At 33.0% G+C, this 1,006,546-nt stretch overlaps 15 protein-coding genes, 7 long non-coding RNA genes and 6 other non-coding genes across 66 annotated transcripts; 10 read left to right on the top strand and 18 right to left on the bottom strand.

Annotated features, from left to right (window-relative positions):
* Nucleotides 1-25,120: 25,120 nt before the first annotated feature.
* LOC143264786 (uncharacterized) lies at nt 25,121-28,589 on the bottom strand. Of its 2 annotated transcripts, XR_013038718.1 has the most exons (3): nt 27,063-28,589; nt 26,428-26,580; nt 25,121-26,350 (listed from the first exon to the last, which is right to left on the bottom strand). It is a non-coding gene; the product is annotated as an uncharacterized LOC143264786 (long non-coding RNA). The 2 variants fall into 2 exon arrangements; XR_013038717.1 differs by having other exon boundaries at nt 26,428-28,589.
* Nucleotides 28,590-55,171: 26,582 nt separating this feature from the next.
* Nucleotides 55,172-55,865, top strand: LOC143264776 (uncharacterized). Its single transcript, XM_076533432.1, has 2 exons — nt 55,172-55,362; nt 55,445-55,865. The coding sequence occupies exons 1-2, from the start codon at nt 55,172-55,174 to the stop codon at nt 55,863-55,865; spliced, it is 612 nt and encodes a 203-aa protein (XP_076389547.1).
* On the top strand, nt 55,865-59,366 carry LOC105661809 (uncharacterized). Its single transcript, XM_076533431.1, has 3 exons — nt 55,865-56,087; nt 56,370-58,063; nt 58,236-59,366. The coding sequence occupies exons 1-3, from the start codon at nt 55,865-55,867 to the stop codon at nt 59,364-59,366; spliced, it is 3,048 nt and encodes a 1,015-aa protein (XP_076389546.1).
* A 3,003-nt stretch (nt 59,367-62,369) lies between these two features.
* On the top strand, nt 62,370-326,625 carry LOC143264811 (uncharacterized). Of its 6 annotated transcripts, none has more exons than XR_013038769.1 (4): nt 62,370-62,667; nt 211,405-211,789; nt 225,662-225,723; nt 226,140-226,730. It is a non-coding gene; the product is annotated as an uncharacterized LOC143264811 (long non-coding RNA). The 6 variants fall into 6 exon arrangements; XR_013038766.1 differs by having other exon boundaries at nt 211,405-211,478; nt 226,140-226,191; XR_013038768.1 differs by lacking the exons at nt 62,370-62,667; nt 226,140-226,730 and adding exons at nt 70,053-73,203; nt 325,908-326,625.
* Nucleotides 74,253-208,243, bottom strand: LOC100874639 (uncharacterized). Its single transcript, XM_076533681.1, has 5 exons — nt 205,448-208,243; nt 202,693-203,083; nt 103,288-103,390; nt 87,942-88,075; nt 74,253-75,041 (listed from the first exon to the last, which is right to left on the bottom strand). The coding sequence occupies exons 3-5, from the start codon at nt 103,375-103,377 to the stop codon at nt 74,912-74,914; spliced, it is 354 nt and encodes a 117-aa protein (XP_076389796.1). The 5' UTR covers nt 103,378-103,390; nt 202,693-203,083; nt 205,448-208,243; the 3' UTR covers nt 74,253-74,911.
* On the bottom strand, nt 213,206-515,699 carry LOC100884044 (rap guanine nucleotide exchange factor 2). 23 transcript variants are annotated; one of them, XM_012293190.2, is made up of 22 exons: nt 515,399-515,699; nt 446,107-446,533; nt 431,882-432,009; nt 429,834-429,917; nt 292,698-292,773; nt 240,861-240,959; nt 234,171-234,383; nt 233,718-234,070; nt 233,163-233,624; nt 232,786-233,078; nt 232,418-232,712; nt 232,054-232,288; nt 231,675-231,979; nt 231,402-231,586; nt 231,112-231,323; nt 230,803-231,034; nt 230,426-230,740; nt 229,913-230,230; nt 228,817-228,933; nt 226,728-226,895; nt 223,628-223,885; nt 213,206-220,347 (listed from the first exon to the last, which is right to left on the bottom strand). In XM_012293190.2, the coding sequence occupies exons 2-22, from the start codon at nt 446,173-446,175 to the stop codon at nt 220,316-220,318; spliced, it is 4,449 nt and encodes a 1,482-aa protein (XP_012148580.1). In that variant the 5' UTR covers nt 446,176-446,533; nt 515,399-515,699; the 3' UTR covers nt 213,206-220,315. The 23 variants fall into 23 exon arrangements, 21 of the variants coding, with proteins under 21 accessions (XP_012148580.1, XP_076389788.1, XP_076389789.1 ...); XM_076533673.1 differs by having other exon boundaries at nt 230,426-230,725; XM_076533674.1 differs by lacking the exon at nt 226,728-226,895 and having other exon boundaries at nt 230,426-230,725.
* Nucleotides 451,789-465,593, top strand: LOC143264817 (uncharacterized). Its single transcript, XR_013038778.1, has 4 exons — nt 451,789-452,012; nt 452,961-453,159; nt 464,804-465,047; nt 465,124-465,593. It is a non-coding gene; the product is annotated as an uncharacterized LOC143264817 (long non-coding RNA).
* A 443-nt stretch (nt 515,700-516,142) lies between the features above and the next one.
* Nucleotides 516,143-518,705, bottom strand: Usp39 (ubiquitin specific protease 39). 2 transcript variants are annotated; one of them, XM_003706691.3, is made up of 10 exons: nt 518,621-518,705; nt 518,452-518,547; nt 517,861-518,139; nt 517,608-517,783; nt 517,313-517,538; nt 516,949-517,235; nt 516,762-516,890; nt 516,610-516,671; nt 516,307-516,529; nt 516,143-516,243 (listed from the first exon to the last, which is right to left on the bottom strand). In XM_003706691.3, the coding sequence occupies exons 1-10, from the start codon at nt 518,688-518,690 to the stop codon at nt 516,178-516,180; spliced, it is 1,614 nt and encodes a 537-aa protein (XP_003706739.3). In that variant the 5' UTR covers nt 518,691-518,705; the 3' UTR covers nt 516,143-516,177. The 2 variants fall into 2 exon arrangements, with proteins under 2 accessions (XP_003706739.3, XP_012148576.2); XM_012293186.2 differs by lacking the exon at nt 518,621-518,705 and having other exon boundaries at nt 517,861-518,158; nt 518,452-518,573.
* Nucleotides 518,706-519,175: 470 nt separating this feature from the next.
* On the top strand, nt 519,176-523,705 carry LOC100874976 (uncharacterized). Of its 2 annotated transcripts, none has more exons than XM_012293183.2 (4): nt 519,176-519,645; nt 519,871-520,305; nt 520,448-520,699; nt 520,786-523,705. In XM_012293183.2, the coding sequence occupies exons 1-4, from the start codon at nt 519,481-519,483 to the stop codon at nt 522,244-522,246; spliced, it is 2,313 nt and encodes a 770-aa protein (XP_012148573.1). In that variant the 5' UTR covers nt 519,176-519,480; the 3' UTR covers nt 522,247-523,705. The 2 variants fall into 2 exon arrangements, with proteins under 2 accessions (XP_012148573.1, XP_012148574.1); XM_012293184.2 differs by having other exon boundaries at nt 519,178-519,621.
* A 1,223-nt stretch (nt 523,706-524,928) lies between these two features.
* On the top strand, nt 524,929-947,219 carry LOC100878472 (uncharacterized). Of its 7 annotated transcripts, none has more exons than XM_076533666.1 (19): nt 524,931-525,678; nt 616,537-616,548; nt 767,055-767,200; nt 837,440-837,612; nt 854,327-854,491; nt 875,400-876,286; nt 877,055-877,432; nt 891,531-891,711; nt 907,310-907,411; nt 910,842-911,062; nt 912,391-912,529; nt 917,890-918,689; nt 920,229-920,320; nt 921,807-922,405; nt 923,284-923,530; nt 924,685-924,930; nt 924,994-925,171; nt 932,202-932,480; nt 942,304-947,219. In XM_076533666.1, coding segments are annotated over exons 2-18 (4,821 nt in total). In that variant the 5' UTR covers nt 524,931-525,678; nt 616,537-616,546; the 3' UTR covers nt 932,467-932,480; nt 942,304-947,219. The 7 variants fall into 7 exon arrangements, with proteins under 7 accessions (XP_076389786.1, XP_076389781.1, XP_076389780.1 ...); XM_076533665.1 differs by lacking the exon at nt 942,304-947,219 and adding an exon at nt 934,854-934,990 and having other exon boundaries at nt 524,932-525,678; XM_076533667.1 differs by lacking the exon at nt 942,304-947,219 and adding an exon at nt 934,854-934,990 and having other exon boundaries at nt 524,933-525,678; nt 616,537-616,594.
* Nucleotides 561,248-562,083, bottom strand: LOC143264775 (uncharacterized). The gene has a single exon (XM_076533430.1). The coding sequence runs from the start codon at nt 562,040-562,042 to the stop codon at nt 561,248-561,250; it is 795 nt and encodes a 264-aa protein (XP_076389545.1). The 5' UTR covers nt 562,043-562,083.
* LOC105663558 (uncharacterized) lies at nt 566,445-569,841 on the bottom strand. The gene has a single exon (XM_076533424.1). The coding sequence runs from the start codon at nt 569,343-569,345 to the stop codon at nt 568,509-568,511; it is 837 nt and encodes a 278-aa protein (XP_076389539.1). The 5' UTR covers nt 569,346-569,841; the 3' UTR covers nt 566,445-568,508.
* On the top strand, nt 603,848-604,672 carry LOC105663559 (uncharacterized). The gene has a single exon (XM_012293219.2). The coding sequence runs from the start codon at nt 603,848-603,850 to the stop codon at nt 604,670-604,672; it is 825 nt and encodes a 274-aa protein (XP_012148609.2).
* On the bottom strand, nt 606,195-608,844 carry LOC100874754 (uncharacterized). Its single transcript, XM_003706695.3, has 3 exons — nt 608,665-608,844; nt 607,229-607,373; nt 606,195-606,828 (listed from the first exon to the last, which is right to left on the bottom strand). Exons 1-3 carry the CDS (start codon nt 608,797-608,799, stop codon nt 606,656-606,658), a joined length of 453 nt encoding a protein of 150 aa, XP_003706743.1. The 5' UTR covers nt 608,800-608,844; the 3' UTR covers nt 606,195-606,655.
* Nucleotides 652,559-677,752, bottom strand: LOC143264756 (uncharacterized). Its single transcript, XR_013038684.1, has 3 exons — nt 677,500-677,752; nt 674,789-674,952; nt 652,559-653,858 (listed from the first exon to the last, which is right to left on the bottom strand). It is a non-coding gene; the product is annotated as an uncharacterized LOC143264756 (long non-coding RNA).
* Nucleotides 695,407-698,173, bottom strand: LOC143264854 (uncharacterized). The gene is made up of 3 exons (XR_013038824.1): nt 697,680-698,173; nt 697,146-697,566; nt 695,407-695,826 (listed from the first exon to the last, which is right to left on the bottom strand). It is a non-coding gene; the product is annotated as an uncharacterized LOC143264854 (long non-coding RNA).
* On the bottom strand, nt 699,008-702,975 carry LOC143264818 (uncharacterized). The gene is made up of 3 exons (XR_013038779.1): nt 702,740-702,975; nt 699,228-699,338; nt 699,008-699,148 (listed from the first exon to the last, which is right to left on the bottom strand). It is a non-coding gene; the product is annotated as an uncharacterized LOC143264818 (long non-coding RNA).
* Nucleotides 775,370-775,441, bottom strand: TRNAE-UUC (transfer RNA glutamic acid (anticodon UUC)). The gene has a single exon. It is a non-coding gene; the product is annotated as a tRNA-Glu (tRNA).
* TRNAE-CUC (transfer RNA glutamic acid (anticodon CUC)) lies at nt 782,080-782,151 on the bottom strand. Its single transcript has one exon. It is a non-coding gene; the product is annotated as a tRNA-Glu (tRNA).
* Nucleotides 858,965-860,252, bottom strand: LOC143264850 (uncharacterized). 2 transcript variants are annotated; one of them, XM_076533789.1, is made up of 2 exons: nt 859,241-860,252; nt 858,965-859,149 (listed from the first exon to the last, which is right to left on the bottom strand). In XM_076533789.1, exons 1-2 carry the CDS (start codon nt 859,545-859,547, stop codon nt 858,986-858,988), a joined length of 471 nt encoding a protein of 156 aa, XP_076389904.1. In that variant the 5' UTR covers nt 859,548-860,252; the 3' UTR covers nt 858,965-858,985. The 2 variants fall into 2 exon arrangements, with proteins under 2 accessions (XP_076389904.1, XP_076389903.1); XM_076533788.1 differs by having other exon boundaries at nt 859,245-860,252.
* Nucleotides 897,998-898,069, bottom strand: TRNAE-CUC (transfer RNA glutamic acid (anticodon CUC)). The gene has a single exon. It is a non-coding gene; the product is annotated as a tRNA-Glu (tRNA).
* On the bottom strand, nt 899,621-899,692 carry TRNAE-UUC (transfer RNA glutamic acid (anticodon UUC)). The gene has a single exon. It is a non-coding gene; the product is annotated as a tRNA-Glu (tRNA).
* Nucleotides 905,833-905,904, bottom strand: TRNAE-UUC (transfer RNA glutamic acid (anticodon UUC)). Its single transcript has one exon. It is a non-coding gene; the product is annotated as a tRNA-Glu (tRNA).
* On the bottom strand, nt 906,357-906,428 carry TRNAE-UUC (transfer RNA glutamic acid (anticodon UUC)). Its single transcript has one exon. It is a non-coding gene; the product is annotated as a tRNA-Glu (tRNA).
* LOC105664026 (uncharacterized) lies at nt 934,820-942,291 on the top strand. The gene is made up of 2 exons (XM_076533426.1): nt 934,820-938,650; nt 939,698-942,291. Exons 1-2 carry the CDS (start codon nt 934,820-934,822, stop codon nt 939,746-939,748), a joined length of 3,882 nt encoding a protein of 1,293 aa, XP_076389541.1. The 3' UTR covers nt 939,749-942,291.
* A 9,961-nt stretch (nt 947,220-957,180) lies between the features above and the next one.
* Nucleotides 957,181-959,354, bottom strand: LOC143264864 (uncharacterized). Of its 2 annotated transcripts, none has more exons than XR_013038830.1 (3): nt 958,320-959,354; nt 957,999-958,161; nt 957,181-957,875 (listed from the first exon to the last, which is right to left on the bottom strand). It is a non-coding gene; the product is annotated as an uncharacterized LOC143264864 (long non-coding RNA). The 2 variants fall into 2 exon arrangements; XR_013038831.1 differs by having other exon boundaries at nt 957,181-957,812.
* An 11,068-nt stretch (nt 959,355-970,422) lies between these two features.
* LOC105664025 (uncharacterized) lies at nt 970,423-971,148 on the top strand. The gene has a single exon (XM_012296718.1). The coding sequence runs from the start codon at nt 970,423-970,425 to the stop codon at nt 971,146-971,148; it is 726 nt and encodes a 241-aa protein (XP_012152108.1).
* Nucleotides 971,149-971,181: 33 nt separating this feature from the next.
* Nucleotides 971,182-975,622, top strand: LOC143264752 (uncharacterized). Its single transcript, XM_076533207.1, has one exon. The coding sequence runs from the start codon at nt 971,183-971,185 to the stop codon at nt 975,620-975,622; it is 4,440 nt and encodes a 1,479-aa protein (XP_076389322.1). The 5' UTR covers nt 971,182.
* Nucleotides 975,623-1,006,546: the final 30,924 nt, after the last annotated feature.

The following is a 1,006,546-nucleotide window of genomic DNA, read 5'->3' as shown; positions in this document are numbered from 1 at the left end:
GGGGGTTCTCGGGCGATCTTTACATATCGAATAGGCAGTTAGTTGTTGAATCTGGTGCAGATCGGATCGGGAATCGAAAAGTATCGTACAGTAGAATAGGAAACGTAGAGTTTCGTGAATAGTTCAATACAGTACGGGTTATAATCCGGGTCGTAAAACATCCTTGTGAGTTGCGCTACCCCGTTACCGTGATTTCTAAATCGCACAGTGTTATTGAGGAGGCACTGCGCTTCGTACATGTCATGCACTATTGTTAAGGAAACACTGCGCTCCGTATACGCCATGCACTGTTATTGAGAGGACACCGCCCTCCTTACACGCTATACACTATTATTAAAGAGACAGTGCGCTCCTTACACATTGCGCACTATTATATAGGAGACACTGTGCTCCTCACACGCTATGTACAACGCTATTCGAATGAGACACTGCTGCAAGTATGACCGAGTAAGTGAGCAAATTATTTCAGATTAATTATCTTAGATTGTTTTAAATTATTTTAAATTATTTTAGATCATTTAAAATCACTTAACATTATTTCATGCTACTTCAGGATATTATAGGTTATTTTAGATTTTTTAAACTGTTTTAAATAATTTTAGATTACTTTAAGTTAGTTTAGACGATCATCGATTATTTTGAATTATTTTAAGTTATTTTAGATCATTCCCGATTATTTTAACTTATTTTAAATTATTTCAGATTATTTCAGATTATTTCAGATTATTTTAGATTATTTTAGATTATTTTAAACTATTTTAAACGATTTGAAACTATTATATGTATTGTTGGAATAAGGACGGTAGGCAGTAGTGAGGAATGCTTATCAACAGGATAACCGGCCATAGCGCGACGAGGGGTAGAGAGCACCCGTCGCGGCAGGTAGCGGCGAAGATTCATTCTGTGTCGAGCTATCGAAACGAACAGTTGTTTATATACAATAGTACCGAATAAACGAAAGTGAAATAGAAACGTAGAAGTTATTTAATGAACCTAAATTTTCATTTAAAACTTTATTTTCTAACAGTATATAATTTTTAATGATTTTGGATTATCGTAAATTATTTTTGATTATTTTAGACAATTTTAGGTTATTACAGACTGTTTTAGACAATTTTAGATTTCTTTATACCATTTTTCATATGGAATAATTTGTTATTTGTCATTTTTTATAACAGTTGTATATATTACGTTTTATTATGTTTTGTTTCAAATATCTATAATATTTTATATTATCATTTTCAAGAAAACCTTAAAATTTATAATTTTTTTTAGAAACACTTCGTTATTTATGTATTATTATTTCAAGATCTTCCATAGATACAAATATTTTTTTTTAAATTTATCCTTCCACGTTTATTCTATGAATTTAAACATGTCCGAAAAAGAGATGTGAAAAGTTATTCGAATGTTTTCACGTGAATATAAATTACTAAGTAAGCAGTACCCAACAATAAAATAGTTCGAGTATATCTACTAATTACAAACACTCAACTTTAAAATTGAAATTTACTTTTAAATATATTAATTTCATTTTACAAACGAAATTCTGCAACGGAACACGAATTATCTGCATCTGACATTGAGTATAAATTCCAAATTAGTTCGATTTATAAATCGATCAATTTCATCGGTGGGTAACAATAGCAATGCAGCAATGTAGCAATATATCCGTCATAAAATACAATTTTGCAAATTGATTGCAAACAGTGAAAGGGAATCATAAATTTCAAAATCCCATTTGGTATCCGACACATGTCATTTGCAGCAGCACAATTATTGCAAAAACAAAATAGTCTTTCCTTAACATCCTATTAAATAGCCAGTTACAATTGTTCTCCGAACAACGTCATATTCGTCGTAATTAAACAGCTATTCGTGTCAATATTTCAATCGAAAACGCACGGATCTCGACCCACATTTTAACTGGAACGGGTTTTTCCGCACGACACGTGAAAAATCGACCTAGAGAAACGAAAAAAAAAAGATATTCCAACGTGGCCCGTCCATACGTGTTCGAAAAAAAAGGAGAAAAGAAAAAACAAGCGGACTACCGTTGTCGAAATTCGTTTCTCTTTTAGCGGTGTTTCCCCAGGAAAGAAGGGAAAAAAAAGTAAGGGAGTAGAGAAACGTCGCTCGAGGATTCAAACGACGAAGCAAGTATCGCGCTGCAAAGCTTCGGCTGCAGACGTGAGCGACTCATTTTCGAAAGTGGTCCATTTTTTATTATTCCCTTTCCCCAGTCCGACTCGTGAAATGTCGTTCAGGAGCGTATCCTACCGATGGAAAAATGTTTTCCGAAACTCCTGCCGCTTTCACGTTTCAAATGACTGCATCGAATCACAGAAAGAACGATATGCTTCCCGCGAACCTGTCGAATAAAGGGACTACTACGGAACAGAGTTTCTCAACCTATGATTTGCGTTAAATGTTTAAGAGAATTATGTTATCAAAAAGGTCATTTTTTCATATATATATCGAGATGGACATTTTTTATGGTTTGATGAACTAATTGTTCTATTACTTTGGGAGGATTTAATGAGATGTAATAGGAGTATTGCGTATTTGCTGCATACCCAAACAATGCATCATTGTTTGGGTAGGGTTACGAGGATTTGAAAATGTTTTAATCTGAAGATTTGAAGATTTAGAAATTTGAGGAATTTAGTAAATCTGTGAAATCGAAGAGAACTATGAAATTAAGAAGTTTTAGAAATTGGGAAAACTTGGGCAGTTTGGGAACTTAGAGAAGTTTAAAAAAGGCAAATTGTTGGAAATTTAAATAACCTGAAAAATTAGGTAAATGTGAGAGTTTAAATATTTTCAAAAATGGCAATTTATGAAATTTGAACATTTGGGAAATGTTAAGTATGTTAAAAGTTTCAAAAATTTAAAGAATTTGGGCAACTTGAAAATTTACAAAAATTTCCAAATTTTAATTTCCAAATTTTTAATGTTAAAAATTTGTGAAATTTAAAAATTTGACTTTCCTTGAAATTTCTTAAGTTGGAGGAAGTTGAGAATATTACAAAAATTGAAAATATTTAAAAATTTGAGAAATTTCAATAATTTTGAAAATTTGAGAAATTTCTGAAATGTGAAGAATTTAAGAAATTTACGAAGTTTAAGAAATTTGAGAGCTTGATAATTTCAAAATTTTTGAAATTAGAAATTTGTAAAATTTTATAAATGTGAGAAGTTTTAGTAATTTGAAAAATTTGAGAAGCTTGAAAAATTGTAGACTTTCAGGAAATATGAACATTTTAGAAATTTGGCAAATGTAAAGTATTTAAGAAATGCGAAACTTTTGAAGGTCAAGAATTTTTAATACTTGAAAAATTGAGAATTCAGGAATTTATAAATTTATATATGTATTTATATAGGTATAAGAAAAGTTTAGAAATCTGAAAATAAGGATCGTGCAAAATTCGTATATTTAAAAATTCAAAAGTTCAAGAATTCGGGAATTTCCCAATTTCAGTGATGTGAATTTAGGATATTGTATGTTTTAGAATCGTGGAATTATGTTGTTTGGAAATTTGGAAATTTGAAAACTATTGTATTTGTATTTTCGATTCCCTGAAATTGAATATCCAGATGTTCTTAGATCTCTAACACTATTCCTACCGCAACCGGTCAAATGACCGTTTTCAAAATTTCGATTAGAATTTCCTGTATAGAACGTAATTGAAACGCCTTTAAACTTCATGACTTTTCCTGAAACATGCATATAATACTTTTTACAATATTTATTTTGTTTTTTATTGTTTATTTTTTGAGAAAAATTAGTAGTCTGTCTTACCTACCACGACCGGTCATTTGACCGGTAGAACGATTTATACCTTTTTAACCGGCTTCGAAAAAGGAGGAGGTTACTTAATTCGATCAGTATATATTTTTTTTTTTTATTATTTTTTGTAATAGTATTTTCTCAGAGGCTCAATTCCGAACTTATAAATACGTTACAAACGAAAGGTAATGCAGTTTTAGCATGATATTATCCAAAATGTGCCTTCCAGGGACTGCTTTACGGCCCTTCCAAGTGTACAGGGTGTCCGCGCCAAAGTGTTACACCTTAATATCTCATGAACTATTGATGTCACGAAAAAGTGCTTATATGGAAATTGCAGGGTAAAAGAGGCCCTATGTTTTGGCAGAAGCAAAATTTTTTTATTGTTATTAATGTAAAAGATATGATGGTGAAGTTTCGTTTTTTTAAATGGAACTATATTTTTTTCTCGATCAGGTGATAGTGCTTTTCAAGACGAATTCATCAAGGTTTTATGTACTTACCCGATTTTTATTAGTTTTCGAGATATAACGCTTAGAAATTTACTGATTTTCAGCAGTGACATCTCGGTTTGACGAGTAAGTCATAAAAACGTTCTTATTGTTACGGTAAGTGCCGCTGGTTTGACTCTGCCTGCCGAAACAGATAGGCGGGGTGTATGGTCAAAATGGCAGGTTCGAAGAGTAAGAAACGTGAAAAGTATTGTCCATTACGGTTTAAGTTTTCCGTATCGAAGATGATATTAATTGTAATTTGGAAGGTTGGGACATTTATTTAAATGTTTCAGTACAAGGTAGGTATAAAGACAATTTAACAAAAAATAATATGCAAAAAATTTATTTCACATGCTTTCCGCTATTTGAAATACAAGTTTGTATACGTTTTACAAATTCGTTCTCGACGTTTTCCATAATTTCGCACGGGATATTTACGCATGCATTGTGTATTCTATTTTTCAAGTCAGTTATATTGTTAAATTGTCTTTATACCTACCTTGTACTGAAACATTTAAATAAATGTCCCAACCTTCCAAATTACAATTAATATCATCTTCGATACGGAAAACTTAAACCGTAATGGACAATACTTTTCACGTTTCTTACTCTTCGAACCTGCCATTTTGACCATACACCCCGCCTATCTGTTTCGGCAGGCAGAGTCAAACCAGCGGCACTTACCGTAACAATAAGAACGTTTTTATGACTTACTCGTCAAACCGAGATGTCACTGCTGAAAATCAGTAAATTTCTAAGCGTTATATCTCGAAAACTAATAAAAATCGGGTAAGTACATAAAACCTTGATGAATTCGTCTTGAAAAGCACTATCACCTGATCGAGAAAAAAATATAGTTCCATTTAAAAAAACGAAACTTCACCATCATATCTTTTACATTAATAACAATAAAAAAATTTTGCTTCTGCCAAAACATAGGGCCTCTTTTACCCTGCAATTTCCATATAAGCACTTTTTCGTGACATCAATAGTTCATGAGATATTAAGGTGTAACACTTTGGCGCGGACACCCTGTATATAGTTTTCGCTCGCCTATCGGTCTCGCGCTCTTTATTTGCCTGATTGGTATTCGACGCAGTCAAGAACTTAGGATTTTCTAACACTGTCTCATTTACTATGATTACAAAATAAATAAAATTTTAGCCGAAGGGGACGCCCAAACGTTTTTTGATGAATTGAAATCAGTAAACTCTTGCGACCCGAACATAAAACATCAGTACGTCAAAGTCACAAGAAGTATATTCAGCAGTTTTTTATTATTTTGTATTTCTATTCTATTATTATTCTACCTGTATTTTATGTTGTTGTAAGTGTTGTTTTATGTGTTATAAGTGTCATTTCCAAAAAACTAGACAAAATCATCAGTACTTCGCCGTAAGTTTCACATTTTATCTTTTATTTATTTCTTCATGTATTTGAATTTACATTTATACATTTTAGTTTTTATTTTATTAGTTGAATATTCATCTCCCAAATGTCAAGTTTGAAGAGTGTAAATTCATTATTAGAAAAAATAAATGATATTGATGAAGAGTGTACCGAAAATGATCAGGAAAGTTTTGGTATTGAAAATGACAGTGCAGAAAAATGTAAAACATGTCAAATTAGATATTGCAAAGATAATAAAACCAATAAAATTTGTCTGCAATGTAAAAAGTAAGTATGTGGAAAATGTACAATCGAGAGGCCTATTTGTAAAAAGTGTGACGAAAACGAATAAAGTACATAGTATATACTTCTAAATAAAATAAACTATATTTTTATATTATTAAATTGGTTATTATTTTCATCCTATATTAAAAAATATAAGTTGTGCTAAAGACCGGTCATTTGACCGGTCGCGGTAGGAATAGGTATACGTGAAGTGTCGGTAGGAATAGTGCTAAATCCCAATAAATCTACAAATCTATGTATAAATATATAGATTTATATAAATATATAAATTTATCACATAACTTCTATATTCTTAGTTTTCAATATCCCTACTTTTTGACATCCCTAGTCCCATGATCCTTAGAGCCTGATATTCCTAATTTCAATATACATATCTATGATCTAAAATCTGTAAATCTCAATATACCCTGCTCTCTAGATTCCTGTATCTCATGACTTCTGTATCTTTTTATCCTTATATGTATTCATATATTCCTATGCCACTGTATCTGTATACAGTAATCGATAAATATTTCAATTTCTAAATCCCTAGATCGCCGGATCGTAAAAAGATTATGTTAAAAGTATTTCGATTTTAACTCAGGGTATAATAATAAAACTACAAATGATTTCATATAAATGTTTTACAAAATTAAAATTTTTTTAAAAATTATAATAAAAACCATGAAAAATACAATTTCTCCCACAAAAGATACGTGGAATTATGGGTGTACTTAAGTGACATATTTTTAACATTCTCCTTGTATATCATGCAATATACAGTAACTTCAATCTACTAGCTTTTTAATCAATTTTTATTACGAATATTTGTTAAACCAGCCAGAAAAAGGAGTTGAGAAACGCTGTTATAAAGGAAAAGCATTTGAATACGAACAACAATCGGTCAGAGGTAATACACGTAATAAAAGAAGCCGATTCGAATGAGAATAAGAACGGAAATATGTTATTCGCGTATTCCCTTTTTGCTTTGAGTCGTAAGAAACGGAGTACAAGATTTGCTTTTTAATTGATGCTTGCTCTGCGCTCAAGAAAACGTAAAGAGATTCTACAGTCAACCGGAGAAATGTAAAACTTCGAGTGAATTAAATGGTACGATTCGTATTTTTCATCTGTTCGTGGATTTGGTGAATTTTCATGAAAAATATGGCGTTCAAAGCGCTGCGAGAGTACGGAGAAAGATTGAATTGTTTGTTTTGATGGAATTAGTTTGAAATATATGAAAAATTTAAGGGAAATTCAAATGGAGAATTAATTCACTGATAGCATTGCTGCTGTTGAGAAGAAAATGGAAGCTTTTTTACTGTGTTGGAATGTATAATCGAAACAGTACACATGTAAAATGCATCAACAATACCGTTCTGCAGTCATATGAATATGTAAACATTTATTGCGGTTTTTACACCATGAACGCAAATTTAAAAGCTCCACTCCGACGACACTTTCAATTTCTGATAAGTTTATTTGAAAATAAATGCTTATGCGTTTAATATAGGGCAGTTAGGGCAATTCATAATATTGACCAGAAAGTCACGATTTCCTAACAAGTTAGAATTAAAATATCTCCCAAACTAATGATTTCTTCACATAAATAGATTAATACTTTTTTGTAAAGAATATGAAGGAGTATCAGCTGATGCAATAAAATATGTGATTCCATTTAAAAAAACATTAATGACCTTCATATGTCCTTTACACGTCCACCTACAAAAAAAATATACCACCAGCATATGCCCCTCCTCAAAACCATTCAACTTCATCTAAAACTTTGTTTGCTATGAGTATAATAATGACACAAATCTAGATGGCAAAATGTGGTGAGCCACCCTGTATAATAAGAGCTACACTAAATTATACATGATAGTAAAAGATGTACTGTGAAAGGTGAACTGTGTTAACTATCAGAGTAGATCCGTCGCTCTTGTTATACAATTAACTTTTCAATTAAATGCGCAATTATTTCAGTAGAATTACATTTCGTAAAATGGACGAAGTTTCCAAGAAAAATGAAATAAATTACTTAAGAATTGTAGGAGTTCACAATTGAGGTATTAATTAAATTGAGAGCAAATTTAACATGACTGTGATCGATGAAGAAAAGTATCGAGTTATATATCCAGTAAAACATGGCAAAACGCAGTGATTCAAATTACGAGACAAATTTCCGAGGAATAACTGGCTGGAGATGAACGCAACTCATTCTCGAAAGTGCTACGTTTCTCCAGGCTCCTTTCCACTCTCAGCCAGGACACGCAATTTAAAATGCATTTCTGTAATTCAAAACGCAAGAAATCCTTTAGAATTTAAAAAAGGTGGTGTCAGAGAATTGCGAGCGAAGACACGTTTCACTTTGATGCGGAATCCTCCCTTGACGTTTATTCTAACATACTGCGTGTATAAATATTGAAAATTATCGGAGGATTTGTGATATACCTAAAGAAATGGTAAATCTACTGAAAATGTAATAATATATAACTGTATCGTACTCTTTTGCATTTTTTCCCTTTTAGAACTTCAAATTTTTTAAAAGATACTCTAAATTTTGTTGAAATCTTAATTAGTAAGTACAGATGCTTATTGGTGTTTGTTTATATTAAATTCAATTATTTAAAAGCGATGTAAGACTAGATTCATTATAATAATTTTTGATTAACCAATAACATATAAGTCAGAATTTTTGCAAATTGTATGTTTGTAATGGCTGCATTAATTAATACAAATATTTTTAATGAAGAAGGGAATAATTTTCTACAATGTAACTCAGAGAAAAAAAAAACATGTTCGATAAAAAATTTGTAATATTATATAATAATTTTGTATTATTTTATACAAGAAATGTTTAAATATAAGTAGCAAAGATCATAATTATACGAATTCGTGCAACTCTGTAGGAAAATAATGTACATAAATTAACATAAAAAATTTATATAAGAAATATGCAATTGTATAATAATTATATACAGCTTTTAATAAAATATTATAAATGAAAATTAATTTAGGAAATTGTAGAATAATTATGAAAAATTATTACTTCGGTATTCCTTTAAATTTTAAATTTATACCTTAAATTGTTGAAATAACGTAATTAAAAATTTCAATAATGCAATGACAATAATTTTTAAATAATAAAAATGGTAAATATTCTCTCTTATTCTTTGCTTTATTCTTCTTCTTATTCAAGATTCTTCTCTTATTAGTATTTGTCATGGATCTTATTTCTATGAACATAATGAAAATAATAAAATTCCTTCAAAATGAGGATTTTATTGAAGTGGCGTTATTATACAGAAAAGCATAATTTTGTTGTTATTATCTACGAGATTCTCTTTCAGAACTGTAATGGTCCTAATTTACGTTGAAATCATTCTGAGCCATATTTTTATTAATAAAATAAATTTTGTTTCATAATTAATTTTCAAATAACAATGGAATTGTTAAAGGGGCTTGTGCACCAGTACTAAAATAAGAACCGTGTTGATTTTTTTGAATATTTATTAGAAACTGATCTGGAACTTACTTGCTAGCTGACAATAGAAATCGGTAATGATATCTGCAATACACTCTCACTCATATTTAGGTATTTATACCACTGACATTATACAATTTATAGTTTTTCATAATATTGTCATTATTATTGAAAACCAGAGCTATATTGTACCGTAACATATTCGGCAAAATCATTTGAACCTAATTATAAGATGGACTTGCACCACTTTCAAACTTAACACCTTGCCAATCCAGTTGAACACTCAAATTTCCATCACCCAATTATTAGTGATTTTCAATTATTTTCACCATAGATTGCTTGCAGGTAAAAATATCATGTTAAGGTTTATCTACTGTTTTCATGATCTTCACTTTTGTCAAGAATGGACTTTCAAGATAAGCGACGCAAGTGAAAAGATGTTTCATCTTAGACAACCTAAACGCCTTTCACAGACAACACGATTTAAAATTCATTGTGATACATCCAAAAGAACATCATCTATTTCTCAACAAACCAACTTCCATCTCGAAACATAAGTACATCCCGAAATTGCACCATCAGAAAGCTTTGCAAAATTTATTCCGACGTATGCACACCACGCATTCACATACGTCTGCTGAAAAAATGTTGCACTTTGTTGACCGTCGGAGACGAACGAAGAGAAGAATCGGATCAAAAACTAAGGAGCAGCAATAGTCGACGCAGGATGGAGAAGGGCAAAACACAAAAAAAGCGGGAAAAAAGAAAAACGCCGGGGGAAAGGAACGTAGTGGCACCAGGGAGACGCATAATGGCGAAGGACTCAAACGAGGAGACAAGTGTCGTGCGACAAAGGACCCACCGACAGGGGTTGCGCACGACTCATTTTCGGAAGTGGTTCATTTTTTATTATTTACAACCTCCTGTGCTTGGACCAGCTTCCACCCCCATGTAATGTGACCGAAGAAAGAAAGAAGAAGGGTGTGCAGGAAGTTGGAGAAGATAAGAGTCGGAGAATGTGAAAAAGGACGAAGGAAATAGGGGAGTCGATCAAGTACAAATGAGACATTTTGTGCGATACTAAAACACGTGAATTGAGACTATTTAGTACAGGAAGTCCTCGCATATAAGCTTGAAAGCATCAAAGCTTTCGAGTTCTACTTTAAAGTATATAAGTTTCAACATTTTTAAGCATTTAAGTTTAGAAATTTTGAAATAGTACAGTTTTGAAGCTTCGAATATTGAGTACCCGATAGTTTGTGGGAGTTTGAAAGCTTAGGGACTTGGGAGCTTGAAGAGAAGGAAGCTTGGTAATTTAGATGCTTGCAAATTTGGAAACTAGATATTCGCAAAGTTGGGAACTTGGAAGTTCGGAAACTTTAAAGCTTTGGAGCTTGAGAGCAACGGAACTTTGAAGCTTCGGAGTCTGAAAGCTAGGGAAGTTCGAAAATTTACACACTAGGAGCTTTGGAACTTGGTAGAAAAACTTGGGGAAGTTATAATTTGAAAACTTCACGAATTTGAAAAAAATAAAAGTTAAGACAACTTTTAAGTTTTATAATCTGAAAATGTTGAAAATTGGAAACATAGGAAGCTAAGGGCTTGAAAGTTTAGGAATTTGTATGCTTCAAAAGTAGAGAGATTTGAGATTCGTGAAATTAGAAATTTGAGAGTTTTGAAAGTTAAAATTTAGAAATTCCTAATTTTTAAAATTTGAGAACTTTGAAACTTTGGAAGCTTGAAAAGTTTGAATTTTAAAGTTCCGAAATTTAAAATTGAGACTTTTGGAGGTTTAAAGCTTGAAAGGATTATTACAATTCTGCACATTTGTTTTACGAATTTCAATATTTGCATGTTGAGGTAACTTTGGCTTTCTATCCCAGTAAATATGTCCATTGCACACTCCGTAATTAATACCATCTCTTTCAAAAATAAAATTTGCATCTGTTATTTCGATTATATGTTCAGTTATTAACGAAGACCGCGTTTATGCTATAACCTTTCTCTTTGAGCTCCATACGATAATTAATTAAATACTCGTAATTATATTGTGATTATCGTTTCAAAAATGAAAATAAATTAATGGTGACGAATTGATTTTAACATTTTTTAGAGTATTGTTTGTATGAAAAATATATAATTGCTTAAATGTCTGTAGTGTGCTAATCACCTATACATTACTTATTTGTCCGTGATAATTAATTTGCTTAATGTTTAAGTTGTTACCATGTAAATTTACTAATTTATTAAGAATTTTCGTGAATTAGTTTTGTTACGTGCGGGAAGCGCGCGTATAAAGCCTCGAAGGTTTGTTTGCCCTAACAAAATTAATTGTTAATGGGACTTAATGTTTTTGTGGATCTGGAGACACGCTAGCCCCATACGGGCCCTTTTACAAGACCGCAATGTTTAGAGGAAATGACGGAGGCAATTAAAGAAATGTAATTCAAACTAATTAAAATATTCAAAAGATTATATTTTATAAAATATGAAGCGATTAGAATGGTAGCGTATATAATATAATGTGAATTACAATGAACTGAACAGAAATATTGTAAATATCCGAGACGTGCAATTCGAAGATTTGAAGGAGAAGCAATTACTCAAATACAAAACAAAATTATAATCCAGTGAGGAAAATCCCAAAGTTAAATAATTAACTACTGGATTTACTTGCCGAAAAATTCATAGAATAGCTGGAAGAATAAAGGAAACAACTCACCGAAATATCTGTACTTGTATGAATTTAGAATAAATCAACCCCTTGTAAAATGTGAAATACCAACTGCGTCTGGTTCCTGGAGGAAAAACACACACACATGTAAGGACCCAACCAATGAGAATTTTGAAACTGACCAATTGCTGAATTCAAATAAACTATAAAATAAAATTGTACTTTAAAATTAAAAAGAACAAAATTGAATATAATTGAATGGAAAAATAGAATAATTAATTGAATTGAAAATTTATCGTGATTATATAACGCGAAAGTTTTACGTGAAGATAGAGTCTTTGTCTGAATTTTGCACTTTAACAAATTCAAGAACAAACTCGTCTCTAAACCACTTCACGGACCCTCAACACGCACCTCGCGATTATACACCGAAGAGTGTCGCAACTTGCATCTCTCGGAGAAGACCAGAGTGGGCCTAGTCCGAAATTGTTTATGTTGCATTGATATGCGCCTAACGAATTTGGCTGCGAGGCCAATGCGTAAGAGACCGTGATTCGTTAATTAGGTGGTGATGGTGGGTGCATGTGTGTCCTCCCTTGTCCAGCTCTTATCTCTCTCTCTCTTCCTATATAGTTCTTTTCCTTTACTCTTGAGCTATGGGCTCTTGATTAACTATTAAATTATTTTTACATGCATAACCAATACAGTATAAAATATTAATCTGCACACATTATAAAAATTTAGAATGGAACATTATCTATTTCGTTTTACAATTATTAAAGTTAAATTGCGCTCGGTACTGTAACTATTGTAGGACTGATTGACGTATGCGTATTTATAGTAACGGTATAATGAAATACTATGGGCAATTTATATAATATTGTAATGTTACAAAGACAATTTCTATTACAATTCTATATTGCGTTGCGGGCCCTTGAGGAACATTCCAGAACGCTTGGCGTTATCGGACCACACGAGTGTGACTTCCGTTTATATTTGGCGGTTCGGAGAAGTAAAATGATCTAAGATTTTGGCCGTGGGACCACGCTGATTTCAAGGAAGGAATGTGTTATATTAACAATCTTAGTTTAGTCGCCAGAAGATAGTCTATCTAATAACATAAACGACCGTTACTGCGTTCGATCAGGGTGTTCCCAGAATGCAATACGCATTATCGATACATATCCGGTCGGTGAGAATTACAAAGGAAATATTGAAAAATATTCCTGTTCGGAACGTAACAGCATACCTACATTCGCTGTACTTATTATATTCCTTGATAATTACTTGATACAAAAATATGTCTTGTAAATACAAACATGTTATTGCAAGTAAATTAGGAAATTTGAGAATTTTTTATTGTTTTGACATTGTGGGAAAATATAAGTTTATTTTCAATAAAGTACAATATAAATACATCCCTGTTTTATCGGACAACCAAAAACATGAACGATTAGTAATTTACTCTTCTGTTATTGTATTATTGTACTATTTGTGATGCTTCAATTTTTCATTAAGAAATTCAAAACTTAGTATGTATCTCTTTTGTAATTATATGTATACGATTTTGTTTGAAACTAAAAAAAATTGTAATACTGACCCTATTAGGAACTATTGCTGTAGATAAAGCAATCCCCATTTACTAGTAGATGCCTCTGTTATATCAAACAATTGTACTTTATACCAAACTATTAATTAACAATTATGTTGATGAATTTTTTTATTGTGCTTATCAATTGCCAGTATAGATTCAACTATCGATTCTCAATCGACCCCTTGGGCCTTATTGGGTCCCTATAAATTTCATCGCGCTCCATAATATCAATACCGATTCTAATAAGAACTGATCTAAATGTTCAACTTACAAAAATACTGTAACTTCCAGAAGTAATACGATAATATGACTGATATTACTAATATTACTAGTGTTTACGTGATTGATAAAATATCCGGAATTAGAACTGTCCACAAGCGTACCCCACTTTTCCGTGTACAAATTTCAACTAAACAAATAATCTGCCAGTCGACAGTTCTATTCCCACTTTTGATCCAATTAAATTGTAATCACAGTCATCAACGGAAAAGTGTATCAGTACGATCGCTTTGGGTGGTCGAAGTCGTAGCTCGATGACCCAGTTGCAGTAGCCAGTAATTACCACAGCGAAACTTTACAGAATTGGCCACTTTAGCCCTTCGATGGGTGCCGATCGAAGGCCAAATGAAAAGTCATTCACGAGGTCCTACGGATCGGGAACTTTTCAAACTTTTCAGCCTCAATGGAGAAGCTTTTCTCGCGCGGAGTGGCTGCACCCGTTCGAAAGTCGTCGACGCTTAAACGCGACAGAAGCCAGATCTAAAATTGCTCACCCTTTCTTTGCCCACACCGAATCGTTATCTTCTTCTTTGCTAGTCACGCTCAACTTCAACGATTCCAGCTCCTTTCATTTGGCGACATGCGAAAAGAACTGATGTCTTTTCCCGACCCTTCCTTGCTCCTTTCACAAGGACCACTCCAATAAACTCTTTGCGAAAGTGTTCACTGGATCGGTATATTTACAAAGTCCCTCTGACACGGAACACCATGTTCATTTTGATGTGATCATTGAAATCTATTCTTTCCTACACCTTTCTTTTTGTCAGATGTTTGGGACAGTGAAGATAGATTTCTATGTGTGGGTTGAACGAGGTACAATATTGTTTGAGTATCTTGGAAAGTTTTTACGGATGGAAAATTTCATATGTGAGTTGTGTGTTTTTTGGCAATAAAACTTTAAACATTATTTATACTGTTATGGATTTATGTAAACAAATATGGCACATATTTATCATATTATTTTATACGAGGTGTGACCCAAAAGAAACGAGACTCGGTGTGTATCTTGAAAAAACAATGGAATTGGCAGCAATTGTTTTTGTGGCATCATCCTACATACCTCCTCTATTCATTTTGCAAATTTCGATTGAATCGGTCATACCATTTAGAAGTATTGCGTTATTTAGTGAACACGTGCAACTGCATTCTGCCGGAAAAATGTCTAACGTAAAAACCGAACAGCGAATAAACATCAAGTTTTTTGTAAAATTTGTTGAAATCTGTTGTAACATGTGATGAGACATGGATTTTTACCTATGACACAAAGTAAGTGCCAGTCGATGCAGTGGAAATCTTCAGGATCCCCACAACCCAAAAAAGCACGCATGTCAAAATCAAAATTCGACATTAATGGAATTGTAATGATTGAGTGGTTTCCCAGTGATCAGACTGTTAACCAACACTATTACATTAAAGTACTAAAAATATTTAGTGAAAAAAATAGGAAAAAAAGGCCACAGTTGTGGAGCGATGGATGGCTATTGCACCAGGACGATGCACCCGCTCACACGGCACTGTCTGTCAAGCAGTTTTTGACCAGCAAAAATATTACTGTGATGGGGCATCCTCCTTATTCACCTGATTTGGCTCCATGAGACTTTTCTTTATTTCCTAAAGTTAAATTTTGCTTAATGGGAACCCATTTCACCTCAGTTAAAGAGGTTCAGACAGAAACGGAGAATCTCCTAAAGGGACTTCCAAAAACCTCGTTCCAGAATTGTTACCAGCAATGGCAGCACCAAATGCAAAAGTGTGTGAATGCTGAAGGGGACTACTTTGAAAGTGATAATGTCACGGAGAACTGATTCTACAGGTACAATGATTTATTGGACCAGTCTCGTTACTTTTGGGTCACACCACGTATATAGCACTTATGGTACATATTTGTTTTATATATATGGCACATATTAATTTTATTATTTATTATATGGCACAAACAGTAAGATTCTATATTATAAGAAAAATTTCAAAACAGAATGATTTCGTTTGGTTTACTTTTTTTAGTAAAGGGGTCCTTTGAGATGTTACGTTCCGAATAGGAATATTTTTCAAAATTTCCTTTATACCTCTTCACCGACCGGATGTGTATCGATAATGCATATTGCATTCTGAGAACACCCTGATCGTACACACTAATGGTCTTTAATGTTTATTAGATAGACTATCTTCTAGCGTCTAAACTAAGATTATTAATGTAACACATTCCTTCCTTGAAATCAGATCCCACGGCCAAAATCTTAGATCATTTTACTTCTCCGAACCGCCAAACATAAATGAGAAAGCGCGCTCGTGTGGCCCGATAACGCTAAGCATCCTGGAATGTTCCTCAAGGACCCGCGATGCAATATAGAATTACAATAGAAATTGTCCTCATAACACTACAATATTATATGAATTGTCCATAAAATTGCAATAGAGACTTGCATTATACCGGTATTGCAAATACTCATACGCCAATCAGTCCTACAATAATTACGGTACCGAGCGCAATTTAACTTTAATAATTGTAAAACGAAATAGATAATGTTTCATTCTAAATTTTTATAATGTGTGCAGATTAACATTTTATACTGTATTGGTTATGCATGTAAAAATAATTTAATAGTTAATCAAGAGCCCATAGCTCAAGAGTAAAGGAAAAGAACTATATAGGAAGAGAGAGAGAAAGATAAGAGCTAGACAAGGGAGGAACACGCATGCACCCACCATCACCACCTAATTAGCGAATCACGGTCTCTTACGCGTTGGCCTCGCAGCCTAATTCGTTAGGCGCATATCAATGCAACATAAACAATTTCGGACTAGGCCCACTCTGGTCTTCTTCAAGAGGTCCAAGTTGCGACACTCTTCGGTGTATAATCGCGAGGTGCGTGTCAGGAGTCCGTGAAGTGATTCAGAGACGAGTTTGCTTTTGAATTTGTGAAAGTACAAAATCGGGCAAAGACTCTAACTTCACATTAAACTTTTGCGCTAAATTTTCAATTCAATTTATTATTTCACTTTCCATTCAATTATATCTCATTTTATTTTTAATTTTAAAGTATAGTTTCATTTTTATAGTTTATTTTAAATTTCGCAGTAGCTCAGCGTTCAAAATTCTCATTGGTGCAGTGTGTGTGTTTCTTCCTCTAGGAACCAGGCATACCTGTCATTTCACATTTTACAAGGAAATTGATTATTTCTAAATTTATTCAAGTGCAGACATTTCGGTGAGTTGTTTCCTTTACTCTTCCAGATATTTTATGAATATTTCTGGCAAGTATATCCAGTAATTAATTATTTAACTTTGGGATCTCCCTTACTGGATTATCTTATTTTTTTATTTTTTTTTATTTGAGAAATTGCTTATCCTTTCAAACCTTCGAATTGCGTATCTCGGGTATTAACGATATTTTTGTTCTGTTCAGAATTTAACCTTTGTAATTCATATTATATTGCACACGCTACCATTCTAATCTTTTCATATTTTACAAAATATAACCTTTTATATATTTTAATTATTTGTGAATTACATTTCTTTTATTGCCTCCTCCATATTCCATAAACCTTGCGATCTTATGAAAGGGTTCGTATGGGACTAGCGTATCTCCGGATCCACAAAACATTAAGTCCCGTTAACAATTAATTTTGTTAGGGCATACAACTTCGCGGCTTTATACGCGCGCCTCCCGCACGTAACAGAGAGGTTGAGAATTGAAAAATGGGAATTTTACAAATTTAAGAAGTTAGATATTTGAATTGAACATTAGTAAAATTAGAAATTTGATGAATTGAGAAATTGAGAATTAATTAACTAAGCGTTTTGAAAACTAAAGATTTAGAAATTTAGAAGTTTGGAAATTGAGAATCTTGGAAATTTTTGTAATTCGATAATAAGAAATTTGAAGAAAAGAATTATAAATTTGGAATTCAAGTAATTTTTAATGTGAAGATTTAGAATTTGAAATTTGGACAATTGAAAAGTCAGAGACTTCGAACTTTCAAATTTGGAAATTCGAGATTTGAGATTTGATGAAACTACATATGTATATCCTATGTCCTTGAATCGCTATGTTCACATATCACTATGTCTCTAAATTTCTATAATTCCAGATTCTTATATTCCTAAAATCTCAAATCGCAATTTTAAAGTAAATAACTATATGTATCTTTCGAATTCCAAATCCTTATAAACTGTATCATATCCCTCTAACTCTAACCTAAATTAACTTAACCGAACTAAATCACAATCTTATCTAACTGAACTAAATTGTAGTTCAACTTAACCTTCCAAACTAAATTGAAACCTAATTCTAACTAAACAGTAGCCTAACTTAATCTAACATAAATGAGATAACATATCAGAGTTTATGTATCTTCATAGTGTTATAATTTATTATTAAGATTCGAAGAGAAGAGTCGAATTTGTTTTAAAATGTATTGTATGTCGTAATATCGATTTCTCTATAACTGCATTGATGTATTTGTAAAATATTATTTCCATTGAAGATAGAACCGTCTTCAAAGCATCAGAGGAAGGTGGTCGAATCATAAATCCTTTTTCTCCAGGAAAAGGAAGATATATTGCGAAACCAGAGTGACGACTAAACGTAAAATGTAGTACAAGATGTACTCTATAGTGAATAAGAACGTGCTGCTAAAAATTTTGCAGCATAAGCACCTTATATCTTTACCTCATCAGTGGTGACAGCACTGCAGTTCGTTTTATGCCGTTAGAATCCCAAACATAATACACTTCTATCAAAAAATTAAAATGCATTTCGTAAATTTTCATTTTAATCATTCCAAGATTTTAAACAGGCTTTAAAATAATGAATATCTGTCTCGTTGAATTTTCATTGCTGGTGCAATATGGTAAAATCGAAAAATGATATTTAAATGAAATAGAAACATCTGCGAAAATGAATGCGTCTGGTATCATGCTATACATTGATGTTGATTAATGAAACGTTTATTGGCTCCACGGATTATTGTTCATTAGCTTTCCGTAAATTTAAGCTCGTTATTTCTATCACGACTATAAATGATATAACGATACATGGATTTTTCGTATTAATTAAATTCCGTGTTACAAAAGCCATTATGAATAATGTGCATCGTATACAGGGTGTTTCAAAAGGCTTGGCTAATTTTATAGCAAACATTTTCAAATTTTCAAATGTTCGAATGTTCAAGTGTTCAAATATTCAACTGTTCAAATGTTCAAATGTTTCAATATTCCAATGTTCAAATGTACAAATTGAAATCTATTAACAGAGAAATAAAATAAAATAACTACAATGTATGTACCGGCTTTGTACATTATATTAATTTTATAAATGTTACGACATCGCTTTTGATTAAGCTTATAATTTTCATATAAAGTTTACAATAATCGTATAAATAAACCTGTTCATCCAGTCATTATAATTCGTATGTAAACAAGTATCAAGTATAAGAATAGCAAGATTAAATTGGATGTGCTAGAAAAATAAATATTTTCAAATTAAAGCTTTTGCTAAAACGATAAATCTTTGAAATTTTGAAATAAATCTTTTTGCATAAAATCAAATTATTTTATTAAAAAGACAAAACCTTTCGATGAATAAAAATGCACTTTAAAATTGCAATCTCTCTTCTGTATCTAACTTACCGTTTTACGTGTTTCGAAACATTTTGCGGACAGAGCATGTTGTTTCGAAAAGCAGAAAAGAGAATGCAAGAAAACGTAAATACATAAAGCTTAATTAAAAACTTAGTAAATTCAAAGAAGAGACATTAGCATCCAACAAAACCAGCCGCATAATGGACAGCAAAGTATGTTTGAGAGAGCCGCGTTTCCCTCAAAGATTCATGGAAAACTTCCGGCCAAGTTTCCAGCAGTTCGCTAATGTACAGGCAATACAGCCTCGCGTAACAATGCCGATGTCATAACCGAAACTTCTGGCCAACTACCAGCGAACTCTTTAAACTGGATGCTTACGATCCCGCAGATGTTTTAAGGTGGATCCTACCGACAGCGACGTCGCGAAAGCGTTAAGTGGAATTAGGAAACCTTCGTGAGACTTTACGACTACTTTTATGGAGGAACTGTAATTTCGAGGATCACTCGTCGACCGTTCTTCCGTATCCGGTACCTAGTTCCCGGATCCTTCGTGTTCCCGTTGATTCAAATTGAAAACGAATCGACTTGTCCTTAACGATTATGTGCACCATTATCCTATTTGCTTTAACTGAACGTAAAGTAGAAGATAAGATTCGATCGACATGACATATTTTTCATTGCAAGTTAAATGTAGGTGGTATGCATGAATTCGAGTTTATTTATATGTGTTTAACAGTTATGGGTAAAAGTGGCTGCAAAAGGGTTTATAGAAATGAGTATACACGGTGTATGCGTGGGATTTTAAATATTAAAGTTTGGAGATATAGAGAACTAGGAGTACAGAAATTTGAGGACATGGAGATCTAGGATATAAGAATTTGAGGATGTAGACATATAGGGATATATAGCTTTAGAAATCTAGATATGTAGATATCTAGAACTGTAGAGATTTGAAGGTATAGAAAGTTAGACATATAGGAATTTGAGGATATAGAGATCTGGGATCATAGAGAAATTAGAATGTAAGAATCTAAAGGTATAGGAAACTCGGGGAGTAGGTATCCGCAGAAATAGGAAGAATGTAATGAATTGAAGAAATAAAGATTTAGAAATTGTACAGCAATTTGAGAATATAGGACTCTGGAGAAATATAAATCTGAGATCTAAATATATAGAAATTCAAAAATATACAGTCTGGAAATATAGGTATTTGGAAATATAGAGATCTAGATTGTAAAAATGTTGGGATATAGTGATATAATGATCTGGAAAATAGCATACAGGAATATAGAAACTGAAAGATGTGAAGATATAAAAAGTAGATATTACAGGCATGTAGAAAAACAATATACATTTAGTTTAATTTATTTTTCATTTAATTAAAATAATTTAAGTTAAAATTTAATCAAAATGAGGTTATGTTACCTAATCTATAATATGTGAATAACATGTATGATTCATTCTACAATCATAGTGAAATCTCGATAAAAATAATTCTTTTTCTACCTCATAAATGAATATATTCATATGAATCATTGCACCGTTTCGAAATGAATGTACAAGAACAATTTTCGTTTTATCTCATCGTATTTCCCTACAGTACGATGTTTTGCTTCTCTGCGACGCTTAATTTCGTGGCGAGAAAATTTTACAAAATTTCTCCGGTTATCCGTTTCCTATCGGACAGTAAAAACTGCTGGTTCGAGCAGTTCACAAGAAGTATTGCAAAGAAGGAAATTAATGGGTACGTTCGAAATGAATCACATATCCATCTTCGTTCTACCGAACGGACGCTTCATTTGTTACGCCAACAATTTTCATGGTGTAGGAATCACGAGCATCATCATATTTGTAAGTGTAACATTAATTACGGTCATAATTAACTAATTTCGTTATGTACGCAATACACTTATGTGTAATATAAGAAAATTTTTTCATTCACAATAAAAATATTTTATAAAAATATTCTAAATGTTCTGAAAAAGACAATGTTTATTTGTTATTCATGTTAGTAAATAAGTGGTTCAGTAATCTTATGGGGAGAAAAGGTGCTCTTTGAAAAGTTTATTGGCATGAATCTCTAGGAATCTCAAATATTCAAATTTTTAGATTTTTTGATTTGCAAGTTTCCAGATTTTTAAATTGTCTAATTTGCAAGTTTACAAATTCTGATATTTTCAGATCTCAAATTTTAGATTTCTAAATTTTCAAACTTTTGAATTTGAATTTTCAATTTCCAAATTTAGAAGTTTAGAAATTTATGTTTAATCATTCAGAAATTTGATAATTACAAAATTTAGAAATGTTAAACGTTTAATCTAAAAAGATATAGTAATGGGAAAATACTATAATTTAAATATTCCGAAGTTTGAATATTTGGAAATGTGGTGTATTAAAAAGTTTAAAAATATAGTAACTTGGAAATTTAATAATTTGAAATTCAATACCTTAAAGACTTAAAAAATTTCAAAACTTTCAAAATTGAAAATTTAAACATGTGGGAATTTAGAAATTTGCAAATTTAAGAATTCAAGGCATAAAAGTCTATAAATTAAAAAATAATATCCTTCTTTTTTCTTAAAATTCCATTTCCATGTGAGAATGATTACTTTTCAATATACCAAATATATCAAATTAATTTCCTCGATTGTATATAAAATTTTATAAATTGCATTCATTACATCCTCCAATCTATGACATCAACTGAAAGTTCTTACACACAGAACAACACCGAACACGTCCGTTTTTAATTAAATATCGATAATACGATACATGTTCTAAAGCAAGTCTTAAAACAATGGAGCAACGTAATAAGACGTTACATCGCCGATCGATAGTATCTCAGGAAAACGATTCGGTAACATCGTCAGTAAGTTCACCAACAGACGATACTTCTAAGCAGTAACAAGTTTAATCAGTGTCAGGAGTATCCTGTGGGTTTGTACATCAAACCACGAACGTACTTTAAATCCAGCAAGCTGCACCTCGACTATAGAAGCAGAGCAGGCAATTACAGGATTATACCTATTGAATTTCCCGGCAGAGAAAAGAGGCCAGAAAAAAGCTCGAACGGTTTACCGGTTCTTTCTTTTTTCCTTCTGCTTGGATCCTTGTTCCCGTTTAACGTTTTGTTTAAATCATGCCCCGTTGTTGCGGCGATGCGTGACGATTTTATTACGAGAAAATATGGTTGTACGGTTTTCATGTACAACGTCAGCGGTTTAAATTGAAACTGGGTCGAAACGTTTGTCGCCCTTCGCGAACGGTGCACGGAAATGGCGGGAGCTAAATGAAATCTATTTACGTTTTGTAACGTGTACTTCTTAATCGTAGTTGGATCGAGAAGATGAATTAAATGTTTCGAGTATGCTGGTACAGTTCTGTTAATAGACTCTCCTTATATTGCCACGGTGTAGAGAATTTTTGGTGATAACTGAATATGACAACTTCTAAATTTGTAAATTTGTAAATTAAGAAATTGAAGTATATGCGAATTTAAAGATTTGGATATTCGTACGTTTCCAACTTTCAAGAGTTGAAAATCCCTAATACTTGAGGATCCAATATTAGTTTGAAAATTTGAATACTCCTAAATTTAAAAATTTGAATATTTGAAAATTTGAAAGTACCTAAACTTTTAACTCTAACCCTCTGGCAATTACTGTTACGGATAGAACTAGCCGAACGAGGCATTTCAGAGTATAAAATGAGAATTTAAAAGTATACAGAAAATTGGACGAATTTAGCGGGGTTTTCGGGGGCGACTGGTCAAAAGCAGCAGGCATGGCAAGTTTCCATGCCTCGAAGTCCTACGTGCACGGGGAAACCTGTGGCCGTATTCGTCGAACACCATGAGTGTTTCGGGATGAAAAACCATCGTAGCACCGGGGGTAACCAATCCGCCCGGGAGTGGTGGAGCTCGCCAAAACACCGAGGGCCACTCCGCTCGGGAGAGGCGAGAAACCGGGCGGGGGCGAGCTTGCTTGCCCCGCGCTCCGGCTAGCTGTCTGCAGGATCGGTCGCGCTCGAAGACGATAAATAATTAATTTTGCTAAGAAATGTACACGTGCGCGGTGCACGTGGCAAATGGCACGTGGTAAAAGTGGCACGTGGCACATGCTCTGAAATTCCAAGTAAAACGCCAATTAATAAGTATTTGATCCACTGCGAAATGCCGGCGAACCCTGATGCGCACTTCGGCAGAAAAGAAAGACACTCCTCGACGACGTCTCCTAATGCGTAATTTTCCAGAAACGCTGACAATGGTTCGGACCGCTCCGTTTGATGGCGGGTATCGGCAAGTGCCGGCGCGACATCGGTATCGGTGCGCGGCGTGGCGGCGCGGCGGTTCGGCCGCAAAGGGCGGGCGGCATCGCGAGGTTCGGCGGTTCGGTCGTAGAGGGATGACCACGAAGCCAAAGTCGACGGAGGGCACGTGGCAGATTTCAAAGAAATCGGGTGGTTGCTAGGAGACGTCGTAGGGGAGTGAAACATATAAAATAAGCGAGGGCACCGGGGCCCGCACCCTCACTTTATATTTTGTCACTACGGGATTTACTTCGTATTTGTCATTACGGACTGTGCTTTATATTTTGCCATTGCACGATTGTAATACTGATACTTGATTTGATATCGTAAATCGTCAAATTGCTTTGTTTATCACTCGCTACAGGACTTAATTATAATACGTTTGTTATACGATAATCGAAATAAATTTGTGCGTTTTCACCGTCATAAAAATTGAATTGTTCTAATCAAATTACAAAGTTTTCAGATTTCGAAATGTACAAATTTGAAAATCCCTATACTTTTAAAATTCTAAATTAAAAAATTTGAAAATCTCTTAATTTCCAACTCTAAAAATTTGAAGATTCTTAAATTCCTAGTTTTAAGAAATTAGAAATCTCTGCATCTTCAATTTTTGTTTGAAAATTAAAAAATCTGAACATCTGTGCTTAATGTGAATTAGAGGTAAGAGTAGGATTATATGAAGAAAATACATAGCTTTAATGAAAAAGAAAAAAGCTGGTAAACCATAACACTTCTCTATAGATAATTCTATTGCCAGCATTTTTATTTGATACATCATTAGAGAAATACGTCTAGTTACTTTACTAATGTTCAGTTCTGCTTTACTAAATGTAAAAGAATACGGTATTACGCATAAGATTGATACATTGTAGTGTTGTACGTTATGCATGAGTACGTTAGGCATTTGTCATCGACGTTGTCGGTGGCAATAATGGTTGAAAAAACAGGACAATCGATTGAAACCTGTCGCGACGTGCAGATCGCCTTTCGTTGCTTTTTATTAAAATATATGCAGATTATTAACGTTCCATCTATTACGAGTATAAGCCTTTATTTCTTCATCTTGACAAAGACTCTTACATAAATTATTTCGCGAAACAGAGGGTCCTACTAACTTGCATATTCGCTAATGATCCGACATCCCATTCGAAATTCAAATCTTTCGAGGCTTAAATTACCCATTGGATGTTAAGTAGTTTTATCCTTTTACAAATCACATATACATATACTGTACAAAACTTCCTTCATTGAACTCTTTACTGTATGATTTGTAATTTCTACTAAAAAAAAAAAAAAACAATAAATATAAAAAGAATGCATTACTAATTGGATGAATATTTCAATTTATTTTTTTATTCAATTTACATAATAACTTTATCAATATTGTACGCTTTTACATTTGTTTTATAATTTTGTTACTCCCGACATTTTTTCCATGAAATTTGATGCACACAGAATTTATAATTTCATACAGTTATTTCGTTTTATTATTGTTTGAATTTGTTTAATTCCCAGAAAAATGTTATATGCAATGTAAACTGTTCTCTTTGACGTCGCAATTTTGTCAATTTCTCAGGGTTGAAAAATTGCTTTCTACAAACGGTAGCCAATACTGTACGGTTTAATGAAATACCTTCCATCAAATTCGAATCAAATCAAACCATTGTGAGAAACTCAGTCATGCAGATAGTGCAGCATTGTTCTCACTGCATGCACGAAAGAAAATTAATTTGATAACCATATTCACTTATACAAAGACTTCTTGCATTTGGGGTATTAGACTTTATTTTTGAAAATTTTTCAAAATATTTAGTTCTATACGAAAAAAATTATTTCCTGCAAATAAAATAGTCGTTTCAACAATTTCTTGCTAATTTAACAATTAGTAGACGTTATGAATTATCAATCACTGAATATAATTACTAATACCATCGAAATTATTATTACTTAATGTCCTTCATGATTTCGTTGTTTTTGCTTGTATTCATCATATCTTCTATTGAAATTACATTATGAATTAATATATGAATATTATCATGAACACTAAATCATAATATCTACAAGTTCTTCTAAAACGAATTTGCATATGAAGAAAGTGTATCATACATTTTGAGCTTATTATTCGAGTACAATAAAATCTTTCTAATTATACCATTGACCCTGAAGCACCCTGTACACAACTTTTATTTCCTGTATAACGTCAGCATACACTTCGTACAATAATGTACAATTTTACTCCTTATTAGTAAAAATAATTTCGAACAAATATTGCAAAAAATATTTTTCTTTTCATACTGCTAGGATTAGTAACAGAAAATAGCAATCTCAAATGTTTAACCTGTTCCAAAATCTACTTTCAACTTCTCTTCGATGATAAGTTTCCACTCGACGCAATCATATTTAGCGCATTAATCCTTTAATTCCTTTATCATCATATATCGGCGATATTTCTATGGAGCATTCAATCTGTAATTGGCAGAATTAAGCAGGCTCTCAAATCATAGTAAACTTCGTACATACGTTTCACCTCTCACAGCACACACCTCTATCCATCTCTGCCACTCTTCACAGGGGTCTACCAGACTTAACGTGGCCATAATAATTTTGAATTCGGTTAACCTGGCTGTAAGCTTCTCTACTCCACCTCTTACACCCCTTCTCGCCACTTCTACCATCGTTGGGCGTGCAAACTGCTGCTGTACGTTGAGATAACCGCAATGAATCATCAGACAGATAAGCAGACATGCTCGTCTAAGAACGCTAATGTCACGCTAGCTAGCTAATCGTATCGCAATATGATCTGACTACCATGAAGACTGCTGTATGGAGTTCGATTGGAACTCCATAGAGGATGAGAAGTTGGTATCGCGAATTTTATGTATCATTCAATTTCGATGTCGGTTAGAATATATTTATATTGTTAACATGATCGTTTGGAAATTAAATAGAATGATTAGCTTTCGAATTATCAAAATAACTTCTGATATGGGTGAGTTTTGAAACAAGTCGATTATAAAATCTTTAATTATAATCTATATACTACGTTTATTTACGTTTAATTTTAATCTATAAATTGCAATTAACATATCGTCAGATCCTTGTACTCCTATTCTTATATTTTCAAATCTTTCGATTCTAGCACAAAAATGATCAAATTGTTAATCTTTCAGATTCTTACATGCGCAGATTCCCACATCTCCAAGTTCCTGGATTTCCAAATTCCCACATCTCCAAAATATTAGATCCACATCCACTAAATTCCTAGATTCTTTGATAGTCACATCTCCAAATTCCTGATTTCCAGATTTCCACATCTCAAAATTCCTAAATTTTCAGATTCTCACAACTATAGATCTCTAGATCCCCGAAGTGTTACATCACCAAATGTTTAGGTGTCCAGCCTAACACATTTAAAAAATCCTACATCCCCAGATTCGCACATCTCCAAATTCCCAGATCCCCAAATTGCTACATCGCCAAATTCTCGGATTCTCAAATTTTTAAATCGCCAGTTGCAAGATTTCCAAATTTCTACACACTTTCATTACAAAGTAAAAGAATACTGTCTCAAAAAATTTCTATCATCTCAAAGTAGAGATCCGTAAAGAATCTTTAGATATTTCTATATCCTTAAATTATTGAATTCATCTTACCAAATTAAATTAACTGGACGAATTAACATAAACATTTAATAATAAAAATACTACGTACTTATAAAAATAATTACGTGGTAGGCAGTATCAAAGCGACAACCGAAGCGATCGGACGTGTTTACTAACTGCGTGCCTATCGTGAACGCGAGTGTCATTTTGAGTCAAAGTAAATCATTTACGTTAAGTTTCTAACCGGTTTATTAGTGCGATTAACTAATGTAATTACACATTTGTGAGAGCGTACAAGCCCTTGCAAACCTTTTCTCATCAACATATCGGTGCAATCTTTTCATCGAAATGGCCTCTGCCAATAATACCCCAACTGTACAACCGAAACGAAACTACACCAATGTTGTCCAAAGTGATAGTTTTCCAAAGAAAGAACAGGCAATTGTAATTGAAGCCAAAGATGGAATACCGATAAAAGATTATGTTCAGGCATTAGGAAAACTATCCGAGCCACGCAACATTCGATTTATTTCGAGAATTTCGAACGCTAGAATTTGTGTATTCCTCGCAAGCAAGGAAATTGCAGACAATATCACAGGTAAGTATAATCGTATTAGAATCCACAATACAGATCTCTGCCTTAGGCCACTTATAAATAAATATCAACGCATAATCTTGTCAAATGTGTACCCAACGATTCCCCATACAACCATAGAAGAAGCTTTAGACAAGCTAGGCATTAAGAGAGAATCGGCCGTGTCCTTCCTAAGAGCTGGTATCGTTGAAGAAGGTTACACACACGTACTTAGTTTCCGACGACAGATTTATACACACCCAGAAGATGTACACAAAGTTCCGAACTCTATCAAAATTGAATATGACCAAACAACATACTGGATATATCCTTCTACAGAAGCAGTTAAATGTTTCATATGCAAACAAGAAGGGCACGTTGCCAAAAATTGTAAAAACAATGAAGATTGTCCTATAAAAAGCATCTTATTGTGTGACGGATCGGTGGGGGGAAAGCCCGAAGGGGGTTCCCTGGAGTGGGGGCCGTTAGGGAAAACGGCCCTCCACGCACCGATGCTCACACCCACGGACGATTTCTTTAATGGGGCGCCAGTGCTAATGCACTCGTCCGGAGTAATCGCCCTTCCGGCTGCTCTGTCGGGAGCGGGAATCAGAGGGGGTCAGAAAAAACTAGTAAAAGACCCGCGAGTTCGTATCCAATAGAAAGTGCTTTTATTCGGGCCTCCAAGTAGGCCACGTAAGCAAAACAGAAAAAATGAATTCGCGTGGGCCCCACGCGTTACAAGCAACGGTCGAGGAAAAGGGGTCGACTCGCCAGTTGCGAGGGAGGCTTTCGCGGCGCGGGGGCTCACGGTACGCGCGAGTACAGAAAATATAGAAATGCAAAAAGAACGCTGAGGTATTCGCCCGCGAAGGAACACGCCCTCTTAGGGGTCGTGGACAATAAGGGGACGTTGGTCCTAAATACCAAAATACAGCGAAACGAAGAAGAACTAAATTAGAGGGGACAGTGTCGTGTAGACTGTCCGCGGCCTCTAGGGTCCTCGTCACTGGGGCCAGGGGTCCTATCGCCCTCGCCCACGCGCAAATGACTAACAATAAACAGGGTACGGAGATGACTCCTACCTTTTTGCGCTGGTGTACTCCCAAAAATTCCACACAGGGGCGGCGGCGACACACACTCCACGCAGGCACACACAATACCAAAATGACACAAAGTATAACACGGAACGCACTACTCAGATTTTGAAAAAAAAACAAGAAGAAGCGGAGACGTAAAATACACGAAATAGGGGAAAAAAAAAAGAGAAACGGCTTTCGCGAAAGGATGCGGCTATCTCTCACGGCGGCTCGCTGGCTTCTCTCTTCCATCCTCTTCTTCCCTGGTTCGCGGTATTCCCCCACCCCGAGGATTTCGGCGTCGAGGATGGGCCATTCCACTGCGACGTCTGGTGGCCAGGTCCTGGGGCCCTCTCGAGGTGGCAGTCGGGGGTGGCTCGTCCCCAGGCCTGGCGTTTCCCGGTGGTGGGCTGCCGGTCGCCCCCGCGGAGGGTGACGGGGTGGCACCGCGACCGGACAGCCGGGGTCTTCTTTGGTGGGCCCATCCCGCGCCTCCGTCACTCAGGGAGAGGTTCCTCCGCGACCAGGGACAGCAGCGGCTCCTTCCTGGTGTTGGAGAAGGGGGAAGGGGAGAAAGAAAAGCGTGGCTTCCGAAATAAATAGAAAATAAAAAAAACACACGAAAAAGAAAAGAAAAACACACACACACGCTCACTCATACTTGCCCCAGCGGCAAGGTGGTCCGCTTGGGCGGAGGAGTGGGGCTGGCAATTCGGGAGGATCATCGTAACGAGGCATAACCCAAAAAAAACGAGGCAATCAACCCAATGAAAATATGCCTCGTTACACACCCCCCCCCAAAAATTGTCCTACCCCCCTCCTCGCTTTCGCGCCCGCTCCCAGAGGCCGCGCAACGAGGCGAGCGAGCGGCCGGCTTGAAAAAAAAAACTGCGGTCCTGTAACAGACTTGGACGTCGTTAGGAAGGGGAATCAAAAGTAATTTTCCCCTATCACAGACAAGGAGGCAGAAAAAAAACAAAGAAGATGGAAAGATAAACTGGAGGACCACAAACAACAAAACAAAAAGAAAACGCGAAGGGACAAAACGATGGGTCCCATCCAGGGAGGGGGACCCTTGCTTCCTCAGACCCAGCGCGCCTGATTCCGTTGTCGGCCGCGGGGAGGAAGCAGAACAAAAACCTCGCATACCGACGAGCGACGGGCCACGGAATAAGAACTGGCGCAAGAAGTCGTCGCGCCGTCTTAATCCGGGCGCGATAAGCCTTCCTCAATCAACCTAATTGGCTTAGCCAAATTAGATGAGAGGCCGGGCTTTTTTTCATCGTCGTCGGCCTACATTCAGTATTCTCCAGACAATATTTACTCACACTCGCTGATCAGCTGTTTCGGAATGCGAGTCAATCAACGCCCCGTAAATCGGCGGAGACTCAGCATTAAAATCCGAAACCCCAAATTTCGCTCGATATCAGGGGTGGCGATGTCGCGCGATAGGGCGATCCGCGTAGCTGCCTTCTATCTCTACCGTTCTCTGAACAGAAAAAAAATCTGTCCCCCACAACGGAACGGAGAGAGAGGCGGTGAGTCGAACAAAACAAAACCAAAAAAAAAACTTCAATGGAAGTAAAGAATCAGAAGGTGAGAATACTGTTGCGAGGTAACACACTCAACACAACACACCCCAAAAAAAAGACATATAAACGAAAATAAAAATGTAACAAAATATCAAAAATTAAATTGCCGCCTAAGTGGCCGGCACACAGAGGAGAACAGAAAATGAAAAGAAAAAAAAAACAAAATCTTGGGGGGATAAAGAAAACAAAAAGGAAACTCAAAAATAGAATTATCAAATAAAAAAAAGAAAAAGGGGGGGAAGGAACTGAAAATAAAATAAGGCGGAAAAAGAAAAATAATAAAAGACGGCACAAACCCCTAAAATTCCACCACCACACATAAACATATATATTTTTTTTTTCATTTTTTTAATTTTATAATTTTTTTTTTTTTTTTTTTTAAATTTTTTTTTTTCCTACGTACTAAACTAAATTACCCACCACCAAGACAAAGGACAAACAAACAAACCAAAGCGGTCACCCGCAGGCTTCCTACCGCCTTCGGTGTGGAGCCGCCCCTCTCTTTGCGGGACCTGCCCGCGCACAATGCGGGCAGGACCGCAGGGTCACCCCTGGCCGCCCACACCTAAAGCAGTAGGGGCCGGCGGGGGAATATGGGCACTGTAGCTGCTCGTGCCCCCTCCGCCGGCACCGAAAACATACTCCTGCGGGTGCCGGGCCCGCCACCGCCGGCAGTGCCGGTCCATGCGACGGCGCATTTCCCATTATTCCTGTCATCAGAGACAGGAACTGCGCCGTCGCGTCCAATATTCGGCCCGCGGGACCACTAGTCCCGGGGCCGACGACCGCGAGGCCGGCCGCGCTTGGCGCCTCTACCGCGAGGCGGGGGCGCTTCACCGGCCGGCGATCCACTACCCGGTGCACCGTGGGTCGCGGTCGAGGAGTGGGGGGGAGCGCCGCTCCCTTTTCGGGGGTGCTCAACCCCCGGGACCTTTTTCGCCTCCTGGGCGTGGAGGCGGGCGCTGCGGCGGGTTGCGGGGCCTTCCTGGATCGGCGCCTCCTCTTCCGCCCCTTCCGTCCCTCGCTGACCCCTGGGGTGGCGACGGCGGGCCGGACCTCTGATGCCCGGTTGTCCTCTGGGGCCCGCCGCGGCTCCAGGCACGCCCCCAGGGGCAGGGGGTCGAATTCCTGTTCGGGGCGGTGGGGCGCCGCTGCACTGCGGGATGTCGCCCGCCCTCCCCTCCTTCCTTGACGCAGCATCCTTAAACAAAAATTCGTTAGGAGGGGTCGGGGGTGGGCCGTCGTCGGGGTCATCACCGACAAACGGCTTCAAGTCGGAGACGTGAACCTTCGGAACCATACGGGTTCCGGTCGTCTCCAACTCGTACACGACGGGCGATAGGACCTTTTTGATCTGAAATGGACCAATGTAGGCGGCCGCCAGCTTCGCGGCCACATTTTCTGCGGCGGACGAGAGGACCCTATTCCGACGCCAAACTAAATCGCCTACCCGGTATTTAATGTCTCGATGACGCGCATTATAATACTTCGCTTGTCGCTTGTGAGCGCGTTCCAATTGTTCTCGCACTAAGTCGTGCAATAACAACAAGCGACGCGATCGCTGTGCCCAGGCTTGCGGGTCTCTGCGGGAGAGCAGGGGTTCTCCTTCCACGGCGCGTCGAATACTGCCGACGGATCGTGGGGCTCTTCCAAAGTTGAGCACCGCTGGAGACTCGCCAGCTGAGGAATGCACAGCAGTATTAACAGCGAATCGGAATTCGTGCAAGTGCACGTTCCATTCACGGTGGTCCTTTTCAATAAACGATGAAATCATCGTTTTTAGGACACGATTAACTCGTTCCACCGGATTCGCTTGCGCGTGATACGGGGGAATCGTGTAATGCGTGATTCCCCATTCTTCTAAAGCCGAATCAATCTCTTTGTTGCAAAACTCGGTACCGTTGTCAGTGAGGAGTATTTCGGGGGCTCCCCAACGAAATAGCACGAGGTCCTCAAAAGCTGTTAAAATAGCCGACCCCGTAGCTTTTCGGAGCGCCTTACACTCCACCCACTTTGTAAAATTGTCCAAGAAGACTACAACGTACCGAGCTTGACCACGCCCGAGCGGAAAAGGGCCCATTACGTCGGCGGATACCACGGCCCATGGCCGTTCGGGGATTCGCCGGCCCATGTGTCCAGCGGGAGCGCGCTGCTCGACCTTGTGCTGTTGACACACGGGACATCGCTGCACAAAACGGCGGATGTCTCGGAACATCCCCGGCCAATAAAATTCTTGGCTCACCCTTTGGTATGTTTTATCAATACCGGGGTGACCAGCGGCCGGGGGATCATGGGCATTTCGAATGGCCTTTTCTCGAAGATCCTCGGGGAGAACCAACTTCCACGCATCGTCATCCTCTCCGATAATTTCTTGCGTGGGAGACGGACGGTGATAATACAGACGTCCGTCTTCAACTCGCCAATCGGGGTACGACGTGGGGTGCGATTCTACTTTTTTCAAGCGGTCAGCATACCAATTACTCTCAATGTCCTTGAGAGCCGCTAAAAAGTCGTGAACAGGAGGTTCTTCAGTGACGACGTCGTTCGAGGGTACTATCGCACGTGAAAGTGCATCCGGGACGTGGTGGAGGGCTCCTTTACGGTGCTCAATAGAAAAAGAGTATTGTTGCATATCAAGGGCCCATCTCGCCAATCGTCCCGTGGGATCTTTTAAATTATGCAGCCATTTGAGGCTGCTGTGATCCGTAATAACGGTAAAAGAGTACCCCTCGAGATACGGACGGAGTTTTTTAATGGCCCATAAAACTGCCAAACACTCTTTCTCGGTCACTGAATATTTTTGCTCGGCAGCGGTCAAAACTCTATTCACGTAAACAATGGGGTGTTCCTCCCCATTTTGTTTTTGTGTGAGGACCGCGCCGATTGCATAGTGACTCGCGTCAGTCTGAAGAACGAACGGCAACGAAAAATCAGGACGTGCTAAAACGGGGGTGGTGCTCAGGGCTTTTTTCAAATTTTGAAAAGCCGTTTCTTGAGCTTTACCCCAATGCCAGGGCTCGTTTTTCTTAAGCAACTGCACCAAGGGGACTCTGTCACGCGCATGGTTCGGCAAAAATCGTGCGTACCAACCAACCATGCCGAGGAAACTCCGCAGTTGCTTGACCGTCGTGGGCGCCGGATACGACAAAACCGGCGCGACCTTTTCGGGATCGGGTTCGAGGCCCTTTTGGCTTATCAAATATCCCAAATACCGGACCTCTTGGCGACAAAATTCGCTCTTTTCCCGATTGATTTCGAGCCCTGCTTCGTTTAATATTCCAATGACCTTTTCGATCCATTCAAGATGGTCATCGAAGGTCTCATTGACGATAACAATATCGTCAAGATACGCGAAGGCGTGAGGTTCAAGCTCAGGACCAATCAAGCGATCCATCAGCCTTTGAAAAGTGGCCGGGGCGTTGGTCAGCCCGTACGGCATACGCGTAAATTGGAATAACCCTTTCCCTGGGACTACGAACGCCGTAATTTCTCGACTGGACTCTTCCAGAGGAATTTGGAAGTACGCCTGACTCAAATCGATAGTCGAAATGTATAGTGCAGTGCGTAATTTGTCCAGGATCGCGTCCATATGCGGAAGAGGGTATGCGTCCTTCTTAGTGACATTGTTTACATCGCGATAGTCAATACAAAAGCGATATTTCCCGTTCGCTTTTGCGACTATCACGGGACAACTCGCCCAAGCGCTTGACGAGCGCTCAATAATTCCATCCGCGAGCATCTTGTCAACCTCCGCGTGCGCGACTTCGTAAATTTTCGGAGATACGCGTCGCGCGCGGTGTTTAATCGGTTCGTGTCCTTGCACGTCGATTTTATGCTGAACAAGAGTAGTCGCGGGGGGTTTTTCCGCAGGAGGGGGAATTATTCGATCCAACAGCTGATTTAAGCGCTCGCTTTGTTTCGGAGTAATCTCTACGATAGCGGCGCAATCGGCGTGGATAATTTCCCTCGAATCCTGCAAACCTGGAACAACAAAGGAATGAACGGGACCATTCCGAATTTTCCAAGTCGCGTTCGATGTGTCTAGGGAGATTTCAAAAGCCTCCAGAAAATCTATCCCCAACACGCAATCGTAATCTAAATTGTTCGCGACTCGGATTGGTAATGCAATCTTTCGCCCGTCGATTTCGATCTCTATCACCGCTTCGCCTAAGATATGGTCCTGCACGCTATTGGCCATACGCATTTCCCCGGAAAAAGTGGGATCTATACGCGACCCTAACCATGCAATCGCGTCTGGTCCCAAGTAGGAACGCGCGGCCCCGCTATCAATTAAAGCCCAGAGCGGATGTCCAGCGACCAGTAGGCGGACATAATAGCGGCGGTCAACATATCCCGGCGGAAAATCGCGGCGAAATTTAATCGATTCGCGAGCCATTCCGACCACCTGACTGTCCCCTGGTCCAACCGGCAAATTGGCCGTCCCATGGACAAAGTAGGGATCAGTGGAGGTGATTACGGCCCTGTTCTCCAAAAGTGGAGGCGCGGGTAATGTACTCGCGGAATCGGGACCTTCACCTCGCTTTCCCCTGGTCCAACCAGCCTTTTGGCCGTCACATAGACAAATTAGGGATCGAGAGGTGACCCCCTCCTCGGTCTCCCTAAGTGGAGGCGCGGGAGGAAGTTCCGTGGGATGAAGGCCCTCTTTTCCCGGTCCCCTGGTCCAACCAGCCCTCGGGCCGTCACATGTACAAAGTAGGGATCGGGGAGTGGCCTCCTCCCTCTCCTCCTCCACTGGAGGAACGGAAAAAGGTCTCTTGAGGTCGAAATCGTCACCTCTTTGCCCCCTGGTACAACCGAGTATACGTCCGTCACATGTACAAAGTAGGGGCTCGGAGGTGACCTCCTCCTTTGTCTCCTGGGGTGGAGGCGACGGAAGAGGTACCGCAGGATAAAAGTTATCCCCTCTCGGTCCCCTGGTCCAACCAGCCCTCGGGCCGTCACATAGACAAATTAGGGATCGAGAGGCGATCTCCTCCTTGGCCTCTTTAAGAGGAGGCGCCGGAAGAGGTTCCGCGTGATGAAGGCTATCCCCTCCTTGTCCCCTGGTCCAACCAGCCCTCGAGCCGTCACATAGACAAATTAGGGACATGGAGGTAACCTCCTCCTTGGTCTCTGTAAGTGGAGGTGCCGGAAGAGGTTCCGCGGAACAACAGTTATCACCTCCCTTTCCCCTGGTCCAACCAGCCCTCAGGCCGTCACATAGACAAATTAGGGATCGGGAGGTGGCCTCCTCCTTCCTCTTCAAAAGTGGAGTGGAGAGTAGCCCCACGGTTTTTGGCGAAAGAGACGGGAGGGTCAATTCAGGGAGAATTTTGGGGGTTTCCGGAAATTCCGCACAAAGGTTCGGATCCGTTGGCCCTTCCTCCACCTGAATCGTGCCTGTCTGTGAGGCCTCCACGTCTTCACGCGGGTGGTCGCAGGCCTCTAGCGACTTCCCCGCGGTGCATTTCCCGACCGCCTAGCGAGGCAATCGGGGCAGGTCAGTATAGTCACCCCCTCTCGGTTACACCCGTAGCACACCCGGATCCTCCGGGGGAGGGGGCAGTCGGCAGCCCAATGTCCAGGCTGTCCGCAATTATAGCACTCCCCCCCCTTAGAGGCCAACGGGGTGGACGTTGCGAGCGGGGGTGCTGTAGCAGCCGGCATCGCGGGGCTCCTCCGCTCTACCTGCGACCTTGAAGGTCGCGGCGGGGTACGCGTCCGCGGTGGCTGGCGCGGAACACTCGCCTTCGGTGCCGCCGCCGGAGTTCTCGCGGTCGCGGGGGTCGAGGCGTGCGGTCTTTCCGCTTCGACCTCGACCGCGGGCCTTGAAGAGCCCGTTTTCTTGTCCCGCGATCTCGCGGATTCTCCTTGCTTCCAAGCATCGGCGAGCGGCTCGTAGTCATACGGCGAGTCCGTCGCGGCTAAACTACTAAAAGCTCCTCGCGGGGGTGGCCGATACGCGGTTTCCGCCAACGCGAGGTCTGCTGCGCTAGGGGGTGGGCGATGCCCGGCTCTTTCTCTAGCCGCACCTTCCTCCACCTCCCTACCCAATTCGCGCAGCTCCTTAAACGTATTAAATTCCGAACGTCGGAATCTTCGGCGGTAATATGGCAACAAGTTGTCATATGCCGTATTTAACCGCTCTACTTGCAAAGGAGGGGGATTCATATGCGAGAAGATCAGCTCTAAGCTATCTAAAAACATGCTGATCGTTTCTCGCTCTCCCTGCGTGCGATTCTTGGCATCGTTTTTAAGCTGTTGCTGGAAGTCGCGCGCGCCGAAGCGTTCCCGAAAAGCTCGGGCAAATTCGCTCCAGCTCCGACACGACACTCCACAGATACGATGCCAGTTCGCAGCCGCTCCTTGCAAAACAGCAGGCAGCGCGGCCAGCATGTCCGGTACAGGCATCTTCGAGCTGTCCAGACATCGTTCGAGGCGGTCCAGAAAAGTTTCGGCCCCCTCCTCGAACTCGCTGGAGTACGAGATGCGCCATTTCGTCAGCACATCGATCGCCTGATCTCCCCGGAAATGACCGACAGGAGATTGTCGTCGATGCACCGTGGCGTCTCTCTCGTATTCCGTGTCCACTTCCCGGTGTCGCAGCACACGGCGGGAGCGGGGGGAGCCTGGCTCGCCCGAAAATGGACGAGCTTCTTCCTCTCCCCTCCTTATCGCCAGTGTGCGGTCACGGGGCGCCTCCACCGACGCCCTCGGGGCAAGGTCACGGTCCTCCGCGCGGCGATACGTGTCCGAACGGTAGTCCACGCGCTCTAAGTAACCGTCCCCGGATGGGGAGGGAGCACGGGGATAACTCCGGGACGCCAGGTTGTCCACGGGGTCGCGAGTCTCTCTCCTCCTCTCGCGCCGTTCGTCACGCTGCAAAACAGTGTCGTAATCGCGCTCGACACCTCCGCGCTCTAAGTAACCAGCCCCGGATGGGGAGGGAGCGCGGGGGTGGCCCCGGGACGTCAGGTTGTCCACGGGGTCGCGAAAACGTAAACGATCACGAGGAGAAAGGTCACGAGTTCGTTCCCTTCTCTCGCGTCGTTCTTCTCTGGGCAAAACAGAAACGTACTCGCGTTCTACACCTCCGCGCTCTGAAGGACCAACCCCGGATGGGGAGGGAACGCGGGGGTGGCCCCGGGACGCCAGGTTGTCCACGGGGTCGCGAGAACGGGGGCGATCACGAGGGGAGAGATCACGAGTTCGTTCCCTCCACTCGTGACGCTCCTTACTGGTCATAACAGAAACGCGTTCGCGCTCGACACCTTCGCGTTCTGTGTAACCTACCCCGGGTGGGGAGGGAACGCGGGGGTGGCTCCGGGACGCCAGGTTGTCCACGGAGTCGCGAACACGTAGACGATCGCGATCCTCATCTATTCTTTCGCGTCGTCCTTCGCGTCGTTCTTCGCGTTGCGGTTCATGACGGCTAACGCGAGATTCGGTGACAGCGGGTAGGGGAACTTCTCCGTCGCTCCCGCTGCTGTCATACCGAATCTGTTGGCGGGAGAGTAGGGGGTCTGGTTGACGGTGTTCGTACCGACCCGTCGCTCGCTCTCTTACCGGCCGCGACGCGGCAGAAATCCCCTCCCTTTCGGAACGCGTAGCTCGGCGATCGCTACCGATCGGTTCGAATTGGGGAAGGGGAGCCGAAGAACCTCGCGTCTCCAGCGGTGGGGAAGCGTGACGCGCTTCGCGATCACCCCTTGGTCCGGTAAATCCGGACTCCGCGAGACGCGACTCCCTAACTCGCGGCGTGCTTGCGGTTGCTAGGGGGCGGTGGGGAGTAGTATCCGCCGGCTGGGACGTTTCCACCCCTTCAGAGTGAAGACTAAGGGGGTCCCGATAACGTCCGACGGACTGACCAGTGGGCAGCCACTGGCGGTCCTCCACCCATCCACGCGGTAATTCGGGGGTGTTGGGATCTTCCGGTTGGTCCAGCGCGGCCGCGTTTTCTTCCGCTGGCCGCTCCGTAACCGGACGCGAAGGTTCGGTCACGGTCAAGGTCGGGGCGGCGGCGGGAATCAAATCAAAACTAGCGCGCGCTCCGAGTGGGTACCCGGACCCGCGAAGGGGGGAGAGACGGAGGATGGACTCGTATCGGGCGAACAAGTCCCTTCCTCGGCTGCCGGCCACCAGGGTCTCAAGGGAGGCGTTGGTCTGCGCGCCGGCCACCTCGTCTACTGCAGGGTCCCACCCGGCCGCGTTGGGTCCGAATTCGAGGCGGAAATGGTAACGCCTGAATCGGTCAGCCAACGCGGTCCACGTACCGACGGTACTGAATCCCAACATCTCCATCAGCATAATTACATCTACGGCATTGTGTCGGTCCACTAATGAGGAGCACATCTCCCGCAGCTCAGCTCTCTGTTCGCGAAGGGCGAAACGGCGAGCGCGGTCAGTCTCAGTGGTCTCGGAGCCGGACATAATAAAGAATTTTTTCTAACTTTAACCCGGAGTTAAGCTGACGATGAAGAAGCGATAATATACGCTCAAGAAAAAAAAGAACAACAACCGACAGCTCAAACCGTCACGGGTGCCGACTCTTAACACAAACAAAGGCTCGGTATAATCGGCCTTGTATGCCGTTAGAAATCAAGGAAAGTAACAAACAATAAGAATCCGTTACAGAGTTTCGCTCTAGAGACAATCGCGGCAATAATATCGGATACCCACCTGTACACACGGGGTACAGGTAGATGTCAACGAAGCAAAAACGATCGCCTATTGCTAGATACGAAAACAAAGACTCGTCGTTGAAATCAACGGTACGAGTAACGGAAATTTCAAACCAACTAGAACAAAGAAAATCTTTAAGGGTGGATACTCGCGTCCCTGTGGTCAACTTTACTCTGGCCCCACGTTGGGCGCCAAATTTGTGACGGATCGGTGGGGGGAAAGCCCGAAGGGGGTTCCCTGGAGTGGGGGCCGTTAGGGAAAACGGCCTTCCACGCACCGATGCTCACACCCACGGACGATTTCTTTAATGAGGCGCCAGTGCTAATGCACTCGTCCGGAGTAATCGCCCTTCCGGCTGCTCTGTCGGGAGCGGGAATCAGAGGGGGTCAGAAAAAACTAGTAAAAGACCCGCGAGTTCGTATCCAATAGAAAGTGCTTTTATTCGGGCCTCCAAGTAGGCCACGTAAGCAAAACAGAAAAAATGAATTCGCGTGGGCCCCACGCGTTACAAGCAACGGTCGAGGAAAAGGGGTCGACTCGCCAGTTGCGAGGGAGGCTTTCGCGGCGCGGGGGCTCACGGTACGCGCGAGTACAGAAAATATAGAAATGCAAAAAGAACGCTGAGGTATTCGCCCGCGAAGGAACACGCCCTCTTAGGGGTCGTGGACAATAAGGGGACGTTGGTCCTAAATACCAAAATACAGCGAAACGAGGAAGAACTAAATTAGAGGGGACAGTGTCGTGTAGACTGTCCGCGGCCTCTAGGGTCCTCGTCACTGGGGCCAGGGGTCCTATCGCCCTCGCCCACGCGCAAATGACTAACAATAAACAGGGTACGGAGATGACTCCTACCTTTTTGCGCTGGTGTACTCCCAAAAATTCCACACAGGGGCGGCGGCGACACACACTCCACGCAGGCACACACAATACCAAAATGACACAAAGTATAACACGGAACGCACTACTCAGATTTTGAAAAAAAAACAAGAAGAAGCGGAGACGTAAAATACACGAAATAGGGGAAAAAAAAAAGAGAAACGGCTTTCGCGAAAGGATGCGGCTATCTCTCACGGCGGCTCGCTGGCTTCTCTCTTCCATCCTCTTCTTCCCTGGTTCGCGGTATTCCCCCACCCCGAGGATTTCGGCGTCGAGGATGGGCCATTCCACTGCGACGTCTGGTGGCCAGGTCCTGGGGCCCTCTCGAGGTGGCAGTCGGGGGTGGCTCGTCCCCAGGCCTGGCGTTTCCCGGTGGTGGGCTGCCGGTCGCCCCCGCGGAGGGTGACGGGGTGGCACCGCGACCGGACAGCCGGGGTCTTCTTTGGTGGGCCCATCCCGCGCCTCCGTCACTCAGGGAGAGGTTCCTCCGCGACCAGGGACAGCAGCGGCTCCTTCCTGGTGTTGGAGAAGGGGGAAGGGGAGAAAGAAAAGCGTGGCTTCCGAAATAAATAGAAAATAAAAAAAACACACGAAAAAGAAAAGAAAAACACACACACACGCTCACTCATACTTGCCCCAGCGGCAAGGTGGTCCGCTTGGGCGGAGGAGTGGGGCTGGCAATTCGGGAGGATCATCGTAACGAGGCATAACCCAAAAAAAACGAGGCAATCAACCCAATGAAAATATGCCTCGTTACAATTGAAAGAAAACTCATCTACCAATACCCAAAAGAAGGTACAAACCATATCTCACACAGGCAATAAAAACATTGAGCCGTCAAATAAAATTCAAACATCAAAAGTAGAAAATATGGAAACAGAACATACTCACATGTCATTAAAACGCACTCATGCTGAAATTACTGACAATTCGAGCAGTAATTCAAGCAATACAAGCAAAGATCTAGAGACCACGATGAAAGAGCCAGTTCACAGACCACCAAAGAAAAAAGTAAGCACGACAGAAACCAGGACAAAAAATATAGACGATTCACTAGAACCCGTACAACATATACTAAACGAACCAGGCAAATTGTTAAACTATAATCAATTTAAAAACTTCTTAGAAAAAGCTCAAGGACAGTCTGATATAAAAAAGACAGCTACAGAATATGTTCAGGATACCAACTCTCTAGCAACCTTCATGTACGAACTATATCCTTATCTCAAAGATAGATGCATTAAAAACCGTTTTACTAGGATTACCAAGAAGTTACTGAAGCCTCCACCCTTCAGTATGACAACAGACTCTCCAATTCTGTCATCCGAAGACGAAAATATGAATAATTCACAGATTCTACCATCAACAATTAATTCTTCTTTAAATTAATTTCGATCAATTCATGGGAAACAAAATCTTAGAGTGGAACGTAAATAGTCTAAATGCACAATTTGAATTCCTACAAAAGCTAATTCTTGACCACAAGCCAAACGTACTATGCCTTCAAGAAACAAATTTTAAAGAAAACAATTATATCAATATTAGAGGTTGTAATGTGGCTTTCAAAAACAGATTGAATGCCGCAGCTGCAAGCGGTGGAGTTGCAATTTACTTAAAAGAAAATTTACTCTACAATGAAATAACACTTAAGACAAATTTGGAAGCAGTAGCAGTCTCACTTATGTTAATTGAAAAGAAAATTTGTATCTGCAATGTGTACATCCCGAATAACTACCAGATGCAGGAAGTGGATCTATTTAACCTCATACAACAACTGCCTAAACCCTTCATCTTGATGGGAGACTTGAACAGTCACAGTACGTTATGGGGGTCAACACACACGAATATTAGAGGTAAAATTACTGAAAACATAATAATCAAATCAGATCTTGTACTATTAAATACCACCGAACCAACTCATTTCAACCCAATAAATGGATCTTATAGCTCAATTGACTTGGCCTTTTGCAGTCCCTCCATCTGCGATGATTTAGAAATGACAACTTCCCAAGACCTATACAACAGTGATCATATTCCTTTATTTATTGCACTAAAGGAGGAAAATAAAAATGACTTCATATTCACACCTAGATGGAAATTTAAAAAAGCGGACTGGTCAAAGTACCGCGAAATAATAGAACAAAGTATCCCATTATTAACTGAACCTAATACTGAAAATTGCGAACGAATTAATGAGCTGCTGCAAGAATTTGAGAAATTGATTATCAATGCAGCCACACACTCCATTTCCAAAACCTCAAATTACAAATGCAACAGAAGTCTTCCATGGTGGAATCAAGAATGTGATGACGTCATTAAAAATAAAAAACATGTCTTCAACGTGTACAAGAAGCATAAGACAGACGCAAACCTATTAGAATTCAAACTTAGAAGAGCAATAGTTAGGAAAACTTTGAAACGAACCAAAAAACAGGCGTGGATGAACTACATATCTTCACTAAACAGTAATACATCAAATAATGAAATGTGGACTAAGCTAAAGAGAATAAATGGACAAAAATGTCACACCCATTTTACCTCTATATACGCACCAAATAATACTATCACAAACGACCCTAAAGAAATAGCCAACATATTAGCAGATACTTTTGCCACGAACTCCAGTACTTAATGCAAATTTTGATCTAGATTTTCTTAGTACTAAAAATCATGCTGAAAGCGTACTATGGAACGACACTAGTACAGATAATAACAATGATTTAAACACCAAATTAGAGTTAACTGAACTTCACTCAGCGATTAAAACATTAAAAAATTCCAGTCCAGGACCAGACGGTATACCAAATATCTTTATACAGCAATTGCCAAAAGTGGGAAAGAATTATCTTTTGCGTCTTTATAATTGTATATGGCTAAATAACGTTTTTCCTGATAGTTGGCACGAAGCAATAGTTGTCCCTATTCTAAAACCGGGTAAAAACAAATCCAACGCTGATAGCTATAGACCCATTGTATTAACGTGCTGTATGTGCAAAATATTAGAAAAGCTTTTGAATAAAAGATTACGATGGTTTTTGGAAAAAAATTATCTATTAGGAAATAATCAAAACGGCTTTAGGCAATATCGATCAACAATGGACAGTCTCGTCACTTTAGATACAAACATATGCGAAGCCTTTCTACAGAGACAACACCTAATCGCAATATGTTTGGATATTGAAAAAGCGTATGATATGATATGGAGACACCAAATTTTACAAGAACTACGGAAAATAAACATAAATGGAAACATGTTCCAATTCATCAATAACTTCGTCAGAAATAGATCGATATATGCTCGAGTAAATGGCCATCTCTCAAATAAAACCATCATTGAAAACGGAGTATCACAAGGATCAGTGATAAGTGTAACACTGTTTTTAATAGCAATAAATGGAATTACAGAAATTTTCACTAAACCAGTTAAATATGTCATATTTGCAGATGATTGCACAATTTATATTACAGGAAAAGACATTAAAACTAGCCAACTAATCTTAGAAGACAATCTGAATAGACTTCAAAACTTTGGACTACAAACTGGTTTTAAATTTTCTAAAGAAAAAACCACGGCAACTATCTTCTCTAAAAATAGGAAGGACAAAAATTATGAACTCAAATTAAGTCTTGGTCAACATCAACTGAAAATAACAGAGACCCCTAAGATTCTTGGTCTCATCTTTGACGGAAAACTCTCATGGACTCCATACCTCAAAAATCTTAAAAACGCGTGTATTCAAAAGTTAAATATCATATTGTGATAAAAACGTTCGATTGTATACGATTCGGCAAAACCGCATCTCCTCAAAATGATGTCGCCTATCCATAATGCGGGAATTAGAATTGCAACTGGAGCATTCAGGACCAGTCCAGTTGCAGCTTTACTAGCTGAAGCTAATATGCCGCCACTCGAAATAAGAAGGAAACAACTGAGTCTAACTTATGCTGTATCTAAACTTGCGACACCGTCAAACCCTATTCATGACTTATTAATAGCTGGAAAGTATACACACAATCCTTATATAAAACGCAAGTATCCGAAATCACTACACCTCCGATTAAAGGAGTGTCTACAGAACATACAAATGAAAATTCCTTCAGTGTTTCCAAGGGAACAATTTGCGATTCCGCCATGGACAATAAAATTACCTCGTATAATTGATAAATTCCTACAAGTTTCTAAAAATACAGATCGAAGTATTCTCCAAACCTTATATCTGGAACTAACAAGTGATTATCCAAGTCACAAACAAATATTTACAGATGGTTCTAAATCGAAAGAAGGAACTGGATGTGCAGTATGCACTTATGATGATAAACTCTTATTCAAGGTACCAAATTCTTATATAATTTTTAACTGTGAAGCTTATGCTGTCCTCCAATCTTTAGTGTATGTTGAGAATTCAGAGTATAACAAATTTATTGTATTAACCGACTCCCAAAGTGTTATATCCGCTATTCAAAGCCTGGAAATTAACAACGCTATAATTCAGAAGATTATTGAAAAAAATGCTATGATCAATAGTTCTGGAAAAGATCTCTTATTCTCCTGGGTTCCATCACAAATAGGCATTAGAGGAAATGAGGAAGCAGATTTAGCAGCAAAAGAGGCAAGCACTATAACATCCCAAACGCTCCTCGTACCTGTGCCCCACCAAGATCTTCAAAAACACCTCATCAAAGCCGTAAATGAACGTTGGAACACAATTTGGAAATCTTCACCACCTACAGCTTTACACAAAATTCGTGATAATATACATATATGATACTAGCCCGGTAATATTTATGAACCGAAAAGATCAAGTGGTACTAACTAGATTAAGAATTGGCCACACCAAATTAACTCATTCATTTCTGATTTCTAAATCAAACCCAAAAATCTGTAAGGTGTGCAATGCACAAATTTCCATTGATCACATTCTAATTCAGTGCCCTGAGTATCGCACTAAAAGGGAGCAGTATAACATCTCAAACATGGCAAGTATGCTACAAAATGTAAATTTGTGCAGGAAAATTCTTACCTTTTTGATAGATATCGGTCTTTATTATGAAATGTAATATTAATACGTATTTCACATAGTCCCAAATCAAATGTGGTCACTAATAACCTAAGAAGGTGCATGTGACCTTAAACATTCAATAAAAAGAAAAAAAAATTACGTGGTAATCAAATATAGCTTCAAAGCAATATTCTAATAATTTCAAGACAATAACGTGTTGCTATTTAGACGAATTTCGTTCGTGGAAAACAGATGTTTGCGATGTTAGCAGCGACATTTTTAACCGCCAGAGACATACGATTCCCCTAGACAAGAGATATTATAATAAACACAGGACAAATGAGGGAATGGTGTTGAAATAAATTCCTCCTTCAAGCTTGGCCGCAACTCGACATAAATCAGCAGAGAGCTGGGAAACTTGTATGGGACTTGGATGATAAAACTTTTTCAACGATCTGCTCTGCTTTTTCTGCCAGATTAATAACAGACACGTTGTGAACGCGGCTTAAACGTCCGTGTTTTAATTAAATCGACATCCGCAATGGAGGTTATTAGACGCTCTATTAAGGAAGCCTGGACACGACAAAAAAGCATTATTAACGTCTAAAAAGGAAAAAGAAGAGTCACGTACGTGGTAGGAATTTAATAAAAGTGCAATCTGTTGTGATTTTAATGGAAAATTTGTTAAACTGGAGATATTGATCTATTGAAAAGTGTTGAATTAAATACGTCATTGTTTCTTTTTTCAAAGTAATGATGGGTATTTGTAGGTTGTCAATTTCACAAATTGAAAATCTGAAATTTCTCTGCTTAAACTTTTTAATTTTCAAATTATTTAATCTAAAAATTTAAAAACTGAGAAATTTTTAATTTCTGCATTTATATATATATACATTCTTATCTTTAAATATTTTTACATTTCTACATTTCTACATTTCTACATTTCTACATTTCAACATTTCTACATTTCTACATTTCTACATTTCCACATTTCAACATTTCTACATTTCTACATTTCGACATTTCCACATTTCTATATTTGCAAATTTCTATATTTCGACATTTCCACATTTCTATATTTGCAAATTTCTATATTTTCATATGTCCACGTTTCTACATTTCTGCATTTCCATGTCTCTACATTTTTATCTCTTGTTTTTATATTTCCATATTTCTATTTTCCTATTTTATGAAATTTTCATATTCTCGAACTTCCAAATTTCAAATTTAATACATTTAGAAACTCAAATTCCTAATTTTTCAGATTCTTGCACTTCTAATCATGCCTTTTAAACTTCTGAATTGAAAATTTGAAATTCCTCTGCAATTGAATCTGAATTTTCTATTTTCTTCTAATGTTTAGTTCCCAGCGGAATTAAACGTAAATTCATAAATTTATAAATTCTAAATATTTGGAAAACGTTCATATATTAACAGATTTTAAAATTATATACTTCTACAAATAATTTTAATAAATTTTAATAAACATGAATAATTGTTTTATATGTAAACATTCCTCTAATTGCAAACAATTATATTTAAATTTTTCTATTAAATTATAAAAACGATTTAAGTCTTACTTACTAAGAGAACCGATGGAAAATGAGAATCGTTAGGAATAATAACTTGGATACTCCGTGAAATGAATATTCGCGTTTCGATCTTCATGCATACGGTACAGCCGCTACAGGTTCGCTTGATATTAAACATGAAATAATATTCCTTTCAGTGTTCCCTAGTGCAACAGAATTTCATCGATTTCGATAATCCCGTAGTGAAACGAATTAACCACCGCGAAGCAACGAATCAACGAACGACATTTGAATTCCCTTGCTAGTAAAATCGATTTCGAAATCTTTCGCAGTGCAATGCCAGCCACTTTCGGTGCAGTAGAACTTCATTTATGGGGATATATCTGGATTTGAATGACCAGAATGTTCACATAACAAGAGATCACTGATTTCTCCTTCTATCTCCGTTCTCGTTATGTGCATAAAAATTCGGATAAACTGTGCTATGTTAGCGAAAAAGTTGATTCGTTTTCGATATTAAAGAAACAATAATTACGTTCCAGTAATCACTAATACCATAAACTTTCTACATTGTTTATGATACTACTGCAATTGAATGACATCTACTATTAACTATTTAATTTTTTAATTACTATGTCAATAATATGTGCGTAATTTTTTTTGGTTTTGCAAGAAATTATTATTCGTATTCTTTTATCTATCTGATTAGTGATATAATTAGATACTTGAAACTGTTGACAATAATTATAATGAAATAATAATAAACAGATAAAATTTTGTAGAAGTAAAACTGTAATTTTAACTAGGTTTTTCTCATATCTGATTGGATAAAGTCTGTCAGGTCCTAACAGTTATGTCTCTTATTAAATTTAACAGGATTATTGTAGCTTATAAATAAAATAGTAAGTATAACCAATGTATAATACTACCTTTTTTACATTTTTGTAATTTCTTTATCTTATTACTTCTATAAGCCTTATATGTACTGTGAATGTAATGAAATGACCGTCATAGTGTGTATGGTAAGATGAGCACTACTGCATATGTGACAAAATTGCCATTTTTGCATGTAATAAAATGACCATTGTACTGTACATATGACAAGGTAGCCACCAAACTATGTGTGTGACAAAATGGCCGCGACACTGTACATGTAATAAGATAGCCGCTGTGTGCACGAAAGAATGGTCACTATACCAATTACAAGTTAAGCTGCGAATACTAAAAACACTGTAAATAGTTTCAGAAAAGAAGACTTTGAACGAATGTACGAGTCTGTAAAATAACTCGAATGAAAATAACCTAAAAGTAGCTCGGCCAAAATAACTAAATAAAAAAAGTTTCCAGTAGAGTTTCGTTTAGATAAACGAAAGTTTTACCGTAACCGTAAAACTGTGTTGTCATCCTTTCAACTCGATACCCATTGGTACGATTAATTTTCCAGTTAGTTTGCAATTGCGTGAAATTAAAGCGACTATTTCGGACTTCCCTCGGTTCCCTTGATCGTCGTTAATTCTCCACGCGATTTTCACTGTGTTGCTTTATACCTGACGCTTCATAATTGCGGTTTAAATGGATCGACTGGTCGAAAATGCTTCGTTCGTTGAGCAACTTTTTCAATTCTACTCGGAGCCGATCAGAAGTTTTCGCTTTTGTAAATTTTAATACGATTGCACTGTGACTCGCGTCGCGGGACAAGACCGATATCAAATTCAACTTCGACTCGCGTACTTCGAGTTCGTAATAAGAAGCCACTCCATTCTAGCGACGGTTTCAACTTTTTATTTAACTTTTATTGAAAAGAGGATAAATCGAAAAAATGAAAACAGAAGGATAAAATAGAAATATCGATAACCCCTTGTATGAAACATTGTAGCTAAATTATAATTATAGTTTTAGGACTATAATCGTATTCATAGATACAGGATGTCCCAAAAAATATACGCACGCTTTAACTATTACGTATTTAACTTTGATCAAAGTGTTTATTGATACATTTATAGGTGTAACAGAATAAATTACAAGAGGTAATGAATTACTTAGTCGACTGGTCTTTTTCGCATGTTTTCTACACATTCTTACGTGTTTAAAAATGTTCAAAAGAATACATATTTTAGAACACTTATACTACTATCTAGTACTTATCTACTTTACACATAGTTCATACATAGCTTACTTTATAGGGTGTTGCACAAATTATCAATCCCACATATTTTCAACAATCTTATTTTGGTAAGAAATTACAAACAGTATTTCCTAAATACTAATTCGTAGTGTGTAAAAAATAAATTTTATAGGACAAAATTGTTCGACGTTTTACAAATATACCAAACTTGCATATTCTCTTCGTATGCATTTATGTAGAGTACTAAAATAGTGGACACTGAGTACAATATCGGTTTTTGGTAAAATGTGGTTACGTATGAAATATTGAGAACGTGTGAATTTTGAAAACCTGACTGGCGAAAACGCTCATGAATGAGCTGTCAAATTTGATTCTAGGTTTTTCGGGCAGTAGAGAAAAAGTGTTGAAACGACTAGTTTGCAAAACTTTAGTGGAATATTTCAGATGGAGATTTGTTGTAGTAAACGAGTATATTGATATTAAATTTCAATAAATGTTCTTGTTAGTTTCATTTAAAGTTATTTTCTATCTGTTAATAAAGTTCTTGATGTTACTTTTCAAAATGAAACAATCTCATTTCTGTTGTATTAAATAATTGTGTGTTTAATTCTTCCATATCGTTTCTGATATACTATACATGTCATCACAAATAACAAATTAATTATATTACCTTCATTTGTTTCATATTACATTCGTAAAATTCCTTTATAAACGTTAAAAAAATGAAATGTTTCGTGAACGGTTTTCGGATAATAAAAAATGTTTTTTAATTTAAATGTAATTTAATTTAAAAAAAACATTTTGTTGTTAAAATTTATTTTGATAGTTTATTTAGTTTAAATTAAATATAGTTAATTTTGTACAGAAGAAATTCAATCTGGGCCAACTGATTTTAATTCGTATCAGCAAGATACACGAAATTGTGAAATATTTTCCTAAACGGATTTCGGATATATTTTGTTTCATAGAATTTCGTGATTCATGGAAAGAGCTTTACTGCATTTATTTTGCATAAAATGAACGATAAAAATTACAACGATTCATTAGAAAATTGTTTCAAGAACACCACAATGAAAATTTAATTTTCATGCAGGATAATGCATAAATTGGTTATTGTTAGAGTTTTGCATAGATGAGGCTTACGACATGACGAGGGAAAGCGGTCACGTTTGAAGTTTTTAAAACTTCAAAAGAAGTTATTAAGATAATTTGTAGTTTTTAGCAGATTTATTTATTGCTGCACTAGTTTTTAGAGTTTTTGGCTTCAGTAACACAGGCCATGTCATAAACCTCGCAACTTAGAAGGTCAGAGGGCGATCTGGCTCTTAAAGTAACGGTTCGCGCAGACCGAGACCGACGTCACGGAATTTGGGTTTTTCCCAAATTCTCCCCGGAACGCCGTCCTCCCCCGTAGGAACTTCTGTTCCCGTTTCAGAAAAGTACCACGTTAAGGGCGCAATGGAAGGGAGAACAGAGGTGTTAACGAAAGCAGAAAATACCAAAAACGTTAGATACCAATAGAACAGATAGCACAGTACAGATCGGAAAACAGTGTAGCATAGAACAGAGTTTAGTACTTAGAACATACACATTAAATCACACATAAACACACATGCTCTATACACACACACACACACACACACACTCACATATATATTAAAAACCATTGTTTAATATAAATACAGTGAGTGTTCTTTCGCGGCCCCAATCCGCAAAACATTGGGTGGTCCTTCGATCCCATACCAGACTTTAGAAGGCACTTCGGGCAATATAAGGACCTGACCAAACCCTATCATTGGTCCTTCGAGCCGGATAAGTGCTTACGGATCTGAGTTGCACTGGAACAGCAGTCAACTCAACAGCAGTCTAACAAATAGTGTGTGGTGTGTGAGTAATAGACAGTATTGAGAAGATCAAAGCAAATCTTCGCACAGGAAGATTGCTTGAAAAAGTTGAACGAGAGTGTTGATTTCGTATCAACAACCAGCAGCAGAGGACAGCGTACCGGGTCCAGCCATAGAGGACTTCGCGTCGCTGCCAACAGCATCAGCAGAGGAGCACGTACCAAGTCCAACAGCAGAGGTCAACGTACAACATCCAACGAAAGAAGATCGCATCCGACGGCGACGCAGCGCACAGGATTCAGCCAGGAACTATCAGAATCTCAGGAGTTGCAGCATCATTTGCATCAGGCAGTGCCAACATTCTTCTGTTTCTGTCACGTAAGCTTGAATTCCTGTCTTTATTTGAGTTAATAGCGTGAAAATGGAGCAAGAGTTAAATTGACAACCGAACGCGGACAAGTTAAATCGGTTCTGACTCGATTCAGTCGTTATTTTGCGGAATCCGCGGCAACAGTCTCAGTTAGGGCATTACAGAAACGGTTAGAAGCTAACGTAGATTTATACAATAGATACAGTTCAGTACAGAATCGAATCGAGCGTATTGTTGAGGGCACTGACTCGGAAGCATCTCATGCAGCCGATAGGGATGCATTCGAAGAAACGTACTTTAATTTAATTGCAGAAGTAGAGATTTTTATAGAACGCACACAGGGAAATAGCACAGTCACTAATCAAACCGCAGGACAAACGAATTCGCCCACTCTTTCTAACTCACTGGCCACCGTAAAGCTACCAACCATCCAGCTACCATCATTTGATGGAAGCTACAGTGATTGTATTAGATTTAGGAACACTTTCACGAGTCTAGTCCATGAAAGTGAATTATCCGATGTTCAAAAATTCCACTATCTGAATTCCGCGTTCAAAGGTCCAGCCGCGCGGGTAGTCCAATCTTTGGGGGTTTCTGAGGCAAACTTAGCATGGGAGGCATTAAAATCAAGATACGAGAATTCAGCGGCTATCAGAAAGCACCATGTATCAGCTTTGCTAGATATGCAGAAACAATCTTCATCCGCACTTAGAAATTTAGTTGACGATGCAAGAAATCACTTAGCAGCCTTGAAGTCGTTGGATCAGCCGGTAGAGTTATGGGATACGCTAATAGTTCCCATTCTATCGAGAAAATTAGATGTAGCTTCGTTAAAAGAATGGGAAAGTGGTGCAGCAACTTTAGATCGGGTTACATTCAATAAGTTTACAGGATTTTTAGAGGAACGGTCAAGATACTTAGAAAGTGTTAATGTTCCAATTCAGAATATAAAGACGGAAACCCCAATAGTAGTAGCAGGTATCCACAAGCCATTGCGCGCAACGACGACCCTCGCAAGCACGCCGACTACCTTCCCAGCGTGTAGTGCTGGGCATCCCTTGTTTAGATGCGGAAAGTTTAAGTCATTGTTGATTGATGAGAAAACAAAGATAGTCCAAGCATCTCGTAGTTGCTACAACTGTTTGCAGACAGGTCATCGGGTACAAGCGTGTACTCAAAAATTCTGTGATATTTGTAACCGGAAACACCATATACTGTTGCATAGGGAAGTTGCTCCTCAAGCAACTAATGTTTCTATAGAAAAAGCGGGTCCTTCTGATCCCAATAAGATAGCGTCGTGTGTTGCAAATGTTGATAACAGAGCTTGGGAACATAGTATATTATCCACAGCAGTCATTTTCGTAGAAAACAAAGGGGGACAGAAATTAGAATGTCGGGCGTTGCTTGACTCAGGTTCGCAGTCGAATTTTGTTACGTACGATATATGCAAAAAGTTAGGTATTAATTGTGAACCTACAGAAATGCAGGTATCTGGGATAGGCGGAAAGGTAAAAATAGTTCGAGATAGGGTTAATATAAAGATCGGCCAGGGCGCAAGACCTTTTTGCACAGGCCCTGGTCGAGCGGGAAGCAGGTATAGGAGTAGTGGCGGAGCCCTGTAAAGTCCCGGTCCATCCAAACTGGACCGGGGACCGTTTGGGCTCCGTCGCTATTGTTTGGACAGGAAGGCCCGGATCTCCGCCCTGTACACTCATCGAAAGCGGGCGGGGATTCGTGGCAGTCAACTGGGGTGACACCGTGGTGGTGGGAGTTTACGCTCCTCCGAGCTGGCCCCTCGCGACTTTTGAGACTTTTCTGGACGAGGTTAGGCAATGCGTGTCCCGCTGCCTGCCTTGTCCTGTCATTGTCCTGGGAGACTTCAACGCCAAGGCTACGGCCTGGGCGACCCCCAGGACGGACGCGAGGGGCGAGACGGTGCTCGATTGGGCGGCTGGACTTGAGCTCCGTTTGCTTAATACGGGCTCAGTCCATACGTGCGTGCGGCAGCATGGGGGGTCAATTGTTGACCTCTCATTCGCCACACCTGCTGCTGCGCGCCGTATCTCGGGGTGGAGGGTGGCGGAGGAGGTAGAAACCTTGTCGGACCATCGGTACATAATGATGGTCCTCTCCGCTGCTCCTCCTGGTGCGCCGCCCCGAGGCCGCCCAGAGGATAGAGCGGCCCCACCGCCGCGGTGGTCACTAAAGCGTTTGGACAAGGACGCCCTGATGGCCGCTGCCTACGTCGTGGCCTGGCATAGAGACAGGCCAGCCGACGGGCACGAAGGGGCCCGTTGGCTTCGCCGCGCATTGACGCTTATATGCGATGCGGCGATGCCAAGAGCGGGTCCCTCATGGAGAAAGGCTGTGTACTGGTGGTCGCCTGAAATCGCGGAGCTAAGAAGCGATTGTATTCGGGCGCGCCGCTGGTACACACGTGCCCGTCGGCGACGTAGAGAAAGTCCGACGTGGGTGGCACAGTTGTATGGGCTTTACAGAGAGAAAGTTAAAGCCCTGCAGCTGGCCATCAAGAAGGCTAAGGCCGAGGCATGGCAGGAGCTCCTCAATAGATTAGAGGAAGATCCGTGGGGGCGCCCCTACAAAATTGTACTTGGTCGACAGCGGCCATGGGCGCCCTCCGTGACGGAAACACTGGAACCCCAGTTCCTCAGCCGCGTGGTTGAAGCCCTCTTTCCCCCGGATGGGGAAAGTGAGGGTCCCGCGGCTGAGGTGTCGGACCCAGTCGGATGGTCCGACGAGCTGGGGGTCACAGACGAGGAGCTCCTAGCTGCGCTGAGGAGGCTCGGGGCGAAGAATACCGCCCCGGGTCCGGATGGAATACCCGGCAAAGCTTTGGTCTAGGCCTCGGGCGTCCTTTGGACGGATTTGAAGGCGTTGTTTACGCGGTGTCTTCAATTTGGGGAGTTCCCCCAGGACTGGAAGACCGGACGGATGGTCCTTATTAAGAAGGAAGGAAGACCCGCGGACTCTCCCTCCGCGTACCGGCCCATTTGCCTGCTGGACGAGGCGGGAAAGCTCCTGGAAAGGATTATAGCTTCTCGCCTCCACAGGCACCTGTCCTCGGTAGGACCAGATTTGGCGGACAGCCAATTCGGCTTCCGCGAGGGACGATCGACGATCGACGCGATCATGCGCATCAAGTCCCTCGCGGGAGCGGCTGTATCCCGGGGCGGGGTGTGTGTTGCTGTATTATTAGATATAACCAATGCATTCAACACCCTGCCCTGGGCCGCCATCAGGGAGGCACTGGTTTACCACCGCGTGCCTCCCTATCTAAGGGTGGTTATTGGGTCCTACCTGAAGGACAGGTTTATAGAGTATATGGGCCGGGACGGTTTAATCCGGAGGGAGGTGAAGCGCGGCGTGCCCCAGGGTTCCGGTTTGGGACCGGATTTGTGGAACCTGGGGAACGACCGCGTCATGCGGGTCCCTCTCCCTGACGGCACGTATGTCATCTGCTATGCAGATGACACGTTTATTCTTGCCGTCGGGGAGACGTTTGAAAGGACCATCTGTCTGGCCGAGGTGGCAATTGCCGCCGTCGTCGGACGGATCCACGAGCTGGGGTTGAGGATAGACCCCCGTAAGACCGAGGCAATGTTCTTCCATAACAAGCCTCGGTCGAAGGGTCCTCCCCCCTCGTGGATCCGGGTGGGTAATGCCTGGGTCGAGGTCGGGGCCAGTATGAGATATCTGGGCCTCGTCCTTGACAGTCACTGGCGCTTCGATCTCCATTTCGATCGCCTGGTCCCCCGAGTTGAGCGGGCAGCGGCCGCCCTTGGCCGCCTTATGCCCAATCTCGGGGGGCCGGAAGTGAAGGTTTGCCGCCTGTACGTGGGGGTGGTGCGGTCCATGATTTTGAATGGATCGGCTGTTTGGGCGTCGGCCCTGGTGGCCAGCCGCCGCAGCTTGCAGCTTGTGCATCGTCTGCAGAGGCGGCTAGCCATCAGGGTCGTTAGGGGATACCGTACCATCTCCTACGGGGCGGCGATGGCTCTGGCGGGCCTTATACCGTTTGAGTACCTGGCAGGGGCGGATGCGCTCGTTTACACGCGCATCCGCGCCCTGCAGCGTCACGACGGTGTCCCGCCGGAGCCGGTGGTGATCGATGAGATCAGGTGTCAGGCCCGACGACTGGCTGTTTCGCGTTGGATAATGGATCTGCGTACCTATTCCAGCAAGCCAGTCGTCGGGGCCCTCCTGCCACTTTTTAATCAGTGGCGAGAGCGGCGACATGGTAGGATCACCTACCGTATGACGCAGGTGCTCACCGGGCACGGCTGCTTCGGAGACGACGGCGGCCTGCCACCATTGTCGTGAGGCCTTGGACACGGCGCAGCATGCGCTGGAGGTATGCCCCGCCTTTTCAGCGCTGCGCCGTGTCCTTATTCAGGAGGTTGGTTATGACCTCTCGCTGCCAGCATTAGTTGGGGCATCGCTGGCAAGCGAGAGGTCCTGGAAGGCCGTGGCCTCCTTCTGCGAGCAAGTGATGCTGCAGAAGGAGGCCACGGAGCGGGTTCGCGAAGAAGCGGACCCGCAGAGGAGGAGAAGGGGTCGCAGCCGCCGAGATGCGGCTGCTCCCAGCAGGCCACCTGCAGTTGTCCGGGGGAGCAGTCGGGGTCGTCGCGGGCCTCGACTTGACTCCTCCGCTTGTAGATTGCAGGCCGACGGTCCCTCGGTGTAATGCCGAGGGCCGTCGGTCTTTTTCAGGTCTCTGACCTGTTGGGGGGCGGCGGCTCTGGGGAGGCATTACGTCTCCCCTTGCAGGGCTGCCGCGGGGGCAGTGGTGTCCTGGGGGGGGGCCCAGGACGCCCTGCACGCTGCCCCGGGGGGGACGGCGGTTGCCTCGATGGTCTGGGCACCGCCGTAAAGATTAGATTAGATGAGTTTGTCTTGTCGGGGGGAGGTCTTACGATTTCCTCCCGGGAAGGGCTCGAAAGAGCAAAGCGCGGGGGCCCCAGTTGTGTTCTTTAGAGTTTCTGGGGCTCCCAACGCGTCATTGGAGGACCACCGTGGGGGTTTTAGTGGGTAAGAATCCCACATAACCCCGTGCCTTCCCCCAAGGGTGCGGGGTATCTTTGGAAGATTTCCCCCACGTTAAAAAAAAAAAAAAAAAAAAAAAGGGTTAATATAAAGATAACATCACGATTCAACAACTTTAACGCCAATGTTTCATGCTTGACAATAGATAGAATTACTCAGGACATGCCGAACATTAACATAGAAAAATTAGCAATTTCCGTACTGGCGCATGTCAAATTAGCAGACCCGAATTCCGATAAGTGTCGGCCGATTGATATGTTAATCGGTGCCGGATTGTTCTGGCATCTATTATGCGTCGGTCAACAGAAAACAGGGACCAACTTACTGTGGCAAAAGACGCAGTTAGGTTGGGTGTTAGGGGGAACCGTAAAATGGTCCATTCAAAACAAACCGTCAAGGCAACAGTGTAATTTCGTTACCAATCACGATCTTTCCAATCAATTGGAACAATTTTGGAAGGTTGAGAACGTAACGGTAGAGCAGAAAGATAACATAGATGATTGCGAATTACATTTTCAAACCACAACGCGTAGAGATGAAACTGGACGGTTCATAGTACAGATTCCGTTCAATGACAAGATCGGGAAATTGGGATCGACCAGACATAGCGCAGAAAATAGGCTTAGATCGTTAGAAAACAAATTCAGTAGGCAACCGCAGTTACGGGAAGAATATGTAAAATTTCTCACAGAGTATGAACCATTAGGCCATATGTCGCGAGTCCCAAATTCAGAGATAGATACCGGGCTATCGTTTTATTTTCCTCATCACGCCGTAACGACGAAACTTCGTGTTGTATTCGATGGATCGGTAAAAACAAGCACGGGCATTTCATTAAACGACACTCAGAAGGTCGGCCCAACAGTTCAGAGTGAATTAATAGATATATTATTACGATTCAGAATACACAAGTATGTACTTTCAGCGGATATAGAGAAGATGTATAAACAGATTTTAGTAGAGCCAAAACAACGTAGTTTACAACGAATTTTATGGCGGTCAAGTCGTGATGCTCCAGTTGAAGTATACGAACTGAATACAGTTACATATGGTACAGCTTCCGTGCCATTTTTAGCCACGCGTGTATTAAAGCAGATTGGATTAGATTGTGCTACAGAAAATTCAACCGTTAGCACGATTATCATTAACGACTTCTATGTTGATGATTTGTTGACGGATGTGGAAACAGAATTAGAATTAGAACAAGTTAAAGAGGCGTTGTCCGATATTTTAGGAAGGGCAGAATTACAGTTAAGAAAATTGTCTACGAACAGTTCAGCGTTTTCGAAGCATTTAGATATTCAGGACAAAATGTCAAATATAGATAAGCACCCGAAAATCCTCGGGTTGCAATGGTCGTCAGCTACAGATGAGCTCTGTTCTTCAACTACACCATCAGCACATAAACGTGTGACAAAACGCACCATTTTGTCGCAAATAGCTCAAATTTTCGACCCGTTAGGTTTAATTAGTCCAGTGATAACCAATGCCAAATTAATAATGCAACAGTTGTGGCAACTGCAGACAAACTGGGATGAATCAGTGCCTCAGGATGTGTACAAGCAATGGATAGATTTTATTACAGAGTTAGAGTTCTTAGATAAAGTAAAGATTCCTCGTCGAGTGATTGTTGCTACGGGAAGGGTAGAAGTAATTGGATTCTCTGACATATCAGAAAAGGCGTATGGGGCTTGCGCCTACTTACGGTCACGCGGTAGATCAGGTCAATGGGAGTCTAGGTTATTATTATCAAAATCGAGAGTTGCCCCTTTAAAGACAATCACATTGCCCAGATTAGAACTTTGTGGGGCATTGCTACTTGCGAAGTTAATTAAAAAAGTAAAATTAGCACTCAGACTTTTTATAGACAGGGAATGGTATTTTTCGGACTCGACAATTACCCTTTCGTGGATTCGCGGTCAGTCAGACAAGTGGAAAATTTTTGTTACAAATCGGGTCACAAAAATTCAATTATTATATTGAATTTTTGTTATTATTAACCGACAAACAGAATTGGTTTCATTTTCGGTCATCTGAAAACCCAGCAGATTTAATCACTCGTGGAAGTACTCCTAAATTGCTGGCCATTAATGAGTTATGGAGGTCAGATCCGGGATGGTTAAAGAGTGAGTCGGACCTCTGGCCACAATCATTAGAAGAAATAGTTAACATTCCAGATCAAAAGAAATCCATAGTCTCAGTAAACATCGTAACATTGGACAACAATGATTTAATTGAACGGTACTCTGATTTCGACCGGTTACTTAGAGTTACAGTTTATTGTCTCCGGTTTATTAATAACGCGCGGAAACTCAAGACAAATAAATCGACAGCGTTAGGAAACAGTCAGTTATCAGTCATAGAATTACAAGAAGCGCAAAAAATATTAATACGAGTAGTTCAAAAAACAGCATTTTCCAGTGAATTTCTCTCGTTAAATAAAAATCAGTCAATGCAGAAACAAAGCCCATTACAGGCTTTGGCTCCGTTTTTAGACGAAACAGGCATTATTAGAGTTGGCGGGCGTTTAAGTAATGCGCTTATTAAATACAGTAAGAGACATCCCATTTTATTACCAGCAAAGCATAAGTTCACTGATTTGATTATTAGGCGTGAACATAACAGACTACTTCACGCGGGCTGCCAGCAAGTAATCGCGTCACTGCGCGAAAACTTTTGGCCAATCAATTGTACACGCAATGTGAAAAGAGTTATTAGAGGCTGTATTAGGTGTTTCAGAGCCAACCCACTGGGAGTACAGTACCCTATGGATCAGTTACCGGCGGTCAGGGTAACACCTGCACGACCATTCGCTACTTGTGGAGTAGATTACGCGGGCCCATTTCTAACAAAAGAGCGTAGCCGCAGTAAGACATCAATAAAATCGTATATTTGTCTTTTTCTGCGTTTCGCCACCAAGGCGATCCACATCGAGTTAGCAATAGATTTAAGTACCAATGCATTTATCAACTGTCTTCGACGGTTCGTAGCTCGCCGAGGCTGTTGTCAACACATATTTTCGGACAACGGAACAAATTTCATAGGTGCAAAAAATAGATTAGCAGATCTAGAAAAATTAATTACTAGTGAGCAGCACAATTCGGAAATTACAAAATTTTTATGCGGAAAGATGATACAGTGACACCTAGTACCTCCTCAAGCGCCGCACTTCGGAGGTCTTTGGGAAAGCGCTGTTAAGTCTAGCAAGTCCCATCTCAATAGAGTCATAGGTGAACAGAAATTAACCTATGAAGAATTATACACGCTATTAGCTCAAATAGAATCCTGTTTAAATTCACGTCCCTTAAGTCCCATATTTCTTTCCGAAACGGAAAGAATTGTTCATTACGCTCTAAGTTTTCCGCATCGAGGATGATGGACAATTCTTTCCGTTTCGTACTCTTCGGACTTACCGTTGGGACCGTAGACCCTCGGCTATCAGTTTCGGCAGGCAGAGTCAAATCTGCGGCACTTACCGCAACAATAAGATCGATTTTATGACTTACTACTCAAACCGAGACGTCACTGCTGAAAATCAGTAAATTTCTAAGCGTTCTATCTCGAAAACTAATAAAAATTGGGTAAGTACATAAAACCTTGATGAATTCGTCTTGAAAAGCATTTTTGATTTGAAAAGCACTATCGCCTGATCGAAAAAAAAATATATAGTTCCATTTAAAAAACGAAACTTCACCATCATATCTTTTACATTAATAACAATAAAAAAATTTTGCTTCCGCCAAAATGTAGGGCCTCTTTTGCCCTGCAATTTCTGTATAAGCACTTTTTCGTGACATCAATAGTTCATAAGATATCACGCTGTGACACTTTGGCGCGGACACCCTGTATATCATTTTCGTATGAAATATTCTGTAATAAGTGTAAATACCGTGTATTGCAATATTTAACAGGTACATTGTGAAGCTTACTTATAGTTCTAAAAATAATGCAATATATAATCAAATCAACTGAACTATAACAAATATCTCCTACTTAAAAGGTCACTACATTATCATTTGCAATTTGTAACTGTAAAAATGTTGAAAAATATGAAAATAGTGAAAACTGCTGAAAACGTTAAAGCATCAAACGCAACGGAATATTTATCCAGAGAGTGAACAATTTTCATTTTATTCATATTTCATTATTCGAAATCCCGAAGATTAAGTCATGTCGTTTTCCAGCTCCGTCCAGGCTTCACCGATGAATCTTGCGCCAGACTGTTCGCGCGAATTAGCACAGCCCATCCATTTATGTTCGCGTTATTCATCGAAACATTTCAGCAAATCTTTTTGTACCGTTGTCGCGTTAAACAGTCGCTTTGCTCGAGCGGATCGTTGCATGCAGAGGAACGACCAAGAGGAAAGGAAACGGGAGCGGGCAAGGAACGGATGTGGAAACGTTGGAAAAATGTAACAGCGTCGAGGGAGACGTGTTTCCGTCTCGCGTTATTATCATAGAAACGCGAGGATGCTTCCAGTACTACAATGACACCTAATGGAAAGAAATGTAATGTAATATCCGGTGAGGTTTGTACGCGAGGACGAAGGGAATTGGAAAAAAAAGATGTTCGGAATATGTTAAGCATACGTCTACCGGTAAAAGCATGCGACGTAACAGACTTTTCTTCGTAGAAAGCCAACAGACTTATTTTCTACATTCTATGAATTTATTTGTTACAGCAAAAATTTAAATTTGGAACAGTTTAATTTGTAACACAGGGTCCTGTTTCAATATTAACTTCCTGCGCTCGTTGAAACTTTCAACGTTAATTAATTTAAATAATAAACCTGATATTAAATTAAATTCATATTGAATCGAATCAATAGAACATTTGTATCAAATTACGAAGGAAATTAAAATTCTGTTCTTATGTATACAACGTTCTCGAGCATCCATTTTAATCCACTTCAGGTATGTATTTCCATATAAAAAAAAAGAAGAAAAATGTACTGAAGCGTTTTCTTATTTTTATTTTTCGCGGAACGTCACGCTTGTTAACTTCGATCATCGCGCAAACGTCCATTTCACGGCATTGGTTATTAATTAAAAGGTCTAGTAGTTTCTGGACGGCCGTCTGAATTCATAGGCAGCTAGTATTGTCTGTGACAGGAGGTTTTTCAAAGACGACTGCCACCAACGTAGTGAAAAGACCGAGACACGAACGACGATCACGATAATTATCCTGCTCTCAACGGCAGTTTCTCTTCGCCAATTTTACCGTGCAACAGTTTCGTCGGAGCGCGAACCGTTTTTGCATGTTCGTCGCGTAACACGCCTCTTACTTCCTCTTTCGTGGTCGGCTGCTGCACTTTCGTCCAGACAAGGGTTGCACCTCGCTAATTTTTTGGCGAATCATGAGAAAAATATTCCTCTACTTATTCAGATTCGAACGATACATCGCAACGTCTGCAGCAACGTATAAAATTAACCCTGGCATTCTTTGAAGACTGAACAGTCAATACACAACATTATAAAGATATAAGTATCACAAAAATTATAGAACGATTGTAAAGATTATAGAAAGGATTAAAGAGAAGTAAATATCATATAAATTATAAGTAGGTAGATAATGATCTATGTAGTGATACGGAGATATACAATTATAAACATACAAGAAACTAAGGGTGTAGAACTCCCTTTTAGAATCCAAAAGAGTCTAAGAATAGAGGTTCTAAGGATATGGGACAAAGATATGAAAGTCTAGAAACTGAGGAATATAAGAGAGATTTGAGGGCTTAAAATAAGAATATTAGAATGTAAGGATGTATTATCAGAATTTTGGGATTAAGACATATAGAAATATACGCAGTGGGTCATGTGTTTAACATCTCTATATTCCTACATGCTAATATCCCTAAATCCCTACATCCTTATATTCCTATATCTCTATGTATACTGCCATACCCGTAAATCCCTAAATCGGAAGATCTCTAAATTTTTAAATCATAAAATTTTCAGATCATGATCTCTGCATCTCTATCTCTCTGAATCTCTATAACGTGAAACTAGAAATACGATATCTATTATTTTGACCTGGTCCGTTGTTCTGGCGTTAAATATTAAAGTATCAGGATATATCGTTCACATAAAATTTTTATGCGAAAGGTCAAGCTACATGCTATCCATAAAATCGTCCAGGGCAATATACTACTAATAAAATGTAGGAAGGCAGAGGCGACAATTTTTTACTTGCCTTCTGAAGTAATATTTTTCTGTCTGACCCGAAGTAATTCCTGGAAATTTGTTTCCTCGCACGAAGGACAAGCTTGGATTTAGGAGTACGATCACATCAACAGTGGTATGTTTAGTTGTTCGGTAGACATTGTACCGGGAACACGTCCGAAATGAGCGAAGTATCCGTCCGTGACACGCGAAACACAACAACGAGAGTAGATACTATCGTAGCTTGCGGCATTTTGCTTCGAACGCCCCGACAACAGGTTAGTGTACACAACTTCGCTAGCTTTTAACGCAATTAACACGTTCGCCGGTACGGTAGATGGCAGCTATGGCGCATTATGGCGTGAATTGTGAAAGATATTAAATATTAATTTTCCTAATTTTACCCACTCCATTGTAATATCAAATAGCACTCGGGTCGTAACTTACAATTAAACCTTGACGAGACGGCGACGCTTTCAGACAATTACATTTTATGTTTAATTGTAATTGCAATTTGCACGGTCAGCAATAACTGGGTTCACAGTGCGCTAACCTTTTCTTTCAAAAGCCTTAACATTACCTAATACAAATTAAAATTTTGAAATTTAAGTGTAGATTTTGAATTTCCCAATCAAGTTAAAATCAAATTTTCAACATTCGATTTCAAATTTTCTAAATTTGGAGTTTTCAATTCTTTATATTCAAAAATTTTTAGTTTGAAAACTTACAAATTTTTAAGATTTTGAACTTATAAATTCAAATGTTTTGAAAATTAAGAAATTAGAAATTCTCAATATTTAAAATTATATATTTTAGAAATTCTGAAATATAAAAATTTTACACGTTCTTAAATTTGCAAGTCCTCAAATTTCTGAACATTCAATTTTTCATTTCTAACAAGTTTTAAAATTTTTAGACTTTTTAGACTATTTTAGACTTTTAAATTTTCAAATTTTTTAATTTACAAGCTTCAAAAGTTAGAAACACCCAAATTTTGAAATTTACAAGTTTTCGAATCCAAAAATACAAAGTTTATCTTCCATCACTATTTTAACGTTGTATCTTTATTTTTCTAATTATCATTTGTTTATATGCCACATTGTTAAATACGAAATGTGCTCAATATTGCAATTTTTCTCATACATCTTAATATCATATTAATAATTAATTGATTCTATGAAACTTATCTACTATGGAAACCATAAGGCAAATCATAAAACATGAATTGTTGCGTGTTGCAGGTTGCTCTATCAAACTACCAGTGTATTCTTCGTCTGTGTTCTAATTGAGTATTGTTTATTAGCACAATTAAGTGTTATTTACATAAATATCTGATGTTTCACTATTTGCTTTACCGTTACAAAATTGTAAACTGAATTCGAAACTTGGTGTTCCAAATTGCTACAAGTCCTTTACTCTCATTTTTGTAATTATTCGACTAAATTAAATTCCTCTGTCACTGCTGACCCTCATTAGAGTCAACGTTTTAACGTAAGTAGTTATTCGCGAAGATTAAGTATAAAGAAGTTTAATAAAAATTGAAAATTATAAAACGTGATACAAACAATTGAAATACATTTCTGGTTGACGTGTAATCTTATGGAACAATTCATGAAAAACGTTTTATTCATATGTGCTGCAGAATATGAATGCAGTAGATCGGAAAATATTTTGCACGACGTAAAAAATGTGCAAATATTTTATTCATATAAACTAGTAACTTTTTCTGTTCGATTATTGCATGGTATGTTTGAACACGAGGTAAAATTTTTAAAATCAAAATCAATTTTGTACATATCTGCCACATGATTTTTTTTAAAACTAATAATATGTGATGTTAATAACCATTCTACTTTTGCTGTTACATTTGTTTATTACTACAATTATTGTATTTATTTTATTATTTTATTATTGTATTATTGTATTATTATATGTATTATTGTGTTATGGATTTATTGTACCATAGTATTTTTACGCCATTGTGCTGTTATATAATTTTATTTGTTTATCAGATTATTATTTTTATATTAACTGAGTAATACATTATTATTGCATTTATTCATGAGATTATTATTACTGCATTTATTTATTAAAGTATTATTATTGTACATATTTATTATATTCTTAATGTATTATTTCATTAGATGTTGCCTCTTATTATTATTATAAAATTGTTAGTATTTCATAAGTATATTTGATATGCTTATACATTGATGTCCTATTAGGGTTGGATCTAGTAGAGAACCTCTACTAAACCTACCACCTCTAGACTTACCACCTAAATTTTTACCACTAGACTTACCACCTCTTCTTAAAAATTAGAAAATTATTTAACAATTACTTTAATATCTGAATTTTATTAGATTTTATTACATTTCATATCCGATACTTCGTAATAAAATAAATATATCATATGTACTTTAAAGAAGTACTGTAATTATTTCGTCATGTGTCATGCATAAATAATTAGTATGTATTTGATTTAGGGGTTAAAAAAGTGTTTACAAATTGATACACAACCAATAACTAAAAAATGTACTTCTTACACATTTCATCTTCCTATAAAAATACCATATGAAAAACATCTAAACTATATGCTATCTATAATATAGAAGTGAATAAACACACACAAAATGTATTACACAAATTAAAACATCTTGTAAAATATCTACCTCGAATAACTAAGAAAAGAAAATATAAATTCATACATGAATGTTGTACAAAAACATACATTTGCACGAGTCCATTTATAAACTTACTTTTCCTCCAAGTCCCTCAAATGATTAATGATGTATATTTAGTCTATGAAAATTGGAATTTATTGAGTATGTTAGACCGTCCCACAAATTTTAACGTTGTTGCAAAAGCGAAAGCATCTCGCGTTCTCTCTTCTCAGCACCCTTCGCGTTTCCGTCGAAATAATGTGTCTGAACCAGGGTGCATTGCGGTTCCGTAATTGGACACCGCTAATGCACCCCAACCTCGTTTGTCGAACGTGAAGAGAATGAAAAGCGAAAGAAAAAGGGTGGAAAGATCGAGAAGCGACGAACGAAGACTCAAGAACAAGTGAAAAGTAAAACCGATAGGAAAGGCGAACGAAGGAAACGAAATGGAAAAACTGTAAGTCGATATGGAAGACGTTTGTTATTTGGTTTACTCGTTTATTCGATCTTTTCTCCTTCCGAGTACATATTTCTTTGTTGTATCTTTTTACTGTTTCCTTTATATAGTACATATGATGTTATTAAGATTTTAAAGTAGTTAGTGTAGTTTTAGAAAAAGTTTAAAGCAGTAAAATTTTTCAATTTTGAATTTTCTTGCAACCTTCCACATTCCACATTACTACATAACCAAATTCTTAATTTTAAACATTTCTAAATATGCAAGTTGTAAATTAACAAACTTAAAAATTAAAAAATTTCCAAATTTGCAAGATCCCATTTTATCAAACTTTAATATCCTCAACTTGAAAAATTCCCAAGTTTTTAAACGCCCAACATTTTAATTTACAAATTCCTAATTTACCAAAATTTAAATGCACGTCCCAAATTTCACCAAAATTGAGATTCACCAAATTCTGAATTTTAAAATATCAAATTTTTATAAATTCTCAAATTCTCAATGTTATAAATTTTTAAGTTCTCACATACAAATTTTCAAATTCCCAACTTCTCAATCTCCAAATTTCGAAAATATATTATTTTAAATATTCTCAAACATCCAAACCTCCAAATTTAAAAAATTTTTTAAATTTATCACAAAATACCAAAATAAATATACATATATGTAGGATTTTTTCCACGTGCTATCATGGTTTTTTCCATGCAATGACCGTTGGTATGGGTTTTTTCCATCAACGATCGTCTTTTGTTTAACGGCGTTTGGCGCGTGCGAAGGACTTGCCGGTCAATCGTGGTTTTGCGTTCTTGCGAGTAGCTTCGACGGAAAGCAGTGCCGTCCGAAGTGTTGTGTGTCTTTGTGTGTATTATTAAATATATATTGTTAATCTCTTTTTTTGTTAAAACGTACCCGTGTGTTGTTTCTCCTTACCCTCCTATCCTACATGTTAGCGTCAAGCCGTGTGCAAAGGTGGCACACGTTTCAGGGTCATCGTATCCCGGATTTTGACCCGGTTCTTAGGGGTCTTGGGATGACGATAATATAAACTCATGTCCGTCATCGAGCTAAGGATCGGTGGTAACCGATAGCTAAGGACCGCGACGAATTCTAAGAGTCGCGAATGTTATGGTTAGAGGTCGATGCCTTCTTCTTTGAGGATCACCGAAGGTGTCGTGTCTCGTGGCCGATGACCCGACGTCATGGTGCTGCGTGGCACGTGCACAGAGATTAGGGTATTCTAGTAGGATCTGGTCACAGAGTGGGGAGGATATTGCATCCTTCGTTAAGCGGACCTTGAGGGACAGCAAGGCACTTAACCCAGAACTTTCGAAGAATACGGATCGCTAATTATCACAAAGACTTTTTATCTAACATACATATACATATATATGAAGGGGGATCGGTTTTTCACAATACGGCGGTGCGTTGGTACGGATCGTGGTTTGGCGGTCACGAAGTCCGTGGCGTTTTTTGGCATATCTCTCGTTCAATGAAATTTTTCTTTTGTAAACAGCTGTTTTTATTTTTTCCAAATCCTCACGTTTAGTAATTCAACTCTCGATCAAACGATATTCAAATCCTATATATATTTTATTTTATATTGAAATATTATAACTTTATAATAAAAATTAAATATATTTCACAAATTTTTAAATAGAACTATTCTTAATATGACCTGTTTCAAAATAACAATGCGCTTTTGCTGAAAAGCAACAACAAAATATTCTTCTAACTTTTAAAATGTCAGCACTTGTAAACCTTAATACAATTTTTAAAGTTCAACAAAAATTATTACTAACTTTTATTACTACCTATCTATCTCTTTTAGATAAAGAATTTCTAATTAAATACTGCATTCTTTTACATTCTGCTATCTTTCAACAGAAGTCAAATACTCTGCGGTCGTTCTTTCCTCTTCAAGGTATCGTACCATGCTCAGACCACGAACGTTCACATAGTACGCTTCTGTTCGTCCTCTTTTTATTATCTTTTTTTTAATTTCCAAGCTTGATACAGTACTGATTCGTAACAAGCAACAGTTTTGTGATTCGTAACAAGCAAATTTCTATCCCCTCTTCTTTGTTTGAAGTCGGCCGCTGAGTGAGAGATCCGAGAAAGAGTGAGAGGACCGCGAAACCGAAGAAGTCATAAATTTTCACGGTCGACCGAACAGTTTAGTGGAAAGAGGACAGAACATATATATTGTTTTCTCACTCTGATGCATAGCGATTCTGTCGTTCATTCATTTAATTCTACATTGATTCGTAATAAGCCACTCGCTCGGATCTGGCCAGTTGCTTGTTACGAATCCGGTACATTATATTGTTTTCTCATTCTGATACATAGCGATTCTGTCGTAATATGACATTTTTTTTAAATCTAATGGTTGACAGTGAACAATAATTTGAGGTACATTTTTATCTATAATTTTAATTAATTTTTTTAACAAAAATAAAAAAAAGTTGAAGGAAAAATTATGTAAGTATAATACACTATATACAATATATAATACTATATGAACTATGTACAATGAAATGGTCATAAAACTAGCTGCTCGTTCAACCATAATTTTTTCCGAATTGCTTTATTGTCGCAGTAATGGCGATGACCTACTATTTTTTGACATCAATATTTCTTAAACTGCTATGTAGGTATATGTTTATATTCACATAATTGTAAAAAGATAAGGCAAAGTGTGACAAATTAGGAATTGCAACGTATTCGATTCATCTGATTCTACATCGATTCGAAATAAGCCACTCGTAATAAGCCACTGGCTTGGGTTTGGGCAGTTGCTTGTTACGAATCCGGTATATTTTTCCATTCATGAAATTTTACTACTATTAAAAAGGGAAAGCATGCTATGTTCTGTCCTTGTCTAAAGAATAACATCGCCGCGCGACCGATTACTTTATATTATACCGCTACACCCAACCCCCTGTTTTTTCTACGCCGTCACCGTCCTCGCGCTCGGGAACAAAGGCAAGCCGAAAATATACCTGATTCGTAACAAGCAACTCGCCAGACCCGAGCGAGTTGCTTATTACGAATCAGTACTGTAGTTTTGTTTTTGATCAGCACGCTCGTTTCTTCCCGTTTCATATCGCCCCCACTTCGACTTGCCATCCATCTTCTTGCACCTTTTCGCTCCGCTTCAGCTTGGACGAAACATCGGCTACGCCTTGGCTCGTGTCAGTCGATACTCTTCAGCCTCTTTCTCTTTTCATGTTTCATTCCACCTGGCAGGCCTTCGGTTCTTCCAGCTTTGTCATCCACGATTCTTCCCGCGTTGCTTTATCATTCTGCTCCTTTTCTTTCGCTTTTGCGCACCGTCATCTAGCCAAACCTGTATTCTCCGCTTCCGACGTTCTTAATTCACCGAAACACTCTCCGATTTCATATTTTGCTGCTGACTGTGGAAGCGGTGTAAGGTCACGCTCTGTAGAGATTAAGCTTCTCGCGTATTATGTATTGCGGCAACACTTTCACTACTTGACACTGATTGGGTTATTGTCTTACTTAACACTTTTTTATCCGTTCGTACACTATGCTTACTTTTGATTTTTTCAACTTTTATTCATTACAAGGTACACACTCCAATGCAACATAAATAAAGATTCATATAAGTTAACGAAATTTTCATGTTTCTAAACGTTCAAGTTTAGAAATATTCTAAATATCCAAGTTTTCGAGTTATCAAATATTCATATTCGTAAATTCACAAATTTTTGGTTTCATAAAATTTCGAATTTTCAAGTTTATAGAATTTTGACTTTTCTAATTTTTCTTTTTTATTTCTACATCCAGAAATTCCTAAATTTCAAAATCTCAGAAATTTCAAAATAATTAGATCCCCAAATCCTTAAGTGCACAAATCTCTTTAACACCAAATTACTAGGTCGCAAAATCCTTAGTTACCGAAACTTCTAATTCCGTAAATCCATAAATTTCCAAATTCCTAAATCCATGAATCGTTAAATTCCTAGATCCCTAGATCCATAAATCCATAAATCCCTAGATCCCTGGATCCCTAGGTCCTTGGATCCCTGGATCCCGAGGTCCCTGGATCCTGAGGTCCCTGGATCCCGAGGTCCCTGATCCCTGGATCCCTAGATCCCTAGATCCCTAGATCCATATATCCATAAATCCCTAGATCCCCATATCTCACTGAGATAGCCTAAATCACTAGATAGTTAGATCATCAAATCTCTAAATCCTCAAATCAATAAATTCCTATATCCCCAAACTTTGAAGTCCACAGATTCTTAAATCCTTAGATTCTAAGATACTAGTTCCTAAATTTTTCAGGTAGTCACATCTTTATATTCCCCAATTCTTCACCTATTCCTAAATTTTCAAAACCTGCAATATCCATAAAAATCAACGAACGGCATACATTTTCTATTGAAGATTATTTACTGTTAATATGTCCTTATTTTTAAAAATTGTTCAAAAATATTTGCACATTGAATTTGTAATAAAGTCAAACTTCATGTAAGTAATTCTGAATGTTAATGTAATATAATTGATAATTAATGTGCAAATGGTGCAAGTGATTTAGAAAAATTTAAATCGTTTCTGAGACCACTTTCATGATTACTAGTACAATTATGTCTTAAAAAGGAATGTATGATTTGTACCATTTTCATAATCATCAGCAGGTATTATATCTGTTCCGAACGTGCTACGGAACACAATACGCGAGGATTTCGTAGGTAATTTATGATGGGTCCGGGTAACAGTTATTTTTGAAAGACAGATTTTTAGCCATCGACGGCAATTTAGTTTTACATTTTTTCGAACAATGCCTTTAGAATTTCTAAGTTTCATTTAGTCTTCAATAACTACTCCGTCATAAACAGGGTTTTTCCCGAAGGGTCACCGAGGATGGGCCTCGGTTCCGTCCTAGCGGTACTTTTTAGGACAACGTGCGTGTCATCTGGAGGGAAAAACCCCGGCGTTGCCGGCCTTCGAGATCCTCCCGTACTCATCGGTATCTTTTCCCACCCTCTTCCAAAAAAGGCGCGCTCAGGGCGCAAGAGAGGGTGGGCCCAAGTCAAGGGGCATGTTGATTGGAAAATCAACGTTTCTAATGAGAACCAATCAGCATGCCTCCTTGCACTTCCGACGTTTCGAGGAAGTAACGACGGAACGTCTCGTCAGAATTCCAACATTAGTCATCCGAGTCGGACTAAAAAGAACAAGGAAATAAGTCAATCGTTTCGGACACAAATCACGAAGTTATTACAAGTCATTCGTTTCGGACTTAGTAATAATTAAGAGTTACTCAAGCCAATCGGTACGGACTTAGCAACTTTTCACGAATCAACCGTTTAGGACGACTCCCGAGTCAATCGTTCGGACTCATATTCAATTATTATTCAACGGATTAATTTCTGTTGAATAAACGTGCGCGAGTCAGCACAATATCCATGGTGACGCGTTTCATGATTTCTCAATTCGTCCCTTGTGCACCATTATCTCTGTTCCTGTCGTTCCTGCTGCGTGCAATTCCGGTTGTTCTCATTTTCTATGCTGAATACGTCTTTAACTTGCCTTCAAAGCTGGGATCATCTTTAACTTGCGTTCAAAGCTGATAACCCATGCCATTTCTTAGAAGCGCAACTCTTATTATGCTGAAAGGGAAACTTCTGAGCCGAATTGTGAAAGAAAATAGAGATGTGGAGGGTAACGTAAGGAATATAGGGTAATCGCAATTTTCCATAATTAAGTATCATTGTATAATTTTTGAGCGCGGGTTCTAACGTTTGGTGTAATCCTTAAATTTCACGGGACATGAACCGTGTTAAGGGAGAAATCCCCAGGGATTAACTGTGGATTAGTGTACGCAATTTAGGCGTTATTTTTGCTGGAAAAATTATCTCTAAGAGCATTGTGCCTTCTTCGGAGAAAGGCTGAAAATGAAATTATGTTCGAACGTGTTCATCTTTTAAGAAATGAAGATGCAAATGAATTTATTTTTAATTCGACTGCATATGTGCATTTTGCGTGAATTAATTTCTCGATACACTGAACGTGAAAGGCAGTTTATTACGTTACAATATTGATTTCTTAAAAAATCAATAATTCATGAGGTATTTCGCATGAAAAATTTGAAACGTCTCACAAATTGTTAATTGTAACATTGAACCATAACAAATTTTTATGCAGAATACTATAAACAATCGATATACGTAAAGGTATGTACATTTTTAAGGTAAATATGTATAGTTTCATTGAAACACATGTTTTTACAGTAAGTATATACAGTTTCATTAAAAAATACTTTTAAAATGAATATATGGAATGTTGATATAGTAACGTGTAGTTGCGTGAATCATTCAATGCACGAAATATAAAGCCACAGGAAAATGACTTTCTTAATAACGATCACTGTTAGCGATCGATATAAAACTAAAGCTTCCAACAAACCAGCGATCGTTTATAAATGTCATACAATAGATAAATATTCATATGTCCGACATTAATATCGAAAAATCATAGAGTCGACAAAATTTATCACCATGTACACGTGAGATCAACACAGGCTTTTATCGAAGAAGGATATACACATACAGATGTAGACATGAAAATTTTTCACTTCCGAAATTTTCATTTTCCCAAATTTCTGAATATTCAACTTTTCGAATTTTCGAATTTTGACTTCTTCAAATTTCTGAAATTAATAAACTTCTGAAGCCTCAAATTCCCAAATTTTTCAAATACTAAAACTTCTAATTCTTCAAATCTATAAATTCCCAAACTTCTTTGCTCCAAAATTACTAGATTACCGTATTTCTAAATCTTCAACTCTCAGAGTCCTTAAATTTCTAGACCCTGAAATTCATGGTACCGCAAATCTCTTAATTCTCATATTTTAAAATCACTAAACTTCTGTATCCTTCAATTTCTAAATTCGAAAATTTCTAAACTCCCAATCCTCAAATCCTAGATTCTCAAATTCCGAAATACCTAAATCTTTACAACCCCAAATCCTTGGTTTCCCGAATTTGTATACTTCCAAATTCTAAAGTTCCTAAATATCTTTATCTTTTCTAATCCAAGTTCTTAGAGTCTCAAGTCTCTCGATTCTTAAATCGCAAAGTTCCTAAATTTCCACACTCACAAATTCCTACATCCCAGAATTTTTACGCTACCAAATCCCAATATTATAAAATGCTTATATTGCAAAATTCCTACATCATCAAACCTTTAAATTCCCAAATACTAAAGTCTCCATATCTCTACGCCCCAAATTCTTATATTCCTAAATTCTTAACCTCATTTCCAGACGTTCAAATCCTCAAAAATTCCTGAATGTCACTGAGTTGAGATCTCTCTTTTTCTTCGGTTGCCACATTTTTTTGCAGAGAAGGCATGTTTGCTCTTGACTGTACCTGACGATCTCTGCCCTCTTTTCTAAACGAAGGTTGTTTTTGTCTGACTCGACCTAGCATTCCTTCCACGAAATTTGTTTACCTCTAGGAGAGGCACATCTGCGTATACAAGTGTGAACCCATCGACCTGTGTTCAGTTATTCGCGAAACAGTGCACGAGGAACGCGATCGAAATGTTCAGTGAAACGCTATTTCGTCTGTGAGGAGCAGCATGCATTTCTGAGACACAACTGCAACAACAGTGGAGGCTGACGTCGTTGTTCCAGTGTTTTGCCTCGAACGTGTCTTCAGGGTTGGGTAAGTACACACAAGTTTCTTGTAGCTTAATGCGATTAACGCAATTGAACGTCAAGATTCAGGATAGAAGATGTACGCGAGTAATTTACAAATTAATACTTGTGTAATTATAATAAAAGATTGTTGAATAAGTATATTTTCTGTGTGGATTTTTAATGAACTTATTATATTATTACTATCAGTTATTTGGTTTTAGTAGTTCGGTATTTCGGATTAGAGAATAAACAGTTGCTTAAAAAGAAGAAACTTTTTTGAAGAAATAGTCACTATTTTACCGTTATAAAATAGTGTTTGTTACTATTCTGCTATTTTATTATTTTATTATTCCATTAGTTTATTGGTTTACCTTGTCAACATTTTTATTTTTCTACTTTATTACTTTATTATTTTAGTCATTGCTAATACTGTACTATTCATCCATATTATTAGCACATTAGTTTACCATTTTAGCGACTTTGATATTTTACTATTGTCCTATTTTATTATTGTATCAGTTTAACATTTTTTCTATTTTATTAATATTCCTACTTTATTATATTACTATACATCATTTTATTATTTTTCTCATTTTTAACATTTAACTTAAGTAAAATTAAACTATTTACTTAAGTAAACAGTTCATTGATTTATCGTTTTAGTATTCTCTCTATTTTATTACTTCCTATTTTATTATTCTATTAGTTTGCCATTTTATGATTTCCTTATATCTTCCTATTTTGCTATTATGCTATGCTGGTATTCTACCATTTTATCATTTTCACCATTGGTAACATTGCACAATTTTTTCATTTTATAACATCAGTCCTTTATCATTTGTTCATTTTTTATATTTTATTACATTTCTATTTTAATATTTTACTATTTTCTAATGTATTGTTTTACGATATTTTCCTTTTATATTATTTTACTGTTTCATTCTTCCACCAGTAATTGATTGAAGGAATATTATCACACAAAAAGAAATAAAATTGAATATTAATAGAAAAGTTAAACATTTTAAAATTCAAAAGAACTTCATGCTAACATATTCAATTACTCGTTAAATAATATAAAGACCTGCCTTGTTATATACAAATTTAAACGTGAATTTTATCATTATGAAATTTAATATTCTACTTTACGATCAATTTCACTTTGCACATAATAATTTCAATTTTCAGGAGGAATTCATATTTAATATTAAACTCTATCTTTGGGCCAATTTGCTTTATACTTTGCGAATATTATACTTATTGCAATTTCAAATTTTTAAATTGCCAAACACTTTGAGGTGTCCATTACATGTATAACAAACAATTGCATAGGAGTTCCTTGATACTTTTCAATCATACGAGAAGTAGATTTTATCGTAAACGTTGTCCTCTCTCTTTTTATTTTCATTTCAATATTCCATCGATTAATATTTTTTTTTCCTCCAGTATCGAATTTTACATTACACGAAGAAGTAAATATTTTACTTGGACGATGTACAAGTCGAGAATAATATTAGACGATGGACACGAAATTAGTTCAGACAGGGGAACGATTGATTAAAAACTGATGTCAGAGGTGTTTTAATCGTTGCCTACGGGTAAGATCGATCGATCGAATTTATTTTAACGAACAGAGTCGAGTCACGGGGAAAATATCGAAGCTCGGGCTGCCCGGGGTTTCTCAGCTAACGAATAATAGATCGCGATGATCGAGAGGACCATTTATCTTCCATGAATCACGGAAGGAAAGGAAGGAATAATGACAAAACGCTTACCTTCCCGGAGCCCCTTGAGTTGCATAAGAGAACACCGGCAGCGTGGATTCTATATTCCTTGTCGAGTTGCTCGTGTTGTCCTTGAATTTTCCTGCCGGCAAAATGAACGGAAAATTGCGTCTTAGTACACTGAGAAAAATATCTTTCACGGTAAGTAAAATAATTACGAGATGGTACGCTTCATTGAATAATCTCATGAAGCGAAGGAGAACTTGAGACATTTTCTACTAGGATGTTGCGTATGAAGTTACATCTTTCGAATCGTATTAAATCCAAGGTTATTTAACGATGTAAATGTGTAGAACAATACACACACAGTACAACTTTACACACATAGACATAATATAGAAACTTTTAACAGAATAATATATTAATACCTTTTTCAATTTCAAGTTTTTAGAACTTTGGAACTTTTAGATTGCAGAAGTTTTGAAGCCTGAGGTTTGGAATAAATTCTGGTATTTCCGAATTTTTAAACTTTGACACTTACATTGATAACATAATTATGTAATATAATAATAAAAAATTTTATGTAACAATTTATATCATAAATTCTTTATTTTTAAATTATATTATTATTATTTGTATTGTTATATTACTCTAGCCTTTACATCATAATATTATATAATATGATATTTACATCGTTAAGGCTGGAAGCTAAAAATCAGTATTTTAAACTACCAAAATGATCAAATGACAAGTTTTCTATATCAAGTTATTAACTTTGTTAAGATAGTATTCTTGAAATTTGTGTTGATTCTTATTAAAATATAAAATTAACCCCTTGCCTTATGATTTGCCTTATGAAAACTAACTAATCACAGCTACAATATTAAAACAGATAAAGGAAATTGAAATGTTATCTCAAGATTAATCCAGTAAGATTAATCACAGTCGAAGTGATGAGTCACGTGTCAGACTCGTCAAAGTACAAGGGGTATACATATTTATTACGACTAATGTATTCTCCATCGTTTGTTTATTTTTCAACATAATTTTCAACTTCTAAATAAGCGTTCATTATACGTCGGTAGTTTAGTATTAACCTTATTGCATCCGAATTGTTATTTCTTCTAGTACCCATCAGCAAGTGAATCATAATCAAAGATATAATTACTGTACAATCAACAATCATTGCCATCGAAAAAGATACACATTAATAACCTCCTCGTTTCTAACATATAAAACAACCCGCCGTGAATATCATCTACATCGTTTTAAGTATCTTCTTATTAATCTTTCACTTTTCACACACCGATGGCATCATAACATTTTCATATTCCAAGCGCCTACTCTCACCGTATTCAGTGGTTTTATCTCGACAACATTTTCACGAACACTTTTCAAACAACTTCATCCTGTAGAGGTCCATTTGTACCAAATTCACGACTAGTCCTTTCGTATGGCCTACATATATTCAGATTCTATTTAACGCTTTAATTTCGTATGCAGCATAGTAAATCACGCCAGAGAATCTGCACTTAATTCGCACCTTTTGGAATCCTGTTAAACGCCTAAAGAGGCTTCACAGGAACAGGTTGAAGTCACGTTCGACTCTTGCTACATCTTTTTTCTGCTTCTCTCGCTTTGGGGAACGAAAAAATTAAGCGTTAAAGGGAGAAACGTGTAGAAGGACGAAAACACTCTCGGTGCAAGGAATTGCCTCCCAGTGATTTAGCAATCGAAAAAGTTCCATGGTTGAACGCGAACGTCTCCGCGGAAACTTCGGCAATTACGCGAAAACAAACAATCTTACCAATTCATGGCACGAGCTTGCGTTCTATCCTCGAACGTAAATCACTAGGATAGTAAAGTTTCGAAAGTGAATCGTGGAAATCGAGTACTTATGCCGACTTCGATCTATTTTATTTAATAAGATTCGTACATTATCTTTCCATTATACTTTTGTATTATAGATTCTTTTTATGGTAAATCATTAGTTGAGGCTATTGGAATTATTTTTCAGACATTGTGAAGTGTAATTTTCTTTAATAACTAGGGAATTTTTAACATTTTGTTATTTTGGAGATAGCGGACAATTGAGAATATTCGATATTTGGGTTTATAGAATTTTAGGGGTTTAGAATTCGAGAATTTTGTAAAGGACCCCGCACAGATCTTATGGAAAACAGCCCCCGGTTAAATTAGCTGAATTTTTTATATGATGTAGTTCATGATGTCTTGATCAAAAGTTCCAATGGTAGTCTCGAATAAGACACTATTATTGACTTTTGATCCCCCGTATCTCGGAAACTGTTCAATTTACGAGCTTGAGCCCATTGGAACTTTTGATCAAGACATCATGAACTACATCATATAAAAAATTCAGCTAATTTAACCGGGGGCTGTTTTCCATAAGATCTGTGCGGGGTCCTTTAGAGTTTCAGAATTTTTGTACAATCGAACTTTGCAATCTATGAATTTGCAAATTTTTGAATTTCAGGATTTCATGGTTTTGAATATTTAGAATTTTAGAATTTTTTATTTTCCGGCTTTTGCAACTTTGGAGTCTATGAATTTGGGAATTTCAGGAATTCAGGGTTTTTAACATTTAGAATTTTTGAATTTTCGGGGTTTGGGACTTTGGAATCTATGAAATTGGATATTTTGGAATTTCGAGATTTTGAAACGTGGAATTTTAGAGTTTTTTAACTACAGCACTTTGAAACTTTGGAATATATAAATTTTAGATTTTGAGATTTCGGTATTGTCGAAAATATTGGACTATAGTAGAATTATGCTCATTCTTTAAATTAATAATCTCCATTTTTTGTTTTTAGGGAGTGTTCCCATATTATTTAATAAATAACTGTAATAATTATAAATTTTTGTATGAGGAAGAAACATCTTCTGTAACAAAATAAATGATCTAAATTAGGTACATTGAAAACGTTTTTCCACTGAATCAAGTTTCCTATTTGGTACTATAATGTTGTGGTCAGTAATGTGACACACATCTTGTAACTGTGGATGCCCGGGAGGGATGAACTAGGAGAAACTAAATTGTTTAGGGATTTCGAGATAACCATATTGGATGGACGACGTGTCGACAGTGATGTATGAGTCCTCAGGGTCGCGTATTTACTCAGTCTTTGCTAAATAATGATACTGTCGTAATAATAGCTAAATTCGATAAAACAATGTTATAACGTTATAAAAAATATTTTGCAAATCAAGAATTAAATTTAGTAATAAAACGAAATAAACAAATTTGTAATGGACATTGTGGAAATGTGAATAACCATTTTTATTTCAAAATGTATTTCCGAACCTGTTAAATGTTTTTAAAATGTAACGCTTCAATCTATATGTAAAATATATTTGCTTTATAGAACGGAATTAAAATAAGCTGAACAAGGACTACATATTTCAGCTAGCCCATATTTACTTCACAACCTTTGTTATCCATATTAAACAAAAAAGAGAAATCTCCTTTGTTTATAATCCGCTTAAAACTTTTAATCGTTACTTTATTTATTTTAAACTTCAAATCGTCGTCACTCACTAACGTTGAACTGTAATTCAAATTTGTTCAAACTTGATGCATAATGACTGTATGTAGATTAGATTTTTACTAAATTTAAACTAAATTGATTTTAACATTATATTTACGGAATGAATAAAAATAAGGCATCTTATTTCAAACTACAGAAATGTAGGATAGGAGGGTGAAGGAGGAAGCACGGATATGTTTTAACAGAAAATTAACAATATATTTAAGAATAAACACAAAACACACAAAGGAACAACACTTCAGGCGGCACTGCTTTCTGCGAATGTTTCCCGCAGGAGCACAAAAATACGACTGCCTCGCAAGAATTTCGCACACGCAATTCGTCGTTGACAAAAGACAATCGCTCGGTTAATGGAAAAAACCTTCGGTAACGGCCACTCTATGGAAAAAACCCATGATACTGTTACTTTTGTGGAAAAAACCCTACAGAAATGAAAAAGCTTTTTTTATCAAAATGTGTATTAGTGCAGAAGTTCACAATTGTTGTGTAGTTCAGACAGTTTATCGATATTTCTATTTCAGTTTCAGTTTAAAAATAAGTAGTCTAACGTCCGTAAATCTAATATTAAAATAAATGTCTATAACAATTGCAAGAGCTAAACACACAAACAGTTTGTACAAATAAAACATGTTGGATTATTTCAAAATAGTTCTTCATGCTTATTCAAAAGAAATCGTGTTGAGGAACACTGAATATTCATTGTGGAGAGAGTAATGAATAAAATAAAAGATACAAAGCATTTTTGAACGTTTTGTTGCTTTTGTACGAGCGCTCAAATACGCTTCACTTCATATGTGCCATTCACGTCGTTAATTTTGTCGTTACAATCTATAAATGTACCAAATAAAATATATTTGAAATTGACTGAAACTTTTATTTAATTTTCACCCATAATAAAACACGTTTGTAGCGACCGAATTTATGTTACAAGATAATGCATTAAGTTGTGTCCAATTAACACCATCTATCTCTCTTAGCGCATTATCATTGCGATTATTATCATAACCACCCAATTTCCTGTTCTCACCAATAAATCTAGCATCTTGGGATCTAGTTAACAGGTGCGCCGGGATTTCCGGAATCCCGAAAATTAGGAAGCTCGAAGTCGCGTCGTTCTCGAGACGCTGGCGGCGTCGCGCGGAACGCCGAGTGTCCTCTCGGAAAAACGCTTCGAGTCAGCGATATGTAAAGCTTCCCGACGTTTTTTCGCGCCTCTATGCTGTTTGCACAACCCCTTCTTCTCGAAAGCTCGCGGCATTTTCGGCCATATTTGCGCATCGTCACAATACGCCTCGCTTTTTATAAATATACCAATGATAAAATTTTATTTGGAGATAATTTTAGATATTTTTCTTTTCAAATTTATTTCTGTTGTGCATGATGTTTAAAGTTGAGAGGAATTGTAATACAGGGTGTCCCACATAATAGCTTTTTTACTTTTACTTGCGATAATCTAACAAAAAAATAATTTAAACGAAAGTTGATCAGATTTTGATTAGCTATATATTGCAATGAAAAAAATCTTCGAAAAATATTTGTCACAACCCTTTTTTTAAAATAGCATTTAATATTTTTTACTTAACAGTATTATACTTCGAGTCAAGACGAAATCAACAACCTAGTGTACCATACCCTTGAACAATTATAATTTTCTAATTCTAAGAATTTATTATTATTCTAATTCCTCCAGTTAGAGACATTACTATTATAAGTCTCTGTGTTGGATAACTTATTAATATATTAATTTTTCAATTAGTGAGATATTTTTAATAATTTACATATACTACCAAGAGTAAGTTTATTATATTGAAAATAATATTAACCAGCTTATTTTATAATTTGTTTACCCTGCAAAAAAAGAGAGTATGAAAAATTAGAAAAAATATAGCGGAATTTACGTAATTGATAAGATTATAAGTTTTCGAATTTCTGAATTTCACAAACTTCACAAATTTATAAATTTTCCAACGACAAATATCCTAAACACCCCTACAATAGTATCCATACAGCCGAAACGTACGCAATCCTATCAGCTCTTAACCTTGTCAACAGACCTTCTCGGTCTAACAATAAGTTCATTATCATCTCTGATTCCCTCTCCACCATCCGGAAAACTCAAAACATAAAATACACCACTGAAATGCACTTAGAAATTCAGGAAAAATATGATAAACTAACTAAAGACAACAAAACTGTAACCATAACGTGGGTTCCTTCCCACATAGATATCTACGGAAACACCATGGCTGACCTTCAGGCAAAAATTGCAGCGACTACAGTCACAGAAAACCAGCCGATATTAAACATCTCTGCGGACATCAATAATCATATCGCGACACTACTAAAACAGTCATGGGATTCTAGATGGAGAAAATACAAAGCCAGCTCAACCCATCAACAACTCGACAAATTCTACGATTTAAAAACTAACCCTAAATACAATAGAAGAAATCAGGTGGCAGTAACCCGAATTAGGACCGAACACACCAAATTGACTCACTCATACATACTCGAAAACGGTTCTCCCAGAAGGTGCGATATATACTACATAACCATAACCATCAGTTACATAATATTGGAATGCAGAAAATATAACCACGCCAGAAGAAGATTAAACATCAAGAACAACCTCACTGAAGCAACCACATCAACAGCTTATCAAGACACATTACTAAAATTTTGTAAAACTTTAGGAATCCTCACCCAACTATAAAAAAGTTATGTCAAAACATCCACTTCCGACCATAACCTTATCTCCGTAAACTGGTTAACAGTCGCTAATAACCTGGGTAGTTGATGCGACTATAAACCAATATTAAAAAAGAAAATATCCTAAAATTAGCTGACCTCCAAATTCTTAAATTATTTGAATATCCGAATCTTCATATACCTCAATTTTTTAATATTTCAAATTCTATAATTTCCAAATTTCCATATCCTCAAATTTCAATATACCCAAAACCACATACCCCTAAATCCCAATATTCTTAAATCCCTAAATTGCAATATCTTCAAATCTGAATATCGCCAAATTCAAATATCCCCTAATTTCAATGTCTCCAAATCACAAAATCTCCAAATCACAATATCCCTAAATTTCAATATACCCAAATCCCAACAACTCCAAATCTCAACATCCCCAAATCCCAACATCCCCAAATCCCAACATCCCCAAATCCCAACATCCCCAAATTCCAATTTTCTTAAATCCCAAAATCCCAATATCTTCAAATCTTAATATCCCTAAATCCTTAAATTCCTAAATCCCAAAACTACTTTTATTTCTAATTAACTGTTTCGATATGGATTCTATCCATATTGAGAGCGAATATTCTTATCGTACCTCTTGAGAGATAAATGTCTGTCGTCCATAATATATACTTGATCTAGCGTATGAATTTACGAGTGAAATTCTCCGTGGAACCTCGCCGTTTTTCAAGTGGGAAAATCATTTATTTCAGACGTAGCTCAGATATAGAGAGCACATACGAGGAACAATGGAATAATTGAAGAAGTTCTTCCCGGCGTTTCGAGACAAAATTAAATAAGAGGGAAATTCGTTGGGGGAGACAAGAACTGGATGCTTGTTTCTCGCGACTTCTGTTTTATTTCTTTTGGTATGAAAATTTAACAGGGGATTGTTCTGATTCCTTCCAACTTTGGACATTTCCAAGTATATCTTCTAGGGACGATTCGTTATTATTTTAACAATTGTGTCTTTGCATATTATTTTCTACTGTTACTGTATTAATTGTATTATTTATTAATCGCGTCATAATAAACAGGTTACTGCTTTCAAAGTGTTGACAATAATATAAATTATTATCACGTTTTATTGTATAAATAAGAAGTATTCTTAACAGGAATTTTAAAATTATGATGTTTCTCTTTCTCTTAAAAGACAATTACACAGGGTGGCTCACCACATTTTGCCATCTATATTTGCGTTATTATTATTACTCGTAGCAAACAATGTTGCAGACGAAGTTGAATGGTTTTGAGAGGGGCATATGCTGGTGGTATATTTATTTTTGTGGGTGGGCGTGTAAAGGACATATGAAGGTTATTTTTTTAAATGGAATCATATATTTTTTATTGCATCAGCTGATACTTCTTCATATTCTTTACAAAAAAGTATTAATCTATTTATGTGAAAAAATCATTATCAGATCAATATAATTATTACATAGATAATTAGCATACCTGCGGATGTTCATGCAATTACGAATTTTTTATATACAAGGTATGTCCTGAAAGTAATGTCAGTGACTTTATTGTGACGCGACTTCACGTCAGACCGCGATTTTTTCGGTTAAACTTGGTAGTACGGGACGTCAGCTAAACAGATCTTCGCTGCTAATGGTGCTCCAAGCATCCGGAGAGTGAGGACGAGGCTATCCGGAAGAATTGTTTTGTGCCACTGTATAAGTCAAATTGCAGCGCTCGTTAGAACAAAGAGTTGTGATCAAGTTTTGCGTGAAACTTGGAAAGACCGCGACGGAAACGGTTGCTATGATCAAGTCAGTTTATAAAGAAGATGCCCTGTCAGATCAGCAAGTGTTTCGGTGGCACAAGGCCTTTTCGAAAGGCCGGGAAGAGGTCGACGAAATGTTCGTTTAATGGCTGATATGCTAAATATTCCAAAAATTCAAGTGTATGACTTCGTCACGAACCATATCGACAGACAACTGGAGGTTGCACCACGCTCCGGCCCATACCGCCTTTATCGTCTCCGACTACTTGGTTAAAGCAGCCTCCGTACAGCCCGGTCGTAGTTCCCCCTGACTTTTTTTTGTTTCCACGACTCAAAACACCCATGAAACGCAAGATTTTCGGGACAGTAGACGGAATCAAAAGAGCTTGTACAGCGGCATTGAAGGAAATTCCGGAGGAGGCCTACTGCAATGCATTCGAGAGCTGGAAGACTCGCTGGAGCCGATGTATTGACGCAGAAGGAGCCTATTTTGAAGATTTTTAATCATTTGTAACGAGCAGTTCAATAAATGATTTTTAATCGACTTACTGACATTACTTTCAGGACATACCTTGTATATAATATCTCGAAAAGTATTAAAATTCATTCGTTACAATCGATTCATTTTTATTTCATCATTTCTGGAACGATAATCACAATATAATTACGAGTACTTAATTACTTATTGTATGATTCTCAAAACGAAAAATTATACCATAAACGTTGTTATTAATAACTGACTATATAATTGAAATTTTCCGATGAGAAAACACAAATTTTACGATGGAAAGAGATATTATTAATTATCGTACATGCATTGGACTTGCTTTATCGCAATAGAAAATCAAAGTTAATGTAGCATGCAAATATTCATATTCATGAAAGATATATGCGCAAATATAGTGTTAAGACTTGTCAACGCATGGCTATGTGCGTATGTTGTGGCGAGCATGACGTGTGAAGTTTGATGCGTAAAATTGCGGGAGTCCCCATGTTTTGTTCTTCCCCCTTCTCTCTCTATCCTGATATAGCAAGTGTGCCGCGTGTCTTTTCATTTTCTTTATATAATAAACTAATAATTCAGTCATATAGAAGTAATATTATTTTTATTTAAACCCATAATTCTAACATATAGTAATGCTTTCAAATTTTAAGATTACACAACATTCTTGTGTTCCTAATTACCCAAATTTCTATGCTTTTAATGTTCAAACATTTCAGTTCTCAAAACTCTCCAAATTTTAATGTTGCTTAATTTTGGAAACTCAAAGCTCCGAACCTTTTAAAATAAAAGGTTGCAGCGTGCTGTTAAAATCATAAAACCATCAGATTTATCTTTATTTTCTGGAATATTCTTGAACACACAACCATTGCTATTTGCAGTTGTTTATTACGAACAATTTCTATTTCCAAATTTTTCTATTTAACATATTTTATCACGACCCAGCAAGCTGTAAGGTTTTATTACTGTCGAATCGTTAGGTGACAAGCGATGGCGTAGTTTTTACCTCAGATCAAACTTGATCATAGTACACACATTTTGTAAGGGTGATACTTGTCTGCTTCTCTAATATTTTTTTAAACTAATCGAATAGTTCATTTTAACCAAGTCGTTCACCCTCCAGCAGCATGTCGACTCGACTCCACATTTCAATTTTTGGCGAAAATATTCTTTTCAAATTGTTCAGATTCTCTCGTCAGCTCTCAGCGAGACAAGTACAAAATTTTTTAATCCGTAGCTGTGAAGTGTTCGTTTAAAGTGCAATAAGCAAAATTTCACTTATAAATAAATTAGACATATTTATCCTGAAACAGTTATTAGTTCATTTTGTGTCTGAATGATGTCACTGATCCACAAATTAAACTAGCTCGCATTCCCATTTAGATGAGTCCCTAGCACACAATATTTACAATTTGCTTCATCAAAAATAAATTTACATTTTCTCTACAATGTTAAAACAGTTAAATTTGTACACATATAACTGTATAAATATAAGCGTCTAGTAGTTTTCATATATATTTGTGTTGTTTCATCCGCAGAACACCATTTCCCCATTTCGGGGAAGCTTTTAACAGTCTTCCATATCACGCACGGTTACCCAACGATTTAATTAAAACTTTTAAACGCACGAAAAAAAGAGTTGTTCAACGGAATGTTGAAAATGGTCGATCAGTTTATAAATAAAGCAAACGTGATACGATGAAACGAAAATATATTAATGGCGGCATGGTTCACGCACGACGAAACACTGGGAACTTAGTAGATTTGAGCTTCGACTTCGGACGAGCCGGAAGCTACACGAAACTGCATAATTCCACGGTAGTTTGATCAAATTGTTAGTCCGCCGGAGGACAAGCGCTAATAAATCTTGAACGAGTTAATCCTCCCTCCATTTTCAAGGGGGAGAGGGCGGAGCTCGTGTTACGAGGGTCCGTTGCCAACTTGCAAAATATATTATTCGAAAGCCACTGCTGGAAAATAGATGTTTCCTTGCCCGACTTTTTCCGTATGACGGCCATTTTGATATTACTTCGTAAGCAAAATTTCACATTTTCGACACATGCAACCAGCAAAAGCTATCCTCCATTATTATTTTAACGTTCGCGTGTTCCCTTTTTAACTTTCATACAATATTTCTTCAGCACCGTGAAAATGTGCCTTGTCTGACGAATAAACACAATGGTTTTTATTTTATTTTTATATTGGAATATTGGAAAAAGTTTAATGAGAACTACGAACGGAAATGACGATTAATTGTTAATTGAATGGAGATAGATATTATTTCGTTTTTCATTGTTTTCGTAAACCGCGAAGAAATGTTCCTAAATGATAGACTAAATATTTTTGCTGTTATAGCCCATATATTTGTGTCGTTTTAATTTCCATACGAACCTATGATGTCTAATTGCTTTTGTTGGTTATTAGTTTATTTTAGTTGCCTCAATTTGTGTGGTGCTTAATTCTTTCTTTTTTACTTGTTAGTCTTGTGAAAGAAAGTTTATCATTTGGACAATTGGTAATTGAGCAATGATTTTATGATACAAAATTTAATAATGTAATATAAAATGCAGAAAAAACTTTAAACTTAGTATTGTAATATAAAATTAAAAAAAAAAACTTTGAATTGATATTCTAATATTTTTTGTGATTAACATTTTGGCAGTCCATATATGGACATTCAAATTTTCACATAAATCTATTACTACTTTTATTAAGAAAAATGTTCATTTACCTAATTGAAGATGCTCGTATTAACTACTTACTTATAACGTAACAAAATATAAAAATATTTTATAGGATTTGTCAGAAATAAAAATACTACCTAATCAAATGTTCAACTGCTTCGGTATGGTAATCAGTGGCGTGACGGAAAGTGATAGATACCTTTGAGAGAAAAGTTGAAAGGACCAACAAGTTCAATTTATATGTTAAGATTTGTATACATATTGCGATGCACATATAGAATAAACGCAATTGCGTTTCTTTACTTTAGTACCTTTTCGTAACTGTATATTTTCCGTTTGTGAGTCAGTTTCTCTGAATATTCATGAAATATTTAAAAATGTTTAAAACGTCATGGTGACATTTCACTAAAATGTTTGAATGAACCTCAAATATTTTTGACGAAATAAATATTATATATCCTAAAATGCGTTAATTGCGATAACGCTCTGATTCATTATTTTATGCGTAAAGTCTATGTGAGAATTCGGACTACTTAAACAAATAATAATTAAAAAATGAACAAAAATACGATTATTAGTTTGAAATTTATAATTATCTTTAAATTAATTAATTTATAAAATATCAGTTTTTAACTGACACATGTGCAGAGATGTCTCTTTATATGGCAGCGAATGAAACGAAAAACATTTTATCAGAATTTTCAGTACTTTTCATTGCAATTGCATTTTTCGAGTGCACCGTTTTATTTGTAGAAAATAACGAAACGTAGAAGAATAGAGCCCTGTTATGCTATTCAATTTTGTTTTGTTGCGTATGATTGTTCACTGTTTTCAAAACAATGGTCATCGACTGTTCCAATTAAACGCAGGAAGTATGATTTATTGAACAATCCCATTGCAGTTATTACGACAATGGAAAATCAGAGTATAACTGGTTTCAGTCATCCGCGAATATGTCTGCTCTCCTGGGATTGTAAGACCCCAGAGAAAGGGAAATAAAGTACCTTTATAATAAATGTATAATCTAGTGTACAGTACAGTTCGTTATTACTTCATTTAATCCCCGAAGAGCGATGAGGTATTAAATATGCTCCGGACCTGCGAAATTATTTAATGATATTTCACCCATTGGCGTAATTGGGATTCTAGAATTCGAAATTTTAAATTATTCAAAATTTGACTATTTCAAAATTGGAGAATTTGAGAATTAGAAAATTAGAAAATTCTAAAATTTTGGAAATTTAGAAATTTGTGGAAATTCGCGGATGTAGAAATTTGAATTAAGAATATTAGAATTTAAGCTTCTGATTTTCAAAAAAATCGTGTGATTGGGGATTTAGAAATATGAAAATTTAAAAAGTTTAAAATAACGGAATTTGAAAATTTAAGAATTTTTATTATTAAGCTGAAAATTTGCAAACTTTGTCATTCTTAAAATTAAAAATTAAGGTATTTGGCGACTTAAAAGTTTAGAATTTGAAAGTACAGGGTTTAAAAAAAAATTCGAAAATTTGAAAATCTTGTAAAAAGAATGTAAAATTAAACAAGTGGAAATAAATGTCGTTTAAAATGTCGTTTTCAGAAATGTCTAAAGGTTATTGATGGTAGCAGTCCCATGTTAAAATACAATTTATCATTTAAAATCGATTAAGTCATTTATCAATTAAGCTTTATCGTTTGTTACGCAAATACGATGTTATATAAATATAGCGTTCGATATTATCCGGCGTTTCACGTAACCAGGGCGTACACGGAAGTCCGACAGCATACAATTGCAGTTTGCGTGTCTGATCAAATACATGTCGATTCTACTTACGATATGGCGTGCAGCAACTCCTGCCTTTGCTTCTCCTTAACTTTCACGCTTCCTCCTTCTTCGAGTGCAACTTGTAATTCTCGTTGAAGAACTGTCAGCTTTCGGCGTTCACCTTCCAGAAGCAAGGAAGTTACCTATACAAAAAGAATTTAAAGAAGTTAAAGATACAATACGTCAAGTTATTGAACTTAAAGTATCTACTTAACTATTTCCACTCGAAAGTACTTTTGTAGCTGACAGGTAGCAGCTCTAAAACTTTTTAGTTGAAAAGTTTGATGAATTCTTATTATTTTTCTATTATTATATAGTCACTATCGTTTTACCGTGTTTATTTATCCCACGTATATCGCTGTGGATCTAGTTAAAAAGCACCTATTTCAAATTGTATTAAACCAAGTAATAAGAATTCCTTTCAGTAAAGGAAATACATTTTCAGTAAATATGAAGAAAATGTACTCTCGAGCCAAATGAAACTTGCAATACGTTATTCGATAACGTGTATTAAAAAAAAATCTCACATCGACTTTCAACTCTCTATTTCATCTGGAGGGAAAGGTAAAATCGAAATTCCTGTTCTTGACCTACTTTTGCTATTTAATAACGTACGAAAATTCTGAAAAAATTTTTAAAAATTAAAAATTCAGTAGCGCATATCACAGAAATTTTTCAGTTTTAAAGTGCAGACAGCAATAATAAAAAATTTAAAAACTGCAAAAAATCAGGAAAATATAATTTATTACTGAAAATATAGGAGTAATATTTTTGCATTATTATAATGACATATTAGTAATAATTATTCTGGAATTTTTTTCAAATCTTTCACTAAGATGCATCCTAATAATATAAACTGAAAACTGATTATTTTGTGTAAAACAATAATTTTTATTTTGAATTTGTGTGTCTCATTCAGTATATTTATTAAACAGTCTTGAATATATTCAGAACTGTCAAACATTCTTGAACACTCGTGAATATTTTCACGATCAGTATAATGTATTTTATTGTGTTTGTAATACCTGAATTTTGTACGTTGTTAAGCTATTTAATTTCATATTTGCAATTTTATAATATGTTAACTGTACTTAACCACAAATATTTGAATTGAATTTGGAAAGATACATATTAACAACTACTTAAACGATTATATGCTCCTGAAACAAGTAAGCAGCATCACATACAAAAATATTAATTGTATTATAAAGGTAATCAATAAATTTTTATACAAAATACATTAAATTAAAAATATAAGAAAGAACAATTGGAAGATTCATGTATGAAAAACCAAGTGGAAGATCTTTTTCATTGATCAGCTTTGTTAATTGTTCTATTTCATTTAATCCGAGTTACCGGATCGAGTAATGAGCACAAAAATAATAAACATGTAGATAAATTCTGAATATTGTAGCAGACTCAATTTTACATTTTTTGTTTTAATTTGGTATCAATGCGGTCAATATACTGCATCTTTGGCGCCATCTAAGAATGAATGGGAAAACTAACAGGATGAAAGTTGTTTTCCTCCTATAAATAAATAATTCTTGTATTTTATACGTGTAATTATTTATAATTAAGATGTATTATATTGTCACTCTAATTTAATAAAAGTATAATACTTCAGAACAGATGGTGAAGTCAATAATTTAACAAATTTTCTTTCCTTGAACCTTGAGTTACTTGAACTATCTGTTGATAAATTATTGACTGCAAACAAAATGAAATTTTGCTTCTTTCTTTAAAACTCTTAATTTTTCAGATCTATTAAAATATATACGTTATGTTCATCATTAATTATGTAAGACATTTAGGTAATTATATTGAAATGCATTTAAAAATAAAAGATGAAAATTAGAGAGAAATATAAAATAACCAGTTTCGAAATGGTTCAATAAATTTGAAACTAGGAACATTAGTACTTCTGGATTAAGTATATAACTATAATCAAAATTTAAAATGATAAAACTTTTATTATTCTTATCAAATTTAATATATTTACATCAAATTATTTCAAGCATGTTATCGATCCCAAATAATTTAGAAACTTTAACTTTAAAATTGAAATATGTATTAAATAATTACACAAAATTCATTTCTATTAGTACCAACATGAAGTCACTAGATGTCTCCAGTACTTGAATCTAAAATTAATTATGTATATTAGCGCTTTAAACAAACTGTAACAACATTGTTCTGATTTCATTATAACTATAAAATGTTTTATTCTTAGTATAGAGATATTAAAGATGTTCAATTTTTTAAAACCTATTTTTTGATTCATCAGTTCTACTACTCCCCGTAAGATGACGTTAGCTGTTCTAGTATTGAAATGCGCAATGATATAAGAACTGAAAACACGTGATAAATAGTATTTACACGATCTTTTAAGCTTTATAAAATAACTACGTTAGGACAATGTAATATTATTTATTATTGCTGTAAAAATTGGGTTATGACAGCATTTTAATTAGGCATTTTGACTTTGAGCATTTAGTAGTTACAAAAGCAATAATTTACATTATTATGACTACAGAATACAGCACTCTAGGGACATTTGCATTAGGAAATATAAAGATGTAGGTATATATTAATATAGGAATATAGGAATATTAACATATAGAAATATAGGAATATTTAAATGCTGGAATGCAGAAATATACAATATATATACAAATATAAGGATATAGGAATACAGAAATGTAAGGATTTGGAGATATAAAAATATGGAGATACAGCGATAATCTAGAGACTCAAGAATATAGCAGTTTACAAATCTAGGGATAAGGAGATGTAGGTGTATAGAAATATAGAGATATATGAATTTAGGAACATTGGAATCTAGGAGTATAGGTATTTACGAATGTTGATTAGTAGTATATGGAATTAAAACTATAGAAATCATTACCAGTATAAAATTTCAGTATTGATGCGATCTAGTAATATAGAAATTTAGAAATGTCGAAATCAAAAGAGTAGAGATTTTGCAGTATTGGAATCTAGGGATATAGAAGGCTATCTAGAAACCTTGAGACCTTAAGGGGTAACGCCACTCTAGAAGTCAGAAAAAAAGGTGATTTTCGGGAATTTTTAAAGTAATAATCGTACAAGTTATAAGGTCAGAATAAAAAAGGCCTTATTATATATGTTTTGAAGATGGTTTGTAAATTTTTAGAAACAATTTGGATTAAAAATGGCGGCTGTAGGTGCTGGCAAGCAACAACACCATTTTTTGAAAGGGCTTCATGGCCGGACTGTTTTTTCATTAACGCATGGTCCTAAATCAAAAAATCCAAAAATTTCTCATATTATATACCAAAATCTATGGAACATCGTACGGAAATTAAAAAATATTAATAATTGTTAATTTAGTGTAGATATGAACAAAAAGTTTCGAAAAACGGCAGAAAATTCAGCATTAAATTGTTAATAAAAAGTTAAGTAGTTAATTAATCAAAAAATCCGTACGATGTTCACTGCGTTATACTATTTTGCACTTCTCCACGAAATTTCAAATCGATTAGTTAAAAACTTTTCGAGTTATTTATCCGGCCAGTTCAAATAAAGTCATTTCGAGAAAAACGCGTTTAAAGTTTTGATTGCCATTCAGCATAAGAAATTTGTTATATAACTTTAATCAGTGATGCCTGCACCATATATTTGGCCTTCTATATTAACATACTCCACGTTCTTTTCCTTCTTATTGGATCTAAGATTCAATCTCGACATTTTTGAAGCTTCATTCAAAGATCGTTCTGAAAACTCTATGCATCGGGCGTCGGCTTGTTGGCAAAAATTGTAACAATTTTCTCCGACAGACATATCCAAGGCTTTCGTTAGTTCTATTATAGTGGATAGTCCATCGTGCAATATGTAAATAACGATATTTGCGGATATGTCAAGTACATTTTTGCCACTGGATTCATGGTGTCGACGGATGGCTAAACCATAATAACTACTCAACTCATTAATGAGTTTTCCCGCCAAATTTCCTTTTCCATCAAGACCCTTTGTCTATTTTTTCAAATTGGGGGTCATTCTTTATTAACCTAACTGAATCAGGCCTTTTGCCTTTACCCAGGTACCGTTCTCAACGCTGATTATTGCGCGCGTATCCACAAGTTACGCTGAGCCTACCACACAGTGGTTGCTGTCCACTTAAAAAAATTCGTGTTTCCGACCTGCCCCACACTCAAAACTTTTTTCTCATATTCTACACATAATAAAGCATCATTTAAGCAAAAAAAAAAAATCGATTTTTTAAAAATTCTACAGTGGCGTTACCCCTTAAGAATCAGGGATCTAAATAATCAGAAATTTAAAAATACACATTCTGTGAAATAAAATAATAAATATCTAGTAATGAAATATCATCCTATACATCTAGTTTAATAAATATTTTCAATATGAATTACTTTACAAACATTGAACTCCACATTGTAGATACATCTTTGACAGACTAAATAACCTGCATGAATTATAAAATTACATAAATATAACACAATTTCCATATCCAAGAATTTCATGCCTCGATAAAGGAATCATTTCATTGGTACCAAATTCAAAACGGCCCAAATTCCAATTGAATATCTCCGGTCATTTTATATTTATATATATCAATGTCTATTGTTATTAAACGTTGAAGTGTGATTCTCGTAACAGAACCGAAAGATAAAGAAGCGTCTTGTATTTTGTCGAGCACGAAACAAGGATCAGCGAGCGTAGCCGCGTGCAAAATTTGCTTTCCTGATTAGACACGATAGTGATCTCTCTCGTTCCTCGCTCGTGCTTCTATAGTAATAGAACTATAGCAACGAACAGGCGTAGGTGCATCTACGGCTACGTTGGTGTGCAGCTTTGCACTTGGAAATACGCGGAGCCTGCATAGATATATTTCACAAGATAGGAGAATATAAGACTCGAACGTAAGACTGCATGCGAATGCGTCCCGTAATTGGTCGAAGCCACTGAACTTCCTACAATTATGTGAGTTATTATCACGGGATTATGCAAATTCGTTAGTGGATCGAGATTGGCCGAGTTCGCTCTTTTTTTCTTTCTTTCTTCAGCCAGATACGCGACGATTTCTTGGGAAATCTCTTAATAAGATTCCTCGGGCTGAATAAGCCATACGACTTCGTAATCGTCTTGCACGTTTCTTACGTGCTGAACTTGAACTCCGATGACACTCAAAATTAGTACACTGTGTAGAATCAAAGAGTTTGGAACTTCTCGTTTATTAGAGATTTTTTGAAAGGTTCCTTTTTAGTTACATTAAAAAAATGGTATTGAAAATTAATATTAATAAAGTGATATTAAAAATATTGTATATTAAATGGAAAGTGAATCATATGTTAATCTAACATTGTCATATAACATTAACACATAGTTGTGAAAAACAAGTTTCTTAAATTTTGTTTCAAATTGTAATAAATTAACAACATTCTTAGTACGTTGAAAATGAAATGTTTGGATGTGTAAAGTGTAAGACGATCCTTAAGTATGAAATTGTAGAAGTTGAAGGCGAGAATAAAAGAACAGCTGAAAATAGGAAAATAATACCCAGTGGGGACGTTATTACGATTACCTGGCAGGTGATTGACGTTACGCAGGTACGTAATATTATCAAAGGTATAATTCCCCGAGTATGAGCATGGTCAGCTTCTTTTTCTCTGACTAACAAGGATGTCCGATTACGACAGACAGGATAATAACACAGCGCTTCGTAATCAACTTGGTATCGCAGCTATCTTTAATAAGCAGGGCTAACTCGAAATTACACAAACTCAACGTTTCGACAGACATCCTGTCGAATCATGCGATAGATGTTCCGCGTTTGATTTTCCTATTGCGGAAAAATTGCGACAATCTTCATTGGACAATTTCATATAATTCACCCTTGCATTTCTTCTTTTCTTGATTTTATTTATCGATGCAACTACGTTTCTTGCATGTGAAACGTTACGAAATTTATATTTTGTAAAATTTATCGATGTTCATTGATTACGTATGGAAAATTTAACTATTTTATTTAGATGTGGAAAACTTGCGACCTGCTGAAAATTTGTTAATTTCTTTGCAATCTCTGTATCATTAAAATATATCGAAATACAAATACGTAGTTTCTGATATATCTAAAAATTTCAAATACTGAAAATGTATTAGTTAACGGGAATAGAACGAAGAAAATATTCAAAGACTATTACGTTTGATGGGTATTGCTGAATTGATGGGTTTTATACATTTGCACACTTTAATTTCAGTTGAGTCTAACAAGGAAACATATCGAACCGCGACACACCGATTTTAATGAAACTTATGTGATAGTTCTCAAGAAAATTGTAAGCGTAGCGTCGCAGGTATGAGCGTGACGCGGTTATAATCACCGTCGTAAGGAACATAGACTTTTATGGCCAATATTGTTAAAAAATAATTTAATTTAATTCTATTTTCTTAGTTTCTTAAAAAATTCCAATATTTTCAAAAGTTCTAAATATTTTATTCAGATTGACGACTTTACGCCTGTAAAGGTATAAAAGCAGAAGTGGCCATAAGAGCCTATGTTCCTTACGGCGGTGATTATAACCGTGTCACGCTCATACTTGCAAGGCTTACAATGATTATTCAGAAATCAATTAACGGCATATGAAGAGGTATAAAATGTCTAAAATATTGTAAAAGATTGTAAAAATAATAATATTTTTAATAAAAATGCTGATTGCCCCTCTTCACAGGAGGAGATGTTAAATTATATATCTAATAAACATTGCAACAAACAACAAATTCCAAAAACACGTATCCTCTATTTTTGTCCATAGTTTACGTACACGAAGTTGCAACAAAATAAATCAACATTTAGTGCAAAAATTTAAACAAAAATTATAAATTTTAAAATATTATTTAAACAAATAAAGTTTATTGAAATTTTTTTACGCACAAAAATTCCCTATTTAAAGACGAACAATTTACAAAAAAATAATTTTAAGAAAAAAAATACACCGACTTCGAAATGCACTAAAAAGTATAAAATAATTTCTATTTCATTCAATCATACAATTACGTCACTGATATGAATGAAACCTATTTACTCGTTAGGTAGTATATTAAATACATTTCAACTTTTTTGGAGACGGCGCAAAATTAAAAATACCTTAGTAAACGTTGTTGCCAATAACCAGTTGCTTTTGGTATGACGTATTGGAAATTAATAAATCCTGACAAAGAATACGAACCATTATAGATATATCTGGTAATATACGTAAATGTAACGACTGCATCTTCATTTCGCAATGTTTCTGATATAAATGAAATTGAGTCGACTTCGTTCGCGTGTGGAAGCCATGGATCTAAGAACCTATAAACGGAGCCCACGACACGGGAATTACCAAATTTGCGGCAGATGGATATGTTTCCTTGTAAGTTTAAAACGAATTTAATAAATAATTGAATTGCATCACTACCAAATCAAAATAAATTAAATTGAATCACTAGCAAATTGAATTAAATTAAATGTAATTACATAAAATAGAATTAAATTAAATTAAAATAAATTAAATTAAACCAACGTAAATTAAAGTAACAAAAAATTGACTACATGCACAATTAAAAGTACTGCGAAATTTGAATTTGTCAATAAGATGATACACTAAAATAACAGATCTCGAAAGCAATCATTAATTTCATCGAAACTCGGTTCACACCGAGTGAAAGTGCCAAAAAATCGGCGTTAATTTTGCGCCATGAGAAAAACAATTACCGGACGTGGTAGAACGGTGAATTTCAGATAATTGCGTTTCGCGCAAAAACAGCTCGGCCTTGTTCGCGATTCGAACGGATTTCGATTGCTGTTGCGGTGAAAAAAGCGCGACAAGAAAAATCGTTTTGTTATTGCCGCGATTAAAGTATCCCTTGGAAACTTCGCGAACGGTTTCATTTCGTTCGAATTAACGACAGAGTCTCGATGCGGTCAGCAGGACCACAGGGTACAAGCGAAACGAATGAAATTATCCGCGATCGAAAGAAGCAAACCGTGAAACGACAATGGCAGCCTCCTCGAACAAGAAAAATACTTTCTGCACTGCAGAAGTAAAATAAAATATTGTTATCGCGCCACGTTTATGATCATTTTTACGTTTGTATCTAGAATTACATTTAATTACCCATTGCAAAATGGCGGAAAATTTTCAAAAGTTGAATATTTTGGTTGTACAGGATTGTAAAGAATTTATGATCGAATTTAATAATTGTAATTTTATTATTCAATGTTTTACTAGCTTATTATGTTCCAAATTGTAGAGTACAGTTCCTGAATATTTTTGAGTATACTCATAGTTAGGTTTGTATAAATGACGGGAAAATATAAACATTGAATATTTGGTTGTACAGGCTTATACAGAACTTATGAATGGGTCTAGTAATTATAATTTTATTATTTACTGTTTTATCTTTATTATATTTCACATTGTAGAATATAATGCGTGACGACTCTCGAGATTTATGAATATAGGAATGTATATTATTCAACTTTAAAATTGCATCATTTAAAAATGTATCATTTAAAAAATTTAGTACACTGAACGTTTTCAAGCAAACATATTTTCAAATTGGCCAGCTTTCTTTCTCTAAATTGCAAATCATTCAGCGTTCAGATTTTTAAAGTTCCAAGTTTTCACATTTTACCCAACAGAAAATAAATCACACGACCGTTTATGTAAACACGACATCGAATTAAAACGGGTTAAATCTTTTAATCCTTTTCACCGTACGAGCCACAAGTAAACATTCTCTTCTAAGAACAAGTTTCCTCCGTGGGTAAGTTATTTCGTAATTTCTTTTATTTTGTCTCCGTAATCGACTTACATATCTCGCGTAACAGCCAACGCTTCTAATGAACTGGAGGTTCGATATTACGGCCGGTTTACATCGACGCGATTAAAACGGCCAGGTTCTATCAACCTATCGAACGCGACACGATGTTCGTTCGCTGAACATTAAGCCACGCCGTTTATAATGAACCGTGCCGTCGATTAATTAGGCTCGTGCCATATTGCCGGAACAATTAATAAACCCTCATCGGTAATTACGATGGCAGGGTGGTGAAGTAGGGAGAGAAGGGGACGGGGGATGTTTTATACACGACGACTCGTATCGTCTCAACCGATCAAATTACATTAGAACAGACAGTGTCTTTGTACATTGGCGTAACTAGAATTTTTAAGATGGGTTAGCTATCTTCGATAATATGTAGTGTTAATAGTGGTATATTAGATAATAGTGTTAATAGCGGTATCTTAGATAATAGTGTTAGTGTTCCTCATTCCATAGGTATGATCGAAAAGCTTTTAAAAATTTAGGGAAATATAAATTTGGAAATATAAACATTGAAAAATTGGATACTTTGGGGATGTCGAAACTGAGAAATTTGAGAAATTAAGGATTTAATATCTGGAAGATTTTGGAAATTTTGAAATTCGAAAATGTAAATAATTGAAGTATTGGAAAGGTGTGAAATTAGGAAATTACGATGCTTGGAATTAGAAAAATTAAGAATTGAAAAATTTGCAGCTTAGGAAATAAATAAATTGAAAATGCAAAAAAGTCAGAAATATGACATATGGGAAATTAAAAAATTAAAAATTTTGGAAATTTGGTAAATTAAATATGTGGTAAGTGGCAAAGTAGGGACATTAAAAAATTACGTAACTGGAAAAATTAGGAAAGTGAGAAATGGAGAACTCAAATAATTGGAAATGTGGAAAATTCAGAAATTGGAATTTGAGAATTTATAAATCAACAGATCTAGGATTGTTGAAAATCAAATGATTCAATTGAATAATTTAATTTGAAAATTATTTTATTTTTTACATCTTATAATTATAAATTTGACCCAGTTACGCCAATGTTCCTTCCATCATAACATCTGTTTATTCAATAATTCACGAGGTTAGAGTTGGGAAATATTCTGCTCCTGGCTAACGGTGTTATTTTGTTTCCTTTAAGGCTCGTTTACATTGTCCATGTTACTAGACACCCTCGTGTCTGTCTCCTGGGACGGTTTGCATCATTTATCAGCGGTCAACTCGAAACCACTGTTTGATTTCAGGCTTTTGCAGGCTACGAGTTCAGTATGTTGGGTGGTTTAATTAATTCTCTGACGAGAATTATGAGACCTTGTAATTAATCAATTTCAATGGCACTCGAACAATTGCAGGCAAATGAGTTTAGTCGAAAGCTCATTAAATAAATTTTGCACCTTCCGCATCCTAGGAAATTTATTTATGGGAACTATTTGAAACTTGATTCAAAGGAATTAGATCCATTTTCGTGAATATGTCTCGCATTCGTGTCCATTGTTTACAATTTTTCAAACAATTGTTTTATCTTTATTATATTTCAGAAATAACGAAGAATTATTGTTATTTTATCTTTATTATAATTTAGATATAACAATGGACGTACTAATAGAATAATAATATAAAATTATATTTAAATAAAAAAAAATTATTTTACCTTCATATTTTACACTTTTTCCGTTGCAAGACATCTATAATTTTAAAATAATTATCATATAACTAGTGGAATAAGTGATATTTAACTTTTAAATTAGAAAAAAAATATAATTTTGTAATGGGCATTTCGATAATTAAGTAATTATAGTTTATGTGATTCAGCGAATGGCTCGAGAGTGACTAATCATTGTTCGTAAAAGAAATGCAATTAAGTACACTCGGACGCAAAAAATTAATTGCCAGCCATATCGAGTTATAAGAAATTGCTTTAATAAAGCCGAGAACAAACATCATCACTTTTGCTTGAATAGAAACGATAATATTATGGAACGCGAATGAAAAACGGTTGTAAAAAGCATCGCAGATCTGATTTTAAGATCGAACATTTGCAAACTAATTGGTTACGTTCCATGGCTGTTAGTTATTAAGAAACAGTCGGAGAGAGTTGTGCCAAAAATAAAATTACTTCGATTTATTTATTACTACAATTACGTCATATGTAGACGAGGAACTTGTAATAAATTATAATACTTTCATGAAAAATAACAAAGGGATTATATGTGTATTTAGCATAAAAAGGCTATGAATGTCAGTCACATATTATACTTTCTCTTTTTTCTTATTCAAATATGCATCCGATCAGTGATAACACAGTTTATACCGTATGAGTCATTCATACCTGACGATAGCTCTTTTCGACAAAATATTTTTACATAATTGAGATGGACAGTGAATCATTTTGGGTCGAAGAATTAATTCATAATTTTTAATAATTTATATTTATTATATAAAATATTTCTATGTTTGTTATTAAGAATGTTACATATTAAATATTTGAACTCTTAATATCAAGAATTTAAAATATTTGATACTGTAATATTTAATATTAAACATGTTATATTTTAATATTTGAATACCAAAAACATTAAAATTGCTGATATTGAGAACGTTTTAATTTATATTGCTTATATTCAAAGCAAGAATTGAATAATTAAGGTTAGGAAATTTAAAAATTGGAATTAAATTCTCGAATAACGGATTGATACGTTATACCCCATTAACAGGTTAATAGTTCATTGAGCGAGCGAGCCGAAGGCGAGCGAAGCTCTTATACTTGACTTTGCAACTTCTTTGTCCGCGTTTTTCTTTTGCACCACTCAACCAATTTTCATCAAATTTTGCACGCACATGCGTATGTACATCCAGATGGACATAGAAAAAGAAAATTTTAAATTGGACGTACCACGGAGGAATAATCACCGAAAAACCAGATCCCCGTAGACTTCAATGCAAAATTGAATTTGCTCGCGCTTTTGTACTTGACTTTTCAACTTTTTTGTCCACGTTTAACTATTTTTGCTTTAGCGTGAAATTTACTCGCTTGCTCAACATTGTTAGGTTAGGCGCGGAACGCCTCAATCGAACAGACCTAGTATTATTATGCACTACAGTAAGCATGACTATATCTAATGATAGTATTAAGGTTTAATAGATAGTATTGCCGTGAACTATACTCTTTCCAAGATTAACCCCTTTATCTACAAGCTTTTCGGCAGTTGCGATAGTCATTATTACTACAGTGTTAAGATAACTAAAGACCGTTGAAATATTAGGTACATTTTAAACATTTTAACCGATCTTCAATTATACAAATTACAATTTATAGTACAAATACGATTTAGGTTTGTCAAGGGGTTAAAACTATAAATAGATAGAGCATAATCATCAAATGAATAATTGACGTATATTTATCAACGAAGAAAAATTATTCTTTACTAAACACAAAACTAATCTTCTTTTCTTCAATTTCGTAATGTATGTATGTCCGTTGAATAATCTTACGCAACGTGCAGAAAGTTGGAACTATGGGTAAGAAGATTTTTCTGTGCATTCGAGCATGCAACAGAGTTGAAAGAAACATTCACGGAAGAATCGACAAGGAAATTGGATGAAAATCGAAAGGGGCTCGAAACAGTCAACACGAAATCAAAAAATCACGTTCCAATGACTAATCGTCCTTGACCAGTGAGGGACATTTGTACATAGATGTATAGGGGCATTAATTCATAATGTATTTTTCAACTTCTTGGTTTTAAAATTTGAATATTTAAGAATTTGAACATTTGGATATTAGAACATTTAATAATTTGAATATTTGGACATTTGGGCATTTGAACATTTGAACATTTGAACATTCGAACATTTAAGAAATAGGAACTTTCGAAATTAGAATATACAAATTGAAATTAGAATATATTTCTAATCATATGAATTTAAAACAGTTATGTTCCCACCTTTCTAAATTTCTCAATTTGAATATTGAGAAATTTAATAATGTGGAAATTTCTAAATTTCAAACTTTAACAATTGGCCTCTGAAATTAATAAATTGAATTTGTAAAATTCTAATTTTTCAAATTGCGTAGTTACCTAATTTCTAAGTATTTTAACTTGGAAGTTTAATAAATTACACATTTGGAAATTTCAAATTTCTATACTTCTAAATTTGTACATAATACAATTGGATATTTCTATAAACATAAATTTTGAAAATTTGGCTTTCCATATTTCTATATCTATAAATTAAAAAATTTCTCAAATTTCTAAATCTCTCTTTCTTCAAATTTCTAAATTTCACACTTTGAAAATTTGAAGTTTTCACATTTGCATGTTTCTAAATTTCCAAGTTTCTAAATCTCAAACCTTTTTAATTTGTTTTAGAGTCGTAGAACTGTAATAATAAGATCTCATTCTACATACATCTGCGCACACGTGTCCATAACCTACACGACAGATATATAATCTGCACATCACTGTCCCTAGCAACCAAAGCTTCAAAGTAGCAGCTGTTTTTCGTCGACCAATGTTTCTGAAGTCGTTCGATGAAAATTGATCGCAAGAAACACGAAGTGAAAATGTTATGGTCTCGACACCATGTATTAGTTTTTGCTACCGTGTCCTGCTACCTTTCTCCGTTGATTACTCAAATAATATTAGAAAAAGAGAAATTTTATTGGGTACATTTATAAAACGGGACAAACCCGTAGTGAAATGCGAAAGAGTAGAAAATCTGATGTTTTAAACAGTTTGGAAAGTGGATAACTTTTCAAGGTATGCGTAAACTTTTCTCTGCCATAAAATTGGGACGACAGGAACATGGAATTTGTAAAACCATAAAATCTTAGATCAATGAGAAATTAACCTATAAATCGTGCTGAGTTGCGAATTTTCACCTATAATATTTACAATTCATGCAAATATATAGAATTTTTGTATATTAATATACAAAATATAGAATTATTTATAGAATTTTTGTATATTAATATACAAAATATAGAATTATTTATAGAATTTTTGTAGACTGAATCTATTCAAACTTTCAAATATTTTATTTATGTTTTGAATCTCTCAAATCAAATTATTTTGTTAATTTATCGATTCGCGAATTTGTACATTTAGAAACATGAATTTCTCTGACTTGGATAATATGAAAATTTATACTATAAAAATTTAAAGATCTTCTATTGAAAACTTGTACATTTTTAAATTTGATAATTTGGTACGATATTTTGTCTCTCAAAAAATTTACACTTCAAAGTTCTCTATATCAAACGACATCAATTCAAGCATAAAATTAACTTTCCATTTTATTCAAATATAAATAAATGGCACATTAAATAAAAAAAATCAATTTTTTAAAACTACACTTTGCTTAATTAAGCATTTCAGCAATTCAATAATTAATTGAATGAAAATGAATGTAATGTCGGATTTTATTAAAATGTAACTGGAGAATCTTCGATTTATCCGCGATCTAGATTCATTGAAGGATGAATGACAGAGAAAGGCGGGATCGATGAATCAATCTATTGAAGAGGGAGGCGAACGCAATGGACAGACTTTCCTTGGTCGTTTCGGTTTCAGGTAGCCATTTGTTCTAGCAGAACCGACACCGGTTTTCTGGGTCGCACCTCTCACTGGCCTATACTTGCACTCCTGGCAAAAGTGCCTATTGAATTTGCAACCGGCACTTGTCTGGTGAACGGACTTATCGATTCCGGATCGAATTTGTTTCTGACCTCGACAAGGATACTGGATGTCGTTGTCCTTAATAAACGTTCGCTTTTACGTTCAATATCCGTACTCAAATATCTAATTCCATTCATTTTTATAGTAATTATATAGTGTTTGCATTGGATTCCAATTGCTGATTTCAGCTTCATTTAATACTATTTATTTAAATTATCACACGTCAGTTTAATTGAATTTAATTTAGTTCGACCTAGTTTGGATTGGTTTGATTTAGTTTGATTTGATTTGATTCATTTTAATTTGGTTCAGTGTAGGTTTACTTGATTTGGTATAGTTTGGATTATTTTGGTTTGATTTAGTTTATGTTGGTTTGACTTACTTTGAAATGATTTAATTTAGTTTGATTCAATTGGATCTAATCTGATTCTCTTTGACTTGGCTTGATTTAGTGTAATTTACTTTAATTTCGATTCGGTTTAATTTCAATTATATTGATTTCATTTAGTTTAATTTAATTTGACTTGGTTTTGATTTGGTCTGACAATTTGACTCCACTCAATTTACTTTGATTCAGTTTGGTTTAGTTTGTATCATTGAGTTTTGCAATAATTTTTATAATTATTAATTCCCTTAAATTTCAATTCCTTAAATTATTGTAAATTTTTTGGTCCAGTTTGTAATTTTTTTAAGATATTAACTTTTGCTACTCCATAATTATTGTTTGATTTGATCTGCAAATCTTTAAGAAGCTGACAGTATTACAGTTCGATTTACGATAGCTGTAATTTAATGATTTTTTTATTGAAGCATTATTACCTCCAGCTGAACACCAAAGAGATCTCGCGATCTACCAGGTCTTGATGTTTCTAACTCCTGCATTTCGGCTTCACTCTCTGCCAGTCCCATTTCTCTTAAATATCTGCAACACCAAACGCAATATCTATTATATTAATAATATAAAAGTAATATTTGTTATATTAACAACAATATGTAATATCTATTATATTAAAATCTATATAATGTAAATATTTTTCAGACATATTATGTTCAAGTTTTTTTTATTAAATTAAATATATAGTGCTCTGCATAAATATACCAATCCCCTTTATTTTCTATTGAAAATTATAAGTAATATTCTTTAAATACCAATTCGTAATGTGTAAATATTCAGTTGATTGGCATAGTAATTAATTTTCAGTCCCATAAACATACCAACCGTAAAAAAAACTGTAATATTGCGTTTTATATAAAAAAATACAAGATCTGATCATTTATTGCATTCTCATCGCCAAAAAGTATGTAGACAATTCAGTTTGGCAAACTACCAACAAGATTTTTACTACACATACTTTTTACACAAATTTTCTATTGATTTATTTATTTTATTTTCGGCAAATCATCCTAATGTACGTGCAGATTTATACCTGGATACATTATCCTGCATAAATATTAAATTTTCTTTGTGGTGTTCTGACCAATCGGGCTTTAAATAATTTTGTAATACATCAATATAATGATTACTGTTCATTTTGTGGGAATAAATGCTATTGAGCTTTTCCCGTGAACCGAGAAACATATTCACACCATAACCGAACCGCCATCAAAATTACGTTTCGGAAAATATTTCATATTTTCACATATTATATCAATAACAATGAAAATTATTTGGTCCATCTACATTGAACTTCCTCTCAGCACTAAATATAGCCTACAAAAAACAAATTGTAACTATAGAACATTTATTTTTTGTAAAATAAATATTCTTACTAACATTTTTCCAATCAGTACTCGTATTTGCTTTAGCAAATTAAAGTCTCTCTGATTTTTCTTCCTCAACCTCCTCCCCCTAGGCATCGTTATCATTTTTAGCTGAACAATATGTAGAGGTGCTACAATGGTTTTACGGATGGTATTTTTTGCAGCATTTAATTAGTAATGATCTTGCAATTGAACTAATGACATTATCGAGTTAGCAGTTAATCGTAAAATTTGATGTTCATCTAAGGAGACACTTTTGTAAGCAATCTGAACACTCTGTCTTGTCACGATTACATGTTTTACTAATATAATCGCCAATAACACCTTTTGAACCTATTAGTTTCGCTGCATAACCATAATCTTTGCCTTCAACGCGAAAAGCATCCATCATGACTTTTTCTCCATGAGGCATTTCACTTTCTAACCATTATACATATACGAATCTTACGAATGTAAAATAAAACAAATGAGGGTAACATAATGAATTTTACTTATGACGCAGTTGACACTAACATAAGGAGACTGTATATGGTTGTTGTATTTATGAAACGCCTAACAGGTTTTATTAAACCCAGCTTAATATTTACACTAATACAGCAATCTTCTTTTGCACAATATATTTTCTATGCACTAATTAATATTTAAGAAACAGTGATCCTAATTTCCTATAAAAAACATAAATCAACAAAAATATGAAAGGTTGATATATTCTACGTACTGTACTAAGAATTTAACTCCTGCTGCAGGGATAATTTATTTTAGTATACACTGCGGTGCAGAACTATAGCACCACCTATATTTTTAGTAGATTCTGACTCTGGAATAACAATACATAAAAATCATCCATATGAAATTGAAGGGTATAGTGAACAATGAACTTCAGTAAAAATTTGTTGATATTATTTTATTATATAAGAAAATATAACATGAAAATTGATTTTTCATCGTTGCATAACTATAGCACCATGTGAATGAATGTCAAATATGTACACACGAATTTGATTTTAATAACTTGTAAGGCCTCCTTGTTTTGTTATAAGTTGAAAAATTCTATCTGGCATGCTCTCGATGAGTTTCTGAAAAATTCGGTAGCTAATTTCATTACATGCTTTTAGTATTGCGTTTTTTAGTTCTAAAATATTTTCATACGTTGTCCTGTTGGAAAGTTCAATTAATTGCATCATATTCGTTTATAAAAGGTAACAAGTTGTTGCGATAAAATTGTGATGTACTCACCACTAGCCATCTTTTTCGATGGAAAAGTCAATTACAACATGCCATCAACGCAAAAGGCACCCCAAACCATAACACTTCGTCCGCCAAAATTTCTTTTTGAAAAGTATTGTGGTTCTTTTCGGAGATCTCGTCAATATGAATTATAGCCGTTCGGACCATCAAGATTAAACTTTTTTTCGTCCGAAAATATAACCTTATTATCAATGATAGAAGTTTAAGTAAATTGGTGTAAAAAGATTTTGACATCTAAGGTTAACTTACGCTTTTCCAGTCGCGATGCATGTTCGCTCGAGCGTATTCAAGCCTTGCAACATTATGCCGTGGTAAAAGTTTTGCTGCAGATTTTAATTTCTGCTTCTCCATGTTGGGATTACTTTTCAAAACTCAACGTACTGTCCACAGTGAAATATTTAAGTTGAGTTCCTTTTTAATTTTGTTTCAACTGTTTTGGATGTTATTGGCTGCTTTTACAATTGCTCGTTCGGTACGGGGACTCAATTTTTCCTTTGAACCATCCTTTTTATTATTGCCATAATTAACGGAATTATTTAAGAAAATCAAAATGACTTTATGTAAGCGGCTTAGCTTACGGGCAATTTCCCGAACACTAATTTTATCCTCCTTAAACACCAAAACTTTGGTTATGTGGCATTGTTCAACAAAGAGTATTGTCAAATTTTAATTTGTATTTGAATAAGAATGTAATTATTTAGCTTCAGTGAGTTTGTAGTGAGCTGGATGGAGAGAAGTTAATTTAATGACATTGGTGCTATAGTTACGCAACAAGCCAAAATCACATTTTCAATTATATCATTTCTAATAGAAGAGCAACTTCAATGAGACTTAATATAAAATTTATTGCGACCCATACCATTTCATCTTTTGTAATTGATTTTTTGCATTTTAACTCTGAATTACAGAACAACCAAAATAGTAGATGGTACTATAGTTATGCACCGCAGTGTAGTAGCAGATATTAAATATACTACTATGACGAAAGGAGTATACATATCAGAGAAAAGATCGTTAGATATATCAAGGTTAATAAGCTTCAAGGATTTTAAATCTGATTGTTCTTAAACAATAGATGACGCATTACTTCGTTCTTGACTGATTACAAAAAATATGAATATTAATTCAACGTTGCAATAAATCTGTTGTAACACGAACATTCTATATATTTATAGAAAGAATGAAGGACACTTATTTGACCTCATTTCTTTAACTTAAAATCAAATCGAAAACCTTAACACTTTGCTGTGCATGCAACGTGAGCAAGTGATCAAACTTTCTATTAATACAACGGTCATTAAACGTTCATTTATCCGAAAGATCAAGAAACGCGTCATATCATTAAAAAGTTGTGGCGTAGAAGGAACTGGAAAGTAACTTATCCTAGGTAAAACGTGTTACGAAATGTACTCAGTTGTGACTAAACACTTGCTGACTAAAAACTTGCAAACTGGAAACTCATGAATAGATAAAATCGATGTAGCCTTCAGCAGTGCGTAGCAGAAACATCTACTTCTATTTTGTCATTCATTCTGACTGACTAGATATTTATAAAAAAAAAAATGTTTAATTGTTATCATTTTGATAACAGAAGGTTTTATGTAATTATGCCCTGTAGCGAGATTATGCTCTTGTTTTGTATTGCGTTGAGAAATTGGGAAGTTTGAGAATTTTGGGATTTGAAGATTTGGGTACTTAGAGATTTGGTGATTTACAGAATTTGGAGATTTTTAGAACATTGTACATTTGAAGATTTGGGTATTAGAAGATTGGAAATATAAGAATTTTGAAATTTAGATGTAAGGAACTGGAATTGTAGGAATTTAAAAATTTGGGAATTCGGGGATGTACGGATCTGGGAATATGTAGACTCAGAAATGTGGGGACCTGGGTATGTAGGGATCTGAGGATATGGGGATGCAGAGACGTGGGGGATGTGCGATCATGGAATGCGTGAATCTGCAGATGTAAAGATCTAGAGATGTGAGGATCTGGAGATGTGAGGATTTGGTGATGCGTGGATTTACGAAATTGGTTGTTTAGATATTTCGGAAGTTGGAAATTTAGGAATAAAGGAACTCGAAAATTTGGAAATTGGGGATTATGAAGATTGTAACTTTTGAGGATTTAGAAATTTAAGAATTTGCTGATTTGAAAATGTAGGAATTTAGAGATTTGGAAATTTATAAATTTCTGGATTTAGCAAATTAGGGATTTGGAGATTTAGAAATGACTGATTTTGAAATTTGGAATTTGAAGCTTCTAGAAATTTGGATATCTAGAAATGTGGAATTGTGAAAACTTTCCTCTTGGAAATGTGAGATGCGGGAAAATATAAAATTTGTAACTTTAGATGTGAAAACACTATCTTTTATATCGTCACTTTCCTTAATGAAGGAAGGTTCAATAATTTCCCTAACATCACCTATTACGTCGCCATTTTTACCCTGCACGACGATTAGTCTCTTTACAACGATATTGACCTTTTGCATAATCGCATAAACTATCGTGAGCTCTATTTTCACGTTTCACCATATCATGTATACGAAACTATTCCTATGATAGAACCTCTTACAACAGCGCCTGCTTTAAATGACCTTATTTGTAATGGACTCGATAATATTCGACTAAAGATCGATGTATAAATATAATAATCGAAGAAATCGACAGAACTGGTATTTAGAAACTCAGGCAGAGTTCAAGGCAGGTTCAGGAAGGCTATTGGTGCAGCTATGTTGAAATATCATGGGTTAGAGGCGGAAGCAAAGGAGTTCAGGAGGTAGCAACGCTAACGGGATCACCGATACGGATTATTAGCGTTCTCTTGACGTATGCGTACACATGTACAGTCAACAGCAAAATCTGACTTCCCTAGGAAAAATAAATTTCCCAGCAATTTAGGGGAAAAATCTTTTTATTCGTTGATCTTTAGTCATTTTTGGGAAAATAACAATTTGGGGATGGTTTAGTATTCTGAGGGACATAACATTTAGGAATTTTGGGATTTGGATTTTACCTCTTGGAGTTCATAAAATCTGGAGATTTAAAATTTGGAAATTTATTTGAAAACTTAAGAATTTGTGAATTTTGGGAATATGAAAATTAAAGAGTTTGGCATTTCAGGAATTTACAGATCATGGTATTCAGAAATTTAAAAATATATAGATCTGAAGATTTGGACGCATAGAAATTTCTGAATTTGAAGATTTGAGGACTATTTGATTTAAAGTCTATAAATATAACAGTCTAAAGAGCATTTAGATATTTAGAAATTTACTATTTTAGAAAGAGTAACTTAAAAATTTGAAAATTTGGCAATTGAAAAATTGAAAAATTGAAAAATTGAAATTTGAAAAATTGAAAAATTGAAAAATTGAAAAATTGAAAAATTGAAAAATTGAAAAATTGAAAAATTGAAAAATTGAAAAATTGAAAAATTGAAAAATTGAAAAATTGAAAAATGGAAAAATTGAAAAATTGAATAATTGAAAAATTGAAACATTAAAAATTGAAAAATTCGAATATTCAAAAACTGAAACGGTTAGAAATTTAGAAGTATGTTTACGCAAGTGTACCTGCATAGAATAGGTCGGTCAAACGCGACCACAAAATCGGCCAATACGCGACTAATCTCAAAATCGAATGCTACATCACCATAAGGGAATTTTTTTGTTTCGTTTTTCACGCTGTAGATGAATGAGTCACCATGACTATTGCAAGATCAGCCACCGCGGTTGTGGCGGAATTGCGAGCGACCGCGTTAAAGCGATTTAGCGAAATTCCCGCAGGCTTCTCTCCTTTCTCTCTCTGTCCCCCTTTCTCCGTTTCTCTTCGTCTGTTTTGCAGTAAACGTTGTGTAAATGAAAGTTTGCCGGGATAATCGGCACGACGCTAGAGTTTATTCTTCACAGATTTATCTGTCTTCTCTTTCGTTCTGATTTAAATGGTGACTGACAATGGCTCTCGGGACAATTTTGCGAATAGCTTTTGGAACTACGTTGGCTGTGGTGAATCGAGTTTATGATGGATCGTATTCTGTTGTTGCAGGTATTAGTTCTTTTTAACCTTTAGTGAGTCAATTCAGATAATATTTTTTAGTTCAAAATATTAGAAGTCAAATAATTATTTTAAAAATATTTGTGTACAAGTATTTTATTACTATAATTAAATTACTTTACTATGTTACTAATTTATTATTTTGTTGTTCTGCAATTTTATTGTTTTACAACCTTTTCCCTTTTACTATTTTACAACACTTACCATTTTAGTATTTTAGCATATTATATTTTACTGTTTTACCGTTTCTCTGTTTTATAATTCCACTCATTCACTATATTACTTTTCTACCATACCCTGTATTGCTAGTTTACTATTTCACTATATAAGTATGTTACTATATTCCGATTTTACTATTTTACTAAACCATTGCTCCATTGTACTACTTTTTTGTCATTATTACACTACTGTACTAGTATCAGAATTTCATTATACTATTACAGTACTACTATATTACAATTGCTATTTTACTGTTTACTTTACTTTTTATAGTCCTCACAGGATATCTGTTACACTTCTTTATTATTTAATTTTAATTCTAAAATGGACAAGCAAACACACTACTGAAAATTAATAGAATTGATTTATTACTTGCTGAATATTGAATATTAATAGATTTATCAGAAAATTAACTACTTTTTCATTTGTTTTAAAAAACAAGTATTCTTCCGATGCATCTAATTATATGACCAAATAAAATGACGAAAGTCTCTCGTTCTCAAAGAGCTTCACAAGCCTCATAAATAAGAATTTTATCGACCAATTTTTGAAACGTCTTCGAACGTGCGCAAATGCCTCAAATCTAAGCAATATAATTAACGACAACGTCTCGCAGCACGTGGTAGAAATGCATACGTAGATAAGTCGAGTGAAACGAAAGAAAAAGAACGGTGGTGGGTGTTAGTGCGATACAACTTGTCTAGATCTTGCTGGCAGATAAAACAACTCATAATAACCCAGAAGGCTGGCACTACCCTGGCAGGTTGTTATTGCCGCTTATTATTTATCCATCGTGGTCAGCTCGAGACGCATTGTTCGCTGTCTGTTTACACGAGTATACAGCGTCGAACACCGTCGTCCGTTCATTGGAACTTTAATTATTATTTCTTTCATGTGAGGACGTGAGCTCGATCGATCGTCAACGTCCCGTTGACACGTGGCCGCGTGATAAGGGAAAGGTGTACGACGTTCTGATAACGGACGCGCAAAGGCTGACAAAGAATTTTTCTCCCTGTAATCCATAATGGGGCTTGCGAGTTTTCGCAAGCGTCGTGGCAACGCGTGTTTTGAGCTCGAACGTTCCTCGTCAACTCCAACCCTTTCTGCTTCGATCGCTGCTCGTTGATCGTGTGTGCAATTGTACGTGGAAAAGGCTTAATGCTCCGAGAGCTTTCGACGACCACGTGAAAGCTTATTTACCTGCGACAGAGCGAGAGAAATATCGAGATCGAACGGTGATTTATGTTTTTAACCGACTTCGAAAAAGGAGGAGGTTACTCAATTCGATTAGTATATTTTTTTTTATTCTTTTTTTTTATTTTTTTTATTATTATTATTTTTATTTTCTATGTGTGCCCGCCTATTACGCCTATCTGGATGCACCGATCGGAACGAAACCTTTTGCATCTGGTAGGTTTTGACTCCCCATTGGTACCATTATCAAAAAATTTTTCATTTTTTAATTGCAAAGTGTTGTTATTGCAAAAATAAAATACTTTTAAGAAAAAAAATACACCGACTTCGAAATGCACTAAAAAGTATAAAATAATTTCTATTTCATTCAATCATACAATTACGTCACAGATATGAATGAAACCTATTTACTCGTTAGGTAGTGTATTAAATACATTTCAACCTTTTCGGAGGCGGCGCAAAATTAAAAGATTTTCTTGATCATGTCAACCTTTGGACAGTCGAACATAGGCAAAGCTTGTATAGCTATTTTTTTTTCTATACATATAACTCGACAGCACGCCGCGAAGTAGATGTTAGTGCGTATAGAATGTAACTATGGTCTATCTAGATTCATAGAGTATGCGACGGAAAGACTCGATCGCCGCATGTACTATAAAGATAGAGCCCATCTGCCGCAAATTTGGTAATCTCCGCGTCGTGGGCTCCGTTTATAGGTTCTTAGATCCATGGCTTCCACATGCGAACAAAGTCGATTCAATTTCATTTATATCAGAAACGTTGCGAAATGAAGATGCAGTCGTTACATTTACGTATATTACCAGATATATCTATAATGGTTCGTATTCTTTCTCAGGATTTATTAATTTCCAATACGCCATACCACAATCAACTGGTTATTGGCAGCAACGTTTACTGAGGTATTTTTAATTTTGCGTCGCCTCCGAAAAGGTTGAAATGTATTTAATACACTACCTAACGAGTAAATAGGTTTCATTCATATCTGTGACGTAATTGTATGATTGAATGAAATAGAAATTATTTTATACTTTTTAGTGCATTTCGAAGTCGGTGTATTTTTTTTCTTAAAAGTATTTTATTTCACGCTTTTTAGTGGAATGGGGAGAATTTTATAGGATACTGTGAGACAGTTCTTCCGGGCTTTTTTTTTGTCCGCGTAAATGCCATGAACATAATTAAGTAAAAGACAACATGGATATTCGTTTTTCAATTTTTTTTTTTATTAATTGTTGTAAAATTGGTAAATAAAATCGGCGATTGCATGTTGACTCATACACCACCAGAGGCACGGAGGCATACATAGAATTCAATATACAGTATTCACTCCGTAAATGTTAAAATTGTATCCCCACTACTGGGGGTATCCCCCTCGAAATCAGTCAAGAATGAAACACGATCGGTCGCCGAAACGACGAGGATCGAATATCGGTGAGACACATACTAATGCAAGCAAAGGAAAAGATTGTAACTTTCTTATTTCTTACTATTTTCATGAAACTATTACCGTTGTATTTGTCTAGATTTCCTGATTAAAATGACACCAAACATGATATAATTACGTTAACAATTGTGTGTGTAACGAGTGATTAAAGTTTTTAACGTAAAAGAGGACGGCGAATGGAAAAGAAAGAAAAGCAGAAGATTGACGCGTTCGGCAAATATGAAACACTCGTGCGTCTTCTGCCTTTTAAATTCAAAAATCAAAATTCTTTATTTTTGGAGTTTCATCAATGAAGCTTTGATTATCGTATTCGTCTCGTTTTTCTGATTAAAATGGTACCAAACACGGTATAATTAAAATCATAATTACTTGTATAGCAAGCCTTTAGAAGGAATTCGCACCTCTACCGTAAATGTTACATCCCAAACTTTTATGGCTTGTTACATAAGTAATTACGATCGTAATCATATCGTGTTTGGTGTCATTTTAATCAGAAAAACGAGACAAATACGATGGTAAAAGTTTCATTGACGAAAAACCAAAAATAAAGAATTTTAATTTTTAAATTTAAAAGACAGAACACGCACGAGTCTTTCATGTTTGCCGAACGCTCGAAACTCTATCCCTCTTTGTCTTTTGCATGGCTGTCTCTTTCTACGTTCGGCACACTACAAAGAATGTAGGACCTCTACCGTAAATGTACAATCGAGACCGGCAAAAGTAACATTTACGGAGTGAATACTGTATTAGTAACAATAGTTTTTCGCTAATAACTCGAAAACTAAAGCTTCCCCTTAATTGCGGATAAGGAAAAAGTTGTTCAGAATCGTGCCCCTGATAACATATTAAAAGGACATTAAAATCGTCCAAAGTTGATTTCAAAACTTTTCAACAATTTTTCGCTAATATCTCGAAAACTAAAGCTTTCCGCGAAATTTTTATATGAACAAAATTGTTCAGAATCATGTCCGTGATAAGATATTAAAAGCGCACTAAAATCGAGAAAAGTTTATTTCAAAAGTTGCCGGTTTTTTTGCAATAACAACACTTTGCAATTGAAAAATGAAAAATTTTTTGATAATGGTACCAATGGGGAGTCAGAACCTACCAGATGCAAAAGGTTTCGTTCCGATCGGTGCATCCAGCTAGGCGTAATAGGCGGGCACACATAGAAAATAAAAATAATAATAAAAAAAAAAAAAAAAAAAAAAAAAAAAAAATATACTGATCGAATTGAGTAACCTCCTCCTTTTTCGAAGTCGGTTAAAAACGGCAACTTTTGAAATAAACTTTTCTCGATTTTAGTGCGCTTTTAATATCTTATCACGGACATGATTCTGAACAATTTTGTTCATATACAAATTTCGCGGAAAGGTTTAGTTTTCGAGATATTAGCGAAAAGTTGTTGAAAAGTTTTGAAATCAACTTTGGACGATTTTCATGTCCTTTTAATATGTTATCAGAGACACGATTCTGAACAACTTTTTTCTTATCCACAATTAAGGGGAAGCTTTAGTTTTCGAGTTATTAGCGAAAAACTATTGTTACTAATATATTGAATTCTACGTATGCCTCCGTGTCTCTGGTGGTGTATGAGTCAACATGCAGTCGCCGATTTTCTACTGTTTCTACAAACACGTCTTGCCGGCCGATAAAAAGCGTGAAATAAAATAATTTTTAGAAAAAAAATACGCCGACTTCGAAATGCACTAAAAAGTATAAAATAATTTCTATTTCCTAATGAAGTAATTTCTATTTCATTCAATCATACAATTACGTAACAGATATGAATGAAACATATTTACTCGTTAGGTAGTATATTACATACATTTCAACCTTTTCGGAGGCGGCGCAAAATTAAAAGATTATTTTGAATATGTTATTTAATTTTGCGCCGCCTCCGAAAAGGTTGAAATGTATGTAATATACTACCTAACGAGTAAATATGTTTCATTCATATCTGTTACGTAATTGTATGATTGAATGAAATAGAAATTACTTCATTAGGAAATAGAAATTATTTTATACTTTTTAGTGCATTTCGAAGTCGGCGTATTTTTTTTCTAAAAATTATTTTATCGAGTTATTCGCTGATGAAGAATATTCGCCTTTCTGGTTGTACAGTTCGTGACAAGAAGCTTCACTTCTTTTTAGTTATCCCACATTTTTTAATTGTAATATTGATATTTAATCTGGCTAACGTACTATTTATAACAACGTTCGAAATATTATTTAACAGAAATAGTTTATTTTTAGGTTTCATGATGGATAAGTGCATGGATAAATGGTAGATTTATGTGAAATAATTAAAGAATTAAACCTTTCCCGTATTTTGATGAGTCTCACTCGCACTTACAGCTGAAATGTGACAAACCTTACTCAAATTTTGAATACTCCTTAACTTGAAATTTAGGTTCAGCTATAAGTTACATTATCAAGGATCCCTGAATATAAAATAGTTACATTTTAATTTTCTTTGTTCGTTTTAATGTTATAGTCCTGAATAGTTAGCCTTGACTGATGCATCTGTTAAATAAATGGTACGGGAAGGGGTTCATAGTAACGTATTATACATTTTATTTTAATATTCTGTGTACTTTCCATGTGATTAATTGGAAAATTCGATTTAGAAGAATGTCATACAATTTTTTATTGTTTTGATTCATATTTCGCTACTATTTTTGAATTGCAAGTCACGTACATTCTCATACTGTCGAATATTGTGTATTATTTTTATAGGCACCTCTCGTAAGTAGTCTTTGCACATTTTTTATTATGTTCATGTCAGGTAAACAAGCTAGCAAATTCAATTTATTTATTTAATGTTCCTGGAACCACTGTACAATTATGCGAATTGAAACAGTGAAAACATAGACAAACCAGACGAATATGTTGTTGTCACGTACTTGTTTTGCATAATTTCTGTATAATATTTTACTAACATATATCTTTTGAAAGACTGTATTACGGTCAGAAATTAGCAGGCTGTTACCGATAAATTTGATGTATTATGGTTACGTAAGTCATTTGGTATTATACGATTATTGGAAAAAGATTCGTGAACTTATATTTTTGTCGCAGACTGTACATTCAAGTGTAACGTAGGCTTTTGTTAGTTGAGATGTGATAGAGAAGTGTAAAGGTTAAGGATACGTTTTTAATAGGTTTCTCCCTAGAAACTCTTTAAAGTTCAAAGTTTAAAATATTGCGATTTTAGGATTTTAAGATTTTGTGACATTGAATTTTGGTGCTGTGGATTTTGTTATTTTGGGTCATTGGTGTATTTGAGTGTTGGAACTATGGAATTTTGTGACTTTTAAATTTCAAGACTTTGCATCTTCATAATTTAAAGATTTTGCAACTTTAAGATTTTGAAGAATAACATTTCGAGCAATTAGCTTTCGAGAAATGATCAGAATCGAATATGTCGTATTATAGACGTTCATGGACTTAATGAACTAAATAATAATTACAGACCCTCAGAGTGAATTTCAATAACAGAAAAATAAATCATTCCATACATATCTCAATACTATCTACATTTCCAAAAAATATCATTGAAATATGTTTGTAGACCTTCTCATCACTCACATGCTAATATAATAATGAAATCGTCAATACCTACTTCTAATATTAACTTTTTGCACCCGACTGTTCCCTTTATGTAAAGATTTGAAAGAAAATCTTCGAGTACAAAGGGTTAAAGTACCAGCTTACAAATGTCCCTATAATCCGAATCCACTCCATATTTCCTTCTTTGTATCAGTAAAAGTTTCCAGCTTGAAAGTACCTAAACGAATAGGTAGCTCACGAAAATGAACAAATCTGGATTAAGATCTCGTATCGATCGGTAGAATTTACTAACTTTATAGGGGTGTTAGGTCGGCTTATCGTGATCCGACGTCAGAGCGGAACTTCTCAGAAAATGTAGGAAGGTTAGTAGTAACAGTAAGGAATATTTATTCCGGGAATTACGGGTGCTGTATTAGCGTGTGCTCGTCCAGACAGGTTTCGCGAAAGTGCATAAGCGGCTCGTATGCACGCGATGTAGTTCGTTACGTTAAAGCAGAGGATGTAAATGAGTCCTAGGTTCATACGTTTTTTTTTCCTTTCTTCGGGAGAGCTTATGGAGCAAAAAAGTTATCTGGACATGAATTGTTTTTATCCCCTCTATTTCATATCGTCCATTTTTATATATTTCAATTGAGTTCATTGTTTAACCTTTCGAGTACTTAAATCTTCTATGCTTGATATTCTCGAATGACGTATTTTATTTTAGCAGATTTAACAGTTTATAATTTTGCAATTTTACGATTAGCATGATGTTGAATTAAATTTTAAACGACCGCGTGCGGTTCGTGCGATTATTTCGTTTGTAAATTTTATAATAATTCTTAAGTAAGTGCATTCTAATGTTCTATTATGGTTGTCTAAAGATAGAAATGTTAATTGTTGTTAAAAATAAATTTTATTTGCGTTAAATTTTAAAAAGTTATGTTAAAGTTTCGTTTTTTTATTTGGTCCTCTAAATATTAATTTTACGGGTTATAACTTTAAGTTATTCTGTTTCTTCTCTTAATAAGTGTCCATGGTTTCCCTTAGATTTTGCACAATTAATGTGCGATAGTTGGTACAATTTTATTGAAGTTGACCAATAGTTTTACTGCAATTGATTACAATTTCATAATTGCATAAAAATTAATTATAATTCTATAATTGCATAATCAATATTCAATATCAATTATAATTTTACTATAACTAATTATTAATCTGTAATTACACAATTAATATTGAATATAACAACAATTATAAAATTAGTAACAATTACAATTTTATTTACTTGATTATAATTTCACTGTAATTAATTACAATCTTACAGTCAGATAATTAACATTCAATAATAATACTTTTATTACACTTGATTATTATTTTATTTTAATTAATTGTAATTCTATAATCGTACAATTAATGTTTAATAGCAATTATACTTTTACTGTAACTAATTATAATCCAGTAATTAATATTCTATTTATGTAGTAATAATATGAATCCCGTTTAATTATTTACAGTACAATTAATTATATTGTATAATTAGCTAACAATGATATTCTGCAAAATATACAGAAACATAAAATTTCCAAACTTAATAATTCAATTGAAATTGCTATTTCTGTAACATAATAAAAATAACAAAAGTAATTGCGATGCTCAAGTTAGGATAAATTGATCAGTCTGTGTAAATTATAGATTCCAGAAGGTCTTGGCACATATTTGAATACGTGTTTCTGTCCGAGTGAAAATGAAAGAGGATTTCACTGGAGAATGAACGAACGATGTACGGTTAGTGTAAAACAAGAGGCAAACGACAGTATCGTCCGACTTCTTCAGGAATTGCATCTATTTCTGTGTCGTCGAGCTCGATTCCATTGAGCTAGATACCTAATCCTCTCACCTGGTTGCATCTGTTCACGGGTCAGATTTCGTCGAACAACGTTTGCATGTTTAGCAGTTCCGTGTTCGACGTATCGTTTTGCACACACCTCTTTTATTTTACTTTTTGACGCTGTCGAGTTTCTACAACAACCTCTCAGATATTCCACTTTTCATCTTTAAGCTAAGTTCAATCCGTTAAATTCAGTAAAATTTTTTCATATCAATTAAAATTATTACATTCGAATATAAATTTTTCATCTCAATTAAAATTCTTACATTCAAATACAAATTTTTCATTTCAGTTAAAATTATTACATTTGATAACAGATTTTTCATTTTAATTAAAATTCTTATACATATTCAAATACAAATTTTTCAATTCAATTAAAATTCTTACATTCAAATACAAATTTTTCATCTCAATAAAAATTTATCATCGCCACAAATTTTTACATTTACAGATTTCAGGTTTGCACATTTTCAAATATTTAGTTTCTTAAATTTTCAAATATACGAGTTTAGAGGTCTTAAATTTTCAGCTCTACTCATCTAATTAAATTTAGCAAATTTAATTAAATTTAATTTAGGTTAGGTTAATTAAGTTAATTAAATGTAATTAAATTTAGTAAATTTTATTAATATGGTTAATTAAATTTACAAAGTTTTAAGCACTGTCTGGTTCCTTTTATTATATTACTAATTAATAAAGCTCCGTCCATTATTTATCAATGATTTACCCTCCTAGTATTATTATTACTGTGACACATTTTAAATCTTAAATTTTAAATTTCAATAACATTTTAAGTTTTAGGTTAAACCAGTATTTCAAGCTTTAAACTTGTAGAATATTTTCATCTTTACATTAAGCTTCCAACTTTAAAACCAAGTAAATGGAACGAATTATTACATAGATTTTTGAAATTGCGATGGTGTTTGCCATAAACTCCGTCGGCTTTATCATAACCTAGGTACTCTTGTGTTAATGCTACTACTTTTCTTCGTAATTAAGAGTAATTAAACGAGGTGGCACTGATGTAACTGGGTAAGTGCAAGTGTGTAATTACCTGTAAAAAGGCAGCACGAAATACCGGAGTTTAATAAAGCATCTCATTATGCACTTCTTTCTCTTTGTCTCATTTTCACCCTCTCTAAGTTTTTTCTCACGTTAGCTTTTTATTTTCCAACAGAAATGGTGTCCTCACAGCACACAATGTTTCAATGTTGCTGCTTTCAACTGTTGAAATCATTCTTGATGTTAACAATTACATTTTTGAGAAATTATATTAAAATTATGTGTTTTAATAGTTTAGTGGCAACATTTTTGATATGTTGGTAGTTAATAATTGTTAAAATATTGTTGGTAGTTATGATTTGTAATTCGGTTTAGAGTAAATGATGGAAAATAATAAGACGAATGATAGAATCTTGCTATATGGCTATGAATGGGGTTGTCATAATAGAAAATATTGTGAGAGGGGTTACATATAAAGATATTTCCATCCGTTGTTTGAAAATTTGAAATTTCAAAGATTTTAGTTTATAAATATCTAAATCTTTAAATCTCTAAATATCTAAATCTTTTGAAACTCTAGAATCTCTAGAATCTGTGAAATCTAGAATCTCTAAAATGTAAATATCCAAATATCTAAATATCTAAATATCTAAATATCTAAATATCTAAATATCTAAATATCTAAATATCTAAATATCTAAATATCTAAATATCTAAATATCTAAATATCTAAATGTCTAAATATCTAAATATCTGAAGTTCTAAATATCTGTATTTCTAAATTTTTAAGTTGTCGAATTTGAATTATAAAAATGTCTACATTCGAGAATTCTAAAATTCCTATATTCCTCAATTTCTAAGTCTCTGAATCTCTAAATTTCTTGGTTTAAAAATTTGAAAATATCTCAATTTTTTAACTCAAAAACTAGCAAGCATGTAACCGATCGATGAATAAAATATTCATTAATAAAAATGTATAAGGAATAAAACAAATCTGCATATAAATACTAAAATAAGATAAATGATGCATAATCATGGGAATGCATTATCCTAAACATTAATCGATTCGTATCTTCCCATAATTTTTCCTTCCTTTTTTTCTTCTTCTACCACTTTAATTAACAACGTTAGTGATTAGACACTTCCCTTGTTTTGTTCTCAACCAAGAGTACGTAGAAGAAAACAAATTTGCAGATGGTATCGCGGCATGTTCCTAAAAGTTTAATGAAATTACGTATAGAAAGGGAACAACACACCAAAAGTGAAAATTTATGAATTAATGAATGACTTATGAATTTACTTATGAATTTACAAATTAAGTTTGCTGTATCTTTCTCATATGAATAGAGAAAGTTCAAAGCAGGTTAACTAAATACGTATGTTAATATTTACTTATCATATTCATTATTTAATTATCTCTTTACCATTATTCAAGAGCTGAGTTGTGTATAAGATCAAACAAAAGTTTTTTACATAACTATTACGTTTACATTCATTTAAGATTAAATACAGTTCACTACAAAGTTGTGTATAAAATTATGAATATTTCTGTGCGTAATATTAAAAACACTCACGTTTATACATCTGTTATATGTGAGGTTAAGTGCTATTTCGAACAAAGGTCGTTCATAAAATTTTGAATATTTTTGTGCATAAAATTAAAACAAATTTTGTTATATACATATATGTAAAATAACACATTTAGATGCATTTAATATGAAGAATAGTTTTGTATTTTCCTATAAACTTTACAGACTCTTGCATACTTCGTACATATTAGTCTCGTAGATGAATCAAAATGGCCCTACGTTAAACATGTAAAGGTCAATAACTCATTCTATCCACATAAGACTAGTTTATTTTGAAAGTGGGAAAATCCATTTTTGGAAAAAATGACGATAATGATAATAATAGATAAAACTTACAAATAAATTGTCATTCAGTTTCTGAACTCAACAAAATCGACATGGTTCTTGTTTTAAATCAGTGCACAAAACCCGTCAGCAATTTCATTGTTACTTGAAAATTAATAACGAAGTGTGGTTTATTTTATTGTAACGAATTGTGACTCAGAATGATTATAACGAATATTATAACTGCAATGCATCTGAAAGTGAAGGTGGTAACTAATAATAAGAAAATAAAAATACTTTTATGGATAATAACATTAATTAAATAAAGCCCTGATTTTCAAGGAATTTTATTATTTTTATTATGTTTGTAGAAATAAGAGTCATGAGAATTGGTAATAAAAGAAAAGTATGAAAGTCAGAATCTGAATATGAAAATAATTTGAACCAAAATAATTAAAAAAAATTAAGAAAAAGAATAACAGAATGATTAAAACATTATCCGTTTAATTAACGATTGTAATAATTCATTAATTTAGAAAGTGAGGAAGTCCTGATAATAAAATCTATATTTTTTCAGCCAGCGCTTTAAACACTCTTGGATAATAAACATACAGTATATAACACCACAAAATACTATTTTGTCTATTAGTGCTTACCAGTATTGTTAAACTTATCGAAATGCAATTACTTAAATATTTCTTAATAACAAAGAATGGACTTGCTCCACTTTCAAATTAAACGGCTCACAAAAATCTCGGTCGTTTAATTTCACGGACAACAACGTTGATTGCATGAACTCTCCTCATAAGCACGATTGCAACGTTTCTGAGCAAAGTGCAGCATAAACAAAAAGTGCATAACTGTGCAGCGCACGTGCTCGCCGAGAAGGACGATTAACATTACCGGTAGCAAGTAGGTCACTGTACTCGGATAAACGACCGATCAAGAACACCGACCGATCCGTGACCTAGACAGCTTGACATTAGCCTAACTCGGCCTATTCTTCTTTCCGCTCTTTCTAAAACGTCGATTGATGGATGATTTAACCAATTACCTTATGCTTTTCTCAACAACTACGCTTACTATATCTATTTCCTCACTACTATCATTTTAGACAAAATAAAGGAAATAAAATACAGTGTTTCATGAATTTTGTTTCACATTTGAAATTATTAGAAATATTAAAATTCAAAGAATCAGTGCTTCACTGTATGACTTCTCTGTATAGGTAACCATCTGTTTTATTTATCAGTTTATTTATTTTATTTAGCTTAAATTTTTTGTTCTTTACCGCGCATAAGTTCACTCTATTTATTGTACGTTGCTGATTGCAAAATCACATAGTTACAGTTTACAGTTTTATATCGTTTCTTTTTTATATTAATCAAACATATTTTGTTATTCATTACAGTGCACGTATTGTTTTTAAATGAATCTTGTTTATTTTTTAAAAAGGTTCGTGTTCGGAGTCCTTTGAAATTATTAAATTAAACAATCGTTTTAAAAAGTTAGAGGTGAATCATTCGACTGTATTATCGCCGATTTTAATATGCTTTATATATGTATGTCATCCAAATTGTTATTCTAAATATTTGCACACACTCTTAAAAATGATACCACACCATTTCAAGAATAAATGTGGGGAATATTGAGGATATAAGTATTTGACGATTTAAAGATATGATATTCCATGCATTCGGAAACCTAAAATTATAGGGACCTCAGAATTATTTGAGCATTTGAACAATTGAGGATTTGAGCATTTGAGCATTTGAGCATTTGAACAATTGAAGATTTGAGCATTTGAGCATTTGAGCATTTGAGCATTCGAGCATTCGAAAATTTGACAATTGGACTTGTGAATTTGGCAAATTGATAATTTGATAATTTGACAATTTGACAATTAACTATTTGACAATTTGACAATTTGACAATTGAAAATTTGACAATTTGACAGTTTGAGATTGAGAGTTGGGAGTTTCGGGAATCTAAAAAATTAAGAGTATTGAACATCGAAAATCTATAGATTTAAAAATTTGAAGATTCAAAAATTCGATAATTTAAATTTGTAGATATTCAAAAATTGTGGAGCTTGAATATGTGTCACTTAGAGGAAGACATGTCCACCTATGTCCACCTCTCATATCGCCTTGCCACACATTGTCATTATATAGATATAATAATTAAATTATTAATTGAAATGAAAAAAATAATACCAAAAAATTATCTTGCCGCGTATAAACACGGCATAGTACTATTTCAATGTACATAATAACATTTAGTAATATAACTGTTACTGAAAGAATCATAAAAAATACAATTTTTTCGAGATTTTGGTAAAAACTCTTAAGAAATAAACGTTGAGTAAAAGAACAGTTTTGACGAGTCTGTGGCATTTTCTTGAATTCCACCACTAGTTACCCTTTCTATCCATTCTACCTTACCTTTAGCCAAAGGGGGTTGTTTTCAGGGATGCTCGAAATAGTCTCGAGGGTTCGTTGACATTTAAATGACGGGCCAATCTACGGTCCGTACCGAACTAACGAAACGAGACGACAAAGAAATCGAGGTTACCCACCATGTTACCGCCATTACGGTGATCCAACGACATGACGTGACTTTTAATCTTCATTTTCTTTCGTTTCAACCACCATTAGTCTACTCTGTAGACTCTATTTCAGTTAGTTTCTCCTAATGAAATTTACTAATGCTTTTGTGTTCCGTTTCTTTTACGAGATTTTACTTACGTTTTTATTGTTTAGTCCATTTGTCTTTGGAAACGTTTTTATTAATGTTAATATTTCAAAAGTTTTTATGCTTTCTTAGTTATTAGTGAGGTTTTTATTATTTTAAAATGTTGTAGGTAGAATAACGTGTATGTTTGAAAAAAAGTATAACTCGATATATTTATTTTCTTTCTTATGGAATGTTTGTTTTTCTTATATAATTCATAAGGATAGGCTGATTGTGAAGGTCACTGATTTTGAAAATTATGGACTGTGTACGTGTTTAAATTACAGCTGTTTTAAAATAATAATGCTTTCATTGATTAATAAATTATAATATGTAGTATGTGGGAACAACATAGTGTTCTGTTCAAAATATGCATACCTTAATTCAAATATTAGTAACTATTCGTTTCATAATTTAACTTAAATATTGACAACTATTCAGTTGATAATTTAATTTAGATGTTAATGATATGAATAACAATTTAAACCCAGACTCAGTCTAAATATTGGTAACATGAAGAATGATGTAAACTTTGATCTCTTAATTTAAATGTAATACAAATTTGATAATTGTGTAACGTCCCTGGAGAAATCTTTTTTTTAGTTTCCTTCACCATCATGACAGTATTGTACCCGCCGATAGGAATAGTTAATTATCGACAGTAGTTGCCAAATTACCGACAGTACATTAGGTATCTATTACCATAGCCATTAAGTTCGACAGTCGGTAACCAGTACATATACATATATATATATATATATATATATATATATATATATATATATATATATTCATTTATAATGATCATCTTACGATTTTGATTTAGAGTAGGTAATATTTTCCATATAATTAATTGAATATTAAGTTAGAACAACTAAAACAAGATAATGTATTATTTTATTTTATTCTAATAAATGTATAGTTTTGTATGAGAAATTTCCGTTACGATATGTGTCTACGTGCCGAGATGCTCGCCCCGAAATCCTTGAGATCAGCGCTAATCCTAGAAAAGGATGGAGATACTATTTCTATTTACGGCATTATCAAACATTAAATTAATTAATTAACTAAATCAATTAATATACGTAAAATCAATCAGTACTAAACTATTCCTAATAGCCGGAACCAAAATTATTTCCTTCAACTAAAAAGCTGTAAATCGGAATAGATTCGGCTCTCGTAGAATTTGTGCGCAGTTCATTAGAAAAGAACAGAAAATGTATTTTTCGCTAAAACACCGTTGTACTATTATTTTAATATAAAAATGTTAGCCGTTAATTAAAGAGCGACATTTAAAATATAATTAAATCATTCAATTTTATAATTAATATATAATAACGAATTTATATGAAAATTTATATATTCTGACGTCACAGAAATTCCAGGAATTCAGCGAACTTGCGAGTATAAAAGGGCGAGCGAAACCCGTCTAAGCAGCAGAACAGTTTCACAGTCGAGCACGATAGAAGTCTTATTGATAAGAATAACCGGAACAGTTTTCGGTGTCAAAGAGCCGAAAAGATTCTTGATACTTGATTGGTAAAGCGGGTATACGCCATTCGGGTACTTGGTCGCTGGGTCGTTCTAGTAGCCAGTGAACAACAGGCTCCCCATTCAAGCGATCTTGTAACTGAAACTCTGATAGGAGAGTGCTATACTTAGCACTAAGAAAGGCTAAGACATCGAACGAAAGCTCTCAGCTACTCATATTTAATTTTTGGTCGAAAAAAACTGCTAACGCGCCATCAGATTCTCGGAGCTCGTTCTGGGTGGTTTCGTAGTCAGCCAATAGCAGGCTCCTCATTTAAGCGGCTTGGTCTCTGAAGCCCGTGTCTTTTGGGTGGCAGTTCAGCAATTACTTGCTGAAGTTTATAATTAGAGTCAATTGATTTGCTACCCTGTCAGACTTATACTGTTCACCTGATTCTGGTATCGTTGGATCGTTCTAGTAGCCAGTGAACAACAAGCTCCCCAATTAAGCGATCTGGTTTCGGCTGTCAGTGTTCGTTTTGGCTAAAAGGGTCATGGACAGTTAGTTGTAGAGTCAAATTATTAAAAGAGTAACTGTTCCGAAGAAATAATTCATTAGATTCAGATAAATTTTGGTTATTTGAGTTAATAAAAAATACTGTTCTGACTCTAGCGTAATTTCCGTAGTCGACTACACCGCGTTAGATAATAGATAAAATCTGTCTAATTTTGCGAAAGCGTATTTAGGTACACTTAGAGAATCACACTTAGGATTCCTCGCAGCGGTAGACTATAGAGCGCTAATATTAATTAATTTCGTCAAAGAGCATTTATATAAATCACAACCGCACAAATCAAGATAAATTTTGTCATTGCGATAACTTCGAACACGAGAATCGAATATATAAAGAATACCAAAGGATCTGAGCGCTTAACGACCACCGGAAAAAAAAATTCAAAAAAACAATATGGATCGTGTAGCCTGCTTCGAGTAGACCACGCGTACCCAAGTTTGGCGTTCCAAATCACCGTCGTCGCTCCAGAAGAGGAGGAAATGTCTCCCGAGCGGTCGAAGTACATCGGACATACGGCGACTTGAAATGCTCATATCTCACCCGCGTTTAGGGCTACAGATCTAATCGAGTGTTCTTTGGAAAGCTGGAGAAACGTACTTTCTGATACGCGTATCAAGTATTAAGAAAGTAGCGATGAAGATGCTACCTATGCCGAAGTAGGTGGTGGCAATAGAGCGCAGAAACACACTTCTGCAACGGACTTCGGCCACCACCCTGACCGATTTCCCGAAACTGACTCGAGACCACTTACTCCTATTGACCTTGGGCCCATATCAAATCAACACCAACAACGTCTCCATGATGTTCGTAAAAGAAACACCGAACATCGTCCGTCTAGAAATCGAGTCGCGACACGTGAACGCAAAAACTTACCGGCTCTATACTGATTACGAACCGAAAATGGACCAGGTTGAAGGAATTCGGCGATATTGGTGTGAGTGCCCGAATGGAAACCGGACAGTAGGCTGCTGCTCACATGTGGCCGCTGCCATCTTCTACTTGGCCCATGTTCGGTACCTCCCGCAGATCCTGCGCCCGGCTGCGCAGTTAACGGAGCTCTTCGTACCATCCGGAGAAGAAACGGAAGCAGAAGGGAGTGACAGCGAGGCTTAAGTGCTTTCAGAACGGCTTTCTCATGTTTATATGGAGGTAGGTGTGCGAAATGTGTAAAATCGGGTGCGACCATCTACAGTTTTTTCGAAATTAAAGTATCGGGCCCCGAATGGATTTTCGATTGGGATATCGCATTTTGTTCGCCTCGAAGGGGGGCACACATTGAGCGTGTAGCTAGAGTGGTCCGTCGAATGCATTTGTGTGCAATCAATGAATTTTAGTTCCTCCACTCGGTAGCATCTTCATCGCTACTTTCTTAATACTTGATACGCGTATCAGAAAGTACGTTTCTCCAGCTTTCCAAAGAACATTCGATTAGCTCTGTAGCCCTAAACGCGGGTGAGATATGAGTATTTCAAGTCGCCGTATGTCCGATGTACTTCGACCGCTCGGGAGACATTTCCTCCTCTTCTGGAGCGACGACGGTGATTTGGAACGCCAAACATGGGTACGCGTGGTCTACTCGAAGCAGGCTACACGATCCATATGGTTTTTTTGAATTTTTTTTTTCCGGGACCAAAAAGTGTATCTTATGCGCCGAGACCCTTTAGTTAATTTTATAAAAGCGAATGTAGCTTTATCAGAGATCAGACTTAGGTACGATCCAATATAAAGTATTAACTAGCGAGTTTCATTTCGTCAAATTCACAATTACATATTGTTTAATTTGTCAAGTTCTATTATTTCTATTATTATTATTATTTCAAAAGCTATTTAATTCTTTATTCTAATTAATCATTTATAATCTATATACTTTTCTTTATTTTGTTGCTATTGTTATTTGTTAGTTTCATTTTTATCGTTTTATTGAATAAACCTTATTGTTGAAAAATATTGACCTGTGGATTTCATTCCTTAACCGCGCACCACACGAATCCCACATTCTTTAGATTAGTTATTTGCGAAAACGATTCGTTTAATAGGTAAAAGCCGCTCTTTACCTTTCTAGCGCTTGTAACTATCTGAACCTAGGTTCCAGAGACGTTACAATTGCTTGAAGCTTAATCAGTTGTTTCGTTGCTGAAAAAAAATTCCGCGTAAAAATGAATAAATAGCTTGGAGTATCCCTTGAAAAGGTCTCGCTGCCAATTTTCAGAACATAAATCTTGCTGTAAGTTCCTGTTGACCTCCAGGAGATTTTATTTCACAGTATTGCCTCTTCTAGTTAAAAAGTATATAACGAATACCTATACGGATTTTCACTGGATACCCGTTATCTTGGCTAGGCAGTGCGCCAAACTTTTAAATCTTCAATGAATCACTGTCCGACAATACTACAGGCACGGGGATGATAGAAAACGAGAAATGTAAATTTTATAGGTACTTGAGAACTGTCAGTTACTCTTCAAGAATTTCAATTTATCGCAAGCAAAAAATGTTTCGTATTAAAGAAATGAAAGAGTTACTTAAATATTATTTGACCGTACTCTTATAATTTTTTGTAAATTCTTATGATGTAATTTTGTATAGTTAATTTTAAATAACAATTGTAATATAATTTTAAATGACAATTGTAATATAATTTTACAATTATTATAATATAATTTCATCTAATAATTATAACATAATTTTGTATAATTTTTGTAATATAACAACGTGCAGTAACTATAACATAATTTTGTGCGACTATTACAACATATTTTCATAAATAACAATAATATAATATTGTATAATTATTATAATATAACTTCGTCTAATAATTGCAATACGATTTTAAATAATTATTATGATTTAACATAACTAATCAGTTTATCATTAATCAGTTAATCAGAATATCATTTCGCAAAGAATTTTTTGTCATATGATAGATTAAACAGCAGACTCTCGCTATATTGCCACAGATGGGATTTCGGCAATAAGAAATTCTTAAAGCAAAAAATCGTCTTTTTTGAAATACTTACTACTACAATAATTGCAAATATAATAGTAGATTTTTCTTTAATACACAAATATAATATAAGGTAAAAAAATAAATAATAGTTCCCATATAAAAATCTAATTTACTCTAAATCAGGATGACGGCAATTTAGTTCATCATCCAATAAATTAACAAAAAAAATTATAACAAATAAATAAAATTGAAGACGTATGTTAAATCCTTCCATAGTGTCATCCAAGTAAAATAAAAGTTCAAACACTAATTTGAAAATGAAATTATTCCCTGTTTTCCTTCGTTGGGAGTTCAGCAGAACTTTCGAACTTGACAGGATCGCGATTACAGGATCGAGGGAGTGCAAAGTACGCGAAGCAATGGTAAACTCGCTTTTATATACGTTTACATGGGGCGCGGTATCGACACCTCGTAAAACAAGAGGAAGTCGTACCTTTCTCGTGTGTACACGCCGTAATAAAACGAGCGATACACGCACCGGTGTCACTGTACGCGAGCATAAAGGAATATTGATCCGTCGTACTTTCTAGATGGATTTTTCTTCGTTAGAAAATTCGCACAGCTTGCGATTGTATTTTTTTTAGGTTCGTTTCGATAACAAGCATGATTTTCAATCTCTTCAAAGATACACGTATTAGTGTAGTTTATTTTTAAATTCATCAAAGATCACATATGTGCATATTGTGTTTGTGTATTATAAATTTCTTTACGATTGATTTATGCAGATTTAAAATTAGTAAAATATATATTCTAAATACTACTCCAGGTGAGTAAAATGTTACGTCAAAAAATTGAATCACTTGTTCTTTCCAACCTTAACGTCAATTCTAAAGAGGTGAATATACTGTATGCCAGATTTATACAAATATAAAATATTTGCACAAATATAAATAATACAAGAAAAATGTTTTTTTTTCCTTCTTTAAATGATTTTCAGAATTTTTTAATGTTACATGTTAGATTAGATATATTATCAATCTTTTTAAGTAGTTTTGAAAAATATACAATATACAATAACAAAGTGTTATTAATTACAGATATATTTTTTAATTTGAACTAGTTATAAGTTCCATCTGTTCTGTTTTTAAACGATAGTTGACTAGAAAGTTCCACGTACCTTTCTATGCACTCTATGTATAGTGACAGATTATTTAAATGAAAGAAATTTATGGCTCACATCAGTCACCGCGGCATAAATCTGTCTATTAGTGGTGTTTGACTTCCATTATAATTATTGCATTACGTTTTAAAAGACTTAATACAGGCTTTCATATGCGTTATATATCTTGAAAATGTAATTTGAATTTATGACACAATATCATATTTGTTGTTATATAATCTATAATTGTTCACAGTTCTATAGAACTCCTTACAATTCTTTTTGTGTATCGAAAATAACGTGCAAAATAGTTTGAAGTAATGTGTGATATATAATCAATATAATTACTTAACTATATAATAAATTAAATACTCCGTACTTAATTATGCATACAAGAATTTATCTACATTTCTATTTAATCTTTGATTTACCTATAAATTTGAACGATCTAAGAAAGATTTTTGATTAGTTAAAAAATAAATTTTACTGAAGCTAATTCAAATGTTCAAGTAGCCAAATTTTTTAGTAAATACGATCAAATAAAGTTTTTTAATTAAAATACTTTAATTAGAATAGTATAATTGGAATTACATTAAAATACTATAATTTTGAAATAAGCGTTAGTGCAATTACACTGACAAAGATCTAATTAGGAAACCTCTACCATTCTTTTAAAGATTCAAGATTTAAATTCCTCAAGTTTAATTATTTCAAATTTAATTAGATTACGATTTTAGCCTAATTCATTGTTAATAATTTTTAGAAAAGTTGTAACATTGTTAATGTTTTATTAAAAAATAAAATTGATATTTTACAAAAAAATCATATTATTATAGAAAAATTTGTCTACAATACATATTTGATAGAAAGGATTCTATAATATTTTGTAGAAAAATTCATAAAGTAAGTAGTTCACAAAAAAGTGAAATTTTTAATCTTACGTAGAAAAATCATAACTGCTTTAATGTTTTGCAAAATAATTATAACTTCGCCACGGTTTACAGAAAAATGATAACTTCTTGACTGTTATATTGCAACGAATTACGAACGAGTGTGCAATTTGCACGTTTTTAATGCTTGTCGAGAACTATCGTTTAAAGTCATTCGCAATGAAACAGTTTATCTCGTTTCTCGCACAAAACAAAACTCATGCAGCGTGTGTAAGAAAAATTAACTCGAACTTCAGTATAATGCCTTTTCCGTTTGCCATGTAGCCAAGTACATAACTCGCATGAAATGCGATTGCAATGATGTGGAAAATCACCGCGAAGAATAATTACGCTGATTAAGCCGATAAAATAAAGGCCATCGAGTAACATTCGAAAGAGGGACACCATTTTCTGCAGGTTCATGTATGCTGCCACTTCATTGTACACGATATATTGCAGGATGTCGTTACCTCATGTTTGCACTTGTTGCAAAAATAACTTTCATTACTGAATCTTATTTCGTGATTTCATTAATATTTCATAACAGTATAAAAATAAATAAACGATGATTAATAGAAATATAAAAAATTTCATCTATAAATTGCAATTGTTAACCCTCGGTCAATAAATCATTTTCAATAAAATGTCATAAATGAAATAGCTGAAATAACTTTGATTCACTCTCCCTGTTAAATAAGACTAGTATTTTATTGAAGTAATATTTTTCTTTCGACATTGAGTTAACAACCTCAACGTTAAAATTAATTAAATTGGGAAAGGAAACTTCTCACGCGTCTCGGAAAAAATGAAAGTTATTAATAAGCAAGAATTTTAATCTCGGAAAATAATGAAATTTAAGCTCGAGCTTGAAAATGAACGAACATAAAAGTAATGATTCACAAGAACACGAAGTAACAATGGTATTGGTAGTCATTTTTTATATCGTGATTAAGGATATTAAAATGAGGATATACAGTGCCATAAACAGGCTCATAAAAGTTAATTGGGCAATTCAAAATAATAATGCTCGTGATCCGCATATGAGGGATACCGTGATATAGAAAATGATGTACTAAATTATATGGCGTTTCCTGGTCTTCCAAATAGAACTGTTAATTTGCACTAAATTAGTGCCGTTCGTGAATTTTAATGAACTTCATTTAGATGACACGATTAGTTGGTGCTGCGTGGAAATGTAATTTTCTGTTTGTGCATGTTGCATCGTTTAGAAGTCTATAATTCTCATGAATAAAGCAATATGGAATATGTATGTGTCATTAAATGATTGATAGAAGATTGAATTACAGCTTGAAGCATTAAAATTGGTATTTGCATCAAATAAAATTAAAATTAAGGTAAAGTTAAAAATCAAATAACAGTGTTTCACGATGATTGGAATTGGTGGATTAAGTCATGCAAAAGAATTGATAATTTATAATACGTTTTTGCAGAAATACAGTTAAAAAAGGTTTTAAGAAAAAATAAATTTTAAGCTATTAAGGTTTTGAAAAGTTTTTACAAAAAGTTTCAAACTCGACTTCATCATATAAGCTTATGATGTTCTTATAAATCTACTGTAAAACAAATATTGATGCTAATAAAGCATTTGTTATATAGAGAATTTTTATTCAAAAATAAAAAATTATGTTCATTTAATAAATTTTATTTTTCTCTTAAACCTTCAATTTTAATGAAAAGTTTCAAATTTTCTAATTTAGAAATTTCTACTTTCTTTTGATAATCTTTAAATTCCCAAATTTCTTACTTTCTGACAATTCAAATTTCAAAATTCCCAAATTTCCAAATTTCCAAATATCTAAATATCCAAATTTCAATTTTCCAATGTTCAATTTTTAAAAATTTTAAGTTCTCAGTTTTTCAATTCTTTAATTCCCAAATTTTGTAGTTCTAAAAACGAATAGTTCCAAATTTCAAATCTCCAATTTCCAAAGTTGCAAATATCCAATTTCCAAATTTTGAATATCCACGTGTTCAAAATTTCAAATTTCCAAATCTCCAGTCTGAAACGTTCATATTAATAAATGTATTACAAATTTCCCATATCCCAAACTTTCTAATCTCCAGATCTCCAAAATCCCAAAATCTTCACATCTTGTCCAAATCCTCAGATACTAAGTTTCCAAATTGTTCAACCCTAAGTAATAAACGTCGACTCACACAAATTCCCAAATTTCTAAAATCTACTCGATCCATTTTTTATTTTTCTTTATCATTTATTACTATTTTCTTTATCATTTCTAATAAAGATACGAAATCTGGTCCCATCCGAAACAAAAATACTACATCCACCAATAGCTATAAACTTAAGCCCGCTACATATTCTCTGCACCCCGTAGCGTGTGAGGGGTTAAATCGTGTCCGGGTACTATTCGACCCACGGAACCGTTCTATCGAAAGCTCGTAAAGCAGCAGGAAGCCGTAGCCGCGATAAACTCTGTTACTCTTCCTCGATCCATGTATCCTGACAGGGCAGCGTGACCCACGCTAGACTCCGCTCGAAAAACGCAGAGACTATGTTTAGATAGCGGGCTTAGCAGCTCGTTTAACAAGCGAAAGGGGGAAGAAAAATCACGGTTCGTTTAGCGACACACCGTTGGTGGTTCGCGTTTTCAACAGAATCCTCTCGACTCGAAGAACCGTGAGAAATTCGAGCGAACAAGCTCGATGATCCTCGAGGAGCTCCTCAACGGCCTTGACTCGGAAAAAGAGGTCTGGTCGTGTTGATGATACAACGGCCACCGGAAGTTGCGCTTACGGCTGCTTTTTCTTCGCTGAAACGAGAAATGATTAGCGCCGATGATTGTTTTTGTTGCCTCGAGGAATAGACAACTTTTCCCTTTTCTTGTCCAGGTAAAAGGTGATTGCTGTGATTTCAGAGCGTTAGGGTACTAAATGAACGACTAGCGCGGAGAAAATTGTGGTGCTTGAGAATCATATTTTGCTCGTTAACTTATGGCCAATTGAAAATATACGATCTGCCTTTTTATGGCCTTTAATAGGTATCTGTGTTGCACATCGTATTAATGAAATGTGATTAGATCGTATAAGGGATACTTTCGTGCGAACAAATGTGTTATCGTACCTTTGCGGAGAATTTGTTAGGACTTAAATATCTGTTCGATACGGAAATTTCATTTCCTCTTGATTAATGTATGGCATTAGCGTACTATGGTGATTTGATTGCAACTGTGGTTTATGTTGGTTATGAATTAATGGAGGAAAAATACAAAACGTTATACTATAATTAAATATTGGGAAATTGAATATATTTGTAAATTTGCAAGTTTTTAAATTGAGGAACTTAGAAGTTTATAACTTTGAATATTTGATAATTTAAAGATTTTGAAATTTGTAATATTAAATATTCCTTTGGTCGAAAATTTTACATTTGTAATTTTAAATATTATTTTGTTTGAAGATTTTTTAATTTATTATCTTAATTATTTGATAGTTTGAAAATTAAAAAATCTTTAATTTTGTATATTCTTTAATTTGAAGATTATGGAATTTGTAACTTTGAATATTCGCCAGGTTGAAAAGTTTCTGTAATCTCGAATTTGTAATCTCTCCAAATTTGTAGATTGGATAATTAATAAATTTAAAACGTTACAAATGTAAACAATGATTTCGAAATTTTCGAAATTTCTTTGTGTGAAGCTTAAAAATTCCTACATTTAAAAATAATTGAATTTCTATATTTGGAGATTCTCAAATTCCTGATCTAAAAACTTAGAAGTTTGTAAATATTGATATTTCTAAATTTGAAGATTTATAATTGAAAATTTATAAGTTTGAAATCATAAGAATGTGCAGGTTTCCAAATTTCTGAATCTGAACTTTTGAAAATTTAAGAATTCGTGAATTTGAAAATTGCGAAATTTATTAAAATATTCTTAGTTCGAAATTTTGTAAATTTGTAAGTTGGAAAGTTAATAAATTCTCGTACTTTTGAATTTCAAGACTTCAATGCTTAAAAATTATTACGTATATAAATTTAAAGTCAAAAAATAAATTTTAATGTTTGTAAATTTGACGGTTGTATAATTTTTAAATTTCTCAATTTTGAATAAAAAAAATGACTGAATTATTATATTTTTAAGCTTTTTTCAAATATTATATTTAGAAAATTTTAAGTTTGAAAGTTTATATTTTTATAAGTAGACAAATTTATTTAAAAAGTATAAATTGAAAAATGGAAAGACTGAGAAATTTCCGAATTTCTTAGTCATAAAATTAGCAAATTCTGGAAATTTGAACACTTGAAAGTTTGTAAATGTGAAAATTTCTATATTTGCAACTTTATGTATTTGAAAGTTTGACAATTTGAATACTTATATGTTTGAACGTTCTCAAAATTAATAATTTAAAGATTTGCAACTTTGCAAGTTTCCAAATTTTTTATTTCAATAAAATATAAATTAGAAAATTTGAAAGTGTCCCGATTCTTAGGTTTGAAAATGATTAAGTATAAATTAAATATATGGATGCTTGAAAATAATATAATTTAGAGATTCGAAAGCTTGTAAATTGAGAAATTCAAAAATATAAAAGTTTAAGAATTCGAAAATTAAAAGTTCAAAACTTCGGAAGTTTTTACACCTAAAAGATTCATCATTTCTATTTTCGAAAATATTTAGTTTTCTAAATTTAGTCCACCTGAATTTTTATCAGTTTAAAGATACAGAAACTCGAGAATTATAATATGACAAATGATAATTCGGGAAATTTTAAACTTGAAAATTTTGTAATTTCTATCTTCAAAACTATTCGATTTTTAATTTTGAACTGTCTAAATCCTTACAAATTGACATATTTACAAATTTCTGGCTCTCAAAAATTTCTAACTCATCAAGTCTTCAAGTGCCTCACACCCTAATCAGATAATATTCGACAAATATAAGTGAAAGTTAGTGATTTTGAGAGTCGAAATTTATTAACTCAAAAGTTATGCGTTACTAAAATTTAATATTTGTAAAGTACTGCATCGCTATCTCAGCCCTTCCGAAATTCCCTTATTTTACTTATGTATGCTATTTTACCGGTGCACAACTGAATTGTGTCTCATATATTATGATTAATTATTGTTCATATTTTGAATTCTTATGTTATAATTAAAACTGTTGATATTACTTATTAAACAATTCTTCTTAAACATTAAAAAAGTATTGTTCCTTCTTGTATCTTCCTGTATGTAATAGTGTTTTAAAAAACTACTAAATTTTAGCAACGTATACCTATTTAACTGCTAAATTCCGATACTCAAACTCATTATACTTCATCTATATGTATTAAGTACTATTACATCATACAGTAAAAGAAAAGGTATGTGGCACCAAAACAAAGTTTTACAGGTTGCAAACCTGGTTACAATCTTCAAAAATGTTTCTCAATTTAAAAAAATTTTTCTTGCGGTATTTCTCGAGCTGTCGTGAAGTCCAGTTGGCGAACGCAACAGAAAGGGTAGGAAGGAAGTTTTCTATCGATCCATGGCGATGTTTTGAGGTCAGGGCGCTGCGCCAGCACTGCGGCGACGGGGTACCTCGATGCCTACATCGAAATCATCAACGATTACCGAAATCCTGAATAATTATTCTAACAACAATCCTTCCTTATTACTATCAACGAATGAAACTTCATTTTTCGTTGAGTTTTGCTATTTTTCTGCACGACATTTCTCAGTTTCGTTACTTTTATAATTCACTTCCGGTAACCGCAATGCAGAGAGGTAGCATTACAACTATTGCTGTAAAAGAATCGCAGTAATCGTTTACTTTATTGTGTTATGTATTCATATTATTACCATGGCGAATATTACCTATAATATTTCTTTAGATAATATGGTTTTGACATATTAGCGTTTCCTTTAATATTAATGAAACATTTGCAAATGTTTCCATGGGTCTTTGGAATATCTACTTCGGATAATACAAAATAGGAAAAAGGTTTCCTAGATATTTATCATAGTGTACAGACAAAAACTTAAATAATAAATTATAATTATTTCATTATCTGCACAATCAATATGCAACGGTTTATAATAATATTGGCTTGTATAATTATAATAAATTTAAATCATAGTAAATAGTACTAAATAACATTGATTTGTAATAATATTGAATTTATAATAGCATGCGATGATTATTAATACTTACAACATATGATCATCTACCAAATTAAAATTCAATGTGATAGTTACTGACCAATAAAGAAACAATTACTAATTCCATATTGCTCGTAACAGATAAATTAAAACTCTATTACATTAAAAAAAATGATATAAACAACTATAGAGAAAAATTAAATTCCCATTACATTAAAAAAATGGTATAAATAACAATGAAGAAAAACGAATTAACATAAATATATTCATATGTGATCAACATGCATGAGGGGGTTAAGCCTTGAAAATACTGTTCATCGAACTGGTGGTTAATTTACTGGAACCTGAAGAAAGAAGATCGAGCAGTTGACAAGAAATCGAAGGGAAAGAAGCCAAGTTCCGGTGTCCCATGCTATCAGCTGTCCATGGAACGAGGTCATGGCAGGTGAGCGTCACGCACCGCAGGATTCTTTAACGTTTTCGATGGCAATATCACGAAACCTGTGGAAGATAAAGAATAAAAGGGAAGGCAGGCAGAATAACGCGGGACCGCAACGAAATTATCCAAGCCACAGACGTTCTTAATGCCACTCATAACTGCACGACAGAAACTGAAAGCCACCGTCGGGGGTGAAACGACCATTATGCGCCAGCTGTTTCTGCTCCCTGTGTTCTTTCCATTCGGTATACACCATGGTTATGGCGGGTGTACAGCGATTAGAATTGCGCCTCTAGATTATTTTCCCCCTCCACCCCGATTTGTGGGAAAATGTTGGCTGATTTCGACGGATTCTGCGTTCATTTCTGACACCGTACGAGGCGTTAGATACTGATTTTAATCTAGATTTTTGGCAGATTGTATGCTACAACAGCTGAATTTTTATTATACAAGCTTTAGATTTGATGAAAGGTGCAAAGAGAAGTGGAAATATGGAATAAAAATGACATATGATAAGTTTAATTTAGGAAATCAGATGTTTGAAAATTTGAAAATTTATAAATAAATTTATAAATTAACTGCAGTAGATTAGGATTTTATAAAGCGGAAAATGCAGAAAGTTGAATATTTTGGAAATATTGCAATAAAATTGGAAGAGACCGCCCACATTATGGAGCTCAAGAATTTTTAAAGATTTGAAAATTTGGGGAAGGATTAAGAATCTGGAGATTTGGTAATTTACAAATACGGAAATTTGAAAATTTAAAAATTCAGGAATTTGGGAATTTGGGAATTTGGGAATTTAGGAATTTGGGAATTTGGAAATTTGGGAATTTGGGAATTTGGGAATTTGAGAATTTGGGAATTTGGAATTTTGGGAATTTGGGAATTGGGGAATTTGGGCTTCTAGTAATTTAGGAATTTAGGAATTTGGGCTTTTAGGAATTGAGAAATTGTAAAATTGTAAAATTGTAAAATTGAGAAATTGAGAAATTGAGAAATTGAGAAATTAAGAAATTGAAAAATTGAGAAACTGAGAAATTAAGAAATTGGGAAATTGTGTAATTGAGAAAGTGAGAAAGTGAGAAATTGAGAAATTGGGACATTGAAAAATTGAGAAATTGAGAAATTTAGAAATGTAAGCATTAGGAAATTTGGGAATTATATGTTTGTAGATTCGCAAATTTGGAAATTTGAAAATTCAAAAATTCAATTGTTTGAAAATTGGAGATTTGAGAATTCGTAAAATTTGAAAATTTGTGAATATCGAAATTTGACGATTTGGATATTTAGAATTCTGAAAATTTAAGGTTTTCAGAATTCGGACATTTCGTAATCAAGATACTTGAAAAGTTAAAAAATTTAGAATTAAGGAAATTTGAAAATTTGGAAATTCGGGAACGTGGAATATTTAGAAAAGTGGTTTAAAAATTTAAGTGCTTAAGGATTCGAACATTTGGAAGTTTCAAAATTCAAGAATTCATAAATTTGAGAACCTGGAATTTGCGGATTTGTGTTTCAAAATTTCAAATTCAGAAATGTGAAAATTTGATAATTCGGATATCTAGAAATTTGAAAAACTGAGATTTTAGATATTTTAGAAACTTTTATAAATTTAGGAGTTCATAAATTTTGTGTCTTAAAAATTGTAAATTTTGGAAATTTAAAAATTTCAGTATTTAAAAGTGGGAAAATTCATAAATTTATAAAATTGGCAATTTTACATATTTTCCCTAATCCCATGTATGTTTACGATGCTTCCTTGATAAGTATATTTTTTATCACTTAACTCATGTTTATCACGGTTCACTCGATTCACTGGTTATATCTGATGAGGAGCGATTGGTAACGTGTAGATAGAATAAACACGCGTGTGGACACGATAACATGAATGACCATATGGCGTCTATGGGCATCCCATACGGTGGCCAGTCCATTATTTCGCTTTTTCTTACCACCTATGTTAGACTGGCTATGTGGTCGCAGCCTTCTTGCAGAGAATTGTGGTTAAGTAACGACTTACTTTAAAACGGGTCGTTTTCTTCGTTTTGCATTAGGAAACGCGTTGTGGTAGCAGTCACTGCTCGAGGCGGCTCTTTAAATATCACGGCAAGATTGAAAGGGATTCGAGGGTTCAGCTTCATGAAAGTTTTTGTGCTGCAGGTTACTGTTCTGCTGATCCTTCTTTTTCTTTCGTTTCGCGTTTTAGACACGCTTCAAGTGAACCGTGATGATGATTGTAATGGTAAAGATAAATCTATCGTGATACCATCATGGCTGGACGTTTTGATACTATCTATGTTACATTTTAACAGATTCATCTCAATCGATTTATTTTATCAAATTCGTCTTAACAGATTTATTATCAAAATCATCTTAATGGATTCATATTGTTCCAACCGTTGGAACACGGTACGTGAGGATTCCGCTTGGAGAGTTTATGATAGGTCCGCGACAAAGGCTATTTTTGAGAAAGACTTTTTCCTTACTTTCTGCAATACTCATTTACCTTTTTTCGTACAATAGCGTTAAATTTTTAATTTCGTTTCGTCCTCGACAGCCAATTCCTGTCATAAATTCGGTAATTCTGAAGGGTCATTTCGACGGTACATTCGTTACGGTACTTTACGGCCATCGGGCCTGAGACCCAGAGGAAAACCCCGGCGTTGCCGGACTTGCAGATTTCTCACGTACGCTCTGGTACCGTCCCACCTTCCTAAAGAAACGCGCTAAGGGCGTAACGGAAGGGTGGGAGAAAGTCAAGGGACACGTTGATTGGAAAATCAAAAATCGAATGATGACCAATCAGCGTGTTTCCAAAACTTTCGCCAGGGCTCCTTAGCTCGCACGATCGAGAGCTAAGTCAGAACAGAATTTTCATTCGAACAGAACATATCTCACATTCGAAGAGATCATAACAGTCGAACCGAATTTTTCAATAAGTCAAACGTTACGGATTTAACCATTTTTCTGAGTCAATCGTTCGGATTCACTTTGAACTACTGCTCCAAAGTTAAGTCGGCAGAGCAGCGCGTCGCGAAGGATCGTAGCCAAACGAGTCACGAGATTTACGACCTTGTGGCACGGAATTAAAAAATCCGTGCGATCAGTTCGCGGCGCGAGTAACCTCGTACGAACGGTTACACATATTATCTTATTCGTATTAATAGGTTCATATTACATGATTCATTTTGTGAAATTCTTCTTAAGGGGTAACACCACTCTAGGATTTTCAGTATGTCGATTTTTTTTTTCTTTGCTAAAACAATACTTTAGGGTCTTAAGAACAGAATACCGTTTGATTTATAGTGGAAAACAAATTTTAAATGGCTCAATTATCAATTTTGCCGCAGCGCCTCAGAGCGCGCACTGAGTACTCACGCGGTATGTTGCAATTCATCGCTTTCGTATTATTGTTATCATTTAAAATAATAAGTTTACTTGTATCCTACAAAACAAACAGAAGTATCCAGAAAGCTAGAGAAGGTAGCAAACACCGATCTGGATAGCCAAATGTATAGTACAGGCATTGCAGATTAGCGGTGAACAGAGAATTTACGGATCAAAATGTTCATAAAACTTCAAACGCGTTTTTCTCGAAACCAGTTTCTTCATACTGGGAGGACGGATTTCTCGGTGACTACTGCGTGGATTGAATTGAAATTTTTACAGTAGCTGCACAACAATATTGTCCTTGGAAGTACGTAGCCGTTTTTTGATTGAATGTAAACTTTTTTTTTTATAAACAATTTAGTGCACATTTTTCATGCAAAAAGTCGATTCATTCCTTAAAAAACGCATAACTTCCATAAAAATTGATTAATCAAAAAACCCCTACGTACTTCCAAAGCCAATTGTACATGGATTATAAATTCTTTTGATTTTTTATCCCACGACTCGTACATAACGAAAAATCCGTCCTCTCGTAGGAGTGTTTTTACAAAAGCTGTTTCCGCCGATCAGCTCTGTCGCCTCCATTTTGTACGAAAATGATAATCAAAAATTATTTTGTCGTAGTTCAATATGTGTTAAATAAACCCTCTGAAAAGAGATTCTTTTCCGTTTATCGTTCTTCCAAAAAAAATTGTCAAAATTAGGCCTCTTTTTCGGGCTCTAGAGTGGTGTTACCCCTTAACAGCTTCACCTTACCAGATTCATTTTAACATATTAATCTTAACAGATTTGTCTTAACAAATTCATTTTAATATATTTATTTAAGAGATTCATCTTAATATATTCACTTTAACAGATTCGTCTTAACATATTCATGTTAACACATTCAACGAAACTAATTTATCTGAACAGAATTATCTTAACTGATTGAACTTTCTACTAGAAAATAATTGGTATATAATATTAATTTGTCTTCTTTGATCTGTTCAATTTAAAAAAATTGAAAAATTAATCAACAATCAATTATATGACAGACAATTAATTAGCAGTCAATTATATAGCAGACTAGATCAGATAAGACAATTATGTGACACATAGTTGTCCAGCAGTCAATTATTTAGCAGACAATAGTGTAACAGAGAGTTATCTGGTAGATAATTCTTTATCTTACAATTATAAGTTGTCTTCAATTAACGAACAGAAATATTTTTGAAATTATAGCTATATAATTTAATAAAATACAACCCCATGAGATATTACTATTCTAAAATTATTCTAACCATAATAAAATATAAATTTCTGGTGCCCCCTGTTTGCATTATTGTTAAATTTTTATTGAGAAGGAAAAGAACAAGTTAATCATAAAATCTAACCTAAAAAGCTAACGTAAGATCTGATAAAATTTTACCTTCAATACTTGTATGTTTTATGAAACAAAACATCACGTGCAGTGGTTATTTAAAATATACATACTTTTATGTCGTTAATGGTCAGGCGATACAAAATTTCCTGTTGCAATCGTGCTTGACGTGTTTCTAATGTTTTTATCGCCTGTTATGGAAACACAAAACAACATGTTTTTACTATTCAATATTTATTATGTGAACTTTCGTTGTTGTCGACTTCGTTAATTGCTTTTTTTATTTTAGCGGTAGTATTTTTTGTTTCTGTTGAGAAAGTAAATTATGGAAGAGATCATACAGATAAAAAAATCAATCGATTTTGCACTCCAGTTAGCTGAATGATAAGGTTGAAACGATTTTCATGACTTATTTCGCCGGCTATGTATTTCTGCACACCAATTGCCTTCTGCCAACAATAAACTGTTTCTTCGCTGACATGCAATGCGACATTGCTCGAGGGTTATGGTTATGGAGAGAAATTATTCGAAGGAATAATACGAACGCGCTGTGGCGAAGGATTCGATCACAACTGCTTGAATAATATTTAGCCTTCTCTCAAATATTGACAACGACTAGGTATCTAATTGCATTAATTGTTTGGGAATAGGTAGAATATCAAGAAGGATGAGCTGTACATAGCTTGTGATAGTTAAGTGACAATTTCATAACACTAAATCATCAGATTATAATGCTGTTCTTTCGTCGAAAGTGACTAATATTGTGACCTATATTGTAATTTTAATACTGAGTAGATTAGAAGTAGTGAATAATTGGTACAGCTTGTAAGTTGCTCATGCTACTTCACGAGATGACCTTATTGTTAGGTACAATTTAGTCTGGTTATATTGCCAACATTTTGATTCCTCATTAATCACTGTTTCAAACTAGCATATCTAGAAATTAAAAAATTTGGAAATTCAAGACTTGAGATTTTGGTAGCTTGAACATTTGACAATTAAGAAATATGTAAATTTGAGAATTTTTAGATTTTTAAATTTGAGAGATGAACAATTTAGAATCTAGACAATTTTTGAAAATTTGGAATTAAAAAATTGGGAAGTTCGAAAGTTTTGAAAATTTGTAATTCCGAAATTTGGAGAGTTAAAAACTTGAAGATTTGAAAGTTTTGAAATTTATAAATTGAAAACACTGAACTTCTGGTATTTTAAGAAATTAAGGAAAACGAAATTACCAAGAGTTTACGCAAAATCTATGGAAAGTCTACATTAAACCCGATTTCCTATAATTCCTTCAACTAATGAAAACCACCATTGCAACTGAAATCTAGTGAAATTTCCCACTTCTCCACGTTTCTTATACTGATTTAGCACATGTTCTATGGGCTTTTTATAAATATCCGAATTTGACATTATCCTAGAGTCAGGAGACTTTAGATTAAAATGCGAGTTTACTGATCTTGAGTTTTACTTCAACAACCTAAATTAGTATAAAAGAAACAAATTTAACTAAACTCTGTATATAAACCCTGCATGAATAAAATAAACTCAACAGAAGTAAAATTAACTGTGTATACATTATAAATACCACAATATAAACAGAGAATGAAAGAAAGAAATTATTAGATTTCAAAAGAGCAATAGACCGTTGTTCCCCTATTTTTTATTGTCATGATGAGGAACCGAGCAGCCGATAAAAGTCGATCAGCCCGGATCCGTTTGCTCGGTCGGAAAAGCACCGGCATGCTTAATAATATTCTCGTGACCCGAGGCTGGTTAACAGGGAGCCCTCCGGTTGTTTATCGATCCGTGAACCGAGTCACGCCAACCGACCAACCACCCTGAAGACTCTTCCGAGGCAACGTTAACTCGAAAACTTGTTTCACCCTCGCCGAAACCGAACCACCCCCACGGAGAACGAGATTCGAGATTTCGAACCACGGATAGTTTCTTAAACTTTCGATCAAATCCACTATCTATTAGTTTGTAGACTTTTTCATGTTCTTCTTTTATCTTCTCCTCCTTTTATGTTCTTCTTCTTTATCGTTACAGATTGGTGTCTTTTTCATCCATTCCTGTTCTATTTATAATGTATTATAATATAATGTACACGACATTTATCTTGTTTTAAATTTAAAATCGTATCAAGTCTAGCTCTTCCGCCTTCTCAATGAAAAGAAACACATTTTATGACACCTATTAATGACACCTTCTTAATGATTTTTGTGAATATTTATGAGTGGAATTTATGATTTGCGTAAACGTTATAAACATGATAAATATTTTAATTATTAAAATATTAGTATGTATTAAAAAAAGATTTGAAGATTTGATCTGTAAGTTATTCAGAATATTTGAGGTTTTAATCTATAAATATCAAGAACATTTTAAGAATTTATGTGTAAGTATAAAAAGATTAGATTTACGAGTACCAATAAAGATTTTAATAAAATTTAAAAATTTGGAGAATCAAGGGTTGGAAGCATGGAAGGGTTCATAAAAATGTGAGTTAGAAAATTTTAAATATGTCTATTCCAAATTTTTCAGTACAATTTCCTTATACATTCATCAGATTTCAAATCTGATCCCTATATAAAAATCACATTCAGAACTACCAACAGTTCATTTGAACCGACCAGAACTTTTCCAGGACGTTACCGGCCATCTATCCAATTAAGCTTCTCAAACAGGAAGTACCCCGAGGTGTGGACAGTACGCAATATCGAGTGAGGCGCATAAAACCTCACCCTATTGTTTTATTTCGTCATCAACGTCGACAAACCTCGCCTGTTACATTGCTGGAGTTCAGTTCGTCACGAAAAAAAGCGCCTCGATTCTGTCGGTTTCACCGATTTGCCCGCCGCCATCATCACCTACCAGCACCCTTAACTCACCCCATTTCCCTCCTGCTTTATCACCTGCCATCGGCTACCTCGAACCATACACCCACCTACGACGGGGAGCGCCTCGGTTAGGTCTTATCGGTAATGGTCCTATTTTTGGAATCTCCGCCCATTCTTCGCGTGACCTACCTCTTCAACTCTACCACCCCCTTGCTGGCTCTTCGAGGCTCAAGTCAGAGGGGTGTACATTCGGGTACAACGTAGACTTTCTTCAGACAAGGATACATATCTAAACTTGACGATTCTTAATTCACAATTTTCTGTACTTTCAAATTTTCAAATCCTTAAATTTATTCAAAGTCATAAGTTCTCCAAACTTGCAAATTTCCAACTGTACACATTTCTACGATCTCAAATTTTTCAACTTCACAAACGTCTACGGTCTCAAATTTTCTAATTTAAAAACTTGTTAAATATATTAAATTCGCAGATGATACCGTACACGACACACATATGTCTCAATCAAATTTGTTGAAATTTGTGTATGTTCTAGCCTAAATGATGTTAATGATAATATAGTTCCAAAATGTACCACATTATTTATACTTTGACAGGGTATTTTACGAAAAAAGGTAATATATTTTTCTAATCAAGCAAGTATCACCTGACTGTATACATATAGACGTTCGTAATAAACAATTAATGTCTATCGTAAAGTTAAATAAAGATCTCGAACTGCATGTAGACAGTGTCAAGAAAATTTCGCTGTACCAAGTTGCCCCTGTATCGATTTGTCTCAGGTTCTCTCAGTTGAGTTCAATTCGTAGACGTTCACGAAAAGCCAGCACCGATTTTCGTCCTTTGCAACCCCTTCGGTAGAAACGGCATAGCCTAAATCGAGTCCCGTGCAAACCGACTCCTGTACATACATACGTATAGGAGCAAACTATTGATCCGTGAGTAGTCACGCGATTCCCTCGTAGAACGCCACTCAAGCCTTTCTTGTGCCTTTTTCCTACCACCCCCTCGACCGTACCACCCTCAACGCACCCTTGCTAGAAACCTTCTTGTTTTGTGCATACGGAGTCGAACGAACTTGCTTTTCTTGGCGAACATCGTGACTGCGCCCTTTCTTGACAGCCGTGAAATCATGACGGAACTTCAGCGAAGACCTCTTCGTGCCAGGGTATCGATAGTTTACGATTATTGAAGAACGAGATCGATGCAAGCTAGGTTTATGCATGATTTGTAGAATTTCTAACGGTTTAGGTTTTAAATTGCTAATAATGAACAGATGGGAACGAATGGGCAGTTGTAATTGTAGCATATGGGACAATAAGGGACAAAATGATTTCTTTTTACTCGAAAAGGAACTTTGTGTGATATGTAGTAAATAGCTGAATTTACCTATAACTAAATTTAGAAATTTTTTATTGAAAATTTTGATGAAAATTTATAAATTAGTACAACAATTTGAAATTTGGAAATTTATAAATTATTCAGCCAGAAAATTTGGAAATTGATAATTTAAAAAATTTCAGAATTGGAAAATTTGAATGCAGTGATTTTAACATTTTTTAGTTTGAAAATTCAGAAATTGCAGAATTTGAGGGTTTGGAAATTTCTTGCTGATTGAAAAATTTGAAACGTTAAAAATTAAAATACGAGGAAGTTTGAAAGCAGAAAAATGAAAAAATTTTAGAATTTGGAAATTCAGATTTAAAAATCAGGATATTTGAGAATTCCTCAATTTCTGACATCGTTAGTTTGAACATTTGAAATTTTCGGTTTAAAAACTGAAAATTTGAAAATATGATAACTGGAAATTTAAACATTTGATATTTATAAAATAATTTTAAGAAAAAAAATACGCCGACTTCGAAATGCACTAAAAAGTATAAAATAATTTCTATTTCCTAATGAAGTAATTTCTATTTCATTCAATCATACAATTACGTAACAGATATGAATGAAACCTATTTACTCGTTAGGTAGTATATTAAATACATTTCAACCTTTTCGGAGGCGGCATAAAATTAAAAGATTTTCTTGAACATGTCAACCTTTGGACAGCCGAACATAGGCAAAGCTTGTATAGCTATTCTTTTTTCTATACATAGTACTCGACAGCACGCCGCGAAGTAGGTGTTAGTGCGTATAAAATGTAACTATGGTCTATCTAGATTCATAGAGTATGTGACGGAAAGACTCGATCGCCGCATATATTATAAAGATAGAGCCCATCTGCCGCAAATTTGGTAATTCCCGCGTCGTGGGCTCCGTTTATAGGTTCTTAGATCCATGGCTTCCACATGCGAACGTTTACTGAGGTATTTTTAATTTTGAGCCGCCTCCGAAAAGGTTGAAATGTATTTAATATACTACCTAACGGGTAAATAGGTTTCATTCATATCTGTTACGTAATTGTATGATTGAATGAAATAGAATTTACTTTATTAGGAAATAGAAATTATTTTATACTTTCTAGTGCATTTCGAAGTCGGCGTATTCTTTTTCTAAAAATTATTTTATTTCACGCTTTTTAGTGGAATGGGAAGAATTGTATAGGATACTGTCAAACAGTTCTTCCGGGCTTTTTTTTGCCTGCGTAAATGCCATGAACATAATTAAGTATAACGTATTAGAAGGACATAAAAATCGTTCAAAGTTGATTTCAAAAGTTGACAACAATTTTTCTCTAATATCTCGAAAATTAAAGCTTTCCGTCAATTATGCATAAGGAAAAGGTTGTCCAGAATCATGCCCCTGACAACATATTAAAAGGACATTAAAATCGTTCGAAGTTGATTTCAAAAGTTAATAACAATTTTTCGCTAATATCTCGAAAACTAAAGCTTTCCGCGAAATTTGTATATGAACAAAATTGTTCAGAATCATGTCCATGATAAGATATTAAAAGCGCACTAAAATCGAGAAAAGTTTATTTCAAAAGTTGCCGATTTTTTTGCAATAACAATACTTTGCAATTAAAAAATGAAAAATTTTTTGATAATGGTACCAATGGGAAGTCAGAACCTACCAGATGCAAAAGGTTTCGTTTCGATTGATCCATACAGCTAGGCGTAATCGGCGGGCATAGGTACATAGAAAAAAAAATATACTGATCGAATTGAGTAACCTCCTCCTTTTTCGAAGTCGGTTAAAAAATTTGAAAATTACGAATTTCAATATTTTTGACACTGGTATTTATAGATTTAAGGAGTTGGAAACTTTAGAATTTCTGAGTCTGTATACATAAATTGGAAATGTGAAGACTCAGAAGTATGAAAATTTTGAAATTTGCTAACTGCAAATTTGAAACTTTAAAAATTGAAAAATTAAAAAATTTAGTAATTGAAAATTCAAAAATTTGGAGATCTAGAAATGTTGAAACTTGTGTATAGAATTACAAAACTTTAAATAAAACTGAAGCCTTCATAGCCACTTAAGAATTTCTATTTCAACGAGTTAAACTTTTTTAATCGCGTCGTAAATTCACTTACGACCTATCTTAACTAACTACCTAATATACTACATAACTAAGGTAATGTAGCTACCTTAACATAAAAATTTTCATGAAATTGTTCTCCAAAGTAGGTACGTTCAGCTTATTTTATCATTTACCTTGAAACTAAAAATACATTTCACCATTTAATAACAATCTTACAAACTCATGTTCACTGTACACGAAGTAAAAATGAAATCAATAATACTAAAAATACATACTAGTAACAAATTTATTGTTTCTATGAAGTCAACCTTCTACTAGAAATTTCTCTTCTTTTTCAAAAACATGTTAACTAAGGAAACGCAGCTTAAACATTGCTCGCGGGTTCAAGAATTGATTGGCTGTAGCGAAGGGGTTGATGTCCAGAGTGTTTCGCGATTCTGTCGGCCAAGCGTTATAAAAATGCTAAATTATAAACTATAAATCCGAAGCAAAAGAAGGAGTGGTTCATGACGTAATTCAAGGACTGCCGGTCCGGAAACGAGGGCGAAAATCATTCTCCTTGTGATTTCAACGTCTGCCGCGCGTTACATCGCGGAACAACCCTTATTATCGTACGGCTTACAACGAAGAGAGAGGGTTTAAGCGGAAGTGCTATGGCACGAAGGGAGAAAGAGAACACGGTAGTAGAGCCTATCCACCGACAGTAATGGCAGGTCGTATCGATCGTAACGAAATGTTCCTGGAAACGTGACGAGCTTCGGGCTGCTTTTGCTCGTCCATTTGTCGGCCGCGTGGCGTGCGTACGAGCTTGCGAGCTTGCGAGCACAACGCCCGCCCACGAGACTCTTCTGACCCCTAGTCTCTTCCTACTGAATTTTATATTGTGCGTTGTATAAATATTCCCCTTTTCTTTTCATTAATCTGAGTTCTCGATTCAAAATTACAGCTAATATTCTTCAACACTTGGACTGCCACTTTACCTGTATAAGGATAACACTTAAATTTCTATACATATGTATGCGTAGATGTACCACCTGTATTATTAAATTATTAAAAATTTGTTCTATTTGTTAATTGAAAATACTCGTATTAAGTACTTGGCACTATGGAAGATAAATATAACAAAATATTGTGAAAATATTTATATGATTTGTTACAAATGATAATATTATCTAATGTAATTTTCAACTGTTTCAGTGTGGTGCTCAAAAATTTGTTCACTTTCCTAACTGAAAGTACTCCTATTAATTATTTTGAACTAAAATAAATATTTGGTAAGATTCGTTAAAAATGAAAATATTATCAAATGCAATTTTCAACTGTTTTAGTTTGACGCTCAATGTATTAAATACTAACTTGTAGTGCGTAAACAATAAATCAGGTAAACAAATTTGCCATATTAACAAAAATATTCAATTTATTTGCATAAAAACTAATTTTCAAATGTTCCATAAATATACCAATCATTTAAGCAAAATTGTTTCTTTGTGTCCTGTGTATAAATTTAATAATTTATCATGTTACCAGTCACGAATTATATCGCAAATTCGATTTGGCATACTGCCAGTAAGATCAGTCACTATATTTCCCCTACACTGTCCCGTGTGTCAGCTATTTGAAGTTCTAATTCATTTACATTTAAATATGTCAGACTATTTGAAAAAATCGTTCGTACCAACATAACCTACAAATTTCCTATATACGAGGTGTGACACAAAAAAAAACGAGACTAGTCTAATAAATCATTGTATTTTCAGAATCAGTTCTTCGTGACATTATCAGCTTCAAAGTAGTTCCCTTCAGCACTCACACACTTTTGCATTCGGCACTGCCATTGCTGGTAACAATTCTAGAACGAGGTTTTTGGAAGTCCCTTCGAAGAGATTTTCCGTTTCTGCCTGAACCTCTTCAACTGAGGTGAAATGGGTTCCGTTTAAGCAAAATTTAACTTTAGGAAATAAAAAAAAGTCGCATGGAGCCAAATCAGGTGAATAAGGAGAATGCCCCATCACAGTAATATTTTTGCTGGTCAGAAACTGCTTGACAGACAGCGCCGTGTGAGCGAGTGCATTGTCCTGATGCAACAGCCATCCATCACTCCACAACTGTGGCTTCTTTTTTCTCATTTTTTCACGAAATCTTTTTAGTACTTCAATGTAATAATGTTGGTTAACAGTTTGACCACTGGGAAACTACTCAATCATTACAATTCATTAATGTCGAATTTTGATTTTGACATGCGCGCTTTTTTGGGTTTTGGGGATCCTGGAGACTTCCACTGCATCGACTGGCGCTTATTTTCTGGGTCATAGGTAAAAATCCATGTCTCATTACAAATTACAACAAATTTCAACAAATTTTACAAGAAACTTGATGTTTATTCGTTGTTCGGTTTTTATATTAGACATTTTTCCGGCAGAATGCAGTTGCACGTGTTTACTCAATGATGTAATACTCCCAAATGGCATGTCGGATTAAATCGAAATTTGCAGCATGGATAGAGGATGTGTGTAGGATGCCACCAAAACAATTTCTGACAACTCCATTGTTTTTTCAAACTACACACCTAGTCTCGTTTTTTTTTTGTTTCGCACCTCGTATTACAATTATTTTTTCTATACTACAAATTGGTATTTGAAGAATATTGTCCATAATTTTCTATCAAAAGTATATATCATTAAAAATATGAGGAGTTGTTATATTTGCGCAACGAAGAAAGCAAATAGATTCTGGACATTTCCGACGACTATCTAATGAGTATTTACAAAGTCGGAAAAATAGGGTCATTGAAATGATGCGATAACCATTTTTAACATTCACTAAATTACATTTGATTATAAGTCGAAGTTCCGTAGATTTACAGCTTTCAATTTAAATTTGTTTTGTGAAAACTGAATTTTGAAATATTTAAAATACTCATTAAAATATTTTTTGAAAAATTTGTTCATCCCAAAAAAAATGGGAATCCTAACAGTGTTTTCAATAGTTCAAAAAATAAACTAGATAATTATTAATATCATTATTAATTAATTTATGTCATTAAATGTATTATTAATCAATGTTAATTAATTAATGACTGGTCGATGTTATCACAGATCCGATCAAATTCATCACTCTGTATTGTGTATTGAATTGTGAATCTCTGTATTGTGAATCTAGTCAGTTCACTTCCGAAGCTTTCAGATCAGTATTATTTTCAACTACTAACTTACTAACTTACTAAACGTACAATACGTATCCATTAATGAATGGTATTAGTAACTGCATTCATTAATTTGTAACGTCTATTAATTACAAAATTAATAAAAATTTGTTAAAATTGTAATTTTATTCGTTGTAAATACTTAAATATTCTTAAATATATGCTTAAAAATTTTCAAACTAATTTTTTTCAAAACGAAGTCTACACAAACTAATTTTATTTTATATTCTTTTATTTTTCTTCGTAGAATCACCTTTTCCTTGTACAGTCATCGTAAATAACATTTGGAGCGCCTTATGTTGTAAAATTATAATAAATACTGATACCTATGTTATAAAATTATACCTAATACTAATATCTATGTTATAAAGTAACACTAAACACTAATATCTGTAGTATAAAACTCTAACAAAAATTAGTATCCACATTATAATATTATACTAAATACTAATACTTCTGTTATTAACATTAAAGACTAATATCAATGTACTAAAATAATAGAAGAAACTAAGATCTATATCATATGATTAAAGACAGAGATCTATATTACGAATTTATACCAAAATTAATGTCAATGGTAAACACGATAAATTAAATGTGATTTTCAAGAACAAATTACGCGATATCTGATGGCTGTGTCACGTACATCACTAACGTCGTATGATTCATTCGTTTAATGAGGTTCATAGGAAACGAGAAGGCCTCGCACTTCCTTCATTTGCATTGTCATCCACCCCCATCTAGTCAATCGATTCCCGTTGCGAGTCATAAATAAATTGCCTTCTAGTGAGTTTACCTCTTTCATGCTTTCACCCCATCTCTTTCTCTCCTCGGTGTCGTTCACGTGTGTAACCTAACCTAACCTACGCTGTAGGCGAGCGTCGAGTCTCTTGGTACGTGCTCCACGGTTCCGGCCGCTCGCAAAATGATTGATGGACTTTTTGGCGTTTTCTTCGCAAACCCGTATCGATTCTCCACTCATCCTTATGTATTTATTCGCGCGCGTACACGCGAATGCGTGGACACGCATGCAAAGCGGGAATATTTCCATAAGCGTATGTATCTGGCCGCAAGAGCGAAACGCTATAAGCACTTTCGCGTGGTATCGTGAAAGAAAACTGTTCTCGCAATTAAACCCCTTAAACTTTACATTATTTCTAGGGTTTAACGTTGAGCACCGTTTAAATCGACACGGGTAGTTGTGCTGTATATCTAGAGGCTGATATCAAAGGTACCTTAATAGATTCAGTGGACATATACTGTATACAGAGCGTCCCAGTTTACTATCGTCAAACTTTATTAACATATTTTATTTGAAAAAATAAGAGAATATTAGTTCAACGTTTTATTAAACAGTTATAACAAAAATAGGAAATTACAATGGACTGCTTTGTTGTTCGATATTATACAGGTTGCTCCAGTTTTAATCTGTGTCATTTTACCAGCGTATTCTGTATATAAAAACAAGGAAAACAGTTTATATGAACACAGGATTTTAAGGAGATTATACAAAATTATTAAAAAAGATATGAAAGTCGACAATTATTCGCATGTAGTGTGTGTTGTATAAATATACCAATTCCTTTTACTTTCAATAATCTGAAAATAATGGCGCTACCATTATGAAACGGAGATAAATCAGCGACACCTTTATTCGCTAGAACAAACACGAGTGCGGATTGAGAAGATATCAGTAAACATATTTATTTTATAAGAAACAAACAGTTTGTAGCTACAATTTATTTATTGTAGATTATATTTTGTGAGAAAAAGTTCAATCTAGACGAGCCAAATGGATTTAATTGATATTAGCACAATATACAGAACGATGTGAAATATTTTTCGAAAAACAATTTTGCTGACGATTCGGTTATGGTTTGAACGTGTTTTTGGGGGCATGACAAAAGCTCCATAGCATTTATTTCCCACAAAATGAGTAGTAATAATTCTATTGATACATTAGAAAAGTATTTAGAGTCCTATTAAATAGAACACCACAATAAAAACTTAATTTTTAACGCGGGATAATATTTCGGTTCATAAATTTGCACATACATTAAGATGATTTGCCGAAAATAACATTTCGTTGTTAGACTGACCACTGACATTAATCTCATAGAAAATTATTGGTATGAACTATGTTCTCAAACAATCGTACACATTCCAATGTAGATAAATTAAAACTTGCAATAGCTTCACACTTGGGACAATGAAGGGAAAATATGTATAGTAAAAAATCTTATTGGTAGTATGCCAAACCGAATTGTCGATATATTTCAGGGCGGTGAAAATACGATAAATTTCGTATTTTTGTGCATAAATCACAATAAGACAGTTTTTCGCTGGATCATGTAAATCAGCTGAATATTTCCGTTAATTCAACAAATTTCTTTTTGTATAATTTGTTTTTCACATATTACGAATATTTAAAAAATGTTGGCCATAATTTTCATCCGAAAACTCAGATTAATAAAAACAATGAGTGTTTGCCTGTTTATACACAGTTACATTGAAGGAGAAAATCGTCTTTATCATTTCGTATATTTCTTATAACCGTTGATAAAATATTTAATAATCTATGTTTATATAGCAATTTTTGCACGATTTTTATTTATATAACGCGCCAGTAAAGTGTTATGTATAAAACTGTAGCATAATTAAAACAATTTAAAATAACATCTTTTTCTTATTCTTGCGTATATAATATATTTATATAGTTTGACGATAAAACACAGGTACATTTTGTAGATACACATTGTATTGAAACGTCCTATATTTTGTAACACCTTTACATCTAAATATTTATACATTAATTTTAAAATCTAATCATTTCTAGTTACATTCCAAAAGAACTACCCTATATTTCTCAATTTTTTCCTTGACGAATTTTAACATTTTGCTTTATACACCTCTTTTGATTGACCCTGTATAATACTCAATCTGCAAAGAACGAGTTAAATCCTTTTGAAGCAAAAGACATAAGTAAAAGAGCAGGACGAAAGGGGATATAAACCCATAGGAGAAGCAGAGGTATGTACATACGTATTATAAAGGAAACGAATAAACAGGAAGTACGGCCGCGTGGTCGCGTAGTTCATTCAGACTCCGCTTCCAGGTTCCAAGTTGGCCTCTCGTCGCGCTCCTCTTCGCTACTTCCCGTTGTCCTTCTATCGTGTTCTTTTTCCTCCCTCTCGCAGTGGTTCCGTTGCTCGAACAATGGAGCCGCGATGCCATAACACACGCCAGAAGATGATTAATAATTCCAGGAGCAGGCCGAGGCACGAAATTCGAAACATTTCCGGCAAACGCGATCGTCGAGATAACACGAAACGCGTGGCACTCGAAGGACTTTTTCATGTCGGCGCTGGACGACTCGTGGTTGAAAAGGAAATTTCAAATATTTTTCATTGTGTTTATCTTCGTCTTTTGGTGAAGATTTGTCTGTATTTTGAGTTGTGGCGTTATTTAAAAATTTGGAAAATTTTTTAGTTTGTTGACATTTGGACTTTGCAAGTTTTAAATGCAAAGACAAATACAAATACATTTTTAAATACAAAAAAATTTTGAAATTACAGTATTTTTGAAATTTGGGAATTTAAAACTACTGAATTTAAAAATTTACAGTCTTTAGAAATCTTAAATTTAAAAACTTGCAGACTTTAGAAATTTAAAATTAAAAAATTTTTAGAGTTTGAATTTTGAAGTGTCTAAACTTTGGAACTCTAGTATGCTTCAATTTTTTTATTATGGGAATATGAAACTCTGGAATTTTAGAATATCACAATTTTGAAAATCCGAAATGTTTTTATTTCAGTATTTTATAACAATGTGATTTAAAAATGTTGAAAGTTTCAAATTTTGAGATCTCAGAATTTTTAAACCTCGAAAATTTGAAAATTTATTATTTATACGTTAATTAGCAGTTTCAAGTTGAAATAATATAGGATAGTAGGCACGAAAATAACATTTTATATTTGACATATTTGTGAAATCACCTTTTAAAGCTATAGAAATCAGAATTATACACTAAGAAAGTAAGTACTTTACATACTGTCATTTGACCCAAAAGCTTCTCCATGAAAATTACTCTTGAAAGTGACATGTTACTGTCGCCCTAACTACGTTTTTCAAAACAAAAGTTTTCTAATCTACAAATGATTTATTGCAACTAACTAAAAGAAATTATAAACACATTTTCTCAAAACGCTCTGACAAGTAACTAATTCAATACAAAATAGCTTAACTATGAATACTAACATGAAAGTCAAAATAGTGGAAATTTATTCGAATATCTGAATTATGAAAGTAGTTTATCCACCATGAAGTTTATGTTTTGACACAATGTCAATCAACGGCACAAAACAAATATTACATACGTGTAACTGTGAAAAATTGTTTAAAAACGTTTACGGAAGCGAAAAAATGTTACTTTCATCACAGCGTTTTGTTTCCGGTCTTCCGTATTCATTCTTAAAAATATGCAACATAATAATAATATACAATCAAGAATGTTGTTATGAGAGTAATATATGTATATCCATTACGTACCTACTGTTTCAGTAGATAATTATAAGATTATTTACGTAAATATCACTTGTACCAAAGAACGTATAATTAAAATTTTTGTACGTACGCTGACGCTCTTGAAACCAGAGTCCTGTAAACAATAATGACAATAATTATTTTTAATTTCTCGCGGCTATTAGTACGTTTCACAAATAGACATTTCGAGCAGTCAGTCACGCCCCAGACGAACAGACAGAATCGTAAATTTACGGTTGGTGTGCCACGAGACGGAAGCAAGGGGAGCATCAGGTGCAAGCGGTATTATGGACCCACCTGCCTTTGTACGGTTGGTCCCCTGCGTTATTTCTATTCCGATTCTAGCTCGTCGTTACCCGCTCATGGACATTTTCGGAAAATATACACGTGAATACGTGACGAAACATGCTAAATAGCCCATCGTTGCGTGAAACTCGGTGGCATTGCGCAACGAAATGTAAATATGTGAGATTCAATTTCGTTTTTCTTTAGGAATTTTAACATTTTATTTTGCAGGAATTTAGACATCTTAACTAATTGTAATTAGAAAGTTTGAAACCTTTATTTAGAAATTTAGAAACTCTTATTTGGAAGTTTTGAATTAAATAATTCAATAATTTTTTGTGTTTTATATACTTCAACTTAAAACAGCGTAGGAATGTTTTCATACGCTCTATTTTCCATATTTTTCATTGATTGATCCACACATCGTGTACCAGATTAGCGTTCCAAGAACACTTGAGGTGCTATCAGATTCTGTAGGTAAGGTCATAAATTAAAAGGCGTAGGAAAAGAGTCTACGATCATAATTCATCGGCGGTTATCAAAAGTCGTGGATAGAGCAGCCTCGTCGCGTGTCCATACACGTGGGAGGAGGTTAAGGACAGTCACGCCGGACACGAAACAGTTAAAAATATTGCAGCTCGTATAGAAGGATCGATTCGAGGTCGAAAAACACACTGGAAGTTGGTTACCAATTTTAAAAAACAAATTATTTCCTTTAGTTAACCATTAATACTTTAATGATTAACGTCATATATTCGTAATTTTAATATTTATATTCACATCTCAGTTATGTCTCAATTTATCTTAGTTTTCTGGTTATTTTATTTTCTTTATTGTATCACGTATTAAGTATGATTTAAAAATTTGTAATTTAGTAATAACAATTTACAAAATATTCAAATATAATTCTTTAAATATTTCTGTTCTGAATATGAAGTTTCTGAAGAAAATAGTTTATGAATATAAAATTTATTAAGGCTTGTACAATTTGTTAAAAAATAAGTAACAATGAAGAATAATATAAGAAGAGTTATTTTATTGGGAGATTAAAATAAATTCCTATGTTGAAAATTAAAAAATCGGTTTGAATTAAAAAATTGGAAAATATATTTAAATAAATGCTTACTGAGAGCTGTTAATTTTAATACTGGAATGTATCTTTATAACTGGCTGGTAGAAATTGATGAATTGGTTATAAGAGAATTTTAAAAATGAGTTAGGTATGTGAGGATAAGTGGAGCTTCTGTTGACGTATAACACACAGCATCGTGAAAGAGAATTTGTAATTACCATAGCGCCATAGTATAAGATAATGTCCCACTGACGTCATTTCCTATATCCGGACATGAATTAAACGTGTATAGCTTCCCGAGTTTTTTGCCCGCATCAGTTCACAATATTTCCAGTTTTATCTTGGAAATTGTAAATTTAAGCTATACATGTATTTTACTCTCTTAAGTAAAAACTGAAAATTTTTTAAATATTTCATTTTTTCAATTTATAATAATTCGTAGTCTTTATTTACCTCAAATTGAAATTAATTTAAGCCACATTTAAGTAAATTTTATTCGAAATAAAATAAAAAATATTAATTTTAAATAATTTTAAATTTTAAGAATTTTTTTAACTAATTTTTATTTTAGAAGTATCGTTAAGGTTCAAATAAATTTTCAAATAACTTCTTATTTTAACTATTTATATAACTTCATGCAAGAGATTGCTGCATAATTATTGCAATTAATGTATCGTATAATTATAATTTTATTGAAATTAACAAGCATTTTCTGAAATCTATATTTTTGACACAACACTATAAATATAATTATTCGATCACAGGCTTTCAATTAAATCTCAAATGTTAATATGATTGTCTATTGTTTACAATGAAACATGATTAAATATCTGACATAGTTATTAACAGATTTTACTACTAATTTATAAAAATATTATAATATCCCATATTACGTGCAGCTACATTATGGCATGGCTATTGATCGAAATTAATTAATTTCACCATAATCAATTGCAAATTTAATTAAATATTTGCTTCATCTGTCGTACAGCAAAATTATTGTAACAAGCGGAAATCGTTGTACACACCAATCACGTATATAATTAATGTTTAATATAGGTTACAAACCGTATATAATATAGATATACGAGGTGTGACACAAAAGTAACGAGACTAGTCCAATAAATCATTGTACCTGCAGAATCAGTTCTCCGTGACATTATCACCTTCAAAGTAGTCCCTTTCAGCATTCACACACTTTTGCATTCGGTGCCGCCATTGCTGGTAACAGTTCTGGAACGAGGTTTTTGGAAGTCCCTTCAGGAGATTCTCCGTTTCTACCTGAACCTCTTTGACTGAGGTGAAATGGGTTCCCATTAAGCGAAATTTGACTTTAGGTAATAAAAAAAAGTCGCATGGAGCCAAATCAGGTGAATAAGGAGGATGCCCCATCACAGTAACGTTTTTACTGGTCAGAAACTGCTTGGCAGACAGTGCCGTGCGAGCGGGTGCATTATCCTGGTGCAACAACCATCCATCGCTTCACAACTGTAGCCTTTTTTTCCTAATTTTTTCACGAAGTCTTTTTAGTAGTTCAATGTAATAGTGTTAGTTAAGAATCTGACCACTGGAAAACCACTCAATCATTACAATTCCATTAATGTTGAATTTTGATTTTGACATGCGCGCTTTTTTGGGTTTTGGGGATCCTGGAGACTTCCACTCCATTGACTGGCGCTTACTTTCTGGGTTATAGGTAAAAATCCATGTCTCATCACATATTACAAAAGAGTTCAACAAATTATACGAGAAACTTGATGTTTATTCGCTGTTCGGTTTTTACGTTAGACATTTTTCCGGCAGAATGCAGTTGCACGTGTTCACTAAATAACGCAATACTTCCAAATGGTATGACCGATCCAATCGAAATTGGCAACATGAATAGAGGAAGTATGTGGGATGATGCCACAAAAACAATTGCTGCTAATTCCATTCTTTTTTCAAGCTACAGACCTAGTCTCGTTACTTTTGTGACACACCTTGTATACCTACATAATTAGAGATTAATTAACGATTAATTAATAAAGACTTTGTAGGCAAGAAAGAGCATAAATCCAGTTAATCCTTTGGGCCATGGACATACTATAAGGACATACTAAATGTGTGCTTGATATATCTAAATTCAGTAAATTTTATTGTCCGTAAACGTTGTCTTCGTATTGTCACAAGCATAAATTCTTATTCCTATCTAATGTCTCCGAGATATTTTATACAATCATAATTTAATGCAAAAAACTGCTTATCAAAGTCATAATTTTCTGCCGGGAATAAATAACTCGTGACCGAAAGGATTAAAGATCGTAAAAAATTGAGCAAAGTAATATTACCCTCCCAATGGTGAAATCTTAACCATTCGTTGCCCAGAACTATAAAATCCGCAGAGTAATGCTTACTATTAAATTAAAATTAAGAGTATAAATTTCTAACCTAAAATCCTTATATTATAAAAATAATATCCAAAGTACGAATTTAAAATTGTAGAAAGTGGGAACGAGAAGGTTTGAAATTGACTTGAAACTATTCCTGAGATAATAGTTCGCCAATAAACAAAATATTGAAAATAAAATTGAAATCTAAAATACAATTTAGATAAAATTCAAATCTAATATTTTAACAATTTAAAGAAAATTTGAAATTTAAAAAATATGCATGAAATCCTTTTATGGCTGATTCATGATAAATATAAAGCCAGCTATTACAATTTTCAACTACAGTTTCATAGCTAAAGAGTCGAAGCACGATTATCATTATAATAATGGCATCGCATTAAAGTTCTAAAGCAATTTCTAGAGCTAAAGTTTCTTACGTTGCTAAGAACTTGTCTAACAGTGTCCGTCATTTGTCGGATATCAAAGTTTCTTGTTTTTTCCCTTCGGTGAAATGTAACATTATACGGAACTAAACAAGGCACGTTTCTTACCGTTTTCTCCGCAAAGGGGTAATCATGATTACAACGCAAGAAGCCTACAGGCAATGAAATTAATCATCCGTCGCGTGACATCCTTGTAGTCATCGCAAAGATTTTAATTTTGTCAATTACACACGACGTGAATTACGCGAAATTATCGAGTATAGTAACGATGGGAAGGGTAAGTACCCTTAGAAGAACTTTCGGGCAGTAGTTGTCATCGGTGGGTACCATATGGACGGCGATGTGGTTTGGAAATCAGGAGAAAACATTCCAAAATGGACATTTGAAAATTTTGAAAAATAAAAATGTGAGCAATTAGAAATTTAAGAACTTGTAAATTCAGAATTTTAGAAGTCAAAACAATTTAAAAATTGAAAATTAAAAGAATGGGAAGATTAAAAAATTCAGGAAATAAGAAGGTAAGAAATTAAGAAATGTAGCTGAAGAATTTACAAGAGGAAAAATTGAAAAATTGAAAAACTGAAGAATAAAAAATTGAATAAATTACAAACACATTTTAAATTTAACAAATTCAAAAATTCAAAAATTGAAATTTGAAAAATTGAAAAATCCTAAATTTCACAAACTGGAGTTCTGTACATTTGAAAACATAACAATATACAAATATAGAAGTATAGAGTATTCAAAATTTCAAATTTGCTATCAGAAATGTTTCCAAATCTTCAAATTACAAGTGGTGCTACCCGTAAGTGTCCATGAGTGCCCCGTACACTCATTGGTACAATTATCCATCACTGGTATGTAAAGTAGTTAAAACCGCAACGACACCCACATGTTCCATTGTTATTCAACTCGAGTTAACTTTCCATTTTCAGTTTTATCATGATATTACGCGGTTACAGCTTCATGTCGAAGCGTAACTCGAAGTTTGTCTAGTGATTTTATATTACGAGGATCGTTTAGATTTAGATAATGTTAAGTGGCGGCCTTGAATAATTAGCAGGTTTAAATACTAATTCCTTAAGATACCAGATAAAAGCGACGCGTTTAAATCCAATCTTAATTCGACCCTCTTTACAGAATAGATTTGTATCAACGTCCATAGGGAAATGATAGATGACGACAACACACGAAAGCAACTGTACTGTGCAATTACAACGTTTTACAATTTACAATGTATATTTTTTGTTTTCCTTCGTTGAAGTATTTTGATCTTTTTAACTGATGACATTTCATGAAAGCAAACTCACAAGGAAACATATCGAACCGCGACACACCGATTTTAATGAAACTTATGTGAAAGATAATTCTCAAGAAAATATTTGACACGTATTTTTTTTTTATCGGCCATCGTTCACATTGAAGGGGTGAAAATAGCCCTCGAAGTTGGGGGTTGGAATCATATTTTTTGGAATATCTCCGGAATTAAAGAAGATAATTGGATTCTTTTTTTGTAAATTGTTCGTCTTTAAATAGGGAATTTTTGTGCGTAAAAAAATTTCAATAAACTTTATTTGTTTAAATAATATTTTGAAAATTTATAATTTTTGTTTAAATTTATGCACTAAATGTAGATCTATTTTTTTGCAACTTCGTGTACGTAAATTATGGACAAAAATAGAGGATAACCACGTCACGCTCATACCTGCGACACTTACAATAATTGTTCAGAAATCCTATTATAAATTGTAAATAATTATTATCAGTATTGCTTCGTCTCTATTATCAATTTTCGCTAATTAAAAAAAGGTATTAGCATGATGGTTATAGACTCTGTGTGTGTAAATAGAAAGAAGCAGTGCCGGATTAAGATCATCATGGACCCAAAGGAATTAAAATATTTTTAGCTCTTTTTATACAATGTCCAATAAGCGATTTCTACACTTCTGATAACTTAACAAAATGATGTTTTCGACAAAAGAAAGTTCACTCTGAATCAGCTAGGAATTGCAATATTTGGAACTATTAAACAACGTTTTTTATCAATTTTAAAATACGAATTACGAAAGTTTGTAAAATAAACCTACCGATGTATATTGCATACTTAAAATTGATTATAATTACTATTAATACGTGTCATATTAATTCTTTATATCCATGAAAAGCAGTTCAGATTTCGAAAGAAGCGTCTGAACAAATTTTGGAATTTAGAAAAGAAAACTATTGGCCAAATAACCTCTTTGGTAGTTTTAGTGTTAAAAATCCGAAATATTCTGTGATGTTCTGTTCCCTGCTGTGTCAAACAATTTTGGATAAAGTTCAGGAGAGCAGTAACCCCCGATTGCACTGAAATTTTAATTAAAAGTGCTTATTTACGAAAAAAATTCCGCAAAAGGATTTTTGCCCCTCACCCTCCTCCAAAGTTTACACAATTTTACTGTACATTTCTAAAAATATTGATTTGGGTGATAGAAGCTTCAATTTAAAACTAAAGCTCTTAAAACGCTCGACAAAAGGACTGACGACTGTTATGGCCTAAAATAACTTTTTACAAATTTTTATTTAATTTTTGTCTTATTAAATAAATGATAAGTCTACATTATACTGAATCTTGATACCGAAGAAATTAACTTTAACTTACTAAGAAATTAATAAAAATTAGCCTATGTATTATGGATCTCAAATAGTGACATCTGTTTAAATCTTAGTCTTACTGAATATGCGATAAATCTAATTTATTAAAGTACGTGTATGAGAAAGTACATGCAACCTCAATTTACAGCCCAACATTGTACATGTATTTGTAACTTTGATTTTGTTTACAACCATCAGTTGTACAGCAAAAATATGTACAATATAAAATATACATATATTGTTAAGAGGTGCACAATTTTTTGTGAAACATTTTAAAAAATTTTCCATATTTAATAGAATATGCTTAAAAGATACCACTTCTTAAATATTTGTAATGATTTTGGGTTATAACAACCATAATAATAAATTTACGTAAAAGCTGTATGTAATATTTTCTATAGTTTTTTAAGAGCTTTAGTTTTTGTTTTCAATATTTTTCTTTAAAATCAATCATTCTGAAGATATACAGGAAACCTTTTCAAATGTTAAGAGATGATGGGGTACAAGGCTTTGTTGGTAAAAATCCTTTTAGGGATTTTCTTCTTTAATCAAGGATGAGCTTTGATTAAAATTTCAGTGCAATCAGAGATAACAACTCTGCCGAACTGCACTCACAATTTCTTTCTTTCCTTATCGATTAATCGAGCAGTATACAGGATTTTGAACGCGGTAGCTAAAAATGTAAGCAGCCCTAAACGGAGTGCATGGTAATGTTGAATCGAAAGGAAGTCAAAGTGACGGGGAATCACGGAAATACCGGAAAGGAGTCCGTGAAGGAGAGAAGAATCGCATCCCCTTGATCCAAGGGGTCGACATGACCAACGGCGGCGCATCGTAAGGGGCTATGTTTCCCGTTGGATCGATCCGTAGATCACGGGCTTGCATACATTGCCCGCGTAATTTCGTGGGTGCACGCACTCAAAGAGTAAAGCGTACACGAAGAAAAAGAGAGACAGGAGAGAGAGAAAGGGAGAGAAAGAGGAAGAGCAGGTGGTGGTGGCGTGCAGCTATCGGCGTGATCCATAATGGTGGCGGGTAGTGATGTTGTGTACACGTGGGGCTGGCATGGCAACGGGGTCGATAAATAGCCCGGCACGGCACCGACTTCCGATTTCATCGTCGATGGTGGTTGCCGTGCCATGCCGGTATCGCTTGCTCTGGCATTCCCTGCGATCTTTCTACTACCTCGACTTCAACCTCCTTACTTGTTATGGATAATAAAGATTTTTTACGCCGTTGGTTTATTTCGTTCGGGTTTATCGGCGCTACGGAATGTATGAGCATAATGAGGCTCCATTAGAAATATTCGAGGACAGTACACCTGTACGTGATTATGAAGACTTTTATTGTCGACAAGCTGACAAACAGTGAACGATCAAATTATTAAAGTTGCATAAGTTAATATTGATATATGTAGAGGTATTATAATGGGAAAGATACAAACACATAAAGATACAGGATTATAAGGATATATAGATAACGTTGAAGGGATGGAATCATATAAAAATTTAGGTTAGGTACTTAAATCTAACAATAATTGAAGTCTTTTCTAAATTATTGTTAGATTTAAGTACTCAACGATATCGGAATATTGGAATATAGGTATTCAGGAATTCAAAAATTTAGCTGTCTAGTGATGTAGCTATATAATAATCTAGTTATGTAGTGATGAAGTTATTTAGTGTTTCAGATACCTAGTGATGCAAGTATCTAATCATTCAGATATTTAGTGACCTAGGCAATTAGTAATCTACGTATCCAACGATGCAGGTATGTAGGTACCTAATGATCTATATGTATAGCAATCCAGTTGTTAAGTAATCTAGGTAAATGATCTGAGTATCTACAATTAAGATCTAGAGGTCAAGTTGTTTACGAGTCTAATATATGAGTATAGCATTTTGACGCATTTTATTTCACTTTATATTACAATATGAATCAGTTCTAGTTACAGTCAATTCGTACTATTTTCTTGATAAGTATAGATATTTGCAAATGGCAGCCGTATAAAAACACCTAAAAAAGGATCCTTATGTTCTGAATCGCGGAGTACATCTGAATCATCAGACTACAAAGTAAAAGTACTACAAAATGAAGTGTCGAACATGCCCTCCAGTAATGTGATACGTTAATTTAAAGTTACATAATTGCTCGAAGGTTTAAACATTAATCAAAAAGCAATTAATACTCCATCAGGAGAAAAGCAAGAATCATTCAGCAGCTCGTGAGATCTCGACGCGGTTGCAGCTGTCGCTTCCTTATCCTCTCGGCGTTTCGTCGAGAGTCGCGTGACATTTAATCCAAAGAGGCAAAGGACAAGGACAAAAAAGCTACGTTAATTTCTGCGGGCAGCCCCCGCATTAGCAACCTGTCTTCTTATCTACGGCAGGTGCGCGTCTCTGAGAAAATGTGGGCACCAATGCATAATGAAGTTGCATGTTCAAAGGTGCACGTACTATCGCTTCTTCTTCTTTACTTACTTTGGACGAGTCACCTCTAGAATTAATTATTTTCAGACGTAAAGGTCGGAAAAATGGCTATTCGTTTTTATACTTGCTTAAGAGCTCTTTGTTGCGACATATACTGTTTTATGAAAATGGGAATTTAGTGGAGGTAATTTATTTTCACTTTTTGTTATTTTTACTCCTTATACGATAACTGTCACGGAGTGAATGGCAATATAGGATATAACTTGTTTTAATCGTAATTATATACAGCTATTGCTTCCTTCAATTCCGTCGTTTTATTTGGTGTCGTGAAGAACTATTATAATATGTAAAGCTTAGTTTTAATTGGTATCTAAATTAAGGTTTAGTCATTTTTACTTAATACTTTTATTCATCTTGATTCCAAGATTTCTAGATCCTGAAATTCGATGTCAGCAAGGTTTTTAGTTTCTTACATAAGTAGATTCTCAGATCATTCATACTTAGGTATTTAGGTTTCTAAGATTTTGAGATCTCCAAGTCCCTAGATAAATACATACCTAGATTTCTAGACACCAGGTCTAAACATCTGAGGTCTACGTAGATCCCAAAACATCTATATATCCAGATGTGTACATATTTGGATACCTGAGTACTTATATGACTAGATTTCTAGATCTCTATATCTAGATATTTAAATGCCTAAACCCCCAGATCCTTAAGTACTTCAATACATACATTCTGAAATACCTAGGTATCTAAATATGTAAACACGTAGCTACTTAGACTTTAAGATTTCTAGAACCTAAGATCCCTAGATCCTTAGATTCGTCAGCCCACCGATCACAGTACCCGGAAATCCCCAAATCCCTAAAGCACTAGAACCTTAAACCGCTAGATCTGGATTCTAATATCGAGAATCTAATATCTAGATTCTAATATTGCTAGATCTCTAAATCCCCAAGATAAATAATATCAATATCTCACAGTCCCCTTATCTCTAGATATCTAAATACCTAGATTTCTAGATTCTCGTTAAGATTCTAGATTGTCATCATACCATTAAGTGTGATATCTTGATCACCAAATTCCTATATGCCAAGATACCTAAATGTATATGTACTCAGCTCTCAAAGCTTTTTAGCCTTAGTTACCTAGGTATCTCAGGTGTATCTCAATTTCTATATCTACAAATTACTGAATCCAGAAGGATTCAGTATCTATCTACGTTCAATATACTCGCATTACATTGCGATCCTAATGCGGTTAGGTTACACATAGTAACGCTCTATATTGTGACGCTTCTCACTGTTTGATTATAATTAGATGATATTAGAATTTATTGGACGGCATAAAAGAATGTTAGGTACTTATATTATTTAGTTAGGTCAATCTAGTATCAACAGAATACTACAAAATTCAAATATCATTCTCAGATTAGTATTAATACTAATGTCTCTGTCTTGTTACGGAAGGTCATCAATAATTTTGCAATGGTATATACAGTTTTTATGTATTGTTATTGCGAATTAATTAAATTTTATTGCACTTTATTGAATAAGAGATTAGAAAAGGATGATAGGACTTGAAAATAGTAGGCATAATTTTAACGATGTTAAAAATCCTTTATTTTGTTCATTTCATTAAGTACAACCATTTTCTTACTGTTGTTATATTAACAATGCTTGATAAATTATTTGTCAAATTATTCATATATATAAATATTGAATTAGTGTTGATCATCTTTTTTCTGTAAAACATCATTTTCTGCAATTTTAAAATTTTGATATTGAATGAGAAATTTCAAAATTGTAGGAATCAGAATCATTTTATAACTGTGAGAGTAAGTATTTTATTATGTTACATATTTTTTGTACTATTTAATTTACGAAAATAGTAGTTGAAATTATTAACGTAGTTACTTAAATTATGTCTTAAAACCTTTGAAATATCCAATAGTGTAATAGTTCATAAGTACATAAATAAATACATGATTAAATTATTACAACTTCGATAAATATTATTAATATTTTATTGTACAGACAACGTACTAATAAATGAATATAATTACAAATTAATGTTGTGTATTAAATATTACATTTTATTTCATCAATATAAACTGCTCAGATATTTATGAAAGTTGCCCTTTTCTTCTACTATTTATAACAGTGTGATTTGATGTTAATGTTTTATGAGTTTATTTTCGCTTACTTGTGCTTTTCTTTATCACAATAATGGAAAAAATAAAAAAATTTAAAGTATTCAACTTCTTATTCATATTATTTCCATTATTTTTACTATTTCATTAAAAGAAGAATAATTAAATGAAATACTAAAATAAATACATATTTTAAAGAAATTTTCAATTCAAGTTTCAATAATTTCAATAACTTAATATTTTTAAACAATACAGTAACAATATCTCTTTTCAATAAAACTAGTTACAGTTTAACTGCATTATGAATTTATTTCAATTCATTTCACTCTTATTCAAGCTTCCAATCAGCTACAGTGTTTCAATAATTGTAATAGTTTGATAACCTGCCATAAAATAATAATTATTTCTAGACTAAAACAAAGTATACTGTTACATATTGTAAAAATCAAATATAAAAAATGTGCAAATTACTCTGATTTTTTCATAAATCGATCATGAACGAATGATTAATGCCTTTATGATGCATTCGCAATTACAGTAATCGATTCGATGTATCGAACGAATCAATCTGAATATGTCGATAATCTTATCGTTCGTGAAAGTAGTCGAGAATCAGTGTGCAATTAATCGAACATTAACACTGTGAAATGATCGTAAATCTTACTTCTTTCCTTAATGTATCTATACACAATTTTCTTATCGTTTCCACCAATATTTGCCATTTAATGCCCGGATTTTCTATTAATTACCAGATCTATCAAGTCTCGTGCCATTCTAATGACTTATGTAACAAGTTTTTCTTTTTCTCCTACAATCAAAGAGAAATAGAAGACATTTATGACGAACTTTCGCACAAGTAAAAGATTTATTAATGACGTAGGTGTCGGATAATACATTAAATTTAATTTTCGTTCAATGAATTTGTAAGTTTGAAAATTTAGAAATTTGTAGCTTCGTAATTTTTGACGGAGTAGATTGATTATCAATTCATAAATTTAATATTAATAAACTTGGAACTTTGAAAATATGTAAATTTCATTTGAAACTTAGAAATTTATAGCATTGACATTTCAGTATTTACAAAATTTTAAATGTGTAACTTCAAAATTTCTATATTTGCAAATTTAAAAATTTGTACATTTAATATTTTTCAATTTAACAATCTAAAAATGTGTCAATTTGAAATGTCATAATTTGTCAAACTGATAATATGTACATATTCCTAGCGTCTGTAGATTTATATATCCTCAAATTCCCACATTTTTTAAATTTAAAATTTGTGGACATCTAAACTGGTAGATTTCTAAATTAGTAAGGCTCTAAGTTTATTAATTTGTAAATTTGAAAGTTTGTAGACTTTTAGATTTGTAGATTTGTAGATTTTTAGACTTGTAGATTTGTAGATTTGTAGACTTGTAGATTTGTAGATTTGTAGATACGTAGATTTGTAGATTCGTAGATTCGTAGATTCGTAGATTTGTAGATTTGTAGATTTGTAGATTTGTAGATTTGTAGATTTGTAGATTTGTAGATTTGTAGATTTGTAGATTTGTAGATTTGTAGATTTGTAGATTTGTAGATTTGTAGATTTGTAGATTTGTAGATTTGTAGATTTGTAGATTTGTAGATTTGTAGATATGTAGATTCGTAGATTTGTAGATTCGTACATTCGTACATTCGTAGATTTGTAGATTTGTAGATTCATAGATTTGTAGATTTGTAGATTTGTAGATTCGTAAATTTGTAGATACGTAGATTTGTAGTTCGTAAATATGTAGATTTGAAGATGTAAAAATTTCCAGATTTGTAAATATATAAATAGATAAATTTGATGATCTGTAAGTATGTAAATTTTAAAACTTAAAAGTTCGACATTAATAAACTTAAAAATTTGAAAATTTACATCAGCTCGCAGTACTTTCAATTGCCCTAGAGTAAAAAGGTATGCAATCTTTATTGAACGTAAAAAAGAAATCATTTCTCCTTTTCCTCTTCCCTTTTACGAAGAAATACATTGTTTTATCGATCGATAAATATGCAAAACAGTTTTTACTAGAAAATGAAAGGATTCCATGCATACGATAGAACACCTTAATCTTTAATAAAAAATAGAAACAACACGCTATACGTAGTAAGCGTAGATGCATCAAAGGAATCTTCTGCATTGAATCTGAATCTACTTTCACCGATTAAGCTACTGACGATCGAACGATCCTTCGGACAACGATCTAATTTGATATTCCTCGACGTATCAATATTCAGTCAAGTGAACGTTTAGCTACCGCAAGTTGGTTGCTTTGATTGATGCGGCCATTACAAAGCGATAAAACACAGTGATTCAGCTTCTCCGAGTATGTAAAATACATTGCTGAGAAATGATGCTGATTTGCTAATCGGTTAGATAGCTTCTTCAAATGAATTGTCTGTTTTCATTATGTTGCATGGACAGGATTTGAAAGATTTAGATAATTGAGAATTTGGGGATTGCAGAAAATTTAACGATTAGAGATTTGGAAAATTTAAGGAATTTAAGGATTTGACAACTGTGTTTTTAGCGAATTCGAGAATTTGCGCTTTTAGAAAATTGAAGAACTGTAAATCTGGAAATTAGGAAACTTGGGAGTTTGGGAATTTGAAAATTTAGAAATTTGAAAAGGTTAGGAATTTGGGATTTCAAATTCTAGGAAATGGGGAATTTCAAATTTTGAGAATTTAAGAAATTAATATGTAGAACTTAGAATTTTAAATTTTCGAAATTCGAAAACTTGGCAATTTAAAAATTTGGGGATTGAGGAATTTAGAAATTTAGAAACTCAGGGATTTGGAAAATTAGGAATTCGGGAATTTAAAAGTACGCAATTTAGGCATTTGAGAATTCATGAATTTTAGTATTTACAAATTTGAGAATTCATAAATTCGAAAATTTTGACTTTCTAGAATTTGCAAACTTGAGAGTTTAAGCTTTTAGAAATTTGAAAAATTATAAAGAAAGATAAATTTAAAAATTAAGGTATTTGAAAATTTGGGTGTTCAGGGAATTTAGGGTTTTGAGAAGTTGGGAATTTAGGAATTTAAGAATTCGAGAATATTGACTTTTAGGCATTTGAATACTTAGGAATTTAAGAATTTTAAAATATCAGAATCGACTTTTTGTACATTTCAGAAATTGTGAATTTAGGAATGTAGAAAGTTGAAAATGTAAAGCGTTAAAAAATTGAAGAATTTTAATTTTTAGATATTTAAAAGATTATAAATTTTGGGGTATAATTTAGAAGAAAATTCAGAAAACACTTTTGAAGATGTGAAAAATTAGGAACTTAAAAACATTCAAAGCCTCTTGCCTTTCGGTAAATAATTAATTTCAAGAAAACAATACCATCAGTCACCAATAGCCATCATAGCAACTACTACGTTAATTTAATATATCTAAATTTCACCAAAAGCACCTCACTAATTTCTACAATTGAAACTTAAAGATTCTGAAATAATTCTATTGAACGTATTTAACGTAGTCAGTGATAATTAACATAATTTTTGCATTTGTACAAAACTTATTAAGAATATTGATAATAAATAATCTCGGAAAAAATATTTGAAATAATCTCTGCCGAAGTTCATGGTGAATCGGTATCCAGCAAGTGATGGCATTGCAAGATCCACGATTATACACTGCACATCTGTGAATTCTTCCAGTGCCAAGACCCGCCAGAACCTTTCCGGTGACCTTGATCTTCATTTTCTTCGTTCTATCCTCGCTCAAACGTCAATACTTCTGACTTATGTGACACGTTTCTCTTTCTTTTTCCTCTCATTTTACGGAACGCGAAACACGCGGCTCTAGACACCGCGGGCTATTATCTGTAAAACGTACGACATTTTCCTGGAATACAATTGTTCTACGCATTCATTGTTACAACATAATATGTAGTTAAGTCGGCAATTAATGCTAATTGCTAATGAGATAACAGTGACATAATTATGTGTAGAATTATAAATATTCCTTCTCTAAGGTCATACATCTAATAAAATTTGATACAAGTATAATATTGATTGAAATAAATAATAGAAATGATTGAAATGATTGAAATATTTATAATAAAGTTTAACGTATTTTATATAACTCGGTATGTGTTTGATTATATATTTATGTGTAATAAATTATAAAAAAATATGATAAACACTGCCAAAGATAATCACTTCTTAGTTATTTGAATATTAATTTTTAATTACAAAATTATAAACTTATCATTTAAATTTAATTTACAATCTTTAAAAATTTTGTATGAAATTTTACGTAAATGAAAATTCAATAGGATTTGTTTCTTTCCTCAAGGTTTCACTTTTATGTATTTTTTTCATTACTTGTTTATTACTATATTACTATATTTCACACAATTTGTCCAAACAACAAAAATAAACAGTATAAAATGTCTCCTATAATCTGGAACATTGCTTTCCTTTTTGTTTATATTAAAAAAGAAGAAGGAAAACTTATCAATTCATACCAAAAAGAGAATAATTAAAGCGGTTTTTAAAAGAATTCTTCCAATTAATTAAATAAGGATTTTTTTCTTTTAGAGGGACCTACAATTTCGTAGATTTGCAACAGAAATAACGACGAATTTTTGCAAAACAATGCAAAGAGAAAAATATTGACAAGTTTTCGTTTGAAGACGAGGGCGATAGGATTTCACAAGTGATTCGTGAAACGCGATGACAAGCAAATCAGTCATGGCTGCTGAATCGATCTCGAATTGAAAGTCAATGAAGCGATGTTTGTTACAATTTTGTGAGATTGATCATTATCGTGTTCGTACCTATGGCAGTGCGTCAGACATTGAATCAAATCGCATTACGTATACGACGATTGAGGGTTGCTGTCAACTTTCCTCAACTTGGAACAATTCTGACACACATTCTAAAGATATTCTTACTTGTTGATTTATTTATCAAGTATCGCATAGCATTTCCACGATAAGATTTATGAGAAAATATTTAGCAAATAGAAATATAACAAATGGTGTTTAATAAATTCCATTCTGATTTTTCAGGTTATAAGGCTCGAAATCGTTTTAATAAGACAGATTAAATTATCTTTTTATTTTTATGGTGAATGTTTATAAATTTCTTCTTTTACACTTTGTAAGGAATTATAAGAATAATTTTTTAACCTATTTTTTTCGTTTTTAATCGTTTCGTGCATGAATTTCTATCGCACACTTCTCGTTACAAAACAATTTTTGTGGGAAGTCACATTGTTACCAACTGATTTAATTAAATTAAATATTGAATTTAATTAAATTTGTTGTTGTTGATTAATATAAAGTTGCTACATGCTAAATATTGAATTTAATTAAGTTTGTTGCCTTTATACTAATATTATAATTAATATAAAATTGCTACATGCTAAATATTAAATGTCTGTTGCCTTCATGTTAATATTACAATTAATGTAAAGTTGCTGCATACTGTGCTACTAAAATGATTTAGTTATTACAATAACGATTACGAATTATAATGACGATTTATTTAACATTTAACTATAACAACGATTAAAAGAAAGAAATTTACATAAATGTCCCCAAATGTATCCGTCATCAACCTATCAGTACATCTCAGTCAAATGCACCATGATCAAATGATTAAAAAGAGACAATAAAAAACAGAAATAAAATAATACTGAAAAAATTATGTAAGGTAAAAAGTAAACTTATATTTGACAATTAATTATTTATATTATTAACAACTAATTTGTGCAGCGCGTGATCATTTTCTTTTTAACTATTAACTTTTCTGAAATGATCGTTGCTTATAACTTTGCTTATGACTATGAAAAGAAATCGTTATTACTCTTTCTTCCTTATTGAATTTTAATTATGCAACGATATTAGTACTCATCGATGAATCGACTTAAAGTTGCAAAACAAGATTAATTAGAAGCAAGTTAACAAGCTTTTAACCTTATAATCGGAGGGAGGAGCAAGATGGAAAGAATATTGCGTGAACGAGCAAACAAAATTGAGGATCATTATCTTGGTGCAATTACCATGATCATTAACTACGTGAATCTTTCCTATTCACTTAAATTGTGAATTAGTGTTTGTCTGCAAAATCGGTTTGAATACAATCTAAAATTGTATTTATTTATTTGTTTCGGATTATTTAAAGATTATTTAAAACTTCGTTTTAATATACGCACTTTAATGCAATAAAATATATAATGCAAATAAAATGGCATTTACATTAATTAATTCGATGATTTATTAGATATACAAGGATTTAGAAATGCTATCATTTCGGAACTTGGTGATTTAGAAATTTAGAAATTTTTGTAGATTTGATTCGTGAAAAATATGAAAATTTGAGAATTTATAAATTAAAAATTTGAAAATTTGGTAATTTGGTAATTTGGTAATTTGGTAATTTTATAATTGAGAAATTATTTAGAAATTTAGTGATTTGGAAGTTTAAATATTTGGTAATTTAAAGATTCAGAAATTTAAAAATTTTGTAATTTGGAGATTCAGAATTTAACAAATTTGGTAATTCAGAGATTTTTAAATTTGCAAATTTTGAAGGTTTAAAACTTGAAGATTTAGTAATACTGTCATTTACAGATTTAAATCATCAAAAGTTATAAATTTATATTTATAAGGCATATAAATTTGGGAATTTTAGGGACTGAAATCTGGAAATCTTGAAATCGGGAAATTTTTGTATAAATACAAAATTATTCGAAGTTTAAGAAATTCGAACTTAATCTTCTGAAAGTTCAGCAATCAGGCTGAATTGGATTTTGAAAAATCATGAAATTCGGCAATTAAAATATTCATAAATTAAAAATTTTAAGAATGTAAAAACGTTTCTATATTTTTTAACCAGATCCAACCTAGACATTAATTAATTATGTCAATAATTAAACCCTAATTAGAACTATGACAAGCCCTACCCATATAGATAACACTGAATGTTGAAGACGAATGATAGCACTCCTAATACACATAAAAAATTAAATAATTATAAAAAGCCTCGAATAATTAAAAGAGAACTGAAAAATAGAAGAATACTATTTTGAATATTTTCAATAATATTACACTAATAAGATAGTAAGTAAACAATTAAAAATTAATAATATGTTACGTAGGGGGGCACAATAATTAATGTTCGAATCTATCAAATTGTAATGGAATCAGAAACAAAAATATGCAACGCCGATTATCCCTCCTGATCAAACGAAAATTGCGCCCGTTCACGATTTGTGTTCTCCGGCAAGGTGTGTATCGCGATCGGGCCACAATCGATGCAATTATCACGACTGCGCAAAAAGCAGCCTAGTCGAGGTCGTATATAGTGCATGACGAACAGCAATTACGATTCTGCCATGATAGACTCGACAAAAGTTTCACTGGCAAGCCATAAACTTCGTTTCCTTCCTGTTCAACGTCAAGTCAAACTATCACAGGACAGACCCTTCGCTTTTTTTTTCGAGCAAGACCTTCCTGTCTTGTTCCAGCGTTTCTTAATTCAGAGAACGATAAAATCTAATAAAATGATTTGGTTCTCGCTAAAAACTTGAAAGAAATTATTGAGAAAGTACAAAGAAATATTCGATAATTTTTGAGAATTATAACAAAGAAATATCTTGGTTACTTTCAAATTGCAAGTAATTTAAAAATAATAAATAATTTTATTAGTTACAACAATAATTACTATTAGTTATTATAATTACTGATTAAGGAATAAAATAGGTGAGAAAATTTATATTAATTTTAATAAATATTCTAATTGAAAAGATCTCAAAATAGTTCACGAAATTTCAATTTTTATCTTTGCCTTTGAATATTATGGGTAGTCATACTAATCCTACTTTTTTAATTTATAATTAGGTAACTCAAATTCGTTATTTTAACGTTTACTGTAGAAGTCACCAGCGAGTAACATTTCAAATATTGCATAATTGATTACACACCTAATTATTATAATTGGTATTGTAGAAGTAAACAAAAGGCAAGTTAAATAACATTATTGTTGTACGTTACAATTGTATGAACGCAATGTAAATTTACATTAAAACGCGTTAAAAAATATTTTTGTTAGCCTTGTGGACACTCGTGAGTAACCTCAGGTGCAAACGAAAAAAATTAATCGTCTCAGGTGTTCGCGTTCAAAAATTTATAGCGTCAGCGTTTGAAAAGAACGTAACACGAGCCTTTTATGTGCAACGCAAGATAAGATTCCGAACAGTAATCATCGAATTTATTTTCAACCTACAATTAGCACGTAGGAAATTGAAAATGATTTTGTACCGATAGGATCTGTTAATTGCTACGTCTATTCATGTACGATTAATCGGATGTTAGCAAAGATTCGAGAAGTTTGAAGTCGTTAATAACAGTTGCAGTTTTTATGTGTTTTTTACGACGAGATTGAAATTGAAATTACTTGGATTGAAATTGTATAACTTGCAACTATGCAAGTGGGATATAAATTATGTAACTTATAATTAGATTTTTGATCAACAATTTTATGTAATACTATTTCTATTAGTATTGTTATGGATATTAATATGGATAAATAATTGTAAACTATTGTATTATATATTAGAAGTTACGAGCGCCCGTAGTTTGGTGGGGGTACAAGCGAGCGCGATACGTTTAACCGAAATCGCGAGTCAGTCCTCGATAGATAAGCACGGATAGATGAGCGATATACATATTATACGAATAGTGGCCAGCGGCAAATATAGTTATTTTTCATTTTATATATATATATATATAAAATGATATATATATATGATATATATATATATATATATATTATATATTATATATGATATATATATTATATATATATATATATAAAATGAAAAATAAATTTTATATATATATATATATATATATATATATTAATAAATAGTGATAAGAAAGTTCTGGCGTGTATTTAAACCTAACAACAATAATTATGGTACAGTGATTTAATTAAAATATAATAACTCCTCAACCTGACCACTCACTCACGTATCCAAAAGTACAAGTCAAGCCATGCCAGATACGACTTACGTCAGAGAATCAAACTTTCTTAAAATGAACTATGACCTCCAAAAATTTGTGAAAAAGTGCTGAAAGGAAACAAATAAGGGGTTTGAGGCTCTGAGGGAACCCTCAGCAAGCGAAAGCGAGCATTTTATTTAATGAGATTATTTATGAAGAAAAATCTTTTGCAAAGAAATTTTACCCTCTGAAATTTCCATACTAATTTCGATTTAAAGAAAGATAATAGAAAGTCTGTACTTCGTGTTTCGTAATGTAGGAACTTTACACCACGTGTCTACATTCCACACGTTCTTCATTACCCTTTTTATTGCGTTATATTTCTTGCACACATAATTCTCAAACTTCTTTAAAACGTACTTGTACTTGTAAGCACCTTCAAATAAGGTAAATTAGAATCATAATTCCCTTTAATTTCTTTTTTCCAACTTCTATTCTTCCAGCTTATCGAAACTACTTTAAAAAATGGACTCACAGTACGAACATTAATTCATTTGAAACAGAAAGATGTTTTCAAGCAATATTCTTGTTCAAGTCAGATTTTTTTGAGTGTAAATATCAATGACTGAACGTTTATTAACTAAAATCAATCGCAAACATAAACACAAAACACAATTCCTAATTCAAGTTTTTAAAAAAATGAAGAAATACCAAGAGGGACCCAATGTAATTCTCACAAAGGATTGCAAATGATTGTAAATAGTATTAAACATTATTCAAGCCCATTTGCAAACATCTTCAAACAAAAGCAAACTCAACACAAAACCAAAGAAAAAGAGCAATTTATTACCAGTTCTATTTCTATTCTCCTTCCGTTCTTCAAGTTTATAGAAACAGTTTCAAAAAATCCGTTCACGAAACAAACATCAACATGTTCAAACCAAGCAGGTGTTCGCAAACAACGCACTTAAAAACGATTAATTACTAGTTCTTTTATCGAAGTTCTTTCATTCTTATTCCCTATGATCCTTTTAAAAGTTTATAGAAATAACGTCAAAAATGTAGCCATAAAACGAACACTAACTTACTCAAACCAAGAAGAATACCCTCAAACAACACACTCAACAGCGATTTATCAATTTTTTCATTGAACTTCTCATCACCTATAATTATTGTTCATAAAAATAACTTTAAAAAATACTATCACACAATGAACACCAACTTGTTCAAACCCAAGGGCGATACCCTCAAACAACATTCTCATAAAAATCATACACGTTTCGGTAGAAATTATTAATGATTGAACTATCAATCAAACTAAACTTAAATTCTTAGTTCCAAAAATGAAGAGAATAACAAACGAGACTCAAGATGGTTCTCACGGAGGATTTCAAAGGATAAAGCTCGATGCAACTTTCTACCGCGTGCACCCAGCTCTGTCGATTAGATTGTGGAAGTTTGTAAGCAACAATACGATACGTGAGGAATACACTGCAATTAGGTTATATTATACAGTCAACCTGTATCACGTTCGTTGAGAAAACACAGTTTTGATGTAATACGCTGGAAAAATTGCAATGATCTATGGCATAGTACTCTTAGAAAACTTGATATAACATAATTCAAAAGTCACAGTTCTCCTATAACATTATTAGAATAGAACATATTCCGATATAGTATACTTCAAAAATGGCAACAAGCCTGCTATAACACGGTACAATTAGAACACGGATTCGATATAACACGATTCAAATATTGCAACAATCCTAACACGATACTCTTGAAACAGTACTCCTTTTATAGTTTTTCCAACACGATTAATTTCCATACAGTACAACTCAATAATCTTAAACAACGGTCATATACAATGTTTTTCTTAACACGAATTAACCCTTTAACTTACAATTTTTCGGTAACATCAGTTAAAGATAACTACCCGCAACATTGAAACGAACACAAAAAGTTGAAATATTAAACATTTACCAATCCTTGATTATGCAGGGTTAATCTGTATTGTGCAGGACAATACTTGTAATTAAACTCGTAATTCGATCGAGTCATGTTAGTCACATGTGAACTATGTCATGTATTACGAGTGTAATACATTGCGATGGTTAACCGCGTTGTAGGGGGGTTGGTTCGCGTTCAGGAAACAACAATCACGGAACGAAAGAAGGAACGGCGCACGGACCGAGCGCAACACACGAACTGAACACGAAAAACCGGCCGAACCTTCTCGCGAAACTTCGGTACCGGTCGCCTGCTGTCGTTCCCGCGTGTGCGGTGTTCCGTTCCGTTCCACTCGGTTCCGTTCAGTTCCACGGAAACCACGATACTGACGGGTCCCGACTGTCCGCTACGGGCTCCCTCTTTGCCGCCCCGTTGAGCTGCTCGCTCTTCCTTGCCCACGTTCCTCCCCTCGATTCGACCACGTCTTCTTTGACCCTGTTTGTTTTTACTCTTTTCAGGTGACCAGACTTATTTTTCGAGGGTGCACAGACTTTTCTTATTACGGCTGACTTTTTTATTTTCCTCCCGAGTTATAGGCTGTTTGATTAGGATTAATATTTTCTTATTTCTTCCCTTTTGGGGATATTTTGAAATACTGTTTGTTAGATTAATATCTGGGTTTTTTACCCTGATGGGCAGATACATGTCCATCTCCCAAGTGACAATGCTGGTGTGAAATTATAGTCTTTTTAGTTTTATTTTGTGATGTTATTTTTCTTTAAATTTGTTTAAGAGTATTTTCATCGAGGCTGGCATTTTATTTTACATTTTTTGTGCACTAGATGATCATTTATTTTCCTCCCGAATTATATAATAGTCAACGAGAATGACTATTTTTTTAGTTCTCTTCTTCCTTGCTTATTCAAGTTTTTTGGTTACGTTAATATCTATTCTTTTGCCCCGATGACCACATAAATGTTCGTCCCCTGAGTTATGGAACCACATTAGTAAATAATTATTAATTTTTTAGTTTTAGTTTATGATACGACGTTTCTATTTTCTTAATTTATTTAAGAGTATTTTTATTAAGATTGATAATTTTATATTGCAATTTTTTCTTGCAGTGGATGACAATTTCCTTTTTCTTCTGAATTATACCATGTTCGAAAAAAACTGCTGCTTATTTAGATCTTTCTTTCCTTATTTATTTAAATATGTAAATATTCATGCCTCCAGTTGTGATACGACGTTAATAAGGAATTATTATTTTCTTAGTTTTATTTTGTGATGTGATGCCATTTTTTTTGTTTAAGTTTTGTTCAAGGATATTTTTATCGAGATTAATATTTTGTAGTGTTTTCATCCTATTTTATAACACGTCATTTGATGAGGAAATATATTTTTAGTTTTATTAGGGGTGTTTTTTTATGGGGTAGGATATATAAATATTCTTGCTTTTATTTTCATAATTTTGCACCTCAATTTGTGATATGACGTCATTTAATGAGGAATTTTTATTTTTGTGCTAAGTGAAACATATATTTTGATATAAGTTAATATCTTGCTTCTGTCTTGAAGTGTTTTCGTCTCAAATTGATGAAGAATTATTTCGTTAGTTTTGCTGCGGAAATATTTTTATCTAAATTAATATCTGGTCTTGATTTTGTATCTTCGTATCACGACATTCTTTTCTTCCTCATATGATTTTATTCTGAATTGCTTCTTTTTATAACATAATATTGTTTTATGTAAACAATTAACTTGTTCTTATATTTTTGTTTCGTAATTCTTAATTTTTTTATTTAGTTCCTTTTTTGTACTGTTAAGTGCATTAGAGTGTGATTCACACCTCTGGATTTTAATTTTCATTGACTTCCATGATCCTTGTATTACTAACCTAATACTCCTAGATTAATATACGTGAAGTCAGGTTGAACAACTTATCGAATTATTCTATAAAGAAAGAGTGAAAGTAGGAAAGGCTATGAGTGCATTAAATAAAGCATGGGTGTTCAAAAGAGTGCTTTTTGTTTATAATGAAGTGTATTCGTAAAAATCAATCTCAATAAACACAAATGGAATGCATAATTACTATTATTCACAGTTATTTTAAACAAATAAGTTCTGAAATATTTTGTTAACAACTATCTTGCTTTGTTTATTATTTTAATAAAAAATTGATATTCTCAGAAATTTGGTTTTAGTACTTACAGCCTTACCTACTTCCACTCTTCAGATAATGTCATCATTCATTTCAGATAAAATAGAAGTGTAGATAAATAATATTTCCGAACTTTTAAACGAAAATTTTACAATAATTGTTACGTCTTCATTGTAATACCTAGCAAGCAAGCCACATAAAATAATATACTATAATAATCTTCCTACTTTGTTAAACGTAAATAAATTATATGTTTAAGAACAATATAAAACTAGAAATAGTTGAGAAACTCAGTAAGTACTTGCGAGAAAGTAAATGTCATATTACGAATATCCCTCTGGTGGTACTATAAAGAACTACCATCGTAGACCTTTTTTATAGTTTCCTACTTTCTTTTTTAACGAACAATCAATCATATTATTTATATAGTCATGTTCACGATATAGCGAGGTCGTAACTTGACACCTTCATCATAAGTTAACATAAGTGAGAGATGAACTCGTTTTCACTTTTCCAGTCTAAATGCACCCTTACGTGATTCTAAATCACGTTTGAAATCCTTATTTTCTCTAAACCATTATTTAAACTAATAAATTTCACGTTGCGGCTTGTTAAGAATTTTACGACCTCACTATATCATGACAGCGACTATACCTTAGCCATTTACTGCGCCATAGTTTGCCCTCAAGATAAGCCTCCGGACAGCAATGACAGAATCGGTAATATGAGTACAGGAAGCCATCTTTTACTTCTCATTTTCTCTTCCACATTCCCCGTTAAATGGATCGCTTTTCTGTTCGAGCGAGCAATATCATCGGTTCACTCTACTTCCCAGAAGCGCTAACACTGCCAGGAGGGCAACTTCTTAAACATCTTTGCCTTCTTCGAGGTCTTCAACACCGCTTGTCTATCATCGAACAGGTCAATCTTCTACTTCCAGTTACAGAAGCGCATTCTAATTACCTCTTTGTTCACTAATCATGTACCATAATCTTCCTTGCTCTCTGAATATTGACCTTTTACTTCATTGTTAACGGCTCAATCAAATATGCCGCGACTTTTACTTTCTTCTTGTTCTTCTCTAACCGACCATTTTCTCTTTACCCCATCTCCATCCTTGAAGATTCTTCATCTAGTCTCTTCTTTCCTTCGCCATCGAGTTCTGGTGGGATTACTTACTCTTCCTCTCACCTGGCTTTTCATATTCATATTTCTCTTCTTCCGTCTTTACTCGACCACTTTCTCCTTACCCTAATCTCCGACTCACGAAGATTATCCTTCTTCTTCGCCGCCGTCAAATTTTTTCAGACTACTTACTCTCGTCGTTTCCTCTTCATCTCAGCTGGTTCTTCAGGTTCCCTCACTTTCTTTCTTTCTCCTCCTTCGCACGACTTTCAGCCACCAACGACTGACCGAGACTGACGAGCCGCCGACGCGAGCGAGCGTGTCGCGGGGGTGGTCGCTCGCCGCGACTGCGCCCCTTTTTTCCTCTAAAACACCCCCTCCAGTTATCCCTCGGGCATCCGCGCTCTCGCGAACACCCTGCCTCCTTCTGTGAACAGGACTAATATCCGCGTTTTTTCCATGCCCGACACCCCTACTGGTAATTTGTCGCCTCGTCGTGATGCGAAATTGTTTGCGATCGAACACCCTTCGGAACATGAGGGTAATACTTCTCGATGATCCACGAGCACCTGCATGTATAGAGGGTTTGTTGCGTGTGATTGATATTAGGAATAATAGAGAATAATTTTTAACCGACTTCGAAAAAGGAGGAGGTTACTTACATTCGATCAGTACATTCTTTTTTTTCTATGTATGTTCGCCGATTACGCCTAGCTGGGTGGACCGATCGGAACGAAACCTTTTGCATCTGGTACGTTCTGACTCCCCATTGGTACCATTATCAAAAAATTTTTCATTTTTTAATTGCAAAGTATTGTTATTGCAAAAAAACCGGCAACTTTTGAAATAAACTTTTCTCGATTTTAGTGCGCTTTTAATATCTTATCACGGACATGATTCTGAACAATTTTGTTCATATACAAATTTCGCGGAAAGCTTTAGTTTTCGAGATATTAGCGAAAAATTGTTATTAACTTTTGAAATCAACTTCAAACGATTTTAACCCCTTAGCTTACAATGACGCCTCAGAGGCATCCTAAGTCTATCGAACCAAACATGAATAAGACGGCCTCAGAGTCGTTATAAGTCTACCAGGCGAAACATAAACAAGACATTTCTGAAACTTGCAACAATAAATCTTTTTTTTTGTTTAATAATCAATTAATCGTAATTATTTATCAAACATCTTGCAAAGTTAATTGTACCGCGCACGTGTATATGTATACAAATCATAGGAAGTTTGCGATTTGTACAGTTTCGAACACTGAGCCAAGCTGTGCATGTCCCTGCGCGCGACCGACCTTGTCGCTTTTGACCCGCACAGTTGGAAATTAAATCGTAAGGCAAAGGGTTAATGTCCTTCGAATATGTTGTTAGGGGCGTGGTTCTGGACAACTTTTTCCTCTTGCATAATTGACGGAAAGCTTTTGTTTTCAACAAATTAGCGAAAAACTATTGTTATTAATATTAGTGGAACGCCCCGTGCTATGCACGGGAAAGACAAGAAAGGGCAATTACAATGCACTGTACCAAAACACTAACTAAGCTTTACCGCTCTGACACGCGACTTATACAGCAAGATGAATTCACGTTGACATTGGTGTATTATTCCCATTGCTTGGTACAGTCTCCGTATCGTTGTAAAAATGTATCAATTTGATTTGTTAGAAAATTTGTTGCGCAGGATCTGTTATTATTTTACGGATACTTTGACCCTTGCGCAGTTCTAAACCGTAAGAGATACACATGCGCAGTAAATTTTTGCAAAGAAAGTTAACAAAGAACAAATGGATGAAGCACCCTCAATCATGATGTAATTAGTTTGTACTTGTCCCTGAAAGAGTGTCCCTTTTTTTTTTCTATGCATGTTCGCCGGTTTTCCCTAGGTGGATGGTCCGATCGGAGCAAAGCCTTTCGCATCTTGTAGAGTCTGACTCCCCATTGGTACCATTACCAAAAATTTTTTCATTTTTTAGTTGCAAAGAATTATTGTTGCAAACAAAATTGACAAACGAATATTCATGTTGTCCTTTACTTAATTATGCTTATGACATTTACGCAGACAAAAAAAAAGCCCGGAAGAACTGTCTCACAATATCCTATACAATTCTCCCCATTCCACTAAAAAGCGTGAAATAAAATAATTTTAAGAAAAAAAATACACCGACTTCGAAATGCACTAAAAAGTATAAAATAATTTCTATTTCATTCAATCATACAATCACGTCACAGATATAAATGAAACCTATTTACTCGTTAGGTAGTATATTAAATACATTTCAACCTTTTCGGAGGCGGCGCAAAATTAAAAGATTTTCTTGAACATGTCAACCTTTGGACAGCCGAACATAGGCAAAGCTTGTATAGTTATTTTTTTTTCTATACATATAACTCGACAGCACGCCGCGAAGTAGGTGTTAGTGCGTATAAAATGTAACTATGGTCTATCTAGATTCATAGAGTATGCGACGGAAAGACTCGATCGCCGCATATACTATAAAGATAGAGCCCATCTGCCGCAAATTTGGTAATTCCCGCGTCGTGGGCTCCGTTTATAGGTTCTTAGATCCATGGCTTCCACATGCGAACGAAGTCGATTCAATTTCATTTATATCAGAAACGTTGCGAAATGAAGATGCAGTCGTTACATTTACGTATATTGCGAGATATATCTATAATGGTTCGTATTCTTTCTCAGGATTTATTAATTTCCAATACGCCATACCACAATCAACTGGTTATTGGCAGCAACGTTTACTGAGGTATTTTTTAATTTTGCACCGCCTCCGAAAAGGTTGAAATGTATTTAATATACTACCTAACGAGTAAATAGGTTTCATTCATATCTGTGACGTAATTGTATGATTGAATGAAATAGAAATTACTTCATTAGGAAATAGAAATTATTTTATACTTTTTAGTGCATTTCGAAGTCGGCGTATTTTTTTTTCTTAAAATTATTTTATTTTCTCTTTTAAAGAGCTGTGCTATTATAGTTTCAACCTAATACTCTTTGAAACACCTCGAGATTCCTTTCGAATGGAAGTTATTTGCTGATCCAGAAACACTCGTATGTTTGGTAGTTTTATTGTTGTGCGTGATTGATATTGTAACATCCCTGAAGAATTTTTAAACTTTTATTGTAGTGTCATTTCTTCAATTATCGACTGTATTTCACCCTTACCGACCGCGACATTAGACAAATCGAGTATCATAAGAATTCAGTAAACTGTCGGTAATAAATATATAATTCTATAAGGAAAATTCCGCAATGCTATGTGTTTACGTGCCGCGAAGCTCGCCCCGAATTTCCTGGAATTCTCGCGTAGTCTTAGAGAAGGATAGAAATACATTTTACAATTGCCATATTATTAATTATCAAAAACTATTAGCTAAACAAATCAGTTACTACATATCAAGCGTACTAATATTATGTTATCCAGAATTAAAGTCAAACGTTAGTTTATTACAATATATATTGTAAATTATAATATTATTCAATGGAATGTTCTAGAAGCATCCTATGCTTATACATTCAGCTCCGATCCGTATAGAAGTCGTGCACAGCGTATAGAAAGAGATAGAAAATGCAATTTCATTAAAACACTATTAAATTACTATTTTTATATCAGAAATGTAAACCATAATGTAGAATGCGATATTTATAATGTAATTAAACCGTTCGTTTGTACAATTAATGTCTAATTACGAATTTATAAGACAATTATATATTTCAACGTTATGGGGGTTTTCCGAGAATTCGCCAGGCTGGCGAGTATAAAAGGCCGAGCGGAGCTCGCCAAAATCGCAGAACAGTTTTCGAAGTCGAGCCAGCTAGAAGTCTTCAGACAAGTATAACCGGAACAGTTTTCGCTGTGAAGAGCCGCAACGATTCTTAATACTTGACTGGTAAAGCGGGTATACGCCATTTGGATACTTGGTCGTGGGTCGTTCTAGTAGCTAGCTAACGCAGGCTCCCCATTCAAACGGTCTCGTATCTGAAACTCCGCTAGGAGAGTGCTATACTTTGCGCCAAGAAAGGCTAAGATATCGAAAGGATAGCTCTCAGCTACTCATATTTGATTTTACATCGGATTGCTAACGCGCCATCAGATTCTCGGAGCTCGCTCTGGGTCGTTTCGTAGCTAGCTAACGCAGGCTCCCCATTTGAGCGGCTTGGTCTCTGAAGCCCGTGTCTTTTGGGTGGCAGTTCAGCAATTACGATTTTATATTAGAATCAATTGATTTGCTACCCTGTCAACTTATACTGTTCACCCTTTTCCTGTATCGTTGGGTCGTTCTAGTAGCTAGCTAACGCAGGCTCCCCAATTAAGCGATCTGGTTTTGGCTGTCAGTGTTCGTTTTGACGAAAAGGGTCATGTACAATTAGTTGTCGAGTCAGACTAAAAGAGTAACTGTTCCGAGGTAATAATTCATTTAGATTCAAACAAATTTTGAACTTGAATTAATAAAAGAATATTGTTCTGTCATCAGCGTAATCTCAGTAGTTGACTACACCGCGTTAGATATCAGATAAAATCATTAATCTGTCTAACTTTGCGAAAGCGTATTTAGGTACACTTAGAGAATCACACTTAGGTCGTGTTCCTCGCTGAGGTAGACTATCACGCGCTAGTATTAATAATTTCGTAAAAGACTTTTCATTATATAAATTATAAACGTATTAATCAATATAAACTTTGTAATTGCGATAGCGTTCGAGACGAGAACTGAATAATATAGAATATCGAATTCAATTAATTATATAAAAGCGAAGTTAGCTTCATCCGAAAACAGACTTAGGTACGATCTAATATAAAGTATTACCTAGCGAGAGTCATTTAGTTAGATTCATAATTATCTATTACGTATTGCTTAATTTGCCAAGTTCTGTTATTTCTATTATTAATATTATATCAAGTCTATTCTAGTTTCTTTAATCAAACCAGTATACTTTTCATATTTTGTTATTTGTTACTTGTTATTTGTTAAATTCATCATCTTCGTTATTTTATTGAATAAATCCTTATTGTTGAAAGATATTGGCCTGTGGATTTCACTCCTTAACCGCACACCACACGAATCCCACAATCTTTAGATTTAGTTATTTTCCAAAACGAGTCGTTTAATTGGTAAAAGCCGCTCTTTACCTTCTTAGCGCTAGTAACTATCTGAACTTAGGTTCCAGAGTCGTTACAATATTAAAGGTTGAAGAATATGTATGTACATGTTACATTTGGGGAAATGTAGAGATTTAGGATGCTTAACTTAGGATTCCAATGTAACACCCTTTGAAGACAGAGGGATAACACTACATGATGTTCCAGAAACACCTGTACGTACGCAGGGGTTGTATTGTTAGATGATATTAGAGGTAGAGGATAATAGTTATAGACAGGATAGATGATTGAATTATATATGTGTGACAGTTTAGAAAATAGGAAGATTTAAAATGCTGTGAAATAAGTATGAGTGTGTGAATGATTTAATGGATTGATCGATATAATAGAGGTAGCTATGTTAAGTAAGGTACATCATAAAATGGATAGTTAATTATATGCAATTAGTACGTAGTTATTAATATGTATATAGGATGGGTCACATAACACTTATACCTAAAGTGTCCGCTGTTTTTAATGGCATAATAGTATTTCAGAAAAATTATGTATATTTCAATAAACAAATCATTGTGATAAAAATTATGTTGCTCAATATTATATTATCCAATATTTCAAAAACATCATCGGTTTAACATTTTTTTCATTTTTAATTTTTAAATTTTACTTTGTTAAGTTTTAAACAAAATGAAATTTCAATATTTAAATAGAAAATCATTCAGTTAATAATTATAATTTCCTTATAATTATTAATAATTATAATCAATCACCAATGACTAACGTAATAACGAACGTGTTAAAGGTTAAATGTGACTTTACTACATTACTACGACAGTGATTGCTCATTATATATTATCGAAGGTAGTAAAATCAGTCATTGGAAATGAATATCTGCTGGTGGTACATAAAAATTCTTAGAAACGATTTTAACCTTAAAAATCCACGAACACGCACAAAGGTGTAAAGTCGTGAAATTATAGTCCATGTAAATAGTACTCGCGTGCCTTATAGTGTTTTTTATTAACAGAACGTTTGATAAACGCGATTTTTGTGGAAATGATGGTGACTAATTAATCTAGAGAGGTGGAGAAGTCACGCAGAAAGCTGGTCATTATGTTGTAACATTAATAATCGTCGTGTACGTTATATAACTCATAAGTAACCAAGAGAAATGACCAAGTTCTTTAACAGCGATATGAGTGAATAAATGGCTAAATATACAATGCAATATTACATTCACATTTGTAGAATGCGTGCTTATTTTAGCATTTATATTCACGCAGGTATTCCAAGAATCTTGCATTACTTTTATTACTTATTGAACATTGGAAATATTAATATACAGGTACTTGAAAAACAAAGTTCAGAAATATCATTAAGAAAGATAAATAAAATAATATATAATACTTAGTATCTAAAAATTTGAAAACTGGAAAATTTTGGTGTTTAAAACTATTTAATTCTTATATTTTTTAATTTTCTAAATTTCTAAATATTCAATTTACGTAATTTCGAACTGCATTTACAAAATTCTTAAGTACTTAAGCTTAAAAATTTGGAAATACTTAAATTTCAACATTTCGATGTACTTAAATTTTTAAATTTCGAAATACTTAAATTTAAAAGTCTTTTAATTTATAAACTTTTAATTGGGACTAAAAATTCTTATTTACACAATTTTAACAAACAATTTTGTAGAAGAAAATAAAAGTCGCTATTTGTCTGTCCATAAATTATTTTTACGAATCTTTTATAATCCAGTCCAAACATAATTTGCAATTCAATTCATCAACCGAAGTCTATATTTAATCGAAAGCCAGCAGTGGTACAATATTCAAAGTCGACCTGTCAACTTGATAATGAAATTATTTACCAACTCTTCCAAAGAATTAAACAACCCTCGTTAGACCGGAATCGCATGAAAATTCAACGAACACTATCCGCGAAAATTCAATTTCATTCGAATTTGTCGGAAATGATTCGGAGGAATGGTAATTTCAAGAGCGAGCGGCAAGAAATTCAAATGAGCGAAAGAAAGAGGCGATTCGGGTCGAGAAAACTGGAACGTCCACGTTCCACCCACTCATCTATCCGCGATCGATAGCAACACACGTTGCTGGGACTACACGTCGCTCGCATAATCAATACGGACTGATATATCTGTAATAGGAGCGAAAGACAGCCGGTTGGGAAGCGGTATAAAAAGGGGGAAGAGGAGATACCGATGATAGATCCGTTGACATACAAAGCACACGATACAGTTTGTCACAAATCCACCGTTCTTTGTTTGGAAAATTATTCACACCACACGGTAATAATAAAAATCTATGTAGTCAAATATCAAGTTATTTCGCGTCTGATATTGACAATAAACAAAAATTCAATATTTAAGAACAAATTTATTATAAAATACATGCAATGAAGTAATTGATTACTTAACGTGGAAATTAACAAAATTAATATAAAAATCAATACTATATAATAAATTAAAAATATTACACGGAAATTTTGTGATAGAATTTAAAAACCAGCTACATATGTAATTAAATTCTTAACTTCATTTTGGAATGAATTTTTATTCTAATCGTTGTTATTGTATTTTTAGGTTTTGTGAGATGTAAGACTTTCTTTATAAAAACTTTGTACATTTTTTTCACGTAAATTTTGATTTTTCTAAATTTCTGTTGCGTGGATTTTTCATTTTTTCTTTTTTACAATTTTCATAATATTATTAAATTATTTTTTCCTTCGTGATATTATCTAATTTTTAGGTACATGATAGATAGTATATTGAAAACATTATACATGAATATTAAAAAGAAAGAAATTACATTTTTAACAAACTATCGACTGACGATAACAATGAAGTTCTACCGACTACAGGTAGATTCATATGTAAAGGTACCTCTCTGTAAGTTATAAATATATATATTCTAAAATGTAGTAAAGTAGTAAAATCTGTTCTAAAGTATAATAAATATAGTAAAGTAATAAATATATCCGTTACAATTTGTAAAATGTTATTTTAAAACATATTACTAATTATATTTTATAAAAGAAACAAAATTGATATATGATTAAACTGGTGATAAAACGTTATCGACTTTTACGTTTTAATATTAAAATCAGTACACACACATAGTTAATATAAGAAGGTAGTAAAATATTAAAAGCTTGTTTTTAATTTGAATAAGATTATTATTAAATTTATTTATCGAAAAAATTTAGTGCAAATTTATTGAAATATACCAAAATATAATGTAATAAATAAAAACAACTTTATTACGATGTAATCATTTTTTAAACGCATAATAGTATGTTTGTACTTATATGATACCGGTTATATGATATTATTTAATGTATGATATACATAACTATATACTTTATCAACCCTTGTTATATATGATATTTCATTTCAAAGTATACTCGAAGTTATAGACTATAAGTTATTAAACTAAAGTCAACCAAATATTAGACTAGTTCAAAATAAAATTCTTCTCTTCAGAAATAAGAAATTTCATTTTAACATTATTGTTGAAATAATAAGTTTACTCCAATTTTTAATCAAAATACGCTTTCATTATTACTGAAAATTAGCATCGTAAACGTAAATAAGTAAACTATCAACATAATCATAGCCTACAAATGTAAATGTTACCTATAAGTAGAAACATAACCTATAAATTTATATGTATCGTCGGGTAGTAATGTGTGTTACTATTTGAACTGAGGTTGTATTATCATTTCAGGTGAATTGTAGATAAAATGCAGTTATAGCTGTGCAATGTTCTACACATTAAAGTCATATTCAATAGATAAGTAATCGATAAGTAATCGGAGGGTGAAATATTGCATATATCTACCAAAGAAGTGGTAGGGATGAACTGAAAGGTCGACTCATGTGATTCCAGAATTCATTTCAGTCCCGGTTCGACCGTCGAAGTGTGCAGTACTAAAATATTTAACATAACTGCTCTGTTGAGTAATTGTAAATTTTAATTATTTCAGAACAGTTAACACGTTAATTGCATCTTAGTCAACACGTACATTTAACATGATTGAATGCATTTAATTAAACGTAATGTTAGACGATGTAATTACGTTCATAATTACATTACAATATTTTAATGTAATATAATTAAATTAATAAACACATTGCAGAAATTTAATTTAATGTGACTATGTCAGTAATTACATTACAATAATTTAATCTAATGTAATTAAATTAATAATTACATTATAATTACATTATAATTACGTTATAATGACAGTAATATAATATAATTAATCTAAGATCTATGTTTAAATAATTAAAATAAAGAAACTTTAAAAATTTGATATAGTACCTAGCATATCATTATGCTGATACATTTGAAAACTGTATTATTATACAGCAATAGAATACAGTTACTGAGTAACGTAATTATCCAATAATTTGTTTATGATGTTGTTATGTAAGTAAAAAACTGTAATTATAGGATATCAAAGCAATTTTCTAACTATTCGCACAATTGTTAATTCACACCATTTATGTAATTTACTTGTAACATGATAATTAATAAGTTTGAAGCAGTAATTTATCAAAGTAAACGATATAATAAGTGAACATAAATTAAAAGATCTATTACGATAAATTGTAGAATTTCAAAACTTGTATGTGAAATGATTATTGTACTCAAATATCGTTGAAGTAATTAACAACAATTGATGGATTTTTGAAATTTTCAAAGTTTATCACAGACGTATATGTCAAACTGATTATATTATCTATTTGTGAATCATGAATTTATTATTTCCTATATAATTCATTAATCATGTATTTATATCTTTTAATCTCCATTTCATGCTAGTGCAATCTAATAAATTATTAAACATTATGATTATTGGAAATCTACCACATTATATGTATGTTATACTTAGCAATAAATGATTGTTTAATTGAATCTATTTATTTATAATTAACTGACAATTGAATACAAATAATATGTTAAATATTCTAAATATATTATTACATTAAATATATATCATAAATACTATATTAAAAATGATTATTAGATCCTCTATCTTTGATCTAAACAATATATCTACAAAATGGACTGCCAGAAATCATCACAAAATTAACAGAAATATTTCTTTAAATAATAATAACATCTCCACAACTACAATCGCACGTGAAAAATAATAAATCTCATCAACCTTCAAAAGGTACTTAAAACTCTGAATTAACTCTTATAATTATTTTCACCAATTTCCATCGATTACTTTTATTCTTCGTAATTATAAAATCTATAATTATATAAAAATTGAGAGCCTATGCTTATAATTTTTTATATTGCAAGCGGAAATTCATTCACTTTTAATTGCTCCACCATCTCGTCAACATGTTGCAAAGTACAAAGAATTGTGCAATATCTATGCACTTAAGATTACATTTCTAAGAACGTCATAATTAAACGAATGCGTGCATGTAACATTCTCTTTACGATAATTCTTATCAACCACAATGGAATATACAAATTAATGCAATAATTTCATGGTCGTCAATTTACCCTTGTGTAAAGTGCACGTGGAAAATGTAGCTAACTCTTATAAACACATATACAGCAATTAATTGCATTATTATCATTCAGCACGTAGACGACATAATCGTAACGTGCGTAATTTTGCAATGTTACTATATGCGTTTACGAGATCCATTAATTATTCATGCAACGTAGTTGAATGGGCACGGGAGAGAAACGATGAATTATTCGACTTCTCAGGCTTCGCCATGTTTACGGAAACACGAAGAAAAAATGAACACACGGAAGTACATATATCAATGAAAGTATGTGAATGTCAGCAATTAGAAAGACGATCCTTGCGTTGCATTGCAGGAGAAGATTGTTTGAGAGTAATAACGAAAAGTAATTTGCAACAACATAAAAATAAATGCGTATAACAGTATAGTGATGATAGCCAATTTTTCGGTCAAATTTAGAATATCTATGCATTTAAATTTCTGAATCATTTAATTTATTAATGGTCATATTCTTTGTTGCTATAATGCTATACAGTAATTTCTGTTATCATATTATATTACCGTACAGTATTTTTCTATTACTATATTATGAAATTCCAATATTCCAGAATTACAAATTACAAAAATTTCAACATACAATAATTCCTAAATCATCACATCATTCCTAAATTCCCAAACTCATAAATTGCCAAAGTCCAAAATTCCAAAATATCTTAATTTCTAAATTCCCTTATTTTTCTTTTTTCCTATACTTCAAAGTTTTAATGTTTCAGAAGTTTAAAGGTTTAGCAATGTCTAAAATGCAAAGTCTATTTCTAAATTTCTAAACATTCTAATCATCAAATTTTGAAGTTCCAAAATATTAAAATTTTTAAATTGCCAATTTATTAAATTTAAAAAAGTCTAAAAGTGAAAGTAAGACACTAGCCAATTCTCGAGAACCAAAAAGTCAAAAATACCATTTTTCTTTCCCTCGCGCGGCCCCAAAGAAGGAACAGGTAACAGCTCCTAGAGCTGTTCGATTTACTTAGAGATGGTTTCTCTTGAAGGCACCAGAACCTTTATATCTTTACCGTCCATGTTCGCACGGTCTCTAACGGTGCTGAATTCCCGGAGGATCGGTCGCGTTAAGCGGCTGGGATGCAAATTCGCCCGACGTACCCTCGGAATTCGACGATGCTTCCGGCGTGTATATACGTCGTGGTTCACGTGGTGAGTTCAAGCATTTGCATCTGAATAAAAAGCGAAAGAAGAGCAGACTCCGAGTGCTCTTCGACGAGAGAAAGAGTTAACGCGTAAATGAATAGACCGTTGATTGATGCAATGCAAGAAATGATTTACTTGAGAATCACGAATCAGAGGGATGAAACGAACAGTGAATACCGTATGCGTTTAATGACCATATAAATATTAATAAAAATAATATTACGTGCATTATGGAGGCTGTATAATAAACATGTTCTTAAACAAATGTATTTAGATACATTATTTAAATACAATTTTGATAGTCCAACAGTGGTGAAAGGTAGAACCCTTCTTAAGAGGGTAACGGTAAAATGTAAATAATGCATTTAAAATTGTAGAACTTGATATTAGTAATTGTCATTATTTAATCAGAATATATTTTGCCGTTATGCGTGAAGTAAAAAATAAATGATAAACGCTATAAAATGTAATAAAAAATATTTTCAATTACAAGCGGAACGGTGTGAAGGAAAAACCGTCTTTTAATAAATAGATTCTAAAACTCTGTATTTCATTTCAGTGACATGTTAACTCGTCGTTCACAATTAACAAGTTAAATTTATGTAATCCAATTTTTATTGATTTTAACTCATTAAAATAGGATTATAATTTATAATTAATGTATTAAGTGTCGATAATCCAAATTATCAACATAATTATTAATGCATTAGACATGATTAACGCACATAAATTGTAATTATTGAAGTTATTGTATTTAATGGAAATAAATTATAATTAATGCATTATAATTTTAATCCTGATTTAATTAAATTCGACAACTTTCTGAAGCAAAATGTTTCGAAAGTAAAAAGAGCGACTGAATCACAGTCCATTCTGCCTGTTTTTGCGTTCACAGTATCAGCGTTGATCGACTGCATTCCATATTGGAACCGACACAGAAAACTTGCGAAACATTTGCACAGATTCGCAATCATCGATGTGGCGCACTTGAAATTTCTACACGTACAAAACCCGCATTTTTCACTGAAAGCAACACAACGATTTAACCGATGAATTTTTTACACATTTATTTTGATGAAACCTATGGTATAAAAATTGAAGAATGACAATTTTTTTAATGTTGAAGAATGTCTTTTTTGTATACGTTTGTATATCTTTGTTGTTGTTCTTTTAAACATGTAATTTTTGAGGTACGATTTTGAACAAAATCTGTTAAATTTGTTGAATGATATGTACAACAATATGTAATATTAGTTATACCAATTATCACATTAATTTGCTGAATTAATAAATATTTTATGTCGAGCAAAACAAATTTGTGATATATTATTAAAAATTATAAACTCGTTCATGTGTTCAAATAAAAAATCATTACAGTTCATTTTATACTACGTAATAATTATATACATTGTAGGCAATTAAAAATTGTACAATCATTGGAAATCGTTTTATTTTATATTCGACTAATATTAAGCACGTATTACGTATTGATATTATACATGTATTTACATTAAGTATATCTCAATAAAATGCCACACATACATTAATATCACATCGTATATAACAAATCTTAGCATCAACAAAGTAATATAATATGAACAATTTATATCGCACAATTGAAAATTATTAGAAAATATTATATGTGTTTAATGGTATTTGAACAGCAATATTAATTTTAAGTGATTAGTAAATCATTTTAAAGAATATCCTTCACTGCTTACAAAATTAGATGCAGCAAAACATAATTGAAATAATTCATGCTATGTAATTAAAAGTGATGAGTATAAATGTGCAATAATGCAATAATTTTGAGCAGTAATGCGCTTGAATTTAAAAGATACTGTACTCAGAAATAAAATGCAACAGGTTTAAAACAAGCGGCAATTTGTGTAGCATGCCATGAACGATTGACGTGACCCACATTTATATACGAGCTTGGATCGATTGGATTGCGAAACAATCGCACGCGGAATCACAGAAATCCGTGAGGAGTGAAGGGTACGCCTTATTTGCATAACGAGCCATCGATAAATCAATCTATCGTCGAAGAAGGGCATCGACGCGAAGCTGTGGAATACGGAACGAACGTGATTTTATTCCGTGTTTCGTTTCTGTCATTTTTGTGGAGGATTTGCGTTAATTCGCGACGTGATCGTCGGATGAATATTCAGCGATCGGACTTAAAAGGGGAGAAAAGCGAAGCCATCGGCTAAAGTGAAACTGTTACGTCTGCCAGTACCGTTAAATGGATTATTCGCATCATTGAATTCATATCTGATCCATTTTATAATACTGTAATATTTACATTGCAGTATTTACATTACGGTATTGCGTTTAACCCTTAGTTATCGTGGTACGATTATATGTACAGGGTGTTTTCGAACTGGCGGTACAACTGAAAACAGTGTGAATTTACGTGAAAAAATAAGAAACAATATAAAATACATTATGTCACTTTATTTTCCAAAAAAAATTGAATCTGAACAGTTTCAAAGTATTTCCGAAAATGCTTGTTCACGGCACATAAAATGATAAATGCAAAATTTCATTACTTTGAGATTTAAAGAATGTTATAAAACAAGTAAATGTAATCATTAATGCTACGAAAGTACGTTATCAGTCATTCTTTATAACATTATTAATATAGATACTATATTATTCATGTAGATACTAATGTTTTATACGATGAATAAGTATATACACTAGTCAAAAAAATTAAGGGAACAGAAAAATTCCTTAAACTTTTAGGTCATTTTCAAAATTGCTCTGCCTCCGTTGAAATTCATCACAGAAGACATCCAGAATAGTCATTTTGAAGCTTCAGGTCTCTAGTTTTTGACTCTTTATCTCAAAAATTTTTTAAGCCCATTATCATTAACAAAATATACAAAAAATCGCGATGAAAAAATTTTAGAATTTTTCTTCTTTTTTTAAAGGTCTGTAAAGACATGGAAAAATTTTTTTGATTAATGCCACTTCTCGACTGCTGTTCCTTGTTCCTTCCCCTATAATTTGCACGTCTATGAAGTTCGTTTCGACGATCGGTCGCAAAGTTATGAGCTACCAAAGCCAAAATGATGCTTTTTCCTTTGATAGTCATTATCTCATGAACCCACCATCGAACAGAAATTGGAAATACGGTTCCAAAAAGCGGAGAATGTACCCTTTAAGATGGGTATATCAGTTTTTGATTAAATGTTTTTTTTTTGTGCTTAATATTGATGTAAAAAAACGTCAAAAAACGGTGTTTTTTCCTCAAATTACAAAAGTTACGGTATCTTTGTAAATAAGTATTGTAATGATTATGCCCAGGTTTTTTTTAAGCTCATATTGCCCACAAAATGTATGCGAAGTTTCAAATGACTCCAATTCTTTGTTCCCTATGAACTGATGGATCAAACTTCGAAATTTGAACGAAAAGAGTTAAGGGGTAACACCACTCTAGAGCCCGAAAAAGAGGTCTAATTTTGACAATTTCTTTTGGAAGAACGATAAACGGAAAAGAATCTCTTTTCAGAGGGTTTATTTAACACATATTGAACTACGACAAAATAATTTTTGATTATCATTTTCGTACAAAATGGAGGCGACAGAGCTGATCGGCGGAAACAGCTTTTGTAAAAACACTCCTACGGGAGGACGGATTTCTCGTTATGTATGAGTCGTGGGATAAAAAATCAAAAGAATTTATAATCTATATACAATTGGTTTTGGAAGTACGTAGGGGTTTTTTGATTAATCAATTTTTGTGGAAGTTATGCGTTTTTTAAGGAATGAATCGACTTTTGCATGAAAAATGAGCATAGAATTGTTTATAAAAAAAAAGTTTGCATTCAATCAAAAAACGGCTACGTACTTCCAAAGACAATATTGTTGTGAAGCTACTGTAAAAATTGCAATTCAATCCATGCAATAGTCACCGAGAAATCCATCCTCCCAATATGAAGAAACTGGTTTCGAGAAAAACGCGTTTGAAGTTTTATGAACATCTTGATCCTTAAATTCTTTGTTCACCGCTAATCTGCAATGTACTATACATTTGGCTATCCAGATCGGTGTTTGTCACCTTCTCTAGCTTTCTGGATACTTCTGTTTGTTTTGTAGGAAACAAGTAAACTTATTATTTTAAATGATAACAATAATACGAAAGCGATGAATTGCAACATACCGCGCGAGTACTCAGTGCGCGCTCTGAGGCGCTGCGGCAAAATTGATAATTGAACCATTTAAAATTTGCTTTCCACTATAAATCAAACAGCATTCTGTTCTTAAGACTCTAAAGTATTGTTTTAGCAAAGAAAAAAAAATCGACTTTTCGAAAATTCTAGAGTGGTGTTACCCCTTAACTAAATTCGATAGACATAATTATAATATTATAATATTAACAGATAATACTACATATTATAATATTTCCAGTGAACATTATACATATAAATTAATGAAATGTGCATCCTATATTATACATCTACTATGTATACTTCATTTTCGAATCACGATACTAAACACATTGCTGGTAGGTTATTTTCATAAAACAGTTAAATAAAATGGTAAAAAGTCGGACTTCAATATCTTCATTTGTTAAACTTAAAAAAGACATATACAGAGTAGAATAAAATTGCACTAAATAATTTTAAATGTTAGTTTTGATTTGCAAAATTTTATGTTGAAACTGCTCCTATAAATAATGATCCATATTCCAAGAGAGCAAATACATTTACATTGGTTACATGGTCACACAATTAAATAAAAATCTTGATCAATAATTACTTCCTTATACACTGAAAATACAATTAATAAATTATGTAGCAAAAATTTGATTAGACGCTTTCGATTTGTAATCAAATATCTTCTCAAATTTTGTTGCCAACCTAATATTTTTGAGAAAGATTTGAACTAATAAATTTGAAAATTTATTGTAATTTTCCAATATTTTAATTGTTACTTGCAAGATGTTTGATGCAATAAAAACGAAATAGTACTACACTACTAAAAATTATATGTACCACGTTTAAAGTATAATCACCACTAGTTAAATACACTACGTTTAAAGTATAATGTAACTAGGTAAATGTATTACGTTTAAAATATAATCACTCGTAGTTAAATATACGATGTTTAAATTATAATCACTCGCAGTTAAATGCATTACGTTTAATGTACAATCACTAGTAGTTAAATGTACTACGTTTAGAGTAAAATTACTAGCAGTTAAATATCCTACGTTTAAAGTATCTACGTTTAAAGTAATCACTAGTAGGTAAATGTACTATGTTTAAAGTATAATCACTAATAGTTAAATTTCCATATAAAGTAGATCTACAATATTTATCAAAATATTTTTTTGTTGTCGAAAAAATGAGCAACCTTCGATAGAAAGCGAGATACCGTATGCTGTATAAATACACAAACTGCCTTTATTTTTATTAATCTGTGATTCCGACTAAAAAGTATAATCAATATTCTTTAAATGTTAAGTTTTATTGCGTAAGAAATAAATTATACAAAAAAGTATTGACGAATTAACTATAGTAGTTCTATAAATATAGTAACTATTTAAGAAAACTTTTAGTATGTTTTATGTACAAAAATACGGAGCTCAATAATTTATCGTGTTTTTACCACCATGAATTATAAGGAACATTCGATACAACATACTACAAATAAGATATTTTACATAAAGGCAGTACCTGAAGAGATTACGCAAGGTTAGTATATTTATAAAATGCTTGAAAATCAGATTTTATATTCCAGTTTAATTGACGTTAATTCATCAATTTTCTTTTATATAATTTACTGTCTACGCACTACAAATTAGTATTTAAAGTATGCTGACTACTTTTTCTACCAAAAGTCCATATCATTGAGAATATAAAGGGTTGGTAAATGTATGCAACGCACTGTACATATTTTAAAAATAACGCGCTCGTGTTAGACGAGATTTCTCCGGCTGATTCTCCGCGAACGATGAACGGTCTTCAGGGTAAAAGCAAAGCGTTTCCGCGTTGCGAGCTTCTCCACGGCAGATGCGTGCGAAAGGAACAACCGAATGCGAAAGTTCGCGTTTTATGACCGTGGCATTACGCCGTGAGTTTGAAACGCTAACGATCGAAACGTTTTCCCGCTTAAACGATCATGATTCGACGAGTTTCGTAATCGTAGGGTGAAACGCTCCAACTTTCTTTCTAGTCTCAAAGAATCCCCGACGAAAGTCGAATCGATTTACTATTACGTTCCAATCGAGTCAATTGAAATTTTTCCTTTATAACTAGACCACGGATGTTTATTACGTTATTATTAAAATTAATAATAATTTAAAATTAGTTATAATTTATTATAAGTTATTATTAAAGGTGTTTTGAAGTTTGCAAGGAAACATGTGAACCATAGACCATAGATCTAAATTACATGATGTACATATGTACACTTTGCGATATATCTTAAATTCATAAACATTTACAGTTTTCTAATAAGATTCTTGATATGTCGAAACTGTACAGATAATTACTTAAGTATATCTTCATCTCTTTAAACTTCGTAATGTCATTAATTTTATATTCTAAGTAATATTCGAATACAATTTTCAACCTAACTTAACACTAGATTGCCTAAGGCAGTCATTTTGACTGCTTTTCAATTTCAATTAGAAAAACAATTGTGTATAGAATGATACAGCTTCTTAGAATTTTGTGACTTTTTGTACAACATATAAATGTGTTTATTAATAATTGGAGTTACCTCCCCCCTCTTTCATTTCCGGTATATATATATATGTGTTATACCTATATTGCCCCAAAGCAGTCAAAATGAATCAAAGTTTCAGTCTTTCTAATGTTAATTACATAATTATTACCTCTTCAAGGATATATAGATGTTTCAAATAAAAATACCAATTCATCCATATCATTCAATAATCTATCGATGCCTCAAATACTATCATTAGCAGATAACTTTCTGCACCCCAGCGCTTAATCGTGAAATAATAAATCAAACATTAAATCTTGATTTCCAACGGAAATATTTATTGCTCTAATTATACACAAGCAATTATCCAACCCACTTTCCCTTTCAGAGAGATCCACATAATGATTCACTCAAGATCACTACCATCAAAAAAAGAGAAAAAACAGTCATGAAAAAATTTTCTAGCAATTAGTCGATACGTGATAAAGCTTCGGAAATAAAATCGAAACAGCTCGAATTCGTTTAATTATACAATTAAATCGTCTAACGAAACCACTCAACAGGCATATTGCAGTCAGTAGACAACAGAACGCTTCTTATTTCTTCATGGTTGTAGATAATGTTGCACTTTCTGCAGCATCTATTTCTTTGTTTTCGGTCGTCTTTGTCTTCGAGCAATCTATCGACGATTCTTTCGATCCTTGAATTATACCGATCGACCGGCAGCGTGCTTATTAACCTCTTTAATCGTCGATCATTCATTAAGTATCGACGAGACGTGTTATTCTTCTTTAATAAGTCCCCGTAACGGATGCTCTTCTTATAAAAGGCATCTCCATTTTTCGTTTTTGTTAAGGGAGACAATCTCCGTTGTGAGAGACGTTTAACAGTACAGTCAACGCTCAGATGATGGAAATGTTCCAGTTTTTCGAGCATGTTTGAAGAAGTTTGAGATATTGGTAGAAAATTATTCTTATAATTTTTACATTTTGGAATTTTGGAATCTAGGAGTTTTGATATTCTGGGGATTTGGAATTTTGAAGTTCCGAACTTTTGGAATTTGAGAATTTGGAAATATATAAATTTGAAATTCACCAATTTGGAAATTTAGGAACTTGTAATTTACAACTTTGATTATTCAGGAATTTGGAAATAACAAATTTTGGGAGTTGGAAATTTACAAATTTCTGAATTCACAAATGTGGGAATTTAGGATTCTGACAATTAGGAATTCAGGCATTTTGGAATTTTAACAATTGAACATCCTAGAAATTTCGGAATATGGAAATTCGAAAGTTTAAGAATTTGAGAATTTAAGAATTTAAAAATTTGGAAAAATTAGAATTTGTTAATTTAGGAAGATAGGAAATTAAAAATTTATAAATGTAGGTTTTTGGAAATTTAGGAGAAATTAAAATTTTACGTGGATTTAAGACTTTATGAATTTAGATATTTTGGAACTCAGAAGATTTGGAATTTCGAAATTTAGGATTTTAGAAATAAAAAAGTCTCGGACCTTTGAAATTTGAGAATTTTAAACATTAGAGAATCTCAAAACTTGGGAGTTTAAAAATTTTTTAATTCATAACTTTAAAAATTTTGTAACTCAGTAATTTAGAAATTTGTAAGTTCAGAACATTGTGAAATCAAGAAATTTAAGGATTGTTATGACTTTGAGGCTTAGAAGTTTTTAACAACCACAATTTTAAAATTTTAAAGTGACAGTTATTTAATCATACCTATAGAAAATTCATATTTCTATTTTAAACAGTATTTTAAGAATTTTTGACCATTTATTTTCATGAAAAACGTTTACTTTGAAAGCATTACAAGTGCGATTATATAGTCGTTTATAACGACCAAATAGGATTATCAACTCAATATTGATGTTGCAGTACTCCTTAGAGTTTAAAGCGACAAGAATTTAGAGCAATCCGGTTTTAGACGACGTTCACTGCTCCACGGTTGGTTACAGACTGAGGACAACGCACCTAATCGACTTTGTTTATTTCCGAGTAAGGTTGTTACACCTGCACTAAGTTTCTTATAAAGACATTTCCTTACGTACTTTCACCTTATAACTTTTTATCTTTCAAACATGCTGTATAGGAAACGTATATGTACATTGAAAAATAATTGCAAATTTAATAGAGTAATATATAGAAACAAAACTTAAACAACAATATAGTTTTCCCAAAACATTCATATATTATGTTATACCATATATGTATATACTAATATGAAATAATAAAAATTAAATCTTTAAAATATCCCACAATTATTATATTTCATTTAAAAAATCAATTGATACTTTGTTAATATATTTCGATTCTAAGTCAGTTTTAATTGTCTTGTTATTGATGGATAATATCAAAAACGTCATGTTTATTGACAAAAAATATAATAAAATAAGGAGCGACGACTGACACAAATATTAGCTACATAAGTGTAGCTAATAACGCAAGTTAGCAACATTAAAATAATTATCCCTCAAATCCAAATAATTGCATAACTAGAGTCTCTTTTATATCCTAAACAAATAGCAATTATTATAAAAAAAGATTTTATCAGTATAATTTTTCTTCTCACCGTCTATGAAAATACAATTAGTCAAGTCTTAATTAAAAGTTACTACCATCTCTAAAAACCGCGTGCTAAATCTGCAAATAATCTGAAGATGTACTCACCACGGCACTTCCTCTTTCTCGTTTCCGCCTCAACGGACCATCCAACTCGCATCAAGAAGCCACGATGTATAACTATGTTCTCACTTTCTGCACAACACACGATCCACACAATGTCCGTTTCAGCGGGCCGTCCTAACGAGCCGATAAAGACGCGGGATTAATCAAGCAGAACCCGTCTGTTATCGTCCCCGGCGAGGAACTGTATCATCCCGTTCGTCTGTTAGCTGGCGAAGCCCCCGACGACAACGCTACGCGTTAAATCGTGCAGAAATCCAGGTTGTACGTGCACCGACCTGAAGCCACAGAACCTGCGTCCCTGACCCGCTCAACCTGTGGCCTCGATGAATCACGCGACCAGCACCAGCCACCAGCAGCACCACCGCCAGATATTCTGGAAGACAATCGACGAAAGTTCTCAGCCGGATGGACAGGCACACGGTGCAGCATCACCGATGCGGAACACCTTTGTTTAATGTCTTTACTTACACCGTATCATTCGAAGAAATATGCGTCAGATGATTATACTTGAATTTTCATCGATTTGAATTTGTTATTTTGGTGGTTAGAGAGTTCAGAGCGGGAGTTGGGTTTTGTGGGTAGATACAGTTTGGGTATTTGGGGATTTAGGAACTTAGATGCTTGCGAATTGGGAAATTTTAAAAATTAATTGGAGAATTTAGGACTGTGGGAGTTTAAGAACTTGGGAACTTGGAAATTCAAGAATTTAGGACACTGGAAATTTGAAAACTTAAAAATTTGAGATTTTGGAAATATAGGAATTTTGAAATTAAAGCACGTAGGTATTTAATAAATAATTAATTTAGAAATGTAGAAAGTTAGGAATTTAGGAATTTAGGAATTTAGGAATTTAGGAATTTAGGAATTTAGGAATTTAGGAATGTAGGAATGTAGGAATTCAGGAATTTAGGAATTTACGAAACTAAGGATTTCTGGAATTCAGGAATTTATGAGGGGGCCTCAGGAACTAAGGAATTCAGGAATTCAGACATTCAGGAATTTAGGAATTTTGGAATGTAGGAATTCTGGAATCTAGGAATTTAGGAATTTAGGAATTTAGGAATTTAGGAATTTAGGAATTTAGGAATTTAGGAATTTAGGAATTTAGGAATTTAGGAATTTAGAAATTTAAGAATTTAGGAATTTAGGAATTTAAGAATTTAGGAATTTAGGAATTTAGGAATTTAGGAATTTAAAAATTTAGGAATTTAGGAATTTAGGAATTTAGGAATCTAGGAATTTCTAAACTTTGGAACTTAGAAGTTCGGAAATTAAAGAATTCAAATATTTGATAATTTAGGAATTTAAAAATTCGAAAATTTTGGAAATTAAGAGCTTAGGAGTGTACAAACTTTGAAATTTTGAAATTTCGGAGTTTACGAATGTAAGGATTGAGAAACTTGGAATTTAGGAATTTGAAAGTTTGGAATTTGACAATTTAAGAATTTCAGAATTTTCAAAAATTAAATATTTGTAAATTTACAAGTTTAGGAATTATAGAATTTGTAAATGTAGGAAGTTGGTAATTTTTAAATTCAGAAATTTGGGAATTCTGAAATTTAGTATATGTTTCTTGCTAATGGAGTTGTATATTCTGATATATGGGATTGTGAACATACATTTGTAAGAATAAATTTGATATATTACTTTGCTGTTCTTCCTATAGACCAAACATTATATTGTGAATGAGTAGGTGAAATTGCTTTCTCCAATCGCAGTTGTGCATCTATAGATAAGAATTCGTGTTATTTTAAATGTAGCATAAGTTTTATTTGATATTTTAATATGTAGTCACTTTAACGGACATTATATTGTTGATGGCAAGATAAAATTGTGAAACTCTATACATTATGTATATGCGTTATTATAATCATAATATAAACTCGATCTGGTGTTTTGATGAGGTAAAACTACTTCATTGCAGATATTTACTGATTATATATGCGAAATTCTAGATGAAATTATTCCTTGTAAAGTAGGTTATGAATTTTTATACAAAAATATGTCCCATGAATATGCTATAAATTCAATTTGTTACCTTAACAGTTTACTTCTTTAATAGAAGTTAGATATTATAGATAGATAAATAAAATTTCATTTTGTAAATGGTATTGTAAATAGATACGTAAAATTGATTTTTGTTTATCTTTATGCAGTAATTGTGCAATAAAATAAAGTTCAAATTGTGCATTGTAAATCTTTAGTTGTTATTAAAAAACAGCTGCAATTATATTTTATAAACTTTATGTGAACGCATTTTACACTATGACATATGCAAAATTTTAATTTGTTATTAATTAAAAATATAGTTAATTTGAGTAATGATTACTGTTACAGTACCATTAAAAATAATTAAGCTAATTTAATATTAATAACTTTGTAAATATCAAATTTGTAAACAGGTGTTAAATACTCCCTTATTGTTAAAATAATGTATATTAAGTAATTGTTACTAAAAAATTGTTTCTTGTAAGATGTATAGTCCTTTAAATAAATAATATCATTCTGAAGTTTGATTCACTTAATTAAGAATTTAAGAAAGTGATTCATATCATGAATGTTTTTCTAATCTAATCAGATCTCAATCTTATTTTAATTGCTTTATGAATGAATCATTAGAGATTAAAATTGCATTAACTGCTATTAAATCAAGTTAATAATTTCACCAATAAAATACGCAATACATTCTATACAGAACGGTTTACGAATCAAATCTATAATGAAGTATAATACATACCTTGATCTTCTAACGAAAACTCGGGTTCTATCTACTTTCAATGCAGAAGAACTTTGTCCCAGAAAACAATCACTTCTACTATCTTTTCACACAAATTCTTCGGTACACTTAATCTATTCAAAGATTTCAGCACCTCCGACTACAATTAACCTTGATCTCTCCCTCTACTCAACAAATATAATTCTTGCACTATAACAATTATTGCACTAAATTTTTGTTGATGATTCACCAAGATGCAATTATTTCACTCAACACTCTTAATCACTGCTACCGATTAATCGTAAGACCACATACACCTTTAAATTCACCACCACAAATTTCCAAAGGTTCTTCAACGATGCACTTGATCCACACTGGTTCACGAATCGAATCACCACCAAGTGCTTCTTTAACGAGCAATCCTCTGGATTAACCGATCAAAAGGAGAAATTCTCGCACTCGAAGCGATGGGATCCTTGATCAGAGATCCAACTTCAAGTTCCCGGACGCCTGTCAGCTGGCGAGATAAGAGACCTCGAAGATATCGACGTAGTTCTGTCGAGACTCCGTAACCTGTTGATTCGTTCAACGACTCTCAACCATGCTGCCTTCAGAGACCAACGATTTTCATCGAAGTTCGCGTAATTTCTTCGGAACAAATGCTGTTACGTGACAGTTCGGTTCTATCGGTAATTTATTCGCGGTCGAGGAACGTTGAAAACCAGATTCGCGGTGAGAGTGTTACCGCGAAACGGGATTAGTCAATAGCTGTTCAAATTACACTTTCGAAGCTGTAGCTGCCGAAGCGGATTCGTCGAGGTCTCCAAACTTGGCCATCCAACCTCTCGATGTCCAAGTTGGAATCTGTCCCAGACTCTAGTTACAGAGATCTTCCTAGAAGCATCTAACTGCCTGGGGAACTCACTGGATCAAATCTACCTCGGTTTTGAAAGTTCAATTTATGACGACGGTGAACTTTCGGTTACTGTTTGGATTCTTTGTCAATAATCACTCACTTTTCATTGAAAAAATAGTATCCATAAACTGTGAAAAACTTCAAATTTTCGTATCATATAGTTGTTTACAATTTTTGTAGAATATTTGTATACTTTGTTAATGATTAAATCCGTAACAATTGTAGAGAGTTATAATCTTCTGCAGATATTCTCCAAAACGATGGTTCACAATATCATATTTTGTAAATCAATTAAATTTGTTTAATAAACTATTCAGTTTATTTTTATAAATTCTCTAGTTCTATTTAAAACTAGTTTAAAGTCAGTTTTATCTGAAACTAGTTTAAAGTCAGTTTTATTTAAAACTAGTTTAAGATCAGTTTCATCTGAAATTAGGTTAAAATCAATTTTATTCAAAACTAGTTCATATAAATTTTGTTATTTTCGCTCTTCACGGTCCTTCAAATACCGAAATTCTTTGAGTACCTGTAGGTACCAAACTTTCCAAGACACTTGATGTAAGAACGTTAGATAGATATATGGATCGGCAGTTGATCATGCAGCATCCCCGGATACAAAGATCCCTTAATGGATCTCGATTAAAGCACTGATTCACGATGAAGATTGATTACTCGCGAGCGCGCGAGCGGCGCGTATTCGAACATGCTTCCGGCAAGTTTGATCAATCCAGGCCCGCGAAATCTGGCTCGATCGGTAAAGATGCCCGTGGGGGAGTTACGTGAGTGACCGGAAGCGGCCGCTACCAAAATGGCGGAAGGATGTCAAGTTCGGTCGTCGGATCTCGCGAATTCCGAAAAAGCGTAAGGATGAAAAACGTGTCGAAGGATGAAACGAGCGCACAGCGCAGGTAAGAGAGGTTTTCGAGCAACTACGAGCCGGTCAGAAGGCGGCGTGTCTTTCTCCCCTGCATCGTGCATCAGCCTCGTGGAGAGAGGGAAATGGCGAAACGATGGTAGGAGGCATACTGCAAAAACCGGCGAGAGGGGAGCAGGTGAACGCCGATAGATTCGCGATCCTTGGGAATCGAGATCGGGATACTTACATTCAAGAACTCGATACGATTTGCGAGCTTAAATGCGGAGGAGAGGTTGAGATGATGATGCCGATGGCTGAGTAGGAAGAATATTATTCGTTAGGGTAGGAAGTCTTCGGAAGAGGAATGATAAACAATTAATCAACTCATCTTTATGTATAATGAGGATCGGCGAGTGAGAGACACTGGTAGGTATAAGTGTAAATGTGTACTGGTTGGCATTAATGGAATATGAGCTGTTTTTATATGAAATTTGAGAATATTTTATTGCGGCAATTTGAAATTTGTAAATTTATTAGGTTTGCAAAGTTGCAGATTTTCCAGTTTCATAACTGGGAATTTCTTAGTTTCTGAATTTTTAAGTTATCGAGTTTAAAAATTTATAAATTCTTTGATCTCTCAATTTATTAATTATGCCGTCCCCAAATTTCAGTTTTTCAATTTACTAATTTACTGATATCCTAATATCCTAATACTCTAATTTCGTAATTTCTTAATTTTTTAATTTCTTAATTTCTTAATTTCCTAATTTCCTAATTTCCTAATTTCCTAATCTCCTAATATCCTAATGTTATAATACTATAACTTATCAATTCTTTATTTTCCAAATTTACAAATTTCCCAACTTTACAATTTCGCAATTAACACATCTTTAGGTTTCTCAACTGCTAAATTTCCAAGTTCCCTCTTATATCATTATTATCTACTATATCATTATCTACTATACTACTATTTCACTGCACTATTAATCGATCATTCTGTTCTAAAATTATACCATTATTTTACTATTTTATTGTCGTACCATTCTATTATCATACTCTATTCATACTCTATAGTATAAAATCATAACGTAACGCGTAACGCTGTCACGGCTAGGTTAGGTTAGGTTAGGTTTAGGCTAAGTTACATATGTCACGGTCATATTGTAATCTATAGTATAAAATTATAACGTAACGGTGTCACGCGTAACACTTTCATACTTACTAACCTAACCTAACCTAACCTAACCTAACCGTGACAGCGTTACGTTATGATTTTATACTATGGAGAGTATGATAGAGTACAATATAACCGTGACTGCGTTACGCGTTACGTTATGATTTTATATTATAGAGTATGAGAGTATGATACCCTCTGCATTCCACAATCCACGGTCCCACCACCATGTCACTTTGGAAGCGCATTCACACGAAATAGGCGCGAAGCGCATTGGGGGTTGGGCCGCGAAGCGGCCAGGGGGCACAGCCCCCTAGTTATGCTATATTTTATAGGTTTTCTATTTTACTGTATTATTATATTTGACTATATTACATGTTTCCTATTCAACTATTTTACTATTTCATTTGTGCATTATACTACTATACTATTGTTCTGTTCCATTATTTTAGTAAACTACCACTCTAATATTTGATTGACGTGAGAGTTCGTTCTTCTACTATACTTCTATTTTACGATGTTACCGTTCCAATAAACCATTAGAATATTATGTTACTATTTTCTCAAAACTACGATACACCTATGCTATACCAATATATTCAATATACCATCATACTATTGTACTATAAATGCTATTATACTGTATTAATATTAGTATTGTACTATTATAAATGGATATAATTATTATTACTGCATATTACTACATGATTATTATTAATTATGCAGCTATAATCAATTACCTATATACTATTATATAATTCTGGTAGATCACCATTTCACCATAATACTATAAAGTGATACTACTATTCTGTTGAGTCGCTATTTCAATTTATTACTTCACTATTGTACTATTCTGTCACTATTATACTATAATACTATATTAGTATGTTACTACTCTGTTAAGTGCCTATTTCATTTTACTATCATACTATTGCTCCACTATTCTGTTATGTCACTGTGACACTATACTACACTACCATACTATATGTCCACTATTCACCTACGTCACTACACTGTTATTATAAGATATCGTTAATCAGATACTGCTAGCGTGATACGTACAGGGTAACCAAAAATATTAAGACTAACCTTATAATTATATATGCCTGAGGTCAAATAGGTGAAAAATGCTCATATAAATTTATGTCCAAAACACTTTATTGAAAAGTCATAAGCATCCATAGATTCATGAGCAGAATTCGCGTTACAGAATCGTGCACGTATTATAATTGTCAATCACAGTTATTGTTTACAGAAACGGTAACTCTGATAATGTATAATATATCAAAATGCATTTACTATTATTTCGAATACAGTTGGTATATATGAAAGAGTTCAGCAGTCGCTAATTCGGTTAATAGAAGTCTGCGTTCGTACAGAAGATAGAATCTTCAAAAATTTTTCATATTGATTTATATGAATATTTTTCATTTATTTGACTGTAGTAATACGTAAAAATTTGGTATCAATCATTTTGAACACCATGTAGATGTGCACAGATACAAGGTGATTCACTTAAATCGATTACTTCAAATTATTTGATATATAACAAAATGTTACAAATTAAATTTAGATTGTTAAAGAATGAAATAGCATTCAAACGTGAAAAAAGGTGGATTTACATATACAATTCCAATATGTTAACATAACTCGTACATTTATCTCTATACCTGTATCAAAATGTCTCTAAAGTCGTTATGCAAGTGTTAATGAACGCTTTAATCAACCAAATGCTCTTATATACACTAACTAGTACTGTGACATTAATAACGATGAACAAGTTCAATTCTTGGATATCTGAGAGATAAAAGTATCGCAAACGAACTTATAATATAATCAAAAAGGATTACCTTATCGTATATGTAATAGATAATTTGTTAGGCGCTGAATTGAATCGGTGAACTCGCGTTGCGAATTAATTTTACAACTCACCGCAAAACCGGACACGAACGTAACGGAGATGCATGGTTTTTTAAAATCCCCTATACACGCTCTGTTTCCGCAAAAACTCGTTAGCTTTCTGTAAACGGCGATAGTTTCGTTATTTTTTACGCCGTTAAAATAATTCTCCGAAGATTACGAAATGAGACCTTGACTTAGAAGGCCGGTTTTCACAGTTACGTTTATGAAAACACCGCGTCCGGAACTGCAAACTGTGAAACGTGAAACACGCGATGGAATATTGATAATGTGAATGAAACTGCAGTTGCCCGCAAAACATTTACTGTTACTTCATTTGAAATTGAAAAATGCATAGTAAAAAGTAACTTGCAATTATGATTATATCAAAGTATCTAGATATTTTTGTAGTTACGTTCAACAATTACCACTTGAACCGCAATCTGATCCCTATACTGCTACACAACCATTTCATAGAGCCACTGTTTCTTGTATACGGCAAATATACAATTCCATTCATAGAAAGCCTAAATCAAACGCATTTCATGATGAATGTACAAATACATATTTAAGTTTTTAATTTTGTGAAACTTTGAATTAGTCAGTCAATCTTGGAAAAGTATAGTTCAATGTCAATTATATTATATAATAAATGGATATAATTATTATTACTGCATATTACTACATTATTAATATTTATGTAGCTATAATCAAATACCTATATTATGTAGATAAGTATACTATATTACTACATACCTGTTATGTATTACAAAATCATCATTATCTATATTATTATTATAACTATTTCTACATTGTATATTATAATATTACATAATCATTATTGTATGTATTACTATATAAATATTCTATTATAGATATTGCTATATAATTATTAATCCATATTATTGCATAGCTATTATTATGTGATATAACTACATAACCTCTAAATACATACGTTACTTTTCTTTAACAAAATTCAAATCACTAATTTTAACTGTATAATACAAAGCATTTAAAATTGTAATACTTACAGAAACAGTTGTTATACATTTTTTGTTCACTAACAAAGAATTTAATTTCTAAGGAAATTGTTTCAAGTTTCCCACAATGTTTTTTTATTATTTGTATTACAGGTGACAGCTAAAAGGGGAAGTAACGCGTTACAAAAGGAAAGGATTTGCAAAGGAAGATACGTTCCAAAGACATGGTATATCTACCAATGACAATTTCACGCACAGCTGACTTCGTTAACCCCTTACTGTCAGTTAGTTCCTGCCTAAAGCAACAGGTGGTCGTCGATGTTGCGTGTTGATTGTGAAAATGGCGAATAATTTTGCATTTTGCGACTGCTGGTCCCACATTTCAGAAGATCTATTCCTGTTTGAAACATTTAACTTCCTACATTCCTTTTTATTATTTAAAATGAAACTTAATAAATCTGAACTGGAAAATTTACTCAGAGTGAAATTATTATTTTTCGAGATATAAGAAGAAAATGAACAACGAAGGAGAAGACAGGTGTGTTATAATAATTGAGAGTTATCATGCATTATAAGAATATTAGAAAGTATTTGATTGTATGAGACACTTTTGCATTTGACAAGCGATCAAATTTTCTTGAGCAAACAGTCACAGATGCATGGTGAAACCTTCACTTACACCGCCATTTTCTCTAGGAAAGCTTGCATTTGACATTGTTCACTTTTGAAAATAGAAATTCTTCGCAAACCATTCAATTATAATACGTTATTTTCTCAAGTTTCAAAATTTTTAAGTTCCAACGTTCTAACATTACAAAGGGTATAGCCGGATAAGGTAGTCAAATGTGCCCTTGAGTCGAATTAGAAACCCCATTCGTCAGTCGGTAGCATATCCAAAAAAAACATCTCACACCAAGTTTCAACCCCCTATCTCATCCGTGGGGGTAGTAAAAGGGAAAAAACGAAATTCCGGTTTTTGGCCTATTTGGCCTATTTAATTTCGTATAAAAATTCTGAAAAAATTCTAAAACATTGAGGTCCAGATAGCGCATATTATAGAATTTTTTCAGATTTTTTTATCGCAAATTGTAATCGTGAAAAATCAAAAACTGAAAAAAAATCCGAAAAAATGCGATTTTTTATTGAAGATGTCGGAGCACTACTTTTATATTAATATGGTAGTTAGATATTAGTACAACTATTATTCTCTAATTTTTTCAGAATTTTCGGCGAGGTGTGCCATAGTTAAAAAAATCAAAAACCGATTTTTTCGCGTAAAAAACAAACTTCTGCTTCTGAATATGCTACCAACTGACGAATTGGGTTTCTAATTCGACTCAAGGGCACATTTGACTACCTTATCCGGCTATACCCTTTTGCAAAATTCCAAAATTCTAAAGTATCAAACTTTAAAACTTGATATACTCTTCCAACGATCCAATGCTTAAAAATTCCAAGATTCCAACGTTTCAGAAACTTAAAATCTGCGAAATTTAATAAGTCTAAAATTTCAAAACCTCAAAATTAAAAAATTTTAAAGTTGAAAAATTATATTTTTCAATATTTTCGAACCTTGAAAATTTTAAAGTACTCAGGTCTCAAAGCCCCAAAATTCCAAAGCTTTCAAGATTCTAAAACTCAAAATTCTAAAGTATAAAAATTTCGAAATTCACAATCTATAAAATGGTAAAATTAAAAAGCTCAAAATTAAAAAACTGTAAGGTATCAAAAAGTTGTCAAATACCAAAATACCAAAATTCCAAATTCTGAAAATTGTTAAAAATACCCACAGTTCTTAGAATTGAAAAATACCAAAATTAGGGAATGAATGAATGAACGATACAAAATGATAAATAAGCAATTTAATAATTACCTGAAATCTAGTCTATTTACTATATCACTACCATAAATCAAAGTGGTATGTACAAATAAAATACAAAGAACTCTTTACCAATCCTTTAGTATCTCATATATTGTTTGACAGGGATTTTACAGGTGTACATTAATGGGAACAACATCTATGTGTGGCTCGTCTTAAATACAGCCGTACTTTCTCTTCGTCACGCTACAAATCGTTTTAGTACGTGTTCGATACAATTTCAGCCATCTAATTATGATCGGTAGACTTCGTTCCTATACATACGGTAGACAGATATACAAAAACATCGTATCGTACAAAATAGTAGCAGTAGTATCACCACCAGTTTCGTTCCCACGGATTCTTCTCTTATGTACGGCACCTCTCATTGACCTCTGAACTCTTCAAGCTTATCGTTAATTCGTAGCAAACCTTATAAAAATACCATCTTCTAACCCTTTACTTGGCTATCTTCGTCGCTTTTCTTCTTCTTTTATTTGTTTTTTTTTTATTTTCTTAACATCTCACTCCCTTTTAACCCATTAACACCCAAGGACGTGTATACCTAACACTTTGTTGTGCCATTTTTGGTCACAAATTTTACCTTCCTTTTTTATTTATTTAGTAATATAAACAAATACTTGTTTATCTTAAAACGTTCACTGCAAAGTTTGTATAGGTCGCTAAGTATCGTAATTTTTAAACATTAATGGTAGCACGCGATATCGCGTGATGGGACACAGTAGACAGTCCAGTACGCGATGTCGAGTGGACAGCAGTGAACGTGTTAATTACCTACTTGCAGGTATTTTTGTTTACAATAGAAAGAACTATCTTGAAAATATATTTTCGAAATCTGGGAATTAATGGGTTAATGAATAGAAGAAATGTAATAGAATTTAAATAGCAAATTTGACAAGCTTTCAAAAAAGATTTTAAGTATTCTGCAGTAATTCTATACGTTTTACATTCTCACATCTTTCTCAATTTCAATATATCGCGTTTTAACAAATATCATGGATGACTTATAACATTTGTAGAAAGCGCTTTAAGAAAATTATTTCAATTAATTGCAACTATTAAACGTATAAAATAATTACTTTTACTCGAAACATTTCGTATAAAAGTAAAAATAATTTTCGTGTCAAACACAGAATAAACAAAATCATTCTGATTGTTCCTATAAATTGCCAAATAAAGGGTTAAAATGCTATCCCCACCCCCAGAGCAAAGGATCGAAACGATGACAATGATTCGCGTTGTTTACTATGACTGGTTCCATTCGTGACTCTCGCGAACAAAAATTCATCAATAAATCTGCATACCGTACACAAAAAGATGAAAAAACAATCGACAAACCATGGATGGTAGCCTTATATATACAAAAAAAAGGAAACAAAACTTGATTCCTCGATAACGAACATGTTTTCTCGTGTTTCTCTTTAGTCTTTTGTACTGTTTCGACTCGAAGGATATGAACAATTCATTCTGAAACATTTAGGGACCATGGGCTTACCTAGAGGGGTGCAGAGAAGATAGTCTTTATCTTTCTTTATAAAAAATCAATTAAACTTTGTTTGAAGAGAAAGTTAAATTAGAGTTGAATTAACAATTAAAACTAAAATTCATTTAAAATTATACACTGAATATTTAGATAAATTTTGTTACCCTTATAAGAAAAAAATTAGATTGTAATTGTGTTAAATAATATTCCGTACGTAAAAAATAAATATAAAATTTATTTAAACTAATATGATGAATTTTACTTTAAAATAAATTTTGTAACCCCCTTATAAAAGAAATTAAAATTATAACTGTATCAACAATTTTATATTACACTTGTATGAATTTTATCTAAAAAACATATTAATATGTTGATTATAGACATAAATTTAAACTCTATTTAAAGTAATATAATAAAATATACCGTAAACTACATGTAGCCACCCCCATGATGGCCCAGTTACGCCCGTGTTAAGGACACGTTTTTACATTAAAAAGAAAAAGAAAAGCGGAAGAGACAAAACGGAAATGAATAAAAGTGCGTACTCCGGAACCAAAACGGTCGGGAATGTTGTACTATGATCCAAGATTTTATTAAACAAATTAAATACAAAAGGTTGCTTTCCTCTGTTCCGTGTTCCTCGTGCCGACTACGACCCGCAGTCGTTTCATCTCGAGTTAATATAAATAATTAAAACAATAGAAGAGAATGATGCGGGGATAAGGGGCATTAAATAAAAACAAAAGAGTTGGTCAAAGGATGATAAGGGCGGTTCGTGGAAGAAGATTCAAAAAACTTGTCTATAATCTTCAGACTCTCGCTCTCGTTTGCTCCTTGATAAACATTCTTACATTCTCACGTTACACAAACTCCATAAGGTAGTTTTATAAAATTAAAGGAAGAAGGATTCGAGCTTCAGCAATTCAAGATTATCAACGTTTTCAACGCTCTCAACGTCTCTTTCAACGTTTTCTATTCGTATGCGAACGATTCCATTCATTTTTAAAGATTTCCTTATTTCATTTTAATATTCAACACTTTACCTACCGGACACCTACTTATTAATAAGCTTCTTGGATTCTTTGTTATTGATTGAATATTAATTAATAGATCATTGATCAATCATTACTATTTAGTTTTAATTCAGATAAAAAGAGGAAAGTTATGTAGAATTAAGATGAAATGAAACATGAAATTAAAATTAAGGTTACTGTTTTTAATCTTTGGTTATTACTACGTTATGCACTGACAGTATTTATTCATTTATTTGCAAATGGTAGGTAACGTGTTAAAATATCTACTTTGTATTATCTTAACATTTGTCATATATACGATAAAATAACTTCTTTGTTCATTTTTTGTTGTGTGTACAAGGAAATACAAGACCATTTTAAGTTGAAATGTGATCAGTTAATTGAATGATCGCAATAGTTGTTATTAGGTTGTTGTATAACAGATGGTCAAAGTAAAAAAAATTAATACAATTTAATTACTTAAGAATACTGTGAAAATAACACTTATGTCACATCAAATTGAAGCTTAATGTTTGATGAAAACGGCGACATTAAGATTATAAAATGGATGATTAAAACATAGATGTACATAAAGTGTACAATTATATATAATAGCATATAAAGTATACAAATGTACATAATGGCACATACAGTATAAAATTGCATATGATAATACATAAAGTACACAATTTCAATCATTATCAAATATTTTTAAAAAACTTATAGCAATTGAAATTTTCATAAATATGCCATTCATTTACAACAACCCAATATTAAAACGGTCAATCACGTTACCAATTTGTAACTTTTTCATTAACAAGCTCCTCCATAATCAAATTATCCTTAACAAATTAATCGATCGCAGATCAAATATCAAATAAACATAAAAAAACCTAAAAAATTGTTGGGTCGACAAAGTTCAACGTTAAAAACAGCCAATCGAATCCTCAAGAAAAATGGAATCGCGAAATATCAAGATATAAATGCTCCCTGGAATGGATCGTACATGCTTGAACCGCCAAAGGCACAAAAGTGAAACAAGAGAGAAAAAGAAGAACAAGAAGGAAGATCTCTAAGAAACGTTGAAAAGAAAGGCAAAAGGGAGAGGATGTTGGCCTTGCAAACGTTTGAAGAAACGGAAATAGCGTCACTATCTTTTGACCGTCTCGTCTATTTCCTTCGACGCTCTCGAGTTACGAACAACTTTGCGGTCGATAAATTCTAGACATTACAGCATTACCTCTTTAAATGTCTACCTTCAATTTCTACCTTCAATTTTAGTGACATATTTGTGGATTTGATATTGTCTTTGAATTCTTTAAGAATAAGACACCACTAAATATACATTTCATTATTACTTATAATAATGAAGATGACACGATATTCGCTTCAGAAGGTAGAAACTGTGCCACTTAGGGAGGTATTACTATACGACACTGATAGGCAAATCCAGTGCCTGTCGGAGAGCTTATGGGCATCGGTGTGTATGTGGTGTTTCCAATAATTTGAGAACTTACACTAGGAATTTAAGAACCTACACTTTTGAAAATATAAAAAATAAAAAATTTGTAAATTTGGTAAAGTAGCAATAAGGAAATTTGGGCACTTGAGAATTTGCACATTTATAACTGAAGAAATATGAAAACCCCAAATTCTCAAACTGAAAAATTGATTATTTGTCAGTATCCCAAATTGCACACCATTTGCTTGCCCATGCTCCGTGCCCTTGCAAGCATAGTTGCTCCTCACTGCCACATCATCATAAGCCTTCTTCGAGAACGTTCAATTAATAATAATATTATTTAAAAGTCATTCAAGGATATGTACAAAGAGATATTATAATATGAATACGCAGTAAATGTCGCTGCTGCAGCTGGATCCGCGTTGTAATCGCGTCGGATCGATCGTCTCCGGCCCGGTTATCCACGGATCCCGTAGCGAGGATCAGCACGGTGTTCGACCAGCGTTTGACGTATGGATGTATTTTGCTAGATAGTACACGGTGCGAGTAACGTTCGAAAAGCAGTCATTCGCGCGCTAGACGGTAAATGATTCGCGCGAGTGGAAGCATGCTGACCACGTGGAATGTCAAGAGTTGCGCGGTAAATGCTCAAATTTCGAGCATTTTGACGACGGAGAGAGAATAGTAAGCACCGTGTTAATCCTCGAGACTCGTAACACGCGTTTCTTGCCAGATCGTTCATCGCGAATGGAGATTGCCTCGGAAGTTAGGCCCTCTCTGTAACGCGTCCTTCACAGGAGTTCTTCCAACGATCGACGAAGGACCTGTCGTTCCATTGAACGATTTGTCGAATCTAGCGGAGAAAACGTACGTTTTAATCAGTATCGATAATTATAAATAGCGAAACCGGCCCGCTTCTCGTCGATCTGGCACGGTCTCGCGATGACTCGCGATTATCTCGCCTTCGGGAACCCTCCGCCATCTTGGAAACATTCCCGTTCTCTTATTTTTCATAATACGCTCTTCTCGCAACGGCGCGGATTATACATACAGATATATATTTCTATATATATATTTTTTTTGTTTCTTTGTATATAAAATTAAGAGTACCGTGATACTGATAAAATTTCGGAAAATATTAGTTACCGATGATCCATCACCTTCGACGACAGATCGAATTCGAGCAGGTCGAGACTTCTAATAAGTTACAGGCAGATCTAAAAATTTGTTTCGATTAATAATTACATACTCGGTAAAAATAAGTTGAGCATACGCGATGCGAATCGAATTACTAATATTATGTCCGCGTTTCGACAGTGAAACGCTAATACCTTGTTGCATCCTTCGTTTCTCTTCTATCGCTCTTGCAATCGCACGTGATTTTTGTTTTTACGATATTGGTTTATTTTTGCGCTCGCAAAAGGCTAGCTCGTGTCGCGATAGAAGTAAAAAAAATAGGTACTGATCTAAGACAATGATGGGCACGTTAGGTGCATGCTGGAGAGTTTAATTTTATGTGATTCAATTTTTCGTAATTTAATTCGATGTGATAATTCAAATTGACCCTATATAATTCCACGCAATTCAGTTTGATTTAAATCAATTTGATGGAATTGAATTGGACGTACATTCAATTTGATTCGACTTATTTCAATGCGATTTAGTTCAACATTGTTGCATTCGATAGGGTCCAATTCAATACAGTTCATCTCGAAATAATACGATCCGATATACTTTAACTTAACCCGATTTAAAAATACAGATCATCAAACGCTTATTATAATATCTGTTAGTGACCTAACGTGCATACTTGCCCATCACAGCTGTAAAACAATTTCAAGACCTCAACGCACACTCCATCGTAATTTTCTACAAAAACTCGTTTCCCATAATTTCTCCAAAAATACTTTGTACTTATGATCGCATCAACAGCAGTAGTGCGCATGCGCCGAGGCGGCGTTTCCAAATTTACGTTGCGCGTCAATTATAAAATCACCGCTTCCATCGCCTGCGAACTATCAAACACTGTTATCGAAAAATAAAATGTCAAAGTCCTTCTTCTTCGACTGAGAACGCAGCTCGAAGCACACAGTAAATAATTAAAAGCTTGGAAAATCTCGCCGCGTGTACAGAAAAAGAGAAGAAAAAAGAACGAAGAAAAGAAACGTCGCTCAATGATGATGGACAACACGATGACACTCGTGTTCGTTTTGCACTAAATTCCCTCTCTCTCATTTTCTCTTACATACACACACATTCTCTCGTTCGTTACAGGCTACATTAAACACTACATGCTATGTACACCAAAAAAAAAAAGAAACGTATACTTAAACTACTCTGGGCGTTCGGGGGTTAGCCTAAAAAGTAATTATAATACAAGACACGCCGTCATTCGTACTCCCTGCGACAATTACGCGGTATATATAACATCTTTGGACTCGATTTTTATTACACATTTATAGAGAATATTACTTATGACCGTAAATTCACGCGCCTAGTCTCTCATTCTCTCTCTAAGTAGCCGCTACGTGTGAAACTCGTGGCACCTCTTTTTAAAGAGAAGTTCTTGTGTCTTTCTCAGTCTGGATACTCGGTATAGATCTATCTTTTCCTTTCATTTGACTTTTCTGTGCTTCCTGAATCTTTCTCTTTTTAAACGGTGCTTCTGCAGAATCCTGACATACGTGTCTCTTCAGGTTCTCAGTGCCTCTTCTCTGCTTCTTCAACAGGATCCTAATAGATGTATCTCTTCAGGTTCTGAGTACCTCTTCTCTATTTCTTCTGCAGGATCTTGGCATGTCTATCTTTTCAGATTATCAATGCATGTTTTCTGTTTTTTCTGTATGGTCCTAACAGGTCTCTTCGGATTCTCAATGGTTCTTCTCAGCTTCTTTCTCATGCAATTCTGGAAGACAAGCTTCGTTCGCTTATCCAAGGATCTTCCTTGGAACCGGTATTATTGTTTGAACCTTCAACGTATACCACGTTAAAAGTACTGTGCGTTTGACGATTAATTTTATCTCTTTCGTTTCTTTGTCGTTCATGTACCCCTTTGTCAAGCTTCCTTCGGTTTTTGGAGAACAGGTACACACTAGCTGGGAAGTTCCTCTTTCACGTGGCACATGATAACGAAAGTTTGTGTTCCTCTTGGTCGCGTGAAGAAACAGTGCGATGAGGGGGTGAAACAAAAGGATGACCAGAAACTCCTCGCAGATGTCATGGACTGTTTAAACCGCTGATACTTGGGCGTCCTCATCGTCTGAAAACAGGGACAGTGGTTGGTTCAGTTATAATTTGTGTGCTGATTCGATCGAATGCTGCATGTTTTGCTGATTGGCGTCTACTTTGGATGAATATTAACTGTTTTATACTTATATACTTGAAATTTTTAACAACAGTTTGCTGCTTAGAAAAAATGTATAATCATTAAATATTAAGATCATGTAATGTTTATTAATCTAAAATTTAAAATATTTCTTATACTATTTACATTTAATAAAATATAATATATTTGCAATAATTACAGCAATAAAAATATATTTCCAAATCAATAGATTCTAAATTTCTAATCTTAAAAATTAAAAAGCTTAGAAATCTGCATTTTACCCAACAATATATTACGAAAACTTATGCAAACTAACGACATAAAGATGAAAAAGAATCATACTCGTTAACTAAACGAAAGTCATCAAAAACGTATTCGCCAAAGTAGATTCCAGTCTCTTCGCTATAAAAAGAAATACACTACGTATAATTAATTATCATTAAATTCCTGAAAGAAACTAGCTGCATAAGGTGACGAACTCCATTCGCAAAAATCAAATCGATCCAAACGGAGAAAGGATCATGGAGCATGACGTGCAAAAAAAAAGGTGATAAGCAAACTCGACATGCCTCTTGACTCGGGGCTACGAGTAACGTATATATGCGGGGTAATTGGAACGTGTAATATCGCCACTGCAATCTTAAAAATCGCACTATTCAATTGCAAAACAAGCCTGCAGCAAGTGCACGAAACATCGATACATAATCGTAGCTCACAGACGAAAAAAACTTGAATTGCTGGACAAGATGCGTAATAAAAAAAAGGAATAAGTGCATTGACGGAACGAATAGTACAAAATAAATGAAATGATACAAAACACGAAGTTAACAGTGATGCACACATAGAACACGCGTGTTATACAGCCACTTTTGCGGTTGAATAAATAATATACAAGTGAAATAAATGTGTGGTTGCGTATGTCGTTATTTACAGTTTGCTGCGAGATTATTCAGATAAAAACATGTACATCGAATAACAAACAACGATCCCACCGTAGGAATCATTCGTCAAACGGTATATACGTGTGAGTGTGTTCATACATACATTGTATTCGATCGATAGATCGCATATAATGGTAGCTAAAGATATATAGTGTCTATTTGCATAGCTCATCCATCGGAAGAAAGAAGATTCCACGGTGACGTTCGAAGTGTTTCGTTTGGAGATACTAGAATCCTGCTCTACGACGTTTCGAATGTTTGGTCGCAACAAGAAGAGTAATCGAGCATCGTGACATTCGTCACGGTGAAAAATGTTATCGAGAAAAGTGTGAGAGCTGAATCGTTATTGAAAACTTGCGCTACATTTGGAACCAAAAGGAAATTAGATTGAAATACACTTAAAAATTTAAACCTTTCCAGACATGATACTATTTGGGATAAGAATTCCAAAAAGGAAAAAAAAAAAAAAAATTAGAAATATTATATATTTTCGTATATCAAATTGTAACTAAATGAAACCAAAATTATTATGAACACTAATTATCATTAATATAGCTCATTTAATTTTGCAATATTACGTGGGAACACTAAATATTATTATTCCCCAAAAATACCCAAATTAATATTATTATACTAATATTCATAATATAACTAGGGAGATAGGGATTTACGAATATATAGATATACGATGCTTCTAGGTATACGTAGGTATCTACAGATATAGGATTTAAGACAACAAAGATCTAGCAATATAGGAATTTAGGAATCGGAAAATCTAGGGATTCAGAAATCAAAGGCCTGAGAATATAATGAAATAGAAATCTATTGATTTAGGAATCTAGAGATATAGAAATCCACAGCTCAATGAATTTAGAAATCTAGAAACCAACGAATCTAAAGGTCTAGGAATATAGAGAGCTGGAAGTCTAGGGATCTAAGGATCTTCGGATACAGAAACCTGAATATCTAGGGATATAAGGATCTACAGCGACAAGGATTTAGAAATGTAACCACCTGAGGATACAGAGAAATATAAGTCTAGTGGTTTAAAAATCTAGAAATAGAGAAATGTAAAAATATGGAAGTTGATTCTAGATGATTCATAATTCTAAAAATCCAGGAATATAAAACCCGGGAATCTAGAGATATAAGACAGGGATATACAGAGCTACATAATTAGTCTATAACTGACTCTAACAATAAGTTTAATTACTTTCCATACTGTTGTAAGCAATTAATTATGAAATACGATAATTCTTTTTAGAGTATTCAATATATCAAACTTTAAGTTCAGTAATAAAATTGTGTGCATTTATACTCATGATTATATGAATAAACATATCCTATTGTTTGCAATTAGGTACATGTCTGCAAAGGTAAAGCGAAAAAATACCAAAATAAATCCACTGATCTTGCGCAGCGAATAAGCGAAACGTTGAAAAAATAAGAAATTGTATTTAACATTTTTCTCCGTGCATTATCGATAATTAATGATGGGACTGATAGGACAGAACTATGCAATTATTATCAAATCAATTCAAAGATATCTAAAGGAAATCTAACTTGTTAATATTTCACATTCGTTAATATTATATCAAACAATAATAAATAACGATTAAAGTCAGTATCGATACTACGAACAATATTTAAAATGTAAATTATTTTATAGAATTAATAAATAATTAAGAAAATTACTAACTATTACTGCTTAATTGGATAAATTACTAATTACTACTGTTTAATTTGATAAATTACTAATAAATTACTGTTAAATAGATAAATTATTGATTTAAAATAAAAATTTAATTGAAATTACTCAAACTGTCATTCTTGTGATCTACATACAAACTTTAATCTACTCTAGTTAAGTTACCAAAATCGCATCACTAATTTTGTTCTGTCACTATTTTCTCAATGATAAAGCTATCATTACATAAATATTAATTCTACAATAGCATCGATACTACCCAAGGAGAAATAAAAATTGCTCATCAAAAGTGTATCAACACTTTTCTTAAAATTACTGTAAAATTATATAAATTTGATATATCGATAAATTAATATAAAATCGATAATAATTTTTTACAAATCAACTAATCGATTTCGATAATAATCACTCCCATCACCATCGACAGTGGTAGGGAGCGCAAGCTTCGAGAATGATAAATTTCGAAAGAAAAAGGAAAATAATAGATAGATGTATACGTCTATAATATAATAAACGTGAGGTAGAGTAGATTGTATTGTACGTAGCGAGTTTGTTTTCTTTGTACCATCTTCATGGTCGGTCCTGTAGGTAACACCCTCGTGGCTGTGGGCACGGCCAAGCCTGTGCAACCTTGCCATCTGTGCCGCAACTTTGTACGCAGGTGGTTGGCGACACTGTGTACTACCGATTCCTGGACGTATCGTGGTCATCGATGTCATGGTAGTTATCGTCGACATCGTAGTCATAATCGTTGTGCCAGCTCCTGGAGGAGGATGTACAGCCGTTACTCCGAGACCCACGCCTACTCCTAATCCCGTAGTACCTGAAAACCCTCGACTCTCTTTCTCTCGATCTCTCACACCCTCGTTTCTTCTCCTCCTCGACAACTACTCTCACCCTTATCTTCCGTATAGTCATTCACCACCTGCTCCGATTCTAAATGAGTACAACGATTTGAACGAACCTCGACACTTTTAACTTTACACGAAAATTAGAAAACAAATATTATATCCAAAATGAAATAAACTGAGAATAGGATAATGAATATTTTATTCGAAATTAAATTAATCAAAAATAATATGATAAATTTCGTAATTAACAATGAATTATTTGGAAATAAAATTATAAATATTGTAATTGAAATTATAATTAAATTAAAATTATAAATAATTTATTTAAAATCTAATTAAAATTAATTAATTCAGAGATACTGATTTCAAGCTACTGCCTAAACTTTCAAATTAAATTAATGGAAAAATATTTCCAAATAAATAAATAAATTGGAAATAAAATGATAAATAATCTATTGAAAATTTATTTCGATCTAATTGACTCAGATAATGCTGTTTTTTAACTCTCTTATTTCGTGTACTTATTCAGTGTTTAAAACGAATATGGGGTATATGTATATACATAGAGTGTCTCACAACTAGTGTAGGTCCCTGAAATGGGGGGTAGCTAACATGATTCTGTACAAGATTTCCCTTTGCAAAAATAGAGTTTGAAGCTTCGTTTTTGAATTATTAAGGAAAAACACGGACAGAATAACGTCAACAACCTCCATTTCAGGGACCGACACTACTTGTGAAACATCCTGTATACAGCAAACAGAATACGTATTTCATTATTTATGAAATTCGTTTTTAATATTTTAGTAATACTAAGTTTTTCAAGAATACTTGCACCAGGGCTTGATTAATGGATAATTAAAGGGGGTTGCAGATATTAGCCCCCCTTTTCAAAAAACTTTATTCTAATTCTATTTACGTCAGAGAAGTAAATTTATTAGTCTTTCCTTTTTAAGGGTATTTCGAAAATGAAATATCTCCAGATCCCTTAAATTTTAAGAGCTTCGAAATTTTTAAGATTTGTAAATTTGAAATTCCTATAATCAAAGATGTGATAATTTTAAATATTAGAAGTTGACAATTTGAAATTTTTATATATATAAATTTCTAACTTTAAAGATTTGCAAGTTTAAGAATTGCTGAGTTTGAAAGTTTGCAGTTTTAAAAGTTTCTGAATTTGAAAGTTTGCAAATTTTTATATTTATCATTCCGAAATCTGAAAGCTAAAACATTTCTAAATTTGAATGTTCAATAACCCAGGAGCTTTGAAAAATGTAAAGACTACATAGAAAATATTTAGCTGTAGCGGTTTCACTCCCACGCTCATCGCCACTAGACGGCGCATAGGATCGAGACCTAGACTTTCTCGCTAATACTCAAAGAGCCTTCCTATTCATACAGGGTGTCCGCGCCAAAGTGTTACAGCGTGATATCTCATGAACTATTGATGTCACGAAAAACTGCTTATATGGAAATTGCAGGGTAAAAGAGGCCCTATGTTTTGGCGGAAGCAAAATTTTTTTATTGTTATTAGTGTAAAAGATATGATGGTGAAGTTTCGTTTTTTAAATGGAACTATATATTTTTTTTTCGATCAGGCGATAGTGCTTTTCAAGACGAAATTATCAAGGGCTTATGTACTCACCCGATTTTTATTAATTTTCGAGATATAACGCTTAGAAATTTACTGATTTTCAGCAGAAACGTCACGATTTGAGTAGTAAGTCATAAAATCGGTCTTATTGTTGCAGTAAGTGCCGCGGATTTGACTCTGCCTGCCGAAACTGATAGCCGAGGATCTACGGTCCCAACGGTAAGTCCAAAGAGTACGAAACGGAAAGAATTGTCCATTACACTCTAAGTTTTCCGCATCGAGGATGATGGACAATTCTTTCCATATTGTTCCTGTCCATCCCTTCCTCACATATCCGCGTCTAAGGCAAGGGCCTGCTAGAACGCCTTACTGATGAGTCCACTAGCAGGTCCCGGACGAAACGTTCTCCCTCTCCTTTACTTTTCCTAGCCCTCCTACATAGCTACCTGAATCGCCAAAAGGCAATTAAAAATTTACATTCTAATTCATATACTGTATATCAAAAATATGAAAATTTTTATGACTAATATAATCAATCCTAGTTCTTTTAAATCGATTTATTCATCGATCCTATTACACAGTTATTAATATAGAATGAACACAAGAAAATAACGGTACTCGTCGTACTCATTCAGAATCTCAAGAGAGACGAACGGGTTCTAAGAGGCAACACTCGTTCTACACCGGCAAAGTTCAGCCCAAGAAAAGGAAAGCAGAGAAAACCAGTTAATACACCCTGAAAAGAAGCCTTCGTTTTCCGTTAATCCTAAGAAAACGCGGTACACGGTGAACAAGATCGATGCAACACACTTCATAACACACACACGGCATACGGCAAGCAAGGATAACGATACTCACGTGGTTATTAGCGTGCATACGCCAATTCTTCGAGCAAGCGATTAATACAGATTAAGCTCAATGCATCGCTGTACACGAATACACCTCAAACTTTAACACATTGTTTCCGGGGAACAAACAACGTGTTTTATTAATCACCTTCGAATACACCAAATCGATTAAAATTTCATTCAAACTTTTCCGACTATCTACACTCCATCACCAACAACGTTTTTATTTGACATCATGCAATAATTGAAAAATTTCATATCTTTCTATTCCGGAAACAATGTGATCATAGTGAACAGTTCTACGAAAAAAGATAGATCACACAGGCCAATTGCAGGAAAGAAACTCAAAGACGGGCAAGACAATCGCGGACTCACCTTGAGGATTTTGGGGTTGGTGATGGTGATGATCGTAATAATGTTGGTGGTGATGGTGGTGGTGGTGATGATGATTGTGGTTGTGATTCTGGTTGTGGTTGGCAGGAAGCGGAGGTAACACTGCTACCGCGTGAGGGAACGGAGGTGCACCACCTCTCAAAACAGACCCTGCACCACACACAGGCCACATACGAAATGTCTTTTTACAAAATGTACAATTTCGCGCCATTTTATTATTATTATTATCGTTCTAATTTATTTTTCATCCAATAATTCACGCCGTGTTCTGACTAAACAAGCAAAAACGTTCAAGGGTAACAGCATTCGTTTGTGCTCGTTTAGGCGACCAGCAGAGTTAAATACTCAATTACGATAAATAACCAACTCCAAATGAATATTCGTGGATTCGAATGTCCAAGAAACCAGTTTACAAGTGCCCAGTACAGTGAATCGAATTGGAACATAGATTGAATCATGTAGAATCAAAATTTGTTGGATTTAAACGTGTCAACCCGTCTAATTAAAATGTGTGTAACCAAGTCGCATTAAATTCGAATCCATAGAACCGAAAATTGAGTGGCATCAAATTGAAACACGTTAAATTGAATCGAACTGAATCGAATTGAATTGAAATACGCCGAATTAAATGACGCGGAACTGAATAGATTCAAACTAGGAATTGAATCGAATCGAATGAAGGTAAATCGTATAGGATTGAACCGTAACAAATTGGATTATATGGAACTGAATGACATCGGTCTGAGTCATATTGAAACTGAATCATTTCAAGTCAAAGTGACTCGAATTGAACAGAATGAATGAATGAGCGAATTCTTTTTGTCGGAGTACTCGTTCACATTAAATATCGCACCGTAAAAATGACGACAATCGTTTGTAAGTGCGAAAAATCTTGTGTCCCTGAACGTGAAGGAATAAATGTCTTTCAGTGAGTATCGCGAGTGCAAAGATCGCGAAAATTGGGTCGATGTGTCGCTTATATAAATATCACCGTATGCGTATCATATGCATGAAATGCCCCTTACTGCGTAAAGAAGCGAGTCTCCGTGAAAAGCTTCAAGCGATAAATGTACTGAAAAAGCAATCGGAAGTCCGAGATAAAAGCGGCTATAAAGCACGTTTACCTACATTATCGGGCGCAACGCTCGGCTAAACGATTAAATGAATAAAGTAACCGGGGAGGATGATAAAAAAGAGCAAAGAAGAGGATGATGTATATATATAAAATCAGCAGCTCAAGTTCCATCGGAGTTTCCACGGCTAACCATAGACAAGAAAGATAATGAAGATGAGTGGCCATGGGACATACGTGTTTTCTTTTATCGACGCTCGAATCTAAAAGGATGTCCGGTAGTGAGAATAGGAATAAACATAATTAAAAATTAATGAAAAAATTGTTCAATAGGATTACTCGCGTGTGTGTGTTGTGATCGTCCAAAACACGTACAACAAATATCACACCGTTCCAATGAATCATTCTCTTTTACTAACTACCAATAATAATGTCACACACTACTTGGATACTTTTCCTTTTTACCAAAATAAAAACAGAGACTCAACTTTTAACACTCAATCGTATTCACGACACGTGAAATTTCCACCGTATTTATTGCATCTATACAGAATGTATACTTTTATGATTAATCACCATAGTTCAAGCAGTCTTAATGATTTACAAAAGAAACGTTTTGAATAAAAGTTATCCAGCCTCTACTTAATTAATTACGTTCTAAAAATATATACAAAGACCAAATTTCTTATGGACTAATTAACTTATTCGAAATATTTCTTTGATATTTGTACAAGAGCTTGAAAAATCGTGGTTAATGTTACATGGATACGTCCTGCATGAACAATGTGGAGCATTCACGTTATACACATGGTCATAGAAAGTACAAGTTATGAAAAGCAAAGTTTATGGTCGGACCACTCCAGATTCTTGTTCTTTGCTTCTACCTTCTAGTCTACGGTTTACGGGTCGGGCAAAAAAAGGAATAGAAGAGAGGTAATGAGCACGAGCTTGGTGAATTGTTTTCTTTTGCTGATGTTTCTCTGGTTCTCGTTTACGTACCTTGCATGGCGGAGTGGCGTCTTTGCGGTGGCGGTGGACTACCACCAGCTTCTACGCTGCTCCCACTGTGGCTGTCCAGCTGTGTACTGTGACCACTGTCACTGCTCGTCACTGAACCTACGCACACGTCCCCAAGACACTTCTATCACTACACATTCTAGCCCAGTTCTCGCCCTGCTGCTCCCGCTAAACTGCTAATCATCTAACAAAGGTTAGTCGTGTTCATTTGGACACGTGAATTCCGTAGCTCACACACACACTCTCTCTTTTTCTCCTTTCCTTTCATGCTTGAAACTCAACGAGAACATCAATTGTCGATTTAATCACGATTAACAATCTCGCTCGCACAGCGTTTGTTTTTCGATGCACGCCTACTAGGAACATTCTTCTGTAAGCGACTAGAACAGCTACTTCGAGCAAAGAAGCGGTCAAAATCAGATTAATTATTACTGTGATTGCAAAAATACCGGTTCCTGAAAAGGTAAATTCTGTTCAATCTATCCGAATTATTTCCTATAATTTATTTAGCGATTTGGACTTGACAGATTATCAAAATTTCGAGGCTACAGGTTGTTTAAAAAAGAATCTGAATGTCCTTGTCAAGTGGAATCGTACAAGAGGATGTCATTCACGCATCCGTATGTCCCATGGTGAGTGATTTAAGTTGAAGCTAGACGTTCTTCGCCTTAGGATTTAGAACCATGGCACGTATAAAAACACGGAACGATAATATATTGATCGAAAAAGAAGCGCGAGCTACGATAATCGGCGTACAAGATGCGTGTAAAATGGATAGAAGCTAAATATAAACATGGAACATTTATGAATTGCGTAAACGGCTGTGCAGCGTGCATATAAAATGAAAGTTTCTTATATTTGCGAAACCTGACCAGTGTGTACGGTCACGAGCAATGAAAGGTGCACACGATGGTACTTCACGAGATGTGTCTGTTGTTTTGTATCGCGAGATAAGAAGCACTTGAAATTAACGATGAAAAAGAAACACCGTTATCGGTAATAGTTAACACGTTATAATCACGTTGGTCGACAGCATCTCGTTTCGAACCATTTTACGCGTCGAGATTGATCAACTTACCGCTGGTCAACGTTTTTCTTAACGGCTGAAGATTGCTCAGGCTGGTTACACTACTACTTTCAGCACTGAGATCGACAGGTGGTGGTAAACTGGAAGGAGTATCGCTATGGGATCGCTCATGCATAGGAACTCGGCTACCAGATCCTACTCTCCTAGGTGCACCAGGACTAGGCTCCAGTCCGCTGGAATGCAACGCTAATCCTGGCACTGGAAGCGGTGGTGGACAATGTTTAGGTTGGTATGGACGAGTTTTGTGAGGATCGGAGAGCGCCAACATTTTTCGTACCGCCTGTGGCGATGCTGCTCCGAACTTTGTGCCTAAACGTACAAGTTACAATTAGTTTCATTCTATAACAACTAATATTTATAAAATGTGTAAATGAGTTCCCGCAGTCTAAATTAACACACTAACTTATTTTCAATAAATTTAGTAGACAGTTTTGATATTTAGTGCCTTCTTTGTTCTACGGTATCGCGGGAACTTATACACTCAGCAATATAAAATAAATTTACCTTGTATACTCTTTCTACCTTCGCTCGTGCTACTGGCACTGCTAGTGGTTGATAAAGTAGGAGAAGGATGCCTTCTTCCTCTGCTTGTACTAAGAGGTACCGCAGCAGCTACTGCAACAGCTCCTGCATGAGGTTCACACTCCACGGAAAGAGCGTGTAACCGCTCCTCATCCGTGATAACTTTCATATTAGCGAGATATGCTTTCACTCTTCGAACCATCTGCGCCTCCTCGAACATTTTCTTCGGATTTGGCGCTGCGGTCGACTTTTTTCGTCTTTTCACTGTTGCTGTTTGTCCTCCTGGACATTGCAACACTGTTAGTAAAAACGAAATGTCACAATTCTTGCTCTGTTTCTACAAATTCGAATTGTATTACCTTGATTCCCCGTAGTCATTTGATTTAAGGCGACCATAGCTGAACTGGGTGGTTGACCACCCCTTTCTAACATTATAGACAAGTCGTAAGGCGAGGAACACATGTTCGTCAACGTTCTCACTTCTTTCGCGATCATTCGTAATTTTTCAAAATTTACCAAGCTTTCTACCCTGGAATCATTTCCCAGATGTATGAACGTCAGGTCTTTCTTCACTACTGGATAAAATGGAATCTGAAAGAAAATGAAACACGATGTTTTATTACACTACTCAATAACTGGATAATTTGTACAAGAAAGTATTAACTTACTATGGGAGGTTGTGTTTGTTCAGATGCCACCAATTGCCGGTATTTACTCATGTTGCGGCTGGGATCCATTAATTCCTGTAGATCGCTAAAGAGCCTCTGATATTTACTTGGCAGTTTTTCCCAAGATGCTCGCAATCTTGAGACGGCTCCATGTCCCAAACCGGACACAATTGCAAACATTGAATTGAAATTTTTACACTCTTTACATTGTCCTGTTTACAAATGAAAACATGAAAAAGTGTATTGCAAAAATGTGTACATTTAAATGACTCATAAGTAACAAAACTCACGAGCTATTTTTATGAACTGTTTTATTATTTTACTACGTCGAACAAGATTGTGCTCAGAACAAACTTCTGTCACAACCCAAAACATTTCTCTGTTGACTAGTTCCGCAAACTGCCTAAGCATAGGTACTCCGTATCTGCTTTTCAGCTCAAACAAATCATCCACGTATTCCGTAGATTCAATTTGCCTAATAACAACATTTGCATGAATATACTCTTACTTACAAAATAAATAATAGCATGAAAAGAGACATTCATGATAAGCATTCAATTTACCTGAATATACTAAAATCTTGTAAAGTTAGCTGAATGGCAACTTCAACTGCATTCAATTGCAAAAAATGAACCTGAGATTCACGGATCAATTCAGGTGCTTGTTCGTCCGCTACGAGAGTCTCCGAAATACCATTGGTTTTTAAATAATATCGAGAACTCAAGCCAATTCGTTCCGCGAGATTCTGTAATTGATCCGGTAACCTACGTTGTTTAATCATACCCCCTTCTCCGACGCTAACTTCTGCTAAAGAAAAATTCGAACTGCTCTCGGTTATACCAAATTCTTGGAGAGCTAGCATAACCACCTAAAAACGATATAGTAGCATATAAATAGAAATTTTTAGTAAGGTACATATTGTCTTGTGTCAAATGTATTTACCTCGTGCGCTGTTGTTTCTTTGTGAATAAGAAGATATTTACAAGTTTGATCGGCTTTATAAACTTTTAAAACGTGTTCAGGGTAGTCAGGCGCCCTTAAGTCATCGTAGCAATACAACGACGTAAGATCAGGATTACTTTTGGAGTGATAAAGGTTTGTTGTAGTCTGTGCAAGTCCTGTTGTTCCCGGTGGTGTGTGAGGAGGTGCGAGGGGATCATCTACATGTACACCATCGCTGTAAAAAAGAATAGCACTATTTAGAAATTTAAATTTATGAATTTCAATTTACTTATTATTAGAATGTAATTTAAATACATTCTAATGTTCAGAAATTTAATAATAGAATTGTACTTATAATACTTACTTAATAGTATTCTTTGGCAGTATATTCATCTTCATTAGAGCTTTCTGTAATCTTCTTTTCGGTCCAAGGGTCATGAATCCTTTATGTTCCTTTTTAGCGTCTTTACACGGAGAAACATTTGAATCGGGAATTAATAATGGAACACCGCCCACCAGAGGATTTACTGGAGTTATCGGATCCACGTGCGTAGACAACCTTGCACGCGGATCAGTTTGTAGTCTTGAAATCTCAGGTTTATTTGCTCTTCCACGCGGCCTCGGCGAATCGTCTGGCATCTGAAGCATTTCTTTAAACGCTACAACAGTAATTTATTGCTCGTATAAAAAGAGTAACGTACACGATTCTTAATTTTAAAAGGTGGCACATACCAAGTAAATTGGATTTAACAGTTATACTGAGATGAGTGGATCCTCTTAAAATTTCGAGAGCCCTGGCATGACTCACATGCTCAAAGCTTTGTCCGTTTACTTCTAAAATCTGATCGCCTCGTTTTAAACCGACGTCTTCAGCTTTCGATTTTTTATCAACTTTTGAAATAAAAATACCAAAACCCCTTTCATATCCCCCTAAAATACTAAAATGCAAGATATCATCTCTGGAAGGCCTTGCTAATGTTACATTCCGCGTCCTCGCTTTTGCAGCACACGCGATATTTAATAATCTGTAATGATTTAACGATATTTCAATTATATTGTGTCGTAGTAGATGTAAAATTCGAGGAGAGTAAAGTGAAAATAAGATATACCTTTGCTGGCCTTGCATTTTCTCTCGCTCCAATCCAGCTTCAAAAGCTTCTAAAAATTCCATCATGGCCGGATCAGTTTCAAAGTCCGTAAAATGATTGTTTACCCAAAGAAGTACTACGCGAGCAACTCTGTCTCTAACTTGTGCTTGATCAAACCACTCTAACAATTGACTTGCAACTAATAAAGGACTATCAATAAATGTTCGATGAGTTAATAAGAAATCTTCTATATAAGTGGGGTCGGTAATACTGTTTTCTTCAATAAGTTGTAACATTAAACGTTCGGGAGTTCCACGAATCACTACATGACCTCTTCGTGCTCCACCATCCAAAGCACCCCTTAACTCAGTTACCAAAATCACTCTCCCGTTTTCTTCGTGCCTCCTGGTGTTCTCTTCCCCTTGATGTTGAATTCTAAAGTAATCCGCTTGTGTAACGCATACAAACTGGCAGTCGTCGCATCTAGAAAAGAAAAAATGGATTCTCTCAACATATCTCTCATATTAAATAATAAGAACTTTGATAAATAATGAAAATCTTCGACACTACACTTACTTTGTTCTCATGACACCTCTATGCAAAAGCCTTTCCATAGTTGGCAAGATTCCAAAACTGTCACCAAGGTGCAATTGTTCAATTTCTCCATTACTATGCTCAATCTCCACTGCGCCATTAATGAGTACGCTCCAACTGTCCAATTCTTCGCCATCATTTAAAACTATCATACCAGCACGTTCTACCACAGCAAACACCATTACAGCGCACAGCGCTCTTCTTACTGCCAAAGTCATATTTGTGAAGGCCTTCAATTGTTGCGTGAATTCTAACAGTGTCTCTATATCATCCTCAGTTCTTTCCATAGGATCTTTCTCTAAACATTCTCTGACAGGATCGCGAACAGTCAAACTCTGAAAAATTGACAATACCAATGACAGTTAATTTTACCACATTAAATTGTGGGAGTAATTGTATTAACACAATTTATATAGAATTAAAGAGTGTCCTTACATCCATACTCTCTGCAAGATCTTCCTCTTCATCGCTATCCACAATGGATTCAACAAGCCCTGACAGATCAACATCATCTGCATCAGCATCCAATGAACTTTGAACGGATGTCATTGTGTCTGATCCACTGTATGCCGAACTCGTGTCACTTGAATGGCTGCTTCTATTGGATTTTTGGTAGAGCTCTGGCCTGCCTGTCAGGCCTTGAGAAAACTGTAAATCAGAAATAGGTTTCCTAGTTAATTATATGTTACAATAAATACATATTATTCAATAGGAGCAACCAATATTGTTAAGTTTTAATGGAATATTTCATATAATGCAGTCTTAGATTTTTTTATACAAATTTAATGTGTATGTTCTTGAAACTGAAATGTCATGAAATAGAAAAATACACAAATATGCTCTAATATGGTTATAGCAAAAATATGAAATGTATAAGATATGATAATAATACTTCTATTAATTTAAAACTACTGTTTAGTTACAAAATGAAAAGCATAAATTGTAAGAGTAAATATTATATGCAAATGTAAAAATGTAACTCAATAGTATATCAGTATCAAACATGTACTGATAAAGGTGGGCGACATGTTAAAATGCAAACACTGTTATAGCTTTCACATTATGTTTCACTATTTTTTTATAACTATATAATAAGCAATATTTCAAATATCATTTAAACAGAGCAGTAATACAAAAAAGTAATAATTTGAAATCACTCACTATTTTGTAAATAAATTTGTTTATATTATTAGTTTGTGATTTGAAGAAAAAATTCTTCAAGTGTAATGGGTACATATCCATGCCGAATGAATTTTAATACAAATCAAGAAATTCTTCGTCATGAGGTATCGACATGATCTTGAATATAAACAAAAGCATGGTGCAATGCCAAGGCAAAATATCAATGCACCGTTCGATTTAGTGCTGTTAAAAAAATTCTACAGCAACGAGAAACGATCTATCATCCATAGATCGACATCGATCTGTCAATCGTCAGTAGGAAGCTGCAAGGAACGGGATCAAGAAACATGTAGGACAAAAACACGGTGCTTTACGAGCGTCGCTCGTTCACGGAATAGTACCAGGAATGGGCGTGATGGAGACAGCTCTACTCGCAAGTTAGGTTAGGTTGCCAGACATGACATCACGCACGCAACATCGAGCGGCCAGCAAACACGCACGGAGGGAAAGAGACAGAAATACGTGGCACGTATGTATGTCTAAACAAAAACATCGTGACATCTGTCATCCCACGGTAATAAGTGGCGATCGTTCACGGTGACGAGCCGTTTACGGGAAATCTCGGCAACGAGAGAAGTGTTACGGTAAAGCAAGGCCATTTTGAGCCGCGGGAGATCGTTCAGACTCACTTGGTACATGCCGCAGGCGTCCATCCTATCCTTGCTAATAGCACTTGCACGACTGGCTCTCTCTTCCGCGTCCGATCACGAGACAAAATGCGAAAAAGGAACACCGTTCGACCACATTTTCTCTTCCCCGAGGAATTTCGATCGAACTTGACCAACTCGTACCGCCCGTTCGCGAGTGCATATGCGACGGTATTATAATAAGCGAGACGTGACCCTCTTTGTGTGCGTTTACGAAGCTCGTGGCGCGTCTAGTGTGCCCCGTGTCGTGGGCCGTCAGCTTAGCCGAGTAGCGGACATAGGACTGCCTCTTGTCCCTCCCCCACCCTTCGTCCAGCCACCGGCGTTCCCTTCGAAAGCATACGGTCACGTGACCCAAACGAGAGACGAGCTTCAGGTCCGTCGCAACAGGGGGGCGCGCGTTGGGGGGCCCACCTGTAGCTTCTGACCGTGCCACCAACAAAACACTTCTCTCGATGACGCGACGAAAATGCTCCTCGAAATTTTTCGCTGCGGCCTGCTTTGCACCGAGTTAATAGTCAATTATCGACCGCGTACTGCTTCTGTATCTAATTTGGTGTAACGCATGCTTTTAATATCGAACACGATACAGAGTCGAATCTATAGCTGTGCTGGAAAGGGGCAATTTGTTAGAGATACGCAGTATGGGTCCAACACGTTGATAGGTCACTGGATTATTTTCAATGGATTGGTTTAAATATCAAGGTTAAGTTGAATTGTAAAAAGTTTACAAATACTAGAGAAATTGTTTTTTTAAATTTGCATTATAAGCTAGTGGATCACGGGTGGACTAAGAGACTTTAAAATTTTCGAGTTTTGTGACAATAAGATTTTGCGATTTTTTGATTTTGGATTCTCGGGTCTTTGAACAGTTATGTTTGGGCCATACAATTATGGGTTCTTGAAATCTGTCATTTTCAGTAGTTTAGGACTATAAGTCTGGAGTTTTGAAATTTTGAGAGTTTAGGATATGTAAATTTGTTCATTTTATGATTTAAGACTTGGGAATTTCGAAATTCTACTTTCTCTGGAGTCTGAAATTTGAAAACCTTCTCGAACTAAGTGTTTGCAATTTTTTAACTTTCAGTCCTAAGGATTGCAAGATTGTTGAAGTCTAAAATTTCTAGATCTTACTATTGTAAAAATAAAGAATTTTTTAATTCTAGGACTTTGAAATTTCTCATTTCTGAAAATTCTACTTTAAAAGTATAGAACTTGAAAACTTTCAGATGTGATTTTTGAAATTTGGACCCAGGTACCTTAGAAATATTCAATTCATAATGAAAATAAATGTTTACGCTGGTTTCTATTCATATAAATTTTAGAGGGCCTGTCTTCATATATATCTTTACTTAAGATAAACTTATTTGTTTAACAAGAATAAAACAAAGAACCATGATAAACATCTAATAAAATTAACATATCGACAAAGATATCTTTATTTTACCATGTAAATTATAAATTAATCTTAGGATTTCACTATTCTTGTGAGGGTGGATACCTCCTATCTGCACTCATCACTATTATAACACACTTCCCTCTACTACAGTAAAATTCATTAAACAATTTTCAATTATTTTACCAAATTATAAACCAGCAACAATTCTTCCACTAAAAAAGAGAAACGGAAATAGAATGCAAATTATCGAAAGGAAACAGTGTAATTCGATGGAACTTGACAGATAATACAATTTTCCATGAATATTAATCGCGTATTACCAAGGACAACCGGTTGCTTGCATCGTAGTAGCAATCCATCAAACGCAACTGCGAAGATCTGTTATATAAAATTTCTTCGGATGCAACAGTGTATCGACGATGTGAAGATGAGAGGCTTAAAGGACGATGTTGTGAAACGAGCTTAAGGAGTCGACGGTCGGTCAATCGTCAGTCGGTAAACGATCGAGAGAGATGGAGGATACACGGAGAAGAGAGTACCGGTCTGCTCAAAGCATCCAAAGCAGCGGATAGTAACTGCTCAAAGGCCACTGGCCGACCCGACGGATGATTTATACGACCCGTTATGTCGTGCTCATGTCTCACTTTTCCTTTTGTCCCAGCGTCCACAGACTTTCCAAATTGCTTCTCCCATTCAGTTTCTTCCTACTCGACCGGGACAGACACTGGCATACCAGTGCATACCACCAATGTGCATTCCGGAGACTCTTTAGGGGAGAGCCACTCTAATGTAGATCATCTTGCTGGCACGCTGCGCCTTAACGAACTTTCGATCCGGAGAAAGGCGTTTTAAAACTTTTTCCAACGGAAAATGGAACGTCACTGAAGACTTGTTTAAGGTGGCTCCAGCACAAACATACTTTATTGTAAAACTTGTTTAAAATTAAATTGCATACTTGGCTAATGCGATGAACTGGCCGCTACTTAAAATTTAACGTGATGGAACAGTTATTTTTATTTTTGTCTATTTTCATCATTTCTATTTTATCAGATGAAATTTGCGAATCTTCAAATAGAAGTTTAAGCTTTAAAAAATTCTTAATTTCAAAATTTTTAAATTTACAAATTTACTAATCTCCCAATTTTTAAATTTTAAAGTTTTCAAACAGAAATTAGAAATTTTCAAAGTCAAAAAATTCTCAATTTCTAAATTACAAAATTTCCCACACTTTCCAATATTTAAAATATTCAAATCATCAAATTTCCAAATTCCCAATTTTTCAAACTCATCTATTTTCCAAAATATTCTCAATTTTCTACACTTATCAATAATATAAAATTTCTTAAATTTAAAAACTTCTCAACTATTTAATTTTTTCAATTTTTCAAATTTGCGATATACAAAGTATTCAAATCTTCAAATTTTCTAATTTCCCCAAATTCCCAAATTTCCTTCAGTTTCACAAGTTTTTTAAACAAAAAAAGTTGTATAATCTTCATATTTAAAATTATATTTGAATTATATTTGAAAGAATAAAAGGTAGACACAAAAGTAGACAGAAAGAAATACCAAAGTGCAAATAACATCTGTAGAACAACGAGACAGGAATGTTCGTAAGACAGGAAAAAATGATTTTCTTCGACAAGAATAGCCAGGTAAATCGCATCCAGTATTACGTTCCATTTTCCAGACGTTGGAAAACCTTTTTCTCGCTTCGCGACGATCGCTATTTACTCTTCCAGCCAGGAAATTCTCTGTCTGTACGCGTCGAGGCAAATAAGAAAATTCACGGACTGATAAAACTTCACTTCATGGAGGACGGGTGTACATTTGAAATGCATGAGAAAGCGTGCAACGAGAGAAAAAGCTGCCTCAAAACTTTGCCACTCGTTGCATTCGACGCGCGGTTCTCCACCCTTCTTTTTTATTTTTATTCACTCTTTTGACGTCCTTTCTGATCAACGGAAACACGTGGATGTCCCGTCCACGCCTTTAACCGATCTATGACATCAAACTTTCTTTCAACGATGTGTACGATGACGCAAGATGAATGATCGTGAACCGTAACGAACAAGATGATAAGCAAAAGTGCATATGCTTCGATCTAGCCATAGATAACGGCTATAAATCTCTATCATATTATGGATGATGTTGAATGCTACGACTATCGATTCTGATCGGACAAAACAAAACGTGTGAGCATGCGAGCACTTATGTTACCTTGCAATTGAGAAGTGATGGAATGGAAATCAAAAGAATAATCTTAGTTTCTCCGATTTTTTATATTTTTGTGTTTATATGTATATATTCAAATTTTCAAAATATTAGATTTCTTAATTTTCAACTTTTCAATATGTATATCAAGAGTTTCAAATGTATAAATTTTCCACAGAAATTTCTAAATTTTTAAAATTTCAAAACCTCAAATCTCTAAATTTCTAAATTGCTACATTTTCATTTACTAAATTTTCTAATCACTAATATTTTAACTTTCAATTACCTACTTTTCCCAATCATTTTTAATTATCTAAATTTCCTGTTCTCCAGATGTACGTTTTTTCTATAATCTCAAATTTCCACTCTCTAAATTTTCAAACTTTTAAATTTCAAATCACTAAAGTTCTAAATTTCCCATTACTTAAATTTTTAAATTTTTAATTTTTTAAACTGCAAATATTTTTAATTTTCTGCTTCCAAAATTCAAATTTTCTATATTTTCAATTTCCTAAATTTTCAATTTTCTAGGTTTCCATGATCCTACATTTCTAAATCTTCAAATCATTCATTTTTAAAAATGACACATTTTCTTATTTTAAGTTTGCTAAATTGCAAACATTCTAAATTTTCAATTTCCTAAATTTTGCATCCTCTGTATTTCTGTTCTTTGAAATTTTCAGTTCTCCAAATTTCTAAATCTCTAAATTTCCATATTATCCAATCTCCAAATTAAAATTGTTTAATTATCTATTTAAATAACACTGAATATAAAATTAACTAGAATCTAGTGTTAAAATGCAAACATTATTTCCTAAATGACAAACCCTTAATTTTGTTTTTTGTAACTACTTTATAGATTTTATTGAAATTTACATCTGAAACATTACTTTAACAAACGCTAAATACGAATTTTTCTCTTTGTAAGGAAACATACACATTCTTTGACAGAATTATTTTTTGACTTCCTTACAATTATTGCCAAACGTAATGAGATTCCTGAAATGATTCGATTTGCATTTGTTTGTTTGTTATCCTATAGATCGCAATTTTGTGTCTTTTGACATCAAATTAGGGAGAGATTCGTGAGACATCTCAAACTTGCTGTGTAAATTTTGCCGAGGATCTAATGACAGGCACCTGTCGTCATCGACATCGATCATCGTCGAATCGATAAAAAACTGAGTTTTGATATCGTATTCGATAATTTCAAACAAGTTTAATCGTTTGGAATGACTTAAAAATCTCTACATCTCATTTTTGTTTATATGTTTACGTACTCTAAATTTTGAATACAGATTCGAGTTCACGTGAATAACCTGGTCCGTAGACCCACTAGTATGTGCAAAGTTTGCATCCTAATATCAATCAAACTCATCGATTGTTAATACTCCCTTATTATTAGAAGTAGTTATATTTACAGAGGAATGTAATAGTTGTCACTATTACATCTATTTTTAGTGTGTAGTTCATCTTTAGTACATTCAAAAAAGGTTCCTATTACTAAAGACCACTATTACATTCAAAAAAGGTTGCTACGACTAAAGGTCACTATTACATTCAATAAATGTTAGACCCAAACTTATAAACGCTTGGAAATTCAGGTCGAAAGACGAAGTACACACTGAAAATGTGTTCTTGGCTATTCTCAAACGACAGAATGGTTTGAAAATAGATGTTTACCGTGTCATCGAAGACCAGGTTAACCTGCCGATGGTCGGTTATGGGATGAGGGTGCGGCGGTCGATGCATCCTTCCTCCATGCACTTCCGGATAGTCGATCTGCAAAACGAAAGAAAAAAACGAAATTTAATTATAACGATTGACATACATGTCTTCCTTCATGACAGCGACGTTCGTATCGTATGCGTAAATCACGTACTATCGGTAATCTGATTCGTACAGCTGAATGTTCCGGTTTTGTGTTAACCTTTCACCTTTTATAACACGCAGAACACTGCAGTCGACACGGAGATTAAAAATATAGGAATTGTTCGATATGCACTTGGTAGGCTAAGATGCTTGAATAACTTTCAGACATTTGTTCGGGAAACTTTCTTTAACTTCAGGAAAGATAGGAACGTGCTGGTTCACACGGTGATCGATGGTGATTAGGCTAATTGCGTTATTTTAAACCGAGTGAGGTGTCGCGTCTGGTAACGAAAATCGACTTTCGAACGATGATAGGATAAACTTTTTACTTTCTTGAGAAGTATCTTCGATAAAATGGTTTGAATAATTGAGAAAAAATTTCAAACTAGAATAATGTTCCTAAATCCTGAGATCCAGTGACAGATAGGGTAAAACTCTAGAATCTGAAAGTTAAAAAATTCCAAAGTCTAAAAAATCAGAATTTCTAAAATTTTAGAATTTTAAAATTAAAAACTTTTATAATTAAAATTAGAAATTCTGAAATTCTGTAATTACAAAGTTATAAAATTCTAGGATTATGTAACTCTGAAATTTTGTAATTTCAAAATATTCAATTCCAGGATTCCAAATTCATAATCCTACAATTCTATAATTGAATAGTTCTAAAATCCAAGATTCCAAATTCATAATCCTACAATTCTACAATTCAACAGTTCTAAAATCTAAAATCCAAAAATCTCAAAATCTCATAGTTTTAAAAATCGGAAACTTTCAAGGTTCCAAAGTCCTCGTTTCCTATATTTTCATAATTCGAAGGATTGAAAGTTCCAAAGTACCAAAACCTTAAAAGAGTACCAAAAAATTCAAATTTTCTAAATTTGAAAATTGTAAGGCATCAATTCACCAAAATACCAAATTTCAAGGTTCAAAAACTACAGAGTTATCTGAATTGCAACAAAATCGTAGGATCAAAGTTGATGCAAACAAATGCAAATTATAAAAACTTCAAACATAATTTATTCTTCTGATTCTAAGCATTGCGAGCTGTGGCTTTCCAAAATTGCTACTTTTGGCATCTCCTACAATTGTGTAAGGTTTAAACGGAAACGATGGTTTCAAAGTTGTAATGACCCTCCTCAACAAGATCCAATTAACACTTCGAAAAATATTGAAATCAATCTATCGAGCATTGCGCGCGATTGTTTCGCACGGGCAGACAAAACTTTCGCATTCGAACAATATATCATCGCTAACGAAAGGTGTTTCAATAATTTCCGGCGGTGTTGAGCAGAATATTTTGTCGCGACATGCGCCACGGTTTCGCACCGGTGGTCCCGAATCGAATCAGCGCATCGTCGACCGATGGAAATTCAGCTTTCGTCACGAAAATTGGCTAAATACTCGTTTCTCTAACAATCGAGTCGCGAGGGAGCGGTTCTGTGAATGGCGAGTATAATCGGTGTATCTACCGGAAGTCCGGCCTACGAGTTCCGGCCCGAGGCGCGCACGCTCATCTCGTTGTCTCTTACACGTTTTTTTTCTTCCTTTTATTGTTCATGCACATTGTTCGACAACGAGCTGCATTGCCTGTTGACCGAAAAAAAAAAACGAGACAGGCAACCAAGAGTTGACGCAGCTGCGGAAAGTTGAGCACATCTGCAGGTGCAAGCGGATTAGATTATCAACGCTATGTGCTCCCTTGTGGAACGCGTTGTATGATTGTTTGCGGAAGCGGATCGTTCGCTCGTAGAGAATTTTCGGAATCTGGAAAACTGGAAATTTGGGCACTCGAGAATTTAGCAATTTAGGAATTCGGAGAGTTAATGTAGGAATTTGGATGGTTGGAAATAGAGGAGTGTGGAAATTTGATGAGATCGAATATTTTGAAATTTGAGGTGCACGAAATTTAGGAAATTAAAAAATTGGGGAATTGGAAATTTGGTAAATTCAGAACTTAGGAATTTGAGAATTTTGTAATTTCAGATATGTGGAAAGTCGGACAGTTTGAAATGTGGGGAATTAGAAATTTTGTTGAGAATTTGGAAATATTTAAATTTAGAGATTCCGAAATTTAGGAATCTGGAAGTTTGAAAATTTTCATTTTGAAAATTTAGAAATTTTAAACTCGAAAATGTGAGAAACTTCGAAATCTAGAAAATTTCTAAATATCTAGGTTTATAATTTTGCAAATTTGTGTATTTGTATATTGGTATATTGGTATATTTGTGAATTTCCATATGCGTACATTTATATATACGTATATTCGTATATTTGTAAACCCATATACTAATAAATTTGTATACTTGTGAATTCGTAAATTTGTAAGTTTATAAATTTGTAATTTTTAAATCACCATATTTCCAAATTTCAAAATCCAAAGAAAGCACATATGAATCTTTATATTCTTAAATTTCATCTGTCGAATCTCCTAAATCTGGAATTGTACATACCTACAATTTACAAATACAAAACTTCTAAGTTTAAGTATTTGTGTATTATTCTGTAATATTTGAAATTTGTACAATGCTAAAATCATTTTTGAATCCCATTTAGTTGAACAACATGGTAAATTACATTACTATAATTAACTTGTGTTTTTTAATTAAGGTAAAATATTTTGTAATAAATAACGAGGGACGCATGAAGATTCTTGAATGAAATTGTTCGTACGTAATATCATCTGGAAAAGTCGGTCAGACTTGTTTAATTAACGAATAACTTAGTAAATTTATCCAGGTATGTACGTGCACTGCGTCCGCATGCGACAGTGCCCCGTTCTTTTGAAAGTGAGTATTAAAATCCTTGACCATTTAAAAGCAGTTGTTAAAGCGCTCCGAGAATTCAAAACTTGCAACACGTTATCAAAAGTTTGTTCGTTCTTCGTTGAATCGGTGCAACGTTACACGCAGTATTTCAAATAGCTTACGAAGTCGGTAAGTCTACTGTTTTTTATATTAAACTTCGATTAAAATGAACTTTAACTCCTTTTAACTCTCAATTATCGCATTTGTACCCTTTAATTAATAGTGTTATTATCTAGATAGTTTTTTTAAATTGTTAGTTGGTATAAAGATTTGTTCATACGTTCCATTCACTCGATAGGCCAATAAAAAAATAATGGAACGAGTATTCTAATTATCGTTCACTCGACACAACTTGTTTTATCCAGCTAATTAATATTCTCCTTTATATCTACCTCATGCATAGCCTGAGCAACAACTTAACATTCAAATCTGGTTCAGGTGAAAGTGTGTTACACGTATCATTCCAGCTCTGGTAATTAAAACAGCTGATTCTATCCTTTTCAATTATTTATGGGGTTAGGCCACGTTAATTAGTTTAAAGAGTATCGCGCGTTTGAAAATCCATTTATAAATGACTGAATGATTGATGTGTACTGATTTTGTTTTGAGTTTTATTTTTAAGAAATAGAAATGGTGGTTTAGGGGGAACAGTCGTATAAGAAAAGTAGAAAGATTCATTCATACAAGGTAATGGATATCAGAAACATAGAAATTAAAAAAAATTAAGGAATGAAGGTATTAAGAAATTTAAGTATTTAGAAATTTTTTAATTTAGAAATTAAGAGATCAAAAACTTAAAAAATGAAGAAATGAAAGAATTAAAAAATTAAAGAATTCAGAAATTATGGAATCAAGAAATAAAAGAATTAAGAAATTAAGGAATTAAAAAACTGAAAAATTGAGAATTTGAGAAATTGAGAAACTACAATCCTAAGAAATTAAGAAATTAAAAAATATAGAAACTGCCGACATTCCCAAATTTTTTAATTCACGACTTTGAAAGTTTTCAAATTCTCAAATTTATGCATCCACAAATCCTCATATTCTCAAGATTCAAAATTAAAAAATCTAATCCTCAAATTTATAGATTTCCAAAATTCTAAAGTTTCAAAATTGCCAAATCCTCAAATTTCCAAAATTACAAAAAATTAAAAATCCCGAAAATCCATAAAATCGCCACGTTTCTAAACTCTAAATTCCAAAATCCATAAATCTTTAAATCCCCAAATCCTAGATTTCTAAATCCTTAAGTTTCCAAATCCCTAAACCCTTAAATATCTAAAATCCCAAAATACTAAAATCCTCAAAGTTCCGACTTTCTAAATCTCCAAATTGCAAAATTCTAAACCTGCAAGTCCTCAAATTTCCACAATCCCTAAACCATCATATTTCCAAATTCCCCAAATCCTCAAAATTCTTAAATTCCCAAATATTCTAAAAAAAAATATTGTTGGAATATCAACTGATAAAATTCACATTGCTCCCGATTGCCAACTTACCAGACACACATATTCTCATCTTTTCATCTTTATTATTTTGAAAAATTTTTGATAAAAAGTAACGTGTTCACCAAACGAAATTAAATTTCAAAGAATGCGTTAGCAATGTTTGATGAATTCTAGTCAAAGCGATTTCACGCGTTGAACAAACAACAGAATGGATCAGAAGGATCCAATATAAAACGAAAACTTTTCCACATTGTTAGACTGCATTTCTCAATGACCGTCGATTGAACGCGTAAATAAACGCGCAAAAAGGAATTAAAGTAGATCATGCTACGCTCTGTTTGTCGACACGCGAATCATAATCGCGAATCGTTCGCGAACTAACAGCCGGACAGTCGCGAAATGCAGCAACAACTCCAGTGACGCAACTTGTGAACCGCCAATACAGAAAATGTACATTCTCTTACGTAATGCGAAAATTATAAACAATCGGTTGACGTGGAACTGCAAACACAGCGTGTTTTTGCATTCCACTTTGCGAATCATGAGTGTTCGAATTCTTCTTCGTTATATGGACGATATGATTTGGCAATTCGATGCCCGTGACACTGTGGAACAGTTTGCTATAGAGTTAGGTGAATGCTTTTCACTAATGAGCGAATATGAAGTATGACGTAGGTATGTATAATATTTAAATAATAAGACAGTCATTTTTATCGATACATTTTAAATTTTCAAATCCCTAAATTTTTAGATGTCCAATCTTCTAAATTTTTAATTTCCAAAGACCCAAAATACCAAGTTCTAAATTTAAAAATTCTACATATTCAATTTTCCAAATTTCTACATTCTCACACTTCGAAGTTTATAACTTTCAATTTCCAAATTTCAAAAATTCTTAAATCTACGAGCTTCGAAATTTCTAAATTTCTAACTTCCAAATTCACAAACTCCACAACTTTCAACATTCGCAAAGTTCTAATGTTCAATTTTCTGAATTCCTTTTTCGCGAAATTTATAATTTTCAAGTTCTAAAATTTCAAAATCTCTAAACCTCCAAGTGTCCAAATCCCCAAGTCCTCTTCTTACGCCCAATAATCCGTAAAAATCGCCAAATCTTAAAAATTCCAAATCATCTTCTTATCTTCTACCATCATTAAATCCTCAAATTTCCAAACCCTCTTGTCCCCAAAAATCACCAAATCCTTAAATCCTCTTATATCCAAAAATCTTCAAATCGGTAAACCTCTAAGTCCTTCACAAACACATCATCTTTCCAAAACGCCCTAAAAACCAAGATATAAAACTAGAAATTACTAATACCTCTTTGGATTATCTAAATATTTCATTCAATAATTGCGAGCAAACAGAAAATTTCCATCCTTTATTTATTTATAGATGTATCAAAATACCTTACTCTCTTAAATAAGCGAACATAGAATTGCTCTAATCAATCAATAAATTGCAAATAAGATTCCGTTCCATTTCGATAGGAATTTTATGCGAGTACAGTTTATTTGACGAGGATGAATAGGTCGGAAAGACCCGTAAGTCACAATAATCATGATTAAGCACGGGAGAACCGTGCGAAAAGCTCTGGTCTCGCGTGGCAATAACGAACGAATCCTTCGATAATAAACGATTGTCTTCTCGCATTCCTTCCTCCTTTATCTTCCGCTCGTCCTCGTTATGTATTCACGATTTGCGTGGGTTCTTCGACTAAGCGTGGGCGAGCACATACACGCGTATACACATACAGTACGAGTGCGTGCAACGTAGGTTTCCTTTAGATAAGGACGCATATTCAAAGTTGACAGTTTTTATATTTCCAAATTTTCCAAATTTATAAAGAACCCCGCACACGTTATATCTGTAAAACTGGTCCCGGTCAAATTCGCTCAAATTTACATTTGTTGTATTCTACAGAGCGTCGATGATGTGTATAAGTATAGACGTAAAAATTCAAAAATATAAAGCATACGATGGCTTATTATTAGTGGAACTACAGATTCAAAAATCTTGTCTAAATTCAGAATGTAGTGGTATTAGTTTTATGTGAAAAATGTTAAATATTATAGAATGACAATTATATTTCAGATGGGTTGAAAATTTGATTTAGCTAAAAAAAGGAATTAAATTTGATAAAAAATAGTGAATTATTTACTGACAAATCTATTACTATATTATAACATATAAAAATGTTTTAAATGTGGAAAGTGTCATTTTTATAATTTCCTTTCTTTTGGATATAAAATGATCTAAATACTGTTTAATTAAAAAACTATAAAATATGTGAATTTTTTATATCATTTAAAATACGCTGCAAAGAATAACAGCAAAACTTATACAATTGTAATAGTACATAATTTACACCTAATTAATGAATTGAGTGTCATATTGTCAGTCTGAATAGAAGATTAGGTATCGAATCTCGAATGTATAGATTATCGGATCAAATTAAACAGACATAATGTGCAATCGAAATGATAAGAAATCAGGCGATCGGAAGATTTCCACAAATGCTGAAAAATCAATAATATTATTTGACCAATTTTTAAACACTCATGATATTCGCCTGTACGTTTCAATCAATAATCGATACAATCCCGTTTTAAAAATGTAGAGGCTTATGAATATTAACACATAACTATTTTCTGATACGTCTATCCTTATGACTGTTTTATGCAAATTGAACAAGTCGGTGCAATACTGTTTTTACTAGATAATTTATTTATAGCTTCAGTCTCTGCCAACCAATTTCTCATTTCTTAATTTTCTTAGTTTCTAGTAACCAACTTGTCATCATACTTCAAATTCAAAAATTTAGATATTGCGATATTTTCAAATTTATTGACTTTTCAATTTCAAATTCATGTGCTTTCTAATCTTTTAATTTAGAAATTCGGTAATTAGCTCTCAAGTTTTCTAATTCTCAAGATTTTAATCTTTCACACTCTTAAACTCTCAAAAGTTCTTAAACTCTTGAATTCCAAAACTCTTAAATTCTCAAACTCTCAAGTTAAAAAATTTTTAAAAACTAAAATTCTCAAATTCTTAAATTTACAAATTTAGAAAGTCTCTAATTTACGGAGCCTCTAATGTTTCAAATGTACCTAAACATTCAAATGTAAAAATGTTTATGTCTCCAATTTCTAAGATTCCAAAATTCTAGAATTAAAAAATACAAAAATTTATAAATATAAAAATGATCAAATACTGAAATCTTTAAATTTAGAAATTTTCGGTTCAATAAATTCTTAAATTAGCTAGTTTTCGAACGCTATATGGAAGCACCTTTTTCCATATAACCGATAGTGAAAATCTCCCGCAGTTACAACTGCATGCGTAGCAATGTTACGCAACTCTACTGTATCTAACGGTGTCCGCAAGATCTTATGAACGTAAATACTTATTCCTGCTTTAGAATAGCAAACCCTCCCGCAGTTGCAACTGCATGCGTATCGACATAACGCAAGTCTATTGTATCTAACGGTGTCCCCAAGATGCTACAAACGCAAATACCCATTCCTGTTTCAGCCACTTAACGAATATACCGTTGCTTAGGTTTGCGAATAAATTGAGTACTTAATTTGCGGCTGATAAATGCATCGTGGTCGGATCGTTTAGTAAAGCCCTGATAAGGATTATTTTCCGATTAGACTGCTTATTGAGAACCAGAGTGGCTCCGTTAAGATACGAGACCAGACGATCTATACAGCGACTTCCTTAATTACGAAACAAGTTCTTTTTACCTCGTTCGAGACGACCGATAAGGGCCTCGGTGTACCGGGCCAGCTTCTGGATAACGAACGACCTTTTCTCTTCCTCACGACCATCCGAGGTCGTCCAGTTCGATTCATGTGTTTCAACATCTTCGTGGATCAAGATTCTTCGTTTCTTGTTGGCTCGATCTTTTCCCTCACCATCTCACTCTGCACCTTTCAGCACACTTTTGTCCCTCATTCTCGTTTCTTTGTTCGTCACTTTCTCTCAAATTCAAACTCCTGTTACCACTGGATCACCAACAAAATTACTCTGTCGAAGAAACACCTTGATCCACCAAAAACATCCACGGTAGTTGGACAATTCAATTTCTCTTTGAGACTCACTTTTTTTTAATAACCACCACTACAATGCACTAATTGTTGCACTAGATTGCGACGCTTGGAACGGCAGTATCAATTGCGATCGATTATCCGATGCTTTCACATTTCTTCAAGTATAATAAGAAACTGAAGTTCTATTGAAAGGAAGAATAGTTTCACAATGGAGAATTTTACTAGTTTCGTTATGATTTTAGATGAATAGAAGATGTTTCAATTTGGTCCAATCCCTAAATTATTTGCAATGTTATTAAAAATAGTAAATGAAGAAAAGTATTAAAAGATGTGGTGACTTTCATATGGTTTTAGAAGATGCAGATAGCGATGTTAGAAGGTTTTATCGTACTTTTTAATAATAGTGAAAATAAGATGAAACACCCTGTATATTGTCAATATAATACTATCACATTCCTTAATGTTTAGTGACAGTAATGAAGTATTGACAACATTGTATTGACAAGATGTATTGATCTGAGCCTTGAAATGCTGATAACATAAATTGATGATTCGAGATTTGTGTTAGATACATGTACATCACACCTTGACCTCTTCAATTCATTCAAGATCTAATTCTAGTCTGAATTTAGAATTTCGGACTAATTAAAGTTTGAAATTTATTTGCATAATTGAACTAAGGATGACACTTATGTTAGATATACTGAGAATTAATAAGACTGACTTTCCACATTTTAAAATATTTAAATATCCTTAAATAGCAGTTATTTTACGTTATGTTATACTATTCGCTAAGTACAGTATACTTTTATTATTAAAAGGGGACATAAAAATTGTCAACATTTTTATTAATATTTTGTATTTCTGATTAAAATATGCTATATTTTAGTTTAAACATAAATGAAGTAAGTTGATAATTAGACTTAATATATTGTAGCAAAACCATTTACGATATTTATGCAATTACAGTAATCTTTCAAACTTTTTAATTCTCAAATTATCTCTAAATTTTTTAATTTTTAAATTGAAAATTCTTTCTTAAATTCTTTCTGAAATTCATAAATGCTCAAATTCCAAAACATGTAATATTCCAAGTTTGAAAACTCGCAAATATTTAAAATTGCAAATTTAAAAATTCGTGAATTAAAAAATTTATTGCTTTAAAAATTTCAAGCCTTGAATTGTAGAATTTCTAAATTTGAGAATTTACTAAGCATAAACAAAATGAAATTCCTGATTCTCTTAAATCGCCATTTGCCTAGAGAATATCTCTACAGTAGTCCTACCACAATCTCTATCTGTAGCCTATTAACTTTCATTTTCGTAGAAATTATAAATATAATTTACCACTTTTGACATAAGACTATCACTGTCAACATTCACAAAGCAAAACTCATCAAAACCTTCATAATTATTTATACTTAAAAGACAGGAACTTTTGCGTACCCCAAACATAATAAAACCTAATTCAATCTCAAATTACAATTCCTCCAAGCAAAGCAATTTTTCAAATACTTTCCACTACATATGTTTAATATTCAACTGATACGAAACATAACAAATGATTCATCACACATTACTTGAAAAAATGTTCACTACAAATTTACAATCGAGGATCACACATTTTTGTCAATTTTTCATCAAATATGTACATACTTAAATGCACAAACGGAGCTCACAGGAAAACACTGATCCTGAATAAGAAATGGCACACCGCGAAACGTCGCTAAGTTACAAAATAACGGAGACTGAATCACCGATAAAAAGCTTTATCGAGAACCGATCGCGGCCAGATAAAAATTGTAAATATATCTTTGGAGAGATTATGAGAGTAGAAAATTGTGAATCGTACAAGATGGCCTGCGTCCGAGATCGAACGCACGCACGGTCCCGAGCACATCGCGGGTCACGATAAACTGAATCGTTCACGATTCTTCAGGGCCAAAGAGTGACTCGACTGGTCGTCACGTGACTACGCACACAGTGACGTAGAAGAACACGACCACGATATCGCCCTGTCAGATCGTATGGGACACGTTAAATGGAACGGCTGTGATAGCGTTATCACTGTCTAATGGAGAACATTGACTATGACTTTTTACGATTTTCGATGAACCAACGTTCGAATCACCGAAATTTTACGAAAATTCAGTTGCACATGTGCCGAAATGATTTGCACGAGTTTCAATTTTACTATATTCGTCCGGAAACACCATATTTTAAGTTCTTTTTTATTATTTATTTATTAAATTGCATAATATACACATTTTTATTATATGATATTGTATTTAATATAATTATTGTTATATTATAGTTTATTTATTTATTATATTATAATTTGCTCATTTATTATGTTATAATTTATATATTTAGTATATTTATTTATGGTATTCTAACTTATTTATTTATTATGTTACAAATTATGCATTTAATATATTTACCCATTATATTGTAATTTATTTGTTTATTATAATATAATTTTTAATATATTATATAATATACTATATAATTTTTATTATATTGTAGAGTATAAAATATAATTTTTATTACTTTTTCTAAAGCAAGACTAACAAGGTTCTCATATGTGTAACAGAAATATAACTAACTGTGTTATAGATATCTATATTATTATTTATAATTTATAGTAACATGTATATTTGTCTGTACTTACTTTTGTCAGTATACATTTCGACTATGTTAATGTTACCTGATATTATCAATGTTTTCTTGGTTATTAAAGTTCCAAAATTTCAAGGTCCCAAGATTCGAAATACATAATGTGAAAAGTTTCTAAATTTCAAAGTTCTAAATTTAAAAGATTCATACATTTCAAAGTTCCAAAGTCTTAAAAGTCCTAACGCATTAAAATTCAAATGATCAAAATTGCAGTTTCATTGTTCACAAATTCTAAAATTCGAGTTTGATGTACTAAAATTTCAAAATTCTAAATTTATAAAATTCCTAAATTCCAACGTTCCGAAATTCCACAAATTCCCAAAAATCTAAAAATTCTCAATATCTCTAAAACTTCAAAAATTTCCAACGTTCCTCAACCTAAAAAAACCTGAAATCATAAATTTCCACGATTTCAAAATTCGAAACATCCGAGGTAAGTAATTGTCCCTGAAGTCTCTAATATCCCTAAAGTTCCTGATGTTCCTAAAGTTGCTAAAATGCCAAAATCCGAAACATTCATAGTATCAAAAATACAAAAAATTTAAATTCCCACAATTTCAAAGCATGAAAGTGGAAAAACTTTCAAAGTCCCAAAATCAGTAGTTTCCAGCTCCTCTAAATTCAAAAATCTTGATATACCAAACTTTCAAAATCCGGAAATCCTGAAATTGCCTAAATGCAACTGCATCTGACAGAATGACAGAATTAACCTCGAGCTAATTATAATCAATATTTCGAGGCTGAACATTGTAAAAGGTGAGAGTTGACTCAGTAATTAATTTCATTTACGCAGATTACGTTGAAATTGTAATTAGAATGTTACAAAGGTTAAGAGAATAAACAGGGAAATGTACCAGAGAACTGTGATAAAATAGCACATAATAATTCATAGCTTGACATCATAAAAAGAAGGAAGACCGTAAAAGATGAATGTTCAACTTTTCAAGGTATATTCACCTACACACCATGTCACTTGATATTGTAATTATAGAAATTGAAGAGAAAGATAGCAAATAGAGAAAAAATAACTCAAAAGTATAGTGGACAAGTATAAACATTGACCTTTCGGTACAGTTAATTGTAAAATCATTGCGAAACTGAAATGTTAGAATTGTAATATGAGAAGCTTGGAAAAATTGTATTTTTATCGTCATTTCGAAAATGAAAAACAATAGCACAGGTTAAATGTTAATGTTCTTTCTGCTTACGTAAGTTATGTTCGCCAAGAAAAATCGTGCTTTTAAAATAACAACCGAATGTTATATTTGCACGATTTTATATTTGAAAATTTGAAATTCGTTGTGATATGCATGAACGTTCTAAAAGAGTCAATAATAATTCATTTATTTAGGAATCTGGATTCCGTCACCGTTCTGACGTATATTTCGTATTTGTAAAAAGAAAAGAGGTATATTCTGTCGAGCTGGCAGAATTCCTTTTAAATGTAACCAGACGTGAAGAACAACAAGATAGGTGATAAATTATTCATGCAACAAAGCAGTTGAATAAACGTGCGTCACATGTTACGTTATAACTGATATCAGTTATACTTTTAAGGAAGAAACGATTAAATAGTATATTTTATACTGTAATACTACTTTCAACTTTGAATTGTATATAAATTATTAAAAATAGTATTTAGAAATTTAGATTCATAATAAATTAAGAATTACTAAAAATAGTGCAATGTTTAGCAATTTAACATTATATTTACAAATTTCAAATGTTAGAGTTCTTAAATTGTGAAATTATAAAATTCTCAAGTTCCGAAATTATAAAATTTTTAAACTCTTAAGTTGAGAAATTATTAACCAATTGACAAAGGCAAAAGCGCATATCAGAATCCCGACTTATTTTAGCCTGCAAAAAGATACGTCTTTCGGAAAGCTAAAACACATAAAGCGGTGATTTAAAATCCAATTTACTAGACATTCTTGGGAAGCCTAAAAGTCAGAATAACCTTCGAATAAACCAAACAGCACAGCAAATCACATTCACTTTTCGAGACATTGAAAAAGTACGTAACGCGAGTTGAATTACAACCAAGCAATCTCATATTCCAAGAACAGCGCGAAATTCGACTAAAAAACAACGTTTTTGTTAAAAAAGAAAGTATGTCGTTGTCTAACGCTCTCATTCTCAGACACGTTCTTACAAAATTCAGGCTCTTCGTGATTTTTATGTACGAAACTTGAGGACGTCGTAACACATGGTCTGAACACGTGTCGTAGAAAGCTAGCATATGTATGTGCATACAGTAGGCTGATGCTTATTTAACCAAAAACATTTTTTCTGTTTTTTTTTTTATACACCCTGTCAATGTGTTCACCCTTATGAATAAATAGTATGTTATTTTCTAAATACTTTTTAACATTAAACTATTCAATTTTGTATTTTCCAAGAGATAAAATGTAATTTTTTTCTCGATATATTACAATGTTGAAATACGTTTATTTCAATATTATAAAAATAATAATATTGAAATATAAAATGAAAATAGTAATATTGAAATGTTATTAATAAATTTGTGAACCACCAATTTTCAAAAAATAGTACCTCACATTTATAAAAATCCATTTCGAAAACAATATCATTAGATGAATAACATCGATTTCTTAATGCAAGGATATTTACAACAAAATAGCTTGACTAACAGCAATAAATACTGATTTTCTTCTTTGTTTCTGGTATCTAAATTGTTAATAATCACACTCTTAGATTTATTGAGAACTTGTTGTGTAATTTGGTCAAAATATTAAGACACGCTTTGAAATGTTATGAAATTTAACAAAATTTTAACGAGTGCCGTTTGTTAGAATAAAGAACGAAACAATTAAACGAGATTATAAAAGTTGAATTTTTAGTATAATAACCTAATATACACGTATGTGTAATATCATCCTAATGTACAAGTGTCCGTATAAGTATATGAGAACATTTAGAAAAAAATTTTGTCTGAAAAAAGAACCACAAAGGAAAATCTAGATGTTGCGACACAATTTCTATAAAACTCTTGAAAGATCCCCTATACATATAATACCGATCAGCTTATTAAGTAGTGATGAATTGCGATCGGTTATAACGTTGATCAAACAATGTAGTTATCTGGCGACATAGTTTTATACGATTATAAGCATACATGTTTACATCACTTAGATATCAATATTATTTGATACTTGTGAATTTGTATGTGCTTGTAATATAATAATACTTTGTATTTAAATTTTGATGTAACTTGAAGAATATCCTAAGCGATCGCAACCCATTACTACTCAACAGAGCGCCAGTCAGGTGGGTTAGTGTATGGGACACTTAAGACGGTTTACACAGACGAAAAACAATTACGCCTAACCGGAAGGAAAAATAAATGAATCCACTTGATATCTGAAGTGCAAACTACCGTTGAGATAAGAGGATAAGGTTTTCGGGCGGTTAAAGGGGAGTCATAAAGAATAGAAAAATATACTTCTGTACAACCGACAGATTGTTGTCAATCCCTAAAGAAATAATTGATAAATCGTTGAAATTCAGCTATTGGAAAAACTTTTGGAGAAATGGAATTTGAGAAATGAAATTTGAGAATTTGTGAAGTAAGGGACGTGAAGATTTCGAAATTTAAGAAAATTTGGAACATGAAAATTTGTACATTTGAGCAATTTAGAAACTTCAGAATTTGATAATTTAAGAAAATTAATTTAATTTGGTAAGTAGGAATTTCGAAAATTCCAAGATTTATAAATTTTGATATTCGAAAAGTTCGGAAGTCGGATTTAAAAGGAATAATATTTCTTTCTTTCCCAAAATTAGCCACTACACAGAAGAGTAAGCAGGTTCCCGTGAAAAATCTCCCGAAAATATTTACACGACGATGTGGAGTGCGCCCGTCGTGAGCGTAGAGTTATTAAGACGGATAAGACAGAAGCAGAGATACAGGATACACGAAAAAAAATCTAGTGACGAATGCAGCCGCAAAGAAAACTGCCTTCAGTGGCTGCATCGTCGAGAATTCGTACAGTCAAGAGCAAATCTAGCTTCCCTAGGGGAAATTCATTTCCTACTCGATCTTTAGTTAATCAATTTACAAACTTCGTACTTTAGAAACTTGAAAATGTGCTGGACAATTTATGAATCCGAAAACTTGGAAATTTAGGTGTTAGACAATTTATGAATTTGGAAACTTGCAAATTTAGATGTTGGACAATTTGAGAATTCGAACACTTTGTAGTCTGTGATGTGTGGATATTTTGATATTAGAAGTTGAACATTTAAGATGTTTGGAAACTTGGTAATTAGTACATATGAGAATTTAAGAATTTTCAATTTTAGAAATCTGTAGATATGAAAACAGAAATATATGTGAATTCGAGAAATTAGAACATACAGAAATTTGAAAATTTCGGAACCCAGGAATTTAAAAATTTAACCGTTTGAACACTTATTAATTTATAAGTTTGAAATTTGATAATTTGAAAGTTTTAAATAATTAACAAGTTGATAATTATAAAGGTTCGAATATTTGAAAATTTTATAATTTTTAACTCAAAAATTAAAAAATTTTCAAATATGATTATTCAAAAGTTTCAAAAATTAAAATATTGAATTATTCGAAAGTTCTAAAAACTTACAAACCTAACAATTTGAAAATGTCAAAACTAAGATTTGTAAATATGAGAAATTTAAAAATATAAACATTAAAAGAGAATGGAAATTTGAATATTTATAAATTAAAGAATAAAGAAAATGGAAAACATGAATATGAAAAATAGTAAAGATTACATATTTGTCCCTATCGAAAGGAAAGCTACATTGCAGCCAAGTGTACGCTTTTGGTACACGGATGTAGAGCTAAAAATTTCTTCTCCGGTTTGGACCTCCGCGAGCAAAAGCCAGGAGGGCTGGCGAGCATATTCATACGCGTTCACGCCGGCTGTCTACTTTATTTTCGGTTCTTCCTGCGACTTCTCGCGTCTCGACACCATTGGCGTCACATAGGCCCGAAAAACTCGTTGCGAGAGAAACACCCCTGAAAATTCCAGCCTATAACCGTCCCATCGTTGAAAACCGTTCCGTTTTGTTCAACAATTCCTGCATTCTTCTTGCTCTTATCTTTTACCAATTATACATGTTTCTATGAAATTTAGTAAAATAGAAGGGAGAAACTTTCAAATTCTCAAATTCCTAAATACTTAAATTTGTAAATTTTCAATTTCCAAGTTGTCAAAACCATGATTCCACAAATTTTGAAATTATCGAAATCTCAAATTGTCTAAATCTTTGATTTGTTAGCTTCTAACATTCTAAATTTGGAATGTTAGCAAATTTCTTAATTTCAAAGTTTAATTTTTATAATTTTTTAATTCTCAGATTCCCCAATATCCGAACACTAAATATTTAATCACGAATTCCAAAATCTACAAACGTACAATTCCCAAATCCTCAAAACCTTAGAACAGCCAATTGGCAAATCAACCATGTCAAAACCCTCAATTCACAAATTCCCAAATTTTCAATTTTTTAAACTTGCAATGTTTTTAAGATCCCTAGTTTTAAAAGTGCTAAATTTCCAAATTCCCTAATTCTCAAATCTTCAATTAACTCATCATTCAATTTTCAAATCTATAAATCTCGAATTATACAAATCCCCAAATTCCTGAATCACTAAATGTTTAAATTCACAAACTCATAAATTACAAATTTTAAAACTTGCAATATCTTTAAGTTTTTTAATTGCAGAAGATTGAATTCTCTAAATTCCACCTTTTTCAAATCTTCAGTTTCTAAATCTGCTATGTCTACAAATTCCCTAATTGCAAAAAGCCCAAGTTTTTAAATTCTCTAATTTTTAAATCCCCAACAATCAAATTTTCAAAGGGCCAAATCCCTAATTTTTCAGTTTCGAGTTAACTCTTAAATTTTCTAATTTTTAAATTCTTCCTACTTGAGATTAGAGTTAATTCATGTAGAGAATAGAACTATATAACATATTGTTTAGTTGAATATAAAATGTCTATTCATGAACTACTTGATTTAAAATTTCATTTGATATAAAATGAAGGTTATAAATCTTCCTATATTTTTATTTCCTAATTTCCTAACCCCTTAAATCCCTAATTTGATACAATTTATGAATCTACAGATTTAAAATTCTTATATTCTAAAATCTTCAAATTTGCAAACCCCAACTTTCAAATCACAATTCTCAAATCTCCATCTTGACAATTCCCAATTGTCTTATTTCCAAATCACCAATTTCAACACTTGCAATGCTTCCAAACTTCATAATTGGAATTTCAAATTTAGAAATTTCTAAATTCCCTACTCCTCAAATCTCCAATTTTTCGAATTCTCTTGTTCACAAATCATGAATTTCCAATTTCCAAATACCTAAAGCCCAATTTTTAAATTTGCCATATTCTCAAATTCCCTAGTTGTAGACATCGCAAGTATCTAAATTCCCCAATTCTGAAATCTTCAATTCTCAAATCTCCAATTCTTCAAATCCTCTTATTCACAAATCAAGAATTTCCTATTTCCAAATTTCCAAAACCCAATTTTTAAACTTGCAATATTCTCAAATTCCCTAGTTAGTAAGTGTCTAAATTCCCCAGTTCTGAAATCTCCAATTCTCAAATTTCCAATTCCCCAATCCCCAAATCCCTAAATCACCAAATCCTCCAACTCACAAATCAACAATTTCCAAATCCTCAATTCCTAAACTTGTAATGCACCCAAATTCCCTAAATCCAAATACTCCAATCCTCCAAATGTCCTAACATTTCCCCAAATTTCCTGAAGCCACTCAATTATCTCTATCGCAGGTCATTGACACTGTCGATAAAACTGAAGAACCTATATAGCTCAAATAAAAGTTCCAGTTACGCCAATGAAAGTATCACAAAAGTCCACGAACCACGAACTTAACCGGTCATTTCATTTTCCATAATCGCGGTGGTTCCCGGAAAAATTTCTCCGTTCACTGTCACGTTGCATTCACTGTGACGTTGTTCTATTTCGGAAAAATTAGAGCACTCAATAAGGTCACGGATATCGATCGAGGATTAACGATGAAACTTACACGGATCCCGACACGATTTCGTCTAAGCCGATCGAGGTACGAAACTCGACTGGTGCCGGTTGTCTGGCATACGGCCGATAAGCTCGCTATCTTCTCCGCGGATGTTAATTTTTCTTCGTTTCTTTTTCGCTCTCCTCTCGTTCCTCGACTCGTGTGTGCACAACACACAGCCTCTATCTCCAAGTGTCAACCGCAAGCTGCTCGAAGACGACTTAAAATACCAACCCTTTCGAGGCTGCTGAAAAATTCCAATTCGATTTCGACGATTCGAAACTCCGAACAGGGATGTTCCATTTGCGGTGAATCGTTTTATGTACCGTGAAAAGAGATCTCTAGGGATAAACATTGATTCCTTCCTTTTTTCTGTAAGGATTAAAAGAACTAGTATTGAACTTTTGCAAGACCTTCTTAGAAATATAGGGTTGACAATGTATAACTTTCGGGGGAATCTTTTAGAGATATTAAATTGGATTTACGACTAGAGTTAATTCACGTAGAGAATAGAATCATGTAATACATTGTTTTAAATATAAAATGGTGGGTATAACTTAAATGGAGAAAAATAAAGTGTATATTCAACTATTTAATTTGATATAAGATGAAGGTCAGGATTGGATCTAGTTTACACTAAGAATAAAAAGAAAGAATGTGAGGTCATAAATTATTTAACTGAGTACAAAGGAGAGGTCAAGATTGAAGCTGACTCATGTGAAGAATAAAGAAGAAAAATTGTACCGTCATAAACTGTTTGAATCGACATAACATGGAGGTCAGGATTAGGGTTAGCTTATACTAAAAATAGAAAGAAACTGTAATATTATAAAACATTTAATTAAATATAAAGTGGAGGTTAGAGTTAAGGGAAATATAAAAATCGTGAGATTATAAGTTCTATAAGAATTTTTCATCTATATTATTTAGAATATATTCACTACCTTAATAAAAAATCGTATTTGAAATTATGTATAATAGAGATAATAAAATATTGTGAAAATATTTTATAAGATTTGTTACAAATGAATATACATATATCACTTATCTTTTCAACTGTTCCAGTGTGACAGTCAGTGTTACTTGAATACAAAATAGAAATCGATCATAAAGAAATTTTAATTTTAATTTACGATTAATCAAAGGAAAAATTAGTTTTGCGAACAATTAAAATAGTTTTCGACGATGAAAATGTAAATATCAAGCATGATTACAGGAACTTTATATTTGAATAAAAGTAATTACAAACCGAAACTTGTCATTAAATAAAATTTTACAGAAATTGTATTTTTAATTGAAAAACATTTTACAATATCGCAATATTTTGCAATTTTCGGTTTGCAGTTTATGTCAAAGACATTTCGGAAAATTTTGATTAAAAGTTAGAAGCAATCAAAATATGGTTGATGTAGGTACACATTTTTAGTCAGTAATTAAAGGAAATTCATGGTAAATATTAAATGTAATTGAAGTTCATACCAAACGGAAAAGTTTGGAAAGCAAAATCCTTCTGTAAGAAGTGGAAGTAAATTTTCGGAATAATCACAGAAATCTTCGGTAAAAATTTGCGGTATAAATCAAGCTAGATTGCAGTGAGCTCTTAAGAAACCTTCAGAGATATGTTTGAGGTAGATTTTCTGAAAATACGAAGAAATTTTCGATAAAAACTCAGTAAATATTGATCAAGATTTCAATGCATTTCGTAGAAATCTCTGAGGAGAAATCGTCGCACATCTTTCGAATACTCAGTGAGATTTTTAACAAAGACTTTCACTGAACTTCGTTTAAAATTGTTACAGACTTTTAGAAGATATTTATCGTGAAATCGAAGTAGTACTTTTTACAGTAAAACTGATTATCAGTAACACACTGGTTGAGTATTATGATATTTAGATATTATTTCTCTTAGAAAATTTAGGATATTTAAATTAGTTAGATTATTTAGATTATTCTTCGTATCTCAGATTATTTCAAGATTTAAAAATGTGAGAATTTGAAAATTAAGAAATTTGGAATTTTGGATTTCACAAAGTCGCAAATTTGAGAATTTCAGATTTTAAGAACTTGAGGAACCAAAAATTTGCTGTTTTAGAAATTTGTAAATCTATAAATTTAGGAAATATTGAAGAAATCTGAATTCAGGAAGTTGAAAATTTGTAAATGTACTAGTTTGAAAATTTGGAATTTTGAAACACTAGGATTTTGAAGATTTATAATCACAGAAATTCAGAAATTTAAAGAATTGAAAATTTGATAAAAAAATAATTATACAAAATTTGAGAAATCCTACCCGAATAAAATACCTCAAGTTGTCCCAAATAACTGCACTTTTACACATTTTCCAGTAACCACAGCATTCCCTATCATTCCACTTAACCAGCTATAACCACAATGGTACATACATTCACATCACGACAAACATAAGTATGTACCATAAATTTCACAAACTACACCGATTTGACTTAGTAACAAGAAAAACCAACACTCCATTCATGTTTGTTCACCGATTACTGACTGTGGCACGAAAAGAAACGAACAGTATCATGCAACAAAGAAACGAGAAGTGACATTTTGTTTCCCCAGTTTTTTTTATAAACTGTATAATTTCCTGTCCTCAATTACTGTTAATAAAACGTGAACTATTATCCGGCCTCTCGTTCGCGTACGCGGACGGGGTCCGAGGTATGAATGGAAAGTTGAGAATTCGACTCACACTGCGCCACGCGTATACACGTCACTACGTGCCTTCGTAGAATCGATAGAGGGTCAGTACATTTACTCACGTATACATTTTTTACGGCTATTTTACACATAGGCTGTTTATTTTAAAAGTGAGTCCATTTCTTGTTATTGTAAAATATTTAAGGATTTGCATTTTAATAAATTTAAAAATATTGAGAAATAATAATGGGCAAATTTTTTTAATCTCTGGTAATGTATGTTTATTATCGTATATTGTTTAAAGTGATGGGTAAAAAAGTAAAGATTTTATTATACCGAAATGCCTCGTTTTTAAAAGAAAGATATGTACCTATAGATTTATAACATACTCTCGAGTATATTTTGTTTTCCCCTTTTTTTGTTATTACCACATTTCAAATATTATCAAGGATTTTGTATAATTTTTGTTGATTTTTGAAACATATAAAGTTCAGTTTTTCACTCAGGATATTTGTTACAGTTTTTAATAATAAGAATAATAATAATATTCCAAAGTATTTGCAATTTCTATTAATACTTTGATAAAATATGATTGCTACTTATGTAGAGTAGTAAAATAATAGACACTGAGTATATTATTTTACATGTGAAATATTGGAACCGAGTGAAATTCGAAATTAGGGACGCGGGAATTTTGAAAAACTGACAGGTGAAAACACTCGTCAATGACTGTCAATTTTGATTCTAGATTTTCTCTGCAATCAACAAAAAATGTCGAAACGATTCAGTTGCAAAAAATTCTTGGTGTAACTATTTTTTTTTTTTTTTTTTTTTTTTTAATAAAACTATCTTGTTTCCGTTATGTTAAGTGAATCATAATCGCGCGTTTAATTCTTCCATCTCCTTTCGGATTTACTACATTTATGCAGTTATATCCAAATGTAGATTTAAAATTAAATTTAAATTGATAAAAATGAATAACTTTCTTTGTATAATTTTTTTATACTATTCCAAATGTGCAGATTAGTAATTGAAAATGGTATCGCATTAAATTTTTGTATTTTGTGAAATATAAGTGAAAAGCAAATTTAAACATTAGTGAAGACTGGGGAAAAATGAATAGAATACAGCAAAATTAGTTAGGATTAGTATCAGGACTGATCCCCAACAAAATTACTTTATATGTTGCATTTTGCAATCACAACTTTCTATTGTAACTTCTCAAAATGTTAAAAACTCTCAAAATCTAAAAAAACTTCTCAAAAATTCAACCTTCGAAACGTTATTTAATAGAGAATACTCATCATTATGTCCTCATTGGTATTAGTAATGAGAGTTCAGAAGTGCATCTGTTTAATTTAAAAAATCATGTTGAAAGTCTAGGGATTTTCACAATAAAATAAACCTTCAAAGGCGTAATAAACATTTAATGCTTATGCAAACGCAAACAATCTTCCATAATGTTCATTTCCCTCCTCTTAATGACTTTCCACAACTTCCTAAAACATAAATTCCCACTTTCAATGAACAATGAGTCCTTTTTCTAAGAAAGCACTCGATATCGTTAAAATTTTTACGCAAGCTCTATCTCGTGGCGGGTGTTAAGAAATTCGCGATAAAATGGGACAGTGACCCGAAACTCGTGCTAACGCCAACACGCCCACACTCACACACGCATACGTCTCGTCGCAGTACACCATACACACCCGTGCATTATCCAGCTTGCACACAAAACGATGCATCTGGGATAGAATGCACAGGTGATCCTTAACGTGTATTGTGTGCCAGCCAAAGCGTAGCCTATAATAATCAGTCGAGCGTGTTGAGATAGTATTGGTCGATGTGGCACACAGTGTGGGCAGGAGGTTCTCTGCAAGCTGCAGGTGTATCGAGAGTCTGCCGAGGAAAAAGATCTGGGTCGAATGTACAGTCGAAAGCAAATCTAGTTTCCCTAGGGAACATATAAAAAGATGAATATTTGAGGATGACTTGAGAATTTCAGAAATTCCAGATTTGAGGACTCCGAGACATGAAAATCTACGGATATGGAAACCTAGGAATACTGGGACGTAGAAATTTGTGCACATAGAAATTTAGGGCATAAACACTGACATAAGTATTTAATGTTGGAAACTCGACTCTTAGCTGTAGTATGAAATGAACCCAGCCAATTTAACCTCATTCTTTGTTACTTTATATCCTGAAAGTCTGAATAAATACCTTGTTTAAAGCTTCGGTATTTTTACTATTATTTTTCTTCAACTGTTATATCTCAGAGTGCTCAGCTTATATTTTAGCTCTTTATAGTAAAATCAAAAAAGAATATAGATTTTTCTGTGAAAACTGTCATTTTAAACATTTTTTGCGTTTTTCAATATTTTTCCATATACAACGTATAAATTTTCTGAAGTGTGTTAAAATAACTTTCAAAGATTATTTTTTCAAGTTAAAATAATGAATAGCTTCTTTGTAAGAAACACTTTTAGTGGCTGGGGTCTTGAAAGTCCCAGTATGCCATGAATTCTGATGAAGTGCGATCGTTGAGGTTTTATACATACATATACATATAAGTATCTGAGAACCAAAGGGTTTCGAGAATCACAGATTTTAAAACAGGATCTACAAATTTGAGAATATAGAAACTTGGGAACACAAGTTGGGTACATTAAAATTTACGGATAAAAGTATTTAGAGACCTAAAAAGAGTAACAAAAACTTTGCAGATCTACGAATTAGCAATCTAATAATTTTAAACCCAAAAAATTTGGAACATAGAGTCTCAAATACTTATGTTCTTAAATTTCTATGTATATGGAAATATAGAGGATTCGCCACTTAGGAATTTGAGAACCCAGAAATTTAGGAATTAAGGTATTTGGGAACTTAGGAATTTGAGGATATGTTGGTATTTACGAACTTCGAAATTGTGGGATTCAGAAATATGAGAATTTATGGTATATAAAGTTAGGAATCTTGAAATTTGAAGATAGTATAATTTGAGAATTTGAGAATTGAAGAATTGAAGAATTGAAGAACTTGAGAAACTTGAGAATTTGAAAAATTGAAAATTTGGAAATTTAAAAATTGTCAAGTTTTAGGAAGCTTACGTTTGACGAGTGCCGGAAAATCATACTTATTAGACATAAATGACCAATATCGGTCAATGGACGAACAGCTAATGGATCAATAATTTAGATTATCAGAAAAATGAACTAAAATTGATTAATTCTCTAAATTAATATCTGAGAATGCATGTAACTTTCTTTTAAAGCAAGTCTCCAATACCTATCATTTCAAAGTAAATTATTTGCAAAATATTAAACAACATGTTATTACTTAGTTATTCAAACATTGTACATTAAACAAAAATTACACTTATATAAAAGAAAAATGTTTGAAACAACTTATTGTTAGTACATACTTCCAGTGTCTATCCCACATCATTTTATATAACCCAACTTTCAATTTTGATTTATGTTGAACTTATTCAATAGTTGAAAGTGCCATACATATAAAAAGATAAATAGTTAATTATATGAGTTATTAATATGACATATACGCAATGAAATACGAATGACAGCATTCATTTCCTTGAATGGACATGTTCGTTCTGGTGTTTCCGGCGAATAACACGAAATCCTGTGGCACATGTTCCGGACTAAACACGCTAACAACTTGAGTAATTCGTTAATTAATTTCCTCATCATTGACATAACTATTTCTCCAGAGATTCCAAATATTCAGGCAGCGTTAATAAAGAGACTCATAGCTTTTCGATAAAAAAGTTGTTGCTCTTTCAACGACGACAGAAAGTAATCGATTCGGTAGATGAAGAAATAATAATTTTCTTATAATAACCTTAATTTTCTTAATTGTAATAATAATCTGATTAATTTATAATCTTTGAAAAATTCGGTCATTTTAAGACAAGTTTCTTGTAGCCATATATTTTTTAAATACTAGAAATTTAACAGTTTGTTAGTTTATTAGATTTAATAGTTTTGATTGTTAAAATTGATTTAAAATCAAAGATTCTCAATACGAAGACGCAATTTATAAAAATAAATACAATATTATTTCCTACAATTCTTAGAAGACATTAAAAGTTAAAAAATTTTGATGATTAAAAAATTAGATGACATTTTAAGCCAATTTGTTTTAGAATTTTTATACATGTTTCAAGTAATTATTCAATTCTAGAACAGTAATATAGAAACCTAAAAATTTGAAAGTTTGGAAATATAGAAACCCCAAAATTAGGGATTTAAAAACTTAGAAATTTGGAAATCTGAAAATTTGGAAAATTGAGGATTTAAAAAATTTTAAATTTTGAAATTTAGAAATCTAAAAATTTTAGAATTTTGTAAGACGAAAATTTGAAGATTTTGAAATCTACAAATATGGAATTTTGCAATTTTGAAAATTTGGGGATTTAGAACTTTGACAATTTGGAATTTTACAATTTATAAATTTAAAAATCTGAGGATTTTGAAATCTGAAAATTTAATGATTTAGAAATCAGATATTTGAAATATTAGAATTTTGAAAATAAAGTATCTAAAAATGAAAGAAGTGATAAGTCTAAAAATCTGAACATTTGGGAATATACAAATTAAAAAATTTGAAAATATCAGTATCTATAAATGCGTGAATGTAGGAATTTGAAAACTTTGAACTCTGAAGAGGAAAACATGCAGTCAATGCAAACACAAGTAATTTTTACGTCGATCAGACTGTTTGAACACGTTTCGGTTCGCTGGAGTCTTTTGCAGGCAGGAATTCGATTAAAATGACATACAGGAACACAACGGTGGACGTTGCTTGAATAACTTGCGATCGAGTTACGCGTGTTTATCGAGTCACTGTCGCGACGAACCAGCTCCGCGAACTACGAGATTGGATGAATGATGTTTGAACGGGGGTTGAATGTGCTTTCAATGGAAGTTAGATTATAATTGTAATGCGGGAGGAAAGTGGTGCGATTGAACTTGTAATTCGTTTAAATGTTTGACATTTCAGGGGTTAATATAATATTAGTGTAGGGGAATGTGTGAATGTTCGAAACTGCTACAGTAACTTCAAATTGGAATGCAAACATCTTTGTATAAGAATTTAGGTGCAAAAGAACTTGAAAATTAGAAAATCACTTTAGAAAATCAAACTTCTCAAGCTTTTCATCTTTTTAAACACAAGTTTCTCAAATTTTTGGAATTTATAAAATTTCACAGTTTACATAAGTTTCTCAAATTTCTGGAATTTATAAAATGTCACAGTTTACTCAAGTTTCTCAAATTTCACAAATTTCTCAAGTCTTTCAAATCTCTTAAGTAACCCAAATCAACCATATTTTTAAATTTGAAAATTTCCAATTTCCTACATTTTTAAATCCCTAAATTTCATAAACTCTTAATTTACGATTTTCTAAAAATTCTCTTTTCAAAATTTCACACATTCATAAATTTTCAAATCCACTTTGTAGCTCCTCAAGCTTGTAAATCTCTAAAACTCTTGTTCCGAAGCACTCGGAATATAATTAGCGTAATATTTATGGGTGTTTTGTCAAACCTTTACTCTTGCAATTTCAAACGGATCTTCAAGACCACATGGATGTCTCTACAGCTTGACAGTCTTAACTATTGACAATAACCTTTTAACAGGCCAGAAAAGCACATCGTTATAACGCCAATATATCTTTCCTTAAAGAAGTTTATGTCCATAGTCCTAAACTGTGCACCCTTGCTGTGTGCAGTGTTTACGAAAATCCTTGCGTACTCGGCGGACCAGGCACCCTGACTCGGTCATTCAGCAGTCTCGCAATGTGTTTCATTACTTAGTTCTTTGAAGGACCCAAATCACTTAACTGTTTGGGTCACCTTATTAACGAAACGTTATTTACAACCCTGGACTGAAGGCTAAAATCTTACAATCCCATTCGTCGAACCATCTCACCAATCACTGTTTTTTACAAATAACAATCTGTCTGGATTGGTCCCTTTTGGCAACGCCTTCACGTCCTGAACTTCTTCCTGTGCTTTCTTTTCTGGCTGTTTAGAGGCAACTAGTCAGTCTTAGATTAGCTTCGTTGAAATATACTTACTCTGGTCAGTCTTAGATTAACTTTGTAACTATCAACTACATCAACACACAACAACCAGTATAACTAGTGGGATGATGATCTACATCCTTCATTGACCTGGACACACCAGTGTGGAGGACTCTGAGCCACTATATAAACTCTACTTTACAACAAAATTCTACTTCATAATATTAACTTTAGAAATATTCCACGACTGTAACAGGTTTTGGAAACGCCATGGGTCGACGAAGATTTACAACCTTCGTAAATAACTGTAAACAGTTTATATTTTACCCATCGCGCGTAACATTTGGTCCTTCGAGCCGGATTCTACGAACTTGCTCAGTGCATAAACTCAGTTACAAGTGCAATAAACAGGATTATGTGTTACAATGTGTATCATAAGTGTTTGAAAAATCGCAGTGAGTGACCACACTGGTGTGTTCCCATACGTGTTGAACGGATTATTAAGTTTAATCAACTCTAAAACATGTCAAACAACGGACAATCTGAGGATATTCCGGAGGCTTCAACAAGATAAGTCGACAAACCATATACAATTCCGCTTCTCTAAAGTAGGCTCGTTTAATCGTTTCGCCAATTCTTTGATATTGTTGTTACACGATTTCATGACGTCAGATAGTCATGTCAAATCCGTCAAGTATAAACAAAACACAATTCTTAGTACAAGGATTTAACATTAACAGCTTGCGACACAAATGAAGTAATAATATGAGCCAGGTCTCTTGACACATGGCCAGTTTTCACGGTTACGAAAAGTCACATCACTGCGATGTGTCATGTTTTCTCATGCACATACAATTACTTGATTTAAATATTCAATCTTCTCAACAAAAATCAATTTTAATTGTTCCATGAATCTAAGTAAATATATAGTTTCAGAATTCAAAATAATTATTATGTCGTCATAGCCAAGGTTACATTATTACTCTGGAAGAGTGTCCGACAGGTTCTTCGACCCACTGTTTTAGCGCACTACCTGTCTCTCGCATACCTACCCTAATGGTCATAAAACCATTGCAAACACGTTTGCACGTATTCTTTGATAAAACAGGCTTATTATCCATTCATCTTCTTACATTTATTCAAGATCGTATAAAATGCATATAATAAAATCTTCAAAAACAATTCTTACGTCTGGTTGTACAGACAGATGACCATCAATTAACCTGCGGATCTTAATATCATTGGTTGAAATTACAGGTTTCTACCACAAATATGATCTATCGTCAATTTCGTCAGAGTATTAAAACTAAAAACTTAATCTCAAAATTTACCTCATTGATATTATTTCTTTTCTTGCAAGAGGTTGCCCTATTTACGATTGAAAGGATTTTGCTTAGGCCACTTCTTTAATAAACGATGAATATTATAAGGTACTTCTTATATCTAAATTGTTTGGAAATTTATTTTCTACTATTTTGTGTAATTGAATTTCTGTCATATCAACTACCACTGACATTACAGTTGTCATCCTAAGAAGATTAGATTCAAATTCACACAAGATCTAATTTCATTGTTAACTTTTCTATTTTATTACAAATGCAGTTCTGTCAATTGTCACATGATTAGGATATGTTAACAATTCAAGAGGATAGGAAATTAATGTATTCATCATCTATGTAATAACAGATAAATCTATTGTGATTGTTCAAAATATCTATTCAACAAAATCAGCACACGTTAACTTCCTTAACCAGTTTAAGGTTTTATCTAATCATTCAGATTTAGTGTATCAACCATTCAATCCTCACTATTGTTAAGTATCTGAAATCTAGATTCGTACTTCTAAACATTTAATCTGAATCGGTTCATCGGGGGGAGCCCGACAGTTCCCCAATTCATACAAAATATGTCGTTCTGTGTGTAGTTCAATTCACTTTATTTTGTAATGCAATCACACTTCAATTTGGAAAGTAAAGAATGAACTACAAGTTCAGCATTTGTAAGAAATGTTTACGTCCTTCTTCTACATTTCAGACTCCATGAACTCTTCATTTAAATTATTATTTAAAGTTCGTAGTTCAATTCAAAATGAAACTTATTCATTGAATTATTTTCAAACTATTAGAGATTGTCAGTAATATGAGATCGATTGTAAACTCATTTATGATTTTCTTTTAAGAAAATCCAATAAGTTTTTCCAAGAACGTGGAACAATTGTTCATGTTCACGAAAAGAACGCTGACTTTAGGTATGCATACATACGGTCATAAACAAATTTCACTCAATAAAACTCAATGCCGACCTTTCGTCAGTTGAAATCAAGTATAGAAGACGGTCGTCAATGACATACTATTGTCATCAGGTTTCGACCCTCGTTTAAAATACTACCTGATGAAACCTTGGCTATCCTCATGGTCACAGAGTCCTATTTTTTATCAATTTTACATTATTCTATCATGAAATTTACTTTTCTTTAACTTTATGGAACAAAACATCAGAAACACCATTAAAATGTTATTATTGAAATCCATATTACAGATTAAGTTTGGATCATTGTTCATGATCAAAATTTCATGAAATATTTCAATTCAGAAGATTTACGACCTTCTTGAATTGGAGACTCTGTGTAACACGAAAACAATATACAAATACATGGTATTCAATTTAGAGATACCAAAACACCAGAGATTTGTGTTATTAAAACACTTCAAACATTAAGGCTCATTCTCTATTTCTTTCTGACAGTGTTGAGGCAACTCGTTTAGTCTTGGTTTTCTATAACAACCAGATCTGTTCATATGACACCCATTGTGCATTGCAGTTGTGTGCATTACCTTCCAACTCCTTGCTTTCCATCACGTCTTGTTTAGCTTTTGTAAGAAAGCCAATTTATGATTTCCGGACACTTTCGTCCTCTCATACAACTCTTGAGAAAACCCAAACAGACAACATAGAACTGACTTTCCTTAATTTATCACTCTCTGTTTCGGGGTCACCTAAACGTACCTCCTGTGGTGTCACGGTCCGCGAAGTATGCGTACTTCAAGGACAGGGTCCCAAGTCAGCGGGTCTTAGCAAAATAACAGCTGCCCACGTGCACCACAGCCGCAGGTTTTTCCCGATAGCGTAAGGAAGTATCTATCGTGGGTAAAGGGGCTAGACCAGGCTAGCTCTCAGTCACAGGTTTGGGAACCTTAGGGGTGACGTCCACGTTAGACCAACTCCTTGCTGCTAATCACGGTCCTAGCATAGACACGAGCAGAGAGTTGATTTGGTGCAAGATGTTAGAAGGAAGGTTTTTGCAAGACAGATAGCGTAGGGAAGTATCTATCATGGGTAAAGGAGTTAGACCAGGCTAACTCTCAGTCACACGGTGACGCCCACGTTAGACCAACTCCCTGCTGCTAATCACAATTAAAAGATAGATACGAGCAGAGAATTGATTTGATATAAGATGTTAGAAGGGAGGTTTTTTGCAAAAACAGATAGCGTAGGGTAGTATCTTTCGTGTTGGTAAAGGGGCTAGACCAGGCTAGCTCTCAGTCACAGGTTTGGGAACCTTAGGTGACGCCCACGTTAGACCAACACCCTGTCGCTAATCACAATTCTAAGATAGACACTTGGGTCTAGACAATAAACAGCTATGCATAGCGCCCGTTCCTTCCTTCCTTTGAAAATCCAAATCATTCAACTGTTTGATCACCTTGCTAACCATCATAATGGCCAATAACTGAATTATCTTTTGGTGACGCACACTCACCTTTGCGAACTCAACGAAACAACAACATGCGCAATCAAAACACGAGAATACACTAGAACACGAAGTGAGACGAAAAAACCAACTTTCGTTGATCGGATCAATTTCAAACAATCTGTAAACCACACAAGCTCAGTACAACAGTGCCTCAAACTGCCTTTCATATAAGTTTACAACTTTAATATTCTTTGAGGATCTATCAGTCACGTCGAATGCATGTAACTGATTCAATTACCAATTCTCCTTCAAACTGTTTTCATCACAAATTCACAATGAAATGACAAACACAATCCAAATTCTACTTCGAATGTGTCGCAAGAACTAAACTATTTACATTACAAATTACAACATGTTAATTAGTTGAACAAGGTCATTGTGAAGTCACGCTCATTCATGCATATCACATCAGACGCAGTGATGTACCATTCTTTGATTTCAAACAATTTGTTATTGGCGATTCGTTAACGAGTTCTACGCAAGCGGGCATTAAATCATCAAGTGAATCATCAGGATTCATTGATCAAATGAAAGAAAGCATCATTAAGAAAACTAAATACACCATCACTGCAATGGTCTCTTGGTGCCATGATACACAAGATCAGACAGCTCCATCCAGGAGTTAAACGTTCAAGATGCCACAACAATTCTTTTTACGAAATCCAGCGAGTGTCACTTCCTACCAATCAAATAGGACAAGTACACCCGGTAACATCAAGATAATCGTAGGTGATACCACACGAAACTCTACAGTTCAAAGATAAGTACCCAGACTTTATTTTATTGATCGGTACCCTCTCAACGGGGGGAGGATGTTCCGAAGCACTCGGAATATAATTAGCGTAATATTTATGGGTGTTTTGTCAAACCTTTACTCTTGCAATTTCAAACGGATCTTCAAGACCACATGGATGTCTCTACAGCTTGACAGTCTTAACTATTGACAATAACCTTTTAACAGGCCAGAAAAGCACATCGTTATAACGCCAATATATCTTTCCTTAAAGAAGTTTATGTCCATAGTCCTAAACTGTGCACCCTTGCTGTGTGCAGTGTTTACGAAAATCCTTGCGTACTCGGCGGACCAGGCACCCTGACTCGGTCATTCAGCAGTCTCGCAATGTGTTTCATTACTTAGTTCTTTGAAGGACCCAAATCACTTAACTGTTTGGGTCACCTTATTAACGAAACGTTATTTACAACCCTGGACTGAAGGCTAAAATCTTACAATCCCATTCGTCGAACCATCTCACCAATCACTGTTTTTTACAAATAACAATCTGTCTGGATTGGTCCCTTTTGGCAACGCCTTCACGTCCTGAACTTCTTCCTGTGCTTTCTTTTCTGGCTGTTTAGAGGCAACTAGTCAGTCTTAGATTAGCTTCGTTGAAATATACTTACTCTGGTCAGTCTTAGATTAACTTTGTAACTATCAACTACATCAACACACAACAACCAGTATAACTAGTGGGATGATGATCTACATCCTTCATTGACCTGGACACACCAGTGTGGAGGACTCTGAGCCACTATATAAACTCTACTTTACAACAAAATTCTACTTCATAATATTAACTTTAGAAATATTCCACGACTGTAACAGGTTTTGGAAACGCCATGGGTCGACGAAGATTTACAACCTTCGTAAATAACTGTAAACAGTTTATATTTTACCCATCGCGCGTAACAACTCTTATCTTCAGAATTTCTATATTTTCCAAATTTGTGAATTTTAAAATTACCAAACCTCAAAATCTTCAAATTATCAAAATCAAAAACTCCTAAGTGTTCGCACGGCTAACTCTTCAAATTTCAAAACCTACAAATCCCTAACTTCTTAAATTTTGAAAACTCCAAACCACTACATTCCAAAATATCCAAATTATCAAATACATAAATTTCCCAAATTTTCAAATTTTGAAATTCTCAAATTTCTATATCTCAAAATCTCTAATTCCTCAAGTCTCTGAATTCCTAAAACTCAAAATCTCTAATTCCTCAAGTCTCTGAATTCCTAAAACTCTAAAACTCTAAAACTCTAAAACTCTAAAACTCAAAAACTCAAAAACTCAAAAACTCAAAAACTCAAAAACTCAAAAACTCTAAAACTCCAAAACTCTAAAACTCTAAAACTCTAAAACTCTGAAACTCTAAAACTCCCAAACTCTCAAACTCTCAAATTCTCAAATTCTTAAAATCCTAAATTTTTAAATCTACAAATATCCATATTCTTAAATCCTCAAATCCTAAAATTGTCAGAGTTCAAACATCCTAAATAACAAATAACCTCGTGGAGGAAGTAAAAATGACCTGCATTACCACTGTCTGTCTGGCTGTTTGTTTTTTTTCGTGAAAGGAAGCTAAGGATGTGTTTGAAGCCACGAATTTGACTGGTCTCCGGTCGAGCACCGGAAGTTAATCGTCTTGGAACGTGGATTTAAAAAGAAAGGGAAACGGGACACCGTGGCACGCTCCGATTTAACGATCGTAAGTAAACCGGGTCGCAAATTTGATACCACACACTTGTTCGTTATAGTTGACTCTTTTTCAATAGAGAACATTGTGTTTTCAGTTGACGAAGTCTCTCTTTTCTTTTTTTAACTTGTTCACAAGCGGAAGAAGAGTGTGCTTAGTCACTCACTTACACATAATTTACCTTCTTTCATTCAGATAACGATTTTTATTTCTAATTACCTACTTCATATTACGTGTTTGAAAATATATTTTTGGTTATTAGTTTTGGAAAATTTTGTTATTTTCAATGATGGATTTAAATTTGCAAATTTTTCATTTTTGAAACATTGAAATTACTCAATTTTTAAGGTGCTTAACGTTAAAACGAACAAATTTTCGAATTTTCGAAATGTTAACCTAAAAACCCAAATTTTTAAATCTCGACTATCTAATTGCCGAATTTTCAAAAATTTTAATAAATCTTTTAATATTACAAATGACCAAATTCTGATAATCTCCTATTTTATATTCTAACATTCTTAAATCTTAAAATTAAAATTCCTAAATTTTCAAATTCGTAAATTCTTTAATACATAAATCTCCGCATCTTCAAATTAGCAAATAGGAAGCACTACAATCATTAACATTTCTGAACATCCAAATATACAAATTTTGAAAACACCAAGGTCACATATTTAAAAATTCTCAAATTTCATAACTAAAATCTTTAATTCATTAAATTACTAAATTCCCCAATTCTTAGATTCCTAAACATCCCATTCTTGAATCCCTATATTTCCAAATTCTCCTATTTCTAAATCCCAATTATATAAATTCCTAAATCTCAAAAGTTTCGAAGTCCTAAATTCCCAAATCCTGAAATTTTCAAACTTCTGAATTCCCAAACATATCCCAAATTTTCAAATCCCTGTATCCTCAACTCTCAAATTTCTAGATTTCTAAATTCTTAAATGCCTAAATCTCCAAATTCTAAAAATTTTTAATCTTCAAATTTTCCAATCTCTAAACCCTCACTGAATTTCCAAATCCCTAAATCCTACAATCTCTAAATCTCTACTGAATCCATAAATCCATATATCTCCAAACTTCCAAATCTCTAAATTATTAATTTTAGTTCCCAATGTTGTCAATTCCTAATTCCGGAAAATTCTAAATTCTCGAATTGCTAAGTGTCGAAATTCTGAAGTCCAAAATTTGTCAAGTACCAAAATTCCCAAATCTCTTACAACTCCTCGTATACCACATTGTTACTAACCCTAGGGTAGCTAACTCACACTCACAGACAAAAATCCTAGTTACGCCAATGCTTCAGGCTGAGTATAGACCGACGACATTTTTGTCTCGCCGACGATTTATTTTAAGAGCTCTTTAACTTTCTTTTCACCCTTTTCCACGCGGCCAGAGGTCGTCCACGCACGTGTTTTCGCGTGCAAATCTAAGCAAAAGACCCCATCACACTCTACAGGGGCCATTAACCATAAGGAACTATAAAACCGTATTTACGTTTCGTGTAATAAGTCTCTTTGTGCAACCATGGCACGTTAAATCAACTGTATACGCCTCGCATAATCGACGCGTGACAGAGATCCGGTGTGTTCTTCGGCTTTCCTTTTACTTTCGGCCATTTGCTCGTCTTCTGACTCGCGAAGAATGCGATTCTTCACTTTTTTAATGACGTACATCGAAACAGTCGAAAGAATGAACGTTTTATTCTTCAACGAAACTGGATTCGACAAACGCTCGATTAAACACCCTGATTAATTTTCTTGAAATTCTATGTTAACTTTAGAACGTTTACAGTTGTAGAATTTCGTTATTTAAATTTGTCTGTAAATCATTTGTTTTATAAACAAATGAAGCGATTGTTACCTTATGCGTGGACGGAAAACTTTTGTTTGAAATATTATTTCATCCGACTAACGGTTTTCGTATACAAATATAATAAATGTAGGTGGTACAGTTAAGTAACTCTGCGTATATGATATTTAAAACTATTTTTACTTTATGTCAAATTTTGTAATGTGTTTTATTTTCAGAGTGGTGATTGTGATATATTCAAAACTATTGTCAATAATACATTATTTGAATGGAGTGTTAAATGTATGTATTTCAAGAGTAAAATAAAAATTTATGAAATTCATATGTGAAGAGGTGTTAAAAATACGAACCTGAAAATTATATTTTCAAGTATATGACTGCTATTAAAAATAAATAATTTAAATGAGATACCAAAACCAAAAATAAGTTCGTGTCAGAGGGCGTGAGTTATAAAATCGTCAATGAATTCATAAAAGCGAATGAAATATTGAAATAATCGATGAACATATTATACATCCCGGAAATTAATATTGTAAAAAGTGTTAAATATTTAAATTCCAATTATTCTGATCGGTGTACAAAATTATTCAAACTCCTGTCAAAATCAAATAAAACGGAACATCAAAACTATATGTGTATAGATACATGAGAGAAGATGAAATATGAAATTATAAACAAGCGCTTATCACACGTATCTTCAATATTAATATTCTAAAGCAAGCGAGTTAATTGAAATCGAGAGATAAAAAATAAAATAGGAAAATATTGAAATACGGTGTTCGCGAGAAAGAATTAATTAAATCTGCTCGCAATTAAATTCACCAAACTTGATGTACTCTGGTCCATACGCACACTCGGGTGCGACGTAGATGTTTTTTAGATGAGAACATTTGACTATTTTTTAATTCTCCAATTTTTGTGTATTCTGAAATTCTAATTTGTGAATTTGTCAAATTTTCAAAATTCTAATTTCGCAAATATTATGTTCCCGACGGTTGTGCGTTTTCGCATTCCAAAGAGCTGAAAAAACCCATCCGATACATGGAACATTTTTCACAGGTGAAAAGTAGTAACATACAGTTCTCGATTATAACTGATTTTTATTAGAAGGCTATCACCACATTTCGCGTACTCTCTAATTTTTGCAATACGGGAGAATATATAGAGGAAATGCGCGTTTACTCTAATGCTTACACAAAACGTACACACTTCTTCTTCTTTTCTCACACAATAAAACAGAATAACATGTATTATTGTATTTGATTGTGAATTCAGCACAAAGTACTCTAAATTCTAAAATTTTCTATTATTTTCAATTCACAACTTTCGAAATTCTTACAACCCTAAATTTCTAAAGTTCCTAGTCCTCAAATTTCAACTGTTTAGATCTACAAATTCTATGACTCCAAATTTGTAGACCTCAAATCAGTGGATTTCCATGGTCCTAAATTTCTAAATTTCAATTTCTCGAAATCTTCAGATTCTCAATTAATTAAGACTTATATTTCCTGATCCCTATACAGGGTGTTACCTGTAACGCTACTCACGATTTTTCTTCCACTTGCAGCCACTTTACGAAAAAAAGTTTAGAATAAAATTTGCAGGGTATGAAGTGCACAATAGATATTAGTAAAGCAAATTTTGAAAACAGTTTGTTCTCTTGGCAAAGTCAAGGTCACCTTGGGTTTTTTAAATAGGAACATACAATTTTTTTTATTCATAGCTTTAGAGGACATCGAGACGAATTCAAAACATATATTACATTATATTTTTATTAACATATTACTCGATTTACAGAAGTGGAAATGTGAAGTAAAAGCTTGGAATATTATGTGATGGGAGCGGCATACATTTTGAACATGTAATTAAATAAAGTGTATTTTTCTTATATTCTAGTCGCGTGTTTACATTCAGTAATCTCTTTGGAACCAAGTAATGGTTACCCTACCAAAGTCAAAAGCTAAATACTTCACATTTTTCCACTTCTGTAAATCGAGTAATATGTTAATAAAAATATAATGTAATATATGTTTCGAATTCGTCTCGATGTCCTCTAAAGCTATGAATAAAAAAAAATGTATGTTCCTATTTAAGAAACCCAAGGTGACTTGACTTTGGCAAGAGAACAAACTGTTTTCAAAATTTGCTTTACTAATATCTATTGTGCACTTCATACCCTGAAAATTTTATTCTAAACTTTTTTTCGTAAGGTGGCTGCAAGTGGGAGAAAAATCGTGAGTAGCGTTACAGGTAACACCCTGTATACTTAGATCTTGAAACCCGTACGTTTCCAAATTTATAAGTCTCTAAGTACCAACATCTCCAAATTCTTCAGTTTCCAAATATCTACATCTCCAAATTTCTAAATCCCCAAGTACCTATCTCCTTAAATTCTTACATTCTTAAATTTTCTAACAACCTAGAATTAGAATTCTCTGGAGTCTCATATTCCTAGGTTCCTAAACTTCCGAATATCTAAATCTCTACATATATGTATACCTGCATCTTCGAATTTCTCGTTCCCAAATCTCAAGATTCACGCACTCCTGTATCCCCAACTTCCTGCATCGTTAAGTTCCTAGATGTCCACATCCATAAATTCCAAAATTCGTGGTCCACAAATTCCCATGTCTCAAAATACTTATTTCGTCACTAAATATACAAATTTTAAAAAAATGTTTAGAAATCAACAATTGCGAGACTCAGAATTAAGTTGAAATATTTTCTCTGGGAAAACTAGGTTTGCTCTTGACTGTACAGACGATATGAATAATTTCGATGAATTCGAGCCAGTCGGTGACGTTACTGCTGGATGCCCGATGTCGATTCATCAGTGTCGATAAGCTTCTTGAAAAATACATCTGTCGTCGCGGATGGCTCGTATCGAAGGATGAAACGAGCACGCCTGTTACGCAATTAACGCCCGCATCCTGCACAACAATCTACTTAAATCGCACTACAGGCTTTCTCGTCTTATTTAGCTCCACGGTTTAGAGAAATGACGCGAACGATTGAAAGGTCAGCGAAGTGGAATTTTAACGCGCTGATCGTCATTAAAGAAATAACCATATTTAGTGAGATACGAATGTTTGTCACGAGTAAGTAGGATATTTCTAAGTAGATTCTATATGACCTATTTGTAGATACAGGCATCCCTCGAATAATACGATACTTGAATTGCATGAAGTTGCGAATAGCATGATTAAAAATTGTGACAACCCTCGAATTACACAAAGTCATGAATATTACTGTAGAATTACTGAGTAGACAATATCCGTTATAATTGAGTTTATTGAAAAAAATAATGAAATGTTAATATGAAATGAAATAAGAAGTATGTATATGTATAAGAGGTGAGTTGAGTAGGAAAGTAACTAGTTACATGCGAAACCTGGTCTAGAATAGAACGGAACCACTTATTTAACCGTGTTATCTGAGGAATGCCTATACTCAATAGAGTGTAACTGGATCCTATGTACAGTCTCCATGGAGACTAAAGATATGTTTTATGTAGACTCTTCGTAAGTACTGCATAACATCTAACTAGATTGTATGTATGACCTGCTTAATCTATAGAAAGAACGGGTACAGAGTCTAATTAGATTTCAAGCAGAATCAAGAAATAGTTCAAATTAAAATAACATCATCATTAATTTTTTGGAATGTGATTTCAGAAAGTGGCAGGAAAATTAATTATCGTTATTAATAATAAATGATCTTTATAAAAGATCAATAAAATGATAAATATTAATGATATAAATGAAAGTGAAATGATAGCAATGAATAAACTGAAAAAGTTAATCTAAATAAATAAAAGGAATAAAATGATAAAAATGAAACAATTGATTAAAATGAATGAAATTAATAAAATGAAAAAAAAATAAAGTGATAAAAATTAACAATGTAAAAGAAATAAAAAAAATGAATGATACTAAAAAACTGATAAAGAAGAATAAAATAAAAAGCTGACCAAAATAAACGAAATCAAAAGATTGATAAAACTGGATAAAATCAATAAAATGATAAAAATCGATAGGATCAAAAGCAATAAAATATGCAACATGAAAAGAATTTTTCTACGTATTTCGCATCACAGTCGAATCGTTCCAAATAACGACGAGCCACCCCACAATTTCACGACGATTTCGTCGAATTCTCGTCGTTCTGTACGAGCGGTCGTCCGCTGTTCGATTTACTTTTCCAGCTATCGAAAAGCGCATTTTCGTATCCAGAGACGAGAACGGTCTCCCCTTTAAATATGCATGTCCCAGGGAATTTAACTCTCTCCCGTGGGGTAAGCTTTGATATTTCCGCTTTGAAATTTTCATTAACCCCCGCAGTTTGCCGATCAACAAGTCCAATTAAACGCACTGTTTGCCAGCTTGCTCCCTACTAATCCGATCAACCGGTCGATTTTTATTCGTCGCACGATCCTTCGACGTTAATTTCCAGAACACAAAAATATTAATGCGAGCAACCCTCCGGGAACGAGGATCATTTGTACCTACACTGTCGAATGAAATCACTCCAGTTGGCGATTTTAATTACGCCACTCGTTTTTTTTCTTTTCAAAGCAAACGAGCGGAGGATTTTATGACGTGTGCTAAACGGTACTCCCTTTTTAATTCTCTTCAAGTACAATAATTGATAACTGAGGGTTGCGTACATTTATCAATAGATGTCTTTGCTGCTTCGTTATAATGTGTATGTAGTATTATCTGCTCTTTATGGAGTTGTGCAGTAATTCCACTATAGCATTCTAGCGTACAGAGCTGTAAGCATTTAACATGATCATGTTAACCGTGATCATGAGTTTCATTAAATTAGTCAAATGAAAGGGATAATATTTAATTCTTACGCAATTTGAGAATATTACAGATATGATATTTGAGAATATTATAGGAGTTTGGAAAATTAGAAAAATTTTTAAATTCTGTATCTTTATATTACAGAATTGGAACATTTATAAGTCTACATATTTCAAGATTAGGTTGATAAGTGGCAAATTTAAAGATTTTTAAATTAAAAGGTTCCAAACCTCTCCGTAAAACTGCCTATACTAATCATAGCAAAAAATATAATCGATGAGACTGAAATATATTAATAGAACGATGATAATAAAATTATGATAACGAAACCCATTAGATTTAGCATTACGCATCAACATCCTTTTAGTATCATACCAATAATTAGACGACTAATACTTTTAACTGGAATTATAAAAATAATCTTGCAGTCTGTATTCGTTTCTTTTTCTTATCATTCTTATTGAAAAGAAAGAAAATGGTTGTCGTATGAATCAGTGGTTTTAACAAAGCACGCAGACGTAAACTGCAATGATTTTACATGTGAATCAACGCTGCTGATGCGGTGTAAACATATCCGGCGGATATATAGCATTTAACAATTAGTATTATTGTTTACGTAATATTAAAATGTGTCAGTCGGAGTCATTTTAAAATAAAATTTTGATTAGCGAAGGGAAATGTCTCGTGAATCATCGTATTGTATATCGTGTGTCGCATCTTGTGCTGAGGCATTCAATTAAACGATATCGCAGGCACTCAATTACTGATTACTAAGGGAAATCAAATTTTATTGCATGATTTTAACATTTTGACAATCGTGTGCTTGATAAACAAACTCTCATAAATGTTTTACGATCATGCACTTTTTACCTGCTTTCCAAACTTTATTTTTATTGTTTTAAAACGTGGTTTCCATTTTTAAACTGGAAGACTTTTAACAATCAAAGATATTATTTGTCTGTTTCTATTTAAAATAATATTTATTTTCTGATCATTATTAGAGTATAATAGACTCTCGTTTACTACAACAGATTGTAGTAGAAAGTTCTTGAAGTTGACAATACATCAGATTGGTCAACATTCTTTCTATGTCACAAGATTCTAGTCTCCCAATAGTGGAATAGTACAAACAATACGTATAAAAGTGACAATATAACGAGAGTTTATTATGCTATACTCTTATAACCACAGTATTGTTAATAATTTTTTAACGACTCCTTAATTTAATCCTTTACACTCTTTATTTTTTTTACCCATCAACTCATTAATTTATGAAACAGATCATGATTCTCAACAAAATGTGTTGTAACTGTGCGGAGTATGACACAAATATATTTTTCATTTATTATAAATAGTAAATAAACGAAAAAATACATAATTAAGCAATCTACATATCTGAATTATTTATAAGATCCAAGAGAAATGATGTCGAGCTAGACTCGACAAAGAAGTACAATGGATTAAACGTAAGAACGATTTTTCATGAAATTTTCCAACAAGAAACCGAAAGTGATTTCTCAACTACTTCCAAGTTCCGTCCACAAAGGGGCAATTAATTATTCAGGATCGATATTAATTAAAAATCTGTTCTCACCACCAACGATTCACCGTCTCAGTCCGTAGAAAAAAAGCTTGGTTCATTTGCATCTCAGGGCGGAACGTCGAAATTAAATCAACAGCCTGTTGTAAACACTTCAGAGGAGAAGTGCTTTTGACGTCATAGTATTAATGAGGAATAATTATAAGCGGATCTTCGTTGTGCCAAGCAGTTTACATGGATTTATTCGAGCACGAATTTTCCACGACCCACCAACAGTTTCCAAATACTGATAAAATTTTCGTGATTCGTGTCAGAGTCGATTTAAAGTCGTGTTTGAAGCGGATTTGAAACGACCAGATTCACGAGTAAACTCTAAAATAAATATTGGACGAAGAATTTAGGCAAATGAACGGAATTCGAACGATTTATTCGCAATACGAAACGTTCAGTTTACTCGAAAAATAGTTAAATTGTAATTTAATATGCAGACTGAACAATTTAAGTTTTTAGTTATACAAGCTGATTACTATATATAATTATAATTATCATTTATAACATGGATGATTACCATGTTATTATCTATTTGTTAATGATTTAAATTTATTTTAGTTAACTAAATTATTTTAATTATTGTAATTTAAAAATTGAAATTACTGTAGAGATTGCGTTATATAATGTTGACTCTAACTCGGTATTGGAGTTGGTGTAAGAAATGTAATTTCGAACTACTCGACATAGTAGTAGTAAGGGATAACTTTTAAATTTCCAACTTTCTAAATTGCCAAATTTCAAATTCTTAAGTTGATAAATTTTCCAAATTTTTTAATTTTCAAATTTCTAAATTGTTTAATTTCGAATTTGTCCAATTGCCACATTATCAAATTTCAAAATGATCAAATTACCTAATTCCCAAATTACCAACATGTCAAACTACCAAATTTTTTAATTATCAAATTATAAAATTGCCAAATGACCAAATTACTGAATTCTTAAATTATCAAATTATACACTTTCTAAATATCCAAATTTTAGAAGTTATAAGGATTAATTTTCACCGCTTTCATATTATATTAAAACAATAAATTATTTATACTTAAAATAAAATACAGAACCGTCAAGTGAAATATCAATTACAACGTAAGTAAGTGAAACTGAAATCGAAACATATGTTCGACTATCGCGCATAAGTCGATATCTGTTTCTTAAACTGACAAATAAAAACTCCTCCTTTTTAAGATAAACAGTTTTGATGTGGAAAAGCGGGAAAGTAAATCGCGTAGGAGGATCAGTGTGAGTCTTTTGCATTTTTCATTCCAGCTCGTTTCGACGTCCTCCGAACACCGTAGTAGCATTATTATTCCCAGATGGACTTCATGGAAATGATTCATTCTCGTTTAAAGCTCGGAGTCGACGAAGCTCAGTACAATAAGCCGGGATAACGCGTACGAAAGGAAAAATCGACTTCCCTGACTACTGATATTGCTGGTGCGACTTTTATCTACAGTAACTTTAAAAATACGATACCATTGATAAATGGTCCTACTTTAAATGTCGTTCTGTTCAATGTTATTGTCTTACGACGTTGAATGAGAAAGACTTCATGATTCGTTAGAAGATAATATAATATTCGCATACATCTTTTAACGCGTTGAAACTGCAGTCGTTTGAAATGTATACATTTTTAAATTTTTATATTTTATAATTTTTTGATTTATAAATTTTACATTTTGAAATTTCTAAGCTTACGAATTTCTATACTTCTATACTATCTATATTACCAAATTTTTTAATTTTGGAATCACCAAATTTTCCAATCTCTTAATTTTAATATTTTCAAATTTCCGAATTATCAAATTTCGAAATAACTAGATTATTAAATTACTATATTTCTGTATTTATCAATTTTTAAATCGATAAATTCATAAATTAACGAATTTCTACATTCCTATGAAAATTTATAATTTTTATATACATAAATTCAGGAATTTTTAAATTTCTTAGATTTTCAAATTTCTATACTTCCACATTTTCAGATTGTTGATTGAAATTTCAAATTTTCCACTTTGGAAATTTTACAAATTTACATAACTTATAGTATTATGTGCGTATAGTATTAAGTATTCCATCAACTGGAATATTCCAGAATATTCCGTTAAAATTAAAGAATTTCGGGCAACGTCGAACAGTCGAAGAATCGAAGGAGTCGTTGTTCGCCTTTAGCATCGTGCAGTCGCAAGACAATTATGTATTAGTCGAATAAATATCCTTACGTTTCAAGTGAATTACTTATTTTACGTTTCTTTACGCTCGAACCTGACCACCTACTACAAACATGATTTTCCAAAATTACAGTTTCTCAAATACGTAAATTTTCAAATATCTACATTTTACAAATAGCCAAATTTCTAAATTTCTAAGTTCTTAAGTTATCAAATACGTCAATGTTTTTAATTCTTCAATTTGTTAACTTCCAAATTTGCAAATTCCCTAGATTTCTAAAATTCTACAAATTTCTAAATTTCTAATTTTATAAACTGTAATAGTCCGAAATTTTTAAACTTTCAAAATTCTAAATACTTAAATTTTCAAGTATTACCAAATATTTAAATTTCCATATTTGCCAGATGTCGTACATTAAAATTTTCTTTAAAATCTTAAAATTCTTTAAATTCCTTAAATTTTTTAAATTCCTCAAATTCTTTACATTTCTCAAATTCCTCAAATTCCTTAAATTTCTCAAATTCCTCAAATTCCTCAAATTCCTCAAATCATACAAGTACCCTAAAGTTTTTAATTCTTAACCAATCGCCTTCAAATTTTGTCGACCTTGATTCAAAGCTTAATTACTCGACTGAATGATAGCATATTTGGCTGGCTTCACATCTTTCCAAAAAAATCTGCAAACCATTTGCACACCTCCACACAAGTATTTAAAGCAACATACGTCACAAAATGGCCAATAAATCGATGGCTTCTCCTCAAAACAGCAGTGTCAACTAAATTCTTTTAATCTCCAAAAAAATCACTAAGCAGTAATTTCATGTACTCAGTACTCTTACACTGTATATGTTCATTGTAAACTGAGACAATGTTCAGGCTACATACACAGAGAAAATAAATTGAAGGATAAGATGTGGATAAAGAAGAAAAACATGATAGACTAGAAGGTATATGTATACTAAAGGAAGAGAAGAGAAGGTTAAAGGTCAGTCGTTCAATTTGTATTAGGTCACAGAAACAGTCGGGGTCGTACGTGAACCCACACGATATTGCAAGGTGTCATCATCGACAACTGTCCGGCCAATATTTCTCTATCGTGGAATGAAAATTCTTTGAGCAACGTCTGAACAACTTTATTTCACCGAGATTTGTATGGATGGAAAATCGAACAGATACATCACGATTCTGAATATTGCTAATGTCATCGATTTATCCTTGCATTTCTTTCCTTCCGGTCTAGCTTCTTACAGAAAAATTTAGGAAATATACAGCATGTTAAGAATTAAAATGTTTTAAAAATCATATACTTATACTGCTAACCCTCAACGGCCACATTTCATCAGAATAACATCCACGTTAAAAAATACTTATACTTTACTGATAATCCAAATTATCGGTTAGTAAAGTCATTTAGGTCCAGTAAGTATGAATTTCCGAAACTCGTCAAACATAAGCCATCTAAAGCTTGGTAATATTTAAATTTCCAAATTTTTAATTTCTCAAATTCTCAAATTCTGCAATCCTTAAATTCTCGAATTATCTTAGCTTTATATACCCAAATCCTCAAATTCTCATATTCCTAGACCTCACAAAATCAAGGTTCCCAAATACCGACGTATCCTCAAATTCCTTAATGACCATTAAGAGTTAAATGTGCAAGTTATTACATTTTTAAATTTAAAAATTTGAAGACATTCGAAACCTCAGATTTCCAAATCATGAAAGCTTCGAAGAGTGAAATTTCTAAATTGTTAAAATAGAAAATTTAAGAACTCATAAGATTAACAAATCCCACAATTTTTACATGTAAAAGCACTTTAATATTTAAATTCCAGAATTATTGAAACTTAAAATAACAAAATTTAATAATTTCCAAATCACTAAATTATCCAACTAATTAACTGTCAAATACCAAATGTCTAAATTCAGAAATTGGTAAATTTTCGAATATCCAAATTGACAAATCCTTAAATTCCAAAACCTGTACATCGGAAAACCCTTAAATCTCAACTAAAATTCAAAAACCCCTCAATTCACAAATTTTCAAATGCTTCAATTGCCACGTGTCTCCATTGTAAATTCCAACACTTTAAAAAATGTCAAATTTTCTAAACCCAGAAATTCCTTTTCTAAACTTACATTTTTAAATTTCTATATCTAAATATTTCAATCTTTAAATTCCTCAATTCTTAAATCCCCAAGTCTCAGAATTTCAAAATCTCCAAATTTTCAAATGCCTCAGTTATTAAACACTCAAACTCCTACATCTCTAAATTTTCAAACTCGCAAATTTCAGACTTCGAATCTTTAAATCCATAAACCTCTAGATCTCTAAACCCCTAAATTCCTACATCCAAGTACTCAAGATCCTAAAATCCATAAATTACTCTAAGTCCCTAAATTCTCATATTTTTTCAAATTCCTAAAATCCTCAAATCCACAAATCCTCAAATCTCCTCTGAATGCGAGAATGAATAAGTAAATAAGTGAAAATGAATTTGCTGTTGTATGACGTTAGTGTTCTCGGTCGAATCCGCTGATAAATTTTTAATTCGCCGACTGACACACATCCTGAGCTTTGAATAGAAGCACCGGGAGCATCAGCCATGGTGGATAGGGAATATTATACTGGATTTACGGCTTTGCTCGCAGTGATTCGTCCGCTCGATGTCTCTTAGATTTAGCTTCCAGTGACGGATTACGCGGAAATCCAATTCAGTCCGCACATTAGAGCTGTCTGCCGAGCTGTGTAATTCACTATGACGATTACCAACTGCAAAATCTAGATCAACGACGTCCACGAAAAGATGGGTTGTTATTACTCTTGTTAATTGACAAGCTTCGATATATTGGGGCCACTGCAAACATTTTTCATACTGAATCCTCGGATGCTCATGCTTGAAAGTAGTAATTTCTCGGGTAACTTTTATAACATGTGAAGTCATTTTTGATTGTTCCACGATTTTCAAATTTTGAAATTTGTCAAAATTTCAAAGTCCTACTGGCTCTAAATTAAAAAATTTTTAATTTCTTAAAGTTCCAAAACAATAAAAAAGTTCTCAAATCCTAAGTCCCAAAGTCTTAATATCCTGAAGTCCTAAAATTCTAATGCCCCAAAATTCTAAAGTTTCATAGTCTCGAAATTTTTAAGGTCCAAATTTTTGAAGTTCCAAAAGTCTCACAAAGTTTCAGAGTCTTAAAATTTTCAAATCCCTGTGAAGTCTTAAATATCCTACAAAGTGCAAAATTCAAAAATTCAAGAATCCTGAAAATTCCCAATGTCTCGAAGTCCCAAATTCAAAATTACTAGTTTTCTAAACTAAAATCATTAAAGTAGAAACGCCTGACCCAGCAATAACTGGCCACAGCGTAATCAAAAGATCCTTCAATTAATTTCACTCAGGCAATAATTAAATCTACGATGTGCCGTTACAACATAATGAAACGTTGTCAACTGAAGAGCCAAGATACCACTGTAGAAAAAAGCAGACAAGAACAGGAAGTTATGTACAAGCGTACACGGCACAACGCATTGCGTAATCCGAACTGTGTTCTCTAGTTACACGTCTTTTTTAATTTCGAAAAATTTCTTGCACCCAGCGTCCTAGTCAATTTCTGTATAATTTTGTGTTTCGGTATGAAGAAAGTTTTCGATAAATTAAACTATATGTATATAGAAATTTCTTATGCATCGAACGACTTTCCAAAATTTCTAATAAATCAAACTAGTTCGCAAAAGTATGTATCGCTCGAACATTTTCATTGATCGAATTCGGGACATCTTATCGCAGCTTGGTTGTCAGCTGATAACGAATTTCCGTGAGTTTTACACTGCATCCAGATGATTTATAGTCGAAGTTACTGCGTTTTGAATATACTTTAAAGTTCAAACGCGCCGGAGTTTTCTTTTCAATTTTTAGGTTCTAAGTTCGAGTATACTTCTAATAGATCGACAAAGTATTGGCACAGTTACAAGATATTTGTAAAAGTTTTTGAATTGATAGTGCACTTTGCTGGGACGTGGTTAAGGTGAATTTCAGATAATGCAGGGTTAAAGCACGATAAGAATTTTTATCGCTAAGATAAAATTGAATTTCATTTGATCTGTATGTAACGACTTTTTGGTTTTTAGCAATTTTCATAGACAATATCATTCGAATACTTTATACAATTAAAAAATATGTTGAATTGTTAAATTTTCTTGGAATTTCTTTCATGCGAATAATTTCAAAAATTGATATAGTATAAGATTTTTAAGAATGAATACTAATGTAATTGTATTACTGATATTAATTACAAAATTTTATATTGCATAGATCAAGTATAAAATCTCTAAAAAAGTTTAGGAAGAATTAAGTAAATAACATAACATTTTATCTGATAAAAGGTACCACGTACGCTATTCTACACTCTACACTTTTATTATATAACTTTATTATATAACTTAATTTTTCTATTAAATTTTTAATAGCAAGATCCATGGATCATGCAGATTTTTTATCCGAATTGTCGGTAAAACAGAAATGCGCATCGCAGATGGCAGCACGAAACACTTAATTCGTGGCGTCATTGTCGGCCAATACGATGTGTCGTCACTGCGGACCTACAAGGTGCTAGTTATGTTATTTGACGCAAATATTTGATTTTCATCATCCAAAATTCCTCTTAACAGTTTCTTGTATTTCATTTGATCTAAAAAATATCACGTTTATAAATTATAATTTCTTACTTATTTCGTTTTTACGGAAGCAAAATCATAATTATTATAAGATTGTTATAATGAATGACTGCTTCATAAATTCATTTATTTTAAATAGGAACAATGTTTACAATTTTTATTTCTTCTAAACGTTATAAACGAAACACATTAAAAATGTATATGTGAAACAGAATAATTAAACTGCAAGTACAATGTACGATTTAACAATAGTAATTAATATTAATTATAAATTACTCCTACCCAATTAATTTAATTGAAATCCCTGTTCATTAATATTAATACAGAGGATACAAACATGTATTTCTTCGAATAGTTTGTCTCTTACAAGATCCACTCACCGGTCGTTTAATCTAATTATATCAGCAGCGAGAAACAAAATTTCGAAATGAATTATAAAGCTTTCAAAGAAAAGTTGAGATAAATTTAAAATGTCGTATAATTAGAAGTAGCTCTAGCGATTTTCGAGAGACACAGAGGGGGATTAAGGCGAGTAAATCCCGAGAAATTATCAGAGGGATCAATTTTCCTTCGTCTTATTAGCAGAACTTTAATCAAGTAATCGAGACGCTGTTTATAATCTTAGGAACTGCAAATCCATTTAAAGTTTGCTAACGAACAACTCCTGTGTTGGTAGCAGGACGAATTTCGTTCCTTAATGATACGAGTTTGAAATTTAAATACCCACTCCTTGGATGTACAAAGTGTGTCTTATAAAACGGTGCTAACGAAATAATTTATACTGAGGTACCAAAATTAATAAATTACCATAACTAGATAGAATTGAATTCATTAACTTAAATCGAATATCACCCCTGTTTGGGTGACGTATAAATTTATATTTGTACTAATTGCTCATTAGAATAGGAATAGCTTTACTTATCTATTGAATATCACCCTGTTTGAGTGACGTATAAATTTATATTTGTACTAATTGATCATTATAATAGGAATGGCCTTACTTATCTAACTGTAACTAATTTCAGGCATTTGACATAATGGTTACTAAAATAAAGTTAAATGTAGTTAGAAGAAATTTACTGAAAATAAATAATTAAATTGATTATGATTTATTTATTATTTTATTATTCTATTATTTTATCAACTTTACTATTTATATAATTTTTGTGTTTATTGTTTTACTAATTTGTTAGTCAATTATTTTATCATTCCACTAGTTTACCATTTTGCTAATTTTCTGTTGCTATTCCACTGTTCCACATTCATCACTAAACTGTTAATTATTTCATTATTCCATTATGCTGCTATTCATTGTTCAACGATTTTACTATACTATTTTACTATTTCTCTGTGCTACTATTATATTATTATATTATTCCGCTATTTTATTTGAACGGATTTTTTTTTATTTCTAAAACGAATATCTATTTTTCAAAAACTATTTGACTGAAAATTAACATAGTTTCAGCTATGTTTTTATCATACGTATATAAAATTAACTGAATGTATAGTGGTTTTTAGTTACCCCATTAAATCAAATACACTAATTAATACTCAAAATATTGATTGTTTCCAAAACTTTTTATTAAACACGAAAATAAATGCAAATCCCGAATAAGATAAATAAAGATTTATTTACAATACTTTAAATATCGGTGCTGTAGATATTTGTTAAAAATAAATAAACATTACGGAAAGTAACAATTTATTACGAAACAAAGTCATACACAAATTACATCCTCATAACTTTGTATGTCAATTGGATAATTCTTAGATTATATTTATATGTTAAAAACTACATTTCTCTTGTGAAATAAAAATAACAAAAATTCAACTAGAGGTCAAAGGTGGTCAAGTATTAGATAGTCAGATTTCTATTTTTAGCCAATCCTTGCAAAATGAAACTGTAACGAAACCGTAGCAAGTAAATTTTGCAGAATTTCGTATTTCAGCGACAGGAAACAGTCTACCAGGGTAATTTTGCATAATTCGTATTTAATCACGATACATTTCCCAAACGATCGTTTATCCGGACAGTTCGTCTCTCCCATTTCCCCGAAACTTTCGATACGAATAATTCGTGTAGAACGGTTGCAGAGCCGCATCGAGAAGTGCAGCGATGCAAACTCGAAAACTCGACGGCGAGCATAACACGAGAGAGGAACACTATTGATTAACTGTCTAGCACGTTGCGTCTCGAGCCTGGACAGCATTGTCTTTCATTATGCGATATCGTCACTATGGAATAGTTTGCAAGCAACGTGGCGGCAACAGAGCTTCAAGGGACTCTCTCTCTCTTCTGTGTCTCCTGTGTGCATCCACGAATATGGGGCAAAACGGTAAGAGAAAAAAGAAAGAAAAATTTCTGCCGTTCGTCCGTGTCAATTCTTCGCTTTATGTGCGTCGTTTCCATAAGGGACGCCCATTTCGTCGATTTTCACCGAATGACGGAGAAAAATTGAAAAGAACGCGGAAACAACGTGGCGACGGACAGGCGATGGATGGCTTCTTCTGTTTGTTCGTATACGAGAGACGTGTTATAGGTGATAAGATAACTTTGAGGATGTTTCGTAAGGTGGATAATTGAGAGGTTGAAATGGTCAATGATGTAAATGTCCGAAGAGAGAAGTTACAATGGAAGTAAGAAATACCTGTTCATTTTGATACTGACTATTTCGCTTATTATTAGTGTAAAGGCTGTTGATTTAATATGTTAACTACTGTTGATTAAAGGCATGACGAATTATTGATAACTAGAAAATTATGAAACTTGGTACTTCGGAGATTTTTAAATTTGATACATTAGTAATTTCAAGATTTAGAGTAAGAAATTTAAAAACTTAATAATTTAATAATTTAATGAATCGAAAATTTAGATATTTGAAAATTTTGAAGCATAGAAATTTGATGATTTGATCATTTGAAAAATCAAATATGTAGAAATTTGGTATTTTTGAAATTACAAAATTCAGAAACTTACTAATTTACTTGGTATAAAAAATTACAAAAGTTTATATTATTATAGTTCGGAAATTTGATAATTCAGTAATTTAGTAATTTAGTAATTTAGTAATTTAGTAATTTAGTAATTTAATAATTTGTAAATTTAGAAATTCAAAATATATGTGTAAATTTGGTAACCTTCAAATTTAAAAATATAGAAATTTGGTATCTTTAAAATTAAAAAATTCAGAAATTTTGTAATCTTGAAGTTTGAAAAATGGAAAACGTAGAAATACTTAGTATTACTATAAATCGATAAAAAAATCACCAAAAATTATTAACTTCATGCATTTTCAATTTCAGGAATTTAAATTTCTATAAAAATGAAGGTGAATTAATTTTTCAGTATCAAAACGTTATTTAAAGCAGCGCAATAAAAGAAGAAAATCATTTACTACCATATGAAATTAGAATTGCTCAAGCTAAATAGTAAATTGTGAAAACTTTAAATGCTGAAGTGTAGTTTCCGATGCGTAGAAAAGATCGCGTGTGAATTTTTCGCCATCGCGAATTAGTAGGTCATAAAACGTGGTTTGCGTAACAAATTTCGCAAGGTACAATGTTGTTTCTAATTGCAAATTGTAATTGTAAGTACTTACGACGATCATCTCGGAGGGCTCGAGGACGAAGCATTCGTTGGGTCTTCTGGCGCTGCCACCCGTCCGCTTCCCGAAGCTGTAACAAAAAACAGAAATGACGTTATTAAATTCGTCCAAAGACAATCATAAACTCATTTACGAAAGGAACGGTCCTTAATTAAAAAAGTAAAATTACTCGAAACAACTTTTTGTACTAATGATCCACAATTGGAAATTTGGCACAGATTTATTTGAATGCAATTATTTGTCCAATTTCCTTACTTATTTTTCACTATGATATAAAGAATTGCATATTACGTTTTATACGTACCTTGATTTATTTCTTTTATTGTCACGTGTCTTAAATATTAGTTTACCTACTCTAGTACTAGAGGTATATGACCCACGACTTATTAACCATACGATTTGGGTATTTAATAGAATTAATGACGCACCATATGCGTCATATGCTGTTCATCAAATGCAATTTATGACACCATGTACGTTCTATACTATTTATTAGCGTATGACAAGTATTCTATACTACCAACTTAACCGTAGATTTGCGGATGTATAATGACTACTTATATTTAAATTGAAACTAAACTATAAAAATAACTAAATAATGGATAATACATACACTAGTTCATACAATGTTCATTATATCGATGAAAGTTAATATTTTGATGAAAGCTGTCGAATAATTTTCATAATTTAAAATAAGAAATCTAATATCCGCCATTTTTATGCGTTTCATAAATCTAGTGTTAATTCAAACAATGACACATCAGGTGCGTCGTATAATACCAAATGCAATTAATGACATATCAGGTGCGTTATGAAGTACGACCGAATTGATTATGTTTCTGGTGCACTCTATATTGCCCAATACAATGAATAGCTCATATAGTATGTTCAATATTGACCTACTAAGCAAATAATGTGTAATACTATTGATGACGCACCTGGTGCGTCTAATATCATCGAATGTAAACGATATACGACGATGTTGATATTTATTTTGCACCTTAACATCAATCAAAACAATTTGATGTTAATCCATATTAAAGTAATGAATTTTAGAGCTACATTCGAAGATATAATATAGAATTGTTTACATTAAATATTTTGTATATGTCATTAGAAAGGTAGATAAATTTTATATTAATATGTGATCTTACCTAGATGGGTTCAATAATGTTTGGTGTACACAATGACACACCATGTCTTATAAGAAATAGATATTAATCAATATTAGACTAATAAACAGAACAACTTTGTTCGATAAACTTATAATAAAATGGAAGTGCGCGTACTATTTATCCTCCTTCACACCAGAAAAATGATAAAAGCTAATGACCTTCCGATATTTTTTTCTTGTTTACATTTGTAATTTTAATCTAAAAGTAGGAACATTTTTGCTATTGACAGATTGCAACTTTAAAACCTTTTAGTTCAAAAGTGTAATGAATTCGATTAAAGTTATTATTTCTTTATTATTAATTAGTATTATTGTCTGATTTATTACATTTATACACCATATGTATAACACTACAGATTTAATTAAAAAATACTTATTTAAAATTTTTGTATCAAATCGAATGCTAAGTGTGATGCATTTTTCGAACGCAAAAAGTTAATACATATTCATTTTTATTTATTAACAAAAAGAATCTATTTTAAAAATTTTCTGATACCATAATTACAGTATCTGAAAAATCATACGCAAAACACACGAAAGAAATAGAAAAGTCAAAAACTGTAACGTATTTTTAAAAAGCTATTTCTTATACTAATTTAATTGTCACAGATATTTGTTACACGACTAATTGATCTTCGGATAACCTAACAATGTATTTGTACGTTCCACAAAGATTATTATACACATTACTGGCTCAGACTGTAGCCACAAACTAATCGAAGCTAATCTCCGAACAAAATATTGACCAAAATAACAAGATTTACATGAACATTGAGCTTAATCCAAGAACCGAGCTACCTTTTACAAACAACCCTTCATAATTTTACCATCCTCCTAAAACCCATTCCCCTGGTAACCAGTTTTCCCGAGTTAATAATCCAGGTATGTACATACATATATACCTGTATCGGCGTCCCAACGTTAAAACCACTTTCGATTTTAATCGTACACGAGTTTTGTTAAAGGGTTGAAAACGATCAAGCGTAGCATCGATTAAACCATAAATTTCTTCCAAACAATAACGGTCCGAGTGAGTGGCACACCGACACGGAAGTGATCGTCGAAGTGCAATTTATCACTGGAAGCATACCCTCGAACGTAACATCTCGACCAAGGGGTGCATTCACGCGTTCGTGTAAATATATCTATTGTTGTGGTATCCGGCCCTTTAAATGTTTACGATCGTTCGACGTACGAGCAATCGACAGATGTTTCTCTCCCTTTTCGTTCTGCCACTCCTCGAATTAGCTGGCAATTTCTGGCTACCCGTGTCGACTCTAGAAAAATCACCCGTCGATTCGAGAGAATCGAGGGTTGAACCATTCTCGATTCGAACACGTCACTGAACATAACTTTACCTATAATTCTTCTTCCGTTTGTCAAATAAGGGAGAGTGCCGGAATGATACATCACATTTATAGTAGACTCTCGTTATGTTGCCACGAGTATATTTTATCAAGTGAACAATATACTATCGATATTTTATCAAGTGAACAATATACTCTCATTATTTTACCACGATTATAATAGATTCTACTTATTTTGCAGCGAGTGCAGTAAACTTCCGATACTGCCAGTATAAAAAACTTTCGTTTACGATTATAATTAATTCTCATTATTTTGCACTGAGTACAGCTAACTCCCGTTATTTGACCACGAGAACACTCTTGTTATATGATCACGAGAACAATAAACTCTAGTTATTTCGCCACAAGCACAGTAATCTCTCGTTATTTTGCTTTTCAACACACAATTACTCAATCTGAATAATTTCTTCATATGTTTTCTAAACTATACAATCAATCTTTCGTATTTTCTATACATGAATTGTGTATGATTATGTCAATGTGCTGTAGAAAACTCGAAAACAACGACATTCCATCATAAATCAATCCTTTATTCAACTTGTAATTCGTAGATTCGGAAACGAACACCTGTTATCACATTGTTCCATTTGATTTGTCAGACTAACGCAAATGTAACATCGACTTACCGACGTCTGAACATAAATCATTCTTTTCATCCCTTAAACGCAGTTGGAAATTGTTGTAGGCTGACATCGCATCTTTTATCAATGCAACATCCTAACGAAAATTTATCCGGCTTATAAATCAGCGTAATACATTCTCGGACGGACGTGCGTTACAATCTAAATAAATTTCAATTAATCTCCATAAAAGCTCGACAGCTGGTACGTGTACATATGTATTTCCTTCTGCTTGGCGACCTTTTTCCACGATTTTAATTTTCATTTCTGCCCACACGTGAGGTAGAATTATATAAAACTCAGGGAAATTTACTGAATAAAAATGTTTACTAAAATTATGTAAGTGTACACAGTATCTGATCAATATATTAGAAGTAGAGATATGTTGGTATTTAAATTGAAATAAATGGAATTTTAATAAGGTTCAAAAAGGTTATTTACTTCTTTAGTTTTAAAGAACATAAATTTTTGACATCTATAGTAGAACATAACAAAGTTTTTATTAAACCGATTTAAAGCTCGAGTGCAGCCATCATTTGGTATCTCGTCAAAATTTCATTAAACCCGGTAAACTTTTTAACGACTGCCAATATTCGCTTCTCCCACTTACCTACCATCCCCGTTTCCCTAAATATTCTTGAATAATGTCCCGAGCACGCGGTAATTTCTCTCAGAAAATGTCCCCGCATCTGCGAAATGTACCGTTAAACCATTTCAGTGTCCGACGATAGAATGCTGGAACGCTTTTCCGCGGTCACTTCGTGATATCATATACACCATTTAACCGGACCCTGTTATCAAAACTGCTATATAACTAATGAAATATTTCGATCGTCATCCGCTACCATTATTACCTTCTTTCTTTACTGCGCCAACCAGCATTAGCTTCCTAACTGTTTCTACACGATGAAAACGACCAAAACGACGAAACTGTTGCATCTTCCCATGACCTCGTGGGACAACGTAGGTTGCGTCAGCTGCTATACCGTGAACTCCGATGTACTTTCACGTAATTTCAAGGAAAACTTTATATTTAATCAAATTATGGTGAAACAGCATTTTGGGTAACGTTTTATTAGCTTGATGTAGGTTAAATGGTCGATTTCGTGGTATCAGAATACCTAATGTGATTTAATGAAGCAAATATATTATTAAATTATTAGAGGATGTGAAGAAGTGTGGATTCGTAAATTTATAGACTTATAAATTTGTGGATTTGACAATTCAGAGGTTTGAAAATTTTTAAATGTGCCGAGTTAGAGATTTGGTGGTTTGAAGATTCGTAGATTTATAGGTTTGGAGATTTGTAGATTTATAAATTGGTAGATTCGTAGATTTAGAGATTTGAAATAAAAGAAATTCAAATATTGGTGATTTTCAAAGTATCAAATTTCCATGCCCAATAATTCCACTGTTGTCGAGAAAAACGCGGTTCTGTTTCACTTCATCAGAATTAAGAGCGAAGCAATACGAAGATGATCTAATAACGAGAGTTTCTTCTGAAGCAACATTTTTCGAGCACACGTTGCGTGTTCATCGTGCATTAATTACCGTAATTGGAGGCAAAATTCAACGGGGGCTGTACACCTCTAGGAAATCATAATTTATTAAAGCAAATGGATTAATGTCTGCAGAAAATGGCAGCTAGAACTTTTGAATGAACATTTCGACCCCCAAACTCGTGTATTGACGATCACAAGTTGACTTTTACTTTTATCTCTCGAGATAGCTACGCAATATGAAAGCAAAAAGAGTTTTATTAATTCAACTATTCATTTAAGTAATTTCGGTGTTTTTGTAAAATGGCATTCTTGTACAACTACTCACGGTAGAGGGGCCATGCTATCCTATTGAAGGGAGCACTAAAAAACTTGCAATGTACGTTAGCTTGCAAAGATTGTTCGAAAAAATTCATTTCTCACTCCTAAAGATTTATTTGAATGGGCAGAATCATCTTTTTTGAACATAGCATTTAATTATGTAACACAAAATGAATATATTAAATATACCGATTATTTATAAGCTCCTTTGGCAACAGCATTATTAATAACAGGGTCTAAAAGTTTTCTCAGCTTTGCGTCATTATCAAATAAAGAAAATAAAGTAGGACTTGCTCGTACGATAATGATGGCTCCGTACTTAGTGTATGAACTAACTGTCATTAAATTTTTTCCAACCACACATAATACTTTCCATACTTTTGATCACAACCCACTGTTATCCTATTGCGATAGAAAGAAATCACCACTTTTTCGCGAATTCTATCAAGTAATGATGCATTTTTTAAAATATAAACAATAAATATACGAACTAATATCTATGAATGAAGTTATGATTAAAAAATGTGTGATTCGTCAAAAGTAAGTACTAATATACTTTGCTAGGTACCAACAGAGTCATTTAATCGCGTACGAAGTTTCCTTGTATAGTTTTGAGGCCAGTAATGTTGTTTTACATCATAATAGCTGAATGCGCGACTCGCCTACCTGAAACCGGGGTACCCCGCGTCCTTTTCCAGCTTGTAGAGACGTCAATTTTCGAGGCTCCATCGTTCTGAAGGGCTCATTTTAAAGGGAAAGCTTCAAAGAATATGAACATATTTTTTTTAAATTTTAGCCCTTTACGCCCCTTATTGAGAAAAACGTAAAAAAAGAATTTGTTTAAATTTTTCAACATTTTATAAGAAATTGACAAAGTTAAAAAAAATATTTTGAAATAACCCAAACCTTCACGAATAAAACAAAAAAAAATTTAGCTAAATTGGTTCAGTAGTTTCTGAGAAAAAAATTCCCAAGTGGAATTCCCATTTTCGCCAAAATGGGCAAAAATTGCAAACTTTAACGGCTTGTCATTCATTAACAAATTCGGAACCGGCAAAATGATGACTTAAATCCCCCTAATTTTACACGGAGTACAACATATTTCGATTAGAGCAAAATCGGAGATGGTGACTTCCAAAAGTGATCGATTTGGCGTGGAATGACCCTTGATATTTTATTGAAGTGACAACTGACACTTCAACTAAAATTAGAATGGACATTTTAATTAAAGTTACAACTGATATTTCAATTAATCTTGAAATTAATATTTCAATTAAAATAAAAATTAGATCTCTTTAGAATTAAAAATAATATTATATAATTACATCACTGTTTAAAAAATTTCTTATAGATCTAGCAACAACCACTTTCGATTTAAATAATTTGAATAACTATTTATTAAAAGAACTTTTCCATACAAATATGAAAAATAATTGTTATTTTGGATGTCTGGACTCACCACACGGAGAACCGTCTTCGTGGGAAGGCAGGGGGTGGCGGTGGTTGTACTCGATGACTTCGATCGACAGATTCGCTTCTCAATGCCTGTACAGCCCTGGGTACAGCCCTGAACGGCTCTTGGGAAGCTTTACTGATCATACCAGAGGGCAGATTGCCATTTCCGACGGTGTCGTTGAAATTACTCGCGCCTCCGCCGACGCTTCCACCACCGTGGAAACTGTTCCATCTTCTGACAGGACCTCTATTAGCAACATGGTGTCCGCTTCCGGTGCCGCTGGGGCCACGTAGTTGGCTCGTGTGCTTGTGCATCCTCTCTTTCTATTTTTCTCAGCCCTCGGTGATCCTCCAGGACTCGGACGACTCCTCTTTCGCTTCCATTCTCCTTTTATTTTATCATACGTCACCGATGCTCCAGACTACATCCTCTTCAGGACTTTCCGTTGCCAACGTTCCCCTTCTTTTTTCCTTTCCTTTTTTCCCGTTTCCACTGAGAAAGGGGTTGATATGCGCTCAATCGGAGACTGTTACGCTGCTCGTTCGAGAATTTTCAAGCTGACGTTTGCGTGGCAGCAAAAGTTGTCTGTTGAAAGGAATTCGAATTGTCGAGTTAGGGTTTGCTCGAATGTTTTGTGGGCCGTCCGTGAATCTGGCTCTCATCGATCGTCGTTCAACACAAGTTTTCCAAGCTTTTCGATTGCGGTATCGAGAAAATGCTCTTCCTTCGATGGCCGGATGTTAGTAAGGTGATACACATATTAAAATCGTGGCATCTTTAGAATGCTTTGAATTGCAAATTTAAAATTGTACGTGCGAATTGTACAAGCATTTGAATATTGAAGGATCTTCCAGTAAATAGATACGTATATGGGAGAGTAATTAATGGTTACCGTGTTGCTCGAAGTTACCGAGGAGTGAGAATAATGGGGTAGTTATCTGCTTTCAAGTTCAGATAATAATTAGGTTTGTTCGTTCTGTAATTATCATAATATGCCATGCACGCCTCGATTTATAATTCTTCTTATTCGGAACATGAAAATGTTCAGAATTAATAATTATCCATCCTGAATGCGAGTACTATCATTATTTTGAGCAAAGGTTCTCATTCAGTGGTAGGTGTACCATTGACGGTGCATGTAGTGTAATTTGCGAAATATGAAGTATAATGATTTTGTTTGTACATTTTTTAGATTTTTATATTTTTCCACTTTTGTCATATACTTATTTTTACATACGTATTATAATATAATCTATGCATTTCGTATAATATTATAGTATAATATAGTATAATATTATATTATATATACATAAACCAGTATACCTACTGTTAAACACAAATATATAGTATATTTTAAAATTAATGAAATGATCAAAACCATTTCATTACCTTTCATAATTACAAAGTTTTATCGTTCTTTCTTAAAATGATTACTTGTATCACTTTCCCCTAAACAAATTTGTCTAATAGAAAATACCTGTTTATTATCATTTTCGTACGGGTATTACTGGTGAGAGATCAGAAATACTTTTCTTTTCTGAAATAGAACAAATAATCCAACAAACGACTAATAAAATTGAATTCCCACAAAACAAAAATCACTACATCTAACTTTTACGTTGATTCTCATAAAAATTGGTAATTGCTCTAAATCTGTTTTCTTATTGCGATCATAGCTGTATCAAATCCCTTCTCCCATGTCGTTAAGGAGAATCATTTGCTCGAAACAGTATCTGATTCAAGGCACGGCATTCTCACCCACAGCTCGATCGTAATTAAAACGAGACCTTTTTTTTCACTTCCGTGTGGTTGGCGTGTAACGGAAGTCAGTGCAAACGTAAGAAGGAAGCGTCCTTTCGCGGCAGAACGTTCTTGAGAACAGTAATCGTCGACGAAAATTATACAGTGCAAATAAATAAAGTTGTAATTGCTAAAACTAGGACAATTTTTTATTTAACGTTATTTACTGGCAAAATATGTTAACAATTATAAATAATTGCAATAACGTTTGCAATCTTATTTACGGTTGTTATATAAACATTTCATAAACACAAAACAAGTTTTCTTAAAATTATACAGCTTTCTACTGTTCAATATTTTGAAAAATAGCACTCACAGGCATCACGATTTTTTCTTTACAATTTAAAAAAAATGGTACATACAGCCTTTATCATTTCAACTCTTACATTTTTTGAAAAAGCACTTTCAGTCTAATTCATTTCTGCGCGTCTATTTTTTTTTAAAAACACAATTTTCCATTTTCAGTGTTCGAATTATGCCGACGCAACGATTTTCTTATTACGTGCCTAATCTGTTTCTTTTTTACCGTGTATCACGGCGTCGCGATGTCGCCATGGTTTCGTTGATCGGGACACGGGTGTCGTTATCAATTTGGACCGTTTGCACGAGCGGTCTGATAACAAAGAGGGGAGGTAGGGCGGCGATAAAATCCGAGACAGTCATAAAGGAATCGAGTGTCGCGATGGTGAAAGCGTCGTATCGCGTCGTTACGATAAGTCCTTTGATCCTTCTTATGATTTCGAAAGTGGCGTCGGAAACGACGATGATGCTTCTCTGATAATGGGGCGCTATAGAAGAGGGGTCTGACTGATTCCAGATTCAATTTTTATGATAAAACGTGCATGACGAAAGGGTAACGTTAAAGTGAGCAACTTGAATAACATTTTTATTTAGTATTGTTAAGTTAGTAGGAACCGAATTACAGCCTTTGCGACTTTTATGAAGTCTAACATGATCTGATGACATAAAGTATGACAAAATGGTACTTATGGTATAACAGTTTGAAGTTTAAGATTTCGTTAAAATAACCACATGAATGTTTCATCAATGTGCTCAAAATGATTAATTTGTAATTGTAACAAACAAACACCTTGCTGAAGTTTATGCATTGTTCCTCCACCTGAGAAGAAAAATTATAAAAGCAATTATATCTACTGTTTTCGTATAAAGGAAAACGTTTTTCACTTAATTCCCATCATTAACTTATACCTACGTATTAATTATATGTTTCGTTAAAAATATTCCTATAACGCCTGTTATACTTATATTGCATAAAATTACTGCATAAATACTGAAAGATTAATCATTCCCATCTAACATCCGTATCATTCCTTCTTCGCTACTTGAAAAAGCATATCGTAATAAATTTATCCCTCTTCATTGTCAGCCCTAACGCAAGAAGAGTTCTTGATATTATTAACAAAAAAACGAACAGACGGTTCACTTTGAAGAGCAATGAAATACCAACAAACAAGATACCCCAAAAAATTCTCATAGCTTCAAGCTAACATTTTTTACAACCCGTCCTTTCCATGGTTCCCTTCTTTGAATCAGGTCCTTTATATCCTATAAATTGGTTCGATCCAAGGCCATTACAAATACTTCAATAGTTTTTGTACAAAAATAATTCGTCATGCTTATCCAAGCATAAGATTTAATTATTCTGAAATGAATCTTTTAACAAAGTTGCAATTTGATATAAAAGTAATGCAAGTCAAATAAGTAACTCCATTTTCTATTTTATTGAAATATTATTATAGTTTATTATACAGAGTGTTACCTGTAACGCTACTCACGATTTTTCTCCCACTTGCAGCTACCTCACGAAAAAAAGTTTAGAACAATATTTGCAGGGTATGAAGTGCAGAATAGATATTAGTAAAGCAAATTTTGAAAACAGTTTGTTCTCTTCGCAAAGTCGAGGTCACCTTGGGTTTTTTAAATAGGAACATACATTTTTTTTTATTCACAGCTTTAGAGGACATGAGACGAATTCAAAACGTATATTACATGATAATTTTATTAACATATTACTCGATTTACAGAAATAGAAATGTGAAGTGAAAGGCCGGAATATTACGTGATGGAAGGCGGCATACATTTTGAACATGTAATTAAATAAAGTGTATTTTTCTTACATTCTAGTCGCGTGTTTACATTCAGTAATCTCTTTGGAATCAAATAATGGTTACACTACCAAAGTCAAAAGCTAAGTACTTCACATTTCCACTTCTGTAAATCGAGAGTAGATTGTTCTTAGAATGCAATTTTGAAGGTCATTTCGAGATTAACTTGGTTTTTCTTAATAGGAGGATGTATTTTCTCTTTCGGAAATGAAAAGAACGTTCAATTTCGAGTCTAAAAGTACTAGTACATTTATGACCAAAAATTGATAGATGATGAAATGGTATCTCTCAAATGTGATCTGGATAGAGTTTGTATACATATGTATATGTTATGATAAATAATTATAGATTACGGCTGCTGACATATATTTATGGATTGTGAATATGATTATGGACTTCGTTACATTCTGAGATAAAAATTTCCATATAATGAAGACTGAATGAATGTAAAAGAAAAATATGACCCAATAGAAAGTATAAAATCCTTACGATCGAAACTGTTTTCCTACGAATTATTGTTTGTAAAAAGTACGCACGCGAATAGTAAGAGAATATTAGCGGTTTCTTGTATAAATTAATTTTACTCTACAGTTCAATGCGTGTAGAATAATTTATTTATGTAAAAAGAAAAAGGTAACGGTCCATTTTCATTTTTCAAATATATTACTCTATTGTGTAGCACCCTTTAAGAACATTTTATAATGAGCTTTATGTGAAATTAATGATCATTTTATTCATTTCAGAAGTTATTTATGAAATAAAAATAAATCATTATAGTGCTGTTAATTAATCATGTTACTAATGAACAGGCATTACCTTATTAACTATTAATTTCTAAATGTTCAAATTTTCGAATCTTTGGGCTTTCGAATTTCCAAATTTAACAAATTCTCTAATTTCTAGGCTTTCAAATCGCTAGATCCTTAAATTCCTAGGTTACCAAATTATTAAATCCCTAGATTGCCAAATTCCAAAATTCTCAAGTATCTATGTCACCTAAGTCCTAGGCGTCAAAGTTCCTAGGATCTGAAATTTCTAGATCAACAAATTTCTATATCTCGAAATTTCTACATGTCTAATTATCCAAATTCTTGAAACTTTTGCTTCTCCAAATCGCTAGAACCCTAAATTTAAAAATTCTAAAATATCTATGTCATCAAATTTCTATATTCTCAAATTTCTAGACGCACCAATCCCTAGGTTCCCAATTTTCTGCTGCTCCAAATCTAAAGATATCCAAATGCCTAGTTCTTACATTCCGAAGTTCCTAATATCTCAAAATGTCCTACATCCATAAATTTCCATATGCATAAATTTCTAAGCTGTCAAGTTCCTAGGAATCTCTAAATGACCACAATCGTAGATTACCAAATTTCAAAGTCTCCAAAGATTAAAGTTTTAAAATTTCTAGATCTATATTCATAAATCCTCAAATTCATATTGCTACAAAACCATTTTCAAACTCCCAAATATTTAAGAGAATATTCTAATCTATAATCTCGTTTTCTTAGTGATTTTCGGAATTTATTCACAAACAAAACATAAGTTCCTTAAGATTGACATTTTGCATACATATTTATCTACGTTTTATCAATGTCCACAATTTTTGTGAAATGAAAATAATGATAACTAATTAATCATAAATCATTGTACAAGGTTTTTTCTTAAAGGTATCTTACTAGCTGACACAATTCCGATCACTTCATTTATCTGAAATAAAAAGATGAAAGAAGAAAATGTAAAAAATGAATTGAATTTTGGATACAGATTCTAACTTTTTTCACGAATAAAAAGGTGAAATAAATAGTAAAAATCCTTTCATTTCTATAATTCTGGTTAGAAACGCATTAGAGACCCTGGTTTATGACATGACTGTCAGGGTTCCAGCACGGGTGGGTCAGCAATGTTGTAAATCATGTGACAGGCATTGAACTGCGTAGACATTACCGTTGCTTGCCAAATGGAAAAAATAGGGAAAGCTTTCAACCCCACGGCGACACTAAAATTATTAAAAAGTCTGAAATGGGATTCTATAGAGGCTCACTTCTTCTGATTTGAGTTCTTGGCAATAAGAAAATCTTCAACAGCCATAGAAATGTTCCGACCGTCGGACACAGAGTTTATTTTTGTACTCGGGCAGGGACAGTCCGTTAATAATTCACACGTCTAATAAATTAATGCAGTCCACTCATATCGAATATTATTGATCCTTCTCTATCAAAATCATCAGCGAGTACTCGAGCATGAACAATTCTAATTCAGATAATGGTATATCGACTAAAGGTGTATGCCAAATTTGAAGTCACCTACAGTTTGAGATATTACGTCAGTCATGTAATAAAATTTTATATCGAAAACAGCACTATTAAAGTTTCTCATATCCGTTATATGAGAATGGCATAGTCGTACGCTGTGTTGCATGCAATCGTCGCTAACCATCTGTTACTTCGTCAATTTCAGGAATTCAAAAAAATTCTTTTATAGTTTTACGTTTATAAATGTCTACTATCAAAAAATAAATAAATTTTTGTTAAGGGTTTAGACTAGAATACATCTTTAAAAATTAACGAGTGATTCCCCTTGACTACCATATTTTCCCTAGAATAAACAAACTCGCTCTTGTCTATACTTTTACCATAGATATCAAGATCGCTGGGTGTTAATTCCAAGAAAAAATGAAAAAAGAAAATTTCATGGAAGAAGAAAATTTGATCGGGAGGGATATCTCAGCGGTGCAGTTGCGTTCCTGTGACGGGGTTGAAATCCGAAAGACACAAAGATTACCTGGGGATACACCCGTGGGAAAGTCTTAGCAACGGCGAACGTTGAAGTGCATAAGAGGTCCCCGAGGAGGAATAGGTTTAAGGAGGAGGAGGCGGAGGGTTGGTAGGAGTAGGTAGACCTTCTCTCGAGCAGTGTATAGAAATTCAGTGAGCTTGCAAAACCTCTTGAGCACGCGCTCGAGAAGCGGCTCATCTTCCTCTCGTCGCAGCACGTCGAAACGTACGGAACAAGAGGTGAATTCTTTTGTAATACGCGAACGAGCGTCGACAAATTGACCGAGGATGAAATAAAAATGCCTTCCTCTGGTTCGACAATCGATTCGTTCATTTTTCTTCCATCTCGAAACTCAAGAGGAGTGTTACGTGAAAACGACGTATTTGCATTTTTGACCATTTCGTTGCAAGAAGTTCATTAGAATACCTGCAGTTCGAGTTTCGAGTGAAGTAACATTGTACCAAATAATTTTTGTACTGTGACTAGCCGGTTTACCAGCATCGCAGAGGTAAAAATAAATATTGCCTGCATGACTCAATAAAAGAATAACATATTTATGAAATTCGCGCATTTAATTTTTGAAAAAGAAAAATGTCAGTAATCAGTCTTACTTTTTGTAATGATTGGAATATTAAAAAAAAATGATGTTTAAATTAGAATATTAGAAGTGGTAAAATTTCATAGCCACTTAATTTTTAAAGTCTGATTCGTTTAATAAATTTGTAAATATTACAACTTCTTGATAAATTATATTCTTTGTGTGTTTGTTATAACAAAATGTGCAACCTGCTCGTTGAATCAACGGATTTAAATAGAACATAATTCTTCGGAATATAACAAAAAGTGTTTTAAAAACACACTATTATTTGAGAATAACATAATTGCAGATACTTCTTTTTTAGTTAACAATGTTAGTTGTGGATTGTTAATTATCAAGAATGTGATTAAACATTGACATTTTCATTTGAATAATAGTTATAGTCTTTGTAAATGTAAATTATAACGAATAAAATAGTATTTACTTTATTTATCTTTTATATATCGAAAAATCTGTTTTTATTATATGAATGAATGTATACTAAATATTATCAAATAATTCAACATAACAGTAATAACAGTACTAATAGTATCACGTTACGAATTTATTTTAAATCGTATATATTGGAAATGATAATCGTTACATTTTGCAATTTATATTTTATAAACTTTTAATAGCGTTATAAACACACTGATACTTTTTAATAAAACGTAACTTGATCTATTGGTACATAACGTCCAAATGAAGTTAAATGAGAAAAAATAACGATATTAACTGCATATTAAATATCGAGTGAATAGAAACACAGAGAGAAACAGAATACTGGTCGAAATGTTAAAATAAACAAACAACGTGGTTCCATTTGACTGGAAAGAAAGATTGATAAGTTTAATTGAAATTCAATTATTCTGATAGCTCTTCGATACCATATTTTTTTAAATAGTTTTTTTTATATTTATTCGATATGTTACTGAAATCGACAATTCTGATTCTTACTCGTAACATTGTTTCGTTCGTATTATTAATATCAAAATTTAATTTTGTTTTATAATTGCATGCAGCATAATTTTATGTTATGATTTTTTAACAAAAGGCAGTACAATAGCACATTTATGTGGTAAAATTAATAGCAGAAGTCATGTGATAATATTATAGTGAAATAGAAGAATATTGGAATAATGAAATATAGTGCTATTGCATAGTACAATTAGTAAAATAGCAGTATAGTAATGAGTGAAGCATGAAAATAGTATGACGAGAGTATAATATTGCAATGATATAGTGACATTTGGAAACAACGCAATTTTAATTATACATTAGAATACTATACCATCATACTGTAATAGAATAGTGTAATAATAATACTGTTGTACAGTAGAATCAGTGAAGTATTCTAATAGTAGCCTACTATAATAGTGAAATAGAATAACAGTAATATAGTGGATCAACGAAATGGCAGAGTAACGAAATAGTGGTATTGTAAAATAATAGAACAATAGAGCACCAAAATAAGAGCAAAGTGCTATAATTAAAAAGTACAATTTCACCCTCGTTCATCTCTTCACTTTTTTTATACTAACAATAAAGAGAATTCAAAAGTTCTTGTTTAAAAATCATCTTTCTATACATTTTCCCTCCATAAACGATCAATCCTCTCGTTCAGTCGGAAGAAACCTCTTCCTTTATACAGGAAAAATTCGTGTAAGCCATTTGCTTTCAGCCACCTACTCGAACAAAAGCGAACAAGAAAGCAACCAAAGTGCAGCTAAAATCTTTCCCCAAGTTTCAATGACGAGCCTCTCGAGCACAATTCACGGGACACATTCGCAGTGAAATTTTCCTAAAACCTAAAAAAAACTGCCCTGAAAGCCGAGTTACCGAACTATTCGCGAAACTTTCACAACCCTGCCAGTAGCCAGTCCCATTCTAGGCCCATTAGCAGAAGTTTAAACCTACTCCGACGTGGCTCAAGTGTTTGCAAACGCGTCTACGTAAACGTAGCTCGTAAAGCTTCAAGATAATCCACGTATACCCGCAGCATTGAAATAAGAGACAATTCCAACAACCTGCAGACAATTTGCAACCTTCCAGACACGATACCTGCAACCGATTCAAATTCAAATTCACAGGTGTGAGGTGACAAAGAGTTTTCAGGTAAATCAACCGGACCTGTTTCGCTTTCAATGCAAAGAATATTTTGGGATACATTTTCTCGAAGATTCCAGGGCAAACTGGATTCTTCGAACGGTGCAGAATTTCAACTTCAGCAGCTGTGAACGGAAAATTCTGAATGCGTTGAAATCTGTAATTTTATGATTAGGAAAACAGAAGTTTTTTAATTTTTTAATAAATTTTACTAAATCTTACAGGTTTAGACATTTTCAGATTTTCAAACTTAAACGTAGAAATGTTCAGATTACCAGACTTTCCAATACTGTAATTTTGTTGCTTTCCAATACTGATTTTGAAAATTAAAAATTAAAAAATTTGGAAAGCATGAAGTTTAAACATTTTCTAATTAGAAAAGTAAAACATTTAGAAAATAAAAAATTTTCAAATTTCAGAAGTTAGGAGAATATTAAGATTTTGAAAATCTCAATTTAAAATTTGAAGAACTTTGGGATCCCCAAATTGTTAAACTGGAAAATTGGAAAATTGTAAAAGTCAGAAAGTTTGAAATTTTGAATTGTAGAAATATAGAAATTTTGAAAATTTCAAATTTCAAAATTAAGGATTTAACCTAATTTTTAAATATTCAAATTGGGAAACGAAAAAATTGAAATGTTGAAAAATTGAAGAAATAAAAAATTCTAAATTTTTTGTTGTTATAAATATAGAAATCTGAAAACCTTAAATTTTACAATTTATAAACTGAAATTTCCAAATTTTCAAATTGTAAAAATAGAAAAGCCGAAAGTTCTTGAATCTTAAAATTGACAAACCTACTCATTAATAAATACATAAATCTTATTGAAAAAAATGTATAAATGTATAAGTGTTAAACTCGAAAAAATTGTTTAAAGTGCTCACAAATATTCAGTATTATCAATTCACAATCTTCCAAATGCTGAAAGTGAAAAAACCTTATAAGAATAAGTATGAACTTAGTTCATTGCATTTTGTGTTTATGAACAAATATTCAAATAATTTAGTGGACAAGTCTAAAGTTAGTTATCAGTGGCGACTTCGTTTCACAGCGAAACACAATTGTTCTCCAAAGTTTTCGAGACTGTGTACATCGTATCCCTTATTGTCGCGTATTTCATGGACCAAAGGGATTGTCAAGATAATGAAAACTCTGCAGCGTTATGCGTTAACAAGCTCGGCATCGTTTAACAGCGTACCAACGACTAAAACAATTCGAGAACCTACACGTGGAGCGAATGAACGCTTGGAGGAACGATAAGCTGAAAGGATTGCGAAGAAGAAGAAACTTCAATTTCCGACTGGAATACATGGACCCTGTCTTCCGGTGTACGGCGGACTCGCTGGATTATTAATTATAATTCCGAGCTCTGCTACGATCGCTTCTTTCGCTATATTCTTCGTTTCTTCTTGTCAGAAATTTAATTTATTTTGAATTCGTCGAATTAACTTAGGAATTAAAAAATTTTAAATATCTCTCGAATTATATATTCTTTCGTAATGTATTTTACATTGTATTGTGTTGCTACAAATTTAACTTTTCAAAATTTGTAATGTCTGTGATTGGAGATTGTTGAATGTTCATTTTAATTAGTGAGCAAACATAAATCTATTTGTTAAAAGCCACTAGGTCTACAGTAAAAAAAGCCTTAACTATGTTTCCAAAGTCAATGGGACCCAGGTTGTGATTATCTAAGGACATTTAATTTTATATCAAAGGACCAATTGGGCGAATACGTTGCAGACCCAGACTGTTATTTTTCCTCAGGAAGTGGGTGGCAGTTTTACTATGCATTTTAGGAAAGTCTTTTAATTTTTAGTTTGATCCTTGAATCGTGCAGACGTCCTTGGAGTTGCTTTAATAAATTCATCTGTCATTGAAGATACTCAGTTTCCGTTTTATTTCAATAAATAACCACCCCATATTCGAATAAAAATGTATCTATTCTTTTTTAAATGTTTTATGAAGAATTGCTAGTGTAGTTTCATTATTTAGAGACATATTTAAATGATGCTTTATTTAATAGTAACTAGCTTTTGCAGCTGCCGCCAATTTTCTATGTAATTAATTAGTAACATGCAGGCATTGTTTAATTCTCTGAACACAGGAAAATTATTGTCGAAATTGTGTTTATTGTATTATGGGATATAGGTGAATCTATTAATGTATTTAACCATATATCAATTATGCATTATAATCATTGTCAAAATTGCTTAAAATATTTTATATTATTAAAAGTATTCGAAATGTTCGTTTAGAGGATTTACCGTATTCGGGCATAAACCTAACATAAACAAATAACTAACATCTGCAGTTTAATTAATCTATGTACATAAATCTAAATTCAATTTTGTCTAGGTCATGTCATGGCACAAAAATGTAACTATTTTTTCATGATATTTTGTACAGCGGTAGATTCAATACTGTAAATGATGTTAGGACAGGTTTTGAGGTAATGAAAATTGAAAAAATACTATAAAAATCATCCTAACCAAAAAATCACGTGCCTTTTGACACCAGGAGCATTTGCCATATTATTATGAAACCTTGAACCTCCACATCCGTGGAGTTTACGTCTGTGGAACCACGAATGTGTCCTCCATTCAATTTTGAATGGTACGAGATAACAGATTATTAAATGCAATAGAAATATAATAGAGGCAACGATCATTGCTGGGAGGTACAAAAACAAAAGAGTTATCATTCCTATAATTCCGCTCATTCTGTCAAATTCTTCGATTCCTTTGAAGTGGTTACAGTTCGCTCTGCAACTGTCGTTTGCAATGACGATAAACAACTCTCAGGGTCAAACATTTATCTGCGCAGGTTTACGTATCAAATCAGATACATTTTCACGTCGACAATTTTATGTCTCACTGTCTAGAGACGGTTCACCGAACGGGTTGCACATTCTCTCTTATAATAAACGTACAAAAAATATAGTTTATTAGAGAGTTCTACGTTATTAAATGAGCTAGACTTCAAGAATTAATTGTGTAAGGAAATAGAAATCGACGAACGGTCGACACAGGCCATGTGCCTTTTGTCATTGCATTTCCCCTTCCTCAGGGAAACTTCGCTAGGCCTAAGTGCCCTAAACAGCCATGCTAACGGGAGTGTCCTCAATACGAGATCGTGTCTAGGAAGACATTCTTGTATTGGCATTTGCCGCGAAACGTTATTAGTAAAACATTCCAGTATTCTACATAAAAACGCCCACCGCTTTATTTGGTAAAAACCTCACCTTTAGCTTCAATATTACTGATTATCTTACAATTGGCTGTGAAATTTCATCACTTTTAGTATTCTAATTTAGAAAACAGTTTTTTAATATTCCAATGATTACAAACAGTAAATCTAATTACTGCCATTATCTCTTTTTCAAAAATAACACGCGCGAATTTCATGAATATTTTATTCTCTTATAGAATCATTACAGACCAATAATTATAGATCAGCTAGTGCAACTATAGTTTTAAATTTCTATCTCGATCAAATTTCTTATTCCCATTATAATAGCAACATAAATAAAAACTATTCAAGTGATAAACAAATTTTTATACAATTAATATATAAAATTGACATTTTAAATTTCAACTCTTCTTCTCAGAAATTTATAAAAAGTGAAAGTCATACTGTTTAACTTGTTAAAAGAAAAATTGTTTACCATTCTTTTTTCAGAATGATCATCTAATGATCACTTATATTCAAATTGAAAAACTATAAAAATAACTAAAGAATGGATAATACATAAACCATATACAAAGTCTATTATATAATTTCTTACCTCGATGAAAGCTAACATAAACTTTGGCAAAAGCTTCTTAATTTTCGTAATTGAAAATAAGAAAGATCTGTGATTTTAACGTGTTCTGTAAACCTTGTACTAAATCTCATCATCAATAGATTTCTACAAATTACCACTGAAAACGCTTGATCCTTTATTTACTACGTTACGAAAGCAACAAGAACGAACGAAAGAGAATGTTCTCTAAGTTCCGAAGCAATTTCTGAAATGCTATTCGATTTCTGTTTCATTCAACTTGAAACGACATTCCAACTGCTCGATCGTACGAAATACGAATGCAATTCCCAGTATTTCAACGGAGTCGTTAAAATTTACCATTCACTTGATAATCGATCCAACGCGGTCGCGTGACTCTGTTTCGGTCACGAGATTTCTACTGGACAAGCTTGAAACTCAAGCAAGCGCCATCGAGTTTGAGAACTTGAAACGCAACGCAATAAATTGGATCCGTTTCAATGCAGAAAAGTATCTTGTTGCAATATATCTAAACTATTCACATGTTTCGATACTTATTTTACTATTACAAGATTTCATGATTTAATACCGCGGATTTATACGTATTTTACGAAACTTAGTGAAAGTATAAATACATTTTTGGAATTGTAGACTGTCAGACTTTTGGAAATCATTAAATTAATAAATTTCTAATTCTATAATATTTTTACATTTTTAAATATTCGAAAAGTCCTCAATTTCGAAATATTCCCACAGTTTTCCGAACTTCTAACTTCCAAATTTTTAAATATTCAAATTCTTAAATTATTATCGATTCTTTAATATTCAATTTTCAAATGTTCGATTTTCAAAATTAATATTGGAATATTTAAATTTGCAAATTCCCAAATATCAAATCTCAAGTATTCGATTTTCAAAATTAATATTGGCATATTTAAATTTTCAAATTCCCAAATTTCAAATTTTTAAATTTATAAATTTTCAATTTTGATATTTTTAAATTTCTAGATTTTCAATTTCCAAATATTTATATTACGAACTTCTCAATTATGAAATATTCCAATTTCTGAATTATTAATTTTGGAATATTCAAATTTTCAAGTTTCCGATTTTCAAATTTCTAAATTTCTAAATTCTAAACACTAAAATACTTAAATTCTCAAATTTTCAATTTTCACATATGTATACAAATTCGTAAATTCCCAATTTTCATACATTCAAATTTCCAAATTTTCAAGTTCCGAGAAAAGTATAAAAAATAATATAATATAGGAATTTAAGCACACAAATATTCACGCAATTAGAAATTAAAAACTTTTTAATACAACCATGTCGGTACGTTGCAATCAAATTTAAAAATTACATGCGCTGAACATTGAAATCTAGAAACGTGAGAATTTCAAATTGGAAATCGAGTCAACAATTACATAAACTTCGTTCAAAGTAGATAAAACTGCAGTTACATTCCTATAGTTGCACAGACCAGAATTTTGCCACGATCGCAGTTATCCATACATGGAAACGATATATGACGCAGAATTTGCGACTTGTAGGTCACTCTGTATATTGCAAGCGATTACTAGCCTACCGTTAGCTTCTGGCAGCAGCTAAACGTCGTGTTTCGAGGTCTCGATTCCGAATCGAACAGCGCGTCAGAGTCGATTTCACGGTCGAGGCTGCATCAAACGATCCCACGAAATTACTCGCGTTGTTGCACCGTTTCGGCTAGAAATTCAGCGGATAGCATGCGTTTCCAGTCCCGCATACTCGTATTTATAGTCCCGTTCTGAATTACGATACGTGCGTTTCCGTTAACAAGAACGAACTGTTCCAGGAGACAAACAGGGAGACAATAGAGAAAGATAAAGAGAGAAAGAGAGAGAGAGAAGAGACAAGGGGGGAGTAGAGATACAGATTTGCAGCCGACAAAGGCTCGCTTCATACGCTTAGCACCGCGGAAAGCTGGTTAAACGAGGGTGGTAACCAGCTTTATGGCTTTACATGATGGCCACTGTGGTGTATGCACTTCCTGTACACCTCTGAATCGCAGTCTATGCTCTGACTCCTGTCTGCATCGACCAATTATGTGGCCGAATGAATCCTGAAGTTGCCGGGAAAACAGATCGATCAACCGTTCTGCGTCTCTCTTCGTCCCAGATGTTGTTGGCAAAATATGCCTTACAGGTGCGATGAACTTTCGACAAAGATTCGCGTTTACTGTTTGTACGGGGCTTCAATCGAACGCACGCGAAAATCGAGCTTTGTTCGATAACGGGATTAACGTTTCATTTAAGTGTATCAACATTTCATTCAGATTTATCAAGGTTTCATTTAGATGCATCAAGGTTTTATTTGGGTGCATCAAGGATACATTTAAATACTTAAGGTTTTATTTACGTGCATTAAGATTTTATTTAAGTTCATTAAGATTTCGTTCAAGTATATCAAGTGTATCACTTTATTACTATTTAGTTGAAATACCCTTTTTCGAAAATAGATTAGACAGATTTCATGACATGATAATAGAGCAGTACAGCATTTAGAGTATAGAATGTATACCGAAGATCAAAGTGCAATTAATAAAACTATCTAAATACTGATATAAAATGGTTGACACCAGTTTTAGAATTTTTACCAAATCTAGAAAACAATGAGAGGTGTTGTAGAGTCTTGTACAAATTGATAACATTGACGTACCTAAAAATAGTATTGATGCTATATGTATAAATTTCTGTCAGAAATGAAAATAAATGTATCAAAGCTTAACTATTAAAATAAGAAATTTTTAATGAAAATTTTTTAAATACGAAAATTTGGAAGTTGGAAACTAGAAAATTGCAGTATTAAAATATTTGAAAGTAGAGGAATTAAAAAATTAAAATATTTGAAACTTAGAAAATTGAAAATTTGAAATATTCAGGAATCTGAAAAATAGAAAATTCTAACGATAAAACTTAGTAGTTATAAAATTTAGATTTTTAAGAACTCCGAATTGGAAAACTTAAGAGTTAGAAAATTTGAACATTTGAAAATTGGCAAGTTTGGAAATTGCAAATTTTCAAACTAATTAAAGTTTAAAACTACAAAAATTTGAACATTAAAAATTTACAAATTCGAAAGTACAAATCATCAAAAATCAAAAAGTTTCAAGACTTAAAAATTCCGGATCATAAATAATAAAAAATTGAAAAGTGCAAAAATATAGAAATTCTTCAATCAGAATCATACAAAATTTGTGAACATGAATCTGCATTATAACATTAGCTTAACAAAGCTAGTACCAAGCCATTAAATCAAAAAGTTGTTGATTCAAATTTCTTGCTTATTACCAAAAATTGCGAACTACAATTTTTCCAACATTCATGGACTCCCCTAAAGTCGTAAAAAATTTGGAACAAATCAGGTCCGGCAATGTCGTGTCTCCCTTACACGAATTATCTCATTGAAGCAAAAGTAGTCGAACAACGCAGTTCCCGCAGTTGACACTCACACTACAAACATTTAGCACCGTCGTTTGCATACAAAAAACTAACAATAATCCGTTAAAATTAAAAGAGAAAGAAACCCCACAGAGCGGTCGCTTAAGATTACACGGATTCCACTTCTGCGAAGCCCGAGGTCGGCCCTGGACGCTCGTTTATTTGCAACCCCGTTCGTTTGAATGCGCAGAAAGTCGCGCCCTATGGAAACGACGACGAATCGAGAGGTTCGTCTCCGTTTGGTGACAGATATGTAAAAGAAATCGGAAGCAAAGACTTATGGGAATGGTGCTCGTTAGCAGGAGCCAGCGAGAGAGTCACGGGATCGTTGGGATTAGGGCACACAACAATAGCCTGGTCTGTTGTCCTTGTATGGCAAGGATTCTCTCTTGACTGGCCTTTTTCCTGTCTACACAATTTTTCTTTCTTGCTTTCCTATTTCTACTGTCTTGTTTTGTACACGACAACTTTTACCGTTTTCTTCGATCCTGCTCGCGGTTTCTTTGTTATACCGGCGTATTGTTATTAGCTGCCAGTTTAGTATTGTTAACGACAATAGGACTGGAGAAAGAGGCGGTGCTTTTTGGGTCATTGTTTATCTATGAGAATATTAGGTCAGACCGTGAGTAATGTCCTTTGGTTAGTCACGGAAGAAGTATTTTGGAACTTTCAATGTTTTAAACACACAAGTATTCGAACTACGAGTACTTGAATACTTGTAAATTCGATTCGAAATCCTTCTAATACTCTGATCACCAAATTGTAAGTCATTGATTAATAAAATATTTGAATTTTAAATCTTTGAATATTCAACTACTTAAATTTCAAATCTTCGATTACTCAAATATTCTGATTTCAAATTTTCGAATACATTCCACCTCAACTCTTCATATACTCAAATATAAAGATATTAAGTATTCAAACTTCAAATCATGAAATACCCATTTTGTAATTTATAATTTGTAATTTATGATTTATAAGTCATAATTCATAATCCATCATTTAGAATTTACAATTTATAATTTATAAAAATAATTTAAGAAAACATAAATAAGAAATAACGAACAATGAATAACAAATAAATGTACACCATGATTACAAATAATTAAAATAAGAAATAACTCATATAACAAACAACTAACAATTAACCATTTTTTTCTCTTTTATTTTTATTTAAATAAGACTTCACTCGAATAATTCCTACCATTACTTTTTACTTAAGAAATTCTCGTTCTATAGGAAAGGATGTGAACAGATACCAAGAAGGCGAAGGTGAGGCTATAAAGCGAGTTCAAGTTTGAAGGTTTCTGATCAAGATTTTTCTCATTTCCTTCGCAAGGAAACTATGCTCTTATCGCTTTCCTTCTTACTCTTCTGTATAATATGAAAGTACACTGTAGAAAGATAATCACGAATGTAATTGTTCATTCATTTCTATAGAGATATTTGCGAATTTTATGTAAGAATTCCTATGCAAGGATTATTGCAACGTATTATCAGATGCTGAATCGTTTTTCATAGCAGAAGAAGATAACGAGTACCATTTACAATTTTGCGTCTCGGATCGTTGATAAATACAGAGACACGCTCTGGCGACTATATTCGTCACGACTGTTAAACAAATGTGACAAGTGTACTGAAAAATATAATGTTTCCGAGATACCTCGCTCCAGTTCGTGTTATTTTAGAGTGACTTACTTTGACCCTAATAGAAAAAATTTTAATTTTCGTCTGAATTTTAATCCATTTTCGATATTCCAAATTTTCAAATACATAATTCTTAAATTTTTAATTTTTACATTTCCAATTTCCGAACAACCTCATTTTTCAATTTTCTATTTTTCCAAATTTCTAAATTTTCTATTTTCCATGCTTCTAAATTCCTAATTATCGAAATATTTTTCCCATGTTTCAAGTTACTACATCCCTAATTTTCAAAATTTCACATTTCTAGTTTTTTAAATTTCTAAATTTTTCATTTGTCAATATTTCAATTTCTCAACATTCCAATATTTCAGAGTTTTAATTATTAAATTCTCCAACTGTCCAGTTTTCTAATTTTTCTATTATGGTATTATCCAAATTTTTAAATTTTTTGGCATAGTCCCACATTTCTATGCCCAAATTTGCAATTTTCCAAATTCTCTAATTTTCAAACTTCAAAACATCCGAAGAACCACCTTCCAAATTTTTTTCTTCCAAGTCCGACAATTATTAACATATTCAAATTCCTTAAAAGTTCCTGTGACTCCACCTAGCACCATGAAAAATTCCCACCTGGCGAGATTGCCATAAAGTTCCTAAACTTCAACCCACGCTAAATAAACGTGGGCCAGGGAGACAAACCGAATCAAACAAATCGTTTCGTTTGCTTTCGCATTACTAGAACAATTCAATGGATAATGTTCGAACAGGTTATTTTCAGGCCGAGGGTCGTACGCGTACTCAAACAAACAAAGTTCGATGTATCGAACTCACAGTGAACAAAAAGTATTAGAGATACACGGTAGGTTGGAACACGCGTAAACAGTTTGCACGGATGAAGAGTAAACCGTATGATTTTTATAGAGCAAAGCACATGTCTCGTTGAGTTGATCAAATATTGGTCCGTACGCATCACGGAATACTCGTACGGGACATATTCATATGTTCCCATGTAAAAGCTATCTTTTCACCGTATCTCACGATTCATCGCGTATACGAACGTTATCTCTTGATTCATCTCCACGGAACAAATTGCTTTCTCGTTCAACATTTGACGCTGAATCGCACCAGGACGATCCTTTTGTACCGATATGAAACAATATGGTGTTCATGTGGGTGGTAGTCGCCGATCGTTTGTTACACGGTTCATTCGGATCGTCTTTGAAACATTTTGTAAAGGTCGGTTTCGTTTTGAAATTTGCTTTTCAATTGATTGCTGATATTTCGCTTGAATTACGGTGAAACTTTTATTTGATTCTCCGAAAAGCGGACTGTTACCAAAGCATTAAATATGTACGTATTTATGATACAAAATTGAGCAAAAAACGGTGCAGGTGCATATCTATTAAGAACTATAAAAGCGAAACATGTGAGTATGTTGTACATATAGGAAAATATATTTTCTATTTAATATAGAAATTTATATTATACATTTCTATATTTTTTGAATTATATATTATATTTCTATATCACTAAATGTCTGCATCCTTCTGTTTCTAAATCTCAATATTCCAATATTTCGATGCCTCCATCTCTCTACACTCCCGTATTACTAGGTCCTAATTTCCCTACATTCAGATACTAATAAATCCAAATACCTCTATATATCAATATTCCTAAATCTCAGCAAACTCAGATTTAAATATCGGCAGATCCAAATAGTACATACTTAATACCAGTATCCCTAGGTTATAATATTCTGAAATCGCAGTATTCCTCGATGCCTATATCTCTAAATTATGATATGCCTACATGGAAATACTCATAGATCGCAAAATCCCCTGATTTCGGTATGGCTATATCGCAACAAGTCATAATTGAAAAATCCCTAGATTGCGATAAGCCAACATCACAATACCCCCAGATTGCAATATACCTACATTGCGATATCCCTAAATCGCAGGATTCCTAGGTCGTAATATCATTAGATTATGATATCGCTATATCAATATACCCCTATATTGTAGTATCCCCACATTGCAATGATACATCACTATACCCCCAGATTGCAATATCCCTAAATCGCAGGATTTCAATATTGCAATGTTAGAACTCCAAATAATCAAATGCTAGAGCATCCAAATCCGAAAGCTTCACGTTTAAAAATTCGAGAATCTTTCGATATATGAATATTTGACTTCTGGTTCGAAGAAACACACACGTGCAGTTTCCCAAGTGATCCCACTAAGTCACTATCTGCATCGCTACGAATAAATCAACATAATAACTGCAAGTAACCCGACAGTCCGTATCCACACAGCTCCAAATAAGAATTAAAATGAACGATCTGTAAAAGCGGCGTGCATGAAAACGCAAAGAGCCGTGGCAGCCACGTTGTAGAGGCTCTCGAGAATCGATTACACCGGCGCGGCGTACACGTGCATGCACCACGAGATATTTCATTTTCATGATTTCTTCGCGAAGGAACTAACCCTTCCTCGTATGCAGAACACCGGCTCTCGTTCGATGTGATTCGAACGCTGTTTTCACCGTGTATTCTATCGTCACGTTTCGAAAAGCACGATCATCAGAGGTTGTTCGACCTGTTCAAAGGATGGAGGCAAGGGCTGCGGAGTATATAGCGAAAAGGGATGAGATAATGTTTCACGTCGAGACCCTCCGCGAGGAGGATCTGGCGGTCTGCTGCTCTAATATTAGACCCTTCTGCCTAATGCGTTTCTTGCTCTATCGCGCTTGCTGCCTCGGATGATTTATTCCTCGACGCCGTGGATCATCTCGTGCCACGGTTATATACAAACCGTTTCGATCCATCGAATGTGGCTCACCGCTTTCAGAACACTCGAGAAACCACACTTTCGAAAATGTTACCGCGCACATATTACTCGAGCATCGATCTAACCGATAATCAAACGTTTCGTCGTTTCTGGTATTATTTTCTTACATAAATAATTATTTAACGACGAAAAGATAGTTAAGATATAATTTATGTTATGACACAAAAAATAAGTGTATGATTATTTATAAAATAGTATATATAATAATTATAATAGTATACATAATAATTATAACTGTGCACATAATAATAATAGTATACGCAATTATCATGATAGTATGTATAATAATAACAGAATATATAATAATTACTAACGATTGAAATAATATTCACGTGATTTATAATTCAATTTCATTATAGCGCATATGGGACAAAACAGACTTCATTTATTTACAGCAGAACGAAATGTTATATTGGATTTTAAAATTAAAAGATTCTGTATAATATTTTAATTTTGTTTTTCTATTCCAATATTCCAGCGGTGAATAGTTAATTCTAGCGTACTTAATTGCTATAAAAATCGTAAACAAAACCATATTAATTTTAGATCATCCGCAGACACATGAATAGTTTCTTAAATAAATAAAAAGTGTACAGTAACCTATTTGTAAAGTTAATAATACTTGAAAACACAACGTTAAATTTGTATTTAGAACATTCAACAAAAAGTCGGGGAGAACTTGAATTTAAAATCAATACACTATTTTATAAACAAAATAGGCGTATACTAGCTAAATTATGGAACCAGATAGTAAATTTTGGAATATTAGAATTTCCATTTAAATCATTTTTTTATCATAGGCGTTCATGTATGAATAAAAATTCAAATTGGAAAAAAATTTTTAATCCTGCAAAACTTAAAAAACTCTTAAATTTCTAAAATTTTTGCAGTATAAAAAAATGTAAAAATTATAAACATTATAATAATTGTAAATTCCATTACAGCAGTTGCATGTTAAAAAGATGTAATATGACAGAAGAGATACCTTTTTACTTTTTCTATGTATTGCGAAGTAATGATAACTACATAATATAGAGGTTATCGATAATAAATTGTGCGTTATATAGTGTTCGACATAATACTTCCACTGATATAATATACCACGGCTCTGATATAATATGGTATCTCCTACGGTAGATACGGTCTCTATAATGAGATAAAACGCGGTGATATTTTTAGTCATGATATTAATATAATCCATGTAAACCAGTACGATCTCCCTGTGGTAGCTTTATTATACGGGATATCTACGAGAAATACAAACAACAAGTTATTACAACAAAAATCAAGGACTTTGAGCAATGAAACAGAACGAACACGTCTATTGATTACGTTTCTGTTCATTAAACAATTCCGTATAGGTATATATTAGCTTGCGGCGCACAGAAATTGATCTTTTAATTGATACAACATCTTTCCTTTATGACTAAAAAATTGCAAGTCACCGATAACATGTTCTAATAACATTAGAATTTGAATTCAAAATTCGAATATTTGTATATTTAAATTATTTTAGTAAGGAATTCGTGTTCGAATTATTTTAATGTCAAAGTAATAATATTAATTTAAAATAAAATAATAATATCTCTTAGCAAAACCTCGATAAAATATTCTAATATAATTAGAATTTGAATTTAAAATTCGAATGTTTGCATATTTGAATTTGAAATTCTTAATTCAAATACCACTGAGATTGAAATAATGAATTATTTAATTTTTTAATTATTTTAATATGAAAGTAATTCAAACATGAATTCTTTATTCAAATAATTCAAATAGTGGTAGAATTCGAACATGTGACTATGATGTCTGAAATTCGAATAATTCAAATAGTAGTAAAATTAAAATTTATAATTATATTTTGTATTTGAGGACTCTTTCTCAATATTAAATCGAAAGTCATTAAGTCCCTGTCAGACCTAAATATCCATCCGCAGTGCTCTAACAATAAAATGTTTTAACAATTTACAAAATATAGATAAGTACTCTACAATTTTTTTTCGTCTAACTAATACTATATCAATTTCAGATTCGTAAATAGTTACTAACCCTTATTCCAACAAAAAGGATACCCGTTTATCCAGTTTATCCAGTTGAAAGTTTCCCTCGTTTCTTAATTCAATCGGTGTTTCTCGTGGCGACTCATTCAAATGATTTTCCACGATCAAAAACTCCCGCAGGTCCCATCAAACGCCTCGAATTACGAGAGGCAGGAAAATTGACTGAAAGGCAAGCCGATGAAAAGCGTGAAAGCTTTTCTCGTAAGCTCGTTTCGCCGGGGTAATCCTCGTGGCGAAAAATTCACTCGACAACGACAGAAGAAAATATGTACATAATGGAGGAGGAAAAGGAAAAATAAGCGTTCGGAGTAGGGAAACGAGTCGATGGGATACGAAGATGGGAAAGAGTCGAGTAACGGTGAAATCCAGCAACTTTATCTTTCCCGTTAAGCCGGCTTGTGCGGTCGAGCTAAGAAGAAAAACGGGATTACCTTTTCCTTTCTCGATTATGAACCGCTGAAAATCTCCATTCGAAACTTCGCCCGGTCTTCCTAGATGCTATAAAACTCTCGTTCTCGACGCGGGACGGGGGCCCCGTAATTCACCGACTTTTCTATTTGCCTTTTCACGTCCGGATCGTACCGCTAACAGCTTTCTTTTCCTTTTTACCTGTTTACTCGCCCATTATTTTTACGCACAGGTTCAAGCGGAGGAAAAAAGACCGAACGACTTGGAGCGTTTATGATAAGACGCGAGCGACTAGAATCTTAAGCGTACCTAACCCCTTCATTTATACGGTAGATTGATTCTGCTAAAGCATCGTGCAAATCTACACTCGTGTTCCTACGTCGCGTTTAAAACGATGAGTAAGCTAGGCAAATTATTTACGAAATAATATAATTTTTAGAAGTACGTTTGCATCTACCGGGTGTTCAAGAAATCTTTTTGCATGATCTTCTGTAATAATATAATAACAGAAAATTATTAACGCATTAAGCGATCAGTGGTCACATGTCAGTCACGAGTGACTTTAGGATGTTGCACTCTTTTAATTGTGGGAATTTGATACTTTGGAATTTTAGAATATTAGAGTTTTGGAGCTCTGAAATTTTTGGATATCTGAATTTTATGATTGTGGGATTTAACAATTTTGAAATTTTGAAACTGAGGTTTTTAAATTTAGAAAAGTTACTAACCAGCAGTTTCGAGCTAAAATGATAGCAGAGAGTGGATAAAACATTTATTACGAATATAATATTATATTACAAATGCGAATATAAATTACTAGATGAACATGAAACAAAATTATTATAAATACAATTAATAAATAATCAAAATTCAAAAAAATAATAGAAACTAAAAATCGTAGAAATAAACATTTCTATATTCTCAACTATAAAAATTCTAGAAAATTCCTTCTAAAATAATCCACATTAAAACCTGAAACTAATTCAGATTCACTTTCAATAAAATGAAAAGGTAACACAGTTTAACTTAATTAATATTTTAATTATAAATATTAAATATGCAGGAAAAAAGATAAAATATGTTGTATATTTAATTGGACCTTAAATAAATCTATTGAAGAAAATCTCTGAGTAAAAATAAATAGTAAAAACAATAAAAGTAACTCAACTTCAATATCAATATCAAAGAGCTATTTTTTTGCAATCACTGTCACTGACCCATTATGCCGAAAATAACATTAATTATTTTGTAGAGATTTAAGTAAAAATACTGTCTCTAATGCTGAGAAGGATTTTTATTATAGGAAATAATAAGAAGGAACACTTAAATAAACATATTATTTTAATTAATGATAAAAACAATATCAATATATTTAAATAATAAAAAATAAAACATATAATTAGTTGGCAACATTTCTTCGGTATTGTGTATGGTTTTTATGTTTTTATTCCCAATTACAATTATTGCATGTGTACTATATCACTCTTCGTGCAGTTTCTACAGTTCTTTTTTTGTTTCCACAGTAACATTACTTTCGCCTCATCCACGTCTTCTAAAACAGAAGTCTTGTAACTTGCAAGCTCTATTTGACTTACTAAAATTAATTAGCTAAATTTATAAATACATTTTCTAAAAACTCTCTAATAAGTGCCTGGATTAATATCATAGTTCAACTATGAATATCAGCAATGGCAGACACTTGAGTAATCTGAATTACCAATTCAGTTTAACCACCATATGCAATTTCCGTTACGGCTTAGTGTCAATCAACGGAACAACAGAGATATTATGCATGTGCCACTATGAAAAACAAATTATCTAAAAGCGTTTAAGCAAGCGGAGGAAAGGCGTGTTACTTTCATCATGCTGTTACTTTTACCCTGCTCGCCCTACTTCTCATTCAGGCCGTACCGGTCACTGTTGACTGACAATATACGGTTTAAAAAACCATATTCTTACATTAATGAATTTTAAATAATTTGAAGATTATAAAAGAATGTATCTAAATTTGAGATGTTACCAAAAAATTGTACAAAATATTATTAAAACATGATATACCAATAAATGGTTCTTTATAGGTTAAACGCTTTAGCATGTTATAACTTGTTTTATCAATAATAAAACAGGCTTGACGCTTAACTTTAAAAGAAGTTTAGCTTAACTTAAATAATTACTTGATAAAGTAATTTTTATAAAGTTAGAAAGACAGGATAAAATCAAATATTATGTATTCGGATATTTAAAATCAAAATTGTAATAGTATTAGTATATGGCATTGTAATAGCTATATATTTAAATATTTGAATATTCAAACAGAAATCGGATTTAAAATTCGAACAAATGGATATTTGAATGCTTAAATATTTAATTAACTTATCATACTCAATTACAATGAAAATCGGAAAATATAGGATTATTTTATTTTTCAAGTTTCGATAGATGAATTAAATAAAACAAAACGAAATAATTTTAATTCCTATCGAATAAAAGCCAGGCACTTATATTCATTTCCAATAATTCTATTAATAATTACGTTTTTAATTACAATTTATTCCTTAATCTGATCGTCCTACATAACTAAATGCAAAGTACGGTAATTATCACTCGTTTTAAATTCAACCTTATGCAGATAGCAACTTGAAAATTATTATCAAGTAGGAAGATTCTCCTTCGGAACTTGTAATCGGTTATTACAAATTTCCCTAGTTGCCCAAGAATCCCGAGGCATTTACATAAAAGAAACCTTGTACTTCCATACAGCAATTTCCTTATACATATTTCCGCAAGAAACTAAAACTTTATATAAGAGGATTTTAACTTCGTGTTACGCTCCCTGTAAGCGATGCAGGAAAAAATTTTATACGAGCAATTAAAAATGTGCGAAATTTCTCGACATCGAAAAAGAAATTTCAAGGAACTTTTTATCGCAAATTTTACAAATAAAAGGTTTCAAACTTTTCGCTCAAGAATTTAGTACACATTCTTGAGAAATTAATTTTTAATCAAGTTTTTTGTCGGCTCCTTTCACACCAGCGATCTTTATAATATCCTAAATTAGATGTTCTATCTTTGTTTTCATAAAATGAGGAATGTTGGAAGAAATGCAGAAACAAAGACAAAGGTGATAAAGGATACGAAAGGTCTGATGTGAATGAAATTTTTTGTTTAAGAGACGGAATATCAGAAGCATCGTCGAAGAAGTGGGAAAAGACAATTGAACCTGCAGTGTCGAAGTATTGCCACTCGTTTCTAATGGTATTGCCACTCGATTTCAATTTCGTCTCAACAACGATTTCCATCTGTCACCGGATCCTCCCGGCTAAAACTTTCTCGAATGGAAATGGAATATAGCACGTGGAAGTATCAACGAATTCAATAAAGATTTATTCTTGATAGGCTTCTAAATTCTGCAAAGAGGAGAATCACCGATGCGACGCAAGAAACGATTGCTGCTTGTAATCTTCCGAGAGACATCTTGAAAAGAGATATCGATAGCGGATGAATCGAAAATCATTTTACTGTTTCACGTCACATTCATTTTATATCTTTCTACTTTAACCTTTTTACGCTTTTAAATTATATCTTATAATTTACTATATATATGGAATGTATATTTAAAATAGCTAGTACTTTTAAGTATATTTTATATTGAAAGTGTGTAGGTTGTTTCAAATGCGCAATATGTATGGATTAATCTATTCGATTTATTCAATTTAATTGTTTAAATGATATATATTTATTTCATAAATAACGAAAATGGTTTTTATTCAAATATAAAAAATATTCTTATAAATCTTATCACAAATAAAATTAAGTAAGAATGAAATAACACTTAAACTGATAACAAGTTTAATATAATATTGTAAATAACTTTAAAAAAATTCTCAATTCTCACTACAATTTTGTATCATCTTTATATAATAATAAAGGCAAGAAGCTGGCTGCGGCGAAGATCCCCTTCCTGACTTTTCTTTACCTTTTGTTTTAGTAGATTCTCCTGCTTCACCACAACAATAATAACAATATTAACAAACAACTACATAATAATACTTACACCACCACACACATTTTTATAATATTTCTCCAAATCCAGTATTATTATTTAATAATTAAAAAAAGAGTCTTTTTAAACCTAAACGTCGTTCACTTCAGTCAACGACTAACTGGCCTATTAGTTTACAATAATCGATTATCAATCGATTTTACTCCAATCAAATTCTTCTTTAATATTTAAAGTCATGCTTCCAATCTTAAACCTCATTCACAGTTAAAAATAATTTCTCACATATTTAAATATTCTAATAACACAATTCGAATATTTGAATAGTTAAATTATTATTACGAATTATTCAAATTTGATACCCAATTATTCTAATACCGTTAAAAATTAACTTGCAAGCTCCAAGATTGCAATATTTCATGCAATAGTGGATTGTAATATATATTCCACTATTCAAACTATTCAAATATTAGGTCGAGTCATAAGTAACTTCCGTTTTTTTATCAGACATTTATTTCGTTCTCATTAAACAACAAAATTATATTATTTTATTATATATTCACCACTATTTTCTATAACCTTCTCCCATGTTCCTGGCAGTTTATCAATTCCTTCCTTGTAAAATGTGATTGGTTTGGACTGGAAGAAGCTTTCAACAGCCTGCCTGACTTGCTCTTCCGAATTGAAGGTTTTTCCATTTAAAAAGTTTTGTAAGGAACAGAAAAGGTGGTAGTCTGTCGGGGCAAGATCTGAGGAGTAAGGTGGATGTGGTAAAACAGACCATCCAAGCTCAAGAATTTTTTCTTGAGTCACCCTTGCTGTATGCGGTCGCGCGTCGTCGTGTAAAAGAATGACATTTCTGCGATTGACGAGTGCAGGGCGATTTTCTAGGAGTTTCTCTTGCACTCTTTGCAATTGCTGAATGTATTTATCCGCAGTAATCGTTAAATTTGACTTCAACAACTCGTGGTGACTTATACCTTCATAATCTCACCACACACAATAAAATCTATTTAGCTGCATCGGAAGTTACTTATGACTCGACCTAATAGTTGAAATATTAAAAACTGTACCCCTACACTCAACACATAAAATTCCCCTCTATTATTCTATTAAACTTTTAAAAGGTTGAAAATATCGAATATCACGATACTTCAATTAAAATTTCTAAAAAAGAAAGAAACGTTTATTCACCAATACAGCTATTAAACTGGTACAAATAACAAACTCGGTAAACCAGAGAAATTCGCGATGCTCAATTACTCGCACGATCGATGAAAACCTAGTAAAACTCGATTCGTTGATAATTTTCGCGAAACGACCAGTGGATCGCTATGAAAATCGATCACAACCAAACGGATCTACAATCCGAATTCAATTTCATCTCTCTGGGAAGTTTCATCGTCAATGTGGAATGGTGCGGATATCAGCGGTTGTTCCAGCCAATGGCAATCGGTTTAATGCGAATCGATCACACTTTCCGTGCGAGTTGCAGTACTGTTATCTTTACCAGCAGGGCCAGACCGACGTTTTTTCAATTGGAATTGAGCCAATTGTGTTACACAAGAAAGTTTCTTACCCCTTTCGATTCATCAGGATTGCTGGACAAATCTCGTGTCCATTAAAGAGTTGCGGGGCATCGAAATGTTTGATACATACAACGATGAGATAGACGATTTCCAAACTCCTAATTTTATTATAATATCGAACATTTTTGCTGCAAGATATTTATAAGAGAAGCAAATATTAACCTTTTAAATATTTCGAAAATTAACACTTTAAGAGTTTAAATATCATTCATTTTTATAGTTAATAATTATAATTAATTTTTAAACTTCTATTATTTGGAAGCTTGATAACTTGATAATTTGGAAATTCGTAAATCAGAAATTTAAAAATAGAAATCTTGGAATTTGGTCATTTTTAAATATCCATTTTAAATATCCACAGGGATGCTTAATAACTAATATACGTTGATTTTTACGAAATTTTTCAGAATTTTGGACATTAGAGCTATATGTAGCCGTAATTAGAGCTCATATTTTATTTCAAGGGAAATTTTAACCCTTCTTTCCGTGCTGGTCCGTCTATCTAACAGCTTATAAATCATAAACGATGGAAGATATTAAAAAAGTGTTAAATTTCTCTAACCATTTTTAACCGCTTTTTAAAATATTAAAAGAATTATACTGCTTCTTTAGACCTACAAATCTATGTATAAAGTCTTTGTAAAATATAATTCTTTTGCAAAAATTGAATTGTGTTATTTGAAAATTTTAATCTTTATATTATAAATAAAAATGTTCTTTACCAATTAGTCCAATGGCGTGTTACAGATATTATTACAATTATCCTGTACGTATACAATTGCCCCTTCATGTTATATTTTTTTCTGACTATTAATTCAATGTAAAATTGTAATATTGATAACCTTCATCATAAAAATCATTTTTACACATATTTTGCATCATTTCTACATATATTTACATCATAAGATTACAATATGCATACACATAATGTACGATAGCGAGAATTACAGGAGGAAGCATGGTTGAAGTATTATAATGTATTATAGTAACGGTGGAAAATAGGTTATTCGATATAGTTATTACGACAATAAAATTCCTCGAAAGAATGCTTGAAATAAATACTTATTACACCATACACAGTGAAGTATATCTAATTCTCCGCATATATCACATATGAATATGATGTATGCTAGGGTATTTTATGAGACAATAATTTACCGGATTTTCATACTCAGACGGACGTTCTTACATCGACTTTTATATATCATTTCTCATACCATTTTTGTACCGTGAATGTTTAAATAAATTCTGAAATCTAGGTTACGATAACTGATTACGTATTAGAGATTGCAGTTTCATAATATTGTTTCTGTGATGCAAATTACTGTCACGATTCAGTAATATCATTTGATCCGAGAAAGTTTTTGCGAAGTTCTGCCTGCAGATTATTGTTTCATAAAACAAGTTAGCTAAATTCATAGATGCGATGTATGCGGAGAATTAGCTATACTTTGTCCTTTAAGCAGTGTTTCAAGGAATTTCATTATTATAATAACTACATCGAGTAAACTATTTTGAACCGTTACTATAATACATTACAATACCTCAGCCATGGTTCCTTTTGTGCTTCCCACTATCATTGCGTACGTATATTGAAATTAGATGCGCACAAGCAGATCGTAAATGTAATGTAATTATAATGTAAATATTAAACGAAAAATGCATAGAAATTATGTTTATCACAAAGATTAGCAACGTTGTATCCACAGATTAAACTATAGATTGAATTTTTGCTCTGCATATACAAAGTACACGAAACCAAAAATGACAAATGTACATAGAATAAGTACAATAATTATATATTGTAATACCTCGTTGAATTTGCAAAGAATATTCGTACTAAAAGTAAATTAGAATTTGAAGAAAAATAGAGAGGGTAACAACTTAATTTTTTTCAAAAAAGTTTTACATAGATTTGTAGATCTAAAGAAACAGTATCTCTTTTTAACCGACTTCGAAAAAGGAGGAGGTTACTCAATTCGATCAGTATATTTTTTTTTTTTTTTTTTTTTAAATTTCGCGGAAAGCTTTAATTTTCGAGATATTAGCGAAAAATTGTTGAAAAGTTTTGAAATCAACTTTGGACGATTTTAATGTCCTTTTAATATGTTATCACGGGCACGATTCTGAACAACTTTTTCCTTATCCGCAATTAAGGGGAAGCTTTAGTTTTCGAGTTATTAGCGAAAAACTATTGTTACTAATACAGTATTCACTCCGTAAATGTTACTTTTGCCAGTCTCGATTGTACATTTACGGTAGAGGTCCTACATTCTTTGTAGTGTGCCGAACGTAGAAAGAGACAGCCATGCAAAAGATAAAGAGGGATAGAGTTTCGAGCGTTCGGCAAACATGAAAGACTCGTGCGTGTTCTGTCTTTTAAATTTAAAAATTAAAATTCTTTATTTTTGGTTTTTCGTCAATGAAACTTTTACCATCGTATTTGTCTCGTTTTTCTGATTAAAATGACACCAAACACGATATGATTACGATCGTAATTACTTATGTAACAAGCCATAAAAGTTTGGGATGTAACATTTACGGTAGAGGTGCGAATTCCTTCTAACGGCTTGCTATACAAGTGTTTGGTACCATTTTAATCTTAATCAGAAAAACAAGACGAATACGATAATCAAAGCTTCATTGATGAAACCCCAAAAATAAAGAATTTTTATTTTTTAATTTAAAAGACAGAAGACGCACGAGTGTTTCACGTTTGCCGAACGCGTCAACCTTCTGCTTCTCTTTCTTTCCTATTCGCCGTCCTCTTTTATGTTAAAAACTTTAATCACTCGTTACACACACAATTGTTAACGTAATTATATCATGTTTGGTGTCATTTTAATCAGGAAATCTAGACAAATACAACAGTAAAAGTTTCATGAAAAAATAGTAAGAAATAAGAGTTACAATCTTTTCCTTTGCTTGCATTAGTTGTGTCTCACCGATATTCGATCCTCGTCGTTTCGGCGACCGATCGTGTTTCATTCTTGACTGATTTCGAGGGGGATCCCCCAGTAGTGGGGATACAATTTTAACATTTACGGTAGAGATCTTTTTAACATTTACGGAGTGAATACTGTATATTGAATTCTACGTATGCCTCCGTGCCTCTGGTGGTGTATGAGTCAACATGCAATCGCCGATTTTATTTACCAATTTTACAACAATTAATAAAAAAAAAAATTGAAAAACGAATATCCATGTTGTCTTTTACTTAATTATGTTCATGGCATTTACGCGGACAAAAAAAAAGCCCGGAAGAACTGTCTCACAGTATCCTATAAAATTCTCCCCATTCCACTAAAAAGCGTGAAATAAAATAATTTTAAGAAAAAAAATACACCGACTTCGAAATGCACTAAAAAGTATAAAATAATTTCATAATTAAAACATATGAATGAAACCTATTTACTCGTTAGGTAGTGTATTAAATACATTTCAACCTTTTCGGAGGCGGCGCAAAATTAAAAATACCTCAGTAAACGTTGCTGCCAATAATCAGTTGATTGTGGTATGGCGTATTGGAAATTAATAAATCCTGAGAAAGAATATGATTCATTATAGATATATCTGGGACTATACGTAAATGTAACGACTGCATCTTCATTTCGTAACGTTTCTGATATAAATGAAATTGAATCGACTTCTTTCGCGTGTGGAAGCCATGGATCTAAGAACCTATAAACGGAGCCCACGACGCGGGAATTACCAAATTTGCGGCAGATCGACTCTATCTTTATAGAATATGCGGCGATCGAGTCTTTCCGTCGCATACTCTATGAATCTAGATAGACCATAGTTCCATTCTATACGCACTAACACCTACTTCGCGGCGTGCTGTCGAGTTATATACATATATAGAAAAAAAATAGCTATACAAGCTTTGCCTATGTTCGGCTGTCCAAAGGTTGACATGTTCAAGAAAATCTTTTAATTTTGCGCCGCCTCCGAAAAGGTTGAAATGTATTTAATACACTACCTAACGAGTAAATAGGTTTCATTCATATCTGTGACGTAATTGTATGATTGAATGAAATAGAAATTATTTTATACTTTTTAGTGCATTTCGAAGTCGGTGTATTTTTTTTCTTAAAATTATTTTATATTTCAACCATTTCTCAATACCTTCCATCGTTTACGATTTATAAGCAGTTATTATACTTAAACGAGTCGGATGAAAGAGTTGATTATTCCCTTAAAGTAAAAAATGCGTGCTAAAAAGTACAGTTATACTATTAGATAAATGTTATAAATTATGGTAAGTTTCATGAAAGTTGACATGTATCAATCACCGAAATACCCTTGCCAACAATATGGAAATTCAATGACTCAGGAATTTGGACATTTACAAATTTAATAATATAAGAGGTTCAAAATTAAAAAATTGGAGAATATAGAAATTTCAAATATCTATATTCATTAATTTGAAAAAATAAGAATTTGGTAATTTGGAAACTTACAAATTTAAAAATTTAGAAATACAAAAATTAAATAAAATTTATAATTGATTTAAATTTGTAATATTACAAAATAAATTTAGAAGTTGGTAATATGATAATTTTTAAATTTGAACATTTACAAGTTTGGAACTACAGAAATATAAAAATTTAAAATATACAATATTATTAATTTGAAATATTGAAAATTCAGAAAGCTAGAATGTTGAGATTTCAAACTTCGAAATGTGGTAATTTAAAAAATTGGTAACACAAAAATCTGACTAATTTTTATATTAATAACTAAGTAATTTGACACAGACATCATAAATTTCTCAAACGGATAAAATTAAAAAACTTTTAAATGAAAGAACTGACTACCAAATTCTCGAGGGTGGCCTTTTTCGAGAGCGCAGTTTCTCACACCCTAAATATCCATGCTCGCCGTACAGCCATTAGAATCTTGATAACTTGGCAAATTTCACAAAGAAAATCATCGATCGTTCCAACAATGAAGACGTAAAAACGAGACCCAGTGTTATACATGTTCCTGACCTAATTCCGTTGATGCACGGCTTACGCTGTTTAGTGCTTCCTGCCTCTTCAGTTAAAATTCCTACACTACAGCTTAACGCTTTGTGATTCGAGGATGATTTACAAACTTGTTAAGTTTGTAAAGTAGGAGCTTGAATTCTGAAAGTTACGACGTTGTTTAGGAACATATTACATTGTTGCGGATAAAACTGTCAACGTAATCTAACTCACAAAACTTTTAATAGCTGCAAGTTTGGTGAAAATTACATTCGTTATTAGATCAAGAACACGTGCTACACTGTTCTTATACAAAATATTCATGAAGGTCTACTAATTGAATATTTTAGGAGAAAGTGAATGTTTATTGTTAGTAACGTTATATGTTTATTCTTAGTGTTTTCAAGAACAACCGATATAAAGATATACTTTATATCATATTAAATAAATACGCGTTGCGTTATATTTTTTTATATATATAATATAACCTTAACTTAAAATATCTAATTAGCAATATTCGTTAGATTCTACAAAACTGTTAACGTTTAGGCTACATTGATGATAAATTGAAAGACGTACAATAAGCACAAATATTATTTTTATCAAAATGTATAAATTTGATATTTGATATCCTCATAACGACAACTTGTACAACTTACAACATTGAATTACCAATATAAGTTAAAATCTCAGTGTTGTGAACGTTCCTTCCACTAGAATAATAAAATAAACGACTAAAAAGAAATCAAAAATATTTTGTACAGATTCATAAAGCAAGTACAAGTGTCATTTTAACACAGAATCTATATACTTTGGTGATACAAATAATTGATACAAATAATTTGTACAATTAAATACAAAATATTAGATATTTCTAATAAGGCAGTATAACATAGCAGATAGGGCAGAGAACTATCAATCACGAGCGTAAAAGAACGAAGGATGACTAAAACAGATGGCATTCCAACCCCTTCAGAATTCGAGGAGAGGATTTCACGGTTCCCTACACGAATACCACTTCTATCTAGACCCGATCTCGGCTTTTCCATCGGTTTACAGCCTCCAGGCGAATCCATTTGAAATTAAACCACCTTCCTAACAACGAAACGACCTATCACCGGCTACCGTGTGTATATTCCTCGCTTGCATCGCATGCATTTCTCTGCATAGTGCATCGTTGATAAATGAGGTCTGTGATCAATGCGTCCACGACACCGTTAAGCGAGATCGAGTAATTTCGAACGCATATATCGAAGGGGTGCCTTGCAAATTTCGCTCAATGGAGTGTTGCGTTTGAAACGCGACCCGAGATTGCATACGGATTGCACGCTCCTGTGAATTAATTTTTACAACCACTGTAAAAGTTAACATTGCCTCTATCTTTCTTTTTGAAACCCCCCAAATATTTTTCTTCTTGATATAGGCCTTTACTTTTAGATACATATTTGAAATTAATATTAATATTGAGAATTATATTGGAATTCTGAAATTGAATTTTATCGAAACTTTTTGAAAATTTCTTACTGATCAATATCAGACTTTTGTGTGATTCTCAAAATATCTATTTATTGATATATGAATATCTATTAAGATGTAGAGACATTTTTCTGATATATACAATGTTTGCTATTGCATTTAATGAATTATTACCTATTTGTTGTGATACATTCAAGTAATTTTATTCTTCATATCTAATATATTAAAAATTCATTTCCAAATTTCTGTATTTTGCAATTTATATATTTGAAATTTATATTCTTTACAATTATTGTATTTCCAAACTTCTATGTCTCCAAATTTCTGTATCCCTAAATCTCCCTATCCCAAAATCCCCATATCTCCAAATTTTGTATTCAATCATAGACTTGATATAAACATTCATATATTTGTATAATACAACATTTTAATCAGTAAAAGCTATCAGTAAAAAGCATCAATATTAATTTAATAGAATAAAATTATAAAAAACGAAAAGAAAGTTTATTCAAATAAATGATATACATAAATTTCATGACAGTGAACTATTATTCATATAATAGTTTATCTAGAGAAAATATCTCGAAACTGAACCTTTTCCAATAAAATCAAATAAACACCCCTTCCACTAATCAAACAACTCACAAATGAAGCACTCCCTACAGATCATTCTCCAAAAAGCACCGACCCATCCTGAGTTCGGTCGTACCCTCGAAAATTAGCCTTTGAGAAAGCACATGTGTAATGCGAAAGCTGTACGTTCTCTATTGAAAAGAGCTGACCATCGAGATACGTGTACGATCCACTCTATTTCGAATCGATTCGCAATTAAATCGCCTCTTAACAACAAGAGACTACCACGACTCGCAAGAAAACTACACGCGCTTGTGCGTGGGTGTGTAGTACAGTCAAGACCAAATCTGTCCTCCCTAGGGAAAGTATGGCAATCAAGAGGGAAAAGACCTTCCATTAGTTGATTTCCATCTATTTTGAGGACTTCCACGACTTGATAATGGGTTGAAAATTTGGAAATTAAGATGTGAAAATTGGAATGTGAAGATTTAAGAATTTTGAGATTATGGAATTTGAGGATCTAGAGACATCGGAATCTACGATCAACAACATGGGGATCAACAAATCTACAACATGGAGATTTAAGGATTTGAAAGACTAGGAATTTAGGCTAAGAAAATGTGAAAATTTGAATATTTAAAGAACTAAACAAATTGGAAAATACAAAACTTGATAACTGAGATTTGGAGATTTGAAAATTGGAGGACTTTGAGATTTGGGGAGCTAGAGAAATACAGGAATATAGAGATACTATATAATCCTATATAAAAACTATGAAAATTCGGAACTTCGAAAGCTTGAGCACTCAGAACTTTATAAATTTGGAAATCGAAAAATTGTCAAGTTTACATATATGCTTTTATCCAAGGCAAGCGTACGTCGCAACCGAGTGTACGATGCTCGTAAGGTCTCCGGGCGCGTGCAGCCAGTTAATCAACGGATGAACCGAAAGCCAACCTAACCAGTCAAACTGGGAGGGTGTGTCGTTCGTGCTTGCACCCATCAATCTCCATGTGTGTGCGTGTATGGTGGATTGGGGTCTGGCTCGTACTGGGACTATATGCGTGCTTCCAAGACCCAGCTGCCGTTTGGACCAATCTGGAGGCCATAAATTGTGGCTGGAATATTGGAAGAAGCCGCAGGCTTCACCCGGGACTTAACCTAGGTGGCTGTGCGAATGATGAATTTGTTTAATAATTGCAACACGTACGTGGTTACCAGAGACTGCTGACGGTTGCGCTAATGGCGTTGAGGGTTGATAAAGATAGAGAAATGAATGATCGCAGCATTGACGGTGGGTTAGCTGTGGGGCTTTTGATTTCGAGGGAACAAATTAGAGAATGTAACTCTGTTAGTATGTATTTCTGTTTCCTGCTAAGTTTGAGAATAGAATGATGGATGAAGGAAGCATTTTAGATGACTAGAAGTTTTTCACGATTTCTTATTTGATAAATTTTTATATTATACTGACTATTTTTATGAAAAGATTGAAATAAATTTTAATGGCAAAATTTTCAATTTCAATCATTCTAAATTAAAATTTATAATTTATTTTGCATCATTCATTTATTTTCTTTTTAAATTGATTGTATGTATAATAATATTTCATGTTTTGTGAATTGGTACTTTTGTAATATCAGATGCAATTTTTAATGTATTAGTTTGACAATTAAATAGACTGCCATGTTTTTTTCCTACATAGTCGCTTATTAAAATTGTAATTCCAAATTCTATTAAAAATTTCAGATTTCAATGCATCATTTGATATAATAATCTTATCAATGTAGTGTTAATTAACAACTTTTTGTGTTAGAATTTTGCTAATTTTGAAATAGAATATTTAAAAAAGTCACAAATATAATTTCTAAAATAATGTCTATGTCAGAAACATAGAGAATTTAATCACAATATTTATGAAAAGTATAGTCAGATTTTGAAACAACAAAGCTTGAAAACTGGGGATTAAGGAGGTGTATGTCGGAAGATATTGTCCCATGTCCACTGTATTTCGAAATAATTCGTAATTTGCATATTAATGCATGTGGTATTGTTTTTCCAGTTAATTTCTACTTCACCTGTTCTATCATCCGAGAATTTGTAAAAAGTTTTGCAGCAAACAAGATACGAACTAACATGTGAAATAATCCCCTAAATCCTAATATTCCTAGTTCCCGCTGTAGGATATCCTGAACTTACAAAATCGGATTTTGTGACATAACTTAATTTTCCAACAACTTATATCGAAAAGTTATCTGTAATATTTGTAAAGGATCAGAATTTCAATAATATAATTAATCGAAATAAATCAGTAATTATATATGTAATACAAAGTATAACTAGTTACTATCCTTCACAATTTATATTCAATGTTATATGTAAATATTACTGCATGCCAAGTGAAAAAATAACAAAAATAGAAAAGCAAGATCTTCATGTTTATTCATATATATATACATCTTTTTTGTATACCGTTAAAAACGATGTGTTTATTTTTAATAAAATCGCAAACGTTTAGTTAGCATGCTGGTTAGATAAAACTTTGCAAAATACCTCTTCAATATTTTTCTACACATCCACCTATATTTAGAAGCTCGAAGCCTAGGATTAATTAACACACTTCGTAATTGCTTAGCAGGGCAGCAGCATAGCTGAACGGACATGCGAGGGGCCGAAACTTTTATTGAATAAAAAATAGACAACATTTTTATTACAACGGATAAAGCTGCGTTTGGATAAAATGTAAATAAAACCTTATAACTCGCGATCAGTGCTGATTCGATTTCAACTTTTCATCAAACCATCTTTTTAGGGATGAACGAACATTTCAAACATGAAATTTGCACCTGCAGAGAATTGGTATTAACTCTGCCGGTATATATAATTGTTCAATGAAAACAGTAAATATTACTTTTTATTTGAAGAAAATTCAATTTTTTTACTGAATGAAAATATATTCATTCTTTTTTATGTATACACATACATATATTATTTCTGTATATATATTATTTTATATGTATATATGTATATAAATAATGAACATGTGTAAGTACTATACGTACGTGCAAATATGTAAATGTGTATATTGACATGTATAAAATAGTTAAATATGTATATTTACATACATAAATATCATATAAGTAATTATTAATATCACTTTCGGCTTAACATCTATTACACACAATATTGCATAGAATATTGCATATATGTAAATATATGTAAAAATGTAAATACGTACATTTACATATACACACGAAAGAAGTCACTTATTAATATCGCTTTTGAGCTAACATCTATTGCACACAATATTGCATACAATAAACGTATATCTATTCCATACAATATACATATAAAGCAAGTCATGTATCAATATCGTCTTTGACCTAGCCCCTTTCATTAAAACTTGTAATCATACTGAATACGAATCAAAAAGAGTTTGACACCAATTCAAATTTGAGATTATTTCTAGATCATGCTGTTATACATGAACAAATATACAGTAATGTGTAGTCGAACATACAAAAAAATAGACATATATACAGCTTATAAAACAAATCGTAGACGAGTATACCTATAAAGTATAAAATAAATCGTTGATGAAAATATTGAAAAAATAACATACACTAAAAACATCTCATTCTTTATTACATTTTTATGAAAATATAAAAAATAATCCCACGTAACTTATTTTTAAAAATGATACACAGAAAGATGTCTCACCGTTCATAAAAATATAAAAAATAATTTGAATTAACTTATCTCAGCAAGAAAAAATACAAATTTCTGAAATATTCTATTGTGAGATACCGATGGTTTTGTACGATGTATTAGAAATAAAGAGTTCAATTGTGCAAGAGTGAGCAGCAAAGAAATTGAATAAAAAAAGCGGTTTTAAGCACTCGAATGGAACAGTTGCAAAGTTGCGAAGTCCATCGAACCGAAGGGGTTGAAGATAAATCACAAAAGGGCATCTGGCTGGCACGGTACTTGGTCGAAAATCCTTTCGAGCCGGGGTCGATATAGCCTAATATTTACGTAACGCGCGTAACGTTGCGATTTTTACGCTTCTGCGTTCCTGAAAAGCTGACGAGCGAACAGCCAGTTGCAAATATTTACGGAGAGCATCGGCGAATTGATGGTGTATCCGCCTTCATGCTCGAACGCAGATCCTCTCCCTTGACAGGGCACTGACCCAGCAGGGAAAGGGGGGAAAAAATAGGTGCAAAAATCGATAATGCCAACGTTTCGTGCGCCGTCACTGTTGGTTAGAATATTTATCCATTATCATGGATTTTCTGATCGGTAAAGGAACGGACGAAGAGATACCTCTCGTTCGCAGCGGAGCAACTTCGAATATTCTTTAATAAAAACATACCAACGGAATATTAAACGGGGGAAAAAGGACGAGAAATCTGCGGAGAAAAGTTTCAGAGTACAAATGAGAATTATTCTGCAAGAACTTTCAGATAAGACGAACCTTCAATTATCAAGTTCGCTATCTCAACAACAACAACGTTCAACTCGGAAGAGTTTCCTCATTAATATTCAAATAAAATGTCCTCGCATTCTGTTGCGATAAAGTACTAAAGCAATCAAATGAGAAAATAATGAAACATCAAATCGTTTACTGATTGTAGGTTGCGTGATATCGTTATTTGAAACGATTAGAAGCGCGAGGGTAAATATGCGGGTAAGCGAACTTCGGGTTGCAGTCGAAAAAATTCGGGTAAGAGCACTTCCAATGTTCGGTAATTGTTCAGATTTGGAAACTTAACAAATTCTGTAAATTTAAGAATTTGAAATTAAGTGCCTCGATTTGGGAGTTTGAGAAAATTAGAAATTTCAAGAATTTGGTCATTTGAAATTACGGGAAGTTTTGAAACGTGCAAATTTGGAAATCTGAAAATCTGTAAAAGATACGCATTTGAGAAATTCAATATTGTACAATTTGAAAATTTGAGAATTTGAAATATTCAGAATTTCTGAATTCGAAAGTATAGAAACTTAAAGATTTAACAATTTCTAAGTTTCTAATTCATAAATATTACGATTCAAATTCCCAAATCTCAGATTTTCAATGTTCACATTCTCAAATAATGTGAAATTTCACAATTTTTAAATACCTACGTATCGAAATTTCGAAACTCTTAATAGTTTCAAGTATCTCGTACGTCTCTAAAGCCAATTTAAATAATCCCGCTTACCAATTATCGAACAGCATCCAGTAACCGCAAAATGAAAGTGAACGCGTGCTGAAACAGATCGTGTCGCAAAGGAAAGCCGTCTCAACTTAAGTAACTTCGGAAAATAATCGCGTTGAATCTTGGTGAAAACGCTCGCAGCCAGTTAATTAATTCCGTTAATTCAACGCTAATTAATTATTGACATTCGGGCCACGTAATGGATTCCACGCTGATCGATTCTGCTCGTCAAACGTTTAATTAACAAGCAAAATACGCGTGAAATGGGTTGCCAGATTGATTTCAACCTCGAAAACTTGCTACGATTTTATTACAGGGTCATGGATCCTCAATCGTAACAATAGATCCGATAAGTTCGATCGTTCGTCCGTGAATGACAACAAAAGCGAGTAGGATCGTTTGTTAGATAGCCAGGGGCATAAATCGAACCTGAAAATTCTCTATCACGCCACGAGGAGTATTTGAAATTCCCCGGATGGAAACAAAAGCAAACGATGTTCGAACAGACGAGAAAACACGCATTGGAATTCTTTGATTGAAATCTGCCGTGTTTCACGTCCCATGATATCGATATCCCGCGATTATAATCCGTTGACAATCGATCTATCATCTATACTACTTCTCTTTTACATTTAACGCCGCAGAAAAGCGAAACTGTATATACACCTAATAACTGTGTATAATAACAGGAGAGTGTGTGAATTTTCGACAATATTGTATTTTAAGTCGATAAAATTACAAATTGTTAAAAAAAGGAATTGAAATAACATAATAAATAAACAGTAAAGGTATAGGAATTGGAACTTCATACTAAATCCCAATTTTAAAATTACAAATTAATTAAATACTGACAACTATAATCAACTTGAAGAATCGAAATCATACAAGCTAAGTGAAATAGCATACTTTAAATTATGAACTCTGTTTAAGGACTTAGGTGTTCGAAATAAGTAAATTAAATATTTATAACTTTTAATTTTACATCCCCTTAAATTTCAATCCCAAAAATACTTTCGCTGTTAGATAAATATACAATAATAATAGAAAGAATATTACGTGCTGCAATAAGTATCGCACTTTCCCTTTTCATGCTATCGCGCACAATGGTGTGTACATTTTTACGCATATTTCGACAACGAATACTAACTCAAAAACAAAACGGGTGCACGTAAACTCGCATAAACTATGGGTATTATTTTCACTCGTAAATATCGAAAAATATTCAACTGCACGTTTCACAGGGATTTTAAATTGGCCTATATACATATAGCAGCCCGCACGGTTAGAAGTTAAATACGAAAAATTGGGCCACTATTCAAAAACATTTTACCGAGAATGCATTCATACCGTATTTTACTTCAATTTTTCCCTTTATATCTCTGGGCTTATTTTTCAACTAATTCATTTGTGTTCTTACAATTTTGGACATTTAATTTAGTGAATACTCCTTGTTAAAAAAATATAATTTGTTGTTTTTGATATTAAAGTAGAGTTATATTTGGTGTACACACAATTAAAAAGAAATCATTAAATAATATTTAATAACTTTCTCAATAGGAGTATTAAATCTCAATATGATTAATATTCAATTATCAATTTGAACTAAATTAGTAACTGAATAATACATGTATTTAGATTTAAAGTAATAGCTAATTAAGACTAAATTAGTGATTGCATAATAACTATATCATTAATATATTTTATATCTAATGTTGCTTTATAGATCTCAAATGCATTATAAATTACACTTGTTATTGTAACGTTTTCACCGCACGTCATCCACATATAGGTGATGCTTAAATCTTCATATGAATCAATCGTATATATTATTAAGAATTTATTCGTTTATCTATTTGTAAATACTCGTATTAACTGCTTAAAACTGTGTATAATAAATATAACAAAACATTGCGAAAATATTCAGTAAGATTTGTTAGAAACAAAATGATTACGTACATAATAAAACTTTTAACAGCTACACTGCAGCACTACACTATGGCGATCAATGTGTTAATTGTGAGTATGCTTCAAATAAAATTTATATTTTGTTGCTCTATAACACGAATGTGATTTCGCACTATAATACAAACAATATCAATTAATATAAGAATGTGATAGTCAGTATTTATAAATTTGATAACATTTGAATAACCTTGTTGTAAATCACTCGTACAAGGAATTGGCATACTTAATTACGGCACTATTTCATAAACAAAGTATATATTTTACTGACCTATAACAAGAATGTAACTTCACATTATGAGAGAAACAACTTTCGATTATTATAAAAAATTGATGGAGCAAACTTTCTAGTATTTAAACAATTTTGTAATATATCACTCGTATCAAGGAATTGATTAGGCCTGGTATAGCTATTCCAGTAAAGCAGTACATAAAATTACGAGAAACGATATTTTACGACTAACATCGTGGAACGGTAGCCATTTCTAAACAGTTCTATAGAACAGTAAACATTCTGAGCGAAAAGTCTAGGAAAAAAGAGAAAGCAGAGTGCACCCATGGTCTGTCTTGTGTAACTTTGCTGCTCGAAACTGTCAGGAAAGAAAAGATAGCTTGGACACGTCGAAATGCTTCCTGGAAGTCGCACGTGTTGGTCCTTCGACAGGAAACAGCGGGATAACCCTACTGGACACTCTACAACCTTAATTGCCGGGGTCTTATAGATGAAAGTCTCTTTTGACAGATTCTACACACGTGTCGGAAGTATACGTTTTCTCGTTTCGGGGCAACCAAATAATCCGAAATTTGATGAAAATCGCTACCGCCACTTGTATCTTCAAGGAACATGACATTTTTCTCATCTTGGTCACGATTATGTACAATTTTGAAGTCACAGACAAAATTTAGAATAAACGAATTCAAACTAAAGAGTGTATATATTCGACAATTGTTTAAAATTACCATATTTTTTAAACTTCTAAATCCCTAAATTCCTGAATTTTTTAATTTTTCAAATAATCAAATTATAAATCCTTAGATTTCTAATTACCAAATTTCTGAATATTTAGATTCCTCGTTGCTGAATTTCTAAATTTCTAAATTTCTTAAATATCCAAGTCTCAAACTTTGAAACTTCTACATTCTTAATTTCTAAATTTTAAAGTTATCAAGTTTCTAATTTTGCAAATATCTAAATTTCTCAAATTTCTAAATTTGTATATTCCAAATTTCTAAACATGTAAATCCTCAAATTTCTAAGCTCCAGATTTTTAGTTCCAAAATTTCCTAAATTTCCGTCTTAAAAAACGTGAACCTCTCAATTCCAAACTTCTAAATTTGGATAACTTAAAGTTTCCAATTTCTCAAATTTCTACATTTCCTGTCTTTCTAAATTTAGATTTCTAAATCCAAAATTTCAAAATTCCAAAAGACCAAATACTCACATTTTAAGTAAAACTACTAATTATTATGAATCGAAACAGGCAAAATCAATGGATCCTAGATATCCGAGTTTAATCTACAAATATTATCAAAGTTTCGCCGTTAAAACAAACAAGTATCTAAAAATTTTTATCATGACTCACAAAACATTATACATATATATACAGAGTATTTTCGAAACGGTGGTAGAATCTAAAAATAGGTGTATCAACAAAGTAAAATAATGGAATAAAATTTGTTGATATATGGTTTTATTTTCAACAAAATTGAATTTGAACATTTTCTAACTATTTGTAAAAAAGTTTGTTCACAGTGTAAAAGATAGTAAAACCAACAATTTGTTTTCTAATTCTAGAGTTACAATTCCGGGTACAGTAAACAAATATTATAAATCAACAGATATAATCATTAATATCGCTAAAATACGTTTATTACTTTATATTGTTTTATAGGGTTTGTCACTTATGTTTGTTGTTATCGTCAACTAAATGCATCTCATTAAATATTAGTATCGACATCAATAATATTATGATGAATAACTGATAACAAACTTTAATAGTATTGACGATGAAATTTATTTGTTTAATAACATTGATAATTGCATTTATTATTTTACGCGCCATGAACTAATTTTTTTTATAGAAACCTCGAAAGTCTTCAAACTCAATTTTTTCGAAAAAGTGATCATATCTGAAAAAATTGTATCGTATATTTTTACCTTATTTTTTTTGCAAATTCACCCTCTTTGGTGTTGTACCACTTCGACAACACCTTGTATACCAACTTATTTTCAAGAATTGCATAACCAACGTCACTCGTTTTATTATTAGTGCAGAGAACATCAAAAGTGATAGGATCACACAATTATGATCGACAATATACGAACATCAATGATTCTTCATGATTGATAAAAGCAACGTTCTCGTACGAGCGGGTCAATTTTATCAGCCTTTGAACTCGATTAATATCGCTCGTTTCGACGCTGTTCGAATCATCCAATTGCGGAGGCATCGTCTGAGCTTCGACGATCCCTAATATTCGTAATTGTGCGATCGCTGGAAATTGGTGTAACGAGAGAAATATTCATGTGGTATTTCGAACCGTGGCAAATTGCCTTCACTTCGAAACGATACGCGTGTTACGCAACCAAGTCTCAGTATGCGTAATTAACCTGCTACAGTATCGACGTAGGTACTAAAGCCTCAGAAATTCGTATATTCCTGATCAAGCGAACTATATAAATTGATATCAGCCTTATTCAAAAAGGTATAATAAAATTTCCATAGTAACAGCTCGATAATTCACTGCCTTCGGAACTTTAGGAGTGGGTATAGTAATTGGTGATATTTTGTAAAGAACAGAGAATGATAGAGCATTGATAGAAATTAGGATGAAGATTGTTTATTTACATATTGGTATGGTTGGCAGAGGAGGCTTCAATTTCATAACTCATTAGTTTCCAAATGTCTAAAGGATTTTTAGGTTCTATTGCTAAATTTTTAAACTGATAATTTCTAAAATTTTCACATTTCCAAATTTTATATTTTATATTCATTTTATATTTTATATTTTATATTTTATATTTTATATTTTATATTTTATATTTTATATTTTATATTTTATATTTTATATTTGATAAAGAATCGATGGCATACGTCACTATCGGTGTGCGATGTGAAGTTCGACGCGGGGGTTTCATTTGTTTTGCGTATTCGACGATGCCCTTCAGGCAGTTGTAATCGCCCATGCAACGGATTCGCAACGTGTGCGAATCACGCGCTTATAATATGTACCAAATACTTTATTAATTACCGCAATAACCCAACAATATTTATATTTTATATTCTCAAATTTCCAGAGTTTCAATCTAGTAATTTTACAAATATACAAGTATTAACATTTGAAATTGTCAAATACTCAAAGTTCCGATTCTTTATTTGCCAAATACCTAAATTTTTAATTTTCAAATTCCCAATTATCAAAGTTCCAGTTTCCAAATCGACAAATTTTCAATTCTATAAGATTCCACATCAACAAATTTGCAAATTGCCAACTTTCCAGATTTATAAATTTTCAAATTCTCAGTTCCTAGATTCTCAAACTTCCAAAATTGCAAATCCTATATCTTCAACATTTTTAAATTCCAAATACCCACATCCCCAAATTCCTAATTCTCAATCTTTAAATTTTCAAATCCCGACCTCTTCAAATTTACAAATAATCGCTTCTTAAACTTCTAAATTTTAAATTGCCAATTCTCAAACTTTCCCAAAATTCAAAATTTATAGTTTTCCAAATTGTCAAGTCCACAACTCTCCACACTTACAGTTCCTAAATTTCCATATTTCCAAATGCCAAATTTCACTCATTCCAACATTTTTAAATTTCTGTAAACTAAATGACAAAAAAATAATACTAAAAAAACAATCAACATCTCAGATGAAATACTAATTTATCCGTAAAAAAGAGGAAAACAGACAAATATGGAGAACATTACATGAGATAGAAGAAGTAGAATATCTGAAGAGCCTTCGTGACGAGGCGATCACGATGTTTACCTTCCGCGGAAATAATTGCGACAATAATTGCAATCACTCGACCGGTGTATTCCTGCCACGAGAATACACTGGCTGCGATTAATTATTGCATCCTGACACGCGGTATTGTTTCTGCCTCGCTGTCCAAGCCGCGTTTCTACGACGTGTGCTCCACTTGAGAGAAATAAGAGGCCGTGTATACACCCATGTGTGTATGTGTACGAGGCGAAAAAGCGAGAGAAACGAGGAAGCGAGGCAACGACGTGTAACAAAACGCGTGAAGAGAGTCGACAACGCGTTGTAAAATGAACAAACACATCGACGAGCGTGCTCAGAGGACGAATCCTCTTTTGATGGACTCATTTCTATTATTGCACACGTAACCCTCTTGTACAGGTACGTATTTTGCCAACAAGGTTTAACAACACGCTCTGAAAAATTATGGGAGTAGTTTTATGATCTCTAGATAGGTGGTAGGCATTTGTGAACACTTATGGGTGTTCCTAGTATGCGAAACAACTGAATCATGTAATTAGACAGACGGATAATTCAACAAAGTACTAACGTCTATATCTTTTTTTACAGTATATGTAAATTGTAATTAGTAAAGTATCCGAATATTTTTGGGATGTTAAAATTGAGCATTATTTTCATTTATAAATAAAGATGATGTTCCTATCTTTTCACACATTTGTTTTGGTTTATTAAAAGACAACGAATTCATTAATTTTATAAACAGTAAAGATATCTGGTAAGAAGTTTTAAGGCAATATATCTGAACATTAATGAGGCTCACTGTAGTTAATTTTGTGGATTGAAAATATGTGAACTTGAAAATTAGAAATTTGAAATATTTGTGGTTTATATTGTAACGTTTTGAATTTCTGTATGTCAAAGTTTTCAAATTTTAGAATTATCGAATTTAAATATTTTTAACATTCTGATTTCGGAAATTTGAAAATTAAGAAGTTTCTAAATTTTCAATTTTTAACATGGATAAATTTCTAAGTAGTAATTTTCAATATTTTATATTTCTACACTGCTAAATTTTTCAAATTACTTAGCTTATAAAGTTGCAAACTTAAAATTTTTAAGCTAGAGGTTTGAAAGTTGAAAATATTCTAAGTTTTGAGAATGAAATATTTTTAATTTCCGAATTACCAAATTTTTGGAACAGAAAATTTGAAATTTCTCTTTTTCTAAACTATTAAATTTCTATATTTCTGTATTCCTAACATTGAAAATCTTTAATTTCTATATTTTTCAATTACTAAATATCCACATTTGTAAATTTGAAAATTTGAAACCTGTACAATATAACTCCTAACTTTGAATGTTACAAATTTCCGAATTTCTAAATAAAAATTTTGAAACTTATAAATGCAAATAATTATAAATCTATAAATCATAAATTCCAAGATTAAAAATACCGATAATCTGAAGTTTCTGACTTAAAAATTTAAAGATTAGATATCTCTCTATCTTCAAACTGGGCAACCCAACACAATACACATTCTCTCTTCAAAATAACCTTCGAATTTTTAATAATCTTCAAACAGCACTTTTCAAATTCGAAATTTGTATTTTATCGTAACATGATAATTAACTTTCTAACCTGTTGATCGTTCACGCGTTCACGAACAAACTGAAAAGCACGTGCAGCTACACAATTTCGATCTCTGCCAGGGCATTATCGATATGCAAGACTGCGTTTAAAACGTTACATCCGTTCAACTTGCTAATAAAAGTTTCTATGCATCCTGAACTCCATTCTTGCGAGTCAACTCTCCTAGATAACGGTTCACTAACTGTTCGTTTATTGCACTGCTATCTGCACATGCAATTTTTTATTCGTTTCTGCTTTATTCCGTACTGTGTTTGATTTTACGTTACAATCGGCGGGAATTTCTCAAATTTCTCTTTCGGATATTTACTCGATACAGTGATGTAGTTGTAATAGCACGATGAACTCACGTGAAATTTATCTCGATTAATGTACTCGAATATTTAATAGCAAAAGTAAAAATGCAAAATGTGAAACTTAATGGGTCACAGTCTACGCGCACGATTTAATATTTCATTGAAATTATGGCAAACCTTTTTGCTATACAGGTAAATTAAGTACACAGATTTGAATATCTGAGTATCACATTCAACGTCGGAAGTTATAAAAAAAAGTACTTCCTTTATATTCGTTCATGTAAATTATATAATCCTATGATTAAATGTATTAATGGATATAATGGCTTTGATATTAAATTAATTGAGTATTAATATATATATAATCGAATTAAAACTTGTAAAACATATTTTCACCAATGAAAATAAAAACTAGCAGTCACATCTTTGATTTAGGTTCTTTCCAGCTTTATTACAATTATTATTACATTCAATAAAATGAATTAAAATGCTGTAATTCAACTAAAATTTTAATTAGCAATTCATACCTTTTCAATTCCTAAGGAAATATCTTTGATGCAAAAATGCAAATTTGATAATAATTTAATATTTATCCAAGAAGGAAAGAAAACAAACATATATATTTTGTAAAAATAGCTGACATAAAATTCCAATATAATTATGATCGCAGTATCGTGGACCTGCAGTAATTTTCGATTAAAGTACGCAGTAGCGAGAGGATTAAGAAAATGACGTGCCTAATGAAAATTCGATAGCTATCTGATCATTTCTGGTAACAGCGAATCAAATTGCAATTAGATTCGCGTTCTCTTGTCAGATTTAAATTTGAACGAATCACTGCAGCAAGCTCACGTGGCAGAGCAGTGTCAATTGGGTCAAGGACCAGAAACGAGTACTTAAAAGTGCAAGTGCACCGCGCACGGCGAAAAGTTCCTGTTGACATACATATTTCTCCGCTAGAGCAAACGAAAAAATCCTGTTATGCGATCGTAATCTGCATTTCATTCTCGTAAAAGAAATTCTTTATTTGCCTCCGTAATCAAATTTAAAAAAGAAATTATTGAAGATACAAAAATATCCACATTTTATTATTCGCTTTATTTGCGGTATTTTATTACTATATTTTTAACTTTCCTTTACAATATTTTGTTTCTATATTCTAATTTATACTACGATATTTTATTACAATATTTTAGTTTGTATGATGTTTTGTTATTCTACATATCCAATTTTTTTATAATATTTCATTTTTTAACTTAAATATTCTTGAAAATTTGAAACTTAAAGAAAATTTTCCAAATTTATTACTAAATTATCAAATTCTCAAATCTGCCAGATTTTTTATTTCCTCAATTTTCTTATTTTTCTGAATTTTCTGAATTTCCCAAATTTTCTAAATTTTCAAATTTCTAACTTTGTAAACCTTAGAATGGCCAAATTGCTATATTTTTACATAAAATTCTATACATATAAAAGATTTGAAATTTCTCCACGAATCACTAAAGTCTAAAATTCTTCAATTCTCAAATCTCCAGATCCGCGAATTCTAATGTCCTCCAATTCCTAGATCCCCAAATTTGTGGTCCTCAAATCCCTAGATTTTCATATGTGTAAATCTCAAAATCTCTAAATTCTAAAATTATTGTACCTTCAAATCCCCAAATCTGCAAATTCTAATATCCCCCAATTCCCTAAATCCTCAATTTTTTTGTCCCCCAAATCGCTAGATTTTCGTATGTACAGACCTGAAAATCTCCAAATACCCATGTAAACTTCTACTATTTCTCAACACTTCTAGGATGGTAAGTTCCTAAATCGTCAAAATTCTAGATACTAAAATTCCTGAATCCGCAAATTGCCAGACGTCCGAATTCCTATATCTTCGAATTTCTAAATTCTCCAATTTCAATACCACAAAATTCCTAAATTCGTATATCAATAGATTCAAAAATCAGCAAGTATGTAGTTTCTTACCGCAGTGTTACCACATTTTCCCTAGGGAAGTCAGTTTCTCTCGTAACTGTTATGTACCACTCTATTGTGCTTCTTGTGAAAAAAAAAGTGAATACAACAAGAATACAATGTACATATTTTTATCGGTGAGTAATAAAAGTTGAGACGTGACTGAAACGCTAGACTTTGACTTATGATGATTTTTCTTATGAAAAGAGCATCGTGCCGTGGAAAACTAGAAAAGTTTTCGAAACGTGCGGTTGGGTGCGAACTTGTGTTCGTTCGAATTTATTAGATATTGTTGAGTTTACAATGTAGACCCCTGGATTGTAGATCACGCAGAGATTAATATAAAGAGATGTTTTTTGGGGCATTCGTAATCCCATTGTCGTTTTTTTTTAGACTCAACATTTGGACGAGCGGCAGATCACGTATTGGCAATTTTAATTACGCGGATTTTCGTTTCATGTCTACTCAGATTTATATTCAATGCACCACCTACATACATTTGAAAATCGATCATTTCGCAACAGAGGACTTTTTGTCATAATATTTAAAACAGATTAATTACAAACGTACGAAAGAACGATATGTTCGATATATACTAGAATGATATATACTAGAATGTTCATTTGCAATTGTTTTATCTTTATGATATTTCAGGATGTACTCTCTTTATTTTAAATTATTTAGTGATTTCTTACGTAATTACTTACTAGTATCGACTAATCAATGCTAATCTGCTTTGTAGGTTACTGATTGCTTCGAAAATTATTGTCAAATTTTGTTTTAGGTAAATTATTTTTAGTCTCCAATTTAAATATTTACTAAAATAAAATGTATAATTATTAGAGACAAACAAGATATAATATAATATAATCAGTATAAGTTATAAGACTCTATAACAGTCATAATTTCTGATAGAACCTTTTTCCTATCTTTTGTGTGTGTGCACTGAACTGTTAATTAAAATTCCCTACTTTTAATAAAATATGCAAATCATAAATTTAGATTAATATTATTATTCAGTTGTATTAAATGATCGTTTAAACCTTTTAAACGTGACATTGATTAACAGAATGTTATAACCAATATTTATTTTTGAATTGAATTCACTATTAAACTGGATATTATACAAACTAAACAAGAAAGTAACACGGAAGACAGAAAGTTGATATTGTTCTCCGGAATCATTCACCGTAAATGTTCTCTAATTATTTCAGGAAGCAAATAATAATACTCTTAGTATGTTTAACACGCTAAGTACTATAATTAAAGCGCCCATGCTTAGTACACAATAATACTTTTAGCAAGGATGCAATTAATTATCAAACATAATAATACTGTAAATTTTGCTTTCCATTTTTCATTGCGTGCTTAACGTAGCATAATGATTTTGTGAGAAGTAAGAAGAATATCTTCCTTTTTTTTACAATAAATAATCATTATAATTTTATTACACTAGTCATGTATTATAACTGTTAAAATTGATATAATGAAGCGCTTATACACAAATATTAATATTTTCCATACAATGAAATTGACAAAAAATAATTATAACATAAAATACTAGTATTAAATGAAATTTAGGTTGAAACTGATGTAAACTGAAGTCGTGGAAAAATAAAACACTGACATTTTATATTAAACTGCTTATTATCCAGTGTAATCCCACGAAAGTCGGAAAATAATGATTGAACTATTATCAGTGCATAAAATACATATTCTGTTGTTAATATGAAAGCAATTTGATTTACTGATATTTCATAAATCATGCATTATTCATACTGTAAATACATTGCTAAAAACAATTAAAAGAACGCTTTCGATCAAATTATCACATATGAGGAATTATATTAAATATGTAAATATATGACATATGCTATCTACATACAGTGGATCTCAGTTTGCAAAAATATTTAAAATAAAAACAAGGAAAGTATTTCAATAAGAAAAGAAGTCATTAGAGTAACTAATTTAATTATTTTTATCAATGCATTCCTTTTGCTGTTAATTATCACAATTTACCATCTTTTAGGTAAAATGCGAATAACCATAATAAAAGAAATTTGTGCTTTAAAGCGAGTAAAGCTATATTAAAGTTAATTTATGAAAACCTTTTTATATCCCTTGCTTTACGAACCTTCATAGAAATCTGGTACTCCAGAATTAGGTATTTATCGCTAAATTACAAGAGTTGGAAAAAGACGGGAATTATGTACCTTACTTTTTTACGAGCATCTCAATCTTGAGAATTTTAATTAACCCGATTGCGTATAAAGCGTTAATTCTTTGTAGGCGAATATACGTTCGAAGAAAATTATGATGTCTCATGAATACAAATGCTTGGAATATGGAATGGATTATTATTCAAGTAATCGAATAAACAATAAAATAAACAAAATAATAATAACAAAGATACTGAATAGTAATGACAAATATTTTTTAGTAAAAGCATATTCAACAATTTCGCAATAAATATTACGAATAAAATAAAATTATTCCAAAATAAGAAATAATATTTTTTGAAACCCCTCAAATATATTTCTTCTTGAATTATTCTAAAATATTTTCAGTATTTGGAACATGTATTTGACCCATTTATTTTGTAAGTTCTGCAAGTCCATTTTTGAGAAAAAATAAAAATAATAAGAACAGACAAAATTTTGATATACTCTTATTTGTAGGCAATCTAAAATAATTGAAATTTTCTAATATTTGGGCGATGAACGTTTGACTGATTAACGGTATTGGACAGATGTTTATTTTAAAAGTAGTACAAGTCCAATTTAAATTGAAATTATTTTTAGCCAAATATATGACGGTACAATGTATCTCCGGTAAGATTTAGTAATGCCAATAATATTGTAAAAATCTACAGATTAAATGATAATGCTGGTATAGGCAACCTCGATATGAATGGGGATGTGCTATAGGTCTATCTAGATGTCATTGCTGATTTCCATTATCTGTTTGAAAATTAATTACGAATCGTTGCTTATTTTATTCGAAAATATATATAGTTCAGAATGATTTAAATGAAAATTATAATTGCGATACGTCTAAAAGTGAATCTGATAGATAATAATAAAAAAAAAAAAAAATACTTTCCTGGGTAATAATGCCACTTCAATGATATCCTCATTTTCATGGAATTTTATTATCTTGATTATGTTTATAGAAATAAAACCCATGACAATAGATAATAAAAGAAGAATCTTGGAATCAGAATTTGAATATGAAGACAATTCGGAGCAAAATGATTCAAAGAAATTAAGAAAAAAAAATAATGGAACAATTGAAATACTATCCGTTTAATTAACGATTACAATAACACAATTTTGAAAGTGAAACAATATTGGGATATAATAAAACTTTCACTTTTTTAGCTAGCACTTTAAACATTTTTGAAGAATAAACTTACATTATTTAACACTACAAAATGGAAACAATTCCTATATTAATGATTAGCAACATTTTTAAATGTATTTAAATATATTGAACCCTTAACCACATAATTTATGATTTTCTTGGCAATTGTGTGTTATTATAATATAAAGATAAATAAAAAAAGTTGAAATGTTAAGTATATTTTGCATTCAGCAATATTTAGTTGTACAGATTGTAATCAACATTGAATTCAAAATTAAATTCTTGTGTAAATACGACTTAGGTTTGTGACATTAGAATTGAAATGTACGTCAGGAGTCTGACTCGATGTTATAAGCTGCAGGGTTAAATATCACGCAATAACAAGAAATGGCTTGCTCCATTTTCAAAATAAACTACTTATTTAAACAATTTCTAACAATATTCAACGCTAAATCAAAATTGTAAATGTACAATGTATATTCCAAAAGGGAGAAATGTTATATACCTCATATAAAATTATAAATACGATACCAGATACGTGACATAAGCTTTGGAACTGTTTTGTTTCTAAAGGATTATTTTTCGGAACATTGTGAATCAGTTTTACACCGATCGGAAAATTGGTATAAAAAATCAGCAACAAAATTCAAAATGTTCTCTCTGTTTTCGCAGCTTAATCCGTGATTCGTTTTCAAATACGGTACTGCTCGTACTGAGTCTCGTATCAGGCTATTAATTACGAACTGATTGATACACGAGCGAAGCATGCATCTCTTCAATTTAGATTATTTCATCGAGTGTATGCGAGTTCAGCGTTTCGATAAAATCACGCGGGATCAAAGGATTCATTTCAGAAACCAATCGGTGATTTGGGATACGAACGAAACGATATTCATCCCTTATGTTTTGGTCTACGTCTTTAGTTCGCCAAATTATCGACAAAAATAATACTGTACCAAATTGTCAAAACCAACTTTCTATAAAAACAAAGACACTTATGAAATATGGAACACTATTTGGGAAATATAAGACTGTAGGTACTCTATGTTCGGAACGCTTTTTTCATGCGAAGAGAAGAAAATAAACTGAACCGAACTGAAATATGAATTTTTAAAAACATAACTTAAATTAAAAAACTAAACAAAAACTCGACTGTTGAAAAAGAAATAGATGTGTTTCTAATTAAGCACATCAAATCATCTCGACAAGAAAGTCTGAAGCTGCATTTACTTTCGGATGACGTATGATTATATCATTGGTATATGGTTATTTTCTTTTAAAATGTTTCTATTTATTTGTATTCATAATTATTTAGTTTTAAATGCAGGTATAAATCATATTAATTATTGAGAGCACTTTAGTTACGTGAATCTAAATTATTATTCTCTAATTTCTAGTTCCTCATATTAGACACAGTAATCTTTACGCACATCGCTATTTTTTTAAATAACTATCTTTTATTATAATTAGATTCAGTTATTTCTGAACCACAATATATCTAGATTCAAATATTCTTGTTTTTAAAATGCACTCAGTCGAGATATCGATAGTTCACAATATCGTCAGATTCATAAGTCTCTTGTAGATCCCTATGTTTTACAGGGCCCTATAAATATCTAGAGCATATTCTCCTAAATAGGAATATTTCCAGATACCTCTACATATCTGTGTCCCTAGATTCCTACATCGCTAGAAATGTAAATATTTCCTTAGTCCAGTAACCCAAAATCCGTACAATTACAGGTCCAAATATCTCCAGAGTTAAGATAATATTTAAAAAAAAACACATCTAAAATAAACCCAAATATTCCTAAATTCCAATTGCCAAAGGTTCTTATACTTAAAAACTTTAATATCTCTAGATTCGTAAAATTTTTGCTATATCTCTATTGGCCGTTTACAGTAATTGTTTCTGGTCTTAATTAGTAATTCTAAATTAATATTTTTAATTCAAAATTATAAACGAATTAACAGGAAATCTAAGGTACTATAATTTAAGAAATTATACTCTCTGAAATTAAGGTCCCCAATACTGAAAGTTTTAATATTTTTTTTGAGATCGTGTACTTTTTAGTATGTATAAGTTTTGCTGAAATATATGAATTATGTATAACTTGAACTCTATCTTAAACGTCAGCGCAGACACAAACTCTGAATAATATCCCCCATTAAAAATCCATTAAAATAAATTTAATACATATTTTCATGTGTTGTAACATTGTAATAATTATATCTTATATTAAGATTGCCTGCATTTATTTCGACAAAGGCAACATATTTTGAATATAATTTACCGATAATATAACTTGTATTAAAACTGCATTAAAAAGTTGTAATTATGGTAACCATTATTTTGTATAATACTCCAATTTACATATTTATTTAGTGATGATCCTTCAATATTATGTATCAAATTATCAAACAAATTCAAATTCAAAAAAAGTCATAAACTTTTAAGTTAAACAAGAGTTATGTAAAGAAAATTATAAGAATTTACTCAAAACTCACCAAAGATGCGAAATAGAAACTCTCGAAAATAATTTCACGAACATATATTTCATGAACAGGAGAATTAACCCTTTCCGCGCAACGATTCGAGTGTAAACAAACAATGACCCCGTTTCGCATCTTCTTTTAATCGCTGCACCGTTTGAGGCCTCAATTACCGCGGCAAGCATTTGCACAATACCGCAGCGCTCTCTATTGGGAGGCGCATAATCAGCCGGATTCAAAGTACGAGCGCGTCTTGATGCGCAGAAACAGTATCGCGTAAGGGTTAATCATCGTAAAATCACACGAGGTTCATCCCTCGTACGATGATATTCTCTCGTGTACATCGTACAGATATGGTAAATATAATCTGCGACGACGATCGATCAACCTGGTTTACGGATCGTGAATGCACGAGATGCGTCCAGCCGGTCAAATAACCTGTTCGTTGCAGCTGCTCCAAATAATCCACAGATGATTGCACTTCGACACGGGAAAACAAACACACCACGGATCGAATCGAATCAACAAACCACGACGACCGACGATTCGTCGCTCGATCACCGTGATATTCGTTGTATGGACACGTGGGGAACGATCGATCGACAGTAAGTGACACGCATAACGAAACACATCCACGGAGAAAATCCACAAACGTTACACGTTTCTCACCCCGAAGCACGCGACGCGACGTCCGAAACTATACTGCCACTCCCGCGCTACCGCTCATTGCTCGACCTTCGACGCGCATGCGCACTCTGCTGAACGACGCGCGTACCAATCACCGAAATCTCTAATAGGCTCCAATTTTGAATTTTCTTTCATTTATTTTAGTTTTTCGTTATACGATATATTTGAAATATAAATACTTGCAATATTTAGCGTTTAATTGGATGCCCAAACAGCTTTAAAGGCGTCATGTTCATTCATAACAAGCGTAAGTCGGACATTACAATTATTTTATAAGATATTAAGAAATATCAAGTAATTTTGAATTCATTATAACATATATTGGATTTTGTATATAAAACAACTGAAATACAAATGTTTGAAGTACTTAATATTTGATTGGATATTCAGACCCCTTTTCGAAAGTCTTACGATAATTTACTAACTTCTGTCAGCAAAAAATTAGAAATATTTTATGAAAGATTGATAAATATTTCTGAGTAATTTCAAATTTATTTCTTCGTAATATAAAACAGTTTACGAAAAAAAACTTATAATATTTAATATTTGCTGTGTTGCTTAAACTGTTTTTTAATAATATTACAATACATTTATTAATTTGTGTAAATCATTAATCAATAATATATTTCAATGAGTCAATACAGACTCTTCAATGTTTATTTTACATTTCATCGTCACTTGTTTTCGTTTTTGCGGCATAATTGTTAATTGATTTTCATACCATTTAATAACAAAATATACAATGCATTTACAGGTATGTGTATGTGTTTAGAAATATACATATAAATATAGAATACGTCAAATTACAGATATATAATACTGTTAAATAATCAGAATTAAGGAAAATCAGAAAACTAATAATACACTTTTAAACACCAACAAATTATTTAATAAAGAACACAAACATACATTTTAACTTGAAGATTAACCATTGATACAGGGATTACATTTTCTTCTAATCAAACATATCACGAACGTTTACATTTCTAATAATGACAAGACGGAAGTCCAATATTCAATTATTTTGTTTCTAACATTGTACATTTCTAATACTGTAAGATGTCGCTATAAGCTAAATTTATTAATAATTTAACAAATACAATATACATAAGATATGTATATTTTAAATGTATTTAATAATATATAATATATTATAAAACATAATATATTTAACTCTTCTCTACTTTTTAGATATAAACAGTTTGAGTAAAAGATGCATATAAAAATAGTTTACACCGTTTTAAAATAAAAATGGTGCACTAAAGGAAATTTACAAAATGTCTAAAATTTGATATAATATTATATTGTTGTGTTTCGCCTTTCAGCTTTTAATACATTCACTGTGGAGACAAGTTACACAGTTTACAATGAAGGTAACATCATCCATGACCTTAAACAACAGAGCATTAAACTCATTAAAAAGAAACGAAATTGACCAATTAACAAGTCCATCACGCCTCTTCTGACCCCCATCAACCCCCATAATATTCAATTTCCACACGTTCCAATCACGTCAGTCCACACAACACGATACAAAACAATTCTTCGTTACTGCCACGTCCAAAAAACGACGAACGATTTCAGGCTGAAATATTAATTTCGGAAGGTAAATCCCCTCCCCCCCTTGCCCTTCAACATACAGAGAAATTTAATAACTCCCGGAAATACAAAAGTAAGTTCGAGTAATGTTCGAACGTGCGGGTCGTTTAATGCAATGCTTATAGAATAAAAAAAAGAAAAAGAGAACAAGAGGAAATGGTGATTCCGCTGTCACTGCAGGAACGTGGGGGCCACGTTTCGCCTTCGTACGGAAACGAGTAAATTTTTCCAGTGCAAATAAAACTTGCAGCTAAAGGGTCCGCGCTTCGATTAAACCGGCGGAGGGGAAAAATGAAACACGTAAAAGCCTTCCGCGATGCTGTTTGCTTTTCCCGTTTCGACCTTTCTCCCGTAGCGTGCGAACGAAAAACGGAAAGAAGCAGAGAGAAAAATGTATGTTTCCAGCAGCTTGCACCGATATACCGTTGGTCTTAGACGAGGAGCAATTAAAAAAGTGATTAACCGCGAGGATGCGCCATCGCGTTAAGAAGTTCCATCCAAGGTCGTTCTAATGTTACCGCTTTCAATTTGCTAACAAAGAAACACGATTGCGCTCCTGTGCTACACGTTCGAGAACAGAGTTTCCGAATAAATTTCTTATATTTATAATTGTGACTTTGAAGTGATTGAAACATTTTCTCCTTTAGAGCTGATGATTTATAAGGCTACTTGAGGAAGTATGCTCATATTTATTCAAAAAGTAAGCTAAATTTTCAAATCTCCAAATTTACGTGATGTTGAATTCCAGATATAATTTTTATAAAATTAATTTTGGATTTTGATAATTGATATAATTATAATTGTGATACCATATGAATTTCTTTCGACATTAATAATAGTATTGCTTATCAATGAACTATACCTAGGTTATTTTCATTAAAACAGATAATGCTATTAACTACAGATTAAATAATTACTGTAATTATTGGATAACAAGTGATCTAATAGGTGGATCTATATAACCATAACGTGGCGGATGAAGTGTAGTTAAGTGAAGAGCATAGTTGCCCTTGCTATTCTGAACGGCTCAATTATTTCGTGTCCCACGGTTTCCTCAAGGCCGTGAATACGAACGAAATGAAATTCTTTCGAACCACATTTCATTAAAAGGCATTAAGAATGCCCCGTGCCGTGCAAATGAAATTGCAATTATGCATGCACCGTAACTTACAAACGGTGGAAAGCGGCTTGTGGTTTCCTGCTTATAAATCACTCGCGTTTCATTCAAATCTTTCATATATCTTTGTTTACTTTGTCATAACTTTTCAACTACTTCCGCGAAAGAACTAATAAACTTGCCTCTTCTTCGCTATGTCGGATGAAATGAAAAAGTATGAAATATTTCATTTAATATTCTCAAAAAAATTGATCCTCCCAGATTTCATTTGGAGAGAAAATATCTTAGACCAAAATTCATGTATATCTCCAAGCAACTTATTAACGCAATTTAATAATATAATAATGATAGTTTATCGAGGGTTTAGTGTCAGACAACGTTAACACTGAAAATTCACTTTTTGTGTTAATAAAAGATCACAAAAATAGTACATATTCTCTAAAAAATGATATTATGAAAAAAGGAGTAGTTTAGAAGTTTTTGAAGATAAAGTTTTGATTATGTACAATTTATTGAGAGGTAAGAACGTTAAGTAGACATAGTGTTGTCTGACTCCAACTTATTGTTTTTAGTGTTAAGCAACTTATTGTTTAGTGTTATCCGATGCTAAATTCTCCTTATACATTCGACTCCTTTTGAATTAAATTGCAAGAAAACATAAAATAAGCATACACGTGTAGTATATTTAACATAGAGTTTATATAACTTTAATAAATAATATCTAGTTCGATATAATGAAAAACTTCAATTTTTATCTTAACCGTTTATTGTTTAAACGAAAATTTTACGTCCTTTGATGAAGAAATGCAATTTCTAAAAAAAAAAAATATAATACAGAATATAATATGACAAACAGGAAGTCGTATTTCCAACACCTACAAAGTAGACGCCCTGAGCTACGAACAGTCTCGGAAAAGTCAAAGGTAATGCTTCTCAACGAAGATGATGCATAGATAATATTGCAGATTAAAGTGCATCTAAAGTGTACTTCTATCCCAGCATTTAAACTCAGTTTTCATAAACAATAAGCAATGCATATTGCATATCCTTTTAAACCAAGGATATAATATTAATATTCATATTAATATTCGGACATTGCAGTACTTCCGTATTTGTTATTATACATATACAGGAAGAGATGATGTATATATCATACTGCTCATTTTATAGTAACACGAATCATTTGTTGTTGATTGAAGATTTATACAATTTCTTTTCAACTATAACAACAATTTCGATGTGTAATATATTTTAAACAACAAACTATTACATTTTCACGTCTCATTAATATTCGGACATTTTATGAAAAATAAAGGATTTCTATATAAAATTCAAGAAATACTACAATTTTAATATTTTGTTATAAATCCGTTTTGTATAATAACCTCATGTAATCATTTGCGCATATTAAAAATAACTTTTCAAATATTCTGGAAAAGCAGAATATCATAACCTTTTCAGTCTCGTTTATAAATAAGCTTTCGAGTTTATTAATGTTTTTCGAATTCTTTGATTTTAACTTACGAATTTTCCGTAGGTTTTATGTTTGAAGTTTGTGGAGGTGGATGTATAACTTTGACATAATTACGTAACAAATAGTTTAGTTCTATGCTTTGTATCATTAGCGTGGTATTTTGTACCCTCATATTATTTACACTTTTAATTAATTTTTATTAAAAGTTTCCAATATTTATTTTGATCTAAAAATATTATCAATCAATCACAGAATTTCCTCCTTGTTTTAAAGTAGGCTTTCGATCTTTTTGGCGTTAAAGCTTCATTTACTCTTCGCCATATTATACTTATCCCACACGAGCTAAAAATATATTATTTACTCTCTTCAGCGAAAGTAACATCCTTCTCCCAATCTCGAAAGGTTTCAACAAATTTTCTGACGAAAATCAGTCCTTTTTCCAATTTATGTCATTAATGTATGGATTTTTTCTTGCTGTTCAACCATTATTCCTATTGTTCTTCATTATTCCACGCATAGTTTTAGTACTAATGTTTTTCCACGTTCATGATAAACCTCTGAAGCTAATTGTATAGCCTTAAAATGGGAATTTCTATTAACTCTTCATATTAATTTTCTTTCTTCTCTTTCATTAAAAATTCGAGGTTATCCATTTCGTCTCTGAAATTTGATGCGACTTTCTTTCTCATATCATGTGTGATACGATATTCTTCATCACTACTAATAAATGCGCTATTACTCAATAAATTTTACTTTGGCTTCAATGATAAATTACAAGTTATCTCTTATCAAAACAGGTATTCTTTCCTTTTAGTTCTTTGTTTAATTTTAGTTGTTCACACTTTAAAATACAACCTTATATTGAAACAGAATTATATTTCAAACGTTCATATACAAAACAATCCTACAGTTAAAATTGCTTTTGCATTGCTAGCTTGTACAAAGTGTATCAGTGTTTGAATATTAATGGGGAGTGAAAATACAACATTTTGTTCATAACAGTTTGTTTAACTAAACATTTTAGAAAAAAGAAGTTGTTGATGTTGTTTTAATCTGCAATGAATGGTTCATCTTTCTGTAAAATAAGTAATATCTAAATGATTTTTTTTATGCAAAACAGCACACATATACGTATATAGTACTGTGTGCGAACATTAATGTGTGTAACTGTATGTACATACATTTTCAATATTCCAGAATTGTCAATATTATTGAACGCGTGAGAAGAGATATCGACGTGTTGTCAATATTTAAGCATTGACACAGTGGTCTGATGAAAATTAAAAAATTTTACTTTTCTTTCGACTAAACATCCTTGAACGCTGTCTCGAAACTAAATGTATTGTCGATAAATGTTGAACTCAAAAAGTCTAGAAATTAAGAAATTAAAAAATTTCGGAATATTAAAAATTGTAATCTAGAAATTAAGGAATTTGAATGAAATAATAAAAGTTCATAAATTTGTAAGATTTGAATTTTTTTTTATAATAAAATAGGTACACACACAGATAGTAATATGTGTATATGCGAACATGCAACGTAAATGAGTTAAAATGACCTTACCTTTCCTGTATTTGCAATGCGAGGTTTAATCAAGGCTTTAGTTTGAAACGATGAATTCTGCATTATATCTCGATAAATTTTGCATCGATATGGGTAAGCTAGATCTCTACTTCAATCATAAACGTGCTCGTTCAAATAATCTGCTCTCTGTCACTGATAGAGGATTCATTATTCCTCCAACTAGACCTAGTAATTCGTGTCAATCCACGTAATGCTAGTCACATCCCGTCAATGTCCCCTTTCGACCTCTAGACTACATTGTTACGATATAAACACGAACGCGTGAACCCTATCCGAAAATTGAAAAATTACCAATTACCAGATTTCCACATATTTTAATCCTTTACGCCATTTTTGACTTCCAATAATTTGTTTTCCAATAATTTCTTCAATTTACAAAATTGATGAAGAAGGAAGACTCGATAAAATGTATTGCAACAATACAGATGTATTATTACATAATACATGTGTAACAACTATACAGGGTGTTCAGAGATTTACTAGCCAGCGTTTTTTTCATAAACGACTGGTACTAGAAAAAAATGATAGAGAAAAAAATGATAGTGTTTTTTATAATCAACATAATGAAGTATGTATATTTTTCGTGTTTATACTATTTTTTAAGATATGAAGGAAACCTTCAGTTTTTTTAATGGAATGGTATATATTTTTTTATATCATATGAAAGGGCGTATCGAAACGATTTCAACGATGTATCATATCATGACCTTGAAACCGATTCAGAGTCAAGAACAAACGAAATATTTCAAATATTTCGTATTACTGTACTTACCGGTACTTCTTCCTGACCTTATCATGACCTAATCATAACATAAAACCACCAAAAGTATTTTATAGATAATGGAAACCACATTGAACACAAAATGTAAACATATCAGTAAGAAATACGGGAGTGTAGTAATACGAAATATTTGAAATATTTCGTTTGCTTTTGACTCAGAATGGATTTCAAGATCATGATATAATACATCGTTGAATTCGTTTCGATAAGCTCTTTCGTATGATATAAAAAAATATATACCATTCCATTAAAAAAACTGAGGGTTACCTTCATATCTTAAAAAATAGTATAAACACGAAAAAAATACATACTTCATTATGTTGATTATAAAAAACACTATCACTTTTTCCTCTTTCATTTTTTTCTAGTAGCAGTCGTTTACGAGAAAAACGCTGGTTAGTAAATCGCTGAACACCCTGCATGTATTTTTCATTTATATTAAGTAGTAAAGTAATAAATAAATGAAAACATACCTATTCAACTAATTTATTTACCGGAATTATTTATGATTTTGTTTATTCAACAATAAGTTTTATAAAACTATTTCATTTCTCTCTCCCCCTATCTCCTATAACATACGACACAGTCCTTGAATCTTTTATGAAAAAAAAAATAAAATAGGAGTATTTCTATGATAATTAAAGCTCTGTACTATTAAGTTTTTAATTAATATGTTCTACAAATAACTGTGTTGTTCTATTATAATAATAACAATTTAAAATTGCATAGAAAGGCGAAATATGACATATTCAGTATTTGTATACGAATTACAAAATATTTGAAAGAAAAAAATTTAAACTTAAATATTTTAAATTATTTTAGAAATTTTATGGTATAATATTGAGTCTAGTTCGACATTGCAGTTGATGTAAGAAATGTGATATCGAGTCACATAAAAGTTGTAAGAGTTAATTTTTGCATTTATCATTCACTGAATCTCCAGAATTCACAATTTACATGTTTTATAATCATAAATTTAAACATTGCCAATTTCCAAATCCTCAAATTCATAAATCTACAGATACCCAAATCACTCAATTTTTCAATTTCCAATTTTCTAAACTTCTTCATTAGCAAATTACCGATTTACCAAATGATCAAATGATCTAGCTCCCAAGTCATCAAACTCCCAAATTTGCAGATTACTAAGTTTTCAAATGATCAAATATTCAAATTAATAAGTCTTCAAATTACCATATTATTAAATTATCACATTTCAAAACTTTTAAATTTCCAAGTTACCAAATTTTCAAATAATCAAGTCTTCAAATTACCGTATTACCGTATTGTCATACTATCAAATTATAAAATTATAAAATTTTCACATTTCTGAATTAAAAATTGAAAACCTCAAATTTCGCTGCACACTAATAGTTCTCGTACTATCCAAATATTCAAATTCTCAAAATTTCAGTGAAAGCGAGAAAATCCATATAAAATCGACGAATATCCAATAAAATTATGTTTCCCTTTCCTAATATTATAAAATGTAAACATTTCTATCCGTGTGCATCCACGGGTGCTCCCACAGTGCACACTCGTTTGTGCATTTCAAAACCGCCGAACACGTAGCTATTAGAATATCTCGTAAAGCAAATATTATTGCAATCGTGCCTCTGATTACAGTTTGTTCGGTCCCAGAACAATCAGGCAACCGCGTTCGTGTTGTCTCGCGAAATTTGCATTGAAACGATTTATTTTGTTTCATTATTTTTATACTCGCTTTCGGCGGGTCTAAGAAAGCGGAACAGAACGCGATCCAATCTGAACGGGCGGAACCCAATGAGTTGTCGGAAGATAAGGACGCTCGTGAGAAGAAGGAAATTAATTAAGTTCGTCGCGGGTACGAATAGTAGAAGAACGGTTTCGATGACCCCATAAAAAATTTAACGTATCTCTTCTCATGATCATCCAGGAAACTATTAATACTGATTCGTTCTCGCGTATCTTACGGGCTACGATGCCAAGTTAATACTTTCTCTTCCAAATTTCTTTTTGTAATCCATAAAATTCTTTGAAACTTACTGAGAGAAACTTATTTATTTTGTGATGTTTGAAAATTTATAACCTTCTAATAATTGCTGTTTGTTTGGATTTATGGAAAAATGTTGGCAGATTTGTAATATTTATTAAGTGCTCTATCTTTCCTTGTTAATATTTATAATAGGTATATTTACTGTACCAGTTATACTAATCTTGGTTATATAACCACGCGCTATATTGCCACGTGTCGGATAAACACCTGTTTTATCGCAACGCATCGTACTGTCTGCACATTGCATAACCGCACATTGTGTTGTTTACGTTACATATTAATGTGTTATATCGCCCATTTGTCATATTGCCATAATGTGTTACACACGCGTTACATTGTTACGTGGTATATTTTTTTATATAGCCATGCATTGTATCGTATGTTATATCATCCACATATTACACTGTAATGTACATTAATGAGGCGTTACATCATCGCATGTTATATTGTCACATTATGTACAGAGACACATTATACATATAACCAAGCGTATTATAATTTGAAAGCAATTAATACCACAATACATGTTAATATAAACGGTTATCTGTCGTGAACAAAGTATGAAATCATTACAAAGCATCAGCATTAAACATTCGTATAGCAACGATGATAGAACTCGAGTATTTTCATTAACTGAATTTTTACTAGATTTTATAAATCATTGAACCTTTTGTTCGCTTTGTCTTAAACTTGAATTTTTATTGCACTTTACCATACACTCTTTCTCGTATTCTCACAGTTACGGAACCGTTGCTTTAATTAACTCGTAAAATTCGAGCAACATCCGTAAGTCCGAAGAAAGGAATAAAAATTATGAACAACAAAGAAACTCGGCCGAAAAATGTTATATCGCTGACTGAAAAGAATTTTGTATCCTCTAGAATATTTATTACGTTAAAGATATTGTTTGTAATAGTGACGACGTTACTATCATCAATCTTTTTTGTATTTATATTACAAGTTGAATAAAGAAGTAAATAGGGCAAAAAATACTGTACGATATTAAATATCTGATGAATTAATAGTAATAGTATTACTATTATTATTCATTAAATTCTTGTAATTAATGAAATTATTGTTCTTCATGTAATATAAATTTATTAATCATAAATAATTTGAGATAGCCTGTTAATTAAATTGTAATTTAATACGTCAGTAGTTCATTTGAATCATTTATCGATTTAATTTAATATATAATAAACGAAATTATAAAATTAAAATTAAGAAGTAAGCAACATATAATTACGAAAACATTTACCATAACATATTAATCCACATAACATATTAATCCACTAAAATGTCATTACTTAGTATTTAGCTCTATTTTTGTGGATTTAATGAAGTTATATTGAAAAATTCAAAAAGTACGCTGGATTGGATCAGAACGTTAAATTTACCACTAAACCTACAAATGCACACTTACTTGGATATAGATAATGAAATTAAAATATAAGTAAATAAACGTAAATTAATATACACCCTAAAACTTTATTTTGATGAAAATCACCACAGATTTGAAGAAAATCACCTACAAAAATTGTACAATTTATAATTAGAAACTCGTGAACCAGTTGACCGTTTTGATAGTTTTAGTGTCAAATAAAAACGGATCTATCTTTTCTTCTGATCACACGAAGTAGCGATATTATTCCAAATAATATTCGAACAATAAATTATAGTATATTAGTAAAATCAGCAAGCGTATTTGTGGAAGCTATTTCTGCAAAAAATGATTGTTCCATAAAACAGCAAACTATCAGCCTGTATCTTCGACAGCCTATTCCTTAGAAAACGTCCTCCACCACATACACCCGCACCAGGTTCCCTCATTAATGAAGGCTTAATTAGCGTGCTTCGCCTTTTTATCCGAACGATAGCCGCTTCCGGTTCCGCTTCCTTGGTCTTCCGCGTCGGGTAAACGAGCGAAGTTGAATCGCTTGGCTATCGTTACTGCCAAGCATTATCCTACTCGGCTGTAATCACCGCAGGAACTATCGAATCGATTCGACCATCTTAAATGCTCGGCCATTAATGAATACTACAGTTGGACGACGAAACACAAGTGAAACACCGATTAACCATAATACAAACCGGTGAGCTTTTTCATCTGTTAGCTTTTATGGAGGGAAATCGTGATTCTCGTTTCTTCATATTTATTCTTCAAATGAAATCGTTGGCGTTCAATATTCTATTGGTCGATTCCATTGTTTATTTTTTGTATGTGCAATTTAATTCATTGGTTATTGTTGGTGAAAGTATATAGATATGTTAAATTGAAGATATTTTGTATTATAAACAATGTATAGAACAGTAAACTAGTAAAAGTACTGGAAAAATGGTAAACTTGTGAATATAGTAAAAGTCTGAGCAAAATAAAACGACAGCAAAATAGTAAAATAGTGAAATGATAAAATAAAATAAGAAAATACTAAAAAGGTAAAGATGGTAAAATATTAAAAAAAATACTAAAACGCTAAAACTGCAGACCAATAAAATAATAAAATAGTAACATGGTAAAATGAAAAGGGAATAATAAAATAGTAAAGTAGCAAAAAAGCAAACTTATAAAATAGTAGAATAGTAGAATAGAGAAGAAGTAGAATAACATAATAGTTGGATAGTAGAATAAGAGGATAGTGGAGTAGTACAATAGTAGAATAGTGAAACAGTAGAACGGTAGAACATTAGTAACGTTGAAACGTAAAGACGTAGAAACGTAGAACCATAGATCCGTAATCCCATAAACCCGTAGAACTGTAGAATCGTAGAACCATAAAATAGTAGAATAGTAGGATAGTGGAATAATGGAAGGATGGCATAGTGGAACAGTAGAATAGAGGAATAGTAGAACAGTAAAATAGGAAAAGGCAAGAAAAATGGAATAGTAACGCTGTGTCATAGCAAAGTAATGAAACGGTCAAATAGTAAAATACCAAAATATCACAATAATCAAGTGCTAAAATAGTAAAATAGTAGAATAATAAAATAGTAAAATAGTAAAATAGTAAAATGGAAAAATAATGCAATAAGAGAAGAATAAAGTAGTAAAGTACCGTAAAAGTAAAATAATAAAATGGTAGAATGGTAAACTAGTAGAATAGTTTAATAGTGAAATAATAAAGCAACAAAATATTAAAATAGTGGGATAATCAAATAATAAAACAACAATACAGTAAAATATTAAAATAGCAAAACAACAAAGTAGCAAAACGGCAAAATAGAGATTCTTAATTCTTAATTCCTTTTATTGTCCAAATTTCATTCTCAAAAAATTGTGTGCAGTAAATAAGAAGAAAATGCTAATATCTCTCTCGATATTAATAGGGAAAGAACACGAAGAACGAAAGAAAGCGAACGGTTGTTCTCGATCGAAATGAATACCGCAATCGCGAAATCTAGTTCGAGATTCAGGGAAAGCTTAAAAGAGATTTTTTTCCTCTGGGTGTTCTCTCTTTTTGCTTAAGAAAGCCGGATTCTCTTGAACCTACCGATAACAAAAGTTCCATTAGCGAATCCATCTTTACTTTGGCGAAACCACCTCCGCTATCCCTCTTCTTCCGTCCGGATAAAAAAAGTCGCTCGTTCTGAATCCCGTGTAAAAGATCGTGTTTGAACATCTAGGAGATTAATAAAAGCGCAAAAGACACTCGTTCTGACCCCACAAAGACTTTTTTCATTTCTCAATTCAGTGAAAAATGCGTGTACTTACATCTCCATCGGTTTAAAATTGAACCAATCATTACTTTTAATCCGTTAAATACTTTAATTTCTTATATAAACGTTTCCTGACACATAATTTATTTTTAATATAATATCAAGATTTATATTTTATAAAGAATTGAAGAAGGTTGCTTCTGCAACTGAGGACTATTTTTAATTACATGTAAGGATGTATCAAACTTTGAATGAAAGTTATCGGCGAAAAAATCTGGTATACAATTTCTGGTTTGGTTCACAACAGCAATGTTAAAAATGTAACAAGCAATTATGCGTTTAATGGACACAATGGAGAAGAACTGTGAGTACATTATGGTGTACCTTTCACGCTATACTGACAGTCTGGTAATTTATATGGTATCCGCCTATACGGGCAGACAAGATGATCCAAGCAGGTGCGAAGAGAAACTGTGCCTGTACAGTAAAAATCATGCAGGTATCTACAGTGTTAGGTATTTAAGCACGATGTGCTTTATTCCGTCGAACAATTTTTGTCCAAATAAGGAGATTTTGGTACAGAATGTATTCGTTGAAAACTAATTCAAATAAAATTACAGTATATTAAAAATCAAGAAAAATATCACATTATTATTTAAGACCGATTTGAAATTGATCAATGTACAATTTAAACTTAGAAAAATATAATTACTAAAACTGTTAAGATAAACAATACTGATGTTGGTGTCATTTATAGAGTTATTTATTAATTTTGAATATAAAACTTCAACGAAAACAATAATATCGATTTATTGAAAATCAATATAACATAGATATACATTTTGTAAGAGAAGAAATAATGAATGCAACAAAGAGTTCCAACAAAGTTTCCCATAATCTTTAACCATTTTTACAACTGAACATTATTTCTTCCCATCCTTCATTTTACTCCGACCTTCTATAGATAATCGCTTTTTTATTTGTTCGTTTCCTATTTCACAATTCGCTGCTTTTGTTCTCTTACTATTTCGCTCTCTTATTACAAAAGGAATAGCATCAGGTGTAGTTCCAGGTATGATCGTTTCAAGCTGCGGTTAAGAATGCAAAGTGGCAAACCTCACAAAACAGTAGCAATTGCGGGAACCAATAACATTGGTGCAATTTGAACCTGCACAACTTTTCCACAGATATAGTATCATGGGTATTTCTGATTTGTCGGTATCTGATACTAGAATTACATTACTCTTCATATTTCGAATAAAAGTTGCTTACAAATGTTAATATACAATATGCATATCTGTAGATAGAGATATGAGGGCATATATAAATATGAATATCCCCATAAATGTAGTAAAATAGATATTTCGAGAAATAGACATTTCAAGATACAGAGATTTCAAGATATAGTGATTTTGTGATTTGGTTTTCGGGAAGTAGAGATATTGGTATATAGCGATTTTAGTCATACGAGTTACAGAATCTAAAGATTATGGAATCTAGGGACCTAGGTATCTAGGGATTTAGGGATTTAGGGATCTAAGGATTTCCAAGTCTAGGGATTTCAAAACCGAAAGGTTTTTCGAATTTAAGGACCTTTTAAGTTAGGGTTTTTTAAATCTACAGATTTCGGAATTTACAAATTTTGGAGCCAAGGGATTTCTGGGTATAGAAATTATCTAGGGATTTAAGGATCAGCTGATATTGAGAGACAGGGATTTCAGGATTTCGCGATATCCTAGTGATTTTGGGATATAGATAATTCTAAGATCTAGAGGTTTCCAGACACAGAAATTTCAGCATATAGGAATTTCAAGATACTTAGTAACATAGGGATTTGGAAGTATAGAAACGCACATCTGAATAATAATAACATATAAATATACTTTGCTCTTATAATACTGACCCTATTGTGAGTACTCACCTTTTTCATAATTTTACACATTTGCATAATATTGCATAATTCGAATAATTTTATATTAAATATAATTTATAGTCATACGGTAAAGTAAATGACATTAATTTTCTCCGTCGTCAAATTTAAATATTTAGCATATGTCTAAAAAAAATTACATCGAATTATTCGGGATGAATTCTCATTTCGTATCACGTAACGGCAAGGGAAATGAAATTAATTGAAATTAAGTGATTCGCGAGGTCTGTAAGGAACACCTGTGATTAATACGAGAAAGCAACGAACACCGGCAGCTGTAGCTTAATCACAAGGAAATATTTTTGCTCGATAATTGAATTACCCGCGTCCAGAGGTTTTCTCGAAGAAATTGAAATCACGAGAGCGGCATCCCCATAAATTCCCGGACCGATCGCTACGTTTACTTAACCGTAAAATCTATTACTTTTCTGTAACTATCGGGAACGTGATATTCTTCTGGAAACTGTATTAAAAATTTCTTAACTTCGTACTTACATACTTTCTAATATTTATGAACAATTTCCTTCTCTTGATAATTTCTTTTATTACATACTCGCGCTAACTTCATTTCATTTTCTACTTGCTTCTTTAACTTATAATTCTCCTTTATTATTTATATAAAATCGATACCGTTGAATTTATGTTAATATGTATCAATTAGGTTTTTACTCGATACGATATCTACTTCAATTGATAGTACATATAATGTTGAATTATTATTCAAGCGTAACGTTCAATATAACTACTATCTCAGTACTATTATTTCCGTTATAATTTATTGAAGTTTCTCTTCTTTTACACTATAATTACTATGATATATGTGGGATTCGGTAAAGGGGAATTAATTTTTGCGTGGTATGAGTGTGAAACAAAAGAGTGTGAATGCGTAGTATAAAAAAACGCGACAGCGTCGAAAGGACAGTCTAGTCTTGGCCGAACCGTAGAAACGTGAACTATCAAATTTTGTATTCCTTTCAATTTATTAAATTATTTACTATAACTTTAATCCGTTTCTCATCTTCTTGCTCCCATCCTACATTTGGGGGCTCGGTCCGGGATAGAGAGCAGTGAGCGAAGAAGAAACGGAAGTAATAGTAACGGTGTAAAGTTGATAAAGTTGCGGTGTTTGTTCGGTGCGTACTTTTCCGGTAGATCGTGACGTTCAACACGGTGTAGGCGAAGTGTATGTTGGCACTCGTCATCAGTTGTAAAGTTGTGAACGAATAACGGTTAAAGGAAAAAAGGAAAACGGTGGTGACGCGACCGAAGCATCGGGATTGAACAGTTGTATTACGTAGCATAGTGAAATTCGGAAGGAAGACAATGGCCACAGAACAAGTTGTTAAGTTGAATGAAGAAAAGGTGCAGGAAAATGAAATGTGTCCAGTGCGGGAAACAGTGCCGCGGGACAAAATCGACAAGATGAAAGTAGCCGAATTAAGGGATGAATTGAAGAAGATGCAATTATCTACGCAGGGGAAAAAACAAGAATTACGAGACAGGCTGACACGGTATAGCAGGACTCATACGGAAACCGAAGAGGAGACGTCCAGCGACGAGGAAGCGGACGAGACGATGGTAGCAGTACAGGATAAACAAGACGAATCATCCGAAGAAGATACCGAAAGCGAAGCAGAGGAAGAAGAAGCTATCAGGCGAAAACCGGCAGGTATTGCGCGAAGCGGCCGACGGCAGTCCGACGGTAGGTCAGAAAATAATTATATGCGAACGAGAGACAGATTTACAATTAAAGATGTAGAGGAAAGTATGTCACATTTTTCCGGAGACGATAAATTAGAAATAAATAAATGGATCGAAGAATTCGAGGACACAAGTCAATTATTAGAATGGGACGATTTACAAAATTTAATATACGCGAAACGGTTACTTAAGGGGTCCGCGAAACAATTTATTAGTTTTCAAAAGGATATTAAATCGTGGTCCAAATTAAAAAGGCGTTTAATACGAGAATTTCAGACTAAAGTTAGTAGCGCAACAATTCATAAACAATTAATAAATCGGAAGCGACAGCCCGGTGAAAGCGCACGAACGTATATGTACGCGATGCAAGGAATTGCAAGTCAGGGAAATATTGACGACGATTCATTAATAGAATATATAATAAGAGGTGTACCGGACGAAGAGTCAAACAAAGCGATTTTGTACGGCGCGAATACGTTGTATGAATTAAGAAAAGCGTTCGAAAAATATGATAGAATGAAAGAAGCGGGTAGTCGGAAAGGAAAAATTGTTAAACAAGATACGATCCAAGACAAAAAAGTGATATTAAATAAGAAATTGCGTTGTTTCGTGTGTGGTTCTAGAGAACATGAATTAAAAGATTGTCCGAATAAAGAAAAGGGTCCGAAATGCTTCTCGTGTAACGAATTCGGTCATCGCGCGGCGGAATGCCGACAAACGCGAAAAGAAACGACGAAAATAACGAAAGTAAATTCAGTGGTTAGCTCGAGCGATAATTTAATTTCGGTAGACATTAACGGAATATCATATTCTGCATTGATAGATACGGGCAGCGAAGTAAATCTAATCAGGCGAGACGTATACGTCGAAATCGGTTCTCCGCGATTAGAAAAAACAAACAGAACGTTCGCAGGTTTCGGTAACGCTATAACCGCGCCGATAGGAAAATTGTATTTAGACATCAAAGTACACGGTCAATCATGCCGCACGGAAACTTTTGTAGTCCCAACGTGTACGACAAACTCGAAAATTATATTAGGCGGCGAATTCTTAAAGAACGTTGAAGTATGTATACAGCGCGGTAACATTACGATCAAAGTATTGCCGACAAATGAGACGCGCGACAGTAATTCTTTGAACGGTAGCGAAACCGGTGGCGAGGCGATCCGCGAGGAAACAGAAGCAGAGCAGGTTACCGAGCTAATGAAACTCACCGAAATTGTACAAGATGAAATCGATGCGATTGAGCCGTTTAAAACTAAAATACAGGATATTATTTGTAATTACAAACCAGCAGAGCGCGTAACAACGAATGTAACAACTAAAATAACGTTAACGACTGACGAAATAGTATGCCAAAGACCGCGAAGATTGGCACCAAAAGAGAAAGAAATTTTGCGTACCCAAATCGACGAGTGGTTAGAGAATGGTATTATCCGTGCGAGTAAGAGTGAGTACGCGAGTCCGGTTGTAATTGTGCCTAAGAAAAATGGAAAATATCGCGTGTGTATTGATTATAGGGAACTTAATAAGAGAGTTGTAAAAGATAGATTCCCAATGCCGTTAATAGACGATTGCATAGACGCGTTAGCCAATGCTCGTGTCTTCTCGGTGTTAGATTTGGAAAATGGATTTTTGCACGTTCCGGTTGCGGAGGAATCGCGAAAATATACTGCGTTTGTCTCTCCTCTGGGACAATATGAATTCAATAAGACACCGTTTGGGTTATGCAACAGCCCTGCTAGTTTTGTTAGATTTGTTAACGAAGTATTTGGAGATTTGATACGTAGAGGAGTTGTACTTGTATATATAGACGATTTAATTATTCCGGGTACAGACGAAACAGATGCGTTTTCTAAACTTGAGGAAACTTTGAAGGTCGCTAGTATAAACGGGTTAAAAATCAATTGGAAGAAAAGTAGTTTTCTAAAAAGACGTATTGAATTTCTCGGATATGAAATAGAAAACGGTTACATTAATCCGGCAAAAGAAAAGATAAAAGCCGTGCAGCGCTTTCCAGTGCCGAAACACAAAAAAGACATACAAAGTTTCTTAGGTTTAACGGGATATTTCCGAAAATTTATAAAAGATTACGCGAAATTGGCGCGACCTTTGTCGGACATATTAAAAGACTCGTGCGTATTTAGCTTCGGCGAACTACAAAGACAGGCGTTCGATGCGTTGAAGAATACATTGTCGCGAGAGCCGGTGCTTAAGATCTTTGATCCGCTTGCGACGATGGAGCTTCATACCGACGGTAGCAAAGAAGGGTACGGGGCTATATTATTACAAAAATCAAAAGGAGAGAAAAAATTCCACGCCGTTCATTATATGAGTCGGAAAACATCAGACGCCGAGAAAAAAATGCATTCCTACGAAATAGAAATATTAGCAATTATCAATGCGTTAAAGAAGTTCCGCGTTTATTTATTGGGTTTAAATTTTAAAATCGTTACGGATTGTGAAGCGTTCAAAAAAACCTTGTATAAAAAAGATTTATCCCCGAAGGTGGCGCGATGGGCATTGATATTAGAGGAATATTCGTACGAAATAGAACATCGTCCAGGAGTGCGTTTGAAACATGCTGATGCTCTCAGTCGATACCCTGTAATGGTTATCGAAGACAAATTGATAGCGGTAATTCGCAAGGCGCAGGATGCGGAAGAACGTTTAAAGGTTATTAAGAAAATAGTCGCTAATGAAACATACGAAGATTATTTCCTCAAGAATGATATTTTAATGAGAAGGGTGGGAGAACGAGATCTCATCGTCGTCCCAACGAGCATGCAAACGGAGATAATCAGAAAAGTTCATGATAACGGACACTTCGGTGTTAGGAAGATGGCTGAAGAGTTAAAAAAAGATTATTACATATCTCAATTAGAGGAAAAGCTACAGAATTTTATAAATTGCTGTATACCATGCGTGTTAGCTGAAAAGAAAAAAGGGAAGAAGGAAGGGGAATTGACGCCCATACCTAAGGGAGAAAAACCATTGACGACGTACCATATAGACCATTTAGGACCAATGACCGCAACAAATAAATTATATAAATACTTATTTGTGGTAATCGACGATTTTTCCAAGTTTGTATGGCTGTACACCACGAAGAGCACCGACGCCAAAGAAGTCATCGAGAAATTAACTATACAACAGCAAACTTTTGGGAGCCCACAACGCCTAATATCCGATCGAGGTACTGCGTTTACGGCAAAAGAATTCAAGAACTATTGTGACTCAGAAGGAATCGAACATATTCTCACAACAGTCGGCGTACCCAGAGGTAACGGACAGGTGGAGCGTATAAACCGAATTATTATACCGATATTAACAAAACTTTCGATAGAAGCCCCGGAAAAATGGTACAAACACGTCAGAAAAGTACAACAAGCGATAAACAGTACATATCAACGCAGCGTAGGCATGACTCCATTTGAAGTACTGATCGGTACGAGAATGCGGCATACACAAGATTTAGAAGTTCAGAGACTGATCCAGCAAGAAGCAATAGAATTGTATAACGAAGAACGAGACCAATTAAGACAATTAGCAAAACAAAATATCATAAAGATTCAAGAGGAAAACGTGCGAAATCACAATAAAACATGTACGAAAGCCAGAGAGTATAAAGAAGGTGATCTTGTAGTGATCAAGCGCACTCAGTTTGGACCGGGCTTGAAAATTAAAAAGAAATTTCTAGGACCGTATCGGGTATCGCGCGTAAAACGAAATAATAGATACGAAGTTATTCGAATAGGGGACGATGAAGGACCAAAAATAACTAGTACCGCCTCAGATTATATGAAACCGTATTTAGATTTATCATCGGGGACCGAAGATAGGTCAGGAACGGCCGAGTGTGGGATTCGGTAAAGGGGAATTAATTTTTGCGTGGTATGAGTGTGAAACAAAAGAGTGTGAATGCGTAGTATAAAAAAACGCGACAGCGTCGAAAGGACAGTCTAGTCTTGGCCGAACCGTAGAAACGTGAACTATCAAATTTTGTATTCCTTTCAATTTATTAAATTATTTACTATAACTTTAATCCGTTTCTCATCTTCTTGCTCCCATCCTACATATATTGTGACGTGGTATTTTATACCCGTCACAAGGAGCCTCCTCGGGAGACCGGACGGGTCATAGGTCGCAGTCAAATACCGTCTAGAGAGAGAACGAAGCGCGTATACTATCGTAAGAACAAACTCTGTCGCTATACTATTTCATATGTACCGCCGGAGAATGACGTCACGGTCAACGAAGGAGCGACGTACGTCGAGGGAAAACGCCGCTGCTCTGCCGCTACCCCGCTCGGACCCTCCGATAGACGAAGAGAGGCAGCGGAGTAAGAGGAGAGAACCCAGCGAGATACCGACGTACGCCGAAGGAAAGTGCCGATTCCCTGCCGCTTCCCCGCTCCGGCCCTACGACAGAAGAAGAGAGGCTGCGGAGACGGAAGAAGCCCTGCCGAAGAAGACTTCGATAGAATTCGGAAACTCCGGCAGAGGGTGGGGGTAGGCTACGAGGTGTCCTAATACCGGCGCAAGGGCTCGCGGATTCTTATTCTGTATTCGGCATTTGCCTCAGTTTGTTTCAAAGAAAAATCAGTATTATCGTTCCGTGAGGAAAAGTATCGAATCCCGATTCCGCTGCGACCTGTGCCTGGACACCTTGGTAAGCCCCCTCAATTACCGCCATATCGTTGTAAAGAGCGCGAAATCGAGATCGTCATATCGTGGGTTGTAGATCACCTGGCTTGCCATTCACGGGCAGGTTCTGCAAAGTGTGACCGGAGTGGCTTTGTATCGTAGGGAAATTAGCTTAAGTTAGAAGGGTAAAGAAACCCGGGGGCCCCTGTCCGGGACGGTCGCGGATCCCGACGTCCGGACTTTTTCGTGTCGTCGAGAGATCGCTTCTCGATCTCTCGAATCGCCACTCGGCCGGATCACCGAACCTGTACCGGGGAATGGTACAGCGTAAGCTACAATTAAAGTATCGTCTCGAGTAGGCCTTTGACAATATTGTACCCTCCCACGTCTCGATTTCGCGAACTCTTGGTACGGGAGTAGAACGTAAAGTGCATGTTTGTCGTACCGGACATTTCGTGTCTGTCGCGTAACTTCTCGCTTTCTCTCTCTAGACGGTCGCCGATACAGAATCGTTCCGCGTGTAGAATTAAATCGCGTCTCGTATAAAACTAAGTGCGTTAGATTCCGTTGCGTTTAGTATAATTGCGTTACGTCGCGTCTCGTCGCGTCCCGTCGCGTCTCGTCGCGTTTCGCCGCGTTGCGTTCCGTTAGAATAATTGCGTCGCGTTTGGGTTAAGTATTTACGTTGCGTTTCCGTTAAATTAGTTGCGTCGCGTACCGTTCCGGGAATCGAGGAAATATCAAAGATTGTATTCCGCTTGGGAACTTGCATATTTCGCTTCCGTGGTTAAAATCTCGCGGAGTTCGTGTCTCGGCCTTCCGCCGAGAACGTTACGGTTAAATCAAATTCCGATACTGGATCACACTGTACGCCTAGGTTACTTAGATATTAAATAAAACACCGCTGTTAACTAATACCGCTAACTTGAGGTTTCTCGCGAATTATCCCGAATCACGTACTCTCGTCCGCCTCCGCGTCTAGCTCCTTTACCCTTAAAGAATCCCGCCACTCTACCATCGCGTTCGGATACTGAGCTACCGAGCCGTTCCGCCGCCGATTCGAATCTTCCGCGCTTTTCCGAGATCGACATACACGATTTTCCCATCTTCCCGCTATAGAGTCTCGTTTCGCGTCTAAGTTCTTTATCGCGACGCTGAGAAGCGTCTGGCGCCCAATGATCAAATAAAATAAAGCGATATCGAACGGGTTCGGATCGGGCGCCGAAGTGCTACGCGCTCGCGAATCCGCGGAGGCGCCGCGGCGGTCATCGTCGCGGGCACGGTCAAGAGAGGCCGGTCGAGAATTCGCGAGCGAAGCGGGGTCGCGGGCCGTTACCGAGCTAGCCGCGAAATACCGTGTAGCAATATTTACATTGAAAATGAAATATCTACACGTTAAATTCTGTGTGACATATCTACATTACATTTTCAAAAACCATGACAACTTAAAAATCGTCAAACGTGCTCTATCAGTAAATTTTACAACAGGAAAACAACAAAATGGAACAGTATACACGCATATCTGACTTCGTAAAGCATTTTTAATAATAGTGTTGCTTTTTCATATCAAGTTCAATCTATCTCTGTCGAGTTAAATTTTTACTCATCATTCTGAAGTGCCCCACACGCGTCTCTGCCTCCCATTACATATGATTTTCACATTCTCTGCCTCTTCCTCCCAATTCGTCTCGTTTTGAGGCAGCAAAAGCTGTTGGAAGGCAGAGAGAAAATTGTCTGCAATTTATGTCAGCTTCACGAAACACCATGCTCGTCGAGTACAATATTCATGGTAACCCATAAGCGTGTAACGTGCACGTACAGTGCTACGGGGACATTGTATATCAACATTTGGAAATTTGATAGTAGTTTGTCGTTTGAGCTTTTGAACATTCTCTGTCTCGTTAATTTATATTAGGTTAAAAAATAAAATTGAAAAAATAAAAATTTTGTTGTTAACGGAACAAACAATTTCGTTTCGATAAATGATGGACTTAACATCACTTTGAGTGTCATTCTAGTATTATGAAAAATTCTTTGATTCAATAATTCAATTTTCAGTAAATTTAGTAAATAATTTTGATAAACTATTTTATTTACACAGTTTTTGTAACATCTTTTCGCCAAATTATTATCTGTTTAACAAAGCAAATTATAATTAAGAATATGAAATGGTTTGATCGTTATCTTGATCAGAGTAAAATAAATTAAATTAAAGAATAGCTGATAATTAAATTTATCATTTATACATACATACTTTATTGGCATATAATTTAATTAACGCAATGAACATTGATTAAGTTGATACTATATTAATTATTTAAAAATAGAAAATGTAATTTTTTCATTTAATGACCACTGACATATATTTAATATTACGAATTAAAATACATGTACACTTGAGATACCTTGTTGACTTCTAAAAATAAAAAAATTTTGTAATAATATTTTTCGTATTAAAAAGAGATTCTTCAAAAAATTATAGTGCGTTCAACAAAATAGTTTCCAAATTAAAAGTAAATGTCATGATATTGAACGAAAACAAAAATTTGAAGTAAAAGGAATACAATGAACGTAAATACAAGAAATGAAATAAAAATATGATGGAATAAATGGAAATTAAATAAAGAATGTTAATATAAAAAATCATCCCATATAAATCTCATATCAAAGAATACATCAAAGTATTAAATTTCAATTATTCATGGAAATTGAGCTCTCAATGGTTATTTGATTTTGTAGTAACATGAAACTTAAAGATACTGTGGGCACAATGAGAAAAGGAATCGTTTCATAATATTTCAGGCATTTTTCAAGATTTTCGTTGTATCGATCGCACCCCATGGGAAACAGTTCAAAACGGATTTTCTCGCCCGTTGTGTCTCTGCCAATTAGTCCCCTCGAAGCCGGGAACGTTAATTGTCTCAGGCTTTGTTAAACGAAACGTCAAAGTAGTATTTGCCGATCGACCTTGTGTAACGTCCCTGGGGAAACCTTTTTTTTTCTACCACTATCATCACGACAATCTTCTATCCACCGATTAGAATACCCAATTATCGACAGTACATTAGGTATCTATTACCATATCTATCAAATTCGACAGTCGGTAATCAGTGTATATATATACATACATATATATACATAGTATATATATATATATATATTATCGTTTATATTAATTATCTTACGATTTTGATTTAAAGTAGGTAATATCTTCCATAAAAGTAATTGAATATTGAGTTAGAATAATTAAAACAAGATAATATATTATTTTATTTTAATTCTAATAAATGTATAATTTTGTATGAGAAATTTCCGTTGCGCTATGATGTGCCTACGTGCCGCGATGCTCACCCGAAATCCTTGAGATCAGCGCTAATCCTAGAAAAGGATGGAGCTACTATTTCTATTTACGGCATTATTGACCATTAAATTAATTAATTAACTAAATCAATTTATACACGTAAAGTCAACCAGTATTAAACTATTCTTGGCCGGAAACACAATTATTTTCTTCAATTAAAAAGCTGTAAATCGGAATAGATTCGACTCTCGTAGAATTCATGCGCAGTTGATTAGGAAAGGACAGAAAATGTACTTTTCCGCTAAAACACCGTTGTACTATTATTTTAATATCGAACTATTTGCCAGAAATTAGAGAGCAATATTTAAAATATAATTAAACCGTTCAATTTTATAATTAATGTATAATAACGAAATTATATGAAAATTTAGATATTCTGATGTCACAGAAATTCCAGGAATTCGGTGAACTTGCGAGTATAAAAGGGCGAGCGAAACCCGTCTAAAAGCAGAACAATTTTCGAAGTCGAACGCGATAGAAGTCTCCTTGATTAGTATAATCGGAACAATTTTCGCTGTCAAAGAGCCAAAAAGATTCTTAATACTTGACTAGTCAAGCGGGTATTTGCCATTCGGTTACTTGGTCGCTGGGTTGTTTTAGCAGCTAGTGAACAACAGGCTCCCCGTTCAAGCGATTTTGTAACTGAAACTCCGTAAGGAGAGTGCTATGCTTAGCGCCAAGAAAGGCTAAGACATCGAACGAAAGCTCTCAGCTACTTGTACTTGATTTTGGTCGAATTGCTAACGCGCCTTCAGTTTCTTGGAGCTCACTCTGAGTTGTTCCTCCTCATCGAGCGGCTTGGTCATTGAAGCCCGTGTCTTTTGGGTGGCGGTTCAACAAATACGAGTTCATAATTAGAGTCAATTTTGATTTGCTACCCTGTTGGACGTATATTGTTCATCTGACTCTGGATCGTTGGGTTGTTTTAGCAGCTGGTGAACAACAGGCTCCCCAATTAAGCGATCTGGTTTTGGGTGTCAGTGTGCGCTCTGACAAAAAGGGCCATGGACAATTAGTTGTCGAGTCAAATTATACAAGAATAATTGTTCCGAGGAAACTCATTAACTTTAGATAAATTCTGGAAGTTGAATTAGTAAAAGAATATTGTTCTGTCTCTAGCGTACATTTCCGTACTTGACTACACCGCGTTAGATAGTAGATAAATCTGTCTAATTTTGCGTAAGCGTATCCTAATACACTTACTTAGAGCAGGGGTCGGCAACCTTTATCGGATGGCGGGCCATTTTCAAAATGAAATTTTTTATGCGGCCGCACATTCAAATGTAACTTAAATAGTGCTTTTATATCATATACGAGTATAAATAAATTAAAAATAACATGTATTTCTCATTACCTATTGTAGTGAAACGTCATACGGTTGTCAATATGAACGTGTTTATGTGCAAAATGTACATATGAATATACAGTAGCAAATTGGCGAAATGAAAGAATGTTACACTTGTTAAGCGAACCGTCGTATTCGCTAGGGAGTGGGGACTAAACTTGCGCAGTAAAATAGGTTTCCCAATATGCTTCTGTTAGCGCGCATTTTTGTCACTGGCCACATTTCGGCACGCTCACGCTCTAAGTTTGTTGATTTTTTCTAAAATTATATTGGTGTTTTGGCGAGCCGCATAAAAAGTTGCAAAGGGCCGCATGCGGCCCACGGGCCGCAGGTTGCCGACCCCTGTGTTAGAGAATTTCACTTAGGTCAAATTCCTCGCTGCGGTAGACTATAAAGCGCTAACATTATTAATTTTGTAAAATTTCATTTATATAAATCTAGAAACCGAATTACACTTAGGTAGGATTCATTATAAATTATAAACGTGTTAATCAAGTAAAATCTTGTCATTGCGATAGCTTCGAACACGAGAATCGAATATATATATAAAGTATATCAAATTTAGTTAATATTACGAAAAGCGAAGTTAATTTTATCAGAGATCAGAATTAGATACGGTCCAATATAAAGTACTCGTTAAATTCACGATTATCTATTACATTTGTTTAATTTGTCCAATTCTATTATTTCTATTATTATTATTATATCAAGATCCGTTTAGTTTCTTTAGTCTAATTAATCATTTATAATTTATATACTTTTCTTTATTTTGTTGCTATTGTTTGTTAGTTTCATTTTTATCGTTTTATTGAATAAATCTAATTGTTGAAAGATATTGACCTGTGGATTTCACTCCTTAACCGCACACCACACAAATCCCACAATCTTTACTTGCGAAATCGAGTCGTTTAGGGGTAAAAGCCGCTCTTTACCTTTTAGCGCTTGTAACTATCTGAACTTAGGTTCCAGGGATGTTACACTTGCAACGAATTTCTGCGAATCGACTCCTATCGAATTAAGGTGCCACCACGTTAATCGAACGATAATATTTTTTAATTCTATGCAATTTCTCTTTTGAAACGGATTCGTCGATCATAATTCCACGCATTTGGAAATTTTTACATTTAAAAGTTTGCAAGTTTGTGAATATGAAGATTTGGAAATTTAAGAATTAAAAGTGTTAAAAATATGGAAATATGATAATTCAAAGATTTGAAAATTTAGGAATTTAAAGAATTAGAAATTGGGGAATTTCAAGATTAAGAAATTTCAAAATTTAAATATCAGAAAATTTGAGAATTTAAATATGTGGATTTTCAAAATTTTAAGAATTAAAATTTGGAAGTATAAAGATTTGATAATGTAGAAATTTAGAAATATGGATACTTGGAAATTTATGAATTTCAGAACTAGAAAAATTGAAATTAAAGAGATTTGAAGATTTGAGAATTAAAATATTTGGAAATTTTAGAATTTGCAGATTTAGAAATTTAAGAATGTGAGGATTTGAAAATTTGGGAATTTCGGGAGTTGGAAAATTGGAAGTCTGGGGAAATAGGATTTAAAAATTTACAAATTTGGGAATCTGCGATTTCAAAATTTGGAAGTTTGATTTAAAAACTTAAAAATTGAATGATTGTCAAAATAAATAAAAAAATTTCAAGATATGAAAATCTGGGAAATTAAGAAATGAGAAAATTGGAAAAGAATTAAAGCATTTGGCATTTTAAATATTTACAAATTTGGCAATTTAAGCTTGAAAATTTAGAATTCAAAGCTGAAATAAATTCGAAACAAAGCAACGAAGGAATGCCTGAAGTTTCATAAAAAGAATAAGCAATCAATTAAATCACAAACTACAGATGCAGTGCTTCTCAAGTAATAAAATTTCCGCAGAAACTTAATTTAAGAAAGCGGCACTGAATGCCCGAATTTAATGACCAAAATTTAATTGGTATCCTGTCGTTTCAAGGGAAAATAACTAATTTCTCAGTTCGTTAGGCTAACGACGCGCATTACGTATACGCATTTACGAGAGATGACGCCGGAGATTATGAAACACGGTTGTTTCTCGATTATGACATCGAGAATCAGCGCGAAAGAAAACCACGGGTGAACGGGTGCAACCTGACCAAGTGCACCGGTGCATTGCAACCAGACCGGTGTATAAATTATCAGGGTTTCCTAAGCGCAGACTGAATGCATCCTCTTATCACCGACAGAACACGATCTTTCTTGGAAGCGTAACAACGTCACCGTGAGAGAATTGTTCTTCAAAAAATTTCGTGAGAGAATTATTCTTAAAAAAATTTTCGTTGCTATGCCATTCATTTTTAGTACTTTCACCATGAGAAACTTCGTTTAACGCGATTCACATATTGCGAACAGCTAATTTTTAGTCATTATGGATACTTTTTTATAGATGATGTAGGTATTATATCCATACATAATTAGATATACATAACACTATTAATATTGTTGATAAATAATATGTTATACCTATTATACCTATTCGTTATTGAGAAGATGAAAATGAGTCACATTAAAAAAAATTCAGAAAGGTACAATACATATATATAACGTATAATAAATATCTTTTACTAATTGTTATGGACTAAAATTAAAATACGTAACATTCAAATTTTTTAATTTTTAAATTCGGTCAAAAGATTTGTCCTTTATTTCTTTTTTATAAATACTGAAGATAATTTGAGGTACCCATTTGGTGAACATGTGACCTCGTTATTGTACTTGTAGGTTAAAGTAATTTAAATTAAAAAATCATACCAAAAATTGTATTTGTTTTCCTGTAATATCATCTTTCTATTTGAACGATTCTTTATATTTAAAATGTTTGAAGATAATTGCTACAATAAATACCTAACCAAATTATCATTACATGTTAGAATAAATATATTTAAATTAATTTTAACATGCACTTAATTAAAAAAGGTCATATTATGTTGCATTTGCTTTTTCCAATCGTTACTTGTACAGTTACTCCAGGCGAAGAAAATAGATGTAGAATGTAGGAAATGCTTATAGCTGTATAATCTAACATATTTATAGATAAAAAGTAGCTAAAACAAAGAAATAGCTCTATACAAAAAATTCTCTACTTATTTTTCCTTGTATAAAGACAAATGATCATGTGTATTGTGCAAACATATAATGTTCTGCATGCTCCAAATGATTGAAGGTAACTATCTCACGTGTGACGAACTATCGTGGCGAATATTCAGAATACATACTTTCGTCTACCTTTCTCCAGGTCGGATATATATGTATATATGTACAAGTGTTGGTTATGTCGGTGACCGTTTCACGACCATGTGTTGCAGCTTCCTCGATGGTGGAGGTGGCAGATATCGACCTGCCTACTGTCTAGACCAGACCTTAGCCAGAACGAGCCAACCAAGCCGTGTTACCAGTGACAGTACCGTTACGAAAGTCACGTTTTTCGTCCCCGATATGCACATACCAACATACAATCGAAGAAACGCGATCATCCGATCGAATTGACAACGAGACCGTCAGATCAATATGCTTTGAACAATTCTTATTCGTGCTGGATATGAAGATCTTCATCCAAACATCGTTGTCCAAAGCAATAACGCTTCTCAAATCATTAGAGAAAAACTCCTATAAAATTTTGACATATTCCATATAGAGTTGTATAGATTTTGAAAAGTTCCATATACATTATTACAGATTTTGCAAAAACATTTTTATTACAGCCTCTGTTTCAAGTAGAGTTTTAGACTGTGACCAATGAATCATTGGATCGAATCCTCAAACGTAATACTTTTTTCTTGTTTTATTCATTTAAAGTTTATATTATTTTGTGAAGTCTTACTTTGGGAAATGGTTCAGTGAAGAACATTATGTCCAGCAAGTATCAGAATGCTTCGAAACCCGTCAACTGACTGTTCGAAGCTTCAAATCAAATGAGGATTATAGGGTTTTTTCCGAACAATCTCGAGGGTTCGTGAAACAGAGATTCGATGCTGGTAATCTCGAGGGTCAAAGGATAATAGAATTCGAAACGGACGTATATAATGGTAATTCGTGAGCGCGAAAGGGGGATGCAAATGCCGGGAGGGGTGTCTTTCGCTGTCTTGCTGTATCGAATCGAATATGAAACTAAACGACGAATAGGGGACGTAATAAGAAATTTTAAACAATAATAATTTTAGAATTCGCAAATTCGGAAAAAATAATAAAGTATACATTTAAATGCAAATTTATATTTCATTAAGGTAATTATTAAAATATAAAATTGATAATTAAAACGATTCAAGACGTTTAATTATCATTAAACATTTAGTTTATTTAAATTCATTAATTACTATTGAAATATAGTTCTCTATTCTGCAGATGATTATGCATTTACATAAAGGATTCAGGCTATATACAAGGATGCAAGCTATATACAAGCTATAAATATGCGTGATGTCCTATGTGCCTTTAAAACGTTAGAAAGTTAAACTAAATGATATTAAAGGATATTCTCGAATGAAATGTACGTATGCATTTCTATGCAATTGTACTTTAATCTTCTTTAAATAGACCAACATATATTTGAATGCAGTAATAGATACAACTTTTTACTCTCAAAAAAGTTTTAACGAAGAAAAATTATATCACAAACTTGCAGTGTTTTGAAAATACGTAATAAAATAATTGTAGTTATAAAACATGAAAAATATTTTCGATAATTGCATTAATAATGCAATTAGAAATTTTGTATGTATAAAGTACGGGAATTTCATGTTATACTATCTTATGTATTGTATTTGCAACAAGATGCAACGAAGCATTAAAAAAGTGCAATTGCATTTCTTAAATCTTCACTGATGCAAGAAAATGCATTAATTCAATGAATTATTGTTTCATCGTCTCTTTTCATATTTCATCTAATTTATTTGGGGCAACATATTTTTATAAATACATTAATTTCTATTTATCAGTACAATAATTAATAGGTATATTGATTGCATTTCTACTCACGTTAATGATGTACAGAAAGATCAGACACTTTAGGTTCTTTACTTACCTGAAACAAAAAAGAAATAAAATTATTATAAATTTTAATACTAGAAAATATATTATATTTTACAATAAATAAATAATTATTATAAATCTTTATAATTTTCTGTAAAAGCCTGAGCAGTAATTTGAATAATTCAGTAAACGTTGTTTCGCGCAACTGCAAATGGATATGGTATCAGAAACTCAACGGTCGAGTGGAATCGAACTTCATTCAATTACGATTATGCTATTACATTTGCAGTAAAGTTTCTGGATTATTTGTTCCGTGATTTCGCTATAACGAACCTGTCGATAACAGAGCTGCAAAATAACCGCGGAATAGAACTAGGTGAAAAAGAAATCGCTCGATGATTTATCGAATTTCAGAAAGTTTCGCGTCTTGAACGTGCAAGCGAGAAAAGGAGTTATGAGTTTCGAATAAAATTGACGTTCACGGAAATCTGCAGAGAAATGATCGCGGACGTTAATTTATGACGGAATTTCTGCTTAATTTATTCGAAAACCCGGAAAACGACGGCGTGCCAATAACAGAAATCCGGAAAATCGCGTGAAAAACGAGAAACAGAAATGATGCTATGAAATATCGACGACGGAAAATAAAATGACTTGATATTCGATATTCTCTTGAAAACGAAAACAACAAATATCGATTTGCTGCGAAATAAATGTCACACACTGGTATTTACTTTATAAAAATATGTAACTATATCGAATGCGAAACTGTAAACAAAGGTACAAAAAGTATGAAAAAGAAATTAAGATACGAAAAGTTTTTAATGATAAAATATTCGGTATGAAATAATTTACGTTTCTTATACAATGTTTGATCAATATAAGATTAAAAATAATTTAAAATAATATATTTAGCATTTTATTTTGTTGCAAAATATTAATAACAAAATCGTTGCAACGTAAATGTGAAAAAAGATATTCCATATTACGCTGATATTCTAATGTCGTAAATATGGTATCGTTCGAACTACATTTTATGTATCAATATCATTATTTGAATAAAAGAGTACAAATGAATATAATTATTTAATTCTAAGCAATTAACGAACGTAAGAAATCAAATTTTTACACAAGACGGAATTGTATTATATAAATATTACATCAACTGTTAAATATTTAAACACTGAGTTACACTCCTTATATTTTTCAAAATGGGAATCTAACATCTAATATACCTATATTTTGTTTCCTAAGTCTTTATACATATGTTAGTAAAAAACAAACCAATCTAGAAATCAGCTAACATAAAAGAATCAATTTCTTTTTCAAACTCGCATTCAACACCCTAGGATCTTCAGCATCGAACCACCTTACCCAATCAGTTGATCGAAAACAGTCCCTCTGAAAGATGAAAGAGAAACTCAATCGATAATACAACGATACAAACAATCTCGAGGAACAAATTTTCATTTCAAATGTCTCAAAGCTACTCTGCTTTCCATCTGTCGCAGATGTTGATATGCTACTGAATTACAGAAATCAGAAGTCAGAGATATGCTAACAATAAGTGAACTCACCGACGCAACGCGACGATCTTCAATTTTTCTGGCTTTTGTAAATAGATATTGAAGGTTGATTTGTTATTCAAATTTTGGAAGACTCGAATTTCGGAATTTAATTTTTAATTTTTGAAGTCTTCAATCTTCGAAATTTATGAAACTTTTGGAAGTCTTGAATGTTTGATTTTTCGAACAATGGAACTTTAAAAGTTTGGAAATTTTGAAATGTCTCAAATTTAAGACTCTGGGATGTTTAGATTTTTAAAGTTTGGTACTGTTGAACTGTGAGAATTTATAATTTTGGAATTTTTAAAATCTTAAACTTTGAAATTTTTGTATATCGATTGTTTTTGGAATTTTGATATCCAGAAATGTTTTTATTTTGCGAATATTCTGTGATCCTTGAATCTGGTAATTATATAACATAGAAACTTTACGATTTTATAATTTTGCAATCTTGAAATCTTAAGACTCCTAAGCTCTACATTTCAATCCTTGAATAACTATATAACTATAAAACAACTAAATTATTTTGAATAAGCATAATGAATAAAGCCTCCTTTACAATACGTTAATTTGTCTAATGTTTTGAATAAATTTATTCTTTCCCTCGAAATATGAAAAACCAGATTAATTTTTCTCCCCACATAATCACTCAATATAAGACATCCAGCACAAGGCTGTAAAAAATGAGAGTCTCGCATAAGTATATCAAAAAAATAAGTGATGAACCGCAACAAGGTATAAAGAGCACATATGTTACTATGAAAGAAAATTCCAGTGACCATTTGGCATTTTTGAAAAAACTTTGCAAGTTCCCATGAACGTGAAACACATCGAACAAGCAAGCGAGAACAGCCCTGGTGAAAAGGTGAAAAGGAATCTATCGGATCGATAAACGGCGTACGAAAAGAGTCTTTCATCGAAGAAAGTTAATAAGCCTCCTACCTATCTGACCTTCCCGAGAAAAATGCCCAACGACCAGCAAATTTCCACCGCAGGCTTTTCTGCTACAAGACCGGATATAACGACGTATTACGACCTACGCAACCCCAGATATATGTATATCATCCCCAAGGGTTCAGGAGCGTAGTCAGCGGTTAAAAGAGCGATTCCTAAGGATGCAGATGGTGAACACGTGCCCTGTTTATAATATTATGACTACCGGATCGACATGGATTTTTCATCTAGAAGGAAAATCATCCTTCTTTTTATGTTTCTTCATAACACGATCGAGAGATAAGTGTACTCAACGTCGGACGTAATGATCTCTTGTATATGAAACTGTAAAAATGAACAAGATAAATGGTCCGTCGAGTTATCTATCGTTGTGTATTGATGTTAGCGAGTGTACATTTCGAATACTTTGAGGGGTTTAGGAGAAATATTTCAATCCATCAACTTTCAGGTTTAAACATTGATAATCCAGAAATTCAGATATTCTCAAATTTTCAAATTTACGCGTATCCAAATTTACGAATTTTCTTTACTTAACAATGTGGAAATTGTGAAATTTAGAAGATCAGCGATTTTTAAACTTACAATTAGATACCTGGAAACTTTGGAATTTAGATAGTTACAAATACTGGAATTTTTAAGCTTACAAATGTATAAATTCTGAAATGAAAAGCTTTTTAAATTAACAAATCTAGAAAATCTAGGTATTCTGAAATATAAAAGTTTTCAAATCTAAAAAATTACAAATTTCTACAGGAAGCCTACGTTGTGCTTTACTCCTAACTATACCGCTAGTTACATGACACTCCATATAAACGTAGGGTTTCTATGGGGAAACGTTTATCAGAAATTATGTACCGAAGTACAGTAGAACTCCATTTACCTGAACACAGCTGGGATCTTGATAATTTGGGTAACTAGAATGTTCTGATAATAGGTACTCGGTACACTAAATGTAACCTGGTAATCTTGCCTTGTCCGAGAATAATATATCATTATTATTAGGTTATGTAATTTAGAAAGTAATGCGATAAATTAATTTGTCATTCATTAACTTTCGTTCTGATAAATAAGGATAAAGCAAGAAAATTTAAGTTTATTTTCTTGTAAAATGTACTTAAAATATTTTTGCAGTATTTTAATTCAATCAACCAGGCACTTACTACATTTTATTTTAATAAACTCGTACGTATGTAAATACGTTGCAAGGAATACGAACATTTCACATAAATCTAAATATTATAATTAATCTCAGCTTCATACTTTATAAAATATAAAATTGTATAATTAACTGTAAAAATCTAATGTAAATTTAATTAGAGATTACAATTCACGATCAAGGATAATATAGTACCTATTTTCTTATGTTAAATAAATTCTTATTATAGAATATTACACACCTGCACCTTTATCAAGTACTATATCTAAAATTAATTAACCCTTTAGGGATGATAAATGATAAAGGTAGGTAAGTACATAATACGTGTTCTAAGAAAGCCATTTTGGTGACTTCACAGGACTTATGTGCGCGTTTAGTAAATACATGCATACTTGAAACTTTATCCATAAAAATCGTAAGTGTGCACAATACTATATTTATCTGTATTTACTTATTAACAAAACTATATCCATGTTTGCAGAAAAAAAATAATATTCTGTTTATTGATGAACACTAAAACTACCAAAGCGGCCAAACAACCATTATATAAATTTATTTTAAATTACAAAATTTGATAGGGTGATGATTTAAAATTTATGTTGATATTTATCGAGATAAAATATTAATGTGTATATGAATTTACATTTTATTTTTCAATTTCATTTTTAATTTTAAAGCCAATGTGCATTATACGCAAGTAGGTCTAATATTAATGCAAAATAATATTAATTATTTTTTAATAACTAATAATATTACTTACTTTCTATTAATAGAAAATAATATTATTTATTATTTACTAAGAAATAACAATTGTATTTATTGTGTAAAACAAAAATATTATTTACTTTGAAGAGAGAAATATTTATTTTAGTTTACATAAAAATACGCTTCATCCACAAAAGATGAATTAACATTTAAATACATAATTTTTCTAAAAACGGGAAGAAAGTAACAATGGATAAATTGTTCACTATACTGAAAAATTAATGAAAGAAAGTCATACTACTGCTAATTTTCAACGTAATATAAAAGTAGGTCACAAAATAATACTCACAAAGGCAGTAAATATTTTTTATAATTTCATTCGCAAAGAAATATGCAATTATATACAAGAATTACATGGTATATTATCTTATACATATATCAGCAAATTTATAAGAAAATGTAACATAAGAATTACATCGTAAGTTGCAATTACTATTCTATAATGAAATTAATAGTAGTGATTATTCATGTAAAACCATATGCATATTAAAATATCACTATGTATCTTCAAAATAGACATAAAGAGGCTGCTAAAAATAACTTTCACGTCCCAGATACAAAATAGTCGAAAAATATCGTGAAAAATATTAATGGACAAGAAGAAAAATATACTGAAAATCAATAAATCGTACAAAACTTTTCGAGCAACGCGTCTCTCGTCGCACGCATTGAATTTCGAAATTGAGAGACTTCGAGGGGGTCTCGAGTAGCCGTGAAACACACGGTGACTACGCGCGGTCCAAGAATGTATTTTTTTCTCTTTTTTTTTTCTTTCTTTTATTGAGAGAACCCGAAGGCAAAAGTGACGTCGTGAAAAGCGGCTTTGTGAGACCGTCTCGGCTAGAGGGGTTCCAAGCTTTCTAAAGGTACTCGACGAGCACTCGATGCTGGCATGACTACGCCAAGAAGCGTCTCGTTCGAAGATAAGCTGTATGCCTTTTTTTAACAGGTAACTTCACATTTGCATATTTAATAATTCGACGAATACTTTTGGTTATCGAGAATGGAGCTTACTTCATGAAAAAACAAGATTATGACATTGAAAATCAAAGTACACAGACAATCAAGGTACGCGAAAAAGCAGAAATATATTTATTATGGAAAAGGATTTTTAGATTGGTGTCTTGAAATTTTTAAAATGCAGTCGTATGGTGACGCCTATGATTGTATTCGTAAATTATGCAAGCGAGATATAGTTTTCTATTTTATCATGACGAGGTAAATTATCAGGTAAGTTTGTATCGATCGTAGGTTATATCACTGTTTCTTTTACCGACGGATGTTTGCTTTAGATCAGCGTTACTCGGGGAGTAAGAAGCAACCGCGAAAGTATAAATGCGTATATGAAAAAAAGGAACATAATAGTGTTACAGAAAAAAAATTCTTAATATTTTGTAAACCGAGATCATTTTTGACTTGTAATGCTTATTTTAAAAGAAGGGCAGCTAAATAAAAATGAGGTATAATTACTACGTTTCAATTTTTTTATATTTTAATATTTTAACTTCACTACCTAAACATTCTTTATATTTTAAAAATTCAGCTTCACTACTGCAAAATTTGGTACATTTTTATATTTTGGATTCACCACTTCACACTTTGGCGTACTTTCATATTTAACTTCACTATTTACAAATTTTTTACGTATTTTAATATTTCAGCCTAACTATTCCAAAACTTTTTATGTTTTAATATTCGTATTGCTTTTATCAATTTTTACTTTGAGCTTTTTGAAACTTCTTACATTTTAACACTATAGCTCTACTATATAACATTTTTTTATATTTCAATATTGCTTAACTTTTTTAGAACTAACTTTTATCATTTTGATTCTTTTAGCTAAAGCGACCATATGTTCCCAACATGTTATTATTTATCATTCCATCCAATAAACTATCTTTAACTATCTTTAACCATCTTGGGCGAAGGACTACACTTATCCTAAATAGTCCATCCGTATTTAGCATAATAAAATTAAAATTTTCATGTTATATAATAAAATGTTGAAAACAACATGTATATGTACGTATACAATGCAACTTTCAACGTGTACAACATACTGTATTTAACATTGACAACATAATAACATACATAAATACAAAAAGAAAGTAAAAGATTAGTAAGAGCATACATAAATATAAGAAGAAGCTTGTACAAGATTAATTCGCGAAAACAACGAAAGATTAAGAACATGAGTCTTCCAGTAAACCGGAAGAACAAAAAGAAGAAGATGTAGCATGATTTCAAGCGGAACGTGTTCACGGTTAACCAAGTGAGTCATTCGATCATATTTCTGGGGGGTCGAGGGCAAAGTGGTTCCTGAAATCGATTTCGATCGCTATTTCCGGGACAAAAGCCATACGGGTAAAATCGTTTGGAGAGGAACCAGAAGAGAACGTCCCATCGAACGACGCCAGTTCAAGTTCCACTTCCAGTTCCAGTTTCAGTTTCACCGCTGGGTGTCCAAGGCTCTGGCATTCCAAGCTCGATACACCTCTCGAACGAGGAAACCTCGTCGAGTTAGATTACAAAACCGAGTTCGCGTGCAAAACACGATCCCTCGAGTCGGCGATCCACGGTAACAGAGGAACTAGGAAACGCACGTAGCATTGAAGTTCGAGTTTCAGGGACCGTGTTAACGATGTTAGCAATTTTATTCAAGATGTACTGTGAAGTTGTTGTTATTATGGAATACTGGTTTAGATTAACTCTTTCCGAGTGAAACTATTTGAAAGCAAATTGTTTCGTGAAATCGAGTTATTGCAGCGGTAGATCATTTACTAGTAACGGTTCACGTTTCATTTTTTATATTACTAATGATTTATCTGCAGAAATACCAGTATTGCTTTTCTATTATCCTATGATTATTTTATGTAATATAACAGAGAATAATATTTTAAAATATACATATACATAATAAATAAAAAATGCGAACAAAATTAATTATAGATTGCGCTAAACATCATTCTTGCTTTCAAATAATAGTTCAATAATTTAATTTTGTACGTAATAACCTCTAACAAATATTTAATATCACTCACCGCTTTTATTTATTGTTTATGTTAAAATAATCACTTGCTTTTTTCCTATTCATAACAAATAAAATTTACCATTACTTATTGCTATTACTATTACTATTCATTTTGCTCTCACTATTACTATTACTATTAATATTTAGCAAAATATGTTAAACGTGTTCAAAATAATCGATCACGTTTATTAAAAATAATTTTCAACGAATTTAACATAGCAATCTAATTGTAAATGTTAGGTTGTTTCATATATCCTGATGATGCGAGCATATACTTGACATTTCAATTATAAAATAGATAATGTTTGCCATTGTTGAAATTTCACAAATTGTCACACTTATAGACACAATCATAGCAAATACAATTGAACCCGAAAAGAATTAATTCTTACACCATTACACGATCGACTTGAATCAGTAAGCATGACGGATAGTGGCCGATAAGAATTCATCGGATTCCAAGGATGTCAATGTTACCTAGCACTTTGAACACACTAGGATTCTGTTTGCGGTAAATGCCGTTGCAGTCGGCTTAAAGTTGTTCCAACGAGATGTGCAGCCAGCAAGCAACCGCAATAAGTTGCTGGCTACTTTCTAGCCCGCGGCCTCCTGCCACGGTACACTCGGCTGCAATGTAGGCTTCCTTTGGGTCAACATAAATATATAGGAATTAAATATGTGAATTTAAAAATTGTTAAATCCAAATTTTCCAATTTTATGTATTCTCAAATTTATTTAATTTTTAAATGTTTATATTCTGAAATTTTCAAAATTCCAAATTTTCGCAGATTCACATGTAAAAATGACGAAATTTCCCCATCAATTAATTACCAAACCATAACTTTCGAAATTCCGAACTTGTGAACTTCCGAAGTTACGAAATCCCTAAATTCATAAATTTCAAAATTCTTAAAATTTTATGTACCTAAATTTGGAAATTTCCGCATCTCGAAATTCCCAAATCCCTAAATTGTTAAATCTTCAAGCCTCTTTTCCAAACCCCTAAATCTCCAAATTACTAAATTTCTAAATCCGTAAATTCCAAAATCTCTAAATTACCAAGTATTTAAGTTGCCAAATCTCTAAATTCCAAATTTTTACATAGCAAACTACTAATTATCCAAACTCTGAAATATATACAAATCCCCAAATTTTCAATTCTTTATATCCAATTTTTAAATCTCAAAATCTTTAAATTTGACAAATTCTAAAATTTCCAAGTTACTAGATTTCCAAATCTCTAAATTCCTAAACCCCTAAATTGTGAAATTCCTATATTCACAAATCTTTAAATTTCCATATTTCTATACTCCCAAACGCGCAAGTTTCCAAACGTTCAAATTCCCAAACTTATGTCTGCAAATCTTCAAATTCCTAAATCCTCAAATCTGTAAATTTCCAAATTTTTAAACTTGCAATTTCCTAAATTCCCAAACCATACAAGCATTAAATCTTTAATTTTCAACAGCTCTAGAAAGTAAAAAAATTGAAAATGTCTAAACTTTAAAGTAAGTATATTTAAAAATTAAAAAGGTGCTAAGCGTCTATGTTTGTAAATCCGGAATCAATGTATAGCAGTCATGGAGTCAATTTCACCAGCAACGTAATTTTCCCTAGAGAAACCAGATTTGTTCATGACTGTACAACACTCGTTCCTTCTCACACGCCACGATTATCAAGCCAACTTTCTTGCATAAGTACAGTTACTGGAAACAATCCGATGCCACTATAAATCAGATACTATGTTATCTTCTGTTATGGTATCATCCAGGTAGGATACCATAAAACCTTAAATGCTTTTGTTGCAGAGAACTGCAGTCATGACTCAGACCTCCATTTCTATTTTGTGATCTTCTAGAATGTAGCTATAAATTGTAAAGGTAGAGATAGTAGTGATTAACCTTGCCCCAGTTGTTACTATGACACTTCTGATACATTGCTTCGGAGATAAAAGGCTTATAATCAATATTATTTTGCTAAGTGATTAATATTATCTTTCATTTATTTGATATATTGTCTTTCTTTTATATCGCAAGTAAAAGATTTAATATGGTTACTAGTTTGAAACGCACAGTACCCGTCACGGCTATCTGAATATCGATGACCCTAACTGTATAATGAAATCTTCCGAAAGACCTGGCGTGACAGATGGGTCACATTTAACCCACGACATTTACCAGGAGCACACCTTTCATCGAATGCTGGTAATATCGAATATTTTCTTAATACGGAAGTGAAGTGAACCGAGAAAAGCGGAAATGTAGCCTAATAAATTTGGTTCTACCCCGATTTTCCTATAATTAAATGTGCCAATACAATTTTAGAACACATATTTCTACTAGAAATCTCAAATCTGGAATTTCTTAATAATTTAATAACATTTATTTCTCTTAATAAGCATTGTGGATAAAATCAATACATTTATTTTTATAAAAATTGTAAGAAACGACCAATATATTTATTTGTAATAAAAATTATGAATACAACCAACACATTTATTTTCAATAAAAATTGTAAATAAAATCAATACGTTTACTTTTAATCAAAATTGTCAGTAAAATTGTTAATGAAATTGTCTGTAAGATTGTTACACAATTGTAATACAATCAAAAAAAGAATAAATTAAAATATCATCGTCGTTCGACGTTTAGACATAAAATGCATGAAATTTAAAATCATTATGTACATATATTTCTATGAGAAGAAAACCATCCAAGGCGACGCTCTAATTATTTCAAGCATCGCATTATTTTGTGATACATCTTCACAGCTAATAATAAAACATTTCAAAGTAAAATGAGACCATCCTTTGTTTATCATTTCCATAGTAGAAAGCTGAATTTTTACTCGGGCAGACAAATAATGAGAGGCGCAAACGAAAAGGAACAATTAACGAAATGTTGAAGAACACAATTTAAAACGCGATTTGCAACAGTGTCGAGTAAAGGGCTAATGCATCTCTCATGCTTTAAACAAAAGCTGTCGAGCATCTGAGGAGCAAATGAGTTCGCGTGAGAACTCAAAAAGGAGTTCAAGGGCCTTCGTAAAGTGGAGCAGGCGAATGTCACTTCCAGTTCTGGATACTTGACACACATCCCGACAACCTACATGAAGATTTCATGAATTTATCCCAGCTTCAAACTTGGAGCTGTTCATTTCCTTCTACAAGCAATAATATCGTTTAGTAAGAGAGAACTATGGTAAATTTAATGAAGCTTGAATCAAAATACAGATTTGCATAATGTCAAAACGGTACAGAGGATTTAATCAAAATTAATTGAAAATTAAATCAGCGCTAACCTACTAATTGTAAGATGCTAAACTGGTGGATTATTTAAAAATTTGATTGGCTACTGAATTCTGAATAAATTTAATTAAACTACATCTGCTATTTCTCTTTTTTAATTCTTGCTTCTTCTCATAATTTATTGAAATTAATAATTTTGTAAAAACCAAAGCTTCAATTTCTGTATACCTATTTATCGCTGTCAATTTATATTTATTATTATTTTCTATGCATACATTTCACATTTAATACTATGTAACTTTTTAAAATCTTTTTAAAAACTCTCTATCTAATATATAAATTATGCTTATTAGCTATAATAGTTTTATAAACGCAATTAATTTACATTTGTATATTTGTATAAAATAAAGTTGTATTACAATTTTTAATAAAATAAATCAAAACTTTCATCTGTAATGTGATACTTCAATACATACAATCAATATCAAATAATAAAACTTATAATCTCTTCATTGTTATACAATCAATAGGAATAATGCAATAATTGCCGTAATTTTAGTATCGAAAAACCAATTCGAGAAAAAACATGTAGCACCTTTGTTCTGTTATAATTTTAACAAGAGATTAATTTTACATCGTTATTAACGTCTTTCCGCACTTCCGCCTTTAACTTATCGATACCAACTACCTCCCACGCATTTTCGTCACGTTTTCACATCAGACAATGATTTTCCTAAAACCACGCACATAATTATGCTTTGAAAAGTTACCTTCTAACACCTACTTCTTACAACTTACTGTTAATAACATTCTAGATTACTAGTATCGTTTTATTATTCTAACCATTATTTGATTACCTTTTTTTAACACTGACGGACAATTAATCTTGAAAATCGAAATAGATAATAATACTTTTGACCAATAATACCTTCCCGGGGTTTTACACTGAATTGTAATATCACCAAGTCAGATATTAATTAATTTCGGACAAAAGATCAGTACTAACATATGTAATTAGTACCATTAGAAATTATCTAATTACTTCTACTGTTTTTTAATTATATGCCCAAACTTAATTTTTACCATAAAAATTCGACTTATTAATTAATAATGAACATCAAAGCATAATGTCATTACTAACATATTTAATTATTAGTAATTTTTCATTCTTCTAATTATTTCATTGTACAATACAATTAACCAAATTTTATCATATTTTTAAAAATTAGTAACATTCTCCAACTACATATTTCATTACATCAAATTCTTACAATAGTGTATTTGAATTCGATTTAAAATTCGCAACAATACGTGAAGAGACGCTAGAGAAGATATTTGACACGTTAAGAAATTAAATAGTATTTTATGTATATGTTACCGGCAAAACCCGATTTTAGGATAAACTAGTTTTTCCTAGGTCAAACCAGTTCATCCTATACTATCGCATATAAGATGAACTAGCTTAGTCTAGGCAAAACTAGTTTGGCCTAACATCGGGTTTGGCCGGTAACATATAAATAAGAAATACACGGAAATCTGTTTCATAGTGAAAAAGAAAGAAAAGCGACGCGATCGTGGCAACATTAAAGCTTTTCCAAGAACTTTTATCCACGACCGCACAAGTGGAACACCGAGCCACCAAGAATTAATGCATACATTCCTCTGCACCGTGGTTTCAGCGACCGAAACCATAGCCACAGCAGCCGAGCTATGGAAAAGTTAATTAAAAGCCTCGATGTCCCCAGGACCACGACTGGACATCGTAATTACATTCCTGTTTTCTTTTTTCGCGTTTAATCGCTGACGTAACGTGATTAATAAGAAAAAAGAAACGAACGAAAAGTTGTTTGAAAGGATCGTGACTTCCAAAAGCAACCAGGCAAACGAACGAAATAAAAATATAGGTTTTCACCCGCCACTTTCTTCCGCTTTCCGAGCAATTATTCTCCATGACGTGTAATTTCTTCAATTTCCTGGCGAGAATGGATGCAAAACCTTATTCCACAGCGTTTAATTGAATTTCTGCGGCTGAGGATTCTTGAGGAATCGATCATTACAATGATTTTTATTAATTGAATTATCCCGTTAGCACAATTATATTATTTATTATGTTGCCATTTGAGAATGATTAAGATGTTGTAAGAAATATTATCACCGGTAATCGATTAATTAATTGTTCAAATATATTGGAATATCTTCAAGATTAATTTTAGAGTGATACAAATATATACAGTAATATATATATTGTATTTATTAGAAACTTACTTATATTACGTTATATACTTATAATGTCAGTAAATTACTTATTAGTAATTATATGTATAAATATTTCTAACATTTATCTTAAATAAATTTAAAGATATTTAATCTTATAAATACTTATCTGAAATATAATAATGTTATAATTGATATGAATATTTACAAGATTAATTATCATGTACATTATAAATTAATTTAGGTAAATACAGCAATATAAATTAATTATAGGTACTTATAAAATTAAACAATTTCAGATCGATCTACCATTGAAATAATTGATACATTATAAATATATAAAACATAATTAATTAATTTTCGATATGCAAATAAAATCTTTTGTCAAAAATTGATTTAACAGTGATTTTCAATATCAAGTCAATTTAAACAGTATACGACAATTAAAAGCAACAAATTGTTCGTATCTCCATCAACAATTTTTTGCGCTGTTTAAAAGAAACTTACAAATAAAATTACGTATATTGATCCAACATGCGCTCTGTTCTATCACGTACCGGTAACTTCAACAAGAAAGTAAGTACATTCTCTTCGAGTCTCGTGCAATCTCCTAAAATCTAGAAACGTACGTTTTCTCTAAGAACATCTTGTAAAACTAAAGCAACTGGTAGCAACAAAAGCAACTCGAATAACAATTCATGACGATAAGTCAAGGAACAACAGCCATTATTCTTCAACCTCAAACTTCTGGCTAATTTAATGCAATTAACCGACGACGGGGTTCGACGTAACTCCATTAACAAAGACTATTCATCAGAACAAGACGAGCTGTAGTCTTGGCTGTCGATACCGGGACCGGAAATGGGAAACTATTTCCATAAATCGATGAAACGTCAGGTGTGCTATCGACTTATTTTTAATTACTCGATATTATGCATACATGAAGACAGCTGCATTTTATAGAGATTTATCTGTGCGTATAAGTTTCGAGGATTTAAGAGTTGTAAAAATTGTATGAGTTTAAAAATTACTATTTTTAATTAAAATGTTATTATATATTGAGAATTTGATAGACAATTTTCATTTTAGGTATTATGAAGTTAGACATTTTTAGATACACATGGTACAGTACGTGGAAATTCGACCCATAGCGCTTTCGTGAATGGTGATATATCACATGGGGATATAATATGTGGTGATATAACACGTGGCAATTTTACACAAAGTAATTTCACTGATCAACAATTCTGTAAGTAGCAGCACAATATGTAAGAATTCCGTAGGTACCAGTTCCGCGCAAGACGACACAGTGTACGGTAATTAGCAGTAACTCTGCGTATGGCGATATAACATGTGGTAATTTCACGTATGGCAATATAGCACCTAGGAATTCTACATCTAGTAATAGAATGGATTACAACTCCACGTGTAGAGCAATTTCAGATATGGCGATATAACTTGTAACAATTTGGCGCACGGCAATATAACGCGTAGCAGTCTTACGAGTAATTAATTTTTCGTATGACAATTTCACATAAAGGATTGCAATTCCAAATATATTAAAACTACGTGTGGCGTTAAAGAGAGTAATAATTCTGCAATTTTACATTGCCACTCCATGCATAGTAACTATATGTGTGATAATATAATGCGTGGCATTTCCACGTACAATAATAAAATACTTGGCGATATAAGACGTGATAATTCCTCGCGCAACAATTCTATTCGTGACAATACGATATTTTAAAATTACAATCTAAGATTTGAAAATTTGATAATTTAAAAAATTGATAGATTGAAAATTCTAAAGTTTATGAATTTCTAAATTATACAATTTTTAAATCTAGAAATGAAAGTTTGAAATGAAGTTTATAAATTAAAAATTTGAATTGTTTTGGAATGGTATAGATTTAAAAAGTTGAAAATTGTGCGTTTAAATTTTTCGATTTCACGCAAAGATAACAAGAAATTGAATTCTTCACCCAACATCATGGTGTTCGAATTTTGTAAAAGTTTGCGAAGGACAGTCAATACCTATCACCGTACATTGCCACGCCACAAAGGAGATTTACAAAAGCGTAGGAGACGAGGTGAAAGAAAATTAAGGGGCGTTATTCATCCTACTTTCGGTGGTTCGCAACAGTAGCAACATGCAGAAAAAAATCGAGAGAAAAGAACGGTAGTTGTTCGAGACGTGACTGTTCGCTGCGAGCCCGAATGCATATTTGATGCCTCCCGCCTTTGGCCACGATAAAACGCCTAATACGATTACATCATTGTGTTCGGGGCCGTGTAAAAGTAATGGGAACTTTTCCAGCCAGACACGAACGATGGAACGTGAAACGGTTACCGTTCTCGCAAAGATCGATACAAGCTTTTCTGTGTGCATCGAACTGCATTGGTTAGACACGTGCAACAAACACTACAATCGAGCTATGTGCTGGCGATAAAGCATCTTTTAGCAATGGCTGCTTCTACTTATTGAGAATACGGTCAGACCTTAGCCCGTTAACCCTAAAGACGAGTTAACAGTCGTATTGGTATTTGGCAGAACTTGCAGTGATTAGCGGAGAATATAAAGAGAATCAATGTTGTATCGTATCAATGTTGGTATTGTTTTTATTGTTACATAAAATATAACATATTTATTTAAGTATTTCTTTTTATTGTTTCTTAAAATAAAAATCATTTTCAAAAACAGGTGTTTTTATTTAATTTTCTACAAAATCATTAATATTACTTTCATCCTGATGGATCTATCACAGTAATTGCAGAAAAATATTATAGCTCTTCGACATGAACTTTGAACTTAAAGTATTTTTAATATTATTTTTACTATTTATTTTTATTCAGAGATTTTCTGCAGCAGATTTATTTAAGTTTACTATAAAATTTATTTTTTTTCTTGGATATTTAATATTTATAACTAGAATATTCATTGACCTAAATCATGTACCTGTTGATTTGATTGAAAGTACAGAAATTTGAGCATACAGACATTTAGAAATATAATAATAGCAGAATGTGATGAATTGAGAATACAGAAGATTTAGTAAGTAGAAGATTTAGAAAGTAGAAATTTGGATATATTATACGAGGTGCGATCATTAAGTTCCCGGACTGGTCCCGTATATGCAGATACAGTTACCTTTTTCAAATTTGGCTGTTATCCCCTTCAATGTAATCCCCTTGGGCAACTATACACCGATCCCAGCGCTTCTGCCATTTTTGGAAAGCTTTCTGAAAGTCTTCTTCTTGAAGCGTCGAGCACCTCCTGCGATTCGCGTTGAATCTCGTCCTCCGTGTCAAACCGCCGACCCTTTAGCTTCAATTTCATTTTGGAGAACAAAAAGAAGTCACAGGGTACCAAATCTGGTGAGTATGGAGGGTGACGAAGGACGATCATGTTATTTCGTGCACAAAACTCTTGTGTTACGAGTGCTCTGTGTGCTGGCGCGTTGTCGTCTTGGAGCACCCAATTCTTCTTTGCTCAAAATTGAGGTTAAGATCATTTGTACCTCCCCAAATGACATCATCATGATATCGGAAATTTGTTTGATGGTGATGCGTCGATCTTCATGCACAATTGCCCGAATTTTTTCCATGTTTTCGGAAGTGTTGCACGTGAGTGACCGCCTGGATCTCTCGTCGTCTTCCAAAGATGTCCTGCCATTTTTGGATCGTGAATGCCACTCAAAACAGCTCGTCCGACTCATTACTTCATTCCCGTAAGCCTGTTTTAACATTGCGTGCGTTTCGGTCGCCGATTTCCCGAGTCTCACACAGAATTTAATGTTAGCTCTTTGTTCCAATTTGGAGTTCATCGTAATTTCGCAGCGGAGCGCGCGCGTATGCTACTATAAAATTGTATAACACACGATTTAATGAACATATCGCTTCCAAACTTCGTGTCATTTCTCTTGAAGATTGTTATTCGTATGTTCTGCGAGCGCATGTCAATTGTGTGAACCGTTTGGTCACAGCAGACACAGTCCGGGAACTTAATGATCGCACCTCGTATTTGGAAATCTAGCAATTTGAGTGTGTCTCTATCATAGAGATTTGGAAAGTATAAAATTTTGGGGGATACAGAGAATGAAGTATATAAAAATTTGGATATGTAGACAATTGAGAATGTCAAAATTTAAAGATATAGAAATTTGGCGATACGAAGATATGAAATATGAAGATTTAGAAACTACAGAAATATAGGGACATAGAGATTTGACAAAAAGGAAGAAATCGGAAATATACATAAGTACGCAGTTATCGATACAGAGATTCAAGAACATATTAATATAAGACTATAGAAATCTGAAAATATAAGAATTTCAAAATTAATTTTCATTGTAGTAACATATATGCGAAGCATAAAATCATAACTATAAAATATTCATTTAAGGATCAAAAACCCTACTGAATCTTAAACCAACAGTTCAAACCTTCATTAAATTGTACACCCACATTGTATTTACCCACGTTCACACGTTATGCATCGGATTTTTCAAATCTATTGTACATTGCCTGAAACTCAAAGCAATTTGAATTCACAGTGTTATTTAGGACAAGCCTATAGTTGCTCCAGACAGTAAGATCGATCTTGAAGCAAATGTGACCCCGACTTTCCTCGGTATCCTCGATGAACCGAGCAATTTTCCAGTCCCATTCACGGTGGCTGTTCTCGCGGGCACAAAACCAGCAGGATAAAAAAGAACGAACCGGGATCGTTCGAGGCGTGACACTGCTCCACGATGCGATAGAACAGGCCGCAGGTTTCATGCTAATGGCGCGGCTCGCGCTGCTAAGTAAAAGGCTACCTTCGCGAGCATGGACACGAGGAGGGACCATCGAAGGCGAGCTTAGTTGTAAGATAGAACATGGTACACTATAAAACGTTCACGATGCCTCCGCAGCCAATCGGCCGTTTCGCTGCACCTCGATGCACTTTTGCTTTGTCCCGTTTGCCGCTGCGCAACGCTCCCGTTCTCATGAGACCAAACACTTTAACAATGCAAGCCTTAAACTCGAAGCTTTCAGATTTTCTTTCGACTCCAACGAGATTTCTCCTAGCATCGATATGCTAGGTTTGTCTGTTACTTTTACGACTTTTATGCGTTTGATGCCGTAGTAGGTGAATAAATTATTATATTCCAGAAATTTCTTCTTAAAAATATGCAAAGGACTTTGATTAGTTCAACGATGTTATTACTACTTCATATTATATAATACGATACGGCATATGATTTGTGAGTAATCTGTTAACGTAAAATGCCACCTAAGTTTTATTTAAAAAATAAATCTTTCTATGCAATAATAATGTGGAAATATGACATTTTGGGGAATATTAAACTTTGGAACTGTCCTAGTTTCGAATTTTGAAACCTTAGAGATTAGAAACTTTGATACTTGGGAAATTGGAACTTATGAGCTTTGACACTTCGAAATTTTTTAATTTTTGAACTCTGAACCTAAAAATTTTCTAATTCTTTCATTTTTCGCCTAGGAGGCACTAAAAGTTAAATTCTTAAACTTTAAGACATTGTAAATAAGTTTTGTATTTTGAAACACTGGAAATTATGGATTTTTCAATTCTTGAAGAGCATCTTTGCAATGTATATCATTGAAATTACGAAATTTTCAATTTTTGATGTCTGACGCCATTGAAGTTACAATTCTTTTAATTTTTATACTCTGCAACTATGCAATTTGAGAGAACTTTGCGATGTCTCGAGTTTCATTTCAGAAATAAAAAATAACTTATTATTTAACAAGTAACAAGACTAAGCGATTATAATATTTCTAACATAAAAGTCATGTGCCATAATTTCTCGTTAAGTCTGCGAATAATCTTCTGTGGAATAACGAAATGGCCACTAAATTACGCAGCTCCTGAATTGAATTAAATCATGTCTCGCTTTATAACGCGATTGAATGGTTTGATGAACGATGAAATCGTATGAATAGGTGATCTGTTTTAAACAGCGTATTAACCCACTCGCTATAAAGAGGATATAATACGTCCTTAGAACGTGGAAGATCATACATGAGATCATCAAATTCACATATACATACATGCCTATCTTACTAGCAAATGTACATATAGATAATAAACTCTCCGAGGCAAAACTCGTCAGAAAATATTCAATTCTCCTAATAATAACCGTAAACTAGTTGTTTAGGCCCGCTATTAAATTTTAGAATTTAGTTCCATAGCGAAGGGTCAGACCTTCGGTTAATTTCTTTACCTATAGCAGCAATAACATCCAAGGAGTCGTTACATTGTATCGAGTATTTTAGTTTATTGCCTTACATCTGATTGCCAGAACCTTAAGCTCAACAGTAGAATCCGTTATTTTCAGTTTCTATTCATGTGGAGGTACTGCTTGGTTTTATTACTTGCTACAGTCATTTTTTGGGAAAACCCCATGTTCTTCATACGTCACAAGCTTCCATTTCCACCCCATTCGTACAGCCAATAGAAATTAAGTATTTTTCCCTCACTCTCTCCATGTAAAAATTGTAAGCATGTAACGTACTTTCATGTTCATAAGAAAAGGGCATTCGCTTCTCAACATTCGTCATAGTAACAACTAGTATTCGTTTGTATAGTCTCCAAGTTTTGGAGTGGTCCTTCGAGTAAGGAAATAGTTATATACTTTAGAATAAACACAAATTTAGTCGGCACACCACGTGCAATATTCACCAAAGCTCGAAAGAATTTATTTCAACCACGAGCGTTAACACTAGTAAATGAAAATTGATCTTACAAAAGGTCCCATAAAACGGTTGTTTTATAGAATAATATTCGAACCAACATTTATAAGTGAAAATAATGAAATATTATAGAAATGTACTAATGTAATAAGTTACATCTCTTTAATAAAATTTTTTTTTATTTGGTTTTTCCACTAATTATCACAAATACTGCTTGTAAATATTCTAATAATATTCTGATACCATAAGTAATATTCCAGTCAAATTCTCAGTAATATTTTACTAATATCATAAGCAGTATTTTAGTAATTTCGTTATACATATATTATTAATTAGGTAACGTTCCGATAATATTATTAGTTATATTCTAGTAATAATCTTATTATACGACTTTCGAAGTTGTTTTCAAACACGATATTTAATCCATGAGTGGACTGAACGTACCGTGGTGTTTGATAAGCAGTTTTCAGAAAACAGAAATTACGTTTACAATGCACTGTGATTGCAGTAATGTGTACCATTCAGAGAATTATACCTTTTATTTAGGTACTTCCGTCAGTAGAATATCCGTTAGCTCCAAGACGTGCTTTGCTTCTACTTCATTATACGTCAATGCACTTCTCGTAGGTTGAATTACAATGAAAAAATTACGTGATTCGTTACAGGAACGTTATACTCTATTCGTTTGCTGATAGTATTAACCATTACAGTTTAATAAGGCATAATTATGATTTGATTTATGACCCGTATTTTACATGACAATATACATAATCAGACTTTACAGTTGCTTCGCGATTCTTTGAACTTATAGAGAATTCAACTCGACATTTCATGTACTTCTTCTATTTCTTTCTGTATGTAAAAATTTCAAATTGACACACGGTTACTAATTTTCTAATTTTTGAATTTATAATTTAACAAATTTTTAGAAGTTTCAACTTTCAAACATTAACATTTTCAATTCCCCAAATTCTCAGCTTCTTCAATTTTCTAATTTTCTAATTGTTTAGATCCTTAATTTTCTAGTTTTCTACTATTCTGATTTTGTAATGTATCCAATTTTATAGATTCTCAATTTTTAATTTACAAATTGAGAAACCCTTTAATCTTTTATTTCTCTAATTTAGTAATTTACAAATTTTCATTTGTAAAAATATAAATTACCTTAGTTTGGTAATATTTAGTTATTTATACTTATTTTTATATCACTTATAAATGCAGCGAAACGTAATTAGAATTTATAGTTTTTACTTAAAATTTCATAGAAATTTGTACATATTTTAACTCATCCAGATTACCGTATATTTAAAGTTTTTCAGCCAGTAATCAATTCATCTATAGAAACGTACGCACGTACGCACGAAACGTAGATTTCATTTCGTTAATACTTTCCAAAAAAGAAAACCACAGCCAATTAACTAAAACGCAAACTTTCGCCGTATTCGTATTCCAGTCAAAGGTAAAACGTACGACCATGAAAAAGACTGTCACGGCAAAGAGCTCTTTGAATACGAAATTTTTTCATTTTTCAACTCCTGAAACGTGTGCTGGTTCCCTCTCAATTAAAATGAATGAACGAGACACGCTCACGCAACAAACTTCCAAAAAAACGTGAATATTATCGTTTCAAATATAGAACCTTGAACATTTCTAAATTTCTCAAATTTCAAAATTCCCAACGACTCACATTCCCGAAATCCGAAAAATTCTCAAATCACTAAATATCTAGATCTTCGAGTCTTCAAATTCCGTAATTTCCAAACTCGTAAATTTTTAATATTTAAATTCCCAAGTGAATCCTCAAATTCGTATAATGCTTAAATTACAACATTTCTAAACATTCATATTCTTAAATTCACGAGTTTCAAAATTTAACTTCATAGATTTCTAAAATTCGTAAATTCTCAAATCCCCAAATATCCAATATCATCAATTCCCAAGTTCCCTTTGCAAATTTCCAAATTCTCAAACTGACAAATTATCGAATTTCAAGATTACTGGAATTCCCATATTTTCAAATGTGAACGTCCTCAAATTCCTAAATTTTGAAATTTTCATGTATCTAAAATCTTGAAATTTCGTCAAATTACTTCAATAATAATACTTTGCATTTCAGTGAAATGCAATAAACATCAACTTGCAATTTTTAATTTCTTGCATACTAATTAAATTCAGTTCTTCTCACTAACCCATCCGAAATCTGTTCATATCGATATATTTTATAACAGCCATAAAAAAATCCATAAAATTTCGTCGAATCCAACAAAGCTGGAGGTAAACCGAGCGACACATGCTGTTCCAAAAGCCAGATTCCGATGCAACCAGGTTTTCGCGATGGCACGAAAAGTTTTCCCGACAATTTGCTCGGAAGGGTGGAAAACGAGCCGCGAAGCAAGTTTCGCGAGGGTTGTACTGGCAAAAACTTTTTTAATATAAGGATTCAGTCCGCTCCCGTGGTTTCTAAGCGTTTCCCTCTTCGTACGGAAAGCTCTGTCTCTTCCTCGTTTTTGCCATTCATCCCTTTGATTATTTTGCATTCGAGAGAAACTTTGATCGGTCGGGGAAGGTTGTGGGTCCGTTTGTCATCAACTTATGCTAAATCGATGGCACAACGTTCAAGTTCAGCAACTTTTCAATGGCTAATTAATAGGTTCTTTTTCTTACAACTACTGGTGGAGCGATATTTGTTAAAAAAAGAATTTGACACTCGAAAGGTTTTCGATTGGTGAAAAATAATAGCGCACAGTTCTGTAAGACACTAAAGGAAGATAATAAATAGGAACTCACGCCAAACTAAAACTTGTATACATACAAACTTGTATATGTCGCAGGGAAATAATGAAAATAGGAATTTGATCAAATCCCCAAGGTATATGATCAGTTCACGGAAGATGTTAAAATAACAACTCTGTGGAGTGATTTCCCTGAAGAAAATAAATGATTTGATCAAATACCTTCAAGTTCAAATATAGAAAAAATCAAACTCTGGTCGAATTTGTATCTGAAGCATAGTTATTTCAACATCTTCTGTGAACTGATCATGTACCTTAGGAATTTGATCAAATCCCTATTTTTATCATCTCCCTGCGACATTATAAACACACACGCGCGCGCACGCACAGGCATATTAACTTTTAACAAAATAACATCAACAATGCTGACGAAAGCAAATGATGTTACTCCGCAATCAGTAAAAAGGTACAACGGAGCGACACCACTTCGACTCTATTTTAACAACTTCCTTCTCAAAGGATTTTTTTACCAACACCCCACCATTTGCACCTACTTTCCCTATTGGTCCTGTGGTTCATTTTCCTCAAAGCATTAAAGTACTGCCCCACAGGGAAGGAAGTGCATTGTCTCCTTGCACCGTTAGGCCTGCGAACGCCGCGACCCTATCGCAAACTACCTTATTTATTAACTAACCTATGAACTTATTCAACGGATCTCTCTATCATACAGTTCTTGATTATAACTGATTTTTATTAGAAGCCCACATGCGTGTACTCCCTTTTTGTCAACTTAGGGAAAAATAGAAGGAAACGCGCGGTTATTCTAATGTGCACGCAAAACATACACATTTCTGTTCTTTTCTCGTACTGTAAAGTAAGATAGCATACATAGATTCAGTAATGAAAAGGTTTTAGTAAGTCGAATGCAAGTGTAACGGGGACATGTATGAATCATTTCATGTTAAATCAATTTATGTAAACAAATAATATGTTAACGATGATCTTCCAAGATTTACTAAAAAAAAACAGGTAATTGTAGTAATATTTAGTAAGGGAGATTTGGAAATTTGAACTTACGGACATTCATCTTTTTACGTAAAGTTTTTCGCTAAAGGACAGGGAATTCAGAAATGTAGACAGGATAAAGAGTAAACTTCACTTCTCTAGAGAAAATGTAGCAATTGAGAGGTAAAGTGGACAATACCCGATGATTTGTAGTCAGGAGATTTCTAAATTTAGATAAGGAATCTTTAACAATTTTAGAAATTTAAAAATTTGGATATTTTAAACATTTGAAGAAGTAGAACTGATGCATTTGGGAAATTTACGAAATCGATGAAATGAGAAATTTGGAATTTGGAAATTTGAGAACTTGATCATTTAAGAATTACACAATTTAGAATCTTAATAATTTGTGAAATTAGTAAGCTGTGAATTTAAGCATTTGAACATTGATGAATTTCAATAATTCGAAAATTTGGATAATAGGAAACTTAAAAGTTTAGAAATTTTAATGATTTGAGATATAGGTATCGTAAAAACTAAAAAATTGTTAAATTTACAGAAGTTGGGGAATCAGGGAATTATAAGAGTTTACGTGGAATTCGAGAATTTTGGAAATTTAGGAATTTGAGAAACCAGTAATTGTGGAATTTGGAAATTTAAAAAGTTGAAATAATTTGTGTAATCAATAAACTAGAAGTTTATAACTTTGATGTATTTAAAAATCTAAAAATTTGCAAATTTAAAAAAATGAATAATCGTATAATTCGAAAAATTTCTGGAATAGATAACTATGGAATTTATGAATTTGAGTCCTGAAAATAATTTGAAAATTTCGTTAATTTAATTATTCAGAATTTAGAGAGTTGTAAGCTCAGGAAGCTGACCTATTAGATCCCCGAATAGGATAAAATGAAAAAAGTAGTTGTGCCATCGTTCATCGTACAATGAAACGTAATCGTCCATCGTGAAGTCCCGCTGGAATCAGCGGAAGACGCGAAAGGCACTCGAGGACAATATAATTGTTCCGGTGTTGGTGCGGATCCATGAATGTTTGCAATCGTTTGCAGGCCAGTCGAACCTCGGACAAAAGATGTGGAAAGGGTGCTCCAGTAATTGTAAGTGGCTGCAAACATTTCATCGAATTTGCCGTGGTCCCGAGGGCCCGCTGCAACGGCTCCTCGAAAGGGCACAAAGGATAATAAGCAAGCGACACAGCGGCCGCGCGAACCGTATGATCACGGTATACACGAGACAATGGGCAAAAAAGACCCTACGAACAACTTTCGTAGTCCCGACGTTTTATCCCTATTATCTGACCGCGAGAGGAAGCGAGGACGAATTGAGCGAATTCGCGCGTTTGTTAATCATGGCACGTGCGTCCCGTGCCAACAAACCACCACAAGAGGACACTCGGCCACGTGGCACTCTGTTCCACGGACATCATCAACAGTCATGGGTAGCTGCGGAAATTAACAGAGAATTCAATTATTGTATAATCTAGAATCAGTTTGACGATTTAAGGCTATAACTGAAGTATGTACGTGAAAACCTGCAGAATCTCGAGGATTTCATGTTATGCAGAGTGTACCAGTGTTTTATTGCCAAACTTTATTGACATATTCGATTCATAAAAATAACAGAAGAAAGTTATATCAACATATAGGGTGTGTTCCAAAAGTAATGACAACGAAATTCCTGCGCCGCTCCTGTTAGTCGGAGGGGGATTGGACCACTTAGGCTAGTTGCGGGGGACTCTAAGCTTTCCAACGAATCTGGTCCCAGGGCTCTCCGAGCTGTGAAAGGGACAGGACGTGAATTTTTGTGAACCCCTGTTTGGTAACCGTGTCGCGGAAAAAGTGGAGTCGACGATCAGAACAACGATACGCGATAAAGCTTTTGTGCTAAACTGAAAAAATCTCTTGAGGAGACAAATAAAATGGTCGTACTCACAAGTTTCGAGGTGGTTAAAGGCCTTTAAGGAAGGGCGAGAAGAGGTTCGCGACGATCAACGCTCTGGGCGGCCACCAATCAGCAAAACAGTCCGTCAAACAGTCTATAAAGAATTTCTTCCGGAAGGATAGACAGTTAACACCGTCTACTATGTGGATGTGCTGGAAAGACTGCGAAAAAGGGTCGTCAGGACAAGAAAACACATCTCCGCTACCTGGATACTGCATCACGACAACGCGCCTTGCCACAACGCGCTGCGAGTACGTGAATTTCTGACCCAAAACGAGGCGTTGACGCTGCTCCAACTCCCCTATAGTCCTGACCAGGCACCGGCAGACTTTTTTTTATTCCCTTGGATCAAGACACCCCTGAAAGGAACTCGTTTCTCGTCGATAGAAGACATCCAAGCGGCCGCGACCGACCCCCTGAAAGAGGTTCCGGAAAACGCATTCCAGGATGCGTACCGTTCATGGCAGGGTCGCTAGCAAAAATATGTAGAAGCCCAAGGGCAGTATTTTGAAGAATTTTGAGTATCTGTAAGAATTGGTTCAATAAATTCCTTTAAAAAAAATCATTCTCATTACTTTTGGAACACACCCTGTATGTGTAAGAATGAACGAGTTCAATGGAAGGTATACTGTGTACAGATGGCGCACAAAATCATAAACTAGTGTTTTATCACAATAATCACAAAATCAAGATCACGATAGGTACTAAACTTCATTCACGACCATGATGCGGAAGATGACGTTTCAGGAGTGGTTCACGTTAACTGTGATCGTTAGTGTTCCGCTAACTTCCTTTAGCAGAAATGTGAGTTTCAATTCAATTTTTACCATTATTCATATTAAGTTTCCATACGGTTATACGACATTCTGTATATATCCATATTATAATAAGTCTTTATAAGATGGTAAGAAATAAATTATAATTTAAAACTAGAAGCAGTGAAGAATTTTATGAACATTCCTGAAATGAAAGTATGCAAATTCGAAGCGAAAAGTACTTTTTTAAAGGAATGTATCGGATTTTTTATTTTTTTTAACTATAGCGCACCTCAACAAAAAATTTGGAAATATTAGGGAATAATATTTATACTTACCACATAATATATAACTACCACATTAATATAAAAGCAGTGCTCTGACACCTGCAATAAAAAGTTATATTTATTCCGATTTTTGACATTTTACAACTAAAATTTGCAATCAAAAAATCTGAGAAAAATTTTATAATATGCGCTATGTGGACCTCAATTTTTGAGAGAATTTTTGTACAAAATTAAATAGGAAAAATAAGCCAAAAACCGGAATTTCGAATTTTCCCTTTTACTACCTCTACAGCTGACATAGGGAGTTTAAATCTATAACGCACCGTATCTCCAAAGTTTTAAGTTAGTAAACTTCTATATTTTCTAATTTTCTAGTTTAAAAATTTCAAAATTGTTTAATATCTATATCTCCACAGTTCAAGATTTTCCGATATCTCGAATTTGTTATTTATACATCCTCAAATATTCTATAATACGTTCTAACAAGTATATAAATTCTGAAATCCCCAAATCCACAAATCGCTACATCTCCAAAATTCTAGGCCGTCAAATTCCTAAACCTTCAAATCGTAATATCCCCAAATAACTATATTCCCTTTCAAGATCGCTAAATATCTATATCCCAAAATCTTAAAATTCTCAAATAATCTGCGTCTTGAAATTCCAAGATATGTAAATATCTATACTTTACAAGTTCGACGGTCCTAAATTCGTGGAACCTCAAATCCCTACGTCTTCAGATCCTTAAATCAACAAATTCCTAGTTTGCCAAATCCCTAAATTTTTGAATATCTAAATTCTCATATTTCCACATTCACACATTTTCACACAAATACCTACATCATCAAACCACAAGATTGACACTTATCAGTGCCCCAAAGTTTCTACATTCCCAAATTTCTAGAATCCCAAATCCATACATCTTCACATTTCTAAACTCCCAAAGTGTTGGACAACTAAATTCCTAAATTTCTATATCTGTAGAACCCCAAATTCGCAACTTATTTTCAGCTATGTCTGAAAGTATTAACGAATTTGGCGCGTACTTATATCACGTAATTAGTGGAAGGTTCAGTTAATCATAGCGTAATTCCTGCAGCTAAAATCTGCGTATTCCTGGTGGTAGCAAAAAAGAAAAAAAGGAAGATAGAATTATTCAAGGAACGTCCTCTCTCGATGCTGCATCTCGATCAAGATTGCGCTACACGTAGCACGTTAGCCGCGTATATCCAGCGAAATGCAGTCGGCGCATACAGCTTAAAACCCGTCTTACAAGCCAAGGCTATCGAGTGCATTCCGTAGGTGTGCTCCTCACCCGCCGAACGATTTCTTCTAAGGTTCTAATTTTCCAGATTCGATCGTTTTACGAGGTCGCTTCGCGGAATCACCTTCATTTCTTTCGTTTCCTGGCAACGATGTTTTCCGCGTTTCCAGATATCCAGTCCTACCGGCTTCAGAAAGTCCAGATTTACCTTCGAGATTCTGTTATTGCTATGCTGCGAATTCGCCTGTGCACACGAGCGAGGATAGGGGACTTGTGTGGGCTACATAGCGATATATGGAAAAGAAGACTCAGGTGTATAAAATAGGAGGTATTAGATATTTAGAAATGCTCGAAGTCTTAATATCTGAAATTTTTGAAATTTAAGGATTTATGAAGTCCTAAATTTTTATGTTCTGAAATTTTCTTTGTGGACTATTGAATTCTCAAATTTTCTTTTATTTCAATTCTCAAAATTATTAAATTCTCACGTTTTTCATATTTCCGGTATCCCCAAGTTTCCAAACTTCAAAATGTTTAAATTCAATAATTTTTCATCTTTCCAAATTACAAAATTTTCAAACGCATTAAATCCCAAATCTGCAAATTTCGAATTTTCTGACATTTAAATTTCGCAGTTTTTTATATGTCCAAATTCCCAAATTTTCTAAATTCTAACATTTCCTAAATTTCCAAAACCCTGCATCATAAATCTTCTAATTCGCAGGCGTTCAAATTTCGAAATTTCCAGCACTGAAATTTTGCACTTTTTTAAATACCCAAATTACCGAATTTCTAAAACCCTGAATACCAAATCTCTAAAATCTTGAGTTCCTAAATTTCCAGTATCCCAGAACTCTCGAATTGTCCGTTATACACGTCCAAGTGTCCTACTAAAAATGTAAAGGTTCATTCAATTCATCAAACCCAAAGTTTACTTGTTTATATTTGAAATAAATTTATTGCATACATTTGTTTATATTTGAAATCGATCTTGTTTATATTAGGACATGTATTCTTGTTAATATTTCTTCATATATGAAATCAAATTTATTCATACTTCAACAAGTTTTTATATGTGTACTCCTTCATACTTGTAATATAACTTACTTATTGATATATGCTTATATGTGGAATTAAACTGATTCATATTTCAAGTTTTTACAACCATATTTGTTCATAATTAAAATCAAACTAGCTTATATTTCAACAGGTTTTTATATTCATATTTGTTCATAATTGAAATCAAACTAGCTCGTATTTGATTAAGGTTCTTGCATATATTTGTTCTCATTCAAACTTAAACCTGTTGATATTTCAAAAATATTCTCTTATTCATATTTGTCTATATTTGAGCCAAACCTAGTTTCTTTTTATTTGCATCAAAACTTGTAAAAACTCAAACAATCTTTCTTATTAATGTTCGCACAGAAACTCAAAGATGCTCAGATATCAACAAATATTCTCGTTTATATCTGTGCACATTTAAAAAAACGTTATTGTGTGAGTAACATTAAAAGGACTTGCTAATGCATTGATATTGGATTCGTATTCAGATGGGAAGAAACAATCTTCCAATTCATCGACAAATTAAAAGCTGGTGAAAAAAGCGAGCAAGTTAGAAGGAACAAATGACACCACACTCGGGACGATTAAAAGGCAGGATTGTATATCGCTGAAGATTGTATCGCAAGGAAGAGTGGCAGGTCGATTCTGGTTCGGTATCTAAGTGTAAAGCAATAGTACGCCGGCCATTTAATTTAGTTAGAGATCGATAGGGTGTGGAACAGCACGTGCTGACGGCAAACAAGCTTTTCCCGACAACCCTCGTTCGCGTTTACGCGGCACTACGTATCCACGAACCCTCTTCTACAGGGTGATCAACAACGCGAGGAACTATTATTAGAGAAAGAATCCAGCGAACCCTATCGTTTTATCAGTATAATGCCGAAGATCAAAATCTAAATTGGCGACTGGAAAGTTTGTGCTGCGTTGCCGGTAACTTTGCCTCTGATTAAAAATTTACCTACACTGACAGCGAGGGGACACATCGAATATAATTACGAGGGAAAAAGAAGGAAATGAGAGTTTACGATAATTGACGGTTCGAATGCCGAGAATAGAGATCGTTCTTCGCTGATGTATATACGATCTTAGTGTTTTTATTCCGTTTCCATTACGGGAATTCGTGAAAATATAAGCAGATTTGCGTTTCGTGCATATAGAGATTCAGAAATTGTCATTTGGTAATTTTTGAAATTTGAAACTTGCAGATATTTAAATGATTGAATTTCAAATTTTAGAAATTTCATTATCTGAAACTGGGATATCTGAAAATTTAGATAAATGCAAAATTTGAAAATATGAAAACTTGGCTTATTAGAAAATTATAAAATTGGAATATTATAAACTTGGAAAAAAACATATGATCCGATAATTTGAAAAATTAAAACCTTGGAATATTTGGAATATAAGAAATTGAAAACTTAGAAGACTGAAGTGTAGAAAGTGTAAAAATCCGGAAGTATGGGAAATTGGAAATTGCGAAAGCAGATAACCGGAAATGTGGAAAGTTGAAATTGTTAAAAACTGCAAATGTAAAAAGTCTGTAATACAAAAAATTAAAAATTTACAAAATTAGAAAACTGAAAACCTGAAAATTTAAAAATTTAAAAATTGTAGACTAGAAGTTTGGAAAGTTGAACATACGATAATTTCCTAATTTGGAACTTCAGAAATTTAATAAATTAGAAGATTCAAAAAAATAGAAATATAGAAATTGAAAAGTCGAAAAATATTTAAAACTAGAATACAAAGATAAAAGTTAGCAGTAACAGGAGTACTGGTGCAGGAACAAGCTGTTTTTAATAGATTATTTTTTAGACTAAATTTATTCTGCTCTGAGAAAAAAGGCTGTACTCAAGTAATTAAGTTCATTTATTATTTTTTTTCTAAGTCGCTACGAAACGTTAATGTAAAGTGAACCAAGCCAGCTCCAACGACCAATAGGAAATCGATAAGTGATTCTATAAACGTTATCAAAGGAATGGTCGATAGATTGGTGCCATTAAAATACAGTCAAAAGCAACGTGGATTCTGATGTAGTAAAAAACACAGAAGGGTATCTTCCACGGTCAACTTTCCCTCCCGGTTAAAATTTAATTATAACAAAAAAAAACCGACAGGAACCCTCGATAGGGTGCTGGCACCCTTTATCGAAATAGGAAATCGAGGATGCCACGTGGAAATAATAAAAATAGAATTGGCCCCACCCTTTCCAATTTCTTGATGCAATTTACCAACACCGTTCACTCGGAACCTTCTCCTTTTCAGATTTATTTGCACAATTGAATATTGATTCCTTTTTACGTAACGAATACGTGACTTCTTTATTAGAATTGGACATAATAACAATTTTGCAGTTAATTATTATTATCACGCGTTTATTACACTATAATTTTCTAAAGCAACCAAAAGAAAAGTTTTATTCATATGATTGGAGACGAACATATCATGTGATTTTTGGAATTTAAATTTGGAAATTCGAAAATCTGTACATCTTTAAATTTAAAATTTTGTGCTTATTTTATAGAAATAATTTACTGGCGCGAAACAGCGGTTATAAAAATTATATATTGAGTAATTGAAATAAAAAGTACAAAATCAAGGAAGAAGAAAAGTAAAAAAGAATGAAAGAATTTTGTATTGGTGATAATATAGGAGCTTCAAAATGCGTGAACGAATAACGACAAAACAACGTTCTCGATTTCTGAGCAACGAACGTGACATTGGACTGGATTTCCAGTAAATCCCGTAGCTCCGTTATAACACGATCTACTCACGTGCTTATCAAGCACAGTTTGAAACATGACATGTCGTACTGACAGTCCAAGTGTCACGTGCACACACGCGTGACAGCTATGAAACAACAATGCCCACCGAAAACCTCGACAATCAATAATTCCGTTAAAGCATGTGCAGGTCAATTGTCTTCGATTCTACGCGAATCAACACTCAATCGATATCCATCGTGTCTGAATACTAAATACTGATAGAACTATCCCCTATTCCGTTCTGTTTGTACACTTTCATGCAACATATGCTTCTTTCGGATAAGCGTATGTACATACGTAAATTGGGCAATTTTTAAATTCCCATATATTTTCAAATTTATAAATGTTCCAGCTTTCGAATTTTTTAATATTTTAACTTTTACTTGTTTGAATTTAGAAATTTTTTTAATTATTTTATTTAAAACAATTTTAATTCGTCAACTTTTTCAATTTCCAAATACTTAAATTCCCAAACTTTCATATTTTTAATTTCCTAATATTCAAGTTTTCGAATTGCTCATTATTTAAACTTTCAAGTGTTTGAATATTCGAAATTTATTAATTTCTTAAATTACTTAATTTTTTAAATTTTCTAGTTACCTAACTTTCTAATTTTCCAATTTGCACATTCTCGGATTCCGAAGTTTTCAATTTTTTCGGTTCAAACATTTGCATTTTTTATATTCGCAAACTTACAAATATTTTTCAAATACCCAAAGTTCTACGTATTAAACTTCTACTTAAGCCTTCTAATTTTCTAGTTTCCAAACTTAAAAATTCTCAAATTTTTAAATTATCCAAATTCTCAAATTTCGAAATATTCCTAAATATCCAAATTTTCAAGTTTCGTAATCCCTTAATTCCTAGGTTTCGTCATATTCAAATACTCAAATTTTGAAATCCGCAAACTCCCACATTTCTAAAACATCCAAATCTGCGACTTCCGAAATCAAATGTGTTTAAACTAAAAATTATTCGTTACTTTAAAACATTTGGTCAAAATTTTATCAAAATTTTATTAAAATTTTATTGCAAGACCTATAAGTATTTTATTGAAATAACAAAATTATTTTTGGATATTTTCATTCTATTCACAATTTTTGTCGCAAGATTGCTTGACATAATGTCCTATACCTACTGATCGATTTCGAATGAAAGACGAGCCTCAATTAATAACAGATTTCGTTACAAACGTGTTGGCACGAATTCCACGCACGAAAATGATTCAGGCACTTTTTACTTTCTTTCCATTACGCACCAGTTCGCGTATGAAAAGTTTTTGCCGGTTTCCCTGTTCCGACGTATCTTTCTAATTTAAAACCCACACTTGACACGGTTATTACTTTTCACTTTAATAATCCGCCGTTCCTCGATGTGTCTATACTCGATGTAGATTGCATACGTGTAGGCTTTTATTAAAATAATTACTTGCTTGATGTTCAGAGGGAAAGCATGCAAGTAGGTTACTAATTAAACAGCGCAACAAATAAGATCAACAAATACAAACAGTACTAGATTCTTCAGAAATTTCAATCTACAATCAATTTTAATTATTCTATTTCCGTCTATAATTAATTTTAATGATATTTAAATACGTGACGCACTCGCAAAATATCTATATGTTAAAGTAGTAGAGTATTATTACTACAAAAACGTCAATTACTAATTAAATATTTTTACACAAAAGTTACTTCGCGTCGAGAAAACTCGCGCGTCCGAGGCTATTAAAATATCACCGATAAAATTTTTATAAAATTAATCTTCTGTACTAAGTATATTTTTGACATTTTCGAAAAAACGACTTTTCCGTTTTACTTTGTTATTTATAGCGTCGTTGCATTTGCGACGCTTTAATTTTATACACATTTAGACTTACTGTGGAAATTGAGCTGAATTTCTTGTAATTCTGAAACGGCGTGAGTCATAAGCAATATGTAGGTATGTTTTTGACAATAAGTAATGGGTTTTTAATTCCTCCTACGAAAAACTGCCTACTGGCGAGTGATGTTTCATTCAAGAACTTGTCAGGGCCAAAAATATATTATAAGTTATGTCGGAACGAATGTGGAAGATCTTTTAAGACCCACATCCGAATTTATTACGGAAAAATTTATTCGATAAGTTAATGGTCTTTTAATGTTCATCGGTAGCAATTGTTCGATAAATAATTTCTAGTACGTGACATTGAATTTATCGCTAATGCGGTGTTCAATTCTTTTGCAAAAAAGTTAACCACTAGAATTGATCTGTGTCCTTGAGATTAATCAAACAGAAATCAAATATCTGTAATGCAGTATAGTCAACAATAGCCTTTGTATAATACAATCTAAAGTAATAATAGAAGATATGTGCTAATTAAAATTTCATTATTTCATGCAATTAAATAAACCGATTTAAGATCACGTCAATACCCAGCAACATTACATTATATTATTATATAATCCACACTGCGTTATTATTATATTGTATAATATAACAATTGTTGCTAATTTCATAACAACAATTTTAGATACTGAAATAATATTAAATTAATTAATTGAATTAAATGACAGATTTAAATATAGTTAATTTCTGTATTATATGATACAGAATACACATATTTAATATGTATGATATTTCAAAATTATCTTGAAAGACTTTGCAATTACTAGACTCTCATTATATCGCCATTTTTAATATTAACCTCGGAATTCCGGAACATCCGAATTACTAAGTATCTAAACTTGAACAAATTTAAAAACTTAGAAATCCAAAGATTTCTATAATTAGAAAATGTTAGTACTACTAAATTTTTCAGTTTTCTAGTCTTCCAAATTTCAAAATTTCCAATGTCTGAATTTTCCGAATGTTTTAATTTACAAATCTGCATATCTTCATGATACTACTTTTCTAAATTCGATATTTAAAAAATGTTAAATTTCTACACATCTGAATTCACAAATTGCCAAATTATCAATCTTCTAATCATTCGATTATCCAATTTTACAAATTTCTATTGTTGAAAAATTCGTTACATCTATGCGTAAAAATTTCTAAATTGCAAAAACCCTGAGCTCCTAAATTCATAAATAAACTTGAAATCCCCATAGATAACCAACACCCCATCACCGCACGCATCATACACTTCAACGCTGGTGATCTTCCCTATCTGCCCTTGATCTGCTCATTACTATTCTAAACATGCTCTATTCACACCAAACTGAACCCATAAAAGAAAGGCTGTAAAGAAAAAGCCACGACGCCGACTCGATGGTAGCCCATCAACGTCGAGTCATTGTAGCAGGATAAAGAGCATGGTTAAAGTTAAATTAAACGCTCCTCACCGGTCATCCTGGGTGACAGTGATGTCAGGCGGGGTCGCGGAAGGCGAGGCACCGTCTGGAGCATCCAGTTTGCCGGCTTTTTTCCTCGCTGTTCCCTTGTCTTTAAATTGGTCCAACGAAACGTTGGAGTATCACGCGAGAACCACGCTCGACAAACGGACAATCCTCACACCGACATCCCTGCGACTACTCGATTTATCACCCTTTCTGTCCTTCCTTTCCAACTTGCACAGACTCGCCGATCTGACCTTCGTAGAACACGACTTTATAACTCGATATTTTCACCGTTATTTTTTATCACGATCGCAAATATTTCGAAACATTTGCATTCCACTTTCACAAAAATCAAAATCTTCTTCTGACGATGTCTGGTAACTTTTATTGCAGAAATGTACAGGGTTTTCTTCAGCAAATGTCTCTGTCAAACGATATCGCTTTCATAAGAGTCAAAAGACCATTGGAGATCCTTTAAAATATCTGATTTTATCCAATTTCGGTATATCAAATGATAAATACTTCTTTGTTCAAACAACGTCAGATTTTTGTGAAATTTGTAATATGTGATACTTTTCGATGTTTTCAGATACGTTCCAGTTGATCAAAGAACGTCAAACCTTGATCATTAAGTACATCATTAAATTTGAGATTCCTAGAGACTATAAATATGTTTCTATTAGTCAAACAAGGTTAAATCTTAATAAGATTAATCGTTTGTTTGATCTGTATGTTAATGTTAGTCAAACATTGAAGCTTGAACATCAGGTACATCACCAAACTTGGGATTGTTGAAGTAGATCTTCAAATGTGTCTCTATTTATCAAACAGCGTCAATTCTTGATCATTTAGTTCATCCAAAAATTCATCACTAATATCCAAAGTTTTCTTTCTCAAATATCAAACATGTATATGCCTACTGATCAAACGGCGTCAAATTCTGATTACCAGATTTATTACTATTATTATTCTACGTTCGTTACACCACGTGTCAAATATGTCCTCGCAGATCACACGATGTCAAAATTTATATTATCAAAGCTTTCTATAACAAATTTCAAACACATGTGCCTATGCCGATCAAACGATATCACATCTGTATATATCAGATTTACCACTAAAATTATCCGAAGCTCTCTGCACCAAATGTCAAATATGCATGTCTATGTTGATTAAACGACGTCGAACGTGCATATATCAGAAATATCACTGATTTTATCCAAAGCTTTGTACACCACACATTAGATCTTTCTTCGTTGATCCAATATCGAACTATAATCATCAGATGTATCACTGACCTTATCCAAAACTTCTTGCACTAAATATCGAACATTATATGTGTGCGTTGACCTAACTTCGTCAAACTTTAACGATCAAGTGTATCACTGATTTTATTCAAAGCTTCTTGCATTAAATGTTGAATATTATATGTCTACATTGATCTAACCTTGTAATGATCAAATGTATCACTAATTTCGTTCAAAACTTCCGGCACTAAATATCGAATAATGTATATGTTTATATATCAAATCTTTTCATATCTTGATCATAAGTCGAATCACTGACCTCATCCTTAAAACTTCCTTCATTAAATGTCGAATGTTATATTTCCGTCGATTAAATCACACCAAACCTTGTTCATCGAATGTCACTGATTCCGTCCGCCTGTTTCTTTACCAAATATCGGATATCTCCGTTGCTCGAATTCCGTCAAACCTGGATCATCAGATATATCACCGAGTTTCCTCAAAATCCCATAGAGCTCAATCAAATAGTCGTTTTGGCGAATGCCGTTTCGCGACGTAGAAGCGTTTGGTCGATCAGACGCAGACTGTAGCCTCGATTATTAGATTTATCACGGACCAGCCTGTTCTCTTGGCGAGTTGGCTCTCTTCTTAGGTGAAAGCGAACGGCAATTATCGTGGCAGCGTAGGCAAGGCCTATAGTTTGCCCCGTGTTCTCGATCGTGCGCTCTCGTAAACACGTAGCTCTCGAGGCTTCAATAGGTGGCCTCCTCTCGCAGCGTGGATCGGAAAGCGATCATCGATACCGGGCGAACCAGCCCCGAGTACGATTTCCTGCACGGGTCACTGGTCCCACGATTTCGTGGCCTCGAAAGAAACTCGTCTTGCCGGGCTCTGCTACTTTTTGGCGAAATGCTCGTTAAGATCGACCACGATGATAATCCGCCTCGCGCGCTGGAGAACGCATCTGGAAGGAGTGTCCATCAAGCGAGTCTGTGCTTGGACCGTTTATCTCGAAAACTGTGCGATTATTTTCCCGGAAAGTCTTCTCTCTAAAGTGATAACGAGGGATCCATTGACAATGAGAGACTCTTTCGATGGGAGCTGAGTTTGCACAGCTTTGTAAGATCTTTTGGATAATGATGCAAGGTGATAGTTAGCGAAGGATTATGTAAGTGAGACGCTGAGGAACTGCATCGGAGCAGAAGCAAGGGTATGCGCTCGCCCCTGTTGTTTTACTCGCGGCTCTTGAGAAGTGGTGCGAAAACGGATCCACCATGAGGATGAGAGAGAGAGAGGGTGTCGCGCACGTGCAGTGTCGGAAAAGGCCACGCTCTTTTCTTTCTTATCCCGAAAATCGATCGTTCAAACACGCTGCATCGGATGACAGAGGGACACGCGTTCGCCGATGACCAAACGTCGTTAACACCGTACCACTTTTAATCCGATTATTGACCATGAAACGTTTACTACGGTTGCTCGAGATCAAATTGTCCGTGAGTTTCGATGAGGGTTAGGTTATTTAAACGAGTGTTCCTTTAACGCGAATGGGGATTCGTCAGGATTGGAATGCGATTCGCGGGTGCAGTCGGTATTAATCGCAACACTCGCCAACCACCACGATATACTCGAGAAGACTGGAGTCTCTCGGTAGGTGAGGCCCCCCCCCTACTCTATTCTCTCTCTTGTATGCTTTCAGGGTCGTACCGAAAGAATATAGACCCCCGGACGTGTTCAGACTTCTGACGAATTTAATTAACACGTTGACATCCATGCTCGGACAATGCCTTAATTTACGCTCGAGGAAGTCATCCATTTTACGAGAAACGCTTTTACTTATTCAGTGATAAATACTTTCAGTTAACACTTGAAGACGTATGTAGTAAAAATAAATAAGTATATTGAGTAAAAGTAAAATTACTATTCTGTAGAATTTTTAATGAACTTTGAACGCTCAAAGTGTTAATTTGTCAGTCTAATACATACAGTATTTTATTTTAAAATCGCTAGAAATGTATCATAGAGCTATGAATTTTAAGCTTGATAAAATTTATTATTGTTTAAATTCTTCGTTGCAAATATGCTATGTAAAATAATTCACTTATACGTAGAATAAACATGTATATAATTCCCTTACAAACATATATTAAATTATACATATGTATATAATTTAATAAAGAATCAATAATCATAAATGTTTCTAATTATTCAATATTTTACTTATACATATAGATATGTTTATTAAACATTTTAATTATATGTATGTGTTCTTCGATCACATATGTACATATTTTATAAGCTAACCATAAATATTATTTTTCATGTGTCAATAATTTTATTTGATTTCATTTTAATAATTCTATGAATACACATATATATTCATTTGTAAAATACAAAATATTTGAAATACTATCATTTTAAAAAAGTGCAGCTCAGCAGGTGCAGAATGATGTGATCGAAGGATAAATGTTGATTTTGCATTTAATTCGGTCATAAATACAATCAGACGTAAGATGGATTGATTGAAAAAGCAGTTAATCGGACTGTGATTAATTATTGAAAGATAAAACGATTTCGATGAAAATTAATTCTTTGCTAAACGGAGCGGAACTATGACGAGAAAAATGATCTGGCGAAATCATAATTCGAATGAACATTACATTTGACGTTTCAGTCTCTTTGTATTTGACAAGAATATTTTCATAGAAACTTTAAAAATCCAAAACTATTTATATTATTTCTATTGTAAAGTTTAACTGATATTTAGCGCAAAGTACAAAACTTATGCAATGTTTATAATAAATTGTCAAATTTATATTTATAATAAACTATTACATTCAAATTAACAGTTATAAAAACGTTGAAAATTTCACAAATGTTAATAAGAAATTAGAAAATTCATTTAGTATGTATATGTTTTGCCAAATTTGTATTAATATTTATAATAAATTACAAAATTTAACTCAGATAGATAATGAAATGAAATTTAACTAATATTTCAATGTAACTAATATTAAGTCAGTATTAAGCGACAAAAAATATAGTATTGCTTTGCTATAAAAATATTACTAATCGATTTGCGACAAAATTTATTTTGCTTAGTTATGTCACACTTTCAACAAACACTCCGTATGAAATATTCATAACCAGCAAACATCACGTGCATTCTAAAATTTAGTAATCAATATGCCATAGCATATCGGTTTCTCCAGCATTACTGAACAGTTCTAAACATGAAAAAATTCATATAAAAAGGATATAATAACGAGAAACCTTTCAAACTTTAAATTACTTAAATGCTTAAAAACTTGCGTTAATAATATGTCAGTTATTTGCAATAGAATTATAATTTCCCAGACATATAAAATATCATAATTCTTAGAACTTTCTACAGTGTTACAATCTCTACATTATTTTTATAATTCTACACTTCTAATTTCTCAGTATAATAATTCTGATGTAGCTATAAACACAAAAATAAATAAGATGCATTGGATAAATTAGATATATATGATAAATAAAATAAAAATGGTAAATAAGACAAACAAGCCAGGCAACATAACAAAAGAAACAAGACAAACAAGATACAAAGCAATAACAGGAAAAAGACTAACAAGACAAACAAGATAAACAAATCAAATAAATTAAGCAAGTCAACTAAATTAAGTAAAACAACGAGGTTAACAAGACAAGAAAGTGAAAAAAATCAAACGAGATAAACTAGACAAACAAGTCAATGAAAACAAATAAAAAAATACAAGACACATAAGATAAATAGGATAAAAAAACAAATGGAACAAATAAACTAAATATACAAAATAAAAGAACTAAAAAAATAAAAAATGTGGAAATAAAATAAATGAAAAAATAAATGAACGTGCCAGCAGAACTAAAATTTCTGGTTCACAATACAGCCCTGCAATCGAAACCTTCTCTCTTTACCGAATCCTCTCTCTCTCGCTCTCTCACTCTACTATGTTCTACGTTACACTCTACTTCGTTCTTCGTCAGACCAAAGAAACTATCTCTCTTTACTACCTCCTGCATGTATCCTTCTCCTTCCTGCCCCTGGTGTAAATAATTCTGTCCTTTTTCGTTGCACCGTTCGCCTCGGCTTGGTTCGTAAATTCTCGGCACGATTACGCGGCAAGGGGAGAGGTTGACTCAAAAGAGAGAGGTGGATAACCGTGCAAGTTGGAAAAAGATGAATATAACGTATGAAAGAAACGGAGCGAGTGAGTAAGCGTACGAGAAAGAATGCGGAGTGAGTAAACGTAAGACACGCGATGTTTAAGCGAGAAAGAGGACAGATCGCAGGAAAGTGAGAAAATGAACTAGAAAGAGAAAGAGGAGCAACGTAAAAATTGGGAAGAATGAAGGAGGAAGAGAATGAACGGTGACAGAGAAGGAAGTGATATATGTACTTGTCTCCGATTTTGAGAAAGTAAATGTGTACAATTGGAAGTTCGAAATATTGTCAAGTTACAAATGTTAGGTTTGTACGCCTTTATATCCTTAAATTTTTTAATTTGCAAGTTTTCAGAATTTCCAATACTCACATTACTATATCCCCAAACCTTTACAAATTTTCCAGTTTTCAAATCTTTAAATACTTGAGTTTTCAAATTTCCAAATTCTCAAATATTTAGAAATATCTGAATTCTAAATATTCAAAAGTTCCAAATTTCCAAATCCACGCATTCGCAAATTCTCAAATCTCCAAATTTCTAAATTCAGATTTTCCGACATAGCAAAACTTTCCCAATCTTCAAATCATCAAATTTCTCAAATTTTAAAATGTTTACGTTCTCAAATTGTCAAGTTTCTACATCTCCAAATCTGTAAAATATTCAAATTTCGAACTTTTCAAACTTGTAAATTCTCAAATTCCTCTATTTCGTAACTTGCAAATTACGAAAACCCGAAATTTGCAAATACTTGAATTATTAAAGACATTTCCCAATTCAGATATTTGAAGAGGTAGTAATAACTAAATTTGATTGAATACGTAAACTAAACTTTTTCCTCTGCATCGTGAGTTGAAACTGAAATTACTGTTAAAAGCTATGTTCCATTTGTAAGGATGTTGATATACTACCGTAGCATGAGCGCACATGGGTTCGACTATGTTTTGCAAAATTATCTCAACGAGGCTCGGAATCAAGTGAAATGTTAAAGGTGGAATGATTGGGAAAAAGAACGTTTCCACTTGGATTGCAATACGAACGAACATCGGAAAAGTTGAAGTAAAAACCATTCGAATGGCCTTTGGCGTTTCTTGATCGAAACAATGAACACAAAAAGAAGACAGCTTGATTGAAATAAAAATAGTAAAATGTAATGGATAGAATGTACTCGCGTGTTTAAAGAACATCGATTGAACTTACAGTTTATTGGGATTTTTTAAATCAGAAGTACAGATTTCTTCACTCTTAGCAAAACATTTAAGTATGATTGTTATTTATAGAAATATGAACAAAATTTATTCGTATAATTATTGAGAATTATACATTCTAATTATTATGCATGTGTATATGTGACTAATTACTGCACATGCGTACATATTGTAATTGTAGTCATTAAGTACAGAAATATCAACAAAATTTATTTGTATAATTATTGAGAACTACACATTACAATTATTATACATGTGTATATGTGATTACTGCACATATGTACATATTGTAATCGTAATTATTATTTATAGACATATGATCAAAATTTATTCACATAATTGATCAGAATTATACTTATTATGCACGCATTGTGATTATTATGTATGTATATGCGTTATTAATTACTGTGCATGTGTACACATTGCGTTCATTATGCGTTCATTACTATGTACAACGTATGTACATAAAGCTGGAAAAAAGTAAGCACCGCCAATAAAAGTAAAAAAATAGTATAAAGTGATATGCCACGGAAGTAGAATGGAATCCAAATGAAATCGCAAACACAATAACTGTACTTTGTGGGCGAATGTTGTGCAAATTTATTACACATCGAGAGTAACAAGTTGCATTTGAAATGCAAATCGCGTATGAAAGTCTAGCCTCGGAAGTCACTGAAATAAATTTACCAGGTTGCTTTTGGTTGCGAAGAAAGATGATGTTTTTGAGTGATCGTTAATTGCATAAGGTAAAGTGTAGAAATTCTGAATTTCACTATATACCTAGGTAATACTTTGTATTTTTTTTTTTTATTAAATGCTTAAAGTCACATATACGTTCTTAGGTTATTAAAAGTAATATACTGTTTATTAAAATATTAAAAAAGCAACGTTCCTAATTATATTAAATGACTTCTGAGAAACGAAAGTCAAACTGAGTCATTTTTAAAAACTAAACAACTTATTTTATCGAGTTACGTATGTATTCACACTTGTATGTATTGACACTTAACAGAAATTAAAGAAAACGATCTGACCAAAAATATTACAGTATTTATAAAATATTTATACGAAATTTGTCTTCAAAATAATGGAAGCTTGTATACATCCATAATTTCATAGTTTCTTATAATTATTTAATATCTTTTAATATAATTAATTTCTTGTAATGTGATTATTACAAGAAAATTATTAGTTCAAAAATTTGTATCTTTCATATTATTATGTTTCGTAATTTTTTAAATGTGAATGATTGTTATCCTACCTTGAACGGGGCAGGAACATGGAACCATCGATGAACACGGAACCGGAAAGAAGTATGTACCAGCTTGTGGCCAATTCGCCGGTGCTAAAAAATTTTATTTTCAAATATAAATATTTCAAATATTAAATTAAAAGCATGTGAATTTCAATCAATATAAACACTAACATAGGGTCTCCATAACAGTATATATTTATTTACATTTAATTTATTTATTTGTGTTTAAATTTCATCATAAATTATCACGACTTTCTTAGGCAAATTGCTATAATAATTTAATGCGAATTAAACTGTATTAACAACAAATATCACATTATTAAATAGCAATTAATATAAGTTAATTTTATTCTTCCACATGTTCTGATTTTCGAACTACAAATGGTCTTGTTTGAAAATGGCGTCGTAGACGCCATCTCTCGTCAAACAGGCAAACTAATTCAATAAAAATCTCCATAGAATTAACGATTACTATATTTTGCTGCAATGAAAAAAATTATTTATGGTTTTTCAAGAATCTGAAACTATAGAATCACAGTTTACTACAAGTATTGAAATTGTTAAAGAAAAATTGTATGTTGCAAGATTGTAGCTAATATGTAGGTAATGTCAATACCTGTTTTGGCTCTACAGATAAAGTCAATTTGCAATCAATTTTATAACACATTCTTTTTTTGTAAATAACGTCAGTAATGAACATCGTTGTGAAAATATGTGAAATATTTGTTATTTATATAATCTATTAATTAATTAATACGTAATCAAAATGTTTACTTAAGTATTTATGTGTTTAAAATGATAATTTCAATAATTTAAATCACTGAAAGAAAATAAATATAAATAAATTTTTAATTAAAGTATACGCCAGAGAATACAGACGTGTTAGCCATCCAACGGTAAATCCTTGGCGCCAACGAAATTCAATTTCAAATACTTTCCCAATTTTTAAAATTACACAATTCGTTTGGTACTCGATATATACATTCAGTATCGTTGATAAAACATTAAGATATCCTTGTTTAAAATGTTGCATTAATTCAGAACGTATCATACATTTAAAACAGATCAAGAGATCAAATACAAATTACTTTCACTAGTACCAGCAGCTAACCAGTAGATGGCGATAGTACTTCTTCTCGAGCAAAATTTGATTTCTTCAATTATCGATTTACACAAGTTTATTGAACAATAATATTATTATTGGAATTATATTGTGGATGAAGAATATTATATTATCATCAATGAATAATAAAAATATTTATTTTACAAGAAATTTCCGTTTTGTTCTGTCGATTATCACTAGATGGCAACAGTGGAACTGTCGTCGAAATGACTGTACGAATCTACAAAAAGATTATATTTCATAATTTTTTTTTTTTTTTTTTTTTTTTAAATTAATTACCTAGCAATAACATTATTTTAATTAATTAAAACATTCATTAATTATTGCTGTTAAGAATATGAACTCTAAAAGGAGTAATTTAGTGAAGAGTGTCAAATCAATTAAAATACAGAACTTCGCAAATAAATTAAATCTTGGCAATAAATCATTGAAAATAGGCAGAAATACCACCAGTAAATATATGTTATATTAAATATTGCAATTCAATATAATAAAACCTATGAATATACGAATTCGTCCAAATACATTGCATAAAATAGCTTAAATGTAATATGTGGAATTGAAATAGAATGCAACAAGAACAATGAATCTATTTTTCACATTTGTACAGTTCCACATATCTTTGTTATCAGTTTCTATAGTAGAAAGAGGAATCTGTCGTCGGCAAGGTAGTACGCTACATAACAAGCAATTGATGAAGAAAATTTCTCCATCATATTCTCAATAGCGTTGTTTCAAATAAAGTATAAAATTAGTCGTGAAAATACAAGATAATTTTGTTATCAAAATATAAAGATTTACTCTATTTTTATGTAAATGTACTATTGCACTTTCATTTGTGTACTATTAGACTATGTTTTCTTGTAAAGGAAATTTAATTATTCATTTATAAACACTTAAAATCGATTATGCAAATAAAAGAATTACTCACTAGTATAGAACATGGTTCGCCTGATGCCTTTCATATCGTACGATCTTGCAAAGCCCACGGAGAATGGAATCTCTGCACGGACGTAATGCTTCTAGACCTAATAGACCATAATATATGATCTGCAGATCCTGAAATAAAAGTTAAATAAACAATTAAATAAGTAATTTATTTATTCTGATATGAACAAATATGAATAAATAGTAATAAACTGTATAAGTAGTTTGTAATTGTCCGATGAATCTTTTTTAAAATAGCATCTAACAACTGATAAATTTCTTTAAAATTATAGAATTTTTATAGATCATTAATAAAAAATAGCAGAAGAGACAAAACAAGCAATTATTATACTTTCACATAAAATTCTAAAATATGTTGATTTACATATGATTTATGGAATTTATAGTTTATTATTAATATTAATTTATTATGTACCATTTATTAAATATATACAATATTTCTTTATTTCATAAATATATGCACTGAGAGAAATACACGCAAAATAATTATTTTATCGTATTTAACCAAAATCACATACGCACGTTTTAAGTCAGTTGCACGGATCTGTGCTAAATTAGCGAATACACTTATATAAAATAATACCAAAAGGGCAATTCAAACTTGTAAATCGTAGTTTACTACGATAATCCTTGTCGTACGAAACTTGGAAGTGTTTTGAAGCTAATGGGCACGAAAGGTGCTTCTAAGGTGGATTACCGTGTTTGCAAAGTTCTCGCCCAAGTGTTCTTGTCAGAAGTGTACTATGTGAATTCAGTGCAGAGTATCGACATATCGGTGTCGGTGAAGCAATCTATCCTACAAACTCGAACGAGGCGCGCGCCAACGCAATTGTCTCTAATGCGACCCTAATGTGCCCTGTTATCCTGTATAGTGATCTCTCTGCTCGTCGTTATCTAAATTGAATGAAACAATTATCTTTTTATAAATCCTTTTCGACAATTTTACACGTGCATTTGGTTACGAGTAATTAGTTACTGATTTACTCATCTTAATTGTTTATAGATACAACATTGCAAAGAAAAGCTTTCTTCACTACAAATCTTGCACTTGATACCTATGATCGTGATTTATATCAATCTGACCAGAAATAGAATATAATAATGTATTGGAATATATGTAACGTATATGTGTACATATACACACATGTGTTTTCAACAAGATTACAAATGGAAACTATTTAATACATTAACAACGTGTATAAATAACATCGTTTAATCGACCCCTAAATTTTGTAATATGAACAGTTCATTTTAAAAGTGGAGCAAATCCATTTTTCATTATTGCGAGACATTTAGGGGTTTCTATTTCAAACTTGTTTCATTTCAAGGGGTTCAAATTTCGAAATATTGGTAAGCTCTAAAAGACAAATTTTTTATATCTTCTGGCGTTAGATAATGTATATTTATTATCCAATAGTGCTCAAAGTGCTAGCTTAAAAAAAAAGTTTTATTATACCCGAATGGACTTGCACCACTTTCAGAATAAACGTCTTTCCAATACTGTTAATCACCTAAACTTCCATCGCTCCAATACTAGGAAATTTGAATTATTTTCACTGTAGATTGTTTACCGGTAAAAATATCACGTAAAGTTTCATCTATTATTATCATTGTATTCAGTCCTTTCAAAAATGAACTTGCTCCACTTTCAAAATACACGATTCGTATAGCTATAAAAATTATTTTTCTTCGTAATAAAAGCATGAAATCATATTTATCGAATATATGAATGTATAAATGTATCATATCAATTTTATGAAATAAATCTTATTACACTTTAATAGATCACATAACGTAATACAATAACACACTACATGTTACTTTTAAGTAAAATAATTACAATCAAGCAGAAGTTACTAATAGTTTTTCGATAAACTATCCATTCAGCTACAGTTGTGTTCGATTAAAATTCAATTCTCAACTTCACAATTTGCATCGAAGAATTAATTAAAAAGTGTTGACTGCATTCTGCATTCGATACCAGATCAATTCAATACAAAACTCGTTAAACACACGCAAAAAGTTGATAGAACTACACGTGCAACGAAGTTAATGGCTAAAACGTTGTGTTAACAAATTTCAACGTGTACCAACGAGTGTGATGTTTTACGAATTATCAGAAAAAGAACACTCGTGACAACGGTACGTTTGATCCTTGTTTGGCATATGAACCACTAACAAGACAACGAGAATCGATGATGCAAGGGATCGAGAGGAGTAAGGATTCAATTTCCACGCTCGATTTGCCAGACGAACAGAGCCGGTTGATCCAGTTCCATAGAAAGAGCAAACTTTCATCAGCGTAATTCCAAGTTCAGTTGGAGGAACGATGAATTAGTAGCGTCGTCGTAACGATAATTAAATCCTACACGTGCCCCCGACGTGCAATATAATGCGTTACGACTAAAACTTGCTAGGAATTAATGTGATGTTATTTTCCTGTGATGTCAATCCGAAGGATACGTTGACAAGTCAGTGAACCGAGATGAATACGAATGTTTAACAGAGAACTTTGAAATTTGACAATTTAAGCCTTTAACGTGATGAAAATTGGAACCTTTATTTTTATGAAAATATAGGGCCTTGAAAATTTGAACCTTTGATGTTATGGAAATTCAAGATATTCGTTTTATAAGAATTTGAACTCTACGTATTGTAAAAATCTGGTAATTTGGACATTTACAGTTTTGGCTATATGGAAACTTGGTCTTTGACCTTAAGGAAACTTGAGCTTTTGATCATACTGGGATTTGGGACATAAAGAATTGGAGCCCTTTGACGTTACGAAAGTATAGTAATTTGGAAATAAAAGCTATCAGCCATATGAAAGTTAGGGAAGTTGGTAATTCGAGTCTTTAATCTGATGGAAATTTGAACCTATGGTCATATAGGAACTTGAAAAGTCAAGAATTTGAGCGCTCGACATTATAGAAATGACAATTGGAAAATTTGAAATTTCATCAAATAGGAATTTGGGAACTTAGAAATTTGCAGTCTTACGTGATTTTTGCGTTTTGTGAATTTGAGCTTTTGACAGTATGAAAAGAGAGTTTAGAGATTTAAACTTTTATTTATATCAATATTTGGAAATTTGAAAATATGTGTTTGGAAAGTCATAGAAAATTAAGTATTTAGTTAAAAATTTGAGCTTTCAATCTTATAAAAAGTTCGCGATTTGCGAATTTGAGGTTTTAACGTTATAAGTAAAGTATTTGGAGATTGAAGTTTTTATTTGTATCACTATCTAAGAATATAAAAATATGAAATTTTTTAGATTTATGAACATTGCGGAATTTGAGCTTTCAGACTTGCAATAAAATGAATTAATATTCTTATAACATTATATTGTGATTATATAAGTTCCATTATGGTTAGAATATGATTTTAATATTCAATTATAAACATTAAATCACTATTATGATTTAAAGAATATGACTTATAAGGGACATCACCCAACTGATACACGCCGATTTTGATGAAATTTTTATATGTTATAGAACTCGAAAAAATATTTGACACGTATTCTTTTTATCGGCAAACATCCACTCTGAAGTGGTGAAAATAACCCTTAAAGTTGGGGTTGAAAAAACTATTTTCGCAAATATCTCGGGAACTATTAGGCCCAGACAAAAAATTCAAAATGCAAATTTTTCTGTTTTAGAAGACCAATAATATATCGTAAGTGGAGTTTTGACAAATTTATTTATTTAAAAAATATGTTAAAAATTAACATTATTTTGCAAATTTTTTTAATAAAACGTACCATTTTGATTAAATTTCACATACATAAAGTATGGGACCTAAATTGTATTTCTGTGAAGTGTAATTTCTTCGTGATAATTTAGAGCACATGCAATTAAAGGAATTGCATCTGCTGATTATGAAGTGCCTCACGATTGTAAAATATATATTCTTAGGTTGGACAACTCTGAAAATATCACGTTTTTCATAATTTTTTAATTTTTTTAAATTTTGATAACAAATATCATTTCGCCAAATAAAACTTTGACAGTTTTAAGTATTAAGAAAACATTACTAGATTAATACAACCTTCTGATGTATATGGTTATAAAATATGGAACAATTTCGCGCATGAAATATCAAATCTTGTATCTACATTAGATTTACAAATTAACCTACAGGCATGGGACCGTATGGTTGCATCTGTAGTAGAGCGGAACATTTTGATCATCCTGTTGACTTTACTTTTAATCAAATTAAGACTATGTCACTTTTACAAAATATGCGCTGAAAAATACTGATATTCGTTTCGATTTTATAATACATAACATCATTACATCTTTTACGTTTGCTACTGTTTATAATACATTAGAAGATCATTTCAAAATAAAAGACATAATTTTCAAAACTATAAAAAAATGATATTTTCAGAGTTACCATATTTTTTGCAATCGTGAGGCACTTCATAATCAGCAGATGCAATTCCTTTAATTGCATGTGCTCTAAATTATCACGAAGAGATTACACTTCACAGAAATACAATTTAGGTCCCATACTTTATGTATGTGAAATTTAATCAAAATGGTACGTTTTATTAAAAAAATTTGCAAAATAATGTTAATTTTTAACATATTTTTTAAATAAATAAATTTGTCAAAACTCCACCTACGATATATTATTGGTCTTCTAAAACAGAAAAATTTGCATTTTGAATTTTTTGTCTGGGCCTAATAGTTCCCGAGATATTTGCGAAAATAGTTTTTTCAACCCCAACTTTAAGGGTTATTTTCACCACTTCAGAGTGGATGTTTGCCGATAAAAAGAATACGTGTCAAATATTTTTTCGAGTTCTATAACATAAAAATTTCATCAAAATCGGCGTGTATCAGTTGGGTGATGTCCCTTGTTAGTGAAAATTTGAAGTCCTGATTTTATTGATTATTGAAATGCGAACTCATAGTTTTATAGAGATTTGAGAATTTCAGCTTTAAATGAAATAAAAATGTGTCAATTTGGAAGGTGGTACTTCAGATATTATATCCGCTTGAAAATGAAACTCTTTGAACTTCCCGAAATTTATAAAACTATGAGAATTTTTAAATTTGATAGTTTAAAAATATAAATATGTAAACTTCTGAGTTTCTTGAAATTTTTAAATTTTAATATAAGAATATAAAAGTTCAGAAATTTGGGAATTTAGAAATTCGATAATTTAAGATTTCAAAATTTGGAAAATTAGAAATTCATAAAATTATAAATTTGAAAAGTTACAAACTTTATAACTTTAGTATACACCTTTAATTTTATATTTTTCAACCCTTATACCAGATGTTTTAAAAAGTTTTGTAATAGCAACAGTTAGTTTAGCTGAATGATAAAAAATTAATACTTCTAGAGATTTTAGGCATCACCGCCAAGGTATGTTATCTAATATTTATCGATACTTTTATTATACATTTTGTGGCTAAAAATGATAGCTTGATCAAAAATCTATATTTGTCCTTTCGTCTGGTACTATATTGTTACAAATTTTCTATTCCGAAGCTTTTCTGTTAATCCCTTAACTTACAATTTTTTAAGCAATTGAATCAGTCAGAGCTAGCTAATTATTGCTGCAATGTTAAAATAAATAGGGAAAATGAAATGTTAAGTATATTTTAGACTTAAGGATTCTCGTATTACACTCCAGATTCAACCAAGCAGCGAATATAATTTTGATTTGTTGTATCTGAACTATAATGTGTATCACGAATTAATATCACCACTATCTAATAATATTAAGACTAAAACTACCAAACCGGTCAAGTGACCGCTCCACAAGTTTCTCATTATAAGGCACACATTTTGTTAAAGTACATTCCTTAAAATCAACGTAAATTTTCATGAAGATAAAGAATAGATGTGTGTACTGATTTATGTTTCGTCGTTTGCTTATTTAATTTTCAATTTCATTTTTAATTTCAAATTAAGTACACATTATATGTCGGTAGGTTTAGTGTTAATTTATACCATGGTTACAGTCGAAATTATTTTGCATAAAATTTTCTGCAAAACACTATCGCTCATAATATTAATCCACATTACGAGGACAATCACATCAACTGAACAAACACGTTCAACCAGTATTGCATCTGAACGCAGCCAATTTATTGTAATACTCGAAATTGCCCACTAAGAGCGACGCAAGATCAGGCTGCCCTAATGTGGTGTAATGCTACGTTGACCATGGTGCCAACCAAAGATAAGACACCCCATAAGAGCGTTTCCATTATCGTTCTAGCAATACACAGCGATTCAAAGAAAGATAAAGTATATTTCAGGAAAATCCGAGACTAAATTTTGCTCTTGATGGTCAAATCCATGAATAGAAGAGTATTGGAAAAAACATGAGACACTTTTCTTCGAAACTGTCGTTTCCAAGGCTGGCTGATCAGATAATAATCGTAGGGAAACAGGGTAAGAATAAAAGAAAAGCTTCTTTATCTCGCTTCACTTCTCCTGACTGCTTGGGTCATTTGAATTTGAAACAAAGCTGCTTCCTGTTTCCCTTTCTTTGAATACGCTTAAAATATTGCTGTGAGTTTCACTGTGAAAGTATTACTAACGACTGAGAGAGATTGTGTTGAAGAAATTGGAGAAATTTAGATGTACATTAGAAGAACATGTTTTAATTCAAAAATTCAATAAAATCATGATGTATTGTAAGTAGACTGAAAAGTGAATTTTGAACTTAATATTAATAACTTCGATAAAATACATCTGAAATATAATTACTTAATAGATGTGATACACAGCTGTGCAAAACGTAAACTTAAAAATGAAAGATTGCGCATCGTAAGTAAGTACTTCGCAACTTTCGATAGAATGCGCCTTAATTTAATCGCGTACAAGGGAGATTTATCGTAACGTAACAACGTAGGAGTAATAAATAAATTGTTCGGATTAATTTAAAGGCTCACTTGCTTAAATTACTTTATTGCTCATTAAGGCGAGCAATATTTTAAAAGCGTCAACGCTATATACCACTTGACCCATTTTAATTTATAAATGGATTTCGTGGATCCATTTATTCCAAAAAGTAAATTAATGAAAAGGCGAACAGAAATCGGATACGTATGTTTCATGTATTTACTCTTGTTTTATTAAATGTATTCGAACGCATACATTTTTGCTTTATTTGTACAAAACAAACATATGTAGCTTCCATTAAACAAGATAAGAGATGAAATAATTAGCAGGTTTCGTTATACAGTCAAAAACATGTTGATTCATCAAAATTACAAGTTTACTTTAGCACAAGTATTAATATAATTAAAATTGACGGAGTTTTTAGAGAAATTAAATTGAAGCAATGTATGCGGTGTTCAATTTGTAGTACATTCGATTTGGGATTTTGAAATTTAAAAATATGGAATGTGAAATCATGAAAAATTGAAAATTCCAAAATTTGAGATACAAGAACTTTGAAAAATTGAAAATTTGGGATCTAAAAACTTGAAAGTCTGGAAAATTAGGATTTAAAACCTTGAAAATTTAGTCATTCGAAAATCTGAAAATTTAAGAAATTGGAAGACTTGGAATTTGGGAAGTTAGGAATTTTATTGTTTGGTGATCTGAGAATTTAAGAGATTTTTGACAATTTGGTAATTTGGGAGTTTAAGAATTTAGAAATGTGGAAACTTAAAAATGCGAAAAGTTAAAAAGGGTATAGCCGGATAAGGTAGTCAAATGTGCCCTCGAGTCGAATTAGAAACCCAATTCGTTAGTCGGTAGCATATCCAAAAAAAAACATCTCACACCAAGTTTCACCTCCCTATCTCATCCGTGGGGGTAATAAAAGGGAAAAAACGAAATTCCGGTGTTTGGCCCTTTTTGCCTATTTAATTTCATACAAAAAATCTAAAAAAATTCTATAATATGCGCTATGTGGTCCTCAATGTTTTAGAATTTTTTCAGAATTTTTGTACGAAATTAAATAGGCAAAAAGGGCCAAACACCGGAATTTCGTTTTTTTCCCTTTTATTACCCCCACGGATGAGATAGGGAATTGAAACTTGGTGTGAGATGTTTTTTTTGGATATGCTAACGACTGACGAATTGGATTTCTAATTCGTCTCAAGGGCACATTTGACCACCTTATCCGGCTATACCCTTTGGCAATTCGAAGATGTTAATATTTATTTCAGGTGTAAAAATCTGAAAATTTTAGAATTTGAAAAAATTGAAAATATAGAATTATGAAAATTTTTAAAGTTGGAAATTTGATGATTTGAACACATTGAAATTTATTTCAATTATGGAAATATTTAAACTCGATAATTTGAAAAACTTGTAATTTGGCTATCTAAGAATTTAAAAATTAAAATCTTAAATATTTATTTCACATTTTTCATCAAATTTTCACGAATAATCATCGCTCTTTTAGTTGTTACATGCCATCCTGTAGATATAGATTTATGTTACCAGTGCCTTCCATAGCGACCAATACATATATGTTAACTGTATATGTACATCTAAAAGCTAACACGGTAAAAACCCCTTACTGACAGCCATAGCAACCCTAATCCATCTTCATACAACGAAATGCATTGCACCGTGGTGGATTGAAGTTTCGTTTCGCATTTACGAGACACCAGAGAGTCTCAATAATTGATATTTACGGGACACCACATGGTTCCCCTTCAAAATCTTACGTGACGTGCTCGTAACTTTAGTTCATACGATCCATACGCGAAGGTCGTCCAGTGTTCGCTCCACTTTTCGTGTACGAAAGACGAGTAAAAAGAATGGCGAACCCATCGAGAGTCAACGGAGCCGAACGCGCCCTTTTTCTTTTCGCAGCAACATTTTGGAGACCGAACGGCGCCATCAAAGATTCTCCATTCTCATGCTTTTGATTAGGAGGTTACTGTGTGCCAGTTCAAGTTTTTCAAACTTAAGTTTTTAAGTATTATTAAAAATTAATAATTAAGTTCTGAAGTCTCCAAAAAGCCTCATTTAAAAATTCGTAAGTCCCCGAATTACGTCATTACAAAATTTCTAAATCATCAAAAGATTTCATTACAAAATTTCAAAGTCCCCAAATTATTTTATTCAAAATTTTCTAAATCTTTAAATTACCTTATTCCAAAATTTCTAAACTGCCATATTGCATTATTTCAAAATCTCTATATCCTCAAATTATCCAATCTTCTTGCTGACAGATTTTCAAATATTTTGGATTGTTGTAGTGATTCTACATATAGATTTTTAGTTTCTCCAAACATTTTGAAATTCCTGCGTTCCCAAATATTTCACTTCCATATCAGTTTATTTCCAAATTATCGAATTTTCAAATTCACAAATTTTTTTACATTAAGATTTTTAAATGCCCGGGTTTCAAATGTTTCAAATATCCAAATTAAAAAATTTTTAATTCTTCAAATTTTCAAGCTTTGCAATTTTTAATTTCTGTAATTCATAAATTATCAAATCCTCAAGTAGTTAATAAGAGATTATAAATTGCAACTTGACTGCTGCTTTTAATTGGAGTACAGTTGAAGTACTGTAGTTCGAAGTAATAATGAAGGAAATGGATTTTGGTGGAATCGCTCTCGTAGACGTACAAAGTTTAAACGCGTTTAGCAGAAAGTTTGGGTGGACAAATTTATCTGAGGTCGGAAATGAGTATTGGGGTTAAAATAGAAACACATTGTCTTCCTAGCAAAATTACTGAAGTTTAAAACGAAACCATTCACTCTTATACGGAAATCCGAGTTCTTGGTTTCTGCAAGAAGATACTTTTTGCAGAAGTATTCCTTATTCGAGTTCCAAAATATATTATATCGTACACACAAAAAATGTTTAATGATATCTTTTTGTCATTTTTCTTGTCTTCTTCTAGTTGTAAGACAAGATAAACTTGTAAAAAGAATAAAATGTATATTTACTGTGGGAGTAACGATACCTCGACCCCGCATGACATCTTGTATATGCACTGGCATCTGTAAATTGACAGTCTAGATCGTTCCACCCTTGCGTGAAGACCATGTATAAATTACGCATGTATATTAATCATTATACTGACAAGTAAAGTCGTTTCTTGTTCTTTCAACCAATTTCTACCGAGAACATATGTATATACATAACATCCATTTAGCCATTCTTAACCCTTCGGTAATATCATTTGCAATAGACAATTATGTATTCGCACAACCCAACTAATAGATTGAACTGACTTTTAGAATCAGATAAGATATTAAATGTACTTTGAACAATGAAAGATAGTACTGTTCAGTATTAATGCTAAATTAAGAGTATGGGATTCAACTGCACTCAATACTTAGTCTGCTTTTAATGTTCATGGACAATTTAATACCATCTTACTTATTACAGTTTTCTGAATTCATCTTTTCATTAACTACAACGCAGAGCTTAAATAATAATTGATATCCGGAAAATATCAATGTAAATGTAACCATCTTGACATCTAAAAAATACCAGACGTAAAGAGATAAATTATACCCGTAAAATAAGACGAAAAGATAAGTAAATGGAAAATAAAATATAAAATGATTAAAACAATAATTCGTTATTTCGATAAAAAGCAGTATACTATTTGAAGAGAAGCATCTTACAGAATGCAATAATTTAAAATAGAAAACCTTACAACACATTTCACACTGGATTTACGAAACCCATCAAAATGGCTGATCATAGATCTCTTATTTTAAGTGATAAAACTTATTAAGAAATTTTTGTAAAAATATATGTCAATTTTCGTCAAGTTAGAGAATCAATGTCGTAGGCAGTTTACATATCACCTCCAACTTATTTATCTTTCTACTTTAGTTCAAATTTAAATATGTATAAGTGACCATCAAACGTCTGTAAACCTAGTGTTAACCGGTTAAAGTTCAATAAAACTTCATTTATAACTTCATCGACTCATCCTAAAAATCATAAATGCAGCATTATACGCATTATTCCAATAAAGACTGAATTAAAAACGTCGCTGAAAATAGAAGAAATAAAATAAACAAAATCTCCAAATTCTTTTTCACAGTCGACAGAAATTACCTACGATGTGTGATTCTTTCTGTCATCGCCGCGCACAGGATTTCAACTGTACAAAAAATTCCTCGAACGTCGATAGATCACGCAATGAAAAAAGGCATCATCATCGGACAAAGCTGGGCAATTTTTCGGGTGGCAATCAACTGCCCGACGCTCGGATTAGAAACATACCGCTGCCAGTTAGTCGAAATTCCGGACGAAACAAAGGTAGTTAGCAGTGAAAAGAGAGTTTTCACAGAACGTTGAACCGATTCGAGGCAACGAAAACAATTTTCCACCCACTCTAACAAAGACCGAATCTGTTAGCTTGTAATCACCAGCAGTTATTTAGCAAAAATCTCGACCTGAAACGGTCGGCCGAGGTGCAGACATTCTTCATCCGTTTCCGATAACTTGGGTGAAAAAAGAAACCGATGATGAAGGATAGCAGGGAAAAGTTTTTAACGATACTGAGGAAATTGTTTAAAATTGTCTAGCTTCGCGGTAACGCGACAGATTCGTTCATCGGGAAACTTTCTCCAAGAACTTTGAAGCATTAGATTTCTTCGACTGATCGACAGAAAATTTTATCGTTTAAATGACGGAGTATTCTCATAGAACTTTATATTGCATGCATTCATGTATGTGATTGGTAACCGTGTTTGAACGGGAATTTTCAACTTCGAAATTTAAAGATTTTGACTTTTAACAGTATGGGAATTTAGGAAACGGGAGTTTCGAATATTCTGCTAAACCAAAATTTGAGAGTCTGAGAATTTGGGAATTTAGAGAACTTACAGAGTTTAGAAATCTGAAAATTTTAGAATTTTTATGATATCAGAATTTGGGAATTTAACAAATTTAAGAATTTAGAATTTTGAAAATTTGAGAACTTAATTTAGAAATTTAAAGAACCTTCAAGCTTAGAAATCACAAGATTTGACAATTTTGAAAATTCGAAAATTTCGAAATTTTTACACTTGCGATTTTAAAGACACTGAAAATTTAAAAATTTAGAAATTTAAGAATTTAAAAGTTATGAATATTTTCAAACTAAAAAATTGAACAATATGAAAATTTCGTGATTTAAAAATCTAGGAACTTGAAATTTCCACGAATTCCCGTGGCCAGTGACCTGCCCATTACCGATTTAAATAAACCGTATCTTCCCAGGGACAAAGTACCAATATTCGAACAGCAAAGAAGCTTATTCCCGCAGAAACATGCTCGAAAGTCGATTCTTTGATCAGAATGTGGCACCTGGGGTAAGTTTCATTGAATTAACGCCACTGAAAATTTGCAAACCCTTTTAACCTCTGACCCGAAGATTGGTTTCAAAGGTGCAAAGATGGCGAATTTTTAGGCCGATGATGGACGCTGTGCGCAGGAGTCCAACACGATTATATGAAGATAAGATGCGGCAGATTATTCGTTTGGAAAGTTCAAGCGTTTCTGTTGGAGGATATTGACGATGCCCTTTAACCTTTCGGCCACCGTGAATGCAGTCACGAATGCATTTGGTGCGTGTGTATACTCTCGCTTAAAATCGCGATTATGGAGATAACAACCAAGTTTAATGAGGAATTTTCAAATATTCTTGCTAACGGAAGGGACACGTACGAACACTGATGGTCTATCGATTAAATTACTTCTATCTTCCGAATCTTTTGACAAGTTTGAATTCGCACCAGAAGAAATAAAGTTGGAAAATGAGGAGAACATTTTAGGAATATGTAAATACGTTTGTGACTAATTGTAAGTCCGGAACGTTCTTGAAATTCGATAAATAACAATTTTTAATCCATGTTAATTATTTAACCTCTAGAATTTAATTCTACAGCTTTTAATAGCGAAATTTTTTACTTGAATTTTATTTTTGTGATTATTCGTTCACTCTGTAATACAAGCAGAGTATTTTTGATGCAATATAATAAGCTTTAAATATAATATGCTTTAAATAAGAATTAGTTTAATTGACTACCATGAAAAATGCAAGTGTTAAAGAGGTTTTAATGGGTAATAACCATTTCCCGTTTTTATGGTCTTTTTTAATAGCTTTACTTAATTTTGAATGACTTAATAAAATCTTCAACAACCTAGTAAAGTTACTTAGAATTTGTAATACACTTATTGCTTTTTAATTGCAAGAAATTTTATTTGTCAAAAAGTTGAATTTGTCTACGTATATAGCATACGAAATTATTATGTGCTAACGATTTGTAACTCTCTTCTTTTTATTAGCGATTTCTAGAGATATTTCACTCAAGTGTGTTTTATTTGCTTTATGAGCACAGCACAGTGAAAGTTACGCGTGACCAGAGACAATTTACTTTCGTTCTCTAACTGTACCTTGAAAAACGATCATTCTAAGAATGATTTTACAATAATCAAATATGCAGTAAAAATTTATGCTATCGTCATCAAGAACATAAAATAAAATCATGCGTGTACGTAGATTTAAATGTACCGGGAAAATAAGATGATCTGATAATAATAAGATGATTCTAAATAGCATGAATTCTTGTTATATTATCATTTTTATATGGATTTTGAAATATATTAGTGGCAATCGTAACATCTTCTCGTACAAAAAGATTTTAGTCACACAAACTTTATTAGAAATTCTGACATTTGAACGTTTAGAAGTTTTTTGAACTTTTTAAACTTAAAAATTTAGAAGTTAAAACCTGTGGAAATTTCCAAATCCAAAATTTAAAAATTTGGAAAATTAACATATAAAAATTAATAAATTAAAATACGTAAAAACTTAAAAATTTATTAACCTAGGCAGTTAGAAATTCAGGGATATAGAAGTTTCAAATTAAAAAATTCTGAAATAAAAGTATGTAAAAATATAAAAATATAGAAATTTCAAATATAAAAATTCTGAAAATATATAAAAACTTCTGTCAATTTTTGAAACTTAGAAACTTAGAAATGACAAAATTTATAAATGTCCTTCTTAGGAATGAAAAAATTTGTAAATGTAAACATATAAAATTCAAAAAATAGCAAGATTTAGAAATTAAACAATGTAGAAGCGTAGAAACTTAAAAATTTAGATATCTGGGTATCCTTTCTATTTTGCTGAGTTCTCCATTGAACGTTAATGTATCGGAAGAAATCTATTTCCTCCAAATTTTCCTCGGTGAAACTCGCTTGATAAACAAGATACACTCATTAATTCATGAATATGCAATTTGATCAACTTACTTGAAGCGTACGTCGTTCTGGATCACGGCATAGAGCCCTGACGAAATGCGGATCCAAATAGTCCGTCATAGTAGCCTGTCTAGAGACTACTACTCTGCGATCCTTTTACCAGCGTGCTCCTGTATCCTGTCGAAGGACTTCTTCCTGGACATCGCCGCCAAATGATCGCTACTTTCTTGAATATTTATCGGCTACTCAGAAAGCCGATCGTCTCGCACCATCGGTCTTCGCGCAACGTTTCATTTTCATTTTCATTCTCATTCTTCGTTTCGCGATTCCTTCGTCCGTCGTCGATCAGAAAATGGGATCGGGAAAAGCGCAGCACCCTTTCAAGCAATATACAGCGAAAATGATCGAATCTCGCGTTCTCCAATTTCCATGGCAATTCACTTTTCCTTGCTTTACTCACTGCCGAATCCCATCAATTCTGTAACAAAAGAAACAAACATCTATTAGAAATTCTTAATCGACTGATTTAGTATTCATACTGAAGTACTTATATTTAATGCTTAGTATTTATATTCATAAAGGATGTGATTGGTCCATGTGCATTATTATTTCCAACGAGTATGCTGAAAATAGCTAGGAAACTGATTATCACGCAGAGAGTTGTTTTCAAAAAATTTGTTCAGTATGATACAAATACTAGGACCAACAATATAGTACGTATTACTGAGGTCAAGTAGATGAAAAGGTTTATATAAACTTAAGGTAATAACGCCACTTGTTAACCAGTTAAGAAGAATCTTCCACATGAACCGTTTGCTCTGTCGTTAAATAGCGAGATTCGATGCCCGGCGGCATTTTTTAAGCCTTCTAGATTACATAATGATAACAATTTTTGAAAAAGATTAAGTTACACAAATTTGAAAAGTATATTTAAAAATGCTACAGAAATTGACCATTCGCAAAAATTGAAGAAATACTAATTGACCTTCTGTTCACTAGTAACTGACCACTTATATTAGAAGAGATATATTTCGTTCGCGAAATGTTTACAATATATGAAATTTTTTTACTTGAACTGTTTAGGTATTCTTAACAGAAATGTTAAGAAAATAGAAATATAAGGGTACATTACTTACATTAATGAATTTAGATGTTTGATATTAGTAAGCATACTTCACATGTAATTGTTTTAAAATTTAACTAATAGATGTCATGGAATCCGAAGGTCACTTTCATCTGAAGTATACAACTTATAAAAACTTTATATTTTATGTTTTCTAAAAAAAGATATATTGATAAGTCAAATATCTAATGGAGAACGACAGAAGTCCATATAAAGCCAAATTACTTACATTATATTACTATTACTTAATTACTATTACTGTTACCTTAATATTCTGTAATAGTAAAGAATAGATTGTAAATATGAAAATTGAAAAAAGAATTTGTTTAGTAAAATCTCGATATACTATCACGGACGGAGTTTTAATATAAGAAATTCTTGAAATTGGCAATATATTAAAATGCTACGAAAATTGTTTTATTTTGCAGTAGCTTCTGTGACTTCCCATACGTTCAAACTAAGCGTGTGTCTAAATACAGTGCGTTATTACATTTTTTTATTGCAATTATACATTTTACTTTGATCACAAATTATTAATCAGCCTAAAACAGTTAGAATATGAAATAAAATTGTATATTATTACTATAATATCAGTCTACTGTACTCGAATTATTCTCAAGTAAATATTGATTATTTTGTTAGATACCAAAGCTGCATCGACACTTTCGTGGAACGAATATTGGATTCGATATAATATTTACATTCGATTGGCATCGTTTCACGAAGTATCGAAATCGAAAACTGATACGATGTACCTGTGTATGTACAATTTCGGCGTTGTTCGATACTTCCAATAACCTTGGTACTTTGGTATCGAATTGTTTAAATTATGTCATCAATATGTACCGATATCGATATGCATCGTGATATCATGCGCTACTATACCAAGCTTCCAAAAATATCATGCAACAAAGGATTTCCAACAACTTTATCAAAAATTTAAAACCAAAATATGAAACCCGAATTAAACGTCGTATGTACGTTTGCATTTCTTTGTGGCATCCCTCAGAAATTTAATACATACATATAATATATGAGCAGTTTATTTTAAAAGTGACTTAAGTCCATTTATTTTAAAATCGAGATATTTAAAGGTTTGCGTTTACATAAATTTAATAATATTCATAACTGATAACATTGTAGTATTTTGGCGACCATAAGAGTGTAAAAATTACCAGTCTAATTAACATAATAAACACTGTTTAAAACTGTCATATGATTGCTATAAATGGATTTAAGCCACTTTCAAATATAATGAAATAACTTAATTAATTCGTAAAAAGTTAAATCCATCGAAAAATGAATTTCTTTTGAAATAAAAAGAAATATATGTAATTTCATATTATAAAATTATAAAATATGTAACTTTCACGCTCTATTAAAGTAATGTTACATTCAAATTAATAATATTTAACAATTTATAATTCTTTACCAATTTACGCCTATAGAACGGATTTAAAATAATTATGATAAACAGGTGGTATATGATATAACAAATTATTTAATACATTAAATAATTGTATTATAGTGTTAGGGTTGATCTTGCTTTTTTATATTGGTGTCAACTTAATATTATCAAGTAGATTGTACTCAGTCAGTCGGATTACCATTATTAATTTTGATCACATTAATGATCTTTCTTGCTTCCTTGTTTGTGTCAATATGTTATATTAAAATTATATATTTAAAAAAAATTATTACCTGAGTTATTCGAACAATATTGTATGAATAATAAAATATAAAGCTCTTATCTCATCATATACTCCATATCCTTAAAATAAGTCTTAAAACATTTTTAAAATAAATATTTGTATTATTCATGATACAAATTAATAGATAACGTAGAAATGTAAATATTATAATAAGCTGGCTTAATCTTTTGAGAAAATGGATTTAGAACTCTTTCAAAATAAATGGTTTATACATATACATTATGTATCCTATTATCGATTCTGATATAGTAGCATTATTTTGTCATTTTTAATACTTGTTTATTACAGTATTCTTTATACTAAGAGAATAACAAATAATTTTTTTAATAACATAGCATATACCATTATCTGGTTCTGAGTCAAAGATAGAGTCAAATTTCACCCTATGTAATACTTAAGGGTTGAAACTCACACAAAATCAGGTCTTTACTAAATTAAACGAATAAATTCAAATCCTAATTAATATTTTACATCATGCTTTATTCTTATTTCCAAAATGTTCAAATTTGATAAAATGAAAGTTGGGAAGAAAATTTAAACATATGGACAGATGGAAATTCGAAAAAATGAAAGTGCGGAAATCCAGAAACTTAGAGAGATAGAAAGTTGCAAAGGTAGAAATTTATGAAAATAGAAGTTTGAAAAGATGGAAGTTGAAAAAAGGAAAATTTAACTTTTAGCGGATGAAAATTTAGAAGGGGTGAAAATTTGAGAAGTTGAACAAATGAAAATATGGAGAAGTAAAAATTTAAAAAAATAGAAATTTGGGCACAAAAAAATTTGAAAAGTTAAAAACTGGAGAGAATATAAAGAAAGGACGTGAATTTTGTAAAACATGATTCTAAGAATTAATATATAACAAACTAAAATAATGAAAAACTGTGACTATAATAAAAATTTGAATAGAATATAAGGGTTAATTGGTTTTATTTATGGAGCAATGTGATATAAGGCAAGGGGTTAATGTACGTACAGGGGATCAGAGCGCAGATCTAGAACGGAACTGGAGTTTCGGCGTAATCTCGAAGCCCTATAATGCAACAGTGAGAGTTCTCTCGAACAATATATATATATCTATACCGAGAGTGGCAAGAATGATTGTTGAGACAACGTAAAGGAGTACCGTTACGAATTATGAATGAATCGCGAAACAACGCTGGATGAATTACAAGCGCGACGGAAGTCGCTCGTTAAGGCGTGCTGCACCTGCGAAATAGATGCGAGAGAATGATAGCAAACCAACTGGAAATAGGCTCGTCGACCTTTTTCGCGATCGGATCACGATGTACTGTCGGTTCGGATCGATCTCGTCACGAAACCAGATGAAAAGAACACAAAAGTAAAGCCAAATTAAAATACGACACACGAACGACTCCGGCTGAACACCGTATAAAGGCAGGATACAGCATGATACCCCACAAATCTATTATTTCAATGGAATTTCTATTTGTCGATTTTCAACAGACATACTGAACTAAACGATAGACGCGGGAAAACCGCGCTTTTCAAATCGGATTATCTGAGAGTGGATGTACCGAACGAGACAAGTGAGGAAATGATTACTTCAGGAATGGTCGATTGAAATTTTTATGGATCAGTAAAATAACTGTGGCAATTTCTTTTGCGCGAGAAAATATCGTGAAATAGCCAATACATTGGAATATCTGTATAGCGTCAAGGGACGTAATAGATTTAAAATTTCTAAATCTACAGATTTGGAAATTTGGATGGTTATAAATTTGATAGTTGGCAACTTTTGAAGAATAATTTTGTAGTTTGGAAATTTGAGAATTTAGAAATGTAGAAATTTAGGAATTTGATAATACCCAAATTGAATAATTTATAGATTTGTTCGTTTCACAACAAGGATATTTTGAAACTTAAGTACTTAAAAACTTAGAAATTTAGTAATCAAGTAATTTAGTAATCTAGTAATTCAGTAACCTATTTGGTAATTTGTCCGTTTGAAAATTTGATAATTTGGTAATTAAAAAATTTGGGAACATTAAATTTAAAAATACATTTTTTTATTTACAAACTTCCATACTTAGAAATTTAGAAATTTAGTAATTTACACCGATAATTAGAAAATTTGGACAGTGAAGAATTTGATAACTTACCAGTTCGATAATACGTAAGTAGAACAATTTAAGAGTCTAGAAGCTGAAGAGTTTAAGAATTACAAAATTTAAGAATTTAAATAATCCAGATTCAAATGGAGAATCCCGACAAAGATACAACAGAGTTCTTGTACCTGTTCAAAGATATAATTCTTTCATCAAGCATACTTTGTCTTTTATATATTCGTATTTGACGTCATTGAAGCATAGTAGTCTTATAGATAAACGTAACGGTTCTCTCCATAATTAAAGACACAGTATCTACAGTGAATAGGTGTAAAAATAAATTCCTCCAGTCAGAAACGAAGATCGATCGTACTGTAAGACCAGTTCCACCTTCATTGGATTCCTTTTCTTGTTCGCTCTTTTTTAAGAAAAAAACTTGTACTTTCTGCATATTTCATAAGAAATAGTTCGGATACCGAATGTAACGTCAATAGATGTTAGAATTCTTCTTAAAACTTGCGTAGGAATAGGATTTCGTGATATATCAATATATCACTACATATATTATTGTACAATTTTTATTGTATCTAAAAATTAATTTAATTAAATTGTACGTGAAAGAAGTATACATATATGTTATACAATAAGTAATTAGACGTATAAATAAAATAAAGTTATATTTTTGTATTTATACAACAGGTCATTATGTAAATATCAATTATTTTTATTTTTATATGATATGATCGTATATAATCAATCATCCTTATTAATCATTTTGTCAAAGCAATTTTCATTGACATATATGAGTCATTTATTTTGGAAGCGGCCTAAACCAATTTGTCAGTTGTTTGTCCGTAGTAACATGTACCAATTGATGTTAACTGTCATACAAAACATTTTCCGGTGAAATACATTCAGATTATACAATAATTTCGGATATACATATACATTTTCGCAATTATGTTGATAGTTGAGAAATTGACTTTAAAAGTGATCTAAGTCCAATCTGTTATTGACAATATCAGAAGCTGCTGATTTACGAAGACGGTAATGATGGTAATTACAATTAATTATTAATTAGTTAATATAATAATTAATTAGTATTAATGTGATTCATACTAACTTCTTCACGTCCCTTCTGTATACACAATAGATGAGCAATAAATTATTATATAACTTATACAGTATAGTTAGATTTCCTGAATTGCATAAATGGTGTTTTTCAAGTATTGTAATGATATATAAAATGAATGTAGTTTTTTCTATTCGAAGCATTTTAAATTATATCAAGTAGACTTGGGTTGTTTCAAATCTTATAATAAATTTAGTTGTTAACTTTAAAGAGGCTTAAGTCCATTCTTGGTACGAAGACACATATTCGCTTAATGATTACTATTATTTTAATAGGAACTGTAAATTTAATTCTCTTAGATACACTTCAGGAGTGTGATAATTAGTATCCTATACGTATATTTTTAATTTCATTGAAACGCAAATTCTTAAATATTTCAATTTAAACATAAATGGACTTAAGCTACTTCCAAAATAAATAGCTAATATTTGAACAGATACAAAAAACGAATAAATCACCAATTAATTATACAAACTGCGAAAGCATTACAAATTATTACGAAACTCTTGTAGTCCTGTATAAAATTTTAAACAATACCAACTCAATCAAGATAATCTCAACAATTCACGAAATTGTAAATATATTTCATTTAGTTTATTTATACTCGACAAATCGTAACATGGTTACTAATATCTTGTAAGCGTAAAGTTAATACGACCTTAAGAATCAAGTAAACAAAAACGATAAACCGGCAATAAAATAAGGAAGTCGTAAAACATCAAACTAAAACCTTCATAAACTTTTTACGCGATACAAAGACGAGCAGCACTTTTTTCACTCGAACAACAGAACTGAGGATATTAAAATAAACTTTTCATCGAAACATCGATTCGTCTGAATAATAATTTTCATTTTAAAACCGGGGCCAACAGAGTCCACAAAATTTCGCCAACACAATAAGCGAGGATTTCAATTTTTGTCAAGCGATTCCATCAACTTGATGCAATTTTGTGAGATCTAAAATGGCGAATCGAGTACACAACACAGGCCTACGGGTCCCTACCGTTGCAGAAAATGAAGATAGAAAGCAGAAGCCGATAATAACCACCGGGACCGACTTTCGTGACAAAGGTTTTTCCGTGAGACACTTTTAATCTCCGATTCATTCTACGTTAAACTTTTTTATGGGCTCTAAGTAGCATTGGTGGAATAATTAACTTCGCCAATTGTATATCTCTTTTGAATAATCTTATTCATTTTAAAATAGTATATTTTATTACTATTAATAGTAACTAACCTCGATTTTTTTCGACATAATTAATTTTGCCAATTGCATATCTTTTTTGAATAATCCAATTTATCTTAAAATAATATATTTTATTATTATTAACAGTAACAGCATTGAAATAGATGTTTGCTCTAATATTAAACTTATTTTGATAATATTTTTTTATGGATTATCCTCAATAATCAAATTAAGAAGTTAGAATAAATCGGATAAGGGTTAATATAGTGTCAGTTTAATCGTTTGATTGTGACTAATTGATCAATGATATTAAATTACGTAAAGTGAACCAAAAAAAATTATTGTGACGTTTTGAAACCTCTCAAATTTACAAATTTTGAAATTTAAGGATAGAAAAATTTTTGCATTCGAAGATGTAATTTTTGAATTTGAGAATTTGAGAATTTAAGAATTTGAGGATTTGGAAGTTTGGGAATACGATGATTTTGGAGATTGAGGATTTGTAAACTTGGTAATATAAGAATTGGGAAGTATGGTAATAAAAGAATTTGGCAATATCTAAATTTAAGAATGTTAGAATTTGATGATTTAGAAATTCGGAAAATCGTTCATTTTTAAATTTGATAATTTGAAGACTTCAAAATCTGGAAATTCGGATTTACTACGATTTTGGAATTTGCAATTTGGAAATTTGTACTTTCGTAATTTAGTAATGTAGCAATATGGTAATATAATAATTTTACAATTTAGAAGTTTGAGAATTTTAAAAATTCGAAATATTAAAATTCAGGGTATCAAGAACTGAAAATTTGGTCATTTTGATTTAAGAATTTATGGATTTGACTAATGAGAAATTTTAAAGTCTGGAAATACAACGATTTTTTAATTTGGGAATTTAGGGATTTAGTAATTTGGTAAATAGGTAATTTGAAAATTTTAGGATTTGGTAATTGGGTAATAAGAGAATACAGAGATCTGAAAATTTGGAAACTTTTAAATTCAAGAATTTGAGGATTTGGAGACTTAGTTTGGTAATTTTAGAATTTAGAGATTTGATAATTTGAGAATTTGGAGATTTTGTAATTTGGTAATTTGGTAATTTGGTAATTTGGTAATTTAGTAATTAAGTAATTTGAGAAGTTGGAAATGTAGAAGTCTGATAACTGAGAATTCATGAAATACAGCAATTCAGAATCCGAAATTTAAAAAATTTGAAAATTTGTGAACCAAAAAGCGTTCAAGTTTACATGTCTATCCATACCTAAAAGAATTCTAAATTGAGTCAAAATATACAGTTTCGTTCGCAGCAATAAAACGAGAGAGTATCGTACTCGATCGTTTTTAAACAATAACTGAACCGGCTTTCGAAATGCGTCAGTCATCCAACAAGTGTACGCAATTAGCAAGGTCACGTTTCTGTACGACACGTCGAACACGTTATTTCAGAATGATTTTCAGCCGAAGCAGAAAATGAAATCGTGCGATCGATAAAAATGAATTGCGAATGGCTCGCAAGAAACGTCGCAAAGAGGAGAGAAACAAGCAAAGCCCGAAGGAGAGGAACGACTACACCGACCTTGCGGATCGTTTCTGTTTGGATTCCTATTACTCGTTTTACCCTTCCTCTGCTTCTTCATCTTCTCGTAGTCCTCCCAGCTCTTTCTTCCTTTCGAAAAGAAACTTGCTGAGCCGGCGTCTCGTTCACAACTCGTTCGTGGCTTATATGTACTACGAGTTGCGTGAAATGGAATGTCAGGAAAGAAAATCGCGCGTACAGCAGGCAAGAAAACAGCCATAGCTGCGTTTTTTTTCCTCTTCATCCTCGATCTATTTCAAGATATGCAAAAATTCTCACCGCTTCCGAGACAATTTTATGTATTTATTGCTAGCAAAATAACGACCAAGGAGTTACGAGAAAGGATTTACTTCAAATTCCACAGAGAAATTGGAAAAAGAATAAATCACATATTTTACGAACTAGAAGAGAAATTTGACCGCAGATTTCATGAAGAAATTAGAAAAAAAGATTTTGCTTCAAGCTTGATGGAGATATTAAAAAAATCCGGATGAATTCCATGCAGAAATTACAACAAAAAATTAACCACGAATTTCAGGAAAAAATTCGAGGATTTAGTCACACAATGTTAATATCAAAAATATAATTATACAGGAGAGAATGCTGTATTTAATTAGTTTTTTGTAGTCGAAACGTACGACTATTGTGATCGTAATCGCCATTAAAACAAAAAGTGAATTTTTAGAGTTAACGTCCTCTGACTCTAAATCCTCGAATTAGGAAAAGTTCTTCAAACTCTATGAGGGAATTAGAACGAACAATTCAGTACGAATTTTATATAGCAATTAGAAAAAATTGAAGCACAAATTCTATGAAGGAATTAAAAAGAAATTTAACATGTGCACAGTACTACAGAAATGTAGAGTACAGTTGTTTGAAATATAATACTTCGGTGTCAAGAAAACTAAATTTGCAAAATTTTCAATATATTTGCTTGGAACTAGGTAAATGGCAATTTTAACAATTTTCTCGTTAATTTAATTATTAATGAGGGTTACAAATTAATAATTCTAATTATTAATGTCGCTAAAAGATATCAGCCATTACGCTTGGTGACACATGTATTAATTGATGATTTAACACAAAAGATTTTGTTAAAAATATGGTAAGTATAATTACATAATACGTAATCATTAAATAAGTACATTTAAACACTTGTATCATTTTTTTATTGAGAAAAGAATTGTTAAAATTTTTCCCTAATCTTGAAAATCGGTTGAAACTATAGTTTGATATATTGTATAATTTTACTTATCACAGTTAAAGATAGATTTATTTCGACTGTTACGTCGTGACAGTATAAAAAGGTAGCAAGGCACGCGAGGAAGTTTCTGCTCTAGGTTAGAGTTAGAAGATATTATCGCTATGTAGTTAGTACGAGATTTCGTGTTTAAAGAATGAGATCAAGATTATTTAATTAATTAACTGTAGTTTGGCGCTATAAATTTTCCTAATTACTTAAATGTATGTACGGGTTACTTTGACATTAAACATTTTACTATTTTAAATACCATTAATTTCCATCAATTAGTTATTTTATGTATTAAAACCTGCAATACTCAAATAATAATAAAATAACAAACACTAAAAAATTTACTTTAAGTAATTAATTCTAAATTCGCGAAGTTGTAAAATTGTATATTTAAAAAGTATCAAAACTATAAAATTTCAAAGTTGAAAAATATTAAGCTCCTAAATTATTAAAATTCCTGAATCATCACATTTATTCCATGTTTCAACATTTCAAAATATCTAAGTTTATAAATTTCCAGAATGTTAATTATTAATTAAATATCCAGTAAATATTCAGTAAATTATTAATTACTGAATTTGAATTAAACGGATTATTGATATCGGTGCGAATGTTAGCGTCGTGAGTTGTTACCTTAAATAAAACTTCTAAATTTATTACTAACTTTTGTATTGCAGGTAAAATAATGTAGGCTTAGTAAAATTTTGTTAGTCTATAAAAAAGATAATTTTTAGTCTTACAATTTTTGTGGTAATATCACTGCTAATGCGTTATCTTCTATTACATTAATAAGAGCGTAAATTAATATGAGCTCGGGTATTCGATGCTCTGGTCTCTGTTTAAATTTATTATTAGTTACAGAGCTAATGGAATGAGTTTTTCTCTAATTAAAGACATTCTTATGTTGAGTTCCTCGAGCCATCCATCTAATCTAATGAAAACTCAGATATGATATTTGCGTGAATTGTTAAATAATTCTTTCTTTTCGCTGTTAGATATGAGATTTCTTCTTGGGTTGGTACATTGGCGGCTACGTTGTACATATAGCTACCGGCTACTTTCATTCTTCGATACTTTAGGGGCATTATTCCTCCTCCTACCAGTAAGCTACTTACAGGGATGGCGCGAAAAGCACTGCTATTCACAGACTCGAGTATGGTATTGAGGGTTTTAGCATGACTACTGGCTTGACTAGACAATATTATCAAAGCGTAATCTAATTTCTGAAGTATTATAGATTTATACGTATTTTGGAGGACTATAATCAGCTTCCCAACTTTCAAAAATCAGAATTTTCAACAGATTTATTTTCTTAGTACGGTCGACCTTGAGATTTGAACTATGCGATTTCCATGACATTTCTCTATCAAATGTTAGACATAATACTTTAACTTCACTAATTTCATCAATAGTATTGTTACTGATACAAAGTTCAATTTTATTAGTTTCTTTACGCCTTTTAATACTAAAACTTCTCCCTTGTGTAACTTTTGGGTTTTTCCCACTACAGATAAAAGAAATATCGTCCACAAATCGCCCATATTTTATAGATTTATCAACAATGTTAAATATATCATTAACTGCTAAAAGAACCAGTGTTGCTAAATTTATAAATCTCCATATTCATCTAATTCCACATATTCAAATTTTTAAATTTCGAAATTACTAAATTCTTGATGTCTAGAATCATTAAATATCTAAATTTCTACATTTCTAGATTTGCAAATATTCAAACTTAAAAGTTTTTAAATATCTAAATTTAAAAGCTTGCAATGTATTAAATTTTCAAATTCTAAATTTTCCAAATCCTCAAATTGTTAAGTTTCTAAATCTCCATATTCCCATATTTTTATATACCCAAACTTCTCAATTTTTAAATTTCTCTCCCGTAATACTTTAAATTAAACCCGTGTTCGAAAATGGCTAAGCTTTTTAAACTCCATATTTCTAAAATATTTAACGTCGAAATTCCTAAATACCTGTATTTCCAAATTTGCAAATGTCCACATTTAAAACTTTCCAAATCTCTGAATTCTAAAGTAGCAACGTTCTAAACTTCTAAACTATCAAAATCCCTCAGAGAAATATCGCAAAATTATTCAGCAACCACATTCTTATGTTGGTTTGAATATTAAAAATGAAAATTTATGTAAATGGTTTAAATATTAACAATTGAATGTGTACCTGATTAACTATACAGTGCCTAAAATGCAACATCTAGCTTGCAGTTTCATGTTTTTAGCATACGGGGCGATCTTCAGAAAGTGCCCTATACAGGGTGTCCCGCAATTAGTGTAGGACCCGAAAAGGGGTGGTAGGTGGGGCGATTCTGAACAACTTTTTCCTTTGCCAAAATATTGGTTGAGGCTCCATTTTCGAGTTATTAGCAAAAAACACAGACCAATGAGAGCGCGCATAGACCGGGTGCGCGAAAGCGTGAGCAAAAGCTTCGAGTGTGACGGCCGATCGTCGTCGTGAACAAATGTATCGATACCGCGTCGGTATAATGTCGGTATAACGTCGGTATAACGTCGGTATAATAGAAAGCTGTTAGATGAAAGTTACATCGAATAATGAATAAAAAATCTGGATTATTCTTGAATTACCATTCATTCCTGAATAAGAAATAACGAAATCAGAATAAATCGAATTTATTGGATACGTTTATTCGTTATGGCAAAGAAGTAACGGATAAAATGTGGAAAATTATTTTCGTTCGATATTGTAATGATGAAAAAGAACAAATTCTCATTTTTAAAAAATTAAATGACTTTTCTATTCAACAAATAAAAATTTGAATTGAATAATTAATAAATTTAAATGTAACTCACCCATTGAACCGCAAATAATCACGATGAAAATGCATCTTTGTCACTGGGTCGATCCACCTATCCTTACTGTTCTCATAAATAATAGAAACTCTGAAAAAACTCTCAAGAAACTTCACTGTCACCTATCACTGTCATCTCTCATTATTAGTTTTCATTATCACTTTTTTCTGTCATTTTTCACTAATTTTCACTAATTTTCACTGTGAGTTCAACACATAAATACGACGAATGAAAACACATAAACGAATATTCAGAAATAATTTAAACTATATTATCTTGAAAGCAAGAAAACGAAATTTTTGATTAAAAACAACGATACATTTTATTTCAACACGTATCTTTCGACAATAAACGATGACTGTCGATCGACGCCGCAGTCGTTCAACAGATCATCGTTGCATGGCAACCGTTCGCGACGTATGCCTCGCGATCGAGAACGAAACCGCGATCCGTGGCCAGTCTAACAATGTCTTCTAACAAAATACAATATAATATCGATTCCTCAATTCGAATACTTTATAATGAGAATATAGCGTATCGTTAAACATACATATCTATGAATAATCGTTCACGCGTTTTCATTCGGTCCGTTTACCGGTCGTGCTTATGTTGTGCAATTATTAGAAAGAGACAGTGAAATAAATTGAGAGTTCATTGACCCTGCCAGGATATCAGCTGTTGATGCTCTGATCGGTGGATCTACCCGGTGACATAAATATTTTTTATCGAAGCTAGTTTTTTCATGAATCAATGGGTAAGTTTTATTTAAGTTGTTTCCGTATTTTTAAAATTATACGTACGCAGCAATTGATTTATTTCACTTCAATGAGGTACTGCATTAGATATTTTATTCCAATTTTATCCCATTTCGTAGGGAAGGTACTCATTCGTTTTGAAACGTGAATTCATTCATTTGCTTCATTAGAATAATCGACAGAATGAATTTTCGTGAATTTATTCTTTTTCCTTTTTGAAGGCTTAAAATAAATACAAGATACTTGGTCTGGGTAAACAACAACTAATTGGTTTATCTCCCATTCACGAATTACGAAGAACTTAATATTATTCTTAACTTCTTAATTCATTATTCAATTTACCTTTCACCTAATAGCTTCCTGTTATACCGACGATATACCGACGTTATACCGACGGTATCTATACGTTTGTTCACGACGACGATCGGCCGTCATATTCGAAGCTGTCGCTCACGCTTTCGCGCGCCCGGTCTATGCACGCTCTCATTGGTCAGTGTTTTTTGCTAATAACTCGAAAATGGAGCCTCAACCAATATTTTGGCAAAGGAAAAAGTTGTTCAGAATCGCCCCACCTACCACCCCTTTTCGGGTCCTACACTAATTGCGGGACACCCTGTATACAGAGATATTTTTATCGGTGACTCGTTAACTTGCCGCTGTCGTTAAAAGACACCGTGTGTTGGACCAACGCGAAGGGAAAACACGAGAAATCACTGGTCGTAACATTTTCGGCCTGGTAACTGGTAACGGGCTCGTTTGTTTAGTCTGATATCATCGAAACTAATTTACGAGCAGAAAATTTAGGAACGCTCTATCTTTGACACGTTACCTAACTCATTAGCACGATCAGTGTAACGCTGGAGATATTGGAAATTTCATTAGTTATTATCTCTATTTTTATCAAATGTTATCTACTCATCATTTTTTTTAATAATTCATTACATCTGTTATACATAACCTCCGATGTTTTATAATATTTTTAATTGGATATATGTATATTTATAATTTATCTAAGTATATAAATGAAAGAATTTCTGATGATATGAGTGATGGATTAGTACGGAAATTCAAGATGTCAGCTACATGTGAGTGACGTGACATTCAACGTATTAATATAGTACGTTTCCAAACGAAAATGGACGTAGTACATATGCTATAATTGTATTTTATTAAAAAATGACTATTGTATTTTTTAATTAAAACTTCTAATCTAAGTAGATTGTTGTATCTAAAAGAGATGACGTTTATACACCAAAATTTTGACAGGATTTAAGGGGGGCAATACCTTTAGACCGATGAAAATAGGCTGATTTTTGTGAATTTTTTTGTATAGGATATCTTTGTTTTGCGTTTTCGAAATTTCACGTATAATTTATTATAACTATTGCCTATTACACAATATTTTTTATTTTTAAATACATTTAAAAATGGCGGAATTATAACAGTCCTTCCTGGAAGTGTTTGGCGCGTCTCGTGAATCGGTGTGGGTTCTAGCCTTAGATCCATTGGTCTGAAACAAGTTTGCAGACAATGTTTCGAAAACTAACATTCACAGCTAGTAGATGAACCTCAGAAATGTGCAAAATGTGTAAAATTAAAGAAATGGCGCGCTTTTAAAGAAAAACTTTGAATTTTATTGAAAATTTTTGCACTATTTTGCAATAAAAAGGACTTTAATGTTCAATTAATTTCATACATTTAGGTTCATATGTTAGATACTATTGTCATGGATATGTGCAAAAAATTTGAGCGCGATTGATAAACTAGTTTTTGAGTTATCAGCCACACCAATTGTAAAAATGTAGTTTTGAGAAAAACGCGTTTAAAGTTTCAGTCCTCTGCACTAAACGCGTGAATACTCGCGGCGCTAATCGACCATAACTTCAAAAGGGTTCGGTATTTCGGTTTAAAATTTGGAAACCATATTTTTAAGATGTTGCACTAACATTTTATGGAAAAAAGAAAATTTTCAATTTTTTAAGATTCTAAAGGTATTGCCCCCCTTAATGGCATAAAAGAACTATAAAAAGACACTTACAACACACTCATTTGAGGATTGAAGCTTAAGGAAAATGACTACATTTATGTTTCACCAATGATCTTAATACGAAATGGATGGTTATGGTACAACAATGCTACCACAAACAATGATGAACTTCGAACTGAAAATATATTAAAATGACACTCATACTATATCAATTTGAACCTTATAATTCAATAAAATTTATTATATAAATGTTTGACTACACTTAATACAAAATCACTAATAGATATTTATAATAAACAATGACTGTTTTGTAAACATAAAAAATTTGATACAAATTGATAACATGAAAGTACAATAAAATAACATTAATGTTATTTTAATTTGGAGTTTCATGTCTGATAAAAATGATTATATATAATAAACCTTTGAAACATATAAACTTGTTTATATAAATATACATATAATCTAAATAATATTTTTTATTCAAACTAATTAACCGTTGTTTATTGAATTGTTAACCGAGCAACTACATAGATATTAGATTATGCTTGCTAAGGTAAATAAATTGATCGCAAATCAACGTTTATGATAAAATTAGCCGTAGCTAGAAATATTAGTCGTTGGCCTAAATTTTACGAGTTTCATGAACCTACATCTGTGTTCAAGGCAGTTAAATAGCTCAGTGTTGAAGAAAGAAATTTCAAAATAGTTCAACAAGCAAATAAATCTTGCTGAAACATAATTTTAAACGGAGATGATCTACGAGACATAAACTGTCACGATAATTACATACTATTTGGAATTCATTGTTGTATCGGTCGGTAAATGAATATCTATTAATTCCTTAGCACACATTTCTCCCGTCAAGCGTGTCCATGCATTCATGATGAATGGATAAGTTATTTTCGAAATTATATTTGATATCGGAAGGTGAAGTCTTAAATTTTAATTTGGAAAAATAATTGATGAAAAGTGACTATAAAAGATTCCCATAATTTAAGTGAATAAATTAAATTTAAAATAGTTTCGAATCTAGAATTTTTACAATACTAATTATCTGACACAAATGTCATATTTAATTAAACAAGTGAAATTCGCAACAGTTTAAAATATACAATGTTTCAAATAAGTGTATCAAATAATAAAAATAAGCAATCTTAAAGATCAAAAAAATACTTAACATGTTTATTAAACATACTATGTTTTCAACATCAAGAAAATTGTCTGAACAGGTGCTTGTTTCTATTAAATGCATTTTAAAATAACATCATTAAGCATACACGACATTTAAAACCCATTTGTCAAAAAAACATTCAGTAAATTCTTTACGTCACGTTCTTCGGCATTTTTCTGACTAATACGAAAATTAAAATTTACCAAAATATTTCACACTTGCTAAAGCTTTGATTATAAATCTTCTTTCTATATATATCTGCTTACGTAATATGAAACATTCGATTGTACAGTACTTAGATAGCTGCAGGTAGAAAAATGAAAGTATAAAAAGTATAGATCAATAAAACGCAATTTCGCTGAAAAGCCAGACAATAGACATTTCGAGGCAGTCGATTATCTCGGCAAATTTTCCGGAGCGTATCGATAACATTTGACATCGGCAACTCGATAAAGATGTTACGTATACTTTGCTTTTTTCGAGCAATTCTTTGCATGTTTTCGTTCCATTTATGTTTCATTATTGTATGAATCATGTATAAACTTGAATGTATTCTAGATGCAATGAAATATACGGCCATAATGGATTATAACAATGAAATTAGGTTGTCATATTCATAGATTTCGGAATTGGTCAATTATTACGAACAGTAGATAATTATTCAAATTTCTGTTTAACTTTATAGAATCAACTGGCATAAAGTAATATCTGCTAAATTGGTATAATTACACATCAATTATTTTAATGATAGAAAGTCTTGATTTTCATTACTATTTCTCATGCAAAGAACTTTCTACCCGTTTGACTTCGCATTTGTCAAACAACAATTCGTCACGGAAGTTCGTTCTTTTAATAGCTGCAGAATGATGAATATTCGTGGAGATATGATGGAACAAATTACTGTCAGACAACTAGTAAACACAGATGATGTAGTTCGCGTCACATAAATCCAGGAAGCCATAATGCATTACTTACTTAAATAAATAATTTTAAATATCAAGAATAGAAATACACGAATAAACCCTGCCTGTATACGTAATATTTATTTCGGTTCATCCATTTCTATTCACTAGTAAACGGTATGTAGATATGCACATCATAATTCCAAATATTCAAAATCAAAACATTAGCTTTGTTGTAATACTCATTTACTGATCTTGAAAACGAGTTAAAATATTCGTAACTTAAATTATAGTTCACATTCATAGAAATTTTATAAAATTCACAATTTATATATCTCTAAATTAAAAAATTCGTTACTTTCCAGATTACTAGATTTTTTAATTTCTCAATTCTCAAAATACTTAAAGTTTTCGAAATTCCTTAAATCTTAAATTACCAAGTTGTCAAGTTACCAAACTATCAAATCTGAAATTCTCAAATTTTCAAATTCCTGAAATCGCCAAAATCCCAAATTATTAAATCATTAAATTTCAAATAAAATTCTCAAATTATCAAATCTCAAAACTGAAAGAATATCAAATTATTAATTTACCATATTACTATTTAGTAATATACTATTTAGTCATATAGTATTATATTATTATAATATACTATTATAATATACTATTTAGTAATATAGCATTATACTATTATATTATACTATTATAATTATACTATTTAGTAATATTACTATTTAGTAAATTGTCAAAGTTGCCAAATTCTCGAAACTCATAAAATCCCAAATTATGAATTGACCCTATTGCTAAATTATCAAATCTCCAAATTCCAACATTTCCAAACCTTTAAAGCTCACCGAATTTCAAACTAATAATTTGCGATATTACTAGATTACCAAATGTCCAAATTCTCAAATTACCAAAACTAAATTCTCGACTTGTCAAATCCCGAAATTTGCAAACACACAAATCCTCATATATCTATGATTCCAAATTTCCAAAAGTTCCAATTTCTATGTTCCCAAATTGTTATCTACCCAAACACTAAAAATTAGTACCATCAATGAAGAGAAGAAAAAAAAGAGTCTGCAATCTGAAGAAATCACAAATTAAAACACAATTCAGTCACAAATATCAGTAATGAATGGAACTACCAGTTTGGAGAACAATTTTCGTAAAATACAGTTCCCTCAGCGAGCAATAAAATTCCAAATAACACGCAAGGAGCAACCGAACCGTTGATCGTTTCAACGATCTACGAATTATTGTACGTAGCGTGACCGTCACGGGAAAGAACGAGTACGTTACCACCATAGAACGTAGAACAGACACGAAACAACAATCAAAGAACGAATTATTACGCTTATCGTTGCAGGGTAATCACGCGGGGATATGTCATTGTTTTGAACATAGACGTAATTTAACGTTAAAAATGATTTACAATTCCATAAGATTAACTACCGGTGTATATTTCCTCGTAAGCTTATGGACTCGAGCTCGATCAAACTTGTCAAATAATGAATATTCAATACCAAATAAATTCAGCTGTTTTTGCTTGTAAAACGAATTTAATCATTTTTTGCATGAGCGATTGTAGGAATTTTTATAATGGACGGGAAACTAATATATAATGAAATACGTCAATTAACATTATTCAAGTTTTATTCGACCTGAATTAACTTTATTTTTACGCCAACAAACTTTGTTCCCTCACCACAAGTTTAAATATTTTTTATACTACATATTTATTAATTTGTGTTTCTACAAGGTCTCTTCACCGACTGTCGATCAATTCGTTCACAATTTCTCAAAGCATGCTCGGTGCAAAGAATATTCACAGGGGCATTCTGAAAGAAAAAAAAAAGAAATTTGTAATAAAGACAGAAAGCTTTTAAAAAAAAAAACAGATAGAACGTTTAGAAAAAGGCAGACAAAACATTTGCAAGAAAGCAGACAGAAAATTTGCAAAAAGACGTAAAGGAAAAAGTAGTATGTCATTCTAACGGACATTTCGCGTTTCCATCGCATTACGCGAGGATATCAGGGGAAAAATGGGGTTATAAAACTCAGCAGGGATTGCAACGATGCACGAAACGATCAACGTAACGTTGCATGGTGTGCGGTAGCACACAAACGGTTCTTTGTGACACCAAACGTTGTCCGCAATATCGTTGACAGCATCTCTGGATCCAAACTAGATCGTTCGTTCAGCTCCCTACGGTACAGAAGTGGCGACAAACTGCTGACAAACACGGGACTATCCCGTTTCGCATTGTCAATCATTTATGAAACCCTATGAAGAAAGTAATGATACCGGAATTTGATTATCTAACTTGAACGGAGGGGTTGGAACAGTAAATTGACGTAAATCGACTGATTTTTAATTCAAAATAACAATTCGTCTATAATTTTTTTATTGGGCTATCTTGTGGTACCCTGAATGATTCATGTATGTATTGTAGGGTGCTTATTGACACTCATTGCATGATTTGTGTACTTTGAAAATAAGGTAATATATTTTATCTTTGACGATATATAATATCATAATTAAATATAACAATTAATAAATACATTCTATTGAACAATAGTAAGCACACTGTACGCATATTATTATATTACTATGACTATTATACTATATCATGCATTATCCTGTACACTAATACAGTACAATATATGTATATCACACATCATATACCACATTCTTTTAATTGCAGAAAAAATCAGGACTGAAAGGGTTAATATTACAATTCAGTGATACGAGATGCAGCGAGGGCGGGCAAAGTCGAATTAATAAAATGTTATAGAAAAAAGAGACACGAGGGACGAAACGACCTGCTAATGAGGATGTACGCATATTATGATGGCGTAGGTCGTTCGCTGCGTTTCTAATCTCGTGTGTGTGGGGTGTGTTAGCGGTGCTAAATGGTAACGGTAGCGACGACTTATTACGTTGACGATGAAGCAGAGCTGCGATAGTAGGCCAAGGATCTCTTTAGAGGCCAGACTTCGTCGTTGGATTATCAAAGACGTTTGATAGCGGTGTTTGTACGTCGTGGATGCGATTAAGGTGTTGAGAACGAGTGTCCTGGAAATCTAGGATAATTCGCGTACTGGCAGTCTTCCGTAACCGCGATAACAAACAGATTCTCGTGAGAGGAAGAGGATGTACTACGCGAGATTATGTTGAACCCTCGACACTACAACTACCGGCCTGAAATGCATACCTTACTTTAAAACTGGAAATGAAAAGCAAAAATAAATAAGAAAATACAGAAGCATCAGCTAACATTTCTGGCATCTACAGACATTTCTTATCTCGATAAAATATGACAGACATTTTGATAAAAGCACAGTAACAAAATTTGTAACATAAAATGTAATATCTGAAACCAGTCATCGTGACTGGTTAGTAGTTACAGTGTTAACACTGAAACTATCGAACTATCACAAGCATTATTTCAAATAATTTAATAATTTCTGACACAAATAGATAAAACGAAAATATTCGGAAAAGAATAATTTATTCTTTAAATGAAAGTTTATTTCTATATCTTAGAATAAACTTTTCGAACAGTATCAAAATATTAAGAAATAACTAATAATTTGTAAGTTAGAAGCATTCTTATTTAAAATATATTGTTATCCTTTGGAATTGAAGAATTTGAAAAGGGAATTAAAAAATCATGCTTTCTGAAAACCATGATAATTCTTCTAAAGAACATATTTTTCTTCTAACGAGATACATGATTTTTCAACCACTTGCAACCATCTAATAAAAAAGGTTCAGAACAAGAGTTTCGAGGTCACCAGATTTTACAAATGAAAACACATTTTTCTTCTTATAGTAATAATTGTAATAATTTATATTATTATTTTTACTAAAAACTAATCACTTTTATATTAATATTTTTACTAACATATTAGAAACATGCTATTTTTGTCGTGGAATGCATTTTGAAAATGTACTTAAATAAAGGGCATTTTTCAATAACCTCCTTAGTATCAAATATTGTTTACGTTCATTCAAAGAGTAAATACAATAAAAAGCTTAATATTTCACATTTCCGCTACTACAAATCGAATAATATGTTAGTAAAAATATCGAGTAACATGTATTTTGAATTCGTCTCGATATTATTTCCAGTATGATAAAAAAATATGTGTTCCAATTTGTAAAACCCACGAAGACTTCGCCATGAAGACAAACATTGTCCAAATTGTTTTTCTACTGATATCTATTAAATAAATACGAGGTGTGACCCAAAAGAAACGAGACTAGTCCAATAAATCATTGTATCTTCAGAATCAGTTCTCCGTGACATTATCACCTTCAAAGTAGTCCCCTTCATCATTCACACACTTATGCATTCGGCGTTGCCATTGCTGGTAACAATTCTGGAACGAGGTTTTTGGAAGTCCCTTCAGGAGATTCTCCGTTTCTGCCTGAACCTCTTCAACTAGGGTGAAATGGATTAAGCAAAATTTAACTTTAGGAAATAAAAAAAAAGTCGCATGGAGCCAAATCAGGTGAATAAGGAGGATACCCCATCACAGTAATATTTTTGCTGGTCAGAAACTGCTTGACCAATAATAGAACTAATTTTTTCACGAAGTCTTTTTAGTACTTCAATGTAATAGTGTTGGTTAAGAGCCTAATCACTGGGAAACCACTTAGTGATTACAATTCCATTAATGTCGAATTTTGATTTTGACATGCGTGCGTTTTTATGCTTTGGGGATCCTGAAGATTTCCACTGCATCGACTGGCGCTTACTTTGCGGGTCATAGGTAAAAATACATGTCTCATAACATGTTACAACAGATTTCAACAAATTTTACGAGAAACTTGATGTTTATTCGCTGTTCGGTTTTTGCGTTAGACATTTTTCCGGCAGAATGCAGTTACACGTGTTCACTAAATAACGCAACACTTCCAAATGGTATGATCGATTCAATCGAAATTAGCAACATGGATAGAGGAAGTATGTGGAATGATGCCACAAAAACAATTGCTACCAATTCCATTGTTTTTTCAAGCTACACACCTAGTCTCGTTTCTTTTGGGTCACACCTCGTACACTCTATACTCTGCAACTCTTACTTCAAACTTTTTTTAGTAGGTGAAAAATTAAGCAAAGCGTTAGAGGTAACACCCCGTATATACTTATCCTCGAAATAGCAAATTATACGTATGAAGAAACGCCCCATGTCGATAAAAAGAACAATTACCCAGTAACGATTAAGATCTAAAAACGAGGATATTTTCGTGAAGGCTCGTGGTAACCCAATTGCCAGGGGTTTATTTCCGTCTCGTTTATTACGTTATCGCGTTAATTAGATCAAAAGGTCGATTATATCATGCGGTACCAACGATCCATCTGGTGAAAATTGTTAGCCACGTTGTAATTAGATCGCTGTGCCGTTTCCAAAGAAGGCCTCTGCTTTGTTAGCCGTGCGTGCGAATGGAGGAAAAGTGAGTTTCGTACGTATGGAAAACGTGATAATCGGCATATAGTTGGGAAAATTCGTGGTAATCGCGAGGGAAGCCCGTTGCTATAGTACTCTGTGAATCCTGTGCAATTCCATGGATGGCAGTAGCTTCTAGAAACTCTTCAACAATGGACAATGTACAAACGAGTATCGTGAAACTTATTTGTTACGTTTCCTCACTCATACTATACAGCTGCTAGAAATTTTCTTTTCTCTTGGCTCTTACACGAAATCGACCGAATCCACTTAATCGTTATACTTCACGAACATAATGAAAATTACGAAGTAAATTATACGGCGCAAATACGTTTCTTATCGCGTTCTAGAGTTATACATACATCATGTATGTTAGAAATTTAGAAATTTTCAAATTGCTAAGTTCTACAGTTTCCAATTTTTTATTTCTACATTCTTAATTGTACTAGTTTGCAAACTTTACAAGTTTCGAAATTCAAATGCTTTTAAATATCGAAATTTTCAAATTCTCATTCTCAAACTCTCTAATATTCAACTTCCCTAGTTCTCATGTTCTCAAATCCCTATATTCCCTAATTCACCAATTTCCAAACTGCCAAAGAATCCAGATTTTCAAAATTTTGAAATTCTTAAATTTCCTGATTCCTGAATTTTCGAAATACATAAATTCCTACTTCCTTCCGAACGTATTACATATCGAAAGTTCTTAGTATCTAAATTACTTAATTGCATTAATTCTAATACGATTTCTCTAATCTTTAAATTCCAAAATTCTCTAGCTCCGAATCATCAAACCCCTAATCAATTCCCTAATTCACAAATCCACAAATCCCTAAATTGACGATATATCTCCCAATTTCTAAAATTTAAAAATTTAAAAATTTCTGAATGTCCTAGTTCCCAAATTATCCAAATTCACAAATATCAAAGTTCCCTGCTAATAAACTTCCCTGCTATAAGCTTCGTAAATGTCGTTAGCGTAGAATTTCGATACGAAAGAAAAATACGTCGAACCAGACGAGTATTTCAAATATTTTGACACTAACTAGGAAAACGAGAGCTACCGCCGTCAGAGATTTTGAATATATCGAGAAACTAAAACAACCCGGAGGTATGCGCAACTTTTTCGAGCGTCGTCGTCATGATTCCGAGGGACCAAAACCATGGAAAACGCCTGGAGAGCAAGCGCGAATGGTGAACAAGGGGTGGCGACCCTCTGATCTTCAACCTACTTTGTTCCCTTTCCTCTTGAAACTGCGTCGAGTCCTCCAGCCGGAAGGGCACCTGCGACAGGTACTTAGTTCGCATGGAGAACACCACTTCGTATACACTTTTAAACCGGCGCCACCAGTCACGTATATTGTGCCAGACAATACGAATTTTTATCCAATTTCTCCATGTTTTACGTTTTATCGTCTTTAACTCATAATCACGTTCAAAAAGAAATCAAATCTCTCCAAATCCTAGGTTTACCTATCTGCCAGATATCTAGACCTTAGATATTCCTAGATTCGAAGCTATTGCTAGATATCCTTTATTCTACTGCTATCCTTAAATACTAGATATCCCTAGATCTGTTGATATCCTCAGATCAGTTGCTATTCTTAAATTCTAGATATTCTTAGGTTCATTGACGTCACTGAATTAGTATATATCTTTAGAACGTACATAGATACACCTAGCTTTCTAAATTTTAAATATCTCTAGATCCACAGGTGTCGCTAGAATTGTAGATATCATAAAAGATATCCTTACGTCTGATGATATCTCTAAATCTAGATATTCCTATATTCGTTACTATCTTCAGATTATATACATCTCTAACTCCATGAATTCTATATATCCTTAGGTCTGTAGACATTGTTGAATCAGCAGGTGGCCATATGTCTGTAGGCATTACTAAACCAGTAGGTATTCCTACTATACGAGGTGTGACACAAAAGTAACGAGACTAGGTCTGTAACTTGAAAAAACAATGGAATTGGCAGCAATTGCTTTCATGGCATCATCCCACATACCTCCTCTATCCATGTTGCCAATTTCGATTAAATCGGTCATACCATTTGGAAGTATTGCGTTATTTAGTGAACACGTGCAACTGCATTCTGCCGGAAAAATGTCTAACGCAAAAACCGAACAGCGAATAAACATCAAGTTTCTCGTAAAATTTGTTGAAATCTGTTGTAACATGTGATAAGACATGGATTTTTACCTATGACCCGCAAAGTAAGCGCCAGTCGATGCAGTGGAAATCTTCAGGATCCCCAAAGCATAAACAAGCACGCATGTCAAAATCAAAATTCGACATTAATGGAATTGTAATCACTAAGTGGTTTCCCAGTGATTAGGCTCTTAACCAACACTATTACATTGAAGTACTAAAAAGACTTCGTGAAAAAATTAGGAAAAAAAGGCCACAGTTGTGAAGCGATGGATGGCTGTTGCACCGGGGCAATGCACCCGCTCATACGGCACTGTCTGCCAAGCAGTTTCTGACCAGTAAAAATATTACTGTGATGGGGCATCCACCTTATTCACCTGATTTGGCTCCATGCGACTTTTTTTTTATTTCCTAAAGTTAAATTTTGCTTAATCCATTTCACCCTAGTTGAAGAGGTTCAGGCAGAAACGGAGAATCTCCTGAAGGGACTTCCAAAAACCTCGTTCCAGAACTGTTACCAGCAATGGCAGCACCGAATGCGAAAGTGTGTGAATGCTGAAGGGGATTACTTTGAAGGTGATAATGTCACGGAGAACTGATTCTGCAGGTACAATGATTTATTGGACTAGTCTCGTTACTTTTGTGTAACACCTCGTACGTAAATATGCATAAATCCTTACGCAGCAAAGCAGTGCCATATTATATCTAGACTACTTCATGGATATTCAGACATATGAAAATTGCGAGATATCTCTGGATGTATTTAAATACCCACAAACATCTAGATATTCCCAGGTTTCTGAATACCCATAAACTTTATATACATTTAGGTAACGAGAGATCCGTGCATCAAGAAACATCATCAGATTCCCCGGTTGAACCCTACATACCTTTATACGCTTAGATATCCCTAGTTATATCTAGATGGCTAGACATTTTTATATTTTCCTACATCATTCGTCACATCTAAATCTTTAAATATCTCTAGATATATCTTTACATCCTTAGATATCCCTTGACCATCTATAATACTATTTTGAATTTGTTAGAACGTATGAAAAAAAAGTATAATCAGAGAGTATATTTTTAATTTGTTAAACAAAGTAGAGTGCTTATGGATACGTGTAGATCAGACGCTGCCAATGTAAATACGTTCTCCAAACTGAAAACGAATATTTCCGACGGAAGAGATTCATACCTCGGGGACATAAATAACGGCCAGAAGAAGACCGTGTTTGAACGTGGCTCACAGGATGATGATCAAAAGGAGACGACAGAATATCCACGATCCTCCTGTGCCATCGAACCTGCAGTAATAACTATTTCCAGTAGCCGGTGCAGTTTCGCATCGAGGGACAAGCAAGGGGAGGAAAATCGAGTTGAAAACGAGTCTCGAACTAGAAAACGACCGACTAGTACTTACTATTCCAACGCAGGTACACTCGGGCGCAATGAAAACTTCCTTGGGACGAAAATATAATATAAAGTTAAGAATTTTTTAATTTTCAACTTTTAGAATTTTCTAATATTTCTGTCTACCAAATTCTTAGATTCTTAGGTTACTGAATCATGAAATTCCCAGACTACCAAATTTCACTAAATTTTCAAATTTCTAGGTCCTCAATTTCCTGCGGTCCCAAATTCCTAGATCGCCAAATTTCTATGATTCGAAATCCTTATATTCTCCAAATTCCTACACCTAAATTTCTATGCACCAAAGTTCTTATATTCGTAAATCCCTATATCCTCGAATATCTTGGTTCCCATATTTCTGGAAGCCATACATTCTGAATTTTTCCATATCCATACATTCTTATACTGAAAAATTCTTATTTCGTCCTCAAAAGTTCCTAAAACAAGCAGTTCCTAAACAGCACGTGGAGGAACAATTCCCTGTATTTGGTTGCTACATTTTTCCTGAGGAATCCAGATTTGCTCTTGACTGTACATATAGCTAACCGCGATGCGTGGGATAATTCTCATCGTGTTATTAACGTCGTTCATGGTGTACGCACGCATTCCGCACGCAGCCCGTCGATAGCAGGCGCGTGCACACGCCCGCGTGTATACAGGGTATACGCTCTTTTTTTTTTATTTCCGTACACAATGAATGAAATGTTTTGTTTCTCGAAATGCGGTCTGCCCAAAAATCGTGGGAATTCACGACGCCATGTTCGATTCACTGTTCGGGTAATGTACAAGGTGTGGTGTTAAAAACTGACGAGAAGAAATAAATGAAGCTGTATTTACGTTGTTTTTGTGAAAACTACGTACATTTCTGATAATAACTTTTTTGTTTATCAAAATGTTATTAAGTCATCAAGAATTATACATACTTGTAATTACAGTAACTTTAAGCTTAGTAGAACAATGGGATTAGTGGAATCGGATAATATTGTAGTTCTATAGTAGTGTAGTGAAATAGTAAAACAGTGGAGATGTAATATAATAGTATGTAGGTATAATAGTATATTAATGTAGCAGTTTACTAGTATGACAATATAATGGCACAATAATGTAGCGGAATTATAGTACAATGAAGTAGCAGAATAATGGTAGAATGAAATACCAGAACTGTAGGATAATGGAATAGTAGAAAAGTAGTATGATAGTAAAGTAATAGCAGAATGTTAATATTCAGTATAATATACTGTGGAATAGTAGCATAAATAGATTAACAGTATATGAGTACAGTGACGCTATGGTATACTGGTATAGGAGTACAGTAGCATAGTAGTATAGTAATACAATATTATAATAGTATAGTTATACAGTAGAACAATAGTACAGATTATTATTAAAGCATTAGAACAGTACAGTAGTAAACGAATTTCGTCGCACAAAAGAAAATGTTGCACATTAACGTACATCTAATTACAACGGTTGTAATTTCTATTTGCTACAATTATTCGTGCTCATCATTGCCTGTTAAATACAATGTTGCAACGTAACTACGAATTGTTTTCTGCAAGAGTTCTCGTCATTTTTACATCAACGTAACATGCTGCTTTTATTTCTAGCGAAACAGGATTTTATTGTATAACGAGAGGATCGGAGCTTCCTACGCGCCGCTGTTTTTTACTCTTTATACACAATCAGCCGGTTCGGTACACGTAACAACTATCATATTCGCAATTTTACCATAATTGAGTTCACCGTTGCTGATGTTGCTACAGTAATATCGTTCGCACGAATATAATTTGCTCGATATCATCGCGTTACTAATTTCCGTCTATTTAAATATTTGCGTAACATCAGAGCAACACCGTCCCGCTATAACGTTTCACTTGTCTAAATACGTCATCTCATGCGCGTCATACAATCACGCGTGAATATCAGACAAAGAGTAAATTGTACGACGATAAATTTATCTTTTTCTTTACTAAATATCTTGACAATACTAAAATTCTAAGATTGATGGCAATTTAACCAATGGAAAGAAGCAGAAGTAAAAATAGAACACCCTTTATACACTCACACACCAGTCGGCACCAAGTGCCGAGGTAAAAAGTCGTTTCCGTTTGACCATCTGCCGATTTCAGCAGGAAAACGTTCCCGACTCAGGATTCCCCACAGGAGGTCGCATAATTCATTTTTACCATGAAAATTCACGCAATTCTTGTTGGATTGCGAGTATTCCTTCAAGAATACTTGCCTTAATATTTCACTAGCAGCAATTTTTGAATCCTACACTTCTAATTCGTAAATTACTTATTTGCAGTAGATTTTCGGTATATTAGCACTTTTACACTACCCTCAAGCACACCATTGGCGCTCTTCCATTATCACAAGTCATAAATAAATCACCGTTATAGCAGATAAGGTTTAGTCAAACCAATAAATTGCCAACTTCAAGAATTTCCCGCTGCTACGCCATCCGTGGCAATATACCGAAAGTTTACTGTACTTGCTAACCATACATTACATTCTCTTAAAACTCTGCCATGTCGTCGCAATATTGTTTATTGTATTTATTAATCTGCGTATACTATATTTTCTTCGAGCTCTCACATACTCGCTGAGAATGTCCGTGACAATGTAACGAGAATCTACTGCACTTATTAACCGTATATTATATTTTCCAGGAAATCCTTTGAAGATTTTTAAGTGTCACCGTATATCATTTGGTGACTTATGCAGGAAATTTGCTGCCGTTAAGTCGTAGTTTGAATAAATTATTGCTTGATCATCCTGCGAACAGCTCATCGCCTTGCGGTTTTTCCTTCATCGCGACCACTGAACTACGCTTGAATTTTAAAGAGAAAATCGTTGAGCTGTTCAAAAGTATTCTCTCGAAGGGAAAGTCAACAAGTTTCTTTGGATGCTGGCCATGAATTGAAGAGCGAAGATGAAAAGTGAAGATGAAGAGCAAGCAAAGAAACATAAACGCATCATGCAAGTCGTTATATTTTACGATATTCACAGACACCATCAATTCACGATGAAATTACAAGATATGCATAATATGGGTATGAATACTTTATTTCGAACATCCCTTTCGACGCTTATTCTACTCTCTTTTTTGTATACATAAAACAAATTTTTCCAAAAATTCATACAAATTTTAAATTCATTATAAGATTATGTATGTAAAATCTGTTTTGTACGTATTGAAAATTGAATACAAAATAGACATTTAATAAATATAAAATTTAATAGAAAAATTATATCTATACAAAATCGTTGGTACGCACATATGTAATTATACAGTTTAAACACTTAAAAGAATAGTAAGAACGATGTTTACAAAATTCCAAAGGAAAATATTACCGAATAAAGGCAAAATAAATGAATGCCAATTGTATTATGCAAGTGTTACGAAGAACGGTATATCGTTTTTTGATATTAAATGGGTTAATTAATGGGAATTTAATTAATATTTACTCTGTTAATTTTGAAGATTTAATTATATACTTTCAGCACATTAAGTTTTAATCAATTTGTATCTTAGGAAAATTTAGAATGTAGACGTTAGTAAACGCTTGACTGGAAGTAGTAACTGTGTTTCTAGTTAATAAAGCATCATGATGCTGAACAATGTATGTAAATGGAACACTGTGTCTTTAGCGTTGAATATTAATGAATTTATAATACATTTTTTCTGAGATAAAAGAGTACTATCCTTGATCTTTGAAAGGAAATGTAGCAAAAGAGAACGATATCGCATTGAAAACAGTGAGCTCGTAATCAGAATAATTATAATTTAACAACAGTGATTAAAACAACATAAATATATAGTTTTCAAGATGAAATGTAGATTTGGTAAAAAAATTAAATAATATTTATCTTAATTAAAAAGTTAAACTAAAGATTCGTATCTGTATACATCTACATTTCATTTCTAATACTTATACTGTATTACACGATTTGTTATTGATTAAAGAGGTAAATTCTTTTTTTAGATAATATAAAATGTTCGTGCTAACCGATAAATATAAAACATTTAATCATTTCAACATTCGACGTTTAACATTAATAAAATCGTAATAAATTTTTTCTGAAGTAGGAGGAAAATACTCCTATCTTGGGCGTTATAAGGAAGTCGCTCTATTACAAGGAAATATATATGTACCAGAAAAAAAAGAAAATGACACCGCAATGCAAGCTCTGAACTCACCGTTAATCGAATGGCTTCGATCGAAGCAACATTAATCTAGCTAATAGGATGGAATGCTTGTTATGCAACTATCAAAGTGGAGCCACTTCGCTCTTAATTAAAAGATCAGGTGAAAGAGTCGTTTAACTTAATTAAATATATACCTGAACTCATATTAATTATGATGAATGATCATTCCTTCAACGATAATTGATCTATAAATTTAAAAATTAAATTAAATTAAGAACAGAAATAAATCATATTAAAAATGAAATTAAAATTAGTAATATATCTATTCGAAATTAAACGGTACCATTTGAGGCTTCATTTAAAATTAACGCTTTCAAATGCAACTTGCAAATCAATTTCATACTATACGGGGTGTCCCACGTAACATTCTTTTCACTCAAGCAGATTATGATTTTTTGTTGGAATTCTTATTTTTTTGCCCTCAAGGTCATGGTATACTAACAATAAGTTGTTCAATTCATCTTGACATGAGTTATAATACAACTGTTAAGTAAGAAATACACAGTACTTTTTAAAAAGAGGAAAGTAACCACGACAATTATTTTTCGAAGTTTTTTATTGCAATATATAGCTAATCAAAAACGGATAAACTTTTATCTAAGGTATTTTTTGTCAGACTATTGTAAATGCTTGAAAAATCGTGAAAAGTGTTGCGCGGCACGCCCTGCATAATGTGTACCCTGCCTGTGTACATATGCTATTATGTATTCTATTACCAATCATATATATTATTCGGTATTGATTATTACATATTGTGTGTATCGTGCATGCTTCTGTAATTAATATTAATATTATAGTGATACATTATTATTAATGTATTATTATTAAATACAAAGTTTCGATTCAAAGGCCGCACTAAAAAGCAGAGTACCCTAGCAAAAGTTACGGAAAGTGATACCTGGTATATGCAGGTAAGAATATAGTTCTCTACCTGAGGTAAAAAGAAAAAAATGAAGGGAATGCTAGTGCCATTTCCTGGCAGAAGCCATGCATCATACGGTCACGGTTCTGCATTCGTCGTAAATGCACCACGTAAACCAACACGTAGGCACAATTGAAACGTGAAACTTAGCCACGAAGCTTTAGTCATGCCCGTCGATTATAGGGACATAATATTGATTGTGTGGTCGTGTATTATGCTTCTCTATTACTCGGTGTGTTCTCGATCATCATTCTTGTCACCCATTTTTTTGTATACTCAGAACAACAAATTTCCGTACTCCTTCAATATCAAGTCAATTTCATAATCCTCTAAAATGTAGCAAATTTTATTATGTCTCCATTATCATATTTTTCCTGTAAGCAATAAATAGATAAATAAACATTTATATTTCAGCCTTCTGAATAAAATAATTGATTTTCTAAGTTTATGAAGTTCCAATCAATTTCTCTATTTGCTTTAAACAGGAATATCACATGTTAATTATTTTCCACATTAAATTCAAATTAAATTAATTGCTATTTAATGCTTATTGATTAGTGACTGTGGTGCACTTTATTCAATTCAATTGTGCGAATTTATTGAAATTTAAAATATTTCACTAAAAGTAAGAGATAAAAATAGCATTAAACATGACAACATTTGTTTAAATTCGTAAATAAACATTCGGTCATAACTACGCAATACGAAACAATACATACGTAAAGGAGAAAATTTTCAAAATGAATTAGCATTAAATTGTTACAAATCAGAGAAATCTATTGCAACATAAATGTAATATAAATCATTGTCAAGTGAAATATCTCTTTTTAAACATTTTTAAATCAAACAAACAGCGTACGCGATACGTGTATTTATCATCATTTTTCAACTTAGTAATTTGTTGTATTGCTCAGCGAATTTGATAACAAGATTTTATCACAAGTTTACGCAGCAGATTTTGAACCGCATTGCGTACGTCCTATCATTAAAAGTCTACATACACTGTAAAAAGATTAATAGATTCCTGCACATCAAAGCAAACCATGAAAAATATTGAGCATGCAACCAAAGGAAAAAATGTAAATAAGTAAACAGTAGCTTAATGACTTCACATCAAGCGTAGAAATGCAAATACTTGATAGATAGCTTCCGTTTCGAAATTGACATACGTAAAGTAAATACATTCTGCGATCTTACCTATTAAAAATATTAGACATACATTTTTCCACTTAACGCTCATGTAAAGATTAAGATTTATATGCTGGTAATTAAAATTCGCCTATATGTAAATTTGTAGATTTGTAGATTCGTAGATTTGTAGATTTGTTAATTCTTAAATTTATAGATTTAAAAATTTGACGATTTCAAATTTTTGAATCCTGTTTGATAATCTTAAATTTTTAACTCTAAAAATTTGGAGATTTATAAATTCCTTAACATGAAATATTTCAGTTTCCATATTTGTGAATTCGAAAATCTGAAAATACGAAGATTTTGAATTACAAAATTTAGGGACGAGTTTAACCATCAAATTGGTAATCGACTACGAAATCAGCTTTCATAGTAGAGACCAATAGATATTCTTCCCACCATATTTAATTCGACGTTTTCTTTTCAGTTTCACTGTCATTGTTATTTATCATTCAACGTTCCTATTTATCATACGTCGAAAGTACACCGGTGGAATTTAAATATTATATTGATTCGATATCGTGCACATATCGAAGTGTCTGTATTAACGTTCCGAAACAGCTGTCTTGCTAATTCGTATTCCATCTATGATTTCATTATCAGACAGCGGTACAAGGAAGTTACTTATGCTTAATTATTTGCTCGCAATTATTTTCAACGTGATTAATTTTGTGAATTTATTAATTGACACATAATTTTATAACCGATGACAAAGCTTCTAATATTTATTATTAGAAGTGAAATAAATTGATATTAAACAAAAATTAATATTTATATTTATATTTATGTATAAATTTATATTTACATTAATATTTTTATTATATGTATAAATTTAGATTTTAAATTATAGACAGAAACTGGTTATTTTAATTTAAAATAAATACTTATTATCATAGATGAGCTTTTTATTTCTGCACAGTTTACGCATGTGCGAACGTTTTATAACTGCGATGGTCAATGACCGCATGCGAGAAATAATTAAAGATTAAGTCTCTTGAATATTTTACCGTAGAATAATGGAAAGTATACGGTGACTGGTCACGATTAAGGAATGTATACTAGACAATACTTACACGTTTCTCTTCGTTGTTAATTAAAAATGCAGAGATTGTCTCTTTTCCATCGAACAAGAATTTCATATTTTCGATAGGTAACTATATTCAGCCAATGGGGTACTTAAAATTCTACGCGACGATTAATGAAGCTGCTTTCACTCCATTTGATTGTACAGTTCCCTCGTTACGAAAGAGATGTAAAAATATTTACGAATGTTTAAATAACAGCTGAGTATGAAGAATTTGATACCTTAATAATTATATTAAATATATTAATAACAAGCAGGCATAATATTGATTGTTTTCTTCACTCTTTTATTTTTGCACACTTATTATTGATAATTATGCATAAGATATTAAATAATAAAACCGCATAATAACATTTACTACAGAGTCTTTTTTTATTTCCACGTATAATTTTATATTAAAAAATTAAAGTTACTTCTGCAGATGTTCATACTTTATAAATTTTTTTTTAATAAATTTACTACATTCTAAAAATGTAAATACTAAATAAACACAACTACTTATCTATACTCTTTTCCGCGACTTTTGTATTCATTTATTCCTAAGAGTTTATTGAATGATTACAGATCTAATATCTTGATGAACTCACCAAAAGGCACAATTGAAAAAAATGCAAAATGTCATTACCCAAATTATCAGCAGAATGCAGGTGTAAAAAATCGATCACTGAACACCTCTTAATTAAGCTCCTTCTAAAGCTCCGTCACAAAGGCGAACTATAGAAATGACTAAAAACACTTGAGAATGCAGCAGTCTACATATGATAAAAGTACTCACACGCAAGAATGATTGAAGTAATACAAATCCTCAGAACAATACCGTTCAATAAGCGCAGAATATTATCCGCGAAATCGATAAATTAAAATTGACGATGGTAGATATCTAGCGGCGGCTTAATTGAAACAAATTACGAACAGCTCCATCTGACTGTTTCAACGCTTAAAAATTTATAATTCTACTCGTGTCGATCGTCTGTAACGCGATATTAATACTTGAACTAATCGATATCGTGAAACAGGAAAAGACGATAACGCTGTTTTCATTTCGTTCGTTCGAAATCTCCGAGGAAAATAAATTCGATTACTGGAAAAGTCAATTTTCATTTGTTACTTGATTTTATGGGGATGCAGTTAGAGGGGTGCATTAAATTGTGGACGCAATGAAATTTAGTCTCTTTAAATGGGAAGGGTGAGATTTCAAATATAGTAATTCTTTAATTTGGTAATTTGGGCAATTATATTCAGTAATTACATTTAATAATCAAATTATCGACAGTTTGGACAATCGCGATATTTGGAATTTGGACAATTTGGATAATTATAATAATTTGAAATTTGGACAACTTGAGCAACTAAAGTTAGTCATTTAGATAAAATTGGAAATTGAGTAAATTCAGTAATTTAGACATTTGGAATTTTGAGAATATGGGAATTTAGGAATTTGGAAAATTCGTAAATTTAAGGAGTTGAAAATTTAGAAATTAGAAAATTGTGGAAATGTGAGGATTTGGAAATTTTAGAATTTGGAAGATTAGGAATATAAAAATTAAAAAATTTGGAAATTCAGAGATGTGAAAATTCAGAATTCGGAAATTTAGAAACTTGAAAGTACAGAGATTTGTATATTTAGTAATACAATTTAGGAATTCGGAAAGTTAAGGATTTGAAAATTTAAGGACTTGGAAACTTAGAGTTTTGAAAATATAGACTTTTACATTTATGGATTTGAAAGTTGAAAGACAGGGAAATTGAGCGCTTTAACAATCTGGGAATTTAAGTATCTACAGATATCGAATATAGAAATTCCAAAATCTCATTATTTGGAAAATTAGAGATGCAAAAATTGAACCGAACATTTTTACATTTGAAAATACAAAACCTCAAGTTTTAAAATGTCGGAATTAAGAAATTCAGAAGTATAAGTAAATATTAAATTTACAAATCTAGAAATTCAAAATTGAGTTAATTCTTTGCCTGTACTTCGAATTTTTCCTTGAACAAAAATAAGCAGAAAGGTTTTCTAGCATACATAGCCTTGAGCGTACGTTAGTTTTGGAGCACGATCCTGCGAGGGTTAAGAAGAAAAAGAAGTCGAGAAACAAGTTGGGGGCCCAGGTTCGTCTGGCAATGGTCAGTAAACCTTCCCTAACACGAATCGATACTGAGTCGCTTTCAATAGAAGCACGCGAGGTCGTGAAAGAGTAGCACGCGAGCAACTACTCACCTGCTCTACGATCGAATTCCAGGTTCGCGCACCTGGCACCGTATGAAACTTAATTATCTCATGTTGGCTACAGAGGGTGCAAAAAGAAGAACAATCCGACGAAGAACTGGTGTTGGCCGAGTATGTACGCGCGAAAGTCTTCGACGAAACAGACGACCCTTCGAGCCGGAAGTAATTAAAGCGAGAGCTTGCTGCGCTTGCACTGCATTCGAATACTTTTTGGCAGACGTCGTTGGAGAAGCTTTTTCGCAAAGTTCACACAAAGCTCGCTTGTTCTATCTATTTCTACGAGAGCTTTTGCCACGTTTCTGTAAAATTTCATTTCTGCTAAGAGAATTATTCAACGTACTCGACTGTCTTGCGTTTGGAATACATATTTATGACTGCTTCACGATACCGAGATTGAAAATCTGATTTATGTAAGAGCATTACGAAATACAATTAAATAAGACGCGATGTATGCAGTTTGTGATGAGGTATACCATGTTTTTAACCGACTTCGAAAAAGAAGGAGGTTACTCAATTCGATCAGTATTTCTTTTTTTTTTTTTCCCCCTATGTATGTTCGCGCATTACGCCTAGCTGGAGGGACCGATCGGAATGAAACCTTTTGTATATGGAAGGTGTTGACTCCCCATTGGTACCATTATCAAAAAATTTTTCATTTTTTAATTGCAAAGTGTTGTTATTGCAAAAAAACCGGCAACTTTTGAAATAAACTTTTCTCGATTTTAGTGCGCTTTTAATATCTCATCACGGACATGATTCTGAACAATTTTGTTCATATACAAATTTCGCGGAAAGCTTTAGTTTTCGAGATATTAGTGAAAAATTGTTGAAAATTTTTGAAATCAACTTTGGACGATTTTAATGTCCTTTTAATATGTTATCAGGGGCACGATTCTGAACAACTTTTTCCTTATCCGCAATTAAGGGGAAGCTTCAGTGTTTGAGTTATTAGCGAAAAACTATTGTCACTAATATATTGAATTCTACGTATGCCTTCGTGTCTCTGGTGGTGTATGAGTCAACATGCAGTCGCCGATTTTCTACTGTTTCTACAAACACGTCTTGTCGGCCGAAAATCAGTATACATGTGTAATAACTATTGTTATTGCAAAATCCTATTCTTTGGTATTGTTATGTAAGAAATGTCTCACAGTATCCTATACAATTGTCCCCATTCCACTAAAAAGCGTGAAATAAAATAATTTTAAGAAAAAAAATACGCCGACTTCGAAATGCACTAAAAAGTATAAAATAATTTCTATTTCCTAATGAAGTAATTTCTATTTCATTCAATCATACAATTACGTAACAGATATGAATGAAACCTATTTACTCGTTAGGTAGCATATTAAATGCATTTCAACCTTTTCGGAGGCGGCGCAAAATTAAGAATACCTCAGTATTTTCGCCCCCGAAAAGGTTGAAATGCATTTAACATGCTACCTAACGAGTAAATAGGTTTCATTCATATCTGTTACGTAATTGTATGATTGAATGAAATAGAAATTACTTCATTAGGAAATAGAAATTATTTTATACTTTTTAGTGCATTTCGAAGTCGGCGTATTTTTTTTCTTAAAATTATTTTATTAATAATTCTGATGCATGTACACTCAAATTACATAAATTTTTATATGATTTCATTTTATAAACATATATATAATCTATTTTTTTAATTTAACTAAATAAATATTTGATTATCATTATATTTGTTAAATGTACTAACATGTATGTATAAATGTAACGTAGGTATATTGCATAAATATGCAGAAATATACAAATATAATTGGTACATATGAAATATTATACATATACGTAAAATTAAATGGTATATAATACGTACATCTAATTTACATGTTTCAAAAATGTATTATTTAATACACGTGCCATAAGTAATATGGAGTTTGTCATTTATTAAATACATTTAAACTATATGAAATAAAAATGATGTTAAATATAATTAATTAGCATAATTAATTCGTTATATGTGGTGGTCTCTCACGATAGTTATTTGTATATGCAATATAAAGGAACACGAAAAGGTATAAAAGCGAAGAAATTGAAAGTATACAAAAAGATAAATGAAATTCTATTTTATACGTGTAGTAAGCTGAAAAGATCTTTAGATTATTAAACAGAAATTTACTATGAAAAATGTATGAACTTGATGCTCAACGATAGAAGCAGAGATTAGAACAGAAAGGCAATAGAATGAATGACGCGAACGATGAGTGAAACCATAATCGTGCAATTTGAAAATCATTAAGGAATTTATGCCAACTAAGCTGTACGCTCAATTTACTAAAGTTTTTAATTTAATGTGAAAACAATCTTCTGCGTCAAGAAATCCAATTAGGGTTATTTCTATAGAAATAACTGACAAAGATAATGCGTATCAGTATAATTCAACTTCCTTTGAAATAAATTGTAATTAATATATCTCGTACAATAATTCTTGACGCAATTAATTAATTTTCATTATATCTTTTTAATTATCGCGACTAAAAAAATATAATTATTAGCAGGAGTCGGTAAATGAATGCAACGTTGCGGGTTCCGAAATTTATGGAAATTTTCAAAATGGCATATCGCATAATTAACTGTCTTATACGCTAACACAAATTATTTAATGTGAAGTTAAAATTATTATTATAAAATACTAATAATCAGATCTGACAATTAATCTTAATTAAAATTACTAAATGATTCTTAAGTACTATAATTATTATATGATTATTAAATCATTATTTTAATTATAGCTATTGAATAATTAGTAAATCATTCATTTTTACTACAATTATTAAACACTAAGTCAATAATGTTAATTATAATTACTATAAAATGATCAAATTATTAATTTGAAAAATAATTTTATAAAAGTGGCAATGCTTGCAATATAAATTATTTATTATAAATTACAAAATTGTAATGTATAATTCAGAACTGAATATTATGAAATTAAAATTCACTAGTGAATGTTATAAAATTGCAGTTTATAATTAATGTATAAAAATGATAATTTATAACTGGAAATTTTCAAATTGTAATTTTAATAAATGATTCCACAAACAAAAATATAAATATCCAAAATTTAGTTGACATCCTAATAATAAAAGGAAATGATATATAATAACCACGATCGAACAACACGCCCTTAGAAAATCCTTGAAAGCGAAAGAAAAAAAATTTATATGTTTTTGGGAAGCAACGGCGGGAAAAGCGATCGTGAGATAACTAAATTTCAAATCGGTGGATGGCAGGATTTTTCGTATTGCACCTGTGCCAACATTCGGCGTACATTCCCGTGTCCTTTTGAAGAATTTCATCGACGATGACATTTTCCCTCTGGAAATACTGCGATGATTACATTCAGTCCCGATACTGCTCACGATCGATCTCTCGACGGTCGATCGCACCTGAATGTCGTGTACGAACCACGCGATTTAATACCACTTCACAAACTCTTCGACGGTCGTTGTTCCAACGACAATGAATCGTGCCTATACGTGGCCGCGCATATTTAGCCGACCACTTCCGGTTCCTCGTGTCCCCGCAGACATCCCTCGAAAACACGTTGCGTCGATAAAAAAGAGTTGTGCGGGTGAATGTGGTTTTTTTAACACCGTTCCGATCGTGATACACAAAATAGAAAGGGGCGTTGAACTACGTTTTTGTAAATATCTTTTTACGTGTCACAAACTGTATAACAATTTCGAAAAAATATGAGCATGCAGTATGATACATGTATGCTCTACTTGTAATTAATATAGCGTTTGCAAAGTTAGTGGAATATTAGAGATATTTAGTACATAAAACTGATTGTTCAAGAATTTATAATACTAACTGAAGTTTTGAATGTAGAAAAATTCCAGAATTCCAATTATTCTGAATTTATAAAATTCCAAAATTTCAATTTCCCAAAGTTTCGATATTTCAAAAGTGTTAAATCAAAAAATTCCAATCTTACAATAGTTAAAAATTCAAGAATTTGAAAATTCAAAAATTCAATACTTAGAAAAGTTGAAAAATTCTAAAATCATTATATTACAAATTTAAACAATTATAATAAACCAAAATTGCAAAATTGCAATATTCCACAATAAAGAATTGCTAAAACAAAAAAAATGTTTAAAACACAAAAATGTTACAATTCCCAAAATTAAAAGATTCAAAATTTCTTAAATTCCAAATCACAACATTTAAAAATTCAAAAGTTGCAACATTCTGAAATTGCATAATTGTAATATTCCAAAATCTAAAATTGAAAAAATTCAAAAATACCAAATTTGTAATATTGCAATCTTGAACAATTCAAAACTTTAAAAATTAAAAAATCTTTAAATTCAAACGTTCAAGAACTCAATAATTCAAAAATTCTGAAATTTTGAAATTCCAAGATTTAAGAATTCTGAAATTCTAAAATTCTAGAGTTTAAAAAATCTAAAATTCCAAAACTCATATCTTCATGAATCAACATTACAATACCAAACTTCTCGTTTGAAATATATTAATAACACAAACCCAACGCAAAGGCAAAAACCCTGAGTCTAGTGCAACGAACCCTGAGTCTAGTGCAACAAATTTATGAATTTGAAAGAAGTCAGACTCCTACAAACACGATAGGCAATACAGGGGAAACGAGACTCGCGTGTGGAGTATTACGCAGCTTCCGTAATTAAGGTTTTGCCCCTTTTTACGTCAAAGTTTCCGTATGCCAGAAATACAGGGGTGTAATTAAGATTTTCCTCCTTTGCACCTACGACTTTCCGCTTACGCAATAACGAGGATTAAATCACCTGCGAATTCTATACCATGGCAACTGTGAGACTGTATTTTTATGAACATTTCATTCAATGAGTCTTCTGAATCAGTGTTTTAAGCGAGTTTTCAAGTAATCAAAAGCAAAGGTGTGACAGTGAACAGTCTATTCCCCTTCTATCAACTATTTAAATATTCACGACTCCGCCATTGTACATCAAAACATGAACTTGTGGTATTGTGGAGGCGTATGCAATTGATTTAATCCTTTCATAGATAATAATCAGATATTCTGGCATCCATTGTAATAATACAAATGATTAACTTTCAGTCAGGTCAGCTATACAATTTGTCTACACGGTAATATGTTTATTATACAGTTCCTGACCATTGAATTAGAGCCATTATAAATTTTTAACATTTTTCACGATTTCGTAAAATTTAAAAGCTTGTTGAATTTGTAATGATATAATTTATTAGCTACTAACATGATACACTACTACTGTACATAACAATATTGACACATATTAATATTTTGTATTTCCATCCTTTGCTTTGGTGACAGCTTTCTGACATGCTCTGTATATGTATATTAATTATATGCTTTATATCTTCATTATTTTCTCAAATATTTTTAATTCTTTTCAACTCAGATAATGTAGTTGGAGAGTTGTAAACTAGTCTTTTGAGTAGGCTCCAGACATTTTCTATGGCATTTACCAAATTTCACTTCACACGCTAACGCAAACGCTTGCACGGCCCTTAGTCGCTCACCACCCACACAATGCGATTATTATCATGATAGTAACAAATCAATTGCTATGTATACATCGTTATAAACGTAAACATGACCTAAGACAATTCTCTACATATGACATAATGTTGTAGCCATAAAAGAAATTTTCGTAGGTGATCTTAATTGGGTGGTCAGGGATATAGAGTTCAAATTCTGTTTTAAAAAAATTTTTTAAAAATAAACTTATTGAAAACTTTATTTATAAACTTATATTCTATCAAAGTTAACCGGGTTACATAAACATATAATATTCATACATATTTAAAAAATATGTGGACGTTTGCGTCCAATGGATACAATTTGATCAGATGAAAGTTAATGAAAGAAAAGCTTAATTTATAGCACAACCAAAATTATATGTAAACAACTCACACGTGATTTTGATAAGAAATAGATACAGATAATTTGTGAAATATATTTTCAAAAATTCTCGGTACTGTTTGAAACGCTGTTTTTATACATATTATATTCACGAATATTAAACATTTGCGGTCGTACATCTACTCTCAACTACTACAGCAAAAAACCACATTCTGTTCAAGTGTAATTAGGCGTTTTAGGTCCTTAATACATAAAAAAAGTACGTTTACATATACTCAAAACATATTATTGTGTTACATATATACAATATAAAGAGTTCACAAAAGAATAAAAACATTTTGTTTTCCCTTCAAATTCTTGTATATTATGCATTACTATTCATTTTACGAAAATTAATTCCAACTAAAATGACACGTATAAACTTAGTGAGACCGCAAAGGATGAAATTAATAAATAAATGAACAATTAGGTTATGTGTTTAAGATACACACCTTGACCGTATAATGGCTAATATCGCTGATGAGACTATAACCATCCATAGTACAAAGTAACCCTTAATAGTGATTGATTATAATCGCCATTAGTAGCGAAAGGGTTAGCGTTTGAACCTGATCGATTCAAAGTAGTTTAAAATGTCGTTCGATAGAAACGGATGTTTTGCAGTGCCTGCCTATCAACCCCTCCTAACAAGAGTTCAACACAAATCCGAAGATGTAAGCACCCCTCAAGCCTTCTCTCCTAACAAGATTTGGAAGGAGTCAGGAAATTGGCATGAAATTACTGGAAAATTGACGCGACACACCCTCGAATGTGTGAACGCTCTGCCACATCCGCCTCAACGGGAGATCACCCAATTTTTATCTGATTTGATACGATACGTTCGTGTCCAGAATTTTCATTTCCAACGTAATTCGAGGACATATATGCGTTTAACGTTCTAGCGGTACGATGAAAGTCTCGACTGAATTTTTTCGATTAGAGTGAAAATTTTTCCTTCGTTGATCAGACAATTCAATGAAAGAATAATGAATAAATTTCATGATGCTGATGCGTATGTGATGGTATATATATTCGACGAAAGAAAATTGAATTTGAAATCATCGAGATGAGATTTCTTGTATGTATGGTCGTAAGTTGTAACATGTACTAATTTTTTATTAGTAATTGAGACCTACGTTAATCTCTGTACAGAACATTGCTGAAAATTTTTGAAAGAACAAGTAGAATTCACAAGTAGATTTTGAAGATACTCAAGATTTGAGGATCTGGGGATTTGAAAATTTGGACTTTTGCAAATTTTAATTTTCGACAATTTGAACATTTAATAAGTAGCAGATTTGAAAGTATAAAGATTTATGAATTTATAAATTAGGGGATTTAGGGATTTGGTAGATCGATTATTTATGTATTTGATAATTTAGAAATTTGGAAATGTAAGATTTTCGGAGTTGGGGATTTAGAAATTTGAGAACTTAGAAACTTTAGAATTTTGAAAATTTGGAATGTGTTTAAATTATTGTTTAAATTAAAGAATTTGAAAGCATGAAAACTTCAGAAGTTTACAATTTGAAGATTTGTGAACTTTGAAATTTAAAAAAATTAAAATTTAAGATTTAGCATCAAAGAATTTTAGAATTTGAAAATTTGAGAGCTCAAAATGACAAAATGACAACTTTAATCCATCCGGAATCCGTTTCTAAAATTCACAATTGTTGATCAGTCTTATAGAGAAATCCCTCGTAGTCATTTTAACAAAATAGTTAGGAACTATTACTCAAATTCACGAATACTAAAATTAAAAAGTTTCTAGATTTCCAAATACTCGAATTTCCAAATCTCTAGAATCCCAAATTTTTAAATTCCTATATTCTTAAATTTCATAAAGATGTCTTATTCAAAAGTTTCCCAATTCTCTAACTCCAAAATTCTGTAATTTTTAAATTTTTAATTTCCAAATTCTCGAAACTTCAAATTCATAAATTCACAAATCAAAAAATTTTCAAATTTTCCTATTCGCAAATCAAAGATGAAAAAATTTTTAAATTATGAAATACTTAAAACCACAAATCCTCAAATTCTTATATTTCATAATCTCAAATTCCTAAATTTCCAAATTTCTACATTTATTCTCAAATTCTTAAATCATCAAATCCATAAAATTTGTCAGTTCTAATTTCCCAAATTCTCAAATCCCAAAATTCTTAAATTTCCAAATTTCTAAATCCCTGTATATCCAGTTTCCGTAATTCTCACACCCTCAAAGTCTTAAATTTTCAAATTTGCCTGTTCCCAAATCATTAACTTCTCAAATTTACAAGTTCTCAAATCCTCAAATTTGTATATCCCCAAATTCTCAAATTTATTCGTTCTAAATCCCTAAATCCTCAAATGTTCTAATCTGAAATCTCCAAATATTGAAAGATCTATATTCTCAAATACTTAAATCTTCATCTTTGACGAAATGGTTAGAGATCAAAAGCCTCGTTGCAGGAATTCCGTACAATCTACGGGCGGTTTAACGGCGACAGTAAGAAACGAAGGGTGATGACGCGACTGACGAGAAGTTATGCGAAGCGTGAGACCGGAAGCGATCGGACGTTACAATTGGCCGGAAACAAGGACCCCTTGAAGGTGATGCATAACCCGAAGGCTGGACTCGTTTCGAGGATTTTCTTGATGATATCGAAAAATGAAATAGAAAAAGAAGAAACGTATCTCGTGCCGCTAACACAGTCGAGGATTTATCTTCGCGGTTTTTCTGTTGTAGCAGTTCCAGAGAGTGCTCAACGACAGTAGAGTCTAAACATTGTGCAATTTCGACTTGCTATTGTACTCTGTGGCACACGACTTACCCGCTACTTTCCCGGAGATTTAGCACGACTCCACAGACCTTTGTGAAACAGTGTTGTTACTCTTTTGAAACTTCGCTGCACGTAAATAAAATTAGAAAGAATTATGAACTTTTATTAAGTCTTCTTCTTCTGATATTTCCAAACGAATCATTATTTAATTTGCTATAAACTAATTTCGCTTAAAATGTGCTCTCTGAATAACTTTATTTGAACGTAAACTTAATGAGTGCGCTACAAGCGTTATGTGGTAGACACTTTTTATATTGTCGCATTTACCTTCAGTAGTGGTGTTCCTCCGCTATTGTATTTTCAAGGAAGGAAATGTTTTTATCGATTCTATATATTTATTTATTTGATATATACAAGAGAAGATACGTGTTATGTATATATTTATAGATATATACATTTGATTCAATAAATATATATTAATTATAATTTAGTTTAGATACATATTAATTTATTAAAGCAACATATATTAATTTTCATATACATACACTCTCCCTCTAGACAGGTAGACACATATACGCACACTCATATGTACTAGTTAATATGTATTAATTGTACAATAACTTATATTAATATATATTTACATAATTGTATGATAATACAAATTACATTAGTTCTCCTATTGTACCGACGTATGAGTCATAACTAATTCCATCTTAATCAATTATAATTAACACGAAATAATATGACTTTTGCTAATGACTTAATGAATAAACAATGAAAATGGTAAAATACTAGGACAAGATTTCAAAATTTACTCACTGTATGATGTACGTGCATATTTTAATTTCAGACACACTAGCGTTAATTAGAAGTATAATGTAACGCCTCTGAAAAAACTACTTAAAAAGTATCGAGGACAATCAAAAGCAGTCTGCGTCTAAACGTACAATGTAATCTGCAGATTAAACGTTACTCAAGTACAATTTACACACGAATTAACATACTTGTATATTTATTACACGAACGTCTCATGATTTGAATGCGCACTTAACAAGTGATTAATGCGAACATGATTCTGACACGTAACATAACACGCGTAGGATTCAATTCGTTTTCACAACGCGTTTCTTATGATGGGTGTAAAAATTCGAAGGTTGACATTCTAAAAACTGTCTTTGCAGTATACGAAAAATTTCTACATATGTATATTCGTGACACTGAACTTTTGATAATTTAAAAAATCATTCGTTTTATGGATGGAAGAAACTTGAAAAGTTATTCTGTATTTAAACAGAAGACAAAGCATGTGTGTAGAGTATTCTTATAGTTTGGTTTATTCTTCACGCACGAGATACTCCAATTATTGTGCTGTTTAAAATAGAACTGCAATGATTCACCGAAGTAATGAATAATTCAATAAGTTTTTCACGCTGTAACAAAGCAGTAAAATCATATAAAATTAAAGGTTTATAAAAAAATGTAACACGATGAGATACTGATGTAGTATTTCTACTGAAAAAATATTATTATAAATTTGTAGAATACAATATAGGATATTATCACAGATCAATGCAGTTTATGATAAGTGTAAACATAACATTAATATACTAATTTTGAGCGTATAAAATTGTTTTAAACAACCGAAATGTTCAAAAAAACAATATATTAACAAATGAGGTTCATTATTTACACGTAAAAATTAATCACATTCGTTCCTCCCGTACATGGCAATAACTCGTATCGAATTGAATCGTGTCAAGTTAAATTACGATGACCCGAATCATATCGATAGTCTCAATAAACTTATTCGCATTAAACTGAATCGCAGAGAATTAAATTATGCTGAAATGAAATCAGGTTCTACTGAATTATATCGAATTGAATTCAAATGAATTGAATTGCATCGGATTTTAGAGTATCGAATTGAATTGTATCGTTATGAATTGTATTCGTCTGAAATACATTCAATTGATTACATCGAATTGACCTGAGTCAAATTGAATTGTACCGAATTGAATTGCAGCGAACAGAATCGTGCCGAATTAAAATACATCAAATTGTATTGTATCAAACTGAATCACGTTGAATTGAATCGTATCTTGGTTGACTGCATCGAATGAACTTCGAATTGTATCGTGATTCGTATAACATAAAACGTTAATGATAACAATCAAAACTTGTAGTCTCAAATCGCATTAAATTAACAATTAAAGAAAATCAGTAAGCTACCGTAATAGTTGTTTTACCGAATTCGTAAAAACGATTGATCTTAAATTTATTTTAAATTACGGAAATGATTAAGAAGCTTTTGTTGAATTAATATGAACTTTTATATGAGATAAAGAAGTTTCAATTTAAAAATAGTAGAATTAAAAAAATAATTTTACAATTAAAAAATATCTAATGTTAAACCAGCCGGTCTATCCACTTCGCAGGATTAAAAAAATAAATATCGCTTGTAAGATTCAATAAGAGAATAAGATAATCGTGAAATTCGCATGTTTTATTTTTGAAGAAGAGATAATATTAATAATCAAATATACTTTTTGCGATGATTAAATTATTCAAAATTATGCACGTAGAATTATGATTAAGATGATTTCTGTGGCGCTTCTTGAATTTTGAACAGCACGAAACCTGTCCTAAAATTCTCTACAGAATCAGATGTAAATCTGTGTTAAATTTCATGAAAAAATATTCAGTACTTTTTGCGTAATGACACGATATTTGTATATAGAATTGAAGTCAGATTTGTATACAGGGTGGGACATTCGTAATAATATGGACGTATATTTCAGAAGTTCTAGCGTTATTTTCGAAATTTAAAATTCTAATAGTTGAACTATTCGCATTACGTCACGAGAAATATCCTTAGTTAAAACATTTTTATATTCGATTATTATTTCATTGATTATTACTTTGAAATCACGGATATCTGATATTCGATTGGTGAGAAAATCGATATGATTTACACTTAAGGTGAGTACATAAGAACATTTACCGAAATAAGATTGTTTAATTTTAAGTCATAAGTGTACTAATACTTTTGGACTCAAAATTGAACGATCTTTATATTTCCGAAAAAAAATTCGCCCTCCTGTTTAAAAAAAACAAGTTGATCCCGAAATGACTTACACAATTGCATTTCAAGAATAATTTAAGAACACGGTGTTATACCCCCCATTAGAATCCTACAACTTAAGTCTGTGACATATTTTATTGATATGTCGCTTCATTTCCGAAAACTACACCTGCATCGCTCTAAATGTACCACCTATACACATAGATTATCTAAAGAAACTACTTTCTTGATAAGACTATAATACAAACTCTACACGAATAAGATTTGTAAGATGTACACAAGTAAGGTAGAACTCTCTCGAGCCTCGAAGAGGTTGCATCGACGGTGTCCAACGATCGAAGCACCGTAGCTCTAGAAACTCATCAGAGTACGCAAACAGCGTTCTCGATTTTGGTCAGGTAACCAGCTGACGGCGACCGTCAGCCTGCAATTTAAATAAAACAGTTCACCGAGCCTTTAAAGTCGCAGGTGTAACAACGCAGACGAATATGGTAGCCGATAGAACGACAGAGGAAGGAAGATAGGAAGGAAGGAAGGAAGGAAGCGAGGTCTCATGCTAGATGTTGAAGCGAGACGGGAAAACGAGGACGTTCGAATACGGCCGCAAATAATGTAAAGAAGGAGAGTGTCTAGATACAAGAAGACAGATAACGGAAGAAGGGGAAGAACACACACACGTTAAGACAGGTGGTGCGGATAATAATGTCTAACGGAAAACATTCACTGCGGGTCACAATAGTTGCTTATGCAGCCGCAGTTTGTCATTCTAACTTCTATAAGTTGATGCAAAAGTTGTAAACACCCTTTAGAAGTATTTGAATTCGGAAGACAAAATTACAGTTGAAGTGTAGTGATGGGGAATTTCACAATCAGGAAATGTGAGTTTCTAAATTGTTCAAATTCTTAAATTTGAAGACCTCCAAATTCTCACATTTTCAAATTTCAAAATGCCTATATTCCCAACATCTCAAGTATCCAAATTTTCAAATTACTGCATTCCCAAATTTTCAAATACCAAAATTCATAAAATTCCAAGTTCACTAATCCTCAATTTTCTGGATTTCAAAATTCTCAAATTTGCAAATTACCAAATTCAAAAATTCTCAAATTTCTAAATGCGTATGTTCCAAATTCCAAGATTATAGAATTTTCAACTGCCGAAATATTTATAGTTTAAAATTTTTAAACGCTAAAATTCCCAAATTTCCATATTCGCATTTTAAATTTCCTATATTCCCAAGTCTCAAATACATAAACATTCAAATTTCCTAATCTCTGGTTTCCAAAATTCTTGAATACCTAAATTCTCAAATTTTCATTTGAAATTTTCACTCCTATATTCCCAAATGCCGAAAAACCTAAATTTTTTAATTTTTAAATTTGTGAATACCCACCTTCACAAAATCCAGAAATTTCCTAAAATTAATGTTATAAAATTTAATGTCGGGCCTAAGAATATTCCTTGCAGAGCTGCAAAGGAGTATAATTTAGGTCAAAAAGTGGAGATTACTGTTTGTAACGTTCGCTTATGCAGCTGCAGTGTATAGTGTTACTTCGTATAATAACTTCTACAGGTTGGTACAAAAATTAGGGACGGATTTGAAAATTGGGTGTGAAAAAAATTATTTAGGTCGAAAAACGGAAATTGCTAGCCGTAACGTTTGTCTCCGCAGCTACTGTTTGTCATCGTGATTTGCTGTATATGGATTCAAATAAAAATTGAGATCTTGAGAGTTTGTTCTTCAAAGCATTATTTGGGTCGAAAAACGGAGATTTCAAGTTCTGTCATTCATTTATGCAACGGCAGTTTATCACACTTCATCGGTGTGATTCATTCAAAATGTATCACTCAAAGATGTACAAAAGAACTGTTAAAAAATGCTTAGCACTTAGCAAACAAAAACTTTAAATTACAACAATTGTATAATGTCATAGTTTATTGCACCAGTTAGATAATATTAGACAATATTAAAATAATTATATATGGTTATTTATATAATTATAACTTTCCTATGTTAAACTACACATTTCTATATACTGTACTCGAAACTTGAGGTCCATGATCACTTTACATAAGTACAATCATTTTGGGTTACGGTCGTCAAACATGCAGTCCTGTAGTGTGTCACAATTCGTGACATAATGATTCTTTATACAGAACTTGTAATTACATGTCATGAATTGCGAAAAAACCATTAAAAGTTGGAATCACGTTTTGAAGACACGTCCTTAAAGGAATATGTAGGTCGGAAAACATAAACTGTAGGTCACAGTGGTTCACGCAACCATAATTTGTCATTGTCCTTACGAATTTCACTGCGTAACTCAGAAACAAGCAACTCATTTCATTTTGCCTTTTTTCCCAGTTCACAAATTTTGCAACAACGTAAAACCATTAAACACAAGTTTTAAGATACACAATTGTCTTTTATTTGAAACAACAATTCTATGAATTTATAGTTCCAGCGTTATAAGGCATAAAGACACCGCACATAGAAAAATCTAGATATATACTGCGGTGCAGAACTATAGCACCACCTATATTTTTAGTAGATTCTGACTTTGAAATAACAATACATAAAAATTATCCATATGAAATTGAAGGGTATAGTGAACAATAAACTTCAGTAAAAATTTGTTGATATTATTTTATTATACAAGAAAATATAACATGAAAATTGATTTTTCATCGTTGCATAACTATAGCACCATGTGAATGAATGTCAAATATGTACACACAAAGGGTATAGCCGGATAAGGTAGTCAAATGTGCCCTTGAGTCGAATTAGAAACCCAATTCGTTAGTCGGTAGCATATCCAAAAAAAACACCTCACACCAAGTTTCAACCCCCTATCTCATTCGTGGGGGTAGTAAAAGGGAAAAAGCGAAATTCCGGTTTTTGGCCCTTTTTGCCTATTTAATTTCGTACAAAAATTCTATAATATGCGCAATCTGGACCGCAATGTTTTAGAATTTTTTCAGAATTTTTGTACGAAATTAAATAGGCAAAAAGGGCTAAAAACGGGAATTTCGTTTTTTCCCTTTTACTACCCCCACGGATGAGATAGGGGGTTGAAACTTGGTGTGAGATGTTTTTTTTGGATATGCTACCGACTAACGAATTGGGTTTGTAATTCGACTCAAGGGCACATTTGACTACCTTATCCGGCTATACCCTTTGATTTTAATAACTTGTAAGGCCTCCTTGTTTTGTTATAAGTTGAAAAATTCTATCTGGCATACTCTCGATGAATTTCTGAAAAATTCGGTGGCTAATTTCATTACATGCTTTTAGTATTGCATTTTTTGGTTCTAAAATATTTTCATACTGTCGGTTTTCGACATAAACTTTTCGATTAATGGCCCAAATATTTTCCATCGGGTTTTCGTCTGGTGAACATGCTGGCCATTTAATAATATTAACTTTGTTTCTTTCCAACCATGATACTGTTTTCCGACTGATGTGTACAGCAGCGTTGTCCTGTTAATAACACTTCGTCCGCCAAAATTTCTTTTTGAAAAGTATTGTGGTTCTTTTCGGAGATCTCGTCAATATGAATTATAGCCGTCCGGATCATCAAGATTAAACTTTTTTTCATCCGAAAATATAACCTTATTATCAATGATAGAAGTTTAAGTAAATTGGTGTAAAAAGATTTTGACATCTAAGGTTAACTTACGCTTTTCCAGTCGCGATGCATGTTCGCTCGAGCGTATTCAAGCCTTGCAACATTATGCCGTGGTATAAGAAATTTTGGTGCAGATTTTAATTTCTGCCTCACCATGTTAGGATTACTTTTCAAAATTCAAAATTAAGTTGAGTTTCTTTTTAATTTGGTTACAGCTGTTTTGAATGTTACTGGCTGCTTTTACAATTGCTCGTTCGGTACGGAGACTCAATTTTTTCTTTGGACCATCCTTTTCATTATTGCCATAATTAACGGAATTATTTAAGAAAATCAAAACGACTTTATGTAAGCGCCCTAGCCTACGGGCAATTTCCCAAACACTAATTTTATTAACACTAATTTCTCCTCTTTGGTCAAATATCTACCACGTGGCATTGTTCAACAAAGCATATTGTCAAATTTTAATTTGTATTTTAATAAAAATATAATTATTTAGCTTCAGTGAGTTTGTAGTTGAACTGGATGGAGAGAAGTTAATTTAATGACATTGGTGCTATGGTTACGCAACAAGCCAAAATCACATTTTCGATTATATCGTTCCTAATAGAAGAGCAACTGCAATGAGACTTAATATAAAATTTATTGCGACCCATATTATTTCATCTCTATCAATTGATTTTTTGCATTTTAACTCTGACAGAACAACTAAAATAGTAGGGGTAGAAATGTAGAGATTTAAGGATTTGGAAAACTAGGGATTTCAGGATCTGTGAATTTTGGGATCTAGGAATTTTGGGACCTAGTGATTTGGGGATGTAAGGATTATGGGATCTAGTGATTTGGGGATTTAGTGGTTTGGGGATCCAGGGATTCAGGGATAAAAGGATCTAAAAATTTGGGAAACCAAAAACTTAACGGCATAGAAATCCAGATTTTGATTGTTTAAAACTTTAGAAAATTACAAAAATTTTTAGAATTTATAGAATTCATATCTTCGTTTAATACAAAATTACTTAAAACTGATATCGAGTGACAAAATTGCTTGAAACTGGTCTTCAGTTACAGAATTACTTAAATTCGTCTCCAATTAGAAAATAACTTATCGTATCGTATGCATAATAACTCTAAAAGTGTTATGCAACTCGATGGCTCCAAATTTGCGTAATTATCCAATACGTACACGCGATGAAAAGCTGAAACCTAAGCGTTTTAGTGTCTGACGCGATAAATTGTAGCTTCCGTAAACAAAACACTATCATCGTTTAACGTTGACGGAGTAACTCCAGATTAGATTACGATGCAGTAAATTGGTAAATTAACAAACCTGAGATAATTAGTATACCCACGATAAGCCGCTTCCTGGAACGCGTAATTGTAAACGCCTAGTTTCCTGCTTACTTGTAATTCATTCCGAAGAGAATCGATATGACTGGATTTATAGCAGTGATCTAGTTACGATACTACCGTAACCCAGAGACAGTATATTGAAATGTTACTTAATACACTGCAACGTGAACGAACCGTGAAGCTTAGCGAGTATTAAGCCGTATGATGAACATAAAACGCCTGAATGAACCGCAACTATAATATATCTTAATACCACTTTAATTGCTATTGACTGGAAAATTTTATTACAACGAAAAAGAACCACGGTTTAAAATGAAATGAAATTTTTTTAGAAAATTGATTCCATCATGTTATACATATTACTCATTCAATAGATTCTGAGGAAAATGAGTGTGTCACCTTTAATTTTTATCAATCGAAGAAAACTTTTTCGGAACTTTATGTTCGGTATGGGGGATGGTAAGATTCCTTAGAGAATATCAATATGAGGAATGAGGGACCAATGCATACGTTGTAAACTGTCCACTATTGTGGATGCAAGAATATTTTCAAGGAGAGAGAAATAAGTTTTCAATGTAATAATAAAATCTTTTAATAAAAATACACGTTACAAATAATATTATAAATAACCTAACTTCATAAGAAATGGATTGAGCTACAGATCGTAAACATTTTATTATAGAATAAATTGATTTTATGATCAACCTCTAAATATTATAGGATAAATTCAAAATTTTAATATAATAACATAATAAATTAATATAAAAAGATATAAAACTCAATATATTATAGAAGTAATTAATACAAATATAGGTCTAATTGAATAATAAAATATATCAATTCTATTCAAAATAAAAAAAACTTGTAGCCAATTTAATTGTTTCACTAAAAGATTGCAATAATCCTCTTGATCGAAATTTATTTGAACCATTACAAAATATATCTTAAAATTTTCCATTCAAATAATGTTAAAAATTCAAGCCTCTGCCAAAACTATAATTATTATAATTAATAAATAAGTAATATTCATTATGATAAAAGACTATTAATTAGTTTTAGAAATTTGCAAGTTCTCAGATTTTCAGATTTGAAAATCAAGAAATTTCCAACTTCAGAAGCTTTTAGACTATGTAAATTACACAGCTTCACATGATAAGTGAAGAAATCCAGAACTTTAAGCGAATAAATAGTATTTGAGTGTTCAAAAATGGGGAGAATCGGAAATTTGAGGATTTGATAAAATAATTTTCACAAAAAAAATACACCGACCTCGAAATGCACTAAAAAGTATAAAATAATTTCTATTTCCTAATGAAGTAATTTCTATTTCATTCAATCATACAATTACGTAACTGAAATGAATGAAATCTATTTACTCGCTAGGTAGTATATTAAATATATTTCAACCTTTTCGGAGGCGGCGCAAAATTAAAAGATTTTCTTGAACATGTCAACCTTTGGACAGCCGAACATAGGCAAAGCTTGTATAGCTATTTTTTTTCTATACATATAACTCGACAGCACGGCGCGAAGTAAGTGTTAGTGCGTCTAGAATGTAACTATGGTCTATCTAGCCCTTTGCGAACGGGACGGTTCGAAGTGAACCGTATCGTGGGGCCGAGCTCCTGCCGCGATAGTCATTAAAAATTGCAGCGCATATTTCTGCTTAAACGCGGTTTTCGTTCATAGCATTCCAAGTCAAATTCTGGACATATTATATGTACATGCACAGATTTACGTGCATGCACACATGTACGCGTTTCTCGGCTCTATCAGTTGTTTTCGCGGAACGCATAGTTAAGTTTCTCGGCCATAGCCACGCATTTACGTGGGACACATATATGCGTTTCTCGGCTCAATCAACTGTTTTCGCCAAACGCGTATATGAGTTCTTCGGCCAATTTGATGATTTACGCAGAACGCATATATGCGGCGGTAGTCCGCAAAGGGCTAGATTCATAGTGTATGCGACGGAAAGACTCGATCGCCGCATATACTATAAAGATAGAGCCCATCTGCCGCAAATTTGGTAATTCCCGCGTCGTGGGCTCCGTTTATAGGTTCTTAGATCCATGGCTTCCACATGCGAACGAAGTCAATTCAATTTCATTATATATCAAAAACGTTGCGAAATGAAGATGCAGTCGTTACATTTACGTATATTACCAGATATATCTATAATGGTTCGTATTCTTTCTCAGGATTTATTAATTTCCAATACGCCATACCACAATCAACTGGTTATTGGCAGGAACGTTTACTGAGGTATTTTTAATTTTGCGCCGCCTCCGAAAAAGTTGAAATGTATTTAATATACTACCTAACGAGTAAATAGGTTTCATTCATATCTGTTACGTAATTGTATGATTGAATGAAATAGAAATTACTTCATTAGGAAATAGAAATTATTTTATACTTTTTAGTGCATTTCGAAGTCGGTATATTTTTTTTCTGAAAATTATTTTATTTCACGCTTTTTAGTGGAATGGGGAGAATTGTATAGGATACTGTGAGACAGTTCTTCCGGGCTTTTTTTTGTCTGCGTAAATGCCATGAGCATAATTAAGTAAAAGACAACATGGATATTCGTTTTTCAATCTTTTTTGCAACAATAATCCTTTGCAACTAAAAAATGAAAAAATTTTTGGTAATGGTACCAATGGGGAGTCAGACTCTACAAGATGCGAAAGGCTTTGTTCCGATCGGACCACCCACCTAGAAAAAAACCGGCGAACATGCATAGAAAAAAAAATAAGGGACACTCTTTCAGGGACAAGTACAAACTAATTACATCATGATTGAGGGTGCTTCATCCATTTGTTCTTTGTTAACTTTCTTTGCAAAAATTTACTGCGCATGTGTATCTCTTACGGTTTAGGACTGCGCAAGGGTCAAAGTATCCGTAAAATAATAGCAGATCCTGCGCAACAAATTTTCTAACAAATCAAATTGATGCATTTTTAGAACGATACGGAGACTGTACCAAGCAATGGGAATAATACACCAACGTCAACGTGAACTCATCTTGCTGTATAAGTCGCGTGTCAGAGCGGTAAAGCTTAGTTAGTGTTTTAGTACAGTGCATTGTAATTGCCCTTTCTTGTCTTTCCCGTGCATAGCACGGGGCGTTCCACTAATATTAATAACAATAGTTTTTCGCTAATATCACGAAAACTAGAGTTTTCCGTCAATTATGCATAAGGAAAAACTCGTTCAGAATCATGCCACTAATAACGTATTAGAAGGACATTAAAATCGTTCGAAGTTGGTTTCAAAAGTTAGCAACAATTTTCGCTAATATCTCGAAAACACAAGCTTTCGGTCAATTATGCAAGAGGAAAAAGTTGTCCAGAACCACGCCCCTAACAACATATTCGAAGGACATTAAAATCGTTCGAAGTTGATTTCAAAAGTTAATAACAATTTTTCGCTAATATCTCGAAAACTAAAGCTTTCCGCGAAATTTGTATATGAACAAAATTGTTCAGAATCATGTCCGTGATAAGATATTAAAAGCGCACTAAAATCGAGAAAAGTTTATTTCAAAAGTTGCCGGTTTTTTTGCAATAACAATACTTTGCAATTAAAAAATGAAAAATTTTTTGATAATGGTACCAATGGGGAATCAGAACCTACCAAATGCAAAAGGTTTCGTTCCGATCGGTCCATCCAGCTAGGCGTAATCGGCGGGCACACATAGAAAAAAAAAAATATACTGATCGAATTGAGTAACCTCCTCCTTTTTCGAAGTCGGTTAAAAAATTGGGAAACTGGGGAATTCAACAATTGAAAAACTTGAGAAAAACTGTAATTTGCATAAATGATTACAATATTCGTACAAGAAACGCAGGAAACGAGAGAACGAAGCAATAGAAAGTGGGCCCCGATCACAATCTACTCCTCACGGACAAAAGACCGTGGGTCCCAAGGGTTTGAAACACATTAAGCCTCTAATTACCGAGCTAGAATATTTCAAGTTCCCCTATTTTCCGCAAGAAATTACTGAAACGCGACTGCAGAACAAAAAAAATATCCACTTCCGTTAGCATGTCCTTCTAGCCGCGATCTTGCTTCGAGGTAACCCATATGACGAACCACCCATACACGTGAATACTTAGTTACTTTCTTACATTTGTATTAAGTGCCCGATTACCACAGTTTTGCCGCCAAAACATTCATGATTAGTAAAGTTGATATTTGTGAATTTTTGAAACTTTGATATTTTAGATTTGGATTTTAGAAGATTTGACGACTTGTAGATTTGGGAATTTGAGGGCTTGCTACTCAGGAGATAAGAGATGTTGGGATTAGAGACTTAGGAATTTCAAAATTACGGAATTTGGAAATTATGGTATTTAAGAATTATGGGATTTATAAAGTGTGGAATTTAAATGTTTTATAGTCCGAAAATTCGGTAATTTGAGAAATTTCTAAATTAAGAATCTTGGGATTTAAAAACGTTGAGATTGTAGAGATTTAGAATTTAAAAATTTTAGAGTTTTAGAGTTTTAGAGTTTTAGAATTTGACAATGAAAATTTAGCTATAAATTTGGCTATGAGTGTTTAGATATTATGAAGATTTGGAAAGTATGTGATTTGTAAAATTTAGAGAATAAGAGGTTTGGGAATTTAAGGATTTGTCAAAGTAGGAGTTTGAATACTGAAAATACCTTAATTAAAGCAATTAGTAGAAATTCCAATATCACCAAAATTTTATTGTCGATAATTTTAAAAATTACAATTACAGTTAAGATTGAAATTCAATATCAGTCAAAATACATCTGAAGTTACTTAATTTTGAATATGATTTAATCTTGACATAATAGAAGACAGAGGAAGTTAACTTCCTTCATATAGAATGTTCGTTCTAAATAAAAAAATACAATTTTTAGAAAGGCAGAAATATACATATACACATATGTGTATGACTATTTCGGTGTTCAGATTTGCAGTTCAGACCTTCCATAATCTCTCATTCAGAACATCTTCTGTCACGAAAGGCGGGCGCAATCTTCCGCCTTTCTTCTTCAAGGAAGCAGCTCTTCGTAACCTCTTCTTCCTCTTGGTAAAGTGCATGCCATGTCATTTATCGATCGTACAGGTGCAAAGTAATCTTAGAGAGATCGATGTTCGTGCAACTGTCTGACAGTCAGAGACATCATTTGTAAAACTGAATTCGTTATTACCACTCATAGTATTGCACAAAGTGTGCGATTTAATATTACTGCACTTGATCATTAATTTTAGATTACCGGTTACGGTAAATGCTCAAGTATTACGAATCACTTATTATGTGGTGAAATTATTCATTTTACAGCGTTTATGGAACAGTAGAACGAAACTGAATGGAAGTTTTTCTTAATCTTAGCAAACATGTACCAACTTAATTAACACATATCATTTATACCGTTCTAGTATTTGTGACTCTATTTTTGTTCTATTTCAGTACTCTCTAATTTTACAATAAATGTACTTTATTATTCCACTGTTCTATTACATTATCCCACTATGCTATTATTCTACTATTCCGCTTTTGCTATTTTATTACTATTTCATTATTTTTCTGCATTACAATGCTAATATACTACTGTATCAATTATACTACCATAGTACTAGTTAGCCGTTCCACTATATCACTATTTTGCTAGTCCATTATATTATTGTTTATACAACTCTAGTCTCCATTTACTATTGCGCTGTTTTTGTATGGATGCCACAAAATCTCTGTCCACATCCCATGTAACGCTTAACGTTCAAATGTTGCCATTTTAATAAAATGGATTTTTGGAGAAAAAAGAAAGAAAAATTTTGAACTATGGATTGTTGATCCTATTGATCGATCATTTGATTTAGATCAAGCAAACTGAACGACAATTTAAAAAATGCTTTTCAAATGTTAAGCGTTCAAAACATTAACTTAAATTTGGCCGAACGATCGGATCAAAAAATATTGTCAGATTTGAAGTCAGCGTAGTCGATACTTTAAACTCTAAACCATAATGCATAGAACTTTTTCATTGAATTCTTAAATTTCCTATGTTCAGTATAAAGCTAAAGTTGTATGAAGACTTCTGGAGGCATGAACTCGCGTCGTAAACCGCAACGCCAGTCTATTATTATGTTATTATACTATTCCAGTTTTCTCCAATTCTCATCAAATTCGAACGTCTTCAAATGTCAAAAATTGAAGTTTTCTTAATTGTTCAATTTTCAAATAGAAAAATTTGCAAGATTTTTAATATTGAAATTTTCAATCTTCAAATTCAAAAATATAAAAATTTAGAATCAACAATTACTCTTTTAGACGTATCAAATTCAACAATGAAGCAGTGCATATAAGCTCCTCTGTTCGTATTGCCCATCCCATTATCTTTTCCTGTACACAACTCCTTTCAGGACCATATCGCCGTAGCTGCTACTATGCGATCAACAAGTCCACATCCTTCCTGCTAGCAAAGTGTGAACAGTTCATTTCAAAAGCCCTGTCGCGTGTACTTATGCGTCATTCACAACGAAAGGGTTAATAGAAACATCCACACAAGTTGCAGTAGAAACGGGTTTAATGAAACACCTCAGTCTAAGTTGGAAATAAGTTAACCCTGCCGGCGTCGTGACGCACACTTTCGGTGCTTTTCTTTGCTCGGTGATTAGAAGCGGAAGGACACCGTCGTGACTCGCACAGATTGAATACAATGGTCACGGTGTGTACCCTCATTTACGTAATGCACTACGTGAAAAAGACAATGCCGTCTGGCGCTTTTCTCGTTTATGATTCGTTGCCCGGGAGACACGAAAAGAAAAATTACTGGGTGGTTCGTTGCCCGTGTCGTTACCGCCTTTCGAACGTGAAATCTCAAGAGCTCCTCTGTTTCGCTTGGTCTCTTTCTTTCTTCTATGCTGTGCGATATAACACGTGTATTTGCCTGCAATAGAGAAAGAGAGAGAGAAAGTCAAGTGCGTCCTCGTCGTGGAATATGTGGGTGCAACGACGCGTCGATGACTCGATTTCTCCGGAGACTGTTTCTTTTTTTTGGGTGTCTTTTTTTCCTGGGCCACTGTCTGACGCACTGCTACGCCTCCGAGAGACGGAAATCTCGTCGGCGGAATTGTAATTAATTGAAAAGTTAAATGGGCTCGATGAAACACCGTTCGCTACTTCCTGTACCTCCATGCCAATGGTTTTAAGTCCTTCCATTTTTCTTTCTTTTAATGAGCAGATGGTTATGAGCTTTCGTATATCCCTCACTTTTCTGAACATCATACTGTATTATCCTGATGATTGTTGTTTAATTGCATTTCAAGTGGTGCATAATTCGGCATTATTTGTTGTGCTGAAATAACTAGGGATCATATTATAAAGTTCCGCAATTCATAAAAGGTAATTGTTTTGTTTTGTTTGATCTACAATACATTATAAGGTATTAGCAACTATCACAATTTTGAAAGGAGTTATCAATGTTAGTATATTCTTTCCATAATAGTAACAAAGATTTTACTAAAAGTAAATAAAGTTTTAGAACAGATTTTTTAAATTTAATGCAAATTTACTAATGACACAAAATAAGAAGCGTAAAATAATTAATACCAGTTGAACTTATTTAAGTACTCAGTGCTAAAAGTATACGGTATACAATTGTAAAACAGTAGAATAGTCACAAAATAGTGCAGCAAGATAATGAAATAGTATTATAGCAACATAGTAAAATTATTGGAACAATGAAAAAGTAATTAAATAGTAGTGAAATAGTAGGATACTAAAAAAGTATAACAGTAAAATAATTTGGGGATTTGAGAACTTGAGAAATTGGGAATTTGAGGATTTTTTAAATTTAAGAATGTGAGAACTTAAAAATTTAAAAAGTTGAGAATTTAGAAATTGAAAAAATGTAGAAATTTAGGAATTTGGGAAAAATTTGATAATCAAATTTTATATTTTGGTAATTCTGAAAATATTAAAATTTTTAAATTTTTGAATTTTTAACATTTTACAAATTATCAACAAAAATGAGCAACCTTTTTCAAACAACATCTAGCTTCCAATATTACTTTTCGACGCCCTTATGTCATCAAATCATGTTAGACTTGGTACATTTCGAAATAACTCATTTGTAACACGCAACAGGGTAATAATTGCAAAAAAAATCTGTGCAATCTCTTTTTCTACAATTTATTTTTGCAAATTGTAATTTAATTTCAATGAATGTTGTTTCTAAAGTCCAGAAAGTGCATCAACCTCGACACATTATTACTCGTCATTACACCATTGTCGTAATGAGGTTAATCAATGACAATTGTCCGAACTGAACGAATCACTGTAGTGTGTGTTGTTGTACTAATGAACACGAAAAAATGTAATTTCGATACAAAGAGAATTACTTCCGTGTCTAACAAGTAACGAACTTTTTGCTCGGTCACGTTATCGACATTTTTATCATTAAAACGCGTTTCGACGCGTTATGAGAAATTATTTGCATTTAATTGTTTCATTCCTTCTTTCGACTGTTTCGTAATATTGTCAGACCTTTAAATTCTATTTTTTACACATTTTTCCTCTCATTTCACAAAATAATTATTTTAAGAAGGTATTTAGTAAGGCTGGCAAATATTAAATGACGAATTTTTAATGTGAGCAATAGTACTGTAAAATAATTAAAATATTCATACTAGATCAATTTATAGTTAAAAATTTGCTGGAGATATTTACTTATTTAAACGTTTTATTAATATTCTCAATAAAAAATTACTATTTTTAAATACACATACCGGATCAGCACATAATTTAATAATATAAAAATATCATGAATTAATACATATATTATATTAACTTATAGCTTAATTTTTGCATAAAACGTCCGTGAATATATATTAATTAATATTTGACTGGTTGATTGAATGCCGTTTTATTAATTACGCCTTAGTTTTATTTAATATGTGCGTCTAGTAAGTTGGCAAAATATACAATAGTTATATTTTGTAAATCTTAGTTTTCTAAACTCTAAAATTTCAAATTAATGCAAATTAATTCTAAGATTCCGTATTAATTCTAATGGTTAATTTTTAAATTCTAAATCAATTTTAATAGTTAATTGTTAAATTCTAAATTAATTTTAATAATTAATTCCAAAATTCCAATTAATTCAAATTAACTCTCAGATTTAAATTAATGTAATACAACTACTATTCTATATATATATATATATATATGATATTTTTATGTTACTGAATTTTCGAAATTTGCTATTTAATATGCAATAACCAAATACCAGAAATTTCTCAGAGTTTTCTTTCATTATCTTCCGAGAAAGACTTTTCATGCTCCTGTGTCCCAGTTTTGGGACAATTTTAGACCAAGTTTTCGAGGCGAGAAGTGTCATGCAAGTAAAATGCACAAATTCGAAGTGAAACGTATTCCCAATCGTAATCTGAGAGAATCAGTTTGTCTTCTAGTGACATTCTTTCATTTCAAAGCTATCTATGGTATTCGAAAATCCTCACTGTGTTTTCTCTTTCCCTTTTTCTCACTATGTAACGAACTTTGATCTTCGCTGTTCCGAGTAAAATAAAGCCCTTCCGTTGATAGAAATCCAGGAAGTATTCAGGATGACGACAAACTACCTGACTACCTGAGAGCTTTAAATATTCTTTCAGTGCCTTCTGTGGATTATCTTCAGTGCTTCCGTTTTTTTTTTCAGTGCAGACAAATTTTTGAGAGTTTAGGATTTTGGGACTCCTTTACAATTTTAGAATGTAAGATTTAATTTACAAAATTAAATTATCTTAAGTTATAAAATTAACCGTCCATTACAAGTAAAGTAAAGTAATATACTACAAAATTATTATAAAATAAACGAATATATGTACCTTAAAATTATTATCAAGAACAATAATATACCATAACATACTTGTATTTTTTTCAAACACGAATTACAAATTTTATAATCAATGACATTATCGAAAATATTTCTTGTCATTAATGATTACATTTTTTCTTCTTCACTTTAACATATTGCAAATTTGTAATATTACGTTCATTTTTTGGTGAAATATATTTGTTTACTGATATTTTCTTGATAATATTACTTGCAATAATGAAAAAATGCGTTTTCCTGTTAAAAACATACAAAAAATCATACAACAAAGTATTAAATTGAAATTATTGTCCGAACGACGCGACGTCGAAGAATTAATACCAGCAAAAAGAATAAAAACATTTGAGAAAAGTATAAAATTTAAAAGAACATATGGATTTATAAATAAAACCATAATAACAAATAAAATACATAATATCTTGCAATTTATTTCAGTCATAATTTCCATTTTTTTTATTCATTTTAACCACTCCCAAGCGCGGACACATTCTACATGTAAAAGATTTATAGTCATAAGAATGCTATAAACCCTTGATATTAGAAATGTTATGGAGAACATAAAAACAGAAATTATTCAGCGATCATAAGGTATACTAGGTTCGCAGAATCGAAAGCATCACCCGTCATTAAATTTATAGATTTCAAGCTGGCAGAACCAGTCTCAAAGACGATGATAATAATAAACGACCTAACATAGCGGTTATTTGTGACGAGATTCTTGCATTCCTAACAAGAAACATGTATTTCTATATAGGAACTACGAAAAACATCAACCTAATTGAACACTTCATCACAAGATACTGAGGATATCAATAGCTTTATTTCCCTTCAACTGATCAACACACGCTAATTCGTATATTAAAATTCCTAGAATTTCCAATTTTTTTAGCACTTAACAATCAACTCCTGATAGGCGTATGTTTTGGTTACAAATGAAACTTTTTGCAGCATTTTTACTAGTTAGAACAAAAAGTAACATGGGATAGAAAGTAATCACCCTAGGAGTTAATAACGCTATTACAAGCTAATGGTTTTATTTATAATTACATAGAATAAGCGTCCCAAGTTTTTTAAATTTCCAAATTTTTCAGTGATCAAATTCTTAAATTCCTAAATTTCTAAATTTGCAACTACAAATTTTTTAACTTTCCAATTCCTAAGGACCAAATTAACAAATCATCATATTTATAAATGTTGAAATTTTTCCAGTCTTCAAATTTCCAATTATTACTTCGGATATCTTTAAATTTCTGAATGTCTAAATCTCCAAATTTCCAAAACTCCCAATCTCTGAATCTTGAAAATTCCAAATCTCCAATTCCCTAAATTTCCAAATCCCCAAAGTCCCACACTTCCAAAGTTCTATATTTTTAAAATTAAAGAAAATCTCCACTAACCTAGCCTATTTCCTCTAGATTTTTTACGTGTAAAACCCTATAATATTGTCCGCTGTACATTTACCCTGGTATTATCTCAAATTTCCTCTAATATGTATGACGCCACTGTAAATTTGTGAAAAATATAATTCCTAACACTACAATAAATAATTTTAACATCCTTAGCATATGACCTCTATCTGTAACTAATTAAAAACGAAAGTATTATCGATCCAAGATATCAATCTCTACGGATTAAACACTTTCCCCGACTGTTGCTGAACTTATCCAACACAATGGCATCGTTAATTAATACACATCGTTTCTGAGGTATTATAGTTGTCTGCTCAGAAAAACGAAAGAAAGGTAATAAATAACCGATCGGTCGTCGAAACTGATTAGCGAAAAAACGCTTGTTACCGTTGTCTCCGTAATTAACCGCCGTAAAAGAAAGTTTTGTTCCAACTTCTTTTTCCTCGTCTTCTTTCTTCCATTCATCGAGGATTCTCCACGGGAAGGCAAGACATTATTGTTTTCCCCGTTGCAGGAAGTCGCTCGCACGCGAAATAAATCCGTAAAGGAGAAAGTCGCGAGTTTTGTCGTTGTCCGTGTGTATGCGAGCGAGTATAGGGTGACACAAAGAAGAGGAATCGAGTCTCGTATTCCATGCAGGTAGAAAGAAGATGTGGTTTGCTAGAGATAATAGTCTACAGAATAGCAGGTGGCCATCTGTTACAAGACTTTAAGCTGAGTTTACACGTTCCTGCAACTTGCACGTACAAATTTGCACTAATAAAATAATTCCATTAGCCTGATTACGTGTGCAAATTAGTTTAGTACAGCCGTATACTTTATGTTTGTTAGTTTTACGACGTGGAAGAAATTTGTTTCGAACAACAACGTCTTTAGTAGAAAAGTCAAGTTTTATAATACACGGAGTGGAGAGCATGTAATTGACCGATTTGAATTTGCCGACATTTTTTTATAAATGCATCGTGCATTTTTCATTTCATTTTAGCAATTATTTGTGAAATTTACCATAAATTATGATTAATTTACGATAAATTTAGCCAATTACTGAAAGGTATATGGCAAATTATGATAATTGTATGGTTAATTTAAATAATTACTGAACCGGGACAAAATACAAGGCATTCGTCCAAAATGGCGGGTTATTCAAATCAGTCACTTGTAGATATAGTAAAAATATCGATTAAAAAATAATATTTTTGAGGCAAGTTTGTTAGAAATTAAAGGGAAATGGTTAGTATATAGTTATGAATAAAAAATTCTGTAGAAAAAAGAAATGCAATCGTCACAGTGTGAACAAAGAAGGTTAGGTCAAAAACGAGACAAATATTTACATATGGTACACGGGTATCAGAACGCAACTGTATCAATACTTGTCGAATCATCAGTAAATGAAATCTAACATGTACAACAAAGGAAGAAGACTAAGAACAAGCATAAAAAGCAATGAGATAGGCGCATTACGTTCAAATTACACCGGCAGGAAGCATTTGGCGATACACTCCTGTATCCTCAATCGATACTCAAGTGCCTCAAGGATGTCTCTCATAGATGAATACAACCATGAATATAACCATGATCTCCATCCTTGACACGTTTATGCCCACAAACTGACCGTTGATCGAGATGTATGTACGTATATTTCAAAAGCAACTTGTAAAAGAAGCAAGTGGTTCTTGCTATTTTTTACGCGTTTGAAAAACGCGCCACGACGGTGAAATATAAAGTCCAGTAAGCGCAGTAGCGTAACTAAATAGGGGGAATCAGGGTACATTGGGGGCAGAATACTTTATGTAATTCATATTAAAAATTCAACAATTTTCGGAGTCACAAAGTTTTTAATTTTCAAACTCCTAAATTATTAAATATTTAAATTCAAAATTCTACAAATTTCTAAATTTCTAAATTTCTAAATGTTCAAATTTCGAAATGATGGAACAATAAAATTTTATGTTTCTAATTCTGAAATTTCTAAATTTCTAAACGTAAATCACTAAATTCTAAAATCTATTGCTGTTCAAGCCTCTAACTCCCTCATTCTCTAAATCTCAGAATCCGTAGATTTCCAAATACCCTAGATCCCCAAATTCTCTGAATTCTCAAATTCCCTAGATTTATTCAATCTTTCGATTATCAAATTCCCTAGATTCACAATTCCCTAACTTCCTAGATTGTAAATTCCCTACATTCCTTCTTTTTCTAGAGCCAAAATTCCCTAGTCCCCCGATTCCCTACATTATCTGGATTTCTTCAATCCATAGATTCCAAATTCCCTATCTGCTCGACTTTCTAGTTGTACGATTTCCAGTTCCCAAATTCCCCACATCGCACTTTCTTCGGATACTTTAATTCCCTAGATTTCAATGCCATATTTCCGATATTCCCTAAATCCCAAATTCAAAAGTTTCCAAATCCCGTAAATTCTTCAAATCGGTGAAATTTTGTAGATTATCAAATCCTCAAATTCCAAAATCCACATTGTCATATCTTTTATAAATCTTTAAGTCTAGTAACAAATCTAGAGGTCGTAGAATCCCAGGCGAAAATTCTTGCTATAGGAATGGTCAAAGGATGACCGTCAGAAGTTTCGTGAAACGAAACAGTGCATCATACGCAACATTTCTGCTTAATATACCACCCACGTTTAAAACATTCCATAAGCATGTCAATAACATCCTCCGTGGCTCGAGAATCCCGTCCATTCCTTCGATTTACGAACACGTTGCAAGAAAAACCATGCAATTACCGGTTTTTGTTCTTTTTGGCGAACGTTATTGCCGCCAGCCTTCTCCTTCGTTTCTTGTTTCATTTCGATGGCTACTGTTAACACTTTAACGAGCGTACATCTTGAGGATCTATGACTAATTTTCTATTTTTATCTCTTCTTTTATATTCGATAAAAAATTATCCAGCTATGTTCGAGAGTTTTTACACTACACGCTACAATGTTAATCACTTTTAACCCTTAAGATGTCTGTTACCTGTTACTAGCATATGGTATGGCTATTTTACACGTTGTAAAATGAATTCAACAATGTGTATAAGGAGTATACTTTGAATGATAATTTATTGGATATGTTTGTAAAATCGGTACAAAATGTTGAAGATGTACGTAAATCGTGTCGAGTCTAACAAAGTATTTTTCAAATAGATATTGCACACTGATTTCAGTGAAGAGGCAATCGATCTACATATACGAAATATTTGTTCATATTTACAATAACTAAGAAAATAACAATGTGCATATATTTACAGGTACGTAACATACGATATTAACAAATAATATTTGTTTCTAGATTTGTAATTTGCATTATACGCCTAAGGCCGCGAAATGTGGATGTTCCGTTAAAAATATCGCGATCGTGTTCGATGACGTAGTTTCGATATGTCATCGAGCATCCTTTCGCACGCGGAAACTGGTTTACACGATGCAACGATTACAAGCAAGATACTAGGAATCCGAAACTCGCAGCTTCTTCGAGAGTCAACGTACCTCCCCACCTTTTTAACCGTGGAACGTTGCGGCTCGTTCGGCTCCGTCACGAGGACCACGCAATCAGATGCTTTTTTCGAGATTCGCATGAGAAACAGGTATTTGGAGCGGTTACTGGAAGGTAGCTCGTAATGTCGGGATGCCGACGCAAATCCAAATTATCGTGAACCATGTGTGTACAAAAATAACCGAACTTCTCGTGAATTAGCATTAACACGTTCCCTGCGAATGCCGCGAATTCTCGTTACGCTCAATTAATATTCATATCATTTTTTACGTGAAATTATATATGCATGTGTGTGTGGTAAAAAAATGGTACTTTTCTGTCACACGTGGACATTGTGAATTGAATCCCTATAGTTAAAAATTATAACAATCCATGTTCAGATATATTTAATGCCATATTATTATTATAATACACTACACTACTGTTATTCTACTATTTTATTACAGTACCATACTATTATTCCATTGTTCTACTAATTCTAGAAAATAAATAAATTATTATTGCTATTATCCTAATCTTCCATTATACTGCTATAATAATATTCTATTGTCTTACTATATCATTATGCTATTATATTATTATTTTATTATTTCACTAATCTATTACGTTACTATACTACTATTTTACTATCTTACTACTCTATTTAAACAGACAGACATTGCTCACGGTTTGGTCACAACTCGAATCAAGCTAAGGTTTATAGAGCAGAAAAGTCTGATCAAACATTTTGCCAAAGCTTGAATTCAAACTCATATTAATAATACTAAACTCACAATAAGCACAACTTGCTTAGTGTTCATTTAGATCTAATAGTATCCACAATAATTAACACACTAATATAATAATTTAAGATAACAATTTCTTTTATATTAGTTTAACTCTTAATATTACTAATATTAATTCAATGGAACGCAAATCTACAACGTCCATAGTAAACGTGTATGAACAATTTTTGTAATGTTATTTTTAATTTCAGTATTAATAACATTAACTTGATGTAACGCGATGTTCATAATGAATGTATTAACCAAGACCTAATTCTATTGATAGTACTTTTCCCATATATTAATTTTAATATTAATATTAGTAATTTTAACTCATCGTCAGTCTAACGCGTGTTCACGGCGTCCATAGTAAACGTATGTATTAAATGGCGGATCTCCTCACTTTAATTCTTCTAATTTCCTAACTATGCATTCGAACTATCTCACAAATCGAGAATAAAGTAAGCTAAGCTTGCGCACAATATCAGACAATGTTACGCGGGAACGCTTTAAAGGAGATAGAGATTCTCCGTCAGGTGCCGTTTTCACGAGACAGAATCGTTACCGCTAGTAGGCTACGACGATTTTTCAAAAATTCTTATGTACGCATGATTAAATCTTTTCTCAATAAATATTTATTAACTCACGTGACTCGCGAACCGTAATTTAGAAATCAAAAGATAAAAGAATACTCACCGTGCGTAGACAGCGTCGCTCCGAACCGGTGATAATCCACGTGCTGAGAACACACTGGACAACACAACGTATGTACACACAGACAAAGCACTCGCGGCAATGAACTACGATGACGGAGAGGTACGGTCAGTATCACTGAAAACGCGTAAACGAACGATGCACGTAACGCGTTGCACCAATATGCACTCCAAAAACAAAAGGCACGACGGAAATAACGATAGAAAAAGCGCGAAGCATACAAAAACGACGTTCGCTCGTGACGGTATCGCGTGGCCGGCTGTAACTCTACTCCGGTTCGCTTTGGCTTTGGCGCGACACTCCAACCCCCCCCCCAAATGTTCCCCCACTACTGAAGCTACTTCCACTTCCAGTTTATACTTCCGATCTTCTCGGAGGAACTCGGGTATTTTCGACCTGATCGGCGGACTGCAGGGTCAGACGTGCGTTACTCGTATGTAACCTTTCTTTGACAAGGAATAAACGTAAGGGGGAAGTCACCCCTCTATTCATTTCAATTTTGAAAGACGAAATATATAAATCTACATTTCTAAGTTCAGAAATGTCCAAAGGACTAAATTTTCAAATTCTCAAGTACCCATATCTTTAAACTCCCAAATTTCTAAATTTTGATTATGCAAAAATTCATACAATTTATTCTATAATTTGATACACCAAAGTTATAATGAACTTTACACTTATTACAGAATGCTAAGAAACAGAAAATAGTAAATGAAGAAAAATGAAAAATTTTTAATATTTTATTTAGAAAATTACATTCATCATGTTGTCTTCTCGCTTTTATTGTCACCATTTTCTGAAAGTGTATCTTTTTTCAATTCGTATATCTGGAAGTAGAAAACATAAAAATTATTTATCTAGAACATATAAGTAAAAATATAAATTCGTACCTGTATGTATGCTTCAGTTAAAGTTATCATTTGAGGTAGAATTTGAGTTACATGTAAATCTTGCATTTCGTACCACTGACCAGTGGCTCTATGTAAAATATGCACCCTGTATGTTCCTTGACCAGGTTCACCGTCGTGAACTATATTTGCAACTAAGTCATATGTCGTATATGGATGCCTTTGTTTCACTTCAGGTGTTAAAATATCTCCAAAATCAACATTTCTGTAATACGTAAATACCGATAAATCAATAATTATATTTTTCCTCAAAATATTATAAATAATGATAGAAAAATTACTTACTTAACTGGGAAATTAACGATAGTAGGATTTTTTTCTACAAAAAAAGTGTTCTTCGTAAACCTCTGTACAAACAAATAAAGTTTAATATATTGAGCAATTCTTAATTATTCGGCAAATTAAATGACTGTTCAATATGCAGTACAATCACTAACCTTTATATAAAGTATAAGATAAGGTGGAAGTTCTGTTATTTCAAATCTTTTCATAAAATTCTCTTTATAAGTTTTGTATTCTTTTTCGGTCACGGCATTAAATTTATTTAACAACGTGTATAAATTGACCTATAAAAGTGAACAATGTTTTATCATACTCATGATATTGAAGTTGTCCAGAACTTACTTGAGGAATAATATTTTCGGTAAATTGGTCCTTAAAAAGAGGTGGTGGAGGAAGATCACATGTTAGATATAAAAATGGACTTTCCGTTACAGTTTCACCATACTCAACAGTGTGAAGAAGCTCACTTCTTTGACTTTCATCTAATTCAAGAGGAGGTATTTTTCGTGTATAGATACGCATATGACCCAAAAATGTTTTATAAACTATAGTAGAATCACGTTTTTTAGTTCCATTTAATGCTAAATGAAGCGCGTTCATAAACCAAGACAGAAAGTCAATTGGGTCACCTAAAAATATATTTTTTATGTACATTAAACCTTGCACAGTAACAAAAAATTTTCTTTTAGTATAACAAATTATGTACCCTGCTCTGTAAACTGGAACCTTTTCTTGCTCCATAATACAACTGCTTGCAACATTTCATGTGGGCTAACATGTGCTTTAAAATTACGTGGGTTCCATAGTTTCCTCATTAATTCACCAAAACGTTGAACTAATAAATAAGAAGAATCACCAGGTGGTCTTTTTACATGAGAATAATTAGACTCTCTTAGGAAAAAGTCCCTTAAAGGTGTGACATGAGAAAGTGCCTACAAAACGTAATTATTAAAATCCTGATAAAATAAACAAATAGTTATAAATATCTAAAAGTAACTTACTTGTAAAATAACGTTACAGTAATCATTTGCTTTAATATTATTCATTCCTACAATACCTGGGGAATACAATGAACCATCAATGGCTCTGGATAATTTATCGCTTTTATCCAACTGAGTAATTTGCGCTTTATCAAATGTTGGATTTAAAACATACTTTATGTCATCCAATGAAGAATCTAAATATTGACCACTTATTAGTAAATACTGATCTAATTTAATAAGAAGAAAATGAAAAAAATATACCATTAATTACCAATTATCTCATAATTGTCAGGCAAGCAATAAAATTTTAAAGTGTGAAGATTTAGAAAGACATGATGACTTTCTGCTACACTGTGTGTATATGCATGAGTATTTGTACCTCTTCCTTGAAAATATTTTCCACAAACAAGGCAGGCATATACGTTAATTCTTGACAATGATACTGAACACAGTTTTTCAAAATCAAAATCTAAAAATTGACGATTTATTGTATCTAAGTAAGGACACAATCTCGGTGCATCTAGATTTGTTTTGGCGATTTTAACGTTCCCTATAAATAAACAAAATAACTAAATTGAACATTAACCTATATATAGGTTAGACCTTATAATAACATGTAAAAGAAATGTTAGTGAGAAATCATATTTTATTTGTTTAATATAGGCTTCATTAACACTAAAAGGAAAGAAACGTTATTTCATTTAAAGCAACATTAAATCGAAATGTAATAATTAAAGTAAGAAAAAAAGTACCTAACCTAAAATTCATGTATGTAAACAATGGATTTCAATCACTCTATTAGCTTTGTAATTCAAACGGAAGAGTAATGAAAGTTTAAAAAAATATAATTCAAAATACTTACTGTCAACATCTTCATCTACATTATTTTTAACTTGTAATAATTTTCGTTTTTGTTGATTGCCCTGTTTATTCGTCGCCATTTTTATCATAAACCAGTCTAAATCATTTTTATGGATCAGATAAAATAAAATATGCAATTAACTTGTGTAATCATATATTAAATAACATACATTTAATTAATATACAATTAAAAATAAATAATTCATCATTTTTAATTTTTATAGATCTTATCATTTTCATCGTTAGCTTATTTAATTGATTGACTTATCATTTCGAAGTTATAAATATATATTTAAATAATAAACTGACTCTATTTTGCAAATTATATTATTTAGAAAAAGCTATTTTTCAAAGTGTAATTTCAAAAATTTATCGATTGCGATTACTCGCAAATTGATCAAAGGAATGTTTGCTGCGCCATCTACAAAACCAGGTTTTTCCTAAAGGTGAGTTTAGAATAAGCGAACTACTTTAAGCGCAAACGAATGCTCTAATAATAGCCCTTGCTTGTTAACGCAATTCGACTTAATACGCTTCAATTCAATGCAAATCAATTCTATGTTATTTAATTTTTCACATTTCTGTTCCATTCCATAATTCTATTCTTTAGTTTTCAATTAAAAATTCATTAATTCAACAACTATGTTTTAATGTTACTCAAAACACGAACGAATGCTCTTTCTCTTTTTCTATGTTCTTGCTCGTTTAGTCAAAACGTACCCTAAAGATAAAAAGCGTAGCTGAAACTAATTTCCCCGCTGCGGGTGCCACGACTGATTGAAGGAGGTTCCGCGATGGTGTGAATACAGATTCATTTGACAAATATTCCCGGATAATGCATATCTTTAAAAGTAGAATAATTTTGAACTGAGGATCTGCAGGAGACACATTAAAGAAATGTCGTAATGTGTGACACGAGTTTATCAAATCACACAGAAAGCATTTCTCATTGGATTTTTTAAATTAAAACCGGATCGGGCCTTGGGTCGCCCGTTTAGTCTAGCAACAAGACGATCTCCGTTCGGTTGATATGGCCGTCGTTGAAGAATTTGATTATTTATGTCGTTTATGCGCGACTAAAACAGGCATATTAATGGGATTACCGATCTTCGAAGCCGGCGATCAAATGCGCAATATTGACAAGAAAATAGCCGCGTGTTTGCCAGTACAGGTAAAATCATGCGTAAAGATAGAGGTACAATTTCACTGCAATCTTCACTGCTCTGTCTTCACCCCCTCTTTCTAATTTAACTATAAATAGAGGAAGAAAATTGGTGCAAGGTTTCAAGTTCTTATAACAAAGATTAGGGTGTATATTACCTTTAGTAACACATAATTTAAAGAGGACTAATTGTTATGTTGTCAGTTAATAAGGTCTTTCAAAAAATATAAGTGTTGTCAATTGATTGCTTATTTTTAGGTATCTATGACTGATCAGTTACCAAAAGTAGTGTGTGAGGAGTGTGCTTATAAATTGGACCAATTATTTGACTTTCGTGAAAAATGTTTACATACTGAAGGGATGTTTATGGAAATGCTAAAAGAAATTGCTAAAGACAACGTTGTTCGTATATCGAAGCAGGATTTAGAAGAAGTAGAAGCAATGAGTAGAATTCAAAGGAATATCAGTAGAATACAAAATAACATTGAAGACGTACAAAATCATGTAACTTCTCAGGAAACAGAAGAAACCACTATACATACTATGCAAGTCATGGATGAAATAGATTTAGCAGGTGGTGAACAGGTTGTTACGCAAGAAGAAATAGAACAACAGGATACCGATATTGAAGTCACAGGTATCGATTGTTTAGATGGAGACACTGTCAGAATGGTGGATGAACATATACGAGAAGTAAATGAATAACCTTCTTATTGGCTGAAATATACTTAGTGAAATAAATTGTACTATATTTATTATAGTCATGTTTCAAATAGAATTATTTGCAAAAAACATCTTTCATTAAAAGTAATTTATTAATATTTTTATGTTGTAGGTTTCTAATCATCAAATAGCAATGCATTTGGAGGGAGATATGACTGTAGTTGGAAATTTAACAGTTAGTGGTCACTTGAGTCAGTTAGGTATAAATTATGTAACTTCAATAAATCCTGAAGATCAAACTCGAGAACAAATAGTACATTATTGTGATAATGTAAAATATGAATCTGTACCAATTAAACAAGAATATCATAGGTTACACGATAGATTGACTACAGGAAATTCTACAAATGTACTTGAAAATAATGTGAGTTAATTCAAATTATATTAATAATTCCACTGGAAAATATTTAAATCTTAAAAAGTTTTAAAATAAACAATTCTGGTTTGTAGGTAACGCATGAAACTTTTCCTTCTGCGCAACAAGAAACTGTAAGTGATATGGAAGAATCACGAATTGTTGAAAATGAAACTCCTGCGCATACAGCTTCTTCTCAAACAAATAATTTGGCATCAACGAGTCAGATAACCACTGGAGGTACAGAAATTTTAGTTGAATATACAAAAGAAGCAAAAGATGCATTATTAGAAACGACATTAAATAATCCTACCATTGACGAAACTGGTTCACATTGGTTTGTGTGTCCATTTTGTAATGAAGCAATGTTAGGATCAAGTAATACAATAGCACACTTTGAACAGTACTTTTGTTACTGTTCCTGTGGATTATATTTTACAAGCGTAGATGCACTGAATGTACATAAAGAGAGTTGCAATGTACATAAAAACAAAGTAGTCAGTAAGGAAAAAGAAGTTACTGAATCAGAACTAACGCCTACGCAAAATGACACAAACATAGAAGAAAAAAAACAAGCAACAATGAGACAGAAATGGACTCCAAAAGTTTGTACTCACTGTGGCAAACAATATAGGACAAATTATAAGTTGCAAGAACACATGAGAAAACATACTGGTGAAAAACCTTTCCAATGCATCACTTGTGAAAAAGCATTTCGTAGTAAAATAGGGCTTGCACAACACACAGCCACACATACAGGACAATTCGATTACAATTGTTCCACATGTGGTAAAGGTTTTCAGTCTAAAAGCTATCTTGTTCTTCACCAAAGAGTGCATTCGGATTTAAAACCCTTCCCATGTAATACTTGTGGGCAACATTTCAAAACAAAACAATCTCTGTTAGATCATCAGAACAGGCATCTCGGAGTTAAACCATATGTGTGTGAGATTTGTGGTAGAGGTTTCATAACTAAAGGACTGTGTAAAAGTCATCAAAAAATACATTCAGGCATGGACAATCGGCAATATCCATGCGTAGTATGCAATAAAATGTTTGTTAGTAAAAGTTACCTTAACACACATTTACGTATTCATACTGGTGAGAAACCTTATTTATGTGAAGTTTGTGGTAAAGGGTTTTTAACACGTGTCGATCTGAAAATTCACTCGACCATGCATACCGGAGAGAAAAGTTTTAAATGCGATATGTGTGGAAAAGTATTTGCCAGAAGAGCCGCGTTAAGATGTCACAGAAGATTACATACGGGAGAACGACCTTACAGATGTGACGTATGTGGCAAAACATTTACACAATTCACTCCTATGGCCATCCACAAAAGATTACATACCGGGGAACGACCGTATGAATGTGATGCCTGTTCTAAGACATTTGTATCGAGATCAACTATGATGTGTCACAAAAAAAAGCATCATAGTACGCCAACGGTACAAAAAGAAGAACCAGTTCCTCGTCAGAATGAAGTGAAAAATATTTTACCAGCTGAAATTGTACTTCGGGATTCTCAGGAAGGAATTCAAATTACCGCCGATTAAAATTTACGAAAACAAATAACGCACGACAGGAACTAAAATATCGAGTCTGCATTTTATAAAGCGGCATTAGTCACCACGATGTATTCCTTTATTGTAGCGTATATGTTAAAATTGTATACAAAGAATATATTTTCGAAGATTCTTCGCAAGAAGTAACAAGGTTTTTTAAAGTCATTATACTATATATAGAGCATAAAGCAAAAATTGTACAATCATTTACATTATCATTTCTTTCGCTTTTAAAATATTTTACTGAATTATGTGAAATATTTTTGAACTACTTGTCCTTTTTTATTTACAATCTTTTTATTTTAGAACAGGCATGGTTAATATTAGTCCATACCTTTGCAAATTCGCTATAAGCTGCAGTACTTAGGTACAGTCAGTCAACTCTTATTATATTACTATTTAACTTCATCTTAAAATTTTCAAATTTAAAAGTTCGGTAATTGGAAACTTGAGAATTTGAAGATTTAAAATTTTTAAATTTGGCTTGAGAGCCACCACATATTCATGCCCGTTTTAGAATGTTTTGAAGATGAATAACGCTTTTGAGTAAGACACAAAATAATTGTCAACTTTACGTTAACAAAATAAGAATAATATTATTCATAAGCTTTTTCAGTCCATATAATATAGGAACTGGTTTCTGGCTTGTAATGAGAAATTTTCATGACGCATATTAAAATGATCTTGAAAATCTTTAACACATTGTAAAAACTTAACAAAGATAATATGCGCAGTATATTATTGAAGTTTATGATTATACAGTATATTTATATTAATTTTAATGAAATACCCGTGTTATTCAACATTGATATTTGAGTTTATTAAATAAAATCGAAATGAATAATTTATAACTTATTTTTTAATGTATTTGTAAAAGAAGTCAACTCATTGTTAATAAAATAACATGGATGTTGTTTATTTAAAAACGTATTAAAATATATTGCATTATAGAATATTCTTTTTGTTACATGAACGTACAAAAATTTACATCTTGCATTCGGTGTACACTAAAAATTGTTATAAAAGCCACTGAGAAACAAGAAGATGCAACATTTATTATCTATAATCAAAAATATGATTATCATAATAAAGAAAGTGAAATATTTTCATATCAATCCTAGTAAATCACTGAAACATTATTTAATAAGTAAAAGGCTGATAGCTACTTTTATTGCAAGGGAGTGCTACAAAATGGTGATTGTATTTCAGTAATGATATAATTTTTTAAAACGAATAGAACAATAGAATTACATATGATCACTGTTATTACAATGTTTATTCATGTGGCATCTCATCAGCAATTCTCTTTCAAACAGCTTTCAGCACTATACACAGTAGAAATTGTGATATATTATAATAATAAAGTGATTACATTATTTGTAAAATTGTGATGATTGTAATATTACTGATAAATCCTCTGGACAGAAAATATAAAACATTTACAACCATATTTAGAATTACTTTTAAATTCAATATACCTATGCAACAAATCGAGATTAAACAATTGTTTTTATTTATGAAATATATACACGCTGTAAATTTGTGTAAATTAACGTTCTGTTGTTACTGAATTTCGCATTCAAACTTATATTTTTAATTAATGAATCATAACGATGTAATTTGTGAAAAATGATATAAAAGAAACAATTTCTTATAAAGTAATTTAATATGTTGAAAATATTGTGGAAGCCTTCTTTTTACACATTCTTTGAAATTTATATTTGTGTTCTCTTTCAATTTATTAGAAAATTGTACTTATCGACGCTTCAACAACAATTATCGATAGTTAATGACATATTCGATTTGTACTGAGAATACAGACTTAGATAAAGGAGAATTCCAAAACTACCATATTGACAGTGAATGGTTCTATATCTTACCGTTCTTACAAGTGACTCTGACTAGATATACTATCAATAACTACATATCTGTAATATTATTGAATACAGATGTAAAATCGTGGCCACGTAGGTCTGGATTCGTCGGTAAATGGGCCCAGCGTACATAAATGCACTGGCGAATGTCATTAACAATAAATAAATAACAGATAAATGTAGAGTGCGGATAGTATTCATTGTATAACTATTTTTGCATCAACAAGATATTGTTATAAACATGCTTGGAGACATTGTCTGCACAACAAGGTAACAGCGAGTAGTTTTACCACCGGCTATGTTTAGTCGGTAGTAGTCAATGACGAAGATAACACAAGCTCATGTAACGTCTCATGATAATTCGACTCGGCTTCTGTTTCTTCATTCGACAGCAGCATATTATAGAGGGTGTTAGAAGTCAGCGCAATTTTTCATGAGATACAATCTTCCATAAGGCTGAAAGTCTCGTCAATGTAGGTGTAAATCAAAACACATAAAAACAATACAGAATTAGTCATTCATTAAGGCATGTAAGGATAATAAGAAATCAATACTCATTAAATAGTCATATTTGGCATCACAGCGAGATAAATTAATATAAATTCTTTTGCATGGAAATTGCACTAATATTGTACAACAAGAAGTCTACATGAATTTGTTATTGATATGTTATTAGTAACAAAGTGAACAAGTAAGAATTAGATTTTTTATTTCCCGTAGTTCAAAATACAATGTTTTCAGGAATGAAAGTCAAGAAACATCGAATAATAACGTTCAATTTTTTACAATTAAAAATAATTCTAATTGAAATGGAAGATAGAAGGTTATTTTTCTTGCTTACGTTTGTATTATAATTATGAAACATCGTAACAAAAGTTAGAACGCTCTTCGTATCAAGTGTCGATATATGCTCTTCAATTTGTTAGAAGCGAAATTTCCTTCTATATCATTCAAGAGACATCAAGATCGTTACTTTCTCGACCATCGGTTAAAAATCCGTAAAGTTAGTCCCAAGAGGCGATGAAAAGACCCCTACGGTCCCCCAGCCAGATCTTTTAACGGACCCCAAAAGGTTGCGCGTCAAGTGGTCTTTTTCCCTCCCGTTTTCTCCCCACCAGGCTCTCGAGAAACATCCTAGCGTACCACCTGCAAGGCGATTGGTCAGTTTAGAGACAGGTCAAACGGCAACACATCGGTTAGCGTTTCTGTCACATTCATCTCTCTCGTTTCGAAGTACCCAGTCGAAGTTATTGTTGATAGCGTCCCGAATTTATCCGCGACGTCGCTCGTGCCACGTGAATCAGAAACCGTCGGTTTCGCGCGTCGAAAAGCGTCCGACCGTGTCGACCGATCAAACGAATGTCGAATTCCTGCGTGTTTTTAACCGCGAGCTTTTCAAACAGTGCACATTATGCGCCGTGGTAACGCGAGTGTAGCAAAGTGTTTTGACACGAGTCTGGTGCGGTGATTTTCTGTGAAACGTCCCATTCGATGAATGAAGAAAGTACTGTCGTGCATCGGGAATAACGCGGGAGGATTGATCATTCAGGTGAGTGGTTTTGTTTTCGTGTATGTAACTCGTTCGTGGAATTTGAGGTTAGGTTGTGCCAGCGTTTAGCCTGCGTAGTGTTTTACGACACGGTGGTCTCGTTGGGCGCGCTGCGTTTTTCGGCCTGGAACAATACTGTCCTTCGAAGGACCAGGCATCCGGGTCCTCTCGAGTCGAGGTCTAAAAGGGCCCCTTTCAGTTTCTAAACGATGCGTGCCGGTGCATGTCTCTCTTTCTCTCAGCCCTCCTTACTGGAATGCGAACCTTCAGAGATCCTGCTGTGTTTCTACTATAGCCTTCCTCTGCAACAGGTAGTGATGGCCCACTAACTGTCACTATGCTTTTCCTCCTAACTTTTCTTTCGTTCTGTTATCGCCGGTTTTCATGACGTTTCCTTCCCGCGATAAACGTAAATGGAATTTCAGAGCATTTCCGGTCCGATGGACCTTTGGCTTTGTAGTCGCGTGGATTATTTCACATCTCTTAAATACTATACACAGGTTTAATATTTTTGACATTTAAAAATAATTGGTGATTCTTTTCTTATCCCATATTTAATTAGTAAATCGGAGATGTTCTCTTCAGGCAAAAGATTGAAGAATATAAATATATATTCATTCACATGTAACGTTTCGATCTTTTTTTAGAGTCTTTTCCAAACTATTTATTGCAATCACATAAAATCTATAGTAGAACAAATGATTAAAGAAAGGTAAACTAAAAATTAATTAACAGCAAAGCATTATGAATTAAATGATAATGCCTATTCTAAACCGATTTTTCGGTTTTTTTGTCCAATATGGTCACACTCTTTCATTTTTTGAAAATTTTTAACATTGTCACCAAAATAATTGCGGAAGGTCTTTATCGGAGTCGATTTGGTTCATTTGTTGCAATCATCATATTTATGTAATTACATGTATGCTGTATTTATAGTAATTTTAAATATTTATTTCTTTGGCACATTTCGTAGAAGGCACTATTATTTGCAACTTTTATTAAACATTTTTCATTTCTCTTACAAGGGTAATGCTGTCTTTAAAAAATCTGTAAATTCTCAACCTACAAAGAACAGTACTATTGTATTATGGTTCTCTTAATGCGTAATTTTTGGGAATTGACCTTTTCTTTATCTTTGCAAATAATAGAGATAATTAAGGTGATGATGCACGGTGAGCTATATGTATATTACTTTATGGTATATTATTTAAATGCTATATTTTATAACAATTTTACCGAGTTTCATCGATTGATTCGAAGAACAGTATTCAACGTTGAAAAAAGCTAAAAATGATATGCGCTAAAAAACTGACGAAAAATTAGAAATGTAAAAAAGTAGTGCATATTAAGATACAATATTAAATAATTCTGTAGTTTATGTTTTTAAATTTAAAGAATTAAATTAATTCACGATTTATAATTTAATAATTCAAATTTTATAACTCAATAATATAAGTTCATATGAAATTTGTTTATATGTAATGTAATTTTATACAAATTTTTAGTCTAGAAAATGAAATATTTTATTCAAATATTTCAATATCTTAATAGTTTAATAGTTTTTACGCAGAAAATTGTTAAGAATCAATTCATGCAAACATGTCATTCTTTAAAAATAAAACTAAATTTTAAATACTCTTTATACATGTATTTATGCAAAACTATGGACGGCAGATTATATTTCCTGCACATGTACAGTTATTCAAATATTAATTATAAATTTTCAGTTTTTGAATCACCTATACAGAATCTAGATTCTAGATAGTAACTGCTTAGATATATCTGCGTGAAACGTGTCTAGTAAATGTTAAAAGGAATATCGTTGCATTCATACATGATCGATTTTCGGTCTGCAATTCGAGCCCCCTTGCACGTTTATCTTTTTTATGTAACGTGGACAGATTTTGTAATGGAACACCTAACGCGAAAATGCTGCATACTTTGAGAAATGTGTTTATTCGAAAACAACACGTATGTCAGCAAATTTTTCCTACGTAATGCAGAGTCTGTCTACTTATACTCCTTTATTTTTCATCTTGTAATTGGGAAAAATATCATTATGGCGTCTTACAAGTTTTTACACGTTGGACATATACATTCTTATGACCTTTTGGTATCATCTGAACGATCAAAAAATGATGCAATAATTTGAAACGCAATGCTTACAAAAGTTTGTTAATTATACGGTACAATTTCAAAGGTAAACAAGTATGACCAACAGTCATAAAACATTGATGCGTGATTTATTAATTACAAGTCAGTTGCGTTTTATAAGGGTATACTGATAGAAAGTACTTATCTACTAATAAGTTCATAGTAATCGATACAATTACAAGTTTATAAGTTACAGAGTAACGAGTTCTTACAAGTAACGCGAATGCATTAATTAATCGTTTTTTCACCCGTCAAGTATTCTGCATCTGCCTGTTTGTATAGTATGACGGAAATATGAATGAAAAAAGATAAGCTATCTTGGACTCTTTTCATTCATGTTGTACAGATTATAACTGCAGAAAGTAAAAACTTTTACTGATAAAACATTGTTATAAACTGTGTTTTAATTTAAGTGATTATATTTTGTAAACAGCATCAAGTAATTTTTATAAAATTGTTGTTACATATTGTAGAAATTATTGATGATATTACAATATTATTACATATTACAGAAATTATAATATGTATATTTCTATACGTGTTATACATTATAGTTGAAATTATTAATCACAGTTTATTGTTTTTGCAAGGTTTGCAATTCTTTATTTAGGACATCAAATTTATCAGAAATAATACGAATACAATCTATAAATAATTAATTATTCTGGATCTACTCTTTCAAATTTTGTTTGTAAATTTCTGTTCTATACGTTAATCGTTGTTGACATTACATAAGTATTCAATGCCACATGTTTCCTATTTGCAAAATAATTATTAATCTCGATTCAAAGTTCTGTAAGACCTGAATCTTACAAGAAAGTGGGTAACTCACGTGCTTGGGTATGCATATAATACTTTAACTCGCTTTACGAATGCAGCAGTTATGAATAGTTTATAAAATCGCTTAAAATTTGTATTCCTAAAGCTTCAAGGTTTATATTCTTCGTGTTCGTGAAAGCTGCAGATGTAGGTGTATTGATGTTGTTTTCACTTTTACCTTATGATACATTATTCATATTATTTACTTTGCGAGACTAATTCTTCATTACTTTGCTTGACTTTTCTTTCGCTATTCAATTCTTAATTGTTCAGAACTATGTACAGTTACAGATTAAAACAAAGAAACATGATTACTTCTTTATTCGATTATCGATATAAATAACTTTATGAAGTACAAATTACTTGTATAATTTATTTTTAACAGATATGAAAAATGACATTATAATTATAAGAATAAATACCTATAAATGTAAGAAAATATTTAGAAATGTAATTTTTTTTATGACGAAAATTACAAAATACTTCTTTCGATATTAAATGCATTAAATATTAGTAAATGGTAAATTATACGTAACTAAACCTTAAATAAACCGTAATATAATTGACGCTTGTATTTATTTATTTCAATAGAATGATATGCATTTAGAACGAAATTTTCTCTCTTATTTTATGTACTTACCGCATAAATGTAATATTTATGGCAGTGCTGTAAGAATAAAGGTTTAAAAAATTGAATTAATTCTAAAGTATTTAAATATTTCGAAAAGTAATTTAACAAGAAATGCCACAAGTATGAATATTGAACATGGATTTAAATTTTACCAGGATAATAATCGCCAATGTAAATCCTAACTGTACAATGGCATAAATAAAGGATATAAAAGATATAATTTATAACTGTGCAGAAGTATAGTAACCCTCTGCACTATGCACTGATTCAAATGTAACTGAAATTTTCAGAAATGAATTGAATCGTCCAAAAAACAAGAATATAGAGAAAAACTGTTTGAAAAGTGTTATTAAAAATAAAGGATACCTAATGAAGTATTAGACTGATAATGAAGTATTTTTTTGACAAAATTTTGTATTTTCTTCAGTTTTCTTCCTATAGGTAAATTTATCTCGAGAGTGTAGATAAAATTTTGTTACATTATGTATTTATTATTATATTTTATGATTGCATTGTGTTATCGAAATTTCAATTTGGACACTGCAAGAATATTATCGAAGCGTGAAGTATAAAAGATTTTGACGTTGTTGAAGAAAAAGTATTTTGCGTCAAAAATTGTATGTATTGTACTCCGGAGTCATAAAGTTGCTTATAATTTATTACAAAACACTGAAATATACGGTAAAAAAGGGGTAAAGGTCGACCGAGAGCAATAAGTTGTCGTGAAAGATGTGCAATTTTAAGAGAAGGGTTAAATTGCTATTGGACAGCAAGGTAAATTGTAGAAGCTGGGATATATACAATGTATAATATGTTATTAAACAGCATTGACGTTTAATTCAAAAAATTCAAAAAATTTCATCTTTAATCATTATGTACGAGCATGATTATAGTTTGCACAGGAATACATTCATTGGAGAAAGAAATAGCAAATTGTAATTTTACTGTTATAACCCGTAATGAACAGAAAAACGATTCGAGGTGTCTTTTGGTAATATTTTTCTTAATATATATGTTACCGTGAAAGACCGAAATCTGGTGAATGTCGACATTTACTGGTGAATGTCAACATTCACATAGTCGCTTGGTGTATGTCCGAAATATTAGCTAAATACCTTTATTTCGGACTTACACCGGTAAATGTCGACATTCGCCATGGACTAATGGTGAATGTTGAACATGTCGGAGATTTATTGTATTTTCTTCTCCGTAATTCAGTCGCTATAAAACGTCACAAAGGTGACGTAACTTTTTCGCCTCTCTTTCTGAGAGGAGAGACCAAGAATTTAAAACACATAGTACATTCTAAGCATACGTATTCTTCCTCCGTGACTTATTCTGGCGTGAGTTTCATATAGTATACTGAAAAATTTTTCATTGGTAACATAATACTGTATATTCGTTTCCCCTGATTTTAATGGTACAATTAATTTCCTTTCATCATTAATTTTTAAAACGTCAAAACGTTTTAATCGTCTGTAATCCAAAGGTGTGTTGCACTTAGTTTTAGCAGAAACCAATTCAGAAAGTATTTTAGAGTACGTTTCTTGAGAAAAATAAAAACAATTGTCTTCTCGTTTACTCGCAATTAATGCATTTAACTTTTCAAGAAAAAGATCACGATTTACTGCAGTATGCATTCAGTATAAATTACGGTATTGGAAAAAAAATTAAGAAAGCGCTGCTCGCATTATCAAATCTTGTATAAGATTGACAAAGCTGACTGACTCCCAGCAGAACACACGATTTGGCGGGAAAGAGTCAGTCGCTTCTTTGTCGGCTCCTCTCTTTTGGACTTCCACCAGAGCATATCTGTGATTTTCGACATACACCGGTGAAGGTCTGAATATACAAGAATGTAATAAAATATTCGGTCTTTCACCGATGTATTTGGTGAATGTTGACATTCTCCAATTTCGGTCTTTCACCGTAACATATACATTTAACAGTTATAGTTTTTTTAATATTTACTACACTAAGGTTCATGAGGCGGATCTTTAAAACTTTTAAATTAATTTTAAAAAATTTTAAATTAATGAGTCACTTTACAACCATATTTACTTATATTACAAATTATAATATTAACCGTTTGAGTGCGGAGGAGCGCGAAAGCGCTCCTCTGTTTATATGCCAAAAATGCGGGGAGCGCTATTGCGCTTCTCTTGTTTGATGTTAAAATTGCAAAGAGAGAGACTGCGCTCCTACTTTTTTTTCTCAGTTTGGTGTGAATTTAAGCTGGTTGCACAAGTGAAGCATATGATTTATCGGTTTACAAGTAAAAATAAGTTATCTACTTTTATTAATATTTTTTTTTATATATACCTAAACTCATCCGCATTTTTGGCATATGCTTACAAAATTTGTGCCGCACTCAAACGGTTAAAACAGCACTCGTAAAATATTTTTATACAAATACACTGATCATTATCACAAAGTTAGGACACAAAAATAAAATGTAATTCATGTAAATAAACCTAAATTGCACTTGTGTTACTATCAGAAAAATTGTACAAAATGTGATTGTTCAATTTTGCTCTTTACTACTCTTCTAGTTGAGATATAAAATTGAAACGTATAATTTGTTTTTCTTGATAAACTATCGAATGGTTTATCATAAGTCGAATTTGTTTTAAGGTACTTTTTATCCCCCTATCCGACTATGTCCTTTAAATAAAACTGTACATTGACAATTGTGTTTATACTAGAAGAAGCAAATTCCGAAATTGTACTCTTGTTTTGTCGTGGCTCCCTACCGTTTTAGTATTAAGTTGAGGATTCAATTTTTGGAGAAGTACGTCACTTGAAGATACCTTGGAAATCCTTTAACCAGTTAGCTATTTCATTTCACCAATTGCCGTTTCTTCATACATGTCAAATACAGCTACCTGGTTAAAGTAATAACATACTAAAGAAAGGAAGTTATAGCTCCATTATGGCAATATTAAACGATGTACTATCTTTTTATCTCTAACGAAATATTGAATACCTAGGTGAGTAAATATAACACATTAATCATGTGTACTTTGAAAATCGAAACACATTAGCGAGAGTATATGCCTCATAATCAATAATGAAAGGAGCAGAATTGTGCATACGGAAGAAAGGTCATTATTCCAACGTTCTATAATTGATAAAACATTGCTTGCATCTTTCTGCTTTTTCTCGAATATAATGACTGTCAAATGTATCGTTAGTACTGTTTACAAACAGGATAGGCGTTATACACCGCACAGGAATAATATTTTAGTTATAATTTCATTTGTAAGCAATGAATTTTCAAACACAGATTTCTTATTTTTTCATTTTAAACCGTGTTTCCTTCTTATTTTTCATTATTTCGAAAGTACGTTTCCTTATTTTTACCATATTTCTAAACTACATTCCCTACTTATGTTACCTCATGTCTACTTCGACATGCTATTCGATTGCAATCTGCGTGAGAAGATTCGCAATGATATGTAAAAATTCATTAAAATCTTGGCGAAATCTCTTTCTTTGTGCGAAATGTAAGATGGAGTTTCATATCTATGGAACTGATAATCTATATATAATCGTTAAAGAATGTTAGTGGTTGCACAAACATGTGCAACAGGTAGCTGGTTGAACTTTCAAAGGATTCAGATGTGATCTAATTAGCTACACTGTGTGATGTATTCGTGTGAATCGATTCGTTATACTACGTTTCGTTATATTTCGTTTACTTAGGACGTTTCAGGAATTTGATGAAAAACACTGCCTTTTTTTATCTTGCATCGCTTCGATGTAGAACCTTGACTTACGTAAACGGTGGCGTAATATAGGGATCAAACAAGAACAAATAGAGTTGATTTCCTGTTACTTCACGTACCTGTTTTACAATCTACATTACTGTTTCAATTAGAAGATTATCTTTCAACAACGATGATTTTGAGTTTACGATCGATATCAGAATTAGTTGCTCATAGTTCTTTTTGTTGTTCACGAATATGTGTGTGCAATGAGTAACAGGCAAGTAATTTGCAGATCTTTAGGTTACAGGCTAAGATTTTTTAATTATACATATAATATCTATTCACATTTGACTTAAGGAAGATTCATTAGTTAAAATAGTTATAGATGTTGAAGGCGAGGAGATCTGTGGACGAATAATGTCGTAATTAATTAATATTGTACAAAGCACAAAAACTATTTATTTAAGAACGATACAAAATACAATCAGAATTACGTGAGAAGAATATTAGAGAACAAAATTGAATCGAAACATGCGAACACAAGAAGGAACGAACAATGATGATTAACATCGCTAGATGGAGACAAATGTTAATGCTAATTCGTGTATCGCTCTTATATCGCTTTTATCTCCAATAATAGATTCGTAAGAAAATTGTAATATTCGTTCCTTTCCGGCACCAGAACTTTGTCCTATGTTCTTTTCCTCTTATTTACTAAAATTTGATAGCTTTTCTTAATCACATGCTGTACTATTTTTTTGTCAGATACGTCAGTCAGAACTATCTATAGCGGCAATATTAAAACGAATAAAATTTTAATTTCGATTTAGAGTATGAATTTTGTGTTGCTTTATTTACTTTTTGTGCAAATGGGTCAGTACGAAAGTAATAATGACAATAACTATAAAAAAATACCATAGTTTTCTGACTAAAGAGAGATTAAATTCGAACCAAATGATAGGCAGATAATTTTTATACCTGTAAAAAGTAATTGGCAAATAGATCAAATATAAAAAATATTACTTTTATCAGTGTTTTCTCCTACAAGTAATTCTATGAAACCGATTTATAAAAATACATTTACATTGTAATGTATTGTTCTTTTTAAAAGAATTTCATTTTTTCGAATAAATTAATTCCTAGTAATATTTTGTCAAGTAATTAAAAAGTCTGTAAGATTCATAACAATTCATAAATATTCATATGTCAAATAACGAATATGCTCGAATGGAATATGTTGGTTTTTCTTCTTGAATTCTTAATATATCTCGTATGTGCTTAATCTACTCATCACAGATGTAAATAATCACACGTTTTCACACGTTCCGCGTTATTCAAGTTCTCAAACAACTTCATTTAGAAAAAGAAATTCACGCTAGTAAATGATTCACGTCTAATTGTACATTGCACGAGGGAAAAGAAAAATGCTTTGTATAAAAGAACGCCAGGAAGAAAGTGAAAAGATTTTCTCCGGCTAATTAGTATTTCTCATTTCATGGTCCATTTGCATGTTTCCCATAATTACTACGAACCGCTTTCCGAGTTCTACGTTCTTCGAAATCGATAGGTATCATTGTGCTGCTTTCTTCATTTCAATTCCGATGTTGTCAAATCGTGAAAGTTCAGTTCATATCGAAAGAAAGTTGCTGCATTACGATGCTTCTAAAACCTAATTTTCGTTTGTAACGACGTTGTTAAAATTTTAAAACCGAATTTCAATATTAGTTCCTGTTTGTTAATTAGATTAGTATCTCATTTGTTACGAAATATGTTAAAATACGCAACAGATTATGAAGAAAAAGGAAAGCAGGAAGTAAGATACAACGTGGAAATGTAACAAAATGAACGGGTAACTCTGCTATTTCATTATAGTGTCAAGGAAGATTGTTCATTTCAAATCAACGGCTACATTTTTATTTTAATCGTTCTTATTTTTAATGTGACGAATAACTGTAACTGATGTAATATTCATCTATATTTGTTAACAATGGAAAAATGTCGGCAAGTTTTCGCAAAACAATCTTTAGGCTTTCCTAACATTTTGTTTAAGCTATCGCTAGGTTCTCCATAAGTTAGGGATTTTCAAGGCGTTTTATTCACTGGGAATTGCAAACTGATTTAGGATGAGTTGTGAATTTCGAAACAGGAGTTTTAGGACCTCGATTCTTGAGAATTTTTGGTATTTAGGACCAAATTACTTAAACAAAAGCTATGCTATCGAGGGAATCGAATGTTGTGTCCTAGAAGGCTTTCCTGCACTGGCTATTGCCGTGAAAGGACGAAATATGTGCTTAAACGCGTTCACTAAATTTAATTAGGTGAAACTTCACCTATAATAGAATTTGTTTAATTATCTTACAAACTAGAAATAAGAAGTTAGCAACTACGTACACAAAGATTGGGACGGGTGCAAACCTAAATACATTTGATAAATCGAACCTACCTTAACTTATTTTAGAATTAAGTTCATGATCATTTGGAGTAAGATAATTTGATCTATTACAAATCCAAATTGGGTTAGAGTAGGTTAAATTACTTTTGAGGGATGATATTAAGAAAACGATCGGCTCACCAAACTCTACCAACTCTCTTTACTCACTCACTTATGAAACTTTGTTACCTTATAAAGAACATCCGATTGAGCATTTGTATATTGCATTTTGTGGGAAGACGGATAAAACTTACTAACAATTAGAATTACTCTTTAAATTATAAAGTACCATGCACTCATGCGTACAAACTATTCGCTGTGTGGTTAAAAGCTTGACTGGATCAAATGGTTTACGGACTATAATCAAATATTTGATTATATTACAGCACCATAATTACAGTTACAAGCTGACAGTTTACAGTTTAACTGGTGATACTATTAGTACTATATTAATTATGGTGCATTTATTATAACGTTCAAATTATTTGTATTATTCATTATGTACATTAATACGGTTAGAGGAAATTAAATTTGCAATCATTAAAAATCGTTAAAAGTTGTACAATACGTATTTAGCATAGATTATTATGCAATATTATAATGTAGGATAGTAATGTACACGGCGAATAATTGAAGTTATAATAAAATACTAATAGCAGTAGTAAATGTAGCATTTATTTTGCAACATTAATAATTATACTTTAATATAATCAAATGTTAAGGAGACGTAGTAATAGAAACGTGGATCTTTCTATTTGCAAACTAATTTTTAATCGCGACGATTTCTGTGTGCCAGAGTTTTACTTTAGAATTTAAGGAGTAATTATTTTTAATTGTTAATATCTTTTAAAGAGTGACAAGTGTGTCATCAAAATGGGATATATGAATGCTTAGTTAGTTGTTGATGGCAAAATTTTAAAGAGCAGTGAGCATAACACTTGAGGCAATTTCCCTTGTCAGAAAGACTCGTTTTATCTACAGCAATCAACATTAAGCATTGTGGTGTTGCGACCTTTTTATGTATAATTACTAAGGAACTTAGATTTTTATATAGTGCGAATTTATGACAAAGACAGTTCATTAACAGCTTTGCTGCCGGATACTTAGTTAACCATTTCACTAGCGTCTACCTTGTATACGTGGTAAATATTTTGAAACATAAGCGACACAAACCGCAATTCACTAAATTAATTTAATTTTTATAACTTATATCTGAGTTTACTCAAAACAGAAATATAAAAAATCGAATAACGCAATTTATAAAGCAAAGCTGAAATTATTGATTTACGTTTTTTTTTTTTCAAAAAAATCGAGCTTTGATGCATCTCATTAAGAAATCTATAAAGATTAAAGAATAATAGTCATTTCAATATTTTTTAGTAATGTTTTCCTAAAATTTCAGTACGAAATCCGTATTTTTTAGTATTTCTTGCAGTTATTTATTTATTATTTATAATCTTTGTATATACGCTTTAACATTGAGCACTGTAATGTTTTACATATACTGGCCACGTCCACTATTTTCTCAAATTATGTATTTCAGAATTTTTGCGTGCCATTAACAAGGAAAAGCACGGAAGTGTTCTTCTCCGATTTTGATGAAACTTCGTACATTTGTTAAGCAGGAAAAATTAAGGAACACGTATTTTTTTATTGCCTGAGACGCGGGTTTAAGGGGTGAAACGACCCCTTAAAGATTCAACGCGCTTTGGTTATCTCGAAAACTATAAAAGATACATTAAAACTTCTAATAGGAAAGTTGTATGGACTTTTGCGCATAATAACAGAATGTTAACAAATTGTGCAAAATGAAATTTATTTTTTTAACAAAAAATTTATTTAATAAAGTGAAAGTCGATAATCTGAATTTTGCTTGTAACTACCTTTCCAGTCGAGGTACAGGATTAAAACATATTGTACGGTGGTGTTTTTTAGTAAATTACTGCTTGATACATTACAAGATAAAGTTAATTTAAATACAGTTTCAATTTATTCATTCTGCTATAGTCTCTCAGAGGACAGTCTTTTTAATTGTCATACTAGTGGCCAATTTCTGAAGCATTTACAAATTTTTAAATATAATTTCTGAATTTGTGCAATTTCACTTTTTTTAAAAAGTAGTCTTGTTACATAATCTAGAACGCTTAAAAAATATCTTCAGTCATCGAATATCGCTATTTAATAATCATATATTTCGTATTGTTAACTCAGGTAACATTAATATTAAAAAATACTTAAAGAATAATATTTAATTTAGACCACTATGCCAATTTTTATATTATAACGTAGGTACATTTAAAATACTAAATTTCACAACAATTTTTAGAGGACCGTAAGTGGTTCGCGTTGGTGTTTATATGTATAGATTTGTTTATCTTTGTCATTTGAGAGTTAAAAAAAGTTTTCGAAACAAAGGCTTCGTTATCTAGGAGTTAAAGTTTTACCAAAATAATACAATTGAATTAACTATTGAAAAGATATGAGACTACAATTACACACATAAAACTTTATAACACACTATCGATTTGTTTATTAAATCAAAGAGGTTATTCAAATCAGAGTGGACACCTGGAATACCTTACTTGTTATTCACAAACGTTTGCAGCTAACAACAGTATAATTATTTATAAACAGAATATGAATCAGTGTCTTCTTATTGTTACTTGAAAAATAAATAACAACACCAAATGAAGGATGGAAGCATTATAATTCACAAGACATATTATGTTTCAAGTACATATCATTATCCTCTCAGTGATTATATTTCCTATATGTATTCGTCACACTAAATACGCACGTGTTGAAGCTAATGGAAGTGTACGAATCATTAACCTGTTTAATAAATTATCAGCTTCCCAACATAACACATACTATGTACACATTAGCGAAATTATAAACATTAATTCTTTCATCGCATGAAATGTATACCAAAGTGCAACCTAGGCTTCTACTAAGTAATAATATATGTGTAACTTGACAAATTGTAAATTTCTAAATTTTTATATTTACACATTTCAATTTTTTTTTTAATTTCCTCAAGTTCTTAGATCTACAAAATTTAAACACCGAACTTCTACATCCTCAAACTCCTAGACCGCGAAATCCTTAGTTTCTCATATTCATACATTTCTAAATCTTAAAGTCTCTAAATCTCCAAACTCTCATATCCCGTATTCCCCAAATTTCCAAATTTCAAGGTTCCTAGATACGTCCACGAATTTCTACGTTTTCAAATGTCTATAGTTCCAAATTTCTACGTTCCCAAATTCTTACCCTTCAATTCCTAAGTTATCAAATTCCTAGATTTCAGATCCGTAGATCCTGAAATCCTGAGGTCTCCGAATCCTTTAATTCCCATGCCCGTAGGTCCCCAAATCCTAAAGTTTCCAAATTAGAATACTTAAATTTTCATACTTCCAAGTACTTACTTCATCTCGAAATTTTCAAATTTCCTAAAATTCCTAAAATCGATGACTATATTGACTATACATATCATTACAATATGTATTACATTACTTCCCGTTGCGACGCATGCAGTTTTTCCATGTTACGAAACTAACATAAAAAGATCGATCCAAATCGAAACATGCGGAAAGTAGTCTCGAGAAATCGTCGTCGATCGTAATGAGGCCATTGTCGATGTATGTACGTTCTCGGTAATCTAGGAAACGGTTTTGTCCGTTCATGACAAGTTTTTCTCACTAGCCGTACTTTTTTCCAGCAGTGTGCGCTACATAACAAACTCGACTAAACAACTAACTTAACTGTGCGATACTTGGCATTTTATGGTATGACTTTCATAAAATTGACCGATTTTGGGAAGTGTGTACAGTAAAATCCCATTTCTCGATACTTCAATTAACACTGGTTTGCTATAATATGATTTTCCACCAAATAACAATTTTTGTACTTCTTTTTCTTTATGTATACATATTATCGCAATTTGCTCATTATGAAGTTATCTTGTGTCTATGAATGGATTAAAAATGATATTCCGGTCATTTGGTTTTTGTTATTTGTTTTTTCGGCGTTTTATTGGCATCGTTAACATATTTAATGTTACGATTGTTTAAACACTGACGAAGAAAAATAGTAAAAATTCTATAAAAATTCAAAAAAGGCATTTATTCAACTTTTCAGGAGGTAAAGTGGCTAAAATTGAAGATAAATTTTTTTAGGTCGTTTCATATTCCACAATGACCATTCAAAATTAATTATTGGACGACATAAACATAGTATTATCACTTAATATGGTTGTATGAATCACTCTGTATACAAGGACCTAGGGATTAAAGAGTTCAGTAACCTAGAATTATAATTTAGAGATATAGGTTTTTATTAAAAGTATCCATACATATAAGTATTTAGGGACCTAAGGTAGTAGGAATGTACCAGTATGTATAGAGATGTAGAGCTTTGGAAATGTAGGGATATGTAAATCTAGTAATGTACATATGCAGATATAAATTCTGATATAATACACGTGCTTTTACAGTAGGGATAAATAAGATCTCAGGAAATGTTATGAAATTCAGAAAATAAAAATAAAGACGAATATAAAATTAGATTTAGATTGCATCAGCTAAGATTCAAAATTAATTGAACGAAGTAAAACCATTTCACGGAAACGGATATTGCCGCCACGTGACCAAATATATGAGTCTCTGTACGACGTTCACGGGGTAAAAGGATTAAAATAACGATAAATGCGAAAAATCTCGTCAGATAATCCTCGCATAGAAAGAACATATATAAATTTTTATCGGAAGTGCGAAACCTAATGGATTATTATTTACGACCCACTAGAGTGGTATTTTATGCTTCTCAACACGTGTACACCAATAAGGTATAGTTTGAGGCCGGAGGCATGCATTTCCTGCACCTGTCGTATATATAACACGTTGACCATAGGCATGGACACGTAAAATGATGCACACACATTCCCTCATTGCTTGTCGTCTTGCATAATTAGCGAGCTGTGCGGCGTGATTTTTCACGCGTACCTGTTGTATTTCGATACGGACTCATTACATCTTTGTTGCTTTTCTTCTTTTCACTGAAGTGGTACCAGGGTAATTTTAAATGTAAATTGATGCATGAAACGTTCAGCGTACTGTATTAGGAAGTGATAAGATTCACCCCCCCGAAAATGTACTTTACAACGTTGTTGTTCAGCTCTGATTTTTATCTATAGGGTGCCTTTTAAAAGTAATAGAACTGCTTTTTATAGTCCGGGAGAAGCGTAGGAAACAATTTTTTACTGGTGGGAATAATGGTCGAATAGATAAGGTTGTGAACAGAATGCGTGCTTAGTCGCCACTAAGCATTTTGATAACAAATATCGCTAAAACCAAAGAATAGTAATACAAGAAGAGGCAATATTCTTTATGGACACCTTTGATCTCTCGAAAATGATGATCTTTTGAATTAGTTGTTCAAAAAAGTGGGAGATTTAAATCAAGCGAATCTAATTTCATGTCAGCCTCTAATAATTACAAATCAATTTACATTTATTGATATATTTACGTCAATTTTGCAACATTGAAAAGTTGAAAAAGAAAGGACTGTTATGAAAGTGATTACTCTACAAAGTATATTTGAAGAATACATATCTCAGAAATGATTATTACATATAACTTATAAGAAAATGACAAACCATGTATTACTAAAAAATATAGATGAATGTGTTACAGAGAAATGATACAATATTACGAATAAATTACTGGTGCAGGTTTAAACCGTTCTTTCATTCGCGTCGAAATTGTACCCACTATTAATTACTAAAAAGTAGTTTCCCTGCAGAGTGCCGCCTCTTGTTTTATCCCTGCTTATTGCTAAAACAGTCAGACTGTGTTGACACACCTCGTCACGAGCCAAAATGAACCGTACACTTTAGCAGCGTTAAGTTACAGACGTGTACACCGTGTCGGCAACGTGACAAGGAACGAATGTGTTTAGGCGAATATTCGCCCGTTTGAACAGTAGCACGAATATTTTGCGTAGCAATACTGTAAAGCTGGGTACACATGAACGAGCCGCGGAACGAATCACGAATTTTGAACCATGAACACGCATTCGCCATCAGTTTGTGGCTGAAGATGGAACAGGACTGTCGGTTTATTGGTTTCGGTGCACTCTACGGTAACGAATCTCTTTGTGTTCACGGAAAAGACCGACAGAAATTGGTTCGCTGCGCAGCATTACAGGATTGCCGCGTGACATGTTCGCGCTACCATCTAAACAGACGAATATTCGTTTGAACACGTTTGTCGCGTTCGTCTGCATCCAGTTTAATGCCGCGCAGCGAACCAATTCGTTGCCACAGTGTGGACGGTTTTCTTTGGATTTGCTACATTTTCTCCTTTTTTTGTCCCTTTGAACTCATGATAAATTAAAATTAGTACTACAACAGTAGCTATAAGCAGAGTTTTGATTTTCGGCGAGAAACACTGAACTGATAGCGAATGCCTGTTCATGGTTCCATGTGCGGCGCGCGTTTAATTTTCCTTGTACATTTTGATTTTGATAGGAAATTGTTTAAAATGTCAACTACTCTGCATTTTCCCCGAAAATGGGGTAAGAGCGTAACTTGAAGTTACAAATACTTTGAAACTTTATTTCATGTGCAATAGGGCAAGAGCAGAATTATTAACAAATCTGCTATAAAATGCTTTTTACTGTATTATGCAAGTACTCTATACTGCAAACAAGTACTCTTAGCTGAAATATAAAAGGGGATATAGTGAAACAAAACAAGGAAACAAACATATTAAATGGAGAAATTTCGTTCATATTGTAATAAAAATAGCTTGTATATGCACTTGCTCCATTTACGAACTTACCCTACTTCACCTTATGTCAATTTAAATATTTAAAGATTTGGAGTTTTGGAATTTGAGACTTTGGGAATTTAGGAATTTGAGAATCTGAAAAATTTACAGATTTTGGGATTTTAGAATTTGAAGAAATGAGTTATTTTCGACACAAAGAATTTAGAAATTTGTTAACTTGGTGATTCAAAAACGCGGAAACGAGAATTTGGAAATTTTGTTATTTGATGATTTACAAATTTGAGAATTCGATAACATAGAAATTCCGTAATTTAGTGATTTAAGAATTCGGAAATTTAGATATTTAATATATTATCAAATTTAGAAATTTGATAATTTTAAAATTTACAACTTTAGGAACATGAAGATAAGAAGTTCCAAATTTATGAACTTTCATATCGCGAAATTGACTAATTATCATTGCGCATAAGTTCGTGAATATATTAAATGACTTTGTAACCAATTTAAAATCTTATATTTTTAACCGACTTCGAAAAAGGAGGAGGTTACTCAATTCGATCAGTAAATTTTTTTTTTTTTTTTTTCCTATGTATGTTCGCGCATTACGCCTAGCTGGATGGACCGATCGAAACGAAACCTTTTGCATTTGGTAGGTTCTGATTCCCCATTGGTACCATTATCAAAAAATTTTTCATTTTTTAATTGCAAAGTATTGTTATTGCAAAAAAACCGGCAACTTTTGAAATAAACTTTTCTCGATTTTAGTGCGCTTTTAATATCTTATCACGGACATGATTCTGAACAATTTTGTTCATATACAAATTTCGCGGAAAGCTTTAGTTTTCGAGATATTAGCGAAAAATTGTTATTAACTTTTGAAATCAACTTCGAACGATTTTAATGTCCTTCGAATATGTTGTTAGGGGCGTGGTTCTGGACAACTTTTTCCTCTTGCATAATTGACCGAAAGCTTGTGTTTTCGAGATATTAGCGAAAATTGTTGCTAACTTTTGAAACCAACTTCGAACGATTTTAATGTCCTTCTAATACGTTATTAGTGGCATGATTCTGAACGAGTTTTTCCTTATGCATAATTGACGGAAAACTCTAGTTTTCGTGATATTAGCGAAAAACTATTGTTATTAATATTAGTGGAACGCCCCGTGCTATGCACGGGAAAGACAAGAAAGGGCAATTACAATGCACTGTACCAAAACACTAACTAAGCTTTACCGCTCTGACACGCGACTTATACAGCAAGATGAGTTCACGTTGACGTTGGTGTATTATTCCCATTGCTTGGTACAGTCTCCGTATCGTTCTAAAAATGCATCAATTTGATTTGTTAGAAAATTTGTTGCGCGGGATCTGCTATTATTTTACGGATACTTTGACCCTTGCGCAGTCCTAAACCGTAAGAGATACACATGCGCAGTAAATTTTTGCAACGAAAGTTAACAAAGAACAAATGGATGAAGCACCCTCAATCATGATGTAATTAGTTTGTACTTGTCTCTGAAAGAGTGTCCCTTATTTTTTTTTCTATGCATGTTCACCGGTTTTTTCCTAGGTGGGTGGTCCGATCGGAACAAAGCCTTTTGCATCTTGTAGAGTCTGACTCTCCATTGGTACCATTACCAAAAATTTTTTCATTTTTTTGTTGCAAAGGATTATTGTTACAAAAAAGATTGAAAAACGAATATCCATGTTGTCTTTTACTTAACTATGCTCATGGCATTTACGCAAACAAACAAAAAAAAGCCCGGAAGAACTGTCTCATAGTATCCTATACAATTCTCCCCATTCCACTAAAAAGCGTGAAATAAAATAATTTTCAGAAAAAAAAAACCGACTTCGAAATGCACTAAAAAGTATAAAATAATTTCTATTTCCTAATGAAGTAATTTCTATTTCATTCAATCATACAATTACGTAACAGATATGAATGAAACATATTTACTCGTTAGGTAGTATATTAACCTTTTAGGTACGGCCGAATTCTGCGTGTGGGTATTTCCCTGGACGGCAGGGTCTGACGTGAACGATGTATTATCGATATAACACTGCAAAGTGTGACGGGCAATCCCGTTCTGTGCACGAGAACATTCAAATGAAGTATTTGATCGCTGTATCTTATTCTTTTTATCTTCTTCATACCCTGCATATTTCTATTGATTTTATTTTCGATTTCCGAGTCGGATTCTGAATTGTCAGAAATTGCCCTTTGTTTTCTATTTTCATGTGGCATTTTGGGGTTAGAGACTCTAACAATATATAAGGACATGTTAGAAAAAACAAATGGTATATTTATTTAAGGAAAAAGCAATAATTTATACCTGACTGCCTATTTTGTCTATCTATTGTTTTATTTGCACTGTTGTAAATCGATGTAAAGAAAAAATAAGTGTACAACAATTATGAAAGCCACTATAGTGGCGCGTCGTCCTGAAAGATCGTATCCGCGAAAGCCACTATAGTGGCGCGTCGTCCTGAAAGATGATATCCACAAAAGCCACTATAGTGGCGCGTCGTATCTAAAAGGTTAAATACATTTCAACTTTTTCGGAGGCGGCGCAAAATTAAAAATACCTCAGTAAACGTTGCCGCCAATAACCAGTTGATTGTGGTATGGCGTATTGGAAATTAATAAATCCTGAGAAAGAATACGTACCATTATAGATATATTTGGTAATATACGTAAATGTAACGACTGCATCTTCATTTTGCAACGTTTCTGATATAAATGAAATTGAATTGACTTCGTTCGCATGTGGAAGCCATGGCTCTAAGAACCTATAAACGGAGCCCACGACGCGGGAATTACCAAATTTGCGGCAGATGGGCTCTATCTTTCTAGTATATGCGGCGATCGAGTCTTTCCGTCGCATACTCTATGAATCGAGCCCTTTGCGGACTACCGCCGCATATATGCGTTCTGCGTAAATCATCAAATTGGCCGAAGAACTCATATACGCGTTTGGCGAAAACAGTTGATTGAGCCGAGAAACGCATATATGTGTCCCACGTAAATGCGTGGCTATGGCCGAGAAACTTAAAACTATGCGTTCCGCGAAAACAACTGATAGAGCCGAGAAACGCGTACATGTGTGCATGCGCGTAAATCTGTGCATGTACATATAATATGTCCAGAATTTGACTTGGAATGCTATGAATGAAAACCGCGTTTAAGCAGAAATATGCGCTGGCAATTTTTAATGACTATCGTGGCAGGAGCTCGGCCCCACGGTACGGTTCACTTCAAACCGTCCCGTTCACAAAGGGCTAGATAGACCATAGTTACATTCTATACGCACTAACATCTACTTCGCGGCGTGCTATCGAGTTATATGTATAGAAAAAAAAATAGCTATACAAGCTTTGCCTATGTTCGGCTGTCCAAAGATTGACATGTTCAAGAAAATCTTTTAATTTTGCGCCGCCTCCGAAAAGGTTGAAATGTATTTAATACACTACCTAACGAGTAAATAGGTTTCATTCATATCTGTTACGTAATTGTATGATTGAATGAAATAGAAATTATTTTATACTTTTTAGTGTATTTCGAAGCCGATGTTTTTTTTCTGAAAATTATTTTCTAACAGAATAGTATGAAATTATTGGTTAAACGTCAGTTTTAGCTATAAGTAGTAACATAATTACTTTTAGCCAGGTTTTTGACATTTTTGAATTTTGGTAATTCAGAATTTAAAAATTTTTAAATTTGTAATTTCTGGAATTTTATATTCTTTGAATTTTTCAAAATTGAAGTTTGGCATTTTTGGCGTTTCAAAATTATAAAACCTTAGAATTTCAAAATTTTAGAGTGCTGAAATGTTTTAATACTGTAATTTCATGGTTTTGAATTTTAGGACGTTCTTTAATTTTTTAATGTTCGAATGTGGGTTTTACAGTTTTACAATTTCTGAATTTTAGTATTTTATGTTTTTGGCATACTTTATTTTTTACGCTTTTTGTTTAATTTTTTGGAATTTTGGAATATTTGACTTTTTGCAATTTTGCAATTTTGTATTTTTGATTTTTTGATATTTGGTGGAATTTCGACAGAAATTTGATTTGAACGAAAAGAACAAGAAGATCCCTCCAAAAATAGAAGAAAATTTTAATGCTACACTAATTCACTGCATACTAATTATTGCCCTCTATTATAATATGTCGCGGAAATAAAATTAATACTTCAGCGGTGAGTCTAATTGAATACTCTATCATTCTTGATGACAAGTTTTCTTTTTAATTACATTTTCCCAAGAGCTAGCTGACACTGATAAATTATGCATTCTTATACCTAATTGTATCTGACTATCAGATATTTCTGCAGCGGAGAAACGATATTGACTGTAATTTCATGCTCGTCACGTACACTACCGTCCATAAGTATCCGGACACTTGGTTTCGTTACATAAAACATAGTTGAACTTTGTAGGAAAGGTATTTAGGGTTATCATATCATTTGTAATAATTATTATTATCTTTTTTGAGATGTCATAACGTAATAGAATTAATTTTTAAGTACAAATTATAGAATGAAAGTGTGGAAGTAAAATTCATGTCCAGAAGTACAAAGTCCAAATTTGTGAATTTAATGAAACGCTTTCGATTCTAAAAAAAATTTTAATTTCTGCTGCGTTTCATTTCTATGGTGCAGAACGTATTCAGAGGGTTCTTCGATATGTTTCAAGTGTTTGTAAACTGTTGGTAGATGTTTAGGTTCCCTCAATGGAGATAAGAATGGAGGTAGCGCTACGCACTCGACAGTTTCGGTTTAGTTCGTCTGTAGCTTCTTTTCCATCGAGATATGAGTTCCAAACGAGAATTATGAATGGAAAAACGTTCCAGTATTCTGACCTTCGCAGAAAAAAAATCGATTTTAGTTACTGTTGCAGATACTTGAATAACTTTCATGCAACGCAAATGCATATTTCGCTGGTGTCCGGATACTTATGGACGGTAGTGTATCTGTGAGCTGTGGTGAACAGCATTCCTAACCCCGTTAATATTCAAGCGCAACTATTTTTTCAAAATTGCGAATAAAATAGATTACAAGGTAATAAAGACATAAGCAGCGATTAAACGCTTGTTACACGAAAAATAGTGTCTCTGTGAAATTTTTAACCCATGTTCTACAAGTAACGATAAATGATTTTTAACCATCCGTGTAATTAGAGGTGTTGTTGCAGCTTTAATTGACACCTAAATGTAATCCGTAAAATTAAATGCATGCTTTTATTTTCTCCGCTGAATAATAACGAGCAAATTTCCTTAATGAGTTTGCGTTTCACGTCTAGCGGTGTTGTACGTGATCTAATTTGCATTAACCGTTGCCTTGGACGTCCGTTAGTAAATCGTTAATTTCAGTGTCGAATGTGAAACAGTTTCACGTCAAAATAGAACGTTGCATTCAATATTGCGAATACATATTACACTGTCCAACAGCCAATTGGCGTTTTTATTTTCGTTCAGCAATTCGTATAGCTTTTTGCGCGCTGATTACGAATCTGCACCCCGTTTTTCTCCAGCACGTAGAGTTTTTGAGAAATTTGAGTTTGAAAAAAAAAAACACATTTTTAAAATTTGAACCAATTTTGTAAGGTAACTATAAAAGATACTAAGATTCTGTTTGCATCAAAAGATTCTATGGACTTTCCCGAATACAGCGATATCTGCATTTTATGCATTCTGAATGTTTAAACATGTTTAAATGGTCATTGAACGCCGAGAGACACGAATTTTTCACCAATTTTTACGTATATTTATCAATTTATCTTAAAAAGTAAGGGTCTAGTGGAAAATTGAACTATACCACGCAATAGAGCAGATTTTCACCTTTAAAATGCACCCATAGACAGTTGCAACATCGTTTTTTTTACGATGCCAGAAAGCAAAATAGCAATGTGCGAGACGAAGCAGTGGTGCTTCGCGTTAGAGCGACTGTTCCATATCGCGCCAATATTAACGCTATGGCGCTTTGGCGCGGAGCACATATCGCACATATCTTGGTACGCGAATTTTTAGCCAAGAACTCAATAAGTGTAATCGAACAAGCGCCGTATTCACCAGATATGGCCCCGTGTGACTTTTTTTTAAGCCCAAAATTCAAATTACTCCTTCGGGGAAGGCATTTTAAGTCGATAGAGGCCATAAAAGAAAATTCGCAAAAGGAGTTGAAGATTCTATCTTCTCCAGCGTTTAAAAAGTGTTTTGAAGACTGGGAGAAGCGTTGACGTATGTGCATTGCTTCTAATGGACCTACTTTGAAGGCGACAAAATATATTTACTTATTGTTAGATGATTAAATAAGCAATTTGAGTTTTATTTACAAATTTCGGGTACTTATTTTACAGAATGTATATGTATTCCAAAATTTTTTAATTAAAAACATTTAGTTTCCAATTGTCGTATTTGAACTTTAATAGTTTTAAAATACAGAAATCTACTAATTTATAAATTGAAAGATTTAGAAATTGTTTATTTTCTAATTAAAAATTAGGTACCTATCAATGCTTGCAGGTGCACTACCATTACTATTACAGAGTAAATTTATTATTCAATAAAATTAAATATTTTTTAAATAAAAGAGAATTTCATGCTTGACATCTTTTACATACTTGTTCGACATACTTGTAACTTCGAAGTCATTTCGCGATAACAGTGATGTCGTTTCAGTAGAAATTGCTGAGTTTCTGCTGCACAGTACACGTGCTTTACTTTTACTTCAACTGCAACACACTTTCTCGAAATTAAAAACAGATGCAGCAACTATGTAGAGAGTGTATACATTTATAATAAAGAATTCATTATTTAAATCATTCTTTAATTAAGACTGTCTAATTTGTAAATGGGAACAATTTCATTTTTGATTTCCATATTTAAATTATAGAATTAAATACTAGAATTTAAACCTGTAATTTCAGTGTATTATTTTTTGCGTATCTCAATTACTTAATCAAAACTTTCTAATCTTAATATTAGCTGATATTGAAATTTCGGTTGGTCGAATGAATTATTTTCAAATTTTAGGTCATAGTGAATTTGTCTTGACAACTTCAATTTAATAATACAGTTTCACATTAGAAAATTAGCACTGCTCACAGTGCTTTTGTGTTTTTAGTACAATTTAATAACCTGAATGGAATTCAATTTAAAATTTTATTAATTATCTATTGTACAAAATCAAAGATAGCATACGAATCAGTATAGAAACATGTGTAACGTCCCTGGGGAAACTTTTTTTTTCTTTCTACCGGCATCATCGCGACAATCTTCTATCCATCGATTAGAATAGTCAATTATCGACCGTAGTTGCCAATTATCGACAGTACATTAGGTATCTATTACCATATCTATCAAATTCGACAGTCGGTAATCATAATATATATATATTATCATTTACATTAATTATCTTATAATTTTGATTTAGAGTAGGTAATATTTTCCGCGAAAATAATTGAACATTAAGTTTGAATCATTAAAACAAGATTATGTATTATTTTATTTTATTTTCTAATAAATAGTTTGTACGAGAAATTTCCGTTACGCTATGATGTGCCTACGTGCCGCGATGCTCGCCCGAAATCCTTGAGATCAGCGCTAATCCTAGAAAAGGATAGCGATACTATTTCTATTTTCGGCATTTTTGGACATTAAATTAATTAATTAATTAAATCAATTTATATACGTAAAATCAACCAGTGTTAAACTACTCATGGCCGGAACCAAGATTATTTCCTTAAACTAGAAAGCTGTAAATCGAAATAGACTCGCCTCTGATAGAAAAGGACAGAAAATGTATTTTTCGTTAAAACACCATTAGAGTACCATTTTAGTATCGAAACGATAGCCAGAAATTAAAGAGCGACATTTAAATCATAATTAAACCGTTCGATTTTATAATTAATATATAATAACGAAGTTATATGAAAATTTAGATATTCTGACGTCACAGAAATTCCAGGAATTCGGCGAACCTGCGAGTATAAAAGGGCGAGCGAAACCCATCTAAGGAGCAGAACAATTTTCGAAGTCGAACGCGATAGAAGTCTCTCTGATTAGTATTAACCGGAACAATTTTCGCTGTCAAAGAGCCAAAAAGATTTTTAATACTTGACTGGTCAAGCAGGTATTTGCCATTCGGTTACTTGATCGCTGGGTTGTTTTAGCAGCTGGTGAACAACAGGCTCCCCGTTCAAGCGATCTTGTAATTGAAACTCCTTTAGGAGAGTGCTATACTTAGCGCCAAGAAAGGCTAAGACATCGAAAGCTCTCAGCTACTCATATTTTTGTCGAATTGCTAACGCGCCTTCAGTGTCTCGGAGTCCGCTCTGAGTTACTCCCCCTCATTGAGCGACTTGGTCACTGAAGCCCGTGTCTTTTGGGTGGCGGTTCAGCAATTACGAATTCATAATTAGAGTCAATTTTGATTTGCTACCCTGTTGGACGTACATTGTTCATCTGACTCTGGATCGTTGGGTTGTTTTAGCAGCTGGTGAACAACAGGCTCCCCAATTAAGCGATCTGGTTTTGGGTGTCAGTGTGCGCTCTGGCAAAAAGGGCTATGGACAATTAGTTGTCGAGTCAAATTAAACAAGAATAATTGTTCCGAGGAAACTTATTAACTTTAGATAAATTTTGGAAGTTGAACTAGTAAAGGAATATTGTTCTGTTTCTAGCGTACATTTCCGTAGTCGACTACACCGCGTTAGATAGTAGATAAATCTGTCTAATTTTGCGAAAGCGTATCCTAATACGTTTAGAGAATCTCACTTAGGTCGAATTCCTCGCGGCGGTAGACTATAAAAGCGCTAACATTACTAATTTTGTAAAATTTCATTTATATTAAGTTAGAAACCGAATCACACTTAGGTAGGATTCATTATAAATTACAAGCGTGTTAATCAAGTAAAATCTTGTCATTGCGATAGCGTCGAACACAAAAATCAAATATCAAATTTAGTTAATATTGCGAATGCGAAGTTTGCTTTATCAGAGACCCGACTCAGATACGGTCCAATACAAAGTATTGAATAGCGAGTTTCAAATCGTTAAATTCACAATTGTCAATTACATATTATTCAATTCATCAAATATTATTATTATTATTATTCAAGATCTATCTAGTTTCTCTATTGTAATTAATCATTTATAATTTCTATACTTTTCCTTATTTGTTGTTATTGTTAATTGTTAGTTTCATTTTCTTATCGTTTTATTGAATAAATCTAATTGTTGAAAGATTTTGATCTGTGGATTTCACTCCTTAACCGCACACCACACGAATCCCACAATCTTAATTTGTAGAATCGAGTCGTTTAGAGGTAAAAGCCGCTCTTTACCTTTTAGCGCTTGTAATAAACTGAACTTAGGTTCCAGGGTTGTTACACATGCAATACATATAATTAAAACGTTTTAATTAATAGTGTTTAATTTCTTCATCCATTTATTAACTTCTTTCTTTTAAAGAGATAAATGTTAAATATTAAAACTTGTAGTTATTTTGTCTGTAGTATTAAATGCAATTCATGGCAATGAGGATAAAATTGTCACAACAAACACAATTTGTATATCATTAAATATGTAATTTCAATACTCTTTACATATTTTTCAAGAATTTTTTCAAACAAATTTTGAACATATTTACTTTAATTCAAACCTTTTCAACGAACATTGTTTTATTTGTCTATCGATATTCTATGTACATTATGTGTATCCAGAGCAAGGCTCCTATCTCGATCACCTCGAATAACTTCGGAATTATGCGTAATGCAAAAAATTGCTACTGGATGGTTACATAACATCAAAGGGAGAGCATTATGTGATGTACCTAATTTCTTCATAGATGTAGGTGTTTAGGAAGCTTACGGATCAACTTTATTTTGTAAATTGAATATGCCATTTTTTATGACAGTTTGAAAAATGATTAACTTCCACGGCTAGGTTACCTTTCTCTTGAAATTTTGAAGGATTGAACCTCCCAACGTTTTCCTGTAAAAGCAGTATTTTCCCAGTCTTTGTAATTATTGTATTAGAGCAGGGGTGGCCAAGTTCCTTGATAGTCGAAGCCATTTTTCAAAGTTTGAAATGTTTCGCGAACCACAATTTTCGATGGCGCAGTTTTCGATGAGTCATATTATTCTTAACTTGGACGGAAATGAAATTTGTTTCAACGTTGCACTTAGTTTTTCATATTTGTCGTCAGTAATTTTGAAACACATATGGAACGATAATAATTTTTTAAAATATAATAGCTCAAAAATGAAAAGGGAACTTGGTACATTCATCGAGAGCCACAAATAATCCTTTAAAGAGCCGCATGTGGCTCGCGAGCCGCAGGTTGGCCACCCCTGTATTAGAGGGACCAGAAAGTAATGTCGTTTCTGAGCACATCGATATTATCAACTCATTGTGCACTTTAAAGTCGTGTCAAAGACATTTTAAGATTAGCGTGAATTGTTTACTTACAAATAATTATTATCATTGTCATTGTATACTTTTTGAGTTTCGCAAAGGTAGCAACGCAACTGTTGCTACCAAAAACATTTGCAATGTTTATTCAAATGCATTAGATGTTCGTTAATGCCAAAGGTGGTTTTCTAATTTCAAATCCGATAATTTCGATTTTTCTGACTTGTACCTATCAGGAAGATCAACAGCTTCAGGCAGTGACATGGTAATTATAAAATTTGGGATCATATATAATTGGAATATACAAAGGACGACATAGAATGGTCGTAGGATACTGCACAAAATTATGCAAGGTGTTATATAAAGCCCGTAAGTTGCAAAGTGTTAATAATAACAGTAAAGTAGATATGCTTTTAATTTAAAATACGTGCGATGAATGTATACAAGTATCCAAATTGCTTATACTGAAAAATATCTTGAACGAGATCAACCATAACGGTGTATGTTTCAAAGACTTTGTCATTCACTTCGAGAAACTCGAAGTTTTAATGTTAATAAACGTAAACGAATCAAACCAGTTATGAACAAAACTAATACTATTGCAGTGTTAGGCGTGGTACCTTATAGTGCACATAGTAGCCCATGGCAAATTGCACAAGATTGTGGATTTAGCTAGAGAAGCGTTCTTGGAATTCTTGGCATCATCAGGATTTACACAGGGTAGATTATGATAATCGTGTGCAGTTTGCCAGTAGTTTCTGCATCAGGTGCTCCAAAATAATTCATTTTTACACAATTTTGAATTTACGGATGGACATTTATTAACCGCGAATAAGTTAATATAGACAATGTTTATTAATGGGTAGAAGACAATCCTCACTGGCTTAGGGAGGTCGAGTGACAGTGGGGCGTCATTGTTTGGTGCAGTTCCTTTGACAATCGAATAATTGGACCACATTTTATTAATAGCATTAACACAACAGAAATATTCAACTTTCTATTACTATTAATTGTCGGTTCGATAACGTGGTATTAACATGATGGTTGCTCCGCACATTATGTAACGTAGACAAGGAAAGTTTTACAAAATTTCATTGGAATTACGGGAAGTAAGTTTTTAATAAGACACATAAGAAAACTCTTCTCAAGTACTTAAACTTAAATAATCTTTCAAGTACTGTTAAACGCAAACTAGACCTCTGACCCCTTTTTCTCGTGCTCGAGGAGTCTCAAACTTTAATATGCTTATGTTACGAGAACGATCTTCTACGATGTATAATAGTTTGCTAAACTATGTTCTAATTAGACAGGATTGTAATGTAATTTTACGATGGTTAATTAAGTCCTAGATTAATTTCAGTTTTATATGACGATGCAACTCCAACATAAGGAAAAGAACTTAAACGAAACACTCTCACACAATTCTGTTCTGTAACGGCTCGTCTATCTCGAGACTATTGATAGCGCCGTGCGGGGTCGCTTTTAGATGGACGTGAATATTTAATTGTCGCTTGTCATACTTACAGGATAAGAATTTAAGAATTCAGGAATGTTGGTATTTATGAATTCAAGAATTCAGGAATTTAGGACTTTTGGAATTTCGGAATTTAAGAATTTAAAAATTTGTTTACATAGCAAAACTTATTGAAAATTGCGCAGCAACTTTACAACTGACTTGATACATCGATATACGTTAAAACTCAATATTTCGTGAAACTTATGACAAATCTCTTATTTCGAGTCAGCAATACGAGTCTATATAACTGTAACACCATAGCAGTGAACAATATCGTAATGCACGGAAGCAAGATAAGTTATCGAGTGAAAGATGTAGCAGAGAACGAGCAAGATGATAGAAACCGAGACTTTTACGCGTTCTCTTGTTGCAATTCAATTTCCTTGGTAATCGCAAACTTGCATAGAAATACATAGATCGCAGTTTCTCTGCACTTTCACGGTAGTTTTCTCTATATGAGGCCTCAATTTCAGGGTCAGAGGACAGCGTCATTTCAAGCGATGACCTTATTCGTGCAGACCATCCCAGTCACGCGTATGTTCATTTTTAGTATAATGTACCAGAAACGCGTTAATGCACGAGAAATACGCTAATGGAATTCATATACATTGGATTCCTGTATAACGTAGTTGTACTTGATATAATCCATATAATACGCATTATTGAAAATCGTGGTGTACGGAAATTTATTTCGCATAACACGTATAATCTAAAGTAACGTGTTCGAAATGTTTAGTACTATGCCAATTTTCATTGCCTAGCAAGACATTTTGCCAAGCAACATTTTGTCAAACATGATAGTATTTTTTCACTTACTTGCAATTATCTAATAAAAGATTACAGCAAAAATTACAGGGTATACAGTGTGTTCAAATTATTACTAGGCAGCATTTTTTTTTGTAAATAGTAAATATTACAAAAAAATGAAAAAAACAAAAGTAGTAGTGCTTTTATATGCATCAAAGTGACATACTCATTTTTGTTGTGTGTAACAAACTTTTTTCTATTATTTATTATATACAAAAGAATGGTGGTTAGTAATAGCTTGAACACGCTGTAGAACGTATAATAGATATCAATAAAAAACGAATTTGAATTAAGTTTTTGACGAAATCGAGGTCACCTTGCTTTTTACAAATAGAAACACATTTTTTTTATCGTATTGAAAAGAATATTGGGATGAATTTAAAATATATATTATGTGATATTTTTACTAACAGTACTTTATTTATGCAGCGGAAATGTGAAATATTTAGTTTTTCGACGTATTTAACTTTAAAACAGTGTAAGATTAATTTTTCATTATTTATATACTCATTCGCTTCAATTATGAGAAGTATACTTGAAAAATTGTTGTTGGGAATCAATCTTAATATTTTAAGACCGTATTTTTATTTTACTTAGAATGTTCTTGCAAATGACCGTTACCGTTGCAACGATTTATTGTGGGCCAATTTGTACCTCCGAAATTTTTATGTTTTCATATTTTTATTAAGGCCCAACATAATTTATTGTTTATGACTGTCCAACCGTTAGGTGACGAGCAACGGTGTAATCGACTTTCTTCAGGTCAACTTTGACCTGAGCTCAACATTTTGTGAGGGCGGTTCTTACCCCTTCTTGGAATATTTTGTCGACCAATCTAATGATTAATTTGGACAAGTCGCTCGTCTACCCCCAAATACATGCCGATCCCACTCCGCATTTTTAGTTTTCGTGGAAAATACTCATGTTAGACAAGACAGATTCTCTCGCCAGCTCTTAACGAGTAAACATTCTTAAAAGTCCGTTACCACGTCGTGTGAATTTCTCTAAGTATTAAATAAAGTTTAACTTATACCTCCTACAACAGTTGTTTTGTTCATATTATCGGAGTAGTGGTCACTGACACAATACCTAACCAGCTTGCGTATGCATTAAGTTGACGCGCAGCACAAACAATTGTTTTTTATGTTGCTTTGTGCTAAGTTACTTAACAAACTTCTGTACTTCTATTGCTCTCTTTTCTCGTAAAGGTTAAGGAATTTTTAGTATGTTAAATGCCGTGGAGACTATCGGTGATTGGCAATATACAGGGTGATACATCTAACCAGAGCATCTTAAATATCCTGTTGCCTCTTTAAAACATAGAGCAATGTCAGAATGGAACATTGTTTTGTTCTGAGGGACAAATATGATGATGGTTAAACAATTTGTCTCGCGAACGTGTTTTCTGATATTTTTAGATCGTTAAGGTTTTTTAATCCAGACATGTTTTCATCAGGTGTTTGTACCATGATTAAGTGCAACTAATAATGCTAAGTTAACTTAACGGATAAGACTAGCACAAAAGTGTTGCTGTTTAATAAACTGATCTTACTACACTTTTTTATTAATCATGTAATACTATGTTAACTATTAAAACGAAACTGTATATAATTAACTTTAAATCATCTAAAATAAGACTGTGTGAAATTAACTTTATCAATATTGAGTACATGTTTTGCTTTAAGGTCGCTGATCTACTGAACTCTTCGAAACGAGGGAATCGTTAAGCAAATCAGAGAAAGTGAATGTGTTTATAACGTACGTGTGTGTGAGAAACGAGTAAACCTGTATGATACAGTTACAATTTGAAATTGATTTCGCTAGTACCGAGCGCAATTTACATTGAATCTGCAACATCGTGGTATGACAGTGAGGTCAAGACGAATCCAACGATCTATAACCTTCGCGTCACCTTGATTTCAAACATTCATAACAACTAAGTAAGTAATGGATAGAATGAAATAACTAATAGAAAGATTAACGCAGAAAGTTTTATTGTTGTTAAATAATCAGAATTATGGAAAATAACAAAACTAATAATACACTTTTGAACACGAACAAATTATTTAATATAAAACACAAACAATAAACATTTTAACTTAAAGATTAACCATTTAAACAGGAATTACTTTTTCTTCAAATAAAACATCACGAACGCTTACATTTTCATAACGACAAGACGGAAGTACAATATTCAATTATTCTGTTTCTAATATTCAATTATTCTGTTACTAACATCGCACATCATTTCTAATACTGTAAGATGTCGCTATATGCTAAATTTATTAATAATTTAACAATTGTAGCAAGTGCTCAAACTGCTATTCATCATCAATAATTTCAATAAAATTTCTAAACGGTTAACGAACCGTTTTGTGTTTCTTACAACTATTTCGTTGATAGTAACACATGAATTTTGTTATAAACTACTGAATTAATTGCACTCCAGAGAAAAAAATTTGAAAGTGTAAAATCTGGCGAATTTGCAAGTTGTCATTTTGAACATTTAAAATAATAAAATTTTCTCCGTTAATCTTCTATTAGTTATTTACTCTGTTTATCAATTACCTATTTTTCATGAATTTTTTATATTGAAGGTCACGTTAAGGTTATAATATTGTAGGTCGTTGGATTTGTTTTGAACTCAGCTATTATGCCACGTTGATGAAAGTAAGTTGTTCCATTTAAAAAACTGCGATGACCTTGAAATCTCGCCATAACTGACATTGGAAAGAGTTTCTTAATCATCATAATCATCATCATCCAATTTGCTCTTTGGAATTAAATAATGTTTCTCTGCGACATGTTTTCCTGTCATAAAAAATAAGAAAGATCTTTAAGACGCCCAAGTTAGGTAGAGTACCTTTTATAATGGAATCTTCCTATGCCTCTAGATAAGTTTGTAGAAGGAGAAAAAACATGGAGTCGATCATATAAGCGAAATTCTTTCAATATAGTCCTCGATCATCAAGGTCCCGCTGCCTGCTCTATCGCACAATTTTTCCAAATCTGGAAATTTCTAAATTTTATCATTTAAGATTCATTAAATTCGTAAATTTAGATGTTTTTAATGTTGCGAATTTTAATATAATATGTATATCATACAAAATACCTAAAGTATCCATTTGATAATTTCAAAATTTTCTAATTTTCTAATTTTAAAATTTATAAATTTATCTTCCCAATTTAAAAATCAAATTCTTTAATTAAAAATGTTCAAGTTCTTTCAAGTTGTAAATCTAACAATTTATTAATTTTCTACTTTGAAAACTCCTAAATTTAAAATTTTCAACATTTCTGTTTGAAAATTTTTTAATTTATAAATTGTAAAAATTTGAGAATCTCTACAATCAGTTTCATAGATTTATAAAAACGTGAAATTTTATAGTTCGTTTAACAATTTGAAGATGTGTTAATTTATGACCTCGAAAGTTTTTAAGTTTAAATATTTATAAATTCTTACTTATAACATTTGACAAATTGGATAGAGAACATCTTCGTGTACTGATCACGAATCATATTGATTGATCCACGCGATAATTTTAACAGTAGAAGAACAAGGTTTATGATTCACATTTACTTTTAAGCTGGAAGGTAAATAAACGATGTATGAAAAATTAATCAGCAAATCGTATCATATTCTATCTAGGCAAAAGTCACTACATATTTTGATGCAAGCATGTTGATGATATCTATTATTAAAAATTAAAAATCAGAAATGCAACATTCTGTTGATGTTGATTAGTCCAATATTAATTAAGTTTACGGTCTGGATATATCAAATATAAAAGTAGGCAATTCATGTATCTTTAATTGAAATCAAAGAATTAAATTAGTTATAGTTGTATGGGTTGCTACTTTCATATTTTACATATCCAGCCCGTAATCTCTCTCTTTTTATTCTTTCTGCTTCGTGCAAATAATGCTTACAATTATTCATGATAATTTTGTTTAAGTATTATCAGTAGAAACGGAACATCTTTGCGGTTAACTTTCACTCGAGTTCAGTCAACGTATTACATTTTTAATACTTCAAGTAGAAAGTTTTTCCTTATTCTGTTTTTACTGCTTGTTACTGTAACAGGCAATTATGTTAAAGGCAGCTTTTTGATTATCGTGAAATCAGCTCACATGAAACCGATCATTTTCTTTGGTATAATCCTGAATTTTAATTTCTTTTTGAGTCTCTGAGGTTCAGTCGTACCCTTGGAGAACCTCCTTCAATGTAAAAAATTGTGAGACAACCGGGCAATTAGCATTGACCCAAATGGTTGTAACATTGAGTCTTTTTCTCTTCTCTTTTCGGTGATTAGCGTATGATTAATCGCTTAAGAATATGGTTCATCGTATCGAGCTACACGATACGAACTGTTCTCTTGCATTCCGATCATTTGAAAGTTTCTTTACGGACAATTGCATCGAATATACGCTTGAAATGATGAGGCACATTTTAAAATGTGTCGAGATTTCAACTGTGTAAAAAGCCTCTATGAATAATGTCTCTATATTCTTACTCATAGAATGGTTCCCAAGGTTTTTTACAAAATAAACGAACCACTTTTTTCTCAACGTGCAATCTTTCGCTGTTAATGTAACCTTATTTGATATTTTTTACGTGGTAGCATGTGTATAGAATGTAACGTGTAAAATATGAATATGAATATGTAAAATATGAAAATATGAATTTTCACGTACTTCAATTTCTAAATTTGAAAATATTCAGTTTTCATGTTTCTTAATCTGCAAGTTTCTCTATTTTCAATAATGAATTATTTCGCCCCGTTCGTAACATAAAATAAAATTGATGACAGCGGTGGGATTCCAAAGCCGTTGCACCCTTCTAGCATTAACATAGCGAACGTAACATAAAATAAAATTGGTAAAATAAAACTCTAAATTACTATTCAAAAACTCCGGATTTCGAAAACTCCGCTAAACATAATACGCATAATGGTGTACGTGTATTTCTAGTCAGACGCTTGATCATCCATTTACTATCGATTACTGTACAATCTATTTACTGTCCATTAAATAATATTTCTACAAAGCGGAGTTAGATTTTGTTTGAATACTGATAAAATATAAGTTCAAAATGAAACAACGATATTTAAAAATATTGAATTTTTAGTGTGAAAACATATTCGTATTTTTTTAAATAAAAATTTCGAATAAGGGAAAATTGTTTCAGAAATAGCGAATAGCTTTTTCACCGAAGTTTAACAACATTTCGAACTTTACTTTATTTCATGTCCGTCGTGTCAGTTTATAGTCTACTTTGACGTTTTTCACAACACTAAAGCTGGGGATATAGTGTTGCCACGTCACGCCACAGCACTTACCGAACTAACAAGGGACATCACCCAATTGATACACGCCGATTTTGATGAAATTTTTATATGTTATAGAACTCGAAAAAATATTTGACACGTATTTGTTTTTATCGGCAAACATCCACTCTGAAGTGGTGAAAATAACCCTTAAAGTTGGGGTTGAAAAAACTATTTTCGCAAATATCTCGGAAACCATTAGGCCTAGACGAAAAATTCAAAGTGCAAATTTTTCTGTTTTTAAAGGCCAATAATATGGCGTAAGTGGATTTTTGAAAAATTTATTTGTTTAAAAAATATGTTAAAAATTAACATTATTTTGCAAATTTCTTTAATAAAACGTTGTTCCATTTTGATCAAATTTCACATACATAAACTATGGGTCCAAAGAAAAAATATGGATAAGTTGGAATTTTTAATTTCGCTTGTGGAGAAAATATTACTATCGTTGAAGCTATGCGTACGTTTCATACCTTCTGTTCGGTGCACGACTGATTTCTTATATAATATTCTTGAAATGATATTAGATTATATTTTTTTATACTACCTTATTCAAAAAAAGAATTTGAAAGTCCATATGTGCCTTTATAAAATTTGGGACCCGAGGTAGGTATCCCGGTTGCTCTGCGCTACTGGTGGTGGTCTTGGATGTACGCAAGATCTAAACGTATAACTGCACATGCAATTATACAATTAAAGGATTGTATTTGTTCATTGAGAACTGTTCCTCGTTTTTGAAAAATATGGTAGCTCTGAAAAGAGCTGTTTTTTTTAAAGCTCTGAAAAGAGTTGATTTTTCTAAAACTCTGAAAAGAGCTGTTTTTTAAAGCTCTGGAAAGAGCTAATTCTGGGTGATTTTCATTTTGGAGTGGTCTTCTAAACTATTATAAATGTAAAAAATGTAATGCAGTTATGTATTTTAAAATTGAAGCAGATATCATTACTTCGAACTCATGTTATGTGAAAGTTATTCTATATAGTTATTACAATAATGAAAATTTTCAAAAAAATGTTCGAAACACAAATGACTTTTACACCACGAACATTTTACGGCAACTACCTCTGGACAATTTGAGCAATACATGGTTTCAATTTGATTGAAACTGAAATCAACAGGATTATCAAAATGTTCCGGTCTGCTATTGATGTAACCACACCGAAACCATGCGTACTTAAATAGTTCTTTATATCTAGGTGAGGATAATTGATTATGAATTAAAGAATGCGTTTTGATGATTGTATCCCGTGCATGTAAATTAATTTGCAAGTCTAACGTAAGCACAAGATCTGATATTTTACGCGCGAAATTTTTCCATATTCTCAAACCATATACATCCAAAGGCTGTATCAATCCAGTAGTGTTTTTTGGAATAGTTAAAACTGTTAAAGTTTTGTTTGATGGCGTAATATTTGTTATCAAATTTTGGTCGTATCCTGTCCATGAGTCCAGTAATAAAATGCTGTTTTCTGGTGAATTTGGAAAATACACTGTTTCTAACCATTGTCTGAAAAGATCTTTGTTTAATTTGCCTGATGTTGATACTCCGATAATAACATTAGGTGCCGTAAATATTCTACTTCTTACTCGTGGTCCTAATTGACCACTTGCTTCTTTTAAAACGATAAACAGAAGAGACAAAAGTTGACCATCAGCTGATATAGTTGGTTGTATTGTATAAGAATGCGTTAAAGCAGATGAGGACTGTATAGCTGATAATGTATGTCTCTCACCTTTCCATGAAAGCGTCCTTCCAGAGTGCATTTCAAGTTGAAATCCACTTTGGTCGGAATTGAAAATATTCATTGCGCCATGACTACGAAAATATTGAGATAGGCAGGAAACAAATTCTAGTTATGAATTTCATAGTCTTTCTGGATACAATATTGTTAGCACGCTTAAATTTCCATAACCATATATGTGATGCTTGGAATCCTTCAAAACTCAACTTTTGTTTCTCCTGTAATGCCCAACGTTTCAAATCAATATCGTGTACTATTACATTTCTATTACGCGCTAAAACAAATTTTTCTAATACAACATTACCAATATCACGAAGTTTATCAAGTCGCGACCCACCGCTACTAATTTGCTGTTCCCACCTATATAACTGTGCACGACTTTTTATTTTTTTAAATCTTGCTTGTACACTTTTGAAAGATAATGGTCTTTTCCTACCACTCTTCCAAAAGTTTACAGCATCCTTCTTATATTCAATACTAATGTGACACCTCCCATGTACGTTTTCATCAGGCGAATTAGATGAAGATTCACTTACTTCTACAGGTGACGATGATACACTTATTTCTGGCTCATGTGGACTGCATGATGGGAATTTATCTTCATCTACGTTATATTCAAACAATAATTCTTGTTCGGTTTCAATTTCTGCATAACCGGCTTGTGCATATCGGTTAATTAAGTCCTTAATTGTATCAGCTAAATCAATTTCTTTGGTGTTTACAGGTGTACGCTGAACTGTACCTTCATAATTATAAGAATCTATTAAAATGCTTATGATATTAGCCGGATTTACTTTCATAGCGATACAGTTAATCGATTAAATGAAAAATAAAAAAAAATGTAACTATAAACCGTTTAAAATTAAATGAACTTATAACACTACTAGTAATTTGGATTAATTAATAGCACTCGAAAGACCACTCCGCATAAAAAATCACAACTCTACACAATCGTCCAGCACACTTCTTGCGATTCTATACTCGGCTAGCAGTTAACTGTTCAATGGTTCGATTTGTTCTGAAGTCTCTTGGAAATAATATTTTACAAATCACCTTAACAGTAATATGTTGAGGGGGTAAAATGCATGGATTGGCTGATCATTTTTGTAACAATCTTTGGAAAGGGAAACTGTCGATTTACCTGATTGGTCAAAAACGTTAAGAAAAAGTAAAGGAAATAGTAATTGTCTAGAGAGCGGTAATTAGCTTTCAGGTATAGAGTGATATCCTTTAGCGACAGAAATGGACAATCCCGTGCGCAATAAAGAATAACCGTAGCAATTGAAAAGGTACCTTGAAAAAATGTGAAAATAAATCGACATATAACGATAAATGTTAATCCCCGACAAACAGTTGCGAACAATAAACTTAAAAATTCTTCGGCGCTAAAAAGTTAAATTACTATGCTTGGTGGTATCGTAAAGTAATAAAAAATGGTGATACAGAGCGGAATCAGTTTTCGAAAGTGTCTGTTATAAAACAAAAGTTTCAAAAGGTGAAATAGCTCTAAACGAATAATTACTTTTACCCAAACGAAATCCTAATCATGCTTTTAAAGTCACCGCGCCGTGTACAATCATAAGCGCGCATCGGTCCTTCGAACAATGAATACTATTATACGGAACATACTTACCTGTGTTGTTAACCGTTGTCAATGAACAGATTATAAAAAAGTATAATATAATACAATTGTCTGAATACTACGTACAGAAATCAGACGTGCACCGAACAGAAGGTATGAAACGTACGCATAGCTTCAACGATAGTAATATTTTTTCCACAAGCGAAATTAAAAATTCCAATTTATCCGTATTTTTTCTTTGGACCCATAGTTTATGTATGTGAAATTTGATCAAAATGGAACAACGTTTTATTAAAAAAATTTGCAAAATAATGTTGATTTTTAACATATTTTTTAAACAAATAAATTTTTCAAAAATCCACTTACGCCATATTATTGGCCTTTAAAAACAGAAAAATTTGCACTTTGAATTTTTCGTCTAGGCCTAATGGTTCCCGAGATATTTGCGAAAATAGTTTTTTCAACCCCAACTTTAAGGGTTATTTCACCACTTCAGAGTGGATGTTTGCCGATAAAAAAAAAATACGTGTCAAATATTTTTTCGAGTTCTATAACATATAAAAATTTCATCAAAATCGGCGTGTATCAATTGGGTGATGTCCCTTGTAAGATGTGAGCTACGTATTTTCACTCAGAAGAGTAGTAAGCGTTCTAACTGCACGCGCAATACTCGAAATGGCGTGAGCTGACGTGCAGTGTGAACGTGCGCCATTTTTTTTTTTAAGGCACTGATGTGTTCGTTCATTGTCTACTTTGGCGTTCCTGATTCTTCCGCTGAGTAAACTTTTCTTGCTTCCTTTTTCGCGAGCTTAACCCGCGTGGAGCATTTCTTTCCTGCTCAATTGCAGTTGCGCATTCCATTCATATAATAAACTATAAGTCTAACAAGAAAAAACCGATCATAATGTTAGTACCATTGTTTCGTTGATCTTAGCACCCTAGCTATCATCGCGTCTGTCACGTCGAAAATATTGAGTATCCTCTCATCACTCAAAGCGATATTTAACCGTCCAGTCACGTTAACTTTCTGGAAGCAGTAATCCCCGAAAGACTGCCCCGGTTTCGTCTTATACAAAACCACTTCTCACAACATCTGCGAAAATGACATTGCCCGGCGAAATTGAGCCACTAGTAAAACTTTTGTTTCCGCCCATGTTGTAGCAATCTGTATGCGCATATCATACTACTGGCGAGCATGACCTTGCAGCCTTGATGCGATTAACCGCATTATACACAAATGATCTCATGCAAAACGTGTGGCCATTTCATCCACACTTCTTATCCGGTTCGCAGTCGACACATCTTCCTTCACTGGGTCATATATCAGTATCAACATTTCATCCCCCGGGCGCATGAAAATAGGGGTCCTGGCGCACGACAACGTGCTGGTCGCATTTTCGTTTCCCGCTGTCGACACGATCGGCGAGATTCTCCTTAACCCATCTTCGCGAACTCCGCGATCAGGCGAATTACGTCTCTCTGTAATTCGCGAACGCAAAAATGAACGTTTACGTGAAACACGTTTTGGACTACGCGAACGTGAACGCGAACGTGAATTCATAGTCAAACGACGCCTCGATAGCGCGGGATCGTTCACATGAACGTGACATGCGGCTTACCACGCGTGAATGTGAATGTGAATGTAAACGCGCGTCCAAATCACGGCCCTCAACAACGCGCGATCGTGCATTCGAACGTTCACGCGACGCACGTCTCACGGTATGCGAACGCGAACGCGAACGCGCATCATGCAACTGCGACGATGCATGTAAACGTGATTGACACAAGAACTCCATCAAGTTTTCTAACCGTCCGAATTGCAATTCTGTCGTATTGCTTGCTTTATTGCGATCACGACTGCATGACGCCATTGTTTAAATCAGAGTTTACTATACTACAATAAATGTCTAACACTAAGTCTTATTTCTAATTGCACACTCTTACTTCCCACGATATTGTGGGATTAAAGTGGCTAGGGTGGTCAGTTGGTTAAGGGTTGCAAATTATTAGCCATGCAAATTCTACGCTATCTTTTCGATACCACACTTTTCTACGCACTGTGCACACAGATTCCGCGTAGTTCTTATGTTACTACGTTTTTCTACACACTGCCCTACACAAAGGGTTTTTGGGTGAACTCGTTGACCTCTTTCTTCTATTTTCTTCTCTAGTGCTTTAGTGCATTTCTCCTGAAAATAAAAATATTACGCTACATGAGGGAAGAAGCGCAATACCTTTCTTGCACCGTCAAGTCAGCGAACTTCACATTGACACAGTGACTCTATCCTAAGCTATTTTATTCTACATTAATTTACAAACGTATGTCTAACAGGTCTCACCATCCTAAAATATACACATACACACATATACTATATGTATACTACAATGTTTAAACAATCAAATGTCCGGATATGGCACTTGCTATCAAAAGTCTCTCCATGGTGTAAACGAATGTTTACCAGTGTGCACTGTTGATATGTTAATACTTGTGATACTGACCCAGGCTTAAGGGACATATCGCCTACCCTACTTTGAACAGTCCCAATCTTCTAACATTCGAGGTGACCACTTGAAACATTTTGCGATTGTTATTATTCTTTGATCCAATTGTTCGAAGTGACCGATCGAACAAATAATTCCTACCTTCGAAAATACGTATGAGTCTAAGAGTCCATGTTTCTGTTCTGACTAATTGGGGTCGTAGCCCTTCCGTAGCCCGGTCAGAACCCTGGAGTCACATATACGCCAGGAACAGGGTTGTCTATAGTCTGTCCCATTTTTAATTTTGTAAGAACTCAGGAAAAGGGATCAATGGGGCGTGACATTATGAAACAAGATTGGATTGTTAGATAATTCGTTTATTCTGTGGCGTGTTTCCACGTCCACGTCAGAACAAGAATGCCTTATTGGTAAAATTTTGGCCGCAAAAATACCAACATCACTAGGGCTCTTGACAGCTATTCATTTCCCTTTTGAACTCGAAAATCTTTCCCCTGCGACCAGGAAAACAGCCTACCAAAACGCACAAGGTCCATTTTGGCCTTTCGCATTTATACAAATTTAAAATTTTTTAACATTAATGCTGTTAAAATATTACAAATTCTATTTTTTAGCAATAAATAAGTAAATATAGATCGATATATTTCTGTTATTATCACACTGATAATATTGATCTGTATTATAGTAGACAAAAATTCCGCGAAGATTAATTAGATAAGTATTATCTTTGTCTGATATAAATTATAGTATGTTATAACACACAGACGTTTTTGCATGTTTATAAATTGTCCTTCGATAAATCTAAATTTAACACTTTATTACTCATATTTGTCGTTTCGAAACATGACTGTAGGGATGTTGCAGTCGTTACAGTTATCGATAGGTATCTGTAATATCGAAAAGTCATGAATAGTTTAATACATCGATAATGTCATTAAAATTTCGTTGAAGCGAATAGGGCCAGAGCAAATTGTAATACTTTAGAATCTTCAAATTTTCGAACTTAAAGATTTTCAAATTTCCAACCGTGCAAATTTCCAAATTTCTAAAATTTCAAATCTCAGTTCTTCAATTTTCAAATGTTCAAATATTCAAATTCTCAATTTTTTTACTTCTTTAATTTTTAAATTTTTAACTTGGATTAATAACGATACATATACAAGCTTGAATGACAGGATATAGTTGAATTTTAATAAGAAAATCCTAGTGAATGTAATGATGTTCACAGAACTGCATCAACCAAATATAGATTCCTTTGAGAAACAGCACGTGAAGAAATAGTATGTGTATGTGTCAGTTATATTTCTATTTATAATATATGTATAATTTGCACTGCATGAATGTGGAATGGTGAATTAACATGTGTTGCGTTCTGGTTCATTCAAACTCAGTTATTACTCTCTCTATTCGCGTTAACATATCTTAACGATATCCCCTGTACATTGTACATATATCAGTAAGTATTAATTAAGTAGATTAGATATCAATAATCGAAAGTCTCTTCGTGGTTGTTCCGCTTCGATACAAGAGCGTGACATAATTAGTACATTCGCAGCAAATCAATTTGTTGCGATTCTAAAGGTAAAGTTTTTTACCATTTGTGATTAAAAAACGCTAAAAATTAAAAACTATCCCTTACTCGTCATATTGATAAACATATCTAATACAGTCGCAAGTAACTATAAATTTCTTTCACAAAAATATACGCACACTGCTACATCAATGGTTAGGAATGGGAAATGCGATGTAACTTTGAACAATTATTTTTTAGTATCTCATTTCTCACTGCATAGTTATAAAATATTACTTACTACGGTTCAACACTAACATTTAAATTTATCTACTTAATCCTTAATACTAATAAAGTAGATAAGAATAAGTATTGTTCGTATCATAATATAATGGTACTTATAAAGTTATGGTAATAGAATATATAAATTGATATTGCTACATGCTATTGCTAACACCACCGGATATATAAAAGTTAAAAATCAGATTTATTTAAAGTTTTAACATTTTTGTATCAACCGTGAATATAAAACACATAATCGTTGCCCGTGCGTAATAGCTATACGCAGTAAAAATACATTTCATTTTATTACATTTATTGAAATAACTTTGTTGTACATGTCTATCTTGTTTAGTTATCGAGTACGCATATATTTCATATTGAAGGTCACAGTCTTCTTTAATAATATACTTTTAAATCAACCTTGAATATAAAACGTACATATAGTTGTTAACTTTACATAATAATTATGCTCGATAAATTTAATAAACCTTAGAACAGTTCATAATGCGGCATGCAGTTTGGCTGGTAGGTAAATTCATTCATAAATTTTTCGTTTCAATTAATTATTTACCTACGTGCGTTACCATGAGTCATTCCAATAACGTATATAACTCGTCAAGGCCATTTAAATGTTTCGTCGCAAGACGTTTCATCCTCCAAAGTCAAGGGACAATATTCGTCAGCAGTTACCCTTTCCAAATCTCTTATATCAAGTCTGGGTTTAAATGGTAATTCGGATACCAGAATGCCTTCCACCGATTCCTTCTTATCCGCATCTTCATCGAATTCCCAAAAATCGTCGTCCGAAACACGACGATTCTTTCTGACCGATTTGAAGTCCTTCTCAGTTAATATGATCGTCTTCACCTTTCGTTTTTTCGGAATGTTCCTAGGAATGGTCGGTTTCCTATCATATTTAATTCTCTTTCGCGGGCTCTCAGACATCTGGGAGACTGATTGATGATCATCGCGATTCTCCAGCTGTTTGAGGTCACGGTCCTTGTAATTAATAAGTTGTCGAGATTCTTGTTCGTTCTCGGACCACTTCCTACTTTCCACTAGCGCTTCCGTGGCGGTTCCCAAGAATGCATTTTTATCGATGAATCCCACCGCGGTCTCGTTTTCACTAGTGCCACCTGTCACATTCTCGTTCACGAGCGCAGAATCGTTTTCTGCAACTTCGACCGCACACGTGTCTACGTGGTTGGCTTCCTCGATTTCCCGTTGTGGAGCCACTGTCGTTTCCGGCTGCGGCGTGGTAACCACGGGAATCGTTTTATCGGCCAAGTTACCCTGCACGTCGGTCTTCATTCGCGGATTCTTCTTGTATTCTTCCTCTAGATAGCTTCGGAACTGATCCCTGAAGTAACCGTCGATCATTTTCCATACGCTGGTGCTATACCAAGTGAGTATACCGATGAGAAAGACACCGCGTAAAATCATTCCCAGCATGATTGATTCAAGTTCAGATCGACTTATTGCTCAAAAGTCTTGTTCAGTAATGTTGAGTTTTTAGAGAGTTAATTTTTACTTGAGAATATTTAATTCGATGGTATTGTAATTAATATTAAGAAAATAGAGGAAGTTCTTGAGACACTTTTTGTTATTTTTAATCTCGAGAATCGATAGCTTGTCAGTGACGATAGGTACATTTGATACTTGGCGGAAAGGAAAGCGTAAGAAATATTTCTGTTTCGTTATTACATTCTTTGATGCTGAATCATGTTACAGGAATACGGGTGTAGAATTTACACTTGGAGAAACAGTCTGTGTTGCAAGTGTTAGCAGTTTAAAAATGAAGTCTACAAGTAATTGTATACACAAATTGTTTCTCGTTGGTGTACTGATGTAATGTGAAAATATGAGGTATTTTTTCAAGTTCTGTAGGTGTACAGGTTTTGTGTAGATTAATGAATAAATCGATCTAGATTTTATGGACGTGTACAACTTATTCTTCTCCGTAGAAATACTCGTTAAAGGCGGTATAAATTTCTTGCATTTTCGGAAATCCCATTGTAACGAAAACTAAAATGGAATTAGCAATAACAAAGAGTCGCATCATTTCAATTCCGTCGCTAGATCGTAGCCATTCACCGAAACCTTCATTGTGAGCGTCATCGTTTAAAACTACTTTCTTTTTGTCATTCTTTTTCTCATTCTTCTTATCGTCTGTGACGTTTCCTTCATTTTGTCGGTTCTTTCCAGCCTTGCTATCATGATTGCCTCGTTTCTTCATTGCTGTTATGTCGATTTCATCTAAAAAACATTATACTATTATTAGTTAAGTAAATAATCCCAATTGAGAGATTAAACAAATTTATTCTTCATTTTTTGTGTATAAATCAACGATTTTAGCAATGTCTGATATGAATTCTTGTACTTATACATTTTCAAAAATGAATATTTCACGATAACTGATAATTTGATTTCAAAATTACTCTTTTTTCTATTGGTAACTATATTTAAAAAATATTTAATCGATTCATTTGTAAATATTTTCTTCAGGTAACAAGCCTCCAAAAATAATAAAATGGTTTTATTTTATTACAAAATATTAAAAATTTGTCATAATCGATACTTTTGTTAGATATTTCTATTATTTTGACAGTTTTGCAGCTTTTCCTCTGAATCGAAATTACTTAATTTTGTTGTTTTTCTTGTAGTAATGAGTATGTTATTAATTTTTAATTAAATCATCAAGTTACTCGTTTAAATTAAATGAATAAAATATTCATTGGATTGCGTATCACACGAAACTTTTAAAACGGATTGTTTAAATTGTTGAAATTTCTTCAATAATATTGTTATATTAGTTGACTAATATAACTGTGATATATGTCAACTAATATAACAAAATTGATGGAATGATTTTTCTTCCCTTTTATAAATGTGGGAAGATACTCACAGTTAAAATATAACAGTTAAAATATAACACTCACACTTAAAATGAAGTTAAAATATATTCACCGTTTAGTTCTCCACAAGACATGATTTATCACATGAATTTATGTCCATGATTTGCGATATTCTTTTTGAATCGAGGATTCCGTATTAGTCGCCACAAAGATAAATTTCTACATTTCACTTTTTATTATACAGTACTATACTCCAACTCATAATAAAACTACTTTATCTCCTTAATATTGCAGCGCAATATTTAAAAAATTCGTATTTCAGTTGATTGATTGCTGTGTGATATATGTAACAGTATATGTATTTATATCAGTTTAGTAAACTGAATGCATGTAAACAAAATCTACTGGGTGTATATATAGAGTGTGTTAATAAAATAACAATAATAATCTTACAATTATACAAATTTTGTAGTTATATGTTTTAATAAATAAAGCGAACAAATATTATATTGGCAATTTTAAAGTTATTAACGTTTAAAATGAATATTATCAACATCAAAGTTATCTGATATTTTTTGTTATCATTTTTATGTTTAATATTAATATTGTATGTATTTTATTGTATCATTCTTCATACGTTTTTCATATACATACATTTGATGTATTAACATGTGTATACACTTTTCATAATAGTCAAGATTGTTGAAACAAAAATTATTAAAATGAATACAGTTTGTTCTATCTTCAAAACGAAACAATAACTACAAACTGCGATGAAGTGTTTTTAAACTACATATCCATATCATGATAAAAAAGTGTAATGATAAGAAATACAAAATTGAACACTGCAATAGAGTAGTAGACACCGGGTGTTTATGTAATTGCATTCATTTATATAAAATAGGCAAAACTGTGATATATAGACAGAAATTCGTCTCGTGATCTAATCATAAAAGTGTATTGTTTATTTTGCATTTTTTACATATTTACATGTAATCACATATGAAATAATATATTACATATGCTGTTTGCCGTGCATATTTAAACTATCTGTTTCACAAAATTAATTTCGTGTAGTAAACTTCTATCATAAATATGTAACGTCCATAATAGGAATATGTAATCACTTCCAATTATAAACCATATTAAACCATGTTTTGTGATATCGAGTTGCTAATTAAGCGTTAAATGTGACAATTTCTGTTCAGAATTTAATTAGTTCAGTTTGATTGTCGTAGTTAACACGATCGATGTATAAAAGTGAATACGTAAGTATTTAAGCGTTTTCTCGTTTTATTAATAACTTTAATATTAATGCCCTGAAAAATAAGTAAGCACAAACTGTTTGAAATTTAGACAAAATGCTTATATTGCGAATTGCAGTATATTATAATAATTATAGAAAGTATTATACATATTTGACTTATACATGAAATTATATATGCTTGTGATTTATGCTTGTATATTTTATATACATAATATAAATGTCATACATTTGTCTCATATTTATGACATAAATATTTAAAGTTTAATAATAAATGATTATAACGGATTGTAAATGTAAAAGATTATATATTGGCTGTAATATGATAAATATTTTGATATATAATCATTCGATAATAATTAGCACTTTGCATCATCCACATATGGACGATTAATATTGACCCATATATGGGCGAACATTAAATTTTCATACGAATCTGTCACCTATATCAGTGGCACCAAATATTTCCAGAAATGAATACGATTTAAATTTTTAAAAGCACGGGGATCGAATGTAAATCTTTGAAAGGTCAGATCCGACCTATTTTATTAAATATTTGTTCACTCACCTAACTGAAAATACTTATAATAGCTGCTTGTAGCTACGAATAAAAAATATATAATAAAATATTGGGAAACTATTTGACAAACTTTGTTAAAAACAAAATTGCTACCTAATAAAGTTCGACAGTTTCAGTGTGCAGTATCGAACAGAATTCTCGTGATTTAAATTGAAAATGTAGGAAGAAATTACTACTACATGATCAGTTACGACCGTGTTAATTATTGCTTTCAATCTACTAGTCCCTAATGAAATTTCTTCGATTATCCCGAAATTGGTGTATTGCGATGACGCGTTAAACGGGATGACAGTTTCCAAGTAATCGATCCAGGCGAAATGAACGGGATTCAAGTACACCCACGCTCCCTCTTGTCTTCGAAATGTCAGCCGGTCCACGTGCATTAGTTCGCATGTACCAATGACAGTGGTATATTTCAGACATTCCAGCACGTATAAAAGATACGAGTGCTCGAGTGAGTGCGATGACCGTGATCTGACGTGCATACATTCGTACATGATTCACTTGCGCGTGCACAATGCCGCCTGGAAAATGCACCTCTCCAAGACGGAGTTTTAGGACGACCAGCAAAAAGTGTGGAGAGTATTTGCTTCTGCAATCGTACATACTTCTTACAGATACAAAGATTTGTTATCTAGATTGCAGCAGGCATTATGTTCTTGCTAACAGACAGTATATTTGCGAAACATTTGACAAAAGTTTGTTAACTTTTGTATGGCGGTAATATATACCTTATATTAAAGAGTATATGTACCATAAAATTAAACTGTTTCTCTTTTTAGAGTTCTAAATTTTCAAACTTCCAAGCTTAAAAGTTTTAAAGTTTTTCACAGCTTAATCTTTAAATTTTTTAATTAAAAAATTTCTACATCGCTAAATTTTTATAAGTAGTTTGAAATAGTTCTAAATTTCGAAATTTACAATGTTCGCAAATTTTCAATCGTTTACACTTTCCAACTTTCTTTTCAATTTTCCACACTTCCAAACTGTCAGATTATTAATTATTTAAATATAATAATTTTTGAAAATTATTATTTTAACATTTCTAATCTGCCTATTTCAGAAGGTAAATACTTAAATTTTCAAATTTCTAAATTTTCAACTTCCGATTGTTAAAAATGTCAAATTAAAACCATCTGACTTATCGAGATTTAATTTTCTCTTATCAGTAAATACATATAAACTGACAAAGCAAGTTTTCAGAAACTGTAAAAATCTACAGGAAATAAATTGTAACGACAAAACATTCGTTTCTTATAAAATAAATATTTATACTAAAATTTTGTAAATGGGTATTCGCATTTACTTTAATGAATGAAACTCTTGCTGATTTATTTTTGTTGTTTGCCAATCGTAGAATTTTGCATTTATCGCGAAGAGACACATTTGAAGAACAATCTGAACGCTTTTCTCACAATGATTACGTCTTTCGCTAACATAATCGGCAATGGCATTATTTGAACAAACTATTTGTTTGGAACGTATAGCCATAACCTTTGCCTTCAATGCGAAAAGCTTCGATCATGGCTACTTTTCTCTCCGAAAGTTCTTTTCCACGGGGCATTTCACGTTCTAACCCTTATAAACGAATCTTATGAACGTAAAATGAAACAGATGAAAGTAACATGCTAAATTTGTTTACTCATAAACCTCGATTGGCGCTATGCAAAGAGAATCGAATGTAGATTGAAACAATTGAAGGTAACGTAATTAATTGGTTTACTCATGAAGCTCGATTAGCGCCAGTATAAAGAGAATAATATAAGGTTGAAATACATATTTATAAAACGACTGCAAATCAGATTTTATGTAACGTAGTTTAATATTAACATTAATACATCAATTTTTCTTTACACATATTGTCCTTTACTTATTTTATTACAATTCTGGACTGCAATTTGTTATCTACTAAAAGCTTAGATTTTTGGGAATATGAGCGGTCGTTATGCAGTGGACCGCACATATTCATTTACTTACTACATTCAGTAGGTGAAAGTAAAGTAGTATGTGAATGAAAAATGAAAATAAAAAAAAAAAAGAAAAAAAAAGATTGGCTAAGATTCGTAATATATGTATATTACATATAATGAAGAATTAAACAAAATATGCTATAGCTGGAAACTCGAATACAAAATTCTTCTTCCATTTAAGAAGTACAGAAATTATTATTTTTACTCCTAATACCAAGTATAATATTCAATAGAGGCTTTTAAATGTGTAGGTATTAATTTTATTAACTTTTTCGTAAAATCTGGTATTACTTCTTTTCATTAATCTACATATCGTTGTTTTAGTTCAACATGATTTCTCGGCGGTGAGTTGCGAATATTTTTTTTTATTTCCGCCAAAAAATGTTCAATGGGATTTGTATTTGATGACTGGTGTGATGTTTCTAAATAATGTGGAATATTATACTAATAATGTGGAATATCTATTCTTTAACAATCGCGGCTTTGTCCTTTGGTTCATTGTTCTGTTGGAAAATATAAGAGCAAGCGGACAATGATCAGAATTGGTTTAGGACTACCATAAATTAAGGAGTTCCTCAGAGTGTTTCGGGACCAGATTTGAAGGAGACTCACAAGTTGATAGTTTCCAGGCCCGCAGTACCGGCGAGATTGTTTTTCCCGAAAATGCGAAGTGGGGATGCGTTCCCTATAAAATTTTGGGAAAAGTACGAAGACAATGCATCATGTGGACGACTATTTTAGAAAACGTGAAAAGAGAAATCGGACGATAATAATTTTTGTTAAACTGTCCTGTGTGAAATATAGCCATCCTTACAAAAATGAAGTTATCTTTAATCCCAAAATTGGGAATTTCATACAACATCATTTTATTTTGTGAGAATAGAGCTTTATTGTTATTTTTTTTTTTTTTCAAACTTCACTCACGTATTCTATACGTATACTAAATGCGGTATGAGTACTTATGCGGCCAACTGTATTTACGTAACACACTACACTGCTGGCCAAAATTAACGCACCACTTTCTTTAGCCGTTTCTTTCTTTACGTTCAGTTGGAGGTAGGATTTTGAAATTTTGAGGATAGTTGGGCCCATGGGTTATCTCAATGCTCCAGGAGTGCCATTTCTTCCTGCCACCCCCTTGCGGTATCGGCGACCCTTTGAATGCTAGGGGGTTGAAAAACCGAAAAAAAAGGCTCTAAATTCGACAGAAAAAAAGAAAAAATCCGAAATTTTTTTACAGAATGAGGTTTTTTAGGTTGCGTCCTTTCCGAAAATGCCCGGCTCAACCGCCTGCGACACCCCCAACCCCCTCCCTAATTTTCCGCCCCTCCCAAAGGGGCGGTTTTTTCGATTTTGCTCAAACTTTTACTGAAGCTTCCTCTCGACCCCAGTTATACCTGGTAAAAGTTTGGTCGCGTTTGTACCAACCCCTTGGTCGCTACACGCTGTCAAAAAACCACCCCTTGTTGTTTTTCCATTTTTTTCACAGTTAAAAGTCAATTTTGGACCTGCAGTTCACGGAAAAACTTGTTTCCGTGCCAACGGTATCGTTCCTGTTGATGGTTTGGGCCTGGTGTGAAACCAACCCCCGCTGAGGGGGTTCCTACTTCCAACCCTCTCAGTCCACCCCCGGGGGTTGGCGGGTAAATTGGGTGCATGCGATCGATTGAGGGATCATTGGAGCACTTCTGTACAAATTTTCCAGTCGATTACTCGAACCGTTCTCGCGCGATATGCAAAAAAGTGGAAATTTTGAGATTTTCAACCCCAAGTTCACCTAGCAGCCACGACTTATTGGAGGCAGTTGGTGACCCGCGGATTGGGCTCTCACGAAGTTTGAACCCTCCTCTCTTCGATCTCAAAAGGTGCAATCGCTCACATGATCCACACAGCCTCCAGCGATGCCGCGAAGGTACCCTGTCACCGTCGTGTCGGCCGAGGCGAGCGCCGGCGGCGCGCCCAGGTGGAAAGCAAATCCTCGGGCACGTCTCCGAGTGGCGGGAATGTCAACCGGAAACGCTCGGAACGATAAAATTAACAGCCGCTCAAAAAAACTCAACGAAAAATCACAGCATTCCACACGCCAACACATAACAGATAATTTTTCAAACTCATTTGGTTCGCATTTCCAGCAGTTTTGTTGGTTTCTTTTTGGACAGGGTATCATCGCGGCGTCGCTGGAGGCTGTGCGGATCATATGAGCGATTGCACCTTCTGAGATCGAAGAGAAGAGGGTTCAAACTTCGTGAGAGGCCAATCCGCGAGATGCCAACTGCCTCCAATAAGTCGTGGCTGCTAGGTGAACTTGGGGTTGAAAATCTCAAAATTTCCACTTTTTTGCATATCGCGCGAGAACGGTTCGAGTAATCGACTGGAAAATTTGTACAGAAATGCTCCAATGATCCCTCAATCGATCGCATGCACCCAATTTACCCGCCAACCCCCGGGGGTGGACTGAGAGGGTTGGAAGTAGGAACCCCCTCAGCGGGGGTTGGTTTCACACCAGGCCCAAACCATCAACAGGAACGATACCGTTGGCACGGAAACAAGTTTTTCCGTGAACTGCAGGTCCAAAATTGACTTTTAACTGTGAAAAAAATGGAAAAACAACAAGGGGTGGTTTTTTGACAGCGTGTAGCGACCAAGGGGTTGGTACAAACACGACCAAACTTTTACCAGGTATAACTGGGGTCGAGAGGAAGCTTCAGTAAAAGTTTGAGCAAAATCGAAAAAACCGCCCCTTTGGGAGGGGCGGAAAATTAGGGAGGGGGTTGGGGGTGTCGCAGGCGGTTGAGCCGGGCATTTTCGGAAAGGACGCAACCTAAAAAACCTCATTCTGTAAAAAAATTTCGGATTTTTTCTTTTTTTCTGTCGAATTTAGAGCCTTTTTTTTCGGTTTTTCAACCCCCTAGCATTCAAAGGGTCGCCGATACCGCAAGGGGGTGGCAGGAAGAAATGGCACTCCTGGAGCATTGAGATAACCCATGGGCCCAACTATCCTCAAAATTTCAAAATCCTACCTCCAACTGAACGTAAAGAAAGAAACGGCTAAAGAAAGTGGTGCGTTAATTTTGGCCAGCAGTATAGTATTTTTAAGGAATTTCGTTCGGTATCTTTTACAATTTGCATCTGAGAAATTATCATTTGTGCGAATTATCATAAAGCCATTGTAGTAAGTAATTTAGTTTACACTATTTTAATCATACTACAGATTTAGGTGATAGTACATTTTATGGACGAAGTCTGTGGAAATTGTGGCGAGACAAAAAGCGAAACGTTATCGATGAAAGCCAGTCAAGCCACGGACGACAGTTTCCATGCACGTTCGCACTTCTCTAAAATTTGAGACCACTTAGCCAAACGTCGAGTTTCCTAAGTTTGCTTTTCCATTATTCTCCCTTTAAATGGCGTATAATCGGGTCACCGTCGAGCACGAGCTCTTCGTTTACAAAAATAATTCCCAAGAGGAGCGTATCGAGAAGATGAATTCTACAAACTTGATTGGTTCTATGCACTTTGAAAACGAAAGGAAAATTAAAGCGAAATTGAGTTTCGAAATTTCACGGCAGTCGCGAAATAATTATTTGGTTACTCCAAGACAATAGGCACTGACAGCGGCGCGTGTTTTGCTGAACTATTTTTTTTATAAAAAGAAAGCAAAGGTGATTTTGTAACTTCGCTTGATGCTTTCTTCTGCAGAAATGTCTACTCTGTCATGTGCGATGGTTAGATTTTCGCCTAGACCCATAGTTTTTTAAATAAATTGAAAAATATCAGGAAAAATTGGTGCGTTTTTGGTGTCTTTCTTACTTTAATCATCATTTAAACATATTTAAATATTTACAATGTAATAAAAATTTATATAGTTTTATTTAGGAAAATTCACAGATTCTTCTCGTGTAAAAAGCCACTGAATAGCTGCTACGGTAAAAGCACAAAAAGTTTCCAAAGTTGAAAATTTGCAATTTTTTTTAAAATTAATTTTCTCAAAAACTGTACGCCCTAGAAAAAAACGGATTTCAGATTCGTATTCAGCTCGCAAAACTCTATAAGAATTTCATAGTAGCCGTTACGAAATCAGTTGGATGTTGTACAGTGTAATAGAAGCTCAGAAATACTTCAGTTAACCAAGTACTATTTTACTCCTTTTAAATGGAACATAGATACAACGGAGCTTTAGTATATCAACAGTGCTTTAAGTACGTATTTTAATTGCTCAGTATTAAATAAAAGTTAATTTTCATCCCCATTCAATCACCTGAACAGTCATATCATATTAACATATTACTCGATTTACAGAAGTGGAAAAATGTAAAGTACTTAGCTTTTGACTTTGGTAGGGTAGTCATTATTTGGTTCCAAAGAGATTACTGAATGTAAACACGCAACTAGAATGTAAGAAAAATACACTTTATTTAATTACATGTTCAAAATGTATGCCGCCTTCCATCACATAATATTCCAGTCTTTTACTTTACATTTTTCCACTTCTGTAAATCGAGTAATATGTTAATAAAAATATAATGTAATATATGTTTTGAATTCGTCCCGATGTCCTCTAAAGCTATGAATAAAAAAAAATGTATGTTCCTATTTAAAAAAAACCCAAGGTGACCTTGACTTTGCCAAGAGAACAAACTGTTTTCAAAATTTGCTTTACTAATATCTACTATGCACTTCATACTCTGCAAATTTTATTCTAAACTTTTTTTCGTAAGGTGGCTGCAAGTGGGAGAAAAATCGTGAGTAGCGTTACAGGTAACACCCTGTATAGTATATGGATGTGGATATTGAAATCTTACCTACAAAACAAGACCTTTTGCAAAGGTCAGCAACGACATATGTATTTGAAAAACATCCGAAACCGACCTACCTGAACCTGGCACCCGACTTTCAAAAATTTTATTTCTTTCAATTGTATCGTATTTAGCTTCGTTTGTACCCGTTTGTACCACCTTTCATTTCGTTTGTACTCTAAGGAGTAAAAAGTTACTAGGGGGTGAAAAATACCCCAGCACCCCACTTTAACACTTTTTATTTCTTTCAAAGCCATCATAAAAAGGGTCCGGAACTGCTGTTGCCGTACGCGTTAATAGGGTACGCGTATGCACAAAAATGTAAATAACTCAGAAGACCACAAATTACCGCAAGATATCATTGCAGATCCTTGTTCGGGAAGCTTCCAGCTTTCATTTAAGCCTATTTAGTGGGTGAATCGAGGTGAAGATCACAACTTTTATCTTCCATAAACATTGAATATGTCTATGGTTTATATCTCTTTCCATATCAGTGTTAAAAATAAACATTTTGTTGTGCAACTTACATAGTTATAATACTAAAGCATCATATAAAAAGCTAATAATACTGGATGAACATAATATTTAAAAATTATGAACAACATTATGTTAAACTTTGCCCGGAAAAATTTACTTTAAAAAATGTTCAACTTTGGAGATTCGTATCTTCGAAATGGTAATAATAAAATCATTCCTTAACAGATTACTTATAAACTAGTTCCCGTAGACAGATTTCAAGAATCGTGATTTTCATTTTTTGACTTTTGTCCACGTTTTCGTCGTTTTGCGCCACTGTGCGTTGTTACTCGTAGGAATGTTATAGCTGTTCCAATTTCAGAGCGTCTTTTATAATAACTTGGGTTTTACCAATTTTCAGAAGCAGTATCTTGCGTCGGCAAAATAATAAATGGTAATAACGAAATTAATTTAATTAATTAAACAGTTATTTAAAAAAATTACAATATCGCTCAATTTCAAGTACAGTCACGATACATCACCAATATAATGTATAAATGTTAGTAGATTATATAACAAATTCAATAGGTTGCTCCGGAATTAAGCGTTGCTTCTGCGATTGTGCAAATGGCAGTTGGTTTCGTTCTCATATAGCTGTAATAATTTATTATTTGTCGAATGCCCGCTATACTGTGAAAATTTTCAGGTCTGGAGAAATACTCAGCAAAATTTTGAGAACAGAACAGCGAAATTATTAGAGTGAAAAGTCGTTCACTTCATTCATCACATGAATGCAAAAATATTTGATAATGAAGATGCAACATACACAATTTGTCCAGACCCTGGTGCAATAAAGTCTCTAAATATTTTTCCTGCAACATCATCTCGTAATTAATTATTTGATTATGAAGTGTGACATTTCAATACAAGGCAACGTACAATTTCAAAGCGCTATCATCTCTACGTCATTAGTTTTTAAGGTTATATGTGACATTGGTTCATTAGCGTTCGTCGAAAAAATCAATATGGAGCAAAAGACTGGTATTAAATTTTGCTTTACGTTGGGAAAAACAGCAAGCGAAGTGTACGGATTGATGAAACGAGTGTACGGTAGTGATTAAATGAATCGTTCCAACATTTTTAGATGGTATACTCGATTCTATGATGGTGGCGGTGAGAGACGAAACCAAAGAACGAGTGTATGTAAAAGAGCCAAATCGAGACATTTCTGAATGTTTTTTTCGGTTCACAAGGAATTATTTACAAGGAAATCATACCTGAAGATCAAATGGTAAACGCTGAATATTATGTCAGTGTTCTAAATCGGTCATGAAACAGGATTCTTCGAGTTCGGCATTAATACTGAGGGCAAGGGTCTTGATCCCTTCTGCACGATAATGCACAAGCACACAAATCCCAGATTACACGCGATTGTTTTGCTGGAAAAGATATCACAATGTTCATACACCTATATGCGCCTGATTTGATTCCTTGCAATTTTTGGCCATTCCCAAAATTAAAACTGCCAATGAAAACCGTTACAACATTATGTAGGATTTACAAAGAGTCTCATCTGCGTTTTTACAGCTGATTTCGAAAAATAATATAATGACTGTTTCCAAAATTTTTAAATCACTTTTCGCTTTTATTATATTAAGGAGCATAATTTAAATAAAAAAATATAAAAGCCTCAAATAATTGTTTATTCGGTACTAGTGCACCAGACCTGGGACAGACTGTACAAATAGTGTTTAAGTCCAAATATAGGGAATTCGAAAATCTGCAGAGAAAAGTCAAAACTTACACACATTTCATGGTTCATAACCAAATATAAGTCATATTTAAATATTAACTTATTTAATACATGTCAAGCTTTTGAATTTGCATATATATACTGACCATTTGATGAAGTAAAAATATGATATCAGCATGTGCTACTCCTCTGTGAATAAAAAGTTAGGAAATATCGATTTGCAATTTTTTTATATTATAATACACTTTTATAAAGAATTTGAATAATTGTATATTAATAATTTTAATAAGTTATTAAGCTATAAGAATATGAATATGGTTACGTGAAAAATTAAGATATCGGTTATTGATTTTTGCAACTGTACTGTCCAACTTCAAAAAACCTAAAAAAATTACTGATCAATAATCATGAAAAGGCACTTCTACTGTAAAAATACGAACGTGGTTACTTCATAATTTCTGTACAAAAAAATAATTTTTACGCATTTGGAATTTTTAAAAAATTCATTTTGCAGAAAAATTAAACATAATATCTCTGACTTTTTCAAAATTTTCCGTAATGTACAACAAAAGCTATATAGCTTAAACTGTATATTGCATTTCATCCTGTAATTACCCTTCAAGTAGGGGTAGCTGCTTCATACTTAGCAAAAACGATTTCCTTTGAACGGTGTGTTAACTGATACAGTTATTGATTAACTTGGGTAATTTGGGTAACAGTAAATTTCACCCTCTCATCTGGCTTATCCCTTGGAACATTAGAAATTAATAAATTCCGAAATCTAAAAATTGCAATTTTTGAAATTAAGAAATTTTTTAAGTTTATCATCATATTACTTAAGAATGTAATTGTTTCTATTTAAATAATTGAAATTCTTTCGTCTCCTTTAATATAATATCTTTTTGTAATGTCTTTTAAAAACTAAAATATTATTTAATTTGAAAAATAGTATTTAGCGGTTTTAGTATTTAAACTCGAATTTTACATCGTTCAGTGACTTAGCATTTCTATCAGAACAGATTTTCGTAATGATATATATATATACTACAAAAACTGGTGTGAAGTGTCGATATGACAGTAATTAGGACAGAATGGAATACCTAACCTTTTGTCCTAGTCTTGTTTCTTCCCCGAAACTTGGACTTTTCTATCGGATCTCTAATTACCGAAGTTTAGTATTCCATTATTTCCTTTGAAATTCTCGTAATTTATGGCAAAAGTTAGACCGCCAGTGGCAAAGATAGCTGTTAACTAAGAGACAATTATAGATATCTCCGTCAGTGTAACACAGTTTATTCCCTCTTTCTTTCTTATATACCGGGTGTCCTTTGCAGACGTAATCAACTAACAATAAGTGCTTCATTCACTGTTGTATGAAAACACATTACATATTTCCGAGGACTGATATAACGATGGTAATAATTTGATGATTTTTGTTTAGCAACTTCAGATTTTTACTAGATTTTTAATAAGGAGACTGAGATTATTTAAGTTTATTTAAATAGAATCGTATATTTTTTTTATGTAGCTTTATTTTCAGAAGCATTTTGCATAAAGAAGCATTCAGGCACAATGTTAAAAATATCGAAGTTCATAATATATTTTAAATTCAAAATTGAGATATTTCATACGAAATTTGGACAATTGCTCTAAGTGTTGATTTTTAAACATTTTTTTCCTATAAGCTATTTTTTAATGCAAAATTATATAAAAGATATATGGTTCCGTACGAAGAACTACTAGTCACTTTAAAATCTCGTAAAAAGAAGTACAGTAAATATTGAATATGTGCACAAATGATCTGTACGATATGTGCACCAAAGTTATCCCCACCACTGGGGAGAAGACCCCTTCAGATGCCATGAAGCTCGATCGCCGAGAAATGTACAGTATTCACTCCGTAAATGTTACTTTTGCCGGTCTCGATTGTAACATTTACGATAGAGGTCCTACATTCTTTGTAGTGTGCCGAACGTAGAAAGAGACAGCGATACAAAAGACAAGGAAGGATAGAGTTTCGAGCGTTCGGCAAACATGAAAGACTCGTGCGTGTTCTGTTTTTTAAATTTAAAAATTAAAATTCTTTATTTTTGGTTTTTCGTCAATGGAACTTTTACCATCATATTTGTCTCGTTTTTCTGATTAAAATGGTACCAAACACGATATGATTACGATCGTAATTACTTATGTAACAAGCCATAAAAGTTTGGGATGTAACATTTACGGAGATGTGCGAATTCCTCCTAAAGGCTTGCTATACAAGTAATTATGATTTTAATTACACCGTGTTTGGTACCATTTTAATCAGAAAAACGAGACGAATACGATAATCAAAGCTTCATTGATGAAACTCCAAAAATAAAGAATTTTGATTTTTGAATTTAAAAGACAGAAGACGCACGAGTCGTTCATGTTTGCCGAACGCGTCAACCTTCCGCTTCTCTTTCTTTTCCATTCGCCGTCCTCTTTTATGTTAAAAACTTTAATCACTCGTTACACACGCAATTGTTAACGTAATTATATCAAGTTTGATGTTATTTTAATCAGGAAATCTAGACAAATACAACAGTAAAAGTTTCATGAAAAAATAGTAAGAAATAAGAAAGTTACAATCTTTTCCTTTGCTTGCATTAGGATGTGTCTCAACGATATTCGTTGTCGTTTCGGCGGCCGATAGTGTTTCATTCTTGACTGATTTCGAGGGGGATCCCCCCAGTAGTGGGGATACAATTTTAACATTTACGGTAGAGATCTTTTTAACATTTACGGAGAGAATACTGTAACATGATCCGGGGTCGGGTATATCCGTGAAGCAATACATACACAAATATAAAACTTTTTTATTTTTGATTTTCCCGAGATCCAACTTTTACCAATAGATTCTTGACATTTTTCTGATTAAAAGAAGACCAAACACGACATAATTTGGACTATATTTACTGGTTTAATTGACGATAAAAGTTTCTCACGTCGAAGAGGATAGCGAGTCAAAAAGAAAGAGACGCTACGATCGTAGCAGTCGGCAAAGATCAAAAGTCTGTTAGATTATTTGCAATACATACTTGAGTATTGCTAATTTTTTTATTTTTCATCCATTTCTTTATATAACTTTCTCCATCATATTCGCGACATTTTCCTGCTTAAAATGAGACCAAACACGACGTAATTTGAGTTATATTTACTTGCAATATCTTAGAGTAAAGTCATTGATGTACGCGTAACATTTGAAATTACAAGTAAATATGTCCCGAAGTATACCGTGTTTGGTCTCATTTTAATGAGAAAAATGTTACAAATATGATGGAAAAAATTTAAAAAAAAAAAATCAAAAATAAAAGTTTTATTTTTGCATTAGGAGTGTCCTTCTGATAGGTCACTGTTTGTTTACGTTCAGTCTCCTTCGCTCGAAATGTAGGAACTGTACGATATCTGCACCAGTTCGGTTTCGAGAATGGTGCACATATCGAACATGTGTAACTGATTACCGACTGTCGAATTTGATAGATATGGTAATAGATACGTAATGTACTGTCGATAATTGTCAACTACTGTCGATAATTGGGTATTCTAATCGGTGAATAGAAGATTGTCGTGATGATAGTGGTAGAAAAAAAAAAGGTTTCCCCAGGGACGTTACACATGTACTATACATAGTCTAAATTATTTAATGTTTAGTCTTATTTTAATCAGAAAAGTATGAAGAATCTATTAGTAAAAGTTGGATAACGAAAAAATGGAAAATAAAGAAGTTTTACTCTTGCATTAGTATTATCCCTCACTATGTTTCCGTTTGTTTACATTCGGTATCCTTCGCTCGCTGTTCTTTTCTACGTTCGGCAAAACATCAATCAATGTAGGAACTGTACGATATCTGCACCAGTTTAGACCCGAGAATGGTGCACATATCGAATATTTATTGTAGTCGGATGTGTTTTTTGAAATAATGTAACTTTAGTAATCCACTCTGCATATGTCACGAAATTTAGCTGTTTTTCATTATAAATTGCAAATTCTTCGTTTTTATTTTTTTATTGAAGTCATTTACTTTAAATAAATATTCTTGTAAAGAAGTATTCAGTATCAGGGCTTCGAACGTATTTGTCGATCTTGTTGTATAACTGAAGTATCCGGATAACCATTTGAAACAAGGTCAGTATAAATAAGTGCATGGATTCATTTATAAGGAACTTGGTATGTACAGTCTAAATTACATTTATATATTAAATAACTAATAGGACTGAATATTGTCTAAAGATTGTATTAACATTATCACATTGCTTCAGTATTTTAAGTAGCTTTGTTTTATATATTTTTGTCTCGTGCTAAATTCTCTATTTATACAAACAATACTATTATTATCATAATTTCGAAATTTTTATATTAAAGAATTTAAGAATTAAAACACTTAAAAATTGAAATGTTTTCGAATTTTTAAACCTTTAATTTAGGGGTATAATCCATTTTGAACATCTAATTGAAAGTCAAATTATAATTTCAGTTACTTTCAGCGATATAATATGTGCCAAATATATGAAATTCGTGCAATAAAGCAGAATGACAAAGCATATTTAAACTTGATGATTCTTAAATATCGAAATTTTTGAATGCTTAAGTTTTCAAATTTTTGTATAATTTACTAATTTCTATACCCCTTAAATTCTTACAAATTCACATTTCTTAAATTCACATTTCTATGCCCGGAAATTTTTAGATCCTTAAATTACTATATCTATAAATATTTCTGTATCTCCAAATTCTTATGTCCTCAAGTTCCTATACAGGGTTTGTCCAATAAGTATCCGGATTGATGTCCTAAAATGAAGTGCGTTGAAGATATACGTACATTGAGTTAATAATCTTCAAAGTATGCCCCTCCTGCATCAATACACCGTTGCCAGCGGGTTTTCCATTGTTTATACGCTTCTTGGAAGTCGGCAAGCGTAAGACTGTTCAGGCACTCCGTCGAAGCCGCTTGAACCGCCTCAATCGTCCCGAAACGATGTCCTTTAAGGCTTCTTTTAATGCGAGGGAACAGAAAAAAATCAGAGGGTGCCATATCTGGACTGTAGGGTGGTTGGGGTAGTGTTGTGATGTTATGCTTCGTCAGTATCTGTCTCACAATTAACGACGTGTGACTCGGCGCGTTGTCGTGATGGTGCATTTGCAAATCGTCGCGTCGGTTACGATTGAATGAACAGTGGATTTCGCTAAATTTAATTCCTGTGCAATTAAACGAATGCTTAAACGGCGATCGGAATTCAAAATTTCCCGCACTTTGTCGACATTCGTATCGGATCGGGACGACGACGGTCGTCCAACGCGTTGCTCGTCTTCAACGTCTTCACGGCCATCTTTGAAATTTTTGTGCCACTCAAAAACTCTCGTTCTGGACATGGAATCATCCTTGTAGGCCTGACGAATCATATTAAATGTCTCCGTAGCAGATTTATTTAGCTTAACGCAAAATTTAATCGCACAACGCTGCTCGATGTTTCGTTGCATTTTGATTCTCGACGCGAACGTTAAATGCGCTTCCACTTCAAGCACGATATAAACGAAACAAATGGTGGGAAACAAATGAACCTAGATTTTTATTATACATAACAACTTTCCGCATCGATCTAGCTAATAGAGATTGCTTCCTGACCTACCAAACTAGCAGAAAAAAATCAGTCCGGATACTTATTGGACAAACCCTGTATATCTGTATTTCAATATTTTCAAATTTCTAGATCCCCAAATTCCTTAGTTTTCAAATTTCTTTATCCCCAAATTCTTGTATCTCCAAATTCTAATATCCTAAAATTGTACGTACGTTCCTAAAGGGTATAGCCGAATAAGGTAGTCAAATGTGCCCTTGAGTCGAATTAGAAACTCAGTTCGTCAGTCGGTAGCATATCCAAAATAAAAACATCTCACACCAAGTTTCAACTCCCTATCTCATCCGTGGGGGTAGTGCAAGGGAAAAAACGAAATTCCGGTCCATATAGCGCATATTATAGAATTTTTTTCAGATTTTTTGTACGAAATTAAATAGGCAAAAAGGATCAAAAACCGGAATTTCGTTTTTTCTCTTGTATTACCCCCACGGATGAGATAGGGAGTTGAAACTTGGTGTGAGATGTTTTTTCGGATATGCTATCGACTGACGAATTCGACTCAAGGGCACATTTGATTACCTTATTCGGCTATACCCTTTCTACATATGTCCCCAAATTCCCACATCCCCACATTCATTGTATATCTAAGTTCATACATATATCTAAATTCCTAGATACCTAACTTTCTGTCTTTCCATTCTTTCAAATACCAAGGTCTCTACATATATCCATATATTTTCAAATCCCATGATCCTCAAATTTCTATATTCTTAATTTCAAAACTCATTCCTAAATCTTTAAATTCTCTATAATTTCTAAAAATCTGCAAGTGAGAGTTCCCTCGCCTATAACCGCTGTATTTTCCCTGGGGATGCTAAATTTGCTCTTGACTGCGCACTGCACAAATCCCGTAAGAGATGGTCACAAAGTTGAATTGATAGCTCCGCAATAAATTAATATCGATGATACAGTGAAAAATATGTGACAACAGGGGATCAATAACTAAAGTATTGTTGAAGTTGTTCTGTTCGAATATTTTGGGGTTAAGCCGACACATTTCATACAAAATGTATCTGCAGTCGTGTTAGACTATAAAAGAAGGTTATTGAACACAATAAACCTAATTTGATAATGTATCTACAATAATATTAGATAGAAGAGAAAATTTTATCAGATAATAGAGGACGGTTATTAAACATAATACTAATTAAGTATACTAGCTTAGAACTGTAGAACTAGTTTAGTACTAATTAAGAATAGGTTATGTTGCAATCAGATTGTTGCATTTTCTCTTATCCTAAGTAATTAATCTTCCACTACATTCTGTTCTAAACACGTTGTAAATATATGTTGCAAATATGCTATAAATATCTGTTTGAAATAAAATAATGTACAATACTATGAATTTCTTCTTTTTTCAATGCTATCAATTTCTTCCATAAATGAATAGCAAGTTTCGTAACTAGAGAAATATCGAAAACATTTCTTGTGTTTCATAATTATAATTTTATTGCACGTTTTCAAAATTTTGCAAATTTGTAACATTATATCACTTTTCTTTCAATCTTGTAACAGAAAACATGTGTTAATGGTTTATTTGTTTAAAAATATATCTTTGTGCATTATGTTATTGTCGATTTACGAAAAAAGTATATCTTTATAAGATTAAAAAAATCATGTAACAATGGATTAACGTAAAAGTTAAAAATTCATCATTTAATTTTCACGATATTTACCAATTCTATCCAGAATTATTCAGCAAATAGTTTTGCAGTTTCAATTTTCACCTTGTACATTTTTTGATCATCTTGAATTTTGTATTATGTTTACCAAATTTCTTGTTAAAATTTGTCCATGTTTCGTTGAATTACACGCCAGAAGTTTTTTCAACTTGTTTTCTTTGAGTTTAGTTTAAGATTTGTAGGAAGTTCGTAGACAAAACATCGAAAACTAGTGCGAGTATAATCCCCGAAATTGTGTTGCAACGAGATCAGCATATTGTAATTGTCTCATGAATAAATATAAGCTTGTTTTGGTGTAAGTAAAATAGTATGTACTTTTCTTTCTGCACTGAAAATTACATTTCGTTATTTAGTTTAAACATATCTGAAAGTTACTTTGAAACTTCAAACCATACAATTTCAGTATTTAATAAAGTTGCGGTCAATAATTTTCAGATAAAACTATCTTCTGTGGAAGTTGAATTAAGTTCTGTTAATTTCATTGAGTAAATTGAAATGTAGAGATTGTTACTTGATTTTGAAACTAATTTATTAAAATTACTTAATTAGAACTTTTGAAGTTCTGCAGATTCGCGAGTGAGGACTCATTTCCATTATAATTTTGTTAAATTGAATTGATATCTTATTTAGATTTACATTCCAGTAATAACCACTTTTCAGAGTTTTGTTCAAATTGCAAAACCAAGCACAGTTTTACTGTTTATTCTTGCTGGTATTTTAACTGTTCAGAAATTACTGCTCTTTTTAATTGTCAGTTTCATCGAAATATCTCTTAAGTTTCTTTTTCTTCAGGTCTGAGGTAAATGAATATTGTGTAGACAGTTCGTGGTTTGCCGTTTTAAGTTTTTTCCAGGTATTTTACGGGTATCTAAATAAATCGTAAAATTAATTTTTAATGCTGTTGTTTAGTTCGACTTGAATGAATGATAATATCGATATAAAATAAATTTATCTTTCGTTCATTCAAATTCATCGACTAATTAATATTACTTATATTGAAAAGAAAACAAATTGTTGTTAGGCTTATGATTTTTCATAGATGTATAATTAATTCCTAAATGTAAAATTTTTATGTTCCAAAATTTCCAAATTTGTAAATTTCAAAATATCTAAATTTCTGAATTTCTGAATTTTTAAATTTCTAAATTTCTAAATTTCTAAATTTCTAAATTTCTAAATTTCTAAATTTCTAAATTTCTAAATTTCTACATTTCTGAATTTCTGAACTAAAATTCCAAGTATCCAAATTACTGAGTTACTCAAATTCGCAATTACAAATTTCTAATTTTCCAATTTTTAATTTGTAAATGTCGGTATGCCAAAATTTCTGAGTTCCTATGTTACAAAACTTAAATTATCATATTATTTTATTTTTAGACTTCTTAATGTTCAACTTCGAGAATTTTTTATTTCCTTAAATCTTCGATATCCTATTTCTGCACATAATGATTGTACTGAATCTGCTCACTTCTTATTATGTTCACCTGTTCCCATAAAAAATTTGTTGAAATAAGTATTGACCTACTTGCAAAGTAGAACGAAGTGTCTATTAAAATCTAAAAAGATTTATTCAATAAAAATATTTTAGTTCGACGAATAGAAGCGTTTTCATGCCAGAAAATATTCAGTCTGAAAATTTGTAGTCCATAATGTTATATGAGAAATTTTTCTCGATAATATTATGTCTACAGGTTTACTAACAGTCCATTTTTAATTTTAAACTGAAAATTTTGAAATGAAAGATAGCGGATGCGCCATATTTTTCAAATTTAAATCGAATGTTTCCCAGATTTATTGGAAGTTTAAAATTTAATAATTCAGTAGAATTCTGAAATGTTATAAATGTCACGCTGTTAATAATTTTGAAACTTTAATTAAGAAGGATTGGTTTAAATGTATTTATAAAAGGTACAAAATTTCAAAAGAGCGCATCTGTATTGTATGTTGGAAAGCAAAGTGAAATATGTACATAGGTCTAGGTAAGGCTTTATATCTAATTTTCCCTCGTTCATCTATATTTTTTAACAACTTCAGACTAAAATAAAAAAACATATATTTAAATTTAAATTTATATTAAACAAAAATCAAATTTAATTAAGTCATTTACATACACCTCGTTTTTTAAATGCCACTTCCATTAAAAAAGACACAAAATAAAATATGATAAAACCATTCTTGCTATTTGTACATAATTTATTTATTTGCTGCACATAATTTACCAATTTATTTTGTATATTACTGATGTATTTATTATTTTATTACATTTTGTAATTATTTATGTAAATGGAGTTATAGATAAAAATAAGGATTTAGATATTTCAAAACCTAATTTAATAAAAGTGTACCCGAAATCAATAGAGAATACATTTAAATCTTATTAAGATGATCCGAAACATAAAGTCAGGATAGTTCAGGAATATTTACTGTAAATTGCCCTTGCATGTTACATCATAGTCACCGGACTGAAACCCAATTAAAAACTTATGAGATTTTCTGGACAAAATTCGACAAACACCAATTACGTTAAGTAAAGAATTAAAACAAAGATTGTTAGGGAATGAAGGTGTTACGCAAAATATAAATAACATGCCCAATCGATTACTGTACAAATTAACAAAAGGTCTACTCGACATTTTAAATGTCTACCATATATTGACATTTTTAAATTTTCGTATTATATACATGTACTTTTTATATAAGAGCATTGTAGAAAATTAAATACCCGAATATTGTTGCGACATCAGAATAATACATTTCCTAATATATTATTTGTTACACGATAAATTAATTAGTTTAAATAAACAAAATTTGCAATATCGTTAAAAAGAATGCTATATGATATTAAAAAACGAAAAAATATGTTTATTTAATTATCTATAGGCTAAGTGGTAAAATAGTATGCGAATATTCATAAGAGTCACAGTACATTAGGAAGAACTTAGACTTCACAGTTACCGGATCATTCTTCACCGCAGCTTTTTCACCCTCCTTTTTCCCCACGAGAGTATAGAGAGAAGTTCGACGTGCTTTATGAACTTTCCCCGAAACTAAATTACTTGCACGCGGAGTTTCCATTCCGCGAGAACTCACCACGATAAATCAGTTTTCCGTCGATCACGGGACAAGTTTAACGAATCACAATTCGGTTGGCGAGTTTCCCTTGTGAATTCGAGCTTTTCCAGCAGGCTTTTCCGTGTTTTTCGGTGTCCTCTCGTGTTGCGTAGCAGTCGAAACGATCGTCTCCAACTGTTTGCCAGTTTTTCCTCTTCCACGTTTGCCGTGGATCTCGTCGATAGGGCTTCTTCAGTTGGTAAGCTCATTACAAGACTCTCTTCAGCTGCGTCAAGGGTTCTCAGAAGCTCGCTCGTATGATGTCTTGTATAGAAACCTTTGATAAATTTTCTGTTACACCGAAATATATTCGACAAGGTAAAGGAACAAGATCTTTCTAACGCACTTCTACAAAATTTTCGAGCCACTTGCTGTATTCGAACCTATTTTTAAAAATGGTATAAGTTAATTGTTTGAGAAAAATGAGTTAATGGTAGCCTTCTTCGATATACAGGGTGTCCGCGCCAAAGTGTGACAGCGCGGTATTTCATGAACTATTGATGTCACGAAAAAGTGCTTATATGGAAATTGCAGGGTAAAAGAGGCCCTATGTTTTGGCGGAAGCACAATTTTTTTATTGTTATTAATGTAAAGATATGATGGTGACGTTTCGTTTTTTAAATGGATCTATATATTTTTTTTTCGATCAGGCGATAGTGCTTTTCAAGACGAATTCATCAAGGTTTTATCTACTTACTCGATTTTTATTAGTTTTCGAGATATAACGCTTAGAAATTTACTGATTTTCAGCAGAAACGTCACGATTTGAGTAGTAAGTCATAAAAACGATCTTATTGTTGCGGTAAGTGTTGCGGGTTTGACTCTGTCTACTGAAACCGATAGACCAGGGTCTACGATCCCAACGGTAAGCTCGAAGTGTATGAAACGTAGAAAGTATTGTCCATCATCCTCGATGCAGAAAACTTAGAGCGTAATGGATAATTCTTTCTACGTTTCGTACTCTTTGGACTTACCGTTGGGATCGTAGACCCTGGACTATCGGTTTCGGCAGGCAGAGTCAAACCTGCGGCACTTACCGCAACAATAAGATCGTTTTTATGACTTACTACTCAAATCGTGACGTTTCTGCTGAAAATCAGTAAATTTCTAAGCGTTATATCTCGAAAACTAATAAAAATCGAGTAAGTACATAAAACCTTGATGAATTCGTCTTGAAAAGCACTATCGCCTGAACGAAAAAAAAATATATAGTTCCATTTAAAAAACGAAACGTCACCATCATATCTTTACATTAATAACAATAAAAAAATTGTGCTTCCGCCAAAACATAGGGCCTATTTTACCCTGCAATTTCCATATAAGCACTTTTTCGTGACATCAATAGTTCATGAAATACCGCGCTGTCGCACTTTGGCGCGGACACCCTGTAGATATCCTTTTTGTATTTGTCATGACGCAATCATTGATAAACAATATTTTCATAAATTAATCAGAAAAGGTTTAACTGTTCCTATAGTTAAATAAATGGACCTACAGTATTTTAAAAAATAACGGTTCCTTTAACAATTCATTTCCAGCGATCTAATATAACAATTATTTAAAAAATTTTGTGGTTGGAGTCATTCAGTGAAAAATCATTCTCATTTAAATAAAAGCTAGTTATTAGTTCCAAAGGAAATGTTTAAAAACATTATAAAATTAAAATATATATTAATTTTTAGTTGTTCTGCTTACTAACAACTGGGACAAACAACAAATCTCATTACTATAATTTTATTTCTATATACCGCTATATAATAAGTATTATCGGTGGAACATAATTTTGGTCAAAGATAATCGTGTTCGACAACAGAAATTTAATTTTGATTAACCTAAGCACTATTAATGCTAGAAATCTCTTTTTCGGTTATCAGTAATCAACGTTCTTGACTAAAAATTTATTTTGACAATTCTTAATTATTATTAAAATCTATAAATTTGATTAATTGCGTTTTATTTATCTCAAGAATCTATTAATTAAAGAGTCAATGAACTTGCACAATTAATCATCAGAAAAAGAAACTGTACCGAAGTGTGGCTTCTTTTTGACACAGTTACGCACAGATTAACGAATTAGTGGCTCGCTATCGAAAAATGAAGAACTACAAAACGATTTCGAATAAAAGTTTTTCAGAAAACTATATTAAAGTGGCAGTTATGGTGCCTATTAAAAGAGATATTACTACCACAAATTCATATGAAATTCCAGATGATTGCTTTTTATTTATTATTCTGTTTAGAACATTAAAATTTGTCGAAATAGCAACATATTGAAAAATGTTTATAAATACGAGCATAACATTTTCTGTACTGTGTTGTAAATCGAGATATTTAGGATGTATAAATTACGAAAGTTAAATCATTTTTATCACATATATTTTAGGCTGAAATTGAAGTTGAATAAAACTGTGTGATGCTTTATTACTTTGCAAAATGGATCTACACTTTTTTCACTGCTGAACGTCAAATTCTTATATTGTAAAGTATGGCAATAGAATGTTATAAACTTAGTAGATATATTTAATAGTACATAATTATCAAGCAAGAAAGGGAGACCGCCTGAACGAGCAGTGTCCATTAAACTACCTCTGGAGGGTTGCTCTTTCTCGGTACAGAAATTGAATTCTAACATAGTTATCTGAGACTTCGTTTCAACGATAAGGGTAAAGAACGTGGAATGCATTTCCACTGAATCTTGAGGATTTCTGCATTTCGTGCAGTTCTCCACCTCACAAAACTTGTACTTTTTTGTGATTCCATTACATCATCCCCTTCATCATTTGATGTATTCAAGACATTTCTCAGCGCATGTAAATTTAATCCTCGCATCATATTCGGCAAAATTTACTTGCTTTTTCATTCAATCATCGCCGTGTTTCTTATTCAATTTTTGGGTAAACGTATACAATACATGACGATACAATGTACTTACAACACAGGCTCATGGAACAGTTGACTGCACGATGTGTTGCTGTACTATATTTTATATAAATGTAATTGAATTTTATGTATGCGTATCATTATATAAAAATTACTGCATACTTCTTTATGAAATTTTGCACAGAGGTAGATCTGACACTGTAAATGGTTTAAGGATAGGTATTGTGGCGCTCAAAATTGAAGAAGTATTACAAGAATCATGTCTAGAGTTTGTTCAACTGGATGTACATTCTCTGTCGCACAAAGAATATAGTTTATCAAAGAGTTTTGCAATAATTACAAATTATTCAACGAGCTAGACTTCAAGAATTAATTGGCTGTAGCATTTCACTACTTCTGATATTCTATTATAATTTAAGCAACACTTTTTTAAATATTCCAGTTATTAGAAATAGTAAATTTGATCATTGATACTCTCTCTTCTTAAAAAATAAAACGCGAATTTTATGAATATCTTACTCTTTTATTGAATCTCGCAAGCGATATTTATTTTAATGCCGCGAAATGGTTAGACCGGTTAATTTGACCACAAAATGTCTGCTAATATAAAACGTGATAATATAACGCATGATATGAAATGTGGCGGTATAACGTGCAATAGTGAGATACTAATTATTATTTCATAACATTTAAAGTAACAGATTTTATGAAATTAATGGCTGATCTAATACTAATCTTAGTAAGACCTGGACAAAACTGACTTGCACTTTTAAAGTACGGATTAACGTAGATTTTTTTGGCGAAATCATTAAACAATGTTGTGAAAAGGACATCATAAAAAGTTAAGTAAGAAGTCGCAAGGATTGCATGTTACAAATCGCTGTTCGACTTTTTTCCTGGGAACCCTGAAAACGAAGGCGTTATATCGTTTCTATTTGTCTTCCGTCTACTCGTGGCCCTGTTTCCTTTTTTTTCTTCTCACAAAAGGGAAAATTCTCGGTCAACGGATGAAAAGCTCCCCTTACGGTCAAGAAATGCACTTTATTGGTCGTTTTGTTGAGAAATTTCCAGGTCGCTCGTAACTAATGTACCTTGTACGAACGGTCAAGAGTCTCTTTGAAACTCTTGCATCGTGCTGTATCCCTTCGTTCTATTTATCTTGTATCTGGCAAGGATCACCCAGCTAGCAGCATTTCATGAAGTAACAAGAAACGATTACGCGACACTATCCGACGATGCTTTGTTCATTGCACAAGCAGCGAACAGTAGCAGATTTCAACGTACTAGAAATTTAATGATATCTGTTGCTAAAATTTCACATTCTGTTCTGTAGTATTTGGTTCGAATAGTATGAAATAAAGAGAAGTTGGAAGATATATTGGAGAAGGTGGTAAGAAGTACGGTGTAAGTGAATAGAGGTGAAGAATTTTGGACTACTGACATTGTACTTAAATATGTAGTTTGAAAACTGACAATTAAGATCCCACACATTGCAACTGAAACAATTATTGACGGAACTTTATTGACGCTTTAAATGCAGCCTAATTTAAAATGTATAATGAGTTTTTCTTGAAAGTGGCCTAAATCCACTCGTCAGCTGTTTGTTAACTGAGGTAGCATGTGTAACGTCCCTGGGGAAACCTTTTTTTTTCTTTCTACCGGCATCATCGCGACAATCTTCTATCCATCGATTAGAATAGTCAATTATCGACCGTAGTTGCCAATTATCGACAGTACATTAGGTATCTATTACCATATCTATCAAATTCGACAGTCGGTAATCAATATATATATATATATATATTCATTTATATTAATTAACTTATGATTTTGATTTAGAGTAGGTAATATCTTCCATAAAAGTAATTGAATATTGAGTTAGAATAATTAAAACAAGATAATTTATTATTTTATTTTATTTTTCTAATAAATAGTTTTGTATACGAAATTTCCGTTACGCTATGATGTGCCTACGTGCCGCGATACTCGCCCGAAATCCTTGAGATCAGCGCTAATCCTAGAAAAGGATAGCGATACTATTTCTATTTACGGCATTATCAAACATTAAATTAATTAATTAACTAAATCAAATTATATACGTAAAATCAGTCATTACTAAACAATTCATGGCCGGAACCACAATTATTTTCTTCAATTAAAAAGCTGTAAATCGGAATAGATTCGACTCTCGTAGAATTCGTGCGCAGTAAATTAGAAAAGGACAGAAAATGTATTTTTCGCTAAAACACCGTTATACTACTATTTTAATATCAAATTGTTAGCCAGAAATTAGAGAGCACCATTTAAAATATAATTAAACCGTTCAATTTTATAATTAATGTATAATAACGAAATTATATGAAAATTTAGATATTCTGACGTCACAAAAATTCCAGGAATTCGGCGAACCTGCGAGTATAAAAGGGCGAGCGAAACCCGTCTGAGAGCAGAACAGTCTTCGAAGTCGAACTAGTTACAACTCTCTAAGAATACATAGGAACAGTTTTCGCTGTTAAAGGGCCAACAGATTCTTAAGCCTTGACTGGTCAAGCGGGTGTTTGCCATTCGGGTACTTGGTCGCTGGGTCGTTTAATAGTCAGTGAACAACAGGCTCCCCGTTCAAGCGATCTTGTAACCGGAACTCTGTCAGGAGAGTGCGATACTTTGCACCAGAAAAGACTAAGACATCGAGCGAAAAGCCCACAGCTACTCGTACTTGATTTTAGTCAAATTGCTGACGTGCCAACGAGGGCAGTCTAGCAATTACGACTTTTACAATTAGAGTCAGTTGAGTTGCTACCCTGTCAGACCTATATTGTTCATCTGATTCCGGTATCGTTGGGTCGTTTAGTAGCCAGTGAACAACAGGCTCCCCAATTAGGCGATCCGGTCTTGGTTGTCAGTATTCGTTCTGGCTAAAAGGGTCATGAACAATTAGTTGTCGAGTCAGATGATAAAGAGTAACTGTTCCGAAGAAATAAGTTATTAGAGTCAGATAAAGTTCGGTAACTTGAGCTACTAAAAGAACTGTTCTCACTTTGGCGTTTTCCGTAGTCGACTACACCGCATTAGATAGTAATCTGTCTAATTTTTGCGAAACGTATTTAGGTGCGTTTAGAGAATTCAACCTAGGTGGAATTCCTCGCGGCGGTAGATTGCGGAGCGTTTAGCATTATTAACTTTATACAATTTCATGTCTAGAAACCGAATTATACTTAGAGCGATAGCGTCAAATACGGGAATCGAATATCAAATTTGATTAATCTTATGAAAAGCGAAGTCAATCCTGTCAAAGATCAGATAGCGAGTTTCATGTCACATTTGTCTAGTGTTAATTTAGCAAATTCTATTATTTCTATCATTGTCTATCTTATGTATAATTTCCATTATTATTATTATTATTATTATTATTGATCTATTTAGTTTCTTTATTCTAATTAATCATTTATAATTTATGTATTTCTCTTATTTTGTTGTTATTGTAGATGATAGTTTCATTTCTTATTGAATAAATTTAATTGTTGAAAGATATTGATCTTTGGATTTCACTCCTTAACCGCGCACCACACGAATCCCACAATCTTAATTTGTAGAATCGAGTCGTTAGAGGTAAAAGCCGCTCTTTACCTTTTAGCGCTTGTAACTAGCTGAACTTAGGTTCCAGGGTTGTTACACATGTACCACTTGATGTTAACTGCCATATAAAACATTTTGCGGTTAAGTATACTCAGAGTATACGATAACTTCATGATAATAAATTGACAGTTGAGAAATTGACTTTGAAAGTGGTCTAACAAGAAAAGGCACGCAAGTGTCCCCCTCCGATTTTGATGAAACTTCGTAGGTTTGTTAAGCAGGCAAAAATAAGGGACACGTATTTTTTTTTATCGGCTGAGACGCGGGTTTAAGGGGTGAAACGAGCCCTTGAAGTTTCAACCCCTTTTGGCTATCTCGAAAACCATACGAGATACATTAAAACTTCTAATAGGAAAGTTGTATGGTTTCTTCCGTATAATAACAGGATGTTAACGGATTTTGCAAAATACAATTTGTTTATAACAAACAAATTTTTCATAACCTTATTTTACAATTTATCAAAATTTGTATAATGACAAAAAGTGTAGAGAATTTTATTACAGTAAACTTTATTACACTTATACTTGCAATATCTTATTAGAGTAAAATCATCGATGTACGCGTAACACTTGAAATTACAAGTAAATATGTCCCGAAGTGCGTCGTGTTTGGTCTCATTTTAATGAGAATCTAAATAATCCGATTAAGGTTATCGATCTAAAAAAAACTCTAAAAATGTTGTATTTTTTTTATTTCGTAAATTCGATAATCTAACGTTAGTAGTTTCAGGAATTGACGGGAATAGTTCGTGATGATATAACCGTATAGATTTGCGGTCATGTATCCAGGCTTCACTTTCATCGTCACACTTGACTATAATTTCAATCCGCCGTTTTTTTGGAAAAATTCTTTTCTTCGAACTATTCTTATCTGTTCATAACGTAAGAAATTCTCTAGCGCAAAATTATTTGCAAATTTATCATTCATGGAATGCAGTTGCTACACGAGGCGTGTGGCATTCATGAGTCAGCATTGTCTAAAGGGACATAAAAATCTGTGCTGATGCAGCTCGACGCGATGAAAATAGTATTCGCGAAATTTACATTTGTCAGGTGTTCACCTGTTACGCATACAATCGACGCATGTGTTGCTTCCACGAACGTGATTTGTTTGCAGGATTGTTCGGCTGCTCGTTACGCAACCCTAATTGCACACTGTAACAGCCCGTATGGCCGGTTAATTACGACAATAATGCTGGTGTTCAAAAAGTGGGTTTGATAGCTTGAAAATATTTGGAACGTGAAAATTCAAACGAGACAATGTATCATTAATGAACAAACTTGCAATATTGATACAAATATTGGAGCCGTGTGATTGAACGAAGCAAAGTTTGTTGGAAAAATTTGTTGATTGCTTTTTCCTGAAATGTGTTTTGATAGAATATTGTACAAAGTGTTGTCATTCACACTTTGATTGGAGATTACGAATGACGTTTACAAATTAACATGATCTCGAGCCTTCTATTGTGTAGTGTGTGAATGTTTACGATGTTAGGAATTAAATCGTAATTATGCAATTTAATTGTATTAAACGGAAGCTTTCAAAATTTCTACTGAACGAATTCAGTATTATTAATGCAAGAGTCATTGTACGAAGACCAGATTATACGCGTATTCTCAAATACGTCTAAATAGTTAGCAGTATAGTTGTTCGAAGAGTATCAGTGTTTTAAGAAGCTTTGAAACCAAGCGATTTAAAGCTATTTGAAATAATATTTCTGTAATGTATCATGATACATAAATTGAACATGGTGCTTATATTTTTAGCAGCGTTCATTGTAAACAGTTGTCGACCTTCAATTTTGTAATTATAGTAATGTCAATATTCCTATGACTAAATCTAATGAGTGGACATTTGGCTAAATTAAAACTTGACTTATTAGATACATACCAACCGTGAAGTTTATTAAGCTTGTATTGAATTCAATGAACGCATCAAGGACTTCTAATACTGTGAGTTATTTTTATGTGCAGTAAAAATGTAAATGTAGTTTAATAGTAAACATTTTAATTTTATAGGTTTAGTTAAGTATTAATAAGTGTTGATTCTTACGTAACGAAAACATGATCTTATACCAGAATGATGAAATTAAAAATGTATAATAAAATAAAATAATTGAAATATTGTGTGTTATTTGTAGCAGTAACATACCCTTATAAATATGATGTATACAGGATGAGTCATACTTACACGTTCTAAATGAAAGTATTTTACAGCATATACTTTAACCTTTTATATGTGTATACAAATTGCATAATTTTGAAAGGAAATACTGAATTATTCTTTTAAGATAACTTATTTGTTTGTGTGATACCAAGAGTATCTTGAATTGTTCTAATAAGGTAGGTGCTTTGTAGTATAAAAATTTGAAATTGCAGAAAACTTTATATATAGTGACTCTATACATATATTTCGAGTATTCTTCACGATACTGCAAATTTTAATTAAACTAACTAATATGCCGCAAAACAAATAATGTATTAGGAAATGTGTTATTCTTATGTCGCAAAGATATTTTGACCTTTACTATTTATCTATATTTCGAAGTTATACTTCTTCAGAGTTAATACTGTTTTCAAGCATATGTTAAGTGGGACGTATACTTCGAAATATCAGTTATTATTTGAAATTCATTTCGATCAGTGAAACTTTTGAACAAGAGGCGGAGTACTAAAAAAATATTTAGCTTATTGTGCAAAAGTCATTTTTCACAGTGAAGATGGAAAATCTTATCGAGAAATCGGTATCCTTGTATGTAGTTAAGATTTGGCAGATATTATAAAGAAGTAAAATCATGAGGATCAGATAGAGTCAATTCGTCGAACGAGATGACCAGAAATATTTGACGATCAAGATAATCGGAATATTCTGAAAGAAATAAAAAGCGGTCGTGATTTAAATGCTTCCAAGTTAAGTACTGAATTGTTTAAAGAATTAGGGAAGAGTTCATCTAGATACGATGCGTCGAGAGTTAAAAGAATATGGATTTATTAGTAGAGTGGCGCATAAGAAGCCATAGATGAACACGACAAATCGTAAGAGAAAATTATTATTTGCTAAATAATTTATTAGTAAAGGACAATTATAGTGGAATGATATTGCTTTTGCCGATGAAAGTAAGTTCAATTTATTTGGACTAGGTAGACGAATATTAGTGTGGCGTAAGTGAAATAAAGAACTTAATTTAGCCAGTTAACTGTGGCGATTTTTTTGAAAAGGGCGCATCAATGTGTGTCGCGATAATCAAGCGACGACGAGTTAGCTCTCAAGAATTTATGAATCCATTTAAAATCATTTACACTTTTTATTTGTTTATTTCATTTCGTGTCGACCTCGAAACATTGTAAACATATTACAATTTACGAATACAATTTAGTTTTCGCCAAAATTATAATTTAAATCTCAAATTGTAACAAAATTTTATGCATGACGGATATAATCGTCATGACACAAAGTTCTGCCACATCTCCATTGCGGATATAGTCGTCAAACACACTTAACTGGTTAAAAATTTTAAATCTAGTAACGATACACGGAGGGGAAGTATCTATTAGTCTATATTATTATTATATATGGCAAGCCTGTATCCAGCTTTTGTTTATTCACGGTTGCGCCACCACCGAGTTGCTCTTCGGTAGACACAAACTTTGCTTTGTTGATTGCGTTGTTAATGTATTCGCGCGCTACCGCGAATACATTAACCAGCGTCTTTTGAACTAGCGTTATTCAATTAAAGTTCTCTTTAACTGTATCATCTAGTCGGATTATTTTCCACCTTAACCTTAACAGTGTTATTATTTAGGGTTGTATTTTATCGAAAGAAGTTGGGAGTTGGTTTTTGTGAATAGAATTATAGATAAAAATATGCGCTTAGGTATTTTAACATTTAATAACAGTGTACTGGAAATTAACATTGACAACATATTTAAATGTTATTAGGATAATGACTTGAAATAAAACCGGAAGAGTTCAGGAATGTTCGCTATTTTGAAATATTTTTAAACATGTATTTTCATTTAAAAGCGTTGTAGAAAATTAAATGTCCAAAATTTTTCGCGACGTAAGAGTAATACATTTGTTAATATAACATTTGTCGGATAAATTAATTAGTATAAGTAAATAAAGTTTGAGGTATCGCTAGGAAGATACACATGGTAATCAAAAAAATGTAGTGTCCGCATATTAATTGCAGTCACTGGATCAGAAAGTATTAGGGATTGTTTATGCTCAATCTACTTACAGTAGTGTTTGGAGATTAAAGTATTTATAAAAACATTGTTCATGACATCAATACAATTATAAAAATTGTTCATCTTCCTACTATGAAAAATAAAATTTATTGTTAGCAGTTGTCTATAATAAAACGCAAAATAAAGTGTCGCTTTGATCGATTATTGTAACTAAGCAGAGTTATGAGACAGTGATTATTATAAAAGAGATTTGAGGCTTTCACGGCCCGGCGTCATACAGGTATTACTGTTGAGGCTTTCGGGTGTAAGCCGTGTCCTAAAGGAAGCGAGTTCCCAACATTTCGCCAGCATTGCAGCTAGCTTCATCAGGGGTTACACTGATACTGGTGTGACTGATGTTATGTCGCCCCTTATATTGTGATGCGATGCTCATGTTCCGGATCGTTCACTGTTCCGGTTGATGCGATGGTCACGTTTCGGATCATTGACTGTTCCGGTTGATTGCGTCCAATCAGAAAGTGGGACTTTTTGATTGTGCGCACAATTAAAAAACTGGGAAGAGCGTGTGCCAGATTGGGTTAATGTGATATCCTGTTTCCCGGTTGATATTGTTCGGGTGTTTCCGTATTTCTATTGCTTCCCTGTGCTTCCGGGGAAGGTAGGCTGATGTTTTTGCCAAAACTTCGGTTTTATCAAACAGGATTTGGTGCCCAGCGGTAATCTGGTGTTCCGCCACGGCTGCTTGAATGTAGCCCAACCTGGCGCAACGCTCATGTACCTTGAGTCTGGTGTTCACGCTCCTCCCAGTTTCGCCGACGTATACTTGGCCGCATGAGCATGGGATTTTGTATACCCCTGGTGTAGACAACTGCGGCTGCGGGTCCAATTATTTCATCATCCAGGGTACATACTATGAACAGGTGGGATCTCCCATCTCTCCCGTGGTTGCTGACATCTACATCAAGTACTTAGAGAATTACATTCTCAATAACGCGCCACTAAAACCATCTCAGTGGTTCAGGTATGTGGATGATACCTTTGTAGTTTGGAGCCATGGAAGAGAAAAACTTGGCGAATTCCTTGATTACATAAATTCCTTGGATCCCAACATACAGTTCACTATGGAAGTAGAAAACCCGGACCGTTCACTACCTTTCCTCGACACCCTAATTACTAGAAAAGCAGACGGAACCCTTGGGCATAAGGTTTACAGAAAACCTACGCATACCAACAGATACCTACATGCTACATCCCACCACCATCCTTCCCAAAAGAATTCCGTAATCACATCTCTCATCCACAGAGCAACCTACATTAGCGAAAAAAAAGAGAACCTGGCCAATGGACTGGAACACATCAGGTCTACGCTACAACAAAACGGTTACTCCAGACACAGAATTAATCGCACCATAGACCGACTGACCAACCAAACAACAAAACCGACACACAAACATATGACGGACACACACGACAAAGAACACGCAATTACCTTCTTACCATACATTCAAGGTACGACGGACCGCATAGGCATAATCCTCAGGAAACACAACATTAGGACTGTTTTCACAACTCATACCAAAATAGGACAACTCCTCACCTCTCCCAAAGACCCGCAGCCGCAGCTGTCTACACCAGGGGTATACAAAATCCCATGCTCATGCGGCCAAGTATACATCGGCGAAACTGGGAGGAGCGTGAACACCAGACTCAAGGTACATGAGCGTTGCGCCAGGTTGGGCTACATTCAATCAGCCGTGGCGGAACACCAGATTACCACTAGGCACGAAATCTTGTTTGATAAAACCGAAGTTTTGGCAAAAACATCAGCCTACCTTCCCCGGAAGCACAGGGAAGCAATAGAAATACGGAAACACCCGAACAACATCAACCGGGAAACAGGATATCACATTAACCCAATCTGGCACACGCTCTTCCCAGTTTTTTAATTGTGCGCACAATCAAAAAGTCCCACTTTCTGATTGGACGCAATCAACCGGAACAGTCAATGATCCGAAACGTGAGCATCGCATCAACCGGAACAGTGAACGATCCGGAACGTGAGCATCGCATCACAATATAAGGGGCGACATAACATCAGTCGCACCAGTATCAGGGTAACCCCTGATGAAGCTAGCTGCAATGCTTGGGAACTCGTTTCCTTTAGGACACGGTTTACACCCGAAAGCCTCAACAGTAATACCTGAGTGATTATTATAGCAAGTTAATTATTAGTTTCAGCATAAGTAAAGGTTAATATGTTCATACAAAACATTCACTTCTGATTTGATTTTGATATAGAAAAGTACATATATAATTTAAAAAATACAATGTATATATCGATGATCTTTTATAAATAAATTAATTTGAAAAAGTCATCTGAGCATCATAGTTTCCTTTTGATATTGTATAATTTTGATATAATATTCTGCAAACTACTGTTTATGGAACAGATATGTATAGAAATTATTTGAAGCAGATAAATTATGTACTTCACTGTCTGTAATTAATAAGTATTAAATCGGAGAGGATGCAAGTAGTGTGTCCAAACGCAATGGAAAGATGTAATAGTGCTTTATTAATGCACTGTCCGATCAAACCCATTACTTATAAAATTGAACATTTTTATATTATTAATTTTGTAATGTATGTTTAACTGTTTGTAAACGACATAAAATTATGATCATATTTCAGCCTGACGGAAAGCAAGATAAAGATATTAAATCTCGATCAAATTATGACATTGATTACTATTTAAATTTGAAACAGGTTGAAGCATTAATTATGAAGGTAATATTTAATATCTGTAACATAATTAACTCACTTGAGTGTCGTGCATTTAATTCCGTATGGATGAATTTTAAATTAAATTACTCGAGTTTCGAATATTAATTAAAGTAAGAAATGTTAATTATTACGTATACTGCTGCATCGAAATCGGATGTACGCAGTAATTATTATATTGCTTAGCGAAACATATCAGTGTTATTTGTCGATTTATTTGTAAGATGTGTCAGTTAGCACTAACTATTAACTGCTACACTATTAAAACAAATAAAGGAAATTAAAGTACCGATTTTGTAATCATTAACTCTTAACTATATAAGTGATAATTGGACTTAAATCTCTAATTGAAGCGCATTGAAAATTGGAATAAAATTTGTTACATTTGGATCGTGAATACATCATGAGTTAGATTTCTCAAAGAATGGCAAGGGATTAACACTACATCTTACCAGCATATAATGCACATAATAAGAAATTAAGTATAAACACACGATTAAATATAATTGAATATCAATATTAATTTCTTATCTTGATAAAAATCAATCAGATTTTAAAGAAGGTTTTAATAAATGTTGTAATTTGAAATACGCAACCAGTCAAGTAACCGGTTTGGTAATTGTAGTGTTAATGATATCAGTTATACTAAAGATATGAAATTAGTATAATGAAAAAAAATACATGAAATTAGGAATAATACTGCATTTATTGTTGTCTTTCACATTACATGTAACTTAAATTTTACGTCTTATATTTTCAAATTCCCCTATATATTTTAACTCCAAAAGAGAATACCTTTCTTCTTTAGAATAACGCAATATGATGCTATTTGGAACATTCAGTAAATCTAACTAAAAATACCCAATAAAATTCATACCATTTTTAGGTTTTTAATTATTGATAATACATGTACTATACAGTCGAAATATACATACACCATAAAAATAAGTAATAACCAAAAAATGGCAGAAAACGTTCAACCATAATTAAGTAAAAATGAATTGACTATTTTATCCAGTATACTGATTGCAATCATTTCTACCCATTGATAAAAACTGCAAGAACTTTTTGAGTTGCCAGATGTATTTAGGTAAAAAATTTGTAAACATAGCAGAATTGTTCGAAATCAAGCTCAATTCAGAAACGATTTATATCATACGCAATTGACTGTGTGCTGCGACGACTAAAGTTATCGAAGATGTCGAATTCGGTGAAACTCGAAGGGTGATGCTGCCATTTGATGATCCTAAACTGTTCGAATCGTTACAGATCACAGCGTAACTTCCGGGCGCATTTCTTGCACTAATGTAGTGGATGATTGCTGCAAAATAATGTTTATTTATAAATGTTTATTTAGCAAATATCGTTTCTATTTACATCACGAGCACGTATCATTTATCCGACACAAATTTGATGAAATTCGCAAGGATTACTTTTAGTTGCCTATTTTACTTCTTAAAAAGCAGTGCGCAACATACAGAACATAATAATTTATTTGCTAAAACATTTATTACTTTAAAAAATTTATAATCTACTTTTGCAAATGAATTTGTAATTTTTGTTTTCTATAAATGAATACATGATTTATGTTTGTAAATGAACTTATAAAATTCTTAATTGGAAAATATGATTAAACTCTTTGAAATTGTAATACTGATTGGAAGATGAATAAATAGAAATTTATAGAAAATTAAAATAAGAGATGTGGTATGAAATTTTACCATTGGAAACGCTTATGTTCAATGTTGTGGTTTGAATAGTATTGGTAGGATTCTCAAATTCGACAACTCGACGAAATACTATTTCATCCGAGTAACGTTGGCCGGCAATGAAATCTCCGATGAACCCTGATCCGCGATCTTCACCCTATTATTTATACAACACAAAAAATTCAATTAAAATTTTCATTTGGAGCGAAATAAATTTAACACGTTGACTGCTACGGTAAAAAGGACCGTATGTAGTACAGCACGTTATAATTGTAATTACTCCGGATACAGTTGTTCCATTTTTTAAATTAAGCTTTCCACTTGTTACGTTCCGAAAATAATTTACTGTTTATAACATGTTTTTATACCTCGCTTCCTTAATACTACACGTAAGATTGTTTCAGTATTTTTTTTTAATTGTTCAATACTATAATACAATAGGTTATTTATATTTATAAAATATGCAGTGGATAATTTTTTCTTTCCTAATTGTGAAGTTAAACAATTTGTTAAAGTTATTAAAAAATTGAGTTACTGAAAGATGTACATTACGATACAAAAACGATACTGTTATATATAAAATGTCAAAGAATTTCTTCTTTCAAGTATTTTTTATTTTAAATATTTCGAATATTTTGGGAAATTTCGTTTTGAATTATATAAAAGGGGAACATAAAATATTCAATTCAAGTTTCCGTTATGAAGATTTGTTTCATATTAATTAATTTATTTTATTAGTACATATATTAATTTTAATTTTGTGTGATCAATTTTTAAATTATCAAGATTTTTTAGTACTCAGAAACAATTTCTTAATCATTAAAAATTTGAAATATTCTGATTGTACAAAGTAAAAAATATATTTTACAACAGTGTAAAAATTGTTGTGAATGAAGTTATTGGTATTTAATTTAATGGTTACAATTAAAAATATTCAATCGTAATGAATTTTGAATAATTCATTATTTACAAATTTTCAACAATTAATGAATCATTTCTTCCAATGTAATTAATTATTCAAATACGTATTCCATTGTATTCCCATTGTAAGATGTTGAACAATTCTATTCATTAGAATTTTTAACAAATTCATTAATAATTTTAAATGAAATCAAATTTTTTGTCATATGTAGAAAAGGTAATACTAATTGAGTATCTTAATCCGCGAATGGCAATGGTAAAGTTAACTGTAATACAAATCATATTATGTACAAATATATTAAGAACGTAATATCCAAAGAAGTAAGCATTAAATCATATTTAATGTTGAATAATATATAAGTAGTATTTAAAACAGAAATTCGTATTTAAACCAGAAATCTAGTCCTGTTAATTCAGGGTTAGTAATGTTTATGTTACTAATAAGTTTGCTATTTAGATAGAAATATTTTTTGACTCATAATTAACTCGATTGTAGATTTGTCGGGAAATACAGGAAAGTATCTCACCAATTTTGGTTGCGTTACGCCATCGGTGCTGCTGAATTCCAATCGAACGCTCTTGTACTTGGAAATATCGATAGTAGAAACGGTCTGAAGCAGGGCCAGGGCCACGAAGAGGATACCAACAATCGAACGAAACATTTCGAATGATTCGGCTGTGACTGTGACTGTGCCACCGAGGAGGTGCACGTCTCTTTTATAGACCGACCCGAAAGTCCGTCAAGGTGAACGTGACTTATCTGAACGGTTCTTTTGTGATTTCTCCATTGGCTCCTATCATGTTCTTCCTCCTGGAATACAAATAAGGGAAATGCTCCCGCGTACAATGGCACGTACGTTATTCCTCTCACGACGAAAACGACCCTGAACGATGAATTTTGTTTTGTCTTCTTGATCGTAGAAAATTATAATATCGTTCAGATAACGTTTTTGCCAACTATCTTTTCGTGGAAATTCGCTATTTTGCTTATCGTGTTTTGAAATTATATTCAAATGAACTATTTTATTTTATTTTATTTACGGGATAAGCCACTTTATATAAAAAGAAATATAATGCAAGGAAGGAAGATTTCACATGTTTAATTCTTCTACAGTTACTTACAGCAAGTAAGATATATATTAAAATTTAAATAAAAACATACAATTAAAAGAAAAAATACATTAGAACATAACATAAAATATACTATACAATAAAACATACATGTCTCATATCAACATAAAAATGTGACATAATTTAGATTTAAAAAGGTCGACGATTGGTTTATGGATACTATAGAGCTTCTAAACATATCAATATTATAATGAATAAAGGTAACATAATTTTCTATTTGATATGCACAACTGAAATAATCATAATTAGTGCGATATTCGGAATGAATTAAAGCGTAGTTTGTTCATCAAATTGAGGATATATTCAAAAAAGAAAGCTGAACTGTCGTCGGACATGAGGTCATACGTTTCATTATTTTACAAACGAATATGACGTCGAGCATTTTTCTTCTGTTGTACATCGTTTGGAGGTGGAGATTATTAAGAATTAAAAGGTAGTTGTAAGAATCAAACGGCGTGGACCAACCACTACTCTTGATAACAAGTCTTCAAAATTTATGTTGGACGTATTCAATATTATTCACATGAAAGTGAGTGACAAGATTATACTTGCGTGTGAGTATTCCTGTTCTTAAAAAGTGTTGAAATCCTATAGACGGGACCCAACGATTTAATAAGTAAATTAAGACTGAACACTCTAAGGTATAATATTTCGTAAAACATAAATTGGACGAAAAAGTAATACCCGAAGTTTTAACTCTGCTTTCTTTAAATTACTTTTTTGATCTTTTTTCAACATTTTAATACTGGGCATTTGAATACTGAGTTTTTCTTGTATTGATTGGAAGAAAACGTTAATATTTGGGAAATAAACATATATGAGTACTTAGTGTCCTCCAAAATATTATGGAGATGTGAAGTATGTACTTGGATTAGTTGCAAAAGTTTCTTCGAATCGTTTGAAGTTTCAGGACCAATGCCAGAATTTCATGTTTTCTAAATAAACCCTGAATGTTGGCGACGTCCACTATTCAAGTTAAAGTGATTTCTGTCGAGGTGCTGACCGTAGAGTCGAAAAAATCGAGGACAATACGAACACATAGTCTGTTCTTTTTCAGAGAGGAATGACCAGCATATCATAACATTACGAGAGAGGAAGCCAATGAATGCTGATTTTTAGCTGTATCCTTTTTTCCAGTCTGTAACGGTCAAAGACTCTAAATTCTAGTGTAATAATATTTAATACGATAGTGACGCGCACATTGCGCTAGAAGAGCTGTTATTGATTATCGATAAATTATCGATACCTTATTGGTACTTAATGACGTGCTGATGATATTGTTAACGTTAATGAGAGTGGCTGAGGTAGAATGTAATATGTAATTTTATCACTCCAATTTATCTAATTTTATTTAAATTTCAAACCTGATCTAACTTAAATAATGAATTTATCCTTGCTAAAATTTACTCTAACAATGTTAAAATAATTAAAATTTTAAATAGATAAATTCTTATTCAAAACAGTTTGAAAAAAATTCTTGTTGGAGCTGAATAAATTCTTATTCAAACTTCAGACAAAAATAATGAGATTCAAATGATAGGTAAAGATTATGGACCAAGCCAGGTTAGGTTGAATTTGATGTACCAAAATGTTTCTGTATTTAACCAGTTAAGTGTGTTTGACGACTATATCCGTCAGGGAGATGTGGCAGAATTTTGTGTCATGACGACTATATCCGTCATGCGTAAAATTTTGTTACAATTTGATATTTAAATTGTAATTTTGGGGAAAACTAAATTTTATTCGTATATTGTAATATGTTTAGAATGTTTAGAGGTTAACACGAAATGAAATAAACAAATAAAAAATGTAAATGATTTGAGATGGATTCATAAATTCTTGAGAGCTAACTCGTCATCGCTTGATTATCGTGACACGCACTGGTACGCGCTTTGCAAAAAGATCACCACTGTTAACTGGTTAAACAGATGTGAATGATATTTTACATTTATTTGAACCACCTACATATTATTATTTGTATATGGTATTTATAGATAATATAAACTTTGATAGAAAATGTTTTTCGCTAACTATTATCTTTGATCAGATGAACATGCTAAATTATTTTATCGACTTTAACTGCGTTTAAATTCTATTAAAAATCCGGATAAGCAGGTGTACAATTAGAAGCAACCTTAACGTTCGTTAGTGCCTTCTCTGTATTGTTTATTATGAAGAAATGTAAACGGTGGGAAGTGCTCATCTGGTGGAAGAGATAAACCGGATGTTTAATCTAGTGTAATTTACGGCGTAATATTTCTAAAGTGCATCAGTTTGCTGAAATCTTGTATAAGAACATTCTATTACATCTAATTTATAAAATAAATAGAGGTGTAGATAAACGTAAATAACTCGATTATGAACTTCATTGTATTTTCTTCAATCGTCTACATGAATATATTCAATAGATTTCCTGTATAAGTGGCACTTATTATACAGTTTATTCTTTCTGTGTACATTAAGGTTATTATTAGTGCACACTAAGTGATTTCGGTTACACACTAAATGGTGTGTGTAAATAACTCTAGTATAGTAGGGTCAACTTAGCCTATTATAGCTTTTACTTTAAAGCAGAAATCGGTTATCGGTAAATTTTAATAACTAGTGAGTCATTACAGTACCGGACAAATGATTTTTCTTAGTTTTTATGAATAAGTCACAATATTGATATAAAATGAATTGAGCAGTTTATGAAGGTCAGGGTGATCTCTAATATTTCTACGTACTGTTCCTTCTTCATTTAATTTGCCGCAATGGACCAACGCCGTGACCGGAAAAGTACCCCCAAACCATAATGCTGCATCCTCCATACTTTACTGTGGGAATTTGATAACGCACGTTGAATCTTTGACCTTTTGGTCGACGTACCCAATGAATTCCATCAGATCCAAATAATTTAAATTTGCTTTCATCGCTGAAAAGCACATTGGACTAGTCTTCTATTGACCAGTGAAGGTGTTCTTGAGCAAATTTAAGTCGGGCTATCCTATTCTTTCTCGAAATCAATGGTTTCTTGACTCCATGTCGTCCATGTAACTCGAAAGACGTTAGACGACGTCGTACTGTACGCACACTAATGTCCAAGTCGTCAGTTTCGATTAAACTGCAGTTCTCCTGGGATCAGCAATTGATAGATGTCGTATTTGTCTGTTTTACCTAATTGATGTCTTTTTCGGACGGCCAGACCTGCATTTATTTTTTAAGTGTCCCCGTTCTTGAAATCGCTTTTGAATGCAGTACACAGTTTGTTTTGCGATGTTAAAACGTCGGGAAACGTTAGATATGGATTCACCATTTTGTAAAGTATTTACAACCTGTTCCTTCATATATTTCGGTAAACTTTGTTCTCGCATCATCTTCGTAAGAATAGAATAACAGCACCAAAAAAAGAATTTAATAAATATATCAATATTAAAAAATAAATTACACGCATAAATGAAACGTCCGAATACTTCTGTCCGAACAAATTCGAATAAAACCTACTTTATACGTAATATAGAGTATATATCTGCGTCTAACATCTTCGTGAGCTTTCTTTCAACTACTAAGAAACAAAACTCCGAGTGGCCTTCTCCTATCAACAATATCACGGTGTAGGAAAACAAAAACATTTTTGTCCGAATTCATTTGTCCGGTTCTGTATATCTTCTATGTTGTCAGAATAAATAAAATATGAAATATACTTTTATGATTTTATTTAAACCATTTTATGTTTTTAGTGTAACAGTTAAACTCTTACTTGGGCTATTGTAATGATGGGATATACAATTATTTTAACTGTCACGCCGTTGTATTAAGGGTTAACCTTGCGTTAGTCGTGTGTGGATCTACAAGATAGATGACTGACTTTTTTCAAAATAATTACTAATTTAGTAAGTCTCAAATTCTTTATTTATACGCTTCGTCCTCCCTTTGGAAGACTACCATTCTGTAATACAAACTAATCCGCCCGCTTCGGGCTAGTTTGGAATTTGGTTTATATTTTATTTACACTTTATTTGTTAATAACTTTTTAATAAGTAATGAACGATGGTTAAGTCATTAGAAAAAGTTAGTCGAAGATATGTCCTTGACAACATATATCAAGGTCAAGGTCATTGGAGCAGGGTCCCTTATTCAATATAATTATCTAAAACTTTTTTAATAATATATTTTTAACTTACTAAAGCTACTAAATTGAAAGTAGACAAAATAATAATAACTTTCATATATTACAATAATAAAAGTGATAATTAAAAGAAGTGCATTTGATACGTGTATCTGCTAGCTACAACTTGACCACGTACGTTACAAATGCTTGCACGCCTAACGGAGGGTTAAGAGTTGAAGTGGGCACATCACAAGCATTTTTGTCTGTGCATAACGATCCTAGTTACCGTCTGTCAACTTTCTGGTTCAAGTTGACCAACTGGGTTAACTGCTGTCCGGAATTCTTAAACCTATATTCGTATCTCTTTTCCGGTAGCCAGCTGGTTGCACGAAGAAGTTTTTAATAATGTGATTAGCTTACCCTTTTAAGGTGCAGGCGTTTTTAACTTCATCATTCATTCCTTCTAAGATGCTCATTCATCTTTTGGATCTATATCTGATTGCGTTTGACGTCAAGTCCGTCGAGATTTCTTTTGAGTCGCTTAATAATCATGATTATAATTTGCCTCTTCTTAGTGCTTACTGTTTTGCTAGATATTGCGAAATTCGTTCTGTTTCTTACATCTTGATATTAATGATTGTGATCATCTTCGAAGTAATAATTAAGTTCCAAGTTTGCGAAGTATAATTAACTGTTAAGTCTTCGGTCGTTCCTGAAAATCGCGGATTATATCTAACAGCCATTTTAATTATCATTTCATAATTAAATGTATGAAGAAACAATTAATATTTTATTTAATCTGATTACTTTTTTTATTGATTCTTAATAATTCTCTAAGTGATAGGGATATAACTTATTATTGTATCTATCAAATTCATATACTAGGTGTTCCATTTTAAATATTGCATACAATTACCTTTCGAAGTACAGTAAATATTCGATATGTGCACCATTCTCGGGTCTGAACTGGTGCAGATATCGTACAGTTCCTACATTGATTGATATTTTGCCGAACGTAGAAAAGGACAGCGAGCGAAGGATACCGAATGTAAACAAACGGAAACATAGTGAGGGATAATACTAATGAGTAAAACTTCTTTATTTTCCACTTTTTCGTTATTCAACTTTTACTAATGTATTCTTCATACTTTTCTGATTAAAATAAGACTAAACACTAAACAATTTAGACTATGTATAGTACATGTTCGATATCAGTCTCCTTCACTATTCTCGGGTCCGAACTGGTGCAGATATCGTACAGGTCCTACATTTCGAGCGAAGGAGACTGAAAGTAAACAAACAGTGACCTATCGGTAGGACACTCCTAATGCAAGAATAAAACTTTTTTATTTTTAAACTTTTTCCACCATATGTGTAACATTTTTCTCATTAAAATGAGACCAAACACGGTATACTTCGAGACATATTTACTTGTAATTTCAAGTGTTACGCGTACATCGATGACTTTACTCTAATAAGATATTGCAAGTAAATATAACTCAAATTACGTCGTGTTTGGTCTCATTTTAGTCAGGAAAATGTCACGAATATAATGGAGAAAGTTATATAAAAAAATGGATGAAAAATAAAAAAATTAGCAATGCTCAAGTATTGCAAACAGTCGAACAGACTTTTGATCTTCGCCGATTGACACGATCGTAGCGTCTTTTTCGTTTTGACTCGCTATCCTCTTCGACGTGAGAAACTTTTATTGTCAATTAAACCAGTAAATATAGTCCAAATTATGTCCTGTTTGGTCTTCTTTTAATCAGAAAAATGTCAAGAATCTATTAGTAAAAGTTTGATAACGAAAAAAGTCAAAAATAAAAAAAGTTTTATATTTGCATTGGTTTTGTCTCACGGATATACTAAACCCGGATCACGTTACATTTCCCGGCGAGCGAACCTCGGGCGTCTCGAGGGGTCTTCCCCCCAGTGGTGGGGATAACTTTGGTGCACATATCGTACAGGTCATTTGTGCACATATCGAATACATAGTACTGTATTTCTTATTTTAAAAAGTGCTAAAAGTTATGTTTTAAGGAGGCATTCCCGATGACTGGTTTTTATATATTGTAAAGGTCACTCTATTGAGTGACATTTAAAAAATTTTAACCGTTCTTCAGTTTGTGTTAAAAAGTGATTAACGAAGAAAAACTTTAAAAAATATACCAACTATTTTGAATGTCACAATATATAAACAAATAGTTTTTATATGAAAATAATATGTGCATGAATAGAAACAAATTTAAAACTATAACTCTAGAATTTAAAACTTTTTGTTATAAACATAAAATATTCTTTACGTTAATCATAAACACAAAGAACTAAATGCAAGTTATTTTCTGTTTGAACCAAAAAGGAGAAAAACGCAAATAATAGTCAAAAATATTCACACGTAACAATACTGAAATACAGTTGTATAGAAGTCAGTTTGATAATTACAAAAAGATCTTTTGAATTTCAAGCATGCATTTACACGAGTTTATTAGTTTAACGTATTATTTTGATTCTCTGCAAAATTTGTTGTTATTCGCAGTAAAATAACGTGTGTAAATAACAACAGTATGTCAAAAAGTATTAAGGCATATATGTCCACTTTCTTTAAATACACAACTGCAAATATGTTTCTAAGTGGATCGATTGTTCGAAATATTTTGAATAAATAAATGTTAAGGTATAACACCGAAAAAATCAATAATGTAGTAAATTAGTTTTATTAGTAGTAAATAGTTTTATTTTTTAAATAGGTAACATCGGAAGCTTTATTAACAAATAGAATCTAATTTTAGACAAACAAGAACCTTTTAAAGTATTAAATTAAACTTAATTTTAGTAAACACGTCTTCCACTAATCTCCACCTAATTGTAAGATATTCAACTAAAGCAATCATTCGGACACTGTTCTACAACTGTCGAAAATGTAGAATCAAAATTGATAGCTAATTGATGAGCGTTTTCGCGTTATTTTTTCAAAATTCATACAAAATTCAATATTTCATCCATAACTAATAATGTACTGAGTGCCAATTATTTTAGTACGCTACAATGATTGGTAAGATATTTCAAATTTTGTTATGAAACATTTGAATTTTGTACTTAAAATTTCATGAACTGTTAATTTTGTTAACAGCCTGCCATTACATTTAAAAGAACATGTGGTATCTTCATGTTTCAGGATTGTCAACATGTAAATAGGATTTCTATCCATTATAAGATATCATCCTTAAAACAGAGTAAGTTGTATTTGAAACATTTTTCCGTATAATAAGTAATTTTTAAAATCATTGCATGCGGCATTTGAAATCGGACACCCTGTATGAGCATGATTCTTAGTTCTCGAAGGATTTTTCTTTTTAATATGTAATGCTTCCTGTTAAATGAATTCTTAGCTGCCTTATACAATATCATCACCTGATCTAATTTTTCATATCTACTGCATGTATATAACAATAATATGAAAAATATAAATACTCTTATACTTAGCAGAAATTTTTAACATTAATTTTATCAAATTTAATTTGAATTTTGTAGCTTTCAGTTCGCCTTTGCTGCTCCAATTATTTTTTTTTACGTATTGTGTAGTTTCGACAATGAAAAATGCAGTTAACTGACGGACATTTTTTTTAATAAAACAGAATTAAACATTTCTGCCATCTGATGGAATTTAACAAGTACAGACTTTAAATCGTGTTAAACTAAAAATCGTGCAGTGTAAAATGAATTTTTTATCGTATTTTCGTATCTCTCTTAAATGGAAATCATACAATTGATGGATTTGTTTATTTTTAATTGGGAACGTATTAAATTGACAATCAAATAAAACTTCAAAATTCGTACATCGAATTCAGATTCATTTAATCCATGTTTATATTGCATGTTTTTTTTATTTCTATTATATATAAAATATATAGTTGTATTATGAACAAAAATTATAATGATATTATTATGGTACAAAATATTCAGCTGTTACTTTCTGGAATATCGATTTTTACGTAATTAATTTAATTAATTAGAAACTGTTTCCAAGGAGGTAATGTGTAACAGAAATAAATCAATTTTCGAGATACTAAAAAACAAATCATTTCAAAAATATCCGATGTCTGTCGGTTGATTTGTCCCTTTGAAACTGAACTTTCATTGAAATGGTTGCTATGTAGGTATTTTTATGCTTTGAGTTTACTTTAAAATGGCAGAGGATAATACAATAATGCAAGTTATTGATTCAGCAAACATTCGTATTTTAGCGCTTACTTTAACGCGAAGGACAATGTGACTTTAGTAATCAAGTTATAACGTGAAAAGTCTGGTAGGTTCTTTATTGTTCTAAGAATTCAGTAATTGGAACAGAACAGAAAGAAAATGAGCAAGAAAATGCATGTTACATTTTAATTATGATTACAGATACATTGTAAATATACAGGATATTCCAATAAAATGTATATACACAAATATTAATAATAAATATAAGATATATAATTATAAATATAAGATAATAAATAATGAATATAACATCATAACAAGAATATGATATAATATTAGCGTTAATAGCTATTACAAACACTTGTAATATTAAAATAGCTAATGTAATATCAGCTTAACCTTCTTTTGTTCTATTTAATAAATTACCCCTCTATTTCGTTCCGTTCCCAATTGGAGATTTAACTTTCATATGTTCTATAGTAAATTAAATAAACTATTATTGGTTATAGGTTGAAATAAATGCCACCATCTTTATAGATTTAATTTATATACAGGGTGTTACCTGTAACGCTACTCACGATTTTTCTCCCACTTGCAGCCACCTTACGAAAAAATGTTTAGGACAATATTTGCAGGGTGTGAAGTGCACAATAGATATTAGTAAAGCAAATTTTTAAAACAGTTTGTTCTCTTGGCGAAGTCAAGGTCACCTTGGGTTTTTTAAATAGGAACATACATTTTTTTTATTCATAGCTTTAGGGGACATCGAAACGAATTCATAACATATATTACATGATATTTTTACTAACATATTACACGATTTACAGAAGTGGAAATGTGAAGTAAAAGACCGGAATATTACGCGATGGAAGACGGCATACATTTTGAACATGTAATTAAAGTGTATTTTTCTTACATTCTAGTCGCGTGTTTACATTCAGTAATCTCTTTGGAACCAAATAATGGTTACACTACCAAAGTCCAAAGCTAACTACTTAACATTTCCACTTCTGTAAATCGAGTAATATGTTAATAAAAATACCATGTAATATATGTTTTGAATTCGTCTCGATGTCCTCTAAAGCTATGAATAAAAAAAAATGTATGTTCCTACTTAAAAAACCCAAGGTGACCTTGACTTCGCCAAGAGAACAAACTGTTTTAAAAATTTGCTTTACTAATATCTATTGTGCACTTCACACCCTGCAAATATTGTCCTAAACATTTTTTCGTAAGGTAGCGTTACAGGTAACACCCTGTATGTAAACAGAGTTACACTTTGCAAATATATGTATAATAAGAAAGAGAAAAATAACTAATTAAGAGATGCATAAAGTTTCACATAACTATTGTATAACGACTGAACAGTTCGGAAGAAGCATGTGCAGTGGGACGCGGACCGGTAACAGGAGGAAGATCGTCGATTATTTTATGCGATCTGTGACGCCACTAGCATACGCGCCAAACAATCGATATTTTAAACGCCCACATAGGCTGCTTCCTCAATATAAACAATATTTAAGCCGCTTAATATGTTGGTTCCATAAAAAAAAGTAAATAACATTTTCTAATTAAATTTTATTATTTATTTCATGATCATATTCATTTTCAAGCCATTTTAATAGACAGGATGTCTCACAATTAGTGTAGGTTCCTAAAATAGGAGGTAGCTGACGTGTTTATAAGCAAGATTCCCCTTTGCAAAAATGGGGTATCTTGCTTAGAATCACGTGAACTACCTCCTATTTTAGGAACCTACACTAATTGTGAGACACCCTGCATATTTCTGAAATCGTCTTAATAATTCATGCAATGGAAGGTTAAACTATAATATGGTATGTATGCGCTTTCTTGAAACAGTCTCTACAGTAATTAGTTCAACGTGTTTAAGTATATGTATAGTACTTAGTTTAATTTTAATATGCAAAAAATGCAAACGGTGTCACTTAAATTATGCTGTTTCTTTTTCAATATGCACCTATGTACATACATGTTTTATATCAACTGATCAAAAGTTAATATAATTTTATTAAATTAATAAACAAAACAGAAAGGGAAGAAATCTTTTCCAAATGAAAACAAAAAATTGGGAATAAAATGAACTTATTACGAATTAACTTCTTATTTCTGTAAAGTATATATTTCTGTATGAAAATAAAAAGTTATTTTTCATTCACAAGTAATATACTTGCTATCTACTATTTGTTATTCGCAAATGTGAACTCAGTGTGTGGTACATATAATATAATAATAGAGCACTTACTTGATATTTATAATTATAAATCACTTTGATATAACCAGATGTACAAATGAAAAATTATTACATAAGCTACGACCGTGCTGTCGAATATTTTATATATTTTTCTAGTGATATTTTCTTTTGAATTCTTATTATGATCACAGAGAAATTTAGTTTCATGTAAATTTTAAAAGAAAACTGCAGAGGGAAATTTCCGTTTGAGATACAAGTATTCTGAGTTCCAACGTTTTTCTCTTCGTTAACGTTATAGGAAAACGATGAAGTGGCGAAACACTCGCAATGAAAAAGTTTCCATTGCATTTCTCTCCTTTTATTTCATTCCTTCATTTAGAATATTCTATAGAAGAGCTTCTAGTATTTAAATATTTCCACTACTTTGGTTTCCTTATTTTACTTCTTACTTTTTAATTAACGGACGTGAATATTCGACAGCGAATAAACTACAAGATCTAACAAAAATTTCACAGTTTAAGAACTTTTTAAATATATTACAAGACTGTCACAGACTTCTCTTTAATCAACCAATTTATCCGGTAAAATATAAATGTAATTTAATAATACCTACCTAAATAATTCCTCTGTACTCGAATAAGTACAATTTTTTGGACTAATAGAATTTACAATAGAGTAAATGATTAAAATCCCATTTGATATTTATAAATGTAATTGCGGTATATTATTGTTTTATTTTATAGTCAATTTATTTAAATTTTATAGAACGAAATTTGCTATGTAAATGAAGTGCAGTTGTCTGAGAAAAGTCGCTAGAAAAAAAGAAATGCTGCTGAAGTTCCATCCAGTCAGGAACAAATTATTCTCATTTTGTAGTCCTAATAAGAAATAGCACGGCCATTTAGAACCCGGCGGTCCTATTTCCAGCGTTTCTTCGAATTTACATTTTCCTTAGTTTCTGCCACCACAACAGACTGAACTATCTCCTTGTTTGAATCTAAATTATCACCTTTTCCTTGCGTGACCACAGAAGATCTATTTATTATCTTCGTAAACCAATAAGGATTTTTCAAATTAGAGATTAGAAACTTTAGAATTATTAAATTTTTAAACTCATTAACTTATAAATTCTCCAATTATTAAATTCGGCAGTTTATAAATTCGTACAAAATTCATTAAAAACAAAATTGAAAATCTCCAAAACGAAGTAAATTTTTATATTTACGCTGTATTCGAGTGTACTAGGCGTATTTACTGTGACAGTTAACCTGTTGATCGATATTGTCATTTATTAATAATAATTGTTTTATTTTCAGTTATAAAAATCCATTAAACCGAAATTGAACTATACATTCTCATTAAGAGTACACGCTTATGAGTGACGCTGAAATGAATATTGATTGATATTATTATTATTTTGTAATAATTGTTGTTTTCTTCACAGTTGTGTTGCTATTTGACGTTATAACAGCTCGTCAAATTAACTGTACTTTATATTATCAGTTACGCGATGAAATGTGGGTATCACAGCTTATATTTCAGTTATGGTATTAGTGCTATGAATTATAAAATTAACCGAGCATGGCCAGAATTTAATATATTCAGATACGTATTTATGAAAGATAAGTCGACGTAAACAACAGAGAAAGCAATCGTGATAACATTTTCAACGACGGTTGATTTTATTCGAATTTTGCATTCTTACACGACGCATAAAGATAATTTTATATTTATATGAAGGAAACACGGTACTGTAATAAGTTATTGTGATGGAAAATATGATGACGTATATATGTAATCTGACACGTAGGTAACATATCATCATCAAGTGCAACGTAGCATGTTCATTTTTCCACGGCTATAATACATTATAAAGGTTAATAAATTTAGAATCAAATGCGTAACATTATGGCGACAGATTCGATCAAAATACCTTCATGATGTTTATAACAGAAAAAGCAAAATGCAGTATGAGACACGTTTCTTAAAGTAAGAATTAAACTATGCATTTCAACTGTTTGACTAACGAAAAATATTGTAATCAGTTTTTATTTTCGAATTCAAGCGCCGATGGAATACGTAACTCTGTTTTCATTTACTTCTCGAAATCTACAAAGAGTGTGACTACGTGTAACGTTACACTTACGTAATATTTTTTTATTCTTATTTGAATTAATTTAACCTGTTATTAAGTAAGTCTTCTATCTTTACTGTTTTTTATTTTTCAAATACGCTTTATAAGTTATATGTCGATACCATAATTTAAAAATCATACTTAAAAAGTTGTATATTAGAAAAGATATAAAGAAAATTAAGAATCGTTCAAATCTAAATATGCTTTTATTTCTATAATTTAATTTTGTTCATACATGCTTATGTTTAATAATATTATAAGACTCTTCAATTTAGTTAAATGCATTAATCACGCTACTTATTAATACAGAATGTTCAGTATAATAATAGTCCCAATTTTTTCGACAATTTGCAAATATAAATATTACAACAAGATTGTAATAAAAAGTTAAGGGTATTTTCACTTTTTTCTTTGCAATATCGTGAACATGTGAATGTTATAATATCTAATTAATTTAGTATAATACTCATTTCATTAAAAGAGGTAGTTGCAATAAAATATGCATTAAAAGGATATAGATTATAAAAGAATATAAAAAGATTTAAAAAGATATTCTTTAGAACTGACTTCTTGTCTCATCGGATCATATACATATCTGTGATCTATATTCGTTATTCTACATATATTCTTGCTATATTCTTTATATGTTAAACCTAAAAATATAAATTATCGTCAAATGTTTTGATGTGCAGTACCAATCATTCAACTATTGTTCAGTACCAAACAATTTCGTTCCTCTCTTTTATCTTGTATGCAGACTGAATAATTAAAAATGATGATGATCGATAAAAGTGGAAAGTAAACTTAAATGAAGACGTTACTGAGTACCTCATTTGTAAAGAAATATTTAATGAAGATTAAATGCAGTGGATAAATTACGAAGTTTGGACGCACATTAAAAACATTAATCATTTCATTTGTGATGTTTCTAATATTAAGACTTATAATTATAAACCATATTACAATTGTTGCGCGAACAGCGCGGATTCGAGCACCCGACACTATTCTGGCTCAGTCACAACTTAATGAGCTCTGAGCCTGATTCCAATTGATAGTTCGTGATATGATGTCCGATTAGTTTCGCGTTATAGGTACGTTGCTCGAGATATTAGTCGATTCGGTTCGTGTTTTAAAGTGTTTATTATTCGATGTATAAAAGCGTTCGGTTCGTGATTTAAAGTGTGTTGTATGAGATATTACTGTGTTCTCTTCGTGATTTAGATATGTGTTATAGGACCTACCTGAACCTGGCACCCGACTTTCAAAAATTTTATTTCTTTCAATTGCATCGTATTTAGCATCGTTTGTACCCGTTTGTACCACCTTTGTTTTCGTTTGTACCCCAAGGGGTGAAAAGTTACTAGGGGGTGAAAAATACCCCAGCACCCCACTTTAACATTTTTTAATTCTTTCAAAGCCATCATAAAAAGGGACGTCCGTAGAGGTTTGTACCACCCTCACTTTCGTTTGTACCCCAAGGGGTGCGTTTATACCGCGTTTTGAAAGTACGTCCAAGGGGTAACTTCGCCATTTTTTGAGATATTCCAAATCTTCTTGCGGGTGCTGATTCCTAGTCGTTTGTACCCGTTTGTACCACCCTCACATTTGTTTGTACCCCAAGGGGTGCGTTTGTACCGCCTTTCGGAAGTACCCCCAAGGGGTAAATTCGCCATTTCTTGAGATATTCCAAATCTTCTTGCGGGTGCTGATTCCTAGTCGTTTGTACCCGTTTGTACCACCCTCACATTCGTTTGTACCTCAAAGGGTTCGTTTGTACCGCGTTTTGAAAAAAATCCCCTAGAGGTAACTTCGTCAATTTTGGGAATTTTTCAAATCTTCTTGGGGGTGCTGTTTCCTCTTCGTCTCTAGAGGTTTGTACCACCTTTACTTTCGTTTGTACCTCAAAGGGTTCGTTTGTACCGCGTTTTGAAAAAAATCCCCTAGAGGTAACTTCGTCAATTTTGGGAATTTTTCAAATCTTCTTGGGGGTGCTGTTTCCTCTTCGTCTCTAGAGGTTTGTACCACCTTTACTTTCGTTTGTACCTCAAAGGGTTCGTTTGTACCGCGTTTTGAAAAAAATCCCCTAGAGGTAACTTCGTCAATTTTGGGAATTTTTCAAATCTTCTTGGGGGTGCTGTTTCCTCTTCGTCTCTAGAGGTTTGTACCACCTTTACTTTCGTTTGTACCTCAAAGGGTTCGTTTGTACCGCGTTTTGAAAAAAATCCCCTAGAGGTAACTTCGTCAATTTTGGGAATTTTTCAAATCTTCTTGGGGGTGCTGTTTCCTCTTCGTCTCTAGAGGTTTGTACCACCTTTACTTTCGTTTGTACCTCAAAGGGTTCGTTTGTACCGCGTTTTGAAAAAAATCCCCTAGAGGTAACTTCGTCAATTTTGGGAATTTTTCAAATCTTCTTGGGGGTGCTGTTTCCTCTTCGTCTCTAGAGGTTTGTACCACCTTTACTTTCGTTTGTACCTCAAAGGGTTCGTTTGTACCGCGTTTTGAAAAAAATCCCCTAGAGGTAACTTCGTCAATTTTTGGAATTTTTCAAATCTTGTTGGGGGTGCTGTTTCCTCTTCGTCTCTAGAGGTTTGTACCACCTTTACTTTCGTTTGTACCTCAAAGGGTTCGTTTGTACCGCCTTTTGAAAAAAATTCCCCTAGAGGTAACTTCGTCAATTTTTGGAATTTTTCAAATCTTGTTGGGGGTGCTGTTTCCTCTTCGTCTCTAGAGGTTTGTACCACCTTTACTTTCGTTTGTACCTCAAAGGGTTCGTTTGTACCGCGTTTTGAAAAAAATCCCCTAGAGGTAACTTCGTCAATTTTTGGAATTTTTCAAATCTTCTTGGGGGTGCTGTTTCCTCTTCGTCTCTAGAGGTTTGTACCACCTTTACTTTCGTTTGTACCTCAAAGGGTTCGTTTGTACCGCGTTTTGAAAAAAATCCCCTAGAGGTAACTTCGTCAATTTTGGGAATTTTTCAAATCTTCTTGGGGGTGCTGTTTCCTCTTCGTCTCTAGAGGTTTGTACCACCTTTACTTTCGTTTGTACCTCAAAGGGTTCGTTTGTACCGCCTTTTGAAAAAAATTCCCCTAGAGGTAACTTCGTCAATTTTGGGAATTTTTCAAATCTTCTTGGGGGTGCTGTTTCCTATTCGTCTCTAGAGGTTTGTACCACCTTTACTTTCGTTTGTACCTCAAAGGGTTCGTTTGTACCGCGTTTTGAAAAAAATCCCCTAGAGGTAACTTCGTCAATTTTGGGAATTTTTCAAATCTTCTTGGGGGTGCTGTTTCGTCTTCGCTTGCAGAGGTTTGTACCACTTTTACTATCATATATTTATTTGTAATTTCGATTGTTGAACGTACATCGATGACTTTACTACAATATGGTATTGCAAGTAAATATAACACAAATTACATCCTGCTTGGTGTCATTTTCATCAAAGATACGAGGCAAATACGATAGTAAAAGTTCCATTGACGGAAAACCAAAAATAAGGAATTTTGAGTTTTGAATTTAATTGTCAGAACACGCGTGAGTCTTTTAATTTTTGCCGGACGCTTCAACCGTCTGCCTCTCTTTCTTTTCCATTCGCTTTCCGTTTTTATGTTAAAAACTTTATTCACTCGTTACACATACAATTGTTAACGTAATTATATCATGTTTGGTGTCATGTTAATCAGGAAAGCTAGATAAATACGACAGTAAAAATTTTATGAAAAATTAGTAAGAAATAAGAAAATTGCGATCATTTCCTTTTCTTGCATTAGTATGTGTCACCGATATTTGATTCTCGTTGTTTCGGCGACTGAATGTGATTTATTCTTGACTGATTCCGAGGAGGATTCCACCAGTAGTGGGGATAAAATTTTTACTCTTACGTTAGAGATCTTTTTCACATTTACGGAGAGAATAGTGTATAGTATTAATTCGTAATAAGCAATTCGCTCGGGTCTGGCGAGTTGCTTGTTACGAATCACGTATACTATTCGGCTTGCCTTTGTTCCCAAGCGCGACGACGCGACGGTAGCGGTAAACTATAAAGTAATCGGTCGAGCAGAGATGTTATTCTTTAGACAAGGACAGAATATAACATTCTTTCCCTTTTTAATACAAGTAAGATTTTTTGAATGGAACATGTCTATGTATAATATACCGGATTCGTAACAAACAAATGGTCAGACCCGAGCAAGTGGCTTATTACGAATCAATGTAGAATTAGTTGAATGGACGACAGAATCGCTATGCATCAGAGTGAGAAAACAATATATATATTCTGTCCTCTTTCCACTAAACTGTTCGGTTGACCGTGAAAATTTATGACTTCTTCGGTTTCGCGGACCTCTCACTCTTTCTCGGATCTCTCACTCAGCAGCCGACTTTAAACAAACAAGAGGGGATAGAAATTTGCTTGTTACGAATCACAAAACTGTTGCTTGTTACGAATCAATACTGTATAATGATTAGAGGTCGATGCACTTTTTTTGAAAATCGTCAAAGTGCAGATCCATAAGATAATTATTGTAAAGTTAAGAAGGTTTGAAATATTGAACATTTTTTAAATAGTTTTTACTCGGGTGGTTTGCACGTTGAGCCCAAGGTTAACGTAGTTGTTATTTTCTGATTCCGAATGTAATTTAAAAAAGCCGAGGCGATTCTCAGATTTATTACTGCTACGGTAATTTATAGAAGGCCGAGTGCCGAACGGTCAACCCTGTAACGGTTTGGGCCTGATGACCGTTGGCGGAGATATTGAGGACTTCCCAGTTTCAGAAAGTCACCCCCTTTTCCATTCTTCGTTTTCTTCCCACTTTTTCGTTGTACCGAGAGAATATATATTTTGCATTCTATTCAATGACATTTGTTTTGCAACACTTCGCTTGTGAATAAAATATTGAACTTTATTATTTATTATTAAAAATTAGACACTGCCTCGCTCTCCACTTCACTACCTCCTATAGTTTTGAATGATTTAGTTTACAGAAAGTATTGTGCTTCGTAATCAATGACTTGTCATGGTGCTGCGTAGCGCGTGAAAAGCGGTTAGGATATTCTAGAAGGATCTGGTCACAGAGTGGGGAGAATAAAGAGACCGCATGGCACTTAACCCAGAACCTTCACCGAATACCCATCGCTGATAATTAAAAAAATAGTATATCTAACATGCATACGTCCCGCTTTGGTCGTTGCATTTATACAAATTTTAAATTTTCTAACAGTATAGCAGATTGAAAAAACAGCCATATAAAATTGAATTAGACGAACAATAACAGGAATATTCTATACAGAAGATAAGTTATAAATTTTGTCCGCAATGCCCACATATGCAAAGTACTGTGCAGCGCGTTGATGCGTCATAAACAAAAGGTACCACTCATCGCAATAAAGATGTTATTTCACTTTTTAACCGACTTCGAAAAAGGAGGAGGTTACTCAATTCGATTAGTATATTTTTTTTTTTGTTTAAGTTAATGTAGTCAATGAAGAAGTATACAAAATATAAACGAAACGTGATGTGATTAGAAACGTTTTAATATTTTTAATTCGTTGTTAAATTAATAATATAATTTACGCGTTAATTTAATTGCTATATTTTATTGATTTATATGAACGGAGCGATCATGACCATCGCGCTAGCCACCTCTTTAATCTTCTTTATACAGTAATTTAATTCTCAGTGTAATGTAGGTCGGAACCTAAACCTTACACTGTGTAAACAGCAGACATGAAAATCGAAATTCGACAGCTCTTTATTACCCGCCGCGGCTTGTCTTTGCCGGCGTTAACAAAAGCGAGCCGCCGCGCCACCGACTCGCCAAACTAACAGAAAAAGCCGGCGAGACATTTAAATGCTTGTCGATGTTTTAACAGTCTTTCCAGAAGCAATACAGGAATTGATTCGGAAAGACGTCGGGGGGAAAGGGACACATTGCGAAGTGAAAATTCATTCGCTGTTTTCAAGCCGGTCTGTGGGGAATTTGTATTCTTCGTTGCAAAGTCAAAAATCACTTACGGATCCTGAATCGACATGTTAGAGCAATCCGTTCTTTAATGAATGATAAATATTATCCAAATTATGCCATGTTTGGTCTCAATTTAATTGAAAAACCCTCACAAAAATGTTACACAAGTTAGCAGTCAAAAAATGTAAAAATTAAAAAATTCTATTTCTATATTACGAACATTTATTTATATCAGAAACATTTATAATTTTTCTATACATTAGAAAAAATTATATTGCTATATCAGATTGCGTCAAAGGCAAAGCGGTGAATACAGTGTTGCATTTGATTGACTCGAGCGAGACTAACATAGGCGCAGCAATAACGCAAGGCATAGGCGCAGAAAGAGATGTTTTGCGTACTGTGAGAGGGAAACAAGAGCAGCACTCTGAGACGAATTACTGTATGTAGTACACTATTTTCTCCATAGGTATGAAAATTTCGAGTCTGAAATTTCACAATTATAGAATAGGTATTGCATTTTTTATAGTGTACTGAACGTAGAAAAGATTAGCGATACAAAAAAAGTGTGCAGCCTTCTAAATTAAAAAGTTATAATTCTATGTCTTCGGTTTTTCGTAAATGACACTTTTACTATCGCATTTGTTTCGTTTCTCTCATGAAATAATACCACACACGATATAATTACAATCATAATTACTTGAGTAGCGAGTCGTTAGGAGCAATTCATAACTCTGTCGTATACGCGAATTTAGTCTTAAGTATAAAAGTCCGATTCATAGTTTACTAGAGAAGTAATTATGATTAGAATTTATTGTGTTTGGTGCCATTTCAAACAAGAAAGTTCCATAAAATTCCCATAAAATTTATAAAAATAAAAGTTCAATAATAAAATAATAAGAAATAAAATTGCGATATTTTCCCTTGCTTGCATTATTATGTGTCTCACCGATACTCAATGTTCGTCGGCTTTGTAAACGATCGGATATAGCCTTTGACTGTTTATTAACTTTTACTCTTACGACAAAGATGTTTTCCACATTTACGAACCCCATACTGTATATCTACAATGTCGCAGTTAACACTATGGTATTTTTTGAACAGTGGATATAGACGAACCCTTTGAGGTACAAACGAAAGTAAAGGTGGTACAAACCTCCACAGGCGAATAGGAAACAGCACCCCCAAGAAGATTTGAAAAATTCCCAAAATTGACGAAGTTACCTCTAGGGGATTTTTTTCAAAACGCGGTACAAACGAACCCTTTGAGGTACAAACGAAAGTAAAGGTGGTACAAACCTCTAGAGACGAAGAGGAAACAGCACCCCCAAGAAGATTTGAAAAATTCCCAAAATTGACGAAGTTACCTCTAGGGGATTTTTTTCAAAACGCGGTACAAACGAACCCTTTGAGGTACAAACGAATGTGAGGGTGGTACAAACGGGTACAAACGACTAGGAATCAGCACCCGCAAGAAGATTTGGAATATCTCAAGAAATGGCGAATTTACCCCTTGGGGGTACTTCCGAAAGGCGGTACAAACGCACCCCTTGGGGTACAAACAAATGTGAGGGTGGTACAAACGGGTACAAACGACTAGGAATCAGCACCCGCAAGAAGATTTGGAATATCTCAAAAAATGGCGAAGTTACCCCTTGGACGTACTTTCAAAACGCGGTATAAACGCACCCCTTGGGGTACAAACGAAAGTGAGGGTGGTACAAACCTCTACGGACGTCCCTTTTTATGATGGCTTTGAAAGAATTAAAAAATGTTAAAGTGGGGTGCTGGGGTATTTTTCACCCCCTAGTAACTTTTCACCCCTTGGGGTACAAACGAAAACAAAGGTGGTACAAACGGGTACAAACGATGCTAAATACGATGCAATTGAAAGAAATAAAATTTTTGAAAGTCGGGTGCCAGGTTCAGGTAGGTTGTTATAGGAGATATTATCGTGTTCTGACGTCTTCCGTAAAAGTAGCTGTCGACGTTATTTCGGAATCGGTAATTTGGAAGGGGGTGTGTATCTCATTGGTCGTGATTTTTGAGAGGTGACCGCCCTCGTAAGAAATGGTCACCTCCCTTGTACAAGAAATGGTCACCCCTGGAAGTAGCCGCGACCAAGGGGTGACGCACGAGGGATTCCGCGGTTTGGGAAAAACCCGTAGCAGGTAATAAGGTGAAAAAGCACTTTGACCCTGACGACGATGATTGAAAATAACGGGATAGAAAATTAAACATGCTGGTCCCAAGCAGTAAACTTGGGTTGCCGATGCGAAGGTATTTTTTGCTAACTGTCACAGACGCTGATAATGCGGATTTCTCAAACGCGGAGAATCAGCATATTAGGAATATATAGAGCGAACGCGCAGCGGCGCGAGACTAATAATATTATACGCGAAACGAATTGTTCATCGAATTGTTTACTGACCAGTGGTAGTTAAGTATTTGTGTTTAGGAGTGTTTACCCAAATTTATTTGTATAATTGTGAATAAATAAAAGTAGTATTTGTCGTTGACGATCTATCAACGGCAAATCGTTTCTTTTTAAAAAAAAGTGTTTTTCATTGAGGAAGTGACATAACGAAAAATGGTCAATGGCTTCATAAACTTATTGCCTGTACGGTCAGTCCGAGATCCTCGGTCTATTGCCTTGTAAAAATATGAAAAGATAGCTGCATCGCACTCTAAACTCTAAGGCGATGCAACAACAATATTAAAAAAAGGTTTAGGATCAAATAGGATGATTTCGAAGGGGACACAATCTGACATGATTAATTTTTCCGGAAATGTGTAACGGACATATGGAGATCACTGAACTTATACATTTTTTTAAATATATTGTTCGACTCTGGTGAATATTCTCTACAAAAATGTATTACTTATTGAATGTTTTTAATAATTTATCATGCGCTATTTATTATAAGTATTTAAAATATTGTCAAGGGTTGTTAATGAAATTTCAACAAAGCATTATCAATGGCAGAAACAGTAATAGAGCTACATGTGAAAGGCCAAATTATTCCAGACTTTATATAATTGTCATACTCTGAAAGAATACAAAGTGTTGCAAATTCATTAATCTGTAAGAGTGAGCGAACAATTAATAGTGACTATGGCCAAGTCACTTTAGAGCCATCATAAATCAGGGACCCTCAGCAAGGATTGGGACCGAATTGGTGCGAGACCCGGTCACTTTTCCGGTCACTTTCCCGGTCACCCCTTCAGTGGTTGATACTAACCAGGCCCGCAGAACCGAGATTGTTTTTCTTGAAAATTCGAAGTGGGGATGCGATCCCCATAAAACCCTCGGGAAAGCCTGAGAACAACAAATATTGTTGACGATTTTTAGAGAAGAACATGAACAGCAAAACAGACGATAAAATTATTTGTAAAACTGTGTCCTATGAAATATAGGCATCCTTACAGATTCAATATTCAATAATCAAATTCAATGATTTTCAAAATATATGAACGTTACTGGAAAATTTTTTAACAATATTGAATTTTTTAGTATCTTATATACCTAGTTCATAATCAATTATTATATATAATAAATATCTTGTGGATCAATGTTCTTCTGGTATAAATAGGTTTATATCTTCTTGGAACAAATGCAGTGGCGGTTTGCTTATAGTCATTGTAGGCCTGCAACACTTTTTTCCATTTGATATTATAAAAAACGCTTAATATAATGAGTCCTGTTTTTTTAATTATTTCTTGTTCTGAATAAATTTTCTTATTACACAATTTTAAAACCGAGATTAAACATTTTCACTAAACAAGTGTCCTGCAAAATCGAATAATACATGAAAATTAAAATATCATTGGTTCATATATTCTTTATGCGTTTACTTGCAGAAAACCCTACATAAATATGCTGTAACTAAATCTATTACTCATCTAAAAAAATTGCATACATTGCAAACATTTTTGGATAATTATACACGACAAGCGAGTTAACATCATATGTTGTTAATCAAAAATATGACATTAACATTACCTTGTCATATGTTTTTAAAGACATGATTCTGAGTAAATTTTTTTAATGATTTGATCGGTAGTCTCTTACGATTTTCGAAATATTTGCGAAAAAATTTTCGATTGCGTTACTTACCTGCTCTACTCCTCGTTTTTGGCATATGCTTTTTTGAGTAAATCTTTTAAATAACTTAATTGGTACCCTGTTACAGTTTTTGAAATATTTGTGAAAAATTTTTCGTCCGCGTTATTTGCTCGCTCGATTTGCTTGAACAAAATCTAATCTAAACAAATACCAATCTGACATGTAAACGAGACTAGTAAGTGACGGGTACCCGAGTTGCGGTAAAAATTTGTTTTTTAAATCTGTTTGTTCACTTTACTCGTATTTGGGATAGGTATTCGGTTGAACTAAATTAATTTCGAGCGAGCGAAGCAAACGAGTAGCAATTTTCGCACACGAGCTATTTATCTTTTATTACTAATAAAAAAAGTTACAGGCGAAATAAGAATTTGTCAATTCTAAAAAATTAGTATTTTACATTACGATATATCGGAAATAGCAATTTTAACGCGTCAGTGACATGTACATGTATAGTGACATGTATTCGAAAAAGTTGTTTGAAATGATGAATTTTTACAACATATTTTAAAGTCATGAAAATTTATGACTACTTCTAAACAATTATAAAAGAAATTTAAGATGATTGTAGTATATATTTTTGCTTTGTAACAGAAATGGTATTACATCGAGTAATTTAAACCTTCCCGTTTTCTCTTACTGTAATGCAAAATGTAAATATATAGAGAAAATGCATCATATTTGCAATACCGAAGTATGTAAGAACCTGTTCATCAACAACATTTGTGGATTTTGACGAACTTTCGATACAATCTTTAAAGCAGTAAAACGTCAGCTTGCAAATATTTTTTAGCAAGTATTCAATCGTACCAAACATGGTTAAATGCGTTAAAGCCTTACGGCAAATCATTTAATTTAGCCGTTTGCATGTTCTATAATTTCATGATAATTTTATGAATATTTCGAGAATACATAAAAATACATGAAATTTTAGGTTTCAGTGTCGAGTTACTAATTCAGAGTACCGAATATTAATTTGCATCGGTAATTTGGAATATTCCAACAGTTAACATGGGTAACATGGGTAACAGTTAACGTCAAAAGGAGAGAAGAGTGAATGCAGTGTTTCATGTATGAAATGTGGGCAAACTAAATTTGTTGACTATGACTGTAGAAGTTACACCTGTGATTTCTACAAATAAATTTCTTGTCTGACTAAATCATTACAGAAAATTATTGTATTATTCGCTTGTTTTTTTAATTTTATAAGATGAAGATAAATTTAAATACCGCTATTTTACACCGTAACAGAAGTATTACTTTATGCCAGCTTTCAATTAAATCGAAGATTTGGATACTTTTCTTCTTTCGTGACAAAATTGTGTTACAAGACGTGTAATTTCGAAACTTGCAGGTATAAGGTACATATCTTGAGATCAGATAAGCTGTGCATTACAACTGGTTTTAATTTCACTAACTGTAAAGATATCACAAAAAATATATTGTTTCATTTAAAAACTTGCTTTCGTACGCTGATGGTTTTCCGCTCCCAGATTCCCTGTTAGATACCTTCCGGCACTTTTGACTATTTTTCTTGGGGTTCTGGCCCATTTTTAAAGTTCGATTTTTTGGAAAAAAGTCGTAACTGGTACGATTTGGTTTGAACATTTATAAACGTGAGTAAGTGGTGGCATTTTGATATAATATATTTTGATATTACCTTGAAACCTTGTAAATAAATGACCTTGGGGAAACATTTTTTCTATCAAGGATTCGCTCCTCGAAATAGTACAATTTTGTCCTACAGAAATTTGTCATATGTTAACAGCAATGAAAATATTAAATATGTTTCTGTCCGTATAACAATTTATTAACCCTTTGCACTCGGAAAGTTTATTTTATCGTTCAAAATGTCCCCTCAGAGGGGACAGCCGAGTGCAAAGGGTTAATTTTCCTATCATACAGTAAGACCCCGCTTAACGCTGCTCCGCTTAACGCTGTTTCAGTATTACGCGGTTGTATTTAGATTTCTCGAAATGGCACACGGTATTGATACTTGTATATGTGTGCAAAAGAAGCCGGCATGCAACAACTATAAGCGGTGCATTATGCAGCGACGATGCACATGATTTTTGTTTCACTACACTCTTTTGTTACTTTGTCCAAAATAAAGGTTCCAACGACTATTCCTCGTTTAACGCTGTTTCGTTTAGCGCTGGAACTTATTGGAACGTATCCCCCGCGTTAAGCGGGGTCTTACTGTATTAGGCAATTTTATTACTATTCTTTGCTCCCAATTTTAAATAATTTAATAAAAGAAATATTCCCGTGATATTCGCAAAAGTTTTTCTTTTGCAAATGCTGATTCTTATTTTATTTGAAAATCACAATTTTATCTTTTCGAAAAAACATATTTAGTCATAATTTTACATTGTCTAAATATAAATTACAATTATTATAACTGCTTCCGTAGTCGTTCGATCAGCGAAATATTTAGGATTCGAAATCCTTTGTATATGTATTTCTTAGTAGATTGTAACATCCGTAAAGATCGATTCCACGTGACTAGATCATCGTCACGCGCTGAATAGGGACACACGGGGATGGTTAAGGAGTCGCGAAACGCTAAGGGATGATCACTAATGGGCGGGGGCGCAACAGTTGCGTGGGTGGATGCGCGTTTGATGAGGGAGTGGAATGGAAAGGTGGGAGCAAGGCCGGAAGAGGGATGAGAGGCAAACGTAGAAGGGGGTTAGATCCCGGTACCCGTTGACGTGCCTCAGTATTCATCTAGTATCCGCGCGGTGAACAACCCTACCTTCGGAATTTCACGACGGAAACTCGTTCCAGCCGCATTCGATCTGTGACTTAAAATTTCGTATAGAATGAACTGCACGGTGTAATGTTCTCGTGAAAATTGCTAAACTCCCTGGAAAGAAGTCATTCCACCGGCAATCGTCAATGGTAAAAACAAGGAAATGTGATTAAGTTCGTGAAGAAAATCGTGCAGGGCGTGTACAGTTGAAATTTCAACCTGCTTTCAACCTGTGTATCGGGATACATACTTGAACGTAGCAATCCAATACATGATATCGTGTTTAATCTAGCAGTTCTGCTGTAAGAGTATCGTTATCCGAAGAATTCAGAAATAAAATACTTTAATGTCCCGTAAAGTTTATCGTGATACGGTTTTTTTTTGCAAATATTGAATAAATGTATTGCTGAAAACGTTGCGTATGCAACACAATATAGGTTCATTTAAAAATTTCTCAAAAGATATCTCTGAAAAAATTTTTCAAAGGATATGTGCAAATATTCTTTAAAGTTTTGAAAAAAATTGTTTGTTACCCTGCAGAGTGATTTTCTTTTAGTTAGAATAATTACGCGGTCAAACATTGCCGGGAATAGTTATGTTTGCATTTCCCGCGCACGTGTACTGTTTTGAAAGCTCAGAAAGCCGGTAGGAATTTATTCTAAGTTGGTTATGCGATAAAACCATCAAAGCAATTATGCTTGAGGGTGCTCGTACTTTTTAAAGAAATATTCTTATTTTAAAACTCACCTCATATAGCAAATTTTTACTTCTTTTTTTCTATCGTGCACTATACAATAGGTGTTTTCTATAGAGTCTTCGTATGTCGAATATGTCTTATTTTTCTTCCTTACATCTAAAGTTATAATAACCAAATTTAATTAAACAAAATATGTGTTCAATAAGGATTTATTCAATTAGAAACAATGCATTTTTAACTCTCGATACTGATAAGAAAATTATTATAATCAATAAATAGCTTTTATTAAAAAAATGTTTTTGGAGGGAAATGATTTAATATTACCAATTGGTAACATTTTAAGAGGATGTAACAGATGTTAAATGAAATTTTTCGAAAATTATAAAATTCGTAAAATACAAAAACTATAAGATTTATAAAATATAAAACTTGTCTAAGGAGAGATGTTATAGTACAAAATACGTACCGGGTATTGTTATTTTACAAATGAACGTCTTAAACGAAATAAATATGTAAATCTACCTGTATATGATAATTTGTTTAAATTAACAAGAAAACGTAAAATTAACAAAATAAAAACAAAAAAATATTAATTTTTATGTAGATAATTATAAAATATTTGAAAACTGAATTACTTAGAACCTTAAAGGGGTCAACTTTGAATGAATAATATCGTGTGCAAAAGTTTGATATGCTGTTAAGAATTATCTTTTATTAAATGATCACATATTTATATGTCTAGTAAAGGGATCATTTTGGTTATTGGTCAATAACAAATTTTGAATACTTTTGTCAATACTTTTAAAAACCTAATAATAGTCATACTTTCATAACCAATATTTTTAAGTACCTAGAGTGGAATATTTTTCTAACGCATTCGTTTCATTTTTAAGTAATTGATAATAGTTATTATTGCTTTTAAAAATTAGCACGCTGCAATGCATTGTTTTTTCAAAACTATGTTTGTTTATTTTCATACACTTTGTATGAACATGTTCAAACAATTATTGTATGTTATGATATTTAATTTTTAATTACATAATTTTCTCAAATAACCACAGTCAAGTGTTTCATATTTTAAAAATGGATTTGTAGAAAAATAATATATATAAATTTGCAACAGCTCAAATATGTACTAAAATAAGTTAAGATTGCATTGAAATTAAACTTGAAGGATAATGACTATTTTTCATTATTTCACTACTTTTTATATCAGTGACCGAGAAATGTTTCAGGAAAGGTCGAAGTTGGGCTTTAATTTAATCTAATCTAAATTTTCAAAATTTGAAATTACAATATATTGAAGTTTTCAAACTTCCAATTCAAAAAGTTGTTAAATTGTCAAATTATTAGATTTCTTAAAGTTTCAAACCTTCATATTGGTTAATTTTCAAAATTTTCGTATTTTCAATTTAATTTTGAGTTCAGTTTAATTCAATTTCAATTTAATTTGAAATTAATATTCTAAATTTACGGATTTACAAATTCCTATTTCAAAAATTTTCAATATTTCCAAGTACAGAAATTTATAAATTTTCAAGTTTTCATAGTCTTAAACTTCCAAATCCGTAGTTTCCAATTATTCATATCTTCAAATATCAAAATCTTCAAATTTCTCGATTTAATAAATTTACAATTTTTAATTTCCCAGTTTTCAAATTACCACGTCGCTAATTTACAAATTTTGGAAGTTTCAATTTATGAAATGTTTAATCTTCCAGTTTCCAAATTTTCGATTTTTCCAATTTTCATAGTGTCAAATTCCGATATTTCTAAATATTAATTTTCATGTTTTTAAATTTCCAAATTCCAAGATTTTCAAATCCCCACAATTCATAATTCTCAAATATTTAAATTCCGAAATTTGTACCGTCCAATATTTGTATATCTCCAAGTTTGAAATTCAATACATAAATATGTATCTGAATTCAATATCAGTATATCCAACGGCAATACAATAATTTCAATATTGCCGCATTGTCAGTAAATAATTAAAGCTCCGAAATATTAATAATATATATTGATAATTTGAGGTTTTCATTAAAGTGTTACGTGGTTTTAGTAGGTGTTCATTTAATTGATGACATCTTGATATATGGTTTTAACTGAGAAAGAATAAATTGTTTTTTAACGATTTATGTTATATCTTTCTTCATGATTTATTAGACTTGAATTTCCTATATTTTAAACCACTTTTGCTGCCGCATGAAAATGCACATCTTGCATCAGTGATTGGATCGACTGTGATTTTAATTTGGGATGTATATAGAAATCTAGACACGTAGACATCTAACGATGTAGGAATATATGTAGAGACTTACGAATCAAGGGACGTTGGAGTACATAGACTGATTCACGAATACTGAATATAACACATACGCACACCCATTTTGCTGTTACAGTATAAACTACAGATAATCTTCAAATCCAAGTTTAAAACAAAACGACGATTCGTGAATGACGCATATTTTTTCTTCTTCTATGGATGAAAAAATATTCGTAGATTATAAAATAAAGGACAGGGCAAAATTGTTCTAAAAATAATGTACAATATTTTTGGTCACGCAGAATATTATTCGTTGTTATTGATTTTATTTAGAAGGTTAGAATTCGTTATTTAAAAGCTGCAATGTTCAAATAAAAAATTTCATTTTGGGAATTAATATTTGTGGATTATTTACACATATTCGAGAATAACGAATGTAAATATATTCACAGATTATAGAATAAAAATTACGAATAAATCAAAAGTATTCCAAGAATAACGAATACTATTTTGTATCTCTTTAAACGTTATTGCGGTAGTAACTCGATCTGATTCAAAAAGTTAAAATGTCGAAAGTAGAAATTTTGTTTTCCTTTAACGGAAAATGAAAAACTTTAGGTCTTTATTGCAAGATTATATTTGTGAATTAGTCGAATACCACAAATCTAGTTCAAGTGCAGTGTTTACAGATTAATCAACTGTTTCTTGCAAACGAAACTTGTTCGGAGTTCAAGATTAATTGCGAATTGCTTTCGGTAGTTTTTATGTATCTGTTACGAAATAATGACCCAATTTTTACGTGTGCGGTTTGCTCGTTGGTATGACGCGATTTTCTTCGAGCGCTGTCGAGAAGACCCTTGAACGGTGTACGTATGTATTCTTCAAAGGGTTTCTTTCATCAAACACACGTTCCGTTGTTACGAATCCCTCGGTGGAAAGTTCAAAGTTCATCGTTGCATTAACAACGTGGTAACTCTGGGTGTCAGCTATTAGATTGGAAACCCACACAAATAGTCGCAATTATTCTGCCTCTTGATTGTGAAGCGCTGAACAGTGGTGTCAAAAATTATTCTGATCAAATAGATTCTGGAGTAATTATCGCTAATTGTAGCATGTAAAGGTAGGAGACTATAAAATAATTAATTAAGAATTAAATCTTTCATTAGGGTTTGTACATTTTTTTTTGTAAATAACTTATTTCGTACAATTATTTCGTAACAGAGTATGACGTATTGATAAGTATTATTAAGTATTAATACTAATTTAATTAAAATTGTAGGATTTACATTTAATACTCCACTTATCCTGTTTCATTTTTATTTCATTTCATAAAATATTTTGTCTCCTATTGGTAATGAATATAAAAATAATCTTCTGTTGCATCGTGTTGCAAATACGTTACATAAAAGTACTACAAACTTTTTATTTAATTGAACTATCTAAGATATTTCTCTTTTGTGATTATATTCTTTGTCGTACATTCACAAAATATTACTAATTTACGATATTATATAACTTTCTTTAATTAAGATCTTTATGCAAAAATAAAGAATGAGATCTCTATGGATAATATATATTTACTATTATTATTGGTTATAAAAATGCAAAAGTATATTTCTTTTTCATAATTGAATACATTACGTAAAAGAGTTAGAATAAGAAGAGGAAACGATATTAATAAAGAAACCTAAATAATGCAACAGAAACGTGCTTTTAATTATAAATCTATTTGCCATTTTCAATTAATTTATGAATGCGTTAACTGCTAAATTGGGAATAATTATAATGGGAACATATGTATTCAAAGAGAATTACTAAGGATACGATAATTTAACTTTCCCGTTCAATTACACCATTTACTGCAATAGTACCATTATATACATATCCCGAATTTGAAATGTTCAAATGATTTAAATAGCTGTATACTCTTTTAAAAACATTGACTTCATTACTTTTTGATGGAATCGAATATTACTCTATTATATAGGGTGTACACTATATAATACATACACCCTATTATACATACACTCTATATATTAACACTAAACGGATCAGGAATATTTTAAGTTTACTTACCACCAGGTACATACAGATTTCATACAAACAAAACCTGTATATTAAGTATAAAAAAAATTTTTTTCAACAAATTAAGATATAATAAACTCAATTGTGTAAAATAACTCCAATATATAAAAATACGATGGAACTTCTACGTATACATTGGTCCATTAAGAGTTAATATTATAATGTCTATGATCGAGTGTTTCTACTAATTAAATACTACTTTCTAGTAAAATTCTCTTCCGGAACTGTTATTTTTATGGGACACGATTTTAAATATTTGACGTAATGATTGTAAAATGTAATAAAGACATTCATAAGTATATCAGAATCTTTTCAGATTGTTGGAAAGCGTAAAACAGTAAAACAACACAGTGTGCCTATGAAATGCAAACAAATATTTTCCTACAAAGAGGAAAATTTTTTGCAAAATTTCGTTGTATAGCAAACTTAATATAAATATTGATTTCTAAAAAGTACGCAGTTCATAATTTTAATTTGTCTATAAAAAAAGCTTAAATTAAGTTTTAACGCAAATTTAAATTAACTTGAATTAATAATTTAAATTATTAATATTGAGTTTCTTAAGTCCGAGAAAGTGAAATAAACTTTGATAAAAGAAAATGAGAAATTAATGCAACATTAAAAACAATGTCTAAAGTGTATTAACGATATCTTTAAGATTTATTGTATGTTGCTGTCATTAACGCATGAACATTTTCACCGAATTTAAAATAGTCGGAAGAGTTGCTTATTCTCGTTTTCGTAAATTCATAAAGATGAACGGACAGATAAGTTTCTAGCGGGTCGTGAAAATTTAACAGTCGTTGAAGCAGCTCGCAAGTTAGCGATTTTGAACAAGTTCATCCGAACGTTTTGCTTCTATTAGCTCAAAGTGATACGAATGGGTAATTAGTAAGTAGATTAACTGTGTCATTAGTCAGACTTTTCGTATGCTCTGTTGTCTGCTTAATTCAAGGATCTCATTAGAATGGTATGTTAGCAGTAAGATTCGTTACAATTTTATGGCGAACTACTTTCGAAAGAAGGACAATGCGCGTAACGTCTTTGATTCTTCTTTTAGATGTTAATTAACATGAAAACGAGTTTTTGTGTAACTTTATTAATTGCAGGCTCGTACACTTCGCAGCATATTATGTTTTCATAGGGAAAATGACAATGTAGGGAAAAAAAGATCCCATTACGCGCTTATTCTTGATCAGTAAAAAAATTGGTAAAACATATCAAATTTAAAAAAGGTTTGTAAAAAATTTCTAATTCCTACGCTCTCAAATTTTGAAGTTTGGACATTTGAAATTTTAGACATTTAAAAGTTTGAGAATTAGGAAGTTTGGAAATTGGGAAGTTTAGGCATTAAGAAGTTTGGGAATTGGGAAGTTTGGAAATCCGGAAAATTGGAACCTGAAAACTTGTAGGTTGGGAAATTTAAAAATTTGTAATGTATGAATTTGTAATTTTGGGATCTTGTAAGAGTTAAGAATTTTGGAATTTGTTAATTTTGTTATGTCAGAATTTGTAAGGTTATAAATTCGTAAATTTTTGAGATTTGAAAACCCGGGAGCTTGGAGGTTTAAAAAACTTATGATTTTAAATAATTTTAGAATCTAAAGTTTCCTAAACTTTTTAATTTTGGAGTTTAAAAATTCATAAATTTGAAAGTTTTGAAAGTTGAAGTGCTTGCGAACTTCGAGATTTGGAAGTGAACGAGATTTTAAACTTAAACTTTTCAAGTTTAAAAACTTGTTAATCCATATACTTTCACATTCAGATATGTACAAAATTCCAATTGTTCGGATTTACTACAAGTTTTCAAATTCATTATCCTTCAAATTTTCAAATTGATTAATCTTTAAATTTTGTAATTAAGAAGTACGTCATATTTACCAATTCTTATAAGTACACATAGTGTATTGAAATTGTTTGAATTACTGTTTTGAATTGACGTGAGGTTTATTGCGACTTGTTTACAAAAATATGTAAAAATTGATGAAATATTGGAAAGTGAGAAGCTTATTTTGTATTAACTGGGGGAAAATATATCGATAAATCTATAAACCAAAATTTTTCTCTTTAGCATTCGTAAAGTCATATAAACTGAGTCTCTGTATTCGTGAAATGATTGAATGTATTTCAATTTTACTTTTTTTTTCTTTAAATAAAGAACGTTACTTAATATTAAATATTATTTTAATAAATTAAATTTGCTATTATAATATTAATGTAATGTCAATGACAGATACTAAAACAGATTCTAAAACATATGATAAAACATTTGATAAACGATAACATTCTAAAATAATGTTTATGGCATGTTAATTGTTCCGAACGTGCGACGGAACACAATACGCGAGGATTTCGTAGGTAGTTTATGATGGGTCCGGGTCTAACAGTTATTTTTGAAAGACAGATTTTTAGCCATCGACGGCAATTTAGTTTTACATTTTTTCGAACAATGCCTTTAGAATTTTAACTTTCATTTCGTCTTCAATAACTACTCCACCATAAACGGGTTTTTCCCGAAGGGTCACCGAGGATGGGCCTTAGTTCCGTCCTAGCGGTAATTTTTAGGACAACGTGCGTGTCACCTGGAGTGAAAAACCCCGGCGTTGTCGACCTTCGAGATCCTTCCGTACTCATCGGTATTTTTCCTACCCTTTTCCAAAAAAGGCATGTTGATTGGAAAATCAACGTTACTAATGAGAACCAATCAGCATGCCTCCTTGTACTTCCGACGCTCAAGGAAGCGAAGACGAAACGCATCGTCAGAATTCAGAAAACAGTCGTTGGATTCGAATTAAGAATTCTCATTAAGTCATTCGTGTCGGACATAAAAAGAATCAAGAGCAAAGTCATCTAAGTCGGACTTAGAAATGTTACGAAAGTCATTCACTACGGACTTAGTCATTTTTACGAGTCAACCGTTTAGGACGGCTTTTACGAGTCAATCGTTCGGATTCATTTTCAAACATTATTCCTAAGGTTAATTCCTTTTGAATAAACGTGCGCGAGTCAGCACATTAATTTAAACTAAAAGTTCGATGAAACACCTTATCAATATTTTTAATATAAAATTGCTAGTTATCTATTAAATGGAAAAGTGAGTAAATGCATATATTTTGTATTTTCTTTATACATGGTTTTTTAAATAAATGTTTGTATAATCCAAAATCTACAAATTTTCTGTACAATAACACATCGAAAAGTCCATGTTTATTTGAAGATAAAAGTGATCGAGAATTGGTTTTTATTAGCGCAGAATATAAATTTTTACATTCGTTGGTCCATTGTTTGTTCCTACAATCGACAGTCTGTTATTCAAAATATTTGCAAAGCGTTTATGTAATCATATTTATCAAATTTTACATTTTTTATGTAAAAAATATAAAAATTACTTGTTCGAGTCGTACATCTCGTGGATTTGAAATTTCGATGCAGGAGGAAGATTGACGATTTTATCGTAATTTATTTGATATATGACTATCAAGAAACTGTCCGATCCCTTCTGATTGTGAGTACAAAAAATTGTATATCAGGCGGTCGGAACACCACTTACAAGGGACATCACCAAGGTGTTACACGCCGATTTTAATGAAATTGACATATGTGGTAGCTTTTTAAAAATCATTTGACACGTATTTTTTTATATCTGCGGACATCCATGTTGAGGGGATGAAAATAGCCCTCAAAATTCGGGGTTGAAGACATTTTTCTTAATATCTCGCAAACTAGAGGGTGTAGGAAGGTGAATTTTTTTTAAATTGTGTAATTTTTAGACAGGAATTTAGTTAGTGTCAAAAATTTCGGGAGAAATTATTTATTTAAATAATATATTTAAAAAATGCCCTTTTTTATCAATTCTTCACCCTAAATGCAGTTCGATTTTTTTGCAGCTTTGTATACTAAAAATATAGATCAAAATAAGGGATACGTGTTTTTGGAATTTTTTGTTTATTGCAATTTAGCAATAATTATTACATATACAATTTTCTTCTACTTTTTACGGAGAAGTGAGTTGAGATCTGTTTTCGAAGAGGGTCAGCCTTTTTTATGCGATAATTTGTCACGTCCTTAACAATTGGATAATATTAGATGTTTATTGTTCCATCGGTAGCCAGGGAAGGTCCAACGGACAGGTATAAGTCTGCCGCGGTACTAGTCGTCGTAATACGGAACATAGATTTCTATGGTCAATGAAACTTTTAGCCGAAGATGTAAGTTTATTTATTTGACTTTTAATAATGAATTTCTTCATTGAATTTTATTATTGTGCACACTATATAGCATAATCTTCAGAAGCAAGCATTCAACTTTAGCTTAATCAATTTTCATTACATTGTCTTTTGTGAATAAATTTGTATCTAAATTCCATAAAACTAAAGGATTAGAAATTTTATGAATAAAATTTGTTCAACTTCGAAACTTATTAACATTAAATGGTTGAACAAACGATAGGGTATTTTTTGCTATTTTTAATATTTCCTGTTTTTTACACTGTTTCTTACCTAGGGATTGATCGTCATAACTTCTTCTCGCTATATCTTTTCCATGAATCAAGAAGCAAAACAGTATTTTCTGGTTCACACGGATCAACAAAATATTGGTGGGTTTTTAAATAAAAGGTTGTTCCATTTCCTCTTACTTCGCAAAAATAAGAAAGAATTAGGCATATGTCAAGTCATTAAATATAACCTCTTGTTGCATTTCTATATCCGTATATGCGCATTCTTTATACATGTCGATTGCATCTGTTATGCTTTGTGCCAGTTTAACTTTGTTTCGATTTATGTGTGCTTCCTGCTTATTAGAGTTAAATATTTTCATTAAAATGTTTATAACATTAATGGGATTAACATCCATACTTATAAAAAATAAATTTTACAAATGTTCAAACAGGGAAACAATAATACAATTACCATATACTTATTCATACCCACTTTCCTGCAACAGTATATTTTGGAATAATTTTCGTAAAGAGTTTCATTGGCCATAGAAACCTATGTTCCGTAAAGCAACGACTGGTACCGCAGCGGATTTATACCTGCCCGTTAGACCTTCCCTGGCTACCGATGGCATAATAAACATCTGATTTTTTCTCTTCGAAAACAAATCTCAAATTATTTCTTCGTAAAAAGTAGGAGAAAATTGTATACGTAATAATTATTGCTAAATTGCAATAAACAAAAAATTCCAAAAACACGTATCCCCTATTTTGATCCATATTTTTAGTATACAAAGCTGCAAAAAAATCGAACTGCATTTAGGGTGAAAAATTGAAAAAAAAGTGCATTTTTTTAATATATTATTTAAATAAATAATTTCTCCCGAAATTTTTGACACTAACTAAATTCCTGACTAAAAACTACACAATTTAAAAAAAAATTCACCTTCCTACACCCTCTAGTTTGCGAGATATTAAGGAAAATGTGTTTTCACCCCCTCTACATGGATGTCCGCAGATATAAAAAAATACGTGTCAAATGATTTTTAAAAAGCTACCACATATGTCAATTTCATTAAAATCGGCGTGTAACACCTTGGTGATGTCCCTTGTTAGTCATCATTCTGTGCTTGCTAAGAATCTTCTGGCCCTCAGAACAAATCGGAAAACAGCTAACCCCCGTAGACGGCCCTGCCATACCTTCTAATAGTTGTAGTTTCAAGGCAGGATTGAAAACTTTCCTTACTTTTCCATATGCCGAATACGATGATTTGCGCACGGTCTGCTAATTTGAATGCTTGCCATACGGTTTATAACATCCCTGCCCTACGATTCGAACTCAATTCTGTTCCTGACCACGAACCGACTGTCGTGTTATAAACCTGCATTCACTTTTGATAAATATAAATTCACATTATGTTTTTATATTTGCTTGTTGAGATGAGAGGTAGAGATAAAGAACTTATTTATTATATTGAATAACTATTATATTAAACAGAATATATAAGTTTTTTAAAATGTTTATTATATTAAATTTTAATATATTTATTATATTTCGTAATATTAACCCTTACCGCTCGAGAGGCACCTCTCAGGCGCCATTCGAGTTAATACAATAATTTGAAATAAACATTATTTAATTAATTCTATAATAGTGCTCATGTGATGTATAAACATAGTGAAATAGACAATAGTGGAAATTATTAATAGAGAAATAATAACCTCAAAATAACCCATTTAACATTTTAATTAATATTATAAAGTTGCTGTTCACAAACAATAAAATTATGGGTTAACCCTTTGCACTAAGAAAGTCATTCACAGTCATTCGATTCAATGCAACAATTCGTAATAAATATTTTTTGACGAAACCTATAGTGTTATGTATAATTGAACAGGCAACAGTAACAGTAAATAACAGAAAAAGAGTAACTTCAAACGAATTCGTCAAATATTTCGACTGAAACATTTTTAAATTGCTATCTGTCAACAGTGTAAAAATGCCTTCGAGAGCAAAGGGTTAACATTAATGTAGGCACGGGTAACTTAAATTCACTTATATTTTAAAACTCAATTTTGCAAACTTTAAGATTTACAAAAGAAAAAGAAAAATAAGAAACTAAATAACTGTTATTGTGGTTAACTACCATAGAATAGAGGCACGTAATGCAAATTATAATCTTCTACCACGGTACACAGTCCCTCGTGGCCCACACAACACGCCTTTAGACAGTCCTTCGTCTAGCTGCGCTCCTTTTTCTCCTGAATTTCGCATTCTTCTTGTCTTATATTTAACGATATAGGTATTCGCCGATAGGGGGCGACATCCGCTAGTGATGCTTATTAGCTTAATCTACTCGCAACTACAGATTCGGCCATTCTGACCTGTAGTTTGTCCTCGAACGTTATTACAATACAATTAATAGAGAAAACTATAGCTATACTAACCAACTATAAGAACATTATAACATAAATAAGAATTTAATAGGGAATATACGCATATTTTTAAATCTATTCATCATTTACTCTAATCCACGGTTTCAATTTATCCGACGAAAGAATAGTATTCAATGGTTTTTGAGTTAAACTAAAACCTGGTATATCAGTAACAACAAATCTATTCTTCTTTAAAATGGCTTTAATTTGATAAGGTCCCTTATATTTTGGGAGCAATTTTTGATTTGTTCCCGGCGGTTGTTGTAAAATCCTCACTAACACTAAATCTCCTTTTTTATATTGGGTGGGTTTTCTATGCCTTTCGTCGTATTTTGATTTACTATATTCCTGAATCGCGCGATTTACAATTTGAGCCGAATCTCGCAGCTTAATACGCTCCTGTTCTAAATCCATATCTATTTGCGTTAATTTTTCAATATAAGTACACAATTGCTTATCGCTGTTTTGACGCTGGTCGTAGCCCAATAATAATTTACTTGGAGTCGTATTGATTGCTCTGTGAAAAGTGTTATTGAGCACAAATTGAGCTTTTCCTAAAGTATTTTTCCACTTATGTGGATTCTCTGTTATTTTCGACAACGTAGATTTAAGAAAACGGTTAACCCTTTCGATTTGACCATTAGCCCAGGGGGAAGCAACTGCAGTCAGCACATGTTTTATTTTTTTGTCATTTAGGAATGATGCAAAATTCTTTGATGTGAACGCTGTCCCACGATCACTGATGATGCGTTCTGGAAATCCAAAAAGATTAAAAAGATTCGTTAAGATATGAACAGTTTCTTCGGCAGTAGTTGATTTTACAGCAAAATGCCATGTAAACTTGGTAAATGCATCTACAATAGCTAAAATGTATTTGAAGCGGTCTGCAGTTCTTTCCAGAGGTCCAAAATGATCCAAATGTAGCGTGTGAAACGGTATCGCAATTTTCTCAACAATTTCCATCTCTCCCTCAGGTTTTCCTTGTGCCAAAGAAAAACTTAAACATTTTACACAATTTTCAATGTAATGCTTTACTCGTAACTTCAGACATGGAAACTAATAATGTCCTACAATTCCCTGAATATTTTCCGGAACAGCAAATAAATGTTTATTTTGATATCTACGAAAAACTAGTCCGTTAATTAATACAAAATATTTAGGCTCCTTGGTTTCCAGTTCCTCCGCTAACTCTTTTAGTTTCGTATCTGTTAATTGTCTGTACATGATTTCATCTTCAGCTGTAATAGAATCTATCATCATAACGCTTCGGCTCAGACAATCTACATGTACCATTTTATCCGATGCTCTATGGATCAAATCAAACTGATAATTCTGCCATGCTAAACTCCATCGCGCTATCCGCGGATTTATATTTATTTTTTTCATCGCTTGAACTAATGAATTACAATCAGTAACGACACGAAATTTTATGCCTTGCAAATATACATGAAACCGCTCTATAGCTCGTACAATAGCTAAAGTCTCAAATTCATAGCTGTGATAGTTTTTCTCCGCGTCAGAAGTTGCCTTACTAAAATAATCAATTGGACGCATATGGCCATCGGATTGTTTTTGGAGTAAAATGGCTCCGAAACCTAGACTACTGGCGTCTGTATGTAATTCTGTATCCGCGACAGGATTATATATACTTAATACCGAAGAGCTAGTTAATTCTACTTTCAATTCTTGAAATGCGGTTATACAGTCCTGATTGAATACAAATTGAACATCTTTTTTAATTAACGCCTGAAGAGGTTTAGTCTTAACAGAATAATCTTTAATAAATTTTCTAAAGTAATTTGACAAACCTAAAAAACTTCTTAACTCTTCAATATTTCTAGGACATGGAAAATCTAGTATAGCTTGAATATGACGTTTACAGTGTAATGCCCTTTGAAGAAATTAAATAACCTAAATATTCAATTTCTCTACTCGGGAATGTACATTTGGCTAAATTCAATTCCAACCCATATTTTTTTAAATAAATTAACACTTCTTTCAATACCTTTAAATTTTCTTTAACCGACACAGTAGGAATAAGAATATCATCGATATAAATTAAAATCTTTCCCTCTCTAATTAATAAATCAAAAATTTGAAGAACCCGTTTTTGAAATTCTGCTGGCGCTTCTGAATACCCAAATGGCATTTTGACAAACTCATACTGTCTAGAAGATGTAGCAAAAGAGAAATATCGTGTATGGTCCGGATGAATATCTAATTGATGGAAGCTATCTTTAAGATCTATTATAGTTTGGTAAAAACACTCTTACCGTACAATTTATCCAACTGATCTTCCGTTATGGGAAAAGGATATTTTTGAGGATATATCCTTTGATTAAACGGTCTTAAATCGATACACATCCTCTTTTTACCATTCCTTTTTGATACTAATACAACCCTAGAACAGTATGGAGAAATGCTTGGTTTAATAATACCTTTTTTTAGTAAATCGTCTATTATCTCCTGCAGCTCTCTTTTCTCAGCCACCGACATACGTCTTGGTGCATATCTAAAGAAAGAGTGGTCTTTTAAATGTACATACATATACGCAGTGACCGTCTTTTCACTCTATCGATTTCCATTTCCTAAACTTCTTTAAATATATTTAACACACCCTGCTGATCCTGTAAACAAACATTTTTATCTAAACCTTCTGTTATTACATCATATTTTTTCTTCTCATCAATAGCGTTAATAGTAAGAATACTTTGGGCCTCTTCATCGCAGCTGTAAACATGTTCGAAAATACATTGGTTATTATAATATGTGAACTTCAAATTAGAACTGTTTATAAAATCTCTACCGATAATCGCATCGTATCTCATAGTTTGATCATCTACCACTAAAAAAACAATATCAAACCAAGAATCCTTAATATTTTCTAAAACAATTTGGTCGTAAATTTTACCATAAATTAAAACAGGAGAATCGTTAATTCCATTGTAGTTAATTTCCTTTCTAACCTTTAGTAATTCACGGCCTTGAAATAACTTTTCATGTACCGTTCTTTTTATTAGGCTCGCCGGACTACCAGTATCCATTAAAGCACACACTTTTGCCCCGCTACTTAATCTACGAATATAAACAAACGGTTTATCACGCTCGTCCTGAGGCATTCGACCGATCTGGGTGATGTCCTCTGCTTCTTTCTTCGCTGATTCTTCTACAGCGAATAAGTTTGCATCGCGACGCTGTGCATGATTCAAGGCTGCACTCCGATGATCGACTCTGCTTGAACACGCTGGATTGAGATGTCCCGGTTGACTACACTTAAAACACTTTGGTCTGGCCACCGTACAATTTTGCGACAAATGTCCTGGCTTGTTACACGTAAAACACACCTTCTCATTAGTTGCATTGTTTCTCCCTCTAGCAGGTTCTGTTTTTCTGACAACCACACCGTCTTCCGTAATTTTTCGACAATGTTCAATGAAATCCGGAACATTGTCTATCCACGTACTTAGTACTAGTTTTCGGAGTGTAAAATCTTTCACCCCATCAGCTAAAAGTTCAATCTGTTCTTTTTCCGTCAAAGTCAGAAATTGCATAAGATTCAATTTTGCTTCCGCGTACTCTACAAATTTTTCCGCGTGTAATTTCCATGTACGGGCACGTATCCGTTCCAAAATTGCAGTATACGATTCTTTTCTTTCAAAATATCTTCTTATTTGGAATTTAAATTCATCCCATGAAGAAACTGCCTCCAACGGTTGACGATTATACCATTTCAACGCCCGACCTTTTAATTGGCTAATCGCCGCCAAAACCAATACATCGTCTCTAAACTGATACAATCGAGCCACACAAGAAATTCTCTCAATCCATCGTATCACATTTTCTTCATCATTCCCCGAAAAAGAAGGAATAAATTTTCCGGCGCATTTCACTTGTTGCCAAACATTCGATTGGTTTATATCTGTTCCCTTCGCTCGCACTTGTTCGGTATTTACACGAGGACTTTCCATCGCAGTTAACGACAACAAAGAACGCTGTCTCTCAAAATATCTACTACCGATTGTACAATTTCTTGAATATTAAATTCATTAGTTGTTCCACTGCCCGTTGCACTACCAGTACCTTGCCTTACTGTCTCCCGTGACTCTGGCTCCCTAAGTACTCCTCCACCTGTACCGCTTCCGGTATCACTCGGCATCGTTTGCGTTGGCCATCCTACACGGTCAAAATGATCTAATAATCGTTCTAATATATTTGCTCGGCTTACTATCGATCTTCCATCGAACAGCTACTTCCCGAAGGTCATTTATCAATAAATTCTCTAACGTCTTTCGATCCATGTTGAACAGTATTGATAGTTCGAGTGTTTACCAACCAACAGGTAACCGTAGTACCAACACGGCCGCGGCTATAAGAATACTTCTTAAACCGAATACATAATAGTTAACGACGCACTTTCAAATTCCACGAGGTCTATCTTCTCGAATGTTCTATTCCGAATGTTCTATTGTTTAAGAATAGCTTAATCGATCCCTTTAAGAGTTCAAACAATTTAAAATTGCCAATAAACCCCCCAAAAAAATAAAGCGGCAAGCTATGAGCACTATCCCACTTTTGAAATAAAATCACTGTAGGTACGGGTAACTTAAATTCACTTATATTTTAAAACTCAATTTTACAAACTTTAAGATTTACAAAAGAAAAACAAAAATAAGAAACTAAATAATTGTTATTGTGGTTAACTACCATAGAAGAGATATGCACGTAATGCAAATTATAATCTTCTACCATGGCACACAGTCCTTCGTGGCCCACACAACACGCCTTTAGACAGTCCTTCGTCTAGCTGCGCTCCTTTTTCTCCTGAATTTCGCATTCTTCTTGTCTTATATTTAACAATATAGGTATTCGCCGCTAGGGGGCGACATCCGCTAGCGATGTTTATTAGCTTAATCTACTTGCGACTACATTAATATTTTGGGTTTCAAGCAGAAGCATGTGAGTTATATTTTAGTCTGTAAATTTACTGTATTTACTGTAAAGTAAAATTAAAAAAACAATTAAAGGAAACGCTGAGGGCGTAATATGCAAATTTTAACACCATTAAATAAAACGATATATTTATAAATTATAAATTGTCTATAATTAAATAATAAGACTCAAGATTAATATCTTAAGAATTAAGATATTAAAGGATCTTAAATCCTTTGCTTCATAATTTATATACATTTGAGGATTTCAAAAGTCAAAAATTTGGAAAGATGCAAAATCTAGGAAAGTGAAAATTTAAAAATGAAAAATTTCTTAAGAATAATATAAGTGTTGAAAACGTAAGGAAAATAAAAGAAGCACAAATTGAACTGGGATTAATTAAATATATTTATTTACAAAACACAAAGTATACAATTCGTAACACAATAACGACGATAAATAATATGTACAATATTATATTAAATATATGAACACTAACAAACAATTTTCAATAATATATATGTTAAGTAATACGAAATAATTGTGAAAATAAATAGTAATCGACAAAATAAGGAACGTGAAAACTCAATCAATTAATTAACAAAGAAAATTAATTTTGAAAATGTTTTTCTCAATAAATTCAGTGAAACGAGCAAGGGCGTAAATATCGACCGAATTGCGAGGCGGCTATCGAGCGAATGATAAGCGCGTATCGTTCCGTAGCGGCACGGACCCCGCTGAGTCACGTGGTCCTACCCCCACTGCGGACGATATCGATCCGAAAACGATTCGAAATCCTGGTGGCTTTGCTCTTAGGTTAGCCTGTACGTCTCGGAAAATTACCGAAGTAATTTCCGTCCGTCGACCCTCACAACAGGAGATGCAATGCATCTCCCTCACGGGGCTTCATGGAGGCCTCAGAGGGATGTTGTGAACGCCCCCCCCCCCCCCCCCCCCCAGCTACGGCTTGTCGACCACAGGGTCGCATAAAGCGCCCCCGCGCCGCAAAGAGATCGCCAACCAGTCCATAACATAACAATAAATTATAAACAATTAATAATTAACAATTTTTATGCCTCACATTTCCACTCGTTACCCCCTTGCATTCTTTACAAACGTCCTCATAACTCAAATTATTACATATATAACACCAAATCGCGACAAACTAAAATATGCCAATAATTATAAACTAAAATGAAATATTTCGCGTTCCTGCAATCAACAATAAGTTTAGTAATTTAAAAATGTGAATATTACAGGTATTAAAAATTTGAAAAATTTAGGAACTCGCAGATTTCACAATTTAAGAAATTTGAGATTAAATGTTGAAGAATTTAAAAAATTAGAAATTTAAATGTTTGAAAAATTTAAAATTTTAGAAATGTAATAAAAGATTAGTAATTTAGAAATTTAAGATTTGAGAATTTTTGAAATTTGAAAATTTGGATATCTGTATATTTGGGAATTTTTTAATTAAAAATGTTGGATATCCGCAAATTTGAAAATCTAAGATTTTAGAAATTTAAAAGTATAAAAATTTGCCAACTTAGGTTTTAGAAATTTGGGATCTTAGGTTCTATTAAATTTAGACGTTAAAAATTGTACACTTTAGATATTTAGAAGTTTTCAGGATCTCAAAATTTGGATTATACAAGCTCAAAAATTAGAAAACTAAACAACTTGAAAATTTGCAACTTGAAACTTTCAAAACTTAAAAACATAGAAACTAAGCAAAATCAAGCAACTTAAAAATTTTTCAAATTTTCATATTGGAGTGCATAGTGCAAATACTTATTTAATATTCACACAAAGCAAATAAACAATTGAAATCTTAACTGTTTAATACACAAATTCTTTATTAATACACAAACTCAAATTCATCTGTCTATTACAAGGAAACAATTTTTGGAACATTTATCTTTTATTTGAAATGAAGTATTTTATCCACGTATATGTTTGTTTAATTCGTCTGAAAAGTAGCTGAACTGTAACATCGACTGACGTAGAAATTTTCATAAAATTACCATTTTGACGTTATTATCGAGCGATAATTATTCTGAATGTTTCCTCAATGACGTCGGTGGTTGGCTGGTCCCTGTAGGCGATGCAAATGTCTTTCCTCTGTTTTCAAACAGTGAGATGCATTTGATGGTAACTTCGATCGTTGGTTTATTTCTGGGGAATAATGCCCCGAGGCAGTCAGGATTTTCATCTGCTTTCGTTTACGAATACACAAACGATCACTCTACTTCTCCTGAAATTATTTCCCTGAAACATGGAGGGATAATGGAACCGCTAAAACTAAATTGTCTCGCAAGAAATGAATGGCCCCTGCTTTCTTACCATCCGTCCACGCTGCATCAATTATGGAAAATGCAGTTTTCTTTGTTTTTTTTTAATATGGCATTTATTTCAAGCCTCTTTACTAATGTACCACTTATTGATCGATATCAGTTTTTTATTTGTTAATTATTTCATATCGTACAAATTATACTGTGCTTACAGAATAATAGTTAAACTGTTTTTCGATATCTGCATTTTTATATTTTTGCTGGATAATATAATTTTTTTATGGGAAAGAAAATAATTTTTGAATCTTATGATAGTGGAGATTCGAGTCCGAATTTTAGTTGAAGTAATTGTGAAACGTTTTAAATTTTTAGAGACTTATTAGTAGGCGATAAAATTATTTTCAGTCTATTACTAATTAGTACTGTACTCGTGTTAATAATTAGTTCGTAGAGAAGAATGTCTTTTATTGATTAAAATTTCCGATTTTAAAGTCTTTTCGAAAAAGAAATTTGTTACTAAAATTTTTTCTTTTTTGTAATTATCTATATATCCTCAAGTTTTCAATTTATTCTGATGCCTTTTAAGATTTATCCAAATAAAAATGAAGTTTTTGTAAATTATCGCTTATGAACAGGTTGTTACTTCTGATGTTTCATTATTTGTTGTATTTTGGCCCCCTTTAGTATGTTTCTAAAGACAAGTTTATTTTTAAAAAAATCCATAGAAGGAGTACAGGTAGATGTATGAAGTAACCTGATATTTGTTATCAGTTCCGACAGACGCAAAGCATTTCCGCCGCCTTTGAATTATTGTTATTCTTCTCTGTATTTTTCTACTGGTAGCTTGTATTTTAGTCACTGCTTAGTTATATAAAAATATAGCTCTCCCCTGCCTTTCTTGATGTTGAGTTATTTTGTGGGCGATAAATGAACGGCACAAGCAATCTATTTATATATTTATATGTCTATTTTTATATGTTAACACTGAACGGAAGTAGAAAGAACAAAAAAAAACACTGGCCAAAAGAGGCTCTGGCGGGAGAACAATTCGCGCGCACTTTGAATCTCTCTTTAATACTCCCCCTTTCAAAGTGTACCATTAATTGCGCGAGTCATGCAAACATCTTATCTATATTCTTTGTATCATACCGTAATCTAATCTTTTAAATTTAACAAATCAACGCATATTTCTAACTTATTCTTTGATATCGATTTTGTTAATATATCCGCTTTCATTTCGTTTGGTACTTGTATACTTTACTTCTATTTCTCCGCGTTCTTGCATTTCTCGCGAATAGTGATAGCGAATATCTATATGCTTACTTCTACGATGATACATATTATTTTTACTCAAATGAATTGCACTTTGATTGTCACAATATATGTATAGTAGTTTTACCATCCGCTAAATTATTAAAGTTCATATGCGTAAACAGTCTTTTCAGGTACATTGCTTCTTTCGTTGCTTCTGAAAGCGCCACATATTCCGCTTCCATTGTCGACAGGGCAACGGATTTTTGTTTTTTGATTTCCCAGCTGATGGGACCTCCCGCTAACAGGCTTACGTATGCTGTACGAGATCTCCTATTATTCTCGTCTCCTGCCCAATCGGCGTCGACATATAACTCTAATTGTTACCTGTAACCGTGCTTCGCAGCTTTCCAATGATAATTGGAAGGGTTCTCGTTGAACTGGCTGAGGACGTTTGCGGCGAATGCTATATCTGGTTGAGTGGCGTTTGACAGATATATTAATGCTCCTACGAGTTCTCTATATGGTACTTTGGTTACATCAGTTAAACTCGTATCTTCTTGGTTAAATGTTTCGTGGGGCACCAATGGCGTGCTTGCAGGTTTGCAATCCTCCATGCCGAATTTCTTCAGCGTTTCCTCTATATATTTTCGTTGAGACATCTTGATTTGCCCGGTATCGCCACTCCGTTGAATAGATATGCCTAGTATGTTAGTTGCTTTGCCCAAGTCATTTATATCGAATCTTCTTTTCAGTAATTCTTTCATTTTTATTAGCTCTTTCAAATCTCTAGATGCTAGTAATAAATCATCTACGTAAATAATAATTATTAAATCTGTACCTTTAGTACTATCTATATAGGCGCACGGATTAATTTGGGAATTTGTTAAGCCTTTACTTTTCAGGTACTTGTCCAAAGTTTGATACCATTCTCGTTCTCCTTGTTTTAGACCATACAGCGGTTTTTTAAGTTTGCATACCTTATTTTCTTCATTTGCTTGTACGAACATTTTTGGCTGTTGCATGTACAGGATATCCGCCATTTTCCCTGCACATATGAGGCGACAACGTTCATGTGATGAACGTGCATTTTATTTTCGACCGCTCCTACAAACAACGTTCATATCATTTCATACCTGGCTACTGGTCCAAAGACCTCATCGATGTCGATTCTTTTTCTTTGTTCGTTTCCTCAAGCTACCAGTCTTACCTTGAATTTGTCCACTTTTCCATCTTGATTTTTTTTTATTCTAAACACCCATCTGTTTGTAAGTATTTTAGCGTTTTCTGGCCTATTCACCAATTCCCAAGTTTCGTTTTTCATGAGTGCGTTATATTCATTCTTCATCGCATTCAGTCATAATGGCCTTTCCTTACTTTTCATTGCTTCTGTGAGTGTCTTGGGTTTCTTGTATTCCTCTTCATTTGCAAAATCTGCATTATGGTATATTTTCTTTGGCCTACCTCGAGCTCCGGTACGCAATAATTTCGGGCGACCTCTTCAACTTTTGTAGAGTTGTGGTTCTTCTTGCGTATTATCTTCATCCTCTTGAGCATCATCATAATTTTCCGAATCATTTTCTGCCAAATCCTCTCGAGTATCTTCTTCTTCATATAGTTCATCGATCTCCATCGAGTTTTCATTTTGGGATGCATGGATTGGTAATTCAGTTTCCAAGTCTTCATAATTTCTAATTATTTCGTGAAAACGCACGTCTCTTCGCTTTACGATGTGGTTGGTTCCGCGTTTCCACAGCCTGTATGCCTTTGACTCTTGGTCGTAACCAACTAGAACGTATTCTTTACCTCGCGGTAAAAACTTATTTGTCCTAGGTCTCTTCTCCAAAGCAATTACTTTGCTGCCAATTACTCTTAAAAATCCAACATATGGTTTCTTATCTGTCCACTTTTCGTAGGGGGTCATGTCTACCTTTCTTGTTGGGCACCTGTTTCTTAAATATACTGCAGTGTTTACTGCCTCTGCCCATAGACTTAACGGTAATTTTGACTTCGTTAATATCGTGCGTGCCATTTCCATTATTGTCCTATTGGCACGCTCGGCCACCCCATTTTGTTGCGGTGTATAAGGGGTTGATAACTGCCTTGTTATCCCCTCTTCTTTCAGGTATTCTGTAAATTCTTTCGAGAGATACTTTTTAGCATTATCGCTCCGTATTTTCGTAATGAACTTTCCTGTTTGCTTTTCGACTCGGTATTTGTAAGCTTTAAACGCCGACAAAATTTCTGATTTTTCTTTAAGAGCGACTATTTCTGTGTATCTTGAGCAATCATCAATAAAGGTTGCGAAATATCTGGCTCCCCCTAAAGAAGGTGTACTCATGGGCCCACAGATATCTGTGTGTACCAGATCCAGCACGTCTTTTTCAATATTGTTTGATTCTTTATATGGCAATTGGGTAATTTTGCTTAGATCACACACCTTGCATTTATTTATGTTATTCATCTCTCGTTTGCTTATGTTCATCCCTTGCACCATATCCTTTTCAACTAATTTTCTGACATTATTCATATTTAAGTGGCCTAATCTCTGGTGCCATCTGTTGAGTCTAATCATCTTTTACCTTTGACAGCATTGCTTGGCGCACCTCAGTAGGTTTTACTATATGTAACTCGTTTTCCTTTTATGCAGTTAACGCAATCGTGCCATTTTTACGTCTTATCATTGCTGAACGTTTATTAAAGGTTACTGTATAGCCATTATCAGTAATACTGGATACTGATAGGAGGTTGTTTCGGAATTCTGGAACCCACATGACATTCATTAATTTAATAGTTGAATTATTATTATCTGATTTTATAATCAGTTTGACGTCTCCTTTTCCTAAGGAATTTGTACATTTGTCTGTGGCAGTGCAAATCTTGTCCTTTTCGGTTTCATTCATGTTAACAAACTCTTTCCTCCTTTTACACATATGAGCTGAGGCTCCACTGTCCAGGCACCATTGATCAGTTATAATTGGACTTGAATTTAAAGCGCAGGCACTCATAGCTTCTTCTCTATTGTTCTTAAATGGGGCGAATTTTCTTTTACTTCTGCATTGTTTACTTACGTGGCCAGTCTTCCCACACGTATAACATTTCACATTGGACTTTTTATGTTGAGTATTATCATGTTTCAATTTTTGAAAAGGTTCTCGCTGTAGCTTGTGGTCCTTTGCGGTTCCTTTATCTGTCAACAACGCTACTTCCTTGTTGCACTCTCTTATGGCCTCATTATCTGCTTTCCTGATATCCTCTTCAAGCAATTTTACCTTTAATTCATCCAACGTAGGCATCTTCTCTCTTGATTCTATGGCAATGCAGAAGGTTTCATATTCATTAGGTAAAGAGGATAACAACATTATTGGTATTACAGCATCTGGTAATTTTATGCCTGCTTCAGTGAGCTGTTCTAATTTATGAATAAAATCATCAATATATTGAGCCATATTTTGGTTACTTTCCTTTCTCATCCTATACAGTTATTTGAAGAGAACACACTGCTTCATGGGTCCTTTTGATTCGTGAATTTTCTTCAACGCCTCCCATGCTTCCAATGATGTCTCAGCCCGTTTCACATGGTTAAATTGGGATTTATGTAGGCTCAAAATAATTAAATCCAGTGCTTTCTTGTCCTTCGCGGTCCACTCGGCCACATTTTGTTCAGTCTTCGCTTCTGTGCCACTTACGTAACCCCACAGTTCATTGAGTCGCAAAATACTTTTTATTTCAATTTTCCATGACTCGTAATTATCATTGCACAGCTTTTCAATTTTCTGTACGTTTAAACAACTCATGATGCCCGATTAATTTTTCGCGAACACATGGTCGTGGTCACACTTAACCTCACTTTTAGTTTTTAGTCTTTTCACGTTTTATTTTTAAGCCCTGGGTCCATAACCTGTTGAGTTATTTTGTGGGCGATAAATGAACGGCACAAGAAGTCTATTGATATAAGTTTAATGTAATATAGAACATGTTAACACAAAAGAATTCTGCACGTGCATATCGCAACGTGTCTCGCACGCGAAGAAGGAACGGAAGTCGAAAGAACAAAAAAAGACACTGGCCGAAAGAGGCCCCGGCGGGAGAACAATTCGCGCGCACTTTGAATCTCTCTTTAATACTTGAAAACGTAAGTCCAAATAAATTCAGTGAGGGATCTTTATTTTTTCATTTTTAAATTATTTAACAATTGTAGAAAAATCACTTTGTTTTCTATTTTTATCTTTATTGTGTAATATATGTATAAATGATTCACGAATACATTTCAACCCTTTGAAAGGGTTTAATGTTGTTTTCCCCTATATTACCAGCAGTGAGAAAAATAAATATGTATATTTGTAAAATGTTCTGATTTAAAATGTATTTATGCACTGTAACCACAAAATAACCTTATTTTTAATCAATTTTGCTTTTGTGCCTACGACGTCAAGAACTCAGTTCCTGATCAGTTTAGTATATAAATATAATAATTTTATAATAAAAATTTAGTCTGAAAAATTGCTATATAATTGCAAATTATTTCGAAAGTTGTATGTCAAATTAGGTAACCTTTAGAATTAGTCATGTTTCAATAAAAATTAATTTGTGCCAGTTTATTATTGAGTATTAGGGAACGTTGTAAAGTTTGTTTGTATTTTATTATGCAATGTTATTGAAAGTTTTTAGACAATATACGTTAATTAATTTACTTGATATTTAATAATATTAAATAACTAAATTGTGAATATTTTACATTATTTTTGCATCGAAGAATTACGAGCTTTTGTTTACAAGTTATTGAAAATATATTAAATATATTAAAATATATAATAATATATAAAAGTATATGTTACTTATAAAAATATATTTTATATATTTTTGTAATTCCAGAGCATTTGATGCATAGGTTAGTGCAGTGATAATTTAAAAAAATAGAGTTTTAATTATGGGGTAGAGCATTTTTCTTCTTTTTCTTATTTTCAAAATAAAAAATATTTTCAATTGATAATTTCTTTTCGGGGTTCTATAGGGACATTCAGATATTTCGGTCAATTATATATATTTAAATAATCAATTATTGCAATTTTACAACGTAGGAGCTTTCGGTACAGAATAAAAGATCGTAAAAACTATGTTTTATTATAATTGTAACAAATATGTACGATTTCTTATAACCTGTTAGGTAAATAAAAAAGACAGTAAATAAAAAAATATCACCTCGAGGATATAAAAAAGACTTTATGTTTGTAAAGACGTATACACTACATTTAGATGTATTAAGTATACTCATCGCTACAGAATCAGTGAAATTTTGCTGGATTTCACATGCAGTAAATCATGTTTTATTATAAAAAATCTCTCTGATATCGAGGTCGAAAAATAATTAATTGAGTATGAAATGTTCATATATTTCATTTAAAATGTGTATTTAATTAATAATTAATTTATCGAATAAATAAAATCAATAAGGATGTCATATAAAACAAAATGGGTAAGGATATCATATAAATATGTTATAATTAAATTAATAATAATTAATTAATTTTTATAAACATCAGATTAGAGATGAATATAGATTCACTATAATAATAAACTAGTTCTCAGATTTTTTTACTTTTGCTATTTAGTGATTTTAAAAAATGTGAAAGTTATTTTTTAGTGATTAAAAACTGAGTCTTTAATACTATACTTATCGGCGCATACCGCACACGTAACTTAAAATTAAGACTAAAATACAGCAATGAATAAAGAAACGATAGCATATAAATTAATATATACGTTAGTCCTTTACCTCAGTAAAAATCTACGCAGATTTCAGCACAGACAACTTTTTATGACTTATAAAAGATAATTTGCACACTGGTTAAATGACTGTGTTACGAGCCAGAGGAGTCACAGCCGCGTGGCTGGGGGTTGTATTTTGGTTATGGTAGTGTTACCAGGCTAACTCAGGTTTGTTACTTAACCTGAGCGCTGAAGGAAAATAGACGCGGGGATGAGCCGACGTATGGCTAACGTCGGGTGCCCCAGGAGGTTGGTTATGGTGAACTAGCCGACGTATGGCTAACGCCGGGTGTCACAGGAAATGTTAGTATTTGTGCTCGTAATAAAGATATGCCAGTATACATCGAGCGGCTAAGATATACCGACTGGTGGGTTGTTGGGACTTTGATTATAATTAACAAAGGCAAAGTTACGTTTGAAATAAATGATTAAAATATATTCTTCCCAAAACCGGAATTACAAATGTTCTAGTGTATTTGTCGGTTAAGGTAATGCTACAAGAATTGATCTTGATTTGACTTTTAACTTGAATTTGAATAGTTTCAACTCCGACAAAGCGAGAATCTAATCCTGCCTAGTTCTAATGAAAAACAAGCGAAACGGGGACCCAAAAATACTTTAGAAAAATGCCTAACAGTAAACTATACGTACTGTATGGTTATTAATGCTTGAAGGGGACTCTAATCCGACCTCGCTCGAAATGACTTCTTTTAATTCAACGCGGTGACTCTAACTGTACTCGGACAGAGGTTCTTCGTTGGTCCACGTTCGAGAATTAACTGGGTCCGGGCAGAGGTTCCACGTGTTACGTGCGGGAAGCGCGCGTATAAAGCCTCGAAGGTTTGTTTACCCTAACAAAATTAATTGTTAACGGGACTTAATATTTTTGTGGATCCGGAGACACGCTAGTCCCATACGGGCCCTTTCACAAGATCGCAATGTTTAGGGGAAATGACGGAGGCAATTAAAGAAATGTAATTCAAACCAATTAAAATATTATATTTTATAAAATATGAAACGATGAGAATGGTAGCGTATATAATATAATGTGAATTTCAATGAACTGAACAGAAATATTGTAAATATCCGAGACGCGCAATTCGAAGATTTGAAGGAGAAGCAATTACTCAAATACAAAATAAAATTATAATCTAGTGAGGGAAATCCCAAAGTTAAATAATTAACTACTGGCTTTACTTGCCGGAAAATTCATAAAATAGCTGGAAGAATAAAGGAAACAATTCACCGAAATATCTGTATTTGAATGAATTTAAAATTAACAACTCCCTTTGCAAAATGTGAAATGACGGCTGCGCCTGGTTCCTGGGAAGAACACACACACATGTAAGGACTCAACCAATGAGAATTTTGAAACTGACCAATTGCTGAATTCAAATAAACTATAAAATAAAATTATATTTTAAAAATTAAAAAGAATAAAATTGAATATAATTGAATGGAAAAATAAAATAATATATTGAATTAAAATTTAACGTGATTATTAACGCGAAAGCTTTACGTGAAAATAGAGTCTTTGTCTGAATTTTGCACTTTAACAAAATCAAGAACAAACTCGTCTCTAAACCACTTCACGGACTCTGGACACGTACCTCGCGATTATACACCGAAGAGTGTTGCAACTTGCACCTCTCGCAGAAGACCAGAGTGGGCCTAGTCCGAAATTGTTTATGTTGCATTCATATGCGCCTAACGAATTAGGCTGTGAGGCCAATGCGTAAGAGACCGTGATTCGTTAATTAGCTGGTGATGGTGGGTGCATGTGTGTTCCTCCCTTGTCCAGCTCTTATCTCTCTCTCTCTCTCTCTTCCTATATAGTTCTTTTCCTTTACTCTTGAGCTATGGACTATTGATTAACTATTAAATAATTTTTACTTGCATAACCAATACAGTATAAAATGTTAATCTGCACACATTATAAAAATTTAGAATGAAACATGATCTATTTCGTTTTACAATTATTAAAGTTAAATTGCGCTCGGTACTGTAACTATTGTAGGACTGATTGACGTATGCGTATTTATAGTAACGGTATAATGAAATACTATGATCAATTTATATAATACTGTAATGTTACAAGACAATTTCTATTACAATTCTATATTGCGTCGCGGGCCTTTGAGGAACATTCCAGAACGCTTGGCGTTATCGGACCACACGAGTGTGACTTCCGTTTATATTTGGCGGTTAGGAGAAGTAAAATGATCTAAAATTTTGGCCGTGGGACCACGTTGATTTCAAGGAAGGAATGTGTTATATTAACAATCTTAGTTTAGTCGCCAGAACATAGTTTATCTAATAACATAAAAAGACCGTTACTGCGTTCGATCAAGGTGTTCCCTGAATGCAATACGCATTATCGATACACATCCGGTCGGTGAGAACTACAAAGGAAATTTTGAAAAATATTCCTGTTCGGAACGTAACACACGTTAGACGGCGTTCTCGAATTAAATGGGTCCGATGCGTCTTCTCCACAACCCTTTTTATACCCCAAAAATGGGTAGAAACCGAGTAGTGGTGGAAACGGATCAACGCGACGTTTTCGTCAAACGAATTTTCATCGCGTTGGTCCGAAGACGTTAGATGTTCTCAAGCGAAGCCTGATAAGGAAACCCTGATAGCTGGGAAAGCTAGGCAAGACTAAATTCCCTCTTTGCGGTGGTCTTTGACTATTCTGGAACATCCAACTCCAAAGGATAAAAAATCATTGGCGTACATAACAACTGGTTTGGTAGATTTGGAATTAACGATACAATTGTCTCTTTTTGAATGTATTTACATAAAAAAGAAATGCAAAATACTAACGTCTTATTTTATTGTAAATCGTTTAAATACGTTTTAAAATTTTTATTGCTTCTATAAGATCAGTGAAAATTATTATACATACTGATGTGACTAACAAAATAGTAATTTGTTTTTGGTAATTTAAAATAAATAGTCCCTTATAATGGAAAAGAAAAAATGAAAACAGTAATTATTATAATCATCCTGTAATTTTAATTCATATCTAACATTCATTATAATCTAAAATATTTGTAAAACATTCGAATCTGTTATTCAAAATTAATCCTTAACAGTTGTACTTCATTAGAATAAGAAAAAACATCTGCTCACTAACAAGGGATATCACCAAGGTGTTACACGCGGATTTTAATGAAATTTACATATGTGGTAGCTTTTCAAAAATCATTTGACACGTTGACATGTTGAGGGGGTGAAAATAGCCCTCAAAGTTCCGAGTTGAAAACACATTTTCTTTAATATTTCGGAAACTAGAGGGTGTAGGAAGGTGAATTTCTTTTTAAGTTCTGTAGTTTTTAGTCAGGAATTTAGTTAGTGACAAAAATTTCGGAAGAAATTATTTATTTAAATAATATATTAAAAAATTAGACTTTTTCTTCAATTTTTCACCCTAAATGCAGTTCGATTTTTTTGCAGATTTGTATACGAAAAATATGGATCAAAATAGGGGATACGTGTTTTTGGAATTTTTTGTTTATTGCAATTTAACAATAATTATTATACATACAATTTTCTCTTACCTTTTACGGAGAAATGAGTTGAGATTTGTTTTCGAATTTGTTTTAAGTGTTCATTACTTCAACTTGAAAAAGATTACAAATAATCTTTGAAAATTATTTTAATATATTTCACAGCTGATTTCAGTAAATTTAAACGATAAATATAAACAAAACGCGAATTGGAATTGGAAAAATGACGGTTTTCACAGAAAAATTCTATCTTAATATAAAGTGCAAAAATTTTTGCTGAACTCTCTTGAGATACATATAACAGTTTGAAGAAAAAATGGTAAAAATATCGAGGCTTCAAAGAAGGTATTTATTTAGATTTTCTGAGTATAAAGTGGCTAAAATTGAAGCTAAATTGGCTGTCGTCGTTTCTTATTTCAGTGCGACCGTTAAGGATTAAAGGAGTAAAATATATCTTATAAGAAGTTAAATATGTGTATCAATAGACGTACTACTTTCTCATATTGTATTTACACTTTCGCGAAAAACGTCGATATAATCTAACCACCAAATCATGTCATATTTACGGGAAACCATAAAAGCGAAAGCCATGCAGTAAATCTTCCTCGGTTAGTCGATATTTCTTACTTTCCCTGACTTCCGTGCAACATCCGAAAGATATCAAGATTTCTATGTTCTCACCTATTACTCATGTTTCTGAAATATCTCGAAAAGTGTATCTATTTTTTCTCAACTTTTTTTGTATTAATAATCGAACATATTTTCACCTCGATTTATCAATGCATGATCCTTTATGATCGAAATTGTGAAGGGATTTCAAGAATTACGAAAGTCTGCATTCCACGCGTGGTCATCGGAAATACTTATTCGTGTAATTGAATTTGCAGTCACCGAAACTACTATCCCTATCTCGTTTTTCCTTTGTATCGTCGGTCAGTAGGAAAAGGGTTATATTCAGAGAAATAATTGTGTGCGCATACGCGTCACGTCCCATATTTCGTTTTTTTTCCCCTCGCTGTTTTTCATTTCGCCGGCATTTTTACACTTCCCGCTCAACTCGAACCTTCCATAAGAAGAGACGCGTCGCGGCTTTAGCGTTCTTTTCTTTTTTTTTCCCTTTTGCTAACGAGCAACGACCGCGTAAGTGCTGAAACACGGCTCGAACATTTCACCATGCAAACTACTCGCGTTAAGCGTCAGCGTCGACCTTTTAACCGGTTGAAAAGTGAACCGAGCGATACGGGAGAAACGGATTATTCGACATCTGTTGAATCGGTCATTAAATCGCGATAAAGCTTCTCACAAAGATATTCACGGCAAAATTTACATTTTGAAGCAATATAAATTTCCTTGTGACTAAGAAGGAGAAGTCCCGAGGTGTTATGCTGATTTCCTGACAAGTCTTTACACAATACTATAACTTCAAAAACTAAAACTAATGATATCCAGTTTTTAGAGAAAGTAGTTACTAATTCACGAGAATTTGACATCAAACCTACTATCTTTTTTTTTCTTTTGAAGCGTAAAAAATTTTTAGAGATGATTTTGTCGTAATTGAAAATGTGATGTACGGCATAATATTCCTTTTTGTTTTCAGTTTAAATCTCGTTAAAAAAATTCTTTCAAGGTATTGCGTCTTTTAATTTGTCTTTTGTGATATTAAATTGGATATGTCGTCTATTATTTCCACCTAATTGTTTAATATTTTTAATATTAATTTTATTTCTGTTTAATAACGCATTCTCCATTTTGTATTATTTTTAAATTATTATATCACTGTAAACTGCTTTTACAATTAATTGTAAATCAAAGCTGAAACTTTAATTATATTTGTTGTTATTGAGTTACTGTACTAATTTATTTTCTATTGCAAAATTGATTATTTTAGTTATATTATTAGTGTTACTGTGATATTATTGAACAGGAGCAGGCAGAGAGTTTTATAACCGAATAAAGAGCAAACAATATCTTGATGTAAAAACTTTATCTTAACATTTTAACTTTGAACGTGTATATATCATGGCGATTAAAAAACAAGAGTGAACAGATTATAACAAAACTGTTGTCAACGTGCTCATACATTGATAAAAAACAATCAAGAAGGCACAACTCGATTATGCAGGAAAACCGTCGTGAATTGCATTTCCAACAGATATGCACAAATTAGTATAAATCATTATTAATGAAACTTTTAGTGCTCTGCAATGAATGTATAATGTTCTGTAACGGAAGTTTAGAAAGCTAAAAAATTTAAGGATTTGAAAACTTGGAAATTTTACAATTTTAAAACCTAAAAATTTTGAAAATGAATGGTAGGAATAGTAGAAAATATGACCCTCGAGTCACCGTCCTCCTTAGTAGATAAATGTGTACTTCATAAATGTTTAGATTTAGAATTTCCTTTTAATAAATATATATTCAAAAATATATAATAAATCTTAGTTTCAATTAACCTATATACATGTACATGAATATATTAAATCGTAATTATATTTATTAAAATAACCGTCGAAGTTTCAAAAATATATATGTTAGAAAATAGTCTTTTTAAAATATTAGGCTAGGCAAAAAGACAAAGGCAAAGTCCGAATAATCACAAGGTTCTGGGGTAAGTGCCGAGAGGTCCAACTCAGTCCTCTTACCAAAGGCAAGAATGCCTTCCCCACTCCGTGGCCAGATCCTTAAGGAACAACGTTCCTATTCATTTAGGCAAAGGAATAACAAACTGCCTGCCCTTTTCTACAGTCTCACAAACTGACAAAACACACAGTCCTGCGACATCTGATGACCACCCGACTCCAAGTCAATAGCCATCATCTGTCGCCTCACTTGGACTCTCATAAACAACCTTTCGCTTAGATCTCACGCAGTCTATCCCTATCATAAATCGTTCAAAGACAAAATAGCACAGGCTAATTGCCCTCGACGACCCTCCAAAATACGTTGACGCTAACATATGTATAAATAAATTATTGTTAAAATCTATTCTAATTTTTCTTAAATTCCTCATTATTAATTTAACTTAGTGCGCTGTTAGATACAATTATTATTCTACGATTTAATTGTAATTGTAGTCGTAATTTTCGACGTTCATCAATTTGACTGTACATTCATTGTCTTGCAAATACCATAACAGTAAAAATCAGTATTAAAATTATAATATATGAATGTTAAAAATAATTCAATATGTTGTTTCAATGTTTCAATAGTCTGTCAGATAATGAAAAACATATGTATTAAAAGAAATGTTATTATATTTTTTTCCTCAACGCCATTTGTTTCTCAAGAAATAAAGACAAGATGAAGACGCAATGAAGACGCAATCAGTCTAAAGGTTGGAAAGTATAGCAATTAATTTAGATTGAAACAACGAATATTGTTACTATTACTAATATTTAAAAAATGAAGCTTTTATAGCTTAAATAATAATTAATAGGATGCAGGATATTTTAAAAGGAATAATGAAGATAAAATTGATTAATTTGTTCAATCAACGATATTGTAACTAAGTTACGGTCCAGAAATGATAACTTTATAAAATATACCCTCCGCTGCAGTTTCCAGTCTGTTTCATTCATTTATCTCCATTTTAATCAGTTCTAGAGAAGTAGTACTTTTTAGTCTCTTCTGATATACGAATACTGTTAAAATTAATTGATTCACGTTTGATGTAGTCGCATATTGTTCACTTTTTTAAATTCTGCTTTTGTCTGCGTTTGACAAAACCGATTTTGAGGCAGTTCGTCGTAATATAATTCAATATAATTCTTCGAATCCGATCGGGAAAGAAATTCTATTAAAGCTATCCTCCGTCGTGGTATTACCCTTCTTTGTCAGAATTGAATCATCGCGTTCAGGAGTGATAAACTATTATTTGCAGTTGGCTCGGTAGCACCGACCATTGACGGAAAATATCTCAGACGAGTCTGTTTTACTTTCGGATAGGTTTCTTCTAACTTTCAAAGTTGTTATCTACTTCGTGGCCGAGGAAGTATTCGGGCCGAGATTTCATATTATTCTCGTCGCTAGATTCATCAAAACTTTCGGTTAGATTTACGCGTGTCGTATATTTTTTCTCTTAATCTATATTATTTTATAATGATATCTTACTTCACAGGATATTTCTCACTCCTAATGTGCTGTTTTGTGAACTGGAAACAATACTATTTTTAAACTATATCTAAAGCGATACCTTCCAAATATTGATAATCGGATCAATTGTAGTCCAATCGTACAAAAAGTTCATAAAGTATCAAAAAATTTAAATCCAAATTTTTAAACGAAAACTAGTAAAGTTATAATTAAATAATATTCCAATTTAATTCTAAGGATATTTCATTAATTAATTGACTTAGAAGGATAACTGTGTCTATGCGAGAAGTACTGAAGAAGTGAAATTGCGATCAAACGTTCGTTGGAAAAATCCAGCGTTCTATGTGCAGTATCCATTGCTTTTACTACTATTTTGTTCAAATAAATATTCTGTGTTTTTCATACTCAATTCATTTTTTCATCAAGAATAATAAAAGCTACAACAAATACTACTATAAAATACAAGAGTTCGATAATCATTTTCGATGTGCAAAAAACGCTAAAAAAAAGCAAGTGACGGACATGTTTTACTCGCTGTCCTTTTTCACGTTTGGCAAAACATCAGTGTATGTATGATATCCGTAAAAATTCAGATCCGAAAGATTTTCTTGTGTCGAATAATTACTGTATTTGGAAGAGTAGTGTTAAATTTGAGAAATGAAAGTGAATACCAAACTAACATTGAATTTTATTTTTATCGTTTAAAGATTAATATAGATTAATAAAATACTATTCCATGCTAAGTTCATTACACTTTGAACCAAGCAATACGTTTTACAAGTTTTTCTTATTTTAAATTATGTTTCAATAATGTTTTGAACACTTCAGCAACTTGATCGTTCTGCTTTATGATATAAAAATGATTTTTTAAAATACCACTAATCTTTATAAATTAAACTTAAGGAACTTACGTTCCTTATAGGAAAATACTTATTTTAAAATGAAAATTTGCATTTGAAGTAGTATTGTCGTTTTAAATAATACAAGATTCCGATTTTCATTTAAACATTAATACATGTACCTTCGTCTTGCAACTTTTCATCGTTGCTACAATAAAATGCGAAATATGTATAATGCAGAAGTAATAATAGCACGAAGTTTTATGTTTTCCACAAATTGTTCATATATTGTACTGTGAATTGTTTATTATATCTTTAGTGGTGAAAATATGTGTTTCATTGTGTCTATTAATTTCGTTACACCTAAAGTGCAGAATTTAATTTGTCTTCGTAATTTAATTGCAGGCCAAGAATGTTTCATCACGTAAAATGGGAATTAAAGTTGACATTTCGACATCAAGTTCTTCAGTACATTTAACGATAATAATGCTGAACATTAAGGTGTAATCTGTCATTCCACATTGATTAATTATGTACTTTTACAAGCTTCAGCATATTTATGTGCATCATGAATTACACATTTTATACAGTATTCAATATTATTCACATTTTTACTTACCTACGATTGTGTACGTAATATATATAATACCTAGGTTGGTCAACTTTTTTTCGAAAAAATATGGTTTTTAATGGTCAAATGTGGTAACAAATATAATAATACCATTGTGGAAAAGTATGTATTAGGTTGTCCGGAAAGTTCTTTTCGCGATTGTCGCTTTAGGCTTTACATTGTTGTGCTTAAGTAAACAAACATCCAGATCACTCCAAAATCAATTGTTTGGTCCAGTGTCATTCTCTGGCACTACCAGAGGAGTGTTTTAAGCATCAGTAGAAATTGAATCCCGTATTTTTCGCGTTGTGAAAGATGGAAGATCAAAAGATGCATTTGCGTCATGTCATGTTTTACTGTTTTAAAAGAGACATTACGCCTGGAAATACCGCAAAGGAGATTTGTGATGTTTATGGGGATCATTCTATAACTGTTCAAAATGTCCGTAATTGGTTTAGGAGGTTTAAAGCCGGAAATTTCAATCTTAAAGATGAAGTTCGCAGCGGCCGTCCATCCACCACTGATACCGATCTTATCAAGGCCTACCTCGATGAAAAACCAAGGGAAACAATTAACAACGAGAAATATTGCATGCAACTCGAAAAACTTAGGGAAGCTATATTCACAAATCGTCCAGAATTGGTGAATAGACGTGGTGTCGCGTTCCACCATGACAACGCGAGGTCACACATTTCTTTACCTGTGCGAAAGAAACTTTTAAACTTCGATTGGGATGTTCTACCACATCCCCCATACTCTCCAGACATTGCGTGATCGGATTATTATTTGTTGCTTTCCCTAAAAAATTTTCTTCGCAATAAAAAATTCACATCAATTAATGAAATAAAAATCGGTCTTGAAGAATATTTTAACAGTAAACTAAGAGAATTTTGGAAAAGTGGCATTATGAGGCTTCCAGAAAGATGGCAGAAGGGTGGTAGAACAGAACGGATTATATATTATTATACTTAAGAATAATACACTGAACGCAAAATATTTCAAACTTAACACCTATTAAAAAAACGAGAAGAACTTTCCGGACAACCTAATATAATACTTTCTAGAGAAAAGTGATATCATTTTTCAGAGAGTGGAGACAGAAGTACGGGTGGAATGAAAGTAACACACCTTTTCTCCACTTCCACAAATGTTTTTAGGCAATTTGTTTTTTATAGTTGCATGTGTGTCGGGCATTATTTTAAATTGAATAAAAACAAGAAAGTAAATATTGGGTGCTACCCACCGATATTAATATTTGATGTAAAGTCTAGTTTTATTTAATTAGTTTAGTTATAAAAATATAGATATTTTATTCTTTGAGTGTGTCGTATTTTTATGTATTTTGTGTTATTAATTTATTGCCTTTAACAGATACGTCAAAGGTTTGATTGCACTGAAAGTCCATATTAACATATGTGAAGAGCTAATTTTTGTGTGAGATAGATAGGCTCTGTTTCTTTGTTCTCGCCACTTTGTATTCATTATAGTAAAAAGTCCTTTCTGTAAAAGTTATAATGGCTGGAATAAAAAGGACATAAAATTATTTTTTGTGAATTTCATCAGTTGAACAGACAGATCATAGACACCTCTTTTTTTAAGTAGCGTTCAAAAGATTAAAATTTAAATTTGGAAATTAAGGTATTATTATAGAATGAAAAACAAATTAAGATTAAAGAATCTTACTACTGTATCAGAAATATAGTATTTTTATGTAAAATATCTTTTTCTAACAGTATACAATACAATACAATACTGCCCATTATAATGCGGTTAGCGACCGTAATAATGTTCCTGGAAAAGGTAGACGAACTGTACTTCAAATTTGTGGAAAACAAATTTTTTCAACCATTAACACTGCTTAATTAACCCGCTCACGCTCGATGTTACGTATAAGCAATATGGTAGATATCTATTTTAATTTACTGAAGGATGGATTTATTTGTCGATTAAAATAATTTCATACATCATCAGATTACGCAAAATACTTAAAAAAGTAAATACGAAAAAGAAAGATCGCAGAAATATTAAATTCTATCAACATATAATTTTCTTTTCTAATTACATTCAAAGTTAATATAGTTTCATTATTTTTCTTATATTTCGACTATTATTCTGATTCTTTCTAATTATTTATGTATACGTAATTCGTACGAACTAGTTTTTAATTATATATAGCTTGTACGAGTTAACTTGACGTAAATTAACTTGAACTTACTACAAAACTCATTTTTGTTAGAATATATAATCGTTTTTAAAATGTTGAATAAATTAATCTCATGACATAGAAGCTTATAAACTTAAATCCAATTATTAAATAGGATATTAAAAAATAATCATTTATGATTCTACAGGAGTACGAAGAATTCATATAAGATATTCTAGAATAGTAAAATCAAAGTATTATAAATATTGACCCAAAATATCTTGAGAAAGTTATAAAAAATAACTAATAGTCATTGCTATCACATATTTAAACATTACATTCTATCTATGCGTATTTCAGATATTAATGCATCTCAGAAATAAATTTTGAAGGAAACTACAGATAAATCAGTCGAAGATTACAGTCGAGGAAAATCAGAATAACATAAATGAAAATAGCAATCAACGAGAGGTTTACGTTCTCGAATACATCTCCATATCCTTCAAATATTAAAGAAGATAGTAACCAACACATTCACTAACTTTTCACTCATATATCTGTGTTGTAAGCTAGCTTCACTTTTATCGATTAATACGCGAGCATAGCATTTGTAATCATCAAATGCCAAGAGTGTGATTTTATTTTAAATAAAATTCTATTATTTGTTTTACGTTAATTTCATATTTTTATTAATTAATAGAATCTAATGTTATTAGATTTCAAATTCAACCTCTGAATATGTTACTGGTGCTGTTTTTCTATATGATATTTCGAATTTGCTCGGTTGCAATAATGATGGATTTACCCGCAAGATTGTCACAATAGTTTTCTTTGAGATACATCAATATCCGAAGAATGTAGAGATAAAACATAATGCAGCGAATACGCATCTCGATCATTGCCATATTTTTATATTTCCTTTTATTTTTTATAACTTTTCCTGTACATTTTAAATTAAATGTATAATTTAAATTAAATGTATAATTTAAATTCTTATTAAGTTACAATTTAAATTCTTATAACATTCTTTGTTTTTTAAAAAATTACTCTTAAATATTTTTCATGAGCCTTCCAATCTTACGTGGATCCAAGAAAAAAGTTTTAAAGTTGCTGAGTTTTTAGAAGGTATAAACATTGACAAATAAAATATTTTTAATTAAAAAATTGGTTAAAATAGCATATATCCTGTAATGTAATATTGATATAAAATAAGTAAAATGCTTCAATCGCATAAAATAAGGAAAAAATAAATATTTTTCCAGTCAATCTTATATCGTTGAATATAAGCTATGGATGCGTAATGTAATTACTTTTTCTTAAAGCTTTATTTTTGAAATTATACAGTCAGTTATCTTCATTTTTTTCGTGTAACTCATATAATTCTTTTGTTACGAAAGTTTAAAATAGCGTTGCAATTAAAAATGTAGTTCCAGTAAATATTTTCCCTTTTATTGTTTATACGATAATATTATGATTTTAAATGAAATTATCTCCGTTTAATATATACAGTCGGTCACGAAAATATTCGAACACCACTATAGTTTTTAACCGACCTCGAAAAAGGAGGAGGTTACTCAATTCGATCAGTATATTTTTTTTTTAACCGACTTCGAAAAAGAAGGAGGTTACTCAATTCGATCAGTATATATATATTTTTTTTTTTTTTTTTTCCCTATGTGTGCCCGCCGATTACGCCTATCTGGATGCACCGATCGGAACGAAACCTTTTGCATCTGGTAGGCTCTGACTCCCCATTGGTACCATTATCAAAAAATTTTTCATTTTTCAATTGCAAAGTATTGTTATTGCAAAAAAACTGACAACTTTTGAAATAAACTTTTCTCGATTTCAGTGCGCTTTTAATATCTTATCACGGACATGATTCTGAACAATTTTGTTCATATAAAAATTTCGCGGAAAGCTTTAGTTTTCGAGATATTAGCGAAAAATTGTTGAAAAGTTTTGAAATCAACTTTGGACGATTTTCATGTCCTTTTAATATGTTATCAGGGCCACGATTCTGAACAACTTTTTCCTTATCCACAATTAAGGGGAAGCTTTAGTTTTCGAGTTATTAGCGAAAAACTATTGTTACTAATATATTGAATTCTACGTATGCCTCCGTGTCTCTGGTGGTGTATGAGTCAACATGCAGTCGCCGATTTTCTACTGTTTCTACAAACACGTCTTGCCGGCCGATAAAAAGCGTGAAATAAAATAATTTTTAGAAAAAAAATACGCCGACTTCGAAATGCACTAAAAAGTATAAAATAATTTCTATTTGCTAATGAAGTAATTTCTATTTCATTCAATCATACAATTACGTAACAGATATGAATGAAACCTATTTACTCGTTAGGTATTATATTAAATACATTTCAACCTTTTCGGAGGCGGCGCAAAATTAAAAGATTATTTTGAATATGTTATTTAATTTTGCGCCGCCTTCGAAAAGGTTGAAATGTATTTAATATAATACCTAACGAGTAAATAGGTTTCATTCATATCTGTTACGTAATTGTATAATTGAATGAAATAGAAATTACTTCATTAGGAAATAGAAATTATTTTATACTTTTTAGTGCATTTCGAAGTCGGCGTATTTTTTTTCTAAAAATTATTTTTAACGAAAAACGAACAAACGGAGATTCAAGAGAAACCGATATAATGTCTAACGGCAGACTTACGTACTGTATGGTTAATAGACTCGACAGGAACTGTAACCCGATCTCGGCGAAAGATTCCTCTAGATTTGACGTTAGTGACTCCATAAGCTCTCGTATAGAGGTTCCTTTTAGCTATACGATCAAGAATTAACTGGATCCGACTTGTCTTCTCCACAACCTTTTTTATACCTGAAAAATATTGGCGGAATAGTGAAAAAGAGTGGTGGTGGAAACTGTGGGAACAAACCAACGCGAAGTTTTCATGAGACGAATCTCCTTCGCGTTGGCCCTGAGTCGCCAGAAAATTCCTGTGCGATACCAAATCAGAAAATCCCGATCAGTGGGAAAGCTAGGGTAGACTAAACTCCTGCTTCGCGTTGGTCTCGGACTACGCTCAAACAAACATCACCAAAATAGAAAAACGGTCAGCGTACGCAACACTTTCAATATAACATTCAATTTAAATTCAATTATTTTAAGCGTAAATGATAGTTTAACAATCGTTTAATTTGTTTATAAAAATTGTTATAATAGTTTATTCGTTTTCATGTTAATAATTACGAGTATGTTTTATTTTACAGTTTTTTATTTTGTTTTCGAAAAATATGAATTGCACGCATGAATTACAAGGTTACTTTTTTCATTCTGTTTCACACATTTCTGCGAATAAAAGTGAATAATTACGATTTAATTAAGGTTCAAATTACTGTATAAACAGTAATTTAAAAACCGATTCTACGAAACGTATTAACGTTGATTCGATCCCGTTTATGTATTGCGATATTAAAATGGTTGATTCAGAAAAGTTAAGTTTAAAAATTGGGGTATTTGTAGGAATAATCACTATAATAATTTAATAATGATCAAGAATTTTGTTTGTATAGAACGTAGCTATATATTATTAATATATTTATATAAAGTAATATATTTTTATATATTATACAATATATAATATTTTTTATATAAAGTAAGTAAAATCAGAAATGTAAAATTAGCAAAAGATTAATATTTGTTCTATTAATTATTGGCTACAAGCTGTCGAAGAAAACACCACTTAAATTATAATCATTTACCCGCGAAACTGTACGATAAATTAAAGCGTACGATAGATTTTATGTAACTTATATTTTCTCTAAGTCTTTAGTTTTCTTAAAAAAGTTTAAAATAATATTCTTGTATTATAAATAAAATTATACCTGCAGCAAATGTTTTTTTCTAAACAATACATACTAACAAGGAAAGGCACGCAAGTATCCCCCTCCGATTTTGATGAAACTTCGTAGGTTTGTTAAGCAGGCAAAAATAAGGGACACGTATTTTTTTTTATCGGCTGAGACGCGGGTTTAAGGGGTGAAACGAGCCCTTAAAGTTTCGACCCCTTTTGGCTATCTCGAAAACCATACGAGATACATTAAAACTTCTAATAGGAAAGTTGTATGGTTTTCTACGTACAATAACAGGATGTTAACGAATTTTGCAAAATACAATTTGTTTATAACAAATTTGTTTATAATAAATATTCCAATTTATCCGTATTTTTTCTTTGGATTCACAGTTTATGTATGTGAAATTTGATCAAAATGGTACAATGTTTTATTAAAAAAATTTGCAAAATAATGTTAAATTCTAACATATTTTTTAAACAAAGAAATTTTTCAAAAATCCACTTACGTCAAATTATTGGCCTTCTAAAACAGAAAAATTTTCACTTTGAATTTTTTGTCTGGGCCTAATAGTTCCTGAGATATTCGAGAAAATATGTTTTGCAACCCCAACTTTGGGGGCTATTTTCACCCTTTCAGCATGAACCGTGGCCGTTAAAAAAAAATACGTGTTAAATATTTTTTTTCGTTCTATATCATACTCAAAGCGCATCAAAATCGGCGTGTGTCGATGGGGTAATGTCCCTTGTTAGTACTGTTATCAGTAGTACCATCAGATAGTACTCAGTAATAAATATTATATGAAATATAATATTCGCAATCCATTGCTTCAAAAGTTACACATTGTTAAAGTTTGATAGCTTGTCTTAGAGTACTATATAAATTATTTTACTGTGGTCACTAGAATTTTATTATTCAATAAAACACATATTGTGCTCGAATCGCGTCTATTAATAACACAATTATGCCATTATGTCAATATTATAAATATTCTCGCAGTCGAAGTCCAAATTCATTGTCGTGAAATCGTCCTCTTTTTCTGATCCAATCTCTTGTTTGGACATTAGTCCAATTCTACTTTTTGGGTGTGGATACTATTGCTAGCTAACATTTATTGAATTTCATTTGATTAAAGTTTTATCGAAATTTAACCGTAATTTAAACTACATTTATAATAATAATTTTCGTTGAAATTATTCTGAGTCATATTTTTATTTAATAAAATAAATCACAATTCGTAATTAATTTTTCACTAATACTGAATATGTTAATAGATTTTGTGGATTAATATTAAAACAAGAACCGTGTCGATTTTGTTGAATATTTATTAGAAAGTGAACTGGAACTTGCAAGCTGATAATAGAAATCAGCAGTGACACCTAAACAGGCCGATAATCCTCGCTCATATTGAGGTTATTTGTACCAATAATATTATACAGTTTGCAATTTTGTACAGTATTGTCGGTATTACTAAAAGTCACCAAAGCGAAATTGCATCGTAATATATTCAGCTAAAAATAATTCCACCCTAAAAATCATTCGGAATTCGAAAAACATTCGAAAGCCATTTCACCTGTCTAACGATCTCCAATTATCCGCAATAACAAGTTCCCAACGATGCTATCGTTTTCATCTTTTTCATGCCTCCGTTCATCGAGATCGGTCCAAATCAACGTAAAATCTTCAAATATGAGCGTGGAAGCTGCCGAACGGAAGAGCAGAGCTCGAGGTCTATTTTCGCGACACAAGTGACACGATAGTCAGGTAACTGAATACTGCGAGTAAAATCGATATTGGTCGCGTAATGCGTGACGCGTTGTTTCTCTGCAACTTCTCCAGAAATCCCAGTGTGTTGGATTCTTTTTCCACACGTTCCGACGTACGGTGTCGTTCAATTGGAATGGGAAAACAGGTTACGAGAAACTAGGAACATAACAGGGCGCAGGACGCGTTGATAGGTCGCGACAGTTGAAGGGTGTCGCTTGACGCTTGTAACACATCGTTTATCTTACACTCTATATACTCCTTAAGATCGCGTAAACTGTCTCGTCCTCTCCCTTTTTTTAAACTTATTGCACTTTCTCTGGAAAAGAAATGGTGCTCGAGTTGGATGCGATCCCTCGATTCTTTGTGTTCCTAGCGGGATAAGGTTTCGAATAATATGCGGTTTACATCGACTCAAATATAACTTATTTCTCAGCGCGTTGATTACCATTCACAGTAAAAAAAGTAAAACATCATTTTAGTATGTTCGATTTAATTTCACTGTAAATTTAACTGGCTTAACTTGGGTCAATTTTATTCCGTTCTTTTCAACTTTATCCTTTTCTGTACATAGTTATTTAATATTCAACTCTTAATCTGACATTCACTTGCGAAACTTTCAAGAAAGAATAGTAAACCGCTGTTTCGTTCAGTTCAGCTTTGTACCATTCTTACTTTTATCGTAACCTCGGTTATGAGTATATCATAACAGACTGAAATGAAAATTAAACCTGATAAAAAAATGAAGCAATTTGAAATCAGAACTAAACTTTGAATATTTTTGAGAAAATATATGTCTATATGCTTTTCAAAAAATTCATTGATTTAGACAGAAAAATTCTATCTAGAACAAGACTGAAAAACTTGAAATTCAGTGAATATTGCGCAGAACGTAAAGATAAACTATGACATCAATTTATTAAACAGTGCTCATTACACTTTTATTCATGTTCACAAGTCTATTGCTGATAGGTATAATGATTGTTCTACATTTGTATATGCAAGTAATTTGTAGTTTATTTAATGGAAATTATGTGCTGAAATCATCATAAATAATAATTATAAGAGTAGTTGTGTTTAGATACGTATTGATATGAACAGTAGAAAATAAAAAATATATAGTTTGGAATATATCAGATCAGATTAGGTTTTCAACGTTCAATCTGATGTTTATAATGTATTACGGAATTAAACAGGTTTTGTAAATTCTAATCTTGCACTGCAAAAAGAGATAAATTCAGACATCAAAGTGCAAAATCTGGTTTTAATTTTTCAACTCGGAATGGTGGTCACTAATAATTAACATAGTAATAATATTAATGAATAATGCTTAATAATTTTATAATAATAATACAGGAAAGGTCAATTTTGAATAGTGCATAACATAATGTGAGATATTAATCTAGGATTTTGAAAGTTAGCTTACTGTATTTTAAATTGATAATTAGAATTTTAATATATGCTTTACCGCCAATGTTCATTTATACTGTGGCAATTAACGTGTTAAATTTTATTTAAATACATCAAACTTATTGTTAGGTTTTAAATAACGCGAAAAATGTTTCTGAAGTGAAGGTATCGTGAAATCATCTTATCTTTTATGAAAATGTGAACTAACTTCTTTTGTCTCATTATGTTTTTGATAGAATAGAATTAACACCATAATAATAGCTTTATTTAAAATATTGTTTTTGATGAGCGGGTATAGTTTAAAAATACGAATGGTTCATTTTTCAATTAAAATTTCAACTTTGCTATTTATACTATTGGTATAATAGAAATATTCCAAATTGTTGTGTTTATTAGTTTTTTTAATCATCGCACAATATCGGGACCATTGTGAACCAAATATTCGAAATGTGCAAAAGATTTCTAGGATTAAAATTAAGCATTCAAATGATTAAACTGAATATTTCCTTATGAGACACTTACGATGAAAGTAGGGTGAGCTTCTTTTTTAAGAAAATTGAATTTCCTATATCTTTTAAGCTTGTGTGTTTCATGTAAGTGATAAGTATATTAAATCAAATTTCTCTTAAAAACATAATTGTTGCACTTCCATTATAAATTGTTCATGTATTCAAAAAGTAATATTAAATGAAATATTTTAATAGTTAGCAGACATATATGAATAACGCTTAATTTTCATACGAATCTATCACTTATGTTATTAAGAGTTTGTTCCATTTTCTAACTGAAATTGTACTCCAATACGATTTAACGGTTTGAAATTATTAATAATACACACGACACAATTGTGAAAATATTTCAGAAGACTTGTTTAAAACAATATAAAAGTTTAGGGCAGTTCAAAATTTAGAAATTCTTAAAGATTTGGAAATTAAAATTTAATTACTATACTTAATTTTTAATGTCTCATTGTTTAATATTTCTTATTTTACGTTGTGTTTCAACGTATTAAACATTTTTATCCTGTTTAATTAAAAATATAAACAATTGAGAATACCATTAAAAATCAACCGTTCTTTTATCTGTTCAAATGCTTGTTTATAGTGCATTGAATAATAATGTTATAATTTAATAAACAAAGTACTATGAACATTATATTTGTTCTCATTAATGTTAATAGTAACATTACGTTGGAACAATATGACATCATTTTATAACATAATTAAAATTTATTCCACTGTATTTCGTGTTATTTAGAACATAATTAACTGCCACAGTAGATATAGCTGTTTCAAATATGAAACGCAGTAATCTAAATTATGAACGCATTGATCGCTACAATAGAAATAGCTACAACCAGACTTGTTACGGTGTAATCTAGATTATTTATGATAGTAACGATGTTAATGATATACACGATTAATTTTCAAATATAATTATTTTCTTCGCATTCACTACAGATGATTATGTACATTCGGTGAATACATAAAATATACTTAAAAATCCAGAAACTTTTATATTTTATAATTTTTATATTCAGTTTTCAAATTTTTCTATTTTTAAATTTAGTTTTCAAATTTTTCTATTTTTACATTAAAGTTTTCCAATATTCCAATTCAGAAATTTTTAAACTCCCACATTCAGTAATTTTGAAATTATCAAATTAAAAACGTAGGAATGTTCAAACTTAAATATTTTATTATGTTTTTTGTCGAAAACGCCTACGTTAAACTTGAGTGTATAATGCACGTTCATTACTGTATTATTGATTCACTCAATCGGTATTATAATTACAGTTTAATGTGATTACATTACATGTATCTGACGAGAAATATGAAAAATTTACCAAAACTTAGGTGAAAAGTCAAGTAATTAATTTAAAAATATTTTATAAGGAAGTAACTTTTTAGATATTACAGTTAGTATTTCAACTGTGTACACATTATAAACTAATACGCTGAATTGTACCGGTAAATTGTTGTATAGTTTCTTCCAGTTGAAGAAGATATACTTGTCACGGTCTGCTAGTAAATCTGTATGAAAAACGTGCAACAGCTGGCAAACGAATATAACATGCTTGCTGGATTCATTTATTACCCTTAGACGCATGGCAACATGCCAACTTCTTTTTGCTCTTCTTCAAATGCAAGATCAAGGACTGACGGTACTCGAGGTAAAAATTTTATTGCATAGAATGCCAGAAATTGCGCCATGTAATTTAAGTCTTTGAAGATTTATAAAAACATTTATTTCCGCTTGTAATTTGACTACTTCAATTAAGTATATTAATATAACTTAAGAATTTAACTGTTAAAATCTATTACACTTGTCAGTAGAAATTTAGAATTTCTACTACTTATTATTGTTATTATTACTATTAAAATAATGCTGCTTAATTTGAAGACCTCCTCCATATGAGACCCCAGGTTATTTGGATTACAGAGATTTTGAAGTTGTATGAATAATGTCTAATTATATAATTAATCGTGCGTATCTATATTCAATGCACAGATTGATTTTGAAATTTATTAAACAATTATACGATTTTGAGCAATCACATATTTGTGAAATACCTTGCAGAAAATTTTTGAAGTGGTTTAATTAAATAACAAATATCTTAACAATGCTAAAAATATTTGGTGTCCGATACGTACTAGTTTTAATGAAACTTTGCACAGTTGTTCATTTTCTTTCCAAACATTTTTATTGCAATGTATAGTAAATTGTCAAAGCACACATGTTTTATTTTTAAAAGGTGTATCGAATATGAATTAAAATAATCTACATCGGAAGCTCGAATTTTTTAAAGAAATGGTTCGCATATTAGACAACTGTACTCTACCATATTGCAATTGCTGTTGGGATTCTCGCTAAGGACTTGTGTATTTGTGGAAAATTAAATTAACTAATTTAGATAGCTTTTATTTCCGATTTATCATAGCAGTATGTGGTTAGAATTCAAACGCTGACGAGGGGATCTCACCAGATGTTACACAATCATTTACGAAACTTTGTCACGTTATAGAGAATATCTAACTGAACATATGAAGGGCAAATTAATTGTTTAAAAGATATTAATTTAATAAATGGGTAATTCTTTAAAAGAGATTAAAGGAAGTTATTTTTAAATTCTGAAGTATTTAACTTAACACGTAAAAACCATTAGCTGCGCTTGACATGGTGAAGGTTAAACGCTTGACTGAATTCGAAAGACCTATGCTTCAAATAACAGTTACCTATTTTCTTTTCATTTAAATATTTATTTACATGAAGGTACCATTATTAAAGTTGCAGACAATTATGCTATAACGGCCGTTATTATTAATAATTTATTAATTATGCATTTATTATAATTTATTATAATGTTCAAATTATCTTTATTAGTCATTACGTATATTATTATCGTATATTATAATCATGCCTAATTATGCATACTATGCATAAGATACGTATTCGATACATTTCGTTTATAACCGTAGCGGCACGTGGCTCGCAACGGTGGTAGAAAATATCATTGACGACTTACAGATGTTTGGGTATAAGCAATTAAACCTATCCTGAAGTCTGGAAGTTGGCGAAATTATTTTACACTTTTTACATGTGCGTAGCTGAATAGGCTACCCTACTATAAACGTTACCAGTCATGTTCCTTTATGGTCTGTTCGGCTGCATAGTCAGCGCGGCGTGGAAAGTCTTTTACGGTAGGGGCCGTCTACAGTCTATACTATGCTAGTAAGTGGTGCTAGTAGGTAGTCGAATTTTTACGTTTCTGTACCAGGTCTGCCATTGAAAGGAAATGACAAAAAGAAAAGAAACCATTTTTTCCCAAATTTTTACATCCCTAAATCCCTACATTTTCAAATTTTTATATCCCTAGAACTGTAAATTTCCAAATAGCTAAATTCCCTAATTCCTAAATCCTAAAATTCCTACATTCTTCAATTTATAGATTTCCATATAGAAAAATTCCCAAAGTCCCAAATCCTGAAATTCCTATATCCCAAAATTTGTACATTCTCAAATCTTTGCATCCTCAAATCTCTAGAGTCTAGACCGCCAAATAGCTATATTTTCAAATTTCCAAAATCGTAAATTCTAAAATCCTTGAAATCCAAAAATCTCCAAATCCTTAAATATTTAGAACACCAAATTGCTAGATTGTCAATCCTTAAATCCTTTAGATTTCCACATATCCAAATTCTGAAATTCTCAAAAATACCTAAAAGAAAATGGTTTCTCTCCTCTTTTATCTGCTTTTTTCATTAATACACCTGGTACATTCAGAGAAAGAAACGGCAAAATTCGACTATCTTAGAAATTTGTAATTTATGATTTTTTCTCCTGCCAATAATCCTGGTGACTTCGGAGAAGGGAATAAATTCCACCCTCGGAGTTTCAAGGTGTAACGCCTTTCCGAAGATGAAAATAAATACAGCGGAAAGGCGCGAAAGAAGAGATTACCAGTTTAGCCTACGATTTACTGCATACTTTCATTTTCTGCGAATAAAATAGCTTGGGAACATACTCGTGTATATTCAATCACATTCCTCGCGACATTAACTTTTAGAGATGTTCATTTATTTCGAATTCAATTATATCTAACTTTAAATAAATAATTAATGTACATAATGAATAGTAAAGGCACTTTCAGTTTTGTAATAAATGCAACTTAATTAATAAATTACTAATTATTGCAGCAGTTATAAAATAATTCTTTAGAATTTCAGTAATGATACTTAGTCATGTATCATAATAGACATACAACGATGCTCATATATAATACATATATAAGGTGGTTCACCACATTTTGCCATCTAGATTTGCGTCATTATTATTACTCATAGCAAACATTGTTTCAGATGAAGTTGAATAGTTTTGAGAGGGGCATAGGGTTATTAATGTTTTTTTAAATAGAATCATATATTTTTTATTGTATCAGCCAATGCTCCTTCATATTCTTTACAAAAAAGTATTAATCTATTTACGTGAAAAAATCATTAGTTTAGGAGATATTTTAATTTTAATGTCAATTTACAGAGAAGGTTCTCAATCGAGAAATTAATGACTTACTAACATTCCGTAATATATAATCTTTCTGCATGTGTAGCACTTTTCCCAGCTTCAAAATAAACTGATAACATGTTCATCTTTTCTTCTTTAGAATACTTCATTATGAAGTGATAATTCACCGTATTAGAGACGTAACAGAGACTAAATTCCACTTTTACTGCGTAACAAGAAAAAACAAAAACTCACAATTCGTTCGGTGACACGTGATCTCTCAAAGCATGTAGAAAAACATTTGCTGTTCAGTTAGGGCAATTCATAATATTGACCAGAAAGTCACGATTTCCTAACAAGTTAAAATTAAAATATCTCCTAAACTAATAATTTTTTCACATAAATAGATTAATACTTTTTTGTAAAGAATATGGTAGAGTATCAGCTGATGCAATAAAAAATATATGATTCTATTTAAAAAAACATTAATGACCTTAATATGTCTTTCACACGTCCACCTACAAAATAAATATATCACCAGCATATGCCCCTCTCAAAACCATTCAACTTCATATGAAACATTGTTTGCTATCGGTAATAACAATGACGCAAATCTAGATGGCAAAATGTGGTGAGCCACCCTGTATAATGATACTTCCCTAATTTTTAAGACTAATAGTAACTGATATTTGAATTGTTGAGCTTTCGATCTACAGTCAAACGTATAACTGCGTACTTAATGGTCTGTATGTATTAGTATATTATGCTTCAGAATTTAAACAGTATCCGAATGTAAAGAAGGCTTTAATTGCTAATAATTTTTAACAATTATCCGCCTGTCTCCTGAATATGGTATATGAATATGGGATCTTGTATATCATGCCGAATATTCCTAACAGGTTTTTCGATAACAAGGGTACTCGTAAATAAATGAAAAATGCGAGAAATCGATAATCAAAAGGTATTAACAATATATTTAAGAGAAATAATTAAATACAGCGTGCTCGGTCGAGGCTGGATGTGGACTGCCTGTCCTACGCTTCCTCGTCCAGCCTTCTCGCAGTTAATCGTACATTGTTTAATTTCGATATACGTCGCATATCTCGCTCGCTTTATTCTCAAGATGAATGTTTAGTTGGTCGTGCTTTATTAGGTGGTAAAGCTTCATAAATAAGTGAAGAGGGTCATTCACGCCAAATCGATAACTTTTTGTTTAAATTTTCGATGTTATAAAATTAACTGTCGAAGTCGAAAAAAATTATTTTACAATATACCAATCCGTTATTAGTAAAACGTTATGTATTTTTGAAGTAAAAATACATAAGTGAAGTTTGTTTTCGCCAAAATGGACAAAAATTGCAAACTTCGAAGGGTTGTAATTTCTTAGCAAATTTAAACCTGGCAAAATGATGACTTAACCCCCGCACCCTCTAATTTCATGTAGATTACAACATATTTTGGTTAAAACAAAGTCACCAATGGTGACATCAAAAAGTGATCGATTTGACGTGGAATGGCCTGTGAGATTAACACATGGGGAGATCCCTTCATGAGTTAAAATTGTTATGGTATTGCATTAGTTTCGTTTGGGTTAGATACGAGTTTAATTTTGCTAAGAATTAATACAACGCCGACGACTAATAGCGTCGAAAATCAGTTATGCATACATATGTATGTGTAAGAACTTTTGCCCCATGTCTCACAAACCGCAGCGTCGCCTTTGGCTGTTGCTATTACTGTTGTTGTTACTATATTTCAAATTTCCAACATATTGCAAACTAATCACTAATTCAGTTAATATATCTTCATTTTCGTATGGCAGTGAGTTAAATATTTCAATCCGTTTATTTTGAATGAAGAAAATACATTTGTGTACAATTGGAACTTAAATGCAGCATATAATGAAATATTTTAGAACTGAACTAAACTCTCCGTAAATGTTTTAGCACAACTCTGTTTTTTGCCTTTATTTTTTATATCGTTTTCCTGTCTGCTGCAAAAAGCTTTTAACCTATAGTACGTGAAACGATGTCAACAATTATTATTTCCGGATATTCGTTGATTTAGTTCTATTTTTTATTTTAACTAAAAATTATTTATTTATGCTAAATATGTACGGGTTTTTCAGGTTGACGTGTTTTCAGTTTCAATATTATTATATCATAGAAAATTGAAATTTATATTTATATTTCAATAACTTTGTTAATGTTCAATATAATTAGTGTTTTTTAAGTAAAAATATTAATCTGTTTCTTATCTTCATTTACTATACTCAAACATCTTTTTTCCAGTTTATTAATATGCATCTTATGCAGCTTAAAGTTTTATACAATTTTTGTTTTACACTATTAAAGTATCATTTTTAAGAAAAATATTTTTGTAGTCGGTGTGATTTTTCTATTTGAAAATTTACTAATTTAGCTAAACATAGAATGATCAAACAGAACAAATAGATTAATAATAAGAAAGGCTCTTCAGAAAACATCAATTTCAATCGATTCATCGTGTTATATCTACATGACACGTAATATAAATTTTACCCTAATAGTACCAATTAGTAGTTCCAATTTGCTCGATCCATTAATTTCGACCGCAATCGTTCAGAAGAAAAATATGATATCCACCTTCGACAAAATTAATAACTCAGTGATTTTCTGCAATTTCTTATTTGATTTACGTCTATTCTCTTTCTTCTCTTATTACGAGGTTGTAAATATCTAGCAATACGATAATACTTCATTTATTAATAATTGCATTTCTCAGAGTTTCGATACATTGTGATGATGTACAATAAAGTACCATAATGTAGTGTGAATGACGTCAAAGGACAAACATAATATAACAATTATTATTGTTCCAAGTTCATTTTTACATGTGACGTATTATTGCATATTATATGTTATTTACAGTAAGAAATGTGATATTTAATTTTGATTTCTGATGTCAGAGGTCATTTCAGGGACAAACTGCCAAAGGCCATTTTGAGATTACTCGCTGAAACGTTACGCTATTCGTTTCTGAATGCTAACCTCTACAAAATGGCCTTAACACAAAAATATTCCATGCACATCACATAAACTGCATACGATACATATATTTTTGATATTATCACTACTAAGGATGATATTTAGGTTACTCTTTTTAAGTTTAAGTACAATCTTGTATACACTTTCAAATTTCAATTCAGAATTTAAAAAATTAAGTATATTTTATACTTTTGAGTAATCAATGTGTATGTTGTCGATCTACGATTATGAAGGTATCAATACGAATTTCTGTTAAGCAAAGTATGAGTTAGTTCAGTGTAGAGTAGCAGCAATTTTGATAAAGTTGTATTTATAAAGCTGTAATTTAAAGAACTTAACATTTATCATACTCTTTAATTAGGTTTTATCTAACAATAAGACGAACATTACATCCCACAATTACATAAACGGTGTAGGATGACCTATATTTTAACTATCACTTTTTGATACTATATGGTTTTATGTAACAAACAATATTTAATAAATATAGAGTTTTTAAATCTTATATTAGAAGATTGTGATGCAAATATGAAATACGAGTGGAACAGTAGGATTTGCAGTTATTGCGCTAAAGTAAACAAATATAATGTTTAGTACAGTAGTATGTGCATTTAACATAGTGTGGTCGTGTGGATTCCCACGTATCATTTCTTATAAATAATGATAACTTATTTATTTTATAAATAATGATAATTTAGTTTAAAAATAAACATACGTTAGAATGTCCACTTAACCCCTAGTCATACTTTGATGCGTCTGACCCGTAACGTACCCACAGTTTAAACGTGACAAATCTTACAAAAATTTTACTTATGCTTAAATTTGAAGTTCATATCTAGTTATAATGCACAATGATCGCTGAATATAAAATATGCATAACATCTTAACTTTCTTTATGCGTATAAAAGAACTTTTGCACTTTATCTTTTTATAAAAAAGTTTACATTCTTGGAATTCAAATCTTTCTACAAATTTATTTCCTTAAGTTAGTTTATGAAAAAAATATAAAAGATGGAAAGTTATTATTTTGAAAGTAAAATTTTATTGCATATTTGTATTAATATTCAAAATATAACTATTTATTATGGAAAATATTTCTATAAATTCATCTGTAGTAGTTCTGCTGTTGCGCGGTATAATTTCATTGTACATATTCATAATACTAATGAACTTATTAATGTTCATATTCATAATACTTATGTACTTATTTATGTACACATTTATAATAATTTGTAATACTTATAGCAATCTGTAGCATAAATAATTGCAACAGCTGGTTGCAACATTAATAACATCCATTAAGTGTCTACGGTTTGAAAAATCAGTAACAATATTCCTTGCACGGCATTCAATCTTTAAGAGTACTTTTTTGATGCAATTCATCGTTGAAAATTATTATTGCAGAACTTACAAATTGTATATTGTCTGTTCATCACGCTCTTCGTGTTTTGTGGAAGTTACATTGTTCAAAACCAGCCACACTGCTTTCAGATTATATTCATTCAATTTCTGTAACAGTCATCAAAGAAATTTTCAGGAAATATATAAAAGTGCTCAAACATGTAATTATTTCATGCCACATTATTTTATGAATATTTATTGCAATAATTGGAAATATTTAGTTTGCTAATTATACGTTAAGTTACATTGCGGAGGATTAGAGTCAGATAACGTCAACTCTAAGAATGTGACTTTATATGAGAAGGAACAATAAATAAGATTTACAATAATAAATAATAATAAATTTCTCATAAATTTCACAAAATAAAAACGTTATCCGCAATATCTTTTAAATTATTTATTTTCTTGTACTAACATTTTTGTAGTTAACACTTTTTGTGATCGTATAATCTGTTATTAACAGAAAAAGTAAATTTTAGGAATTAACGTTGTCTGACTCTAAACCCACGATTAGTTAAAGAAAGGTATAATGCACATATTTTGCGCTCATTAATTATTCACGCAGAATTTCGACGATTAACTTGTAATGATGCATATTTTAATGTGATCCATAATTTAGTTAATTCATTTTTAAAGTAGCTTATGTTCTAAATCAGACTCTGAAATTAAACCAAGAAAATGACATTGTACTATTTCACTTTTCAATTATCTATAAGATAAATTTGATTCAAAAACGATGAATTTTATACATAAAATGGTGAATTTGATTTGTATAAGGTTGAATTTCATATGTATAAGAGTAAATTTAATTTGAATAATGCTGAATGTGATCTACGAAAGGATTAATTTGACGTGTAAAACCTGTATATATTAATAAATACTGATCAAATGTATTAGTAATTACTATTCTACATAACACTTCAGATTCGTTCATGTGATGTTAAAAATGTAACAAGTGTCTGATGTGCACAACGAATGTAAACATACAAAAGATCGTAACTAATAATCCATTTAGTAGTATCAAAGTTATATTTATGAATTTAGAACATTCGTTATTTAATGTAATTGAAAAGTAATTAGCTTTATTACTTTCTCATCTACAAACAAATATTTAATAATGATTTAAAAAATTTACAAACTAAATTTCTTCGAAAACGTGTCTGCAAATGAAGAATAGTTATTCCATGTTTCCCACTTATCTTTTTGGTTCGGCTGTACTACCCGGTGTGAGATACCGTGTGTTGCAGTCAATCCAAAATAACAACCATTCGATGTAAGTACTTGGAACTACTACATACTCTTCACAGCAATAAACGAATGTAAAGAAAAAAACGCAGGGAAGGAAGCAGCCTTTATTGGAAAATAAAAAATCGACGTTTCGTGGTGTACGAACCTTATCAATCTAAGTCTTCAGTCTCGATTATTCCCGATAATCGATTTTCTATACATAATTTACCGTAGTTTCGTTCTGTCTTTCGGCCCACTGCGCTGATTCACGAATTTTTTTGTTCCGTTTCCGGTCCGTGCAAACAGAGAGGGCTTGCCTATGGACAGAGTTTATCTTTTGAGCATGACCGGAAATTATCTCATCCAGTAAATTTCCGGTAGCTGTAGCGATCGAAGGACGATGGAAATCGGCACGTATTCAACATGTTCGACGAATTTGCGTAAGTGGAAAATCGTTGGTACGGGCAAACACGTGAACGTGCATCTATAAGTCAAATCACTCATGGTAGGGCTGTTAATGACAGCATGTCAACGCTAATTGCCAACGAGTATACACTAAAAATTTGATGCTCCGTTAGCTCGTATTGATTCGATTCGACAACGGATACGAACTGGAACTGGAAATCGGGAAGATTGATTAGCGCAAGAAATCCTATTTGTTCAATGAATATAAAGTAAATATCCTAATGCTCAAACTAGTCCCGGTAATTAATAGTCAAGTGGGAATTTTGTCAGTAATATCATTTATACGTAATATGAACGTTTAAATTAATTAAAATATAATAGTGGAATGTATTAGGTTTACATATAATTATGAATTTCTATAATTCAATACTTGTACATCACGCAAAAATATTATGGTATCAGGACTTAAACTTTTTTCATAATGATTCGAGCAAACAAGGAAGGGGATACTGAATTTATTAACTCTAGAAGTACCGATATTAAATGCTCGTTTATCGAAGAATGAAAAATAAAATGAAAAGGAAAATAAATAAATATTAAAGCATCAAGTAACATATAGAACTAGTTTTTACCTCAACAAAATATGACAGACATTTCCATAAAATCACGACAATAAAATTTTGTAATATAAAATGATAAATCTGAAAGCAGTCATTTTGACTGGTTGGTAGTTGTAGTGTTAATTGAGAATTCAAACTAATCTTTGATTGAATAATTGGCGAATGACAATATATTTCTAACTATAATAACCGAAATTGCACAGAAAACTCAATAAAATTTGAATGCGATATGATTCACTCTTTATACAAAATGTGTCCTTGTTACATTTTCTCTCACACGAAAGAAATTTTTTGATTGTAGGTTGGTAGCACATTAAGTTGACTTTCACATATGGTACTAACATAATCTTTGAATCCTATATATATAAACATAAAGATATAAAATCATATCTCTAACAATCTTATTTCTTATTAATTTTGTTTGAACATTGAAATTAAGTGTTGTGTTTTTCCATTATGTGATAACGTAACACTGACCAGTCGTTAAACGCCATCAGCAAAGACGCGACTTCATTTAAGACTGAAATATTAAACCAATCAGCCTTAATGACTTATTACATTGTTAATAGTTATCGTGTTAAAATAGGTGTGTTTTATATTCTATACACTTATGTTATTATTAACTACATATACCAAAATATAATTCTGCTTAATTTCAAACTCGTCATAACACCAACTAAACCTAAAATTTTACAATATACTTTTAATTATTTTTCTTACATTATAAAGTCAGATAAATTCGTCACAATGTCGGAGGAAATGAAACAGAAATTAAATTACGCGCAAACGTAAGTTTGTGGAGTAGTAAAAGCCTTTAAAACAGGCACTTTGATACAAATTGCCAGTTAAAAGTTTCGTGTACAAAATTAATTGAGAAGAACCATACAATTATAATTGATTAAATGATTTTATTATAAATTAAATACTTTCATTTCAAAAAATATTACCTTGTTTTTTTTTTAATAAATAATGAAAATGAATAAATTAATACACATTTAATATTTAGGCAGTAATAATTAGCAACTAGAACGTGACATAAATATTGTTTAATTCTCAGCTTGTACGAATATTTTCTTTAATTAATTTAAAGTTCTTTCTTCGACAATGCAGATTCTTATTATTTTATCTGTAAGTCGGAGTTCTACCCTTCTAGATAAGCATATTTAATTACAATTTTACAATATGTAAGTATAAATGAAATTGCAATTATGTTTACTACTTCCTCAGTCGTTCCAGCACTGGGACATTTATCTTAGAGACAAAGAATTTATGCAAGACTGCGCAGAAATAAAATATACGTTCAGAAATGCAGAACTTGCAATTTTATAATGAAACTGTTCTTTCACTTATATGTATAACATGAAATTTTTACACGTCAAATAGTCTTGGACATTATTCAAATAATATGTGTGAATAATATTGAAACTAGAAATATAAAGGTCAAAGGATATCGAGATCTAGCAATCGAAAATTCTAGATATATTGAATGTGGTGATGCAAAAGTATAAGAATATAGGAATACAGTGATATTGAAATTTAGACGCTTAAGTATTTAAATATGAGGACATACGAATATACGGCCTTAGAAATTTAGATTCTGAAAACTTTGGGAATTTGGGAATGTGGGGACTAGGAAATTTTAAGACTCTGGCAATCATAAGCTCTGAAGATTTAGGGATTTCATGGTTTTAGAATCTCAAGATTTGGGGATATAGGAATATGTATAAGGATTAACAGAGTTAAAGATATAAACATCTAAAAATCTATTGATGTAGAGATCTACAAATCTACTGATACAGAGATCTAGGTATCTTGGGATACTTAGATTTAAAGATTTAGGGATATAAAGATATAGGATATTTTTGATATATTAGGTCATCCCATAAGTTCGTGCCGTTTTTCGAGCGGTTATATATGTTAAGATTGTTTACATACCTTTCAGTTTTATGAAAAAACGTAATCACCCTCTCTTTGTATGACTTCTTCCCATTTTTCTGGTAGGGCCATTATCCCGTCTCGATAAAACTTCTCGTGTTTTTATTTAAAATAATTTTGCAAGTCATTTTTGACGATTTCAATATTTTCAAATTTTTTACCCACTAAAAAATGTTGCAATGCTCTGAATAGATGGTAATCAGATGAACAATTTTTTTGTAACGTTTTTGGCGACATGGGGTCTAGCGTTGTCGTGATGGAAAATGACGTTCAACTTCGACACCATCCCCATTTTTTTTTAAATACCTATAAATTGTGGTCTTAGGTATTTTCAGAATATTTGACATCTCTTCTACTGTCAAACTTCGAGATTTTTCGACAAGATCCCGAATCTTGTCTTCATCTGTCTGAGAAGGACGCCCGGTGCGTTCCTCGTCTTCTAAAGAGAAATTACCACCTCTAAAACGTTGGAACCACTTCCTACAGGTGCGAGATGAAAGGGCATGTTCTCCGTACACAGCACATATGTTTTTTGTAGCAATTGTCACAGAACTTCCTTTCCGAAATTCTTATAACATGATATGTCGAAAATGAACACGCATTTCGCTCATGATTTTTTCCTTTTAAAAGTCACTGGCTTCACTAAACTGCGATCTTATACCCACGAAAATTTGCTTTAGACTGTTCTCGAACAGCTCAGATCAAGTGCATTGGTTCCTAAACGCCGTGTTTTTATGCATCGGCACTTGAAATGTATACACGAAAGTCGGCACGAACTTATGGGATGACCTAATAGATTCTGTTATTAATCATTGTCTGCTATATGAACGCTGATTATGTATATGTGTGAGGAATACTAATAAATTAACTTTTATAAAATATTATGTAATTTTACCACAACCTTTCGTATCAGATTATTTGTTATTGTATTCATATAGCAGCCAATTCAAATGAAGAGTTATTCAAACATAATTTACCTAACATCCCCACAAAATGAAGATACTTGTATATGTTATTTCCACAATAAAAATAATAAATTGCTTGTAATAAATTAACAGGTGGAAAATATTTTTCAATTTATTTCAAATTGTACCAATAGTGATATAATATGAATTTATTGTACATTAGAAGGTTTAACAACTAAAATTCCGTAAAATTTGTTAGTTTAATGTTAACCTCGGATGAATAACTGAACGAATCAGAAATGCCAGATCGTCGAACGTTGGTGAAATAATGTCAAGTAGTTCAACAAGATGTCGATCGAAGTCGCACTTTTTTCTTCGAATTGCAAGAAATAAACCCAGACCTCTCTCGTTAATAAAATTCAATGTGTTGTTTGTTAGTAACCAAGCATGGTGGATTTGTTTGTGTTTGTTTATTCTTAAAATTGTGTCAATGATGCATAAATGTATATTCTGGCTTATCGAAGAATAAAGTTGGGATATGTTGAACATTTCAACGGTTACAGTTGGAAGATCTTATAAATGGGTAATATTCAGTTGGTATATTTATCATTTTGTATACCTTTACAAATATTTATCTTAACTATGTTTCAAAATACATTTTTGTGTCTTCATTCTTTGTTTTTCAGTTTTGTATCTTCATTCTTTGTTTTTCATTTTTGCCTCTTCATTCTTTGTTTTACATTTTGGCTCTTCATTCTTTGTTTTACATTTTTGCCTTTTCATTCTTTGTTTTTCATTTTTGTGTCTTCATTTCCTGATGTATCGTTTTGTGACCGTTTTTATACCTTTATTTTTGTGTTTCATTTTTGTACATCATTTTTCATGCAAAATGCTTTTGGAGACCAATTATAAAATTCATCATTTAGATCTTATAACTTCTTTAATATTTAATCTTAAAATATTAAACTTAACTTTAATCTTTCATTAGAGGGCAGGTGTAGGGTTCTTACCTATTGATGGACCGCGTGAAATATTAAAATATAAAATTGTTTAAAGTAGTACAGATTCACTTTTTATTCAAATCCCTTTTCACTCAGAGTATGCATTACCGGTAAATAAGCCGATAATACTTATCGTTTCTCAAGGTGAGGATTTGAAAGTTCAGAATTGTAGAACTTTGATACTTTTCAAATTTGAACTTAACAGATTTCTGAAGCTTAGGGTAGTGAAAGCTTGAGATTTCAAACGTTTGATATTTTGAAATTATAATTTTGCAACTTTAAGGATTTGACACTTCAGAATTTTACAATTTACGAATGTTAAGGTGGCAGAGGCTTATTTGAGATATTTAAGATATTAGAATTTTGAAACATTAGAGATTTTTGTTTTTGAAAATTTTCAGTAATTTTTAACTGGGGGCTATTTAAATTCCATAACTAGAAATTTTTGAATTCTGAATGCTGGAACTACGTAGCTCCAAGAATTTTAATCTTCAAGACACTTCTTTCAAAACATTTGAACGTTATGACTTTGGAAATAACGCTTTAAAATTCTTATAATAATCTTTTGTCAAATTTAGAAAAATATTAATTATGAAAAACAAGCGAAAATTACATATTTGATTTTAAAAACGCATCTCTGAAAAGTATTCCAAGAGTAAAACAGAACTAATGCGAACATAATATGAAGTGTGTGTTTTAAGAAATAAAAAAGGATGATAATATTATTCAGAAAATAAACTTATGACTCTCAGAAGCAAAAAGTAAAAAATATTTCTGCTGGTGTATTAAGTAGCCACTAGTCGTTTTTTTATTAGAATATAAAGTAATCTTTTGTATCCCTGGTGAAGATTTCCTTGGCAAACGTTGCGTTATCACAACCATTTTCTTCTCGAATCAAATACAATTCCAGTACAAAAGTTTCCTCTACATTAGATATATCTAATCATTGATCGATGTCGATGCTGTCTTCTGCACTTAAACGTTCCTTCTGGGTCGTATCACTGCCACTGCAACTAATGCTTCGTCTCTATTGTGTTTGAAAAGATCGAAATCTTTTCCTTTGGTGGCGCTAGACGTGCATTGGACGTGCAAGATCGATCGAACCATCTTCCAGTTGGCTCTTCCGATAACTAACGTTTTTCACCACAAAACGATTCTGTTTCACGACACGTCCTTTAACGTTTCTTCATCATTTCTCCACGATTCTGTATTATCAAAAGGAAAATTTGTTACTTTCCTTTATTAACGCGTTATATGCCGCAGTGAAAATAGCCATACATATATGAGTTGTTTATTTTGAAAGTACGGGAAGTCCATTTTTTATCGCCAGATATTTAGGGATTTACATTTTAATAAATTTAAAAATATTGGTAAGCACTGATAGATTCATTTTTTGTATTTTATGGTGTTAAATAATATATGTTTATTACTTAATAGTGTTTAAAATATTGGTTTAAAAGACGATGGTTTCATTATTCCCCTAGTGGACTTGCCTTACTTTCAAAATTAAAAAAATACTGTAACTCATATAATTAAAGCAACAAACTTACGCAAATGTATGTTTGCATAAACATCTGCAGCCTGTCTAATATTATATTTTCATCTTGTTAAAGTAAAAATATACTTTTAACGAACAAATTTATTTTTGAATGCGAATATAGATCTTATTGTTAGACGTTGCAGTTAAAATTACAGGTGCTTAAACGGTCTACGAATCATAACTACTATTTGATTCAAAGCAAATTAAAGTTCTATTTATGTATAAGGTATGGAAAAACGTGCCAATGGTGCTTGTGTAATGGTATAATGAGGTGAGAATTCGTGAAGAATAGATATAGGAAGCTGTAAATGCCTACAACAACTGGTATTACAATTCACGACGCACAGATAGCAAATTATAATGGCGATTTTAATGATTCACGCATAAATAGGTATCGATAACCTCTGGAAAATCCGATTATGATTCGATTTGCAGTAGAATGCTTCGCCTGATAATGGTCAAGCTATTCTGAATGTTCGTTAAACTTCTTTATATTGCTTGTATGTACCAATTTCCCTTTATCCAACCACTTTAAATATTTTCTTTGAATTATATATCTTTGAAATCATCATTTCAATAATTGGACTTCTGAAGGAATTAATTTCAAACGTACTTTGATTTATTGATCATAGGGGTTATCAGTGACAAATGCTTCCAACCGTACAGTTGAATAATTAAATTACGAAAATTCTAAGTTTTATTGCATTGATCGTAATTATTTAACCAGTTGACGGTGGAATTTACTTTCAAAAGGTCACCACAGGGTGCGGAATTAAAATCAAGGAAAAACGTGTATACACGTCGAACGCAGGGCAAATGGCACTGTTATACATTTTACGAAAAACCAGGAAGGATTACATTTTTATTCGTCAAAAAAACTAACAATTCGTTTCTGGATATGTTATTCTTATTAAAAGCTTGAAAATTGTCAAGAAATAATACTATATATAAACAAGTCTTGTGTAAAAATGTATAAGACTTTACCTCACAGAGCAACGTGCCATTATTGGCCCTGCTAATTACTGACGCAGTTTCTCAGCAAATCAACGCTGGCCGTCCAAGTCGCGGGTTAGGTATGTAATTAGTTTTGATACGCGAGCCCCATAGTCCAGTATATGGAATATTTCCATATGAAATATTAGGTCTACCGGAAAGTGCTGTCCGTTTTTAGAATTAACCTAACCATTCTAAAACGGGCAGAACTTTCCGCTAGACCTAATACGTAGCGGTCGTATTGGTAATGTAAAGCAGTGCTCGGATTTAGTTGCACTTTTCGGGCCGATTTCGGAGTAGATGCCTACCGTGCCCCTACTCCCGCGCTAGACTGCCCACGTGACGCCGTGTGCCAGGGACGTCGTACGATAGATTTGTCGGGATCCATCCGTGATTAAAAATTTTGCTTGCACTGTTAATAATTATTATTTTTACAGATTATTAAAGTTATTAATACTATGTTTACATCTATAAATATCTTTTATATATACATATAATAACAATAATACATGTTATAATAATTACAATTTTGTCAATAGTTTTCCATATCTCCCAAGAGGTACTACTGTTGATGCGTTTTTTTTAATTGGTTTTCCCTATAGGCCTATTCCACTAAATAAGAAAAACGACAGTGACTCGGCAGGAAAGTCCAAACGACCCAGAAGATCGAAGGAAAATTAAAATATTTTCGATTTCGTAGGGGGACACTTGCGTGCCTTTCCTTGTAAGTACTGGTACTCGTATCAGTATCAATATTAGTGCTAGTAGAAATACAGATATAAAAATATATTTTACCATTACTAATACTAGCATCACTATCGATATAAGCATAAATACAATATCAATATCAACACTAGTATCACTAGCAATAATGACTTTAATGATAATAATCATATCAATACCAGAGCTAATATTAATATATCTAGCAATGCAAATGCTATTGTGCCAATACCAATACCGGTACTAGTTATAATTCCAAAAATATAGGTATTAATAGATCATATTGATTATGTCATATATTACTATGATAATAACAAGGATCAATACTAATATAAGTACCAATAATTGCTATTAATATATTAAATAATTATGATATTAGTATAAATATCATAATTTCAATACCAATAACAGTACCTTATATCATTACTACAACCAACACTAATGCGAAGCTTAATACTAACAAAGCAAGTACCATCATTAATAGTAAATCCAATACAAATAATAAGTGAATAAGTAATTCTTTACCAATACCAATGTCGTAGGTAATAATAATTTCCAAGTTAATACCAATGTCAGTATTATTATAAATATCAATAACAATAACAGTACTAACATTAATATCACTGTAGATAAAAGTTTCAATATGTAAACTTACAATACTATTAACATTAATAGTGATACTAACAAGTTTAACAACTTTTGAGTTGTTTTATATTGATTATTGTTATTGATTAGTGTTATCAATAAGTAAATAATCTTTATTTATTTTAATCAAAAATTTCAAATTGACTATAACCAAATAGTCACAAAATGCCGAAATTGATCTCCCTTCAACAAAAATGAATTTATTCAAACTTTATATTCAAATGGATTGCTGCGTTCGAGTTTCGTGCAAAATGCATACATGAATGAAAAACAATAATTCTGTAACAGTGTTGTGTTACCAGTTAGTATTCTGCATCTAAAGGAAAGGAAAGAACGGAAGGCCAGTGATCTTTCACGAGTTTAAAAGTCGAAGTGCGAGATCTTGTTACGTGGGTGAGAACGCGCATGCGTATAGAACTGTGTATATGTGTGTAATGGTGGAGAGAGTTGCACGCGCACGATGCAGCTGATGACCTTGAACTCCCTGCTGATGTTCGACCTCGTGTTCCTGTTTTTCCTGTTCCTCGTCGGGGTCTCCTGCCTCGTGTACTATCTGCCCGGTACTCGAGCCAATGATTTCGCACCGCATGAACTCATTACCTCAAGAACACCGCCGCGTTACGACGCGCCTATCGACAATGTTTAAGGTGAGCTACTATTCTTGAATCACATTCTGGTCAAATACTTGTTTACTTCATAGATACCTACATCCGTGTGCAACATAAGGGAGCGTCCATATTATGTCAGTAATTGGCGCCAGTAACCTTGGCAGTGGGTAGTCAGATTTTTGCGTTGTTTGCTTTATACCAGGTGCGTCGTCTGAAAAAGAAACCATTTTCTTTCCAAAATGCCCAAATTCCTGCATCTTCCAATGTTAAGATTCTCAAATTCTACATTCTCAAGTTTGTGATGTCCAAATCATTTAATCCCTTTTGAAAGTAACAGAGATTACTTAAATTAAAGATTAGGGAATCGATTTGCATATTCTTAGATCTCCTAGATTCCTGTATCTCTAAATTCCTATGTACCTAAATCGCCATGTTTCTAAATTATTATATCCGTGAATCTCAAAATTCTTAAACCTCACAGCCCCACAATTTCTCTTTAAAATATATCTAGATCTGGAGGGACATTATTTCTTCTATGGCAATTACATTTGCAGGTTTCTGATCATTTTTTTTTGTTGAAGTATGAAGTTGTTATTCATTTTAATTATTATAATGACAGCTAGCAAGCAATGTTATATGTATATCAACAAATCGTGAAGTAATGCAGTAAGTCTGCATTAAAAGATTGTAATACTTGCGAATAGCACTTTTCAAAGTTAATTAATTCTTGAAAATGTGCAATAAATATATTTTGTCAATTGTTAAATACAAACCTGTTGTAAATGTATACACATAGTAAAAGTAAATGGTAGGTTCGAGGTACAAAAGCATATTAAGGCATAGATGAGCATTCTTCATGCTTTTAAATTGATTCTCCGAATTATATATCGGATTGTATAAAAATTTGTTTTTCGTCATACTAACTCTGCATTTTCTCTTATCTTATATACGTAGAAGCATAAAATTCGCATTGTCATACAATGGATATTATCACTTCAGTGTCTAGATATAAATCAATAAAAAACTTGTAATCCTAAATCAAAGGGAAAGTTTCGGAAATATTATAAATTGTAAACTATTGAAATATAGGTGCCAGAAAAAATTCCGTTAGATATTTATAAAAAATTAATAGAATTAATGCCAAAGCAGTCAGAGGATATTATTGCATCAATAAAACATTTTACTAAATATTAATTTCAGTGATTTCAGGTTTGATGAAATAATAATTTAATCTGTCGTGTTATAATTATGAATTTTTGAAAGTGTTATTTTACTTAATGTTAATAAAGATTTACTTTTGTATTAGGTTTTGATTTAAATGTAACGTTCGTTTTCTTTTACTTACTTATAATCTCAATACACTAGATGGTTGAATATTTTTGTAGGTGACTTACATGATGAAAAATTCAATAATTCGATATTTCACAAAAACCTGAAATTTGACAAGAATATAATTCAATTAAAGCGAATAACAAGTCCATTTGTTATTTCGATTATGAAACGAGCATAAGGATAAAAATGGTAATTGGAGCGGAAACGAGCCATACACTTGATACTCAAATAATTTGATATGCACGTATTTGATAGAAAGTATCTACACGTACTGAAATTTTAGGTATTCAGTATCAATTATGGATTCATGCGATCATCTTTTCCAATTGAAACTAAACCAATGTCGTACTGAATTACAAATGTTCGATATTCTATGGAGGTATCGATATCCATTTCATATAACGAAGTAATCGATATTTCCGTATTAGCTTCAAGCATACTGTATACGTATGTATTTAATGTAGCCATCTAATTGATAACAATACTGGCATAGAAATGTTTCAGTAGTATCGATATTTTTTTGTACGTACATTCATTTTCGATATAAAGGTAAATGTCTCATTGGTAAAACGATTAAGAATGTAGTTAAGATAAATGCATTTTCTTTTATATTTAGCCAATGCAAAATTATAACCAAATACTTTCATTCAAACAGATAAAATTTGTAGCTTTAAATAAAGTAATAAGAATCTGTATTTGCAAAAGAAAACATTTTAATTAAAGTTTGAAAATTTTCATACAAGTCTGGAATTAAATAATACTTATGGCATGTTTTAGTCATTAATTGTTACGGATCCCAGTATTAAATATGTATTAATTTAATTATTTTCATTATTCAATAAAGAGAAATTAAGTTGATAATATTTTGTGGAATGAAACTATTTTATTTATAATAGATTCATTTAATCAATCACGATGGGTATTTTCCTCCTGAATTAATATTGGTACATAAGACTTTCCATTGGTAACTTATAACGAAGTGCTTGTTTTAAAAGCTTCTAGTGCTACACAAACATCTTTTTACGAGTAATTGTTTTCCTTTTCCTCTTCCTTCGACATTTTACAGAATTTATGATTGTACATACAATATATGAAAAATGATCAAAACTATAATTATTATAAAATTTTATGTTATGTTGATATTATGACAAACTTAGGAATAAACAAAGATTTATATTTTTATATTTAGAGAGTTCAATATTAACTGTATTATTATACATATATTTAATATTGACATGAACGTCTAGAATACAGAACATATTTACTTTAATACGATAAATATTAACAATATAATAAACTAAAGTTGAATTATTCAATAATTACTGATTAGTTCATGTCACGTTCTCATGTATTAGTGAAGGAACGCAATTCTTCATTTCAGTATTTAAACAAAATTAATAAATAATAAGATTAATTTGAATTTTCTATTATTTAATAAATTTAAAATAGCTTCATTACTTAAAAAATTATATATTATTGATTAATTAAAACTTTAACGAAAGTAATCCTTCGCTTCCTTGGATCGTTACGAAACGAGTTTAAAAACGATTAATCTTGAAGAACTTTATGATAATATTATTGCGTGGTATATGTTGTGACGGATCGGTGGGGGAAAGCCCGAAGGGGGTTCCCTGGAGTGGGGGCAGTTAGGGAAAACGGCCCTCCACGCACCGATGCTCATACCCACGGCCGATTTATTTAACGGGGCGCCAGTGCTAATGCACTCGTCCGTAGTAATCGCCCTTCCGGCTGCTCTGTCGGGAGCGGGAATCAGAGGGGGTCAGAAAAAAAATTAGTAAAAGACCCGCGAGTTTGTATCCAACAAAGACAAATACTTTTATTCGGGCCTCCAAGTGGGCCACGTAAGCAGAACAGAAAATGAATTCGCGTGGGCCCCACGCATTACAAGCAACGGTCGAGGAATAAGGGGGTCGACTCGCCAATTGCGAGGGAGGCTTTCGCGGCGCGGGGGCACACAGTACGCGCGAGTACAAAGATAGAAAGATAGAGAAGTACAAATAAAAAACGCCGAGGTATTCATCCGCGAAGGAACACGCTCTCTTAGGGGTCGTGGACAACAAGGGGACGTTGGTTCTAAATACCAAATACAGCGAAAAAGAAAAGAGATAAAGCAGGGGGGGGGGGGGGGGGGACGGTGTCGTTGTAGACCGTTCGCGACCTCTAGGGTCCTCGTCACTGGTGCCAGGGGTCCTATCGCCCTCGCCCACGCGCAAATAAATAATACCAAAAAAAAAAGAAGGGTAAGGAGAAGACTTCTACCTTTTTGGCGCTGTGGTCCGACGTGTCCACACTGGGGCGGCGACGAAAAATCCACACAGGCACGCACACAGTACACAAAAAAACCAAAGACCGGAGAAAAAATGAACGCACTACTGATAAACCAAAAGAAACGGAGCAAAAGAACGAAACGCAGAGCAAAAACAAAAGAAACGGATTTTAAATTGAAACGGGGGGTTGTGACGTAGACTCGACTTTCGGTCGCGGCAGCTCGCTTGCTTCTCTCGATCTTCTTCCCCGGTTCGCGGTATTCCCCCACCCCGAGGATTTCGGCATCGAGGATGGGTCATCCCACGGTGCTGTTTGGTGGCCAGGTCCTGGGGCCCTCTCGAGGTGGCAGTTGGGGGTGGTTTGTCCCCAGGCCTGGCGTTTCCCGGTGGTCGGCTGCCGGTCGCCCCCGCGGAGGATGACGGGGTGGCGCCGCGACCGGACAGCCGGTGTCCTCTTCGGTGGACCCATCCCGCGCCTCCGTCGCTCAGGGAGAGGTTCCTCCGCGACCGGGGACAACGGTGGCTCCGGTGGTGGTTGGAGGCAGCAAGGGGGGAAGAAAAGCGGGGCTCGCAAAATACAAAAAAAAAGAGCGCTCGAAAGAAAAAAAAAGGGAAGAAAAGAAGAAGAAAAAAAACACATTCACCCGGCACACTCTCACTCATACTTGCCCCAGCGGCGAGGGAGTCCGCTTGGGCGGAGGAGTGGAGCCGGCAATTCGGGAGGATCCTCGTAACGAGGCATAACAACCAAAGAAAAAGAAGGTTAATCAACATAGTGAAAATATGCCTCGTTACAATGTATTGAATTATATAAACTTATAATTATATTTATGTAAAATTAATTCACAGTACTATTGCATTTTGATTAATTTAAATGCTCAAAACGAACGAAGATAACAAAATTCTCACTGAATGGTTAGTTACTCGGACTTGTTTGAGTACTAAAACTTATAAAGATTTAGTTTATATTTTTCGATATTACCAGACCGAAATTCGCAGACTGGTATCAAGAATTTCTATACAACATCAGTACTGATACTGTTCGTAAATACGAGTAGTTCAAACCTTTGCTTGATGTCTTCAAACATTCATTGTTAATATTTTAATATTAATATCTATATTCAACATATTTGCCATGAGAAAGGAAATTTGCTTTAGATAGTTAAAATATAGTAAACTTAAAAACATGTTAGTAATTTGTGCACAGTATAGAATAATAATAAATTAAACATTAATAAACGAAATGCTGGAATTTAATTAATAAATAAAACGGATCGAGATATACTTTTCTTTCCTAAAATCAAATTATATCTTTAATTTGTAATTTTTCCTTTGCAAATAATTAGTTATTTAATATAAAAATATTGATTTTTCGTTTGGCTTACGATTTAATCAAATTCTTTGTCGAAATATTAATCAAATTTTGCCGATAATATTGAAGAAATTTTAAACAATAAAGATACACATTTTTAAAAGGAAAACAACTAGAACAAATTTTTACCGTAATTATTCTTTATTTCAATTTTGCAATAAGTATTTCTATTATAATTCTGTGGCGCCCTTGGCACCACATACGCCATTGCCTTTTCTGTTTTTATATTCTTTCTGTTTTATAAAATTCTGTTTCCTTTTTTCTATCTTCTTTAGCTTTACGTTCTGTAATTGTTTTCGCTTTCTATAGGGTCTCGCCGGGGCCTGGTCAGTGTCAACGCTCAGGCCCCTGCGAACCTCTTCACTTTCTGTTTTATGATTCTCTTCCGCTGTACCTCTCCTTTTCCGAACTCTTCAACGGCTTTTCTGGATTTTCCCACTTTCTATATTTTCTCTCTTTCTAAACGGTTTCTTTCTTCTTTTACTGATGAGTTTTCGAGGAGAGGTTTTAATCAGCGACGAGACAGTCCGTCAAAGTCGTTCGAATACGTTACATCATTTTCCCTGCTCGTACGCATTTAATAAACTTGTGTGGAACGCAACTTAGGCTTGATTATTGTGTTTAACCTTTATGCATTTCCCACAATTCTGTTGAGTGTAGATGTTATCGCTTAAAAATAATTGAGCATACAGGTTTACAGTTTCATATTTAGATATATTAAATATATTAAATTCAAACACACTATGGAGAGTTACAGGAATACTGGAAGTTTAATTTCGAAAACCCCTTATGGTATCGTGTTACGCACGTGACGCACATAATTGTTAAAATGCGATAAATCTGGCTCATATTTTCACCATGACTGAATTTCGACTTTAATTTTAATTACAACCCGTCCACCAATGGTCGCCATATTCAGAATATCTATAACATTTGAATATTCTCCGTCTGTCTCTACATTACAATAATAATTAATGTGCTCTGACGCGCTTGTTGAAAATCATAGTTGAGGGGTTTATGTTTATACAAACTATCTTTACAAAAAGAAATATACGCTTTTATCTTCGCAACTATTGCAAATGAATGTTTTACTACAAAATTTATTCGTATTTTTTTTATTGCAACAATAATTTTGCTTCTATGAAATGTGCAATAAAGAGCTTAAATCTGTTCGAATGCAAATAAATGATAGAGAATGTGAAGAATTGGCAATGTTTTATTAACTGCATATCTTAAACTATTGAATTTTATGTAATATTATACGTACAAAATTACTCAGTAAATTAACTGATAAATTCGCTAACCTGAACGGAAAAAACAGACTATATACACTTGATCGGATACAGAGGAAAAAGGGTTTTCCTGGAAGGCAAGTGCCGATAAAGCGATCCACAGAAATTTTCGCAATATTCACGGTACAGCGTTCAAGAGGTGAAGTTTCCTTTTCCTTTTACGGGTCTATGGTAAAGGTAAATTTCAAAAAGCGGAGATGGGGCTCGATATCCTTCGTATATACAGATTCTTTTGCGAAAATAAAATTATATTCAGAAAAGCTACTTTGGACGATAACCTTTGGTACTATCGTTGATACTCTCATTTTTTTCTTCGGTTCACAATAAAAACTATTAATCGTTGTACATCAAATTATCATATATTACATATATTTACATATATATTACACATATATATTTACATATATATTTACATATATTTAAAATTTGAAACTTAAAAAGCATCATTGTTTATACTTTACTAATCATATGTAAATGCAAGCCTAAATAATCAAGTTTATGTAACTTCAGTATAATGACTTTGAGTATAATTTAGAATTTTGTCAGTATAATTTAAATAACTTAAAATTATTTATTTTTTAAAAATATAGTAGAACTAAGAGGCTACCTATTTTAAAAATTAACCTTTAAATCCAAAAATTCCATATCTTAAAAATTTGAAAATGTGACTGTTCGAAAATTTTGTAGATCACATATAATGCTCGATTTAACGGAAAGTTACAGTAGGCTTCTCCCTGTACACCACCCTGTACACCAAGGAAACTCTATATGGTGTCCGAGTATACAGTTTGATGCAATAAATAAAGTATATACTTGGTATCTATTTCTCTAAGCGTCAAAACCTCGAAACCTCTCAAAACGCAAGAAAGTTTCAAGTTTGGAGAATTCGATACTTTGCACTTTTTCCGTGATTCGAAACTCTCGAAACGCAACCAAGAAATCGTATAAAATCAATGAACAAAGAGTGGAAGCGTACAAAAACATTTGATTATTGCACTGTTGTATATTTCAAATATTTGGTGCGTCACATTTTGCAAATGCTGGAAAACTAGTTTTTTTCTTGAGAATATAAATAAATTGATACTCAATCGGGGTCGTAGAACTGCAGAGCAGGTACCTGTGACGTATGTGAGCTTAAAAAATTTTGTTGACATCAGTTCTTAAAATAAGATATTTCTCCAGCAAAGCAAAATCATCACTTCAAGTTTTGTGAGTTTCGAAATGTTAATGCTTTGAATTCGAGTTTCGAAAATTTATAGTCATATACATATATGTATAAATATGTACATAAGCAAATAGGAACAAAACAGAAAAATCATCTGTTTATGCGGATTTCGGCGTCCGTTGGAGGTGTTGGAAATATCTCACTTACTGCACATAAATGTTTCAACGATACTGTCAGATGCATAAACAGCTTCATTCGTCGCGTTACAGCGAGTTCAAGCTGTTTTTCGTTTTTCTCTCTATCCTTTTTATTCTACATCGAGACGATTGCGTGTCGCTCGAAATGACGAACAAGTCGATGACAAGTTGGCAGCGGGGTGAATCGCAATTTTTCATATTTGATCGAACGGTCGACCGCACGTCGCTGAACAACCAAGCTGAAATTTAAATTCCTGTTGTCTGACTGACGCACACGTGCTACCGGATTTAATGTGTGACCGAGCATTTGCCGCTTTCTGGAATACCATACTTCTGACGGCGCTAATATCGTTGCTTTTTAAACGAATATGGGAAAACGACTGGCACCGAAAACCACTGAACTGGAAGTACACACGTGACACAAGTGTTTGTAATATTTTCAAATTGAGAAAAAAATGGCCTTCTGGGATAAATAAAAGTGAAAAAGGGTGTTCGTAATTTTTTTCTTGCGATGTTTAGGTTCTGCATTGAAACCTTCCTCAAATTTTATCCGTTAAAATATTGGTAAAAATTTCTTTGTAACAAGATATACAACATCCTTTGTAAACTACAAGTTTTAATTATTGGATAAAATTCGATTTGTTTCTTTATCAAATTACATGGACTTTTTCCGTTGAACTTTTAGAAGAATTAAATGGTCACTATTAGTAAACATTCTATACAGAATTATACACAGTTCACAGATATATTATTTAGTATGTTTTTCTTAACCGGTAAGGAATTAAAAAAGAAAAAGTTATAATACATTTTATTGACAACACGACATATATCATTTTTTTATATTATTTCTGAAGAAATGAAGGTGATCTTCAGTTTTTTAAATTGAATGCTATACATATGTTACCGTGAAAGATCTAAGTTGGAAAATGTCGACTTTCACCGGTGAATGTCAACACATACCAAATACGTCGGCGAAAGATCGAATATTTTATTACATTCTTGTACATTCGGACCTTCACTGGTGTATGTCGACAATCACAGATATGCTCTGGTGGAGGTCCAAAAGAGAGGAGCCGACAAAGAAGCGACTGGCTCTCTCCCGCCAAATCCTGTGTTCTGCTGGCAGTCAGTCAGCTTTGTCAATCTTATGCAAGCTTTGATGATGCGAGCAACGTTTTCTTAATTTTTTTTCCAATACCGTAATTTATGCTGAATGGATACTGCAGTAAATCGTGATCTTTTTCTTGAAAAGTTAAATGCATTAATTGCGGGTAAACGAGAAGACAATTGTTTTTATTTTTTTCAAGATGTTGGGTAATGGGCTGGATTTTTATTCTAGATAGGTTTTTGGACTCGGGAATGGAGGACGGGAATTAACTGTTAACACTTTTTACACAGGAAACAGTCACAGTCACTTTATTTACGATTTCACAGTTTAAATTTTGAACTAACAAGGGACCATCCCGAACTGATAATCACCGATTTTGATGAAACTTGGATATAACGTAGTTCTCGAAAAAATATTCGACACGTATTTTTTTTTATCGGCAATCGTGCATATTGAAGGGGTGAAAATAGCCCTCGAAGTTGGGGGTGGCAATCATATTTTTGGGAATATCTCCGGAATTAAAGAAGATAATTGGATTCTTTTTTTTGTAAATTGTTGGTCTTTAAATAGGCAATTTTTGTGCGAAAAAAATTTCAATAAACTTTATTTGTTTAAATAATATTTTGAAATTTTACAATTTTTGTTTAAATTTTTGCACTAAATGTTGATCTATTTTTTTGCAACTTCGTGTACGTAAACTATGTTTATTAGATATATAATTTAAAATCACCTCCTGTGAAGAGGGGCAAGCATCATTTTTATTAAAAATATCATTATTTTTACAATCTTTTACATTATTTTAGCGATTTTATATCTCTTCATATGCAATTAATTAATTTATTCACAAAAGACAATGTAATAAAAATTGATTAAGCTAAAGTTGAATGCTTACTTCTGAAGATTATGCTATATAGTGTGCACAATAATAAAATTTAATGAAGAAATTCATTATTAAAAGTCAAATAAATAAACTTATATCTTCGGATAAAAGTTTCATTGACCATAGAAATCTATGTTCCGTATTACGACGACTGGTACCGCGGCGGACTTATACCTGTCCGCTGGACCTTCCCTGGCTACCGAACAACAATAAACATCTGATATTATCCAATTGTTGAGGACGTGACAAATTATTGCATAAAAAGGGCTGACCCTCTTCGAAAACAGATCTCAACTCACTTCTCCGTAAAAAGTAGAAGAAAATTGTATATGTAATAATTATTGCTAAATTGCAATAAACAAAAAATTCCAAAAACACGTATCCCTTATTTTGATCTATATTTTTAGTATACAAAGCTGCAAAAAAATCGAACTGCATTTAGGGTGAAGAATTGATAAAAAAGGGCATTTTTTTAATATATTATTTAAATAAATAATTTGTTCCGAAATTTTTGACACTAACTAAATTTCTGACTATAAACTGCACAATTTAAAAAAATTCACCTTCCTACACCCTCTAGTTTCCGAGATATTAAGGAAAATGTGTTTTCAACCCCGAACTTTGAGGGCTATTTTCACCCCCTCAACATGGATATCCACAGATATAAAAAAATACGTGTCAAATGATTTTTGGAAAGCTACCACATATGTCAATTTCATTAAAATTGGCGTGTAACACCTTGGTGATGTCCCTTGTGAGTAAATATGCTCGGAAACAGCAACATAAAAGTATTCGTACTCTTCAATTCTATGCATATAAGACCCAAAATATTTGTCAATACAGCTTTGTATTGATACCTATAATAAGGGAAACGATAGATTGGCCATCAGTAGACAACATTACGTTGACGGTACATTATTCTCTCGATAATTACCAAAATGAATCGAAAAGGTAGTGAAATTTCAATAGCAGTAAGAAAATTAATTTGGAAATTGCATAACGCAGGAAAATCGTACAGTCACATAGCAAACACTATTGGTAGAAGTAAATCTACTATTCAGTATGTTATTAAAAATATAAAACAGAATGGCACAGTATTAAATAAACCACGTACAGGGCGGCCTCGAAAATTGTACGAACGAAAAGAAAGAATGTTGGTGCGAGAAATTAAAAAAAATCCTAAAATTAGTGGTTCAAAATTAGCTACTATTGCTAATGTAGCTTTCAAAAAAGATATTAGTGCCGAAACATGTCGAAGAATTTTAAGGAGACAAGGTTTTAATGGACGAGTAGCTCGGAAGAAGCCTTTTATCAGCAATACCAATAAACGCAAACGCTTTCAATTTGCAAAAGAACACGTGGATGAAGAGTGTACGTTCTGGGACCGTGGAATATTCTCAGATGAATCAAAATTTAATATATTCGGATCAGATGGACGTTCCGTGGTATGGAGAAGAGCGAATACCGAGCTACAATTAAGAAATGTAAAGAATAAATATTTAAACATTTTGAAAGAAAATTTATCACCTAGAGCTCAAAAATTACAGTTACAAAATAATGTTTATTTCCAACAAGACAACGACCCCAAACATACGGCCCACATTGTTAAAGAATGGATATTATACAATACGCCACACATGCTGATTACTCCTCCTCAAAGTCCCGACGCTAATCCTATAGAACATTTATGGGCCGAAATTGAGAAAAGATTAAGAGAAAATATTATAACAAGTAAAGAAATGCTAAAAGAAAAAATAATAGAAATTTGGAATAATATTCAACCTAATTACACCTCAAATCTCGTTCGCAGCATGCCAGATCGTCTCCGCAGTATTATCCAAGCTAAGGGAGGTTCAACTAAATATTGATTAAACAATTAAGTTTAGAAATCATGTTAATTTTGAAAAGTACGAATACTTTTGTTTCATTGATTTTCCACCTATTTGTAAGAAAGCACGTTTATATAATACTAATTTGTTAATTCTCCAATAAAATTCGTATCAAATAAAAGCATATTAACCTGTTAACCGGGCGGGACGTATAAATACGTCAAACGTAAACTATAGCGTGTACGGGTAGGACATGTAAATACGTCCGTAAAATAATTGCGCTCTGGAACGAGTGGGACGTATAGTTTCGTACAACAAAGGTATTAGTCATCCATACATGTTTCGACAAGAATTAAATAAAAAATCGACATGTTCTAAATAAAAAAAAAAATACTAATATGAAAGTACGTTCTAGTGAAAGAGTTCGCGCCCGTTGTACGCTCCGTAATTAAAAAGGGAATTCCCCGGTTAACGGGTTAAATACATGTAAATTATCCTACCCCATAAGTAATATTTTTGTTTCGATTTGTTAAACATAGAAATAATCATTTATAGTTGGAAGTTGTGAGGGTACAAATAGTTTTGGGACTCACTGTACAATTTCGAAAGTGGCCGAGCCCAGGATAAATCAATTTACGATATTTATTAATTTTAGTTTTGTAGCCATCTTATACGCAGGATAGGAAACTCAGACACAAGGAAATCGTAAGGATAACAGGAATTCTGGAAAATAGGAATATTTATTCGGAGATTAGGACAGGCGTACAGGAATTAATGGGGTTACAAATTTTCTTTCGCAATTTACGCAAAGAACATACAATTACATAACTCTCTCTCTCTCTCTCTCTCTCTCTATCTATTTTCTCTCGTCAACCAGACGTCCAGGAGTAACTCTGTTCTCTCCCGTTCGAATGGCGTCCAGGTATTCTCTCCGAACTCTCCATTCCGAACGGGCGACCAGTAGTTTTCTCCCGTACTCTCCTGTACTTTACCTGGGGCGTCCAGGAGATGCTCTGTCCTCTCTCAGTCGACAGGCGTCCAGGAATATTCGCCGAACTCTCCATATCGACTGAGTGTCCCGTACTCTCCCCCTATTCACCAGGCAGGCGTCCAGGAGGGTTTCGCCGTACTCTCCTGCCTGGGTATCAACAGTTATCTCCAGGTGGGCGTCCAGGAATTGTCGCCGAACTCTTCCACCGGAGTCTCTTAATCTTTACCCCACGGCAGGCGTCCAGGAGGGGTTCGCCGTACTCTCCTGCCGGGGTCTTAAACCTTTACCTCCGGTCGGGCGTCCAGGAATTGTCGCCAAGCTCTCCCGCCGGAGTCTCTCTTTACTCTGCTCCAAGCAGGCGTCCAGGAGTGTTTCGCCGAACTCTTCTGCTGGAGCTTCCTCTACTTCTACTCTCCGGGCAGTCGTCCAGGTATTTTCGCCGAACTCTCCTGCCAGAGTTTCCTACTAGCTATTCTCCGAGCAGGCGTCCAGGTATTGGTCGCCGAACTCTCCTGCCGGAGTTTCCTACTAGCTACTCTCCGAGCAGGCGTCCAGGTATTGGTCGCCGAACTCTCCTGCCGGAGCCCCTAACAGCTAAGTTCCTTCTCCAGCAGGCGACCAAGTATTCTCGTCGATCTCTCCTACTGGAGTCCCTAGGCTAGTCCGAGAGCGGCCGATGGTACTTACCTCGTCCTCCCTCTCAGACTGCCAAATAGGCCCGTTCCGGGCGCGCGACTCTATTTTTAACCGACTTCGAAAAAGGAGGAGGTTACTCAATTCGATCAGTATATTTTTTTTTTTTTTTTTTTTTTTTTTTTATTATTATTATTTTTATTTTCTATGTGTGCCCGCCTATTACGCCTAGCTGGATGCACCGATCGGAACGAAACCTTTTGCATCTGGTAGGTTCTGACTCCCCATTGGTACCATTATCAAAAAATTTTTCATTTTTCAATTGCAAAGTGTTGTTATTGCAAAAAAACCGGCAACTTTTGAAATAAACTTTTCTCGATTTTAGTGCGCTTTTAATATCTTATCACGGACATGATTCTGAACAATTTTGTTCATATAAAAATTTCGCGGAAAGCTTTAGTTTTCGAGATATTAGCGAAAAATTGTTGAAAAGTTTTGAAATCAACTTTGGACGATTTTAATGTCCTTTTAATATGTTATCAGGGGCACGATTCTGAACAACTTTTTCCTTATCCGCAATTAAGGGGAAGCTTTAGTTTTCGAGTTATTAGCGAAAAACTATTGTTACTAATACAGTATTCACTCCGTAAATGTTACTTTTGCCGGTCTCGATTGTACATTTACGGTAGAGGTCCTACATTCTTTGTAGTGTGCCGAACGTAGAAAGAGACAGCCATACAAAAGACAAAGAGGGATAGAGTTTCGAGCGTTCGGCAAACATGAAAGACTGCGTGTTGTGTCTTTTAAATTTAAAAATTAAAATTCTTTATTTTTGGTTTTTCGTCAATGGAACTTTTACCATCGTATTTGTCTCGTTTTTCTGATTAAAATGACACCAAACACGATATGATTACGATCGTAATTACTTATGTAACAAGCCATAAAAGTTTGGGATGTAACATTTACGGTAGAGGTGCGAATTCCTTCTAAAGGCTTGCTATACAAGTAATTATGATTTTAATTATACCGTGTTTGGTACCATTTTAATCTTAATCAGAAAAACAAGACGAATACGATAATCAAAGCTTCATTGATGAAACCCCAAAAATAAAGAATTTTTATTTTTTAATTTAAAAGACAGAAGACGCACGAGTGTTTCACGTTTGCCGAACGCGTCAACCTTCTGCTTCTCTTTCTTTCCTATTCGCCGTCCTCTTTTATGTTAAAAACTTTAATCACTCGTTACACACACAATTGTTAACGTAATTATATCATGTTTGGTGTCATTTTAATCAGGAAATCTAGACAAATACAACAGTAAAAGTTTCATGAAAAAATAGTAAGAAATAAGAAAGTTACAATCTTTTCCTTTGCTTGCATTAGTTGTGTCTCACCGATATTCGATCCTCGTCGTTTCGGCGACCGATCGTGTTTCATTCTTGACTGATTTCGAGGGGGATCCCCCAGTAGTGGGGATACAATTTTAACATTTACGGTAGAGATCTTTTTAACATTTACGGAGTGAATACTGTATATTGAATTCTACGTATGCCTCCGTGCCTCTGGTGGTGTATGAGTCAACATGCAATCGCCGATTTTATTTACCAATTTTACAACAATTAATAAAAAAAAAAAATTGAAAAACGAATATCCATGTTGTCTTTTACTTAATTATGTTCATGGCATTTACGCGGACAAAAAAAAAGCCCGGAAGAACTGTCTCACAGTATCCTATAAAATTCTCCCCATTCCACTAAAAAGCGTGAAATAAAATAATTTTAAGAAAAAAAATACACCGACTTCGAAATGCACTAAAAAGTATAAAATAATTTCTATTTCATTCAATCATACAATTACGTCACAGATATGAATGAAACCTATTTACTCGTTAGGTAGTGTATTAAATACATTTCAACCTTTTCGGAGGCGGCGCAAAATTAAAAATACCTCAGTAAACGTTGCTGCCAATAATCAGTTGATTGTGGTATGGCGTATTGGAAATTAATAAATCCCGAGAAAGAATACGAACCATTATAGATATGCCTGGTAATATACGTAAATGTAATGTCTGCATCTTCATTTCGTAACGTTTCTGATATAAATGAAATTGAATCTACTTCTTTCGCGTGTGGAAGCCATGGATCTAAGAACCTATAAACGGAGCCCACGACGCGGGAATTACCAAATTTGCGGCAGATCGGCTCTATCTTTATAGAATATGCGGCGATCGAGTCTTTCCGTCGCATACTCTATGAATCTAGATAGACCATAGTTCCATTCTATACGCACTAACACCTACTTCGCGGCGTGCTGTCGAGTTATATATATAGAAAAAAAATAGCTATACAAGCTTTGCCTATGTTCGGCTGTCTAAAGGTTGACATGTTCAAGAAAATCTTTTAATTTTGCGCCGCCTCCGAAAAGGTTGAAATGTATTTAATACACTACCTAACGAGTAAATACAGTGGGTCAAAAAAGTATTGGCACACCCAGTTTTCTTCGAATATCTGTAAGCAACTAAGTAATGTATTAATATTAACTATGTCTATTAGTGCCTTTTGATATATATGAATTGTATGTTTATTAAAAATTCTCGGTTATTTGTTATAAGGAAGTAAAGTGAAGAAAACAAAAAATCCACAGTCAAAAAAGTATTGGCACGCGTGTGATATTATTGAGGAAAGCATAATAATAAACAATATGAACAATATTGAACATACCTAATATTTAGTGTGCATTCCTTTAGCCTTAATTACGGCTTGTAATCGATTATGCATCGATTCAACAAGTTTTTGTGTAATTTCTGGTGTAATACTAGACCACTCTTCTAGAAGCGCCGTTTTTAGGTCATTTTTATTTTTTATTTTCCTTTTTCGAATTTTTAAATCTAGAATGTGCCACAGATTTTCTATCGGATTAATATCCGGCGACTGAGGTGGTGTAGGGAGTTGTTTTGGTACATTGTACAATAACCATTCTCTGGTTTTCCTTGCCGTGTGCTTAGGGTCATTATCTTGTTGAAAAATAAAGTTGCTGTTGATGCCCATTTTTATTGCACTGCTTAATATATTATTTCGCGACACGTTGATATAGACATCTGCATTCATATTACCGTCAATAAAAACTAAATTTCCTACTCCATGGTATTACATACAGCCCCACACCATGACGTGACCACCACCGTGTTTTACTGTAGAAATAATATTCTTCTGATTTAATTCGGTGTTCGGTTTTCTCCATACAAATCTTTTTCCATCAGAGCCGAAAAGATTAAATTTACTCTCATCCGAGAAAATTACCGTCTTCCAAAATTCCATTGTTTCATTTATATATATTTTTGCAAACTTGAACCGTTTCTCCCTATTCGTGTCATTAATAAACGGTTTTTTTCTTGCTGCTCTGCCATATATTACTGCAGCATGTAAGACATTTCGCACTGTTTGGGCACTCACCCCTTTTCCCGAATATGTTACGATGTCAACAGCTAAACTTTTGGCGCTTACAAAAGGATTTTTTGTTGCTTCTTTGACAATGTCTCTGCGTTCTCTAATTGTGAGTACTCGTGGACGCCCTGATCGAGGTTTGTTCTCAACGCTACCAGTTTCCTCAAACTTTTTTATTATATTCCTCACTGTCGAAAAACTTAAATTTAAAGAATTACCGATTTTTCGGTAACTTTCACCACGTTTATGCAATGAAAGAATTTTATTTCGCACGCTTAAGGATAACTCGCTCTTCTTCGTAGACATGATTGTTGTTCAAATCGCAAACAAAAACTGACTGTGTTAACTGAGGAAAGAAATTCATTATAGTGTTTTGTTTGCGTTAATAAAACAGAATTTGTCGCGAAAAAAAGCGAGTAACTCTTATTCTTATAGTAAAACCGTACGTGTGCCAATACTTTTTTGACTGTGGATTTTTTGTTTTCTTCACTTTACTTCCTTATAATAAATAACCGAGAATTTTTAATAAACATACAATTCATATATATCAAAAGGCACTAATAGACATAGTTAATATTAATAGATTACTTAGTTGTTTACAGATATTCGAAGAAAACTGGGTGTGCCAATACTTTTTTGACCCACTGTAGGTTTCATTCATATCTGTGACGTAATTGTATGATTGAATGAAATAGAAATTATTTTATACTTTTTAGTGCATTTCGAAGTCGGTGTATTTTTTTTCTTAAAATTATTTTATATGTAGGCCGGTTGCTATCCTGCGGCCGAGCTATCAACAATGCGTCGCTAAGTTTCGCGCTCGCGGCTCGCGGGCCGCACCTTGCCTCTCGCTTCGCTGAACGGCCTACGAACTCTCGCCTCGCGACAGAATTTCTATTATTTTGGAATATTCGCTTTTCTCGAATGTTCTCGACGCTAAATATTATTTCGATCTATTCTATTCTATTTCGCAAGGGAATTCTAAGGATTTTTTTCGTCTGATTTCTTTTTGAACAATTGTAATTTATTCGTCGCGCTTTACAATAATTCCTGTACGCTACAGTTTTTAAATATTGACAGTAAATATTTAAACACATTTTTAATAAAACATAATATTAATAGTAATTGACAGTATTACACAAAAATTAAAACGAAAAATTATTTTTATGATTTTCAGATATTTTTGATAATTTATTGTAAGTCATAATATTCAACAATGATAGCTAAGTACATTCTGTATTAGTATTAGTGGTGACTAATATACATTGTATATTAATATATAATGAATTTTAGGTGTATAATTGCAAAATAAATTCACAGGCTAACTGTTAATAGGAGTTCTTTATTAAACTAAAATTTGTATTGATTTATTTCACTTGAAACATAAAAAAAACTAAATACCTGTAAAACATATTTATATTCAAAGTATAAGTATGTAACAAGAAAAATACCTTTTCTTTTTTTAACGTCAAAGATAGAATTAGACTGTTTATAACTGTCAGGCAGTTATGTTTTCCTTCTTTTTTTTTGCATATTGTTCTTCATCTCCAAAATCATGAACAGAATCTATAGTTCTATCACTAGTTACATTCTTTTAATACAACAGATCACAGTAGCACTTCGTCAGTCATTACTTCCTATACTATTCTTTTTCCGAAGTCTTGTCTGCATCAAATATTTTTGCACTCTTTAACTTTTAGCGTATCAGTTTTATTGATATAGTATATGTTACGCTTTTGCTCCTTGTGCACACTTCTGCGCATGTTCCGACATCATTTCTACAATTTTGAAATAAAAGTTAATGTCGTAGGTAAAATAATGTAGTAGATAAAATAATATTCAGAAATATTAATATTTTTTTACTTAAATATTCAGTTAGTAGTATCTATTGTATAAACGGCAATCTTATAAATGTAACAATAATTATAATTGTTATTATAATTACATTAATATTATATTGAATTACAATATTACAGTATTATTTGTAATTTTTATATAATTATAATTGTTATCTTTATATAAATTTTAAAATTCACTCAAAATACACCACCGGTACTTCCGCAAGACACAGCAAGTTTTTATATCACGTAAACTTGTTAACTTTTCACATAGAATCAAATTGTATTTATCTTTTCGAAAGATTAATATCAGTTTTTTATATAAATCTTTCGTTTTTTGTTTTCATAAAATTATTTAGAAGATCATCACTGAGATAAATAGACTGATTATGGATTTGATTAGAAATAAACTTATTCTAATATAAAATGATGAAAATTCTATTCATAGTGCAAATCAACAGTAGACAAATAGAACAGCTGGTATTTCTCTGTTTTACAATACAAATTTTCAATAGTCTTATGAAATAGCAAATGTTTGTCCGTTGAGATAAAAAAATAGGAATTAAAAATTTGATTTTTTCATAATTACCTGTTATAGTAAAGCAGAAACGAAACGGAAGAATTAAAACGTGTGGTTACGATTTATTTAACACAACGAAAACAAAATAATTTTATTTTTAAAAGTAGTAACCGCAAATCTTAATTAACAAATAGAATCTAATTTTAAACATGACAAGCAAAAGCTATTGAATTAAACTTAATCTTAATAAACACGTTTACAACAAATGTCCGTCTGAAATATTTAACTAAAATTTTGTAAATGAATCATTGCGAGATTTTTTTCGACTGGGTAAAAATTAATAAGCAAAGTTAACAACTCACGGACGAATATTTTAATTTTTTTAAATTCACACGTCCCCAATTGTGAATTTCACATGCCCGAAAATTTCACACGTAACAAGTTTTCCGCCCATAACCAATAATATACTCAGTGTTTATTATTTTAGTACTCTACATTATTAATGTATAATTTGTCTATTTACTGGCTGTTGCATCGCCTTAGAGTGCGATCTATTTTTCATATCGTAAAAGGCAATAGACCGAGGATTTCGAACTGACCGTACCGGCAATAAGTTTATGAAGCCATTGACCATTTTTCGGTAGACAAAATTACTTTTGTGTCGGCAACCCAAGTTTATTGCTTGGGACCAGCATGTTTAATTTCCAATTCCGTTATTTTCAATCATCGCAGTCAGGGTGAGAGTGCTTTTTCACCTTATTACCTGCTACGGATTTTTCCGTGACCATTTCTTGTACGAGGGCGGTAACGTCTCAAAAATTAGGACCAATGAACAAACACACTCCCTTTCAAATCACCGATCCCGAGGTAACGTCGACAGTTACTTTTGCGGAAAAGAACAGAATCACTTAATATTTCGAATAACACTTATCTAAATCACGAAGAGAACTCATTAATATATGTATCGAATAACACTTATCGAAATCACGAAACGAATCGTAGAACTCAATAACATATCGAATAGTAAACACTTAAAACACGAAACGAATCCAACTAATATCTCAACCAACGTACTTATAACACGAAACGAATTAACACATATCTCGAACATTATAACACGAAACGAATCGACTTATAACACGAATCAACAACTTAACACGGACTGTGACCGATTGTGACTGGGTCAGAATAGTGCCGGGTGCTCGAATCCGCGCTGTTCACGCAACACTGGCCTTTCTGCAGCTACTGGTCTAATTACCCTATGCACTTCGTATTTTTCTCAGTTGGTTAGCCATTTGCGGCTAAAATAAAAATTACGTTCGTTATGTTAGGTTGAGAGCTTCCACATATTTCTTCACATAATTCCTAATTAAGATCGGAGAGGTAACGATTTCAAATGGAAATCAGTATCAAGTGAATTCGCTCACTTTTGTCAAGTCAATTTTCGTTATAATTATAACAATATTTCTTTTTCTTATAGTGAAATTCGAACAAAAATGTTTTTCAAGAAAAATCCATAAAAGATCGCTACTTCAATTACCAGTTAATGAAAGAAGGTACTTAAATTTATCATCCCACTAAACTTCACTGAAATCGACAAGAACCATTTCTGAGGTTCTAAGACAAATCTACAATTGTAAGACAAATGTTTAAACTTGATCTTTCAATCCGAATTTTCCCATGAAAAAGAGGATTTTAAAATTTCATTTATATCCAAATCCATTATTATCACTTTACACATTTATAGTACTCGATGACGTGGTATTGATTCTGCCATCGAGCTTTAGTCTTCGTTAGATCGCCTTTTGTAGCTCATAATTTTTTAATAACTCCTGCTAACGTAATATCGAAGGCGTATCGGAAAAATTATTGCAGTCGGTGCTCTAGTTATTCGATTACGATTATCCGCTGGAGAACTCGTAGTCGCGAATTGTAGTTTGATTTGCTTCATGATGAAATATCGCGGAATTAATCAAGGCAATTTATACCACCATTAACGGATTGTCCTTTAATTAAATGCCCTGGCTTCTCGATTGCTGGTAACGAGCGTGTTGCTACCTTTACTTACAAACATCCATCTGCAAGGTATCGATTCATGTTAGGCATTTATAACTGGATGGAACGGAGATTATTAACTCCTTGCTATTATCTGCTTTCAGTCATAACACCGCGATAGTATTCTAAATATTTATTATTCTAAACTGTAAATCACCACTGTACGTGAACAGTATAGATATTTTACTGTTATCTACATGTTTGTTTGAGCAGAAATTGTAGAAAGTTTCTCCTTTATTCTTCTGTATCAAAATACTATAAGACGCCATCTGGACCGCTCACTGACGAGATATGACTTTTTGACGTAGAATTAAATTTGTTTAAAATGGGTCAAAACTCACAGAAGAAAGGTGACGGTACACCTCCGTGAACAGAAGCGAATATATTTATGTAATTAATTCAATGAATTGGAGAACAGTTTAAGTGAAAACAATTTATTTCTAGATATCTGAAAAGATAGCTTCAATTCTTCATCAAATGAATATTCAGTATGAATATTTATTGTAGGAGAGAGCAGGGACAAAAGTAACGGCGCGATGAAAGTATCGTAGTTTTTCACCGCCTTCACAAACGTTTTTGAGCAATTTGTTTTTCATAATTGCAATGTGCATAATATAAGTGTGGTTCTGTTGATTGACCCTGAACCATAACACGAATCATATGCGGTAATCAAACTAAATTCAAATCATTCAAGTAACCTTCTACCATATCGACTTTCTTAATATTTATAGTTAAACTATTAAAACAATTTGTTACATCGTCTTTAGATAATGAAGATATTATATATATGTCATAACTGTATAATCATATGTATGGGTATTGTTTTCATCGTTATAAGATAGTTTTTGTATTTTCCTTGGTCTCAACGTGTAGTCCTATACATTTTACATTAAGTTTTGTGACTGGAAATGAGTAAGTCTAATTTTATATTGCTTTTCAACTCATGTATTCAGTTAGTTTAAAATAAATTTCCATAAATATTAAAATAAACGATTAACTATAAGGTAAAGGTAGCAGTAGTTGATCAGTTTTTAGAAAACATAGAAAATTAAGGCTTTTATAAATTGTGCACTTTAGATGAAAATGAACTCCAGATACCATGACATCTAACAGTTAAATTTTAAAACAATTGCAAGTGAAGTATGCTTACTAAGCAAACATCTAAATTGGTTTATATAAATAATATGCCGTTATATTTCCTATTTCTTCAACGTTTCTGCTAAGAACAACAATACAGTTCAGATAAAAGTAATCGTATATTGTAAACATTTCGCAAATGAAATATATTTTTTCTAGAATGAGTGGTCAGATATTAGCGAACAGAGGGTCAATTATATTATTATATTAGTTCCTTAATATTTAAGAGTGGCCAATTTTTGAAGCAGTGTTGGAATTTTTAAATATACTTTTCAAATTTGTATAACTTAACTTTGTTGAATAAGTGATCTTGTTACATAATCTAAGATTGAAAAGTGTTTCCTGGCATTGAATCTCGTTATATAATGACTGAGCGAGTAGTAACCATTGTTTCTCCGTAAAAAATTTCTCTTAACTGGTTAATCATTGGTACCATTATTTTAATTGTAAAAATAAGTAAACAACTATAAATGTAAAAATAAATAAACAACTGTAAATGGAAAAATACATAAAATATAAATTAACAATAAATAAATAGCTACAAATTTAAGAAGAAATGGGTGCTTATAAATTTTGATATAAGTAAATAACTATAAAAATAAAAATAAATAAATAGCTTAAACTGTAAATATCATAAGATAATTAGAAAGGAGTTGGGATTATGTAACTTGGGTAACAATTTTAATAAATCTCTTTGCTTGTAGTTTAGTTCTTAATTGTGTGTTTCTGAGAGAAATGATAAGTTTCACCCGAGAAAGGTTAAAGCGAAGAGTTAACGGACTTCCCGTTCTCTAAAATTGCATTTGCAGATCAAGCAATTCCGGGAATCGTATAATTCGAATTGAATAATCTTCTAATCTCCTTTAAGCATCGGGTAATCGATGGCCTAGTTCCGTCAGTATTCTACATTTCCTTTATTACGAAACGATTTGTTAATTGCAATAAAATTTAGTACAGAATAATAACATAATAAAAATGCGACTCATTAATATTTCAGTAATATCAATCAATGTCTGTCAACTATTCTTATTAATACATAATATTATTGTTGATTTAATTACATGTGAAAATAATAAAAAATGTTAATTCATACTTAATTCTGTTATATCATAATTAATTTATTTGTTGATAATTATCTTTTATGATATTTTGTATGTAATTATATGTATAATACAATTATTTGTCCGAAATAATAAGTTGTAACAACACCCAACTTTCTCGGCCGCCTAGAACAATCGAGAAGACCGGCTCGCGAAACGGAGCAGCGTGCGTCGAGAATCGAGCCGAATATGCATGAACTCCGAAACGAGCTCGCGTTGAGAAACGAGCCGAACATTCGCGAACTCCGAAACGAACGCGTGGCTCGCCGACAGCGGAAGCGCCGAACGTTCGCGAAGCCACGAGAGCAGGCCGAGCATAACAACGCGACGTTGTTGACTGTCCGCGGCCTCTAGCAACGCGGTAGTATAAAGGTTACCGTGAAAGACCGAAATCTGGTGAATGTCGACATTCACATAGTCGCTTGGTGTATGTCCGAAATATTTGCTAAATACCTTTATTTCGGACTTACACCGGTAAATATCGACATTCACCATGCACTAATATATTTTCTTCTCCGTAATTCAGTCGCTATAAAACGTCACAAGAGTGACGTAACTTTTTCGCCTCTCTTTCTGAGAGGAGAGACCAAGAATTTAAAACACATAGTACATTCTAAACATACGTGTTCTTCCTCCGTGGTCTATTCTGGCGTGAGTTTCACATAGTATACTGAACAATTTTTCATTGGTAACATAATACTGTATATTCGTTTCCCCTGATTTTAATGGTACAATTAATTTCCTTTCATCATTAATTTTTAAAACGTCAAAATGTTTTAATCGTCCGTAATCCAAAGGTGTGTTGCACTTAGTTTTAGCAGAAACCAATTCAGAAAGTATTTTAGAGTATTTTTCTTGAGAAAAATAAAAACAATTGTCTTCTCGTTTACCCGCAATTAATGCATTTAACTTTTCATGAAAAAGATCACGATTTACTGCAGTATCCATTCAGTATAAATTACAGTATTGGAAAAAAAATTAAGAAAACATTGCTCGCATCATCAAAGCTTGCATAAGATTGACATAGCTGACTGACTTCCAGCAGAACACAGGATTTGGCGGAAGAGAGCCAGTCGCTTCTTTGTCTGCTCCTCTCTTTTGGACCTCCACCAGAGCATATCTGTGATTGTTGACATACACCGGTGAAGGTCCGAATGTACAAGAATGTAATATAATATTCGGTCTTTTACCGACGTATTTGGTGTATGTCGACATTCACCGGTGAATCTCCAATTTCGGTCTCTCACCGTAACATAAATATCGGTTTCGGAGCTGCGATCGCAGCAGATTCCTGCTGAGCTCTTTTGGGAGAGAACGAGGTAATTACCACGGTCACCCTTTAGGGTCACGGGAGAGTACGGGGGCTCTTAACTGGCCGCCCTGATATGGAGAGAGCGGCAGGAACTCGCCGCCGGTCGCCTACCAGGGAATGGACGATGGAACCACCCGGACGCCCGAGGGAATCCAGAGAGCATCTCCTGCTCTTCTCCTGGGTTGGAGAGAACGGCTGGAACCTACCGCTGGTCGCCATCCGGAGGGAGCAAGCGGGAGAATACTCTCTGGTTCGTGTTAATAGGAGAGAACAGCTGGAACTCGCCGCCGGTCGCCTAGATTAGAGTCTTTTGGGAGAGAACGGCTGGAACTCGTCGCCGGTTGCCTAGATTAGAGTCTTTTGGGAGAGAACGGCTGGAACTCGCCGTCGGTCGCCCAGTTTATCGTATTTTCGGGAGAGAACGGCTGGAACTCGCCGCTGGTCGCCTGCTAATGAGGAGAGTACGGGAATTCTATCCTGGCCGCCCTTAGAATAGAGAGAACAGTTGGATTATCCGCCTTCCAGGGAATGGCCGGAAGAATTTGCCGGACGCCTCTAATAGAAATTGTACAAAATTATTGTAAATTCCGAAAACGACGTTTCCATCCGATCCGTTCTCCGCTGTTTAAAATTGTACTTGTATAATTGCTTAATTGACAGATTTTGGAATTTTATGTTGAGTTGTATAAAACCAAATATGAATAAATATTGTTATTTGTGTTTTCGACAGAATCCTTTGAGAAGTTTTCCTTTGCGAATATCCTTGAGAAATCTATCCTACAAAGTTAATAATTTTTACAGAAATATTATTAATGGTTTCAATGAAACAGTCGATGAAAGTGTCATTGCAATAGAATGCAATAGAATGTTGAAATCAATGAATGAAGTGAGACTTTAAGTTTGAAGGTATAAATCAGAAATGTAGGATAACATTTTTTTATTCGAGACTTCGTGTTTGAGAATATCGGCTTTAAAGATCTTGTGGATACGCGTACAGTCAAGGACAAATCCTGCGTGCCTGGAAAATTTTAGGATATTGAAATTTAGGGAATTAAAAATTGGAAAATTTAAAAATATACATATGACAGCGGCGCGTGTTTTTCTGAACTACTTTTTTTATAAAAAGGAAGCAAAGGTGATTTTGTAACTTCGCTTGATGCTTTTGTTACGTGCGGGAAGCGCGCGTATAAAGCCTCGAAGATTTGTTTGCCCTAACAAAATTAATTGTTAACCGGACTTAATGTTTTTGTGGATCCGGAGACACGCTAGTCCCATACGGGCCCTTTCACAAGATCGCAATATTTAGAGGAAATGACGGAGGCAATTAAAGAAATGTAATTCAAACTAATTAAAATATTCAAAAGATTATATTTTGTATAATAATATATGAAATGGTTAGAATGGTAGCGTATATAATATAATGTGAATTACAATGAATTGAACAAAAATATTGTAAATATCCGAGACGCGCAATTCGAAGATTTGAAGGAGAAGCAATTACCCAAATACAAAATAAAATTATAATCCAGTGAGGGAAATCCCAAAGTTAAATAATTAACTACTGGATTTACTTGCCGAAAAATTCATAAAATAGCTGGAAGAATAAAGGAAACAACTCACCGAAACATGTGTACTTGTATGAATTTTAGAATAAATCAACCTCTTGTAAAATGTGAAATGACGGCTGCGCCTGGTTCCTGGGAAGAACACACACACATGTAAACGCCCCACCAATGAGAATTTTGTAATTGACCAATTGCTGAATTCAAATAAACTATAAAATAAAATTATACTTTAAAAATTAAAAAGAATAAAATTGAATATAATTGAATGGAAAAATAAAATAATATATTGAATTAAAATTTAACGTGATTATTAACGTGATTACTTAGCGCGAAAGCTTTACGTGAAGATAGAGTCTTTGTCTGAATTTTGCACTTTAACAAATTCAAGAACAAACTCGTCTCTAAACCACTTCACGGACCCTCGACACGCACCTCGCGATTATACACCGAAGAGTGTCGCAACTTGCACCCCTCGGAGAAGACCAGAGTGGGCCTAGTCCGAAATTGTTTATGTTGCATTCATATGCGCCTAACGAATTAGTCTGCGAGGCTAATGCGTAAGAGACCGTGATTCGTTAATTAGCTGGTGATGGTGGGTGCATGTGTGTTCCTCCCTTGTCCAGCTCTTATCTCTCTCTCTCTTCCTAAATAGTTCTTTTCCTTTACTCTTGAGCTATGGACTATTGATTAACTATTAAATAATTTTTACTTGCATAACCAATACAGTATAAAATGTTAATCTGCACACATTATAAAAATTTAGAATGAAACATGATCTATTTCGTTTTACAATTATTAAAGTTAAATTGCGCTCGGTACTGTAACTATTGTAGGACTGATTAACGTATGCGTATTTATAGTAACGGTATAATGAAATACTATGATCAATTTATATAATACTGTAATGTTACAAGACAATTTCTATTACAATTCTATATTGCGTCGCGGGCCTTTGAGGAACATTCCAGAACGCTTGGCATTATCGGACCACACGAGTGTGACTTCTGTTTATATTTGGCGGTTAGGAGAAGTAAAATGATCTAAAATTTTGGCCGTGGGACTACGTTGATTTCAAGGAAGGAATGTGTTATATTAACAATCTTAGTTTAGTCGTCAAAAGATAGTCTATCTAATAACATAAAAGACCGTTACTGCGTTCGATCAGGGTGTTCCCAGAATGCAATACGCATTATCGATACACATCCGGTCAGAACGACAAAGGAAATTTTGAAAAGTATTCCTGTTCGAAACGTAACACTTTCTTCTGCAGAAATGTCTACTCTGTCATGTGCGATGATTAGATTTTCGCCTAGACCCATAGTTTTTTAAATAAATTGAAAAATATCAGGAAAAATTGGTACGTTTTTGATGTCTTTTTTACTTTGATCATCATTTAAACATATTTAAATATTTACAATGTAATAACAATTTATATAGTTTTATTCAGGAAAATTCACAGATTCTTCTCGTGTAAAAAGCCACTGAATAGCTGCTACGGTAAAAGCACAAAAAGTTTCCAAAGTTGAAAATTTGCAATTTTTTTTTAAATTAATTTTCTCAAAAACTGTACGTCCCAGAGAAAAATGGATTTCAGATTCGTATTCAGCTCGCAAAAATCTATAAGAATTTCATAGTAGCCGTTACGAAATCAGTTGGCTGTTGTACAGTGAAATCAGTAAATTTCTAAGCGTTATATCTCGAAAACTAATAAAAATCGGGTGAATGCTCTAAACCTTAATGAACTCGTTTTGAAAAGTACTATCGTCTCGTCGAAAAAGAAATACATATATAGTTCCATTTAAAAAACGAAACATTACCATAATATCTTTTACATTAATAACATTAAACAAATTTTGTTTACGCCAAGACATAGAGCCCATTTTACCCTGCAATTTCCACATAAACACTTTTTCGTGATATCAATGGTTAATGAAATATCGCGCTGTCACACTTAGGCGTGGACACCCTGTATTCGAAACCTAAAACGATTGCTACAATGACGACAAATAATGTCACGACTTGCTGTCGTCCGGACTCCCGTGAAGACGTTGGAGTCAGAGGTCATACATGATTAGTATTCATGGAAACTGAAAGTTTCAATCAGCGTGCACCTTAGAAGATTGGGTTCACCCTTCCTAGCTCCCGAAGGGACCGTTTACATTATGTCAGTAATCTGTTCTAGTAGATATTCGAATTTTTGCGTTTCTTACTTTGCGTGTACCAGGTTTGTTGTTGGGAAAGGAAAATGGTTTTTTTTTCTTTCTTGCCTTCCTTCCACTAAGTACTGCGTTGTCATTTGACCCGCCCTCCTTTAACGCGTAAGTGGAGATTCAGGCAAAGTATGAAACGCCTGGTATAGGCAAAGTAAGGAACGCAAAAATTTAACTACCTACTGTTGTGTGCTGCTATTACGACTTTCTGGTATAAACGATCCCTTAGCGCGTCTTCATCTAGGAAGGGTGGGAACCCACTGAATTCGCAGGACCCCGAACGGCAATGCCGCGGTTTTTTCTTCTAGGTGGGCAGTTGCTGAACATTAGTTGGCGTTAGGTTCGTATGTGATATTTTCTAGAGCCATCTTTCGGAATAACCAAGCTTATGATCAAGAAGCGTCCGTCAAGGAAGCGAGAAATAAACTCTACATTTATGACAAGAATATTTAATGAAATAAAGTACTGAAAAATACCGAAATATTTTGATTCATAAAGGACTGTCTAACGGTCCGATCATAAACAAACGTTCGAAATCCTTTCCCAAATATTCCGTCGAATGGAACATTCAGAATTGCTAAATTATTCAATTTCCATTTCTAAATCTCATTTCTAATTTCTAATTTCTAATTTCCAAATCCTCAATTTCTTAAACTCTCAAATTCCTAAAGTCTTAAATTTCGAATTTTTAAATTTTCGACTCCCCCATATTCCTAAATTCCCAAACTTCCAAACTTCCAAATTCTCAAATTCCTAAATTCCTACATTTCGAAATCCCCAAACGACCAAAATATAAAATCTCAATGTTTCAAACTTCTATACTCTCAAATGGACAAGTTCTGAACTGATTCGCGGTCGTACCGCCTAAGTGATTAGACGTGTTTATAGTGCCGATCGCGTGTTCCAAGTCAACCGTGAAAAGTGCAATTACAGTGCCGCTCGCGGTGGAGTTATAAGTGTTGTGTCTCACCCGGAAGATGCCAAGAAGATACCGGACTCGTTCGTTATTAATTTTGAAGACACAGCCTACCGTATATTCACAACCACTCACAAATTAAACTGCTTCCATTGTAAGCAGGAAGGACATATTGCTAAACAATGTCCTCATAACATCGAAACATGCGAACGCGACATAATAAGAGACAGCACCTCGACAACTGACGAACAAATCGTAACGTCTCAAACACCTGTCACTACACCGAAATCAACAATAAATTACAAAGACACGCTAGACACCGATCCAATTAAGACAACAAACATTCCATGCACACCGATCCTATCTACGGAAGCACAGACGAAAAAGGAATTCGTTATGGAAACTGAACCAACTGAAGCAACAGAAAATTCAATTCGCAAAAAAAGACCGCTCTCAGATACTTCGTCTGAAATTACAACCGAAACAGGAGACCCCGAGGAAACAAGTCTTAAAACACCTGCACCAGTCATTACCAGTAAAGAATCAACAGGTAAGAAAAGATTAATACTTCCCGCTTCATCCTTCATAACGACACCAAAACTAGAAGAAGCGCTTCAAGCAGCAAAAACAAAAATCGAAGATCCAAATAAAAAATATACCCTCAACTACCACGAACTTAAAAGTTTTTTGGAAAACGCTCTTGGTGCACCCAACCCATTTGAAATTGCCCACGACTACACGCGGCATCAAAAACAGAATACACCGATTAAATAAAAAACTACATTGACTCCGACGCTCCATAAATAAACCAACAAGCCCCTGTACTATATCAATACAGAATTTAATTAACAACACAACAATGAACAATATAATACAATGGAACGTTAATAGCTACTATACACGACTAGAAAGAATACAATTACTGATCAAACTCCATAAACCTTTCGCCTTGTGCATACAAGAAACTAATTTTAAAAATGATAACGTAGGCCAAATTAAAAACTATAAGTGCTTTGCCAAAAACCGTATAAGCTGCAACCATGCTAGCGGGGGAGTAGCTATCTACATCAGAAATGAAATAGTGACCTCTGAAATCCAACTACAAACAAATATAGAAGCAGTTGCCATTCAAGTAGTCTCTCCAATTAAACTTTGCATATGTAACATATACCTGCCAAGAAGCTATGATTTTAAAATAAGCGAGATCAATGACCTTATCTCACAACTACCGAAACCGTTTTTGATACTCGGAGACCTGAATAGCCACAACACGTTGTGGGGTTCTAGCAAAAATGACCTCCGTGGAAGTAAAATTGGCACAATCCTAGAGAACGACGATATCACTCTCCTCAGCACAGACCACCACACTCACTTCAATTTCACTAACGGCACCTTTAGCTGCATAGATCTTACATTTAGTAGCATCAATTATGCCCACAATCTCGACTGGACAGTAATGGAAGATTTAAATGATAGCGATCACTTTCCAATCAATATTCAAGTAAAAACCCTTCCCAGTACGCACAACGTTTACACGCCCTCGCCAAAATGGAATTTCAAAAAGGCAAACTGGGAACTTTACAAAGACCGAATATCTGTCCTCCTAAAGCAATCCAATATTCTTGATAACATGAATGATATAAATTCTGCTATTGAAATACTCTCCAACGTCATCATCGAAGCAGCGAACGAAGCAATTGGAACAAGTCTGCCGCCAAAAAAGCGAAATCCCGTCCCTTGGTGGAATGATCGTTGCAAACAAGCACTAAGAAACTCCAAAAGAGCCTTTAATTGTCTTAAAAGACATTTTTCAGAAGAGAACTTAATCCAATTTAAAAAACTGCGCGCAACGGCTAGGAAAATCATCAAGGAGAGCAAAATAAACGGCTGGACCAATTATGTATCAACTTTAACCAGTAACACGAATATCAAGGAAATTTGGAACAAAATAAATGCAATGAGAGGAAATAAGAAAACATCTCGCACACCAATTCTAATTTGTAATAGCAATAGCATAATATCCGACCCACAAGAAATTTCTAATGCCTTAGCATCGTTTTTTGCAAAAAACTCCAGCTCCGAAAATTATTCTGATGATTTTAGACAGTTAAAAGCAATTCAAGAGGGGAAAACAACTACGGAAATAACAAATTCCCACGGTTCATACCTCAACACTTCTATCTCGTTATCAGAACTTAAAGAAGTGCTTAAAACCGTAAAAAACTCCAGTCCGGACCCCGATAATATTCCCAACAAACTAATTAAAAACTTACCAGAAATAGGAATCCAAACACTACTTATTATTTATAATAATATATGGGAAAACAATATGCTCCCGAAAAAATGGAGCGAAGCTATTGTCATACCCATACCAAAACCCGGGAAGGACCTTACTAAAGTCGACAGTTACAGACCAATCGCCCTTACGTGCAATCTGTGTAAAATACTGGAAAAGATCATAAATGCCAGGTTAAAGTGGTTCCTCGAGCACAATAAACTGATATCTAGCAATCAATTTGGATTTCGGGCAGGCCATTCCATTACGTCCCATCTGGTTAGTTTAGAAACGCATATCCGTGAAGCTTTTGCAAACAACCAACACGCACTCGTTGTCAGCCTCGACATCGAAGAAGCTTACGATATGGTTTGGAGGCATCAAATCATAAACAATCTTAAAAAAATATGAATTACAAGTTCGCTACAATGGTACCCTGTCCCAAAAAACAGAAATCGAGAATGGTGTGCTACAGGGCTCAGTATTAAGTGTAACACTGTTCTTGCTAGCCATTAACGATGTAGGTAAAATCACCAGAATGCTCGTTATCACAAGAATTTTCGCTGACGGCATTACCATCTTATGCAAAGGGAAGTTTATTGATACCAGCCAATATTTCATCCAAATGGCCTTCGATGAACTCTATGAATGGTCGAATAAAAATGGTTTCAAATTCTCATCCAACAAAACCGAATGTATACTGTTTTCTAAGCACCACGAATCCCGAACACCCATACTAAAACTGGGTACAAATGTACTGAGATTTGTCACATGCATCAAAATACTTGGTGTATTTTTGACTCCAAACTCACATGGAAGAATCACATAGAATACCTTATTAACATCTGCAAGCAAAGATTGAAACCAATTAAATCAATCTCACACAGTAACTGTGGTGCCGACAAAGCTGTCCTTCTACAAACTTACCAAGCATTTATTCGATCCAAAATAGATTATGCATCGGTAATATACAACTCAGCGAAGGCAAACATCATTAAAAAACTAGATACAATTCACAACGCAGGACTGAGGATAGTGAGAGGAGCTTTCCATACAACTCCCATAGGAAGCTTGCTAATTGAAGCTGGAGAAACATCTCTTGTACATAGAAAAAAACTTTTAATTTTAAAATACGCTATAAGGGCATTAACATCCACTAATCCAATTATCCACGCCGACATTTTTTCGAAGGTCACAGACCAATCACATTATCAAACTGGAAATCTCCCACTCCACCAGAGAGTAAAAAATTACCTGAAGGAACTCCAATTTAAGCTACCGGATATGGAAAAGACCAGACTGCACAAAATACCCCCATGGACATTACAGACACCTGAAATTGATATAACACTGGAAATTAATAGAAAAGAAAACCTATCCAAACAGAGATGCAAACAAATATTCAATGTCCTCTGCAGTAATTACCCTGATTTTACCCACATCTACGCTGACGGATCAAAAAACAACTACGGAATAGGAGCCGCTGTTTTCACCCAAGAAGAAACATCCAGTTATGGTCTACATCCCTACAATAGTATTTATACAGCCGAAACGTATGCAATCCTATCAGCACTCAACCTCATCAACGGATCTCCTCAGTCCAAGTTCATTATCTTCTCTGATTCCCTCTCCACTATCCGGAAAGCTCAAGATATAAAATACACTACTGAAATGCATTTAGAAATTCAAGAAAAATATAATAAACTAATCAAAGATAACAAAACTATAATCATAGCATAGGTTCCCTCCCACATGGATATCTATGGAAACACCATGGCAGATCTTCAGGCAAAAATCGCAACGACTACAATCACCGAAAACCAGCCAATATTAAACACCTCTGCGGACATCAACAGACATGTCGCGACACTACTGGAACAGTCTTGGAACTCTACATGGAAAAAATACAAAGTCAGCACAGTCCATCAACAGCTCAACAATTTCTACGACCTAAAAACGAACCCTAGACACAATAGAAGATACCAAGTGGCAATAACCCGAATTAGAACCGAACACACCAAATTAACTCATTCATACATACTAGAAAACGTTTCCCCCAGTAAGTGCGACACATGTGATACAACTATAACCATCAGACACATAATCTTGGAATTTAGAAAATATAACGACGCCAGAAGAAGACTGAACATCACGACCAACCTCACTGACGCAGCCACATCAACAGCATGTCAAGACACATTATTAAAATTCTGTAAAACTATAGGAATCCTCAGCCAACTGTAAAAAAGTGATGTCAGATCATCCACTTCCGACCATAAGCCTATCCCCCTAAACTGGTCAACAGTCGCTAATAACCTGGGTAGTTGATGCGACTTTAAACCACTATTTAAAAAAAAAAAGTTCTGAATTCCTCAAACTTCTAAGTTTCTAGATTATTAAATTCAAAAATTTCCAAGTTTCCTAGTTCCAAAAACCCTACATCTCCGCACTCGAGAAAAATTTGCTCCGTTGGCCTTGCCTTAAGAAAAATGAAAGAATTAGTTTCTTGCTTCATATTTGTCGCAAAAGAGCCTAATACTTGGTCAAAGTTTCGTTGATCTTTGGAGCAGAAGGAATTACCTCCGATGTCAGTGCTTTGATGAGCGTTCTGTAAATACTGGGCGTAGAAGTTTCTAAGCGAGGACGAACGATAAGTTCCCGACATTTGCATTTAAAACATACACAGAAAGAATGATCGGTATCGGTTGAAAAGTTTGGAATTGAAGTTTACTCGGCGAGCAGAATTTTCAGCGAAACTGTGATTGCTTGTATTATTTGGGAATCGGTCGTCTGTGTGAATATCGCGGCTTCATCTATCTTTGTGTGTAACATTTCGCTAAGAATGTACAGTGAATGGAAAAAATATTTGCGAAGTCCGTATGACAAAATAATAAAACTGGACTAAATAATTTGAAATGTTATTTTGATTAATTTACCAGATGTCTTTTCGTCATTTTGAAAATATTATAATTAGTTGGAAAAGTGAGCAAAATATTTAAGACTCCCTTTTATAATTTGAAAAAATCTATAGGTTTATGAAATATTTATTTAAATTTATAAGGGATATTTTTAAAATTTGATTTCAGGTTCAGTTTAAAGGTCACGAAAAGTGTTTTACTCTATTTTCTTCGTGATCATCACCAATATTAATTTGTTTAAGACAACACTGTTACATTCTCTAATAAACTGATTCTTTTCATTTCTCAAATAAACTCTAGGTGTTTCATTAACATTTGAAAACGTTATACTGTTTTAAAACGTGTGCAAATTCCTCTTAGACTCACTATAATTATATTGTACTTATTTTAAAACGAATCTTGATACGTACTTTTTCAACTGTGGGTCCGGGCATATTCCATAAAGGCGATTATGTTTAAGATTTGGTAAAATCGCACAAACATAAAAATACACGAAACGTAAAAATAATAAAATTTAAAACATTAAGCTAAAGAAGCGTAAAAGTGTGGATTCAAAAGTGTATTTTTATAGTTGCGATTTATCGCGGTTGTACTGTACTATACCTACTTCCTCAGTATTAAACGTGTTATAAACGTAAACTATAATAATTAACAATTTAGTGAGAATTTTTTTAATAATAACATTTCTACTTATTTTGAACGTTTAAACTAACCAAAATATAATAGTAAAATGTATTATCTTTGCATAGCTTTGTATTACTTTGAGAACGAAGTCCCATATGAAAGAATTTTATTCTAAAATTTTGTTCTGCATCTCATTTATATTTTCACTTCCCCGTTTACTGTAACATTAACCCCCATCACTCCCATGTCGAGTATGACTCGAAATCACATTTATTTTGGATCTTATAAATAATTCAGATAAATAGGTTGTTTGAAAATATTTACTTTCACTTATGTTAGTTACTCCTTATAATTTGTCACATATTTTGCACTGTTGCACTTCTGATCTATTTCGTAAATTAAAGAGTTGGTAAATAGCAGAAATTAATGAGTGTAAAGGGTTACTGTATAGTAATATATTTTATGTGATATAACCTAGTAGAAATACCAAATACTGAAACGTCCGTTACATGTAATATCTGGGAATCAAACTGTGTTGATGTGCATGAAATGATTGTAAAAGGTAATCGGAAGTTTGCTAGTCATGGTCGTTGCATAACGGGAAGGACAAATGGAGCTGATGAAGTTAGAAACATCCGGCTGAGAATCGGGGAGACCGTAGATGGGCTGAAATAGTGCTGTGTGAAGGTTGAATGTTGAATTCGTGGCTCAACTATCTGTAATTCAGTTCCATGAATAACCCGATAACCTCCGACTTGTATTCTAACTCCGTGAAATCAATTCGAAAGCCTTGACTCGATACTCCGTTATTCCCGCGTTGTGGCTAAGTTTCTTGTAATTCGAAAACGCGTAAGATAAAATTGTGGTGTTATAGTCGCCCCGGAAAATCTTCATATACCATCTTTATGATTATGCAGTGGTAATTTTAATGAAAATAATTTTTATACTCCTGCATTACATACTATTCGGAATTTGGAGCGTGAAAATTTTATGACTCAAATTATAAAAACTTTTTTACAATTAATTCTTTTAGAAAACTTTTTTCGATATAAAAAGTGTAAATTGGGCTTAAATTTGTTATAGAAATGAAATTAAAATATTTACAAATAACTATTCTTTATTTACAATCAATAAAAAGTGCGAAATTCTTCTTTTAACAAAATATTAACTATTCGAGCCTGTCATTGTTCTCAACGCTCTTAAATTACAAATGCTTTGAAAAATAGTAGGCCTTCACATAGGCATTTACACGGCTTGCAAAAGAGATATATATAATAATTGCAAAAGTTTTTTTATAAAGTACTAACCAAGTATTAATGCATCCTAACCTTTTCGGTATATACCGCATAAAGGTATGTAAATAGCAATTCGCACATTCATTCATTGAAAGTATTTTAGTGACAACCATTGGAGTACTAACTAATTAATACGAATTAATTTTCAAGTATAATATGACGTAATGCACATAAGCAATTTTCAGTTACGGTGTACTAAATGTATTTAATGCCGAAAGAGTTAACACCTTCATTGCAGGAACCACATTACTCAGTGAGCTACGATTTTAATCCTTCAACCGCAGGCGATTGTTTCAATTTCTGTACAAAATGCAGTCTAATTTTATTCTCTGCTTTGAATCATTGTGAAACTTACATTAGCATGTTGCTAATTATTACGCGTATGTGACGTTGTAAAAACTATATAGAACTTATTGTATCTAGTATCACGTATGCGTGATATCCGTTTTAAGTACGTGTTTGCAGTACATATATAACATTACATAAAATTATCGAGGTTTTATTGTATTTGGTTTGTGAAAAGCTACATTTTCTGTAGATGGTGGTAATGTATATGTTAATGATATACAGGAAATAAAGCCGATAATAAGCAGTTGATTTTATGTGAAAAAATACATTGAAAATATACACTAATATTTTTCTATTTAAGACTTCGTTTTTGAGAAAAGCTGCTGAATAAAAGTGTAGTCAAGGGTAAATGTAGCTTTTCTTATGAAAAATATGGCAATCCAGAAGGAAAGAGACTAATTGTTTATTTTTAGAGATGTATGGGGATTTGGTAATTTTGGGACACATTTAAGTTAAGAATTTACAGCCCTTGGATTTGGAAATTTTCCAAAACCAAATTTCCCAAATTTCCCAAATTTCTCTTCTCACGTTTCTTAATTTCTGCGTTTACAAATTTCGGAATCTTAAAACTTTTACAATTCTAAACTTACATATTTTAACATTACGAAATTTTGAAGTTCTAAAAATCTCAATTTTCCGAACTTACACATTTCTTAATATTTACATCCACAAATATCTGAATTTTATATTGTGAATTCCAAATTACCAAATTTTCAAGGTATTAAATTTTCTAAATTTCCAAATCCTCGTATTCCATTTGCCAAATTCTCACGTTTCTCAATTATTACATTTGCAAATTTTCATGTCCAAAAAGTTTCAAAACCCAAAACTTTCATATTTCCAAATTACTAAATTTTCAGTCCCCTTGGTTTCTTAATTTTTTCAATTTCCAAATCTTTCATTTTTATACATTTTTTAGATCTTTATATTCTTAAATTTTGCAAAACCCTATATTTCTAAATCGGCGAATGTTCAAATTTGTGTATTCTTATATTTCCAAATTCCGACATTTTCACATTTCCACATTAAGAAATGTCTACATTTTGGAATTTCAAAATTCTGATAAGTCTGATAACAAGATTTAATTGTATTAATGACTAGATTTATTTATTCAACATTAGAATTACTGAACCAGTCAAATGACCGCGACATAATTTTCTTATTATACATTATACAATTTGTTATGGTGCTTTTCTTGAAATCTGCATTGATTTTCATCAAGATAAGGAATCAACGTGTATGATAACTTCAAAAAATTAACGAAAGAATTGTTGCATTTATCATTTCTTTCACCGTAAACAAATTTTTTTAGAAACGCTTAAAAACTGTTCAAATGCAGTTTTTAATGAAATTCTACATGAAAAAAGTATTATTCTATTAGATTCGTTCTGAATTTGTGAATAAGAAATATCATGCATAATAAACTTAGTTTGCTGCGAAAATGACTTTCCTAAACTAACAATAAGATATCTTGAATGTTAAGTGCAAAGTTGAACCTACTGCTGAAAGCTTAATTATATGCGCAACGCGAATACAAATTATATCACAATTACTTCAAGTTATTAAATTAATAATATTATTATTATTAATGTTTACCGTCTTTGACCCTCTATCTTTCAGTTCATAAGAAGTGTATTAACTCACAATCAGTGACGCTTATTGTGTTTAAGGTTTTGGAAAGTTTAACCCCTTCCCGTGCTTTGACGAGTCTCACTCGTGACGCACTCACAACTCAAATGTGATTAATGTTACTCAAATTTTGAATACTCTTCAACTTGAAGTTTAGATCCAACTATAATTTGGCGACCATTTGCATTAGAACACTTTCTGCATCGAGAAATTAATGATTTACTAACATTCCGTAGTATATAATCTTTCTGCATGTGTAGCACTTTTCCCAGCTTCAAAATGAACTGATAACATGTCTATCTTTTCTTCTTTAGAATACTTCATTGTGAAATGCTAATTCATCGTATTGTCGTATTTACCGTATTAGAGACGTAACAGAGACAAAATTTCACTGTTACTGCGTAACAAAAAAAAAACAAAAACTCACAATTCGTTTAGTGACACGTGACCTCTCAAAGCATGTAGAAAAACATTTGCTGTTCAGTTAGGGCAATTCATAATATTGACCAGAAAGTCACGATTTCCTAACAAGTTAAAATTAAAATATCTCCTGAACTAATAATTTTTTCACATAAATAGATTAATACTTTTTTGTAAAGAATATGGTGGAGTATCAGCTGATGCAATAAAAAATATATGATTCCATTTAAAAAAACATTAATGACCTTGATATGTCTTCTCCACGTCCACCTACAAGATAAATATATCACCAGCATATGCCCCTCTCAAAACCATTCAACTTCATATGAATCATTGTTTACTATGAGTAACAATAATGACGCAAATCTAGATGGCAAACTGTGGTAATCCACCCTGTTATAACTCCTTTTACTATAAAAATTAAATATGAAATAAAAATTGATGTTATAGTAAAAAAATATTTAAGTTAAAAATTCCTGTCATATAAAGATAATCGTATGCGACATATTTGCTTTATGTATTAATAAAGCGTACTTGTTTACCCTGAGCCTCCTCTATCCTGTTCATTATAATTGAAACAAACATTTGTCTGTGTACTGTGTTTGCCACGAACGTATTTGAAACTCTTTGAGCAAATAATTGCTGTTTTAATTAACTTTGACATTATCTCCCGTTTACTGCGACTCTCATCGCATCATCTAATTTGTTTGTATAATGTCATTAAATACAATATCTTTAATACAAAACCCGACTATTTATCTTTTACACGAATTTATCTCTAACACGTCTTATAAAATATTTCAGCAATATTTAATTATGCCTATTACAAGTATTTCTAATTAGGCATGTGAACCAGTTCTTAATAATATAGGTGATAGATTCGTGTCTATTCTACCTTATAATTCATTCTACAGATTCTGACCCATGTACGAGGTCTGTCCTAAAAGTATCCGACCTTCTTTAATTTCTTCGCACCTGACAATTTTAGCGTCATTTACCGGGTATGAGTATCAACTGCAAAGCTTTACAAACTCCCATGATATCGCAGTTTTCGTCGGGACGCCTTAGTTCACGTGCAACGTGCATTTGTTTACGAAGCGTTTTTTACGTTCGTCGCATTCTGCTGTTGTGAAAAATGGCGGAAAGATCGGAGCAACGAACTTGCATCAAATTTTGCTTAAAACTCGAAAAGAGTTGTGCGGAAACCGTCGATATTTAAGGACGAGTGTATGAGCAACACACAAATCAAAGAGTGGTATAAGCGGTTCAAAGATGGCCGCACATCTGTTGATAGTAACCCACGCTCTGAGCGGCTTTTCACGACAACAATACCTAATAATATCGAACGTGTGCGACTTGCGATCAACGAAAATCGTCGATTGACTGTGCGAGAACTAGAATGTGATCTTGGAATACCGAAAACTAGTTTTGGCCTCAGTTTTGGTCAAGCGGTGATTGGCTTCTTCATCACGATAACGCGCTAGCGCATGCATCGAATCTTGTGCAGCAATATTTGACTAAGCACAAAGTCATACAGCTCCGTCAGCCTCCGTACAGTCCTGATGTAGCTCCCTGCGATTTTTAGTTGTTTTCAAAATTGAAAATGCCACTCAAGGGACACCGATTTAACGATAAAGAAACGATCGAAACTAATACGACGAACGCTCTAAAGGCTATTCCGAAAAACGAGTTCCAGGACTGTTTCCATAAGTGGAAAGGTCGTTGCCAACGTATTCTACAATCAAATGGGGGACTACTTCGAAGGATGTCACCAGCCCGATGACGCAGGATAACACCAGTAGGGAAATATGAAGGAAGGTCGGACACTTTTGGGACAGACCTCGTATGTGTGATATGACAAGCAAAGTGTTAAAAAATTAACATTTAAAGTCGTGTGGATCTTCTGACCCTTCTGTTCATATATTTTATACCATACAAAATCTTATTTGATTAAAATTCAGCGAAATTAATGATTCACAGTAAAAGCAAATAAAAGGAACTTTTGTGGGTTCTTTATTTTAAGATAATGATGCGTACTAATACATTAAAAGATGAAATTTAATGATTAAATACATTTGTTCTTGATATTATTAAAAACAAATAATTTGTATTACATATATTGTAATTGATTAGAAATATGACTCTTAATTGTGGCGATCAACGTATTAAATCATAGGTCCTTAAACTCTAGTCCGCGAAACAATCTTGAAATTAGCTTTACATCACTCAACCGTTAGCTTTTATTCAAATAACTGATTTAATAAAAATCCTATATGATCAAGAGTTCTTGTATTTGTTGTTACTCAATTAGTTATTAACACATCTAAACAATAAATGTAAAAATTTATGTGATGGTGTCCGGAAGAAACATGTTCAAGAGGAGGTCTCTGGATTATATAAGTTTAAAAACCTCTATATTAAATAAATAATATTATTATATCTTTCAATTACAAACTTCAGTTCGTTAATGTTAGTCAAGAATTTTAAAATTATTTTTGTATGGGTAGCCTTAAATTCCGTCAACATCATGGTATTTGCGTACCATTAGAGACTGAAAATTTGACGAAAAAATCTTATTGAACGGAATTAAAACAACCAATGTAAAAAATGTGAAAAAAGCTTGTTTTATAATAGAAAATATAGCTGACCTTTATTGTCCCTCATCAGTTGGTCTACCTGTCGATTGCCTTTCAGAATGACCACACGCCGCAAAGATTTACTGTCCACAAATTCGTGCACCTGGGTGGACATAGAATGGCCTGCGTTTGATTAAAAATCGATCCTGTGAGTTTTCGTTTTTCATTAACGAACGTTGCTGCGAGTCGCAATCTTTGGCAATCGCTGCCGACATGAGATGTATCGGAATTCGATGTATGTCGTGTTGGTAATAACGCTTCGAGGAATTAAAAATTAATTTGAACAGTCTTCGTTGACAAGAGATGCGTCTTGTTCCCTCCTCTTGCAGTGCATTGTTTTTTCTATTAGGATTCTTTATTTATTTATGTATACAGGGTGTTACCTGTAATGCAAAAACGAATTCACGAATTCAAAACATATATTACATGATATTTTTATTAACATATTACTTGATTTACAGAAGTGGAAATGTGAAGTAAAAGACAGGAATATTATGTGATGAAAGGCGGCATACATTTTGAACATGTAATTAATAAAGTGTATTTTTCTTACATTCTAGTCGCGTGTTTATATTTAGTAATCTCTTCGGAATCAAATAATGGTTACACTACCAAAGTCAGAAGCTAAGTACTTCACATTTCCTCTTCTGTAAATCGAGTAATATGTTAATAAAAATGTCATGTAATATATGTTATAAATTCGTTTCGATGTCCTCTAAAGCTATGAATAAAAAATAATGTGTGTTCCTATTTAAAAACCCAAGGTGACCTTGGCTTTGCGAAGAGAATAAACTGTTTTCAAAATTTGCCTTACTAATATCTATTGTGCACTTCATACCCTGCAAATATTGTTCCAAACTTTTTTTTGTAAGGTGGCTGTAAGTGGGAGAAAAATCGTGAGTAGTGTTACAGGTAACACCCTGTATATTCTTTTTAATCGAATTTTTAAGGTTGCATCTGCCTAGTCGATTATTAGCTACCACGATGTCATGATTGATAATACCTAAATCCAATGAAATTTGTATCATTAAGAAACTTTAGATTATTTATATTTCGTTTAATTTCAATTGTCACACGTTCGAAATAATTTCTTCACATTTATCTTGTACGTTTATTTAATTTATTTCTGTTTATATTATTTGTTTACTCTTTGGACATAGACAAGTTTTATAATATGTTTATGGACAATGGATATTACTGTTAATTAGCAAATCACGTTGTATCACTGTTCTCTGTTGTGTAAATAATTACCTACAAAAACATTGTATATTTTCAAGTATTATGCTACCTTAATCGAATATTTATTTATATTCAACAATAATTAATTCTATTATTATTTATTTTATATAATTCCATTGATTTTATCAGGTTAATCATACAACTATACTTTGAATTTTTAAATAATAAAATAATTTTAAGAAAAAAAATACGTCGACTTCGAAATGCACTAAAAAGTATAAAATAATTTCTATTTCCTAATGAAGTAATTTCTATTTCATTCAATTATACAATTACGTAACAGATATGAATGAAACCTATTTACTCGTTAGGTAGTATATTAAATACATTTCAACCTTTTCGGAGGCGGCGCAAAATTACAAGATTTTCTTGAACATGTCAACCTTTGGACAGCCGAACATAGGCAAAGCTTGTATAGCTATTTTTTTTCTATACATATAACTCGACAGCACGCCGCGAAGTAGGTGTTAGTGCGTATAGAATGTAACTATGGTCTATCTAGATTCATAGAGTATGCGACGGAAAGACTCGATCGCCGCATATTCTATAAAGATAGAGCCTATCTGCCGCAAATTTGGTAATTCTCGCGTCGTGGGCTCCGTTTATAGGTTCTTAGATCCATGGCTTCCACATGCGAACGAAGTCGATTCAATTTCATTTACATCAGAAACATTGCGCAATGAAGATGTAGTCGTTACATTTACGTATATTACCAGATATATCTATAATGGTTCGTATTTCTTCTCAGGATTTATTAATTTCCAATACGTCATACCACAATCAACTGGTTATTGACAGCAACGTTTACTGAGGTATTTTTAATTATGCGCCGTCTCCAAAAAGGTTGAAATGTATTTAATATACTACCTAACGAGTAAATAGGTTTCATTCATATCTGTTACGTAATTGTATGATTCAATGAAATAGAAATTACTTCATTAGGAAATAGAAATTATTTTATACTTTTTAGTGCATTTCGAAGTCGGCGTATTTTTTTTCTTAAAATTATTTTATTTCACGCTTTTTGGTGGAATGGGGAGAATTGTATAGGATACTGTGAGACAGTTCTTCCGGGCTTTTTTTTTCTGCGTAAATGCCATGGACGTAATTAAGTAAAAGTCAACATGGATATTCGTTTTTCATTTTTCTTTTTCGCTAATATCACGAAAACTAAAGTTTTCCGTCAATTATGCATAAGGAAAAAGTCGTTCAGAATCATGCCACTAATAACGTATTAAAAGGACATAAAAATCGTTCAAAGTTGGTTTCAAAAGTTAACAACAATTTTCGCTAATATCTCGAAAACAAAAGCTTTCCGTCAATTATGCAAGAGAAAAAAGTTGTCCAGAACCACGCCCCTAAAAACATATTCGAAGAACATTGAAATCGTTCGAAGTTGATTTCAAAAGTTCATAACAATTTTTCGCTAATATCTCGAAAACAAAAGCTTTCCGCGAAATTTTTATATGAATAAAATTGTTCAGAATCATGTCCGTGATAAGATATTAAAAGCGCACTAAAATCGAGAAAAGTTTATTTCAGAAGTTGCCGGTTGTTTTGCAATAACAATACTTTGCAATTAAAAAATTAAAAATTTTTTGATAATGGTACCAATGGGGAGTCAGAACCTACCAGATGCAAAAGGTTTCGTTCCGATCGGACCACCCAGCTAGGCGTAATCGGTGAACATACATAGAAAAAAAAATATACTGATCGAATTGAGTAACCTCCTCCTTTTTCGAAGTCGGTTAAAAATCAGACAATAACTATTAGAGCATATTATTGTTCCCTATTTTAATCATGTAATTTTTGTACTTGAATTGTAATTTGACATTGTAATGTTGGTGCTATAGATATGTACATTTGTACATATACTTAATTTTAAGTATTTTTTTTATTGTTATGTTTACTTTGAATAAATTTGGTATCACGTCTTTTTATTATACATAATTTAATATCACTCTTTCATATCAATTTTTCAATTTAAGCATTTATAATGACTGTACTTTTAAATCTTTAAATTACTAATTTTCAATTTATGAATTTGTAAATTAGTAAATTGAAAGATTTACCCTATAGATAATCTAACATTAAAAATTTTGTTACTTCGTTATTATGCTGTAGACTATATGAATTTAAACAATAATGAACATTCACTTGATGTTCTAAATAAGTTAACTTACAAGTTAAGTAAGTTGATGTATCTAAAGAATGTTAAGTATGTAATAAGTAAACTTCTACATATGAAATACTAACAAAGATTTTATTTTTCCCTCAAGGTCCCTTTTCGTAATTGAAGTTAGTCATTCAAGCAGTCCTTAAATCTTTTATGAAAAGATCACTTCTCATTTGCTGTCAGTTTTCCCTTATAAAAAACTTATATTCTGAAATTAACCTTTGTAATTCATTATACGAATATGTTCCACCATTAATTTCACGAACATTTCAAACATTACATGTATTAAGAACATACACACGTATATTTATCTACACTCTTACATATTTTTGTTTGTGAACTCATATGGTAAATACTGCTAATGGAAGTACGCAGAAAGCATACACTATTACGGGCACGTTTAAATGTAAAGTGGGAAACTGTGAAGAATTAAATGTAATTACGAAAGGGAACTCTGGATCTCTCCATTTTCAGGAATCTCACAAATACAAACCACAGGTCAATTTTCTCGCGTTTCCTCTTTCATGGCTGCTTGTCAGTTGCCTTTTCCCAAACGCATAACCTCGTTGATTCTGCATAAATACCCACACATTTTCTCGTGCGTTTAAACGGATTCTCTAACGTAATTTAAAGCTAAGACCGTACACCGAACGAGCTTTAAACTAAATAATGTGAGACACTTGTTTCGCTGCGTTTGCTCACGGTAATATTATAGAATTGTCAAGATATAGTTAAACCACGCATGTAATTCAAAGAAATTAAATCTAATGTTTATTCACTTAATATTCAATTTATATTAATTAACTGCTTTTAGCTGCATCATTTTCAATGATAATGTTTTTGGCGCTGTGCGCAAAAGCAAGTTATTATACATATACTGTGTAAAGCTTTCAACTTCAGTATCCTGAAATAAGATACCATAATTAAGTAAATAATTTACTATAAATTGTCAATTTTTTTCATGAAAATGATTCGTTGAACTCTAAAATTATTTTTAACGAGTAATAACCTATTAACCTTATAAAACTCTTACATCAAAGTTTTTCGTTTAAAGCTCTGTTAATTCGTTTACAATTTTAATAAACCTGTCAATGAACATTAAAAAACGTAACATGCATCGATGTACAGATTTTTTTAAAAGCATACGATAACTCTTTTCTTTTAACTTTCGTTACTCGTAGCAACGATTGAAGTTATAAGGGATAAAAGAATGTTATTTGAAAAAAATTTGAAATTCTCCGTGCATAAGTTCGTACCCAGCAGAATGTTGTTTCAGCTTTGAAATTTTCTCCGTGGATTTTTCATTCGTGGACACAATAGGGCGATGCCTACCACGAGTAGAAGTCGAGGAACAGTGGGTTGGCTCTGTGAAACAAGATTGAAGCAACGTGTCGTGCAGCTAGTCGAGAACAAACAAATGTAAACAGGCCGGGGCGTGCATATTGGATGCATCAGGCTTGTTGGCCGCACGGAGCTTCGATTATTTCAATCCCTTTTGTTCGACGCGTTGCTTCCGCTCCATTTCAAGCTGCAAAGCATGTAGCCGAAACGAAAGTCTTTCTTAATTAATTCGATCGTGATTCGCTCGATTTTACGATAATTTATACACAAGAATCACGATAATAGATCGTACAAATACAAGCTGACGTTTGTAAATATAGATTGTAAATAAGTGTAAATTCTGGATTTCTTTTAAAATAATCCTATGTTAACCTTCGTCTTGGAGCACCATTTTTGTAACATTTTCACATAATCTAATAGTACTCAAGATATACAGACATTAATTTTTAATTAACTAAACCTTTTCGTTCCAAAAATTTTTATATATGCAATAAAATATTTTATTTTCGCTTAACTTTGTATAACTTACAATATTCTCACTTATTTTTATATCCATTTATTGCAGAATTAAAATTGTAACTGAGGTTACTTATTTCAAGTGACAGAATTTGGTAAGAAGCCTTTCTTGAAGAGTATATCAGTTTTTATCGAAGCAATTAATATATACACAATTTAACTTCTTATGTTTGATTTATTATTTTACTTTATTTTCAAATTAAAATTAAGCATATACAAGGTATGTCCTGAAAGTAATGTCAGTGACTTTATTGTGACGCGACTTCACGTCGGTACGCGATATTTTCGATTAAAATTGGTAGTATGGGACGTCAGCTAAATAGATCTCCGCTGCAGAAGGTGCTCCGAGTATCCGGAGAGTGAGGACGAGTCTATCCGTGAGAATTATTTTGTGTCACTGTACAAGTGAAAATGCAGCGCTCGTTAGAACAAAGAGTTGCGATCAAGTTTTGCGTGAAACTTGGAAAGACTGCGACGGAAACGGTTGCTATGACCAAGTCAGCTTATAAAGAAGATGCTCTGTCAGATCAGCAAGTATTTCGGTGGCACAAGGCCTTTTTGAAAGGCCGCGAAAAGGTCGATGACGAGGACCGTGCCGGACGGCCATCCACGATCACCACAGCCAACAATGTGACACGAGTGAAGGAATTGTTGAACTCAGACCGACGATTAAGTGTTCGTTTAATGGCCGATATGCTAAATATTCCAGAAACTCAAGTGTATGGCATCGTCACGAACCATATCGGCAGACAACTGGAGGTTGCACCACGCTCCGGCCCATACCGCCTTTATCATCTCTGACTACTTGGTTAAAGCAGGGGTGCCAACGATTCCCCAGCCCACGTACAGCCCGGTCGTAGCTCCCCCCGACTTTTTTTTGTTTCCACGTCTCAAAACACCCATGAAACGCAAGATTTTCGGGACGGTAGACGGAATCAAAAGAGCTTGTACAGCGGCATTGAAGGAAATTCCGGAGGAGGCCTACTGCAATGTATTTGAGAGCTGGAAGACTCGCTGAAGCCGATGTATTGACGCAGAAGGAGTCTATTTTGAAGATTTTTAATTATTTGTAACGAACAGTTCAATAATGATTTTGAATCGACTTACTGACATTACTTTCAGGACATACCTTGTACTATACATTGATAGGTTTACTGTTAAAGTGTTTGGAAGATTAGAATATGTTTTCAACTGGTGAAACTAAAGTATTTCAAAAGGAGAATTAATTCTTTATAGTACAGGGTGTAACAAAATGTTTTGTCATGGCTTCACCAGCTGATCCTACATCTTTTAATCGGTGAAGATCTGTAAAAAAAGTTGCCGCAAAATTGACCTTGACGGAAAATTTCAAGGTCAAATTTTTTTTTTTATTGCATCGTATAATACTCACTCGATAAAACAAAAGTCTTAAAGGCACCATAGGTCGCAAATGAATCCTGCACTTGGAAAACGAGGTTAACCGTTTCTAGGGTTGTCCTCTGCGTCTTGGGCGGTTTCTTCTTTGCTACAGTATAGAACCATAGACATTTATGCACCTTAACAATCGTGCTTGATTACCGGCTTCGATATGTCCACCATTATTGCGTAGGTACGTCCTCAATCTTTTTTTTAAATTGTTACGAATATTCTCGTAAATATTGGCAGTTTGTTCCACACGGCGAAAAGCGTTTTTTATTCGCAATTTCAATTGCCCCATACTTGTAATTTGTTGGCCTGACCGGTAAACCAGATTCTTTACTGCTCCCCAAAAGAAAAAATCCGTAGGCGTAAGATCGGGAGAGCGAGGCGGCCACAAATGAGGTGCTCAAATAGGTCTACGACCTATCCACCTACTTCCAAACATTTCTGATAAAAATTCACGTACCGATCTAATAAAATGCGGTGGGGCACCATCATGCATAAAATAAATTTGATGATGTTTATGATGTGGTATAACTTGTCTCAACTGTCTTATGAATCGCGTGCGAAAAAAATTAAGGTAACGTGTTCCGGTTAAGGAGTTATGGGAAAAAATTGGATCGATAATATGGTTCCCAATGATCCCTCTCCACTCATTAATTGAGAAACGGCCTTGATTAAATGTTTGAATCATTGCGTGTGGGTTTCTACGTGCCCAGATTCTAGTGTTCTGCGAACTTTAGTAACTTGTGTTGGAAAAGTTACTTTCGTCTGTGAAACACACATTCTCAAGAAATTGTGGATCGCGATCTAATTTTCTCAACATCCAATGACAAAATTTGCGTTTCATGGAGTAATCTTGGCGTTGAAGTGCTTGCACTTTCCGAACACGATATGGACGTAGTCCTTCATCACGAATAATACGATGAACAGTCATATGAGAAACACCAACCCGACGTGCAATATTGCGTAAACCCATAACGGGATGAGCATACGCAAGTGCAATAATACGCTCCTCTTTCCTGCAGTGAACGCGCGGTCGTCCTGCCCTTCCATATCCACGATTGATAGCGACTTCCAAGTCTTGAAAGCGTTCCTCAAGTCTTTGAAAATCACGTCTATCAGGAAGATTTCGAGAATATCCCTGTCCGCTATTAACTAAATAATTGCGATATATGTTGCGAGCTAAGGCATAATTCCCAAATGCTTCATCAATAGCACGAAGCATTTGACGAACAATATACCGATAGAAATAATTTCTTCTATTTCTTCTTATATCCATAACTCACTATATGATATCCACTACATAAGAGATCAGAAACAACTGTGATTATTGGCATTCCTGTGAGCATATCTAAGCGTCATAACATGCTAGAACTATCTGAAAGTCAAATTTTACATCCAAGTATACTCTACTACAAATATATAATGTGACACCGTAAGAAATATTCGCTGAAATAATGGTGAAATTTTTAACATTGTTTTCCAAGTGCAGGATTCGTTTGCGACCTATAGTGCCTTTAAGACTTTTGTTTTATCGAGTGAGTACTATACGATGCAATAAAAAAAAAATTGACCTTGAAATTTTCCGTCAAGGTCAATTTTGCGGCAACATTTTTTTTACAGATCTTCACCGATTAAAAGTGTAAAATCAGCTGGTAAAGCCATGACAAAACATTTTGTTACACCCTGTACAGTCTTTTATTATTTAGTCAAAATAAATTCTGTATAAGTAGGACACTACTTATATGATTTTCGAAATAGTTTTGTGAATAAAATTTTTTGACATTATGTGTTCATATTAAACAATCTTTTTTATCAATAAACAGTTTCGAAAGAGATAATAGCTCTTTTTCTTACATGCTTATTAAAATAACCGCTACACGGCACTACTAATAGCGCGTACAAAGCAATACTTCACTTTGCCTCATCATTTCACTTTGCCCCAGTTTCTCTAATTTATATTATCCTAACAATGAAAAAGTGATTCAATTTAAATTCAAACTACTTTTTTTCCTTTTTCGTTCAGGTTTGTGAATTAACAGAAATAGGTAGGTGGCTGGTTATGGGCATTAAAAAATAAATTTACATAATGTATGACGTTTTCGTTTGATCCTTTTTTCTTTATAAATTTCTATAAACACAGTTATATTGATAAAAATGATAGGTTAATTAAGGAAAAAGATAAATGTATCTTAACTCTTGGGAAATTGATAGTTTAGATTATGGCTATTTTTAACAAATTTTGGCATGCAGTGGAATAAATAATCACACGTTTAGAACAGAATTAACTATGTATATTAAAAATGAAATTATACAGAGTGAAACGCATGAGCGCGAGTGAGCACAACAAGGACATTTTGCGAACTGCACAAAGCACACGAAATGTAAAAACAAAAGAAACAACGAAAAATGCGCACTCTTTCCACAGATTGAGGAACACATATAGATCGCATTCTAACAATTTAAAAACACAACTAAAACATTATTACATGGCAGTTTCAGAATAGATATGTATAGAAATTTTTAAATGTGAATAGGAGTAACCTTTCTCCTGTTGTGTCATGTGTGAATGTGTAACTGAGTGTGTCGTACGTATTAATCTTGTAGGTACGACGCGCCACTATAGTGGCTTTCACGGATGCGATCTTTGAACAACGCGCCAGTGTAGTGGCTTTCACGGATGCGATCTTTGAACGACGCGCCAGTGTAGTGGCTCGTTCTAGTGGCTCATTCGCTTACTACTTAAATTGAAAAATTCTCTTCATACGCAATAATTGTCTTGATATGAATAATTGTTGTACACTTTTTTTTTCTTTACATCGATTTACAACAGTACAAATAAAACAATAGACAGACAAAACAGACAGTCTTTGTTTTTCACGGCAGTGTCAGGTATAAATTATTGCCTTTTCCTTAAATAAATATACCATTTGTTTTTTCTAACATGTCCTTATACATTGTTCGAGTTTCTAACCCCAAAATGCCACATGAAAAATAATTTTAAGAAAAAAAATACGCCGACTTCAAAATGGACTAAAAAGTATAAAATAATTTCTATTTCCTAATGAAGTAATTTCTGTTTCATTCAATCATACAATTACGTAACAGATATGAATGAAACCTATTTACTCGTTAGGTAGTACTATATTAAGTACATTTCAACCTTTTCGGACGCGGCGCAAAATTAAAAGATTTTCTTGAACATGTGAACCTTTAGACAACCGAACATAGGCAAAGCTCGTATAGCTATTTTTTTTTCTATATATATAACTCGACAGCACGCCGCGAAGTAGGTGTTAGTGCGTATAGAATGAAACTATGGTCTATCTAGATTCATAGAGTATGCGACGGAAAGACTCGATATATGCTATAAAGATAGAGCCCATCTGCCGCAAATTTGGTAATTCCCGCGTTGTGGGCCCCGTTTATAGGTTCTTAGATCCATGGCTTCCACATGTGAACGAAGTCGATTCAATTTCATTTATATCAGAAACGTTGCGAAATGGAGATGCAGTCGTTACATTTACGTATATTACCAGATATATCTATAATGGTTCGTATTCTTTCTCAGGATTTATTAATTTCCAATACGCCATACCACAATCAACTGGTTATTGGCAGCAACGTTTACTGAGGTATTTTTAATTTTGCGCCGCCTCCGAAAAGGTTGAAATGTATTTAATACACTACCTAACGAGTAAATAGGTTTCATTCATATCTGTGACGTAATTGTATGATTGAATGAAATAGAAATTATTTTATACTTTTTAGTGCATTTCGAAGTCGGTGTATTTTTTTTTTTTAAATTATTTTATTTCACGCTTTTTAGTGGAATGGGGAGAATTTTATAGGATACTGTGAGACAGTTCGTCCGGACTTTTTTTTTGTCCGCGTAAATGCCATAAACATAATTAAGTAAAAGACAACATGGATATTCGTTTTTCAATTTTTTTTTTATTAATTGTTGTAAAATTGGTAAATAAAATCGGCGATTGTATGTTGACTCATACACCACCAGAGGCACGGAGGCATACGTAGAATTCAATATACAGTATTCACTCCGTAAATGTTAAAAAGATCTCTACCGTAAATGTTAAAATTTTATCCCCACTACTGGGGGATCCCCCTCGAAATCAGTCAAGAATGAAACACGATCGATCGCCGAAACGACGAGGATCGAATATCGGTGAGACACATACTAATGCAAGCAAAGGAAAAGATTGTAACTTTCTTATTTCTTACTATTTTTTCAGGAAACTTTTACTGTTGTATTTGTCTAGATTTCCTGATTAAAATGACACCAAACATAACATAATTACATTAACAATTGCGTGTGTAACGAGTGATTAAAGTTTTTAACATAAAAGAGGACGGCGAATGGAAAAGAAAGAGAAGCAGAAGGTTGACGCGTTCGGCAAACATGAAACACTCGTGCGTCTTCTGTCTTTTAAATTCAAAAATCAAAATTCTTTATTTTTGGGGTTTCATCAATGAAGCTTTGATTATCGTATTCGTCTCGTTTTTCTGATTAAAATGGTACCAAACACGGTATAATTAAAATCATAATTACTTGTATAGCAAGCCTTTAGAAGGAATTGTTCACGCGCTGGGTAAAATATTAACCACTTATAGCTGATTTCGAAGGTTGTAAATCTTCGTCGACCCATGGCGTTTCCACAACTTGTTACGGTAGTGGAATTATATGTAGAGTTAGTATTATAGAGTAGAATTGATAGAGTGGCTCAGAGTCCTCCACACTGGTGTGCCCAGGTCAATGAAGGATGTAGTTCATCATCCCACTGGTAGTAATGATTGTTGTATGTTGAAGTCGTTGATAGTAACAAAGTTAATGTAAGACTGACTGAAGTAAGTATATTCTATGGAAGTTAATCTAAGACTGACTCGTCGCTTCTAAACAGCCAGAAAAGAAAGCAGTGCCGGAAGTTCAGGACGTGAAGGCGTTACCAAAAAAGGCCAATCAGGACAGATTGTTATTTGTGAAAAATACTGATTGGTGAGATGGTTTAGCGAATGGGATTGTAAGATTTTTAGCCTTTATTCCAGGGTTGTGAATTACATTTTGTTAACAAAGTAACCCAAAGCAATTGAGTGATTTGGGTCCTTCAAAGGAAGTAATAAATGGGCACCATGTGTTTATCATCGGAGTTCGAGCGCGTAGGCCCACTTTATTGGGGTGCACAGTTTAGGACCATGGAATAAACTTCTTTAAGAAAAGGTATATTGGTGTTAAGAAAGCGTGCTTTTCTGGCCTATTAGAAGGTTATTGTCAATTGTTAAGAACGTCAAGTTGTGGAGACGTTCATATGGTCTTAAATATCAGTTTAAAATTCCAAAGGTGAAACGTTTTTGGGTTTGACAAAATACCCATAAATATTACCTTAATTATATTCCGAGCAACTCGGAACAGGAATTCGCACCTCTATCGTAAATGTTACATCCCAAACTTTTATGGCTCGTTACATAAGTAATTACGATCGTAATCATATCGTGTTTGGTGTCATTTTAATCAGAAAAACGAGATAAATACGATGGTAAAAGTTCCATTAAAGAATGTAGGACCTCTACCGTAAATGTTACAATCGAGACCGGCAAAAGTAACATTTACGAAGTGAATACTGTATTAGTAACAATAGTTTTTCGCTAATAACTCGAAAACTAATGCTTCCCCTTAATTGCGGATAAGGAAGAAGTTGTTCAGAATCGTGCCCCTGATAACATATTAAAAGGACATTAAAATTGTCCAAAGTTGATTTCAAAACTTTTCAACAATTTTTCGCTAATATCTCGAAAACTAAAGCTTTCCGCGAAATTTTTATATGAACAAAATTGTTCAGAATCATGTCCATGATAAGATATTAAAAGCGCACTAAAATCGAGAAAAGTTTATTTCAAAAGTTGCCGGTTTTTTTGCAATAACAACACTTTGCAATTAAAAAATGAAAAATTTGTTGATAATGGTACCAATGGGGAGTCAGAACCTACCAGATGCAAACGGTTTTATTCCGATCGGTCGATCCAGCTAGACGTAATCGGCGAATATACATAGAAAAAAAAAAAAAATACTGATCGAATTGAGTAACCTCCTCCTTTTTCGAAGTCGGTTAAAAATATACTGATCGAATTGAGTAACCTCCTTTTTCGAAGTCGGTTAAAAAATGAGAATTTGTTCTTTTTTATCATCAGAATATCTAACAAGAATAATTTTCCATATTTTATCTATTATTTCTTTGCGATAACGAATAAACATATCGAATAAGTTCGATTTATTCTGGTTACGTGAGTAGGGATTAATTTCGTTATTTCTTATCCATGAAGGAATGATAATTCCATAATAATCTAGATTTTTTATATTCATTATTCGACGTAATTTTCATCTAACATCTTTCTATTATACCGACTTTATATCGACGCGGTATGGATACGCTTGTTCACGACCACGATCGGCCGTCATATTCGAAGCCATCGCTCACGCCGTCAGGCGCCCGATACCACCCCTTTTGGGCTATTAAAGTAATTATGAGGCACCCTATATATGTAGATGTGTGTGTGTGTGTATATACATATACACTACTGTTCATAAGTATTCACATAGAAAATAATAATAAAAAAAACACATAAAAAAATAATAATAAAAAACACAGAAAATAATAATAATAAAAAAAAAATATATATATACTGATCGAATTGAGTAACCTCCTCCTTTTTCGAAGTCGGTTAAAAATATATGTGGGATTCGGTAAAGGGCAATTAATTTTTGCGTGGTATGAGTGTGTGTGTGATGTACGAGTGTGAAACAAAAGAGTGCGAATGCGAAATATATAAAAGCGCGACAGCGTCGAAAGCGAGAGTCTTGTCTTGACCGAACCGTGGAAACGTGAACTATAATCGATTACTTCAATTTTGTATTCTTTCCAATTTATTAACATTTTTATTATTACTTTAATCCATTTCTAATCTTCTTGCTCCCATCCTACATATATGTCTACCTGTAATTATTATATTTTCTCCACTAATGTCAAGAAATAAATTCTGGATGTTGTGTACATTTTATTTCTATTCTTTATATATTCTATTATTTACAAATTTGTTTTATTTTTTTATTATAAATAAAATAATTATTTGATAAATTCATTTTAATATGAATAATAGTATGAATGAAGAACTGAAAAACTGTAGTGGATATGAAATTAAATGGATGTGATCATGTATAATTTACTTTATTTCGTTTCTTGACATTGATTTATTATGGAGAAAGAATTAATTTTGTTCTGCATGTTACATTGCAGTATGACCTCAAATAAGTCATTACGTTTCGTTTTACAATCTGTTTATTTTCACCCAACAAATTGTATATTTAAAGCGATTTTGTGTTGTTGTAAAAGAGTGTATACTTTATAAAATATTGAGAAAATGACACTTTCATAAATTACTTCATATTAATACATCAAACTTTCCAACATAAAAATTGTCCTGCAACAACTTTCTTGAATATTTCTCAAACTCCCTTGTTGAAGCTGTTCCTTGCAAGTGGCCGCTTTGTACAAAGTACATGCATCGTTGTAACTACTCAACTATTCCTAGTAAACCGTTAAACACGACACTTGTCCATTAAATCGTAACAAAGGCACATGTTCGCCCGTAGAGTAGTTGCGAAAGTGCAGGAATGTGCAGTTTAACTACCCCAAAATTGTTAATCTGGTGTCTTGATATATGATACATCCTGTTGCTATTATTTCTTCGATTTCTGTATATGTGTATTTCGGCGATGCTTCAAATTCAACTTTTAAAATAATCAACACGTTAAAGATCTTGTTCCCTGTATTAAGAAAGCAAAACTAGTGGAAGTTGTATTTTATTATATTGTAGAGGATGTTACCCACTTATTAATAATCCGGTAAATTCGGTTATCAGAAATAAAAAAGAGAAACAGTAATTATTGATATTAATAAAGTTATTTGGCAGTATTGTTCGGTTATTCGACAACGCAATCACACGTGTTGTTTCTCCGTACCGCAGACGAGTGCCATATACAGTGTTCATTCTATATAAGCAAAAATGTCCTTTCCGATATAAGCAAAAATGTTATCCCCACCACTGGGGGAAGACCCCTCGAGATGCCCGAGGTTCGCTCGCCGGGAAATGTAACGTAACCCGGGTATTAGTGTATCCGTGAGACAATACCAATGCAAATATAAAACTTTTTTATTTTTGACTTTTTCGTTATCAAACTTTTACCAATTAATTCTTGACATTTTTCTGATTAAAAGAAGACCAAACACGACATAATTTGGACTATATTTACTGGTTTAATTGACGATAAAAGTTTCTCACGGCGAAGAGGATAGCGAGCCAAAAAGAAAGAGACGCTACAATCGTGGTAGTCTGCAAAGATCAAAAGTCTGTTCGATTATTTGCAATACTTGAGCATTGCTAATTTTTTTATTTTTCATCCATTTTTCTATATAACTTTCTCCATCATATTCGTGACATTTTCCTGACTAAAATGAGACCAAACACGTCGTAATTTGAGTTATATTTACTTGCAATATCTTATTAGAGTAAAATCATCGATGTACGCGTAACACTTGAAATTACAAGTAAATATGTCCTGAAGTATATCGTGTTTGGTCTCATTTTAATGAGAAAAATGTTACAAATATGATAGAAAAACTTAAAAAAAAGAAAAAATCAAAAATAAAAGTTTTATTCTTGCATTAGGAGTGTCCTTCTAGTAGGTTACTGTTTGTTTACGTTCAGTCTCCTTCGCCCGAAATGTAGCACCTTTACGATATACACTGTCGACCCATCCCTATCGACACCTCCATCTAACGTACAATTATCCAGTCCCTCTGCTCGTTAGGACCCATTGTTTCCCTTCAGGCCCTTTTTCCCAATCTTTACCCGTCCGATTTCCTCTTTCCAACATTTATGCATCCGGACCTTTTCCCATCTCACATCCCATCTACTTGACCTATCTTTAGTTTTTCCTTCATCAAGACCTTACCGATAGAATTTCCTTGCAGCATCCCATTTTCCCACTTAACGAGACAACCCGCAAACCCAAAGCCCAAGCGCCTCCCACCCTCCAAAAACCCCAGTATAAGAAGGGGACTAGTAAGACCCAAAGGCCAGTCTAAGTTAAAACTTGAACGACATCCAATCTCTGTCGAAGTGTAAAGAATATAATATAAGAACGTAATTATAATAAAAGTTATTGAAAACCATACAACACGGACTTCTTGAATACTTCGACGACAACACAAACGGCGACCGTGATATTTTTCTCTTCTGTCCTTTTCTACGTTCGGCAAGACATCAATCAATGTAGGACCTGTACGATATACGCAAAACCTCAGACCTGAAAGATTTGCTTATATAGAATATCCACTGTATAGTGTCAACAAACAGCGGATAAAATTACGCTGTGTTGGGTACACCAGCACAGGCAAAATAAGATCCAACACAATGAAGAAACAGTTACAACCGAAAAGTGCTCACCGAAGGATATCCCCCCGCATACCTTAATGGATAAAAATCACAACGCTCCAAAGTCTCCAATAACTCCAACTGAACCCAAAACCTCATAACCAAACAGGAATACATCCCAACCCAAGACCAAGCCATAATTCTTCAGTCAGTTGACGGTATAACTATTAAAGATTACGCTCGGGCAATTGGCAACCTAATAGGACCAAAAAACATCAAATTCTTATCGAGAATATCTAACAGTAGAATCTGTATGTATCTGGATAGTAAACACGCAGTTATAAACCTGACACAAAACCACAAAGCGGTAATCATCAATAACATAAACATTGAAATCAGGCCGATGGTTCTTCCAACTCAAAGAATCATACTGTCCAACGTCGCACCCACAGTCCCTAACTCACATATAGAAAACATCTTCAGAAATAGTGGCATTAAAATACTCTCGAAAATTACCCCACTCAAAGCAGGAATCTCCGACCCGGTCCCATATCCTAAATTTTAGGAGGTAGGTGTATGTTGACACTGAAGAAGCCAAACGTATACTGAGCTTCTTTACAATCACACTGGATAACAATACCTACAGAATATTCTCAATAACTGAGAAACAAACATGTTTCAAATGCCAACAAGAAGGACATATTGCAAGTCAATGCGTAAACACAGCAAGCGCCAATACACATACAAACATAAACTTACCTCCGTCCTCTTCAGACACCGAACATATACTTAAATCTGGAATGGAAACTGAAAAAGAAATTATAGCCTTCTCACCAAAAACAGGGAAAATAAAAATTTTTCTAGCGGGGCAATAGCTATTGCAATTTCAAACAAGTATTCAGCCACACAAATTCCACTAAACACAAACTTGGAAACAGTTGCAGCAACCGTACATCTCCCGAACAAAATTAATGTCTGTAATGTCTATCTGCCAAATAGCCAACCTATCCACTCACAAGACATCCAAAATTTAATAGAACAAATCCCTCCACCTGTAGTACTAACCGGAGACTTCAATACTCACAACCCCTTGTGGGGGTCATCCAGGATAGATGCCCATGGGAAGATAATGGAGAAAATATTACAAGACCCCAATCTAATCCTAATAAACACAGGTAGTCCTACTCACTTTAATGCAAGTAATGGCTCCTTCTCTGCAATAGACTTAACCATATGCGATTCAAAACTGGCTCAATATTTAGAATGGAATGTGATAGACAACCTTAACGATAGTGACCATTTCCCAATCAAAGTAACATACGAAGACAACACCGCACAATGTCAATTCTCGCAAACGCCTAAATGGAACTTGAATAAAATTGACTGGGAAGTATACCAAAATCAGATCAACAAATCGCTAGCACCATTAAACAACCAAACAATCAACCCTATCAAAATAAATGACGTGGTCAGGGACTTTGGAGTAGGTATCACCAGCGCCGCAAAAGAAGCTTCTGGACATCACACAGCTAAAAACCCAATAGCCGATAAAAAACCGATAAAAGACACCCCCTGGTGGAACAAAAAATGCGAAAATGCATTAAAAAGGAGTCATCACGCTTTCAACAGAGTCAAAAAGAATCCTTCTACTGAAAATCTAATCGAGTATAAGAAACATCGAGCCAAATTTCGCAGGATAATTAAAGAAAGTAAAAAACAATCATGGAAATTATACATGTCATCTTTATCAAACCAGATCCCCGCGAAACAAGTGTGACAAAAAATCAAACAAATAAATGGAAAGAACACTTACTTCGGAATTCAATACCTTATTACGGAACAAAATTAAACACTGTCTAACACAAAAGAAATCGCCAATACCCTGGCCGAGAAATTTAAATCAAATTCCAGCAATAGTAACTACTCTGCAGCCTTCATGAAAAAAAATCAAAGATCGTGAAAGAGAAATAAGTGAACAGCTTCAACGTATAGATGGAAACACAGTTGACACAGTAATTAACTAAGACATAACGATGAATGAATTAACCAACTGCCTGCAACTAACAAAGGACTCGTCGTCTGGTCCAGACAATATTCCCAACAGACTGCTAAAAAACCTCCCCGAGACTGGAAGAAGATATCTACTCCAAATATACAACTGCATATGGACCCATGAAGTCTTCCCTGACAATTGGAAAAAAGCCATAGTTGTCCCAATCCTAAAACCTGAAAAAGACAAATACAAACCAGAGAGCTATCGCCCAATTGCTTTAACCAACAATATGTGTAAACTTCTCGAAAAAATTATTAACAAAAGACTTCGCTGGTTCCTTGAAAGTAACAACCTTCTGTCCCCAACCCAATATGGATTTCGTGAATACCGCTTCACAACGGACGTACTTACCAACGTCCATACAAGTAAGTAACACGTCACTCAATAAGTCCCTGGTCTGACACATATATGGCGACACTGGTGACAGACCCACGTTATTTTTGAATAATACTAACTTTCAAACAGTGCGTGTCAAAATTTTATGGTATTCTGACTGATAGTTTAGAAGTTACAGTCATTTTAGTACTCGCAGTTTCGTAATTTTGAAAACAATGGATAGAAAGGAATTTCGTGTGTTGATTAAACACTGTTTTTTAATCGGAAAAAATACTGTTGAAGCCAAAAAGTGTCTTGATAAGCATTATAGGGACTCTGCACCAGGGAAATCAACTATCATTGACTGGTATGTTGAATTTAAATGCGGTCGTACAAGCACCGATGATGCTGAACGCTCTGGTTGCCCAAAATCAGCAGTTGTTCCAGAAAACATAAAAAATGTCGACAAAATAGTTCTAAAAGACCGTAAACTTAAGTTGCGTGAGATAGCTGATGCCTTGAAGTTATCAGAAGGTAATGTCTTCACAATTTTGCATGAAAATTTGGGCATGTGCAAATTGCTTCCGAAGTGGGTGCCGCGTTTGCTCTCACAAAGCCAATGCACCGTGTCACAAGTCGATGAACACGATGGTTCGATTGAATAAATTACGTTTTAAATTGTTTCCCCACACACCGTACTTCCCAGATTTGGACCCCAGCGACTACTGGCTTTTTGCAGATATGAAAAAAATGCTCCAGGGAGAGAAATTTGGCTCAAATGAAGAAGTGATTGCGGAAACTGAGGCTTATTTTGGGGACAAAGACAAATCGTTTTATATAAAGGGAATTGAAAAGAGGAGCGTTTGAATCAATGTATCACACTGGAAGGAAAGTATAAATGAGAATCACGTTTTGTGGAATATCTCGGGTACCAGTTGAGCTAGAGGGATGGTTTAAATTGCAAAGTTGTGTATTTTTTAATGCGGAATCCAACTGTGCAAATGGATTTTAAAAAATCGCATTTGTTTAAATAATATATTAAAAAATGACACTTTTTTGTTAATTTCTCTATTTAAAAGTTGTTGTATCTTCTCATAATTTTTTATACGATATACCAGCAAATCCCAAAATCACGCAATTTACACTGACTCTATGAGCGTAGTTCGAGCTATAGCAAACACTGGCAAAATTAATAAAAACGTAATTATCAGAAACTCTTTAACACTATACTCAGAACTTGTCTCCTCCAAGAAAACGGCACATATTACATGGATCCCCTCACACCAAGGAATAAGTGGAAACACGCAGACTCCAGCGCCAAAGAAGCAACCACCATGCAGTCCGAATTCCAGCCAACACCTATCCCACACAGGAATTCATCCACCACTACAGTATTCTCTCCGTAAATGTTAAAAAGATCTCTACCGTAAATGTTAAAATTTTATCCCCACTACTGGGGGATCCCCCTCGAAATCAGTCAAGAATGAAATACGATCGATCGCCGAAACGACGAGGATCGAATATCGGTGAGACACATACTAATGCAAGCAAAGGAAAAGATTGTAACTTTCTTATTTCTTACTATTTTTTCAGGAAACTTTTACTGTTGTATTTGTCTAGATTTCCTGATTAAAATGACACCAAACATAACATAATTACATTAACAATTGCGTGTGTAACGAGTGATTAAAGTTTTTAACATAAAAGAGGACGGCGAATGGAAAAGAAAGAGAAGCAGAAGGTTGACGCGTTCGGCAAACATGAAACACTCGTGCGTCTTCTGTCTTTTAAATTCAAAAATTAAAATTCTTTATTTTGGGGGTTTCATCAATGAAGCTTTGATTATCGTATTCGTCTCGTCTTTCTGATTAAAATGGTACCAAGCACGGTATAATTAAAATCATAATTACTTGTATAGCAAGCCTTTAGGAGGAATTCGCACCTCTTCGTAAATGTTACATCCCAAACTTTTATGGCTTGTTACATAAGTAATTACGATCGTAATTATATCGTGTTTGGTGTTATTTTAATCAGAAAAACGGGATAAATACGATGGTAAAAGTTCCATTGACGAAAAGCCAAAAATAAAGAATTTTAATTCTTAAATTTAAAAGACAGAACACGCACGAGTCTTTCATGTTTGCCGAACGCTCGAGACTCTATCCCTCCTTGTCTTTTGTATCGCTGGCTCTTTTTTACGTTCGGCACACCACAAAGAATGTAGGACCTCTACCGTAAATGTTACAATCGAGACCGGCAAAAGTAACATTTACGGAGAGAATATTGTACAGTAAATATTCGATATGTGCACAAATGATCTGTACGATATGTGCACCAAAGTTATCCCCACCACTGGGGGGAAGACCCCTTCAGACGCCGTGAAGCTCGATCGTCGAGAAATGTAACATGATCCGGGGTCGGGTATATCCGTGAAGCAACACATATGCAAATATAAAACTTTTTTATTTTTGATTTTTTCGAGAACCAACTTTTACCAATAGATTCTTTATATTTTTCTGATTAAAATGAGACCAAACACGACATAATTTGGGCTATATTTACTGGTTTAATTGATGATGAAAGTTTTTCACGTCGAAGAGGATAGCGAGTCAAAAAGAAAGAGACGCTACGATCGTGGCAGTCGGCAAACATCAAAAGTCTATTCAATTGTTCACAATTCTAATACGTTGCTAACTTTTTTATTTTTTAGCAAATTTTTATAAAACTTTGTCTATCATGTTCGTGACATTTTCCTGATTAAAATGAGACCAAACACGACGTAATTCGAGTTATATTTACTTGCAATATCTTATTAGAGTAAAGTCATCGATGTACGCGTAACATTTGAAATTACAAGCAAATATGTCCCGAAGTATATCGTGTTTGGTCTCATTTTAATGAGAAAAATGTCACAAATATGATGGAAAAAGTTTAAAAAAATAAAAAATAAAAAATAAAAAAGTTTTATTCTTGCCTTAGGAGTGTCCTTCTGGTAGGTCACTGTTTGTTTACGTTCAGTCTCCTTCGCTCGAAATGTAGGAACTGTACGATATCTGCACCAGTTCGACGTTCGGCAAAACATCAATCAATGTAGGAACTGTACGATATCTGCACCAGTTCGGTCCCGAGAATGGTGCACATATCGAACATGTACTACACATAGTCTAAATTATTTAGTGTGTAGTCTTATTTTAATCAGAAAAATATGAAGAATCTATTAGTAAAAGTTGGATAACGAAAAAATGGAAAATAAAGAAGTTTTACTCTTGCATTAGTATTATTCCTCACTATGTTTCCGTTTGTTTACATTCGGTATCCTTCGCTCGCTGTCCTTTTCTACGTTCGGCAAAACATCAATCAATGTAGGAACTGTACGATATCTGCACCAGTTCAGACCCGAGAATGGTGCACATATCGAATATTTACTGTATAAAGTAAAAATCCAGGAAGAATGGAACAGTATATGGAATTCCCATCCAACCAAAATCCACAGAATAGTCTCAAACTTTTTCGAAGACACTCTACGAAAACACCTGACCAGGAAGGAAAGAATAGTCCTTGACCGCCTAAGAACCGGCCACTGCAGATTCACACACGAGTTACTCATAAAAAAGACAGATCTTCCCATGTGCTGTGGAACCTTGCTTACAGTTGACCACTTCCTGTACTCGTGCCAAAAATACCGTATCCAACGATTGAAACTCGAACTCAACTCAACTACCACCCTTACATCAAAAAAACACACAAGAAATACCATAGACTTCCTGAAAGAAACCAATCTCTTCTACAAGATGTAAAACCAACTCAGAAGCCGTCGCTAATGACCTAGCCGTTTTAGTGCCACGCAGCGCGATCGCGCTGTTCGCGTACTGTGGTGAACCGTGTCGCTATTTTTGATCACGATCGTCAATTCTTGTCGCGAGTCTGTCGAGAGTTTCTTCCCGTAATTACAAATTTTCTTTCAAATAATCGTAAACAACTTGCATAATTAGCTGTCTTTCTTTAACACATTGAGTCCCAAGGTTTATTTTTAACAATATTTAAAAATTGCCTATCAATCTAAAGCGCGAGTGCGCCGAGCGGCACATTTCGACGAAAAAAAAAAGAGCAGCGCGACCGCGTCGATCGGCATTCTTCGCAAATATATGAAGGAAGCGCTATCGCGCTTCATGGCATAATTCGACATGGATTTTTAAAAACCTCTGGCACTAAAACGGCTAGACGTTGATGCGACGTAAAACCTTCATTTAAAAAAAAAAGTTATTTAATATAGAAATCGCATGAAATCGACTTTAGTAACTCAACAAATGTAAAATTGTTATTCTTAAAAATGGTTGATTCAAAAATTTACTAAATTAATAATATTATAATAATATTCCAATATTAAATGAACATGGTTTAATATTGTAATTTATTGAAACCGAAATTACATTTTTTTTTGTAAACAAAAATTCAGTAGACTGTAGCAACTTCTATTATTTAATTGAAAAATATAAAATAATATTCTTTCCTCGTGTTATTTATCACTAAAGACGAATAAATTGTCAAATTGTCTTATAAAATGTTACAACAAATTGTTTTATTAAAAAAAACCATCAACACAATACGTATACATATATAGTATATCAAAATTTATACATAATGTGTGCTGAACTCGCGCACGTTTATTCGAAAGAAATTAATCTTTTGAATAATATTTTAATATGAGTCCGAACGGTTGACTCTGAAGACGTCCTAAACTGTGGACTCGTAAAAATGGCTAAGTCCGTCGCGAATGACTCGTGAAATTTCTAAATCCGTAACAAATGATTCGTAAAATTTCTAACAAGGGACATTACCCAATCGCCAATCGCTGATTTTGATGCGCTTTGAGTATGATATAGAACGCAAAAAAATATTTAACACGTATTTTTTTTTATCGGTCATCGTCCATGCTGAAGGGGTGAAAATGGCTCCCAAAGTTGGGGTTGCAAAACATATTTTCTCGAATATCTCAGGAGCTATTAGGCCTAGACAAAAAATTAAAAGTGCAAATTTTTCTGTTTTAGAATGCCAATAATATGGCCTAAGTGGATTTTTGAAAAATTTATTTGTTTAAAAAATATGTTAAAAATTAACATTATTTTGCAAATTTTTTTAATGAAACTTTGTACTATTTTGATCAAATTTTGCACATATAAACTATAGGTCAAAAGACAAAATACGGATAAATTGGAATTTTTAATTTCGCTTGTGGAAAAAATATTATTGTCGTTGAAGTTATACGTACATTTTATACCTTCCGTTCGGTGCACAACTGATTTCTATACGTAATATTCTGGTAATTGTATTATATTACATTTTTTACACTAATTTATTTAAAAAAAGAATTTGAAGGTCCAAAGGTGCCTCTATAAAAATATGTCGTTCGAGTCATATATCGCATTTGATGCGCGTTATGTGCGCGTTCTGGTGGCAGTATTCGACGCACGGAGGATCTTAACGCGTAAATTGTACTTGTGTGAAGTGTAATATCTTCATAATGATGTAGAATACGTGCAATTAAAGGAATTACATCTGTTGATCAAGAATTGCTTCACGATTGTAAGATATATAGGCCCACCATCTCTTGCGCCCTGAGCGCGCCTTTTTTGGAAGAGGGTGGGAAAAAATACCGATGAGTACGGGAGGATCTCGAAGGCCGGCAACGCCGGGGTTTTTGCCTCCAGGTGACACACACGTTGTCCTAAAAAGTACCGCTAGGACGGAACCGAGGCCCATCCTCGGTGACCCTTCGGGAAAAACCCTGTTTATGACGGAGTAGTTATTGAAGACTAAATGAAACTTAGAAATTCTAAAGGCATTGTTCGAAAAAATGTAAAACTAAATTGCCGTCGATGGCTAAAAATCTGTCTTTCAAAAATAACTGTTACCCGGACCCATCATAAACTACCTACGAAATCCTCGCGTATTGTGTTCCGTAGCACGTTCGGAACATAATGTATTAAACTTTAACTGTTGAATCTTGAAATAGTGATTGTAGATTAAGCTACAATAGCTGTAATACATTTAACTGTACACTTTGTTATTATATTACTATAAAAAACTTTGTGATTATTTTTGGGATGTACTACAATTACATTACTGAAGCATTACAATAAGTAATTCTGAATGGGCTCAAGAGATTCAGTTGCCGACCATTATTTGATAAAACAAAGGTAGGGTAGAAAAAGGGTAAAAAGAAGTAATGGGGGTCATTTAAGGTAGGCATAACCATGTGACTCCCCAACGATAACTACACGATCCTCTCTACCAGCTGGTCTATCTCTCACCATTAGCCCACACGTACCTCTACAAATCAGCCGCTTGTAAGTGGCCACTCCAAGCATACTGTGTAGTGTACGTACTTCTGTATTATGTATTATGTAGGCTGATCTTTGGTATAGTAAATTGTTGATATATTGTTATATTATTTAACCGGATAGAAGAAGGAATCTAGAAAATTTGATTACTTAGAAAGTATGAAATTTTGAAATGTAGTAGAAATTTGGCAATTAAAAAATGCAGGAATTTGAAAATTCGGGAATTTTTAATTAAAAAGGTAACAAGGAATCACTCTAATGATAAATAAATGATTAGCGATTAATTATTTATTTGTTATTTTTATTTTACTGAAGTTATAAGCGTATAATACCAGACATTGATAACATGTATTCAGAAAAGTTATTTAAAATAATGAACAGATTTCAAAGTCATGAAAATTTGTGAAGAGGCCGACTTTTCAATGATTACAAAAGAAATTTAGAATCATCGCAACTATATAATTTTTTGTATGTAATAAAAACGGTATTACATTAACTGATTTAAACGACCCTTTTTTCTCCTCCTGCAATGTAAGATATTAATACGTAGAGGAAGTGCTGTGTTTCGACAAAAACATAGTGACAGACTCTACCACATAAGCGAATGTTTCGGATTTGGTGTTTCGTTTATATCGTGTAGTTTTTACGTTGTTTGAAGTTTGTAGAACATAGAAAAGGATATCAGGTCTGAAAATACTGAAATGACTTGTTGGAAATTTAGAGTTTATATAGATGCGTTTGTTAGAATGCTTTCCGGATTACAAGGGAAAGTTTTATGAGGCTAAACGATAATGAATAGTTGTCAAGGGCCATGATGACGTTGGTGTCCTCAGGGCCAAGGTTTTGCCGAAAAGGCATTCTTGTGCTGACTGTGAGCGTGGTAACACGTCACAGAATTAAACAGAATATTCAGTTTGGTTAAATTTTCGTATAATTCTTTAATTTACCTTTTTCGGTCATTTTCCTGATTTTTTCTATAGACTGAACATAAACTGAAATTAACATATCGGTGGAACAATTATATTGAAAGTATACATCGTTTTTTACGAGATTATTACCAACATATTTGTGATATTTTCCTGATTAAAATGAGACCAAACACGACGTAAATTCGGAACTTACAGTATTGCCTCGAAATAAGCAACACGGTCGGGATGGGCCAGTTGTTTATTTCGAAGGTAGTTTGCTGTTCGGCTTGCTTTTGTTTTTTGAACCGCTATGTGTTAGAGTGAGAAAACAATATACATGTTTTTTCTTGTTTTCACTATATTATTCGGTCAACCGTAAAAATGATTAAAAGCTGAATTCTATTACATTTCTCAGTGAGCGAAGGTTCTATTCCCAGTAGTGGATAATTTTTTCGCTTACACCTTGTAGATTATTTTCACTTATATCGGACCTTTATTGCATTACGCAATGTAGCTGTCGTTTTCACAGTCGGTTCAATGTGTAATATGAGACTAATAACAATATTCTACGTCATAGGCTCTTAGCTTTATATCCTTAACTTTTTGCTATTATTCATATAACTTATTTAATAAAAACTTCACATGGTCAAGACAATTTGTATTTATTGTTACTTAATTACTTATTAACATAACTAAACAATAATTAGCAAAAATTTAATTATGGGACGGGGCCGCAAAGAAATATTTATGAGGGGTCCTCCAACTGCATAAGTTTTAGAATTCCTGTTTTACGTTCAAATTTGTTCACTATATCTATCACTATATCTCATTTTAACATACATGTTATTTATTTGCTATACAGGATGCAAACCGACCTGAGTGGAGGACCTGGTCTCGCTGTGGTAGCGGGAGATGTACTTGCTCTCCGCGGAACAGGACTTGCTGCTGCCGAAACATGGGCTCTCCTATGTCAGGCAGCCCAGGCCCTCCAGGACCTGTTCTTGTCAAGTAAGCCTTTATCAAAAAATATTCTAACTAGTTAACTGTGTTCGATATGTACATATACATGTCAATCCAAGAATTCAATTCGATGCAGTGGACATTAACGAATTATTAATTTTTGTCGAATGAAAATGTAATTTCTTTTTCGTTTTATTTTGTTTTTCATACTTACGATTGGTTGATCTTAATTAAGCATCCAGCGAAGAACTTTTAAACTTAAATTACGCAGTTAACGAATTAATCTGTAATATAATAATAATAATAATAGAAATGTTATATTATATTAATTACAATTTTTCTCTTTTATTAAAGATTAAAGAAATACTTTTAATGGTAATGGAATATGCTTATGAGTATTAAACAAATAAAGAAATACTAAATAATTAAACAGAACACTTATAACTTTTTGAAACAAACTTTATATATTTAAATGAAGAAAACTAAGAAAGAACTACTTAAATAACTTGTTACGGATAGAGCTGGCCAATTGAGGCATTTCAGAGCATGGGGTGAGAATTTACAGATAAACATAAGATTTAATGAATTTAGCGGGGTTTTCGGGGACGACTGGTGAAAAGCAGCAGGCATGGCGAATTTCCATGCCTCGAAGCCCTACGTGCACGGGGAAACCTGTGGCCGTATTCGTTGAACACCATGAGTGTCTCGGCATGAAAAACACCATCGTAGCACCGGGGGTAACCAATCCGTCCGGGAGTGGTGGTGCTCACCAAAACACCGAGGGCCACTCCGCTCGGGAGAGGTGAGAACCCGGGCGAGGGCGAGCTTGCTTGCCCTGCGCTCCGGCTAGCTGTCTGCGGGATCGGTCGCACTCGAAGACGATAGATAATTAATTTTCTAAGAAATGTCCACGTGCGTGGTGCACGTGGCAATGGCACGTGGCAAAAGTGACACGTGGCACATGCTCTGAAATTCCGAGGAAAAGGCTAATTAATAAGTGTTTGATCCACCGCGAAATGCCGGCGAACCCAGGTGCGCACTTCGGCAGAAAAGAAAGGCACTCCTCGGCGACGTCTCCTGATGCGTAATTTTCGAGAAACGAGTACAAAGGCGCGGACCTCTCCGTTTGACGGCGGGTACCGGCAAGTGGCGGCGCGACATCGGTATCGGCGCGCGGCGTGGCGGCGCGGCGGCTCGGCCGCAAAGGGCGGGCGGCATCGCGAGGATCGGTCGTAGAGGGATGACCGCGAAGCCAAGGTCGACGGAGGGCACGTGGCAGATTTCGAAGAAATCGGGTGGTTGCTAGGAGACGTCGTAGGGGAGTGAAACGTATAAAATAAGCGAGGGCACCGGGCCCGCACTTCATTCCTTCATTCTCTTATATTTGTTGCTACGCGTTTCATTCTTTATATTTGTTGTTACGAGGCTTCACTTATAACTTGTCACTACGGGACATACTTGTTGTCATTACGGACTTTGCTTGTATTTTGCAAAGACTTTCATTGCGTGAGCAAGTATTTCGGCATTTGGTTGTAATATTGATGTCTATCACTCGCAGACTGAATCATAATACGTTGTTATAATAATTGAAATAAACTGTGCGTATTCACCGTCGAAAAATTGAGTTGTTCTGATACATAACTTGTTCTATTATATCCGTGCGAAATCAGAATTTTTATGAAGAGAAACAAACACGAAAGAGAATATCCGAATTATTTTATTTAACATTTGCGAATCAAAAATTTAAACGAGTGGCATCATATAAATAATCGATAATCTAACATACATAATTATCGACGTCTTATTACCGACATCAGTAAACGTTATCGACTTTTTATTAAATTTATTTTTGCCACTTTACTATGGAAATTCAACACGCCCCCTCAAAAATAAATTTGATATACTTAACAAAACTGGTATAACTAAATTAATCTCTTTATTAAATAAGACAGTCCTTCCTTGTTTTACCTGGGAAATACATATGGCCCAACATTTGTTGCAAAGAATCAGGAAAACCCAGGAAAACCTGATTAGACCATGTTAACTATCATTTATAACAAATTACAACTATTATCAACATTTAAATAGAATTTAAACAGAATTAAAACAGAATTAAAACAGAATTATATAAACATATGTATGGATTAAGAATTATAAAATTTATATTAAGTTCATTCCTTTTCTAAATTCCTGGAATTTATTTCCTGGCAACGGCTTCGTTAATATGTCGGCTAATTGTTCACCTGTGGGAATGAATTCAAGTTTTATCACATTCTTTTCAACTTGTTCTCTAGAAAAATGGTATTTTATGTCAATATGTTTTGATCGTTTATGACTGCTAGGATTACTTGCAATATTAATGCAACCCATGTTGTCTTCATATATTATTATTGGATCAGAAATACTTATATTAACATTGATTGCCAACGATTTTAACCAGAGTGCCTCTCTGACAGCTTCAAAAAGTGCCATATATTCGGCCTCAGTAGATGAAGCAGCTACTGATGTCTGTCTTTTAGCGTTCCAACATATTGTACATTTTTCGTACAACTTGAATACATATCCTGTTGTGCTCCTTCGATCTGTATTTTCACTACCTCCCCAATCTGAATCTACATAGCCATTTAATAAATTTTTATAATTATTTCTAACATATGTTAATTTAACTTCAGTTGATCCTTTTAGATATCTTAGAACTCTTTTAAGATTTTGCCACAATTCTTTATTATTTTTGTTTGTATACCGACTCAAAATATTTACAGCTATACTTAAATCAGGTCTTGTACAAATCATTATGTACATTAAACACCCAATTAAATTCCGACAAGGTGCATCATATTTTACATCTGAATTTAAAGCTATATAATCTAATACACTTGGAAGAGGTGTGCTAATAGGTTTACAATCTACCATATTAAATTTCTTAAGAACAGTCTTAATATACGCACTCTGATCCAACGTTATTTGTTCATTATTTCTTTCGATTTTTATACCAAGGAACAATTTAATTTCATTTAAATCTGTCATTAAAAATCTATTTTTCAAATAATTTTTGAAATTTGTCATTGTGTCAAATTCAGCAGTTATTATCACTAGATCGTCCACATATAATACAACATATATATTCTTTAATATATTCTTTCGATCTAACATATAAATACAACGATCTGCTGATGAATTTCGGAAACCTTTCTCTACAAGAGCTTTTTCAAACATCTCAAACCAGCACCTCGCTGCTTGTTTAAGACCATACAAAGCTTTATTCAATTTACATACTTGATTACTATTATCACATTTGACACCTTCTGGAATTCGCATATAAATTTCTTCTCTCAAAATACCATTTAAAAATTATTCTGATTTGCGAAGGCCATGAAAAATCTGAAACTTGATATCCTAGCTACAGGTGCAAATGTTTCGTTATAATCTTCTAAATATTTCTGGCTGAAACCACGAGCCACAAGTCGAGCTTTATATTTCACTGGATTTCCGAATTCATCATTCTTTATCGTAAATACCTATTTACAATCAAAAATGTTCTTATCTTTTGGCTTCGATACCAAATTCCATGTTTTATTAATAACTAATGAGTTAATTTCATCTGCAATCGCTTGTTCCCACTTGACTCTATCTTCTCTAGTTTTAATTTCATCAAATGAAGTAGGAATTTTAAAAACTACTGACTGAGCGCACAAAAGATAATCATTGTCAATGTCCAACTCATTATATGACATAGGAGGGAGTTGCTTAATCCTATCACTCCTTCTAGGTTCTATGTTATCTTTTAATTCATTTATTACATTTTTCTCCGGTCCCGATACTCCTGTTACATCTGTTTCTGTTACAGATTTACTATTTCCTTCATCTGACATTACTTTTGTTCTCGGCTCTACTATATCTGATTCAATGCTATCAGATTTCCTTTTCTTTAACACATCTGATTTTTGATTATCAGATTTATTAAATTCACACTGTACATCTACTGATTTTGGCATCTCTCGAGATGCATCAGTTTCACACAAATCACGTTTAAAATCACTTTTCTTTGTTATAGGCCGAGATTCTAAGTAATTAACTTCATCAACTACTACATCTCTTACTATTTCAAATCTCCCATTTTCTACATTCCACACTTTATAACCATTTGGTGTAAACCCTACCAAAATACACTTATAAGACTTCTCGTCAAATTTTGACTGTCTTACTTTACTATGCACATATACCGTAGAACCAAAAACTTTTAAATATTTCAATTTGGGCTTTTTATTATGCCACAATTCAAATGGGGTTTTATCAACAGTAAGAGCTTTCGATGGGGTTAAATTAATCAAATATGTAGCAGTTAAAACTGCTTCTCCCCAAAACTCTTTTTTTAAACTTGCACCACTTATCATTGCACGTGCTTTTTCCGTTATTGTTCTATTCATCCGTTCTGCAACACCATTCAATTGTGGAGTTCGCGGGACCGTTAAATGATAACTTATTCCTTTTTCTATACAATAATCTTTCATCTCGTTTGATAAATATTCTTTGCCATTATCACAATATATATTGACAATTTTCAAATTAAAACGAGTCTCACTTTTTGCAACATAATCTTTAAACATTGTAAATACGTCTGATTTATTTTCAAGTAAGTATGTTACACAATAATGCGTATATTCATCTATAAATGTAACAAAATACTTTTTATTATTAATGGAAATGGGAGTATAGTTTTTAAAATATGATATTGAAAAACTACTTAATATAAATATAACACAACTAACACCATTGAAACTTTGAACAAATTTATTTTATAAATATGAAACTGTAACTAGGAAGGAAGCTTTATGCAAGAACTCTTAATATGCGAATGCAATCTTGTAATCGATATGAGAACAGAGAAGAATTAATATTTTAGATATTATTTTATTTTAACATTTGAGGGTCTGGTTTAAACGAGCGGTATCGTATAGCTAGTAGATAAATATACAAACTTTATTACCGACATATTGACAAATTACCGACATACTTGTATATTTATTTTTGCTATTTTCAACAATTATTAATTGTAGAAGGAGTGATTGGACCACAAACATCTGTATGCACTATAAACAATGGTTGTGTAATATGATGTTTATCTTTTGCCTTTTCAAATGGCAATTTGGCTTGTTTCCCTTTTATACAAGCTTCACATAACCTATCATCTGGAAATACTTTTTCTAAAAACATCACATCCTCCACCATTTGTTTATTTTTCAATTCTAAAAATTTTATTTTTCCCATATGTCCTAATCGTCTATGCCACAATTCATAACTATTTGCTACTCTATTGGACATGTAGGAATTAAATAAATTTACCCTTTTTCTTATAATTTCAAAATCTATACATATTAAATTATTTAAGGGCTTATCGTACATTACCATATTACCATCTTTAGTTATTTCAACTCCCCTTTGATCAAAAATAATTCTCATTCCTTTTTGTTGTAATTTCCTTACAGATAATAAATTATATAGTACCTCTGGGCAGTATAATACATCCTCTAAAATACAGTTAATTCCCATATTGGTAGTTACAGATACATTTCCTTTCTTCAAAGCCATTATATGTTGTCCATTCTTGGCTATTAAGATCTTTATTTGTGGATTAAGCACATGTATGCTTGAAAATACCTTTTCATCATTCACAATATGATCTGATGCTCCCGAATCCAAGATAAATGATAATTTGTCTGTATACTTAACTTCATAATTTCCAGTCATGAAAGCAAAGCCGGATACATCATTAGTAGTTGTTGCCTGAGTTGTTTGAACTAGATGTAAATTACGATTTTTATCATTTTGTTTTGCTCTATACTGTAATTTCTTTTTACAATAATAGCACTCCTTTATTTTATGACCTTTCCTACCACATTGGTGGCATTTACCAGCAAATTTCTGCTTGTTTGATTTAAACATGGTTACTCTTCTTCTATTACCCCTATGATTACCTCTTCTGAACCGGGCACTCTCAAAATTGTTCGACCGGTAATTTTCAGCTTCAGCATGCAAAACTTTTGCGCTGGTATCTATCTTTTCACTCTTTATTCTGGTTTCATAATCAAACAGCCTCTTTTTAACAATGTCCAAGGTAATTTTGGCCTCGGTCATCATTGTCTCAATAACAGTTGATACAGTTTCATATGCTTCTGGTAAACTGGACAATAAAATTGAAATTATTTCATTTTTCCGTACTGCCACGCCCGCAGCTGACAATTCCGTTATTAAATCATCAAATATTTCAAAGTGATCTTTTAATGAAGTATCATTTTTCATTTTCAATCTTAATAATTTTTTTCGAATAGACAATTCAGTAGCCGTACTTTGACTTTCATATACACTATCTAAATTTAGTAAGTAAAATTAATTTTGCTGTACTTCCCTCTGTATCGTATTTTAAGTGTGTATCCGCCAAATATTGAACGATGGTGCATTTAGCAATTCGCTCTGCCTTCGACCATTCTTCGGTAAGCGGAAATGGTGGCTGCTCATCAACAACTTTCAAAACGTCCAGTTCGTATAACAGATTACGAATTCTATGTTTCCATGCGTTGTACTTAGAACCATTAAATTGTGGAATGTTCTTTTTATTTGATGCATCCATTATCAAAGTCTTTTAATATTCAAACGATTTAAAAATAAATACTAAACAATTAAACACAAAAGCAAACACAAAAACACTTAAAATTATACGTGAACTGGGCCCATAACCTAATGGAATATGGTTATGAGTATTAAACAAATAAAGAAATACTAAATAATTAAACAGAACATTTATAACTTTTTGAAACAAACTTTATATATTTAAATGAAGAAAACTAAGGAAGAACTACTTAAATAACTTGTTCTATTATATCCGTGCGAAATCAGAATTTTTATGAAGAGAAACAAACACGAAAGAGAATATCCGAATTATTTTATTTAACATTTGCGAATCAAAAATTTAAACGAGTGGCATCATATAAATAATCGATAATCTAACATACATAATTATCGACGTCTTATTACCGACATCAGTAAACGTTATCGACTTTTTATTAAATTTATTTTTGCCACTTTACTATGGAAATTCAACAAATGGAAAAACTATTTCTTACGAAGTATCAACTTTCTTTATATTTTTTAGTAATATGAAACTTTGTTTTACTTTTTCATATTGAAAAATTTCATAGAAATACTTATACAGATTGTCCCACATAACTTTTCATGCTTTTTTGAGTTGCAATAATCTGACAAAGAAATATTTTGAAGAAAATTTGGTCGTTTTTTTAAAGAAATTGTATTTCTTACAGAACAGTAACATAGCCTGTATCGAGATGAATTTAACAATATAGTATATCATGACCTTTGAAAAACTTTGAAGGTAAAGAAATGCAAATTTTAACGAAAAATGACAGTTTGAATGGGTGAAAATAAATTTTGATTATCATAAAAACTCAACATTGTTGACAGTCCGTAGGTTAATTCACAGATAACGTTCTAGTAGTACAACATTTATTGAGGGTTTTTAAATAAATATAATTTTGTATCTTAATAACAAACATAAGCTTTTATCACTCTTTCAAGCAGAATTAAATTTTTTGTTAAAATTTTCATTTTTTCGCTATCAAGGGCATCCAAAAGTCATGATATACGAAGTCGTTGTATTGGTCTCCATATACGAATCAGAAAAGATATGAAGTGCTATTAAAGGAAATGTACAAATATCTGTAGAATGTTATATACCGTACATTATTGATCAATTTTAAATCGTACGATATACGTATTACAAATATTTAAACGGAGTTTACAAATATTGTTGAAGTTACTAAATTCATCAAAATGTATGTACAATTTAACAGTGAGAACCTTCGTGATTCGTTGTATGTTCTCTTTGTACTTATGTTTGAGACTTTTCGGCAATTGATCGTTCATATTCAATTGTGATATGTTATTACTATTAATTTTATTCGTTTTTATTTGTAAATATAATTTATTAAATTGTTTTTGACTTTTTTGATTCACTTCTTTTTTCCAACTTATCCATTTTTCGGAAAAAATACAAATTTGAAATACAGCTTATACTTCCATGTATAAAACATTTTATTTTGTACAATATTTATGAATAGTATATATTTAAACATATTTTGATGTTTCTTAATCTTTAAATTTACATGAAGTATTATAATGTATTTTTCATAAAAAGAAAAAAATTTCCGGTACCGGGAATCGAACCCGAGCCTCCTGGGTGAAAGCCAGGTATCCTAGCCACTAGACCATACCGGATTGTTGTGGAAGCTTGATCTTTAATCAGGTATAATAGGTACACACAGTTTTTTTTTTCATTAAACTAATATTATTTTTAATTATTTATGTTTATTTATTCATTATAAAAACTACTGATAGTTTAAAATTAACATCTAAGAATTCCTAAATACTTTTTATTAAATTTTTAAAAATGTTTGTAAGTTATTAAATTAAAATACATAGTTGTTCCATAAAATATATACTTTTTTTAAATATGTATATCGAACTTAAAGTCAAAATCAAAACAGATCATATAGATATTGATGTGGGTCGCTTTTAATATTTCTAAGTTTGATACTTTCAGGAACGAATCTCTTTATATAATATGAGCAACTTTTCTGTCGATTAATAATAATAATAATTGAGATTTTGATAAGGTTTATGGAATATTTATGTATATTGTGTAATCGTATATATTTTATGAAATCAATTTTACATAAAAATGCATTTAACATTCAGTTGTTAAAGCAATTAAGACAACTAATTGTAAGTGCATATTGGTATCAGGGGAATATTGGAAGACAATTGTCTTCTTTCTCGTTACTTAATCGTTATACGAGTGTTAGTTTAAGATAATCTCTTTATCTATGATGGCTTAAAGCTCTGTACTATTTGCAGCATATACATATTTTGCATGAACAAACTGTGTAATTAGTTACGGCTAATAGTATGGACATGCAATTTAACATAAAAGTTGCTGTAATAAATAACTTTATTCTTTAAAAGATGATCAAAAATAAACAGTCGAATTGTATTTCATAAAATTCAATACGGCTATTATTTTGAATAATATTAATTAATTTTATCGATTAATATTACCTTTGCTCTCGTTACATTTTAATACATTCTTTGGTTAAAAAGAAAATCGATCACAGTTAAGGATATTAATATTTGTCTGCGTTTTATCCATCACCAAGCGTTCTGCGAGCTTATCGTAGGTACAATTATGCGCCAACATCGTCCCATTATCCGCGCCAAAATTAATAATGTTCCCATTTAAGGTGTCCGATACATCCGCTGCGACCCGCAGGCGATATAAAGCAAGCGTCTGTGAGTAATGTCACAATTTATAATACAACTTCGCGTGATGAATTATCAGTATTTGCTTGTATCTCGAACGATGTACGAGCAGTTACCGATACAAAACATTTAGCGAAACCAGAAAACCGACTTATTAATGCTTTTATTGTCGTAATGAAAATGGTTTTATTTGATATCGCATACTTTCATAAACGTCATCAGCATTCGCTAATTTAATTTCTCAATCTTTCAGCTATGACGCACTTTGACCAAAATAATAGTCCCAATTTCATGATATAAACATTGTAAGCTAGTTCTTAATTATTTTTATATTTTTATAATATACTTTTGTTCTTACATGATTAACTGTTTGCACTCAGAGGCATTTTTACTGTTGATAGATGACAAGTTGAAAAACCTTTCAGTTAAAAAATTTGACGAATTCTTTTTAAATTCTAAAGTATTATTACTTACCATTATTAATATATTGCCAATTTTTAAAAATATTTTAACACTCTTTTTATGCGGAACCTTTTAAGCAATTAATTTGCATGTAAATGAAAAGAGAAATAAATCTCCACATCTTATTGCACTTATGAGAAATGTGAATAGGGCGAAAGAAGGTATCTAACCAAATACAAGATGCAATCCTTGATAATTGCGTAAACTAAACTTCTGTACTACCATTAACAATAATTATACATTATGGAAAGGTAATTGCAATTACAATAAATTAAAGTGAATGCAAAATTGAAAGTTCAAATGCAGTCCCTAGGTATTGAATTAAGATCATATGTGTTGAACTATTAGTAAATTCATATAATTTAAAGTAATAATAAATAAATTGTATTATTAGCAAAACTGAATCTAACGATGAGAGACACTGTCTATTGTCTACATAAGAAACCCGTACGGGCACCAATAGGTCCGAGAACCTGACACTGTTTGTCGGCGAAGGTCATGGTAATAAGCATGGTGCAGCCATGTTTTCTCTTTTCTTTAAATGGACGCCCAGATTTTCTTTCCGGAGATATGAGTGTCGCTTCACTTCTTATAGAGTATTGAAAAAGTCAAAGCGTCCTTCCGAATCTAAATGAAGTTCATAGTTTAAAAGAGTATAAAAAAGTAGTATTATAAAAAGTATATTACATAAAAGTAGTATATATTTTTTCCCATAATATGCGAGAATTTTCTTTTTCTAAACATATCACTGGACTAGCCTAAGTTTTGTCTGTTAACTTTTTTCGCGTAATCAAACAGTATTCGATAAATATAGACGAAATTCTGATTCAAAAAATAGAAATCTGGTTCTCCAATCATTGTTCAGGAACATAATTTATATAAGTATAAAATATACGAATAGTATTGGTTAGACTTAAATAGTTTTAAAAATGCTTTACAAATCAATTCATATTTTTTTTTATTTTGAAGATTGTCGAAGCGAAATTTGGTTAAATTGCGTTGAAAGAAAATGGTAATTTAGTATTGAAGATGGTCGACACTGACACAAGTGACTATCGCAAAATTGTAATTGAGAATAGTGTGGTTTCCACTATGGTATCATTTATAAAGGAACATGTTATCGGTAGTGAAATTCACACGGACTGTTTCTAAAGTTGCACAGGACTTAATGCAAAAAGCTGTATAAGTAAGAGTATTCATCAGATTAAAGAGTTCGTAAGCAAGTATAATTTACTTTGAATTTAAGTTAAATTCCATTTAAACTTTAACGAAATGAAATTTAATAAATGCTAGCGATGCAAATTGTTTTACGTGTTGCAAAAGACTAGATGAAAGAAAGCAGATATTTTCACGACAATGAATTTGCATTTTGACTGTGTGAATATTTCTGACGACCATTTTGTTCTAGTTACCACATTAAAATCGTTTATACTGTAACTTTAGTCGTTATATGTAACTTTTGCATCAATGGACTCTTACATTTGAAATCATTAAATTTCGTCTATGTTTATTTAAATATTATCAAATTATATAAAAAAAATTAAAGAAACAATGATGCCCCAAGACGAAATTTAATACAATGAACGGCAGATGAACTTTGGCTTTCTAAGTTATGACAAAATAATGAAAATCTGTTCATATAAGGAATAAATTCTTAGCTCCTTTTGAAATATTTTAGTTTTACCAATGGAAAACGTTTACCAATGAAAAATTACCAATTTTTAGTCACTTTAACATTAAACCTAACAGTGTATAATGTACGCTTAATTTTAATTTGAAAACGAAGTAAAATAATAAATCAAAGATAAAAAGTTCAGCTGTGTACACACTAATTGTCTCGATAAAAACTGATACACGTTTTAAGAAAAGCTTCTTACCAAATTCTGTCACTTGAAATAAGAAACCTCAGTTACAATTTTGATTAGGTCCACTTTTAATTTCGCAGTAAATGAATATAAAAATCTGTGAGAATATTGCAAGTTATACAAAGTTAGCGAAAGACAATCCTCATAAAATATTTTATTGTATAATAAAAATTTTTGGGACGACAAGATTTAATTAATTAAAAATTAATGTCTACATATATTGAATACTATCAGATTATGCGAAAAGGTTAATAAATGGTGCTCCAAGACAAAGTTAAAACGAAGATTATTCTGAAAGAAATTCAAAATTTATTATTATTCGAACAAAATGCACATGTTCTACTTTAGCCATTTGCATTTATACAAACTTTAAATTTTATAACACTTAATATATTTAAAAAAAGAATAATATATAATAATTGGCGATAAAGTAGTAATTCATTCATCCCTTGCAATGAAAATCAAATTCTAGTAAAAAACTTCCAGTGCTGTCCTGAAACTTAATCATAACATGTAGTCATATTGTATTTTTAAGTTCTTATAAATTTGTGCACTTTATCTCTCCAGTAATTAATGGATGTAGATATTCTACAGGTACTAAGTAATTTTCAAACTTTCATCATTATGAAAACAGCGTTAACATGAACTTCTCCCACAATAAAGAAAGGATTATTCATGAACCGCAAAACAATTGAGGCTATTATTAACAATGAGGTTTTAGTAGTTCTTTTTACTGAAACTAGAGATGTAGAGTTCTAGAGATCTTGAACCGCAAAGATATAGAAATGTGAGAAATAAAGATTTAGGAATGCAACGAGATAGAAATAATAATTGTTTATTTTATTATAACAGTACAATCTAAGTACGTAAGAAATGTTCCAAAAATGTTCATAAGCCTTCTGAAACAATAATTTACACTTACTGTTGAGTGTTGACTATAATCGCTTAGGTATACTAAAATTATTACATATTGGAGAAAACATGGAAAGAAATCGAGTGAGGTAGGAATATGTATAAGGTTACTGTGATATAAAGATATAGGGATATAGTGATTTAAAAACTTAAGAGTAGCGGAACGACTATCGTATTGCGATATCTCGTATTGCGAAACGTTAATACGAATAGAAATAGAAATTTCAACACTGAATTTGACTTAAATAATACATATTGATACATTACAAATTATATTTATACATATAACATTAATTAATTATAACTTTACCAAAATTATTTCCTGACGTGCTTGGGTCATTATAAATTGAATTTAAAAACGTTAAATCTTCAAGTATTGTGCAATAATATTTTTGTGTAATATTAGAATTCAATTATAAAAACTTACTATTATATTTATGTAAAACTAAAACATTTTGCTAAAACATTTTGATTAGTTTAAATATTTAAAATAATCAGAAATGTCACTATCAATACATTTTTGATTAAATTGTTCATTACTGGGACTCGTTTGAGCACAAGAACATTTAATATAATGAAAAAGAAAGTGGATAGCTGCAACCCTCTATGGATCGATGGTATTAAATGTCAAGACAAATTCTATTCAGAACGACGTTAAATCGCATGATCACGTCGATTACGGTTTCCACCGTCGGATCAGGATGTTAAACGTCTTGCAACGGACATTAAATATTCAATAATCACTGGGCGTGGAGAAAACGTGACCGTCAAGGTACCGTTGAAACTGCAATCGTTACCCCTTGATGCATTCTACTCGAAGAAACGTCTACTTTCAAATTCTGCTTTCTTATCCCGACTCATGATATCGAAGCGTATTCTATTTTACGCTACGACGATTATGAATTGATGGGAATGACTAAGGTGTATTTCGGGCGAATGTATTTTCGTCTGTTCAGGGTGGCGAATGAATTGCTAATTTTATTTTGGGTCGTGTTACAGAACCTGACATTTTCGGGCTATGAGACTTTTATAGAGAATCGATGTATCTTTTAATGGACTGATGTAATATATTAAAAAGATATGATATTATGCATACTTATCTGTATGACGTTTGTTGTAAATGCAAAAGTTTTACAGTGAAAATGCAACAGAATATTCAGTAAAGATATAATATTTATTTTAATAATGATAACAATTTCTTACCTGACCCGTTTATAATAAAGGTGGTAGTATTTTTTAAGAAAATTTGATGTATTACATTTTTTATACAAGAAACTTAAAAATATTAGAAATTATATATAAAAGAAAAAGAATTTGCACCACTTTCATTATTATTGCTTGACATATTAACTCTTTGTTGCATGATTTACTTAAAATTAAAAAATTGCATTATGTTGCAATACTTTTCATTCATTTATGTTTGATAGATTATTTTTATAGCACAGAACTGGAAAGAGGATTTCGAAATATAAAAATTCTGAGATGATCACATAGTACAAACATAGCACTTTAAAGTATAATTTAAAGTTTGCAAAACTTTAAAAGTTTGTAAGAATAACTGCTGAAACCTTGTCATTAGTATTTTTAATATGAAACCAGTCATTATTTATAGTAAATAAATAGTTTCTGATACGCATTTATGTTTCAACATCATTTGAGATGCAATAACTCATTTAATAGTACCGAATTATACGATAAAGGCATTTATAATTGCATAAGTAATATTACTTATAAAATATCAGTAATGGGACAAATAAAGTTGTGGGAGAATAATCAAGGGCATCATAAATTAAGCAGATTCATTTTTTTGTTATTATGCTTTCTTAAAGGCCATTTTTTCTATTTAAATGATCAACACAATGTTATTTGAAAATTTGTGAATATCTGTTTTAATATGTACAGTTATTTTACAAGTTAATAAATCTGTGAATGATTTTGATTGATGTGTCAATATCGATTATTTTCAACTTTAGTTAAAAAAATTTTATTTTAAACGATTAACGTAAGTAATAAAAAGATTAGATTTTCGATGGGTATACATTACGCTGAACAATTTCTATTATAATTCCGAACATTTTGTGAAATTTCATTAACTAGCAAATTACTTTTCAGAATTATAAATATATATTACAAGATAATTTTTTATATTATTAAGAAATTTTATTTCCATATCTAACTTTCACCAAAATTATATTGTAGTGAAGGTTTTCACAAATATATGTATGACATATTAATATGTTATCAAGTTTTTAGTTTTTTGTAAAAATGTAAACAACCAATGTAAAATGTTATTTAATTACTATTGTCCATAGTTTGCGAAGTTTTTAAAATTATTTTGCATTTTTGTCCAAAAATAATTTCCGGTACCGGGAATCGAACCCGAGCCTCCTGGGTGAGAGCCAGGTATCCTAGCCACTAGACCATACCGGATTTCTTGATAAAGTTGTAAGTATTATGAAACACCAAGTTCAATGTATAATTTACAATTATTACGTATACATAGGAAACTATCGAGAATTATTTGTATCAACTATAGCATTCGAGTTGTCCACAATTTAGAAATCTTCAAATATTATTCATTGAATTGCAGTCCTTCAAGTGAAATCATTTATATAATGAACCTGTTTTTTGTGTGTATTGCAAAATGAAGTATTAGACACTACTCAATTTAAATAGATTATAATTATAATTACAAAGTCTTACAAAGTCTTTGATTATAATTACAAAGAATGAAAATGTATTTCTTACACGAAGCATGTTTCTCTGTACAAGACGGGAAGAAATACTGTCATTTGATGAAATAAATGGAATGTTGAACTTTGTTGCATTAATCTCTGACGCAACTTATTACAATATATTTTACAAGTCTTCGAAAAAATCGATTTTTTCAGAAATAAAATCCTGAATAACCTCATTTCCGCTTGTACAATCACTTATATGACACATAGTAAATAACTGTAAAAAATTGAATTCTTGACACCTTGTTTATATTATTTGTGTTGAATGTTTCTGCTTTTCTAGATTTATTTTAGAGAATTTATTGCTTATAATGTTTTATAATCGTAAGGCCCTTAAGGTCATCAATCATTCGAATAGGTGTGGCCGTTTTACCTGGGCTTTCAAACAGAAATAGATAATATAATGATTTGTATAATATTTTTTCGAATATTTTGAAGGCAGTCTTTGTATAACTTAATATGGTTTATTTTCTTATTTGATGCTTAACCAGTGCATTTGAAAATCTTCAAGAAAATTGAAAGTTATTCACAAAAAATTGAATACATCGAAGAAAGATATGAATGCTCTCAAAAGCGATAATGTATCAGTTTACTCTACTACCATTGCACATTGTGTGCCATGAAGAAGAATCGAGGGAAAAATGAAAAAAATTAATGGCGAATTGGTCAAAATCAATGATAAGCAACTCCAACTATTTCCTAGACATTCAGGAAATGATAGTTAACGATACTTCCTTTTCAATTGAGAAGTTGGTCAATTAAATAGTCATTTTCTGTTTAATGTTATCAAACCATATGTAGAAAAAATAGGTAAGTTTGTTAATTTCATATTCGACGTTTTGCTTTAGATATATTAGCCAGTGAAACTATAGCCCCCTAATGAAACTATAATCATAGTTTTCTAATTTATCCTACATTTAATGGAAACATTTGGCTTTGGGGAATAGAACTCGTATAACACTCTACACCTAACCGGAGTCTGCATCACCATCATGGAGAAACACTCAAGTTTCACGCGTTATTCGTATGTACACGATTCGCTCATATGGTTCTTCATTCTCACGCACGAGTTACTAGGCGTGTTTACAATCTCGGCAATCCGACCTTCCGTTCTAGGATCCTCTGAAATTGCCAGCAGGTATCCTGTTATACGATGCTACCACCGTTCGCATAGCACAACCCACGAACCTCGTACGACAAGAGCTATCTGCTAGATCCAGAGTTCTCGAGTCTTGAATGCCAAGGATTTGTCCTTGCATTTGGTCAGAGATCGCGAGAGACCAGAGCGATCATGGGATCGTAGCGGTTTCGAAGCATTCTGATGTTTACTCTAAATTCCAACTGGTAGTATTGCGGTTATTCCTGCGGAAATTTGATTATTCCTTGATGGTACTGTGTCGATCCTTTCAACTTGGCTCTGGAAAGAGCCGAAAGGTCCGTATAATTTTGAAGTCCCCCCCCCTGGTATCTAACTTGTATTGTCAGTTTTTCGTGTTTGAAATTGTACTCTTATATTTTCGATGATCTGAGCTTTTGATAGAAAATTACAATATTCCTAAAGGAATACTTTTGGTGGACAGTATTCCTTAAATATTAATTCGTAGTGCGTAAATAATAAATTCTGTGAAAAAATTGTGATATATTAACATGAATATTAAACTGTGTTATATAAAACCTGACTTCCAGGCATTTCGTAAATACACCAATCTTGTATGTTTTCGTTATGCTGATGTCACACGGGCTTCATAAGCAAACAAGTATTTCTTTCTCAGAGAAGTTTTAGAGAGAGAGAGAGAGAGGCATGATCGATGCTTTTCACATTGAAGGCAAAGGTTACGGTTATAGTACAAAACAAATAGTTCGTTCAAATAATGCTATTGCCGATTATGTTAGCAAAAGATGTAATCATGGTGAGAAGAGCGTTTTGGGTGTTCATCAAATGTGTCTCCTCGAGATAAATGTAAAATTCTACAATTAATTTCTAATTTGACAATATTATTGGTTCACCTGTTAGATGACTGCAAATTAAACGTTTTAAAAAATATAATTCACAAAACAATTGTAGCATTTCCGCATATTGTTGCAGCGAAAATCTTATCGGTATCGCGATTAAAAACAGAAATAAATCAGTGAGACTTTTATCCACTAAAGTAAATACGAATATCCGTTTACCAGATTTTAGGAAAATATTTATTTTATAAGAAATGAATGGTTTGTAGTTACAATTTGTTTTTGTAGTTTTTCGCAGTTTGTAACAATTTGCTTTGCCAATTTACATTCACTGAAGAGAAAAAGTTCAATTTTGATGGTCCAGATGGTTTCAATTTTTTATTGGTACGATATTCAAAAGATGTGAAACATTTTTTGGCGCACATTTCTTGGTTCACGAAAGAAGCACCGTGACATTTCTCACGAAATGAATAGTACTAATTATTTGTGTACATAAGAAAGTTATTTAAAGCTTTATTGGACAGAACATCACAACGAAAATTTAATTTTCATGTCGGATAATGAATCGGTTCATAAATCTGCACATTAAAACGGTTTGCCGAAAATAACATTCCGTTATTAGATTGGCCTACACGTTTCCCTGACGTTAATCTCATAGAAAATTTATGGGTAATATTCACACGAATAATTTTTTAATATAAAATAATATAAGATAATCGTACATATTTAAATGTAGATGAATTAAAACATGTAATAGCTGGCGCATTACATGGATTGTTGACGCATGGAATGATGTAGAAGAAAGTACAACAAAACATCTTGCCGCTAGTGTGCCAAATCGAATTTTTGATGTAACTCGTGATGGTAAGAATATGTATTTTTGTACATAAAACGTAATAAAACAGTTTTTCTTATACTATTGGTATATCTATGCATTGCTTGAAAATTAGTTTTTTGCAAATTAGCTGAGTATTTACTTTAATATGTTTAATTCTGTTTATATAATTTGTTATTTAGACACTATAAATGAGTATTTAAAGAATACTGGCCATAATTTTCAGTTAAAAATTTATATTAATAAAAACAAAGGAGGTTAGTATATTTGCATAGCGCATTGTATTAACTAAAAGATATTAAAAAATTTTATAGGTAGGAAAGATGCAAGTTAGATGATTCATGAATTATTTTTTGTTTCTTTTTTATATTGTTACGCCATCTTTGCATATTAGTCGGTATTGAAATCCAGGATAATAAAGCTAACTGAAATAATAGAAAGTTGTAACGAAATAGGGGTTTCACAAGAGTAATTTGTGACATTTACACATCATATATTATCGAAGAGAAACTCCAATAAAGATAAGAATTGCATGAGAAGTAAGTTTTGACATTTATAGGAATGCAAGATTGAATATCATAGAATTATTATTTATGTACAGTTGCTATTTTAATATTATTTATTTAGGTCATCTATACGGAGTAAAATGCCAAGATGACTACATATTGAACTTGTCATTTTCCAAGGATAATCCATTTGTTACACAATGTAATTTCGAATCATCAAAGTCATTACGTTGCTGTGAAATTATATTAACACGTTGAGCGCCACGTCAGCCATCGGTGGCTGACACTAGACTTTCCGTTTAGGCCGCGTCAGCCATCGGTGGCTGACACTAGACTTTCCGTTTAGGCTGCGTCACCCATTGGTGGCTGACAGCGTGTAACATGAGAACTATAAAATTTACACTATTTTACGGAATTACAGAAAATTTATTTAAAATTTACTTAATTTGGTTCTGCTCGGTGGAATGTTTTCTTTGTCACAACTTGTAAGATGGACTGCTAATTTTTTCCGAAATTCGGTGGCCTGAACGGGATTGTCTTAGAAATACGCGTGGCGCTCAACGTGTTAAAAAATCATACAAATGATTTTGGTCCTAAGGTGCTTTAACTGCATAGAAATCTTTCTTTAGAGTTAGAGGATTAAACGTAAAGCTAAAAGTGCTAAAAAGGTGAAATAAATCTTGCACTCACTATCAAACTAATGAAATATTCAATCATCAAGATTATATTTGTTAAATTAACATAATCAATTTATTCTACTATAATTACCATTATATCCAATAATATAATTAAGTAAAGACGATGAAAACATTTAATTTTGTTGGGACATCGTGTAAGATTGTTATAGTAAAATGTTATCTTTCTTTGTACAAAAAATGAAGAAGTCATACAGATTTTGGTCGGTATATATATATTGGGAGAAGCTTACTTAATCAAGAAAATATTTTTTTTTTTATATTGTGATCTTATCAGTTTGTTCACTCTTTTAAATAAGTAGTATCCTACTATTCATACTTTTTAATTAAATATTTTGAGCCGCTACCGACTATTGAATTCTGTTTTCCAAAAAGAAGTATCTAATTTTCTTTTTGACATACTGTAGTTTTGAAACGTTTTTATTTAACATTGGAATATTATTACAAAATAAATTTGTAAACCTAGATTTTTTAAGAAAAGCCATTTAAGAAACAAAAAATTTGTTTTTTAAATACGTTATTTTAAAAATCGTGTAAATAAGATCCTGTAAATCGGGGATAGATGCGTTAGACAAATACTTAACCCCTTAACCTACAATGACGGGCATAGCCCGCGTACGATGGTTGGGCCAGAAGTAAATATTACGGGCATAGCCCGTATAAAATGAACGAGTCAAACATAAACATTACGTTTCCGGCCCAAAATTCTCGAGCGTAAATCGTAGGTTAAGGGGTTAATATTTAAAGCAACGTCTGCCAAGGAGGTGTGGTACATTAATGGAAAGCTTATCTCCAAAGGAACTCATGCATCAGTGAGGATCTGAGGTGTTCGAATCCACCCGTATGATACATGTATATGATTAGAATTCAGGTTAGGCTTAGGTTTATGTGAAGCTTCAATAGACAAAATGTAAACGTAAGGGTTTGACTCTCACAGAACCCTACGCGGAGACCATACTAGTTTGAAGCTAATGACTGGGTCTTGCTTCGATCAAAGTTTAAATAGTCTTTATAAATTATACGTAAATATATTCGAATAGAATTAAATGGTGTAGTTATAACTACATACGAGGTCTGTCCCAAAAGTATGCGACCTTCTTCAATTTCTTCGCTCCTGGCAATTTTAGCGTCATTTGCCGGGTATGAGTATCAACTGCAAAGCTTTACAAACTCCCATGATATCGCAGTTTTCGTCGGGACGCCTTAGTTCACGTGCAACGTGCATTTGTTTGCGAAACTTTTTTTACGTTTGTCGCATTTTGCTATTGTGAAAAATGAGGGAAAGATCGGAGCAACGAATTTGCATCAAATTTTGCTTAAAACTCGAAAAGAGTTATGCGGAAACCGTCGATATTTAAGGACGAGTGTATGAGCAACACACAAATCAAAGAGTGGTATAAGCGGTTCAAAGATGGCCGCACATCTGTTGATAGTAACCCACGCTCTGAGCGGCTTTTCACGACAACAATACCTAATAATATCGAACGTGTGCGACTTGCGATCAACGAAAATCGTCGATTGACTGTGCGAGAACTAGAATGTGATCTTGGAATACCGAAAACTAGTTTTGGCCTCAGTTTTGGTCAAGCGGTGATTGGCTTCTTCATCACGATAACGCGCTAGCGCATGCATCGAATCTTGTGCAGCAATATTTGACTAAGCACAAAGTCATACAGCTCCGTCAGCCTCCGTACAGTCCTGATGTAGCTCCCTGCGATTTTTAGTTGTTTTCAAAATTGAAAATGCCACTCAAGGGACACCGATTCAACGATAAAGAAACGATCGAAACTAATACGACGAACGCTCTAAAGGCTATTCCGAAAAACGAGTTCCAGGACTGTTTCCATAAGTGGAAAGGTCGTTGCCAACGTATTCTACAATCAAATGGGGGACTACTTCGAAGGATGTCACCAGCCCGATGACGCAGGATAACACCAGTAGGGAAATATGAAGGAAGGTCGGATACTTTTGGGATAGACCTCGTATATTGCTGTTTTCATGTATGCAAGATCTTACAAGAGTGGTTATTACTTCTTAACAGAGAGACTCTAGCACTCCAAGATTGCACTAGTTCAGTTTCATTAACTACTGTATTCCCTGGTACTCGCTCAAATTCAATTAATAATTTCTTATTAGATATGAAAAGGAACTTAAAATTACTGTAAAACAGTCAAAATTTTTATCAAATTTGTGGTCATCACACCGTTAAATCAACGTTTGTCATGTCTAATTATAGATTGATAACATGATAGTGAAATTAATAGAGAATTAATTACTGTACAATTTTGTCAAGACAAATTAAAAATTTGGAGTTGTCCCGCACGTAACAGCGCAGCACTACACCTGTAGATCGATATTGAAACGTTCGTATGAATGGGTGTACACATTGACATATCGTGAGTGTAATGTGATTTGTAAAATGTATACACGAGAATGTTAATTCCAAGAATCTGTTGAAATTGATCCAACGTTGTTCAAGCACCGTTATGTGATCGGGCAGATTATCGTGCGTATTATTACGAATACGTATATCAGCTTAAAAATTTGATCTTTTTCAATTCGTTGCTCTATATTGGTTTTGATATATCACTGAAAGATAATTGTCTTTACTTTAAACATTTTCTTTAACCGAATTTGTAGGTCGATCACCGGTAACTAATACTATGTCAACCAATATTTTAACCTAAAATTTCATTATATGATTTCATAACTTGATATACACTTGTAAGCAAACTAATATCAATAATTATGTATTGATATGATTTTTTACATTGGATACGAAATTCTTTATATCATCAATACATTTTATCATTTTTAATGAATACTCAAGGTGAATAGTTAAAAATGATTGGAATAATTTATAATTCTACACAATGGTACCACCTATAAATTGTTGATATGGTAACGTAATTTTTGTACGTGCTTCTTCTGGCACGAGTTCTACAGGTATATCACGTCTGGCATACAAAATTTGTAGGAAAATCATACGCAGAAAATCGTCTAAGGGAAATCAAACTTACAATTAGACAATTAGACACCTCCGACGCTTCCTGTTAACTTATTCGCTGCCGAGTATCACACATGCGGAACGCTGTGAAAGCTGCTCTGGTTTTAGTCTTTGCATCGTACGTAATAGGAGGAATTCCTTTTATTGACGAATACTTCAGATTAACTTTAAATAAGTGAAAAAAAATGATATTTTAAATCTTTTATTGTATATTCCATTCTTATTTACATTATTAACTCTATATTTCAGTTTAGTGTATTTAATTAAATACCATTGTTTTTATTAATTTAAGTTTTCGTCCAAGACTTGTGGCCAATATTCTTGCAATACTCATATTCGTAATGTACAAACAACGAAATATGTACAAAAATTTTGTCATATTAATGTAAATTGATTTTTGTAAAAATTAATTTTTAAATGTCCCATAAATATACCAATCGTTTAAGAAAGACTGTACTATTGTGTTTTATATACAAAAATTTAATAATTTATAATATATTAATTTAATAATTTATCGTGTTCTCACCACCACGAATTGTATCGAAAATTTAGCATACTACAAATAAGACTTCCAATATATTTTTGCTGACATTGAAACATCTAAATATACATCTATGAAGTTAGCACCTCATTTTTAAAAGACAAAACTTTTAGCAACAGTTCTATTTGCACTCGCAATAGTTCTACACTTCCTGACAGGTTTCAGAAATAGCTCCGGTGAAATATGCAGAAAAAGAGCATCTTGAAAGTATGAGGTACCAACTTCGCGTGGCACCGCATCTTGTAAAAAATGTTATATATCATCATGTCTTATACATAGTTCTTAAACAGTTCTACAGATCCTAATACATTTTAGCATTGGTTTTAGCTAAATGTTAGCTAAATGTTAGCTAAAAGTGTCTAATCTCGGAGCTGACACCTTAGATTTCCATTATACTGTCCAGAAACTTTTTGTTTTTGGATTTGTGTCTTGGGACCTTAATAACTTTCGATAGGCTTTTTCGGAATGCAAACGGAACTATCATCAGAACTTCGGATTTTTCCAAAAATTTCACTCTGTAACACCTGTGTGAAATTGGCCTCTCATTTTAAAAAATTTGAAAAATTAGTTGGAATTCTGATAGCTGTCTTAAAAGTTCAAAAGTTCTCTAATAGTTTTATAAATAGTTGCATCGTTTAAAGCAACGAAGATAGCATTTAAAGTTGCAGAAGATTAACTTCACATTTTTTGCAAATTTAAAATGGCAAAACTTTATTATTGCTTAATTTTGGCGTTCTGATTATTAAGGCAAATTTTTATAATTCTTGAGGAAGCTGTCAGAATTCTAATAAGAACTGTTGATTCCCGAAAAAAAATTGTAACCATATTATAGATTTTTAGGACGTGAAACTTTTTTTGGAAATCGGCAACTCTGTTGGAAATCGGCGATTCTGGTGGTCTCCCAAAAAGTCACGAATCACTGTGAAAAATTGCTGTGAATGGAAACGAATGCGATCAGATCATGAGTGACTCAAAAGTAGTAGCTCACTGTCCCTAGTATCAACTAAGGGTAACCTATGTTAACGAGTATACACGCGTGCAGACACTTTCCTTTCGTCTCTCCTAGCGGTTCGCTGTTACCGCCTGTCCCAGAAGAGAGAATACAGAATCGTAGAAACGTTGAAAGCGTGGCAATAACCGAAGCCTATGCACATAGTGGCAAACGACATGACAAAGTTTGCCTGTGAAATACGTGTCTTCGTGTCTGTGACGCCCGTACGAAGCTCTGTAAACAGCCACGAGGATCGTGGCAGCAACGCGACAGAGAACGAAGGCGGGTCAAGCTGTCCGATAGAGACGAAAATGGAGCAGCCGCGTAATACCAACGTATGAGGTTGACTTTATCACAGTTATCCGCGCTTCTGGCCCTCCGCTTTTGAAGACGTACCCGCTTACCGTATTTCTTTCTTGTCACCCTTTCTGTCGCCGCTTCGTGGAATTGTTTGATGATGGCTTGAAACGGGACGACGTAGCCAGCCTTGCTTTTGATGGGATTGAATTTAATAATGGCACGACGAAGTGGAGTGTATATTATTTTCAGAGGGTTTGTTAGTTCGCTGGAAAGGCGACAAATCGCTGCTGAAGTGAATTGTGGTGGAGGGTTACTTTGTTGTAAACGCGTTTAGAACGTTCGGATGCTATCAACGGTATTATAGGATAGTACTTGTTTATACTTTGAAAAGCTGCTTTCTGTGATATTTTGGTGCTGTAATATTTAGTTTATTGTACAAATATTAACATTTTGAACGTACAGAGTGTAAGTAGAGTGAAGATTAAAGTAGAATTTAGCGTAGGGTCGCGGTAGTTCATTTTGATTAATTTCACCGCTGCAGAATGATGAAAAACTATGTTGCATATTGTAAATAATTTATTCTTAGTTGTAAATCTAAACGTTGTTTACTACTTCGCTGTTTAAGGTCTTAATTAGTTCTGGACGCTAGTTATTTGCAATCAATGCTTTTACTTTTCTTTTTCAATTAAAGTATAATTTAAACCTATATTTACTCTAAAAAAAATAATCGTTTTGCTTATTAATTAATGAGGATAGAAATTCTCAGGTATTATCTGTTCTCAGTAATTATGTCGATATTTATTTTATTTATTCCTTGTGACAGTTTGCTTATAAACAACTCCATAAAACAGTCCTTCTATAAATACTACTTCTAAGTGACTTTACAAATGATATTTATATGACCAAAATACACTTTTGTATAACTATAAAAAGTACTTATAATATTTCACTTTGTCCTTATTTCCTTTCTCCTCTTTTTTTCTTTTCTATCTTCGTACTACTTTACTTGTTAGTATTTTATGTGACAGTTTTGAAAAGTGGAATTAAAGAGAAACTTTTAAAAAGTATTTTATCTTACTACAATTTAAGACCTAAATATAAAATGAACATTAAAAGTTGTTTACATTTCAATATTATTAATTTTCACTTTAATAAAAGTATATCTTACGACAATAGATTTATTAATTCTACCAGACAAATAAGAATATGGAATTTTAGACTTTTTAGCTTTGAATAAAAGATGTTATAAGGTTTTTTATTATTGGAATTTATATTTAAATAAGAAATAATGATATAATATCTGTGCTATTGGTTTTACATATTTCAATTATTTTGTTATTTTATATTTAATTTAATAATAAGTATACATCTAACGAGGAGAATGTATTACAGTATTAATAATATTACAAATTATAAAATATGTACTTATTTACAGAAATTACTGTACTGTTATTTGTAGAGAATTATTTGGAGTCTTTTTATGGGACGATATCCCTTTGAATTGTTTGATTTCGTGTAGTTTCATAATCATTGAGTCATGTGAAGTGTATACGTACGTCAGACACGCGAACTGATTGTACAATGCCGGGTGAAGAGCAATTTCAACGCAGTAATCCCGACAAATGATGTTGATCCAGACCTCGCCACATTTGTGTTTGCTTTTCCTTCTGTACTGAGAGTGTACACGCGTTCTATTTTCTACCATCTTGTTTTTTGTTTATCAATTTTTATTACCACTAGGTTGAAAGTTGTTAATATTTGAAGGTTTTTACTACTGTAGACAACTTTGTCAATACGTTTGGATGTGAATATCTTCGGTTTTGTATAGTAAATATGTTGAGGTTAGAAAATACTTTTGTAAATATTACATATTCTTTTAAATTTAAATTGTAACTCGTGAAAAGCGACTCCTTTGAAGTATGTGAAATATATAAAATATATCAAATGTATAGAATATATGAAATATATGAAATATTCTTATTTTAATGAATTTTTTTAACTATGTTTCAAGAAATTGTGCACAGCTTTTAATTATAATAATCCATTGAATACATGGGTCAATGTTTCTTCTTCTACATACGAGGTGTGACACAAAAATAACGAGACTAGGTCTGGAACTTGAAAAAACAATGGAATTAGCAGCAATTGTTTTTGTGGCATCATCCCACATACCTCCTCTATCCATGTTGCCAATTTCGATTGAATCGGTCATACCATTTGGAAATATTGCGTTATTTAGTGAACACGTGCAACTGCATTCTGCCGGAAAAATGTCTAACGTAAAAACCGAACAGCGAATAAACATCAAGTTTCTTGTAAAATTTGTTGAAATCTATTGTAACATGTGATGAGACATGTATTTTTACCTATGACTCACAAAGTAAGCGCCAGTCGATGCAATGGAAGTCTTCAGGATCCCCAAAATCCAAAAAAGAACGCATGTCAAAATCAAAATTCGACTTTAATGGAATTGTAATGATTGAGTGGTTTCCCAGTGGTCAGACTGTTAACTAACACTATTACATTGAAATACTAAAAAGACTTCGTGAAAAAATTAGGAAAAAAAGGCCACAGTTGTGAAGCGATGGATGGCTGTTGCTCCGGGACAAAGCACCCGCTCACACGGCACTATCTGTCAAGCAGTTTCTGACCAGCAAAATTATTATAGTGATAGGGAATCCTCCTTATTCGCCTGATTTGGCTTCATGCGACTTTTTTTATTTCCTAAAGTTAAATTTTGCTTAAAGGGAACCCATTTCACCTCAGTTGAAGAGGTTCAGGCAAAAACGGAGAATCGTCCGAAAGGACTTCCAAAAACCTCGTTCCAGAATTGTTACCAGCAATAGCAGCGCCGAATGCATAAGTGTGTGAATGCTGAAGGGGACTACTTTGAAGGTGATAATGTCACGGAGAACTGATTCTGCAGGTACAATGATTTATTGGACTAGTCTCGTTACTTTTGTGTCACACCTCGTATGTTACATAGTGTGCAAACATATTTCTCAGTTTTTCCTTTGTTTTTGTTTTAACTGTAGAAGAGTATTACTGTTTTTAAACTCGACATCGAACGCGTTTCTCAGAGATGTATTTTAATAGACTTCTCGAGTTACGGAGTAAGGTAGCAATTTTTTACGTTTTCCAATAAACATTTTTCTTGTACACCGCGGTTACATGAAATATTGAGGGTAGTAGATAAATGAAATGCTTTGCGTGCAACTTCGTGTTATCTCGATGTGATATATTTTATACATACGTGACGTCTATATTGAAACCTTAAGAAGTGTACTTATAATAAACGAGTAAAGCAAGAATGCCTCAAAGCAAAGTTTGCAAAGAAATTCCACACAATTTTCTGCAATTCAAATTTTATAATTTCGTAGATTTTACAGACTTTATAGTGTGCTGTGTTACTATTGATATCTTCTTCACTGCTTATGCTAGGAAAAATTTTTCAACATAATGTCATTTCTTTTACAAGAAAAAATCAGAACTCTTTATTCCATTTTTATGGTTTTCTATATCACTTTTTAGATGCAAAAAAAGTATTTCTGTTTCGGTACCTCTTAAATAGATTACTTTTGGTAAGGGTCATTGGAATGCGGCGTTAAGAATTTAATTCAGTGAAATAGTTAAACACATAAAAAAATATGAAACGCTCTAAATTTCATTCAAGTTATGATTATAGTTCAAAGTATAAAATTTTGTTTCAATTAAATATAATTAAATTAAAGCATTAGAATTTTGAATAAGTATTATAATATAGATTATTATATAATATAATATTAATTATATTAATACGAGGTGTGACATAAAAGTAACGAGACTAGTCCAATAAATCATTGTACCTGCAGAATCAGTTCTCCGTGACATTATCACCTTCAAAGTAGTCCCCTTCAGCATTCGCACACTTTTGCATTTGGTGCTGCCATTGCTGCTAACAATTCTGGAACGAGGTTTTTGGAAGTCCCTTTAGGAGATTCTCCGTTTCTGCCTGAACCTCTTTAACTGAGGTGAAATGGGTTCCCATTAAGCAAAATTTAACTTTAGGAAATAAAGAAAAGTCTCATGGAGCCAAATCAGATGAATAAGGAGGATGCCCCATCACAATAATATTTTTACTGGTCAGAAACTACTTGGCAGACAGTGCCGTGTGAGCGGATGCATTGTCCAGGTGCAACGACCATCCATCGCTTCATAACTGTGGCCTTTCTTTCCAAATTTTTTCACTAAATCTTTTTAGGACTTTAATGTAATAGTATTGGCTAACAGTCTGACCACTGGGAAACCACTCAACCATTACAATTTCATTAATGTGGAATTTTGATTTTGACATGCGTGCTTTTTTGGGTTTTGGGAATCCTGGAGACTTCCACTCCATTGACTGGCGCTTACATTCTGGGTCATAGGTAAAAATCCAAGTCTCATCACATGTTACAAAAGATTTCAACAAATTTTACAAAAATTTTACAAATTTTCACTTGATGTTTATATGCTGTTCGACTTTTACGTTAGACATTTTTCCGGCAGAATGCAGTTGCACGTGTTCACTAAATAACACAATACTTCCAAATGGTATGACCGATTCAATCGAAATTGGCAACATGGATAGAGAAGGTATGTGGGATGATGCCACAAAAAACAATTGCTGCCAATTCCATTGTTTTTTCAAGCTACAGACCTAGTCTCGTTACTTTTGTGTCACACCTCGTATGTATATACAGTTAAAATAAGATTACACGAGATATATTTTCGCATAAATTTCGTTTAAATTTCTATTACTAATAATTAATAAAAAAAAGAAATTCTAAGTATAGCGTTGTTAAGAGAACATCTACTACATGCTAATATTTTTAGCTTTCTTATAGGAAAATTTGGGTCATTTTTTATTCACAACTTTATAGTTTTTTTTTAAAGATAGTAATTACTATCTTATGTTAATAATATTTGGCCTAAATACGACAATGTTATTGCCTTAAATCCCCAATAAAATGCCTGTTCTAGATTCTCTAATTATCAGAGTATAAAAGTATATGTTCTAAAGAACGTAACAACTGAAAAAACAGTGCAAAAACTGTTATACTACGCTGAAGCAAGTTTCAAGATAATTAAATAAATGAAATCAAATAAATCAAAGGTTTCATTCGCTTTGAGAATCATAATTACTAATTTTTATTCAGGAAAACTTGAAAAACAATTGATGTTACTTGAATGTATCAAGTAACACCCTTACTCTACCTTGTTATACTGATAAGTAAACACAAATATCCTAAAGCCCACCTTACTATATTACTCAGAAGCATATATTTTGCAAACATCAATATATTGCAAATAAATAAATATCATTAGTAAATAGTAAATAAAAATAGTAAAGACTGATTTTATTTTTTTCAATGAAAAACACAAGCACAGCATTGTGTTCCAATCGGAAAGTCAAAGGAGAAAAGAAACAAGATGATTAAAATTATTGTTCAACATATTGATGAAACAAAAATATAAATAATTCGACTAAATAAACTGGTATACATCTTCGTTTAGTTACTACCACACTATGTAATTCAAACGAAAAATATATTTATTATGCATTTTACATTGCTGCAATACCACATATTATTGAGACTCCCATTTTTTTATTTATTTTACAAATTAATTAAATTTTTGGCAGGTTCTAAAAAAGTATGGAATGTACAGACTTAAGAAAAATGGCGCTAGCTTGTAACTGTTAGTTGGAATCCCCAGGAACTTAACTAATCGAAAATTCAGACAAGAATGAAGAAAAGATGAACTGAATTTTGTATCTTTCTTTTTTGCAACGACATTGAAAAATGCGGTTAAGGGCTCACGTCCAGTTGTACGATAATTCTGAGAAGAGTTCCGTTTCCAGGCATAGTTATGATCCTCACTCCGTGTACGATATCAATGTCGCTTTATAATATGCCAATGAGCGTCGAAATACGTGATCAGAAATTTGAATAAAGGAGAAATCAGTTTTGAAAGGCGGCGCGTGCCAAGGGTGATTCAACTTCCCCTCTTATCCCGCCAACTTCTGTTTCCGCTTTATTGATTCTTCACAATTTTTTAGAGCGACACTCGCTGTATAGAATTGACAATGAAGTACTGTTAAGGATGTGCTACTTCTTCCTATAAACTCAGTATAAATTTATTTCAGGATTCTCTCTATATTTCTCACGTATAAAAATTTTTTACTTAGAGTAGAATCCTTGACAAAAACGTGTTTTTTACAAAACACCTTTTACAAAATACATATCACCTGCTTCCGTGAACAAGGTGAATTTATGTAAGAAAAATAAATGTACAATGTGGGATAATAGTTTCTTGTACGAGACTTCATTTCTAAGTTAAATGATATTGATAATAGTTATCTGCGAAGTGTTTTTTTTTCTAAATGTGTTGATAGAAAAGGTAGACATCGTATCTAATAATTTTTACTTTAATTTCAGCAATTCTTTAGCAAGGGGAATTTTTATTTTGTAACTTATTCTTTTATTAGCTGATATAATACATTTAAAAGGTAATACAAGTACAACAGTGATGTCTATTATTTTGTATGTATAATGATAAATTAATGGAAATTCACGATTTTAAAACTTTGAAAGTCCGATATTTCGATATTTATAAATATAGAAACATACAAGTTTCGAATTTATTGTTTCGAAATTAGGAAAATAGTAATTATAAATTTTTAGGTTTGCAGGTATAATAATTTAGAAATTTAGAAAGTCAGAAATTTAAGAAGTTAAAAATGTAGTAATTTAGGTATTTAAAAATCTAATTTCGCACATTTAATTGTCAGATTTCAGAGATTCTATTTCAAAGATTTCAAAATTCAGAAATGTAGAAATTAAAAAATTTGGTAATTTGAAATTTGGTGTTATTTCTTAACAAAAATTTTTAAATTGTATTCCATCGGTTCTAACTATGGCATTTAGGGGATTCAATTTTAATCGATATTCTTCTTCCAATCAATTGTGTACAATCTATTAGTATCATTTGTATGGTAAATGTTATATCCATGACATTAGATTGACGTAGGCGAATGCCGTAATGGATTATTGCTATAGGGAGACGTATTTCTGTAACAATTTCTCAGGATAAGACCAAGTACGACAGAATTCGAAGACTAAATTAGTTTGAATTTCTGACGTGAGTTAAACTATATCAAAGTATTTAACTGGGCGAGGATAATCTTAGCGCTTAGTTATTGGATCAGTAACTCAAACTTCCTGTTAGGAATTTAGTCTTAAAGGACTTGAAGTTTTGACGTAAAAATATTTTTGAAAACGATCTTGATAAAGTTTAACAGCTTAGGAAGAAAAATCGTCTTACATTGTAAAGCACTCTGATTTACAGAATTTAAATCCTTAACGCGTTTTTCTTTTTTTATTGTAGGTGCTTGTATTTTTCTTAATTAGTGAATATATCATTTATTAAATCGAAGGAATATTATGTAATAGATATGTCTTAAAATTTTGATAGAAACTTTAATGGAGATACACGGCAAATTAGTATTATTGTTTCTACAAAATTCATGTAATAATTATTTATTAATATAATTCAATATTATTCAAGTAGCACAGTAAGGTGCCTATTTGAATGTTAATTGTTTGAATTAATATCTGTGTAATATCTCATTAATTTTCAAATTTGTTAACTCGGAAAATTCAAACTGACAAGTTTGTGAATTTTAAGATTCTGAGAGTAAAAAACTTGCAAATTTAAAAAGTTTTAAATTTTTCAAATTTCCATGAAGAATTCAAATTGCTAATGAAAAACTGTCTTTTCAGAGCTATATAACAGAGCTGTTGTACTGTTTTAACACTGACCGTATCAACAATTAATACATACATAATGTAAAATTAAAAGTAACGTCAAAATATATAAATAAATACGCAATCATGTATACTTGAATATTCATAATAATTTCTTATCACAATGAAAATCAATACGTTTTAGTACAAAGTTTAGTTTCACTGCAACGATTAACATGATTTATCGAAAGAAATGAAAATTTAATTGCACTACGCATTAAAATTCAAATATAGACTGTTTGAATGTTGCAGAATATGTATATCTATGTATACATATCAAACTATTATTATTTGGTCCTCGTTTTAATGTCTTCACAATTCCATTAATTTTTCCAACTATACTTCACATTTGTGTCAGGAAATAAATTCATACTTTTTCGCATTTAGGTTTCTAATTAGTTGACCATATTTTTTAATAATTTTTCGATACTGATCAGTACCGTATGAGGTAAATATCTTAGTGTCCAGATAAGTCCTGGTAATTAACAATTGAGTGGAAATTTTGTGGGTAAAGAAGAGAAAGACGATTATACGCAAAAAGATGTTAGTGCGCCAGTAAAAGTCTTTAAGACAGGCAGTTACAAGTTATCAGTAAAAAATTTTATCTGCCAAAAATAATTCAGCATAAAAATACTCACTGTAATTAATTAAATTATAAATAAAAAGTAAATAAATAAAATAATTTTAAAAAATGAATAAAAAAAATGAATTTATTATAAATAAAATATATTCATTCTACAGAATATTACAGTTGCGCTGTACAGATCGATCTTTTTTACTTAACGTTGAAGGTGATTAAATTAATACATATTTGACATTAGGACAGTAATAATTATTAGTACACGTCACGAATATTATTTAATTGCAGGGAGTATACGAATATTTTCAAATTTTAATTAAGTTAGAACGCTTTCTTTCAGAGTTTTATCATTTTATTTATAAGAAAAATTTGATTCTTTCAGATAAACGTATTTAGTCACAATTTTGCAATGTCTAAATATGAAAGAAAATGCAAGTATTGTAATTGCTTCCTTAATCGTTTGACCACGGAACGTTTACCTTATCTCTTTGTCTCTGCCAAAAGTTGGACCATTTGAGAAATCAAACAAGATTAATCCTATTTAAACTAGATGATCTATATTTCAATAATGACAATCGGAATTCTCTATTTCATTCATCAATTTGCTTAGAGACTTTACGAATCAAACTTGAATTTTAGTATTAATCTCTCTACAATGTTGATACTGTGGAGATACATTGTACATTTACTATCTACTAAGTTGTGTAACTTCCGCTGGTTTCTGCCTCGGCCATTAATTACTTCGAGCTTCAAACTGAAATGGTGTACTCAAAATCATCTTTCGCATTAAACTATCTTGCCAGCGTCCTGCAAATCTTTTTGATGTCGTTTTTTACAAGTCTTGCGATATTTTCCGACTCAAGTATGATGATAAAATGCTTCTGATTTCACCTTATTTAATTTCTTATTTCGATCGTCTGTAACGGTGCTGTCATTACTACTTTCTGGCGAAGATTTTTGCTTACTAAAAGGTGATTAATCATTTGTGACCATTCATTTAACTGTTTTTGCTTTCGGATTATTCTACACATCAGCATTGCTACGATTAGTGTTACATGTTATTCGAGTAAAGAACCATAAATTTTATTTTCTACATGATAACAAAAACTTTGTTTTAATTTAATTTGTTATTTTTTCAATTTTTAGTTTAAACTTGTATGCAGAAATAAATGAATATTTTGAACTGTTTACTTTGAAAGCGAGACAAGTTCATTTTTTGTTATTGTGAGATATTTAAGGTTTGCATTTCAATAAATTTAAAAATAGTAATAAGCACTAATAAACAAATTTTGTGGATAAGGTATACTTATTACTAGAATACTGTTTAAAGTGTTGACTAAAAAAAATGAAGGATTTGTTATAATCAAATTGCCCCACTTTCAAAATTTATGAATTATTGTAACTCATGCTTTGCTTAATTTCTTCCAATCATTTTGATCTAAATTATCGTAATATTCAGATTCTTACTTCTAGATTCTTCGTTTATTTCCAATTTTTATGGGTATTATTTATATAAGCATAATAAAAATCATGAAATTGCTTGGAAATGAGGATTTTATTGGTGAAGCATTGTTACCTAGAATAGTATTTTTATTTTCTTATTATTACCCATCAGCTTCACTACCAAACGATTTATAGTTATAATTTTCGTTAAAGTCATTCTGAGCCATATTTTTTTCAATAAAATAAACCACAAATCGTAATTAATTTTCAAATAACAGTGAAATTGTTATGGGGTTTTCAGCAACGATACCTAGACAGACCTACAGCACATTCTCACTCATACTAATGTTACCTATATCAATAATATTATACAAATGATAGTCTTCTACCGTATTTTTAATATTACTAAAATTTTGTGGAACTAAATTTTACCATAATATGTACATTCGATTAAATATAAGTTATTAACCCACGATAGATTTGCAGCTTCTTTAATATTTATATCTTTCCAATATCGTTAATCACCCAAACTTTCATCTCCCGAATATTAGGGAATTTGAATTATCTTTATTATAAATTGCTTTCATATAAAAATATCATATTAAAATTTATTTATTGTTACCGTTATCTTCATTGTTTCGTAAAACTAAACTTGCCTCACTTATAAAATAAAAGGCTCATGTATACGTATTTATGTTTGGAAACCTCGAGTGAATAAAATGCAAATCGTTATATTGTCTCATTTATATGTGAAAGATAGTAGGAGTATTATTTTAAGTCGTTGAAATCAAATTGTAGAACTATCCGTTAGTGACACTTTACAATGAATGTTTCATTCGACGTTGAAGTTCAGAAACACTTTATTTTCTAACTTCCACCGATTCGAGCGTACTACTTTGTTGTAATGGGACTTTCCTGTACTGACTGCGAGATTGTAAACCCAACTCACGAAGGAATTACGAAGCAAAAAAACGATTACCGTGAAATAATGACTCAGAAAAACACTCAATAACTACGAACAGAGAGGCGTGAAGTTTTTATTGATCAACCACGACGAGGGAGATAGAAGGAAAATTTCACCACATTACTTTAAAAAGTTAAAAGTTGTTATGCACTGAAATTGTTAATAAGATTTAAGTTGTAAATTCTTTTTTAAATACTTTGTCATGCATTAAAGTATTTATTTTAAGGAGTTATTCTCTTAACTGAATTTTGAAAAATTTCTTTCTTTTCTTTTATGTTAAATTAAAATCTGAAGATTTTTCAAATTATGGAAGTTGAACATGTTAAATATTCTGTTAAATGTTAGTGACAGAATTCTAAGTGCATTGATAATAACTTTAACATAGTCTGCATTATGGTTAAATATTCCTTTCTTTTGAACTTATACTTATTTCTATACTGTTAATTCTATATCAAATCACTATAATTAGAATTCATTTCAATACGATGGGACACAGCATTCGGATTATGGGTCTAATAATAATCAATTAACAATTAACCTTACAAAAAATTCATTCGTGAATTCCCACATACAAAATAATACCGAAAAATAACAAATATTGTCTCTTAATAACATTTATTTAAAGAAAAATATTACGATATTGCAAATTTGCAAGTTCATTTGGTTGAAAAAAATCTTCATTTTTACTTTTTTAGTATTTTTAAATTTATTCAAATGAAAATTCTTAAATAACTCGCAAAATAAATAATGGTCTTGCCCCACTTTCAAAATAAATTATGAAATTCGCCGCTCATTAAGGTTCAGCAAACAAATATTTTATGTTATATTATTTTATGTAACACACTCGTAACCGAATGGTTAGTTACTTTTAACCCTTTACAATATAGTCTCCCACACGTGACGCCCCCATGTTTGAACCGTGACGAACCTTACTCGAGTCTTTAATACTCTTCAATTTAGAATTTAAATGCAATCATAATTTACATAGTCAAGGATTACTAAATGCAAAATTCATGTAACATTTCAGTTTTTTTATCTGTTTTAATATTGTATCTATGACTAGTTCGTTCCGACTGACGCATATGACAAATAACTCGTAAGGAAAGGGGTGAATTTTATTTTTCCTCAAATTTATTCGATTATATCGTATTGATGGTGCACGTCCACAATATTCAACGTTAACCGTTTTAGTGCCAGAGGTTTTTAAAAATCCATGTCGAATTGTGCCATGAAGCGCGATAGCGCTTCCTTCATTTATTTGCGAATAATGCCGATCGACGCGATCGCGCCGCTCTTTTTTTTCGTCGAAATATGCCGCTCAGCGCACTCGCGCTTTAGATTGATAGGCAATTTTTAAATATTGTTAAAAATAAACCTTGGGACTCAATGTGTTAAAGAAAGACAGCTAATTATGCAGGTTGTTTACGATTATTTGAAAGAAAATTTGTAATTACGAGAGGAAACTCTCGACAGACTCGCGACAAGAATTGACGATCGTCATCAGAAATAGCGACACGGTTCACCACAGTATGCGAACAGCGCGATCGCGCTGCGTGGCACTAAAACGGTTAATACTCTCGTAGAATGGCGTTTGCATATGCTTTATGTAAAAGCTCTTACGAGCCGCGAAAGAACGGGCGCAGAAAAAATCCGCAATGAACATCAGCGTTGATTTAACGCGAGCCATTTATCGAGGGTAGCGAAGGGAGAGAGATGCGCAGCTAAAAGCCCAAGCATTTTGTTCCTCTAACGAAAGAGAATACGCGAAAATTAGAAATCCCCACGGCGAGTGACGCCTGGGCATTGACTGCTACCTTTACTCGGTGAGTAAATATTTAGCCACGGACTGGCTGGGCGGACGGTAAATGACGAAATAAGGACGAGAAGCCATTAGGCCACTATCTTGCTCAAAGAGCGAACGGGTCGCTCACCCCTGTCCTCTCGACTCCCCAAAGCGACCCCAGCACCCAAGCCAAAGAGGTGAACGAGATGAGGCCACCTGGCTGGCGGCATACCGCTGTAAAATATGCCCCGTTTTGCACACATTTCGCGACCTCTTCTCTCTTTTTTTCCCTTGCCTTCCAACGTCTAAAGGGTTCCTCCATGTATTCTAACCCCTCCAGGCGACAGAAAAGCTTTCGCCGAAAAGAGCGATTGTTCGGTTGTACGCGACAAGTACAATCATGGATGAAATGTAAGAATTTCGCGTCTTTCGATACATTTTCATCAGTAAATGTTGAACGGTTGCAATATTTAAAATATTTGTTTCTTTGGATTTTAAACGCGTTTTTATAGATGTTATTTTGTAATGCGTAACTTGTTGAACAAAAAAATAAGATTGGCAGACATTAAGGAATCTCGGTATAATGCTGTAACGCGTGCATATCAGTTGTATATCTTCATATCTAAATGTTTTATTATTTAAAAGTATATGTCGATACCTTAGTTATTTTATGACGTTTAAAATAATAAAATACATGAAGTGTTTTCCTTAAATAATAATAATAATTGTATCAAGTTAATTTCAGTATACATATATTATACATTTTTTTATCTAGTAACATGAGTATGTAGAATAATTTTAGAAAGTAGATGCGGAATAATTGTAGAGTAATCCGTAAAACAATGTGTAGAATTAGTAGTGTCAGTAGAATAGTATGTACTATCAGTAGAAAATTATGTACTTACGCTCGTAAGAGTTTATTTTTAGCTAAACGAACAAAACTCGTAATAAATAAATTTTTTATTTTTTTTTTTAACCCCAATATTCGTTACAATTTGTCTCATAGAGACATTAGGTAAATTGTTCGATCGAATTGAGTAATTAAAGCACGTAGATGCACTTCCCATTGGAAGGCATCTGAGCAAGATTATATTGTAATTTGTTATATCAGTAAGTCCTTGGGATGCTTCCTTTGTAGTCTTCTCGGCAGTTCCTCGGCATACAAGCCATTTGCCAGTGCGCTGGAATGACTCTCCAGTCTTAACTTGTATCGCTCAGATAGTCTTAACACTTCTTCTTTTACGGATATTACCTGTAGATCTTTGCGTATGTCTTCGTTACGCACATACCATGGTGCGTTTACTATTGTTCTGAGTATGATAGATTGCATGGCTTCTAGTTTATTTATGTGAGTTTTGGCTGCTGTGCTCCATAGTTCTATTCCGTATGTCCAGATAGGTTTTATTATTGCTTTGTAAATTAAAAGTTTATTTTCTGCACTTAATTTAGAGTATCTGCTAGTGAGCCAGTACATATTCCTTCTTTTTATGCGAATGTGTTCAATTTTGCTTCTTATATGGTGTTTCCACGTTAATTTTGAATCCAGATGCATATTTAAGTATTTTACAACTTCAGTTTGTTTTATTTTATCATTATGTAGTGTTACCGACGGAACAGTGCTTTTCTTTAGGGTAAACGTTATATGGTTACATTTGTCAGCATTTACTTTTATTCTCCATTCACATAACCATTGTTCAAGTTTTAGAAGGTGTTGCTGAAGCATGTAAGATGCAATATTAGGGTCTTCGTGAACGGCTAGGATAGCTGTATCGTCTGCAAACGTAAATATTGCAGTTTTATCTGTAGTAGGTACGTCAGCAGTGTATAGCGTGTAAAGTAGGGGTCCTAATGTGCTACCCTGTGGAACCCCTGCCTCAATTTGATACAAGCTGGAACAAGAATCTTAAATTTTTACGAAAAGTGTTCTATTTTCATGGTATGACTTCATGAGCTCGTACTACGGAGTCAGGAAACTTTGTTTAATTTTGTATAACAGGCCGACGTGCCACACCTTGTCAAATGCTTTTTCTATATCTAGGAAAAACGCAGTGCAATATTTCTTTTGCTCAAGGGCGTGAGTGATATTGTTTATAAGCCTATGGATTTGTTCAATCATGGCATATTTATTTCTAAATCCAAATTGATGCGGAGGGATTAAGTTTTTTTCCGTAATTATCTTTTTTAATCTAATTAAAATTATTCTTTACGTCAATTACGTCCATTTAATTTAGGTTTAGGAATACTTTTAATTCTTGTATTCTTTGTTGTAGCCCGTTAGCGTTCCAAATTGCTATTTTCATTTTATATTATTGTTATTAAGCGCCCGTGTAAGAAGCTCTATCATTGTATTAATTTGTTGTGATTGTTGACTTAGAAGTTTGGTTTGTTCGAGAAGCATGGTCGTTATAAACTCGGTATTTCTAGATGATTGTAGTAATAAAAGTCTAATATCTGATATGTCGGACCCTGATTCCTGAGTTTGTGTACTGGGAATTACATCTTTTTGAATTTCTTGGGTTCCTGTTGCTTGCGCGTAAATCTTTGTATGTATATGTGCTATGTTGTCCTGAGGCGGTATAGTCAGTGACGGTTTGAATGGGAGGTTTTGAATTTTCAGTGGCAGTTCTAATTCTGAGTTTGGGGTGTAATTTTTGTTGCAACTGTTTCCTTACTATACATCCTTTATAATTAGCAGGATGATTTCCTTGGCAATTAGAGCATTTAACATTGTCTATTTTCCCTGCGAATGGACAGTTTGTAGTAAGGTGTTTACCCGCACATTTGACGCATGCTGGTATTCTGTTACAGTAGTTTCTAGTATGACCATAAGCTTGGCAGCGTAAGCATTGAGGTATATTTCTTTTTGTTGTGGGAGGTTCAAAAGATACTATGGTGTTAAGTAATCTATCGATTTTGTAAATTTCTTTGTTATTATTTTTGGGTTCAAGTTCAATGAAGAAAAGTGGTAGCGGATTTTTTGTGTCGTGTTTTATTATGTTATTTATTTGTCTTACCTGGTGGTTGAGTTCTTTTAATTCGGTAATGATTGAGTCCATGTTTGCTTTAGGATGCATACCTCTTAATACTACTTTGTAGCTTCTGTCCTTCTTTAACTGATATCTGTGAAAATTCGCATTCTTCTCTTTCAAAGCTTTAACAATTTTACTATAGGTTTCAGTAGTGTTAGCTTGCACCTTGACGTAGTTATCTTTTTGTTGCTTTAATGTAAAATTTTTGTCAGCTATATTTTTTAGAAGTTCCATAAGGGGTTCTATTATTAGGGCTTCAATGTTGTATATAGGTGGTGGTTTTGATTGGAGATTATTATTTCCTGGTGTACCATTTTCTGCAGGCTCATCAATGGTTTATTGTAGGATATTAAATTGATTTTTCGTAGGTACATTCGTTAACCATTTTTCGTTGTTAAATTCTTGTAGATCCATTGTCAGATAATTAGGTGGTTTGAGTTTTCGTTTTTTGTTCTTCGGGATGTAAGTTGGTAAGCTTGCTGACCGTGTATCCGTTTCCATTAAATTTGGAGTATTTTTTGAATTATTGCTGTAACGATGATTGTTTATGGAGTAGTTTTCACCGAGTTTGGTGAATTTAAAGTGAAAATCACTCGATTTTGCTTCTGCCATTTGAAGTTAAACTTGCCAGTTGGCAAATGACATTTTCCTGATTAAAATGAGACCAAACACGACGTAATTTGAGTTATATTTACTTGCAATATCTTATTAGAGTACAATCATCGATGTACACGTAACACTTGAAATTACAAGTATGTAAATATGTCCCGAAGTATGTCGTGTTTGGTCTCATTTTAATGAGAAAAATGTTACAAATATGATGGAAAAAATTTCAACAAAAAAAATCAAAAATAAAAAAGTTTTATTCTTGGATTAGGAGTGTCCTTCTAATAGGTCACTGTCTGTTTACGTTCGATCTCCTTCGCTTGAAATGTAGCACCTTTACGATGTACGCAAATGGCGACCGTGATATTTTTCTCTTCTGTCCTTTTCTACGTTCGGCAAGACATCAATCAATGTAGGACCTGTACGATATACGCAAAACCTCAGACCCGAAAGATTTGCTTATATAGAATATCCACTGTAATAGGGCGCGCGCCTGAACATAAATGTGAATAACTCAGAAAACCGCAAATTACCGCAAGATATCGTTACAGATGCTTGTTCGGGAAGCTTCCAGCTTTCATTTAAGCCTATTTGGTAGGTGAACCGAGGTGGAATTCACAACTTTTCCCTTACATAAACATTAAGTACGTTTATGGTTTATATCTCCTTTTTCAGTTTGTATCAGTGTTAAAGATAAACCTTTTGATGTGCAACCTACATAATTATTATACTAAAGTACCATAAAAAATGCCAATAAAAGTGGATGAATATAATAGTTAAATAATAATTAAGTAGTATTATGTTAAACTTTGTTAACTGTGAAAACGTCCGGGAGTGCTGTTGTCGCGCGCGTTAATAGGGTGCGCATATGGACAAAAATGGGAATAACTCATAAGACCGCAAATTATCGCAAGATATTGTTATAGATCCTTGTTCGGGAAGCTTCCAGCTTTCATTTAAGCCTACTTGGTAGGTGAACTGAGGTGAAGATCACAACTTTTACTTTCCATAAACATTGAATATATCTATGGTTTATATCTCTTTCCATACCAGTGTTAAAAATAAACATTTTGTTGTGCAACTTACATAATTATAATATTAAAGTATCATATAAACAGCCGATAATAGTGGATGAACATAATATTTAAAAAATAATGAACAGCATTATGTTAAACTTTACCCGGAAAAATTGACTTTAAAAAATGTTCAACTTTGGAGGCTCATATCTTCGAAATGGTAATAATAAAGTCATTAAAACTGTAAAAACAGTATGCACAGATTCCTTATAAACTAATTCCATTAAACGGATTTCAAGAATTGCGATTTTCATTTTTTGACTTTTGTCCACGTTTTCGCCGTTTTTCGCCACTGTGAGTCGGTAGAATACGTATTCCACGACGCACACACAATACTATACATCCCACATTGTCATTATTGAATGTTCTGTTTCCTTTTGATTAATTTTTCTAAATTATTGATTTGTGAATAAATACTGTAACCGGTCGTACGAGGTTACTCGCGTCGCGATTGATCGCACGGATCTTTTAATTCCGTGCTACGGGGTTGTTGACTCGGTCGACTACGATTTTTCGCGACGCGCTGCTCTGCCGAATTAACTTTGGAGCAGTAGTTAAAAAAAACTTAGCTTCCTTTCGACTGATAAAGATCAGCTACGTGTTACGTTATACGTTTATCGATGTCCCGAAATGATGGACTTTATAAAAAAAACTATTGAGGTTCGAATAGTTCGTTCGATGCTCGATGTTGATCTTGATCTATTCGACGGTTGATTGTGTTCACTCCTTAGCTCTCGATCGTTCGAGCTAAGGAGCCCTGGCGAAAGTTTCAGAAACACGTTGATTGGTCATCGTTCGATTTTTGATTTTCCAATCAACGTGTCCCTTGATTTTCTATCACCCTTCCGTTACGCCCTTAGCCCGTTTCTTTAGGAGAGGGTGGGACGGTACCAGAGCGTACATAAGAAATTCGCAAGTCTGGCAACGCCGGGGTTTTTCCTTTGGGTCTCAAGCCCGATGACCGTAAAGTACCGTAACAAATGTACCGTCTAAATGACCCTTCAGAATTACCGAATTTATGACAGGAATTGGCTATTGAGGACGAAACGAAATTAAAAATTTAACGCTATTGTACGAAAAAAGGTAAATGGATATTGCAGGAAATAAGGAAAAAGTCTTTCTCAAAAATAGCCTTTGTCGCGAACCTATCATAAATTCTCCAAGCGGAATCCTCACGTACTGTGTTCCAACGGTTGGAACACTTATGTACTAATGACAAGTTTGACGTGTTTTAATAATAGTGCATCATTTTTTAACTATTACAAAGCTTTTTTACGTTTTGGAACGATATAAAATTTCATTAATTATTTTTTGAATCTAATGATATTGCCTGCACGTTCAGATGTTCACTTTTTCATAGTTAAGTATAATTTTGTTCGTTAGCTAACTGTAAAATAGAAATGAGCACTTGTTTTATAAACAAAAAAAAAACAGAGCGAAATGAATAATCTCATTATGTGGGTAGTCGTTAAAAATTTTTGAATTATCCAACACAAGTTTTTTAGTCGTTAATAGGACTTGGCACAATTTTTCAGGGATATTAAAATATCTAAAAAACGTAGTACACTCGAACTTAAAGGCAGATGAAATAATAATAAGTATTTTCATTCGAGAAAAGAAGATTTTGGTAAAAAGATATATGTTATGCGGTTATCTTCGTTCTTTCATCCACATTGGTTTACTGAATTGAAATGAATAATTTATAAAAATTGAAATTATATACTTGAAATATAAAAATTAATGATCTCACAATTCTTTCTATTAAATTTAAGTGCACTAGGGATGAACAATTGTGTCCACAAAGTGTGCTGCATTAACTTTTAAGAAGACCCCTATAACCCTGGAGGAACACAGGGATGAGAAATCTTAGTATATTGCCATAAATGAAATTATAACAACAGAATAGTCTTGGAATTACAGATATAGAATTAAGTTCTTCATGGATAATTTGAAGATTCGCAAAAATGTTTTAATTTTGAAATTTTTCAATCTGGCAGTTTCAAAACATTGCAAATTTCTATATTTTTAAATTTTTAAATTTTCTAAATTTCTAAGTTTCTCAATTCCTAAATTTTTAATTTTAAATTTACTAATTTGTACATTCCAAAATTCTAAAGTTCCCGAATTCATAAATTTTTGAGTTTGTAAATTTCTAAATTTCTGAAATTTCGAAGTGCTGAACTTCTATATTTAAAATTTCAGAAATTGTAAATTTCGAATGCATAAAGCAAAATACAAAAATTTAAAGAATTTGGAGAATTTGAGAAATGAATTACGTAAAAGTTCGAAATTATGATATTGAAAATTTTTCAATATAAATTTGTGTCAGATGATTATGTAAATTATAACAGGGGTTTGCTAAATTTCGGTTGATTATACTAATGATATTCCGTTTGGTCAGTCGCCGAGCAACCTGCGAATAAGTACCACCTTAAACAAATTTTTCTTTCGCTTTATCGTAAATGGTAAGAAACTTGTCAGAATCAGGAATTTCTTAGCAGCATTTATGGGTTTGGTGGAATTTTTATAATTCTCTCTAGGAAATAGTCCGATAACGTGCGATGTTTTTCCGATAACTATAAATCACTCTTTGATCAATACTCGTACATATACATTGTTGGTTTACTATAAAAGCAACGCACTTATAAACACATTTCTCAGAAAATTCGTTAAAAAATTTGTGTTTTGCCGAAAGTCATTACTTATTGAATCATGTAGCAATTACAAAATCTGTTTCGTTCGTTACAATTCAATTAATGATCTGAATTTTTACTGATATATTTTGACTATAATAAAATTATTGTTTATGTGGGTTCCTTATTAATGAAACAAGTACGATTAAAGCAGTTACTTTCTAAATTACCATATTATATTGTTAACAATCTATAATCTTATTGGATATTTATAACATTACAATCTGAAATAAAAATAAACCATTTTCAATAAATGTATGATACTATTTGAACGTAGATTATAATATATTTTTAATATTTTTTCGAATATTTTTAATTATTTTCTTCTTATGTCTTTTTCTTACATCATATGTAAAGAGCATAACTATTTTACATTGAATATTTTTAATTTTTCATCTTCTCAATCGGTGTTTACAATAGCGAAATTCATCATAATATTACTAATCAGCTTACAAATGCTCATTAAAATTTGTGGATTTATAGGAACTCTCTTTGTTGGAAAACATGCTTTGTGATGTTGAAATTAAAGTTCTGATAGATTTCGGGAACTAATCCTAATCCAAAATTTTGAATCGCAAAACTTATTAGATTTAATATAATTAATCGTCAGCAGGTCGTATTCTAAAACTTATGAGACAAATTGTGTAATATAAAATTATGCCTCTGTTTGTATAAATCTAATATTATATGTTTACGCAAATTTATTTAATGGTGTGCACAAGTTGTAACATTAGAAAGCAAATATTATTTGTCAAATGATTTGTTTCTTATTGATTTATTTCGTGACTGTTTGGTACATAAGTATTAATTACTTTGTTTAATCAATATGATTATTTTGCGGCATTTGATTATGAAAAATATTTCTGTTTTTCAGATAATGAAAACAACTTATTCTTTCTGTTTATAATATTATAGATCATAAAATATTTAAAACATTGATAAATCTTATATCTCCTTAACCCTTACGCACATTAAATGTCTACTTATATTTGAATTGAAACTAAACTACGAAAATAAGTTAAGAATAATATGTGAACTAGCTTACGTAGTGCTTCTTTTTGTTTATATTTCGTACTTTAAAATAAGAAATTTAGTAGGTTCCATATATCTATTGCTAATGTAGGTTTTATAAGAATTCTAGAATTATTAGGAATAAATATTTACTCCAATTTCTCGGAACGTTTTCCTTTTTCAAAAGGCTCTACTTTAGTAAACATGCCTCTTTTTATTGCATGTTTTATCTTCCGTAAATGTATCCTCTTCAGGATGCCAAATTGACCGTGAGATGCAATGGCAGGCTCCAAATTCTAAGCTTTTAAGCAATAGGTGGCTCCAAAGGTAGGATGATTTCGAATGGTCAGTGGAGTAGGTAGCATTTAATAGGACGGACAGGAGCAGAGAGCTGTAGGAGACTATCCATCAATGTCGAAGTCTGTATATACTACACAAGGATATATATTCTCATCTTTCTCCACCCGCGCACTATACAGTGTCCTAGTAATCAGAAAACAAGTGGAATGGGGCTGATTCCGCTTCAAAAAGATGAATTACAAATGTAATATACAATTTTTATTATACCCGATTTTTTCCGAAATAATTAAATTCATAAATTTTTAAAAATATGTACAATATTTTTTCAGAAGGAAAGCAATAATTTCAATCATTTTTGCATTAATTATGCGATTAATCAATATCATAGTCAATAAACATCTTACATAAATAATTATAGTTATTAATAGCGGTAGTTATTAATATTTATAACATTAATAAATGTAGTCATTAAGTACATTAATAAATTTAGTTGTTGAGTATAATAACCCTAGATTTAGAGATGATTGCTGACTGCGTACATTTGAATTGAATTGAAGCTATAAATTCTAAATCTAAATGAATAATGGAAAATACATAAACTAGCCCATACAATGATTCTTTATCTTGACGAAAAGTAAGATATATTTTGACAAAAACTTCTTAATAATTTTCGTAATTTAAAATAAGAAATTTACAGTCTGCTATTTTCGTATTAATAAAAGTAACGTGAAATGCATAATCACCGTTCAAACGATATTATATGTATAGCAATAATCTTTATGACGTTGTTAACGTTTTGGTTACAATACAGAGTATAGTGAGCTTTTTTAAAGAAAGTGGTGGTGTAGCCAGTGCCGTCATTGGGATTTTATTAGCAGGAATTTTAAAACACGAATGGTGGATTAGTTGATCATAGAATGGTTAATAAGAATCGTACTGTATTTTCAAGAATTGAGTAACAAACTTCACTGCGGTTTACAAAACCTAGGAACAAAAGATGAATACAACGAAATGAAGAACACACACTGTACAGGGTGTCCGCGGCAAAGTGTTACACCTTAATATCTCATGAACTATTGATGTCACGAAAAAGTGCTTATATGAAAATTGCAGGGTAAAAGAGGCCCTATGTTTTGGCAGAAGCAAAATTTTTTTATTGTTATTAATGTAAAAGATATGATGGTGAAGTTTCGTTTTTTTAAATGGAACTATAATTTTTTTCTCGATCAGGCGATAGTGCTTTTCAAGACGAATTCATCAAGGTTTTATGTACTTACCCGATTTTTATTAGTTTTCGAGATATAACGCTTAGAAATTTACTGATTTTCAGCAGTGACATCTCGGTTTGACGAGTAAGTCATAAAAACGTTCTTATTGTGACGGTAAGTGCCGCTGGTTTGACTCTGCCTGCCGAAACAGATAGGCGGGGTGTATGGTGAAAATGGCAGGTCCGAAGAGTAAGAAACGTGAAAAGTATTGTCCATTACGGTTTAAGTTTTCCGTATCGAAGATGATATTAATTGTAATTTGGAAGGTTGGGACATTTATTTAAATGTTTCAGTACAAGGTAGGTATAAAGACAATTTAACAAAAAATAATATGCAAAAAATTTATTCCACGTGCTTTCCGATATTTGAAATACAAGTTTGTATACGTTTTACAAATTCGTTCTCGACGTTTTCCATAATTTCGCACGGGATATTTACGCATGCATTGTGTATTCTATTTTTCAAGTCAGTTATATTGTTAAATTGTCTTTATACCTACCTTGTACTGAAACATTTAAATAAATGTCCCAACCTTCCAAATTACAATTAATATCATCTTCGATACGGAAAACTTAAACCGTAATGGACAATACTTTTCACGTTTCTTACTCTTCGGACCTGCCATTTTCACCATACACCCCGCCTATCTGTTTCGGCAGGCAGAGTCAAACCAGCGGCACTTACCGTCACAATAAGAACGTTTTTATGACTTACTCGTCAAACCGAGATGTCACTGCTGAAAATCAGTAAATTTCTAAGCGTTATATCTCGAAAACTAATAAAAATCGGGTAAGTACATAAAACCTTGATGAATTCGTCTTGAAAAGCACTATCGCCTGATCGAGAAAAAAATTATAGTTCCATTTAAAAAAACGAAACTTCACCATCATATCTTTTACATTAATAACAATAAAAAAATTTTGCTTCTGCCAAAACATAGGGCCTCTTTTACCCTGCAATTTCCATATAAGCACTTTTTCGTGACATCAATAGTTCATGAGATATTAAGGTGTAACACTTTGCCGCGGACACCCTGTATAGTTGAACATTATATGCGTGTTTTTTAAGTATTATATAACAGACTTTTATTTGTGGGATCAAGTCTCCTATGTTAAAACTACAAAATATTGAGTAGGGTTTAATTGTAACATAATTTGAGTTAAGAAATCACAAAAGAATAAACAAAGTTATCATAATATATATTATCACTTCATACAGCATTTTGTATATATTTACTACAATTACATAAATTTACATGGAACTTAATAAGTTAATAAGATAAATATACAGAAAATGAATGATTAAGACAAATTTTATATTAAGATCGAATTTTGTGAAAAACTGAATGATAAATAATTTGTCTGGAAAAGTTATGGATTTGGATGTCCTAACCGTTCTGCGATATCAAAACGGTGTCATTATTTCGAATGAAGCAAAAAGGTATCTATGATACACTCAGAAGACTTCTTACACTAAGTAATCTAAAGTCATTTGATCAAATTTCCACCGAATCCGAAAGTAATTAAAAAACCGTTGCATTCAGAATGTTAATATAAAATGGATACTGAAGATATGGACTGAATTTTAAAAATCAACTCTTTGTCAAAATGCAAAGATGTTTTGAAATCGGTATAAGAACATTTAGAGCTGTTTGGTTCATTATCTGATTACCGTGGTACAGATTTTATATGAACCAAATTACACTAAAAACAGGTAGTAAATGGTAATTTCCTAAAAATTATTAGAAATAGCGTAGGAAAAAATATCTAGAAGGAAAGATACAATGATATATTTCATACGATTGTTTAGTTAACATTGGGATGATTACACAGAAGAAATTCAAAGAAAATCAATAAAATATGTTAAAGCATCCTTCATATTCAGCAGATGAGTCTTTTTCTGATTATGGCATTTTTAGAAATGTGAGAAATGAACAATTTCGACACAAACTCTAACGATTAATTTTTGCGTAGTTTTTAAATGTTTAACAATGAAACTATCAATCAGTCGAATTGATTGGTTTCAGGTTTTACAACTTATTTGTATTCATAATTTGTCAAAATGTCTCTCATATTTTATTAAGCTAATGAATGGTTGTTAGTATCAGTCTATGTTTTAGTATTAATTTATCTATTTCTCCACTTTACCATCAAGCTAAAAGTAAGTGTGCATTTAATGCCGATTGTTTTAGTACTAATGGTCGAGTTAATCTTATAACTAAATCTATTATTACATTCAATAACAGTTAATAAAAAGAGGGTAAAGCAAGAGAAGTTTATTGATTAATTTTGCATGCAAAACTTCTTAAACGACCTGTACTAGGGGTCGATCTACATGAAATAGTCTACATTCTACATTCTGGGGATGCCAAGCAGGTTTCTACCTAGTCACTCCAGTAAATATGGAAGGAACCGACTACGTTTCTGAATATTCAAGAATTGTGATGAATTATGACTTACTTACACAAAACGTTATAGTCTTTTGACACCAATTTAGAAGAATTGAGATAAAATTGCCTAATATGAATATATATCCTAATATCAGATCTCAACTTATCACTATTAAAGAGCTTGTAGAAATTGTAGGGTTACTGGTTTATTTCGTAATTAATCGTCAATGTTATAAAATATGTTACAGAAAGTTTTTGAAGTTGTTCGATTAAACCTTAACGATTTTAAGTGTATAATTAGTGTCATGAATACTGCTCTGTCGAGTTATGTAATTTGAAAAAAATATAAGATGAAAATGAATAATAAAAGTTTTTTATATAAAACTTGGCCGTTGAGAATATTGAATTCGAAAATTCATTCGTTTGTTAAAATTTGATTACAGCGAGAAAGGTGATAATTTTAACAGTTCATTAATTAATACAATAATTAATGAATGTTACAAATTAATACACGTAGTTATTAATGTTAATAAAGGTATTATTATTTCATTTGTTTGTTATAATGTATGTATTCATAATTTTTGCGAAATTCATTATGCTATTATAACATTGATACGTATAATATCAACAACGTTATGATAAATCATAACTGGTTATACATTTTAACGATGTCTGTAATGACAATTATTAATGTATAACATTCGTTATCTGGTAAATTAACCAAGAATTTGAAATTATGATCTGTCTTACAATTAGTATGAACAAATTTTCTTACAAATATGTAGGATTTTTTCCACGAGGTATCACGGTTTTTTCCATAGAATGACCGTTAATATGGGTTTTTTCCATCAACGCGATCGTCTTTTGTTTAGCAGTGCCGTTCGAAGTATTGGGTCTTTTTTGTGTGTATTCCTAAATATATATTGTTAATCTCTTTTTGTTAAAACATACCCGTGTTTTTTCTCCTATCCTACAAATATTTTGACGAATTTTTCAATTTCATTTTCTTGAAAACCAAATCTTATTGAAAATAATTTTGTTGTATATTTTTGACTTATTTTTTCATGTAGGATTAAACCTCATCCACTTGTTTCACAAATTATAATACATACTACTCTTGTCCATACTAACTTTTAATATTACACTTGTTAATACATTAGAATTTCAGGTTTATTAGTGGTACATTAATAAATAATGAAGATTTAATTTAAATATACTTATTGTTAGTAATTATAATTGTACTTGATGAATGTTGTTTTCCAATACGGGATCGCTAAAAATTGTTATTGTGAGTCGGATCTTGATGAACAATGAATTAATTCTGAAACTTATTTTCCCTGTATTTTTTAAATCATTGTTGATGGACTCACACAAATTACGATGGTAAAGAAATGCATCACATACGTCCAATTTATGAAAAAAGTATAAAAGAACTAAATTTTAGAAATATAGAAATTGCTTCTTATATTCGAAACTTATTTTTGTGCTTATATGATTTTCGTTTTTATTTCATCATAAAAAAACCAAATTTGTTTATACTCTTTAGTAGGTTGCAAAAGCATACATATTTTATTCTTAAACGGTTTGTGCAATTTTCATGAAAGTGCTCCTAATTAATAATTTCTTTCTAATGAGTTGCATGTTACATGATTTTACCCTAATAGAATTTGTAAGTGTTAAATTTTATTCAAGTTAATACACAGTTGAACAATATGGATACATAATAAAATTTCATGCAGCAAAGCCTACCATGTTTCGTTCTGTATATATTCTACTATTGTATATAGTATTAGTATATTAATCATGTAATCAAGAATATCGATTACCGCTACTAATACATTTCAGTGCTATTAACAATTATATTTGTCCACTTACAGTGCCCGTAGGATACGATTTGCAACGTATGTTTTCAGCTGAGGTTAATTAATATGGCGGATAATAATTAATTTTAACAGTATACATATATGATCTTGTCAAATGTACAATTCACTTAATATTGATCTATAGATTCTCTCACTAAGTGCTTCTGTACATGTTAGGAAGTATTTAAAATATTTATCATAAAAATGATTATTAGTTACCTAAATAATATTATGTGGAATATTAAAGAATATTTATTTACATAGAATATTGTGTAGAATGTTACATGTCTCTCAGCTCTTTTCCCTGAATTACTAAACATTTACGTTTAGTGCTTCATTTCGTAGAAACCAATTTTTACCACACACAGTGCAAAATTAAATTAAATACCATACATAAGAAAAAAGTCACATAAGAATAAAAGATACATAAAATCACATAAATCACATAAGACGTAAGATTATATAAAAGATACATAAGAATAAAATAATAAGCAGACATACAGAAAAATATTGTGTTTTGTACAATAAGTTATTTTTCACTGGTATAATTTATTTTTCAAATACTTCGAACAATCCTAAATTCATTCTTCTTAGAAACAAACATGCATATTTTTAATTATTGCTTCAAAAGAAATCAAACCGGTTTTGTCGTAATTATTTGAACACTCTGTATAGACGCGAAGATAATACGTTAAGCTATGTATACAGAGACACTGAAATTGATGAGTATAGTACCAGTATTAGTACAGATTCTGGAAGCAATCTTGATGTTGCTTTTCGATAGGCTTGTAAGATTGTTTACTGTTTCAATGCACACAAAAGATTAATATATTCTTCTTCATATATCATGAAATATTTAAAATTTCTTAAAAAACTAAATAAACTTTTCAATTACATTTTAAACTTAAAAAAAATCTATATTTAACCTATTTATTTAACCTATTTTAGATTAGAATTTTAGATTAAAAATTTATATTTATTTTATTGATTTTTAAATTTCAATAATATTGCATCTAACATAAAGCAAAGGATTTCTTACCTATAAAATTGACGTGTTTAAAACAAAAATGGAATTATCTGAAAAAAAATGAGGAAAAATGGTACTCTTTTGTTTCAAATTAGAAAAGTGGAACGTTTTCTTTGAAAGAAACGCGTTTTAAATTAATTTCTTTCCGATGCACGTGTTTCACTGTCCGAATAGTCTTGACGCTTTAATCTCGGTGGTAGAATTTAACGAGCCGCAGAACACTTCGCTAACATTGAAAGGCAGTTGACGACGTGTGTTTGCTTTCCTTCGTTTGAAAGGATCGTACATTTTGGTGCTCTTTTGTAACCGCTGTGCTGATGCATGTGGAAACTCCACGGAACCTTTTTTCCCATGGAAAAAAAGCATTAGGTACGTTTGATTTCAACGTGGATTTATGTGAACGATGCAAAATAATTGCGTAAACCTCGAGTACGTGGTTTTTAACTGCCTTCAAGCTTTCACTCGTATGTTTTGACATACACCGCTAGTAAAAATCATAAATCCATTTCGTTTTAAGCTAGTTCGCTATTGTGGATAATACAATTGCTTTTTCTTTGTTACGATATCATGCAAGGATGCAAGAAATACAATAGTGTGAACTTTTCGTAACTTTTATATACGCAATCAATTATTGTTTTCTTCTATGAAAAATATAATTTGTAAGTTGGACGCAGTTATAAACTTAACGAGAACGCAAGCTACTTTAATTGTGTATCAGTAACACTACTTCGACAAAACGAACGAACAACTAATTTAAGAGGTATATATTGAACTTTATTTAAAAAGGAATATTTAGTTGTAGTACTTTAAAAATGATACAACGTAGTTATGGACTTCTTAAGATTGTTGAACTTTATTTGTTGAGAGCTGATGAGAGAATCCGCTCTATCATAAAAGAATATTTTCCATGAAAAATAAAAATGAAATGCGGAATCGGCATGTTTGTGGGAGCAGACAAGTGACTTGTCAAAATTAACTGTTACATCGGTTGAAAAATTATTAAGAGAAGGGAACTTCAACCTGAAGTAACGACTATGGCGTCGGTCGTCATCTAACGATTCGAGTGTAATAAACCATAAAGTATGTTAGGTCTTGACAAAATATGTGAAAAATAGAAAAATTTGGAATTACAAATTGCCCATAATAAGCCGCTGTAAAAGATAAGGTCGTTTACTCAAGAACATTCCAAAAAATAAAAATATTGTCTTATTTTAAGAGTGAACCTCAACATTTACAAGGACAAGTATTCATTTGCTAATTGCAACATTAATAACACTGTTCAAAAAATTTAAATTTTTTTTATGTTTTCCAATACCCATTGGGTGATCCTTGTAGAGTTTCTCGTCCTGAACAAGAATCCGAAAACCGAATTGCTCTATCACCCTCAGTTTTTGAAAAACACGAGCTTTTGTAAAAACACGTGTTTTGGGTAGAAAATGCGATATTGCAAGAAAACTAAAAAAGCTAGGACATTCAAATTAATTTTGGAAGATAGAGGAGAGTGTCCCGAATAAATTGGTATATATAATTGTTATATTGCATAATTCTAAATAGGTGTAAATATTGATGAAAGTTTAAAAAACGGCCGTTGTACGCATTTCCTATGTATTATTTTTGCATTTTTAGAAAAAGTTATTTATGTAGCGCGAATATGCTATACAGTATCGAATTGTATAGACATTTCTGATGAAGAAACTATATGGGGTAAATGTTGTAGCTGTATGCAATTCCAGAAAATCGAAAAAATATCTGCCGGGAGCACGTGTGCGGTGTTTTGCCGCCAGGCGGCCATAGCTCGCTCTCCTCGCCAAGTCAGTGCCGTGGCTACGCTCAATCAGCATCAATAATGGGGCTTAATATACATCCACTTTTTATATTTACAGTGTTTAATTTTTTTTTAGTATTATTATTTCATTATTATTATTATTCATATTTTGTTATTATTCGTTATTATTTTTAGCTACTAACGATACAATTATACAATATTATAACTCAAAATTTAAGAATCAAATGATAGAAGACAGTTTTGAAATCTGTTTATAATATAGAAAAAATAAAATGTATACAATAGAAAGTTTTTCTATATTATAAACAGATTTCAAAACTTACTTCAATCATTTGATTCTTAAATTTTGAGTTATAAGCAAAGTACCATGTTTTACTAATAACGTGACGAGCTATGTCAATTTTTTTATATTTACATTATTTTTTGAAAAGTGGAGGTGAAAATTCTGTTTTTTAAATTCAGTGGTGTAAGCTAAATATACTAATGTTCAAACACATCCCGGTACGTAATAATTGAGTTGAGAATTTTCTGAATAATGACATTTCTGCTGTTTCAAACGTTTAAAGTAATTAAAATACAAATTTATATTATTAACATCTGTTGTTTTAAAGCAAGTATGTTTTGCATTTTGTGTATGTATGATAAGAATAATTATAAAAATATAATACTGCTAATTTTTAAAGTTGGCATAACATTAACATAATCTCAAATATTTAAATATGTTTTCAGTTATTTTTCTTACATTATGTTTAGAAATACAGTAATCCTGTTAACCGAAATTTTTTTTGTTTCGACCGCCCATGCTCATACCCCCCTTGCCGAAGCATCGAACACAATATAAATACTGCTCAGCTAACCGTGTTGTATTATTGCCAGTATCGCCTATTGCTAACGCCAAATCGTAACCGTCAACCTACCGAAACGTTTTTTTTTGTAATGATCTGCGTCCAGTTCTCGCGTTATCAAAGTTATTGTCCGAATTAATCGTCAGTTTTTTGTCATTATTTGCGGCCAATTCAACCAAATCCATCTCCAATTCAGCCAGCGCAGCGTCCGAAACACATTATAATGTCGTATAAGATCTGTAGAATTTCCGAAGGAAAAGACTGCAGACAAAGAAATGTTTGTATAGCAGTGAGTTTTTAAAACAGGTACTTACACGTTTCCAATTAAAAGTTTTGTATGCCAAAATTGATTCAGAAGAATAATACCAATTGTAATTAAATGAATTTGTTATAAGTAAAATGCTTTCATTTCGCAAAATACCATCTTAATTCTATTTTATAATGTGTTGTCATCCTTTTGATAACTAAAATAAATATTTCTTCATTATGAATGTAACTGTTTTTTTTTTATTTAAAAATTCATACGCTTTTCACTTTTGTATTTTAAAACGATTCTTCTTTTAGGAATCGATGTAAAGACCGAAATAAATAGAAATCGAATGTAATATGATTTGTTACATAGAGTAAAACATTACAGCAAAATGTATTGTATATCTTATATTGTAATATAAAACAGCTTCTTTCCCTATGTTTACTCTATTAACACTAACGAGGAAACATATCGAACCGCGACACACCGATTTTAATGAAACTTATGTGAAAGATAGTTCTCAAGAAAATATTTGACACGTATTTTTTTTTATCGGCCATCGTTCACATTGAAGAGGTGAAAATAGCCCTCGAAGTTGGGGGTTGGAATCATATTTTTGGGAATATCTCCGGAATTAAAGAAGATTATTGGATTCTTTTTTTTGTAAATTGTTGGTATTTAAATAGGAAATTTTTGTGCGTAAAAATATTTCAATAAACTTTATTTGTTTAAATAATATTTTGAAAATTTATAATTTTTGATTAAATTTTTGCACTAAATGTTGATCTATTTTTTTGCAACTTCGTGTACGTAAACTATGGACAAAAATAGAGGGTACGTGTTTTTGGAATTTGTTGTTTGTTGCAATGTTTATTAGATATATAATTTAAAATCACCTCCTGTGAAGAGGAGCAATCAGCATTTTTATTAAAAATATCATTATTTTTACAATCTTTTACAATATTCTGGATAATAATTGAGAAGTCAATTAACGGCATATGAACAGGTATAAAATGTCTAAAATATTGTAAAATGTTGTAAAAATAATGATATATATATAATTGGAATAAAGAATTAAATATATGTATATAGAATATGCAAAAAAGTGGAAATTTTGAGATTTTCAACCCCAAGTTCACCTAGCAGCCACGACTTATTGTAGGCAGTTGGCATCCCGCGGCGTGGCCTCGCACGAAGTTTGAACGCTCCTCTCTTCGATCTCAATCGAAAAAACCGCCCTTTTGGGAGGGGCGGAAAATTAGGGAAGGGGTCGGGGGTGTCGCATGCGGTTGAGCCGGGCATTTTCGGAAAGGCCGCAACCTAAAGAACTTCATTCTGTAAAAAAATTTCGGATTTTTTCTTTTTTTCTGTCGAATTTAGAGCCTTTTTTTTCGATTTTTCGATCCTCTAGCATTCAAGGGGTTGCCAATACCGCAAGGGGGTGGCGGCAACAATGGCACTCCTGGAGCATTGAGATAACCCATGGGCCCAACTATCCTTAAAATTTCAAAGTCCTACCTCCAACAGAAGGTAAAGAAAGAAACGGCTAAAGGAAGTGGTGCGTTAATTTTGGCCAGCAGTGTAGTATGTAGTCATGGCACAAAATTCTGCCACATCTCCATGACGGATATAGTCGTCAAACACACTTAACTGGTTAAAAGCATCCGCAGAAGAAAAACTGTCACTTCTTACACCCTTTTCTGAGTACCTGAATAAGTAAAATTCAAAATATTTTACAGTACTATTTTACAAATCTCAACGATGTTTTGAACCCGCAGTTTAATATTAAACTAGTGTTCATTACATTTAGATATATCACTTAAAAGAAAACTCTTAATTTTAATTCTTAACATGTTAATAACTGAAAAAGCATAGTACTCGATGCTAGACCATCTATTTTAATAACAAAAACGGTGTAAAACGATATCGAACGGAGTCAAACTCAATTTATTTTAGCTGCCAAAAGCTTTTATGCGAACTGAAGCATGTTTGGAAGCTATAAAACAACATTTCAGATAAAAATTCTGGAATTGATTATTTAAATTGACAGAAGCTCAAGCGATGACAGTTATGCATGTACATATTTGTTGGGATGTTAACAAGAGTAGAAACAGTTCTTCAGGCAGTAAAAAATCTATAAAACGGCTCTACTTCTTCTTTCAGGCCAGAGGATTGAATTTTAAATGAGAATGCATTTTATCGATCGCATATTTTGCTTCAGAAAATTTTACTTACATAAAGTCAGTGTTAAAACGGCCATATATTTCCGTCCCTTTCAGGGATTACACTTAAAAAAAAATTATTGGGATCTTTTCTTGTTACCTATTTTAAGTTATGAACGCAATTATCTTCTAAATATCCGTTGCTGAAACAAATGATTCAAATAAATCTTAGTGTCGTGTGGAAGACATTGTAGATAAAATTATGATCCAATTTTCATTCAGTGAAAGTCCATACCTCCAAAATTTCAAACTTTTATCTGTGAACTGAAATTGTTTTTTGTTTTCACGCAAATATGTATTTATATAAATCCTGTTTTGGCAAATATTTCTTTCCGTTCATTTATGAAAGGTCGGTGTTACATCATTGATAAAATACCATAACAGTATTAAAATAGGTAAGTGGTAAAAGTCGTCAAGTAAAAATGCAATAAAACTGTGATGGCCTCCCATGAAACACTTTGCGATCCACACATTGAGGATCACTAAGTAAGTTAGGGAATGAGAATAAATGTGATTAAAATGGGAAAGTAAAAGATCGAGAATTTTAACGTACTAGCTGTTCTTGCAACTTCGCCTGCATGTATGTTGGAATCGAATTCTAAATTCTAAGGAGAAGTCTTTGTAAGTTAATATCTTTAATGTTCATTCGGTTCAGCGACTTCCTGACTCAGGTTTTTAAACTCTTTAAGTTCTTCACTTTGCTAAGTTGTAAGTTTATCCCTTTTCTATTGGCATATTTTTCTGTGAAGACTACTAATTAAACTGAGCAAAGTTAGTTTTTTATATTACTTTCTCATGAACGATTTAAAATAAATTTCTAGTAAATTATAATAAATTGTAACAAATATGTGGACATTAAGCAACGGAATATACCGAATATTTTGAGACTAATCTATTTTGTTTAATCATAGTTACAATACATAAAAAGAAGAAAATATATAATTTGAATTGTTCACATTGTCATTATACATTTCAAATTTTAAATCATTATCACCACTCATTTTTTTAAGAAATCGCTCCTAAGTGCTACGATTTGTGTGAATGAGAATGTGTAATTATTCAATTTTAAAACAAAATTTTATTATTTTAAAATAAGATTATCCTAAAATGTTTTCACTCCTCGATAAATCAATATAACTGAAATGGATACGGAAAAGTAAAGAAAATTAAACAGTTCCTTCAAAGTAAGTTGTAAAATTTCACATATATACTCAGAAAGACATTTTAACATTTTGACTGCCATGTCACCCACATATGGATGACGCTTAATCTTCCATACGAATGTATCATCTATATTATAAGAATTTGTCCACTAACCTAATTGGAAATATTCGTATTAATTATTGGAAACTATGAATAATAAATATAACTAAATAATGTTGGAATATTTGGTAAGATTTGTTAGAAACGAAAATACTATCTAATATAATTTTCAACTGCTTCTGTGTGGTAGTCAACGTGTTAAGGAGTAATTAAAAACATGACCTCTCGATCATAAGACAACAAATGTACACGCAACACAAGATTTTGCATTGATCGCAAATGTTTAATATTTAATAAAGTTGATGTGTAAGCGTTCAGTATAAAGATATTTAATTTTTTGCAATATAACCTTATTTCTAAGAAATCATAATGTCATAATACTTGGTTCGCTACCTTCTTAAAAGAACACGATTATGAATAAAAATGAATCTTTGAAATTGACTCCATTTTTTAAGATTTACTTAATCATATTACTAGAACATTCATTTTTCTAGTAAACTTATAACACTTATTCCTAATTATTTTTGCTGTTGAACTTATAGAATAGTTAATATTTATGAAAGTTATAATCCAAATACTAATATTTTTTATTTGTACTCTAAAGGTTTTAAACTGTGATTATAAGTTTTAAATGATGATTATTATTTAAAAATTTTAAATGACGAAATTTAATAGCAGCGTATGCTATTGACACGAATTACAAAATATTTTAAAAGAATGATTTATGGTTTACGAATACTTAAAACGTAGTGTATTATAGAGCTATTTTAGCGAGTTATGAGAAATTAAAGTTAGCAGGATGGGGAAGTGTATGATTGAGAATTATAACTTGGTTTAAACTGCCGTATCTCGACAACAGAGCGTGTTATCGACATGAACCAGCAAACATTTTGAAATACCTTGTTGATGGCTTACAATGATTTGGAAAATAGTGTTACATTGAAGATACTGAAATCATTATAATGGGAAAATCATTTTATCAGTTATCGATTATCAATATTTTCGATAATTACATTAATTCAGAAATCTACAATTATTTAAATTTGATGATATACAAAAATTCCATAGTTCCATGTTTTACGTAGTTTAATTTATTTGCAATACAATGCTACAAAAGATACATACCAATATTACTGTAATATATGTACATAACTTTAATAAAATGACAAGATAATAGATGGCGAACTGTAACAATAAGTAATAACATCTAAACTTATGTGTTTAGATACATGTGTTATTAAACTTATGTGTTTCACAGACATACAGAAACAAATCACAATATTTTACGTTTAACAATAATTTACATTTATTTTGTTCATGCAAAAAACAGTCTCAAAGTGTTCATCATCATTTTTGGCAATACAGGATTGACATTGGTAGAAAATAAAATTTATTGCTTTCCGAATTCGTAAGTGATTGTAGCATTTCCGGGTGAAGTTCATGAACTTACCATTTGGATTGGTTAGGTATCAATCTCAGATAGTAAACATAGCTCATATGTAAGCAGAATAAACGTAAATAATGTTGCTCTGTATCACTATTGCAGTGGATTAACTGTGAGTTTGCACCAGATCTCCTTACTTTGTAATATTGTCATAACCCCTTAATAAAGTTCTAGAATACCGATGTTTATATGTATAACATTCCTTCGTTATTTTGACTCATAGACTATACTAACAACATTAAGCCATTAAAAACTTGGCATAATCGCCAAAACACTGGAAGATTCAGCACAAGGCTGGTGTACTCATTTTTGGCACATTGACACTGAATCCAATCTTCGTTGCTTGCCAAACGAACTAATCTGGCCCATCATTCTCAGCTTTAGCGTTCTTACGATTTTTAACTCATAATTCTAATTTCTTTTACTGTTTATGTTATTTAGATGTACTGTTGAACTACTCAGAGTAAAATGAAATAGTAATACAAATTACAAAACAAGATTGTGATGTCCAACAATAGAGGAAACGTTTTGTTCGGAAGCAGAATACAACAAACCTGTCTTGTACCTATTTTAAAACTGAAGCTTCTATCGTTTCAAGACCGTAAGCTACTAATTTTTATAATGAAGTATAATGTTATTTAATTGTAGATCACATAACTGTTTTTTGGAATCGAAAAATGATCATGGGGTAAAAGAACAATATAAAATCAAATAAACAAAAAGATCATGAGAAAATTCCATATAAAAGTAAAGTAATAAATTTTATCCTAATCATTCATATGCAGGAAACACTGCGCGTCCAACGGACAGCACGTCTCTGATTAATTCCGAGTTTTATGCGATTAAAGTCTGCCTCCCTTACGGCAATGAATTTCGATAAACGTTCCGAATCGGAGTAACTTTAAGTTGCAAAGGGAAAGAAGATTCTCTAGTTATTTCAGCGCAGACGGTGCGTTTCAATTTCCTTGGAATTTGTTCCGGACGGAAAGTATTCCTTGGCCGGGATGAATACCTAAATTAGTGGGTCACAGCTAGGGGAGAATATTCGCTGTGTCAAGACGCTTTAGCGACCGTTAGCCTGTTAATGTTCGTGACAAGCGCGAAATTAACGCCTGAATGGCGAATTATAGTAGATTTACAGCGCTGGTAAAGGACAGATGGCACTTCTGGCCAGACTGTTTGCCGATTTGTACCTCGTGAAAAGGGAGCTTTGCTCGAAAAACAGACCAAGTGTCTTTTGCACCGAAGCTGGATGGACGCTCAATTTGCTTTGCATAATCAGGTCTCGCGTATTTTTGGAAAAATGAGGATGTGTACGTACAGTCTTCTCATTAAGGCAATTGATACCGCTATTCAGGGGTATTTTGAAAGTAAAGCCTTTACAGAAAACCGTTTGAGACTTTATGTCATACAAAAGGCAAAGATATGAAGCAATACATACTTTTTGATTTGTTTGCAGCATGTTTCCGACCTGTGCGATTGAAAAGAAAATGATTCTACATGAAAACAAAGTCGAAAATATCGACTACATTTTCTAGCATGTGACTATTTTCGAGGAAGATGAGTTTAAATACGTGTTAAAATATTTGTAAAAAAACTTGTTTGTAGTAAAGGAAATAATATTTTTAAAAACTTTGTTAATATAACGTATTCAATTTATGTAAATAAAAATGCTCGCATTACGTGCTACAATTATGAAGAATATAGTAGAAAGTTTAAAATGTTCTGATAATAATAAGTTAGATTTATTAAAAATATAAATACTACTACTAATTAACATTTGCGATAAATTTCGCATACTGATTAACATATTACAAATTTAGTTCTTTCTATTTAATGTATTTTTGATATTAAAACGAAAATTTGTACAAGAGGGTGAAAGTATTATTTCGTAAAAGAGTTTTTTACTTTCTTACAATTATTATAGACTGAACCAGATGGACTATTTTGTATGTCTGCAAAATTTTATAATTCTTAAGAATTTCCAGATCCGGTATCTTCCCTTTTATGCAATGAAACACGTTGCAATATCGTTTCCTGGCATTAATAATAGAAAAAGTAAAAAAAATGTTACTACCTATTTTTCTTTTTGCCACAAAACTATGTTACGGAATTTTTATTTATTTAATCTGGATAATATGAAAATGGATCGATTAGTGTTCAATATTTAATTTACTTGTCACATGCAAATATGAAAAGAACCAATTGAAATATTTTCATTTTTTTGCTTCGTAGCACTATTAATTCGAAGATCGATATGATAATAATTATAAAACCTGGATTAAAAAAAAATTTATATATAATTTCACAATAAAATAAATTATTAACGAAAGCATTGAATTAAACAAAAAATAAACAGGCACAAATTTTCGAAAAAAAAAAATTACTTTAAAAGAAGTACTAGGAATAATTAAATTGTAACAGTCAAGCAGAATTATGATTAAATATTATAAAGTGAGTTGGTTTTTGCATTATTTTGATTTCTTCTTTAATGCATACGGAGCATAACGATATCACTATTATAGTTTTCAAGAGTAATTGAATAATTTTTTATAAACGTTAATAACGTTATATAAATAAATATTTTTCATACCTTCTATATTCTTCAAATAAGAATTCAAATTAATGGTTAATTATAAAAATTGTATAATGCAAAAAAGAAAGTAGATTCTTATTGTTTTCTCTGACAGTAGAATTTTTACCGTTGTAGATAAACGTATTTAATTATAATGTTGCATTGTCCAAATATAAAAGAACTTGCAATTATCTTAATTGCTTCCTTATGGACCGGTGGGACATTTATCTTACATATGCTTTTACTACCATATGAAAGCGTGTGTCAATATGAATTCCGTACTATATTTTATTTATTACTATGTTGTCGCTGCAAATTAATCGACTACATATCGTATTCAATGTGACTTCTATTAGCAAGAATACAATTCCGAGCTGTATTAATTACACATCTGGTATTTTGTGCTGAAGTACTAATGTACACTAGATTTGGAAGTAGAATCTTATCTTATCTGGTAGTAGAAACTTTTACTTTTCGAACATTGTCTAAATTTAGATATTTACTTTATCCTTTTATCAAACGTTCGCTTACCATAGCACCCTCCAACAGAAAATCAATGTACAAGTAAATATAGTCCTGATAATAGACAGAGAGTTAACAGAAACTGGTCAGAAGTTTATTAGCCGGACAGTATGACCGACAAAAGTTTCATCATTAGTTAACTCAACTTGTGCCAATTATCAAAGTACTTACAAGGGCTACTTATGAATGCTACTGGATTCCGCGATTCGTATAGATATGAACAATCTAAATAAAGTATATCGCGAATGTTTGCACCTTCTCAATTATTAACTGCAGTTGTCATATGTATAACACTTCGTTAGAAGAAATTATTAGCGGTATAAGTTATTAAATGTTCATTAACAACAGTGGTTAGATGGATTTTATAAGCTAAGCGATTGAGCTTTTCACAACTTACAAAATCTCTAAATTTTTAAATATTTAGCTCCTACATTTCTAAGTTTCTTTTTTTTTAAACTTCTAAATATCGAAATTGTCTGGTATTCAAACTTCCAGGTTTTCACATTTTCGAATTTCTAAATTTGTAGATCTTCTAATTTACAAATTTCCAAATTTTTAAGTATTCAAACTCATATATTCCGAGATCATCAAATCTCTAAATTTTTTAATTTTGGAGTTTCAGGACTTCCACATTTCTAAGTCTACAAATTATCAAATTGCAAAAATAATAAATCTCAATTTTGTAATATACCAAATCGTTACATTTCCAAGTTGTCAAATTCCTAAATTTTCTGGAAAATAATTACGATGTTCCCAAATATTCAAATTTCAAATCTTAAAGTTTCTAAATTTCGAAAGTTCCTGATCCCCGAATTAAAAAACTGAATTCCATGCATCAGAAGCATTTGTTCTGTCATACATATTCTTAACCCTTTTGCTATTTTTATCGCTTGCAATAAAATTATATTAAATCAAATGTGTATTCGATAAAGAGTTGCATTCTAATTCTCAAAATTATTTTTTATTCCAATGTTGCCTATCTTATAAAAGTATTTGACATATAAATTTATAATTCATGCGTTAAAATGAAAATAAAAATTTGATAATAACTAGTTAAGGAATTCTCACGTTGCACCTAGAATCTGAGTTCTCTTTAGATTCTTTCTCGGTTTTCCCTAAATTCTACCTGAATTCTACGAAATTTGATTGAAACTCACTTACCGACAATATTTACTTTTTCCATTTTGAGAGCAAACTGACTCAATATATTTATATTATTAATATTATATGTATATTCTAGTTTTTAAATAATCTGTTCTGAAGAGATGTGGAATACTAAACAAGTAAGCATAAAATATTCAGTATTGTAAAGAAATATTAAGAAACGCGATATCCGTAGAAACGTAATTTTCTTTTTGGCCATATAGACTCAAGTAAAATAGGGTAGTCGTTTCAAAATGTCTGTAGAGTAGGCAAAACCAGCAAAGTACAAGGTAACAAAATTCTCAAGCAACAGATCAAATAGCATCGATTTATAGTCTATTGGGACCGATAAATGTACTCTGGTAATCCCGGTAGCCAAGTCAGCCAGAGAGCAAATGTGATGGTGCCTAGATTGGATCCGAAATGACGGAAATAGAGCTAGCAAATCGAAGAAACAGGATTATGGTAGTAGCGATCAAGGATAAAATTGCTGTGTAATGGAAGCAATGAAAGGAGTTTCCTAGGATATCTTTCACGTTTTTCAGTTCTTAGATCTACTTCCCTTGGGAAACTCATTCGATTTTAACCACTCCTTTGTTCACTTCAACGAAATGGTGCTGGATGTGGTAGCAGGTATGTAGCTTGTTCGATACAAACAAAAATAAATTGACGCATAAAGGAATATTTGAAACGAATGATTAACCATAACTATTTTATTGTTTTTAACTAAACGAAACACACCCAACAGTGTTATAACGTAATTATTTGAAATAATAGTTCTATTTCATTTATAGTAAAATCGTTTGTCACCCATCAATTTGGACACAGCCTGATTCATCTTATTATTCTTTTTAGTATTCTGTATATTTTATATAAAATCTATATCTTCTATAGTATGAAATCATAAGGTAACGGTGTCACGCGTAACGTTGTAACGTGGATCGCTATTCCCTCTACTCCACAGTCCAAGGTCCACTCACCATGTCACTTTAGAAGCGCATGCACACGAAATAGGCGTGAAGCGCCTCGGGGGGTTGGGCCGCTAGTTTTATATAAAATACTATTTTACTATTTTATGTACTGTGTTTTGTTTCACTATTTTAATACTTTGCTACTTCACTAATCCATTATTTTAATACACTATATGATTACACCATTGTACTGCTGTAAAATTGTTTCACTATACTATTGTACTGAGATTTGTAAGGATTCCTAATACATCACACAGAATTCACCAAATATTTTTATCGTCCGACTTCTCTTTTCGTTACTCTCCAAACTTACTCACGTAATGCCCCGTCGCCGTGCTTTTCCAAAGGTATTATGGGGAACGAATCCCCATTTTTTGGAAAAATCTAACGATCGTTGTCTGCCAAGGTCAGGGTGGCCAAGCTCTATATGGTCCCGTTACCATCCTGGCCGCAACACTTCAACTTTCGTTTTCGCCTGTGTTTATAATAGGACTGTCGAAGACGACTACGGTCATCATCATGTCGACTATAAATCTCATCACTTGCTTTTATAATTTAACTCTTCTATTATATTATTATACTACAATTTCACTATATCAACTATCGTATTGCTATTTCCCTGTATTCTACTGCCATTTTACTCTTGTATTATATTACTATTGCGTCTACAGACCAGGTGTTTCACACAAATTCAAATGTGTATTTAAAATTTAGAGTACCTACTACAAATATATTGGTAGAATAAGAATGAGGTGTAGGGATTTTAAAGTCGTGCTAACTAATTAGACGTGACTGAAACTATCGAAGACGATACGAAATATGATTATTGTTAATTTGATGAAAACTGACGTCAATGGCGATCAATTGAGTTTATATATCGAAAATGCTCAAAAATAATATCAAAGCACGGTTTTTTATCGATTCGACGACAACAGGTCCCTGTTCTCAGATCACCGCCAACATGTGTACAATGAATTAAAGGTGTCTAACAAATCTACCTTCAAAATTCCAAGCCAAAATTATGACCTGTAGTATGGTACAGACAAATCAACAAATACAGATCGTGTAATCCCAGCCTCACTACGTTTGGCAATTATTTCACCATTTTATTATTTTACTATTCTATATGGTGCAATAGGAACCTTTAGTGCTATAAACAAATAAGAGTAAAATTTGTTCATACTATACACGCATGGGTATCTACACTTGCTAATATTAACTCTTAGTACTCAAAGGTATTTGTTGTCAGAAATTAATCTTGTAGAGTAGATTAAAGTAAGGTGTTAATTTTGTAATCGGACAAAGTACAAGAAATAAGTGCGCGTGTTTCCACGTGCAGAGTGAGTTCATTACGTTAAGTATTCGCGGCACAATTCAAGTTTTTGTAAAATCTATTGGGGTGACGAAGGGAGTTTTTTAAAGTGAGGAAAAGATGATCTCTGCAAAGTGCCGTACACTGTGGGTGACGTCTTCTTTTTAGAGGAATCAAGGAAAGCTTGAGGTGCCGTGAGATACGTCTTCCTCGCGTGTTTGGGTTAGGAAAAGGTCTATACTAAGAGAGTGCCGAGCAGCTCGTGGAGTCGTCTTCTCTCTTAGGAAGGCTGGGTATTTCTACCTTTTTGTGGAAAATGCTTGTCTTTTTATACGAAAACTGGAAGCTAGGCCCGCCCAATCAGCGAAGCCTAACTCTGAGCGCAAGGATTTTATGATATAGCCTGCGTCTCGCTTCGTACGTCGTGTCGGTCGCGTGTACTCGGCGTTTCTCAGTACTTTTCTTACTATATCTATTTATAGGATTTCTACATGCTACAATCTTAAAATATTTTAGTTAAAAAATTTGCTGAATTCTTTTGAGATAACTACCTCACTATTATTATTTGCCACTATTGTCTGCTTTATTGTCTTTATACACCATATGTATATTTCTACCATATACTAATTTTTAATTTAAAATTCTTACTTCATGTTCCATTTTTTTGTAGTGATGTAATAATTTTGGCAGCAATAAATGAAGACATATTATAATAATGTAATGTATTTAATTTCTTTTACATTTTCTCAGAATGGAAATAATATTATATCATAGCTGTTTAAAATGGATTGGTGCTTGTTGCTTATACAGAAAAATATGAAATGGCAATGTGCAGCCTATTCAGAGATTCAAATGACATACATATATTTATATGCATTTTTTTCTGAAAAACTTATGAATCACTTTTCATAAACGTTTTTTTCCATTAAACAGTACATTTTTACAAAACTCTAATATTTTTCCACGGCAAACTAAATAATAAATGTGGAAGACATATGTTTATATACGAAAATAATTATTTTTAAAACATTTTGTGGTGACTTTATGATTCGAACTATATTTTTGACAAATACCGTTATTTAAATATCGGAATGTTAAATTTTGAGTAGAAAAACAATTTCATTTATAAAATGGAAGTCAGCCAATGCAATAAAACACGTTCATGCGCGAGATTTTCTTTTAATAATTGTAGGATCTAAGTTTTGAGGTGCAGCTTTGTTATCTGTCTATGACAACGTAATGAAAGATTGTTGTGTTTGTAAAATACAACGAAGTATCTGTCTTTATATCATAACGTGCTGTTTTTCACCACATAAATCGAAACTGTTTCAAAGATCTATCTTTTATTGCTGTAGTAAGTAAAATCCATAATTTGTTGCAAACCTTTTCGCTAGCTGGAAATTTGAACTTAACGCACCTGTCACCAAGCCTAACTTCTTCTGAGCTTGACAATCGCGAGTTTGTCGAAGAATTAATTATAAATGTATCTCGGATCGAACATCTGCGTCATTTTGCTGAATGTGTGGGTTTCATGTGCAACAGCTGTCGGGAAAATTGCGAGCGTAATTGGGAAATAGCGACAAGAACGGGTGGGAAAAATACTGATTCACGAAATTATTTAAACTGTAAATATGCTCAATATCGAAATGTAAATAATATCGCAAAAAATTTAAAGCTGTTGGCACTGGTAAAATATTCATGAACAGTATCAGCTAGTTATTTATTCTTGAAATACGTATGCGTATCGTTTCAATATGAAATTAACTTTTCAATAAATTTATAAATATTTGGAAATTAATTACCAATTTTCTCAATATCTTCAATATTATGTTCTTGGTAAGCTATTTATAATTAATTTAAAATTAAATAAAATTCTATAATTATTAAATTAGATATGCATTAATATTAAAATTAAATTATATTCATATAATTGTATTTCTACGGTACACTTTATCAAAATTACCAACTGAAACTGATCAGAGATAACTTAGGAGATGGGGAAAAAACACGATCTTCCAAAGTTCTTGGAAGAAATCAAGCTGTTTACCCAAATACCGTAACAAAACTTAAAGGAAAACTATCAAGCGTGGTCAATAACTTAGTAGTTAATGCGACATTAAACTCCTATATGTATAGAAAAAAAAACGAAATTTAATTATATACATATATAGAAATTAAAATATTATACAATATATAATATACATTCATTTTTAGAATTAATAAATATTATGAACAGTATACTTCCTAGTCAATAATGTGCATTTAATTTAAAATTAAGAATGAAATTGAAGAATAAATAAACAAACGACTAGACATAAAATTTTATACATATTAATTATTTATTTTCGTGAAAATCAATGCAGATTTCAAAAATAGCATGTTAATAAATAGTGTAACTTATAATAAGAAACTTGTGGAGCCATTTAAAACCAGTTTGGTAGTTTTGGTGTGAAATAAATGAATGTAGTCGTTAATACCACTACAGTTTATTATCAAACGTTCTTCATAATATCATACGGAATAAATTTATTTTTCGTAAAAATAAAATTACATAAGAAACCATTGTATTTTATATTTTTGTCGTATTTGTTATTGAAAGGAAATTTTAAAGGAACAACTGTATGTGTACCATAGAATGTGTACGGGTCGGTCGGAACGGCAATGATCGGTAATTTGCAGCGCGCGAAGTGTTCCTCGCGATTGGCGGTTGCTGTTGTTATAGATTTGGTTGGCGTTCATTGAAGACGTTGTACAAATAAAGAATTTATTATAAAGAACGACAAAGCAATTTTTCATCAATAATAATTAGAAGTTCCAACATTTTCCATGTAGATTCATTTTGTTTTCAGTTGTTCCGCCATTTTGGAAACTGTATATGACTGACGTTTAAATTTCCATAAAAGTTCCACACTTATGTTATTAAAAATTTATTATTTGGCTACATCCAAACGTTTGTCTGAGACACTTAAAATTATGAATAGTAGGTATATTGAAATTCTATATAAATAATAGAACCACATAATCGAAGTTTTAGGCGATAAATTTTAATCAGTATAATTCATTTTTTCGACTATTATTATAAAAAATAAAAATTTCTGTATTTTTTTCTTCTTCAGTTCGTCCAAAATATTTTGGACAACCAATATTTTTCAACATTTTTAATCCTTGATAAGGGCTTTCATCAGGGATAATAGTTTAACACATTATCTATTGGAGAAATTTGTAAAGTAATTGTTAGTAATTATCTGTGATGACGGTGTCCATCAAAGGCTAAAACGTTGGAAAATATTGATTGAACAAATTCTTTCATGTAGAATTGGAAGCAAGAAAGAATTTTTATTAAATTCCATATAAAAAATTGTAATCAACTGAATGCTAATTTATTTAATAGATAGTCTGCTAATAAAAATGTGTTCTCAAATCATCATTCCTTGCGGGTAATTATTGGAGTAAATGTCAATTTTTTAGTACAGTGTTTATCTGAATTAATTATCCAAATAGGGAATGACTTATGTATTCTTACGATATACTTTATGATAACATTATTCATACTTTAAAATGTATGCTCGCCACGATTCATGTAGTTTAGTTTATATTTTTATTAATTGTTGAGTAAATTAGATTGTTATCAAACGACCAATTTTGAAAAGAGAAAGACACAAATTATTGCTTCAAAATAGCATCAATAACATGTTAGTTTTAAACTTCAAATTTGATACATATAACTACATTAACTCTTAATTAATATTTTTCTTATAAAATGCTAAATACTTTTATTACAAAATGGTAAGAATTGCGATAAACACCAATCACTTTTAAAGCATTTAGAGTCTGTTACAAATTAATAATTAAGTGGAACTGGCGCCGTTTTTATTTGTCTTAAACAAGCCATTACTTCAAATATACTGCGCTTCCACTAATATTGACTTTACTAATATTATGATTTTTATTAAAATCTGTTACAGATGGTGGTGTGGTGGGTGGTTCGAGGGTTGGGCCAGTGGTAACACCTCACACCTTGGAGTTAACGCCACGTGGTAGAGTTTTATTACAACTTGCACCACCGGAAACTGCTCGAGCATATCTGCCACCCGAATATCGACCGGGTCGTGTATATTCCGACACTGACTCTGAAAAGGTACGCGATCCTAATTAGGCACTGCTTTACTGTTACACGACATTAATTAACAGAGTCATGATTTTTCATCCTTGTATATTAATTCTTGGTACTGAATCGATTGAAACTCGGTGAAACATATTTTCTCGGGTAATTGGAGGCACCAGTGAAGCGAAGTATAAAATATAATCCGGATGTAATATTCTATGTGATAAGTAGAAATGAGGCGCAGATATACTGTTGCTCAAAAGTCATCTTCGCTGTATTTCAGAGGTTGCCACTTTTTTTTTTTAATAATTATTACGTTAGTAGTTATTTAAATAAAAATACCAAATAAATTTTTTAACTGAATTTGTAACGTTGCATCTACCTATCATTAGCAACCGCGATTTTAAGAATACTGAAATTAAATGAAATATATTTATATTCTTAAGAAACAGTAATGTAGCCTTTGCTAAATTAATATTGTTTAAGATTTTATACAAGTCAATCTCAAATATTTCGAATAACTGCTGAAAATATATTCTAAATTTTTAGATTAGCCAGTTTTTAGTCAATTTATTAATTTCATTTTGAATATAAATTGAATTTAACCGATTTGTTTATAAAATAATATGTTGTTTTAGTGAATTGACTGAGTAAGAAATAATGATTGTCAAATTTTCTTTTAACCTTACCTAGTTTTTCTTACTTATATAAGGTACACATATTTATAAAAAAAATTCATTAAGTCACTAAAAAGAAGTACTGTCTTATAAAATTATTGGCTATACTTAAACTCCCCCCCCCCCCCCCCCCCCCCGGTCCCCCGCCCGATCTTGATGAAACTTGACCTATTAATGGGGAGGGGTTGAATATGATGATGCAATACCAATCTGCGGAAGCGCCCCCTAGCGGAGATATGAAAATTTGAAAACTGCCATTGCCGGTCTCACGCAATGCCTATAATAGTACTGTATCAATGCAGTCCCCATCACAATCGAATATTCCTCACCTCGAGAATCTTCGTCAGCCCTCAAATCTTTAACATCTAAGGGTGAATATCGGTTTCATGCTGTCCCTGGCTCATAACGCCGTCACTTGCTTACACAATTGCTCCTCACTTGCTCACTCGCTTGCTCACTCACTTGCTCACTCACTCGCTCACTCACTTGCTCACTCACTCGCTCACTCACTTTCTCATAGCCTCATCATTCACCTACTAGCATTCATTCCGTTCACTTTACCATACAATAACTTAAGGTTAAGTTAGGTTAGGTTAGGTTCTTCAATGTTAAATCATTTCATCAGTCTCTTTTTGCGATTCCTGGAAGATTCTTTCGCTGATCGAGCTGCAAAGTCATTCCGAGCAAAAGAAACTCCTTTTCTTGAAAAATCCCCCTCAACTCGGGGCCCAATGTCCCCTTTCTCCATCAAAAGACCAGTCCAAAGCATTGAAATGTTTTCTTCAATATCTTCGCTAGGGGGTGTTTCTGCAGTTTGACATTGCATCATCATATCCAATACTCCCCCCACTACTGATCTGTGAAGTTTTATCAAGATCGGGCGTGGGGGGGATGTTTAAGTCTTACCAAATTATTATGTATATCATTTACGTTTTTTTTCTGTCACTACATACGTAGATGAATAAGACAACAGATTGATTGAGGATTTTACATTCAAGGAGTAGGTCATAAATTTTGCAATCGGCATTTTTTTAATAACTGCAAATGATCGTATATTGAGCGAATACTTCAGTTTCATCATAATTAAGCCCCATTTGCTTCGCGTTTTTATGAAATAGCTTTCGTATATTGTACGTTTAATCTGCTGTTTTAAACTCCTGCATTTTCCTGAATAGTCGGCGTTTCGATCGAAATTAACATACTACCGTAATTAAGTTGAGTCGATAATTCATTAAAGTCCTGATATAATGATGTTTTACACAATGCTATATTTTTAACGTTGAATACGGAACAGAGTGGATGTAAATAGCTGAAATGCACAATTGAACGTTTAAAGGTTGAACGACAGCCAACAAATTAGCGAGCAAATCGTTTATCGGCAAACTAGCAGTCTTCTTTTCTATTTCCATTCGTAGTTTCGTGTTAAATACGAACGATATTTATTTTCCATTGAAAAATATTTATTTTCAATTGAAAACATGAAATACAGAAAACTCGATTAATTTGATGTTTATCAGAGGAACAATGAAACTGAACAGAATTGAAATAAATTTGACTCGAAGCATTCATCGTAATGTAAATATTATTTTATTAATATTGTAAATAACAAAAGTCAGATAAAATTTTGAAATAATAGAATTTCAAATTGAATCTAGAAACAAAAGTATTTTTGGTTTGGTGAATCAACACCATTGGATGTTAAAGATATAAATATTTTTATCTATTTTAATTAAATAGAATAAATATTTTTATAAATCTTATTAGATACATCATTGAGTGACTGCAGAAGTTTTGATATGATTTTTAATAGTAATTTAATTAATTCTATATCGATTTTTGTCTTTTCAATAATCTCATCGACTGACCTCGTGGATTTGTTTTCAATGAAATCTGAATTAAGTCAATGTCAATATTACTTGAACTTTGCTTTGTCAGATTTATCAAATGTATTTTGATTAAATTATACGATGCAACGTTTTAAGGTGATTTCAAACAGAGCAAATTTCATATGCCAATGATGGCAACAGAAGCTCGTATGACATAATGTATTGAAGATGTATGTTGCTTACGCTCATATTCAACAATTACATTTATAACTAATAAATACGTCAAAACAGATATCATCCATTTAAGCAGATTATCATTTTTTATTAAAATTGCTATTTCTTTGCCTTCAATGTCTTCCGAAGGTCATGGTATGCTAGGTCATTGAGTTCATCTTGAAACTGGCTATAATACTATTAAGTAAAAAATACAAAATGCTATTTTAAAAATAGGAAGGTGATCTAGACAATTATAAATAATACTGTTTAAAGTTCTTTTTGTCATTCTAAGAGGATCAATACTTGTTTAAAATAGTCTTTTGTTATATTATTGCAAGTACTTGAAAAATTGTGGAAAGTGTTATGTGGAATACCTTATATATCCTACTCAGGAATAGTAAGATAATAGAATTTTGTAATTAATATTATTATGTTCCATATAATAATTGAAATCCAGCAGTTTAAAAATATGTATTCTACTCCGGTATAGTAGGATATGGTTTTACGTTTTCAGAACTGCTTGAAATATCGAGATAAAACCAGAGATAAACCGCGAATATCGTTCTCGAATCTTACAAACTTCATCAAAAGTATTTCAGCAGTTTTTAATTCAATCTCTAGCGAAAAGACAGGTAGATAGATAAAAATTTAAAAGTACTGTAAAGATAGTCTGAAATAACAGGTAAATGCTTCCATATTATTTATATGCTGATAAAGTCATAGTCAAAATAATTTAATTTTGATTTGTACAAGAATTATTAGCGTTTTAAATTCAATTTGTACAAGAATTATTAGCATTTTAAATTTATGTCACGTATATGTTACATTTAAATATATGAATTGATACGTGTATACAATAAAATGATACCAAAAATCGGAAAAATAAATGATACTTCACTCTATCAGTTAAAAGCATCGATAAAAGTTTAACAACTTTCTCATAAACAACAAATCTGACTATTTTACTCCTGTTTTTTAGGAAGCTTTATTTTATTACTAAAATAAGAAATCAAGCTGGGAAAATTAGTATTTTTCGTTATTTAGAGAAATATAAAATTTAGCAAATTTTTATTTCGTCAAAATAAATAAAAGACATACTGATTTAATTTATATGTAAATGCTGTGTTCGTGATAGTTAAGAATCTCACACAACAATGTTCTTCTTTCAGCCATGGTTTCGTGGTTATTAAAAAACTTAACTTAATCACCCTACTAATGTTAGTAAAATAATTAGGATGAATTATGTTATACAACATTATAATGCATAATATAATGCACATATAATATCAGTAACAATGCTTTAGAAAATAAAATCTCATGATAGCTTTTAAAATGTACAATGATTTCATAGTTTTGATGGCGTCAAGTACAGTATATAGTCTTTACTGCGATTTGAAAATTTTCTTTTAAACAAAAATTTAGCTATATAGCCATTTATGTTTTTTGTAACTTTTCATATTTATCTAAATTATATTTTCAATATCATTTTGTTTGGTAAACTATTAGAGATATCGTATAATATACATATTGTATAATATCTTAAGTGTATAATTTATTTCTTTTTTATTATTTTAACTTTACAATTTAGAAAAGAACGAAGTATATTTCTTCAATCTCTCCTGACTGACTTCTTGTTATAGCAATAAAAAGAATGCTCTAAAAAACCTATGGGTAAAAAGTTTTTAGGAAAATTACTACACCGTAATTTTATAACAAAATGTTTAGTAAAATTTTTGACTTTATTTTAAATGCATAAAATACATAATGCGTACTAAAAAAATAATGCCACAATACGTAATTTCATATAAAATCCTTTTCTAAAAGAGTTATAATTCAACAAAACAAGAATTAGGGAGATTAAAACTATGAACAGTGTAGCAGTGACAAATTGCGAACATATTTTCAAAAATATTTTCAAGTCTGTAAGTTTACTGCACGAAACTTTATTATCACGTAACTCAGTAAAGTCTACAAATACTGTTAAATAATGTAAAAAGTAATAAAGTGAAAAAACTTTTAAACCTTCGAAGTCTCAAAGGAACTCGTGGCAGTAAATGGATTAGAGTGATTAAAATTAAGACTTTGTACTTAGTTAAGTAATTATAGTTTTGAAGAAATGTAAAAATATGCTCCTTTTTTCAAATTAAAGCTTGAGATCTCAACTTCAAGACCCTGAATTTTTTATTTTAGATTTGATGCATCCCTACCACAATAAGATCGTAAATGTGAGGTCATGTTTGCAATATTGAAAATTACAAAGTTTGACGAAATACATGGACTTGCCATATTTTTTTTTGGTGATACTGTTTACAGCAGCATAAAGTGCAAACCTTCATCTTTAATTTCCAGTACGTGAAAAACCGCTACCATTTTTTTCCGCAAAGATTCAGAACTTTAAAGAAACCCTTGCATTTATGGCATATATCGCCGGCATTAGCATTACCCAATATGCACCTCGGAGAGGTTTGAACGGTGTATTATGTTGTAAACACAAAATTTATTGACCGATATTTTGGAAGCTATTCGAAAGTCGCTTTACATTTTAAATAAAATGGCAGATTTGTATTCCTATACATAGCAGTTTGAAAAAAATGGGAATTTAATCTTACATCACTGTAAATTTTCACTAGAGAATATTTTCGAAACGTACAATGAAGTTTATTACTTTTTTACTAATTTAAAAAGTTTTCAAACATTGCGTATCAATTACTAAACGTTGTAGTATATGACTCAGAATTAAAAAGAAACCATTTATTTGTATATATTTAAATCAACGCACAAAAAACATTTATTTTAAGCGAAAGGACAAATTGTTGCAATAATCCTGATAAGTAAGTGAAATCTTCAGAGCAATTTGTACTTTCACTTAAGGTAAGGTAAATGGTTTTTCACATAATGGTACTTGCTTGAAGTAATGGTTTCTGAAGTAAGTGTACCTAGACAAATGGTTGCCCTTCGTTTCCAGACAGAACACTGCGATGTTCAGAAGCTAACGTGGAAACTTCTAACGTACACTATGAATAAATCGAATAGAAGAGGAGAAACTGCATCTTCTTTTGTGTTAACATCATTTGTACTGCAACACCGCATGACATCAAGATCACTTGCTCCTGTAACACTTATGTTACATAATTTACATTTCTGTTACGACGGTCGTTACAAAACTACTTTGATGCGATATAGTGCTTATAAATAATATATAAGACACTTACGGGGCTCTGTTAAAATTGATTACATAAGTAAATCTCTGAATTCTTTTTTTTTACCCTTCGATAATATGAAAGCGGGAATATGGCATAACATTTAAGCAGCCTGTAAACATCGAGAATTATAAATTTTCATTTTTATTTATGGCAGAAATTTGTGAACGCTGTATAAAGTAATAAGCCATGACATACGAACAATATTTTTCTACCAAAAATCATTTAAACTCTTTCAAATCAAGAAATCTAACAAGTAGATAATAAAATTTAGAGTGTCTGTATTTAATTTTGCGGGAGTCCGTAATTAACGCTGGGCCAATTTCACGCGTAATTTATTCACGCAATTAACGACTCGATCGTTAAATCCTTTTTTTCTTTCGTCGCTAACGAAATACCGTCACGTCCCTCAACGCCTTTGTATCCCTTGCATCTATCTTTCTTTCTCATCCACATTATTCTTTCCTTCCAACTCTGTTTCACTATTCTTTTCCTTCCTGTCTGGCATCGGACGGGACGTCGTTGTTTCAGCTAGCCGGTATTTGTCTCTAACAGATTAAACGGAGAACAAACGGGACGTGCGATAAATAAACTTCGACCATTTCGCGTCTCTGCATCACATCGTTGCTCTAAATCCCTCTTCCTTTTCACATAATCTATTATATTTTTGGTTAGTATAACGGCCAATTACTTCCATTATCTACGCGTCTTTTAATCCTTTGCACTCCGAATTTTATTTTAACTTCGTTACCAGCAGCTCCTAATGCTTTTAAATGTTTTATTTGATATTTATTTTAACTAAAAGATAAGGCAATTTAAATAAATAAAGGAAGAAATAAATTCACTTAAATACCAATTTCATTTACACTATTGTTGTATTTCATAATTTTCAAGTGTATGATATCCCTTGAAACAATTTCCAGGATGCAATCCTGGTTTTCCTTCGCACGTTTCACAAAAAAGGTGGTTTCTCTTCTTCCTCCAGGTATTTTTTTGTTTCAAAGTTTCCGCACTCGTTTACGCTTACGACGGAAATATTGACCTCTGCGATATCATTAGCAAGATCATTCGTATCATCCTCTTCCTCCACTATATTGTATTCAAGATCTACTTCTTGCATATTATGCATATTACATTTTATAACAAATTGACTAAGTTGAAAAAAATATTTTAAAATAACCCAATCCTTCATGAATAAAACAAAAAAAATTTAGCTAAATCGGTGAAGTAGTTTCTGAAAAAAAAAAATTCCTAAGTGAACCCTATTTTCGCCAAAATGGGCAAAAATTGCAAACTATGAAGGCTGGTCATTCCTTAACAAAATCGAAACCGACAAAATGATGACTTAAACTCCCCTTAATTTCACGTGGACTACAACATATTTCGGTTAGAGCAAAATCGGAGATGGTGACTTCCAAAAGTGATCGATTTGGCGTGGAATGACCCACATACCTAACTATTCACTGCATTCTGATATTCAAAATTATTATATTTCGTCTGTATTTACTGGACATTATTAGATTATGCAAAAATAGTTTTAACAGTTAATAGTTGATAGTTTTAAGTAGATAACATACTATAAAAGATATTCCATCAAAATAAACTTGGGTTTTATTAAATGCTTTCCATATATTTGCTTTAAAAATGATTTATTGTTCATATTGAATTTCCGAAGCTGAAAACGTTCTCCCATTTTTTGTTATGTTTGCTGCATGTTTTTACGTAGTTTTCATCTATGAGGTTTCATCTATGACCAAATTTTCTATACATATAAAAAGAAAATTGGATATTATCGGTAATAACACCAACTTATTGGTGTCATATGTATTGTTAATGCGACCGAATTTTTGTCGCAACCATATAACCATATAACCATGTTAGACTGATATGACTGAAATATAGAAAATCTTATTTTGTAAAACTTTTATTAAATCGTGGAAACCATGCAGAAAAAACTATTTTGAACAAATAATGATTCTGTTTTTTATCGAATGAAAGTAATTGTTCCAAACGTGCGATGGAGCACAATGCGCGGGTGTTTCGTAGGTTGTTCACAACGGGTCCGGTACAAACGGCCATTTTTGAAGGATAGAATTTTGCCATCGCCGGAAATATAGTTTTACTTGTTTTTTTAACAAAGCATTTAGAATATCTAATTTTCGTTTTCATCTTCAATAGCTAGTTCCATCATAAATGAGCTTTTTCCCGAAGGGCACCAAGAACGGTTCTCAGCCTGTAAATGATAATATTTTTTGGTCAACGTGCGTGTCACCTGAAGGCAAAAATCTTGGCGTTATTGGCCTTCAAAATCTTAAGGTACTCACCCGGTGTCTTCTATTAGGTCGAGTCATAAGTAACTTCCGATGCAGCTAAATAGATTTTATTGTGTGTATGGTGAGATTATGAAGGTATAAGTCACCACGAGTTGTTGAAGTCAAATTTAACGATTACTGCGAATAAATACATTTAGCAATTGCAAAGAGTGCAAGAGAAACTCCTAGAAAAGCGCCCTGCACTCGTCAATCGCAGAAATGTTTCTTTTACACGACAACGCGCGACCGCATACAGTAAGGGTGACTCAAGAAAAAATTCTTGAGCTTGGATGGTCTGTTTAACCACATCCACCTTACTTCTCAGATCTTGCCCCGACAGACTACCACCTTTTTTGTTCCCTACAAAACTTTTTAAATGGAAAAACCTTCAATTCTAAAGAGCAAATCAGGCAGGCTGTTGAATGCTTCTTCCAGTCCAAACCAACCACATTTTACAAGGAAGGAATTGATAAACTACCAGGAAAATGGGAGAATGTTATAGAAAATAGTGGTGAATATATAATAAAATAATATAATTTTGTTGTTTAATGAGAACGAAATAAATGTCTGATAAAAAAACGGAAGTTACTTATGACTCGACCTAATACATCCTTTTTCAAAAAAGGCGCACTAAGGACGCAAGGAAGGGTGGTCACAACGTTAAGGGGTATACTGATTGGAAAATTAACACTACGGACGAAAACCAATCAGCATACTTTTTTAATCTTCCGACTTTTCGCGGAAAACCAGACGAGAACGACTCGTCAGAACATATTATCTCGTCATCGCTGTCCGGGGGTGTCTCACAACTCATGTAACTCCCGGAAAAGGGTGATAGAGGACGTAATTCTGAAGATTTCTCTTTGCAAAAATAGGGTTTGAAGCTTCATTTTTGAATTATTAAGCAAAAACACGGATCAATCAGAGCGTGAGGATTACGCGCCCAGAAGCGAGAGCAAAAGGTTCGAGCCTAGCAACTGAGCACGATTATGATCAAGTGCCTATACGCCGGGACAGTGTAAATGTTTAATAAGAAGCCTTCACATCAAATCTCAGTTAAATAATAAACAGCACAGTTACAAATAATGTTCACTTATTCATCATGAGTAAGGAACAGTATTAGTTATGTGTAATTAACAGAAGTCGAGTAGATTAAATTTCTGTTTCTTTAGATTTACATAAAGCTTATAAACCATTAAACTAAGACTCACCAATTGTTTAAAAATAATCCTGTTTGATTGAAAATCGATCCTCCTAACTAGATCGTTCTATCGATCGCAATTATTCATAAAAATAATATGCAACTTTACTTTACTATCATTTTTTATTATCATTTTTCACTGTAATATTTTTTTGCCGCTTTTCACTAATTTCCTAACACAATAACGGTGGATAAATAAGCAGAGACGCGTAAACGATTATTCGTAAATACTTTCAGCTACTTTCTTTTCTCTTTGATGTTGAACACCCGACGATCTGTCCTAAACAGTCGAACGCAACGCGGCGAATATCTTCGACAGAAAAATTTAGGCAACAGTCCTTTGCAACAAGGATGTTTGACACTCGAACGTTTTGCTCGCTGGACGGTCACTCTGTAGGCATCCGAAAAAACCGTTGTCCCTTTCCCTTTCTAAACGGCAAAAATTTTCGCCTTTTTCTGAAGAAAAGCATACTCTCACTTTCGTTTAAGTGTCAAACATCCTTGTTGCAAAGGACTGTTGCCTAAATTTTCCGTCGAAGATATTCGCCGCGTTACGTTCGACAGTTTAGGACAGATCGTCGAGTGTTCAACATCAAAGAGAGAATAAAAAGTAGCTGAAACTATTTACGAATAATCGTTTACGCGTTTTCATTCGCGTTCTTTATCTGTGGTTATTTCATTAGGAAATTAGTGAACAGTGGTAGCACAATATTACAGTTAAAAATACCAATTAGAAGTGACAGATAAGTGAAATGAGTTCGCCGATCAGGTTGTGACATTAGGTATTGTACAGTATGTTTTTTTACAAAAGGAACAGGATTATTTTTAAACAATAGATGAGTGTGATTCAAATTTGCTTATCATGTATTCGTGTAGAATGAATAAATGAACACTACTTATAGTTATTCTATTCGTTATTTAACTGAGTTTTGATGTGAAGACATCTCATTAGAAGTTTTGACTGTTCCGAGGTAAAGATACTTCAGTACGTTCATGTTCAGCCGCTAGACTCGAAGCTGTCGCTCCCGCTTGAGCGCGCGTAATCCCCGCGCTCTAATTGGTCCGTGTTTTTGCTTAATAATTCAAAAACGAAGCTTCAAACTCTATTTTTGGAATGAGAAATCTTATTCAGAAGTACGTCCTCTACCACCCCTTTCCGGAAGTTACGCGAGTTGTGAGACACCCTGTATATTAGTTTTAGAAATTTAGAGTTTGTATAGATGCGAATGGCGAGAGCGAATAGTTGTCAAGGGCCATGGTGACGTTGGTGTCCTCACGGCCAATGTTTTGTCGAAGAAGCATTCTTGTGCTGACTGTGAGCGTGGTAACAGGCCACGGAATAGACAAGATATTTTGCTTCGTTAAATCTTTGTATTAATTTTATAATTTACCTTTCGGTTATTTTCTGATTTTTCCTATATTTTGTAAAGTTGAAAATTTTACCGATGGCAAAATTAAAAAATTTATTTCCTTCACTTCACGAGTAGTCCCAATCCTTGATTGACAGCAAGTAGGTTGGAACTACATATATCCATTATATGGGCATTTTCTTTAGGAAATGCTTTTGTTAATTTTGCCAAAGAAAATGGCGATATAAGAGGTGGCTCTACTACTTACATTTGCATGTAACTTTATTAGGAAACAATTTTATTTAACATTAATTCTGTAATAAATATTTTTTAGACATTTACTGAAGTATGACGTATAAAAGGGTATAGCCGGATAAGGTGGTCAAATGTGCCCTTGAGTCGAATTTGAGACCCAACTCGTCAGTCGGTAGCATATCCCAAAAAAACACCTCACACCAAGTTTCAACCCTCTATCTCATCCGTGGGGGTAGTAAAAGGGAAAAAACGAAATTCCGGTTTTTGGCCCTTTTTGCCTATTTAATTTCGTACAAAAATTCTGAAAAAATTCTAAAACATTGAGGTCCGGATAGCGCATCTTACAGAATTTTTTCAGATTTTTTGATCGCAAACTGTAGTCGTGAAAAATCAAAAACCGAAAAAAAATCCGAAAAAATGCGATTTTTTAGTGAAGATGTCGGAGCACTACTTTTATATTAATGTGGTAGTTAGGTATTAGTACAACTATTATTCTCTAATTTTTTCAGATTTTTCGGTGAGGTGCGCCGTAGTTAAAAAAATCAAAAACCGATTTTTTCGCGCGAAAAACTAACTTCTGCTTTGAATTTTTATGCCATTTTCCCATAAAAGATGCATTAAGTAATTTTAAGAGGATTCACGTTCACACAATTGATCTATGGATTACAACAATGCAATTAACGTAATTAATTAGTTTTATGGTACGTTCTTTATATACTTAAATGTTTGAAGGGCTTTCAACAACATCGGTGGCGCAGCGGTTATGGCGTCTGACTCATAAACCGCTGCATACTTTTTTTGACGCGGGTTCGATCCCACCCGACCTTACATTTTTTTTCTTTTTTTTTTTTCTTTAAATTGTTAATTTTTTTAATTCTAATTATAGAACAATGAGTGTTACTTATTTAAAAACATTTCTAACGCACTTTAGAAATATTTCAAGGTTTGCTTTTTTTTAACTTGAAAAACTTTGACAACTTTAAATTCATATAAAAATAATTGTGGAACATTTTGATTATATATCTTAATTGTGCTACAAGTTTATAAATTTTCAGTTGAGTGCATATATCAGTACAATTTTTAAATACTTCATTTCTGGTAACTAAGTAATAGAATTATGTCTATTACTTGTTGTTATAAGCATTTTGTTAATCTTGAATAGTTGAAGATTAGGTTTTTTCCTACTCAGGTATCCGACCATTGTACGTCGGGATGTTGTAAACTTGATGTTTGAAAAATGGTTAATTCAATTCATCCTTGAAATAATCAGGATGTACAATATTAAGCAAAATATGTCAAACAGAGCAAGTGATACCTGTTACAAATGAAGGCAGCAATGACGACGGATACATTTGACATAGTATTTCTTCAACAATGGAAAGTGATAAGTTACGAAAAATAAAATGTTTAAAAATAAAAATATATAAAATCGTAGCACAATTAAGACATGTAATCAAAATACTTACAATTATTTTTATTTCAACAGGTAGTTGGGGCTTTACTGGATAGTCTGCGATTAACGTAGGAGTCCCACGCTAGTCTAAGAACGTATAGACTGTGCGTAAATAAATCCTTTTCCCCAATGAAAAAAAAAACAAACCTTGAAATATATCTAAAGTGCGTTAGAAATGTTTTTAAATAAGTAACACTCATTGTTCTATAATTAGAATTAAAAAAATTAACAATTTAAAGAAAAAAAAAAAGAAAAAAAAATGTAAGGTCGGGTGGGATCGAACCCGCGTCAAAAAAAGTATGCAGCGGTTTATGAGTCAGACGCCATAACCGCTGCGCCACCGATGTTGTTGAAAGCCCTTCAAACATTTAAGTATATAAAGAACGTACCATAAAACTAATTAATTACGTTAATTGCATTGTTGTAATCCATAGATCAATTGTGTGAACGTGAATCCTCTTAAAATTACTTAATGCATCTTTTATGGGAAAATGGCATAAAAATTCAAAGCAGAAGTTAGTTTTTCGCGCGAAAAAATCGGTTTTTGATTTTTTTAACTACGGCGCACCTCACCGAAAAATCTGAAAAAATTAGAGAATAATAGTTGTACTAATACCTAACTACCACATTAATATAAAAGTAGTGCTCCGACATCTTCACTAAAAAATCGCATTTTTTCGGATTTTTTTTCGGTTTTTGATTTTTCACGACTACAGTTTGCGATCAAAAAATCTGAAAAAATTCTGTAAGATGCGCTATCCGGACCTCAATGTTTTAGAATTTTTTCAGAATTTTTGTACGAAATTAAATAGGCAAAAAGGGCCAAATACCGGAATTTCGTTTTTTCCCTTTTACTACCCCCACGGATGAGATAGGGGGTTGAAACTTGGTGTGAGGTGTTTTTTTGGGATATGCTACCGACTGACGAGTTGGGTCTCAAATTCGACTCAAGGGCACATTTGACCACCTTATCCGGCTATACCCTTTAATTTGAAATTAATGAATTTTAAATGTCTTTTGTTGAATTATTAGTAAATTATTATTATCAAAGCTGAATCTAACAATGAGAAACAGTGTTTATTGTTCGCTTAAGAACTTTACTGGCGCCATCAGGTATAAGGGCCTGAGACTGTTACTGAAAACCATGGTAATAAACACAGAGTAAGCAGTTGCTTCATTTGTCATGTAGAATAGAAAGTGTTCAGACGTTCTTTCAAACCACAAAGAGATATAAGGGTGTCTCATAACTAGTGTAGGTGTCTGAAACAGGGGGTAGCTGACATGATTCTGATTAAGGTTTCTCTTTGCAGAATTGGGGTTTGAAGCTTCGTATAGTAGTTTAAAAGAAATTAAAAAGAGTACTATTATTTTTTACTTATCTCCAATGTCTTCTAACTAAGAATCTGATATTAACGTTTGATTTATGGAACACGTCAAAATGATGGATCTTATTTTAATTAAATTACGAAAATCATTAAGATGCTGTTAAAAAATAGAAATTGACGAATAGTCGAAGCAGGCCATGTGCATTTTGTCAGTTCCCCTTCTTAAGGGAAGTTTCTCCAGGCCCAAGTGTCCTACACAACGATCATACCAACAGGGGTGTCCTCGAAGACATTCTTGTATTGTCTTTTGCCAGGATACAATTAAAACCTTTGAATATTTTTCAAACGCAACCAACCTATTTTACTAGGTGAACCTCACAGTCTTACAATGCGTTTATCAAAATAACTTCTGTTCCGTACGACGGTACATATGGGTGAGGATTTCGAAAGTTTATTTATGATCGGTCCATTAGGCAGCCGTTCTTGAGTTAAAATATTTCGGGTTTTTCCAATTATTAATTTTACTACATGTCTTGCCATAAATTTAGAGTTAATTTTCGCTTCATCCTCAACGGCCACTTTTCGATCATAAACACGGTTTTTTCCGAAGGGTACTTTAGAAACGGTCATGCATGGACCTAACGGTAACTTATAGTCGCCAAATGTACCTAGAAGAAAATCGCGGCATTGCCGGACGTTCGGAGTCTTCCCGCCAACTATCCGGATTTCCCACCCTGCCTAGACGAAGACGCTCTAAGGGAGCTATGAAGGGTGGGCCCAATCCCAAAGGGCACGCTGATTGGAATTTCATAAAAAAGGCGAAAAACCAATCAGCGTACGACTTCTGACTCCATCGTCAACGTAGGGGTCAAGACGACAGCGAGTCGTCAGATTCACTAACGCATTATTGAGAGAAACATCTCACCTATTCGCTCTTCATTCATTGCGAACATTACAAACCTCCATCAGTCGGGAGGACTTATTATTATTTATTTATTTTTGTAATTTACGTATTATTTATTTATTTTTGTAATTTAGTCTCAATTTTAACATAAGTGATCATTAATTTATTTGCTACCACGATCTCCAAATGGGAACTTGAATATACAGTGGGTCCAAAAAGTATTTGTACACCTAGTTTTTTTGCAATAACTTTATTTACATAAGTAACAAATACAAAAAAAATTGCTTCCATTAATAGCCTCCTATAAACAAAAATAATATGTACATTAAAAATTTTTAATAATATGTTATAAAAGAATAATACACTAATATAAAAATTTAAGGGCAAAAAAAGTATTTGTACACTTATAATTCTATTGCTAAACTTTGAAAGAATGCACATACCTCCGTGACATTGATCAAAATGTAAACATTTGTTTATTTACACATTGGTTTCGACCTTCTCACGACGTTAGTACGTCTGTGAACAACGTAGAGAAACCATGGCAAGCAAGAAAAGTGAAATATCTGTATCGCTGCGAGATCGTGTGATTTTTCTTCGGAAAGGTGGGGAAAGTTACCGAAAAATTGGCAAAGCTCTAAATTTAAACTTCACAACAGTGCAATATATTGTTAAGAAGTATGAAGAAACGGGAAGTACGGACAATAGGCCACGATCAGGTCGGCCGAAAATACTTACAGATAGAGAACGTCGGAGTGTTATTAAAGAAGTTACAAAATTTCCATTTATTAGTGCTCGAACTTTATGCAATGATGTCGCATCAACATCAGGAAAGAATGTTTGTCCTCAAACTATTCGAAACATTTTGCACTCCGCTGAAATATATGGTAGAGCTGCTAGAAAAAAGCCCTTTATAAATAATGTGAATAGGGAGAAACGGTTAGGATTCGCTAAAACGCACCTACAAAAACCAATTGAATTTTGGAAAAGCGTTATATTCTCAGACGAATGTAAATTTAACATTTTTGGCTCAGATGGGAAGAAATTTGTGTGGCGAAAACCCAATACCGAACTTCAGCAAAGGAACATCCACACAACCGTTAAGCACGGCGGAGGAAATGTGATGTTATGGGGCTGCATGGGGTACAATGGTGTTGGAAACATTGCGTTTATCGAGGAGTCAATGAATGCCGAAAAATATATCGACATATTGCGTAATAATTTACCCGAAAGTGCAAAGAAATTGGGTCTGAATAGGACTTACTACTTTCAGCAAGACAATGACCCAAAGCACACAGCTAAAAAAACGAAGGAATGGTTATTATACAATGTCCCAAAACAACTGATTACACCACCCCAGTCTCCCGACATTAACCCCATAGAAAATTTATGGCACCTATTATTAGGTGCATTGAAATAAGAAAAAGAAAGATATCAAATAAAACAGATTTACAACGAATTATTTTACAAGAGTGGCCAAAAATATCTAAAGAAATTACAAAAAAATTGGTCGAATCTATGCCAAAAAGGCTACAAGCCATTATAAATGCAAAAGGAATGCATACAAAATATTAATTAGGATCTAAACCATTAATAATTTGAAATTTTCTACTGAAGCCGTAAGTGTACAAATACTTTTTTGGCCCTCAAATTTTTATATTTATTGTATTATTCTTTTATAACATATTATTAAAAGTTTTTAATGTACATATTATTTTTGTTTATAGGAGGCTATTAATGGAAGCAATTTTTTTTGTATTTGTTACTTATGTAAATAAAGTTATTGCAAAAAAACTAGGTGTACAAATACTTTTTGGACCCACTGTATATGTATTTTTATCATTTACAATAGGTAAATATTGGTATTACCAATATAATATCAACACTTAACTATATAAAAATGTACAACAATACGTTAAAAGTAAAGAAGAAATTTGACAGTTAATGGGTTAAATATCCGTAAACCTAGGATTAAAATGTTTGTTAACCGTATAAATTTCACGCTTAAATAAAATTTTATTGCTTTCAGATGTGGATGTATTCGCTGGGAAGGGCATTATTGGACACGACCCCGAGAGTCGCAGCACTGACAGGAACGGTTTCCGTTTCACCCTCGTCTGCGCTTCAGTCCGTTCTAGCAGCCATGACGGAACCCGATCCTCGAAGACGAGCTTCCTTGATGAATCTTCTAGACGTAAGTCTGTAAATCTAGCAGAAATTCTTTCCTGTTCTTCCTTTTTTATCCGGCTCAACTCACGAGATTTTTCATGAAGATCGGTTAGTTGGTTCCTCGTCGCTATCAGTGTACAGAAACAGATGTTTAAAAAGCGGAAGGAAAGGATAAAACATTTTCTTCATGGCGAACACTTGTGTACCTGAGACCCTTTAGATTCATGTTGTTATAAAATGTTGAAGTTGGTATCTGTTTGAAATGTGAATAAGAAATAATGGAGAAATTTCGTGCATTTAAACAAGAGTTGTTTTTGTAATGAACACCTTGCAGTCAATAAAAGATTGTAAGTTTATAAGCCAATATAAGCGTATTAATTATTCTATTTCAAGTGTGTACGATATTATTTTAGAAGTACAAAAATTCCGATAATAGAATTTGCAAGAAAGATTAAGTATTTGTATCATAGTTTCTTGCAAATAATGATAAAGTTGGAGAATTCGGATTGTAATGTCTATTATAATTAGTAAAATCAATGGCTTCATGTAGATGATAGATTTATAATTTACACTAATATTTATTCTAGTGCCAAATTTCCTTATCTTAGCAATTTCATCACACGTATATTTTTTGATTTTGCACATTTTCTTGCGGTAAATTTAATTTAACACATTATCTTTACAAATGTCAAACGCAATATCTTTTTGGGATTTGATGACTTAAGTATTGTGCACCATTAACCCTTTAAACTGTTAATAATAAAACTAATTTACAGAGAACAAATTGTTCGTTTAAATAACGTATGGTACTCAATAGAATGTATAGCAAGATTTACATTAAAGTAATTCTTAGACAACTATGTTTGTCTAATTTAAATTTGCCAATAAATAATAAATATAATAGTAGGAATATTCCATAAAAATAGTAATGATAGTCATTAATAAAAATGATTAATGAATAATTTTATATATTAATAAAAACAATAATAATAATTATTGATATTATTTATATGATATTTATTTAAAGAAATTAAATATTAAGTTTGTAGGATTTTGTCTTTTACGCGTAATCTACTCTGATACGAAGTTTTTGAAGGTAAACTTTATATTAATACTTAATTAACCATTTGTTTATTAAATTTATTTAATAACAAATAAATATAATATTAATTTGACTGTTTTATAAAGTCTATGATAGTTCTTTTGTTGAAAATATGAAAGTACAAACTTATTTAAACTATGCAATGCCTACGAACAATTGATTAACTTTTTGGGGCACGGTGGGATCACAAGTGCCCCGCCTTTTTGATGTATTTCACGGTATGGTGGGACATTTTTAGTCCTTACTGCAAGAAATCTTACAGCTGCATGTGCATAGGTTTATATTTCACCTTATTTACGTAAAGCAGTTGGTAATGTTTTCAAATAATGTTACAAATGTGTTCATTGTGTTGGCAACATTCAACATGCAATTACCGGCTGAGCAATTGTTATAATCGGAAGGTTTATTGCACTCACATTTTTTTCTTAGTTTCATGTTAAAAATCGCAGCGGTAAGTTAATTTCTATAAAAATTAGTTCTTCATAAGCGAGTAACGATTTTTATAATATAAATCAATGGTTAAATTTGTTTGCAAATGATGAAAGTATAGTGGGATTTCATTTGTCCCACCATACAACTTGTGGAGTAATACAAAAAACAATTTTTCTTTATTGTTTATGTTGTATATTCTTAAAAATTTAATTAACTGTTACTATTTTGTTATATTTTTACATAATGTTATACCTTTATTAATAAAAATATACCAATTTTGTTTCATTTAAAACCCGATAAAATTCCTGTGCAACATGGGTCTATTTTTGATCTGAAATCCTGTGCCGCAAAGAGTTAAAATTGCAATAATTTATTTGCAGAATTAATAATTGTCAAACTGAATTCGTACAGCTTGACAAAAATTACTTACACTTAATAGTAGATAAATTGAAGCGAGAACTATATTACATCTTCAATGTCTTATTTTTTTATTTCAGATGCTTAGTACGGTTCAGATTTAATATGAATTTCGAATAACTATACATTACATTTTTATAATGCAGTGTGTTTTCTTATGTAATTAATAGGTATTTTCACAAAGTGCCATTTGCTTTTGAAATATTTGAACGCGTCTTTTTATAGAACACTTTTTTCAATCTACACATGAACCTGTTAGTACAGTGTTCATTCCATATAAGCAAAAATGTCCTTTCCGATATAAGCACAAATATTATCCCCACCACTGGGGGGAAGACCCCTCGAGACGCCGGAGGTTCGCTTGCCGGGAAATGTAACGTGACCCGGGTATTAGAGTATCCGTGAGACAATACCAATGCAAATATAAAACTTTTTTATTTTTGACTTTTTCGTTATCAAACTTTTACCAATTAATTCTTGACATTTTTCCGATTAAAATGAGACCAAACACGACATAATTTAGACTATATTTACTGGTTTAATTGACGATAAAAGTTTCTCACGTCGAAGAGGATAGCGAGTCAAAAAGAAAGAGACGCTACGATCGTGGCAGTCGGCAAAGATCAAAAGTCTGTTCGATTGTTTGCAATACTGGAGCATTGGTAATTTTTTTATTTTTCATCCATTTTTTTATATAACTTTTTCCATCATATTCGTGACGTTTTCCTGATTAAAATGAGACCAAACACGACGTAATTTGAGTTATATTTACTTCCAATATCTTATTAGAGTAAAATCATCGATGTACGCGTAACACTTGAAATTACAAGTAAATATGTCCTGAAGTATGTCGTGTTTGGTCTCATTTTAATGAGAAAAATGTTACAAATATGATGGAAAAAATTTCAACAAAAAAAATCAAAAATAAAAAAGTTTTATTCTTGGATTAGGAGTGTCCTTCTAATAGGTCACTGTCTGTTTACGTTCGATCTCCTTCGCTCGAAATGTAGCACCTTTACGATATACGCAAACGGCGACCGTGATATTTTTCTCTTCTGTCCTTTTCTACGTTCGGCAAGACATCAATCAATGTAGGACCTGTACGATATAAGCACAACTTCACTCCCGAAAGATTTGCTTATATAGAATATCCACTGTATAATAACATTAAAAAAAACTGTGTGAATTATACAAAAAGTTCGTTTTACTGAAATTTATTAATTAAAATTTTTATGTAATTTTGATGCAGGTTTAAAACGGTTTATGAATATAATTTTTCAGTTCATTCATGTATCAGTGCGTTTAATTTTATCTGGAGTATATATATTTTTATCTACTATGTGATAATTCAATTCCAGGTTTTACAGAATGGTTTCTTGTACTCCAAATTACTTTTATTTAAAAGTTTATAGCAATCTGTAATTTTGAGGTTTATCTAACAATTATCTTAATTCAAAATAATTTAAAGCAATGGAAAAATAATATAATAATTCATACTGATTTTCATTTACAGTGCACGAATTTTATGCATAAAATGCTGCTGCGAAAGAATATTATCCGTGTCTTCTGATAATCAGAAAATTAGCACATATTGAATACGCGAAATTTGAAATATGTATATCAGTGTATGCAATTATCGAGCACGAATAATTACCCTACTCTCTTCTAATAAAAATTAAGTTATGGATACAAAAATTACTTTCATTAAAGTTTTCAATAAATATCGATAATTTGATATGTTGATAATGTTGTGAAAATATTTGAATAGAATACAACACTAATTTTGCTACCAAAGTTTACATAATCTTGTTTAAACTTTGAAACTAACTAATGAAATTTAAAATAAAAAATTATAAGAAACTATACAAAATATTATATATCAACTCCTGAAAGCTGATCATTTTTCAACTTTTGCTGTGGTTTTGATGTTACCGTTTCTCTTAACATAGACGTATTGTTTAACGTTTTTTACTAAAATAATATCGGAAACTGATTTTCAAAGCTCTTACTTTTACAATTGCGAAGCGTTTTGAAATCATTTTTATCTACGCATATTAAAAGTGTTATAAAAATTATTTGTTAACGTTTGCAAACAAATATTATTCACTATCAAAGAGTTAGAAATGGTAAACAATGTATTTACTGCAAAAAAGGAACAGTAAAGAAATTCGAGCCTTAGTTCAAAAGGCTTGAAGCGGTTTAGCTGTTTGATATTGCCACAGGGTACTGTTGGAAATGTTTGGATTACTTTAGAATATAAGCGACGCAATTTCATTCGCTTTGGCTTATTCGAATAGTTTCCTTAATTCTTATGCTTGTTTACTCTGCATAAACAGGGGGGAAGTTCATCGTGTAACTTACTTCGATACATAAAAATCAACTGAAAAATCGGATTTTAATTTTTCTAACTTTGACATACCTATTATAAATACAATTATACAAGATTATACATGATTTCCTTACATTATCTCGTAATGTCCAAATACATGGTGTGTTCCGAAAGTAATGCAAATGATTTTTTTTTTAAAGGAATTTATTGCACCAATTTTTACAAATACTCAAAATTCTTCAAAGTACTTCCCTTGGGCTTGTACACATTTTTGCCAGCGACCCTGCCATGAACGGTACACGTCCTGGAATGCGTTTTCCGCAACCGCTTTTAGGGCCTCGGTCGCGGCCGCTTGGATGTCTTTTATCGACGAGAAACGCATTCCTTTCAGGGGTGTCTTGATCTGGGGGAACAAAGAAAGTCTGCCGGTGCCAGGTCAGGACTATAGGGGGGTTGGGGAAGCGTTAACACCTTGTTTTGGGTCAGAAACTCACGTACTCGCAGCGCGTTGTGGCAAGGCGCGTTGTCGTGATGCACTATCCAGGTAGCGGAGATGTGTTTTCTCGTCTTGACGACCCTTTTCCGCAGTCTTTCCAGCACATCCACGTAAAAGGCGGTGTTAACTATCTGTTCTTCAGGACGAAATTCTTTATGGACTGTTTGACGGACTATTTTGCTGGTTGGTGGCCGCTCTGAGCGTTGATCATTGTGAACCTCTTCCCGCTCTGCCTTAAAGGCTTTTAACCACCTCGAAACTTGTGAGTACGACAGAACAGAGTCCCCATAAGCCTCACGAATCATTTTAGTTGTCTCCTCAAGAGATTTGTTTAGTTTAGCACAAAAGCTTTATCGCGTAACGTTGTTCCGATCGTCGACGCCACTTTTTCCGTGACACAGTCACCAAACAGGGGGTCACAAAAATTCACGTCCTGTCCCTTTCACAGCTCGGAGAGCCTTGGGATCGGGTTCGTTAGAAAGCTTAGGGTCTCCCGCACCTAACTCACGTGATCTCATCCCCCTCCGACCAACAGGAGCGGCACAGGGATTTCGTTTGCATTACTTTTGGAACACACCATGTACATTATCATTTCCTAAAAAAGAAGCTTTTATTGGTTCAATTTTGACCCTCACTGTAAATTAATATGTAAAAAACACCGTTTGAAAATCATAAATTCAACCCTTCATATCATTCTATTAACATAGCTGTTTTAAATGAAATATTCCCCTTTTCCATTTCAAAGAAACTCAGCAGATTAATGCACATAACATCATTAACCCCTATCGCGGGATTACATCTTCCATGAAATATGTCATCCTTTACATCGTGTTCCGCACGATCTTTGATAATTAGGCTGCATATATTTAGGCAAATATGTATACTTGCAGTGGACGCAAAGAAATGCTAACATTTTCTCTTAAAATATATCTCTTAGTACTTAAATACACAGTATAGATGGTATGCATAAGTATGCATTAGGACACTTACTGGTTCCAACTTTATGTTTACTTAATTATATTAAATACAGCCAAATTTAGATTAGTTAATAATTTATTACTTTAATCTACTTTGACATACTTATACTCTACGCACAATTTAGGACGTAAATATAATAATATATATTCAATAATTATAAATATTTCATAAACAAACAAGTCGCAATCACTGGCGGTTCCACCATTAACAGAACATAAATTAGTTGATAAAATTACATATCCAATGTTTAAGCGAATTGTACTTACTTAGTTTATATTTATTACGAATTAAATTACGTTGCAAAAAGAGTTTCAAAATTGTTATAATCTAAAGAACAAAGCAATTAATAATAATAAAGTTCAAAGAAGAATAATGAAGATTTCACTTCATTACTATGAATATAAAGTAAATTTATGTAGGATCGGAAATAATCGAGGTTGACGGATCACTAGTTTTTTTTGGGAATAATAATAACAGAATAATAATTTTAATAATTTAACAAGAGTATAATAATCAACGAAATATAAAAATCAAATACGGACACTGATACAACTTTTCGGACGACTTCCTACTTCCAACGTTACAACGAGACTGACCCGCGACGCCACGCCGTTTTCCTCGTTCGCCCTGGGTTCCCGCGTAAAAGGAAACAAATGCTAGCTAATTCTTCGTTCCCTCGCTAATTTTCGCGGCAACTCATAATACCGCCGAACTATCTTGGCGCCAATCGTCCACGTTTCCCGCTCGCCCGATCGCGCCCAATCGTATTCGATGAACCCCGAATAAACCGATCCCATATTTATAATGATTTAAAATTTAAACATGAAATTGAACCAGAAATTGTGGAACAAAAATGTTTTGCTAACAATAGACTCAGATACAACAAAAAGAAACAAAAAGAAACAAAAAGATACTAAAAAGAACGAAATAATAAAGCTAATGTAGACTAATCACTGAATATAATAATGGAGTTATTGTTAATGTTAATTTAAATTCTACCTTAATTTCCTAATATTAACTTAATATTATATAATATTATTATATAAACTAAGCCATATAAACCATATAATCATCCATATGAACCAATAAAAATTTTTGCCATATATCGTATGCGAAGATCGCTTTAAAAAGGTAAATATACCATCAAATTTTTATACTTCATTAACTGTGATAACTTCTTTAAAATACTTCAACCTCTTAATACACTCAACCGAGCTAACTCGGATTCGAGAAACTGAATTTGTTCGATGCGCTCGGATAAATTTGTATAACCTTAAATTTTAGTCGAACATTTATTTTGCAATTTTCTTAAATTGCTCCAAGATTTTTGATAATCTTGTTTTGTGGAAAACATAAAGAAAGAAATAATGAAATTGTTGGAAAAACTGTTGCTTTTTAATTTTTATAATTAACAGATTACGGTATTAAATTTGACACTGATTTCAAAAACGAATATTAATAGATTAGTGAAGAATTGTAATTAACATTATAGTTTATTTGTAACATTTGATAATGATAGTTTACCTAAGAGATGGAGTACCTTAAATTCATATTACTTTCCGATAAAAGCAAAGAAGTATTTCAAATATAAAATTTCAATCAAGCAAAAGAGTCGACTTGTTAGTCTGGCTATCAAGTATAGAATAATTCTACAGTAATTATATCTACCATCAAGTTATATTACCTATTTCTACCATCGCCTTACCATCTGTGTTTCAAAATTTGCAGGATGTTTTCTATTTCAAGATGCACCATTACATTACATATTTTATGCACTTTTCCCGTTTCTGACATTCTGACCATTTCATATTATTCGGTTATTTCTATACATTATAAATATATAAATTTGTTCATAATTACACTAGAAGTTTCTCCGACAAACGTTTTTGCCAAGTCGAAATTAATTTCCGTGTCACGGCCAAGAGCAGCGTACGATCTTGAATCATGAACAAGGTTGGAGGAGCAGCTGCATCGGAGTTGAATCGGATGCGTACGTGTGATTTGAACAGCTTCAAAACCGTGAACCAACGCGAATAACAATGCAATTTCATAGCTATAAAACGCAGTAGTCTGGTGTTATTGAAAATCTTGGTCATGAGGTACCGATGTCTGGGCGGAATTTTATTCAGGTTACATAATCTTATGCAAAGGAACATAATTTTGTGGGCTACATCAGACTGAACTGATTTCGTATGCAACGAAATGTTTTCACAAAAAATTAAAAGCCCTTTTATCTTCGTTCATGTTTTGTCGTTTTGCTAATTATGATTCACTTTTGTTTTGTTTATTAGCGGACGGATATTCTATTGTGGAAAATAATTATTCTGGAAATTAAAGTGTACCATTATCGGAAATTAAATGCCATGCTGCTGTGAATGTTCCATTGCACTATAAATGTAGTGTGTAAATTTTAATTACGATCTTTAATGAATTTTTGGTTTTTAATCACTTTCAGTAGTCTGAGAGAGTAATGGTACAATTTTCTGCGTATTTATGATTAATTTACGTTTTTATCAGCTTTAGAACATATGTGATCATATTGGTTGTTTCTGAGTATTGCCCTGTTCGTACAAAATATTTCGAAAATCATGGGCTCAAATATAATCGACTTTTTGAGTCACTGTAAAAATACAAAATGCAGCAGCATAGAAGCTAGATACAGGCTTTTGCGGTGCTGAAGCATTGCATAAGAAATGCAATTTCAACTTTTTTAAAGTTGCATGATCGGGCGAAATGGCATTCTATTATATGATCCGCGATGCAAAGAGGCTCAGATTACGCAATTAGCCCGATCTCGTCACTACTGTCGTCACGCGTTAGCGATCCAAATTTAATTAATATCGGAATCGTGAAGGCCAGCACGATCCGTCGAATGGAGGCGAATATGACGAACATAACGCGATCGCAGAGAGCACTCGGGCTCTTGCGAAGGCGTACACGGAAGCTCGCTTTAATTGTATTATCTATCGCGCGAACGGAATGGAGAAGACGAGCAAATGGACGATCCTGGCCTGAAGTTAATGCCTGACCTAGCCGATTTAACGTGATGAGAATTTGAGTGACGGATGATTTTTCATTCCCGAAAGTATGTAAATAGGACGAAGGTATAATCAATTATTCCTTAATTCTATCACGGATTAGCAGAATATAAATATTAGAGTAGTATGAGTTTATACGTTAATAAGCGGCGATGTGAATTTGTGACCTGCTTTTCACACACTTTTTCGAGAATTTACGACTATAATTTTACCCACGTTATTTTTGATATAAAAATTAATTTTGATATAAAACGACTTCAAATACCAATCGGTTTACCGAAAATTTTCCCATATTCCCCAATGGCCAGACTACCCCTATTTATTAGCACTATATTTACGGATTTCGTAAAAATGACATATTCTAGAATTACCTGTGTGCATATTTATTCTAATTTCAAATAAATTCATCACGAGACACATTAAAATATCAGGAATATTATACAGAATAAAACAGTTGAAACTGTTTTTTGGCATAAACAATTATTTTGAAGAACCTTTAAATTCAGTTTATTTGAAAATGAAGTTATACATGACAAAATTTAATTCTTCTTTTTGGTTTATTTTTTTCTAGAATGATAATATTAATACTAGAACACCCTGTGTATATAAGTAACAAGAAATTAGTATTTTATTTTACTTTACCTAACAAACAAAATAAACCATAAATGGCATATTTTATTCATTACAGTAGCGTTGGAAAGTAAATTTACGCTTTCAATTCTGTCATGAATGTTATATGTCCACGTTTTCTGAGCTAACTTGATCATCTCGAGTAATTGCTAAAAGCAACATTTTATGAACATTTTAACGTTTAGAATTTAAATAGTGCTCGTGGAGCATATTATGTAAGGTACGTGTTTGATTTGTACGTGAAAATGTTTCTGAGATATGAAGGTTAACTTAATTCTCTAAATATAGTAGAATGAAGTAGATATTAAAATTTATTTCGTTAATATCTCGTTAATTATTAAATTCAGAACGTATTAAAGTTAATACAATATTTCAACTTAGTATTTAGTACCTTATCGATTTATAATTTAAAAAATGTCATCTAATTTAGTATTAAACTATCAAATCGGTGAAAAGATCGATCGTTGAATTTCGTATTTTTAATTCCAAAATTTATTAAGATGATTTTCTTGAAATATATCAATAGTTTATATTTCATTATCCATTTATTTATTTTGTATTTTAATTTTAATTTAAAAAGAAGTATACTTTGTATCCCGGTTGTTTTATTGTCGAAAAAACCAAATTAACTCTCAAACCTTCCATAACATAATATCTGCAAATCGAACACATACGTTAAAGTATTCGTCGACATAAGGTAAATTTCATACATTAAATTTGTCATAAACTATACCACTTAGTAGTTATTTGAAATGATCAAGTTATCTGATACACTCTCTATGCTTTAATCGGATTAACATTATATGGCGTACGAAGTATCTTTTTGTTCCAATTAAAACCTTTAAATTTTATTTAATTGAAATTGTCCGTAATTATGTTCGTGCCTCTTTCGTGCATTTCTAAAAGTATTTTTACCTTTTTATAACTTTTCGAAAAATTGTTTTCAAGACAACCCCATATACATCATCATATTTCAGGGAAAGCTTTATGTTGTCTTATGTTTCGCTTGTTTTCTTCTATTGTATATTGTCGTCGATTATTATCGCAAATTTCAAACTGTTTCATTTCTTTGTATCTTACTTTCCCATATTTTTGACTTATTGGAATGTTTGTATTGAACAACTTTTTTTCAAACAACTTATTATTAAAGTGAAGCTTTATACGAAAAACACAATACAGTATTCTCTCCGTAAATGTTAAAAAGATCTCTACTGTAAATGTTAAAATTCTATCCTCAGTACTGGGGGGATCCCCCTCGAAGTCAGTCAAGAATGAAACACGATTAGTCGCCGAAACGACGAGGATCGAATATCGGTGAGAGACATACTAATGCAAGTAAAGAAAAAGATTGCAACTTTCTAATTTCTTACTATTTTTTCATGAAACTTTTACTGTCGTCTTTGTCCAATAAGATATTCCAAGTAAATATAACTCAAATTACGTCGTGTTTGGTCTCATTTTAGTCAGAAAAATGTCACGAATATGATGGAGAAAGTTGTATAAAAAAATGGATGAAAAATAAAAAAGTTAGCAAGGCTTAAGCATTGCAAACAATTGAACAGACTTTTAATCTTTGCCGATTGCTGCGGCTACACTGTCTCTGTCTTCTTCACTCGCTATCCTCCTTTGCGTTAGAAACTTTCATCGTCAATTAAACCAGTAAATATAGTCCAAATTATATCGTGTTTGGTCTCATTTTAATAAGGAAAATGCGAAAAATCTATTCGTAAAAGTTTGATAATGAAAAAATAAGAGATAAAAAAGTTTTTTATTTGCATTGGTATTGTCTTACGGATACATTAAGCTCGAATCACGTTACATTTCCCGGCGAGCGAACTTCGCGCGTCTCGAGGGGTCTCCCCCCTAGTGGTGGGGATAACATTTTTGCTTATATCGTAAAGGGCATTTTTGCGTATATAGAATGAACACTGTATTTGGCGGTTCGGCTAGCTATGGTAGGGAGGCTAGGAAAAGTAAAGGAGAGGGAGAACGTTTTGTCCGGGGCCTGCTAGTGGACTTATCGGTAAGGCGTTCTAGCAGGCCCTTGCCTTAGTCGCGGGGATGTAAGGAAGGAATGGACAGGAACTATTGTATATGAATAGGAAGGCTCTTTGAGTACTAGCGAGAAAGTCTAGGGTTTCGATTCTATGCGCCGTCTAGTGGCGATGAGCGTGGGTGTGAAACCGCCACATACAGGGTGTCCCGTAACTAGTGTTACTCCCTGAAAGGGGTAGTAGAGGACGTCATTCTGAACAAGATTTTCCTTTGCAAAAATGGGGTTTGAAGCTTCGTTTTTGAATTATTAAGCAAAAACACGGACTAATCAGAGCGCGAGGATTTCGCGCGCTCAAACGCGAGAGCGACAGCTTCGAAAATGACAGTCGATCGTGATCGTGAACAAGCGTATCGATACCACGTCGGTATAACGTCGGTATATCGTCGGTATAACAGGAAGCTATTAGGTAAAAGTTAAATCGAATAATGAATTAAGAAATTAAGAATAATATTAAATTCTTTGTAATTCATGAGTGAGAGATAAACCAATTAGTTGTTGTTTACCCATACCAAGTATATTGTATTTATTTTACGCCTTCGAAAAGGAAAAAGAATAAATTCAAGAAAATTAATTTTTCGACTCTTCGAATGAAGCAAACGAATAAATTCATGTTTCAAAACGAATGAGTACCTTGTCTATGAAATGGGATAAAATTGGAATAAAATATCTAATGCAGTACCTCATTGAAGTGAAATAAATCAATTGCTGCGTACGTATAATTTTAAAAATACGGAAACAACTTAAATAAAACTTACCCATTGATTCATGAGAAAACTAGCTTCGATAAAAAATATTTGTGTCACCGGGTAGATCCATCGATCAGACTATCAACAGCTGATGTCCTGACAGGGTCAATGAACTCTCAATTTATTTCACTGTCTCTTTCTAATAATTGCACAACATAAGAACGACCGGTAAACGGACCGAATGAAAACGCGTGAACGATTTTTCATAGATATGTATGTTTAACGATACGCTATATTCCAATTATAAAGTATCCGAATTGAGGAACCAAAATTATATTACGTATTTTATTAGAAGACATTGTTAGACTGGCCACGGATCGCGGTTTCGTTCTCGATCGCGAGGCATATGTCGCGACCGGTTGCCATGCAACGATGGTCTGTTGAACGACTGCGGCGTCGATCGACAGTCGTCGTTTATTGTCGAAAGAAACGTGTCGAAATAAAATGTATCATTGTTTCTAATTGAAAATTCTGTTTTCTTGCTTTCAATATAATATAGTGTAAATTATTTATGAATATTCGTCCACGTGTTTTCATTCGTCCTATTTACGTGTCGGGCTAACACTGAAAATTAGTGAAAATTAGTAAAAAGCGATAGAGAAAAGTGATAATAAAAACTAATAATGAAAGATAACAGTGAAGTTACTTGAGCGTTTTTTGAAAGTTTCTGTATGGTAATTTATTTATGCTATCAGTAAGAATCGGTGGATCGACCCGGTGTTAGAGATGCATTTTCATCGTGATTATTTACGGTTCAATGGGTGAGTTACATTTAAATTTGTTAATTATTCAAATTCAAATTTTTATTTGTTGAATGGAAAGGTTATTTTATTTTTTAAAAATAAGAATTTGTTCTTTTTCATCATCACAATATCTAACGAGAATAATTTTCCATATTTTATCTATTGTTTCTTTGCGATAACAAATAAATGTATCGAATAAATTCGACTTATTCTGATTACGTGAGTAAGGACAACTTTCTTCATTTCTTATGCATTAATAAATGATAATCCAATAATAATTCAGATTTTTTCATCCGTTTTTCAATGTAACTTTCATCTAACAGTTTTCTATCATACCGACGCTATACCGACGTGGTATCGATACGCTTGTTCACGATCACGATCGACTGTCATTTTCGAAGCTGTCGCTCTCGCGTTTGAGCGCGCGAAATCCTTGCGCTCTGATTGGACCGTGTTTTTGCTTAATAATTCAAAAACGAAGCTTCAAACCCCATTTTTGCAAAGGAAAATCTTGTTCAGAATGACGTCCTCTACTACCCCTTTCAGGGAGTAACACTAGTTACGGGACACCCTGTATATATAAAGTCTATATGAGGCACTAATATGGTTTAGTTTTGAGGAAAATTGATTAAACCAAATTGGAGTTAGGGTAAATTCAGATAGATTCATGATAGTTTTAGAATTTCGTTATTTGCTGCTAATATTTGCATATTTTGAAAATGAGCCAACAATATATGAGTAGGTATTGTATTGTATTTTATTTTTTCATAAGAGATGGCGTCTGAGAGGGACTCCTTTCATTTTGCCCAATATGAGTAGGTCGAACCTTATAGGATTTTACTACTACAATTTTATTGGGGATATTTATAAAAATACAAAATTAAATTTTCGCAAATTCTTCCGTATACTTTACAATATCTATGGTGACTTCTTAATCATTTTTAAATTCAATAACAAGATAAATATTTTATATAAAACCTTAAAATATCTATTTTAAAAAGTGTTGATTTTTTTATTATCATATTTATAGCTCATAGAATGTTCTGAAACCCTGATTTATGTAAAAACGAATACATAATTCAACTTAAAAGATTAAAGACCATCATCGCTTTAAAAAGAGTATTGCAAATGTATGAAATTATGCAATCTGACATGTCGGTTATAGAAAACAGTAAAATTTCATTTTACATGTAGTTCAGATATGTATAATTCAGAAGATACATTTCAAGCAGTAATATGTAATATTAGCCTGCAAAACCTAAATATTAATCTGCACGTTTAAGAGTAATCATTATAGAAACCTATAATATAAATAATTTTTGTTAAAAAGTTTAATGCCATAGACGACCAGGAAAATAACACATAGGAAGAAAGATGTTGCACTAAAAATGTCACTGGCTGAAGAATAAAATTGTAGTTTGTTTAACAACGGCCATTTTATGATAATCAGTTCTTTAAGATATAGGAAAACATTAGGGTGTAAATTGAAGAAGCTGTAACTCCTGATAAATCTGAAATTTTAGTCAAAGCTTGTCAACTAGGCAAGTCTTGTTGAAAAAAGAAAATCTCTACAAATATTTTTAGCGCCTAGTGTTTGCCCCTCACAGTCCTTACAGGTTTTCAGCATAGTTCAACTACAACAAATAGTTCTTTGAATAATATCTATCAATATCCGCCTTCAAGTAGACATATTATAAGTTTAACTTTGACAAGGTCAACTCCGACCTTACTGTGACACTTAAAACTGGATTTTCAGAATCTGACAAACTGACGGATTTGAAATTTTTTATCTAAAATTGCATATATTATTAAGAAGCTTCTGTCAATACATATGTTAACTTTTATCGTTATAAGGAATCGTATACGCTAGTTTACATATCATCTCATTTATTTTTCTATTTTAATTTTAATTTACAAATAAGTCGTCATCAAATGTTCATAAAAGTGTTAAAGGATTAACATTAACATTTAAAATGCGTGCAAATTTTATCGAAACACTCTGTGTATGTACATTATGAGGAATTAAGTGGAATATTTCATTTTCTCTACCAGAGAAAATAACATGACTGGCAGTGATCTAAGTAATGTTTTAATTTGAATTGATAAATAGTGAAATCTTATTAGTGTTAAGGAAGAAGAAGAAGTAGATATAGTTAAAGCATACTTTTATTAAGTAGTCCCACGATTATCACCGCAAAAGTCGTTTTCTCAAGAGCCAGCCACTTTTAACGAAGCCATTTATTCGACCGGTCGTAATTCATCGGATGCACCTGAATAGGTGGCAGAATTGATGAAATCTCGAGGCGAGGGCGGACGTGGCACGCGAACTTATTCCACCATCGCCAATTTCTACGAGAACTCGTTGGCTTGCAATAAATTATTCGCGAGTAGATCGCCACTTCGACCACCGTGCAAATGAAACTGGTGAAGAGAGGCATTTTGAGATCGTGACAAAGTGCATAGTTGGTTTGAATTATTCACTCGTGTCCGTATTACAAACGTAACTTCTCGTGCTAAAATTACGTTTCTCTAAGTCCAGCTATGGGTCCTGGTGAACCCGAGGATTTTATTAGTAAAAAAATTTGTCTAACATTTACACATCTTACGAATCTGAAACGAAAAAAATTATTGGAGAAATGCTGCGTTAATGGTTTGCAAACTAAGTTGTTTGTACGTAACATATTAATTTACATAAATATCAGTTGGCTGTTTTGATGAGACATTAACGACATCTTAAGGTAAATTTGCTTCAATTATACCCCTTGAAAATTAGTACTTATATGAAAACTAACAGAACGAATGAAACAGAATTTGTGAAAAGTTACTCCTTATTACTAAAATGAATAGTTTCACCAATTTAAACTCTGTGAAATATTTAACTATATTTCCACTCGTAAAAATAATTTATTTTTAATGTGAAGAAAGTATAGTCTAGAAATAATCGTATCATACATACACTAATTCGTATTGTAAGTCTTAATTACAATAAACGCCATTTAAATATTTAGAAGTACAGTGTTCATTCCATATAAGCAAAAATGTCCTTTCCGATATAAGCACAAATGTTATCCCCACCACTGGGGGGAAGACCCCTCGAGACGCCGGAGGTTCGCTCGCCGGGAAATGTAACGTGACCCGGGCCTTAGTGTATCCGTGAGACAATACCAATGCAAATATAAAACTTTTTTATTTTTAACTTTTTCGTCATCAAACTTTTACCAATTAATTCTTGACATTTTTCCGATTAAAATGAGATCAAACACAATATAATTTGGACTATATTTACTGGTTTAATTGACGATAAAAGTTTCTCACGTCGAAGAGGATAGCGAGTCAAAAAGAAAGAGACGCTACGATCGTGGCAGTCGGCAAAGATCAAAAGTCTGTTCGATTGTTTGCAATACTTGAGCTTTGCTAATTTTTTTATTTTTCATCCATTTTTTTATATAACTTTTTCCATCATATTCGTGACGTTTTCCTGATTAAAATGAGACCAAACACGACGTAATTTGAGTTATATTTACTTGCAATATCTTATTAGAGTAAAATCATCGATGTACGCGTAATACTTGAAATTACAAGTAAATATGTCCCGAATTACGTCGTGTTTGGTCTCATTTTAATCGGAAAAATGTCAAGAATTAATTGGTAAAAGTTTGGTAACGAAAAAGTCAAAAATAAAAAAGTTTTATTCTTGCATTAGGAGTGTCCTTCTAGTAGGTCACTGTTTGTTTACGTTCAGTCTCCTTCACTCGAAATGTAGCACCTTTACGATATACGCAAACGGCGACCGTGATATTTTTCTCTTCTGTCCTTTTCTACGTTCGGCAAGACATCAATCAATGTAGGACCTGTACGATATAAGCACAACTTCACTCCCGAAAGATTTGCTTATATAGAATATCCACTGTATATCTGCATAAAAGTCATGTACCTACAATCTCTTTCACAAATTTAAGCTTACATACTTATGGTAGGAGAAAATAAAAAAGTCAACCAACTTAAACTGAATTTGTATTAATTCATTTTACTAACTCTTAGAAATAATAATTATACAAAATCTTTAAGAACCATGTTCTAATTTAAAAAAAAATACTTACAAAACTTATCTTTTTTTATTTGACCGTTTTTTTATGTAGTGATCGTATGATGATTCGATTTGTTAACGTATGTCCAACTGTTCTTTATACTTTTTTACAGTAAGGAGTGACTGTAACTGTTTTAGATTAAAAAAAACAGCAAGAGTACTATTTTGAGGTACAAATTAGGTAAATTTGTCATACTTGTTCAATCATGGACGAATACTTTGATAAATATTTAAAAGTCTAATACAATTTGTGTCACAACCAGAATTATTTAATTTTAATTGACATGTCATAAATCGGATGAAAAGAGGTATATCGATCACAGCAGAGTACAGACAACTTTAGTGTTCGTCATTGACAGTTATAGGTTTATTCTGCGCTGTCAACGATATGATTTAACACTAGAACTACTCCACCAATCAAAATGATTGGTTTTGTAGTTTTATTTTAAAATTCCAACTTCCTGTTACTTTTTTGCCGGAATGATGTACTGACTTTTGCAACAATAACTAAAAAAATAATATAATAAATTTTATTTTGTTTTATTTATTTAAAATCAAAATAGTTTTGAATATTTTAATATCTTAAATCGTAAATAAAATTCAAAATATACGTATAAAGTTGGAACGACATAAACAATCGACTGTAAATAACCTGTTAAAAAAAATAATTTCGAGTCTTAATAATAAGCACAGACTATTATCAGCCATTCAAGTAAATTATTATTATTTGTCGAAATTTTCATTTCTATCCGCTCAAGGTCTTCCGAAAGTTGTAATAAACTGACAAGGGACACTACCCAATCGACACACGCCGATTTTGCACTTTGAGTATGATATAGAACGCAAAAAAATATTTGACACGTATTTTTTTTTATCGGCCATCGTTCACATTAAAAGGGTGAAAATAGCCTTCAAAGTTAAGGGCTGAAATCATACTTTTGGGAATATCTCTGGAATTAAAGGAGATAATTGGAAGCTTCTTTTTTTGAATTGTTGGTCTTTAAATAGGAAATTTTTGTGCGTAAAAAAATTTTAATAAACTTTATTTGTTTAAATAATATTTTGAAAATTTTGAAAAATCGTGAAAAGTGTTATGTGGGACACTCTGTATAACAGAAGAAGTTGTCAATAGAACAACGCGATTAATAACGAAGAACACTTTTTTCAGCTATATACCACTTAAAGGTAATGACAGAAGAAAAGCAACCATCACTCTAAAGAACGAATTGTCTTTCACCACTTTAGAGTAGGAGTAAACGTTACTATAATTTAGATAGAAACTTTTATTTCTTTCATCACACTTACCAGTTTTTGCACTACTGCTATTTATTTCGACTATTGTAAAATTCGTTCAGAAAAAAATCAAAGACACAGAAGTATTGTGCTAGTACTTGAGTTCTCTTATCATAAAAGAAGGAGTACTTTCACAGTTGAGCAATATTTCAGTTACCAGAGATATGGTAGAAGATCATAGAATGAAATGGTACATGCGTGTAATTCTGCATAAAATTAGTAGCAAACATGTTAACACGCGTTTATTAAATATAATGTATACGATTTTCAAGACACGTAACCTGAGTGGAAAGTTCTGTAAGAAATGTTTGACGGGAAACGTGTTAGGATGATTAATTGATTTAATAAAATGAAATCATAATTGGTGAAGACAGTTGGTTGAAAAAATCTGGGTGTGATGATTAGAGGAAGTATCCGGGAAGTATCAATTCCAGCGACTTTATAATAAATCTAGGACAAATTTTAAGTTAACACCAGTCATTGTCTTCAAAAGGCAGCCACGTATGCAAGAGTTTGCTTTTGTCGATGTGGAATAGGAGTACAATGAAGCGGTAATAGGTTAGACTTGCGGACCACTTCTCCGTTGATATCGTAGCCTGCCAAGTCTACGGAATTCGAATGGTAGGGCTATTGTTCTCCAAAATTAATAGATTACCAGGAAAGGGCAAATCGACAATTTTGAAATCAAATGATGGGACGGTGAAGCGTAATATGATAAATACTTGTGTACGATTTTATTAAACCCGATGGAGACTCCAACGGTATCGTTTCACGGGAACTTCTGAATCTATTCGAGCATTTTGATCGGATAGTTTCGTTCCAGTTGAGAATTTCTAACTAGTTTCCTTTCTGAGAGGTGGCTGAGTTTCAGCTTTCGATAACGAATGATAATGGAGTTTTGATCAATAGTCGTTGGTTCACGTATTCCGCATCGATCCTGAAAATCTATGTTTGATCGCATTCCAATTTATTATGGTTGCTACCAATATTCGGTTAGAAATCCTTTCATCATAGACTCAAAAACTTTTTTTTTTGAAAAAAGAAAAAATACTATAGGTAACTAGAACGTAGTAACTAGAAATAATAAATATATGTCTTGTCAAAAGATTACAAAATGTAATCATAATGCATGTACAAATTCGTATATTTATTACATTTATTGCAATATTTATTATATTTTCGAACTAATCTACAAGGCTATAAATGTAGTCTTTCGAACTAAAGACTACAAAAATACAACAAAATTCAAAATTGCAACATCGTACACTTGGGTCCAATGTCAACTTTCTTTGACAAAGAAAAAATGTAAGAAAAATAGCATTAAACACTTACTTTTAATTTTTAGAGGTAAAATATGTGAACTTAAAAATGTACAGACTTCCAAATTTTTAAATTTTCAATTTTATAAATTTGTAATCTTGAAATTTCGGATGTTTAAAGGTATACACATTTCAATTTCTCAAATTCTCAAATTTTCAAATTTTCAAATCCTCAAATTCTTAAACTCAAAACAATTTGTGCAGTTAAATTTGCCTCGGAAAATACAGAAACAAAATAAGAAATTGCCATCTACATATTTTTTATTATGAAAAGTTTTTACGATTTCCCTATTAAGAAAAATTTTGCCCATCTTCAATTTCGAGGGTTGTTATTAATAAATGTTTTGGATAAAAATCATAAAAGTAAACATTGCTAAAACTGCTTCTGTATTATACTGAATGAAACATACATCTATACCAGTATTTAGTTTACGACAATTATGGAGACATTAAAAATTATAATGTAATATACAGAAATACGGTAAAAAAATAATTCTAGTAAAAATAATAAAAATCTGTAAATGTGTTAAAGAACTAACCTAATTGCGTTATGTGGTATAAAGAAAATATTACTTATTATTATACTATTTTATGTTTTATAAATATAACAAAGAATATTTGTAAGAGTTCGACAATCACTAATTCGACGAATGGAAGTCTACATATTTGCACAGGGAGGAATTTTCGAACATTTTTCTGTAACTGTCATAACAAATCATAAATACATTTGAAGGCATATATCTTTTCAATAAAACTTTTTTGGATACAAAATTATGTGTCTTAAAACTTTTTTCATCTATTTGTCCTTTGTAATACGCAGTATAACTTAGATGGCGACCTTTTTGAACATCCTGTATACATTCACTTCAGGTCCGCATTCAGTCTTATAAATAAATAAATTGATCGTAATCACAGCTATTATGTCATAGCAATACAAGTATGTAATCTCCCTGAAAAAATTGTCGGTTAAATTAAAATCTCGAAAAAATATGACCTCGAAAATAAATTCTTGTTTATACTAATATCTATCCCTCTGTCCCAACAATTCACTTCTTTGATATTTTAGCAAATCATTAAAAATAGCGAAGATATTGCTTTGTAACAAAGTTAGTGTAACATTCTGTATACATACATATATTTGATATCATTCATTTTTGGCATTCATTTGTGTACTATTACGTACACTTATGTTTTAAATGTATGAACACCTGCAATGTGTTTATTAAAAATATACATAAATCTTCATTTGCATATTCTTTTGTTTCAGGTGATATCAGAGTACTGTCGCACACGTTTGCAGTCAAAGCCCTTCACTCATATAGTGATGGACATGTATCGTGAAGTAATGAAATCTCCGCAGTACGCCGTTCGAAAACGCTTAGCGTATCAGCATCTAAACCCACCAGCACCTCTTCGTAATTCCTTAGAAATGCCAGAACACAATCTTCGTCAGGGTAATTATCCCCATCACCATCAGCAGTATCCGCAGCAATTGGATGCTCTTCAGTCCTTTCACGCTAGCCAGGTCAAAAGTGCTGTTCATCAGTATCAGTATCAAGATCGGTCGTATCATGTGACCAATCAGTACAATGCTCTTCGACAGAACCAGCAACGCCCTTCTAATCAATTCCACCCGCACCAGCAGCATCAATGTCTTCAAGATCCCCCTCAATTAGCTCAGGCATCCAAGATGCATCATTATCACCATCATCACCCTGCGAAAGGTGCTCTTTTCAAACTGCAATCTCGAAATTCGCATTCTCATCCGAATTTGCCGAGTCTTTGCGGCCAGCAGCCACAAAATCGACGTCATGAAGCGAATTTGGAGGATCGTAGAACACAATTTCCATCGCAGTTGAACGTTCAAACCAACGGACGTACTGTTGGTCCAGCGATACAGCATCAACGACGTCATCATTCGAGGACGTACTCTCAACCGATTTATACGAGACTACAGCACACCAGGAGCAGCGGCAATCTACCGTCGACTATCGGAGAAAATAATTCTGGAGGAAACGTTTATAGCGATCCTATTTATGCGTTACCCGTCAAACCATTCCTCAGCTCGCAGGATGTTAGGGTTAATGGATTGTCCGTGAAACCATCCGTCGGTCATCATAACGAGGATGTTTATGCAGTCACTGCAATAGCGAGGTACGAATTCAGTATTTTCATTTTGTTCTCGATGTAATTTTTATGATTGCTTTGTATTGTTATTTATTGAGATGCTTTTGTCTTACAGATTTCTGAAAATATATATTATTTTCGAAACAAAAAATACATGGTCGTATTTTATATTTTATTACATTGTTTGAGAAAATAGATTAATGAGCACATGCTTAGTTAAAGAAATTAGCGATATAGAGGAAAGTAATTTTGTCAACTCTTGGTTCTTAATCGGAAAATTCTTAGAGCTTTCTTTTTCAAAATTTCATAAGCTTCTAAATTACAATTTTATATATTTTTGAACTTTGAATTTATATATTTTTGAAATCAGGAAGATACTGTAGATTTCGAAATTTATAATCTAGATTTTTGAAAATTTGGAAGTTCAAGTATTTGAAAATCTAAGAATTATGACATGTAATAATTTTACACAATACAATTACAATACAGTTACACAATGCAGAACACACATAAGTAACAAACTTAATAAAGTTATGTAAAGAAATAAATCCACATACGGAAAACATTCATTCCATATTTTTTTTACTTATTTTTCATTATTGATTCACCTACTTTTCAAATGTACCATTTAGAAAAACCCCTTGATATATTAATTATATAATGAATGAACGCTTGGGCAACTATAGTCCGTGGTAGTATCGAAAGAGTTAAAAGATTGTGGACAAAATGTCCGGTAAACGATTCTGAGGCACGGAATAAAGTTGAAATGTAACAAAACGTGAATTTCTATGACAGGCGACCGTCGGCGGCCGGTTATTCTCATCCGGATATAGCAACGTCATCTACAGAACGTGCACGAGACGAGGTTTATGGGCGATCAACGAATGTCGCGTTACAGAGGCAACACTCAAATCCTCAGCTGCCCAGCAGGAATCAGCAAGAGGATGATTTTAAGCTCCATCTGGAGCCGAACGTTGCAACGGCTGATCACAGGTGTCCAGCTGGCACAGGAAAAGAGGAACAAATAGTTCAACAACAAAATCCAATGTCTTCCATACAAGCGAGAAGTGTTCAAGGGCCACCAAAGCCACCCCGAATAATTACAACGCTGAAAAAGGCCCCGTTTTCTGATGTTGAGAGCAGTAAATCGGAACCACCCGCAAAACCACCTAGGTGAAATCATTTCTTTTTTATTATTATGTTAATATTTGGATTGAATTCTTTAATACTATTTCTATCACGATTTTGTGTATACCTAGGTTCCACTAAAAGGTGTCTTTTGACACCTGTTGTTTTTGAATGCAAATAATTACCAAAACTGTTGGAATTTCAAATTATCAATTCAAAAATGTTGATAATTTGAGTACTATATTTATTGCTACATTGATGTGTTTTTATTAGAGATTATCAGGTTGTAAATTCTAGCTTAATTTATCAATCTACAAAATATAAATATAGAGGTGTACGGTAGAATGCAACATAGCGGAAAATAAGCGAATATCGAAGTTATGCCGCAACTTCTGTATTTTTAATTACAACTGAAGTTGGAATTTTCTAATCTGATCATAATTGATATGATGCTGCAAAATGGTGTTGATATTTATATGTAAAATGGTTTAAAGTTAGGCACTGTCATGAAATCCAAGGTGTCAAACAATACCTCATGGTAGAAATAATTACATCATATGCTCATTTCTAAATCTACATGTAGGATGAGCTGAAAGAAAATACCGCTGAATTAATTTAACAACTATTGTATGAAAAGTGAAAAAATTAATTATGTAGATGTTGGGACTCAATCTTATAAGACCATATTTTTATTTAGCTGGAACATTCTTGGGAAAATGACCGTTACCGTTGCAGCGGTTTATTGCGGGCAATTTGTAATTCCGAAATTTTTATGTTTTTATGTTTTTATTAAGGCCCAGCATAATTTAGGTTTATTACTGTCGAACCGTTAGGTGACAAACGACGGCGTAGTCGACACTCTTCAGGTCAAAGTTGACCTGAGCTCAAACATTTTGTTAGGGCGGTTCTTACCCCTTCTTGCAATATTTTGTCGACCAATCTGATAGTTAATTTTCACAAGGCGTTTGTCACTCCCAAATACATGCCGATCCCACTTCTCATTTTTAGTTTTCGTGGAAAACATTCATTTTAGACAGGGCAGATTCTCTCGCCAGCTCTTAACTAATAAATCATACTCTATAATATAAAATCGTAACGTAACGCGTAACGCTGTCAAGGTTATATTGTATTCTATCATTCTCTATCGTACTCTATATAGTACAAAATCATAACGCAATGGTGTCACGCGTAACGCTGTCACGGTTAGGTTAGGTTAGGTTAGGTTTAGGTTAGGTTACATCTGTCACGGTCATATTGTACTCTGTAGTACAAAATCATAACGCAACTGTGTCACGCGTAACACCTTCATACTTTCTAATCTAACCTAACCTAACCTAACCTAACCGTGACAGCTTTATGCGTGACACCGTTACGTTATGACTAGGCGGGAAGCGCATTAAGGGGTTGGGCCGCGAAGCGGCCAGGGGGCACAGCCCCCTAGTATCTTTAAAAGTCCGTTACCACGTTGTCCGTTACCATTTTTTCTAAGTATTAGAATAAAGTTTAACTTATACCTGCTACATCAGTTGTTTATTCATATTATCGGAATAGTGGTCACTGATCCAAAACCTAATCAGCTTGCGTATGCATTAAATTGACGCGCAGCACAACAAGAGAAATGATTTAAGTTAGAGAATAATTTTAAGTTAAAACTTCAAAGGTATATTTTAATATCTCTTGGTAGAAACAGTGTTAATTAGGATTTATCATATTTTTATTGGGATTTTTGTCTGTAAAGGATCAACCTTAGATCGCCATATATTACGTTTTCATGTGTTCTATGGCCACACGTTCATTCGCCACTAAATCGCTATACGATAGATGTTCATACATTGTTTGACTGTGTATAGAAGCTAAGGGTTAAACTACATCATGTTATATTTTTGCGCATTGTATGACCATGCGTTAGATTAGCATACATTAAACCGGCACGCATCAGTTCGCAATGCGCTATACCGTCATGCGTTACACATCTTGTTGAGAACTGGAAAGAATAAATGTGACTTCTCCTTCTTTCATATATCAGAAAGTACTCTTCCCTGGTTTTAAAAGATCATCAGGAATATTAGTTTGTCCTTGAAGGTTTTAATACAATACAGGGTGTTCGGTTACTGGTGGGCATAATTTTAGGGGGTGGTAGCTGGAGTGATTCTGAACAAATTTTTCCTTTACCAAAATGCTGGTTAAAGCTTAGTTTTTGAATTATTAATAAAAAACACTGATCAATCAGAGCGCGAAAATAGTGCGCGCCCAGATGCGAGAGCGACGGATGCAAGCGTGACGGTTGACCATGGTCGTGAATCGCGCGATATCGGTAACATAGTTACCATCATCGGTAATACGTCAGCCGTAGGTAAGTAGTTATAAAATTCACAACTATTAATAAGTATAAATTTATTAATGGAACTCATTGTATGGATGAAACGAAAATAAAGGTGAAGATCAAGCGCAGTTTTTTTTAGATAATTAAAAAAAATGACTGTTTATTTAACGATATATAATTAAAGAATACTCGGACGCTTACCTCATGCGTGAATTTACGATGCGAGAATTCTTCATTAATTTTGAAGTACATCATCGTATGACAAAAAACCTGTTTACTCGCTAAAATCCACAAGAGCATATCAATACCCGCTCTATGGGATTGTCAAGTAAAAAGGGTGACTGTTATATTTCATGTTTTCCGTATAATAATGGTACAATTATCGGAACCCACACTAAACAAACACACAATCACACACGCACTACGATTGTCCAGTCCGTAGTATCGAAATGTTAAAAATGTCCACCTTTTTTCCATATCAATTCGTTTACGAAAGTTTCTCACTATGTACACACTACACATTATGCATGATGAGTGATTCAAAGAATAAAATAATTTTCAGAAAAAAAATACACCGACTTCGAAATGCACTAAAAAGTATAAAATAATTTCTATTTCCTAATGGAGTAATTTCTCTTTCATTCAATCATACAATTACGTAACAGATATGAATGAAACCTATTTACTCGTTAGGTAGTATATTAAATACATTTCAACCTTTTCGGAGGTGGCAGTTCAGAATCTTTTTGAATGATTAAAGCCATTTACAGTATTAAAACTCTGTTTAATATAAGAAGAACGAAATGACAGTTACGAATTCATTTACAGCTTGGTTAGTTTCTAAATTTAGCAGATATGTTGCTTTAGCGTTAAGGTATCCTCTCATTAAATCGTTCTAACAACACGACTATTTTTAAGATATTATAAAAGAGAAGGGAACGTTTTATACAATATTCGAATATTTTTTTATGATACTGCAGAAAGGTTTTTGCGTATTTCATTTAATGCTATGTTTTGCAAATGACGTCGAACGCCAAAATAGGTCAGTTGTTTTCGGAAATGATAAATCCGCATAGAATCGTTTAAAATCAGAAAAGTTAGGAAATTTTTAAAGTTTATGATTTTATATGTGAAATCATCTTTCATAGGTCAATCATTTTTCTTGATAAACTTTTCAACGCATAAAATTACTTATTCTTAAAAATTTACTGTTTAAAGATCTACTAAAACATAAAATTTCAATGTCGTATCATGATCGTATATAATTTCGTATAAATCTTACAAATTTTGTCAATATTTATTTATTTTTTATTAATAATAAAAAATTTGTTATTATTCCATGAAATCTTAAAGTTTTTGCAAACGAATATGTTTTTACCATATTGTAACACCGTAAACGCGTAATATGCATGAAATAATGTACATATGTACAGCCGAGTACTATTGTTTTAAAAGAAAAACTTAGAAAGACTTTTCAATAAAAAGTACTTTACCTTTTCATTTGTAAAGCTGCTAAAATTGTCCGTGTTGTCTTGCAAAATTATGCTCGTTCAATTACCGAAACTTTCAATAAATGTAATTTGACTTTTCAGTTCTTTCGATGCGTAATTAATTGCTTGCACTAATTGGCACTTACTTTCGATATCTTTACCGTATACGTTTTCTTTAATATATTCTTTTAAATAAATGTTTATGGGTGCAGGATCTGTAAGCCTTGGAACCTAAGCGGTCGTTCCTCCATATCCTGCAGAATAATTATACAGGTTTTTCCTATAACCAGGTTCCTTTCTGCTCAATTCATCCATTATTGCACATGGTATCCACGGCTAATGTGGCAGCGCAACATTTTATAAACTATTGACGATACGAAAAACTGTTTATATGTATAGAAGTGGCGGGGTAATAGGGGTTCTATGTTTTGGCGCAAACGAAAATTTTTTAATGTTATTAATGCAAAAGATATGATGGTGAAGTTTCATTTTTTAAATACAACCATATATTTTTCGATTACACTATAGTGCTTTTCAAAACGTGTTTATTAAGATTTAATGTTCTTACACGATAGTTTTCGAGATATAACGCTTAGAAATTTACTGGTTTTCAGAAGAAACGTCTCGATTTGAGTAGTAAGTCATAAAAGCGGTCTTATTGTTGTGATCAGTGTCGCATGTTTGACTCTAGTTACTGAAACCGATAGTGGAGGTTTACGGTTGGAACGGCAGGTCAGAAGAGTAAGAAACGTGGAAAGTATTGTCCATTACAGTCGAAGTTTCTGAAAAATTTATTCTACGTGTTTCCCGCTGTTCGGAATACATGTTTTTATTTGGTTCGGGAATTCTTTTTCCACATGTATCATAATGTTTATTGGAATCTTTTTACACACAATCTGAATTCTGTTTTTTACATCTACTATACATATATGTGAGTTCAAAAATGGTGAGTTCATCTTGACATGTGTTACTAAGGACATGTCCCTGAGTAACGCACACAAAGTTTCAACAGTCGTTCATTGTTTATCAACCCTTTCGTTACGGCAGTCCGTTCTACTGGGGTGACGCTACTGAACTAGGCATCACGCTGCGAAGTGTGACGTCTTTCAACGCTTGGGATTCATTTGTATGTACATTTTTTTAAGAGCTACGTAATAACGGTTTCGTCGTATTGTATAAACAACATAAAAATGAGTATATTTTTTGCTATTACATACATATCGACTATAGTCAGCATCCGATACACAAGTCGTACTGCAGATGCTAACTATATTCAGCACCCATAATGAAAGGGTAAAAAAAACAAACAGTTACAGTATAGATTTTATTTAAAACCCAACAGGAGCAAATAAAATATCCTTACGTACTTTTCTGCACTTCACCTAACTTTTTCACTTATTCACCTCCCCCGCCCTGTAGGAAGATTCCATTCCATAATTAACGGACCTCAAACTAACTGTCACCAACTAACCCTCCCCCTCGACTTGGATTTAAATTTTATCTGTATTTTATTTAAACTTTTTTTGTTAATAACTTAGGTATTAGAAAAAGTTACTCGGGGACATGTCCTTGACAAAATGCATTGTATTAACTCCTTGCAGTACTTTGACGAGTCTGACTCGTGACGCACTCGTACTTTGGCTGTGATCAATTTTACTCGAATTTTTTAACCGACTTCGAAAAAGGAGGAGGTTACTCAATTCGATCATTTTTTTTTTTTTTTTTTTTTTTTTTTTTTTTTTTCTATGTGTGCCCGCCGATTACGCCTAGCTGGATGGACCAATCGGAACGAAACCTTTTGCATCTGTTAGGTTCTGACTCCCCATTGGTACCATTATCAAAAAATTTTTCATTTTTTAATTGCAAAGTGCTGTTATTGCAGAAAAACCGGCAACTTTTAAAATAAACTTTTCTCGATTTTAGTGCGCTTTCAATATCTTATCGCGGACATGATTCTGTACAATTTTGTTCATATACAAATTTCGCGGAAATGTTTAGTTTTCGAGATATTAGCGAAAAAAATTGTTATTAACTTTTGAAATCAACTTCGAACGATTTTAATGTCCTTTGAATATGTTGTTAGGGGCGTGGTTCTGGACAACTTTTTCCTCTTGCGAAATTGACGGAAAGCTTTTGTTTTCGAGATATTACAGAAATTGTTATTAACTTTTGAAGCCAGCTTCGAACGATTTTTATGTCCTTCTAATACGTTATTAGTAGCATGATTCTAAACGAGTTTTTCCTTATGCATAATTGACGGAAAACTTTAGTTTTCGTGATATTAGCGAATAACTATTGTTATTATTATTAGTGGAACGCCCCGTGCTATGCACGGGAAAGACAAGAAAGGGCAATTACAATGCACTGTACCAAAACACTAACTAAGCTTTACCGCTTTGACACGCAACTTACGCAGCAAGATGAGTTCACGTTGACGTTGGTGTATTATTCCCATTGCTTGGTACAGTCTCCCTACCGTTCTAATAAACATTTTTTTTATTTTTTAGTTGTAAGGATTATTTTTTCTATGCATGTTCGGCGGTTTTTCCTAGGTGGGTAGTCCGATCGGAACAAAGCCTTTCGCATCTTGTGGAGTCTAACTACCCATTGATACGATTATCAAAAATTTTTTCATTTTTTAGTTACAAAGGATTATTGTTGCAAAAAAAGTTGAAAAACGAATATCCATGTTGTCTTTTACTTAATTATGCTCATGGCATTTACGCAGACAAAAAAAAGCCCGGAAGAACTGTCTCACAGTATCCTAAACAATTCTCCCCATTCCACTAAAAAGCGTGAAATAAAATAATTTTCAGAAAAAAAATACACCGACTTCGAAATGCACTAAAAAGTATAAAATAATTTCTATTTCCTAATGAAGTAATTTCTATTGCTTTGAATCATACAATTACGTCACAGATATGAATTAAACCTATTTACTCGTTAGGTAGTATATTAAATACATTTCAACCTTTTCGAAGGCGGCGCAAAATTAAAAATACCTCAGTAAACGTTGCTGCCAATAACCAGTTGATTGTGATATGACGTATTGGAAATTAATAAATCCTGAAAAAGAATACGAACCATTATAGATATATCTGGTAATATACGTAAATGTAACGACTGCATCTTCATTTCGCAACGTTTCTGATATAAATGAAATTGAATCGACTTCGTTCGCATGTGGAAGCCAGGGATCTAAGAACCTATAAACGGAGCCCACGACGCGGGAATTACCAAATTTGCGGCAGATGGGCTTTATCTTTATAGCATATGCGGCGATCGAGTCTTTCCGTCGCATAATCTATGAATCTATCCCTTGGCGGACTACCGCCGCATATATGCGTTCTGCGTAAATCATCAAATTCGCTGAAGAACTCATATATGCGTTTGGCGAAAACAATTGATTGAGCCGAGAAACGCATATATGTGTCCCACGTAAATGCGTGGCTATGGCTGAGAAACTTAACTATGCGTTCCGCGAAAACAACTGATAGAGCCGAGAAACGCGTACATGTGTGCATGCACGTAAATCTGTGCATGTACATACAATATGTCCAGAATTTGACTTGGAATGCTATGAACGAAAACTGCGATTAAGCAGAAATATGCGCTGGCAATTTTTAATGACCATCGCGGCAGGAGTTCGGCCCCACGGTACGGTTCACTTCGAACCGTCCCGTCCGCAAAGGGCTAGATAGACCATAGTTACATTCTATACGCATTAACACCTACTTCGCGGCGTGCTTTCGAGTTATATCTATAGAAAAAGAAATAGCTATACAAGTATTGCCTATGTTCGGCTGTCCGAAGGTTGACATGTCCAAGAAAATCTTTTATTTTTGCGCCGCCTCCGAAAAGGTTGAAATGTATTTAATATACTACCTAACGAGTAAATAGGTTTAATTCATATCTGTGACGTAATTGTATGATTCAAAGCAATAGAAATTACTTCATTAGGAAATAGAAATTATTTTATACTTTTTAGTGCATTTCGAAGTCGGTGTATTTTTTTTCTGAAAATTATTTTATAGTACGTTTCAATTTGGAGTTCCAGTCCAATTATAATTTGCATAGTCAACGATTGTATAATAACATATTGACATAATATTTCAAATTTTTTTGTCTGTTTTAATATTGTAGCTGTAATTACTCAGTTCTGACTGATGCACCTGACAAATAGGTCATAGTGTAAGGGGTTAAGGTTAAGATCATTGAAGCAAGGCTCCCTGTTCGGCATAATTACGATATATTGTACACAGGTTTTTTTCTTAAATAAATTTAATTATATCAGACATTGCCTATTCAGTTATCCTATTTTAATATTTGCCATTTCGTGTAATTCGAATTCCATATTATTCCAGGCCTGTTGCAATTTTTAACCGACTTCGCAAAAGGAGGAGGTTACTCAATTCGATCAGTATATTTTTTTCTTTTTTTTTTTTTTTTTTTTTATTATTTTGTATATGTGCCCGCCGATTACGCCTAGCTGGATGCACCGATCGGAACGAAACCTTTTGCATCTGGTAGGTTCTGACTCCCCATTGGTACCATTATCAAAAAATTTTTCATATTTGAATTGCAAAGTGTTGTTATTGCAAAAAAACCGGCAACTTTTGAAATAAACTTTTCTCGATTTTAGTGCGCTTTTAATATCATATCACGGACATGATTCTGAACAATTTTGTTCATATACAAATTTCGCGAGAAGCTTTAGTTTTCGAGATATTAGCGAAAAATTGTTGAAAAGTTTTGAAATCAACTTTGGACGATTTTAATGTCCTTTTAATATGTTATCAGGGGCACGATTCTGAACAACTTTTTCCTTATCCGCAATTAAAGGGAAGCTTTAGTTTTCGAGTTATTAGCGAAAACCTACTGTTACTAATATATTGAATTCTGCGTATGCTTCGTGTCTCTGATGGTGTATGAGTCAACATGCAGTCGCCGATTTTCTACTGTTTCTACAAACACGTCTTGTCGGCCGAAAATCAGTATACATGTATAATAACTATTGTTATTGCAAAATCCTATTCTTTGGTATTGTTATGTAAGAAATGTCTCACAGTATCCTATACAATTCTCCCCATTCCACTAAAAAGCGTGAAATAAAATAATTTTAAGAAAAAAAATACGCCGACTTCGAAATGCACTAAAAAGTATAAAATAATTTCTATTTCCTAATGAAATAATTTCTATTTCATTCAATCATACAATTACGTAACAGATATGAATGAAACCTATTTACTCGTTAGGTAGCATATTAAATGCATTTCAACCTTTTCGGAGGCGGCGCAAAATTAAAAATACCTCAGTATTTTCGCCTCCGAAAAGGTTGAAATGCATTTAATATGCTACCTAACGAGTAAATAGGTTTCATTCATATCTGTTACGTAATTGTATGATTGAATGAAATAGAAATTACTTCATTAGGAAATAGAAATTATTTTATACTTTTTAGTGCATTTCGAAGTCGGCGTATTTTTTTTCTTAAAATTATTTTATTAAATGCGCTATTCGTGGCTTCGTGTAATTCAAATACCGTGTTACTCGAGGAATGCCTGTAATTAACGTTTAAGAATTTTATATTTCAGTTAAAGCGTGGTGAACCACAATACTCGATGATGTCTCTCAACTAAAAATCACATTTCTATAACACAGAACCTCAGTGACTTTCAAATTTGATTTTCTTTAACACTAATTGTAAGCCGAAGATCGAAAAATCCGGTTTTTATTTATTCTTCCATAAGAAATTACGTTTTGTAATTGACATTTTCACTTATTATTTGATTGGACTTTGTAGAAAATATGAGATGAATGTATTATAATAAATAATTAAATATTATTTACATTTAGAGTGAATTGATGGTAGGATAACTTTATTAAATTTTTGGAATAAAGTCATATAGTTTTTTATACTAATAACAGTTTATAATATACAAATCGACAAGCTTGCGCAACATGGACCATCCTCCATAACATGTAAAAAAAATACATCTGGTTCAGTTCAACGGTTGCAAAGTAATTATTAGACATGTACGAAATAACAAGTTGTTTACGCTATCAATAGTTAACATTGAATAAATATAAAGATTTTTGTATACGCGGCTATGATGGAAGCAACATCCGCAAGATGTAAAAAATTTAATTGCATTCGTTCATCTGTTATTAAAATTCAAAATTCAAAAATTGTGGTAAACAGGATTTACGGAGAGACACTATCTGTAAGATGTCATCGCTAATTAGACGCATCAAGTAAATAAATATAATCATCATACTGAGTAAACTCTTCCCTTCAAAGTTGATTAAAAAAAACTTGACAGACACTTTTTGAATCATTTCTGTTTCTCTTTTTCAACATAATTTGAAGTGGTTTAGAATTATGAATGCCGTTAGAAAGTGTATCCGATATATCAATAATTCGTTCAGGTTCGACATAAACTCGCCACGTTTCAAAATCTCTCTCCTTTCTATAACTTCGAATTAAAAAGTGGTCTAATAGCAAGGATATTTCTATAATCGCAAAATGACCCGGCAACCTAGAAATTTATCACCGATCTTACCTGCGTCATCACGTTGGAATTTCATCAATCCCGAGGTGAAGGAGACACGTTAAATTAGAGTGCAAAGCGGCACTCGCCAGTCGAACAGTCTTTTGGATATTCCCCCTCTGCCCGCATTATTAAGTTTGCTCCAAGTCATATGTCCGCGTTAATATATGCTTTCAAGCTATATAGGTCGCACCCTACACCCTACACTCGCCAGATACCCCCTCTAAGAAGAGTATAAGACTCTAGCAAAGACTCAATACGAAAGAACACCTCAGCTTTTAAAATCGATGCTTATTGATTTTCGATTCGTATTTCTGCGATGGTATTCCTTTTAAATTGGAATAAAAGCTTGATTTAAGTATGCTATGATCTTTCGGATTGTTTTCAACGATTTGTGCTTTTAGAGCATAACATTTTTAATTATTTTTGACATTTATTTAGAAAATATAATGAAAGTTTAATTAATCTGTTCGTCTCTGTTTCTTTAACATTATATTAGCATTTACTGTCTGAGTTCGTATGATATAACTGCATTAAACAAATTTCTATGCATACAAATTTTGCAAAAATTCAAGTGCAACGTAGACTTTCTTCAGCTAAGGACTAGGTTGAAAATTTTTAAATATGAGTAAAATATGACAAAATCTGTCTTATCGGCATACAAATATAGTACTTGTATTTTTGTTGCAAGGTCACTTTTCCCCATAACAACAAACAAATTGTATGTATTCCCCTGGAAGTAATTAAGCATTTAAAACAGTAAAAGGAAAACATAGTTTTGTGTATAAACTATAGACTTTCAAAGGCATATTTATGTGCAACACCATTTTATGGAAGTCTTTATCATAGTGCAGATCAAACAATTTATTGCAGCCTTGCCTTCATAGTGAAGGAAATAGAGAAGACCACTGGCAATAAATTCTGAAGTCGAAGCGAGGCCTAAACGGGGTTCTGGCGATGCAAACAATTTTCGATATAGTATGCAATAAAGTCATAAATCAGTTCATTTAATCACCCCATGTTCTTACCGTCATCTTCAGAAGTTTATAACCAATCAAAACAGAACAACATTCTCTCATTATTCATGTTATATTTGCTAAATTTTCTTTCATATTTGCCACCACCGAAAAATATTAATTTAAAGTAACACATCAATTAATTAATCTCATCCTAGCATAGTGTACCATGACTGAAAATTCAGCAACGGAAATAAACAATTTTTCCTGGGTATAATTAATTGGTGGTTGGTTGTAACCCTTAACAGTCGCATTTCATCGGAATAACATGGCACACTGGGACGTATATGACCCCAGCCACTAAAACCGACTCTAACAAGGAAGTTACTCATTATTTTAACTTAAAACAAATTATAAATAAACTTTGAAAGTTGTTTTAACATATGTCACAGCTGATTCCTGTAAATTTAATTGTTGAATATGAACAAAATTTAAAAATGTGAAAAATTGAAAGAATGACAGTTTTCACAGTAAAATTAAAAACTTTTCGTTTTTAATATAAAAAGATAATACTCTTGAGATATAACAGATTGAGGGAGAAAATAGTAAAAGTACCGGGGGTTCAAGAAAAGTATTTACAGTAAGCCGGTTAAGAATAAAATATCTAGTATAATATTCATTGTATTTTAGTCTAAAAGGATATTTGATATGCAACTTACCCTAACTGAATTCTAAAAACGCGAAATATGTATCGTTGGTTAGGACTTCGAAGAAGTTATATTTATAAAGAAAAACTGTATCTTCAAATATAATTTTTGCATTTTTAGAAACGTTTTTTAAGACATACTTAATTTTCATCTTCAGAAGAATGGAAGCTTTAAAATTTGCTGTGATTCGGTGTGAAATGGACGTCAGTAGTTTGATTTTTATTTTATTTGCCGGAAATAGTGGGAACATCGTGCAAAATGTTAAGCGGTGAGAATATGCCCTGGGTAGCTACGTATCGACAAACGATTTGATCTCGTGAACCTTCGCGTAAACTCACCATGATAATACATTTTTGTTTAATAATTATTATAAATCTGCTGAAACAACTGATCATTCCTTTATAATTGGGATTACGCTATTTCATTGCTGATGTAAAATCATAATACTCCTATTTTCTCACATATTATCTATATTTTTTTATTTTTAATTTGTTTATCATGTATTACATTTCATTTTTTAATTTCATGAACGTTCATTTATTAACAGCAAGTGTAGTATTTGACAAACATTGTGTACTATTCTCGCTGACTAGATACCATTTCGTCGTCAAATTAAAATATCATTTTTATAATTATTTTATTAATTATTTATACATGTAGTTCTAAATTGATTTCAAATTTTTTCACGCAACCAAAGAGCAGATTATGTTACGAAATTTTTGTTTCTGGAATTAGTAGAGATGTGGGAGTAAATGAAATACGTCAGTTAAGCTACTAGGTTAAAAATAGTTGGGCGAGCTTATTGAGTGAGCCGAGATATAACCTCAGATAGTCCCATACAATTGGCTGTAATTGAGTACTGCGAGAATTCACTTGAAACACCCCAATTTTTGTCGATTTCAATCAAATATTATTGGTATATATATAATATATGTGGGATCGTATGATGAGTCGTAAGCCGAATTTTTGATACGGAGCGGTACTATTTCCTATTTCGTCGCAATCTATTCGTCACACACGGGTTTTCCTTCGCCGGCTCAAGCAAGACTCGACTCTCTCCGGACATTCGCACATAATTCTAATATTGTAGATTACCACGTGACCTCTATTCTCTCTTTCACTCTCTCTCACGCTTTCTTTCTAATTCTCTCTCACTCTCTCTCTCATACTTTCTTTCTCATTCTCTCTCACACTCTCTCATACTCTCTGTCTCACTCTCTCTCATGCCCAAACACATAATTACTAATCCCACATATATTTACTACTTCACGAAGTTGGAAATTTAAAAGCTGATTGGATAGTTCCAAATTCCTATATTCCCCAAATTCCTAAATTCCCAAATTTCGAAATTCCTAAATTCCAGTGTTTCTAAATTCCCCAGTACCCAAATCACTAAATCCTCAAATTCACAAATTTCTATGGTTAGAAATCCTCAAATTTCCAAGTTTCCGAATTTCGATATTACCTTCATTCCCAACTTTTCACCTTCTTCCTTTCTCTAAATTCCCGAAATAGATATTTTCAATTTCTCCAAAATTACTAAATTCTCCCATTTTCAACTTCTTCTAATTTCTAAGTCCAATCATTTTAAATACGTTTCATTAGTCCATTAGTTTATTTTCGGCATTAAAATAGCAATAGGTGCATTTTAATACGTGGAAGCCATTTAAAATCTGATACTTAATGTAAAGTAACAATTATAGTATACAATGAAACGAAGAATAATCATTAGAGCAATCAACGTTATACCACTATTCACATCGATCACATTTGTTAATTAGAATGTCGTAGTTGAAAATAGATACAAGGTCTTAACTCTTTGAGGAATACAATTTTGAAAAAAATAAAAATGCGACTTGCACAGAATACTTTTTAATATAAGAATAAATAAAAAATGGAAGATTCATTTCATCCACAACTTTTTGAGGAGGGTTAAAATATATCCCAGAATGCATAAAGAGCTTATTAAAAGGTGGGACACTTTTAATCGACTTAACCCCGACGAGTTAAATGAGAACAAATATAAATCATTAAAAGCATATGCTCTGTTTCGGAAATCGGTATAGGTTTGCAGTTATATGCACTTACAATACACGTTTTCTAACAATGCTTTCAGGAATTTGGTGAAGAATGGTCCAAGGGCTCGACGTGGTAAGGCAGTACAAAGAGCGCCGTCCCGCCTATACAGAACAGTGGGTGGGCCCATGAGGTCTTTCAACAAAGCGCAATGCATTGGTCCTGAATTTGTGGTGCGGGCCAATCAGCCACCCAAAACTCTGTGCGTTGGACAAGCGAAGGTAATAAACTATACACTTTCTCTTTTTTGCGAACAGAATTTTATTAATGCTTCATTGCATTATACAGAGTGTCCCATTTAAGTTAACATTGTCAAAAATCTTGAAGACGTATAATTTAAGAAAAACAAACTGGCACAAATCCTTTAGTATTTCAAGTAGGTAGAGTCAAATGACAATATTGATTCTTTAATGCATGGGTGTTTCCAAGATTATTTCAAGGTCGGCTTGTTTTTTTTATCATAAACCCATATTTTTTATTTCGGAATCATATTCTGCGTGAAAAAATGTGTAACTTTTATTTCATATATTTTGTTCTAAGTTCAATATCTGATAGGCTTACATCTTCAAGTATTATTAGTACCTAAAGAATTATTGATGGCATGTTAGATAGAAACAAATATCGAAATTTCTTGGATCGCGAATTACCTGTATTATTTGAAGATCTAAGCCTAGCAGACAGGTAAAACATGTGGTTTCAACACGACGGTAGCCCAGCTCATTATTCACGTATTGCATGGCAAATAATACATCAGGATTTTACTGATCGTTGGACAGATCGAGATGGGCCAGTTTCCTGGCCATCGAGATAACCTGATCTAACATCATCCGATTATTTCGTATGGAATTATCTTAACAAAAAGATATACTCCGATCCACCTATTAGACCAGAAAACATGAAAGAGTGAATTACAACTGTGAGTCGGAGTATCACGAAAAAAATGTTATTATCTGTTCATTAGCCTTTTACTAAACGAATTAATATGTGTCTACAAGTTAAGGGTAAAAATTTCGTGCATTTATTGTAATTTTTTTAAATAAAACGAAAACCCTTCCAGAAGAAAGTAACACTATTATTTTAATAGAAAAAATATTTTTGACATAAACATGAAAAATCAATTAGATATTTTAAGAAATTTTGTAATAAGTTCAATATTGAACTCAATCGTTCGATCTATATTGAACAAAATGTATCAAACAAAAGTCGTGCATTTTTTCACGTAAAAAAAGACACGATGACCTTGAAATGGCTTTGAAATGACCTTGAATGCATAACGTTGAAAACGTCATGAAGACTAATTAAAAAATTAGTAATCATTCAATTCTCTACTGGAAATACTAAAAGGCACATGTCAGTTTGTTTTTCTTAAATTCCACGTCTTAAAGATTTTTTACAATGTCAACTTAAATGGAATACCCTGTATTGACAATATATTGCGTAAAATAATATTCTAAGAACTATATTGCAAATCGATATTGCACTTTAATAATTTATTAATCTTAATATTATTATCTTAATGGTTGCTTTATTCTTCGCTTGCAACTCGCTTAGCCGTTCTCGCTATACTTCTGCTCACTGTCGCGCGTCTATCGTCGACGGTCCCAGCTCTTCCCTCGCACTCTCGCTCATTTCCCCTCATTCTTCCCTCGTCATTCGTTCCGTTCCAAACAGTCTAATTATCCATCCGTCCTTTTAAATTCGAACATTTCCTATTGTTCGCGCGATGGGCAAAATATAAACTATTTATAGCTGTTTTCGAAGGTTGTAAATCTTCGTCGACCCATGGCGTTTCCACAACTTGTTACGGTAGTGGAATTATATGTAAAATTATTATTGTAGAGTAGAATTTATAGAGTGGTTCAGAGTCCTCCACACTGGTGTGCCCAGGTCAATGAAGGATGTAGATCATCATCCCACTAGTTGTAATGATTGTTGTGTGTTGCTGTAGTTGATAGTTACTCTGATTCGTAAGACTGAGTATATTTCAACAACGGTCGTTTTAAGACTGACTAGTTGCCTCTAAAAAGCCAGAAAAGAAAAGCCATGAAGAAAGTTCAGAACGTGAAGGCGTTACCAAAAAGGGCCAATCAGGACAGATTGTTATTTGTGAAAAATACTGATTGGTGAGATGGTTCAGTGAATGGGATTCTAAGATTTTTAGCCTTCACTCCAGGGTTGTAAATAAGGTGTCGTTAATAAGGTGACCCAAACAGTTAAGTGATTTGGGTCCTTCAAAGGAAGTAATAAATGAGCACCATGTGTTTATCATCGGAGTTCAAGCGCGTAGGCCCACTTTAGTGGGGTACACAGTTTAGGACCATGGAAATAAACTTCTTTAAGAAAAGGTATATTGGTGTTAGGAAAACGTGCTTTTCTGGCCTGTTAGAAGGCTATAGTCAATTGTTAAGAACGTCAAGTTGTGGAGACGTTCATATGGTCCTAAATATCAGTTTAAAATTGCAAAGGTGAAACGTTTTTGGGCTTGACAAAATACCCATAAATATTACGTTAATAATATTCCGAGCAACTCGGAACACCTATCTCACTCGCTCTTCTCTCTCTCTCTCTCTCACACGCAATCAATATAACTGTAATGAGAATTCAACGTCATCAATGCATCAAATTCGTATACAGTAAACCCTTCATATAAGCGAATCATTCGGGTCTGAATTGTCTCTTATATCATGCATGTATATTGGCGTTAGCATATTTTTGAAGATCAACCATATCAATTAATTTGTTGCTAATTTGTTTTCCAACGATTTATAATAGGGATGAACTGCATGAGATCCGTACAAGAGGATGTCTATGAGTGAGCAATATGGGCAACAAACGATGGCTGGTGACTTGAAGTCACGTAGCTGTCGGATTGCTTTTATGTCGATTGTCAGTTTTTGGAAATAGCAAGCTACTCGACAGTGCATTGCCTAAATGAATAGGAGCATTGTTTCTACAGAGTCTGAATTTTTTCTTTCTGGATGGCTTTTAATAAGGGGATCGTGACAGTCTGCATTTTGAGCAAAAATTTGTAACATGTAGTTTCTACATTGATCGAAGTTAGTCAAACGTTGAAAAGGACAAAAAACGAAGAAAACGTTCGAATCGAATGTAAACGTACAGTAAGAGTGAAACAAATCTAATGCAAGGTTAAAACTTCTTTATTTTTCATTTGTGTTATGAAACATTTACCAACATACTTGTGATATTTTCCTGCTTAAAATGAGACCAAACATGACGGTATTTCTTACAATAGGACAACTATGTCCCGAATTAGAGTTAGTGTCATTAATATTCGGACACACCACTATATCTGTGTAAGAAATTCTAGTGGCAAACATTTGGGTAAAATACACAAAACTTTTCATTAACCCATTGCTATTTTAATAACTATTAGTCAGATTTAATCTGCGAAACTTTAACGAGAACTTTGATATGCTTGTGCATATTGTAAATCAATTTTAATTTCTAATTTCATAGAAATCATTCATTCAGTAGGATAGCGGTAGGAAGTATGCGAATTTCAAAGGAAACTTATTTCTGAAATTTTAGTACATCTTTTTCATTTCGTGATGTTTTGATGACAAATTGTATCTATTTGTTGGAAGGAAGGCTTACCAAGAATCGCGTGAAACGTACGTTTCTAACCAGAAAACCCTTTTTAAATTGGTAGAGGTTAAAATATGTGTTACAGCTCATTTAATATTATTAATTTTTAACCGACTTCGAAAAAGGAGGAGGTTACTCAATTCGATCAGTATATATATATTTTTTGTTTTTTTTTTTTTCTATGTATGTTCGCGCATTACGCCTAGCTGGATGGACCGATCGGAATGAAACCTTTTGCATATGGAAGGTGCTGACTCCCCATTGGTACCATTATCAAACAATTTTTCATTTTTTAATTGCAAAGTGTTGTTATTGCAAAAAAACCGGCAACTTTTGAAATAAACTTTTCTCGATTTTAGTGCGCTTTTAATATCTTATCACGGACATGATTCTGAACAATTGTGTTCATATACAAATTTCGCGGAAAGCTTTTGTTTTCGAGATATTAGCGAAAAATTGTTATTAACTTTTGAAATCAACTTCGAACGATTTTAATGTCCTTCTAATACGTTATTAGTGGCATGATTCTGAACGAGTTTTTCCTTATGCATAATTGACGGAAAACTCTAGTTTTCGTGATATTAGCGAAAAACTATTGTTATTAATATTAGTGGAACGCCCCGTGCCATGCACGGGAAAGACAAGAAAGGGCAATTACAATGCACTGTACCAAAACACTAACTAAGCTTTACCGCTCTGACACGCGACTTATACAGCAAGATGAGTTCACGTTGACGTTGGTGTATTATTCTCTTTGCTTGGTACAGTCTCCGTATCGTTCTAAAAATGCATCAATTTGATTTGTTAGAAAATTTGTTGCGCAGGATCTGCTATTATTTTACAGATACTTTGCCCCTTGCGCAGTCCTAAACCGTAAGAGATACACATGCGCAGTAAATTTTTGCAACGAAAGTTAACAAAGAACAAATGGATGAAGCACCCTCAATCATGATGTGATTAGTTTGTACTTGTCCCTGAAAGAGTGTCCCTTATTTTTTTTTCTATGCATGTTCGCCGGTTTTTTTCTAGGTGGGTGGTCCGATCGGAACAAAGCCTTTCGCATCTTGTAGAGTCTGACTCCCCATTGGTACCATTACCAAAAATTTTTTCATTTTTTAGTTGCAAAGGATTATTGTTGCAAAAAAGATTGAAAAACGAATATCCATGTTGTCTTTTACTTAATTATGCTCATGGCATTTACGCAGACAAACAAAAAAAAGCCCGGAAGAACTGTCTCACAATATCCTATACAATTCTCCCCATTCCACTAAAAAGCGTGAAATAAAATAATTTTCAGAAAAAAAATATACCGACTTCGAAATGCACTAAAAAGTATAAAATAATTTCTATTTCCTAATGAAGTAATTTCTATTTCATTTAATCATACAATTACGTAACAGATATGAATGAAACATATTTACTCGTTAGGTAGTATATTAAATACATTTCAACTTTTTCGGAGGCGGCACAAAATTAAAAATACCTCAGTAAACGTTGCCGCCAATAACCAGTTGATTGTGGTATGGCGTATTGGAAATTAATAAATCCTGAGAAAGAATACGTACCATTATAGATATATCTGGTAATATACGTAAATGTAACGACTGCATCTTCATTTCGCAACGTTTCTGATATAAATGAAATTGAATTGACTTCGTTCGCATGTGGAAGCCATGAATCTAAGAACCTATAAACGGAGCCCACGACGCGGGAATTACCAAATTTGCGGCAGATGGGCTCTATCTTTATAGTATATGCGGCGATCGAGTCTTTCCGTCGCATACTCTATGAATTTAGCCCTTTGCGGACTACCGCCGCATATATGCGTTCTACGTAAATCATCAAATTGGCCGAAGAACTCATATATGTGTTTGGCGAAAACAGTTGATTGAGCCGAGAAACGCATATGTGTCCCACGTAAATGCGTGGCTATGGCCGAGAAACTTAACTATGCGTTCTGCGAAAACAACTGATTGAGCCGAGAAACGCGTACATGTGTGCATGCACGTAAATCTGTGCATGTACATATAATATGTCCAGAATTTGACTTGGAATGCTATGAACGAAAACTGCGTTTAAGCAGAAACATGTGCTGGCAATTTTTAATGACTATCCTGGCAGGAGCTCGGCCCCACGGTACGGTTCACTTCGAACCGTCCCGTCCGCAAAGGGCTAGATAGACCATAGTTACATTCTATACGCACTAACACCTACTTCGCGGCGTGCTATCGAGTTATATGCATAGAAAAAAAATAGCTATACAAGCTTTGCCTATGTTCGGCTATCCAAAGGTTGACATGTTCAAGAAAATCTTTTAATTTTGCGCCGCCTCCGAAAAGGTTGAAATGTATTTAATACACTACCTAACGAGTAAATATGTTTCATTCATATCTGTTACGTAATTGTATGATTGAATGAAATAGAAATTACTTCATTAGGAAATAGAAATTATTTTATACTTTTTAGTGTATTTCGAAGTCGGTATATTTTTTTTTCTGAAAATTATTTTATTTGCTCGTCTAAAAATTTCGACCTACCGAAAAATCCTAATGGCATGTCGTTAAAGTGTAAATTCTCCGAAGACAAAGCGGAATTGTTTTACAACTTATCATTGTACCACGTTCAATGCTAGCAATCCTATCCTTCAAATTTAAAACAACAATGCCATAATAATATCTGCAGTTCATTACATCTTAAATAATTAATTTTGTTAATTGCAATTGGTAAATAGTGCAAATAGATACATATTTTGTTATGAGATAAAAAGCATATTATGTCATTGATGTGTAATAATTTGTAAGGAAAGAAAGCAATTCCCGTTAACTGTTAGTTAATTGGTTGTATTAATTTCATTATAAGAACATAAAACTGTTGCAAAATTAAATTTATGAAGCAAAAAATTTCCGGTACCGGGAATCGAACCCGAGCCTCCTGGGTGAGAGCCAGGTATCCTAACCACTAGACCATACCGGAGTTGAAACCAGTGTTTGTTATGCCCTTGGAAGTTTTAACCCTTTCATGTGTAAACGTGAGTCCTCTCATACCGATGCTAGTTCGTGAGATAAACTTTTCTCACGAACTAGCGAGTAACAAATCTCTGCTTACTGTCTAAAAGAATTTGTTGAATAAAAGTATGTATTTCTTCAAAAGGTATTATTTTTAACTATAACATTACATTTAATTTGTTGTATTTCATGCTATTTTCAATAGAATATATTTAAACGAATTTTTATAATATTCTTAATTTAACGGAACTGAAAATACTATACAGATTATTTCAAATTTTAACAAAAAATTATTACTCATTGAAAAAGTTATCCTGCATAAGACATTCACGTTTATGTACTGAAGATTAGCAATATTAAGTTTTGAACAATTTTTTTTCGCTGTTACAAATGAAAGAAAATTCGAAGACTTAGGAAGCTGAACGTAGACCATTGACATTTTATCAATGGTCCTTAACACGTTGAGCGCCACGCGTATTTCTAAGACAATCCCGTTCAGGCCGCCGAATTTCGGAAAAAATTAGCAGTCCATCTTACAAGTTGTGACAAAGAAAACATTCCACAGAGCAGAACCAAATTAAGTAAATTTTAAATAAATTTTCTGTAATTCCGTAAAATAGTGTAAATTTTATAGTTCTCATGTTACACGCTGTCAGCCACCGATGGGTGACGCGGCGCTCAACGTGTTAAAGGGAACCGTTATAGACGGGTAGGGTAATAAATAGTTTGCAGGCCGTGCTAGCGAAGGGTTCCTAAGGCTCAAAGTATCCCGTTCGGGCACATTCCTATTGTAACCGTCTTGGCGAGGACAAACAAAAATACACAGCATTGTAACGGAGTTTACACTTTCATTTATTTAACGTCCATACTTTTATTTAATGTTTTTAATCAATTACATCTTCTAAGTATGGTTCTTCTCACACAAAAACATGTTTAGGAACTAATTTCGGTCGAAATTAGTGTTCCTAAGTATAAACTAAGTTTGTAGTTTAACTAACTTCAGTTCACGTATACTGATCAAGATTTAAAAATAAATTTCTTTAAAACTGATATTATATATAAAATAGTTTTATTCAAAATTGAGTGATTTTTGGATATTGAATGTTGAAAAATTCATGAAGTATCGCCGACAAAATATGGGACGTTGCTTTCAGAATATACTCTACACTGTTCTTTTTCGCTGGCGTCTTCTCCTTTAATGGCTATGAAAGAATGTTTTCGTTGAACATGTGCATCGGTCGCCAGGTTGTTCATCCTCACCAGAATATCTTCACTCTGTCTTTTATCTCAAATGGGTCGTTAATCCCTGCCTTTCACGCTCTTATCGTTATAATGGGCATTGTAGTTTTTAAGTTCCTTATGAGAGATTCCATAATTAGTATTCTTTAACTTATTTCATAACAACTTTGTAAAATTTGAAACAATTTTATAAATAATAATATAATATATTCTATAATAGTAAATAAATATTGTAATAAGTACTATGCTGACAAATATGTTATATTAAAAAAAGAAAATTTTCCGGTACCGGGAATCGAACCCGAGCCTCCTGGGTGAAAGCCAGGTATCCTAGCCACTAGACCATACCGGAGGACTTGAAATCACCTGCTCTGTGAACAGTTAGAAAGTCCACCTCCTCAAAAATAACTACAATTTTATTCAATTTGTTTATAATATATATTTAAATATCATTTTACATTTCTATAATAATATGGCATCTGCTAATAGTGCCATATTGCGATAATCGCCCACATGCTACTAGTATTAGAAGCATGTTCGCATTTAATATTTTAGTATTTATGTTTTTATGTGTATATTATAAAAATGACAGGAGTATAGTAAGTTTTTATTGTTTTAAGACGATTATTTCTGATCGTTTTCATATTTTTCTGCAATTTTAAGCGTATGCTATGTAATCATAGTACATAAATTTGTTCCGAGAAAGTGGTTGTGATTTTGGGTGCTGACTCGCGCACGTTTATCCAAAAGAAATTAATCTTTTGGATAATATTTGAGAATGAGTCCGAACGGTTGACTCGTATTCGACGTCCGAAACGGTTGACGTGTAAAAATGGCTAAGTCCGTCGCGAATGACTCGTGAAATTTCTAAGTCCGTAACAAATGATTCGTAAAATTTCTAAGTCCGACTTAGGTGACTTTATTTGAGATTAACTGTGTGTCCGACACGATTGACACTACTGATTGTTCTTTTTAGTCCGACTCGGATGACTTGTATTCTTGTTCTGACGAGACGTTCCGTCGTTACTTCCTCGAAACGTCGGAAGTGCAAGGAGGCATGCTGATTGGTTCTCATTAGAAACGTTGATTTTCCAATCAACATGCCCTTTGACTTGGGCCCACCCTCTCTTGTGCCCTGAGCGCGCCTTTTTTGGAAGAGGGTGGGAAAAAATACCGATGAGTACGGGAGGATCTCGAAGGCCGGCAACGCCGGGGTTTTTCCCTCCAGGTGACACGCACGTTGTCCTAAAAAGTACCGCTAGGACGGAACCGAGGCCCATCCTCGGTGACCCTTCGGGAAAAATCCTGTTTATGACGGAGTAGTTATTGAAGACTAAATGAAACTTAGAAATTCTAAAGGCATTGTTCGAAAAAATGTAAAACTAAATTGCCGTCGATGGCTAAAAATCTGTCTTTCAAAAATAACTGTTACCCGGACCCATCATAAACTACCTACGAAATCCTCGCGTATTGTGTTCCGTAGCACGTTCGGAACATTTTGTGTGTAATAATTTTATCGACTAGTTGCTTGTTTTTTTAATAAAATTTTTTATTTCTATCAATACACTAATTGTAAGTTGTGGATTGTCCATGTAAATATTTTGTTCATGGTTGGAGTATGTCGTAAGAAAAAATGTATAATCGGGATAAATAATAGAAAACAATAATATATTCTAAATTAGTAACCATAACAAATAACATGAGTAAATAACGTGGACTCCAAAAGCGGAAAACGTGCTGTGTTTGGTACGAGAGCAGGCAAAGATCTGGCGTTTTTCGCCCCTTTCTCAGACTACCTAAACAAAGCGCATGCGACTCTTTGCGTTTTAGAATATGTATGTGCGGGCAAAGTTGTCTTTTGTACGTTTTTATTGCAGTCAGAAAAAGGAAACGAACCTTTTGGCCTGGTCTCCTAAGTGCTTAATATTAACAGTACCGTTCGCTGCAATGGATTAGCTTGAGTTTAATATGTTTAATTAATTTAGTTGAGTCCGTTACTGTTAAATTGTTATTAGTGTTTTGAGTTTGCGTTGCATTATCTATTTCTGCTGATTAAATGAAGTGGAGATTGTTTATGTTGATTGAGATTGATTCTTTTTGTGAAGAGATGTTTTTGGTTTCGTATATGTTACTTTTTTTTACCGCAAAGGATTAATGGCTTCTTTGTTTGTAATTCAGTTAATTTTATTCTTTCAATGATTATTTATTAACTTTTTAAACTTGGTGCTTATTTTTGTTTTAAAATCTTTAAGATGATTTAATAGCATATTCCTTAAGAAAATAAGCGGTCTTTACTTTTATTTAGTTTGTTAATTTGATTTAATAGATAGTCTTTGTTTTTCTGTAGGTTTTTAATTTTTTAATTTATATAATTTTCATTAATACTGAGTTTTCTAAGACTGGCTCTAAATACTTCAAGGCTTTTTTAGATTCTTAGATTATTCAATTTAGATTATTCAATTCCCACCATATAGAATATTTAAAATCTTTGATTTCCATCGCTGTTTGTTAAACCCAGAGTCTGAGTCTCTGAGTTTTGAATATTACACTTTGTGCCGTCTAACTCCGAAGGACCACCCGACTGATTCGGGAATAAAAAACTAAGTATGTGGTTTACTGAGCTAATATATTCTAAGTTGAACACTGATGGATTAATACAAGAGTTGCTGAATTGAAACTGTTAGGAATGCAAGTTGCTGAATATCTAAATTTTCCTGACGACATCCACATCGACGTCAAGTCGGTTTCGCACCCCACCTCTTTCTCTTAAAAAGAGGGTGGGCCCTAACTCTAAGTTTGCTATTTCTTAAAACTAAAGTGACCAATATCGTGTCATCCCCTTCCAGTGCGCCCAAAGCGCGGTACATCCCTGGAGCGGGGGTGACAGGCCGGTTATTGTCGTCAACGCATGTTTGGCAACATCGGGGAAATTCCGTCAGGTCAAGATCCCTGGGGACACTACTTTCTGAATTTCTAAGGAACCCTCTGGAATACGACTTTATGATACCCGGGCTGAAGCAAAAAACTGAACAATATCTAAATTTCTAAGTGACCTTATGTGCCGCATACTGGCTGCAGGCCGGCCTGCTGAAACTCATAAAGAGGAAAAAACTAACGGTTCAAATGACTCTACGAATATTTAGCCATATCATAAAGTTGTCCCCTTGATGTCTTAACACTGTTGTTTTTTACATTTCTGTCAATCTGTTTTTGCGTAATTGCATTACTGTTGTACAGTTAAATGATTTAGTCATGGTATGTTATCTATTGTTATAGAAAAGTTGAAAGTATTGTAGTCGCTGTCGAAGAGAATAGTGCTTAGATTTTTATTAATGAGATTGTAAATTTGAATCTTTACATCGTAAATATAATAAATTAATGTAAAGATTCCCGTGTAGGAAGGATGATTATTCGATTATTATTTCAGTTGTGTAAAAAACTGTTTACAGTTGAACCATTGTTCACGATTTGTACCTCTGCTTCTATAGGCCTATATACATTTATATCTTCCGCTATTAAACAGTAATTGTCTAAATTCGTTCGACTGAGGTTAGTGAACAGATTTTTCAATTCCTGGAAAAATTCCATTTTATTATTACCGAGAACGTAGGCGGATATTAATATAAATAGGTTTTTCTTGATTGGGAAAGTCCATTTTTATTGCGTTTGTTTTTATGTTGTGCTGTGGTTTTGATCAGAATGGCTGGATCTCCTGCTTGTATGGCGTTTATTTCATCTATTTTATGAATTGTGTAATACAAGTAAGTGATTTTGTTTCATATTGGGTTTAATTTCCCTTAAGAGGTTAATGTCTACGTTGTATTTGTTTATGAGTTGTAGCACACTTGATCTTTTCTGGTGGGACACTAATGAGTTATTGGTTTTTTTCATTTGCGTGTTTATGGGTGATATGTGTTTTTGTCTATCATTGATATTGTTCGGTAGAGAATTTTTTTGAAATTGTAGGTAGGTGTCGGCTAAGTCATATCATATGGTTTATTGCAAAGCTTGCAACAGGCTTTCAATTTCTGTTAGTATGTTATAGAGTCAGTTAATATATGAGTATTAATATATGACTTATGTTATTTGGTAAGGTTAGTTAATACCAGTAAGGGTACGCTTAGTGTGGATAACTGTTTTTTTGGAAGGAGGGGTAGTTGTGCAATATAGGAAATAGGTGGCGGAATAAAATAAAAACAGAAATACATAGTTTGTAAAAAAAACTTTAATACTTAATGTGGAAACACGGAAAAGCATGTTTTTTCTCTTCAAGGATTACGTTCAGAATGAATAAGACCGTTGAGGAAAAATTCGTTACAAGTCAATAGTAGACCCTATGTGCCCTACAGTTAAAATAAACAGCTAAAGAACACAGCTGCATTCTCTTAACTCGAACCTTCAACGTTAGAGAAAGTTTTATGTCCTGATAATTTTTGAAGAAGAAAACACTTAGTTTGTGTTAAATAAATCTAACATGCTATTTATTCGACTTCAGTGCGAACTAGCAGCTACTTACCTATAAAAAATTGCTGAATTTATTAGTTTTTAATTTTTCTCTATTTTTATATTTGTTGTTTCTACTTGCTTCTTTATTCCCCTTTGACGATTTGTATGTGACAATTTATGTGACAACTTCTGTATAATGCTGAGTGACTATTTTGACTGCAAAAAGTGCATTCGAGAGTGTCTAGAGTTTCTTGTGAAGTTAAGATTATACAAATGTCTAGCTCTGCACGGAATGTTCTTCTATAGGTGGGCATAATTGGAGGAATGATACCTGCTGCGATATTAAACAAGATTTTTCTTTACTAACGTGTCATTAAGGCTCAGTTTCTGAATTATTAATGAAAAACACCGATCAATAAGAACGCGCATAACGTGCAGGTTCAACTACAAGAGTGTTGGCTATATGCCGATGTTGATCATGGCCACGAACTCATAAATTTACGCCGTATTGATGACGTAGTCAACCAATATGTAATTATAAAATTTGTCAATATTAACGAGTAGAAATCAATCATTAGTCTAAAATGACGTAAAAATCGAATGGAAATTTTACATTCCATTTGTTCACTGTCGACATCGACGCATAGCCGACACTGCCATGGCTAATCCCACGCGCCATGCACGCTTTTAGCCAGTGCTTTTTTATTAATAATTCAGAAACTGAGCCTTAACGAACATTTTAGTAAAAAAGCAACTTATTCGGCATCACTCATCTACCACTCTCTGCAATTATATCGATCTCTAGCTATAGTTAAGGTTAAGGTTGCAATTTAATTACTAAAGTTATTAAATGCATCGTGTAGATTGAGAATTAAACAATTTATGCTTTGGATTTTCGTATTTGGAATCTGCTGATTTTTATAAACTACAAATTGGTGATTGTGAAGCTAATAAGCGAGCCTAGAATTGCATCCTCGTATCATTTTAATTTTTTAACTAATATTAATTTACTTTTTTTCTTTAGTTTGGTTGCGTAGGTATAGTAATGAATGAGAGATCATTCATAAAACATAAGAATGTTTTAGTGCTAAAATTATGTTATAATCTTTGAATGTGTCAATAAATATGTATCTTAACCACTAAGACATAATGGATTTAAAGCGCTATTAGTAAATTTGGCTTACAAACAGAATTGCTATTACAACTAATAATTAAGAAATTTGTATAACTACTTTGAGTTTTTATGCAACCGAAATAACTGTAATATTTATCTAAAATTTGTTAAGCAGTGTAATTCTGTTTTATGAGTGTCGCGATGTAGGTAAAGTAAACACTCACAACAGAGTGTTTGCTAGGATAGAGTTTAATAATATGAGAAATATGAAATGTTACAATATCGGAGGCTCGACTGGTTATCTTCTTCTTGGCGTCTTTCCGCGTTATATATTATGCTTTTGGGAAAAGGCGTTACTCCTTAAAGACTAGAGGGTGGAGTCTTTTGCCTACTCGAGTCTTCCCATTTTCGGCGGGAGAAAAAGTGTTATAAATTACAGTTTCGTTAGCCGAAAATTTCCTTCCGGCCCGCGCTGACCATGTGGCTTAATGAACCGTAACGGGACATGACTGGCAGCGTTTATGGTAGGGTAGCCTATTCAGCTACGCACGTCTAAAAAGTATAAAATAATTTCGCCGACTTACAGACTTTAGGGTAGGCTTAACTGCCTATACCTAAACATTTGTAAACGGTCAATGCTAATTTTTACCAACGCTGCGAACCATGTGCCGCTACAATGAGTATATACTATAATTTGACTCAAAACACAAATGATAAATTTTGACTCTTTTTTATTGTGAACGAAAATCCAGCGGCATTCTTTGTATTTAATTCCTTTTTCGCAATCGTTATTTTGTGTTAGAAATTTCGTTAAAGTACCTTATATAGTTTAATTGCAAACATATAATTACAATTTAATTACTTTTTGAATAACTCAATCTTGTAAAGTAAAAATTGATTATCATGAAGAAAAAAAAAGAAAAATAAAAAGTTTCCGGTACCGGGAATCGAACCCGAGCCTCCTGGGTGAAAGCCAGGTATCCTAGCCACTAGACCATACCGGAGAAGTTGAAATGGCATGCTTTCTGAACAGTTATATAGTGTACCTTCGTAAAAACAATTATAATTTATTTAATTTGTTTATAAAGTATGTTTAAATATCCTTTTACATTTATTTTTAATAATGTAATGATGTTAATGGTTCCATTTCGCTGTAAATATACATATACTAGTAATGTTAGGATCAAGTTTGTATTTAATATGTTAGTACATATTTACGTTTTTTATGTGTAAAATATGAAGAGGATAGTGGTGTATAAAATGTTTATAGCTTTGTAGTATTTATGTTCTTTACTGCGTTCTTATTTTCATGTGATTTATGAAATATGCGTTATTTAATGATATTAATGAGAATAAAAAAAAAATAGTACATAGGTGTAGAATACAATTTATTTGTTACTGCTGTTGACGAATACGGACATGAATGTATAAATAATTAAAATAAGAAAAAAATATTTTCCGGTACCGGGAATCGAACCCGAGCCTCCTGGGTGAAAGCCAGGTATCCTAGCCACTAGACCATACCGGATTTAGGATTTACATTTTTTCAGTTTCTTAACCTCGGGTCTAGTATGCTATATGTATACAGGGTGTTACCTGTAACGCTACTCACGATTTTTCTCCCACTTGCAGCCACCGTACAAAAAAAAGTTTAGAATAAAATTTGCAGGGTATGAAGTGCACAATAGATATTAGTAAAGCAAATTTTGAAAACAGTTTGTTCTCTTGGCAAAGTCAAGGTCACCTTGGGTTTTTTAAATAGGAACATACATTTTTTTTTATTCATAGCTTTAGAGGACATCGAGACGAATTCAAAACATATATTACATTATATTTTTATTAACATATTATTCGATTTACAGAAGTGGAAAAATGTAAAGTACTTAGCTTTTGACTTTGGTAGGGTAACCATTATTTGGTTCCAAAGAGATTACTGAATGTAAACACGCGACTAGAATATAAGAAAAATACACTTTATTTAATTGCATGTTCAAAATGTAACATATGCCGCCTTCCATCACATAATATTCCAGTCTTTTACTTCACATTTCCACTTCTGTAAATCGAGTAATATGTTAATAAAAATATAATGTAATATATGTTTTGAATTTGTCTCGATGTCCTCTAAAGCTATGAATAAAAAAATATGTATGTTCCTATTTAAAAAACCCAAGGTGACCTTGACTTTGCCAAGAGAACAAACTGTTTTCAAAATTTGCTTTACTAATATCTACTATGCACTTCATACCCTGCAAATTTTATTCTAAACTTTTTTTCGTAAGGTGGCTGCAAGTGGGAGAAAAATCGTGAGTAGCGTTACAGGTAACACCCTGTATGTTTATCATTTTAATAGATTTGTTTTATTAATTAAACAATTATTAATAATTATATATTTTATCTTTGTTTAAGCAAACTGGCAGTTGTGGACGAATTGTTGTGATAATGCTGACTGGTCAACGAGTAGAGGTCACGTGCGATCCTCAAAAAGTAACAGCTGGTGATTTGTTCCAGGTAACTAGTTGTATTTCGTATAAATTCTCAATGCATTTTATCACTCAAAATTAGCAAAGGTGTTCAATTACTAGATTCGTATTTCAAAATATTTATTTGGCAATTTAATAAATATTTATTTGGCAATTTAATAAAGTTTGTAAATTGAATCGAAGCGTAGATTGGTTTTCGATCGTGGAAAGCTGTGAAAAGTGCTGAAATTCAATCAAAAGTATGAACTGACGAGAGTTTTTTTGTGAAGAGTGTCCGTCGATGATACGAGATTCAATTTGCTAGGCAATTATGTTTGAACGGTACGTATCATTTACAAAAACATGTAAACTTCTATACAATCCAGTTGACAAAAATATTTTTACGGTGATAAGATTTTGTGCTTTTGAGTTTAAGTTATTATATATGAAAACAGTCGAAGAGCAGAATTTACAGTAGCAATGTTTTTTTTCTAAACTTGAAATAACAATTTGATTCTTAATTGTGTTATTCCTTTCTCCTCATTTATTAATAACAATTATATTATCAATTATGTAACAGTTACTTATGACTATATTAATTGATTATTCTTAACAATTTAGCAGAAATCTTTATAATATATGTATATAAATAGAATTAATTAAAATTATACATTTTAACGAAGAATTTTAACTAGTATAAAATCATTATAAAGTTTTTATTTTTCAAAAGTTTTCATAAATAATACCAGACAATCTTAATGCTTTGTAGTTTATTATAAAAATATTTAACTAATAAGTTCGTAACAATTTCCAACTAATGCGTGAATTATCGGTCGCTTCATATGAAATATCAATTCAGTTTTTTTGGAATACATCATAAAACTAAAAATGTTAGAATTATAGCATTTTTATTAATACTTTTGTTCAAAATTACAAGTTGCACATAGTTTGTTCCTGTTTTACATATTTGCAGAATTTTTTATGTATAATTTAATATAGTTAATATAGTACCAAACATTAAAAAATTTTTTAAAATTTCATATAAATAGAATTTGCATCAAACTTGGTTTTTGAATTATACAATACATGTCAAATGTTACAATATGAAGACCATGATATAGGTGGTCGTAGAGAAAACCACAAATTCCGGTGTGAACTCATGAGAAATTCTGGCATTCTGCCAAGGTTAATCGTTGTATACGACAAATCCACAAACCATGAGTTATGCGATATCACCGATTAACATGTACCATCTTGAAATAGGTGCCCAATCATTTCGAAAAACTTAATTATTGTACAAATATCTATTTACTTTTCATCATAATCTAGTTTTAATTATTACACTTTAAACAAAATTTTAATGTCTTTTTTATAAATTTTGTACTAGTTAAAAAAGGAACATACGCGAAAAACTATTACGAATTTGAGTTTATTGATCTAGGAGATCCAAGAACGATAGAAACTTTGAAATTGAGTTGACACATTTCACGAAGTCCAATACAAAGTTTCTTATTGGCTGCGATGTAAGGAGTACCTTTAAAAAGTATTTATTATATATAGGTATATATTGGATTTTTCCAACTAACTACAAGAAATGTGCAAACACGTAAAATATTCTTATCGTGGATTAATAATAAATTTAAATCTGAACCTGTAAAGTCAATTTATTATTGTCATACTTTTATTTGATTTATTAATTAAATGTTCTATGATCGATAGTTCAAATTGTAATATAAAAATTCCAAAATGTATGGTATAATTGAAGATATTTATTACTAATATTACCATTGGCGCAAGTGGTGATATAACGTGTAATCATACAATGCATGGTAATATAGTACGAGGTCTGTCCCAAAAGTATCCGACCTTCCTTCATATTTCCCTGCTGGTGTTATCCTGCGTCATCGGGCTGGTAAGAGCCTCCGAAGTAGTCCCCATTTGATTGTATAATACGCTGCCAACGACCTTTCCACTTATGGAAACAGTCCTGGAAGTCATTTTTCGAAATAGCCTTTAGAGCGTTCGTCGTATTAGTTTCGACCGTTTCTTTATCGAATCGGTGTCCTTTGAGTGACATTTTCAATCTTGGAAATAATCAAAAATCGCAGGGAGCTACATCAGAACTATACGGAGGCTGACGGAGCTGTATCACTTTGTGCTTCGTCAAATATTGCTGCACAAAATTCGATGCATGCGCTGGCGCGTTATCGTGATGAAGAAGCCAATCACCGCTTGACCAAAACTGAGGCCAAAACTAGTTTTCGGTATTCCAAGATCACATTCTAGTTCTCGCACAGTCAATCGACGATCTTCGGTGGTCGCAAATTACTATCAACCGATGTACGGCCATCTTTGAACCGCTTATACCACTCTTTGATTTGTGTGTTGCTCATACACTCGTCCCCAAATGCCTTCTTCATCATTTCGATGGTCTCCGCACAACTCTTTTCGAGTTTTAAGCAAAATTTGATGCAAATTCGTTGCTTCGATCTTTCTGTCCTTTTTCACAAAAGCAGAATGCGACGAACGTATAAAACGCTTCGTAAATAAATGCACGTTGCACATAAACTAAGGCGTCCCGATGAAAACTGCGATATCGTGGGAGTTCGTAAAGTTTTCCAGTTGATACTCATACCCGACAAATGACACTAAAATTGTCAGGTGCGAAGAAATTAAAGAAGGCCAGATACTTTTGGGACAGACCTCGTATGTAGCCATATAACGCATAATTATAACGCGTGGCAAACTAAGGCTATCTATTCAAACAAAAATTATTATGCCGATGAATATTACAAAGAGTAATCGTAATTCACAGTTAAAATGGATATCGTGTTGATCAAAGAGCTAATTAGTAAAATGTATATAAATATGAATATAAAGTTGACGATGTTTCATTTGAAGAAACATGAATTATGATAAGTTGAAAAATGAAATATAAAACTCTTATAATCTACCGTTCACTGAAACGTTAGATATATTAATGATAATGAGTGAATGCATTCATTTAACGGGTATAATTTATCAGAGATACAAAAATATGGACCGCACATCTCGTTGAATGAAGCATTTTCGTTGAAAACGATGCAGATAGTTTTCGGGGGATGTATCATCTTTGCTTAACACTTTGACTGCCGCGTCGTTCACGTATAGGTGACGTTTAAATTTCCATACCAATCACCTACACACCTATCAATCACCTACATTATTCATTTATATGAATAATAAATATAACAAATGTTGTGCAAATATTTTATAAAATTTGTTAAAAGCAAAAATAGCACCTATTCAAATTTTTAATTGCTTCAATGTAGCAGTCAACGAATTGAAAAGCTGTTTCTCAATTACGTCCCAGACCCAGTCTAATGCGCATTCTGTATTTCCTATGTGTATGTGATTTATAGGTATATCTGATCGGAGTATATCTCTGATCTTGAGTAATTACATCATTTACGTAGTTAGTCGTTTATAAATGATTTTAGGCCATCGTACAAGCTGAAAGCCTGGATGAAAACTTCACCCTTGGTCTGGCCGTATTGTTAGCCGGCGATTTCGCGATTTTACCTCCTGACACTAAATTGAATAAAGTTGCGCCACCAGGATGGCTAAGCAGTGGCAAAAGCAAAGGTCTGCTGGGTCTTCCAACTAGTTTTATGCTGTATCTGAGGCTCAGATTCTTTCTACCCTCTCTTCGTGGTATAAGGTATTTTTTATCTTTTATTTTAATAATAATTATTTTTTATACATAAAATGCATATAAAAGTAATTAGCACTAAAACAACGCATATCGTTTTCTACAATAAACTATTCGTATATCCTACAATAAAAATAATTAGTTATTTAGTCGCAGGAATTTTTCTAACAAAAAATGAATCATTACTTGAATTTATTATAGTTATCGTTTTCGAAATATTATACATTTGCAAGAAACTACTGATAGCTGCAGGAAGATAAATTTGGACTTGAAAAAAAAGTGTAGAGGAATACTTTATCAGAAATATTTTATCTCTTTCTGATAAAGTGGAAACTACTGTGAGATTACTCGGTGTTGAGTAACAGTACTTTTTTGTTGACAAATTTAGAATAAATGTAATCAGTTTCTTTATTTTAAATATTCGTATTTACGGTTAGATTGTGAAAGAAAATTTGTTATAAATATAAGTAAATTTATGTCTGACAAAAACTTTTCCAACAAATAATAATAACACATAAAATTGAAGAAATGTATTGAATATCACTTTCTATAAATTATAAGTTTTGTTAAATGTATATAATTTTATTTGCATAAAATACAGTTGCATCAGTGTACAAAAATTTATAAATTTAAAGATATTTGGATCACATTTAAACAAATATTTTTGTTCACGCGACAAAATGTTTGACAAATGCTGTGCCAAAGTATATGACTCTTCGATAAAATTAAAATTATTATCTCGTTTATGAATATACACTTCCGTACGTAAGTATTACGAGCCTTACCAATCCCAACATTAGGTTTACTTAATTTTAAATACTCAAATATATCAAAATTTTTATTATATGGCTTTATGTTTTTTCTTTATAAATGCATAATCAAAGCAAGTCATCTTCGCTGCAATAAAGTTTTATAATTTTGTCTATATTGGAGATTCATCAGTATTAAAAAAAAAACTCTAAAATTTAGCATATAAAATACGAGGTTTTTAAATAAAAGTTAGTTTGAAGTTTTCAATACTCATAACTTGAAAAATTTTAGCCATACGAATGCGCAAAATATTAGTGTTTAATTTTTAAATCGAGATCTACAAGTATATAAAGTTTTTAACAATGCAACAATTCACAAACAGTAGTCATTTTGCATAAAATAATTCTAACATATCCTTGTACTTATGGACGAAGGTGTGCATGTATTCATCCATCTACAAAATCAAGTTAAAGCTCTTATTTTTTAATTTTGAAGAGGAACACAAAGTGAAGTGTAAAACGAAGTTACGTTTTTATATGTAGACAACTTTTGAATACTGATTAATCGTTGATTGTTCATTTGTTTAGAAGTTGGATATCGAAACACCTACTGTATCTACAAATACGACGATGTATATTGGAGCAACAGCTGGTATGCCCGTATCACGAGTTAATTAATCTGACTGGTCTCGCTCTGCAAGCTGAATTCGGGAATTATAACGTGAATGTGAGTAAATGAAAGATTTATTGCTTTCACGAGCAAATGAAATTAAATATCAATTGAAAAACGAGCTTGTTGTCGAAAAATTGATTAATTGTCACTTTGAATTCGTGAAAATGTAAATCGTTAATTGTTGAAAATGAATTAGTCACTCTTTCGTTGGGAGTTAAATTAGGTTAAAATAATCAAATGGTATTTGCAAAAGTATAATTGCAACAAAATTGCACTGCGTTCCGTACTTTCATACTGTTTTTTAATGAGTCATTCTTTATTCTATACATATTTCAATTTATTGATTTTTTTTATTTTTTTTTTTTATGTAATGTGACTTGTATTTTATAACTACATTATAGAATATTAATTACGGTAAGTACACAAAGGCACTATTTTCCATCCACATTATTTTTCACTGCCAATAATTATTTTATTATTACTAATATCCATAAATCTTCAGGAAATTTAGTTTTACTACATTCTAAATCTAAAATGTACAAATTATTTAAAATTATTATCATAATTATTGCAATAATAGAAAAGTATTTTCCTGGTAATTTAACAAAAAATAAATAATTGTTTAGCAGAAAGTAGGAATTATGAATTCTAGCAATGATGAGAGTTTTTAGAAAACATTATTGAAACAACTAATTGTATCTTCTCTTTCCATTTTTTTTTTCAAATTTTGTAGGTAATAAAGATTGTTTCACTAAATTATCGTACATTTTCTGAGAGTTAGAACCCATTAATCAGATATATATACCTTAAATGTAATAACAAAATTGATGTAAAAGTCAAGATAGAAACATTACATATTTCCAATGTTTATGGAAAGGTAATACAGAATAAAGAAAACCATGATATATTTAGTATGAAATTTTTATGTTTATCTTGACTTTTACATTAATTCTATTATTATATTTTAGGTATGTATTTTACATACTCCGCAGAATATGTAAAATGATTTGTCATGCCAGATTCCAATTTTTACCTGATTTTAAAAGAAGAAATTAAGGGCAAATATTAGCAAATGGTTTATGACATAAATGCATTCTTGTATATTTATAAATTTTTTACAATATTCGGTCGTTTTTAGAATATGTAATTATCAGGTTTAAATGCGTCATAATATTAACTATTTATTACGGAAATGGAATAAATTCGTTTACTTCGGAATAACGGATCGGTTATAAACTATCCCTTCATCTTCAGTAACTGTAAAAATAATATGTAAACAAAATTTACAAAAATTGTACTTCCTCTACTTTCATAATAAATAACTCATTATATAATAGTACCGGACTGTCTAACTGTTTCTGTTACTTGATTTTTTGCTGTACAGTTTGGAATTTACTCAGATTAAAAAATCGAATAACTAGAATTTTTTTCTATTTTTCTGTCTTTATTAAAGTAACTAAATTCAAGCTGCGGATTTTCACAGTGTACAACAAAACGTTGTAGAGGAATTAATTTTTTTCGTTAAGGTTTACACTTTATTGTACAGGGTCGTGCACATAACTGTATCAGATTATAACTTCGTTACCAGTCTCGATGCAGAAAAATGTCAAAGGAGAATGACGAATGGTTCAAAGAGCACTATATTCGTGAAACCAAGTTCTTTTTTAAAGTGCAGTGATGCATATGCATTTAACAATTGCATTGTTTCTGCAAATGGATATGCATGCTTTTTTACATTTTACAACGTCCTCTCAATCTAAATAGAAAGTCCTGGTGTACAATAGTAAAATTATTAATTTTCGAGGTATTTTAAGAAAATGTTTTCATTGAAGAAGACGCTTAAGCACTTCAAGACAGCCATATTTGGAATTCTTCCAGTAAAATGCTGCACCGGCACATATTTTATGAGTGACTATGTAATATTTAAGAAAAGTATAATAATAAACTTACAAGGAAAGGCACGCAAGTGTCCCCCTCCGATTTTGATGAAACTTCGTACGTTTATTAAGCAGGCAAAAATAAGGGACACGTATTTTTTTTTATCGGCTGAGACGCGGGTTTAAGGGGTGAAACGATCTCTTAAAGTTTCAACCCCTTTTGGCTATCTTGAAAACCATACGAGATACATTAAAACTTCTATAAAAAAATTGTAAAATGTAATTTATTTATAACAAAAAAATTTTCCATAACCTTATTTTACAATTTATTCAAATTTGTATAATGACAAAAAGTGTAGAGAATTTTATTACAAATCCATTTGTAATGTGTATATATATATATATATATCCATTAATAATCCATTTGTAATATATATATATATTTAATTGCCTCCTACAATTCCTCAGATTTTTATTATAAACATTGCGTGCTCGCGCTCGCTGACACCCCGCACTATGCTAAACCGGATCAAGTCGGACGATATTACACTATCAGTCAACGTTATTTATAAGCATAAATGAGATACAATTATATTTACGTTATAAATAACATTTATTGTTAAAATACATAAGTATTCTATATGTAATTTTATTAGGTAACCAATAGTCTGAAAAAGTTAGGGAACATAATCACGGCAATGGTGGTATTACACGAAGAAATGATTGGAACGGTTTTCGACGCCATGCACATGAAATAATTGCTACGTCACTACATATGTGGCATAGTGGTTCATTATGTGATGCATAGCAAAATTCTACGGGACTTTCAAAATGCGGTGGTCTTGATGATAAATGTCATACGATTAAAATAATAAAGATTAAGAGGTATCTATGTTACCGACTATGGAACCGTCGCGTCGATATACCTTGGTGCTTTTATGATAATTGGGCTCATTAGTACTAAAAGGCTCTAGTTAGTACACATTTTTAGAGCGTCAAGGATTTATAATTTATGGACGCGTTTTTAGCATCATTACATTTCCTGCCCATTTATTTTCTCTTAATACAATTAACAGACAAGAAAATTTTAATAGCATTGTTTATTATTTTTATGAATTCATTTTTTATTAATTGCACTCATCTACAATCAAAGTTGCACGATATGTAGATAAATATTCGATCATCAAGAAAAATATAATTTATTTTAGCTACATTTTGTATAACTTGCTACATTTTAGTTTATTTAAATGTTAATACTTGAGAATTACAGTAAACTAAAAGTGATAGGAAGATTATATTTAAAATTAGAGGGGTCATTATGTTCGAACGGCTAATAGTGATTATATAATTGCCTTATATATTTACAAATAATTGTAACAGTTGAGAAGAATTCGCCATTTCTAGCATCGAATTATACAGAAATTCTTTGTACCAAAGTACATTTAACACATTGGCGTACATTTTTTATCAATGATGGATTGATTAAATGTCCAACAATGAATTTACAAATACAGGTGTTAGTTAAAGTTTCAAATTTGGAAATTCATAAATTCAAAGATTTAGAAATTTAGAAATTTGAAAATTTTTGTATTTGGGGATTCAAGTTTTTAATGACCCAGGCATATAGGAATTTAAGGTAGGGACATTTGAGAATTTGTAAATTTGAAGATTTGGAAATTTAAGAATTTGGAGCTTTAGCGATTTGTAAATTTGGAGATTGGCTGTTTTGGGTTTCTGGAAATTCGAGAATTTATAAATTTGGGGATTTGGTGCTTTGAAGATATGGAAATTTGAGGATTTGGACATTTAGAGATTCGGAAATTGAGAATTTGAATAATTGAAAATTGTTGAATTTTTGCTTTAAGTTTGAAAATTTAGAAATTTCAGGCTTGCAGTATTTGGAATTGTTTAGAGTGATTTGAGAATTTGAGTGTTGAAAATTTGGATACTTTGTCCTTCAGAAATGTGAAAATTTGGGAGTTCAGCAATTTTTAAATTTAGAAATTAGATGAATTTAAAATTCTGTAGTTTTGAATTTTGAAAATTTAGAGATTTGAAGATTGAAGGATTTTTTTAGAAATTCGACAATTTGGAAATGTAGAAATGTAGTGGTTAATGAATTTAAGAACATGATATTTTTAAATAAAAAAATGATAAATATAACTATGTAGACTTTTATATATACAGAACATAGATCATTGTATTTTAGAAGTTTAGAGATTTAACAACTTAAAAATACAGAAATATACAATTTCAAATTGAAAAATCAACCATCACGCCCTTTTTCTATCTCAGTTACCCTTATTTTACATCTCCACCAATCCATCTAATACACTGCTCAAAAGAAATATGGCATAGAAAAATTTTAGGCAAAAATTGGCCAAATTCGACTGATGATAACTCCGTGAAAAATCATCGCAAAGTTATGCTCTTTTTTTTAAATTAAAGCTTGAGATCTCTACTTTAAGACCCTGTAGTTTGATTTTAGATTTGATGCATCCCTACCACAATAACACCGTAAATGTGAGGTCATGTTTGCAATATTGAAAATTACAAAGTTTGACGAAATGCATGGACTTGCCACATTTTTTTGGGGCGATACTGTTTACAGCAGCAGAAAGTACAAACCTTTATCTTTAATTTCCAGTATGTGAAAAACCGCTACCATTTTTTTCTGCAAAGATACAGAACTTTAAAGAAACCCTTGCATTTATGGCATATACCGCCGCCATTAGCATTACCCGATATGCACCTCGGAGAGGTTGCTGGACAGATTTTGCGCATCATATGCCTCTGACAAGAGCCTTTCTTTGTGTGTATTTGTGTGTGAGTATCTGTGTGTCTGTATGTTTGAATTCTAATAACGCGTGTTTTCACCGCGTTGTTGAATTATCCCTTGCAGTCGATTACTCATGTTAATGCAAGCCCTAATTTCTTCCTGTGGAATGTCATTCCAAATTTCAGTTAAGACTTGCGATAGATCTTACAGATTGGTAGGTTGTCTTGTTAATGGCGGCGGTATATGCCATAAATGCAAGGGTTTCTTTAAAGTTCTGTATCTTTGCAGAAAAAAATGGTAGCGGTTTTTCACATACTGGAAATTAAAGATAAAGGTTTGTACTTTCTGCTGCTGTAAACAGTATCGCCCCAAAAAAATGTGGCAAGTCCATGCATTTCGTCAAACTTTGTAATTTTCAATATTGCAAACATGACCTCACATTTACGGTGTTATTGTGGTAGGGATGCATCAAATCTAAAATCAAACTACAGGGTCTTAAAGTAGAGATCTCAAGCTTTAATTTAAAAAAAAGAGCATAACTTTGCGATGATTTTTCACGGAGTTATCATCAGTCGAATTTGGCCAATTTTTGCCTAAAATTTTTCTATGCCATATTTCTTTTGAGCAGTGTATAACATATACGAAAATACAATTCTAACCCTCTCACAAGTATTACCAGTTTTCTATCCTCCAAAACTGATACGTTTAAATCCTACGCTCTTGACGAAATAACTATTTACATTTTGCTTTTGCTTCAGGAACACGGCTGCGGTGATTACTTCCTTCTTGAGCACTATATTCCCGAGTCTCTTATCTTAAATATGGATCAACATCAATCGCAAATCAATAACGGAGGGGCGGAAGCACTTCGTGCTCGACTCCATCAAGCTCACCGTGACAGACGTGGTTTAGATTCGAACAAAGCCGAAGAAATGTTCATAACTCACGCGCAAACATTACCAGATTATGGGTCTCATTACTATATAGCAACCGTGGATTCGAAGGAATTGGAAAAAGTGATGGCCCAACAAAGAAGAAGGAAAACTAGCGATAATCGCGATACCCCCGCCGGTCCAGAAAACATTTACTCTCAGAATAAGCAACAAGAATATCCGCTGCGTGGTAGAGTCGAGATAACACGATTAGGTTCCTGCGAAAATATCCCAAAGATTTCGTACGAGGGGAAAAACCTGGGTGGTTTGATGAAGAGTGCCACCTCGACGGATATATACTCGGCCCAGAAATCGTCCAAGTGTCGCGTAGATGCATGTAACAACAATAATAACATTAATAATGCGAACAACAATAATAACTTGTATCACGGCGGAAAGACTGGTAAGAGTGGAAAGAAGAAGACGGAAAGTAATGTATGGCTGGCTATACATGCGCAGGGTTTGAAGCTCTTCGAGAGAGGCGGCGAACCGAGAGAAAGAATTGAGCTGGCACAGTTTCAGTGGAAAGATATTCAAACACTGAGTTACAGCAAGAGTTGCCTCGTCGTGTATAGCAAAGTAAATGGAAAACGGTGTAAATTTAAACTGAGAATGGATCATCGAAAGTGAGTTGAATTCTTTTATAGTTGACTAAGTTTTTCTGTCATTGAGTACTATTCGAAAGTAAGAAACGGATTAGGTAAAATGAAATTGTTAATATGAATATTTGGATGAAATGTAGATATTCCTTGGATACAAGAGAATGTAAGAGAAGGAGTGTCTGGCATAGGCTCTCCCTAGATTCTCATTGCATTTTCTCTAACTTCATCCTTGGTTCTCACTTAGCTTTCATTAGACTTTTCCTTGAAGTACCTATAAATATTCTTTCACTTCCTATAATGTCATATAGAATTCTTGCATTGCTATTAAAAGTCGTATTGAGTAGCACCTTTATTAAGTAAATGATAACTTATATAAATAAATGACAAATGTAAATAAAAAATTTTTTGTTCCCCTTTTGCGACTTTCGCAAAATGGAGCAAACATAATCTCTAAAGGACTAGTTTTCTTAATTTATTGGTCTTTATATACTCTTGATGTTTTAGTCAGAGACATCTTTCATATCGAATTTGTGATATTTGAGATAAGTTTGTACTACTTTGTGTGTTAGGTTTAAAGTATATTTGGTCTACATTTTATAATTAATTGGATTCGAGTTCGATTCAAGTTTTTATTCGTCTACTTGTCTAATTGTTGGCCAGTCATCGTAAAGTAATTGAAATCTAATATAATATAAATTAATTGAAATCAAATTTAAATTTATTGAACTGCTAGTCGGGTAATTAATGGTACAATTAATATCTGATATAACACAAACCAGCTTTATATTTAACTTTATCCGTTTGAAATCAGGCATTAAAAATCAGGATTATTATCCACAAGTATTCTGTTTACACTAAATTCAATTTCAGGAGTTGCTTTATCCATCCCGTTTCATCTCAAATGCTTCACAATTAATCTAGCAAATCGTCATATATGAAATAGATAGAACTAGCTAAATATTTTCCTAAAGAAATATTTATATATATCATTTTTTTCTAAATATATCTTACATTTATAATTTTATAATAAAATGATTGTCATGTAACATAATTTAATTGTATACTAATGGTGATGTACGGTATTGCCATAAGTAGCAGATTAATACTTTAGAAATGATAGAAATTATGTTTTTAAATTTTTGTATAATAAGTTTAATCAATGTACTATTACTGTATTATTAAATCCTAAGCATTGTGTTATTAAGTATGCATGTAAATTTTCACCTTAAATATTCAAAAGTTAAATCCATAAATATTTCAAATACAGTGCACGTAGACAGTTTTGAAATTACACCACTTAAATCATAGTTCAGCAAGACTTATATAGAATTTTTATAAATATGGAAGGTATTGAAACATTATCTGTGAAGCGTTTTATTTGATGCATTTAAATTTCTACAAGGAAGAAGTTTGTAAATAAATACAACGAAACGAATAAATGTGAAATGGTATCCACGCCAAATGTTCGAGTTTCTTGCTTTCGAATAGAATTTAAAAGAATATTTAATATATTGTATTAAATATCATAGAAGTTTAGAATCGAAGAGCATTTTTATTTTTCAGAAGTTACTTCGCTTTCAAGCTTACCTCTTTACACCACCAGTTCTTTTTAACGCTGCGTTCGGAGCTCACTTCGCTTCAGGGACTCGCGAAAGGTGCGTCTCAAGTTTAAACTTTGTTTCTGCTTTTTCAAATAAAATAAGGCATTAAATATTGATAATCGATTATAAGAAAAGCTCGACTAAATTAAGCTTGATTAGATAAACTTGATTTGAAGATATTAATTTTGCATACAGTACATAAATATTTAAGCTATGTGCATTATTAAATAAAAATTGATTTTGTTGAATGTAGAATTGCAATTTAACTCTTTCGCTACGGTGATTTTTTCTGAGAAATGTGATTATGGTCTTATTTATTATAATAAAAAGTCAGATATTCTTATTTATAAAAAGCAAAGCTAAAGCCTTTCTATACAGTTTTTTATCCTTCCTTTATGTACAAAGGATAATACAAATGATAAATGTTATAACACGCCGTCATAACTCTTTTTTATAAAAACTTTTTAATCGCTAGGAAAAAACTCTGTTGGTATAAAAGTGGGCGCCTACAGGTGCTCTCAGTAATACAAACACAAAATTTCTAAGCGCCTATAGGCGCCCACAGTAGCCAAGGGGTTAATAAGCCGATTGGTTACTTGAAAACGATAGAGATAAATAATTAAACTTTAATTTACCGAATATTTAAGTAAACTAATTTACTTGAAATATGTTAATTTTTAAATTAACTAATTTACTTGAAATATGTTAATTTTTAAATTAACTTTTAAATTAATATATTCATTTCCAAACTAGACAATTTTTAAATAAAAATTCATTCCACTAAGCATAAGACTTTATATTACTCTTGGGTATTATTCGAATACTATGGTTTGTACTAATTTTTTCAAAAATATACTACTTTATTTGGCTAGGTGTTATTTCAAATAGTCCAAACTATGTACTATTTTATTTAAACAGCATTTTTCTAAATTCAGGTTTCTAAATTATTTAATTATTTGGCTATGAAATAAAACAAAGTTTTATTTTGTATTTCAGTTAATGTTTATTTAAATAACATTTCAAATATTTTGTAGTCCTTTTATACCGAAGTTAACAACCGTACCAGAAATACAAATTTTTTAAATTAGTAAAGCAGATTCATTCAAATAAAATAATGGCTTATCTCATATCAACGTTATAGTGTAGATATTTTACTGTTTGAACAACTCAATTAATTCGAGTAAAAAATTATTTGGATATGTATCATTTAAATTTTAAACATAATGCAGTTACTCTTTTTATGCTATTTCTAAAATAAAAAATAATAAATTAATTGTACAATTTTATTATTAAATACTACTTTATTGTATTCCACGGGAAAGATCTCCAAGTTAGTTCCCAGAAATGAGTTGATTATTTCAAACAAATGATATGAAAATGAAATGTTTACTTAATGTTAAAATCAATTTGTAAACGCCACTAAACTTGATAATAAATCATAAAACATATCAATATAAAGCGAGTCTATTGTAACTGAAGTTAAAGTGACAATTTAGATATTTGAATACCAGATACACAAGATCTGATGAATACGTTTCAGAATTTGGAGTACCCACAACAATGGAGGCAAAGCCATCGCCGTCAAAGACGAAATCCCACGACAGTAAAACAAAAATAGCCATAGCCAACACCGTGAAGAACGTGCAGCTGAGACCAAGTTACGCCATGCAGTTGGAAGAGTATCAAAACAAAGAGAATGAAAACCCGCAAAAAGATGTAAACGCGATTCCAAAGACGAAGGATAATGTTTGTGAGTCTGGCCTGTACTCATCGGAAGAAGACGCACTTTACGCGCAAGTGAACGTTCGATTAGAACCAGAAGGCGAATCTCGTGACACGGAAGATGAATCTGAGAGAAGCTTAACGACATCCAACGAACCACTTTCCCTGGATGAACAAGCAATCAAGAGCGATGGTAAACTTTATAATTGTCCACGAATAGAATTGGATACGGAAACTGAATGCGGTTACTCGCTTCCAAAAATTATGTCGTCGAATGACATGGATCAACTGGAGAAGCCTGATAATCCTGAAGAACTGTATGCGGCAATCAACAAGGTTGGGATTTCCAGGAAAAACAAGTTTCCTGTTCCTGAAGAGGTGTGGGATGTGTCGGATGTGAAGAAGTCATTACACAAGGTAAATAAATTTTTTTACTTTTATGGCCAATTATAAACTTTAATATATGTGTATGTTTCATAAACGATTTCGATCATTTTTTAAATCTATCATATTTCAATATAATGTCAAGGTCATGACTTAAAGTAATATCCTGCGGTTGTTTTGAGAAAATGAAACCTATAGCGTAATGTTTGTATTATAGTGAAATACTTTCTGTAACATTGTCCTTCCTATGTGTTAACTAGGTTTTTTCCTGAGTGATTTTCAAAAGGCTGTAACTGTTACTTATTATTTGTTAGAAATTATTAGAAATTATACCTATTAATAGTTAATTCTAACATAACTTAATGCAAACCAAACTGTAATCTATTTTAACATGGGCACTCTATTACCGTCTAACCACTGTGCTATAAGTTTATTTTCTTTTATAACTTTTTAATAGATAACAAACAATGGATGAAATCTAAAGGTCCCTCTAAGAGATGATTGACAATGTACATATATCTACATTCAGATCATTTGCGTAGAATCTTTCAGTTTTTTCGCTTACTTCTTCTCATAGCTATGTTACTAAATATTTGTCATTAATACTAGTTTTCATAGAATATATCAGACTTTTAGAAATAATTTTAAATGTATTCAAATAAATCAACACTTTAATAACTAATGTCATGTATTTATGAGTGCGATGATAACTATATTATCATATCAATAATATTATGTAATTTAATTCTTTATCTTGATAAAAATCAACATAGATTTCAAGAAAACTGTCTAAACAGATTTTGCAATTTAAAATAAGGAACTTGTAAAATGATCAATTTCGCTTTTGTAATTTTAGTGTTAATTCTAATATTGAGAGCAACATGTGATAAATGTTATGTTATATTTTGTAGGTGAAGACCTCTAGTTTACCAAATTACGGAACACCCAGGCAAACAGGTGGTCATCGCACACCCAGTTTACCACGTCGTTTAGGGGTGAAAATGGGAACACGAGCGATCTACAGCAGCCTCGTTCAAAAAGACACCGCTCTTACCGACGACATGGAATCCCTGTCGCTAAAATCAGACACGGAATCGTCGATTCAATCACTGTCTGCAAGATCTACGGAATCTCCACCACCCGAAGCATATGTGCTCAGTTAGTAACCTTATCATTTAATATTTTTAATATTTTAAGATATTCGGAAATCATTTAGATTTTCCGTTATTTGTATCTAAACAAGATATAAGCTTCATATTAACGAAATTATTTTCGTGTGCAAAAGAGTACAAAACACACTAAAAGTTTTTTTTTACCGAAATGGTGTTAAAAATGAACAAATGTATTGAACAAAATCTTTTGGTAAATGTTTACTTTTAGGGGTGTTGTTAAGGTCACTCTCTTCAATGACCCCAAAACGGTTTTTAGCCCTCGCTGGTGTTTTATTAAAAAGTTATTACCAATAAAAATTAGCAGAGACGCCAGAGGTCTTTACTAGAGTATGTATGCGGTGCTCAATATTTGTCTGATTCTATATACAATATGAATGTTATAATATGTCAAACATTTTTAGCTTTTTGAAGTATTAGACTGCAACATGGTCGTATCTTATTTTTCAGTGCAGAGGAAATGTCTAATCCCCTCGCCCATTCTAGAATAGGAAGATAATTATTTTAAATAATTGAAATTAGAAAAAATTTATTGGTTTTTATATGCCAATAATTTTTTTAATAAAAAATGAGCTACAGTTAAAACCTGTCGAATGTTACTTAAGTGGGTGATCTTGACAATATTATGTCAAGGTCATTGGAGCTGCCTTCCCTAAAATAAAAATTTATAAAATTTTTTGTAAAAATAATCGAATTAAAAAGCAAATGTTTCATTTTATTAAAATAACTGTCTAATTTAGTATTTTTCAATTTGGTTAAGAAATGAACTATTATATATTAATTTAACTTAATTATAAAATTCATCATATTTTTATTAGTACATTAATTTTATTTATACAATTAATAATTAAAGTATTAAACGCAAATTTGAAATTGAATACAACAATTTCGTTACACATAAATTGTCATAATTTTTGTAATATCGCGTTGCAAAATTTAATTGTTAATACTTTGAAGTTTTGTAGGATAAACGTCAAGATAATTTTCTAAAATAAAATTGATATAAATTACAGAAATTTGTGTGTCGATATAGTTATACCAATGTTAGGTCCAACTAACAATGTTATTTTATAACTAAAAAATTACGACATGAAGAACCATACTGAAAAGTGACGTATGTGAATTGTGAAAAATTTTCTACAGATGCCGACATTCGTACCGATGACGAAACGTTCCACGTTACCGAAGATGAATCGATGTCCGCTTCTTTAGCGGCACGTCTTGAGGAGTTATCTTTTGCTGAAGAACGAATTCTGCAAACTATCAATTTGGAAAGAGGGCATGGCGGTAGTATAGGTTTGCAAGTGACGGAAGGTAACGATGGAGGCGTTTACGTTCAGGCGGTATCGGTTGGAGGGTCGGCCGATATGGCCGGAAACGTGAATAAAGGTAAGCTTGAAGTGCTATTTTCAACGATGTTCACATTAATTTGGCGGAATTTATTGATCATAGGTGATCGTATCGTGGCTATAAATGGACAGAATTTATTGCACCTACGATATGAGGAGGCTCTGAAAATGTTGCAAAGCTCTTCCGATACGATCGAGCTGGTTCTTTCGCAACCTACTTCTCGTAAAAACGCAATTTCTAGACAGAATCACCAACAACCTGGAGAAAATAATTATTTAAAGTGAGTAAAATAATTTCCATTTGTTATTAAATAAAAATACATTCCACATTACTAAAAAATTATGTATTGTTCATAATTCATTCTAAGTTTTTCATTGTGAACTGTCATGCAATGTAAATTAGAACTAACATTTGCATTAAAAGTGGATTATTTCGTGCATGTCTTGCAATCTGTTGATCATAAATAATGTAAATTCGCAATAAATATCTTTATTACCGATTGAAAGTAAGTGCCTATTTACAGTTTACGATAGTAACTTTTTAACTAATGCGCTAAATTATTATTTGAGTTATGACAATGTTATACAAATTATTTGTTATTGACTAACTTGTTATTGTAAAAAATTGTGAATATCCATGGAAAGGATCAATTCTATTGAGTTATGAAAACTAATAATTTTTCAAATATTACTCTCGTAGATAAACTTGTTTTTAAATAATAGATATAGTTAAAATTATGCAAAAATTGTTACCGCAAGTGGTTATGAACAGAAACTACGAAGACGAAATGCGCGTCATTGGTTACACAATAAATAATCGGTTCATGAAAAAGTCTACCGCTATTACCCTTAGGATAAAAATTTTAAATTAAAAAAATTAAGAAACTTTTGTGAAATGTAGGCTTTGCATAATTCTGTAATTGTAGAATTATTATACAATAAAAATTTTTAGTCATTGTAAAACGAATACGATTATCGATTTTAAAGTTATAGATAATATAGCAGTTATGGAGCTGATATCGGGACTTCCGTACCCGCGAATTCACACCCGCGGTTTTACTTATTTGCGATTAACCGTATAATATGGTAACGCACGCGAGAAAGATAATATTCAATAGATTTTAGTTAATAAATGTTAAAATTTAGGAATGTGAAAACTTTCAGAGTTTTTAATTAACAGACTACCGAATTTAGTAATCTACAAAATTATAAATTTTCGATAAATTTTTTATTTTAAAATTTTGGAGACCTTAAGCTTTAACGATTTGAAAATTTATAAATTTTCGAATTTAGGATTTGAAAATCGAGTAGTTTGAAAAGCTAAGAATTCAAGAATTTAGAAACTTGGATAAATTAGAGAAATTGGAAATTTAATCATTGCTGTAGATTTTATAGCTTTAAAAATTTGAAATTTTAGATAAGTTATGCAAGTGGAATTGTGCAGATTTGCAGATTTAAAAATTTAGACTTCCGGACATTTAGAAATTTGAACTTTTGGAAATTTTGGGAATTCCAAAATTGGAGACTGAAAATTTGAAAAATCGGAAATTTAAGATTTTGGAAACATAAAAATTTATATATTTTGTAAATTAAAAATCTATAACTAAAAATTTTGAAATTTGAAACTTGAAAATTCCGGAGTTTGGAAATTTAGGCATTTTGATGTTTGAAAATTTTTAAGTTCAATTTTCATGATTTAATTTTCAGTTTCATCTTAAGGTGCAGGCAAAAGAACCTTACATTATACTTGAGTATACGATTTCTTCTGCTAAATAAAATATTATTACAAGTACGTCCATTGAGTAAGTTCATTTTCCGTTATTGCCAGATATTGAAAGCTTTGCATTTCAGTAATTTTAAAAATATTAGTTCGCACTAACAGACGAATTTTTTGTATTTTTGTGGTGTTAGATAATATACATATATTTATTACCCCATAGTGTTTAAAGTGCTGGCTAAAAAAGATAAAGGTTTTATTACATCCAGATGGGCTTGCCTCACTTTGAAAATTAATGAATTGTTGTAATCGTTATTTAAACGGATAATATTTCAGTTGTACAGTTATTCTTTTTCTTAATTTCGTTGAGTCATTTTAGTCCGAATTATTTTTATATTCAGATCTAGACTCCAAGATTCTTCTTTCATTATCAATAATATGGTTAGTTCTATTAGCACAATAAAAATCATGAAATTCCTTGGAAATGAGGATTTTATTGGAGTGACATTACTAGTCAGAAAAATATTTTTATTTTCCTATTATTACTTACCCGTTTTATATTCAGGTGCATCACCGTTATAATTTTCCTTGCAATTATTCTAAGCCATATATGTAGGAATGGATCGAAGGGATGGTCTAATTGAGAAATGGCTCGGCTTTAGCAAATAATTAATTTAATATAAAGAATAATGAATTTAGTATAATAAACAATGAATCAAGAAAGAATTGCGTAATACGTCCGTACAGGAACACGTCCGAAACATGTCTAATCTTGTCGTCGATTGCACTCTCTCACTCGCACGTTCATCCATGTTCGCGTTCCCTCATATATTGCTTTTAATAAACTAAACCACAACTCGTACTTAGGTTTAACATAATAGTGAAAATTGTCAAAGGGTTTTGTGCACCGTTACTAAAACAAGAATCGTGTCGACTTTGTTGAGTATTTATTAAAAAGTGGAGTAAAACTTATTTGCAAGTAGATAATAAAAATCATCAACAGTTCCTGGACACACATGTAATATATCATCACTCATGTTGAGGTTGCCTATATACTAACATTGTAGAATTTATAATTTTTCATAGTATTTGCAGTATTTCTAAAATTTACCGGAGCTAAATTGTATTATAATATATTCGGTTAAAAATAATTTCAACTTAAAGTAGATTTGCATCAGTTTCAAAATAAACAGCTCATATATAACATTGGCATGTATAAAACATATGAAAATCCTGAATTGAAATCTAGATGGGGTGATAAAATTGAAAAATCCGATACTTGTAGTACTCTATTTATAGTACTCTCCGAGAAATGTAAAATCAGTATAGGTACTAAGTCTAACCCGTTGTCTGTAAACTCAACTTTCCTTATTTAATAAAATTTAAATTCATAATCGTATTATTTTATGTCCAACGCAAGAAATACTCGATGTCTTTCATAAAATCCACTGACTTGAATATTTGCGAACACGCACGAATGTGTAAACAACTTGCTGAAGGGCTAATCTACTCAATAACTCAGTGCCATTTGTTAATTTATTCTATTAGACTGTAAATATATTAGGTAACATCTTAATCAAAGTTAAATACGTGTGTAATAGCCAGTCAAAGTGTAAGTACATTTTTTAGGGCTTTGTATTAGTTCAGTTTTGTAACCACAAGATTATATTATAATATTATACATATGTATATACTATTATACATATAAATATACATGTATATACATATACATATGTATGTGTGTTGTGCTTTGGTCCGGAGATGCGAAATTAACCGTAACAGTGGAAACTGTGGTATCGATTATAATACGAGGTGTGATCCAAAAGAAACGAGACTCGGTGTGTATCTTGAAAAAACAATGGAATTGGCAGCAATTGTTTTTGTGGCATTATCCCATGTACCTCCTCTATCCATGTTGCAAATTTCGATTGAATCGGTCATACCATTTGGAAGTATTGCGTTATTTAGTGAACACGTGCAACTGCATTCTGCCGAAAAAATGTCTAACGTAAAAACCGAACAGCGAATAAACATCAAGTTTCTTGTAAAATTTGTTGAAATATGTTGTAACATGTGATGAGACATGGATTTTTGCCTATGACCCACAAAGTAAGCGCTAGTCGATGCAGTGGAAATCTTCAGGATCCCCAAAACCCAAAAAAGCACGCATGTCAAAATCAAAATTCGACATTAATGGAATTGCAATGATTGAGTGGTTTCCCAGTGATCAGACTGTTAACCAACACTATTACATTAAAGTACTAAAAAGATTTAGTGAAAAAATTAGGGAAAAAAGGCCACAGTTGTGGAGCGATGGATGGCTGTTGCACCAGGATGATGCACCCGCTCACACGGCACTGTCTGTCAAGCAGTTTCTGACTAGCAAAAATATTACTGTGATGGGGCATCCTCCTTATTCACCTAATTTGGATCCATGCGACTTTTTTTTATTTCCTAAAGTTAAATTTTGCTTAAAGGGAACCCATTTCACCTCAGTTGAAGAGGTTCAGGCAAAAACGGAGAATCTTCCGAAAGGACTTCCAAAATCTTCGTTCCAGAATTGTTACCAGCAATGGCAGCGCCGAATGCATAAGTGTGTGAATGCTGAAGGGGACTACTTTGAAAGTGATAATGTCACAGAGAACTGATTCTACAGGTACAATGATTTATTGGACCAGTCTCGTTACTTTTGGGTCACACCCAAATTCGTTCATTGTACGAACAATACTGTATACCGATTACCTAATGTGAATATTTATAAGCATGTCTATGACGTGTATTAACTGTGTTGTAAAGGGAATCATATATGTGACATAGAACAGTAGTAATAAGTAATTTTATTGATATTAATACATAATAATCTTATGTTTATAACCTTGATATTTCTCTGTATCGGAAATAAAATGGTGCAATCATAAGTTAGAACGATATTAAATAATAAAAGTTAATTTTAGATAAAAATGATTAGTTTTAGGGTCTATATTGATTATACATTTTTTACGCTTCTCGGTGAGTAGTATAAGCTATATAAACATCGAATCCTTTTTTTTAATCGCTGTGAGTAGGTCAGGTTATATTCACAACAGATATATAATTTTATTTAATATTACAATTTCAAAAATCGAAATCGATATCATACTTGTTTTCAGTCTTTAACACATTATATGTCCCACACAAACTTTCTTAATGACCGTTTGGAATTCTCATTGAAAAATGAAGAATTCTTTAAAAATTAATTATAAAGTCAAATATAGGCATCTTAATCTCATGTATACTGCGTTTATTATAGCCCCTTTCTAATTATGATTATTATTAAAAAATTGTAACGAGTATGTCAAGAATAACGTTATTTAATTGGAAAAGGTGTGGATCGAATTACCCCACGCGGACTAAGAAAAATAATTTTCAGAAAAAAAATACACCGACTTCGAAAAGCACTAAAAAGTATAAAATAATTTCTATTTCCTAATGAAGTAATTTCTATTTCATTGAATCATACAATTACGTAACAGATATGAATGAAATCTATTTACTCGTTAGGTAGTATATTAAATACATTTCAACCTTTTCGGGGGCGGCGCAAAATTAAAAGCTTTTCTTGAACATGTCAACCTTTGGACAGCCGAACATAGGCAATGCTTGTATAGCTATTTCTTTTTCTATACATATAACTCGGCAGCACGCCGCGAAGTAGGTGTTAGTGCGTATAGAATGTAACTATGGTCTATCTAGCCCTTTGCGGACGGGACGGTTCGAAGTGAACCGTACCGCGGGGCCGAGCTCCTGCCAGGATAGTCATTAAAAATTGCCAGCGCATGTTTCTGCTTAAACGCGGTTTTCGTTCATAGCACTCCAAGTCAAATTCTGGACATATTATATGTACATGCACAGATTTACGTGCATGCACACATGTACGCGTTTCTCGGCTCAATCAATTGTTTTCGCCAAACGCATATATGAGTTCTTCGGCCAATTTGATGATTTACGCAGAACGCATATATGCGGCGGTAGTCCGTAAAGGGATAGATTCATAGAGTATGCGACGGAAAGACTCGATATATGCTATAAAGATAGAGCCCATCTGCCGCAAATTTGGTAATTCCCGCGTCGTGGGCTCCGTTTATAGGTTCTTAGATCCATGGCTTCCACATGCGAACGAAGTCAATTCAATTTCATTTATATCAGAAACGTTGCGAAATGAAGATGCAGTCGTTACATTTACGTATATTACCAGATATATCTATAATGGTTCGTATTCTTCTCAGGATTTATTAATTTCCAATACGCCATACCACAATCAATTGGTTATTGGCAGCAACGTTTACTGAGGTATTTTTAATTTTGCGCCGCCTCCGAAAAAGTTGAAATGTATTTAATATACTACCTAACGAGTAAATAGGTTTCATTCATATCTGTGACGTAATTGTATGATTCAATGAAATAGAAATTACTTCATTAGGAAATAGAAATTATTTTATACTTTTTAGTGTACTTCGAAGTTGGTGTATTTTTTTTCTGAAAATTATTTTATTTCACGCTTTTTAGTGGAATGGGGAGAATTGTATAGGATACTGTGAGACAGTACTTCCGGGCTTTTTTTTGTCTGCGTAAATGCCATGAACATAATTAAGTAAAAGACAACATGGATATTCGTTTTCCAATTTCTTTTTTCACTAATATCTTGAAAACTGAAGCTTTCCGTTAATTATGCATAATGAAAAGGTTGTCCAGAACCATGCCCCTGACAACATATTAAAAGGACATTAAAATCGTTCGAAGTTGATTTCAAAAGTTAATAACAATTTTCGCTAATATCTCGAAAACTAAACATTTCCGTGAAATTTGAATATGAACAAAATTGTTCAGAACCATGTCCATGATAAGATATTGAAAGCGCACTAAAATCGAGAAATGTTTATTTCAAAAGTTGCCGGTTGTCTTGCAATAACAATACTTTGCAATTAAAAAATGAAAAATTTTTTGATAATGGTACCAATGGGGAGTCAGCACCTTCCATATGCAAAAGGTTTCATTCCGATCGGTCCATCCAGCTAGGCGTAATGCGCGAACATACATAGAAAAAAAAAAAAAAAAAAATACATATATATACTGATCGAATTGAGTAACCTTCTCCTTTTTCAAAGTCGGTTAAAAAACGGTACGCCACGGAATGTATGAAGATCCAATTAAAGGATATAACTGATTAAGGTCGATGAATGAGTCCCCGAGCTAAATGATACTAGCAATAGGTCATTCGGCAGGATATCCAAAAAACATCTTTAAGTTTTAATCCCCTATTTCAACCGAAAGGGGTAGTAACAGGGAAAAATCAATATTTTAGTTTTTCTTGAACGCTTGAAAATTAGTTTTCATGAAAATCAGCTGAATATTTATATTAATACGCAATTTTTTTATACAATTCATTATTTACACAATTTTTAGTCAAAAACTTAGATTAATAAAAACAAAGGAGGTTGGTATATTTATTTAACACTTCGTATAATGAAGTAATATTCGTTAATATTGAATTACCGTTAGACGATAATGCCCCGTTTAGTTTGTTGGTGAATGAACGCACGTCTATTATGTTTCAGTGACATCAGATTCGACATGTCTCCTGAAGCGGATACCTCGAGCATGACAAACAAATGGTTGGTACAAAGGACTACCGATGTTGCATCAGTGCAAAACACCTCGAGCGCATACAGCAGTGCTGCATCGAGTGCAATGGGTAACCACAATGCAAACAACCTGTACATGGGTGATCTTGTCGATAACGGCGCTCTTAAGTCCGCTAGTATGTTGCTGAGTATAGAAGACTTCGACGTTAGCAGGACCAGTCGTCAAGTTTTTATATAATCGGCGATATGCAAGTTAGTATTACTGTTACACGTAATACACTTTATCGTATTTCGTTTGATAAATTTTCACTTTAAACACAACAGCAGTACGTCGTTTAATTGGCGAAAGGCACAGATATTTTCTTTTTAAAATAGAGCTGCGCAGTAAATTTAATTTATAGATTAAAATACTTAGTACACAAAATGAAGCATTCAGAAAGAGATATATTGTAATTACAGTATTTGGAATTAAAGATTTATGTCTTTTCTTGTAGAAAGGAAAATAGATTTTGTTAGACTCATTTTTACTTATGAGCTTTGTAGACTATATGTATGTATGAGTAAAACAGAATTCATTGATTTTGTTAACTTCCTTTTCTTTTCTCTACCTTTTTTGTAAAACTACACCATATATGTCTTTCTTAATTATGAGAATGCTTATAAATAAATTCTTTTTATTAAGTATAATATTTATCAAGACAGTTTTCAAATATAGTGTAACGAATAGTACTTACGTATAATTAATTGTTTAAAAACATAAGCAATTATTGGATATGCCACTTTTACTGACACGGCAAAAATAGCTATAAGTAATCAAGCACGAAATAATATAAATTATAATACTGAGAATATTAAATACTAATTAAATTAAATACTAATTAATTAATTTCAAAATTTAAAGTCTCAGTGGGATTTTAAGACACGTTTTTCTTTTTAAATTAAACTCATAATACCAATCGCTTATAATACTTCTGGCTAGTTTATAATACATCTCGCTAAGATATCTAACACTAGAATATTTTGCACTAGGATAATTATAGTTTGATAATGTTCCTACTTTTAAATTAAAAAAAATAATTAATTGAAAAGTCAAAAATCGGTTATCATAATAGGAACAACAAAAGTGTGTTAATTCGTGCAAATAGTTAATTCAGTTCAACAAAGATTCATAATTTTTACTGATTTAGTTGTTTTAACGTTAAACAAATTTTTATTATTCTACATATAACATTTTGTTTACCTTCTAAATTTCGGTTGACTAATCGACATAATAGCCGCCCGTCCAAATACTACAAAGTAGAAAATACTATTAAGACCATTGCGTCCATTATATTGTACATGGCTGCATCGACTACGTAACCTAATTGAATTGTTTTTATCCATTTAACGGACGAAGCCTTGCTCAGAGTTTCGAGGCGGCATCATTTACTACTCTTCCTATTTGCACGAATACGTACTATCATTTCAGACTTGCCTTCTCTGTAGAAATGAAAAACTAAAAGTATATTGCGAATAATATGTAGGTTCCTATATTTGTATTCTGTTTTATCTTTCAATATTTGATCATATTAAAAGTATCGAAAATTGTTATTCTGAATTATTTGATTAATTCAAAATGCAAAAAACATTTCTAAACATGCATAATATAATTATTTAAAAATTTAATAATTTACATGTTAAAGTATTCTTTTTTATATACAATATTAAGTAGTCGTTTTCATTGCTTCAGTCAACCTGTTAGTTATATACAACGAAGCTATCAAGAGTTTGGTTCATTATTTGTCATTTATATAGAAAGAAACAATTAATGTTTGAATTCGCAATCATAACCAAATATTGGCCAATAATTATTAGTTGAAACGAAGAAATAAATTTAATTTTGCGAAGTGTACTTCAAATTTTATTTTTAAGTTTAAAATATTTTCTCAAATATTTTTCTGAATTAAATTAACTCTACAATGGCACAAAATTACTAAAATCGAATTGCAATTTTTTAATTCTAATGCAAAAAATATTATGGAGCTTGTTGTGTAGATCTTGCTAAACTTTTCACAGAAGCAGCAGTTGATTAAGTTAATCATTTAAATTATCTTCAAGTAAGAAAAGTGATCCTACCTACAACAAAATTTAATTCTATCGGTCAGTCTTATCACGTTCAGATACACCACCGATTTTAGAATTTCCCCAGACGTGTTCCGTCAGGGTCTTCCTTCATTCAATAGGAAATTTAAACTTGGCAGCATTAGTGAATCACTGCTATTGACCGCGAAGCAGAGGGAGGGTAGGAAGAGTGGCAGGGGATCGTCTGTCATTTGTATGGAATCACCCTTAGTATCCCTCGGACGTTCTAACGCCGTGGTTAGTCACGCGTTTCCGTATTTCGAATTTTGTTTGAAAACATCCGCGCGAACAGTCGTCCGGCCGTCTGCGACATGCACAAACATAAATCTCGTGAATCGCTATAAATTTCCTGCGCTACATTCAGTCTCCGGCGAGTTTCTATACGCCAGTGCGACACAGTCAGTCGAAACTTTAAATTGATAAGAGTCGCCAGAACAATAGAGCGAGCTTCTTGAACGTCTGCCAGTGCCATGCACACCAACGTTCGATCAATCGTTGTTTCAGACGCAGAGTCGACGAGCGCACCGCCAGTCCCGCCGAGACGCAAGAAGCGGAAAACGACGCCTGCGGCAATTGCGAAATCTCCTCTTTCGCGAGAAACGTCACCAGCGACGGGCCTCAAGAAGTCGGATAGAAAGCGTTTGGCGCCTCCTCCGCCGCCGCCGCGGACAGCTCGAAGAATCAAATCTCGCAAAGATCAGACAGAGAAAAGGGTTTCAAACGACTCGGTAATCGACAATGTAGAAGAAACGCTGAACAATCCTGGTTTCATCGAAGCGGATAGAACTGATCTGCGGTTCGAATCCGCTGATTTAATATCGACGAAGGAAACGAATGACGCCGGAAATGACATGGATGATAGGAACAAGTCAGATTATGTTACGGATTCACCGAGAGCACGACCGTTTCCTATTTATGAGACTTTCGCCAGGAAGGAGACTAATAAGTATCCACCGTTATTCTTTACCCTACACGATTTTCAGAACGTGATGTCCAGCACGTTGCAGCACGAGGATGACTCGGACACGAAGTCGTCAGTCGAATTGGAGACCCCCTTTAACAATTCTTTTCACGGATCCTTCGGAAATTCGCTGGACGACGAGGAGAACGAACTCTGTTTCCGTGTCACCACTACAAATTTACCGTTTGAGAGGTGTTTGGACAGATGGACCGCCACGTTTGCAGACCACTTTATCGAAAAGCTCGACGAGTCCAATCGTTTCATTTTCGAGGATTACATCGACAGAAGCAACAAGGTAAACGTTCGGCGATCGGCTGGCCCGATGTGCTATGAAAGCTTCGAAGAGGAGTCGTCGGCTCCTCGTTTGACCAAGGTGAGATTCGTGATTGAATCACCGAGCTCTTCTACGCCGGATCTTGATTTGGACGACGACGGGGAAGTCATGTGTGATAGTTTGCGAAATATTGATTCTTTAGTAGACGAGGAAGTCAGCTGGCATCATGGATCCTCCGTACAGTTGACCGAGATTACTGATGACGTGGTTTGCACCGAAGAAGCGAAGAATACGGAGGAAGTGGAAAATCGCCGGGGCTCGAATGAATTTGACGTCGTTCCTTTGACCTCCATTTTGAAGATACGAAGCGATTCGACCAGCTGGCTATCTTTGGAAGATGACTCTAACATCATCGAACTGGCTGATACGGAACCGTTCTTCGAGTGTGAAATAACTCGGAATGATTCGAGGGATTCGTTTCATAGCTCCACCTCGCAGGATTTGCAAAACGAGATGTTTCATCCGTTGGGCGAGGAAAAATTGAAAATCGCGGAGGTCAGCAAAGCTTGGCTGAGCTTAATTAAACCGAAAATTGAATGCGCTGTAGTGTTGACTGAGATTAAAGCCGATTGCTCGAATGAAAAGACGCAATTTGAGAACAGTTCGTTAAATAATATTAATAAAAATGAAAGCAACAATTCAGAAGCCGCAGACACGAATAAGATTGAAAATGACGTGGAAGAGAAACCAATGTTGAGTAAACTAAATGCTAACGTGGATCGAAAAGTTCAAATTGGCGAAGAAAATATGAAAGTTGTCGAACAAATGTCGGAAACAGATGAAGTTACAGATCTTGACTATAAATTGGTAATAAATAAAACAGTCAATAATATTGCGAAAGTAGACTCAGTATCAAATGAAGTAAAGACAGAAATCATCGAAGAACCAACAGAAGGTGATAAACAGCTGCATACAATAAATGATCAAATCGATAAATCAACAAAGGAATATAGAAGAAAAATATTCGTAAATGAATCGCTACGAAATATGTTAAATCATCACGATTTCTCGTCGAATGAATCCGAAGAGCAGAATTCAAGTTTCGAAGAAAATTGTACTATTCCTTCTAACAATGAAGAAGATTCTCAAGAAATAACAACCAACGAGACTAATAAGGTAGAATATAATAAAGATTTGCAAGGAAATTCCGTAGCAAAAGGACGTTTTGAACGAAAAGAAAGTATCAATGTTCCTGTAAACATTCGAAGAAATTCTTTTTTGGAAAACATGCTTACCAAAGATTCAAATCAAATTTGGACAAGTTACGAAATCGTTGATGCTCATTCAAAAATGTCCTCATCAATACTTGACGAACAGATTTCAGAAAGCAAAGAAGAAAATAAAATTGCAAGTAGATTGAACGATTCAATAAACAAAGACCCAGAGATTCAACATATCTTACAAGAATCAAGAGCATCGTTAAAGAAGATAGATACCGGTTTTCCAAAGTCAACCAGTCCTATGATGATTTCTCGATCAAATGAGAAAAATCCTAGTGATGTAAAAAGCAATGTGCTGAACGAATTGTTGTCTAATTTTAACAACATCAAATTGAAACCAGTGAACATCGAAAAGAAAATCATCGACAAAACTATTTCTGAAATGACTGGTTCCACTCAACGAAATGAAAGTGAAGAAAACGTTGAACAGAGCTTAGAAGTTCGCAAAGAAACTTCAAGAAAATCATTCAGTTTGCATGATGAGATAACTAAGGAAACCAGACACGGAATTACTGATCCAGAAACAGAAATGTTTTCTCCGGAACCAGAAGATCAACTTGTTTCTTCAACGTTCGAAATTTTAAATTCCAAAGATCATGACAATAAGATAGACCAAGAATTACAAGAAAAATTGGACACCTGTTTCAGCTCTTCAAACAACTTGGCTAGCGAACCAGAACTGGAAAAAACAGCGAGATTTTCAGTAAGTCCTAATAAATTGTCAGAGCCAAATCTATATAAGGCCAAGGTAATCGAGATCGAAGATTCTTCGGAATCATCGGAAATCACAACAGAAAATCATGTCAGATCGAAAGAAAGCTGTGTAGATAAGAAAGTGTCTATTGAAAATAAGATAACCGGAGGAATGGATATTATCACGAAACCTCCGAAAAGTGAAAAGACTGACGTAATAGTTCACGGACATGAAGATCGTGATCACAAAGACGAAGAAGATTCGAACCATGATCGAGGTTCGACCGTTCAACAGTTAGATTTAAGAAGCAGGAGGATGGTTAGCGGCGATAAGAGTGCCATAGTTAGGAGAATCCCTCTACCCCATTGTAATAATAATGACAATAACAGGGCAGTAACACCCGTAGCTGTAAGTGACGACCAATCCCGTGACACTGTAACAATAACCCCTGGTAGAGTTAGGAGCTTCGTTAGGTACTACGAGATTCGACGCGAGGCGACGACTGACAAAGATTCTAAAGCTAACGATAGAGATAAAATAGATAGAGATAAGATTGTTGGACACCAGTCGGTAGTCAGCATCTGTAGAGGCCTGGAAGCGAGAGCTGTCGAGACTAAATCTCTCGATCCGAAGAAAGACACTGTTTTAACGTTGATGGAGAAGAATTCAGAAAAATCAATCGGATCAATGCCAACGGAAGGTACTTGCACCGTGGACATGGATCAGTTTAGTAACAAGAAGTCTAATTGGTTCGACGATCGTGCCGAAGGAATGAAAGCCGATACGGAATGGAAGAAACAGACTGATTCGTCGCAAGAATCTTGCGGCGATTTGTACATGCAGTCCGGTAAGAACAAAAGAAAGAAGTCGGTGAAATTTCAAGGTGGATTCACAGTGATCGGTCCGAAAAGTCCTGACAAAGATGGTTCCATGGGGAATTCCGCGAGTCAAGATACGAGAACTGAAAAGCAAAAAACTCCCGACAGACCGACACTGAAAGGAGCCATTTTCAGCGGGGAAATGGATCTTCGAGGCACCGAGGAATTGGTGGACGATGACTCACGAATCGAGAAACGAGACGTTGCTGCTCAGGTTAGTAATTGGGTTAATTGGATGTGTAGGATAACACTTTGCGTGATCACAAGAACCGTATTTTTGTAGTATTTGTAGAAAGTATATTTTGATTATTTCTGTTGGTATTTGTTATTAATTTAAATGTATTTTGTGTATGAAATAGAAATATTTTTAAAAACATTGTGATTATGATGTAACATTATTAGGTTATTAGAGGTGGAGAATCCAGTTTCGTTTGGGCATGATAAAAGATTCTCTTTTCAGCGAAATAAATTTCTGAAATTATGATATTCCTTGTTTTTTCTCTACATGTTATAGAATTCTGTTTGTATAGAATAATGCAATTGTAGATTAAGCTTCTAGAAAAGATATTTAGTATTATTAACGTGCTATTTTGTATAGTATTTTATGGACAAGAAATTGAGGGAATGTTACTTAAATAACGAAATTTAAGATAAAAATAAATATCGGTCGTATTAACACTAGATTGCCTAAAGCAGTCATTTTGACTACTTTTCAGTTTCAATTAGAAAAACAATTATGTATAGACTGATACAGCTTCTTAGAATGTTGTGACTTTTTGTACAACATATAAATGCGTTTATTAATAATTGTAGTTACCTCCCCCCTCCTTCATTTCCGGTATATATATATGTGTTGTACCTATATTGCCCCAAAGCAGTCAAAATGAATCAAAGTTTCAGTCTTTCTAGTGTTAAATTATGCCCATTATTCAGTATATAGTAAGAAACATAGTTACATATAGCTTGAATATGGCTATGTTCCGAATCAATTTATAATTATTATAATTCCATAATTAGAATATTACGATTGAACATTTATCCATATAAATGTTTATAAAAAGGAAATCACTTCCGATCTTGAAGACCTTGAAATATTTTATCAAGTCATTCTGGGTCATTTGTCGTCATTCATTAAGTGAACAAAGAACCTATGGATAAAAGTATATTATTTTCTGGACTTTATTTGTACTTAATAAAGTATATAGCAAGTCTAATGTCCTTGTTTACCGTTTATACTGAAATTTATCGATTTCTCTTACAGCTCTGTACGGAACTGACTCCGTATTATATCATTTCTCGACAGAAAGTATGACTCACACTCGGTACTGTATTATGATTATATCTGTATGTAAATTCAATAAACAAATTAAAAAAAACTGTCTACCAAAATTATCCTGTACTTTAATACAGTAATATGAACAAATAACTGCGTGAGCTTTAGTCCTGTCAATATTCAACTGAGTAATTCAAAGTGAGTAATACGAATAATTAGTTTTCATTTTCTTCTAACAAAGCAGGAATATTATATTTTTAATATAATTTTTAAACTACATGACATTTGATAAGCGTGCAATTTTAGCGTCGATCATTGTTCTTTATGAAGTATTCACATCTAGTCTAAAAGATGTAAATGAAAGACGCCAATATAAAATTGTATTGAACGCAAATTCTGTCGAAGAATGATGAACAATCTAATCTCCGGTGAAAAGCTAAAATCTTCAAGTTTAGATGTTTTGAATAAAAAAATTAGAATGTTTATATCAAAAGGTTTGAATACAAATTGTTTAATAATGGAAAACTCGACATATAGAAACTTTATATGATACCTAGTAATTTTCTAAGTGCAACGAGTTAAAGTAAGAAAACTTCAATAGTTGAACATGAATTAACACTTAAAAGAAGATATCGAATGAGCGGCTTTTAACACCCGCGATATGCAGTTATAAAGTTCGAGAGGCCGAGATATCAATGAAAATTCGACTTCCAGAGATAAATTTGGACTTGAAGAGATCAGGCTATTCTAACATCGAGATACAGAGGTAAAATACTGAATTTGGATATATATAGCAAATAATTTGAATTAAAGTTTTATCCCGACGGTAAAGATTTGTTCATCGGTGCAGAAAATAATGACAAAATTTTAGTTTCATAGAACTTCAAATTATCGAAGTTTGGCTACAGTTTTAAAGTAATTTCTTTGCGAACATTTTACAAATTAACAGAAACCGTTTGTTGTATGTATTTCAGAATCAATTTGTTCAAAATTTTGATAACATATTTTAAGATCATCAAAATTGGAAGTGATTATTTTATAAACATTTATCATTATGTATTTATGCATAATATTAGTAAACAAATGTAAATTAATTTTTAGTTCGACGTAGAAAAATTATTCTATTCACCTATACATATAGTAAGTATATAGCAGTTATAATATTATTCTTTATTAAACATTTCATATGATACTGTTTAAGCACATATTTAATTTGATGATTCGAAAACATCAAGAATAAAGCACAAAATCTGAACGAAATCAAGAATATTCAGGAATCGATATAATAAAATTAAAAAATACATATATTAATATTGTCTCAATTATTTTACGAAATCCTAAAAACTCATATCTAAATAATCGCGTTTGGAATTTATATTCAAATTATTTTTCAGTTTTCATATTGCTCATAAAATGTAAAATATTTAAAATTCAAAGATAAAATGTTAAAATCTTGATGCATTATTCAAGGCTGTTCGCAAACATTTTACATAACACAGTTACTTTGTAAGTCACTCCCTTACTTACATGTATACAGTTCTCCAAATTGAACTTATTAATCCTAGAACTCATACAGGAGTAATTGAATACTCAACTGAATTCTAAAAATTGTACATGTTTTAATTTCTTGAATCAATAAATATGTATGTTTACATTGATTGAAAAATAAAAAAGATGCAATAATAAGAAAATACAGTCACCGTTATAATAAAACAAGTATATAAAAAAAAAATATTAAAAAATTGAACAGTTATTGTGTTTATCATTTGGATAATTCATCACCATGTACATGCGCCTTAAGATTAAGTATAAGAAAATATATCCAGAAGCTAGAAACGTAATGGTAATAAAACCGTCTTAAGTTTGTCTAAACGCATATATTAGGGGTACCGAAAACTATTCAAAATTTCTTCAATGACTTCAAAGTTTTTCAATGAAAAATCGAAGGACTTTTTTTAAGAAGGGAATCGAACAATTGCCTTTAGAAATATTAATGAAACGCTTATATACACTGAGGTTTAACGCAAATTTTGTGTAGGTATATGTAATTTAGGATTATTTAAACTCACTCTAGATTTCCTTTATGATTTTAGTTTTTTACACACTACTTTAATTATTGAATTATTAAAGTATTGTTTTGTTTCCTTCTCTTATACTTATTCTCAACGAAAGGAAGCCTGTTACAAATTGATATGCCATAAATGTTGCAAAACTTTTATATTATCAAATTACACCACATTTTAATAAATTAGAAAATGATAATATATCTATGATAAATTTATTTTATCACCATTACATGATTTTTCCACATTTTAGAATTTCGATAAACAGACAAATTTCAGAAAAGAAATTCAATAATTGGACTGAAACATCATGGAACAAATCAATTTTTTTGTTACGTTATATTTATTTATTTTCCTTTCAGTTTATCGATATTGTCATAATATTCGCTTTTAAGGGGAACAAATAAGTTCTTAATTATATAACATTCTGTGCTTCGAATTGACCATTTGATGTGGAACAATTTATTGACTCTTTTTATATAAGCGACCACATGAAGTGAAATAACCTTCTTTTTAATTTTTCCTCCGCAGATACAAGCCGCAGCAGAATGCAAGGAATGTTCAGGTATTAATCGCTTCGTTCCAAAACCAGAAACCCCGCGCCTCGTATTTTATTGTACTGTATAGTTAAACTGTAGTTTCTATAAGTCGTCGTGGTCGTCGTCGTTTCCCCGAATCTCAACGAGATTTTCCCGCGATGTTTTGTTGCGTCCCAACTGTATTATTATTTCTCGAATACTTTTTTCTTTGTCAGGTCTTAACCAAAGAACAGATTTTACGATGCCTCGAATAAGATGCTTGCCACAATGCTTTTCCATCGTCGAACAAATTAGATACTCACAGATCTTACAATGAGTGCCGCAGAAATCAGAGAATTACAATAAATGTAGGTAGCAAAATTTTATTCTAATGATTAATTATAGAAAGTTACAATTATTCCACATCTATTATGCTTTTATTATATTTACCTTTTTAACATTATGTTTTGAAGTTAAGCATAGAGTAACGTTTCTCATTTTTTTTAAACTCTACAGCGGATAAATGTTGTAGTACATTAATGGTCCGTACGATACTTTACACATTAAGAAAAGAAACAAATACGTAAGGATGCATATAGCTCTACAGTCAAAAGCAAATTTGGCTTTATTATGAAGTTTACAATCCATGCATTTTTAAGAATTTTTGAGGATCTTATTAATTTACAGATGCGGAAATCTAAGAATTTAGAAATTTAGGGAGTTCTGGGTTTGATGATCCAGAGATTTGATATTTATGTGTTTAGGAGTTCAGAAATTTGAAAGTTTGGATATTTCATGATCTAAAAGTTTCAGAACTTGAAAATTTGAAAATAAGAAAATATAAAAATGTAAATATTTTCAAATATGGAAAAATACAAATTTGAAAATACGAAAAGTAGTAAATTCAGAAATTTAAATTTACATATGCTACCTTACCTAAAGAGAGCCTACATTGTAGTCTAGTATATCTGATGTGTATTTCTCGTAACGTCGATCAGGTAAATCATGACAAACAGATGTTCTCTTTTCCCAAGGATATTTAAAGTTATCGCGGGTTCTCTGGACAAACAGATTTTTCGGTCAAGTGCATTAGCCGTCTTTGGTTCGGATTTATTTAATTCTACTCCTCTATTGGGTAGCACGTATTCACGGAGCTTGTTCTGGTAATTTCTTGTGTCATTTTGTTCGACTTACCTTACATGTTTTCGGGTAATGCGGCTTTACTAGATTTACTGCACCCTCGAGAAAGACACAAAAACTATGTGAATTGTGGCTTTGTTCGAATCGCTATTTCTCTTGCTAAGTAATGAGTCTGTTGTAAAATTTGTATAGGATATCATTGATTAGAGTTAAACGTGAAATTAACACGTTAGTTATTGTAAGACAGCTGATGGGCAACATTATTTAAGAAAATATTAAAAAATAGTTATTTTTGAATTTTGTGAACAAAGAATATTTGCAGCACGTTCATGAGTACTTTTTAAGGAAAAGAAAGTGTTACTAGTATTTATTTAAAACGTGATGGAACAGTTGTAAAAAAGTAGTGCAAATGGAAAAAAGCAACAGTGATTGAGCTTACTCGCCTGTTACGTTTAATCCTTATATTTTTCAATTTCTTGAGATATACTCTTAAATATCGTGTAAGAATTTTTTGTTTGCAAGGAGGTCTAAAAATGATAATTTTAAAAAATTTTTCTTTAATATAATTTAGTAAATGTATGAAATTAAAAAAAATTGGGAAATGCTACGTAGTATTAATTTTACTTTATTAAGGAAAAAGATCAAATGGTTAATGTAAACTGATAAATCTAACGATCATAATCTGAACAATTATAAGTATAGTGTACGCATTACACATAACTGTCATCATTGCGTTATACATATAACGTGTTAATTTCAGAAGTTATAAATTTGAAATAATTATGACATTGACCTTGACATACGAGCATCAAAGTCGTTCTCCTGAATGACCCTCAAAAGGTTTTAATCGTAGCTCGATTAAAAGTTCTTAATGAAAATGTATTGTTACTATTACACTGCAATCTGCGTAAATGCATAGTCATTATAATAATTCAATCAGTAATATCTATTAAACGTTGAAAATATAAAATTGCACGAATTATGTAAATCCATACACTATATGACAATTAGAGTGTTATACTAATCCGTGGTATGTCCAATTTCAGTAAGAATTCATAGAAGTTACATGTTAAATATTATTTTTTCAAAAACTAATTCAATCAATTTATTTTTTTAATATTATTGAATTAGTGTATTATCTGATCGAATTATTATATTTAGTTATTATATTAATTTTATACTTGAGAATGTTATTCAATGCATGTTAACAAATTTATAATTTTAAAAATGTAATTAGCATTTGTCAGAATACATAAATATCAGGTGAAAAATAACATTATTAAAGATTAAGAATCAAAATCACGTATACGTTACCGCGGCCATAACAAAGTTAATTAATATAGCTTACCCTGTCGTTGGATTAATAAATTGAGTGATCAAATAATTATATCTTTAACTCTTGAGTGTTAAATCAGGGTCAGGTTTAGTAGAAGCTTAATTTGTATTTTTCTAGGTAAATGAGTAGCCCATTGTTTCATAGAAAAAGTTATATACTTTTTTTATCTAAGAAAATTCCATTTTTAGAAATTGTTCGATAAAAATAATAATCACGAAACAGAAACATTTACAATAAACGAGGTTGAATATTATTAATTAATTATACTGATCTCTGATTATTAAATTAGTGCAGTATAATTTATATAGATACGTGTATATTAATTGTGATGGATCATTTTCCAATAAATTTTTTTTTAATATTGTTTTATCAAAGCATGTTTATATTTATAGGACTTAGAATCAATTTTAACTTGGTTTTACATTATTTAATAATAGTAATTAATACGTAGATTTTAAGAGTGTTATTAAAAAACATTACAATTTAATTTTTCAACAAGATTATTCAATGTATTACTTAATATTTCTAGTGAAATATTAATGATATTCCATAATTTTTCTTCATTTATATTATGGTTATAAAGCAAGAAGTTATTTTAAGATGCTAATTAAATAGTTAACAATTTGTATTATAATTTTCCGGTTTACATGTAGATGTTACCAATGTGGTAATTTAATTAATTATAAATGAGCTTTTCCAACGATTGATTGGATTAAAATTGATTGCATGATAATCGTGTTACATTAGATAATGGTATTTGACAAGTAATTAGTTAACAGTAATCCATGTAGATCTTGTGCAAACGAATATTTATAGAGCTAATAATATAGAATGAGGGATTAAGGAAAAACGAACAAATAGAATTTGGTAATAGTACTATACTTTAATTATTGTAAAAATATCTACTTAAAAGGTTAATAAATTGCTGTATATTTACAAAATTGCAATTAAGAGAGTTCCTTACTGAGTATCAAAGAATTATTGCACAACTGTACCTCTAGTAATGATAATCTACTGTTAGAAATTAAACTGATTGTTCGTATAAAGTAAAGTATTAAGGATATCTCAGGTATTTATAGGAAACATAATGAATCAATTTATCTTCTGAATCAATATTATTTAATTATTATTTAATAAACGTAATCTTTCCGAAACTTATAAATTCGCTATGCAGATATATTACAACCTTCTCCAGAATTAAAGAAATTACAGCATTTGAATGCAGTCTTCTATTATCAGCAACACTGTAGGAACAGAGAAATTTACAAATTGCAATATGTATATTCAGTTATGGAAGTTTCTACGAATCTCAATGCACAAAAAGGAGAATCATTACGGGCACCCGAGCGAAAATGGCATTATAACGAGCATCTACTGTATTTATCTGTTAATCACCGACGTTTTGCGTATCGGGGAATTAGCACCAGAACAATCAAAGCTATGAAAATATTACGTTTCAGATTGCGTATTGAATGACAGGAATTATCAAAGTGCTTTTGTCGAAACGTACATGTATATTGACGTTTGTGGGGACAAAGGATAATTATATGCGGTAATTTATTTACTTCTCTAATTTATCTTTAATTTAAAAATTAGTATTCAGTTTCGTCTGTGTTAGCATCAAAGGAGGCAATGAATTCGTTAAAAATATGACAATAATTGAAGCAAAGCATCTTGTCCTGTAAAAAAAGAAATCTGTTCTTTCGTTAAGCTCTATTTGCTGGTTATTTTCCGTTCTCCGATCGCCTTAGTCGTCTATGTTAAACGAAACGGCAAACAGCTTTTAGCTCTGTTATTGTCGCAACCTACTTTGCGCATCCTTTATATAGGAGAATGTTGTTTTTTGGCGAAAATATTGTACCGCAGGTTTCGCACGCGTATTAACCCCATTGTTCTGCGTGTATTGTGTAATCGTAACGTAAAGGTGGAAGTAATTTTACGTGATAGAGTAGAATGTCGAAATAATATACTTGTTGTGCTGTTTTTGTTGCGTATACGCGTTCAACTGTTTGATTTAAGTACACGTCAGTATTCAGTGTCGTAAAAAGTACTATCATTTCGGTACTCACGAGTCGTTTATTGGATCTAGTATATGTATCGTGTAAAGTGCATATATTTGTTAATTAATCATAGAAATCTGAAGTTTTGAAAAAAAATCTTAGGTGTATTTTATTTAACATCAAAATGTGAAACAATTATAATAAATACCTTTTTAATTGGTCCATATGGAATCGGATCTTTGGCCAGAAAAAGGAATTATCGATTAATTTGAAAATATATGCAGATCACTTAAAAATTGTAAATATAATAAGAAATATCTCTGTGCAACATTTATTATTTACGTATAAAATGTAGATGCAATATACAGTAACATGTATGTACATAAATAGATAATGTTTATTAAACATTTACTTATTGTTATAATAAATGTGGAATTAGTAATTTTCATCAGATTTTTTTGTTTTCTGATTTTAAGTATTCATTTCAACAATAATTGGTATGTAATTATTACTATTTTCATATCGAGCAATATCACTTTTAAAATGTACAATGTTTGAGTGCAATGTCATTCCTTTTATTATAATATTCAATCATTTTTATAAGACGAGACGCGAATTGTATCCTGCATATTAACTTCACAAGAATCATAAATTTAACAAAAATTATATTGTTTTACTTACATATTTGTAACGTTTCTGAAACTATGCTCACGAGTTAATTGCGCTCATGAGGCCAAGAGCGGCTTTTACCTATTGAAAGGTTGGTTTTTATCGACATTTGTCGTCTTCGGCTTCACGTACTACTTCACAATCAACAATTTGTGCCATGATGCATCAACTTTGCACCATATACAGCATCAGGGTCTGCGAAGAGGCGATTTTGTAGATGATTAGACCTTTCCTGACCTCCTACTGGCACAGGATGCAAATGTTAAGGGATTGGCAGTTTTCCTGGGTTGTTCCAACAAGGAAACATATGTCCAACAGAATTGAAAATTAATTGTGGCTCTAATTATTAATTGTAATTACTGAAACGCCACTCAAAACAGCGGGCTTTAGAGACCAAGCTGCTCAAAGTAGGATGCCTGCTATTCACTGGCTACTAAACAACATAGAGCGAACTTCGAGAATCTGACGGCGAGTTAGCAATTCGACGAGAATAATCATTTTAATGGAGTGGTTTCAGAGCTTTCGTTTTGATGTCTTTGGTTTTCCTGGGCCTGAACATAACTCAGATCATTAATAATATATTTTGATTAATGTTTAATGATTTTAATATAAAAATGATAATTTAATAATAATTTAATTCGAAATACATCTTCTACCTCTTTCTAGCGATTGCGCACGCATCTTACAGAGACCTACATATTCTAGCGTTGAAGCGCGCATTAATTTAAAATATAACATACAATACTTTATGATATTTTGAATTCTCTAAATCGACAAATGAATAAATTAATTCGATTATTAATCACTTATATTGATTTCTAATTAATTAGTTTAAATATTTTATGAACTAAAAAGTGTGTTATCGACTGAATAACTAATATATATGGTAATGGCATTATTTTATAACGCGGTCGGTGAAAAAAAATGTACAATAAAAGAAATAAAACCTACATCGAGATTTTTCATTAATAAATCTTTCGGGATGTTACATATTGTATATAAGACATTGAACAGACGAGATTAATAGATATACGATTTTGTTACATTTTTTATATAAGGAATGTGAATAATGTAAAAACACGTATTTTCGAAATTTTCGCTGAAATTTTTTATGAATATCGATCCTGAAATAATTGGAGTTTTCTTTGTATGAAATCCGCTGAATTTCGAATAAGTTATTTAAATTGTTTTCCTGGCGGGTCTTTCAACGAAACTGTGGTCGGATAAAGCAGATACCGCATAAAGCGGACTACTGCATTTAAAATAATATTTCATTGCATCCTTTCGAATACTCCTATTTTAGAATGTGCAGAATGTCGATTAATTTGAAACAATGAACAATTTCATTATCTTTTTATCTCAAGTTAAAGTATAAAACGTAAAGTTTTAAAAAATCTTTACAACAATTTGCTTTAAACAAAATTATCTCTACCAAATTTTTATCAGAATATTTTTACATTCTTCTCTGGAAATAACTAATATATTAACAAACGATAATGGTCATTTTACGAGTACGAAAACGACTCTTTTATTAAACAATTGTTTAACATAAACTGATCAGTTTTATTAATTTTTAATCTATTCATTTTTTCTTGAGAAAGAATAATAGTGTTTTGTATCATCTTCGATTTTAGATTTGAAATCGTCAATTTCTTAATATAATTTCTCTATAGAATTAGTAGTCTTTATGATCACGTTTTATAAAATTAAAATGTCAGAAAAGTATGGATGGCACCACGGGGAATGGGTTTCGAGACGCTCAGAAGCACGTTCGGTGAAAAATGTAACATGATTTGGGTTTCAGTATCCGTGAAACAATAGAACCACAAACATGAAACTTTTTTATTTTTTATGTTTTCATTAGCAAACTCTTAACAATAGATTTTTCACACTTTTCTTAACTTGATATAATTTGGACTATATATATAGTCCCGGCGATTTCTTACAGTCTCGTGAATTTTAAGTCATTTCAAGTTATTACATGATGTTATTGCCTTCAGTTTTAAGTCCTTTGTTGCTGTAAGTGTATAGTTTAATATATAGCTATATATGGTTAAATATACTTAATTACATAGAAAATCTTATTATCTTATTTATTTATACACGCAATATCTTACCTATAAATTTTCAAATTACAGATGTCTCTAACTAAAATTTCCGAAGCCCCTCTGTAATAAATACATTACTACATAAATTTTTTTTAGAATTTTGTAAATAAGGAATTTTCCAAATTTCAATTTTTAATTTTTTAAACTTAAAAATTTCCAAATCATCCAATTTTTTTATTCATAAGTTTCAAAGTATCTAAACTTCTAGACTTTCACATTTTTATCACTTTTTCAAATCTCTGAATTCCAAATTTTTAAACCTTTCAAATTCCCTAGAGTTGAAATGCCGAATTTCTAAATTTCTAAATTTATAAGTTTTTAAGTTTTTAAGTTTTTAAGTTTTTAAGTTTTTAAGTTTTTAAGTTTTTAAGTTTTTAAGTTTTTAGGTGTCTAAGTTTCTTAATTATAAAATTACCAAATCTAGACATCCTTTAATTTCCAAATTTTCAAATTTTCAAATTCTCAAATGGAGTTCTAAATCTGGACGTTTATAAATTTAGAATGTTTGTAAATGTGATATATGAATTAAAAAATTCCCAAATTTCAAAACCACTTAACTTGAAAATTTGCTAACCAAAAATTAACGAGTGCTAAATCATTTTCGTCTTATGAATACTTATAATGCTTGCTCTATGTACGTAAAATATTAGATAATTCATTATTTTATTTTGATGTAACTTTATTATTTATTTCATATGCATTTATAAAGCGTCAGATTACACATAATGGAACAAAAAAAAGTTATGTAAATGAAGTCAATGACGAATAGGTGTAACTGTGGATATGTGTAACCTACCGGGGTGTGGGTTCCTATAATACACAGATTTAAGCTTAACTCATTATTTATGCTAACTGAAAGCAAATAACTTTATATAAAAAATATTAGCGAAAACTTAATATAGAAATTTTCAATGTTAAATTTGAACCTGACAATGTTCAAATCGAATTTGTAGTGCTTTTATATTATCAAATCATGTCAGATACTTTCCATTCTTAAATCAGTTATTTAATATTCAACGATGTGTATAGTACATTGTTATAAAATATGTAAACAGGAAATATTGATAAATGACACGTGTACATGCATCGAAATGACAGTATTTTTTATAAAGAACACATCGACACGCACGAAAGATAATACACACACATAAGTGAGAATTTTCGTTCGTAAACGTGCAATTCTTTGATCGAATGATATTTAACGCAACGCGATTGATGCAAACATTTTAATTCGTCTCTCTGTTAACTTCTTTTAAGTATAATAATTTATCGTTCGAATGAGTGCATTACTTTATACAATGTAGAACGCGATTAATGGTAATGAAGTGAGCAATTGATATACTAGAAAAACGTAAATGCAATGCTTTTTAAGACTTAATAATACTATTATTATATGAGAGGGTGAAAGTTATACTTGTGTAAGTTAAATATTTTAACATATTGACTTGCATGCGTAGACATAATCCGTAAACTTTTATCTACTGAAAGAAACATTAAAGTAATTCGTATATTTGCTTGTACTGAACATGGTAAGCTTTTATTTCAAGAACGTTCGTGATATAGGAAAAGATCGGTGCATCACTTGCCTGTAAATCTAATTGTAAGTCGGAAAATTTCGTTGCTTGGCAGATAAGAAAATATGCCGTATAAATTATGGTTAATGTGAAAAGCATTGTATCACTTATCAATTGTGAGAGGTCAAATACGTAAATTTGAAGATTTGTAAATTCAAAAATTTAAAACTCTTTAAATTCAAAAGCATACAAATTTTAAATTTGAAAATTTGAAAATTTGTAACTTCGGAAATCCAATAAAGCAATGATTTATAAAACTAAATTCCAAAATTTAAAAATTTATCTCATTTATTTGACAAATATTTATGAAGCTCAGTCTGTGACAAACTTATTGGAATAAGTGGTGGATTCTTTGTACGTTATATCGCTTTCTGCTATAACACGTTAACTGTTACATCGAAGCAGTTGAAAATTGTATTAAGAAATATTTTTATTTTTAACAAATGTTACGAAATATTTTTAGAATATCTTGTTATATTCATTTTCAATAGTTTTGAATAGTTATTTCGAGTATTTTCAGTTAGGTAAGTGAACAAGTTCTTAATAATATATATGTTAGATCTATATGGAAATTTAAATGTCGCTGACATGGCAGTCGAAGTGCTAAAGGAGGTCATTGCGCTCAGCAATGAATACATGGGTATAATGAATACTTTTTGTGGTTAAGGATATGAATAGAAGAAGGAATCTAACATAAGCGTAGAGAAAACCAAATTGCAAAGAACTGAACGTAGATAGTGGAATTCCTCTCCATTTACTTTCCGTTTCCAGGCAATTCTGAAAGAATCCGACGAAAACCTAGAAAGAATTCGAATTGTAGAATCTTCTGTTTGCACACGTATAAAACACGAAGAAGTAAAGCAAGTGGTGGCCATCAGATAGCAACACTTGTATGTAAAATATATCACCGGTTTGTTGCAAGAATAGATAGCTTTTTGGGAAAAATGACTTGAGGTTTTTTGTGCCAAAAAATTATGATCCCCACAGTGTTTGATACGAACTATTGACCTCTGCGATATTGAAACGAAAAATAAATAAAGAAAATTAAATGTTATGTCTATTTTTTGTGTAGTCATGTTTGACTGTGCAATTGGACTTCAAATTGAAACATACCAAAAATTCGAATACAATTTATGATATTTACACTGCGAATATATAGTTACAGTACAGTTACTGTTAAAGTACAGTAAGGAATTCATTGTTTAACCATTATTTAACATAACTTTTTTATACAGTTTAATCTTTAAGTTTCAAAAATCTGTAATAAAATATTTTCTAACGAGAATTAAATGACTGTGGCCACATCAGATAAAAATAAAAGGGAAAAATAAATTTATACACGAATGTGATACTTCATTTTTAATGTATTGAGGTTATTTTCGACCATGTTATTTTATATAGGAAGAGTTTTTTATTTTTTTAAATATTAATTAGGTGATTTACACTGCTTGAGACTTTCACCCTTTCATGCATGCTCAGTCGAATCCATTCGTATTCGTGCGAGAGGTGGGTGTATAATGGAACACAGATAAAAAAAGCAATCAATCGATGTCTCATTTCTTTGAAACAGTTCAATCGTTCGAACATGTTTGTATATGAATTTCGATTATTTTCTGCTTGGATTTCATTTACGGTAGAAGAAATGTAAATATGGGTTGCACAAGAAAGAATAACATCTTGAGGTAAGGGAAAATTTTCAATGTCTGTATCGATAGCAGATGGTATTGTTTGAAATGTAAATACGTGAAGTTGATTTATATGAATTATGTCATCATATATTTCGTACACATAGATATTTTATGTATAAATACATGAAATTGGAATATGTGTTATTTCTATGCTAATATTTTAAATATTAATTTTTTCTTTATTGCATCATATACCATTTGGGTATACCAACCTAACCATTCGGGAGTTAGAATCTAAAAATGTTTTAAGTAACTATCAAGGCCTTGTTGAAAAATTTTAAGAATGGAACTCGAGCAGAAAAATTAAGGTCAAAGTATCATTTACAAATACAGTCATTTACAATGCAAACCAATGGTTAATAACTTCTTTTACTCTGACTTCTTTTATTCGTTTCGTTCGAACACAAATGGAAGCGACTGTTGCACATATTTATAGACAAACATATATGTATATGTACTTGTACAAGATGAATGTGAGTATTATTATACGATAATGGTTTTGTAAAACGCAGTGCAATTAATTTTCTTTTACGTATGCAGATAGGTAGCGTAAAGTTTGTCGTTCTCAAAGTGTATCGTGTTTCGACGAGTTAACACTTCGAAACACAGGTGCAGCAAGCAATAAGTCGCGGTACAATGAATTCTTTTCGTTTAAGTACAGTCTCTTGGTGTTTGGAGTTCCAAATATTATATACGAGTAGAAATAATTTTTGAATTTTTAATGCTTATAAAAATTTTATGTTTTTAAAATGCTTATGCTTATAAAAATGTTAGTTTTAGTAATATGATACTGTTCATTTGGAATACCATTACAGACTATATGTTGATTACCATTGAAAATAAATCACTATATGCAATATAATAACTATTCACGAAAAAAAAGACATTCAAAAAAGACAAAGTTTGAAAATGTTTATCAGGTTCTTTACTGCAGCGAAAATAAACACTTTTAAGGCATATTATATTTACCTGTAATTATTCGAACTAAGAACAGTTCACTTTCAATCATTAATAATAGTAATGAAAATAGTTTATTTTGAAACACTTTTTTATTGTGCTTGTTTAATTATTTAGTTATAAATAATTAGAAATATCGATCACTGATTACTTCTTTGGCGCTCAACGCCATTGAAAATGCAATGTAAAAGATAGTAACATTAAATTACAAGATTAAATGATTGCATTTTTTAACCGACTTCGAAAAAGGAGGAGGTTACTCAATTCGATCAGTATATTTCCCCCCCCCCCCCCCTATGTGTGCCCGCCGATTACGCCTAGCTGGATAGACCGATCGGAACGAAACCTTTTGCATCTCGTAGGTTCTGACTTCCCATTGGTACCATTATCAAAAAATTTTTCATTTCTTAATTGCAAAGTGTTGTTACTGCAAAAATAATTTTCAGAAAAAAAATACACCGACTTCGAAATGCACTAAAAAGTATAAAATAATTTCTATTTCCTAATGAAGTAATTTCTATTGTTTTGAATCATACAATTACGTTACAGATATGAATTAAACCTATTTATTCGTTAGGTAGTATATTAAATACATTTCAACCTTTTCGGAGGCGGCGCAAAAATAAAAGATTTTCTTGAACATGTCAACCTTTGGACAGCCGAACATAGGCAATACTTGTATAGCTATTTCTTTTTCTATACATATAACTCGACAGCACGCCGCGAAGTAGGTGTTAGTGCGTATAGAATGTAACTAATGTCTATCTAGCCCTTTGCGGACGGGACGGTTCGAAGTGAACCGTACCGTGGGGCCGAACTCCTGCCGCGATGGTCATTAAAAATTGCCAGCGCATATTTCTGCTTAATCGCGGGTCTCGTTCACAGCATTCCAAGTCAAATTCTGAACATATTGTATGTACATGCACGGATTTATGTGCATGCACACATGTACGCGTTTCTCGGCTCTATCAGTTGTTTTCGCGGAACGCATAGTTAAGTTTCTCGGCCATAGCCACGCATTTACGTGGGACACATATATGCGTTTCTCGGCTCAATCAACTGTTTTCGCCAAACGCGTATATGAGTTCTTCGGCCAATTTGATGATTTATGCAGAACGCATATATGCGGCGGTAGTGCGCAAAGGGCTAAATTCATAGAGTATGCGACGGAAAGACTCGATCGCCGCATATACTATAAAGATAAAGCCCATCTGCCGCAAATTTGGTAATTCCCGCGTCGTGGGCTCCGTTTATAGGTTCTTAGATCCATGGCTTCCACATGCGAACGAAGTCAATTCAATTTCATTTATATCAGAAACGTTGCGAAATGAAGATGCAGTCGTTACATTTACGTATATTACCAGATATATCTATAATGGTTCGTATTCTTCTCAGGATTTATTAATTTCCAATACGCCATACCACAATCAACTGGTTATTGGCAGCAACGTTTACTGAGGTATTTTTAATTTTGCGCCGCCTTCGAAAAGGTTGAAATGTATTTAATATACTACCTAACGAGTAAATAGGTTTCATTCATATCTGTGACGTAATTGTATGATTCAATGAAATAGAAATTACTTCATTAGGAAATAGAAATTATTTTATACTTTTTAGTGCACTTCGAAGTCGGTGTATTTTTTTTCTGAAAATTATTTTATTAATAACTTTTATTAAAGTTTCCTCTACTACATATAGCCATTTTTATTGTGAATAATCAACATATTAATTTGATATGTTTATTTAAAATGTTCGTTGCACGTGTAATTATTTATTTTATTAATTTTAGTTTCTATTGTTTGTTTTTAGAATATTTTAATTTTTAGAAATATTTATTTTGAGTTTAATCTGACAGTACCGATGTTCGCAAATTTATATTGCCCAATATGAATCGTTTATTAAACGATTCGCGTATAAATATAAGTAATGTAATAATTAGTATAGTATCGAAGAGGCTTTTATTAATTGTGTATGAAATTCTAGGTTTTTCAACAATTTAGGGGAAATACCTTGAATTCACGTTCCATTATATCAATAATGTTTATCAATGTGAATATTGTATTTAGTAACATGAATTATGGTTTAGTGATTAATAAGTCGATTAAATACATGCTTACGATAAAAAATTGTTCACGTATCACTTTCTTAATATTACCGTTGATTTCTACAAGATAATAGTATTGCATTAACATTATATTAATTGTGTTTGGTACTGAAATTTAAATAGGGTAACATAAATTTGAAAATGAAACAATTATACATAGCTGTTTTCGGGCTGTAGTGCAGTATTTAATGTGTTAAACAAATTTTTGATGTTTAATTAGATTGACAGCTAAATTCGTGATCTTTACCTATGTATTTTGCTTATTTATCCGAAATCTACCGCAAAAACTGTAGCAAAATCTTACTTATTAAAATGGTGCTTAATAGTTTTTATTTCTCGACTTACAATAAATTGTTTTGCAAACCAAATGTGGAAGATTCGAATTTAGTTGATTACTTAATTTTATAGAAATATCCAGCTTTCAATAGCCAAAAGTGGGATAAACATTAAATATTCAAAATTAGTACAAGATTTAAACTTGTAAAATGAAAAAAAAAATAGAAGAACGAAGAGATACAGTTTTTGAAAAGAATCCATTGTACATTTATCCGGCGCTTGAAAATGAATTAATTTTTCTTAGGGAAGAAGAGAATGGCGAACTAAAGTTGAGAGCAATTAACATTCTTAATCTTACTCCTATTTTATAAGGTTTACAAAATGATAGTATTGTGTGAGATGAAAAATGTAAGCAAGAATAATCACACGCGATAGAGTCATTTGCTGTTGAAAGATAGTTGACGTTTTATGTTCATTTCGAAAGAGATGTTTTTTCGCAGTATACTGTACGTTTATATTTCCGCTAAATAAATTATTGTTTTCTATGCTATAAAATGTTTTGCATTTTATTCGATAACCTACCGTTTTTGGGTGAAATAGTGGGCTTGTCGCGAATTCTTATAAATTCTTGTAAAGACTTGTAGTTTTCAAGCTGTATTTCTGAATAGATAAATTAAATATTTACATAATATTGCAGATCATTAAAATGCGTTTATTACGTTACATCAGAAGTATATTAGAATTGCAAGTGGAATAAAAACTTCTTTATTGAAATTTCACTGAACGAGATCACATTTTATTCAAAATATCGAAGATTAACATTTTTACAATTATGAAATATATTTTAGTCCCATCTGTATTTCTACTGTGTTGTTGAGAAAGTATGTTAAACTTAAAATTAAAATAAACTGAAATTAGGAATTTGAATATAATAAAATTACGATAATTCAATACAATTTTTATTCAGAATTAATACAAACTTATTTTTGAAACGAAGATATGGTCTGAATCCATAATACTTTACAAAACAACCGCAAAATTCACTGAAAAGTTAAGAAAATATATATTTAATCCATTGTTGATTTAATAATTCGTATCCTTTATACTTTTTACAACAGACAAAATAATTTAAAAAATAAATGTCACAAGTGCTTTTTCATAAAGTATCCTTAATAAGTGATATACATCAATTTTGATGTTATGTTATGTATTTTTTTTATATTACTTTATGAAAACTGTTACATTTGATCGGTAATACTTTAAGAAAAAAACAGTTCTTTCTCGTCTGATCATTTCGCTTATGTACTTTTAACTTACAAACTACAGAAGATATCTAAAAATTTTTACATAACGTTTAGGCTGCTTCTGGAGGTCTTTACAGTAATTTAAACAACTGTTGGCACATCTTGCTTTCTTGCTTTTTTTGTTCAAAGAAAGCATATTACATGTATGTGTAACATGTAGAGTAGGTGAGGGCGGTGATAAAAGTAACATTTTTTACATTTCGTTTATTTATCAGTAACCTTTTAAAAGTGTAGAAACCAATGTTATGCTATAAGAAAATATGTTTATCGGTCTATGATTTGTCCCAAATTTAGCTTTTCCGTGACTAGTAGTTAAAGAGCTATAATTTTCCAATAGTTAGGTTAGGTAATGTCCTTGTTACTTTCCTGATCCAACAAGACGAAAGTAACATTAATCCTTTTGTAGAGGGTTAAGTAAAAGTACTCATTCTAACATAGAACAGATTTTTATTTTGAGAAACAATAAAAAGAAACGTTTAAATAAACATATTTTATGTAACGATAAATACAATATCTGTATATTAAATAACAAAATATAGAATATATAACTACCTTCGGATATTTTTTTGATATTGTATATATCGTATATTTATCTATTCCAATTACAGTTATGGCATATACATAAGATGCTTGGTACACTTTTTACAGTTTTCTTGTCTCCGCTGTGACATGTTATTATCACCCCAACTACGTTTTCCAAAATATAAGTCATAACCTATAAATTTATATGTGATTTATAGAAATCAGGTGTATGAAATTATACAAATACTATCTAAAAACGTTCTAACAAGTGACTGGTTTAATATGAATACTATCATTATGAATATAAACAAGGACATTAAAATGGTAGAAAAATCGACTGATCTGAATTACCAATTCAATTTGACCACTCTATGCGATTGACGTTATGGCTTAGTGTCAATCAATGGAATAAAGCAGATATTATGCACATGTAATGCTGAAAAATTGCCTCAAAATGTTTGCGAATGTGCAGAAAAGTCGTGTTACTTTTATCATGTCGTTACTTTTGTCTGCACTCTTCCTTAGAATTTTATACTTTCTGCCTAATAGACATAGAGAATTGTACGTTGCAGTATACATAGAATATTCTCTGCAGGTGATAATAACTGTTGTGATTTTTATTTATGGACACACTAAATAAAACATGTGTAATATGGTTGGCCAACACTCACTTTATTAAATAATGAAAAATGATAATATAGAAATAAAAATTATATAATAAAAAGAAAAACACATGCTCTTTACTTCATAACACTCTTCGTATTGACCGCAGGCGAACACAATAGGTAACATAAACACGGTAAAAGAAAGCTAGTAATCTAGAAAAACAAAAGAACCTGGCGCTCTATTTAAATTGTATATTCGCCGTCATTTCGACCGATTTCCAACAATAACTTATGATTATTCCAGGTATCTTATTTGAGAAATTGTGTCTTCTTGCTACCAGGAACAAGTCTTTATCTCTTATACAAATATTTCGTTATTCCATCAGTACTGTTATTTAGTGTTGAAGAATATAATTTTTAAAAAAGTGAAATCCCCTCTTCCTCTTTTGAGAAGCTTGAATGTTTTCAAATTATTAAACACTTTTTTATCTTATATGTAATAGTGTTTGGCAATGTACAGGTACCTTAGGTTTCTCCTAAATCAAACACATACGTTAATAACATTAAATAGCAATATCAGTTACTAATTTTTTTTTATCAAGCATTTAGAAAATGTATAGCCTTATATTGCTTTTGATGTAGAATTCAATTATTTAAGAATTAAGTTTGTAATCAATTTTTGTACTTCTTTGAAACAATTCTTGTGAAAGAATAATTGTATTGGATAATTCGTATTCCTATCTTTTTAAATATTTCAAACTAAAGAGTCACAGCTTCATTTTTATCTGTTACTACAATGTTTGCGAAATTCATATTTGCTCACTATGTTTCATGCCACACAGAGTCACACGCGTATAAGTGAATCTACTTGTGCTATAAATTGTACTTCGAATAAAATCTTTATATCGTGATTTTATCTTTCCATCATATCGACACATTTCTTTCATATCTCCCTTTTGACTAATTTTTAACGACCTGTCACTGGTTTTTATTGCAGTGTCTTTGAAAGAATACGCTGTTACTTCTATACATCGTTCGTTATATTCATTTATAGCTGTCGCGACTACAGTTTTTACAAGATATGTATTTTGGCAACAAGATATCTCTTGGACATTTATGTCGATAAATGTTGTGCACAGTTTAATGCGTATAAGAAATATCGTCTGCCAAACAATCCTGTTCTAACAAAGGAATATATGTATTTTATATTTTCGCGCCAGATCGCACTGTGCAGACTTTAATGTGCTATTTACAGTAAAACCTCTTTTTGTGCGGTACTTTTTTGTGCGATTTGTTTCGTGCGATTTTTTTTGCTTTTATTTCTACTTCCACTTCTGCTTTTATACCTTTACAGGCGTAAAGTCGTCAATCTAAATAAAATATTTAGAACTTTTGAAAACATTGGGACTTTTTAAGAAACTAAGAAAATAGAATGAAATTAAATTATTTTTTAACATTATTGGCCATAAAAGCCTATGTTCCTTACGGCGTTGATCATAACCGCGTCACGCTCATACCTGCGAGGCTTACAATAATTATTCAAAAATCAATTAACGGCATATGAAGAGGTATAAAATCGCTAAAATAATGTAAAAGATTGTAAAAATAATGATATTTTTAATAAAAATACTGATTGCCCCTCTTCACAGGAGGTGATTTTAAATTATATATCTAATAAACATTGCAACAAACCAAAAATTCCAAAAACACGTATCCTCTATTTTTATCCATAGTTTACGTACACGAAGTTGCAAAAAAATAGATCAACATTTAGTGCAAAAATTTAAACAAAAATTACAAATTTTCAAAATATTATTTAAACAAATAAAGTTTATTGAAATTTTTTTACGCACAGAAATTTCCTATTTAAAGACCAACAATTTACAAAAAAAAGAATCCAATTATCTTTTTTAATTCCGGAGATATTCCTAAAAATATGATGCCAACCCCCAACTTCGAGGGCTATTTTCACCCCTTCAATATGAACGATGGCCGATAAAAAAAAATACGTGTCAAATATTCTCTTGAGAACTATCTTTCACATAAGTTTCATTAAAATCGGTGTGTCGCGGTTCGATATGTTTCCTTGTTAGCGGCGTTGGCGCCTGTTTAATGTTTCCTATCAGTGTACATATACATGTTGTGGGCGAACCCTGACTACGTGGACTCCTTGACAACTATGCAAGTGCACTTCGCGACGCTCTGTTTATTTGTTTTAAACAATCTCCTAACAACGTACAGTCAGTTGCGTGCGTATTCATTAATTACATATTCTCGCTCGACGCGCAAACAGTATATGCTTCGTATTCGGAGTTTTATCCACGATTCACGTGATTAAGGATCCATTTTATAGTGAGATTAAAGGTAAATAAATTATTACTTTTGTTTCTATTTATGTTTTTATGATTTTATGATTTTTATTTTGCTTTTAGACATAAGCATTCCCTTAAAACGAATAATTGTAGCAAAAAAAAAGTAAAAGGACAGACAATTTCATTAGAAACAAAAATTCTAATATTAAATAGATTAGCAGATGGTGAAGGATCCACAGCTGTTGCTAACGAATTTCAATTAGGTGAATCCACGATTAGAGCTATACATAAACGTGCGAGTAAAATATGTGAGTCTGTTAATAGTGCAATAAACGACAGCAGTAGAAAAACATCATATTCGAGAAATATTGTAGTAGAAAAGACGGAAAAAGCTCTCGTGTTGTGGATTAAAGATTTAACTAAAAAACGAATCCCCGTTCACAAAGATTTAATTCAAGAAAAAGTTAGACAGTATTTCAACCAGCTGAAGGATTTAGAACCAAATTTGTCATCCTGTTTAGAAAACGTGAAATTTTCTATGAGCAATGGCTGGTTTACTAGATTTTTACGACGATACGCACTTCACAATGTGAAGATACAAGGCGAGGCAGCATCCGCCGATGAAACAGCTGCTATGAATTATCGTCAAGTACTAGCAAAAATCATTGATGATGGTGGATATTGTCCAAATCAAGTATTTAACGCAGATGAGACTGGGTTATTATGCAAAAAGATGTCCAGCCGAACATTCATTGCGAAATCCGAAAAAACTGCAAGCTGTTTTAAAGCGGCGAAGGATCGAATTACACTTCTTCTTTGCAGTAATGCCTCTGGTGCAAAAATGTTAAAACCACTTATTATAAATAAAGCTTTGCACTCACGTGCTCTAAAAGGCATAAAAACTGAATATCCAGTACATTTCATGGCCAATAAAAAAGCATGGGTCACATCAGCTGTTTTTGCAACATGTGTTCCGAACGTGCTACGGAACACAATACGCGAGGATTTCGTAGGTAGTTTATGATGGGTCCGGGTAACAGTTATTTTTGAAAGACAGATTTTTAGCCATCGACGGCAATTTAGTTTTACATTTTTTCGAACAATGCCTTTAGAATTTCTAAGTTTCATTTAGTCTTCAATAACTACTCCGTCATAAACAGGGTTTTTCCCGAAGGGTCACCGAGGATGGGCCTCGGTTCCGTCCTAGCGGTACTTTTTAGGACAACGTGCGTGTCACCTGGAGGGAAAAACCCCGGCGTTGCCGGCCTTCGAGATCCTCCCGTACTCATCGGTATCTTTTCCCACCCTCTTCCAAAAAAGGCGCGCTCAGGGCACAAGAGAGGGTGGGCCCAAGTCAAGAGGCATGTTGATTGGAAAATCAACGTTTCTAATGAGAACCAATCAGCATGCCTCCTTGCACTTCTGACGTTTCGAGAAAGTAACGACGGAACGTCTCGTCAGAATTCCAACATTAGTCATCCGAGTCGGACTAAAAAGAACAAGAAAATAAGTCAACCGTGTCGGACTTAAACGAATCTCAAGTAAAGTCACCTAAGTCGGACTTAGAAATTTTACGAGTCATTCGATTACGGACTTAGAAATTTCACGAGTCATTCGCGACGGACTTATCAATTTCACGAGTCCACCGTTTAGGACGTCTTCGAGTCAACCGTTCGGACTCATATTCAATTATTATTCAACGGATTAATTTCTGTTGAATAAACGTGCGCGAGTCAGCACAACATGGTTTAACGATTGTTTTGTACCAGAAGTTGAAAAATACATGGCAGAAATGGGTCTTCCTTTTAAAGTGTTGCTAATTGTTGATAATGCCCTCGGCCATCCTTGTTTAGAACATCCTAATGTACAAATAGTGTTTTTACCACTAAACACGACTAGCCTTATTCAACCACTGGATCAGGACATAATCGCAAATTTTAAGAAACACTATGTCAAATTAACTTTTCGATACATTCTAAAAAAACTAGAGGACGAAGAATTAAGCCTGACTGAAGTTTAGAAAAAGTTCTCAATTTTAGACTGCACAAATCACACTACTGCAGCAATTGGTCAAATAAAACAGCACACATTAAATTCGTGCTGGAAAGCGATCTGGCCTGAATGTGTCATTAATCGAAATGCAACTGAAAACGCGTCCACGTTATTATCAGAAATTACTGAGCTCGCACATTACATCAGCGGAGAAGGTTTTGATACTTTCGGCGAAAACGATCTGGACGAAATGATTGAGGACGAAACTGTCAATGATAGTGACATTATCAATAATTTGATAGATTATGAATACGGACAAGAAGAACCGGAATCTATTACAGCAGATAAAATATATGCAGGGATCCAGATTTCTAAAAAATTGGAAACGCATTTTCTTAAAATAGACACTAATGCCGAAAGAAGCTTGAAATTCCAAAAAGAGCTAAGATCATACATGTCTCGCTATCGTGACGTTTACAAGCAACTGACCAATCGACTGTCGTCACAAAAACTGATCACTGACTTTATGGTGCTAAAAAATAAATTGAAAAATAAATTGAAATCGTATCTTCAAGTGACGAAAGCGATTTTGAACCAATTCATCACAAGAAGATGCGCGTTTTGGATTACGACGAGTAGCAGTGAATTATTTAATGTGCATTTTGAAAGCTTCTCCATGTATACAAAAAACAATTAAATGTTTTTAAAATATTTTCAGGTCTAATTTAATTATTTAATTTGTTTGAAAGCATTTTCTCATCTTTTTCGTAAATAATTGATGTATTTTCTAAGTGCGACCTTTTTTATGCTGTCCCTGTCCGCCGCACAAAAAGAGGTTTTACTGTACTTAAAAAATGTCTTCCTTTTAAATATTTGATTGAATTAATGTTCCATATCATAATGACAAAAATCACAAGGAATTATGATATTCTACTATTAAACAATTCTTTTTTGCAAAGGAATGATTTTTAAGTAAAAAAAAAATTCTACATAATGTAATAAATGAAATAAAAACAAATATTTTGTCTGTACTATGAAGTCCTTTACAGATGTGTAACTATTCATCTAGATATAATTTTAGTGCCTGCAATTTCACATCGTTCTACGTTTCGGTTTCCTGTATTACGGTGTCATTGAATATCGCCATTTAACCTACCATTTGTGAAATACGATAATTTTGTGCTGAACGCTGTTGTTCTGTGATAAATAGTTTAATAGAAATAAAATACATAATTATTTGAGCGATAACATATGATATACGTATCACTTTTGAAGGTTGGGACGAACATGAAACGAATACCTACACTTGAATACTCCGTATTAAATTTACTTGAAAATAAAAGCAAACAGATTCGTTGGTGTGTAATTTATATACTACTGTTACTATATCATATCATTTTACTATATGTATAGTGTTATTTTTTTGCATCGAAGAGGCCGTTTGTAATTAATTTATATAAAACAATTCAGCAATCAGTTCTTATGGTTATCAGTAAGAACTTTTATAGAATTATCAGAACTATAATGGGTGTATATGCGTCGTCGTGTCGACAATATTTAGCGACGGTCTATAACGCGTAGAATTTGTTAAAATTCTCAAAGGTTGGATTTAAGTGGACTGTATCGAATAATTTGACTTCGAGTTTAAACAAAAACGTACTTTATTGCGAATCGTGAGTGATACTGAACTTGTGTATATGTTGAATGTATGTAGAACGAATATATTTAGAATGTATGTTGTATTATGTATCAATGTTGAACTTTGTATAACGAAGGTTGTAGTTTGTATATCGAAAGCTGTAGTTTGTATTTTGTATGAATCTAGAGTTTGTATATCGAAAGCTGTGGTTTGTATAACTGTCCGACGCTTTTTCGCGATCCAGGAAAGCTCGGAGTGGGCGTTCACGTTTCCTCAAACTTGGAAGGGATAACAAATTGATGTTTTCTATTGGATGACAAATATTTGGTGGAAATGGCAAAAAAATTGACGTATGCAAGTGTGCCCAAAACTTAGCCTGAGGTCTAATCCTCTCTGAAACATGTATTCTAAAACCTAACAATGGGTATTCTTTAATAAACTTTATAACATTGTAATATATTAACATTTGTTTATATGAAAGTGTACTTGTCAATAATCATATTCGATTAAAAATAATTGATATATGTGTAGGGAGTGTAACATAGTTGTAAGTAAACATACATTGTATTATAGTTAGAGTAACGTATTTCGTGAAGTAGTAACGATTTTTGCGTGTTCAACGGAATTTTGCGTCGAAGCGATCGTCGTTTGTTTCTTGGACGTGTCGAAACCTGCACGCGTGCTCGTGGCAGAATTTCGTTAGACGCCGCGACGTATAGATGTGCAAGTATCACAGCAAATCTCTATTACACTTAAAGTTACATTTACAATAAAACCTATAAATTTGGGGGCTCGTCCTATCAAAGAGTCATATTAGTGTCGTGTGTGACGGTGTTGAAGACGAATTGCGCGGTACTGTGAAAATTGACGAATTCAGTTCGCGTAAAGACGAAGACGATTCGAAGACGACGTGCGACGATTATAAAGACGATTTATTGTAAAGTGTAACGAGTTTAGACGAAATAATTCCGTATATTTTTTAGACGATAATTTGAAAAAAAGATGGAAAACCTCAAACAAATCGCGACGATTGAACGTAAAATAAAAACTGCGTCGGCGGCGTCCATAAAAGCCCTTCACCGGTTCGTGTTTGATAATGAAGGCGATAGAGCTAATCGCAAGCGATTACGCGAATTTGGCGGATTTACATTCGCGGACGGTTCCGCAGAACATGTGTAACGTCCCTGGGGAAACTTTTTTTTTTTCTTTCTACCGGCATCATCGCGACAATCTTCTATCCATCGATTAGAATAGTCAATTATCGACCGTAGTTGCCTATTATCGACAGTACATTAGGTATCTATTACCATATCTATCAAATTCGACAGTCGGTAATCATAATATATATATATTAGCATTTACATTAATTATCTCATAATTTTGATTTAGAGTAGGTAATATTTTCCGCGAAAATAATTAAACATTAAGTTTGAATCATTAAACCAAGATTATGTATTATTTTATTTTAATTCTAATAAATGTGTAATTTAGTATGGAAATTTCCGTGACGCTATGATGTGCCTACGTGCCGCGATACACGTCCGAAATCCTTGAGATCAGCGCTAATCCTAGAAAAGGATGGAGCTACTATTTCTATTTTCGGCATTTTTGACCATTAAATTAATTAATTAATTAAATCAATTTATGTACGTAAAATCAGTCATTACTAAACTACTTATGGCCGGAACCACGATTATTTTCTTAAACTAGAAAGCTGTAAATCGAAATAGACTCGCCTCTGATAGAAAAGGATAGAAAATGTATTTTTCGCTAAAACACTATTAGAGTACCATTTTAGTATCGAAACGATAGCCATTAATTAAAGAGCGACATTTAAAACATAATTAAACCGTTCAATTTCATAATTAATGTATAATAACGAAATTATATGAAAATTTAGATATTCTGACGTCACAGAAATTCCAGGAATTCGGCGAACCTGCGAGTATAAAAGGGCGAGCGAAACCCGTCTAAAAGCAGAACAGTCTTCGAAGTCGAGCACGATACACGTCGCGTATATTTGTATAAGAATAATTAGGAACAGTTTTCGCTGTCAAGAGCCGCAACGAATCTTGATACTTGATTGGTCAAGCGGGTATATGCCATTTGGACACTTGGTCGTGGGTTGTTTCAGCAGCTAGCTAACGCAGGCTCCCCGTTCAAACGATCTCGTGTCTGAAACTCCGTCAGGAGAGAGCTATACTTAGCGCCAAGAAAGGCTAAGATATCGAAACGATTGCTCTCAGCTACTCATATTTGATTTTTCGTCGGATTGCTAACGAGCCTTCAGATTCTCGGAGCTCGCTCTGGGTCGTTTCGTAGCTAGCTAACGCAGGCTCCCCATTTGAGCGGCTTGGTCTCTGAAACCCGTGTCTTTTGGGTGGCAGTTCAGCAATTACGATTTTACAATTAGAGTCAATTGATTTGCTACCCTGTCAGGCTTATACTTTTCATCTGACTCTGGATCGCTGGGTTGTTTAGCAGCTAGCTAACGCAGGCTCCCCAGTTAAGCGATCTGGTTTTGGTTGTCAGTATTCGTTTTGGCTAAAAGGGTCATGGACCATTAGTTGTCGAGTCAGATAATAAAAGAGTAACTGTTCCGAAAAGTAATTCATTTAGATTCAGATAAATTTCGATAATACGAGTTATTAAAGGAATACTGTTCTCACGTTAGCGTAATTTACGTAGTCGACTACACCGCGTTAGATAGTAGAATAAATCTGTCTAATTTTTGCGAAAGCGTATTTAGGTGCGTTTAGAGAATTTCACTTAGGTCGAGTTCCTCGCAGCGGTAGATTACAAAGCGCTAACATTATAAAATCTATCAAATTTCGTTTATACAAATCTAGATACCGAATTGCTCTTAGATTATGGCGTCGAGCACAAAAATCGAATATCAAATTTAGTTAATATTACGAATGCGAAGTTTGCTTTATCAGAGACCCGATTCAGATACGGTCCAATATAAAGTATTAAATTGCGAGTTTCATATCGTTAAATTCACGATTATCAATTACATATTGTTTAATTTACCAAATTCTATTACTATTATTATTTCAAGATCTATTTAGTTCTCTATTCTAATTAATCAATTATAATCTATATATTGTTCTTTATTTGTTGTTCTTGTTATTTGTTAGTTCTATTTCTTATCGTTTTATTGAATAAATCTAATTGTTGAAAGATCTTGACCTGTGGATTTCAATCCTTAACCGCACACCACACGAATCCCACAATCTTTATTCGTAAAATCGAGTCGTTTAGAGGTAAAAGCCGCTCTTTACCTTTTAGCGCTTGTAACTAACTAAATTTAGGTTCTAGGGACGTTACACATGTAACAAAACTAACTCAAGTAAACGCGTTAACATTCGGTGATTTGGTTTCGTGTTGCAATATTCTTGGACTGGACTATAGTGGTTCACGAGAAGATTTGATTCGTAAAATGTGCAGTGCATTAATTGACATAAGTTCACTTGTAACAACTACTGAAAATAACGAAGACGTAACAGAAGACGAAGACGCGATTGACCATCATGACGACCAAAACGAGGAAGAAAGCGAGGACATAGAAGATGTCGATGGTATGTCCGTCGCATCAAATCGAAGCATAAGACGTAACAATCAAGAAAGACGCAGAAAACCTGTCGAATTCGCAATGAATTACCGTGATGTAGAAGACTCGATACGATCCTTTGATGGCAGTAGTTCGTATCCAGTGGAACGATGGATCACTGACTTTGAAGATGTTGCAATCCTGTTTGAGTGGACAGAATTAGAAAAACTAGTGTTTGCAAAAAAATCATTAAAAGGATTGGCTAAACTATATATTCAAAGTGAAGGTGTTGTTAAAACGTGGGCAAAATTAAAAGAACTGTTGCGTGACGAATTCTCGACGAAAATGAACAGTGCCGAATTACACAATTTGTTGTCACAGCGAAAAATGCGAAGAAACGAGACGGTACAAGAATACTATCTTATTATGAAGGAAATTGCATCGCGTGGAACGATCGAAAACGACGTTTTGATTCAATATATCATTGACGGCATACCCGACGACACAAGTAATAAATTAATTCTATTTGGTACCAGAAAACTTAGTGATTTCAAAGAACGATTGAAAGTGTACGAAACATTGCGGAAGAAGAATCGTGAGGCTCCTGTAAGAGTAAGAGAAGAATCGACGAGGAGAACGGATTTCGGAGGAAGAGGCGACTATTCAAGAAAAACCCCGTTCCAGAAGAATGAAAATGCAACGACATCGAGAGTCGAATCAAGGTGTTACAATTGCGGTGAAAAAGGACATCTATCTAGAGACTGTGCGCGCAAATCGCTAGGGAAAAAATGTTTTGAATGTGTTTTGGGCATACTGCCGCAGAATGTACGAAAAAGGAAGGAGGTAAGCCGACTACAAATTCCTCAGGTAACATCCACTGTTAATACTATTTCAACTTCGACGAGACACGAGATGCGTAAAGAAATTTTCATTAACGATGTACGCGTTAAGGCATTAATTGATACTGGTAGTTGCGTTAGTTTACTGCGCGAAGACGTTTATAAAAAAATTGGCATTGGCAATTTGCATGAGTGTACGACAAAATTAACTGGTTTCGGTAAAGGAAACGAAACACTACCTCTTGGCTATGTGCAAATAACTATTAAAATAGATTCAGAAGAATTTCCGACAACAGTTTACGTTGTACCAATTGATTCGATGAATGCAGAAGGTGTAATTGGCACCGATATTATAAATTTGGCCGAATTGACAATTAATCAACAGAATATTATTTTTCGTAAAATTCCACTATGCACATTTTTGACACAAATTCCTACTGATAATAATTTATTAGATTTGACGCACGTTCAGGATGGTAAAATACGTGAAGAAGTACAAAGTTTAATAAGTTCATATACACCCGAAAAGAAAAAAGATGCCACAATAAACATGCGTGTTGCATCGCCTTAGAGTGCGATGCAGCTATCTTTTATATTTTTACAAGGCAATAGACCGAGGATCTCGAACTGACCGTACAGGCAATAAGTTTATGAAGCCATTGACCATTTTTCGTTAGCAAAAAATACCTTCGCGTCGGTACCCAAGTTTACTGCTTGGGACCAGCATGTTTAATTTCCTATTCCGTTATTTTCAATCATCGTTGTCAGGGTCAGAATGCTTTTTCACCTTATTACCTGCTACGGGTTTTTCCCAAATCGCGGTATCCCTCGTGCGTCACCCCTTGGTCGCGGCTACTTCCAGGGGTGACCATTTCTTGTGCGAGGGAGGTGACCATTTCTTACGAGGGCGGTCACTTCTCAAAAATCAACGACCAATAAGAGAACACACCCCTTCCAAATTACCGATTCCGAGGTAACATCGACAGCTACTTTGGCGAAAGAAGACAGAACACGATAATATCTCAAACATCACATATCGAAATCACGAAAAGAACTCAGTAATACAACGAATAACACGTAGCTAAAACACGAAAAGGATCACGAATTATCACTTAAAACCAGGCCCAGAGCTCGTTAAATCGTGACTGGGTCAGAACAGTGTCGGGTGCCCGAATCCGCGCTGTTTACGCAACATTTTTTGGTCCTTCGAGCCGGATATCGGTGTGTATTGGTGCTATCGAAGAAGAATTCTGAGCTACTACATCACTGGGTCCAACAACACGAGGCAGCAGCCAAGGACAACAGGGTTGCTCCAGATCATCGTCAGGCCACGATATTCAGCGAGCACGAGAGGACTAGCACGAGGCAACGGCGTTTTTGGACAATTCAGCAAGGAGTTTCATCCACCGGCTGCGAACGAGTCCACAACGTGTTCAGCAACGTAATTCGTGAGTCAGACATATTCAATTAACTCGTCAATTTCCATATTTTTCCATCCTTCTTCCGACGTCATAATGGCCCAAGAATCGAATACGCAAAATCTCCGCGAACTTGTTCGAAAACGCGCGACAATTAAGTCTAAATTAACAGCCTTCGCGAAGTTTTTAGACACATGTCGCGAACCAGAAACCATACCTCTTAGCGAATTAAAGCTCCATACTGCGCGTCTCGAAAAAGAATTCGACGTTTTTGATACGGTTCAAAGTGCATTAGAATCGGCAGCATCTGACGACGAATACGAAATTAGGTTAAATGAACGTACCGATTTCGAAGATCACTACTACGGGATCACAGCCGTCGCGAAAGACATAATCGAAAAACACGACAAAAGCAATAATCAAATAGACGGTTTGCCACACGCCCTACAACCTTCTGGTTCGGCTGAGGCAGCCAACTTACAATCTCCGTTGACAATTCTATCCGAATCACAAATCAAGCTACCTACGATGCATTTGCCAAAGTTCAGCGGAACATATGAAGCATGGCCCGGCTTCGCGGACGCGTTTAAATCTGCTGTCCACGAAAATCCAAGCTTCCGCGACGCGCAGAAACTCATTTACCTAAAATCTTGCTTAACGGGAAAGGCGGCGGAAAAGGTCGAATCACTGGAGACCACCGCAGCAAATTATTCAGTAGCGTGGGATATCTTAGATAAATATTACAACGATCCAAGCGTAGTCATTAACAACCGCGTCCAAGCATTTTTTGATTTCATCATGTTCGTCATGTTCGCGATATAATCCCACTGCTTTGGGTGAATTAACTGACACGGCCATGAAGCACTATAACGCGCTGAAGGCACTCAACAAGCCGTTTTCAGAAGCTTTCCCCATTTATGCAATTACAAGCAAATTAGACGATCAAACGCGATTACGGTGGAAGGAAAAAACACAAGGAACCGATCTTCCGACGATGGAAGAATTACTAGAATTCCTGCATAACAGGCGTAGGGTTTTAGAAACTACTAGGGTAGAACCCGCGAAACAACCACAAACACGAATTAATAACTCGACTCCAACAACACGAATTAATAACGCGACTCCAACAATACGTACACGACTAGGTCCCGTTACTAGAAATCGAGGATCACCAAACAATATCGTACCAGCTCACGCGTATCCTGTACAACAAGCGCGTTGTTATCTATGTAAGGCAAATCATTTTACACAGTATTGCCAGAAACTAACAGCCGCGAACGTGGACGAACGAACGACAATGATTCGAAAAGCTGGCTTATGCATCAATTGCTTAAGACCAAACCACGAAATCAAAGACTGTATTGCTGGATGCTGCAAGCAGTGCAATGGAAAGCATCATACACTGCTGCACAAAGAGCAAAAACCGGTACAAGCGAATGTATCGGCGTTAAGCGCGAATTGTCTAAGCGAGACAATTTTATCTACCGCAATCGTCTATGTCCGCGACAATTACAATCGACCACAGCCCTGTCGAGTTCTCTTGGACTCAGGGTCTCAATCTCACTTTATAACAGAAAAATTTGCCAATAGACTCTCGTTACCCTTAAATAAAATAGACATTCCGGTAGTAGGAATCAATCAGACAACTTCTCAAATTCGAAATTCGCTGCGTACTTCTATACGATCAAGAGTTAACAATTTCACCACAGATTTAACGTTCCTTATATTACCCCGCATTACCGAAATATTACCATCCTGTCCAATTTCAAAAACAGAACTCAATATCCCAGCCAACATACCACTAGCTGATCCCGAATTTAACACTCCTTCTGAAATCGATGGCTTGATCGGTGCAGAGGTATTTTTCAAATTACTCTGTATCGGGCAAATTTCAATTGCGAACAACTTAATTACATTGCAAAAAACGAAACTCGGTTGGATTCTCGCAGGTAAATTACCATCTAAAGAATCAGTAGGTACCACTCATTGTCACGTTGCGTGCAATGCGCTGGACACTTGTATTACGAAGTTCTGGGAATTGGAGGAACCTCCTCAGGAATCAGTTTTATCTATTGAAGAACGTGCCTGTGAAAGTCATTTCATAAATACAACAACTCGCGAGTCAACTTCCGGTAGATACGTTGTAAAACTACCATTTAAAGCACGACCGCCGACGTTAGGCAATTCCTACTCTACCGCGCTTCGACGGTTCCATGCGTTAGAGCGAACATTAAACAAAAGTCCAGACCTAAAACACGAATACGTAAAATTCTTACACGAATATCACAACTTAGGGCACATGGAGGTACTAAACAATCCAAATACACAAACCGGGTATTATCTTCCACATCACGCAGTACTAAAACACGATAGCTTAACGACAAAATTACGCGTTGTCTTTGACGCATCTGCTAAAACATCGAATGGCATATCTCTGAACGATGCTCTCTTAACCGGTCCTACCATCCAAGAGGAACTTTACACGTTATTAATTCGGTTCCGGTCATACGCATACGTACTTACAGCTGATATTGAAAAAATGTATCGGCAAGTTCTGGTACATCCAGAGGACAGGATATATCAAAAGATTCTGTGGCGCGATAATTCAGATCAACCAATAAAAACCTATACTTTAAATACAGTTACCTACGGAACCTCCGCTGCACCTTTCTTATCGACTCGCGCAATGCACCAATTGGCCATCGACGAGGGCGAACATTATCCTCGCGCCGCCAGGGTATTACGCGAAGATTTCTACGTCGATGACCTGCTGACGGGTGCTGATTCGTACCTGGAAGCGGCCGCGATTGTAAATGAAATTACAGCTCTTTGTTCTAAGGGAGGCTTTCGGTTGCGACAGTGGGCAACGAATAACGAATCATTAATCGATGAATTACAACACGACAAGACTGACGCTACTTGTTTACGACTAGACTTGGACAAAACAATCAAAACCCTAGGCGTACACTGGAACGCGAAGGAGGATTCGCTCACGTATTCATTATCTACATGTGCAACCTCCGATCGCGTTACAAAACGAACGATATTATCAAAAATCGCTACACTTTTTGACCCTCTTGGACTGTTTGGACCAATTATCATACGAGCAAAACTGATAATGCAATCTCTCTGGAAAATACAAGTAGATTGGGACGAATCAATGCCCACCGATCTACACACCGAATGGTGTACGTATTGGGAGGAATTGCGATTATTAAGCGAATTCAAAGTCAAAAGACACATTACACAACACAATTGCACATCTATACAACTTCACGGGTTCTGCGACGCAAGCGAACGGGCTTACGGCGCTTGTTTATACATACGATCGGTCAATGAACACGGAGAAATCGCATCCCGTTTGATAACCTCAAAATCACGAGTAGCACCCTTAAAAGTAGTTACATTACCGCGTTTGGAGCTTTGTGCCGCTCACTTACTCGCGAAGTTATACGCGACTACAAAACACGCTTTGCGACATTTAAATTTTGATAAAACGGTATTCTGGTCCGATTCAACAATTACGTTACATTGGCTCAACTCAGAACCGCATATGCTTAAAACATTCGTCGCTCATCGTGTGGCGAGTGTACAAGGCATAACGGGAAATCACGAATGGCGACACATCAATTCTAACGACAATCCCGCGGACTTAATATCACGGGGGATGCATACCACGGATTGCATTCGAAGTAATCTATGGCATTGCGGCCCATCATGGTTAATTCTTTCGGAAGAACAATGGCCATTTTCAATCATTCAACCTACAGAAATCCCTGAATTACGTCCAATCGTCGCGTTATCAATACAAATTGATTCCAGTTTTTTAGAAAGGTTTTCTTCCTTCCATCGTCTTAGACGCGTTACAGCATACATGATTCGCTTTATCCAAAACAGTTTAAAACGAGAACAATTAAAAGGTCCGCTTTCCGCAGCGGAATTGCATAAGGCCGAGCTTCGAATTATTTGGTTAGCTCAACAGTCATCGTACCAAACTGAATTGCATGACCTCAAATCAAAAAATCGCACAAAACAATTATCATCGTTAAACCCATTCTTAGACTCCGACGGAATTCTTCGAGTAGGAGGCCGATTAGCACACGCGGATCTTCCTTATAACGAGAAGCATCCCATGCTACTGAATAAAAACTCGCACCTAGCGAAATTAATTGTTCGCGAAGCACATTTAGAAAACTTTAACGCAGGAGCGCAAGCAACGTTAAATGCGGTCCGGCGGAAGTTTTGGATTCCTCATGGTAAGGGATTAATACGACAAACAATACATGAATGCGTTACTTGTCGCCGCGCTAAAACTAAGGTAGTTAATTATCCCATGGGTGACCTGCCTAAAAATCGTATCACACATTCAAGACCGTTTTGCCATACCGGAGTCGATTTTTGCGGACCATTATTTATAAAGGAGAAAATTCATAGAAATCGCGGAAAAATTAAGGTCTATCTTTCCATCTTTGTCTGTTTTTCGACGCGAGCGGTACACATCGAAATTGTTTCAGACTTGACAACGGATGCATTTTTAGCAGCGTTACGTCGTTTTTTCTCGAGGCGTGGCAAACCAAGCGACATTTACTCGGATAACGCGACGAATTTCGTAGGCGCGAAACGCGAACTAACCGAGTTCCACACGTATATCAACGATCTAAATAATAGCAATGAAATAGTCGAATCATTAGCTAATGAACAGATAAATTGGCATTTCATTCCACCCAGATCACCTCATTTTGGTGGTATTTGGGAAGCGGCAGTGAAGTCCGCAAAACACCACATGACACGCGTAATAGGGAATGCGTTATTATCATTCGAAGGCCTTCTAACATTTACAACTCAAATAGAAGCTATCTTAAATTCCCGACCGCTCACTCCAATATCCTCTGATCCGAACGACCTGACTGCCATCACTCCTAGCCACTTCCTAATTGGCGAGTCATTGATGAGCGTGCCTGACCACGATTACGCGAACATACCGGACGGACGACTTTCGTCTTGGCAACATATTCAACAACTCCGCCAACACTTCTGGAAGCGGTGGCGCTCTGAATATTTACAGGAATTGATATCCCGTAAGAAATGGCACACCGGCGAAATTCAGCATCTTGCCGTCGGAACCATGGTTGTGGTCCAAGAGGACAACACCCCTCCGATGCAGTGGACGTTAGGCCGAATTACTTCAGTCCACCCTGGCGCAGACGGGATCATCCGTGTAGTGACAGTGCGCACCAGCCGTGGAGAATATAAACGAACAGTTAAACGTATAGCTCCGCTACCGATTGAACAATGAAATCGGGTGTACATAGGTTTTATTAACATTGTATATAGTGTTCAAGGTGTAAGTGTGAAATCTGCGAATGTATGTTTGTAAAAGGGTATGAATGTTTGCGTGTATAATTATTAGAATTAGCTAGATTAAGTAAGCATTGTAATTAGTTAGTTTATATACAATATCACACTCGCGTTAAATATCTCACATCAACCATAACACGAACTATTGTAATATCCATAAGCGTACAAACATCAATTTTATCATTGAACGAAGCCGTTCAAGGGGGGGCGGTATGTTGCATCGCCTTAGAGTGCGATGCAGCTATCTTTTATATTTTTACAAGGCAATAGACCGAGGATCTCGAACTGACCGTACAGGCAATAAGTTTATGAAGCCATTGACCATTTTTCGTTAGCAAAAAATACCTTCGCGTCGGTACCCAAGTTTACTGCTTGGGACCAGCATGTTTAATTTCCTATTCCGTTATTTTCAATCATCGTTGTCAGGGTCAGAGTGCTTTTTCACCTTATTACCTGCTACGGGTTTTTCCCAAATCGCGGTATCCCTCGTGCGTCACCCCTTGGTCGTGGCTACTTCCAGGGGTGACCATTTCTTGTGCGAGGGAGGTGACCATTTCTTACGAGGGCGGTCACTTCTCAAAAATCAACGACCAATAAGAGAACACACCCCTTCCAAATTACCGATTCCGAGGTAACATCGACAGCTACTTTGGCGAAAGAAGACAGAACACGATAATATCTCAAACATCACATATCGAAATCACGAAAAGAACTCAGTAATACAACGAATAACACGTAGCTAAAACACGAAAAGGATCACGAATTATCACTTAAAACCAGGCCCAGAGCTCGTTAAATCGTGACTGGGTCAGAACAGTGTCGGGTGCCCGAATCCGCGCTGTTTACGCAACAATGCGTATCATTCTTAAAGACGAAAAGCCAATATATCAGAGACCACGCAGATTGCCTATGCTTGAAAGAGATATTTTACAAAAACAAATAGACGAATGGTTATAAAATCGTATTATTGAGCCTTGTGCATCCGAATATGCAAGTCCGGTGGTAATAGTAAAAAAGAAAGACGGATCTCCTCGCGTATGTATTGATTACCGAAAATTAAACAAAATCGTAGAGAAAGATAGATTTCCACTCCCTTTAATTGAAGAATTGTTAGATCGATTACAGAATGCTCGTATTTTTTGCACAATTGATTTGAAAAACGCATTTTTCCATATTACGGTCGATGAAAACAGTAGAAAGTTCACTTCTTTTATAACACATTTTGGACAGTACCAATTTATTAAAATGCCATTCGGTCTCTCAAACGCACCAGCGGTTTTTCAGCGATTTATAAACGACGTATTCCGTGAGTTAGTCGTTCAAGGCGTTGTTTATATAGACGATATAATAATTCCCGCGATAGACGAAGTAGAATGCTTGATGCGATTAAAATTAGTGTTACAAACTGCAAGCGATTATGGGTTAAATCTGAATTTAAAAAAATGTAAATGGATGCACGCGTGTATAGAATTTTTGGGTCATCATATTGAGAATGGAAAAATTTATCCGTCTGAAGAAAAGGTGAAAGCGGTCGTTCATTTTCCCGAACCAAAAAGTATAAAAGACGTGCAAAGCTTTTTAGGTTTATCAGGATATTTTCGTAAATTTATCTCACATTATTCGATTATTGCGAAACCTTTAAGTGACTTGCTGCGAAAAGACAAACCTTTCGAATTTAATAATTTGCAAAAGACGGCATTTAACCAGTTGAAAGAAGTGCTTTGTCAAAACCCAGTTCTTAAGATTTATGATCCAAAATCCGAAACTGAATTACATACTGACGCATCCAAAGACGGTTTTGGAGCTGTTCTAATGCAACGATCTTCCGACGATGAGCAATTACATCCAGTTTATTATATGAGCCTTAAAACTAAGTTAGAGGAAAGAAATTATAGCAGTTACGAACTTGAAACCCTTGCCATTGTAAAGTCACTTGAAAAATTTCGAACATACCTTTTAGGAATAAATTTTAAAATCATTACAGACTGTGCTGCATTTCAAAAAACGATGAGTAAAAGAGACATAATCCCGCGTATAGCTAGATGGGTTCTGTTTCTAGAAGATTTTAATTATTCGATAGAGCATAGACAGGGAACGAGAATGAAACATGTGGACGCACTAAGTAGAAATGCAGTAATGATAATTAATAAAGCGTCGATTATACCGAAAATAAAAAAATTGCAAGAAGAAGATTCGGAAATCAAATTAATTCTCGAGATTTTAAAAACTAGGCCATATAAACAATACTGCATTCGAGACGATTTACTTTACAATTTTGTTGACGGGAAAGAATTATTAGTTGTACCGCAAGTGTTACAAGACGAAATTATTCAAGAGGCTCACCAGAAAGGACATTTTGCAACTATGAGAACCGAAAATATTATTCGTCAAGATTATTTTATACCTGATCTTAAAAAGAAGATAGAACGCTATATTAGTAATTGTATTCCGTGTATTTTAGCTAATAGGAAATTAGGGAAGCAAGAAGGATTTTTACATCCCCTCACTAAAGCCGATATTCCGTTGCATACTTACCATGTCGATCACTTAGGACCTTTAGAATCAACCCATAAGAATTACAATCACATTTTTGCCGTTATCGATAGTTTTACAAAATTTGTTTGGCTATATCCAACAAAATCGACAACAACACGCGAAGTTATAAATAAATTAGAGGCGCAAAAGAATATATTTGGAAATCCTACGCAAATTGTATCCGATAGAGGAACCGCATTTACTTCACTAGAATTCGAAGAGTATTGTAAAAACGAAAAGATAAATCACACATTAATCACGACTGGTCTTCCAAGAGCAAATGGACAGGTAGAGAGACTGAATAGAACTATTATTTCTACATTATCAAAATTAACTTTAGAGGATCCGAGTAAATGGTACAAATATACCGATAAGTTACAAAGAGTTTTAAATTCAACATTCCAACGTAGTATCGGAATGACCCCATTTGAATTACTATTTGGTGTAAAGATGCGTGATAAAGACGATTTGCTCTTGAAAGAATTAATTGAAAAAGAATTATTAATCCAATTTGAAGAAAACCGTGACGACCTGCGCCAGAAAGCTAAAACGCAAATTTGTAAAATTCAAGAAGAAAATAGAAAAGCGTATAACCGAAAAAGGAAAAAGGCACATCAATATGACGTAGACGATATAATTGCGATAAAGCGTTCCCAGATGGGTCCAGGCCGTAAATTACGCGCAAAATTTTTAGGACCGTATCGCGTCACAAAAGTTAAATCAAATAATACCTACGAGGTAGAAAAAATAGGATTAGGCGAAGGTCCAAAAACAACTTCGACTTGTGCGGAATATATTAAACCATGGCGTAGTTATAAAGATTCATCCGGGACGGATGAATTGCAGGATGGCCGAATGTAGGGAGTGTAACATAGTTGTAAGTAAACATACATTGTATTATAGTTAGAGTAACGTATTTCGTGAAGTAGTAACGATTTTTGCGTGTTCAACGGAATTTTGCGTCGAAGCGATCGTCGTTTGTTTCTTGAACGTGTCGAAACCTGCACGCGTGCTCGTGGCAGAATTTCGTTAGACGCCGCGACGTATAGATGTGCAAGTATCACAGCAAATCTCTATTACACTTAAAGTTACATTTACAATAAAACCTATATATGTATGTTTATTTATATATGTATTTTTTATCAATAATTTTAATACAAAGATTCTGTAAGTAGAACGAGCTCCATCACTAGTACCCCTACTCTATAAATGTTTCTAATAATGAATATATGTATAAAAACAAAATTAATATAAAACAATATTTTTCAAACTATTGGAGTTGGTGGCGTCGAGTAATGCACTAATGCGGTTATGCCTAATGAAATAAAGTTTAATTTACGATGAAAAGTAAATAAAACATACTTCGAATGAGCTTGGTATTGCATGGCGTCGCGTAAGAATTTCGCAAAGAATGGAAGAAGTTGGAAGAGAAAGGGAAAGCATGAACATCCCAGGAAACGCAAAAGTAAAACAAAAAGTCCTAAGTACGTATAAGGCGTGGAATACAATTTAGGTACCTGCTAGTATTAATGTATCGTCGAAATCTGTCCAACATGGAGAAATTTCGTGTTTCAAGGAATAGATGAATTCGATTGAGGAAGAGGGTAAATAAAAATTGTTAGACACAATTGAGCCTGGCAAATCGTGATCGTTTATTGGCTCTAGCGATTCGAATTAGGGGAAAAAGCCTTGCCGCATAAAAAAACCCTTACAAAAATATGTGTTCGTTAATGATTCTACAGTGAAAATGTGTACGAGTATGTGTACGTTGTGTTGATTGCGTATTGAATGAGGAGAACAAGGTCTCGCTCAATGTTGTTCGATTGGGGGAGAATAGGGTCTCGCTCAATGTGGTTCGATTTGAGGAGAACAGGGTCTCGCTCAGCGTTGTTCGATTCGCGTGATAATTCACGTTGCGTGAGATTATTCACGATGATCGATTCGAGGAATGTAGGACTCACTCGAATCATGTATGATTTAAACACCCTACCGTGGCCTGTTCGAGGAGTGTAGGACTCACCCGAACAGTGTGTAATGTACGATTTAACCACCCTACCGTGGCCCATTCGAGGAGTGTAGGACTCCCCGAACAGTGTGCGATGTATGATTTAACCACCCTACCGTGGCCCATTCGAGGAGTGTAGGACTCCCCGAACAGTGTGCGATGTATGATTTAACCACCCTACCGTGGCCCATTCGAGGAGTGCAGGGTCTCGCTCGAATGGTGTTGTGAATGATTTCCGAACCACCCTGCATTGGTTATGCTATGTTGCGTTATGCGGAACTTTCGAACTCACGATTGACTTTTTCGACTCTCGATCCGAACCGTGCAAGCTTCAACGTTCGACTGTCTTTTTTATAAAAGAAATCGCCTGAACACCCTCGCGTTTCCGAAAGTAACGGTCAAGAAAAATTCTATGCTTTTTGTTCGTCAAGAACTGTTTAAGCGAGAGGTATAGCTGTAGCTGGTTTATGACACGTGCATGTCTACGGTAAGATTCGTTCGGGCCGGATATGATAGACAATAGGGTCCCCGGTGACCCGTATTCCGAAGTAAAAACTATTGATGATGGCTTACGCGCCGAACCGCTTGGGCCCTGCAATAAATCGTTTAACCGCGGCAAAGGTTTCAGTTCGCGACCGAACAATTAATGTTTCCATACAAAGTCGTTACTACAACATAAGCGGTAAACCGTGGAAGATAGATCAAGAATGAGATATGAAACGAATGCTTCAATGCAAAAGTAATGTGATAACCTATTACAAGATAAATATTACATATTACATTATTGCAAAGAGAACAGATTTTGATAGAAGAAGAGGAAACAACCTATACATTCCAAGTTCTTATTAAACATTCCATCGTATTAAACATTCGTATTAAACATTCCAAGTTCTTAGTGTAACGTTTAATAATCTCCATAAAAGTATTGTTTTTGGTGCGATTATTTGATGTATGTACTGTATGTACTGATACATAACTCTATGAAACTCGCTTTCGCTTGCTAAGCGGCTCTCTGCCCTCCAGATCCCCTGTTAGCTAGCTTTTGGAATTTTTGACAATTTTTTGGAGGGTTTTAACCCATTTTAAGAAAGGTTAATATTCTGACAAAAAAGTCGTATTCAGCACGATTTGGCCTGTACATTTGTATACGTGATTTATTAGAATAAGGAATACTATTTTTTATAGTGTTTTGACATTGCTCGATCGGTTATTGACTTCGCTAAAATCGTAATAATTTAAAAAAAAATGAAGCTTTTGGTTCAAATTTCATGTATGTTAAAAAATTCCCAATGACCCACCCTAATAAAGCAGAGACGAAGGGCACATGGCCGTCCTACGACGACTACCACGGGGTCGAGGCCTGACGCTATGACGTCCGGGCCATAAAACAACCCTGAGGCCCCAAGTTTCGCGTGGGACTAGGAAACCTCGCGGACCGGGAAGAGGACATTCGTAAAAGACTTTTCGAAGACACTACTTCGCCCTCGGAATCGGCTTTATAAAGTATATATAGTATTTTTCAAATCGAACTTAATTAGCGTTTCAATCATTTTCTACCTCGTCTTACGTGTACATATTTTATCTGACAATGAGATATTAACAAATTAAGGATTTTTTTTATACGATTAATTTTCATATAATTCAATTCGACTTAAAAAGTAAATGGAATTGAATAATATTAAAGAATAATATGAAATTACAAACGTTTACATTTGAAGTTACAAATTTAAATTAATTAAAGAAAATTTAATTAAATTTAATTAAAGAAAATACTAGTAACTAACTTTTACCATACTGTCAACATGTGAATTGAGATAGCTGAACCACTGACTCCACATTTCCTTTTCTTTATCATATGAGAAGTTTTCATTGAGCTGCTGTCCTGTTTTTCCATCTCTTTTTTTACACTACGCGAGAAGAGGCATACTATCTATCAGGAGAGGATACCATTTAGTTGAAGAGACTTTTGATATATAATATGTACATATTGTGACATTAAAAAAGGGTATTCTCCAAATGCAATATTTATTTATTAATGAAACTTTATCATATCTTATAAAGTTCGTCTTACTAAAGATGCTGTAATTTGGGGGCAGGCGATTAATCGTTTTGGAGCTTAAACACAGAACTATTTTCATTTCCCAAGACATGTAGATTTACGTTATCACTTAAATTTCTATTAAGATCCTCTAGTTTTTCATTTTCATGCGCATCGGGTTTGTTCTTGCTATCATTAGTTGCAGTATAATCTGTCTGTTGAACCTACTACACAGTTTTGCTTTTTAGGTGGTATATTTTAGTAACTTCATAACCGTGAAAATGGTAAGCAAGAATAAGTCTATAATATATTTGTTAATTATGTCAGGTTTCACTTCACAAGAATGAATGTTTCACAAAATGTCACACTTTTAAAATGTAAAAATAAATAACTTTGAAAATTGTATTAAAAATCATGTCAGCTTTACATTAATATGTTAATTTCGTTTTCTTGAAAAATAGTCCGTATGTTAAGTATTAAGAGCCAAAGTTAGTTATTCTTTACATTTTGAAGTATATCAGCCACATCTGTACCTACAGCATTCAGCATTCGAACTTATTTCCTTATGGAAAAATAAGAACAAGCTATACAATAAAATTTTTCTATTTTTGGCTTAATTTTTGAAGAAATCAAATTTGAAAATCCTCTGCGTTTCCTTGCTGCTAGAACAATGTTATATTCTGTTGAACAACGTAACTGCGTATTATGCTTGTAAACAATGTTTATACAGCACACGAATGCTATTGCCTCGATAGAGAAATACGAACCAGACTTTCAACGAAAAGAACTTTACTTTTCCAGTTGCAAAATTTTAATTTAATTTTAATTGAAATTGTTATTCGCGTGGTTGGATGCATAGCTACACTTATATTAATAGTGCGCATATACGATTGCAATAATACATCTTGCAATAATTGACTTTTTTCTTTGAATCACTCATCACGCATAATGTAACATATAGTGTATACATGATGAGGAACTTTCGTAAACGAATTGATATGGAAAAAAGGTGGACATTTTTTAACATTTCGATACTACGGACTGGACAATCGTGTTGCGTGTGTGATTGTGTGTTTGTTTAGTGTAGGTTCCGAAAATTGTATCATTATTATACGGAAAACATCAAATATGACAGTCACCCTTTTTACTTGACAATCCCATAGAGCGGGTATTGATATGCTCTTATGGATTTTAGCGAGTAAATAGGTTTCTTGTCATACGACGATGTACTTTAAAATTAGTGAAGAATTCTCGCGTCGTAAATTCACTCATGAGGTAAGCGTCTGAGAATTCTTTAATTTTATATCGTTAAACAAACAGTCATATTTTTTAATTATCTGAAAAAAACTGTGCTTGCTCTTCACCTTTATTTTCGTGTCATCCATACAATGAGTTCCGTTAATGAATTTATACTTATTAATAGTTGTGAATTTTATAACTACTTACCGGCTGACGTATTACCGATGATGGTAACTATGTTACCGATATCGCGCGATTTGTTTGTTCACGACCAGGGTCAACCGGCACGCTTGCATCCGTCGCTCTCGCATCTGGGCGCGCGCTATTCTCGCGCTCTGATTGGTCAGTGTTTTTCATTAATAATTCAAAAACTAAGCTTTAACCAGCATTTTGGTAAAGGAAAAAGTTGTTCAGAATCACCCCAGCTACCACCCCCTATAATTATGCCCACCAGTAGTCGAACACCCTGCATATATATTGAGTTTCTGACATAATTAGTTGTCACATAGTTATAAGACACAGTTCCGCGTGCGTTATAAATAAGATAGCATAAGTTTCACATTCCTTTACTCTTAGATCCTCAAGTTTACCCTTTATCTTAACCTAAACATCCTGCTATGTACATCCCTATCTAATTCCGCGAACCACTATTTACATCACGCACTTTCCAGACAATAACAGATCATAACTAATCTCCCTTTATCTTCTCTTCTGACACCACCGGGCAATATAAAAAGCCCAGTTCGAGTAGCTTCGCGAGCAGTAGCAGTCCGATTAGTCACAGGATTCGTGCTGGTTTCTGCTAGCTCCCATCCTAATTCCACCCATTTCCTACGAACTCCTACGCGTTTCATTTATATTATAATTCTAAGTTCATTTGTATCAGTTTATATTCCGACATCATCTTTAGTATTGAATATACTTTATATTTAGTTATATTCGCTTTTAATCATTTCCCATAAACCCGAGATCTCTTTAAGAGCTTTTGATTATTTAAAATACGTATATTCGATTACGCTGGATCTGGTGGTGTGAGGACATAGCCGCACGAGATCCATTATATTGCGAGGTCGAGACAGGTAATCGACATCGTCACGGTGGTGCGAGACATAGCCGCACGGTGCGCATATGGTGTGTTTGATGCAAAGACGAGGGGATCGTAGATACCAATTACGTAAGATCCTACGCACCCTATACCTACCGTCTTTTTTTTTTAAGGAAGACAGAAATCCAGTAACCGACATCTGGGAAGATAGCCCAGATAGTGTGAGACTCCCGCTTCCGGCGCCCCTAGAAGAGGGGCGGTTTCCACGTCCTACTCACTAAAACTGTCTCCCGCCCCCGTCCCGAGGGACGGAGGGTGGCGGCAACCCGCCAAGGCTTCCGTACCGGAAACGACATAGTCCCCTTGGTCTAGGCCATCGCTCGCAGTTGTGAAAGAAAGACTACCCCCCCCCCCCCCCCCCCCGCCCCCCACACCTCGCGTATGTGTTCCATGTGTGGAGAATGGATGCTCTCAACCAAAGGGTTTTGGTCCTAGGGGCTGCGTCAAGATCTAGGGGAGGCTCCCGGGCAAAATGCGCTGACCTCCAGCTGACCTTGTAACGCCCCCTCGGCACCGCCTCCCGGTGGGCTCGAACATACGGTAAAACCGCGACCTCCTCCACCATTTCCCACCTAAGTGTCGATCTGTAGTCTATTTTCTACTGCCTATCCCCTGCGTGTTGCCTGTCGCTCATATTTCGTTTCCGTATTTCCGCCCCCGCCCCAGCCCCCCGCACCCTCGATCGTTGATTAATAGGTAGATATCTCCGCGCTTTACAATCTTTCCTTTCCTATGCCTAATTAACGCTATTCGTTTCTACTCTTGCCTCTGTTTCGGCCCCCCCCCCCCCCCCGCGCTGTTTCTTTCCTGCTCCCCCTATTTGTTCATATGCGATTCCCTGTGTGCGTCATCAATACTAATACCGTCGCTGTTAGACCTAATGAAGTAATATAATGAATAAGTATGTAAATAACAGCAGATAGATAAATATGTAATAAGTGACACGTAAAATGTACATATAGAGTATAAATATATAGTATGACATAATATATGTGTAACGTATTCTAATATTCCTCTCATCCCCGCCCCCTGCGCAAATTCGTTGATATTTGCTCGCATGATTGCGTTTCCGCCCCGCGCCTAATTTCGACTTCCGCTTCTCGCTTAGGACTCCGCTTATCTCTTTTTCCCCTTTTCGCTGCCCGCTTTTCCCCTTTTGTTCCTACTTCGCCCCAGTCTTTCTCCACAACGCTACATGAGCCCATTGCTCTCGGTATTTATTTCTTTTCTCTCTTCCAGCACTTTCCCTCGGTTCTCAATCCGTCCCCTAATGGTGCTGTGACCAGGCTGACGTTCAAGTTCCTCGTTCCAGTACTTTCCGATTAAAAAGTCTGCCAAGCCTTCGGGTCGCTCATAGCGTTGCCCGCCATTGTTGCTGCTTTCATTTGTTGCCGCCGTTTAGGCGCCAGCCAAATTTCCTTATGTTTCCTCCTTCTTCTCTCCCGCCGATCCCCTCGGTCCCCATTGTCGCCCCCTAATGGTGCTATGACCAGGCTGACGACTGGGTCCCTAATTGAATCAGCAGTTGATCAGAAGGATCCTCTGCTCAGTTTAGTCTCTCTCCCTCCTCTCCCCCGCTCCGTCGGTCCCCGTTTTGTGCCCCCTAATGGTGCTATGACCAGGCTGACACCGGTTTCCTCCTTTGCGAGTTTGAGTAGTTCGATCGATCGTGTCTTGTTTTCCCCTTCTTCTCTCCCGCCGATCCCATTCGGTCCCCGTTGTCGCCCCCTAATGGTGCCATGACCAGGCTGACGACTGGGTTCCTTGCTGAATCAGCAGTTAATCGGAAGGGTGTTTGGTTCAATTTGACCTCTCTCCCTCCTCTCCCCCGCTCCGTTGGTCACCGTTTTGTGCCCCCTAATGGTGCTATGACCAGGCTGACACCGGTTTCCTCCTTCGCAGGTTTGAGTCGTTCGATCGATCGTGTCTTATGTTTTCTCCTTCTTCTCTCCCGCCGATCCCACTCGATCCCCATTGTCGCCCCCTAATGGTGCCATGACCAGGCTGACGACTGGGTCCCTAGTTGAATCAACAGTTGATCAGAAGGGTGCTTTGCTCAACTGACCTCTCTCCCTCCTCTCCCCCGCTCAGTCGGTCCCCGTTTTGTGCCCCCTAATGGTGCTATGACCAGGCTGACACCGGTTTCCTCCCTTGCGGGTTTGAGTCGTTTGATCGGTCGTGTCTATTTTGTTTCGCCGCTTCTTCTACTCCTGCTTTTCCTCTTCTCCCTCTCGCTGTCCTCTTGCTTCTTCCCCTCTTCTTGCCGTTTGAAAAGCGCGCCGTGCCTCCGCCGTCTTGCTTGTTGCTGCATCCTTTTGCTTCACCCTTTAGGGCCGCTCTCCAAGTGTTTGCAGCGTTCCTTCCCTCGCCATGCTGGATATTCTGGATATTCTTAATGCGGCCCCTTTTCTCCACCATTGTTGTGTCTTCGGAGTTTCCAGAGTGCTGGGGCGTTTTCCACAGTTCTTCCAACACTTTTCCGTCATTTTCCCGCTTTGCACTGTTCCTCTGCACTCGCGCACGTGGTCACATATACTCCCCTGTACCCGCAACACTCCTAGCACTTCACTGCACTCTCACAACACTTTCCTAACACTACACCAAGTTAGTTGCCTATCTGTTAATTATTTATTATTTATTAATTTATTAACCTACTAATCACTTCACTATTTATAATAATTTATTCGTTAATTATGAACTAATTAATATTATTATTATTATTATTATTATTATTATTATTATTAATCTCATTCACTTCACTTCATTTATTTATTAATTAATTAATCAATTTATTTCTTCCTTCCTTCACTTCGTTCCGTGTCGTCTCGCCTCTTCCTCTTTTCCTCCTCCCTGTCTTCTTGCTTCAGCCAATCCGCTTGCCATTTGAAAAACGCGCCATGTCTCCGCCATCTTGCTTGTTGCCGCGTGCCTCCGCTTCGCCCATAGGCTTCGTCCCTGAAGGCAGCTCTCCAAGCGCTTGCGGCGATCCTTCCTCCGCCATCTTACTTGTTGCCGCGTGCCTTTGCTTCGTCCTTAAGGGCCGCTCTCCATGCGCCTGCAGCGTCCCTTCCCCGGCCATGCTGGATGTTTGCGAACCGGCCTTTACGCTCTACGCTTTCCCTCGCGCGGAGATGCCCACGTGTTCGTACGATATATCGAAGCATGCTTGACCGACGCCATTATTTATTTACTATCAAGAAAATACAAAAATAGCCAAAACTAATCACCGCGTGCATTCAGTATGCCTCATTCGCCCTTTCCCGCACTCTAAATCCCTAATGACATTTGCATTATAATTAATTAATCTAATTTCTACGACTTTCTCTCGCAACTTCTACATGTCGCACGACCACGTGTTCACACAAGTCCTTCTTCGAGGGCAGCTTTCACCCTTAAATTGCACTATTTCACTCGCGATAAAATAATCGTATTTAAGTCGCGCACATATTTATTTTATTCCGCGGTCGGTCCGAACACTCGTTTCCTCGCTTTCGATTACTCATGGGTTTGCACCCCATGCTTTTCCTCGCGTCGCGTGGAGGTCGCCATTACCGAAATTTCGTTTTTTATTTATAACTTCACTAATCCACTTCCGATTTTCACAAAATTTCACCGCCCACTTCCCCCACGGTCTCCCCTCACTTCACAACATTATTTATCACACTTAAACCACTTTTTCCTACCAAAAATTGTAATTTATCGCGGAGCGACCCCCGAACACGTGCGCTCGCCACGACAGCCAACGCCTCCTCGGCGAAACACTCCTGGACGCCTGCTTGGAGCAGAGTAAAGAGAGACTCCGGCGGGAGAGTTCGGCGATAATACCTGGACGCCCGACCGGAGGTAAAGGTTTAAGACCCCGGCAGGAGAGTACGGCGAACCCCTCCTGGACGCCTGCCGTGGGGTAAAGTTTAAGAGACTCCGGTGGGAGAGTTCGGCGATAATTCCTGGACGCCCACCCGGAGATAACTGTTGATACCCAGGCAGGAGAGTACGGCGAAACCCTCCTGGACGCCTGCCTGGTGATATACCTACCCTGTCTAGCTCCTACTCCGCGACCAGTTATCCGCGACGTTAAGTATCAGTTATTACCTATTGATATACCTGTGAAGAAGATCACAGCGAAGAATCTACTACCTAAGGATCCAAGACGAGAAATCCATTGTAAATGATAAGGAGGATGCTTCGGGTAAATACTGTGTCATACTTGTACACCCTGGGATCCCTGACATACGACGGGCGCACGTACCGCGTGGTCTAAAAGATTGTCAATTCAAGAGCGATTCCGGACCTTCACATTGATATCAGCAAAGGCACCATCCGGGACGTAACAATATTTTGTTTACAAGAAGGATACATATTTTACTGTAAAATTAGAAATGTTCCAACATTTTTTCACACCACTGAACATACTGTACCCCAATAGAGTGTAGCATCTGTGAATATTGGTTTGCTTATTTTTTTTTAAATACATAATCTAATATAGTCCTACTTCTGTAACTGTCACTGACATCTATTAATTATACGACATCTACTTAACGAATGATGTCTGTAGTATTATTGATAGTTCGCTTAACGACATCACAACAGTATTCATAGTGACTGATTAATGTGATTATGATGAACAACATGAAATTTATTACATTGTCCGATTTTGCTGGCCATTATTTGTAGTGACCGGACATTATGAATAATACTCGTATTAATCACTTTGTCCATAACAAATACACAATACAATCGTCTCCACTACGGTAGCTACGATTAACACATTACAAAGTCGACCTCTTACGGCGAGATTGAGTGATACGTTTAGTGGTACTTTTTTTGTACCTTCTAACCTAACCTAACTTTGTATTTTCCTTTTGTAAACAGAGTTGATGTCGTAATCAACAATACAAGGCAATAGCTTGTATCTAACTTGTATCTCTTTCTAAAACGTGAGTTGATAAAACGAGAATAGTAGAACATATAATACGACGTTTTTAAACAATTCGTAAATCGCTAGAAAACAAATTTTAGACATGATTTGCCATGCATGATTTTCAAGAACGTATATAATACTGTAATCGCATTGTTTTATTAAAATAAGTAGTCTTTCTTCAGTTTTTTAGATAAAATATATAATATTATTTGCAGAATTTAGTTTAAGCATAAAATTTTGCATAAAAGTATTTGCATATAAAATAATTTTAAGAAAAAAAATACACCGACTTCGAAATGCACTAAAAAGTATAAAATAATTTCTATTTCATTCAATCGTACAATTACGTCACAGATATGAATGAAACCTATTTACTCGTTAGGTAGTGTATTAAATACATTTCAACCTTTTCGGAGGCGGCGCAAAATTAAAAATACCTCAGTAAACGTTGCTGCCAATAACCAGTTGATTGTGGTATGCCGTATTGGAAATTAATAAATCCTGAGAAAGAATACGAACCATTATAGATATATCTGGTAATATACGTAAATGTAACGACTGCATCTTCATTTCGCAACGTTTCTGATATAAATGAAATTGAATCGCCTTCGTTCACATGTGAAAGCCATGGTCTAAGAACCTATAAACGGAGCCCACGACGCGGGAATTACCAAATTTGTGGCAGATCGGCTCTATCTTTATAGAATATGCGGCGATCGAGTCTTTCCTCGATTAAAGTTAATAAGAAATAGTTGGTTTAACCCCTATGTGTAAATAATTCATAATTCGATCTTATTCTTGATTATTTTACTTGTTATTTGATTTAACTTTGATGTAGCGGTTTTCTGTTAGCAATTATACGGTCACGGTGAAAACATGTGTAACATCCCTGAAGAACTTTCGAACTTTTATCCCAGTGTTATTTCTTCAATTATCGACTGTATTTCTCCCTTACCGACCGTGACATTAGACAAATCAAGTATCATAAGAATTTAGTAAACTGTCGGTAATAAATGTTGTTGTTGCTGATTAGTGTTATGGGCATCGACTGCCACGGTCATTAGCCCGGGTAATAAATGTATAGTTCTATGTGGAAAGTTCCGTAATGCTACGTGCCTACGAGCTGCGACGCTCGCCCCGAATTTCCTAGTATTCTCACGAAATCTTAGAGAAGGATAGAAATATATTTTACAATTACGACATTATTAGTTATTAAACTTATTAGTTAAACAAATCAATTAGTACATATCAAGCTTACTAATATTATATTATCCGGAATTAAACTCAAATGTTAGTTTACTGCGAACTATAATATTACAAATACACTGTGAACTATAATATTACTCTATGGAATGTTCTAGAAGCATCGTATGCTTATACATTTAGATCCGATCCTTATAGAATTCGTGCGCAGTATATAGAAGAAGATAGAAAATGTAATTTTCATTAAAACACTACTAAATTACTATTTTTATATCAGGAACATAAACTATTAAGTAGAATGCGATATTATTAATATAATTAAATCGTTCGTTGGCACAATTAATGTCTAATTTATACGAAAATTATATACTTCGACGTTATGGGGGTTTTCCAGGAAATTGTCACGCTTGCGAGTATAAAAGGCCGAGCGAAACCCGCCTAAATGGCAGAACAGTTTTCGAAGTCAAGCGAGCTAGAAGTCCTCAGATAAGTATAACCGGAACAGTTTTCGCTGTCAAGAGCCGAAACGATTCTTAATACTTGATTGGTAAAGCAGGTATACGCCATTTGGATACCTGATCGCTGGGTCGTTCTAGTAGAAAACAGCAGGCTCCCCATTCAAGCGATCTTGTATCTGAAACTCCGTCAGGAGAGTGCTATACTTAGCGCCAAGAAAGGCCAAGACATCAAACCAAGAGCTTTCAGCTACTCATATTTGATTTTTCGTCGGATTGCTAACGCGCCGTCAGATTCTCGGAGCTTGCTCTGGGTAGTTTCGTAGCCAGCGAATAGCAGGCTCCCCATTTGAGCGGCTTGGTCTCTGAAGCCCGTGTCTTTTGGGTGGCAGTTCAGCAATTACGATTTTATAATTAGAGTCAATTTTAATTTGCTACCCTGTTAGACTTATACTGTTCACCCTTTTCCTGTATCGTTGGGTCGTTCTAGTAGCCAGTGAACAACAAGCTTCCCAATTAAGCAATCTGGTTTTAGCTGTCAGTGTTCGTTTTGACAAAAAGGGTCATGGACAATTAGTTGTCGAGCCAGATTAAAAGAGTAACTGTTCCGAGGAAACAATTCATTAGATTCAGACAAATTTTGGAATTTTGAATTAGTGAAAGAATTGTTTTGTCGAAACCTCGTCAAAGTGCCGAGATTCCACAATTCAACTACTTTTCGACCTTTCTTCGTTCTCAGTGAGATGGATGGGAATAGATTCAAATAAATTTACGCAATGTTGGGGACAATATGAAGAATTTATTGCCCCACAGGAGGAAAAATCAGGCTTGGCCAAGTAAAAAAACCTCCTCGAAGAAGTACAACAAATTGCGTTGAAAACAGACGTATGTGTGTGTGTGTGTGTGTGTGTATGATAATATCTCACGTGAAGCGAGAGAAAGAGGGGGGGCTTGGATCCAACCGCGATGTTATAATTCGCGCAAAATTAAAAGATTAAAAGATTATTTTAAATATGTTATTTAATTTTGCGCCGCCTCCGAAAAGGTTGAAATGTATTTAATATACTACCTAACGAGTAAATAGATTTCATTCATATCTGTTACGTAATTGTATGATTGAATGAAATAGAAATTACTTCATTAGGAAATAGACATTATTTTATACTTTTTAGTGTATTTCGAAGTCGGCGTATTTTTTTTCTAAAAATTATTTTATTTCACGCTTTTTATCGGCCGGCAAGACGTGTTTGTAGAAACAGTAGAAAATCGGCGACTGCATGTTGACTTATACACCACCAGAGACACGGAGGCATACGTAGAATTCAATATATTAGTAACAATAGTTTTTCACTAATAACTCGAAAACTAAAGCTTCCCCTTAATTGTGGATAAGGAAAAAGTTGTTCAGAATCGTGCCCCTGATAACATATTAAAAGGACATGAAAATCGTCCAAAGTTGATTTCAAAACTTTTCAACAATTTTTCGCTAATATCTCGAAAACTAAAGCTTTCCGCGAAATTTGTATATGAACAAAATTGTTCAGAATCATGTCCGTGATAAGATATTAAAAGCGCACTAAAATCGAGAAAAGTTTATTTCAAAAGTTGCCGGTTTTTTTGCAATAACAACACTTTGCAATTAAAAAATGAAAAATTTTTTGATAATGGTACCAATGGGGAGTCAGAACCTATCAGATGCAAAAGGTTTCGTTCCGATCGGTGCATCTGGCTAGGCGTAATAGGCGGGCACACATAGAAAATAAAAATAATAAAAAAAATAAAAAAAAAATAAAAAAAAATATACTGATCGAATTGAGTAACCTCCTCCTTTTTCGAAGTCGGTTAAAAAGGGAATTTTACGTGCCGAAAGACAACGTGTTGTTGACACGATCGCGCAAGACCTTCTCGAAGGTTCGAGAGAGACGGCGAGACGCTACGACGCACAGTGGCGAAAAACAGCGAAAACGTGGACAAAACTAATATCTTCGATTCTGAGATAAATTATTTAAATGTTTTTAGATAAAATGATTATATTAGTGTTACAAATTAATTTTTTGTGTTAAAAATCGAATTTTGATTTGTTAGTTAACTAATACGGTTAGTTAACTAGTACGTATGAATTTTTATCTCGAAAACTATTTATCGAAATTAATTAAATCTATTTGCATTTTAAACTTGAATGTTTGAACTATCATAATAATATTTTTTTCATTAGCAAATTCATTTTTTATTATCAGAAATTGCAAATAAATTATTTTTTAAATTTTTTAATAATGTCTAAATATCTAATATGTAATATATATATATGGGTGTGGATATTGAAATCTCACCTACAAAACAAGACTTTTTTCAACGGTCAGCGACGACATATTTGAAAAACTTTCGAAACCGCTGTTGTCACGTATAATAATAGGGCGCGCGCATGAACATAAATGTGAATAACTCAGAAAACCGCAAATTACCGCAAGATATCGTTACAGATTCTTGTTCGGGAAGCTTTCAGCTTTCATTTAAGCCTATTTGGTAGGTGAACCGAGGTGGAATTCACAACTTTTTCCTTACATAAACATTAAGTACGTTTATGGTTTATATCTCCTTTTTCAGTTTGTATTATACTAAAGTACCATAAAAAATGCCAATAAAAGTGGATGAATATAATAGTGATGGATTTTTAATAGTGAACACAGTTATTTTTATTAAAACACGCAAAATATATTATTACAAGAAGACGCCAGGTATCGTAAAACGTGAAGTCACCAACAGTTCTCTAAACACACAAACGCTGCACGGCAACCAAAAACAGAAAACGAAGGACCGCGAATTTCTTCATTTAAGAGTTTTAAAAGCGCGTAAATTCAAAACTCCAACAAATAGTTAAATAATAATTAAGTAGTACAGTAAATATTCGATATGTGCACAAATGATGTGTACGATATGTGCACCAAAGTTATCCCCACCACTGGGGGGAAGACCCCTTCAGACGCCAAGAAGCTCGATCGCCCAGAAATGTAACATGATCCGGCGTCGGGTATATCCGTGAAGCAACACATATGCAAATATAAAACTTTTTTATTTTTGATTTTATCGAGAACCAACTTTTACCAATAGATTCTTTATATTTTTCTGATTAAAATGAGACCAAACACGACATAATTTGGGCTATATTTACTGGTTTAATTGATGATGAAAGTTTTTCACGTCGAAGAGGATAGCGAGTCAAAAAGAAAGAGACGCTACGATCGTGGCAATCGGCAAACATCAAAAGTCTATTCAATTGTTCACAATTCTAATACGTTGCTAACTTTTTTATTTTTTAGCAAATTTTTATAAAACTTTGTCTATCATGTTCGTGACATTTTCCTGATTAAAATGAGACCAAACACGACGTAATTCGAGTTATATTTACTTGCAATATCTTATTAGAGTAAAGTCATCGATGTACGCGTAACATTTGAAATTACAAGCAAATATGTCCCGAAGTATATCGTGTTTGGTCTCATTTTAATGAGAAAAATGTCACAAATATGATGGAAAAAGTTTAAAAAAATAAAAAATAAAAAATAAAAAAGTTTTATTCTTGCCTTAGGAGTGTCCTTCTGGTAGGTCACTGTATGTTTACGTTCAGTCTCCTTCGCTCGAAATGTAGGAACTGTACGATATCTGCACCAGTTCGACGTTCGGCAAAACATCAATCAATGTAGGAACTGTACGATATCTGCACCAGTTCGGTCCCGAGAATGGTGCACATATCGAACATGTACTACACATAGTCTAAATTATTTAGTGTTTAGTCTTATTTTAATCAGAAAAATATGAAGAATCTATTAGTAGAAGTTGGATAACGAAAAAATGGAAAATAAAGAACTTTTACTCTTGCATTAGTATTATCCCTTACTATGTTTCCGTTTGTTTACATTCGGTATCCTTCGCTCGCTGTCCTTTTCTACGTTCGGCAAAACATCAATCAATGTAGGAACTGTACGATATCTGCACCAGTTCAGACCCGAGAATGGTGCACATATCGAATATTTACTGTATTGCTATATCAGATTGCGTCAAAGGCAAAGCGGTGAATACAGTGTTGCATTTGATTGACTCGAGCGAGACTAACATAGGCGCAGCAATAACGCAAGGCATAGGCGCAGAAAGAGATATCTTGCGTACTGTGGGAGGGAAACAAGAGCAGCACTCTGAGACGAATTACTGTATGTAGTACACTATTTTCTCCATAGGTATGAAAATTTCGAGTCTGAAATTTCACAATTATAGAAGAGGTATTGCATTTTTTATAGTGTACTGAACGTAGAAAAGATTAGCAATACAAAAAATGTCTGCAGCCTTCTAAATTAAAAAGTTATAATTCTATGTCTTCGGTTTTTCGTAAATGACACTTTTACTATCGCATTTGTTTCGTTTCTCTCATGAAATAATACCACACACGATATAATTACAATCATAATTACTTGAGTAGCGAGTCGTTAGGAGCAATTCATAACTCTGTCGTATACGCGAATTTAGTCTTAAGTATAAAAGTCCGATTCATAGTTTACTAGAGAAGTAATTATGATTAGAATTTATTGTGTTTGGTGCCATTTCAAACAAGAAAGTTCCATAAAATTCCCATAAAATTTATAAAAATAAAAGTTCTATAATAAAATAATAAGAAATAAAATTGCGATATTTTCCCTTGCTTGCATTATTATGTGTCTCACCGATACTCGATGTTCGTCGGCTTTGTAAACGATCGTATATAGCCTTCGACTGTTTATTAATTTTTACTCTTACGACAAAGATGTTTTTCACATTTACGAACACCATACTGTATATGTACAATGTCGCAGTTAACCCTATGGTATTTTTTGAACAGTGGGTATAGACGAACCCTTTGAGGTACAAACGAAAGTAAAGGTGGTACAAACCTCCACAGGCGATGAGGAAACAGCACCCCCAACAAGATTTGAAAAATTCCCAAAATTGACGAAGTTACCTCTAGGGGATTTTTTTCAAAATGCGGTACAAACGAACCCTTTGAGGTACAAACGAAAGTAAAGGTGGTACAAACCTCTAGAGACGAATAGGAAACAGCACCCCCAAGAAGATTTGAAAAATTCCCAAAATTGACGAAGTTACCTCTAGGGGATTTTTTTTCAAAAGGCGGTACAAACGAACCCTTTGAGGTACAAACGAATGTGAGGGTGGTACAAACGGGTACAAACGACTAGGAATCAGCACCCGCAAGAAGATTTGGAGTATCTAAAAAGATGGCGAAGTTACCCCTTGGACATGCTTTCAAAACGCGGTACAAACGCACTCCTTGGGGTACAAACGAAAGTGAGGGTGGTACAAACCTCTACGGACGTCCCTTTTTATGATAGCTTTGAAAGAATTAAAAAATGTTAAAGTGGGGTGCTGGGGTATTTTTCACCCCCTAGTAACTTTTCACCCCTTGGGGTACAAACGAAAACAAAAGTGGTACAAACGGGTACAAACGATGCTAAATACGATGCAATTGAAAGAAATAAAATTTTTGAAAGTCGGGTGCTAAGTTCAGGTAGGTTTAATAGGGTGCGCATATGGACAAAAATGGGAATAACTCTATGGGATGAGGTCTCGCAGGGAAAAACAATAACTATTTTCCGCCTTTGACTTTCCGTTTATTCTGTGGCAGGTCCACGACCTTACTCCTTGACAAGCAGCGATGAACTCCTAACTTTCATGCTTACGACACTCACCCCCACACACCCTGATGCATTCTCACTCGGAATCATTCTTTCCTCGTCCAAAACTCTAAACCAATCATTCAATGATACACGCGTATTTCACAGGCATTCCTCGAACTCGGACACCCAACGCGACACTCGACCCGATGATCCAAACATCCTCTCGCAAACGCTCCGCAGCATTCACTCGGACTCAGGCAAACAACTCGCTATCGCATCTCATTCACACCGAAAATCTGAAGACTAGACTAAATATAATAAATTAGACAGGGACGTGGCGGCCGCTAAATCGACGCCACATCACCCCCCTGCCAGTGATTGACAAAATCACGATAATTGCAATCGATCCGGGAAACGAACTCTTCGTCCGGATCGCGTAACGCGAATTCCCGCATTCGGTGTCACCAGGATGGACTGTGGCCGAGGCGGCAGCGCCGTACTCTCGGTCGGTACAGGTGGTGAAGATGAAGAGCCTGATGAAGGGGCAGGTGACACTGGCCGCGTCGCTTCCTGCGAAGTTGGAAACTCCTCTTCATCAGCCAGCAGGTATGCTGGTTTTAATCGGTCGATGGTGACCGTGGACGATTTCCCTCGGATGTCCAAGGTGAAAGTACGAGTACCGCGACTCAGCACTTTGTAAGGGCCATCGTAAGGGGGCTGCAAAATGCCTCGGACGGTGTCGTTCCGCAGGAACACATGCTCCGCCGTTGCGAGGTCCCTGAAAACAAAAATTTTCTTCGCAACGTGGTTGCTGCCAGGTGTTGGAGCCAGGGTCGCGAAATGCTCGCGTAGCTTCCCTGCGAAGTCTCTCGGCAGTGGTTCCGGGTCCCGGTTCCTCGGTGCCAGAAACTCCCCTGGTAAACGCAGCGTTTCGCCGTAGACCAGCTCTGCTGCGGTGGACTGCAAATCCTCCCTCCAGGCTGCGCGTATGCCCAGCAATATGGTTGGGAGCACCTCTGTCCATGTCGAATTTTGATGGCAGCGGATTGCCGCCTTGAATTGCCGGTGGAATCTTTCCACCAAACCGTTGGCTGCTGGGTGGTAGGCCGTTGTACGCCAATGAGTTGTCCCTGTTAACTTAGACAATTCACGAAACAAGTGGCTCTCGAACTGTCTGCCCTGATCCGTTGTTACGCGCAACGGGGTTCCGAAACGTGCGATGCAACCGTCATAAAATGCGCGTGCCACGGTCGAGGCTTCCTGGTCCCTGAGTGGAAAAGCCTCAGGCCAACGCGTATACCGATCAACGCACGTTAAGCAGTACCTGAAACCTTCCGACACTGGCAAAATCACAATGTCTATGTGCACGTGTTCGAATCTGCCGGACGGCACACCAAAACTACCTAACGGCGCGGAAACATGTCTGTTTATTTTTGATCGTTGACACTCAACACAATTACGCGTCCATTTCCGGCAGTCACTTTTAATACCCGGCCACACATACCGCTCTGTTAAGAGTCTGATTGTTGCGTTAACACCCGGATGCGCTAGTCTATGCACTGAATTAAATACCATTCTTCGAAAAGGTCTTGTTACAAACGGCCTACGAGTTCCCGACGACACGTCACAAATAATGTCCGTATTCGTGCCCGGTAAACGTACCCTTCTGAGCTGCAGATTGCTGCTGGTTTCCCCACGCAAGTAAGACTGCAGCTCAGCGTCATGTTGTTGATTTTCGGCGAGATCCGTGAAGTTGCACTGCTCGGAGACTTCCTCAAGCCTAGATAGTGCGTCGGCGACGTTTTCCTTACCGGCGATATGGCGTATATCCGTCGTGAATTGCCCGATGAAGTCCAAGTATCTGAATTGCCTTGGAGAACACTTCTCGGGTTTTTGCTGGAAGGCAAATGTGATGGGCTTCTGGTCCGTAAACACGGTGAAGCTCCGCCCTTCCACCATGTGACGAAATTGTTTGATCGCCAGGTATATCGCCAAAAGTTCTCTGTCATACGCTCCGTAATTCCGCTCGGTGTTGCTGAGCTTTTTGGAGAAGAAAGCTAGCGGCTGCCAGCCCTCTCCGACGAGTTGCTGTAACGCGGCTCCTACGGTGTAGTCGGAAGCGTCGCAAAATAACGCCAGCGGTGCGTTATCTACCGGGTGGGCCAATAACGCTGCATCTTTCAGGCTCCGCTTCGCCTCGTCAAAAGCCGCCGAAGCTTCCGGTGTCCATTTCAGCGGAGTGCGACCCTTGGCGTTGTCGCGCAACAACTCGTTCAATGGAGCTTGTACCTGTGCAGCTCTGGGTATAAAACGTCTGTAAAAGTTTAACATACCCAGAAACTGCCTCAATTGTTTCGCGGTGGTCGGCTGCGGGTAGTTGATAATTGCCTCCACCTTGTTCTCCAGCGGTCGAGTCCCTTCCGAAGATACGGCGTAACCGAGGAAGTTGACCTGCGACTGGCCAAGGTTACACTTCGCCGGATTAACCAGTACGCCGTACTTGTCGAGCCGAGCGAAAACCTCTTCCAGGTGCTGCATGTGCTCCTCTTCCGTTGACGAAGCCACCAATATGTCGTCGATGTACGCGTACACAAAGTCTAAACCGCGCAACACCTCATCGATGAAACGCTGAAACGTCTGTGCCGCGTTTCGTAGCCCGAACGACATAAAGGGAAATTCGAATAGTCCGAAGGGAGTAGTTATCGCGGTTTTCTTAATGTCTTCCGCGGCCACTGGGATCTGGTTATATGCCCGCACTAAATCTAACGTCGAAAATACAGTTTTTCCGTGAAGCGCGTGAGCAAAGTCCTCAATATGCTTCACGGGGTATCTGTCCGGCACTGTACGCGCGTTTAAAGCCCGATAGTCACCACACGGTCGCCAAGTGTCCTGTCCTTTTTTCGGCACCATATGGAGCGGCGACGACCACGCACTTTCCGACGGCCGCGCGATACCGAGACGAATCATTGTCTCGAACTCTTTACGAGCCTCTCGTAAAGGAATCGGCGCGAGACGACGGGGTTTACACGAAACCGGCGGGCCTGGGGTCGTACGAATATAATGTACTGTTTCGTGTTTCACTGACGCCGGAGTTCTTCCTGGCCGCGTAATACGCGAAAACCGTTGTAGGAGGTCGTGGTATTTCGAACTCCCGAAAATTGTCTTCACGGTCGGTGTCGACGGTCCGCACTCTTGCGCTAAGCGTCCATTCACTTTTAACGTCGTCACCTGATCTAATAGCCGACAATTCCGTATGTCCACTAATAACCCGAAGTGCGCTAAAAAGTCTACACCGATAATGGGCTTTGACACATCCGCCACCACGAATCTCCACACGAAATCACGGCGCAACCCCAAGTCCAGATTAATCGTAACCGTGCCGTACGTGGCGATTTCTGTGCCGTTCGCGGCGTACAACGCGTATGACGCCTTATCACGGAAACCCCGTAACTTCGATCGAGGAAAAACACAAAGATCGGCCCCTGTGTCGATCAAAAATTGCGTTTTTGTCACCCGATCGACCACGAACAGACGGCGCGACGACGGGCAGGAATCGCTGGCCGTCATTAACGACTGCCCGACGCGTTTCCCTGCATTGTCCAATTGCATGGCATTTCACAGCGATACGCGTTCGCGCCGAATTTGAAATGGTAGTAACACCTACCACCGCGCTGTTCAAGTCGACGTTGCCGGGATCGCGATCGCGAACGTTGACGCGCGCGTGACGGCGACGGGCCCCGACGGGTAGCCTCACGTCGCGAAAACTCCCGCACTTCGTCGCGAATCGCCGCCACTTCTTGTCGGAAGCTCACTGTAAGCTGTGCCATTTTCGTGTTTAACAGCGCTTCTAAATCCTGCGCTGCCGACGGCTGCTGAACGGGCACGCTCGTGGAGGTCTCGGCCACGTGACCGCGCGGACCCATTGTGTCCGCGATTGCGTCTGCTAATTCTGCTACGTGATCCAGGTCAGTGTCCCGCTGTGTCGCCAAAATGACCTGCATGCTGGATGGCAGGCGACCCATCCAAAGTGACCGCAGGATTTCCTGTGACACTGCGGCGCCTCCCAGAGTTCGCAGGTGGCGAAGGAACTGCGACGGTTTTCTATCGCCGATTTCTTCGTGTTCCAGCAGTCGGCGCGTTTTCTGTTCTTGAGACGAACTCAGCCTTTTAATGAGCTCGCACTTCAATTTTTCGTACGGCTCAGGGGGCGGAGACATAATAATGTCCCGAACCTCTGCTGCATACTGCGGGCTGAGAGCCCCTAAAACATAACCGAATTTTGTCGATTCGGCCTTAATACCACTCGCATCGAAACTGCGCTCCACCATACCGAACCACAGTTCCGGATCGGCAGGTGCAAAGTCCGGTATCCGCACTGAGACCCGATCGACGGCGGGTACATCACCCCCGGTCGACGATTCACCGAGCGACATTGTCAATGTTCTGTCCTTACGTACTACACTTAACACTACACTTAACTAAATGAGTTCTAGTCACTGCTAGTCTTTAATTGCACTGGCACTGCTCGCGTTATCACGCGTCACCTCAGTGTCACTGGGCGGTGCCTTAATTCGGAAAAAACGCGTTAAAAAAAAAAAAAAACAATCCCACACGCACACGCAAAACCTGCACTGTGCACTCGACGAATCACGTCGGGATCACCAATATATGGGATGAGGTCTCGCAGGGAAAATAATAACTATTTTCCGCCTTTGACTTTCCGTTTATTCTGTGGCAGGTCCACGACCTTACTCCTTGACAAGCAGCGATGAACTCCTAACTTTCATGCTTACGACACTCACCCCCACACACCCTGATGCATTCTCACTCGGAATCATTCTTTCCTCGTCCAAAACTCTAAACCAATCATTCAACGATACACGCGTATTTCACAGGCATTCCTCGAACTCGGACACCTAACGCGACACTCGGCCCGATGATCCAAACATCCTCTCGCAAACGCTCCGCAGCATTCACTCGGACTCAGGCAAACAACTCGCTATCGCATCTCATTCACACCGAAAATCTTAAGACTAGACTAAATATAATAAATTAGACAGGGACGTGGCGGCCGCTAAATCGACGCCACAACTCATAAGACCGCAAAGTACCGCAAGATATTGTTATAGATCCTTGTTCGGGAAGCTTCCAGCTTTCATTTAAGCCTATTTGGTAGGTGAACCGAGCTGAAGATAACAACTTTTACCTTACACAAACATTAAATATGACTATGGTTTATGTTTTTCTATATCAGTGTTAATAATAAACATTTTGTTGTGCAACTTACATAATTATAATGTTAAAGTATCATATAAACAGCCGATAATAGTGGATGAACATAATATTTAAAAAATAATAAACAGTATTATGTTAAACTTTACCCGGAAAAATTGACTTTAAAAAATGTTAAATTTTGGAGGCTCATATCTTCGAAATGGTAGTAGTAAAGTCATTAAAACTGTGAAAACAGTATGCACAGATTCCTTATAAACTAATTCCATTAAACGTGTTGTATTATTGGAGGAAAAGGGGGAAAGGAAAAATTGGGGAGGAAAGGAGAAAATTAGGGAAAGGAAAGAATAAAGAAATAATTCGGACTCGCCGTTAATGATGCGCTGCTATATTTTGCGCTCTCTCTCTCTCTCTCTCTCTCTCTCTCTCTCTCTCTCTCTCTCTCTCTCTCTCTCTCTCTCTAGCCCTCATTCGCTCCTCTCAACCGCGCGCGTTTACAAAATTACAACAGTTCGGCCATCCTGCGGCTTCGACGTCCTCGTCGATGTGACCGAATCTTACATAGCGCAATCAGAACCTAAATCTATGCCGCGTGCTCGCGTAACCGCTCGGTGCGCATATTCGCCCGCGGAGGATACAAATTTTAACCGATCAGCTGAAACTACATTTGAGTAGGCACGTTGGCTCTGCTGTTCGCCCTCGATATCTCGTACCAGATATCTATCCCTATCTAACACTTCGTGAATTTCATACGGGCCGCGGTACTTCGGTGTTAATTTTCGACTTTCTCCCGTCGCGGGAGCTTCGCTCCTGACCAACACAATATCGCCCTTATTATAATTTCTCGCTTCTTTACGGTTCTTATCGTATTGTCGTTTCATCACGCCCTGATTTTCGCGTAATAGTTCCGCTACCCCGCGTTTTTGCTCCTCTATTCCTATTTCCTCGTTGATCCGCTTTATTTCTAAAGTCAGTGGATTGACGCGTGAAAGGGTGCGACTGATCCGTTGATCGCAGATCGCAATGAGAACTAAATGATAATCGCACTTGAGACAACTAATTCGTTACGGACGGCGATACGTGTTAGCGAGCTATTAATGTTTCGCGAGGTATTAAGGTTTCGATTGCCTAAGAGCAACTACTTTCTCCGGCGCGTGCCGTACCGGCTTCTTTTTCCGCGTGACCACCCCGCGCCTCCGCGGAGTAGCCCTAACGATCACGAAGGTCCCCGAACTAAAACGATCCGAAACGAACCTGTCGATTCGCGAATCGTAACGGTCAAGCTCGAACCTGTCGTTTCTAGAATTATCCGGTATAAACCGGATTCAAGCTATAGACGTAGCTATCCGAAACGCACGTGTTTTCGATCAACAACACGCGCCTGTTTATGCGACGCAATATCGGGCTACGTGTTTCCCCCTTTTTTTGGCATTCGACTCGACAAGAATATTGTTCTGTCATTAGCGTAATTTCCGTAGTCGACTACACCGCGTTAAGTAATAGATAAAATCATTAATCTGTCTAACTTTGCGAAAGCGTTTTTAGGTACACTTAGAGAATCACTTACGTCGGATTCCTCGCTGCGGTGGGCTACAACGCGCTAATATTATTAATTTCATAAAAGTACATTCATTATAAATTACGAACGTATTAATCAAGATAAATTTTGTCATTGCGATAGCTTCAAAACCGAGAATCAAATAATATAGAATATCAAATTTATTTAATTTTATAAAAGCGAAGTTAGCTTTATCCAAGATCAGACTTAGGTACGATTTAATATAAAATATTAACTAGCGAGTTTCATTTTGTTAGATTCACAATCATCTATTACGTACTGTTTAATTTGTCGAGTTTCTATTATTATTATTATTAAGTCAAAGTTTATTTAGTTTCTTTTGATCAAGCCAATATACTTTTCATATTTTATTGTTATTTGTTATTTGTTATCTGTTAATTCATCAATTTCATTGTTTTATTGAATAAACCTTATTGTTGAAAGATAATGACCTGTGGATTTCACTCCTTAACTGCACACCACACGAATCCCACATTCTTTAGATTTAGTTATTTGTAAAAACGAGTCGTTCAGTAGGTCAAGTGTGTTAAGAACATATTGTATATTGTTTATAACAAAATTGTTTGAACAATATAGCTTAAAAATGAAATTTTTTAAAATCTGATGACAGCATTCATTGTATGCAAAAAATGTCTATGGAAACATCGACCACATATTTTATTAATTCCTTTGTTCAAACAATTTTGTTATAAACAATATACAATATGTTCTTAACACGCTTGATTCACCTTACACACCTAACAATGAATGTCAGAAATTGTATTATATTTTGAAAATCGCATGTTACAGATACAGTCTATTTAAGTAGGTTTTCGAGTTTTCGTCCGCCATAATGGATCCGTTATATTGAATTTTGATTTCAGATTTCCATTCAGTAACGTAAAAAACCGATATATTAAAAAGATCGAACAGTTAAGAGATACAGTTTTGCAAGGTGTTTCATGCGTAGTGCCAAACGAGCGCGGTAATTTAGGAGTTATTTACGTCCCAAATATTTATGTAACAAAAAAAAAAAAAAATACGTGTTCCCTAATTAACTTTCCTCTTGAAGTTTTAATAGATTTTATTTCGATCAGATCAAAACCGATTTTTTTACAGCAAGAAATTGGTCGCTTTAGGGTATTTCACCACCTAATTTTCACTCCCCTTCCAACACACCTAGGCCAATTTTTGTCTTCTATCGAAAAATACTTTCATACCAAAAATCATCAAAATTGCTTCACTGATCTCGAAAATATCGCAATTTTTCCATTTTACCCTCACACTTTGGGGGGTTGTTTCATACTCTAAATATGTTTTACCGCAGCTAAAAAAAAATACGTGTCCCCTAATTTTCCATGTACTATAACATATCCAAATTTCATGAAAATCGGAGAGTGACACTTGGGTAGGTTTACTTGTCAGAGTAGACGAACTTTTTGAACCCACCTTGTTGATTAAAGAAACCATGTTCTTTTAGCACTTTACCGAGTTTTAAAAAAGTATAATGTGATGGCTGATTTCGATCAAGATATGTGATATTATATAATATTTTTATTGATGCGTAACAAATGATTGTCTTATTTATCACTATGCACATGACAGTGGAAGTAGCTCACATCTCTCGTAATAACTTTCACAACATCGTTATGTTAGTATAAGAGCAAACAAAGTTGTTACTGACCTTAGGTTACTGAGTTGACAGTGAAAAATATTAATGTATCTTATGTTTGACAAAAACAGTGTTTAGAAACATGGCTTGTCAACAAAGCTGGAGTGCAGTCTTGTCCGCTGAATTTATTTTTTTAAATCAAATTATTAATTTGAAAATATCTCAATACTATTTATTACATAAAATTTCATACTTGTAACTAAAACTCAAAAAAGTATTAAATACTGCATTCAAATAACTAAAAGTGATCATCATATCTCCATAAAAAGCGAAATAAGAACTAAATGATTGCAACAGTATACATGATATTACCTGCAACGCTACTCATGATTTTTGTTCCACTTGCAGCCACCTCACAAAAAAAGTTTAAAACAATATTTGCAGACTATGAAGTGCACAATAGATATTAGTCGAGTAAATTTCGAAAACAGTTTGTTTTCTTGGCAAAGTCAAGGGTTTTTTTTTAAATAATAACATACATTTTTTGTTATTCATAGCTTTAGAGGACATTGAGACGTATTCAATACAAATGTGCTCGCGAATATCATGTGATTCTTATTTAACGACATTTTGTTTCTATAATGATTTATGAATTATTTGAGCACCTATATATATTCAGTAGTTGAGATATCCTACATTTAAAAATATTGTTTGCTTGTTCCATATAGCGTAAGAAGAAGAAGATATTGAACAATTGATATGAATGGACTGATATCTACAGAAAATAGATTCTATTCTATTGCGGACTTTTGTTTATTTTCGTCAATTGCTATAGATGCTATAGATATTTATATTAATAAATATATTTATATATTTAATAAATATATATTTATATATGTGTATATATATATGTGTATATATATATATATATATATATATATATACACTAGTCAAAAAAATTAAGGGAACAGAAAAATTCCTTAAATTTTTAGGTCATTTTCAAATTGCTCTGCCTCCGTTGAAATTCATCACAGAAGACATCCAGAATAGTCATTTTGAAGCTTCAGGTCTCTAGTTTTCGACCCTTTATCTCAAAAATTTGTTAAACCCATTATCATTAACAAAATATACAAAAAATGGCGATGAAAAAATTTTAGAATTTTTTTTCTTTTTTTTAAGGCTTGTAAAAACATGGAAAAATTTTTTTGATTAATGCCACTTCCAGACTGCTGTTCCTTGTTCCTTCCCCTATAACTTGCACGTCCACGAAGTTCGTTTCGACGATCGGTCGCAAAGTTA

Source organism: Megachile rotundata, chromosome 7 (genome assembly GCF_050947335.1).
Source record: "Megachile rotundata isolate GNS110a chromosome 7, iyMegRotu1, whole genome shotgun sequence".
NCBI classification, from domain to species: Eukaryota; Metazoa; Arthropoda; class Insecta; order Hymenoptera; family Megachilidae; genus Megachile; species Megachile rotundata.
Note: the sequence above shows the minus strand (reverse complement) of the source record. Positions and strands in the feature narration are given on the sequence as shown.

Bases quoted from the DNA above. Each gene is read 5' to 3' on its own strand.
- LOC143264776 (XM_076533432.1), top strand. From the start codon at position 55,172: ATGGCTCTGGCGGGCCTTATACCGTTTGAGTACCTGGCAGGGGCGGAT. The intron at 55,363-55,444 runs GCCAGTCGTCGG...CGTATGACGCAG, and splicing joins CTGCGTACCTATTCCAGCAA to GTGCTCACCGGGCACGGCTG.
- LOC105661809 (XM_076533431.1), top strand. From the start codon at position 55,865: ATGCCGAGGGCCGTCGGTCTTTTTCAGGTCTCTGACCTGTTGGGGGGC. The intron at 56,088-56,369 runs GTCTTACGATTT...GCTTGACAATAG, and splicing joins GTTTGTCTTGTCGGGGGGAG to ATAGAATTACTCAGGACATG. The intron at 58,064-58,235 runs GTAAAATTAGCA...ACCGACAAACAG, and splicing joins TTGCGAAGTTAATTAAAAAA to AATTGGTTTCATTTTCGGTC.
- LOC100874639 (XM_076533681.1), bottom strand. From the start codon at position 103,377: ATGGGACTGGCAGAGAGTGAAGCCGAAATGCAGGAGTTAGAAACATCA. The intron at 88,076-103,287 runs GTAATAATGCTT...CTTTTTGTATAG, and splicing joins TCTTTGGTGTTCAGCTGGAG to GTAACTTCCTTGCTTCTGGA. The intron at 75,042-87,941 runs GTAAGTAGAATC...TTTTGCCGGCAG, and splicing joins GAGTTGCTGCACGCCATATC to GAAAATTCAAGGACAACACG.
- LOC100884044 (XM_012293187.2), bottom strand. From the start codon at position 299,454: ATGCACAAGCACACGAGCCAACTACGTGGCCCCAGCGGCACCGGAAGC. The intron at 240,960-292,697 runs GTAAGTACTTAC...TTCGTTTTGCAG, and splicing joins AGCCCTCCGAGATGATCGTC to ATCGACTATCCGGAAGTGCA. The intron at 232,713-232,785 runs GTATGTGCCACC...TTACTGTTGTAG, and splicing joins TGTTAAATCCAATTTACTTG to CGTTTAAAGAAATGCTTCAG.
- Usp39 (XM_003706691.3), bottom strand. From the start codon at position 518,690: ATGAAAATGATAAGATCTATAAAAATTAAAAATGATGAATTATTTATT. The intron at 516,530-516,609 runs GTAAGTAATTTT...TACGTATTACAG, and splicing joins ATCGTTAATTTCCCAGTTAA to AAATGTTGATTTTGGAGATA. The intron at 516,244-516,306 runs GTACGAATTTAT...TTCTACTTCCAG, and splicing joins TAACTGAAGCATACATACAG to ATATACGAATTGAAAAAAGA.
- LOC100874976 (XM_012293183.2), top strand. From the start codon at position 519,481: ATGGCCGTCGTTGAAGAATTTGATTATTTATGTCGTTTATGCGCGACT. The intron at 520,306-520,447 runs GTAAATGAATAA...TTTATGTTGTAG, and splicing joins TGGATGAACATATACGAGAA to GTTTCTAATCATCAAATAGC. The intron at 520,700-520,785 runs GTGAGTTAATTC...TCTGGTTTGTAG, and splicing joins CAAATGTACTTGAAAATAAT to GTAACGCATGAAACTTTTCC.
- LOC143264775 (XM_076533430.1), bottom strand. From the start codon at position 562,042: ATGCACTCTGGAAGGACGCTTTCATGGAAAGGTGAGAGACATACATTA.
- LOC105663558 (XM_076533424.1), bottom strand. From the start codon at position 569,345: ATGCTGGGAATGATTTTACGCGGTGTCTTTCTCATCGGTATACTCACT.
- LOC105663559 (XM_012293219.2), top strand. From the start codon at position 603,848: ATGGAAGTAGAAAACCCGGACCGTTCACTACCTTTCCTCGACACCCTA.
- LOC100874754 (XM_003706695.3), bottom strand. From the start codon at position 608,799: ATGTTTCGTTCGATTGTTGGTATCCTCTTCGTGGCCCTGGCCCTGCTT. The intron at 607,374-608,664 runs GTGAGATACTTT...TATAAATAATAG, and splicing joins GCGTAACGCAACCAAAATTG to GGTGAAGATCGCGGATCAGG. The intron at 606,829-607,228 runs GTAAAATTTCAT...ATTATTTTGCAG, and splicing joins GAACATAAGCGTTTCCAATG to CAATCATCCACTACATTAGT.
- LOC100878472 (XM_076533666.1), top strand. The intron at 854,492-875,399 runs GTAAGTCTGTAA...CTTTTGTTTCAG, and splicing joins CCTTGATGAATCTTCTAGAC to GTGATATCAGAGTACTGTCG. The intron at 876,287-877,054 runs GTACGAATTCAG...TTTCTATGACAG, and splicing joins GCAGTCACTGCAATAGCGAG to GCGACCGTCGGCGGCCGGTT.
- LOC143264850 (XM_076533788.1), bottom strand. From the start codon at position 859,547: ATGATTCGTGAGGCTTATGGGGACTCTGTTCTGTCGTACTCACAAGTT. The intron at 859,150-859,244 runs GTACGTGAGTTT...TTGTTCCCCCAG, and splicing joins CTTGCCACAACGCGCTGCGA to ATCAAGACACCCCTGAAAGG.
- LOC105664026 (XM_076533426.1), top strand. From the start codon at position 934,820: ATGCACACCAACGTTCGATCAATCGTTGTTTCAGACGCAGAGTCGACG. The intron at 938,651-939,697 runs GTTAGTAATTGG...TTTCTCTTACAG, and splicing joins AACGAGACGTTGCTGCTCAG to CTCTGTACGGAACTGACTCC.
- LOC105664025 (XM_012296718.1), top strand. From the start codon at position 970,423: ATGGCCCAAGAATCGAATACGCAAAATCTCCGCGAACTTGTTCGAAAA.
- LOC143264752 (XM_076533207.1), top strand. From the start codon at position 971,183: ATGAAGCACTATAACGCGCTGAAGGCACTCAACAAGCCGTTTTCAGAA.